Source organism: Ochlerotatus camptorhynchus, unplaced genomic scaffold (assembly GCF_037179485.1).
Source record: "Ochlerotatus camptorhynchus isolate MF236.1 unplaced genomic scaffold, CSIRO-AGI_Acam_v1.1 ptg000077l, whole genome shotgun sequence".
Taxonomy (NCBI): domain Eukaryota; kingdom Metazoa; phylum Arthropoda; class Insecta; order Diptera; family Culicidae; genus Ochlerotatus; species Ochlerotatus camptorhynchus.
In genome coordinates, this window is record NW_027040567.1 from 4,510,824 (window position 1) to 5,572,784 (window position 1,061,961).

A 1,061,961-nucleotide genomic window follows, 5' to 3' on the forward strand; every position below is an offset into this window, starting at 1 on the left:
TTTGCTTGAATTAATCTAAATCAGTTAGAAATGTAGATTTTAAAACCGCAATAGAATTATTCTCATGAGTGCTTGATCATTGGAAAATGACAAGAAAGCTAATGATAGGTAGTTTCGTCTCGTGATAGTGAGAGGACCTGTTTTCTCATTCTCACATGACGGCTGTGATATTTACCAGCTCTGCCTCCGACTCCGACTGTTATGAAAAATTATTCAAAAGTAGAGCCTTCCAAAATGTGGTTCACGTGCAACTTTCTTGGCTCTCTAACTTGAAAACTAACTTGAACTGTAGCTGGGTTAACTGTTGATTTTGACCTAAATATTTACTTAATTACAATATCATGGTTTGGAAGTTAGTATTTTATTATTCTATAAGGTTTCAAATGATGCAGAACTAAAACACTTTCGTACGTTATTCAGGGCACAAAAGAATGACAGTCAATGTGATTTTGTCAAAGTAACAAGTAAATGAGAGTAAAAAATCAGATTTCCGAATAATTTTCCAGAAATGTCTAGAGATATGATTCAAAATGATTTTAACATTCTCAATGCTATTTTTGTGATTAATGGGTTACTAAGATTGTTTTGACGTTTTCAAGTGGAATTTTAAAATCATTTTGAAAAGTTTTGGCCATTTGATTTTTTTTAATCATATCTGGCGTTCTTAGGACCATTCCCACGTGATATTGCAAGTTTTATCAAGGTTTTAAAGCGCTCTCTAAGAGCAGATCATGCCGTTTCAGGTCATTTTGACGACCATTTTAATGTTTTTAGTACTCGATTTAGGAAGGTTTGGCCATTTTGATGCCATACACATATAGGCCATTTTGATGTTTTTGCACCATTTTTGGCAGTTTTGTCAGTTTTTGACTCTGCAAGGTGCTATTTATGAAAATTTTTGGTTAATTTTTGTCGTTCCTACGGCCATTTTGGAAACTTAAAACAAATTTGAAAAGTCTTGGCCATTTGGATTTTTTTTAATTATGTTTGGCGCTTTGAGTACAATTCCCAAGTAACATTGCCAGTTTTATCAAGGTATGAAGGCGTTTTTTAAAATCAAATCATGCTTTTTCAGGTAGGAAGTGATAAAAATCCCCATATAGAAATTGAGAGAAGTGGGAATAATTAACTTTCGGTGCATATTCAGGTGAAAAAAAGTGAACGAAGACCTTAAAAAATAAATCAGGGACTTTGTCGTTCAGTTTTTTCCCGGAAATCATTGTTAAACAAGCTACAATTAATTAAAAATGATTTTTTTTCCCATACAGTTTTACCTGCTTTACTACCAGTTCTCAGAGAGCCAAAAAATTCAAACTTGAGAGAGAGAATTTGCTCTCATGACCTCATGCCATGTATTTTGTTGATACTCGATTTGTGATTTCCCTTTCACAGATTATAAAATAGAGTGTCTGTCACTACAAATCATGTCTGTTACCTCTATATATGCATTTACTTTAACATTTGAAATCCCTCCTTTTTTACATATTCTGCGCAAGAGATAATTTATGCCCCGCCCCATACATAAAAATCGGTGGGAAATTCTGTGAGGGGTGGGCTATTTTGTGTGCAGAATGTGTAAAAAAGGAGGGACTTCGGATAATAATCTAAATTCATATATAGAGGTACCAGACATGTTTTGCACTGCAGTGTCCTCTGTGAACAATTATAAGAAAACAGATTGTGTGTAGTTTCCGATAGATGTCACCGCAAACAACAGCAGTGACATCTGATGGAATATGAATGCAGAGGCTTGACAAAATGATTAATTTGAGAAGGCCATTTTAATATTTCATTGCCATCAGTAAAGAAAGGTTAGACCATATTGATATTATCGGACCATTTGTGAGGCCATTTAAAGGCCATTATTTGGACCATTTTGGAGTTTTTCTTTTAAATAAGTTTTTACATATATGGTTCTATTTATGAAGATTTTTGGGCAATTTTTGCCGTTTCCGTGGCCATTTTGTAATTTTAAACCCAATATAAAAAAAACATTGCCCATTTGGATTATTTTTAAATCATGTTTGGGGTTTTGAGGACAATTACAAAGTTACATGGCAAGTATTTTTAAAAGCAAATCAGGCAATTTTGACAAGTCCATTTTAATATTTTAAAGACATCAGTCTAGAAAGGTTTAGCCATTTAGGCATGATTGGATCATTTTTGATGCCATAGGCCATTGTGACGTTTTTGGATTATTTTTGTTTGTTTTTTGCAATTTTGACATCTTTGGACTCTGTATAGGGCTATTTATGGAGCTGATTGGGCATTTTTTGCAGTTTTCATGGCCATTTTGGACTTTTTAAACCAATTTAAATACTTTTGGCTATTTGGAAATTTTTAAAATTAGTTTTGAAATTTTTAAGTCTATTCCCAAGTAACATTGCAAGTTTTATCAAGGATTTAAAACGATTTTAAGTGGAAATCTTGCCATTTAAATATTATTTAGCCATCAGTCTGGAAAGGTATGACCATTTTGACGATGTTGGATAATTTTTGACGCCATTTGTATGCAATTTTGACGTTTCTGAACCATTTTTGGACCATTTTTTGACCAATTTTGTGTTTTTTTGGGTGCTATAAGGTGCTATTAATGAAGCCTCTTAGGCAAATTTTGCTGTTTCCATGGCCATTCTGGAATTTTGAACCAACCAATTTGAAAAGTATTGACCATTTGAAGAAAAAATTCAAATCATTTTTGTCATTTTTACATGGCCATTCCCAAGTAAGATTTCAAGTTTGATCATGAATTTAAAGTGTTCTTTAAGAGCAAATCATGCTCTTTTAGGTAATTCTGACAAGGTTATTTTAATATTTTATAGCCACCAGTCTGGAAAGGTTAGGTCATTTTACCATTTTTGGACCATTTTTGACGTCTTTTCTATGACATATTGACGTTTATGGTCCATATGGTTTTGGTATTTTTGAGCAATTTATTGACTCTGTGAGGTGCTATTTGTGAAGCTTTTTGGTGTTTCCATGGTCATTTTGGAATTTTAAAACCAATTTGAAATGTCTTGGCCAGCTGGAATTTTTGTAAAATCATAGGATCGTTCTCAAGTTACATTGCAAGTTTTATCAAGCTTTTAAAGCGTTCTTAAAGAGCAAATGATGGTCCATAAGACTACAATAAACCACAATGGTTGCTTGGGTTGTAACGTTTAATGAAATTTCAGAATTATTAAAATAGTTGTTTGGCCGTTTTAATGATTTTAAGTATATTGCCTTAAAGCGGTTTAGGCAGGCTAATTTAACGATTGAGAGGCCATTTTTGGCGTTGTGACGTTTGAATGGTATTTTGGTCTTTTTCCAAGATAATATTGAGGATTTTCATGGCATTTCAAATGGCCATTTAAGCTTGAGGTGCCATATTTACGATTTTAAGTCTTTTTTTTTTGATTTCGTAATTTGGCCCTGTAAATTGACCTGGAGTCGATCATATAATATGTTGTTTTAATACTACTGTTTGCGCACGGTAGGACCTGTTTTTCTACGTTGTGTTATCATTCATTAAAAGAGACCGTCCTGCCATATACGTTTATTCAATTGTTTTTACATACAAAAGAGCTCATTACAGCTGATAAATAATAACACAGTGTCAATTAGTAGAACTGTTATTTTATGCTTACGGTAAAGACGGTAAAAGTCGCTTGCACGAGCAACTAAATATACACTGCAATTACTATTTCACAGTTTTCAGATTATTTGTGCAATTGGACTGATTTAGAGTTTTGGCACAATTTTGTCGTTACTATCCTGAATTTTTGAAGACTTCATGTTCATTTGGATAAAAAGGAGGAGGGTCGTGTTTTCAAGGACAGGATCTCATTGTATAACGATTATCTGTTTATAATATTACATACTACCATAGCGGTAACTATAAAACCAAAAGGTCCAGAAGAAACGTGCTCAACGTTTTGGCTCAGCTCTGGTACTCTCTTCGGTACCAACCTAATCGATGCACCTCTCGAAACATAGGAAAATCCAAACAAATTAGAAGAAATGATTTTTATCAGCACTGATAGAAACGTATGCAGCGGTAAAATGCAGCTTGAACTCGAAAGCAAAAAGATGGCACTTGTGCAAGGAAAGCCGTTTATAGAAAGAAAAAAAAAACAAATCCTGTAATAAGCAGAACTCTAGTTAAGTGAACTTCGGATAAGCAAAACAAAACAAAAAAGCGATGCGATCGAATGAATAAACTCGCTGTAATCGTCGTCGTTTGTGGAAATTTTAAAAGCAATATCTTCTTGACAAATCTTGATACGTATGTGTGCGAAAGATAGACAACTATAAATGAACTAAATCGAGAAACGTACTACACTTACTACTTTAAGCAACAAGTTCCAAACTGACGTCACTCTGACGAATAATCACTTGGAGTCGAACTTTTCTTTTGATGATGTAGCTCTTTTTTGTAAAGCTGTGTATAAAATCTAGTTGTTGAAAATTTATTCTCGTGTAAATAGTTTGTATTGAATCGAACAAAACAAGCAGAATTGGCATCAATTGAAGGAATTGTGTAAATAATAAAATTAACCTGAAGCTAGCGCTACGATCTAACGAGTAAAAATCTAAAATCAAAATCCTTAAACTGATCTACGAGTCGTATTGAACGAAACCTATATCATAGAAGATAGACAATTTATAGACTATAGGAGCAGCTACAGTAGAAAATAAAACAGCTATTCAAACACACAGAAAAAAAAAATAATAAGTCCTAATCATTATCATTCGCAAATACTTTCACAAACATGCAAAAACGAACGAAAGCAAGAAAAAAATCCGTGTAGCCGTACTCTAGGATAACTAGTTAAACAATGTACTACAATCTAAAAATGCACTTTTAGAACAAGTAAGAATCGAACATCAATCGAAGCCCGATCGGTGAAGAATTGGGACAAAGAAGCAACCCTTTCTCGCATGTACATAATATAAATATAGTCGATTGAGATAACACGAAGAAAAATGGTGAGAATAAACGAGTATTTTTGATTAAAATAACCGGCCAGTGTGTACCTATCAAATTCATCGAAAGAAACGACCACACATTTTCAGGAGAGTTCCCGCAAATCAATCCGAAATATTCATTCTCATAAATCTTAGTTTCAACGAACCATGCCTCAGACGTCCAATTATTCTGCTTCTAAGAATAAGAACGGGAAAAATCTCGGTCACGGTCGCATCAGTCGGGTAGCTCTGCTACATACTACCGAAGCCATTTTTGCCATCTCATCACCCTCAAGCCACCCATCACCGAATTCGACCCGATCGCCCAATCATTCCATTCACACAACCCATGGGAGTGCGAAAGGCTTTCATCCCCACTGCCAGAACCCACTATTCAATAGGTTGGTACCTACATGTGTGCTTCGAAGCACTTTTACTGAACCTCATTCATTGCTGGTTGCATTGTTGTAGAGCTGCTCCCGTCGTCGTCGTCGTCGTGGTCGTTTGAAAGGCTATGAATACCGAATGCGTACTACCAATAAGTATGATTGATGGGCTTTCTTCTTGGAGCTCCCATCCCCCCCCCCCCCCCCACTCCTCCACCACGGTTCGACCGACCGAAATTCTCCAGAGATCTTTCTCCTTCAAGCGAAGTCTAATGCATCCAGTCGGCAAAGCAGGGAAACAAGCGAGAGGTAATTTAGGGTAATGTTCGTTTTGGCTCCCGGAACGAAAATATGAAGAATTTCTTTCAAATGAAACCCTGGATCCGGAGAAAAAAAAATAGAAAAAAGGTCTATAAGAAATGGGTGATGTTTTGTGGCTGGTGCTGCTGCTGCTGCTGCTGCTGTTAGATTGGCAATTAATTTAGACCCCGTGTGCCTCCTCGCACCATCTTGAAAGGGGAGCGAGGATGGAAATTGAGATCTTCTACCCCGACCGATTGGAAGTGGATGAAGGAGGTCGGGGGGGGGGGGGGGGTTTCGGGATGAGAACACATCTCAGAGAACAAGATAATTGATGATCGATTGAGTGGTCTCGTTTGTGTGGCTTTCGAAGCAAGAAAGGAACAGAAGGCTGATGGGTGGTAGCATCAGCAGCAGCTGCTGCTGCGGCAATGCCGATTGCGGTAATTCGTGAGTTCTATTCAAATTTGATTCGACGCATGCCTTTTTTTTCGGATTCTACACATTTGTACTTTCATCCCTCCATTCGGTTCGGATGGGGAGCAAACATGGTACTAATTTCACGGGTTTTTTCGCGTTCGTCCATCATCTAGCAGTGAGGGACGGTGGTTTCTAATGACCCTTGTGGGTTCGGTGAGGCGAGTGGCAACACGATTGGCCTAATTTGCCTGATGGACCTCGGAAAGTGACATAGTTTCGTGTTAACGGAGAGCCAGCGTCGGGTGACCGATGGGAAGACATTTTGGGGAGGTGATGATGGAAGTTAGCACGGGAAAAAAATCGGCTATGGAAAGTGTTTGGATCGTTTGCGACTCGCTGGAAGTTAATTGGGTTAATAGCATTGGGTATTTTTTTGTATGTGTAAATGATCCACTTTACTAGAGCGGCCTCTTACGAAGGGTGATTACAGAGGGATTTGTAAATGCGTATGGCAAAAACAAAAATCAATTCCTACGAGTAATTTTGGCAATAGGAATAAAATTTGATAGAGCTTTTATAATCCATTTATTTGTCAAGGCTCAAATGCGGTAACTTTGCGGAGCCAAATTACTTTACACGTAATTTTAGATAAGCATTTCTTACAACTAAAGCTAGTAGAATGGGGGCCAAATACTCGCGGTTTACTCGAGATTAATAACTACATTTATTTTGAGGATTGGAAGGGGACAAAGAGAAAGGGATATTGGTAAATCTTCTTCTTTCTGCTTCTTTCGACGGATGATTGTGGATGAAGCACTGTATTGGCGGGTATGTGCTGTGGATCTCGAAGCACAACACAGCTGAAAAGATATAAGAGGGGACTTGGGTTGGGATTGTGATGAGAAAACTAAAACAGAAAACACTACTTAATACACAAATTCGTATTTAAAAAAAAAATTGTAAATTAATCTCATAAAATCGAGATCACGGCAAGCCAGAACATCTCTAATTGGTGTATTAGGTTGTTTTCCTCGGGCCCCGAGGGATTCAACTAGTTTGGATCTCGCCACATGATGTGAGGTACAGGACCAGTTTAGATGCTCGATGTCGTGATAACCGTTTCCACAGGCACAAAAACTTCTGTCTGCAAGCTGTATGGGGTAGAGGTATGCGTTTAACGAGTAGTGATTGAACATGAGCCTGGACATTACCCGGATATAATCACGATTCACGTCCAATCCCTTGAACCAGGGTTTGGTCGACACCTGTGGGAGGATCGAATGTAACCATCTTCCCAGGACTTGCTGACGAGCGATTGTGAAAAAAATTATTGTAGACGATTTTTTTCGCTCGTAAATGTCACCTTCCATAGCACCCACCTTTGCCAGCGAGTCCGCTTTGTGGTGATATGTGAGCTGTTTGATAAACCACTCAGTGACGATCGTATTTCGTTCAGGAAATACGTCGAGTGCTTCATCGGCCTCATTGAACGCATAGCCTCCAGAGAACTTAGACTATCCGAAAAAAATGAAATAGTGATCAGGGGGAAGTGAAGAAATCTGCTCGAACGCATACTAATAGTTCTGCAGCGTATACCGAACATGGTATTTGAAGCTGATATAAGGCAAATTTGTTAGAGTTTGTGTGGGAGTGTGTATTCCTTATAACCCCTCTAAGGCAGTGTTATTATGGAAGAACTCTCTCTACAATGTCGCATTTATGGTCATTGTAGACAGCTTTAATCGGAGTAAAAGGTGATAGCTCTCTTGCAGATCCAGCAACCCATTTCAGAATGTCTGGAGAGTCACGTCCATTCCGAGGTTACTTTCACTCTCAATAAGACCCGCATGTATGCATCACCGTTATCAAATGGATATTGGTATTACATACAGACTTCCTGGTTCGAAAATATTCTTTTCATACCTAGGTCTGCCGCCGTACTTCACCAAAAATTTTCTTCCGTAGATCGTCCTTGGTCCGCCTTTACCGGGTTTGTCTTGTTTTCCGAGGGAGATAAATCCGCACTAATTGCCATTCCTGAATCGATGATGACGCCTTTCACGCTGGATGATATGGTCGATCTCATGTCCACCATCTTTCACTGTATTGCCATGATCATCTGGTATAAGGCTCGCGTCTTAAATCGCTGGTCCACCGATCATTCGGAATGAGCGCTCCGTACGTCATTGAATCAATGTAGAGATTAGTATGAGATTGTGTTATATGAAAAGAGCGAAAAGAGAATGAAAGAAATTAGTTTCAAAAAATTATACACGGAAACAAATCCGATTACATTTTCATGAATAAAAATCATGAAATGAAAAAAACTTGCCATCCCATGAAATTGTAACAATGATTCATGATTTCGAGATGAAAATTCATGATTTCATAATGCAGAGGAATCAAGACCGCTAAAAGTTACCCGTATTTTTTTTATTATGGTCACTTCAACACTCTTGGGTCATTCGTGACTTGTCCGGGGGTGAGATTTGAACTCGTGACTTTGGCGTGAGAGGAATGGATGTTAACCACTACGCCCCCGTTACACGTACTTGGCAAACCGTGTTCATAAACCGCACCACTAAGGTATCTCTTTTACGCCTTTTGCCTTCTATCTTATACAAGTACTGATAATCTAGTGGTCCAAGTAAGGGTTTAGTGATAATAAGGTTCTTGGTTCGAATCCAGTCTGATGGTTTATTTTCTTCTTTTTAAATTGTTTGGTTAAAAGTTAAAGCCATGAATTTAGCTCATGATTTCAACTCGGATGATTCATGATTTTGAAAATGTTTGCTGCGTTACGCAAAAGTTGCTCATGATATCATGAATATTATTCATGTTGTATTTTCATAACAAGCAAATACGCTGTGTTCATAAAATCATGAGTCATTTTTGTCAGATCACGGCTAGCCAGAACGTCTCTAATTGGTGTATTAGGTTGTTTTTCTCGGACCCCGAGGGATTCACCTAGTTCGGATCTCGCCACATGATGTGAGGTACAGGACCAGCTCAGATGCTCGATGTCGTGATAACCGTTTCCACAGACACCAAAACTTCTGTCTGCAAGCTGTATGGGGTAGAGGTATGCGTTTAACAAGTAGTGATTGGAAATGAGCCTGGACATTACCCGGATAAAATCAGGATCCACTTCCAATCTCTTGAACCAGGGTTTGATCGATACCTGTGGGAGGATCGAATGTAAGCATCTTCCCAGATCACCATCATTCTACTTTTGTTGTCAGTTGATGAGGACTTGCTGACGAGCAATTGTGAAAAATTCATTGTAGGCGATTTGTCACTCGTAAATGTCGCCTTCCATAGCACCAACCTTAGCCAGCGAGTCCGCTTTCTCATTGCCCCAGCAATGAGAAGGGATCCATGGTAAGGTGAGCTGTTTGATAAGGCACTCAATGACGATCGTATTTCGTTCAGGAAAAACGTCGAGTGCTTCATCGGCCTCATTGAACGCACAGCCTCCAGAGAACTTAGACTATCCGAAAAAATGATATAGTTATCAGGGGAAAGTGAATAAATCTGCTCTAACGCATACAATATAGCTAATAGTTCCGCAACGTATACCGAACATGGTTTTTGAAGCTGATACGAAGCAAATTTGTTAGAGTTTGCGTGTGAGTGTGTATTCCCTCTAACCCCCACTGGCCGGCAGTGTTATTATGGAAGAACTCTCTCTACAATGTCACATTTATGGTCAAGCTGCCCGGACAGCTTTAGTCCGGGAGTAAAAGGTGATAGCTCTCTTGCAGATCCAGCAACCCATTTCAGAATTTATTTATTTATTTATTACACCATCTTCGACTTAGTCGTACATACTGAATAACTTATAAATAAACATAAACCTTATCTTTAATCCTCTAGTCTAGTCTACACATACACAGCCAGTACTTGAAAGAATCCTGGAAAATGATACATCTATCATTTTTCTTGTCATTATTAATGCCTGCTGCACATCAAGGATGTGAAACAAACAATAAAGCGGCCAGGCCTACTGTGTAGCGTTTAGTTAATTTTTGTGGAAGTGAATGTTTACCATGTCTACTTAATAAGTATAGACAGTGGTTAACATTTAATCCACAGGTAATCAAAGAGCGGGGACATACCGTACCAACCGCTCCGTATGCAGGATTTGAAAATAGGCTATCTAAATCGTTGGGAGTGACAGAGCTAAGAAAGTTAATGTACACTCCTTGGTTGTCCGATCTCCTGGGATGGAACACAGGTATTTACCCCTTGTGTTCGAGCGTACAGTCGTCCCTCCGTACAAGCGTGGACGGCACCGCCAACCCACTGCCATCCCTCAATCGATCCAGCCGACCTCAATCGAAGGACAACAGAGAGCGGTGTGCGGACGTAACCTATACGGAGGGAATGCTGTATTCGCCTAGGTTATAGCGCCCTTGCTCGCTACCATTTTCTTCTAGCGGTTGGGACCTGAGCACTAACTCTTGTCCTAGTCCTATATGGCATATGGTTATAGCGCCATTACTCGCTTTCTGAAAAGAGAAGAAGGGAAGGGAAGGAGAGGAAAAGGACTTGGGAAAAGAAAATGCGGAATTCCTTTCCTCATTAGTATTTGTATCGTCAACTTTTATGAAAACTATATAAATCATTTTTCCTTGGTCAGAGGTATTTGACATTTGAATAAGATTGTCTTATCATTTGTTATTCAAAATTTAATGTTATAATGATCAACATAGCTTTGGATTATCCAATATAAATCGGTAACACTGTCCTGCAACCGATGATTTTTCTAATCCGAAAACTAAAAGTTACGAAAAAGCACTTAGGCCTTCATTAAGTTCCACTTTCACGCGACGTTCAATGTTTCGCGGTTTGCTCTTTACGCATTGTTCAGGCTATCATAACAAGCTATGACCGACGTGACGATTGCTTAAGCCCTGGTTAAACAAGTAAACAAGTTATTAAAATGAAATCATGTTCCCGAAAGCAGTCAACAATGTATCTTAAACCGGATCAAGCGTGCGCCCTATTTTTCTAAACATTCCGACGCGTTCCGCCCAATATCTATCAATTACGTTTTTCTACAATAGTAGCCTGGGATAAATCCTAATTCGACCGACACGTGTTTGTTTGAAAATTATATTCTGCCTAATATCAGTAGTCAGTAGTCATTACGAAACCTGTTACTATATTACCACATATGTATCCTTCTTTCATGAATTTGTTTTACGAACATGATCTAACACAACCTTTTTCTATGACAAAACTATATTCTGATAAAATTGGATCATTGCCTAGACCAACTATTGAAACTAAAGAACAAAACAATTGGCCACGTGTCTGGAATAATATTAACTTAAAGAACCTGAACTCAAATGAAAAATCCATTCTTTATTTACTTTATAATAGGAAAATTGATCACAGAGCTCATTTGTATCGCATAGGTATTGCTGACAACCCTAATTGCTTATCATGCGGATTCCTCGAAGATCTTGAGCATATATTTTGTAAACGTTTTTCGGTCAATCAGTCATGGAACTATTTTATTAGACATTTACTAAACAGATTTGATCCTCGTTTAATGCGCTTCTTAACCTTTTCCAGTTTGATAGCTCCAACCTTAGAAGAGTTTAGCAGGGATGACAAAATTATGATTCTAAGAAAATTTGTTCAGTTTAGTCAATATATTTTGGAAACAGAACGACATATGATCTCCTTGCCTAGCTTCAAATTCTTCTAAGAAATAAATGTCTGTAATTAGTTTAGAATAGCTTAGCTTGTAAGACATGTTTATATGTTAAGATTAGAATAAAGATTTTATAAAAAAAAACAAACAGACTAATTTTGACACATTTGACTGATGCAATTTTTCATTCGTTCATTTATTGCATAAACCTTATCTCTAATCCTATTACTAAACACCTTTTTAGGCAAATCCAAATCGAACTCATCGCTAACGTCATTGAATGCTCGAAGACACGAGTCGAATGGATTATTATGGCCGTAGTTTGTCCTATGATAAGGAACCGCTAGGAGTGGCGAGTAGCGGGAGCATCTGGGTGGAGCATTCAGTGGAATCTGTTCGAGAAGTGCAGGACAATCGATGGATCCTTTGATGAGGTCAAAGACAAACAAGCGTTGCATGTTGACTCGCCTGGCAGAAAGAGGTTCGAGTTTAATCAGCTGGCATCGATCGACATAGGGAGGAAGATTTTCTGGATCGTTCCAAGGAAGTTGACGAAGAGCGAATCTTATGAACCTTTTCTGCACACGTTCGATCGTCAGAGTCTGTGTTACGTAATACGGCGACCAAACTGGTGCAGCGTACTCCAAGATACTGCGCACCAACGAACAGTAGAGTGTTTTTAGAGCATATACATCGGTGAAGTCAGAAGCGTGTCGACGGATGAATCCTAATACCGAAAAAGCTTTGGCTGATATAATCCCTACATGATCGTTAAACTTCAGCTTTGAATCGATGGTGACTACCAGATCGCAGATCGAATTTACCCGAATTTACACCCAGAGTGTCTCTGCGTCCATATAGTACTGATGGTGAGTTTGACCGATACAGCGAGTAAAAGATATTATCTTGCACTTCTTGCTGTTAACGCGCATGCCGTTGTCACCGCACCAGATAAGCATGACGTTTATATCCTCCTGCAAAGCGTCACAGTCTAAAGACGAGGCAATGATGCGATACACTTTGAGATCATCGGCAAAGGAAAGTTTGAATGACGAAAATAGTATGCACAGGTCGTTAATAAAAATGATGAAGATTAGAGGACCGAGAACGCTACCAGACATGATGTTGAATGAATGGGATCGTGCAGAGTTAACAACCACATAAGCATTTCGCTTCGATAAGTACGACAAAAGCCACTATGTTATCCAATCGGGGAATCCTATGTGCCTCATTTAATCAGTGACTAGAATGTGCGGTACAGTATCGAACGCTTTAGCAAAATCAATATACACCGCGTCTACTTGCCTTCTTTATTCAATTTCACGAGACAGTTTGGTGACGTAACACATCAGATTTGTTGTTGTAGACCGATGTGTCATGAACCCGTGCTGGCTCTCCAAGATAATCGAGGAAGAGGCATTACACAAGACCTTGTGGACCAACTTTTCCAAAACCTTGTTTAGGCAGCAATGTTTAGACACCCCACGATAATTATCTACGCCATTACAGCTGCCAGATTTAAGGATTGGTACTATCGATGCCGTTTTCCACGCAGTTGGAAAAGTCCTGTCCTGCAGCGAACAATCGTTGAACAATCGAGCGATTGGAGATGGTAGTGTGGACGAACATTTTTTCAATAACAGTGGAGGAATGCCGTCTGTCCCAGGCCCTTTGTTCGTTTCTACATTTTCAAGAGATTTTTGAATTTCCTCTGAAGGAACAGGAAGCGTGATGTTATGTGTAGTAATATGGGCAAAGCTGTCATGTCGAAGTACAGGTGACACATTAGTGAACACACTCTCGAAGAACGTCGCAAACAGGTCAGCAGCTTCAGCGTTGGTGCAAGCATGAGTTCCACCGTAATGAACGTTACATGGAATCCTGGTGGAAGATTTCTGTTTCCTAACAAAATCCCAGAAAGAAGCAGGGTTTTGTTTCACACAAAATTCAATTCCCGATACATAGTTTCTATATGACGAGAAAATAAGTTCCTTGTACGACGTTTCCACTTCGCGGGGGTTAACTTTGTCGCTATCAGTCCTTGTTAAGAAGAACCGTTTGCGTGATTTCCTGAGATTATTCCGGCAATGTCTCAGCTAAAAATCTAAAATCAAAATCTTTAAACTGATCTACGAGTCGTATTGAACGAAACCTATATCATAGAAGATAGACAATTTATAGACTATAGGAGCAGCTACAGAAGAAAATAAAACAGCTATTCAAACACACAGAAAAAAAATAATAAGTCCTAATCATTATCAATCGCAAATACTTTCACAAACATGCAAAAACGAACGAAAGCAAGAAAAAAAAATCCGTGGAGCCGTACCCTAGGATAACTAGTTAAACAATGTATGTACTACAATTTAAAAATGCACATGGTTAATAGCGTTCGGTTTTTTGTGTGTGTAAATTTATTAATTACTTTATTTGTACAGACTCAATCGAATGTATGTGTAAATGATCCACTATATTAGAGCGGCCTCGTACGAAGAGTGATTGCAGAGGGATTTGTAAATGCGTATGGCGATTGCGAATGGCAAAACAAAACAATTCCTACGAGTATTTTTGGCAATTGAAATAAAATTTGTTACAGTTTGTGTGTGAGTGAGTATTTCCTCTATGGAAGAACTCTCTCTACAATGTCGCCATTGACGTAGCTGATGGGGGTACCAGGGGGGCAGGCCCCCTCCATATTTTTTGATGTTTTTTATGACTCACTGGTATTTTGTCCAGCTTGTTAAGTTCGATGCTACTATTTTACAGTGATTTATAAAATTGGACCACCAACAAAGATTTTCTTAAAGTCTTTTTTGTTGATTACTTTTGTTATGTTCTGGGCTAAAAAAACAAATTTGAGAAATTATATTATATCCAATCGATGGAAATAAGACGTCTTCAGGCTCTATAAATTGACCATGAGCCCAGGGATTATTTTTTACCTTGTGGGAACTTTGCAAAACTTCAAATAAAAGTTCAGGGAAGATCGTAGAAATTAAGTAAACTTGTTAGAAATTCTGGGAACTTCATATACCTTCAGAAAAATTCGTAGAAAAAAGGAACTTGGAAAAGTTCTGAAAACTGCGTAGAAGTTGAGAATTTATTTAAATTTGAGGATCTTCGTAGAAGTTAAAGGAACATTATTTACTTTAGGGAAGCTCATTATTGATCGGAAACCTCTACATAATTTCAGTTTTTTCAAGCCTCATTGACTGGGAATAGTTGTGAAAATTACGTAAAAATTCAAGAAATTTCGTTAATATTCGCGGAAAATCAACGAGAAACGTAGAAGTGCAGCAAACTTAGTAAAAGTGTTTCGAATTTCGTAGCATTTTGAGGAACTGCGTAAAACTTCATTTAAGTGTAACGAATTTTGAAAAAGTACAGGTAGTTTTGTAAAAAAATAAAAATAGTTCAATAAACTTCTAAGAACTTCATTGATCTTCGCTTTAGTTTAGGGAGCTTCGTTGCAGTTTGTCAGAGATCTTACTCCAAAAAAGCTCCATGAACTTCTTGGAGGTTTTGGGAAGTTCGCTAAATTTCAAGGAACTTTATAGGTGTTCAAGAATAGATGTCTAAGGTGTCTTTCCAGAAGTGCAAAGATGTTCAGAGATCTTTGTAGAATTAAGAGAGATGGAAAAAAAAAATGGAATTTGGAATAAATTCAGGGAACTTCTTAGAAATCGAGGATATTTTTTTAAAACTTAAGTTTTGCAGATGTTCATAAGTTACAGGATATTCTTTCAGACATCCTTCCTAGACAGCAGGCAATATTCGAAGGATCTCCATATAGTCGAAGATATTCACTGGATATTTGGTAGGTTATAGGTTGATCAGGAAGTATTCAAAAGTTTTACAGCAAATGGAATCAGATGGAATCTTGAATGATGAATCTTGAATGATGAATCTTGAATGATGAATCTTGATTTTATGGTCATATTTGTACATTCTCTATAGGGAAGACCCCTGCATTGTTGATTTAGCTATATTGTCAAAAATTTGCACTCCAGCTGCTGAATTCCGGGCAGAAATTTGAATTTTTGCATATACCTAATATGTATAAATTTCTTTCTTTTCGATGAGCCTGGAATTCAGCTGCAGTATAGTTTGCATGGATTGGCACATAAAAATTTCCGTGCTTTTTGTGTGTATTTTTTTATTAAATAAATTACATGAAAAGCTCCTACCTGCACAAAGTACATGTAAATAATAAATTGATGGGTTTAACCACAACTAACAAAATTTAAAATATTAAAAACGTCCCAACTTTTGTAAAAATAAGTTGAATTACTATCTAGTTATTAACAGGGAAACAATCATTCAGGATTCGAGTTCATTCGTTTCGATTAGAAATATAGTTAAATCTAGATTTTATACATAACTCCGAATGTTAGTTAGTCCGATGCACCGAATAAAAAATAGTTCTGAATAAATGCTTTATTACTTTTATTTCTCTTCAAATATCAGAATCATGACATTCAAAATCCGGTTTCATAAAAATTAAATTATTACCTGATTAGTCCCAATTTTTGCCACATGACAAGATTTTTCGAAATTTTTAAATTTTAATTTTATCTTACTTTCTTATCTCGAAGACTATTTCTCTCGAGAAATACTGTGAGTCTCAGAATCTAGATTAGTTTACTAAGATCTTGAATTACGAATTTTGAAGACGAGGAAATTCAAAACTTGTCTAAGCATATGATATCGAAAACTTTTTTAAATCCATTAAATTTATTTTGAACAAAATTTCGTCGAAATTATTTTATCACGCTCATTTATTTTGTGGAGTTTTTTTTTAACTTTTGATTACATCAAACATTTTATAATTAATAAAATTCTTATTACTTTTTAATATTAATTTACTAGAATTTTTATGAAATGACTAAAGCTAATTTTAGTTTAACATTCACAATGTAAAGAATTGTGCATCTGCAACATAAGCATGTACGTAATTGGTGGATTTGTTAGTTATTTCAACGCTTTCGGACAATGCTTGAAATTTTCCATTTTTTCAATAGCTTCTCATTGCTATCCATGCGTAGAAATATTTATGACCGATTGGTGATAAAATTATTAAAATTGGTCCAGGGGCAACTGAGTTATTAACGTTCAAAATCTTTCATAATTTCGTTACATGTTCCATTTTCGGTTTTCGCAAAGTGTACCCCCATATGCAAATCACAGACGCAGTCCTACGTCAAAAAATTGTACATCTTGAACATGTACATGTATGTATGAACAATGTATTAAATTTATTCTGTGTGCACTTTACCTTGAAACAGCCAGAATTTTATAAAATTATAAAATTCAAACTCCTCGAATTTAATGTTGGTTCCTATGCCTGAGATTTGACTGATGGTGAAATATTCAAAATCTAAAAAGAAGCTAGTTACAAAATTCATGAAATTACCTAACTCTGAGAATTTTCTTAAGTTTGAGATGCTTGCATTTACAAGATCCGCACTGTGATTTCATTACAAAACCATGAACAAACGATCATTGCTTGTTCAAAATCAGTAAGCCTCAAAGGCTCTCCAAATTGGGTCCCAATCGTTGTTATGGAATTAATATAATCAAATTTAGTGTTTCACCATTAAAATAATAGTACGCAATTCGAGGGAGTTTTTATTTAAGCGTAGTGTTGCAAAATTTATAAATACAAACAGCAGGCCCCCTCCAGCTAAATTTTCTAGCTACGCCAATGAATGTCGCATTTATGATCACTGTAGACAGCTTTAGTCCGGGAGTAAAAGGTGATAGCTCTATTGCAGATCCAGCAACCCATTTCAGAATGTCTGGAGAGTCACGCCCATTCCGAGGTTACTTTAGCTCACATTAAGCTTTGCATGTATGCATCACCGTTATCAAATGCATATTGGTATTACATACACACTTCCAGATTCGAAAATATTCTTTTATAAATAATAAAATTTACGTTTATTTTCTGATTTTTTATGTTTCAACATTTGGTTTGACATGTCAATTGGATAGCTTTTGGCTCTTCATCTTTGTTCTATTTAATTGGTTATTCTAATGTGATGATTGCGTTTAGCGCTAATATATAGGATACCCTTTTATGGGATTGTTTTGGTTTGAATTTAAAAATTTGATAACCTACCTACTTGAGCACCTAACTACTTAAACTAGGTTGCCAAATCACGAATGATCTGGTGGTTTGATCGCAGACAGGCGACTCTAAACCTGTCCAGCATGGAAGTCTTTCGCTCCTCGAGTGTTTGAAGACCGGCCAGGTGGTGAATCTCAGAATTACGAGTTCGCGGTGGACTGTTAAGGATCATTCTGAGGATCTTGTTTTGGATCCTCTGAAGCTTTAAGTGGTGGAACTTAGCACAACTCTCCCAGGTTGGCATACCATACTCAATAGCCGGCAGAATGATTTGCTTGTGGATAGCAAGCTTTTTTTTGAGGGACAGCGTGTGTATCAGAGGGTAGAGCGACCTGATCAAGATGTTACACTTGTTGGATGTCTTGTCCACATGGGATCGGAATAGCAATTTGCTATCGAGGGTGAGACCAAGGTAGACTACTTCACTCGACCATTCAATGAGAGTGCTATCAAGATGGATCTTGACGTTAGCAGGCGGAACAAGCCGAGGTGAATTCAAGTGTGGAAACAGAATGGTTTGTGTTTTAGCTGCATTGATACAAATCTTCCAGCTCTTGAAATAGTCGGACAAAACATCCAGGCCTGTTTACTCGCCAGAGCACGCATCACTCGGCCCTTATAGATTTTGGAGGTGTCATCTGCGAACATTGACAGGATACCATGACCTTCTGAAAGCAAAATTAACTAATTGTATATGTCATATACAAACGTTACCACCTCTTCTTGCATCTTACAAATAAAAATTATCCTTATAGTATCCCATTGTTTCATAATACCAAAAAATAGCAATTTAGCTGTTATGAGCAATTGCAAGCCTGACTGTATATAGTACCATCCCCTTTCGCTTACATTTTCCTAGGCTTCTCTAAAATCTGCTAAGACTGTGTGAAATTTCCCAAGTATCAGTAATTTAACTGAGATTATGCTAACCATCAGTTGCTAATTTGCATCTCTATTCAATTCAAATCCCTCTCATAAAAGCCAATTCCCGCCTAACCGATTAACCCTGTATACTGCGAACGCAAATCGCGTCTCCAGATGCGTTTCACCTATTCCTTCCAATTTTGCCTCCCGCAAATTCTCTCGCATCGATACCACCCACGTTCCCGAGGCTTAATTCAATTTCTCCTTTTCCAATTAGGCGTTAATTGAACTCGTTCTTGACGAAAACAAAGGCTGGGCCAGCCTTGGAATGAAAGGTGAACGAGCGTTCCTGAATAAAGTTGCCACTTGCCTAATCTAGAAATTTCAATTTACTCTAATTTTAGTAGCTATGGAAATGTCTGCACCATCGCTATTGTGTTGCTCTATTTAAATATTTTTAACGCGTGACACATCCACTGGCTGTAGGAGCGAGCGAGTTTGCGTTTAAAAAAACTTAATTAGGATCGTCTAAGAGGCGATTAAAAATTATGTGCCCTGCGGTGATGGGGCACTTGACGGGTTCTCCCGTTGGAATCGTTTTCTGAACAAAGAACCACATTAGGCATTCTAAAGCGAAAATGTTCTTTATAATTAGGGGGAAAAGGTGTAAAATGAGATCAAAGTTAGATCCAAAAGCAAACCGGATGGTCGTGAAGGCTAATGAAATCATAAAACCCATCACATGCAGCCAACCGTCGTCGTCGTCGTCGTCGTCGTTAAGAGCATATCTTGAAGTAGGTATGTAAATTCGCCACGGTGGGTACACAGACCATCAGCAATGACACAAACCCTGCATTTATGAGTCATAAGCAGCGTTTTTAACGATGCAGACGACGACGGCGACGAGGATGGACGACTTAAGGATCGTTAGGGAAGATAATTGAATTAATTATGGGTCCGAAACATGCGACTGAAACGCGCGGAGCAAAACGGGATTGGCGGATGTCATTCGAAAAATTATGATAAAAACAGAAGCTAGTTTCGTTAACGTGTAATGAGCAAAACAAACCAAGATTACGATGTTGCTTGTAGAAATTTGGAGTTAAATTGCTTCTTCACAATAGTTTATGGTTGTTCATTCAGTTAGTATAATAGACAAAGATAAAACAGAAACACGATCCAAGCATTGTGTTGTTGTGAACGAGTTTTTACCATTTAATTTCACGTGATTAAATTCGAATCCATATGAGTTTCGTAGAGTAGGTGAATTTCATCTCGAGGGTAAATTTTCAACAATATGTTGCATATAAGTCAAATCAATTTGTGGGCTTCGACAGAAAATCTTGGATTGACAAATAACTTTGCCTAAGCCTAAGACAGATTTAGATGGTCAAGATTTCGACGGCATACATAAAAAGCCACTTGTCAGGATGCGATTCTATAGGAAATAAAGCATCAAACGATTACCCTTAAATAATAAAGCTAATTTTTAAATTAAATCAATTCAAGATACTGTTGCATGAGTTATGCGCATATGAGTTTTACCTTACAAAATTCAACGAGATGAGTTTTCAGATTCAAAAATCAACCTAGCCACTGTAACGTTACCCAATGCTCAAACTGCCTTATGTTAGGATACGGCACAGTGGGGAATGGCTGGCCATTAGACAAAATTGAAAAATTTGCATTTCTTCCTCCATTCTATTTTTTCTATCATTATATACTATCATTATATACTATTAACACTAAAGTTAAGATGTGCCACAACTACTTGAACAGAGTTCCTATTAGTAGTGAACAAGTTTTCTAAAATGTATACAATTTAATCACAATTTTTTCAGCAAAATAGAGATTGACATCTAAAGATTCATATAGAAAAATTGCTTGAAGAACGTTTATTTATTTGTTGATAAATAAAATGTCTCAGTTCCTCATTACTGGCTCACCCACCCTAATAGTTAAATTATTTTACGTCCAGTAATCTGAGTGTATCCATTGATCAAACTATATTTGAACAAACGGGAAACCCTGAAGATAATTTAAAAAATATGATTATGCCATAAAAAACATCATTCTTTCCCATAAAATCATTTGATGTTCACCAGTCAGCATTTGTGATTTTTATTTCAGGAGCAACTATCAAACACTAGCAGTTTAAAAAAATGCTTACGTGATTCAAACACCCAAGCAATTTCCCCCACATGGTGCTATTAAACGAGCAAGTCATTCCATTCGTTTACTTTTAAAATTTCAAAAGCGCAATAAACCATCCTCGAACAACTCATCCTATGCGATTCCACTTTTGCTCCACTATTCCCAGTTTTCAGTCGTGGATAAGCACAACTCTCCCTCAACCCAGGCCCCTTCCCCCTCACAGATGCATCAGATAATTGTCACGATCTACATGTAAATAAAACAAGAGTCATAAAAATGTTTTTCGCTAGTCTCGTTTTTGCACTGAACCACTTTGTCAGCTTCAACCAACCGTCCCCAAACCGTTTCCAACAGCCGGCAGCATTCTTCTCCTCCTCGTACTTGGTCAGAGAAATAGTGAACAAAACTGCTCCGAAGAAGACAACCCTCCCGGGGACATTATATAGCATATCAACAACAGAAACGACCAGCCAGCGACGACAACGATGTACCAAGTCAGGGAAAACGACAAACTATACAAACTGGTAGCGGAGCGCCGTTAGTGCCCGGTAGTGTCCTATTGGTGGATGGCCGAAAGAATTCCCCAACATGATGGAGAGAACACATCAGAAACATCAAACTCGTGCAGATTTTTTGCAGTTGCTACCACTACTGACTGCTGCCGAACTATATCCCCGGTTGGTGGTTGGTTGGTTGCTTATCATCTTTATGGCTCTGTTCCCTAAATAAAAATGCAACTGCTTCCTTGGCACTGGCAGCGCAGCAGGTCGTGCGAGGGAGGAGAGAACCGGGATCGGGGACTTTCGATGTAGAGAACATGACTGTTATTTTCCTTGTCCCGAACGTGTCTCGTGGTGACTTCTTCATTCCATCAACGCCCCAAATGGGAAGCGCAAAAAAAAAATGAACATTTTATGGCAGGCTCCGCAGCGAAAAAACAGCCGGACAAACACGAGCAAACATTCCGCCACCGGCACCTATCATGTAAACTCATTAACATATACAAAAATTTCCGCGTTTTTTGTTTGTGTTCACGGCGTCGTCAAATGCTGCAGAGTACGGGTCGTAAGCAAATGGAAATGCCGGGTTCTCCCACCGCTGCTGCAGTGCAGCACTTTTTCATGTCATTCCGGAATCTACCATCAAATGGGGCCCCCTTTTTGGCCACATTTACGGCATCACTAATTAATTCTTTAACATGACCTACACACGAACAACCGAGAGAAGGGGTTGACATCCGTTGGCTGATGAGTTGACGATTCGTGACTCGGTTTGCTAAGAATGGAAGCTATTAGCAACATGAAATTCTGAATGTCACATGATGAATCAATATTTATTATTCAAAACGACCTTCAATCTAAAACTTTTCTCCAACAGGTTTGATAGTCAGTTCATGAATCTGCACCCGAGGGGGCGTACCAAGCACGTATAGAACAGCATTCGAAATGTCCACAGTTTCCAGAATGTCATCGTTGATAAGTGCTTCCGGCAAGATATCCGTTCGAACGATTCCCGGGCTGATGCTCTGCGAAAATTAGTTACCTCGTTTCATTGTTCCTACTGAAATTAATGACGAATGACCAACATACCGTAACCTTGATCTTGGTTCCCGCGTTCCTCAGCTCGTTCCTCATCGTTTCCGTGATAGCCGTGACTGCATGCTTGGACCCAGGATAGATACTCAACTGGGGCAAATCCATCACCGAGTGGCCAGCGATACTATTGATATGGATAATGTGTCCAGCTACCGAACGCTTCTTCATCGATTGATAAGCTTCCCGGCTGCAGATCACCAACCCGAGCACATTTATGTTCAGCACTGCACACAGGTTTTCGGTATTACCTGCATCCAGCAGATCCGTCGACGGAAGAATACCGGCATTGTTGACCAGCACATCCACTCCGCCAAGGTTTTCCTCGGCCCATTTGAACGATTGCAGAATATCTTCCTCCTTTGTAATGTCGCACTTGATCGCGTGCAAGCGACTCCTAATCGATTCCTGAAGGTCCAACTTGAGGGCTTCAATGCATTCCACTCGACGCGCCAATCCGACGACCACCATTCCGGCTTTCACCAAATCTTTGGCTATGGCAGCACCGATACCCGAACTGGCACCGGTTACTACGGCTACCTTCCCTGTCCAGCGGTTCATTTTTACGCTTGCGATGTGGAGGTTTTCGTCGATCGATTGAAACTGATTTCGATTAGGAGTGTAACCCTTGTGGCTGTCGTATGGAGATAACACTTACCTACGATATTTTGGCAAATTTTCTTATCTTACCAACCATTGATTGCATTTATTTTGGTTCATTATATCACTCCTGTCGAATGGAGCGAACCTGGATATGACATACATTTTCTAGAGATTATGAATTAAATCAAATTTCAATAGGAGTTTCCCACCAGGCTTATGATTGATAAAAAAATATCAAATTTGAAATTTACCCTTTACTTTTAATCTATAACAGTACTTATCAAATATTTCGCAGATAGATATCGATATCAGTCATGCACTTCTGATCAGCAGACAACAATACGCACCAGGGGACATAAGGCTTCTTTTCCTTTTTATCAGCACACTACGAAAGAACAAGCAGATATCATTGTTCTGAGACCGTTACACGATAAAAATGGCACACACATAAGCATAAGTATCTTTTAAACCATTATTCCAAATGAGTTGAAAATCACATCATGAAGGATTAAGAAGTGCTATATTGCGAGTAATATTCATGAGAACAACATGCTGTCTAAAAAAATGTCTACGGTGTCAAATTTAAAATCATCGGTTCTGCAAGGAAATAATTTCGCCATTGTTGATATTGATACTCATTAGACTGGCCCACAAAAATAAAAGTTTTAATTGTCCACGGGCCAAACCCTAGATTTGTACCTTTATGTGAGAAAACCATTACACTGGAACCTCCATTTACGAACCAAAACGGGGGTTCGTAAATCGAATTAGTGCGTAAAAAAAACCTCGTTATTTGGGATTTACTTCGTAAAAAGAAAACTCGTTATTTGGGATTTACTTCGTAAAAAGAGGTTTTTGAAAATATTGTCAAATACCTCACAATATGGGTATTTTTGGAATCAGGGTGACGTGTATGGACCGGAAATCGATGTCTGATGCCATTTTGAAATCCAAGATGGCGGCTTCCGGTTACAGAAAAACTTCAAAATTCTGTCATATACCACACAATATGGGTATTTTTGGAATCGGAGTGACGTGTAGGGACCGGAAATCGATGTCTGACGCCATTTTAAAATCCAAGATGGCGGCTTCCGGTTACAGGAAAACATGGAAATTCTGTCAAATACCCTACAATATGGGTATTTTTGGAATCGGAGTGACGTGTAGGGACCGAAAATCGTTGTCTGACGCCATTTTAAAATCCAAGATGGCGGCTTCCGGTTACAGGAAAACATGTAAATTCTGTCAAATACCCCACAATATGGGTATTTTCAGAATCGGAGTGACGTGTAGGGACCGGAAATCGATGTCTGACGCCATTTTTAAATCCAAGATGGCGGCTTCCGGAAACAGAAAATATTGGAAATTCTGTCAAATATCCCACAATATGCGTATTTTTGGAATCGGAGTGACGTGGAAGGACCGGAAATCGATGTGTGGCACCATTTTTATATCCAAGATGGTGGCTTCCGGTAACAGAAAAACTTCAAAATTCTGTCAAATACCCCCACAATATGGGTATTTTTGAAATCGGGGTGACGTGTACGGACCATAAATCGATGTCTGACGCCATTTTGAAACCCAACATGGCGGCTTCCGGTTACAGGAAAACAGAAAAATACCGTAAAATACACAAAAATATGGATATATTTGGAATCGGGGTGAACTGTGAGAACCGAGAATCCATGTCTGACGCCGTAACCGGAAGCCGCCATCTTGGATTTCTAAATGACTTCAGACATCGATTTCCGGTTCTTAGACGTCACTCCATTTCCAAAAATACCCATATTGTGGGGTGTATGACAGAATTTCCAAGCTTTTCTGTTACCGGAAGCCGCCATATTGGATTTCAAAATGGCATCAGACATCGATTTCCGGTCCCTAAACGTCACTCCGATTTAAAAAATACTCATATTGTTTGGTATTTGGCAGAATTTCCATGTTTTATGTAACCGGAAGTTGCCATCTAGGATTTAAAAATGGCGTCAGACATTGATTTCCGGTCCCTACACATCACTCCGATTCCAAAAATACCCATATTGTGGGGGTATTTGGCAGAATTTCCTAGTTTTTCTGTAACCGGAAGTCGCCATTTTGGATTTAAAAATGGCATCAGACATCGATTTTCGGTCCCTAAACGTCACTCCGATTTCAAAAATACTCATATTGTGGGGTATTTGGCAGAATTTACATGTTTTTATGTAACCGGAAGTTGCATCTAGGATTTCAAAATGGCGTCAGACATTGATTTCCGGTCCCTACACATCACTCCGATTCCAAAAATACCCATATTGTGGGGGTATTTGGCAGAATTTCCAAGTTTTTCTGTAACCGGAAGCCGCCATCTTGGATTTTAAAATGGCGTCAGACATCGATTTCCGGTCCCTACACGTCACTCCGATTCCAACAATACCCATATTGTGAGGTATTTCACAGTATATCCCAGTTTCCCAAAATCACAAAAAGAAAACTCGTTATTTGGGATTTACTTCGTAAAAAAAACCTCGTTATTTGGGATTTACTTCGTAAAAAGAGGGACGTAAATTGAATACTGCGTAAAAAAAGACTTCGTAAACGGAGGTTTCAGTGTATCCGAAAGTTTCAGCTCATTTGGTCCTAAGATGAGCTGGTGCTTTTAGTTTGAACTTTGTATGGGGAATTTTGATAAAATACACGACAAAATGACACTCCTAGACTCTACCAATCATGAAAAAGTTTCCTTATTTCCGATTTGATTCAGATGTTCAAAAGTTGTAGTTCAGTTTATGAGTTTACAACTTTGCCGAAAACTGCATTATGAATTCGGTTAGTTTTGTGAGATATTCGCGTTTGAATGTATATGAGCATTTCGTATTTGAAAATTTAAACCAAAACCCCTACATAAACATTAAACCAAAAGCACCAGTCTGTGTTACGTCAAAAACAGCTGAAACATTCAGAGTGCAGTTATCTCACCTACTGACACGAGTTTGGATGTTGGCCTGTGGAAAAAATTAATTTTTATTTTTAGTGGTAATCTAATTGATTATGCAACGTATCAGCTGCCTGTATTGTGTTGCAATGTACGAACAGATTGCACATAATTAATTAATATCTCCGTAATACTAACTTGCATCGTGACGCTGTGTTGGGCAAAGTTGTTTTTTATGGTTTAAGCTACATGTGCTGAAATTTTGAGCTTAATAGAATTTTCTGAACCAATTCTATGCACGAAAGAGTGAAGGAATATTATTGCTCCATACATATTAACCAATATCCCCATATAAATTTTAAATCAAAAGCGCTAGCTCGTGTTACATCCGAATGAGCTAAAATTTTCAGAGAGTGATTTTCTCATCTAATGATGAAAAAATGATAAAAAATTTCTCCCATATAAATGTGGGCCAATTGACTCATGGAACCAAACCAATTTGTTGCCAAATATTATGTATCAAAATATTGTGCAGTTGGTCATGGCGAATTAGATGGTGAAATTTTGGCTCACATACAGTAACATACCAACGTTAATTGTTATGATATATATATACATCATCTTCAGAACATTGTTCTGATCAGGATTCAGCATTTTCGGAACAAAGAAAAGAAAATGAACTCTCTGCAGAATCGAGCAAGTGTTTCTTGTTGTCGAGTCACGATGAACATTCCACTTTTCAAACATGACTGGACTATCGCTGGTGCTTCAGTTCATTTCATTTAAAGCAAAGAGCTATTTCAATTGACGCAATGAATGACTCGAAAACTGCTTTCTTCGTTTTTTCCACTTTCACTTCAATTCGGAGCTCATCAAAATATAGTATCCGGATAGTATCCGCACAATATTGGTTGCCGATAGGGATGACATCTAGATTATATGTAGTAATAATATATTATTTTATATTAAAAGAAAATTAAATGAACGAGGCCTTTCTGGACTCCAAGATGGTGGCCATCGGGGTCAGGGAAAGTCTCAAATACCCTACAATATGAGTACTTTCGGAACGGGGACAACGCGAAGGTGCCGAAAATCGATATTCGATGTTATTTAGGAATCCAAAAATGGCGGCCATCGGGTTTCAGAAAAAGTGTTAATACCCTACAATAGGGTATTTTCAGAACGGGGATGCCGTGTAGATGCTGAAAATCGATACCCGACGCCATTTTGGAATTCAAGATAGTGGCCATTGGTTTTATGAAGTGTTAAATACCCTAAGATATGTTTTTTTTTCGGAGCGGAAACAACGCGTGGATGTCAAAAATCGATGTCCGACGCTATGTTGGAATTCAATATGGTGGCCATCAGGACTCAGAAAGTGTCAAATATCCTACAATATGGGTATTTTCGGAACGGGAACAACGCGTAGATGCCGAAAATCGATATTCGACGCCATTTTGGAATCCAATATGGTGGCCATCAAGTTTCATAAAACGTGTCAAATACCCTAATATGGGTATTTGATGGGTCAGAACGGAGACAACGCGTGGCTGCCGAAAATCTATATCCAATGCTTTGTTGGACTCCAATATGGCGGCCATAGGGTTTCAGAAAAAGAGTCAAGTACCCTACAATAAGGTTATTTTCGGAACAGGGACAACGCGTAGATGCCGAAAATTGATATCAGATACCACTTTGGAATCCAATATGGCGACCATCAGGGTTCAGAAAAAGTATCAAATACCATATAATATGGGTATTTTCGGAATGGAAACAACGTGTAGATGCTGAAAATCGATATCCGATGCCATTTTGTAATCTAACATGGTGGCCATCGGGTTTCACAAAAAGTGTCAAATATCCTAAGATCTGAGTATTACCGGAACGGAGACCACGCGTAGATGCTGAAAATCGATATTCGATGCCATTTGTAGGCTATTTAACACTTCTTCTGAAATCGGAAGCCACCATCTTGAATTTCAATATGGCGTTAGACATTGATTTCTGGCTTCTAGATGTCAGCCCGATTCCAAAAAACCCACATTGATCGGTATTTGACAGTGTTTCACAGTTTTTCTGAACCAAAGTCGCCATCTTGGATTTAAAGACGGCGCGACATCAATTTTCGGCATCAACGTCTCATCCCCATTCCAAAAATAACCATAGTTTTTGGGTATTTGACACTTTTCCGCAAATCGGATTACAAAATGGTTTTCCGTCTTGGATTACAACATGGCCTTGTTTTATATATCGATTTTCGGCTTTTAGACGTTACCCTGATCCAAAAAAAAATCGTTGTATGGGTATTTGATAGAATTTACAACTTTTTCTCAAACCAGAAGCCGCCATCAGCCACCATCAAGGATTTGAAAATGGCATCGGATATTGATTTCCAATCTCCAGATGTCACCCCAGTTCCAAAAGTACCCATATTGATGGGACGGCATCAGCATTTTCCAATTTTTTTTTTTTCTGAAATAGGAAGCCGCCATACTGGATTTCAAAACGGCGTCGGATATCGATTTCCGGCCTATAGACGCCATCCCGATTCCAAAAATACCTATTTTGATGGGTATTTGACAATATTTCTTACTTGTTCTGAAATCGGAAGCCGCCATCATGGATTTCGAATTGGCGTCGCATATCAATTTTCGATCTATTGAATTCATACCGATTACAAACATATCTATATTGATGTGAATTTGACTGTATTTCCACTTTTTCTTAAACATGAAGCCGCCATCTTGGATTTAAAAATGGCGTCGCATATCAATTTTCGATCTCTAGACGTCACCTCGATTAAAAAAATACCCATATTGATGGGTAAACAAACTACCCGCCAGTGATAAATTTGACATCCACGTGCACAGATCTATGCGCATACGCTTAAATGAACCGAGTGAAAAATCAACAAAAGTCATAAAAACTGCGCGAATCGGGATCGAACAGCTTCGCTTCAATGCAAAAGTAAGTTCATTTGACAATGAAAGAAGAAATGAACACGAGTCAAAACAAACAGCATGAAAACTGATCGAAAGCGTCTCTGTTGATGTTGGCGGAGATCTGCTCGAAGAGAAGACAGAATTACTACCAATTGAAAGTGACTGTTGACAGCTTCATCGTCACTTGACGATTTTCGATTGAAAGTGACTTTGTGATGCCCTGGTTCTGATTCATTTGAAGTGCTTGTTTCCTGGTAGTGCAGCTATTAGACCATATAGGCACAGCATAAAGCATGGTCGGTCTTAAAACTGGTTTAAATATAGGGTGTTCCAGAAAGTCCAAAAAGTATAAGCACAGTTTATTATTAAAATAAAACAACGTTATGTTATTAAAATCAATAGTATTCTCTTTCAATTGGATGAAAATAATCCACAGTTCCTTTAATCGTATGCCAAGGAGCAAACTTTTGATGTGACGCTGCCCATAAGCTACAGCAGAGATTCCTTGGCGATAATTTTAGCCATTTTTGTCCAGTCTTTTACAAATTCATCGATTGAATGTGCTGCCCTAAAGTGTTTCCGTAGTTATCCTTTTTTTCTTCTTTGATTTGTTTTCCATTGAACTTGTTTTCCGCACTGAGCACCAATGCTACCGACGTGCCAGGAAGGCAGCTCCCACACCTGGACCCTACCTATCGACCCATCAACTCATGAACCGGGGACCAACGGCTTTACTTCCCATCCGAAGGAAGGCGTGATCAGAGATGTTATGCCTCAGAACATCCCGACGGCGCCAACTGGGATTGAACCCAGGCCTTCTGGGGTGAGAGGTAATCACGCTTACCACTACACCACCGGCGCCACTTGTAGATATCCCTTGGAATAGGTCCAAAAAATTTCGATTTGCCGGGTCTCCGGATTCATCTCTTTTGGCACGTATTGCACATTGTTTGCTTGTTTGTTTGTACCAAGCTACCGTGTCTTTCGAGTAGTGCATTGATACCAAATTGGACCAAAATAGTACTGTGCCATCATTTTGAAGGATCATGGGTCGCAGACGCCGATTCAAACACTCCCGAACGTAAATTTCAGTGTTCATCGTCTCCTTCGTCACAAATGGCTGGAAGCTAAATAGCTTCCGAGCCATCAGTTTGACGGAAGTGGCTTGTTTCTGACTCCGTTTCGGCATCTTCTGCTTGTTGAACGTCTTCAGCCCATTCGTGCCTTGGCACGTTCGACGTTACTCTTCGATGTTCTCAGAGGCACTTTTCTTATTGACGAAAGCTTGGTGATCGGCTTACGACCAGATTTCGATGTGTCCTCGAAGGTAACTTCTTCACTGAACTTACGGATGGCAGTTTGTACTTTCTTACAAATGGTTTGGGAATAGTACACCATTTGTGCACGATCAGTTTGCGCTTTCAGGGGAAGGGCCTCGCATTTCGATGAGTTTGAGAAAAAAATGCACTTAGCGCACACAAACTTATTGAGCAATAAATAAACAACAACACACATCGCTGAACAGCTGATAAACTTCATCGGGGTAGAAATGGCGGTGAGTTGAAAGTGTGCTTATACTTTCTGCACACTACTAAAAAGTCATGTAAATTTCGGTTCCCTGAGACCGACACATGTTAGCGGGCCTTTTGACCAGGAGACTGGCAACCCCATATCAATCCTATACGTTTGACAGTAGGCAAGATCACGGGTCTTATTTAAATACGGCCCGCCTGACGTATATATGAAGGAAAGGGATGCAAAATCGTGTTGTGAGCAGAAAGACAAGAGCAGATGAAAGCATCAAAAACATGGCCGCCAGCCAGGCCCCTGCTTTTGACATAAGAATCAGTTGAAAGAAACGTGAAAATCAATTCAGTCAAACGTTCTCTTCGTCGACTAGCTGATGTTTCGGTTTGAGAACACTTAATTTTACATGAAATGTTTGTTTACGTTCTACACAGAAAAAAAAAGTTGTTGAATATTACATCCAAACTGCTGCAACCAGGTCAATCCATCGGTTGTGTAATATAACGTTGTACGATGTACATCGATTTTGTGAACAAAATTACATCTATTGATGTAAAATTGTATCTGCTTTTTGCTATTACAACATTATTTCATACATCAGCTTGAATTACTTTGATCGATATTACATTTTTTGCTGTGTATGATTTACGTCCAATATGGATTACGTCTCGTGTAAAAGTAGTTATTTCGAAGTGTGTGGGACACCCTATATTAGAAGTTTGTTCTTCAGACAAGAGGTCTTATGAATAAAAGCGTTTACTTTACTTTTCCCGTAAGAAAAGCACGGGAAAGTAAAGTAAACTTTTTTTTTATCTTTATTAAGGAGACTTTCAGCCCTGGGCTGGTTCGTCTCCTATGTAAAGTAAACTCTTTTTATTAATACGGCCCAAGATTTGGATTTCCTGTTTATAAGACGATTCAAACATTTGATATCTTCTTTCTTCTTCTTCGCATTTTAAGCTTATTGCATATCGCATATTAGCTTATTGCGTGCTCTCAACTTAGTGTTCTAGATGCACTTCCACAGTTATTAATTGAGAGCTTTCAATGCCTGTACCATTTTTGCATTGATATGATTGTGTGGCAAGTCCAATCATACTTCTATGCCCAGGGAAGTCGAGAAATTTTCCAACCCGAAAAATTCCTAGACCGGACCGGGAATTGAACCCAGCCGCTTCCAGCATGGTCTTGTTGTGTAGCTGCGCCTTTACCGACTGAGCCAAGGGAAGCCCCGTATAAACATTTGATATATTTGTTACATTTTGCTTGAATACGCTCAATGTGAACTTGCTCTTCAACTGTTGAGCTGTTCAGTCCGTATTTTCGCTCGAGTTCTCGTTTCGATTTTGTTTCGTTTTGTGCTGTCGCGTTGCGCCGTGCAAGTGTTGCCACCTTCTCGCGTTCTGGCAAGCTTGAGCTTGCAAACACGAAATAAATGGTGCGTAAACGTGCCAATGAGACAGCAGCGGGCCCTTCAAAGAAGGTGCTAATCAAGCCCAGCGCGTCACAGGATGACGCCGGAAAACGGGTACTGCAACCCAACCAGTATGCAGTACTCCCGGAAGAAAATGGCGATGGTGACGCCGTTCTCATTGTAAGAAAAGAGCGGATTCCCCCGCTTTTTACGCCGGTGAAGAATGTTGCCAAACTGGGTGCCCAACTGCCAAAACACAAGCTGCTGCCTCGTTTGAAGCTTTGCAGCATCGGTACCAAAATCATGTGCTCCAGTACAAACAAATAGGATGTTTCCTGAAGGACAACAACGTGGACTTCTTTACGCATGATCTGCCATCGAGCAAGCCACTGCGTTGATTACCGTCGTTCGAGGCGGCTACGGTGAAATCCGAGCTGGAGCGGCTTGGGCTCAAACCTGAGGCCGTGTACCAGATGAACCGGCGTTCCAACAACAATACCAGCTTCAGTGACCAGTTGCTCCTGGTGCACTTCACAAAGGGATCTGCGGTTCTGAGATCCAAAATCTGGGACCTGTTTCAGGTCATCATCAGTTAGGAGCATTACAAACCCCAGCATCGTGATGTTACGCAGTGTATGAACTGCCTCTCCTATGGCCATGGCATCAAAAACTGCCATATGAAGACAAACTGCGGCAAGTGTGCTGGAACTCACTCAACTGCGTCCTGTGGGCAAGTTGATGACATAGAGCCAACGTGTGTCAACTGCGGTTGAAACCACCAAGCCTCCAATCGCGGATGTTCCAAGCGAGTGAAGTTCATTAATATCCATCGGAAGGCTACAATCAACAACCAGCTCAGTCGCCTCCGTAATCATTGTTCGCCTCCTGTACTCACGGAAGTCCAGTACCCAGCTCTCCAGCACCGTCGACATGTTCCGAACCTAGCCCCGCTTCCATTCAACAACCAACAAGCCAATCCCGCGAGTATACAAATGGTTCCCAACAGTCGGACAGTTCACCATCGTCTCGCTTCTGCTGCGGCCCAGCTAATTCTAGGTTCATCCACCGCCCCTGGTTTATCATACGCTGGTGCTGTCTCAAGTGAACCTGTCGACGACTCTCCGTTCACCTCGGAGGAACTTGTGACGCTCGAGGCCGAGGTCATCATCATCATGCGCACCTGCAAGACTCGATCAGAACAGCTACATGCTGCCCTGTCCCTTGTCACTAAGTATGGACCGTAAAACCATCAAGATCGTAAATTGGAATGCTTGCTCCTTGAAGAGAAAAATCAACGAGTTTGTAGATTTTCTAAACGAACGGCACATCGACATAGCCGTCATCACAGAAACTGACCTGAAGCCCGAGCTGCACGCCTTCCCGACTTTCGGCTCGTTAGGCTTGACCGCACCAGCTCCGGGGGAGGGGGAGTGGCCATCGCTGCGAGACGGCTACTACCAAGCTTCCAACTGAAAATTATCGAAGCCATCGGAGCACATCGCAATCACCATCATCGTGGTCTACTGCCCCAAGCAAACCAACATAAGGGACGGTTCGGCCGCAGACCTCCGACGGCGAGAACACGACGGCGGCAAAATTTCGTCATCGCTAGCGACCTGAACGCCAAGCATCAAGCCTGGGGCAATAATCGGCGAAACCAGAACGGCCCAATATTATACAACGATCTGCAGGAAGCCGACTACAACCAACACTCAATACGAAACTAACGATTTTAAATTGGCTCAATACTTGACTAGCCTATTGGTCCAAAGCAAATCGACTAACGTACCCCATTAAAGTATAAATTCCAGTACTACACTATGTTTGTTTTGATTCCCTATGAAAGTTTGACAGATAAAATGAGGAGTTAGTGGATTTTCCTATGTTTCGAGGGGTGAATCGATTAGCTTGGGAACGAAGATAGTACCAGAGCTGAGCCAAAAAGTTGAGCTCGTTTCTTCGGGACCTTCTGGTCTTAGAGTTACCTCTTTGTTACAACATCCTGTGTCCGGACACTCCCACCCGGTTGAGCCAATCCGGAGCTCATGCCACCATCGACATCTTCATCAGCAACATTGGCGATAACATCTCTAAACCTATCGCCTATCAGGAACTGAGCTCGGACCTCTATCCGGTGGTGGCCGAAGCAGGTTCCTTGGCCAATAGGTTTTAAGTTTCCCGGCGAAAATACCATCGAGTTAACTGGCAGCAGTATCAGCGCTGTGTGGACACAGCAATCGATTACGACGTTCTACCGGAGTCATTCGAAGAAGTCGATCAGTGTCTGCAAGCCATCGAAGAGGCGATATCCCGTGCCACGGAGCAACACGTACCAGCATCCAGACAGGTGAGTCATACTCTGAACCTAGACAGCCCAACCAAAGATCTTATCAGGCTCCGTAACACCATTCGTAGGCAGTTCCAGCGTTCTGGGTTGCACCACTTGTAGACCAATGTCAATAGGCTAACCAAAAATATCCAGGCCAGGATGGTGGAAATCAGTAATAACGACTTTACCAACAAGATTCGCTCTCTCCCAGATTGTGCAAACCCATTTTGGAAGATGACCAAAATTTTGAAAAATAAGTCGAGACCGATCCCTCCACTTTACTCTGCTGACCAGAACTTGGACCCATCCCTACTCATACCCCAGTTGAAAAGGCCAACGCTCTTGACCAACATTTTGTGATTTCACATAATCTTGGCCAAACCATGGTGAGCCCCCATGGGCCTGCCGTACTGGAGGCAATGTCTAGAGTCGCTGACACCCCCGTAGTAGTGCATAATGATAGTAGAATATCGGCTAATGAGGTGCTACCAGCTGTTAGAAGCACTAAAAACATTAAAGCTGCGGGTATGGATGGTGTAGTCAACCTCGAGTTGAAAAACTTGAGTATTGACTTCTTCAACCATCTTACCCTTATCTTCAACAAATGTTTGGAGCTTTTTATTTTTCAAAAAGATAACAACACGTCGCATCAAAACCATGATCACATCACTTATCAAGGTGAATATTGATCATACTACAAACCGAACCCTCTAACAATGTTTCCCTCCCGTGACCTTTGTGGGGATACTGAGGTATACTCAGTAGGGTGGGTCAAGTTTGTAAGGTGGATCACAACCCCCTGACCACTGCTCTTCCGATGTGTATTGAGGTTCCATACAATGGTGTCAAATTTGAGCGAATTTGTATTGTGTAATTTTAAATGTTGAATGGGAAAATATCTTGGAAACGAACCTTTTCATTTGTTTGCCAAAAATACAAATATTACTCAAATGTCACAATTATGGATTTGGATTTTTGTTTACCAATTTAACGTGTCTTGATTTTCATATCTTAATTAGAAAGATTTTCAAAAAAATGTTTTCCTGTATTTCAGGTTTTGCGTTATTAGAAACATTTTGAGATTTAAGGTTTTTACGACATTCCAATTCCGTTTTTTTCCAGAATTTATGCCGTATCTTGAAATTTGGTTTGGTTTTATTCCTGGAGCTTAAAAATTCTTCCGAATCTACAACCCTGTTTAAAGCACATGTTTTTAAACCGATCGATGCGCATTTGAACCGGTAGTCTTATTGTGTAGTATCCGGCATCAATCATAAAAGACCCGACGAAATAACTTGAACAGACAGCAAACTGTGAATGTGGACAAGGTTACCAGGACGCTGATCACATCCTTTGGTCTTGTGCGGAGTATCGTGGAGTCAGATTACATTTTTATGATTCCCTTGGGGCTCGAGGTAGACAACCTAATGTTCCAGTTCGGGATATTTTGGCAAGACGCGATCTGGAGTTTATGAAACTCATATATGTTTACTTTAAGGATATTAACCTAAGATTGTAAGTTTGATTAACCTTGTGTTTAGTTTGTATTTTGTACGTGTGGGGTTTTTTTTCAATGACCAATTCCACGCCAAATCGGTCAGTCACCAAACTTGACTATCTTCGATCTGAAACTTATCAATGCTGATGGAGAATCACGATTAACTTATGAAAATGGCTTATTTTCTACAAAAAAATGATTTTGATGAAAGTAAATTTGAAATATATCGAAAACGGTTATATTTAGGAAGTTTATTGATATGAGCACTACCGTTTGAAATGATTTTTATAATCACATACTTACATCAAACTGAACATTTTGCCGTAAATAATGAAATTTTCAAAAATGCCTCAAAAGTTGCTCTTAGAAAAACTTTTTTATTGAAAGTTTGTCCATCCTAGAGTTGTTTTCAAAACTTTTGCTTTCTATTCAAGTTCTTATTAAAAAAATATAAAAAAAAAATCAAAAATACGGTTTTTTTGTTATTTGAATTTTGAGGTTTATTTTTATTTTATTTTTGTAAAAAAACGAAAAAAAAAATTCCTTGTTTATTTTTTATAAAGCCTCATTAGTTTCCTACAACTCCTTCTTAGTAAATTTTTTTTTCAACAACCAACTGTTTTCGAACTACATTTTTTTAAAGTATGTGTGCAAAACCACATGGGCCCTTTTCAAAAATTACCCTTGAGTCAAAAGGGTCTCCTCTCCTGCGGAAAATACTTGGTCTATCATACTGAAAATATGGGCAACGTATCATCCAAATCGAAGATGGTCGAGCACGATTTCAGGTTTTTTCAGCTCGTTCTGGATGGAATCCCTCCAATGTTTGTTTTCAAGATGAATAGAAATAATTTCATGCTTTAGGATTAATTAAATAGTTGTATCGTAAACCACATTTCAAACCTCCTTCTTCCCTTTTCCCATCCAAAAAATTGTAAATTTCCACTAACCTCTAGACAACCGCGAGTACTCAGTCCAGTTCCTTTAACTTTAAATATAAGACAGTAATAATGTATAACGCGAAGGATAACTCGGCTCCGTAAAGTTTATTCGATTGAGCCTGTACAAATAAAGTAATTATATAAAAAAAAGACATCGAACTGGCTCCGGAAAATGATAATTGTAGAACAGCAAAAACTCCCGCAATCATACAGTTCCGCGAACCTTTCCTTCAGCAACAATGTAACGGAATGCAATCAAATTTGTTGATGAAACCGTAAATGAAAAACTCTTTCTCCGACCTGCGAATCTCGCATCCAAAGTTGTGTGACTTTCGTCGGATTAAATTGTATTACTTATTCATTTCGCGGACTAAAGGGTGGGTGCTGCGCCGGGAAAACTTGCTAACTGGCTGCTACTTTTACGTAGCTACGGCTTCTCTCCAAGGTGCATCTTTGCTGCAGGTTTCCAGAGTTAGTCACAGTGCATGGGGAGCGTCCATTAATCACGTCACGCTCCAAGGTAGTTTTGAAAATGTGTGGCAAGCAATGCATTAGGTATGGGAAAAACGTGACAAAAGGGGGTAGGAGGGGAATGATTTTTCCTAAATTTCGAGTGACGTACTCAATGCATGCTCCCATAGGTAGGTACATTTCGTTTCTGGAAGTTATTAAATAATCTTCTTATCCTATTGACTTCAAGCGCTGCGCTGTGGCGCCGACCAAGAAGACGACCGTGGCGTTGTGAGTGAGGGTGAGAACTTGTCTTTGCTAGTTAGCTCGGAGGAGCCGTGTTTTTTCTGGGGTAATTTTTCTTCATGCTGTTTCTGTTTTTTTGCCTGCTTTCAATAGTTGTGTTGCTCTTTCGAGTCTTTTACTTTTCAAAGAAGAAAAATGCTGTAATGAATTTTATTTCATTTTCGTGACGTTTCAATTTAGCTCTTGTTTCCGCACCGTGCGCTAACTCCGGAGAATCTTCTCTTCGCGCTTGATTCGTGTCCGCCATTTAACAACATGATGACGACGACGGCGCTGGAAACAAGCTATGCCAAGGAGAAATAATTAAATTTAATTAAATTATACTGTAGCGCTTTATTTATTTTGATTTCCCGGTGATCGCAGCCGTTGGATATAATTTGGATTAGCACGACTCGATAAGCTTCTAGGATGCGGATGAACTGCATTCAACTGTTTGGGAATATCTTCAAATGTTCGGATGAAAAGTAAAATCAGCAAGCGACATAAATTACAAGTAACCTAAATTCACCAAGGAAGCTGCTTTGAAGATGGTGCACCCATTCCACTTCAACCGTACAACAAAATTGAATTCCAAGCTACACTTTATTGTAATTGGACTTTGATTGTGCATGCATGCATTTCTCTCTTGCACTTCTCATTTAATTTTTCCCTTTCTTCCCATCCCAAGGGGGGAACTGTCGTATTTATTTCTTCAAGTTCATGTTGTGCCTGCCCGTGCATGATCATTTTATTTATGCTGTACACCTCGTGGAGCTCGTGGAAGCATAACAAGAGCAAGTATTTTTATCGCAACAGACTTTTTTGCTGAACTGCACTTTGATGAGACTGTTTGCCGAAAGACACCTTTTAAGAACTTGGCGTCAGAGCTGATTACTGACTGTTACCGTCGTTTTTTTTTTTTTTTTACTTTAAGACATGCCATGACGTGTCTCGGTGCAATTGCATTTCTGGACGATCATTATCACGGAGAGGTGACATTTTTGTGTAGGTAATTGAATGTTGGGGACTTGGTAGCATTCTGAGATCATGGAAGGCAGATTTTCTGGCTGAATTATAGCCTTTACAGCGTTCACACGATGACGAATCGAAATTTCCGCATAGGACCCAAAGATGCTATTATTGTTTGGATTATTCTACTGGGGAGGGTGAGAAGATGTTTAACCTAAACATGAATGTCGTATGGCTGTTTTTAAATTTAGGGTGATCCTCAAATTAATGGATACTCAGAAAGTAACTTTCTTGATTTTCTTCTTTTTCTTCTTTCCTTTATTTAACGTCGGTCTCTGTTCCGCAATCTAGTGCCAATCACCGACGGACATCGATTGCCATCCATTGACGGCAATCGAATGTGCAGGAAGGCAGCTTCCACACCTGCGTGGGATATCGCACCCATTCAACACACATGGGCCGGGACCAACGGCTTTACTTCCCTTCCGAAGGAAGAGGTGACCAGAGATTGGACATTTCTTGATTTTGAAAATAGAGAAAAATGCGCTGGTACAAAGTTGTAGCTGAATTAATTTCAAGCAATTTTGTGCAAGGGACCTCAAGAAAAACGGATTTAATAGAACTGACATGAAGTTTTTCGAAAGTTTTCGAAGTTCTCTTTAGAAGTTTACAAATATAGCCGGATGCTCACCGAAATTTCCTTAACAATCTATGAACTTTCCTGGATTTCGCGCCCTCAATTTTTACTTAAGATAACGGATCTTCTCTGAAGTCCCAGAATTTTTTCTGGAATTTTATGAAGCTCCTGAAACTTTAAAAATTTCTCGCAACTTCTTCAATTTATTTTTGTAATTACTATGAAGTTACTTCCAGCTATCCTGCAGCTCTTGATACTACCCGAAATTTAAAAGAACTATCATAAGAATCCCTTAACATTAATGAAAAACCCATAAACTTCCATGAGATTCTCAAAATATTTCTGATCTTTTCTTAACACCTCTGAAGTTTTCTAGATTCCTTAAAAATTAGTGACCGTATGGGGCAAGACGACCACCTTGGTCTATGGGAATCAACTCACTTTTCAAAAATATTCCTAGAATAGGGGATGATTAGTAACAATGCACAGTGGTCCAGAATGCAGATTTTAGGTAGAATGATATGTTTTGAGCCTGAAATTGAAACTTTAGACTAAAAGTCTCTTGTACAAAGTTTTTCCTTATAGCTAGGCCCTCATTTTTATGACAATTAATTCTAGGGTGGTACCTATTATCATTAAAATCAAAAATCTAACTTTTTTGTTTTAAAATGTTTTATAGCACAATTTGTTGTCTGTATCTCTTTTAATAAAACAGATATACCCATATATAGTAAAAAAAAATATGAATAAATTCAAATTGATTTTATACGAGTTTAAAAAATAACAACCTCCCATTTTTTTCATATTATTGAGAATAATATACGCCCTTTCAAATGCCGTAAAAAATAACTATTGTTTTTGTTTGCCCCAACCAGAGATATTAACATTTGAAAAGAGCATATTTTTAGTATAAAACGTAAAACTGGGTATATTCCTTTTTTTAAGAGATCCAAGAATTTTTCAAATGATACGGAATATCAGTATTGAATGAGGGTTCATGTAAGACCTATTTTGATTGCTGAGTTCTTAAAACTTCTTCAAAAATCCTGCTGTTTTGTTGAAGCTAATACAACCACCTTAAGGTTATTGAAGCTTCTCTGAATTTCTCAGTTAAAGTTCCTTAAATTTTTTTGAAGCTAACTGGACTTTTCTGAAGATTTCTAATAATTCCTGATATTTATGAAACTTCCCTGAACTTCTCACTATTTTCCTGATCATATTCCTGGAATTGCCTGAAATTAGTGGAACTTTCCTAAAAATCTCTAAATTTTTCTGGACATCCGTGAGTTTCATGAATCTTCTATGATTTATTTTGAAATTAATTTGGTGAGGTTGTTCCAGTTAAAAACAACCCCTTTGCTGCCCGGCGGGTTGGCCTCAAACGCGCGTGATCTACATACATACATGCATTTATTTGTACAACATCACATTTAAGATAAGACATAATCAACAATAGTACGCCACAATACTCGGTTTGCGGCTGCCGGTCTCCATCCTCGGTCATTCCCAATGCTCGCTAGATCACGCTCTATCTGGTCCGCCCATCGTGCTCTCTGCGCTCCACGCCTTCTTGTGCCAACCGGATCAGTAACGAACAACAAACTTTACAGGGTTGTTTTCCGGCATTCTTGCAACATGCCCTGCCCACCGCATCCTTCCGGCTTTGTCCACCTTCTCGATGCTGGGTTCGCCGTAGAGTGCAGCGAGCTCGTGGTTCCTTCTTCGCCGCCACTCACCGTTCTCCTGCACACTGCCAAAGATCGTCCTTAGCACACGTCGCTCGAAAACTCCGAGTGCTTGCAGGTCCTCCTCGAGCATAGTCCATGTCTCGTGTCCATAGAGGACCACCGGTCTTATTAGCGTTCTGTACATGGTACATTTGGTACGGGGGTTAATATTTTTTGACCGTAGTTTCTTCTGGAGCCCGTAGTAGGCCCGACTTCCACTGATGATGCGCCTTCGTATTTCACGACTCACATTGTTATCAGCCGTCAGTAAGGATCCAAGGTAAACGAATTCCTCCACTACCTCGAAAGTATCTCCGTCTATCGTAACATTACTTCCTAGACGAATCCTGTCATGTTCGATTCCGCCTACTAGCATGTACTTTGTTTTTGACGCACTCACCACCAGTCCGACCTTTGCTGCTTCGTGTTTCAGGCGGGTGTATAGTTCTGCCACCGTTCCAAATGTTATTGCGATAATGTCCATGCCGTCCGCCAAGCACACAAATTGACCGGATTTCGTGAAAATCGTACCCCGGCTGTTGAGCCCGGCTCGTCGCATTACACCTTCTAGAGCGATGTTGAAGAGTAGGCATGAGATTCCGTCACCTTGTCGCAGTCCCCGGCGAGATTCGAATGAACTGGATAGTTCACCCGAAACCCTTACGCAGTTTTGCACACCGTCCATCGTTGCTTTGATCAGTCTGATCAAAGCATCCATGATTTGCATAGCTCTGTGCGGTCGATACTGTCGTATCACCTTAAATTCGATCAACAAATGATGCGTTGGGACCTGGTATTCATGAAATTTCTGGAGGATTTGCTGTACGGTGAAGATCTGGTCCATTGTCGATCGGCCGTCGATGAAGCCGGCTTGATAATTTCCCACGAACGCGGTCATTTTAGGTGATAGACGACGGAAAATGATCTGGGATAGCACTTTGTAGGCGGCATTCAAAATGGTGATCGCTCTGAAGTTCTCACATTCCAAATGGTCGCCTTTCTTGTGCATAGGGCAGATTACCCCCTCCTTCCACTCCTCCGGTAGCTGTTCTGTTTCCCAGATCCTGACTATCATCCGGTGCAGGCAGGTGGCCAACTTATCTGGGCCCATCTTGATGAGTTCGGCTGCGATACCATCCTTACCAGCTGCTTTGTTGTTTTTGAGCTGCTGAATGGCATCTTTAACTTCCCTCAGCGTGGGAGTTGGGTCAGTTCCGTCCTCTACTGCACTGACGTAGTCGTTTCCTCCATTGCGCTGGTCTCCCGCGCCTACGTTCTCCTCGCCATTCAGGTGCGCATCGAAGTGCTGCTTCCACCTTTCAATCACCTCGCGTCCGTCCGTCAAGAGGCTCCCGTCCTTATCCTTGCACATTTCAGCTCGCGGCACGAAGCCGTTGCGGGATGCGTTGAGCTTCTGGTAGAGCTTCCGTGTTTCTTGGGAACGGCACAGCAGTTCCATTTCCTCGCACTCCGCTTCTTCCAGGCGGCGTTTTTTCTCCCGAAAGATGCGGGTCTGCTATTTCCGCTTCTGTTTAAATATACCGTTCCACGTTCTGTCGGGTTCCATGATGCCGCATTACCGCCCGCGCTGCGTTCTTCTCCACAAAAATCGCTCTGCACTCCTCGTCGAACCATTCATTCCGTCGACTTCTTTCAACGTACCCAATGGTGCTCTCGGCTGCGTCAGTGATGACTGCTTTTACTGTACTCCAGCAGTCCTCTAGAGGGAGCACATCAAGCTCGCCCTCCTCTGGCAACGCTGCCTCGAGATTCTACGCGTATGCTAAGGCGACATCCGGTTGCTTCAGTCGCTCTAGGTTGTACCGTGGCGGACGTCGGTACCGTACATTGTTGATGGCGGAAAGTTTTGGGCGCAGTTTGACCATCACCAGGTAGTGGTCAGAGTCGATGTTAGCACCACGATAGGTCCTGACGTCGATAATGTCGGAGAAGTGCCGTCCATCAATCAGAAAGTGGTCGATTTGCGATTCCGTCTGCTACGGTGATCTCCAGGTGTAAGGGAGGCTATGTTGGAAAAAGATGCTACGTATCGATGAGTCGTTGGCCGTTCCTGTTCGTCAGCTGGTGGGCGCTGAACTTTCCAATCGTCGGTCTGAATTCCTCCTCCTGGCCTACCTGAGCGTTTAGGCCTCCTATGATGATCTTGACGTCGTGGCTTGGGCAGAGATCGTACTCGCGGTCGAGCTGCGCGTAAAATGCGTCCTCAGTGCTTCCGGAGTGAGGGCTGTGCACGTTGATTATGCTAAAGTTGAAGAATCTGCCCTTGATCCTCAACCTGCACATTTTTTCGTCGATCGGCCACCAACCGATCACGCGCTTCTGCATTTCGCCCATCACGATGAAAGCTGTGCCCAGCTCGCGTGTGTTGCCGCAACTCTGGTAGATGGTATGATTATCTTTGAACGTTCGCACCATGGATCCTGTCCAACACACCTCCTGCAGCGCTACGATGCCGAATCCGCGATCCTTCAGTAGATTGGCGAGTATTCGGGTGCTCCCGATGAAATTGAGAGATCGACAGTTCCACGTGCCGAGTTTCCAATCGCAAGTCCTATTTCGTCGCTGGGGTCGTTGCCATTGGTCTCGGTTCATATTTCTCTGTTGTTGATTTTCCGTTGCAATGCTTTTTTTACGGCTGGCTTGCTGGGCCGACACCAACCCCCTGACTTTCCGGAGGACCAGGGTGCACAGTTGTGTTTAGAGTCCTTCACTGGCACTCGGACGTATATTAGCCGCCCCTAACATGGGGAACAGATGCTGTGGTGAGCCGCTCCTCCTGGAGAACAGACGCTCAGGCTTGCCGAAACAACCTCCCTAAGGTTGCTCACAGTTCCCGGCCGGTACCACGGGGAGGTAGCGATAGGAGTTGCTGGGAAGAGGCTAGTGATCTCAATGGGAGCTGTATTGAGCATTACCCAGCATTTACCGACGGCGAGTGATCTATTGTTTGGTTTAAGTTATAATAATTATTCTTTTTTATCGTATCACAAATGAAACAAATTTCGTTGTGTTTGGAAATTGTCACGTCGGACACGGTAGCCTGAACATTGTGAAAGATTTATGGGTTCGGTTCTCATCTGGCGTAAAGACCGAATTGAATCAATAATCAAACAAGTTGAATTTAATGAAGGTGTTTTTAGTTTTCGGGTTTGAAAGATCGTTGGTCTCACCACCGTGTTTTGCAAAACTTGTCGTTACCGTCGTCGGTGCCGGGTTTGAATGGTTGCATCAACAACGCGATCGTAAATTGTATGATGTGATATGAGGAGCTCGCTGGCCTTAGAGCAATCGTTTTTGCTTACTGAGCAGAGCATCAGTTTTTTTTTCAGGCCCCTCCACTTTCAAGGTTCGTTAATCGCTTTATTTTTCGCTATTTTGAGTGCATGGTAATAACAATAACTAGATTTCAAGTGATGTGTTGTATTATGAGGAGCTCGTTTGCCTAGTGGCAAACGTTTTTGCTTACTGGGCAGAAGACCGTGAGTTCGAACCCAAGCTCCTTCGCGATATTGAATCGTTAGGACATCAATTCAATCTGCAATCCCAACCCTTTCATCCAACATCCCAGTGATTTCTCGTGCAAGTACAGAGCTGTTCTCGGCTTTCATTGAAGCGAGTATTATGTCAACATATTCGCAAACCATTTCTTTCTTGACCAGCCTTTGGATGTGGTCGGCGCTGGTACTGTCAAGTTTTAGATAACCAGTTTTTACAAAGTGAGGATAATTGCTAGTCCCAAGTAACGTCCATTGATTCTCTGTGTAATTACAGCTGATCTGGCAATAACGGAGTTGCATCCTCGGGCGGTCAATCATGCTCATGTTCTTCTATGAAGTTTCCGAAATTTTCTTAAGTTTACAAAAACTTCCATGAACTTCTTTGGACTATCCTTAAATTCTTGAAACTTATTGAAGGTTTCCGCTATTTGCCGGCGATTAATGGAACGGACCTAAACTTCTCAAAATGTACCTAAAGTCAGAGTTGCGACCTATCACAATCACGATCGTCAAACAGCTGATGGTAGGAACGCTTTGTACATTCCTAACGAAGTGCTCGTCGAAGCTCTCTTCATGACCATCCATCAAGTTGACGAAAGAAGTAAAAAGCAACTGGTGAATGTCGTCTTCGGTTGTGATTCATCACCATTATGGTCATTCCCGACAATCACGGCACTCATATGTGCTCGTTTTGAAGCAGTTGCTGCTTTGCTTGCTTATGTGAGTATGTTGGTGAGTGAGCCCAACAGCTTCCTGTCGAGAAGAACTTGGAATGCGTAGGCAATGTTTTCATTTTCTTCTGTCGTTTCGCTTTTTCTCATGATCGTACTGCAGAAGTCTTCACTGTTTTCGTTGTGCTTTTCATCATCAGCAGCGAGTGAAATGTTTTGCTTGTTAGCAGCGACCAGTACTGGTGATTGTTGTTTGCCATGGCTCCACCACTCACTGCGTGACAAAACGTTCTGTCAGCGATAGTCGGTTGATGCGTAGACCAGTGTCACGTGAGAGTCATGATATTTTGCATCACTGCCTAAAGTTCTCAGAGTATTTTCATTCCACATTTAAAGGTGCAAATTGAATCAGGATGAAGACAGAACATTTCTCGTTTTGATCATATGCAGTGCTGCGGTTGTGGGTAGTGGCGAGTAGTTGACGACTACTTAGCTCCAAACCGAAAAAATATCACCAAAATAGGTGAAATACAGCACTCTAATATAAAAAAAAACCGATTTATACACGTTTAAATTACAGTAAAAACTCAACGAGAATTTAAATATTAAAGCTTCAAACATTTGCGCCCCTGATTACCAAGTTTGACGGAAAATTTTAAAAATAATAAATTTGAAATAACTAGCGTCTCTGATATTGGTAAAAATCTATAAATTTTAAATTGCGCCCTTGGTAGAATAGATCAGGGATAAATTGCATTCAGGTCATTCTGAAATTTTTCATTGATTCAAGATATTTCATGATATTGGCTGAGATATTTCTAGTCAATCACTTGACAAATACATGAACCTTCATTTTTTTCATGACAAAAGACCACTTCATCAAACTAGTGTTACCTTAGCACCTTGGGAGCAGTAATCGCCTTAACGACCGCAAAATTCAGTAAAACCAAGGTTTGTTATCTTATTTATATTAGATAACAACTCTCTCTAGCTTGATGGCAATGGGATCATCAAGATAGATAAGATATCGAGTAACAGAACTAGGGCTTCCATATCCCGATGGTTTGCTGTAATCCTTGCATGTTTAATATAAAACTTCGTTTATGAGAGTAAAAGTCTTAGCCACCGAATAGAGAATAATGATGTATACATTAATATCCAAAATAATGCTCAACCTTTCGCAGTCCTAAAATAAATCAACATCCACCAACCGTAAACCATAATCACCGATTAATCTGCCATTTCTGTGACCCCGTTATGGAACCATCTCTTTCCAAAACCACAGACGACGACACCCCAGCAACATTCGGCATCAATTTGATTTACAACCTTCTGGCATTAGCTTTCCCCCAGTACCTCCAGGTTGTATGAACCTTCAGAAAGTCTCCGCCAACTGCCATAAATCGATCATAAAATCACCGCCACCGACACAATTTTCCACCCAGAAGCAATAACAACAGCTGTTGCAAAACAACAGCAGAAAAACAAACCAAAACACGATCGTACTAATTGGAGCTCATAAAATGACGCTTCTCGAGCCAAAGCCACCAAATTACAAAATCCAACATCCAGCCGCACCACGTTGCGGGTTGGACTAGAAAAGGCGGTCAAACAACAGTCACTACATTTCATTGTGGCGTGGAAATTTGGTTAGTTTATAGTTTTGTTAGTGTTTAGCTTTTTCGGCTTGATCTGAACTGACCTCGTCCGACACAGAATGTTTTGTGACATGCAACACTTTGCTTCGCAGTCGCAGTCGCAGTCACTTGAAGATCGCACGCTTGGCTGAATTGAGATAGGAGAGAGCAAGAATGAAACCGGCTGCTTTTGTTAATTAAGAATTATAGCAAGTTTTAATTAATTCTATTAAACGTAGCACCCACCCTCTCTTGCTCTGCACACAAGACTTTATAAAGACTTTGGATTGGACTCGATGAGTTTGAAGGCAAGTGGAATTGTATTTAGTAGAAGTCAGCCAGTAGTCAAGACGGTTCAGCTCAACTGCATATTCGACACGCTCAGCTCAGCTCAGCCCAGCTCTGCTGACATGGTGTGCATCTTTTTTAACCGAAGGAGCAATTGGAGATGGGAAACTTTTCCCTTGATGATGGCACACAAGAGCTGGAGCTGCTTCTGTAGAGCGAGCAAAACGTTTCTGGTGAACCTAAGCAAAGTTTTTCCTCGGAACGAGCAATTTCTGAGCAGGGGAATTATTGAATTACACGCGATGAAACTGGAACGAAAGCTTTTTTATTGCCAAGTCAACGAGGCAACCTAGAGCCGATTGCCTGGTTTGAGTTTTTATTGCAAATAAGCATAAATTGTATTGGCTAAGAAATAAAAGACCACAATGTTTCTCATAAGATATAACTTTTTAACTGGGCCAATTCCAGTTCTTGGATCGTAAAAAAACTGTTGAAATCAAAAATGAAGGAGCTTTTTGATGAATCCGACCACTGAAGATGGAAACACAGGTATAGTGATAGTGTATGAAATTATTATTTTGTTCTCACTAACCCAAAAAATATATTAAATTTGATCTGTGGTAAGCGTGACTGCATTCTAACTCCAATGGGAATTGGTTCAATCCCAGCTGAAGTTGGTGGAATTTTTCTGAGACATAAAAATCTCCAGTCATGTCTTCCTTCGGAGAGGAAGTAAAGCATTTGGTCCCGGTCCATGTGTGTTTGAATGGGTGCAATATCCTACGCAGGTGTAGAAGTTGCTTTCCTGCACATTCGATTGCCGTCAACGGATGAGTTTGCCAGCGAAATGTGATGTATATTCCTTGGATATTCACTAACATTCTCTAATATATCGCACCAATACAACCGGACGTGAACATCTCTCAAGACTTAAAAATCAAAAATCTAGGAAAATTTTACTCACGCAGTTAGTAATCCCACTTTCTACTATTTTGAGAGAAATACTACTCAGCTTTTATTTAGTCTTATTGGTCGTGTATGACATCTAATGATGTGACAACCGCCACATTCACAGACGAACTGAAATAAAACTTACAAGTAAGCTCTTTTACAACCTCCCAATCGGCACGTCTCTCTCTCTCTCTCTGCTCCCTCGATAGGCATAGCAAACGAGCACGTGATTGGTTGATTGCGGTCAAAAAGTTTGATCAATTTTCAAAACTTCAACTATTTTGTCTGCATTACTTCTGCGTGAAGTTAATGATTTACATAGTTGAAGATGCTAATTTCAAATAACAGACTGATGGTTAGAGGTTAGGAGAGAAATGGGGGGTAGGGCAGTCAAGTGTGTCTCTTTCGCAGCTGATGGCTTACAAACGCATAAGTGAGATGCAGGTCAAAAATAAACCTATTCCGAACCGTCGTGAACACTAAGGAGGCCTAAGAGATGAACTAGCATTAGGCTAAAAATCTCTAAAATAAAGACTTTAAAAAAAACTAAGGAGGCCGCGTACGCACTCGACAACACATCAAAATATGAACTGTGAAGTTACAAATTTGCATGTTCAATTGCGATCGCGACCAAGCAACTGATCTCGTACGATCGATGCCATTCCGACGGAAAACATATGGGAATCAATAAAAAAATCAATTCGAATGAACTCACCTAATCATACAATGATTGATGTATGGGTTAGAGATCCAGTAGCTTCCACGCTTGTTTTCCTGTAACTCTAGTCAATTCTCAAATGTCATGATAATTATAAATGAACGTGTTTTCGATGTCTATTCTTAATCACCACACTCTGTAAACGAAGATGTTGCTCATTATAAAAAAAAACAAGATCTGTGCGGTCGAGGTCATACCAACCGGTCAGCATTCGGGTATTTTTTTTTTCATGTTACCATGGGGACGTAATTTGTTATAACGAGGCTCGGTAGCTCAGTGGTTACCGTTTCTGCTTACTGAGCAGAAGGTCGGGAGTTCAATCCCAGGCCCGCCCCCTTCCTTGCAATTTTTCACTTTGCCTTATTCTATACCCACTAGATTTTAATGAAAACAAATTCTTCTTTAACACCGATCGCATCACTTACCACAGTGTGGGTCCTGATCTAAAAATAGAAATTGGATGAGTGCGCGCGCGTGTGTGTGTGTTTGTGTATTATAATCGCTCTACCAAAAAACGATCCCTGCGTGTGCGGTGCAACCCCCACATCCAACATCCCAGTGATTTCTCGTGGAAGCGCAGAGGATTTCTCGGTTTCCTTCACAGCGAGTACCACGTCAACACATTCCTTCCCATTCCCTAGTTGACCTGCATTTGGACACGGCCGGCGCTGGTATTGCTAAATATTAGATCTCCAGTTCTTACACATTGCGGATGAATGTTAGTCCCAAACATCATCTGTTGGTTCTCTGTGTAATTGCAGCTGATCTGGTAATAACAGAGCAGCAACCGTGGGCGGTCAATCTGATTTGATTTGATTGATTTTTTTTACCATGGGGACGTAATTTGTTATAATCCCCGTTCCTTTTCACATATAGGGACGTTGCGATACTTAAAAGTATCGATACTTGATTCGATACTAGTATCGAATAACTGATACTGATATTTGCGATACTATCGAAACAAAGTATCGACACTTTTAAGTATCGAATCATTTGATAAAAAAGCAATGTGATTGAATTTAAATTGAAAGTCTATGTTTAAGATCAATAACGAACAGTTTGTATCATTTTATTAAAAACAAAAGCATTTAAACCAACTAATTGAACCATTCAGCATCATCGACGCTTGCTAGAAATATTAGTTTCTGTAAATATTTTGCTGACAATCGGTTTCTGGTCTCAGTAACTATAGATCCAGCCTTTGAAAAGAGTCGCTCGCATGGAACAGAAGTTGCCATGCTGACCATATGCATCCTAGCCTGCTGATACAGCGCTGGAAAAACTGACTTCATGTCCTCCCATTGTTTCAATACACACGATAAAAGTATCGATATTAGAGAAGTATCGATTGTAAAGTATCGATACTCAATTACTTGGTATCGAAATAAAAGTATTTGAACGGCTCTTGTTACTACGCCTATCGATTCGGCGAACCCCTCGACTTCCTGTGAGTGTTGAGAAGTGAGCAGCGGGACCCGTCACTGATCTCGCATGATCACCACTTAATGATCGCTACGTCATCTTCGCTGTCGTGATCGCGATCTGTCATCCGTTGATGACTTGCCAAACGTGTATAGAAGACAAAAGTAGCTCGATAGATAAGAAAGTGAAAGTGAAAATTATTCTATGCCTAATATCTAAAAGTTTCCTATAAATCTAGTTTCTAAACCTAAGCTAACCTATCTAGTGCTTAAACATAGTTGTTTTCCTACAGCTAATACTGAAATCAACATAAGGTTACATCTATAAATAGAAATTTAGGAGAAACTGCTAAATTATTCTACAAACTACAATCTATAAATCTAAGTCTATATTACCGAACTAAAAGCAGCTGAAACTGCGCAAGCTAGGGATGCCTACGACGCAATAGGATTTATGTTTGAAGAGGTGTTGAATTAGCAAAAGTATGTCATAGTTGATACCTGGTACTTTATGCAAAATTTAACATACTGAAATCCTTTTAGGAATTTATAACATCGTTTACTCTCGGTAAATGAATTCGATAAATTCTGGCGACGTCCGCAACTTTTCTTCGAACAGCTCTTATATTTGAAATGACGTTTCACATTCATCTAGGGGTGTCCGATTTTCATTCGACTGTGATATGATGCCTCTGTAATTTTGGACATTCCTTGTACAGCCTTTCTTGTGGAAGGGGAACAAATACAAAAATTTCCACGCCTCAGGAAATTTACTCTCCTGTAGTGACAGATTAAATAACTTCACCAAGGGAGTGAGCAACGACTCCGAACACAGCTCCAGAACGGACGCAGGAATGCCGTCTGGCCCGGGAGCAAACGAGAGTTTCAACCTTTGAAGAGCTAGATTGACGGTATTTTCACTGATGTGAAACGGACGGAGCTCAAATGCATCTGTTTGAGAATCGCTTATAGCAATCGTGACTTGATTTGGTGAGGCCGAAGATTCATTGAACGAACTTATGAAATGTTTAGCAAAAAGGCGGCATTTCTCCGGTTCAGATTTAGCGGTTTGCCTACCGATATGAGCTGACAATGGCAAACCGACTTCGTTCTTTTTAGAGTTTACAAACGACCAGAAACGCTTTGGATTTCTGCGAAGAGATGATTGCGTCCGGAAGACATATCATCGATACAGAAATCTGTTGCATTATAGTCGTTACTTGTGCGGTTGAACTTCTGCTTCGTAATGTACGAACGATTTTGGCAGTATCTTCGTAGCGATTTGGCCCTATACTGTTTCAGTCGACGCAACACGCTGTGTCTGAAGGCACTTTTTTTTGCAACTTTCATGTACCTCAGTTTATTCATCACAGGAAGTTAGAATGGACCCTAACAACCAAGTCAGTGATGGTTTTAAAATATTTCATTTTGGGTTTTTTGAGAAAAAGTATTTTGAAGTATACTTAGTCGTTTATGAAGGCGTATATGGACTACTGACAATACAAAACTGTTACGGATCGAAACAAATACAGCTGAATATGATTATTGGAGATTAAAGTAGTCAAAATACTTCGTTTCAATGGTACAGTAAGATTTCTTCTTCGGTACCGTAAGATATCGTAACTTTGTCATGATATCATAATGTTTAAAATGATAAAATAATTATACAATCAATACAAATCTCTAAATTTACTATAATTATCAGTTCCATTTGTTTTATCCATTCTTATCAATGCTTACATAAATATCTAAAGAGAATGATAAAAAAGTGGAGCTGTCAAGATAAGGAGATTACTTCAAATGAGCACTACTATACGATACCACCGCTTTCATCAAGTTTTTGTCGTATCTGAAATTATTTTTCACTGCTTTATAGGAGTATCTATTGGGAAAAATCATTATGAACAGCTTCGTTTGTTTTTTCCGTGAACCAGGCTAAGGCTTTTCCTGTACTCTTGTAAAAATCTATTATGTGATGTTTTACAATATTGAATTTTGGGGCTACCGGAAGGTTTCCGTAGACCAACTTTCACAAAAAATACCTATGCACTCATCCATGAGTTCATCACCAGAACAATGTCTCATCATAGCATCCATATTATCCAAAACCATTAGCTGATGATCAAAACTGCATCCTTCCAAAACTACACGTTTATCAAGCACCTACAATGGCGACCAGCGAATCCATATTGCGCATGTTGAGTCGCATTTGCAGCAGCCACATAATTTGAAGCGTTATTGGGATCATTATTGGCCGCGTTGCCTTTCGTCATAGATGATTTGAGACCGGGTTGGATAGTTTGACGGTCGGTATGTCTCATACGTTTAGCCAATTTTAGCGTATGTAACATAACAAAAATAAAGTGTAAAGTTTTGTACATACTGACCTTATTAACACTCGGATTAAGATCTTTCTTAAAGCTGAGTAAATCTTCGTGAGAGATTTTTTACCTGATAGATCTAAATACGAAACGTAGGTTCTAGACTGGGCTCAAGAGAAAGAGGCAGTTAATCAGTACCCATTAGTACCCTTAATTCAAATAATGCTGTAACTCACACAAAACAAACTACAGAAGTCATATTAATCGAGGATGAATATATGAATAGAAGAGGATTTCTATAGTCGGTCTCCAACAACATTCCCAACCGGTTCCAACTCTTTCCGACCGCTGATAGACCGTTGCTTTTCACATCACGAAAAACTATGTTTCTAGTCTACATTTGAGCGCATTATAAAACCCTAAAACACAGGACAAAACACCAAAATTTCACACACCCGCCTCTTTCCGCGGATCATTCTCAATCCGATTTATCCTTCCAATTCAAACCAAAACATTGAAGGCATCAGAAATACCGGGTTGCTGGGATGGGTATTTTACAAACAACTGCCGCTTACTCTATGACCGGCACAATCGGCACACCTGCGGCACACTGACAAAAAAGATGACCCAAGATTGGTGTGTGGAGTTACCTACCCCTTGCATGATTTACACATTTATATCATTTTGTTTTTTTTTTTTAAAGTTATGCTTTTTTCTTATAAATATCTACACACTCGCACAATTCAACAGTCAACATGGTTTGAACGTCTTGTTAACATCTTTTTCTGGATATTTGTGAACCTCAATTTTCATAAACTGATCAATTTGTTTAAACTGGAAAACGGCAATGTAACATGCGTGAGCCGTACTCAGGATATTTTGTAGGTGGCGAACTCTCATTTTTTACGCCCTTCCACCCTGAGGGAGGTGACTGACATCGCCTACCTCACATAACTGGTTCCAAACGACAACAAAGCCATAAGCAACGATGGTTTGTTGATATTTGGAACCAAATTCCCATATGGCAAATCAATGAGCGTAAACAGGTGAGGCCCAGTAAATTTGTCGTCTCTTTCGTTCTCCGGCTGATTAAATGGATGAAGTTAGTTTGACGTCACACTCCTTCAACCGTTTAAACAGCGGGAGAACGAAAGAGATAACAAATTCACTGAGCCTTACATATTTACATGTATTTGATGGACTTTCAGTGTAAAAGAGAAAGAGATATCGTAACAAATTATCTCTATCATACCTGTTTTCTAAGACATGTTCCTAAGTTGTTCCACCAACGACCCGATGAAACAGCTTATAGAAGTTAAATACATTCAAATTCATATCCCTGTTCATTTGCTTTTTCCTTAATTTCGTTGAACTTCGATGAAATTCTTCAATTTTTTCTAATGTTCTTAGAACGTCTCTTAGAACGTCTCTCAGTCTCGTGAGTCGTAGAACTTATCAGAAGGACATTGAACTCCCCTAAAGCTCACAAAACGTCCCTGAAGTTGTCAGAATTTTCCTGAAGTTTATAGATCGAAGCACATCTTTAAAGTTTGAAGAATTTTCCTGAACTGAGATCAATAAACTTCTCTCAAGGTTGTTAAACTTCTCTGATTATTTTGAGGAACGTCTTTAACGTTCCTAAAATTCACTACAGTTCCCTTAAGTTCGTAGAATTTCCTAGAACGTCGCTACTAAAGCGGCGTGATCTGTTTTTTTTTTTTTGCGGAATCGCTTTTTTTAAGCACAACAAGCGAACTCTCTATTTTCTTCGAGAGATTCAAAAAACACTCAAAACAGGCAGAAAATCCAATGCATACTATGATTACGTGGCTGTCTTGGACTGTCCTGCTCGTTTATTTCTCTTTTACTCTTATGAGGGAAGAGAAATTAAACAAGAAGTTGTTCTAGCAACACATATTAATTGATTTTGCGCATAGTTGACGTAATCAATACGCATCTTGCTTGAGAGTCAAAGAAAACTCTTTAATGCCATTTGGATTAATTCAATCAACTTTTGAACCTGATTTAACTGCATTTGTTCAATTCGCAATAGTTTTCTATCGTCATTAGTCCAATATACGCCTTCCTTGTAAACTTCAAAACACCTAAAAAAACCCAAGATGAAATATTTTCAAACCATCACAGAGTTGATTGTTAGGATCAATACTAACATCCTGTGAAGAAAAAACTGAGGTACATGAATGTTGCAAAAAAAATGCCTTCAGACATAGCGTGCGCAAGTGACCGTTAGACAACGGTGGCTTTAGTGCGGGTGGGCAATAGGTACAAATTCAGCCATGATATCCCAAATAATTTGATTGAAATACAGTAACGACCCGATTTTGTCAGCCCTTTTTTTGAAAATCTTTTCTAATGTTCTACAAATCCTATGCGCTTTTTAGTGGTCTTGTTGTATTCAAGTATACCATCTTGAAGATGAATGAGAAAGGTTTGGAGTTTCGGTTAGTTGAAATTATTTAACGATAAAAGTCTGACGCGCGGAGGGCCTGACAAAATTGGGTAATTACTGTATTCAACGGCATTATCAAGACATCCAGCAAATTCTAATGGTCGCCAGTCGATACCGGAAATAGCAGCACTAATCGCAACATAGTCGGCTCGACGGAAATCCAGTGTACGATTATTTTCGGAACAATCCTCAAATACGATTGGCGCTGGGAGGTTCATCAGGACGTCTAATGCAGGGTTGTCTGCGTCAAGAAATATCAGAAGTTCTATGGCTTCCGAAACGGAGCTTGCCAGAGTTGCAACTTCGTTAGACAGAACAAGGTCTAGAAAGTGAGCGTTCCTGTTCGACACAGAATTACAATACCACTGGAATTTGAACAGACATCAGGAAGAGGCAATCCTACATTAACGTGGTACTTGCCTACTAGAGCAGCTTGGAAAACCCTCTCTCTACATCCAACAACGGGTCTGGGACAACTGTGAAGAGCGCAGGCAACGGTGTCGGAGAAATCGAGGGCTTCCTAAGTGCTTTCCACGACGCGTCCCGGGAATCCAGTGTTTGAAGCATCCTCAGCGTGTTCAGGTAGATTATAGGTAGTAAATTCGTATAGCAGAAGTTTTCATTTGATTGGTATTAAAATGTTTCATCTGCCAAGCACTGCATGAAATCCGAAAACACATAATCTTACTCTTTCACAAAGAAATTACTACTGCCTTCCATTGTTTGATTCATGCTTGACGACTTGTGAAATCTGCTCTACCAACTTAATCCCATATCACAAGTTTTCTGATGGCATCAGCAGCATCATCTCCACTTTGGAAGAACCGAAAACTCTGTGCTTCTTTTCGAGGGAACTTTGCCACCAACTGCAACAAACAATGCGCACATTTCAAAACGAATCATTAAATAATTATAGTAGAATTGGCTTTTAATGCTGACGTTGCTTGCTCCGATGGATTCCCTGGAGCATAATCTTCGATCAAACATTTTCTTCTATCGAGCAATTTTCATATAATTTCTTCTGTTAAACTATCTCTTCGCTAATAATGCCAAAGTTGAAGCGAGTTACAATTTCCAGCACGACTGTTTTACGATCAGCGAATTGCTCCTAATTAAATAAGAGTTCCTAATTTTTATTTGAGTTTTGCGACTTGTTCGCCTCGAGTCAAGCACATACGTAAATGAGCATTACATGGCAGGAATGAGGATTCATGAAAGATAAATTTAATAACCGCATCCGGGCCCCCAGCTTTATGGTTTTCGGCGGTACTCTGGTTGCATGGGTTTTCGAAGTATGGCAGCCAAATGCGTGCACTCATACCTCTCCGACAACGAGGCAATGACAAGAAAAGAGTCAGTTTTCGTAACGCCTTTTTCATATTTCAAATGACTGTTCACACATCGCTCACAGGCTGACGACATTGGTGATGATGTCGTCTGTCTCTCTGGCAGTTCTGTTCTTCGAGAGGCAAAGAGTTTGCTAGTCGTTGTTGGAATGAGCACCGTGGGTTCGTTCGGGTGAAAAATTTACTGTTTTGACATTTAGAGTAAATGGTTTCGTAGATTTTCGGTGAAATAAATCATTTCGATTAGAATGCAATCCAATTACGCGACTTTCATTAATTTTCGATAGCAGTGTTCACTCGGCTGTCGACAAAAGCAGGCCACTCTCGATGTGTGCCACGCGATTGCCTGTTTTCTCAGCAGCAACCATTGTGTGGTCCGCCTCATTGTTCTTCATTAGCAGTTCTTCCGGTCGATGCGTCGTCGACTTTGGAAAGCAACCGTTTCGTGATGAGTGTGTGAGTGCTGACCACGTTTTGTGTCCATTGCTGCAATGGAAGCGCTCTGTCCCTCGATGGTGTAACTGCCATACAATGAAACCACTGGAAGCGACTCCAGTTCTGATGGACGAGGCTTTTTGGATCGCGGAAGATAAAGTGTTTATTGTGTTGTACCTTTTGACTATATTTTTAAGATGTATTGTATAGTGACCAAGAATCCTCGGCTCTGTAAAGTTAATTCGTTTGAGCCTTATCAAATAAATGAAATTAATAAAAAAAAAATTATTTTCGTTAAGAGTCAACATCAAACAACCCACCCTGCAGGTCTAGCAATAAAAATGTAATAAATTATTATAACTCATCATATTCCGAGCATTAATCAGGAGAGAGTGAAACAGAGAAATGTATGAGCAAGGCCATTCTCATATGAACGTTTATATCGTACGGTGACAACGATGACGACGACGACGACGATGACAGCGAAGCTCAGCTAGCAGGGTCGCCCTATAGTTAGCCATCTCACGGACCACATACTATCATCACGAATGACACCACCAGCGAGCTATTCCAGTGTTATGGGTAGCCATTAAAAAAAAGGGAAGAGAAGCAAACTAGCTAAAAAACCACATGAATTCCATTATCTTCGGCATCATCATCGCCATCGCCATTTGGGCTCGGGTTGTGCGGGGTTCACTGCTGCTCTTGCTGCTCTCGTATGCAAGGAACATAAATCATTCAAAATTAAGAATTTAATTTAATAAATAACAGTGGTTTCGAGATCCATTCTCAGAGGGAGAAGTCGGGAAAGGGCCTTCGTAACAATTTTGAGCGATTGTTGATGCGGTTGGAGGGGCAAAAAATTAGCAATAGGATGGCAGTGTAACCGCAAGATTAGTTTCTTTCAAACGAGAAGGAGCAGTAGGAGAAGGCTCCTGCTCATTCGTGAGTGAGGCAATAATTTAGTTTCACAGCAAGCTTCCCGAGCCTGTGTCTTTAGCCAACTTCACCCTACCGCCGGATTCCGGAGAGCAACGTGTACCGATTTGTTAACTCGGGTGATTTCACCTGTAGACTCAGCTGCTGTTGCTGCTGCTGCTGCGTGGTCACCGCTGGAGATCTACGATTGAATGTGTGGCAGTTGCGATTGCTATTTATTGGGTGTGAAAAATGACTGGTCAATTAATCAAGTGGCGTGAGACCGGCCGTGAGGAACAATGGGTGTGCAACTTTGTGCAAAGAATTCGCATGCTTTGCGAGGAGCTGCAACAGGTGAGCAGCAAGTTAGCAATCAATGGGCAGAGCTTTCAAAACATGACACATGATGCTGTTTTACATCCAGTCAGATCTCAATTTCCTCCCGTAGTCAATGGATATCGAGAATTTCATATTGCTCCCTGAATCAATTTCCAAAATTGAGCTTCCCGGTACGCCCCGGGGTCAAAATTCCCGAGATTTTGATATTGTTTGACATTTCCCATCATTTCCGAACCCTGGAATCCAGGATCACATTTATTCAGCCATTCTTGGTTTATCTAAAAGTGGGATTTGATACTGTGACCTTTATCGTCAGTAGCAAGTGCAATTACACTAATCATTCGCTAACTGAAAGGGACTTTTTGATTTTTTTAAAAAAAATGCATCTGTTTTTAGTCCTAACTGGGGTCAAACTTTGTCTACGATAAGCTGAATTTCGAAAATGAACTTGACCACATACGACCATACACAGCAAAAAACTTTGCAAATTTACATTTGCCACATCAATGTGTTTTCTGCTCTTCGTTTAAACATACAGCACAAAGAACATAAATTTTGCATAAAAGTATTTAATAATACACTAAAACCTCCGTTTACGAAGACTTCTTTTAAGCAATATTCAATTTACGTCCCTCTTTTTTATTTATGGGTCGTCAATCAATCGTAGACCAATTACAATGAGTGCTTATTAACTATGTTTTTTATTATTACCTGGCTAACCTTGAAAAGAGTTCTTTTTTTTTAGTGTTATTTTATTCATTGTTACATCAATTAATTGGAACGGCTCCGGTGGTGTAGTGGTAAGCGTGATTACCTCTCACCCCAGCAGGCCTGGGTTCAATACCAGTCGGCGCCGCCGGGATGTTCTGAGCCATAACATCTCTGATCACGCCTTCCTTCGGATGGGAAGTAAAGCCGTTGGTCCCCGATTCATGAGTTGAAGGGTCGATAGGTAGGGTCCAGGTGTGGGGCTGCCTCCTTGGCACGTCGGTAGCATTGGTGCTCAGCACGGAAAACAAAATCGACGGAAAAAACAAATCAAAGGGAAAAAAAAAAATCAATTGATTGGGAATATGCGTTATAGCAGGACATAATTTTATTCAAAGGCCCATTTTCAGCATAGTCTGTTCTTTGATTGTTAATGTAAAACAAATTCTTAAGCCTCAGAGAGCGAGTGGGAGCATAACAAATTATATTTTCTAAAATTTCCGGAACATTAACTTTTTGAGCAATAATATCATTTATTAATGTTACCATGGCGAAGTCTCTACGTTTTTCCAGTTCATCAAAATTTATTAACAAACATCGTAATTCATAAGCTGGAAGTGGTTATCTCGTCCAACCTAATTTTCGAAGGGCAAACAACAAAAACTATTGTCTCCGCAGCAGCTGAATCGGCAACCCTGCCGAGTGTAGAAGCCCTGCGGGAATGAGCATGCACTAGCCGCTAGCAAGTGTAGAGCTGTCAAAAGCGAAGAAAGAAACGCGTCGATTGAGTCATCGTATTATTTTATTATTAAAAATTTGTAATAGTTTGATTATTTTAACTTTGTACATCTCAATCATTCACATCATATGTAAGTAACAATAATTAGCTTTTTGACAAGTAATTATTACACATTAATAACTTTAGTGAGACACAGAATTCCCAACTACTTAACCTCATTCTCTGGAGGCCTGCAAAGTGGATAAGGCCCACTGTTTTGTAAGATTTGCATTTCAATAACATTTTGCAATATTGTTAAATAAAATGTTACAATTTCAGCTTTGAAGCGTAATAAAAGCTCTCAAACATCAGTGGATGCATTTTCTTTGGCCTCCGGCGACAACTATTTTTGAACAGACTCAACGTGGTTTATATATGTTTCCTGATACGGAGCCCTAAGCTACAGTATTCAAGAGGAGGTCTCACATAGGCCACATACAATGTTTTAATAGTGTAAGAATCATTGAAGTGCAGACTAAATCATTTATAAACCCTAGCATGTTACTTGCTTTATTTATAATGTTATTGTAGTGATCAACAAATGACAACCTAGAGTCGATAATAATGCCTAAGTCTTTTACTTGATTATACCTTTCAACTGTTTTCTCACCAAGGGAAATTGTGTCATTTACTGTTGCAAGCTTTCTTCTCAACGATATAGAATTACATTTACTAATGTTAAGCTCTAACAAATTCTTCTTACACCAAGTGTTAAAAATTTCAACTTCTTGCTGAAATAGCTGCAGATCAAATGCTTTAGAAATTTCCATGAAAAGTTTCATGTCGTCTGCATATATTGAAACATGAAGTAGCTTCAAAATGTATTCTATATCATTCACAAATAAGATGAATAGTAGTGGACCAAGATGCAAACCTTGGAGCACACCAGATGTTACATGAACGACAGACGACAATTTTCCTTCAAATCTTACTCTTTGCGTTCTCCTTGACAAGTATGACTCGATCCATTGCAGTAGCCTTGTATTAAAACCTAACTTGGATAGCTTGAAAATCAACAGTGGTATATCCACTCTATCGAACGTTTTACTAAAACCAGTATATAATGTTTCTACGTAATTTCGCTTATCCATTACATTTAAAGCATATGTTACAAAATGTATCAAATTAGTAGCTGTAGATTGACCTTTAACAAATCCATGTTGTTTACTAGTAATGAGAGGTTTAGCTTGGGAAAATCTGTTGGCATTTATGCCGGACTCGAAAAGTTTAGGAATGGTAGATAATATAGCAACCCCGCGATAGTTTGTGATATCCGATTTTTCCCGTTTTTTTAAAATAGTGATTAAAAATAATTCCTTCCCAATTAGAGGCAGCATGCTGGCGTTTAACGATGAATTAAACAACCAAAATAAAGGATTTACTAATTCTTTTGAAAGTGTTTTTAGAAGAATAGATAGTAAACCATCTGGACCAGCGCTTTTTGACGTATCCAAGGACTCAAGAGCATGCCAGATTTCTTTGAGGTATAAATTGTTAACTGTAATATCCGTCATTGGCTCCGGAAGATATGAAAAATATTGATAATCATGATCATTCACGTCATGAGTTGTGTAAATTTTCTGAAATAAATTCAGCAAATAAATTACTGATCACACTAGATGTTTTGCCGGGTCTGTTGTCTAACTGCATTTTAGAAGGAATGTTCTTTAATTTGTGTCTCTCCTTAACATAGTTAAAAAATAATTTTGGATCTGTTTAAATATTATTTTCTACCTTGGTATTATGTTCTTCATATACATTTTCCATTTTTTCATTCAGTTGATCGCATATTTCTATTTTTTTTCCTTTGGTTTGTTTTTTCCGTCTATGTTGTTTTCCGTGCTCAGCACCAATGCTACCGACGTGCCAGGAAGGCAGCTCCCACACCTGGACCCTACCTATCGACCCATCAACTCATGAACCAGGGACCAACGGCTTTACTTCCCATCCGAAGGAAGGCGTGATCAGAGATGTTATGCCTCAGAACATCCCGGCGGCGCCGACTGGGATTGAACCCAGGCCTCCTGGGGTGAGAGGTAATCACGCTTACCACTACACCACCGGCGCCGTTATCGCATATTTCTAGATAAAATGTAAAATTTTCTTCACTGCATTTTCCATTTTTTCATTCAGTTGATCGCATATTTCTAGATAAAATGTAAGATTTTCTTCAACATGGTTTTTTTTATAAGTCTTATATGCTTTCTGTTTCCTATCGGGTTGACGTGTAGAAACCGGAAATCAATATCTATCATGTCTGACACCATTTTGAAATCCAAGATGGCGGCTTCTGGTTACAGAAAAACTTGGAAATTCTGGCAAATACCAATATGGGTATTGTTGGAATCGGAATCCGCCAGCTCGGATTTCAAAATGGTGTCAGACATGGGTTTTCAGCCCTAATACGTCACCTCGATTCCAAAAATACCCATATTTTGGGGTGTTTGGCAGAATATCCCACCTTTTTTTTTTGTAGCCGGATGCCATAATCAATTCCTTTGCGTTTGAAGTTTACACACTATAGTCATCTGCTAAGTGTATTGCCCATCGCTGTTTATACAACAGATGGCGGTAGTGTTTTAGCGACGATGTTTTACAATGACAAATGTTCAATGTGTTGTATCTGTTTGTCTGTGTTATAATATTGAGGTAACGTTAGAATAAAATCAAAACATTGAGAAATTTAACGCATCAGAATCAGAAATAAAGGATGTCCCACATTAAATTGCATAACTGAAAAAAAACGCTGTAGAAAATTACCTAGTTGACGGATCCTTTTCAAACTTTCAGACAATATAATGTAACCCATCAGTAAGCTTTTGGCATATTTATTTCATTCAACTTCAATACCATAACCGTAGGCTCGCACCTTACGCTTAACACCACTCATTAAGTTCTGTACAACATCTGGCTGCAGCTTCTTCTGTACGGAAACACACTTTTTCTTCATGTCTTCCTCAGATTTGACCTCCTTGCGATGCTTCTGTAGTGCATGCTCCATAATAGCCCAGTATTTTTCGATAGGCCTTAGTTCCGGTGCGTTGGGGGGTTCATGTCCTTGGGTACGAAAGGGACCGCGTTGGCTTCGTACCACTCCACGACAACATTTGAATAGTGGCACGAAGCTAGATCCGGCCAGAAGATCGTAGAGCCCTTGTGTTGCCTCAACAGAGGAAGCAGACGCTTCTGTAGAAACTCCTTGAGGTAGATCTCCCCTTTTACAGTCCCGGTAGTCACGAACGGTGCACTCCGTTTGCAACATTAGCAGATCGCTTGCTAAAAAATGTATTTCTTGGCAAATTTTGAAAGTTTATGCTTCCTTACTTCCTCCGGAACATCAAACTTGTGCTGGGTGGTGAAGAACAGTAGCCCCGGAAGCTGCCGGAAGTCCGCCTTGACGTAAGTCTCATCATCCATGATGAGATAATGAGGCTTCGTCAGCACCTGGGTGTACAGTTTCCGGGCCCGTGACTTTCCCACCATATTTTGCCGTTCGTCACGATTTGGAGCCATATGCACTTTGTACGTATGCATTCTCTTCCGGTCCTTGGTTCTCTGAACGAAAGACTTCGACGGATTCATCTTTTTGGCCACATCCCTGACCGAAGCATTGGGATTCCGCTTAAACGCTTTCACGACACGCTTGTGATCCTGATCACTTATAGAACATCCATGCTGACCGCATTTCTCCTTCCGTTCGATGCTCAGAGTTTCATAGTAACGTTTAATCACACGACTCACCGTTGACGGCACGATTCCGAGTTGTTTTCCTATGTCCCGATGAGAGAGATGAGGATTTTCCAGGTGCTTGCGCAAAATCAATTCGCGACGTTGCTTTTCGGGTGACGCCATTTTTTCCAACTTTCGAAAAACTGACAGCGATAAGAATACAGTGTAAACAATACACTCTTAACTACTTCTACCCAAATTGTCAAGAGAAAATACCCAATGGGTAATTTTCTGCAGCGTTTTTTTTTCGTGATGCAATTTGATGTGGGACACCCTTTACTTCACTTCGCCACCGATGAACCATTCTGACGGCCATATGAGTACCCAAGTAACCATATAGTATCAATATAGCTTGAATATATTTACATTGCTTGAGTATGGTTGGTTTGGAAATCCGATGAAGCTGTCACTTCTTGAAATTAATCACTTTCGTATTTCTTTCATTCTCTTAACAACATAACATAACAACATCTCATACTAATCTCTACATTGATTCAATAATGTACGGACCACTCATTCCAAATGCTACGTGAACCAGCAACTTTAGATAACCATGGAAATGCAAGAAAATGTGTTTTCGGTGAAGGAAGTATTACAACACAGGCAATTGGTATTAGATATTTTACAGTTACAGATGGTGAACATGAAGATCCAGTGCACACTGGGCCAGAAATGCAATCTAGCGGATCAAAATTATTAACTCCGAAACGAAGCATTTCCGCGGCTTGGTGTCTTCGGAAATGTTTCTCTTCATAATAAAGAACATCTTTTGACATAAACAATTGAACGATTTCTCCATAATGATCGCGCCACAATCTAACTTCTTTCTCTGACGTTTTGGAGACTTGTTATCTCCGGCAAAGTTGTTTATGTTGTAAACAACTCTTTTAAATACGTAAAATTTCCACAGCCTACTGGTTCCGAGATATAGGGAGCTAAAGAAAAAAATGACAAAAATATGGTTTTCTCCTTCTGTTTTGTCTTTTTTGCTAACAAGCACATAACGTTATATTTTTTTTCTTATGCAAATGCATTAAATAAAGAACTTTTGTCAAGAAACATACTGGTTCAAGCTTCAAATTTTGAATATATTGTTGAAAAAAAAACGAAAAAACAGAATATTTTTTACCTTAAATATATTCAATTTTGAAATCTAATTTTGGAATGTTCGCCTCTTGGTGGAGGTCTGAAATTCTTGTGTCAAAGGGACGATCAAGGATCATCCTAAGCACTCTGTTCTGAGTGACCTGGATTTTGTTCCTGTGAGTCTGTGCACATGATTCCCACACCGAAGCTGCGTAGAGGATTGCAGGTGCTATAATTTGTTTGTAGACAGCCAGTTTGTTCACCCTTGAGAGGCAGGATATGCGGCAAATCAGCGGATAGAGACACCCAACCAAGGCAGAACACTTGACTACAGTTTTCTCTACATGCGAACGGAAGAGGAGCTTTTCATCAAACAACATCCCGAGATAGGTTACTTCGGCGGACCACTCAACCCTTGTGCCATCCATCATTACAGTACAAGAGGGAGCTGGTTTTAGTTTAGGCGATTGACGATGCTGAGAAAATCTGTTTCACTGTGATTCTATCCTCCGGAGGGATGGCACAAGGGGAGGAATCAAAGTTGAGTACGCATTGCTCAACCTGAACGGACTTTGAATGTTGATGCCAAGCAAGTGCGATTTAGCAATATGCATTTGCTTTCTCCTGAGGGGTGATTATAAGCCGATCGTCATCATTTTCATCTTTGAGGAAATGGGTTTGGGGTGCGTCTTTAGGACCTTGGCAACCGTCCAGAATGATCTGGAGCGGTCGTTAAGATCCTGGATGAGCCGCCCGAAAATTTCGTGCCGGAGTGAGACCATTCTGGAAGCAATCTCTTTGTTCATATCGGCCATTTCACGTTTCCACACTAGATCTCCGGCTCTTTGGAACTGGCGTCTACGAACATTTCTCAGTCGAATCAAGTGATGGGTGTGGGAATCAATGGCAATAAACTTGACACTCACAGGAACTCGCACGCCTCGTCAGCCACGGTTATGGCTTGGTGGAGTCCCTCCAACGCTCGGTCGATGTCCTCCACGGAGTCAAGCGGCGGGTTGTCGATGATGTGCCTGTCTACCAAGCGTCCAAACTGGGCCCAGTTTACGCGGTGGTAGTCCTTGCGCAGGCTTGGAGCAGGAGCCACGTTGCAGCCCAGTTCAGCCACCACTGGTTGGTGGTTGGAGCTGAGTTCGTTCAAGACTACCGGCTTGGACAAGCCGATATTTGTCAGGAACAGGTCTAGCGTCGATGGTTTGCCCGCTGGTGAGATGAATGTTGGCTCGTCCGAGAACCAAACGGAGTACAGCCCATGCTGCGAATGGTCGAACAGCAGACGACCGTTCTGGTTCTGCTGGTAGTTCCGCCAGGCCTCATGACGAGCATTCAGATCTCCTACAACAACGAAGCGGGAACCGGTACGGGTGATGGTGGACAGGTCTTTCTTTAATTTAGCCGCTAGTCTGCTGTTGGCGGCACACTGTCGAGGGCAGTAGACGACGATGAATTGGACGTATCCAGTCGACGACTCCACCTCCATACCAAGGTGCTCGATGATAGAGGTGCATATATGGGACAGACTGCGGTATTTTATCCCTTTTCTGACGATGATCGCAATACCACCCCCTTGGAGCTGCTACGATCAAGCCGAATGATGTTGTGGTCCGGCAACCAGCAACTGTCGCCGGACTTGAGGTGGGTCTCGGTGAGGAGGCCCACGTCTATGGTATGCTTGCGGAGGAAGTCCGCAAGCTCGATGGTTTTTGCTCTTAAGGAGCAAGCGTTCCATGTGACTACACACTTAAACAGAGATCCTGAGTTCGGTAAAAAAAAATTACCGTTTAGTTCGGTAATTCTAAACATCACAGCTGTTTCGGTATTTTCTCGCTCTATTGCTGAAAACTGTAAAGAAAATTACCGAATTTCCGTGATTTCATTTCAATTCAACGAAAACGGTAAAACAAATTACCGGCAGATCTGTAAATCAGCTTCATCACTGACTTCGGTGAAATATTTTACTGAAGTTTCGGTAAACAACCCGTTCCATTACCGAGTTCGGTAGTTTTCACAGCGAGAAACGTCAAATTCACCATGTTGTGATTTTCGACCTTCTTAGAAAAAATCGCGTGCTTCCATACGAGCCAAGACTGATGACGCAGTATTGAACAATCCCCTATCAGGTGTTGTAAAATGGATACAGGTGAGACGTATGGTATAATAAAAATTAGTTGCTTTATTGATATTTTTTGTTCTAGCCCGAAGATGATTTTCCGCAGGATAGTGGAAGCATTCCACTATTGGTAGTGCGAGGAAATTTCCCTGACGTGACGGATGGATGTGCAGTATGCTGGGATACCATTGCTATTCCCGTTGGCGACGATCTAAAATCAGCATTTGGGATCTTTATCCAATGCTTCCCTGTTTTCGGTGTACCACTGAATCCTTCCGACAAAAACTTTTTTTTTTGTTTATCGGTGGAGCAGTTTTCAACATCAACACATTGACCACAACTGGAGCCAAATTTTTGCATGGATTGCAATAACTGCCAGCTGCGTGTAAGTTTTACATAAAACATGTCCGTAAGAATTGAATAAAATAAAGACTAAGGAAAAATTTATTTAATTTAAATAATTGATAAAACCAAGAAAACACCTTGAAACAATATAAAGGCGAATTAAATTTGAGCCGGCAAACTTTTTTTTTTTTCCTTTGGTTTGTTTTCTTCGTCGATCTTGTTTTCCGTGCTGAGCACCAATGCTACCGACGTGCCAGGAAGGCAGCTCCCACACCTGGACCCTACCTATCGACCAGCGCTTGTAACATGGACGAACATGTTCCAACACTCGTCCACCGAATGCGTTGGTTGAGGGGGAGCGGGTTGCACTCGCGGTTGCTGGTTGGTTCGAAGAGGCGGAAAATCACCTAGCCCGAAAGTCAGTGATTTATTTTTCTTACGTCCTAGTTGGTTGGAGGTCGATGCATCCTTTCGGATACGCTTGAACTCCTCACGTTTGGGGCACTGCCTGTCAGAGCTCTGATGGGCACCGCTACAGTTGACACACTTGATAACCTCAGGACTGTCCTTTGGGCAGTCGGAGGAGGCATAGTCCTTAGTGCAGAAGCTGCAGCGCGGGTTGATGTTGCAGCTTTGGGTGCCATGCCCGAAGTTGAGGCAGCGTTGACACTGCGTTACATCGCGGCGTCCACCACGGTAGGACTCCCAACGGATGATGACGTGGATTGCTAGCAACGTATTAAGCGTCACCGTCCCCTTCTTGAAGTGTACCAGGAAAAGGCAATCCTGGTACTTCCTCTGGCTTTCGTTCCTCCTCTTGATCCGCAAGACGGCGACCGGTACCGGTCTTTAATTTCAGCTTCGATCACCTTCGTTTTGAAATTTGTTAAGCCTCGGATGACTACCTCAAATGGCTTGTCGCCCGGGATGTCATGTGTGAAAAATTCCACTTTGGAATTCTTCAGAAAAGCCAAAGCTTTGTTGTAGTCCGCTTTGGTGTGGAGGATGATCGTCGTGCCAATCCCGCACAGCTTGTACTCAGCAGCGACGCCAAGGGTTGCCATCTCTTGAGCCAGCTTGTCGAGTGGTACTGACTTCACCACCAGAGGTGGGAGTTTCACTTTCGGTTCGTTCTGGCCCCCGTGGCCATGTTTTCAACGGACCCGCCGAAATCACCGACGTCACTACTGTTGATTGCTGTGGCGTTATCCTGGGGACCACTATTCTTTGGAGTGATCACGTTCACTGAATTACAGTCGGTTTTATAGTTGAAGAATAGCTAAGCCCCTCCTTTTGGAGTATTTTTCGTCAGAGCGTTCCTAGTTGCAAGTATATGGCAGCATTCACACCAGACCAAGAAGTGCTCCAACCAGTATTGAATTGGATTGTTGTGAAAGAACAACTAGCGCTACTTTACTCTTTCACACCAGTGCAAGTCGATGCCGACCGGATGACAGCGTCCCAGCCATGCTGCCTATTGCAAATCCTTTCCTCCTGGCGATGTAGGTGAATTCATCGTCGTTTTCGTATTAGTGCGATGCGTGCTGTTACACTCATACGTCGTGTCCGACGCTAATCCGTTCGTTGCTCGAAAGTAAATCACGAAAAACACGATTTGGCAAGCGTTTTTATTACCGCTGCTTTTCTCTTCCCTTCCATTAATCGGTGAAATGGTAAGCGGTCAACCGATCATAGAGCTCGCTCGTGTGAGCATGCACAATGAATCTTGTGTTCGATTTACGCTCTATCGTTACGTCCGTGTTTGGGATTTTTCGTAATATGTCTGATTTTTTTTTTAATGTACAGAAAATAAAGACGAAGTCCTATGTCAAAAGAAAGAAAAGGAAAAAAATATACGCAACCCCATAAACACACATAAACAGGAAACATGGCACTCTTCCTAATGCAAAACCCACCACCATAAAACCTTCGTTGGACTTTTCGAATCACTACACATTATAAACAGCGAAATTTTCTGCAACCATCAAATCTATGGAACGACGGACGGGTACATTGCCTTTTAAAAAATACGATTGGGCACAAGTCCATTTGACACGCAAATTTCCGCCGAGTTTATTACGAAATATATATAGTAGATAAACGCTGAGCAATTCACCCAGTGAAGCTCATCCAAAAGTAGCCCTTCTATCAAGGAATATTCATTTTAATATTTAATTTTATTTTAATTAACTTCACAATTCACCAGGCATTGTGACTACTTCTCTGAGTCTTGTAACTATCAACAAGGCATTGAAAGTAACAAGGACTAAAATGTTTTCCTTTGATTCCTGAAAAATCCTGTTCCATTAGTTTGAAGTTGCCAGAACCAGGGGTTTGAAGGTAGATCTCATACCAATAACACACCACGAAAAGGTGCCGTTGGCTAGTTCATATCTATAAAATAGGAGGCCCCAGAGGGGGGTTCTGCCAGCAAGTTTTGTTACGGAGTTGGCATACAATTCATATGTACTCAAATAGAAGCAATTAAAACAGATTCCAGTAAAAAGAGTAACAATACAGGCAACGAGAAGAAAAAAAAAAACAATCTGGTACATCAAAGTTAGGTAGGGTTTTGAAAGAGATCGGAGCTCCACCGTAGGAGGGGTAATCCCCCGTCCGGTAGAGATGTACCGTCAGCCAAAATAAAGTTAAAAGGACCTAAATGTTGTTGTATAACCCAGCGTCCTTGAGGAAATAAATAACTGTCGCTAAAGTGGAAGGTTCGTCGCCCAGTATGTCCCTAATGCTGTTGGGAAGTGCGTACTGCTCCCTTAGTTGTTGGTATTGCGGACACAGGCATAGGATGTGTTCTACCGATGCAGTGGTTCCGCAAACGTAGCACATTCTGTGGAACTGCGTCCCACCAAAACTATGTGAGATCCTTGTATGGCCTGTCCTAAGACGAGAAACCACCTTCTGGTCCCGTAGTTTCAACATATCCGTCCACTTGCTCGTCGTTCCTTTGATTTTTCGGATGAAGAGGGATTGGGATTGGCACCACTCAGCTTCCCAGGCTTCCCACATTTTGCTGACTATCCATCGCTTTATGTCCTGTAGTGGCACTTCGTCGGTGTAACGGGGGCCAGCTGGTCCAGACCCTGCCAGGCTGTCGGCTTCGCTGTTTCCTGGGATACCGCAGTGCCCAGGGATCCAGGAAAGCACCGTGTTCGGAGGTGTGGCCTCCACAATACCCTGTATCCAGGGGTGAGTCATGGTCTCCGATGTAAGGGCTTGTATCACGCTGTACGAATCGGATAGCACCAGTATGGGCCGGTCCGAGGGTGTTGTAACGGCAACAAAGAGGGCCGCAGCTTCGGCGGAGAAAACCGAGCATTGTGGTGGTAGGCTGCTTCTCATCGGTGCTGAAATTCCGGCTACTCCAATTCCGACCCCGGCTCGGGAAAGCGATCCGTCTGTGTATATGTGGGCATGGGTTGGGTAGTCCGAGCCTAGCAGTTCGGCTATTGTTCTCTTCAGCGCTGCAGAGTTATCTCCAGTTGCAATTGCTGCGGTTATACGATGGCGGAAGGGCATAATACCCGCTTCGATGCATGCGGCCTCGGCGGGCGTTGACGGAAGAAGACCGGAGACAATCCGAACGCAGGTGTTAAAAGTTGGTGCTAGTATCTGCACGATCTTTTCGGTGGCGATGCACGTCATCTCAAGACCGTACAGTAGGCGACTATCGATGACGGCTCTTGCCACCCGGAAACGAGTGTCGCGATTGTTAGACCGGTGGGGGCGAGAGATAGTGTGGATCAAGTTGCTGAAGTCACGCATCAAGTCACGTTTCATCACTACTTAAAGCCTTACGTTGCCCAAAACATTTCCAGTCGATGGAGTGTTATAATGCAATTCTTCGTTACCCAACTATTGTGTAGAACTATTCCATAGCCGCACGCAGTGTTTCTTCGCATAGAATGTAATATTTGAATGTTGGGTGGCTTGTGAAGTTTCCAACCAAATAAGTTGAAATTTGGGGAGGACAATCTGGACCCAAACACTTTAAAATTGACATTGGCAGTCCAATTCTCATCCTATGAATCTCGCTCCAAGATTATTTGAGGCACCTGCTCGTTTGTAAGATCCAATACTAATGTTCGCTTCCAGTCAAGTAAAACCTAATTTTAATGAGACCCATACTGGATACCTTTTTCACCTCCATTCAATCGCACCATTCACCATGTACCACGTGAAGCAGCAAAAACGGCAATGTCAATGTGATTCATGCTTGTCAAAGAGGTGCAACATCGTTAAAAATACTTCGCACACACAAAAGAAGGATGTTATTCAGACCATCGTGATCGTTAAACTGAAAAGAAACCCCCTGATTTCGGGAACATAAAGTGTGTTTTGCCCACCAGAAAATCATGTTCGCTTGCAGCAACATTCTGCTTCTTTGGAATGGTGTTCCTCGGGGGGGTGAATGATAATTATAGGCTTTTGTGTGACTCGGACTCGGTGATTCATTGGTGTGGATGCGATGATCCTGTCCCGTTGAATGCATTTCTGCTTGTTGTTTTTGATTCGATAAAATTTGCGACTGCCTTGTGTGTAATTATGCACAAATTAAGATGAATCAACCTCCGGGGAGATCGGGTGTAATTTAATTTAAACTGTCGGAGTCGAAGATTATTCATTTCATTCCAAGAAGTAAAAGAGAGGCAACATTGTTCCAATCGAGTGCCCAAAAAGGGAATCAACACGATTCGTGCCACTGAAAAACAGATCAAACCGATATCACAGTCGACTGCATCGTAAAATATATTTGCGACTGAAGCGAATTCGAAAAAATAACGCATCCTTGTTTTCCATTCAGTTTAAAATATAAACGACACTAACTCGTTCGCTTCCTGACCGGGCAGAGGAAATTTCGGTAAACATGTTCCCATGGCAGTTTTATCTTCTGTTTGTTTTCGGTTGGCACTTGAACCTTTCTCGACAACGTTTCCAATTTTCCTGCGGTGACATTAATTCTACCCGAGTCAAGTCGAAAAAATCCATCGAAAAATACTCCGACATTACGGCGAGATAATTGAGATATTTGGCATAGTTGGATGCTGGGTTTTTTTTCTTTGCTGTACGCAGAATGCTCTGTTTATGTGTAGCTGCTCTTCTCACAGCGAACCCGCAGTGGCGACGAGGTCGCGGCTTGTCTCGTTTCATTTGGGATGTTCTGACGAAGAAAACGCAGTCAGTGGAGAGTTCACGGCTCTTTTTTGTTCCTCTTACAGATGCATTCCACTGACTCCCAGGATGCTTCGTTGGGCCACGGTTTGAACCGATGATGATTTCTGCGAAAGGAAATAAAATTTGGTCGGCGAATTCGCAAGGGATTTTGTGCAATAACATCGAAGGTACCATTCTCGGAAGAATCCACAAACAAAATTGATGCTGATCTTAATTCGATGCCGAACCGAATTAACGCCATCACTGAATCGTTTGAGGAAGGTATTGGCAACTGACTGAAGCAGTTTGTTTTTGGTCATCCGTCCATCACCTGTTGTCTGGATACGTTTTTGGAATGGTGCTATCTGCGTACGAACTTTGAGTTATTAAAAATCAACCCCAATTAGGACCATCATCATAATCGTCCTGTTCCAGACTGCACGTCATTTAACCGGTAATCAATTACCAAACATGGTCAACTAATTTTCTTCCAATCAACATATTTCACCCAAAGCTCGCAACAGTAGCTCCCAGCATCAAACCAATCATCTCCGTACATAAACATGCAGTTAAACCATTCATGATACACGCAATCATCGCTCATAACCACGTCTGTCTATGAGTCAATGAATCATTCACTCCGTGGGCATCCTTCGACCGAAATAAATCGAACCACCCGGCGAGTCTTATTATGGGCCCACTCGACGGATGCCTGCCTCAATTTGCCATCTTCGATCACCTTTTAGGCCACTGACACCCCTCCGTAGGTACCTCAATCCCACGGAGTCTTAGGCTTTCCCTTCCTTTTTGGAATCTGTTCGACTGACATGACGAAACTGCTGATGGATAATAAAAAAAAAGTCGTCTTTGACTGCCGCCAATGTCATACGAGGTAATTTTAACTGACTTGAATGGGCTCTTTTCGGCACTCCGGCAACGGCACAGCTCCGGAAGATGCGAACGACGTTGACGACGTAAAATTGAGAATAATTAGCTTTTATTAATACTCTTTTATGCTGGGTAATTGATTCCGCTGGAGCACTAAGGAGTGTCATAAAATAATTCTTGTGTTATTTGGAAAGTCACAAATTTTTCGTCCGGCGAAGATCTGGATCCTCTGGCTAAAGGGTTATAACATCAAGGTTCTACCGCTTTTTTTCTCATTGATGGTATCATTGCTTATCTGATGGTGTGAATCACAGTTGATTTTTAGCCAACAACTTTTATGGCAGGGCCGGACAGAAGATGAGATACGTTTGATAATCTGCTCTAGCTAGGTGGTCATAAATAATAAGTTTTTATTTCAACTCATTATGTTGGGTGGTACACATTTTTAGTGCGCTGTAAAATAATTAAGTTTACAGTCCTGGGTGCGTGGAACTGATTCCAGTAGGAATTATTCGTTGTTTTTGTTCTTATGGTAATGACCGGATTATGAAGTCATAGAAGCACATGAAATTCAGTTGGGAGCTGTCGATCATTTGCAGAAGATTAGAATACATTTAAACTATGCATTTCAAATGTATGAGTGATTCGAATTAGAAACACTAAAACACTTTAACATTTCATCAAGGGAAAATTTCTGGACGTTATCTGATAAATCTTAATAAGGTTCATAATTGGGTTCATTGAAAATTTTAGATTTTCTCATGCACATCACATTCATTGCCATTTCTCAAATTTTCATTCGATGGATTGCTGATCAATCTTCAATTGGGGTGTCCCCAGGGAAGTCGCCAGTTTCTGACTTGTACCAAAACCTATCATATGACACCTCAAATCAGGTTTACTTCTACTTGCTTTAAATTTTTTTTTTTCAAAATTATGAAATCTTTAGATGTTATAATGATAATTAGTACTTGCAAGTTACAAGAAGAAGCCGTGAAGTATGTGTTTGTTTGTTTATTTACCTTCTGGCAGTGTAAGGGGTAACCCCTTTTAAAATATGTTGTATCGTATGTCATCAGTTATATAATTCAAACACTAACCTATGTCTAACCTTTACCGACAATTCCAAAACTCGAGGTAGCCCCTCTTAAAATTTGCTTCCGAAGTCGTAGAAGACAGCATATTCCAATTTACCACACCATTGTGCTTGCGTAACCTGACGTGTTGTTCGGTGGACGGGTCAAATTTTGCGATCGACGGCTTTGAAACGGGATCAACTTCTGGAAGAGCGCTGGTGGGGAACACGTTTTGGCAAGTTTCCATAAAAAGACACAAGATCGGTATGCATACAAATTCTGCAACGAGCAACCGATCAAGTTTGGCTGGAGATGACTCACTTTTGCGTACCGGTCAAGCCCATAGACGAAACGGACACAGCTATTAAGTGCAACTCGCCCCGTAACGTGGGTAGATCACCTTTTCGTGGTACGTTACGGGATGTAAGATCTACCACCGATTCCTAGTTCTAACTTCTTCAAACTAGGGGAACAGGATTTTTCAGTAATAAAAGGAACACATCTTAGTCCTTGTTACTTTTTATGCCTTGTTGATAGTGATAAGTCCTCGGGTTGCCTGGACCGAGGATGATCTTGAAACAAGGGAAAAATGAGTTAGTTAGTCTTCATCTATGTGATTCCTAATCTTCTAATCGTTGTTCCCTAGTTTGAAGTGGTTAAGACTAGGGTTCTGATGCATGGTCATTATCGGTGTCATAGCTTGTTTTTGTTGTTAAGGAATCCAATTTTGACTGACAAAGGGGCGCGCCTTTGGAGGGTGTTCCAACTCAGAAGGGTATAAATAGCGGAACCTTTCAGTTAGAATCGATTCCTTGCGATGAAGGCAAGAATGATAACTGTATCAAAACCGAATACTTCATCATTTCTCAATAGTGATGGAGTAATACGACATGCACTAAACTAAGGACACGGGATATACTACAATAGATCAAATTACTGGTCGCAGTGGTGTTATGTCCCGAACAGAGGAAAAAAAAAAAAAGTGCAGCTCGTATCCTGCCCATGGAGTTCGCGCTGGAGTTTACATGCAGAAGATCTCCAAACAGAAAATGCGGCAGTATCAGAGCTTTGAACATCTTAACATTCCAAACCGTCTTATATAGAGTTGAACGTCGTCAGCATAGATTTGAATTGAGCACCATCTTAGCACCGTTGGGAGATCGTTAATGTAGCAGCAAAACAACACGCCACGTGGTACGCCAGATGTTACCTCTCCAATCTTAGAACATTGATTGCCACTAAAGACAGTTTGAGTTCTTCCAAATATGTACGAATCGACGAGGCATATTGCACCAGGGGAAAAGTTGAACTTCGTCACGAGTTTCGAACACAGTTTTCGATGCGGGATTGTATCGAACGCCTTGGAAAAATCCAACAGGAGCAATAAATATGGCGGACCCTTTCTTGTCGATTGTGGTCGCCAAATCATCGTAAACACGTAACGTCGCAGTTTTGATGCTATGTCCTCTGCGAAACCCAGTTTGACATTCCGATAATTGATGGTTCTCAGAAATGAACGCCGACATTTGTTGCTTCAAAAGTTTTTCAAAAACCTGAAATTTGTTAACGTGTTCAAATGTGTTTTTTCCGTAGTGGCAGTACTTTCGCTTGCTTCCAGCACGCAGGAAAGGTAGAAGACTCAATTAGAGCGTTGAAAATATAGATGATTTGCTGCAGAACAAATGGAAGAACAATTTTTATGAATCATATCGGCAACTCATCGATGCCCGTTGCGATCGACCTAATGTCCCATGTTGCGTTCACAACTTCCCAGTCTTGTACAGGATTGAAGGAGAAGCTTGTGTGGAATGCCATGGGATGCATTATTGGTGTAGCTTACCAAAAATACTGGGTTTATTTCGTTTGGGTCGAATTCACAGTCCGCTGACGCTTGTTCCTTGCCAGCACCAAGAGTTTTGATCCGCTTCCACAGAGTTTTGGTTGGGATCCTGTCGTCTAAGAAGCGGCGCAGGTAATGTGCTTTGATGTCCTTGATCAACGCGTTGGTTCGATTCCTCAGTGCTTTATATCGTTGTCTTGCTTGTAACTTTGAATCCGACGATGCATTCAGCCAGTCCTTGTAGGCTAAATAGCGTTCCAGTATTGATTTCCTGATATTCTAAACAAACCACGAGTTATTTTGCATACGGACGCTGTTTGTTCGAGGCGAGAAACGCAGATCATGGATCTGTTGAAGAAATTGAGTAGATCGTCGGGGTCGTCAATGGAGTACATATTATCCCATGCAACGGACTGTATAGCGTTTTCCAAAGCTGGAGCGTTGAAATTGACATAGTCACGATACGTTTGAATTATTGGTACAGGCGAACCATTCAAATCCAAAGAACCGAAAATCAGATCATGTTGCGAAAATGCAAGGAAACTAACCTGATTAAAGCGCAGAACCTTCGAATCGCAGCTAGTGATAAACAGATCCAACTGTGAGCATCCCGTATGGTGAAAGACGTCAACGAAAAACTCTGAAGTACTGTTTCGAAGTGTGCTCGTTTACTGTTTCGGGTGTTCAAGACCTGTGTTGAAATCTCCAATAAGCAAAACGGTTTCGTAACGTGCGGCAAAGTCGACTAATTTATCGGCAAGAAAACCTGAACAGTCGTTTTCTGGGGGATTGTAAACGGCTACAATCAGCAGTTTCTCCTCTGTTTTGTCTTCTGAAACGAGTTGTAGTACTGTCCCAAAAATGTTATTACACCGTAAGTGATCTTTTTAATAGATCACAATTCTACCTCCACGCATTTACAGTCGGTCGTTACGTAATATTTTGTATCCAGGAATGGCAATGCTGCGGTTATTAACTTTTGGTGTCAACCAGGATTCGGTTAAACATGCTCCGCTGACTTTGAAGTCTTGAAGCAGGTTTCTTACTTCGTCTAGTTTGGTTGACCTCCTAGCACAGATACTTTGGGCATTTCCGTGACACAAATCTAGTTTTTCGGGGAGAAGCACTGCATTCATCACTGCACGGGGAATGTTCGTCAGGGTGTGGCTATTCAACGAGGGCGTAGAGAGCACGGAGGGAAGCAATTCTTAGGGAGCTGTAAGAAAACACGAATACAATTTTTCAACATAGTACAATCTTCACAAAATACAATATTCATCAATCTCTGATAGTGGAATGCAGATAATATACATAATTACGCAAATTGATTGAGTTGCTCTTCAGACTAAATGACGATGGCTTGTGAAGTGGCAGTAGGCTTCACGGGCCCAGCTTGGTGTATTTTTTTCCTTTGATTTGTTTTCCGTCGATCTTGTTTTCCGTGCTGAGCACCAATGCTACCGACGCCAGAAAGGCAGCTCCAACACCTGGACCCTACCATCTATCGACCCATCAACTCATGAACCGGGGACCAACGGCTTACTTCCCTTCCGAAGGAAGGCATGATCAGAGATGTTATGCCTCAGAACATCCCGGCGGCGCCGACTGGGATTGAACCCAGGCCTGCTGGGGTGAGAGGCAATCACGCTTACCACTACACCACCGGCGCCGCTGAGCTTGGTGTATACCGAGGTAAGCTTGCCAGCTTTCTTCAGACGTACAGCTGCTGCCTTCAACTTACGTGCCACTGTAAGATTTTCATTCACGTACACACGTCACGTCGACTCGATTCCAAGATGACTCAGCTGAAGATCATGTTTCCGGAGGTAGGCACTGTAGAAGTCATCGCGATGATTCCTCAGTGCAAACTGCACCAACACCAAACTATTGTTACCATCGTTCATCGCTCCGGTTTTGAGACGCCTGATGTCGACCGAAGGCCGCGTTCGCTCGTCCATTCCAAGCTGCTTACACACAGCATTAAAATGCGCTAGGAGGTCCTCACCTTTGAGATACTGGATCCCGCTGATGATGAGCTCGTTCCTATTCCCCAGGCTGTCCATGGTTGAGGAAATTTCGCCTACCCTTTCGGTCAACGCGTTCCATGCAATGTCGTAGCTTTGGAAATTAGCAGCACACTCAGCTTTGAGATAGTGGATGTCGTTCGAGACGGCATTCAATTTACCCTCCAGCTCAGATTGTACAGCATCGATCTTGATATTTATCTCGTTGCGCATTTCATCAATCAACGTCTTTGTCTCGGTGAACTGTTTCATCAGCATTCTTACTGCGGTGTCCACTGTTATCGGATCTCTATTAGCATCAGCATCTTCATCGGTTGTTCTCGGACGCTTTGTAACGTTGTTTGCTTTGATACTGGCAGCTGGATTGCGCTTGGTTGACATTGTGTATGTGCTTGACAGAGAGAGTAAGCAGCAGATATCTTAACGTCGTCGGTTTACAATGGCGGATGATGTGTACAGTACCAAGGTTGCCGTCAGTAAATTTACTTCGACTAATCTGAACAAGCGAGAGCATACACGGACTGGATAACGCGTACAACTGAACAGCGGTCATTCCGGAAGGCGTTGGAACTAGTTTCGGGATTATCGCCGATGAATGTAAACCACTTCCAGGCTTGTTTTTCACGCACAATTAGCTACACATTCTAGCTGGCAGTGTTCAATTTACATGCAATCTGTCGATATTGCATTCAGTGCGTCACAATCAGCGATTTTACGATTCGTGAGCGCAACCCTCTATCTCTTATGTTTACAGAGATATGTCATTTTTTTTGGTAAGAGCCTTCAGAAAATCAATTTTTGCAAATAACTTTTTATGAAGCAATTTTTTGACATTAGTATGTTCTACACAAATGTTTGTTTTAAAAAATACGCCATTTTGCCTTGAGAAGCAAGTCCCTATCTTCAATATTTCTTGAGATATTCAAGGTTTTGATCCAACATTAGTACTATTTCCAAGGTCAATAGCTCGAAGTTGGGCAAAATTGGGCAAACCAGGTTGATTACATTTTAAAGCATACTAAAAATGCAGCCCAATGCATACCAAATCATTAGTCTTCTTTTGTATTCTCTGCCAATCTGCTTATTACCAAACTATAGGGTCACGACTTCCCGTATAATTGTGCTACTGTTGTTTTTTTTTATGAACATTAAAAACAACATAACTTCCTCAAATGATTACTACCTATATCTGAACATAGTAATATTTCATCAACCGTTTCATACAATATCGAAGAATTTTTTTTTATCATTACCCATTTCCTCGTCACTATCAGAATTGTCGCTTACTTCTGTTTCACCGTCGGTTCATGCATCGGTAGATGAAGCAAGAAGCTACGCAACCCAATTTTTATTTTGGTTCCCTGCGGTTCTCCCCCAAATATTTAGCAACTCATGTTTGTCAATAGTTTCTAAATATTTAGAATATAACACATATTTTCAAACGTTTCAAATAGTGATCAAAACAAATTACACTTACTTGAAGCAACCAAAAAAGATATTTCAGATCTCATTATCGTGATTATATACAACCGTTAAGTTCGAAAGCCAATGACACATTGCTACAGACACCGGGACTCAAATAGTGGGAGGAATAAGGACTACTGTTCGTTCAGTTAACCGGTTACTATAACAAACACCAAGAATCACATTCCGGAAAGAACATGGACCACTGTTCGTTCAATCAATCGGTCACTACTACCGACACTGTGAATCACCTGCCGGGGGGAACAGAGACCAATCATAGTTCAGTCATTTTTAGCACTACAATAGACACCGGGACTCACCTGCCACAAGAATCACTGTTTATTCAGTCAACTATTTACTACAATTGACACTACGAATCACTTTCTTGTCCAGTCAACCGCTCACTACAATTCAGAATTTGGAATCAAAACTTTTACCATACGCGGTTTGGAACGCCTACTTCGATTTAACTGAATTCGAAATTTCTTCCTTTAACACCAAGATTAAGTGACGTATGAAGCACCTTAAACTAACTCCACCTTAAACTAACTCCATGTTTGATGCTATTCAAATTGGATTAAATTTTTTCATGAATAAAGTAAAATCGTCATGACTTTGAAATTCGGCAATGGATTTTATACCAATAAATATTTTGAATTGGAATGCTCTATCTCTTAAAGATAATGCTCTATTGATTTTTTTTGGGAATTCATATCGTGCATATTGCCGTTATAACTGAAACGTTCCTTAAACCAAATTATTTCATTTATCGAAATGATCGTTTTGTGTGACCGGTGGTGGCGTTGCCATCATTGTTCACAGACGTATCAAATATCCAATTCTTTCTTCATATGAAACCAAAGTTTTTGAAACTTTGGGACTTTCTGTCGAAACAAAATTTGGTTATCTTATTTTTATAGCTGCCTTTTTTCCATTCAAATGCGTAGGCCAGCAAAAGAATCTTCTCAAAGGTGACCTTCAGAAACTTACCCGTCATAGGTCTGAATTCTTCATTATCGGCGATTTTAATGCAAAACACCGCTCAACCATGCTCAAAGCAATTCCAATTGGAATATTCTGTTTTATGATTGTTCTGCAGGTTATTACACTATTCAATATTCAAACAGCCCAGCATGCTTTTGTTCCAGCAAGTAATCCCTCAACTATTGATTTGGTCTTGAATGATTCATGTCAACTTTGTAGCCAATTGGTTACCCAAGCTGACTTCCGTTCTGATCTCCTTCCAGTAACTTTCCAAAAATATCCCAAGAAATAATGTCAACACAGCTCTACTTTCAATTACTGGCTGATTGGGAGCAATATCGAACATTTATAGAATATAACTTCCATACAAATATTCCTTGGTAAACCAAAGATGATGTTAAATATGCTCTTGAATATCTCACTACTTCTGTATTTGAAACAAGAGCTGCCTCATCATTAAAATGCAAATTGGATTCAATTGTAATAGACGATGATCATCAGCTCTTGATCCGTCTGAAAAATGTCCGTAGAAGGCAATATTAAAGAACACGCGATCCTGACATTAATAATTATCTGGTGTGATTTGCAATAACAAATTTCTATTCTCAGCTCTGAGCTCCAAACCTTTTTGGAAGCTAACAAAAATTTTGAAAAAAAAAAACTCAAAAGCCTATTCCAGCGCTCAAAGAAGGTGGTAACATTTTGATCACAAATTCGGAACAGCTCATAAATTTACTAAGCAATTCGAGAATTCCCATAGTATCAGTTTGGGTCTTCCTAGTCCTATTAAGAATCAGGTTGCTCGGGATTATCATATAATATATAAACTTTGAAATAACCTAAGCAATATTAAGACAACATGTTATTTGTGATGGCTACATCGGAAATACGCTTAATAAGTAATTGTATGAGTGCCCTTTCGATCAGGCGAAAAAAATCTTATTTTTTCGGGTATTTGGAAAGCATGTCTTCTTCTTCAATGCTTATCGCAATTAAGTTTATTGCGTGCTCTCAACTTAGTGTTCTAGATGCACTTCCACAGTGATTAATTGAGAGATTTCGATGCATGTACCAATTTTTCCATTGGTATAATTGTGTGGCAAGTACCAGCTATGCTATGCTCACGTAAGTCGAGCAATTTGCCAACCCGAAAAACCTAATCCCCTATATCGGACCGGGAATCGAACCCAGCCACCTCCAGTATGGTATTTCTTTGTAGCTGTGCCTTTACCGACTAAGCTAAGCGAGGAAGAAACTATGTTCAATATACCTCTATACGATCAATCTTTTAAATTTTTCGAACCTATTAACGGAATCCCTTTATAAAGAGCTTTGAGAGGGTTGGTTTATTTCCTTTAAATCCCGTTATAATTGCTAATCTTTTGTCAGATACGCGTATTTCGTCTACTACTTGCAGACTTCATCAGTGCCAAGTACTCAACACCACTGAAGAATCCATCTTTTATCTACGAGCTATATACTAATCAAAAGGTACTAAAAATCATCAGGTATCCACTGCCATGTCACAATTTACCCAACTAACGGGTGTTCAATAAAAAATGAGAATGATGTCAATACCTTTATGTAATTAAAGTAAAGAGCGTAAATTAAAATGCATCGTCAATATTCAATGACGTTTTTTGAAGAATAAACATTATGTTGTTAATAAAAAATACTGAATTCGTTGAAATTTTGTTTTACTAGCTATATGGCTGAAAAAAAAAATCATTTTTTATTGAACACCCGTTAGGTACCTAAATTCAGTCTCCAACAGATGGAGACATGCTACGATATGTGGCTTAAGGTGGTATGCTAAAGAGTCTCGAGTATCCGTTTCCTTGATCTCTATTAAGCAATGTTGATGGATTATGTTTAAATATTTCTAAACTTTCTGCTACGTCCAGTTTCCAAGGCGAAGATACAGTCCGCAGAATATTGATGTTATCCTTTGTCAAATTGTACCCGTTTGTAACGATATGTTCTGCAACCTTGGATTTGAATTCATAATAATTCATTTAACCATCTCTTTGTTAGCCTTTTTTTTACCTCTACGATGTGTTCCTTAAACCTTGTTTCCAAAGTCCTTTTCGTCTGACCAATGTAGATTTTAATGCAATCTGGACAAGAGATTTTGTAGACTCCGGCTTTCCCTAAGGCATTTATTGAATCTTTTGTTGATCCTAACCCAAGTAAAAATGCTGCAATCATTTGGCATCCACTCTGAATTATGATGGTTTTATAATGGCAATGAATAATCCATTTAGTTTAAATACAGCATTTCATAGTGTAAAACGTTCCTGCTTAGTAGTTCACCTTTTCACTGTTTTAAAAACCTTTTACAGTCTGGCGAGAAGTCAAAAACTGTCTTGTTTTAAAATTAAATTTAAAGTAGTTCTCAATCCCTCCATAAAACTGTTCTATAAACCAATCATAAACTTCATTAGCAAGTTTTTATTAATGTCTTGATAAAATACTCTATAAACCTGTTCTATCATTATAAAAGCAATCATGAAACCATTAGGTTTTAAATGAGAGCAAAAGGCATATATTGTTACCTAGTAGTAGGCTTTTAAAAGTGTATCACAAAATCTCCTCTGTTAACAAATTTAATTTTAAGGATGGATCCTCACAGTAAATAAAAACCAAATTTATGACAAGGATATCTCGGAGGATAAACGAAGTTGGAGGAAAAATTCAAGCGATGCTAACGACCGAAGGGAAGCCGATTTTAGTAAAATTTAGTTCTTTAAAAGAACCAGCACGTCCGGCGGAACGGGTACCGTAAACGACTGAGCATCTTGTGGAGAAGAGTGAAGTGAGCGTGGTCCTCAAATTCATAAAACATTGTCAAAACAGTCTGAAAACAGACCAGCCTTCTTCAGACCTTGCGAATAGATGAACATCGGACTAACTTGTGTCAGTACCGACAGCAAACCACTGACACTGTCAGTTAGCGGACACTAGTTGGTTTCCGATCCATAGCTGCGATTTTATTCGGCGAAAGGGTCATCACTTGGAAAAAAAATCATTCAACCGTACATTCCTGCATCGTTTGATGGTGCACTTTCAGAACCATCCGGAAGAAGGGGATCTTTTCGGGAATGATCGAGGTTACAGCTGTGCAAAATGCGAAATGTTGTGAACACTTTCTGAGTAACTGCTTTCAAGCCATCGGGAGAGAATCGCCTGGAATAACACTGAATCGCACAGCGCAACTATCGAAAGATAAACAAACTTTGACGTTTAACATTTTGTAGGCAACATTGCCGCCATAAATGCTGCCATAAATCTGAACGGGTTAGTATCAAGCAAAATGGCTTTAAAGATAAATAAGATTCAGTCTACAAGTTATCTTCATAAAAGCCATTTAAAAACCTTATGAATTTGTTAAGGTTTTCTTGAAAGCAAAATAACTTTTTCACAAATGGCTCATGATAATCAACTTTTATGCCCCCGCCATATTACAATTGTTTTGTTTGTTTTTTAACAATCTTCGATTTTCAATCTATATTTCCTTGGATATAACCTTATTTTAGTTAATTTAGCAATGTGAAAATATTTAGTATGCAAAAATCTTGAGACATAAAAATCTCGGCTAAGCTTAATGATTGATCTGAAGACTACATTTTTTTCTTAATGTTAAATAATTAATAAAATCGATGTTTTCCGTGGGTGGACTCAAGTTTTTCGATGTTTTCACGTACATTTTACATCAAATCTTTTATGGCACATAAAACTAGGCCACTTCATAAGAACTGTTTAATAATTTTGAAAATTCGGCAGGATTTTTATACGATCAGTTTTTATTAAAATTATTTTTATAAGATCGGATGGTATTTATGAATCCTTTTTTATCTTCATTGTTGTTTTTATAGTGAACTTAAATAACAGCTAGGGTAAATGGCTCGGATAATGGTTTTAATTGTTGCCAAATAGCTTTAATTGTAGTTTCAATACGGTTTTAAAATGGATCTTAATGCGTTTATCGTACAACAGGGCATAACTTTTTTACCATTGGGTGAAAATCAACCAAATTTTGCACACTTTCTCATTGATGTGTATTGTGTACATGCTGTCAAACTCGAAGTCGTGTTTTTCGATTCAACGAAAATGGAGGTGAACCAACGCGAGTTGAGAGAACAAATTCTTTCCAAACACCTGGAATTTCCTGACCTGTCGCACCGGCAGTTGGGAAAAATGTTGAACATTCACCATTCAACCGTTTCCAAAGTGTTGAAGCGGTTCCAGGAGCGGTTGACGTTGGACCACGGCAAAGGAGCTGGAAGAAAGCTGGGACCGGAGAAAAAAAAAGACGGAGGGAAAGGTGAAGCGGATGATTAAAGCAAATCTCAACGTCTCAAGCCGTGATTTGGCTAAAAAGATCGGCATGTCGCAGAGCTACGTCCAGAATGCAAAGAAGAGAGCTGGACTACATACATACAAGGTACAGAACTTCCCAAACCGCGATGAGCGGCAACAATCGACGGCTAAAACTCGGGCACAGAAGCTCTACGAGAAGATGCTGACAAAATATGGCTGCTGTGTGATGGACGACGAAACGTATATAACAGCCGATTTTAAGCAAATTCCGGAGTTGGAGTTTTTCACCGGCAAGAGCAAGTTCGATGTGGACGACAAATTTAAGAAGAAGAAAATGTCGAAGTTCGCCTCCAAATATCTCATTTGGCAGGCCATCTGCTCTTGCGGACTGAGGAGTGAGCCTTTCGTGACAAAGGGCACAGTAAATGGCGAGATCTACAAATCTGAGTGCCTCGAGAAGCGCCTTTTGCCGTTCTTGCAGCAGCTTGACGAAGCTCCGCTATTTTGGCCAGATTTGGCATCATGCCACTATTCTAAAAGTGTCCTGGAGTGGTATGAGGCCAATTCTGTCCATTTTCTTTCTAAGGACATGAATCCGCCAAACTGTCCGGAGCTGCGCCCGGTGGAGCAGTACTGGGCAATAATGAAGCGGGAACTTCGGAAGAGCAAGAAGACAGTCAAAGACGAGAAGGACATGTTAAGAAAATGGAAAAAAAAACAGAGAAACTGGTACCGGATGACACTGTAAAGACTTTGATGGAGGGCATCAAGCGAAAATGCGTTCAATTTTACACTCAAGGCTCCATCGGTTAACTTTTCTTTTGATTTTTGAAGTAAATATATGTATAAAACTACCCTAAAATTTTGGTTTGATTCTAAACATTATAAGAAAATTGGCATGACATTTTCGGTGTCGCAATAATTTCGTGTTCGCCGGAGATGAACTAGCCTACGGCTAAAAATCTCCCAAATAAATAAGAAGAATAATAAGAAGAAGAAGAAGAAGAAGAAGAAGAATTAGAAGAAAATGTAACTTCTTTTGTCCCGCTGCTGAATACTAAATCTAGGCCAAAACTTCTAAACTTCTAAATCAATGGTTTGGTAATTTTTTTATCGAAATTCACCGCTACCCGTTTTAAACCCTCAGTTACGGGTGTATGAGTTGTTTAAATACGCCTAAAATGATCCCTTGTTCTTTTATCGATTAATGATTGAATTGTTTTTTTCTTGATATCCATTAAGTCTAGTTATTTTAAAAATGTGAGCTATTTCCTTTGATTTGCCTGTATCGCTAAGAGGAAGAGTTTGCATCCTGCGAACCATGTGGTGAAAAGTGGCCATTTTGTGTTGATGGGAATGGTTTGAAGTGCTTGGTATTACTCTCTTTGTGTTTATTGGTTTCCTATAGATTTCGAAGTTGAACAAAGACGTTTCCCGTCTCTCTCTTCTTCGTGAGTAAATTTGATGGTCTTGTGACGTTACTTATGGCCTCTAAAGTTTTTGACAAATCTTCCCTTTTGACAATGCTAAAAATGTCGTCCACGTACCTATACCAACATTTGTGCAACAAATTCTTATCCTCCCGAGTATTTTCTAGGTTAGCCATGAACAATTCACATAAAAATGGAGCAAGCGGATTGCCCATAGGAGCGCCTTTAGTTTGTTTATAAAAATTTCCTCTGAAAATGAAATATATATGATATCAAAAGTAAAACCCTAACCTACAAAATGGGACCAATGATTTCAATTCGGAAATAGTGCAGAGGGTAAATTAAATCTATATATTCAGCTCTCGAAGTTACCCGCATTATCAAAGAAACCCCGTTTTACAAAATGGAAATGAAAACTCCCGTCCCGGTCTGCTGAACATGATTCAAGTCGAAGCCACCGAAACGGATTGTTTCTTGGAGCTGTGAAATGTATAGGAACTACAATCGCCGTGTGGAATAAACGCCAGACCTGATATCCGATCCGGAAGAGAAGTAAAGATTTTATGGGTCGGTTTTATGATGATCGATTAGAGAAACCTGGTGCAATGCGAGTGTCCGTTTTAGTATATCTGGGTGAGGTCCGATTTGTAGGGGGATAATTATCAAGAATAACAAGTAAAGATGAGACGGTTGACAAAATCCAGAATTTAATGGAAAGATAGAAATCACCACAGAGCTGGTAAAAATTGATAGAATAAACAACTATTCCATTCTACAATGCGAAGTTTTATTGCATAGACTACATTTATGCTTGTTTTCAAAACACAATGTAGTATCATAAGAAAAACGCAACCTCCAATATAATAGTTACCACTGCACACAATTCCTTTTCGTGCAGCAATGTTCTATCCTCCGACTCACTCGTAAACTGCAAAATAGCATAGCACTGCTACAACTACCCTTAAGGCGGATATAATTCTAATCAAACGGGTTCAATTTATTTGAACAATCTCCATTAGAGCCTCTCCCGCCAAGCAATTGGCCTGTGGTTGAAAAAGGTGTTCCTTTTCTTTCCTCCCCAACCAGATGTTCCCGAGCCGTGATGAATTTTACACGAACTCATCAAATTGTTGGCGGTTCTCCTCAGCCTAGCGGCCGGCCGGCGCGGCGTGACACGGCTGCACTTGACCACCGGTCTAAGGTTGATTGAAGTAGTTCTCCTCCAAGTGACCCTGATCCAACCGGTAATGGTTGCGGTTAGAACACGGTTCAATTACCGGTAATGAAATTCACCCTGCAAAACCAAAACCGTTATCGATTCCGGAGCGAGAGAACATCCTTTCCCCCGACGAAGCCGAAAGAGTTCGAATCCGAACGAAAGGCAATAAATTTCGGTGGCCAACGGGAATTTATCCCCATCTGATAGGACGCTCACGATAAGTGCATTAAATTTAAATTGAGAAAATGAAAAATAAAACCGCAGAGTTTGCCGCGTTCTGTTTTTTGCTGCCCGTTCTTATCGCTGAGTTTGGGGTCTCAGTCAGAAACATGCTGACGGTGTAATCCCCAACGGCCAGGGTCATGCGAAATGTGGTGGGTGAATAATGTACCGACTCGGGAGATGGCATTGCTGTTAAGCGGAATATCGTATGAATTACACCAGCAATAAATTTGCAACCGCAAAGTTGTAAAAAGAAACTTGGAAAGATGTTCCGTGAAGGCTCAAGGATCGTGATCGGGATGGGTTTCCAATTTCAACCAGGTTCACTTGAAACGACTTACATAAGCATAAGTCAAACGGAGGGAACCTTGATCAATCAGTTTTCTGGATTGTAGCAATTTGTCACAGAAAAATTTCACAACTATTTCGATCAATGAAACATGACAGAGCAAATTTAAAGCTACAACAAACGCCCAACTATTAGATACTGGCCGGTAGCGGTCAGACGCGGGCTCGCTAGACACTTGTCAAGCTGGACAAATTTACCAACGAAAGTGAGCTATGATTGATTATGATTTCATTCGGAATCGTGCACCGGTCTGCTCGGTGGCTTTATCAACTGAATCATGGCTCGTTTTTTTTCACTCATATCGTTTGTTTCGCTCCTATCAATTCCATTCCGAATGTTTTCTATTTACCCTCATCCAAAAAGGCGTAGATTAATTGGTCATTTGTTCAAATAAGGCGCAACGCGGGCTGGCTGCTGCTGACAGACGACGAAGTCGACGGCGTCGACTTTCACCCGTTTGTTGAAGTGCTGACTAATATGTTTGTTTTAAAACTTTGTTCTGCATCGCTGACGATTATTTTTTTTATACGGGTTTTAATATTTAAGATCCTAAACAAAACATGCTGCAGGGTAAATAGAGTTGTTGTAGCCATTGATCAGATAAGCTGCTGAGATTTTCTACTTCTTGCTTGAGTTGCATGCTCTCTCTCGCCCTCTAGTTGGTATCGGCACTCACTGGGAGGTAATTATAAACGTTAGATGGGGCCGCGAACGTATGCTTGCCTTTTACGATTAATGAGAAACGATGGGTGATTATTATCTAATGGGTCCTTTGAAAACGAGAAGCGAAGGCCGTCCGTCGAGAAGAGCACCCTAGGTGGTGGCAGATTTTGAAATGATTTATTTTCAGGTGGCAACCAAAATGGGAATATGATTTGGCTGATTGGCACAGTTGCCACATGTGATCCATTTGAGACTATAGATAGACATGCAAGACTTAAACATTTCAAAACGTGTTTCAGCATTTGCTGATTATGACGACACGGAAAATCAAAGTCAATGTCTCTAAAACTCAAGCGATAATGTTCCTCCATCGGCAATCGCCCAAACAAACACCGGCTCCATCTAGTACTGTAATCATGGATGGCACAAGGGTCGCCGAAGTAACCTATCTCGGGATGTTGTTTGACGAAAAGCTCCTTTTCCGCTAGCATGTGGAGAAAACCGTAGTCAAGTGTTCCGCCTTGGTTAGGTGTCTGTATCCATTGATTTGCCGCAGATCCCGCCTGACAAATTGGCTGTCTACAATCAAATTATAGCACCTGCGATCTTCCACCCAGCTCCGGTGTGGGAATCATGTGCTCAGACTCACAGGAACAAGGGGCTCAGAACAGAGTCTTACGGATGAACTTCGATCGTCCTTTCGAAATTAGAATAACAGACCTCCACCAAGTGGCGGACATTCCCAGAATAGATTAAAAAATTGACGAAATTATGACAATCTGAACATGCTTTGATATGCAATTTATATATAGTAGGTTAGGTGTATATAGTAGTTGAAGGTAAGTTGTAGTTGTAGATAGTAGTTGGATTATTTTAAACACACTTGCTCCAGTTACGTTGCCTCCGAACAACATGGATTTATGCAGAAGAGATCCACTGCATCAAATCTCGTACAATACACATCTTTTATAATTCACGAGTTTGAAAAAGGCAAACAAGTTGATGCTATCTACACGGATCTCTCTGTTGCGTTTGAAAAAAATAAACCACAAGATTGCTGTTGCCAAATTAGAGCGATTAGGCGTCCATGGTCCCCTTCTTAATTGGCTTCGTTCTTACCTCACCGGTCGTCAAATATCAGTGAAAATAGATGACCGTATTTCTCAGTCGTTTCCGGTTTCTTCAAGTGTACCCCAAGGTAGTCATTTTGGGCCGTTTGTATTTATGATGTATTTGAATGACATTTACTATTCAATCAGTTGTCCGAAGCTATCTTCTGCGGATGATTTTAAACTGTATTTTGTCGTAAAGGATGGTAGTGATTCAGTTTTCCTTCAACAACAGCTGGACGTCTTTGCTACTTGGTGTCACAAGAATAGGATGGTATTGAATGCTTCCAAATGTTCCATCATTACCCACCTGCTTTACGTACAGCCTTCATGGTGAGACACTGAATCGGGAGACTACATGACTACTGCTTAGGAGTCATGTTAGATTGTCAACTAAGCTTCAAGGAGCATGTGTCATATGTCGCCAGTAAAGCATCTTCTCAGCTTGGCTTTATTTTTCCGCTTTACTAAAGACTTCAGAGACACTTCGTGCTTGAAAACGCTTTATTGTTCACTAGTCCGTTCGACACTGCAGTGGAGTACTGTTCAGTAGTTTGGGCGCCTTTTTGCAACAATGCCACGAATCGCTATGCTCTTCGTTGGCTACCCTGGAGAGACCCTGTAAACCTCCCTAATTATGAAAATTTCTCAAAATATGCGGTAAGTGAATATTATCCTACGAGGATCTCGAAAATAACAACTTTGGGCAATTGAAGCATTATGAGCTTTTTTGTAGTAAATTTAATGTGTTTTAATATTAACACTATTTCAATGATATTCGATAGCTTTTGGTAGTATTTCGGAAAATACTTATATTTTCAATAATTTATAACTTTTTTGTTTATGATTTTCAAAGCAAATGCACAGTGTCAGTAGGTCATACTTTGTCTATACTACATAATAAATATAAAAAAATAATTAAAAAAAATATATATATGCAATTTGAGTATTTTAATTTTTTTTGATAATTTTGATTTTTTTTTTGTAAGAAAAAATATTTTTTTACAGTGTATATTTTTTCTTGGAAGGCACACTACTTGTCCTCAACTTCGCCTGAGACACCATCTCGATCAAACAAATCGTTCACGAGATATATATTTTTCTATTGATGCTTTTAATATTTGCATAAACCCTTTTCAAGTGTTAGTCGTGTGCAAAACTAGGGAACCATATACACTGGAGTCGCTTTTTACGCGGTTTTTTTTACACGTTTTTTTTTACGCGGATTTCGGAATTTACGCGGTTTTTTTTACGCGGATACCGGAATTAACGCGGTTTTTTTTACGCGGATTTTGTTTTTTTTTACGCGGATTTCAGAATTGACGCGGTATACCGCTTTTTACGCGGTTTTTTCTTACACGGTCTTTTTTTACGCGGTTTTTTTACGCGGATTTCGGAATTTACGCGGATTCCGGAATTTACGCGGTTTTTTTTTACGCGGGACGTATCATCCGCGTAAAAAGCGACTCCAGTGTATGTAAAATGGCATGTTGGGCAATAACAAACAACTGTGCAAAGTTTCATCATAACCGTAGAAGGTCGATCCGAAACGATTTGCGAATCTGTGTGGAACTGCTCAGCGGTAAAATGTCAAATGATCGTTACTCGTATGAAACCAATAAAATCGGTAAATTGTGTGATTTATTACACTGAAACCTCCGTTTACGAAGTCTTTTATTACGCAGTATTCACGTCCCTCTTGTTACGAAGTAAATCCCAGATAACGAGTTTTCTTTTTACGAAGTAAATTCCAAGTAACGAGTTTTTTTTTCCGATTATGGGAATCTGGGAAAAACTATGAAATATCCCATAACATGGGTATCTTTGGAATGGGAGTGAGGTGTAGGAACCGGAAACCCATGTCTGACGCCATTTTGAAATCCAAGATGGCGGCATCCGGTTCATGAAAAACTGGAAGATACTTTCAATACCCCACAATATGGTTATTTTTGGAATCAGGGTGACGTATAGGAACTGGAAATCTATGTTTGACGTCATCTTGAAATCCAAGATGGCGGCTTCCGGTTACAGAAAAACTTGGACATTATGTCATATACAACACAAAATGGGTATTTTTGGAATCGGAGTGACGTGAAGGGACCGAAAATCGATGTCTGACCCCATTTTGAAATCCAATATGGCGACTTCCGGTTACAGAAAAACTTGGAAATTCCGCCAAATACCCCACAATATTTGTATTTTTAGAATCAGGGTGACGTGCAGGGACCGGAAATCAATATCTGACGCCATTTTGAAATCCAAGATGGCGACTTCTGGTTACAGAAAAACTTTGAAATGCTGCCAAATAACCCACAATATGGGTATTTTTGAAAACGGAGTGACGTTTAGGGACCGGGAATTGATGTCTGACGCCATTTTGAAATCCAAGATGGTGGCTTCCGGTTACAGAAAATCTTTGAAATTCTGCCAAATAACCCACAATATGGGTATTTTTGAAATCGGAGTGACGTTTAGGGACCGGGAATTGATGTCTGACGCCATTTTGAAATCCAAGATGGTGGCTTCCGGTTACAGAAAAACTTGGACATTCTGTCATATACCCCCCAATATGTGTATTTTTGGAATTGGAGTGACGTGTAAGAACCGGAAATTTATGTCTGACGTCATTTCGAAATCCAAGATGGCGGCTTCCGGTTACAGAAAAATTGGCAAATACCAAAACGAACCCCGATTCTTAAGATACCCGTATTGTAGGTTATTTAACATTATTTTTATGTAACCGGAAGTCACCATATTTAATTTCAAAATGGCGTCATACATGGGTTTTCAGTCCTAATAAGTCACCCCGATTCCAAAAATCGTATTTGACAGTATTTCCCAGTGTTTCTGTAACCGGATGTCACCATCTTGGATTTCGAAATGGAGTCAGACATGGATTCTCGGTTCTCACAGGTTACTCCGATTCCTAAAATATCCATATTGTTGTGTATTTAACGGTATTTTTCTGTTTTCCTGTAACCGGAACCCGCTATCTTGGATTAAAAAATGGCGTCACACATCGATTTCCGGTCCCTACACGTCACTTTGATTCCAAAAATACCCACATTGTGGGCCATTTGACAGAATTTCCAAGTTTTTCTGTAACCGGAAGTCGCCATCTTGGATTTCGAAATGGCGTCAGACATCGATATCCGGTCCCTACACGTCACTCCGATTCCAAAAATACCCATATTGTGGGGTATTTGACAATATTTTCAAAAACCCAAATCCCAAATAACGAGTTTTCTTTTTAAGAAGTAAATCCTAGATAACGAGGTTTTTTTTACGCAGTAATTCGATTTACGAACCCCCGTTTTGGTTCGTAAATGGAGGTTCCAGTGTATTAATTGGGGTTTTCTGAACGAAGCTTGTACAAGTTCGGAAAATATTTTTAATATTTTTTTTTCAATTTTTCACTGATGTTTATACTTTTACTGAACAGTTCCGTAATCATTCACGTTACCATGCATCTACGTAAATTTTCCTTCAGATGTCACTGTTGTTCTTAATGGTGACATCTAATACAGTGTGTATGATGGTGTGAGTTAATTCACGAGTGCATTCACACACATTGGTAGAAATAAATAGCTGTCAATTATTGGTTTTGTTATGATTGTCGTAAAAAGTGAAACGTTTCTTTCTTTGCTTTATGCTGCCTACGAGTAAAATTCCAACTAAAACTGAACAGATACGTAAGTAAATTTGTTTTGAAAATTAAAACTATGGCAATGATGCCATTCAAAATGATAGTGGGACCTTCCTCGATCATTAATTTGCTATCTCAGAATTATGTTCCACTTTTTAGTGATGCATTTATGGGCATTAGTAAAATGCATGCCCGTTCCACACGGCTTTGGCACCTGGCTCGTTATGACGCTCTGCAACTTGGCACAGTACTCGCTGACTATTTGAATGTCACTGGCCAATCCGATACTGTTGTTATCATTCTCTGGAAGTGGTTGGTCGATTCCAAGAATTGTTAAAATCTTAAATGGAAATATATTCTTTACCAATACGTACCGTTTGGGATTGTAGTTCTTTAACCTTTCTTTTTCATTTTCTCCACCTTGCTACACCTTCCGTAGGATCGTGAGGTAGGTACCAGATCTTTTTTATTTTTGAATCCTTGAATTTTCAGCAGCTTTCGAATGACGGTAGTTCACTCAATGGTAGTGGAAGCTGCCAATTCCTTATAATTGATTGCTTCCAACAGGAAAAATAAACAACATTTCGGTTCCTCGTTCACAAGTAAAAGTTACTTTCACTAGGTATCGATCGAGTTTCAATCCTCTACTTGATCCACCATGACAAGTTTTTCGGTTTGGAGTTGGAAAACCAGCGGCTTGCTGGGATTAGGATACAAACTGCCATGACATTTTGTAGAGCAAAACAAAAACAACGTCGAGTACCGTGTTATGATTATTCATTTCTGTGACATTAGGCACACAAACAGTCACTGTTTATGAGCAGTCTCACTAACACTTGTGCTTCAAAGTTCCACCTTTGATTGACAGAGGCTCAGTGACGTTTGACATTTTTATGGGAGAAGGGAACAGTTGTCAGTCTTTTTGATTTGTAGTCGGCAGTATTTACTATCTCGATTTTGAGTTGTTTCGTCTTTCCTTGTAAATCATTCGACTCCTGAGAGTTTAATTTACATGTTGTCGATAATTCTACAATCTTGAACTTTTCCATTAAATACAGAGAAGTAAATCATTAAATCTCGTGTCACTGTTCAATGGACATTATAAACATTGATCGATTCTTTTAATCGACTTTATCTTTAAATCGCCAAAGCCGTGTGAAGATATTTCAGGAAATTTTTGTCACACCGTTCAATATAGCATTTAATACGGCAAACATGATAGAAAACATTTTTTTAGCCCAGTTATATTAAAGAAAGGGCCAAGTCGATCAATGTAGATTGGCTTTTTGAAAAGTTGAGCGAGAAATTATCCCTTTATTGTACACGTTTCAGTAGCCTGCAGTGTACACAAGAAATTATGGATAAACAATTAATCAATTTTTTAAGCTACTTTACAAATTATTTCAAGTGTTCACTCGGCTGTCGACAGAAGCAGGCCACTCTCGATGTGTGTCACGCGATGGTCTGTTTACTCGGCAGCAACGATTGTGTGTTCCTTCTGATTGTTCTGCATCAGCAGTACTTTCGGTCGATGCGTCGTCGACTTTGGAAAGCAACCGTTTCGTGATGAGTGTGTGAGTGCTGACCACGTTTTGCGCCCATTGCTGCAATGGAAGCACTCTGTCCCCCGTTGGCAATACTGCCATACAATGAAACCACTCCATTGGAAGTGGCTCCCGTTCTGATAGAGGAGTATTATTGGATATCGGAAGATAAAGTGTTTATTGTGTTGTACCTTTTGACTATAGTTTTAAGATGTAATGTATAGTGAACAAGAATTCTCGGCTCTGTCAAGTTAATTCCATTGAGCCTTATCAAATAAATTAATTAACAACAAATTCTTTCAATTATGTATGAAAATGTCCCTAAAAATTATCAAAAATTTAAAATGCTGTACGAATGAAAACTTGTGAGCTGGACACTTGCAAATACAAACTGTACTGTTTGAATAAATGATAGAATAAATTACAAAAAAATCATATTAACGTATTTTTTATTAAATGCAAAAATTGTGATTTTTTCTTCTGAGCAAATTGTCTTTGATATGAGAAAAAATGTTTCGTATGTTTTTAACGCAAGAATCGGAAAATTCACCTCATTGATCATATCGGCAGTATTTTTTATTTTTTGTGATTTAGAAATCAGATATTTTGGAAAACAAATTCAAGCTAGGTAGATTAAGGCGTAGGCTTTTTGCTAACCTAATTCCTTTTAATTTTAATGTATTCATATAACATTAAAGGGGCTACAAAATGGTGAGTGACAATCTGGAAGAAGCGATATACCTAGCTCCGGTCCTCACAAGTTCCTACCTCACGCCTCCACGAGTCATATGATCACAAAAGACTGCCAGCTGAAACATGGACACAGCTGGTTGGCGTAGCCTGGGCAATGTTATCAATCCGACAATAGCAAAGTGAGGAGGTGCGACGTGAACACTGGCGCGGTAACCATAGCACGGTGATAGAGGAAATGCTTCGCCAACCCGAGTGTCTGTTCACCATAGAGGTGCGGCTTAAACAGCGTGTGACTGGCATCCAGCGGCTGAATAAGAAATGCTTTTCCCCGGAAGCTACACCTAAGATGGCAGCCCCATCACGGCGGATAGGAGACCTTAGGCCAACCACCTACTGTTTCTGAAACCTTTACAATTGTTAAAGAAACCAACAGAGAAAGACATCGAACTGATTTAACGGCAACGACTTTTAGCGCAAAACAACGGACACGAATTGGATCATGGAATGTATTGACGTTAGCCCAGCAGGGTAAACTGGCACAACTCGCCAACGAGGCGCGACGCATGAAGCTAGAAATCCTGGGACTGACTGAAGTTCGTTGGCCAAACTTTGGAGAACACAAACTGCCGTCGGGACAGGTACTACTATACTCTGGTATTCGAGGTGAAAACGCTCCCCACCATCGTGGAGTTGGTCTCCTACTTAGCGTCCAGGCAAGTGCTGCGCTCATCAAGTGGGAGCCTCTTAATGAGAGGATAATCGTTGCCAGATTTAGAACGCGGGTTCGTAACCTTACCATAATCCAATGTTATGCGCCAACCGATGCTGCCGAGCTAAAGGACAAGGAGAATTTTTACAGTCCACTGAATTCCGTCGTGGATAAGGTTTCAAAGGGTGACATCAAGATCTACACGGGCGACTTCAATGCGAAGATCGACTCCGACAACACGGACTATGAGCGTGTCATGGGACGCCATGGTCTCGGCGAAATGAGCGAGAACGGTGAGCTGTTTGCAGAACTTTATGGCAATAACGACATGGTGATCGGGGGCTCGCTCTTCCCCCATCGGCCAGTGCACAAAGTCACGTGGGTTTCCCGTGATGGACATACCGAAAATCAGATCGACCACATCTGCATCAGCCGAAAATTGAGACGGAGCCTTCTTGATGTCCGGAATAAACGCAGTGCCGACATCACGTCTGCCCATCACCTTCTAATCGGCGAAATCCGCCTACGCATGGCGCGGACCCACCGACGGGAGGAGAGACCAGGCGGCGGTTCAACACACGCCGACTTGAAGATCCAGCGGTAAAAAGGTCTTTTGTTGAAGAACTTGAGACTCGAGCTGCGGACGTTCCAGAAGGTGGCAGCGTAGAAGAACAATGGACGGCCATCAAGAATGTCTTTATAGAAACAAGCGAGAACAACTTGGGTGAGCTGTGCACCCAGCGGAAAGAGTGAATCACAGATGAAACCTGGCGGAAGATTGAGGAGCTTAGAGAAGCAAAAGCCGCGATAGAGCGGGCGAGAAGCAGAGGAGCCAAGAACGAAGCCCGTCAACGGTACTCGGCTCTAGAGAAGGAAGGCAAGCGCTCTTGCAGACGGGACAAGCGAGCGTGGGTGAACTCCCTGGCCGACGAAGGGGAGAAAGCCGCAAACACTGGCGATATATGCCTCCTCTACGATATCTCACGACGCCTGAGTGGTGCAAGGATGAACCCGAGGATGCCTGACTGTGTGCGACAATTGGCGAGGCATCATGTTACTGTGTATTGTTCTCAAAGTTCTGTGCAAAGTTATCCTGATTCGGATACAGGAGAAGATCAACGTGACTCTCCGACGGCAGCAGGCAGGATTCCGTGCCGAAAGATCTTGTGTGGACCATATTGTCACGCTCCGCATCATCCTGGAGCTGGTCAATGAATTCCACGAGTCCCTTTATTTGGTATTCATTGACTACGAAAAAGCTTTCCACCGTCTCAATCACGAGAATCTGTGGGGCGCCCTGAGACGCAAGGGAGTCCCGGATGAAATCGTCAACCTCATCGAAGCGCAGTATGAGGCTTTGACGTGCAGAGTTCTGCATAACGGAGCCTTGTCCGACCCTATCCGGGTAGTCGCTGGTGTGAGACAAGGATGTATACTATCACCGCTACTGTTTCTCATCGTAATCGACGAGATCATGGTAGGTGCAATTGACCGTGTACCGTGGGCTGCTTTGGCAGCCTATCATCATGGAGCATCTCAACGACTTCGATTTGGCTGATGAGGTTGCTCTACTAGCACAACGGCGCTCTGATATGCAGAGTAAGCTCAATGACCTAGCCGAACGCTCCTCTGCGGCGAGTCTCACCATCAACGTCAACAAGACCAAATCGTTGGATATCAACACGATACCAACTTTAACGGGCAACCCTTCCAACTTTACGGTAGCGGGGCAAGCAGTGGAGAAGGTCGAAAGTTTCCAATATCTTGGCAGCCAAATAGCGTCGGACGGCGGGACCAAGAGCGACATAGGTGCACGAATCAAGAAGGCTAGGGCTGCCTTTGCGAGTTTACAAAACGTATGGAGATCCAACCAGATAAGTCAATTTTCAACTCGAACGTGAAATCTGTGTTGTTATACGCCAGCGAGACGTGGTGTGTATCAGCAGAGAACACTCAAAAGCTGCAGGTCTTCATCAACTGATGACTGCGGTATATAATTCGTGCTTGGTGGCCTCACAACTGGATCTCGAATGCCGAGCTCCATCGTCAATGTCATCAGAAGCCGATAGCAACAGAAATTCGAGAGCGAAAGTGGAGGTGGTTCGGCCACACGCTTCGACGGGGCGGAAACGAAATCTGCAAGCAAGGACTGGATTGGAATCCACCAGGACATCGCAGGAGAAGCAGACCCAGGGGCTCATGGCGGTGGAGCCTCAATAAGGAAATTAAGCAAGTCGATAGAAATCTGACCTGGGCCCAGGTCAAGGCAAAAGCGAGCAGCCGCCCAGGATGGAAGTTTTTCACGTTGGCCCTTTGCATCGCTGGTGGTGCACAGGACCCTTAATCGAAAATAATATAACATTAAAGATGGTCATTTTATGTTATTAAAGATTTAAGCAGTTACTTGGATTTACCCTAAATTACTTGATTTTTTTTTAACGTGTTTATTTTTGATGAAAAGGAATATTTTTTCCCGCAACTTACTCTCTGATATCATTTTGATTGGAAGTAGCGTTTTCGAGTTATGATTTGTTGAAAAATCTCGCAATCGCCATTTTGAAGTTTTTTACAAGATTTTTAGCAAAAACGTGAAAGATTGACCATAACAAACAATTATGCAGATTGCTTTGGTCTGGAAATGCTCTGTAATGGGATAACCCATTCGGCTGCTTTGCCTTACCCTTTGTTAAATTTACCAAATCTGACAATATTGAAATGTAGTTGAGGAAATTCTTGATCCAATGCACAGTGGACTGTGGTCCGGAATGGCAATTTTGCAGGAAAAAAATGTTTACTCTTTTACTATTCATTTTTGATGGCTAGTGTCTTCGGGGAAGTTATTTATATTGAAATGGGCCTCCTTTTTTTTTAAACGAGATTGGTACTAATTTTAATCTTCATCAGAAATCTAACTTTTGTGTTTGAAATTATAGGTGGCTACATTCTTCAGCAAAATTGTACAACAAGCTACTTCACTGGAGAAATATTTTTTCTAACTCTTCATCTGACCATACTACAACTATTTATCCGGCTTAATTTAGGGTGTCCCTTAAACATCTGTTTTATTCGAACTTTTTTGTTTCAAATTTTACGCTCTGATAAGAAGTGATCTGCAGAAGAGTTGTAGGGAATGCAACAATTTTTTTTCCTTGATTTGATTTCCGTTCTCAGCACCAATGCTACCGACGCCAGGGAACCTGAACCCTACCTATCAACCCATCAACTCATGAACCGGGGACCAACGCACAGTGGTTCAGGATTGGAATTCAGCAATGACAAAAGTCCATAGTACTTTTGTTTTAGGATTTAGGCGTTTGGTGTCTTGAGTAAAGTTTTTCTTCTTTAAATTATCCCTTAATTTTTTGAAATCCAAAAACTAACTTTCTTATTTAAAAAAAATAAGACAAGCATTATTCAAAGAAGTTGTTAGTGAATTAATTTTAAACAACTTTGTTGAAAAAAGCTTTTGTGTATCTCTTATCGTTTTCATTTTAGATATTTTTTTCTGAACTGCGTTAGGGTGCACCCAAAAAAAAATCAGTTTTTCAGCTCTAACTTTTTTATTTCAAATTTTTCGTAAAAACTGTTTTCAAAGAACTTTTAGAACTCGTCAAAATACACAACTTTGTACAAGAAATAAAATCTTTATCTCTCGACTTACGAGATATTTGATTTTGTATGAAAAAAATACGTTACAAATGCTTTTTCTTGATTTTCACTGCGAGGATCTGCAACAACTTCTTATTTAGTATTTTCTTGCATAGATTAAAAACGGTCCTCTTATTTTTAAATTAGCTTCCTGATCCATCTGAGAAAAAGTAAATCTGGTGTAAGCGTTGCAATTTACATTTTATGAACGCTAGACAATGCGTAAGAAATAAACGAACTGCAACATGATTATGTTTAGTGAAATCAGTAATTGCAATAAAACTAGTAAATTTCAAATCGTTCGATTCTTCGTCTTTAAAATAAATAGCACAAGGGTGAATAGTACATTGGGCGTTCGCCCCCTGGCTATGCCTATGAATGTGCATAGAAAATAATCTCATGATGGTTTTGTAAGAAAATATTAATTCTAGAAAAACTTGCTCGTCCATTGTAAGAACTGGCAGTTTATGTTCATGCCATTTGTTTTGCGTGTATATCATTTTTAAATTCTAATTCCTGTGAGTGTGACCCACTCAAGAATAGCTTGTGACATCAGCGGTAGGTATTTATAGTATTCAAGTAAATTAGTATAAGCGGCGCCGGTGGTGTAGTGGTAAGCGTGATTACCTCTCACCCCAGCAGGCCTGGGTTCAATCCCAGTCGGCGCCGCCGGGATGTTCTGAGGCATAACATCTCTGATCACGTCTTCCTTCGGAAGGGAAGTAAAGCCGTTGGTCCCCGGTTCATGAGTTGATGGGTCGATAGGTAGGGTCCAGGTGTGGGAGCTGCCTTCCTGGCGTCGGTAGCATTGGTGCTCAGCACGGAAAACAAGATCGACGGAAAACAAATCAAAGAAAAAAAAAAAAAAAGTAAATTAGTCGAAATTTGGCCTCTATTGTGATTAAATTGTGGATCTAAAAAATGCTTAAATTGTGCTAAAATATTTTTATTAGACCAATTAGGGGGATGAGGGGCATAGTGAACAGGTGGGTCAAAGTGAGCATCCCGCAGTTTGGCTCTGGATATCTAGCTTCATGAAACAAATCAACTGGTAGTAAGTTCAATATCATTATGATATTGATCCTAACACCAATAAATTAGTTCAGAACGGCCGGTAGTCCAAGCTGGTGCACGGGATGCTCACTATGTCCCACCTGTTCACTATGCCCCTCTTACCCCTATATCGAAAGAAAATCATATACCTATCGATGTACGCTATTCCATAGCCCTCTATAATCAAATTAGGAAACAATCATAAATCCTTGTAGTCTATTCTCCAATCATCTTCTTCAATCTACAAGAACCACTTTTATAGGCTACAACCTATGAATTGAATGCCATCTTAGAGCACTTTTTCCAACTAGCGCTCACAGTTCCACTAGTCTCCGCCAGGTGGAATTTCATTATATCTAGATCAGCTTTATCTAGACAATACTGTATGGATGCCTCGGCTAAAAAATCCTTCCGAAGACCAAAACCGTTTTCTTGGATAATATTTGGAAATCGAATAGCACCGCGGTTCACTCGTTATCCGTCATTTTTCTCTCACACCCTCACGCAGCTAAACGTCAACAAGTGCCTCCGAAGGTTTTGACAGTTCTCTTTTGTTCTCCATCTTTGAGTGTTGATATTTTTTTCTTCTTCTTTCTTCTTGTTGGCATCCTTTGCGCATAACCTCATTGACTGACTGTTAATTGTTTACAACTTGTAGCCTACACCAACACACACAGGCCATGTGGAGAAAGAAGACCAACCAACAACAATATAATTGTGTACATTTTTCGGGCAGATGGCTGTGTGTATGCCTTGCGCAGTATTTTATTTTTCGGATCTTCTTCGTCTTCCCATCGGGAACGCGGGTGTCTGTCTGCACACTGCCACTTGTCTTTAGTAGTATTTCGGACGCTTTCGCCGTCGGTTGGTGCGTTTCGTCGGTTTTCGGGTGTTCCTGCGTGCGGTTTTCGGTCGTAAAACGGTCAATTATTGTGAATTATTTGGTGTTACTTGGGTTGATTGCTGTTGCCAGTTTGGAATTGAACAAGTTTTGATTGAAAAAGGATCGAAAATCGGCGATTGTGTCGATCACGGTATCGCAGTCGGCGGCGGCGATCAAAGGCAGATCAAAGGAGGCGCGCGTGTTGTTGCACTGGATGATAAAGAGCAACGAGTGAGATAGCGTTGTCACATCTGGTTTTTGTCAACATTGAGTTCGTCAGAGGAGAAGCAGCTAGGGACGAGAGTGTGTCTTATAGAACACGAGCGTCTTGAGGCATTGGGGTGAATGGTCGCGGACGGTGATTGAAGAACGAGGATCGAGTTTTATTGCATTCAAGTGCGAAGAATAGAGTCAGAATGTTGTAAATTTGAGGCAGTTTGCTGCTGAGTGTGCGGTGGTATTGGTGCGGTGGTGCGTCTAAAAATATACGAAGCGGCGGTGCAGTGCTGATGAGATCCAAACAGCCGTCGCCGGTTGTTTGGTGGTGTTAGTGTTAAGAGTAATCGGCGATCTTTTGATATGTTGTTGATTGCATTTTGAAGTTGTCGGTGTGTGCGTGTTGAAATAACACCGGAAAGTGTGTGAAGTGTAAAGGAGTTAAAGAAAAGAGCATATGAATCGAAGTGTGTGAAGAGTAACCATTAGTTCTTTTTTTTGGAAATGGTTAAAATGCGTATGATGATCAGATCGATTGTTCTGGTGTTATGCTACGCCAATGCTGGATTGGCCATCCAGCAGCAGGAAACCTTTGGTGGTCATGAAATATCCAGCATGAACGTGGATGATTTTCAGCATCACAATCGTTGCGAGATGATAACAATACCCTTCTGTACGGATATCCAGTACAACAAGACCATCATGCCAAACCTGATTGGTCACACCAAGCAGGAGGAAGCTGCATTGGAGGTTCATCAGTTCATACCACTCGTCAAGATCGACTGCAGTCCGGATCTTAAGTTCTTTCTTTGCACCCTGTACGCACCTGTCTGTACTATTCTCAATTATCCCATTCCACCTTGTCGGAGCTTGTGCGAGAGTGCACGGCTCTGCGAAACAATTATGAGGACTTTCGACTTCCAATGGCCGGAAAACTTGGAGTGCAGCAAGTTCCCAGAGGATGGTAAAGAGCTGTGCGTTTCGCAAAACAACTCTTCGGAAAGTACTCCAATGCCCACGAGTGCAATGCATCCGACGAAGCCACATGTCCCGAGGAAAAACGTCCATTCTGGAGCTACCGGAAACCACGTCGGCATCAGTCATCGAGATTTGGGATTCATTTGTCCGGTTCAGCTGAAGGCTCCAACCATTATGGGCTATCAGTTAATCGTAGGAGGAAAGGTAAGAAGTCACTTATCATCGTCATCAACCTCATAATGATCCAATAAGACGGCCATCACGTCCTCTACAAACAACAATGTCCGAAATAAGCCCGTTACCATCATCCAAAGAACTCACTCATCACTTGAACGGCCAACTCTGAAGCGGCAAGAACGTTCCTGCTCCATAAAGAAGCAAAATTTTCATTTCAAACACGTTTTCCTCATTCAGCCTGGCAAATGGTTGTACGTACGAGCTCTTTACCCCTGAAAAAAGAGCAATAATAACAACATACCCAAACACACACAGACACAGACTCTGCTCGCAGTGTGTCGGTCAAACATGAACCAAGCAGCCAAGTTGGACGAAACGATAATGTTTGCCCTGGAAGCAGAAAAAAAAGAGCCTCAAAATCCAAAACTGAGCCACCGCACTATGGGGAATCTCCATGCAAGGAGGTGGTCAAAAATAATGTTCTTGCTTGCTATGCATTATTTGATAAGTTTTTAGGCACAACTTAAAACATCCATTTGAGATTCGGATTGAAGACTTCCTGGAGTTAAGAACTTGATGTTTTCAAGAGACTCAAAGTGGTCTAAGAAGCACGTTTCTGGCATTTCAATTCATAGTCCGAGCTTTGTAAAGCTTGATGATGACATTCGTATCATAGAATGGTATCTCTAAGATATTAAATGCTCTCTCTGGAATTACGATCTTGAAGTTCAGAGTCTTCTGCAACACTGCCCATGACTAATGTGCCTTCCACATGAAAGCTAGAAAAACACTACTTTAATGATTTAGTCGGTACAGTAAGTATTATTAGACAATTTTAACGTTTTAGATGTTCATAATACTATTCATCCATGCCGAGAATAAAAACTGCGAAATAAATAGCAAATTTGCAAACAGCATACTTTAACTATTTTGTTTGTATTTCTGCGTGAAGTTTACGATTTTACATAGTGGAGGTGCTAAGTTTCAAATAACAGACTTAAAGTGGTTATTTTATACGATATATGAGGAGATGAAAGTATAGAGTTGATAGTTCCGTTAGAGAACGGCAGTCTAGAAATTGTATATAGAGAGTAGAAAGCGAGCAAGAACAACTTTCAGGAACTCCCCAGTTGCCATCACTGGCAAAAAGAGATGCTCATCGATTTGCTCATGTACCTACGATGAGTGTTGAAACAGTTCTATCGATTGTACCGCACTCAAGTTGCTGAGGCATCTAGTCTTATGTTTGGAAATTGCAGCTATTGGATAAACAAAAGTTTAATAAAAATCAGGATTAAAGGGTGGAACGGTCAAAAATTGGTGAAACTGATTATAATATTATATAAATGATAAACCATTATTTCTTTTTGAAGTCCAACGGTCCCAAATTACAGGAATATTATTATACTAGGCTTCCGACTTTCCAAATGCGAACTACAGGGCTTTACGTTTCACACCATCAATCTGAATTTGTACTGCTGTTGCATTAACCTCATTTCAAGATAAACATTTTAAAAGGGCCTAGCTGTATTGACCGCTTCTCTTTATCGACTTTCTCTTTCGTCAATAACTCAGCTGCAAATCAATTTTTTAGTTTGGAGGGTTTTTATCCTTGAGTACGACTTGGACGTTGTTGGCGGTATGCCATTCCTGGCCAAAACAGTACGGAATAACTGTGTTTGTTCAAAAAAGGCAACAGGCGTTTTTGCAAACATTCCTTTACATAAAAATCTTAGTTAATAATGCCAGATATCACGAAAATTCCGCTTTTCAGACCACATGTGCAAATCACCAGCCAAACCAAGTATTTTTTCGGGAACTTTGACAACTTGTTCTGCTTAAACTTATCTTGAACTTGTCCTTTTTCGGTAGCCGTGCAAAACACTTGACCTGAGAGCTGCTTGAAATCCGCCTTCACGTATGTTCATGGTACATTATTGTAACAAGATGTTTCCGCGGCAGACTCAAATACCGTGCCAGACTAAACGAAACGATACGTCACCTCTGTTTTCTGGAACGCCTGTGCCGTGGATATCTTGCACACCGGGATCGGTAACAGAAGTGGAACCGATCTCAACCACGCAACAGAAACGGAACTCAACTGACAAAATGAGACTGCCTTTCTGATACGGACAGATGCAACCACTGCCCTAATATAATGTATAACCAATCCGCTTAAGCGTCAACACACCTTTCAGCGTGATGCGAAAATGCGCGTTGTAAAGTCTACCCAACCCAGCTAGCTCACTCAGGGCGGGTCTAACGATCGACTCTCAAACCAAACAACTAACGTCACCAAAAGCTTTGATAGGTAACTAGGGTTTTCGCAAGATGAAATCGTCTTGTATTCATTGGCTTTGCCCTATATATCTTTGGGTTACACATGTGTGGTTTTGAGTTAGAGCATTAGTAGGGTGTACATATAAAGGACTCTCGTTAATCTAATGTTCCAATCTGACCTTGGTACGCAACCTCAGTTTCTTACTGCTGACGATGGACGGCTACTCGGTGAACAAAGCTGTTGACGGTGGTTGGTGCTGACGGTCGCTGATGGAGTACGGTTATGTGACCGATGGACGTAGACGGTCACAGCGCTGTCGAACTTGCTTTCGGCCGGAGGACCGATCGACTGAGACGCCCGCAGCCTCGCTCCCGAGCTTGCTTTCGGCCGGATGGCCGATCGATGAATAGTGGCTAGAACGCCCCCTGTGCGACTAGAGTACGGTCGTGCTATCGATCGATGGGAATGGCAGCATCCTTGCTGCCGAGGTTACGTTCGGACGGGTAGTCGATTAACTGTCGATAGCTAGCGCACCCACTGTGCGTCTGGACGCCTTGACGCAATCAAACTTGGTCAACAATGTCGGGTACAACATACGTGCTCTTGCTTTGACCGTGGTGTTTTGCTTATCACCTCGAATGGGTGTCACTGTAACCTTGTATTTTGACAGTCCGGCTCGTTTCTTGGCTCTTTGCGCTGTTGTTTGCGATAATCCCAGCTTATTTCCGACATATCTGATGGAAAGGTTTGGATTACACTTGAAAACACTGGCCACTCTTCTACCGATCGCTGCGGTTTCGGTTTCGCCCTGATCCTGGTTTCCTAGCAGTCGTCAAACGTTCCCCAAGCACTTTAATAACGTTTATCACAGTCGATTTGGCCACTTTCAGCGATTTGGCCAAGTCTGCGTAGGAAAAATTGGAATTTTGTTTATGAGCCGGCAAAATTTTGATACGCTGCTCCTCTTGCTTTGATGCCATTTTGACAACTGAATAGTAAATAGCAATAAAAAAAATAGAGACAACATTCCGTACGTTCACACATACAAAATGACAGGGTATCCATCAAACCGAAAAAACCGGGAAATCCGGGAAAAAAAACCGGGAATTCAGATTTGCCGGGAAAAAACCGGGAAAAATGCGGGAAAATCCAAATCGCACCGGGAGAGATAATGTGTACTCATTCTAAGTAACAATTTTGGTTTTATCATAGTCTTGTAGGCCATAATTTGGTCTTCAACAATCATTTAAACCCTTATAAAACTTGCAATTTTACATGGAATCAACCAATTTTTTTAATATACATAATTATATTGATTTGTTTACACTTCTGTTAACAATTTTCATATTATGCTTTCACTGTGGTAAAGTATTAAAATAACTCAAAATTACAAAACAAATCTATTATTTTCTTTCACTTTTTGCTCCTACCAAGATAGCTTATAGAGTATTTTTTTAGAATTTCTTTTGATTGTCATTGGATAAAAATTTTTTGTATTATTTTGCTAGAGTTTTTCGAGTAAAGTAATGTTAATATAAAGCCTAACCGAGCCATATCTTGTCACGAAACTACTTTAAGATAGAGAAGCAAATTCATGCCAATTAAAAAAATGTCCGATCTCAAACTCCTTGCATGCCCGATCATGCCTGGCCTGCAAATGTTCGACACCGTACACAATTAACGAACTTTTGAAAAATATCATGAGATAATTGGTCCAGAGATAATAATTTCTGCACTTTGTGCTAATCAGGTACACAAGATTAGTCAGGATATCGTAGAATACGTTGGTTGGCCTGTAAAATATAAAGATCTGAATCTATACCTCTCACGCTGAAGCCAATGTACTTGATTATCTTATAGCGAATTCGTTTATTATCGGGGATAATACCAGTTCCAACCCAGTGCGAAACCGAACTTTTTGTCAGTGTGAACCTCAACCTGAGCTAGGTTTTAAAAACAAACGAGCAAACTGACGTTTGTCAGGAAACAAGCAGACCCAATCTTGATACCCGATCCAGGTTGGAACTTAATAATAAACGAATTCGCTATTAGAGATAAATCATCCAGTTCAAACCTAGGGGTAATCATCATTATCATGAACTTAAATCTAACCGGGATAAGTCACGAATGATCCATGAGTGTTAAAGTTACTATTGTATATAGTATAATATATAATAGTACAATGTATAATAATATAACTTATAATAATATAATATATAAATTAATTTGAAAGAATAAAGATGTGAACTCCAGGAATTTTGGAAAACCTAATATTCCAAACCACACAAGCAACATTTCCAATTTCAATGTGGTCTTTAAGTAAATTCTAAACCTATAGGGCCTCTTCAAAACCATGATAAAGCCAAAATTGTTACTTGGGCAATTATATTATGGGGCTTTCCGAAGGTTTACCCATTCAATCATTAGGTCGAATCATCGTATTGAAAATCTTAAATTATATTTCGAACGGAGATTCAAAATGCTCAAACGTCAAAATCGAACAAGATATGTATTAACCTGTAAAATATCTCCAATACAATATAAATATTTTGGTAACACTTCTTTGTATATCACAAAAAGTTTTAAGGCATATAGATCCAAACTCCTGGAAGATTTTAAGAATTCTCAATACTGCGTATTGATTTATGTTTTTTCAACATACCAAAGCAACATTAAGGCTAAATTTTTGCAGGAGACCCTTTGATTTTATACGAATCCATGCTTCCATGAGCTTTTGAAGATCTAGATCAACATTATGTTAATGCAAATCTTATCTAATATTTTTCTGCAACATTTACGTATTGTAGAGCAAATCTGCTGAAAAAATATGATTATCTATAAACAGTTCTTTTTGAATGCCGTTTTAGTTAAAGGCAGTGGTGATTTTTTGGTTGTTTTTTTTTTTTTAATAACCGGGGAATAGCCTGGAGTTGGAATATTGGATTTGAATGGATACCCTGAAAATGAGGTGGCAATGCAATTCTTCTTTACCGAACTATTTTGTTGCTCCTCTTGTCATGGCCAACTTAGTCATCTCAGAGAGAAAGCAGTAGGGTGATTGTTGTGTGCTGTACCATCATCAGCATTGTTTTGCCTGTAGATTAGAAGACATAATTCAAATCTCCACGTACATCGTACGAGTTAGGCAAAGAAGTGTGCGTTTGACTTCTACTGTCGCATTAATGGCCCTTCGCTCATTTTCAACTTCTATCCAATTTTCATACTGCCGTACTCTAACGGAACTATCTACATACCCTCTTCTAAGACCATTTTCTAGCTAATAAGTTATCACACTAAAGCTTTATGCTAGATAACATTTCCAACCAACTATATTCTAGACTTTAACTTAGAAGACCATGGAATAAATTCCTGTCTTTGAAACACCGACTAACCGACATGAATGGCCATAGAAATTACCATGAAGTTTCTGCTCAAAACACACCACTGATATCTGAACATGAGTGCAAAGTTTTATGAGTTAGTCGTTTCAGATCTATTCTGGACACATTATTGTCTGTGGCTGTCGAGACGACCAGACATATAGCTCGATGTGTATCAAGCGATCATTTGTATACTCGGCAGCAACCATTGTGTGGTGCTCATTTTTCATCATCTGCAGTTCTTTTGGTCGATGGGTCGTCGACCTAGAAAAGCAACAGTTTCGTGATGAGTGTGTGAGTGAAACCCACAATTAGCGTCCATTTGTGTAGTGGACGCGCTATGCCTCACTTTGGCGATGTTGCCATACCTTGAAACCACTGGAAGTGAATCCCGTTCTGATGGAGGATGCTTTTTGGATAGCTGACTTTATTTTTTTTTGTATTGTACCTCATGACTATAGCTTTAAGATGTATGGTATAGTGAACAAGAAATCTCGGCACGGTAATGTTTATTCAATTGTGCCTATTAAAATAAAGGAATTACCTAAGAACAACAAAATTTCTTAGATCTAGATGAAAAATTTCAATGGTTTTGACGGAGCGGATTGCTGGACAGTTGAATCGGCCGTTATAGATTTACGAACAAAAATTAAGTTTAAGTTTTATGCTGGTTTGTCGGTGTAAGATAGAGATAATTCTGATGTAAATTTCATGGGAATTCTCAGGAGAATTAATTTTTTTTTTAATAATCAAGAAGGTTCAGTAAATTCATGGAAGAATCAATAAAAATTTGAAGTCAATCTTAGGATAAATTCCTTGAATTTTTAGAGTGTTCTGCAAAGAATTTCCGGATTGTGATGAATACATTTTTATGTGACTCTCAGAGAGAAGTTATAGTTTGCTCAAATTTATTTTAGAGGAATTCTGAAAATCTTCTTCTTCTTCGCATTTCAAGCTTATTGCATATCGCATATTAGCTTATGGCGTGCTCTCAACTTAGTGTTCTTGATGCACTTCCACAGTTATTAATTAAGAGCTTTCGATGCCTGTACCATTTTTGCATTGATATGATTGGTGTGGCAAGTCTAATCATACTTCTATGCCCAGGGAAGTCGAGAAATTTTCCAACCCGAAAAATTCCTAGACCGGACCGGGAATCGAACCCAGCCACCTCCAGCATGGTCTTGCTTTGTAGCTGCGCCTTTACCGACTGAGCTAAGGGAGGCCCCTTAAGGGAGGAATTCTGAAAATACCTAAAGGGAAATTATTCAAAAAGACCTTGGGCCTTGGTCAAACGGAATCTCAAAAAACTAATAAATCCATGGCAAACGAGCAGCAGTTTAAATCTTACTGGCGTTCGGCGGCGAATAAGGTGGATGAGACCACTGTGCAAAATTTAATGAAAGGGGTTGAGCGGAAGGCACGGTTGTTCGGATTTGGCAAAGCAAAAGAATAAACGAACATTTTTTCCTTTAAATATATGAATCGAACTACCAAAAGAAAAATGAGAAGATTTTTGAGATATGAATTTTGATGAAAAAACGGTTTTTTGTCGACCAATTTTTGCGCGTTCCAGTCTTTATATCTCACAACCGGGAAAGTTGCCAAAATTTCGGGTATTTGATAATTAAGATTTGCTGGTCAACATGCTTGAAGCTCAAGATACCCGTGGAATGGTATCATTAAGGATTTTTATACTCTCCAAACTACTCTGGAGCTAAAATCTTGAAGTTCTACAGACTCAATGAAGTTTTCAGGAATGTCCTGAAAATTTGTATGAGTCCGTGAAGCTAAAGAAACTCTCTTGACAACAAATACATCATGGAATAGTATCAATAAGATATTTGATGCTCTCCAAACTATTCTGAAGTCAAGATATTGCATTACTGTAGACACAACGAATTCTTGAAAAATTTCAAGAGATGATAGCATGTGCATTAGGGTGCTTCAATAAAAAAAAGGATGAATTTCTGATAGGCCACCCTCCAGTTCGATTCATAACTCCAAAATATTTTCCTGTGCAAAAACTGGTAAAGATTGATGAAGCTAGAGGTCACGCCAATTATTTGAATCATGTATGGAGATTTCGGTGAGTTTGTATGGGAAATTATAGACTTTCACTAACATTGCTCTATCTTTAATTGTAGTTGTGCAAACGTTGAAACACATTAATATGTGGTTGTCATGACAAAGATCAGAAAGCCTGTGGTAGTTGTGATGAAATTGGCATTGTTTTATTACACATATTCTTCTGTAAATTTACCCTATTATGTATTTTTTTCGCATTTCTAAATTTCTTGATATGTCGTAAGACTGATCGTAACAACAATATGCTTTTTGGTCATTGTCATAACACCAACATAGGGGAAATGTCGGCTTCGGCAATACCTTAACCTATTATCGTCAGGGGGTAAACAAAGTCCTAGAGCACTCTAATTTGGCCAATAGATGCTCTGAAACACAACGTATCCACATGCTAAAATTGAGCTCTCGAGGACGTTGTTTACCCCCTGACGATAATAGAATAAGATAATACCGAAGCCGTCATTTGCCCTATTAAATGTTTTCAACATTTAGACGAGTAGAAGCAAAGTTAGATCGTTATAAGTGATTTTTAAAATTCTTCCATAGTAGTTCCCATACATATCATATTTTAGGGTTATGAATCGATCTGGGGAGTGGCCTATCAGAAATTCATCTATTTTTTTTTCAAAATGAAGCACCCCAACATAGACATTAATACAGGGTGGCCACTAAAATGTAAAATTTGAAAATTTCGCTCCACAGTGCTCAAACGGTTCCAAATCGGGCCCTGATAAGCCTCCAAATATTGTAACTCATTTGGTAAGAAACTAATGTAAGATTTCAGGAGCATCTTCAAACATAGGAAAAGATCTCTTCAACTTCGAGAAAAGTGAAATTTATTTATAACCGATTTTTTTCAAAATCGGTATCTTGCTAAGTACATTTTTTAGAGATATGATTTTCTGGGGTTTTCTCCGCTGAATAGTCTAGTACCCGATCAACGAACACAAATAAAGAATCGTAGAAAGTCAATTGTCGATTATTGGCCACCTGAGTCCCCATTGTGCACCGGTTGGCTGTCTGTTTGCTCTTGCCTATACTCTCGTTAGATATACCGAGCGTGGTTGGTACGTTCTGACGGTGGGATGGTGATGCCGAAGCCGTACGGGTGGAATCTTTATTCATAGCTTTTTACCCCGTTAAGGTTCTTCTTTCATATGGACCTCGGCTGTTGTTTGATGCACCTATTCAGAGGTTTTGGGCTGCTGCTACCGTGGAGCTACTTGTTGAATAGCCAGCTGTAGGATGCAGTTGCTTTCCGTAGATTATGACACGATTTCAGAATAGATGATTTTGATGAGGAAAATTGAAGTTTTGGGTTTCGGTGCTGAAGAGTAATCCAATTTCATTTTTCCGATCTCGTCGAATGGATTCTAAACGTCGAAGATTGCAATGCAGTTGCACGCTCGTCGATTTTATGCTTCTCTCGACAAAGCAGTCACATTTACTCACGTCTGTCAGCGTGATTGATCCAGGTCGATATGTGTCAGATGGTTGAAAAGTGTGGTGTAATAAGGGCTCCAGTAAGTTTAAATGAACTTTTTCTCACATATATGGTTGATCGTTCGAGAGGCAAAATCACAGTAACAGCTTGATGGGTTTGGACAATTTAATTGCTCTCGAATCAAGCATGTGGAACTTGTGAGAGCGAGGTTGGGAAAAATCCACATGTGAGTGAGCACTCTTGTGGAATTTCGAAGATTGCAATGAATAAAAATATCATCAAACCACGTTATGCAGTCAGCCCAGTCTAGATATGTTTTTGCTTTCTTTGGTGTGAAATAAAATTGATAAAGGAATGTGGATAGATCAAATATTAACCCATTGGAGACATTGATAGCAGCACTTCTGATGAACCATTTCAGATGCTGAACCGCATCCTTCAGTACTTAAGTATCTTGAAATAGTGAGTTAACGCCCACGAATAATAAAGTCATTGATTGTGATGCTCAGAAAACGAAATCGACGTGTTATATGCGTCAAAAACACTCAAATATAAGAAGCTCTTCTTGTCATTAACAACATCACAATAACATTATCGCATCTGATTATTCCATAATTCCGAAATACATTTCTTACAGCGAAGTGAGTCAAGCAACCCTGTATGGGACCAAGTGGTGCTCTAGGAGCTCAAGTTAAAGGGCGTCCCACATCGAATTGCATAACGAAATAAACGCTGTAGAAAATTACCTACTTGACCGATCCTTTTCAAACTTCGAGAAAATAAAATCAAGCCCATTAATAAGCTTTTGACATGTTAATTTCATTCAATTTCAATACCATAACCGTATGCTCGCACCTTACGCCTTACTCCACTCATTAGGTTCTGTACAACATCTGGCTGCAGCTTCTTCTGTACGAAAACCCACTTTTTCTTCATGTCTTCTTCAGATTTGACCTCCTTGGGATGCTTCCGTAGTGCCTGCTTCATAATAGCCCAGTTTTTTTTCGATGGGCCTTAGTTCCGGTGCGTTGAGGGGGTTCATGTCCTTGGGTACGAAAGTGATTCCGTTGGCTTCGTACCACTCCAGAGCAACATTTGAATAGTGGCACGAAGATAGATCCGGCCAGAAGGTTGTAGAGCCCTCGTGTTGCTTCAACAGAGGAAGCAGACGCTTCTGTAGAAACTCCTCGTTTACAGCCCCGGTAGTCACGAACGGCGCAATCCGTTTGCCACATGAGCAAATCGCTTGCCAAATCATGTAGGGGAAATGGATCTAAGATTGGGCCCATCGCTAAAAATCTGCTATTTATCAATTGTATCTAGATAAACGCGTCATTGGAACGGTACTAATGTCTATTTTTGGTTGCTATTGAAATTTTAGTCGATTGCTGAATCTATGTATGGGCCCAAATTAGGGACACTTAGGCCGACATTACATACATTTCCCCTATTTCTTGGGAAGCTTTAAAAGTTTCTGCTTCCTTACTTCCTCCGGAACATCAAACTTATGCTGGGCGGTAAAGAACAGGAAGCTGCCGGAAGTCTCATCATCCATGATGAGACAATGAGGCTTCATAAGCATCTGCGTGTACAGTTTCCGGGCCCGTGACTATCCCACCGTATTTTGTCGTTCGTCACGATTTGGAGCCTTCTGCACTTGTACGTATGCAGTTCCTCCCGGTCCTTGGCTCTCTGAACGAGAGCAATATGATATCAGACTAATGTCGTGACAATTGAAATCAAAATGAGTTTTCATTATGATAGGAACTGCAAACTTTAATATAGATTTGCTTTAATTTTGTTAATCGACTTTGCTAGGGTTCTGATCCTGATCACTAATAAAACATCCATTTTGACCACATTTCTCCTTCCGTTCGATGCTCAGAGTTTCGTAGCAACGTTTAATCACACGACTCACCGTTGACTGCACGATTCCGAGTTGTTTTCCGATGTCCCGATGAGAGAGTTGAGGATTTTCCAGGTGCTTGCGCAAAATCAATTAGCGACGTTAGTTTTCGAGTGACGCCATTTTTCTAACTGTCGAAAAACTGATAGCGATAAAAAATACAGTGTAAACAATACACTCTAAACTACTTCTACCCAAATTTTCAAGAGCAAATACCCAATGGGTAATTTTCGACAGCGCTTTTCCCGTGATGCAATTAGATGTGGGACACCCTTTACAACAATTCTATTTTCAAAATTTACTCGTCTTGGTCCGGAACGTTCCTAGTCTTTCTGAATGGTGTCACATCAAATACTGCGCGGGTAGACCTAGACGTACGGAATTATCTGATCCTAGGTTGATCCTGTTCAATCTGTTCACCTTATAAATTTTGGTTCTCCACGATGGTGGTACGTTGTCCCTGTTAGCAGATGGCACATCCATAGATAACAATGGAAAGGTCATCGGACATTTGTCAAGCTTCAGAAAGGATAGAAGGTTCTGTCTGAATATTTCAACAGCTGAAAGGGACAGAGTATCAACACAATTAAGAAACACAAATTCCCTGATATTTCAGTAGTTTTTCTAAAACATTTCAGATATAAAAAACAATCCGCAATGAACAGCATTAGTGATTTCCCCAAATTTTATCGATTCTACCGGTTGTCTTTTTATAATTCCTTTGAAATTCACTTCAAAATGTCTTGTAGCTCTACTCATAATCAGAATCAGGCTTGCTGAAACTCCTCAAACTCAATGGAGGTTTTAAAACACTCTGGTCTTGTGAGTTTAGCCAGCCCTCACCTCAAGTGAGTGGCGGCAGGAATATGGAAGAAGCAAACAAAAACTCCTCGAGAGAGAGGGAGAGTGAACTTCAGCGAGAGAATGATTTGACGTGAGGTGCGCTTTTCGAAACTCCTGATGACTTTTTTGTTCGACGCAAGAAGCTCAGAGTTCACCCAGAGTGAGAGTACGAGCATGTGATAGAAAACATGAACATGAATGGCAGCACACTTCACTCTCATTGTATCCCCCTTGGCTCACAAGCTCTGAAGCTCAGTGGAATGATTTGATATTTGGCATTCTACTCCTCAGAAAAATGCTACGCTCGGCTCATTTCAAAGTCGTGAGCAGGGCTCCATCCAGCCTGCCCAGAATTGCATGGAATTTACTGATAATTCAGAAGAATATATTTATATATAATATTTTTTTATAAATCAAAAATCATAGCACAACAACTTATGGAGAAAATTTTAAACTTTTTGTTTTTGAAATTCAAGATGGCAGCTTCCGGTTAAAGAGAAACTGGGAAACACTGTAAAATATAATGACGATGATGATGATGGTCCCACTTCTTACCGCTACAAAGGTTTCATGTTTACAATTACACATATTAATTCCCTGTTAAATTTGATATAGGCATCAACCAATAACATTCACATGTGTTACCAGTTATCAAGAGTCCAAGTATAATCCTCGAAAATACTTCCATTCAATATGGGTATTTTCGGAATCAAGGTGCCATCTAGACACCGGAAATCAATGTCTGCCGCCATCTTGAAATTCAATATGGTGGCTTCCGGTTATAGAAAAACTTAGAAATACAATCAGATATCCTTCAATATGGTTATTTTCGTAATGGGGGTGACGTCTAAAGATCGTTAATCGATGTGCGACACCATCTTGAAATCCAAGATAGCGGCTTCCTTTTAGCAAAAAAAATGAAAAGTACTGTCAACTATGCCTTAATATGGATATTTTTGGAATCGGGGTGACCTCTACACTCAAAAATTTCCACACGTCATTATCATGTGTCTCACACTTAATTTTGCGCTTATTGTGAAACACATCCATTTCATGTGTAAATCTTATGTTATGAACCATGCCTGAACACTATGGATTTGAATTGTGATACACTTGGATTCTATGTGCCTCATTTGGTGATATCAATAGCTTTGCACATCATAGTTCAATATTCTACAATATTCTACTTTATCGACTTCTACTTTACCGACTCTAAAAATAGATCGACAAATATATAAACAAAACTTCCAGAGGCCAGAGCTTTCACATATCTTTTTAATGGGTCTGATTTGGGATTCGATCATGAACTGTTGGGGTGTGCTGCTGCCGGAGTCTTCGTTCGATTTCTCTGTGCCACGGTTGTTCTCATATATGAAACGGGTTGATAGAATAAAGTCACAACTCTTGTTTTCAATGTTTACCTTTCTGAGCAAGCAGTTCACATCGCATTGAAATGCAAAACACTTGAAATCCATCTGTTTTGAACAGTACACAGTGGTGCAAAAGATCAAATCCATGATTTTTTTTCATTAGCACCTTTCACAGTAATTTTTTCAATAGGGTGTCTTCAGAAGAGTTTTTATATATGACAAAACCCATTGAATGAAGTTTTAGTTCGGAACTTCAACACAGGTAGCGCTGAAGAATCTAAATTTTTAATTTGACTAGATAGAGATATGAAAACTTCAACTAAGTCGTAGGTTGCTTTATAACTAAAAACTTTGTAGAAAACGCCATGTCTCTATCTGCTTGTGATTTTGAGTAATGAAACGTTTTTTTTATAGAAAGGCCTCACAAATTCGTTTTTTGTAAATATTTCCGAAATTATTTGTTTTAGATGACTATAAAGGTCTGCAACTTTTTAGTTATCAATAAAATACACAACTTTACTGTAGATAAAAAGGTTCTATCTGCAACAGAAAATGTTATAGGCAATATCAGTTCAAAAATAGCCAAATTTCAAGCATCAACAAACTTCAAATAGACAAACGGGGGCAGACGGCTCCTAAATATGATTAAACTATAGTGAAAATACTATAATAAAATACCCAAGGGAAAACGAAAACAGGAATATACTGTCAAATACCTTTCAATATGCGTATTTTAGAAATCGGGACGATGTATAGAGACCGGAAGTTCATGTCCAACGCCATCTTAAAATCCAAAATGACAGTTTGATATATGTTTCACATCAAAGATGCGTCACCCATATCAAAACGGCCAGGCCCACTGTGCAGCATTTAAGGGGCAAGATGATTCAGAAAACATCGGGCCTGTTTAAATCTTCGATGCTTCAGAATCCAATAAATTGATGAAACGTTGACATCGCGTACCGTACGTTCCGATTTTGGTAATTATATGATTGATTGGTCGTTGGAAGCATCAAAGCTAGAACGGTTAAGTGGTGTTCGATTGTCTTCTTGGGCATTGAGCACTAACTCTTGTCCTAGCCTTTTATGACTTATGGCTTAGCGCCATTACTCGCTTTCTGAAAAGAGAAGAGGGAAAGGAAAACGAGAAGGACAAAGGGAAAAGGATAATGTGAAATTTATGAGCATACATAATATTTTTGATTTGAAATATCTTCTATATATATATAAAAATGAATTTCTGTCTGTCTGTCTGTCTGTCTGACCCTTGTATTGACTCGAAAACTACTGAACCTCTCGGCGTGTTAATTTGAATGCAGGGTTTTTGGGACAGGAAAAGGTTCTTATGATGGTTCTAGACCCGAGAACTAATCAAGCAAATGGAACCAAATTTGGCATGTGGAGGTCATAGAGGGTAGCCCCTTAGCTTGGAGGGGGTGGTAACGTACAATGTAGCATGCTTTTTTTAAATTGGCGCATAAACTCAAGCTAATATTGAATCCCGAGCAAGACCGGGCACACTAAGCTAGTACAATATAAAAAGGCATAACGGTACGGTGGTCACTATTCAAGTCTTCCCAAGTAACAATTTTGGTTTTATGAGGGTTCTATAGACCATAAATTAGACTTTTAGAACGCTTTAAAACCTTGATAAAACTTGCAATGTTACTTGGGTTGTCACTATTATCAAGTCATAAAAAGTAACAACGACTAAAATGTGATCCTTTGATTATTGGAAAATCCTGATTCTTTATGTTTGAAGTTGTCACGACTAGGGTTCGGTGGTAGATCTTATACCAGTAACGCACCACAAAAAGGTGATCTTCCAACGTTACTGGTTTGAAAAGATAAAAATTTACAAAATGGAACGAACTCACCAAGTTTAGCCAATTGAACCTGATGGCTGTCTGACATGTGTTGATGTAGAAATCCAAATTGTAGACGAAGCTTGACGAAGATCAACATGAACTAGTCCGGTTTATGGTAGTTGCGCGGAATGTCTATATATACACACTTAGAAAAAATCGTGTAAATTTAGGTGCTCTGAGACTGACATATACGAGCGTCAATTTTGAAATAAAATTGAGTCATAACAGATGCGCAATTCAACTGAATCAAACGTACTTTTCGTCGAGCAACGAACTTTTCAGTCTCGGAGCACTTAAGTTTACATGAAATATTTGTTTACGTCTGATCCTTTATGTCAAAGATGAATTCCGTCACGTGTAAAGTTAGTTATTTCTAAGTGTGTATGTATGCAGTCGAGCAAGCCTGTAGTTGGCAAGCCTTTTCGTGTCCAATAGTCAGGTTCAACGCTGTGACTTAACGAATGATGGAACTAATGATGGGACGAATTATGGGACGCCTCGTGGATGTTCTACTTGGCTTCGGAACTGCTTCTCAGCGGCAAATAATAGGGACCTAGAATGAGAAACTAGAAATTTTCTCCTGGGCCTGGTTATGGCCAGATCAGCAACCGATTATAGAATAAAAAACCTTCACGGAAAAAAAAACGGAAAAACCTCCACGGAAAAATGTCAGGTTCCCAAAGATGGTGGCTTCCGTTTATAGAAAAACTGTTAAATACTTTCTAATACCCTTCAATATAAGTATTGTCAGAATTAGACGTCCAAACCTTTCATTTTGTGGTTTTTGCAATTTGGATAAGTGGATGCCGAGAAACTGAGCTTATTTCCAAAAATTCTTGATTTTCAGATCCAGGCATCGATTTCCAGTAGCGAGGTAACGTATAGAGCCTCGCTTCCGAAAATGCTAATATTGAAGGGGATTTTACAGTGTTTCCCAGTTTTCTATAGGAGTCGCCATTATGGATTTCAATATGGCGTCAATCATCGATTTCCGGACTCTAGGCTTCATCCCGATTACAAAAATACCCATATTGACGGATATTTTTCAAAATGAATTCCCGTTCCTTCGCTAACAATGTTGTCAATCGAAATATGTGATAATGTTTTGAGAACAACTGTCTGCTGTGCACAAATATTTCACTCGCCGTTTTGGGAGCACTGCTATTTAATTCTTGCGAATGATCTGAACCAAGAACGGTATACCCGGTTTTGGTTTCATAGAATAGAACCATGTATACGGTTCTGATCTCGTGAACCAAAACCAAAATTCTAGTACACCGGTTGTCGCGGTCGGTTTTGATTTAGAACATCGGGTACACGAAAACTCAAACCGAACCAGGGTACAGTGTACCAGAGGCGTCGCGTGCCTCATTTGTTTACCTGTGCACCAAACTTTGTGCGTTTTAGTTTACCACCACACTCGGTGCGCAGGTGTGTGCAGTCAGAAGTGTCCTAAATTTTTAGCAAGATAGTATTTATTCAATCTGGGTGCTGAACAGTCTAAGTTTCCCTGAACTGATCGCCGCAATTTTCCTGATATTCGTGGAACTGCTCTGAAGCTGTCAGAATTTCCCCGACGGGACTTCTTCCAAGATCATTAAACACTATCGAAGTTTTGGCAATTTCTGTTCCTTATTTTTTTGAATTTAATGAATCTTCTCTAAAGCATTTTGCTCTCCACTAACCTGCCGCTCTTCGTATGTTCGTCCCATAGCGGAAATCAGCAAGCCGAGAAAATCGCATTTTAAGTTTGCTTCGCCAAGCTCCTCCCCTGATCCTATCCTTCGACAATGTACCTCTCTAACCTCGAGTAAGCCGCGAGTATTCAGCCCAACTCCTACTAGACATAGAATTAAGTGAATTTTGTTACAAACACAGAACAATGAACTATCGGCTCCGTAATGCTAACGCAATTGAGCCTACCAAATAAACGAACTAGTTAAAAAAAGAAGTTTGCTTCGTACCATTGCTTCTTATGTGATGGAACAACCAAATTGAAAGTCTTTCCAAACTTTTCCAGCACAAAGTTGTTGCCGACTATGGGACCAACATGTGAAGAGCTGCAGTAAAGTTCTTGAAATTATCCTGAAATCTATGGAACTGCCCCGAAACTATTGGAAGCTAAAGTAAAGGATCATGAAAACTTGCCCGTAGTTCTTGATACTCTAGAAGTTTCGGAACTTTCTTGGAATTGTTGGAACTTCCATGAAATTCACAGATCTTTAAGAAGATATCTGCATTTTTTCCTGACGAGAAATGGATCTTACATAACGTTTTCAAGAAACTTCTGAAGTACTTGGAACTTGCTCAATGTTCACATAATTCTCCTGACGTTCAAAAGACTCCAAGTTTCTTTGAAGTTTTTTGGACTTTGTACTGTAATGTTCCTAGAATTTATTTTCAATTAAGGGAGGACACCTGTTGAGATCTCTAAAAAATTGTTGTTTTTGAAAAAAAAATCAATATGTTATTAAAGAACATTTCAGCTTTAATTTCAAAAATTTTAATCCAAATTATTAACTTTACTGCAGTTGGCAGCCCCACAACCAGACATATGCAGGTGATTTTTTTGTCGCTTTCGAAACAGCTTTGTCAGCACTGAAACATCAGGGAAATGAAATAATTAGGGTTTTGAGTTCTTCATTAAAATATCTAGGATATTTACGAAATTTGCAAAAATTACCAAACTGGCGGCGTTCGAAAAAAAAAATAGTTTTCTTTGAAAAAATCTCTACTCCTGAAATGCGCGTAACAAATCGAAAAGTTAGAATATCTGAAAAATCCTACGTTAGATTTTAGATATCGGACTTGGTCTACTTTTTTTCGTTGTATTTTCGTAACGGCTTTGTGTATCGAACTGGCATTTTGACACAACATTCTAGAAGGATGCCGAAAATGCACCAAAACGATTTTTGAAACCCACCAACAGGAAAACGACCCGAAAATTCTCAAACTTTTCTAAAGTTATCGGAACTTCCCTAAAGTTTTCACTATTTTTCGGTTGATTAAGAAAGTTCTCTGAAGTTTTCCAAAAGCTCTCCTACCATTCCTAAAGTTTTTTAATCGAGCCAAAAGTTTCTCAAACTTTTTGTAAACATCTTAAAAAAATGTCGAAGTTAATAGAACTGTAGTTAAATGATCTCCATCTATATTCACAAAATTTCTCGAAAATCATGGAATGCCATGAAGATTTCGGAACATACTCTTACAGATCTTTTAACTTCTTCAAAGTACTGGACTTTCCACTAGTTGTCGGAACATTCTTTTCTGATTTTTGTTTCTGATATTCCCTAAAATTCTTTGAACATCCTTGAAGTTTTCGAAGCATTCCAGAAGTTTTTGAAATGGCCCTAAAGAGCTTTTGTGTTGAGGGCGGGTGTATAGTTCCAGTTGGGTCATCATAGCTCTGAACAAGACAATATACTCTTCAACATATTCCCAAACCATTTACCAATGCCATGCAAAAATAACGAACCTCATCAAATTAAAAACATCCCAAACAACACACCTTCATTCAAACGAAATTCCTCGTTGCTTATCCTGTGGAACGTTAAATTTCCATTTTATTCTTCGTGAATAAGAGAAAACATACCCTGAAGCCGCTTGGTTGGAATTAAACCTAAACGACCGGAACGGGACGCAAGCTCCATCCAAGGATCACCGTCTGAGATCTCTTCGCGAAGAGCAATTTCCTGGAAATAAAACAGTACATCGCGTAAGAAAGAAAACAACAACAACAAAAACATAATCGGAAGTAATAAAACTCGGCAAACACGCACGCAAGACAGGCGTTAAAAAGAAAAGGAAGTGGCATTTTTTTTTCTCCCTGCTACGCGATACAATCCGGACCGGCAACAACGATCCGAGCATTATTCACGAAAAATCAACGCTTTTGCTCGATTTAGGTTCCGTCCGCCCTTGATGCGGGTTGGTGGCAGCGATGGCGGTACCGGAGGGCGCGAGGGCAGGATGGTATAATATAAAAATTCCTTTGAAAACGTAAAGAGAAGAAAAGCGCTCCACAAAACACCAGATCCATGTAGGCAACGCGAGAAAGGACAATGGGAATGTGTTTGCCATTGCCTACTGCCAGGAGGAAGAGAGCAATGAGCAAGGCGAGCCGTTTATGGAAGAGGAAAATTCCTTTGGATGAGCCGGGTTGGGGTAGGTGAAATGGTCCGAGAAGCGACGATGGGTGCCACCACCTCTTTCCGGGATGATGGCGAAATGAAGGGAAAACTGTGTCAACGGTACAATGAAAATTAGGCTGACGCCAGTTTAGCAGAAGTAAAGTGGGTAGTGGGAATGGTAAAATCCTGCCGAGCAATGAATGGAAGATGGTGACGTAAAGCGGTGAATGGAAAGGCTGCAGTCAAAGAAGCGCTTTGTTCTGTGCTGTGAAAAGCAAAATTGCATTACTTAAGCTCTACAGAGGATGTGACAATGCGTTTGATGTTGAGTGCAGCTTTATCCTTGTTGTGATGATGATTGTGGATGCTGTCTTTCTAATGAAGAGTAGAAACTGCACAAATCATCTAAACTTTACTCTCGTATCCTTCTATTAGCTTGTTGAACCATTCTTGGTGTGGAGATTCTCAGCCCTGGATTGATCTTTTCGTTCTAGGTTTAGGTGATCGTTATAAAACCGGGCAACGAATTACAGAGTGTGAATCTTGGAAAGGGGTTTCAGTGGATTAAATATTTCTAACCAAATCACGACCTCACAATAACGCAAACTTTGATAGCTAAGTTTAGCGTGACTAATTGCTGAATCGTCTTAAATTCCATTGATTTGCACCAGTAGCTTGGTAGAACGAATCAATCATTTGCATCCTAGCATTACACACAATTGTGATATTGTATTGTTTAGATATAGCAGATACAATGTTTACGCAAATTAAATTAATCCAAATAGGTAGCATCTGATCCTCACTTGCTGATTTTATGTATATCGTTCTGTCGTCCTTCTATCGTTTTCGAGTTTGCATTCGTATTCCTTCAGTTTCTCGCCTGTTTCGTTCTACTTCTGTCAGTTTTGATCGGTAGTCGATCAGTGCAGACGTGTTTTTAAGATTCTCATCCCATCCGCAAACGATTTTCCTTATCTATTGTGCAGTGAGTGAGACTGATTGATTGTGGTATTGTGCGGTGTATGCGGGAGGCGCATATGAAGGAGGTCTTGATACGGACTATTGTGCGTGCGAGTATGATACTTGTTTATAACAATAGAATATATTTGCAGCACTTGGTTCATTTCTGCATGACTTTGATTTTCCGTGGAGTGAGATCTTTAGTGAGTGCAAGTAGAACAAATAGATGATAAGGGAAATGGATGTAATGTCGGCCTGAATGCCCCTTATTTGGGCCCATACATAAATTCAGCAATCGACTAAATTTTAAAAAGCGACCAAAAATACCCATTAGTATCGTAATAATAATGCGTCTAGATAAAATTGATCAATTTTATAGTGATTGGCCCAATCTTAGATCCATTGGCCAACAATAGAGCCATTTACCCTATGGTGTAAAATTTAGAAACGTTTTTGATTGAGTGAATGTGAAACATGAGATATCGACCGCGTGAGATCTATTTTTTTCGGTGCGTGCGAAAAATCAACTTTTATTCGCGCGAGATAGAAATGGAAAATGGCTCTAACGTTGACCTACGGATATAATATTGGGCTCATCGCTAACAATCTGCTATTTGTCAATTTTATCTAGATTAACGCGTCATTGGGACGGTACTAATGGATATTTTGGTGGCTATTGATGGCTATTTCCCCTAGAAAAGATCGTGATATAATTTGTTTACAAAAACTAGCATTCAGACAAGATTCAGGCAAATCATAAATTACACATTGCGCTATTGTCAGTGACTTGCCTTCCCTTCTAACATGGTTCCTTAATACCCGTGAGATTTATAAAAGATAATTGAATTCGATCAGGTTGGGTTTATTGATTTATTTTTTCAACCCTTCGGTGATGGAAAATCTTTAGTTTCACTTATTTTCCAGCCTTTGTTCATGTTGAGTTTATTGTTTTCCATTTATTTTCAGCCGTTCAATGATGGATTTTTTTTTAAGATTTCTATTATGCACCCGTATTCTCGTTTTCATTCGAGCCGTGTTTCCCATACAAAACAAAAGTTTAATCTCCTTAAGGGGAAGGTTACCGCTCCGAAAAAAAAAAAATGATTACGTTTTGGTTTTTCTAAAGGTGTTAGAAGGGTATGTCAGAAGTCTAGGAAGATGAGGTTTTTTTTCAAATTATCTGGGGGGTTGATTCACGTGCGGGAGCGTTTTTTTAGGTCGTCATGGCACAAGGTTGGACTCAAAAAACCACAAAACAGTGACCTTTCGGTTTTGCTGAGGGTACGATTTTTTTTCCATGATGAGATCAAGGGGTGTTTTTGCATGTGAATTTTCTCCGGAACCTGGGGTTTTGATGATTTTTCCCAGTGTTTTAGAGAAATGAAAACGTGCCGAAGAAAAATATTTCGGAGCGGTGAGCTTCGCCTTAATTGAGGCCTAAATCACGATTTGAGGGGCTGAGGGTTTGAAATCTTTAATCGCAGTTTATTACTTTAATTATGGAATAAATAAGGATTTTAAGGGTGTTTGGGTGTTCGAGTCAATGAAGGGTGGATGTATTTGCACGTGAATTTTCGAAAGCATAGCCAATTGTTTTATAAAGAAATAATAACGCGTTAAAGTTTGCTTTTTTTAAATATGTAAATATATTTTTTAAGCAGTGAACATAGCAGAGCGATTGATTTTAAGCTTATGAAACATAAGACCTGGCTAATTACAGATTATTCTGATGAGTTGCTTTCCTAGTTATTTGTTTAAACTTTATTCAATATTTACCAAATAACGTCTCGAGCTCGGCTAGCTTGATGGCTACCACTTTTCCTTACTGAACAGATGATCATCTTTTTAAGACGTTTTGATTGGAAATCCATATTAAATCCTTCTCAAGAACAGTTGCTTACGCCGTCTGTAAGGTCGCCAACGGGACCGAAATCTAGTAACAGCAAGTGGAACGGGAACTTAATCGTATTTCTTGTGATATAAGCAGCTCGGTGGCTTAGTGGCGACCGATTTTGCTTATTGAGCGGAATATTACGGGTTTAATCTCAAACTCCTTCCCATTATAGAGTATAAAAGCACGTATAAGAAATAATACTCGAGTTTTAGGAAAGACGTGTTGATCGGAATATATAACAGATCCTTCTCAAGAGAAGTTTTTATCGTAGTAACAGGAAGTTGAACAGGAGCTTGGTATTAATTGTTTTGTGAAATAAGGAGCTCGATGACCTTGTGGCGAGCGTTTTGCTTACTGACCATCTGGTGACTACCCAGAGCCAGTGAACAGCTAATGTATCTAAAATCACAATTTTACTACACTCCACATAGTTGCAGAGTAAAATCAAGGCCTACTTTGATCAAATTTACACAGCAGATTTCCGAATCTTCCAGCGGGTTATGTCGTGACCACTCGGAACAATTGAACAGCTAATATAACAAAAATCACCATTTTACTACATTTCACGTAGTTGCAGAGCAAAATCAAGGCCTACTTTAATCAAATTTACGTAGCAATAAATTTTACGGATGTTCCGGACCTTTCGGCGAGCCACTTGAGGCCAGTGAACAGCTAATATATAAAAATTCTAATTTTACTACATTATATACAGTTGCAATGAAAAATCAAGGCATACTTTGATGAAATTTACTTAGCAATCAATTTTACGGATGTTCCGTATCTACCAGCGGACCATCTGGTGATAACTCGGAGCCATTGAACAGCTAACATATAAAAATCACCATTTTACAACATTTCTCATTGTTGCAGAGAAAAATCAAGGCCTACTTTGATCGAATTTATGTAGCACTAAATTTTACGGATGTTTCGGATCTTCCAGTGGATCATCTGGTGACCACTTGGAGCCATTGAAACGCTTATACATCTAAAATCATTAATATACTACATTTCATATAGTTGCAGATAATAATCAAGGCCTACTTTGATAAAAAAAATACATAATAATCCAGATTAAGGTTGATCCGGGTCATCGAAAGGCCTTCCGGTGGACGCTCAGTATTTATAACCAGGTTATGGGTTGATTTTGTTAAAATACTAATCAGCTCTACCCATAGATGCCTGTTGCTGTGGATTTTCAGCACCACCTTGTTGTAGACGACTGGTACCTTTTCTCCTCCCGATGGCCTCTCGGAAACCCAGAATAAAACCGGAACCACTTGGCCAATCTGTTCCAATTTTTAGTAGACAATAATTTCGAACATTTTTCTACTCGCTGTGAAAATTTCAACCAATTTCATGGTTAAACAAAAAAGTTATACCTATGCAAACATTGCTATTCGTATACCTGTTCGTAAAAATAAAAACTGCACAAGCGCGTTAGGCCCTCCCCAGAAGTAAAGCAGGTGGTGTTCGTTTGAAACGCTAATAACTTTTCGGAGGTAACTCGGATTCACATCCGATCTTGAGCCAAGATGCTCCCAATACTCCAAAGGTGCTACGTTTTGTATACGAAGAAAATCTACCCACTACAGCGCCACCTTGAGCCGCGAATGTGAAAGTGGCTCGCTCCCCCATACATTTTGTCGATTTTCCCCATACAAACTTCAAGCCGTTTGAGCGAGGGGTTCCCGTGAACCAAATCACTTCAAATTTTGGCAGGGTGTTTCTGACCCCCAAAACTACCATTCCAGATGGTAGCGTTTGAAATCCCAGATTTGACCTATTTTGAAACACTCTAATGTACACTTTTGCGTTGAAAATAATCCCTTAAAATAGTGTTCACTCAAGCCAGACAAAATACAAATATTAATCTTTAGAGTTCTATCATTACTAGCGTGTTGATATGATCGGTCAAATCAGACCAAACGTAGACATTTTTTTTTATTTCGAGGAAAACAAATTTAAAGTTGGCTGTTTAATATTGTGTCTTATGTAATGGGACAAATCATTTTACCGTTTTCTCTTGCTACTCTATTTTTTTCAAATCTGGCTGAGAAAATGAAATGTAGCTGAGGGAATTCATTTTTTGTATTTATTTTGCTACTTAGTCCCTTCTCCTTAACGCCAAACATATGATCTTGTATAGTTTCGTCCATTTATATTTTTACTGGTCTGAGTAAAAGTATTCAGAGAGAGTTTTTAGCGCGGCAGTCTAAGTTGGTGCAAATGCGCAATAACTTGTTTATTTTTCCTCCAAATGGGCTGAAAGCTTCAGAGGCTTCAAAAAATGTATTTTAGAAGATTTTCGCATAAGGACACATAGTTCCAGATATATTTCGGGTTTTATTTGGGGTGCTAACATGCTAACGGTATCCCAACTACCGTGAGGTGTCCATCCACCGCTCACGTAGACTTCCTTTACCTTCCTTTAGCATCCTTTCGCCAAGCAATTGCGTCTTCCTAGGAGCATGAGTGGTGATCTTACGGTGATTCCAGTATATCTCTGGAACCATGTGTTGAGCCTGTTTGAATCTATATTACAAGATATTTCTGGAACCATCTAAAAACTTCACCCCATTTCAAACGCCACAAGTATTCTGTGAACAAACCCTTGCAGTCCCTTCTCTCGTCACCCGACAACATCACATATGATGGGACCGCGAGAGTCAAAGCATGCGAAACAGCGCACGGCGATGGCGCCCTGAGAGAGCGCATTGAGATGTTTCAATGAAACAGTCCCATGTGATTGAATACATGCGCCGCATTGAGAGAGCAATGCGATGAGACAAAAAAATTGAAACGCTCGAATTTCTTGAAAGCGTGTAGCTTGTCGCGCGCATCATTCTGGTATCTCGTTTGTACAATTAATGTAGCACACCATGGATTTGAGAGCAATGCGACGCTCCGTCTCATAGCTCGCTGTCGCATTTGTGTGCGCGTGAGATTTCCGGAAGCCTGGTTATAAGGAGCTCGGTGGCCTAGTGACGACCGATTTTGCTTACTGAGCAGAAGACCGTTAGTTAAATCCCACGCACCTTCACCCTATCGTATCTTTAGGTCATCAATTTAGCACATCGTTAACCAAAACGAAATCCGGCTGCAATCTCAATTCTTTTATCCAGTGATTTCTCCTGAAAGTGCGGAGGTGTTCTCGGCTGTCATTAAAGCGAGTATTGCGTCAACATATTCTTGACCAGCATTCGGACGTGGCCGGCGCTGGTACTGCCTAATTTTGGATCATCAGTGTTTACACATTAAGGATGAATGCTAGTCCCAAGCAACATTTATTGGTTCTTGTGTAATTACAGCTGATCTGGCAATAACGGAGTTGCATTAATGGGCGGTCAATCATGCTCATGCTGTTTCGTTATAATACTGTCAGTTCCACGTCTATGTTCATCTGCTTGGAAGAATTAACTTTTTAAGCACTCAAGCATGGTTATTTTGCTGCTCGTCCGAGTTAATGAATTTGCCCATAACTGTATTCACTCAACATATGTTAAAACACTTCTTCTGAAAAACAATTTGCGGACTATTCGCAGACTACGAGGCTTGCGTCGTGTAGCGATGGATCGAGAGGTCGTGGCCTGATGGGAGATTTCCATACAAGCAGGGGGATAAAAATATATCCACAAGACGTTCTCCTTTACTCGATTGCGCGAAATTACCATAAATTTAGTTTTACTTGTAATCAATTTCAACTGCTTATACTTCAACCCTCTACTTAAAGATCGCAAATTTTCATTCAAGTGTGAGACGGCAACTTCTTAATCCTTAGCTAGAATGAATAAAACATTATTATCTGCAAAAAGATTAATGTCGCAAATCCGTAAAACACGTTGCAAGTCATTAATATACATAATAAATAAAAGGGGCCCTAATACACTTCCCAGGGGAACTCGAAGAAACAGAATCATTAAAATCAGTCCGTTGAGTCCTGTCACACAAATAGCTTTCAAACCATTTATATGCAGTACTCGTAATTCCAAAGCGTCTGATTGATCGTACCAATAAGGGACTAGAAATTGCGTTTTAGATCCAAGAAACAACAACAATCATATATTTCCACAAGAATGACCTTCCCGATATCCCAATTGTTCTGGTATCTGGTTGAAATGCCATGTAGTAGGAATACAAATGGTATTTTTAAGCAATGAATACTGCATTATTATTTGTCGGAGATTAATATTACAAGCGACGGATTTCTTTTGAGAAATCGCGGATGTCTCTGCCATTTATAAGCCAAAACAGCCCTACACCTTCTTCCTTCTTCCTACAAGTATCCGTCAAACTAACTGTTCACCCGCATTCAAATGTTGGTAATTTTAGTAGTCATAAATTGATGCCATCGATTTGATAATTACATACATCGACCAATAAAAAAAAAAACTCTTGCCTTCAACGTGACACTATCACTATCAGTTAGACAACTGCCAATCATCGATTTTGTTGGCCTTTATTTCATATGGAAAAATATGCCGATCATAGTCCCCATCGGCATTCCAAAGACTTCCCAACACTGATATACACCAGTTCCTGATTGCACCGACCTCCGCAAACCGAAAAAAAGCCCAGCGAAATCGGCACCCGTTATTTATGGACTTTACTACATTTTTATTGCGGAGTGTTAACATTTCCGATAACAATAACCGACCACCAATATCTAATAGGAACGCCGCGCGTTCAGCATGTGCTGCTGCAATGCGCCGCTATGTGTAATCAAACCATCAACGTTGGCAGCCGTGGAAGCCACGGCAGAACTTTCTGTGCGCTTTCTTTGATCTACGTTCAATGGGTGGGGTACGTCATACGTCAGTACTCTCCAGAAGTTTCAGTACACAAACAAGTAATTCATTGGATTCTGAAGTTTATATTCCGTCGGGCCTATGACTGCGTGCATCGGTTTGTTTACTGTGGGGAAATGTATGAGAATGAACGCACTCACTCGCTTGTGGATAGGAGCGTCCAAAAGCCTGTCTTTGATCGTTCAAAGTCGACCCGGCCGCGGTCTTCTGCACTTGGAAGGGTGTTTAGCAGACACGTGAGAGTACTGACAGCTTTACAGATGACGAGAGTTTCACTGCACATACGATAGATCATGTAAACAATCGAATCGAAACGATTCTGAAGAAATATACAATCCAGGGACAAGGAGCTGCGTTTGAGATTTGGTTTCAACTGCAGTTGAAACAGCTGAAATCTCGTGTCAAGTGGAGGATTAGAACAATATCTTGATTGTGAAAAAGACAAGCACGTGCTTCATATGGTTCCGAACGTGGTGAAATGATACGACGACAACGTTCCTCAGTTTATCATTATAGATAAACATCTTGGGAAGGTATTCGTGCTATGGATAACGTGAAGGATTTAAATAGAACGACGTATCTAGCCTTATCGCGGTGAGAACCGAAAGCGGTGCGTGTGTCATAAATCATGCACTCGACCAACTGAGAGATAGATAGGAAGCTATGCCATATGCAAACAAACTCGTCGCTGTCAAAGTTTCGAATCGCGATAAAGCCGGACATCTTTCATCGTACCCAGATTAACGGCACTTTGTCTGGCCGACATTTTGACGCTTGCATTTTTTTTCGTCGTTCAGTATCAAACGTACGACAGCTTCTAACATGCTTTAGGGTGTAGTGCTGCTTCGTCACACGGGACCCCTTTCCGTCATCATTCAGCATGCATGTAAACAATTATTTGCTCACGGGTTTAATTATTTCTGAGGTTGTTCAAGAAATTCTACGAGGCTGTCGGTAGACCGATTTAAAGGGGGTGTGGTATGGTATGGACTATGAACTGTAAATCATAAGTAAAATAGACAAAGAACATAAGTTGAAAAGACATATCTATGTCACTTGGAATTCAAACATATAAACCACACCAACACAAAAAATAAAGATCATTTAAAATCGAACAAAAGCCAAAGTGAAGTAAGGTATGCCAAAACGGTTCCACTTACCCCAGGATCGAAAGCCATAATTCAAGTCGTCGGTGGCAGCATCCAGTGACAGCCGCGCGGTGAAGAGTGCAAAAATCACGAAATTACGACTTGTTAGACTCGTCGAGAGGAAATCTTTTTTTTTGTTCCTGTCTGCCAAACAGTTGTGCCGCTCGCTATGGCGGGAGAATTTTCCGCACATCCGATGTCAAGAAGCGAAAGTTTTTCAATTACATCCATACTCTCTCAGCCGGTGGTAGCGGGCGGTGTTCTTCTAGCTGAGCCACGAAAGCCATCGCTGACAGCCATCGCTGTGGGAGCTCAGGGGAAAAAATGGCAACGTAAGAGAAAAATGTCAGATGTGCTGCCTTTGGTCGGTCGTTGGAGAGGGCCAGGTTGGTATGCGGTATGCAAATGGGCCCGATGCTGCCAGAGATTCGCACGGCAAAAATAGAACCCGGAATTAACATTGGACGACGAACGAAAGCACTTGTTAGCAGGATAAGCAATGCTTGGCAAAAATATAGAATAAGAGAAGCAAAGTGGATAACAACAATCAGTGGGGGGAGAATGAAAAATGCTGAATTAGATAACAACACGTGTGACAACGTAAGGGAAAAAGGTTGTTCTGTTTTGCTTCAGTTCGTCGCTCTGCCGGAGGTGGAAGAGATTCACGGAAGCATAGGGTATTACGTAAGTAGTTTGTACGGTTGGGAATTTGCATATTGAGCGGGGGTGGAAATCTAATAACAAATGACTGTGTTTTCTCTTTGGTTGGAATAGTTTTCTTCTGAGCGTAAATGAGCTTTGCGTAACAAGGGCGTTTGAATTTAGCTGAATTTAATGAAGGCGAAATTCCCCTTGGGATGTATTCTGTGATGTAACCTTGGAAGATGCAAATTTATCAAGAAGCTCAATTTAGTCGTTGTTGTATTCTTCAAAGTTAACACATAGCTCTGAAATTCGAGCGCAAATTGATTCCATTATCATACCATATAAAATTGAGGTTTGAACGATCATTGTTTGTTATCGGAAATCGTTGATATTTCACACGAATCTAAAAACGTGTATCAACAGAAAGGGTGTTGTTTGGCATGAAGTATCATACCACTGCATTTTTGGAAAGCTTTCAATGCTGTACCAACAAGAGTTTAAAGTCATTATTTACTTTTGGATAAAATCCATTTCTCATGTTAACAGCTCAAGAATTAGCAGCTACAGACGTTTCATGGAGCACATTAGCACGTAGAATCATATCGATAAGAGTGTTCCATATTCCTGAATGCAAAATTTGAAGATATTTTTTCTATTTGATGACATTTAAAATTTGGAGAAATCATTTTTTTTAAACATTAGAAGCTACTACAGAAACTAACAAATATCCCAGTAGAGGTTAACAGCAAAATCATAGGAAACTAATACAAAGTTTTGCTATCATTATCTCCCGATTTCGATTCTGCACGTTGAAGTTTCATTCTTATACCTGGTAGGGAGTTGGATTTAAATACATCTTTAGTGAGATGATACTGATGAAAACTGCACATTAGGGGCTGTCCATAAACTACGTAGACAGTTTAGGGAGGGGGGGGGGTTGACAATTAGCCACGGTCCATACAAATTTTAATTTTTTTGTATGGACAATTATCTACGCAGGGGGAAGGGGGGGGGGTCAATAATCCCAAAAAAACTGTCTATGTAGTTTATGAACAGGCCCTTAGGGTGACGATGAAAGTTTTCATCTCAAATTTAAAAAATATACCTCCTACGAAATGTTTATTGCCTCAAAAAACGTTTCGATTTAAGCCACCAATTGACATCTGATACGTGATCCTTCACTAGGGTGGTTCACTTATTTTTCATTAGGGTTGTCCAAAAAATCAAAATACATTAATGTCATAACATTTTAACAAATAGGGAAAATCCATGTAATGTCGGTCTAAATGCCCCTAATATGGGCCCATACATTAATTCAAACATTTACTCAATCTTCAATAGCGAACAAAAATATCCATTAGCATCGTTTCTGTAGATAAAATTGATTAATAGCAGATTTTTAGCAATGGGCCGAATCTTCGATCCATAGGCAAACATTAGAGCCTTTTACCCTATATCGGAAATTAATTCCGATGAATTTACAATTTTTCAATCAAAGCGAAAAAAAGAATGTTCTAATATATACAGTATCTTGGTTGGTATTAATGATTTTGCTTCGAATGTGAATGGTTTGAAATTTCGTCATATGGAAATATTTTACCGAAAGAGATATTTTCGGGAAAGTTCTTGAAAAAGTGAGCCAAAGCAATTATAATGGAATTGAAAGAAAGTAAACCAACACACTCAAAGCTCTTCATCTTGAAAAAGTGGTCAAACAGGTCTTCACTATTAAAGAGAGAGCAAGGCAATGAATGATTCCAGAAGTATTTACTTTAGTTGCCTGAGAAGATTTCATTTATTTCAAGTGAAATATGCATACAAATATTACATTTGTTTGGTAAGCGTATTACCTCTCACCCCAGCAGGCCTGGGTTCAATCCCAGTCGACGCCGCCGGGATGTTCTGAGGCATAGCATATCTGATCACGCCTTCCTTCGGAAGGGAAGTAAAGCCGTTGGTCCCCGGTTCATGAGTTGATGAGTCGATAGGTAGGGTCCAGGTGTGGGAGCTGCCTTCCTGGCACGTCGGTAGCATTGGTGCTCAGCACGGAAAACATGATCGACGGAAAAAAACAAACCAAAGGAAAAAAAATTACATTTGTTTGTTACATTGACATGTATTTTTCTATTACCTACACTAAATCAGATTTCTTGGGACTTTTTATTTTTTTTTGATGTTCTTCAACTGACTGTAAGATACATTGTTTATGATCTTCATCTCTTGATAATTTAGAATTGTATGTTTTTATCAATGCTATGCCTCGTTCTGCGTTGTCATGGGGTATCTTTAAGAAATTAGATTGACATTTTTTCTCCATACGTTTATTGTCACCCTACTGAAATTTTTTGTCGAATACGTCTCTGTCTTGGTTAAAAATCACTAATAATCTTTTTTTATTGCTCTTGTGAGTATTCAAATAACATCTCAATTCATAACTATCATTATCATATCTTATTAAGTTATTGATATAGTAGAACCCTATGAAATTTGGCAAAGCAATCCCAACAGGGTATTGACTTTATAAAAAGAGTTGAGCCTAGGTGGGACTGCATGCTATGTTAACCAATGTCTATCACACCTTAATTGTGACAAGATATGGGACTAGCACCACATTAAATATGGAGCAAACAACAATATTCCTAAGTGATGGACGCAGTTGTAAAATGGCTCTACAGACGAGAAAGTATAAAAAAAAAAGTTCGGCGGTTGAAGAAGTCCCGAATGGCCAATAGAACAATCGAAACCTGATTGACGGAACACTAATTAAAACTTCACAAAACACGAAAAAAACGGGGCTAGAAATTGACCGCTGAAATGTTTCCATGTCTCTCTTCGAGCACAGCATACTACGATCGCCCGACAAATGAAAAGTATGAAGAATATAAAAAAAGTTGGAGGGTGGTGTACAAGACACGACCGCATTGTTGACGTAGGCCTACGAAATTTTTGTTCGATTTTCTAGTTTGTTGTTTCGGATATTGTTTTAGAATAAAGTGAATTTCATAACTCATCTCTTTACAGGAGTGTTCGTTGCGTTGTACACTGAAAACAAATCTTACTAAGAGAGTGAGTCACTTTTACTCATTCGTATGAACAAATTTTTAATAGCGTAAAAGTGACGCACTCTCTGAGTAAGATTCGTTTTCAGTGTACAACGGAACGAACACTCCTGTTTATCACCCGGCAGTCAAACGATGACTGCAGGGAAACTTTCTACGTTTCCCTTTTTTTTCCTCTGATCGGGACCTTACACCACTGCGACCACTAATTTGATCTATTGTATATCGTGTATCGTATATCCCGTGTCCTTAGTTTAGTGCATGTCGTATTACTCCATCACTATTGAGAAATGATGATGTATTCGATTTTTTTTTACAGTTGTCATTCTTGCATTTATCGCAAGGATCCGACTCTAATTGAAAGGTCCCGCTATTTATACCCTTCGGAGTGTTGAAAAACCCTCCAAAGGCGCGCCCCTTTGTCAGTCAAAATTGGATTCCTTAGCAAAAAAATTAAGGAATGACACCGATAATGACCATGCATCAGAACCCTAGTCTAAACCACTTCAAACTAGGGAACAACGAATGGAAGATTAGGAATCACATAGATGAAGACTAACTAACTCATTTTTCCTTGTTTCGAGATCATTCTCGGTGGACCGAATCTTGTAACTATCAACAAGGCATAAAAAGTAACAAGGACTAAGATATGTTCCTTGGATTACTGAGACATCCTGTTCCCCTAGTTTGAAGTAGTCAGGACTAAGAATCGGTGGTAGACCTACCCGTAACCCACCACGAAAAGGTGATCTACCCACGTTACGTTTCCCTTACTTAAGCATTTAGATTAGCATTCTATGTCCATCCCTTTTCTGTATTTTGCTGATGTAGGTGAATGAATAGAAGAAGCAAAGACAAAAAATTATATTGAGTATTGAGTGGTACCAGCTCGTCTCTCTGTTCTCTTAATAATCATAGCGAGCGAGCACGTGATTGATTGATTGATTACGGCTAAACACTTTGATAAATTTTCAATAATTAACCATCAATAACCAACTAGCATCTTTATAGGATGATTAAATCGGAGCTCGTTTGCCTAGTGGCAAACGTTTTTGCTTACTGAGCAGAAAACCGTGGGTTCAATCCCAAGCTCCTTCCCGTTATATGATCGTTAGGACATCAATTCAGCTTATCGTTTACCAGAACGAACCCTGCTGCAAACCCAACCCTCTTACCCAACATCCCAGTGATTTCTCGTCGAAGTGCAGAGGTGTTCTTGGCTTCCTCCAAAAGCGAGTGTCACGTTAACACCTACCCATTCCTTTCATGACCTGTGTTCGGGCGTGGCCGGCGCTGGTATTGCCTAGTTTGAGATCACCAGTTTTTACACATTGAGGATGATTGCTAGCATTGTTTATTGGTTCTCTGTGTAATTACAGCTGATCTGGTAATAACAGAGTAGCAACCGTGGGCGGTCAATCATGCTCATGCTCATGCTCAATAACCAACTAGCATCTTTATACCAATAAAATCTTATATTCAACCTGAATATAATGGTGTAATTAAAATTTAGTTTCATTAATAAATGACCATGTTATAAGTGTTCAAACCTTGACACAACTTCGTCAAAAAAATATTTTTTTTTATTTGCACCCCATTATAGTCCAAAAAGACGCCATGGATGTTCTGCGATAAAACAGTTCCCAAAAAAAATACACCAAATAGGGAAACTGTCTCTAATGTTGGCCTATGGATCTAAGATTGGGCCCATCGCTAAAAATCTGCTATTTATCAATTGTATCTAGACGAACGCGTTATTGGTACGTTACTAATGGATATTTTTGGTTGCTATTGAAAATTTAGTCGATTGCTGAATTTATGTATGGGCCCAAATTAGGGGCATTTAGGTCGACATTACCTGCATTTCCTCAAATTAAAAAAAAAATCCCCGAAGAACCGTTGTGATGACATGTTAACTCGCAGAGAGGTGAGCTGTAAAACTGTGCTTTTGAGGAGCATTCACACAAGACCGGACGTACGCTCACACAAAAACAAATTGGATTCCGTCCGGAGCACGTTCTGGTAGGTGCAAATTCTTTCAAAATCGTTTATCGGTATCTTTGGCGCACGAAGCTTATTCCTTGCTTGCCATCAAACGCATCAAAACGATACAAGCTAATCGCGCACTATTTCACAAGTTTTGCACTTTTTAGGACGGTTCAGTTTTATTTACAATAAACTAGAGCTCTTATTGATTTATTGTTGGTCTAGAAAAAGGCCGTTAGTTTCCACTACATTTTAAATTGAACATTTCCTACTGATTGCAATGTTCAAATTCTTCTGATATCGACGGATCACAGTTACTCCGATGAGCTGGATGTTCGGCGGAATTTTTGGTACTTGTTTGGCAAAGATAACCCACGGACCATGGCGGCGGATCTCACGACGGTAAGTGCAGCTTTTCCATTTCCCTGAACCGGTTTGCGTCTGCGTCTGGTTGTTTTTTTTTTATTGGTGTGGGTATGAGGTGTATGTATTGAGCTGCTAGGAATGCTACGATGTCCACGCTGCAGCGATCACGTCCGAGGTCGAACCGTCGGTTTGTGTCGTTAGGGATCAACTTTCTGATGGCTGTGTTAGGGGTAAGCACCTTGCAATCCAAGAAATGTATGGGAAATTTGAATAAATATTTCCATATTTCTTCATTGTTAAGTATTTAAATATTTATCAATTATAATGTGTGAAAATACGAAGAGGCTGATAGTCTAATCAATTAAAATGTTTAATCAATGTAAAACCATAAATTACAGAAATAAACATAATTTTACTACTACTATTTACTATGATCATTGGCTAAGTTATTAGCATTTAAAGTCTGGCTGATTTTCGTTGTATTTCCCTAAATTGGAACCCTTCCCGAAACACGTAGTCCTACGTCAAAAAGAGCTAGGGTAAATGACGGCTTCGGCAATACCTTATTATGTTATTGTCAGCATGCTTGGCATGCACAGTTGTACACATCAACTGCTTTTCACTCAGTTGTTGAAATTTGTTTTTCTTTAAAGTAATTGATAGATAAGGATCATAGTTTACTATAGATATGCAAAGAGTAGGTCAATCTTAATATTTGAGCCAACACCAATGAATTTTTACACTGATGATTTACGAGATGTGCAGCGAGCATTTCTCACTTCATTTTAACAACGCAAAAACAAATATACTTTATTACTAGAATTAAAATCAGCTTGTTGTTACGTATCTATAACAAGCTTAAACTCTATTCTATCTACTGCTTCAAAAAGAACTATGTTTCGTCAACTCTGTGCAAAGATATTAACAAATGAGCAGTTCGTGACCAAAACTGTGTATGCCAAGCATGATCGTCAGGGGGGTAAACAACGCCCTTGAGAGATCAATTTTGGCATGTTGATACATTGTGTTTCAGAGCATCTATTGGCCAAATTTGAGTGCTCTAGGACTTAAAAGGTTAAGGTATTGCCGAAGCCGACATTTCCCCTGTTCAAAATTTCAAATTGAAGAATCATTTTTTTCAAGGCACGCTCACATACCAAGGGCCAGAATGCTGAACTGAACTGTGCACCATCCAGTAGGTCTTGTCCATCCGAACAACTCTGAAAAAGGCAACAAGTCACTTAATTAAGAAAATGATCAACTAAACTGTCCATTATACAATAGGTCTTATAAATCTGAATAGCTAGATGGATGAACCATTCATAATGCTGGAATTTTCAATGGCACTTCTTTCATCGAATAACTCTGCTCCGGGAAGCGATATGATCAAATTCGACCTTCTAAAAACCTCCCCGATATCACTAAAAGTCGATTACTTAACTTGTATAATTCCTTTATGGAGTTCAATATAGCTCCACCAGCATGGAGACAGGTTAAAGTAATAGCTATTCAAAAGCCTGAGAAACCAGCATCTGATCACAATTCTTACCGTCTGATCTCTATGTTATCATGCCTGAGGAAATTATTAGAAAAAATGATGCTATCAAGACTTGCCCATTGGGTTGAATCAAACAACTTGCTTTCAAATACGCAATTTGGTTTCCGAAAGAGTAAAGGAACAAACGATTGTCTAGCGTTGCAACGCGTTACAACGTTAGCGTTACAACGCGTTACAACGTTAGCGTTACAACGCGTTGCTTTCCTCTGATATTCAACTGGCCTTTGCCCACAAGGAGCTATTGGCTTCAGTCTTTTTGGATATTAAGGGCGCATTTGATTCGGTTTCCATAGACATACTGTCAGACAATTTGCACAGTAGTGGATTACCCGGTATTTTGAATAATTTCTTGTACAATTTGCTGTCAGAAAAACAAATGACCTTCAATCTAGGTCAACTGACAACTTTTAGAATTAGCTACATGGTCTTACCCCAAGGTTCATGTTTAAGTCCCTTACTTTATAATTTCTATGGCAAAGATATTGATAACTGAGGCTTAGATAATTGATACACGCTTAGACAGCTTGCAGACGATGCCGTGGTTTTCCTGAGAGGTGTGCGGAAATCTTGCAAAGACCATTGAAAAATTCCCTAGATAATCTGTCCTATTAGGCCAGAAATTTGGGGATCGAGTTTTCACCGCAAAAAACTAAATTGATAGTGTTTACAAGGAAGTGATTTCCAGCTCAATGGGGTCTAAATCTTTTGGGCAGAGACATTACCCAATATTTGACGTTTAAATACCTTGAACTCTGGTTTGATTCAAAATGCACTTGGGATACCCACATTACGTATTTGAAACTAAAGTGTCAACAAAGGATCACTTTCTACGATTAATTTCCGGGACATGGTGGGGTGGTCACCCGGAAGACCTCATTAAACTATATAAATCGACTTTTCTTTCAGTTCTTGAGAATAGCTCTTTTTGCTTCCTCTTGAAAGTCACCTAATCAAATTGGAACGTACACGGGAAAAAATCCGTTTAAAAATTCGTCAACCTCCAGTCACGATTTTCGGAACAAGTAAATTTTCCGTTTGCGAAAGTACACCATGAATAAAAATCATGAAATCGTGAACATTGTTCCACAAAATAAACATACCGCAACATAAGTCATAGACTTGTGAACTTTGTTCGGAAAATCATGATCTAGTTCTGGCAAACGTGATTTATGTTCATGTGTTGTGATTGATATAGTGAACCTTGTTCTCGAAAACGGGAACATGTTTCATGGACCTTAAAATGTCAACTTCATTATAATTACCAATGATGTGAGTGAGGAAGTGGAATGAAAACAACGGAAGCCTTGAGGCAGGTTTTACCCGCATCCCAAACTAGCAGCAGGTATCTGTCCAGCAGATGGAATGAACACACTTTCAGCCGCGTTTTCAGCATAACAAATAAACACCACCTTCGACTTCCATCGGAGCGGCGATAGCAAGAACACCGGATGCGTTCGGGGATTCTTTTTCTTCGAGGACGGCCAGTATGATGACATGTACCAGCCACTGCCATTGTCCCGAGCAAAGGATTATACCAAATTGATAACAAGTTCTGATACCCGGTTATCAAGATTTGATAACTGAACATGTTATCTTTGTGGTTGAATAAACAACCAACATAACAAAAATTATAACAAAATAATACTTCTGGGATATGACAAGAAGAACTGATTTAGTTATCATTGAAAACAACTTGATAACAAATCCTGTGATCCATGTAAATTTTTTCAACAAAATTCCAGATTATTTTCTTAATTTGGTAGTAAAGCCTTAGGCTGATAACTGAAATATGATTGGCAGTGTTTTTTTCTCACCATGAGGATAATAATTGAAGTTTTGAACTAACCTTGCATCATTTCGTATTCTTTCATGATATCAACTGATAACAAAATTAGTCGAGGTTGATAACTAAATAATTTATGTGATAACAACTCAAAACAAAATGATATCTGGAATAACAAGACTTGTTTTCAAGATGATATCAGGTTGTTATTTTACTTTGCTCGGGGTGCCGGACCACCATTCTGATGATACGGCTCAACTCACTCACTAATAATCGAGACACTATTCTCGACGGATCCGAGCACTCCATAAGGATAAAATCAACAACAACTGAAAATGACAGCTGCAGCATTGCATGTGATCCAAGTTCACGATTTCAGGAACGAAGATCACACTTATGGGTTCATGGATCACGAAATCATGATTTTATTTTGTGTTTTCTGTAACGTTATGAAATCGATGGTCGCGCTGAACAGGCGCGACGTAAGTTCATGGATTTGGGATTTATTGCATGAAAATGTTATTTACTCGATCACGTTTACGGGAACTAAGTCATGAATTAAAACGAACTAGCAGTTCATGCTTTCGTGATTTGTTGTTCACGATTACCGGAACGTTTTTTTAGCGTGTATTCAATATCGTTGTTTACGTATTGCCCTTGGCTGTATGCATTCAACACACAATATGACCCTCGAGGTTCTAGCGGAAGTAAAACCCCTGCAGAACCGTTTCTGGGAGCTCTCATTAAGAGTATTGATCAAATGTAGTGTCAGTAACAAAATTGTGATTGAAAACTTCGAAAAAATGCTTGAATTGAGCATCCAGCCTAGATTCGTGCGAATCTATCTTAATTATATGTCATCGGATATAAGCCTTCCGTGCTATAGCCCCCCTCGTGTATGCTTTACTAACTAAAGTTGACCCATTGACTATGATCTTTCCATGAAACAGGCATGGATCACGCATTGATGGATCCACTGGCTTCGGCGTCTTCAATGAATACTCAACCGCCTTTCGGAATCTTCAGACACCTTGTTCCGTTTATGTTGCTGAGCTAGCAGCAATCGCATTGGGGATGATTTCCGATATGCCCATAGACCATTACTTCATCTTCTCGGCTAGTCTCAGTTCGATTGAGGCTATTCGGTCACATCTTGCTGGACATTATTAATGAATAATTACAAACTGGACATGTGCCACAAATTTGGAAGGAATCCTTAGTGGTTCCTATTCAAATAGTTGCTGGAACGATTAAAGGCGAAGAGTTTCGTCCCATCAACATGTTGCACACATTTGAGAAAATTTTAGAACTTGTTGTTAAAGGTCAGCTGTTGGAGTATTTAAATAGTAATAGTTTGTTGATACCAGAACAATCGGGATATCGGGAAGGTCATTCTAGTGAAACCGCGTTGAATTTGGTATTGGCGAAGTGGAAAAATAACTTAGAGTGTGAAGATACGATTGTTGTTGTTTTTTGGATCTTAAGCGCGCTTTTGAAACAATTTCTAGGCCCTTACTGTTAAGTACAATCAAGCGCTTTGGAATTACGAGTACTGCATATAAATGGTTTGAAAGCTATTTGTCTGACAGAACTCAACGGACTTTTTTCAATGATTCTGTTTGCAGTCCCGTGGGGAATAACCTTGGAGTGCCCCAGGGAAGTGTATTAGGGCCCCTGTTATTTATTATGTATATTAATGACATGAGACGTGTTTTGCGAATTTGCTACATTAATCTGTTTGCAGATGATACTGTGCTATTCGTTGCAGCTAATATAATGATGCCGTTTTACACTTGAATGAAGATTTGCGTTCTCTAAGTTGATGGTTGAAGTATAAGCTGTTGAAATTGAATACAAGTAAAACTAATTTATGGTAATTTTGCGGAATCGATTAAATGAGAACCTCGCTGTTGTAATTGTCATCAATTCAGGAGATTAAATATCTTGACGTGATTATTGATGACAAATTTAAGTTCTCACATTGACAATGTCATCAAGAAAATTGCCAAGAAGTATGGAATTCTATGTCGACTGAAAAACCACTTAAGTATTGCCAATAAAATACAGCTATTCAAATCAATCATCTCTCCTGATCTAGACTTTTGCCCCTTCCATTTTATTTCTGGCCAATGCAACACAAATATCGAGATTACAGCGCTTGCAGGATAAAATATTGCGTTTGATTTTGAGATGTAATTTATTCACTTCCTCAACTTTGATGCTAGACGCCTTACAATGGTTGTCGGTGAAGCATAGAATTTTATATTTGACTATGGTGTTCATTTTTAAAGTAGTTAACGGTTTGCTGACTTTCATAGATATTATACTAGAAACGCGGTTGAAATAAGAACACCATATTTCTTGACTTGTGCTTCACAAAATTCATTGTATTTTAAAAGAATAAATGTTTTCAATTCGATGCCTGACATATCAAACTGTCTTTTGAACAGTTATCCTGTGATTTTTTTTATGAATTAACAAATTATGTACCTTAACGAAGTAATCTCTAACGGATTATTCTATATGAATAGCTGTCATAACGACTTTTTAATAATTATTGTAACTCTGCAGAAACTATTTCTGATAAAATAGTAGATTAATTAAAAAAAAAGTAGTCTACAAAGGTTTGAGCCTCGCGCGCGTATTACGGATATAGAGGACTGAATTTAACATTTGATTTAAAAAAATTCAATTTTTAAGCTTATTTGGAAGATACCTTGAGTTAGTAGTAAGTTTTCTGGCAAATGTTGGGGGTTCGTGAGCATTCCTGACATTGCTGAAAATTATGATAGCATCAGATTGCGGGGTTGCAAGTGTAATAGGATGATTTGTTGATTGTTCATTAACTCTTGATTGCTTGTAATACTTATGAATATTTTAGGTGGACAAAAAGGCGAACTAAGAGGTGGACGCCTGAGCTTTTCCACATTTATATCGCTGTGAAGCAACTGTAAACTCTAGAGGGAATTTATAGCTGTAACTGTAACCAGTTCAATTTTGTTTGCTAAACTGGTTAAAATGGCATATTAAATTATCTTAAAGATAAATCGTCCAGCGCAAACCTTTGTAGGGGTTAAAGGTGGGACCATCATCATCCCCAAGTAACAATTTTGGTTTTATGAGGGTTCTGTAGACCATGATTTGGACTTGTAGAATGCTATAAAACCTCTATGAAGCTTGCAATGTTACTTGGGTCATCCTCATAGTGAACGGCGCCGGTGGTGTTGTGGTAAGCGTGATTACCTCTCACCCCAGCAGGCCTGGGTTCAATCCCAGTCGGCGCCGCCGGGTTGTTCTGAGGTATAACATCTCTGATCACGTCTTCCTTCGGATGGGAAGTAAAGCCGTTGGTCCCCGGTTCATGAGTTGATGGGTCGATAGGTAAGGTCCAGGTGTGGGAGCTGCCTTCCTGGCACGTCGGTAGCATTGGTGATCAGCACGGAAAACAAGATCGATGGAAAAAACAAACCAAAGGAAAAAATCATCCTCATAGTGGCCCGAGGTAGACAACCCTTCCGTGAAGTAAAAGATGTATTGGGAACCCGTGATCTTCCCTACATGCAGGCGATCTACGAATTCCTGTGTTTGTCTGATGTTAGAGTTTGAGGTGATCATACCCTCCTTTCCAAACAATTTCCAGCCATTGTGTCCCAGTCTTGTTATCCTCCTGTTTCTGTGCTACTTGCCCCTGCCCAGCCATCATTTGGTCAACCGTTCGAGAGTAGTATCTGAAGGAGGCTTCAGAAACCTGTTTCCTACCTAGCTCATACCAATCTAAATTGTTACCCATAAACCTCGAGCCCGCCACGAGTAATTGGTACCCAATACTAACCCAGATTTACTGCCGTTTAAAGTATTAATTAAAAAAATACGGATTTTCGGCTCCGCAAAGTGTCACACACGACTGATCCTAGTAAATAAACAAACTAGTTTGAAAAATCTGAATAGCTTTGCCAAATACAATACCCTTCGATCTAGTTGAGCTGGCAAGTTAAAGCTAGCTAAACAGAAAGTCAACTAAATTTGCATTACAAATGGTTTAAAATTTCAGAAAGCCATAGAAATTTCGTTAAGATACGGCAATCTTAAATTGAGGTCAAATTGGCCCCAGGGTACAGGCAACATAAGTTTTTTAATAAAATGTTTCCAAACACGTTTTTTTTTTTAGATTTTTGGAGCAGATTTCATTAATATTAGCCCATGGCTGAAAGTCTCTTTGATAAAGAAATCTAATCTAATCCAGTATTACAGAGCACCGGTGGACGCACCTAGTCACGAAAGAATTAGTAAAATCCATCGAAAAATCAGCCAAGTTACAGCCTTTTAAAGCGGCCTGGGGTCAAATTGACCCCAAGGTAGAGGCAAATGGTTAAAGATCACTTTTTAACACCTTCAACGGGTGCTCATCGGGTCGAATGAAAAAAGATCAAAATGAATCAAAGTGACATGGACAAAGGATTGAAATGATTTCAAGTGTTTAAAATGCAATGAACGTCAAATATGAACCACCCCTAGTGTCAGATTTGAATATCCCTACTGTACAACCGCAAAGCATTCAGAGACCCGGAAATTTGCTTAAACTGGTACGATAATCTCCACTTTCACAACTTGAGATAATTTATGGAATCGTTCCGCCAAGACATTTCCGAAACGCGAAAAACTAAGACGCATGCCTCGACAACTGTCACAGAGTGCAGCCGCCCGTTGTCTCGGGTTTCCTTCTTGTCCAACCATAGCCGCCACTAACTACAGAAACATTAATCTTCGCTGCCTAGCGCCGAAAGCAACACTTAGGCAAATTAGTTTCCAATAAACCCGCGCAAACCCGGTGGTGGATCGACGGTGGGCTAGCTAGCTGTTGCGTCGCGTGAATATCGTGAAACTTGTGTGAAACGGCTGTAATTGATTGCGTTACCGGATCGATCTCCTAGAGTCGCTGTGGCACGATGCAGGCTTGTTTATTTGCACAGATTGATACTATCCGGTGTGGTGGCCTGCCCTCCGGTGGATCACGGATAAGGTTGCAGTGGAAGCATGGAAAAAAGGCCATGAGGGGAAAGTCATTTGACATCTATTTAACAGCAATTAATTCCCAGAGCTCTCGGAACACATATGTGTCGACCCAGTTCAGCGTGTCGAGGTGGATCAGCAATATGAAGGTGCGAGTGTCTCCGAAGAAGGCGGTCCTGATGTCAAGAAGAAACAGGAAAAATAAATTAGTCCTATTGGGGTTGTTCCGCTTATCAGGGGGGCAGGTTTTAATTGCTTCAATCTCTGCCTTAAACGAAGTGTCGTTGGCCAGGTATTGGCTGTTCATATGACAGTTGTTTGGATTTCAATTCGTTTTTATTTTACTTATTGATTCTAGTAATCTTACATCTTACATCACTAAAAAGCCTGGTTGTTGGCCCCGCTGTTAAAACTTAATATTAATACTAGTCATTGTAACAGTATTTATCAACTATCCAAAATCCAGCCAGCTGTTGGATTAGAGACTAGTAGCAACACTTCTGCTAAGCCCTCTGTCATTCAGCGTCAATCCAATTCCGCACTGAACCATTCTTCGACCATCTTAATCCATCAACCTGCAATGACAGTTTGGACATGAATGCACTCCGACGATCGTTTCTATCGTAATCCAACGCAAAACCTCGGCACGGGTAAATCGAACGGCCAGTCAATTCAGAAGTGCACGCGTGCGTGGGCCACCGTTAATGGTGTGTTTAATCTTGCTGAAATATTCAATTAGTCTCACGGGTGCAATTAATTACCATAGCGGAAAATTGGACCATGACCGGCCCGGACTAAGCTCTGTGTACCCACGGACGAATTGGATGGGCTGCGGACACGAACTTGGTCTAATCTCTTCTTGGCCTATCGATGAAGTGAGTGAAAAACGCAGAAGGAGGGGGTACAGGATATTGATTGTAGTATGCTAATTCAAACCACCGGACCTCCGCCAGAAGGAGTTGAAAGTGTGGCTTTGCGTGTAAATGGCTACCACCACCGACCGGACGAAGTGACAATGTTTGTAAACGCTTTATGGGGTTGTTGCAGCGTGTTTAGTAGCAGCAGTTGAACATACAATAGCAACCGACAGAGATTAATTTCCATGTTAATTGCGGATCATTAAAAAGAGTTATGGCGGTTTGGAGGTTCGATTTGTGGGATCGGAGATTACGGTGGGTTGGGTTGCAATAATTAGCCGACCGTTTCGTGATACCATCGGACCACACGTTAGATAATCATGAATACCTAATTCCCTTTCAAAAATGTTACACAGCCATTCCTACCTGTCGTGTTCAATTTTAACAACCAGCAAAGTTTTCTTGAACAGTGAATTAGAACCCGCTTGAGGCTAGCCAGCGGTGGTGGTGGATGGGGAAAAAGCTGATAAAAGTTAAATTTTCTACCGGGGGGACCGTAAATTTTGGTGTTTCAGCTTGTTTCGACTCAACTTCCAAACCGCAGTTGGTATCGGCAACCAGGGAAGCAGGCAGCCGGAATCGAAAAAGCTACAATTTTCCGCAGCAAACCATAACAAACCGGATGCGATGGTGTGGGCCAGGGTAAAAAGGACGACGAATGGAGAACAATTTTCCAGTCCCAAATGAGCTGTTTGGTTGGGTTGTAACTTTTGTTTGCTGGACAGCTACTGAAGCCTACATTCTGTATTTACTCTTTGTTCTAACAAGCGAATCGTGCGCTCTGCAGACTCCCTTGCTGGGTGGGAAAGCCAGCAAGGAGCGACTGTACCGACACAAAGAACCAAACTTTGCAACTCGAACCAATTTTTTTGACGAAGGCAACGACTCCGCCATGGACGTCGGTAATTATTTTCTGTCCCGGTCGGTTGTGAGAATGAGAAAGTTTTCGATGTTTTTCTCTTTCGCTGTAAATAAGATGATGGAAAAGTTGGATGCTAAATTTTAGCCGGTGGATGAGACTTCCCTATAATGGTCAGATCACAGCATCATTTCCGAGGTTCTAATTAAAATTTCAAACAATTTTCGCTTTCAACGACCGGTGAAAGTAAACTGAATGCAGGAGATAGGTCAAAACACCTCACGAAGTTAGTACGGATTCAAAACGAATGGGATTGAAGATGAGCACGAAACTCGTACACATGAATGAGCCTTATATGCTAGTACAGCAGAAAGAGGAAAAGGCCACTAGAAAGCAGATCACGAATCTCCTCCCAAAACATTTGGCCTCATGTCGAACGGGAGCAACCGTGATGAAAGGGGAAACGTGCGTTTTGCTACTCTCTCTCTTGCAAGAGTAATCGCAACTTGATAAGGTAAACGCAACGGGGAATCGTAGAAAGTGAAATGGGATCATAAATCAACTCAACTGCAGCATTGTGCAATGGTAGCTTAATATACGTTTTTGTTCACAGAATGAGGAAAAAATAATGATATCTGATTTGATAAAGAAAACGCACTGATAGAGCTATGACTCTATAAGAGTAACCAAAATGACCAGTTTATCCGCATGTCATTATAACAGGGCTGGTAGCGAGTCACTTTTTAGTGACTTGGTCACTTTTTTCAAGCCAGTCACTAAAAAGTCTCCTTTTTTAATGTCAAGTCACTCAAGTCAGTTTTTCTTGTAATCAGTCACTATTTTCAACTTTTTTAGCGTGAATTTATTTCAAGATTGATCATTCTTTGCTTTGTGACGTTTATTCGTTTTTCTCTATCTACAGGGTGCTAAGCGAACTTGAGAAATGTAGAAACCTTAAGGGGTATTGTGCAAATGTTAAGAAGTTCTAAGCACCTCAGAAAAGCTAGATCTAGAGATCTTTTGGGAATTTCAGATCTTAAGAGCAGTTCCCATGACTTAAGTTCGGACTTTTTGGAGCAGTTTAAATATCTACAATCGTAAATTTAGAAAAAAAAAAATTAAAACCCTTAAGATGTTCCGAGAATTTTAGGGAATAACAGAGACCATCAAATAATTTATCCGGGAGAAAATTTCAGGGAAATTTATCTTTAATCTTATCTTCAATCTTATTGAGCGCTTTAGGGAAGCTTCGAGAGCATCAAGACAGATCAGATACAATTTCAAGGAAATTGTTGAAATCTTAAAGAAGTTCCGGAAACTTCAGGAAAGCTCCGATAGAATTTCTGGAACGTGATAAAAATTAGATGAACATTCGTGAAAACGTGATGTATGTTAAGGATGTCATATCATTAAGATTTCAAGAAATTTAAGAAATGCAAAAATTTAGTTACGTTGATTAGAGAATATCAACGTAGTTACATTAATTAAATAAAAGCAATGAATATCTTCAAGAAATTCCAGAGAACTTAGAATTTAGATAGTTTCATAATATTTAGCGAAGTTCCGAGTACTTCGAAGACGATCAGAGAGCTTCAGAATAATCCCATTAACTTAAGCAAATTTGCAGCGACTTACAAGGAGTTCCGTGGAATTATGGCGTATTCAAAGAATTCTATGATTGATCCAAAAACGTCGGGGAATTTTGAATATATAGATCAGAAAACTTGCCGTATAACTAAACAAATTAAGAGAACTTCAGGTAAGCGTAGATAAGTTCAGGGAAAATAAGTAGGCGTTTATAATGGTTAGAATAGTTATGGAAAATTGTCAAAACTTCAAGTTAAAATAAATTAATTTCAGTAAAGTTGCGGGTTCTTAAAATTTACTGATCAATTCAGGCCTGTCTAGAGAACTTTAAAGAAATTCAATAAACGTTTAGGTAGTTTTAATAACACCAGGAAAGTCTAGACTATTGAAGAAGTTTTAAATTAGTGTTGATAATTTAATGGAAGTTTCATGAACTTCAGAAAAATCATGAAATCTTCAGTGAAAATCATGAAAATATATTTATTATTTCGCTCTAATTCCATGAAAATTGCGGGAGCACAAAAGTTCCAGAAATTTAGAAAAACTTCGAAAACTTCACAAAAGGACAGTGGTCTTCAGAAGCATTTTTAGAACTTCAGAAAAATCTATGGAGCCTAAGGGGAGATCCACGAACTGCAACCATTTTTTATGTACATTACCGTTACATTAACGGTAGCGTTAAATCTTCTGTTGCTTACAAACATGATGAATCATGTTTTCTTTCTCTATCCTAAGAATGCCGTTGTGCTCCTCAGAAATTCCTTAGAGTTTTCATTAAAATTTACTCTTAATTCAATTCAGGGTCACTTTTTAGTCACTATTTTTACATCTTTAAGTCACTATTCAGCCACTTCAACATGGTCACTAAAATCACTTTTTTTTATAGTAGTGATTGCTACCAGCCCTGTTATTAGCATTGGGCGATCTTGAGGCAAGAATCGATTAATTCAGTCAAGTTCAGTCTAAAGTTGATATTACGTTACATAAGCTATCTTGTTATGACTTTTTACATAGTCATTTAGTGTGATGATTGATATTACTTAGGAATAAATTGTGTACTACGTACGCAGTGAAAGTTGTAAGTGTAGCATACATACATGATGAGAATACATTAAATTACTATTTTGATTTAATTTGACATATGGAAGTTTTTGCTCAGGATACTTGATTAGGTGCGTGATTTTACTGGCTATAATATTCGTTTTATTGGTGACGCCTATCCCCTTCCCCACCCTGGACGTATTTTAGGTCAATTGACTCGAGCGAACTTTTTGTCGACCAATCGACCTTACAGAGGCTTTTTTGCAGATCCCTATGGCTCGGGGATCCCGAAAATATTGCTATTTTAGTGTCCAAGGGAAGGGGATGTTCCAGTTCACCCACCTTCCATTCGGTTTGGTCAACAGTCCGGCGACACTGTCCCGATTGATGAACCGAGTGTTAGGTTATGGTGCATTGGAACCGTTTGTTTTCGTATGCTTAGACGACATTGTCATAGTATCGGAGACATTCGAGGAGCACGTACGGCTTCTGGAAGAGGTTGCAAGACGCCTCCAAACGGCGAATCTCTCGATTAAGCTGGAGAAATCCCATTTTTGGGCTATATTTTATCCTCTCAGGGTTTGAGAATTAACCGCTTAAAAACTCTGTCGCTTTATGGGGATGTCAAACTATTACCGGCGTTTCATCACCGAATATAGCAAGACGACTGCGGTCCTCTCAGAGCTTCTCAAAAGTCAGACGAAGACTGTGAAATGGAATCCTGAGGCAGAGGATGCTTTCCTGGCTATTAAGGAGAAGTTAATAACGGCACCAATTTTATCCAGTCCTGACTTCGATCGGGGATTTATTATCCACACCGATGCGAGCGATCACGCCGTTGCCGGAGTGCTAATGCAGAAAAAAGATGACCAGGAGCGGGTAATAGAGTATTTTTCACAAAAACTCACCACCCAGGAACGTTTATATCATGCTACGGAAAAAGAGGGCCTTGCCGCGCTTTTTTTCCATAGAGCATTTTCGTGGGTATGTTGAGGGAAGCCATTTTGTACTGGTCACGGATTCATCCGCTCTAACGTACACACTTAGAAATTCCTGATTTTACACGTGACGAAATCCATCTTTGACATAAAGGATGACACGTAAACAAACATGTCATGTAAAATTAAGTGCTCCGAAACTGAAAAGTTCGCTGCTCGACGAAAAGTACGTTTGATTGAGCTGATTTTCGCGTCTATTATGACTAAATTTTATGTCGAAATTGACGCTCGTATATGTCAGTCTCAAAACACCTAAATTTACATGAACTTTTCTAAGTGTGTACGTCATGCGAACGAAGTTGAAAACCTCCTCGCGACTTAGCCGCTGGAGTCTATCGCTTCAAATGTACGATATGACGATTGTGCATCGTCGAGGCAAGGACAACGTTGTCCCCGACGCGCTTTCACGGAGTGTGATGTCAATCTCTGCCTGGTACAACAACCTAAAGTTTTCGAGAAATAGTAATTTCTTCTCAAATATGGAGCTTTCCTCCCATACGAGGTTGTTGGATTACTCGGAGGTGGAGCATTATCCTCGTCAAAATAAGGGTTAGTCCTGGGTCTTGGAGGTGGAGCTTTGGGTGGTTTTCTAATCTCCTGCCTTAACGCATTGACCTGAGTAGCTAGCGATTTGATGAGCCTACCGATGTCAGTCATCGCTTTACTGAAATCAGCTTTCGTCACAAATTGAGAGAGATTTTGTTGTTTAGGAATAGCTCCTGTTAAAGTCAGTGGAGGGGACGACGTGATTACTGGAATACCTTCTGCCGCTTCATCTAATAATCCACCCGATCCAGAATCAGTTTCCTCAGCTGTTGAAAAGAAGTTATCTGCTGCCCAAAAATATTCCGAAAATAACTGTAAGGTTTTACAACATTCTTCGTTGCTCTGTGTTTTTAGCTCACCAGCTGCGTGATTTTTAATCACCGCCAGTCGGTGATCCAGATGCAATAAACGCGCTTTGCAAAAATCTGTTTGACCTCTAAGTGTGGACCTGAAATTACTATTTCTCGAAAAATCCCCCAACGCACAGAAGGAAAAAGTTTCCGGAGATATTTTTCCCCTCCTGAGAACCTTTCTAAGGAAATTTACCTAGGCGCCAAATATGAGACACTTTTAGGCCCCGGAACCGCTAGGACCTGGAGAAGGACCTGCCAAAGCCCCAAGCTGCAGGTCTAAGCCTACGACAGCTCCCGGCGTGGGCACTCACGGCCTCTGACAGTTCAGGCTACCGACTTCCCCAGGCTACCGACTTCCCCAGGCTCCGTTATCTGCTCAATCTTCTCCATCGTGGGCTCAGTCACTCTCTCCAGGGAGAGTTTCCACCCACACTCTCTTCGAGTTAAGAGGATATCGCCATCACTCACCTGCATTCACCGCTTAGCTGTTCGCTCGTCTGACCACTTATGCCATCTGCCCACAAATTCAAATTGACCGTTGCCGATTAAACTATCTCCCTAATATAAATACAGCTATATCCCGTGTACTAAACAACATATGAAAACAATGTTATCCGCCGGTAACAATTTGGTGATACAATAATGCGTGTGAATTGATTAATTTTTTGTTAATTCTTTTTAAAGTTCAATTGGTATAAAATACATAAAAGATATTCAGCTAAGCTTCTGGTTAACAGAATCCGAATTGTCAAGCTCCATTTTCCGTTTAACTCCTGCCATCAGATTCTGAACAGCGACCTCGTCCACTTTGTTCGCCGCAGAACGCCAGTGTGCCTTAAACGGCTTCTCGCTTCCAACAGTTGTTTGGTCTTCTTTAGGTTCCGCTTGATGGCCCAATATTGTTCGATTGGACGGAGCTCTGGCGTATTACGAGGGTTCACTGCGATCACAGTGAAATAACGAGTAATCTGACGTCAGTTCAGCATCGCTTATATCGGGGCGCAACCATGTCTCAGTGAGAACAACCACATCGTAGTCACAACTGGATAATGCTAGCTTGAGTTCGATCGTTTAGATGCGCAGACCTCTGACGTTCTGGTAGTAGACGGACAGGAAACGCTGTGGCTCCGATGCTCCACCGTTGTTGCTGAAATAGCTGCTGGTCGAAATCATAGAAGCTTCGCCATAAGAATATAGCGTTCGTCAGAAAGAGAAGCGCTAGCGATAATGCTGCAACTGGAATTGAATTGAGTATCAGGAGGCGGCTATTGTACGGACGGAAGATATTTGCCTGGGTCAAATGATACTTCCTTGTGGAACTTCGCCAATGTTGAAGGCATCAGAAGTGACGCCATTGAGAGAGACTTGGAATGTCCTATCTGAATGATAATGTTGAATGATCTTCACGTATCGTTATAATATGTATACGAGACCATCATGCCAGAGATTATCAAACGCTTTTTCAACGTCTAACAATGCCATGGCAGCTTGTCTCAGATACAGACTTGTTCGGCCTGAGAATATTGCTTACTCGAGTCAGTTGGTGAGTAGTCAACCGACGTTATCGAAAACCAAACTACTCCTCGAGTAGAATGTTATTTTCTTCGGCAGATGTTAGAAGACACCGGTATATTGCTCTTTCAAGGAGTTTTTATAACCCTGAGAGAAGGCTGATAGGTCTGTGGCTGGAAGGAGAGGAAGGATTCAGCACGAGGGAAAGTAGACAAGCCTAAGGCACCAATTGAAAATCATAGAATCTAGAACTCATATGTTTGAGCTCTAGATTCAAGATGTTATCGAAACCTGGAGACTTCATGTTTTTGGAAGATTTTATGTAGGCCAACAGTTCGTCAGCTGAAATCTCTGAAGTTGTTGGGAATCAAATGGAAGAAGGCTGCTTTTTCAGCAATAGCAGCCTCATGTGGATTATCCGTGATTATGTTTGCGTACGAAAGTTGTCAAATCACAGTCTTCTCAACAGGATTTACCAGATGAGCCAGTGAACCACTGGGACGATTCAGTGGAACCAGTCGTGGAATGGGTCTGGGCTAATTTTTTTTAGATTCTGATTAGCTTCCAAAACAACAATGACAAAATCGTTATTTGTGAGATCCACCATCCTGACCTGAATGATCTTTGTTAATCGATTACAATTGGTCTTCAAGTTAGCAGACCAGTAAGCTGGTACTGCCTACGAATGGTGTTACGGAATTTAATGCGGTCTTTAGTAGGGCTGTCTTTTTTTGTATACAGGGTGGAATCCGCTCACAGACACCTGAGAAAGTAACTCAGGGTGTGGGGAATGGGAGAATTGCACTCCTGACCCACTAAATCCCAACCTGTGCGCTTGGCCCTTGACCTCCCCGGAACCGCCCGAAGGCATTACTTCGTGGGAGGTGCCTGTGCGCTATAGCGCTCCTCTAGCCGTACTCTAACGCTCTAGTCGGGCAGTAGGCAACTGCTGCTCAGCACGCCACACTCGTTGTAGTTCCGAAACTATGTGAGTGACCGCATTCACCACCGCGCTCCAGTTCTCGGTAGTACCACGCATCCTAGGGACGATGTTATCCGGACTGGTATCCGCTCCGCATATCGCTAGCATAACGCTCATTTGTGGCTCGAAGCGTGGACAGGCGAACATAACGTGTTCCACCGTCTCTTCGATACCAGCGCACGCGGGGCAGGTGGGAGTACTTGCATGTCCGAACCTATGCAACTAACTCCTAAAGCAGCCAAGGTCTGACAGGAACTGTGTCAGGTGGAAGTTTACTTCCCCATGGCGCTTGTTGACCCAGCTTGATACAGAAGGTATCAAGCGGTAGGTCCACCTCCCCTTTGTGGAGTTTTCCCACTCCGACTGCCACCTCGTAATCGATACCGCGCGCGCGTTGTTGCGCACCCCTCGAACGCTCCTCGTGTTATAGCACTCCACATCCTCCTTAATGATGAGGCCGATTGGCATCATCCCAGCTATGACACAGACGGCTTCCCTCGAGATGGTGCGGTATGAACTGTCCACCCTCAAGCACATTAGCCTATCATCTAGTCAGTATCCAGTACCGCAGCCCACGCAGGGCCTCCGTATCTGAGGATAGATACTACGACCCCGGCGAGGAGCCTGCGCTTACTGGCACTCACCGCCGAGCTGTTTGACATCATGCGGGATAATGCCCCCACAGCCGTAGACGCTCTCTTGCAGGCGTACTCGACGTGGCAGCCGAAGCTGAGCTTATCATCGAGCATAACCCGAGCATAAGTAGTAGGGCTGTCTAGGTTCAGAGTGTTACTCACCTGTATGGATACAGGCACGTTTTGTTCCCTGGCCCGGGATATTGCCTCCTCGATGGATTGCAGACACCGTTCAACGTATTCGGGTGTCTCTGGTTGAACATCTTAGTCGATGGTTGCGTCAAATCAGTGTTGATATTGAGTCCAGTTGACACAATGGTAATTGCGTCGGGAAGTTTTGAACTGATGCACCGAAGAGCCAACTTCGGCCACCGGATAGTGGTCCGAGCGGTTCTTGGAAGACAACCGGATGCGAGATGTGGGTCAAGTTGCTCATGTAGATGACGATGGTGGCGAGAGTCCCGGACTCAAGATGTTGTACTGCACTTCCTTCAGGTCATTTTACAGGATGGTTCCGTTTTGATTGCGCCGACTGTTGTTCCAAGCTTGATATTTAGTGTTCATGTTGATGTTGACTTGTTTAGGGCAGTAAGCCGCAAAGATGGCGATGGGACTGACAGGAGTAGACACTTTAACCGCTACGGCTTTGATGGCAGCAGCCAACAGCAGATGTTTCTCCTTAGCGTAATGGCCACTCCTCCTCATCCAGAGCTGATTTGATCAAACCTCACGAGTTGGAAATCGGGAAGGTAGGCGTTAATTTTGGGCTTTGGGTGGGTTTCAGTTATGATGGCCATGTCGATGTTTCGATCATTGAGAAACTCAACGAACTCGATGTTCTGCCCATTAGCGAGCAAGCGTTCCAGGTGACTTGCCACTTCATAGGCCATACTTGATGACGGAAAGAGAGTAAATCTGGTCGTAACGTGTTTTGCAACTGCGCAAACTACGCATCAATTTCGTTCAGTGGTGGTGCATCATCGTGACGCCTGGATACTCCTGGAGGGAGGAGGTACTACGGGATGCATCTGTTGCCGCATACAGGGCTGGTAAATTTCATTTTCAATGAAAGATCTCACGCGATATCTACAGAGATACTTCTGTCACTATCATCGGATGAGAAAACGATGACAGAGATTTTCTTCAAAATCTCATCGATTTTTTTGTCATGACAGAACGTGACAGTGCTGTGATCATCGTGATTACTAGCTCATGTATTGTTATTAAAGTTACTTGTACCATGGAAATCTTAAAAATATATTCACTCTACCGATTACATATGGCTACTTGCTTAAATTCATCTAAATCAGTTAGAAATGTTGATGTCAAAACATGAATGCTTGATCATTGGAAAATGACAAAAAAGCTAATGATAGGTCGTTTCGTCTCGTGATAGTGAGAGGACATTTTTTCTCATTGTCACATGACGGCCGTGATATTTACCAGCTCTGGCCGCATATGTTTGACGACTCGACTTTGCCGGAGGGTTGGACACCCAGCAGTTATCGAGATCGATGAAGCAGCAGCAGCCAGCTGTTGAGCGCCGGAGTTGTATTTTTCGCCACATTTGCTGCAGCGACTGGCCATGCAGCCATTTTCGGTTCCATGGCCGAACAGTAAACAGTTCTTGCATTCGGTGACGTCAAGATGGACTGGCTTGTATCGTTCCCATTTCACCACGATTTAGGGCTCGCAAACATTGTTCAGATCTGTTATGCACGTTAAATTCTTCTCGAGGTGGCCAGTTTGCCTTCAATGGATACCGACATGTCCGGGAGGCCACGCAGGACTACCTTGAGGGGCTTGTTGGCTTCGAGATCGTGATAGAAATTGGTCACCTTCAGTTTGTCAAACTGCCTTGTAGTAGTTCAGCGCCGGGACCATCAGCTTGTAGCCCGCCGTGTAAAAGCGGATGGTTATTTGAAGACCTTTACTAATGTAATAGTCTATAGTCCCCCACAAGCCATCCGGGAATCCCTCTTCGAAGAACGGCGAAAGTTTCTCGTTCCTTTCCACCTTCGATTCATCGCCGTTTTCCAATATGACGTAACGGTTGTTCGCCAGCAGGTTCATTACCCGGTTGGGATGGCATTCGCGTTGACACGCGGTGGTTTCCCCATGCTGGGATCGTGCGATGCTTCACCAGGAAGGAGAGAGCATGAACACTATCACAATGAGCATTGCGAACAACTCGAAAGAGCGAGCTTAAACCGAACTGAACTGCTTAACGGTCATGCCAGAGATGCCACACTTTTTACAATTTCGATCTTTATTTTCATCATAAAAAAAAACTTTTTAATCTGTATCTGGCTGACAAAAATCCGAATAATTTCTTTTTGAGATCTTAGTGCGGATCTTTGTAAATCTCGTTGAAGTTCATTCAAAGTTCAGAAAGAGTTTGTTCAAAGTTTAGAATCATGACAAATGATTATAGTTTGCCTTTTATAGAGTTAATCTTTTTAAAAGATCGTGAAATCCTGAATATTCCACATCCACTTAATTAAACCCATTGAATTCCACTTAATTAATTTTGGTATCCATAAGGGGAAGATAACCATTGTTTCTGTTTTATTTTAGCATTCCGTTAACTACCCAATGGCATTACTTCATTATGATGGCTACCAAGCCTTTTGGGGATTTTCGTTACTAGAGAATTGTATAGATTTTTCTCCTTTACTTTACCTAAATCTTTGGTTATTATAGGTTCGGTAGGTTCCGATTCTACATGTTGTAGTTTCAACACATTTTTTACCAAGGGGATCAGTACTTAAGGGGGTCAGATTTTGATAAGTCTTCAGTGGGAACGACATTGATGAAGACTGCATATTGTAGTGGAAATATGTGTTTGTAATGGATTCCAAAATTAATTAAGTTGAATTAAATGAAAGATAACCTAGTTGGAGATGCTTATCAGACACTAAGCGTTCATTTTATACGATATACAAGGAGATGAAAGTTTAGAGATGATAGTTCCGTTAGAGTACGGCAGAGTTAAAATTGTATATATAGAGTAGAAAGCGAGCAAAGGTCAATATTGTGGAAGGCACGACTCGGGTTAAGAAAACCTTACATCCATTCTTACGAGCAATTAGAATTCAGAACAAATGAACATCAGAAGTATGTTCAAAATCAATTAATCAATTCATAACAAATTATTTTATTTAGTGAAAATGCGATTCGGATTTGGAGCTTGTAGAAACTTTCATTGATCGGAATGATATTCTACCTACTTAACGTAGTTGTCTAAGCTAACGTGCCAGAACCCTAATGATCTGTTGATCGGATCACATGCAGCAATCTCTGAACCTTTTGAATGGTAGCAGTTTTCCGTAACGCCAAGATCTGAAGGCCAGCCTCAGAATTTCTAGTACGCGGTGGGCTGTTTAAGATCATCCTCAGGATCTTGTTCTGGATCCTTTGTAGTTTGAGGTGATGAGAATTTGCGCAACTCTCCCACATTGGCAACCCGTACTCTATGAAGGGAAGGATTATTTGCTTGTAGACAACAAGCTTGTTCTTCAGGGATAGGGTGGATCTCCTATTTATAAGTGGGTACAGCGACCTTATCAAGATGTTGAATTTTGTTTTTGTTTTGTCAACATGCTCCCTGAAAATCAGTTTGCTGTTGCAGTTTGTTGAGTGTTAGTCCGAGGTAGACTACTTCTTTGGACCACTCCATCACTGTGCCGTATAGGCAGATTTTGTTATTCTCAAATGGAACAAGTCTGGGAGATTTTGAGTGTGGACAAATTATGACCTGGGTCTTCGCCACGCTGATACGGATCTTTCAGCTGTTGAAATACTCAAACAGGATATCCAAGCCTCTCTGGAGTTTGGTAGTCAGAGCTCCGATGACCCTACCCTTGTGGACGATGGGTGTGTCGTCTGGGAACAGAGACAACGATCCACCATCAGGGAGAGTCAGAATATCGGAGGTGAATAGATTGAACAAGACGGGCCCAAGTGATCCTTGGGGCACACCTGCACCGATGTTAAAGGCATCCGATGTGATCCCATTCAGAGAAACCTGGAACGTCCTGTACGATAGGTGATTTTGTATGATCTTCACGAGGAAGTTCGGAAGACCGTATCGATACAACTTGTATACCAGGCCATCATGCCAGACATTGTCAAACGCTTTTCTAACGTCTAACAATGCCATGGCAGATGTTTTAGAAACAGCCTTGTTCCGTCTAAGAATGTTTGCTACTCGGGTCAGTTGGTGGACGGTCGATCGACCTTATCGAAAACAAAACTGCTCCTCGAGTAAGATGTTGTTTTCTTCGGCAGATGTTAGAAGCCGGTTGCAAACTGCCCTTTCGAACAGCTTGGATAACCCTGAGAGAAGGCGGATGGGTCGGTGACATGAAGGAGAGGAAGGATCCTTCCCAGGTTTCCGAATGGGGATGACTTTAGCTAACTTCCAGCACGAGGGGAAGTAGCCAAGTCGGAGGCACTGATTGAAAATCACGCCATTCGATATAAGCCAACAGTTCGTCAGCCGTAATCTCGGATTCCTCGGGAAAGATGTTAGGAACCTGGTGGAGGGCTGGTGATGTTTTGTCCAAGATTGTGGGAGCTGACGAAATGTTGACCTATCGCGGCAACCTTCTCTTCAGTTGTTATCAGGTGAATCACTGAACCGTTGGGACAATTCAGTGGAACCAGCGGTGGAATCGGCCTCGGTTTAGTTTTGAGGACTTTTGTTAGTTTCCAAAAGGGTTTTGCACAATCTGGGAGGGAACGGATGTTATTGGCATAATTCTCATTTCTGAGTTCCACCATTTTGGCTTTGATAAGTTTGGTTAGACGGTTGGAATGGGTCTTCAAGGTAGGCAATCCAGTTCTCTGGTACTCAGCATGAATTTCATTGATTTGGCTTATGAAAAATAATGTCGACAAATAAATAATGAAAGCAGATTGAGCCACTCATCTGTCAACGTTTGGGAAAATGAAATGGGGAAAGGCATAAAACGGCTACCTCATGTTAGACGAAAATCTTTCATAAGTCGCGCTTATGATATTCTTAAGTCTATTCGCCTCAGTATACACTGAGGCAAAAGAACTTAAGAATTCTATAAGAAACACTTATTAATTTTAGCCACATGAAATCGGTATGAATTTCATTGATTTTCTTTATGAAAGATAAGGTTGACAAATAAATAATAAATCGGAGCAGATGGTAACCGAACCATGGACGTTGAAAATACGGGGCTCGTTTTTCAACGCTTGGAAAAATGTAATGGTTGAAGGCGTATAAGAGCTACCTCATGTTACCCGAAAATCATTCATTAGTCACGTTTGTAGAATTCAAATGTGTTGTTCATAAGCCAAGCCTTATGAAATTCTTAAGGTTATTTGCCTCAGTGTAGGACTTTTAGTCCTGCATGGAGGGAAAAGTTACGTTACCTCTTACGAATGTGTTATGCATTAGCATATTAAAGCCTCTATACTGGCGGAAGCGCATATCAAAACAGCCTCGCTCAAAGACATAACTTTTTTCGAACTCTTCGGATTACTATGCTCGGTACCAATTAACATAAAACATATAAGCTCTAGTGCACATTTTTCAGCATCCCTTCATCCACCTAGAACAATTCCGTGCAAATCTGGATTACACAGTGACCTTTCATGCTGTAAACTGCAAATCCTTTCAATTGCCATTAATTAGAAGCAAAAAGGTTTTCCACAGCCGATGGCTAATCCAATCCATTGCCCTCCACTTTTTCGATGCAGTTCACCCGTCAACAGTAGCAATCAGCGCCAACTCGGAGCTCATGAAACCGTTTCTCTCCACTACGCTCGATGTGGCTCTAATTCGATATAAACTGTCCGATTCGTACGTAGCAAACATCAATCAGCAGCACTCGTCTGTGTGTTGTCGGTCGTTTGAGATCGTACGTTAAACTGACACCGGCACACATTTTCACCTTCTTTCGTTCAACCGCCACCGCCAATTCCACCCAATAAGGCTAATAACCATTAGAGAGACACACGCGAAGCGCGCGTGTGACTTTTTCTCCCGGTGCTTGCGGCGACGCCATATGGGGGCGAAGGCAGGTGGAAGGATTTTCACGATCAACCTGTGTTGATTTGCCAATTATGAGCAAAATATCGATCTGGTTTAGATTACCTGCTGCCAGCTAGGTTTTTATGGTTGAGTGTGAAGATCTATTTTGATGATTTGAAAGCGAATTTGTTTCGACATCGAAAAGTGAATGCCCGTCGAAAATCCTTTCCCATGAATGAACCGAACCCAAAAGACAACAGCGCTAAATCATTAATCTAATTTCCACCTTTGGATTAAAAATCGCGTAGGACGTCTCTGCGTCCCGTCGTCGGTAAGAGTGTATCTCAAAAGCCGTATTGGATTACACTTTGAAGGATTTGCTGGCTTTGTACACACCTCTTTCGGTGCAGGGAACCCGGCGTAGGTTTTCGCTCGGTTACAATTTAATGGGTTTTTCGTGAACCGGCTAATGATTGCAAGCGTCACGCCGCTGACTGACACCCATATCTTTAGGTAATTATCGTCTGGCGCGAATTAAAAGGCACCCACAACTGTCGATTAGTGAAATAGTTGATGTTTTAAGCGAGGGGCTTAAGACTTTCAAATTAGTAACTTTGATTAATTTAGGTTACCATAGCAATTAGCTAACAGTTGTTTGTAGATTTGCTATTGTGGATGAATAATGCGAATGTGATTTTTCCGGAAAATAAATCATTCCCATGGACCGAAACAATGGCATGAAGTAGCACCTGTAGAGCTGGTAACGGATGAGGGATTCCAGTGGGTAATCGGAAGAAGTGCGAACATGATCATTATCTCCGTTGGTCAGTTGATCTTCATGGTTGAAGTAGATTGCTGGTTTTTTTTTTGATAAACCTGCCAAAGCACCAGGGTGTCAACCCTGAGCTCGGTTCGATACCTGGTCTTTCCCACAGCTACTGCGAATCATAGCCAGCAAGCGCCAAACTATCTTTGCTCGGTAGCAAAACGTCCGACACAAAGTAAAAATCACAAACGGTACTCATCATAATAGCAACAACAAAAGGCAACACTTTCCTCTCCGATCGCATCGAAGGGGATGCTGTTAAGTGACCGCAGCCCATGCCAGCTTTACCGTGAACACCCGGATCATGACCAGAGCAAAATTTCGGCCCAAAAGTCAAAACAATAGCGCCATTTCCGCACGGAACCGCTTCAGGTAAAGGGTATTACCAGTCATTTGCAGGTAATTACCGTTAGAGAAAACATTCGGCACCACCATCGTCATCATCATAATCATCATGATCATTGCGAATGTAATTTGGATCCGTTCAGGTGATGAAACATACGATTTTTTTTCTGCCTCATTATGATCTTTATACCCTCTCTGCATGTGATATATATTTTCCCAGCCAACTTTCACCCTACAAGATGGGCGAGACCTTTGTTCGAGTGAGCGGCTGTGGCAGCGGAGGGAGATGTTGATGGTGTCAAACCGTCATTTCCGATAATGGCAACATTTAGCGTAGTCTTTTGTTTTGTCATCATGGGTTTCTCGTTGACAGTGACACTCCTTATTTCTTCCTGAGTGTGTGTCATGTGAATTTGAGACTTTGAGTCTAGGAGGGAAATCTTACCACTGTGAATGCGATGTAAAGGTTAACAGCCGTAAGTGTTGTGAAGTGAGGGTTGTATGAGAGGTCTCTGCGACAGTAGGTAATGGTTTTTGTTTTGCAGTATACATGGGTAAGAGTACTTTGAATCGGCGAGGGGTGGGGGTTCATTCTTCGTTTCACATTAATACTGAAACACGTTTTATTAATACTGAAACACGCATAACAAACGGCAGAATCAATGTGGACAAGGCATATTTCCTCTATGCTCATGGTTGTATGCAATTTAGCAAAAATTGCGGATCTCTAGGTCTACTTTCAGGAAAATACAATTTTCTTGATGGTTCCGGATATCAAGAGGACCGCTTTCTGGCCCCCTGGTAGCAGGATCGAACGGTGCTGGCGCTTTACGCATGGCGCTTTACTCATTTAGAAAAAATCATTGCCTACTTTCAGGAATTAACCATTGCTCCGGTGATTCCGGATATCCAGTGGACCGTTTTCAGGCTACTCAGTAGCAGAATCAATATGGTGGTAGCATATTTCCTCAATGCTCATGATCATTTGCTAATTTTTTTTTTTTTTGATCTCTAGGTCTAGGAATTGACCATTTTCCGGGTGAATCTGAAGTTCCACAGAGGCAAACCACAAGGCCTATCGGTTCCCTGACTGTTTCGTTCGAAAGTAGATAGTCATACCTTTGAAATAGTGGCTCAATCTTAAAATTTGGCAACCAAATTGAAGACAATCAGGCATGTCAACATGAATCGACACGCTGGTATTCGGAGGAAATTTTGACGAAATTTTTGTCAGTTAAGGGAGATTATATAACGTTATCAGGATCTCTCTCAAAACCACATTAAAACAGTATTGTTATAGTTGAAGATGCTAATTTCAAATAACAGACTGTAGTGGTAATTTTTATACGATAGATGGAGTAGATGAAAGCATAGAGTTGATAGTTCCGTTAGAGTACGGCAGTGTGAAGATTGCATATAGATATTAGAATAGCGAGCTAGGACAACTTTTAAGGAAGGTACAAATCGGTTTTTTCATCTCTCTTTACCAAACTCCCCCTTTGGAGAGGGATGGTGAGGGGTGCCCCCCCCCCCGCCACCACTGGCAAAAAGAGATGAAAACCGACCCGCTCAAGTACCAACGGTGTGTTTGAAACAGTTCTACCGATTTTTACCGCACTTCAGTTGTTATTTGAAGGAAGGCATCCAGTCGTAGGTTTGGAAATTGCAACTATTGTTTACCCCTACCCCACCCGTGTCCTCTCGAGACCGTCAAGTCGACGATGACAGGAGCACATATCGTGGTAGGGGTAAACGTTGGTACTTGAGCGGGTCGGTTTTCATCTCTTTTTGCCAGTGGTGGCGGGGGGGGGGGGGGACACCCCTCAACATCCATCTCCAAAAGGGGGAGTTTGGTAAAGAGAAATGAAAAAACCGAATTGTACCTTCCTTAAAAGTTGTCCTAGCTCGCTATTCTAATATTTATATGCAATCTTCACACTGCCGTACTCTAACGGAACTATCAACTCTATGCTTTTATTTATCTACTCCATCTATCGTATAAAAATTACCACTACAGTCTGTTATTTGAAATTAGCATCTTCAACTATGTAAATCGTTGACTTCACGTAGAAGTAATACTTAAACATATAGTCACAGTATTGTTAGTTTTTATAATGGCTTTAACAAACAGACGTACAAAAAGTGATACAGTAATAATAAAAGTTTAGAGTAGATACAGTCCCGATCATAAGTTTGGGGTCATCCTTTAAAAATCATGTTAATATTTTTTTGCCCATATCTCTGCCATTTTACGTCTGATTTACGATCTTTATAGATCATTTCAAAAATATTGACTGAAAATTAGTTCACAGGTAACTGGTTTAATAAATTTTACAATTTTTGGAAAATAAATCTTCTCTTAAAATTACAACCTTTTCCCAAGTTCACAGTGAATATTCCTGACTGATATTCTCAGAATTGGCTCGGAATTTTTTGGAACTGGAAGTGGTAGCATAACCAGTGCTGGTAAATCTCATTGTCATTGAGCAAATTCACACAAGATTTACAGATAATTCGGTTCCTCTATCGTTCCGCCAAATTGAGATGACGAAAATACACTTATCTCTATCATGAACTCACTGCTTGAAAGATTAAAATTTTCGTCACTTCTCACTCCTACAAAAAGTCTATCATGACACAGCTCTTGTGACAGCCACAGAAGGAATATTTCTCTGTCGCATCCAAAGCCTACAGTGACATAATAAAATTTGTTCAAGCTTTTACTCATCATGAAATATTTCACATCGACGTAAAAGCAGCTCCAAACTCACGCTTAAGTAGAGTTACCCTTTTATTTCTTTAAACAATCAAATAGTTCTACTACTAATATCGTCACAATAATTCTTATCAGCATCATTGCACTTATGCTATATTTTTATAAATTGAGCCGGAAATGTTCTTAAACGGCTTAAATCACCATCGAAAAATGTCAGCATAAAAGCAAAAGCTAACTTGAAGTGCCAAAAGAAAATTGTTATTCACCCACAAATTTACCCGATATAAGTATACTACGATGAGTGTGCAAGAATCTGTCACTTGGCAGAGCAAAGCACTGAGCAAAACAAATAATGTCATTGCATTGCAAAACATACAGTATTCCGTGGAAGAGTATTTATTCTTCACAGAATACTGTGAGTAGAGGTTAATTTCTTGTAATGTGTGATCAAGTCTAGTTGTTAATAACAATCGGCCTGCCAGGATCATAACAAAGGGATTAGTAACATGTAAGATTGTATCAACGTTGCTGGATTATTAACTGTTTTAAAATATTTGTAGATGGACGTGCAGGTCGATCCTAAATGCGGACATATCTTTGTACTTTGGACCAAGCCGTTCCGGATATATTTCAAAGCTTCATCACGGACTGCTACTTTTTTCAATCTATTCTACTTGACGAATCCATATATTATCATCAATGAGGAAAGTTGCTATCGTCGCTATGGTGGTGATATGGTGCGGAAACAGATCTCTCAAGCAACATTTGAATAACCCAACCCATGCTTGGAATAGTGTCTTGAAAGGATTGAAGCCGTTCAGCACCCTAGTGGTATACTTGCCTCTTCTTAACATAACCTCTGAAGTTTGCTTTTTTGTATTGTATAAGGAACTTGGTTTTGAAGTAAATGTGTTAAACTTGCCCTGATAAAAGGTTCTACCAGCAGGGTATCGTACACTTAACTAATTACAGTTACGAAAGCTTATTCAATTAAATGTAGTATTGGCAGATCTTATATATGTGTACAAGCTTAAGGCAAACAAATATATTTATCTATTTCACATCCAAAATGTTATTTTATTTCATTACAAGTAGGTGTTGTCAGATTTATCTTATTATTTCATTCCAATTCAATTTAATCCTTTTTTATAGTTAGTTGAAATCTGTCTCATTATGAAAAAGATGATGACTCTGCAATAAACATTTTCCAATCATGGAGTGTTGGTAGCACCTTCTGCAAAATATCCATGTTGAGTTTTATAATAAGGATATCCTCAAGTGTATCGTCGGATAAACCCGCCCTGATGTTAGACAGTACTAGTGCCAGTGCACTAAACGTACGTTCCACGGACACCTGCGTCGATGGGACGGAATGGACAACAGTTGCTACTGCATAAAGTTCCGGATGAGTATGTTTTCGTGCCATCCAGTGCTTCCAAACATCATAAATGTTGTCTTGGTTCCACTTCTTATTGCCGAAGTTGCTTCCGAAACGATGTAACGTGTGGTTCTGATTCTGATACACTACACTGAGGCCTTCCAAATAGTTTGGTAATGTAGTCGTCCATCACATCGACCGTGTCGGCTTTGGATTTTACAGCAGCTGTAGTTGCTGATGTGCATGGTGACAGGGATTGGATTTTGTTCCAAGTATTGATAATAAAATTCTGAAAATTGAAAGCATAATTTGTCTAAGTGACTTATCTTAGAGGCTGTCCATATCCCACGTGGGTTTTGGAGGGAGGCGTGGGTATGTTAATTCAGAAAGTGTCTACGGTTAATTTTATTTTTAAATTTGTATCAACGTGTCACAAACGGTTTATGAGGAATATGGACATCCCTGGACCCTCTTGGAGTATCTGCCTTGGACAGCCTATTTTAATATACTATTACCTGTACCGTTTCTTTTTCTGCAGCAGCACCAAAAACAGTAGATCCTGGAAAATTGAATCTTGGGTCAAGATATACAGCAGCCTTAAATGCCATATTTTCAAGCAATTTCTTCAGCCTATTTTGAAGCGCTTGAGCCAACGCGATGCTGAGAGGGTTATCCGTTTCACTTTCTACCATCAACGTTGCTTGAAGCCACTGAATGTAGAACTCACTCAATGGAACGTGTTTGTTTTGTAAGTTTTTCGTCAGTTTGTAAACGGGCTTGAACGCAGACAAGTAGTTCTTCATATAGGTCCAGTCATCATCCGGAAATGCTATGAAGAAAATTTATAGTATATTTCATCATGATTTCATTATGAACATATATCATATATTGCTAGATTGTTATTATGGATTAGATGAGTAGTTATCTGGATTATAATCTATGTTATCATTTTCGTTCGAACTCGTTCCATACAACATTTTTTTTGTATGAAAAATATGGTTTGAACGAGATTAATAATATGGAAGAATATATACATAAATTGTGCTTCAATAATCGATGTCAAGTGGTCACCATCAACACTTTTGGGTCATTCGTGGGGAATTGTATGGGGAATAGATTTGAACTCGTGACTTTGGCATGACAGGTATGGATGTTAACCACTACGCCGGGGCTGTCCCCACTCGATACTGACAAAATTATCTATGGAGCCCTATCAATTATGGGATGTACGTTTACGTACATACACTTTTTGCATACTTATTTTATATGAATAATTTTATGACTTTATGAGTTAATATGAACAAGTACTGTCTGGACGGAGGTAATAAAAATTAGATATCTTACCAACTTCCGGATACTCTTGTCCAAGTAGGATGTAGAACGACTCTTGTTTGAGGATCGATTTTATCATTTTGTATCGTCCACCTCATCGAGTATAGCTCCATAGGGGGGCCTTGAAAGCTTTGGTGTGGTCGAAAAAGATTGAGTACTTTGTTTTCCTGGTGTCTTTAACGATGTCTGTGATTTTTCTTATTTTTGGGTCATTCTTTGTGATCACATCCGTAATGGCCAATTGTAGAGTATGTACACTACATCTAATGAGATTAAGTGCACTTCCGAATTCACTGGTGATTCCATCGATCATACCACACTCCAGTTCTTCCGCGCCCTCTTCGTCCATGAGAGATTCCAGTGGAGCAACAGAGATAGCGGCTAGTTTTTGCATTTCTTTTATTGCCGCAACCATATTGGCACCGTTGTCAGTTGTCGCCGAGAAAACTATTTTGTCCTTTAGAAATTTAGCAGTCTGGGATTGTTTAACTTCCATCATAGCTGAAATAAATGGAGTATATTAATATTTTGAGTGAATACTGCAAGGATTTATCTTTTTTTTTTACCTAGAGTCCTTATAACGATTTCCCCGTCTAGTTCATATTGGACGTTGAGACCGATGATGTGACGTCCATGCCTAGAAGCTGAATCTATCTTGATGAATACAAGCTTACCCTCCATCTCATTCCTGATGAATGCCCGGATTTTCTGAGCCGTTTCGCGGATGTGAATTTTGATGTTCCTTCGATTTTCATGGCAGATCAGTGTTTCCATAATGGGATCCAAAAGCATTTTGAAGCAGTTGAATGGGAGGTGGTGCTGAGTCACCAATTTCAGGCATGCTTCGTATAAAAGCCGTTTGTTGATCGGGAAACTTTGTTTTGTTACCAATCGTGGCTTTTTGGCAGGAGATTCTGTTTCTTTGAGCAAATTTTTACTGATTGCTGCCTTTGGATGCTGAGTTCTGAAATGACGAATGAAATTTCCAACATCGTATTTCTCCTGGACGTAAGAACATCCGCTTGTGGGCACAATTGCACAAATTGTTTTTCCACCTTCTTTTCTAACGTACTCTTCGGCAGCAGCAGTATACGTTAGTTTTTTCTTTTCTGTTTGATTTTCCGCCAATGTAGATGGGTTCGGATCAGGATTAGAACTCAAATAATTGCAACTAAATCTGGTACACGAGTAACTTACAGTTTTGTAATTATCGCACTGATTTAAAGCGCTCCATATAAAAAAGGCGTGACTGTTAACATGTTATATGCATAAAGTAGATTGATAATCCAAAGACTGCTGTTTGTTGGAATAACAACTTTTACACGATAAGTTTTTGAAAATAGTGACAGCTGCATCTCATTAGCGGATGCCAAAGGCAGAATAAAATAAATTGCAAAGAGATCGAAATCCAAACAATGCAAATTAAATCTGAATTAATGTTTTTGAAACATGCCATTTTCAGGATACAGTAAAGCACTTTAGTAAAAGTGTGGACGTCTGTCAAAAAGTTTTCCAATCGCAGTGCATTTTGACGGTTTGATTGGAACACAGTTTGACAGACGTCCACACTTTTAGTTAGAGGACTTTAGTTTGTGTATGTGATAGCTGATGAGAGAATGAAAATTTCACAAATCTCATTCCATCTCACCTCCTCACTGTGACATACGAGGTATTATCAATCATTGAGGGAAGAATGAGATATTTTTTTTCATCACCATCATGACGAAGGGACTGCGTGATAGAATCATTCAACTTGATAAGTAACGAGTAGAGAATTTGTGATCCTTCATTAGGTTGTAAGAATTTGATAACCGCAATATTGTCATTTTCAAATGATGGACATGAACTTTGTCGGATAACATATCTTTTAGCCCTTTTTATTTAAAAACTTGAATCCACTTGAATCGACTAACAGGCAAAGGTAAACAAACCACCATTGGATGTCAAACTGATTGATGGGTAAACAAACCACCCGACAATGATAAATTTGACATCCACGTGCACAGAGCTATGTGCATGCGTTAAAATGAACCGAGTGAACAGTCAACAAAAGGCAGAAAAACTACGCGAATTTGGACCGAACAGCTCCGCTTCAATTCGAAAGTATAAGTTCATTTGACAAAGAAAGACAAAATGAACACGAGTCAAGCCAAAATAAACAGCATGAAAACTGATCGAAAGTGGTTCTGTTGATGTTGAAGGGGATCTGCTCGAAGAGAAGACAGAATGAGATTCAATTGAAAGCGATGGTTGACAGCTTCGTCGTCGCTTGGCGATTTTCGATTGAAAGTGACTTTGTTGGGCCCTGCCAGGATAAACTTTGATTCACCGCCGTCAAATCAAGTGTCTATTCTTCCAGCGCACTCGTGAACCATGCATCAGTCGCATCATAAAAACAAACGATAGCAACGTTAATAAGAAATCAAAGTTCCGGCAGTTTTTAGCTGGTTCTTAGAATTTCGTTGACACACTCTTTAATAGGTGAACAATTCTCCCAACTTCCAACCACATTTGCTCCTGAAAGCTATTCTGTGACATGTTTTCAAACCTATTCTCAATTTCAACCGAGTTTCAGTTCCCCATGCACAATAAATTCCAAACATGAAGGAATGCAATATTGCTCCCACATCAGATGCCATGATTGTATCAACGTACTAATTTTCCTCTCTCGTTTTCTCTTTCTTTTTCAGGTAAGGATCGGCTGACTGTAAACCTGCAACCACCCAATTACTGATCACATCTATTAATAGTGACCTACCGTAACAAGTGGTATCACAGAGAGCATGCAAATCAGCAACCAAGCACCATATACTTATTAAAGTGAACGGCTAACCTATAGATTATCCCCGCCGATGAAAGGGAGAACCAGTTCTGCAGCACTACCACCGACGCCGCGCCATGTTGCATAATGTATTCATCGGTTCCAATCCGAAACGCATCGCGTAAAAATAAACACATACTTGCCGTCGCTCGTCGTGGCGTGGCACACCTTTTCCTCTTGCTTACTAGAATTAAAACGTGTTACATGTATCAGATTGGATCGAACCACCTAGCGGGGACATACCACGCACCTTGATCCGACTACCTTGGTGCATGTCGCTGCTGCGAGATTGCAATCCATTTGTATCTGGGTCTCTAGAACGATGTTCTTGTATTGCTCCACGTTGGAGCAAAAACAAACATAACTGGAAAAAAATGTGACTCGTTAGCGAGTGTCACTTGCCGGTTGTAGCTATGTGGGCACTTTCGTTATCTTTTTCTCCGATAGATAAATGTGTCAACAGTGCCAACTCAATCAGGTTCAGCTGGTGGACCACGCAGCTTGAAGAAACGATCTAGCACGCCTTCAAATCCCAACGTTGAACCGTTGAGCGTTCCATATCTGTGAACATTCCAACCGTGAACACAGTTACACAAACATTGCATGCCTATCAAACTCTAATGAGTCGCAATCAGCTCCGAATCAAAGAGATGATCGGCATGACTCCAAACACCACAACCCAAAGCGAGAAACAATCAACCCTTTTCTTTACGCTTCACAAGACGCTGCCGCTACTCGATTCTAGCAAGTCACCCCCTGGTCTGTACAACTGTTGTTTCCAACTTCCAACTACGAAGCTGAAAATTCGAGACCCTAATCGCGGTGGTCGCTGTGCTTACACTCGCTTAGTCGTGTGATTGTAGAAACCTAACGCAAAGGGTACCACGTGCCAAACCGAAAGAAAGCGGTAAAGATCAAAAGCGAGCAGGTCGATCTAAACAATTAAGGTTGTTAGGGTGAGGTGAGCGGAAATCGGGTGTGTAACGATTAAGATTCAACTTCAAAGCAATTACACGACGTACATGCGTCGTGGCTACGGTGATGATGACGACGGCGACGACGACGGTGTGTGCGGTCACAGTTTAATTGTGATAGATGAGCGTGAGAAATGTGGGTCTTTGGAGCAGCGTGCGTACTTTGGGAGGTGGAGTACTGTATTGTTGATTTTTTGTTGGTGGTCATGAGGAAATTGGGGCACCATTTGGATGATAAACGATCTTGGATTTCAGGAATTTGCAGAGGATTGAAATAAGAAAGCCAAAGTGAACTTGATTACTAGAATCGGGTTTCCAGTAAATCTGTACAAATTTTACAATCGTGGCGTTTGATAACGTGTTTCATGAAAGCTTTAAATGATAAAAGATAAAGATCACTATCTCCCATTCTATATAGATTTATTCACCGTCCACCGACTGCAATCACGGATGACCTAGATGAAGTGGTCGAATGGTGATAGACTGCGCCTAGACGGCTAATAGCTCCCTCGGGAACTCATAAAAGCTAACTTTTCTCTATCAGCAGTAGTATACTGTCGGCGAATGCGAGCAATTAAATTTTATAACCTTCAACGACTAATTCCACTTGCACCGACCGAGTGCAGAGGGATTATGAACCAGCAAATGAAGTTTCCCCAGAAAGACCAACTGCCCTCCACGTTGCCTCAGCTGGCCGAGTGTGGGTGTATTTTATCGAAGAAGCATTTCCCAAAAGATCATCACCTGAAACACAAACGCAAACCGCTCCATATGTAAATTGCGTCCCGACCGCCTGAAGAAGAAAATCTCCAACCAACCAACCGTTTATTGCTCCGGAGCGATAAACGAAACGTGAAACGATAAATTACGGGAAAACCTTCGTCCATTTCTCTAAGCGAGCTTCGCTACAACACTGATCGTGTGTCGGATTGTTTGTACCATACCATCGGGATGTGCGGCCGCTACTGAGTTGCTCAATGGCGGTGGGAAATGGGGTGGGATTAAGGTGGGTTGGTGGCACATATTCAAAATGCGTCTGTTTGGGCGTAGTGCAGACCGGTAGCTCAAAGAACACTACATTCGGCGCAAATAAATTTAATTTTATGATCATTTCATTACTGTGCTTCGCTTGCGTTTATCGGTAGCTTGAGCTACTTTCGTTTGGTGGTAGTTTGTGTGAGTGTTTGTGTTTTAAACCAATTTGTGTTAAAAAAATAAAATAATCGGCTCATTCCTTCAAAATCAGTTTCTGTCCCCATTTTCAACAAAATCAAGTAGTCGATGCTTGGGACTAGCATTCATCCTCAATATGTAAAAACTACAACGGACAGCCCTATGGGGTTGTACACAATGGTGACGTAGGACTACGTAGTCTTATATAATAAATCTTATTTGTTACCTGCAGCAGGAGCTTGTGTTTTGTGTAGGAATATGAATTTTAGTGGGGTTCTCTCTGTTTATACTCTTTAGTATTACGCGCTTGACATAGATGGCCCACAACGACTCACGAAGAGCTACTGATTCCGATCAATAGCGGCGCGGCTTCTGCTCATGTGGGCTGCAGTTTGCTGCTTGCAGTCAGCCTTTTATTGTGTACTGGGGACAATGTTCAACGCCACGCGCCGAAAGCACTGCTGCTGCTGCAGCTGATGCCGACCATTGGATTCCACCACACACGGTGATTGGAACTGAATCCAATCAACGGTTGAGGCCACCCTTGACAGCTAGCTGGTTGCGGGGAACCTTACGTTGTGTACTGGAGAACACCACCACTCACCACACGGTGATTGAATAAACACCATTTGGTGAGAACGGATCGAGTTCAACTTTGAAATCTGTGTTAGGGAAATCGCTTTTCGCAGGCAATCGCTGATAAATTTAACTATCATAGCAACAGTTGCACATTCATGCAATTTTAAATAGTGACATTTTGAAAAATGATAAAGTCTCAGATGCGTAGGAATATTTCTGATCGATTGGTGATAATATTATTGAAATTGGTTCAGGGGCAGCTGAGTTAATAACGTTCAAAGTCTTTCATAATTTTGTCACATGTTACATTTTCTGTTTTCACAAAGTGCACCCCCATATAGAAATTACAGACGTAGTCCTACGTCAAAACTGGTGATCTCCAACTAGGCAATACCAGCGCCAGCCACGCCCGAACAAAGGTCAAGAAAGGAAAGGGTAGGAATGTGTTGGCGTGATACCCGCTATGTTGAAAACCGAAATATCCTCTGCACTTCCGTGATAAATCACTGGAGTGTTGGATAAAAGGTTTGGATTTGCAGCAGGATTCGTTTTGGTAAACGATAAGCTGAATTATTATTATTATTATTATTTAATTTTATTCATCGGACTATTGTCTACATGAAACAACCATAAAGCTAAAACAATTCAAGTGTTTCTAATCCGTGCCAAAAAGCGAGATGAAGATTCCCCAAATTCGAATAATTCTTCGACAGCCTTAAACGTACGCATCATAGTTGTTAGTGGTTCGTTGTATCCGAACGCCGTTCATAGTCTAACGATCCTATAAGGCGAAAGAGCTTGGGATTGAATCCACGGTCTTCTGCTCAGTATGCAAAAACACACCAATGACCGATTTGTTGTTATTCCAATGTTTTCACACTAACAAATAAAGCGATTAACAAATCTTGAATGTGAAGGGGCTTGAGATTAGTCCCATGATGTTCTACTCAGTAAGCAAAAATGGTCACTCTAAGGCCACCAAGCCCCTTATTTCACATCATACAAGCTACGATCGCGTTGTTGTTGCAACCATTCAAAACGAGCCCCGCCGGCGACCTTGATATTAAGTTTCACAAAACACACGATAATCAATCGATGTAACTATAAGTCTCTTTCGCTTTAGTTCGGAGTCTTTTAGCAAATCGCTTTTTTTTTGTGTTTGTAGTAGTTGTTACTCAACCTGCAATTTTTATTAGGTTAGATTAAGAAACAATAGTTGTAATTCAAATCCATTTACATTTGAGTCTCCGCTAAATTTGAAACGAACAATTATTATATTAAGAAGTAGGCTCAGGTCAGTACTGCGCTTGTAATAATTGAGTTAATTTTAAGCAAAATATAAATAGAGAAAAACCTTACAAAAAACTACAAGGGACAGCCCTATGGGGTTGTTCGCAATGGGAACGTAAGAAATACGTGTTCTTATATAATGAATCTTATTTGTTAACTGAAGCAAGAGCTTGTGTTTTGTGTAGGAATAGGAATTTGAGCGGGGTTATCTCTGTTTATCTTCTTCTTCTTCTTCGCATTTCAAGCTTATTGCATATCGCATATCAGCTTATTGCGTGCTCTCAAATTAGTGTTCTATGTTCTATGCACTTCCACAGTTATTAATTGAGAGCTTTCGATGTCTGTACCATTTTTGCATTGGTATAATTGTGTGGCAAGTCCAATCATACTTCTAAGCCCAGGGAAGTCGAGAAATTTTCCAACCCGAAAAATTCCTGGACCGGACCGGGAATCGAACCCAGCCACCTCCAGCATGGTCTTGCTTTGTAGCTGTGCCTTTACCGACTGAGCTAAGGGGGGCCCCAGCTAAGGGAGGCCCCAGCTAAGGGAGGCTCTGTTTATACTCTTTAGTATGACGCGCTTGAGATAGATGGCCCATAGCGACTCACGAAGAGCTACTGGTTCCGATAAATAGCTGTGCAGTAGAGTGATGCAAAATTAGAAATTTTCGCTCCACAATACTTAAACGATTCCAAATCGGATCCTGACTAACCTCTCAAAATTTGAACCCATTTGGTGAGAAACTGAGATGGCACAAACCATTTGAAGTTTGTATGGGAATTACTATGGTAAAACCAAAATTTTTGTTCATGTCTATCTAATAATTCACCATATCGGTCTGCTTCAAAAACTTTCAATTGTACTTGTAGGAAATTTTCCCAGCTACAACTTTGCTCAACACCACTTTTTGATTAAATGCAAGGATCGAATGTTATCAATGGTTCAATGCGCTGATGTCTTATGATCATGCTCAATCAACTGCTCAGCAGGCAACATTGGTGTTTCTGGGGCGTTGAATAGGACACAAAAATCATGGCTACTATGTCACACTGCAAAATACAGTGTTGCCTATATGAAAATTTTCTATTAGAATGGCTATCGAACTGTTCCGCAGCTCAATATGGAAAACGACTAGAAGGCAATGAACAAAAAGTTGAGATTTCCCATAGTAATTTACATGTAAACTTCAAATAGCTTGTGTGAAGTCTGTTTCTAACCAAATGAGTTGTAACTTTGGGAGGCTAATCAGGACCCGATTTGAAACCATTTAAGCACTGTGGAGCGAAAAAGTCAAATTTTGCATCAGTCTACTGTGCAGCTTCTTCCACCTTCTATGGATGCTCGTGTGGGCTACACCTCTCTGCTTGCAGGCAGATTTTCGTTGTGTACTGGAAAACACCACACTCACCACGCGGTGATTGAATAAACACCGTTTGGTGAGACTGGATGGAATTCAACTTTGAAATCTGTGTTAGAGAAATCGCTTTTCGCAGACAATCTATGATAATTTGAACTATCATAGCAACAGTTGCACATTCGTGCAATTTTCAATAGTGACATTTTGAAAAAAAAATTATAAAGTCTTAAATTTATCAGATGCGTAGAAACATTTCTGATCGATTGGTGATAAAATTATTTAAATTGGTCCAGGGGCAGCTGGGTTAATATCGTTCAAAATATTTCATAATTTTGTTACATGTTCCATTTTTGGTTTTCACAAAGTGCACCTCCATATAGAAATCACAGACATAGTCCTACGTCAAAACTAATTGTGGAATATCATTCACACTTAAAGAAATATAAACTTCTATTATCTTATCACCTAATCATTAGTCAGTCATCGCTACGTCTTCATGACATGACATGGCTATAATCTATACGTCACCGCGGTCATCTGCGAGACGTTGGTCATCGCAGTGGCTGATTTGCAGTGACTTGCATGTAACATCTTCCCCCTTATGTAGCCTTAGTTTCTGCTTTGGCGTCATTTTCCGGTTCCACATCTAGTAGTGCAAGCTTAATGACAGGTCTCCGTAGTGTGCCACCCGAAGTAACTACTTCAGCTTGTCGCACGGTCCCATCCTTTCCAGGAAACGTAGGTCAGGTAGTGCCCTCTCAACTTGTAGACTTGCCTAAACTCCTCGAACTCAGATTAGGCCGTATAGATGCTCATTCATATCGAGCTAGTTCATCTCTCACATATAAAGAGCAATGATGTCAAATCCAAAGAGCGCAAAAGAGCTCGAACTCAGATTGATGCTCAAGCTGGACTTCCAAAAACACGCATCACCATAGAGGTAACTCTGAGACCAGAAGGTCGTGAAGAAAAGTGCTCAAATTTTTGGCTCAGCTCTGCTACTATCTTCAGTCCCAAGCTAATCGATGCACCCCTCGAAACATAGGAAAATCCATGAACCCCTCATCTTATCTGTCAAACTTTCATAGTAAATCAAAACAAACATATTGCAGTACTAGAATTTTGACTAGAATGGGGTACGTTAATCGATTTGCTTGATACCAATAGGCTAGTCAAGTAGTGAGCCAATTTGAAATCGTTAGTTGCCACCGGTTGGCATCACGATGAGTGATGCGGGGTTCATTCTTGAGTGAGGCGTGATTTACATCGGCTCTGCACACCAAACAACATTTTGAGCTTCGGGATGGACTCGGTGAAACCGTAAATATAAAACTTCGTTATGCATTCGGAGAGAGCACACACGGCACGGTTCTTCCCTTCAATATTATGATACACAACAAGACATTCAATGGACTATAGGGTCATTCCCAGGGAACGTAACATTTTGAGAGATTGATGTTTTTATTTAAGTTAGGGACCACTTTTTGGGTTGCTCAAACTCAAATCAAATTTTATGCACATATGCATACGTTCCATAATGTTTTTTTTTTTCTTCAATTCGTGGTTGTGCACTTCTTTCTCGAATACAATACAAAATCACTCATTCATGCGCACTGGGTGAAACCATCAAGAGCCAAGCTCTCTACGAAAACATCACGCAGCTCCAAGTTTACTGCTCTGCGCGAGCGCATCACGAAAGTAAAATTTCTGCTCTGTAGGCAGAGTCGATGTACACTAGGGTGCTTCATTCTGAAAAAAGTGATGAATTTCTGATGGGCCACCCTCCAGTTCGATTCATAGCCCCAAAATATGAACCTGTGCAAAAATTGGTAAAGATTGATGAAGGTTTAGAGGTCGCGCCAATGATTTGAAATTTGTATGGGAATTACTATGGAAGAATTTAAAAAATCGCTTATATCGCTATAACTTTGCTTCTACTTGTCCAAATGTCGAAAAAATTTAGTATGTTATTGCTATGGCAATAAACAAAAAGCCTACAGTTGCTACGCTCAGTTTTGCAGCGTATCAAGAATTATAAAAATGTGAAAAAATGGCAAAATAGGGTAAATTGACAGATGAATATGTACAAGGCAACAACGCCAATTTCATCGCAACAACAACAGGCTTGTTGATCATTGTCATGACAACCACATATTTTTTTTTTTCAACGTTTGGACAACTACAACCAAAGTTAGAGCAATGTAAACGAAAATCAATAATTTCCCATACTAATTCACCAAAATCTCCATACAAAATCCAAATCATTGGCGCGACCTCTAAACCTTCATCAATCTTTACCATTTTTTGCACAGGTTCATATTTTGGGGCTATGAATCGAACTGGAGGGTGGCCTATCAAAAATTCATCACTTTTTTCAAAATGAAACACCCTAATGTACACCCGAGAACGAGCTCCGCATCCCTCTCAGCGATGCGGGTTGGCAAGAGCCCAGCTTGAACATCAAGTATAGCTCCGGGAGAGCAAAATATATCATCATCAAAATATGCTGGAGCTCAGCTTATTGATGACTCTTGATGAAGCTTTTGGCAAACCTGCTCTCAACCACCTATTCCTGACCTTCTCATCCGCTATAACTATCAACTCACCCTACCAACTCGAGGGGCCTCATAGCCTAGTCAGTAAAGGCACGGTATTACCAAGCCGGAGGCGGCGGGTTCGTTTCCCGGTCCGGTCGAGGGAATCTTTCGGGTTGGAAATGTTCTCGACTTCCCTGGGCATAGAGTATCATTGTGCTTGCCACACAATATACAAATACATGCATTGGTATTGGCATCGAAAACTCTCAATTAATAACTGTGGAAGTGCATTTAGAACACTAAGTTGAGAGCACGCAATAAGCTAATATGCGCTAAGCAATAAGCTTGAAATGCGAATAAGAATAAAGAAGACCAACTCACCCTCTTTGACTGATCGCACATTTTGTTGCAACCACTTGGTCCTCCATGCTATCGTCGGCAAATAGTTGGTGATCCACCTTTGCCAGATCCTGTCCAATGTGTGCTGCATCATGTCCCAACTGCTCCTCAATGACTCTTCTTTGCTTACAGGCTGCTTTATCGGTTGTACTTCAGTTGAACTTACCAGCAGGAAGTGATTTGGGATTATCGCTTCTTGGTCTGACTTTTGCAGCAAAAACTGTCACCAGCGATTTGGCATCCAGCTTACGTTCCGTGAGAACCACGTCTAAAGCCGATTTGATGGACTGAGCCATCCGTTCCCAGCAGCCTTCCACGTGTGGTGCTGAGGGTGGGTTGAACCTCCACTGCGTATAGGTGTCCGGGAAGGTACTGCTTAACTTCGCATTGATTTCCTCGATTTCCTTTTTTAGCTCCAGGCTGACCCCGACAAAATTGGTACCGTCGTCGGAGTAGATCTCTTCAGGGGCTCCACGTTGAGCAATGAACCTTCTTCTTCTTCTTCTTCTTCTTCTTCGCACTTCAAGCTTATTGCATATCGCTTATAAGCTTATTGCGTGCTTTCAACTTTGGGCCCATGCATTAATTATGTCACGCTAAATCGAGCAGAAAATTACGTGACGTTTTTCCTATACCTAATGCATTGCTTGTCACAAAATCTTAGACACCCCCCTCCCCCTCTTAGAGCGTGACATAATATATGCATCAACCCTTAGTGTTGTAGATGCACTTCTACAGTTATTAATTGAGAGCTTTCGATGCCTGTACCATTTTTGCATTGGTATAATTGTGTGGCAAGTACAATCATACTCTATGCCCAGGGAAGTCGAGAAATTTTCCAACCCGAAAAGTTCCTAGACCGAACCGGGAATCGAACCCAGCCACCTCAATATAATCGATTTGTACCAAGTACGGCCCGAAATAATCGACCCCGATGAAAGTGAAGGCACGTATATGCGGCGTTAATATTACCGTTGGAACCGGTCCCATCTTCGGTGCCCATGGAACGGACTTGTACACTCGACACCACATGCATCGAGTCTTCGTCAGGCGTACGAGATATGGAAAATCTTTGGCGAATTTCGTTCATCACTGTTTCATCGTTGGCATGGTCACATCACATGATGATCATGTGGTAGAATGATCGGGTATCTTGCATCGTACGACAAATACTCTGCTGCATCGATCCGACTGTCTGCTCGAAGGATTCCGTGCTCATCCTTCATCGGCGACAGCTTCGCAATTTTACTCGAACGCTCCAGTTGCTTTCCTTCGTTCTCGGGTTCTCTGCTACGTTTCATCGTTGCCACCTCATCAGGATATGCGTCCGAATGTACCAGCATCCACATAGTGCACTCCGCCTTTTGCAATTCCTCTCGGCTTAATTCTTTCGCTGTAACTCGAACAGTACCCTTGGAGGCTTGACGTAGGTTGTCCAGGAATCGATGGACATAGGCAACGCAACACTGGACAGACGAAAGCTAGTCGAAGTTATCCGTTTCTATCTTCCACGTTTTCTTCTAACCACTCCCTGGCTTGGTCGTACAGGAATGCAGGTCCACGATACCAGCGGCTTTCGATTTCGGTTGATGGCCTCTTCCCCACTTTGTTGCTTCGTCAGCGACGTTGGTTTTCGTTCCGATCCAGTTCCATCCACCCACCGTAGACGAACTGATGATTTCGTTGACTCTGATCGTGACAAACTGGCGGTAGCGATGTGAATCCGACGTGATCCAAGCAATTACTGTTCTAGAATCACTCCAGAGAAAGGTGCGAGTTATCTTCACGGAATGATGATCTACGATGCCTCAGACGAGCTCCTGCAGGAGTGCTACTTTGGTCTTCGATGAGACAAGGGTACATCGAACTTCTAAACTGTCGACGATTCGGAAGTATGCCACCGCGACAAAGGCCTTTTCGCTCGCATCGACGAAGATGTGGACTTGGAGCGACTCGTAGTTGGCTGGACTGTATCCTGGAAAATAGCAACGACTGATCTTCACCTTAGTCATCTCCCGTAGAACTATCAACCACTGATTCCAGTGGCGGAATATATCAGATGAAACCTTTTCGTCCCAGCCGATGTTCTCTCTCCTCGTATCTTGAACCTGAACTTTACCGTGAATAATGAATGCTGCAATAACACCGAAGGGATTGCAGAGACTCATTACTACGCTCAGTAGCTCCCGCTTAGTCGGAATAACTTCACCATCTATGAGCTGCCGTAGTTTCTCACGAAAGTGCAGACCATCTTCTTCTGGAGACCAAATCATTCCCAGCAACCGCTAGAACCTACAATCTTTACCCACCGAAAATCACGTAACCGCAGCAGGATTGGCTTCTCCGATGCGATTGAGGACTTCCGCGCTGAATACACTCGGATAAAGAAATCAGCCTTCCCGTGAATCGCTGCCACTTCGCTTGCTAGTTGAACCGCTTCCTCGATCGTGTCGACGCTGTCGAGCTGGTCATCGATGTAATGCTTGTTTTATATCGCCCAGGCTGCTCTTGGATACAGATCCCCGTGTTCTGCTGCATAAAGGTTCTTTACGAACTGCGATTGAACGGGTGAGCAGGTCGCTCCGAGTATGTCCAAGTCGGTTACCATTATCTTGATAGGCAGCTCCGGAGAATCCCGCCACAAAAACAGTAGAGCACTGCGGTCGACATCGTGGATAAGAATCTGGAGGAACATCTCCATGCTATCCATGCTACTTCGCGCTCATGGAACTGAAATAGAGTAGCCAACAGTGAAGTCAGACGGTCCGGGCCTTTCAATAGGTGGTCATTTAGTGAAATGCCCTTGACTTTAGGCGCCGCATCCCATATGAAACGAACCTTGCCGGTTTATAATAGGATAGGACCTGGGCTTTATTTAAACTCAAACTCGATGGCGGTGCCCTTCACACAAGCATAAGCTTCTACGACCGATGATCTTTTTCCGTCAATTCAATTTTATAATTGAATGAAAAGGTTGGTAGCAGGTCACTTTTTAGTGGCTTGGTCACTATTTTCAAGTCGGTCGCTAAAAAGTCACTTTTTGACGTAGGACTACGTCTGTGATTTCTATATGGAGGTACACTTTGTAAAAACCGAAAATTGAACATGTAACAAAATTATGAAAGATTTTGAACGTTAAAAACCTCAGCTGCACCTGGACCGATTTCAATAAATTTTTCACCAATCGATCATAAATATTTCAACGGATCTGTTAAATTTAAGACTGTTGAAAATTGAACGAATGTGCAACTTTTGCTATGATAATTAAAATTATCACCAATTTGCTGCGAAAAGCGATTTCCCTAACACAGATTTCAAAGTTGAACTTGATCTGGTTCTCACCAAACGTTGTCTATTCAATCAACGATAACGGCGCCGGTGGTGTAGTGGTAAGCGTGATTACCTCTCACCCCAGCAGGCCTGGGTTCAATCCCAGTCGGCGCCGCCGGGATGTTCTGAGGCATAACATCTCTGATCACGCCTTCCTTCGAATGGGAAGAAAAGCCGTTGGTCCCCGGTTCATGAGTTGATGGGTCGATAGGTAGGGTCCAGGTGTGGGAGCTGCCTTCCTGGCACGTCGATAGCATTGGTGCTCAGCACGGAAAACAAGATCGACGGAAAAAAACAAACCAAAGAAAAAAAAATATTCAATCACCGTGTGATGAGTAGTGGTGTTCTCCAGTACACAATGAAAGGCTGCCTGCAAGCAGGTGCAGCCCACATGAGCACCCATAGAAGGTGGTAGAAGCCGCACCGCTATTGATCGGAATCAGTAGCTCTTCGTGAGTCTCTGCGGGCCATCTATGCTAAGCACGTCACCCTCATTCCAAACAACATACAGCTCACCAGCCTCATCTGTGTTTAACACCCTAATAGCTCAGGATTACTCAACCATCACGACAAAACGATCCTTTTCAGGACCACCATAAATATGAAAAAGATTATTTTTTAGGACATTTGTTAAGGTCATCAATCGGATGTCAGTTCCCACATAAAGATAGAGCTGGAATTAGGGCGTAACAGCTTTTGTAAACAATGACTTCTTTAGATAATGTCTTGAAAGTTAAGTCTCGCCCACGCAAATTAACATCACAATTAGGTAGGGTAAGGCTTCCCCTACCCTAATGTTGGTTTGTGTGGGCATGTCTAGAATTCCTAAAAATCATCGAGAGAAGTCATTGTTTACAAAAGCTACTAAGCCTAATTCCAGCTCTATCTAGATATGTTTAAATCTAACATACCATTCAAAGTGTTTTTATGTTACTTCATACGCGAAGTTAGCGTTTTCAGAGTTGGTTGGAAATGCTAATATGAAGCTTTAGTGTGTTAATATATTAGCGAGAGAATGATCTTTAGAAGAGGGTAGGTGGATAGTTCCGTTAGAGTACGGCAGTATGAAAATTAAATAGAAATTGAAAATGAGCGAAGGGCCATTAATGCGACAGTTTTTGAAGTTAGACGCACATCTTTTGCCTAACCCGTACGATGTACGCGGAGACTTGAAGTATGTCTTCAAGTCTACAGGCAAAATATGTGCGTTCTCCTTCTGCTCATAACTGACTGCGGCTGTGGAATAGTTCTAGAGACGTTTCATCACTACCGAAAGCCCCACGTTTGCGAGAGCATTTCCAGTCGATGGTGTGTTATAATGCAATTCTTCTTTAGTGATGAAACGTCGCTAGAACTATTCCAGTGTGACTTTCTAAAATGTTTTCCAGTAAAACGCCTAAACTATTATTCCTTCTTCTATAAGATAAAAAAAAGTGCAGAAGGTGGAACCAATGAAACATCTTTATGTCACAGCATGTAATGAGTGATTTCTCTAACACTAAATAATATGTCATATAAAGCATTTCAACAAACATAATAAACAAACATATACCAATTTTTGGTTCTCATTTTGTCCTACAAACGTTCCAGTAGACCAGAAAATACTTTTGATTTCTAAGGTCCTTTCACAGATTTGAATAATTTATTTATTGTAGAAAGGTAAAAAAAAATTGTGTCATACATAAGTGTAGGCCGATTTGTCCGGAACATTTTTGCAAGATTCAATTATTCGGAGAGCACAGAATGAATTATAGTCAAAGTAATAAATTATCAGTTAGGGTAATAGAGCTAAAATTTAAAGTGCGCTTTCAAATTTTTGGTGGAACTAACAATTTTGCCTCTCAAAATGCAATGCGCCATTATTTTGTTCCTAATTCCAGCAAAAGTTTAAAAAGATTTTTGTCTTAGATTTTGCGTAATCATAAAATAGAACAATATTTTATTTCTGACTGTAATTTCATACAGTGAAACAATGTTTAACCTGCTCATTGATAAAACAAATAAAAGAAACAGACAGTTTATTTGATATAATTATGAATGATTGTTTTATTTTTATAACATCAATATGGAGAAAACGCACACCGCATGTTGCAAATATTGATATATCTTTAAAAAAATCTCATTCCCAGCTTAATGACACGTGAATTTGAACGAGGTTTTTATTTATATTTGTTACATTAAAATATCATATACAAAAACAAAAATGAATCCTAAGAATTGTTTTACTATAAGAGAAAAAAAAATCAAACGTCATGGTTATTTCACGAAGAAAAAAAAAAGAAGCTTATTCATGAGGCTAAAAAACAAGATCACATTAAAGTAATCCAAATGCAAACACAGCATGCGACATAAAAACTCGCTTAAAATCTTTCAATATAAAAAGAAACATACCGATTTAAAAACTTTAAATAGTATCTAACGTGCTAATTGAACATATTGATTGACAATTACATTCAACTAATTGTAACCTCAGTTAGCCTAGTTAGTAATGGCATTTTGGTTATTGATTTTAAGATTCAAACAAAGGACCAAAGTTTAGTGATTATTTTTGCATGCTGAATGATCTAATTAACACCGCTGTTTGATGATGATCGATCTAAATGATATTACAAATTGACGTGTTGTTTACTTTTTGACTTTCAGATACATGAAATGAGAGAAGATGCGATGAAGGCTGATTGAAATTGGGAAAACCCATTAGCAATTTCATTTTCGGCGGCTTGCAAAGAAGGATAACAACGAACACGGTGTGATCCCACCCGATGTAGTTCCAAATCATTCAGATACTCCAGCTCCGTTACCGTTAAACTTTTATCCACCCATTTCCAAAAAACTCCTTTCGCCACGAGTCTCGTTTTCTCTTTTTCTAAACGGCTCTCTTTTTGAAGTAGTGATGATCTTTTTGATTTACGGTTTAGTGACTTTGCAGTCAAAAAAATGAGCTGTGTTTGTTCACATCGACTGATACTGAGTGGTTGCGGTACAAGCACATATCGTCGATAATAGACGATTGTTGTGTATCAGAGAACACTTGCGCAAAAAGACTAGGGTGGGGAACGGATTCGAAACTCAAATGTCATTAGCCAAATACATCCGTAGACCATAGGTCCACCGTTGTATAATTGGCAATGCATCCGTGTACTGAATGGGAATTGTGGGTTCGAATCCCACCGGTGCCTTTAGATTTTTTCGCAAATTTTCTAACACACACGTCTCTTACCGATGATTTGTGCTTACCTGTCAGTATGTTCAAAGTAGTGTTGATCTGTTCCTAGTATTCTCCTTTCAGCGGTGAAGATATTCTGCAGTTGTCTGTTTCCATATGATTTGTTTTCATAATAAAACAAACAGAAAAAAATGTACCCGACTTGAAATGACCGATCACAGCATTACGGAAAGCTTACAAACATCAAAAGTTTTCTGACTTCTATGCCTCAAGTACTTGCAATATATGTGATTATAGGGCCAGAAAAGTTGCTTGACGGTACTTGATTAGTATAAAGCTTGGTGGCATTTGTCATGCTGCTAAGATTTAAAGCAAAGTCATAATTTCACTGTTTGACACTAAAATAACAAGCTGACAGTTCACTCCCATACAAAGGACCACCGAGGGGTGCTAAAATGGTGATTTTTGCTAATGTAATTGCATTTATTTAAATAGTTTCATTGTATCAAAATTGATGAAATTTTGGATTTCTGATCCATTTTTAATGCAGATTACGAATATGCATTTACCTCAATATCCTTAGAGAACCCAAATGATAACTGTGGAAGTGCTTTATAGAACACTATGTTGAGAGCAGGCAAAAGCTCGTGTTGAAGCATCAAAGTCAGACATGGAGAGTTTTGTAGCTTTTTAGAAACTGATTAGAAATTATTTTATTTTCATTTCACTGTCCTATGCTGGAAACTTTAGTCGGCAGTGTGTTTGGAAAAAAAAACCCTAATAGCCAGAAATAGTTGATTTAGTTTTTGATGTACCTGAATGTCTAAAATGATCCAAAATATGACATTCTTAGGACATTTCGAAACATATTCCAGATAAAAAAGATGTAAATATTCCATGTTAATGTAACTAGAAAAAAAACTGAAATAAGACTGGTAAAAAACATACTTAGCGTATTTAGTAATCATTCCAAACACATATGTAACAGATTGTCAACGAAATTTAAATACAACTTTAGAAAAACATATTTGGCTACTGCCGATTGGCTTTCTGGTGTATTGTTTGCATCTATTAAATGTGAAAAATGTCGTTTCTCGTTGTTCAAACATGGAAATCTAAGAATTCCAAACCAAGTTTAACAGTGGTTCCCTCAAAATGGATTTATATGGGGGTTTATAAAATTCAAAGAATAATTTTTCACTAGATAACTTATGGATGCTGTTACAAAACATTTGCAGGCTATGCAAAATCTTTGTAATGGTTGATTATGTCTAACCTGGCAAACGAAATGTACCACATTATTTAATACACAAAGACTTTTATTTGTTTCGATGAAACATATTTGACCATACTTCTGGTTTGTTCACTTAAACATAAAATACTTGATTCGTGATATTTGTCAAACAAAATATGTAATCAAAATTTCATGCTTTTACAAACGTGTTTACGAATGCATGAGTGATGCCAATTTAAAACAAACAAATTTACAATCCAAATTGATTCGTGCGCTTATGTTTTCTATTGCACTTATCACACATTAGTATGACTCAATTGTTAAAATAGTACTGTTGTAGTACTTTATACGACAAACTAAATATCATACCATTTGAAATTATGTTTTGAGTGTTACTTGGGAGTAGCTATTCGTGAAACGCTGTGGGCCATCTATGTCAAGCGCGTCATACTAAGGAGTATAAACAGAGAGAACCCCGCTCAAATTCCTACTCCTAGACAAAACACAAACTCCTGCTGCAGTTAACAAATAAGATAATAAGATTTATTATATAACACCACGTAGTCCTACGTCACCATTGCGTACAACCCCATAGGGCTGTCCCTTGTAGTTTTTCATCAAAAAGTAACTAAAGTCACATTTTTACGACCAATTTTGAGAGTGAAGAATTTGATTGATGACAGCTTGATTTGATAACAAATTTGTGTTAGAAAGATTGATTTTAAATCCGGGTGTATAGTCAGATAAGAAGAGTTGTTAATTAACTAGTTAACTATTCAATCAATCATATCATTCGACCAGTTTAAAATTACCTTTCCTACCACTCGAACATGGACCAATACTTTTAGATTTTTTCCTTCTAGAACTTCGAGAAAAGACAGCTTTATTTGCGATAGGCACTGAAATCACTGGTAGAAAAATGTCCAAAACTGCTCGACTACATGTTCAATCGGGTTCTTTAGGCCGTTCGCAATGCTGAGTTTCAAAGTTGTTTTGAACGACTCGACAATTCTATAATTTGAAACTGTCAAAAATAAAACTGCAACACGATCAGTGCAACGCACAGTTCCAAAAGATGTTTGTAATCATCAAGTTCCATAAACTTTACTGTTCTCTATGAAGTTCATAGAGTTTTTTTGTGAAGCTCTTCGAAACATCTTAAAAATACATCCAAAGAAATTTGAAACAGAGTTCCATTCGTGTTTCAAACTCGCTCCGAAATAAAACAGAATAGTCGAGCAGTTGAAAATCTGGTGCAAAATAGTACTCGAATAATGCAACTGCAACTCAGCATTGCGAGAGGTGCGTTTCTGTTCTAGTTTCAAATTGAAACAATCCTTATAAAATACAATAGCATTGTGAACGGCCTTAGGCTGTGTTCGATTTGGCAAACTTTCACTTAAATTTTACTCTTTGATAAAAAAAAATTAAAATGTTCAAAAATCCCTCCGTTGTTGATCGGTAGAATTTCGAGAAGGTGTTTGTCAAAACTAATTCCTTGTCGGTCACAATAAAATCTGGTGGAATAGGAGAGCTATTTGAAAAATTTTCATCTGCAAAATTTAAGTGAAAATACATCAAATGGAGCACAACCTAATGGGTGTTAAGGTAATTGCATATTCTTAATCTGCATTACAAATAAAACCGATACCCTAAATGTCATTAATTTTGAATCACTGAAACTATTTTAATTAAGTACAATTACATTAGCAAAAATCACCATCTTAGCGCCCCTCGGTGGTAGTTTATACGGGAGCAAGCTATCAATTTGTTAGTTTGGTGTCAAAAAGCGATGTGATTATTTTGCTGTCTGAAAAATGTCAGAACTTTCTCTAGCCAATAAAGCTTCATATTGGTATTAGTATAGCATTTCCTCTCAACTCTGAAATCGTAAACTTCACGTATGCAGTAACAAATACTTTGATTGAATGTGTCACTGACGACATGTAAAATCTGATTTTCAAGTGTCTATCTGTACGAGAAAAGCAGAGAAGAGGACTTTTTGGTAAAAGGACACCTTATAGTAAGCATGGTTTTCGATAGACCATTTAATAAAAATCACATCTATCATTAAAAATACGAATGCTTGTGTCCCTCAATGACAGGCAATTTTTCATACCAGATGCCAGTAGAAAAACCGTAGTCCATTTTTCTCCCCCAAGAGGTGTGATAAATCAAGCTTCTATATCGAAATCAGTCCCAAACAGCAAAGCCAGCCTCTCGGCAAATAAGGCAACCGGATTGGTTCCATTTCAACCTGTCCTCTTAGCATATGTAAACCGTCACGTTATCGTTCTAATTCCACACATGATGCTGATTTCACTTGGGTACAGTCATGAAAAGAGCCAGATCATCATTCATCCACTACGAATTCAACTCCCACGTTAAACTGTCAAAACCCAGTCGTCGTCGCCGTCGCCATCGCCGTCGCCATCGCCATCGCCATCGTGCACTTGCTCCATATGACTCCAACTTTCCGTTTTTTCTCATATAGTTATGCTAAAGCAGTGTTTTCATCGCGTGTCACGCACGCAATAACTGCGTTTGATTTCTCTAATCCGATTTCACCGTCAAAAAAAAAAACCTGTCCAATTTCCTTCACGTCTACCTACTTCAAACGGCTTGCACTTACAGCCATGCATCGTGGCAGAAAGGAAAAGTGATGGATGGACCCCCTGAGGATACGCCATGTAAATACGCTGAGAAAGACACGGTGCGCGTTGGATTTGAATCCGTGTAAACAAGGTTTGAAAAATCTAAGCTCTCGCCAGTGCATTCCAGCTTCAAGCTGAGCGAAAAATTATCATATTTCCGCGGCTGATCATTTGATCAGGCTCATAACTTAATTACGAAGGTGGTGGAGTCTATTAGATTGCACCGCGCTGCCACAGGAGGATCATATTTCATTCCAGTCTGCTACAAGCAACCAGTCAGTGGGTGCGCTAAATCCTAGCTTTTCAAAACGACAAGCATCGAATGTTAATTAGAACCACGCAAACAGAGAAATCACTAACCAACTCCCTCCCTGTTTCTTCTTTTCTGTACCTTTTTCAGGTTACCAAGGACTGCGGTGCACCGTGCAATTCGATGTTTTTCTCGGAGAACGAGCGAACCGTGCTCAAGTACTGGGTCGGTTCCTGGGCTGCGGTTTGCGTCGCCAGCTGTCTCTTTACGGTGAGTAACTCGAACGAAATTTTACCTGAGCAAAAACACATAAAAAAAAACAGAACAAATTCCTAATCATTAGTAACGCAAAACAACGCTACGTTTAGCCAATTCAAATGGTCAGCAAGCGTGAGTGCCTAGTACATGGGAGATTTGTTCCGTTTGGTTCGGTAAGATGTATGACTTCCGCTTGCTTGGAACCGAGCCAGAAACACAGCATGCAGAATTTAAAATAATCACGGCGAAAAGAGCGGGAAATTAAACGAGAAGCTCACGTTTCCTATGGCCAAGTTAGTCTGTTTTCTTATATATATGGGCGAGCTGCTGCTGCTGCTGTTGGTGGTTGGTCGCGAAATCGGACCCAGCGATAGCTGGACTCGCGTGAGCTTCTAATTAGCGCGCGCGCGGTGAAATTAATTCACATCCGCTCGACTAATTAACTCTAAATTGCGAACTTTTGAATGAGTTTTTGTGAAGGAGGTTTATTAATGCTGGTGGTGAGCGTGGGCTTCCGAAATCAAGAACAAACGGATCTGGCTTCGTTGTGGAAGATAATTTAATGAATCGTTGAAACATTAGCATGGAGTCAACAAGCTTCAAAGTGAACCAATTATTTTGGGACGGACTTGTGTAGATTTAAATGTAGATACAGTGCCTTCCCGTTTTCGGCGACATGGCTTCAATTATATGTTCGAAATTTTAAAACGTTAAACAGTTTAAGTTTGAAATCTTCATGTCCTTCGGTACGAAAGTGACTCCGTTGGCTTCGTACCACTCCAGGACAACATTTGAATGGTGGCACGAAGCTAGACCCAGCCATAAGATTGTAGGGCCCACGTGTTACTTCAACAGAGGAAGCAGACGCTTCTGTAGACACTCCTTGAGGTAGATCTCCCCGTTTACAGTCCCGGTAGTCACGAACGGCGCACTCCGTTTTCCACATGAGCAGATCGCTTGCCAAATCATGTATTTATTGGCAAACTTTGAAAGTTTCTGCTTCCTTACAACCTCCGGAACACCAAACTTTTGCTGGCTGGTGATGAATAGTAGCTCCTGAAGACAATGAGGCTTCGTCAACATCTGGGTGTACAGTTTCCGGGCCCGTGACTTTCCCACCGTATTTTGCCGTTCGTCACGATTTGGAGTCTTCTGCACTTTGTACGTATGCAGTCCCTCCCGGTCCTTGGCTCTCTGAACGAAAGACTTGGACAGATTCAACTTTTTGGCCACATCCCTAATCGAAGCATTGGGATTCCGTTTAATCGCTTTCACGACACGCTTGTGATCCTGATCACTTATAGAACATCCATTCTGACGAAGACTCACCGTACGATTCTGAGTTGATTTCCGATGTCCCGCTGAGAGAGTTGAGGATTTTCAAGGTGCTTGCGTAAACTCAATTCGCGACGTTTCTTTTTGGGTGACGCAAATTTTTTACAATTTACGAAAAACTGACAGCGATAAAAAAAATATAGTGTAATACACTCAAAACTACTTTACCCAAATTTTCAAGAGAAAATACCCAATGGGTAATTTTCTACAGCATTTTTTCCGCGATGCAATTTGATGTGGAACACACTTTATTTCCCTTGAAATCTTTAAATTTACCTGTATTTCTCTGGACTTCCATATAAAGTTCCCTCAATTTCCCTAACGATGGATCATGCTCGAAGTTCTCGATTTTTTTTTCTGAATTTCTAGGATCGTCCTGTAGTTTTACCAAATTTCCATGAAGTTCTAGAAACTTCTTTAAATTTGTTTTAATTAGGTGCAATAAAGGTTGAACACGAAAAACTCCGGACACGGAAATATTGTTTGGGTTTGAAAATGCGCCTTATTTTTCATAGTTCAATGTAACAGCTATATATTACAAGGTATAATGCTTATTGTAAGACCATTTTTTCAGTATTTCTTCTAAAGGTCCGTTTAGACTATCTGATTTTGTCTGATTTTGACCGCCGCCATAATGAAACATCTGCTTGATTTTACTTTCGACACACTTTCTCGAACCCCCCTGTTTGCTGGTGTTTACACTGCTTGAACATGTCAAAAGAACTGTCAATTTAGATTACAAACTGTATTAGGAATCAAAAGTAAATACTTTCATAATGAATAACTGGGAAAATGCTCTGGTTTCGGCAGGTGTATTTGCTTTTATTATTTTAATTAAAATGAGAAGGAGAAAGTGAACTTCATGGAGTAGGAAATGGTTGCTCAGGAGGAACACCATCAGGAATCTGGCTCATCTCGTCCTTCAAGAACTGCGATACGAAGACGAAAAAAGATTTCAAACATTTTCCAGGATGTCGATACCAACATTTGACAAGCAAGTGGAAAGAGTTCTCTATAGATCTACATGATTCCTTGAGTTCTGAAAATGTCTGTTATGAACTCAATTCTGCATATTTCTCTGAAGACCTTCGGACGTTCCGGAATTTTTTTTCTGTTCTTTGGTAAAATATCTTTAAAGTTCAACAAACTTTCCTAAAGATCTGCAAATTTCTCGGTAGTTCTGCAGATTTCTTTGAAGTTATGTGTGTTCTTCAGAGGTTCTGCAAATTTCTCTAGAAATCTACAAAGTTCCTGAATCCCTGCAGATTTAGGATCCTTAAAGATCAACAAATATCTCTGATGTTCAACAAATTTCAATAATCTTCGGACTTCTCGAAAGATCAGCGAACTTCCCAGATGTTCTGTAAATTTCTCTCAGAATCAAAGAACGTCAATAAAATTCTGAAAATTTATTTAAACATCTGCAGATTTTTCAATAGATCTACGATCTACCCTCTGAACAATTATGAAATTTCTAAAATTTCTTTAAAATTCTGTAAAGTTTTCTGAAGTACTGTATTTCTCCTCTGAAGATCCAAAAACTGCCCTGAAGTTCAATGAATTTCTCAGTAGATCTCTGAACTTCTCTAAAGTTCTGTAAATTTCTTTGTAGATTGTTGAACTCCCATAAAGTTTAGCAGATTTATCTAAAATTCTTTGAAATTTCCTTCTTGAAAATGTTTGAATTACCCTGAAGTTTCAAAAATTGCTCTGACGATTCACGAATTTCTCCGAAGTTGTGTAAATACTTCTAAAGATCGGAAAACTTTCCTGAAGTTCTGTGAGTTTTGCTGAAGTTTTGCAATTTTGTCTTAAAGTGTAGAAACTTTCTGAAGTTCTACAGACTTTTCTTAAGGTCTACGGACTTCTCTGAAATTCTTCTGACCAATCTATTTCCAACTTTCAAGGAGTTCTGCAAAATCTTGAACTTCCGTACTTCACTGAGATTTGCTTTTAAAATTGAAGTACTTTCTGAAATTTTACGAATTTATCTGAAGATCTCACATTTTTTTCTGAAACTGTGAAGCCTCTGAACCTCTGAATGTCTCTGAAGATCTGCAAAATTCCTTGCAGTTCTGCAGATTTCTCTGAATATCTACTCTTCTGATGTTCTGCAAATATATTTAAAGTTCTGAAAAGTTGTCTGAAGCTCCGTTGTTCTATTCTCAAGATCTACGAATTACCTTGAGGTTCAATTAATTTCTCAGTAGATCTGCAAACTTAGTTTTATAAATCCCTCTGTACGCTGTCGGGCTTCCCTGAAAATCTGAAAATTTCCCTAAAGATCTTCTAAATTACCTAAAGTTCTCAAAATTTATCTGAAACTATTTGAGCTTCCTTGAAGTTTTGGATGTCTCTATCAATCCAGTTTTCTATTATTAAAAGCCAAATAGTTTGAAGTGTGATTACCGGTAAATATGCTTGCATTTTATGCTTTTACATTGGAATTGTACAGTATTTAAATGATATGCAATATTGCAATTGACATGTGCAAAATGGATGGCGATTAAGGTTTGCATCCCAGGGAACAATATCCAGGGAAATGAGATTTCCCGGGACTACCGCACCTCGGGAATATAAATTTTGATCCCTGCATTTCCCGGGAAATTTATATAATTGTAAAAAGTGACGAACCAGCCAGTGGTTGAAAGTCACTCTAATAAAGAAAAAATATAAATATAATTGTAGAATTGCTTTCATTTCATTTGGCTACAGTTTCCGTTCTCTTTTGTCATTCATAATTTTAATAAATTGTCATTTTGAACTATCTTCAGCAGAGATCTCCGAAAAATTTACTGTGAGTGCGATAAAACGAACTACATTATATATCCGCTGACGTCATCAGACAGTATGATTGCACTTACATTTGACCATGCTGCCTGAAAACATACCGTCATGATAAGATGATGTTGATTCCTATCTGTCAAATGATTCCATCATTCATTAGATGAGAAAAAAGACTCCATTCATAAATCTATTTCCATAAACGGGGGAAATACAAGTATTTGTTTTTGCGTTGTAAAAATTAAGTGGAAAACCTCGCTACCCATCTCTGACTTTAAGTGTAAAAATTCATTGGTGTTGATTCAAATGTTAAGATTCACCTACTCTTTGCATATTTATAGTTAACTATGATCCTGATCTATCAATTTCTTTAAAGAAAAACAAATTTCAACAACTGAGTGAAAAGTTAATAACAAATGAGTAATTGATGTGTACGACTGTGTATGCCAAGCATGTGCACAAATGGCCGCTATTTTGTTTATTCGGCATGAATCTCAGAAATTCAAAGGATTTCGCGTGCAAAATTATAATCACTTTTTGCTGCATATATGTCATTAGAATTTCATGCACGGAAACTTTGTAGTTTCTGAGATGTGTGAAGCGAAAAATTAGAAGTGGAAGGACAAAATAAACAAAATAGCGGCCGTCTGTGGATTCCATAATATTTCACCTTAAAACAATAATTATATTACACCAAGTATAACACAGTAACAACAAATTTAACAATTCAAAAATAAAAACAAAATGACAAGTAAAGAAAAACAATTGAAATTAACCGAAAAAAAAACTCACTCCGAATTAGAGAAGATATTTTCTTGTTTGTCTGTTTCGTAAGTTTCTTCCATCTCTAATTTTCCCAGCCGATTTTTACGTTCTGGATGAGGTCCTCTGGGAGTAACATTTGCAATGTTTTTGTTGTCAATGCCTTTGACTTTTTTTGCGGGATTTTTCTTAATCCTGAAAGAATATTTATTTACACGTTTGATAATCATTTTGTTGTTTACCTGTGATTACATGATCAGAACTAAACAGCACTAAACAGTACATCCATGTTGCAGCCTGTCTTGAGAACTTTCTAAAAAAATTTTGGCGGTGTAATCTTAAATATTTGTTTCTCGATTCTATAGCTTCTTCTGAACTGCCCTATTGGTACACTGAAAATTTAGTTTATACAACGAATGCGTTGGTTTGTTCCACGAATCCATTCGTTGTTTTCTGCAACGAAATACCTTCGTACTTTATAAGAAACCAGTTTCGTTTAAATTTTCAAAATCGGTTGCCTCGTAACATTCTTGTATTTTACGAAATGGTGTCACACTTTCTATGAATGTTTCATAAAATATATACGAACTATTCGTGTGAAAATTTCAAGCATTGAAAATAGAAGGACACATTCGTATACCCACAAAACAACTTGCTTACATTGAACTAAAAAGGCTAGACGTCAAAAGAAAAACTTTATTAAACATTTCTGACACAATCACGCTCACTAGGGAAATATTCCCATGTAGTTTCAAAGCTCATGTCCAGCAGCAACATGCCACTTATGATGTTCCGCTTCGATCGGGCTCTGCTCCTTAATATAGTCAGCCTAGAGCCTTTCCCGTCGGGGTACGTTCCATAATATCGGTTACCTAGGTGATGTTTTGATAGCAATCATCATGCAGTCCAGGTTTCGGTTTAGTTGGAACTCAAGTGTGGCAGTGAAATATCCACGTCAAAATACCGTAGGGGAATCATGAGCTTTTTCGTCTTGGAAACGATCGTCAGTCGGTGGATAAGAAAGAAAGAGAAGATTAGTTTCAACATGAATAGCAAAACGTTGTTTAATTACTCACCCCATCCAGGGCCATGATCTGCTCGTTTCAGCGATAGCTCTTGAACAAACAACCGGAGGATCACCCCAGGAATCGAACCGTAGTCAGCACTGAGTGATGGCCAAATTGTACGACAAAAACACAGCTTGACAAATTACTGCTTACTAAGTAATATAAGACTACCTTATAAGCCCCGGAACCACTGTGTTCCTGAAGGGAACCCTAAGCCCCAAGCTGCTGGTCTTGACCAACGGCAGCTACCAGGGTTGGCACTCAAGACCTTTGTAGGTTCCGGGTCTCAGGGCGTATAGGCGTGGGAGACTTTTCGGACACGGGAGAACCTAACCAACACTATGTAAACGGTTAAATACCTGTTTATTAGATTTGACGGTAAACGGCGCCGGTGGTGTAGTGGTAAGCGTGATTACCTCTCACCCCAGCAGGCCTGGGTTCAATCCCAGTCGGCGCCGCCGGGATGTTCTGAGGCATAACATCTCTGATCGCGCCTTCCTTCGGATGGGAAGTAAAGCCGTTAGTCCCCGGTTCATGAGTTGATGGGTCGATAGGTAGGGTCCAGGTGTGGGAGCTGCCTTCCTGGCACGTCGGTAGCATTGGTGCTCAGCACGGAAAACAAGATCGACGGAAAAAACAAACCAAAGGAAAAAAAAGAATAGATTTGACGGTACATTGGGGGCGGTGGGCGGCGCTGGTGATAGTTCAGAGGTGGCGCTGGTCCAAAGGACGCCGGTACAGTGCGGGCGGTGGGCGCCGACGGCAACGGTGCAGGTGAGACTTTGGGGTTGACGGTGGTCCAGAGGACGCCGTCCCTGCTGGTAGTGGCTTCGGAAGTGGAGATGAACGTGATGGCGGCCCCTACATGGGCCAAGCCAATGGCCACGACCAGGGCGATCTCCTGGTGCCGGCGAAGCTAGTAGGACTTCGCGGGGTACTCGGAGACGCAGTGACCAGTGGTATTTCTCGTCCGTAGCTCGGTAGCAACCCACACAAAGGCGGTGGCTCCGATCAAGGCGTGCTATTGTGGTGGCTGGCCGGTGGGGACGCCACTGCACAGGGCTTGGCACTAGTAATAGCCAAGACAATGGCGGCGGCGATGGAGGCTGACGTGTACGCGGATGACTGGTCGCCTGAGGCCAGAAGCGGGCCGGATCCCCGGCAGCGTAGATGCTCGTTAGCGTGTCCGACGCGATAGATGTCGCTTGGTAGAGCAGGCACGGAAGGTCATCCAACAGGGCTTTTTCCAAGACCGTTCGCGGTAAGGCGAAGCCACGACGTCGAGGTGGCAGAAACTGGTCACTTAGACTCTTCGTCCGTAAACTACACGAACAAGGTTCACTTCGTGATCTCCTTTCTGTCGCTCGATCCCGACTGCCTTCGCACCGTTGTCGTTCTCTGCTCCGAACATGCGCTCACTGGCTCTCCCCTGAGAGAGTTTCCGCCCCAACTTCATTCAGGTTCAGTGGATTCCATCCACCCACCATTAGCACTCACCTGTTCGGTCACTCTTCTGATCTCAGCCGCCTGCGAATTCAAACTTGCCGTTACAAATCGGAATAAATCAATTCCCTAATTTAAACATTCTTACTCTTCCGAGTCATTTAATTTTTAAGTCAGCAAGTAAGAAGGCTTCTCCATGGTGCGAGTTCTGTTGCTTTTTATTCTCCTTTAGCAGCTACCGGGATCAGACCAACCAAGTCCCACACAACACCGTCAGAGTCCGACACGATGGTGTTGAACGAATAGAGAGGTATTTGTTTTTATTCTGGCTATCGTAAACGACAGCCTATAAACGAAAATCCAGAAGGAGTCCCAATTTATTTTTGAAGTCTTCTTTAATGATTTGCTTTTCATTGCCAGTTAACCGCCATTTTTTGATCGGCAACTTGTAAGAAAGATGTAAAATTGCCTCGAAAATACGAATCCTGGCATGAACAATCCGAATTTAAGAGAACCTGCGTTGCTTTCCTTTTTAACACCAAGATTATTGAATTCCTTTGAACTTGCGCCACATAAATAACATTTCATCGTTGATGTCGTTTCAACTGCAGCATTACACACTTTCTCATCAACCGTAGTGATCATAAAAGTACCGTAAAACGGTGTAACATTTATAGTTTTTTTTTAAAGTATGCTCTAAATATTTTTCACAGCAATTTTCAATCAAATTTTATTTTTCTTAAACAAGTTCTTATGATCCTTGAGTCAATTCGTTTATAATATGCTTGACGGAAATTAAACTATTTTTTAAGTTTTGTGACCGAACATCAGTATTTTGATTTGGGGTTACTTTGATAATGCTCGTTGAATGTAGAAGAAAATGCGTGAAACTCAAATAATTTAGTTCTTGAAATATACAAATTTGAATGAGTATATACTATATAACTGAACGTAAAAAAAATGTACCGCTATAGCATTTAGCAGAAAAATTGAAACACCGCATATTGAAATATCATTAGGCAAACCAAATAGTAGAAAAAATCAAAATTGTAAGAGGTCTAGGTGAATTCCTAGACTCAAAACTAACTTCTATAGAACAATATATATAACCTGGTTAAATTGTCATATTTAATTATCTTAAAGATAAATCGTTCAGCTCGAACCTTTGTAGGGTTAAGAGGTGGGACCATCATCATCATCAAACAGAATGCTAGGCTTTATTAAAAGGTTCAGTCAAGTCTGGAATACAACCACCTACATTTCCATACACGAAGAACGCATAGAATCTGTCCAAAAACAATTCCTTTTATATGCTTTACGTAAATTGAATTGGACTGCATTTCCATTACCATCTTATGAAGCGCGCTGCATGCAAAAAATACAAAAACACTTAAGGAGCACCGCCAATTTGCAATGCTTTTCTTCATCAACAACATTAATTCAATGCGCATAGATTTGGAAGAAATTCTCGCACAATTAAACTTTTACACACCATGTCGATATCTTAGAACACGCAATTTATTTTCTGAAATATCGTACAGAGCAAACTATGCAAAAATAGCCCAATCAATGGAATGATGCATTGCGGAACTATAGACATCACTTTGTTCAAGCAGCAAATAAAAACTAAGCTAAAACAGAATTTAATTAATGCATAGTATGTAAGCAAACATTGTAATAATCATTGTATATAGTATACACTGAAATAAAAAAAAAATAAAAAAAATGAAATAAAAAAATGAAATAAATAAATGCACTCAGAACAAATAAAAAAACATCATAAGTAATAAGAATACAACATTAAATTTGTGATGGCTACATTGGAAATACATTTCATAAGTGATGGTTTGAGTGCTCTTTCAATCAGGTGATAAACAAGAAAATTTAATTTTAATATGTTGGTAAAATATGTAACACATACAATATAAAAACTATATTCCATATCAACGGAAATGCCCTTAGCTGCAATATGGAACCAATGTTTCCAATTCGGAAAAGACGCAGAGAGTAAATTTAATCATTGTATTCTACTATCACAGATACCCCGTTTTACGGTATGTCTTTTAGTGAAATGCTTGCAACTTTTGTCGGCCGTTGCGAATTAATTGCATTTTCAATACATCTGATCTCTTCATTGGTTACTTTAGATGATTCCTTGTTAAATCTAATGCGGATTGGGCAAGAGTAGTGAGGTGAAAATGGAGTTGAATTTTGCCAAACTATGTTTGCATTGGATCCACAAACTATTCTCAACCGTACAAATAAACTTTGGAACACACTCGTATCAGAATCCATACAGGCAAGTTTGAACTGATTCCACAACGCGGTCAGTTTAGAAAAAGAATTAACGAGTACAGGGCATTGTTCCCCTACCTCTGAAGTATACAATGCATGCATTCAGAATCTGTTTTGTTTTGGGAAATAAACTTTTCGCCAGCTAGCGTAGAACAAATACCCCTCCGTGCGTCTTCTTGTATGGCGGCCAAAGATGGATGCTCTGTGAATGGCATAACCAACAGTGAATTCATACGCCAATCGGTTACTGCCCGAGGAATGAAACTGTCAACAAGCAACACATCGATTATGTTAGTCTTACTCTAGACGAATGGACCAGCATAAGCAATAAGCAGTACATCAACATGGATACACATTTTTAAGGACGGTGTGATGATTAAACCGTCTTTTGATTTCAAAATGGCGTTGGATATCGATTTTCATTCTCATCCCGATTCCAAATATACCCATATTGATGGATATTTGACAGTATATCCCAAATTTTCTTAAACTGGAAGTCAACATCTTGGATTTCAAAATGGCATCGCATATCTATTTCCAATCTCTAGTCACCCCGATGCCAAACATTATTGATGAGTATTTGACAGTATTTCCCACATTTTCTGAAATCGGAAGCTGCCATCTTGGATTTAAAAATGGCGTCGAATGTGGATTTTTATTCTCTAGACGTTATCCCGATTTGAAATACACCTATATTGATTGGTATTTGAGAGCATTTCCCAGTTTTATTAAACCAGAAGCCGCCATCTTGGATTTCAAAATTGCATCGAATTTCGATTTTTATTCTCATGAAACCAAAAATACCTATATTGTTGGGAATTTGACTTCATTCCCACATTTTATTGAACCGGAAGCAACCATCATGGATTTCAAAATGGAATTGGTCGTCACCCCCTCTACACGTCGTCTCCTTTCCGGAAATACTCAAACTGTAGGGTATTTGCAAGGGGTTAAGTCACTCAGCACATTGTGTTGCAATTAGATTCGGCACAGCTTGGGCACATCCATCGGCACACCTTCAGCATACCTTCGGCACAATATCGTAGGCATTGGATTGTTGTAAATAAAATGGGAACACTGCTGGACAACTTTCATTGAAGTTGGTCACAACATGACATCCTATTTGACTGTATGTTCAGGAACATCCTCCAATTGAATATCCGGAGGGACTCAGACCAGAAGTTCACTTATAGATTTAAATACGAAATGTAGGTTCTAGAGTGAGCTCAAGAGGAAGAGGCAGTAATCAGACCCCATTGGTACCCTTAATTCTGCAACTCACACAAAACAAACTACAGAAGTCAATTCATCATCCTCTATAGTCGGTCTCCAGCAATGTTCCCCACCGATTCTGGCCGCTGATAGACTGTTGCTTTTCACATCACGAAAGGCTAGATTTCTGTTCTGCATTGAGGGCATTATAAAACCCTAAAGCACAGAACTTTTATTCTCCAATAAACACAAAACACCAACATTTCGCACACCCGCCACTTCCCGCGTCATCCTCAATCCGATCTATCCTTGCGATTTCAAACCAAAACATTCAAGGTGTCAGAAATACCGGGTTGCCGGGATGGGTATTTTACAAAAAATCACAGCTTGCTCAATTACCGGCACAATCGGCACACCTTGCGACACACTGACAAAAAAGATTACCCAAGATTGGTGTGCGGAGTGGCCTACCCCTTGGGTATTTGACATTTTTTCTTGAACGGATGATCGCCATCTTGGATTCCAAAATTCAGTCTGGCATCGAATCCCATATTGTAGGGTGATGTCTCGCATTGATTTCCGGCCTTTAAACGTCGTCCCCTTTCCGAAAATACCCATATTTGAGGGCATTTTACAGTTTTTCTTGAACCGATGGTCACCATCTTTGATTCCAAAATGGCGTTTGGCATCGATTTACGGCATCTACACGGAATCTCCTATCCAAAAATACGCATATTGTTTGGAATTTAACAGTTTTTCATGAACCGAAGACCGCCATCGTGGATTTTAAAATGGCGTCTGAAATCGGTTTCCGGCCTCTAGACGTCACCACGATTACAAAAATATCCGGCCTCGACACGTCGTCCCTTTTCCGGAAATACTCAAATTGTAGGCTATTTGACAGTTTTTCTTGAATCGATGGCCGCTATCGTGGATTTTAAAATGGCGTCTGAAATCGAATTCCGGCCTCTAAATAATAATGACCACTGAAATAATATGACCACCATCCAAAAGGACATGATCGCCTGAACAACTTTGCTGAAGACATGAAGACAGTAACCTTCTACATGGCCAGGATTTTGAGATACAGTTTAAACAGGAAGCCCATGTGCACACTACCGCTGCGCAGTGAAAAAGTACTGAACTAGTATGGCCACCATCCAAAAGAACTTGATAACCTGAACAACTTTGCTGAAGATAGCAACTTTCTGTATGGCCAGGATCACGAAATATTCTATGTTGGACACAAGTTCCATATATTTTAGCGCCCGTCATAAGTAACATAAAATTGAAACGCATCTAGAAGCGTAGTTCGTAATTAACCTGAATCCGATGACACTGGCTTGTAGGACAATGGAGCATTTTGTCAAGCTTCTGCATTCATGTTCCAGCAGGTGTCACAGCTGTTGTTTGCGGAGACATCTATCGGAAACTACTCACAATCTGTTTTCCTTTAATTGTTCACAGAGGACACTGCAGTGCTAAACATGTATGGTACCTCTATATATACATTTAGATTATTATTCGAAGTCCCTCCTTTTTTACACATTCTGCACACAAAATAGCCCACCCCTCACAGAATTTCCTGCCGAATTTTATGTATGGGGCGGGGCATAAAGTATCTTTTGCGCAGAATTTGTAAAAAAGGAGGGGCTTCAAATGTTAAAGCAAATGCATATATAGAAGTACCAGACATGTCAGGTACTCTATTTTGTAATCTGTGCAAGGGAAATCACAAATCGAGTGTCAACAAAATACATGGCATGTTGAGAGATTCAGGTCGTGAGAGAGAATTTTCTCTCTCAAATTTGAAATTTTTGGCTCTCTACCCAAGCAACACACTTCCATCATAATAAGTTACTGCAACTCGATTGTGACTGAAATAAGTTACACACAACAAACGAGAACCGTTCAGTGACAAGTGTGCTGCTAGGGTAGGAACTGGGTAAAGCAGGCAAAACTGAATGGGAAAAATCATTTTTATTCAATTGTAGCTTGTTTAACAATAATTTTCGGGAAAAAACTGAACGACAAAGTCCCTGATTAATTTCTTTAGGTTGTCGTTCACTTTGTTTGACCTGAATATGCACCGAAAGCGAATTATTCCCACTTCTCTGAGTTTCTATATGGGGATTTTTATCACTTCCTACCAGCGGAACAGCGCCATCTCTGTGGAAAATGGTCGAACAAAATGATTAATTGTCTACGCAGGGGGAGGAGGGACCAAGAATTCCAAAAAAAAACTGTCTACGTAGTTAATGAAGAGCCCCTAAGCTGTGGGTATTCATATTCGCGGTTCCTTATTCACGCCTCCGTTACCCCGGCAATAATGATTCCTGACTGTATACATATCAGTAAATCTTTGGATTTCAAAACCATCTACAACTAACACTAAAGCATTCAATCACTCTTATTCCTTCGCAGGTCCTCACCTTCATGATCGATTCCTCCCGCTTCCGCTACCCGGAACGGCCCATTGTGTTCCTAGCCATCTGCTACCTCATCGTCGGTTGCGCCTATGTTGCCGGTCTTGGTGCCGGTGATTCCGTAGCCTGCCGCGAACCGTTCCAACCGCACATCAAACTCGGCCGGATGCACATGCTATCCACCATTACCCAGGTAAGTGTCGAAGCTAATAGTTGACATCTTTAGCATCCCACGCGGCTAAATGAAACCCGCTTAATATTTTCCCACCGCTCCGTTCGCAGGGTCACCGCCAGTCGACATCCTGCACGGTCCTATTTATGGCGCTGTACTTTTGCTGCATGGCCGCATTCGCCTGGTGGGCTTGCCTGGCCCTGGCTTGGTTCCTAGCGGCAGGTCTCAAGTGGGGTCACGAAGCAATCGAAAACCGATCCCATCTGTTCCATCTGGTTGCGTGGGCGACTCCAGCGATCCAGACCATTTTCGTGCTTGCGCTCGGGAAAGTTGAAGGTAAGTTCATCATTAGGACACACGGAGCAGAGGTTATTTCTATCTCTCGTGCAGGAGGGACATAAATCTATTGGTTTTCTTTTCTTTTTTTGTTTTGGTATTGGGTTGCCGAAGAAGCATTAGTCGATGTGAGCGCATCATGTGGCGATAGAAACAATGTTTCGCATGCAGTTGTGTATTGGCATCTTGCGTCGGATGGAGGGAGAAAGGGGGAAAGCCTTCGGAGCGAATAATTGCTCTGGATAAAGGAACACTTTGTAGCAGTTTTGTTATGTATGGGAGTGCCGCACGGTATGCGTGACGATGGCGGCTAAATGGGGATTAGCTATGGCTCGTTTAGCTGATGGATGAAAGCTGATTGGTTGGTTTTTTACGATGTGACTTCTAGATAAGGGATTTGAGTGATGGGAAAAAGTTGATCTTTGACTAGTACCGCCCTACTGGATCTTGGCACCTTTTTTTGTAGTAAAATTATGTTTTGTTTTTCTGTTGATTATGATAGTACATTGATCAAACATTTTAATTGATTAGCCTTAATTAGCTCTTAATCTTTGTTTCATTTGATATTCGAATTTAATATTTGCGTATTCGATTAGTTATACCCCTTGGGGAGAGGGGGAGGGGTGTTTTGATTGAATTTAAAAATTTGATAAGCTACCTACTTAATCTAAAGCTTAACCTAACGTGTCAGATTCCTAATGATTAGCTGATCGGATTATCTACAGCAATCTCTAAACCTTTGGACGATAGCTGTTCTCCGTAACTCCAGTACCTGAAGACCAGCCAGGCGATGGACCTCAGAGTTCCTCATTCATGGAGGACTGTTGAGGATCATTCTCAAAAACTTGTTTTGGATCCTTTGTAATTTGAGGTGATGGGAATTTGTGCTACTCTACCAGATTGGCACCCCGTATTCTAATACAGGAAAGATTATTTGCATATAGACAGCAAACTTGTTTTTCAGGGACAGAGGGGATCGCCTGTTGCTGAGTGTATATAAGGATCTCATCAGGATGCTACATTTGGTTTTTGTTTTGTTAATGTATCCCCTGAAAAGCAGCTTGCTGTCGAGTGTAAGGCCGAGGTACACTACCTCTTTTGACTATTTCACCAAGTTGATGTTCCCAAGCAACACACATGTTCTATAACAGTTTATATAACCTTTATATGACTAGTTTTGGATGTATAGAAGTTTACTCAACATAATTCATTCAATATGTGTTACTTGGGTTATTATTCTCAGACGGAACCAGTCTTGGTGATTTGTAATGAGAAAAGATGATGACCTGGGTCTTTGCCGCGTTGATACGGATCTTCCAGCTGTTGAAGTATTCTGACAGGACATTTAGGCCTCTATGGAGTTTGGCGGTCGGATAGGGTTATCCTTAAAGATGATGCATGTGTCATCTGCGAACAGAGACAGCGATCCACCTTCAGGGAGAGCCGGCATTTCGGAGGTGAACATGTTGAATAAGATGGGGCTAAGGATGCTTTCCTGTGGGACACCCGCACCAATGTGGAAAGCATCCGATGTGATGCCATTGAGAGACTCTGACTGTCCTGTCCGAAATTAATTTTTAATTAGCTTCACTAGGCAAGAAGAAGACCATATTGCTGCAATTTGTAGACCAGGCCAAATGCCAAACATTGTCGAACTCTTTTTCAACGTCCAAATATGCCATGGCAGATGTTTTAGATACAGACTAGTTCCGTCTGAGAATGTTTGTTACTCGAGTGAGCTGGTGAACAGTCGAGCGACCTTTACAGAAGCCAAACTGCTCCTCGAGCAATATGTTGTTTTCCTCGGCAGATGCTAGAAGTCAATGATAGACTGCTCTTTTGAACAGCTTGGATAACCCCGAGAGAAGGCTGATGGGTCGGTAACTTGAACGAGAGGATGGATCTTTCCCAGGTTTCCGGATGGGGATGACTTTAGCTGACTTCCAGTACGAGGGGAAAGAACCAAGTATTAAAGAATCAGTGCCAGATGGTTAAAGAATCTGGAACTCAGATTTTTGAGTTCCTGATGCAGGATTTGGTCTGATCCTAGGGTCTTTATATTTTTAGATGATTTTTTATAGGTCAACAGTTCGTCAGCCGTAATCTCGGATTCCACAGGAAAGTTGTTAGGAATTCGATGGAGGTTGGTTGCATTTACCGCAACTGCAATATCGTATGGACTAGGCATGTTCAGTCCGAGATTATGCGAGCTGACGCAATGTTGACCTATAGCATCAGCCTTCTTCTTCAGAGGTTATCAGATGAGCAACTGAATCATTGGGTTGATTCAACGGCATCAGTGGGGGAATAGGTCTTGGCTTATTTTTAAGGATTTGGGTTAGTTTCCAGAAGGGCTTGGCACAATCTGGGAGAGAACTCATTTTGTTACCGAAGTCCTAATTTTTAGGTCCATCATCCTGGCTTGGATTATTTTTGTTAGACGGTTGCAATGGGTCTTCAAGGCAGGCAGTCCAGTACGTTGGTACTGCCTACGCATGGTGTTACGGAGTCTGATAAAGTGTTCAGTGGAACTATCAAGGGTCAGAGTATTGCTAACCTGCCTGGAAACTAGCACGTGTTGTTCCCTGGCTCGGGATATCACCTCCTGCAAGGAACACCGGCATCGGTCAACGTCCTCGGGGGCGTCCGGATGCACTTCGTAGTCGACGGCGGTGTCGACACAGTGCTGGAACCGATCCCATTCAACACGATGGTAGTTTCGCCGGGATGCTTGAAATCTGTTAGCCGAGAAGCCTACTACGGCCACCACCGGGGAGTGGTCCGAGCTCAGCCCCTGGAATGCCACAGGTTGCGAGATGCTGTGTCCGGGAGTGGGAGTGTCCTGGGTCAAGATGGTATAGTGGCCCTCTTGCAGGTCTTCATTCAGGATAGTGCCGTTTCGATTGCTCCGACCGTTGCCCCAAGCTTGGTGTTTTGCGTTTAGGTCGCCAGCGATGATGAAGTTCCCGCTCTTCCGGGTGAATTTGATGATGTCTTTCCGGACGGCCACAGACGACCCGCCCCTGATGTTGGTTTGCTTGGGGCAGTAGGCCGTGATGATAGTGATTGGGCCACCTCCACTCCGATGGCTTAAATTGTTTTCAGCGATGGCCTCTCCCCCCGGTGCAGGTGCGGTCAAGTCTGACGAGCGGGAAGTCGGAAAACGTTCAGTTCGGGCTTCAAGTGCGTGTCAGTGATAGTAGCAATGTCGACCTCCTTGGTGATGAGGAAATCGAGAAGCTCTTTATGCTTGTTCGTCAGCGAGCAAGCGTTCCGATGTGCAATTATTAAAGCTTCACGGTCCATACCTGGTGACGGGTGAAAAGGCAGCATGGAGCTGTTCAGATCGAGTCTTGCAGGTTCGCAGGATGACGATCACCCTTGGGCCAGTCCCGAGTAGTGACACGGTGCGTACCGCCGCAATTCACGCACTTTGGCTCGGTGTCATCAGCTTGGACGCAGGTCGCCGTTTGAGTGGCCCATAGAACACTTGTATCAGCGTGGTTTCATATGACAGTTTTTCGTGCCATGGCCGAAGGAGAGGCAGCTTGTGCATTGGGTCACATCACGGTGTTGCGGTTTGTAGAATTCCCAGTCGATAATGACCTGAAACAGGTCACGTATGTTGCTCTTCAGCGCAGCAAGGGTGGTGAAGCCCTTCATGAAGTGGACCAGAAACAGTTGGTCACGATAGTTGGTATTGGGCATAGGTCGTCGATTCATTAGGTGGACTGCCTCTGGGTTTAATCCAAGCCTCACCAGTTCATCTTTTTCGGCAGCCCCGCTTCATACTACGGAACAACCTTCAATGGTTTCATCGAAGGCAAATCGTGGGTGTAAAACTCCACTCAGCAGGTCACCGCCCGACTTGTACTGCTGTAGGCTGGAGCACATGATCTTTGTTCCAACGCTACAGATCTTGAATCGCGGGAACAATTAGCGTTTTGCCAGCTCATCCCTAAGCTGGGTGACGTCCTTTTCGAGGTAAACAGGGGGGGGGGGGGGGAGGGGGGTGGAAGCCGCTTGAATACAAACACAGTTGCTAATGAAGAGCTTTACACGACGGCTTTATGAGTAGACTTGGGGAGTGAACCGATGCTGCACAGGACAGTTTCGTTCACAGATCGTTTAAATGTGTGATTTTGATGTAGGACTACGTCTGTGATTTCTATATGGGGGTACACTTTGTGAAAGCTGATAATGGAACATATAACAAAATTATGAAAGATTTAGAGCATTAATAACTCAGCTGCCCCTGGACCAATTTCAATGATTTTATCACCAATCCATCAGAAATATAGCTACGCATCAATAACAATGCTTTCGGCGAAGATGATTTTCAACAAGAAACTATTGAAAAAGTAGTAATGTGGTAATGTGGTCACTGTTTTTATGAAATAATCGTTCTTCCCAAACCCAGTCGTCATAATCGAGAATCACTTGGTTGCACATTATTCTGCATTAAACTGAAAAGATATAAAAGAGCGCTGCTGTCTAGTCTCAACTCATTTTCAGGGCCAACAAGCTTATCACAGTAAAGAGTTGGAACAGAATTTATCTGTAACTTTTTGCCCATATTCATAACCACACGCCCCCAACGACCACACGAAATGCTCTCCAGAGTTGTAATCTTGTAACTAAACTTGGAAGCAGGGGTGCAAGTGAATTTGAACGATTCTCGTCATCTTTCGTTAATAACTCGTTAGTTGCCCTTTGCTTCGAAGGATTGACATTGGCAAACTACGCAAAGTGAGAGTGTCACTACTTGATAGCTAACTACTCATGATGGGAGGAGTATGTGTAGCTTACCGGCGTGTGCAAAAATAAAGGCAATTAAAATTTCATTTTGTGACTGTTTCCCAAACACAGGCATCATATTGAAACACCATCGTGATTATGCATTATAGCCAGAGTTAATGTACACGTGCATCCATCCCGCGTGATAGAGACACGCTTTCTATAAGATCGTAGGTGCCTGGTACATTTCGAGACGTATTATTTCGCGTTTCTTTTTTGTTCCTACGTGCCTCATTCGTGTCTCATGAGCTAAGCTCGGCGAGCTCCAGGGAGATCGGCAGCGTACCTACGTCCTGCGTGCATGTCCTGTCACATTCTCGTGTTGCTGGTGCAACTGATTGATTTCAATCAGTTGGTATTCAGTTTTTGAGGGTTGAGAGATTGTGGTTTTATTGAAGTATTTCAAGCGGAAGATGAGTTAAACGATTACGAACCAATTACCAGCGGGGTTATTTGTTACCGATCCATGCGCATGGAATTTTCATGGTTCAAAATATTTATTTAGCTCCACCAAGTTCAAACAATTTTAAAACAGCTCCTGATCATTCTAACAAAATTTGTTCTCATTAGGATGCGAACTCATACTGCACTTGGCCATTTGAAGTTTATGTGGGAATTGAAAAAGCTATTAATTGATTAGGAAGATGATGTTCTTCTGACATGTTTCATTTACTACTCAGCAGACAAAAAATCGAGGCTATTATGTTATAAGGGCAAGATGCAGTGTTGCCCTGAAAACAGCCGATTAATCCTACCAGCAAGTTATCAACTTGGAAATTAATTAATAAAAAAATTTCTTGACATTCAACAAAGTTGTAGCAGGGAAATTTTCACGTCAGAGGGGGGGGGGGGGCAACTTTTCCGTAAATCATTATGGTGCACGGCTAGAACGATGAGGACAAAAAATACACTTTTCTTATAGTAACTCCCATATAAACTTCAAAGAGCCAGTGCAGAATCAGTTCGCCACCAAATTAGATCAAATTTTGGGATATTGATCAGCCTGATTTGGATCCGATTTGGTGGATCAAATTAATAGGTATAGCTGGCAGAGAACCAATAGTTCGGAGGGCCCTTAAAAAACTTCGTTGTTGAAATTGATTCGTGTGACTTCATCCATCAGTATTTTCAGCCTTTCAAGCTGTAGCCGACATCACTAGTTAATTCAAACATGTACTTAAATTTGAGAACTGTTCAAATATATTTAGACAAAAAGCATGGTGTGTTCGTCCCAAGTAGTAGTCAACCTGAACATATGATGAGAAATAAGAAAACTGGATTGTAAATTTTGGGATGAATCCAACATATTTGTCACACTCAACGGTATATGAATCAAAAACCATGTTTTCCAAAATGTTTATTTAGTAGGCTCAATTACTTTGAAAGCTCTGCGGAGCCGAAGGACTAAACAAATATTACAACGGAGATCTAAATCGATTTCCTATATTATTTTTTTGTTTGCAACGCATCGAATCTCGACAGATCCACAAACCCTTTCTGCCGAGGATGCTGATGTTCGTTTTTGCATGCTTTATTGACCTCCTGAGGGCACGTCCATTATCACCACCTCTTCATGCAGCACCTCTACCATTTCCTCTGTTGATTTGCTGGTGCTGTCTGACAATGCACCACCTACAGCTACTACACCAGGGTACGAACTGCTATCCGAGTTGCAAGGACTTTTGTAGTTCTTCAAGAAACTTCGTGGTACTTCAGGGATTTTTTTAAAAGTTCAGGAATCTTTCTTGAAGTGCAGATTTTTCTTTAAAGTTCAGCTAACATTGTAGAAGCTCACTGAACTTCAGTGAACTTTGTATAGTTTCATCGAACTGCTTCGGTAACTCTTCTTCTACGTACCTGAAAAAGTTATAAGACAACGACACTTCATACACCTCGCAGCTCGTAATTGACAGTATGGTCTGAATGAGGCTATTCATACTGTCGCTAATGTGATTAGTAACACTTATGCTTCGTTTGACTCTAATGTTCCGTTAACTTTATACAAGTTTAGGTATCTTCGTAGAAGTATATTGTTTAATGGCAGGGAACCTCTTTATTATTCAGGGACCTTTTTTATAACTTCAGAGCTTTGATGAAACCTCATGGACTTGAAATAGTTCAGAGAATTCCGCACAGGAAATTTCGTGCGTCGAAGTTTGCGCAAAATCAACGATAAACGTAGACGTGAAGCAAGCTTTGATGAAGTTTTGTGGACTGCGTAATAATGCGAGGAACTGCATATACCGTGCGGGACCGAAATCCGTACACCTAAGCACGAGAGAATCATTAACGGTCAATACTAAATAATGCTATCATATTATGCTCTGTATCACATCTTTTCCCCATACATTTATCTTTATTTTACCATTATTTGCAAACACCAGGTCTTAAAATTACCTTTAATTATAAGAAAAAAGTATTTAAATTGCACATCTCTTGAATCAAAATCCGTACAGCGTTCTACGATTGAATCAAAATCCGTACAATTTTGAATCGAAATCCGTACACTGTGTTGAGGATGAATCAAAATCCGTACAGTCATGAATCAAAATCCGTACATGCATGTAAATCGATCTAAATCTATGAAAAAAAAAAAACATGTTGCTGTCTTGAATAATGTATTTTTTCAGAAGTTGCTTGGCTAGGAGTCCAAAACAGATATACTCGTTTAAATACAATAGTTTACAGCATATTTGAACGTTGTACGCTGATGGTCATTTCCCATGTAAAATCGTGCGCTGAATCCAAAAATGTAGTCCAAAAAATCTCAGTAGGATAGTTTTTGAGATAGGGGAAACGCTCCTATAGTTGCGGTACGTTAGAAGCGTTAGGTTCCTATAGTTGTGTATGGAGACTCAATACACAACTATAGGAACCTAACGCTTCTAACGTACCGCAACTATAGGAGCGTTTACCCTATAGCTAAAAAAATTGGGGGCGACCCCGGCGTAGTGGTTAACATTTATACCTCTCACGCCAAAGTCACAAGTTCAAATCTCATCCCCGGACAAGTCACGAATGACCCTAGAGTGTTAAAGTGACTATAATAAAAAAAAAAAAAATAAATAGCTAAAAAATTAAATATCACTTTAAAAAAAAACGTGTTTACTAAAACTACAAATACCTCCGGCTGTAATGAAGTAATATTAATTATTTTAACGCTGAATTAAACGTGATAAAATTTGATTTCGATCATTACAACATTTTTTTTCCGTGAGGGTAATGGTAGAACCACAATAAACATTTTTATTTACATTGCTTAAAAAATTAGCAGAAATTCAATTTTTCTAAGGAAAACTTAAAAAAAAAAAAAACAACTATAAAATAATAACAATACCACTAATCTCACTGACAATTGATGTTCAATTGATCGAACGAAAAATCTCTTACCTCTAATTTAGCGTTAAAATAATTGATATTTATATTGTTGGATTCAGCGTACGATTTTACGTAAGAATCATTCGTGAAAGGTTCAAGTTCATTTTTTTACTTTTATTTTTTTAACTAGTATTATCAGAGTTAGATTAATTGATGCTCCAATCGATTCAAAGGAAAGGTAACTGATTTCTTTTAATTTAAGAAGGTGACTGCTCTGGATTTTTATGCTAACTAATATCATGCTTAAGGACTCATTTCCTCCCAATTTTATTCTATACCAGTGCTTTGGGTTAAATATTATTACTAGAGTTTACCTCCGATCACAACTTCGAGGTCTTTGAAATTTGACATGTGATAACGTGCAAGATGCGCTATACTTTGGAACTTGGGGGTACTCCAGCTCAACGCTACAAAACATTATTAACTGGGACTAAACTGGGCGGTGTAGCTTGGACAATGTTGTCGAATCAATAATAGCAAACTGAATAGAAGACTGCCGAAACATCGTTAATACACCGATAATGGAAACGCTCCACCAACCCACTAGCATCAAGCGATAGAATGAGCGGTTCCTAAAATGGTAACCCTATAATGGCGGATAAGTGAAAAAAAAATTACAACCATCTTAGAAACCAACATAAAAAGACAATGAACTGACATCAAAGATTAGTTTTTCGTTTTGTGCATGAAAAATAAAAACGTAAAGTCGTAAGTTAACGACTAAAACTTAATTTAATTTAAAACGTCAAGAGAGTAATAATTATAAAAATGCAGATCTTTCATTGCTTCTTTTCCGCAGCTTTCTTCTGCTTCTTCTCCATTGTTACCATTGCCTTTTCAAGTTATAATCGTTATAATGCTTTCTTGCTTCCAGCTTTCTTTCCTCTTCTTCATATTCTTCCTCCTCTTCCTCTCTTGCTCAACCTTTTTCTTTTGTCGTTCCTCAATCCTTTGCTTCTTTGCGTTCTCTTTATCAATTTTCTCCCGTTCACTTTCATGTATATTTCCGGCCATTCCTCGCTGGTGGCTACTGTTGGGAATGCTCTCTTGCCCATTTCTGTCTGCTCTCTGTAATTTGTATATGCGTGTTGGTGTAGAGGAGCTGCGCTGTTTTCCTTTTCGGCTGGTTCTTGATTGACGTTCTTCATTAAAAGATATTAATAATTTAACATTTACAATACGAATAAAATAAGAGAGTAGCGATTCAATACGGCATCTCTTATGGTGGTAAATGGAACGGCAAAATCCCTGGATGCTTCTCGGTAAGATTTCCCCGCACGCATCATTGCCACAGTCTTCTCCAAATCCTCCGGCGTGTATTTAGCTTCCATGATCTGCTGAAAAACATTGGATAAAGTGGAGTCGTCATTGTGAATGCACAAGTGTACGGATTTAGAATCAGCTGATATATATGGATCGAAATCCGTACAGTACTAATTTTGATAAATAAATACCATATGAATGATCCATTGCTTAGAATTGAGATATAAAACGATAAACACTTACCTTTCCGATCGACCTTCAGGAAACTACTTGCAAAAATCACTTAAATACGCTTAACAACTGGAAGTAAATCCGAGAGATTTTCTTAGAAAATTGTTAAGAACGCAACCGATTGATAGAAATGCCCGACATGTGATAAGGTTTTTATTTTTCTTATTTTAATTGTATGACATACTGCTTAATTGTTGACGTAAACATCAAGCTAATGCATGAATGAACATGAATATGTATTCATGTATAATATTTACATTGTTGTGATGCATATAAATAAACAAATTCAACAGGGTGTACGGATTTCGGTGCTGTACGGATTTCGGTCCCGCACGGTAGCTTCATGGAAGTACAGGGCCTTTTGAAAAAGTTCAGGGAATTTTGTAAAGATAGAAAACTTCAGGGATCTTCGTTTCAGTTTAGTTTACTTCATAGCAGTTTGTCAGAGATCTTAAAAATCTCAATGAACTTTCTGAAGATGAAGATTTTGGACCATCGTTTAATTTTAAGGTACTTTGAAATTTGAGTAAATTTTCTAAAACTTAAGGAAATTTTGTAGATGTTCAGGAAACGTTGAATAAGTAAGAAGATATTCTTTCAGATATGCCCCCTAGACAGCCAGGAAGTTTTGAAAGATCAGCATTTGCTTTGTTCTTTTGATCTGAATTAGCGAGATGCTAAAAAAAAGGATGACTTAAGAATGTGCTTAAGTTTTTGAATATCATAATTTTTCAAATGGATAGATCAACTTTCAACACGGTATTTTCCAAATTTAAGCCATACACTCTAGCAACATGGTGGCAACATGGTGATTTGATTGGTTGATCTGTTGCAGGTTGTAGCAATGGCTGTACCACTTTCTGGTTTGTTGTAGCGAGATGGTGGTGCTTGGCGGTCACTTTGTGGAATTGGTGCCGATACTCAGGCGCTTCCTTCTGACACTGTTGGTATGCAAAGGCAAGGTCGCCCATTATCTAACCGAAAAGGTTATTTCTTCTTAGCGATTACGGACATCGACGCGAAAACGATGCCATCGAAGCCTGCAGAGCAATGATCCTTGACGTCTATGTATAGTTGACTCAGAAGCCACCTAGATTGTACCGTGCCAACCAGAAAGCGATTTGAAGGAACATAATAAAACGTCGGTAGACTTGGTGATATTAATAATTGGAATGGTAAATATATCACTGCACTGGTCTACACGCTCATCTGAGTTAAAGCCAACGATGCTCGCTCATGTCACTATTTTGCTGCAGCTATTTAGCATAGACCGCGCCATCACCCAGTGGGTCACCGCTTCTGTTATAGAATTTATCTGAATGCTCGATCACATGAGGCCCATTAAAAAAAATCTGAACATTTTTAAAGTAATGATAACAAAGTACAAGTGAAAACGTAAAGGTAATACGCCAAGCAAAAAAAAAATTTCTGCAAAAAATTCTTCCACCCATTGAATTATCATACCATTGCTGCATTCGTAGCATTCCGATATAATCTATTCAAAATACGTAACATCCCATCTAACAATGTATACCAGTTGTGTTGCCGATGAATGGTTAAATTACGTTGAAAATGTGTGAACGTCTTGCAACGGTCAAATCCCCGTACTAAACAATACCGATACACTTTTTGTAGAATTTTTGTCCATTCTATATTTTGAAAATAACGTGTCAAAAGATGTTAGTCATGCAAGTGCAGTTAAGTGTTGAACCGGCAAAAATAAACAATGAATATTCTAATTGACCGGCAAATTAATGGCCTCTGCTATTAGAGGATTTAAAGAATTTAAGCACTGCAAATATATGCTACCTTTCCTCTAAAATAGGAATGGTTTGTGCAAACGCAAATGAAATGTCGGTCAAAGCAACCAAATTTCAACAGCCTGTATTGCAGTTACCTACACCTTCCAGAACTTTGAGCACTGCAGTTCTAGCAGGAGGCAGGGGCCTCACAGCCTAGTCAGTAAAGGCACGGTATTACCAAGCCGGAGGCGGCGGGTTCGATTCCCGGTCTGGTCGAGGGAATCTTTCGGGTAGGAAATTTTCGCGACATCCCTGGGCATAGAGTATCTTTGTGCTTGCCACACAATATACAATTCATGCATTGGTATCGGCATCGAAAGCTCTCAATTAATAACTGTGGAAGTGCATTTAGTAGAACACTAAGTTTAGAGCACGCAATAAGCTAATATGCGCTAAGCAATAAGCTTGAAATGTGAACAAGAAGAAGTTCTAGCATTAATCGTAGCACATAGATGAGGCACATGAGATCAGCGCGAGCCTCGCGCACGCCAGGATTTTTGGGTGTCGCATTTGTTTCTCTCTCGTATCTTATTCTCGCGTGTCTCTTTCTCGCTCGTCACATGTTGTTTTCGTTGCGACGGGAGACGATTTGTTGAGAGTCTCGGCAGCACATTTTTGCACACACGAGGCAAATGTAACTCTGATTGTAGCATTCTCTGTATATTGCAATTGGTACAGTAAGTGCTTCAGTGTTTACACTCCGCGTTGAATAGAGTCAATATTGAAAGTGAATCAAGTGTTTATTGAGAAATTCTGTAAAAATCTTCAAAATGTCTCAACACATGGCTGCACAATATCTCCGCGATTATCGAAAGCGTGTGAGAGACCAGGAGGCTGGGAAAGCTGCGAAATAGACGCTGACCGTTCCTGAACGCGTTCGATTGTGTCGAGCCAATAAGAATGCGGCCAAAGGATATCCTAATTTTAAGATTTTTTCAATAACCGCCCAATTTAAACATTTTCAATTTTATTTATTTTGTTATTAATATATAAATGAATGGAGCATCAAAAACAATCTCGTAGATCTACGTCAACAATGCGGTCGTGCATTGAACACAACCCTCAATTGTTTTATAATGTTTCCTCATTCGAAATCACCTAGACTTCTTCCGTCTGGGAATGCAAAAAAAAAGATCCGCATAAACGGCTCAGTGCCAGAATGGTCCAAATAGGTAGTCTACCTTGGACTAACTCTTGACAGCAAGCTGATTTTCAGGAAACACATTGACAAAACAAACGCCAAGTGTAGCATCCCACTTATCAACAGGAAGTCCACAATCCTAGAAAATCACATATGTCACTATTTTAATGTTTCAAATTAACTATTTGGTCACTATTACTATTATATCACATAGCCACTGCCCGCCTTGAAGTTATCGAAGCTTTCCTGAAGTTTTATAAAAAGATTTGCTTAGGACTTCCTTGACTTCATAGAGTTCCTGCAACATTATTGGATCAATGTACATTTTTCTTTAAATCCGGCAGAATGTTATTCCAGTGTTTGCTTTTTTTATGTTATATACAAGTGTTTTATTTTATCACTACACATACTTCTGCCGATTTCTAAATCAATGCTTGCAAAAAATCTTACAATACTTTCAGCTTTATCTTGGTGTAAACAATTTACCCGCACTTTTTCCCCTCCACTTCTTGCAACTGCCAATCCCTTGCAAATAAAGCTTGATTTTATGCAAATTCCCACCCCCTAGGAGGTCAAAGATTTTACAATCGCTGCCTAGTTTGCATGAAAGTGGTTTTCACTTGCAAATATGTCTCTGCTCTGCCTGCTGCCTGGCAAGCACAATACTAATCCAAGGAAGGGAGAAAAAAGCTCCATTCCACGCACATATGTTTCACCGCGTGTTGTCGTCGTCTTCGGCTCATTATATGCATCCTCATCGCGTGCAAACCGACTGACATCATCACGTGAGCTTTGTACGAGAGAAGCTGCGGTGAACCGCCGAGCGCGGTCTGGTTGAAATGAAAAGTGTGATGAAGTACACAACAGCTGTCAAGTTGGAGAAGGTGGAGGCTGATCATAACTCGCTTCATCGTCGTCGTCGTCGTCGTCGTCGTTGCTCCTACCTCGATTGAACTCGATGATATTTCTCTTTTTCTGCCAGCTGATGGCATCTAAATTGAACGAATACCGAGTCATATCTGCAAACCGCTGTTGTTGCCAAGATTCCCTTCATGCTGGTTTGACTTTATGGAACTTGTTGAAGAGCAGACTGCTGATCTGAACAGCGGACAACAACAACTACAACAACTTTGAGCAAACATGATGGCGACGACATTCGATGATGTCTCTGCTCGTTGGTTGGTTTGGAGTGAGATGATGAAGATGATGGCATATGAGGCGGTCGGTCGGTTGGTGGTGGTGTGTGCGATTCGATGTGTGATAGCTGTAATCAGATACTCTGAAGTTGGCTGACTTTGACAGGGTCTACGACGGGTTATCGTGTTTAAGGAGATGAAAAATCGATGTTGATGCAAGTCAATTAAAATTGCCGGGAGAAAACGCTCATCCGATAAGAAGCTGGGCCCGGTTCGGATATCTCGGATGGCTGCTTTCACTGTCGATTGCTGTCAAATCGCACAGCTGGACAGGTGTTGAGGGCAAGCACTCAAATAGACCATCAATAATATCAGACGACTCATGACGCAGCCAAGTGGGATGACTTGAGATAATTAAATATTGGAAATCGCCGCCGTTAGTATAAGGATCGATCTCATCTGGTCTTGCGGTTGCTGTGAGATAATTAAATGTAATTAATTGAACACTAATTTTCCCGATAAAAAAAAAAAACATTGGTCATTTGTATCCATTTCATCTGCCGCAACATTTTCAGAAGAGCCTTTATTGCTAAAAGCGCTCCTGGGCAGATTCCTATCGTTGAGGATAAATTCCAACCTACCCATCTTGCAACAATGTCTGACGATGGCTAGGTTGACACTTACTTACATTGTTGCAAGGAGCATTATGGTGATGTATAAACTATGCAATGAACTACCAACAAGGAATTTTATCTCACCAAAGACCCATTGAAACCTGCGCAAATAGTTTCGCCACCCATGTTCATTAACATACTTTCCGACATTCCTGCCACGACAGATGATGCATCCGACCGAACTTCGCCGTTTATGAATACCTCGCCACTCATTGACCCGCCAACGGTAGCAAATAGAGTAGAGAAATGGGAGCAATCAACTGGGATCAACTAATCCAGCGGAAGTCCAACAGCAACCGCCCGCGAATCCCCCGCACCATGGCAAACCGACCGCGAAATGGAAAACTAATGAATTTGTGTATCGGTGGAGGCTGAGTGAGTAGCTTTCGTATGCAATCTTCCTGCCTGACGGTCAGCGGCGGCGCGGGAGGGTGTAGCAATTATTTACATTTCACGTGTGCCCGGAATCAACTAACCGTAGAACCTGTTTGTTTGGTTTGTTGGGGTGGGTGCTGCGAAACGTTCGCTAATGTACTGCGGGATGGAACCGGGAAGAGCAGGTGGAACATGCCGAGTCATCGTTTCGGTCGATTACATCCATTTCGGAAATGGGAGATAGGTGAGATGAGATGGAGTTCGGGATATGCTGAATGCTGCATACTGCTTGCGAGCTTATTTGTGACGATGATGTGGGTTTTTATATGAAGCCATATTTGAACTGGTTCTGGTTAAGGTGAAACTCATTGTGACTGGGGTTAGGAGGAATTTAGACTCCTTTTGTGGACCGCATGACATACTTTCCCTTTACCCTTCAGAATCATCTTCAGTACCATGGTTTTATACCAAAATCGAATGGTTTAAAAAAAAATGATGGGATTACAATTTTTTACTTAATTAAAGCACAGCTTTTCTAACGTGCACTGCCATATCAAATGACTTGACTATCTCGACCATCGAAACACATTTCAGATAACATTCGGCCATTTTTAATCTTGCATTTTCGTTGCCTTCAAAATGCAGGTTTGCCATTCAACTGGGAGAACTAAGAATTAACCGGGAATCGAAAACAACCGGGAATCGAAAACAACCGGGAATCGAAAACAACCGGGAATATCCGGGGTTTTGAATGCAATCTCAAAATATGTTGGTATCAAGGGGTAGGTAACTCTGCACACAAATCTTGGGACAACATTTTTCTCAGTGTCCCGCAAGTCTACCACTGATGTGTCGATTGTGCCAGCAGTGCCAGGCATAGAGCAAGCTGCTATTTTTTTTTAATACGAATGTTATGGTGTATTTGGCAACCCGGTATTTCTGACAGCTTGAATGATTAGGTTTGCAATCGCAACGGCCCCGAAAATGTCCAATATCGTGCTCGATAAGGATTCCTTCTATCGACGAATAAAACACCTCTACGCCAGGAAGGAACAAGAGTTTTCCCATGATCATTCGCTGCAGAAGGTGGATTGCATTTTGACGGCGGCCGGCGTACGAGGATACGAGCTGACTGATACGATTACGGTGCTGTGCGAAAAGTTAATCTTCTTCCTGACCAGCAAGAAGAAGGTCGATTTCCTGAAGTAAATCGAGAAGGACGGTGAGGAGGGCATTCCGTTCGTGAATCTGTTGGTTCGGGAAAAGAAAGACAAAGACAAGGCCAATTTTGAAAAGCTGCTGGAGTTGATTAAGGGATCCAAGGATGGCAAAACTTTGGGCGTCTTCTAGAAGGAAAACTTCCCGGGTGAATTCTGTGAATCGTGGAGAGCCTTCATAAGACTGTAGACGTATTCAACAAGTACCTCAAGGATCACATCATGGAGATTATGGATGCTGATAAGAAAGTAAAACATGCCACACTGTCGGAGGGTTTCAAGCAGGTTCTGACGGACAAAAGGTACGTATCCGGTATGGATACCAGCTAGTTGGACATGTGCTACCCTTCTTGCAATTACAGCTTTAAGTTCAGTGCATTCAGCGACAAGAACTATCTGCACTTTGGATTGATCATCTGTACTCTGGGTACGCGTTACAAGTCCGACTACTCCAATGTCGTCCGAACGTTGCTGGTTAATCCGACGAAAACGATTCAGAAGCACTACACCTTTCTGCTCAATCTGGGAGAGGAACTGCTGAAGATAATGATTCCGGGCAAGAAGCTCTCGGAGGTTTTCGACGACGGAATGGTTTATGTCAAGAAGAAAGATTCCAAGCTAAGACGTTCGGTTTGACCATCGGGTTGGAGTTCCGGGAGAATTAGATGGTAGTACCTCAACCAGTGAAATTCGGTTTAAAAATTGTAAGTTAATTAAGTTGAGTTGAAACAATAAAAATTCCGTTTGATTGTGCCGTGAAAACTAGTTCGGTATTGTGCAAATGAGTTTGGTTTGGAAGGCGACCATTTGACCGACTATTTTTTACGGCACAATCACACGGAATACTCGCTGCTTACTCGAGGTTAAAGAGGACAATTTTTAAACAGGTTGAACGTGGACTTGAGATTGAAATAAAACTGTTTTCACTACTTTAACTTTTATGTTTGTATTATTTCTGCGTTGAGCTAACGATTTACATAGTTGAATATGCTAAGCGTCAGATAACAGACTTAAAGTGGTCATTGTTATACGATAGATGAGGAGATGAAAGTATAGAGTTTATGGTTCCTTTAGAGTACGGCAGTGTGAAAATTGTACATAGAGAGTATAAAGCGAGCAAGGACAACTTTAGGAAGGTACAAATCGGTTTGATCATCTCTCTTTACCAAACTCCCCAGTTGGAGAGGGATGGCGAGGAGAAAACATTTAAAATTCTTGGTTACTTTGGGGTAAAAATCTGATTTTTTTTAACTGAACGCAGAAGTATCGCCTTAGGATGTCCCAAGAACTTTAGCAAATATACAAAATATCCAGAGAAATTAAAAAAAAAGCTTTAGAAATGTTCCAAGGACGACAGTAAGTTCATAACTCTGGGGAATTGGAAAGAAAGGGTAAGTTCAGAGTACGTCAATGCGGTTCCATAAACTCCAAGAAAGTTTCGTGAACTTGATGAAGATTGCAGAGCTTCATGACAGTTCCACTAACTTCAAGAACATTTCAGGATCTTTCAAAGAACTCCAAAAAAACTTCTAGTAAGCTTAAAGATCTTTGAGAAAGGTCAGAGAGCTTAAAGAAAGTTTTAATTAAGTGAATATTCAATTTTCGAAAAATTGTGAAAACTTAAGGAAAATTCCTAACACTTCCGGAAAATTTTAACGGTTTCAAGAAATTGGCAGGAACTTTACAGTAGTTCCATAAAAATGTCCAGAAAACTTCAAGGATGCTGGAAGAAATATTCCCTAGCAACATTGCAAGCTTTTCAAGATTTTATAGCATACTACAAGTCTGAATCATGGTCTACAGAATTCTCATAAAACCCAAATTGTTACTTAGGTTAAGAAAAATTTGGAGAGAATTACAAGAAAATTTTGAAAACTTATTGTTAGTTCCATTAACATAGCTCTTTTTTGATTGCTGGAGCCTTCAAGAAGTTTTGAGAATTTCATGTGAATTCCAAGAATTTCAAGGAAGTCCCGAAAACTTCAGGGTAGTTCTGAGAACTTGAAGGACGTCCAGAACTACGGGGAAATTTTAAGGTCTGGTTTCAAGAAGCAATCCAATAAATTCAGGAAAATTGCAGGAACTTTACAGCGGATTCCAAAACTTCAAATGAGTTTAAGGGTTTTAAGGCAAGCAACGTGTATTTTGAGGCAGCTCTGCTAACATCAAAGTAGTTCCATGAATATTAGGACAGAAACATTTCGAAAAGGAGAAATATCAATAGGTTTAAAAAGTTACAGGTACTCCAGAGAACATCAAAGAAATTTTAAAAAAAGATGAGAAAAATTCCGGAAACTTCACAGAAGTAAGTAGTAAGTAGATTTTAAGTCAACTGGCTAGTTCATCTCTAAATCCAAATAACAAAACGTCGGTGAGTTATAGATTTTTAAGACAGTTTAATTATTTTATGGGCTATTCCAGAAATATCCTCAGAGGATAACGAGAACTTCAGGGAATTTCCAAGAACTTCAGGAAAGATTAGAGAACATCAGATGGGTCCACACTTTTGTAAGGAACTTTAAAGCAGATACGAGGAATGAAAGCAAATATCAAGGATTTTCGAGAAGATTCTGCATTAATAAGGTAAAATCTGAGAAGTTCTGCAAAACCTGACCCACTTTTCGAGAAAATTTGAGAATTCTGGGAATTTCAGGAACTCCAAACAACTCCTGATAAATCCCGATTCCTGATACACATTTAGGGAACTTTAAAGAAGTCCAAAAAGAACTTTATGAGAATTGCGTGAACATCCGAGTAGCTTCGCGAACATCAGAGATGGTCAATGCATCTAAGTTCAGTGTAATTAACTTAACTAGTAACTCTGGGTATTTTCGGAAACTGCAGCTCTGAGATCATCAGGTAATTCCAAAGAATTTTAGAGAAGTTTTGAGATTTGTAGGCAATTTCATAATTTTCAGGGATGTTCCAATTACTTGAAACAGTTCCATTCATTATTTTCAGGAACTTCCAAGAAATTCCGAGGAATTATGTAAATTTCCAAGAATTTCAGGTAGATTCCAAAAATTTCAGGATTTTGCATGAGGGCCCTTCAATTACAATTATGGGTGCTCTTTTAAGGGAGCGCATGGATTCGAAGTGTGTGGGGGCACGCATATGCTAAATCGGTGAGTAACCAGTTCAAAATATATCGTTACCATCGTACAAAAAGACCAACCGCCATCGAAGTCGCGACCACGCTAAATCATTGGGCGCTGCCATCACGATTTGCGCGTACACGTATGGATTTCACGCCATCACCGTTTTTGTGGAGATTGAATGCAGAAGAGATAAATTGAAAATACAAGCCTACAAGGTGAGGACCTGTTTTTTTAACTAGTTCGTTTATTTGGTAGGCTCAATCGCGTTAGCTTTAAGGAGCCGATAGTTCATTGTTCTTTGTAACAAAATTCACTTAATTCTATGTCTAATAGGAATTGGGCCGAATACTCGCGGCTTACTCGAGGTTAGAGAGGTACATTGTCGAAGGATAGGATCAGGGGAGGAGCTTGGGGTGAAGACCTGTTCAACTCCATATTTTCAAATTTCATCTCTACCTGGCAATTTATCGTTCCTGGTCTACTACCTGGCCATTTATCGTTCCTGGTCTACTTCGGCGGAATTTCCGGTGGCTATTACGATCAAAACTACGCACGAATCGTTCAAGCGCATTTGGAGGCCAATTATTGGACATTGGATACTATCGACATTACTTGGAAGGTTCAGAACTGATCATTGAGTCCAGCAGATTGGAGCGATTATAATTAAATTAAAGGTCAAATTGACAGGCTCACCAGGTGCTTTCCTATCTAAAAAATTGTTTTCTTGGTTGGAAGGTGCTGCTCTTGACAACTTTTCAGAACGTGCCTACATTTGGATTTCTTCATCCTGATGTCATCGATTCAAGTTTCGTGGTTCCGTGACTCTTGGTGGATATCCTTCTTCTTCCACTCCATGCCGAAGAAACTCAACACCCTGTTACGCAGTAGGGACAACGTTGCTGACTTTGTGATCCGCTTGGAAAGCTTCCTGAACAACACCGAGGAGTTCAACGTGCAACAGGTCAAGATACGCACTTGAAGCGAAGTGGACTGAATTCGAAGAACTTCAGAACGATATTGAGGGCATGGAGGAAAACGAGAAGAACATGGAGGAGCACTAGTACCTGAGGGCAGAATTCAAGGACAAGTACTTTGAGGTAAGGGTAGGGTTGGCGAGTAAATTACCACAACAGCATGCAACACAAAACACAGTTCCTATTAACACTTCTCATGTGCAAGCTTCCGTGCAGCTTCCTCAAATCAATCTACCTGAGTTCGATGGTAATTTCCAAAACTAGCTTCCATTCCACGATACGTTTGTTGTCTTGATCGACTCCTCTACTTTCCTGTCCCGCCTTGGTAGCCGGAATAGCTTGCATAGATTTTCAGATATAAGGTTAGCTTACGATCCAGAATCCAGAAGTGCCCTTGCGAGATGAATCCTTCTCCAAATATCCTTGACGTTCAGCAGAACCGTTTGCAGAAACACGTGCGATCTTAGCTGTCCCATCGCCAGATTAATTGCAATTGATGCCGCCGAAGTAGTAACCAAACCACCAGAGTTCAAAGCACCACTCGATGTTGATGGAACAGGTGAATCCTCGTTGTCATTCACTGCTGGGATAGGAGCAGAACCAGTACCAGACCAGAACCAGAACCATTTGGAAGGACAATCTCGAGCTGGTTAGCGGAAGGTTAGCGAAAGTTGGACACCGAGTGCGGACATGCGAAGCAATCCAATGGAACCCTTTTGGTCACCGAGTTGACCGAAACCCTCGATGGACGAGATTTGAAACTATTGTTGGGCGATGAACCAATTTGAGCGAAGATATGTTGATCCACAGAAACTGCATCCAAAACACGAGTTTGCTTCTTGAGAAACAGGACCAGCGACGGAAATGATGGCTCCTCTTCAGACGTAACATTCTTCTCCCACCGCTTCTGAGTGATCTCGTCGAACTTCGAGACCATTAAGTGAACTAGCATCGCTCCCTAACGGTTCGACTTCTCTCCTAGTTGTTCTAGAATTTTAACGTTCCGTTCGAAACAATCGATGAGATCGTGCAATGTTGCCGCTGATTCCTTCTTCATTCTTGGATAGTCAAACAACGCATTCAAGTTCAACCGTGGGACTAAAACATCCCAAGCAACCCCATAGTTAGCCTCGCTCATCGAATAGGAATCAATCAGCTTAAAAGCATCACCCTTGAGTGAAGCGCGCAAGTATGTTGTTCAACTCTATATTTCTAGTATAGGACGATCACGCAAATTCGACAGTACGCTTCCAGTAGTTGTCAGTACGATGTTCGGATGGATAGCAACAGGTGAAAAGAAATCTATAGATGAGGCGACGAATATCACTTACCATGTAGCGAAGGTGGATTCGTTAGACAAGGCTATTGATAAATTCTGGACAGTGGAGGAGCTCGAGACTAAAAAACCACGTTCGCAAGAAGAACTTCAAGAATACTGTAAAGCGTGATTGTGCTGGCAGGTTCATAGTACGTTACTCTAAACGCATGGAATTCCACAGCATGGTCGAGTAGTCGAAGCAAGCAGCTTTACGACGATTTCTTCAAACAGAAAAACGGCTGGAACGTGACCCCAATCTACCCAGCAGGACGTGGATTTTATGCAGGAGTATTTGGACCTAGGGCACATGAAATGCATCGGTATGGCCCATGACGTTCGGTTGGATGAAGACAAAACAGTCCGTGTTGTGCCCAACGCTTTACGGTGTAATAAAGTTGGTATCAGGTTGCCGAACAGTGTTAGTTGACAGATGCGAGAAGCGCTTGCACCAACACAAGCGCGCACTATAGTATAGGAGTAGAAAAATCGTTGCATGAAATAAAAGCGTTGCATGGAACATGAAATGTTTCTGTTAGTGGAAGAAATAAAAAATTCGGTGGTTTTTGAAACGTGCGTGGATCCGGAAAACCATTAAAACACAACGTAGGGCCTGGTCACCGCTCGACGGAACATATGGTGCCGTGACCAGGATTGCTTCTGGAAGCCGCCATTGCGATCGCTATTGTCTCCTATTCATTGGAGTTTTCGACCACGTTTTGAGCCAGCCATCTTTGCGGACATAATTTATCATACGAGGCCTAATACCTTCTGGCCGAAGGTTAGTTTCTGTCCAACATGATTCACTAACCCCACGGGTACGCTTTAGATCTCTTTCTCTTTTCTGTTCGAGAAATTTTCCTGCAATCCAGCCATTGCGCCCAGTTCATCAGTTCACGCGTCACGCTCCCGGCTACCGTCGAACCAACTGGAGAACCGCTCCCAAAGGAGTGAATCGAATTAATCGCCACCGTTTATCGCCAATACGGCTAGTGCTACCCGTCAACGCTCGAGCTGCAACGCTCATCGTTGTGGAAGCTATACTCCGCCACCAACTGCCACTTCTGGTTGCATGCAACTGCTGCAGCTAATTGTTCCTGCTTAATTGCCTAGTACAAGGCACAGCATCGTTGATCACTTCCCGCTCTACCGTCGGTGACACGATGGCCAACGACTTAGTGAAAGCCCAGCTGCTTTCCCGGAGGGATACGATGATTGCAGCCCTGGGTCGGGCAGAGGCATTCCTCGATGAATTCGACCAACAACGGGACCAGTCACAAGTTCAATTACGGTTGGAGTACCTCAATTCAATGTGGGCATCACTAGAGCAGGTGCAGGGTCAGCTTCAAGACACCGAAGCGACAAACGAAGGTAGGGCACAGCATGCCGAAATACGAGCTAATTTCGAGCCACGATTATTTAGAATAAAAGCAGATTTGATCTCTAAACTACCTCCGGTCAATGCGCAAGTCCCTCTACCCTCTCTCTCTCTACCACCGCTCTCTCCGGAATAAGGCTACCAACGATTTCCCTTCCCGAATTTGATGGTGACTACGAGCAATGGTTGCCATTTCACGACACATTCGTCGCTCTCATCCACAACAATTCGGACCTCCCTGCTAAAGAGATCCAAAGCACAGCTCCACACGTTCTCCGATGCCTCCGAAGATGATACGATGCGAAGATGCCAACGGAAACGTCAAAGTGCAATTATTAGCTTCTAAGTCCAGAGTAGTAAGCGTTTGAGCATCGCCCGTCTGGAACTATGTGCTGCTGTTCTCGGTGCTCATCTTCACGACCATGTGAAACGTGTCCTCCATCTGGAAATCGAGGTCTCCTACTTCTGGACGGATTCTACAGTCACTCTTCAGTGGCTCAAATCCCCGCCCAACGTCTGGAAGACATTCGTGGCCAATAGGGTAGCTGAAGTACAGCACTACACACACGGGTGCCAGTGGCGACACGTTCCGGGAAGTGACAATCCGGCTGATTTGGTTTCTCCTGGCATGACGGTCGAAGGACTCTTGAGCTCAGATTGCTGGGACAATGGACCTCGCTGGCTAGCACTCTCACGGAAAGAATGGCCTGTACTCACCCTACCAGGTGTTCCTGAAGAAGAACTAGAGGTTCGCCAAGTCGTAGCAGCAGTACAAACATTAAAACACAACGTAGGGCCTGGTCACCGCTCGACGGAACAGTCTGTTATCTTCCGCACCATCCGGTGTTTAAGGAATCTAGCTCGACCACAAAAGTACGGGTTGTCTTCGATGAGTCGGCGAAAACATCGACGAACTTTTCGCTCAACGACTGAACGGTTAGATATGATGCTCCGCTTTCGGAAATACCCCGTTACTCTAGTCGCTGATGCCGCAAAAATGTACCGCCAGATTCGGGTACATGAGGACGACACTCCACTCCAGCGGATATTATGGAGATTCAATGCTTCGGAACCACTTCAAGTGTATGAGCTGCAGACCTGCGGTTTGGCTCCATCGTAAAGCTCGATTCAAAGTAAATCTGGACGCACGGTTTGATACACCATCGCGCCCCTGGTGGTTGAAACAAAAAACGTTTGACAGGCATTTGTTGATGTTTCATTGACGAAGAAACTGTTGTCTTTCTCGATTGACCGACGCAACTCGAAATTACGGATCATGGAACTTGAGAAAAGAAAATTAATTGTGCACAACCATCTAGAGAACCCTTCGTGGTCTGCCTCAAAAATAGCAAAAGTGTTGAAATTCCCAAAGTCAACGGTGAGTCTTGTAATCAAACGTTACAACGATACTTGGAGTGTGGATAGAGCACAGCGCATCTATCATAAAAGTGGCACTAGGGACAAAGAGCTGAGGATAAAGGTGTTGAGGTTCGTGAAAAGCAACCCAGGTGTCTCCATACGTGATTTGGCAAAGAAATACGATTCCAACTTTTCCACCGTGCGTAACATCCTTTTAAGAGAAGGATATAAGTCCGTGCCGAAACGCTCCCTGAAACAAAATTTAGTGGCCAAAGTTGTTGGGCAAAACGGAAGATCTTTTCGGCGATTTCAAAGCTCTACGACTCACTTGGATTTATGTCTCCGGTCGTAGCATGGGCCAAGATTCGGATGCAGCAACTTTGGATAGTAATATTACTCCATATTTTTGACACGATTGAAGTGCATCCACTTTGATGTGATACGAAAAAGTGTTGGAGGCGAACCAGCCTAAGGCTGAAAGCCTCCTAAATAAAGCTAAATAATAATAATAATGATACCAAAAAATTTTTTTTTGCTGTGTGGTGATGTAAACATCCATGAATGCAAACTTTCATGAATTAAAACTTAATTTTCACGTATACTAGCAACTTGCAAGAAATGTTGTTTACAAAGATGGACGGTTGCATTCAATGTTTGGAATATAGGGGAAATGGCTCTAATGTTGGCCTATGGATCTAAGATTGGGCCCATTGCTAAAAATCTTCTATTTATCAATTTTATCTAGATGAACGCGTCATTAGGACGGTATCAATGGATAGTTTGGTTGCTATTGAAAATTTAGTCGATTGCTGAATTTAAGTATGGGCCCAAATTAGGGACATTAAGGCCGACATTACATTCATTTCCCCTATTATTAAATGGCCCATACATTTACATGAACTGTAATGTTAACTAGTATGATACATGACGCTTCATTTATGCGCATATAATTTAACACACCTTTTTCCAACGTTGAAGTCCCAAGTATCATCTGTTGGTTCTCTGTGTAATAACAGCAGATCTGGCAATAACGGAAAAGCAACTGCGGGCGGTCAATCGTGCTCAAGCTCATGCTTTACAGATAGGTCAGCAGGTGTTTTTGCAACACACCTCAACCGAATATAAAATCGCACTCCAATTTCAACCAACTCAATTTATCGAATTTCCCAGCATAAATGTGTCTTGCTCAGCTGCTAGAAAGATTACTTTTGCCGTCACCAGCCAGGGGACCAAAGGTGGGTGCAAAGAATAATTTACATCGATTTATCTCAGCCACTTGTTCGATATAGTTACGCCATGTGTTCAGATTTGAATATGCCTCGTTCCACAGCTCGGAACAGGTTAGACAGACAGCCGGCGTGTGTTTTCCTTTATCGGGTTCCATTCTGGCACAATTAGGCACGAGCCGTCCGAAGAAATATGGTTGTCCCCTGCAGGGCCAATGTTGGACGGAAGCCGCAAAACAGCAATTGCCAACGAAACGATTATTATTACCGATGTCGATAAGATTGTCCGATTGTGGTGTCCAACATCGGTTGGTGGGATCCTATCCCGGCTCGGCACCGGCCACAGCCAAAGGTTATGTTGGGTGTATTTCAAAAGTGAAGCAAGAACGCGAATAGAAATCGTGCCAACTTTAGCATGTCGGCGTCCGTAAATTGTTGTTACCACGAAGAGAAAACCGCGGTAGCACCGACCGGAGTCCTTGCAAAACTCCCGCAGGGAAATCGTTCGTGCAACAGCTGGACCCATTTCCAAGAAACGGAGGGAAGCTGCACGCTGGTGATGTCTTGTCTAGGTCGGGGGTAAAAAGTTTCGAAATTGAATACCACACAACTAAACTTGCTACGTTGGATCACATTATTTACGAGAAAAGTTTTTTTTTTCTCTGGTACACCGAACTTGTCAAGCGAATGCGCCTTCCCTTTTTACGTACAAGTGTAATTAGAATGTAATGGCGTGAGTGAACTTTGTGGAATGCTGTTGGCCGAACCGAAGAGAGGCGTCTGTCGCGAATTCAAGTGGATCAACTGAGACGTTCCGCCGGCGGTTGGGAAGGACCTTCACGGAGCACACGAGTGCCGCCCGTTGACGTGAAGCAAGCAACGCTCAATTTTGATCACATCACACATTGTTGTAGGAAACGGACGGGAGGGAGATACGGAGGAGATGAAATCTTTTGAAGTTTTTCCGACGCATCTTCGATGACAGTGTGCCGGGAAGGCACTTGTGACGCTCGGCGAAATGTGGCGACAGGCGATGCGAAAAAGTGTGCTAAATGTATGCCTCATTTAGATTAATTGTAATATTTACATTTTATTGCTGGTACATGTTTTAATTTATTTTGCTCTGAAAATAAATAAGAACGCCTTGTAATTTAAGATAGATTAATCATCTCACGTGGTGTGATGAATGTTTGAAAACGGTTATTTAGGAATTGAGTTTAATCTTTTCATTGTAGGGGAGACTTTTGATTTGTTTTGTTTCCCGGAGCTTTCTTGTTCCTTGCTTTGAACGCTTCTTAAGCGAGTGTTTTCAAGATTTTCAACTTAGTGTTCTTTGAGGCATTTCCTCAGCTTTCTTACCAATGCATAATCTATGCCCAGAGAAGTCGAGCAAATATCCAACGAAGAAAGAAGTACAATTTGCCAGCACGTGTTTTGGTTCCAGCATTTTGACGCTCATTGTGATTTTGAAAGTATCGTACCTATGGGTATTCTGTAACGACATATCGTAGGGGCAGCCCTATTTTTGCTCAATAAAACAGATGAAATTATCCTTAATAAGCAAAAAAAAAATCTCCTTAAAATAGATCGGGTTGCTCCTTAAATAATTGATCAAAATACGTTAAAAATCTTAAAATGCTCAGTAAATATATAAAGTACGCTCCCTAAAATAGAGAAAACTGTGCATTAAGCATTTGAAAATACTCCTTATACCCTGGACAGACTATGGCTTATATCTAGATGCTAGAATGTATGAGTGATGAAAACTAGATGTATGAGTGTTCATTGCAAGACAGCCTATATTACATGATATAAGTCATAGTCTGTCCGGGGTGTTAGTATGCACCGCTTTGCACCATTTTGAAGTGTAATTGTACCATATATCATCTTAAAAGCTGCTGTAGAAAGGTTAATAAGTACAACGAAGCTGCTGTAGAAAGGTTAGTAAGTACCATGAAATCAGCTGAAATGTTCAGTAAATCATTGTGTGCATTTGTGCATTTTTACTGAACATTTCAGCTGATTTCATGGTACTTACTAACCTTTCTACAGCAGCTTTTAAGATGATATATGGTACAATTACACTTCGAAATGGTGCAAAGCGGTGCATACTAAGGAGGATTTTCAAATGCTTAATGTACAGTTTTCTCTATTTTAGGGAGCGTACTTTAAATATTTACTGAGTATTTTAAGATTTTTAACGTATTTTGATCAATCATTTGAGGAGCAACCCGATCTATTTTAAGGAGATTTTTTTTTTACTTATTAAGGAACATCGTCATTGTTTAATGATTCATTTACCTTTTTACCTATCGTAGGTATGTGGCTCAGCTCTGCTCTTACTTGTTTGCACAGAACTTGGTGATGCACCAAATATTTTAAGCGACATCTCTTATCGAAACAATAGATTGCTGCTTGAACTTCAATTCCCGATTGCTGGAAGCACGCAAAAATTTTGTCTCTGAAAAAGAAAGCGCATTTAAACGATATTACCAATCTGCGACCAATCAGCATACTTTGCGCGTTGTCGAAGGTTTTTGAGAAGCTTCTCAAACAGCAAATGTCCTTGTACATCGAAGGTAACAACCTGCTGACTGACTGTCAGGCTGGTTTCCGTGGAGGCCAGAGTATCAAAACTGCGGTTCTTCGAGTGCAAGACGACTTAGGAGCCATCGTTGATAAAAAAAAAAGGTGCTGGTATACTGCTACTTCTGGACTTCTCCAAGGCTTTCGATACTATCCCTCATAGTAAACTATTAGCAAAGCTGGAAGTACAGTTCAACTTTTCCTTCGGTGCTGTAAACCTGATGGAGTCGTACCTTTGTGGAAGAAGACAGACGGTATTCAGTGGTGATCGCTGCTCTAGCAGCGCCGAGGTGCCGTCTGGCGTACCTCAAGGCTCAGTCCTTGGTCCTCTACTTTTCTGCTGCCATATTAACGACCTACCGACGGTGCTGCAGTTCTGTTCTATTAAATTTTTTGCCGATGATGTGGAACTTTACGTCAGCCGACTCGGTCCTTGTGCTCGTGAGTTGGTCAGGATGGTGAATGCGATGTTCATCACAAGTCGGCGTTGCAGAGCCAGCGGCTTTGTTCCACCCGTAACGGGAATTGTGTTGGACGGTCAGAACATCGGATGGTCGGAAAGTGCGAGCAACCTAGGGTTCATCTTCCAAAGTGATCTGCAGTGGGATGACCTGATAACGCAACAGTGTGGAAAGATCTATGCTTGTCTTCGCTCGCTATACTGCTGTACCTCCACTAAGACCAGATTGAAACTCTTCAAATCCTTGATCCTACCACATTTCTTGTTCGGCGATGTTCTACATATCCGTCCTAGTGCAAGCTGCTTCGACCGATTAAGTGTGGAGCTAAACTGCTGTGTGAGATATGTCTATGGATTGAGCCGCTACGACCATGTAAGTCACCTGCAACAGAACCTCATTGGATGTTCGTTACAAAACTTCTACGCATATCGCTCCTGCATTTTCCTGAGAAAACTGCTATCAACACAGTCCCCAGCTATACTTCATGGTAGACTCATCCTAGCTCGAGGTCGTCACTTGCAGAACCTAGTAATACCAGCTAACAACACCGCAGGTTAAGCCAGTTCACTGTTCGTTCGAGGTGTGGTAAACTACAACTCGTTACCACCCGCTCTTCGTCGGAAGCAATTTTCAAGAGTGGCTGCATCAATTTTTGGTCGCAAATGAATTAGAAAGTTTTATAAATTGAATAGGCTAGGTAGTAATTATTAATTTAATTAGTAATATTTTTGATATTTGTATCCATTGCTAAACCGGAGGTAGTAATTTGAAAAGATATGTATCGTACTGGACAATAAACAAATAAACAAATAATCGATGAACTAACTTGAGCTTAATTGACCGCTCACGGTTGCTACTCTGTTGTTGCCAGATCAGCCAGACACAGAGAACCAATAGACGATGCTTGAGACTAGCAATCATCCTAAATGTGTAAAAACTGGTGATCTTAAATTAGGCAATACCAGCGTCGGCCGTGCCCGAACACAGGTCAAGAAAGGAATGGGAAGGATTGTGTTGACATGACACTCGCTTTGATGGAAGCCGAGAACACCTCTGCACTTGCACGAGGAATCACTGGGATGTTGGATAAGAGGGTTGGGTTTGCAGCAGGGTTCGTTTTGGTAAACGATAAGCTGAAGTGATGTCCTAACGATCATATAACGCGAAGGAGCTTGGGACTAAACCCACGGTCTTCTGCTCAGTAAGCAAAAACGTTTGCCACTAGGCAGACGAGCACCTTTTTAATCACCAAGTTGCTGTTATTACCATGTAGTCATATTAACAAATAAAACGATTGACGAATCTTGAATGTGGATGGGTCTGAGATTAGACTCATGATGTGCTGCTCAGTAAGCAAAAATGGTTGCTCTAAGGCCACCGAGCCCCTCATATCACATAATACCGTTGCTCAAATTTTTGTGTCCATTCAAACCCGGAACCAACGACAACAACGAGTTTCGCAAAATACACGATACACAACCGATTTTACCATAAATCTCTTTGATATGTAAGGACCTGGGACCGCGTTTTTCTGCTCAGTAAGCAGGCCACTGTAACCGACGATCTTTCAAATCCGAAAACTAAAAACTACGAAAAAATACTTAGGCCTTCATTAAGTTCCACTATCACGCGACGTTCAATGACAGGGTCCTATCCAGGACTACATCTAAAAAATCCAAATCTGGAAGACTTTGACTACCCAGCCATGCAATAGTTTGATTCCGTGCCTTATGGCAACTTGATGATTCTATTGCGCTCATCTTCTGGCACCACCCAGGGGAGACTTGGTCCTGTACCCAATGCTTAACTTATCTCCATTCCACTCAGCTACTCGCAATTTCTTGTGATATAGTGGGCGGAATATTATTATATGAGACAATCCAATGCAGACGTCTTTCCAAATTTGGCAGATCGACAGGTAATCGGTGAATTACCACGATAGTTGCTATTTAACAACTCGACAACGTCCCATCGTCAACGTCTTTCCAACGAATTTCCCATTGCAGACGCCAACGAAATGACGTCATCGAGCTATCGATCAACTACCCTGGCTATCGCCTGGTACCTTATAGCACGATGCTAGGAGGCGAACCGGAAGAATCGATGAGCTACCTCTCCCCCACAAAAAACATCGATGAACAAACATCGATAAACTTCAACACCACCTTTTGATCATCAGTTTTTTTAAACTTTGAAATGAGTTTTAGACCTTCGCTGCCGCTCATGGCAAGTCCGTAATCAGCGTGCCGGGAAAAACAACCTGTTTGACTGGTTTTCGAAACGTTTCCAAACCAAAGTTGTTAAGTTCATCCAGTATTATGAAAATTAGAGTGATTAGCTACTATTTCCATTGGAAAACTCAGTTTTGACAGAAACGCAAATGTGACCGACTTGCGATGAGCGGTAGTTCACTGGTTGATGATTCATGCATAGACCCCTAGTAGCACGCTTGTCACAAATCAATTTTAGAAACTTATATACGACTTATTTCAGTCATAAACAATTTGATGTAACTTATTGTGATGAAAGTGTGCTACTCGGGACGTGCATTTTAAGCTCTACATACTTAATTTTGAAACAGTAAAACGGGATCTTCCAGAATGCGACTGGGTTGATATTTAGAATGCCATTTTCTATTTCCACTTACTGAAATTCCTAATTATATCCATTAATCAGATAGATAAGTCAACATTTTAATTTTTTAACTTCTGTTGAAGAGTTCTGGTTTCTCCTTGAATTGTCTTCTGACTTCTCAAGAGTTTTTTAGACCTCCGAGTTTCTCCTATTAATTCCGATAACTTTTTCAAACTTCTTTCGAATATTTTTGACCTATTTCCTTCTGAAGTTTATTTTAGAAGTTCTTCTGGTTTTCCCTGGAATGTTTCTCCGACCTCATTCGAAAGCTGTTCTTCTTTCACCTAGAAGTTTCTTGCATGTTTTCTCGCTAGTTTCTTTTACCTTCTCCCAAAATTGTCTACCAAGTTTCCTTGGAAGATTATCCCGATTTCTTCCCGTTTTTTCTTCCAACAGCGCACGGAGGTATATGTTTTCTGATTTTCTTTTTTACAGCTTCTCCATGAAGTTTCTTCTGACTAAATGCCACAGAAAGCTGTCGCTGATTTGTATCTACTTCATCTGAAACTTTCTCCAGACTTGTGGGTGTATCTACAATCCATTTCCCACTGGTCGGCAGTGCTTTTATGGAAGAAAAATGCAAACATCCAACGACTCATTTCAAGAATTACTGTTCATACACGTACATTCTGAGGTCACCTTCATATACAATTTGCCCCAATATATCAAATGAGTATATGTAATGCATTCACACTGTAGCGCGCAGAATGTGGCTAACAGTTTTCCGTCTACTGAAACGTTCCCTGACTCGATAAAAGGACGGCTTAAGCGTCACCTCCGGGGAGGACCGTCCGTCGAATCTTGTTTGCCCGGCTAGAAACCCGACCTCAGGGTGGGTTTGTTTCAATCAGAACAAAAAAAAATAATTGAGAACGAAACAGAAGACTCAAATGGTATGATGGATCAAGATTTTCCACAAGTAGAGGTCGCCTCAATCGCGACAAGAAAATGGTTGATGCTATCGGTCGTTCTACCTACTCACGAAAACGTCACTCACCAGTATCATCACCGGAGGAACTCACTTATCCAAAAATCCCCGTCGATCGAGACACGTGAGTGAAGAGACTGATTTCCCAGGCAGTCTAAGCTGGCGTAGATGAACACAACCGACGCGAAATGTGAGAACTCTCGAAACCAAAAGTAATTTACATGGGAAACTTTAACATTTAACGAATAAACATTTATTGGTGTAAACTACTGTAAAGCATTTAAGTAAGTTTATTTAACTGTATAACCTAGGTTTTCATATTCGTGTTTCGTCTTCTCTAGTTTCCATACTGTGTGCGGATGTATTCTGGTGAATACTCGATATTTTCGCTCATCGAGCTATTCTGTCATGGTGTGTGTGGTGTAGTTAACGCATGCGCATGGTTTGATTGATTGTTTGGTTTACTCACGGTACCGAAACAGCTGCCCGATGAATTGGTCGGCAAAGCAGATACCGGCTGGTTTGCGGCGGTATTGTGGCTATCGCCCGAAATGCGGTGATCAACGATGATGCTGCGAAGATTCCCAGTCGATGGTTGGTCACGAAACTGGTACTGAACTCGCGTCGAAATTGGCCGGCGCTGCAGACGACGTTGGGGAACGTCAGTGGTTTTACACGTGTTTACCGCGTGTGGCGGGAATGGCGAAATGGCCGCTCTGTCAGAACGGTTTGTTCCCTTCCGGCTTTCCCCTCAAACCGGGACTCTTGACGCAGAAGCGTGGAGTCGAGAGTAGCGTCTAACTAAAGATGCGGTGTGCCGTAGTTTCGGCCGTATATCGCAAGAAGCGAATCCTAAATAAAAAGCCGTCGAACGGCTATTCGATGCGTGAGCAAAAAATCTCAAAACAAACAAATTATCCACGAATAACCTTTTCTATATACGAACGCACAAAAATTTGACCGCACGTCAACTTTGGAGGAAACGCAAAGGAAACAAAAAGGAACATTACATTCAATCACAATACTTCACACGTTTTTAATAACTACCAATTTAAACACACTGCGACACAAGAACTAAAGGGTTATACGGTCAAAATTTGGTCAATATCAACTTGACGTATTTCTTTCAATTTTGCATTTAAAAAACCTGAACACCCCTCATTTTGAAGGTGTGTGTGTGTAGAATGTTGCTCCTATTTTGATTTTGGAATTCACTCTTCAGTTGTCAAAATGCCGTCCAAGCAAGAAGAGCAGCGTATCAAAATTTTGCTCGCGCATCGCGAAAATCCGAGCTACTCCCACGCAAAGTTGGCAAAATCGCTAAAAGTTGCCAAATCAACCGTTACAAATGTAATTAAAGTGTTTGGGGAACGTTTGTCGACAGCCAGGATGTCTGGATCGGGGGGAAATCGAAAACCGGAAGCCGCTGAGACGACAAAGAGAGTTGCCGGTAGTTTCAAGCGAAACCCTAACCTCTCTCTCCGAGATGCCGCAAATAAGCTGGGTGTATCGTCTACAACCGTGCATCGAGCCAAAAAACGAGCCGGACTATCGACTTACAAGAAGGTAGTGACTCCAAATCGCGATGATAAACAAAATACGACGGCGAAAGCGCGATCCCGGAGGCTGTACACGACGATGCTGACGAAGTTTGACTGCGTGGTAATGGACGACGAAACCTACGTCAAAGCCGACTACAAGCAGCTTCCGGGACAGGAGTTTTATACGGCAAAAGGAAGGGGAAAGGTAGCAGATGTTTTCAAGCACATGAAACTGTCAAAGTTCGCAAAGAAATATCTGGTTTGGCAAGCCATCTGTACCTGTGGCTTGAAAAGCAGCATTTTCATAGCTTCCGGGACTGTCAACCAAGAAATTTACGTGAAAGAGTGTTTGAATAAACGTCTGCTGCCTTTTCTGAAGAAACACGGTTGTTCCGTACTGTTTTGGCCGGATTTGGCATCTTGCCATTACGGTAAAAAGGCCATGGAGTGGTACGCCGCCAACAACGTGCAGGTGGTTCCCAAGGACAAGAACCCTCCCAACACGCCAGAGCTCCGCCCAAAGGCAAACTGGCTTTCTGCGGCGAAGAAGGTGGACAAGGTGGCTGTACAAAATCTGATGGCAGGGGTCAAGCGTTAGGCCCGGCAATTCGGATTTGGAAAAGCGGAAGCCTAACTGAATATTTTTCCTGAATTTTATACTAATTGAACATGAAAAAGAAATTTAATTTGATTTTTTAAATAAACGATTTCACCGATTTACACGCGTTTTCCCTTGACCAAATTTTGACCGTATCACCCTTTATTTCAGGTAAAAATGGACGAGTGGACGTTCCAAAAACCCTCAGATCAAATCGTGATCATAGCCTTCACGGCGAGAAGTACGTCTATTACCGAAGTAATTAACGACCTTTTCAAACTACAAATCTCATCAACTTCGATTTTGAGCCGATTGAACACTCTATCTCTTTCGCACTCATACCGTTTGATTAATCTGTCTCGCTTCAATCTATTTCTGGTTAGATTGATTTTTTACGAGAGAGAATGGTTCGGATTCGAACCTTGGACTTTACAACGAGCCTCACACACCAGTGAACGTTTCCAGTGGTGGTAAAAATGAATTTTGGAAGGCAGCTTGTATGCAAGCGTTTCGTTTCTATGCGAATTTTCAATACGTTTCATTTGTAATAGTTATTTCAATTTAACGCAAGTGAGCGTGTAATTATTCCACAAAATGAATAAATGTAAATGGTAAATAAATAACTTGAACGATAATAAATATTTGAATACAGAAATAGATGGCAAAACAAATTATAAATTCAAAATAATACTCGGCAATTCTTAAATTATATTTACATAACGTAATCATGCTACAACACATCCAGAATTTGAAAAAAAAAAATTCTGGTGTGTATTCAGTATAAGCAATGTTTGTATATATATGAGCCATAATATAAAACGATCTCATCAAGTTTCGCTGTTTCTTCCCTCTTCTGTCCAATTGTCGTGTCTATTTCTGAGCTCGTCGTCCTTCTCTGAACCATTGCTAGTTCCTGCTAGTCTCCCGAAAGCTTCCCATACTGTTTCTAATGTGTTGCATGACATATCGACGTCCGAACGACGAGTGCTTAGAACCATCTTTGGCGGGTTATGTGAGCATGGTGTATTTAGGAGGAGGATGAACCACAAACTGGCAAATCTCTATGGCGAACCCAGTATCCAGAAAGTCACGACAACTAGACGGGTGCGATGGGCCGAACACGTTATAAGTATGCCGGACAACAATCCAGAAAAAAATATTGTTTACCTCAAATCTGGCCGGTACAAGACGAAGAGAAGCACAGCGAGCAAGGTGGTTGGACCAAGTGGAGCAATTGGACACAAGCAGCCACGAACAAATTTAGTTGGCGTAACATTGTGACGAAGGTGCAATCCTGAGGGACGTTGGACCAGGAAAAGAAAGTAAATTATTTTTCTGACCTTGTCTTAAAATCTTAAACAACTGGATTTAATTACGGGGAGGAATACCCCTCACCATCCCTGTCAAACGGGGGAGTTTGGTAAAGAGAGATGATCAAACCGACTTGTACCATCCTAAAGCTGTCCTTGCTCGCTTTCTACTCTCTATATACAAATTTCACACTGCCGTACTCTAACGGAACTATCAATTCTATACGTTCATCTCCTCATCTAACATATACAAATTGCCACTTTAATCTGTTATTTGAAATTAGCATCTTCAACTATGGATTTAATTATAATTCCATTTTAATGTATTTTGTCAAACTCTGAGTCAGAGTTTAGAAGTCGAAGTCGAGGAGTTGAAGTCGAAGTCAAAGTCGAAATCTGACTCGCTGATTTTCGAATCAGATGAGTTGTAGTCGGAGTCGTAGTCGATTAATTTGGATCCCAGTTTACCACCCTGTTTTTAACAATCTTACCATGTAATGATAATCATGAAGTTCATATTTTACAGCGCAACATTGTGAGCAAAAGTTTTGAAGCTAGAGCTTCGAGATTATACATAAACTGACCTTGCGGCCACAGCGGCGTAAATTTTCTCCATACTATTCTGTTCAGATTTACTGCCAAGCAACCATCAGCTTCTTCATAATCTACCCGACATGTGTAGGACGGGCTTCATCGTTGTTTCTGCAAGCATTCATTATTCCTTCCTTGTCCACTTCATTCCAATAATCCAACAGGAGTCCTTTTTGTGCATATGGACTGTCGTTCCACGGTCGAAACATAAGAACCGATAAACTTTAACGACCAATTCTTGTAATCCCACTGCGGGAGCCATTGTTTTCGAATAAAGCAATATTAATGTGGCCTTTGTTTCAAGTGCTGCCTGGTACGACAATCGGTAGGAGGATTAGTGAGGAAGCCGTACACTATTCGGCGAGAAGGAGCTTATTAAAATGAACTAACAACATGACCGGGTCAAGTAGCCGTCGTTCTGTAACCCAACTTGGAACTGCTAATCAGCCTAACGCAACGACGGAGACGACAAGGGCCCTCTTAGATGCCTGCCATAGCACGCAATTATCTCGCAGGGAAAATTGATATTCAATTGAGAACTTGCTTAACCCCCTTCCGCACCTCACCCTCTCTCAGCACGTCAGCCTTGTTGTGCCTTTCTGTTGATGTGTGTGCAAAAGCGTACGTTACCCCAACCGACGAAACAAACTCCCATGGGGAGAGAGCGCGAGGTTAATTAAAGCATATCGAATTTTCCTACCAAACAATGCGATTAGAATGATCGAGTACCTGATCGGAGGCACCGATCGTGCGAAGTTACGGTAGCGCTCAATACACAATCCGGCCGTCCGTTACCTACTTTGCGTGGCTGGGAGCATGACCGCGGTGCGCAAATTCGCACATGAAAAGGTAATCGTTAGCGGGAGCTGGGGATGTTCCAAAACGAGGACTCGATTTCAAGCCAAAAATCACCGTAGATTTGAACATCCCGTGTCGTATCCCGGTAGCTGGTACAAAGTCTCAACGCCCACTCCAGTCCATTAGTTGTGGAATTCTGTTCCCCTCCCCATCAGCAAAAACGAAGCTTCCCCAGCCAAATCATTAGCCTCCCAATAACCCGGTAGTAGCGCGTTTGAGGAGACTACCGTTATAGGTGAGGAGCATATGTACGATCTTTCTAGCCACCACCTTACCCACCCCCGGTGGGAAGTGATTCCCAAACAGCAGCAGAGAGCGCGCTTCTACACATGGTTCGTTAGCGCACTGCTCTCAGCTCTACCCGCGGCTGCCAGCAGGTCGGTCGGTTGGTGGTGGGGAGATTAATGCTGAAAAAGTGTAATTACGGATGCTCAACAGCGGGAATAAATTCGAATAGGAGCATCTATTCTACATACCTCCCCCTTCAATCCATGCCGCACTAATATTGGGAGAACTCGCACGAAATAAAAATGGTACATGTCAGACGACTGCCCGCGTCAGTGAGCAAAAGAAAAATGGTGTAAATAAATCGTGGCTTCGGAGGTGAAGTGCAGCGAATTCCTCCGTCTGATAGAACCAACTGTGTACAAACAAACATTCAATTAAATTTAATTTTCAATTTGGCAAAAGAAAGACTACACTCCGAGCCGTCTGCTAAGAACTGATAGAAGCAGCAGCAGCACCAGTGGGAAAGCTAATTTGAATATTTTCTCTATGCTTGGGCTTACCTACATTCATCCAGTAAGGCTGGCAATGATGGTGTGGTAATTTATTGTCCTGTTCATCGAAATAGATTTCTGCTGTCATTGCTGTCGAACACTTTGGCTCTCTGCAATGGATTTTGAGCCAGTGTATCACCACGATGTTGCTGCGTTTGTGATGCAGGAGCAACAAGTTGCGATAGAAACAATATTTATGTTGCTGGGATGCTAGACTAACTGTACCGGTCATAAGTGGGTAGGAAGGAATTTTCTGGGATTGTGTTGTTGTGAGCCGTAGCTTGCATTTGAACGAGGTGGGTTTGATTTACTAGATCAAGACAAAATGCTAAAATCCCGGAGGAAGGGAAAATCGGGCATGGTTTGAAAATTAAGCCAAGGTTGATACATTTTAATAAATTTAATGAGGTTTCAAGAGTTTAGAAAATGTCTGTTTAGTTTCAAGATCCTGAAAATTGTCCAGAATAAATTAAGTGAGAATCTTTAGAAAAATTCAAACTCCACACGCTATGCCTGAAGGCACTTTCATGTACCTCAGTTTATGTCTTCACAAGAAGTTGGTATTGATCCTAACAATCAAATCTGTGAAGATTCTAAAATATTTCATCTTCGGTTTTTGAGAAAAAGTGTTTTGAAGTATACTTAGCCGTTTATGAAGGCGTATATGGACTATTGACGATACAAAACTAGTACGGATCGAAACAAATTCGGCTGACAATGATTCAAAAGGGGAATACAGTAGTAAACATCTGTGTCTGCTTTTTCTATGTCTAGAAGAGCAACTCCAGTTGAGTGGCCTTCAGATTTGTTTGAACGAATTAAATTGCTAACTCTTAAGAGTTGATGAGTAGTTGAATGCCCATGGCGAAATCCAAACTGCTCATCTGCAAAAATTGAGTTCGTTTTGATGTGAAGCATCATTCTATTCAAAATTATCTTTTCAAAAAAATTACTTATTGGACGGTAGCTAGAAGCTTCAGTTGGATTTTTATCCGGCTTCAAAATTGGAACAACTTTTGCATTTTTTCATTTATCAGGAAAGTATGCCAAATGAAAACATCTGTTAAATAATTTTACCAAGAAAGACAAGGTACTCTCTGGGAGTTTTTTGATGAGGATATAGAAAATTCCATCATCACCTGGAGCTTTTATATTTTGAAACTTTTTAGTTATAGACCTTACTTCGTCCAAATCAGTCCCCCAGGAATCATCAAAAATATTCTCCCGAGAGAAAATATTCAGATAATCCCGAGCAACCTGATTATCAATAGGACAAGTAAGACCCAAACTGAAATTATAAGTACTTTCGAATTGCTTAGCAAGATTCTGAGCTTTTTTTTCCAAATTTGTGATCAAAATTTTACCACGTTCTTTAAGCGCTGGAATAGGCTTTTGAGGTTTTTTCAAAATTTTCGTGAGTTTGGAACTCGGGTCTAATTTAGAAACATTATTTTCAAAAGTTTTGTTCCTCAGGGCAGATAATCGTTTTTTAATATGTTTTTTTTTTCAAATCCCGCCAGATAACTTTCATGGCAGGATCGCGTGTTCTTTGATATTGTCTCCAACGGACATTTTTAAGACGGATCAAGAGCTGAAGATCGTCGTCTATTATAATTGAATCGAATTTAACTTCGCATTTTGGTACTGAGGCAGCTCTTGCTTCAACTATAGAAGTAGTCAGAGATTCAAGAGCATAATTAATTTTATTTTTGGTTTGCAAAGGAATGTTTGGATCGAAGTTATATTCCATAAATGTTCGACATTGCTCTCAATCAGCTCTATGGTAATTGAAAGTAGAGCTGTTGGGATTACAAATTATTTCTTGGGATATTTTAAAAGTTATTGGAAGGTGATCAGAACCGAAGTCAGCATGGGTAACCAATTGGCTACAAAGTTGACATGAATCAGTTAAGACCAAATCAATAGTGGAGGGATTTCTTGCAGAAGAAAAGCGTGTTGGGCTGTTTGGATATTGAATAGTGTAATAACCTGCAGAACAATCATCAAACAGAATATTACCATTGGAATTGCTTTGAGCATTATTCCATGAGCGGTGTTTTGCATTAAAATCACCAATAATGAAGAATTTAGACCTATGACGGGTAAGTTTCTAAAGGTCACCCTTGAGAAAATTCTTTTGCTGGGCTACGCATTGGAATGGCAAATAGGCAGCTATAAACGTAAGTTGTCCAAATTTTTTTTCAATTGAAACTCCCAAAGTATCGAAAACTTTGGTTTCAAATGAAGAAAGAATTTTATGTTTGATTCGTTTATGGTCAATGAGCCATCACGCCACCACAGGCTCCATCAAGACGATCATTTCTATAAATGAAATAATTTGCGTCCTTCTTAACGTTATGGTCAGGTTGAAGGAACATTTCAGTTATAACGGCAATATGCACGTTATGAACTCGCAAAAAATTAAATAACTCGTCTTTATTATCTGTAAGAGATCGAGCATTCCTGTTTAAAATGTTTAATGCTTTAAAATCCATTACTGAATTTTAAAGTTATGACAACATTGTTTGCAAATTTTACTCCAGTTTGAATAGCATCAAACATGGAGTTAGATTTAAGCATATCAGAAATCATGTCAATTAATGAATTCTGTAAAAATTTCAATTTAGGGGCAGTAATGCTTCCTAAGTCAAAATTGTCAAAATTTCCGTTAGAACGGTGGTTAGTATTTTGATTTCTATCCGGTGCAATAGCAGCATAGGTAGCTCCATTAACTCGCTGAACATTGTTAGCAGTGAGGGGTGTAGGTATAGATGAAAAATTTGAAGCAGAGGTGATATTTTTACCTACGGGTACGAATGTAGAATTTGTTCCTCGCTGACCGTTGTTAACAGCAGAGGAATTTGTACCTGGTCGGAAACGTGGAGCGTTTCCTATCTGTCGATTAGAACGAGATTGTAGGATCGCTTTGCGAGTCTTACATTCCCAAAAATTGGATTTGTGGTTTTCACCACAATTTGAACATTTAAATTTCTTAGGATCTTCTTTCACAGGACAGTCGTCCTTTGCGTGAGAGGAATCACCACAATTCATGCACTTAGCTGGCATGTAGCAATTTTTAATTCCGTGACCTCATCCCTGGCACTTACGACCCTGGGTGAGGTTTTGGAAATTTCTTCCAGCCTTCCTGAAGTGTTCCCACTTCACTCGGACATGTAGCATAAGGCTAGCTTTTTCTAAGGCCTTAAGGTTGTTTAGTTCACTAGACTTGAAGTGAACTAAATAAAAATCATTAGAAAACCCGTTGCGCGAGTTGCCAGGACGGGATTTCATATTCATTTTGATTACTTGGAGTGGCACAACTCCAAGTAATTTTGCCAGTTCATCTTTGATCTGATCTAGGGATTCACCACTGGGCAGTCCTTTCATGACAACTTTGAACACAGGTTCAGTTTTGGTGTCGTAAGTAAACAATTTGGGCTGCTTCTCAGTAAGGTACTTGAGAAGACATTTAAATCTGTCCAAGGTTTCAGCCAATACAAGGCCCAGACGTCCAATTTGTAGTGAAAACCTAACTTTCATGAAATTCAAAAGTTCCATGCGAAGAGCATGGAAATCGGAAGTGGTTATCACAATAGGGGGAATCTTTTCCGTCTTGGCCAGAGCCGGTAAATATCACAGCCGTCATGTGACAATAAGAAAACAGGCCCTCTCACTATCACGAGACAAAACTACCTATCATTGGCTTTCTTGTCATTTTTCAATGATCAAGCACTCATGAGAATAATTCTTGTACGGTTTTGACATCAACATTTCTAACTGATTTAGATGAATTAAGGCAAGCAACCGTATGTAATCGATAGAGTGAATATATTATTAAGATTTCCTCGGAACTAGCAACATTAATAGCAATAAATGAGCTAGTAATTACGATAAACACAACCCTGTCACGTTCTGTCATGACAAAAAATTCGATGAAAATTTGAAGAAAATCTCTATCATCATTTTCTCATCGGATGATAGTGACAGAAATATCTCTGTAAATATCGCGTGAGATCTTTCATTGAAAATGACATTTGCCAGCCCTGGTATTGGCATTAAGCCGGGAAAGTTTACTAGAATTTTTCTTGGATGATGCATCATTCTCATCATCCGTGAGCAAATCAAATTGATTACTCAAATTAATTTCATCAGCAGGGGGATCAAGAGTTTGCCCCTTTCTTTTGCGCTTAGGCGTCATGGCGGCAGTAAATTTTTATCCAAATCTATTTCCAAGCAGATTACTATAAGAACCTGAAAGATCGAAGAGGAATTTTCCAAATCGATATCCAAGAAGGATTACCTCGAGTAGGGTCCAAACAAGGATCGAAGAGGAATAAGTGTTGAAAAAGTGTTTAAAAATAACCATATTTTTCGCTGAATTAACAAACACTGCAGCAGATGATGATGATGATAATGATGATGATGATGATGATGGTCCCACCTCTTACGCCTACAAAGGTTTGAGCTGGACGATTTATCTTTAAGATAATTAAATATGACAATTGAACCAGGTTTGCAAACAAAATCGAACTGGTTCCAGTTACAGATATAAATTCCCTCTAGAGTTTACAGTTGCTTCACAGTGATATAAATGTGGAAAAACTCAAGCGTCCACCTCTTAGTTTGCCTTTTTGTTCAACTTAAATATTCATAAGTATTACAAGCGATCAAGAGTTAATGAACAATCAACAAAGCATCCTATTACACTAGCAACCCCGCAATCTGATGCTATCATAATTTTCAGCAATGTCAGGAATGCTCACGAACCCCCAAAATTTGCCAAAAAACTTACTACTAACTCAAGGTGTCTTCCAAATAAGCTTCAAAATTGCATTTTTTTTTAATAAAATTTTGAATTCAGTCCTCTATATCCGCAACATCGTGGTGAACACAAAATTTTTTTTCCGTGGTACAATAATTATTAAACAGTAATCCATATAAAATAATTCGTTAAAAACTTCTTCAAGATACATAAATTGTCAATTCATAAAAAATAAATCATTGTGTAAGTGTTCAAAAAACAGCTTTAACGTGTAAAATTCAATGTCTCTTAAATTTTGAAAGTGTAGTTACACGTTAAATGTGTCTGGGAATCGAATTGAAAACATTTATTCCTTTAAAAAAAATGAATTCTGTGAAGCACAAGTCAAGAAATGTGGTGTTCTTATTTCAACCGCGTTTCTAGTATTAGATCTATGAAAATCACTTCCCATTTCAATTCGATCACACAAATATCGAGGCAGCAAACCGTTAACTACTTTAAAAATGAACACCATAGTCAAATATACAATTCTTTGCTTCACCGATAACCATTGTAAGGCTTCTTGCATCAAAGTTGAGGAAGTGAATCTATTGCGTCTCAAAATCAAACGCAATATTTTATTCTGCAAGCGCTGTAATCTCGATATTTGTGTTGCATTGGCCAGAAATAAAATGGAAGGACAAAAGTCTAGATGAGCAGAGATGATTGATTTGTATAGCTGTATTTTACTGGCAATAGTTAAATCGTTTTTCAGTCGACATAGAATTCCATACTTCTTGGCAATTTTCTTGATGACATTGTCAATGTGAGAGTTGAACTTAAATTTGTGATCAATAATCACGCCAAGATATTTAATCTCCCGAACGCGATCAATAGTCTCAGCATCAATTACAACATTTAATCAATTCCACGAAATTACCATAGGACTTTAAAAACTCTCGATACCGCGAAACAACTAGCATCTAGCACCTAGGTATGATTTCTCAAGATACGATCCAGCTTGTGGATTATTATTCGAGGGATGTCCACATAAAACCTTTATACAGTGTGCAAACCCACCAGATGACCTGATTCCATGCATAACAACAATAAATCGAGTTTCCTTTTCCATCCCGGGGCCGGGTGTGAATCGATCCGATTAAGTGCCAAGAATTAGGAGTGGCGCAGTTTTACGACACGGTCGATCTCGATGATGTCTTTCTTCTTCCGATCCATTTTGGGTGCATTCGTGCTTCCAGTCCATTAAACCCTCTCCACAAAACAGATTTATCGGCGCAGAGTGCAAAATTTATGCCACAATCCAATCACAACTTCATCTCAAAGCCAATGAAGATTTTACCGGGACCCGGAAAGAGGCTTTTGCTGTTCTGCTTCGTGTCATATTTTGTGTTTATGGGAAGTTGTGTCTGTTAATAAAAATATGGAAATAACGCGAAAGATCTCATCACAAAGCGACCCCATCGCCGCTGTGGACCCGGGTAATGAAGATTAAATTAATGGAAATTTTCGCAGTTTGCTGCGCTTCGAGTGGGAGATTTGGTGGGAGAGTTCAGCGAAAATAAGTTTTATGGGTTGTTGAAGTCATAAAAAGTATCGCACTGCGATCCATTTTTGGAATCGGACTGGTCCGAATGATTGTGTGCGTAGGTGGATATCAGACGGTGAGACCACCAGTCGAGGTGAGAAAAGGTGCTTTTACTTAACTTGTCGGAACTTCTTGTTGACTGATAAATTTCCCCTAAATTGTGTCACGAAAACCAAATGATGTCACTTTTCGTGTCTGCAAGCCAAAGATCTTATCGAGAAGCAAAACTTTCCTGGCATGAAAAATTCCCGGAACATCGCCGAAACTGGAACATGCCCCAAACGATGAACCCCCCGAGAATGACAAAGAACGGAAAAGCAAGCACCATGCTTTTTCGATAATGTCACGTTGAACATGTCATTCTAAGAATCCTCACGTTCCTTCCATGCAGGGCCGTCATACATATATGTAACGTTTCGATACCGGCAGAAATATACTCCGCACGTTGTCCCTAGAAGCAAAGTTGCGGTCTTATGTGCAATATATGTAGAAGAGGAGAGCACCGAAAATGAACTGGCAGCTAACTTTCTCATTGGCGATGCAGAAGCAGTCTTGGCACTGCAATACTGTCGGACATGGATCCTTGGAGAGTTATTCTCTTTATTCGAAACATTTTCTCCTGCCACAAAGAACCCAAACACCGATCGATTGAATTCAGAGTAGAACGATTCCCCCGTCACATGGCATCCATTGTCTTGGCGGTTAGTGGGATATGGTCGAAGAAAACGTAAAACTGGTTTCCTTTGGTTTGTGCCTATCGTTCGGGAGAATCACCACTGGAGGTTCCTGAAGAAGCGGGCTGACTCCTCACCTTCTGTCATTGAATAATAGCGTCTTGCCTTCACGTTTGGTTTACAGTATAGGTATCAGTGAACGACAGCAGTGACATCAGAAGGTACGAAATGATACGACGTTGTTTTGCGGTTAGGTTTGTGGTGATACACGTACCACATGAACTGGTTTGCACAGGACAAATTTATGTCTGTTGGTGGAGAAGATGCACTTTTGAGAAGACATTTTGTTCGCGGATTGTCATAAAATGAAAATAACCGAATTCGTTGTGCGCAAAGCAACGTTTGACTTTTAAGACTTGACTAACTAATTGATTCAAGTACTGATTTTGTTCTAGTACTGATAGTATGCGTTCAAGTTATGTTTTTTGCAGCTGGCTCAATTCTTAGAAAATCAGTCATAAATATTCAGTGTGAATTTTGGAAAATTTTGTAGCTTTAACAGAAGTTTTAGTTTACAAAAATTGTAAATATATTCAACCAGTCACCAGAGAATTATATTTTAGTCAATACCTTTCAAATGAACAATGAATATCGAAAATCAGTCGTGATATGACAGATATATGAACAAACAACATTTACATGGTGTTTAAAGAGCGACCACAAACTAAGGATCAGGAGTGATTGTATCTCTAATAAAAATAACCATATAAAAGTTCTTAACGACGTGTTCAGAGTATCAAACAATTTTTTTTAACGTCCGTCGCTGTTGTGCAATTTGAATGCAGAAAAAGTACGCGTTCACGCAACGACGGACGATATCCCGATCCAAGCCCTTTTGTACTTGCCACACAATTATACTAATGCTAAAATGGTACAGGCATCGAAATCTCCATGTAAGCAATAAACTTGAAATGTAAAGAAGATGAAGAAGATATTGTGACTCTTAAGTGTAAAAAGTCTCTTTTAAGTGACTGACTAAAGCCACTAAAAAGTGACCTAAAAAGTTACAACTGTTTATGTGTGTGCCATTTTTCACGAATTTTACTAAGAATCTCCAAGCAAAAAAAAAACCGTTTTCTAAAAGAACGGAAGAACTCAAATAATTTGTTCTTTTCAGCGAAAGGAACGACGCGGAATGACGCGGAACCGTTAAGTGAAAAGAATTATTTTGCCCATGACGCATTTCGCGCCAAATCGAATCGAAGCTGGCAACACCCTCTCAGATTTCAATGAAATTTTCAGGATGTGTAGACTTTGGCTAAATAAGCACTTTTGCATACTCAGTTTTTCCAAAATTTATCTAGACTAACATTTGAGAAGGGCCAAACTTTTTATTATTATTATTTAGCTTTATTAAGGAGGCTTTCAGCCTTGGGCTGGTTCGCCTCCAACTCCAAACTTTTTCTGCCGATTTAAAAAAAAAAAAAAATATGATGGAAAATGGCAACTCTTACAAAAATGTTTTGTATATATGACTTTTAGGAAATTGTCCAAGTTTCTGGAAAAAAATACGGAAAAAATTCCATTAGAAACCTACATTATAAACAGCGATTTTTTTAAATTTGAAGTCGATTTAAAAAAAAAATGGCTTTGTTTGATTTGGATGAAACTATGTCTAAAGATAGGTAGTTGTGTTTACTACCGACTGTCCATACATCTCGAAATGGGCACTTTTAAGGAAAATTTTTGTTCTTACAAAAACTTTTTCATGTCTGAACTGATTTTTTTTAACTAGCCATTTTCACACAAAACTAAACCAGTGCAGCTTAAAATCATCTTAGAATCCAATGCAGCTCAATTTGTGATTCAATTTCGTCTAATCAGCAGCTTATCACTTGGGTTAATTGAGAATTCCATATGAAAAGGGCTTACATCATAATATAATTGATTATATTGTCTACTACTGAGGCAAAATCCGGTACTTTTATAGCAACTTAGCATTCTTAGCTAAAATTATCCATAAAGAATAAAGTATGAATAAAATTTAAATTGAGATCTTCTTTCGTATCAACAACGATTTGGGAAGTCAACCTATCGCATCGTAATTCTATATGCCCTTCTGTTATTTATACCTAAACCATTAACATTATATACCTACCTATGAGCACTACAAAACTAAGGTTGATTTCATACAAGCAGCAGTCAATCTGAAAACGAAAGTTGTGAAGACAAGTTGTAAGTAAAATTATTAGCATGGACCAAAGTAGTAAATTAAGGCTCGAAGGATTGAAATGTTGTGCAACTTTAAATAATCCGACAAAGTAGCGGCAAAAAGGTATTCTAATCCAAGTTCCGAGAAGATGAACCAAAAATATTTAACTTGATTAAAGAAAGGAAAAAAAGCATGTATGAAAATAGGTTTAAAATATTGAAAATATATAAATAAAATGATATGTATATAAAAAATCTTTTCTTTTCTCTCTCACATATTATCGGATTTTGCCTCAGTAATAGACCACAGAATAAGGAAATGATATTTTTTGACAAGGTCTACATGTCCAGAAAGTTATATTGAACTCGGAGAGGGTGCTGCCAATTCCGAATACGATTACTAAAATACAAATATCTCCGAAATTATGTTAATTATTTTAAAGTCAAAGTCTTTTGATTATTTGAACACCATTTTTCAGTGATTCATCTATGTTCAATATAGCATGATTTTTGTGCAGAGCAAATGGTGTTTTCGCAAGTGTTACATTTTACTCGACATTGTGATGAGTTTTCCAAACAGAAATAGCATAAGTAATCTGACTTGCCGGTTTTTCTCCTTTTTTCTTCTGATGCAAACATAATACGAATTTTGCAAGCTGTGACGCTGAAACACCTGAAAATAGCGAAAATTGCACTTTCTTAAATGGTTTGACCGACTGCAACTCTTGCAACTTGTTGTATGCGGATGATTTTGATTTGCTGTGATTGATTGCCCTTTTGCAGGAATAATTCAAAGTCTCTTTGCAATTTGCATATTTCCTCCATACTCAATATTGTATGCAATTTAGAAAAAAATCGCGGATCTCTGAGACTAGTTTGGGAAATAAACAATTTCCCAGTTAATTGGATGATTGATGAATCAATATAGAGCTGCGATACGCTTCTCAACTGCAGGTTCTTCATATTTTCTAAAAAATCATAAATCTCTAGGTCTACCTCATAAAAATTGACCTTGATTCCAGTGATTTCGGATATTCAGAGGACTGTTTTCTGGTCAATCGGAAGCAGCATAGATATGGTGATGGCATATTTCCTCTGAGCTCATGATTGTATGCAATTTAAGAAAAAAGTCGTGGAGCTCTAGGACCATTTTTAGGAATTGGTGAATCCGGATATCCAAATGGGCACTTTATGGCCAGCCGGCAGCAGAATCGATATGGTGATGGCATATTTTCTCTATGCTAATGATTGTATGCAATTTGGGGAAAAAAAAATCGCGGATCTCTAGGTCTACTTTTAGGAATTTACCATTTTCCCGGTGTTTCCGAATATCCAGAGGATCGTTTTCTGGCCACTTGATTGCAAAATAGATATGGTGATGGTATATTTCCTCTATGCTCATAATTGTATGCAATTTAAGAAAAAATCGCGGATCTCTAGGTCTTCTTTCAGGAATTGACCATTTTCTCGGTGAATCCGAATTTCCCCAGAGCCACCTTTCACGGGCTTAATCGTTCCAATTGGCTACCCACAACTCCAATCGGTTCCTTGTCTGTTCCTTTTGAAAGTAGATAGTCATACCTTTCATGTAGTGGCTCAATTTTAAGATGTGGTAACCAAATTGCCGAGAACCAGTCATGTCAACATGAATCGACACGCATTTTGCTCGGGACTTTTCCGGGTTTTTCCGTTCCGGCTGGCCAACTACAAGTCCAAATGGGTTTCTGTTTATTCAAAATAAAATTAGATAGTCATATCTTTCGATTGGTGGCTGAATCATAACGATTGGTCATTGTATTGCTAAGAACCAGCCATGTCAACATGCATCGACACGCATTTTGCAGCCTTGGGGTTATGTCAGTTAAAAATACGCTATTTTTTTTTGTTTATTAATTTATTTGATAAGGCTCAACCGAATTAACTTAACAGAGCCGAGGATTCTTGTTTAGTATAAAATACATCTTAAAACTATAGTCAAAAGAAACAACACAATAAACATTTTATCTTCCGCTGTCCAATAAGCCTTCTTCAGCAGAACGGGAGCCACTTCCAGTGGTTTACTTGTATGGCAGATTCGCCAACGAGGGTCAGAGCGCTTCCATTGTAGCAAAGGACGCAAAACGTGGTCAATACTCACACATTCATCACGGAACGGTTGCTTTCCAAAGTCGACGACGCATCGACTGAAAGAACTGCTGATGAAGAACAATGAGGAGGACCACACAATGGTTGCTGCCGAGTAAACAGCCGATCGCGTAGCACACATTGAGAGTGGTCTGATTCTGTCGACAGCCGAGTAGTAGTACTAAAATTATGTTTATTTCTGTTGATTATGGTAGTACATTGATTTATCATTTTAATTGATTAGCCTACTTGGCTCTTCATCTTTGTTTAATTTGATATTCTAATTTAATATTTGCGTTTTTCAACTAGTTTACAGAATATCCCTTGGGAATGTGTTTTATTTGAATTGAAAAAGTGATAACCTACCTAACTACGAGTATAACTTCACCTAACGTGCTAGATCACGTATGATCTGATGATTTGATCTCAGACAGGTGTCTCTGAACCTTTCCAGGATGAATACTCTCCGTTCTTCTAATATCTGAATTCCAGCCAGGAGGTGGCTCTCAGAATTTCTAGTTCGCGGGGGCTGTTTAGGACCATCCTAAGGATCTTGTTCTGGATCCTTTGGAGTTTAAGGTGATGGCATTTTGCGTAACTCTCCCAGATTGGCATACCGTACTCGATTACAGGAAGGATGTTTGTAGACAGCAAACTTATTTTTCAGGGACAGGGTTGACTTCCTGTTGATAAGTGGATACAACGATCTTATCAAGATGTTGCACTTGGTTTTTGTTTTGTCAACGTGCTCCCTGAAAAGAAGCTTGCTGTCTAGTGTTAGCCCGAGGTACACGACCTCTTTGGACCATTCCACCACTGTGCCGTTCAGGCATATCTTATTATTCTCCGACGGAACAAGTCTAGGAGATTTAAGTGTGGAAAGATAATGACCTATGTCTTTGCCGCGTTGATACGGATCTTCCAGCTGTTGAAATATTCAGACAGGACGTCCAGGCCTCTCTGAAGTTTGGCAGTCAGAGCTCCGATGACCCTACCCTTGTAGACGATGGATGTGTCATCTGCGAACAGAGACAACGATCCACCATCAAGGAGAGCCGGCATATCGGAGGTGAACAGGTTGAATAGGATGGGGCCAAGGATGCTTCCTTGTAGAATCCCGGCATCGATGTTGAAAGCATCCAATGTGATGCCATTCAGAGAGACTCGGAACGTCCTGTCTGATAGATAGTTGTTTATTATCCTCACTAGGAAGATTGGAAGACCGTACTGCTGCAATTTGAACACCAGGCTATCATGCCAGACATTGTCGAACGCTTTTTCAACGTCCAACAACGCCATGGCAGATGTTTTCGAAACAGACTTGTTCCGTCTGAGAATGTTTGTTACTCGAGTCAGCTGGAACGACCTTTCCGAAAACCAAACTGTTCCTCGAGTAAGAAGTTGTTTTCATCGGCAGATGTTAGGAGCCGGTGGTACACTGCTCTTTCGAACAGTTTTGATTACCCTGAGAGAAGGCTGATTGGTCGATAACTTGAAGGAGAGGACGGATCCTTCCCAGGTTTCCGGATGGGTATGACTTTAGCTGACTTCCAACACGAGGGGAAGTAGCCCAGTCTGAGGCACTGATTAAAAATCAGTGCCAGATTGTTGGAGATTCTGGAACTCAAGTGTTTGAGTTCCAGATTCAGGATGTTGTCGAAACCTGGGGCCTTCATGTTTTTAGATGATTTGATATAGGCCAACAGTTCGTCAGCCGTAATCTCGGATTCTTCTGGAAAAAATGTTAGGAATCTGAAGAAGATTGGTTGCATTTTCAGCAACCTCAGATTCATGAGGGCTGACGATGTTTTGTCCGATAATATGGGAGCTGACGAAGTATTGACCTATCGCGGCAGCCTTCTCTTCAGGAGTTATCAGATGAACCACTGGGTCGCCGGGACGATCCAGTGGGGTCAGTGGTGGGATGGGCCTAGGCTTGTTTTTAAGAATTTTTGTAAGTTTCCAGAAGGGCTTAGCACAATCTTGGAGAGAGCGGATCTAACTAGCAAAATCGTTATTTCTGAGATCCACCATCCTGGCCTGAACGATCTTTGTTAATCGATTACAATTGGTCTTCAAGTTAGGCAGGCCAGTACGCTATTACTGCCTACGAATGGTGTTACGGAGTCTAATGAGATCTTTGGTAGGGCTGTCAAGGTTCAGAGTGTTACTCACCTGTCTGGATACTGGCACGTGTTGTTCCCTGGCCCGGGAAATCGCCTCCTCGATGGTTTGTAGACAACGGTCAACATCTCCCGACGTCCCCGGTTGGACATCGTAGTCGATGGTTGTGTCGACGCAGTGTTGATATTGCGCCCAGTTTACTCGATGGTAGTTGCGCCGGGAAGCTTCGAAACGGTTTACCGAGGATCCAACTTCGGCCACCACCGGGTAGTGGTCCGAGCTCAGCTCCTGGAAAGCCACAGGTTGCGAGACGTTGTGTCCCATGTTGCTTACGAAGATGTCGATGGTCGCATGGACCCCAGACCGACTCAACCGGGTGGGAGAGTCCGGGGCCAAGATGGTTTAGTGGCCCTCTTGCAGGTCGTCATTGAGGATGATGCCGTTTCTATTGCTCCGACCGTTGCCCCAAGCTTGGTGTGTTGCGTTCAGATCGCCAGCGATGATAAAGTTCCCGCTCCTCCGGGTGAGTTTGATGATGTCTTTGCGGAGGGCCACTGACGACCCGTCCCTGATGTTGGTTTGCTTGGGGCAGTAGGCCGCTATAATGGTGATTGGGCCAAGTGATGTGCTCACGTCCACTCCGATGGCTTCAATTTTATTCAGCTGGAAGTTTGGTAGCAGCCGGCAACTGATGTTCCGTCTTGCAGCGATTTCCACTCCTCCACCTCCAGAGCAGGTGCGATCAAGTCTGACGAGCCGGAAGTCGGGAAGGAATACGTTCAGTTCGGGCTTCAAGTGCGTCTCGGTGATAATAGCAATGTCGACCTCCTTGGTGTTGAGGAAATCGAGTAGCTCTCTATGCTTGTTCGTCAGTGAGCAAGCGTTCCAATTTGCAATTTTTATAGCTTCCCGGTCCATACTTGGTGACGAGTATGGCGTCACAATATCAGCTTCAATCGACCAAATCCATGCGACGAAGAGACTGCTGGCTTTCTTTTTCTGTTAAAGTCGAACAGCTTCGCAGCATTCTAGAACCTCAGTCGGCGTGCACAAACAAATGTTCAATCGCTTGTCTCTCTTTCTCCCGTCGCTCCATGGGTCTTCCTTTCAAGCTTCGGTGTAACGGATGAGCGAAAGAGCGCTCGACTTTGATAGTTTTTTCTTTCATGAAACACATCAACAGAGGTTTCATGACGTATATGACGGAAAATGAAATAACACATTTAAAGCATTTCTCACGTCAAAACACTTGAAGATTACACGTCATATTTCTAATTTATCTTCCATCCATATATTTATCTAAAAAAAATGATCGAAACAGGACATAACGCATTTTACACAAATTGAAAGAGCGGTGATAGAGTGTTCGTGAAACTAGAAACTCGACGTTAGTTACATTGAAAGCGATGAGCAAAGCAACGACGAGAAGTTCCACAGCCAGCTTTTCCTTCTAAGCGTCCTGCTTTTTTATTTTCGTTTCTTGCTGATAGTCTAAATAGCTAGGCGTTATAGAAATGAAGCGTCGTACACGTATGTATGAGAGAAACAAAACACGAGTTCATTTTAGAGCTCCGAAAATGTAGAGCCCTGGTGACGAGTGACAAGGCACCATGAAGCTGTTCAGATCGAGTCTTGCAGGTACGCATGATGATGATGACCTCGGCCACGAGCGTCACAAGTTCCTCCGAGGTGAACGGAGAATCGTCGACAGGTTCACCTGAGACAGCACCAGTGTATGATAAACCAGGGGCGGTGGATGAACCTGGAATTGGCTGGGCCGCAGCAACAGCGAGACGATGCTGAACTATCCGACTGTTGGGAACCATTTGGATACTCGCGGGATTGGCTTGTTGGTTGTTGAGCGGAAGCGGGGCTAGGTTCGGAACATGTCGACGGGGCTGGAGAGCTGGGTACTGGACTTTCGTTAGTACAGGAGGCGAACGATGATAACGAAGGCGACCGAGCTGGTTGTTGATTGTGGCCTTCCGACGGATATTAATGAACTCCACTCGCTTGGGACATCCGTGATTGGAGGCTTGGTGGTTTCCACCGCAGTTGACACACGTTGGCTCGATATCATCGACTTGCTCACAGGACGCAGTTGAGTGAGTTCCAGCACACTTGCCGCTGTTTGTCTTCATGTGGCAGTTTTTGGTGCCATGGCCATATGGGAGGCAGTTCATACACTGCGTTACATCACGATGTTGGGGTTTGTAATGCTTCCAACTGATGATGACCTGAAACAGGTCCCGGATTTTGGATCTCAGAGCAGCAAGACTGGTGGATCCCTTCGTGAAATGCACCAGGAACAACTGATCACGGAAGCTGGTGTTTTGGTTGGGACGCTGGTTCATCTAGAACACGGCCTCAAGTTGGAGCCCAAGCCGCTCCAGCTCGGATTTCACCGCAGCAGCCTCGAACGACGGTAATCCACGCAAAACCACCTTCAGTGGCTTACTCGATGGAAGATCATGCGTGAAGAAGTCCACGTTGTTGTTCTTCAAGAAACTTCCTATTTGTTTGTACTCCTCCAGGCTGGAGCATATGATTTTGGTACCGATGCTGCAAAGCTTGAAACGAGGCAGCAGCTTGTGTTTTGCCAGTTCGGCACCCAGATTGGCAGCATCCTTCACCGGCGTGAAAAGCGGGGGAATCCGCTCTCGTCTTGCAATGGGAACGGCGTCACCATCGCCATTTTCTTCCGAGAGTACTGCATACTGGTTGGCTTGCAGTACTCGTTTTCTGGTGTCATCCTGCGACGCGTTGGGCTTGATTAGCACCTCCTTTGAAGGTCCCGCTGCTGGCTCATTGGCACGTTTACGCACCATTTGTTTCGTGTTTGCAAGTTCAATTAAACTTGCCAGAACGCGAGAAGGTGGAGACACTTCCACGGCGCAACGCGACAGCACAAAACGAAACAAAATCGAATCGAGAACTCGAGCGAAAATACGGACTGAACAGCTCGACAGTCGAGCAAAGAAATGAATGAGACGACAGCCGAGTGAACACTGAAAAATATATACTAATTTTGAACAAAACCGTTAATTTCATGAATAATTATGGAGACACACGGTGCTGCTTGGAAAACTCCATCATGAAAAATGCCTTGATTATTTTCTGATCGGTCATGACAAACGTACCTAACTGGAATTCACTTTCTAATAGAATTTACCAGTGATTTAAATAAAAATTATAAATTATATCAGAAAGTGCATTCTAGTTAAGTACGTTGGTCATGACCGATCAGAATATAATCAAGGCATTTTTCATGATGGAGTTTTCCAAGCAGCACCGTGTGTCTACATAATTATTCATGAAATTAACGGTTTTGTTCGAAATTAGTATATTTTTAAGGGATGCAAATTACAAAAAAAAAGCTGTTTTTGGTCCTCAGATTGGCTAGAATGCACTTAAGTATAATGCTTTTATATGAAATCGCGCTAAAATTTTCCAAGAAATCCAATTCCGTGCCCAGAAGTCATATATAAACCGATTTAAAAAGTTTAGTATAAGCATATAAGTGAAAATAAGAGGTACGTTAAAAATAAATTACAGATTCGTAAAGTACGCATTCGGTACGTAAAATTTCCGTAAAAATCTGGTCGATCAACTTGATCATTGCTGAAATCGTATGCCTAACCAGCGGGACACGGGTTTTCCGGGAAGCTTTGAGGTACCGTAAAACGGGGTAACATTGATAGTTTTTTTTTAAGTATATTCTAAATATTTGTTTCAGCAAATGCTTTTCAAATTTTATTTTATTTTCAAACAAGTGCTGAGAGTCCAAGAGTTAATTCGTTAGTAATATTTTGAACGAAAATTAAAGCATTTGCACTATTTTTTTAGTTTTGTGACCGAACTTCAGTATTTTGATTTGGAGTTACTTTGATAATGCTCGATGAATGTAGAAAAAAAAATGAGTGAAACTCAAACACTTTAGATCTTTAAACTTGAAACTTTGAATGAGTATATAATCAGAAAACTTCATAAGCAATAAGAATACAACATTGAACTTGTGATGGCTGTATCGAAAATACATTTCATAAATGATGGTTTGAGGCGGAAGGCGGAAAACACTTAAATGGTTTTTAATATTTTTGTAAAATATGTATCACATACTACATAAAAACTATATACGATATCAACGGTTAGTGTAGCCTACAATATGGAACCAATGTTTCTTATTTGGAAAAAGCACAGCGAGTAAATTTATTCTTTATATTATACTATCAAAGTTACCCGCATTAACAAAGATTCCCCGTTTTACGGTATGTTCAAAATCCTTGAAGGTACGCTATGGTACGCTATGGTACATTACAAAACACGTATCAACTTTGAAATTCGTTAAGCTAAATATGAAATTCACGCATTGAGCAAGTTAACACACAATTTTAAGCGACACTAACGTATAATGATAAGGAGGCCATAATTGTAACACACCATAATAGGAACGTTCAGCCATAACTGATACATCTACCCTTAGCAAAATCACAAATCAAATGCAAAAATGTGTTAAGGCAAATCACTTGGATATCTTCAACGTTCAATCGAATCGTGTTCAGGGTTTTCCGTTCCTCTGTGCACGTCATTAGAAACTTCCGTGCTCAGCTAGCACTTCTCCAGCTCATCAATCTTCAAATCCTGTATATCCTAACGCAAAAATTGTACAAATTCGTGACGTTTTGTTGTTCCAGTGTTACTCAATTACTTTAGTGTTTTTTCTCTAATTTTGATTTATTTAAAATTTGGTTTCACTTTGGTTGCTAATATATTCAAACCTCGTATTTTTTCGGAAGCCTTCCTTTGAAATTTCAACAAGACCATGGTGCATGCTATACCTTAATAAACCAAATTCCCTTCAGAAGAATTGTCTCGATTCAAAATTTTCAAGGCATGAATAATAATAATAATAATTAAATGAAAACAACTTTTGATCACTTTTCGTCTACGATCTCCTGTTCTGCAACAACTGTTGCGATCTTCCACCATCAGTACTAGCAGTAGAACATTAACCAGCCCACTACCAGGAACTCGCAGTCAGTGTTTCAATCTTCGCCAGCAAATCTCTCCACACCATGCTATGGCACATATTAAGAGCACTTGATTTATCACCTTGAATTTTATTTATAGCCACCTCCGTCGTAGCTCTATAACTATGAACCCACCTATAACTACCTGCTCCAGGGCTACCGATTGAAAGAACGGGCAACAGGTTGTTTGGTGCGTCCTACCATGCAATTAAAAAACATAGATTCTTATTGAACGAAACTTGTACCATCAGGTACGGGAAAGACACCATCAGCACAACAAGCTTTCCGACGAGTGTAGTTATTACCGAGAGTAATAGATCAGATTTGTGCCATCCCCGAGTGGTTGTTGCAGCTACTGAGTTGTAGAAAGGGCCACCACCATGCGATGCGACTGTTGACTCCATGAATAAATAGTTGTAGGCAGTTTGGTCAAACTAAACCCATCTGGCGACGACGACCACGGTGGGTCAAACGAGGAGAGTAATAAATTTTCATGAAAAAAGTTCTGTACAAATAAATCCTGCTGTGCGAAAGCACTGGGAATACTACACATACGCGCGCGCGCGCACCCGTGACACCATCCCATATAGGTGGTTACTTGTAATACACATAGGGTACAAAGTTGCTCCGTTGCTCGAAGGTGGTGGAATACGGTACGGGGAGTGACCATTTGTTTTAATTTATGAAGAAGCTTCAGGTTCGTTGCTGCATGTACCTACCGATGTCGGTTCTGTCGTTGGGGGCGAAAATGGGAACACGACCAAGTTAAAGTAGACCCACGGGAGTAATCCTTTAGTGCTGGAATGGGGACAAATGGGCTGCGCTGGAATGTTGGGAAAGGGCTTAAATTGGATACCGTGTGCCGTGGCGACAACCGCTGTAAATACCACGAATAATTGATTGGATGTTTGCTCGGGATATAAATTGGGAGGTTTTCCATTTTGACTAATTCATTTTCTCTCTCTCTGTTTTTTTTTTCAGGTACGGTTTGATTGTTCACTTAAATTATCAGGTAGGATCGGCACCATTTCGACCGTCAAAACTCTCAAACAATGTCCAGGAAAACTTGGCAACAGAGCGCACAAGTTATGAAACTCTGCACGTCCAGGTTTAAGGCTACATGAATTGTCTACACCGCGCACCATTCAATCAGTGATGAACGCACTTTAACTTGACCGCGGCACCACACCATCGCCATCGCTAGCCAGCTGGATCAAGTTCTACACCGCCGGGAGCGAAACGTCTTTTTCGCCTCGTTTTTATTTTCGGATCGCCATGCTGGACAAGGTTTCGCCGTGCATCGCCCGCTTGTTGTTTAAGTATTATTATGCGATATATTCCATTCGTTTCTCTGCCCCCAGCAGCCTCCGGTACGGAGGACGGTATCAGAAACAACAACAACAACAGTTCGTTTGTAATTCATATTCTGCCGCATTTGCCATTGTTAAGATTTTTGCAACTTGGTGGTTGTTTCTCCAAGGTACGGTATTTTGTTTTCTTCTTTATTTTTTGCAAACCCACCTGGTGTTACATTCTGATAACCGGTTTCGTGTTATTGTTGTTATTTGCCGGCACTCTTCATGGATTTTAATGTAGAAGAAATCTAGATAGAGCTGGAATTAGGGCGTAACAGCTTTTGTAAACAATGACTTCTAACGATGATTTCTAGGATCGTCCATGCAAACCAACCTAACCATCGGATAGTGGAAGTCTTTCCCTACCCGATGAGGATTTTGGTTTGCGTGGGCGAGTCTTGAATTTCTAGAAATCATCAAGAGTAGTCATTGTTTACAAAAGCTGTTAGGCCCTAATTCCAGCTCTATCTAGAAATGTAAGAATTTGAGTCAAAGATTCTCAAGATAAACCAAATGACCAGCTTATAGATGCCAAGAACAGACCAGTGCATTCACCCATGCGATTCGCTATCTAGCGACTTCACAATAATATTGTGTTGTATGATAAAGAAACACATGCAAACCTTTGATATAAAATTCATTAAATTATAAAGGAATAAATGTTTTCAATTCGATGCCTAGACATATCAAACGTTCAGTAACACTTACAGTGTTTAAAAGACACTGCATTTCAAACGTTAAAACTGTCTTTTGAACAGCTATCCAGTGATTTTTTTTTATGAATTGACAAACTATGTATCTTGACGAAATTATCTCTTAACGGATTATTTTATATGGATAGCTGCCATAACGACTTTTTTTTATTAATTATTGTAGCACTGTAAAAACTATTTCTGTTCGCCACGAGGGTGATGATGGATTTTTAATATTTGATTTAATAGTAGTAGATTTAAAAAAAAAAGTAGTCTACAAAGGTTTGAGCCTCGCGCGCGTATTACGGATATAGAGGACTGAATTTAAAATTTGATAAAAAAAATGCAATTTTGAAGCTTATTTGGAAGATACCTTGAGTTAGTAGTAAGTTTTCTGGCAAATGTTGGGGGTTCGTGAGCATTCCTAACATTGCTGAAAATTATGATAGCATCACATTGCGGGGTTGCTAGTGTAATAGGATGCTTTGTTGATTAACTCTTGATCGCTTGTAATACTTATGAATATGTTAGGTGGACAAAAAGGCGAACTAAGAGGTGGACGCCTGAGCTTTTCCACATTTATATCGCTGTGAAGCAACTGTTAACTCTAGAGGCAATTTATATCTGTAACTGTAACCAGTTCGATTTTGTTTGCAAACCTGGTTAAATTGTCATATTTAATTATCTTAAAGATAAATCGTCCAGCTCAAACCTTAGTAGGGGTAAGAGGTGGGACCATCATCATCATTACAGCAGTGTACGAGCATTTTATTTGCAGATCTAATTTCCGTCATACTACTTAAGCACAACACGCACATAACATCTCTTTTTCGAACGGGCTTGAACAAACAATGGATGTTTCGATCAAATATGACTTCCAAATGTACATATATATCTAGCGGTGCGTATGGCAAAGTAAATATATTTACGTTTGATAAAGAGTGACAAATCGTTAAGATTTTGTTAAAATTGCGTCATACGAGCATTGGCGTAGCTAGAAAAAAAATCCTTAAAAGCTTACTGATTTTGAGCAAGCAATGATCTACAGGAGTGGAACTTCGTATCAGAAAGTGGCTCCACTAGTCATTTGCGAATACTAGCGCACCCAGCGGTAGAAGGCATCTTCTGCCTGCAGTTAAGATAGGCATCATGCTATGATAGTGTGAGTGCACATAGAAAGCCCGTGTGGAACGCTACCACAACACATCGCTTGTTGAGCAGAAAAACGAACCACTTTTTGATTCACCGATTTGTTTGCACCTCCCCTTCTGTTCTGTGAATGATCGTTTGTTCATGCTTTTTGTAATGAAATCATATAGCGTCCGGATCTCGTAAATTTCAGCATATCAATCTTAAGAAAATTCTCAGAGTTAGCTAATTCCATGAATATTGTAATTAACTATATTTTTTGGATTCTGAATATTTCATCATCAGTTAATCTCAGACATAGGAACCAAAATTAAATTCTAGGGGTTTGAATTTTGTATAATTTTTAATTGCTGGCTTTGAAACATGGTAAAGTGCACACATAATAAATTTCATACATTAAGTACTAAGGAAAAGGTATGTCCATGCACAATTCTTGACATTCTGAATGTTAAAATAAAAATAAATAAATAAATATGCCATAAAGGTTACTGTTACTAATGTTTATTGATTTATTTGATGTATTTGATACAATAGATCTTAAAACTATAGTCAAAAGGTACAACACAATAAACATTTTATCTTCCACTATCCAATAAGCCTCCTCTACCAGAACGGGAGCCGCTTCCAGTGGTTTACTTGTATGGCAGATTCGCCAACGAGGGTCAGAGCGCTTCCATTGCAGCAATGGACGCAAAACGTGGTCAGTACTCACACACTCATCACGAAACGGTTGCTTTCCAAAGTCGACGACGCATCGACTGAAAGAACTGCTGATGAAGAACAATGAGGAGGATCATACAATGGTTGCTGCCGAGTAAACAGACGATCGCGTGGCACACATCGAGAGTGGCCTGCTTTTGTCGACAGCCGAGTGAACACTGCCATAAAGGTTATTTTTTCATTTAATTAAGTGGACTTAAATGGAAGATAACATTTTTTGCTGTTTTATTTAAAGCATTCCGTTAACAACACAATTTCATTAATTCAAAATAAAAATAGTTTTGACCCATATGTTTTCAAGATTTTGCAACTAATTAAATAATCTCTGATACAGATTGAGAGTAAAAATTCTTCGAATACAAATGTTAATAAAAGTCAACGAAATTAATGAAGTAAGTGTAGTCGAAATACGTATCTGTCATGGATACCAAAATTATGTCAGTGGAATTAAATGGAAGATAACCCTTTTTGCTGATTTATATTAACGAAATTAGATCGATTGTCTTAATTCTAAGACTAGGATAAAATGGAGATCCTTCCAAGACAGTCATTTCATAAAAAATCTAGTACATGATTTTTTTTCTTCTTCGGTTTGTTTTCCGTCGATCTTGTTTTTCGTACTGAGTACCAATGCTACAGTTATCGCTCAGCTTCTGAGACGTGCAGACGTTTTTCTCGATTGCGCTTATCACTAGTGAAGCATTTACGTTTTGGATACCCTTCTATCCGCTGCGCCGCGTCGCGTGCAAAAGTGTTTCGCGATGAGGCGAGAAAACACTTTTAAGATTGACTATTCGCAGTTCTCCGTCAAGCCGTCGGTCGAAAAACTCTATGGTTTTTGTCGTTCGGTTCTCGGTCTAAATAGGGAAGACATTAAAAGACTTCAGTGCCACAGAGGTGGAGCATGTGCCTTCGTCAAAGTCAGTGACTTGACGCTGGCACAAAAAGTCGTTGACGAGCATGACGGGAAGCATGAAGTGGAGTGTGAGGGGAAGAAACACAAGCTTCGGATCACGTTGGAAGATGGTAGTGTTGAAGTGCGGGTTTACGACCTTCCCGAATATGTGTCTGAAGAGAAAGTCTTTAGTTTCCTAAGTGCGTTCGGGAAGTGATTTCAGTTCACGAGGTATCGTGGGGTGAGAGCAACGAATGTGAAGGCATACCGCTCGGCATATGGTCTGCTCGTATGCTAGTGAAGCGGAACATTGACTCGTGGGTCACCGTCGATGGAGAGCAAGCGTTCGTTGTTTACAAGGGACAGCTGCAATCCTGCCGCCACTGCAAAGAGCAAGCGCACACTGGCATATCATGTGTCCAGAACAAAAAGCTACTGTACCAGAAAAGCTACGCGAATGTCACGAAGCAAACTGGACAGGCCAATAGGTCAACAGCCGGTCAGCAACCCAAAAAAGCTGGTGCGAAACCACCAAACACGAAACTAGTCGGTCAAAAATCCACTACTCCGCCATCGTTAGAGTCAGACGTTTTCCCCGAACTGCCGAAGAGCCAGAGTGAATTCTCAGGCCCGAAAACACACACACGCAGCCAGCCTGCAGCAGGGTCTGCGCAAATACAACGAGCGCACAATACGTCAAGTTCGTTCCTAACACCACCACAAGCTGTCGTGGCTTTGGATGACGTGTTCAAAAAGCCAGAAAATGCGCTGCGATCGCAGAGCAGAAGCGGCAACGGGAACGAAACCGATGAATCATCCGCTTCCACGAGCAGTAGACGAAGCCGAGGAAAACCAGCCGGTAAAAAACCCCGCCGGGATGACGACGACGATGAGAGGGACGAGGACAATCGCTTATAAATGGCTCTCACGTCGTACAACATCTCATCCATCAACATCGGCACCATCCCGAACCCCACGAAACTGAACGCGCTCCGAAGCTTCATAAACAGCCATAGCCTCGATATCGTGTGTCTACAAGAAGTAGAGAACGAGCAGCTCTCCTTGCCTGGCTACGTTGTTTTCTTCAATGTGGACCATACGAGAAGGGGAACAGCTATTGCCCTGAAGGAACACATCCAGGCCACTCACATCGAGAGAAGCTTGGACAGCCGACTGCTTGCGCTGAGAGTGCAAGACACAACGATCTGTAATGTTTACGCTCCCTCCGGCTCTTCGCTACGTGCAGCTCGGGAGAACTTTTTCAATGGGACGCTTGCCTACTATCTCCGCCATCGTACCACGCATGTCATTCTGGCCGGCGATTTCAATTGCGTGCTTCGAACAAGTGATTCTAGCAGCCCAAACACTAGTCCCGCCCTCAAAACAGCCGTCCAGCAACTGCAGCTCCACGACGTATGGGAGAAACTGTGTCCGCGTGATCCAGGTTTCACGTACGTCTGCCGTAACGCACAGTCGCGACTCGATCGCATTTACGTCAGCAGTGATTTGCGCGATCACCTGCGAGCAGCACATGCACACGTCTGCTCATTTACCGACCACAAAGCGCTGGTACTCCGACTTTGTCTCCCCCATCTTGGTCAAGAGCATGGCCGTGGGTTTTGGTCCCTTCGGCCCTATCTTTTGAGTGACGAGAACGTTGCCGAGTTCCAATACCAGTGGCAATATTGGACCCGGCAGCTTTTTCAAGTGGAAATCTCGAGCCGTCTTCGATGAATTCCACAGTGAACATCAGTATCTCTACAGCGAGTTTCGGTTAGCCTACGACGGGTACTACCAGCACCCTGAAATGATAACCACCATAAACCGGTTGAAAGGTGAAATGCTAGCACTTCAACGGAGATTTTCCTACACGTTCATGCGAATGAATGAAACACATGTGGCGGGAGAACCCATGTCAATATTCTAATTGGGGGAGAGGCGAAGGAAGAGAACCGTCATCACGCAGCTGCAGACAGAGCAAGACGAAACGGTAGCAGAGCCACGAGCGATCGAGACGCATATGATGGACTACTTCTCGACACTGTACTCGGAGGAGGAAACAGAAGAGAATGAGAACAGTTTCGTCTGCGAGAGTGTTATCCCACCCAACGACCCATCGAATGAAGCCTGCCCGGACGACATTACGACGGCAGAAATCTGGTCTGCAATAAAAGCGAGCGCCCCACGAAAATCTCCCGGCTGCGATGGTATTCCGAGAGAGTTCTACCACCGCATGTTCGACGTCATCCACCGAGAGTTGAATCTGTTGCTGAATGAGGCACTCAGCGGTAATCTTCCTCCAGCGTTTGTCGATGGCATCATCGTGCTGGTTAAGAAGAGAGGCGGCGACGGCACAGGCCGTTCATATCGTCCGATCTCGCTGCTCAACATCGACTACAAGCTCTTCTCCCGCATTCTCAAAACCAGACTCGAGCAAGTGATGAGAGAGCACCACGTCTTGAGCGACAGGCAAAAAAGCTCCAACTCAGAGCACAACATATTTCAAGCCACTCTTGCTCTCAAGGACCGGATAGCATATCTCCGCCACCACCGCCGTGCCGGGAAGTTAATCAGCTTTGATCTCGATCACGCTTTCGATCGGGTCCGGCACTCTATTCGAAACCATGCGCTCGCTCGGCTTCAACCAGGATCTCATCGCTCTACTCTCGCGAATCGCCAGCCGGTCCACCTCTCGGCTGTTGATCAATGGGCACCTTTCTCGTCCGTTCGAAATTCAACGCTGACGACGACGACGAGAGGGACGATGTGGATCGCCGGCAAGGGGATCCGCTATCAATGCATCTCTTCGTTCTTTACCTGCATCCACTAGTGTGCAGACTCGAAAGAGTGTGCGGGAATGATCTGCTAGTGGCGTATGCGGACGACATCAGTGTGATCGTCAATCGATGAGATAAATAGGCTGTTCACTCGTTTCGAGAGAGCTGCTGGCGCAAAATTAAATTTGCGGAAAACTGTTGCCGTCGATGTTGGCCTTTGCGAAGGCAACAGAATCAACACTCAGTGGCTACAAACAGTCAATGTAGTTAAAATTCTGGGTGTTGTTTTCGCAAATTCAATACGACTGATGACAACGATGAACTGGAATGCGCTAGTGGGGAAGTTCGCGCAACAAATGTGGCTGCATTCTCTGCGCACGCTGACGCTGCACCAAAGGGTCATCATGCTCAACACGTTCGGAACGTCCAGGATATGGTACCTGGCAAAAATCACATCAGCAATGGGTACGTTCCTCTGGAGAGGGACTGTCGCCCGTGTCCCAATGATGCAGCTGGCACGCAGCAGAGAGAATGGAGGCCTGAAGCTGCAATTACCAGCTCTGAAATGTAAGTCACTCGCAATCAACCGACACCTACAAGAGATCGAATCCCTTCCTTTTTATAGATCCCTTCTTTTCCACGATAATCCCCGCCCAGCCATCTCAATAGATCTTCCCGACCTTAGACAAATCCTATCAAACTTATCCCAAATTCCCCACCAAATCCAACAGAACCCCTCCACCGATCAAATTCACCAGTACTTCGTCCAGCAAACTGAGCTACCAAGGGTGGAACGTAACAGTCCAGCAAGTGGCTGGTCACGCATATGGTGAAACATTGCATCGAGGCAACTTACATACTTCAGCGCAGAGGACGAAGCTTTACTTGTTGGTGAACGAGAAGATAGAGCACCGCAAAGTGCTATTCGTGATGCGGCGAGTAGATGACGAAAACTGTACGCATTATGGCAACCGTACAGCAGAAACTCTCTCCCACAAATTTTGCGCTTGTACTCGCGCCGGCCCGGCTTGGACGGTTCTTCAGCAGAGAATAGCTGTCATCTTGGGTGGATGGAGGCGACTCGAGTTCGAAGATTTGTTAAGACCTGCCCTATTAGGAATAAACGGCAGACATAGAGTGGCAATTCTGAATATGTTTATTACATATATCTGCTTCGTTAACGGTTGTAACGGTAGAATTGATTTAGCTGATTTGAACTTTCATCTTAATGCAGCAAATTGACGGTAAAACAAAAAAACTTTGTATGCTTAACTGACAAATAAAACTTCACTTTTACAAAAAAAAAAACAAAAAAAAAAAAAAAACAAAATGCTACTGACGCCAGGGAGGCAGAGCTCCCATACCTGAACCCTACCTATCGACCCATCAACTCATGAACCGGCGACCAACGGCTTTACTTCCCTGCCGAAGGAAGGCGTGATTAGAGATTTTATGCCTCAGAAAATCCCGGCGGCGCTGACTGAGATTGAACCCAGGCCTTTTGGGGTGAGAGGCAATCACACCAACCACTACACCATCAGTGCCACTGCACATGAATATTAAAATCTAATGAAATAAGATTAATAAGGTTATCAAAAGTTTCATCAAAACTCCACAAAATAAATATGCCTGAAAAGTTAGTTAGTTATCTTTATTAAGAAGACTTTCAACCGAACGCTGGTAAATACAATTTTAGGGATTAAAAAAAGGTTTTGATATCATAGGCTTAGATAAGCTTTGAATATCCTGACTTAAAAATTCTTAATTCAAGATCTTGGGAAACTCACCTAGATTCAGAGACTTACAGCATTTTTCGAGAGGAATATTCTTCGAAACAAAAAAATGAGAAAAAATAAAGCTCTAAAAATTTTGAGAAATCTTAACATTTAAAAAACAAATTATGAAAAATCAGGTAGAGGAATTTACGTATTCTCGGCAACCTAAGCAGCGACCTTCTTTCTATAGCCTTTTTCTCTAAGGAACGCACACATATGCTGTATTGGTTTGTTTACAATCTTTTGCTGCCAGCTGCTCTAACAATTTCAGTCGAAAGAATTATCAAAAACTGTTTTGAAACGCTTTTACAAAGCTCCAATCTTCTCTAGTGAGAGCGAGTATTGTCGGCAACCAGTTTTTCTTCGGCAACCGTTCCATTTGAACTGCATGTAAATCTGCTGTTCTTTTATCGGCAACTCGAAATCAGCTGCAATTTGTAGTGCGTGTGTTGCATTTCAAGAAAACCTTGCTAGATTGCTTTTTCTCAGTGGTAAAAATATAGTCAAATTGAAGCTGAAAGCATAAATAATCGTTTGCATGCATTCAGCGAAGTGTTTTCGTAAGAAAATCCAGTGAAAATAGTGTTTCAATTTGTGTTGCCGAAAATAGTCTGTCGTGCCGAAGCCGTCATTTCCCCTAATTTAATTTCATCAGTTTTCTTAAAAAACCGAATTTCAAATGTCATTAGCGTTAGTGTCCCAAAAGTGAAGTTAGTTGTTTTTTTTTTCGAATACCAGTGTAGGGTTAAGAAGTAATACACACTAGAATCCGACTACTGTTTACCACAGTTTACCTCGTTACTGATAGCAGAAAATGATATGCCTATCAATTATAACACACATTCACATATCCATTGTTTCCACACACACAACACATATATGCCATGAAGGCAGCAGTTAGAGTTAGATTTTTATAATAGTTAGTTGAAATACAACCACGGAACGTACAAAACTTTTCCGAAGTAAGTCACTGTCGCGAGTTTCCTTTTATTGTACTTGCTGGAACGGGTTAGATTTCGAAGAATCCTCAGTATCATGGAAAAACAACTGGCGCCGAAACCCGGGATGAAAATCCCTAGAACGAACGAAAGTTGGAAACGTATGTCCACGTGCTGCTGAACCAGGTGCCATCCGGGCCGAATCAATTGTTGATTTGTACTGATCGCATTAAGAAAATTCATCCCTCCTATCGTCGAGGCTATTGGATTTGTCATCAGTAGCAGTTGGTATCACGGGATCCACAAGGACGCGGGAATCCCGAAGAGTGGATAGAGTTCCATGATTTATTAAAATCCATCATTCATGGTAATACTCAACTGTCGAAGCTTGAAGCTTCTCGCTTGATATCATCCCTTTTAATCACTTCAGACAACTACTTGATCGCTTAGAAGATCGTATAAGACCGTTATGAGAATACGAACTTCCTCAGCACATGTCTGCGATCTTGAAAATTTGTTCCATCTAGAAGGAGTCGGCAGCTGCACTGGCTGAACTTGCTGATGAGTTCAATCGTCACGTTGGATTTCTCAACAAGCTCGAGGAAGAAAATGCTCATTGGAACTCCTTTTTAGTCGAACGCCTTAGTAGTCTATTAGACGAGAAATCACTGATGGATTGGGAGACTCAGTGTAAGGAGAAAGAAACACCGACATATGAAGTTCTCCTCAAAGCAAACAAGCACATTCCTTGATTTAGTGTGTGGCATCCCTAACATTGTCACCTAACAGCCGGCTTGATTTTGCCAAACGACATCGCTTGTGCATCAATTGTTTACGAGGTGGACATATCGCAAATGATTGCCGTAGTAGCATGTGTCGAACCTGCGGAAAGAAGCATCACAGCATGCTCCATCTTCCACCGTTAACGTCAGCTTCGTCGGTCGTTGAAGTGCAGCATTTCCCGGGCGTGTACAGTAGGGTGCTTCATTCTGAAAAAAGTGATGAATTTCTGATGGGCCACCCTCCAGTTCGATTCATAGCCCCAAAATATGAACCTGTGCAAAAATTGGTAAAGATTGATGAAGGTTTAGAGGTCGCGCCAATGATTTGAAATTTGTATGGGAATTACTATGGAAGAATTTAAAAAATCGCTTATATCGCTATAACTTTGCTTCTACTTGTCCAAATGTCGAAAAAATTTAGTATGTTATTGCTATGGCAATAAACAAAAAGCCTACAGTTGCTACGCTCAGTTTTGCAGCGTATCAAGAATTATAAAAATGTGAAAAAATGGCAAAATAGGGTAAATTGACAGATGAATATGTACAAGGCAACAACGCCAATTTCATCGCAACAACAACAGGCTTGTTGATCATTGTCATGACAACCACATATTTTTTTTTTTCAACGTTTGGACAACTACAACCAAAGTTAGAGCAATGTAAACGAAAATCAATAATTTCCCATACTAATTCACCAAAATCTCCATACAAAATCCAAATCATTGGCGCGACCTCTAAACCTTCATCAATCTTTACCATTTTTTGCACAGGTTCATATTTTGGGGCTATGAATCGAACTGGAGGGTGGCCTATCAAAAATTCATCACTTTTTTCAAAATGAAACACCCTAGTGTACAGTCATCTGTCGTGCACCATCTACCACCACTCAAGCAGAGATCTCGCGTTCGTTACCCCAGGCAATCGCGTCGGTCTTGGAAAACAATCCGTCTTCTGTCGTTACGGTCGAAAAGCTTCCCTCTGCGTCGTCGGTAGTTCCGTCCGGCAATCTCGAATCTGAACAGCTTCCATATTGCGCTCAAGAACCAGTCACCTCACTGACACAATCGAGCAACGAGTTCGCGATGTGAATGACACCTATCACTTTGCGCGGGCTCTGCTGGACAGTGGCTCACAGTCGAATTTTGTTTTGGAATCCATGTGCCAGAAGCTTGGCCATAAGCAACCGTAAACGTTCATTATAGAGTTAATGTTACGTTTGCATCTCGTTTCGGGGGTTTCGAACAACAACTCGAATGCCTAGTGTTACCCCGTCTAACAGTGAGTCTTCCCAGCCACAATGTCGATATATCTCGTTGGAATGTTCCTCGCAACCTACTCTTAGCCGATCCGAGATTTAATATCTGTCACGGGGTGGATCTCATTATTGGAGCGGAACTATTTTATACCCTTCTCCATTCCCAACAAATAGAGCTAGCTGATCAATGTCCTATATTGCAGAAAACAGTATTAGGATACGTCGTTTCTGGGAAGGCTACAACCCAGGCTTTGGAGACGGTGGTGTGCCACGTAACCACGAACCAAGATCTCAACTCACAGCTCGAACGATTGTGGGAGGTTGAAGATTTCGACGTAGGAAAGACAGGAGCAGTACTTCAATCGCACTGTGTCACGGAATGAAAATGGACGTTATGTGGTGCGATTACCATTTAGAGAATCTCTGATTCCACTACTGGGTGATTCCTGCAAGTCGGCGCTAAATCGCTTTTCGTTGATGAAGAAACGGTTCGCCAAGGACAACGAACTACGAGAGGGGTATAATAAGTTCATGGAGCTTTTACGTCGACGATGTCCTGACTGGATGGGATAATCTACAAGAAGTAGCAGAAACTTGTCGTCAGCTACAGAATCTCCTCGCTCAAGGAGGGTTCACGTTACGAAAGTGGTGTGCAAATGATTTGAAAGTGCTGAAACATATCCCTCGAAACCTTTGGGGGACGTCTGCTTAGACGGAGATTGGTCGGAATACAGTGACGAAAGCACTCGGGCTGTTGCGGAACCCAACCACGAATCAATTCGGATTCCAGGTCCGTGAAGTCGTGACAAAGTGCATAGTGGTCTCAGAAATGTCCCGGCTCTTCGACTAGCTTGGATTTTTGGGACCCATGGTAATCAGCGCCAGGATATTCGTCCAGGGACTGTGGGCGAAACGGTTAACTTGGGAAGAATAGTTGCAGAACCAGAAAGTCGCTGGTTGAAATGGTTTCGTAGTGAACTGGACCAGCTGAAGGAGATAAATGTACCTTGATATGCACTTTTAAACTGTCGTCGTGCATACAAGCTGCATTGTTTTTTGCGATGCGTCATCAAAGGGCTATGGATGCTGCATTTACGTCGTAGGTTTGAACGTGAATGGAATCATCGAAAGGAAGCTGCTCATAGCAAAATCTCGTGTCGCACCTCTTCGTGGGCTGTCCATACCCAGGCTGGAGTTATGTGCTGCAGTGCTAGGTAGCCAACTAGTGCGGAATCTGCAAACAAACACGGATTTCTCAACATCCGCTGTATTTTGGTCGGACAGCACGGTTGTGCTGCACTGGATTCATTCTCCACCGAACGAATGGAAGGTGTTCGTCTCAAACCGAGCAGCAGAGATCCAGCGCCTTACGCCAGGGTCATCGTGGAAATACGTCGCATCGGAATGTAATCCAGCAGACCGTATATCGCGAGGAATACAACCCAGCCAAATGAATAACGATTCAATAGATTCAATAAGTTGGAAAAGTTTTGAATACTTTCTGAACAACTTACAGTCTTGAGAGAATATTTGAATGTTTAAACAGTTGGAGATCCTTAGAACTTGATCAACCTGAAGTATTGGAAAAATATCCATCAGAATTTTTATCTGTGTATATGGAGATCAATTGAATATTTCCTGCTGTCTGGGAAGGATGTCTGAAAGAATAACCTGTAACTTATGCAATGTTTCCTGAACATCTACAAAACTCCCTTAAGTTTAACAAAATTTCCTCAAGTTCTAAGAAGTTCACTAAATTTATTACAAATTCCATATTTTTACATCCCTCGTAGTTCTACAAAGATCTTTGAAAATCTTTGAACTTCTGGAAAGACACCTATCATCTACAAATATTCTTGGACATCTGGAAAGTTCCTTGAAATTTAATTAATGTTCATGGAGCTTTTTGAAGTAAGATCTCTGACAAACTGCAACGAAGTTCCCTAAGCTGAAGCGAAGATCCATGAAGTTCTTAAAAGTTTATTGAACTATTTTTAGATCTTCTTCAAAATTCCCTGAACTTTTTTAAAATTTCTTCTACAAAGTTTGCTTCACGTAATCTCCACAAATATTTCAAGTCCATGATTGAAGCCTGAAATTATATAGAGGTACTCGATCAATTCACTGAAACAAAACAATGTTCCCTTAACTTCTACGACGCTCCTCAAACTGAAATAAATGTGCTACTTCTACGCAGTTTTCAGTACTTTTCCAAGTACCTTGTTTCTACGATTTTTTTTTTCGGAAGATCTCGAGGAAGATCTATGAAGTTTCCTCAATTTATACGAAGTTCCCTGAACTTCTTAGAAGTCCTTGAAGTTTTACGAAGTTTCCAGAAGTTGAAGTTCTTTGCGGTAAGTAACATCGAACTTGACAAGCTTTACAAAATACCTGCAAGTAAAAAAAAAAACACTGCCCATTCTGGAGGGGGCCTGGCCCCCTTGGCACCCCAATTCGCAACGCCAATGCTTACGAGTTTCAATTCCGTCCCAATACATTGAAACGACATTGGGTTCTCTTTGGCTCCGGAATATGAAAAAAGTAAAGATTGGAATCTCTCAGTATATAGGTACTACTCCTAGACTGAGTAAAATTTTCGTCAATTTTTCTCATTTTTCGGCAGATTTTTTAGATTTCCCACCGGCCGTGTCAACCTATCCGAGTAAGATCAAGATATCTAGAAAACTTGCAACTCTCAAGTTTTCCCATACGATCGCTATAAGGCAGGCACATTTGCATCATCTATTTTTCAATTTTTTTTTTCTTTGGTTTGTTTTCCGTCGATCTTATTTTCCGTACTGAGTACACGCAGAGAAATGATTTTTAAATTCAAATGGATATATTGTTGGCTCAGGGCCTAATATATTTTTGGTATTGATTCAAATATAATATTCGGTTAATTCAAAGAAAAATATTTTTGAATCAACAAACCGGTTGTAGAGTCAATAATCTGTTTGTTGATTCTAAAAACCATTTTGTTGATTCAAAAATATGTTTCGTTGAAATAGTGATACAATACGTTTGAATCAATAACAAAATACATTAGGCCCTGAAACAAAAATCCATTTTTCTGCGTGTACCAATGCTCAGCAGCAACCTTGTTTCTACGAGTAACTTCCACCTTTTCTCAAGTGCAGTGCTACTGTATCTACACTAGGGTGGGTCATCGTGATCATTTTTTCTGAACAGTGTTTGTTTGGTTCCATTTGGTGTCCTAAATAACTGAAAATTTGGGGACGAAGGGTTGTAACGCGGATTTCCACACTGCGTTAGAAATTTTTATGGAAAGGTGTATGGGAAAACCTACTTGTTTGCATTTTTATCCCTAGAGACCACAATTTTGAACTTGAACAATGCATCTAATCATGTAAAACTCATAGTTCAAGAAATGCCTAACAGCTTTGCCAGAAAAAGGACGGTGCTAGAATGCATCTAAAAAAAGTTATAGCTGTTCAAAGATCAATGTTTCGAATTAAATGCCAATAATCACCTTTTTCTGCCAACACTACCAGTATAAAGGGTGTCCACAGTAAAATTGCATCACTTAGAAGTACTCGCCAAAAATAAGCCTCTTAACCGATTGTCATGAAATTTTCTGGGAATGTAATACTAATATAAGCTTGGTTTACGCATCTTTATTTTACTCTATTTCTTCACCAAATCCAAATTAAATTTTCTCGCGCACGCGCTTTTCTTTCGACTCAATTTTCAAAACTACTAAAAAAATTCACAATGAAATTCACATAGTGGAAACTATACACGGTGAGGCCACATTACTCAAAATTTCATTAAAATTAACTCAAAGGGCAAAATGTTACAGCTTTTTGAAACTGATGCAATTTAACTGTGGACACCGTTTACCAATGAAAGTCAGACTCCAAACTGAAACAATTTTGGAGTTGACTATTTTATCGATGTTCAGATGAATTATTCAAACACAATTTCTCAATTTCATAGGCATACTTGAAGAGAAGGGGGGCCTTACTATACCTCCAGCCCCCACACTCATTAAAATGGTAGTAAAGCTTCAAACATTCCGGTGTCTCTGATCTAGTCAAGTTGATATGTTAAGATGTACTCACAAACATTTGCTCCATTTAATAGGCGTAGAAAATCCCTGCGGCGTCGACTGGGATTGAAGCCAGGCCTGCTGAGGTGAGAGGCAATCACGCTTACCACCGGCGCCGAAGGATTATATTTCAGTTTAATATATGCTACGATTTCTCAGGGTACTCTTTTCGATGCTGTTCAATCACCTAAACAGGGTGTCCATCCAACCGGGAAAACCGGGAAATCTGGGAAAAAATCGCGAATTCGGATTTGCCGGGAAAACCCAGATCGCACTAGAAAAATCCTATGTAATCATCCCAAGTATATTTTTTTGTTTTATCATGGTATTGTAGGCCATAATTTGGTCTTGAAGAATCCTTTAAACCTTTGACATTTGCAATGATACTTAAAATCAATCAATTTTATACCATATACATAATTATATCCTCTTGTTGGGGGCGACCCCGGCGTAGTGGTTAGCATCCATACCTCTCACGCCAAAGTCACGAGTTCAAATCTCACCCCCGGACAAGTCACGAATGACCCAAGAGCGTTAAAGTGACTATAATAATAATAATAAAAAAAAATCCTCTTGTTTCCACATCTGTTAACAACTTTCATATTTAGTATCAAAAATCCTCAAAATTACAAAAAAACTTTATTCATCTCTTTCACAAGCAATCTGTTGGCAAACGGGGCAAACGGTGATTTTGCCTTTTGTTATAATCATGCTGGCTTACAGAATAAATTTTTAGAATTACTTTTGGAAGAAACGCGATGGAATTCGTTTGCTACAGTTTTCCGAGTATAGTATTTCTAGTATAGAGCCTGATGCAACTGTTTGACACCAGATATAATTTTATTTTTTTTTATTTTTATTTTTATTTTTATTTAATACATCCATCTGACAATAAGTCTTAATGAACCAGAAGCCATAACAAATACTAAATGTATCTGGAGTTAATAATACGTCTCTGGAATTGAGCAGCAGGTTCCCCAAACTCGAACAACTCTTCAACTGTAGAAAACGTGCGAATCATACTCGTAACAGGTTCATGTTGTCCAAAAGAAGAGCGGTGTGAGTCTTGACGCAATACAACGAACTTAAATAAAAAAAAAATCATGAGATGATTGGTCCAGAGATAAATTCAAAATTAATGGCTAGACTTTGTGACAATCAGGTACACAAAATTAGTCAGGGCATCGTAGAATACCTTGGTTAGCCTGTTAAACGTAAAGATCTGAATCCATACCTCTCACGCCAAAGTCAAAGTATTTAATTATCTCAGCGATAAATCATCCAGCTCAATCGCGAGTTAAAAACTAACCGGGATTAGACACGAATGATTTAAAAGTGTAAAAGTGACTATAATTTAAAAAAAAAATGATCTGAACTCCAGGCATTTTGGAAAACCTAATATACCAAACAAATGATATTGCTTCACAAATGTTCTATCATTCAGTTGAATCATCGTATACCTTATTGAGTATGCAAAATAACGGCGCCGGTGGTGTAGTGGTAAGCGTGATTACCTCTCACCCCAGCAGGCCTGGGTTCAATCCCAGTCAGCGCCGCCGGGATGTTCTGAGGCATAACATCTCTGATCACGCCTTCCTTCGGATGGGAAGTAAGCCGTTGGTCCCCGGTTCATGAGTTGATGGGTCGATAGGTAGGGTCCAGGTGTGGGAGCTGCCTTCCTGGCACGTCGGTAGCATTGGTGCTCAGCACGGAAAACAAGATCGACGGAAAAAACAAACCAAAGGAGTATGCAAAACTTCAAGATCAGATATCCGGGATGATTTGGATAATCCAACAATGTTATAAGTCTCTACGAAGCACAAAATGCTCCAAGTTCTGAGTGGAAATCGAACAAGATTCCTATTAACCTGCAACATATCTCCAGAACGAATTGGAGAATGATAAATATTTTGCTAACACAACTTTGTATCCCTCAAAATGTTGTTTGGCTTATAGAACTTCAAGATCCTATTTCGAGGAAGAATTTAAGAACATTTAATTCTGCAATTCACCTGATTACTTGCTTTGTATTGATGTATCACTGATCATTGAAATAATCTGTATCATTACTCCACTCTTTTACCGGTTTTCGTATGAAGTCAGTCAAAATTTCGAAAAGGAATCAGCACTGTCAGAAAGGACGTTTGTCTTTGATTTAGGTGTGCTACAGTCGAACTAATGGGAGCCCAACATTCGATTGAAGATGAACCAATACAATCATTCAATCAACTCTGTGAAAAGGAATTCTCACATGACCATAATTTGAAGAGCCCCTTTCTCATTCGAAGCTCATCGTCACTGTCAATTGAGTCCCAAACTATTATCTTACTTACGACAGTGGAGCATGGAAGAAACACAGCAAAAGTATCCCGAACAGACAATTCGACCCGTTGTCGGATCAATTTTCAAATGAGAATGATTCATGCCTTCGTCAAATGACTAAGCAACTGAACGGCTGAAAGTCTCCTTAATAAAGATATAAAAAAAAGCGACTGATATCACCCATTTGAAGGAGGTCTCCTTTGATAGCGGATAGCTGTTTTTCTCATTCATTTCAATTGATTTTGAGAATTTACAGCACTGTATGAGGGTGGCCCTAATGACAGTTTAATGTTTCAAATTAAAGCTTTATATTGAAATTTAAAATCTTCTTACTGCTCATAATTCAAACAACATTACCTCACTAACAACTGTACAGACAAGTCGATATTAAATATTTACACTACAAAAAATTTCGATTCAAAAACTGCGTTTAGTAAGCCAGATTATTTCAGTTTGGAATCTGACTCCCATTGGTACACCGGCAGTGTTGGCAGGAAAGGTGATTTTTGGCATTTAATTCAAACCATAAATATTTCAACATTTGAACATTTCTAGCACCGTACTTCCTTTGGCAAAGTTTTTAGGCACTTTCAGGAATAAATTTTTACATAATAAGTACGCGGTTCAATGGTGGTCTCTAGGCATAAAATTCAAACGTAATGCGGAAAGCCGGGCTACAACCAATCGTCCCCAAATTATGTACAGTTTTATATTTTGACTCCGAATGGAACCAAACAACGGTTGTTTTCGCTTGATGAGGTAAAATTTGCGTTTTTCGATACTAAGAAAATTTCAATGATTATTTTTTTTTGTATCCCGCACATGATTTTTTGCAATGTGATCAACATATGATATCTATGTGTCGGACAAGTACTTAATATGTGTACACATAGAGGTTAGATTAGCTTACTTTATTTAAGAAACTTTCAGCCATTGGCTGGTTCGTCTCTGGGGATCTCTGAGGGGGGCTAGATCTTAGGCGGGAGAGGACTATTTCGGAGCGATGGTCTGCTGGATCGTCCAATTCGTCCGTGTATCTTTTGATTTTCCTGGTGAAGAGGTCGCGGTAGTTAATCCAGTTCCTATTCAAAGCTTTCCTAGTGATTCTTTTTGAGGTACCGGAGGAGGTGAGGCGATCAGCTTCCACATTGCTTTGGATTCCGCTGTGGCCGGATATCCAGGTGACAGAACACTTGAGCGGATAGCCTGTATCCATGGATGAGTGCGGTGTTCGACATCAATGGCGGCAAAATCTGCTATTTATCAATGTTATGAACGCGTTATTGGGACGTTACTAATGAATACTTTTGGTCGCTATTAAAAATTTAGTCGATTGCTGAATTTATGTATGGGCCCAAATTAAGGACACTTAGGCCGACATTACCTGCATTTTCCCTATTATGTTTTTATTTTATATTCCAACTTCCTGTCTCATTCAGAAAAATCGAGTGGCAACAAACACAAAGCTCTTGTCAAAATTAAAATCAAACAATGTTGCAACATCTCATCGCTCCCAACCGCAACCCAATCGGAAATCTTATCATACCGCACACGCATCAGTTTCCGGGTCTCGTTTCTCAGGTTGAATCTCTATCGTCCTACACTGCCGATAAGAGTAACTCAAGTGCGGTTACTCAGTGACTGAGATAAATTTTCCTCGATTTTCCTCAAAAATCGGCTCGAATATGAGGGAAATCGGTGAAAATTTTACTCAAGTCTATTTTGAGGAAAATCGAGGAAAATTTTATTCACTAACCACAAGTAACCCATTTTACTGTAATGTTGAACCGAATTCGACTCAATGCTAAATATCTCACATTGACCGTGTAGCTCTGCTTCCACAATACCTAAAACAAAAGAAACGGAAACAAGGAAATCTTTTTTTCCACTCTGTTGACCACACAAACCGAGCGTGTTTGAATATTTGTGTGCACGAGAGTGGTTATTTTCCCCTGTACCGTAGTGGCATCATTTTGTATTCAAATCAAACCACCATAAATAATACATCGGGTTATGAATTTGGCTTTCTGTTTTTGTGTGGGAAGTGACGCATCACAAACATCCTCTTATCCGGTTGGAACGATAACACGAACCCGGACCGAAACGAGCAGAGACATTTAGATAAATAGTTATCATAAATGTACGATAATAGGGCATCTTGTTGGACGACGCGCCGGGTGTTGGGGGAGGTCATGTGTGCACGGGAGGCGATCCGGAAAATGTGTCCTTTTCGATTTTCGACAGCGGCCGGCGATGTGTTTGATGTTGACGATGATGAGGACGGTCGTAAATACATCAGCCTGTTTGATATTTTCCACCCGGATAAACGAATATGAATTATTAATATAAATTTTTCCGGTATCCTTGTTTGGCTGCTTTCAAAACCTCGTTTAACCAGATCAGTGCGCACTAGTATTCAAATAATAATATTTATTCGTGTGTGAACGAGTGTTCACGTTATTTTGTGTGCTGAATGTTCAATACCGAAAAGCGAGGAATTTACGGAAATAAATAGGTTCACCTGAAATTGCATTTCTGTTTGCATAATTTTCGACTTTTCATTTAAAAAATAACTGGTTATTATCCAACTCATTCTCTCAAATTCAAATATTGAATCAGTTTGGAAGCAATTTCGCATCAAACTCAATTGGATAGAGCGGAAATGTACATTCCATCGCTATTACCATTGCAAAATAAAAAGTAGCACAAATTGTTGAAATCTTCTGCTGCACCTCGATGAAGTGAGTGCCGGATTGACGCGAGTGCGCATCGTGCAATTATCATTACGCAAAATTACCACACAGTTGGCGAAGGCACGTTATTTTCGCCTGTAAACTCATAAAACACGTTTCCCTTGCCATTACTTTGCATTTTATTTCCCCTTTAGCTGCAACGGAGGCGAAGTGATGCCGCATCCAACCAGCGAAAGACTACACCTTCTTCCACCAAGGTGTGTAATTTTCTTATGTAAGCAACAATGTAACGATTTGTAACTCTTCCACCACGCATGGCAGTAACACCTTCCACTACGGCCGATTCCCGGTCCCGGTTTTTCGCTTCAATGAGATGATGTCAGATAGAATGGTAATAATCATCGGAAGGCACTGGACACAGGCAGGACAGTAATTGATTTCCAGCAGCGACAGAGAGAAGCGAATCATCGTGCTTGCTTATCGGCTGAGTCATTTCGCAAGAGAGTGTGTAAAATCTAGGCTTAAAAAGATGGACGGACAGATTCTTGGATTGCCAGTAATGGTACCTATATCCTGTCGAATGACATGCTTCAATGCTGCATTTCTCGAAGGCTTTCTTCGATGTGAAATAGTTGAAAAGCAAATAGCACTTTGCTTGGCGTAAGTGGCAAGTCATGGTAGGTAGCAATTTATCAAGCCAATCTAAGTGCAATTTGTTGCAATACGTCAAATGTATTTGCTTTTTAGCAGACATCATCGCAATGTTCAACATTCATTTGAACTATCGACTTTTGCCGTTTCCAGTGCCGATAGCAATACGTCAAACATTCAAAGAGGACATTGAAACTTACAGATTTAACTGACGAGTCATATACTTTTGTACCATTACTAGCATCATATCAATCAATAAGTGATGTTGATTCCACTTTCTAGGCAAAACACATTCAAGAGCACATTATTCCCTATCTACAGTAGTATGGGCATTAGGGTGTGTAAAGTTTATATTGCGAATTACAACCCCCTGTTTGCCACTGGGGGGACCTATGGAGATCAACTTATCCCAGAACTTCAAATCGATTTGGCTTCTGTGTTAAAAGTTAATAAACATTTATAGTTCAGCATTTACGTAGCATTTAGAGTATTACTCTGAGCTTGGATTAAAAATCTAAAAACAATAATATGGGGTTCATGATGCTGAAATAACAGTTTAGACTAGTCCCAAGTAAAACTTGCAACACCTCTTGTAAAGGCTGACTAGAAGTTGACTGTATTTCGTGATTCAATAAGTTTTCTCTAGTTCAAACGAAATCGCGAACCTTCCTCTTGATGGAGCCCAGAAGCACCCGAAAAAATGAGGGAAAACGAGGTGACGAAACGGAATCTCATTCTGTTATTGTTCGGAGTCGACAAATTGATTGAACAAATAAATTTGCTTAACATCATAGATATCTCTCAAGAAACCAGATGACTAATTATTTTCCAAATATCCTCAGGTGATTAGAGATCTACAAAAGCTTCTCTGGATATTTTTTCAATACTTCTGGTTCATCAATTATTCTGAAGATTATCTACTGTCTAATAATTCAAATCGTGTCTCTCAGATATTCTCTTATGATACCAGGTTGCTCAGAAATTATTCGAGAGGACATCAGGTGGTCAGAGACCTTCATCAAATCCTCAGGGTAATGTTTCATGCCATCAGGTTAAGTAGCTACTATTCTGAAGGTATCCAACAATTCAAATAGCATCTCTCAGATAGTTTCTTCTGATACCACGTGACTCCGAAATTATACCAAAGACCTTCAGGTGATTGGACCTGATCAGATCAGCTCTCCAAAAAATTCTTTTGATTATTGTTCAATACTTCTGGATGATCAACTGTCATTCTGAACTCTCCAACATTCAAATTACGTCTCTCAGAGATTCTCAAATGATACCAGGTGTCTCAGATTTTTTCCAAAGGCCTTCAGGTGCTCATACACTCAACCGGATTCGCTTACAATTATGTGGGATTCATCATCAGAGGATGTTAGTGGAGACCGCATGAACCGAGGATGCGATATACCTAGCTGCGGTCCAATGCAAGACAATTGGAGACCGAAAAATGTAGAGTGTATTAGTGAGGTCAATAAGCTTGGTCGAAAAAAATAGGACACAGATAGATTGCCGACTGGACTCGAACCACGAATGTTGCGATTATTGGACCTGTGCTTTCTCCACTGCTCTCTCCATGCTTCTGAATTTGGATAGCCTAAAAGCAAACATGAAGCGCTCATTTTCTCGCATACTCGACTTCGTATGCTTTTTCTGCTGGAGAGATTCGAGGCAAATGTGTGCATCGTTCTACAATGTGCGTCGTTTTACAAGCTTACTGGTATAGTCTAACATTCGTTGCGATGTTCATGGACAGAGGATGATAGGAAATGGAACTAACATTCATTGTAATAGATTTTTAGTTTGCGTGTAGGATATTTTCTCAATACTTCAGGATGATCAAATATCAGAGATTTTCTAGGTGTCTCAGAAATTATTGCAAAGCTTTCAGGTGCTTATACGGTTCCAATAACTTCTCATGATATTGTTTCAATACTTCAGGATAATCAAGTTTTATTCTGAAGATATTCAACTGTCCAACAATTCAAATACCGTCTCTCAGATATTTTCTCGTGATACCAGGTGTCTCAGAAACTATTGAAAAAACCTTCAGGTGCTCACAGGTCTCCAAAATCTTATCAGAATATTTTGAAATACTTCAGGATGATCAAGTGTAAGACTTTCGAACAATTGAAATACCGGCTCTCAGAGATTTTCTCGTGATATCAGCTATCTCAGAAATTATTGTAAAGACCTTCAGGTGCTCATATGTCTCCAAACACATCTCTAGATGTTTTTTTTCCATACTGGTTTAGCATGGTTTGACAGTAGAATCGTCCGGGACCTATTCTCGTGGATCGAACCTGTTACCTGACACTGGATTACGTTGTTGAAATCATCTTGTTCCAGGAAAATTTTTTGAATCAGAATCACCTTCTACTACATCACCGAAGCAAACAAAATTTGCACACGCACACATACCTTTTAAAACTGTGCGTTGTGCTGGTCGTGCTGCAGTTTAATTTTTGACAGTTTCAAATTTTAGAACTGTCGAGTAGTTTGAAACAATGTTGCGAACGGCCTTAGGAAAGCTTCGAGAGCTTAAGGAAAGTTCCATGAATTTTAGCGAAGTCCAGAAACCTCTAATTTATTGAGAAGACTAGCTGAGTGTACCCGGCTTTGCTCGGGATTCCATATTTCCTTAAGTTCATGTTCTGACTTAAAAAAATCCTATCCTATTAGTCGCAAGCAATACGAATCATGCTAGTTAAATTAATTAGCAACTGCGAGACTTTATCATCTTTGTTAATTTTAAAGGAATCAATAAATTAACATGCTTCTAGTATCTTTTGTAGCTTGCTGTTATTACGAATCTTGCTGTTATTAGTTCTCTATAAGCAAATAAGCTAATTATCGGACACAAGGACCCGTTCAAATATTACGTAACGCGAAATATTTCATTTTGTATGGTGAAACATTTCATTTTGTATGGAAAATGAAATATTTCACGTTACGTTATACGTGAACGGCCCCCAACACAACTGAACCGTATCTATGTCCTTACCTATACGTGATTTCAAAATTATCAACGGATACTCAAGTGTTTCATGTTATTAGGTACTGCACCGTCGGCGGCTAACCTCAAATTTTGACAGATTGGTGGTACTGTTTACATAGACTTAGCCGATATTTTGTTGAGTGGATTTTTTCAATAATTTTTCTTTTCATCGCCTATTTCCTCGTTATTTTTTAAATGAAAACTCGAAACATCAAAAATATTTTTTCGAAAAAAATTCTAAGTCCGGTGAATTTTACCACTGAACTGTCAAAGACTTCATGCGTGACGTCATCTTGTAGTACTCAATTTAAAATTTGCTCGGTGGACTGAGCTGAGGAAAATCATCTTCACGGTGAATAAAAGAGCAGCCAATTGGTTTGACGTAAATAGAACAAAAATGAACACATCAAATCGAAGAAGGATCTCTCGCTGAATCAAGAAAGGCTGAACAGCACAGAAGCCTGAACAGCACAAAAAGCTGAAAAGTACGAATAGCTAAATGCTAAAAACCTGCAAAAAACAGCGAATTAACGTACATCGAAGACCGAAGCTTTAAGTACCTTTTAGTAAACGAATGTTCGTTGCTATACTTCTCTGACTAAAAAAACACGGGAAGGACAATAAATCAGAGAGCAAAGCAGTAGACAAACGTTTTTCAAAGGTTAATGGAGGAAAGAAGCTTATAGTAAATGCATATCTGTCGCTATGCTCTTCTGACTAAAAAAAACACGGGCAGGACAGTAAATCTGAGGACTACGCAGTAGAAGAGCATTTTTCAAGGATTATTAGAAAAAAGAAGCTTTAAAGAGAGGCTTTTAATAAACGCATGCCCGTCTCTTTAACCCATTTAACCCAACAGAGAATACCGTTTACTTTTCGAATATGAGGAAAATCGAGAGAAGTATCATTAACCTAGGGCTATACTAAAAGACTGAGTGAAACCTCTCTAGATTTAAATTTAAATCGATTTCTGGCCTGTACACGTCACCTCCTTTCCGAAAATACCCAGATTGTAGGGTATTTGAAATATTTTTATAAAATGGCATGGATTCAGGGGCGCTTTTGACGTCACATGACCGCCGATCTTTAAATTCATTCCAGCATCTTGTATTTGGATTTGAGAAAGGACATTTTCTTTCCGACATAAATAAATAAATGATGAAAAAAAAAATTAATCTGTTTCGCTTCAAAGTGAAACATAGAAAACTTCTCTATAGAGTACAACTTTAAACTTAGCACCTTTATGGCCTCTACCTTTTGGAGGGTCACAATAAAACTACCGTCCCCTATAGATAAAAAAAGTCGCACATTTTTCAATCGTTCAACATATTTTCAGTGCATTTTTCACGGTATATTATTGGTGGTGTGCAGTGTTGGAAAAGTTCGCGATATTTCTCGAAGTTCTCCAAGGGAAAAGTTCGCGAGTCATAGTGATTTTTTGCGAACTTTTCCATCACTGGTGGTGTGCAACTTTTTCGTGTCGTGCAAAATTTTTCATTTTACGCAACGTTTATTGTGTCGTGCAACATTTTCCATGTCATACAACGTTTTTCGTGTCATGTGACATTTTACAAGTTGAGTAATATTTCTCATTCCGAGCAACCGAGTTTTTATTATTTCACGCGAAATAAGTCGTTTCGTGCAACATTTTTCATGTCATGCAACATTTTCCATGGCGTGCAACATTCGTTTTGCCGTTCAACATACCCCGATCGCGCAACATTTTTCAACATATTCATTGTCACGCAACATTTTTGGTGTCATACAAAAAATTTCATTAAGTTTAAATTTTTTTCTGTCATGCAACATTTTTACGTCGTGCAACATTTTTACGTCGTGCAACATTTTCAATATTTCGCAACATGTTTCATGCCGTTTATTATTTTTAATGTCGTGCAACTTTTTTTTTCTCACGCAACATTTGTTGTGTCGTTAATCAGTCTTATGTCGTGAAATAATTTCCATGTTGTGAAATATTTTTCATTTCACGCAAAATGTTTCGTGTCGTGTAACAATTGTCATATCATGCAACATTTTTAAAGTTGCGTTATATTTTTCATGTCATGCAACGTTTTCTATATTTTGAAAAAACTGTCGTATCCTGCAACATTTTCATGCCTTGCACCATTTTCCATGTCGTGCATCATTAGTCCTAATAAGTCACCCCGATTCCAAAAAAAAACCATATTGTGGGGTATTTGACAGTATTTCCCAGTGTTTCTGTAACCGGATGTCACCATCTTGGATTTCGAAATGGCGTCAGGCATGGATTCTCGGTTCTCACAGGTTACTCCAATTCCAAAAATATCCATATTGTTGTGTATTTAACGGTATTTTTCTGTTTTCCTGTAACCGGAAGCCGCTATCTTGGATTAAAAAATGGCGTCACACATCGATTTCCGGTCCCTACACGTCACTTCGATTCCAAAAATACCCATATTGTGGGCTATTTGACAGAATTTCCAAGTTTTTCTGTAACCGACAATCGCCATATTGGATTTCGAAATGGCGTCAGACATTGATTTCCGTTCCCTATACGTCACTCCGATTCCAAAAATACCCATACTGTGGGGTATATGACAGAATTTCCAAGTTTTTATGTAACCGGAAGCCACCATCTTGCATTTCAAAATGGCGACAGATATTGATTTCTGGTCCCTGCACATCACCCTGATTCCCAAAAAAGCCATATTGTGGGGGTATTTGGTAGAATTTCCAAGTTTTTCTGTAACCGGAAAGCACCATCTTGGATTTCAAAATGGGGTCAGACATCGATGTGCGGTCCCTAAACGTCACTCCGATTCCAAAAATACCCATACCCATACCCAGAATTTCCAAGTTTTTCTGTAACCGGAAGCCGCCATCTTGGATTTCAAAATGGCGTCAGACATCGATTTTCGGTCCCTACACGTCACCCTGATTTCAGAAATATCCATATTGTGGGATATTTGACAATATTTTCAAAAACCTCTTTTTACGAAGTAAATCCCAAATAACGAGTTTTCTTTTTACGAAGTAAATCCCAAATAACGAGGTTTTTTTTACGCACTAATTCGATTTACGAACCCCCGTTTTGGTTCGTAAATGGAGGTTCCAGTGTATTGAAAAAAATAACTTCCCGATTTTTTCAGCTTCCCGTTTTTGTCAGTCTAAAATTTCAGATGGGGCTGACAAAATCGGGAAAGCACTGTATTATGAAATGCTGTCGCTGGATCAGCCGCATCTTGGACGAGACTATAATTTTAGCTCTCCAGACTGAGACAGATCGTTATTTGCAAGCTGAGCTTAGACAGACCAAGTCAATTGATAAAGTCAGTTGAATTCAACTGACTTGAACGCGAATTGACCGTGTAAACCATGCCATTCAACTGACTTGATCAACTAACTTGAATTGAAAAAAAAAATTAACCAGGCTCAACATTTCAAGCCAATTGACTTCAACTGAGTTGATCATTTGACTTGCCTAGTCTAAATCCAGCTTTACGGATCCACGCTTATAACCTTTAGCAGAGCTAGAGTAAGACGAGTGCTTCTGGTTTGATGGTTGAAAATTGAATGATGGTTTATTAGGTCTAGAAAAATTCGGTAACTAAGAACAGCCGCGTATCAAAGGGTGGTCGCGGGATGCTACAGTGGGCAAAAATTGACAAAACCGCGACATAATTGAATATCTCGGCTGCCAAACGGTCTCAGTCAACATGTTATACATATTCTCAAAGCAAAAACTCTGCTGAATCTCTGCCGGCTCTCAAGAAAATCTGAATTGACCGATAAATTGGCCACATTATAAAAATTGTCCTAGAACCTAGCGGTTTATTATATAGTGTTCAGAATCAAGAGATCAAAGCGTTTCTAGCTTGGAATACATATTTTGGAATATAGTGGCCATATCCTGGTTCCCCGGATAATCTGTATTGACCGATAAAGTGGCCACATTATAAAAATGACCTAGAATCTTGCGATTTTTTATATGTTTGTTCAGAATCATGAGACCAAAGCGAATTTAATAATGAATTTGGGGTAAAGTGGCCATATGCTCCGGAAAATCTGGATTGACGTAGAAGCAGCATACCATAATGAAGGTTCGTAAGTAGCATTTGGTAGTAAGGATGTGAAATACATGGAGGAAGTGGCACAATACTATATGGATAGCGGTGTAGAAGATGAAGGGGAAATGAATGGCGAGCAAGATTGCGATTACATGGAATACGACAGCACGAGTTTGTGTGAATACTGTTTTATTAGAGGCCCGGATGGGCCTAGATAAGTCTTTTAATTTTACACGTATCGCAATACCTAAACTGAAATTTTTTCCCAACTTATGCGGTAGACAAATGCTGAACAGTTTAGATTATACGACCTACTTTATCGGTCTACCCGGATTATTCGGAGGACCAGGATATGATCATTTGATCCCAAACTATAAATTCCATATTAAATTCGCTTTCACCTCGTGATTCTGAACAAAAAACAGTTCTAGAACAATTTTTATAATGTGGCAACTTTATCGGTCAATCCAAATTATCCAGAAAACCAGGCCACTTTACACCAAAATTTAAATTCCTTATTGAAATCGCTTTGATGATTCTGAACAAACATAGAAAAAATCGCAAGGTTCTAGGACATTTTTTATAATGTGGCCACTTTATCGGTCGTTCCGGATCCTTCTTTAGGCCAGTAGAGTTTCCCTGAGGGCGTAAATGGTGGCTTTACACGATATATACTTAGTACTATCAAATCTAAGTACTCAAAATACTAATCCAGTAATATACGTTAAGTAAAGTGTAAAATTATGTAGATAGATAGTGGCATTTCCTACTTTACTGGTAACTCGAGTTTTTTTTATATCTTTATTAAAGAGACTTTCAGCCCTGGGCTGGTTCGTCTCCCTAACTCGGGTTGATCCGGGCCCTCTATCTCGATACGCAAAATTCTGCGGTCAATGAGACCACTACCAATCGATTCAACAAAGTTTTTCCTTTGAGAATATGTATAACATGTTGACTGAAACCGTTTGGCAGCCGAGATATTCAATTTAGTCGCGGTTTTGTCAATTTTTGCCCACTGTGCACTGTTTGGTGGAATGGCTCCAGAAAACGCAGTAGTCTCTTCCGTAGGCACTCCTACGGAATAAATTTTCTGGTTCATGGTCCCAAAAGAAACGAAAGTTTCGCTTTTCAGCACACAACTGCATATTGCTTACCAGACAAGGAACTTTTTGGGGAATTTCAACTTCTTTTTGATTTTACATTCTTCAGGGGCACTCTTCCGGTCAACCGAGATATAATATTCATGCCCAGGAATTTGATCCCAAGTAACATTTCTGGTTTTATGAGGGTTCTGTGGATCATGATTTAGACTTGTAGAATGCTATAAAACTTGCAATGTTACTTGGGATTGAAAACTGCTAGGAGCGGATGGACTAAGATTTTTGATTCGAGCGTGATAGGATCGAATCGCGACATGCTTGCTCCGGTGAAGCCATGATGTAAACAAACGAACTTATCCTTACAACAAATGCCTACTGTGATTCTTTTTTTTTTATTAACTTATTTATTAGCTAAGGCTCAACCGAATTAACTTTACAGAGCCGAGGATTCTTGTTCACTATACAATACATCTTAAAACTATAGTGAAAAGGTACAACACAATAAACATTTTATCTTCCTCTATCCAAAAAGCCTCCTCTACCAGAACGGGAGCCGCTTCCAGTGGTTTACTTGTATGGCAGATTCGCCAACGGGGGTCAGAGCGTTGTAGCAATGGACGCAAAACGTGGTCAGCACTCACACATTCATCACGAAACGGTTGCTTTCCAAAGTCGACGACGCATTGACTGAAAGAACTGCTGATGAAGAACAATGAGGAGGACCACACAATGGTTGCAGCCGAGTAAACAGACAATCGTGTGACACACATTGAGAGTGGTCTGCTTCTGTCGACAGCCGAGTGAACACTGGTACTGTGATTCTAAACACTTAATTTAAGTTTAAGATTAATTTAATATTTAAGCTTGATTCAGTGAAATTAAAAATAAATTGCTTAAAAAATGCTTTGTTGGCGCGTTGTTCCCGAGTGTCCGGATTTTTTTCGTGTTAAACCTTTAATTGGTCCCAAAAGTGTTGGGCTTGAATTCCATCCAGTTTATCAAAATTTCGTGCTAAACTTTACATTAGTTTGATGGATTCACCATAAATTAACCTTCCGAATTGGTCGACCTGTTTGTTCCGTTACAACAAGGCAACCGTCCACATCGCAGGCTGATCGAATTAAAACGAGCCGACAAATTTTAATTTCCTCTGTGTAAACATGCCTAAATGGAGCCAACCTGTTTCCCGATTCGATTTATTTGGGAAACTTTTATATCTTCCTCCAGCACCAGTCATCAAAGCGGACAAGTGCTGATAAGACCTTCGGACTCACGCAGTGAGTTGGGAAATTAAAATAAAATTTAATTAATCTTTGCATATCTTGTGGCGTGGCGTCGTGATCGGGGATCGGGTGTCATGCACCCTCGCCCGGTCGGCAGCCCAGTCAACTCAGCAGACAAACAGGTTCGCATTCGGAGAAAGCCAGAAGCGACAAACTGTTCCGGAGCTGCAGCGGCGGCGGCAGCAGCCCTCATCACTTCTGCGGGAAGCCCTTCTCCGAAAGCGCGTGGTAATGCGATCGAAGCAGAATGATATGGGTTCATAAGTTTTTGAGAAAGTCGGATTCCGACGGACGGGACAGAACAAAAAAATATCTGAATGGCTTGAAGGTGGACCGTTGGTGGTTGGGGTATTTTTAATTTTTATGCTACTTGGTTGTGTCATAATCGGGACTTTTCTCCCGTTCTGCATGTTTTGTCATGTGCGGCGTGATACTTTGCTGGTTTTACGGGTGTGCTAATTTTTCGGGATCAAATTACAGAAAGGATCCACTGGCATCGTTCATTATGTTGATGTACGGTTATTGGTTTTTGGAGCAACGGAAGATTTTGGAAGGTTTCGCTCAATGTAGTTGAGTTGAAAAATATAATGATAACCATGAGAAAAAATTGGCAGGGTTGTTTTGAGATATTTAGTGAACTTATCGTGTATTTTTCTTGATATTGATTGATTATATACAGTAGATGTAACTTATTTCCTCTATTTACTGCATTTCCTCTCCTTGACATGTCAATTTCCTCACAATATTATTAGTTATTTTTCTGACTGTTTCTGGACTTTCCATTAGGGATATTTCCGCATATGAAACACTTATCTTTAATCCTCCGTTATAAAATATATTCTCCGTGCACACTTCAATGCCCATCCCATCTCCGTTGAACATTTGTTATGGATAACACGTTTAACCAAACGATTGATCGCAGTGGGATACCTCCGGTGGGAAATCGTTCACAAGCATATATTGCACATCCCAGCCCAAGTAACATTGTAAGTTTTATTGAGGTTTTAAAGCCCTCTACAAGTCTTAATCATGGTCTACAGTGCCCTCATAAAACCCAAATTGTTACTTGGGAGGTAACCAATAAGTCCGCTTATTTGGATTGATTTTGTTATATAAAGCTAACATACGACTAATACAGAGCTTTGACGCATTATTAGTCGGATTATTACTAAGCACGCTTGTTAGTTACTTGGGATTACCCTCTCGCTTTCTTTCCATCAGCACAATCGAAAATTTGATATTCAGAGTTGTGCTTTCACAAAATTAGGAAGTTTGGTCCATGTTCAATATTAAATCATAATTTGCTACTTCCAGCAATCAAAATTCATCCATCCAAGCAGGATCTTAATTCTAAATGTTCATTGGACAGTTTAACGAAGGAGTTTATCCACCTCTTAAGCACATAATTAGGAGCTAGAACTATTCAGAAATATATCTCTTAACTTTTTGCCATTCTTGCATTTACACAAAGACGCTCCAACCCATTTTCAGAGGTTTAATTGTTGTTGGGCACCCCAAAATGGTGAGGACCACAGGAGAAAGAGCGTCCAACATAGCTCTGGTCTTCACAAGCTCCTACCTCACGCTTCCACGTGTCGGATGATGACAGCCAGTATATGCCCATATATGTGCTGGTAACGGGGTGTGGGCAATGTCATCACGATTAACCCATATCGTGATGATAGAAAGGCTGAGGAGGTGCGAATCGTCGAGCGTCTGTCCATCAGGAGGTGTGGCTCGAATAGCGTCTGTCTGGGATCCAGCTACTGAAAAAGAAATGCTGTATTGTGTCAGCTAAATCCAAGATGGCAGCCCCTTCTACACAATAACCCGAGCGTCTGTCCATCAGGAGGTGCGGCTCAAACAGCGTCTATCTGGCATCCAGCGGCTGAAACAAGAAATGTTGAATCGTGTCAACTAAACCTAAGATGGCAGCCCCATCAACACGATGTAGGTATTGCGATCCTGGTACTACTGGCATACTGAATTATAAAAGTACTCAGAAAAATTAAGTAAGAAGAAGAAGAAAAAACGAACGGAATTTTCGGCAACTGACCCAACGGCAACGAAATAAGGACAATGGATGGAAACTCGGTTCTTGGAATGTCAGAACGTTAAATGAACCTGGACGAGTGGGCCTTCTGGTCCGTGAACTGCAAAAGGTGAATGTGAGTGTGGCTGCTATTCAAGAAGTACGGTGGCTTAGATCTGGAGAACGTGAATTCACCAACACATTGTTCAAATACCATATCTATTACAGCGGTGGCGATAGAGCAGAACACGGAGTTGGCTTCGTAGTGATTGGGAAACAGATGAAGCGGGTTATGCGGTGAGGATTCGTGGCAAATTCTTCAATTACAGCCTGATCAACATCTACGCACCGACTAACGATAAATCCGATGACGTGAAGGACGCGTTTTATGAAAGCCTGGATAAAACCTACGATGAGTGCCCTAAATACGACGTGAAGATTGTCATCGAAGGAATTCTTTCGGCCAATCATTGGAACAGAGAGCCTTCACTCTGCAACGAATGATAATGGTCTGAAGCTGATAAACTTCGCTGCTGCTCGTGATATGGCCATCAGTAGCACCCACTTTGCACGCAAGGATATCCGAAAGCACACCTGGAGACACCCTAATGGCGAAACTTGCTCCCAGATCGACCACGTGTTGGTGGATGGTCGGCATTTCTCGGATGTCGTAGATGTCAGAACCTTCAGGGGTCCTAATATCGACTCGGATCACTACCTCGTTGTCGCGAAAATTCGAGCGCGTCTATCGACCGTAACGAGTTCGAGAAACCGGAGATCGATGCATTTCAACATCCAGCGTTTGACAGTAGATGGTGTTGCTGCAGAGTACCACCAGAAGCTGAATGAGCGGATAGCGGAAATCAACGTGAACGAGAATCTCAACAACCTGTGGGAAGCTTTCCACGGAGCGGTGAGCACAACAGCACGAGAGGTGATAGGTACAGCTCAGAGGCGCCCCCGGGACGGGTGGTTTGACGAGGAGTGCCAGCGAGTGACAGAGGAGAAGAACGTCGCCAGAAGCCGGATGTTGGTGTCTGGTACCCGTCAGACCAGAAAGCGGTACAGGGTAGCAAGGTCAGCCGAGAAACGAACCTATCGCAGGAAAAAAAGGCAGTACGAGGAACGCGTTATTGCTGAGGCGCAAGAAAGTATGGAGCAGAATGATATGCGAAGGCTTTACGCAACTGTCAATGGCGTGAGGAGTAAGACAGCGCCGTCTCCCGCCATGTGCTATGACCGTGAAGGTAACCTGCTGACAGATAAGGTGGAAGGAGTACTTCGAGACGTTGCAGAGCATCTACAAACAGAACACACATCGACGACGATGGTCAAGCTGTGGAACCACCAACGCTAGAAGAGGTGAAAAAGGCGATACGAGAGCTGAAAAACAGTAAGGCTGCGGGGAAGGACGAGCTCCCGGCCGAACTTCTCAAACACGGAAGTGAGCAGCTGCACCAGATGATCCACCGTATACTGCTCAAGATATGGGATGAGGGGGAAGAATTGCCCGCTAGTTGGTTGGATGGCCTCGTTTATCCCCTCTACAAAAAGGGACACAGACTGGAGTGCGCCAATTACAGAGGAATCACGCTTCTGAATTCGGCGTACAAAATATTATCACGTGTTCTGTTCAACAGATTGAGACCGCTTGAGGAATCCTTCGTCGGCGAATACCAGGCTGGTTTTCGTGAGGGTCGATCAACGACGGATCAAATGTTTACCCTGCGTCATAGCCTTGAGAAGTTCCGGGAATACAACTTGCAGACTCTTTTTTTTTTTCTTTGGTTTGTTTTTCGTCGATCTTATTTTCCGTGCTGAGCACTAATGCTACCGACGCCAAGAAGGCAGCTCCCACACCTGGACCCTACCTATCGACCCATCAACTCATGAACCGGGGACCAACGGCATTACTTCCCTTCGGAAGGAAGGCATGATCAGAGATGTTATGCCTTAGAACATCCCGGCGGCGCCGACTGGGATTGAACCCAGGCCTGCTGGGGTGAGAGATAATCACGCTTACCACAACACCACCGGCGCCGCTAACTTGCAGACTCATCATCTGTTCATAAATTTCAAGGCAGCGTACGATTCAGTAAAGAGAAACGAGCAATGGCAGATAATGCAAGAAAACGGTTTTCCGACGAAACTAATGAGGCTGATTCGTGCAACGCTGGATGGTTCGAAATCATGTATATGGGTTGCAGACGAGTTTTCGGCCTCGTTCGTGACCTTGGATGGGTTGAAGCAGGGAGATGCTCTTTCGAACTTGCTATTCAACATCGCCCTCGAAGAAGCGATTAGGAGAGCTGGCGTGCAGAGGAACGGTACCATCATCACAAAGTCGCACATGCTCCTTGGTTTTGCGGACGACATTGACATCATCGAAATCGACCGTAGAGCAGTGGAAGAGGCGTTCGCGCCTTTTAAGAGGGAAACAGCGAGGATTAGTCTCACGATAAATTCTACCAAAACGAAGTATATGGTCGCCGGTAGAAAGCGTGGGAGCAATAGTGGTGTTGGTACTGAAGTGGTGCTAGATGGCGAAAAATTTGAAGTTGTGGACGAATTTGTTTATCTTGGTACTTTAGTGACGTGCGATAATGATGTTACCCGCGAGGTGAAAAGGCGTATTGCAGCCGCGAACAGGGCTTTCTACGGGTTGCGTAGCCAGCTGAAGTCCCGCAGCTTGCGTACGAAAACAAAATTCGCGCTGTACAAGACGTTGATTCTGTCGGTAGCCCTTTATGGCCACGAATCGTGGGCATTGAAAGAGGCCGATCGGAGAGCTTTCGGTGTCTTCGAGCGTAAAGTGCTGCGAACAATACTCTGCGGTAAACTGGAAAATGGCATCTGGCGACGTCGCATGAATCACGAGTTGTACCAAGTATATAACGGCATGGATATTGCGAAGCTTATAAAACACGGCAGGCTACAGTGGGCTGGGCATGTGGCATGAATGCCGGAAGAGCGTCAAGCGTAGTCAATATTCAGCAGGGAACCTGGAAGAGGACGTTGGCTTCAGGGTAGGCCACGCACGCGTTGGCTTTGTGCAGTTGAGGAGGACATTAGGAGTAGCAAAATTACGTTTATTTCTGTAAACTATGATTTAACATTGTTTTATCATTTTAATTGATTAGCTTATCAGGCTCTTCATCTTTGTTTAATTAGTTATTCTAATTTACGTATTCATGTTTTTCTATCAGTCTACAGAATACCCCTTGGGAGGCGTGTTATCTTTGAATTAAAAAAAGTGATAACCTACCTAACTTTGAGTATAACTTAACCTAACTGATGAGTTGATCTCAGGCAGGTGTCTCTGAACCTTTCCAGGATAAAAACTCTCCGTTCTTCTAATGTCTGGATTCCAGCCAGGAGGTGGATCTCAGAATTTCTAGTTCGTTAGGAACTGTTTAGGATCATCCTAAGGATCTTGTTCTGGATCCTTTGGAGTTTAAGGAGATGGCATTTGGCGCAACTCTCCCATATTGGCATACCGTACTCGATTACGGGAAGGATGATTTGTTTGTAGACAACAAGCTTATTTTTCAGAGACAGGGTAGACCTCCTGTTGATGGATGTTACCCTGGGTTTTGGTTTTATCAACGTGCTCCCTGAAAATCAGTTTGCTGTCTAGTGTTAAGCCGAGGTAGGTTACCCTTTTCGACCATTCCACCACTGTTCACGCAGATCTTATTATTCTCCGATGTGAGCGGAGGAACGACAGCAGAGCTCTTACGTAGTTTTACAGGTTCAAGCAAACCGATGCGCAACCGAATGGTTCTCGGTTCGATCGACTTAGTTTGGGTAGAACGTTCATTTCATTGAAACAGTGATAACATTATCACTTCTTTTTGTACATTTTTCAACATTTTTTTTTTAGAAAATTTAATAAGCATTTATTGTAACAGATTAGGAGAGTTATTTCCTATCGATTGGTGTATTTCAATTTGAATTTCATCTATAAATGACAAAGTTATAAGCGTTCAAAACCTTACACATTTTCGTAACGGTCGCAATTTTAGATTTTCGATTTACCCCCAATAAATTACCGTAAAACGTAGTCTACGTCAAAATTAAGCAAGATCGATGGAAATTTTTAAGGATTAGGAATAGCTTTTTGGACATGAAGTCTAAGTACTTCAAACGATATACAACTCAGTACATTATCTAGAAGCTTAAAGGTTGACTAAAAGTAAATTGGTACGCACAAAAAAACCTGCCCGGCCCCTTCGTCGAAGTCGCTGCTTTGAAATTGCCCAGTATTTTTCGTCGAAATTCCTGGCAATTCGGAGGATTCATTAGCTTGGGGACAAAATTGATCTTGTTGGCAGCATGCCACTCCAGAACCACCTTGGAGTACCGGCTGGCAGCTGTCCAAAAAACGACTTTGCCCCTATCCTTGCGGATGAACGGCAATACACGCTTTTTCAGGCATTATTCGATGTAAACTTGGGATGTCATCGTCGAGGATGTGACGATTGCTTCCGTTTTCAGGTCACAACTGCAAATAGATTGCAAAATCATGGCCTTCTTCGCGAACTTGTCTGCAAACACGAACTTGAATCTTCCCGGCACATTTCCACGTCCAGCCGAGATGTAAAACTTTTGACCGGGAAGCTGCTTAAAATCGAGTTTGACGTATGTTTCGTAATCGATCAAAGTGCAGCCCTTGTGTTTCGTCAAAACACGGTCGTACAAGAGCGTTGTACGCTTTTTGGCCACGGAATTCTGCTTCATGTGCCGGTTCGGATGTTTACTGGCTTTGTACGACTTGTATCCATCCCTGGCAAGGATGTTCCACACCGTTTGATAGTTGGCGTTGTAGACCGGGGTTGGCTTTAACGCACGTCAACACCTTGCTGTGCAGCTGACGATCCCTGGTTCCAGTTTTTTCGTAGGTCCGCTGATTCGTTGTAGGTTTTGAGCAGTCGACAAACTGTTGTTTTCGGCATCTTCAGCACTTTAGCCGGCTTGGAAACGGACCACTCCGGATTTTTCTAGTGTTTGTGCACAATATTTTTTCTTCTTTCGAGTTCCATTTGACGTTATTTCTGAACGCGATCGACTACTTTGATCAAACTTGCACCAGTTTTTTTTTTTCTAAAGAAGTTTAATCAAACCACTGTCAAAGATTTTCTATTCCCAACACTAGAGGTGTGCTAGCGGCGCACGAGGGGCGTACGAATTTACTTTTAGTCAGCCTTTAGATCTTTTCAATAGATTCTTTTAATCGTAGAACATATTGTTAATTGTTTTGCTGTACAATTCAATCAACTTAATGCTTGCCCCGTGCACCAACTTCAATTTGTCAATTCGTGTGTTTCTATCGACCGGCACCCGTATCGACAAGTGCCTATTTCAGACAGATAAATCGTGCCCCATTACCACACGTATGTTTGCTTATCTCGTTCAGAACGCTAGACTAGCTATAAATTTAGAACGTGAAAAAGGAATCAAATCAACAGCGACTTACGTTTATGCACACAAACCTCCCATCATCGCTACACTCTCAGCAGCAAAGTTCGTTAAACAGTTTTCCCATTAACTTTTTATATCACATCATTAGCACAGGTTTACTGCACTTTTGAACCACTTGAAACCGGCAGCAAACGCCACTGTGTCAATTTCATAAACTGAGGAAACTTCAGGCTACCAACCACACCGGGAGCTATTTTCCAATGATAGGCCATTTTCCCCTACAAGTGATCAATCACCCCCTTGGGTGGACGCCTCTAATTACTCAATTTTTATGCTTTGTCCAAAGTCGTTGACTGGCATGACTTAAAAGTTGCTGTCTCCATAAACCATCTCCGTCCCAATGTGTGTAAATAAGAATGCATTTTAACCCTCTCCTGCCCAGCGATGGAACAGAATAACATGCTGCCATCGTTCAGTGAATCAAAAATTGCAACATTTGAATTTGAGAAATTCTCGAAGTACATTTTGTAACGGTCAAGCAAGGGTTAACAAAAATCGTAGGTACTTAAGAAGCGACTACGGATGTAGCCAAAAAGTCGTAAAAAGTTTCAAATGGTGCATCATCATGCCACTGGCGGTAACGGTCATTCATTCTCACTCCGACTGTCAATCGACGCAGATCCCGGTCCGTTCTTCGTTCGTTCGTTTGTTCTAGTTTGGTTCGCAGCCATTAAAAGCATAATAACCGACCTTGCGCGAGAAAAACAACTAGACCAGAACCAACAACTTTTCCAAAGTACCCAGACTTTCAGGTTTGGATCAGCCGGTAAATGATGGGTAACTTAACCATTTTTCATCGTTTTTATGTGCCTCAAAAAGTGATCATCTAGTCAATGGTGTGTCGGGGTGAAAACTAATTTAATATTTTATGGCTGGTGCAGATTTTATTGGACCCGCTTTTATGGAGAAGGGTAGTTTCGACGCGATCAACAGTATACGAGGTGAAGATTGAATGGATGAGCTGGGTGCCGATTGCAGTTCAACTCGGAAGCTGGCAGAAACCAACGAACGGTTAAAGCTTGTTTGTTTTACCTGCCCGGTAATTGATTTTATCATTCTGGTGATAATGGACGTTCCCTCGAGTGCTGGATTATGACATGTCTGAGAAGCTGTTTTGTTGATAACGGGAAATAGGAGAGCACGATCGTAAAATATAAAAAATGCTCCGCATTTCAATTTGGATTCCATAAATTTCAAAATTGACGTTCTGGTCGTGGAATAGGGTACATTAAACTAGAGCAGGTGGATAAGATAGCCTAGTCAATTCAGGTCCGGTATTAACAACTCAGAGGCGATGGCTTTGAATCCCGGTCCGGTTTAGAAAATCTATCGAGTTTAACCTTTTCTCGACTTCCCTGGGCATAGAGTGTCAGTGTGCTTGCCACACAATATACAAATGCATGCATTGGTTGGCATAGAAAGCTTTAAGTAATAACTATGGAAGTGCTTCAAAGATCGGTGCCAGTGATGAAGTGGTAAGTGGTAAGATTGAATGTTTCTCATCCCAAAGGGCCTGGGTTCAATCCCAGTCGGCGCCGCCGGAATCACGCCTTCCTTCGGCAGGGAAGTAAAGCCGTTGGTCCCTGGTATATGAGTTGATAGGTCGATAAGTAGGGTCCAGGTGTGGGAGCTGCCTCCCTGGCGTCGATAGGAGTAAGTTCGATTGAACCGTTCAAGGCTAATAAACTTCAGATAAGTCCAAAAAGTGTTGACGCATATTGAGATAATTCTGGAAATAAATCCAGAAGCCATCTAATGAATCTCAAAATGTACATCAACTCCAGTGGTCATAATTTAAAGCCCGGAGCTCATCAAGTTCCAATGGAAAATTGGGTGGACAATAGAGTTCCCGAAACCTAAGATTGGTTCATTTGTCTGGTTCTAAATGGCATGGAGTCCTCGAGTTTGAAGCAAACATATATTGATTTAGAGGTGGTGTAAACGTCTTCATGGTGGAATGTTTACCTCTAAGAAATGACTTTTACTAAAATCATCGTACTCTATCATTTTTCTACCAATTTGGATCTTTTTGAACAAATCTCTTCATAACTAAATTTTTGAAAATTTGTAGAATGCAGTATCTGTCTAATTCTGCGCAAACTGTGAGTTTGACGTAGCAAAGCTTACTTCCCTTTTTTCCTTAATTTAAAGAAAAAAAAAATATTTGCAACCTGCCATACTTTGCCATACTTTAAATATGCCATAACTTTGACAAAAATTTGAGTCTTATGGAACCATTTTAAAGATAATTTTGTGTGCTAAAAGCTTATAGAACAAAGCAGTGTTGGCAAAATCAGAACTCAATTGATATTTTTCCGCTCTCATGCGCTCGCAATATCACGCGTGATATTGGAACAAAATATCATGCTTGATATTGATTTTACAAGCTCCTTTGATTTTGTGAGACTATTCACAACGTGCAAAAATCAAGCTGAGAGTTGACTCGACACAAAAATGATTCCATTGCACATCGTTTTCTTAGAAAAAGAAAGCATAGTTTACAATCTTTTTTTAATCTTCACCGATGGCAGACGCGAAGGGACTGCTGCAAGCCGTTATGTAAGTTTCGGTTGCATTCGGATGTAAAGCAAAAATCATTAAACTCAATCTCACCACAGTTTGGTGAGATTTGCAGTTGGTGAGTTTTGTTAGCTTGATATTCCAAGCTGCGATATCACAGCTTGCAAAATCAATCGCAGTTGTTTGCTTATTGATTTTTGTCTACGAAAATCAAGCGTGATCTTGGGCGTTGATGAGATTTGATTTTTTGATATTTTCCCAACACTGGAACAAAGTATGCCTCTAGAACAGCAGTTCGACAATGTTATGTTTGACTTAAGGTATTGTTTTACAGAGTTTTGATGAAAAAATCACGTTTTAGGCTGTAACTTTGTCAGTTGTTGACCAAATTCGGAAATTTTGGTACCGTTTTAAAGATAATTACAAACCATGTCTCTGTATTACATTCTTATATTTTTGTGTTCATAAAAGTAGTTTCTTGTACGGCATTTTGATGAAAAAAAAAAGGTTTGAGATGCTTAACGTCAGATATCAGACTTAAAGTGGTAATTTTATACGATAGATGAGGAGATGAAAGTTGATATGTAGTTCCGTAAGGGTACGGCAGTAAAATTGTATATAGAGAGTAGAAAGCAAGCAAAGGTCAATTTTAAGGAAGGCACGAATTAGATTGATCAGCTCCTTTACCAAACTCCCCTGTTGGGGAAGGATCGTAAGGGGTATCTTCCCCCACCACACTGGCAAATGAGATGGTCGCTTTAAGTACATAATATGCCTCTGATAGTCAAATACTTGTGCCTGCCAAAAAATGGACATTTAACGGGGAGGTGGAATTAAAAGAGGCATACGGGGTTTTTCTGTGCGGTGATGGAGATGATGTTGATTTGATGTTACCGTAAAACGGGGTATCTTTGATAATGCGGGGAACGTTGATAGGAAAATATAATGATTTAATTTACTCTCTGCCTTTTTTAGAATTTGAAACATTGGTTTCATATTGTACTTTAGGGCATTTCCTTTGATATCGCATATAGTTTTTATTTTATATTTTGTGTTACATGTGTGCCAAGCATATTGAAAAACAATCTGCTTGCTTTTTGTTTGTTTGAAAAAGCACTCAAACCATCACTTATGAAATATGTTTCTGATATAGCCATCACAAATTCAATGTTGTTTGATTATTGCTTATGGTGTTTCTGATTATATATTCATTCAAAGTTTTATATTTCTTGAGCTAAATCGTTTGAGACTCACGCATGTTTGTCTACATTCATCGAGTATTATCAAAGTAACCCCAAATCAAAACTCTGATGTTCGGTCACAAGACTAAAAAATAATGCCAATGAAATAATTTTCGTTAAACATATTAGTAACGCATTGACTCTAGGATCCTCAGTACTTATTTAAAAAAAAATGAGGAACATTAATTGATGTAAAAAATATTAAGAATATACTTTAAAAGAAAACCATCAATGTTACCCCGTTTAACGGTACTTATGAAGTGGCAATTGTCACCTCGCTAATGACAGTGATTCACCTCACCTCACTCGCAGCGTGGAATAGCTCTGATATACTAATTCAACGCCATGACTTTGCAGAAGAGTACTCAACTGCCAGGGTTAGAATTTCTCTAAGTGACGAACCAGCCAGTGGCTGAAAGCCACTTTAATAAAGAAAAAAAAATCTGTAAACATTCATCCATTTATGCTAATTTTGACTCGATCAAACAAATATGAACTATTGAATTGTGTTTTCCAGTGTTCGGGAAAACTCAAAAACTCAAATCTCATGCATGAGTTTATGCGCCTATGAGTTTTGCCTTGCAAAATTCAACGTCGCAAAAATCACCGATGAGTTTTCAGGTTCAAACGTTCATTGTTTTATATTTTGGCTTTATTTGTTGTTATTACTATTGTTTGTGCATCAGGGGTATGATAGCAATTGACGTTTGAGTGGTTTTTATGAGATTAAAGCTGGAATGATTTTTCGGCGTTGTGAGTGTGAGTGCGTGAATATGCATGAGAATCTCAAGCGTGAATTTTGTTTGCCGCATTCGCACGCGAGTTTATTCTCGCAAGGAGGCTCAATGAATGAGAATTGGGAATGATTTTCCGAACAGTGGTGTTTTCATAGTTTTTATGTTTCGTTCATGTTTTTTTTTGTTACATTTGGTAAACTTTTTTTTACTCGCTAACTGCTATCAATAAGTCTTGATAGTTATCTTCTGTTTTTGTCATGATCCTATTATAATCTTGCATCAACTTTGCCCCTCTTTGCGCATGATCATTGACAACTTTTAAGTCATCAACAATTTCTTTCGCTGGAAGGTACACACTTAGAAATAACTACTTTTACACGAGACGTAATCCATATTGAACGTAAATCATGGAACGTAAACAAACTTTTCATGTGGTGTTCTCAAACCGAAACATAAGCAACTCGACGAAGAGAACGTTTGATTGAATTGATTTTTTCGTTTCTTTCAACTGATTCTTATGTCAAAAGGGCCGCTTACATGTGTCGGTCTCAGGGAACCGAAATTTACACAACTTTTTCGTAGTGTGTAGCTTTCTACAGTTTCCCACTGATTGACAGGAATCGCAAGAAAATCGCTCGATATGGATAGTATATTGGAAAAATCCATAGGATTCCTTGTTCCTTACTTTGACAGCTGAAGCCCAGTCATGTCATTGTATAATACTAACAATATCTTCTTTGGTTTTTCTTCTCCAAATCTCAGACTAAGAGATTCTGCCAATGCTAGCCTTTCTTCAACCGCGAGTATTTCACCAAACAGAGCCAACGGAATCAAATCCTCGGAAAGGTACCATAGCTGGTTGGCCAACTTCTGTAATGCTCCCTCAGATGCCTTCCGATGAACGGAAGAAAAATGTTTCAATCTTTTGGAGAACTCCAAATCCGTCCGGGGTCCAACGGCGCTATTTGTAGCTGAATTTCATACTTCTTCATATGCAATAAACATTGGCCAAGGAAAGGTCACAACTTAAAAGGCATACATTACTTTGCCACCTAGCGTTATGCATCGGACCTGGTGCCCGGAAACGAGTTCCTCAATCAAGACTGTTTCTTGTCGGACATGTAAGCCTATTACAATACATATATTGTTATATCATAATGTATGTATTACTTACATCACTCTGCCGTAGCAGCACACTTGTCACTGAGTAGTTGTTGTTACTTGTATGTAACTTATTTCAGTCACAATCAAGTTGCAGCAACTTATTATGATGGAAGTGTGTTGCTTGGGTGTGATTGAACCAACTTAATCAGCTGCTCACGTTGACGGGGAACTATAATATTTGAGTAACGGACAGGTACCTGGTAGTTGTTGGCGTTTCTATTTTTCCAATTTCGTTGGAACGATTTGAATAACTGAACATCTGGCCCACTTGATTTTCCCATTATGGAGGTAGAAGCAGATGAGCTCATTAACATGGTGTCCAGAACATTCCTTTCCAACGATCGTTCGATCCATGTTGCAGCAGCGTTTTTCTATCCTATTTTACGAGAAAATAGTGTTTAGATCAAATGGTATTAATGGATCTATTTCATTACCGAAGTTGGCAGCTGTTGTGTCCAAACTCATGGCTCTAACATTGGGTCTCATATTCCAGGCGTCCAAATGTTGGATAACCACTTCCGCAATAGCTTTTCATGTTCTTGATCTTCATCCATGTCTTCTAAGACGTATTGAGGTCCTTCAGAATAATCTATGCTTAAAGTATGCTTCTTATATCAATCGGTTTTAGCCAAATCTTACCTGAAGGTTGATCAACTTCCTCAGCGTGTTGCGAAAAACTCACCATTAATCTTTCCGTCTCTTGTACAAGCGGTCGCTTAAAGATTTTAGTTCTTAGAACTCGTGATTTGGATTGATTGATGTAGTAATTCAACAATGTTCTAGTATTCTTTTCCGCTCTGCCGATGTTCCTGCTGCTGTTTCGAATTCTACGCGATGTACTGCGGCTTTCGTGGTTAAGGCTTATACTCGAAAAAAATGCACCATTTTTATCCGTGTGTAACTTTTTTATCCGTGGGTAAAAATTGATGAAAATCTGGGTATAACTAGTTTGGACTGAATTGTTTACATGTGCATAATTTCATAACAATCGGTTCTGTGGTTATTGAGATGTCATAGAAACAAGAAGAAAATTGCCGGAGAATTTTGCGCGCCGTCATGGAAAATCCGACTGCGACCATGAGATGGATCGGAAGACAACTGGGAATCACCCATACAACTGTGTCTTGGGTGGTAAAATCGTTTAAGGAGTCCCAGACGACCGCGCGGCGGGCTGGAAGTGGAAGAAAATCGAAGACAGCTGACCCTGTGAAGGCCCGGAAGGTGTTGGATTATTTCAAGCGTAATCCGAACCTTTCGATTCGCGACGCGGCTCTGAAGGCAAAGTGTTCCGCCTGGTTCATTCAGCAAACCATGAAACGAGCTGGGCCTCGTGTATTCAAGGTCCGGAAGGCACCGAACCGGCGTGATCAACAAAACAAGGCAGCCAAATCCCGCGCAAGGAAGCTGTATCAAGAGTGGTTAACGAAACCGATGTGTGTGGTTATGGATGACGAAACCTACATCAAGACAGACGCAAAGTAGATACCGGGGCTGGAGTTTTACGTTGCCAAATCACGGTTTGATGTTCCGGAAGACATAAGGAAGAAGAAAGTGGACAAATTCACCAAAAAATACTTGATCTGGCAGGTCATATGCCAATGCGATAAACTGAGTAAACCGTACACCACAATGGGTACCATCAACAGCGAAATTTACCGCACCGAGTGCCTCCAGAAGCGTTTGTTGCCCTTCCTGCGGTCCCACGGAGGCGAGACATTATTTTGGCCGGACCTGGTATCATGCAATTACGCGCGATCGACGTTGGATTGGTACAGAGACAATAACGTTGTTTTTGTACCAAAAATCGCCAACTCCCCAAATTCACCAGAGATTCGTCCGGTGGAAATATTTTGGGACATAATGAAGGCCAAAGTTCGAAAATCATCCAAGGTGTTTAAGAACGAGCTGGAGTTCAAGAAAGAATGGATGAAAGTGACCAAAAAGGTCGGCTCCACCATTACACAAATGAAATTATGAAAAATCATAACTTCGCATTTTTGCATAACTTGTTCAAATATATTATGGAAAATCATAACTTCGCTTGAGTTCTTTGAACTCTCTCAAATTTACAGAACTTTTTTAAGGTTCCTTTAATTTCCCTAAAATTAAAACTAAGTAATTTAAGAAATTCTTAGGTTTTGAATAGAGCTCTCAAAATTTTCATGAACCTGCTCATAGATTATCGGATCTAATTCTTCAACATATTAGAACTTCCTCAAAAGTCTAGGATTTTCATGATATTTTACGTGTTTTTCTGATGTAATTCGAGTTTCCCGAATCTTTAAAGAAGTTCAGAGACCTTTCGAGAAGCTCGAATAACATCAGGAAAACACGTAAACCATCAAGAAAAGTCTTGACTCTTGGAAAAGTTCGAAGATTTTTTTTTTAAATTAGAGCCGATAATTTATAAGATAAGTTGCATGAATTTCTGGACAATTTTGAGATCTTCATTCAAAATCTACGTACTTCATAAATTATTTAATTGTATTTTTATGAAAATCAAAGGATCCTTATAGACGTTCCGTAAAGTCCTTAAAACTTCACTTTTATTAATATAAGCCCCCATTCTTCTTGTAAGTTGTGCACATGATTGCAGGAGCTACTAGTTAGTGTTAAGACCTGCTTCACTACCCTCTTGGTGATATGTCAAATGGATGAACACATTCATCCTCTAGTATCTTCAACAGCACCTCGACTAGTCCCGGCTGCTCTTGGCCTCTTTCGGTCGGCTGCAGTCGGACAGGCAAGTTGCGGGTAAGCATGTCAGTGCTATGCTGGGTGATTTATTGCAGTTGTATATTGGGACTCCATACTTCTGACGTTAATTGAAGTGCCATGGAGTTCCAAGATCTACCACGAAGTTCCTTTAGTTTTCCTGAAGTATTGAAAACTTTGTTGAAGCTCACGTAATTTTCCCCTGTAGGATATTACGTCGTCTTAGTAAAGGTTCAGGGGCGTCGATATTAATTCTTGCTAGTAAGGATGGTGAATCAATGTCATTCTTGAGTATTTTAACGACAAACATTGCTCAAACAACTTAACGTGTATTTTCCAGGTTTTCAATTCCAAGCAGTTGACAACGATCCTGGTATGGTGTCAGATGCTGAGGATGACGCCACGGAAGGTTCCTGAAAGCATAACGTACAAACTTCCTCTGTACAGATTAAATTCGTGTAATCCAACTATCGTGAAAAGGACACCAAACGATTGTGATAAATTCCATAATTGACCGTACTAGAGCACAATCTCAATCAAAAAACATCACGAAATCCACTGGCAATTTTCATAATGAATCCAAGCTGCCTGTTTTCTCTGGAGATGATTTCATCATAGTGGAACCGGAAAGTGAGTTCGTGATCGATACTAACTGCCAGGGCTCAAATACGCTGTACCTGCGCTAGAGGTTGCCCGGATAACAAATATGGATACAAGTTTGGCTTGAACTTTCTCCTGAACGTGATCAGCTGACGTTTCTCGATGCTAAGAGTCATACAGTTCCTTGTGCACTTAATTCAAGAGATTATGCAGTTCAAGACAGCCTTCACAGCTGCTTACAATGACATAAATTTTAGCATCATCAGCATAGAAAAGTCGCACTCCACGAGGTAGAATCAGTGTCACGTCGTTGTCAAACAACGAGAACAACAGTGGTCCCAGGTTGATCCCTTGTGGTACACCAGTTTGATTGACGAACATGTCCGATTGACTTGAACCGATTTTTACACACAACGATCGGTTGGTTAAGTGCGACCTGAACCAATCCTCTCCAGCTTCTTCAGAAGGATGGTAGACAGCGTCCACCTGCTTCTCGAAATCAACAAATTGAATGCATAGTGAGGTAAATTAAACAATGTAGCACAATGTAGACCTATTTGGATAGAATCTATGCTGACCGACCGAAATGTAATGTTTAGAGCGGGTAAAAAGAACGTCGTTCACTATGATTTCAAATACCTTTGAACATGCACACAATGAGGTTATTCCACGGTAATTGCTGACATCTCGTTTATCCCTGTTTTTGGACACTGGAAACAAGAATGAAGATTTCCAATTCGTGTTTCCCTTTGCTTAGCTGAAACAAAGGTTGAAGAGTTTCATCACAAGATGACATAGCGCAAAAGTGCATCTTTTCGGCATCGTTGAAGGATTTCCGTCAGGTCCAATAGAAAACGAGAATTTCCGGAACTTCCATTATGTTCCCGCAGATTGTGCATTAAACTTCTGTGAAATTCATAGCATTTCCATTCTTCAGAACGTTTTTAAAGTTCGTAAAATTTTTGTGTAGATAATGGGACTCTCCTGAAGTTCTCGCAATTCTCCTGATCATGTTCCTGGAAATGCCCTGAAATGAATGGAACCGCCCAAAAGATTCATAAACTTACCAAAAGTTCTCTGGACTTCAGTGAATATCTTGGATCTTCTATGAAGTTCTCTAAATTATTCTTAAGTGCACTTAACTTTCCGGAAGCTCTTTGGACTATTGTTGAGTTATCGGAATTTCTTTAAGGATTCCACTATTATTCTGAAATCATGTTACTGCTCTGAAGTTTGCAGAACTGTCATGAAGTAAGTTCACTCAAAACATCTTCCTGATGTTAATGGAACTGCATTCAAGCTCGTTGGTCTTCACTGAAGTGAAATTTGCTGATATCCTTGGGACTTTCCTGAGGCTATCGGTATAGCGATGAACTCGCCGCAGGCCAAAAACCTAAAGAATAAAAAAAACTAAGCTTTCCGATCATCTTTGAATTGTTTGGAACGTCACTTAAATTCTCAGAAAGGGGGCAACCCTGGCGTAGTGGTTGGAATCCATATCCCTCACGCCAAGGTCACGAGTTCAAATCTCACCCCCAGACAAGTCACAAATGACCCAAGAGCGTTAATTGACTATAATTAGAAAAATCTCAGAACGCTATAAAAGCTCCCAACTTTAGCTAATGTTATTGAAACTATCGTATGAAAATTGTTGGATTATGTTTTCTCATATCTGTATACTTTTCTTGCAAATCTTTTATATACTATTCTTGCAAATCATCTTGTCATAGAATCTTACATTTGCCGGTTGGATGTAGACTTTTTCATCAGAGCCATCCTCATCTTCACGTTTTCTGATAGTCTTACGTTGGGTTTCCACTATGTTATAACGTAGACGGCTAACTTGGACTGCCAGAATAACAACTGCTTCATTGTCATCCTTCACTGATTTGAAGAATAATTCATCTAAAGGGTGTCCCACATCAAATTGCACCACTGAAAAAAGCGCTGTAGAAAATTACCCATTGGGTATTTACTCTTGAAAATTTGGGTAGAAGTAGTTTAGAGTGTATTGTTTACACTGTATTTTTATAGCTGTCAGTTTTTCTTAAGTTGGAAAAAATGGCCTCACCCGAACAGTAACGTCGCGAATTGATTTTGCGCAAGCACCTGGAAAATCCTCACCTCTCTCATCGGGACATTGGAAAACAACTCGGAATCGTGCAGTGAACGGTGAGTCGTGATATTAAACGTAACTACGAAATTCTGAGCATCGAACGGAAGGAGAAATGCGGTCAGAATGGATGTTCTATTAGTGATCAGGATCACAAGCGTATCGTGAAAGCGTTTAAGCGGAATTCCAATGCATCGGTTAGGGATGTGACCAACAAGTTGAATCTGTTCAAGTCTTTCGTTCAGAGAGCCAAGGACCAAGAGGGACTGCATACGTACAAAGTGCAGAAGGCTCCAAATCGTGACGAGCGACAAAATACGGTGGGAAAGCTACGGGCCCGGAAACTGTACACCCAGATGCTGACGAAGCCTCATTGTCTCATCATGGATGATGAGACTTACGTCAAGGCGGACTTCCGGCAGCTTCCGGGGCCATCACAAGTTTGATGTTCCGGAGGAAGTAGAAAAGCAGAAACTTTTAAAGTTTGCTAAGAAATACATGATTTGGCAAGCGATCTGATTATGTGGCGAGCTCGTAACTACCGGGATTGTAAATGGGGCGATCTACCTTAATGAGTGTCTACAGAAGCTTCTGCTTCCTCTATTGAAGACACACGAGGGCCTACGATCTTCTGGCCGGATCGAGCTTCGTGCCACTATTCAAATGCGACATGAACCCCCCAACGCACTGGAACTAAGACCCATCGAAAAATACTGGACTATTAAGAAGCAGGCTCTACGAAGCATCCCAATGAGGTCAAATCTGAGAAAGACATAAAGAAAAAGTGGGTTTCCGTACAAAAGAAGCTGCAGTCAGATGTTGTACAGAACCTAATGAATAGTGGAGGGAATTATAACTCCATTTGTTGTGATCCAAATTTGTTTGTGCTTTTCAAAGTAAAATTTAATTTCGCTCCTCGTATGTCAAATTTGTTTGCGCTTTTCCAAGTTTAATTTGACTTCGTTTCTCGTAATCCAAAAATAAACTGCATTTTTCCAAGTAAAATTTGACTTATCTTCTCGTAATCCAAATTATATTGCAATGTTCCAAATAAAATTTGACTTTCGTTGTCCAAATTCAATTGCGCATTTCCAAGTAAAATTTAACTTCACTCCTAGTAATTCAAATTTGTTTGCGCTTTTCCAAGCTTAATTTGACTTCGTTTCTCGTAACCCAAATTCGAATGTAATTTTCCAAGTAAAATCTGACATCGTTTCTCGTAATCCAAATTCAATTGCAATGTTCCAAGTAAAATTTGACTTCGCTTCTCGTTGTCCAAATTCAATTGCGCATTTCCAAGTAAAATTTAACTTCGCTCCTCGTAAGTCAAATTTGTTTGCGCTTTTCCAAGCTTAATTTAACTTTGTTTCTCGAAATCCAAATGCGATTGCGCTTTTCCAAGTAAAATCTGACTTCGTTTCTCGTGCACTTTTTCAAGTAAAATTTGACTTCGCTTCTCGTTGTCCAAATTCAATTGCGCAGTTCCAAGTAAAATTTGACTTCGCTTCTCGTTGTCCAAATTCAATTGCGCATTTCCAAGTAAAATTTGACATCGCTTCTCGTAATCAAAATTCAATTGCAATGTTCCAAGTAAAATTTAACTTCGCTCCTCGTAAGTCAAATTTGTTTGCACTTTTCCAAGCTTAATTTGACTTCGTTTCTCGTAATCCAAATTCGAATGCAATTTTCCAAGTAAAATTTGACTTATCTTCTCGTAATCCAAACTCAATTGCGCATTTCCAAGTAAAATTTGACTTCGCTTCTCGTTATCCAAATTCAATTGCAATGTTTCAAGTAAAATTTGCCATCGCTTCTCGTAATCCAAATTCAATTGCAATGTTCCAAGTAAAATTTAACTTCGCTACTCGTAAGACAAATTTGTTTGCACTTTTCCAAGCTTAATTTGACTTCGTTTCTCGTAATCCAAATTCGATTGCAATTTTCCAAGTAAAATTTGACTTATCTTCTCGTAATCCAAATTCAATTCAATTGTAAAATTTGACTTCGCTTCTCGTTGTCCAAATTCAATTGCGCAGTTCCAAGTAAAATTTGACTTCGCTTCTCGTTGTCCAAATTCAATTGCAATTTTCCAAGTAAAATTTGACTTCGCTTCTCGTTGTCCAAATTCAATTGCGCATTTCCAAGTAAAATTTAACTTCGCTCCTCGTAAGTCAAATTTGTTTGCGCTTTTCCAAGCATAATTTGACTTCGTTTCTCGTAATCCAAATTCGATTGCACTTTTCCAAGTAAAATCTGACTTCGTTTCTCGTAATCCAAATTCAATTGCAATGTTCCAAGTAAAATTTGACTTTCGTTGTCCAAATTCAATTGCGCATTTCCAAGTAAAATTTGACTTCGCTTCTCGTTGTCCAAATTCAATTGCGCAGTTCCAAGTAAAATTTGATTTCGTTTCTCGTTGTCCAAATTCGATTGCAATTTTCCAAGTAAAATTTGACTTATCTTCTTAGTAAAATTTGACTTCGCTTCTCGTTATCCAAATTCAATTGCAATGTTCCAAGTAAAATTTGACTTCGCTCCTCGTATGTTAAATTTATTTGCGCTTTTCCAAGCTTAATTTGACTTCGTTTCTCATAATCCAAATTTGTTTGCGTTTTTCCTGTTGAAAATATTTAAAAAAAAACATGTTTTTTTTGTCTGGGGCTAAGTATTCGTTGACTACCCGCGACTACCCATAACCACAGCACTGTAGCGGACGCTGGCTATTAAGGCTTTCTAGGGCAATTCAATACATTTTGTTAGCCTTTTAAAGACATTCTTGGTGTTTTTTGGGTCATTTTGGTGGATCTTTTTTTTTCGATTTTTTAGGAGATTTTTATTTTAGTGAATCTATTCTTTTTTGGCATTAATAAACTTTTAAAGTTTTAGGACTAATTAATCAATTTTTGGTAATTATCGACGTTTTAAGGGTCATTTTGGCGATTCTAGAATTCTGGATTTTCCCGTATTTGAAACTTGTTTAACTTAACTATTATTTTAACTATAAAAAATATCGCGAGATTATGGATATTCTCAAAGTGGGTTGCAATCAACTTAAGTTTGAGAACCACTGAATTAACCTATACTTTTTGCACAAAAATAGATGCCTTAAGAAATATAGTCCGGTTGAGGAGACAAATTTAAGATGAATCCTTCAGAATGACCAGGCCTTCCCAAGCCACTAATGTTCATCTTAATAAGTTGTGGCAACTTGATTGCGACTGAAACAAGTTACATACAAGTAACCACAACTGTTCAATGACAAGTGTGCTGCTAGGGTAGCATATTCATAAAATTCATATCTGTACCTTGTTAAATGGCGTTAATAGTCCGTAAGCGGAAATTCAGCTCCTCTGATTAGCACTGGACCACCAAACGACCCCATGATCATTTCAGTAATCCCAAAGACGGAATATCTGGCTGGCGGAATATAAAATTGTTCATATTGAAGCATGCCACATACCCAACTCGTCTTTACCCTCTATAATTCACTAGATCCTTGAATTTTCGTCGTTCGAAGCTCGTCGCTAATGGAATAAAAAATAGATATATGAGGCAATCAATTCCGGCACTCAATCCACCAACAGATTCGTTTGAGCATAAACTTCCCATGAGTAAAACCAACGTCCTCGGACAAAAACTTCACCCAGACAGGGTGTGCAGCTTCTCATCAACCTCCAATCGAAAATGGACGTTTCTCGCCGAACCTGAAAAGCATACACTATTAATCTGGCGCGAAGACGAAAAACTACCGGAACGAACCGAGGCTTGGGTGAAAGAACTCAATCTTCTTCCCCTCGAGTAGTAAATCTGTTTACGTACGTACGGTCTGGACTTTGAATTCGATCAGGTGATTTATGGCATCGCATGAATTTCCGCAGGCAGGCAGAAATATATTGACCATTAGCGTGCTCCATCTTCTTCTCTTCAACCGGTTACGGAACCAATCAATTGTTTATGCATGGATTGTTTGGTTTTTTTTTTTGGCGGGAGATTTGTTTTTCGAAAAGTTCACCAATGAATCACGTTAATTATGTGTCGCTGTCATTGTTTCGAATAAATTTCATTTATTCCGATCGTTATGCAGCGACTCTCGTTGTGACAGTAATGACGATTTCTGCAGCAGTAAACCGCAGGCTCAACCGCCTTTCGCTTCGTTACATTCTGATAAAACATTGATTAATGCTTTCTGCACAACTTTCAATAGTAGGTAGTACAGATTTCATCGGTGCGGCGGCATGTTTAATGAGAGAAAAAAAAAACGCCCATTAATAATTACGCCAACGATGCACAAAAAAACCGCGAAACAATAATCAGTGCACCGCTATCATTGGGATCGAATTTATTCGCTTTACAAAAGTCATGCAAATAAAAAGTGCATTCACATGTCACTGACTGCACCTCATCGATCGCCGAGCCAGCTGCGGTCCAATTCCATTAGCCTCAATTTCATGAAAAAAATATGTGAACCTTGAACACCACAATGTCATACGCTCCGGTGTTGACCTCATGTTCGAGCTGGCCATTTGTAAATGTATACTCCTTTCATATCAATGAGGGGTCGTCCTATTGAATGGCAACGAAACAAATTTCACCGATAATGATTGCATCGAAATGCAGTTTTGAGCGACAGCGGTTTGGGGTTTTTTGGATTGGACTTTTATGTGGCTATGGAGAGGACCGATACCATATATCATCAATTATAAATTATTTTCAACCAGAAAAGGCGACGGGAGATCGCCATCACTGCCGATGGCAGGCACACTTTGTATAGCAATTACTTTGTTACAATAAAGCCGACAACAGTCGGTGGGTGATTCGTTTTATGCTGAAGGGGAAAAGGTGATGTTTTTATACTGAACAAATGAGCACGAGATTGGATGGCTGCCTGTCTACGAGAGTTTTGAATGAACGTGGACTGATTTCTTAAAACTAACATGCATGCATATTTTGAAAACGTAAAATAAACGATATAATTTTGTTCTTCTCTTTTCAGGTATGATTCCATAAACACATCCAAATACTGGATAAGAATATAAGGTCAGCAATTTATCTAAAAACTTTATTCGTGGTATCAGGTAAGAGCCTAGTTTTAATCAGCTCAACCACTAACTGAAATGTTTTCAATATGATTGATATCGATGTGTGAACTTAACTGCGAACATCAGGACATTAATACTACAAATACTACACACTTGGAATAATTTATACATATGGCATATGTATATGGCAGTATATGGCATACGAGCGTCAATTTTAACGCGAAATTCAGCTCAATCAAACGTAGGTACTTTCAAACTTTTCAGTCTCGGAGCACTTAATTTTACATGACATGTTTGTTTACGTCTCATCTTTTATGTCAAAGATGGATTCCGTCACGTGTAAGATTTGGAATTTCTAAGTGTGTGAATAATGAACTTTAACGGACTATGAAGCCACCGAAAAATGTGTAACGGCAACTTTACTATGTCGAAACTTAGCAAGGTGGCAAATCAACCGGGAAAACCTGGGTAATCGGTAAAAAGTCGGAAATTTTATTAATCCGCAAGGAAAATAGTCTTGTTTCCATGTTGACTTTTATACCTAGGGGATGAGTACTTAAGGGTGTTAGATTTTGATAATTTCTTTAGTGGGAATGACACTGATGAAGACTGCACATTGTAGTCGAAATACGTATCTGTCATGGATACCAAAATTAATTAAGTGGAATTAAATGGAAGATAACTCCTTTTTTGCTGTTTTACTTGTTTCCATGCTTTTAACAGTTTCTGAATATCATATAAGGGTCATTCCAGCTCAAGTGGGTACAGAATTTTAAAAGTTGTGGTCGATGTCTCCGATTTGAGCCAAACTTGGCCAAAACGCTTATTTTGGCATCTGGAGGCGAACCAGCCCAAGGCTGAAAGTCTCCCTAATAAAGATAAATTAATTAATTATTTTGGCATTCTGAACAAACGCCTTTTTTGATTTTGCTCTAAAGTGCCTAGATCCTTCTGGGCTACCAGCCTGTATTTTCGAGATTTTTAAAAATTTAAACTTTCAGAAGAGATTACTCCACAACCAAATAAGCTATTCGTGATCTTAGAACGTCAATTTGAAGGTTTTGTAATGTTTATTCTTATCGGAAAACCCAAATTTTGTATAGATTTTTAGGCTTGCAAAAACAAAACAAGTAGTAAGTTGTGTTTGTGCTCAGAAGATAAAATTTGCCAGTGACATAAGAAGAGGTATATTTTTAACGTTTGGAGCACTTCAAAATTATTTCATCTGACTTGGCTGGTAGCAAACAGATATTTATGTAAAATCGAATCGCAAGTATGTAAAATGAGTACCATCCTTAATTGCGTGGTGGGTTGTACCATTTCTCCATCACTATTTCTCGGTTGCCCTCTAACCAATCTAACAGATTAATTGTAGATGACTAATTTAGAGTACTATAGCACTACACATAAAAAAAAAATGTAATATCGATCAACGTAATTCAAGCTGATGTATGAAATAATGATGTAATAGCAAAAATCAGATACAATATTACATCAATAGATGTAATTTTGTTCACAAAATCGATGTACATTGTACAACGTAATATTACACAACCGGCGGAATGACTTCTGTGCAGCTGTTTGGATGTAATATTCAACAACTGTTTTTCTGTGTAGTAAAGAAAATAGTTAGATTTTCCAAAAGACAGAAATATCGGTGGGCAGTGCAGTAAAAACATGGTCCATAATGGTTTACAAACTGATTTTGAACTATGGATTTGATGACGATACATGACAGTTACGTTAACAGTTAACTCATGCATTGATTTTGGCATCGAAAGCTTTCAATTAATAACTGTGGAAGTGCATTAAGAACACTAAGTTGAGAGCACGCAATAATCTAATATGCGATAAGCAATAAGTTTCAAATGTGTGTTTACAAAAAATAAAGGTTCAACGTTTATTTTTATTTATCACTATAATAAAAAAAAAGCATTCTTGCTCGTGAATGCAATCTCAAAAAGATTAATAACTCAAATAAGGGTATTATCGAAGACAACAAATCAAGAAGACTGGCAACTCTTCTTGATATGATGTATTCGGTATTATTCAAGTAGCAACTGTCATCCACAACTGAAATTTTGCATACCTGCTAATCTATCTGATTTAATCGTACTTCTTAAGCACGTTTTGGCTGTATCCCATAGGAATGTATTTTTCACTTTTAGGATCATAATTAAATTATGGACAGCAGTAAAGAAATGAGGTAGCTATGATTTCATATAATGAGAATCCTGCCCAGAACATGTGAAAAATAACATAACAATATTATTATGCCATCAGTATGAAGGAATTTAAGAAAAATAAAAATATATTGAATAGCATTGATTTTTCACCAGAAAAGCTCATCTGGTCATATCTCAAAAACTATTTGTTCAAATAATTTGCCCTTAGAAACACACCAAGTAAAAGAGTTTTCCAAAGTGTGGTGAAAATTTGAGCCCAAAATATTTAGAAATTAAAAATCCCGCCCATAGTGAAAATAGGCCATTTTTTGACAATTTTAATACCTGCCGGTAATCAGCCTGTTTACTGTAGTTACTATAACAAAAACAAAATTTGGGTGCACTTATGAGAATTAACATTACAAAACCTTCAAATTGACGTTCTAAGATCACGAATAGCTTATTTGGTTGTGGAGTAATCTCTTCTGAAAGTTTAAATTTTTTTAAATCTCGAAAATACAGGGTTGTAGCCCAGGTGGATCTAGGCACTTTAGAGCAAAATCAAAAAAGGAGTTTGTTCAGAATGTCAAAATAAGCGTTTTAGCCAAGGTTGGCTCAAATCGGTGACATCGACCACAGGTGGTGTACCCACTTGAGCTGGAATGACCCATAAGCGATATTTTCACATGTTTCAAAACATATAACAAAACAAAATTGCTGCTCGTTGAACAGAATTAACCTCAAGTACGGTTTTAGTAAATACATGGCGTATTTATCGTTCCTTACATGATTTTTTTTTCGAATTAATTGGATTAACGACAGCAACTTTTTTTTTTCCTCTGTTAGGGACCTAACAGCACTGCGATCTGTAATTTGATCTATTGTAGTACATCCCGTGTCCTTAGTTTAGTCCATCACTATTGAGAAATGATAGAGTAATCGATTTTTTACAGACGTCATTCTCGCATTTATCGCAAGGATCCGACTCTAATTGAAAGGTCTCGCTATTTATACCCTTCGAAGTGTTGAAACACCTTATCAGTCAAAATTGGATTACTTAGAAAAAAAATTAAAGAATGACACCCATAATGACCATGCATCAGAACCCTAGTCTTAACCACTTCAAACTAGGGAACAACGAATGGAAGATTAGGAATCACATAGATGAAGACTAACTAACTCATTTTTTCCTTGTTTCAAGATCATCCTCGGTGGACAAATCTGAATCTTGGCACTATCAACAAGACATAAAACGTAAAAAAGACTAAGATGTGTTTCTTGGGTTAATGAAAAATCTTGTTCCCCTAGTTTGAAGTAGTCAATACTAGGAATCGGTGGTAGATCTTATATCCCGTAACGTACAATGAAAAGTTGATCGCAGAATCGACTTAAAATTTGCAGGGGAATATGCTTTTTAGTATGTTTACAAGTAGCTACATAGACCAAATCAACTCCAGCTTTAAACTTAATTGTGATAGATATACCTTCTACCATGGTTTTGTAGATAATATCAATCCACATGGGTAGAATCTGGCCAAAAAAGACTCACTCATTGATTTTTGAACTTATTGTTCAGTTGGTGAGAATGTTTTTCATATTATTTCAGTTTCTCGCCAGTTTTGTTCTACTGCTGTTGTTGGTTCTGAGTCTATTAGCAGCTATCTACTTGGTAGAATCAACACTCGCACACAACAATCAGTTTGATCATCTCTCTTTATCAAACTCCCCCGTTGGAGAGGGATGGTGCCACCACTGGCAAAAAGAGATGATCACCGACTCGCTCATGTACCGACGATGTGTTTGAAACAGTTCTATCAATTGTTACCTGTCTCAAGTTGTTATCTGAAGGAAGGCATCCAGTCGTAGGTTTTGAAATTGCAGCTATTGTTACCTCTACCACGGTATGTGCTCCTGTCATCGTCGACTTGAAGATCTCGAGGGGACACGGGTAGGGTAGGTGCTGCTACTCTCATTGGTACTGTACTGTACCAATGACAGTAATTGATGGTAAGCTCCCATCCATACCGTGGTAGAGGTAACAATAGATGCAATTTCCAAACCTACACAGATAAAAATTTTAGGGGTAAATTTTTTTAGGGGTTTTAAATACCCCTCACCATCCCTCCCCAACGGGGGAGTTAAGTAAAGAGAGATGATCAAACCGATTTGTACCTTCCTAAAGTTATCTTTCCTTTATTTCACGTCGGTCTCTGTTTCGCAGCAATTGACGGCAATCGAATGTGCAGGAAGGCAGCATACACACCTGCGTAGGATATCGCACCCATTCAAACACACATGGGCCGGGACCAACGGCTTTACTTCCCTTCCGAAGGAAGACGTGACCAGAGATTTTTATGCCTCAGAAAAATCCCACTGACCTCGGCTGGGATTGAAAACCTAGACCCATCGGGGTGTTAGAAAGCAGTCACGCTAACCACTACACCACCGGCGCCGGCCTTCCTAAAGTTGTCCTTGCTCGCTTTCTACTCTCTATATATATACAATTTCACACTGTCGTACTCTAACGGAACTATCAACTCTATACTTTCATCTCCTAATCTATCGTATAAAAATTACAAATCTAGTCTGTTATTTAAAATTGGCATCTTCAACTATCCAATAATAATTTAAAGTTCATTATTATATTGTATAGTAAAATGCAGCGTTATATTAATCTAATCTTATACAAATCTTGGGGTTTATATTTGGTTCAGCAGTCTACTTTGGTGCAAATTGGTCTTAATTGGATTGCAAGAACTTTATTTTAGAAACCTATATTTTAATAATGTACCAGTCATGGCTATACATTCCCATTATGGTGTGTTCCAATTCTGGAACAACTGGTACACTTACCCCATAAATCTGTTTAAATCTATTAGTACAGAAGCATAAACATTGTATTTAATAAATCTGCTGGTATTCAAATAGTGCAAAATCATTTGTTTTTTTTTTAATTTTTGTCAGGTTAACCAGTTTACTTTTCAAAGCATGTTATGCAAATTCAAACACAATTCCAATAAAATTTATAGAAATATTTAATTTTTTTTTAACAAATGTCCAATTGTCGGCTACAAACATGATTTTTAAAACCAGACAATTTTTGAATCAGGAAAATCAAGAAAAAACGTGATATTTCTAAATGGAAATGCAGTTGTCATCCTGACTTAACCATTTCTTGGCGAATTTCAAACATAATGGTACCACTAGAATTCCTAAGGCTTGTAGATTATTTTAATAGGTGAAAAACAAGGTTTGAAAGCGAAACGAGTCGTAACCATTTTTATAAGGTGTGTTCATGGGATTAAATAGTGTCCCACATCAAATTGCAACACGGAAAAACGCTGTTGAAAATTACCCAATGGGGAAATTCTCTTGAATATTTGGGTAGAAGTAGTTTAGAGTGTATTGTTTACACTGTAATTTGATCGCTGTCAGTTTTTCAAAAGCTGGAAAAAATGGCGTCACCCGAAAAGCAACGTCGCGAATTGATTTTGCGCAAGCACCTGGAAAATCCTCAACTCTCTCATCGGGTCATCGGAAAACAATTCGGAATCGTGCAGTCAACGGTGAGTCGTGTGATTAAATGATACTAAGGAGAAATGTGGTCAGCATGTATGTTCTATAAGTGAAAGCGTTTAAGCGGAATCCCAATGATTCGGTCAGGGATGTGGCCAAAAAGTTGAATCTGTCTAAGTCTTTAGTTCAGAGAGCCAAGGACTGAGAGGGCCTGCATACGTACAAAGTGCAGAAGGCTCCAAATCGTGACGAACGGCAAAATACGGTGGGAAAGTCACGGGCCCGGAAACTGTACACCCAGATGCTGACGAAGCCTCTGGGATGATGAGACTTACGTCAAGGCGGACTTCCAGCAGCTTCCATGGCTACTGTACTTCACCAACCAGGACAAGTTTGATGTTCCGGAGGAAGCAATACGAGGGCCGTACGATCTATTGGCCGCATCTAGCTTCGTGCCGCTATTCAAATGTCCTGGAGTGGTACGAAGCCAACGGGGTACTTTCGTACCCAAGGACATGAATCCCCCCAACGCACCGGAACTAAGGCCTTTCGAAAAAGACTGGGTTTTTATGAAGCATACCAAGGAGGTCAAATCTGAGGAAGACATGAAAAAAGTAGGTTTCCGTACAGAAGAAGCTACAGCAAGATGTTATACAGAACCTAATGAGTGGAGTTAAGCATAAGGTTTGAGCGTGCGGTTATGCACTCAAAAAATTCCACTCGTCATCATCATGTGTCTCACTCTTAAGTTTGCGCTTATTGTGAAACACATCCATTTCATGTGTGAATCTTATACTATGAATCATGCCTGAACAAAATGGATTTTAATTGTGACACACTTGGATTCTATGTGCCTTATTTGGTGATATCAATAGCTTTGCACATCAGTCCGCGTGCTCTCTTGCCGTGCGGATCTATTTACTTTTTGCTGAAGGAAGTGTTACTACTACCTAAAGCTACAACAAATTTAAACAGCACTGGCTAAAACCTGTAAAAAATTTTCTACCTTGTTCAACTCTTATTCCTCTTCGATCCTTGTTTGGACCCTACCCGAGGTAATCCTTCTTGGATATCGATTTGGAAAATTCCTCTTCGATCCTTGAGATTCTTATAGTAATCTGCTTGGAAGTCGATTTGGATAAAAATTTACTGCCATGCCTAAACGCAAAAGAAAGGGGCAAACTCTTGATCCCCCTTCTGATGAAAATAATATGAGTATTCAAATTGATTTGCTCACGGATGATGAGAATGATCCATCATCCAAGAAAAATTCTAGTTAGCTTTCCCGGCTTAATGCCAAGAAGGAAAAGATTCCCCCTATTGTGATAACCACTTCCGATTTCCATGCTCTTCGCATGGAACTTTTGAACTTCGTGAAAGTTAAGTTTTCACTATAAATTGGACGTCGGGGTGAATGCCGTGTATTGGCTGAAACCTTGGACGGATTTAAATGTCTTCTCAAGTATCTTACTGAGAAGTAGCACATTTTTTTTTTGCTTACGACACCAAAACTGAACGTGTGTTCAAGGTTGTCATGAAAGGATTGCCCAGTGATGAATCCCTGGATTAGATCAAAGATGAACTGGCAAAATTACTTGGAGTTGTGTCACTCCAAGTAATCAAAATGAAAAGGAAATCCCGTCCTGGCGATTCGCGCAACGGGATTTTTAATGATTTTTATTTAGTTCACTTCAAGTCTAGTGAACTAAACAACTTTAAGGCCTTAGAAAAAGTTAGCCTTATGCTCCATGTCCGAGTGAAGTGGGAACACTTCAGGAAGACTGGAGGAAATTTCCAAAACCTCACCCAGTGCCGTAAGTGCCAGGGATGGGGTCATGGAACTACAAATTGCTACATGCCAACTAAATGCATGAATTGTGGTGATTCCTCTCACGCAAAGGACGACTGTCCTGTGAAGGAAGATCCTAAGAAATTTAAATGTTCAAATTGTGGTGAAAACCACAAATCAAATTTTTGGGAATGTAAGACTCGCAAAGCGATCCTTCAATCTCGTTCTAAGCGACAGGTAGGAAACGCTCCACGTTTCCGATCAGGTGCAAATTACTCTGCTGTTAACAACGGTCAGCGAGGAACAAATTCTACATTCGTACCCGTAGGAACAAATATAACCCCTGCTTCAAATGTTTCATCTGTACCTACTCCCCTCGCTGCTAACAATGTTCAGCAAGTTAATGGAGCTACCTATGCTGCTATTGCACCGGGTAGAAATCAAAATACTAACCAACGTAATTCTAACGGAAATTTTGACTAAGCATTACTGCCCCTAAAATGGATTTTTTACAGAAATCATTAATTGACATGATTTCTGATATGCTTCAATCTAACTCCATGTTTGTACTGGAGTAAAATTTAAACTGGAGTAAAATTTGCAAACAATATTGTCATGACTTTAAAATTCAGTAATGGATTTTAAAGCATTAAACATTTTAAATTGGAATGCTCGATCTCTTAAAGATAATGAAGACGAGCTATTTAACTTTATGAGAGTTCATAACGTTCATATCGCCGTTATAACTGAAACGTTCCTTAAACCTGACCTTAAGGTTAAGAAGGACTCAAATTATTTAATTTATAGTAATGAACGTCTTGATGGGCCTTGTGGTGGCGTTGCCATCATTGTTCATAGACGAATCAAACATAAAATTCTTTCATCATTTGAAACCAAAGTTTTTGAAACTTTGGGAGTTTCTGTTGAAACAAAATTTAGACAACTTACGTTTATAGCTGCCTATTTGCCATTCCAATGCGTAGGCCAGCAAAAGAACTTTCTCAAGGGTGACCTCCAGAAACTTACCCGTCATAGGTCTAAATTCTTCATTATTGGTGATTTTAATGCAAAACACCGCTCATGGAATAATGCTCAAAGCAATTCCAATGGTAATATTCTGTTTGATGATTGTTCTGCAGGTTATTACACTATTCAATATCCAAACAGCCAAACATGCTTTTCTTCTGCAAGAAATCCCTCCACTATTGGTTTGGTCTTAACTGATTCATGTCAACTTTGTAGCCAACTGGTTACCCATGCTGACTTCGGTTCTGAACACCTTCCAGTAACTTTTGAAATATCCCAAGAAATAATTTGTAATCCCAACAGCTCTATTTTCAATTACCTTAGAGCTGATTGGGAGCAATATAGAACATTTATGGAATATAACTTTGATCCAAACATTCCTTTGCAAACCAAAGGTGATATAAATTATGCTCTTGAATCTCTGACTACTCCTATAGTTGAAGCAAGAGCTGCCTCAGTACCAAAATGCGAGGTGAAATTCGATTCAAGTATAATAGACGACGATCTTCAGCTCTTAATCCGTCTTAAAAATGTCCGTAGGAGACAATATCAAAGAACACGCGATCCTGGCATGAAAGTTATCTGGCGCGATTTACAAAAACAAATTTAAAAACGATTCTCTGCCCTGAGGAACAAAACTTTTGAAAATAATGTTTCTAAATTAGACCCGAGTTCCAAACCCTTTTGGAAACTCACAAACATTTTGAAAAAACCTCAAAAGCCAATTCCAGCGCTTAAAGAAGGTGGTAAAATTTTGATCACAAATTTGGAAAAAGCTCAGAAACTTAAAGTAATTTGAGAGTTCCCATAATTTCAGTTTGGGTCTTACTAGACCTATTGAGAATCAGGTTGCTCGGGATTATCTGAATATTTTCTCTCGGGAAAATATTTTTGATGATTCCTGGGGGACTGATTTGGACGAAGTAAGGTCTATAACTAAAAAGTTTCAAAATATGAAAGCTCCAGGTGATGATGGAATTTTCTATATCCTCATGAAAAAACTCCCAGAGATTACTTTGTCTTTCTTGGTAAAATTATTTAATAGATGTTTCCATTTGGCATACTTTCCTGATAAATGGAAAAATGCAAAAGTTGTTCCAATTTTGAAGCCGGATAAAATCCAGCTGAAGCTTCTAGCTACCATCCAATAAGTTTGCTTTCTTCAATAAGTAAACTTTTTGAAAAGATAATTTTGAATAGAATGATGCTTCACATCAATACGAACTCAATTTTTGCAGATGAGCAGTTTGGATTTCGCCATGGGCATTCAACTACTCATCAACTCTTAAGAGTTACCAATTTAATTCGTTCAAACAAATCTGAAGGCCACTCAACTGGAGTTGCTCTTCTAGACATAGAAAAAGCATTCGACAGTGTTTGGCATGAAGGTTTGATTGCTAAATTGAAAAAGTTTAATTTTCCACTTTATATTATGAAATTAGTTCAAAATTATTTAACTGACAGAACTCTGCAGGTAAATTATCAAAATTCCAAATCTAATCGACTACCTGTTAGAGCAGGAGTTCCTCAGGGTAGCATTCTTGGGCCTATATTGTATAACATTTTCACTTCGGACCTCCCTGATTTGCCTCAGGGTTGCCACAAATCTTTGTTCGCTGATGACACAGGCATTTCCGCTAAAGGAAGAAGTCTTCGTGTTATTTGCAGTAGACTGCAGAAAAGTTTAGATATTTTCTCTTCTTATTTACAAAAATGGAAGATTTCTCCCAACGCTTCCAAAACTCAACTTATAATATTTCCACATAAGCCTAGAGCTTCGTTTTTGAAACCTAGTAGTAGTCACATAGTCACTATGAACGGAGTTCCAATTTCCTGGTCAAACCAAGTGAAATATCTTGGATTAATACTTGACCAAAAATTAACTTTTAAAGATCACATTGAGGGCATTCAAGCCAAATGTAACAAATATATTAAATGTTTGTATCCTCTTATAAACAGAAAATCCAAACTTTGCCTGACGAATAAACTTCTAATATTTAAACAAGTTTTTAGACCGGCCATGCTTTACGCTGTGCCAATATGGTCTAGTTGTTGCACTACCAGGAAAAAAGCACTTCAAAGGATTCAGAACAAAGTTCTGAAAATGATTTTGAAGTTGCCTCCCTGGTTCAGTACTACCGAGGTACATAGAATTTCGAATGTTGAGACTTTAGAACAAATGTCCAACAAAATAATGAATAATTTCAGGCAAAAATCGTTGCAATCCTCAATTGCAACGATTAATTCCCTTTATACTTAGATAAGATTTAGTTTTAGTTTTTAGTTTTAAGATATCAATTGTTATACTGACATGCAGGTTAAAAAACCTGTTTAAAATACTTAATTGCCAAGACATGAACAATGTAAAAACACTTAGATATATATCATAACAATTAAGGCTGGTACGTTACTGCAGTAACTGGAGCACCTAGGTTAAAAATGGAATGTAATTTATTTTGAATTTGGAACAAATAAAGAGTTAAAAAAAAAAAAAAAAAAAAAAAAAAAAAAAAAAAAAAAAAAAAAAAAAAAAAAAGGGGTGTCCCACATCCAATTGCATCACGGACAAAACGCTGTTGAAAATTAACCATTGGGTAAATTATCTTGCAAATTTGGGTCTAAGTAGTTTAGAGTGTATTGTTTATGGTGTATTTTTATCGCTGTCAGTTTTTCGAAAGCTGGACAAAATGGCGTCACCCGAAAAGCAACGTCGCGAATTGATTTTGCGCAAGCACCTGGAAAATCCTCAACTCTCTCATCGGGACATCGGAAAACAACTCGGAATCGTGCAGTCAACGGTGAGTCGTGTAAATAAACGTTACTATGAAATTCTGAGCATCGAACGGAAGGAGAAATGCGGTCAGCATGGATGCCCGAGTAGCACACTTTCATCACAATAAGTTACAGCAAATTGTGTATGACTGACATAAGTCGTATATAAGTTTTTTACAATTGATTTGTGACACGCGTGCTTCTAGGGTTCTATTAGTGATCAGAATCACAAGCGTGTCGTGAAAGCGTTTAAGCGGAATCCCAATGCTTCGGTCAGTGATGTGGCCAAAAAGTTGAATCTGTCCAAGTTTTTCGTTCTGAGATCCAAGGACCGGGAGGGACTGCATACGTACAAAGTGCAGAAGGCTCCAAATCGTGACGAACGGCAAAATACGGTGGGAAAATCACGGTTCCGGAAACTGTACACCTAGATGCCGACGAAGCCTCTGGGATGATGAGACTTACGTCAAGGTGGGCTTCCGGCAGCTTCCGGGGCTACTGTTCTTCACCGCCCAGCACAAGTTTGATGTTCCGGAGGAAGTAAGGAAGCAGAAATTTTCAAAGTTTGCCAAGAAATACATGATTTGGAAAGCGATCTGATCATGTGGCAAACGGAGTGCGCCGTTCGTGACTACCGGGACTGTAAACGGAGAGATCTACCTCAAGGAGTGTCTACAGAAGCGTCTGCTTCCTCTGTTGAAGCAACACGAGGGCCCTACGATCTTTTGGCTGGATCTAGCTTCGTGCCGCTATTCAAATGTCCTGGAGTGGTACGAAGCCAACGGGGTCACCTTCGCACCCAAGGACATGAATTCCCCCAACGCACCGGAACTAAGGCCTTTTGAAAAAATACTGGACTATTATGAAGCAGACACTACGGAAGCATACCAAGGAGGTCAAATCTGAGGAAGACATGAAGAAAAAGTTGGTTTCCGTACAGAAGAAGCTGCAGCAAGATGTTGTACAGAACCTAATGAGTGGAGTTAAGCGTAACGTGCGAGCGTACGGTTATGCACTCAAAAAATTCCACACGTCATCATCATGTGTCTCACACTTAATTTTGCGCTTATTGTGAAACACATCCATTTCATGTGTGCATCTTATACTATGAATCATGCCTGAACAAAATGGATTTGAATTGTGACACACTTGGATTCTATGTGCCTCATTTGGTGATATCAATAGCTTTGCACATCATAGTTCAATATTCTACAATATTCTGCTTGATCGACTTCTACTTTACAGACTTTAGAAATGAATCAACAAATAGAATTATCGGTCTCGGTGAGAAGAAGTTAGACGAGTGTTGCGTGTCGCTAGATCGCTAGATGCGCTGTAGTGTGTTGGTGTTTTTCCTCAAGTGAGCTCAAGTTCAAAGTGTCACCGTTCGAGGGATTGTAGGGGAAGATAGTGTGTATTGTTGTTCATAGTCGTCGTCTTTTTCCCGAATTTTCCCACGACGTGGACTCCCCTGGATCCAGAGAGAAAGAGATAGAGAGAGAGTGAGATATAGGGAGGAAGAAGAGCACAGCCCGCAGCAATCCACCGTTCATCAATCGAAAAAGTGGCCCCGTTTTCCCTTCGTCCTTAGTGTGTAGGGTCGCGGGCGCGAGTGTGAGTGGTGCTCTTTTTTGTTCTGACAAAACTATCACCGATCCAGCCATCCATCTTCCGGAGTAGGATTGCCCAAGCCGAGCACAACAGCTAATAAAATTTTACTCTTGAAATCGCAGAGCAGAGCAACGACTGCAGGCTACCAACCCGAAGAAGAAAGAGAAGAAAAGGGTTCCAATTTTCCATCGACCTGTGCGAGCGCAAGTTACAAAGGACCGCGACAACGCGCTGATGACGTACGCTGCGTTTGAGTTTCTGCAAGTTCCGTAGAGAGATGAGCTACCCTACATAGTACACGGCCTATATGGGCGCCCAAAATAGTATGCCGCAAGTAAGTATATCACCAAAACAACTCAAGATCCAGAAATAAAAACTGATGGCGCTGCAGAATAATGAGGTAACTTCTACAATGTACTGTAATTTGTACAATAATATTCATATTACTCATACTACTTTAAACAACCGTCACGTCGGTTATAGCTTGTTATGATTGCCTGAACAATGCGTAAAGAGCAAATTAGACATTGAACGTCGCGTGATAGTGGAATTTAATCAAGGCCTAAATACTTTTTCGTAGCCTTTTGTTTTCAGATTTAAAAGATCGTCGGTTGCAGTGGCTTGCTTACTGAGCAGAAAAAAGCGGTCCCAGGTCCTTTCATATTGAAAAAGTATGGTAAGATCGCTTGTTTATCGTGTATTTTGCTAAACCTTTCGTAGTCGTCGGTGACGGGTTTGAATAGTTATAACAACTTGAGTAACTGTATGATGTGATGTGAGCGGCTCGGGGGCCTTAGAGCAACCGTTTTTGCTTACTGAGCAGAACATTCTGAGTCTTATCTCAAGCCCACATCAAGATTCGTCAATCGTTTTATTTGTTCATATGACTACATGGTAATAACAGCAACTCGATGATTAATAAGGAGCTCGTTTGCCTAGTAGCAAACGTTTTTGCTTACTGAGCAGAAGACCCTGGGTTCAATCCTCCTTCGCGTTATACGATCGTTAGGACATCAATTCAGCTTATCGTTTACCAAAACGAACCCTGCTGCAAACCCAACCCTCTTACCCAACAGTCCTGTGATTCCTCGTGGAAGTGCAGAGGACTCCTCGGCTTCCATCAAAGCGAGTGTCACGTCAACACATTCCTACCCATTCCTTTCTTGACCTGCGTTCAGGCGCGGCTGGCGCTGGTATTGCCTAATTCGAGATCACCAGTTTTTACACATTGAGGATGATTGCTAGTCCCAAGCATCGTCTATTGGTTCTCTGTGTAATTACAGCTGGTCTGGCAATAACATAGTAGCAACCGTGGGCGGTCAATCATGCTCATGCTCTAGAAATGAATTAACAAATAAATAAACAAAGTTGCCAGAGGCCAGAGCTTTCACATATCTTTTTAATGGGTCTGATTTGAGATTCGATCATCGACTGTTGGGGTGTGCTGCTGCCGGAGTCTTCGTTCGATCTCACTGTGCCACGGTTGTTCTCATATATGAAGCGGGATGGTAGGATAAAGTCACAACTCTTGTTTTCGATGTTTACCTTTCTGAGCAAGCAATTCTCATCGCATTGAAATTCAAACACTTTAAATCCTCCTATTTTGGACAGTAGTGTGATTCAATGTGCAATACACTTGAATAGATAGTGAAATATTTTCAACATTTGAAAATTTGAAACACCATAAATTAACGGGTATTTAACACACTGAACCAAGGTGAAATACACTTAAAGTAAATGTGATTGTGCATTTAAAAAATCAAGTGTTTAAACACTTCGATCAAATGTGTGGAATTTTTTGAGTGTGGTTGTTGTCTGAAAAAGTGAAAAGAATCAGTCAACTTGGTAATTTTCTACAGCGTTTTTTTTCGTGATGCAATTTGATGTGGGACACCCTTTAAGGCTCCTGGAATGCTTATATTTTGTTTTAATGTTATACAAATTCTAACAAACACACCGCGCTTTGTTTTGAATTCTGATTTCGATTCAAAGATTCAGAAAATCCTGACTTGCGTTGAAAAAAACAGATAATGGGATTCGCTCTGATTTTTCTCGTGCTCGGGTAGTTGCAAATCGAGAGTTGTCTAAGCATCTATTATTTTTGCATTGCATGATTATGCTTTAATGCTGCGTTGTTACCAACTCACGTAAGGGAATTGCTTCAGTACCAAAGTTAATAAAAACAAATATTAGTCATCGCAATCGCAACCTACCGGCTTGGGCAGACCATCCAGTTATTTCCGTAGCAAGATGAAACCATCGTACGGAACCATAAACTTCTAGTTAGATGCAACTTGACACACCATCAATCAACCAGTCAGTCAAGCTGTAGTCACGGCTGTATTAATTTTAAGGAACACATCCGTAAGACGACCATCCATCGTGGCAGAAAGGTCCAACGGGGAGCCATCCACTAAGCACCCTTCCATGATGGCCGTGATGATGACGACGATGATGACGAAACGGAAGTCGCTTTTTGTTTAACTAAGGGCCCACACTCAATTCACCCAAACATAATAAATCTCGTTCACTCGCTTTTCCATCGGGTACCGAAAAAAAAAACTGACACAAGTTGACACCACAAAAAACCAACAACCGAACTAACGATGCTCTGCCCAGGTCTTAAGTCGTATGGCGTTGATGAGGTTACCTCATTAAGATCAACCGTCCGTCTGTCGACTGGATTGATGCAACACGTCTAGAGCAAACTGGTTCATAAGTTTGTTGCTCCCGCGCGCCGTTCTTGTCTTCACACCTCCTCGAACAAAGAAAATGGAAGAAAATTTAGCCAACCACAAGTCAGTCAGAGCGGGACGGATCCCATTTTTCAGCACTAATTAAGTGCCCGTCAGTTTGCGTCGGGAAGCTGTGAGTTAAGTCGAGCAACTAATGTCGCACCATCGCGCGCCCACAGCGATTAATTAAGGCACCAACAAGATGCCGAGAACTTTCCCTTCAAGATTCAATTACGCGCGCCGTCTCAAAGTTCTTGAAACTGAGGAGCACAGTGCCAACATCTAGCCATTTGTCGGCTCGTGCGGTCACGATAATCCAGCTTTGAGGAGGTCGCTCCCCCCCTGATGGTCGTCTGTGTAATTTTCGCGCTTCATGCGGATGCATTCTGATTCGGTTCCATGTTTTTTTTTCGCTGTCAACGGCCGCTACGGTCTGCTGGATATGCGACGGTTCCACTGGAGTAGCACGATGAATCACCCAAAAAGTTGTCGTCCCGCCGCACCGGTTACGGTATGGAAAAAAAAATCCAAAGAGTGCATTTTGTTCTCTATAAATTTCCTCTTTGCGCCGACGGTGGTTTTTGGCTCGGGTCCAAAAAAAAAGTGCCGCGGGACAAAAGTTGAGTTTCCACATGAGAGATTGCTTCAACTCCAATGTGGTGTAAATGGTGGTGTGAATAGTGGTTCATATTTTTGTTTGAAAACATAGAATGTTTGCATTTGAGAAAAAAAAATGTTAGGATGGCAAATTGGGAGTGCAGGGTGCGGAGGAAAACAAATTCTATGCTTGTAAAGCCATTTGTCATTGTTTTAGCAGACACGGCATTGGTTGGCCACGTGGAAGTTTGAAGCTTTAAATGATGCATGACCAATTGTGACTTAAAACAATTTCTTTTTTCATGCACACGTGGAAACTAATGCCTAAAATGCGTGTTGTCGTAAAATTTGAGCTAAATAGCCGCATTTTATTTTCTTTTCTTTTTTTCGTTTGGCGCCACATTGATTGAACACGAAAAAATCCGAACAAATTAAAAACGCTGGCATTAAGGCATTTTTTGAGTTAAATTTTTCAAAATCCGGAATCAAGCTAAGAGTTTACAGAATTACAGTAGGCATTGGTTGTCATGATAAGTTGATTTGTTTACATCATGGCTTCAACGGAATAAGCACGTCGCTATTCGACCCTGCACACTCGAATCGAAAATCCCGGTCTATCCGCTCTTGGCAGTTTATGATGACATTCCTGGGCAATAATTGTATATCTCAGTTGACCGGAAGAGTGCCCCTGAAGAATGTAAAATCAAAAAGAAGTCGAAATTCTCCAAAAAGTTCCATGTCTGGCAAGCAATCTGCAGCGCTGAAAAGTGAAACTTTAGCTATTTCTGTGACCACGATCCAGCAAATTTACCACGAGGAGTGCCTACGAAAGAGACTACTGCCTTTTCTGGTGCAGCATGAAATGGATTACTTATTCTGGCAGGACTTGGCAAGCTACCACTTCTCAAATTCCACCAAACAGTGGTAGGGGAAACGCTCCTATAGTTGCGGTACGTTAGAAGCGTTAGGTTCCTATAGTTGTGTATGGAGACTCAATACACAACTATAGGAACCTAACGCTTCTAACGTACCGCAACTATAGGAGCGTTTACCCTACAGCGAAAATGGCGTGGTGATTCCCAAAGAGATGAAACCGGCCAATACTCCGGAACTAAGGCCATTTGAGAAATAAAGGGTGATACGGTCAAAATTTGGTCAATATCAACTTGACGTAGGGTAAATGTCGGCTTCGGCACACATTGACTGTTTTCGGCAACCAAAATTTAAACGATAATTTCACTATGTTTTCCCATCAACACCCTTCCTTGAATGTATCCAAACGATTCTTTAGTCTTTCAGCTTCAATCTGATTATATTTGTACGACCGATAAATCCTATTATGCCAGATTTTTCTTCAAATGAAGCATACGCACTACAAAATTGGGCTGATTTTGAGTTGCCGATAATAGAACAGCTGGTTAACACGCAGTTCTAATGGGAAGGTTGCCGAAGAAAAAGAGACTGCCGACAATAGTCACACTCACCTGAGAAGTTTGAAGCGTTGTAAAAAAGCTTTCAAACCGTTTTGAAAAATTCTGTCGATTGGAATGGATAGAGAAGCAAGTAGCAGATGAATGTAAACAAACAGACACGTCATATATGTGCGTGACGCTGAAAAAATGCTAATAGAAGTGCGGACGCTGCTTAGATTGACGAGAATACGTAAATTCCCCTATTTCTTTCAATTTTGCATTTAAAAAACCTGAACACCCCTCATTTTGAAGGTGTGTGTGTGTGTGTAGAATGTTGCTCCTATTTTGATTTTGGAATTCACTCTTCAGTTGTCAAAATGCCGTCCAAGCAAGAAGAGCAGCGTATCAAAATTTTGCTCGCGCATCGCGAAAATCCGAGCTACTCGCACGCAAAGTTGGCAAAATCGCTAAAAGTTGCCAAATCAACCGTTACAAATGTAATTAAAGTGTTTGGGGAACGTTTGTCGACAGCCAGGAAGTCTGGATTGGGGGGAAATCGAAAACCGGAAGCCGCTGAGACGACAAAGAGAGTTGCCGGTAGTTTCAAGCGAAACCCTAACCTCTCTCTCCGAGATGCCGCAAATAAGCTGGGTGTATCGTCTACAACCGTGCATCGAGCCAAAAAACGAGCCGGACTATCGACTTACAAGAAGGTAGTGACTCCAAATCACGATGATAAACAAAATACGACGGCCAAAGCGCGATCCCGGAGGCTGTACACGACGATGCTGACGAAGTTTGACTGCGTGGTAATGGACGACGAAACCTACGTCAAAGCCGACTACAAGCAGCTTCCGGGACAGGAGTTTTATACGGCAAAAGGAAGGGGAAAGGTAGCAGATGTTTTCAAGCACATGAAACTGTCAAAGTTCGCAAAGAAATATCTGATTTGGCAAGCCATCTGTACCTGTGGCTTGAAAAGCAGCATTTTCATAGCTTCCGGGACTGTCAACTAAGAAATTTACGTGAAAGAGTGTTTGAATAAACGTCTGCTGCCTTTCCTGAAGAAACACGGTTGTTCCGTACTGTTTTGGCCGGATTTGGCATCTTGCCATTACGGTAAAAAGGCCATGGAGTGGTACGCCGCCAACAACGTGCAGGTGGTTCCCAAGGACAAGAACCCTCCCAACACGCCAGAGCTCCGCCCAATTGAGAAATACTGGGCTATTGTCAAGCGGAACCTAAAGAAGACCAAAAAACTGCTAAGGGCGAGCAGCAGTTCAAGGCAAACTGGCTTTCTGCTGCGAAGAAGGTGGACAAGGTGGCTGTACAAAATCTGATGGCAGGGGTCAAGCGTAAGGCCCGGCAATTCGGATTTGGAAAAGCGGAAGCCTAACTGAATATTTTTCCTGAATTTTATACTAATTGAACTTGAAAAAGAAATTTAATTTGATTTTTTAAATAAACGATTTCACCGATTTACACGCGTTTTCCCTTGACCAAATTTTGACCGTATCACCCTTTACTGGTCAACTGTGAAGCACATACTGAAGAAAAAGGGTGAAACTGCAATTGATTTCAAGAATTTGTCTACCAAACAAGTGGGAACAGCACAATGGCCGATACATGTTTACCTGGAAAACCAGAAATTCACAGGGAATTTTATATCTCCTGAAAACTCCTGGAATTTTAAGGGAATTTCATCATTCAACAGACAATTGTCAAATTCTTTAACCAAGGATATTTTGAAGTATGCAATGCATTTTCTAATGCAAACAAATAATTTTCAAAAAGGGTGCTACTAGGGTCCCAATATCACGCATGATAGTGGAGCAAAACAGCATGCTTGATATTGACTTTACAAGCTCCTTTGTTATTGATATTCTGAGCAGCGTTATCACAGCTTGCTATATCAACCGTTTGTTTGCTTGTTGATTGTTGTCTATGGAGTATTTCCTGCTCAAAACGCAAATCTTTTGAACATGAGTGTTCCGATTTGAATGAAACATGAATTTTCACTTAAATATGTTTTTTTTTACGTAGGATTACGTCTTTCGACATTATTCGGGATGCAGTTTCAAAAAACCAATATCGACCGCATTACGAAAAGTAGTCAGGTTTGGACCATTTATAGCTCTGTCAATAGCTGATGGATTTCAAATCTAAACAAGTCAATCGATTGGAAATTTTTCTACGAATCTGCTAAAAAAACACTCTATTCTCAATTATCAATAGATCACTAGTGAAAACTATACAAATGTCGAACAGGGGCATTTGTCAAGGTCATCAATCAGATGTCATTTCCCATAAGTTTTAATCTAATATACCATGTATTTTTAAAGTAACATTGGGGGTTTAATTTCAAAAACCAAAGTTGGTCGTGGCATGAAAGTGGTCTGATTTTGATCCAGAGATGATGGATTTTAATTGTTAATATGCCAATCTAAAAGAAATTGCTCTAAAAATCCATTAAATTAAGACTTTATCAATTTTCAAAAGGTCACTATTGATAATTGCACGAATTTGCAACAGGTGCTATGATAATTGAAAATATCATCGCTTGTAGATGATTGATTAGATCAAACTCTGTTTATTACAAGAAATACTCAGAGGGAGAGATGGGCGGAGAGAATGTTTTGAGCCAAATGAACTGGCAAAATCTGAGCCAATCGAACATTCCCATTAGAATTTTTCCGAGGATTTCTTATTCTTACTTGATTAAATTTGAGAGTATTGCAATCGAACAGAAATTCAATCACCTTTATGTTTCGTGTGCTTCTCAAATTTAACTAGATTTTGGAATCAAAAACAAAAGTCTAACTCTATTGATTAATTGATCTTAGTTGGTTAGTTAATGGCACCAAGAAATATGCAAAATCTTGCGATGCACTCAATTATTATTTTGCACGTAAATCGAATCAAAAGTAAAAGTCATGTGAAATGCTAGCTTCTAGCAAGGGTTGCAAGATAATTAAGGTACAAATCCCTGCTGCTGAATTGTATTTTGTTTTCTCCGCTCATCTCTTCCTCAGAGTATTTATAGTTATTACCGGAATATTTAGGCCCATTTTGCGTGGTGTATGAGGTGAGGTGACCCGCTGTCACTAGTGAAATAACACTTGTTACCTCAGGTGAGATGACTCTCCGTGCAAATCAATTGTCACTTCACTATCACTTCACTGTCACCTCAACTCACACGCCGCGCAGAATATGAATCCACTGGAAGATCAGGACCAACCGTGAAAGTGGTATTAATATCATTTGGTGACTGTGAACTAACCATGGTCCCAAAGTTCAGAACATCCGTAAAAGTGATTAGTTCTTTAAATTGAACCTTGAGTTCTAGACTAACATTTGAAGAGCCAAAATATAAAAAAACCTTATTTTGCCAGAACAGTTAACAAACTACTCGATAAAAATGAAAAAGTAGAAGAAAATATCACTTCAATTCAAATCATCAAAAACGTTTCTTCTTACATGGCGTATTTCCAACTTTCAACTATATGATGCATCTGGTTGTTACGCCTTGCACCAGAACTACGAATTATATTGTTTTAATATGCCAAACTTACTGACTATCTAGTATCTAGTCACGCCCAATTCATTTTAAATGCATCCGATTGATATTTCACGTGTAAACAACGAACAAAAAGAAGACCAAAAAAATCTCCGGGCGTAATCGAGGGGGGCGACACATCTAAATTTTAATTCTAGATGCTCAAAAAATCTCACACTAGCGAATAAATCTTCGAAAAATCTTCTTTCATTTCTCGCATCTACTTGCATCGCGCATCATCTTTTTGCAGGAAATCTTCAAAATCGTGATAAATCTTCTTTCTATCTACTCAGCATACGCGCAGCTAGACACAGCAAAACACAATATTTCCTGCATCGTAGATAGAGTCGCCCCTCTCGGGCGTAATTCCACTCTCACAAAATTTGCGAACGAAGAACCGGAACAACAAACAAAACATCCCGAGAGTGTACTTCCACGGCGTATCACCAGTGTTGGCAGTTCAAAGGATGGAAGATCCGGGGGTAACAACATGTTAGAAATTATCAGGGCGTATGAAGTTTTCTTCTCAATTGCACTACAAAGAAAACTTTTTTTTTACTTTGACTATATGTTTTTAGTATTACTTCTACGTGAAGTCAACGATTTACATAGTTGAAGATGCTAATTTCAAATAACAGACTGTATTTAGTGGTAATTTTTATACGATAGATGGAGTAGATGAAAGCAAAGGGGGAGTTTGGTAAAGAGAGATGAAAAAACCGATTTGTACCTTCCTTAAAAGTTGTCCTAGTTCGCTATTCTAATATCTATATACAATCTTCACACTGCCGTACTCTAACGGAACTATCAACTCTATGCTTTCATCTACTCCATCTATCGTATAAAAATTACCACTACAGTCTGTTATTTGAAATTAGCATCTTCAACTACTTTTTTTTTATTTTTTAGTGATGCATGATGATAGATTACACTATTAACTATATGTCAAGCTTGTAAAATCATCCAAAAAATGGCCTAATTTTTAGATCATCGGAAGCGATTTTCTCGATATGGTCATTTTGGAATTGCGCCCTTTTCAAATGTTAGTCTAGAGTTGTAGTTTTGTTGGCAATTCTTTCAAACCTTGTGAGCTTTGTTCATTTGACATCTGTGGAGGAACTTCTTTTTCTTGGAATCAATTGGTAAAACTGAAATAGTTATAAATTTCTACATAACTGCTTCGTGAAGTTCTAAACGTCACGGTCTAAATATTAAGTGATTTATGTCCAACACTACAACACTACAGTCCTTGTCCTTTTGCTCTGTTTATTAAAGTGCAAGTTTATGTCCGGAATGTAGCAGCATTAGGCCAAGCATTTGTTTTGTCACACGAAATTGAAATTTAAATTCAACAATAGGCACTTTATTACTTGTCCAGGGATGAGATTTTCCCACAATTCTCATCCGTTGAACCATTCTGGACTACCAGCCTGTTGTGGTAACATTACTGCATTGCTAATAATGTTCACATGTATATTTTTTACGATACCATGGAGTCAAGAAAGTAAAAGTGAAAGGGGAGCAGCAAAATGGAGGACATGCGAAACGACAATGGAGTGATGCTCGTTAAGAAAATACCTGGAGATGGGCACTGTTCTCCACGCTGGTGTTTTCTGTTTTATAAGACGCAACTAGGAATTCAAGAGCTTCACATAAAGATAATTGCCTTACGTCGAAATATCGTAGAACAAACCAGAAATAACATGGGAGACTTTTGGGAGGCAAGCAGTGATTCTGACTGGAGAAATACGAAGCGTTAGAGATAAAAACTACAAAAGAAGCAATCAACGGTGGTGGAGGAGCAGGGCATGGTGAGACCTGTCCAATTATGCTTTAACAAATAAATATTATAACTAAATTAAATAGGGGAAATGACGGCTTCGGCATGCCAGACTATTTTCGGCAACCTAAATTGAAACACTATTATCACTGGATTTTCTTACGAAAACACTTCGCTGAATGCATGCAAACGATTCTCTAATGCTTTCAGCTTCAATTTGACTATATTTTTACCACTAAGAAAAAGCAATCTAGCAAGATTTTCTTGAAATGAAACACACGCACTACAAATTGTAGCTGATTTCGAGTTGCCGATAATAGAACAGCAGATTTACATGCCGTTCAAATGGAACGGTTGCCGAAGAAAAACTGGTTGCCGACAATAGTCGCTCTCACTAGAGAAGATTGGAGCTTTGTAAAAGCGTTTCAAAACAGTTTTTGACAATTCTTTCGACTGAAATTGTTAGAGCAGCTGGCAGCAAAAGATTGTAAACAAACCAATACTGCATATGTGTGCGTTCCTTAGAGAAAAAGGCTATAGAAAGAAGGTCGCTGCTTAGGTTGCCGAGAATACGTAAAATCCCCTACGTTCTACGTTTGAAAATAATATTTTCGAACCTGGAAGTGTGTATGTAATACCAATATCCATTTGATAACGGTAATGCGGTAATTACTGTGATTGAAGCTGACCTCGGCATGGGCGTGACTCTTCAGACATTTTGAAATGGGTTGCTGGATCTGTAATAGGGGGCTGCGTCATTTCACCGAAGGACGTTTCGCCGAAGGATATTTTGCCGAATTTTAATCATGAATCAAACTGAAAGAACTGATCATGTTCAAAAAAAGAATGCATTCCTGTAAATCAAAAATATCTATTATTAGAAAATTTCTGAAATCAATACAACTCAAAAGAACTGCTCATGTTCAAAAAAAGAAGGCATTACATTTGAATAGCTTGCCAGGTTGAAAAAATCGAACCTTCTTAATTTTTTTTCGAGGCTGATTTCAAAATTTAATGAGCTTTGAGAAAACCATAGAAAAATTGCTTGCTCTTCGGCGAAACATCCTTCGGTTAAATGTCTCACTCCGCTGTAATAGAGCTATCACCTTCTAGCTGATAGCTTTAAGCAGTCTGAAACGATAAATCGCAGATTCCTTTCTTCTACAAGCATTTATAAATAAACTACTTTTACGGTTGTTCCGGATCTTATGTGGCCCCTCAGTGTCCATATTTTAGTCATCAGTCCAAAATTGGTCTGAAAGTACATCTACAAGCATACCTGTTTTTAACGATTTTCCAAAAAACGCAGTGATCTTGGACAAGTATCAAGAATTTACCATTTTTACATATCAGTGAAAAATTATAGGAAATCTGTGAATAATCTGTTAATCTACAAGGATTAACAAAAAAAAAAACCTCCAGCGCTCTGGAATGCGTATCAAGAATTGACCACTTTTACGGTTGTTCCTGATCTTTCAGAGGAACGCTCTGAGACCCCCAGGGTCCGTATTCCGATTACAAGTCTAATAACGCATCTTCAAGCATTTTCCTAAAAACTGCTTCGCTCTAGAATTAGTGTCACGGGCTAACCACTTTTACGGTTGTTTCGGATCTTCCAGAGGACCACTCTGTGACACCCAGGGTCCGTATTTTGGTTAAAAGTCTAAATTTGGCCTGATAACACAATTTCAATTAGCGGCGTTCGTGGTGTAGTGGTAAGCGTGATTGCCTCTCACTCCAGCAGGCATGGGTTGAATCCCAGTCGGCGCCACCTGAATGTTCTAAGGCATAACAAATCGGATCACGCCTTCCTTCGGATGGGAAGTAAAGCCGTTGGTGCCCGGTTCATGAGGGAGCTGCCTTCCTAGCGTCGGTAGCATTGGTGCTCAGCACGGAAAACAAGATCGACGGAAAACAAATCAAGGAAAAAAAACACCCGAAAGCACTGCTGCTGCTGCTGATGCCGACGACCGGACACCACCACAAACGGCGATTGGAACTGAATCCGATCAGCGGATGAGGGCTGCTTGCGAGGAGCCTTTGGTTGTGTACTGGAGAACACCACCACTCACCACGCGGTGATTCAATACACAATTTTGTGAGACTGGATGGAATTCAACTTTGAAATCTGTGTTAGGGAAATTACTTTTCGCAGGCAAACGTTGATAATTTTAATGATCTACAGGCGTTTTTTTTTTATTTGAAATTTTACGGTTTAAGATCTCTGAAACTCACCCAAGATCTCTAGATCCAGCTTTTCTGGGGTAATCGGAGCTTCTTAAAAGTTTACGCAGTATGAAATTCTCTCCATATCCCTGCATTTCTTTTGACTTGTTAAGTTCTCTGAATATTCCTGAAATTCCAAGAACTTCTGATAAGTTCCTGCAGCTTTTTTGAAGCCAATGGAACTGATGTGAAGTTCTTAAGGCAACCATCAAGTTCCCCGTATTTTCAAGATGTTGAAAGAACGTCCCTTTCCAAGTAACATTTCAAGTTTTATCGAGATTATAAGCATGCTACAAGTCTAAATCATGGTCTTCAGAACCGCCATAAAACCAAAATTGTTACTTGGGTCCTCTAGCAGGAACGAATATCTCGATATCGTAAATTGGTATGGATGAGCCTGAAAATAATACGAAAAAAATGTTCCCACAATACACAATACCAAATTATGATAATGCAATTCCTCACAGGTATTCTTTTGGTATCCAAATATCAATTATTGTTATTTACAAAGCATTTTGTATGCAATTTTTAGGTATTATTTTTTGGTATTGTACCTCTTATGTAGTGCTGGCCAATACTAATTTTCGGTATCAGGTCAGAATTAGGTATTCATTAGTTATTTTTTCCTGCTCAGGTTATGTTCCCTAAAACTCGTACTATTTCCTTTCATTCTGATAAGCTGCTACAATTGATGTGTAGTTAATAGGAAATCACTCTTTGCTTGTCTTGTCCCCCCGTCTCGATGAGTCTCAGCGTCGCCCATTGGTCACCATAGCCGGTTGAACTCCAGCCGAAACTAGAACCACACTACCGTTCATACTGGCGACAATGCTCTGATCAGACAACGAAACCTTACCCCCTTGCTCCTCCCCTGATCTTATCCTTCAACAATGTACCTCTCTAACCTCGGGTAAGCCGCGAGTATTCGGCCCAACTCCTACTAAGCATAGAATTAAGTGAATTTTGTTACAAACAAAGAACAATGAACTATCGGCTCCGTAAAGCTAACGCGATTGAGCCTTCCAAATAAACGAACTAGTTAGTAGGAGTTCACTCAACATCTCTAATTTGTCATGAATTTAAATGCATACTATAAATTTTTAAGATCATGAACTGGAACATTAAATACGAAACTTCACGACCTTAGACCAAGCCTGCCCAACCTTTCTAAACATGATTCAGCCATTTAGTATCTGCGTTTGATGGACATGTTAAAAGCTGTATTTTGATTATTTCTCAATCATTGTGGGCTAAAAACCATAATAATGAATTCAATTAAGATAGAATGATATCATTGCAGCGCTGTCTTAGACTAACTTGAATTAAGTTAATGCTAAACTTGAACATTTAATGGATTTGGATGTACAGCTGTTGCGTGCGTTGCGTGTGTAACGGAGTTATTCGTAGATTGCAAACTGGCAACTGTCATGTATCAACTTTAACGTTCTTATTCTGATTTGTTGAGGAAAGCTATTTGGGAGTGAATAATTCTCCAATCAAAGTTCAGAGCAGCAAAAGCATGACAATTGTATGTAGCATCTACTTAACGGGAGACCAGCGACTTACCAACGCCCCCATAGATGCTACGGGGTTGAATAGTTTGGTAGGAGATGGGTCATGATTCACTTAAGCAGGCGATGCGACCATAGTATTTTTTTTTTCTTCTCGAGGAGCTTGGGAGTAAACCCACGATCTTCTACTCAGTAAGCAAAAGCGGCAGCCGCCAAGCTAGCCGAGCTCCTAAATTTAAATTCCAATCCTGTTTAAATAAAATTCAACAAGAAGGAAACTTCGTAGGATGTGTTCCAGAAAAAAAGTTTTAATAAATTGATTCCAAAAGCATGATTGCATTCATTTAACGTTATTAAATGTACAGTAAAACATCTCAATGTAAACCAGGATATAATTACTACTCAACAGTGCAATATATAATTTATTGTTATATTATTGGTTTCAGTGCTTAAATTTTTGGCGTTTCCCATGTGGAAATACTGATGTTCGCTTTTTATAATCTTGAATTTTTGGCGACACACAGGTAATTTCTTTTTATTTACTGCTAGTGCTTGGCAACAACGCTCTGATGAGACAATGAAACCTCACCCCCACGCTCCTCCCCTGATCCTATCCTTCGACAATGTACCTCTCTAATCTCGGGTATGCCGCGAGTATTCGGCCCAACTCCTCCTAGACATAGAATTAAGTGAATTTTGTTACAAACAAAGAACAATGAACTATTGGCTCCGTAAAGCTAACGCGATTAAGCATTCCAAATCAACGAACTAGTTAACCACCCACGCCATCAGCACTGCAGATATTTGAATGAACATTGCCATTTCAACAACAAGACACAAGTTAACACTCAATCATAACCACAGCAATGATTCACCAAGATTCTATTTAGAATCAGCTTGATTGATCATTCTGACAAATGTGATTCCTAATGCAACCCAGCAGATACAATCCCCTCTGTTTATCCCTTCCAGATGGATCCCAGAGAGAGGGCGTGAAATCCTACTCCAAAGTCATCGCATGTGAAATCTCTATTAAATTACGCTGATTGATTGCACGCTGTGAAATCCAGAGCAATATTTCTCGATACGCTGTTCTGTCTAGAAATGGAAATCCAACCGCGACGATCGTCTGGATATGGATGCTCGCCTTGATCTTTTCACATTTCACCGCATCGGCTCACACTTGCTACAAACGTCAGTCATTCAACATTCGCGTCTGTTTAAATATTATTGGACACAGAACCGCAGCGGCTTCCTGGTATCCGATTTCGATCCAACGGTTGAGTGCGTAGAAATTTCCCTTTGGAAACCTCTAGAAGATCAAGACCGACCATTGAAAACGGGAGTCTATTATTGATTGTGATGGGTGGTGCTGTCCATCCATAATGATGGGTTTTCCGATGTTTGTTTTGATTTGACTCGAACATTTCCCCGAAACTTGCAGCCAAACTCTTAGGATGTCACTTTTTAAACACGGTTGAATTGATCATCGTTGCGGTTTGCACGGGCACAGTAATTTCAAAACGGGAATCAACCGTCGTCGTCATCATTATCGTTATGTTGTTCGTTGGTTTTCGCCAGCAAGCCCACCGCGCGCTCATAATTATCGACAGACGAATGAACCGGGTTGGTGCTGCGGGTTGATCGTCGCATCTCGAATAAAAATTATGATTGATGATGCTTGAAATATCTTCGGACTGGTCACCATCGTCGTCACTGCTGTTGTCCAAATCCTCCCAAACATGGAACTGATGTGGAATGGGGTCAACGATCAGTTAACGATTTTCGGGATTCCATGTAGCTCTGCTTAATCGTAACATAACAATTTCGAGCTGACATCCGAAACCGGTCGGCTACTGAACGAGTGAAGTGATTATTGCAGTAAATTCAAACAGAACCCCGCACTTGAATCACACATCAATGGAAATTTTCGATTGACATCGATTCCATTCACACGCTACTGCTGCTGCTGCTGCTAAACGATATCGGATGCATGGCTTTTTGTCTTGGAGAGCAAGCACAAAGAGTGGGGGCACAGTGCAATCGATCACTATCGAAAAAAAACCGGGCGAATCGTGTGAACATTGCCAATTGCTGGAATCGACTAGCGTGATTCAATAACATTTCAGGACAATGTCGGCTTTTGGTTGGGGACACCACATGGGTGGGAAACTCGAATGGAGAATAATCTGATTACCTATAGGAAGAAGAGAATTCAAACGGCGGTTTTGTGTGCTCTATGGGAGAAGGACTGTGTGGTTCACTGCAAGCCAGGTGTCAAATCGTGCAGGTCAAATTGAATTATTTTGCATCCCGTCTCGATGCTCGGTGTTCTGAGGCTTTGGCTATTGCATCGAGTGAAGAGAATGTTATTGAATACTCCAAAGTATAAATGGTTCTGGTGTAAAAAAAAAACGAGTTTAGTGCATGGAATGGCAGCGCCAGGCATCAAGATAGCGACGACACAATTTTGAAAATAATCCAACTGATGCTTGAACAGAGCTTCAAGCATAATTTAAGCACTTAGGTACCAAATTGCATTCGTATATTGCTGGGCTCACTTGGCTCAGTTGGTAAAGGTGCAACTACAAACCATGCAAACATATACCGGAGGTGGCGGGTTAGATTCCCTGTTCGGTGTGGTATGTACATGTTCGGGCATAGAGTTGTGTTGTACTTTCCACACAATATACGAGAGTAAAATTTGAACATGCTAAGATTGCTCTCCATTCACAATTGTGGGTATGCTCAACTGAGTTATGACTGACATAAAGTTTTGGGTGGGATGTATAAACCAAAGGAGAAGAAGATATTGTGTACCTAGCACAAAGAAACTCAATTCCCAAGGGAGTCGAGACAATTTCCAAAGCAAAAATATCATTGACTTTACCGGGATTCAAACTCTTCAGTATATCGTATTTTTTGGAGATGAACTATCCTAGAGGCTAAAAATCTCCTTAATAATGGCTTTAAAAAAAGGTGTGTCGTACATCAGCAGTGGGATGACGACCGTCCACATCTTTTTTCCAATTCTTAGCCACCTAACCCTTTGGCTTTATTACGTCCTCACTGGGTCCATACGCCAGCTCTCAGTTTTGTATTCCTTGAGCACTTCCACAGTTGTTAATTGAGAACTGTCTTTTTTTCCTTGATTTGTTTTCCGTCGATCTTGTTTTTCGTGCTGAGCACCAATGCTACCGACGCCAGGGAAGCAGCTCCCACACCTGGACCCTACCTATCGACAGATCAACTCATGAACCGAGGACCAACGGCTTTACTTCCCTTCCGAAGGAAGGTGTGACCAGAGATGTTATGCCTCAGAACATCCCGGTGGCGCCGACTGGGATTGAACCCAGGCCTGCTGGGGTGAGAGGCAATCACGCTTACCACTACACCACCGGTGCCGCTAATTGAGAACTGTCTAAGCATGTACTATTTTTCCATTAGTATTATTGTGTGGCAAGTACAATCATACTCTATGCCCAGGGAAGTCGATACATTTTTCAACCCAAAACATTCCTAGACTGAACCGGGAATCTAACCCAGCTGCCCCCAGCATGGTCTTGCTTTAGCCTTAACCGACCATTTAATAAAAATAATTATTTGTTCCATGACATCCAGTGGTTAAAATACGATAAAGATAACTGCGTTTTTTTTCTTCTATGAACACAAGATGAAGAACGTATGGGTAAAAACCACATCTATGACACAAATGTCATATAGTGTGTGTTTTGATTTTACGTCAACATTTGACAGCTGCTACAAATATTCGCAAGCAAGCTCTGTTCATGCGTGATACGTTGTTAGGAAAGTTTGTCGCAAGCGGCGGGAAGGATTTTTTTTAATCTTTGCTGTGCCATAGTTGCTGTTCACTGTGTACTACACTGAGGCAAAAGAACGTAAGAATTCCATAAGAATCACTTATGAATTTTAGCCACAAGAAATCGGTATGAATTTCATTGATTTGCCTTATGAAAAATAATATCGACAAAAAAATAATAAAACTGAGCAGACTGGCACCGAACCATGGACGTTGAGATTACGAGTCCTGTGTCTGAACCACTTGTATGTCTACGCTTGGGAAAATGGAATGACTAATGGCGTACAAGAGCTACCTTATGTAAGACGCAACAATTTCCTAAGTCGTGCTTATGAAATTCATATGTGTCGTTCATAATTCGAGCCTTATGAAATTCTTAAGTCTATTTGCCTCACTGTAGTATTGTTAAAACAAAATCAACTTCAATTTTTTTCTTTATAAACTTTTAATGCGATTTATACCATGTTCACATTACAGTGTATATCACGTGATATACGCTGTCTTGCAATGAGCACTCATACATCTAGTTTTCACTGGAAATCCTATGTATGAGTGGTCATTGCAAGACAGCCTATATTACGTGATATTGGCTGTAATGTGAACTGGGTATTAACCATACATGCATGAATGGAGCTTAAAAACGTGCTGTCAACACTAACACCACCACCAATCGGTGACGGCTTCAGTGAGTACTAGTCTAGCCAGGGATGTGGCCAAACGAGATGTTCAAGATCACTACAAAGGAATTACGGTTTTTATCATGGTTCGTTTATTCCGCACTCCGTTTGTATCACTCTCGAGTTTATTTATGGTATTTATGGTGGTCGTGTGAAACGATTAACTTGGTGATGTGGTGGTCACCGGAATGTATTATTGGGTGCTTAGCATCTTCGGTTTCGTAGTGCGATACGTATCCCACTCTGGTCCATCCGAGGTGTTTTCTAGTGCAGCGGAATTGGGAATTGGAGGGCTGGTCAGAAGTGTGCTGCGGCTTCTGAAGAACTACTATTTCATCTGGGTAGGCTTCCTGTTGAGCTTGACAAATTAAGTACGATGGGGCAGGGTTTCCTGGTCAGAGAATGGTCCATTCACAATTGGGTTCTGCAGGTGCTTCAGCCTACAGCTATCGGGAAACCGTTGAACAACAGCGACCAGTTTTACTAACCGCTTCTACATGGAGAACTCGCTCGTGTAAACTATCGGCTCTGGAACGACGAAGTGTGTCAACACGCTAGGGTGAAGTTCTAGATTGGCGACGTTTACTGCTGTACATGAGCGTGGCAAATCTGTTCCCAGGTGCTGCAGAAACTTAGGGCCGCTGAACCATCTCGCCTCCGAGGACAAGTCTGAAAGCCCTTTCCATTTCATTCCATCATCCGCTACATTCAAATCCGTTGGGAGGTATCTTCATTCTTTCATTTCCGGGGAGTCTAGGATCTTGCGATGAACTGCGAGTAGCACCGGTGGTCAGAGTGCATCCAACACAATACGTCTTGCGAAACCGACCAATAGTAGAGAGTGGGGAGCACTTGCAGCCAAGTTTGCCACTTATTGAAGAGAGTATCGTCGATTTCGTAATCCCAATTGATCCCAGAGCACCATACGTCTTGAAGTAGAACTTTAAAGTACATGAAGAAGCGTGCGATCAGTCTAAATGGATCAAACATGAACATGAGAACGCGTAGCATCTCCCTCTTCGTTGGATGTTGTTGACCTTCCAACAGCACTTGACCGTAGCTATTGCATCCAACCTTGTAGGTAAAGGTATCCGAGTCAGTTCACCACCATAGTCCGAGCACTTTATCCATGGCTAGTTCCGGCGACAGGTCAAGGTTCTTTTTCTCCGTGTGTTCTTTTTGTAGAGCCTTCACGACTCGTTTGGAGTTCCTAATCCAGTTGTGGATCTCGAATCCGCCTTTCGAGTGCACCTTTTTCACTTGTCGCGTAAGTCAAACCGCTTCTTCCTGGGTCTCAATTCTAACCGGTATATCGTCGACGTAGTGGCGTTTCTGGATCACTTCAACTGCCGCTGGGATTTCTGCCTTGAAGCGCTCCGCGTTCAGGTTTTTTACGTACTTCAAGGGGAGCAACAGGCTCCGAACGTCATCATCGTGAGCGGAGGCAGCAGCGTCTCATACTATTCGGATCTTCCCTAGCTTGTTGATGTTAGTAACGGGAAATGTAGATAAGTACAAGATTCACTGGAATACCTTCTACCGTATCCTTTTGAAGTAACCAATATTCTGGTATTGCGCTTCCGTGAAGTTTCACATTTGTTGAAGCGCAGCGCTATTGTTCCTTAACTGTTGACAGAGATACAAGTCTTCTTGATAGTGATAGAAAATAGCTGATAGGCTTATGGATTGTCTTCGGCCTAAAAAAAAAAAATAATGAAATCTCCATGACAAATTTCCTTCAGATATGGGAAATGCATGTAGGTACAAATATCACCCCTGCTTCAAATTTTGCATCTATACCTACTCCCCTGGCTGCTAACAATGTTCAGCGAGTTAATGGAGCTACCTATGCTGCTATTGCAACGGGAAAAAATCAAAATACTAACCAACGTAATTCTAACGGGATTTTTGACCATTTTGACTTAGGAAGCACTGCCTCTAAAATGGATTTTTTACAGAAATCATTCATTGACATGATTTCTGAAATGCTTAAATCTTACTCCATGTTTGATGCTATTCAAACTGAAGTAAAATTTGCAAACAATATTGTCATGACTTTAAAATTCAGCAATGGATTTTGAAGCATTAAATATTTTAAATTGGAGTGCTCGATCTCTTAAAGATAGTGAAGACGAGCTATTTAACTTTTTGAGAGTTCATAACGTGCATATTGCCGTTATAACTGAAACGTTCCTTAAACCTGACCATAAGGTTAAGAAGGACGCAAATTATTTCATTTCTATAAATGATCGTCTTGATGGACCCTGTGGTGGCATTGCCATCATTGTTCATAGACTAATCAAACATAAAATTCTTTCTTCATTTGAAAACAAAGTTTTTGAAACTTTGGGAGTTTCTGTTGAAACAAAATTTAGGCAACTTACGTTTATAGCTGCCTATTTGCCATTCCAATGCGTAGGCCATCAAAAGAATTTTCTCAAGGGTGACCTTCAGAGACCCATCATAGGTCTAAATTCTTCATTATTGGTGATTTTAATGCAAAACACCGCTCATGGAATAATGCTCAAAGCAATTCCAATGGTAATATTCTGTTTGATGATTGTTCTGCAGGTTATTACACTATTCAATATCCAAACAGCCCAACATGCTTTTCTTCTGCAAGAAAACCCTCAACTATTGATTAGGTATTAACTGGTTCATGTCAACTTTGTAGCCAATTGGTTACCCAGTAACTTTTGAAATATCCCAAGACATAATTTCTAATCCCAACAGCTCTACTTTCAATTACCATAGAGCTGATTGGGAGCAATATCGAACATTTATGGAATGTAACATCGATCCAAACATTCCTTTGCAAACCAAAGATGAAATTAATTATGCTCTTGAATCTCTGACTGCAAGACCTGTCTCAGTACCAAAATACGAGGTTAAATTCGATTCAATTATAATAGACGACGATCTTCAGCTCTTGATCCGTCTTAAAAATGTCCGTAGGAGACAATATCAAAGAACACGCGATCCTGCCATGAAAGTTATCTGGCGGGATTTGCAAAAACAAATTAAAAAGCGATTCTTTGCCCTGAGGAACAAAACTTTTGAAAATAATGTTTCTAAATTAGACCCGAGTTCCAAACCCTTTTGGAAACTCACAAAATTTTTGGAAAACCCTGAAAAGCCTATTCCTGCGCTTAAAGAAGGTGGTAAAATTTTGATCACAAATTAGGAAAAAGCTCAGAAAATTGCTAGCAATTCGGGAGTTCCCATAATTTCAGTTTGGGTCTTACTAGTCCTATTGAGAACCAGGTTGCACGGGATTATCTGAATATTTTCTCTCGAGAAAATATTTTTGATGATTTCTGGGGGTCTGATTTGGACAAAATAAGGTCTATAACTAAAAAGTTTCATGATATGAAAGCTCCAGGTGATGATGGAATTTTCTATATCCTCATCAAAAAACTCCCAGAGATTACCTTGTCTTTCTTGGAAAAATTATTTAATAGATGTTTCCATTTGGCATACTTTCCTGATAAATGGAAAAATGCAAAAGTTATTCCAATTTTGAAGCCAGATAAAAATCCAACTGAAGCTTCTAGCTACCGTCCAATAAGTTTGCTTTGTTCCATCATGTATGATGAGACTTACGTCAAGGCGGACTTCCGGCAGCTTCCGGGGCTACTGTTCTTCACCGTCCAGCACAAGTTTGATGTTCCGGAGAAAGTAAAGAAGCAAAAACTTTCAAAGTTTGCCAAGAAATACATGATTTGGCAAGCGATCTGGTAATGTGGCAAACGGAGTGCGCCGTTCGTGACTACCGGGACTGTAAACGGGGAGATCTCCCTCAAAGAGTGTCTATAGAAGCGTCTGCTTCCTCTGTTGAAGCAAAACGAGGGCCCTACAATCTTCTGGCCAGATCTAGCTTCGTGCCACTATTCAAATGTTGTCCTGGAGTGGTACGAAGCCAACGGGGTCACTTTCGTACCCAAGTACATGAGACACTATGGAAGCATACCAAGGAGGTCAAATCTGAGGAAGACATGAAGAAAAAGTTGGTTTCCGTACAGAAGAAGCTGCAGCAAGATGTTGTACAGAACCTTATGAGTGGAGTTAAGCATAAGGTGCGAGCGTACGGTTATGGTATTGAAGTTGAATTAAATAAATATGCCAAAAGCTTACTAATGGGCTATATTTTGTTTTCTGAAAGTTTGAAAAGGATCAGTCAACTAGGTAATTTTTAACAGCGTTTTTTATTTTCGTGATTCAATTTGATGTGAGACACCCTTTATGCGACTTGCGAGCAACAGTGGAACACATTCTGTACAGGTGCCCGGGGTTCCAGAACCTGAGGGACTTCAAAGGTCTGACATCGAGCATCTAGGACCTGCTTGGGGACGAAACCCCTGCTTCTGCAGCACTATTTTATTTCTTAAAGGAGGCCAACTTGTTCTTTCATATTTAATTTTCTGTGTACTTCAGTGCGTCTTAGTTTGTAAAAAGTGTTCATATTTAATTGCTGCACTACAAACAGCCAGTTTTCTAAATAAAAAAAGCCTGTATTTGGGGGTCCTCGTTCTGAGACCATTCCAGATTAGTCAATGTCTCAAAATCCGCATTTTCAGTTCCAACGTGAAATCTAAGTTCTTTATGTTTAACACTTAGCCAACCCCATATCTTATCCAAAAAAGAGCGTTCTAGTAATCTTGCAAATTTAATTGAGTTTTTAATGGATTTTCAAGAAAGCAGACAAGGCACTTTTTTGCAACATTCATGTACCTCAGATTTTTCTTCACTGGATGTTAGTGTTGATCCTAACAATCAAATCTGTGATGGTTTTAAAATAATTAATCTTGGTTTTTTTTAGAAATCGTGTTTTGATGTTTACAAAGTTGAGTATGAAGGCGTATATGGACAATTTACCATACAAAACAATTACGAATCGAACACATGCACTTAAATAAGGTTTAAGTTGATTGAATTAATCCAAATGGCATTAAAAAAGTTGTCTTTGTAAGTAAGATTCATATTGATTATGTCGACTTTGTGCAAAATCAATTAATAGTTGTTGGTAGCACAACATCTTATTTAGTTTCTCTTCCCTTATAAGAGTAAAAAAGAAAGAAATGAGCAGAACAGTTCGTTACAGCCACGTAATCATAGTAGGCATTGATTTGTGTCCTGTTTTGAGTGTTTTTTTATAGATAAATCGTGTAGAAAATCTGGGAAAAAAATGAAAATAGAGCGTTCAGTTGTTGTGCTTCAAAAAAGCAACTCTGAAAAAAAAATCATGTCACTTTAGTAGTGACGATCGTTGAAAGATTTTTACCAGTTCAATAAAGGAGATAGTAGGTATCCAAAAGTTTTGTGTCCCCTACTCAACAGGTGGCGAAGGTGGAATTTGCCACCAAAACATCTTGAGGGATGGAAATTTTGCTTGGATTTTTAAAAATAAATTGAGATGTTTGACTCAACGGCGAGATCGAAAATAAATTCTGGCAACCATAACGAATTTGTTTGAAATTTTTTTGTACGATAATGTCGATTACACAGGAATGAAACTCACATGGGATCAACTACTCTTGCCCAGTGAGTTTAGGTAGCTCTCACCTTGAATTACTACAGAATTGCTAGAGCTTCATTGCAGTTACCATATTTTGTTTAAGGAAACATTTTGGAAGGTTCAGCAACTTTCTAGGAAATTCTGCGAACTATACGGAACTGTAATGAATTTTAGGAAAAATAAGGTCCTCCAAAGAAGTAGAGAAATTCAGCAACTTTCAGAGCAGTTCATTGAACTTCAGGGAAGTTCTACAAACTTCAGGGGAGTTCTACAAACTTCAGGAAAATTCGAAAAACTTGAAAGATGTGCTTCGAGCATCAGAGGAGAGGTTCTATAAACCAGGAAAATTCTTCCAACTACAGGGACGGTTTGTGAGCTTCAGGGGGAGTTCAATGTCATCCTGGTTAGTTCTACGAACTTCAAGAGAGGTCATACAAAGATGAACCAGCCCAAGGCTGAAAATCTCTCTAATAAAGCAAAAAAAAAACTTCAAGGGAGTTCTGTGAACTATAGCATGAATAAAATGATGCTCTGCAAAAGTTCTTTAAACGTGAGGAAATTTTTGCAAACTTTACGATGGTCTGTGCACCACAGGGAAAATTTAATAACATTAGGAAAATACTGGGTACTTTAAGAAATATCCGATAATTTCAGGGAAATGCCAAATTCAGAGACGTTCAAAGAACATTAGGAGAATTTGAAGAATTTCATCGAAGTTCAACGAACTCATGGGAAAACTTATGAACAGGGATTTGAATTTGAAATGTGAATTCTATAAGAGGTAACATTGGGTCGTTGGTGGAACAGCTCCACCTCCATATGTTAGAAAACAGGTATAATAGAGAGAATTTCTTGCGATACATCTTTCTCTTTTACGCTTCCCTTGTGAAATGTGATCGAAGGCATGTTTTTCAATACAAAACGCTTTTTTATATCTTTGTATTATAAACGCTTTTCTATATATTTGTATTTCAAGTGTTTTTTATTACCTTTCATTTGATATTTTTATTTTTGAAATCAGTCTAGTGGTTCCAAAGTTTTGAAAAAAAAAGTCAATTAAATAAAAAAGAAGATTTTTTGGACCACCCTAACGTTGAAATGGTCACCCTAATGCCATAATAAAATTTTCAATAAGGAACAAATTACCTTTTTTACCTGAGAAACACTATAATTTTTTGCTATGGAATGGCTGAATATTAGTAAATTTAGAGACTAAACCATTGTTTAATTATGTTTTTAATTAAAACATTATGAGATCATGGTGAAGCTTCGATATTTTACGGTAACGAAGAGGGAATCTTACTGTATCATTGAAACTTAGTATTTGGACTACTTTAATCCCCTTTTGAATCATTTTCAGCTGAATTTGTTTCGATCCGTAACAATTTTGTATTGTCAATAGTCCTTATACGCCTTTGTAAACGGCTAAGTATAGTTCAAAACACTTTTTCTCAAAGAACCCAAGATGAAATATTTCAAAAACTTCACAGATTTGATTTTTAGGATCAATACTAACTTCCTGTGAAAAAAAAACTGAGGTACATGACAGTAACAAAAAAGTGCCTTCAGACATAGCGTGGCCGCTAAGAGATTCACGTTAGTTCTATGCACCCTTGGAGGTGCTCAGGGTACTTGAGTGAGTGAGGGAAACGATTCAAGTCGATGAGTCCCGGACCTATCCGCTTCACTCGCACAAAACAATGTTTTCTTGACGTTGACTGTTTTTGATTTTCTTCAATATTTTTTAGTTTAACAAATAGAAACAAATTGGTGTATGTTATTAGATAAAAGTTCGGTAAAATTTTAACGATGTCACTAAAATTATCCAAGTGTTTAAAGCATTTTTAATGCGTACGAATCCCACCCAACCTGGTCACGAGTTCTTATTGTTATAAAATTAAGCTAAATCCACTGTGATATGAAATCGTGATCACATATTGAACCTCATAATCACCAGCGTAGCACAGAAATCGATTTTATAGCCCATTCAAATTCAGAACAACCATCACTGAGCCCCGGATTCAAAGTAGAACACCCACGCATTCCACGGACACTCGCCACAAATGCGCTCATTAGAATGCAACAAGCACATTTGAATCCAAATGGAAATTACTCCTTCATCCATCCAATCTAAAAAAAGACAATCCCCATCCGATCAAAAGATCTGCGTTTTATGGTTCCATCAGTACTGCATTTGAAGAATATAATGCAAAAACTGAACGTGAAATAAAGTCCTGTCCGAAGAACTTCTTTAATTACGTAAAAACGAAATTAAAATCTGACAATTTTCCTTCAATAATGCATCTAGACGAAAATGTCGGTGATAGTTCGGAAAAAAACTGTAATCTATTCGCAAAATTTTTTCAAGAAATTTATACGACATTTTCTGAAGAAGATCGTGACCGCGATTATTTTGCATTTTATCCAGAATTTTCAAGGGACATTGGCCTCAGTCAACTTCAAGTGCAGGACATTTTGCAGGCTTTAAAAAATTTAGATGCCTCAAAAGGTCCTGGACCTGACGGAATTCCTCCAGTATTTATTAAATGTCTAGCAATGGAACTCACTGCTCCATTGTTTTGGCTTTTTAATATGTCCCTAGAATCCGGAACCTTCCCTAAAATTTGGAAAAGCTCATTTCTAGTACCTATCTTTAAATCTGGTCGAAAATCTGACGTACGTAATTATCGTGGTATAGCCATTATCTCTTGCATTCCTAAGCTTTTCGAGTCAATTATCAACGAAAAATTATTTCTCCAAATCAAAAATAGAATTACTGACATGCAACACGGCTTTTTCAAGGGTCGTTCGACCTCGACCAACTTACTTGAATTTATAGACTATTCATTGAATGCAATGGATAATGGAAACCACGTAGAAGCTCTCTATACAGACTTTAGCAAGGCATTTGACCGCATTGACATACCAATGTTACTCTTTAAACTGCAAAAAATTGGAATTAAGTCAGGGCTCCTGAAATGGCTTGAATCATATTTAACTAACCGCCAACAAATAATTAAATTCAACGGAAAGAAATCGAGCCCAATTCAAGTCACTTCAGGCGTCCCCCAAGGCTCTCATTTGGGACCTCTCCTTTTTATTCTATACGTAAACGACGTATCTTACATTCTCAAAAAACTTAAATTGCTTATTTATGCCGACGACATGAAGCTCTTTTTGGAAGTAAGAAATGAAGAAGACATCAATATATTCCGGAATGAAATACACATATTCTACATATGGTGCAAAAAAAGTCTACTAGAATTGAATGTAAAAAAATGTAACTTAATATCATTTAGTAGAAAAAGAACAACTTCAAATATTTCAATTGCATTAGGAAATCAAACTGTAGACAAATGTGAAAGAGTTAGGGATTTAGGAATTATCTTAGACTCTAAGCTAACTTTCATAGACCATTACAATACAATTATTCACAGGGCAAATAACATGCTAGGCTTTATCAAGCGCTTTTGCTATAACTTTCAGGACCCTTACACAATTAAAACACTATATATTGCCTATGTGAGGTCAATACTGGAATATTGCAGTATTGTATGGTCTCCATTTTCAATCACGCACGAAGAAAGATTAGAATCAGTACAAAAACAATTTCTATTATACGCTCTTCGTAAATTAGGTTGGACTTCATTTCCTCTTCCATCATATGAAGCACGCTGCATGCTTATAAACATACAAACATTAAAAGAGCGTCGTGAATATGCAATGGTTTCATTTGTAAATGATATCGTTTCGCAGCGAATTGACTCAACAGAACTTTTATCAAAATTAAACTTCCATGCACCCACTCGGCAACTCCGAAATCGAAATTTATTTGCCATAAAACATCATCGCACAAATTATGCAAAATATGGGCCATTAAACCGCATGATGGCCTCTTACAATAAACACTGCGAAACCATTGACTTTACAATGTCTCGGCATAAACTAAAGCAATATTTTTATTCCATAAGAAATAACAACTCATAAAAGAAAAGACAAGAAAACTGACACTACTTTTTTATATAAATATATATTTAAGAAAACAAAACTGTATTAATTGTACTAGTCTACGTTGGTTGACGAAATAAAATAAATAAATTGGCATTTCCCTATCCCACCCATATTACTCATCGGCTTCATCGTCACGATTTCGATCTAAAGCCGAAAATCTTTCCACAGTATCTACACCACCCTCCACGACGAACCCGGCGAACGTTAACTTCAAGCTACACTCTTTGTTTTCTAATTTTGTTAAGGAAAAATGTCAACATAAAACTTCATTCTTCCTTTCCGGTTTTCGACAACCGAACAAGGGGAATCTCTTCAGACGAACGACATTGCTCAAGGGGAAATCCGTTTCCTCGGTTTGAATCACAGCTCGATTACTACTGCTCTGACTCGGATTGAATGTACGCATGTTGACAACATGTGGAAAATCAATTCGTCACGCAACTGTCGACCATCCGCTCGTTTTGCTGCACCGCACCGTCGAAAATATCCTGTCTGGAAATTATACCAATTTGCATCGATTGTAAATGTCAGCATTTTCCTCAGCGACTCGTTTGCTGACTATCGCCGCTGGCTACCGTTTCCATAGTCGTTCTGCCAAAAAAAAAAGAAGGCACTTTTGATTTGTCTGGCACGTTGCCTGGTGCACAGTATCATTTTACAGGAAACAGAAAGCCAGCATTAACGGCTGCTGATTTACGATCGCCTCGAGCGCCGTAAAATTTTCAGACACGTTCCAACATACTTACCTACCTACTAGACGCATGGGAGTTTTACTGCTGGGCACTGAAAGCAAAAGTGATTCTAGTTGATACTGTTTTGTTTTTCCATCGAAATTGGATTGTATCTAATTTGAGTCTGCTATTAACTTTAGATGTATTCTTGCTTTGGGCAACTCCGGCGCTATAAACATACTTCCATAATCACTGATTAAATCGTGAACTGTTACCGCCATGACAATGAGGGGCGTACTTTTCCTTGAAAGCATAACGACAAATATTGATCAGAATTTGTTCGAAGGACGCGTGGTTTTTCCGGCTTTCACTTTCGACCAGAATCTCATGAAATATTCAGATCACGGAACGCTTTCCCGTCCCCTAGTCTTGTTCTGTGGATTGAAATGACAAGGGTTAGTCGTCCTGGCTGGTATACAAACCTTTCTATAAACCTCTAGGTGAGACCACCTACGACTATCGATTTCGGAGTTGTGTGCCGGACCGACTCATCATCCGTCGACTGGCAATGAGGAGAGAAAGTAGGTATACAGCAAATAGAAGAAAATCGATAACCGGAGGATGATTCCAATGGAACGATGTTCGCTTCCTACGACCGTCGCTGCTGACGGCCTCTTTCCGGTAAATGGTGAATGTTCTTTATGATATTTGATGCGGTCGCCCCGGTCTTGTGGGTTGAAGTGATAGGCAGGCTCCGTACTATAGCTGGGAGACCAAAGAGGGAAATGAAATTTGACTGATTCCGTCTGTTCGATACAGGATTCTTATCAAGTTGAATGGAAGGAAATGAGAGGATGCTGATTTGCAGGATTGAGTCCGGTAGCAGGCAGTTATGTGCCGTTGGTCGTCTGAGATGAATTATTGAGGCCTATTCTGCGCCGCGAGTGAGGTGAGGTGACACGCTGTCCGTGGTGAGATGACAATAGTCATCGCGAGTGAGGTGACTCTCCGTGCAAATCACCTCACTCGCAATCACGCAGAATAAGGGGGATTATTTTACAACTTGATTTATTTGTATCATGCTTTTTGAATAGGAAGTTCTGATAAAATTCCTTTCATTTTCCCATTTACATCGAATGGCATAAATTTAAAATATCGGACTAAAGATTAATGATTCTTGACATCATGGAGCGCTACTTTAATCATTGTTTTCCTCAATTTAAGCATCAGATACCCTTAGCTAGGAATAGCTGGTATTTTGAGCTAGGGGGCATGGCCATAAACCAGACACCATCGGTATTATAGGAGGATCACCAATTTAGTCTCATATTTAATGTAGTTCCATCAAATTTTCTCTTGATATCAATCACCAATCAACCAATTATTTATTAACAATTTTTCGACGTATGGAGGTACACTTTGTGAAAACCAAAAATGGAACATGTAGCAAAATTATGAAAGATTTTGAACGTTAATAACTCAGCTGCCCCTGAACCAATTTCAATAATTTTATCACCAATCGATCAGAAATTTTCCTACGCATTAAAATTTAAGACTTTATCAATTTTCAAAATGTCACTATAAAAAATTGCATGAATGTGCAACTGTTGCTATGACAATTAAAATTATCACCGATTTCCCTAACACAGATTTCAAAGTTGAATTCCATCCGGTCTCACCAAATGGTGTTTATTTAATCACCGCATGGTGAGTGGTGGTGTTCTCCAGCACACAACGAAAGGCTGCCCAGCAAGCAGCGAGCTGCAGCCCACATGAGTATCCATAGAAGGAGGAAGAAGCCGCACCGCTATTGATCGGAATCAGTAGCTCTTCAACACTAGAAACGCGGATGAAGTAAGAACACCACATCTTTTGAATTATGCTTCACAAAATTCATTATTTTTCAAAGGTATAAATGTTTTCAATTCGATGCCTAGACACATCAAGCGTGCAACTACACTTACAGAATTCAATAGACGCTGCATTTCACATGTAAAAGCTGTTTATTGAGCAGTTAATTTTTTATGAATGGGTAAATCATGTATCTTGACAAAGTTATCACTAACGGATTATTTTGTATGGAGACTGTCATCAAGACATTTTAGTAATTTGTGTAGCATATACAAAAAACTACATTGTTTGCCTCGATGGTGATGATGGATTTTTAGTTTTTTTGATTTTGTAGTAGTAATAGTAAAAATAGCTTTGAGTAGTCTACAATGGTTTGAGCCTCGTGCGCGGAATACAGGTATAAATGACTAATACGTGGAAATTGTGGCAAAAGCCTTAAATTAGTAAAGGATTGGCTGGAAGTCGTTTCCTTGGATATAGTCCTGGCACTGCGGAAGCTTAAACGTGTAAATCCCAGGTCACGTGTAAATGGAAGTATTGTCGAGGACTATACTTGGACTTTTGATAACTAGCTATACCTTTGAATGTTTTTGGTTGATGCCTATAGCATATTTAACAGGACATTTATATCTGTAATTGTAACCAGCTCGATTTTGTTTGCAAACCTGGTTAAAATGTTTATATTTAATTATCTTAAAGATAACTCGTCCAGCTCAAACCTTTGTAGGGGTAAGAGGTGGGACCATCATCATCATCATCATCATCATCATCATCATCTTCGTAAGTCGCTGTGGGCCATCTATGTCAAGCGCGTCATACTAAAGAGTACAAACAGAGAGAACCTCACTCAAATTCATATTTCTATACAAAACACAGGATCCTGCTGCAGTTAACAAATAACATTTATTATATAAGACCACGTAGTCCTACGTCACCATTGCGTACAACCCCATAGGGTTGTCCCTTGTAGTTTTTTCGTATCAAGATGGTTGGAGGAAAAATATGATCGCGCATTTGCAATTCAGACTTCGAAAGCAGATAATTAAGGGCCCTCTAAACATAACAGCCCCTGGCCCACCGGATTCTTAATCCAGCTCTGTATGGAACTGATCTCTAGCTCTGTATTGGAACTTACTCTTAAAGATCTTTAAATTCATCCATATGTTAAAGCGTTCTTAAGGGGCTGTTTTTAATAATATTCTCGTTATTTCTTGAAAGTTCCCGGAGACTTACACGTGGTCACGATTGAAAAAAAATGTGATCATAGAACACTTTTCCTTTTAACGCAGTATTAACCGGGGAATTTTTGAGATTTGTAACGGGAAAGCTGGGAAAAAAAACGAGAATTTTAAAATGAAAATTCACTTACTTGAGCTTGGAAACATTTCGAAGAATGTGAATGTGTGCTGAAGTCATGGGGATACTTGATAACCATACATTTTCGTATATTTTTAGTGCATCTGTGTTTTAATCAGCCATGGAATTCTCATCAAAATATCATTTCTCGTGCAATACGTTTTCGGTTGGGAGCTTCCCGTAGCTAGTTTCACTCACCAATATTTTCTGACCGATCTTTCTGGGATGAGAGAAGGGGATATCGCGAACTTCTTTTTAACTCGAATCACCAACGCGAGGATACGAAAGATATTAGATCACTTTTTCCCTCTATCTCTTAACACCACATTCGTTCTTGAAAATCGCACTGCACATTTCACAAGGGAAAAATCTAGGCAGATCGCTATCCCGAGTAAATCAATATACTCTCTGAAGCCTGATTAGTCAGTAGACAGCCAGACATGTCTAATGGCGCCTGTTGTTCAAAGTACGCGTTATCAGGTTGATGTAAACAGTTTTTGGCAGCTGATTGGTGCATTGGTTTTTGATCATCACAAGTTTCAACGCAGCATTAACGAGGAAGGGGGAAGGAGAGTGTAAGATTCTGTGACTAAAGGCGAACACGAAATTATTGCGACACATTCAACAGGGCATAACTTTTTTACCATTGGGTAAAAATCAACCAAATTTTGCACACTTTCTCATTGATGTGTGTTGTGTACATGCTGTCAAACTCGAAGTCGTGTTTTTCGATTCAACGAAAATGGAGGTGAACCAACGCGAGTTGAGAGAACAAATTCTTTCCAAACACCTGGAATTTCCTGACCTGTCGCACCGGCAGTTGGGAAAAATGTTGAACATTCACCATTCAACCGTCTCCAGAGTGTTGAAGCGGTTCCAGGAGCGGTTGACGTTGGACCACGGCAAAGAAGCTGGAAGAAAACCGGGACTGGAGAACAAAAAGACGGAGGGAAAGGTGAAGCGGATGATTAAAGCAAATCCCAACGTCTCAAGCCGTGATTTGGCAAAAAAGACCGACATGTCGCAGAGCTACGTCCAGAATGCAAAGAAGAGAGCTTGTTTGTATACAAGGTACAGAACTTCCCAAACCGCGATGAGCGGCAACAATCGACGGCCAAAACTCGGGCACGGAAGCTCTACGAGAAGATGCTGACAAAATATGGCTGCTGTGTGATGGACGACGAAACGTATATAAAAGCCGATTTTAAGCAAATTCTGGGGTTGGAGTTTTTCACCGGCAAGAGCAAGTTCGATGTGGACGACAAATTTAAGAAGAAGAAAATGTCGAAGTTCGCCTCCAAATATCTCATTTGGCAGGCCATCTGCTCTTGCGGACTGAGGAGTGAGCCTTTCGTGACAAAGGGCACAGTAAATGGCGAGATCTACAAATCTGAGTGCCTCGAGAAGCGCCTTTTGCCGTTCTTGCAGCAGCACGACGAAGCTCCGCTATTTTGGCCAGATTTGGCATCATGCCACTATTCTAAAAGTGTCCTGGAGTGGTATGAGGCCAATTCTGTCCATTTTGTTCCAAAGGACATGAATCCGCCAAACTGTCCGGAGCTGCGCCCGGTGCAGCAGTACTGGGCAATAATGAAGCGGGAACTTCGGAAGAGCAAGAAGACAGTCAAAGACGAGAAGGACATGTTAAGAAAATGGAAAAAAAAACTGAGAAACTGGTACCGGATGACACTGTAAAGACTTTGATGGAGGGCATCAAGCGAAAATGCGTTCAATTTTACACTCAAGGCTCCATCGATTAACTTTTCTTTTGATTTTTGAAGTAAATATATGTATAAAACTACCCTAAAATTTTGGTTTGATTCTAAACATTATAAGAAAATTGGCATGACATTTTCGGTGTCGCAATAATTTCGTGTTCGCCCTTTAGCAATATTTATTCGAAAAAAAAATGCCGCATGGAAAGGGGGGGTATCTGAAAGAGGATCGCTTAATGTGTCCTCAATTTCGCAAGATATAGTTAATATTGTTCGTAATATCGTTCCTGTAAGGTAGCATGCAATAATTATATATGCAAGAGGTGGGATGGTTGGGAATATTTGAAATTGTGATTGTGTTTTTAACTATGTACTCGATGTAGTAGTGAACTTTTTCTCTGTGCTTTCACTGTCCTCTCCCATGATTGGAAAACCTTGTAAAACAGTGTAAAACCATAACGTATGTGCGATTGCTGCACTACTGAACTTCAAGACGATTACTGACCAAGGATCTGACAAAAAATTCTTTATAGTGTTTAGTGATAAAGTGACAGATAAAGAACGATCTAAATTTTCCATCCACAAGTATTGCAAGAATTGAAATTAACAGTCAATCTCAAAATACTTTCAACTTGCGAAGTGATTGATTCCCAAGTGAAAACATCTGCTGAATAAAAATTATCAAACAAACGGTTTGTTTTTATTACGATTTCATCCTTTTTGACGTAGGACTACGTTTTTAATTTCTTTTCTGGGGGTCACATTAAAAAAATCATGTATCGAAAAATCCCTAACACAGACGCAACGAAAGAGCGCAAATCGAACAAATGACACATTGCGCATGCTCACATGAGCGAGCTCAATGCTCGGTTGATTGCTCACCTTTTCACCAATGAAAGGAAGAAAGGAGAAAAGCAACGATAATAAAAACGCTTGCCAAATCGTTTTATTTGTCAAAGATGTAGAGTCAAAGGCTAACCAATTGACATGTTAAATCAAATGTTGAAACATAAAAAACCAGAAAATATACGTTAATTTTACTACGTTTTCTTCGTTATTTGCTTTCGAGAAACGGACGGATAAGCGTTGGACACGACGTATGAGTTGAACAGCACGCACCGCACCAATACAAAAACGACGCACACACTTAGAAATTTTCGCAGACTTCCGTAATTTTTATCGAAATCTGAACTGCTGAACTTTTCGGTAACATTTAGACAACAAGATTGAACATGTTTTGAAATTATTTTAAAATTCAATAGTTTTTAAAATGAAGTGAATCTGTTCTGATTTCGGTAAAATTTACCGAACACGTGTACCAATATGTATTTTCACCGTAGAAAATATTTTTAATCTGTTTCTGGCTGACAAAAATCTGAATAAATTCTATAGTATGATCTTATTGCGGCTCATCGTAAATATACTTTGAGTTCATTTGAAGTTCGGGAATAGTTTGTTCATAGTTGAGAATCTTGAAGAATGACTTAAATTTGCTTTCTAAAGAATGAATCTATTTAAAAGACCGCGAAATCCTGAATCTTGATTTTTTTGAGTGAATTGTATCTTTTCTAAAAGTTTTAAAATACAAAAATCAAGTCACAGTAATGAGAGGCAAACCTGAAAAAAAAATTGAGAAACAATCACATTTTCGAAAAATTTAACTTTTTTGTATCCAAAAATCTTTGTCCGGTCATTTGTTTTTTTTTATCAACAATTTTAGAAAATGAAAAGTAAGCAATAAAATTTTATTTAGATGTTTAGTAGAACTGCATATAATATTCTTTATTTCTGATATTACGCTAGTCAAATGTCAAAATATCCAGTTGACTTTTCGACTCACAAACTGCAATCAATCAGCTTGTGTAATTACCCACTAGCTGATTGATTGTTCGTTTATAAATTCGACAAATTAAAAAAAAAATAATCCATAAGACTCGTACTTCCTCAAAATGAAGAAAGCATTATTTATGGATATGAATGAATACAATCCAGAGTTAAACATATATTCCACTTATTTGAAAACAGTATTAGCTTGACCACGGTTCAGTACAGTCGCTGTTTTTAATTCGTTTGTGTTCAATTAAATACCCTCGAGTGGTGTCACATTACACGCGCGGTCGAACGGCCAAAGTGATAAGTCATCAAATTGCGAGTGTCAATAAACCCGGTGTGCAATTTGTTCACCTAACGCAGTGGTTTAAATTTACCAGATGAATAATTCTAGTTTCCCCCGGCTGGGGGAAACCTCTGGTGGAGGTGGTGGAAAGATTTTAGTTATTATTTTTTGTAAAACCTTATATTTTGTTGCTTAGTTGTTAATAGCTAGATAAAATACAAAATTGTCCAATCCTATTGAATTTTCATGGGTTTCAATTAGATAGCTAAAGTAAAGTCCTAATTAATTATACAGTTTTTAGTTGTTTCATTACTGTTTCGGAAGTACGGATAAATGCATTCCTCCGGTTCTAATCTGGCTAACCTAGAATCGTGATGCAATAATTTTCTTCGTAGGAACCTCCAGATATCTCTGACATGTTGGCAACGGAAGAGCTTGTGTATCGTGGTTTCTAGCTCTCCCGGACATGATTCACAATAGGGGTTATCTACTACACCTCGTTGAAACAGCAACTCTTTATGCCTTATCTTCTTGTGCATTACCACAAACCAATTTGAGCGCTGCGATGATGTTAGAACTTTGCTGTGGAGATATTTGAAAACAGTTTTCCAGTCGCGTTGTACAGCCGATACAAATCCAGGATCCGGTTTCAGCGTCAGAAAGTGAAGATATAATCCTTGGGATGATGGGGTGTTGCTCAATTGATCCGGTAAGTGAGGCAGTTCCGCCTCATGAATGAATTTCCCGATCTCTGCCTTTATTTTTGTAGCAAATCCCTTTGTGGGTGGTATATTTGAGGCCATATACCAGAGTTTTGAGTTTATGTATGTGTTCATCAAAATGATTTTCTGTAGCAGGTTCAGCTTCCTCGGGTGGTGAAACCAGAGTCGGGTTCGGAGTCCGTTGAGAACGGACTGCCAGTTTAGTTTCTGTGCTTGTTTAATATTTTCTACGTAGCGTACACCGAGAATGTTAACAAAGTTTTCAACATTTAACCATTCCGTGAAGCGTGTGGCAGTGGTTATCACGATATCGAGCATGTTGTTTGGTCGTGTACCTTACACCGTGTTGCCAGATCTGAGTTATCCACATCCCTCAGGGCCCGAGGAAAACAACCCGCGATACCCGTTAGAGATGTCTTGGCGAGCCGAGACCTTGACTATTTGAATTTAATTTATGTGTTTTTAAAACGGATAGATTTGAGGATTTAGAAGTTAGTGTCATCTTGTGTTCTCCCAAGTTGTTAGCTACCCATCGGTGTACCCCCATGTTTGTCTTTTTCATCAGAGTGTCGCCTAGTTCGAGATCAAGAGCACATTGCTCTCCAAACCTTGTGTTCACAATCCCTACCCTGCCATCCATTTGTTACAATTTGTTACCCCTAACCTCGAGATAGCCGCGAGTAATCGGCCCCCGCTTTACTAACGTTAGTTTTAAGTAATTTTGTTATCTAAACAATGAATATCGGCTCCGCAAAGCTACAGCAAATGAGCCTGGAAAAATAAACGAATTATTAAAAAAAAAAAAACCATTCCGTGTCTGAGGTGAGGTTGACGTTTCCAATTATAACTGCAACAGTTTTCTGTTTATTTAATATAGACCCAGAAAATAATCCAAACTCATTGAAGACGTTTACCACTTGAACTACTACTTGTTCATTGTCCAGAAACATGGAGATGTCGTCTGCATAGGCGTTAATCACAGAACTAGGAAATCTTTGTGAGAGTGCATCTAGCAGTGGTTGCAGGTATACAACAAAAAGGTGCATTGAAAGCGGGTCACCTTGTCGTACTGAACGATTGATTTTAAATTCCGGTGTCAAATGACCGTTGACCAAAATTTTTGAGAACGATTGATTCCAAATCGTGACGAGTAAAGGGTGATACGGTCAAAATTTGGTCAATATCAACTTGACGTATTTCTTTCAATTTTGCATTTAAAAAACCTGAACACCCCTCATTTTGAAGGTGTGTGTGTGTAGAATGTTGCTCCTATTTTGATTTTGGAATTCACTCTTCAGTTGTCAAAATGCCGTCCAAGCAAGAAGAGCAGCGTATCAAAATTTTGCTCGCGCATCGCGAAAATCCGAGCTACTCGCACGCAAAGTTGGCAAAATCGCTAAAAGTTGCCAAATCAACCGTTACAAATGTAATTAAAGTGTTTGGGGAACGTTTGTCGACAGCCAGGAAGTCTGGATCGGGGGGAAATCGAAAACCGGAAGCCGCTGAGATGACAAAGAGAGTTGCCGGTAGTTTCAAGCGAAACCCTAACCTCTCTCTCCGAGATGCCGCAAATAAGCTGGGTGTATCGTCTACAACCGTGCATCGAGCCAAAAAACGAGCCGGACTATCGACTTACAAGAAGGTAGTGACTCCAAATCGCGATGATAAACAAAATACGACGGCCAAAGCGCGATCCCGGAGGCTGTACACGACGATGCTGACGAAGTTTGACTGCGTGGTAATGGACGACGAAACTTACGTCAAAGCCGACTACAAGCAGCTTCCGGGACAGGAATTTTTTATTCGGCAAAAGGAAGGGGAAAGGTAGCAGATGTTTTCAAGTACATGAAACTGTCAAAGTTCGCAAAGAAATATCTGGTTTGGCAAGCCATCTGTACCTGTGGCTTGAAAAGCAGCATTTTCATAGCTTCCGGGACTGTCAACCAAGAAATTTACGTGAAAGAGTGTTTGAATAAACGTCTGCTGCCTTTCCTGAAGAAACACGGTTGTTCCGTACTGTTTTGGCCGGATTTGGCATCTTGCCATTACGGTAAAAAGGCCATGGAGTGGTACGCCGCCAACAACGTGCAGGTGGTTCCCAAGGACAAGAACCCTCCCAACACGCCAGAGCTCCGTCCAATTGAGAAATACTGGGCTATTGTCAAGCGGAACCTAAAGAAGACCAAAAAAACTGCTAAGGGCGAGCAGCAGTTCAAGGCAAACTGGCTTTCTGCGGCGAAGAAGGTGGACAAGGTGGCTGTACAAAATCTGATGGTAGGGGTCAAGCGTAAGGCCCGGCAATTCGGATTTGGAAAAGCGGAAGCCTAACTGAATATTTTTCCTGAATTTTATACTAATTGAACTTGAAAAAGAAATTTAATTTGATTTTTTAAATAAACAATTTCACCGATTTACACGCGTTTTCCCTTGACCAAATTTTGACCGTATCACCCTTTAGGTTTACAAAACTGGGGTTGAAATTCATTCGATTCAAAGTTAGCTTCAAGAATTGATGATTTACGCGATCAAATGCATGATCTAGATCGAAAGACACTAACAGTGCGCTTCTACGAAAAATTTTTAATTGACAAATTTTATCGTAGATGCTATTTGTTGCTTCAAAAATAGATCTTCCTCCGTTTGAGCATTTCTGGTTGTCTGACAATACTAGCGGAAGCAAACAATTCATCCTTTGTTTGAGGATTCTAGCTAAGATTTTATAATCGAAGTTTAAGAGTGAAATTGGCTGATACCCCTTTTCACTTTTGTCATTCCCTTTCTTTTTAACTAGCACCAAGATTCCATCATAGAATTGTTTTGTCGCACTCCCTTGTAATGCATCATTGATGACATTAGTGAACTCGTGTCCAATTATCCTCCATGCCTTTAGAAAAAATTCTTTTGGTAGCCCATCGGCACGCGGCGATTTTCGAGAGCAGCTGCCTTTAATTGCTGCTAGAACTTCGTTTTGGGTTGCTTCTTGCATCAGGTTTTCATTTGCAGGGTTATCTTCAGGGATTGCTTTGGCTGGTATAAAGTCAACAGGATGTTCAGCGTCTACTGAAGAGTATAAGGTCTCGAAATAGCATCTAATTTTCTCTTTTATTTGGGTTTGATCCTAAACTTCGGTGCCATCTTCTGTCTGGAGCATCGAAATAGAGGTTTTTGATTTTTTACTATGGATTTGAGCAACATGGAACAAAGTTGTTGATTCTCCGGAGATAAAAGTTTCATTACTTTTTCGAAAATTTGTTGAAAATTTGTTTTGCAGACGATGCATTTGAGCTTTGATGTGATTGATCGTCGCCAGCTGCATTTGATTGCCATGATAATTATCATATGCTTCTTTTAAGAGGCAACGATAAAGCTCTATCGCATCTTTGAACTCTCGGTGAATGATAGAAGTTTTCCATTTCATAAACGAAATTACCTTAGGCTTTGCGTGTAAAATCCACCATTCCATCCACGAACAATAATATCGTCTTGCTCGTACCCAGTAAGCCCACTTTCTAGATAGTTCGTTTATGACTTCCATATCATCTAGCACATGTGGTTGGAGACGCCAAATACCATGCCCAGCAGGAGTTCCTAAGTGCGGAAGGACAATACGCACAATGTACGCTTTGTGATCCGAAAATGAATTAACCGTAAAATGTGCTGTACGCAGCTGAGGTCGCATTGAATTTGAGATTAGAATGCGATCAAGACGTGACGCTGTATTCGACCTGATGTAGGAAAACTCGACCCTATGCCCATTCAGCTCTTCCCATGTATCTGCTAGTTTTGCTGCGTTCATAAGCCGTTTGCACATCGGACTAATACTGCTGCTTCCAGTTGCATCTTTTGCATTAACTACTGCGTTGAAATCACCTCCTAGCACAACCAGCTCCGTGGAATGATGGAGATAGTGTGCAACGGAGGAATTGAAAAAATTCTCCCTTGCTGTTCTTTGTAAAGCGCCAGAAGGAGCATAGATATTGATGAACGTAACTGGGCCAATTCTCATCGATATTATGCGATTATCTAAACTTTTTTCAACATTATGAACATTGTACTGGTCCCTAGACGCAATGGCTGTACCACGCTGATCGGCATTGACGTTGAAAATTATCGTATATCCTGGTAATTCCAACTGATTATTTTGCACGTCTTGAAGTAAAATGACATCTAGGTCTGACGATCGGATGAATGATCTTAGTGCATCAACTTTCGTCTGGTTTGAAATATTGCAAATATTGATCGTTGAAATTTTATAGCTAAAAAGATCCATCACCTTTACATATTTAGGAGTTCCACCTTGTACTGTACTTGTGTACGTTCCCAGCGTTCCCAGTCTCTGGCAGGCGCAAAAATGACAGCGAATGTCATTCTAAAGCAAGTTGACAACTCACCAGAAGTCAGCATGTTCAGTATCAACACCAACTCCGACTCCGATTGTTTGTTATTGTTACAATATTCGCTCACCTGTATTCCATGAATGAAAAGGATAGTGTCGCAGTGTTGTGGTGGAAAATGATCTGCAATTTTAGTGATTTTCTGGATCATCAGTTGTAACGGAAGCAGCAGTATCGCGTTGAATTTGTTTCTCTTGGGTGAGCCGTCTGTTGTGAGGTGCGCAGGTTTTATTTCTACAAGAAATGTTTTTTCTGAAGTGCGGCAGTTGGCTTCGATAGGACATATACTAGGGCTTACCTCACAGAGAGAAGAACCCCCGCTGATAGTGATGTTAGCATTATATTTCGTGACGGTTGTGTTGTTTCTCCATTTCGACCTCCGGTTGTATGATGAGAAGATTTTTGTTTCTGGAAGAAGTGATTTTACCTCTAGTGCAGCAGTATCAAGGTCAGCTTCGGTAGTGGTGAATTTCTCCGGCAGAGCGAATGTTGTCGTAATGTTGTGAATGATAATTGTAAAATTTGTTTGAGGAAGGTGGTAATATCTTGTTTTGCTTCGGCATGACATATACTCGTTGCAAGCTTACTGGGAAGAAGAGTTATTGGTTTTCCTCCTGCTTTTGCGCTGTACCTCCAAAAAGGGTGTTTCGGAGATTTCTGAGGTTTGTTGAGATCGGAGCCTTTTTGATACGTTTATTACTTCTTCGTCGTCATCAGAAATGTGGAAGTCAGTAATGTGGTCTGGATTGGTGTGTGCTCTTTCATTACTGAATGGTGAACTAGTTCTGCTCGTATTAGCTACTTTAGTGCGTTCTACCGTTGGATGACGGGAAAGAGAAGACGGTCTGCTTAATTCCTTTTCGGCAGTTGCCATTATGGAATCAGTTATTGCAGTAACGATAGTTTTGTGTATGCTGACATCTGTTTCTCCATCGGAAGTTTGCATTTCATTTGTCGTATCTTGAGCAATGGATGATGGCGGTAAACCATTTGTTTGCGAAGTTGATGATGGTGGGACAATGCCTTGTACAACTTGTGCTACAGTAAGACGGCTGTTGATGTCGTATCCTAATTCATTCCTTACCTCATTACAAGTGCGTCCGACGTGTAAAGGTCGTACACAGTACCGGCAGGTGCGAATTTGATTTCGGTAAGTGATAAAGGCAGTATGAGTGGTCATCGGAATGTACGATGGAATCTGTTTTTGTATTCGCATACGTGCAAGCCGCACTCCAGTGGGCAAACCAGGCCAAAAATTTTTCCATACCTCATCTTTTGTTGAGAGAACTTCACCATATGGTGCTAGATGCTTGGCTATTGTGTCGGTGGAGATGTAAGATGGTAAGTCCGCTACCCTAACCTCAATTGCATTGTCATACGGGACAAGTAGTATAGCATACTCTTTGTTTTTTTTTTTAATTCTAGTGAATGCTTCAGACTATGCATTGCTACTAGCTCTTCCACATATGCTTGCGACTTTAGTTCAATTATGACTCGTGCCTTAGACATACTAGGCTGGATGCAGTTGACTTTGGTCAACTGGATTTTTTTGCTGATGAGCTCTCCAACGTTGTCTAGTTTGGGACGGGTTGGCATGCCGCTGAAGTCTAGGTAAAAGGAATCCTTGCGATAGTCGTCCATATTCGTGATGGAATGACCAGATTCCACGGGGAAATCACCTTTAGGCGCGATGCCTTTCGAACTTTGACCAGTGGCTCAAAACACTAATTTGTTTTCACTCTGCTCTAAACTCAAATGCGTCTGTTCAATACGAAAAGTAGACGTCAACTGAAGTTATGGAAGGGGAGAGGAGGGTAAATCCTTCCATGGAGTCTCTCCGATTCTCGTCGATAAAACAAAGCTTACTGCGGGGAAGTAGCAAGCGCAAAAAAAAAAAACGAAAGACGGGAAAATTCTCGTCCACGTTAAAAGTGAAAGCAAGACCAGAAACCAGGCTAAAATCGAAAAGCTGGCTCAAGGAATTTCCACCAAAGTGTACGAGCACAAAAACTCTTAACTCGTGCAAAGTAGTGGTTTTTTGCCAGGACACAAAGTTTGACAGTGACCAAGACTTACTCGAAGACCTATCGAAAACAGGAATAACTGAAGTTCGGCAGATTATGAAAGGACGCAATGAGAACAAAAACTCCCACTGGAATTTTTGTCCTCACTGTCAAGGGTACGGTTCCACCTAAAGAAATAAAAATTGGGTACATTCTGCTGGAAACAAGACCGTGGTATCCGAACCCTTTGAGGTGCTTCGTGTGCTATAAGTTCGGGTATATTGGAAAAACTGTAACAGTGAAAAAAAGTGTAACAAATGCGGTGAGGCATTCCATGAAATCTGTGAAAATGCAGAAAAATGTGTTAACTGTGGTGATTCTCATAAAGCATTCTTCAAAAGGGTGCCCAGCATTCAAGAAAGAAGTAGCTATCACCAAAGTGAAAGTGGACAGAAATATTAACTTTTGGGAAGCTAGAAAAATAGTGGAAAGAGAAAATAAAATCACGTATTCAGATTCCATTAAAAGTGCATTAACCCAACAATTTGATGAGAAGATCAAACAATTAAATGAAGAAAAGAAATCCTACGCGGAAGCACTAAGGTTAGATCTGCAGAAACAGTTCGAACAAAAAAAAAGGAGATGGAAAATAAGCTCATGGAAATACAAAACCAGTTTGAACAGGCAGTTAATGCCTACAGTGAAGAAAAACAAAAACAGAAAAACGGCAGAAAAAGAGCTCAAAATTTCTCAAAAAGAATTATTCCAAACTGGAGAACACACTGAAACTCTACGGATACAAACCATCAGGAAAACACACCAGGAGCCAAGGCAATCCCATCGAATCTCTCCCAAGGAAAAAGAAAGGTAACGATAAGATGAAAAAAATGTGAAACGGTTGAGTACGTTAACTCAGAATCGGATGTCAGCTCTCAAGAGGGTGGCGATGATGAGATGCAACCCTAAACCCAATAATCGTCATCAAAAAAACTATAATGGATCCAACAGTAAACCGAAAATCAACCGAAATTATTCAATGGAATTGTAATGGCGTCAGAAAAACAAGACGCAGAAATTACGGATATTGATTAATGAGTACAAGCCATCTCTAATCAGTCTACAAGAAACAAGAACCAACAGGTCAAACGGACACTCAATTCCTGGTTACAATACCTTATTCTGCCACCGTCCTTCAGGACAAGGTGGAGTTGCTATTGCAATCAAACATGGAATAAAATACTCAAAAATTCAACTTAACACAAGGCTTGAAGCAATAGCTATAAAAATCAACCTACCTCGAAAAATGACTCTCTGCAGCATATATCTGTCACCAAATCAGATAGTTAACAAAAAAGAACTTGACAACATAGTTAACCTTATCCCCAAGCCATTTATTATATCGGGAGACTTCAACGCTCACCATAGTCTATGGGGATCAAATAGAGATGATTGCTGAGGAAAAATGATCGCCGAAATAATACAGGAACAAGAGCTTATGCTACTGAATGACGGCAGCCCAACTTTCATACATTCGACAAACGCATCGACTCTATGCTCAGCTGAAATTGCTAACAGAATTAACTGGTCAATCCACGAGGACCAACACGGTAGTGACCACTTTCCAATTCTAATTGGTACCACCATATCTCTTAAAAGATCAAGACCAGCCAGGTGGAAAATGCACGAAGCAAACTGGAACATATTTGAAGCTAAGCTTGAAGAATCAATCAAATCACATCAATCATACACAATAGAAGAACTAACAGACGCAGTTAAATCTGTAGCTTCATCAGCAATACCAAAAACATCTACTGAAGTCCCCCAAAAAACCGTTCCATGGTGGAACCAAAACATAGCAGAAGCAATCAAACTAAGACGAAAAACACTTAGGAAAAAACAAAAATGTCACCCCGACGATTCTTCATACCCAGATATACTAAACGAATTTCAACAATGCAAGGAAAATCATTGAAGAAGAAAAACATAAATCATGGGAACAATATGCATCCTCAATAAATAAAGACACACCAATAAAAGACATCTGGAATAAAATTCGCGCCATATCAAAAAAAAAGTTCATCATCGGCCAGGACCTGGGCGATCAAAACAGATAACGGTCCCATCACCAACCCCACCGACATCGCAAATCATCTAGCAGATCATTTCTACAAAGAATCCTCGAACGAAACGTATCCACACCAATTCTTACAGAAAAAACAGAAGGAAGGAAAAATCCCAATCATATTTAAAACACAACGAAATTTAAAGATCGACAAAGACTTCTCCATGACCGAATTACTATTCCAGCTAGATAGACTCACGGGAACATCACCCGGACCTGATGAAATTCACAACTCTATGCTTCAGCATCTACCGTTCTACATCAAGCGTAAACTATTAGAAGCCTACAACATTTGGAAAAACGGTCCGTTCCCGGAAATTTGGAGAAAATCTATACTGGTTCCAATACCGAAACCCGGAAAATGTCCCAACACTCCAGACAACTTAAGACCGATACGTCTTTCAAGCTGCATTCTTAAACTGCTCGAGCGAATGGTAAACAGACGACTCATGGCTCATCTTGAGAAAAATAAAGTATTGGGTAAAGACCAATTTGGCTTCCGCAAAGGTCATCAAACCAACGACGTGATAGCCTACATTGACAACTTCGGAAGGCATGCAATGCTGAACAAACAGCACGCGGAAATCATATTCCTGGATCTACAAAAGGCCTACGACAGGACATGGCGCAGCCTTATCATAAAAAGGCTCACTAAGGCACATGGCCAAATTCTGCTGTTCGTTCCTGGAACGACGGACATTCGAAGTCCAATACGAAGGGCAACTATCTTCTCCCAAAGTTCAAGAAAACGATGTTCCACAAGGATCAGTGTTTGCAGTTACATTCTTTTTACTCGCAGTCGACAGTATCAAAAATTTCTTGCCAAAAAATACCAAAGGTTAAAAAGATCATTAAAGGCATCGAAAAATGGTGCGACGACACAGGTTTCAAAGTTTCAGCGCCCAAGTCGGCTATAATGCATATTGGCAGAAGAAGAAAACTAAAGAAACAAGTTACCCCAACGCTCGGCTCAGAAGAAATCAATTTAACCAAACACCACACATTACTGGGAGTCTGGATCGACCAGAACCTCAATTACAACTACCATATAAAAATTATCAAAGAAGATACAAAACGTCGACTCGACATCATGAAATGTTAAAGCAAAACCAAGTTTGGTGCCGATAGAAAATGCCTATTACATATTCTTAACATGGTAATTCTTCCAAAACTTATTTACGGAGCTCCAGTCTATATAAGCTCAGACAGATAAAAAGCTGCAAAATTAAACCCGATATACCACCAACGTATACGATATGCTACGGGAGCCTTTCACTCCAGTCCAATTGAAAGCATAATATCAGAAAGCGGCCTTCTCCCCTTGGACCTTATATTTGCAAAACAAACAATAAACTACTCTACGAGACAGCTTGCGCGAGGAATTCTGAACCCAGAACTCTACTTCTCCAAAAATATTCAAAATGAGCTACAAATTCCAACAATGGCCATTGAAGAAGAGGATCCAACTGCACCACTGGCCTGGGAGGAACTAGATTGCCGAATAAATATGGATATCCCAGAAAGACTTACCCCTGCAGCAAAACAATCTTACTTCAAAGAACTTTGCTGCAACGAATACCCCCACCATCGAGTGTACCCCATTAGGCATAAATACGTTAGGCATACGGACGTTAGGCATACGGACGTTAGGCATAATGGACGTTAGGCATAAAGTCATTAGGCATAATGGACGTTAGGCATAATATACGTTAGGCATAATGGACGTTAGGCATAAAATACCTTGCTGCTGTGCAACTCTAGAAACCTGCTTAACCTGTAAACCTGTAAACAATGCTTAAATTAGGCTTAGCGTTGAATAAAAAATGATACAAGTTAAACAAACATAGTTTATTTAATAAGCATAGTTTGGAATCCATTATTTATCATATCATAAGTGACGTATCTACATATTTACTTAGATCCATGATTAGTAGCGATAGTGGTTAAGTAATCTTACATTGAAAACTCAGCTTAGTTTTGAACTATATCTTGAAATCAATCGCATCTAGAAATAAAAAAATCACACATTTGTTGTAATATATTCTTACACATATATTGCAAAAGTCAAAGAAGAAAAGGTTTTCCTCAAAGAACAGCTCATGAAATAAAGAATGGTGAATTCTGTGATTTTTCATTCAATAACAAAAAAAAAAAAAAAACAGCTAAGGTTGAATAAAATATGATGCCAACGAACAGCTCATGAAATCAAGAATGGTTAATTCTGTGGTTTTTCATTCAATAACAAAAAAACATACCTGCTGCTTCCAGGATTTCCTGCCATACTTTTCGATACAACGATTCTGATTTTGTTGTCATCAGAATGAAAACTAGCGGAACCGTCTGCTGATGTGAGGGAGCGATACTTCCATGAACAGTGACGAGTTGCCGAAACAAACAAGGAACTGTGGCAAACGTACCATCTGTAACCCAATACTTTGCCTGTCCAAGACGTCGTTCATGAGTTCCAAAAATTAAGGCTCTTTCATTATTGTCACCGAAGTAGATTATGCCTAACGTCCATTATGCCTAACGTCCTTTATGCCCAACGTCCATTATGCCTATCGTACATTATGCCTAACGTCCGTTTTTCTAACGTCCGTATGCCTAACGTCCGTATGCCTAACGTCCGTATGCCTAACGTCCGTATGCCTAACGACCGTATGCCTAACGTCCGTATGCCTAACGACCGTATGCCTAACGTCGTGCACCCCCCACCATCACCATTTATATACCGACGGATCAAAAATGGACGAAGGAGTTGGATGCGGAATACATTCTAACAACGTAAATACATCAATATGTCTCCCCTCACATTTATCCATATTCAGTGCCGAAGCGTATGCAATTATCAAAGCGCTAGAAAACTGCACAACAGGTCTAAATGTAATATTTAGCGACTCAAAAAGCGTACTGGAAGCTGTCGCTAACAACAACTGTAATCACCCATGGATTTTGAAAATCAAATCGATCCTACAAGAAACTCACAGAAACGTTGAACTTTGTTGGGTCCCAGCTCACGTCAACATCACGGGCAACGAGAAAGCAGACGACCTGGCAAAACATGGGGCTATGTTCAAATCCCCAATCGACATTTACACACCATTCTCAAATTTCAAACGAATGGTTGACGAACACCATTTTGGAATGGAGCACCTCATACAATAAAGATTTGCATATCGATTGCTAAATCATAACAAGGCTAAGAATTGGACATACCAAATTAACTCATGGCCACCTTGCAAGAAAAGAAGACCCGGAAATATGTCTATCTTGTGGAATACCAATTACCGTTCAGCATATATTAATCGATTGTCGCCGCTACGACACAGAAAGAAAAACCAATCACCTGGGCTCCTCTTTACATGAAATACTAGGAGACGATGCAAATTCCATAGAAAAAGCAATCAAGTTCTTGAAGGATAGCAAAATCCATACGCTAATATAAACAACCACAATCAACATCGAACCTATGCTGATTCAACACAAAAAGAACGCAACAAAATTCACCACCAAAGAGACCTGTCAGCAAAATGCAATACTTATAAAGCCGACAAATGGCAATCAAGCAACAGTCATATTCAAATCATCCACGGTTCAACTACAGTACAACCATACATCCAGCACTCATACAATGGGAGACACATACAGCAAAGATACCACCCAACACGGTGACCAGGACGTCACCATAATCGAGAATCAAGAAGTCCACACGGGATACCTAGTTGACCACAACTGGAAGCTCTCACTTATCCTCGTCATAGTGTCAATCCAGCTAATCATCAGTAAATATCATCAACATACTAAGGAAACAATGGAAGAAAGCAGCACTCAAAGCTGCCAAATCTGTAGCAGTCCTCAACGTTTAATTTTTTCCTACACTGGTTTTAATGATTCGTAAGATCAACTTCATGAACCTACGCAAAACAAATGTCATGTTCATCAAATGTAAGCTGCAATTCATTTCATCCCCTGCATATGTTTCATACAACCAATGTAATGGCAGTTCTTATAATGGACTGTAGTGAACAAGCAAGTTTTTCCAGAATGTATATTTTCGTACCAAACCTTCTTGAGATGATTAACTAACCGTAGTGCATTTGGCAAAACACACTTTGCTCTAAAATATAACTAACGTAAAAAAATATTTATGAAAGCTTCCGACGACCACATTACAGAATCTGCTCATTCGGTGAAACAATACAAAGTCTGTATACTTTTCATGCAAATCTGTAATAGAATCTTACATTTCCCGGTTGGGTGTAGTATAGTATTTTTCATAGCGATTTGAATACCTTTCTCACAACTTGCACAGCTACAGTATTGAAGATCGCCCAGGAAAGTCTGTTCTGGGGTAGGGTTAGCATCCTACCAACAAAGATTGTGACATTGTGAGACTGACATTTTCACCACCTCAAGAAGTGAATTCCGAACAAGAGGTTGTTTGATGAAGCAAAGACGGCGGTTGGTGGGAGGTTCTCAAAGTAAACGGAAAAGCAAAATTGCCTACCCAAGAATAGTACCCAGCGTTGAAGTCAGACATTTTGGTGCGACTAAATTGAAGGGGAATATAAGTCGATTTCCATGAGTGTATATTTAGTTTGGGGCTGACGATGATGTCTCTGTTCTGTTTCCGATAACTCGATAACGTTTGCACGTTTCTATGCACAGTAAGGCAGCGAAGGAAAATGTAATGCTGTACCATTCTCGAAACCAACTCACATTTCCATCAGTCAGTGTACCATCAAAGCAAACGACGCGAGCATAAAGCTGTTCAAAGAAACGAAATCAGCTTATCACAAACATATGTTGGAAATTCATGTGTCGTGAGCAGAACAAGCACCAACTTCGCTTAGTCGTCAGAGACTCTTAGTTTCTCCAAATTGAATTTTACTCGTAAATCTGTTTTGCGAACAAATTCAATTAAATTTTTCGAATAAATAAACCAACTGCTACTGTTGCACGTCACAACCATTATCTCACCTCACGAAGGAGCCGAATAATCAAGTAAGCACAATGCACAATTTTCACCATCCGCAGCGCTACCGGTGCCTGCACTAGCAGCGGTGTTATAATTTCCGAGAGGATGGAAACAAGTCTCGGAAAACTAATTCAATTTCTATTATTTACACTCACACTAAACACGGTGAACTGCTCTGCTGTCGAGTTTTGCATTAAAATGGAGCAGCAGCAGCAGCACCCACGAAGCAGGAAGCTTTGCCGCTGCTTCCTTCTAATTGTAATTGTTGGAGGATCCGGAAACGCTTCCCTAGCGAGACTTATTTTTCGAGCGTAAGCAGCTAGCTCGCTAGAATCGTGATGTTGGAAGACATTTGCTGAGTTCGTTTGTGGCAAAATCGACATTCAATTTTCTACCTGGGTGAGCTGATAAATGTTGACAGCAGCGAATTACCACCTGTAGTTCGGTTGGAAGACATCCGGAGATTATTCAGGAAGAATCAGGAAGATGTTTAGATTTTTTTTTCGTAGAATGAAGGATATACATATACTTTATACAAACCGACTTTCGATCCGGGGGTGGAGGGCCAAGTGTCATATACCAATCGACTCAGCTCGACGAAATCAGAAAATTTCAAGAAAAGAAGATACCATATGGTGCCATAGAATATTTTTAGAATCGGTCAACTGGTTCCGGAGCAGTTCTGGTTACTGGCTGATTTTTCATACATGCGTCATCTTTGAGGAGATCCCATAATTCTAAATTTCGGAATATACACACAAATTAGCTTTTTTTTTCCTTGGATTTGTTTTCCGTCGATCTTGTTTTCCGTGCTGAGCACCAATGCTACCGACAACAGGAAGGCAGCTCCCACACCTGGACCCTACCTATCGACCCATCAACTCATGAACCTTGCAGTGGTGGTTTGTTAGCAGGCGTCGTAGCGGCACGGAAGATCGCTGCAGCCTAGGTGAGAAAAAAGAGCAATGTGGAAGAAGACTGCTGCTTTCAGCAGTACCGCCTCCAAAAATCCTCATACCTGCTCCATTTATCGATCGGAAGCCATCGGTGTACCGGTGTACGTGGTCGGCATAGTTAGACCCAAGTAACTCGGTGACCGATCTGCGCAGAATCACGGATGCATCCCCTGCTTTGAAGCGGTTCTTGATCCGGTTGTCCAATTGGATTCGTGAAGAGTGACAACTTTTCTCTCCATGTCAATGGACTTTCGTCACTGGGGGGAGGTCGATGTCGGCGGCCGTGCGGAGGACTCTGTTCCCCTCGTCGAGGAGAAAGATCTTATTGTTTCCGGAGGTCTTGGCGGAAAAGGCGGTGGCTTTTGTGGCAATATTTGCGTTTAAGCAGAACCGGAAAGGAAGAATACCTGCATCGATGCATGCGGCGTCTGCTGAAGTGGATGGCAGGAGGCCAGATATGATGCGGATGTAGCTATTGTGGACTGGAATTCGGTTCAGGTGTGTTCAATGTATGTTCTAATGATAATCTTTTAACACTTTAAACAACCTGAGATGATTTCTGGAATTTAAATGTGTTATGTTAATTAAATACATTTTAAGCGTTTTTCGGATACAACTTAACTTTTAATACTGCTTAGTATAAACCTAATAGCACTTCAAAATACCTCTGATGACCTGTATTTTACATTTGTACATTTTAATATGTTTAATTTGAAATAAATATTTCTCAAAAATACAATAAGCTCGAACACATTTCAACTTATGCTTAAATAGTTATTCTTCCAAAGCACAGGTTGCTTTAATCTTGTAAATAAATACGGTATTTTGGGCATTGAATTGGCAAACAGCGCCCAGTCCAATCTCTGTCTCACGTAAATCAATATACCCCTCAATAACGCCTAAAATATGAGACGCCCCTATTAGTTCGATGCCCCCTTCCTAATGAAGAGGTTTCTACACGCCTATGATAACCACCATGACAGGCCTGTCGGAGATATGGTCGGATCATGGTCCGTTTCGTATGGGCCATTAGACTAAATTCGATCTGCAACGAATATAACCCATCATGTATTTAAAAACTAGTTCAATTGATCATTTTGTCAAGCTTCTGCATTCATGTTCCATCAGATGTCACAGCTGTTGTTTGCGGTGACATCTATCGGAAAGTAGACACAATCTGTTTTCCTATAATTGTTCACAGAGGACACTGCAGTGCAAAACATGTCTGGTACCTCTATATATGCATTTAGATTAATATTCGAAGTCCCTCCTTTTTATCACATTCTGCACACAAAATAGCTCACCCCTCACAGAATTTCCCGCCGAATTTTATGTATGGGGCGGGGCATAAAGTATGTCTTGCGCAGCATATGTAAAAAAGGAGGGACTTCAAATGTTAAAGCACAAATGCATATATAGAGGTACCAGACATGTTTTGTAGTGTCAGGTACTCTATTTTGTAATCTGTGAAAGAGTAATCACAAATCGAGTGTCAACAAAATACATGGCATGTTCAGAGATTGAGGTCGTGAGAGCAAATTTTCTCTCTTAAATTTGAATTTTTTGGCTCTCTGGGAACTGGTAGTAAAGCAGGTAATGGGGAAAAATCATTTTTAATTAATTGTAGCTTGTTTAACAATAATTTCCTGGAAAAAACTGAACGACAAAGTCTCTGATTAATTTCTTTAGGTTGTCGTTCACTTTTTTTGACCTGAATATGCACCGAAAGCGAATTATTCCCACTTCTCCCAATTTCTATATGGGGATTTCTATCACTTCCTACCAGCGGAACAGCGCCATCTTTGTGGAAAATGGTCGAACAAAACGATTAATTGTAGTCATTTGTAGTGCCCAGAACCACAATAGCACCATACGGAACATCACCTCACATCATATGAGCACTTTTGTCGGAATTTCTACTAGTAATCAGGGTCAGATCTCACCATAGAAGTATTAATTCAGGTTTTTATCTCAAAGATACTCCATGGGTAACTGTACTATGCTTTACACACTAGTTCCACTGGAGGCAGGATAGCTATTTTAATTAAATGGTGACTGAAATGTGTTAAATGTTTCACTAAATTAAATATCTGCTGACATGAGCCTGATGCAGAATCACATCCACCAGACAGGATACAGCTACCAGAGAAGGGAAATGTATTACCCAAAGTACCTCATAAAAGCTAACGTTAATGTCAGTTCCAGTTGACGCACGGCAGTACCACACGTTACCACCATAGTGGAAATTAACCTAGACTTTTACGACGACGACGACGACGAGTACAGCACTCCATCTCCGTCGTGACTACCGGGTTGCTTCTGTCGCTTGGCTAGTTCAGTGTGTCGTCATTAATCCGTCCTCCGCGTGTTTCAAATCCTAATTAATGGCTGCAAAATTTGAAGTGCGTCATGTAAAATGGATTTAAATGGCTTACAAGTGCTCGTCAGTCCGGATCTCACCGTATATGTAATTACCCCGCAGCCAACCATGAATGTGTATCGTTTTAACTCTATCCAAAAGAGAGTAAATCTGTCAAACTCGAACTAATTTGAATATTTTCCCACTTATCGTTTCAGGTATGATTGTATGTGTGTGCAACCGAGCGTCATCTTATCACAGCTGTATCGGTCCATCCCACTGTGCTTCGCCGCTGCTGCCGTCTTGTTGTTGGCAATTTAAAATAATAACACCCAGGCGATATCAATCTCGATTCTCCGATCGGGAGAAGCTTGCCCACCGCCCCAAGGGGCATGCTCAGGTAATGGAGTGTGTAATGGTGCTTGATTGCATCCAAACGCTCTCAATTCACATCCCGAGGGCTATGACAAAAAAAAAACACGAGCGACGAGATGCTCGTTGAGCTGGAAAGCAAAAACTATCTTGCCCGGTCATCGATTTTCGAGTGGTTTTCTTTTTTCGGCATCGATTTTCTTTGACGAGCGAGTGATAAAAATTGCTTTTGATCGATCAACATTTCTGATCGGAAAGTTGCCGCCGACCGTCGGCATTGTCATTATCGTTAAAAACAATCGAGAGCCGGTGTCATTACAGCAATCGATCCATCGATCGAAGCCTTCGAAGATTTTCTGGGATGACTTGTAGGGTGGGTGATCTGGTAGTTGAGCGACTGAGACAGTTTATTTATATAAAAAAATGTAACTGTTTATCATTCAAAATGTTATATGTCAATCGATAGCTTGCCAAACAGTTTATTTTTCTGGAAAAAATTAATTTTTATTTAATTCTAAACATTTAAGTTATTAAATTCTAAACATTTTTGAAAAAACTCACTCTGCATTAATAGGAACACTATTTCAGTAGTTGTGGTCGATGCTAACTTTGGTTTCTACATTAAAAGAACGCAATGGTTTCTTAAGGGTTCCACTCAGAGCTGGTATATGTACATTTTTAGATATCACCCTTAAATTGAATGGAAGAAACAAATGTCACGGCATTTTTTCCCATTACATTTTCATGACATTTACCACCTTCACTGTTATAGAAATGCTCCTTCAACGATGCAATGGAATCAAAATCATAAGAAACCTTTTTTCCAACATATTTGGGCTATTTTAAAAACTCGAAAATGCAGATTTACCACCGGCAAATAATCAAAACACTTGCAAACTGTTCATCGAACTCACATTTCCCGACAATTTAAATGTTTCTTAGTTGGCAGTATCGCCACATGTGGCGCACATAGTCAATTCCCTTGCATTTGAAGTTTACGCACTATCTCCATCTTTTGAGCGTACTTTTAATCACAGGCTACTCAACAGATGGTGGTAGTATTTTAGCGACAATGTTTAGTGAGAACTATTCAATGTGTTATGTCTGTTTGTCTGCGGATCTTTTTTACTTTAGGAGAGTTGCCGGCGAAAAATAAATTTATTAGATTTTTCACCTTCACTTATGTAAGTATAAGCGCACCCCTGTTACTGGAGCACCTACCCTACAGGAAATTGCATCGTTTTTTTAATTGATAAAATGGCATCCGTCGTTTCATATTATTTTGGATGATTGATTTTGAAGTTCCTTTACTGTAGATAACCGCAAGTAAGTCAGTCCCTTTTGCGTTTTTATCAATTTGCGTATAATCTTTATTCGTTTTATCTCTTTATGTTTTTTTTAATCGAAGATAGCGGTTTCCGGTTTTTGAAAAAAAAAAAAACTATTAAATACTCTACAATAAGCGCATTTACATTACATACATTTATTTGTACAACATCACATTTAAGATAAGACATAATCAACAATAGAATGCCACAATACTCGGTTTGCGGCTGCCGCTCTCCATCCTCGGTCATGCCCAATGCTCGCTATATCACGCTCTACCTGGTCCGCCCATCGTGCTCTCTGCGCTCCACGCCTTCTTGTGCCAACCGGATCGGTAGCGAACACCAACTTTGCAGGGTTGTTGTCCGGCATTCTTACAACATGCCCTGCCCACCGCATCCTTCCGGCTTTGGCCACCTTCTCGATGCTGGGTTCGCCGTAGAGTGCAGCGAGCTCGTGGTTCATTCTTCGCCGCCACTCACCGTTCTCCTGCACACCGCCGAAGATCGTCCTTAGCACACGTCGCTCGAAAAATCCGAGTGCTTGCAGCTCCTCCTCGAGCATAGTCCATGTCTCGTGTCCATAGAGGACCACCGGTCTTATTAGCGTTCTGTACATGGTACATTTGGTGCGGGGGTGAATCTTTTTTGACCGTAGTTTCTTCTGGAGCCCGTAGTAGGCACGACTTCCACTGATGATGCGCCTTCGTATTTCACGACTCTCATTGTTGTCAGCCGTCATTAAGGATCCAAGGTAAACAAATTCCTCCACTACCTCTATCGCGACGTTACTACCTAGACGAATCCTGTCATGTTCGGTTCCGCCTACTAGCATGTATTTTGTTTTTGACGCGCTCACCACCAGTCCGACCTTTGTTGCTTCGTGTTTCAGGCGGGTGTATAGTTCTGCCACCGTTCCAAATGTTCTTGCGATAATGTCCATGTCGTCCGCAAAGCACACAAATTGACCGGATTTCGTGAAAATCGTACCTGTTGAGCCCGACTCGTCGCATATTACACCTTTTAGAGCGATGTTGAAGAGTAGGCATGAGAGTCCGTCACCTTGTCGCAGTGCCCGGCGAGATTCGAATGAATTGGATAGTTTACCCGAAACCCTTACGCAGTTTTGCACACCGTCCATCGTTGCTTTGATCAGTCTGATCAGCTTCCCAGGAAACCGTTCTCGTCCATGATTTTCCATAGCTCTGTGCGGTCGATACTGACGTACGCCGCCTTAAAGTCGATGAACAAATGATGCGTTGGGACCTGGTATTCACGGCATTTCTTGAGGATTTGTCGTACAGTGAAGATCTGGTCCGTTGTCGATCGGCCGTCAATGAAGCCGGCTTGATAACTTCCCACGAACTCGGTCATTTTAGGTGATAGACGACGGAAGATGATCTGGGATAGCACTTTGTAGGCGGCATTCAAAATGGTGATCGCTCTGAAGTTCTCACATTCCAAATGGTTGCCTTTCTTGTGAATGGGGCAGATTACCCCCTCCTTCCACTCCTCCGGTAGCTGTTCTGTTTCCCAGATCCTGACTATCATCCGGTGCAGGCCGATGGCCAACTTTTCTAGGCCCATCTTGATGCATTCGGCTGCGATACCATCCTTACCAGCTGCTTTGTTGTTTTTGAGCTGCTGAATGGAGTCCTTAACTTCCCTCAGCGTGGGAGTTGGGTCAGTTCTGTCCTCTGCTGCACTGACGTAGTCCTCCATTGCGCTGGTCTCCCGTGCCTACGTTCTCCTCACCAGTCAAGTGCGCATCGAAGTGCTGCTTCCACCTTTCAATCACCTCACGTCCGTCCGTCAAGAGGCTCCCGTCCTTATCCTTGTACATTTCGGCTCGCGGCACGAAGCCGTTGCGGGATGCGTTGAGCTTCTGGTAGAACTTCCGTGTTTCTTGGGAACGGCACAGCAGTTCCATTTCCTCGCACTCCGCTTCTTCCAGGCGGCGTTTTTTCTCCCGAAAGATGTGGGTCTGCTGTTTCCACTTCTGTTTATACCGTTCCACATTCTGTCGGGTTCCATGCTGCAGCATTACCGCCCGCGCTGCGTTCTTCTCCTCCAAAATCGCTCTGCACTCCTCGTCGAACCATTCATTCCGTCGACATCTTTCCACGTACCCGATGGTGCTCTCGGCTGCGTCGGTGATGACTGCTTTTACTGTACTCCAGCAGTCCTCTAGAGGGGGCACATCAAGCTCGCCCTCCTCTGGCAACGCTGCCTCGAGATTCTGCGCGTATGCTAAGGCGACATCTGGTTGCTTCAGTCGCTCTAGGTTGTACCGTGGCGGGCGTCGGTACCGTACATTGTTGATGACGGAAAGTTTTGGGCGCAGTTTGACCATCACCAGGTAGTGGTCAGAGTCGATGTTAGCGCCACGATAGGTCCTGACGTCGATAATGTCGGAGAAGTGCCGTCCATCAATCAGAACGTGGTCGATTTGCGATTCCGTCTGCTGTGGTGATCTCCAGGTGTAACGATAGGAGAGGTGGTGTTGGAAGAAGGTGCTACGTATGGCCATGTTCTTGGAGACGGCGAAATCGATGAGCCGTAGGCCGTTCCCGTTCGTCAGATGGTAGGCGCTGAACTTTCCAATCGTCGGTCTGAATTCCTCCTCCTGGCCTACCTGAGCGTTTAGGTCTCCTATTATGATCTTGACGTCGTGGCTTGGGCAGCGATCGTACTCGCGGTCGAGCTGCGCGTAAAATGCGTCCTTGTCATCATCAGTGCTTCCGGAGTGAGGGCTGTGCACGTTGATTATGCTAAAGTTGAAGAATCGGCCCTTGATCCTCAACCTGCATATTCTTTCGTCGATCGGCCACCAACCGATCACGCGCTTCTGCATTTCGCTCAGCACGATGCAAGCTGTGCCCAGCTTGCGTGTGTTGCCGCAACTCTGGTAGATGGTATGATTACCTCTGAACGTTCGCACCATGGATCCTATCCAACACACCTCCTGTAGCGCTACGATGCCGAATCCACGGTCCTTCAGTAGATTGGCGAGTATTCGGATGCTCCCGATGAAATTGAGAGATCGACAGTTCCACGTGCCGAATTTCCAATCGCAAGCCCTATTTCGTCGCTGGGGTTGTTTCCGTTGGTCTCGGTTCGTATTCCTCTGTTACTGATTTTCCGTTGCAATGCTTTTTTACGGCTGGCTCGCAGGGCCTGACACCAACCCCCTAACTTTCCGGAGGACCAGGGTGCACAGTTGTGCTTAGAGTCCTTCACTGGCACTCGGACGTAAATCAGTCGCCCCTAACATAGGGAACAGACGCTGTTGTGAGCCACTCCTCCTGGAGAACAGACGCTCAGGCTTGCCGAAGCAAACCCCCCTTCCCTGTCAGCCTATGACCAAAGTTCCCAATTTATCAATCAAAAACTGTCTAATGCTTTTTATATGTCTAGAAGAGCAACTCCAGTTGAGCAGCCTTCAGATTTGTTTGAGCAAATTAAATGATTTCTTAAGAGTTGATGAGTAGTTGGATGCCCATGGTGAAATCGAAACTGCTCATCTGCAAAAATTGAGTTCGTATCGATGTGAAGCATCATTCTATTTAAAATAATCTCTCCAAAAAGTTTACTTTTTGCCAAAAGCAAACTTATCGGACGGTAGCTAGAAGCTTCAGCTGGATTTTTGCATTTGCCATTCATCAGAAAAGTATGCCAAATTTAAACATCTGTTAAATAATTTTTCCTAAATAGACAAGGTACTCTCTGGGAGTTTTTTATGAGGATATAGAACATTCCATCATCACCTGGAGCTTTCATATTGTGAAACTCATGACGTAGGACTATTTCTGCGATTTCAATATGGGGGTAAACTTTGTGAAAACAGAAAATGGAACATGTAACAAAGTTATGATTTTAAACGTTAATAACTCAGCTTCCCCTGGACCAAATTCAATTAATCTATCAGAAATATTCATACGCATCTGTTCAATTTAAGACTTTATCATTTTTCAAAATGTCACTGTTGATAATTGTACGAATGTGCAACTTTTGTTTTGGAGTTAAAATTATCACCGATTGCCTGTGAAAAGCGATTTCCCTAACACAGATTTCAAGGTTGAATGTCATCCGGTCTTACCAAACGGTGTTTATCCAATCACCGCGTGGTGAGTGGTGGTGTTCTCCAGTACACAACGAAAGGCTCCCCGCAAGCAGCTAGCTACCAAGGCTGGCCTCAACCGCTGATCGGACTCAGTTCCACCTTAATTTATTCAAACAGAAAACGTAGATTTTTGATTTTAATGATAATAGGAACCACCCTAGAATTCAGTGTCACAAAAATGAGGGCCTAACTATAAGGAATAACTTTGTAGAAGAGTCTTTTAGTCTAAAGTTTCAATTTCAGGCTCAAAACATATCATTCCACCTAAATCTGCATTCTGGACCACTGTGCATTGTTCTCCAGTACACAACGAAAGGCTTCCTGCAAGCAGTGAGCTGCAGCCTACATGAGCATTCATAGAAGCAGGAAGAAGCCGCACCCTTATTGATCGGAATCAGTAGCTCTTCGTGTGTCGCTGTGGGCCATCTATGCCAAGCACGTCACCCTCATTCCAAACAACATACAGCTCACCAGTCTCATATGTGTTTAACACCCTAATAGCTCAGCATAAATTTGTAAAACAGTATTTTTGGATATTTGTCAAGGTCAGCAATCGGATGTTAGTTCCCATATCAAGATAGAGCTGGAATAAGGGCGTAACAGCTTTTGTAAACAATGACTTCTTTCGATGATGTCTTGAATGTTAAGGCTCGCCCACCCAAATCAACATCACCATCAGGTAGAGTAAGACTTCCCCTACCCGACGGGAATGTTGGTTTGAATGGGCGTGATTTGAATTTTTTAAAATCATCGAGAGAAGTCATTGTTTACAAAAGCTGTTACCTCTAATTCCAGCTCTATCTGGATATGTTTTAATCTAACATACCATGTACTTTAAGGCAACACTGGGGGTGCGATTTAAAAACCAAAGTCGGTCGCGGCATGAAGGTGATCTGATTTTGATCCAGAGATGATGGATTTTAATTCATAATAATTGATAGAATTTTTTCTACGAATATGTTAAAATTAGGACAATGAAAGACTGCCTGCAAGGAGCGAGTTGCAGCCCACATGAGCATCCATAGATAAAGGAAGAAGCTGCACCGCTATTGATCGAAATCAGTAGCTCTTCGTGAGTTGCTGTGGGCCTATGTCAAGTGCGTCATACTAAAGAGTATAAACAGAGAGAACCCCGCTCAAATTCCTATTCCTACATAAAACACAAGCTACTGCTGAAGGTAATAAATAAGATTTATTATATAAGACCACGTAGTCCTACGTCACCATTGCGTAAAACTCCATAAGGCTGTCCCTTGTAGTTTTTAGTTGTACATCATACTTCGTCCAAATTAGTCCCCCAATAATCATCAAAAATATTTCCCCGAGAAACAATATTCAGATAATCCCGAGCAATCTGATTCTTAATAGGACTAGTAAGAGCCAAACTGAAATTATGGGAACTCTCGAGTTTCTTCGCAATATTCTGAGCCTGGAACTCGGCTCTAATTTCGATAGATTATTTTCAAAAGTTCTATTCCTCAGGGCAGAGAATCGTTTTTTAATTTGTTTTTGTAAATTCTGCCAGATAACTTTCATGGCAAGATCGCGTGTTCTTTGATATTGCCGCCTACGGACATTTTTCAGACCGATCAAGAGCTGAAGATCGTCGTCGAATTTAACCTCGCATTTTGGAAATGAGACAGCTCTTGCTTCAGCAATAGAAGTCAGAGTCAGAGATTTAAGAGCATTATTGATGTCATCATTGGTTTGTAAACGGATATCTGGATCGAAGTTATGTTCCTTAAAAGTTCGATACTGCTCCTTATCAGTTGGATTCAAAAGAAATTTTAATGAAATTTCATACGAATTTCTAAACTTCTTCGGGAGTAGGGTTTTTGATCTAATTTCCGTCCTACTAAGCACAACCCCCGCTTTACCTCTCTTTTTTGAACGGGTTTGAACTAAAAATTGAATATTTCTATCTAAGATGACTTTTAAATTTATTCACCTTTCCATGCGTACCGTTGGGTTTGATAAAGAGTCGCAAATTGTTGAGATAATGTTTAAACTCTAATACTTGATTCTAAATTCGTCTTACGAGTTTCAATTCCGTCCTAACGCATTGAAACGCCATTGGATTTCCTTCGTCCTACGGATAAACGTAGAAAAGGGGGATTCGCTAGGAGCGCTTCTTTTGTTTTGAGAACAATGAGCGAACCTATTAATTCAATGCGCTCTAATAGGATTTATGTTGTAGCTAATGAACTAACACATCGGAACAAACCTATTATTGATTTGTACACGGTGAAATCATTGATATTATTGATTTTTTTTTTTCTGATCGATCGAACGGAAAAGGGTGATTACGACGAAGTAGCGCTCTACTCTATGCTAAATGGAGGTTTACCTACAATTAAATCAGATAATAATTACAGGAGAACTTCGAAGGAACACGGACATAGGCGAAGCCAGAGGGGGCAGGAAGGGGGGGGGGGGCAACTGGCCCCTAAACTCAGCAACACAAAGGCCTTCGGTGAAATGGCATTCGACCAAATTTGCCATAGAAAATTTGTTTCGCCCCTCCCTACCTAGAAACGCCCTTGAACACGGAAAAAAAATTCCAAATAATTTGTAATGAGAAATCTATGGAACTTATTACTTCACTGCAAGCGAATTCAATTTAAACTTTCAAAGTGATTAGAATTCAAAGGGAAGGAATAATGTGATTCCGAGGAAAATTCCGTGGGAATTGAATTCCAAGTATGATTCCAGCATGTTCCGTTGATATTTTTAAGAGAATTTGAAGGAGAGTTCCAAAGGAGCATTTTAAAGAATTTATGGGAGTCCTGAGTAAAACTTAAAGGGAATTCATAGAAAAATTCTATTGGAATTTTTAGAGAATACAAAGCGAACTCTGAGGAGAATTCTACGTGAATTTCCCTCAGAAATCTCCGAGGGATTCTAAGATAAAACTGCATAAATTATTATTAATTCGCAGACCATTGCAGTTTGAATTCAAGGAGTGTTCTGCAGATGATTTTCAAGAGTATTATGGAGAAAATTATAAAAAAATACCAGAAAGAGGTGCAAGATGAACTCTGAGCATATTCTGAGATGATACAAGTGAAATCTGGAGAAAGAATTGAAGAAATCCTGTAACGATTGCTAAGGGTGTCTGGATGATTCGAACATAGATTGGTTTTGAGATATTGGACAAAGTGAAATAATCAATCTAATAATTAATTAATTAAGAAATTTCAGGTTAAGCCTTACGGAGCCGATAATTCATTGTTCTTTGATTGTAATAAAATTCAATTAATTCTATGTCTAGTAGGAGTTGGGCCGAATACTCGCGGCTTAACCGAGGTAAGAGGGGTACATTGTCGAAGGATAGGAAAAGGGGAGGAACTTGGGGGTAGGGTTTCATAGTTTCATCAGAGCGATGTCGCCAGTATGAACGGTAGTGTGGTTCTAGAATCGTCTGGAGTTCGACCGACTATGGGGACCAGTGGACGATGCTGAAACTCATCGAGAAACGGGGCAAGACAAACAAAAACTAATAAAGAGATACAAAAGGCAATCGAATTAATTTCTTTTACTAGACATTTGCAGAAAGACATAAATCGACTGCATATAGCAGAGATCGCGGGTACCCAACACGTCTCTGATATGGATATAGGGTTGTCTTCCTTGGGCCTCGAGGGTGCTCAAAAGTCGCTCTCTGGCAGCGTCATTATCCGTACATTGTCGAATGTAGCGTGATTGATGTCATCGTCACCGTTTCCACACCGACAGATGTTGCTGTCCACGAGGTTTATTCTATTGAGATGCGCATCTAGCGAGTAGTAGTTGGACATAAGTCTACTCATCACACGAATGAAGTCACGACTTAAGCCCATGCGTATTTTGTGTATATTGTATTAATAATATAAAACAATTTTTTAGAAGTTCCACAAATGGATCCTGGAACCATTTTTCGAATTCATATGACAATAAGGCCAGATATTCCAGCAAATGGAGTATTTCGGTATTATTCTTTAAACTGTAAATAGACGATGAAAAAATACATATATATTTAGTTTATTCTATAAGTCGATAAGTATATGGTCTCTGAAAAATCGAGTTATGGAGAGTTGACTGCATAAGCAACAAATTGTAAAAAAAATTAAATTAAAAACAAATTAAGGCCACTTTCAAAGTCTGTGATTTGTGGCTGTCGGTCCTGTGTCTGGTTGTCTAGGCGCGGTACGCACAGACGATGCCGTTTAATTATATGTACTTGTACACTTGCGCCACGTAGTAAATGAGTACTCAACTAATCTGACCATCGTCCGAAAGGTCTTGGTATAGTCAAGATATAGCTTAAGCAGGAAATACATATGCAGACTAGCGCTGCATTGAACTGCTGTCCGCCAACCATAAGGCTCTTGATTGAACAAACTTTGCCCAAGACATCTTCTGTACATCCAGGATCACGAGATATTCCATGTTGGAACTAATTGAGCCAAACCCCATATGCTACGTGGATTCCACTTTTTCAGACGAGAACCAGACGAGAACCGTATATGTATAATGGTATATATATACCAATTATCATTATAACATCTAATGATTTCAGTGGAGTGGAGTGAGTGGAAACGAGCCTGGTTTTAATCAATAATTTCAACGATACTCCATCTAATCTATTCTAATCTATTCTAACACCAACACAGCTAGTTTGTGAAAGCATCCTGGAAATTTTTCATGTCTATTTGATATATGTTTCACATCGAAGATGCGTCACACATATCAAAACGGTTAGGCCTACTGTGCAGCATTTAAGGGGCAAGATGATTCAGAAAACATCGGGCTAGAAAGGTTGAGAGATGCTCCATTTTCTTCTGACGGTTGGGGCATGAGCACTAACTCTTGTCCTAGCCTTTTATGACTTATGGCTATAGCGCCATTACTCGCTTTCTGAAAAGAGAAGAAGGAAAGGAAAAGGAGAAGGACAAAGGGAAAAGGATTATGTGAAATTTTGATTTGAAATATACAATATAGAAATGCAGAACTCGAGTCTTGTCACTATTATCAAGTCATAACAAGTAACAAGGACTAAAATGTGATCCTTTGATTACTGGAAAATCCTGATTCCCTAGTTTGAAGTTGTCACGACTAGGGTTCGGTGGTAGATCTTATACCAGTAACGCACCACAAAAATGTGATCTCCCAACGCTACTGGTTTGAAAAGATAAAAATTAACAAAATGGAACGAACTCTCCAAGTTTAGCCAATTGAACCTGAAGCCTGACGAAGATCAACATATACTAGTCCGGTTTATGGTAGTTGCGCGGAATGTCTTCCTTCGATTTGAGATAAACAAGTGTTCGGATGTATGTAGTCGATTTTTGATGTGCATTGGCAAGCCTTTTTGTGTCCAATAGCTGCAACTCAACGAATGATGGAACTAATGATGGGACGAATTATGGAACGCCTCATGGAGGTTTTGCTTGGTTTTGGAACAGCTTCTCAGCGGCAAATAATAGGGACATAAAAATTGTCTCCTGGGCCTGGTTATGGCCAGATCAGCAACCGATTATAGATAAAAAAAACTCCACGGAAAAAAACAAACGCCAAGTTTGAACACACGCACAACCTCCAATAATTTCAACGAAACTCCAGGATTGAAAGTTGCAAACCAACCTCCAAATCATTGCCAAAATTAGTAGCATTGACGTTGCATCACTACATTCAACTCTCTTTGTGACGGTTGTCAATTCTGAACCATCAACAGGAAAATCTGTCAAAGCAAATGTCCAATTCACTTATTTTGTCAAATCGCTCCTTCCACTCATCATTTCATTCTCATCCGCCCCCCTTGGGGCACGAGACAGACGGAACATCATCTTCATCCGGTTGTAAAAATAAAATTATACAACCAATCGTTCGCAGAAAATCCACTTGCGGTTCCCGTTCCTCGCATCCCGGCATCGTTGGTTGTTGAAGTCTGAAGACCACGACAGGCGCTGATGGATTTATGAGCTTTCTCGCTTGAGGCTCCCCATGTCCATGCCCAAGGTCTTGGTGGTGGAAGAAATCGAAAATAAAGACGTCATAAATGACATTGCCCCTCCCTGGAGAATGAGCTGCTGAATTCGAAGTGGGGTTGTATGCATGGATCATTCGACAAATAAAACAAAACACTAAAAAGCAAATTGCCAGTTAATTAGATCTAATTGTCTATACAACACATCACCGCCACGGAACGATAGCCTCTAGTCGGAAAAGTGGTAGCTAGCAACCGCAACGCCGCCCAACATCGTCATCATCATGGGTGTTTGTGTCTACCGATGAATGGGATAATGGGTGATGACAATCTATTCGAGTATCTGCTAATGAAGAAAATGACACTTCACCTATTCACTCGCGCAGACATGGGGATCATATAGCAGACTGCGTGGCTTCCACTTCTTGTGGCACATTTTGAGGGGGAAAAAAAGCGTCAAAATTTCTATGAATGGAACTCGAGGGAAGCAAGGCGAGATGATCTGCTTTTTTGAACTCGAGCCAACAGCAATTAACTCGCTGCAACTAGACTATGCGAATGCTTGCGGTCTTAGTATGTGTAGTTGGAGGGTTGACAGTGGCGGGATGTGGCAGGCACGTTCACAAAATAAATAAAACTCCCGGATGATGTACATGTGAAAATTTCTACTCAACATCGTTCTTCATTCATTCTCTCCCCCGGAGGGATAATGTATTTTACACCGAACAGAAAGAGTTTGCGGTAGGTTCCATCTTCATACGAGCGAATGTGTACAACTGGGAGCTACAGTGCATTATGCTAGTACAAGTGTGAGGTTATGATCCATTATGTAGAGTTCTTTCCGAGAACACGCCGCTCCTGCGGAGGGTTTTTGTAGGACAAATGTTCTCCGACGGGAGAAACGGTGGTGGTTCCTTGATGTATGCGGTTTTTCACGACGAGATAAAGTGCACTCTCAAGAGCTTATTCCGTTTCCGGTTGATGCTGGTTGTGTATTATTTATGGAAATATGCATCTGTGAACTGCTCTCTCCGCTAATTTTGACGAGATGTTCACGTTGGGAATTTAAATGAGTTGAAAACTATTGTTGATTATACATGATATTAGAAATTGTTAGCTATTAACTTATGGTTATGTGACTAGTTTAAAAATAATTAATGGATTCAGGATTCACTCAGCCCACTCTTTGAGCACCAAACCAAAATCACATTTTCATTACAGTGGCACCGGTGGTGTGGTAAGCGTGATTACCTCTCACCCCAGCAGGCCTGGGTTCAATCCCGTTGGCACCGCCAGGATGTTCTGAGGCATAACATCTCTGATCACGCCTTCCTTCGGGAGGGAAGTAAAGCCGTTGGTCCCCGGTTCATGAGTTGATGGGTCGATAGGTAGGGTCCAGGTGTGGGAGCTGCCTCTCTGGCGTCGGTAGCATTGGTGCTCAGCTCAGTACGGAAAACGAGATCGACGGAAAACAAATCAAGGGAAAAAATCAAGGGAATGTCGAAAAAGTTCATTTCACTTCGTAGAAGTTCTTCATACTCATTTCTCAGGACTTTAGAGAACTTAATATCAGTGTTTCAGGCTAGGCATAAACATTTACTTGACTTTTAACTCCTAGAGTCATTTCGTCAAGGGTGTCTCCGTTAGGGCACTGGGGTGTTTAATTTTCACAGCAGCTGGTAGAGCTGGAAAAGCTCACACAGGATGGCCATGGAAGGTCCGGCTGGTCGTGGCCTAGTTAGTCAGTTTGATGGCCACGTCCCTGTTTTGTGGTTTCAGTTTGTGTTTCTGTTTGGTATGCTTGGGTGTTTGTGTTATCAGTAAGGTCGAAGAGATTTCATTTTATTGTGTCCCTGTGTGTGTTGATTTGCTACCGCTTTTTGTATCTGTTGTTCTTATTTGTGTTTTACATTCTGTGGAAGGTTTCTGTTTCTCTTAAGAAGTTTATTAGGTTATTCTCGTTCTCGTGTGTGTTATTGTATATTGATATATCTGAGGCAGTGCTGCAAAATCTCGACAGTACACGGTGATATTGACAATTCTGCTTTGGTCACTCATTGGAGCCAGCAGTCATAGTCAAGGCAAACCATGTCAATTGTCAATGACAATGTTGTCAGTGACGAACATGTGCAGATTTATTTATTAGCTAAATTTGTAACGAAATTAAAAGACTTGAGCAAAACAATAACATGGATCCATTTTAGTGAATAAGTATCTACGTCCTGAGCTACTTGGATAACAATAATGTGACACAGAATGTACTAAATTACACTTTTTGTTACCAGGTGAATCTTTGTCATTGACGAAAAAATGAATGAGATTTTGACGAAGGTTTTTTTGAGGATCAAGTCTGTCAGTGACTATGTGACGAACAATTTAGTCAATATCGCGCGAAAGTCTGTCAGTGACAATGACAAATCTCAGCACTGATCTGAGGTTTTGTATTCTTCTCTTTCAGCATCGTACGCTCTGCATTCTCTAATGATGTGGTCCGCTGTTAGCCAGGTGTTGCAATGTCTGCATTTTGGTCTGTCTGTTCTTTTTAGTAGATAACTATCTGATAGCCATGTTTTTCCTTGTCTTACTCTAGTTAGTACTCTTTGTTCTGAGACTTTTTTCCTGTCATTGTATGGTAGTGTTGTTGGTTTGGTTTGTCTGAGGAATGATGTATTTGTGTTTAACCATTCCTCTTCGTTTGACCGTATCGCTTGTTGCTTGAACCATTTTATAGCATCTTGTGCCGGTACTTTCATAAAGTTTGATTGGCTTGTTCTGCCTAATTCTGCTAGTTTGTCTGCTAGTTCATTTCCTGCAATCCCGGTGTGGCCTGGGATCCAGCAGAACGTTACTCTGTTTTTGTTCGCGTATTTTTCAATCTCTTCAATCCATGCATGTTTTGAGTTTCCTTTGTCAAGGGCTGCTAAGCATCCCGCTGAGTCCGTGAAGATTATGGTATCTTTATCCACTGATGTGGAGTGTCTTGTTGCGTATACCAGGGCTTTAGCTTCCGCTGAGTATATAGTGCACATTTTATTTAGCTTTATGCTTTTGTTGGTGTCATAGTCGGCAATGCCGTCACCTACTTCATTGTCTTTAACTGATCGATCAGTGTATATTTTGTTATGGTTGGGGTATTTTTGTATTGTTTCCAGGAACACCTTTGCAACTATGTTGTTTTGTGTTCCTGCTTTTAGGGTGTTTTTGGTTGTCCAGTCTATTTTTGGTTTTTGTTTGTATCATTTTCTGTCTTGCGTGTGCATTCTTTTAGCTATTTTCGGTATTTCCTCGCTGGCTAGTTCTATGGCAAAGTTGTTCGCTCTGCCTACTAGTGGTGATCTTTGGGTTTTGTTGTTTGTGGCTCTTTCCAGTTTCTTTATGACCTTGTTTATTGTGTTTAGTTTTAGTCTTGTGTTTAGGGATAGGATCCCTGCTTCTGCTAGTATGTTCGCTATTGAGCATGTTCTGAATGCTCCGGTTATTGTTCTTATTGTTTGGTTATATATTGGGGTGAGTGGTTTTATCTTGTTGTCTGAACCATCATAGTAGAGGTGGGCCCCGTATAATAGTTTTGAGATGATGAGTGCATCGAATACTCTTAGTAAAGTTCTTCGATTCGCTCCTTTGTATCTTCCACCAAGGGCCTTAATGAAGTTGGTTCTATTTTTTAGTTCGGTAGCTAGTTCTGATATGTGTTTTCTGAAGTTTAGTCTGGAGTCTATTGTGACGCCTAGTAGTTTTGCACAATTTACTAGGGGTACCTCTTCATTGTTAATTGTGATGTTTTCTAGTTTTGTGTGGCCGTTGCTTCTGCATATGTGGATTATCTTAGACTTATGTGGGGCTATTGTGAATCCTTTGTTGTTTGCCCATTTTACAATTTTGTTTACCGTGTTTTGTAGTTTAGTTCTTAGTTTCTTTTTAACTATGCCTATTACAATTATGACTATGTCATCTGCGTAGCCTAGTATCTTGATATTTTTGTTGATTTTGACTTGTTCGAAAACTGAGTTCATTGCTATTAGGAATAGCGTTACTGATAAGGTTGCTCCTTGGGGTATGCCATTTTCTTGTGTTTTAGTATTTGATCGCGTGTTTCCCACTTCTACTTGGAATGTTCTATCAGTTAGGAAATTCTGTATATATTGTGCCATGGTCCCTTTTATGTCCCACTCACATAGTTTATCAAGTATTGACCTACGCCATGCTCTGTCGTATGCCTTTGAGATGTCCAGGAAGGCACATTCCGCATGTTTACCCTTTCGAATGGATTTCATTAGTATATTCTCTAGATCTATGAAGTAGTCATCCGTGCTTTTTCCTGGTCTAAAAGCGAATTGGTTGTGGTTCAGTCTATTATTTTCTTCTAGTTCCATTATTAGTCTTCTGTTGACCATCTTTTCCAGGATTTTGCCGGTACAGCTAAGTAAGGTTATTGGTCTGTAGTTTGATTCTATATGTTTATTTTCTCCTCCTTTGGGAATTGGGATTACCAGTCCATTTTTCCACTCTGTTAGTATGGACCCTTCCTTCCAGATTCTGTTGTACTCCTCGAGTAGTGTTGTTTTGGTGTTGATGGGTAGTTTTCTTAGCATCTCGTAGCTTATTTCATCCATTCCAGCTGCTTTACCTTTTGCTTCGCTTAGTGCTTTTTCCAGTTCTTCTATTGAGAAGTTTCTGTTGTATATTTTAGGTTGACCCTGTAGGTTCATATCTAGTGTTGCGCTCTCGTGTTAAGTTTTTCTGTTTTGGAATTTACTTGGGTACTTGTCTGTTGCCGATTGGTCATAGAAGTAGTTGGCCAGTCTGTCAGCTATTGTCTTTTTGTCGCTTATTATTTGTGTTCCCTCGGTGAGTGTAATTTCATCTCTTTTCTTTTTCCCGCTTAGTATATTCATCTTGTTCCATAAGTCACTGGGATCTGAATCTGGGTTTATGCTATCTAAGAATTCTGACCATGATTCTTTTTTGGCTTCCCTAATGATTTTCTTGGCTCTGGAGTTTGCTCTCTTGAGTTTAGTTACTAGTGATTTTTTGATGTCATTGTTTTGCTTGTGTTCTCTTAGTCATCTTAGTGCTTTTCTTCGCTTTTTGACGCATTTCTTTACTTCTTTGTTCCACCAGGGGACCTTTCTGTGTTTGGTTCTGCCGTCAGTTTTGGGTATGCTGATGGCTGCCGCCGTTTGGATTGTTTTTATGATTTTGTCTATGTGATGTGGTCTGTCTTGTGGTAGTTCTTCGATTAGTGTCTCTTGGAATTTTTTCCAGTTTGCCTGTTTGATTAACCATTTGGGTTTACCAGTGTTGTTGGCTTTTATGTTGTTTGTGCGTAGAGTTATTGGGAAGTGATCACTTCCTCTGTTGTCTATATCTGTTTCCCATATGAGGTTATTATTGTAGTCCCCTGATGCTAGGGTTATGTCTACTGCCGATAGGCACGTGTAGTTTTTGCTTATCTTCGTGCTATTTCCATTGTTTAGTAGTTCTAAGTTGTTTTCTTGTATGAGTTCATGTATTGCTTTGCCCCATCTATCATTCTTGAAGCTACCCCATTGTGTACTGTGGGCGTTAAAGTCTCCCATGAGTATGAATGGTTTAGGTAGTTGATCGATTAGGTCTTGTAGTTGTTTTTTCGTTTCTTTGGGTGTTTGCCTTCTTGGTGGTATGTATATTGATGTGTATGTCGTAGGCGCTTTCCCTTTGGTTCTACATGCTAGTGCTTGTAGTTTGGTTTTTAGTGTTATTTCTTCGTGTAGTATGGATTCTTCTATGGCTAGGGCTATTCCGTTTCTTGCCGGGTTTAGCCCTGGTTTTAGGTACCATTTGTACTTGCTTCCGTTGAGTTTTTTCACGTATTTTTTATCATTGAACATTGTCTCTTGGAGTGCTATGATGTCAGGTTTGTATTCATTGGTTAGTAGTTGTAGTTCTGGAATTTTGCTTCTGAGTCCGCAAATGTTCCATTGTATTACTTTTGTTTCTTTGGTTTCTGCCGTGGTTGTCTTGTTTTGTTTCTTTAATAGTTTTTTCTCTTTCTTTTTCCTAGTGCTTTTCCTTCTGGTTCTTATCCTGCGTTGTTTAGCTTGATTGGTTTGGTTTTGTATGTTAGGCCCTTTCTTATCCAATCTTGCTTTCTTCGTGTGTATGGTATCTGTACTTGATATGTTATCATCCTTATCATTTTCTTTCTTATTGTTTGGATTACTCCTTTTTCTGTTGTAAGGGGTGGGGGTATGTGTATCCATTTAGGTTTTTGTTTTACGTTACGGGTTGGAACAGTCCATCACATGGGGCCCGTATCATGTGGTAAGGGCACTTTTACTGTAGGGGGTGCCCTGGTGCCCTACAGGTTCCGTTAAGAGCTTCCAATGCCGGTCCTCCGCCATGCATCCCCTCGGCACGGTTCACCTGACACCTTGGGATTTGACCGAATGATTATATCATTGAGTGTTATTTCTTCATCCGTTAATACCCGGATGTTGAGCGTTCTATGTAGTTAGTTGCAGTTGCCCTAGCTGAGTTTTTGTAATAACTCTGCTAGCGTTCTACTTGTTCAATTTTATCCGTTAATGATCGAATAGTTGGCGTTCTATTTAGGCACATGTGCTGGACCTTACTGAGTGCTTTTCGTACTCAGTTATGGTTGTGCTCTTTTCGTTTCATCTATTAATGCCTAGATAGTTTGCGTTCAATCTTGTCTAGATAGTCACCTCGTACGACAGGGAAGGACTGCCCGTGGATCTATTCTTATTCTACCCGGAGTCCACACGGGGAATCAGTGTTTCAGAGATCTTACTCTTTCTGAACTTCCCGGTAGAATCTTAAATTTTCTGAACTTCTTGGTAGTTTTTGGAACATTCCGATTAATTTCAGAGATCCATCGCTGGGGTCGGTAGCATAATGAAATTACAAGGTCTCGAACTTGGAATTCCTATTTTATGTACATTGATTTACAAGTTACAATTACTTGAATAATTCAGTATTCTACAGGCCCTTGATTGTACTAGAATAGCGAGTTAGCTTGTTTCACGACCCCATATCTTTGCATTATTATAAAACTAGACCTAAATTTTCAGGGTATTGTTCAGAGTGTGCCAAAAGCCTCAACAAAAACGTTTACTCGGTAACTATCAAAATCTTACTGTGTGGTCAACGATGAAGTGTTTATTTTATTGCATAAAACATGCGTTCTTTACTTCCATAAAACAATTTTGCGATCGATGTCTCTAAAATTTTCCCTAAAAAAATCTTAAAATGTCTTTTTTAAGTCCTAGGCGCATGCAATATTGTCTATAAACGTGATCTTTCCATCTTGAAAAATTTCCTTTGTTCCAGAATAATGAGATTGTTTATAGCCTACGATCTTGAAAGATTGTTTTGGTCCCAGAAGTGTAGAAGTTTCTTTATCCTAGATCTTTAAAATGGATTGCCTTAAAATTTTCAACATTTGTCTTAGGCTCTGAACCATTTGGTGGACTATTTTAACTTTTGGTTAAAATTTGACAGATGGAAAGTTATCGATTAACCCTGCTATCCGGGCGTGGTTATTTCTGACAGACAAGAAGTTAAATTGTGACGACCGTGGCTCGAAAACCGGTCGATCGACAGCACGGGGATTTTCGAACATAAGAAATAACTTTCGAAATGTCACTTTTAACTACGAGTTAAATTTAACTCGGCAAATGGTTCACAGCCTTAGTCCGGCAACTTGAACATTTTGCTGTGTTCTTCAATTTTTCGTTCTAATCATCGATTCGCGAGCTGAACCTCAAATTAACTAATTAAATTGTTTGTTTTCAAAAATTCGAGGTGGAAAAATGAATGCAATGTGAGAAAATGGATGTTAGAACTGGATCGTATTATTGCTTATTATTCAATTAATACTGATTCGTCCAGAACAAATAAATGGGATCCGTAAACCACTTGCTTTATTTAAAAGATGCATGAGAAATGCTCATGATGTACTTCATGATTGGAAGTCGCCTCAGGGTGTTTACAGAGAAAATTTTTAAATGCATCCAGCGTTGTCAGTATTCCAGATTTATCTGGATTTTCCAGGTTTTCAGTCGTCTTGCCAGACACACAGATAAATCACGTATATTTTCAGATTTTTTAATTATGTTCCAAACTTACCAAGACTAGTTAAACATGTTGCTTTAAAAATATCACTGCAATTGATTTACCTCTAATCAATAAATTAAAAAAAAAACCAAACTTGCTATTTTAATTATGGAAGGCCATCAACAAATGACATTACTACCACATCGCACATGGAATTGTTGCAACATGTTTGCATGTTAATGGGTTGCAAAATCATGAAAATAAGGACGTTTTCTAAAGATTATTTGCGAGAAAAAATCTTCAGACCTTCAAACACATCGGGAATGGGTTTATTTTTTATCTTCTTTCTTTTATTTAACGTCGGTCTCTGTTTCGCAATCTAGTGCCAATCACCGACGGACATCGATTGCCATCCATTGACGGCAATCGAATGTGCAGGAAGGCAGCTTCCACACCTGCGTAGGATATCGCACCTGTTCAACATACATGGGCCGAGAGCAACGGCTTTACTTCCCTTCCGAAGGAAGACGTGATCAGAGATTTTTATGCCTCAGAAAAATCCCACCGCCCTCGGTTGGGATTGAACCCAGAGGGTGTTAGGGGTGTTATTTTTCATGTTGAGTTTTTATTTTGATTTTGGCTCTTACTTTTTTGAATCCTGGATTAAGAAGAATCTTAATTTCTAAATGGAGGAATTTTTATAATTTTGGAATGCAGAGAAATCGAAAACTGTTTAGGATTGAGAACAATGAATTGAGCTTTGGAAAATTAGCAAGGTCTTTGAATCTAGACAACCATCAGGACTTTGAAGTATGTTCGTGAAATTTTTGAGGATAATTGATGAAGTTTTCAAGCAGAATTGTAATGGAAACTGATAATTTTAAGCAATTTTTCTAGAAAGTACCTGTGAATATTGAGTTACTATAGCAGTCTGAATAAGTTTTGAATTCTGAATTTTCCATAATGGTTCATAGTGAAGTGTGAGGTGAATTCCTTGTTAAAGGAGATTTTCAACGTAATTCTGAGTACAGCTTTATTCATCTTTGTGGGCTTCGTGGTCGTGTGGCGTTACCCGTCGTTCAGACGTATTGTGAGGCCACGAAGTGAGGGTTCGATTCCTGCTCCAGCCGGTGGAGCTTTTCGCAACCCGAAAATTTCCCTACTGGTCTACTGGGTGTGTTGTCCATTGTCTAGTGTTAAGTATTCAGTGTGTGCAATCTCTGGTTGAAGACAGTGTCAATTGTCTTTTAAAAACTCTGATGACAATTGCATGAAGAATTTGTTAAGAAGGGAAATAGAATTCGAAAAAGAAATCATAGACATTTTTTAAAATGAAACTTAAGGAACGTTGATGACAAATTCTAGAAAATGATGGCACCATTTGTAAGGAAATCTGCGAGAATAATTTTAATGGAATTCTGTCCGAGATTAATTTCAATGAAATTTAAATAAATTTAAAAGGAATCTTTCGAGAAGAACATTTAGCAATTTCTGGAAAACTTTCAAGGCCATTTTGACAAAGTACTAGAGTATTTAGGAAATACTGAAGAGGATTTCAAAACAATTTTGACCTTACCTTCAAAGTAGCTCTAAAACGAATAGGTCTGAGAAACGTGTGACGGTCATTCTGAAGAGTGTTCCAAGAAAATTATTAAAAACATTCTAACGGAATTTCATAGAGAAAAGTGGAGGCAAAATTATGCCAATTGTTGGGAATTATTACCAGTTTGAGGAAATTATGGAATTGTAGAGTGATTTCTAAGAGATTAAAAGAGATAATGCATAACAAGAGAGCTTTCTGAAAGCTTCTTAAGAGATGAACTAGCCTCAGGCTAAAAATCTCTAAAATAAAGAAAAAAAAAAAAAAATGAAAGCTTCTAGAATGTTGCTGAAAAGTTTGGAGATAGTCAAGATTTTTTTTGGGGGAATCCAGAAAAGAAGTATACTGGAATTCCTGTGAAGAGTTCCAGATAAATTCAGACCAGTGTTGGGAAAATATCAAAAAATCAAATCTCACCAACTCCCAAGATCACGCTTGATTTTCGTAGACAAAAATCAACAAGCAACGACTGCGGTTGATTTTGCAATCTGTGATGTCGCAGCTCGGAATATCAAGCTAACAAAACTCACCAGCTGCAAATCTCAACAAACTGTGGTGAGATTGAGTTTCATGATTTTTGCTTTACACTCGAATGCAACCAATACTTACATAACGGCTGGCAGCAGTCACTTCGTGTCTGCCATCGGTGAAGAGTAAAAAGAGATAGCAAACTATACTTTCTCTTTCGAAGAAAACGATGTGCAACGGAATCATTTTTGTGTCGAGTCATTTCTCAGCTTGATTTTGCACGTTTTGAATAGTCTCGCAATATCAAAGGAGCATGTAAAATCAATATCAAGCATGATATTTTGTTCCAATATCACGCGTGATATTGAGAGCGCATGAGAGCGGAAAAATATCAATTGATTTCTGATTTTGCCAACACTGATTGAGACTAACAAAAAATGTAATGATCTGGGAATTCCAGATTCTGAGGTTGAAAAACGACGCTTTCAGACTTTCATTTGAATTATATAATAAAATTATTCTTTGGCAAAAAAAAACTCAAACTTCCTGTATTCTCCTCAGAATGAAACTATTTCCATTCGATTCCGCAAGTTGTTTTCCAACAGAAATGATATGAACTATATTGCGGATTTTGCACCTTAGTAGAGTCCTGACCTGAAATTATTTTCTCAGTCACGATCCCTCACCTCGCCCACAGGCGTGCATGCTTTGATCGTTTTACTTGATTTGTTTAGAGTATTTTCCACTTTCGCGCTTGTCAGCTTGTATTCAATTGTTCTGTTCCACTGTTTTCCTATCGGTTTCATTCCGAAAAAAATAGTCCGGGGAAAAGTTTATTGTACCAGTGTACATTCATCGATGGGTAGGTATTTTCAAATATCAGTTGTGGAATAATTAATCAAACGGTTTTCTCAATTGCACAGATGATGATGATGATGATGATGGTCCCACCTCTTACTCCTACAAAGGTTTGAGCTGGACGATTTATCTCTAAGATAATTAAATAAGACATTTTAACCAGGTTAATAAACAAAATCGAACTCGTTACTGTATCAGATATAAATTCACTCTGGAGTTAACAGTTGCTTCACAGCGGTATAAATGTGGAAAAGCTCAGGCGTCCACCTCTTGGCTCGCCTTTTTGTCCACCTAAAATATTCATAAATATTACAAGCGATCAAGAGTTAATGAACAATCAACAAAGCATCCTATTACACTAGCAACCCCGCAATCTGATGCTATCATAATTGTCAGCAATGTCAGGAATGCTCACGAACTCCCAACGTTTGCCAAAAAACTTACTACTTACTCAAGGTATCTTCCATATAAGCTTCAAAATTGCATTTTTTTTTTTATCAAATTTTAAATTCAGTTCTCTATATCCGTAATACGCGCGCGAGGTTCAAACCTTTGTAGACTATTTTTTTTTAATGAATCTACTATTAAATCAAATATTAAAAATCGATCATCCCCATCGTGGCGAACAGAAATAGTGTTTGCAGTGCTACAATAATTATTAAAAAGTCGTTATGACAGCTATCCATATAAAATAATCCGTTAGAGATAACTTCGTCAAGATACATAATTTGTCAATTCTTTAAAAAATCACTGGATAACTGTTCAAAAGACAGTTTTAAAGTGTGAAATGCAGTGTCTTTCAAATTCTGTAAGTGTTGCTGAACGTTTTATATTTCTAGGCATCGAATTGAAAACATTTATTCCTTTATAATATAATTAATTTTGTGAAGCACAAGTCAAGAAATGTGGTGTTCTTATTTCAACCGCTTTTCTAGTATTATATCTATGAAAGTCACTTCCTCTTTCAATTCGATCACACAAATATCGAAGCAGCAAACCGTTAACTACTTTAAAAATGAACACCATAGTCAAATATACAATTCTTTGCTTCGCCGACAACCATTGTAAGGCGTCTAGCATCAAAGTTGAGGAAGTGAATCTATTACATCTCAAATTCAAATGCATTATTTTATTCTGCAAGCGCTGCAATCTCGATATTTGTGTCCAATTCAATGGATTGATTAATCAATGAAACACTGTTTACAAAATAATCATTAAACTTAGCTGAAATTACTTGTTCTGACTGTTTTAATGTGCCAATAAAAGTTATGGACCACGGTTCGCAATTACTAGGTTTTAATAAAGATTTCAAAATTTTCCATCACTCTTTGCTGTTGTTTTGATGCTGATCAATCTTCCTTTGAACATATTCACAACGAGTTTTCTTTATCGATTGTGAGTACTTATTACGCGCGATTGTGTTCCTAGTCCAATGATTGTCGTTATTAGATCTACAAAACTTGTTGTACCATATGTCCCTTTTCCGTTTAAGACGCAAAAGATCCAAATTGTACCAGCTGTTCGAGTTTTTCAAAGAAACAAACTTTTGCTCAACTAGTTGATTGGTTCACGTTTTCAAAGCGTTATTAAGAACAGCTGTAGATTCATCTAAGTTACCGGCCGTGGATGAAAAATCCAGGCTTCTTTCAACAAGATTCGAAACAGCTTGCTTCGGATATTTCCTCCAGCACTTCAATTTTACAAAATTATCGTTATCGTTAACATGGTCTAAGACATTAATCACTAAAGTCTCATGATCGGTTATTTTCAAATCAGTATCCGTAACTGAACAAATGGAATCAAAATTGGAATAAACGTGGTCAATTAAAGTTCGACTGTGCTTGGAAATACGCGTATACTCATTTACCGTTTGCTTTAAATTAAAAAAAACTCAGCTAAACGCTTCAAATGATTCGAATTATGGTTATCACGCCAATTAATATTAAAATCACCAGCCAATATATTTAATTTACTAGAATCAAGGAATGCCTCGAGCCAGTTCTCTAAAACTTCAACAAAACACTGGTCACTAGAACTGGGAGAATGATACAAAACACCATAATTACCCATCTTCATGCCACGTACAACTGTAATGCCCAAGAACCAGTTGCCATCAATAACTTCGTTGGTACGAAGGTTGAATTGAACTGATTCTTTGACATAAATAGCAACACCGCCAGTGTGTCTAGAATGTAATAAACAAGCAGCAACAATATATCCCGCAATACTATACTGATCAAAAGCTTCAGTTTCTACAATAGGAGTTTTAGATAATAAAACTTAAAGAGGACGTTTTTCCTCAACAATCTGACGCAATGCTACGTAGTTTGTTGACAACCCCGCAATATTCAAGTATACAAAATCGAATTGATTCGCATTCCTGGAACTTGGCTGCTATTTATTGAAATGCAAGCTGCTTTTCTTCTGATCAAAAATCGAGCTAAATTCAGCATGGTTGACGTCCAAGTTCATTTTACGTTCTCTATTCATTTTCAAACAATTAATACATTTCAATACAGTTGACGTACACTCCGGCGTTTTGAGTTGTTGGCAGCACCTAGAGCATCTATCACAATTTTTTCAATCCATGCTCTTGTGCCCAAATTCTACACATTTGAAGCATCTCAACACATTAATCGCGGGAACTATCGAGCACTGATTTTGTGTGTTTTTGGATCTTACTGTGTTTTCAAAAACTTACGAGTATCTTCGCAAGCTTGTTTGGACTCTTTTGGTTTAATCACAATGACCGGACGAGTCTTACGATTACTCTGTTTGTTACTGTTACTGTTAATGTTACTGTTACTGTTACTAATATTTTTACTTATACTTGCACGACTATGTCTTTATACAATATCCGCAAAACACGCATTTTCTTGAAAAACATTATCTTCATTATCACTATTACTAATCACTAATTTACGTTTTTTGCGTCCGGTATTTTGGTCCGATTCCAACTGAACCGTCCTAGATACACTGCGCTGGTCATTTGTTACAGCTAATTGTTTCTCTGCAGTAATTTGAAAAAAATAAGTTTTTCATATTGTCCAATTTCTCACAAATTAATTTTTCAATACCATTTACATTTCGGCTAATGTCTGCCATCCCGCTCTTTAACGCGATGTCTATCTGAGCAGCAATGTGATCTCGCATGCCAGTGATCGAGTCCGAGAGTTGAAATACATTCTTCATCTCTTCCTCTATCCTTTTGACGCGCGAGATCAGATCATTCTGCTCGTCGCAACTCTGATCTGATAGACAATTATCACACTTGAACAGAACATTTGCATTGTCCGTGATAAGCTTTGCCTAAGTCCGCGTAAGTGTAGTGCATTTGCAATGAAATACACGAGCACACTTACCCACACAGATAACCGGCAAATCACTTGCAACACTACAGAGATACAAGTAAAAACGGACGAAAGCAGAAATTTACAATGTCGTAGCTTACTAGAGGGTGCCAATAGTTTGCCGGGTGAAGGAAAAACACCAATTGAACGAGAACCAGCTACAGCAGCAACCGTTCTCCTATTTATCCAATAAATTATCACAACGGGGCAAGCGTAGGATCAATTCTACCGCGGCACAAGCACAATTTCACACTTAATTTATCCAATATTTATCACAGCACTGCGAAACAAACTATAACGTTCGCCATAGTCAATGGGTGCCGAAACCTTAATTTACCCTAAATAGCAATGAATCTAAATTGTGTACATCATACAAGCCGCAGCCAACGAAACAATGCAACACAATTTCATTGAACACCGCTGTACAGTATCCACCCACCACTCAAACCTGTCAAACTATTCAGATAAAAGACCTTCCCTCGAGCATACACTGGTCCCCAAGCATCCAACATCCTCTCGGCATCGGTCAAAGTCCAACACATAAAGACAAACACGATAATCACCCGCCACGGCCGACACTACTGTCCATTATGGTGTCGTTTCACATTGGTTGACCATCGACCTCATGCACGCTATCGTTGTTGTCTTTCTCGCGTCTATCTACACGTACCGACCCACCTCCACCACAATGGCCCATCATGCTGCAACACACAGAAACCCGTGTGGAACTCAGCGACAGTGTCAAGGCCCCCCCATGTCAAAGTTGTCAGTCTGTAAGTTGTGTATGGAAATGCGTTTTTTTTTTCGTGTGGTTCGCTGACCACAACCTGCATCAACATCGCACGAAAGCGACCGCGACGGCGACGGTGATGGAACAGAAACCATTTGATGTCAACTTGACCACTTTGTTCCGTCGTTTGGTGTATGGTTCGGTACCTGTTGCGAATTGCGATGTATGAAGTGGGTCGGTTTTTTTTCCTTAATTTGAACATCGATAGCCACTTGAGTCTCAAGCTGACGAAAAAAAAAAATATGTTTGCAAATTGTTGAAATTCGATTATCACTTAATTATCGGTTAACCCCGGTTCAGCGTTCCTGCAATTATCCAACCTAGCAGTAAGCGATAAATTCTCGAATAACAAGCCATCCTTACCGGACCCCGGGTTCAGCAAATCGAATGGGGCACAGAGTGACACAGCCATAAATCACTGCCCGCCATGTTATTGGATTCGGACCGCAGGCCGGTCCTAATAAGCGGTTTCGGATCCCTATAATCAATTGCTAGAATATCTTAGGCTTGTTTACGGCGCACACGGTTCGCAGGCCTGCTAGGAAATCAAAGCGATGGATTACAAGCGGGGTTTGCATTAATGAGGAAATCGGATCCGGTGGGCTGGCGATTGAGAATCGGCTCTAGTGGGAAGCAAAAATCCACAACATTACGTTGAGCTCCTCCCCAGTTCCTTTGTGGTTGGGATTTTGGCATTTAGCGGCGGTTTGAGCTTGGATTAATTTTGCGAAGCAAACCGAATTTGGGGCTGCCTTCAAAATGGTATGGGGGAACTTGATGTCATCATTATTGGCGGTCTCCTATTCGATAATTTGTGAAATTTATGTCACTGCCGGTAGTTAGGAGAGCATTTACGATTCACTAATTACCATCTACAGCGAGCAGTAATATACACACTTTAAATACTCTCCAAGCATGTATTAGTCCTCTTTAAGCATGGTATTTGCTTTGGTAAAATTACTACTTCCTCTACGAAATGATTCCGCTCCAGGCAGTGTGTCAACGAGCTTAGTATTTTACTCCAAACCCTTATCCCCGGCTTGAAACCGCTAGAAACAAAGTCTAATTACCACCCTTATATTGCCGATGCCTACACTCCGATACGGGAGCGAGGGATGAAGAGTGTCTATTAAATTTTATGAAATGAAATAAACGTTTTCGCATCACGCCACACATACACATCTGCTAATGTTTCCAGAAGCAAGACGACACACTCACCGCCCATAATCATAGGTGATGATGATGACTAAAGCGATAATTTCTTCATCCAAACCCGTTCTCCCAGTATAGATATCAATCGATCGATAAGGGGGATATCTGGCGCCCACTATGCTGGATACGTACTCAGTTCGTTTCCTATCGTCTGTACGAGAAGAGATGAGTTACCACAAAGTTCCAGTTACAGCAAACGTATAATTAAACTATTAGACAAGTACAAACACGGTTGATGTCTTCATTAGGCGAAAAAGGATCCACTGTAACTTGGGAAAAGTGAGGGCTCGGTAGTTCACTAGAGTAATGAACTTTTTGCACCGAGTCGTAATATGGGTTTAATAATCTAGTTAATAATAGATATTTTTATTAAGCTAAAAATACCATTATATTGCTTTAAATAACTCAATGTAGCTTATACAGAAGTTGGCCAAAATTATTGTTGTATGAGAGCCTAGTGAGTAAAGACACTGCATCACCAAGCCGGAAGTAGCTATTTAGATTCCCGGTCTAGTCGAGGAAATCTTTCGGGTTGGATTTCCCTGGGGATAGAATATCATTCTGAAATTCATATCTGTAGAAGTGCATCTAGAACACCAGGTTAAGGGCCGGAAAAACGTTCGGCCCAAAAGCGTAAAAAGCTTAGAAGAAGAAGCAAATATTTGAAACATGCATGAATAGTTGTTAATCGATTTTGATGAACTTGGAAGCATTCATCGGGGAAATTATTTAAGTTTTTTGACGTAGGACTACGTCTTTGATTTCTATATGGGGTACACTTTGTGAAAACCAAAAATGGAACATGTAACAAATTAAGAAAGATTTTGAACGTTAATAATTCAGCTGCCCCTGGTCCAATTTCAATAATTTTATCACCAATCGATCAGAAATATGGCTACGCATCGATAACAATGCTTCCGAATGTTGATTTCCAACAAGACACTATTGAAAAACTGGTAAATGTCCAGCATTGTCCAAAAGCGTCGAATTAACTAACAAATCCACCAATTACCTACATGCATATGCTGCTTCCCCAGCACAGTCGTCAGAGAGTAGTAAGTACACGAAACAAGTCTAATAGCGAATTTGTTTTTGATTCCGTTCCAACCTGGATCGGGTATCAAGATTGGGTCTGCTTGTTGCCTTTCAAACGTCAGTGTTAACGTTTGTTTTTGTCACCTGGCTCGGGTTGAGGTTCGCGCTGACAATATGCTCAGGTTCGCACGGGTTGGAACTGGTTCCAACCTGGATAGGGTTTTTGATCTAATTTCCGTCCTACTAAGCACAACCCGTGCTTTACCTCTCTTTTCTGAACGAATTTAAACAAAAAATGGAATATTTTTGTCAAAGATGACTTGCAAATTTATTCACTTTTCCATACGTACCGTTGGATTTGATAAAGAGTCACAAATTGATGAGATATTGTCTAAAATCTAACACTGCTTCTTGATTCTAAATTCGTTCTACGAGTTTCAATTCCGTCCAAACGCATTGAAACGCCATTAGATTTCCTTCGTCCTACGGATAAACGGAGAAAAAGGGGATGCGCTAGGAGCGCTCCTTTTGTTTTGAGAACAATGAGTGTAAATATGCATACAATGCGCTCTAATAGGATTTATGTTGTAGCTAATGAACTAACGCATCGGAACAAACGTATTATTGTTTTGTGCATTGTGAAATCATTGATATTATTGATGATTTCTGCTCGATATAACGGAAATGGGCGATTACGACGAAGTAGCGCTCTTCCCTTATAAACAAATTCGCTATAAGTGGCATTCACCTCCGATCCTCGGGCACGTGCGAATAGGGAAAAATGCGTAATATTTCCATATTCAGAACCAAACACAAATTCTTCGAGATAACCACTATCCGTCGTCTGGCTCGCCGTTGCGGTGTCTGACGTATCTCCGGTCTGATTTACGAGGTGTGCTGAAGGTGTTCCTGAAAAATGAGATCCGTGATGCTGTCACCTACACTAAACACGCCAAGCGGAAGTGGCCATGGATGTCCTCTTCAATTAATCGGCCCTTTTCACGGCCATCAAGCTTACATCAGTAAAGAGTTGGAACTTGTTTGTCCATATTCAGAAACACAAGCCCCCAAAGACCACACAAAATGCTCTCCAGAGTTGTAATCTTGTAACCAAACTTGCAAGCAGGGGTGCAAGTGATTTTGATTGATTCTCTTAATCAACATTCTCTTTGGAAAAAATTTCTACAAATTTGGTACGCCTACAATTCAGAAACGGAAAGAGTTGAGATAATAGATAATTGATCAATTAAAAGAAGCGGTCCTACGTCAAGCTTCCGTTCGTGCCCCTAGGCACAGACCCTTCTACTTTTTTAGTATATGGGGCCAAAAATTGCACTGGCCACCGGACATCGGAAATGTTCCGAATGATTTGATATTAAGTCAAACGTGCAATTTGTCTGGCAATGGTAATTTTTGGATCTAGGTTAAAAATCTGATATATTCCAAATTTCCTCAAATGCTAAGGTCTATCACAAGTTCAAACCGATCATGTACAGTAAATTCAATCGGCCATGTTTGAGTTTCAAAGTCATCCACAACTGTCAAAGGCGCAATCGGTATCTCTGTCACGCTGAACTCCAAGAAGCTATGCTATCACTAATCCGTTTGTCTCAGAGGGAATCGTTTCCGGAGGAGATTTCTGCACTCCAGAGCGGAAATCGAGTCAAGCCGTCGTCATCGATCAACAGACTCACACCAATTTTCGTTGACGGGGTACTGTACGTAGGTGGTCGGCTATCCAAGGCACCTATTCCAGCGAGTCGCAAGCATCCAGCGATTCTCAGCTATCATCATCCCCTGAGCAAACTAGTAGTCATACACTAAAACCAGAAATTGTTCCACGCTGGGCAACAGCTTCTCATAAGTAGAGTACGGGAGAAGTACTGGCCCACGCAGATCAGAAGATTAGCCAACACCGTAATCAACGAATGCGTGCCGTGCTTCCGATGCAGACCGAAAGTGTTGGATCAGCTGATGGCAGATTTGCCGTCGGAACGAGTTACACCCGCGCCACCGTTCCTGAAAGTTGGTGTCGATTACTGTGGACCTATTATGGTTGCCTATCTCAATCGTCGAACAACTCCACGTAAATATTTCGTCGCAATCTTCATCTGCTTGGTCACGAAGGCTGTTCATCTGGAGCTGGTGGGAGATTCAATAAGTGAAGCCTTCCTCGCAGCATTCAAGCGTTTCGTCGCACGAAGAGGCAAACCAACCCTAGTAATGTGTGACAACGCTCTCAACTTCGTCGGAGCAAGGCCCAAACTCGACGAACTACACGAACTATTCCGTAACCAGCAGTTCCAGCAGTCGGTCGTAAATAAAGCTGAAGAAGACGAGATAGAATTCCGATTCATCCCAGCTGCTGTATTCAGGGAAGCTGCCGTAGAATCCTTCAAAAGCCACTTCAAACGCGCCATAGGATCCAGAACGTTATTGCACGATGAAATGCAAACGGTGATAGTTCAAGTGGAAGCGATCCTCAACTCCCGTCCGTTGACGCCGATCAGCAATGACCTAACGGATTTCGAAGCATTGACGCCTGGTCATTTTCTCGTTCAGCGAGCGCTAACAGCTGTTCCAGAGCCAGACCTCAGTCACATCCCGGAGAATCGTCTTTCACTGTGGCAAAAATCCCAAGACTTCGTGCAGCAGATATGGAAGAAATGGTCCTCGCAATACCTGTCCGATCTCCATAACCGAACCAAGTGGACTCGTCGACGCAATAACATCTCCGTTGATACAATGGTTCTCGTGAAGGAGGACAATCTTCCACCGATGAAATGGAAGTTGGGACGAGTAGTAGAGGTTCACGCGGGTTTCGATGGGAATATCCGTGTAGTGACCGTGAGAACGAAGGACGGTCTTTTCCGGAGAGCTATCTCAAAGATTTGCGTCCTTCCCATTCGGGACAATCAAGCTGTGCACACTTCTGAGGAGAATTGAAACTCCTTCGCTTCAGCGCTTCGGCGCGCTTCCGTTCACCATTCGAACAACTCGGGATCCACAAACCAGTTCAACCAGTCCAGTTATCAGTAATGTCGTCCAGTCAGTCAAGCATGTTAAACGTCCATAATGATGTCCTGTCCAGTCCTGAAATAAATATCAGTATCGTCCTGTAAAGCCTGGCACAACCGTGTCAGAATCTGTCAATATGTCCAAAACTAGTTACTGTCCAAAATCATTCTGTCGTCGTAGAAGTAGAGAATCGGTGTGTACAACCAATCCAACGAAGGGAGCAATCCATGGCACTCTCCTTATCAGCGCAACATCCAATACCATCAACGGGTTTGGGCAATCCGTACCGGTGGTTCTTCAACGCTGAAGTCGATGTCGTCACACCATTCTGCTAACCATTCTACTGGCATAGAGTATCACGATGATCAACGAGGATTGTCGTCATCGGCGCTGTAGTGGTCCAGAATACAGATTTAGGTCGAATGATATGTTTTGAGCCTGAAATTGAAACTTTACACTTAAAGTCTCTTCTACAAAGTTGTTCCTTATAGTTAGGCCCTCATTTTTATGACAATGAATTCTAGGGTGGTTCCTATTATCATTTAAATCAAAAATCTAACTTTTTTGTTTGAATAAATTAAGGTATACATTCTTCGGCAAAGTTAAATATAGCTGAGCTGATTTCAAGCAACTTTGTTGAAATGTATGGCATGTTATTTTTCAAAATCGTATAAAATCAATTTGAATTTATTCATAGTTTTTACTATATTTGAGTATATCTTTTTTGTTAGAAGAGATACAGGCAACAAATCCAGCTTTAAAACATTCGTCTTAAAGAGTTTTAAAAGTCTCTAGAAGATGACTTTCATGATAAATTTCAAATAAAAAAGTAATAGCTAGAAAACTATTTTTTCCCGAAACACCCTAAGTCAACTCCGAAAAATTACTCTAAGAAGAGATAGAAAAAATATCTTCGACAAAAATAATATACCTCCAATTTTTTCATATTATTTAGAATAACATACGCCCTTTCAAATGCTGCAAAAAAACTTTTTTTTTGTTTGCCCCAACCAGAGATATTAACATTTGAAAAGTGTATATTTTAAGTATAAAAACGTCAATAACTCTTGATCGGCAAAAGATATTGACAAGCTTTATGCAGCAGATATTTGCGCCTTTTTAAGATCTAAAAGTTATCTTAAGACACCATTGCTGAGAAATTCGAAATAAGAAAAATAGAGCAAAAAACCTGTTTCTTTAAGAGCCACCCTAACTCAATTCAAGAAAATAGCTCTAAATCGGCCAATTTAAGCCAATTTAAGAGATACATAGAGATATCTTCTCAACAAAGTTGTTTGAAATTAGCGCAGCTATAACTTTGCCCAAGAATGTATACCTTAATTTATTCAAACAAAAAAGTTAGATTTTTGATTTAAATGATAATAGGAACCACCCTGAATTCTTTGTCATAAAAATGAGGGCCTAACTATAAGAAACAACTTTGTAGAAGAGACTTTTAGTCTAAAGTTTCAATTTCAGGCTCAAAACATATCATTCCACCTAAATCTGCATTCTGGACCACTGTGCGGTGATACAGTCCACCCCAGTGTCGAACAGAATCAATAAATGATTGATGTGAGAAAAGGACGAGTAACTTCTAAATTAAGTAAAATTACTGTGTTTGCTTGTTTTTCTCTTGATGCTTAAAATAGTGAGCATAGCAATACTCGTATTAAGAACTGAAGAAATTCCCAAACAAAGCATGATTGCTTTCCAGGTTAAGCATTCTGAATCTTCCAGGTTTAGCATCTGCTGAATATAGGAGAAACATGAAATTTCTTCTATTCTGGGAAAATCTGTCATCGAAGTCAGAGCACTCTTATTAAAGAAAATTTGTCAGTGTAAAAAAGAGAACGAGCAGCAAACAAAAGAAGGAAAAATAAGGCTAGTCCATATCGAACTTGAATGTCAAAGCGTCAAATTTAAGTAAAAATTCAGAAAAATTTATCACTGACATTAAAGGGGTTGATCACTCCGCACAGTGTGCCAAAAATACAGATGGGAACACCTGGGCACTTTCATTGGCACCCATGGTTAGAAATTGTCATGATATTTAAAGTTACTGGCAACACTGTACTATATCTGCGCCTGCTCTGTACATGTGTCAATCTGTTAAACATTGTTGTTGACTTGGAGACCGGAGAACCTCTACTCAAGACGATCGAACTGTTCAAAGATCTGGTGTGGAAGAATTTGGTGTTTCAGAACAGTTTGATCGAAGTTGGGAAGGGGGTGGCATCGTTCCGGAAGCTGATTGAGAAGATGACCATGAAGGGACTGCTACTGGTCATAATGCCGATTGGGAATGTGATTAGTGAGTTGGTTGGTGGGGAGAGCGATACCCTGAAGGAGGAAGTGAAGGGAACGTTGAAGACGTTGGTAGATCAATTTGGGGTGGGGAGATTCGTGACGGAGCTGAAATCACAGCCAAAGGAGGATAAGTGGAATTGTAAGATTTTGATTGGTCAGTTGTTGGGCGTAAAGGTGAGCTCCTGAAAGTCGACATCGGTTGCAGTTGGTTGCAGGATAGGTTTAGCTCTCAGACACGACCCTGGTAGCCCAGCGCTTGAATTAGAATATTTATAGGCTTGGTGGAGAAGAAGTCTCGGTAGTAGTAGTTTTATCAATGATCGTTTACCATGTTTGATTCCGTAACGCTTCACCACTTCGTTGATTAGCCAACCGACATTCACTTCCTTCATTCGATCGTACCAAGGAAGTCTGATTCCGGTTGAAACTCCCACTAGAACGCTGGCGACGCATCTTTGACTGAGGCGATGGCATTCGTGAGAAACTCCTCCCGGAAGCGTTCATAAGAATCTGAAGAGCATCTGGACCACCCAAGTAACCATAGGCTTGTTAATTCGCCTTTTTGGCTATATGCGGGCCTCATCAGAACTTACAAACACTGGTATAGCCGTTATTGAGCTGTATATAGCCAAAAAGGCGATATAACGTGCCTATGGTTACTTGGGCAGTTTTCTCTGATGATGCACGCTCGCTTCGTCTACTTACCACCGTAACCTGTGGTTCATCCAAGTCCTCATCATACTCCAATCCAGTAGAAGTTATTATTCTATTGGAAAATGGAAATGCCTCCCCCGGAGAACGTTCTCGCTCAAAGCTTCGATTTGGTGGCCGAGGCCGTTGGTTATCAGGTTCAGTGTAGTCCTTTTCCGATAGAATTTGGGAGCAACGATCCGAGAGTCAGGATCTGGGATAGGATTCCACTGCTTGTTGTTTTGTTTCTTCAAAGCAAAACTTGTGAACTGTCAAATTAACCGGGTTGCCAAACATACCATTATACAAACAAAAAAGTAAGAGGAATTAAAATCCATCATCTCTGGATCAAAATCAGACCACTTTCATGCCGCGACCGACTTTGGATTCTGAAATTGCACTGCCAATGTTGCCTTAAAAATATATGGTATGTTAGATTTTAACATAGCCTCATAGCCTAGTCAGTAAAGGCACGGTATTACCAAGCCAGGAGGCGGCGGGAATCTTTCGGGTTGGAAATTTTCTCGACTTCCCTGGGCATAGAGTATCATTGTGCTTGTCACACAATATACAAATTCATGCATTGGTAATTGGCATCGAAAGCTCTCAATTAATAACTGTGGAAGTGCATTTAGAACACTAAGTTGAGAGCACGCAATAAGCTAATATGCACTAAGCAAATAAGCTTGAAATGTGAATAAGAAGAAGAAGTAGATTTTAACATATGGGAACTGACATTCGATTGATAACCTTGACAAATCAAGCTGAACTTTGCATTCGGTCCTAAGTAACATTGACAGATTCTCTTCGTCAACGTTCTCTTTGTATCCCCACGGCCCCGTCATGACATTCTCAGGTATTTTGAGCACACTGATCGATTAAATAAGCTTTTATCTAGCATCTATTACAACAAACACAAAAAGAAACGGTTATGTGCTCAAGTTATTAACGAAAGAGAAAGTCAACGAAGAGAGCCGATTAATGTTACTTAGAACCTAATGCAATGTTCAGCTTGAAGATCCAAAGAAAACTGGAAAGGACCGTTTTGTCGTGATGGTTGAGTAATGCTGACCTATTAGGGTGTTCAACACGGATGAGGCTGGCGAGCTATATGATGTTTGGAGAAAAAGTGACACGCTTGGCCCACAGCAACTCTCGAAGAAACTGATTTCGATCCATTGCGGTGCGGCTTCTTCCTCCTTCTATGGATGCTCATGTGAGCTCTGCAGCTCGCTGCTTGCAAGCTGCCGTTCGTTGTGTACCGGAAAACAATGTTCAACGCCCTCACGCCGAAAGCACTGCTGCTGCTGATGCTGCTGCTGCTGACACCGACGACTGACCGGACACCACCACACACGGTGATTGAATTGAAACCGTTCAGTTAGACCACATAGAACTCGATTTTTAAATCTGTGTTAGGTAAAGCGTTTTTTTGCAGGCAATCGGTGATAATTTTGATCACCATTGCAATCGTTGGACATTTGGGTATTTTTCAATAATAACCTATTGAAAATTAATAAAGTGTTCAGTTTTTGCAGATTGGTAGATAAATTTCCAACCGTTTGGCTATTGACAGAGTTATATGTGGTCAAAACCTGACCTCTTTTCGTAATGCTTTTGTTTTTTGAAATTGCACCCTCAATATGTTGCCGAAAGAATGACCACACCTATGAATATGTTACTGGAATGAATATGAATATGTTACTTTGGAAAAATGCAAGGATTTAAAAGGAGGACATTTTAAGGCATAAGGAGGATGTAGAAAAATTATTGGAAAAGGAGGAGATGTCCTCCTTTAGGATACCATATGGTAACCCTACTATTATATCGCATACCCACTACCAGCCCTGTAATTACAGTGAACTATCCGTCTCCAAGTCAAAAAAGATAGATGTGATAAAAGTATGAGTTGCTTTTAAAAGAAGGAAAAATTACGTAAACAATAATACTCTAATTCCTTAGAACTCGTTAAAGATAAAGGAAAAATACGGACTTAAAAAATTAAATTCTGTTTTCTTCCCAAACTTTGAAACTTGAAATTTAGAGGATATATGATTTTTGTCTAACTAAAAATCATAGTCCAAGCATAGCATAGCATAGCATAGCATAGCATATGCGATTGTAGAAATCGTGGGTGGCTGTTTAATGGTCAACTAATACGTTTTGCAGAAAATATCGTGTGTTGACGCAGAAAATATCACTTGGGAATTGTGATTTTCCCCACACAAACATAAAATCTACAAAACAACCTTCGCATTATACACCTGGCCACATCCTTACAATCGCAGGGGACGGGAGGGAAAGTTAATTCAACATCTACTTAAGAAGGTGCAGGGAACCCATACTACCTTCATAGGTGTCACAAGACGGAAAGAGTTGTGTTAGTGGGAGGGTGAATGATTTGGAAGCTCTATTTGTCAATATAGAGCATTTTATAAATCAGTGACACAAATGGAATCTAAATAGATAAAATGAAAAGATCTCACCCAATTGGCCTAGTGACTTTGCAGCGTCATGTTTTCGAAAATGCTTTATTTAATGTTCCTTGAACCACCGCAATCACTGATAACGCTCTTCTAGCTCGCATCCACAAAAGAACACACTCCACGCATAATCAAGGTCATGTGTTTTCGAACTTTCTTCTTTAACACTACACAAAGACGTTGCTCATCGCAGGAACAGAAAAATAGATCCAACTAAAAATCATAGTCCAAGCATACTCAAATAACTTCAAAAATTCTTAAAATCTAAAAAAATTGTTTTTCTAATAGTCTTGACAAATCTCTAAGTTATAAAAGTTCCGAAAGCATCACTACGTCTCGAAGCTGGAAGGCCTCCCTTAGCTCAGTCAGTTAGCTACAAAGCAAGACCATGTTGCAGGTGCGGTCTAGGAATTTTTCATCTTGAATCGAATCTTGCTCGACTTCCCTGGGTATAGACTATGATTGTACTTGCCAAAAATTGTACAGCCATCAAAAGCTCTCAATTAATAACTTTGGAAGTGCATCTAGAACACTAAGTTGAGTGCACGCAATAAGCTAATATACGATGAACAATAAGCTTGAAATGCGAAGAATTAGAATGAAAGACTTGAAGCAAGGAATCAAAAATATCTTCAAATGACAAAATGACAAGCGACCAACGACCCGAATGATAACGCTATGTCAGCAGTGGAACGCAATAATGATATAATCTTCTTCCTTTTTTCTCATGACAAGCAGCCCTTGCGACACAGCTCACTCGGGCGGTAGCAGGAAACGAGCAAATTGTTGGCAAGCTGCTTCAAGAAGTAAAACCGAAGATAATACACGTGTGTTAATGGGAATTTTTGTTATGTCTTTTCTCGATTCAGATCAATCTATATCCTCATCCATGTATATTGCAACAAAGCAGGCAAGCAATATATCATTGTATTGTTTGCTAGTGCGTAGCATACTGGAATATGGCGTTCTAGTATGGGCACCGTATCACGTAACGCTTTGCTTTCGCATTGAAAAGATTCAGCGTAACTTTGTCCGCTACGCTCTACGACTGTTACCATGGAACGATCCGGTTGTTCTTCCGCCGTACGAGGATCGCTGTGCTTTACTTCGTCTTTCAACATTGGCTGATAGAAGGATTCTTCTGCAACGGCTGTTCATATTCGACATTCTGGACAACAATGTAGAGTGTGCTGAACTTATAGGGAAAATCCAGTTCAATGCACCGGCTAGGCAGTCGCGACAAAATGAACTTCTCCGTATTCCTCAGCATCGTACAGTCTACGGTCAAAACAATCCACTGGATGTTTGCGGCCGTCATTTTAACGAATCGCGTGAAGATTATGATTTTAATATTTCGAAAACCATGTTTAAAAATAGGATTAGTTCTTTAACTAGACATTAATAATTCTGTCTGTGCGTTTTTATTATACTAAGACAAGTAAATAAATAAATAAATAAATAAATAAATAAATAAATAAATAAATAAATTATCCTTCTACCACTCTGATCGAGCTATGTTACAGAGCGAGTTTGTCATGGTAGTCGTAGCAACCGTTTTGTCTGTATTGTTGATTGCTTTATGTGTTTGAATTCGAAAAATAAAGAAAACAAATTCTAATGGACCGACACCTATCACTACATACCTGTTAACACACGTCTTCAGCCAAACATCCATTCGGCTAAACGTCTATATGCCAAACATCCCACCCCCTCTAACTTTGGTTCTAGTTGCACTAGCGTGCACAGGAATCTTGTTAAGGAGGGGTAATTTTCTTCTATGGTGCATTTAATCTGGGGATAGGAAGTACTTCAAAGTGCGTGGTGGATGGTGCTGTCCACATACCACTGTTTCCCTACTGTTCAATTTAGCTAATTTTATTTATTTTTTGCTCCTGTGGTGTTCTTCAATGCAAACTGCTTTCAGACAGCCAATGGAATTGGAATTTTAATCCCATCATTATCAATATACCTGATGACAATCACCAACTGATCATGGTGGCCACAATCGCTCGTCTCATCTGCAATTATTGCCACTGGTTTTCACGGCAAGGTTTTCGCAATGTTCAGCAACACTACATTGTGCAACGCCGTAACCATGTCATTTTGAATACGGTTACTTGTGTACTGGCAACTTTTGGCACCTTCCGCCAAGTGTTTTTCCAGCACAGGATTGTAGTTAGCCACCAACTGGGTGGCACACTTTCCGCTCCTTTCGAATGTCTACGATGTGGTCGGCCACTTTTGCAAAGTATGCGCACAATATCTATGAAACGTTCCATTATATATCGATTTTTTAGCCGCTTTGCCTCACTAGCAGCAATCATAGCTGTTTTATGGTGGTCCAGTTCTTCGTCGATACCCTTCCTGGTTTGAAATTTTTCCAAGCTTCCATACTACCAACATGAATATCACTGCTATTGTGTTTGCCCATCAACACGGTCGCATTCTTCTAATTTCTGAACCCTGCAGGAATCGTTGTAATAATGTTTTGCGTCATGCTCTTCTTTACAGGTTCAACATATGAACCAAAGAAAATATATTCTTCAAGGTACTGGTATCATCTTTTATTCAGTTACCTTTCTAAAATTTTGTGCAGTACGTTTTTGTATATTTTGAAGGCATCGTTACAGTTTATTTTTGATTATTTCAAGGTTTTGTAAGCTCTTATATGCTGTTGTAGTTACGCTTTACTATTACCGTTGCGAGTAGGGGTAAGTGGGGCATAGTGAACAGGTGGGGCATAGTGAGCATCCCGTGCACCAGCTTGGACATCCGGCCGTTCGGAACAAATTGATTGGTAGTATGATCAATATCAGTTGATTTGTTTCATGCAGCTGGAGATTCAGAGCCAAACTGCGGGATGCTCACTATGCCCCACCTGTTACTATGCCTCTCCTCCCCCTACATAGAACTTGGTCATTTTCAGCGAAAATTGAAGTCCTAATTTTTTTTTTCAAAATTTGCCAAGGCTAATAGGATCATTAAAAGGGTTTAAAAAATATGTAACGATTGGAACAAAAGCGCAAAAAAACTATTTTGACAAGCGAGTACAGGATTGTTAACGGAATTACGACTTGTGCGAAGGATTGAGCATGTCAACCCTGTTCCAAAGTACCGCCAGTCGGGGTGACAGGAAATGTTGCCGAACATTGAACATGTCTTAAAGATGATATAAAGAACAATCCCGAATTTATTGCAACGCACATAAACAGCTTTAACTTTTTATCCACGGTAACAAATGACTTGAAATTTTCAGAGAAGATTCTTAGACGAATTCTTAGTAAGACAACAATAGACCAAGGCACCTTTCAATTAGGGAATTCAAAAGCTGTTTAAAATTTTATACAGGTGCAAAAAAGTCCATCCTCAGAATTCCTTGAGGGTCTTTTCGAAATTTTTAGAACTCTATGAGCTCTATTGAAATTCTTCTCAGAAGTCCTCCAGAATTTTTTTTTAAACTCTTCTTGACTTTTACTCAGAACACCTTGGAACTGAAATTCCCTTAAAGTTTCAGAAGAAATTCCTCAGTATTATCCAGAAATTTTTCCCGGAATAAGCTGGAAATTATCGGTACTCCCTAGAAATTTTCCTTTGGAATTTCATTCAAAATTTAATTTTCTCGGTATTCTTTTCGGAATTATCTTGGAACTATCTGCAGGATTCACTAGAAATTATTCGCAAAATTTTCTTGGAATACTCCCCACAAATCCTTTGGAACTGTCCTCAGAATTCAATATCCTTGAGGTTCTTCTCGGATTTTGTTTAGAACTCTCCTAAGAGCTCTCTGAAATTCATTTCAAAAGTCCACTGGAATTATACTTAGAACTCTTCATGATTTTTTTTTCTCAGAACACCTTGGAACTGAAATTCCTTTAGAGTTTCAGAAATTTTTCCCGGGATGAGCTAGAAATTATCATCGGAATTCGCTTGAAATTTTGCTTAAAATCCCTTTGGAATTTCACTGAAAATTTGATTTTCTCGGTATTCTCTTCGAAATTATCTTGGGACTATCAGCAGGATGCACTAGAAATTAATTATCAAAATTTTCTTGGAATACTCCCCAGAAATCCTTTGGAACTACTCTCAGAATTCAATAACCTTGAGGTTCTTCTCGGAATATTTTAGAACTTTTTTTTTCTCAGAACACCTTGGAACTGAAATTTCCCTAAAGTTTCAGAAGAATTTCCTCTGTCTTCTCCAGAAATTCTTCCCATAATGAGCTTGAAATTATCCTCGGAATTCCCTTAAAACTTTCCTCAAAATTCCTTTGGAATTTCACTCAAAATTTAATTTTCTTGGTATTCTTTTCGGAATTATCTTGGAACTATCTGCAGGATTCACTAGAAATTATTCGCAGAGTTTTATTGGAATACTCCCCAGAAATCCTTTGGAACTGTCCTCAGAATTCAATATCCTTGAAATTCTTCTAGGAAGTAAAGTATAAGTTGTCCGTCCATTCATCAAAACGTAGTATTTTTTTACCAGCAATGTTCAATAAAGCTTGCCCCTACATTCACCAGAACTGTGCAATTTTTACCTCAGGAATTTTCAATTCAGTTTGCCCCTACATGCAGCAGATTGTTGCAAATCTTACACCAGAAATTTTCAATACAAATTTGCCCCCAGGTAGTTTTAGACCAGAAAATTTCAATTGACAAGGGAGCACATTGCGCATCTCGAAACGAAAGACATTTTGTACGAACGCTTGTATAAAAAAGTGTTTCGTTTCGAGATTCGCAATGCGGCCACAGAATGGTGTAAATTTTCCACCGTTAATGTTTAATAAAAATTTGCGTCCCCAATCTTCTGATTGTTGCAGATTTCCTTTTTTCCATTTTCCACCAGACATTTTCAATATAGCTTGCTTCTCCTATCATCAGAATGTTGCAGGTTTTCCACCAAATAAAGTTCGCCCCTATTTCCGGATTTTTGGATTTTTCATCATACATTTTCAGTAAAACAGCTTTCCCCCAATCATCAGAATGGTGCAAATTTTACAACAGAAATTATTATTAAAATTTGTTTCTCTATTCAGCAGAAGGCTGCAAATTTAAGACCAAAATTTTTTCCGAAAAATTTGCTCATTCGTTCACCAGAACGGTGCAGATTTTCCATCAGAAATTTTCAATAAAGCTTAATTTTAAATAAAGCTTGTACCTTCATTTACCAGACCAGTGTGAAAACTCCAGAAATTTTCTGTTAATTTCATTTATCAGAGCGTTGCATATTTTTCACCAAAAATTTTCAATAAAGCATGGTCCTTCATTCACTAGAACGGTGCACCAAAAAATGTCAGTGAAGTTTGTTTCATCATGCACCTTTGTGGTGCAATTTTCAGGCTTTGCTTCTTCATGCACCAGAATGGTGCAGATTTTCCACCATAATTTTTAAATGTAGCTTGCATTCATCAGAATGATGCAAATTATGCACCAGAAAAATGAATAAACCTTGCTTCTACATTCACCAAAGTGTTGCGAACTTTCCACCAGAAATTTTCAGTTAAATGTGCACCTCCAAATTTTTAGCGTGATTAAATTTTTCCACCAGAGTTTTTCATTTTGATTAGTCCCTCCATGCACCACCTTGATGATATTTTTACACCAGAAATATTCAATAAAAAGCTTTTTCTTCGATTTACCACCACGAAGGTGAATTTTTTAAGCCTTAAATTTACCCTCTTCTTCTAACCCTCCATGAAACACATTGAAAAAAAAAATTACACTATGGTGAAATTTTTGACCAAAAAATTTCATTGAAGTTTGTCCCTTCATGCACCTTTGTGATGCAATTTTCAGGCACCATCATAAAGGAATTGACGCAATAAAAGGTTTTCAGTGCCCTTATAATATGAAATGAAGTTATTTAATCTTCAAAACAAGTTATCAAGAAATCAAGTTATTTTATATTCTAATTTTGTAAATGTGAAAATAAAAATCTTATTTATAAAAGGGGGGCAATTGCCCCCACCTTGCCCCACCCTGTGCACGCCAGTGTCTAGTTGTCAAAACAAAGATCACTGGGTGCTTAAGTGTGAATGCGGTAAAGTGAATCGCTCTAAGTAAATGCTTATTCGTTGTATAGCACTTATACTTGGAACATCTCTACACTATTCTACTAAGTATTAAGTATTCAGAGATTTCTATTGATTGTGGTGACTATGAAAACAGTCAACAAGGGTGTTTTGCCATGAATTTCCGATTGTACTTTTTTTACTTATTTTAATTTAGCATAGGGAACATCCATAAATGACGTAACATTTTAGGGTGACCAACCATCCTTGTAGAAAAATAGGTAGCGGGTCCAAAAGTAAAGTTCCTGTCACACCACACCCATGATTTAAACTTGGACACTGATAAACTATCAGTTGAGTCTAAGTGAATCGTTATGCCCTACTCTCCCCTTAAATTGTCACGTCAACATGAGATGAAACACCGGCAAGGAGAAGATAATATGAAACCCCTCACTCGGAAACCAGTTCCTCGCTGCGTTGTACGTGTCTGAAAGCTTCATTAAATCCTTCATAATTCCTGCCTTGGAGCGACACATTCGTATTTACGTGTCTTCAGGAACCGTGTGTGGAAGAAAACTGAAAGTAAACCGAAACCTCCAATCACACTAACGACGACGACGACGATGACGACCGCCGTCTTCGTCCTTGATGGTGAAGATCGAGTTGCAGTGGGGGATATATGTATGCGAGCAGGTTTTAATAGTCTACGTTGTACCTTGGGTATGGCAGTTTTCTTCAATTCAATACACTTTAGTGCAACTACCCCCCCCCCCCCACACACACAAACACACATACACCACGCACACAAGATCGATCGAATGTATAAATTTATGAAACTCGATACGGTGATGAAAAGATGCCAATGTCATCGTCGTCGTCATAACCACATCGGTGCATAATTATAGCACCGGCTATTGGGTTACGCTCAGCTTCAAGTTCGGAAGCCATCGCCCGTCCAGAACAATATATAGGTAGAAGCCAAGTGAAGTGAACAAAACACAATCACCTGCGCGCGATGTGGCTTCCGAATTTGCCATCCTAAGCTCACCAATCGCGCAATCCTATCATATCAATTTTCAATAACCTTTCAACGCTAAATCCTCTTCGGACGCAAAAATCGATATTCCACTTTCTGCACTGTGGATTACCGCTGGAATAATAAAACTTTTTTGTTCCCAGAAGCGTCTTCCGGTTTGATCGAACCAGACACTATATACAGATGAGGGAGAGAAGGAACATTAGATTCAGACCAATGGAGCACGAATTTTGCACAACTTCACTTCCATGCTGATGCTGATGATGTGGGTGTGGGCATTAAACGTTGAGTTGAACCTATCCCCGAGTGATTCTATATGCTCATGTAGATTGCGATTTGTTGAACTTTTGAATGATTTGGATCAGCTTTCCATCAGCATATCAAGCGAAATGTAGTACAATCGCGGAGGGTAAAAAGTAAGCTCATATGTGCAGGATTTACGGATTATTCCGGCTCAATGGACTTGTTGTTGGTGGCAATGAAGCTAGATGGAAAATTGAAAAGTGCAACACAATTGCAACTGAGTGGAAATTTAACGGTCGATGAGGATTTTCATTGCTGCCAAATAATTTTACTTATTCGTGTTGAACATTTTGGGCATGTGCACCCAAAATACTAGGATTGTGCAAGAATTAACCGTTGTTAAAAGCACATTGCTTGCGTGAAATTCTGAAGACAACAAAATTAGTTTGCTATAAACTGGTAACAAGCACATACACATCACCATCATTTTTATAGTTTATCATAAGTCTACATCCTATTCATAATACTAATATAACGAGCACGACATAGTGTAAGTGACACTTGTTTGTCACGTACTTTAGTTAACAGAACTTGAAGTCTCAGAAAGTTTGCAGAATTTTCCTGAAGCTTGCAGAATTTTCCTTGAGGTCATTGAATGATCTGTGTGTTTCACAACCTTCCAGAGGTTTGTGGTAATGTTTCAGAAATTCGAAGAATTTTTACTTTTGTACTGTAAATTTTGAATATTTTTTTCTAGTTTAAAAAAGTTCTTTTTTTTTCCTTGGTTTGTTTTTTCCTTCGATCTTGTTTTCCGTGCTGAGCACCAATGCTACCGACGTGCCAGGAAGGCAGCTCCCACACCTGGACCCTACCTATCGACCCATCAACTCATGAACCGGGGACCAACGGCTTTACTTTACATCCGAAGGAAGGCGTGATCAGAGATGTTATGCCTCAGAACATCCCGGCGGCGCCGACTGGGATTGAACCCAGGCCTGCTGGGGTGAGAAGTAATCACGCTTACCACTACACCATCGGCGCCGTTTAAAAAAGTTCTGTAAATGCCGAAAAAGTAGTGACGAGCCTGTTGAGCTTCTGGGAACTCCATTGATGTTTTCAAAATGTGTGGGAACTTTGTTGAAATTTTGGAAACACTTTTTAAGTTCTTGTTGCTCCAATGAAGCCTGGTAAATTTCTCTAAAATTACGGGGATTTTAAAAGTTTTAGAATTTTTTCCTAAAATTATTGGACCTTTCCTAAAGGACTTCCTTGGAGCTATGTGAAAAAGTTTTCGGAACTTCATGGAAAAACTTTCCTAGAATTCGTGGATAAACTTGTCAGATTTTCAGAATAGTTCATTTCTGAAGTATTGGGAAGAAGTTCCCTGGAGTTCTGAGATGAACTTTCCTCAAACTCTGGGAAGAACTCCCGTTGCAGTTCTGGGAAGAAATCCCGTTCAAGTTCTGGGAATAAATTTTCTCACGTCCAGGGAAAAACTTTCCTCATCTTCTGGGATGACTTCTTCTTCTTTTTCGCATTTCAAGCTTAATGCTTATCGCAGTTTAGCTTATTACGTGCTCTCAACTTAGTATTCTAGATGCACTTCCACAGTTATTAATTGCGAACTTTCAATGCCTGTACCATTTTTGCATTAGTTTAATTATGTGGCAAGTACAATCACACTCTCTGCCCAGGGAAGTCGAGAAATTTTCCATCCCGAAATATTTCTAGACCGTTGCTTTGTAGCTGCACCTTTATCGGCTTAACTAAGGGAGGCCCCATGTTCTGGGATGAATTTCTCTCAAATTATGGGAAGTACATCCTTAAAATTTTTGGGAAGAATTTTCTGAAATTTCATGAGAAACTTTTCTGAAGTTCTGCGAAGAAGTTTCCTTACTGTTGTACCTGCCGCATAAACCTAAATGTCACGTCAAAAGTGACTAAACCACGGATTGAACACAGAATTTTTCATTTAAGTTTGCTACATATAATGCATAGAGTAGAACTTCCCTAAAATTTTGAAAAGAACCTCCCACGAGAATTTTGAGTTTTGAGTTGAACTTTCCTCAAGTTCTGCGATGAGGTTCCCTTAAGATCTAAAAAAAAACATCCCTTAAGTTTAAGGAAAAACATCCCTGCAGTCGGGGGAAAATTTTCCTAAAGTTCTAGGAAGTACTGCCTTAAAGTTCTCTGAAGAATTTCATTAAAGTTCTGGGAGGAACTTCTTCACAAGTTATAGGCAGGGTTGCTTCCACTCACTTGCTATAAAACAATGGTTTTCAAAATTATGAGATCATTAGATGATATAATTATATGTTGTATTAGTAAGTAACAAGAAAAGGGTGTAAAGGATGTGTTTGACTCATAAAACCTGTCAATTTCACTTTCAGAGCGTCACAATCGACGATCTTATTATTCGCGAGCGTTCACTCTGAGTGAGCGCTCACGAATCGTTAAATCGCTGATTGTGACGCACTGAAAGCAATATTGACAGGTTTAATGTGTCAAACACATACTTCACGACTTCTTCTTGTAACTTACAAGTACTAATTATCATTATAGCATCTAATGTTTTCATAATTCGGAAACACAATTTTTTATAGCAAGTGAGTGGAAGTAACCCTGGTTATAGGAAGAACTTCCCTAGAATTAGGGGAAGTAGAATTATATTGGAATTCTCATTAGACACTTAAAAAAAAAGGATTTTGATTGTCCCACCGGACGATTTTATTCCCGAACTGCACTCGGTTACTCACTAATTAAAACTAACTCTCCTGATTAATTGCTAACTCTAACTACCTCGAAGGTACCTAACTGAAAAGTGCTACCTAAGCGTCGCGACGGGTCCATGTGCTGGTCGTTGCTACTCGATGACTGCTGACTCGTCGGTTTGCTCCTCGTGGTTGGCTGATGCAATTATTCGGGTGAGCTGGATGCCGGATGTGCTGCGCTGCGTACGCTGTTTACTTGTTAGTTGATTCTGTATGTCCGCGTGGATTGGGTTCGGGTTGCTATGGAATGATGGCCGTACATAACTGTAGTTCCCTGAACTTGTAGAAAGGACTTCTCTTAGGTTCTGGGGAGAACTTCCTTAAAGTACTGGGAAGAACAGTTTTGGATGAACTTTCCTCAAGTTCTGCAATGAGCTTTCTTTAGTTTGGGAAAGGCTTTCCTAAGATTGTGTGAAAAACATCCCTGGAGTCGGGGAAAATTTTTCCCAAAGTTCTAGGAAGTACTGCCTTAAATTTCTCTGAATAATTTATTTAAAGTTCTGTGAAGAACTTCTTCTTAAGTTCAAGGAAAAACATCTTCTAAAGTTATGGGAATAATTTCTTTAAAGTTCTAGGAAGAACTACTTCTCAAGTTCTGGGAAGAACTTCCCTGGAATTGTGGAAAATAGTTCCGTGAACTTGTAGGAAGAACTTTTCTGAGGTTATGGAAAGAACTGCCCTAAAGTATTGGGATGAACTTCCCACAAGTTCTGCGATGAGCTTTCTTTAAGATTTGGGAAAACCTTCGATAATGTTCTGGAAAAAAAACCCTGGAATCGGGGACAAAAGGATTTTTCTGAGGTTCTGGGGAGAACTTCCCTAAAGTACTGGGAAGAACAGTTTTTGATGAACTTTCCTCAAGTTCTGCGATGAGTTTCCTTTAAGATCTAGGAAAATCTTCCCTAAAGTTCTGGGAAGAACATCTCTGGAATCAGGGACAAAATTTCCTTAAGTTCTCTGAACAGTTTCTTTAAAGATCTGGGAAGAAATTGTTCTTAAGTTCTAGGAAGAACTTCTTCTCAAGTTTTGGGAAGAATTACTTTAAAATTCTGGGAAGAACTTCTTCTCAAGTTCTGGGAAGAAATTGCCTGGAATTGTGGAAGGAAGTTCCGTGAATACGTAGAAAGAACTTTTCGGAGGTTTTGGGAAGAACTGCCCTAAAGTACTGGGAAGAATATCCCTCATTTTCTGGAAAGTAATTCTTTAAATTTCTGGGGGAAAGTTCCCTCATTTTCTGGGAAGATTTTACTGGAGTTCTAAGAAACACTTTTCAGAAGTTTTTGAAAAAAGTTCCCCATTGGTATGGGTAAAACTTCTCTAAAGTTCTGGGAAGAACTTCCCTGATGATATGGAAAGAATTTCTCTTAAGCTCTAAAAAAAACTTCCCTGAAGCTCGTGGAAGAAGTTTCCTTTAGTTTTGGAAAGAACGTCCCTAAATTTCATGGAAAACTTCCCTAAATTTCATGGAAAGCTTCCCTGGACTTTTTTTATGAACTTTACTGAAGTTCTGAAAGCTCTATGAAAAGCATTTCAGAAGTTCTGGGAAGAGCTTCTCTTAAGTTCTGGGAAGATTTTCTCTCAAGTTCTGGATAGAACTTCCCCCAAGTTTTGGGAAGAACATCTCTGAAGTTCTGGATAAAACTTTCCTGGAGCGCTGGGAAGAAATTCCTAAAGTTCTGAGAAGTATTTTCCTGAAGTTTTGGGATGAACATCCCTAAATTTCTGGGAAGAACTTCTTTGATGTTTTGGGAAGAGATTTCCTGAAGTTTTGGGAAGAACTTCCTTGATATTCTGGGAAACAACATCCCATAAGTTCTGAGCAGGATTTCGCTGGAATTCTGGGATATTTTTTTTAATTCTGGGACTTTCAGCTCTGGGAAAAACTTGCCTCAAGTTGTGAAAAGGACTTTTCTATTCCTCTGGGCAGAATTTTCCTGAAGTTTATTTCAGGATATTTTTTAAAGTCTTTGGGTTAATCCGGTTTTATTCTGAAGATCTTCAACTGCTCAGGAATTTAAGTAGCGTCTCTCAGATATTCACCCACGACACCAGTATGATCAGAAATTATTTAAAAAAAAAATCTATAAATGATCAGAAGTTTCTCTGAAATCCTCAGCATTATTTTTTCAAGCTCTCAGCTTTAAAGTCTGGTCCACTTAGAATCCGGACACATTATTTATTCTATAGCAGCACTGCTAGAGATCGGATATGAAATGTTTTGAAAGCAATTTGTACATGTGTTTCAGTGGTGAAAGTTTCATCTCGATACGTGCAGCATTAAAAAAGTTGTACAAGATGCTAGACGAGACAAGAAAACTGATCCTGCACACCATTTTGTTGGTGATGAAATGCTTGGTTTTGTGTCAGCTGCAAATTCCTTGCCAGATCATCAGTTTTAAAAATTACAGGTGAAAACAAATTTAAATTTGCTGGACACATCACCTAGTGGTGTGGCCAGATAAAGCTTTGGTCCGGGAACCTGCCTCAAATCCAATTTATGTAAATTTAGGTGCTCTGAGACGAGTATCAATTTGGACATAAAATTGAGTCATAATAGACGCGAAATTCAGCTCAATCAAACGTACCTTCGATCTTTTCAGTCTCGGAGCACTTAAATATACATGACATGTTTGTTTACGTCTCATCCTTTATTTCAATTATGGATTCCGTCACGTGTAAGATTAGGTATTTCTAAGTGTGTAGGTTTCGTCATCCATGAGAAGGCATCCTCTATACTTTACTGTACATTCGTAAAGTTTGCAGAATTTTACAAAAAAATTCAAAACTTTCCTGAAATTCTCAGAATTTTCTTGGAGTTCCTGAAATTTTCGTGAACCTTTCAATACTTTCCAGAAGTTTGTTGAATTTTCCTGAAGCTCGCCGACTTTACTAAAATTGGCAGAATACTTTTGAAGTTCGCAGAATTTTGCCAGAAATGCAAAGGTTCGTAAATTTCCGTGAAGTTAAAAGACTTTTTTTTTAATTTAGTACAATTTTCTGAAGTTTTAAAAACTGTACAAACTTCCATGAGATCAACCAATTTTTTCCTTAAATTTTCAGAATTTTCCCGAACATTACAGAATTTTCCCGAAATTTGCAGAATTTTCCTGAACTTTCCTGAAGCTCGCAGAATTTTATTCCAGTTAATAAAATGATTCAAAATTATTCTACTAAAGCCAGCAGTTTATAGAAATGTTCTGAAATTATCGCAATATTGTGGTGTGATTTGGAGTGATGACTTCGCAAATGTTCGAAAATGTCCGTAATGCTCACAAACTTTCTATTATTTAGTAGAATTGTCTGAAAAATTATAAAATGTACAGATTTCCTTGTTGTTTACAGAATTCTCTGAAATACCCAGATTTTTCCTGAAATTTTCAGAATGTTCCTGAAATTTGCAGAAATTTATTTGAGTTAATAAAATGTTTCAGAATTTTTCTTAAGTATCCACCAGTTAATTGAAATGTTCAGAAGTTTTCAGAATATTGTGGTGTGATGATTAAGCATTAAACATATTGAAACAAACATCCATCCGGTTGGCATACAACATCGCAGCTGTGCACTTTGCACGTGCTAGCTAGTAGATAATTACAATATTTCTGAAGTTCTATGAAGTTCGTTGAACTTTCTTAAAGTTACCAGAATGTTTCTGTAATTCGTAGATTTTTCATTTAGTTCAGTGAATTTTCAAGAAAATCTCTAAATTGTTCTCATTTTCTCAAAATTTTCTTGAAGCTTAGAATTTTCTTAAAGTTGGAGAATTTTTCTAAAAGTGATCTGACCTTTTTTGAAGTTCTTAGAATATTCTTGGAGTCAGCAATATTTAATTCTAGCGTTTAGTACATTCTTATAGCTGTGCAGTGTGCACTGTAGTGTAAGAAACTCACAGATTAGTTTATTGGAATTGACGGCAGAATCATTTTTGAGTTTGCAGTGTTCCTTGAGATTTGAAGAATTTTTCAAAAATCAATTCACAGATTTGCCAGAATCTCGTAGAATTTTTCTAAAGTCCATAGTCTTTCCTAAATATATATATTTTTTAATTCTATAAAACTTCGCAGAATTTTCCTAAAATTCACAAAAGTTCTCTGAAGTTTACTTAACCTTCATGTTGTTCTCAGAACTTTGCTGAAGTGTGTGTGTGTCATCCTCTATCCTTCACCCAGTCGGGGGCGTTAGACAAGTAGAACTGTTAATAATTTGATCAAATCTCATGCTCCGTTATAGTGCCCTGTATGTTGTGAAGACTAGTATTTCAAAAAGGGTAACTTTTGAGGCAAGACAGGGTGTCCTCAATAAGTTAAGGGAGCAGGTTGCATTAGATATCCACAACAGGAATACGATATACCCGCGGCAATAGTCAGCAATAGAAGCCATGCGTCATCAAAACCATAATTTGCATCACCACAAATGCACTTTTCAACAATCTTCAACTGGAAAGTACTCACCAAATCATTACACCCGGGAGCGCATTACAGATGCTTCCACGCATATTTTTGTCTAGTCATTTTTTAACAATTCCTCCTCCAGCGATTCCAACACAATAACTTAATATCACTTTTCTTCGCTTGTCTTTTTCAAACCACTCTGTGCACAAAAGCAATGCACATCGCAAAAACATAACAATAGATCAGCGCGTCACACCGGCAACAAAGTGAAGCAAGAGCACACCAGTCACCTAAGCAACAGGGAGGAAAACATCAGCACAAACCATTTCAAATAAAATTATCGCGCCCGGGACACAAAACTATTCAAAACTGAAATTAAAATCTATCACTAGCGATGCCTCAAATTTCTGTTCCGGGAGCACAAGCGAAAAAAAAAAAGAAACAACGCAGATAACGACATCTCTTCTGATGCTTGCAAACATGACGAATCCCGTTTTCTTTCTCGATTCTAAAACTTCCCAGAATGCGAACAAACCACCAATCACACACGTATAACCGTCCGAAAGGCAGAGTGCCAGCGCTGATCTGGCAAAAGCAGCCAAAAACTACGAAAGCGAACGCAGGCACAAAACAGAGAGCAAACTTAAAACACAACCGTATCCTAAGGGGTTTCGAAACTGAACCTTCTAAGAACTTTACTGAAGTTTGCAAAAAGTTTTGCATGTTTGTAAAATGTTCCGGAAGTTCACAGTATTTAAGAAATTAACAGTTTTTTTCAGGCCCACAGACTTCCCTGTTACCAGCATTTTTTTTATTTTTGACGACTTCCCTTAATTCAGTAGAATTTTCAGAAGTTCCTAGACTTCGCTTATGTTTGCATACTTCCTTGTTGTTCACAGATTTCTCTGATTTTTCCTGAAATTTACAAAATTTTCTTGAATTTTTGGCTAAACTTTCCTGCGGTTTGTTTGCAAATGTTGATAGGCCCTTTTCTATTGCTGCTCCAGGACTTTGGAAAACAAAATTGCTGCTGACGATGACAGGACTGCAACTTTCGCAGTTGGTGAAACTGCTTTCACTCATACATACACAAAGTTTGGATATAAATCAACATTTGCGTGACTTTCAGTCAAAAGTGCAGGAGAAACTGTTAACCAGTATTTTGGGTGTAGTTTGTTTTGAAAAAGTATCCTGAAAGTTTGGCCGAATGTCATTTGGCCGAATACTTGAAAAGAGATTTACAATTTTTGAACTCTTCTAGATTCCTAAATGGCAACCCTGTGATTTTTTTTTTAACTCTTCTCAAATCTGGTTGTATTGAAATTAGCAATATGGGATTTTTTGTTAAATTGTATATTGAATCAAACTGAAATTGCATATTGTTGGTGGATTTATTATTCTTTTAAAGATGACCTTTTTGCTATGTAATTGGTATTGTTTAGCCACCCTTTTTAACATGAGCAGTTTTTTTGAGTTTTTATGATCTTATTATTTTTGCAAAGTAAAAGTAGCTTATCATAAAATTAAGACAAATCAGAATTTAAAAATAATAGATTTTTCCTTTTTTTAAACATGAGCAGTTTTTTGGAGTTTTGTTATTCGTCATTCGGCCAAATGACCCGGAACCTGTGACACATTTCAGGAAGCACCACAAAACAGTACCCTGTTCCCCGAATTGATTAATTTTCCATCTAATAACCCAATGACTCTGTCTTTCAATGGCCATGAATCCAATCGCTATTGATATCAAATGTACTCTGCCTGCAGTCCAGCAGGAATGCACAACGCCCGTTCCGCAGAGATTCATCTCCGATAAAATCACCGGGGCGCACCAAGACAGCCAGCAACAACAACAACAGTTGAATGGGACCCCACATCATAGTGATCGGCTTGTAGAGCGAACCATCCCCAATAATAAATATCCACTATGAACTTCCATTACGGAAATTAATGGCTCCAGCAGCTTGTTCGTTCCTTCACAACTGCTACCGGCGACGTTGCTCTCGCACTAAGCCTGTAAGCGAACCGGAGAGTGAAGCACACCATAAGGAGGAAACCTTTCCTGATCGGATTTCCTCGGTGGAAACGTCCACTCTGATGCTCTTTCTGAAAAGTTTCTCCACTGCCGACTTTCCACTGACGTTGGCGAAAAAAGGCTTCGGAAGAAGCAATAACTTTTCTTGCCCCAGCACGCTCAGCTCGGAAATTCAATTTTTCCACTCGAGTGAATTCACTGAGCCCGTATTGGTTACACAACTTGCCGAAAACAATTCCCAGTATCCATCAACTTAATCAAATCAATCAACCAACCCCGAGTGGAATGCAAATCAGCTTTGGTCGATCTAAAGTAGATCGTCGTCTTAGCTGTCATCGGTGAGAACAAATGATTCAATGTATCCGATCGGTCAGTGACCCTCCGATGGTCGGATCACCGAGGCAGTTCTAGATAAGCCATCACTCATTCTCGCTCTTTTTGGAGGCGTGCGGGTCGGATCGCTAATTCCCATGAGAGCTTTTGATTGTTTTGGACAAGTGGGACCCTCGAGACACATGCTCAAGCCTGGGGGGAGATTGCTGTGCGTTGGAAATTGATATCGCAGCACTCAATTTTCGGCTCGTCATGGTCTTGGGGTTCTACCACCAAGTGCTGGCGAGCGCGGCGAGGAATGCGCAGGACAATTAGTTCTGGAATAGCGAAGCAGATTTCGATGATCGTTCTATTCTGCTTCGAGCTTTTCGTCTCCCACTTGAAGTGGAACGGGATTGCGTCGTTGGTTGTTGGTCGAATCTTTCGCGGTGGTACCGCGAATCTTGGTCCAGGGTGGTTCGAAAGATCATGAGAATAGCGAACGTGTACTTGAACCGGAATACGACTGGGCACGGTGAGCTTGAACATGAGCGAGCAATGTATGCTACACATGTTGATGATGACCGGGCAGAGGATGAATTGGATGTAATAAAGTTTAATGGTTCCCTCGAGCATGTATGCGAGAGGAGCGAAGGGGATCAAATCATCTCAATGGTCGATGGAGCTAGTCAATATAATGGAAGGTATCGAGAGACAGTTAAATTTTATGCATGCCATTAGATAAATGGGAAGGAACTTTTCGATGATTGGATATGAGATCCAATGCTCGGATTTCTGGTTTCTATGGTATGTGGTATGTTTCCTAAACTAATTTATTGGGGAATGTTTGTTTGTTTGTTAAATTTAGTTAGGCTTTCGAATTCTGAGTCTTAACACATTAAATCAGCTCTTCGTGAGTTTTGATAGAATTAAGGTAGAACTACATTCTCTCAAAATTACTCTCATACCTTCTAGCAATCCGGTAACAATAGTAGTGACTACTGGTATCTTCAACGCTTAATCAGCCGATCCTAAAAGGAACCATAATTTACGGAACTGTCCATTATTGAGTGCTTTCGTGAATATATCCGCCAAGTGTTTCCCTAAAAAATCAGAAATGTGCGTAATGTTTGTGCTCTCATTTTCAATAAACTTGTATGCGACTCATATATTAATTCCGTTCACTCAAATTCGCAAAAATGTACGTCCCTCGTAGACTGAGCTTTCCTCTATTTTCCAAGAAAAAAACGTTTCGCATATGAGGAAAATGAGAGAGGTTTAAGTAAGTCTATTATTGTTCTTGTTGTTTGTTTCTTTATTGAGGAGAAATTTAGCCCAAGGCTGGTTCGTCTTTGAATTAGTCTATTAGCATACTCGTAGACTGAGTTAAATTTTAAATCGAATGAAATTCCCGGAAAACGTTCGAAGGAATTAACGAAAGAAATATAAAAAATAACGGTAGAAATAAGAAAAACTTCCCGGGTAAAATTGGACGGAACTTCTCCGCCAGAATTGAGTTTTTCCGGTAAAAGATTGACATTTTTAAAAGGATTTTTTTGCGAAAGTTGCAAGAAATTTCCCGGAAAAGTCAGAAGAAGTCGGAAAATGTTCCAAGAGATTCTTTTACATTCTAAGTTCAAATGATAAAATTTCTACAGACTGAAGGTTGAATAGACAAAAAGTTTTATTATTAAAAGGGACCCCAAACGTTCAAAAAACACTACTTCGAATGGTTTAAACAGGTACAACAGGTCGAAAAGACTAAGAGCAGTTCCACGCCAAATGACGGATCAATATGATGGTACCTTCTCCTATTCGGATGAAACTTTGCATAATTGGTTGTTTTGGTCAATCTTTCAAATTTATTAAATCCTCTGAATACGGCTTGACTACCTGACTATACAAAAGTCAATGCAATTCCAATTCATAACTACGCGATCGGCTGTCAAGTGCAGTGATAGAAGAAAAAAAGTGCTGTGAAAAAAACAGTACTTAGGTGGAATACTACAGTGAAAAAGGTGCTTTGTGGAGAAGTGCAGCGAAAATTGCATGGTGGAGTAAAAGTGTAAACGATTAGCACAGTGATTAGCACAAGCTGAAGGAAAAGTGCTGTGATAAAAAAGAACTGTGGTGGAATAAGAATATTACAGTGGAAAAGTGCAAGGAAGTCAGTGGGAACTGGATTGTTTGGAATCTTCGGTATGGAAAACAAGAAGGTAACAATTGACTGGGGAGGGGATAAAATATTAACCTTCAGTCGCGATCAGAGTAAAAATAATATGGGACGGATCGTATTAGATCAAATTTGCTATAGAGCGGGAAGAGGTTGCTACTCGGAGAAAGAGATAATGGAGTTTAATTTAATTTTGGCGGATTTCTTTCAAAGCCATAAATCGGAGTTTTTGTCTTTCAGTGGTCTGAATAATTTCCCCGAATCTGAATACAAGGATCATCTAAACGAATATTTCAAGGAGGTAGAGAAAGGCACGGCAGAATTTGGTCCTGCAATTTCATGGGTTTTAGCTTTGATTCTCGAATGTGAAATTCAAATGTTTTTTGAGGGGGAGGAAACAAATTATATGGTAGAGATAGCAGAAACTCAACGTTTGGGAAATTGCAGTTTTGGGTAATTGGTGAAATGACAAGTGTTCTGGAAGTACTGAAGCGTAAAGAAAAGAAAAGTATTCCACTTCAAAGTGAAAAGGAACCGAAAGTGGCAATTATAAAAAGAAGTGATAAGGGAAAGTTAACGGACGTGATGAGTGAAAGTGATGTGAATAACTTACCGATTGGGAAGGAAAATAATGGTGAAGTTATTCCGGAAGATAACAGTGAAGATAGCTGTTCGAGAAATGAAAACAACAAAAGATTAGGGAGCCGTGCTACTTCGTCCTATCATGGCGCCTATTTCCGTTCTATGTGCTAAAACTATAATAGCAAAGCGTTTTCACTCATGTTTTTGCAAACACATCTTTGCTTACAAGATTAATTACGATTGACACTGAAACATTTGCGATAACCCGTAAAATGAGCGATTTTAGGGGTATATGACGAAGAAAAGCTGAGATATGACGGACTAGCGTGGAGCCCTAGTGTTTGAAGGGCTTAAAAATGTGTGCTCAAATTGATACATAAGAGGAAAGAATGGTGTGATGAGAAAGTTAGGGTTCAGAAAATATTAATTCACAAATTTTTTGATGAAATAACAAGCATTAACTTTTATGACGACGAATGTTTGAAACAGGATCACTTAATAAACAGATTAGCTGTGAGGTTGACGAAAGAAAAAGTCATAGTTAAGGAGGAGAAAGAAATCGTGTTTGGAGTCACAGAGAGAATGAGGAAGTCAGAGCTCTATATTTTGGAAATAGTGGAGAAAGATAGTGAGATGGAATTTTGTGCGGTAATTACAAGACCTCATTTCAAGCATAGTTCTAATAATCAGACATTTAAATTAGCGGAAGACAGATACTTGACTAAAACAAAAGAAGTGTATTACAATTTTAGCTTACAATCATCTAAGGAAGTTCTTAAGATTAAAAAGATAGGTGGAGATGGGAATTGTCTGTTAAGAGCTGTGTTGGACCAGCTTGGAAGAGTGAAAAACGAATACTATATGTCAGATTACAATGTAGCAAAGCTTCGTTATATTATAGTTAATTACATTAAGATAAACAGGGAACGTTTTATAGTGTACCTAACAGAATACATTGAATTGGAAGGAAGTTTTGAAGCGGCGTTGGAGAAGTTGAACCAAAATGGGTATTGGTTAGGACAAGAAGCAATAGTGGTACTAGCAGAAATTTTTGAGGTAGAAATTAAAGTGCTAGATCAGAATGGAAATATGTATGAGTTTGGAGAAGCTCAGAGTGGAAGGAAACAGCTTAGACTATTTTATTCAGGAGGAGTAGTGCAAAACCACTACGACAGTATAATTGATAGAACAATAGAAAATGTTTCAACTATAACTCCCACTCAGGTTTGTGATACAGAAGTTATCGATAAGAGAAACCAAAATGATAGAAGTAAGCCTTTAAGTAGGTGTGCAAGCGAAATGAATAAAGTAAAAGAACCAGTAATTTTCAAACAAAAGAATGGAAGAAATCGAAATAATTCCGAATATTCGGTTGAAAGCAAACCAGTAGAAAGGAGCATAGGAATAAAAATTGCTAGTTGGAATGTAAGAGGGTGCAAAACATTAACCAAAAGGACCGAAATTGACGGTACGTTAGATGCATATGGAGTAGATGTAGCAGTATTGCAGGAAGCAAATACCCTAGGGAATCAAATACACACAGCGAATTTCACTTGGATGGTGGAAGGCAACCATATTAATAAGGCAAGAGGACTAGCAATTTTAATTAGGAAAGGATCAGGAGTAAAAGTTGTTCATATTAAAGAAAGAAAAAGAGGCATTATGTGGTGTAAGTTTCTAATAAATGGAATTAATTTAATGTTAATAAATTTCCATGCACCTAATGTTAGACAAAATACATTTTTATCTAATCTTAGTGATTTAATATCAAAAGACAAACATAGAAAGAACTTGTTGATCATGGGTGATTTTAATGCACAACTAGGAGCAAAAGACATGGGTAGTGAGGACCACAAATATATAGGAAATACGATCGGTCAGGATTTCTTTAACGCAAATGGAGATCTGCTCAAATTATTCTTGCATACATCAAAAATTAAAAACGATTCATCCAAAATAGGGAAGGATATAAAAGTAACTTGGAAATGTAAAGACAAACAAAGTAAAATAGATCATATTCTAGCTCCGCAGTATAACAATTTTAAGATTAAATTTATTAAAGGATATTGGACGCAGTTCAAAACGGACCATAAACTGATTCAAGTTGGCATTTCACTTAAAGATGTAGAAATTCAAGCATCAAAAGCAAAAGAATCATCTCGCATCTGTATAGAATTGTTTAAGGATAAGAAAGAAATATCAGGAAAAAATAAAATCAATTAAAGTAAAACACACCAACAAATATTCGGTAGATCAAAGATACTCAAACCTAGTAAAAAAGATGAAAATAGCCGCTTCTAGCATATTAAGAGTAAGTAAAATCCCAAGTACACCAAAGTGGAGAAAAGCTTTTAATAATATAAGAGATGCTTTGAGATTTTCCAAGAAACATCCTGACATGCAGAACTATAAATAAAAATTAGGTAATCGCAAACAAGAGTTAGCTCAAGCTATAAAAGACCATAAGGAAAAGGAAATTATGTTATTCTTTAAACAATTAAACGATTTTGACGTAGGAATGAGAATAAGAAAAACATACAGTTATCTAAAAAACTTCAGAAAACAGAAGAACAACAAGGCATCAAAAATTAGTACACGAGTATGGGATAATATTTTGAAGGATTGTCAAGGGCCAGAAATAGAGTTTTGTAATGAACACGATTACGTTCCGTTACCAAACCCTCCTACCTTAGATGAAATTAGATTTATAATCAATACTTCTAATAATGGAAAAACGCCAGGGCCAGACCGAGTTTATTTAGAATATCTTAAAAATGCAGATCAGAGCACGATAGAAGAGCTAGTTGAAATTATGAAGTTGGTATATGTAGAAAACATAATGCCCAAAGACTGGAACAAATCGACGCAATTTCCCATTCCAAAAAAGGCAGGAGCTTCAGAAGCCGATCATTTTCGTAGAATAACTCTTTGTAATGTGGCTTATAAAGTATATGATAAATGGATAGGTAACCAGCTTCGAAAATTCACAGGAGATCCAGGGTTCCATCAAGCAGCAGTTACAAGAAGTAGATCAACAGATGATCATATATTCATTGCTAGGCGAGTCATGGAAGAATATTGGAATGCAGGAAACAATCTAATTATTTTAGCGTTGGATATCAGTAAGGCATTTGATACAGTAAATGTGAAGAGTTTAAGAGAAGTTTTGCTTAATTTAAATGTTCCATCTAGATTAGTTGACAGGGTGTTATTATGTGTTAAGAATGAACTCACTAGAGTTTTATGGCAAAACCAATTTTCTAAAGAGTTCAAAAGAGGTAAGGAAATTAAACAAGGATGTCCCCTGTCACCTCAACTTTTTAATTATTTAATACAAGATGTTCTTAAAACGTTGCAAGAGATATTCCTAAATTAGAATTGATAGATGTAGATTGCTTAAAACTGCCGATAGTTTTAGCATTTGCCGATGACATATTAATAATAGCAAGAAGTATAAATGAGATAGAGAATATTCTTAAAGTACAAGAAGAGGAGCTATCCAAAGTAGGTCTTAAAATCAATAGGGAGAAAAGACAAATTTTAGTCAGATACCCAAATGACAAAGCAGTACAGCCAAACGAATTAATGCTTAATGGAACTGCTTTTAAAACTAATGAATATATTAAGTATTTAGGAGTTTGTCTGACAGTAACCCTAAACAGGAAATTAACCAATAGGCATAGATCTATAAACGCTTTGAAAACTTCAAGTTTAGTAGTAAATTTTTGTACAAGATTTCATCCGAGCTGGGAATTAGGAAAGCTTATATATAATACAGTTTTGGCGCCAGCGTTATTATACGGAACTAAGGTAGCGGTATTAACAAAGAAAAACAGGGTGGCACTAGCAAACTACGAAAATATTATTCTAAGGATCATTTTTAAAAGTTGTAAAAAACCAAGTAATATGAAATTTAATGCAAGAAAAATTTAAGCAGAAAAAACAATAAATAAACGAGTTAGGGTAGGTAGAAAAAGTTATTTTGGACACATCAGAAGAAGAGAGATGAATAAACCACTGCAATTAGCGTATAGATTCAAATTCAACAAGAAAAACCCGAATTTATCCACGAATTTTATGGTGTGATCAGACCCTTCTTACTTATTCAAGTTTATTTATTTTATTGTCATTATCAGTGACCAAGCCCCCCACCCCCGTGTCATCCAGTGACGCTACGCCACTACCTGGGGGTACCCGGAATATATCCGGGTGTAGTCTATTTGGTGAGGTTACCAATCTCTTATCATCGTATTTTAATGTAATTTAATGGGTTTTAATTCAATTCATATTCAAGCAACTTCCCCGGGGTACATGTCCAAGTGTGTCCAATGTGGTCTGGAACACTTAACACGACTTGCATTGATCTTATTTTTGAATTCTGTAGTAATTTGATGTGTCGCATGATGGTTTTTATACGTTTTCCGTTAAATCCAGCGTGAAGGCCCATATTCACCGGATCTTATTCCGGCCATATCTCCGGAACCGGTTCACCGATTCCAAAACCGTACAATAGCGTTCAATGGGACCCCAAGACCTATCATTTGGCGCCGAGTTTGTCCAAATCGGTTGAGCGGTTGCTGAGAAACGTGAGCGCATTCATTTCGTTGCATACACACACACATACACACATACACACGTACACACGTACACACACACACACAGGTTCTGGATCTTTTAGTGAACCATCTCGTAGTCTCCAGAGTCTATATTCCAGTCAAAACTCTGAATTTGAAAAACCGCGGAATTCTAGAATCGGTTTCATGAATTGAAAACTTTTACGGATGTTCCGGATCTTTTAGTGAACCTTCTCGTAGTCCCTAGCGTCCATTTTCTGGTCACAAATCTTAATTCATTGTAATAAAACATGTACGAGTGGTTTCGTAAAAAAAAACCGCGGAGCTCTAGAATCTGTTTCGTGAATCGACCAGTTTTACGGATGTTCCGGATCTTCCGGAGAACCAACGCATAGCCCTCAGGGTCCTTTCTCTGCTCACAACTCTGAATTCATTCTGACAAGACGCCTATGAGTGGTTTCGACAAAACCGCGGAATTCTACGATCGGTTTCATGAATTGACCACTTTTATGGATGTTGTGGATCTTCCGGTGGGCCATCCCGTATTCTCAATAGTCCATATTCTAGTCAGAACTTCAAATTCAAATGACCACTTCACGGATGTTCCGGATCTTCCACAGGACCAGTCTTGTGACTTACCGGGAACTGACTATTCCCAAAAGGTGACCAACTATCTGCTTAACAACTTCTCCGAAGACATCAGGAAGTTATCTCTTCAAATTGCCGTACATAATTTCATAATGTAGAGTGAAAAATTAAACTTTTTCAATTTAGCAATCAAAACCTTCATGCCAAACACTGCCGAATGCTTTTTCTATGTCTAGAAGAGCAACTCCAATTGAGCAGCCTTCAGATTTGTTTGAACGAATTAAATTGGTAACTCTTAAGAGTTGATGAGTAGTTGAATGCCCATGGCAAAATCCAAACTGTTCATCTGCAAAAATTGAGTTCGTATTGATGTGAAGCATCATTCTATTCAAAATTATCTTTTCAAAAAGTTTACTTTTTGAAGGAAGCAAACTTATTGGGCGGTAGCTAGAAGCTTCAGTTGGAGTTGGAACAACTTTAGCATTTTTCCATTTATCAGGAAGGTATGCCAAATGGAAGCATCTGTTAAATAATTTTACCAAGAAATACAAGGTACTCTCTGGGAGTTTTTTGATGAGGATATAGAAAATGCCATCATCACCTGGAGCTTTCATATTTTGAAACTTTTTAGTTATAGACCTTACTTCGACCAAATCAGTCCCCCAGCAATCATCAAAAATAAATCCCGAGAGAAAATATTCAGATAATCCCGAGCAACCTGATTCTCAATAGGACTAGTAAGACCCAAACTGAAATTATGGGAACTCTCGAATTGCTTAGCAAGTTTCTGAGCTTTTTCCAAATTTGTGATCAAAATTTCAACACCTTCTTTAAGCGCTGGAATAGGCTTTTGAGGTTTTTTCAAATTTTTTGTGAGTTTCCAAAAGGGTTTGGAACTCGGGCCTAATTTAGAAACATCATTTTCAAAAGTTTTGTTCCTCAGGGCAGAGAATTGCTTTTTAATTTGTTTTGCAAATCCCGCCAGATAACTTTCATGGCAGTATCGCGTGTTTTTTGATATTGTCTCCAACGGACATTTTTCAGACGGATCAAGAGGAAAAGATCGTCGTCTATTATAATTGAATCGAATTTAACCTCGCATTTTGGTACTGAGGCAGCTCTTGCTTCAACTATAGAAGTAGTCAGAGATTCAAGAGCATAATTAATTTCATCTTTGGTTTGCAAAGGAATGTTTGGATCGAAGTTATATTCCATAAATGTTCGATATTGCTCCCAATCAGCTCTATGGTAATTGAAAATAGAGCTGTTGGGATAAGAAATCATTTCTTGGGATATTTCAAAAGTTACTGGAAGGTGATCAGAACCGAAGACCAAATCAATAGTGGAGGGATTTCTTGCAGAAGAAAAGCATGTTGGGCTGTTTGGATATTGAATAGTGTAATAACCTGCAGAACAATCATCAAACAGAATATTACCATTGGAATTGCTTTGGGCATTATTCCATGGGCAGTGTTTTGCATAAGACTCCTCAATAATGAAGAATTTAAACTTATGACTGGTAAGCTTCTGAAGGTTACCCTTGAGAAAATTCTTTTGCTGACCTACGCATTGGAATGGCAAATAGGCAGCTATAAACGTCCAAATTTTATTTCAACAGAAACTCCCAAAGTTTCAAAAACTATTGTTTCAAATGAAGAAAGAATGTTGTGTTTCATTCGTCTATGAACAATGATGGCAACGCCACCACATGCTACATCAAGACGATCATTTCTATAAATGAAATAATTTGTGTCCCTCTTAACCTTATGATCAGGTTTAAGGTACGTTTCAGTAATAACGGCAATATGCACGTTATGAACTCTCAAAAAGTTAAATAGCTCGTCTCTATTATCTTTAAGAGATCGAGCATTCCAATTAAAAATATTTAATGCTTTAAAATCCATTACTGAATTTTAAAGTCATGACAATATTATTTGTAAATTTTACTCCAGTTTGAATAGCATCAAACATGGAGTTAGATTTAAGCATATCAGAAATCTTGTCAATTAATGATTTCTGTAAAAATTCCATTTTAGGGGCAGTAATGCATCCTAATTCAAAATTTCCGTTAAAATTACGTTGGTTAGTATTTTAATTCCTACCCGCTGCAATAGCAGCATAGGTAGCTCCATTAACTCACTGAACAATGGTAGCAGCGAGGGGAGTAGGTATAGATGAACATTTTGAAGCACGAAGGTGATATTTGTACCTACGGGTACGATTTGTTCCTCGCTGACCGTTGTTAATAGCAGAGGAATTTGTACCTGTTCGGGAACGTGAAGCGTTTCCTACCTGTCGCTTAGAACGAGATTGTAGGACTACATTCCCAAAAATTGGATTTGTGGTTTTCACCACAATTTGAACTTTTAATTTTTTTTATGATCTTCCTTCACAGGACAGTCGTCCTTTGCGTGAGAGGAATCACCACAATTCATGCATTTAGCTGGCATGTAGTAATTTTTAGTTCCGTGACCCCATCCCTGGCACTTACGGCACTGGGTGAGGTGTTGAAAATTTCCTCCAGTCTTCCTGAAGTGTTTCCACTTCACTCGAACATGGAGCATAAGGCTAGCTTTTTCTAAGGCCTTAAGGTTGTTTAGTTGATCACTTGAAGTGGCACAACTCCGAATAATTTTGCCAGTTTATCTTTGATCTGATCCAGGGATTCACCACTGGGCAGTCCTTTCATGACAACCTTGAACACACGTTCAGTTTTGGTGTCGTAAGTAAAAAATTGGTGCTTCTTCTCAGTAAGATACTTGAGAAGACATTTAAATCCGTCCAAGGTTTCAGCCAATACACGGCATTCACCCCGACGTCCAATTTGTAGTGAAAACTTAACTTTCACGAAGTTCAAAAGTTCCATGCGAAGAGCATGGAAATTGGAAGTGGTTATCACAATAGGGGGAATCTTTTCCCTCTTGGCATTAAGCTGGGAATGTTTACTAGAATTTTTCTTTGATGATGGATCATTCTGCAAATCAGTGAGCAAATCAAATTGAATACTCAAACTAATTTCATCAGAAGAGGGATCAAGATTTTGCCCCTTTCTTTTGCGTTTAGGCACCATAGCGGCAGTAAATTTTTATTCAAAACGACTTCCAAGCAGATTACTATAAGAATCTGAAGGATCAAAGAGGAATCTTCCAAATCGATATCCAAGAAGGATTACCTCGGGTAGGGTCCAAACAAGGATTGAAGAGGAATAAGAGTTGAACAAGGTAGAAATTTTACAGGTTGAGCACTGAAAAGTGCTGTTTAAATTTGTTGTAGCTTTAGGTAGTAGTAAGACTTCCTTCAGCAAAAAGCAAATAGATCCGCACGGCAAGAGAGAACGATGCGGACTGAGATGCGTATTTCGTGGTGCTCCTACATTATTATTATTTCACCACTTGAGAATTAAGTTTCATTTCGCAGTTTTTAGTCTATTAATTGAAAAATAGATCGTTTAGTAGGTACAGGAGTGTTTTGAATTTCAAATTATATTCAAGATTGCATAGTTTTCATGAAACTATGGGTGCTCATTTCGCCCCGTGTGTTCATTATGCCCCATAATCCCCCTACCGGTTGTACTACATTTTCACCCTATAACTTAGTCCATTTGAGAGATAGAAAATTGTCGTCTTGGACAAAGTTTCTTAAAATGATTTTATCTACAATGTTCTCATAGATGTTCATCGATTTTAACAAGACATTAAAAAGTTATTTTTTATCTTAGTGTATACCGCCCTTAATAATAAAAAAAATTACCACTCAAATAAAGAACACAAGCACTGTGGGTCGTTGGGATTCTCTGAGGTGAAATTCAAATCCGTTTTCCTTGGCCTATGTGTTGGGTCCACGAAGTGTGGAAATAGACTTCCATCTAGTTGTTTGCGCTGTGTTGGTTTTGAAAGCAACATAATTGTGTAGGACCGCAGTTCCACAGCATACCAAGCACGCGTTCGGGAGTCTCAGCGTTTTCTAGACTCAGGTTTTTTACTACTTTAGTCGCACTTTCTGCTAAGTGCGCTAAAACTGCCGGGCGGTTGGAGCACCAATTGCGGATTTCAAAGTCCCCTCTTCTGTGTACCTCTCGAACCTCTGCTGCTACTTGCTTTGCTTCTTCTTCGTCCGGGAAACTATCGAGGTAGTCATCCACGTAATGGTTGTAGAGGATTCCTTCGACAGCTCTAGCAAACTCTTGGACGAATCTCTGAGCATTAATGTTCTTCACATACTGAGCTTTCGCTGGTGAGCAGGTTGATCCGAAAGTAGCTACGTCCATTACGAATATTTTAGGTTCGTTAGATGAATCGGGGGACCACAGGAAGCATTGACCATACCGGTCGAGCCAACTGATGAATATCTGGTGAAACATTTCTTTTATGTCACCTACTACTGCCACCCGATGCTGACGAAAGTGACATAATACTACTGGTAGAGATGCCAACTGATCGGGCCCTTTTAATAACATACTGTTCAACGAAACACCATCAACTTTCGCTGACGCGTCCCATATAAGACGAACCTTCGAAGGCTTTTTGGGATTAACTACTGCACCTATTGGCAGGAACCAAATTCGACGTGGGTCGACTGCTGATAGTTCCTCGACTGAGGCTCGATGGGCATAACCTTTATCTATGTACTCCTGTATCTGCCGCTGGATGTTCTCCTTCAAGGCTGGAACCTTTTCCATTCTACGCTGCAGACAGTGCAGCCTTTTGATTGCCATTGGATAGCTGTCTGGAAATTCAAATTGATCGAACCTCCATAAGAGCCCTGACTCGTATCGATCGCCAACTGGAACTGTTGTTTTCTCCAATATTTTCAACGACCGTTGATCTTCCTTTGACAAACATTCGTTCATTGGACGAGCGCCAACGTCCTCGATTGAAAAATATTTCTTGACCATTTCGTCCATAGCCACATCTTCGCTACATTCGCAGATATGAAAACTCACCGATGGAGATCTGTTGTTTCTATGACCACCATAGACGCACCATCCAAGACGAGTCTTAACGGCAACTGGATTTCTTTCTTCTCCTTCGCGTGTCTTCAGAGGCAGTGCCAGTTTTAGATTATCGATACCAATCAACAACCGAGGGACAGCATCACGATAGCCTTGGATAGGAATTCCTCGGAGGTGTTGATAGTGCCGCTTCATTTCAATGATTGACAGTGTTTGAACCGGTAGGTCTAGCGACTGCATGGTTCCCACATCGTTTAACCAATAGCGCTTCTTCTTATCAAATCCTGTGATCTCGAACGCAATCCTTCGAGATTGCTTTTCCTCCCGTGTCACGTTACTGGTCCATTTCAAACAGAGTGGCTTGACATACCCGTCGACTTCCAGATTGTCTGCTAAACTGCTCTCTATCATCGTAAGTCATGAGCCTTCATCCAAAAAGGCGAACGTATTTATGCTACCAGTCCGTCCATAAAGTGTGACTGGAACAATTCGAAAAAGAAGTTTAGCCAGATCATCTTGGTGCACGTGATGGTCTTCTGTCTGATTTCGCTTCGGAGCTGATTGTGCTGGGAAGGACGAATGCAACAATAGATGGTGGCGATACTGGCAACCATCAACACCACAACGAGTGGTGCTACGGCATGACCTGCGTCCGTGACCAAAGAGGCAAGTACGACAGACCGTATTTTTGGCAGACTGAACATTCAATTCCCGCTGAGTCAACGGGACGACTTTTGACTTCGATTTCTTCCAAGCTTTTTTCAGTGTCAGCGTGAACGAAACTCCGATCAGTTTGCCTCTGCTTTTCATGCCTAGCTGGTTGATCGGTGGTTGAGAAAGATGACACACTGTATGCGTCTTCTACTATTTCCTCCATAAACTTGCTGAATGTTTCTAAATTAACGACAGCAACTTGCTTTCGGTAACTGGCCCACCGCATTTTGTAGTCAGCGGGTAATTTGTTCACTAAGTCTTTCAATAACGTTGGGTTACCCAAATGTTCCGGTAGATTCGCTGCAACGATATGGTCACATAGCCCTTGGACCATGGTTCCAAACTCGATCAGCGAATCGAGTTTTTCAGCTCTCGGGGACAGAGACGTTCTCACCTTCTCGATGAACGCTTCTATCAAAATTTCGGGGCGGCCAAACCGCATCCTCAGTTACTCGATCACTTGTGGAACGGGGGTGGGAAGAATTAAGCGACTCCGTACGGCCTCCCAAGCAATGCCCTTTAAGCAGCGTTGAAGGCGAATCATGTTCTCACTGTCACTATACCCACAGGCTTCAGTAGTATTATTGTAGTTGCTAATAAACACAGGCCAGTCTGCAGGGACGCCCGTGAAAACTGGCAGATCACGTTGAAGAACTTGTCTGGATGCGAGTTGCTCTTGTGTGTGTCGGCCGCCCTCATGATGCAGGGCGGTCTATACTGTCCGGGTTACCAGTTGTATTTCGAAGCGGCAACAATACTTTCATTGAGTTATAAGAACACACCAATCAACAATTGAATTGTTAGCAGCCTTTTCATCAGGCGAAAATTGCTGGATTGGTTCAAGAATGTAGTATTTTCCAGCAAAATTCTTAAATTTATCTGAACTTTCAAATTTGTACTTTTTGAATTTAGGTCCAAATCATCTTTGATATATGATTTCAGAGCACAAAATTTCCCGAACATTTTTTTACAAGACGACTAATCACACTGCAATTCCCGTAATCGTTTCCCGGCGAGTAGTCCAAAGACGTTCAAGACCACCGATAACTCGTGAATGAATGGTTGCAATAAAAAGACATCCGATCAGCGATGGCCTCGCGGTGCTAAAGCACAGTAATTACACAGTCCCAACATCAACCGATCCATTCCACAAAACGGCCAACATACCCTAGTACATACCCATCGGCAAAAAGCGGTGCCCGATTGAATAATATTGTTGCCTGGGACAAAAAATAATAAACCGACAACGACGATGACGACCAGGCGTATCATAGGAGAAAATTGCTTTTTTCAACTTTCGGATCATAAATTGTAATCACAACAAGGAAGGGAAGGAATAATAGCTCTAAGACTCCACTCGTTGTCGAAGTATGCAAAAATTGGCCGGTTGATTGCAAACGAGATGATGATTCGGCGATCTGTGTCGGTCGGGGTATGTACACATGGTAAAGGAATCATCAAAGTTTTAAATTATACAAGACGATCCCGTGAGGTGTGCCCGTTAGAAAACGTCCGTCATCTTGTGTCGCAGACCTGTGGTTGGATGCAGGTTGTAACGGTGTGCTCAGAGAGAAAAACAACTCCGACGTCGTCGTCGTCGTCGTCGCCGCTATCCGGAACATTTCATCTTGTTCGTGAGTAAACAATTTTCCGCTTTGTACTCGGCAGCAGGATGGGTCCTAGGGGGTGCAGTGATGACTCTTAGTTCTCCGAGTTCTCCGTAACATGGTGGGATGACAGTCCAGCTCTGCTTTGATCCCAGCTCTTGTGCCATTTCTCGTATTAAGTGGTAAGAATGTTTATTCATGGAACACAATTATTATATTCAAATTATCGTTCGATAGAACCTTGTACTTAGTGAAGAACTGCTATCCGATAGAAGGGGGTTTGAGGGAAAGTGCTATGGAAAGGGGCGTCATTGTGTGATAGTTATGTTACGCGTTGGCATTCGATGTCGGTATGATAATTTATGCAAATATGTGCTCGTCTATTTTGTCTCGCGTCGGCTACGGTGCTAGAAGACGACTCTCCGACGATGAAAGGGCACGGAAGGTGATGATCACACACACACTTGTCTAATGAGGAGGGGGTTATAGTTATTGGGATTAAATAGTGACAAATTGATGCTTTTCGAGATTGAACGTGTCACGGTTGACACTTACCGAGGAGACAATTTCAAACTAGTTTCTGCTCTCGATCGCAACAATTCCGATTGAGCAATTGGCCATAAAAGTCCAACATCCAATTAAGGTAATAAAGCTTCGATTCGATTCACGCCTGAAAGCGGTAAATTATAAACCCCCCCGTTCTCACAGGCCTTAAAACAGCGAATTCCACCACCGGCATCATAATCTAATCGGCAGCTAATATCCCTTGCGGCACCTCTTATTTCTTCATCTGCGTCAATTTTTCCGTAACGGAGTTTTCACCTCTCCGGCCAATAATCATCACTCATACACCGCAAGCTTGCACGTATCTCCTTCGGTACTGACCAATCAAGATCAATTTTTCCGCCCATCCAGCAAATCTCGCAAAGGCCGATGAGCGTCTAATTGGATTAGAATCTGCAACATTTCCACGGTTGAGCCAGTCCCGTACGTACGACGAGTTACAGAGCTTATCTTTGGATATGCTTTGGAAGCTTCCGTGGGCTGATGCCTCCGGTTGATCATTACCGAGACCGGTGAGGAATCAGTGCTCTGGGTGTTATTTTCACTTAGCCAGGCTGGGGAATTTCACAACCACTGCTGGCTGGAGCAAATCTAATATTCATGTGCATAAAATAGGTATTATAAACGCTGGAGAGTAAAGTAGGATTAGCATGGTCTTTGAAGACGGCTGCTTTCGTTTTTCGTAGATCAAGTTGAGCTGCGTTGGGTGAGGTGGGAAACTCGCAGATTCACCAATTGATTGCGAGCGTAATTAATTTTCCGACTGCTGGAGCTACGATTGCTGCAAGATGGAGCAAGGATTTGAGTGAAGTATGACGAGGGATCTTAGACAGCCTAGTCGGTAAAGGAACGGTATTGCCAAACCGGACGCAGCGGGTTCGATTCCCGTTTTCTCGACTTCCCTGGGAATAGAGTGTCATTGTGTTTGCTAAACAATACACAAATTCATGCATTGGTTGGTATCAGTGTTGGCTAAAATCAAGATCAGAAAATCAAAATCAGCAATCTTTCAAGATCAATATCACCTAAAATCACAGGCACCAATATAAAAAGCCATCATCATCATGAAAATCACACGTGATTCAACCAGCATCAATATCAACCAATATCAAAAGCATCGCAAATCATAGGATTAGAAGATAGGTGAAATTCTAGAGTTTGGGGCATTCCGAAATTCAAGTCAACATTCCGGAGAAAATAAAAATAGTGGATTTCAACACAAGATGGCTCCCATAAATCCAATATGGCGGACCAAAATCCAATATGGCGGCCCCTGGGCAGGGAATATGCATCTAAACCCATGCAATATGGGTATCTAAGGAATGGGTTCGATAAGGGGAAGTGGAAAATTGGCATCCACCGCCATTTTGGAATCCAAGATGGCGGACAAAAATTCAATATGGTGGCCCCCGAACAAGGAATATGCATCTAAACCCATGCAATATGGGTATCTACGGAATGGGCTCGATGAGGGGAAGTGAAAAATTGACATCAGCCGCCATTTTGGAATCCAAGATGCCGGACCACAAACCAATACTCCACAATGGTGGCGGATGTCAATTTTCCACTTCCCCTCATCGAGCCCATTCCGTAGATACCCATATTGCATGGGTTTAGATAAATATTCCCTGTCTGGGCCGCCATATTGGATTTTTGTCCGCCATCTTGTCGGTGTCTTGGATGTCGGTTTTTTACTTTGACTGTAATAATAAGCTATTGATTTTCCGTTTGGTTTTTGTTACCGCAAAATCAGCTAAGGTTAAAATCAGCCTTAATTTTCTGCTTTGTGATTTTGCTACTCTCAAGATCAGCTAAGATAAAATCAGCCGTGATTTTCTGTTTGTGATTTTGGTGATCTCAAGATCAGCAGTGATTTTCGGCCGGTCCTGATATTGGATTTTCTTGATTTTTTCCATCACTGGTTGGTATCTAGAACACTAGGTTGAGAACAGGCAAAACGCTTGCTACAGAAGCGTAAAAAGCTTCGCGGAGAAGAGAGATGACGAAGGAAGACGAATTTATGTAAGCTGTATTTGCGATTTGAATTAATTTTCTTCTCTACAATAATCCAAGAAAAAAAAAATCATGCACTAGATTTGTGAGAAAATATTAGATCTGGATTTTCTCATATTTAAAGGTATTTGGAAGAACTACTTCAATGGTGGTAAACTCCATCGAGGATAATACGCGTTTTAATCTGGATTTTGTAAAATCTGGATTAAATGCTTATGATCGATTCGGTAACCACCAAGAGAGGATTAAAATACGAAAGCACGCATCCATTCTCTCTCGTGTGTGAGTGCGTTCGCGGGAGAGCTGTCAAACAGCTGATAGTTCTGGGGTGCTTTTTGGATAGGTCGTATGTAACAAACGTAAACAAATTGACATTTTAACGCTTCTAGACACTACTCTGCTTACTCTTCCCAATAGTAAAATTTGGGCCCACTACCTAATTTCTGTTTAATTTTCTTATAAAAAAACTATTTGTCGTATTTGCCAACAATTCAAAACATAGCTCAATGTTACATAGGAAACCTAACTTCCATGGAGGTGTCAATCGCCATATGTAACAAATTTGACAGAAGTGTAAAACCTGTACATAAGATCTGTTGTTTTTTTTTCCTAATAAAAGTGAAAATTTTACAAATCTTCGATGTAAAACGGTTGTGGGTGGTCTATACAACCAGAGATGTTAGCTGATGGGAATTTTGAAAGCGTTATCTATCTTATTGAAAAAGAAACAATTTTTGTTCGCAACAAAAATAAAACTGTTACATAAGACCCAATCAAAAAGGGCTCCAGAAGTTGTTCCACATACCGAAGCATATATCCAGCTAAACATTGCATTAGGTCCTAAGTAACACGATTCACTTCGTCGACTTTCTCTTTAGTCAATAACTTGAGCACTTAACCGTTTCTTGTTGTGTTTCCCTAATAAAATTGTTATGGTTATTTTGCTTAACGACGTGGTAGGGGTATCATCCCAACCATTTGTGGAATGGTTCTACTGTTCGGGTTATCGTTTGTTTATGGTAATTTTTTATTACTGTTGTCGTACTAGATGCTACATAAAAGCTTCTTTTTCCCGATCTGTGTGTTGAAAATACCAGGGAATGTATTTACATCCCAAGTAACAATTCAGTAGCCATTTAGCATCCACTATGATTTATGATAGTTTTATAACGGCAATGAACAATCCATTTAGTTTTAATATAGCATTTCAAAGTGTCAGATATTCTTGCTTAGTAATTTAGCTTTTTGCTGTTTTAAAAACCTTTTATAGTCTGGCAAGAAAATCAAAAAATGTCTTGTTTTAAAAATAAATTTAAAACAGTTATCAATCCCTGCTTAAAACTGTTCAGTAATTCAAGCATAAACGTCATTAGCAGTTGTTTATTAATGTCTTGATAAAATACTTTATAAACGTGTTCTATCATTATAAAAGCAACCATAAAACCATTAGGTTTTGCATTAGCGTTAGCGTTAGCGTTAGCGTTGTTATGATATACTTCGTAGAAGTATAAACGAGCAAAAACGAGCAAGTAATATTAAATATCTTGTATAGTATGCTAATGCTAATTGACTGTTACAAAAATAATATGCTTAAACAAAATAAAATATTAATAAGATTATATGCAAAATTTACTAGAAGATCATTACTTTATTGGTGAGAAGTTTCTAATAAGCCCTCCCAGTTTCTCTGTATACAGAACAAATCTGATAGAATAATCAGAATTGCTCAGTCTGCATGAAGCAGCCGATTTCATCAAGGAAGTTCTATTAACCACCAAGAATTAATCGTTTGAGGCATACTGAAGCATTAAGAATGTGATATGTGTCACTATAGGAAATCATCATCGTTGCAAATATAAAGAAATTAAACATAACCCTTTGCTTCAGTACCGTCAACCTCCATGTCCATGGGGAGGGAAAACCATTAGGTTTTGCATTAGAGCAAAAAGCATTTATTGTTGCTTTTTAGGCTTTTTAAAGTTCATCATTAATTCCCCAATTACTCTGTTTACAAATTGAGCTTAAAATATGGTTCCTCATAGTTAATAAATGCAAAATTTATGACAAGGAAATCTCGAAGGATATACGAAGTAGGATGAAAAAATCAAGTCAATTTCAGATAAATTTACTTCTTTAGAAGAACCAGTACACCACCAACGACTGACCATCTGTCGGAGAAGAGTAAAGTGAGCGGGGCCTTTGAACTCATAAAACATTGTTGAAAGTTAAAAAGAATACCAGCCTTCTCCAGATCTTGCGATGACAATCGAAATAACAACCGACAGCAAACCACTGAAACTGTTCTTTAGCGGAGATTAGCTGGTTCCCAATGCATAGCAGCGATTTTATTCGGCGAAAGAATCAACTATTTGAAAATTTCATTCAAGCGTACATCCCTGCATCATTGGATGGTGTACTTCTGTAACCATCCGGAAGAAGGGGATCTTTTTCGGGGTCGATTGCGCTTTCAGCTGTTTGAAATGCGAAATGCTGTAAAAGAGTATCGCAAACTATCTGAGTAACTGCTTCCAATCTATCGGGAGAAAACCTCCTGGAAGAACCCTGGATGCCACAGCGCAACTATCGAAAGATAAACAAACTTTGACGTTTAACTTTTTGCAGGCAACTTTGCCTCCATAAATGCTGCCATAAATCTGAACGGGTTAGGATCAAGCAAAATGGCTTTAGATAACTACAATTCAGCCTGCAAGTTTTCTTCATAAAAGCCATTTTAAAACCTTATTAATTAGTTAAGGAATTCTTGAAAGCAAAACAACTTTTTCAAACTGGCCCATGAAAATCAACTTTTATGCCACCGCCATGTTACAATTAGTTTGCTTGTTTTTTTTTACAATCTTCGATTTTCAATCATTATTTCCTTTTTTTTCTCTGTTCGGGACCTAACACCGCTGCGACCAGTAATTTGATCTATTGTAGTAAATCCCGAGTCCTTAGTTTAGTGCATGTCGTATTACTCCATCACTATTGAGAAATGATGAAGTATTCGATTTTTTTACAGTTGTCATTCACGCATTTATCGCTAGGATCCGACTCTAATTGAAGGGTCCCGCTATTTATTTCCTTCGGAGTGTTGAAACACCCTCCAAAGGCGCGCCCCTTTGTCAGTCAAAATTGGATTCCTTAGCAACAAAATTAAGGTATGACACCGATAATGACCATGCATCAGAACCCTAGTCTTAACCACTTCAAACTAGGGAACAACGAATAGAAATTTAGGAATCACATAGATGAAGACTAACTAGGGGAAATGTTGGCTTCGGCAATACCTTAACCTATTATCGTCAGGGGGGTAAACAACGTCCTTGGGAGCTCAATTTTGACATGTGGATACATAGTGTTTCAGAGCATCTATTGGCCAAATTTGAGTGCTCTAGGACTTTGTTTACTCCCTGACGATAATAGGTTAAGGTATTGCCGAAGTCAACATTTCCCTTGACTCATTTTTTCTTTGTTTCAAGATCATCCTCGGTGGACAAAACCAAGTCTTGTCACTATCAACAAGGCATAAAAAATAACAAGGACTAAGATGTGTTCCTTGGATTACTGAAAAATTCTGTTCCCCTAGTTTTAAGTAGTCAGGACTAGGAATCGGTGGTATATCTTACATCCCGTAACGTACCACGAAAAGGTGATCTACCCACGTTACGGGGCAATTTCATGAGATATAACTATATTTTGGTAAATTTAGCAATGAGCAAACATTTTAATGCGAAAATAATTAAAAAAAATCTCGACAAAGCTCGATCTGAAGAATATATTCTTTTTTTTTTCAATGTTAAATAATTAGTCAACTCGACGTTTTACGAGGGTGGACTTAATTGTTTCGATGTTTTGACGTACTTTTCTCATCAAATTTAATATGGCACTTAAAACTAGGCCACTTAATGAGAACTATTGTAATCAATTTGGATATTCAACAAGATTTTTATACCATCAGTTTCTATTTTAATTATTTTGATTATGAATCCGATCATAAATCCTTTTCTATCTTGATTGATGCTTTCTTAGTGAAGACGGCATGCGGCAAGGGTAAATGGCTCGGAAAGGGTTTTTATTGTTGCAAAATAGGTTTTATTGTAGCTGTCAAATGCCTCCCAATACGTTCGTCATACAACCTTTTGCAGTAAATCAATCTTGAAGAGCCTCGAGAATACACCCTTCAGAACCTTCTCCAGGATGGGCCAACTAGACATATTCTAGTCTTAATGAGGTTTTGGTGGATGCATTAATGACAAAATAGCCTTGACCAGGGTTTTATGAATGTTGTTTTATAGTTGCTTTGTAGTATTTCATAAAACTTAAAATGTTACTTGGGATGGCCGTGGGGATTCATACGTTTACGTAATTGATTGCCTACGAGTACTCCCAGAGCAGAAATACTGTACCAAACGTGCAGTCGGGTGATTCTTGCGCCAGCACACAATGCTTTTAGCAGATAGGTTCATCCGACGCACCCGCTTCCGGTGCACATCCACTTCACGGCGCAGTTTAGCCAGTTTGGTTTGCTTGGGCGGGCTCAGATTGCCAACACTACTGGTTTAACGAGTGCAACCGACACAAGACAAGGCAGCAACATTCTTCTCGAAGATGACTTGGTATTTGGTTGGAAATTACACCTTGGAGTGTAGCCTGTCATTTTCATTTTAATAGATTTTAACATCAAAACAGAGTGATAACCGTGGTTTAGTAGGAAATTTCGCTCTATTGATATGACTGTAATTTTTCCCAAAGACAACACGAATCAAGTTTTTTTCGTCATATCGATTGCATTCTGTCTTAATTTCTTAATCGCATGTGTATTCAAATTGCTTTGCCGTTATCGGCTGTTGAGAGTTAAGCCAGAAGTAATAGATGTTGAGATGTAGAACTTGATGGATAAATGAAATATGCTAAACGTGTTGTGTGGCTATATTCTACTAGTAAAGTAATCGATAGAGGAATGAAGAAGAGTAATTATAATTTAGAATGTCCGTCATCTAATTAACCTATACAAAACAGGGAGCGCTTAGGAATTGGCCCCTTCGTTACATTCACCGAAAGGAATGGTAGTAAACTTCTCGTACATATAGATATCCCGCTCTTCAATTGACGTAGGTAAGTCAATTGCATCAGTACGTCACATTGCGGACATAGAATCAGAGACATGAAGCGATGAACATCAAATTACCGGCTGTAGTGGCACCGATGGTGTAGTAGTAAGCGTCTCCTCACTCCAATGGGCCTGGGTTCAATCCCAGTCGGCGCCGTCGGGATTTTCTGAGGCATAAAATCTCTGATCACGCCTTCTTTCGCAAGGAATCTTGATCATCTCTGTTCTTCGAGAATGTTCTAGTAAGTTCTATGGTATTTCATGATTAAAATATTTTCGCTGTTCCCTGCCTCCTGTTTTGGGGTTTCTCTTAGCTCAGAAATATCTGAGACGTAATTTTTGGGCAATTCTTTACCTTCATAATAATGCCTGTTCATCCTGACATCTTGAAAAATATCCAGAGGCTGTCATTATGATCTTTTGCATGCAGGACTTTGGAATTATTTATGGGCAACCTGGTGTCATCAAAGAAAATCTGGAAGACGGGATTTTAATTACTGGACAGTTCTAGATCTTCAAAATAATGCCTGTTCATACAGAAGTCTTGAAAAAATATTCAGATGATTTCTTTAAGATCTTTGATATCCTGAAGGTTCTTGAAATAATTTCTGAGCAACCTGGTGTGAAAGATATACGTGAGAAACATGACTTGAATTATTGGATAGATCTAGATGTTCGGAATAAAACCTGGTCATCCTGAAGTCTTGAAAAACACATTAGTACCGCCTAGTGAGAAAATTCTGAGCTACTGTCATCTAACCAATCGACCTTGACCCACTGTACAACATTGCTGAAGACAGTAACCTTTTATATGTCCAGGATCATATGCTATGTCGTGTGGACGTCTTACCCCTAGGGCTAGCCAGCTTTACCCCGCCTGATTTTTCTCTTGCATCATAGACTGTTTTTGGTTCATGATAAAATATCATCAAATGAAAAGAAGATTTCCTGAAAATCAAGTAATTAGGGAAAGTGCTCTACCGATCAATAATCACTTTATTTATCCCGAAAATGTTTATTAGTTTTGGTTTTCGTCCTCTACTAATGGATATTTACGGTTGCTTTTGAAAAAAAAAAACAAAAAATTCTATGTAATATTAGAGCTAGCCTGTGTTACAATTAGTCATATAATTGAGCAGTTTTGGTGAGACCTTCTACTAGCGATTATAAAAAAATGGCAACAAATTGCACATTTTTTGAGAGAGCATAAATAAAAAGTTCTCGAGGTTCAAGAAGAAAACATCTCAAAAGCTCATAATTCAGCACATGCATGCAGAAAACTGTTCGTTTTGATTTGGCGTGAAATCTCCCTTGTGAAATTTTGGGTGAAACTAAGCACAAATACAATGAGGAATCCTGATTCCCGAATGGTTTTTTCGTCCGTATTATTTTTTCCGGATTCTTGGATGCCGTTATTTCGCCGAAAAGTATAGCATATCCGGTCAGCATTCCAGCTGACGAAGCTCAATCATCTAGGAATCCGAATAAAGGAGTACGGGCAAAAAAAAAAACCATCCTGGGGCAAGAATACCCAACTGCGATGTAATTATTTACAAGTTTGTAAGCAAGTTGCATGCAGCGTTGTCAATTCCACGTAGTGTGGAGTAAATTTCCATGAATTATCGTGCAAGCCTGTGCTAAATATCGCGCTTACTATGTGTGTGCTTTGAATCGCTGTAATATTCATAAACTTCTCCTACAGTACAAATTAAACCCAAGATTTGAAGTAAATGTACATGATAATACACATAACTTCTTGCAATTTGAATGTTGTTTAAATTATTCTCAATTATCCCCGCCTATCGCAGAAATCATCTCCCGCGCATAATTTTTCTCAATGATCATAATGCGCTTGTAGCACATCGTCAACACCTGTCTTCGACCCACCCGCCTTGGGACTCATTCCATGTCTTCTTACGTACACACATTCTGAGCACGCTCCCTCTCTTACCCGTGCTGCTGCGTTGTGCACCCTTTTAATGTTGGCACCATTAATGGAAAAGCGTGCCACCTTAGTCTTACTCTTCTTCTTAGTCTTCTTCATTTCCTCGCGTCCCTATTGCTGTTGTAATACACACCCTTGCTTCGTTCCAGCCTTGCTTCCCTCACAACAGTTGAACAACTCTTGGGAACATGACTAGATCTCAATCTTACCCTTAAAAGGAAATGAGCAACGCGGCTACGGAGGGGACGCGATGCTACAATAAACGATGTTCGCCGTGATGTGCCAGAAGATGAAGCAAAGCGCATGCATAACGGAAATTCTTCAATAATTTAATTATGATTTTTATGCCCTTTTCCAACGACGACGACGGCGAGCTTGCGAGCGAGCCTAGTGATGCGCACTCTCACCTTTTGTCATGGGGGTTATCTGGGGGGGGGGGTTGGTTGGTTGAATAAGTAATTGTGTTAACCTTTATCTCTCGTTCTTCTCTTCCGCAGGTGACGTCCTGTCCGGGGTGTGCTTCGTCGGACAGCTGGACACGCACTCGTTGGCCGTATTTCTGCTGATTCCCCTGTGCATCTACCTCTCGATTGGAGCCCTATTTCTGCTGGCCGGATTCATTTCCCTCTTCCGCATCCGCACGGTGATGAAGCACGACGGCACCCGAACGGACAAGTTGGAACGGTTGATGCTACGGATTGGATTCTTCAGCGGCCTGTTTATCCTGCCAGCGTTGGGATATTTGGGCTGTTTGTTCTACGAGTACTACAACTTTGACGATTGGATGATCCAGTGGAACCGGCAGATGTGCAAGATTTTCTCCATCCCCTGCCCGACGACGACGATGGCGGGAGGTTCGATGAAGCACGGCGCCGGCATGATGGCTCCGGACGAGGAGAAGCCCATTTTCCACATCTACATGGTCAAGTACGTGTGCTCGATGCTGGTCGGAGTCACGTCCAGCGTGTGGCTGTGGTCCGGCAAGACTGTGATTAGCTGGAGACAGTTTGCCGAAAGGCTGCAGGGAAAGGACACCCGGAATCGTGGGGCATATGTTTAGGGAGGGGGAGTTGAGGTTGGAGTGACTACCGTAACTATGTAGCTAGTTGGTGGATGGGGAGGGGGGAAGAGAGAGCTTGCAATGCTTGCTAGGAATTTCGATGAACCAAATGTTTTGTTTTAGGAAATGTTGGGTGGCCGACAAGCATTTAAAGGTGAAGCATTACGGTCGAGATTATTATTTAGATAATATTATACGGACATATAAAAAAATGAATTCGGGGAAGATGAATGCTTATTTGGTATGGAAGGTACTGTGTGACTGTTGAATCTATCTTTTGGGCATATACACACTTAGAAAAACACATGTAAATTTAGGTGCTCTGAGAGTGACATATACGAGCGTCAATTTTGTCATAAATTTTAGTCATTAGAGACGCAAAATATAGCTCAATCAAACGTACTTTTCGTCGAGCAACGAACTTTTCAGTCTTGGAGCACTTAATATTACATGACATGTTTGTTTACGTCTCATCTTTTATGGCAAAGACGGATTCCGTCACGTGTAAAATTAGTTATTTCTAAGTGTGTACTTTTGACCTCGTGAATAACATATTTACGATAGGTAGACATTTAGAAATATTTACACCGTCAGAATCTCATATGAGATAGTCTTCATAGTCGCAGATGATGTTTTTCTCGGCATTTCGAATGGAACATTGGATGCAAAACTTGGAAAGCGTCGGTTCTTTTCTGAGCCTCCTTGGAGTGTCAAATGGAATGCTCATCAGAATGCTGGATTTACACTTCAACCTCATTTTACGACCATTATTGGAAGGTCGTAAGACTGTTCGGTTGAAAAATAATTTGCGGTTGAATCCTTTCTTTTTCATTAAATAAAATGACTGGATACCGAAATATCAATCCCGGATGTTCGGTAAACTAGAATGTGTCTAAATCTTGGTAGGGATGATTTTGAGGATAACTAACAAAATGAATATTTTCACAAATAGAGTGTTGGTTTTTTACAGACAGAACGATGGGAAATGTTTGCTTCATGCTGAATTTATAATAATATCAAGGTTTTAGACGCTGGGGTCAACAATATTCAAAATAGTCATTAGACAAAATTAAATTGATTTGCTTTTGATGATAGCTTCCGATTTTGACAATTTTGGGTTGGATAATGAAGCACTGGTGAATATCAACAAACGCGTATTCATTGATGTATAATGAACTCATTTGATGATTTCGCTCGTACGTGACAGCGAAGATTTTCAAAACAAACGCAATTCGGTATCACCCACCACGCCCCCAGGGGATTCCTGTAAGATCTTCATGCTCTACAGGCTCATCGAAGTCTTTTATGACGTTCAAACGTACCATTCCATTTTGTAGATCAATGTGAGAAGTTATTTCATCATGCATGATATATTTTTGAAAAACAAACTACTACCATTCGATGGAATTTCTAAAGCTTCAAAATATCAAGCTAACATAACTTGGAGAACGCAAATTATTGTTTCATTACAACTGCATATTCCGCAGTATGTAGTGCGGCTCTCAGCGTTCACTCGGCTGTCGACAGAAGCAGGCAACTCTCAATGTGTGTCACGCGATCGTCTGTTTACTCGGCAGCAACTATTGTGTGGTCCTCCCCATTGTTCTTCATCAGCAGTTCTTTCGGGCGATGCATGCACTTTGGAAAGCAACCGTTTCGTGATGAATGTGTGAGTGCTGACCACGTTTTGCACCCATTACTACAATGGAAGCGCTCTGCCCTTCGTTGGCAATACTGCTATACAATAAAACTACTGGAAGCGGCTCCCGTTCTAACGGAGGAGGCTTATTGGATAGCGGAAGATAAAGTAGTTATTGTGTTGTATATTTTGACTATAGTTTTAAGATGTATTGTATAGTGAACAAGAATCCTCGGCTCTGTAAAGTAAATTCGATTGAGCCTTATCAAATGAATTAATAAACAACAGTTGTAGCGGCTCTTCGAAGCTTTTTGGTTTTGCAAATTTAGTGGAGAAATCGTACAATACCTTGATGAATCTGAGGAATGTCATGATCTGAAATGCACGGTAATTAAGGACATGGAATATATTTTGCTAATACAACTTCTTATCACTCTTGATCTGATGAAGTTGCACGGAGCCTCATGGATTTGTAGAATTCATCTGGACATCAAGCAACATTTTGTTGAGCCTGTAGAATATCCTGACAAAATCCTCAGGAAAACTTGGAGACGTCTAAATAAGTAGTCATTACAACTACATATCCCGCATTATGTAATGGGGCTCTATCAAGCTTTCTGGGTTCACAAAGTTAGTCAAAACTTCGCCCTATATCTCGTTGAATCTGGAGGAGAATGAAACATATTTTGTTAACACCGTTATATCAACAATCAATACGAAACTACCGATTTTAAATTGGCTCACTACTTGACTAGCCTATTGGTCCCAAGCAAATCGATTACGTACCCCATTCTAGTATAAATTCTAGTTCTACACTATGTTTGTTTTGATTCGCTATGAAAGTTTGACAGATAAAATGAGGGGTTAGTGGATTTTCCTATGTTTCGAGGAGTGAATCGATTAGCGTGGGACCGAAGATAGTACCAGAGCTGAGCCAAAAAGTTGAGCACTTTTCTTCGGAACCTACTAGTTTTAGAGTTACCTCTATGGTTATATGCCTCACATGATGTAACGGGGCTCTATAATGCGGGTTGCGTTAGAAAAAAATTGGTTGGTTCATCATACAAATCACTGTTGAGCCTCTAGAACTTGAAGAACTAAACTTCAGGATGATTTGAAGAGCCAGAGATATTTTGTCAACATAACAATGTATTCTGCAGAATGCTCTTGGGGGTTAATGAAACTCTAGGAGTTTGAAAATACGATCGGGATATTGTGTACAATTAGGGACAACATATAATACTTATTTGAACCTGTAGATCTCCAAGACTGAATCTTCAAGATGATCTGGATATGTTTTATTACCACGTGTGTCCTGTGTTGACATATGTCTTTTCGGACTTACTGTTACAACTTATAGGCTTGTTATTTGAAGAAAATTCTGCAAATTTATGGTGTATTATTTCCTGCGGTTTTGGAGATTCAGACCGTCAAAGAGTTCATGAATATCCCAGTTTATATTTTTCTGAATAATTGAAGTATTTTTCAACAATACTACTGAAGAAACTTTGTGATTTTCTGCAAACAGTGATTTTTGACAGACTATTTTATGTCATATATGTGTGATCGAATCGGTTAAGGTAACGCATGATGAATTTTAGCCCTTAGCATAGAAGCTGGGGCCAGGAGCTCCCGGATCATGACCGAATGTGACCAGTATGGTCCTGTGCTGTGATAATTACTACCATTTAACTGGTTTATGTAATTTAATGTGTCACATGATGGGTTTTACTCATTTCAGGCCGCATTTAGTTTCATGGCACCCTAATAAAAATGCTATGGTTAATTTACTAACCGACGTGTTCTGAGTATCATCCAAACTATTTGTGGAATAGTTCAATCATTTGGGTTATCGTTTGTTTATGTTTTTTTTATTAGGGCATTTACAAACCAGAACATGTTCCAGCTATACATCTCCTCGGAACCAGTTCACGATTCCAAAATTATTCAAAAAGTTCTATGAGACCATAGTACCTGGACGGTGGACGTGACTCTGATCTTATGGCAGGATCAAGCAGCTGTTTTGTTGGCAACACTGTATTCTGCAGTGTGACATAAAAGCCATGAAGTACATATCTAGATAGAGCTGGAATTTTGTAAACAATGACTTCTCTCGATGATTTCTAGAAAATCAAGGCTCGCCCATGCAAACCAACATCCTCAACGGGTAGGAGAAGGCTTCCGCTACCCGATGGTTATGTTGGTTTGCGTGGGCGTGCCTTAAAATCCTAGAAATCATCGATAGAAGTCATTGTTTACAAAAGTTGTTACTCCCAAATTCCAGCTCCATCTAGATATGTACTCTATTCTATGCGACAGAAACACCAATGTTGCCTGCTGAACAGTTGATTGAGCATAATCACAAAACATCAGTGGCTTGAAACATGAATAACTTTTGTTCCTAAAATTTTATCGAAAAGTATGGTTCGAACTAAGTTGTAGCTTTCTTACAAAGTTCTTACAGCTATCATTTTTCAGAGCAGAGTGATATGGTGAATTGTTAGATAGATATGAACAACAAATTTGAGTTTCCCATAGCAAACTCCATATAAACTTCATAGGATTTGTGCCAAACCAGTTTCTTATAAAATAAAATTTTAAAGATAAAATTTTTGGAGAATAATCAGGACCCGATTTGTTCAAAACTGAATTCTACCATAAGATGGCAACACTGCTCGAGTTAAATCAAAGAGTGCTCATTATCTCTGTACTATTTCACGGTAATGACTTCGAAAGTTCAGCAAAGTTAGAGTATGAGTCAATGACCATCCAGGGTTGCCATGAATGATTCTTAATTCTACCAGTTGATGGTAACACTGCTCGATTACACTCAATTTCATTTCAAGATAGCGAATGTGCATGTTCAGCAAAGTTCGAGAATGTGCCAAGAGCCAGCCAGAGTTGCCATGAATTCTACCGAAAGATGGCACCACTGCTCGATTTGAAGCAAACAGAGCTCGATATCTCGGTTTCATTTCAAGAGAGAGACATCAAATGTTAAGCAAAGTTGAAATGGGCGTCGTGAGCCATGAATTACTCCAATTTATGCCTTTAGATGGCAACATCGGGTAGAATCAAATGACACCCAATGTATCTGCACAGACAAACAGACGTAGCTCTTTGAATAAGTTTTTCTTGAAAACATTGTACCTCAATATATAGGACATCAGTAACGACATCTCTCGGGCTTCTCGCGGAAAATAAGCTTGCTAACAATGTTGCATGCAAGTTAAACAGAAAATATAGAAATGTCAAAGTGTTCCGATTCCAGCGATGCGGTGAGAAGTTCGCGCAAATGATATTATTCAAATCAATCGTTAAATGCGTGAACGATGATCCAGAATTAAGTGATACGTCTGTTTGTCTGTGATATCTGTGTCGTTCCAAGGTAATGATTTCATGAATTCATTAAAGTTGGATTATGAGTCAAGAGCCAGCCAGAGTTGCCAATGACAAGCAATTCTGAAGGTAGATAGCAACACTGCTCGAGTAGAATCTAATAGAGCTCAATTATTCGGAGACGTTTCATGGTCACTATCATGTCATGGTCAATGTATTTTTTTTGACAACGTCTTCAGCTATGCTATACAGACTGATAAAAGAAACTTTACTATTTTACTAGCGTCGTAAACTTATTTTTCTTCATATTATAGTCGAACTGATAGCTTACTTCATTTAAACTTCTGAGGCATCTTTGTAACAGGTGATTTTCATCGAAGACTGTTCGGTTCCTTCGAATCCATAGAAACTGTCGTTGTCGGGAGCTGCAAGCAGGAGCATAAAAGTTTACTTGCTGCAGAAGATGACTGTCTACACAGTCCAAGCGGTTACTTAACACGCCAATGCAAACAAACTCTCCAAGTAAACCCTGCGCTGGTGAAGGGGCTCTAGACTTATCCGTTGACATCGGTGTTCGTATGGAGGCAGTCGAAGAGGGTCATTCCACGGCAGGTTTCGCAAAGCAAATCCGATGAAATAACGTTGAACTCTTTCTTGCCGGTCTCCATATTCAAGAATACTACGCACCAGGAAGGCAGTGCAGAAATCCGCTAACTGGAATGGCACTTTCGATAACTGTGAAAACTGACCGACAGTGAGTATCGATGAGTTCATTGTCCCGGGCTCGATCAGGTGGAATGTACAGAGCACATAGAAATAGCGTGCGATCATCCAGATTGATGGCTGTCCAAACCTGCTCCACATTGTTCCATGAATCGTTCTCGATGGCTTTTTCCTCCAACCAGTAGATTTCCGGTTGTTCTTGGGATTCCAATAGCAACGAAAAGCCTCGTAGTCAAGACCAAAGACTTGACTAGAAAACGTTCGAGAATCGAGCCACGGTTCGCACAGGACAATTACATCCTAGCAACGATCCGATACAGCTAGCCGGTACTCTTCAACATCAGTATTTCAAGTGTTTTGGTAGAAAATTACAACACTTACGGCAAGGAATCGAACGACTGTTCTCCCTGGAAATCATAGATACATCAGGCAACAACTGACCATCATCGAGTCTGATTGAATACTCGACATAGTGTTGGAAGACCCCCTTTTCACATCTGACAGCAGGTCTGGAACGACTATGACGAACGACGGCTGCTAATGGCAGGACTGAGACGGAGGGATTGGGGGCTTTGATGAGTCTTTCTACAGCACGTTCGGCGTTCCCAGAATGGAGAGTTACATAGGCAACATCACAATGACTAACATAGTCCGAATTGCTGAAAATTTGATCAGCATCAAGCAATGGTCAATATATTGATTGTACTTGCCTTTAGGAGCAAGAGCTGGAAGACTCTTGATCCATATCCAGCCACATGCCTAAGACGACTATGCTGAGCGCTGGCATGAATCGGCACGACTGGGTTGGGGCCTCCCTTAGCTCAGTCGGTAAAAGCGCAGCTACAAAGCAAGACCATGCTGGAGGTAGCTGGGTTTGATTCCCGGTCCAGTCTAGGAATTTTTCGGGTTGGAAAATTTCACGACTTCCCTGGGCATAGAAGTATGATTGGACTTGCCACACAATTATACCAATGCAAAAATAGTACAGGCATCGAAAGCTCTTAATTAATAAGTGTGGAAGTGCATCTAGAGCACTATGTTGAGAGCACGCAATAAGCTAATATGCGATGTGCAATAAGCTTGAAATGCGAAGAAGAAGAAGAATAATAATAATAAGAAGAAGAAGAGTTGGAGGTGATGAGGAATTTTGACAAACAACGATAACTGTTGACGATTATCCTTGAAGAATGAGGAAGCGCTACCTTAAGGCGTTGCACTGCCCTAAGTAACCAACAAGCCTGCTAATTCGCCTTTTGCAATATAAGGCTAATGTGCGGCTAATATAAAGCTTAGCATGCCCTATGTTAGCCATGTATCGGCCTTATATTGCAGAAAAGGCGAATTTGCGGACCTGATCGGTGATGGATCATCACTCAAGGTGTGACACTCACCATCAGTGTGATTACCCTACGGATTTTTGAACTCGAAAAAAAGTAAACACTCCCTTTTAAAGCATTGTTCAGTTCAAAAAATACTCCCAGAAATTAGTAATTTTTTACATCAATGTGTGATGCATGTCGGATTGTCAGCAACACTGCTCACCAGTAACCTTTCACTTCTTTCTTCAACTTGAAAGGTGCTCATGACGATACCTTCGACAGCACAGTGATAGAAATGTATCAGGCGTTATTTCCATCAACTATATTTGTTCATAGTGATTGTGATAGTTTGCATCTTTGCTTGGTAGTTATGAATCTGAGAATGCATGAAAAGTTTATGTTTTTTTCACGATTACTCAAAAACTACGTCACTTGTCCCTATCTTTATAAGTACTGGAAAAAGCGTATCGCAAAATGGGCATCTGCTGGTAGTGCCCTTTTTACAGATAAGTGCTTGGTTGATGAGAGTTTTACGAACTAACGATTTTACCTATACTAGAAAAAACCTCTTGACTTCCACAGAGGGAGTTGTCATCTGTGCGAAAACAAAAAGCTAGAACTAGCTGCAAACCGTTAACTGTGATTGTGACTTGGATTGCTGCCGACTGATCCTCAGAAAGATCCGAAATAATCAGCCAAAGTGGCCAATTTGTGAATTTTGAGACACGAACATGGAAAACGCTCAATGGAAAGGGTAGAAGACACACACACGCACACGCAATGGTTGCCAAATAAGCGTTCATTATCTGCGAACTCTGTTTCCTCATCTTTTATTTTAGGTTAACTTTTGCAACCTATCGATGCCCTTTTTGGCTGACTCTGTAAATAGCATCATGTTAGTTATTAGCTATCGTTTTTAATTCATATATAGTCATTTTATAACAAGCATACAAACATATTTCAACAAATGCAGTCCAATCATCAATCAAAAAGCAAAACAAACAAAACTAAAAAAAAAAACTTATCTACATTGTGATATGGCAAGCAAAACGTGAATCATGTTCGAATTAAGTCGTCATTTTGTTTGATATAAGCGCCAGTCAGTCAGACCAACCACACACACGCAGTGCAATCAAGCGTAAAAGTAATCAAAATTAAATTAGTAGGTTCATTTTTTTTTGGCCAATGCATTATCGGCAAAAAAAAAAGAAGAAACAAGTCGCTTTCGCTACTTACTGTACTTAACTGTAGGAGACGATGATAACACTTTCAAAGTTCGAAATTCGATAAACCAGTTTCTGCGGATCGAATTCCCACGTGACGAGAGAAAGAACTCAGTGTCCGATAATTTCACCCCCAGGTGGGATCAATAAAACATGTAATATCGCAAATCGAGGCTGGTATCCATTTTCTCCCCCTTTTTTTTTTTGGAAAACATTTTCACCGAACGTGGACCAAATCATTATGATAGCAACAGCAGCAGTCAGTAGTAGTCGGTAATTTGCACCTTGCCGGAACCGGTCCAATTCGAATGGGGGAACCGGTTGGAGAAAAGAAGTTTCGTCTGATTTATGACTGCGGACCAAAAGGGACCAAACTCGTTCGTTTCGGTCAAATTATTAGCTTTGAAGCAGTTAGGATGTTAGCATGATCAATGTCTCATTATAAATAATGCCATTTCATCGCGCAATCATGTTTCATTTTAAGTGATATAGGCAATGTCCTTTGCTTGATACTTAGGTAAAATTGTGAATAACTAGCGTTAGAAAATCCTAATTTTATCAAATTTCCCCGCTTCTGTAAATATGTACAAACCCGGATAAGCAATTCTAAATACAAATCGATTATTAGGATGTCTTGGGTAATCATTTGCTAAAACATACCGAAACTCCTTCTAGCGTTGCACACGAGAAACCGACCGAACCTGAGCTATTTAGCACTTCTAAAAATGGACTTACTAACTGATAAATGAACTCAACATTTAAGGCGGCGCTTGAATGTGTTCCCATTTGCGGCAAAGTCGTTTTGTCTTGCGGCAGGCAGTTCAAAGCCGACTGTGCGAAACATTTGCAAACAAGTTGGAGCGTGGCGGCAGGAGAAAAATGAGTGTTGATAAAATAGATTTTTTTTAACAGGGTGCGAATAATTGCTAACCGTTTCAGGTGTTTATGATTCCGCTACGCTGCGTTACATGAAGGCATAGAGGCTACTGGAGCCAAAGACCATAGGGGGTGTATGTTGCTGTTGGAGATAGTTTAGCAGTTGCTAGCGCTCAAGATGTCTGGTTATACGAATGCTAATTGGTCAGCTTTTCAAAGATATTGCCAGTGGAGTTTACACCGTTATTAGTGGACATGGCGTTGAATGCTGTAATTAGTGCAAGCTTTTGAGGGCGAGATAATATTGTCTTTAGCTTTAAGATCATTTGTCAATAGTTAACTTTTGGTTAGGCTAGCCCAAGCTGTATATTGGAGATCACTGTGAAGTAGCGGCGCCGGTGGTGTAGTGGTAAGCGTGATTACCTCTCACCCCAGCGGGCCTGGGTTCAATCCCAGTCGGCGCCACCGGGATGTTCTGAGGCATAACATCTCTGATCACGCCTTCCTTCGGAAGGGAAGTAAAGCCGTTGGTCCCCGGTTCATGAGTTGATGGGTCGACAGGTAGGATCCAGGTGAGGGAGCTGCCTTCCTGGCGTCGGTAGCATTGGTGCTCGGAATACAAGATCGACGGAAAACAAACCAAAGGAAAAAAAATCACTGTGAAGTAAGAAGTAAATGTGGTTGTGGGTAGTCACCCGGGTAGTCGACGACTACTTAGCACCAAGCAAACAAAAAAATAATTTTTAAGTAAAATCGAATTCGGATTACGAGCAGCGGAGTCATATCTATTTTTTATGAAATGCTCGAAACTACCATGACATTATTTCAGCTGCCCTAAAAAATTAACCGCATTTCCCCGAAGTTCCTGAAACATTCCTGAAGATTCCGAAATTTTCCTGAAACTCTCGGAACATTGCTTAAGTTTTTGAAAATTTCCTGAGTGGCTCAGAAATTATTTGAAAGTCCTGTTATTTCATCAGAATCTTTAATCTTCTCTGATGTTGTCGGAGTTTTCCTTAAATTAGCGCAATTCTTCTGAAGTGCTTTTCTGAAGTTCTAAATTAAATTGAAATGTCCGAAAAATAATTAAGCATCCTTGAAGCTCCTGAACAATTACAAATGTTTTCTAAGCTTTTCTGTATTTTTCTTGACTCAGCTACCATTTTCAGAACTTCTTAAAGGATATTCCCGGTCCATGTGTGTTTGAATGGATACAATATTCTACGCAGGTGTGGAAGCTACCTTCCTGCACATTCGATTGCCGTCAATGGATGGAAATCGATGTCCGTCGGTGATTGGCGCTAGGTTGCGGAACAGAGACCAAGCATGGAAACATTCATTCACTCGCGTGAGCACCACATAATCAAAATAGCTATCCTCACCTACAAACAGATTGCTGATCAAGAGTAAATTCTTCTAACAAAGTGACTCTGCAGGTCGACTTAGAACTGACAGCAGTAGAAAGATATAAGGATAAACTGAAAGACAGCCGAACAATTTTCTCCACAGATAGAGTGAAATGCGTGAAATCCGAATGCTAACGATTTAAATTGCCAAGTCCGATAGTTTTTGGCTTACTGATTTAAATCAGTTGAATTTTCCACAGCAGTTTTATGTTATTTGCATGACGCGTATGTGTATGTGTTACAGTATAACAATTTTCTCGATATTAATAGCAATTTAAATGTGTCAATGTATATTTAAAGCTAGAAAATAAAAAGGGATTATTTCTGTAAAATTCTCATTCAGCTCACTCAGCAGAATGCAATCGTAAAAGGCTCAGCATGTAAACATAATAAGAGAGGAATCATCCACACTAGCGGCACCGGTGGTGTAGTGGTAAGCGTGATTACCTCTCACCCTAGCAGGCCTGGGTTCAATCCCAGTCGGCGCCACCGGGATGTTCTGAGGCATAACATCGCTGATCATGCCTTCCTTCGGAAGGGAAGTAAAGCCGTTGGTTCCCGGTTCATGAGTTGATGGGTCGATAGGTAGGGTCCAGGTGTGGGAGCTGCCTTCCTGGCACGTCGGTAGCATTGGTGCTCAGCACGGAAAATAAGATCGACGAAAAAAACAAACCAAAGGAAAAAAAAAAAATAATAACAAGCTTAACATTTTTCTATAGACCCTTTTCAAAATTAAGACTCGATTTAAAATGGTCATCTGAAGATGCAAAATGGCATTTTTGGTCATGGTTCTGAAAATTTTCAGCCAAATTCAAAAATACGAAAATTATTGAATTTGCGAATTTGTCTGGAATCGCTCAACTGCCAAACTCTGCTCCTAAGAAAAAAAAACTCTTCCAAGGAATGAAATCGTTTCCAGTAAATTGAACAAAACGAGTCAGCTGTATTAGCAAAAACCCTTCACAGATCAATTGATTTACTTTCTTCTGCAAAAAATGGGGGTGAAAAAATCAAAAAGCAATCATCCCCTTTCATCAGAAGTTCCATTATTGGGCACAATGGCGAATATGTACGCATTTTTTCAATTTCCGGGGACGAACGCAACTGGCAACCATAAATTTAATGCAAAATTCATTTCTCACTCATTTGTCTCGCAGAAAAAAAGGGGAGTCAATGTGGGAAGTTGCGTCTTTTTGAAAATGTTACAGAGGGTAAGATCCCATGATACATAAAGATAAGAAGGAAATTGAAAATCCTTCCTTATTGCACTGTTCACAGGCATAAGTGTGGAAGATGTGATTTTCGTTGATTTTACGACGCAATTGTGTTGATCTAAATTCAATAAACAGGATATTGATTCAGGCGATTCCGAAGGATGAGCGGTCTGTGCTTGTATCATGAAATGCTGGGCAAACGGCACCGGCAAACGCATTCCATTGAAAGACAAGATATATTTCTCTTTTTAAGAACACCAGCATTCCTGTGTTGGTTTGCAACGCCGAGATCACAGTCTGTAATTAAGTAATAAATTTACATTACGAGGAGACTTATTTAAGATTTCATGTCCACTGCATCACGCTGTTGCTAGTTGCGGTCGCATATTGCGATCATGTGTCCTACGGTAATTGCCATGGGGCAAACATTTCTCTGTCCTGTGCATAATAAAAGAATAGCAGCAGCGGCAGTACGATGCGCCATCGGGGATGTTACACACCGAATAACCGCTTTAGAACCACTTTGACATAATCGTCGGTTGATTCTGTGCCTGCCGTCATTCTGATATGATGACGGCAAATTTGCAGTTTCGCTCTCCGTCGTTGCCCGAAGCTCAAGGGGAAGACAGCCTAAAATGCATCCTATGGTTAATTTTCCAAAGCTTTTCCATTTTCGTTTTTGTGAATTTGTCAATAAGCATTACTAGTTTAATTTTTAAACTAGTGATTTTACAAAACTACTCCAGCACTAAGAAATAAGCTTTGATCTACCACATCGAACATTCTATCGCAAGGTGCATTTTGTGCTGTTTTACCCTACATGAAACTGCTTCAGGGTGCATGTTTCTGACACGTCAGGAGTTGAACTGTTTCAATTATGCTCGCACAAAAACCACCCGACTGCTCGGCTGAAACTTTTATTATTATAACCCATTAAAAGCAATCAATTGCAGATATTAATGGTCAATTTCCTCACATAGCACGCAGCAAGCTCGGAATTTTCTCATTGTACATCTCAACAATCACTATCAATTAATATCCTTGTCGTTTGCCATATTTTTTTAGAACGGCCGCTGCGGTTTGCTTTTGTTCTTGAAGTTAGCTTTTTATCCATAGACGAACAGCATTAATACAATCTGCTGCAATGGAGAACGATCTACAATCATTAACACCGAATAACACGGGAAGCCTTTAATCATCCACTTGTGAGCGATGTTGCCATTTCAAACGATTTCCCATCCCTGAATCGATAACCCATCTCGAGCCGGTCCAGCATTGAAGAGGGAAACTCCGCAGTAAGCCGAAACCATTGATTATCTCCGATTGCGAATCGCGTTCGGTAGTCTTTCATGACCTCGACTTGTTCTTTCCAACCACCTGACCTTACGTGCGGTAAGTACCTACGTATTACAGCATACCGACCTACCCCTTCATGGCGAGTACCCGCCGTCTGTTTTGAACTTGCACTTAAATTAATGAATCTTCTCACAGGATGTGGCTGCGCCCAGACAGCAGCGGCGGCAACGGATGCCGATAGGTAATGGTCAGGAAGTTCGGGCAGTCAGCCAGCCAAGTCAACCAAGTCGTCGGAGATGCAAGAAAGGCATAAAGCAAATAATAATCAATACCTTTGGTCCCCGCGCTGCAACCTCCCGGAATGAGTTATTTAATGAGTTTGGCTACCTGATGATTGCAGGGATGCTTTAATCTAGATTTAATTGCTGCCACCATATCTGTGTACCGTGTATGAGTATGTTGGTTTCGTGGGGGAAACGTTTGAACACGAACCGAAATCAGATGCAGTAGGAGATAGGAAAATGGAGGCGGGTTCGGAGTTAATCAGTTTGGACTTTTCCGTTTTTGAAAATCAATTATTGTAAGCGTTGGTGCTGGTGAGCTATATTTAATTAGTGTATGGGTAGAAGAAAGTGATTTTAATGATGATGTTTGTAGTCGATAATTGGAACATGGTTGTGGGGGACTTGACTCTTCATATCAGCGTTGCCAGATATACCGATTTATCGGTATTTATACCAATTTCCGAACTAGATACCGATATACAGATAAGGTTCCTCAGAATACCGATTTTTGAGATTTTATACCGATTTATACCGATTTTTTTGTAAATAATCCAAATTATTATTGCCGCACTCGAGTTTCGGAGAAAATTTTTCCTAGAGACTTGTATATTTTTAAATACCTCATATTTTTTTAGCCTTTACAATTCTAAACAATCATCTCTAAAGATGCCTTATGCAAGATACTCTTTCGACTAATGTTTGGATTTCCTCACCGTTTTTGGCTACCCATCAATCGAGAAATAGTCGATGGCTCTTTCCGGTAATTCTTAGGGAATCGAGAAATGTTTTCTATACATTTTTTAAGTCATTTAGAAGTTTTGATTTCGTTTTTAAACTTCCTGAAGTTTCATCCAACTTTCCCTGGAATTTTCTTCCACCTAACCTTGGAAGCTTCTTCAGCCTTCTTTCGAATGATTCTTTCATCTTCTCCCGCCAGTTTTTTCAACTTTCTCGAAACTTCAAGGATGCTATCAGATTTTTAATGTGGATCCACATTAGCTGCAGGAACATTTAAGAAGTTCTGAAACTTCAGAAAAGTCCAGACTTTTGTGTAAGTTTCGAAAAATTAAAGACAGTTTCATTAACTTCTGTTAATATTCGAAAATTCGGAAATTTCAGAAAATTCCAGCGAAGTCCAATGAACTTAAGGAAACATCATAAATATGTTGGAAACTCTCCAAAGAACTTCTGGGAAATTTAATGGTCTTCAGAAACTTTAGTGAAGCTTAGAGAACATCAGGACAGATCAATTAATTACAATCAAATTGCTGAAATCATAAAAGAGTTCCCTCAGGCAATTTCCGAAAACTTCAGCAATGTCCTGAGGGACTCATGCAAATTTAGGAACATTGTGAGAACATTTTATGGGAAGTTCTATGCTTTTTAATGGCAGTGTCGATAACTTTTAAATATTAAAAAAAATCGAGAAGGTCAGAGAACTTCAATGCTGATGTTACAATAAATTTATGAAAATTGTGAGAACCCTTAGAAGATTTCGTAATCTTCATGAAAGTCCAGACACCTTCAAAGATGATTAGAGATATTGCAGTAGCCTTAATATAATCAGGGATGCTCCGAGCGTTTCGAGGATAACCAGAGAACTCCAAAACAGCCCCTTATTTTAGGACAATTACAAGAACTTCTAAGGAATTTCGAGGAATTATGGAATATTCCTAAGTGCATTTCAGGGAAATTGCGGAGTCTTCGGGGATGTTTTATGAATATCAGGAAATTTTTTTGGATCATTAGAACATCCCCTAGGAATCTCTTTCTCCCGGAATTTCCGACTTTCTTCAGAAGTTTCTGTCAGAGTCTCCAGGAAGTTTATTTCGTCTTCTCCAGGAAGTTCAATTAATTCTCCCAGAAATTTAATTCGTCTTCTTCTGGAAGTTTGACCATAATCCAAAGGTTTTTTTTGTACGACTTATATTGGAAGGTTTTTCCGAGCTCCTTCTGGCTTTCCCTGGAAATGGCTACTTCTTGAAATTTACTTCCGGTTTGTGAAACTTTTCTGGCTTACTTTGGATGTGACATCCAGGGGTTTATTACGGTGAAAACTTGTCACAGGTGGGCAGGAACTCACGGTCTCCCAGTGTTGGTGAGTTCTTTGCCGTTAATGTTCACGAAAAGTTCACTATTTTGCTATACTCAAAACAATTTTTTTTATCTGCGGATTTGGACAGTTTTTGACCTGTTTCATACGACCGGAAGGTGTATGCTGGTCACAAATGCCGTGCCAAACTGATTTCCTACACAATGAATCAATCTTTGATGTGAATTTCGCTAATAAACACGAGGAGCATTTCTTATAGCAACACTTGCCATAGCAAAATGGGCGGTTCATTTTAGTAAACAAACTAACACTTCTACCGACTGTGTCACCTATCTTACTCGCCTAGGACCGTGAGTTCCTGCCCACCTGTCATTTCCCATCTCGCTACTTTCCTAAGACCAGCTGTCTTATAAGGCCTGTACTCGAAAAAAAATGCACCAGACAAAAGTGTTCGCCAAAAATTTATTTTAAGTCGGATTTTCATGAAACTTTTAGGTAATGAACTTTTTTTTTTTGTTTATTAATTTATTTGGTAAGGCTCAACCGAATTAACTTTACAGAGCCAAGGATTCTTGGTCACTATACAATACATCTTAAAAATATAGTCAAAAGGTACAACACAATAAACACTTTATCTTCCGCTATCCAAAAAGCCTCCTCCATCAGAACTGGAGCCGCTTCCAGTAGTTTCATTGTATGGCAAATTGTTGTACGCCAACGAGGGTCAGAGCGCGTCCATTGCAGCAATGGACGCAAAACGTGGTCAGCACTCACACACTCATCACGAAACGGTTGCTTTCCAAAGTCGACGACGCATCGACCGAAAGAACTGCTGATGAAGAACAATGAGGAGGACCACACAATGGTTGCTGCCGAGAAAACAGACGATCGCGTAGCACACATCGAGAGTGGTCTGCTTTTGTCGACAGCCGAGTGAACACTGAGGTAATGAACTAATACATATGGATTATGTTTCGGCATAATTACTTTATTCAATTTCCTTTCCATCGCTGAAAGCCCGCACCTTTCCCTTAAGACCCCTCATAACATTTTGTGCAATGGTGGAGCCGACCTTTTTGGTCACTTTCATCCATTCTTTCTTCCACTCCAGCTCGTTCTTAAACACCTTGGACAATTTTCGAACTTTGGCCTTCATTATGGCCCGAAATCTTTCCATCGGACGAATCTCTGGTGAATTTGGGGGGTTGGCGGTTTTTGGTACAAAAACAACGTTATTGTCTCTGTACCAATCCAACGTCGATCGCGCGTAATGGCATGATGCCAGGTCCGGCCAAAATAATGTCTCGCCTCCGTGGGACCGCTGTAAGGGCAACATATGCTTCTGGAGGCAATCGGTGCGGTAAATTTCGCTGTTGATGGTACCCATTGTGATGTACGGTTTACTCAGTTTACCGCATTGGCATATGGCCTGCCAGAGCAAGTATTTTTTGGCGAATTTGTCCCCTTTCTTCTTCCTTATGTCTTCCGGAACATCAAACCGTGATTTGGCAACGTAGAACTCCAGCCCCGGTATCTGCTTTGCGTCTGCCTTGATGTAGGTTTCGTCATCCATAACCACACGTTTTGTTGATCACGCCGGTTTGGTGCCTTCCGGACATTGAATACACGAAGCCCAGCTCGTTTCATGGTTTGCTGAACGAACCAGGCAGAACACTTTGCCTTCAGAGTCGCGTCGCGAATCGAAAGGTTGGGATTACGCTTGAAATAATCCAACACCTTCCGGGCCTTCACAGGGTCAGCTGTCTTCGATTTTCTTCCACTTCCAGCCCGCCCCTCGGTCGTCTGGGACTCCTTAAACGATTATACCACCCGAGACACAGTTGTATGGGTGATTCCCAGTTGTCTTCCGATCCATCTCATGGTTGCAGTTGGATTTTCCATGACGGCGCGCAAAATTCTCCGACGATTTTCTTCTTGTTTCGATGACATCTCAATAACCACTGAACCGATTGTTATGAAATTTTGCACATGTAAACAATTCACTTCAAACTAGTTATACCCAGATTTTCATCAATTTTTACCCACGGATAAAAAAGTTACAAACGGATAAAAATGGTGCATTTTTTCGAGTACAAGCCTTACCAGGAGCATGAACGGATATGAGCGATCATTACGACAGTATTTCCATTTCCAGCATTCATCCGCGAATTCATGCCCATAGACCTTTTTGACGTTTAATAGTCTTTCTCTATCTAGCACACATGAATGAATGAACGGTTTATTATCCCACTAATCTGTTTCCCTCCTGCTCACACTCGCTTGATTTAAATGGTGCAGTAGTGTGCGCCGATTAAACGTCAAAAAGCTCTATATGGAATGTCCCCAGAAATGGTGCACAGTGGTTCAGAATGCAGATTTAGCTGGAAGGATAAGTTTTGAGCCTGAAATTTTAGACAAAAAGTGTACTGAACAAAGTTGTTCCTTATAGATAGGCGCTTATTTTTATGGCAATGAATTCTAGGGTAGTTCTTATTATCATTGAAATCTCAAATCTAACTTTTTTGTTTGAAGTCATAAAGGTATATATTTTTGGCCAAGTTGTATCTGGCCAACTTTGTTAAAAAACCCTTTTTTTATCTCATGAATTGACCGATTTAAATCAATTTTCCAAAATTGAGTTAGGGTGTCTCTAAAAAACAGTTTATTTGTATAAAGTTTTCTTATTTCAAATTTCTCAGCAGAGATGTCTTCAAATAACTTTTGAAGGCGCAAATTTTTGCTGCCCAGAGCTTGTGGATATCTTTCGCCGATCAAGAGTTATTGAAGTTTTTCTACTAAAAATATGCCCATTTCAAATGTTAATATCTCTGGTTGAGGCAAACTAAAAAAAAAAATTACGGCATTTGCAAGGGCGTATGTTATTCTCAATCATATGAAAAAATTAGAGGTATGTTATTTTTTAAACTCGTATAAATTCAATTTGAATTACTTCATATTTTTTACTATAATTGATAATATATTTTTAATTAGAAGAAATACACTACCGATCATAAGTTTAAGGACACCCCCAAAAAACCATGCAAATATGTTTTGTTCAATGATCTCTCATTTTACGTTCAATTTTCGATCTCCAAAGGTTATTTGAATGGTATGAATGGTATAAATAGCATAAGTATTCTACTAATACTTTTATTTCAAAATATGGCCAACCCAGAATACAGTCATGGTTCCTATATGTAGATCCTGGAGACAACGAAACGGTCCTCGAAAAATCCGGAACTTCCGTAAACATGGTCAATCCATGATCCTGATCCTAGAGCTCTGCGGTTTTTTTGAAAACATTAGGAACTGTGATATAAACAAATATTTGGGGTCGTGACATAAACATGTACCTGGATGGCCATGGAACATCCGTAAAAGTGGACCATCGATGAAACTGATCCTAGAGCTCCGTTTTTTTTTAACATTAGGATCTGGGATAAAAGAATGAATTTGGTTCATGGACCCAGATGGCCATCGGACCGTCCAGCGGAAGATCCAGAACATCCGTAAAAGTGGAAAATCCACGATCCTGATTCTAGAGCTCCGTGGTTTTCTTGAAAACATTAGGAACTGTGATGATAGAAAGAATTTGGGCTTGTGACATAAACATGAACCTGGATGTCCATAGGACCGTCCTCCGGAAGATCCGGAACATCCGTAAAAGTGATCAATCCATGAAACTGATCCTAGAGCTACGCGTTTTTTTAACATTAGGATCTGTGATATAAGAATGAATTTGGGTCATGGACCAAGATGGCCATCGGACCGTCCAGCGGAAGATCCGGAACATCCGTAAAAGTGGTAAATCCACGAACCTGATCCTAGAGCTCTGTGGTTTTCTTGAAAACATTAAGATCTGTGATGATAGAAAGAATTTAGGCTTGTGACATAAACATGAACCTGGATGTTCATAGGACCGTCCTCCGAACGATCCGGAATATCCGTGAAAGTGGAAAATTAACGAAACTGATCATAGAGCTCCGTGGTTTTCTTGAAAACTTTAGGAACTGTGATATTAGAATGATTTTGGGATCGTGACATAAACATGGACCCAGATGGCCATCGAAACGTCCTCCGGAAGATCCGAAAAATCCGTAAAAGTGGTCAATGTATGAAACTGGTCCTAGAGCTGCACGGTTTTTTTTTTCGAAAACACTTGGAACAGTCATATATAAATAAATTTGCAGTCGTGACATAAACATGTACCCAGAAGGCCATGGGACCGTCCTCCGCAAGATCTAGAACATCTTTAAATATGGTCAATCCTCGAAACTGATCCTAAAGGGTGATACGGTCAAAATTTGGTCAATATCAACTTGACGTATTTCTTTCAATTTTGCATTTAAAAAACCTGAACACCCCTCATTTTGAAGGTGTGTGTGTGTAGAATGTTGCTCCTATTTTGATTTTGGAATTCACTCTTCAGTTGTCAAAATGCCGTCCAAGCAAGAAGAGCAGCGTATCAAAATTTTGCTCGCGCATCGCGAAAATCCGAGCTACTCGCACGCAAAGTTGGCAAAATCGCTAAAAGTTGCCAAATCAACCGTTACAAATGTAATTAAAGTGTTTGGGGAACGTTTGTCGACAGCCAGGAAGTCTGGATCGGGGGGAAATCGAAAACCGGAAGCCGCTGAGACGACAAAGAGAGTTGCCGGTAGTTTCAAGCGAAACCCTAACCTCTCTCTCCGAGATGCCGCAAATAAGCTGGGTGTATCGTCTACAACCGTGCATCGAGCCAAAAAACGAGCCGGACTATCGACTTACAAGAAGGTAGTGACTCCAAATCGCGATGATAAACAAAATACGACGGCCAAAGCGCGATCCCGGAGGCTGTACACGACGATGCTGACGAAGTTTGACTGCGTGGTAATGGACGACGAAACCTACGTCAAAGCCGACTACAAGCAGCTTCCGGGACAGGAGTTTTATACGGCAAAAGGAAGGGGAAAGTTAGCAGATGTTTTCAAGTACATGAAACTGTCAAAGTTCGCAAAGAAATATCTGGTTTGGCAAGCCATCTGTACCGGTGGCTTGAAAAGCAGCATTTTCATAGCTTCCGGGACTGTCAACCAAGAAATTTACGTGAAAGAGTGTTTGAATAAACGTCTGCTGCCTTTCCTGAAGAAACACGGTTGTTCCGTACTATTTTGGCCGGATTTGGCATCTTGCCATTACGGTAAAAAGGCCATGGAGTGGTACGCCGCCAACAACGTGCAGGTGGTTCCCAAGGACAAGAACCCTCCCAACACGCCAGAGCTCCGCCCAATTGAGAAATACTGGGCTATTGTCAAGCGGAACCTAAAGAAGACCAAAAAAACTGCTAAGGGCGAGCAGCAGTTCAAGGCAAACTGGCTTTCTGCGGCGAAGAAGGTGGACAAGGTGGCTGTACAAAATCTGATGGCAGGGGTCAAGCGTAAGGCCCGGCAATTCGGATTTGGAAAAGCGGAAGCCTAACTGAATATTTTTCCTGAATTTTATACTAATTGAACTTGAAAAAGAAATTTAATTTGATTTTTTAAATAAACGATTTCACCGATTTACACGCGTTTTCCCTTGACCAAATTTTGACCGTATCACCCTTTAGAGATCTACGGTTTTTTCGAAAGCATGTGGAACTGCGATATAAGAAATATTTTGGGGTCATGACATAAACATGGACCCAAATGGCCATGGGGCCATCCTCTGGTAAGTGCAGAACATCCATAAAAGAGGTTAATCAATGAAACTGATCCTAGAGCTCCACAGTTTTTTTTTTCCAGAACCATTAGGAACTGTGATATAAGAATGAATTTGTGATTGTGACTTAAACATGATAGATAGCCATGGGACCGTCGTCCGGAAGATCAACAACATCCGTAAAATGGTCACTCCATAGAATTGAGAGGTGGAAGCAGTACTATGACGAGTACCTCAACGGGGATGCAGCAGAAAACGAAGGTGGCACGGCAACAGACCTTGGAGCACGTGCAGAAGACGACAGGCTACTGGCCACTGATCTTCAAGAAGTTGAGGAAGAGATCGGTCGATTGGTGAACAACAAAGCAACTGGTGTAGATCAACAACCAAGTGAGCTATTAAAATACGGTGGTGAAGCACTGGCTAGAGCACTACACTGGGTAATTGCCAAGATTTGGGAGGAGGGAATATTACCGGAGGAGTGAAGCAAGGTGTTGTATGCCCAATATACAAAAAGGGGGACAAGTTGGATTGCTGCAACTACCGCGCGATCACACTGTTGAGCGCCGCTTACAAGGTACTCTCCCAAATTATACGCCGAGCCTCTCACCATTTGCAAGAGATTTCTTCGGCAATACCAACAGGGATTCATGGGTTTATATTCGCGATTCGGCAGGTTCTGCAGAAATGCCACAAATACAACTTGCTTACACATCATTTGTTCGTCGATTTCAAATCCGCATACGACACAATCGATCGATATCAGCTATGGCAGATTATGCACGAGTACGAATTTCCAGATAAACTAACGCGATTGGTCAAGGCGACGATGGATCGAGTGATGTGCGCTGTTCGTGTATCGAGGACACTCTCGAGTCTCTTTGAATCTCGAAGGGGGTTACGGCAAGGTGATGGACTTTCGTGTCTGCTATTCAACATTGCGTTAGAATGTGTGATCAGAAAAGCAAGGATAAACACGAGTGGCATGATTTTCAGGAAGTCCATCCAGCTTCTTGGATTCGCCGATGACATCGACATCATGGCACGGAACTTTGAGACGAAGGCGGAAATGTACATCAGACTGAAGGCTGAAGCTAGGTGGATTGGACTTGCCATCAACGCATTAAACACAAAATACATGAAAGTAAGAGGTTCTAGAGAAGACAATGTTAGCCTCCAACCCCGAGTTCAGATTGACGGTGACGAAATCGAGGTGGTAGATGAGCTCAAGTATTTGGGCTCACTGGTGACCGTCGAAAATTATACCAGCAGAGAATTTAAAAGACGCATTATGGCAGGGAATCGTGCCTACTTTGGACTCCGGAGGACGCTCCGGTCGAATAAAATTCGCCACGAAGTTGACTATCTAAAAGACGCTGATTAGACCGGTGGTCGTCTACAGCCACGAGACCGTGACTATGCTCGTGGAGGAAAAACGCACCCTTGGATGACGGAACGTAGAGGAATCGAATGAAGAAAGAATTGCACCAGCTGTTGGGAGAACCATCCATCGTTCACATTACAAAAATTGGGCGACTAAGGTAGGCTGGGCATGTCGTAAGAATGTCGCACGACGACGCAGTGAAAATGGTTCTCGAAAGCGCCCCAATAGGAACAAGAAGAAGAGGCGCGCAGCGGGCAAGGTGGATCGACCAAGTAGAAGGCGACCTGTGGACCCTTCGCAGACTACGAGGCTGGCGAAGTCTGGCCATGTGGCTAGTAGAGTGGATACGACTTCTTCGGACAGCAGAGGACAACAAGGCCTTAGCCCGATTGCAAGCCATAAAATTGATCCAAGAATAAAAAACCGTGGAACTGTGATATTAGAATGAATTTGGAGTCTTAACATAAACATGGAACCGAATGACCATGGGACACTCCTCCGGAAGATCCTTAAAAATGGTCCATCCATGATACTGTTTCTAGATCTCCGTAGTTTTGTCGAAAACACGTCTAACTGTGATATATGAATGAATTTAGGGTCGATACATCAATATGAACCTGGATGGCCATTGGAACGTCCTCCAGAAGATCCTGATCATCCGTAAAAGTGGATCATCAATGAAACTGTGAAAATACCGTGGTTTTTTTTCGAAAACTCTTGGAACTGCGATTTAAGATAGAATTTAGGGTCGTGACAGAAACATGGATACGGATGGCCATAAGACCGTCCTCCAAAAGATCCGGAACATCCGTAAATTTATCATACTGTGAAACTGATCCTAGAGCTCTGCAGTTATTTTTTAAACACTGTGATATAAGAAACCTCTGGATCACTTTTACGGCTGTTCCGTATCTTCCGGACGACGGTCCTATGGCCATCCACGGCCGTGTTTTTTTATCTTTATTAAGGAGATTGTGGGCTGGTTCGTCTCCGGTACGTGTTTATGTCATGACCCCGAATTCTTTCTTATATCGCAGTTCCTCATGCTTTCGAAAAAAACCGTAGAACTCTAGGATCAGTTTCAAGGATTGACCATTTTTAAAGATGTTCTAGATCTTGCGGAGGGTGGTCCCATGGCCTTCTAGGTACACGTTTATGTCACGATCCCAAAATCATTCTATCATCTCAGTTCTTAGTGTTTTTTTCAAAAACTGTTGAGCTCTAGGATCATTTTTATTGATTGACCACTTTCACGGATGTTCCGGATCTTCTGGAGGATGGTCCTTTGGACATCCAGGTTCATGTTTAAATCACAACCCCAAATTCTTTCTATCATCACAGTTCCTACTGTTTAAAAAAAACGCTTAGCTCTAGGATCAGGAGAGTGTATTTTCCACTTTTACGGATGTTCCGGATCTTCCGGAGGACGGTCTCATGGCCATCAAGGTCCATGACCCAAATTCATTCTTATATCACAGAACCTAATGTTAAAAAAAACGCGTAGCTCTAGGATCAGTTTCATGGATTGATCACTTTTACGGATGTTCCGGATCTTCCGGAGGATGGACCTATGGACATCCAGGTTCATGTTTATGTCACAAGCCCAAATTCTTTCTATCATCACAGTTCCTAATGTTTATAAAAAAAAACGCGGAGCTCTAGGATCAGGATCGTGGATTTACTACTTTTACGGATGTTCCGGATCTTCCGGAGGACGGTCCCATGGCCATCTGGGTCCATGACCCAAATTCATTCTTATATCACAGATCCTAATGTTAAAAAAAAACGGAGCTCTAGGATCAGTTTCATCGATGGTCCACTTTTACGGATGTTCCATGGCCATCCAGGTACATGTTTATGTCACGACCCCAAATATTTGTTTATATCACAGTTCCTAATGTTTTCAAAAAAAACCGCAGAGCTCTAGGATCAGGATCATGGATTGACCATGTTTACGGAAGTTCCGGATTTTTCGAGAACCGTTCCGTTGTCTCCAGGATCCATATATAGGAACCATGACTGTATTCTGGCTAATTGTGAACATTTGTGCCCATTAATCTAAATTACAGATCTTGCGCCACTTGCAAAACCCTACAAACACACCTTTCAAAAAAACGTGTAACAACTCTTTTCGCTTTTTAAAAAAGTAGACGACTCTATTTTCAAGTTTTTTGCAATCAAAATCATCTAGAAACCCTACGAATTCTAAAGTTAGTTGAAATTAACTCAGCTACAACTTAGCAATTAACGCATGCCCTGTAAAAATCCGAAATATCTCCGGTATCCGGTAACCATGGTCACTTCCATTGATCCACCTTGAAACTTGATTAGTTTTCCAGTCGAATGCTTCTTGAAGATTAAAAATCGAACACATTTAAGTATAAATTATTTGTTAATCTTTCATTAGTATTAAAATTAATTTTGTAATATTTTGAATACATGCGCTTCTTTAAAAGGATACTTTATCCACTAGAAGCGCATGAATTGTCACAGTCCAAAGTCGAGCAAAATTTAGCTAGTACCCTATAATTCTTACAACCCCTCTATGTAATAAGCAATAAGCTTGAAATGCGACGAGGAAGAAGAAGTTGATCAGTTATAATTTTGAAGATGTCCAAGTGCCCAACAATTCAAATCACATCTCCCAGTCACTCACCCAAATACCGTGTATAACTCGAAGTATTCAATCGATCCATATTTAAGATAATTTTTGAACATGGCGTTGCGTCGCGTCGAAACATTTTTCAGTTTGTTTGGAAGCCAAAGGCGCCGTTTACGTTTACGTTTGCAAAACTTCAATGAAGTTAAAAATATCTATTACGAATGGACCAAATTTGCTTAAATAAGATTAAATTGAGCACATCGCTATAAATTCACTTAGCATATTTGCAGGATTTCCGTTGGATGCGTTATTTACCAACACCATAAACAGCGGAAGTAGTCAACAAATTCGTTTGGGCATTGTTTAGTTCATCTGAGCCCACTGAATGCGAAAGCGTAAAATGAACTTCAACAAAACAATTCACACTACAACAGCTTCCTACTCTGTGGAGGAATTCAACATTTACAGCCAAATAACAAAGCGAACTAAAATTTAATAATCGCACACTCATAAACTCCACGAGGCGCCAGAATCACTAGGCTATAGGTAGCTGTGGTCCGATGCAAGCCCTCGATGCAAAGCTTTTGTCCAGTTGAATCAGCCGACTGACTGTAGTGCAACTCAAAGAAGCACTTCCTTGCACCCGGGACCCGACTGCCCGACGAAGGAGAGTAATTTAATAAACGATCTACTTATAAAATACTCATAATTTGAATCAACCTTTCAAAGCCATTCCCATGATGGTGCTGCATTTATGTGGGCATATGCCGAAGCGTCTACCATGGGCCATAGTGATGATGGAATCTCCCACTACACATCCCCCGAGGGTGTTTACGAACGTGAGTGGATTACAGAATTGGTTCCAATTGCAGTCGTCGTCGTCGTCCTCGAAGCTGACATGTTAAGAGACCCTCTACAATAATGGAAGAGTGCGGTCAATAGTGACTTCAAGTTAGCGGACAACCATAATGAAGTTATTAAAAAATGAATATAACCGACCATTAACGATATTAATGACCATGTTGAGTATGGTTATTAGCGGGATTTGGAAAACAAACCGATTGGTTGCGGGCAGTCGGAACCTGTGACGATGATAATGGTAGCTTGCATGTCGATGAATGTGATTTCAATCGATGGTTAATTGATTTTTCTGTGTCATTATGTGATGGAAATTATGGATCGAATAGGTTGATAGTTGAAAGTAATTATCGCATGTATCAAAAAGTAATTAACTTCCAAATGGACAGTCATAGTAAGTTCTATTTAAATAAATCTATTTTCTTCCGAACACGACAGCTGTTAATTACCGAGAGCCACACGTGCTACAACACCGAAGGACCAGAGTTAATTAATTCAAACGGTCCGTTCTTAATCCAACTAGGCATATTACAGAATCCATGCATCCCGAATGAAGTTTCCTTCAAGGGCAGGTCTGCAATTTGTAATTCTGCGGCGAGGCAAGCGCCTATCGCACTATTAACGGATTTGTCGACACTCTGTCCGCGATAATAAATAAGAAACCGTTCACCAGGTCTCCCATCTGATGGGACTGATCAATTCTAGTTTGTTCTAGCTCGTGTTGCACGACTAATTAATTTCCAACTCTGCTGGCGCATCGGTTGGTCACATTGGATCAGAGGAAGCTGGAGCGCCATGTCGGCAAGTGTACTGATGATGGTCACTGCATTGATCCAAGGCCAGAGATAAAGTCAATCGTGGAACTGGTGGTGATGATACTTGCCCGGGAGTACCGTTCGTCGATGCAGTCGGTTGATTAGCGATGGCAGAGTCACGCGCTGTGCAGCTGGATGTTAGCAGTTTTGTAACGGTCATACTTACAGGGATAATTATGGTATCGTTGGACAGCTTTCTTCATTAGAAAAAAATAATCCACCAAAAATAGTTCATTAATCTTCTTCATCTTGACTACTACTTCCCAACTGAAAGTCTACGCTTGCCCTCAACTGAGTGTTTTTTTAGCACTTCCGCAGTTGTTTAATAAGAGCTTACTAAGTCTGTTCCATTTTTGCATTCGTGTAAGTTGTCCAAGTCGATAAATTCCTTACCCAAATTCCTGCACATGGTGTAACAGATCAGATCAAATAACGATCAACCCTCTCGACCAGGATTCGAACTGTCCCTCACTATCAGATCGTTTAATCTCTGGCTTTATTCACGCCGTTTCACTATCGTCTAAATCCTCCGGTAAAACGCCACTATCTAGCCATTAGCAATATAATATTTTGACAGTCTGGAGATTCCACCAGTCCGATATGATGCTAACGCTTGCTGCTGCTTGGCTTAGTAGTTAACCCGCATCGTTAAGCTTGTTAGTAAATGGACGGGACGACACGCAGCTGCTGATGATGATTTCCCCGAACCAAACCAGCATTCAGCCGTTCAGCGAAAATGGCCCATCTAAATCACACCTCTCGGATCGCACGGCCAAGTGCGTGTGTCCACAGCCGTTTCCCGTTGGACCAGGTAGCCAGCACCCCGGCATGGAATAGTATAGATAAATCGTTCATAAATAACGATAATTGTGGCATTTTTCAAAACTGTTCACTAGATCGTCATCTACCGTCATGTGTTTTGTGCTTCCCCTACTGAGCGTTAGCTCCTCTAATGCTGCATATTCCTACCACAGCAGAAGAAACGGGAACACCCGTCGTCGGTAGTGACGAGAGTGCGAGTGTGTCCGAATGTTGTGAGACAATTTAGATTTTTATCAAAACTTAATGACTTTTGTTGAGCTACTTTGTGAAGCAAACAAAGACTCGTATTATGATGACAAATGAGTAATTGCTTTCAATGTCGGATCAAAACCGGCTGAAGAGGAATGTGCGCTTGTCCGTGGAAAGTAATTGCTGGTATTATACTCGAAAATTAGTATCAAATAAACAACGTCTTTTAAATGGCCTGCGTCACGCGATCCTGGGATAAATTGCTGGAAATTAAATTCTTAAGTGGCTGCGCCGCCCGAAGCGTCATTCGTTGCGATATTAAATGAAGTTTTAAATTTTGGGGACACCCACATGATGAAATTTATGCGTGGGTTGGCATTTAATATGGCAAAAAAGGAATCTCGAGTTGTGCATTCGAATATTTGCGGAAGTGTGTCATTTTTTAAAGATTAAATTGTTGATACTAAAGAATGCAAAAAAACTGACAATATCTCTTTTAATTCTCAGAAGGTTGAAATCTACGAAAGAATGACATCATTAACAGAAGAGACATTAACTCCATAATTGTCGCCAGTCACATTTAACTTGTTGATCTCTGATAGCACATTTCCTGCGGTACAGATTTATAAACTGCTATTCAGAAGATAATTACGTTACAAACTTCATGTAGCTTAATGTAGAATTGTAGCCGATGTTGAGTGAACGTTCCACCAACAATGAGCCATAGCTTAGGTCAAACATGCGCGGTAAGTTCAGTTGTAATTACGTTCATTAGTGCTGTTGCCGTTTGCTAGTTGGATAATTAAGATTTTACATGCACTCAAATTAAGCAACAAAGTGCCGTTTCTGCGGCACATTGCCTTTTAACAAGAAGGACATGTGTGTGTGTGTGTGTGTTAGAAAGAGATTACTGCAATTTTTTATTCCTTTGGATATGCATGAACATCTCCGAACATGCCGGAGCTATTAAGAACAACCTGCTAGTTTTCGATCACTGCTGGAAATTATCTGTACTTACCTGTATGTCTACAGGATCAGACCGAACAAGCTAGCATTACAAACAATCTTCCTGAGCCTGAACTTATCGTTCAGGGCAACCTACCTCCTAACATCTTGACAGCTCCCATATTTGTGAAAAGTAGCTGAAAATACGTGGTTTCTGGCAAGCGTTTGCCAGATATTCCGATTTATCGGACCTACCTTGTTCAACTCTTATTCCTCTTCGATCCCTGTTTGAACCCTACCCGAGGTAATCCTTCTTGGATATCGATTTGGAAAATTCCTCTTCGATCCTTCAGATTCTTTTAGTAATCTTCTTGGAAGTCGATTTGGATAAAAATTGACTGCCGCCATGGCGCCTAAGCGCAAAAGAAAGGGGTAATCTCTTGATCCCCCTTCTGATGAAATTAATTTAAGCAATCAATTTGATTTGCTCACAGATGATGAGAATGATCCATCATCCAAGAAAAATTCTAGTAAACTTTCCCGGCTTAATGCCAAGAAGGAAAAGATTCCCCCTATTGTGGTAACCACTTCCGATTTCCATGCTCTTCGCATGGAACTTTTGAACTTCGTGAAAGTTAATTTTTCATTACAAATTGGCCGTGTATTGGCTGTAACCTTGAACAGATTCGAACGTCTTCTCAAGTACCTTACTGAGAAGCAACACAAAATTTTTACTTACGGCACCAAAACTGAACGTGTGTTCAAGGTTGTCATGAAAGGACTGCCCAGTGGTGAATCCCTGGATCAGATCAGAGATGAACTGACAAAATTACTTGGAGTTGTGCCACTCCAAGTAATCAAAATGAATGTGAAACCCCGTCCTGGTGATTCGCGCAACGGGATTTCTAATGATTTTTATTAAGTTCACTTCAAGTCTAGTCAACTAAACAACCTTAAGGCCTTAGAAAAAGCTAGCCTTATGCTCCATGTCCGAGTGAAGTGGGAACACTCCAGGAAGACTGGAGGAAATTTTTAAAAACTCACTCAGTGCCGTAAGTGCCAGGGATGAGGTCACGGAACTAAAAATTGCTACATGCCAGCTAAGTGCATGAACTGTGGTGATTCCTCTCATGCAAAGGACGGCTGTCCTGTGAAGGAAGGTCCTAAGAAATTTAAATGTTCAAATTGTGGTGAAAACCACAAATCCAATTTTTGGGAATATAAGACTCGCAAAGCGATCCTACAATCTCGTTCTAAGCGACAGGTAGGAAACGCTCCACATTTCCGACCAGGTAAAAATTACTCTGCTGTTAACAACGGTCAGCGAGGAACAAATTCTACATTCGTACCCGTAGGTACAAATATCACCCCTGCTTCAAATTTTTCATCTGTACCTACTCCCCTCGCTGCTAACAATGTTCAGCGAGTTAATGGAGCTACGTATGCTGCTATTGCAGCGGGTAGAAATTAAAATACTAACCAAAGTAATTCTAACGGAAATTTTGACAATTTTGACTTAGGAAGCATTACTGCCCCTAAAATGGAATTTTTACAGAAATCATTAATTGACATGATTTCTGATATGCTTAAATCCAACTCCATGTTTGATGCTATTCAAACTGGAGTAAAACTTGCAAATAATATTGTCATGACTTTAAAATTCAGTAATGGATTTTAGAGCATTAAATATTTGAAATTGGCATGCTCGATCTCTTAAAGACAATGAAGACGAGCTATTTAACTTTTTGAGAATTCATAACGTGAATATTGCCGTTATAGCTGAAACGTTCCTTAAACCTGACCATAAGGTTAAGAAGGACTCAAATTATTTCATTTATAGAAATGATCGTCTTGATGGACCCTGTGGTGGCGTTGCCATCATTGTTCATAGACGAATCAAACATAAAATTCTTTCTTCATTTGAAACCATAGTTTTTGAAACTTTGGGATTTTCTGTTGAAACAAAATTTGGACAACTTACGTTTATAGCTGCCTATTTGCCATTCCAATGCGTAGGCCAGCAAAAGAATTTTCTCAAGGGTGACCTTCAGAAACTTACCCGTCATAGGTCTAAATTCTTCATTATTGGTGATTTTAATGCAAAACACCGCTTATGGAATAATCCCTAGCAGCACACTTGTCACTGAACAATTGTGGTTACTTGTGTGCAACCAATTCCAGTCACAATCAAGTTGCAGCAACTTATTTCGATGGAAGTGTTCTGCTTGGGATGCTCAAAGCAGTTCCAATGGTAATATCCTCTTTGATGATTGTTCTGCAGGTTATTACACTATTCAATATCCAAACAGCCCAACATGCTTTTCTTCTGCAAGAAATCCCTCCACTATTGATTTGGTCTTAACTGATTCATGTCAACTTTGTAGCCAATTGGTTACCCATGCTGACTTCGGTTCTGATCACCTTCCAGTAACTTTTGAAATATCCCACGAAATAATTTGTAATCCCAACAGCTCTACTTTCAATTACAATTGGGAGCAATATCAAACATTTATGGAATATAACTTCGATCCAAACATTCCTTTGCAAACCAAAGATGAAAGTAATAATGCTGTTGAACCTCTGACTACTTCTATAGTTGAAGCAAGAGCTGCCTCAGTACCAAAATGCGAGGTTAAATTGTATTCAATTATAATAGACGACGATCTTCAGCTCTTGATCCGTCTGAAAACTGTCCGTAGAAGACAATATCAAAGAACACGCGATCCTGCCATGAAAGTTATCCGGCGGGATTTGCAAAAACAAATAAAAAATTGAATCTCTACCCTGAGGAACAAAACTTTTGAAAAGAATGTTTCTAAATTAGACCCAAGTTCAAAACCCTTTTGGAAACTCACAAAATTTTTGAAAAAACCTCAAAAGCCTATTCCAGCGCTTAAATAAGGTGGTAAAATGTTGATCTCAAATTCGGAAAAAGCTCAGAAACTTGCTAAGCAATTCGAGAGTTCCCATAATTTCAGTTCGGGTCCTATTAGTCCTATTGAGAATCAGGTTGCTCGGGATTATTTGTATATTTTCTCTCGGGAAAATATTTTTGATGATTCCTGGGGGACTTATTTGGACGAAGTAAGATCTATAACTTAAAAGCTTCATAATATGAAAGCTCCAGGTGATGATGGAATGTTCTGTACCCTCATCAAAAAACTCCCAGAGGGTACCTTGTCTTTCTTGGTAAAATTATTTATCAGATGTTTCCATTTGGCATACTTTCCTGATCAATGGAAAAATGCAAAAGTTGTTCCAATTTTGAAGCCGGATAAAAATCCAGCTGAAGCTTCTGGCTACCGTCCAATAAGTTTGCTTTCTTCAATAAGTAAACTTTTTGAAAAGATAATTTTAAATAGAATGATGCTTCACCTCAATACGAACTCAATTTTTGTAGATGAGCAGTTTGGATTTCACGATGGGCATTCAACTACTCATCAACTTTTAAGAGTTACCAATTTAATTCGTTCAAACAAATCTGAAGGCTGCTCAACTGGAGTTGCTCTTCTAGACATAGAAAAAGCATTCGACAGTGTTTGGCATGAAGGTTTGATTGCTAAATTGAAAAAGTTTAATTTTCCACTTTTTATTATGAAATTAGTTCAAAATTATTTAACTGACAGAACTCTGCAGGTAAATTATCAAAATTCCAAATCTAATCGACTATCTGTTAGAGCAGGAGTTCCTCAAGGTAGCATTCTTGGGCCTATTTTGTATAACACTTTCACTTTGGACCTCCCTGATTTGCCAATAATCTTTGTTCGCTGATGACACAGGCAATTCCGAAGAATTCTTCGTGTTATTTGCAGCATACTGCAGAAAAGTTTAGATATTTTCTCTTCTTATTTACAAAAATTGAAGATTTCTCCCAACGCTCACAAAACTTAACTTTTAATATTCCTACATAAGCCTAGAGCTGCCTTTTTGAAACCTAGCAGTAGTCACATAGTCACTAGGAACGGAATTCCAATTTCCTGATCAAACCAAGTGAAATATCTTGGATTAGTACCTGACCAAAAATTAACTGTTAAAGATCACATTGAGGGCATTCAAGCTAAATGTAACAAATATATAAAATGTTTGTATCCTCTTATAAACAGGAAATCCAAACTTTGCCTGACGAATAAACTTCTAATATTTAAACAAGTTTTTAGACCGGCCATGCTTTACGCTGTGCCAATATGGTCTTGTTGTTGCACTACCAGGAAAAAAGCACTTCAAAGGATTCAGAACAAAGTTCTGAAAATGATTTTGAAGTTGCCTCCCTGGTACAGTACTACCGAAGTACATAGAATTTCGAATGTTGAGACTTTAGAACAAATGTCCAACAAAATAATTAACAATTTCAGGCAAAAATCGTTGCAATCCTCAATTGCAACGATTAATTCCTTTTATACAAAGCAAAAAAATAATTTTGATATCACGTCAAAGTGGATGCACTAAAATCATGTCGAAAATATGGTGTAATATTACTTGCTAAAAAGGACAAAATTATCATTAATACAATGCATGAACTGACATTACGCTGCTTTTACTGCATTTGTTTATTTATGTGGTCATACAAATTACATGAAATTTTCGACATGATTGTAGTGCATCCACTTTGATGTGATATCAAAATTATTTTTTTGCTGTGTACTAAGATAAGATTTAGTTTAAGTTTTTAGTTTTAAGATTTCTATTGTTATACTGACATGCAGGTTTAAAAAAACCTGTTTAAAATACTGAATTGCCAAGGCAGGAACAATGTTAAAACACTTAGATATATATCATAACAATTAAGGCTGTTAAGCTACTGTTGTAACTGGAGCACCTTTATTTTATTTTGTAATTTATTTTGAATAAATAAATCGTCTATTCCAGTGGTCAAGACCTCAGCAAGTGACGATTATTTGATGTTGTTTGCTACCCAAGAAACTCAAGCGTAGGGGAAATGGATGTAATGTGGGCATCTCGTCGGGATCGCCATGCTCAACGTCATCTTCACCGTCGACATCATCCGCCATCAAAAGGCTGTGCGGTGACGTGAACAGTCTCGTTTGGCTGGAGCAGATATTCGCATCTACGTAGTACTTCTCCATTAGAAGGGGGACGATTTTGCCAAAATTGAACTGTGACGAATTGATTTCCTGTGTCATCCATTCCATCTCCAGTAGTTCCTGGATGATGATCCGAGTGTCCGGACTGCATTACTCGGTCGTGCCGTAGAAGTTAGAAAAAAGTAACCCTTCCTGTACGAACGTCGCCGATCCGAAGTCAATCAGCTTGATATGGAAATTGTGATCGATGATCTTCGATCGATAAACTTGAACATATCCATTCCGGAGCCGTGGATTTCCATCACAACCTGGAAGAACTTTTCGCTCTCGAACCAGTCGAACATGTTGACAATGTTCGGATGCTTCACGTGCTTCAACAGGTCAATACTTCCATCGGAATTTCCCGCTTCTCCTCGATCTTAATCATAAACTGCGGCACGAGTTTCTCCTTCAGTATGTACTTTGAAATCATCAACAACCTATCCGAGTTCCGGTAGCTCAGCTTCACATATCCGACCGCTTCCTCCCCTTCATCGCATTGCAACATACGGAAGACGGAACAGGCCCGATCCGAGTGCTGCTCAGCAGCAGTATTCTTGATGGCCTGTCCAAGCGAATTGTCCACCGTACTGGTCACGCTGTTGATGCTTATCCTCTCCCTCACCACTCATCCCCGTAGGGAAGCGTCTTATTATAAATGGTCTATAAAGGGTGATACGGTCAAAATTTGGTCAAGGGAAAACGCGTGTAAATCGGTGAAATCGTTTATTTAAAAAATCAAATTAAATTTCTTTTTCAAGTTCAATTAGTATAAAATTCAGGAAAAATATTCAGTTAGGCTTCCGCTTTTCCAAATCCGAATTGCCGGGCCTTACGCTTGACCCCTGCCATCAGATTTTGTACAGCCACCTTGTCCACCTTCTTCGCCGCAGAAAGCCAGTTTGCCTTGAACTGCTGCTCACCCTTAGCAGTTTTTTGGTCTTCTTTAGGTTCCGCTTGACAATAGCCCAGTATTTCTCAATTGGGCGGAGCTCTGGCGTGTTGGGAGGGTTCTTGTCCTTGGGAACCACCTGCACGTTGTTGGCGGCGTACCACTCCATGGCCTTTTTACCGTAATGGCAAGATGCCAAATCCGGCCAAAACAGTACGGAACAACCGTGTTTCTTCAGGAAAGGCAGCAGACGTTTATTCAAACACTCTTTCACGTAAATTTCTTGGTTGACAGTCCCGGAAGCTATGAAAATGCTGCTTTTCAAGCCACAGGTACAGATGGCTTGCCAAACCAGATATTTCTTTGCGAACTTTGACAGTTTCATGTGCTTGAAAACATCTGCTACCTTTCCCCTTCCTTTTGCCGTATAAAACTCCTGTCCCGAAAGCTGCTTGTAGTCGGCTTTGACGTAGGTTTCGTCGTCCATTACCACGCAGTCAAACTTCGTCAGCATCGTCGTGTACAGCCTCCGGGATCGCGCTTTGGCCGTCGTATTTTGTTTATCATCGCGATTTGGAGTCACTACCTTCTTGTAAGTCGATAGTCCGGCTCGTTTTTTGGCTCGATGCACGGTTGTAGACGATACACCCAGCTTATTTGCGGCATCTCGGAGAGAGAGGTTAGGGTTTCGCTTGAAACTACCGGCAACTCTCTTTGTCGTCTCAGCGGCTTCCGGTTTTCGATTTCCCCCCGATCCAGACTTCCTGGCTGTCGACAAACGTTCCCCGAACACTTTAATTACATTTGTAACGGTTGATTTGGCAACTTTTAGCGATTTTGCCAACTTTGCGTGCGAGTAGCTCGGATTTTTGCGATGCGCGAGCAAAATTTTGATACGCTGCTCTTCTTGCTTGGACGGCATTTTGACAACTGAAGAGTGAATTCCAAAATCAAAATAGGAGCAACATTCTACACACACACACCTTCAAAATGAGGGGTGTTCAGGTTTTTTAAATCCAAAATTGAAAGAAATACGTCAAGTTGATGTCGACCAAATTTTGACCGTATCACCCTTTAGTATATCGACCACGTTGCCATCGTCGTGAATCGCTTCCCTGCGGTACTTCCCATCCGAATAGATCGACCTGCGTGGTCCACACGGAATCGGAAGCGTTTCAACGGCTGAATGTCGTTTCTGTTGATCTGATGTTGACGGCTTGCCATACCGGGAAGTTGTGACCGTCGGAGGAGCACTTAGCGAAGCCGAATAGTCCTCTCTGGAGGAGTTCTTCGTTCGAAGGACTTTGAGCTACATTTTGATTGCCACTGAACAGATTCAAGCATTCGTTAATGAGTGTAAGAAGGTAACAATTCTCAATGTTCAAACAATCTTCCAATGCAGTGGATTTGGTAAGAGCTAAGGCACCTACCGAGGCGACCGATTTCAACGCATTCCAACTGATCGATTTGGGAAGGTTTGTGTAATTTCGGTTTTTCTAGCTGATGCTTTTCAGGTAGAGGAGATTTATTGGTACGGAACTGCGGATGATCGAACAGAATAGGCCACTGAATTCGTTTGGTTCAGGGACCTGGTTGAGCGATTTGTCAGCGACGGGGGAATTCGCCTACTTTTCGGTACTGATGGATTCCCATCATGAATTCCACAAAAAAACGAATTAACAGTATTCTACCGGCGGATTGTGACCGGCATAAAAAGTTCTTTCCAGCTCCTTGTCACAGTTTCGATATTCCTATACGCTTGCGTTCGATTTTCAACATTGCAGCAAGCAAAACAAAACATTTGAACTGTCGAAATACCGGGTTTCCAAACATACAATTATTCACAAACAAAGTCAGTCCGATGACTGGCACTCTTGGCACATCGCACCACACTTGGGACACACTGAGGGAAATGTTGGCGCAAGATAATTGTATAGAGTGACCACCCCTTGGATAGCAGCAGTGTGCAAAACAGTCAGGTCAGTCATTTTCATATGAATATAAACTGCCATCTGGCTCATGAGAGTCTGAATGATTGAGAGGTAAACGAGTCACTGACAGCCGGGCACTCAAACAGTAGCTCAGTCAGCACGTTTATTCTTCCGTGAGTACCCAATACTTGTTTTGAATGACTGAGCGTACATTTTCTTTGCCGGGGAAATGAAAATTAGGAAAATTTAAAAAAAATGTACACCGGTTAGAAGTGAACTACACGGGAAAGATCCGATTGCATTTTCATGAATAAAAAATCTTGAAATGAAAAAAACCTGCCGTCATAACAATGATTCATGATTTCATAATGCAGCGGAATCATGACCGCTTGAAGCGTTACCTGAAAAACCGTGTTCACCGTACTACATAGGTATCTCTTATAAGCCTTTTGCCTTCCAATTTATACACGTACTGATAGTCTAGTGATCAAAGTATGGGTTTAATTATCGTAGGGTTCTTGGTTCGAATTCAGTCTGATGGTTTATCTATTTTTATAACATCTTTGGTTTAAAAGCTAAAAGTTAAACTTATGAATTAAGTTCATGATTTCATCTCGGATGATTCATGATTTTGGGAATCTTGACTGCGTTACGCAAACTCATGATATCATGAATGTTATTCATGGTATATTTTTATAACATTACAATACACTATGTTCATGAAATCATGAGCCATATTTCTAATTTCGGAGATTGAATTTGTTCCCGTGTAGACAGACTAAAAACAAAATCGGTTTTTGTCATATTCGAGAAGTTTCCTCGGAAAATTGTCAGAAATATGAGTAACCCACGTAACGAACTCAAATATGAGTAACTTTTACTCAATTTTCAGTCGTTCTCATTGACCGTGCATGTGAGATTTGTTTAGAAAAGTATGTCAAGTGCTTGTTAAGATTGCAGGGGGTGGTGTCATATGGTAAAGTGTTACAACCCTTTTATTAAGTATAAGAAAAGTACGTTATGTAGGGGTGGATAGTATTTAAAATGAAGCTGTTGCATTATGTAACATTTTAATGGCCCCCTAGGAATTGTTTCATTTATTGAGCATTACACGATATTAATATGTTGATAGAGATAAATGATATACAAGCTTGTATTACTCTGATACATGTTTGAATGTACACGCATTGTAGTCATATTGTTTTTTGTTTATGTATTTGAATATGATGTATTTCGGATATACGTAGAATCCCGCACAGCTTGGACCTGTAAGAGGTCGAATATCAACGTGTTGTTGATAATAGGCACTTATTTACCTTTATTTAATACGTTTTTATTTTTATTCTTTAAAATTAACAACATTATGAAGAAGTTATGGTTGAGGCTGTTGATGGCAGTGATGACTGACACAGATGATAATGATTCGGATAAATATAAAGAATCGAAGGTTTTCATGAGTCATAGCCAGAAAACGGTACCATCCAATTGGCATCAGCGGGAATAGTCACCTATCCATATTCCGGTAGTTCAGCTTCTCACACCTTCACCTTCACGCCCTTCAAGATGTGCCTCATAATACTATATATATATACTATTATCTCATGCTGCGGCACACGGGAGATGTTCGATCCGGTTCAGGTTGTTGTATGACGAAACCAATCCCTCCCAGATACAGTAGACCTTCTTCTTGCATTGAACCACCTTGTCTTAAATGGTGTACAATTTTTCGATCACGATGCCATCCTATTGGCACTGGAACTCTTTTTTGTTCTCGATATCCCCATGATCCGTTCCAGTTCCGAATCATCGTTGACCAGCGGCAAAAGCATGGAATCCCATAGCGACAGTGATTCACCGTAATAGTCGCACTCCTAAGAAAAGATGAATGACCAATGTTCTGCAAAATACTTGTACCTAATGCCTCCGATGATCTTGTGCTGTGGATAGCCAAACATCAGCATTTAAAATTATGGTGCTGCATTTAAATAATGTTTTATAAACACTTACTGCAGTTTTTTTCCACTTGAAGCTCAGATAAAAAATACTTGTTTAAGGTGGTTTATGTCGATTCATAACAAGAGAAACGAATTGTTATGCATAATCATGAATTATGACATGTTATTCATACTAAAACCTGGAATAGATTACTTTTCAATCAAAGCTATGCATAAACAAAGCTAAATAAAATAAAGATTAGATTTTAATTTTTTTTCGATTAGTAATATTTTTGAGTGCAGATCGAGGAAGTGCGAACAAACGTCAAAAAACTAAATGGCAATGGCTGCACCACACACAAGTTCTAATTTCAACGCGTTCAACATACATTTTACCAAAAAGGTGCTGCGAATTTTTCATCGGCGTGACATACATTTATTCGGCGGCGTGAAAGATTTTATTGCGGCGGCGCGCCGGCTCAATTTCATCGGTGGCGGCAGCGTATGAAAATCGTCAGTGGCGGCGGCGTGGTGTGGCAGCGCACAGGTCTAGTGGACACAGAGTTAAACACGGTCCCCAAAACAACGAAACTCACTATAATAAAGGGTGAACACGAAATTATTGCGACACCGAAAATGTCATGCCAATTTTCTTATAATGCTTAGAATCAAACCAAAATTTTAGGGTAGTTTTATATATATATTTACTTCATAAATCAAAAGAAAAGTTAATCGATGGAGCCTTGAGTGTAAAATTGAACGCATTTTCGCTTGATGCCCTCCATCAAAGTCTTTACAGTGTCATCCGGTACCAGATTCTCAGTTTTTTTTTTTCCATTTTCTTGACATGTCCTTCTCGTCTTTGACTGTCTTCTTGCTCTTCCGAAGTTCCCGCTTCATTATTGCCCAGTACTGCTCCACCGGGCACAGCTCCGGACAGTTTGGCGGATTCATGTCCTTTGGAACAAAATGGACAGAATTGGCCTCATACCACTCCAGGACACTTTTAGAATAGTGGCATGATGCCAAATCTGGCCAAAATAGCGGAGCTTCGTCGTGCTGCTGCAAGAACGGCAAAAGGCGCTTCTCGAGGCACTCAGATTTGTAGATCTCGCCATTTACTGTGCCCTTTGTCACGAAAGGCTCACTCCTCAGTCCGCAAGAGCAGATGGTCTGCCAAATGAGATATTTGGAGGCGAACTTCGACATTTTCTTCTTCTTAAATTTGTCGTCCACATCGAACTTGCTCTTGCCGGTGAAAAACTCCAACCCCGGAATTTGCTTAAAATCGGCTTTTATATACGTTTCGTCGTCCATCACACAGCAGCCATATTTTGTCAGCATCTTCTCGTAGAGCTTCCGTGCCCGAGTTTTAGCCGTCGATTGTTGCCGCTCATCGCGGTTTGGGAAGTTCTGTACCTTGTAGTCCAGCTCTCTTCTTTGCATTCTGGACGTAGCTCTGCGACATGCCGATCTTTTTTGCCAAATCACGGCTTGAGACGTTGGGATTTGTTTTAATCATCCGCTTCACCTTTCCCTCCGTCTTTTTGTTCTCCGGTCCCGGGTTTCTTCCAGCTCCTTTGCCGTGGTCCAACGTCAACAGCTCCTGGAACCGCTTCAACACTCTGGAGACGGTTGAATGGTGAATGTTCAACATTTTTCCCAACTGCCGGTGCGACAGGTCAGGAAATTCCAGGTGTTTGGAAAGAATTTGTTCTCTCAACTTGCGTTGGTTCACCTCCATTTTCGTTGAATCGAAAAACACGAAACAATGAGAAAGTGTGCAAAATTTGGTTGATTTTTACCCAATGGTAAAAAAGTTATGCCCTGTTGAATGTGTCGCAATAATTTCGGGTTCGCCCTTTATTCCTCCCTCACTCCTACCTGTTTACAAGGATGTATCCGGCACCGTTATTGATCTTTATTATATGGAGTCATTGAAACTAGTACAAAGAGAGTGAACGGTAGCTCCCAGCCCCATTCAATTGATTTATTGTGAAATTTCACTGATTATGATAAATTACGGAGTAGAAACCATTGATATGTGCAGTCAGCCGAACTATACGATGATACGTATTTTGCATCAGGGTTCAAATATTTCAAACGATAACATTACAGTAGGTTAGCTCAGCCAACCAAAGATCGCAGAGCAAAGTACACACTAAGTCTATTATTGGATTGACAAAAAAATAGAATGTCAAACATACTTTTGAATATAAAAACCAATAAATGATCCATAAAATATTGGAAAACGTTCCGTAAAAAACATCCAAATGATCCATAAAACATCGGAGAAAATCCTTGAAAAAGTGTGGATTATCCATTAAAAATATCAATATGATCCATATTTGATGTAAAATTTTGCAACACAATTGTAAAAATGTACCACTAAATTTGTAAAGAATGAGCATTGAAATTGTACGAATTGCTCATAAACATATTTCAATTGATCCATAACACATTCAGCAGTGAACCTTAAAAGCAGTGAACTAGAAACTGTAAGCTTTGTGAAGGCCATGACCACGTAGATGACCAGTGTTCACTCGGCTGTCGACAAAAGCAGGCCACTCTCGATGTGTGCTACGCGATCGTCTGTTTTCTCGGCAGCAACCATTGTGTGGTCCTCCTCATTGTTCTTCATCAGCAGTTCTTTTGGTCGATGCGTCGTCGACTTTGGAAAGCAACCGTTTCGTGATGAGTGTGTGAGTGCTGACCACGTTTTGCGTCCATTGCTGCAATGGACGCGCTCTGACCCTCGTTGGCGTACAGCAATTTGCCATACAATGAAACTACTGGAAGCGGCTCCAGTTCTCTTGGAGGAGGCTTTTTGGATAGCGGAAGATAAAGTGTTTATTGTGTTGTACCTTTTGACTATAGTTTTAAGATCTATTGTATAATGACCAAGAATCATCGGCTCTGTAAAGTTAATTCGGTTGAGCCTTATCAAATAAATTAATAAACAACACGTAGATGATATGGGCCAGTGTGATGTCTGCGATTTCTAGACCCATTATAGTTGTGCTGGTAAGACAACAGCTGTAAAGGAGGTCCCGTAGACGTGCTCGAAGTGCACAAATATGCTGAATGTGCCAAAAGGAACCAAGAAGTCTGTCCCGAAGAAACCACCTAGCAGAAACAATAGTGCGAGGAGTGATGTCAGATCCGAATCTGGAAAAGGAAGTACCAATGAGGTCAGTCTGGAGAAATCCCTAGACCAATTGCAGCAGGAGGAAAGTGCTTACTTTAGTTGTAAAACGTGTTCTAGATGGTTTGAAATTGTACCTTCTTTTCCTCTTTTTTTTCTCGTTCTTACTCCGATGTATATAAACTCACAGTTCCGTTGAACCAAACCTGACGTCTGTCATTTCTGACAGTGGCCGTAACCGTAGCTCTCCGAATCTCCCACAGGGTTGTTGCTGGGCTTGGCGGTACAGGGTTATCCCGATATTCCGAACAGCCATGAATCAGGGTGCCTTCCATTCATTTTGACTAAAAAAATGTTTTATGAAATTATAGAATAATAGGATATCATGATGATATTTTGTATGTGTAAGTAATAAGAAAAGATTGTAAAGTTTGTGTTTCACACATCAAACCCGCAAATTTAGCTTTTACAGAGTCACAATGAGCGTTTTTCTGATCGCTTCTTCGCGAAGAGTGAAGAGCGAAGAGTGGGTGAGATAAATTACAAAATCGCTTATAGCGACTCTCATGTAGCAAAATTGGCAGGTATTATGTGTCAAACACAAACTTAACACTCTTTTCTTGTTGTTTACACAATCAAAATATTTTCATTATGTCTTATTATTCCATAATTTCTTAAAACATTTTTTTAGTCAAAATAAATGGAAGGCACCCTGGCCATGATCCATAAATTAGACGTATATTATTCACGTTTTGGACACTATATTATTAATTTTGATCCATAAACCATAAAAAAAATGCTCCTTTGCTGCGTAACTACTTAGATTTACTGTCCTGCCGTGTTTTTTAAGGTAGAGGTGCGGAGCTATGGTCAAGTGTCTAGAATCAGCTTCCAAAAGAAGCTTCTATAATAATCTTCTTAAGAAAATATGAAAAATAAATGTTAATTTTATGGATCATACTAGGGTCGGTGTTAGCTATTGGTAGACGTTCCTATTATGGTGTGTTCCAATTATAGTCTATGGAATAAACATATGTTTTTCATGTTTGGGACCCTTTCTTTAAATTTGATCCATAAACCTTTAAAAACTTATAGTTGAAGATGCTAATTTCAAATAACAGACTGTAGTGGTAATTTTTATACGATAGATGGAGTAGATGAAAGTATAGAGTTGATAGTTCCGTTAGAGTACGGCAGTGTGAAAAATTGCATCTAGATAGTAGAATAGCGAGCTAGGACAACTTTTAAGGAAGGTACAAATCGGTTTTTTCATCTCTTTTTATCAAACTCCTCCTTTGGAGAGGGATGGTGAGGGGTGTCATTGCTACATAAAGGGCGAACACGAAATTATTGCGACACATTCAACAGGGCATAACTTTTTTACCATTGGGTAAACATCAACCAAATTTTGCACACTTTCTCATTGATGGGTATTGTGTACATGCTGTCAAACTCGAAGTGGTTTTTTTCGATTCAACGAAAATGGAGGTGAACCAATGCGAGTTGAGAGAACAAATTCTTTCCAAACACCTGGAATTTCCTGACCTGTCGCACCGGCAGTTTGGAAAAATGTTGAACATTCACCATTCAACCGTTTCCAGAGTGTTGAAGCGGTTCCAGGAGCGGTTGACGTTGGACCACGGCAAAGGAGCTGGAAGAAAACCGGGACCGGAGAACAAAAAGACGGAGGGAAAGGTGAAGCGGATTATTAAAGCAAATCCCAACGTCTCAAGCCATGATTTGGCTAAAAAGATCGGCATGTCGCAGAGCTACGTCCAGAATGCAAAGAAGAGAGCTGGACTACATACAAACAAGGTACAGAACTTCCCAAACCGCGATGAGCGGCAACAATCGACGGCTAAAACTCGGGCACGGAAGCTCTACGAGAAGATGCTGACAAAATATGACTGCTGTGTGATGGACGACGAAACGTATACAAAAGCCGATTTTAAGCAAATTCCGGGGTTGGAGTTTTTCACCGGCAAGAGCAAGTTCGATGTGGACGACACATTTAAGAAGAAGAAAATGTCGAAGTTCGCCTCCAAATATCTCATTTGGCAGGCCATCTGCTCTTGCGGACTGAGGAGTGAGCCTTTCGTGACAAAGGGCACAGTAAATGGCGAGATCCACAAATCTGAGTGCCTCGAGAAGCGCCTTTTGCCGTTCTTGCAGCAGCACGACGAAGCTCCGCTATTTTGGCCAGATTTGGCATCATGCCACTATTCTAAAAGTGTCCTGGAGTGGTATGAGGCCAATTCTGTCCATTTTGTTCCAAAGGACATGAATCCGCCAAACTGTCCGGAGCTGCGCCCGGTGGAGCAGTACTGGGCAATAATGAAGCGGGAACTTCGGAAGAGCAAGAAGACAGTCAAAGACGAGAAGGACATGTTAAAAAACTGAGAAACTGGTACCGGATGACACTGTAAAGACTTTGATGGAGGGAATCAAGCGAAAATGCGTTCAATTTTACACTCAAGGCTCCATCGATTAACTTTTCTTTTGATTTATGAAGTAAATATATGTATAAATCTACCCTAAAATTTTGGTTTGATTCTAAACATTATAAGAAAATTGGCATGACATTTTCGGTGTCGCAATAATTTCGTGTTCGCCCTTTAACCGCGGTTTACTGTTCTGCCCGTATTTTTTTTTTGTTAGAAGAGCGGAACGATGGGCGACCGTCTGGAGTAAGCTTCTTAAAGAAGCTGGAAGTTAATTCAAGACGCATGCCAGTCGCTTCGCACCTCTACCTAAAATACACGAACAGGACAGTAAATCTTAGTAGATATGCAGTGGAGCAATTTTTCAAGGTTTATGGGTCAACATTTAAAAAAATAGTGTCATAAACATGAATAATTTACGTCTATTTTATGGATCATGCCTATATTTTTAAGTGCGCAAACTTGATTTTTTATGAATCACTTTCTTTACACACCCAAAAATTATGAATTTTAATGGTGATGTAAATATCCATGCATGCTAAAATTGAAGCATGTAAACTTCCTTTTTACGTAAACAAGCAACTTGCAACAAATATTGCTTACAAAGAGGGATGGTTGCATACAATATATATAATATTTCATGAAATGACTCATAAATTTACACGATCTGTAATGTGAATTTGTATGGTATGTGACGCTCCATTTATGTGCATCATAGTGACAGAAATTTACACTACTTTTTCGAACTGTGTAGTTTAAGGTTCATTGCTGAATGTTTTATGGATCCATTGCAATATGTTTATGGGTAATTCGTACAATTTAATTGCTCATTCTTTAGAAATTTAGCGGTACATTTTTACAATTGTATTGCTAAGGTTTACGTAAAATAATGATAGTATTAATATTTTGTATGGATCATCCACACTTTTTTATGGATTTTCTCCGATGTGTTAATGGATCATTTGGATGTTTTCTAATGGAACGTTTTCCAATATTTTATGGATTGTTTTATCAATTATTAAGGTGCATACTTTGAGCTGCCAAATAGAATCACATCAAATTTACAAGCCCAAACAAATTCTTGTAATTAATCGGATTGTAGTTTAGATAAAAATTTCATCTTCTAGCTTTACCCGTAAATCAAGCGTTTAACATTGTCTATAGAAAAATCCTGTTATGGCAAATCATTCTCATCATCAGCATCCATGGAAACAACCAGATTCCAACGCCATCCAATGCATGCGGTTATGGTAAAAACTCCATCGAACGTTATCTGATCTGCAAACATTGTATGCCATCAAACCACCTACCAGGAATAGTATTCAGATGCAATAAAAATAAAACATACCCATGCTGAACTGTGAAACTATCGTAACAATGTTGCAGAAAATTGTTTTCAATCAACCTATCAACCAATTGTATATCCAGAGTCCGGTTTGTGCAACTGAAGTTCTACTGATGCTTTGTGAGGTCACTGAACCGTCAGCCGTCACCGCCCACCAAGAGAAACCGCCGAAATCTAGATGTGCCCGATTATTAATTCATCCGACTACTAGAGTTCGGTCTAATATCTAGTTTGTATCAATCGAATCATGGAAGCACCGTGTCTCAAGTGCCATTCCTTTGTTCAGTTTGAGGGCGATGACGTGTGGAAATTCGGTAGGTACGCGAAAAATTAAAAGCTTCTGCCGAGGGCTTATCTCCAGTCACCATCAGTGACACCGATTCATCTTGTTCGGATTGTTCGTAGGCAGAGTGTGATGACTTTGGCAGTGTTGGACCTAGGATTTTTTTTGCAGGGCTGAAATAAATCTAGAGCCCTGGCTACACCTCTGACCAGCACACGCTCCTCCGTCCAATCCAGTGAAAGGAAGATGCGCGCAACCAAATCTCTAATGATCGCTTCGGATTGAGCTCGAGCGAAGGTAAGCCCAGCACTGAATTTTAATTACTACCTTTACGTAATCGATGGACTCTAGCATTTGGATGCTGGGCTTCAATTTAATGGCCCTAAGCTGAACCTGGGAGATGGTGCTAGAGTCGGTAAAGCCAAACCTTAAATCTTCTCTAAGAGCCACTTATTAGCGTTGAAAGGTTAAAGACCGGTACCGTTGTTGGAGAGCGGAACTTCTGCCCAAGCATGCGGTAGATCTCGATTTGACTCCGGCCCAAGGGGGGTGACCCAGTTCATATATTTTATATAACTTTGTCCCGCATTGGCTTTTCAATTTGCACTAGCTGATGATTGAATATCGCTGCAAATTGAAACACTGCAGCCAGCGTCGCATTCTAAATCATCCATTGATCTCGAAGCGCACCGTGCGCCATCCAATGCATTTAAATGATTTCATTTGGATTGGGTCGGATTCCAACCTCGCTTTCTCTTATCTATACCTACGTGTGCGAGCTTTCCAGAAGAACACAGACATCCCGTCCGTCGCAGAAGAGGGCAGAAAAGCTTTAATCAGAATAATCGATCTAAATGCAAAATCTCGCTTCACTTCACTGCATCATTCGGGTTAAAGCCCTGCAAGCATAATGCCGCCGCTGATACTCCAACCGTCCATGTTTGCAGAGACCACGCGGACAAAGTCGGTCAGAGTCGTCTAGTGTCAGGAGCTACCTTTTAACGCCTTGTCGAGTAATTGATTTTTTCGCCGCATTGCAGCACCCCCATTTCCGCACGGCGGCGGTCGTCGTCGACGGTGTTGAAAACGACGCGAGCACACGGGCGCGGACGATGGCGGGAGGGGATATAAATCATTTTTTCTGCTTCGCTGATGTGTTCCACCAGTCTACAATCATTACATATTCGATTAAACCACAATTGCTTTATTTGCTAGAGCACACCATCAAAGGAGATACTCCTTCCACGAACGGAACGGTGTGGTCCAGTCCAGGAGGTACTGCTTGGGAAGTCCATTAACCGGTCGACACGGTAAGACAGTAGTGGGTGCGATAGCACCAAATTGCTGTCAGTTTTATCTAAATCTGGTGGCTATTATGTTTGTTTTATTCTGCTCCCGACTACATAGATGCCTACGGGTTAGTAGTTGGTGGTCTACCGCAGGCCCAAAAAGGGAAAGGGTGGGAGGCAGCAGATCATTCAAATCGGAAGCTGGAACTAATGGCATGGAACGGTTCTCTGTCCATTACTTATCGCGTGAAAGCTTGAAGTGCGGGCGTTCAAGTTTTTTCTGCTGAAGTGCTGGGAGGTTGGATTTTCCTCAAAACCACCCGTTGGCCTGACCAGAGGTCGTGAGAAGGATTTCTGTTCCTCATCGAGGGTCAAGTTTTTGTTTTCCCCCAAAGGAAATTCAAAAGATGTTTTGTTGAAGCCCGCAGCCTAATAAAATTATAAGTAATGTCAGAGTAGTAGTAACATTACATTTATTTCTGTTATTTATGTTTTAACATTGTTTTAACATTTTAATTGACTTGGGTCCATCTTTGTTTAATTTGTTATTCTAATTTACGTATTCACGTTTTTCTACTAGTCTACAGCCCTTGGGGGTGTGTTATGTTTGAATTGAAAAAAAGTGATAGCCTACCTAACTACAAGTATAACTTAGCCTAACATGCAAGATCACGTATGATCTTGATCTGATGATCAAGATTGATGAGTTGATCTCAGACAGGTGTCTCTGAACCTTTCCAGGATAAAACTCTCCGTTCTTCTTATGTCTGAATTCCAGCCAGGAGGTGGATCTCAGAATTTCTACTTCGCGGGGGACTGTTTAGGATCATCCAAAGGATCTTGTTCTGGATCCTTTGGAGTTTAAGGTGATGGCATTTGGCGCAACTCTCCCAGATTGGCATCTTATTAAGATGTTGCACTTGGTTTTCGTTTTATCAACGTGCTCCCTGAAAATCAGCTTGTTGTCTAGTGTTAAGTCGAGGTAGACTACCTCTTTCGACCATTCCACCACTGTGCTGTTCAGGCAGATCTTGTTATTCTCCGACGGAACAAGTCTGGGAGATTTAGAGTGTGGAAAGATATTGACCTGGGTCTTTGCCGCGTTGATACGGATCTTCCAGTTGTTGAAATATTCAGACAGGACGTCCAGGCCGCTCTGAAGTTTGGCAGTCAGAGCTCCGATGACCCTACCCTAGTAGACGATGAATGTGTCATCTGCGAACAGAGAAAAAGATCCACCATCAGGGAGAGCCGGCATATCGGAGGTGAACAGGTTGAATAAAATGTGGCCAAGGATGCTTTCTTGTGGAACCCCGGCACTGATGTTGAAAGCATCCGATGTGATGCCTTTCAGAGAGATTCGGAACGTCCTGCCCGATATATAGTTATATATTTATTATCTTCACTAGGAAGATAATAAATATGCAATTTGAAAACCAGGCCATCATGCCAGACATTGTCGAACGCTTTTTCAACGTCCAACAACGCCATGGCAGATGTTTTCGAAACAGACTTGTTCCGTCTGAGAATTTTTGTTACTCGAGTCAGCTGGTGGACGGTTGAACGACCTTTTCGAAAACCAAACTGTTCCTGGAGTAACAAGTTGTTTAGGTTAGGAGCCGGCGATAGACTGCTCTTTCGAACAGTTTTGATAACCCTGAGAGAAGGCTGATTGGTCGATAACTTGAAGGAGAGGACGGATCCTTCCCAGGTTTCCGGATGGGAATGACTTCCAACACGAGGGGTAGTAGCCAAGTCGGTGGCACAGATTGAAAATCAGTGCCAGATGGTTGTAGAATGTGGAACTTAAGCATTTGAGTTCCAGATTCGGGATGTTGTCGAAACCTGGGGCCTTCATGTTTTTGGATGATTTGCTATAGGTCAACAGTTCGTCAGCCGTAATCTCGGATTCCTCGGGAAAAATATTGGAAATCTGATGGAGGTTAGTTGCGTTTTCAGCAACCTCAACTTCTTGAGGACTGACGATGTTTTGTCCGAGATTATGGGAGCTGACGAAGTGTTGACCTATCGTGGCAGCCTTCTCTTCAGGAGTTATCAGATGAACCACTGAGTCCTCGGAACGATCAAGTAGGGTCATTGGTGGAATGGGTCTTGGCTTATTTTTAAGGATTTTGGTTAGTTTCCAAACGGGTTCTGCACAATCTGGGAGAGAGCGGATCCTATTAGTAAAGTTTTGATTTCTGAGGTCCACCATCCTGGCTTGGATCGTTTTTGTTAGGCGATTACAGTGGGTCTTCAAGACAGGCAAGCCAGAACGCTGGTATTGCCTTCGAATGGAGTTACGGAGTCTTATGAGATTTTTGGTAATTCTATCAAGGTTCAGAGTATTGCTCATCTATCTGGATACTGACCCGGGACATCACCTCCTCGATGGAATGCACACACCGGTCAACGTCTTCGGGCGTCTCCGGAAGGACACCGTAGTCAACAGTGGAGTCGACACAGTGTTGGAACTTATCCCAGCTGACGCGATGGTAGTTGCGTCGGGAAGCTTGTAATCGGTTGACGGATGAGCCCATATCAGCCACCACCGGATAGTGGTCCGAACTCAGCTCCTGGTGGGTCATAGGTTGCGAGATGTTGTCTCCCATGTTGCTGACGAAGATGTCGATGGTGGAGTGAACGCCAGACCGGCTCAACCGGGTGGGAGACTCCGGCGCTATTATAGTGTAGTAAGCCTCTTGCAGGTCGTCGTTCAGGATTGTGCCGTTTTGGTTGCGTCGACTGTTGCCCCAAGCCTGGTGTACTCCTCACGGCGTCGAGTTAGTTTGATAATGTCTCTCCGCAGGTCTGCTGCCGACCCGTCCCTGATGGTGACTTGTTTGGGACAGTAGGCCGCAATGATGGTAATAGGGCCGACAGAAGTGGAGACTTCCACACCCACCGCTTCGATCATCTTCAGCTGGAAACTCGGTAGCAGTCGACAACCAATATTTCTCCTTAATCCGATAGCCATTCCTCTTCCACAGGAGCTGGTCCGGTCTAGCCTTACGAGCCGAAAACCGGGGAGGTGAACATTTATCCCCGGCTTCAGATGTGTTTCGGGGATGACGGCGATGTCAATGCTATGTCCATTGAGGAAATCAACGAACTAAATGATTTTGCTCTTGAGCGAGCAAGCGTTCCAGTTTACTATTTTGATGGCTTCACGGTCCATACTTTTGCATTAGGGACATAACTGCAGGAAGCTGTTCAGGTCGTGTCTCGGTGGTGCGCAAGAGTATGATCACTTCAGTCACGAGGATCACTAGTTCGTCACTTGTGAGTGGAGAATTTTCTTCTGACTCACCTGACACAGCACGGGCGTACGATAATCCCGGGGCAGTAGAGCCATGGCTCGGCAGGGCCGTAGCGGCAGTGAGGTGATGCTGAACTGAACGGCCGCTGGGACCCGCTTGTTCTGATGCTAGATTCGCAACGGGGGACGCTGCAAGTGGTGCTAGGTTCGGGACCATACGACGAGCCTGAAGTACTGGCGACCAGGTTGGTTGCTCGTGGAAGCCTGTTGTCGGATCTGGATGAAGGACGTCCGCTTGGGACATCTCCTATCGCTGCCCAGATGGCTGAAATAACATTTCACGCACTTATGTTCAGCTTCTTCTTCCTTATTGCAAGCTGTAGTATTGTGAGCCCCAGCACATTTGTCACAACGAGCCTTCATGTGGCAATCCTTCGCACCGTGCCCAAATGCCAGACAATTAGTGCACTATGTCATGTAACGATACCGAGGGCGATACTGCTCCCACTGAATCACGATGTCGAACAGCGGGTGAATCAGCCGCAGAGCAGCCACACTGGTGGAGTCCTTATCGTCTCGCAATGGGAAAAATGTTGAGTATAGAACTCAAACCGGTTCAGCTGAAGAAATATGCAAACAGTGTTGAAATCTGCCAGCGTCGAGCACAAGATTTTGATTCCCGTGCTGCACAGCTTGAACAGCGCATGGATTTGATTTTTAGCCAGCTCATTCCTGAGCAACGCGAGTTCCTTCATCGAGGTGAACAGTGGGGCACTTTTTCCCGTTTCTCAACTGGATCTATATCTGCTTCTTCGGGGGGTGCCGAGAACGGATTACTCTGAAGCAACCTTTCCGTGTGGTAGCATTACTGCTTCTAGAATAGCCCAACATGCTTTTTTTCAGCAAGAAATCCCTCAACTATTGATTTGGTTTTGGTCTTAACTGATTTATGTCCATTTTGTAGCCCAGGATTTGGTTCTGATCACCTTCCAGTAACTTTAGAAGTATCACAAGAAGTAATTTCTTATCCCTACATCACTACATTCAATTACCATTGAGCTGATTTGGAGCACTTTCGAACAATTATGGAATATTACTTTGATTCAAATATTCCTTTACAACCCAAAATTGTTGTTTGTTATGCTCTTGAATTTCTGATTACTTCTGTAGTTGAAGCAAGAACTGCATGAGTACCAAAATGCGAGGTCAATGAAGCTTTAACGTGATAATTTATTAGCTAGAGAATGGTATTGGAAGAGGTTACGTGGATAGTTTCGTTAGAGTACGGCAGTTCGAAAATTGAATAGAAGTTGGGCCATAAATGTGACAGTGCAAGTCAAACGCACACTCTTTGCTTAACCCGTACGATGTACGCGGAGTTTTGAAGTATGTCTTCAAATCTACAGGCAAAAAGTGTGCGCTTGACTTTGCTAGTCGCTAGACTAGTGACGTTTCATCACTACCTAAAGCCCCATGTTACCTTTGTTACCCCAAGATGTGTGTCTTGGTCGCTTTGGTGACGGTGTTTGATGCCATTTCATTTGATCCAAAGTAGCCGACCTTGTAAAAAAAAATATAGCATGAGACGTTCAAACCACATTCTACGTAGCTTTGCAATAAAAATTCGATCAGTCTTCTCCTTTTCTACAGTACTTTCCCATACTTCTCTGTTTGCATTCTCTCGGGTGCAAGGATCACGTGGTTAGATATATGTATTAGTACTTTTATTTATTTTCTCTACTGCGCTAAATCAAACGAGTAGAACTAACCTGGGTATTGCGAACTCTGTTGGTTTAATTTTTCAAGTGAGCTAGAAAACATCTTGAAAATCTTTCGAAGCTTGAAATTGTTTTGCTGAAACAGCTCACGAAATCGTATATACATGCTGTCAAATGAACTCTTAGCTCCTCCTTCTTTGCTCCACAAATAACTTATACATGGTGTTGGGAGTGCACCTGCCCACAAAGCTCACGTGATTCTTATAAAGTTTGATTACATTCTTGTTGCAGCAATTCGTAACCCAGTTTTGGCATTATTATTAATATCAAATAAAAACACTTATTCGAGCATCATGTTTTTGTTTTCAGTAGGTGGCAATACCTTTACCCACATAACTTCTGAACTCTTTTGAATGTTTGGCTCCCGTTTGACAGTTTGGCTCGGCTCCCAGATGACAAGCATTTTGAGTTAGTTTGCAGTTCTCAGGAAATAACAAGGGGAGTCGGTTACGCCTTCAACTAATTGAAAATTTGATAAATATTCAATCGAATAGATGGAAAAATCTTGATGATTATTCGTTAATCGAATAATTGGACTTTTAGGCATCCCTATAAAAAAGTGTAATTTCATGTTTTTGGTGGTCCTTCGAAAATGTCGAACAGCAGAATCGCAACCAGCAAGTGTAACCCAAGAACCAAAAAGCGGTGCGATGCTAGTTTTCATTGCTGTGACGACGACTGAATTAAGGGGCTCTCTTCATCGATTTCCTCTTTTGATGACCATGGCACCACTAAGCTATTTTGCACTATTTCTGCTATGCTCTTCTATCATCCAGAACAACAAATGTATCAATGAATGTGCTTACCGTCGAACGAGTTATTAACGAAACCGAAAGTCGATGAAGAGAATCGATCAAAATCACTTGCACCACTGCTTCCAAGTTTCGCTACAAGATTACAACTCTGGAGAGCATTTTGTGTAGTCGTTAGGGGCATGTGGTTCTCAATATGGCGATGAGTGTGCAAAATGTTACAATGCTTGACATTTACCACTTTTTCAATAGTTTTTTTTTTGTTTGAAATCAACAGTCAGAAGCATCTGTATCGATGCGTTCAAATATTTCTGATCGATTGGGGATAAAATGATTGAAATTGGTTCAGGGACAGCAGAGCTATTAACGTTCAAAGTATTTCATAATTTCGTTACATGTTCCATTTTCGGATTACACAAAGTGTACCCCCATATAGATATCACAGACGTAGTCTTACGTCAAAAGAAAGATAACCTCAAACTGGTAACACAGTATTTGCTCGACTACGGTATATACTCCATTCTTTCTTCTACTCAGAGAGAATTGCAAAGGATTATCTCAAAGATTTTCTCGCAATTTAGGAATTCATGATCATTTGAAAGGACTTTGCAACTTTGAAGATAAATTTATCAAAAATTATAGCAGATACACACATGTTTTTTATACTTAAATGATCTTTAGGGAAATACACAACTTTTGTCAGGAGGACTTCCCGATCTTTTTTCTGTAACAACTAAAACTATGAGAGAAAGGCGTAAAGTCACTGGAATATGGTGCCAGAAATTGTGACAAAATATGTTTTTTTAATTTGGGAACTCTCAGGACTTTGACCATTTCTTAGAATATTCATTGGCATAATTAGAATAGATTGTCAGTTGGATTTTTCGATCATCTTTACCACATTTGAGATCATTGGGTGTCAACACCAGTTATTCAGTGAACCAACAAAAATGGCGGACCCCAGACCATAAGAGCGAGAGTGTTAGGAAAAAAAAATCAAAAACTCAAATTTCATGCATGAGTTTATGCGCCTATGAGTTTTGCCTTTCAAAAATCAAACATGACGTTCGTTTTTTTCTCGAAGTTTGTAATGCTTATTTGGTATCCGAAGATGGCCAAGAACGCGATTATCCGTTTCAAAAGGAATCAAACCATCTGTGCAGAAGAAGCTCTACGAGAACTGCATCCCATCCCCTAGGGGTACTGGCTGTGTGTCATACTGCTGTACTGACTGTGATTTTCCGCTGACATACGGTTTCGAAAACGAAGAGGAACCTTTATTGGAACCAAGATATTCCAATGTTCGTCGTATTTGCGTCAAAAAATTGCAAGTTGCTCGACCTGATACTTGGCTACCTTCACTCGGATCCAGCAATCGACTAGAGCCGATTATCTTTAATCCCAAGCCGTAGGATCACTACATTTGGGCACTTCAAACTAGTTCTATATATAACGGGACTAGTTTATGTTGATCCCCATCAAGCGGACCGTCTTTGATTGGAACTACAATGCAACAATAGCACGGATGGTGAGATCGAAATTTACATGATTCTCTTAAATTTGACAAAATCTTAATTCTCCACACATTCAATTTTTTGTTGTTTTTAAATCATTATTGAACGCAAAATGGATTGTCTGTACATTTTTGAGCATGTGGTGGAACATTACTGTAAATCTTCTTCTTCTTCTTCTTCTTCTTCGCATTTCAAGCTTATTGCATATCGCATATTAGCTTATTGCGTGCTCTCAACTTAGTGTTCTAGATGCACTTCCACAAGTATAAATTGAGAGCTTTCGATGCCTGTACCATTTTTGCATTGATATGATTGTGTGGCAAGTCCAATCATACTTCTATGCCCAAGGAAGTCGAGAAATTTTCCAACCCGAAAAATTCCTAGACCGAACCGGGAATCGAACCCAGCCACCTTCAGCATGGTCTTGCTTTGTAGCTGCGCCTTTACCGACTGAGCTAAGGGAGGCCCCCTGTAAATCACATATGTTAAAACATTATATTTTATACTGGGTTGGAGGGATAGCCTAAGAGAATCAAATGATTTGTTGACTGGACGAGGGTTCGTGGATTTGCCAGGCCCTTTTGACGTGATTTCATATGGCCATCTGATCGTTTTGTCTTCCAAAGGTCTTCAATGAAGCTGATTCACCTTGCTGCAACAAACCATAAGGTAGAACTTTACAACCGGTAAAGAATCTGCAGACATTGGTAATCCTTGCACTGATGGTGGGTTTCATTCACATCATCATAGGGTTACCACATGGTATCCTAAAGGAGGACATGTCCTCCTTTTTCAATAATTTTTTTACATCCTCCTTTTGCCCGAAAATGTCCCTTTTTTTAATCCTTGCATTTTTTCCCGTAACACATTCATAAAATTGTTTTCAAAGAGCGTTGTTTGCAGAGCTTATTTGTTTAATTATGTCGCAACCTCAGCTTATCTAGCAAATGCCATACGATGGTAGTACTAGGAGTATACTACAGCTGTTAACCCCCCTACATTTTGGCTGCGGTCCATTTGGTGAATTTTAACTTATATTGGACGGATGGAAAATTTTCAAATAAACCTGCTATTCTACCACAATTATTTCAGACAAACCAGGAATCAATTTTGCCAAACAATTCCTCGACAATAGGACGATCAACATCAGAGGGATTTTCGGACATTATAATTTATTTTCGAAGTTCAGTGAAAATTCATCATTTTTACTTAAATTTGACGTGTCGAAAATAAATTACAATGTTCGAAAATCTCTCTGTTGTTGATCGTGTGATTTTCAAGGTGTTTGTCAAAATTGATTCCTGGTCTGCCAGAAGTCTGGTACAAGAGCAAGTTTATTTGAAAATTTTCTATCGGTCAAGTTTAAGTTAAAATTCACCAAATGGAACACAGCCACACAGATTGAATCCAACATGTGTTCGATTTTGACGTTCTGGTTCTATGGGATTTTAACTATTTAACGCAAAAAATCGCAACCTGACATTTTCAGCAAAAATTAAGCAATACTCGATAAACAAAATATCAAAATTTGAGAGTGGTATAATTTGGTGTTTTTGAGATTTCATCATTTTAGTGGAGCATGTATTTTTTTCTATAACTTTTTTTTAATGCATTAAAATGGCGTTTTGAAGACTTGACGACATAGGAAAAGTTGTTTATCTTGATAAAATAAACAACTCTTCTGAAAAAGTCAAAACTCCACAGCCTACTACATTTACAGCATTTAAATAATATAGGGGAAATGACGGCTTTGGCATGACAGACTATTTTCGGCAACACAAATTGAAACACTATTTTCACTGGATTTTCTTACGAAAACACTTCGCTGAATGCATGCAAACGATTCTTTATGCTTTCAGCTTCAATTTGACTATATTTTTACCACTGAGAAAAAGCAATCTAGCAAGGTTTTCTTGAAATGCAACACACGCACTACAAATTGTAGCTGATTTCGAGTTGCCGATAATAGAACAGCAGATTTACATGCAGTTCAAATGGAACGGTTGCCGAAGAAAAACTGGTTGCCGACAATACTCGCTCTCACTAGAGAAGATTGGAGCTTTGTAAAAGCGTTTCAAAACAGTTTTTGACAATTCTTTCGACTGAAATTGTTAGAGCAGCTGGCAGCAAAAGTTTGTAAACAAACCAATACTGCATATGTGTGCGTTTCTTAGAGAAAAAGGCTATAGAAGGAAGGTCACTGCTTAGGTTGCCGAGAATACGTACATTCCCCTACTTAAAATTAAAACACTTATTTTCACATTTTTTCTGTAATTCCATATAACTCAAAAACAGTAGGCTGTGGAGTTTTAACTTATTGAGAAAAGTTGTTTATTTTATCAAGATAAACAACTTTGCGTATGTCGTCAAGTCTTCAAAACGACATTTTAATGCATTAAAAAAAGTTATAGAAAAAATACATGCTCTACTAAAATAATGAAATCTCAAAAACACCAAAATATACCACTCTCAAATTTTGATATTTTGTTTATTGAGCATTGCTTAATTTTTGCTGAAAATGTCAGGTTGCGATTTTTTGCGCTTTGGGAGATATTAAAGTTCAAAAATTGTTGTTTTTTCGGTTTTTCAACAATAGCTTTAAAATTTGAAGCTTAAACCAGTATTTGTCTTCACAAAAGTTATTTATTTAATGCATTTGCGTAAGAGAAAAATATAACATTATATGGTTGTCAGCATGAAAAACCGAAACAGAAAGAAAAAAGCATATTTTCGACATTTTTTTCTTTAACTCCATATAACTTGGAATCAGTAGGCTGTGAAAATTTAACGTCTTCAAAAGAGTTGTTTATTTTGTCAAGGCAAACAACTTTGCCCAAGACATCAAGTCTCCAAATCGTCAGAGAAAGAAGTTAGATTGTGGCGTCATCTTTGCGGAAGAGTTTTGAACTATTTGTTTATGTCAATAGATGGTTCTTATTATGATGAGAAACTTTGCCCAAGACACCAAGTGGCGGAAGCTCTTCGTTTCGGAGTTATTAATTTTGCTCCGCTAGATTGCATTTCTGGCCTAGTGTGCAATCGACGTATCTGAATTTGTAAACAATCACTTCAATCGACGATTTCTGACAACTGCAAGCTGACTCACAGAAACACCATGTAGTAGGCGAAAGTTTCCTCTAACTGATGATGGTATTTGTTTGCGTTGGTAAAGTTAGCAGTTAAGACAAATCGTCGATTGAAGAGATTGTTTACAAAAGCAGATACGTCGATTTACTACATACTGAGAGCGAAGAGGCACACGAAGCGTGAAATCGAATGTAAAGGTGCCGCCACACGGAGGCTATTTCTAGTATATAGCGAGCTATGTTATAGAAAACTATATTATAGCCCATAGAAACACCTAAACTATGACGTGATAGCTCATAGTTATGACTTACAAGTTATAGTTTAGAGCTATGACATAGAGCCGAATTCGTTGTCGTGTGTACAGTCTAGCGATAGTTTCTATATCATAGTTGCAAGCTATAAACTATTCCATCAAGCCGGAATAGTTCATAGTATATTGGTCATAGTTTTTTGACAGCAGTCTGTGCGCGGTGTTTTTGTTTTTGTTTATGAAACCACTCATAGACATCGTATCCAAATGAATTCAGAGTTGTGTTCGGAATATGGACTCTGGAGACTAGGGGATGGTCCACCGGAAGATCCGGAACATCCGGAAAAGTGCTCAATTCATGAAACTTATCGTAGAGCTCCACGGTTTTTTAGAAACCACTCATAGACGTATTATCACAATAAATTTGGATTTGTGACCAGAACATTTATACTGGGGACCACGGGATGGTCCGCTAAAAGATCCGGAACATCCGTAAAAGTGGTCAATTCATGAAACTGATCCTAGAGCTCCGTGTTTTTTTAGAAACCACTCATGGACATCTTATCAAAATAAATTTGGTCAAGGGATGCTGGGGACCACGGGATGGTTCACTTATGGATCCGGAACATTGGTTAAAGTGACCAATTCATGAAAATAATCGTAGAGCTCTACGGTAGAAATCACTCATAAACGTCTTATCACCACAGACAAACAGACGTAACTCTTTGAAAAAAAAATTCTTGGAAACATCCCAAGTAACATTTCAAGTTTTATGAAATACTACAAAGCAACTATAAAACAACATTCATAAAACCCTGGTCAAGGCTATTTTGTCATTAATACATCTAATAAAACCTCTCTAAGACTAGACAATGCATAGTTGGCCCACCCTTGAGAATCATTTGAAAGCTACAATAAAAGCTATTCAGCAACAATAAAAACCCTTTCCGAGCCATTTCCCCTAACCGTATGCTAAATCCACTAATAAAGCATCAATCAAGATAGAAAAGGATTTATGAATCCAATCTTATCTAAATAATTAAAATAGAAACTGATGGTATAAAAATCGATTATTACAAAAGTTCTCATTAAGTGGCCTACTTTTAAGTGCCATAATAAATGTTATGTGAAATGTACGTGAAAACATCGAAACAATTAAATCAACCCTCGTAAAACGTCGATTTGACTAATTATTTAACATTGAGAAAAAAAATGTAAATTCTTCAGATCGAGCTTGGCCGATATTTTTTTTTATTATTTTCGCAGTTAAATGTTTTCTCAGTGCTGAATTTACCAAAATATTGTTATATCTAAGGAAATATAGATTGAATATCGAAGATTGTAAAAAACAAGCAAACTTATTGTAACATGGCGGTGGCATAAAAGTTGATTTTCATGGGTCATTTGTGAAAAAGTTGTTTTGCTTTCAAGAATTCCTTAACAAATTCATAAGGTTTTAAAATGGCTTTGTGAAGAAACTTGTAGGCTGAATTGTATTTATCTAAAGCCATTTTGCTTGATCCTAACCCGTTCAGATTTATGCCAGCATTTATGGAGGCAAAGTTGCCTGCAAAAAGTTAAACGTCAAAGTTTGTTTATCTTTCGATAGTTGCGCTGTGGGATCCAGGGTTCTTTCAGGTGGTTTCCTCCCGATAGATTGGGAGCAGTTACTCAGACAGTTTGCGATACTGTTTCACAACATTTCGCATTTCGAACAACTGGAAGCGCAATCGTTCCCGAGAAAGATCCCCTTTTTCCGGATGGTTACAGAAGTGCACCATCCAACGATGCAAGGATGTACGCTTGAATGAAATTTTCGAAGAGCTGATTCTTTCGCCGAATAAAATCGCTGCTATGGATCGGAAGCCAGCTAATCTCCGCTAACTAACAGTTTCGGTGGTTTGCTGTCGGTTGTCATCTTTTCGCAAGATGTGGAGAAAGCTGGTATGTTTTTTTAACTTTCGACAATGTTTTATGAATTTGAGGGGCCCGCTCAGTTTGTTCTTCTCCGCCAGATGGTCAGTCGTTGATGGTGTGCTGGTTCTTCTAAAGAAGTAAATTTTGCTGAAATCGACTAGAATTTTTCATCCTACTTCGTCTATCCTTCGAGATTTTCTTGTCATAAATTTGGATTTTATTAACTATGAGGAACCATCTTTTAAGCTCAATTTGTAACCAGAGTAATTGGGGAGTTTATGATGCACTTTAACCAGCAACAATAAATGCTTTTTGCTCTAATGCAAAACCTAATGGTTGTATGGTTGCTTTTATAATTATAGAACACGTTTATAAAGTATTTTATCACGACATTAATAAACAATTGTGAATGATATTTATGCTTGAATTACAGAACAGTTTTAAAGAGGGATTGAGAACTGATTGAAATTTATTTTAAAACAAGACAGTTTTTGACTTTCTTGCCAGCCTATAAAAGGTTTTTAAAACAGCAAAAAACTGAATTACTAAGTAGGAGTGGTTTACACTTTGAAATGCTGTTTTTACCTAAATGGATTGTTCATTGCCGTTATAAAACCATCATAAATCAGAGTGGATGCCAAATGGTTACTAAATTGTTACTTGGGACAGTATCTCAAAACATAGGACCTCAGTAATGATATCTCTCGGGCTTCTCGCGGAAAACAAGCTTGCTTGCGAACTAACTCGTAAAGAATATTGCATAAAAGTTCTATAGAATATATAGAAACGTCAAAGTGATCCGATGCCAGCGCTGCGGCGAGTAGTTCGGGGAGCTGATAATATTCAAATCAACTATTAAATTCGTGAACGAAGATACACAATGAAGAGTTACGTCTGTTTGTCTGTGTTATTACAATCATATCAGAATTTTGACCAGAAAATTTATAATGGGGACAACGGGATGGTCCACTAAAAGTTCTGGAACATCTGTAAAAGTGGTCAATCCATGGAAATGATCCTGGAGCTCCGTGTTTTTTTTTAAACCACTCATAAATTAATATGAATAATAACTCAATAAGACTGAATTTTAAAATGGCTTATTGGTTCAATTTTAATGTGATGAATTTAAATTATAAACATTAAATATAGTACCTCGTTAACTTGTAACTCAAAAGAAAGATCTCTAAGAAGTATAGAGAAAGAAATCCAAGAATTCCAAAAATTTCGTTAAAGGCACCTAGAAGTTATTAAACACTTAAATACCACCTAGAAATCATCCATGATAATAAATTGAAAAATAATGTCTTTGAGCAGTTCTTAAAAACCATAGAGTGGTGAGATCAGTCTTCTTGAACGATCCACTTTAACGGATGTCCCGTATATTCCGGAGGACCATCCAATGGACCCTGGGTCCATTTTCCAGTCACAACTCCAAGTTTATTCTGAAGACACGTCTATTATCTTCCAGAGGAGCGGATGTGATGTTCATGAGAAACATTCATAGTCTCCAGGGTTTATTTTCCGATGATAACTCCGAATTCATAATTATAAGAGTTTTCGAATAATACGGAATTGTTTTTTTTTTCTTGATTTGTTTTCCGTCGATCTTGAGGATCTTGGTAAATTGGATATGCAAACTTTTTTTTATTATTTGAGATAAGCCAATGCAATGTTCTAAAAAGTTGTAGAACAATCAATTCGAAGGATTTTTGTTTAATTCGCCAAATTTATATCTCTTATGGTTCATGAGTTATTTTTTTTTAAACAAGCTGGTTAGGGTTGCCTCTAAAAAACAGATACGTTCATTTTTCGTAAAAACGTTGTTTTGGACACATTTAGAACTTTTAATGACGCAACCATGTTGCTATCTTGTTTGATTACAAAGTTAATGGAGATATTCTTCGATTTCTTATTTTAATTGTCAATATCTCTAAAAGAAACAAACCGATTTTCAAACTTTTGATTTCTTTTGAAAGATCGTGTTTTTATTCATTTTTGATGAGAACACAGTGTGAGCGATTAATTTTAGAAAGCCAATTTTTTTACTAAAATCTAGCCATAACTTTTTTAAATAAAAAAGATATCAACTAAGTTGTTTTAGCAAAAATATGCGTCATAAAAAGTTCTTAAAATATTTAAAACAAAGTTTCTACGAGAAATGAACTTATAAAATGATATTTAAAGAAAGCCGATTTTCTAGGGGCCACCCTAACCTGTTTGCTTAAAGTAATCATAAGTTATGAACCATAAGAGATAGAAATTTGATGTCTTAAGCAACTGATTGTTCTACAACTTTTTAAAACACTGCATTGGTCTAACTCAAATATTAAAAAAGTTTGTATTTTCAATTCACCAATTTTTTGGAGCACCCTAAATTCACTAACATAAAAAGATTGGCCAAAAAATACGAATAAACTTTCTACAAGACACCATAAACCTAAAAGTGATGGTTTGGGGCGCAAATATTTGTGTCTTCCTAAATACGGCTTGGGGACCTTTGTGCACTGGTCCCCAGGATAAAATTTATGGTCATAACTCCAAATTGATTCTGATAAGATGCCAATGAGTGGTTTTGTGTTTCATGAACCCTAGAGTCAATTTTCCGATCACAACTCCGAATTCATATTAATAAGATGTCAATGAATGGCTTTGAAAAGAACGTAGGATAAGTTTCATGAATTGACCACTTTTATGGATGTTTTACATTTTGCGGTGGACCATCCCGTGGTCACCAGTGTCTATATTCTGGTCACAACTTTGCATTAATTCTGATAAGGCGTCTATGAGCGGTTTTGAAAAAAAAAAAACGCGGAGCTCTAAGATCAGTTTCATAAAATGACCACTTTTACGGATGTTTCGGATGTATTAGTGGACCACCTCGTGATTTCCAGTGACCAATTTTCGGTCATAACTCCATATTATGATAAGATTTCTATGAGAGGTTTCGAAAAAAAACCGTGGATGTTGAAGATCAGTACATCAATTTACCCCTTTTACGGATGTTCCAATGGAAGATCACGTGGTCTCCAGGGTCTATGTTCCGGTCACAACTTCAAATTAATTCGGCAATTTGTAGAGATAACTTTCTGATGTCTTTGATGAAGTTGTTAAACAGATAGTTGGCCACCTTTTGGGAAGAGTCAGTTTCCGGTAAGTCACTAGACTGGTCCTGTGGAAGATCCGGAACATCCGTAAAAGTGGTTAATTCATGTAACTGATCCTAGTAGGCCTATTCTGCACGGCGTGTGAGGTGGAGTGACACGCTCTCACCGGTGAGGTGACAATTGTCAGCTCAGGTGAGGTGACTCTCCATTTGATTTGCACGGAGACTCACCTCATCCGAGGTAAAAATTGTCACTTCACCATCACTTCACTGTCACTTCACCTCACTATTGGCTACCAGGTGAATCTTTGTCATTGACGAAAAATTAATGAGATTTTGACGAAGGGCTTTTTAAGAATCATGTCTATCAATCAATTGAGCATCAATTTTGTCAATATCGCACGAAAGTCTGTCAACGACAATAACAAATCTCAGCACTGCCAGGAAGTTATCTCTTCAAATTACCCTACAAAAAGAGTTTATCCCCAATTAGCTCTAATCCCATATATTTTTACCTCCTGCAATTATTTTTTTTATGATGGGCCCGGATCATTAAGCGAAAAAAATACACAAAAAGTTCAATCGTGTGTACACTCAAAAATTCTATTTTATAGCACTACTTCATAGTTTTCTACTACATAGCTACTATTCAATTATAGCTCATATTTTTTGAAAATGGTTTCCCAAATCTCATAGAACTATGATATAGAAATCTATATCGGCTATGTCATAGAGAACTATAACATAAATATCATGCGCCGTGTGGCGGCACCTTAAGGAATAATATCAATAATAGGAATTCTTTTGTATAGAACGCTAAGCGCGCCTGTTTGCTCCCAGTATGGCAGCGGTCTTAGAGTCCAATGCTGAATCAATGGTAAAATTAACAGGTTGCTTAGATGTTCCTTTTCATGTTGGTTTCAATCAGCGATGACATGTATCCTGATTTTTGTACATGATAAAATTTGGGATGGTTTTAATGCTGTAAAGCTGTAGTTTTCATGCAAATCAGCTAGACTAGATCATTTCCAAGTATCAAAAATTAATTATCAAGGCTAGTTTTTCAGAAGTAGAACGAAAAGGGGAATTGAATTGGTAACGACTACAAGTTATAAACAATCTCAGTTGAACCTTTGCAAATCATGAATTTTGTGATAGCGCACATATTATTTAAAAGTTTGATAAAAACTCATTGCCATCATTTAATGTTAATTCGAATCATTGTCCTCCTTAATCTCCAAACCTCAAATGAAATATCCTCCTTTTCAAGTTTTTGATATGGTAACCCTACATCATCATCTCATCATCACATCTTCACATCATCACTATGAGTTTTGCCTTTCAAAATTCAACGTTGTAAAAATCACCGATGATTTTTCAGGTTCACAAAAACTAATTTCTTTATATGTCGGCGCCATTAATTGTTATTACTATTGTTTGTGCATAAAGGGTTAAAGCGTGGATTATTTCTGAATATTTTCCGTATCCATATGTTATCATCCGAGGGGAATTCGTACAAATCTCAGTCGAGAACATTTCTAACCCGAAAGATGTTCTAGACCGGATCGATAATCAAACCCACCGCCTCCACTGTGGTAATACCATGGCTTTACTGACTAGGCTATCCTAGGACATCGATATAAAAGTTACGTATCTAGAAAACCGTGTTCTGAGTAATTTACCCACAAAACTGGCCGATGAATAAGATTTTTTTCCAGAATAAATCACCGCTAGATTGTCACCTTTATCCAAACGAGTCTCGCAAATAGAATAAAATAAAAACCCATACGCTAATAATGATAAATTTTCCAAACGCCATAATTTATGAACATCAGTTAAAAATTTATTGGCATTCATTAAAGCACCCTCTGCAGAGTTCTACAAAGTGAGAATGGGGTCGAAATAGCCAAATGAAATTCGAACTGCTATCTACGGGGGGGCAACATGGTCACAAAACGAATTGCTTGAGCAGAAAAAAAACAAAGCAAGAGCTGTGAAATCTAATATCTTTGAAAATATATAACTGGTCATAGTTTTCCAATTCAGAAGCCATAGTACGGTTTGGGAGATAAGCAAACGTAGATAACAGAGCTTTTGAGAAAATCGTATATTTATGATACGGTTGAAAGGCAAACGAGACCTCTCGTTGACTCTTGATTATTTGCGGAGCCGGGGCTTTCTCGCCGAGCTGGCCTTAACGATCGTAAACGAGTTATAGTTGTCGGGCGGCGGGTGTTCCTCGGATAGTGAATTATGTTTTGCTTGACGGTTTGACAAGCTGTTCGTTAAGAAGATGCTTTTTTACGACAAAGTTTTAGGATGGTGGAATGATGTTCATCATTAATTTCGATCAAATTAACATTCTTTGGCGTATTCCCAAACAACCTTCCTGAAAAGCCGCTCGCTATCTAAAGCTCTACAGTTGCCTAGAAAATGTAAAATAAACAGACAAAAAAAAAATACCGCACTATTGCAGCTCATTTCGTTCAAAGTCCATAAAAACAAACTCGCAGTCGCACTATCATCATCTGCTTAGAGATCGAGCGTGGAATAATAATAAAAGAACCATCCCAACCATTAAACGATATAAATGTCATACACGCCACTGTCTGCCGCTCCCGCACGACCTCGATCCCGTATGCACGGCGCAGCACACCAAAGCACATCATCATCATCGAGCCGACTGAGAAAACAAGCATCAGTTTCAAATTTTAATGAAGACCATAAAAAAAGTGTGCGCCCTCTTCGCGAGAGCCAAGATTCCATAACGACTCCCGGTATTCTGCTGACCCACCAACAAGGCAATTACATAATTCAGTCTATCGATTTGAACGGTGGCCACCAAAGTCCACCATCACACGGCCGTCGCGACGATATGGCCGATAGAGATCATCTCGGATCGGTCTGGGGTGTACTGGACACAACATATCTGCCTCGCTTTCCATGTTTACATTCCCATTTCTCATCGAACCGAATCCGATTGGAACGGACCGGAATGAAAGAAGCCCTTGATGTTGTGCTACTGCCTGCTGATCGGGGCATGGAATTCGATACGAAGGAATGGTCACCCGGGTCATAAAAATACGATCTTCATAACGATCGAGGTCGATCGATTGCTGAGAAGGGCGGTGTTGGGTAGATAATTGACATCTTAATAGATAGCTGGTGTGGGGGTTTGAGATGGGAGCATGGAGTCGACCGCATCGGTGCTTAGAAGCTGAGAAGATTAAGCCCTGCGCTTTGATCAGTTGTTGCCATCGTTGTGCCAGGTTGGTCGTGGCACATTTCGAGTATGAAAGGGTGATTGCAATTTGCTCAAAAGTGCCTGAGTAAAATGCAAGTACTTTCGATGATTACTCGTAGTTGCGATAGTGAAGCTGTATACCCGTATTCTCGTTTATGTCCGGGCATGTTTGTCATACAGAAACCTGTTTATTTAATTTTGTGTGGGAGATGGGCTTCGGGTGTGGATGGGCATATGGGTGATGATGTGAAGTTTACGTTAGGATAAAGTTGAAACATTGAGAAATGTATCACGATAGTTTGAGAAGTTCTCCACTTCGCAACCGATGAACCATTCTGATGACCAACATTACCGTGGAGGCGCCGTGGGTTGGCAAGGTTCAATATGGGACAGCTTGATGTTTATTACTGATAGTACAGTTAAAACTGTATTTTTGAGTGTTTCCTAGCAGATAATCATGTTGGTGTTCGCTGATTTAATAGCATTGAGCTGTCCACAGTTGGCGTTTTTGAACTTGTGGTACTTGCACAACATTTTATGTGAGTACCTAAGCAACCATATAATCACAAAATAACTTTAAATGTAGGTTCAAAGTGAGACAATTTCACTGAGTTGTTGGGTATTCAGATGGAACTATTACTATAAAAAACTAATCCTGGTTGTATCTCTTTTTCATTTGCATGTACAACTATTTGATATTACTTACCGCACCGAGCGTTCATTCCGGATGGTGAGCGAACCTGAAGAAGAAGAAGACTATATAGGATGAGTGGTACCATAAGCCCCTTCTCAGAACGAGTGTATTGTGAATGGACCTGGTCTACGATTCAAAGTTGGCTTCTGTAATGATAAGTATCACATGAAAGGTAAAATATTATCTTCATCGAAATGTAAAGGGCGAACACGAAATTATTGCGACACCGAAAATGTCATGCCAATTTTCTTATAATGTTTAGAATCAAACCAAAATTTTAGGGTAGTTTTATATATATATTTACTTCTAAAATCAAAAGAAAAGTAAATCGATGGAGCCTTGAGTGTAAAATTGAACGCATTTTCGCTTGATGCCCTCCATCAAAGTCTTTACAGTGTCATCCGGTACCAGTTTCTCAGTTTTTTTTTTCATTTTCTTATAATGTCCTTCTCGCCTTTGACTGTCTTCTTGCTCCTCCGAAGTTCCCACTTCATTATTGCCCAGTACTGCTCCACCGGGCGCAGCTCCGGACAGTTTGGCGGATTCATGTCCTTTGGAACAAAATGGACAGAATTGGCCTCATACCACTCCAGGACACTTTTAGAATAGTGGCATGATGCCAAATCTGGCCAAAATAGCGGAGCTTTGTCGTGCTGCTGCAAAAACGGCAAAAGGCGCTTCTCGAGGCACTCAGATTTGTAGATCTCGCCATTTACTGTGCCCTTTGTCACGAAAGGCTCACTCCTCAGTCCGCAAGAGCAGATGGCCTCTGCCAAATGAGATGTTTGGAGGCGAACTTTGACATTTTCTTCTTCTTAAATTTGTCGTCCACATCGAACTTGCTCTTGCCGGTGAAAAACTCCAACCCCGGAATTTGCTTAAAATCGGCTTTTATATACGTTTCGTCGTCCATCACACAGCAGCCATATTTTATCAGCATCTTCTCGTAGAGCTTCCGTGCCCGAGTTTTAGCCGTCGATTGTTGCCGCTCATCGCGGTTTGGGAAGTTCTGTACCTTGTATGTATGTAGTCCAGCTCTCTTCTTTGCATTCATGTAGCTCTGCGACATGCCGATCTTTTTAGCCAAATCACGGCTTGAGACGTTGGGATTTGCTTTAATCATCCGCTTCACCTTTCCCTCCGTCTTTTTGTTCTCCGGTCCCGGTTTTCTTCCAGCTCCTTTGCCGTGGTCCAACGTCAACCGCTCCTGGAACCGCTTCAACACTCTGGAGACGGTTGAATGGTGAATGTTCAACATTTTTCTCAACTGCCGGTGCGACAGGTCAGGAAATTCCAGGTGTTTGGAAAGAATTTGTTCTCTCAACTCGCGTTGGTTCACCTCCATTTTCGTTGAATCGAAAAACACGACTTCGAGTTTGACAGCATGTACACAATACACATCAATGAGAAAGTGTGCAAAATTTGGTTGATTTTTACCCAATGGTAAAAAAATTATGCCCTGTTGAATGTGTCGCAATAATTTCGTGTTCGCCCTTTAAACCGTATATTTCAAACGCTAACATTTTTCTTAGCCTTCGCTTTAGCCTTATGCTTCTTTGAAGCCGTGATTGTTGCCACAAATGTTGACTCGAGTTGTCAACAAGACATTTCGCGTTTTTGTATCCTTTCAAGGAAGAACATTGGAAATAATGTAGATGAATAGGATCAAAGCAATTGATTTTTGGTTATTGATAAATTCCGGATAATCCATCTAATGGAATACCACAAACGTAACAGTTCTTATGAAAAAAAACGTTCTGTTTTCGATACTTCCTCCCTATCCAAATATAACTCAGATTTCTCAACAATTGTTCGTGCTTCAAAAAATCTAACTAAACATATGGATTCAAGAAAGTCTATTCAACAAAATCCAAGCGTAATATTCAAAGGAAGGAGCCAAAATCCATCTTGGCTGAACATAAAAACCAAAATTTAACAAAATAACGTAGTTTTGTCAATTTAAACCTGGCTTTGTGTGTCCTTAAAAAAATAATCATCACATATGAATTCAGCAAGGTCAATTCTATCAAATCTAAGCATAACTTTCAAAGGACAGTATCAAAATCCAACTTAGCAGAAAAGGAAAACAAAAAAAAACCTTTCCGAAATACAAAGTCTATTCTATAAAACTCACGTCTATTTTCAAAGATCGGAGCTGAAATTCAACTTGGCAGAACAGAAAATCCAAGTTTTTATGAAAATACCTTCTTTTGTGAATATTAACCAGGTTCGTCCTTCCGGTGTTCAGCAAGTTCCATTCTATAAAATCTAAGCACAAATTTCAAAAGATTGAACCGAAATCCAACCTGGCTTAAAAAAAAAATCTATCATCACATATGAACCCACAAAGGTCTATTCCATAACATACAAGCCTGTTTTTCAAAGGACGGAGCCAAAATCCAACTTGGCTGATCAAGAAACCCATATTTCTATAAAAATACGTACTTTTGTGGATGTAAACCCAGTTTTGTCAACAATTGTGCTTGCTTTAAAAAAAATCTACCATCAGGTATGAACACACGAAGGTCCATTCCAACGGATGTGAATCTCACAAGGGAAGGGATGTAAGGGAGCGGAATCTACGTTAAAAGTTAGGTGAATCACTTGAGGAAAGCTCAGACTAACATTCAATATAATTCAATCACTCAACAGAAAAGTTTGGACTCCCTAAAGAAGGTTTTTTTTTTTTTCCTTTGGTTTGTTTTTTCCGTCGATCTTGTTTTCCGTGCTGAGTACCAATGCTACCGACGTGCCAGGAAGGCAGCTCCCACATCTGAACCCTACCTATCGACCCATCAACTCATGAACCGGGGACCAACGGCTTTACTTCCCATCCGAAGGAAGGCGTGATCAGAGATGTTATGCCTCAGAACATCCCGGCGGCGCCGACTGGGATTGAACCCAGGCCTGCTGGGGTGAGAGGTAATCACGCTTACCACTACACCACCGGCGCCGTTCTAAAGAAGGTTTTGAACCACTTCAGAAAAGGTTGGACACCATTTGGAAAATTTAGGTTCAAAAAATTGTCGGTTCAGTTCGGAAAACTTTCTACATTGTCCTTACCAAATGCCAAAGCAGTTAACAAAAATCTGGAGCTCACTTAGTAAAATATCAAACCCGTTCTGACTAGTTTGGTTTCAGTTCGGAAAAAGTTGAATCAATGCAGGAAACTTTGGATTAATTTAGGAAAAGGATTAATCAGCTAATGTTGCCTCACTTCAGAAAATGCAAAACCAATTCTTCAAAGATTGGATTTGGAATATGTTGAATCACTTCAGGAAAGTTTTGAAAACTTTAAAAAGGATTGAATAACATAATGGTTCTTTGTAGAGATCCGACTGGGACAAGACGAAGATGTGCGCAACGAACAAGAGGGATCGGTCAGATTGAAGATGGCTTACCTAGTGAGTTGCCAAACAAGATTAGGAATGATGTTCGATAAAATCCGTTTTCAACAACTGAAAACGGCTGATCCGATTTCAAGGACCTGTCATGCCGTACTGGTCAAGTACCAATTTATGTGAAAATTCTTTAAAAGAACAAGGTGATACAACAACAACAACAACAACAACAACAACAACAACAACATAATAAAATCTAGCAAAGCGAGTATCCATACCCAAATGAATTTGCGAAAAATAAATATACACTGAAAGTTTTATTTTATTTCCCCCTTGGTGATATTCCAAAATTTTGAAATATAATATGACACCCGATTGAAGCGATTTGGACGGGGGGAGTGGGAATGCCAACTCCCTGTTGATAAAATTTCGTGGATAAAAGGCGGGCTCTACTCCCCACTTATTGGGGCATCTTCCTGTTTGGGGGCTCGTCTTTTTGACCTAGTGCCCGTTCTCTGCTTGATCGTCAAGCAGTTCAGTTCGGTGTTAGCTCGCTCTCCCGGGTTGTTTGAAAAGTTTTTGGCGATTGTGTTAGCGCTCTCTCTTTCGCGGTTTTTTTTTTTGAGTACGTGCCGCGAAATGGGGAAGCATCGCTCGCGCAGCCCGGTGAAGGACAAGAACCCTGGTGAAGGAAGCTCTGGTGTACCTACATCCAACAGGTTCGCTGTACTACCCATGGATGGGAATATCCATCCAGCTGTGACGAAAAAACGCAGCAAGAAGAGGAAGAAAATCGGGGCCAGTCCGATGGCACGATTGGCCGCGACGGTGCCTCTGCGGCGAACGAAAATTTTCCCGAAAAAGAAAATGCTGCCGACATGAGCGTGGCAAGAGTGAAGCTATCTCCACTGATAGAGAAAAATGCCCATCTTAACGAGCTCATCGCGGTTCTGGCGTCACTGGGAGTCAAAACGAATTCAAGTTGGGCAGAGTCAGTACCAAGGTTGTGCTCCGTACGAAAGCTGAGTATGACCTGGTCATCACCCACCTGAGGACTTCCAAGGTGGATTCTTCACCCACGACATTACCGGTGAGAAACCGTTCAAGGTCATCATCAGGGGCCTACCAAACTTCGACCCAAAGTTTATCGAACATGAAATCAGGAACCGGTACAAGCTGGGCCCAAGCGCCGTCTATCGGATGACAAGGAAGGACGAAAATGTAAAGTGGGTTTAGACTAGGCAAATCAAATGATCAACTCAGTTGAATTCAATTGGCTTGAAAAGTTGAACCTGGTTCAACTTTTTTCAATTCAAGTGAGATGATCAAGTCAGTTGAATGGCATGTTTTACACGTATAATTCGCGTTCAAGTCCATGGAATTCAACTGACTTGATCAAATGACTTGCCCGCTCTAAACACAGCTTAAAGGCGTATCCGGATTGCCTTTTCCTGGTACACTTCCAGAAGGGAAAGCCATCCGCTCCCTCAATTCCATCATCGTCCGCTGGGAGCTATATCGTGGTGGCCATCGCGATGTGACTCAGTGCCAACGTTTCTGAACTTTGGACACGGGACCCGAAACTGCAACATTATGCCACGCTGCAGCAATTGCGCTCAAAACCACGCCACCTCCGAATGTGCTGCGGATGAAGCTGTGGCGTTAAAATGCGCCAACTGTGGTGGTGCTCACCAAGGAACAAACAAGCAGTACCCTAAACGCGAGGATTTCAAGCGTATCCGAAATCAGGCGTCTACCAACAATCAACCAGGACGCAAGAAGGATAAGGCCCCAGCTTTCAGGACGGAGGACTTTCCGCCTCTTCATGGACAAGCGAATTCGCGGGTGCGATCTGCTCCTCCACAAAAAAAAACGTCTGGATCTTCTGCTAGACGAAGCTCTCCATTCCCCTCCAGATTCTGGAGACAACCAACAATCCAAAACAACAACCCCGATCTGTTTTCAGTGGATGAACTGATGGAAATTTTCGTCAACATGACCGGTGCTCTACGTAAGTGCCGCAATAAGCCCGAACCGATCCAAGTGCTCGGTAAGTTCATCATCCAGTATGGTGTCTAAACCGCTAGCTAGTAAGAACTAAACAGATTGAGCTAGCCGACTTCCTCCGCAAGCACAGCATCGACGTGGGTCTTCTAAACGAGACCCACCTAAAGTCCGATGACAGCTTCTGGTTAGCTGACCACAACATTATCCGGCTTGATCGCACCAGCTCCAGGGGGTGGTGTAGTGATCATCGTCAGAAAGGGAATCAAGTTCTGCACTCTGCCCCACATCCGCACTTCTATCATCCAGGCCGTTAGTGTGGAGGTGGAATCACCAACTGGGAACGTCTGGTTTATCGCAGTTTACTGCCCACGCCAGTGTACGGCAAGCAACGGACTAGGAATCCAATTCAAAAAGGACCTGACCGCCATCACCCGTACTAGCTCCCGATTCATCGTTGTCTATGTTGTCATGTCACAACGAGCTTGGCAACCCTCCTAGCACCGTTCCGCTTTAGCTGGTGCGAAAGTCCGGCTTGATTCCAAATCTCCACGACTTCGGTATCCACAACTTGAATGCTTTTTCTGATTGAAAGTTGTTGGGTTTCATGCTTGAATCGAAAGTACCTGATGACGGCCAACTCCGACGGCAAACGGTTTCTGGGCAAATGCTTCCTCGCAATACCGGTGATGAGATCCGACTTGAGCTTGGTTTTTGGTGACATGATTTTCTTTTTTGGTTCAGCTTGCTACGGCAATCAAATGGAAACTAATAAATTGTGTGATCCCTCTCCGCTCATATATCCTCCTATTGAATTCTAGAAACTTCGAAACAAATGTTATCAAGTGATTTGCAACAAAGTAGGTGATTTGTTTTTATCGATTTCAATGAAATTCTGGACTTTTCTTTCCACAGTAAATCACGAATAACTTTTTAACGGTTAAAAATGAGGTTAAAGTGTCTTCGACAAAGTTTTTGCTTATGAAATTTCCATATTTCTGTTGCATTTGATTGATAAAAGCGCTATGTTTGATACCCACTTTTGATGATTAAATCGGCAAGCATGTCGCTTCATCGCATTTGCTTGGCTCGACTATCCAAAGTCCGCTCGAAGTTCAGGTTGCGCAATGCTTGTGTCGTGCCTCCGGCGGATATTATTACAGTACAACAGATTTGCTCAGCGCTGAAATGCACCAAGAACATGAAGGCTCCCGGGTTTGACGGTATACTCAACTTGATCTTGAAGAGACTCAGCATGAAAGTGCAGTCTCTTCTAACCACTATCTTCAACAGATGCTTGGAACTGCACTACTTTCCAAGCATCTGGAAAGTAGCAAAAATCATACCAATCCGCAAACCCGGTAAGGATCCAACATTGCCTTCAAGCTACAGACCAATCAGCCTCCTCTCAGCGCTGAGCAAATTGTTCGAGAAACTCATTCTCAATCGTTTACCCAAGTTTGTCGAGGAAAATAACATTCTCCTTCCGGAACAGTTTGGGTTCAGAAAGGGGCACTCCACCAATCACCAGCTAGTACGGATGATGAATAACATCCGAAGTAACAAAGCTGTATCCAAGTCCACAGCCATGGCCTTGTTAGACGTTGAAAAGGCGTTTGACAATGTTTGGCATGACGGACTTGTGTACAAGCTTTGTAACTTCAACTTTCCATTACATCTGGTTAAAATCACCCGTAACTACCTCCAGCAAAGGTCGTTTAAGGTATCGTTGAATGGTTGTCTTTCCGACACGTTTTCCATCCCAGCAGGAGTCCCGCAAGGCAGTCTGCTGGGGCCCTTGCTTTACAGCATTTACACTTCCGACATTCCTCCCCTCAGAGACGGTTGCATGTTTTTCCTGTTCGCAGATGATACCGCAATAGCCGTCAAAGGAAGGATGCCTCGCGAAATAACGAACAAACTTCAACGATGCCTTAACGCCTTTGCTGATTATGCCACCACGTGGAAAATCAAAATAAATGCCTCCAAAACACAAGCGATCATGTTCCTCCATCGGCAATCGCCCAAACTGAAACCGGCTCCATCTTGTACTGTAATCATGAATGGCACAAGGGTTGAGTGGTCTGCCGAAGTAACCTATCTCGGGATGTTGTTTGATGAAAAGCTCCTCTTCCGTGCGCATGTAGAGAAAACTGTAGTTAAGTGTTCTGCCTTGGTTAGGTGTCTGTATCCGCTGATTTGCCGCAGATCCCGCCTCTCAAGGGTGAACAAACTGGCTGTTTACAAACAAATCATGTGCACCGACTCACAGGAACAAAATCCAGGTCGCTCAGAATAGAGTGCTAAGGATGGTACTTGATCATCCTTTCGACACTAGAATAACAAATTTAAACGAAGAGGCAGGCATTCCCAAAATAGATTCCAGAATTAACGAAATTAAGAATAAATTTGCACAAAAATGTATTTTATCAGAACATGCTTTGACAAGCAATTTGCATATAGTAGATTAGGTGTATATAGTAGTTGTAGATTAGTTGTAGTTGTAAATAGTAGTTATAAGTAGTCTTCTTTTTTCAAATTTAAAACAAACCAATCCCACCAAGGTGGTCATTCTTAAAACAGGCCTGGTATGACTAGGAACTGTTATTAATAATAATTGATATTTCAAAAGAACTAAAGTTGAAAAAAAAGTATCTTTGTCACTTGATAAGTAATACATGTAAACCACACAGATACAAGAAATAAAGACCATTTAGATTATTATAAAACGTATTGTATTTAATAAGAATTATTTGTACATATGGCTAATCCTGATGAATGTGGGCGTCTTAGTGGAATACCTGTATAATGAGAGAGAGAGAGAGAGAAGGATTAGTGATTTCCATTTAATTCCACTACCTTATTCTACAATCTGCAGACTTCTTCAGTGTCTTGTACTACTACTCGACTAATTTCTTCAGTGTCTTGTACTTGACATATGGCTAATTTCAGCCCCCATATCGATGAAACAAGAATTTTATACGACAAACACTAGAAGAAACGGTTAAGTACCCCGGTGATTAACGAAAGAGAATCGAACTAATGCATTGGTCAGCTTCGAATACAATGATAAGACTTGTGTGCCATTCTATAAAATCTTAACGATTCTATTCTGGCAGGGCAGAGACAACCCTTTTTTTTCGGGCCCTGTTCCATGTCTGGTTTTCCATTGCAAACAGTTCCCATAGATCAATCCGCAACTGATGCGAAAGAATGATTGCTTAACAATTAACATCAACTTCAGCGCAGAATTTCAAATCAACCATGTCAAACATCAAATGCCGACAATGTTGTTTGCTGACTGCCTTCCAACTAGTACGACGCGACGGACGTGACGTCCATCCATACCATAGGCATACCGAAACCGAAACCCTACCACGGGCACGGTGCGTTCCGGCTAATTGGATTTGTGCGGTTTTTTTTTTCAACCGACCAACCGACCAACCGACTGACCGACAGAGACAGCGAGTGTTTGTTTATCTCGTCTCGGTCCGATGACCACGAACGACGAGATGGATTTTTGGGCTTGCCAATATGTATTTCGAACGGATTGATAAATGGACCTACCCGCGCCGCAGATTTGGTCTGTCCGGTGTTGTGATGTGTTTTTGTTGAACCTCTGATGGCAAGATTTACGATGCTGATGATACTTTTCGGTAATTAGCAATGCGTGAATTCTTGTTCCAATGAGGTAGAATGGTAATTTCAATGTTTGTGGGAATTGAAAATTGAGCATGGCTGTGGCATGTCGTACAGTTAGTATTTGTTTAATCTTTTAGTATACATACAAATTGTGCTCTTAAGGCGCTGTAGAGAAATTCGAAATCTCGCTTCTCTGATTCACAGAAAGCGGAATCAATCCAGCTTTGGTAATTTATTTATTTATTTATTTATTATTTATTTATTATTCCTTCAAGTGCAACGTGTTCCTCAACGGATTAACCAAGTTAAGAAGAAGAACCTCTGCATAGTTAAATGTCTGTCTTCCTCTCATATCTTGAAGGGCTGTTCGTCCAGTGGTTGCAGCGTTTGTAACCAGCAGAAGCACCATACTATGCTACACCAACCTCCTAGCAATCGCTCGTCCTTGCAACAAAATCCCAATACACCTTCCATTGCTGGTTAGGATTTCTCATCTTAGAATCACACGGTTTCCTCTAATCAGTCTTCTTCGCGATTTCGGTTGAATCCGTCGATATAAACCTATGTCCAAACAACTAACCTCGTCTCCACCACTCTCGATGGTAGCAGTCAAAGCGTTCCTGCTACTGTTCTGATGCGAACCGCAATCGGTTTGCGGTCGTGATGGAGTCGTTCAGCGGACATCGCAACTGTGTCTAATAGCCATCAAGAGCATGGTTTAGAAGCTGACATTCTGTCACCATGCTAAAATTGGAAGCGTTGGTATGTAGGCTCGTCGTAGGCTTATTCATCTTATTTCTATGCGCAACCCGTGCATTATTTCTCTTTTTTGAACTGATATGAACATAAATTAACGAGTTATTAGTTCGGGCCTTCGGGGGGCGTTTTTAAAAAATAAAATTAGAACTACCAACTTACTCGACTGAAGGTCTGAACTAGAATGAATTTATTCTTCTTAAGCAAAAAGTTACAATGTGCTATATACTAAAAGGGTTTAATGGAAAACGCCTAGTGCGCGAATTATTACTTATATGCTATCTATGTTTCGTCTGCTGCTAACCGGCTCGGTGTCGCTGATGGATGGTCGCCTCGTGGAAAGGAATGGGAATGCTGATATACAGAAATATGATTATGCATTAGGATGCAGTTCTGCTGTTGTTGTTGTTGTTGTTGTTGTTGTTGTTGTTGTTGTTGTTGTTGCCGTTGTGTCTTATTATTGCTGATATCGACTGAAGTTCCTGTCGATAGTGTCGTTGCTGTGTCTCGGAATTTGTTGAATTGCTTGTAATTGGGTTCTGGTATGATTTCAGGAAAGTGCTGTACTTAACTAACGTTTGTATGAAAAAGTAGAAAAAAATTTCCAAAATTTTAAGCGATGTAATGCCCCTAAAAATTTAAATTTGAGGTGCCATGTATTAACTGTTTACAATTCAGTTTTGAAAGCGATACATATTGCTTTTTTGTAAGTATGACCAAAACTGTAGAAACTCCAAGCAAATACTTGTTTATTTAATTAAATTTGCGTGGGTAATGTTTTTCAATTTTATTTCTCTATGATAAACTTAGATAACAAATGTATCCACAATTGTTGTTTTCCATTAAATAGCTGTGGTGGAATTTCTTCTTCTTGGAATTAAAACGTAAAACAGACATAAATATCTGGATATTGAGTTTTGAGCTGACCTTGCATCTTTCCATTCGCAAGAATTTTGCAAGAACGTCAAATGAAATCGAGCACTTATCGATACCTGTAACACCCAAGGTTCCAACCCTCTCTATGTTTCTCAATTGCGTACAATTGAATGTTTCTGTTCAAATCCCAACAGAAAGATCTACTGACTGGTTATTTACAATATGACTGGTTTACAACGCGCTTGATTGACTTCTGACCGACTTGAAGACACGCGTTAATAAATCCTTTGAAGCTAGTCTAAACAAGAATGGCCGCATTCCCTCGTCAATTCGCTTTTTAGGTCACTCTATAACTCTTTAAGGCCCACGCACATTAGATCCGGATCGAACGCCTTGCGGCAAAGCGACAGCTAAATATATTGTCTACCTGTCAAATTTACGTCAACGCAACGCAAACGGATCTAATGTGGGTGGCCCTATACTCCTATGGTAAAATGTGAACGACAGTCCGTGCGAGAAACATGTTACACTGATAAATTGAACTATTCCCATTTTGCTTGAAATTTAATCAATTTGACATTAAACTCAGTTTAATCATATCGAATGATTAAAAATTAATCCTCTCTTTCTAAAAATTAAGCATCTGATATTAATCCCAGTTTAATCATGGTTGATTAGATTGTAGATTATTTTTTTTTTATATTTTTTAATCATTTTTGATTCTATTTAAAAAAAAATTAATTGAATTTTAATCAGATGATAGCATCGAAAACATGGCCGCCAGTCAGGCCCCTGGAAAAATCCCATACAAGATACTGCATGAAGAGACGGCGGCTCGCTGGTACCATGGTGGAGTGAAGAAAACAGAAAAATCGTGATAATCTTGAAAAATATTTAAGTATTTGTGATCAACTTAATGATGCAATTTCTTTGGCACTGTCTGAGTATAACATAAAAACTGAGAATGAAATTAAATCATGTCCAAGAAACTTCTTCAATTACATCAAAACTAAAATGAAATCGTGTAACTTTTCATCAAAAATGACACTGGATGAAAAGGAAGGTAATCATTATGATGATATATGTAATCTTTTCGCCACTTTTTTTCAAGAAACATATTCTGTTGGCGTTAATAACATTTCTGTTGGTGTTAATAACATTTCGGTTCATGATATTTGGAATGGCCTACGAGATATCTTCTTCTTCTTCTTCTTCTTCTTCTTCTTATTCTTCTTCTTCTTCTTCTTCTTCACATTTCAAGCTTATTGCATATCGCATATTATCTTATAGCGTGCTCTCAACTTAGTGTTCTAGATGCACTTCCACAATTATTAATAGAGGAGCTTTCGATGCCTGTACCATTTTTGCATTGGTATAATTGTGTGGCAAGTCCAATCATACTTCTATACCCAGGGAAGTCGAGAAATTTTCCAACCTTAAAAATTCCTAGACCGGACCGGGAATTGAACCCAGCCACCTCCAGCATGGTCTTGCTTTGTAGCTGCGCCTTTACCGACTGATCTAAGGGAGGCCCCGAGATTTGGACGCCACTAAAGGTTCAGAACCAGATGGAATCCCACCTATTTTTATGAAAAACTTTGCAACTGAACTCACAACCCCTTTATTCTGGCTATTTAGTATGTCGCTTGAATCCGGTATATTCCCGAAGGAATGGAAAAAATCTTACTTAATACCCATATATAAATCAGGTAAAAAATCCGATATTCGAAATTATCGTGCATTCCAAAACTCTTCGAATCAATTTTAAATAAAAACATTGTTGGCCAAATAAAACAAAGAATAACTAGTGCACAACACGGCTTTTTTAAGGGCCGTTCAACCACCACAAACCTTTTGGAATGTGTGGACTTCGTATTAAATGCAATGGACAGAGGTAACCAAGTAGAAGCTCTATATACAGACTTCAGCAAAGCGTTTGACTGAATTGATATCCCAATGCTGATTTTTAAATTAGAAAAAATGGGAATTGAGATAGAGCTCCTCACCTGGATTAAATCGTATTAAGTTGATCGCCAGCAAATTGTAAGATTCAACGAGAAAACATCTAAGCCAATTCATGTCACGTCAGGGGTTCCTCAGGGCTCACACCTAGGTCCCCTTCTTTTTATTTTGTTCATTAATGACGTCTCTCTTATTTAAAAAAAATATCAGAGTACTGATATACGCTGATAACATGAAGCTATTTTTAGAAATAGCAAGCGATAACGATATGAATGTGTTTCGGAATGAAATATATGTTTTTTTTTCAGATGGTGTAGTAAAAGTTTATTGAAACTAAATATTAAAAAAAAATGTAATCTTATAACGTACAGTAGAAAACTAAACAAACAAAATCTTTGTATTACATCAGGTAATGAAAATGTTCAAAAATTGAAAATGTAACAGATTTAGGTGTTATTCTAGATTCTAAATTGACATTTGTGGACCATTATCACACGATAATACATAGAGCAGGCAATATGCTTAATTTTATAAAACGTTTCGGTATCCACTTTAAAGATCCTTATACAATAAAATCGATTTACGTTGCTTATGTGAGGTCAATTTTAGAATATTGTAGCGTTGTTTGGTCACCCTATATGAAAAAGCATGAAGAACGAATAAAGTCAATCCAAAAGCAATTTTTTATATATGCACTACGTAAGTTAGGTTGGACGGCTTTTCCTCTCCCGTCATGTGAAGCACGTTGCTTGCTGATCTGCATTCAAACATTGAAATAACGTCGGGATTACGCAAAGATTTCTTTATTAAACAACATCATTTCGCAACGCATTGACTCAGCTGATCTATTGTCAAGGTTAAATTTGTATGCACCTTCCCGACAATTACGCAATCGGACCAATTACGCTAAATTTGGACCTGTAAATCAGATGATGACTGTTTATAATCATCATTGTGAAATGATTGACCTAAATATGCCATCAACAGAATTTAAAAATATATTTCAGAACCCTGCGAAGTCATAGAACATAAGTCCTAATGTTAATATGTAGTCTACGATTTGATTGATTGACGAATAAATAAATAAATAAATAAATAAATAAATAAATAGATAAAACAAAATGACAGATATAATTGTATCATAGGAGTAAAGAGTTATAGAGCCGCCCTAAACGTCAATACTTATAGGTCATTTCAAAACTACTCAAATTTGGGCAGAATCCTCCCAGATCGGTCACAACTGATCGATTTACTTTTTACATCGAATAGTACTCGAAAATGGGTAAACTATGTTGGGAGTGACAAGTTGACAAATGGACAACATTGGTATGGATTCGACTGACGTTGTTCAATTGTTAACCTGTCACTCCCAACATAGTTTACCAATTTTTTGATAGGTTCAGTTTTGACCGATGAGGGGGGGGGGGGGGGGTTCTCAAACTTGGGTAGTTTTCAAATAGCGTGTACTGAGCATGCAAGCAAATATCTGCTTTTCTTTCATAAGAGCCAATGTCACAAACGTAAACACTGACTTTTCCACGAATTTCTTGAGAATGAAAACTCGTTCAAGTAAGTGAATGGTTGTGTATAGGGAAAGTCCCCAGAATTGCTGGGTTACATGGATTGGCTTTGAATTACAAGATATTTACGAAAGAAACCATCGCTTACACACTCAATTTTGAAATCAAGTTCCAGCAAAACAAATTGCTGAACAGCTTCCAGCAAAACAATGTTCTGCTGTATGGTCAGTAATTTGCAATATTTTGCTGGATGCTCAGTAACGTGTGTGAGCTATCAAACTATCACCCTTCACTTTCCCGCGTATTCTGTTTTGTAATTTCAACAGTGCCAGCTATCATTAATTACAGGTAAAAACAATGAGAATAATTGCAAATTTATTGTGAACTCTACATTTAATTTAAAATCTTGTTTGTAATATTTCCATTCACTTCTTTAATGTAGCTGCAACAATTGCCGGATTAGACCTCGGATTAGACAGCCATTGAGTATCGTCCAGTGTACGATGGATCGAAGGAAAATATTTACCTTTTTTTAAATTATGAACAACAGTTATCGTCTATAAATGTAATTTTTATGCGAAATTTAAAAGTGCGTAATATAATACCAAATTAGATTGTGTTTTATTTAATTTTTAAATGCAATTCCAATTCAGTCGTATTACAATAAATTACTGATCTTTCAGCAATATCATTGCCTCTCGGGTTTGCTGAATATCCAGTAAATATTGCTGATGTTTCAGTAAACAGCTGTCACTTTTACGTCGGGTCATTTTGCTGGTCGTTCAGCAACAATATTTTGCTGGAAGAATTGCTGATTTTACAGCTCGGCAAAATCCAGCAAAACTTTACTGGTTTCCAGCAAAATAAAAATAGTGTGTACGTTTACGACATTGGCCCACATGACCGCTCAGTGTCGAATCACGAAAATTTAATTTTGGCAGATCGATGTCCGATTATAGGGGAAATGGATGTAATGGTGGCCTAAATGCCCCTAATTTGGGCCCATACATGAATTCAGCAAATCGACAAAGTTTTCAATAGCGACCAAAAATATCCATAAGTACCGTCTCAATGACGCGTTCATCTAGATAAAATTGATAAATAGCAGATTTTTAGCGATGGGCCCAATCTTAGTAGGCCAAGATTAGAGCCATTTCCCCTACCAGTTATACCACTGAGGCAACACAAAAAGGGGTTTACTTTTGGTCAGCAGTTTTTGATGAAGTTCCGCACCTATGTTCAATATAATAGCAGCGCATGCCGATTTACATACAAAATGGTCAACTTTGACAAGTTGTAACTTTGTCCTCTTAAGATCGATTGATCTGAAACGTTCGCCACGGAACTACAAATATATTCAATTTTACAATTACAAAATACCAAATTTTTGGAAGCACCTCTCAGAAAGTGAGACACTAGGTTAAATTGTTCAAAATAAGCAGTACTAATAATTTGCATTTCAGCTCAATTTTGAGATTTTAATTTTACATTTCTGAAAATTCTAACAATCCCCCTCCAATTAACAAATGTACATAATAGTTGAAAAATTCAAATCAAAAACTGCTATTATGTTAAACTATATTACCTAATGTCTCACTTTCTAACAAGTGCTTAGAAAAATTTGGTGTTTTGTAATCGTAAAATTGAACATATTTTTAGTTCTGTGGCGAACGTTTCTGCTCAATTGATCATACACACTACCAAAAAGTCATGTAAATTTCCGTGCCCTGAGACCAACACATGCAAGCGGCCCAAATCACATAAGAATCAGTTGAAAGAAACGAGAAAATAAATTCAATCAATCGTACTTTTCGTCGAGTTGCGTATGTTTCGGTTTTGGAACACATAATTTTACATGACATGTTTGTTTACGTTCCATAATTTACGTCAAAGATGGATTACGTCTCGTGTAAAAATAGTTATATTTAAGTGTGTAAGTTAACAAAGTTACATCATGTCAAAGTTGGCCATTTTGTATGGAAAACGGCATGCGCTGCTATTATATTGAACACAACTGAATGTTATGTGGATGAAGGCAGACAAAATGGATTCCCTAGTAGCGCTTCTTTTCATACTAAGCGCTTTAATAGACTCCGTGTTGTAACTTATAATGCAAGACTTCAGCAAAGATCTGAACACATCAAGCCTATGCCATTAGTTTTAGAAAACTGTATTTTTTTAAGAAGTTCCGAGATCTTTTAGACCTTTTTTAGAACTTTAAGTCGAAGTATTCACATTAAAAAATCAGAGAATAATTTGGAGGAAGATCAAATAACTTGAAGGCAGTTACATTCAATTCAGAATCACCTCTAAAAGTCTTCATTGACCTCACTTATTATACTGGTGTGATTTGACATACATTGATTTGACTCGAATATGGCGATGGCCTATAGAACCGGATTCCGGGACCTCCAGAACCGATATCAATGTGGCCAGATGTCATCGGATATACTGATTTCATGATATGGCTACTTTAAACGTTATAATTGTTTAACAAACCCTATCTTGGAATTCATAGAACCGAATTACAGAGCCCCGAAAAACCGACGTTAAACTGGCCAAATGTTACCGAATACATCTCACATGGGTTTCATTGGCTTGATTCTACCTATTTAGCATGATTTCACATGTTGAATGATATGATTCTCAGAAATATTACTATGTTTTATAGATCAATAATAACGTGGCCAGACATTGTAGAAACATTTAAATTCATCTCTCTGATACTATTCAAAGTAGCAGATAACCAATTTGCTAGACAACAAATAGCGTTTGGTCATACTTGTGAAAAATCCGTAAAAAAACACAGACATATTTGCATCTCTCAAAAGCGCGGAGAGGTCTAGCGGGGCGTAACCTATGTAAAAACATAGATCCACTATTCCCCTTTCAACAAAAGTCCAGCTTTATGAAAATAGAGAAACATTGCTGAGAGCAAGCATTTTGAAAAAAATAAATCTCGTCGTCTTACTTTACGGGTAAAGAATGTCTAGGAATTTTAGGGATGATCAGAGATTTTCCGAAATTTTCAAAAAACTATAGACATATATTAGGAGCTTAACAGATATCCAAAGATTTTCAGGAAAGTTTATATTTTTTAAAGCCAGTTTCATCAATGTCAGGGCAGTACCGAGAACTTCCGGAAAATTGTGAGAACTTCAAGGTATTTTCAAGAACGTCAGGGAAGAGATCAGAGATCCTCAGGGCAGCTCATTTATCTTCAAGAAAATTGCAGGAACTTGAGTTTCGAAGAAACTCAGGAAATTTCCGGGACTTCTGCAATGTTCTTAAATCTTCAGAGAAGTCACTGACACTTACTTAAGAGAGATTCAGAGAACTCTACGATTACTCATAAGTAGGAAGGGTAAAATTTTGTTAGTAGCCCAGCCGGCGTTGCTGGCAATCGTTATATCAAGTATTTAAGAAGTAAAAACTGTAAATCATTTATCCGTTGGCCGTTGTTGCTGTCCATAACCAAAACCTAAACGGTCTTCAGATTCCGGATTTTCAAAACGTTAACAACTCGATCCTGTTGCTCCTTTGGCCTGAAAATTCGGTTGTTCCTAAACATATGCACAATCCATTCTGATCAATAAGAGGATCTCATGTGTAAATGATTAATTATAGTGTGTGGAATCGTAGATTAGAATGAATATTCGTCCACTGTTGTTTTAGTGTTGTGAGATTAGATTTTTAATGTCATCTGAGACTAGCAAAGCAGCTTAATGCCACTGATACACTTGGATGACAAACTATGAGCATGAGTATTATTTGTATAATAATTATGAGCACTATACAACAACTAAACAAGTGTAACCAGGAAAGTGCACATAATTTATTATACAAATTATGCTCATGTTCATAGTTTGTCATACAAGTGTATCCGCGGCATAAGAAAAATAAGCATTTGTAGAAATAAGTTTCATTGAAAATGCCATCATCAGGATTCAGGATTCACATAATGATAATAAGATTTTCACAAGAATATAAGCAAGCTATATAACAGCTAACGTGAGCATGGACAAAAAGTAAGAATTACCAAGTCAGGATGTAGCTATGTTCGGGATATCCCCACTATAATACAACAAACCTCCTACATACATACGCAAATGCACGCACACATACACACACATGTCTCTTGGTGAAGGGGCAAGCGTAAGAGCTCTATCCCACACAACAACAAAAAAATTCATATTACGATTGAAGTGCATCCACTTTGATGTGGTATCAAAATTATTTTTCTGCTGTGCAGGAGACAGTGGGCGAGTGCAGGGATCTGTACGAGATCACTACAGAAGAGGAGCTGAAATGTGCGTTGAGAGTGCACTGCGATCTGGGACACGTCCCGATGTCAATCTGGATGAGGAAGGCGTACATGCAAACGGCGGTGATACGGCTTTCGACTGTGCAGTGAATAAGCTGTTGGAGACGGGCAAGGTCAAGGTTGGGTGGTCAGTGTGCTCGCTGAAAGCCACTCCTCGGGTTACCAAGCAACAGGAGCGATGCTTCAAGTGCATTGGATTCGGACTCCTGGCGAGGAACTGCTATAGCTCTGACAGATCTGATCTGTGCAGGAAATGCGGGGAGAAAGGTCATATTGCAAGAGGTTAACAGTGGCAGTACGGAGGACGAGAACTTGTGACCGGAAGTGGAAGACGAATGCTTTCGATAAGGATCTTTTCGTTGAGGCACTCCGTGTGGACAGGAGCCCCGTGGTTCTGAACACGGACGAGCTGACATAAACGTTAGTCAGAGCATGTGACACGACCATACCGAGGTAACTGGAGCCAAATAACAGACGGCACGGAGCACTTAGCACCCAATGAGGTACAGAGAGAGGCAAATCGTGAAATATGGTTGTTTAGTGAACCAAAGAACCGTACAGTGGTTTCACTCACACAACTTAATAGATTGCTTCACTTCGGTAATCCAGCTCATTGCTTAGCACCCTCCGCGCTAGTTGTCTTAGAGCCAGAAGATGTGTTCAGAGAGCAAGAACAGAAGCAGACAGAGAGGAACGAAGAGGAGTGTTTCGAGCGGAGAGATAAAGCTGAGCAAGTTAAACTGCTTTAAGGAGCTGTGTCGAGACGCTGATGCCAACCCCTGGGGGCAACGCAGACCGAGTCGTGATGGCGAAGATCAGAGGTCCAACGATACTAGCTGAAATGTGCCCAGAGAAGCTGAAAGTCATCGTGGAAGGACTTTTCCCGAAGCACGACCCAACGACCTGGCCTCCTACACCGTAGGGAGAAGGAGAGGGAGGTAACATCGAAGTCACCAACGAGGAATTCGTAGCAGTGTCGAAAGGATTTAAGGTGAAGAAAGCTCCCAGTCCGGATGGAATCCCCAACGTAGCGTTGAAAGTGGCGATCCAGGCGTCCCCGGACATGTTTAGGATGGTATGCTTGGTATACACAGTTTTGATCACGAACTGCTGATTTGCTAATAACTTTGCACACCGTTGAAGAAACAAAGTTCTTTTTAAACCAGTAGATATAATAGTGTTTAAGCTTTTTATAGATACGTAAAAAATAGATTTTAATTCATGTAATAAACTGCATTCGTTTTTGCGTTGTAAAAATGCAGTGAGAAATGCTCGCTGCACATCTTGGACTTTAAGTGTAAAAATTCATAGCTGTTGATTCAAATGTTATGCTTTAGCTACACTTTGCATATCTATAGTAAACTATGATCCTAACCGATCAATTACTTTAAACAAAAACAAATTTCAACAACTGAGTGAAAAGTTATTAACAATTGAGCAGTTGGTGTGTACAACTGTGCATGCCAAGCATGCAGGATGGTGCTGCAGAAATGCCTGGACGAGGGTCACTTCCCTGACAGGTGGAAGATGCAGAAGCTAGTGTTGCTGCCGAAACCAGGAAAACCGCCGGGGGATCCTTCATCGTATAAGCCAATATGTCTGCTGGATACACTCGGAAAACTCTTGGAGAGGATCATCCTAAACAGGCTGACGAAATGCACGGAGAGTGAGCACGGATTGTCGGAGAGGCAGTTTGGATTCCGGAAGGGGAGATGGACGGTGGATGCAATTCGGACAGTGGTCGAGAGAGCCGAGAAGGCGTCCAAACAGAAGTGGTCCTCTCCACGATATTGCGCCGTGATAACGATCGACGTCAAGAATGCGTTCAACAGCGCCAGCTGGGAGGCCATCGCCGAAGCGCTGCATAGAATGACAGTCCCTGATTACCTGTGCAGGATCCTGAGGAGTTATTTTCATAACCGGGTTCTGCTGTACGAGACATACATGGGACATAGATCTATTAGGATCACAGCGGGAGTTCCTTAAGGCTCCATCCTTGGTCCAACGCTCTGGAACGGGATGTACAATGGCGTGCTAACGCTGAAGCTGCCCAAAGGAGTGGAGATGGTTGTCTTTGCGGACGACGTCGTCTTGACGGTAACAGGCGAGACGCTGAAAGATGTGGAAGCGTTGTCAACCGAGGCGATCAACATGATTGGTAACTAGATGCAAGGATTGAAGTTGCAGATAGCCCACCACAAAACCGAAGTGTTATTGGTCAGTAACTGTAAAGCGGTACAGCTTGCAGTGTTAAAATACCTGGGAGTGATTATCGATGACCGGCTAAACTTCAACAACCACGTCGAATATGCCTGTGAGAAGGCTTCGAAGGCCATCAACGCGAAAGCTAGAATCATACCAAACAACGCTGGTCCCATCAGTAGTAAGAGGTGTCTTCTGGCCAGTGTGTCGTCGTCGACACTGAGGTATGGAGGTTCAGACTGGGCTCCAGCGCTGGAAACGAAGCAGAACCGAAGGAAACCGAGCAGACGTTCCAGCTCATGGCCAATCGAGTCGGTAGTGCGGACAGAACCATCTCGTCGGAAAGTATGCGTTATCGCCGGAATGATCCCTATCGGCATCACCCTGGCGAGATCGTACGGAAGAGTACGGAAAGTTGTGAGAGCGGAATCTTTGGCTAGTTGGCAACAGGAGTGGAACACGGCGGAGAACGGTAGATGAAAACATTGACTAATACCGATGCTTTCGACCTGGGTGAACAGAAAACACGGAGAAGGCGACTTCCAACACGCCAACTGGCCACGGCTGCTTCAGGAAATTCATGCATCGGTTCGGACACGCAGCGTCATCCCTCTGTTCGGAGTGTGGCAACGTCGATGAAACGCCGGAGCATGTGGTCTTCGTCTATCCAAGGTTCGAGGCAGTGCTTCCGTGCCCGTCCTTAACGTGGAGAATGTCGTCGATAAATTTTTTCCAGAGCCCCCCTTGGAATGCCGTTAACAGAGCAGTCACGCAGATTATGTCGGAGCTGCAGCGTAAATGCAGAGAAGAGCAGCGATCTAGCAACGCCAGCTAGCGCTGAGAGAATCATATGTGCATGAGCACAGCACACAGCAAAAAATTATTTTAATATCACATCAAAGTGGATACACTTCAATCGTGTCGAAAATATGGTGTAATATTACTTGCCAAAAAGGGCAAAATTATCATTAATACAGTGCATGAGCTGACATTACGTTGCTTTTACTGCATTTGTTTATTTGTGAGGCCATAAAAATTACATGAGATTTTCGACCTGATTGAAGTGCATCCTCTTGGATGTAATATTAAAATTTATTTTTTCTGTGTAGTCGCTTCACAGTGGTCCCGGGGGATCTAGACAGAGGAGAGAGTAAGGACTGGGTTTTACTGGAGCTGCACTAGGTAACTAGTGGATTCCACTCCGGGACTGGGAATTGAGTCAAGTCTTCTCAAATGGCTCGAATATTACCTTAAAAGAACTCAAATCCTATTCAAGTCACCTGATGAGTCCCCCAAGGTTCTCATCCAGGTTCTCTTCTGTTTATATTAAGTCAACGACGTTTCCTTCAATCTTAAAAATCGTTTGCCAATGTATTCTGCTTAGCCTACATCTTATGTTCTCATAATTTGAAAGACCTCTTCATACTAGCAGTCGTCAGATCTATTGTTGAATTCAATTGCTATGTGAAACGCTTCATTTTTCCATAAGTGTTCAACTAACAATCCTTTCCCATCTCCAGCAGTTGTAAGGACGTGGCCAGGACAGTTCTCGATTGTTTGAGTGGGTAACACCCAATGAGCTGGATTACCGAGGTGAAGCAGTTGGTTAAGTTGTGTGAGTTAAACCCCTGTACGATACATGCAATTAGTAATGTCACTAATTGCGTTTACGTTGATTTTTTGGATTACTAATACAACCATATTTCACGATCTGCTTCACCTCTCTCTGTACCTCATTGGGTAACACCTCCGTTTAAGATTAACCCCTACTTTCGTTCTATATGGTAACGGATGGAGGTGGCACAACTCTCTAGGCTTGTGCCTAGGCCTTGTACCACCTACGAATTTGTGCAACTAGCTCTCATGAAAAACAACAAAATCGGTTGGTTGAAACACTAGCCATGCAACCTGCAATATTCTCGCCTATGACAAAAGCTAAGGTAGAATAAGGATTACCATCCACTTATTCATGGGTGGTGGTGTGAAGTACGGCAGAGAAGTGCGTGAGTGACAAAGTTAAATTTTCAGGCAAACCACTCAACCGTAAAAGTGTCACAACACTCCAACAAAGCAAGGAACAAAAATTATGACACATGTGAAGAATGTGTGGCATGCTGAGATGTATGTAACTGCTAATGGCCATGTTTGACTCCAAAGGGAGCCCGAAAGGAACGAGAGAGGATTCTGACAAGGGGTTTTGACCCAAATCACTGCTTCACATCTTCGTGGGTGGTGCTCCCTAGACTCGTCTCGGCATCATTGTGTCCTGCGTCCATTTCGAATCCATCATTTTCCTATTTTAATGGATGGACTTTCATCTCCCAGTGTAGGCTGATTTGATAGATGTACAAATTGCTCAACAAATCATAGTAAAAGGCACTTGTGGCTGGTTAGGGAAACATTCGATCAAAAGGGGATACTCTCTCGGATGGATGATAATAAACATGATCTCGAGAGTCGACAGTCGATTGTTTGCAAGTGGTAAACCACATCGTAATATTAAAGCTGACGTGGAGCAGTTTGCGGCTTTCAGCAGAAACAACAGCCATAAGATGTTGTTGGTCGTCGATGTGCTGGAGTAGACTTTGATGCAGAAAAAGTTGAGTCAATGGAAATGTTTCAAGCAACTTGATTCGAAAAAAATCCTCCACAATTATAGCATGAACTGTTGCTATCTGCGTTAATTGAAGAAAATTAGCTCCCTCAATAAACGGTTAAATTTTCTCTAGAAAAATCGTGCATTTGCCATTCCGTTTGTCATACATGAATCCATACACCACTGATCGTAATATAATAGCTCCATTACCAGGAAAACAATTCTCCCATTGTTTTTTTTTTGCAACACTGATGACAACAAAACTGAAATGATCCAGCATGGAATATGAAATTTAATCATTTGTATGCTCGAACACAGCCACCATCATAATCGTCTCCGGAACGGAGAAGAAGAACTTAAATGCAAAAGTTTCAACCACAAACTTCCCATTATGGCATCTTAACTGAAATCGTGATATGTGAAATTGCATTTGCGGTTAGATTTGCATATGACCAGCCCAAATGGATCTGGGTTTATGTTTCGTTGCAATTTCAAAGTAGTCGATTTAGAAACAAAATTCAAAACACAACCATTATCCCCATGATTGCCGTGATTTGTTGAGTTGGGTCAATCTGCCTGTTTTAAATCATTCTTGAAAAAAAGATAGTTTAGTGCTCCGTCTGCCGTGAAAACCTCCACACAGCTAATTACACAATAATGATGATGTCTATCTCTTGGCCGTCCCTTCTCTGCCGCCTCCATGTGAGTGTTTGACTGAGGATGAAAATGACACTAATTCTCCAGCTCCAGGGGCGCAAACTGTTTAAAATAGTAGGGAAAATTAGCACCCCAGTTTCAAGGTAGTTGGCAGCACGGTGTATGAAGAATGTAGGTAGATGATAATTAACCTCCATAGAAGACTGTAACTACGTCTGGCTTGTTCTTTTGAAGCATGTTGTCCTCTCTCAAGTAGGTTCCCTTTCACCTTTTAACAAATGCCGCCGCCGCCGCCACCATCAGACCGAGGTGCAAAAAGACACACACACCAAATTCCGACCTGCTGGCTGCTGGTCCCAAGAAGGATGATATATGTGTGTGCTCCATCGGTTAAGAGGTGTGGGAGGGAAACCATCTTGAACACAACATGAATGTGCTTATAGGAATTATCCCTTCGCTAAACAGCATAAATTATTCATAAGAATGTAAAATATGCTAAACTTGGAACTTGCCGCTGGGCAATCTGAAGTACTGGGAAGGGGGAAAGGGTTTTGCCATTCGTTACTAAACAAACCATGAGACTTGCAAGTGCATAATGTACTGTACTAATGGGTGCAAATGAACGACCAAGACCAAGTTTATCAGTGAAGATCGGAACGTTCTCTTCGCTGGGTGATGACACTTTCAACTCCCATCCTGCCAGCATGACGCCGGCCGGCTCTCGGTGGCAATATGGTAGCCGCAAGGGATTGTTTGAACAGCATCGATTACGATCGAAACATTGCCAGTAAATGGCTAATAATGTCACCTCAGCTGGGGCAGCGATTGGATGGTGAAAGGGTAAGAAATATGGTTTGCCTCGTACGAAGGCATCAATTCTTTAGTCGAGCAGCTTGTTTGTAGAGGTCGGTTGGCATCTTTTTTTTTTGTGTTGGTTCTTTGCTGCCTGAAATTTGATAGCTTTAGTAGGAAGCCTGAGTATGGTCCCTTTCCCATGGCTGGTTTGGTAGGCAGGGAATAGGTTGGAGTTGCGTTTCAAAATGTTGAGGAATTCCAACGAAAACAGCGTGAGGCTTAACACCTTTGTAATTGTGGGATTCAATGGAGGATGTGGTGAGCGTTGTGTCGTATGGAATGGATTCCATATAGAGGATGTGCATACCATATAACGTCATCCAGCAATATTTCTCGTTAAATGCGTTTACTCAGGCATACAAATCTAATCAGATCGAAATTGAAAGATTAATGAATCGTTTGAATATATTTTGCAAAGTGTTTTGGTGAGAAAATCCAGGTAGATTGACGTTTCAATTTGTCTAGTGTTAAGAGTTCAGTATGTGTCGTGTTGAAGACGGTGTCAATTGTATTAATTTTGGTTGCCAAATACAGTCCAGAGTGTTCGTGATTAACCATACAATAAGGACTGTTCATTAGACTGATGCAAATTTTGACATTTTTGGTCCACAATGCTCAAACGGTTCCAAATGGGGTCCTGATTATACTCCCAAAATTTGAACTCATTTGAAAAGAAACTGAATTGACACAAACCATTTGAAGTTTATATGGAAATTACTATAGGAAAACCAAATATTTTGTTCATATCCATCTAACAATTTACTATATCGCTCTGCTTTGAAGAATGATAACTTGCTCGTAGAAAATTTTCTCAGCTACAACTTTGTCCTGAACCACTTTTCAGTATAACGTAAGCATCAAAAGTTATCAATAATTCAAGCCACTAATGCCTTAAGATTATGCTCAATCAACTGTTCAGCAGGCAACATTGGTGTTTCTGGCGCTTGGAATAGAGCACAAAAATCATGGCTACTATGTAACACTGCAAGATACAGTGTTGCTCACAAAACAGCTGCTTGATCATGCCATAAGATTATCAATCTTTTAAACAATTAATAACTATTTTATTTGACGTTTGGCTCAATAACTATATTCTGCTAAGTTGAAGCTGAGAAAATTTTCCACAAGTATAGCTTTTGAATTTTTTAACAGTGCCATATGGAAAAAGGTAAGAAGACAATGAACAAAAAGTTTGGATTTCCCATAGTAATTTCCATATAAACTTCAAATGGTTTGTGCCAAGTCAGTTTCTTTTCAAATGAGTTCAAATTTTGGGAGATTAATCAGGACCCGATTTGGAACCGTTTGAGCACTGTGGAGCGAAAATGTCAAAATTTGCAGTGTTCATTCATGAAAGTAGACACCTGTTTCTCAAAGGAAAATATTTATTTTCGAACACATTCATAATTTTATTTTATATAAATGAAAATCAACATACATCCCAAGCAACAATTTTTGTTTTATTTAAGTTTTATAGCAGTTGATATAACCAAATTATAAAACCTTCACTGACGACCACATTGCTTTAACAATATCCTGAGAACCGCAATACAGCCATGTCATGGCCAATTGGCCCAGTTTTAATGCAGTCATTAAAACTTGATATGCGAACTACTTTAGGAGCATAAGATTTATGTCAGTTTTATCACACTCTAGACGTGATTGTTAAAAATGAAAACATAAAACCTCCTCCAGGTCAGAAAGTTTTAACAGCCTTCTAATGACTACCATAAAACTATATTACAACCGCATAAATCGCTCCTGAAGAAGTTGATAAAACATGATACGCAAAACATTTTGACAACTTTGAAGGTTTTAAGTTGGGGTTTTTGGATGATAGTTAATATTGAGAAATATTTTATTGTGGTTTTATTCTTTCGATGTTTGATGTGAAATCATGATCCTTGTCAGTTGGTAATAATGGCTGATATTATTGTACATTGAAAATAAGACGACTTTATTATAATTTCAAACCAATCTGTATATGCTTCACAGCATGCCGTGCAATATTTATGGTGATTATTATACCAAATAGGAGCATAAATTTAGTGCGCCATATGAATACTAAAATATAGGGATATTTTTAATGTGTCTGCATTAGCACCATGCATTAAAGAGTCATTAAAAGATTATCTATTTAGTACAAAACTGTTACTACTGTTGAGCAATAACCAGTCACAAATTATTTAATTATACATAGATGTATGAAAGTGTTTTATTGCCTATCAATTAAAGCGTAATTATTCATACTGTGTGAAATTTGTTCATACGGCGACATTTTTTTTTCGTTATAACTTGCTACTCCTTAAAAATACCTCAATATAACATATTCTCCTAGATTGGAATTCTATAGCATAACATAAACCTAATGGTTGTATCTTAGCATTTTGTAGTCCAAATTGAGAGCGTTAAGTTATATTTAAGCTATATAACTAACTTGCTGGTTTTATTCGGTACAGCGAATCAAAACAAAACAAAAACCATTACCACCTGTCAAAAAGTCAACATTCCAAGCGATCCACCTATTTTCGCTTGTAATCAAGATGTAAGAAATGCTTATTGGATCCACTAAAAGCTTTTTCAATACAAGGTTTAAAGCCGTGATGTCAATACTGGCCATCTCCAAACGGATTTAGTGAAACTGTCGGCGTTGCTTTAAGAAGGGTTCGTGGATCTTTCGGAAGTGTATCGGAAAGCCGCTTGTTCAATATTTTTAAGAGCTCCTTCACCGCACTGTGCCTTATGTAGGGATCGTATAACTGTAGTTCCTCCAGGAGTTTCATATTGTCGATCGTCTCATCTTCATCGTGTTCAGAAGCACTGAAGGGGTTTTCATTTCATATATCTGAATAGATTTGTTTTTTATAATGACAAAAAAATTCAGAGTATTTTTTGTTGTAGCAGTATATTTCTTATCTGTGAATATTAGGCCTCTGATAAAGATGATAGTTGTAATGAAGCTTTAATGATGGTCTAAGACTGCTTCAAGTTTTATATCGGTCATAAAAAGTGTACCATAAAACATAATTGTATGTTTTGTTTTGGTTTTATTCTTCAGTTATAAGTAGTGATGCAGAACCACCTTACAGCTACCGTTAAAACTATGAAGTCTGAGTTTTAATTTAGTAGTCATAAAACAGTTTTATAGACGACTTGACGGCCTGATTTTATGACAAGCACATAAAACCGTAATACAACCACAGGCTGGAAGGGATGCTATGATAAAACAATGATAAAATAAGAATAAATCTTCCAAGCATTTAGATTGTTACTTGGGATATGACCGATTTCACGTGAGTTTGAATGTTTACTTCTCATTTCTGAAGAACGCTCGGACTTTTCTCTTGATACCGCCTATTAGATTCTGCACCACTTTCTTTTTAACTTCTCGTTGTACTGCAGACCAAATTTTCTTGAAGCAGTCAACAAAGCTTGCTTCACTTCCATCCTTCTTAAGATGCCGTTTAATTATTGTCCAGTATGTTTCGATAGGACGCAGTTCAGGGCAGTTTGAGGGATTTTGGAATGTTTCGACAAAATCGACTTTTTCCTTCTTGAGCATCTCCAACGTAGCAGAAGTGTACGTCTCGTGGCCCATCAAAATGCACCGGTTCGGCTTTTGAAGGAGAACGTCATACAAGTTCCCCCTGGACCCCCCCGCATCCTAACTCTTTTGTTAATCTACTTAATGTTATTAGGCTGTCTAAATTTTCTTATTTAAGTTTGTTTGATGATAACGATATTTCATTAGTCTAATTTAATAAATAATTGAAATCTCTAATTTACCTCATGCTAACTCATGCTTTATGCATGAGTATGAGCATGATTGACCGCCCACGGTCATTACACAGACAACCAATAGACGATGCTTGGGACTAGCAATCATCCTCAATGTGTAAATACTGGTGATCTAAAACTAGGCAATACCAGCGCCGGCCGCGCCCGAACACAGGTCAAGAAAGGAAGGGGTAGGAATGTGTTGACGTGACACTCGCTTTGACGGAAACCGAGAACACATCTGCACTTCCACGAGGAATCACTGGGATATTGGGTAATAGGGTTGGGTTTGCAGCAGGGTTCGTTTTGGTAAACGATAAGCTGAATTGATGTCTTAACAATCATATAACGCGAAGGAGCTTAGGATTGAACCCACGGTCTTCTGCTCAGTAAGCGAAAACGTTTGTCACTAGGCAGACGAGCTCCTTTTTAATCATCGAGTTGCTGTTATTACCATGTAGTCATGTTAACAAATAAAACGGTTGACGAATCTTGAATGTGGATGGGCTTGAGATTAGGCTCATGATGTTTTGCTCAGTAAACAAAACCAGTTGCTCTAAGGCCACCGAGCCCCTCATATCACATTATAGCGTTACTCAAGTTTTTATAACTATTCAAACCCGGCACCGCCGACAACGAAAAGTTTTACAAAATACACGATAAACAAGCGATCTTACCATAAATTTTTAATATGAAAAGACCTAAGACCGCGTTTTTCTGCTCAGTAAGCAAGCCACTGCAACCGTCGATCTTTGAAATCCTAAAACTAAAAGCTACGAAAGAGTACTTAGGCCTTCATTAAGATCCACTTTCACGCGACGTTCAATGTTTCGATTTTTTCTTTACGCATGGTTCAGGCAATCATAACAAGCTATGACCGACGTGACGATTGTTTAAGACCTGGTTAAACAAGCTATTCAAATGAAATTACGTTCTCGAATTTCACTTGGCATGCAAAGAACAACAGAAATACGCGATAATTCATATGTTCAGCGGTTGAGGGTTTATTTTAAATATACTAACGGTACTGCCTACGACTACAGCGAATTTGTAACTTAGCATTTGTCTAGGATAAACATCTTTGCCCCGCACCTCCAATCGTTCTTCATGTCCGCAATCTGTCACTGTTTGCAAAATATCTAATATCTAATAGCAATTACCTTTGTTGTAATACTTCCTGTATTGCCATGGCCATCTGGGAGGAGGGTCACATCAAGTGCTTTCCCCAGGAACCGTTCACGGCCACCAGCTACCGCCCGTCCAGACTTGGGCATATCCAGCGAGACATCCTTCAGCTTACTCACAATCTCCGACACTCAATACAAATCGCAGGCACACTTACGCTAGTTATAAAAAAAACACCCGTGCAAAGAAACTGATCCAATAAACGTAACTCTTGCGAAAGCACACCCGTCGTCGTCGAACGGCAAAAAAAGGAATCGGTGGGCAATTTTGTGATACGGATTTCGACAATCAACCGGGAATGCACGAATTTCACCACACCCAACTGCGAAACACGTTCAGAAGCACTTTTGGTACACTTTCGTTCGAAAAAACATAATTTTTTTCAAAAATAGTTGCGAGTGAACCAACATCATCACCGCGTAAATAAATTAAAATTAAAATCATCACTCATGCTAACTCATGCTTTATTAAGTACCTAAACTGCTATGTAATCTAAAATTTAACGTGTTTCAAGTAATTTGACTTTAATCTATATTTATTATATCTTAGAACGACCCAGCTGACACCTTCAAATGACTAAAATGCTTCACCTTGAAGTTAGTTTCCCAGCTGATTTTTTAAATTATATAGGGTATATGCTTCAACTACGCTCACACGTTTCCACTATGTCGTCCCACAAAATTACGTATGCATATGTCACAATAGAAGCACGCCACAGTGCAAATCCCGAGCCATAGTTCAAACACTTATCCCAAATCAAAATGAAGCACATATAAGATTAGTTACAATACCATGTACAAAAATGGTGTTTAACATTGTTCCCTGAGTAATGCTTCAATGAAAACAACAATGAAAGCTTGCCACGCAAATAGAAGGAGCTCTGTTGGGCACTTTCTGAAATATTTCAATAGTATAATTCCCTTGCAAACCCAAATATGAAAATCTATCTGCGTAAAAATAAATAAAATAAGAGTGATTTGCGGAAAAACCCTCCAGTATCACACCCAACGTCAGTGCCTATACGTAAGCGTACTACAACGCGGCTTTTAAACAAAGGAGTAACAAGTGTGATACTATCACTTCAGGCTAGAACTTTGGTTCTCTTATGCAATGGTTCATCAGAGAGGGGAAGCTCAGTAATCCTCATCGCATGGTCATGACACTATTCTGTCACGGCATGAGCCAACGATGCCGGACCTAAACCAACCGTCTCCAACGCTCCACTATGAAGCATAAGATTAGGCCCGCCCACCAACGTCCAGGTTAAAAACTAGCCAAGGGGACAGTTCCGACGCTAAAGTCCAATTTTTTGGCAATTTCACGAACGGAACACGGTTTATGCGATTTCAATAGGCGTACTGCTGCCAGCTCCTTTTTCTGTTCCGATGCCCCCTTTTTGCGCCCAGATTTCGGTAAATCTTCAAGAGAACACGTTTCTCCAAACTTCGTAACAATCTTGAACACTGTAGATTAACTGCACTTCACGCTTTTTGAATAAACAATGTTTTTACACACTGAGTGGAAGTTCACAATTTTTCACTCACTTCATTTGATGTTATAATGAAATTTTAAACTTGTAACTTACAAGTACAACATATAATTATAATATCTTATTCAAATTTAGGAGAAAATGCTATACTAATATCACTTGCATATTTTTCATCGATCACACATTTAACGGTTAATTAAAATTATTCTTAGTTAGTAGTACCGCCGCTTGTGGCATGCATAGTAAATTCCTTTGCATTTGACGTCTACACACTACCCCAACCTGTTGAGTGCGCTGCTCATGTCAGTATCCTTTACAGATGGTGGTAGTGTTTTAGTGACGATGATATACAGTGAAAAATATTCAAAGCGTTGTCTGTTTGTCTGTGCTTATATCAACATGAAGCTTTAGTGGGATAGTTCATAAGCTAGAGATAGTTCTGAAGAGGATTGATTGATAGTTCCGCTTGAGTACAGCAGTGTGAAAATTTAACGGAAGTTGAAAATCAGCGAAGAACCATTAACTGACAGAACCCCAAGGGTGCAACGTATGTGGCGATGCTGTAAACCATCACTTTGCACCCTTGGGGTTCTGTCAGTAAATGCGACAATAGGGTTAACTACCCCATTTCCGGCCTATTAAGCACATCCCGAACTTAGTCTTTCTTAATCTAACGTAGTTTAGCACCAAACGGAACGTTATTATTACTGATGCATTCCAAATATATTTACATTTCCGTACGTACCGTAAGATTCGATAAACAGAAACAAATTGTTGAGATATTTTAAAAAGTCTAATACTGCTTCTTGATGCCAAACTCGACCTACGGTTTCTAAACTCCAACTAACGCATTGAAACGCCATTAAAACGCCAATGAATTCACTTCGGTCTATCGGATGAAGATAAAGATTGATTCGGTCGGAGCGCTTCATTTGTATTTGAGAATATTTACTTTGTTCGGTAGTGTTTGAACTAAAGTATCGTACCAAACGCATAACTTACCTGTTAACGCCGAAATCATGAATTTATTTGATGATTTCTGCTTGATAGGCCCAAAATGGGCGCTTAGGCCGAAGTAGTTCTCTACCCTACTAATCAAATGTGCACACTTTACCTAACTTATACTTTGATGCATGAGGGGATTTGAGGTATGTCCATAAATCCACAGGCAAAAGAGTGCGCGTTTGACATGCTCATGTACTATCTGCGGCTGAAAGTCTCTTTAATAAAGAAATCAAATCAAAAAATCTGCGGCTATGGATTAGTTTTAGCTATGTTTATCACTTCCTAAAGCCCCAGGTTGCCTAAAGCATTTCCAGGTGATAAACGTCGAACTATTCTACAGCCGCAGACAGTATATGAGCAAATCAAACGCGCACTTTTTTGCCTGTGGATTTAAGGACATACTACAAATCTACTCATCCATCAACGTATACGCTAGGTAAAAGAGTGCGCATTTGATTAGTTTTGAAGCTACCCAGTGACTGGGTCGATGGCATCCATTATTGTATCCAGTAGACTAGTGCTGGGACTATGCGGATAACAATACCCGGATATCCGGATAGTACCCAAAGTCTAGATCAACCAGATAAAAAATAAACGGATGTATGGATATCTGGATATCTAGATATCGGGATTTTTAATGTTTTCGGATAGTGTAATAAAAAATGATCGAATCATCAAAAACCTATGTCTTTGGTGTGATAATTTATTAGCTAGAGAATGGCAATGAGTCACTGTCACCATTAGAACGTATTGAGTTAATTTGGTTTGTTTTGAGTTAATAGTTGTTTGTATATGCATGTATTTACTTATTACTTTTAAAGGACATCGTTAATTTGTATTTGCGCTTGGCGAAAATTAAGCTTAAAGAACACGAACAACATTAACCAATACCCAACATCGAATACTTATTTATCATTGGGAATCAACGCTCACGGTTTAATTAAATTCTTAGTGTAACGGTTCCCGCTTCGTAGTAGGAGGAGATCTAAACGCTCGCCATGAGGCCTGGCTTAACTACAGGCAGAACCAGAACGGTCGTCTGCTGTTCGACCACTCACAGCATGGGCTGTACTCCGTTTGGTTTTAGGATGAGCCAACATTTTTTTCCCCCGCGGGCAACCCATCGACGCTAGACCTGTAGCCTTGAACGAACTCAGTTCCGACCACCAACCGGTGGTGTCTGAGCTGGGCTGCAACGTGGCTCCTGCTCCAAGCCTGCGCAAGGACTATCATCGCGTAAACTGGGCCCAGTTTGGACGCGTGGTAGACAGGCACATCATCGACAACCCGCCGCTTGACACCGTGGAGGACATCGACCGAGCGTTGGAAGGACTCCACCAAGCCATAACCGTGGCTGACGAGGCGTGCGTCCGACGAGTTCCTGTGAGGGGTAAGTTTATTGCTATTGATTCCCCAATACCACACCCAACTCTTAATTCGCCTGAGAAATGTTCGTAGACGCCAGTTTCAGAGGACTGGAGATCAAGCGGTGAAACGTGAAATGGCCGATCTGAACAAGGAGATTGCTTCCAGAATGGTTTCACTCCGGAACGAAATTTCGGGCGGCTTGTCCAGAATCTGGACGACCGCTCCAGACCATTCTGGAAAGTTGCCAAGGTCTTAAAGACGCACCCTAAACCCATTCCGCCACTAAAAGATGAAAATGATGACGATCGGCTCATAATCACCCCTCAGGAGAAAGCAAATGCGATTGGTGAGCATATTGTCAAATCGCACTTGCTTGGCTCCAACATCCAAAGTCCGCTCGAAGTTCAGGTTGAGCAATGCGTACTCAACCTCGATTCCTCCCCTTGTGCCATCCCTCCGGAGGATAGAATCACAGTGGAACAGATTTGCTCAGCGCTGAAATGCACCAAAAACATGAAGGCCCCCGGGTTTGACGGAATATTCAACCTAGTGTTGAAAAATCTCAGCATGAAGGTTCACTCTCTGCTGGCTGCTGTCTTCAACAGATGCTTGGAACTGCACTACTATCCAAGTATCTGGAAGACAGCGAAAATCATACCTATCCGCAAACCCGGGAAGGACCCAACGCTAACTTCAAGCTACAGACCAATCAGCCTCCTTTCAGCGCTGAGCAAATTGTTCGAGAAACTCATTCTCAATCGTTTGCTCAAGTTTGTCGAGGAAAATAACATTCTCCTTCCGGAACAGTTTGGGTTCAGAAAGGGGCACTCCACCAATCACCAGCTAGTGCGGGTGATGAATAACATCCGAAGTAACAAAGCTGTATCCAAGTCCACAGCCATGGCCTTGTTAGACGTTGAGAAAGCGTTTGATAATGTCTGGCACAATGGGCTTGTATACAAGCTCTGTAACTTCAACTTTCCATTACATCTGGTTAAAATCACCCGTAGCTACCTCCAGCAAAGGTCGTTTAAGGTATCGTTGAATGGTTGTCTTTCCGACACGTTTTCCATCCCAGCAGGAGTCCCGCAAGGCAGTCTGCTGGGGCCCTTGCTTTACAGCATTTACACTTCCGACATTCCTCCCCTCGGAGACGGTTGTATGTTTTTCCTGTTCGCAGATGATACCGCAATAGCCGTCAAAGGAAGGATGCCTCGCGAAATAACGAACAAACTTCAACGATGCCTTAACGCCTTTGCTGATTATGCCACCACGTGGAAAATCAAAATCAATGCTTCCAAAACACAAACAATCATGTTCCTCCATCGACAATCACCCAAACTAAAACCGGCTCCCTCTTGTACTGTAATCATGGATGGCACAAGGGTTGAGTGGTCCGCCGAAGTAACCTATCTCGGGATGTTGTTTGACGAAAAGCTTCTATTCCGCTCGCATGTGGAGAAAACCGTAGTCAAGTGTTCCGCCTTGGTTAGGTGTCTGTATCCGCTTATTTGCCGCAGATCCCGCCTCTCAAGGGCGAACAAACTGGCCGTCTACAAACAAATCGTAGCACCTGCGATCCTCTACGCAGCTCCGGTGTGGGAATCATGTGCACAGACTCACAGGAACAAAATTCAGGTCGCTCAGAATAGAGTGCTGAGGATGGTTCTTGATCGTCCTTTCGACACTAGAATAACAAATTTACATGAAGAGGCAGGCATTGCCAAAAAAGGTTCCAAAATTTAGGAAATTAAGACTAAATTTGCACAAAAATGTAATTTATCAGCACATGCTTTGATAAGCAATTTGTATATAGTAGGTTAGGTGTACATAGTAGTTGTAGGTTAGTTGTAGTTGTAAATAGTAGTTATAAGTAGTCTCCTTTTTCCAATTCAAATCAAACCAATCCCACCAAGGTGGTCATACTTTAAAATACGCCTGATAGGTCTAGGAACTGTAAATAATAATTAAAATCTCAAATGTACTAAAGTTGAAAAGACGCATCTGTGTCACTTAAAAAATTCATACATGTAAACCACATAATCACAAGAAATAAAGATCATTTAAAGGCAAAATGGCCAAGTCTGCTTAGACAGCAATCTAGAGCTCATTCAATACAATATATATATAATATACAGCTCGCAACACGAATGTCACAGAAGTGATAAAATGTCACTAATAAATAATAATAATAATAATAATAATATACAGCTCGCCAGCATCAATCGTGTTGAACACCATAATAGCTCAGCATTGCTCAACCATCACGACAAAACGGTTCTTTTCAGGATCACCATAAATTTGATAAAGAGTATTTTTTGGACATTACCATATATTTTAAAGGCAACATTGGCGGTGCAATTTCAGAATCATAAGCCTGTCGCAGCATGAACGTGGTCTGATTTTGATCCAGAGATGATGAATTTTAATTCTGAACACGCAAATCGAAAGGCAATTTTTCTACTAATCTGTTAAAATTAAGAATCTTTCATTTTTCAAAATGTCACTATTGAAAATTGCACGAATGTGCAACTGTTGCTAAGATAGTTAAAATGGTCACCGATTGCCTGCGCTTTCCCTAAAACAGATTTAAACATTGAATTCCATCCGGTCTCACCGAACGCTGTTCATTCAATCACTGCGTGTGGTGAGTGGTGGTGTTCTCCAGTACACAAAGAAAGGCTCCCCGCAAGCAGCTAGCTATCAAGGCTGCCCTTAACCACTGATCGGATTCAGTTGCTCGTCGTGAGCCGCTGTGGAGCCATCTATGCCGAGCGCGTCATTCTCGTTCCAAACAACATACAGCTCGTCAGCCTCATCCGTGTTGAACACCCTAATAGCTCAGCATTACTCAACCATCACGACAAAACGGTTCTTTTCAGAACCACGATAAACCATTGTTGTTTAAGAGTTAATTTTCATTGAACGTTCGCTCGCCTTGATGTCAGCCACGTCACCCCCAAAGCTCCTTGTTAATGTACCCAGCAACCAAACGTTTGTGGTCAAATGCGTCAAGTATTGAAGTGGTACATAAAAATTCTCGCAATAACCGAACACCACATGACCATGTCAAATAACCAGAAACACTTCGTAAGGTTTCTCCAGGATGCTATAAAAAGAAAAAATCTCTAATTTATATTATTGATCGCGAATATCTCGCGATTTTAATAATTTTAGCAAGAAATTCCTTCAATCAATTTTCGCTTTTTTTTTAATATCTATTGAAAAAGAAAAAAAATCCGTGCGTTTTGTGCTCGAAAATGCGTAATTTTAGCATCATAAAACGAGGCGTTTCCATGATGGAGAAAGTGGTTCCCTAACACAGTCGCCGAATATTAATACCAAGCACTGAGCATGCCAGGCCGTACCTATGTTTATGCCTTTTGATGCAAATTTTAAGCCCATCCTGCCGGTGGTGTAGTGGTAAGCGTGATTACCTCTCACCCCAGCAGGCCTTGGTTCAATCCCAGACGGCGCCCCTGGGATGTTCTGAGGCATAATATCTCTGATTACGCCTTCCTTCGAAAGGGAAGTAAAGCCGTTGGTCCCAGTTGATGGGTCGATACGTGAGCAAGAGCTTGAATCCAAGACATATCGTCCAGGATTGGCTTGTACTACATGAACATCGACAGAGCACCTCACAAACGGAACTTTCAAATTGCTTCCGGATTTCAACCTATTGAACTTTTTCACTCATTACTAGTTAATAAATCAATTTAATATTTACTTCGTGTCGTGTCTTTGATACAACCTCTTACTTGTTTCTAATTCTGCTTTTTCCGAGATGAAAGATCAGAAACGATGTTTGTGATGATGATTTACTTGCAACAGAACACTCGAAAACTATTAATATTGAAATTAATGTTCACCACTCCGTTTGCGTTTTTCAAGAAACCTTACAGAGCTTGAATTTGTAAACAAACAATCTCAAAAGTCATAACTGCAGGGTTGCCAAACTCATGGGATACTGAGATTGACATCTTGATTGTGGCACTTCGGCACGGTCGGCCCAACGCTTGGCACAGATAAAGTACTCGGCACAGATTGATACGTGCATAGTTGATTACCCCTTGGCAGCCAGACATTCTTGATCGAGTTTTAATCCATGGATAATACCGGTTGGATCTTATCACTATTAGAGTTCTTTCTAGGACTATCTTAGTATTGTTCTCTGAACTACGTTGATATTATTATAATGATTCAATTTTGATTTTCCTCGAAATTTCTTCGAAATTGTCATAAAGCAATTCTTAAAAAATAACAGAAATTTCAAACTCGGATCCAGTCAAAGTTCTTTGAATATATTCCAAGGTGCACAATCTTATTACTGACGTAAGACTACGTCTTTCTTTACTACACAGGGCGAAAAAAAGCCGACACACGGACGGTCGTGTGTATGTACAGGAGAAACGCGGAGATAGAGAATAGAAGAAGGGAATAATGTCGCAGCCGATTCTTTTTCAAACAATATATTGTAATTGAATTTTAGCTGCAAGCTTGCGTGTGACAGTAAATTATTAACTCCCTTATTTACTCATAATTTTTAATTCTACATGACATAAGTTTATGCAAAAATGTTCTGTCGCTGACAGAAAACAGTTCAGAAATGTCATGACATTTTTTCCGCTTGCCAGTTTGTTTTTGTGTTTCTTCACTATGGTCATTGCAAAAAGTATCAAATGTTAAGGAAACAACGTTAAAACCCAGTACTCATGCCCCCACTGACCGAGGTCACATCAAGAAATCGTCCACCCACCACTATTTCTCAGCTGTTTTCAACTTATTGAGCTGATTTTCTGTTGATAACTAGTTTATGGTTGACACAGTAGTCTGCAAAATATCTTACTCCAATTAGCGGGAAGCCATATATGATGGAGTTTCTTGCTGTTGCTATATTGAGTATAAAATAAATAAGATGAGATAGAACACTGCGTGTACCAGCATTCATTCCTTATCGATGATTTACCGTTGCAGTCTAGTTACAAGTAATATAATGTTACTTTAACCTTCTCTAATCGCTACACAACCTTCCATTCAACCACTGCTCTTAGCTAAACTGAACACTTAGAAAGAACTAAGCTTACAAAGTTGTTAATAGAAACAAATGGATGCCATTATATCAACCGTAAACGAAAACAAAACCAACAACATGCAGACGCGACACACTGATCTAGACCAAACTGTATACCACTTTCGAACAGTTTCCATTCCTACACAGTCTTCCCGCTTCGCACTGTCCTTGATTGTAGTAGTGCCATCAGTTGTAGCTAGCACTTGCCGCTGCTTGTTTACACCCGCTAGCACACTCACACAAAATCGCACTCCTTCGGCATGGTCGTCCGTCGTCGGCTTCGGCCGGACTGATTCCATTCCATCAGACACTGGTTTGTCGATTCGGCGGCATCCGGATTCAGTCGCACTTCGGACGGCGTCTGGTTCGGATCGATATTCTTTGGGTTTGGCGTGCCATTTCCCCGCGTGGTTCTGTGTTGATTCGACTCGAGTTGAGTGTGTTTACGATTTTGATAAAGCAATCTGAAAAGGGGGCCGCTACTGGTTTGAATGGAGCATAATTTGCAAGTTATGCTTGCACCACCACCATCTTTCTGGGGATTTGTGCATTTTGGTGGATGTTGCCGTTGAAGGATAGTGTGGGTCGTGTTGAGTTTGAGGCAAGGGTGAAGAGAAAGTAGTCCTTGTGTTCGAGCGCGCGGATTGGGGTTTCGCCGGGTCGGTCCGGGCCGTAATCCATTGAAGTGCAGAATAAAGTGCGAAGAAGCTTAACGGAATTGGCAAACGAGAAAAGTACGGATTCTGGAAGAAGAATCACACTCAATTGGTGCGAATTTGTGGTTGGGTGCGAGAAGGGAAGGAAGTGAAGGAGAGCGAGTGGTGAAGAGATCGGCTCAGGAAAAGTGGGAAATTCAAGTTGAATGAAGTGTGTGTTGGTGTTTTTGCGAGAAAGCCGAAGAAGGCAAAAAATGATGTCGGTACGGTCTTGAAGTGTTGAAGGAGGGAGGAAAGGATAGCAGCAGAATTTTATCCCAGTGCTGATGGGAAGGGGGATGAAAGAAGAAAGATGTGCAGTAGGATGCGTCTGCTGCGTTGTTTATTGCTTGCGATTATTACCCTCCTGGAAATGAAGTAATATGGGAGCATGAAAGAGAAGCATTCTCGAGGGTAGTTAGGTGAAGAATATAATGAAGCTAGTGAAAACAAGTGAAGGAAAGATAATAAAGAGGGTGTAAAGAATGAGCAAAATGGCAAACGTGTATTCAGTGTTGAGTTCCATTGTCTTGGTATTGGGTTATGCAAATGTCGGATTAAGCATACAACAGCCGCCGCAGGATGCATACGGTACACACGAGATGTCTGGCCTTAGCCCGGACGAGTTCCAGCACCACAATCGCTGCGAACCGATTACAATTCCCTTCTGTACGGATATCCAGTACAACAAAACCATCATGCCAAATCTGCTGGGGCACGCCAAGCAAGATGAGGCGGCACTCGAAGTTCACCAGTTCATACCGCTGGTCAAAATCGACTGCAGTCCGGACTTGAAGTTCTTCCTTTGTTCCCTGTACGCTCCGGTGTGTACGATCCTAAACTATCCGATACCACCATGTCGAAGCCTATGCGAGAGTGCACGTGTCTGTGAAAGCATCATGCGGACTTTCGATTTCCAGTGGCCAGAAAATTTGGAGTGCACGAAGTTCCCAGTCGACGGGAAGGAGCTGTGTGTATCACAGAACAATTCCTCCGAGAGTACGCCGATTCCACCGAGTGCTATACATACTACCAAGCCGCAGGTCCCGCGGAGGAACACCCCTCCCAACGTGCCCCACCGAGATCTGGGCTTTATCTGTCCTGTTCAGCTGAAAGCACCGACGATAATGGGCTATCAACTGACGGTCGGTGGAAAGGTAAGCCAGCCGCCCTCCGGGCCAGTTAACTTCAACGTGCGTGCGGGACGGACGGGTTTTCACATTTCAATCACGTATAGGCATGCATCCGTTCGTTGGTTTTCGGTTGGCTGTGCGGAAAAGTCAAGCGAACAATCGTTCTTGGAACAATGGCTCGCGGGGGATCATGGGTGTGTATAGACTTTAAGGTGCAAGCGACAGGTTGGACTTGAAAGAACTCTGCTCACGCCAATGTGCTTGCTATGTGTATGACGCTGACCAACCGAAACGGTATTATCGGCTTTTGACGAAAGGGTAGAAGGGTCCTTTCCGTTTTTTGGCATCGGCTGTGTGGGCGGACAGAAACGGTCGAAGATGAAGGATGAATACGATGCTCATCATACCGTGAGCACCGACAGACAGCCTGACAACGAATTTGCGAATAGCTGTTGCTGAAGGTTGAAAAGTGGGCAAAAATTGGTATGGATGAGTTGGGATACAGTCGACCGAACCGAGTTGCCGGTTTACTTTGTATATGAAGGAATTTCCGAAAGCTGATGGCTACCTAGTTGCATTCAATTGGGCTATGGCGAAAAAGGCTAAATGGTTTGTGGTTTCCTCGAAACGATACTCGTCTTGGTTGCGACTGGAAACGAAACACAATTTGATCTGAAGAATGATTCCATCATAGCTTCGTCCCGTTTAACCAGTTTGCTTCGACACAGAGCCTTCCCACCTGTTCTGCTTAGGCGAACAATAAAGGATACCGTTTGCCAAGCATTTTGGTCCCTAATTTGTTTTATGATAGGCGTTAAGGTTGTTCATTTTGTCAGTTTTGGAATGGGAGCAGAAAATTAATTGCCATAATTTATGGCTGGGTTGAGAATCATGCTTGATACCTTGGTGGTGTAGGCCCCTAATTTATTTTGCTTAAGCGCTCTCACCTGAAGGATGGTTTCAGGTGCGATCAGTGGATTTTTGGATTATCTTGTGGAAGTAGCTACACGGGAACCAAACGGAGAATATTTGATGTATTTTTTTTTATTTGTGAATTTGAGAAGGCTCAATCGCGGGAGATTTATTGAGCCAGTCACCTTTATCTAAATAAAGTAAGGTCAGGTCATACATTAAAATTTTCTAAAGTATGAGAAAATTAAATAATCATGGTGTTGTCAAAACCAAACGAGCAGTCATTTATGCTTTTTTTCCTTGATTGGTTTTCCGTTGATCTTGTTTTCCGTACTGAGTACCAATTGAAGTGCCCCTAGGTAAATTCAATCGCACCGCTGCGAAATGCTACCGACACCCAGCTCCCACACCTATCAACCCATCAACTAATGGACCGGGCACCAACGGCTTTACTTACATTCCGAAGGAAGGCGTGATTTTATGCCTCAGAAAATCCCAATGGCACCGACTGGTATTGAATCCTGGTCCTTTGGAGTGAGAGGCAGTCACGCATACCACTACACCACCGGCGCCGCTATTTTTCATCTATGCTGATCTGTATCGTTTGATACTCACTTGAATGAACTGCCTCCAAGGTGTAGATATCATCGGAATCCACAGTGTGCTACGCAATTTAGTTGAAATTGGAATGCAGTTTCCTATCTGAGCTGTTTAATCATAGATCTATAAAGCGAGAAGTGATTTGTTCAAGGCTATTGCTCGACGACCTGACGTACAGAAACATATCACCTTGCATTTATTGTCGCTTCTAGCGTTATCGCTAACGTAACATCACTTAGCGAGCCAATCGAAATCTTGTTTCAGCATATTTATGACAAACGCTATGCAAGCAGGAACACTAATTGTTGACATATTGACGAACGTGTTTGAAATACCTGGAACTGTAAAACCACAGACAAGCAGACTCTTTCTCCTCACAGTGCTGGCATCGGATCACTGTGACATTTCTGTTCACGGTAAGAAGCAAGTACCCAAAATTGAGTACCTTTCACTTAACACGTGGCTTCCGTGGGGTTAGGTAAAATTAAGTTAGAGGAGAAAACAAAATTTTGAGTAATCCTGATCAAGAATCCATTGAGTGAAATTCACCAAACGATAAATTGAATAGAATTGGTAAAAAATTATACCATTTTATTACCAAACGTTGGAATAAAATTTATATGAGATGATTGAGCACAAAAAAATGACAGCATCGACGGTAGTGCAGGTTGCTATGATTTCCATTCAAAAATAAGTTAAAAGTACCCAAAGGTGATGACGATTGAGTAGTTATAATTGAAAATTGAGCTCTCTTTTACTTTTCATCAAAGCATGTTTTATTTAAATGAAATATTGAAAAACATTTCAAGATATTCTTCGTTAGTTATTTTATGCAACACAACTTTTCTGATTCACTCAATGGCAGACCTCAAATGGTAGAACCCAACGTTGAGTTTTTTAAGCTTAATTTTGAGTATTTTTTTCTTACCATGTACATTATGTCAAAGTTTTATGCATCATTGCAACAATGCATTGTTTGAGACTTGGCAGGCAAGTTTTTTTTTCCGCGAACTGCTCGTAATATGTCATTAGTGAGTTCCGTGACCATATATTTAATGACAATTCATTTAAATATTTACGCCTGCTGTTAAACCCAATATTCGTCATTATCAGCCTGGTGCACGGAAACGAACTGAACCGTGCGACGCCAAATGTGACACTAGGTAAAATATTTTGTGATTGGAACCTATATTGTCCTTAATTAAAAAAAAAAAATCCCTGTTGGATTTTAATATCTTTAAATCAACGGCAGTGGGTTTTCAAAGCATTTAGCAAATTATAGCTAAATCGTTTAATAAAGCCAAGCATGTTGTATGCTCTGTTGATGATTGTATTATAATGATCACTGAATGTTAGTTTGGAATCTATGATAACTTCTAAATCCCTAATTCTTTCACACTTTTTTACCGGCTGATTTCCTAAAAAAATTGTGCTTTGTTTTCTACTAATAGCGAATGAATTACATTTTTTACGTTCAGTTGTAAAAAGGTTTTTGTTACACCAAATATAGAACACGTGTATTTCATTCTGGAATATCCTGATGTCTTCCTTGTCCTTATTCCTAGAAAGAGCTTCATGTCGTCAGCATAAAATGAAACTTTTATGTTTTCAAGAATGAAGGATAGGGAAATGGCTCTAATGTTGACCTATGGATCTAAGATTGGGCCCATCGCTAAAAATCTGCTATTTGTTAATTTTATTCAGATGAACGCGTCATTGGGACGGTCCTAATGGATATTTTCAGTCGCTATTGAAAATTTATGTATGGGCCCAAATTAGGGACATTTAGGCCTACATTACATCCATTTCCCCTATGTCATTTACAAATAGTATACACAAAAGGGGACCTAGATGAGAGCCTTGTGGGACTCCTGAATTGACTTGAATGGGATTCGATTTCTTTCCTTTGTATCTAACTATTTGTTGACGATTAGTTAGATATGAATCGAGTGATTTGAGAAGTCCTGGGTCAATTCCCATTTTTTTTTGAATCTAGAGTAGCAAGGGTATATTAATGCGATCAAATGTCATACTGAAGTCTGTATATAGAGCGTCAACGTGGTTTCCATTATCCATTGCAAATCAGCGAATAGTTAATAAATTCGAGTAAATGTGTTCTAGTTGGACGGCCTTTGAAGAAACCATTTTTTTGTTTGTTTTTGATTTGATGAAATAATTTTTCATTAACGATTGCTTCAAAAATAGGGGAAATGGTTCTAATGTTGGCCTATGGATCTAAGATTGGGCCCATCGCTAAAAATCTGCTATTTATCAATTGTATCTAGATGAATGCGTCATTGGGACGGTCCTAATGGATATTTTTGGTTGCTATTGAAAATTTAGTCGATTTCTGAATTTATGTATGGGCCCAAATTAGGGACACATAGGCCGAAATTACATACATTTCCCCTATTTAAAATGCGAGAGATAATGGCAATCCCACGTTAATTACGTATGTCAGTTTTTCCGCTTTCAAAAATAGGCACTAAGAAAGAACGTTTCCATATTTTGGGGAAGTTCCCAGATTCCAGCGACTTGTTAAAAAGCCAAAACAGTGGGCCGTAAGTTCTATTGCTAAGCCTTTCATAAATACGGGTGGAATCCCATCAGGTCCTGAACCTTTGGGGATGTCCAAATTTCTTAAAGCCATCATAATGTCCTCCACTTTGATTTATTGACACTAATGTCGTCCATTCTCGATGGAAAGTTGTCTGATTTTAATTTAGTTTTAATGCAGGGGAAATGGCTCTAATGTTGGCCTATGGATCTAAGATTGGGCCCATCGCTAAAAATCTGCTATTTATAAATTTTATCTAGATGAACGCGTCATTGGGACGGTACTACTGGATTAACGGTTGCCCCGTAACGTGGGTAGATCACCTTTTCGTGGTACGTTACGGGATGTAAGATCTACCACCGACTCCTAATCTTGACTACCTCGAACTAGGGAAAAAGGATTTTTCAGTAATCCAAGGAACACATCTTAGTCCTTGTTACGTTTTATGCCTTGTTGATAGTGATAAGTCCTCGGGTTGCCTGAACCGATGATGATCTTGAAACAAGGAAAAAATGAGTTAGTTAGTCTTCATCTAAGTGATTCCTAATCTTCTCTTCGTTGTTCCCTAGTTTGAAGTGGTTCAGAATAGGGTTCTGATGCATAGTCATTATCGGTGTCATACCTTAATTTTGTTGCTAAGGAATCCAATTTTGACTGACAAAGGGGCGCGCCTTTGGAAGGTGCTTCAACACTCCGAAGGGTATAAATAGCGGGACCTTTCAATTAAAGTCGGATCCTTGCGATAAATGCAAGAGTGGCAACTGTAAAAAAATCGAATACTTCATCATTTCTCAATAGTGATGGAGTAATACGACATGCACTAAACTAAGGACACGGGATATACTACAATAGATCAATTTACTGGTCGCAGTAGTGTTAGGTCCCGAACAGAGGAAAAAAAATGGATATTTTTGGCCGCTATTGAAAATTTAGTCGATTGCTGAATTTATGTATGGGCCCAAATTAGGGGTATTTAGGCCGACATTACATCCATTTTCCCTAGTAGAATTGGATTTTTTTGGACAAGATTTAATTTTAAGTTCTGTTCTTGCTTTGTACTCTTCAAATGAAATATCCATGGCCATATTTAGTTGATTGCAAATGTTCAAAGAGTTATGCAGATTACCATTGTTGTTTTACCTTTTATAAATTTTATGTGCTTTCTGTTTTCAGTTTATTAAATTTTTGATTTGTCTGTTGAACCCAACTGGATGCTTTGTGTTGCCCTGACGCCTTCTTCTCTGTAATGGTACTTCTTCAAGTATTACTTCCAGTAATATTTTGTAGAAGGCGTCAACAGCGTTTTCGGCATTTTTTTCATACCTCAAAATCGTTTGCCAATTTACAAGTTTTACTCAGAAGTGCCCGCTTTTAGACGCGTTTGTTTTCGGTCGCTGGAGTTGTAGGTTCTGATTTCGGCATTGGTCGTGAATTGATTCGACCGGTGAGGGGTTGGTACTGCGTCTTCCACACTATGTACTGGTGAACTGAAGCCATTGTGTCGCGAGTGATTGGTGATGGAAAGTGGTCGCAGTACATTTTTTCTCTGATGAAATCCCTCTAGTCGGAGCAGCTAGAGTGTATTTAGTAGTTGTTGGGGTCCACTGCTGTGTGATGAAGGAACACTTTCAATTTATGCGATAAAAAAAACGATTTTTTGAAACTTTGCAGGTCAATGTCAAGGTCGAGATAACCCCTTAAGCCAAGTGGCCGGACACCACTAAAAGTTTCTTAGAAGCTAACAAAACTTCCTAAGAAAACCATTTAGATTTATGAAGAGCTTTGAGTGGGTTGGTTTATTTCCTTTAAATTCCGTTATAATTGCTTATCTTTTGACAGATACGCGTACTTGTCTACTACTTGCAGACTTCATCAGTGCCAAGTACTCAACACCACTGAAGAATCCATCTTTTATCTACGAGTTTTATACTAATCAATAGGTACTAAAAATCAGCAGGTATCCACTGCCATGTCAAAATTTACTTAACCATTTACCTAAATTCAGTCTCCAACAGGTAAATGCATGCTACGATGTGTTGTTTTAGGTAGCATGCTAAAGAGTCTCGAGTATCCGTTTCCTTGATCTCTATTAAGCAATGTTGATGGATTATGTTTAAATATTTCTAGACTTTCAGCCACGTCTTGTTTCCAAGGCGAAGATACAGTCCACAGGATATTAATGTTTTCCTTAGTTAAATTGTGCCCCTTTGTAACGATATGTTCTGTAACCTTGGATTTAAATTCATAATGAAGTCCTTTATCCATCTCTTTGTTAGACTTTTTTACCTCTGCGATGTGTTCCTTAAACCTTGTTTCCAAAGTCCTTGTCGTCTGAACATAAATCTTTACGGGGTAACTTTTCTCATAATTTGCTAGGGGGGTTGCATCAAGCGTGGTGTCTCAAAAGCATAATTTTCGAGCTGATCCGAAAAGCCGAAGAAGTCGGGTTCCACGTATATGCTGCTATGAGTGACACTGGAGGTAATCATTTTATTCATTATTTATCATCGAAAATGTTTCAATTATTTTATCCGTTTAGGAAACAACAAAAATCTCTGGAACGATGTTGGCATCCAACATTTGCAAAATGTGGCTATGACAAATAAGCCAATTCAACCGAACTTTGGAAATCATTCCAGTTGTAGTTCATGTTGCCAACAGAACGATCACACTTCCTGATGAAGTGATCAAAACGAGCAGTCTAAGCACGCTGGTAGCTGATATACATCACCTGAGCTACCTTGTTTATTTTGAAGAAAACTGTGATTTAAAAATGGCATCTGGTTTGACCAAAGAAGACGTAAATTTCACGTAAGCTATATCGAACTTCGAAAAAATTAAAGTGGAAAATTCAACGAAGTATATCAGCCACAGAGTCACAGCTGCATTGAAACTTTCTGCGGAAGAACCGATGTCCAGAATACTGCCTACCTGATTGAACAAATCAAAAAATGGTTTGCGCTTATGACATCCCGATCAATAGGATTAGCATTGAGTTTGACTGTTCCAGATGTATACAATAATTCTGTTCATGAGCTTCAAGAATTTTGTTTACTCGTTTCCGTATTTAAAGTAGGAATTAAGGGTAGCTGGAAACCATGACAGTCTGCAGTGGTTCTACCAAGAAGTAGTTTTCTGAGGTTGAGGGAATATTGTTTAGGGCTAGAAAGTACTCCCAAGAAACATTGCATGTTTTATCGAGGTTTTATAGCATTCTACAAGTATAAATTATGGTCTACAGAACCCTAATAAAACTATAAACGTTACTTGGGCTGTTTTATCTTGGGTAGTCGGTTCCAAAAAGAAATGTTATCCTAAAAACGAAAACGTCCCTGAGACCTCAGCCAAAATGGGATTACAGAGCCTACAGTTACTCGAATTATTGAATTAAATTAACAAACCCTGAGGTGCACAAATCCATCATAAGTAGTAATAGCAATTCATTGTGACTAATTTCAGTCATATAGAAGTTACCTCAACCGAATTGTGGCAAGTGTGCTACTAGGGACAATATCCGAGCTGGTAGGGTTAAGCCAAACAAGGAATATCGTTCTAATATGAAAGGGGAGTTTTGATGGTAGTACTGGATATAGCGAGTACAAGCAATGCTTCAGAGATTCTTCAGTGAATGATGGAAGCTTGTGGAGTTTAAAAAAATGGTAAGCTAGATCGCAGGATGAAAAAATACTCTCTAGACAGAAGGAAATGGTACATTCAAAATCAATTTAGATCCAGATTTGGCTAATTATTGATAAACCTCGAAGCGGTGGAAGTAGCACCTCAAATGATGGCAACACGCCCAGGACATTTTTCAAAAGCTTGATGATATCTGCTGGAATAACGGGACTAAACAAAGAAATTATAGATAGGCGTAGAATAATTCTGCGATGTTTAGCATCAGGATACAACATACGAAAGGAGAAATTTAAAGCTTATACTTTAGATCCTTGGTATATTATGCCTCCTTCTGTTCATAAGGATTCATTCATGGGTCTGAAGTAGTTGACCTTGCTTTACTGTCAATTGGAGAATTATCCGAGGAGGCTGCTGAGTCGAATAACAAATTCGTAAAAGAGTTTATATGAAACTATACCCGGAAAATATCAAGAGTTCTAGACCAACAATTGAAATGGCCTTCACTCAATTTTGTAAACAAACTTTGCAGTGGCGTCGCCTTAACCTCAATCTACCTGTGCACCAATTCTCAAAACATAAACTATTATCAAAATATTGCTTGCAATGGATAGATATCGAGTTAACTAGAAGATTAAGTGTGTTTTTCAACCGATTTGAGTATGAATATGGCATTATATCTTTTTTTGAAAGTTGGTGCACAGGTAAAAAGTGAGGTTACGCGATGCCACTGAAACCTTGTAAGGCCATTTTCTCGCGAACCGAAACCTTCATTCGCAAACCTAAACAACAATCGGGTAGAGGAGAATTATCCCTACCTGTTCATTATGTTGGTTTGCCTTTGCAGACTTCGGTTCGCGAGAAAATTGGCTTACAAGGTTTGTTTACAAAATGGAGTTAAGGCCATTTCAATTGTTGGTCTTGAGTTGTTACTAATACTGATTTATTGCAGATCCCAAGTAACATCGCAAGCTTTATAGAGATTTTATAGTATTCTACAAGTCTAAATCATGGTCTACAGAACCCTCATAAAACCAAAATTGTTACTTGGGATGCTCCGTATAAGCTCGGATCCTCTTATAACCGGACTGAGAGAAACTCCACTTCAGCACAGAGTATCACTCTCAGCTGCTGTGAGAGCGTCAATTTATGAATAAATCATTTCATTTATTGTTTGTACTAAATATAAGATGTACACTCAGGTCTTTTGTTACCGTGTAAAAAAAAACCTACGAGATTTTGATTTTTCACTTGTTTAAATGTTTAAAGAAAAATCTGATTTTGATGCCATTTGTAATTAAAGCATGCTATGGTCCATATAGACATATTTAAAAATTTCTGTATTTACTGGGGTGAGAGGTAATCACGCTTACCACTAAACTTCCGGCGACGCTAGTACCGTCTGATGATATAGTATTTTTTTCACAACTAAAAGATTTCACCGGAAGCGCCCTCGTATTAACGTATAACTTTTTTCTTGAATTGGAGGAGATTTTTAAGAGGAATATCGACACACTAAAAATTGTAAATCAAGATTTAGAAACGTCATTTTCTTGTTGATTTCAGGTACCAGCCCTACATATGCTTGATTGCAATAATATTAAAACGAAAATCATGAAGAAGCTTATTTAACTTCGCCCCAAAGTTAACCGAGAAAAGCACGAACGTGATAAGCGCTATGATAGTGAGTCAATGTCTGTTTTGAAGTTGTTAATTAAAACTGTGTGTCCTATTTATTTTAACTAAGATTTTTTTTTTTATTTTAATGAAAAAAAATAAAAATAAATTGCTTTCATATTACAATACTTTTCCCGCAAAAACACCATGATGACGTCACGGTCGTTTGGCGACACTAACTGACAATTCGTTTGGCTACATTGTACTTAGCCTCCACTTATCTATGGAATCTATAGTATCTATACTATTTACTATGTCCTATTATGCAAAACATTCACAGCTTATTGTTACAATCATGAGATAGTATTCCGGGATATATTGTTGCGGCTTGTTTATCACATTCTAGACACATCGGCGGTGTTGCTATTTATGCCAAAGAATCAGTTGAATTCAACCTTCGTACCAACGAAGTTATTGATGGCAACTGGTTCTTGGGCATTACAGTTGCACGTGGCACCCAGTTCTAGTGACCAGCAAAACGTTGAAGTTTTAGAGAACTGGCTCGAGACATTCCTTGATTCTAGTAAATTAAACATATTGGCTGGTGATTTTAATATTAATTGGCGTGATAACCATTTTTTTAGCTGAGTTTTTCAAAGCAAACTGTAAATAGGTATACGCATATTTTCAGATACAGTAGAACTTTAATTGACCACGTTTATTTTTATAATTTTGGTTCCATTTGTTCAGTTACGGGTACCGATTTGAAATCAACCGATCATGAGACCTTAGTGATTAATGTCTTAGACCATGTTAACGATAACGATAATTTTGTAAAATTGAAGTGCTGGAGGAAATATTCGAAGCAAGCTGTTTCAAATCTTGTTGAGAGAAGCCTGGATTTTCCATTCGCGGCCGGTAACTTAGATGAATCTACAGCTGTTCTTAATAACGCTTTGAAAACGTGTACCAATCAACTAGTTGAGCAAAAGTTTGTTTCTTTGAAAAACTCGAACAGCTGGTACAATTTGGATCTTTTGCGTCTTAAACGGAAAAGGGACAAATGGTACAAAAAGTTTTGTAGATCAAATAATGACAATCATTGGACTAGGTACACAATCGTGCGTAATAAGTATTCACAATCGATAAAGAAAACTCGTTGTGAATATGTTCAAAGTAAGATTGATCAGCATCAAAATAACAGCAAAGAGTTATGAACAATTTTGTAATCTTTATTAAAACCTAGTAATTGCAAACCGCGGTCCATAACTTTTAATGGCACATTAGAACAGTCAGAACAAGTAATTGCAGCTAAGTTTAATGATTATTTTGTAGATAGCGTTTCACTGATTAATCAATCCATTGAATTGGTCGATGAACCTGACGAAATAAAACAGCCAGTTAGTAGTAGTTGTAGATTTGACATTTTTCACCCAATTACATTAGATTAACTTAGAGTTATTTGTTTTCATTAGGAAAATCGGCTGGAGTAGATAATGTTAATGCTAGAGTTATTCAAGATTGCTTTCATGTCATTGGCCACATCTTTCTGGACCTTATTAATAAATCATTGCAGAATGGACATGTGCCACAAATTTGGAAGGAATCCTTAGTGTTTCCTATTCAAAAAAGTTGCTGAAACGATAAAAACCGAAGACTTTCGTCCCATCAACATGTTGCACACATTAGAGAAAATCTTAGAACTTGTTTTTAAAGGCCAGCTGTTGGAGTATTTGCATAGCAACTCTTTGTTGATAACAGAACAAACAGGATATCGGGAAGGTCATTCTTGTGAAACTAAGCTGAATTTGGTGTTAGCAAAGTAAAAATACAACTTGGAGCGTAAAGATACGTTTTTTGGATCTGAAACGCGCTTTTGAAACAATTTCTAGGCCCTTACTGTTAAGTACAATCAAGCGCTTTGGAATTACGAGTACTACATATAAATGGTTTGAAAGCTACTTGTCTGACAGAACTCAATGGACTGTTTTTAATGATTCTGTTTCCATTCCCGTGTGGAATGACCTTGGAGTGCCCCAGGGAAGTATATTAGGTCCTCTGTTAATTATTATGTATAATAATGACTTGCAACGTGTTTTACGATTTTGCGACATTAATCTTGTTGCAGATGATACTGTGTTATCATTGCAGCTTAGGATTGAGATGATGCCGTTTTACACTTGAATGAAGATTTGTGTACTCTAAGTAGATGATTGAAGTATAAGCAGTTGAAATTGAATACAAGTAAAACTTAATTTATGGTAATTTCGCGGAATCGATTAAATGAGAACGTCTCTGTTGTAATTGATGATGAGACTATGGATCGCGTTCCGGAGATTAAATATCTTAGCGTGATTATTGATGACAACCTTAAGTTCAACTCTCACATTGACAATGTCATCAAGAAAATTGCTAAGAAGTATGGAATTCTATGTCGACTGAAAAACGATTTAACTATTGTCAGTAAAATACAGCTATACAAATCAATCATCCCTCCTCATCTAGACTTTTGCCCTTCCATTATATTTCTGACCAATGCAACACAAATATCGAGATTACAGCGCTTGCAGAATAAAATAATGCATTTGATTTTGAGATTTAATAGATTCCCTTCCTCAACTTTGATGCTAGACGTTGTCGGTGAAGCTAAGAATTGTATATTTGACTATGGTGTTCATTTTTAAAGTAGTTAACGGTTTGCTACCTCGATATTTGTGTGATCGAATTGAAAGAGGAAGTGACTATCATAGATAAAATACTAGAAACGTGGTTGAAATAAGAACACATTTCTTGATTTGTGCTTCACAAAATTCATTATTTTTTTAAAATAATAAATGTTTTCAATTCAATGCCTAGAATATGGTTCAGATGGCACATTTAATTATATTAAAGATAAATCGTTCAGCTCAAACCTTTTTGCAGGGGTAAGAAATGGGACCATAATCATCATCATCATAAAGCTATGGCTTACACATATTCTCAGTAGATATATGGCAGTTCTTAAAAATTAAATCGAATAAAGAAGAACCTACTCAATAATCCTACTATTGTCCAAGTCCTATTATGCATGACATATGCAGCTTATTGTAAACATCATGAGAGCAACCGCATCGCTCCCTTGTAACAGATTAAAAGTGTATTGTAGTGGGTCGTTATCGCTCGAGCAAGCATTTGAAAGGCATATGGCGAGTATACTACAAAACTTACTTGTTTATGAAACCAGTAAAATAAATGATATTTCAATCGCTTCGCTGGCCTCAATGCATTCGCCTGTTTTTTTACGACATTCTCAAGCATAAATACCCGAAAAAGCAATTCCACACACCTCACAAATGTCAAAACCAAATTTATTAAGCCTCTGAACCCATTTTCTTCAACAAAAGCGAAACCTTCCAAGAATTTCCCGCTTTCATGAGATTCTAAATCACTCTCACTCAATTATCTCGCTTTCAGGGCCGAAAGAAGAAGAGAAAAAAAAAATACGAATTAGTCCAATTCCACATCCCTGTCCGACGATTCCCAGACGTTACGATCGCGTTCTGTCCTCGCAGGATCTCGACATTCGACGGTGATGATGCAAACAACCCGCAACAGAGCCCAGTGAGCGCTCACAGCACGAAAATGATTTGAAATCGAAACGTCCGTCGTTTATTTTATTTTTTATTTTTTCATTTCGTTATGCTCGATCCGTCTGTACATACATTGAAATATTGGTGCACGCTGGTTCGACGTTGCATGATGGTGATGATGCGGCTGCTGCTAAACGAACGACCGATCCAGCATTATTACCGAATTCTGGAGGCGTGTCTTCTCCCCCGGAAAGAATGTATCTTCGAAAATTAATTGAAGCGTGTTCTGACTTTTGCTGGTTTTTCTGCTTGTTGTTTGTCTGCCCGGCTTCGGAATCAAGAACGATGACTCGGAAGGATTTTGACGCATTGCCGGTGTAACCGTATTTTTTCACGGACTTAATTACGACCAATGAATGATTGCAAGGGAACGGCGAAGGTGCAGGTTGCCTGAGAATTCATTAACAGAAAAATTTGAATCAACTTTAGGCTATTAAACCGTACCCGGAGGGTGAATTAAAATTACTCCGTGACCCTGTGAGAGCTCCTTCGTGGATGATAGTTCAAAACACTCACATTATGAATAAGTGTGTCATTAGGAAATATTAACCGAAAGGAAATGAAGATAATTATGGATCTAACCAGGACCAAGTCTGTCACGTTCATAATAGCTAGATAGAGAGAGACACGTTCAAGTCTCTTCAAGAGGAACACAAAGTCAAGAGGTCTCCGAAAAAGTAAACTCAATTCCGGGAGCCCGTCCAGGCGAATGGAAACCAAAACAGATTTCGTGCACCTGCCGGTCATAATTTATGCCCTTTTTCAGAGGATGACACCGCCGTCGTTTTTCATTTCTATCTTTCCGGAAAGTCATGGAAAACGAGAAAAAGAGCCGCATTTGCCTGCTTTAGCCTAGCACTTGAAAAGGATACCGATTTTTATCGAAAATCTTTCTTGTGACTAGCCTGGGACGATGTTTTGTTGGTAGACGTTGGTATCAGTTTGATGAAAAATTGCAGGCAATTAAGATAGATGTACAACTGTCGACTGACATTGTTTAGGGGTTTGATAAACTTTTGTATCGTAGCACATGAACACATGCATGCCATTAGAATTAATTTCTTATCACCCTTCCACCTTTTTGTATAAATATTGGTTCAAGTTTAGTCATTTGATTTTCCCCCTCCCCTTGGCTAGTTTTTGCACCTTGATGTTGGTGGGCGGGCTTAATATCATGCTTTATAGTGGAGTGTTGGAGACGGTAGGTTTATGGCCGGCGTTGCTGGCTCATGCCGCGATAGAATGGCGTCATGGGCAGGCAATGGGGATTACTAAGCTTCCCCTCTCTGATAAACCACTGCATGAGAGAACCAAAGATCTAGTCTAGCAGTGATAGTATCACACTTGTTACTCCCTTTGATTGAGAGCCGCGTCGTAGTACGCTTACGTATTGGCACTGACGTTGGGTGTGATACTGGCGGGTTTTGCCGCAAATCACTCTTATTTTATTTATTTTTACGCAGATAGATTTATTTGGGTTTGCAAGGGAATTATACTATTGAAATATTTCAGAAAATGCCCAACGGTGCTCCCTCTATTTGCGTGACAAGCTTTCATTGTTGTTTTCGTTGAAGTATTACTCAGGAAATAATGTTAAACATAATTTTTTTACATGGTATTGTAACTAATCTTATATGTGCCTCATTTTGATTTGGGATAAGTAGATTAACAAAAGAATTAGGATGCGGGGGGTCCGCATAGGGAGGCAACTAACCTTTAAAGTTGTAGAATAAATCTTCTTATTAAGTCTTGAACTTTAATAAGAAAACGCAAGCAGACCAATAGCATTAAGCAGAATAACAAGGAGAGGAATAGTTTAGGAAATAAGTAGAAATAGAGGTATGTGACAATTAATAACTTTTAAACTTTTGAAGGTATTGTATTCCCCTGATTACTATATTATTCTCTCAATACGCGAAATCTCTTATTTATGCGGTTAAAGCGTTTGAGTTAACTTATTTCTTAGTGTTCAAGTACTTACATTTGTAAACAGCAGTCAATGTTAATCTATGAACTAAACCCTACGTAAAATAGATCTTTCCTTATGTGGTATTGATGCATGTTTAACTATTCGCGGCTGTCGGAATCAACGCGCCTACGTCTGCGGAGCTTACGCAGAAGTGATTCGCAATGTGATAGAGTTCACCAAAAGTTTTTTTTGAACTTCTGTAGTGTAGAATTTGTTCGGTACGGTCGCGAAATCTTGAAATAATTGATACGTGCGGTAAAATAACTAAATTGAAACAAAGCTCAACAGTAAAATAAGTAGAATATTTAGGGAAGAAACCAAAATTAATCAACTTGCCAACATAGGCTATCACATTTATTTTTGTGGAACTCTTTAAGTGATAATAAGCTGTTTTTTCTCTTCGGTTGTGTTGCGTGGCGTTCACAATTTGCGCGATTTTCGTATTTTACGTAATTTAGATGTTTAGCTCTAAACGGTTTTACTAACTCGAGGTCGTTCCTTAAGCGGTGTAGGTACAGGTTAAACCTTTGGCGACTGTCGGATTCAACGCGCCTACGTCTACGGAGCTTACGCAGAAGTGATACGCAATTCGGTAGAGCTTGTCAAACGCTTTTGAGCTTATGTAGCATAGAATTTGTTGCGTGCGGTCGCAAAATCTTGAAATGATTGATACGTTCTTTATATTTACTAATTTGATACAAAGCTCAGTAGTAAATAAGTAGAATATTTAGGGAGGAAACCAAAATTAATCAACTGGCCAACATAGGCTTTCACATTTATTTTGGTGGCACTCTTTAGATGATAATAAGCCTTTTTTTCTCGCTTCGGTTGTCTCGCACGGCTTTCGGAATTCGCGCGGTTTTCGTAACTTACATAGGGGAAATGACGGCTTCGGCATGAAAGACTATTTTCGGCAACCCAAATTTAAACACTATTTTCACTGGATTTTCTTACGAAAACACTTCGCTGAATGCATGCAAACGATTCTTTATGCTTTCAGCTTCAATTTGACTATATTTTTACCACTGAGAAAAAGCAATCTAGCAAGGTTTTCTTGAAATGCAACACACGCACTACAAATTGTAGCTGATTTCGAGTTGCCGATAATAGAACAGCAGATTTACATGCAGTTCAAATGGAACGGTTGCCGAAGAAAAACTGGTTGCCGACAATACTCGCTCTCACTAGGGAAGATTGGAGCTTTGTAAAAGCGTTTCAAAACAGTTTTTGACAATTCTTTCGACAGAAATTGTTAGAGCAGCTGGCAGCAAAAGATTGTAAACAAACCAATACTGCATATGTGTGCGTTTCTTAGAGAAAAAGGCTATAGAAAGAAGGTCGCTGCTTAGGTTGCCGAGAATACGTAAATTCCCCTAATTTAAATATTTCGTTCGAAACGGATTTACTTATTCAATCGGTTTACTACGCGGATGAATCTAAGCGCACACGTCACAGCAATTTTTCTATAACTATCTTGAAACAATACATACGGAATCCAGTGTTCAAGCGGCCAACATACACAATTAGAAATACCTAATCTTACACGTGACGGAATACATTTTTGACGTCAAGAATGAGACGTAAACAAACATGTCATGTAAAATTAAGTGCTCCGAGACTGAAAAGATCAAAAGTATGTTTGATTGAATTGAATTTCACGTCTGTTATGACTCAATTTTATGTCACAATTGACGCTCGTATATGTCAGTCTCAGAGCACCTAAATTTACATGATTTTTTCTAAGTTTGTAGGCTAGTCCTTCTGCTGTATTTTCAAAGATAGAAGCACAATTTATTCAAATGGGTCAAGTCTTGAAAACTAAGCTGTCACGCAGCTTGATACCCAAGAAAAAAAAGTTTAGTAATTTGATTTTCCATGTATATTTTTTCTCGTTGGATGACATCTATCGTTTCACTTATGTATTGTATTCTTATCGGCCTGCAGTAACGGACGAAGGATATTTGTTTTGAAAAAGTATCTTTCCATGTGTTTCTGCTTTAAGAATGCAGTAACAAAAACATTGTTATATGAGTAAGTGCCATCATTCCCATCACACTTCATATTATACTCGCTTAAGCCACTTGTGCCCTCGAATCCCCATTTAACAGTCAGTATCACATTCTGCAATTCAGAATCAGTGAAGTTTGTAAGAAAAGGAGCACTGGCCTGCTCAAGAAGATCTGAGAGTCGAATTTCAGCAGCCTTTTCTAATACCATCATTGAAATAGGTTCAGGATAACAACTCTTTTTCACTTTCAAAACTTCATGATAAGAAGGGTAAAGATCGATGTTTCGCTTATTAGCACCTTTTCGCAGTTTTTTTTTCACTCTGTATTTGTTCCAAATTCAAAATAAATTAAATTTCATTTTAACCTGGGTGCTCCAGTTACTACAGTAACTTACCAGCCTTACACCTTTTCGTAGTCTTCCGTAGTTCTTCCTTGTCATATTGAGGTCCAATATCAAAGCAAGAGCTTCAGGAGCCGTGTGAGATACAGTTTTAACAGATGAATTCACTAATGAAATCTCATCTGACACTCGTGATAGGCTGCCGTGCGTAGCCTTCTGTACGATGGTAGCAGCATCATTCTGACCTGTTTCTCGAAGTTTCGTTTGCAGTGCATGTGCCAATTCAGCCACCATATGCTTCGATCGCAAATCCGTAGTTTTTTTACTTTTCACCTTGACACCAACGTCGTCGAAAGGTAATAATTTTCTACCTCGTTTAGTGGGAGGGGATACACAGGGAATCATACTTATCACATGTGGTAGCAACGTGAATTGACTGCTGAAATATGTTTTGTTGCACACGTACACTCGTGATTCAGTTCGATTATATTTTTGATAAACATATTTGTAGATATGTAAAAATCTTCTTCGCGACATCCACCATGTGCTTATCTTCGATACCATAAGCCTTGAAAATTGCCTGGGAAACGCAATGATTTTTTTCCTTCGCTCCTCCTTTGGAGTTCTTCGAAACGGAAAACAAATTTCGTATGTCCATTAGAACTAAAGTTAAAATTTAAAAAAATTGACATGAATTTATTTATTTAGGATTTGAAGTAAAAACTATTCATCTTTCCTTTAAATTTGTCGAACCTCTTAACGGAATCCCTTTATGAAGAGCTTTGAGTTTTGGTTTATTTCCTTTAAATTCCGTTGTAATTGCTTATCTTTTGATAGATACGCGTATTTCGTCTACTACTTGCAGACTTCATCAGCGCCAAGTGGTGTTGAGTACCTGGCACTGATGAAGTCTGCAAGTACTAGACGAAATACGCGTATCTGTCAAAAGATAAGCAATTATAACGGAATTTAAAGGAAATAAACCAACACACTCAAAGCTCTTAATATTCATCTTTGTTGAGTAAAATTGATAAATGAGCGGTGCAATTTGATCCACATTAAATGTTATAGATTGGTATCAGCAGAAATACAGTAAACATTAAACACATACCTGTGGCGTAGCAATTCCATTAACTTCAAGTGATTTGCAGAAACGTTAAAGTTGCTCCGAGAATCGCAGGAAATTTAGGAATCTTCAGCAATGTTCCGAGAGCATCATGAAATATCAGGAACATTTTAAGGACACTACGTAGACTTCAGAGCAGTTTCGAGAGCATAATAAAAATTGCGCAAACTTCAGTGAATATCAGAGAACGTGAAGATAGTTTTATTACTTTTAGGCAGAGTAGACCTCAGAGACCTACAGAAATGTGTAGAGATTTTAAGGGCAGAGTTATCAACTATGGAGAAGTTTCGAGTACTTCGGGAAGATGAGATAACTTGAATGTACCGTTAATTGCAAGAACGTTGATGGAACTTGCAAGAAATTTCAAAGATGTTCTTAATGAACTACAGGAAAATTGCTTGAGTTTCAGGAAAATTCCATGCATTCCACGATGATTTTCGGGACATTTACTGCCGGTACTCGCATATTATTCCCATTTAGAAAGTCGTTATATTGAGAAAATGACGATTAAAGATATTTGTATAGTTTGCTGTTTTTCATCTACGTTGTTTTGTAATTTTGTGGGTTATACCATCGACTGACATGATTGGACTACAGTTGTACCAACCGGTGGAAACTAAAGATTTTAAATTGGTTCACTACTTGACTAGCCTATTGGTCCCAAGCAAATCGATTAACATTCCAGTCGAAATTCTAGTACTGCGCTATGTTTGTTTTGGTTCGCTATGAAAGTTTGACAGATAAAATAAGGGGCTCGTGGATTTTCCTATGTTTCGAGAGGTGCATCGATTAGCTTGGGACCGAAGAGAGTACCAGAGCTTAGTCAAAAAGTTGAGCGCGTTTCTTCGGGAACTTCTGGTCTTAAAGTTACCTCTATGGTACCATCGTGTTTGCCACAGGTGAAGAGAATATGTTCTGGCAGTCATTTGTTGAACCAATCGACTTATTTCGACGTCATTTACATGTATGAAACGAAGCTACTAAATTGTCATGGACTCTAGGTATCCGAATGTGCTGCTAGAAAAGTTTTCTAGTTAGCGCTAACAAATTCTTGTTTTTGCATTACTCCACGTTGCATTACGGTAAAAAGGTAAATGAATCATTAAACAATGACGATGTTCCTTAATAAGTAAAAAAAATCTACTTAAAATAGATCGGGTTGCTTCTTAAATGATTGATCAAAATACGTTAAAAATCTTAAAATGCTCAGTAAATATTTAAAGTACGCTCCCTAAAATAGAGAAAACTGTACATTAAGCATTTGAAAATGCTCCTTAGTATGCACCGCTTTGCACCATTTTGAAGTGTAATTTTACCATATATCATCGGAAAAGCTGCTGTAGAAAGGTTAATAAGTACCATGAAATCAGCTGAAATGTTCAGTAAAAATGCACAAATGCACGCAATGATTTACTGAACATTTCAGCTGATTTCATGGTACTTATTAACCTTTCTACAGCAGCTTTTCCGATGATATATGGTAAAATTACACTTCAAAATGGTGCAAAGCGGTGCATACTAAGGAGCATTTTCAAATGTTTAATGTACAGTTTTCTCAATTTTAGGGAGCGTACTTTAAATATTTACTGAGCATTTTAAGATTTTTAACTTATTTTGATCAATCATTTAAGGAGCAACCCGATCTATTTTAAGGAGATTTTTTTTACTTATTAAGGATAATTTCATCTGTTTTATTGAGCAAAAGTAGGGCTGCCGTTGCATTACACAGGCGCAGAATACATCTCAAATTTGAATTTTTTTTTTTCCAAGATTCCAAAAATTCAGTATAATTTTTGTTTGATATTTCTCAAACATCTCCTTAAAAATGAAAAAAAATGAAGCGTCTACGAGTAAAAATGTCTTCGATTTTCTTCATACTCAAAAAGATTATTGAGGAAAATCGAGGAAATGTACTCAGTCTATGAGATATCTGCGATTTTTTTACGAATTTAAGTAGGATTCAATGAAGTTAGTTTGTTAGACAAATTAGTTAATCTACGAAAACACATTGTATCAAAGGGAACTGAACTCTATGGTACATTAAAGTGACAATAGAGTTGAAACTAAAGCTTGATCGAAGCGTTGGTCTTGAAGGATTAGCTGATGTAGAATGAACTGATGACATGGTGGATAGCGATTCCAATTCTAGTATAGTATTAAAATTTTGAACTGGTTCAATCAACTGGATCACTAGAAATCAGCAATGTATTAGCTTGCAGTCAATAGAATCAGAGTACGTTTAACGAGTCCAGTCTCTTCCAGCTACCCTGGTTATTGAAACTAAAGCGGCATCGGACACTAAGTCTTCGAACAGAAGTAAGCAACTGGTGAGTGACGAATGCTTGATGGCAACATGTAGTAACTCAGCGAATGATAGAGAAGAGGAGAGGGAGCAAAAACACAAAAAAAAACACTGTATTCGTTCATAACTAGCGCAACGTTTACTGTGATAGCATCAAATCGCTGATGAGCAGCAGACAATGCGATGCATGATTTATTGCGAATACCGTGCCGATTCAAATTTCGGACGATTCAAATTTCGGACACTTTCATTTTTAATTAAATATTACATCCAGTTAGAAACAAAGTAATAATGTTAGATGATCGTGGAGGGCACTAGTCAAAAAAATTTAAAATTTACAAGACATGTGGATCATATTCGACCGAGATAATCAACTTTTAAAAGTGTCCGAAATTCGAGTTTAAGTGTCCGAAATTTGAATCGGCACGGTATCTGCAAGCTTGCTTATAAGCTCATAAAACACCCACACCAATTTCTTCACAACAAGCCAAATATTGTCATGGCAAAAGGGCATTGTCATGGCATGCATATATAAAATTTTGTCAGCATTCTGACTACTACCGAAAGCAGAGCGATAGTAGTGAAATTTAAAAATACCTCTACAGTAATTCACCATAGAGAAGGTCTAGTATAAGAGAGAAGCGGACTGGCTGGCTTTGAGCCAAACAAACTGTCAAATCCAGAGTCAATCGATGAGCGCCCTAGGCATAGGTTGCCAAGGCAGATAGTTTTGAATTCGCTCCTCTCTGATCTTAGGCCCTCTCTAATTCACCATGATCTCCATATAATCTTTAAACCATTTACGCAACCTCTAAAGCTTCTATAAATCAACAATCATTACCATTTGTTGCCTAGGTTTATATTTTGTGGCTACAAGTTAAACTGAAGGGTGGTCTTAATGAATTTGAATATAAACCTGTGTTCAATATAATAGCAGTGCATGCCGATTTCCATGCAAAATGGTCAAATTTGACAGGTTGTAACTTTGTTCTTTTAAGATTAATTGAGCTGAAACGTTGGCCACAGAACTACAAATATGTTAAATTTTACGATTACAAAATACCGAATTGTGGGAAGCACCTGCCAGAAAGTGAGACACTAGGTAAAATTGTTCAAAATAATAGGAGTACTAATAATTTGCATTTCAGCTAAATTTTGAGATTTTAAATTTTACATTTCTCAAAATTCTAACAATCCCCACCCAATTAACAAATGTACATAATAGTTAAAAATATTTAAAATATTTGCAGTACATAAAAATTCAAATCAAAATTTGCTATTATTTTGAACAATTTTACCTCTTAATACTTTCCAACAGGTGCTGCAAAAAATTTGGTATTTTGTAATCGTAAAATTGAGCATATTTGTAGTTCTGAGGCAAACGCTTCAGCTCAATTGATCATAAGTTAATAAAGTTCCATTATGTCAAAGTTGATCATTTTGTATGGAAATTGGCATGCGCTGCTATTTTATCGAACACAACTGTACATTTTTTTTCAAACTTAAGCATCCTAATGGGACAACAATGCAAGTACTTTCAATATGAACGCACATGACTTTTCACGTTTTCTCCAAACAAAATGGTAATTTTCAGCGTAGTTTATTAAATTACGATACAAATTAACACCATTTCTGAGGTTAACTCAAAATTTAATTTATGAAAAACCAAATGGGACTGATATGCGAGTATTGGCAGTTTAGCATGCTCCAAAATCTTCAATCCAGATAAGGTCAGGGAAGTTTGGAGATTTTTAAGAAGGATCCGTTAAACAGCAGGTGAATTCAGGATAGGCTAGATCCTTAGGCCAGTTATACTAACATCAGGAAGGTTCCGAAAATGTTTGGAATATCTCAAGGTAGTTTAAAGATCTCGTAGAAATAGTTCCGGTATATACAGGGAGCTAAAAAAAATCGAGAACTTCGGTGAAAATCTTGGAACTTGAGTAAAGGCTGAATAAGCCTTTTTTATGTTGCAGAAGCAAATTTTTAGCTGAATAAGCTCTTATGTTGCTTCCTTGGGGAAGTCACGATATTTTCAGAGATGTCCAAAAAATTCCAAAGAAGTTTATAAAAAATTAGGAAATATTGAGGAACTTCTCACAAGCCTAATTAACTTTTTTTTTAATTCCAGTAACATTACGGGAACTTTTGAGAAGTTTAGATAATTCCAGAAAAATAATTATAAGGACCGAGAAGTTCCATAATCACCAGGTGGTGGTGGTGATTTCAGTGAAGTTCCGAGACCATCTAGTATTTATTTGAAACTGCAGGCAAATCCATAGAAGTTCGAAAAATTGTTGAGATTTTTAAGGGACTTTCCGTTAACTGACAAAACTTCAAGGCTGCAAAATGCTGGTTCTCGGCAATTTGGTCACCACATCTTAAGATTGAGCCACTACTTGGAAGGTAAATATGACTATCTACATTCAACCGGAACAGACAAGGAACCGATTGGAGTTGTGGGCGACCAATCGGAACGATAAAACCCGTGATTCTGCTACCGAGTGGCCAGAATACGGTCTTCTGGATATCCGGAATCACCGAGAAAATAGTCAATTCTTAAAAGTAGACCTAGAGATCCTTGATTTTTTAGAAAATGTGAAGAACCCTCAGTTGACTACCATAGTACCATATTGATTTGGTCCCCCGGTGGCCATTAAATGCCCTCCTGGATATCCGGATTCACCGTGAAAATGGTCAATTCTTAAAAGTAGTCCTAGAGTTGCGCGATTTTTTTTCTAATTTTCAAATAATCATGAGCATAGAGGAAATATACCATCACCATATCGATTCTGCAACTAAGTGGCCTGAAAGCGGTCCTTTGGATATCCGGAATTACCGAGAAAATAGTCAATTCCAGAAAGTAGACCTAGAGATCCATGATTTTTTTTCTAACTGGCATATAATTATTAGCAAAGAGGAAATATGACATCAACATATCGATTCTGCTACCGGGTGGCCAGAATGTGGTCCTCTGGATATCCGAAATCACCGGGAAAATAATCAATTCCTAAAAGTAGACCTAGAGATCCGTGATTTTTTAGAAAATGCGAAGAACCCTTAGTTGAAAAGATATATCTCAGTGCCATATTGATTTGGTTTCGCAGTGGTTATTGAACGCCTTTCTGGATATCCGGATTAACTCAATTCCTGAAAGTAGACATAGAGATACGCGATTTTGTTTCTAAATTTCATACAATCATGAGCATAGAGGAAATATACCTTCACCATATCGATTCTGCAACCAAATGGCCAGACTCTGGTCAGTGACTCTTGCTTACAACTTTCATAAGATTATTCTTTTCTCTCACTCGCAATCTGTTCGCGCCCGGATCAAGCGATGATTTTGTCGTTGTTCCTACTACGATAGCTAAATTTATAGAATTTTATATGGTGTCACTGCAATGCATATGGTGTCATTGCTTGAATTATCTTGTTACAGTTTTCCGAGTGAAGTAGTTCTAGTATAAAGGCTGAGCGAGACACATCCTGTTACGAAGCTACTGAATTACTAAGTACCAGCATCAAACAAAAAATGTCCAATATCTCTAAATGTATACCAGAATCTTACAACTTTTTTGAAGATCGAGATTTTTCGAGAAAATTTTCCTCGTTCCAGAATAATGCCAATCATTGATACGATCAAACAACTGATCATAGAACACTTGTCTAGGTTGCAGAGATATGAAAAGGTGTCCATGTTTGAAGTTTTACAAAAGTTTCTATATTCGAGATCTTTGAAATTGACGAATTTGTCCAAGACGTTGAACATTTTTCTCTGCGCCTCAATTTTTTTTCTATTTCAAGATTTCCTAATAAATTTCTATGTTCAATCTTTCGCATTCCGAAATTCAACCAATTCACGATCTGAATCTAAATTCAACTTATTCAACGGTTGGTTTCCAAAAAATCGTGGTAGAAAATAGAGTACTGTGTGAGGAAATGGAGGTTACAAATTAACCTATTGATTATCCAATTATTACTGATTTTACGAATACATATTTATAAGATCCTTCATCCATTTTTTTTAACTAAAAAAAAAAAGCTTGTAACATGCTCATGGTGGTTTGGGAATTAATAATATTTGTCAAAGCGGATCGCATTCAACGATAATTAATACCTTTCCGATCAATAAATGCCACTATTGGTCACTTTTTATATTCTACTTGTTTTAAAGTCACTATTTGGTCACTTTTATCGTTGTTGTAGTCAATACTATTGTATAAAATACCCATTACCAGTCCTGCATATTGGAATTTTGCTGACAAAATTTTATCATTATCTCTAAAGCGTTATTTTGAACGCCTTTTTTGTTCAAGGCAGGCAGAGTTTTTTTAATAACCGGGAAAACACGGGAATTGAAAAATGGAATTTGAATGAACACCCTGGAAGTAGTGCTCTACCGCATGTGTTTAGCTAAGCGATACTATTCTTGATGTGAAATTATATTTAAACACTGTATAGAACCATTACGATTAGTTCCCTAACGGACCAACGGCTTTGTTTCCCTTCCGAAAGACGACGCAACCAGCGATTTTTCGTCTCAGAAAATCTCAACGACCTGAGCTGGGATTTAATCCAGCCTCACTGGGGTAAGAAAGTATTCATCCATAACACTCAACCACCGACGCCGTCAAACTTTCAAACACTTCAATACCCAATAATTTTCTCGATCGAACTCAGTTCAGCTTTTGCACTCTCAATGTCTTTCGACGCTTGTAAAGCTTGGACACACAACGAATATAAAAACACACGAAAAACAACCGTTTGGCACGTTTTATGTGTCAATTAAATGGGGCCAATAAAACAATTATGCTTCTGCACCGGTTCTCGTTTCCACGCTCAATTTCCAGCTCGCAAATCAATCGATACCTACATACGTTCGCAACGTGTGGGCCCCGCTCTTCGTATGTGCTGTGTATTTGCATCATGCTCAAGCAGTTCCCAACGACCGGTGTGATTTGAATCCAATGATGCTTGAAAACAACGCTCTGCACCTGTTTTTTTTTCTATGCTTGCTATTTAACGATCCGCGTGACACAGTTTAGGGATCTAAATGCAGCAAATCTCCTGCGTTCTCGGAAATGGAGCAGAGAAGCGTTTAATTAGATTTTGCAACTGGAGCCAAGTTCTGAACGCAGCATCCAATTTGAATAAAGTTTTAATCCGTTTCGCGTGCAACTTTCACTGTAGTCATCCATCCAACGGGAAATGGATCTAGTTAAAGAACAGCGGAACCAGTTGAGAATTTAGCAGAGCAAGAACTGTTCTTTATTTTTTTAATAAAATTGGATTCGGTGAGACGTTTTTGAGATCAAATAATATTTCGCGTTTGTGTTGACGCATATTCGCCTGAAACTAATTTTTCAAATGGCCATAAATTATCATCGTAATACTTCGTAAAAGAAATCCCACGGGGTAAAAAATCATCAGCTCTGATTCCATTCCATTTCATTTCATCTTCCCTTTTGGGAAGCCTCCCGAAAGGCACAACGAATTAAATTTTCGAAATGAGATCCAAACGAAAAAGGACCCTCTCTGATTTCGGTCGCAGCGGGACGTCCACGCTCATCTCATCAGTACAAGTAATTAAGTATCCGCTGCGTCTGCAGGTTTGTAGGCCGATTCGAGCGCTCAACTTGGAAGTAATTAAAATGTCAACTTTAATTCATTACTGTTCAGTACTGCTGCTGCTGATACGATATTTGAAGGCCGCTGAAAGGGAAGCTTCGATTTCGGTTTCCAAAACAGATGATGATGCTGCATCGCCGAGTCGCGTTGACAACGAGACGGTTCATAAAAGACAATTACGATTGTTATTGTTACTGGCTTTTCGGTTTCCAAGAGCAATTCGGTTCGGAACCCGACTCGTTAGAACGAACCAGTTCTAATTGAGTTGAGTTATCCTTCGAGAAATGGGTAATGAAATGGAAAATTTATGGGGCGTAGCATCGTTGGGATGGAGGAGGGCTATTGTTAAGCACCTGTCGTTTACGAAATCGATTTCCGAGTGTTGATACGGATGAGTGTGCAGTTAATGGACGGTTGGAAGTGGCACTGAGAGAAATTGGAAGTTTGATGTGAAAAATTTAATCATCTAAAGAATAGAAGATTACCAATGGAGTATATATAATTGGTATTTTGGTCCGTTGCATTCAATCAATGAGACTCAGGGAAATTGTGCCCTAGACCATTCCATGAAGCAATTACTTTGGAAAGTCAACTGCAACCATTTTCACTTATAGGATATAGGATTTTCAAGATATAATTATAATGTGTCCGGAATATGAATCTTAACGGTACTTCATGTACGAATTAGAATGTCTCTTTTAACAAGAATAAAGTATGTTCGTCACCACAGACACTTTTTCAATCTATAGAAGATGTGTCTCTTAGAACCTTTATAATTATGACTTTAAGCGGCGCCGGTGGTGTAGTGTTAAGCGTGATTACCTCTCACCCCAGCAGGCCTGGGTTCAATCCCAGTCGGCGCCGCCGGGATGTTCTGAGGCATAACATCTCTGATCACGCCTTCCTTCGGTACGGAAGTAAAGCGTTGGTCCCCGGTTCATGAGTTGATTGGTCGATAGGTAGGGTCCAAGTGTGGGAGCTGCCTCTCTGGCGTCGGTATCATTGGCTCTCAGCACGGAAAACAAGATCAACGGAAAACAAATCAAGGAAAAACAAATAATTATGACTTTAAACTAAGTGGTTCAAACTATCAATGCTCCACCAAGCTCAATCGATTTCAAATCAGGTCCTGGTAAGTCTGTCAAAATTTTAGCTCATTTGGATGTGAACTCATATTGCACTGGTCCTTTGAAGTTTATATGGGAATTACTCTGGGAAAAGTGAACTTTTCTGTTCCCATAGATGTAATCCTTCGCCACAATGATTTATGGAAAATTTTGCTATCTAAACTTATGTAAATTTTTTTCAACTACTACTTTGTTCAAAACCACACTTTAATCGAATGTTAGGATGTTTAGTGGTCAATTGATTACGAAGACGATGTTCTTCTGGCTTCCTCCATCAACTCCTCAGCAGGCAGAATTGGTGTTCTTGGTGCGAAGAACATGGCAAACATTTGGGGCACTATTTGCTACACTATTAATCATATCAGAAAGTTATTAATAACCAATTCTCTTGACGTGCTATTGAAAAGTGGATTTGAGCAAAGTTGTAGCTGGGAAAATTTCACATGGGTAAAGATACCAAACTTTTCCGTAAATTATTATGGCGAAGGCTAGGGCGGTTAGAACAAACAGTTCACTTTTCCCACTGCAAAATCGATATTTTGAACCACCCTAGTAAAGATACTATTGGTTCTCATCCCAAGTAACCAACAAGCACGCTATTCATCCTTATAGAGATATGTGGTTGATATAGGGCTTCCGAACTTTATTGTATTCATAATAAGCGGGCTATAGAACTTGGGACAAGTAGTCATTGGCAGAAGAATGGGTGTATGAGTTTCTATCCCACCTTCACGATCGTGTATTACCATGTGAGTTTACTGTAATTTGGAACCGACCAATTTCTAGAAGCGTGGAATTAGCTAGAATATATGGTTTTCATAAATCCATTTCTGGACCAAAGCAGTAGTGTTGTGTGAGGAGCCGAGCGGATCGGTCGCAGATTTTTATTAGACACAAGCATTGGTGGTCATCATGGTGGTGACACAAAGTCATTACCTGATAACAAAAAGTGTAATTTCGTGCATCTTTTTCTCACTTTTGTTATCTAGACAGTTACGATCTTAGATCCTTGTTCACTTTGACGACTCCATAGATTTATTTTGCATAATTCATTTAGTTTCGTAACAAATTTAGGTAATTACAAAAACTGAACATGTCCCTACATTTTCACTGAAAACGGACATGATTGCCGTTGAAGATCATAATTAGCTCGAGTCAGTGACGAAAGCTGTTTTGTCAATACCGCCGGATATGGTCGATATTTTGCACGCGTGTGCTCTCGCATTTTCCTTTGTTACTCGGTATTACCTCGAACGCGCTGATCTATTGTTCGGTTGATGCGATGAGCCACGCTTTTGTTCATGTGAGTGTGATGTATTCGTAAAAGAATGATTATCGAAAATTGCTTCCCTCTATCTCAGCAACAATTTCTGTTTAAATTGTATATCAATATTCGTGGCAAATGCTCAAGTTTCAAGTCATTGTTTCAGAACCTCGAAATTTGCTAAAGGTGCATAAATAGGAAGATTTTCGATCGCCATTATAATAAATATGCTTTCAATAATTCTAGTATTAACAATTGAAAGCAGGTTTACTCTGGGAGTTAGAATGCGATAGCTCTACTGCAGATCCAGCAGCCCATTTCAGAATGCCTGGTAATTCACGATCATTCCGAGGGCACTTTCACATACAATAAGCCCCTCATGTAAACACAACGGTAACGGTACTGCAAACACACTTCCAGATTTCAAAACGTAAAGTTTCGGAATCCGGCACGTATTTCTTAGTATTTAGAAAAGGTATATATAATTAATTTATAACAAGATAGATCTCACCAAATTCCACCTCTGAAATAGCACCATTTTGTTCACTCACGGTATGCTTAAAAACTCTTTCGATCTTATTTTTTTAAATAACCAAACACCGCACTAATACACGCGAATTTATTGAAACAGCTTCCGGGTGTCCAAAATTTAGCTGGTGGAGCACACAGCAATGCACAGCCTACTTCAATCCTTATTGGGCTTTTTTGGATATGAGCCCCAAATATTGGATAGAGAAGATTGATCTTGAATTTTTTATGAATCCTTGAATTGAAAAAATAAAAAATAAATTCAAGTTTACGGGGCATTTTGAAATTTTCAAGATTCTACGGCTAGGATTTTATACAGACTTTGAGAAATTTTCCCGTCACTAGTAATTGCAGAAATATGCAAGGTATTGGACTTAGAAGAAAAAAATCCAGAAATAAAATGAATTTTTAACATGATAGAAGATTTTTTTTCAAAAGTCTGGAACTTCGAATAACTTTCTTTGCAATAAGCACTCAATTTCTTGAATAATTTCACTACCATTAGCAGTTGTCAATAATCCGGTTGTTAGTTATAATCACAATTAAGTAAAAAATCTAAGAAAATTCAAGACATTATTCCAAAACAATTCTGAGCAGATTTTCGAAGGAATCCGAAACACATTTCCAAGAGAACAGAATTCTGAGGATTGTTCGAAAAAATAGGAATGATTCCAGCAGAATCTAATAACATGGAATTTTTTAAAGAGTTTCTGAATCACAATTTTAGAAAATCTTTGGAAGCATTCTTAGAGAATTATACATTTTGTATTTTGAAAACAATTTAAAAACGTGTTCTGCATAAACATATAGATATTCTGAAAGAAATTTCTAAGAATTATGAGCGAAATTTTCCGGAAATTTCTGGGAACATGTTCAAGGGGAATTCTGAGGAAAATTTCAAAGGAATTCGGAACAATGCTTAGGCAAAGCTGAGAAAATTTAGCGCACATTTTTTGAAGCAAAATTCAAACGCAGTTCTAATGTGAATTTCAAGAAGAGTTTACCAGTAGAGTTCTAAGGAATATCGCATGAGAATTCTTTAGAGAATTAAAAATTGCGGATCTGTGACTAAAGATCTAAAGACGAAAGGTCGAAGGACAAAAGGTCGAATGGACAAAAGGTGAGAAGTTCCACGCCATGTGACGAATCGATAAAACTCGGTTTTCTCCGATTTGCATAAAACTTTGAATAATTGTGATTTATGGATAGTCATTCACATTTTTACAAAAATTCGCCCATTTGGAATTTTTTTCAATTTCAAAAAATGAAAAAGCCTAGGATGAAGCGTGATTTTTTTCTATTGGACCATCAGAAGGTGCCATGACACATTCAGTGAGGACAAAACGAATTATTAAAATTGTCAGAAAAGTATTTGACGATAATCCCAGAGCTCTGTACGTAAAATGGCTGATGATCTTAATATTTCGAAATCGTTCTTGTACAATGTCCTGAAACTTGGTCTGAGATTCCAAGCTTTTAAGAAACGGAAAGTTCATAAAGTTTCAGAAGCTTTGAAGAAAATAAGACACGAAAGACCAATTCTTCTACTATCACGGCACGCTGGCGAAGAGTTTGACCTATCCGACGAAAAGTTGTTTGCCGTGCAGCAGTCTCCTTATGTTCAAAACGGCAGATTGTGGTTTTCTATTCCACGATTCCGAAGGACCGCTCCAGTGATGGTTTTAGGAGTAATATGTAAGTGCGGCAAATTACATCGGTTTTCATGGAAAAAGCGTTAAAGTTAACGTTATACATTATGACATGGACTCTTTGGAGAAAGTTGTTAAACCAAGTGGATAAATAATGACTAGATCATTATGCGTTTAAATGCAAATTCGTTCAGAGGTGATGCAGAGATAATTTGACCAACTGTTTGGCCAAAGATAAATCGCCTTCCAGTTCACCAGATCTGAATCCCTTGGATTATTTCATGTGGTCATGAATACTGTCCGATGGTAAACGAGCACAGGGTATCAAATTGGATCCAATTTAAAGCCATAATCTAACGAATATGGGACAAAATGCCTAGGAAAGTCGTGCGTGCCACCTGTGATGCATTTGAGAAATGTCTGAATCTGATTAAACAGGTTGAAGACACGGTAGCAGTGTTGTAAATTTTCATATCATTCGATTGAAGATGAACCAATACAACCATTCAATCAATTCTGTGTAAACGAATTCTCACATGACCATAATTTGAAGAGCCCCTTTTTCATTCGAAGCTCATTGTCACTGTCAATTGAGTCACTCAGTATCATTTGATATACGACAGTGGAGTATGGAAGAAATCCAGCAAAATGGTCCCGAACAGGCAAGTCGACCCGATGTCGGATCAATGTAAGGTTATTTTAAGGTCGATGTCGACTCAATGTCGTGTTGTTGTCGGGTCAATTTTGAGTTTATGTCGGGTCAATGTCGGGTCAACATCGGGTTGGGGTTTTATAGAAGTCAGGTTGGTGTCGGGTTGGCTTGGCTTTTTTGCCGGAATGTCGACCAGAGCTCCGGAGCTGTAGGTTACACTCAATTGAATGATATATAGCGTTTCTCAAATGAGAATGATCCATGCCTTCGTCAAATGACTAAGCAACTGATATCACCCATTCGGAGGAGGTCCCCTTTGATAGCGAAAAGCTACTTTTCTCATTTTCATCAAAAATGCTCAAATGATTTTGAGAATTTACAGCACTGCACGGTAGTTCCAAATCATATGCTGTATTTGATCAATATTATTGCCTTTCAATTACTACATTGATTAATAAAATCTGCATAACTGATGCGAAAAAAAATCCTTTTGAATTTGTATGAGAATATGTCCCAATGAACAATTTTGGTTTTATCATAGTCTTGAAGACCACGATTTGATCTCGACGAAATCTTTAAAACCTTGATAAAACTTGCAATGTTACTTGGGATTGGACGCGGTTTCCTACAGGAAAAAAAAAATACTAAATATAATGGCGTACAGGATAAAATTGAGCCATCGCCGGTGGTGCAGCCGGTGGCGTGACTGCTTTCTCACCCCAACGGTTCTGGGTTCAATCCCAGCCGACGTCGGTGGGATTTTTCTGAGACTTAAAAATCTCTGATCTAGATTGCGCAACAGAAACCGACTTTAAATTAAAAATAGGATAAAATAGCTGTATTTATTTACAAATTCAGACTGACCAGTGAACCGGGAAATCCGGGAAAAATATGAGAATTCAAAATTACCGGGGAAAAGCTCATGAATTCCGATGGCATATCGGGAAAAAATAAACGTCATCTCCTCTCAAGAAAAAAGAACAATACTCTTAGAACAGACTAGATTTTCGTGATACAGTCACTTCGAAGAACTACTGTGATAAATTCGATGAAATTTCCAAAAAAAATTTCAGCAGATATAAGAATAAGTTCTAGGGATAACTTATTCTTCTTATTCGCATTTCAAACTTATTGCTTAGCACATATTAGCTTATTGAGTGCTCTAAAGTTAGTGTTCTAAATGCACTTCCACTGTTATTAATTGAGAGCTTTCGATGCCAATTACCAATGCATGAATTTGTATATTGTGTGGCAAGCACAATGATACTCTATGCCCAGGGAAGTCGAGAAAATTTCCAACCCGAAAGATTCCCTCGACCGGACCGGAAATCGAACCCGCCGCCTCCGGCTTGGTAATACCGTGCCTTTACCGTGCCCCCAAATCTGAGGATAACGCCAATGCATTTCAGAGAAGAATTGCATGGGAATTTTGGAAATATTTATAAAAGAGCTTTGAATAGAAATGCAAGTCAAATGTAGGATGAATTCCATGGTAATAGTGAGAAGAGCTTTAGGTGAATTTTAAGAAGAGTTTAGAGTTCAAGTTTTTGACTATTCTGAGTAAAATTCCATAATGATAGTGAAAAGGGTAATTCAAGAGTCACAAGGGAAAAGGATATACAAGCTTTTTATAAACAAACCTCTGTAGGCCCTTTTCTCGCCACCCGAGGGTCGCCCGGGCAAACCAAAAACATCATCGGGAAGGGAAAAGCTTCCCTTACCCGGGGATGTTGATGGTTTGCGTTGGTGTCATATAAATGGCGAGAAAAGGGAATGAGAAGGTTGCCCTTAAATTTTATAATGAATATTCCGCATAAGATAAAAAATATATACCGAGGGTATACAATTTTGAGGATTGTTCCAAAATAATTATAAATGTAAATTCCAAGGTTCTTCTAAATATAATTTCGAGTGATCTCTCAAGAGAAGAAACCTAAGAGAAGTATGTTTTGAAGGTAATATTTAAAAAAAAAAATGCCGTGAAGATTAAAAAAAATCCACTGAACTACAAGACCGGAGGTGAATTGTATGGAGAATACAAGAAATGTGTAAAAATAATTTGAAGGGAAGCTTTCACAGTAAATCTTAGGATGAATTCCATGAATTTTGTAAGGATTGTTCTGTGTAAAATTTCTGTACTGCTGTATAATTTCAGGCAACTCCGGAGAGATTCTCAAATTTATTTTGGAGGAATTATGAAAAGAACTCTGTAAAGGGAAATTATTTTTTTTAAATTGATGAGAACACTTAAAAAATCCTGTAATGAGTTCCTGCTTTCTGCTGAATAACATTCGGTTTTGATGATGATATGGAACTACCACTCACTGTAGCAAGACAAACGTCGGTAGACTGTGGACTATCCTTCCTGTTCGACTTGATCATGTTTAATAACCTCCAATTGTACTCAAGCTGCCATTGTATAAAGGGCCAAAAACGGTTTAGGTGAATCCATGGGCAACATCGCGGGATAAATGAGAATATTCTTCCAACAACAGGATCATACAACCAGTCAACAAACAGGCCATCCATCAGGATGATGCCCCAATGGGTGGGGAGAAGAGCCCGCCTTCTAGACACAAAATGTTTTTTTTTTATCTAGTTCGTTTATTTGGAAGGCTCAATCGCGTTAGCTTTACGGAGCCAATAATTCATTGTTCATTGTTTTAACAAAATTCACATATCTATGTCTAGTAGGAGTTGGGCCGAATACTCGCGGCTTACTCGAGGTTAGAGGGGTACATTGTTGAATGATAGGATCAGGGGAGGAGCTAGGGGTAGAATTTCGTTGTCTCATCAGAGCGTTGTCGCCAGTATGAACGGTAGAGCGGTTCTAGCTTCGTCTGGAGTTCGACCGGCTATGGTGACCAGTGGGCGACGATGAGACTCATCGAGATGGTAGGACAAGACAGACAAAAACTAATTAAGAGAGACAAAAGACAAAGGAACTAAATTCTTATGCTAGACATTTGCAGAAACGTCTCTGATAGGAACATAGGGTTGTCTTCCTTGGGCCTCGAGGGTATTCAAAAGTCGCTCTCTAGCGGCGTCATTATCCGTACATTGCCAAACTGCGTGTTCGATGTCATCGTAACCGTTTCCACACCGACAGATGTTGCTGTCTACGAGGTTTATCCTATGGAGATGCGCATATTAACGAAATGTTAAAGACAGAAAGTTCGCATTTCCACTCTCCCCATACAAGTTACGAGAAGAATAACGATATGTTGCAAAGGAATCCATGACTTCACAATGATATCGAAGAGCTCCCATAGATATGCTGCCGCTACTTCTGTAACCGGTGTTAAAAACAGTACTCTCGGCTTTCCTTCCTCACACAGCAGCGTAAACCCCTATCAACCACGAAAGACACTCTAGCTATAGCTCCAACCAGAGGGATCTCAGCAGAAAAAAAGTACTGCGCCCACTTGCCATCACCAATCACTCGTGACACAACGGCTTCAGTTCTCCAGTACACACCGAAATCAGAACCGACAACTCCAGCGACCGAAAACAAACGTGGTGGCTGAATCACATTCGGTTTTACAATTAATTTAAATGGATTTAGCACAACAGGGAAAATTTCCTGAATTCCGGGAAAAAATGGAAAATACGGGAAACAGCAAATTTTGGATATGCTGGTCACCATACAAATTTCAATTTCGTCAGTCTGTTGATATGTGGCCTAAGCCTCCATCATCTATTGAATGTCCCTATTTTAAAGCCTAGCTACGCCCTTGGCTTGTACTTTGGCTGATCGGAGAAAATGACCGGGATTGGTGATAAAAGTACCAGTCAAGCAAAAATGAAAATTATAGGAAGGAAAGTTATTCATACAGTGGATCTCAAAATTGATTGTACTCCATAGAGAACAATTTTTTGAATTATAATGAATAGATATTTTTTTTTTAATCGTGGCTGGTGGTTGAACAGATTTTTATTGATTTATTGCTATAGTTTTGGTCTTTATTGGAAGAGCCTGTATGAAGCTAGATTTTTTTTAGTAAAACGCTCGATTTTTAACTTTTTACCTAGTGGACGAATTTTAGTAAAATTGGAGGCATATGATACAGTTTTTCAAGAAAAAGGTCTTGTTTTTATATTGCTCTAACTTTTTTTTAAACGCAACCAATTATGCCCAATACTGAACCAATAATTGATAAATATATGCGGAGTCAGCTGCCAAAAATTCAGAGATATAGGGGAAATGCAGGTAATGTCGGCGTACATGGCCCTAATTTGCGCCCATGGCTAAAAGTCTGCTATTTATCAATTTTATCTAGATGAACGCGTCATTGGGACGGTACTAATGGATATTTTTGGTCGCTATTGAAAATTTAGTCGAATACTGAATTTATGTATGGGCCTACATTAGGGACATATAGGCCGACATTTCATCCATTTCCCCTATATATATTTAACGTGTGCTTTTAGAGCCGTTTTTCTAAAATTTAAATACAGCTGTCCGATCAATTTTCAGATACACTGTATCTAAATGTTGTGTAGCGTTTTCCTTGCACGTAAATAATTCTTGCCGTATGCAGAATGTATACATTGTGTATAGGTTGTATGAGTTGCGGGTCGTTTTCCGCCAATTCCCAATCAAGTGAATGCAAAGGTGGTGCAATTTCAATTCACAATGCATGGATCCGCACCATTGGATATCGATCATGGATAGATTTGGTGAGTTTGTTCCAGTCGAAAAATATTTTAGCCCTCACCATACCTCTCCAACTGGGGAGTTTGGTAAAGAGAGATGATCAAACCGATTCGTGTCTTCCTCAAAATTGACCTTTGCTCGCTTTCTACTCTCTATATACAATTTTCACACTGCCATACTCTAACGGAACTTCAACTCTATACTTTCATCTCCTCATCTATCGTATAAAATTGACCACTTTAGTCTGGTATTTGAAATCAGCACCTTCAACTATGTAAATTGTTAACTTTACGCAGAAGTAATGCAAACAAAATAGTTAAACATTCTTATTTATTTATTATCAATGTTATTGATTTCCGTTTGTTGCCTGGCGGGATAGCCACGATTGTGTGTGATCTATTATTTGGTTGTTGCGGTTAGGTGCGTGAGATGAGTTTATCTTTTGCTCATTTTGAAACATAATTCGGGATTCCATAAAGCGTGAAAAGATTCGGCAGAATCCTTTTTTTTTATTTTATTTTATTTTTTAGCCATTTCTAGATCAAATGAAGGGCAATTTTAGGTGATTTTTAAAGTGAACATTTATTTGATACATTAAGCGATGAATTTGTAGAATTGATAGTTGCGGTAGAGTCCGGCAGTGTAAAAATTGTATGTGGAAATTGAAAATGAGGCAAGGGAAATTTGTGATGACGGTATGAATCGGATGAGCATTTCAATTACCAATAGAAAATTTAATGCAGTTGCATTTTACAATGAAATTAGCTTGACATATTTATGATGTGATGTGATGATGTGACTTTTCAAAAATATCAAATTTCGTTATCACGTGATACATAAAGGTCCTTTTTGAGTTAATTTTAAGATTCAACATCGCTTTTATTTTCAGATCGAAAAGCAGATTTTCTTAGCCAAAATTCTAAAACAGCTAGCTCCCAATGCAGTCGAATGCACGTAGCACATTCCCAATCTCCGTTAGTTTAGCATCGACATTGTTTGCATAGTGAATCCATCATGTTCTCCAATCAGCTCCAGTGAGATGGAATTACATAAGTACCATTTCTCGGGTGAAGTACCTTCTCCATTTTTCGCATACTGCGCTGTGCCGTTAGTTCCACCTCGATTCGATACTCGTGCATGCAAATTGAGCTCGCAAGTAAATTGCATGTAGCAAACGACACAAAACGAAAATCCATCGGCGGGAGATTGAAGTTGAATGCAAATTGAAAATTGAATCCAAGTGATGTTTTAAACAGAGTTTCCCATAATTGATACCTCATAAATCGTGTTTAACACCGCAGCTGACAGTTTAGAATGGCAACAAAGTGTCGGCCAGCGTCGAAAGGGTAATTTATATGCACGGTCCAGTAAATTACGCCGAACCGTGATAAAATATCTGTGGCACACCGTCGAACCACCGATGCGGATGCAAACCTACCCCGTTATTATCTGCATTCATCACATGGTTGACGGTGCTAATAGCCTATAATTACCATAAAGCTAATATTCAATTTATCCTAATATCATCCTCCGCAATGAAAGTTGTTACTCCGGCGGTGATGGCTGCTGACACATGCTCGGTGATTGTTGATCGCGTTTTAGAAAGGAGAAAACCGCCATCATCTAATCAAAATAGTCCTCTCCGTATGGATATTAGCCGATTGCGGTAAGGCTTGCTAATTAGCGCATGATGTGGTTGACAGCTTCCTAGCCCAATTGAAGTCGATTTCAATAATTAACTCTCTTGCATCACTCCTACAACCCTGCCAGTGTGTGTGAGGAAAATATTGAACCTGTTCTCGGAGCAGCGATAGGTGATGAAGTTTTACCTCGGTCTCAATTTTCATGCTAATTAAGCTGGTCGAGAGCGGTCACACCATCGACTCTCTACGTATATAAATAGATTGCATGCAGTTTGGCACGAGTTGGAGCAGCACGTGAGATCAAAAACATGACACTAATTGAATATTTTGCTTAGGACTAACCACATCATTATCCGCCCGCTAACACATGTTCTGGTGTGGTGGAAGAAGTCTGTGGTTAGGAAAGCGGGGTGAGTTGTGATCATTTAGAAATTGTTTGTTTTAGAGCTGAGGTAATTATTTGTGCTCATCAACTAGTCAAGTAGACGTCCACAAAATTAAGTAATGCAAAATTGGGGTTTTCCGTAATTTGGGAATGACTTCTTTATTGATTTCAATGAGATACAAAGTGTATTATATAAATAAAATGTCTATTTGTGTTTACTTACCCTTGGTCACCCAAAGTGAAAATCGATGTAGAGAATCAACCAATGCATAACTGTTCATCTATAATTACGTAGAGAATCACCAAATTACTGATAAATTGTAACGTTAATTCCCCCCGGCCTCTGCATCAATGATTTGAATCGTCTAAAAGAAACTACTTCCAGGAACCATTCTCCTCAAATCATTGCTTCTGTTCCGAAAATGTTTACCAAATCGACACTTGAATGCATCTGCCGGATAAGACCTAACCGTTGGACGTTCCCAGAACCTGATAAAGCATAGACAGGGCGTCTGGCTCTAAGAATAAAACCATCACCGAACATTCCAATCTTCGGCGTAACAAGATGCTTGTCAGTGAAGCTTTTTCCCCATCAATCTTTTGTCAGAAACTTTTCCGCCGTTTGTCTGCTGCTCGAGAGTACCTTCCCGGAATTGGTAAGCTCCCCAGTTCAGTTCCCCTCTCGCACCACCCCGACTCCAGTAAGCGAAGCAAATCTGATGTTTCATTCGATTTTATATTGCTTTATTACCGTGGTCGTTGAAATGAAGCACCAAAATTGTGAGCCGGTATCGGAAATTGAACCTTGTTTGCCCAAGCGAGCGGGTCGAGTTCATTCACTTGCTGGCTCAGCTCCTATCTCTCACTCTCACCGCGCCGCTTGAAACTCGAACAAATAGAATTATTTTCCTCCTTACGCTTCCCCAATTTTCGTTTCATTTTCATTGTTCGGCTCAAAGTGCGCATTACAAAAGATCGCTTTTGATTGACTTTGTTCGAGGAAATGGAATAGGAGGGAGAGAGGGCTAGCGAACAAACTAATTACTATAAAAGCATTTTCTTTTCGATTCAAAGAGAATTTGGCGCTATTTGAGCAGAAAAATGCGCGTACAGATCTTTTTCAAAGCTTCCTATAGAAAACAGTTTAAACGCCCATTTGCTGTTTGCCAATTATTGCTTTCCTCTTTTCCCCGGCGAAGGTGCAGTGAGCAGAAAATTTGCCTTTTTCTGGACTTCGAAATAAAGAAGTTCGTCTTCTTGATCGATAGCTTCTTCGGTGGAAGAAGAAGAAGAAGTGCATTTACCAGGTTTTCTGTTAGTTTCTGCAAACTCTTCGTCTTCTCGCTACTCCACTGTCGACGGTCGGTCGGTGCCTTTTGTTCGGATAACCTTTAGAGAAATGTATAATTTTGGTTTTTCTATAACGGAAATACCGAGCAAATACTAGCTTCTCCGATAGCTTGATTGATTTGGGTCTGCGATGCGAACAATAGAAGTGAAGTGAATGTTTTTACTCTTCTTACCGAGAAGGGTTTGCATATCGCTTGGAAAACTGACTCATTTAATTCGACTCAGCTCGACGGGATCGGGAAATCAGAAAATCAAATATTAACCAACTGATGGCTGAATGTCTCTGAAATAGATCGGATAATGTATGTGTGTGTTCGTGTGTATCAAAATATTGAAACTTGTGTTTCTCGGAAACCACTGTACCAAGTTAGACGCAACGATCTCCAAATGAGAGATCTCATAGAACAATTTTCAATATTTTTGGAATCGGTCAACGGAGATATGGCCGAAACGATGGCGGTGCATTAGACATAAGTATCATAGGCATACATTCGTTAAGCATAACAGACGAAAGGCATAATGGATGGTAGGCATACTTTTGAACTAGTGCAACGGACGGTAGGCATTCTATTGTTATGTCATATAAAATGGACGGTAGGTATAGTGCGACAATTGTATTTCATTGCTCATGTGAAGACAGACCGATATATTAATAAGCGGACCATTTTTTTTTTTCACATTGCCCATATTTCAAATCATTTTTGAAATGTACGCTATCCGGCGCCGGTGGTGTAGTGGTTAGCGTGACTGCTTTCTCACCCCAATGGGTCTGGGTTCAATCCCAGCCGAGGTCGGTGGGATTTCTCTGAGGCATACAAATCTCTGGTCATGTCTTCCTTCGGAGGAGAAGTAAAGCTGTTGGTCCCGGCCCATGTGTGTTGAATGGGTGCGATATCTCACGCAGGTGTGGCAGCTTCCTTCCTACAAATTCGATTGCCGTCAATGGATGGCACGTCGACGTTTGTTACGGCAGGAAGAATGGAAAATTATACGTTTTGGACACCGGGTATTGAGCAGCACATAAACAAATCTTATCGATTTAGTGCAGCTTTAAACTGCAAGTGTAATTCAGTGAATTAAGAATAGATTTACAAATTATAAGCTAGTTTACTTACACTTACGGTGTTCTACGTGTGCAAATGATATGCTTGAAATCTCAGAGCACATACCGTGGTAGGGGTAAACAATAGCTGCAATTTCCAAACTTACGACTGGATGCCTTCCTTCAAATAACAACTGAAGTGCGGTAAAAATCGGTAGAACTGTTTCAAACACATCGTTGGTACTTGAGCGGTCGGCTTTCATCTTTATTTGCCAGTGGTGGCGGGGGAGGGGACACCCCTCACCATCCCTCTCCAAAGGGGGAGTTTGGTAAAGAGAAATGAAAAAACCGATTTGTACCTTTCTTAAAAGCTGTCCTAGCTCGCTATCTACTATCTATATGCAATTTTCACACTGCCGTACTCTAACGGAACTATCAACTCTATACTTTCATCTCCTTCATTTATCGTATAAAAATGACCACTTACCTGTTAATTGAAATTAGCATCTTCAACTATGTAAATTGTTGACTTCACGCAGAAGAAATACTAAACATATAGTCAAAGTTAAAATCTATGTTTGTTACTTGTTTAGGAACTGCAACAAATTTTAGGGTATTACAATTGTGTGTAAATAGATTTTAAGTGTACAACTTACTGTACATAAACAGTGCTTATAATTAGGTAAAACCTCAACAAATGGAATCGTTTAGGTTTTTTTTTTTTTTTTATTATAGTCACTTTAACACTCTTGGGTCATTCGTGACTTGTCCGGGGGTGAGATTCGAGCTCGTGACTTTGGCGTGAGAGGTATGGATGTTAACCACTACGCCGGGGTCGCCCCTGGAATCGTTTAGGTATTAAACAATTTTAAAATAACAAATGTTCGCTGGAGTAGCCTCTATTTCGCTTGTTGCTTCGCTATCCGTTCTGCTGTTCCTCGTCGGAAGTAGTTTGTCCCCTTCTTTCCTTACTGTCACCTGTCATACGTTCAGCTGACCGTTGACAGCCGTCATCGGAATTCAGCTGGGGCGACAACGCGGAACGCCAACCCGAAGAAAGTGCACCCAGCGGCAACATCCTCCACCCCCCCGTAGCACTGGCCACTGGTCCCAGTTTTACTCCCTGACTCAACTGGAGGCGAACCAGCCCAAGGCTGAAAGCCTCCCTAATAAAGTTAAATAATAATCCCTGACTCAACCTCCAATACAGCAAACTTGGATACTGGCCTACGTAATATCCCCCTCGCAGTTTGTACGAAAGCTTGCCGAACTCTTCCATCCTTCGCTGTCACGACCTCCTTAACGCATCCACGAATCCAGCCGTTCCTGCCTGCGGGTGTCGTCGACAATCAGGACCAGGTTTCCATCAGCTAAGGGTTTGACATCGCCGAACCATTTCATCCGCCTCGCCAGCATTGGGACTTAATTTCCGTACCCACCGTTTTCAAAAAACGTCCAATTGGTGTTGAATCTGGTTCCAGGAGTTTCTTACTGCAGAAGGTGGATCACTCAAGGCTACAGTAGGTTGGCGTACGCGTCTTGAGCTTCCCACCAGGAAGTGGTTCGGTGTGATGGCTTCACCTTCTTCAGCATCCAGTGGCTTCAACAACCAGCTTCTGCATGGCCGTCTTTATCGATCGCACCATTCTTTCCCACGCACCGCCCATGTGAGGTGCTCCTGGTGGTATGAAGAACCATTTGGTATCTGTGTTGGTAAAGGTTGCTGCCAGTCCGTCGTGAATTTCCTTAATCTGCTTTCGTAATAGATTCTCTGCACCCTGGAAGTTGGTGCCGTTATCTGTATTAATCTCCGCTGGCGTTCCACGACGGCAAACGAAACGGCGAATGCACTTCACGCAGGACGGTGTGGAAAGACTGTATGCAACCTCCACATGGACAGCACGAGTTGTCAGGCAGGTGAACAAGCAGATCCAGCGTTTTGCAGTAGTCCTTCCTACTTTCACAGACAGTGGGCCGAACAGATCAATTCCAACGTACGTGAACGGTCGGGTAAAGATCGACAGGCGACCCGTAGGGAGTGGTGCCGTTTGCGGTACCTTCGGTGTTTCCTTCGTCAACTTGCACCATTGACAAGCAGCCGCTACTTGCTTCACTACCGTCCTCAGCCGGGAGATATAGTAGAATTGAAGAACTTCATTCACCACTGTTTCGGAGTTCCTGTGGCGAAAAGCTCGGTGAAAATCATCCACATTCAAACTGGTTACTGGATGCTTCCTCGGGAGAACTGCTGGAAACTTGGCATCAAACGTAGTATGTGGTGCAGCTCCAGTTCTTCCACCGACCCGTAGAACACCGTATTGATCCACTGTTGGCGTCAACTGGTACAAGGCGCTCGTTTTGTGTAGCTCCATTTGTCTTCCCATTATCAAGTTCATCTCTTCAGGATACTCCTTGCACTGCACCAGTTGCATCAATGTGTTCTTCGCTTTCTTCAGCTCATCCTGGTTCAGATACGATGATTGTGATTCTTCTCCTCGTCTTCTACCCCTGCAATTGTCCACAAAACGGTGCACGTACGCAACTGTTCCTAATAGCCGGCTCCACTTCGAAAATCGACAGAAATCCACTATGGTAGCTGGAATTGTTGAACCTTGTATCACAAAACAGGGCCGTAGTTCCTCTTTCGGTTGCACCAGTTCCTTGGTTTGCTTCGGCCATTCGTTCTCGGGGAGACGAAGATATTCCGGGCCTCTGAACCACTCGTCAGTGATTTCAGGACACGGGATCTTTACCCATTTTGTCGCCGCATTCGCAGGGTTGAGTTTGCTGAGGACCCATCGCCATTCTGCGATGTCCATTGTTGATAGTAGCTCTCCAATCCGACACGCTACGTATTGTTTGTAGCGGCGGTGGTCAGCAAGAAATCAAGAGTTATTGAACAATCAATAAAGTATCCTATTACACTAGCAACCCCGCAATCTGATGCTATCATAATTTTCAGCAATGTCAGGAATACTCACGAACCCCCAACATTTGCCAGAAAACTTACAACTCACTCGAGGTATCTTCCTAATAAGCTTCAAAATTGCACTTTTTTTATCAAATGTTAAATTCAGTCCTCTATATCGCGCGCGAGGCTCAAACCCATGTAGACTACTTTTTTTTTAATCTACTACTATTACATCAAATGTTAAAAATCCATCATCACCGTCGTGGCGAACAAAATAGTTTTTGTAGTGCTACAATAATTATTAAAAAGTCGTTATAACAGCTATCGATACAAAATAATCCGTTAGAGACAACTTCGTCAAGATACATAATTTGTAAATTTATAAAAAAAATCTCAGGGGTAACTGTTCAAACAACAGATTTATCGTTTGAAATTATTTATCTTTTATATTCTGTAAGTGTTGCTGAACGTGTGATATGTCTAGGCATCGAATTGAAAACATTTATTCCTTTAAAAATAATGAATTATGTGAAGCACAAGTCAAGAAATGTGGTGTTTTTATTTCATCTGCGTTTCTAGTATTATATCTATGAGTTTTTTTTAATCTGTCCGGGACCTAACACCACTGCGACCAGTAATTTGATCTATTGTAGTATAGCCCGTGTCCTTAGTTTAGGGCATGTCGTATTACTCCATCACTATTGAGAAATGATGAAGTATTCGGTTTTGATACAGTTGTCATTCTTGCCTTTATCGCAAGGAATCGATTCTAATTGAAAGGTCCCGCTATTTATACCCTTCGGAGTGTTGAAACACCCTCCAAAGGCACGCCCCTTTGTCAGTCAAAGTTGGATTCTTAGCAACAAAATTAAGGAATGCCACCGATAATCACCATGCATCAGAACCCTAGTCTTAACCACTTCAAACTAGGGAACAACGAATAGAAGATTAGGAATCACATAGATGAAGACAACTAACTCATTTTTTACTTGTTTCAAGATCATCCTCGGTCCAGGCAACCCGAGGACTTATCACTATCAACAAGGCATGAAAAGTAACAAATACTAAAATGTGTTCCTTTGATTACCGAAAAATCGGGGCTATAACTATGATAATCACTTACTCTTTCAATTCGATCACACAAATATCGAGGCAGCAAACCGTTAACTACTATAAAAATGAACATCATCGTCAAATATACTATTCTTTGCTTCACCGACAACCACTGCAAGGCGTCCAGCATCAAAGTTGAGGAAGTGAGTCTATTACATCGCAAAATATAACGCATTATTTTACTCTGCAAGCGCTGTAATCTCGATATTTGTGTTTCATTGGACAGAAATAAAATGGATGGGCAAAATTCTAGATGATGAGAGATGATTGATTTGTATAGCTGTATTTTACTGGCAATAGTTAAATCGTTTTTCAATCGACATAGAATTCCATACTTCTTGGCAATTTTCTTGATAACATTGTCAATGTGAGAGTTGAACTTAAGTTTGTCACCAATAATCATGCCAAAATATTTAATCTCCTGAACGCGATCAATAGTCTCGTCATCAATTACAACAGAAACGTTCTCATTTAATCGATTCCGCGAAATTACCATAAATTTAGTTTTACTTGTATTCAATTTTAACTGCTTACACTTCAACCATCTACTTAGATACTGCAAATCTTCATTCAAGTGTGAGACGGAAACTTCTAAATCCTTAGCTGCAATGAACAAAACAGTATCAACTGCAAAAAGATTAATGTTGCAAAACCGTAAAACACGTCGCAAGTCATTAATATACATATTAAATAACAGGGGCCCTAATAAACTTCCCTGGGGCACTCAAAGGTTATTCCCCACGGGACTGGACACAGAATCATTAAAAACAGTCTGTTGAGTTCTGTCAGACAAAAAGCTTTCAAACCATTTATATGCAGTACTCGTAATTCCAAAGCGCTTGGTTGTACTTAGCAGTAAGGACCTAGAAATTGTTTCGAACACGCGTTTCAGATCCAAAAAACAGGAACAGTCGTATCTTTACGCTCCAAGTTGTCTTTCCACTTTGCTAACACCAAATTCAACACAGTTTCACAAGAATGACCATCCCGATATCCCGATTGTTCTGGTATCAACAAAGAGTTGCTATTCAAATACTCCAACAGCTGGCCTTTAACAACAAGTTCTAAGATTTTCTCTAATGTGTGCAACATGTTGATGAGACGAAACTCTTCGGCTTTAATCGTTCTAGCAACTTTTTGAATAGGAACCACTAAGGATTCCTTCCAAATTTGTGGCACATGTCCATTCTGCAATGATTTATTAATAAGGTCCAGAAAGATGTGACCAATGACATGAAAGCAATCTTGAATAACTCTAGCATTAACATTATCTTCTCCAGCCGATTTTCCTAATGAAAAACAAATAACTCTAAGTTCATCTAATGTAATTGCGTGAAAAACTTCAAATCTGCAACTACTTTTAACTGGCTGTTTTATTTCGTCAGGTTCATCGACCAATTCAATGGATTGATTGATCAATGAAACACTGTCTACGAAATAATCATTAAACTTAGATGCAATTACTTGTTCTGACTGTTCTAATGTGCCATTAAAAGTAATGGACCACGGTTTGAAATTACTAGGTTTTAATAAAGATTTCAAAATTGTTCATAACTCTTTGCTGTTGTTTTGATGCTGATCAATCTACCTTTGAACATATTCACAAAGAGTTTTCTTTATCGATTGTGAATACTTATTACGCTCGATTGTGTGCCTATTTCAATGATTGTCATTATTTGATCTACAAAACTTTTTGTACCATTTGTCCCTTTTCCGTTTAAGACGCAAAAGATCCAAATTGAACCAGCTGTTCGAGTTTTTCAAAGAAACAAACTTTTGCTCAACTAGTTGATTGGTACACGTTTTCAAAGCGTTATTAAGAACAGCTGTAGATTCATCTAAATTACCGGCCGCGAATGGAAAATCCACGCCCCTGGGAACAAGATTCGAAACAGCTTGTTTCGAATATTTCCTCCAGCACTTCAATTTTACAAAATTATCGTTATCGTTAACATGGTCTAAGACATTAATCACTAAGGTCTCATGATTGGTTATTTTCAAATCGGAGTCCACTTCTCTTAGCGAAGCGTATGAGATGTTTGCTAAACACTTTGCATCTGTTTTCTATAAAATATGGCAAGTGATGTTGAAGCTGAATCTGCTGCCTCTGATACGCCTAGTGACATAGTGGAACTGAGCACATTCGAAGTAACACGGAATATGGTAATTTCAGCAGCAAGGAGACTGAAAACCTCACTCTCTCCTGGTCCAGATGGAATTGCGAATCAGCTGCCTTAGCAGAACCTTTAGCAGCCATATTTAATTTATCATTTGAGCCAGGAAAATTCCCAACATTGTGGAAGCAGTCCTATATGTTTCCTGTTTTCAAAGCTGGCAATAAACGGGATATTAAGAACTATCGAGGTATCACCAGTCTTTCGGCAGCGTCCAAACTGTTTGAGATCATCTTGAGCGAATTTGTCCTGAATCGCTCGAAGAACTACATTTCAACTGACCAGCATGGGTTTATTCCCGGTAGATCGGTAGCTACTAACCTTTTTGGGTTTCACCAGTACATGCATCACCGCGATGGAGGATAAGGCACAAGTCGACGTCATATAAACTGATCTGAAAGCCGCATTCAACAAAATCGACCAGAAGGTTTTGTTATGCAAGGTCGTGGTTACATTCCTACTTGACTGAACGATCTCTTCGAGTACGACTAGGATTTTGTGTCTTTTCTACGTTTACCAGCACCTCTGGAGAACTTCAGGGAAGTAACCTGGGTCCACTTTTGTTTACGTTATTATTCAACGATGTAGCAGCTTTGTTGGGAGTTAAATGCAAGCTCGTTTATGCAGATGATCTTAAGCTATACGTCCCAAAGTGTGCAGTGATGACGTTTCACCGCTCTAAGAGTTCAACCTTTACGACTTCTGCATTGACAATGTAACGCTTCGCAGAGTAGAACGTATGACTGATCTTGGTGTTCTTTTGGACCCAAAGTTGACCTTCAATCTTCACTATTCCTCGATCATCTCTAAGGCGAATCGTCAACTGCGATTTATTTCGAAGATTGCACGAGATTTCAAAGACCCTCACTGCTTGAAGGCACTATATTGATCTTTAGTTCGGCCCATACTTGAGAATGCATCTGTGGTCTGGTCTCCATATGAGCTAGTGTGGAATCTCCGAACAGAACGTGTTCAACTACCCATGTTGGGTGGTTTTGCTCCTCTGTTTTTGACAACATTAGATGGCGAAAAGGAAGGAAACTAGTCAAAGTAGGTAAAATTCAACTGACCGTTGGGTACTTTTTAAGGTAGGATTACGTCTTTTGGCAAAGTATTGGGGTGCAATTTAAAAAAAATAAAATCGTCCGCGTTACGAAAAGTGGTCAGGTTTTAACCGCTTATAACTCTGTCAATAGCGAATGGATTTTAGTTCTAAACAAGCCAATCGATTAAAAAAAAATCTACAAATCTGTTAAAATTAACACTTTATCAATTTTCAATAGGTCACTATTGAAAATTACAAAAATGTTCAAGTGTTGCAATGGTGATCAGCAAAATGTGGTTTCCTAACACAGTCGCTGAATATTGATACCAAGCACGTAATCCTACGTCAAATCTACGGTCGTGTCTTGGAGTCAACCTCTTACTTTTTCTTACCGTGTAGGCAGTCATTCTTTGTTGCTGTGGGTTACGATAATCATTTTGAACTAAATTATCATGATGTGTTTGGTCAGATGGATGTAAAAGACCTGCATATGTATTACTGAGGCCGTATCAACGTCAAGGCTGAGAAAGCCTCACCAAGAATTTTCCATTTATCCAATCGAAAACACCATTAGAAAGTTGCATTAAATTTGATTTCAATTTGAGATCACACGATCAAGGATAGAGGCGAAAAAATATCGCGTAAAAACAAAACTGAGTGTAATTTTGTTATAAATGCACAACATATAGAAGCTTATGGTGCCACAAGCATTTCATTCCACGACCCAACAAGCTAGGGGACAGCATTTCAAACCCCACGAAAGTAAACTCTAATTCACTTGATTTACTCTCAATAGTTGAGTCAGATGCCTCCTAGCTTCTGTATGCTGCATTTAGCATGACAACGAGGGTCATTAGATTGTTTTTAAGCAAATGAAGTATGAACGATCTTTAACAACCACAGATTACCGATTTGACTTCAGAAAAATGCATTCCACACTGCTACTATGCCTTCGAAAAAGCTGTTCGAGTGATAATTGATATGTTACCGTAACGAACAACTGCAACTTCCTCCAAGTAAAGCAGCATATGTTTCCAATCAAGCTCGAAACCGTCCGAATCATAGGGAATCTTCCACCAGCCGACTAGATTGTTGCTATTAGCAGCTCCATCGCTTGTAAAAACGATACCACCGAATCGCATTAGGTAAATGATGGGATAATGCCAATGATACATCGTAGCTTACGGAGCCAGCCCTACTTCATCGGGCAGTAGCCACGCAATCCAAGAAAGCTTTTAAATCTGCAGCGTCGGTCGGTTGGTTGGATGGCTAAATATCCGGTAGGTGTGATGATGATCCAGCCCAGATGCCGACCGCTACTGTACAAAGCCGCACGGCTTCCGGACTGCGACTACTGACTTTGAGTGGAAGAGTGCTGCGTTTTATGACTGCTAATGTGGTACTTTGGTAGCTGTGGCAGAGGTAATTGGTCCATCACACCGCCGTCGTCGTTGTTCAATGAAAAGGAAATTTGTGTACCAAAGCACTCTCATCTTGCGGTCGGCAGTGAGCAGTCCATCGTAAAACCAATAATTGACGGACTAGGTCATCGATTTTCCAACACTTTCAAAGGAGCTAAAACAAAAACAACATTATTTCAATACGTACCTGTGTCTACCTTTTTTGTATTGAGCTGTAATTTACTAATGACACTAGTGAGCTAAGGCACTGATGGAAGGGCTCGTACTTGCTCCGTTGCAAGTGCACTCTATTTAATTACAGTCGTCTACAGTACACTCGACGGCTGGGAGGCACACCATCATCTGTCAGAGTCATAAACAGTGGAATGGCTTCAATTTTAGCGCAATGGTGATATATTTTGAATGATGCTTCCATAGGAAAAATACATATTCTCTCAAAACACGACAATTCCATCTAGATGATGATAACTTCATCCGACTGCCAAAGCCACCACCCACGCCTATCTGGTGTTCTCTAAATGTGACCGGTTTCACACCAGTTAGTTTAGCAATCAAGCGTAATGGTCATGCATACAGACATGAGTGGAAGTGTCCATTAGCTGAACTAGGCTGCTCTAGTAGAGTGATAATTTATTCAGTACTAATGCATGCAAATAAATCAAATTTGAGAGGCTGAGCAAGGGAGACTGAGTCGATTGAAGGGAGCTTGTTTGTTTTTTTTGCTGACTATTTAATAAAATATGATCATATAGTTTCATGACCAGATAGATTCTTTTCTACATTTCTGCGAAGGTTCCCAGCTTCTGTAAGTGGCATTCAAAATCATCAACCAACAATCTAAAACCTTGTTTATAACTTGCCTCAGCAACGTGACAGTCAAACTCACACATCAACTTGTCAATTTGGATGTTGGACAGGTTGCTCTATCGCACTCAGACAGCCTCTATCGCAAATCCACGCAGAAAAAATAAAACAAGTTTTCGAACAGCACTTCCAAAATGATAAATTGACTACTTTAGCCATCAGCGAAATTTGTCACCCGGAGGGCTCCAGCAATGCGTGAACTGAATGGTTCGAACACTACCGCACTTTAGGCTCTGTGCAGGCCCCGAAATGATTGACGACCCCCTCAGGGGACGCTATCCATTTACGCCGCACGCTCGGGACCACGGTGTCAGCTAGTGCGGTCGGCCGATATGGTAGCTTTAATTAATTGAGACTGCTCCGAATGCTATTGATTCGGGAAACCTGCTCGTGAACTTCACCATTTTAGAAATTTGCGAAACACGGCTGCTGTCATAACTGAAACAACACTTGTTACTGGAGCATAAAATTGGATTTTTGAAAACGGTTCCCCATTCGTAATGTTGCAAAAGCAACAGATGTCGCCCGGTGCCAAAAACTGAAAACAGAAAAACTCGATCCAACCATTCCATTTAATTAATACACACCCCTTACCGAGCTGGTTTTTTCTCACTTGCATATGTATATATATTTAAATTTGACTTTTATTTTCATGTTCTCATTTGTGTCGTTTTCTTCTTTCTCTTCTCACTTTCTAGGTCACGAAAGACTGCGGTGCACCGTGCAACTCGATGTTCTTCTCCGAGAGCGAGCGAACCGTGCTCAAGTACTGGGTTGGCTCGTGGGCTGCCGTCTGCGTGGCAAGCTGCCTGTTCACGGTGAGTTGAGCGTGAGGTCTGCTCTGACCAACACCACCGCCTCCTTCTCTTCCTCCCAGGGAGGGCTATCAAATAAAGAGCTCCTTATGTTTCTCCCCTGAGATGGCTGGACGGAAGGGCATATGGTATTCCGGAGTAGAAATAAGTGTCTAATTATTTTGGTTATTCGAGAAAGGGGAAGAGGAAGGCCATGAGGTCAATCATACCATACTTCTATGATCATCATTTTATAACATTGAGCGAAGGTTTTTTTTTTTAAAGAAATTTTGAGTCTGGCGACAAATGCTAAATTCATGAAAGAATTTTTTGAGCTTGCAATCCCCTGTAAGAACTTTTCCTGATGCTATTAGAAGGTTTACCTTGCAAATTATTCACTTTTTACCAGTAGACTACTTATCACACATCATTATTTAATTATGCGTACTAATTTTTAACTTCTACATTTTCACTTCTCATTTCTCAATTTGTTCTCTCCGTTCATATTTATATTTGTTTTCGGACATGACACTTGACTTTAGCCACTTACATCTAAAGACTTTTCACTTTTAATGAATACTGCCATCTTTGCATAAAATACTATTCATTTCACATGTCCTCGCTATTCATCAGTCAACAATGTCTCATTGACGCGTAAACAAAATCATGTTCGATAAGATGATTTGGCATGACTCTTTCATCGTGATCATTCAAGGAGATCCTACAGTAAGACTATGCTACCTGTTCAAACTGGGCGCACTTAATCAACGTTGCAAATTGCTTCTGGAAAATATAGAGCAGATCTTTTTGAGATGTTTAAATGATGTTGTCTGTCATTCTTTTCATTTCTCGGATTTCTGAGCTTTACCCATTAAGACTCATAAGACTTCTGTAGTTGTCCCGTATCATACATTTATGACAGCGGAATTTCAACAAAGTACAGGTCGATTGAAGTTTGACCTGGGCCAATATCAAGGTGAAAGCAATCAGTCACCAGCAGGGATGGAAAATCATTTAAATTCATTTCGTGCATTCATTTACATTCATTTTCCTCTAACTTTTTTCATCAACAGAATTCCGTAAAATAGTGTTTGAAGCTTTTGCAGGCTTTAATATTAGCTACATCTTTTGTAAACAACTCAAATATGTGTCTCTTATGCATGATGAATCAGAGTGATAAGAACCCACCATTATTTTTCAGTGAATGTAAATTGCATTCACTGAAAAACAATAACATATTATGCCAGCTCTATTTTGTCATGCATAAGAGATTCAGATTTAAGTTCTTAACAAAAGTTGTAGTTAATATTAAAAACTACAAAAGTTTTATACATCATTTTACGGTATCCAGTTGACGAAAAAAGTTAGAGGCAAATGAATGTAAATGATTTTCCATCCCTGGTCACCAGTCCGCATAGTGCTCTCTTACCATGCAGATCTGTTTGCTTTTTGGCGAAGGAAGAATTACTGCTACCTTAACTACAACACATTTAAACAGCACTTCTCAGTGCTCAATATTACCTGCACATTTTCTACTTTGTTCGATTTTAATTCCTTTTCGATCCTTGTTTGGACTCTACCCGAGCTAATCCTACGTGGATATCGATATGGAAAACCCCTCATAGATCATTTGGATACTTATACTAATTAGCTTGGAAGTGAATTTGGAAATACTTTATTCTGCCGCCAAGGGGCCTCCCTCAGCTCAGCCGGTAAAGGCGCAGCTACAAAGCAAGACAATGCTGGAGTTGGCTGGGTTCGATTCCTGGTCCGTTTGGGAATTTTTCGGGTTGGAAAATTTCTCGACTTCCCTGGGCATAGAAGTATGATTGGACTTTCCACACAATTATGCAAAAATGGTACAGGCATCGAAAGCTCTCAATTAATAACTGTGGAAGTGCATCTAGAACACTAAGTTGAGAGCACGCTAATATGTGATATGCAGTAAGCTTGAAATGTGAAGAAGAAGAAGAAGGCACCTAAACGTAAAAGAAAAGGGTAATCTCTTGATCCCCTTTCTGATAAAATGTATTCGAGCATTGAATAAGATACGCAAACGGATGATGAGAAATCTGAAAAAACTGAAAAAACTCTTTGTAATGGCTCGTGGCTTATGTCAAGAAGGAAAAAGTCCCCTTTATTGTGATAACCACTTCCGATTTCCATGCTATTTGTTCCGTACGAACTTCCTTATATTCAAGTTTTCACTTCTAATTCGTGGTGAATTCCGTGTATTGGTTGAAACCTTGTCCAAGCCTGTAACGTGGGTAGAACACCGTTGTACGTTACGGGATGTAAGATCTACCACATCGAACTCCGGCCCAAATCTCTTCTTGTTGACGGCTATGAACCTCGGTTTTGAGATTGGAAGCAAGGAAAGGTTCTGACCAAGGTTCCGATGCATGGTCAAATATCAGTGTCATTGGTTGTTTTTCTCACTAAGAAGACCTATTTTGATTGCTGAGAAGGCGCATATTTGAATAATTTTACAAAGATATGGAACATCAGAATTTAATGAGGATTCATGTGATTAACTTCGTCAACGAAAAAATGACTTCATGAACATTCCCATCACGCATGCAGTTTGAAGAGTTTGATAGCACTGATAGTGAGGATATAAATTTGTAACCAATTTGCTCGCTTTTTCCAAAACATATATAAGAAATCCAGTAATGTTCTTGATTTGAACTATTTTTCTTGCCTAAATGAAGGGGAAAATGTCGTAGGGGAATTTACGTATTCTCGTCAATCTAAGCAGCGTCCGAACTTCTTTTAGCGATTTCTCAGCGTCACACACATACATGACAGGTTTGTTTGTTGACATTTATCTGCTGCTTGCTGTTGTACCAATTCCAATCGACAGAATTGATCAAAACGGGATGAACATGTTTTTACAACGCTCCAAACTTCTCAGGTGAGTGTGACTATTGTCGGCAGTCTCTTTTTCTTCGGCACCCTTTCCATTTGAACTGCGTGTTAACCAGCTGTTCTATTATCGGCAACTCGAAATCAGCCGTATTTTGTAGAGTATATATTTCATTTAATGAAAAATATGGTATAACAGGAATTCACAGTCGTAAAAATGTAATCAGATTGAAGATGAAAAGGTAAGGAATCGGCTTAATACATTCAGCGAAGAGTTTTGATGGGAAAATACAGTGAAATTAACGTTTCAATTTCGGTTGCCGAAAACAGTCAATGGGTGCCGAAGCCATAATTTACCCTATCAGCTAATTATATCACTGTTAAAGAAATTTTTATTACTCGGCAAAGGACCTGGTCTTGATGAAATACCTCGATTTTTATTAAAAAAAAAGGTGCAATTAGTTTTGTTAAACCATTGTTTTAGCCTTACAATTTATCTCTCAAAACAGGTGATTTCCAAAAACCTGGGAGAAATCATTTTTAGTCCCAATATTTAAATCTAGAAAACAAACATGCATTCCTTGAATATTTGAAGCAATTGTTAACCAGAAAATATTTAACCAGGTTAAGCATCACATTTCAAACAATCAACATGGTTTTTTTTAAGGTCGGTCAACGTCTACTAATCTTTTGGAATTTGTAAACATTTTTATTGAAACAATGGTTAGAGGTAATACCGTTGAAACTTTAAACACTGACTTTAGTAAGTCCTTTAACAGAGTAGACATTCCCTTACTAATTTTACAATTAAAACGTTTAGATATGACAAATACACTTTTAAAATGGATTGGATCATATTTGGCAGAAAGAACACAGATGGTCTGCTTTGAAGGAAAATTTTTCTCGACAGTTAATGTTACCTCGGGAGTTCCACAGGGATCTCATTTAGGTCCTTTATTATTTATTTTATTTGTGGATGACGTGAAGTTTGTGTTAAATCGCTTAAATGTGCTCATATATGCCGACGATATGAAACTGTACATGGAAATCTTTAACAATTCTGATTTGCTACATTTTCAAAATGAAATTGAGGTTTTCTACAATTGGTGCGTTGAAACTGTGCTGGATATTAATGTTAAGAAATGCAATATTATATCTTATTCCAGAAAACACCCCACTCTAGATTAAACATCTACTCTAGGAATCCCTTCCTTCTTATGAGTTCCGTTGCATGTTGATAAACATTGAAACATTTAAGAAACGAAGGCAAATTTCCATGATTTCCTTTGTTATTAATATTATCTCTAAACGCATAAATTCAGAAAAATATTACCAAGCTTAAATTTTTACGTACCATCACGCATGTTAAGAGCTCGAAATGTATTTTAACTGTCACCTCACAGAACGAATTATGGTAAAAATTGACCAATCAATAGAATGATAAAGAGTGTATAATAATTACTGTGAGCGTATAGATCTAACTATGTCTAAAGATACAGTAAGGAGAATACTAACTGCTAGGCTTTCATGTCGTTAAGTTTAAAACAATTTTTATTTCTTACACACTCAGTTTTTTTCCTACCGAGCTCGGCAGTGCATTTCTCGGCGGCAAATGTTTCACTGAGGTCTCAGAGAAAGTGACATTTGATTGCTGAGTCTCGGATAGTACTTAGCTGAATCTCAGCAAACAAATTAAATGTTTGCTGAGATCTCAATGAAACTTTTTTTTTTGCAGAGATTTGCACAGCCGAGTTCGGTAGACAAAACTAAGTACGTAGATATTTGTGTATGTAGTATACGTTGATTGACAATTTCAAATAAAACGTATGTTTTAAAATAGCATTGTAAGGCAGCAGCACCATTGTAAAACGGTCTACACTGATTGACGACAAATAATCAAAGTAAACAAACAAAGATTTAACTGTATTGGAAACGAATACCTTATTATTTTTCCATAGTAATGAGGAACTACGAAATGCACTGAAATGGTAGGAAAACCCCGATTTCTCGCCTAAATTGAACGCCAAAAAGTTTTTAAAACGCAAACAAAATGGCTTTACATCATGAAAAAGACCTCAAAATGGGACGCTGAAACGCTGAAATAACTTTTAAAATAGCAAAATACCAAAAATTGTTACACAAACGCCTAAAAAAATTAATATCACATCAAAGTGGATACACTTCAATCGCATCAAAAATATGGTGTAATATTACTTGCTTAAAGGACAAAATTATCATTAATACAGTGCATGAACTGACATTACGCTGCTTTTACTGCATTTGTTTATTGTTGTGGCCATTAAAATTACATGAGATTTGGATGTACTATTAACATTTATTTTTTGCTGTGTTACCAAAATGGTTTCAAAACAATAACTTGTGTTGAACTAGCATAGAAGTTGCTAAAAATCACCCTCATAAAATATTAGAAAATCAAATTAATGGCCTATACTAGCTTTACAAACATCAACATGACCTTGATAAAAAAAAACAATAAGTTCTTACAGAAGCTCAATTTGGTTTATCATAATTTTAAAATTTAAATTTCAAAAACATACGACCAATATATCTGAATTTCTGTGACCCACCTTAGGCAGACCATGACCCACCAGTCACCCCACTTGGATGCATTGCACCCAGCTCCTCTTCTCCAGTGTTCCCCTTACAACTTCACTCATTTTCTTTGAACATTTTCGCTGAAGTTCCGTGAATTTCTTTTCTAAAGTTCCTTGATAACATCTTGGATGTTCTCTTAAAACGTCCTTCGATTTCCTTGAATATGTTATCTGAAATTCTAAGCACAATTTCTGCGAAGTTTCCTTCCGCCGGGATTTTCTGAGTCATAAAATCTCTGATCACGCCTTCCTTCGGAAGGGAAGTAAAGCCGTTGGTCCCCGGTTCATGAGTTTATGAGTCGATAGGTAAGGTCCAGGTGGGGGAGCTGCCTCTTTGGCGTCGGTAGCATTGGTACTTGCTTTGACCGAGGATGGCTATTACGAGTCGTTCGGACAGATTGTAGGGAAAACACGTCTTGTCAGTTCAAACTATCAGTTCACACTAATCTGTATTTCGTTCTCCAATTATCATTACATGAGATGAGAGTTGCCTCGCATCTCTCCTCTCATCTCCCCAATTAAATTAATTCTTCCACCAGTTTATACAATTTCATAAGTTTCTATAATTTCAATGTAAATTCATATAAATTAATTTTAGCCAAAAAAAAAAATATCGATCCAGCCAGTAAATTCATCTTATTCCTACAAAATATAAACATGCAAAAAAAATATAATCAAATCTATTAACTCATCAGATCTTATGTTTCTTCTTCTTTATTAGTTGTCCTACATTAAGATTTTTATGTTTTGGCTTTTTATTTCTAGTAGATCTGCGTAATGCTTGACTCGTTATTAGTTTTGGCTTTTTCTTGGATGTAATCGTCTTGCGTACTTTCTTAACATTTGATTCTGTTCTTATGTCCTCTGAATTCTGCTCTGACACTGAAGCAGGGTCTACACAATTTTTCAAAACAAATGGTTGTTGTGGAACTCGTTTTAATTGATTTCTATGAGCTTTACGAATATCACCATTTATATCTACTAGATATGTGACATTTGATATTTTTTAATAATGGTGCCTTCCATATTACATGCTCTGCCGTTAGATTTATAGTTGTAAATAATTTTACTGTTGATTGCAAAATATTTATCTGCATTTTCAGAACTATCTTCGCCACTGAATGTTTTCTTCTTTTCTCTTAGACCTGAAAATTCTGTACGAGGAATAAAGGTGAAAATACGTTCATATGGTATAATTTTGTCCTCTGTAGTTGGAGATTGACGATAATGGTGCAAAAATTTATTGATTTCATTGTCGATCTGAAATGATGAAGAAGAATCGATCTCATTTAGTTTTCCCAACACAGCTTTTGTGGTTTGGACTGCCCTTTCTGCTAACCCGTTGCTAGCAGGATGTTAAGGTGGGGACAAAATATGTTCTATATTACGCGATTCACAGTACTTTTTGAATAGGAAGCTGTTGAATGGCGGCCCATTATCACTGACAATGGTTGATGCAAATCCAAAAACTATGAAAATATTGTCAAGTTCTTGTGAAACATTATCTGCATTTGTTTTGGTCATTCTCCGAACTTCAATCCGTCGGGAATATGCGTCGACTAATATTAAAAATGTGCGGTTATATTTATGGAAAAAATCAATATGAACCCGTTCAAATGGTTTAGTAGTAGCTGGCCAATTTCCATAAACTCTTGGAGTTCTATCAACTCCCAAAATTTGGCATTTCTTGCATGAATTCGCATAATTCTCGATGTCTACTCCAATACCATCCCAGTACAAATATCTTCGTGCTATTTGTTTCATTTTCTGTATGCCACGGTGGTTTGCGTGTAGTAACTGTAAAGAAGCTAATTTCAATTTGTTAGGAACCACTATTCGTTCACCGAAGATTAAGCACCCTGATTCTACGTTCAATTCATTTCGTTTGGCATAAAAATTCTTCAAAGGTCTCTCTTTCACGTGGCTTGGCCAACCATTTTGAACGAGCTCTAAAACTTTTGATAATGTTGAATCGTTAGATGATTCTTCACTAATAGTTTTTGAATTGAGATTCACTTTTTGGTCTTCAATCAAATAATTTAGTTCATTGAAGGAGCTGCGCTGACTTTCTTCTAAGTCGGCACTACTCAAGTTTTGGTCCAAAGGTAGTCTTGACAAGCAATCTGCTACATGGTTCTCTTTACCAGCCATATGCGTGATAGTGTAATCAAATATCGAAAGTCGTATGAAATATCTTTGTAGCCTATTAGCAACTATTGACGGACCACCTTTTTTGTTGTTCAATGTGCCCATATGTTTGTGATCTGTAATAATGGATACTTTTTGGCCTAACACATATTTGTAAAATTTTTCCATGGCGAATACTATAGCTAATGCTTCCCTATGTAAAATGGGATATTTTTTTTCAGCTTTTGACAATCGGCGTGATACAAAAAACACTGGTTTTTCTATGTTGTTTACTGTGTGGCTAAGAATACCTGAGATTCCAACGTCACTTGCATCGCAATTCACGGTGATTTGTTTAGATGGATTAAAATGCGTTAGAACTTGAGCGCTACAGATGGCTTTTTTGCTTAGTTCAAAGGCTTTATTGCAAGCGTAGTCCCAATTCCATTTGCTATCCTTTTTTAAAAGATCATAAAGAGGAGAAAGGACTAAGTTTAATTTAGAAACAAATTTATAGCGAATTCGTTTATTATTCAGTTCCAACCTGGATCGGGTATCAAGATTGGGTCTGCTTGTTTTCTGACAAACGTCAGTTTGATCGTTTGTTTTTAAAACCCAGCTCAGGTTGAGGTTCGCACTGATAAAAAGTTCGGTTTTGCACTGGGTTGGAACCAGGCATGGAAAATCATTTACATTTATTTCCTACATTCATTTACATTCATTTGCTTCTAACTTTTTTTCATCAACAGCATTCCGCAAAATGATGTACAGAACATTTATAGGTTTTCTTATTAGCTACAACTTTTGCCCATAACTCAAATCTGTATCTCTTATGCATCACGAACTAGAGCGGGCAGAACTTGTTACTGTTTTTCAGTGAATGTAAAATACATTCACTGAAAAACAGTAGTGGGTTCTGTTCACTCTGGTTCGTCATGCATAAGAGATATGAATTTGACTTATATACAAAAGTTGTAGCTTATAATAAAAACTTCAAAATCTCTAGACAACATTTTGCGGAATGCTGTTCAAAAAAAAGTTAGAGGCAAATGAATGTAAATGAATGCACGAAATGAATGCAAATGATTTTCCATGCCTGGTTGGAACTGGTTCCAACCCCGATAATAAACGAATTCACTATTAGTATAGAACGTTATCATTCCGAGAAATGCTTTTAGTTGTGTGTTTGATTTTGGCTCTGGCACGGCCTTCATCGCCTTCACTTTCTCCGGGTTTGGTGATACACCCGCCTCCGACAGAATGTGACCCAAATATTTCACTTGGGGAACGAACCACTCGCATTTCTCGGCGTTTATTTTGACGTTACTGGTAGGCTCCTCTCAAATCAATAAGAGCGAATTTTTTTGCTCCGCTTTTGTTTGTGATAAGTTCTTCGATAATTGGTAAGGGGTAATGATGCGTGATTATGTATGGGTTAACCGTTTTAGATCCATCCATGCAAATACGAATATCTTTCTTATTTGGTTTCACTACCACAACTATGGGGGAGGCCCATTCCGCGTATTCTAACTTTTCAAGTATACCCTTAGACTCTAAATCATCTAAATGTTTTCCTACAGTTTCTCGGTGTTTAAATGCGACAGTGTATGGTTTGTGTATTAGGGGTTTTGCTTGGTTATCTATACGGATATCAACTACAACACCCTTGACCGGTTCTGTAAGATCATCGTCAAATGCAGATGAGTATTCTGTTTTCAATGCTTTAATTGTATTTTTTATCCACTGTTCTCTATTTATTTCGCAAAGAGAATTGAGCGAAAACGAATCTCTCCAGTGCGGCCAGATAATGTTTAACCAATCGCGGCCTAGCAGAGATACAAATTTTTTTGGAGATTTAATTACTAAAAGAGATAAACTTAAAGTTCTGCTTTTTAATTTTATTCTCACTACTATTTTACCCAAAACGTTCACTGTCTCACCCGATATAACGGAAATGTTTCGGTGATCTAATAGTAGTGTACAATTGTTAAACTTTTCTTTGTATGTATTCAACGAGCAAATGGTTGCACATGCACCTGTATCGCACTCCATCAACAAGGTTTGTCCATTTATATTCAATTCCACAAAAGCTGGTGCTGAGTTATTTGACTTACCAAGCATTATATTATTAATCCAATTCGGTTCATCCTCAGCCTCTGGTTCTTCCACCGACTGGTCATCACCAGTGTCAGTGTCATCTTCCATGCTCATTTTTAGATCATCCATAGCTGCTGACAATTGATTGATCCGCTCTTCAAAAGCTCTCTTCCTACTCACGTTTCCTTTAGACTGCTGTGTCCCATAGCGCGGTTTCCTGACTTTGGGCAGCGTACAATTGTATGAGAGATGCCCTTTGTTATAACAATTATAACACACAGTATCACTGCTAACTTTGATGTTTCCTCGATGACTCGAAATGTCCCTTTGATTCGCACCTGAACATGCACTTTCATAAAATGTTCCCGGTTTTACAAAATTTTTCCTTCGCATGGAACTATTTTGGCAAACATAATTTAACGCGCTGGCTCCTTGTTTAGCCATTTTTCGTGCCTCGAGAGCGGCAATCTCTATCGTCTTAGCCTTTTCTAGTTTTGCTAGCTAGATTTAACTTATAGTCTGCATCTCGAAGCATCGACTCTCTTATTTTATCACTTCGTATACCTGCCACGAAAACAGACTGAACAAGAGTAGCTTCCGTTTCAACACTCACATTGCAATGTTCTACAATATTTTGTAGATCTATCACGAAATCATCTAATGATTCACCCTCTTCTTGTTTCCGCGTTATCAACCGGTAACGCTCAGCAAACACATTTTTATTCTCTTCGTGTAAGATCTTAAATTTTTCCACGATTTGGACATAGGTTTTATCCACAATCTTGTTCGGTTTAAAACTACCAATTATCCGATTCGCAGTCTCTTGACCCACACTAGTAATAAACTCCAAAGCCTTTTCGTCGTCCGGTGTTTTATTCAATGCAAAATAAATGTCTACTGTTTGTAGGTACGAATTTACATTGAAACCGGGCACATATACAGGAAATCTTCCTTTTGTTCTTTTATCCACTGTAACCGTAACCACCTTAGCTTCATCTTCTACAGGCGTTGCCATATTGGCTCAGGTTTTTCCCTACCGGAACACAAGGATTAAACTCTTTCGATTCTCTCTCTCTTCGATCCTGAATCCTGTGGATCGATCTAAAATCATGCACGTCAAAAACAGTAAAACCTAATATCACTCTACTAGAATTTCACTATTCCTGCACTCAACTCAACACCGTTTTTTTTTTTTTTTTAATACTCGTCGCCAGTATTGCTATGACCGAGGATGGCTATTACGAGTCGTTCGGACAGATTGTAGGGAAAACACGTCTTGTCAGTTCAAACTATCAGTTCACACTAATCTGTATTTCGTTCTCCAATTATCATTACATGAGATGAGAGTTGCCTCGCATCTCTCCTCTCAGTACTCAGTACGGAAAACAAGATCGACGGAAAACAAATCAAGGAAAATAAAAATTCATGAAATCCTTAAACATTCCTCCACCATATAACCAAATTTCCCGTTGCAAATTATAATTATAATTACAGGCCCCATCATCAAGACTGGTAGCACCTATTTTATGACCAAACATGTTGAGAGTAAATAATTTGCCTTCACAAAATTGCATCAAGTTACAGCTTGATTCAAGAACATTGTTTTGTTAGTAAAGTTTATTCAAATTCAGCGTTTAAAATCCGGCAAAGAAGAGTTGCGAACTGACCAGCACTGGTGTGGATGGATTCACTTAAATTTTAATATTTTTTCAACTCCGTGATCTAGACTTTCAAGTCCGTTATCTTCAAAATTTGTCCAGATCCGATTATAAAATATGTAATTTTTCCACTTGTTTTCTCAAAATAGTCAATTAAAATTTCTTTACAAATGTTCTGATGTTTCAAAAAAAATTGGTCTCAATCAGTGTTGTTCCACTCATGATAAATAAGATATCAATTTGCCCTCACAATAGATCCGCACTCACTAGTGATATGCAATAGTAGCTTACTCATTTGATGGCCTCTATACAAACAACCACTCTTGCTGAATAACATAAACATCAAAAGTTCTTTTTCAACAACTAAACAACCTGTACGCTAATAAACTGTGTTAGCGCTACTTTGGAAGCATTTTTACAGTCAGCTAGATTTATTTTTAGACGCGTGCAGTTTTACAGCTTTTACTCTGCTCCTTTACAAAGCTGAAGTAACTAGTCGAGAAAAGTGATTCATGTGCACTATTATAAAGCCCCTACTCAACGGTATTATTGTAGAAAGTCATGTATATTTGTTTACGTCAGGTCAAAGTGTTGGCTTAGCTAAGTTGGTAGTGTCAAGGATGCCAATACGGTAGTCTCGAGTTCGATTCCAGGTGGTGAGCTTATAACTAATTTCGATTAATTTGATTCACACAGCAAAATAAACTCAATCAACTCCTCCAACAAAAAAAGCTTAAACAATCCCGAGCAGCACACTTTCATCACAATAAGTTACAGCAACTTGTTTATGACTGAAATAAGTCGTATACAAGTTTCTACAATTGATTTGTGACAAGCGTGCTACTAGGGATATTTAACCCGGCTTCAAGAGAAAGCTGTGTAGTGATTATTGGATAACGGAGATAAGGTTGAATAAGCACCTTTCAAGTTCCTACACAACTAAATACCAGGATAACAGCTGCATAGAAGCGTAAATGGAAATGCAATAAGAGCTTGTTCCAACCATCCCAACAGCTATAAGAAGCTGACTAAGTTTGCCAGATTTGCTTGTATAGAGGTTGAGTAAAGGTTGCCTCATATCGTATAACGTTTGAATACAGCTTGAGGCTATATAAATGAAATGAGTAAAGCGTTTACATTGAAAAATTGTTAGTTGGGTGGTGGCTTGCATAGATACACTACGAATTTACAGAATTTTCTGAAAGAAACCCTTGTTTACGTTTGCGGTATTGGCCCTTATGAATGCTCAAAATTGAGTTCGATGAGTGCCATCTTGTCAGGAAGAGCGGAAAAAACAGGTGCTGCAATATGAATTTGTCAAATATTTTTTCCTTGTTCCTCTTGTTAATGTTGTTGTTTCACATCGCATAGAATCATCAGAAATACTTTCACAATTAAACTTCTACACACCCTGTCGGCATCTAAGAACACGAAAATTATTCTCAGAAAAATCACGCAGAACAAATTACGCAAAAAATGGCCCCTTCACCCGAATGATGCGACAGTATAATCTACACTGTGAAGTCATTAGCATCACTATGTCAAAAGAAGAAATTAAAGCCCAACTAAAACATTATAGAAAAAATGCATAGTATGTAAGTAAAACATTGTAACCATTGTATGTAGTCTACTTTGCTTGACGAAATAAATAAATAAATAGATTGCCGTCAATGGAAGGCAATAGATGTCCGTCGGCGGTTGGCACTAGATTGCGGAAACTGACGTTAAATAAAGGAAGAAAAAATGCCAAATATCACTTTTTCTGCCAACACTGCCAGTGTACCAATAGAGGATTTTACGAGACGTTTCTAATTCAACTTATGAATGAATATCATCCAATTCTGTCAGGCAACGAAGCTCCTGTCATGAGCAAAATAAACTATCGAAGTCAGATTCCAAATAATAATAATTTCCTAGTTTCTTATCTTATCGATTTGGTATGTTAAGATGAATTATTCAAAAACAATTCTAGATAGAGCTGGAATTAGGGCGTAACAGCTTTTGTAAACAATAACTTCTCTGGTTGATTTCTAGGCATTAAAGGCACGCCTACACAAACAAACTGCACCATCGGGTAGGGGAACTCTTCCCCTAGTCGATCGTGACGTCGATTTGCCAGGGAGAGCCATGATTTTCGAAACAGTATCGAGAGAAGTCATTGTTTACAAAAGCTGATTCGCCCTAATTCCAGCTCAATCTAGAATTGTTCAAACTCGTAAGCTTAGTTAGAGAGGCTTACGATACTGCCCTCTCCCTTATATCAATGGAAGTAAAGCGTCAAGTTGGTATGTTCAGATGTGTTATTCAACAATATTTGCTCAGTCTAAAAGGTGTAGTTGAATAGGGGAGAGGAGGCTTACTGATATCAATAAAAATAAAGTTACAGACTAAAATATGGAGATACAGTAAGCCCCCTCCTATTCAACTACGCCTATTAGATTGACCATATAGTTTTGAACAAACACAAACACCGGCACTATTTCAGTTTAAAGCTTAACTTCTATTGATATTAATGTAATGTTATGCGGGGGTATAGTAAGCCCCATCCTTCTCTCTAACTGCACTTATGAGATTGAGCAATTGTTTTTTTTTTTTGAATAATTCATCTGAACGTACCAAATCGATAAGATAAAAACTCCAAATTTATTTCAGTTGGTAATTTCATTGGTACACTGCGGTAGGAAATTGATTTTTGGCATTTAATTCGAAGCATCGATCTTTGAACAGTTATAACTTTTTTTAGAGACATTCTAGTACCGTACTTCCTCAAAGTTGTTAGGTACTTTCTGGATTATACTTTGACATGGTTAGTTGCAAAGGTTCAAGCAAAATTGTGGTCTCTAGGGATGAAAGTGCGAAAGAGTAGGTTTTCCCATACTAATTTCTATACAAATTTCAAACGCAATGCGGAAAGCTGGACTACAACCAATCGTCCCCAAATTTGGCACAGTGGTTTAGAACTCGAAATGGAACCAAACAAATATTGTTCTGAAAAAATAGTATAATCATCCACCATAAATTATAAGTTGTACCAACCAATTATAAAGTTTGTAAAAGATAAACTTCTGAAGTCGCCACGATATCAACTTATGTGTTACTTTTCCAAATGTTTCAATAGTAGTATATTAAAATAAAAATGGATTGTTAGCCCACGGCTGAATGTTTGGTTAAATAAGAAAACAGAACTAAATTTGAATTTATTTTTGATCCGTAATTACCTTGGAATTCTACTCAGAATAATTTTGGAATTATACTTTAAATCAGAAGAAAATACATTATTTTCGACCTTGAAATTCTCCTTAAGACTCCGCTATGCGATTTGGATTCCTCCAAAGCAGGTTTGGGTTGCTTTTTTGGGACTTTTTCATTGCTTTTTAATATAGAATGCTTACGTTAAATCCAAAAGGATTTTCATTTAACCCATCCCAAAAAGATAGTTTAATGATATGAATCTCCCTATCAAAATGCAACAATTCTTGCACCGTAGAGTTACACTCTGTGTTTTCACTAAAGGTACACTTGAGAGCGCTCATTAAACTATCTTTTTTACGATGTGTTATCTGAACATTCAACTGGACTTTACTTTAGCATACTATAATAAAACGTAATGACAAAGCCCTATAAGAGCAATCTATCAATGCTCCATAGAATTCCTTTAACATTATCCTAAGAATTAATTTTTATTAAATAATTCAAAACATTAATCCTAACCCTCGTCTGGAATCCTCGTATGAGTAGACTAGACCCATACCTGAAGGGAAAGCATACAGATTTGCTATATGATGCGACATGAGCGATGTTTGGAAAATAGGTTTTGTTGTTGGCGCACATGCGGTAGCAATTATGAGGTTTTCAAAAGTTGAGGTATGCGTAAACTGTGTCGTACAAACTAAGACATAGAGAGCAACTAGAACATGGATAATTTGTATACTTTGAACGGAATCTCACACATGAGGGCCATGTATAGATTATTAGAAAATATGGGATTTGTTTGGGAGTATTTGGTTACTACAGAAGTATGAGAGCATGATTTTCTACAAATCTTGAACTTCTTGCAAAATCTCAAATCATTAGCTTTGTTTTCCTAAGACTTCATTTTGAAATTTCTGGTGACATTAGATGTGATTTTTTGGGAACTTTCCAGAACTATTTGCGGAGCACCATTAATGAATTTAAGTTGAATTTAGTTTGATGTTATTAATAATACAGAGAGCTTTAAGGTTTAGCAGGCTACCACCAGCTTAAGCAGCTTGTGGAATAAAAGATGTCAGAAATACTCTTAACATTTCCAATCTATTTTCACAGCATGAATGTTCAACAATCTTGTTCTTTAAATCCATTAACTCAATTCATCCACTTTCCTGCTCACAAAAAAAAACTTCCAAAATCCAATTATCTCTCGCGAACCATTTTCGCGATCAATTTCACTCGAATCGGAATAATATTTCCGGTTAAATCACCACACGTGATCAATAACGATCGCTGGTCAAATCATAGCCTCAAAGATTCCCGGCGAAAAACGAATCATTCCTATGCTACTCCATCACCACCACCGCCGCCTCTTGCCCTGCTACTACCGAACCGGTACTACCTTGACTCACTGGTGTTGATGATCCATCTGATGGACCGGGCCCGGCTCGCCAAAGGAAGTTCAAATTGCCTTCACCTGACTCGTTCTTCTCTGCTCCACACGCGGCTGGAAGCACCCCCCTCCCGTGAGTTGATGATTGAGGGTCGCGATTTTCCAAGCATAGTCAAACCCGGCCGGTTGGGCAAGGTAAACAGGCCCAGCGAAAGGCTGCTATGTTTGCTAGAACGCGATATTAACATGACCAGTTGCGCTCACTGAACGGACCCATGCTGATGAATGGATCCATGGAGTTGTTCGTTGTGCGCGGGCAAAAGCAAGCAGCGAAAGCAACTCTCCGACTGAGGGGGAACACTGTTGTTGTTGATGGCAAAACCGGAGCATATGTTGAGTTTAAGATGGTCTTTGTTTTGGTCTTCTTCGGTGCCGATGCTTGCCTTGTTCTGGACGCGCCTGGAATATCCGCTCATGAATATAGAAGTTCATTAAGGCCCTCGCGCGCCGTGGACTGGATGACGGTGACGACGACGACGAGTGCTGAATTTATTGCCACGCTCTTGAACGACTCTTGGCAAAGTTTCAACTTACAGCGAGATCGTGTGGACCTTATTTGTATATGTATACGGTTGGGAAATCAGCGAATCTTGCATCACACATATTTTGTACCAATTTGCATCGAGCGGTAAATTGAAAGACACTCAAATTGCGATATGAATCACTCTCCCCCGTGACTTGCGCGGTTCGTTAGTTGGCTCGAAAGCTGTGCGAGCTTCGAGTTTTGGATTCAATTTACGATCGATCCCTCGCTCGAAAAGTCCGCATTTAAATGAGCCTGATTGATGGGTAGAAATTAAATCTGTCCGATCGAACGGTTGCCCGCGAGGCGACCCCGCCGAGTCGCTCGTCGTAATAAAGTTTTCTAAATTTGCTTCGTTTGTTCCCTTCTTCCCTTCGTTTCGTCCAAGCAGAAGCCTTATCCACACACCATTCATATGCATGTTCCTCACTCAACATTTCCCTGTTGTATGCCATTTCAGGTGCTCACGTTTCTGATCGATTCTTCGCGCTTTCGATATCCGGAGCGGCCGATCGTGTTCCTAGCGATCTGCTATCTGATCGTCGGCTGTGCATACGTGGCTGGACTTGGGGCTGGCGATTCGGTAGCGTGCCGGGAGCCGTTCCAACCGCACATCAAATTGGGCCGGATGCAGATGCTGGCGACCATCACACAGGTAGGAAGTTGTTTATGCTGTTTTTTTTTTCAGATCGTTTCTAGCCTCTAATGGTGACACAATTCAGAACTGTTTGATTTAACGCATGACCAAACAGCTACTGCCATTGGCCATTGCTGTTATATAACCTATATATTTGCGACATGCAAAGCCTCTGGCATTCGCTTAGACCGTGGAGAAACTGGAGTTCTGAGGTGTTTATGTTTATAAACAGGACGGTTTACATTGGAACCGGTTTCGGATGAACGAACTTCAACCACACGATCAGGTTATTCCGACTGGAGGGTAAATGGTGCGATCGTTATGTGTCTACAGTTTACCTCAATTGAGAGCATGAATCGTGATTCAAAAAGAAATTTGATTGATTGAGATGCTCTCGGTCAATTTCCTTTTACAGTTTACAAATGCACTCCACTGTGTGATTAATTCTCTCGATCGTTTCTGGTTGAAATTGTGGAACACTGCGTTTGTAGGTTGATAGAAAATTCAGGTTTCATAACAGTTAAAATAATCCACTATTGCATAGCAGCTATCAGTGCTAAAAAATATCTAAAAGATAGTTGCATAATATGCATTATCTATGTTTGGTAACTTGATGAATAATTGTTGCTGAATAAGAAATAAAAACTATTTAAATTCCTAAATAAATGCGGATTACAATTTCTCTATGTATGACAAGTACAGTCAAGGAAGTAAGAAGAATCCGAAAAAGTGTGGAATATACGGAAAACGGGGTATTGAATCACGAATATTATATCGAGCTTCATGAACCTAAGACTTTTTTTCGTTGAAAGTTGGGCATAAGGATAAGAAATAAAATGCAAAAGTTTTAACATATTTCATCGGAAAAACTTAAAATTATGTGCCTAGCGTTGGAGTTGCGACTTCGCTCGGAGAAACTGCTGATTGTAGCCGTTTACAATCCTCCAGAAAACGACTGTTCAGGTTTTCTTGCCGATAAATTAGCCGACTTTGCCGCACGCTACGAAACCGTTTTGCTTATTGTAGATTTCAACACAGACTTGAACACCCGAAACAGTAAGCGAGCACACTTCGAAACAGTACTTCAGCGTTTTGCATTGACGTCTTTCGCCATACAGGATGCTCACAGTTGGATCTGTTTATCACTAGCTGCGATTCGAAGGTTCTGCGCTTTAATCAGGTTAGTTTTCCTGCACTTTCGCAACATGATCTGATTTTCGGTTCTTTGGATTTTGATGGTTCGCCTGCACCAATAATTCAAACGTATCGTGACTACATATGTCAATTTTGACGCTCCAGGTTTGAAAAACGCTATACAGTCCGTTGCATGGGACAATATGTACTCCATTGACGATTCCGACGATTTACTCGATGTCTTCAACAGTCATCTCAAACGGATCCACGATCAGTGTTTCCCGCTTCGAACAAACAGCGGCCGTATGCAGAATAACTCGTGGTTTGATTACAATATCAGGAAGTCAATACTGGAACGCGATTTAGCCTACAAGGACTGGCTGAATGCATCGTCGGATTCAAAGTTACAAGCAAGACAACGATATAAAGCACTGAGGGATCGAACCAACGCGTTGATCAAGGACACCAAAGCACATTACCTGCGTCGTTTGTTAGACGACAGGATCCCAACCAAAACTCTGTGGAAGCGGATCAAAACTCTTGGTGCTGGCAAGGAACAAGCGTCAGCGGGCTGTGAATTCAACCCAAACGAAATAAACCGAGTGTTTTTGGCAAGCTACACCAATAGTACATCCCAAGACATACCAAGGCATTCCATACAAACTTCTCCTCACAGTTTCTCCTTCCATCCTGTACAAGACTGGGAAGTTGTGAACGCAACATTAGGTCGAACGCAACGGGCCTCGATGGATTGCGGATATGCTTCATAATTGTACAGTACTGCCACTACAGAAAAAAAAAAAACACATTTGAACACGTTAACAAATCTCAGGCCTATCAGCATCTTGTGTGCGATGTCGAAGGTTTTTGAAACACTTTTGAAGCAACAAATGTCGGCGTTCATTTCTGAGAACCATCTATTACCGGATTGTCAAGCTGGGTTTTGCAGAGGACATGGCATCAAAACTGCGACAAGAAAGGGTCCGCCATATTGGTCCTGTTGGATTTTTCCAAGGCGTTCGATACAATCCTGCATCGAAAACTATGTTCGAAACTCGTGACGAAGTTCAATTTTTCCCCTGGTGCAGTATGTCTCGTCGATTCGCACCTATTTGGAAGAACTCAAACTGTCTTTTGTGGCAATCAATGTTCTAAGATTGGCGAGGTATCTGGCGTACCACAAGGGTCGGTGATCAGCCCTTTGTTGTTTTGCTGCTACATTAACGATCTCCCAACGGTGCTAAGATGGTGCTCAATTCAAATCTAAGCTGACGACGTTCAACTATATATAAGACGGTTTCGCCCGTGTGTTCGTGAGCTAATAAGAATCGTGAACGAAGACCTTTAGAGAATTGCTGAATGGTCTGATCGTAGAAAACACTAAATCCAACCGAATGAAAACTAACCAGAAACCGTCTTTCTACCGGAGCGAATGCACTGGACGACCTGTTTCTCATCACAGGTCAAGCTCTTCCCCAAACACAAAATCTACACGCTTCAGGACAGAAATGGTGGACTGAGATTCCCAAGCAGTCCGACTTGGAGTAAAACCAAACAACGAAAACTACAACAACGAACGAAACGTGAGAAACTTCTTTAGACCAGTGCACTCATTGAACGGGAAATTCTAACCTAACAATCAACACAATTATTTAGCAGAATAGAAAAACATTTATTTAGAAAAAACTAATAGTACGAAATTTTTATTATCTAAACATTTTTATCCGGGAACCCTCATTCTTCTCTTACTCTCTCTCTCTAATTCCCTACCTAACTGTGCGGATTTCTAAATGGCGCTTCATCCAGATTTAATGCATGCATGCGGACATTGTACGGTTCTACTCACGCTTCTGCTTTACCGACTGCTCCTCACCATCGTCTGTCGCCCCTGCGACGCTTTCTGCACGGAATACAAAAGATTCACCAAATTGGGTGTGAGTCTTGATTCTCTAATTCACCAACTGCTTTTCGTGGTGATATCCCGGTGGGTGGGAAAAATGCTCACCTGGAGCGCGATATGGACGGTGCAGCTCCCTTCTAGCTCCGGCCGAAGTTAGGTCCTTTAATACCGACGCGTGGGGTCAGGGTAGTGGTAATATCGAGGGAGCGCTATGCCGAGCGGGAGGTGGGACGAAACTAGAGGCAAAAAGCCGTCAAACGGCTGTACAACTGCATGAGCGCATTGTTGCAAAACCGCATAGTAAATCATTTACCTTTTTGTTGAAACTTAAATCGCGCATAGTACCGCACTAGCCTACTAAACTTATTCAGTAGTAACTACACCTAATCAAAAGGAATTAACGAACAATTAATTACACTGAACTTAAAGACACTTCTCACATTTTAATATACCTCTACAAACACACCGCGAAACTATACCAAACAACTTCACAGTCCTGCCTCTTCCACGGGTTAGATTAAAGTGGACGAGAAAGATCTTGGGATTCCTCAGAAAGGCCGCTAAAACAATTCTTGGCCTTCGTTCCGGAAACCGAAAAAACGGTCTTATCAAAAGGCGATCTCCGATTACCTTCCGATTCGATCAGATATACTATCTCTTTTCCTCCCAAGTATCCCACATCTGTCTAGCTCATTCCAATCTTTAACTTAAAGTGTTTTTCTTATTATTAAATTCCGACGACAAGTAATCCTACTGGAAGATTATACTCAATCCCACGGATCAAATTTCATGCCACCTCAAATGAGAAAACTTACGCGCCTAGTGAGCGGATGAACAAATAATGAGTGAAATTTCATGCAGGGATAATTTACTCTTGCTATGAGTTCACCAGTTGCATACAAGTGAACTGGGATAGTGCGTGTCGTTTCGAATAGTAACAGTGAACATTTGTAGCATTTGAACTTCATGCTACATTAATTTAATATCTAATTCGAATACCGCTACAACCAGTTGAAAAGCAAGACAATTTTCGTTAAGGGACGCCGTCATAACTCTGTTCGCACTGATTCACTGCCTGTTATCTCCATGAAAGGACAACCCATTGAATGGACCAACAGAGCTGTAAATCTTGGTTTCGTGTTGCAAGCTGACTTGGAGTGTGATGGACTAACTAATCAGCAATGCGGGAAAATGTACTCTTGTCTGCGCACGCTCTATAGTACAGCTTCTGCCGCACCCACCAATGTTCGGCTTAAGATGTACAAAGCTCTAATACTGCCGCATTTTCTGTTTAGAGATCTTCTGCTTGTAAACCCCTGCGTGAACTCCATGGGCAGGTTACGAGTTGCACTTAATAGCTGTGTCCGTTTCGTCTATGGGCTTGACCAGTACGCAAGAGTGAGTCATCTCCAGTCAAACTTGATCGGTTGCTCGTTGCAGAATTTGTATGCATACCGATCTTGTGTCTTTTTGTGGTAACTTGCCAAAACGTGTTCCCCACCAGCGCTCTTCCAGAAGTTGATCCCGTTTCAAAGCCGTCGATCTTAAAATTTGATCCTTACACCGAACAAAACGTCAAGTTTCGCAAGCACAGTGTTCGTCAGAGGTGTTTTTTATTTTTATTCAGGGGGGAATCTGCTCCCAGACACCTGAGAAGATAACTCAGGGTGTGGGGATGGGAGCACTCCCGACTAACTAAACCTTACCCTATGCTCTAGGCCCTTGCCCTCCCCGGAACCGCCCGAATGCATTACGTCATGGGAGGGGGCCGGTTGCGCTATGGCACATCACTAGTGTTGTGTCCAGGGCTCTACAATTTCGAAGCTCTAAAATGAACTCGTGTTTTGTTTCTCTCATACATAAGGGAGAACAGCCCATAATGCACCCCTGGGGTAAAATGCCCACTTATAGAAAAACAGCGATAACTTTTCCTCAGATGCATTTTCCGGGTAACGGATTGTGTTTGTTTTCAACTAGAGGTTTCACAGTTGATTCTTGATCATAAAATCATATTTTGACCTACTGATTCCCTTAGAAAATAGCATTTTGTGCAAAATATGATACAGTTGTTAAAATCGTCGACTTCAAATTAAGCTTTTAACAGCATATATCGCAAAAAATTGAACTAATTCACTTTTCGTATATTTTTTAGATGTTTTACTTAATGCATCACAGCTTAACACTCTTGCGACCTTATTTCTGATGTAACATAAAGGAATAATCATCAGGCGTCAGATCACCATGAATCAGGCGTTTTGCCCCGCTATCATATTGGAACCAATTTATAAAATACCTTGAAAATCATGAAAATGCATCGTTCTATAGTTCGAAATCACTTGATCTTCGTAGAAAACATTACTTTCTTCTTGATTTTAGCTTCCATACGCCAGCAATTGACGATTTTGCTTAAACGGTGCGTTTTGCACCATCCTACCCTACGTGTTCGACGCTTCATTTCTATAACGCCTAGCTAGACTATCAGCAAGAAACGAAAATAAAAAAGAAGGACGCTTGGAAGGAAAGGCTGGCTGTGGAACTTCTCGTCGTTGCTTTGCTCATCGCTTTCAATGTTAATAACGTCGATTTTCTAGTTAAACGAACTTCATTATGGCTTTCAATCCCCTTTCACGAACACTCTATCGCCGCTCTTTCAATTTGTTTAAAATGCGTTATGTCCCGTTTTCGATCATTTTTTTTAGATAAATATATGGATGGAAGATAAATTAGAAATATGACGTGTAATCTTCAAGTGTTTTGACGTGAGAAATGCTTTAAATGTGTTATTTCATTTTCCGTCATATACGTCATGAAACCTCTGTTGATGTGTTTCATGAAAGAGAAAACTATCAAAGTCGAGCGCTCTTTCGCTCATCCATTTCGACGAAGCTTGAAAGGAAGACCAATGGAGCGACGGGAGAAAGAGAGACAAGCGATTGAACATTTGTTTGTGCACGCCGACTGAGGTTCTAGAATGCTGCGAAGCTGTTCGACTTTAACAGAAAAAGAAAGCCAGCAGTCTCTTCGTCGCATCGATTTGGTCGATTGAAGCTGATATTGTGACGCCCTGGTTGTGTCAGACGTGACACTCGCTACTGCACAGTGAGCAGCTTGTTGTTCGCTGTCAGTTGTTCGCCTGAGTTCTAGAACAGACGTGATAGCCAGCCAACTGTCCAGGGCCAAACAGGACAGATGTGACCGCTTACCAGCTGCGTGTGCTAAGCACTCTAAGAACCCGGTGTCACTCCTGCCTTTGCACAATGAGGGTTTGTGCAGAGCTTATCAACCTCCTGGGACGAGCCGGATGGGGTTCCAGCGTCCTTACTCTGCGGTAGTTCGTTTAGCCGCAATATCTCCCCCTTGGGTTCGATAATTAACGTTTCCAGGGCACACCACGAGGAGGCGAACTACTTCATGCCCCTCGTCAGAGGTGTGGTAAATTGGAGATTGCTGCCTTCTACGATTAAACGTTCGGCTTCGGAAATTTTTTTAAGAGGGGATGCCTCGAGTTTTGGAATTGTCGATAAAGGTTAGACATAGGATAGTGTTTGTATTATATAATTGACGACATACGATATTATGTACAAAACATTTTACAACACGGAGGTAGTATTTTAAAAGGGGTTACCCCTTAAACGTCGAACGCCGCGACCCAACATTGAGCAACTATGGGACGCCGGAGTTGCCCAGTACTACGTGCAGCAGCTGGAAGTTGCACTACCCACGGAAGAGCAGCTTGGAGCAGCTTCTCTTGAAGATGGCTGGAGGGAAATCCGTTCTGCCATAAGTAGTACTGCTGCAGCGGCACTAGGTACTGCGATCCCGGACCGAAGAAATGACTGGTTTGACGGCGAATGCAAACCGTTAGTAGAGGAGAAGAATGCAGCACGGGCGAGAATGCTGCAACACCGCACGAGATTGAATGTGGAGCGATACCGACAAGCCCGGAACAGACAAAACTCGGTTTTCCGAAGGAAGAAGCGTCAGCAGGAAGACCGAGATCGCGTGGCAATGGAAAATCTGTACCGCGTAAACGACACACGGAAGTTCTACGAGAAGCTAAATAGTTCGTGCAAAGGCTACGTGCCACAAGCCGATATGTGCAAGGACTTGGACGGTAACTTTCTCACGAATGAGTGTGAGGTAATTGAGAGGTGGAAGCAGTACTATGACGAGCACCTCAACGGTGATGCAGCAGAAAACGAAGGTGGCACGTGCAGAAGACGACAGGCTACCGGCCCCTGATCTTCACGAAGTTGAGGAGGAGATCGGTCGGCTGAAGAACAACAAAGCAACTGGTGTAGATCAACTACCATGTGAGCTATTAAAATACGTTGGTGAAGCACTGGCTAGTGTGCTGCACTGGGTAATTTCCAAGATTTGGAAGGAGGTGATTTTACCGGAGGAGTGGATGGGGCTTCCCTTAGCTCAGTTAGTAAAGGCGCAGCTACAAAGCAAGACCATGCTGAAGGTGGCTGGGTTCGATTCCCGGTCCGGTCTAGGAATTTTTCGGGTTGGAAAATTTCTCGACTTCCCTGGGCATAGAAGTATGATTGTACTTGCCACACAATCATATCAATGCAAAAATGGTACAGGCATCGAAAGCTCTCAATTAATAACTGTGGAAGTGCATCTAGAACACTAAGTTGAGAGCACGCAATAAGCTAATATGCGATATGCAATAAGCTTGAAATGCGAAGAAGAAGAAGAAGAAGAAGAAGAAGAAGAAGAAGAAGAAGAAGAAGAAGAAGTGGATGGAAGGTGTCGTATGCCCAATATACAACAAGGGTGACAAGTTGGATTGCTGCAACTACCGCGCGATCACTCTGCTGAGCGCCGCCTACAAGGTACTCTCCCAAATTCTATACAGCCGCCTGTCACCATTTGCAAGAGAGTTCGTGGGGCAATACCAGGCGGGATTCATGGGTGCCCGCGCTACCACGGACCAAATTTTCGCGATTCGGCAGGTTCTGCAGAAATGCCGCGAATACAACGTGCCCACCCATCATTTGTTCATCGATTTAAAATCCGCATATGACACAATCGATCGAGATCAGCTATGGCAGATTATGCACAAGTACGGACTTCCGGATAAACTGACGCGATTGGTCAAGGCGACGATGGATAGAGTGATGTGCGTTGTTCGTGTATTGGAGGACGAGTATTGAATCTTGAAGGGGGTTACGGCAGGGTGATGGACTTTCGTGTCTGCTGTTCAACATCGCGTTAGAAGGTGTGATCAGAAGAGCTGGGATAGACACGAGTGGCACGATATTCAGGAAGTCCATCCAGCTCCTTGGTTTCGCCGATGACATTGACATTATGGCACGGAACTTTGAGATGATGGCGGAAACGTACATCAGACTGAAGGCTGAAGCTAGGCGGATTGGACTTGCCATCAACGCATTCAAAGACAAAATACATGAAAGGAAGAGGTTCTAGGGAAGACAATGTTAGTCTCCCACCCCGAGTTCAGATTGACGGTGACGAAATCGAGGTGGTCGATGAGTTCGTGTATTTGGGCTCACTGGTGACCGCCGAAAATTATATCAGCAGAGAAATTCAAAGACGCATTATGGCATCGTGCCTACTTTGGACTCCGGAGGACGCTCCGGTCGAATAACATTCGCCACCGCATGAAGTTGACTGATTAGACCGGTGGTCCTTTGCGGCCACGAGACCTGGACTATGCTCATGGAGGACCAACGCGCCCTTGGTGTTTTCGAACGGAAGGTGTTGCGTACCATCTACGGTGGAGTACAGGTGGAAGAGGCGAATGAACCACGAATTGCAGCAGCTGCTAGGAGAACCATCCATCGTCCGCATTGGACAAATGGGGCGACCACGGTGGGCATGGCACTACACACAGAATGCCGCACTACGACCCAGCGAAAATGGGTCTCGAAAGCGACTCAACAAGAACAAGAAGAGGATGCGCGCAGCGGGCAAGGTGGATCGACCAAGTAGAAGGCGACCTGCGGACCCTTCGCAAACTATGAGGTTGCCGAAGTGTGGCCATGGATCTAGTATAGTGGAGACGACTTCTTCAGATTTCAGAGAACAACAAAGCCTCAGCCTGATTGGTAAAGTAAGTCAATCCCAGTCGGCGCCACCGGGATTTTCTGAGGCATAACATCCCTGATCATGCCTTCCTACAGCCGTTGGACCCCGGTTCATAAGTTGATGGGTCCAGGTGTGGGAGCTGCCTCCTTGACGTCGGTAGCATTGGTACTCAGTATGGAAAACAAGATCGACGGAAAACAAATCAAGGAAAAAAAATGGAGTCACGCAATGTCACTGGTAACACCAGCAAAACCTTCGCATTTTGCGTGCTCTCAACTTTATGTTCTAGATGCACTTACACAGTTATTAATTGAGAGCTTTCGATGCCTGTTCCATTTATGCATGAGTTTAACTGTGTGGCAAGTACAATCATTTTCAATAACCAGGGAAGTCGAGAAATTTTCCAACTCGTAAAATTCCTAGACCGGACCAGGAATCGAACCAAACCACTTCCAGCATAGTCTTGCTTTGTATCTGCGCCTTTACCGACTGAGCTAAGAGAGGCTGAGAACTCTGATAACTTTCAATACTTCTAGTGATTTTCAATACTCCGGAAACTTCTCGGTCTCCAGTAACCATCACTTTGGCTTGTAACGCTGACAGATCACCTCTTAGTGGTGGTTTACGTCACTTAGTCTGCATGCTTCAAAATAGGAGTATTTTCGGGTGTAATTTAAATTGTAAAAATTCAATGTGGTGAATGATACATCGATGCATTAATTAGAGATTTCCCCTGTAAAAATAGAAGTGTCCTTGACATACAATGAACTTGTCATGAAGGTCCATAAGACTTATGTCATTGAAGACTTATCATCCTGGAAGTTCTTTCTTGCTTTTGAATTTTGTAGACTTGTTCGAAGGCTCTTTCTGTAAGCTGTTCTCCAATATTAGGTTATCCTGGAGGCTCTAAGAGTCTTAAATCTCTAATTTCTGAACTAAGCCTGAAATATGTTGCCCTTTATATAGAAGTCCTCAAAACTTACCATTCACATCTCCGGGTAGCTTCTATTTAGATCTGAACGTTGCCTTTTTGAGATGCATTAAAACCTCTATATTTACCTATGAAGTATTGTAGGATCTAGCGGCGCCGGTGGTGCAGTGGTAAGCGTGATTACCTCTCACCCCAGCAGGCCTGGGTTCAATCCCAGTCGGCGCCGCCGGGATGTTCTGAGGCATAACATCTTTGATCACGTCTTCCTTCGGAAGGGAAGTAAAGCCGTTGGTCCCCGGTTCATGAGTTGATGGCTCGATAGGTAGGGTCCAGGTGTGGGAGCTGCCTTCCTGGCGTCGGTAGCATTGGTGCTCAGCACGGAAAACAAGATCGACGAAAAACAAACCAAGGAAAAAAAAGTATTGTAGGATTGCTAAAGTTTTGAGCTTACATTTTAAGTCAACTTAGGACCTAACCCAACTAACATTTTCAGCTGTATAAGCCAACTTTTCCAGCGATAAGGGGCAATTTATTCCCCTGTAAGGAAAGTGGATGTAATGTCGGCCTAAAGGACCCTAATTTGGGCCCATATATAAATACAAATCAGATTGAAGCAAGATTCATCATTTCCGTTAGTTAGAAAAAAAATCAAAAATCATAATATTTTTTTTTTCTTGATACTTACAGCATACGAAAATCCTTATGATTCGTGGTTTTTGTTAAAGGACTGAGAATTATTAAGATTTAAAAATTTCAAAATATTTTGTTCTTTAAATCAAATTTGTAACTTTGATTTTTTTTTCTCTTCCATGACTCTAAAACTTTCCCAAAAATCTGACATATTGTAATATTTCCAAAGTTCTTATAATTAGCTTGCTTTTCAAGAGTGTGGCACTTCAAAGATTGACAATGTTGGCTAGAATCCGAAAAAAAAAATTAGCTTGAGAGATAATGTCAATGGGTTCTTAATAAATATTCGGGATTTTTAAGAAGAATTCTAAGAAGAATTTTAACAAAGTTCTGAGAAAAGATTCAAGAAAATTATTAGCAAACTTCAATAGCAAGTCGGAGGTGAATTTCAAAAGGTTTCTGAAAAATGCTTACTGGTAAATCTGAAAAAATTACCAACGGAACTTTCATGAATATAACAAGAATATTTTATACACAGAATAAACTGAAGTGCGAGGTTTCATGAGAATACATACAATAATGTAGAGTGAATTTCAAAAGATTCAGTAGATGGTGAAAGTTTGAAGGAAATTCCAATTAGAACCCAATTTGTGGAGTCCGCTTTGAGAAGCGTTGGAAAACGGTTGTGTGTTTTTGCTCCACTGCGTGCTTTTATTTTTTATTTAGAGCTCGGGCCATCTTTGTGCTGGCGATAATTTTATTTCGAATGGTTTGTGTTGATGTTGTCCCCCCTGGTGCGTAGGTGCCTGGTGTGCTCTCGCTTTCTTTTGTTGCTGGTGTGACTCGACCGCGTTGATCTATTATTAGGTTTTTGCGATGTGCATTGCCTTTGTGCACAGAGTGACTTGAAAAGGAAAAGTGATAATTAGTTATTGAGCCATTCCCTACGAATTCGCAAATTGGTTTATTTTTGTATTTTTTATTTGATTGAAAATTTTCAGAAACGTTCCTTATAACCGACAATGCCAATTTGTATCCTCATATCTCAATTTTGAATCCAGCCTTATTTTTGAAAAGGGCATATAGAAAACTATCAAGCTTATCTTCAGAAAACTTTTACTTGAAAACTGTTTTTCCGATCGGTTTGCTGTCTTCGGCTATTGCCGAATATTGCAATATTTTGCACGTAATAGTTAAGACTATTTGAATAAAAAATGCTTTCTTAAAAAATTACCCAACTTTTCAAACAAAGTCTTAAAAACTATATTTCTCAAAAAAGGATTTTTGTATTTCTTCATTTGTTGATATGTTTTAGGGGACAAAAAATGCCATATTTTGCACTATAGGTCAAGATGTAGAAATGATGAAAAAAAAAGTTCTGATTAAATTATCCAAAACTTGGTACAATTACTTTTTTTACTTTATATAATGAAAGTTCACCAAATTTGAAATAAAAAAGCACCCAAGTTACATGTTTTGCTAAGTCGCACCGTTGTCGAAATGTAGTGGTTTTGGCCATTTTTGAATGTATTTCGTGATTCTCCAGTTCCAAAAATATTATTGTTTGTGCAACGTCATCTACATGTACAACTACCCTACCCACTGTAGCTACTATACAAACGAATACAAATAAACAATATATCAGTATCTCGAATACCTCCGCCATGGCAGGACGGTCAAGCAAACTGTGTGTTTTATCAATTTCATCTCCGTACCTATCACAACGATCATAAACACAACGTAGGATCCCGCCCGTGCGCGATCAATTATTTTTCCGAAAGATCAGAAAATGTTCACCTCAGATGAGATGAGATGAGGTATTGGAAATGTTTTCGATAAAATAAGAAATCTTTATGTATTGAACGTTCACCAAATTGTAGAATATTAAAATCCATTTCGTGCAAAAGCAAATACGCGCAACATCTTTATATTACTACGTTTATTGAAATTTTTAACAAATTAGGGATACTAAAGATGTTTTATCGTTATGCTTTGCTTAATTGTCCGAGTCACAAAATGTTGTAAAATTTTCTAAATGCTAATCGCAGGGTGGCCAGCAAACCGGAAAATCGGGAATACCGGGAAATATCCGGGAATTTGAAAAGTAACCGAGAAAACCGGGAAAACCCGGGAATTCGGTGAGAGAACCGGGAAAAATAAATTAACCATACCATAGGAATAAATTTTTACACCAGAAAATACAGAATAAACCATTAAAACAAAGTAATCCTTTATCAAATGAATGTCTTACTCTATTTGCTGCATAATTTTGATCAGTTTCCCGTCTGTTTTTAAAGGGTGTCCACGATGAAATTGCCACACTATGAAATTGCTCTAACTTTTTAACCGTTGGGTAGAATTTAATGAACATTTGGGTGGATTTAGTTCATAGTGCATTATTTACATCCTGCAAGTTTTAAAGTCCTGTGATCAAAACTCGCGGAAATGGAGTCGAAAGAACAGCTCGTGCGTGATAAAATCTTGCGCATTCATCACGAGAACAAGGATCTCTCGCACCGTTCCATCGCTAAAACGTTGGGAATCGCGAATTCCACGGTGTTGCGAGTGATTAAGCGGTTCGAGGAACGGTTGACCACCGATCGGAAGCCCAGAAGTGAAGGAAAAAGTATTCCGTACAACACCAAAAATCACAACCGCGTAGTTGGGGCCTTCAACCGAAATCCGAACGCCTCCGTTAGGGATGTGGCTAAGAAGCCAAAGTTTTGTCCAGAAGGCCAAAACTAAGGCTGGGCTTCGAACGTTCAAGGTACAAAAGGCCCCTAATCGCGACGAGAAGCAGAACAAGTCCGTCAAAACCCGTGCCAGGAAGTTGTACCTCAACATGCTGACGAAAGTTGAATGCTGCATCATGGACGACGAAACATATGTGAAGGCCGACTTCAAACAGATCCCCGGCAACCTGTTTTTCACGGCCAAGGATAAGTTCAGCGTTCCGGAGCATGTCCGCACTCAGAAGATGTCCAAATTTGCGAAGAAATTCCTGGTTTGGCAAGCCATCTGCACGTGCGGGAAGCGGAGTGCACCTTTCGTGACCCAGGACACGATGAACGGACAGGTGTACATAAAAGAGTGGCTCCAGAAGCAGCTGCTTCCTCTCCTGAAGGCCCACAACGTCCCAACAATCTTCTGGCCGGATTTGGCCTCATGCCACTACTCCAAGGACGTGCTGAAGTGGTATGCGGATAATAAGGTCAATTTCGTGCCGAAAATGTTCAACCCTCCCAACACTCCGGAGCTCCGCCCCATCGAGAAGTACTGGGCGATTATGAAGCAGCACCTTCTTAAACGACCTAAGGTAGTGAAGACAGTCGAGGAACTGAAGAAAGTATGGGTTTACATGCAAAAAACGGTTGATTCACAGGTTGTGCAGAATCTTATGGCCGGGGTTAAGGCCAAGGTGCGGGCATTTGCGTATGGACTGTAAATAAAATACGAGTAAAATGGTAAAATTAAGTTTAATAGTTATTTCTCAATCCCTGAAAATTTGATGGCAATCGGATGAAAACTCGAATTTTGCGAATCAATTTTGTGTGTGGTAATTTCATCTTGGACACCCTTTAGAATTTAATCACTCAGCAATATTGCAAATTGATTTTTATCGTTTCAATTTTAGATGTAAAGTGCTTGTAAGCATTGAAGATGCTGGACTTTGGAAACAAAAATTTGTAAAAACCAAAACTGAATTATTCTTTTACAGGGTTCAAATTTTTCGTTGTTCAAAATTCTCATGATATGAATTCCGGAATTAAATTGGAATTCTACTTTGAATTATCTTGAAATTGTTCTGAAATAAGCCAGAAAACACCCCGCGTAATAATTACCGTTGAATTGTTTTTGGAATTTCCTTGCAACCCCTTATAAGAATTTAATTGGAATCCTTCTTAGAATACGCCTTTTTAATAGAAACTAAGCGTTCGATTCAACCTCTGGTGGTAAATAGAAGAACGTCAAAAAGAGTGTTGTGATCAGAAATGTTTGGCGTGAGATATAGGAAGCGGAACGCTTTTTTTTTACTTTTCCTGATAAATTGATTCACCTGAGATGCTCCAAAACTTGATTTACAGTTGAAACATTTAATTCTGTATCGTTTTTGCAAGGATCCTGCTAGTGTTCAGGAATATTTTTGGTGAGAAAAATGGAAAATTATAAAAGTGTATTAGTGGTTATCTGCTGGATTTCTTGTGTGTGAAAAGTTCAGGTGCAAATCAGTTCATATCTGTGAAAAATCGTAAAATATGGCAATAACTGATGAAACTTGGCAAGATGTTGATTGAAAAATGCTCTACTTTGCGTTGTGAAAAATCCTCATTCTGATGTAAACAAATGGTTTGGCTGACGTTTTCTGTCGTTTTTGCTTGGCGCACTCTACATTGTTGGTGGTGCATTAAAAAGGCCTATTCTCTTGAATCTATCTGGAGACTTCTAACTCTATTCAAAACAGCAGAAATCTTTCTAAATTTTATTTAGAAACCCTTGGAAGTATTTTAAAGAATTTCTTCCTAATTATCAGCACATTTTTTGCTTTCAATTTTGTTGAAGTTCTGTGATGAATTTTTCGCATTAGGGTTGAAATTATTGCCAGAACACTCTTAGAACTCTCCCAAGTAACATTTTAAGTTTTATGAAATACTACAAAGCAACTATAAAACAACATTCATAAAACCCTGGTCAAGGCTATCTTGTCATTAATGCATCCACCAAAACCTCATTAAGACTAGAATATGTCTAGTTGGCCCACCCTGAAGAAGGTTCTAAAGGTTGTATTCTCGAAGCTCTTCAAGATTGATTTACTGCAAAAGGTTGTTATGACGAACGCATTGAGAACCATTTGAAAACTACAACAAAAGCTATTTAGCAACAATAAAAACCCTTTCCGAACCATTTCCCCTAGCCACTTACTAAATCCACTAGGAAAGCATCAATCAAGATAGAAAAGGATTTATGAATCCGATCTTATCAAAATAATTAAAATAGAAACTGATGGTATAAAAATTGTGTTGAATATCCAAATTTATTACAATAGTTCTCAGTATATGGCCTAGTTTTAAGTGCCTTATTAAATGTCATGTGAAGTGTACATGACAACATCGAAAAAAATAGGTCCGCTCTCGTAAAACGTCGATTTGACTAATTATTTTACATTGAATAAAATTAATTATTTTTCAGATCGAACTAGGCCGAGATTATTTTTTTATGATTTTCGCATTTAAATGTTTGCTCATAGCTAAATTTACCAAAATATAGTTATATCCAAGGAAATATAGATAGAAAATCGAAGATTATAAAAAAAACAAGCAAACTAATTGCAACTGGCGGTGGCATAAAAGTTGATTTTCATGGGTCATTTGTGAAAAAGTTGTTTTGCTTTTAAGAAATCCAATACAAAAAATACTTAGGTTGTAAAATGGCTTTTATGAAGAAAACTTGCAGGCTGAATTGTATTTATCTAAAGCCATTTTGCTTGATCTTAACCCGTTCAGATTTATGGCAGCATTTATATAGGCAAAGTTGCCTGCAAAAATTAAACGTCAAAGTTTGTTTATCTTTCGATAGTTGCGCTGTTAGATTCAGCGTTCTTCCAGGAGATTATCTCCCGATGGCTTGGAAGCAGTTACTAAGAAAGTGTTCACAACATTTCGCATTTCGCACAGCTGTAACCTCGATAATTTCCGAAAAGATCCCCTTCTTCCGGATGGTTCTGGAAGTGCACCATCAAACGATGCAGAAATGTACAGTTGAATTAATTTTTTCCAAGTGATGACCCTTTCACCGAATAAAATCGCAGCTATGGATCGGAAACCAACTAGTGTCCGCTAACTGACAGTTTCAGTGGTTTGATGTTGGCACTGACACAAGTTATTCCGATCTTCATCTATTCGCAAGGTCTGGAGAAGGCTGGTCTGTTTTCAGGCTGTTTTGACAATGTTCTATGAATTTGAGGACCACGCTCACTTCTCTCTTCTCCACCAGATGCTCAGTCGTTGATTGTACCCGTTCCGCCGAACGTGCTGGTTCTGAAATCGACCTCCCTTCGGTCGTTAGCATCGCTTGAATTTTTCTTCCAACTTCGTTTATCCTTCGATATATCCTTGTCATAAATTTGGTTTTTATATTTTATATTTTATATTCACTGTGCGGATCCATCCTTAAAATTCAATTTGTAAACAGAGGAGATTTTATGATACACTTATAAAAGCCTAAAAGGCAACAATATATGCCATTTGCTCTCATTTAAAACTTAATGGTTTTATGATTGCTTTTTTAATGATAGAACAGGTTTATAGAGTATTTTATCAAGACATTAATAAAAAATTGCTAATGAGGTTTATGATTGATTTATAGAACAGTTTTATGGTGGGATTGAGAACAACTTTAAATTTAATTTTAAAACAAGACAGTTTTTGACTTCTCGACAGACTGTAAAAGGTTTTTAAAACAGCGAAAAGGTGAACTACTAAGCAGGAACGTGTTACACTGCGAAATGCTGTATTTAAACTAAATGGATCATTCATTGCCATTATAAAACCATCATAAATCAGAGTGGATGCCAAATGATTGCAGAATTGTTACTTGGGCTGTTTCATGTTGAATTCTGATCATAATTCTCTTGGAATACTTTTTAAATTTCATCTGTCATTTTTCTCACGATCCCCATACAATACTCCTCAGAATCACGTAGGTATTTTCCGCAAAGTTTTGTTTTTCACAACTCCTTTTTAAATCTTCTAAAATTGCCTAACAATTTAATTTAGAACTTGCATTCTTCTCCACAGAAATCCCTCCAAATTCATCTAAAATTTCTAAGGATTTCGTGTCAGAATAATTCTGGTATTCTGCTCAGAACTTCTCATTCGAAAGCTGTGTGGGATTCCTTCTCAATATTTGTTAGAAATCAACACTTTGAATTCTTTTAAATTTTACTAAAAACTACAGGGTTTATCCACTAGATTCTATAGATTGTTCTGTAATTTGTTATAACTCTTAAAATGCCCTTAGCGTGACAATTATGACTCCACGACCAGAGCTGGTAAATATCACGGCTGTCATGTGACAATGAGAAAACATGTCCTCTCACTATCACGAGACGAAACTACCTATCATTAACTTTCTTGTCATTTTCCAATGATCAAGCAGTCATGAGAATAATTCCTATACGATTTTGACATCAACATTTCTAACTGATTTAGATGAATTTATGCAAGCAACCGTATGTAATCGGTAAAGTGAACATATTATTAAGATTTACTCGATACAAGTAACTTTAATAGCAATAAATTAGCTAGTAATTACGATGATCACAACACTGTCACGTTTTGTCATGACAAAAAATTCGATGAGATTTTGAAGAAAATCTCTATCATGGTTTTATAATCCGATGATAGTGACAGATATATCTCTGTAAATATCGCATGAGATCTTTCATTGAAAATGACATTTGCCAGCTCTGTCCACGACTCATAAGTATGATATTCTTTTTTCAAATTTATCAAAATCTCACATTTTAATTATTTTTTCTCCAAATCTTGCATCACAAAGGTTCATCACATATTTTGAAAAAAAAAAAAGTTCTAGCTTCAGACTCTACACAAATTAAAAAGCCCCACAATCTTGGGAATCTTCTTAAATCACATTTATCCCTTCAGTAAATTCCTTTCAGCACGTTCTTAAAAATGCGTTCAATTTGGTTTTTTTTTGTTGAATTTTAACAACCGGGATTTTTTAAAGATTTGAACCGGGAAAACCGGGAAAACCCCGGAATTTCAAAATGAAAATTCACTGGCCATCCTGTAATCGTTAATAGTTGATTATATGGACAACATAAAAGGACTGTTATAGCAAGGTTATAATTATTTTATAAGTCTTGGTTTAAAAAAAAAAATGTTTGTAATGCTCAACATTATCCGAAGCAGGAGAAATTTAAAATTATATTAGACTCCGAATTTTAAAAATCTGTCACTAAGAAAATTCTTGACAAAATAAAATAAAATATGTTGTTATGGGTTTCTAGAGAAATTAAAAAGATCCGGGAGTGGAAAATCAGAAGTTTGTAAGACTTAAAACAAACTTAATTTTAATACGACTGATTGCGAGTAACATAAATAATAAAGGATGCAGCCAGCCGAAAACGCACCTGCTGGGTTTTAGGTACTCCAAGGTGCTACCAATCGATTGAGTGTTAGTGGCTAGTGGTAGTGAACCGGTTCGCCGCGGTAACTCACTATTACGTACGAGTTGCACGGAGAGGGAGAGGGATCGTCGTCGTACAGTGTGGGAGTAGGAATAGGTAATAGAAATGTAAACATTAGGAAATTAAAATTAGTCTAAAAGGTACACCGTCGCGAGTAGTCGACTGGGGGCGAACCCCGTACGAAATTATTGTTTAGTTTTAGTAAGAATAAATGTAGTGTTGTTGTTAATAAAATCAATGTAGTGTTCTTGTAATAAACGGTATTTTGTGGATAAGACGTGTAGTGTTCTGCATGCGAGAATAAGGGATTGGCCTACGGATGACGAAGGATTTGGCTCGGGATTTGATTGGAGCAAGGAAGGATACGGACTGGAAAGGAAAGTTCAAGGGCAAGTAGAAGTCACCATCAATCGGTCGGGACGGTCCCCGACAACGACTAAAAAAACTTGAAACTTAAAGACAATCTGAAGAGTTTTGTAAAGTTCTGGCACCCTGGATACATTATCTAAAAACATGTTGTATTTTTACACTAATTCATAAAATACCGATGACATAAGCCGAAGTATGACTGAAAATTCAGTTTCGTTTAAATGGCGATCGACCTAGTAATGAATACGGTATAATAGCGTTCGGTATAAAGGTGTAAAGCTAATCAGCGTCTAACTTAATTCTCCATAATTTTTTTTGCTCCCCTCCCCTTTAATTTGAATCCTGGCTACGCCCTTTGCTGAAAAAAGACTGCAAGGCTACAAGCATAAGCTAGTATAATAGAGTTTACTCAACTTTTTCACAACCATTATTCAATTTGTCAGTCGCACTGAATAGCAGCCAGTTGTAGTTGCAAAACAAAGCTAATATATATGCTAATATATTACTCATTCGATGGCTTCTACTCAACCAATCACTTTTGCTGAATAACATATGCATCGAAAGTGCTTTTTCAACAACTATACAACCTGTTCTCAGCTGATACACTGTGTTAGTGCAACTTTGGAAGCATTTTTACAGTCAACTTGGTTTATTTTTAGACGTGTGCTGTTCTACAGCTTTAACTCTGCTTCTTTAAAAAGCTGAAATAACTAGTCAAGAAAAGTGATTCATGTGCACTATTATAAAGCCACTACTCAGCGATTTTGTTGAAGAAGGTCATGTAGATTTGTTTACATCAGTTCTAAGTGTTGGCGTATAGCTAAGCTAGTCGTGTCAAGGTTTGCCAACGGTCGTCTCGTGTACTTTACTAGCCTATTAGTCCCAAGCAAATGGATTAACGTACCCCATTCCAGTTGAAAATCTAGTACTACACTATGTTTGTTTTGATTCACTAAGAAAGTGTGACAGATAAAATGAGTTGTTCGTGAATTTTCTCATGTTTTGAGGGGTGCATCGATTAGCAGGGAACCGAAGAGAGTACCAGAGCTGAGCCAAAAAGTTGAGCACGTTTCTTCGGGTCTTCTTGTGGTCTTAGAGTTACCTCTATGCCATTATTATTTTACCCGGCTTCAAGGAAAAGCTGTGTAGTGATTATTGGATAACAGGGAAAAAGTTCAATAAGCACCTTTCAAGTTTACATACAACTAAACAGCAGGATAACAGCTGTATAGAAGCGTAAATGGAAACGCAATAAGAGCTTAACTTACCTTTGTTGCTTACTAAACTCTGCCTATGAAATCTCGTTGGTTCTTCCAGTACTGCTCATTGCGTTCTATGGACTATGAATGGTTTATACATTCCCACATATTTATATTTCTCGCATTCAGCAAAGCTCATTAATATGACGAAAAAAAATCGTTTCCTCAAGTAATCGTGCATCTTAAAATATAAAAACTTCATAATTACACACCCTTCCTGTTTGCTTGTACGTACCAGTAAATTAAATCAAACTCCATAGGTGACTCTCTCTCTCTCTACTACAACTAGCAAACCGTCAGTCATCACCTTCCACAGCCTGCACTACTCTACCTTATGTGCCCTTATGCAAAACACATGCATTCAATCCCTTCCACGGATTGAACCTGGCAGGGCCCTCTCAACAACAAACGAGTGAACGAAAACTAGCAACGACAGGCGAGAATCCGAATGGGTACATGTTCCTTACGTTCCACGCCAGCCAGTTTTATACGGTCCGGGGCGTAACACACAAAGCTGGTGTCATTTGTGCCCACTGATGCTCATGTTCAACATCTTCAGCTCGAGCAGGAGGGCATTGTGGGGATCATCGTCTTGCATGCAGGGAAGATCACAGTGCAGTGAACAGCACGCACGGATTAACGAAAGCAGCAAGCCGTCGTCGCCGTCCGTCCCGTTGCATTCGTTGTCATCAAATGCGACAACAACGCGACAGGAATGGCGCAGTAGAAGACGTAGAAGAGGCTCGTAAGAAAAAGAACAATACATGCACTTTCAGGGCAAGGGTACATGCAAGTTTTACGCAAACCCAAGCGATGTAGGTAATTCAAAGAAAAAATAATGACGATCGACAACTTTAGGGTTCGTCGCCTGCCAGTTGAAGTCGCTGGATTTTTAATTTTAATCATCGGTGTCGAAACGCCGGCTGTGCATTTTGGATTATCGTAGAACAAACCCCCCTAATGGTCTAAGAACTTCTCCGATCGCCAGCTTATGAATACAAATGCCTTGAACTTAAGCAGAGCCACAAGTTATGAATGCCACGGCCGAGTCGGATCGGAGTTCCTCGCAGTGGAAGATTATGACCGTTACACATTTTCCATTCCCCGTCGCGTTTTGATATTGAATTAATATTTTGTTTTCGCGTTCCATATAAATATTTATGCCATGTGCAGAAAGGATCTGGGGAACTGAATGTGCTGCAAAGAATGGCAAGATGGAAAAAAGTTGATATTTCACATTTCATTGCGCGATTCTTTTCCCCATGGTTGTCGTCATCCGTCGGTGGTGGTAGGACTTCCTAGAAAGTTTGCTGCGCGCGCACAGATGCGGGACAAAACACAATCGTTGATTTTAAAGGTATGGTGTGCCGTTTTTTTTATTCCCTCCACTCGTCTTCTTTGATGTTGGAAGAAATGGTACTTCAAGTTGGTCTCGTTTCTTTCGCTGGCTTGTTCAGCATCCAGCATCGCAGGCTCAGTGAGTGTGGCGTGGGCTAGGTGGAAAACGGCTCGCTGGAAGACATCTAAGTTTAGCGAAACCGGTTACAAGATGGAAAACCGGCTTGTTTTGTATTCACTTCATGGAACTATTGATGTGCGGTAACTGGATCATCTTGGGCTTTTGATGATGAAAGATTTAAGGCGGGATAGGGGGGATAAGTGGAGCGTTTTTATGTATGAAAGTTATCACGATCAATTTGTCCCTTTGTTGTGTTTAGTTTTCAGTCATTTAGTTTTCGATTCAACTATCGTTGGAGTGGTTGCAGCAACTTTGAATATGACTGTTTATGTGACGTAAATTCTTCTCAGTCTTGTCCATGATTGACCATTACGTCCTAAATGGAACGTTTAGTCTCCAATTTAATGTTCCTTGAGCATCCAGATATTGAACCTGCCACCTCTGACAATGTATGTCTCTTGCCACTTCTGATTAGGACATTGATCGTGGTAAGCTGCAACCAGTACCATATATCTTCCGATTAAATCCCATGATATTAATCAATACGATCCTTAACGAAAATTTGGCAGATTCTCCTAACAGGAAAGGCTCATTTTTTTACTCAATAAATACAGATCTATCACATTTCATATTTTTCTAAGGATATCTTCATTTTCTAAAGGTATGGTGCTTACGTACAATCTTTTAAATCACGGTAAGTTCTGTTTAGGCGGAATAGAACTATTCAGTGCCGCAGGCAGTCAGCGTTTTTTTCAATTTTAACGCTCTTTCTGAGTAAAGTTGAGTTGATAAATTGCTTTTGTTATAATTACAACCGATAGAATTAATAAAATACCATTGATCACAAAATAATTTCTTGTCCCTTTAAAAGGTTTTAAAGAATGAAATTGAATATATTATTTTTAATCTATGTGTAGGGGAGACTGGACACACTTGAGCCCTGGGGACACTGGATCCTCCAGTGGTTTCTCTAAAACTAGAAAGATTATTTTTTGGGCAATTTACTATAATCTTTTGTCTAGATGGATGGTAAACTTATAGAGACATTTCCATCAGTTTTTCTGAGGCATAAAAATCTCTGGACACGTCTTCCTTCGGATGGGAAGTAAAGCCGTTGGTCCTGACCCATGTGTGTTGAATGGGTGCGATATCCTACGCAGGTGTGGAAGCTGCCTTTCTGAACATTCGATTGCCGTCAATGGATGGCAATTGATGTCCGTCGGTGATTGGCACTAGATTGCGGAACAACCTTAACATTTTTTTAAGGGGAGGTTTACTTGGATTTTTTCAAAAAAAAATTGATTTTTTGCATAAAATGAAAGCTACAAGTGTGTAGAATATGTGGCCGAAAGGATTTTACGATCCGAAACATATTTAGCGAGTTATGGCGCTTTGAGTGAACCTTTGTCATGCCCGCTGAGGGACGCAACAAAAACTTTAAACGCGTTTTTCTCGAAACCATATTTTTTATAACAACTTAGAGCATAGGGCTTGAACAAATGATCCGATTGACAATCGGAAAATTGCGCTTTGAAGGATACTATTTTTTGTATGGCTTATACCTAAAATGAAAAAAAAATTGTTAGTTACTATTTTTTAAGCAAGGTCAAAGTGAGAAAAAAGGGGTAAAAAAAGCACTAAATTTCCAAATGTCCATAATTTGGTCAATTTTTGTCGGATTTCGTTCTAGTTAGGTATAAGCCATAGGGAATATTATCAACTTTAACCACAATAAAAAAATTTCATTTCAGTTCACCACCAGAGGGTGTGCACTCGAAGTTCTGCAGCAAAACCTGACTGACACTCCTCCAAGCGAGCCGCCATTTTGAGCCGCCATTTTGTTTTTTTACTTTCAAAAAATTTCCAAGTATTCAGGAATAGTGGACAAATATAATTATCGAAACCGAAAGTTCGTATGTCTTTTCATTCTCCTGAAAAAAAATTCCAAAGTTCAACTGTTTTTCAGCCAAATCCAAGTAAACCTCCCCTTAAACCACAGAAAATGTTTAAGGGGGTATTCCCGATCTTTTTTTTCAAAAAATCAAATTTTTTTTTTCACGTTTTTTTGTACTTTAGACTATATACTTTCATCCCCCCAAGCCGTTTTCCGATCAGCGAATTCGGTGTCCAGGCACAGCTGACTAATGGTAAGAACCCCCAAATGGTTTTAACTAAAGTCAAAACTTTAAACGCGTTTTTCTCGAAACCACATTTTTTTTATCGGGCGAAGATTTTTCTCAGAAACTATAAGAGATATTGACTTGAATCTTTGCGCATTTTGTTCCTTATTAAATTCTTTGGAGCTTCTCCCACTTTCAGCCAAAAATATTAACATTTAACATTGTTTGAAGCACCTTAAAGCTGCAAAAAAGCGGGCTAAAAATCGCCTGTTTTTTCATATGGCCGCCATTTTGTTAATTTGCAAGATTTTTTGCTGCCAACGGGAGAAGCTCCAGAGAATCTTATGCAGATTATAATTTCATCACGAAATCTGTTTCAGATGAAGCCGTTCCAGAGAAAAGTCTTCGCCCGTCCAGGCGTTTGCGGCGAACAGGGGTCTGTTTGCCGCCATTTTGTGACGTCAATAATGTCTTTTTTTATGTCGAAAAAAATTTATTTGTAAACTTTAATGTTCAATAAACAAGAATCCCAAAGAGTTAGGCGCATTACTATTCATTTTCCTTGAAAAAAAATTAATTGAAAAACAGGCCGAAAAAAGGCAAAAGATTGGGAATACCCCCTTAATAACTTCTAATGTTCAAAGTGTCCTTTTTAAAGCCAAGTCTCTATAGCTACTTTTTCTTGTAATCAGTCACTATTTTCAACTTTTTAGCGTGAATTTATTTCATTCTTTGCTTTGTGACGTTCCATGGTCATTCTCTATCCACAGGATGTCTACTTATTTTGCTAAATAAAATTATCTGAGTTTTCCAGGTTTTTCCAGAACATTAACGGATAAATTCCAGACTTATATGCGTTAAAAATATGCTCTTTTTTGGTATATCAAAAACAGCAGCAATTAACCTAAACGATTTAAGACATGACAATCAGTTTTAAAGAAACAGCTTTACAATCAAATCCATTGAATGTTGAAGTTCAACGCTTACTTAATTCCCACTTTAATAAAGTTAAAAAAAAAACTTACTTAATTTGAGTAATTCCAAGATCTAAAAATATTCAATGTCTTGAAGTTTCGTATTCCACGTGCAAGTTCAAGATATTGAAAATTTTCAAAGTGCCAGAATTAAGTAAAAAATTAAAGATATGTTCAAATGCGTAATTAACTTTATGAAAAATTGGAGATCTTTATTGCAGCCCCAATAACTTCACAACAATTTTAGGAACTTTGGAGAAGTTCTGTGGAATGAAAAGAGCTGCTATGAATTTCAGTGAAGCTCCATAAACAAACTGTGGGAATAAGGGAAGTTAACTGGCTGAAAATATGGGGAACTTACTGGAAGCTTCAAGAACCCCAAAGCGGTTCTTTTATGAAGTTACTAAAATTTCAGAGAACTTCACAAGTGTCAAGCAAACTTGAGAAATATAGAAAAATTGAGGGGTATTGTGCATTTTTTTATGAAATTCTAAGCACTTCGGAAAAGCTTGATCTAGACATCTATGGGGATTTTTAGAACCTAAGAGCAGTTCCCGTAACTTTAGTCCAGACTTTTGGACCAGTTTAAAGATCTATAATCGTAAATTTAGAAAAATTCAGGATAGTTTCAGGATGTGCTGAAAAAAAATTGAGAACCCTTAAGATGTACTGAGAATTTAAGGGAAGTATAACCTTGAGAGAATTTATAAAAACTTCTGAAATATTTCAGGAACTTCATAGTCCAGAGAATTGCAGGGAAATTTAAAGGTGTTTACGAGAATTCCATTTATTTCCGAGCAGAACCGAGATCTTCAATAGAATTGAGAGCTTTAGAGAAGCTTCGAGAACATCAAGACAGATCAGAGAATCAAAGGGTAGGTCAAATAATTTCAAGAAATTTGTAGAAATATTAAAGAAGTTTCGAGAAACTCACGGAATTTTCGGAAACTACAGCAAAGCTCCGAGAGAATTTCTGGAACTCGATAAAAATTATATGAACATCCGGAGAATGTGAGAGTATTTTAAAGGTGTTATATCATGGACATTTCAAAAACTTAAAAATGTGAAAATTTAGCTAAGTTGATTAGAGAACATCAACGAAGTGCCATTAATAAAAAAAAAATGTTCCCAGATTTTCAGATAACTTCAAAGACGTTAAAAAGTTAATTGAGGTCTTCGCGTAAGCTCAGTAGTTCACTGAAGCTTAAACATTTTTAGACTGGTTCAATTAAATTCAGCACAGTACAACAAGCTTCATGAGAATTGCAAAAACTTTAGAGAAGTTTTGAGATTTTCAGAAAAAAAAAACAGAGAACCTCAGAGCAGTTCCGTTATCATTAGAGGATTCACATACATTTTAAAGAAGTTACATGATCGTTAAAAAAATTGAGTAAACTTTAGGAAGTCCTATAAAGTCCAGGCTTAAGAATTTGATGAGAAGTAGTATTGTGAGCATCAGGCTAGTTTCTCAAACTAAATCAGAACTTCAAGGCAAGAAAAATTTGCGAACTTTCAAGTAAATCTGAAGGCCTCAGAATTGTTCATTCCATATTCAACGGAGATTTCAATTGAAATATTCCTCAACATTTCGATGAAGCTTTCCTCCGAATTAAATTTTCTTTTAGTTTTCCTCGGAATTACCTTGAAATTCATCACAGTATAAATCCCTTTGGAAAGATTCCCCGAATATTCATTGAATTCATTTCAGATTTCCTTTTGAATCTTACTCCTTCCTTTGGAATTCTACTCACATTGAAAGTCTCTGAAGAATTCATTGGAATTTCTCCTCACAAATTCCTTAGATTTCTTCTCATTATGTGTTTGGCAAACTCTCCTGAATTTTTTTTACGAATTCCTGGAAAGATTCTCAGATTTTATTGAAATCCTCCTTTTATTATTTCTCCCACAAACTTTATGAAATTATCATCAGAATGCCTTTGGAATTTTCCTCTGAAGTTCACAGGAGCTGTGCTCCTCAGAAATTCTTAAAAGTTATAAATAAAATTTACTTTGAATTCAATTCAGGGTTTCTTAAAATTCTACTCAAAACTATCAAGTTTCTCATGAAATCTAAAATTCCTCAGAACTATCTTGAAATCAGATTGCATTTGATGTTTTTCTGAAAGATTTTTTTTCGCAGAACTCCCATGGATCACTCCTTAGAAATTATAATAAAATTCCATGAACCTTTAAAACTGTGCATGGAATTTGACTCCATATTCTTAAAAATTTCTTGAAGTATTATAGCTTTAAAGTGCAGAGCTAGTGTAGTTTTAAAATATCAAGGAAATATACATGTTCCAAAAACAAAAAAAAAAACTTATCAATCCTCTGTTTTTTTTAAATTTATTTGTTACTGTGGATCTATAAAGCTCAAAAGGTGAATGAAAATAACGAGAAATATTCAATACTTTTATTTAAAAATTCATAATTTTCTTTAAAATATCCTTAGTCAGAAAATTATCAAATTCTCTGAGACTTCCAGGTATTTTAAGAAAAATAACATTTCCTGAGGATTCCCGGTTTTCCAGGTTTTTCCAATTCGTAGACACCCTGACGTATACCGTGGGTTTGGCCATAATCTATCCATTGAATCATTTGCTCTAAAGGTTCATATCGTACATTAGTATTTATGAGATACTAATTGAATAAGTCTAAAACATCAAACATTTATTTGATGTACCATCATAACGACTACTTTTCTGCTCTTATGTCACTTTTAAGTCACTAGTTTTACAACTATTAGTGATTATTTGGTCACTTGTTTCTTCAACATGGTCACTAAAATGACTATTTTTTGACAGCAGTGATCGCTACCAGCCCTGTTCATATGTGAAGTTTACGATTTTCAGAGTTGTATTATTACCTAGAGAAAGGTCTGAAAAGGGTAAGCTGATAGTTCCGCTAGGGTACGGCAGTATGAAAATAGAAGTTGAAATTGAGCGAGTGGCCATTAATGCTGCACAGTGAAATACAGAAAATAGTAGGGATGACACAAGGGGTAGGTCACTCCGCACACCAATTGTGGGTCATCTTTTTTTGGCAGTGTGCCGCAAGTGTGCCGATTTTACCGGTCATAGAGCAAGCTGCGATTGTTTGTAAAATACCCATCCCGGTAATGCGGTATTTCTGACACCTTGAATGCTTTGGTTTGAAATCGCAAGCATAAATCGGATTGAGAATGCCGCGGGTAGTGGCGGTTGTGCGAAATTTTGGGGTTTTGTGTTCCATAGGGTAATAAAAGTTCTGTTTTTTAGTGTAACCAGAAACGTAGCCTTTCGTGATGTGAAAAGCATCGGTCTATCAGCGGCCGGAATGAGTTGGAACCGTAGGTGCGCATTTTTGGAGACCGACTATAGAGGATGATTTGTTTTGTGGGAGTTGCTGCATTATTTGAATTAGGGTGGTCTGATTAAATGCCTCTTTCTCTTGAGCCCACTCTAGAACCTACCTTTCGTATTTAGATCTATAAGTGAACTGCTGGTCTGAATTCCTCTGGTATATTCAATTAGAGGATGTTCCTGAATATACAGTCAAACAACAGGTAATGTTGTTAACAACTTCAATGACAGTTATCCAGCAGTGCTCCCATTTTATTTACAACAATAAAATGCCTACCATATTGTGCTGAATATGTGCCGATGGATGTGCCCAAGCTGTGCCGAATCTATTTTTGGCACAATGTGCTGAGTGACTTACCCCTTGGGATGACAACAATTATTTGTTTATTTGTTTATTAATAATTCAGCTGTCAGTGCACAGTGGTCCAGAATGCAGATTTAGGTGGAATGATATGTTTTGAGCCTGAAATTGAAACTTTAGACTAAAAGTCTCTTCTACAAAGTTGTTCCTTATAGTTAGGCCCTCATTTTTATGACAATGAATTCTAGGGTGGTTCCTACTATCATTAAAATAAAAAATCTAACTGTTTTGTTTGATTAAATTAAGGTATACATTTTTCGACAAAGTTATAGCTGAGCTAATTTCAAGCAACTTTGTAGAAAATAACTTTTTTGTATCTCTTAAATTGGCCGCTTTAGAGCTATTTTCTTGAGTTGAGTTAGGGTGGCTCTTGAAAAAACAGTTTTTTTGTTCTAGTTTTCTTATTTCAAATTTCTCAGCAAAGGTGTCTTCAGATAACTTTTAGATCTTAAGAAGGCGCAAGTTTTTGCTGCACAAAGCTTGTCAATATCTTTCGCCGATCAAGAGTTATTGACGTTTTTATACTAAAAATATGCACTTTTCAAATGTTAATATCTCTAGTTGGGGCAAACAAAAAAAAAGTTGCATTTAAAAGGGCGTATGTAATTCTCAATATTTTGACAAAATTAAAGGTATGTTATTTTTTAAACTCGTATAAAATCAATTTGAATTTATTCATATTTTTTACTATATTTGGGTATATCTTTTTTATTAGAAGAGATACAGGCAACAAATTCCGGTAAAAAAAAAATCGTCTAAAAGAGTTTCAAAATTCTCTAGAAGATAACTTTCATGAGAAATTTCAAATAAAAAAGTTATTGCTAAAAAACTATTTTTTCCAGGAACACCCTAAGTCAACTCCGAAAAAATACTCTAAAATGAGAACGATAAGAGATAGAAAAAAATTTTCTTCGACAAAGTTGCTTGCAATTAACTTAGCTACAACTTTTTCAAACAACACATGTTTTTATTTTGTAAAACAAAAAAGTTAGTTTTAAAAATTCCCTAATTTGAGGACCACCCTGACGTTTGCAAACACCAAAAGAAGGGAATTTTAAAGAACAAAAACTTCTTCCAAGACACTAAATGTCCAAATATTGAAACAAATGTACTAGCACATTTTATATAAATTTGTCATTAGAGTGGTCCTATGAAATCCATTTTTTGCCAATAACTTTTTTATTTGAAATTTCTCATGAAAGTTATCTTCTAGAGAATTTTAAAACTCTTCTAGACGAATGTTTCATACTCAAATTTGTTGCCTGTATCTCTTCTAATAAAAAAGATATACCCAATTATAGTAAAAAATATGACTAAATTAAAATTGATTTTATACGAGTTTAAAAAATAACATACATACTTGTCATATTATTGAGAATAACATACGCCCTTTCAAATTCCGTAAAAAACTTTTTTTTGTTTGCCCCAACCAGAGATATTAACATTTGAAAAGTGCATATTTTTAGTATAAAAATGTCAATAATTCTTGATCAGCGAAAGATATTGACAAGCTTTGTGCAGCAAAAACTTGCGCCTTCTTAAGATCTAAAAGTTATCTGAAGACACCTTTGCTGAGAAATTTGAAATAAGAAAACTAGAACAAAAAAACTGTTTTTTCAAGAGCCACCCTAACTCAACTCAAGAAAATAGCTCTAAAGCGGCCAATTTAAGAGATACAAAAAAGTTATTTTCTACAAAGTTGCTTGAAATTAGCTCAGCTATAACTTTGCCGAAGAATGTAAACCTTAATTTAATCAAACAAAAAAGTTAGATTTTTGATTTTAATGATAATAGGAACCACCCTAGAATTCATTGTCATAAAAATGAGGGCCTAACTATAAGGAATAACTTTGTAGGAGAGACTTTTAGTCTAAAGTTTCAGTTTCAGGCTCAAAACATATCATTCCACCTAAATCTGCATTCTGGACCACTGTGCAGTGTCTAAATGAATAAAACTTAAACTAATTAGTTAAGGTCAACGGTACCAAAAAGCCCAAGTAGCCGATGACGAAACATCAAAGAAGTTGTTGAGCTGCCGGCTGATTGCTCGAATTGGCTCATGTAGTGCATAATTCCTGCTCTGTGGTTCCAAAAATAGAAAGTCCGGTTGACGAAGAGGTCTATGCAGTGCGATATGCGAACGATATTACAAACGATTAAATCATATTTTATATGGTTGAGCCCATAACACAATAAGGTTATGAAGCACTTTTTATTATTATTTTTAGTCCAGCGTGGTTTCCATTCTAGCTAGTCGTATGAAGCCAAAAATAAAAATACACTTTCCCGCCCAAGTAACATTGCAAGATTTATAGAGTTTTTATAGCATTTTACAAGTCTAAATCATGGTCTCCAGAACCCTTATAAAACCAAAATTGTTCCTTGGGCGTACAGCCATTCATTTTTCCCTTGATATGTTTTCCGTCGATCTTTTTTTTCCGTGCTGAGTACCAATGCTATCGACACCAGGGATGCAGCTCCCTCACTTGGACCCTACCTATCAACCCATCATGGACCGGAGACGAACGGCTTTAGCCTCTTATTCATTATTTATTATCTCGTTATTAATGCGTCTGATTATAAAACTGTAAACTTCAAGGTTCAAGGAAATTAATTACATAATCTCAAGATTGCACACACGAAAAGGGCGAAAATTTCCCAAATTATACGATTACGATTGTACGGCAAAAGAGATGATCTTTTGCCAGTGGTGGCGGGGAGAGATACCCCTCACCATCCCTCCCCAAAGGGGAGCTTGGTGAAAGAGATGATCAACCCGATTCGTGCCTTCCTCAAAATTGACTTTTGCTCGCTTTCTATTCTATGACCACTTTAGTCTGATATTTGACGTTAAGCATATCCAACTCTTTTTTATGTTTTTGAGCATTACATGATCAACTCAATTTCATTACTTTAAAGTATTCGTGGATTTCCTATAATAGTCATAGAAATAGTAGTGGTACCGACCCTTGATAGAACTCTAGCTTTTGACTTTTGAGCTATTCCTAGATAACTTGTTCTTATTGAAACTACGAATCAAGCATATTGACTAAAATAACTCGTATGAAAGCTCATGTAAATCAGTGCACGGTCCCTAACCTCACACTTTAATGTTAAGGAGTTGGAGGCTAAAAAAGCAAAAATACTTGCATCTGCTCAAAAAGAAGCATCATTACTCGAAGAGCAGATGAAACATCTTAACCCTTAAATGCGCAATAATGTTTTAAAATAACATTGCCAAAAATTTTAAAACAATTTTAATAGCTAGATTAACTTAGTGTTCTAGATGCACTTTCACAGTTGTTAATTGAGAGCTTTCTGTTCCATTTTTGCAATAGTATTATTGTGTGGCAAGCACAATCATACTCCATGCCCAGGGAAGTTGAGAAATTTTTCAACCAGAAAAATTCCTAGACCGAGCCAGGACTCGAACCCAGCCGCCTCCAGCATGGTCTTACTTTATAGCTTCGCCTTTACCGACTGCGATAGGGGAGGCTAAGGAAAATGGGTTATTAGTATTATTATTATCTTTATTAAGGAGACGTTCAGCCATTAGCTGGTTCGTCTCTACATTAAATATTGATGTAAATATTTAATAATAGCTGCATTATTTGCTTGCGGGCTAGTTTTGATTTTTAACACTCCAAGCACGATGCCTCCGGTAAAATGTGTAACGGCAAATTGGCAATGTTTGAAAAATCATTACTCTGCAATATATCGATGGATTTTAAATCTATTGTACCCGAATTAATCTTTAAAGTAAATTTCAGATGGTGTCAATAAATTAGAAATTTGTTAATAACTGGCTGAGCTGTGATTTTCCAAACATTGCAAGTTCGCCGTTACACATTTTACCGAAGGCTTCGTGTTCTGAGTGTTAATGACATAAATGTCAATATCGTCGAGGACTAATGTACCCATTTAGTTAAACCAGGATTAAGGCTTGAGTGAAGGTCAAGCAATTGGTCTTCAGCCGCTTGATTACAGTAGACGTTAGCTAAGTGAAAAACCTTGGACTGAAACAAATACTCAGTTAATGGATTTGTATCTGTCAAAATTTAATTTTAACTTGTTGACATGAACCGGATGAGCACTGATGTATTTTAAATATATTTTACTATCTGGTTCGACACCCGAACAGCGAACGTTGAATAAACCTAAGGTAATAATTATTTTACTTCTGTTTTTTCAAACCAGTTTAGTATGCATACGAAGCATATCATCTGAAGTATTTTACTAAATACATATATAATATACTTAACATGTTTCTCCATTTAGAAGAATATAGGGAATCTGCAAAACCGATAGATTTGAAGCATTGTTAAAAAACCAGGAATTTTTATAGAAGAAACCAGGAAAACCGGGAAAAACAAAAATTTAAAATCTGAAATTCACTTGCCACCGCAAGATTACATCTATCTAAAAACAGCTCCAGTAAACATACACATTTACTTTATGTACTATGCATGAACTCTTTTATTTCAGGATTAGTACAGGTAGAGTTACTGGAGAGAATCGCGTGGTGGCCACTGCATAATAACAGTGTTCATTGCGTGATTTTCACAAATGCATTACCGAGCGGCTTGCAAACAAAACAAAACAAAAAATGCAATTTTGGGAAACTTGTGACCGGTAGATTAACCCCCTTTGTTTACGTTCTAGCCAACCATCAATTCACATTTTAATTTCACCTCATTCTTGTTTCATTATTTTTTTTTGCAGGGCCACCGCCAGTCAACGTCCTGCACGGTGCTCTTCATGGCCCTCTACTTCTGCAGCATGGCCGCATTCGCCTGGTGGGCCTGTCTGGCACTGGCCTGGTTCCTCGCCGCCGGCCTCAAGTGGGGTCACGAAGCGATCGAGAACCGGTCCCATCTGTTCCATTTGGTGGCGTGGGCCATCCCGGCCGTGCAGACCATTTTCGTGCTCGCACTCGGCAAGGTGGAAGGTAAGTTTTGTTTTGTGTGTGTGTGTGCTTTCCCTCCTCTGTCTCTATTCGATTGGCTCTGTTAAGTTTGAAGTGTACGTCAAATTTCCCGGTATACTCTCTGGACGACGCGACGTGACCGTCGATGAGTGTATGTCTACATCAAGGTTAAGTTCGTGGTACAAGAGTGCTTGAGGGGAAGGGCATCAATTTACGAGCTATGTGTGGAACATGTTACGACGGTGATAGCGGTGTGGCGTTGAATTATGGATGTTTATAGTGGCGGATTCAAAGTTCTACTGAGGCACCTGTTAAAGCTGCCATGTCAGGCTCGGTTTATGGATGTTTGTCACGATATTTGAAACCAGTAATCTACACAGCCAACCAGACACGGGAGGGTTGAGGGTCTTCCTGGTATTAGAGCCAGGCGTTAAAATTGAAACAATTCTCGAATCAGAAATATCGATTTTTTTCAACCGAATGAGTGGAAAATTTCATTTCAAAACCCAGCACAAAGAGAAGGCGTGCTGTGTTGAAGAAGGCCATAATAGCTATCCAAGGTCGTTCGTGCTGTTCGTGGCACATTATGGGCTGGCAAGACTATTGCCATCCCGCGCATCTCTTCGTGCTCCATCAATAATACGCTGGAGCTCTTTTGGCTTCATTATAGACAGGCAGAATGGTGGCAGAGAATCTTCATCTCCAAGCACAAGCGAAAGGGAAACGAGCGTGAAAACTTTCCGCACGGTACATCTCGTAAATGACCGCAATGTAGCGTGAAATCAACCGACTTCAGTCTGGGATAGTTGCTTTTTTCATGAGAATTGCCTGTGCTCTACTTTATTGCCTGTGTCGCACTTGCGAAAGTTGATTACTCCTCAGAGCATTGCGGCTGTGAGTCTAAGCGGAGAGCAATTACCGGGTTTGGCTTGGGCGGAGGACTTGAGTAATCCACCGTTTAATAAAGTTTTGTACCATTTTGTATTTCCTGAAGCCATTTTTCCAAACAGTTCAAACTATTGGAAAATAGAGCACTTGATTGATATACCACACCAGTCAGACTAATGGGCAAGTTCCTATCTTTTATATTTCTTAAGATATTCAAGGTTTTGACCCAAAATTCTCACTATTTCAAAGGCCAACAGCTGGAAGTTGGGCAAAATTGGGCTAACCAGGCTTATTACATTTAAAAGCATACTTAAAACGCTACCCATTACAAACATACATTTATTTGTACAACATCACATTTAAGATAAGACAAAATCAACAATAGTACGCCACAATACTCGGTTTGCGGCTGCCGCTCTCCATCCTCGGTCATGCTCGCTAAATCACGCTCTACCTGGTCCGCCCATCGTGCTCTCTGCGCTCCACGTCTTCTTGTGCCAACCGGATCAGTAGCGAACATGTTGTTGTCCGGCATTCTTGCAACATGCTGGGTTCGCCGTAGAGTGCAGCGAGCTCGTGGTTCATTCTTCGCCGCCCCTCACCGTTCTCCTGCACACCGCCGAAGATCGTCCTTAGCACACGTCGCTCGAAAACTCCAAGTACTTGCAGGTCCTCCTCGAGCATAGTCCATGTCTCGTGTCCATAGAGAACCACCGGTCTTATTAGCGTTCTGTACATGGTACATTTGGTGCGGGGGTGAATCTTTTTTGACCGTAGTTTCGACTGCACGACTTCCACTGATGATGTGCCTTCGTATTTCATGACTCACATTGTTGTCAGCCGTCAGTAAGGATCCAAGGTAAACGAATTCATCCACTACCTCGAAACTATCCCCGTCTATCGTAACATTACTTCCTAGACGAATCCTGTCATGTTCGGTTCCGCCTACTAGCATGTATTTTGTTTTTGACGCACTCACCACCAGTCCGACCTTTGTTGCTTCGTGTTCCAGGCGGGTGTATAGTTCTGCCACCGTTCCAAATGTTATTGCGATAATGTCCATGTCGTCCGCCAAGCACACAAATTGACCGGATTTCTTGAAAATCGTACCCCGGCTGTTGAGTCCGGCTCATCGCATTACACCTTCTAGAGCGATGTTGAAGAGTAGGCATGAGAGTCCGTCACCTTGTCGCACTCCCCGGCGAGATTCGCATCAACTGGATAGTTCAGCCGAAACCCTTACGCAGTTTTGCACACCGTCCATCGTTGCTTTGATCAGTCTGATCAGCTTCCCAGGAAAGCCGTTCTCGTCCATGATTTTCCGTAGCTCTGTGCGGTCGATACTGTCGTATGCCACCTTAAATTCGATGAACGAATGATGCGTTGGGACCTAGTATTCACGGCATTTCTGAAGGATTTGCAGTACGGTGAAGATCTGGTCCGTTGTCGATCGGCCGTCGATGAAGCCGGCATGATAACTTCCCACGAACTCGGTCATTTTAGGTGATAGACGACGGAAGATGATCTGGGATAGCACTTTGTAGGCGGCATTCAAAATGGTGATCACTCTGAAGTTCTCACATTCCAAATGGTTGCCTTTCTTGTGAATGGGGCAGATTACCACCTCCTTCCACTCCTCCGGTAGCTGTTCTGTTTCCCAGATCCTGACTATTATCCGGTGCTGGCAGGTGGCCAACTTATCTGGACCCGTCTTGATGAGTTCGGCTGCGATACCATCCTTACCAGCTGCTTTGTTGTTTTTGAGCTGCTGAATGGCATCCTTAACTTCCCTCAGCGTGGGAGTTGGGTCAGTTCCGTCCTCTGCTGCACTGACGTAGTCGTTTCCTCCATTGCGCTGGTCTCCCGTGCCTACGTTCTCCTCGCATTCAGGTGCGCATCGAGGTGCTGCTTCCACCTTTCAATCACCTCACGTCCGTCCGTCAAGAGCCTCCCGTCCTTATCCTTTCACATTTCGGCTCGCGGCACGAAGCCGTTGCGGGATGCGTTGAGCTTCTGGTGGAACTTCCGTGTTTCTTAAGAACGGCACAGCAGTTTCATTTCCTCGCACTCCGCTTCCTCCTTGGCAGCGTTTTTTCTCCCGAAAGATGCGGGTCTGCTGTTTCCGCTTCTGTTTATAGCGTTCCACGTTCTGTTGGGTTCCATGCTGCAGTATTACCGCCCGCGCTGCATTCTTATCCTCCAAAATCGCTCTGCACTCCTCCTTCTTTCCACGCACCCGATGGTGCTCTCGGCTGCGTCGGCACATCGAGCTCGCCCTCCTCTGCAACGCTGCCTCGAGATTCTGCCCGTATGCTAAGGCGACATTCGGTTACTTCAGTCGCTCTAGGTTGTACCGTGGCGAGCGTCGGTACCGTACATTGTTGATGACGGAAAGTTTTTGGAGCAGTTTGACCATCACCAGGTAGTGGTCAGAGTCGATGTTAGCGCCACGATAGGTCCTGACGTCGATAATGTCGGAGAAGTGCCGTCCATCAATCAGAACGTGGTCGATTTGCGATTCCGTCTGCTGTTGTGATCTCCAGGTGTAACGATAAGGGAGACTGTGTTGGAAAAAGGTGCTACGTATCGATGAGTCGTTGGCCGTTCCCGTTCGTCAGCTGGTGGGCGCTGAACTTTCCAATCGTCGGTCTGAATTCCTCCTCCTGGCCTACCTGAGCGTTTAGGCCTCCTATGATGATCTTGACGATCGTACTCGCGGTCGAGCTGCGCGTAAAATACGTCCTTGTCATCATCAGTGCTTCCGAAGTGAGGGCTGTGCACGGTGATTATGCTAAAGTTGAAGAATCGGCCCTTGATCCTCAACCTGCGCATTTTTTCGTCGATCGGCCACCAACCGATCATGCGCTTCTGCATTTCGCCCATCACGATGAAAGCTGTGCCCAGCTCGCGTGTGTTTGCCGCAACTCTGGTAGATGGTATGATTACCTCTAAACGTTCGCACCATGGATCCTGTCCAACACACCTCCTGCAGCGCTACGATGCCGAATCCGCGGTCCTTCAGTAGATTGGCTAGTATTCGGGTGCTCCCGATGAAATTGAGAGATCGACAGTTCCACGTACCGAGTTTCCAATCGCAAGTCCTATTTCGACGCTGGGGTCGTTGCCGTTGGTCACGGTTCGTATTCCTCTGTTGCTGATTTTCCGTTGCAATGCTTTTTTTACGGCTGGCTCGCAGGGCCTGACACCAACCCCCTAACTTTCCGGAGGACCAGGGTGCACAGTTGAGCTTAGAGTCCTTCACTGGCACTCGGACGTAGATCAGCCGCCCCTAACATGGGGAACAGACGCTGTTGTGAGCCACTCCTCCTGGAGAACAGACGCTCAGCAAACCTCCCCTTCCCTGTCAGCCTATGACCAAAGCTCCCACCGGGTTGGTTACCCGATCTTCCCTAAGGTTGCTCACAGTCCCCGGCCGGTACCACGGGGAGGTAGGGATAGGAGTTGCTAGGAAACGCTACCCAATGCATACCAAATCATTAGTCTACTTTAGTATTCTCTGTCGATTTTCTGATTACCAAACTATAGGAAACCGTGTACAGATAATCGTTTCCTTGCATTTATACATAGAGCAGCTCCTTCATACGTCACTTACTTTTGGTGTTAAATCGAAGTAGGCATGCAAAAAAAGGGTATGTATTGCAATTCAGCGTGCGGTAAAAGCAAGCGTAAAAGTTTTGATTCCAAATTCTTATTTGTGGTGACCGGTTGACTGGACAAAAAGGTGATTCGTATTGTATATTGTAGTGATCGGTTGACTGAATGAACAGTGATTCTTGTTTCTCGGGGCAGGTGAGTCCCGGTGTCTATTGTAGTGACCAAACATTGACTGAACTATGATTAGTTTCTGTTCCCCCCGGCAGGTTATTCACAGTGACCGATTGATTGATCGAACAGTGGTCCTTGTTCTTCCCAGAATGTGATTCTCGGTGTTCTTTGTAGTAACCGGTTGACTGAACGAACAGAATACCCGTGGTTTTATTTGCCTGTAACGGTGCATAAAAAACTTATCCATGGCTCGACGACCACACAACCTTTTCTTGTGCCAATTGGGCAGTTATCTGAGGAGGCCCAGGAGTCAAGAAATAATGGCATAAGGCACTTTCGGATGGACCACATACGAAAAATCTCCCGAACAGCAACAAACATCGACCTTCGGAATCGTCTGCTTGAATCATCTGACCCGTTAATTTCAACAAATATTTCTTTTCCGAAACAAGCTAAACTGTCTTTGTCCGAAGATGCTCAAACTCTACCAATGCATCGATGGTGAATGTAAAGTAAGCGACAGTTCTGAAAGTGACGAAGAAATTAGTGGCGATGGATATTGTATGAAATGGTTGATGAAATATAACTATATTGAGATACAGGTAGTAATCATTTGAGGTAGCATTTTTTTTAATGTTCATCATGCGTATTTCCGTTTTATACTATATAAAAAAGAACAACAATGACACAATTATACGGGAAGTCGTGACCCTATAGTTTGGTAATAAGCAGATCGGCAGAAAATACTAAAGAAGTCTAATGATTTGGTATGCATTGGGCAGGATTTTAAGTATACTTTCAAATAGAATTAACCTAGTTTGCCCAATTTCGCCCAACTTAGTATTGTTTTCCTTGGAAATAGTGCTAGTTTTGAGTCAAAACCATGAATATTTGAAGAAATATTGAAGATTGGGATTTGCTTCCCCCGACAAAATGGCGTATTTAAAAATAAACAAACATTTGTGTACAAAATATTAACGTCAAAAAACTGCTTCCTGATAAGTTATTTGCAATTCTTGATTTTCTGAAGGATCTTACCAAAAAAATTACATATCTGTGTAAACATACGAGATAGTGGGTTGACGTCTTTAGCAAAAAAGTTTGTTTTAATATTGTGTAAAACCATTTTGGTATCTTTTTTGATTTTTTTTATCTTACTGCTATGTGGATTAATCATAAAATGGCTAAGCCCAAAAAAAGGAGCTATTTAAGTTCACAAACTTCTCCCAATACACTATATGGTTTAAATGGATCGTTTTTGCATAAACTAAAAAACGCATGTTTTGGCACTTTTAGACCACTGTGCACCGGTCTAATCAGCGTCTTGTAGATAGTCAACTTCGTGCGGTGGCGAATTTTATTCGATCAGAGCGTCCTCCGGAGTCCAAAGTAGGCAAGATTCCCTGCCATAATGCAGTGAATTTCTCTGCTGGTATCATTTTCGGCGGTCACCAGTGAGCCCAAATACACGAACTCGTTGACCACCTCGATTTCGTCACCGTCAATCTGAACTCGGGGTGGGAGGCTAACATTGTCTTCCCTACAACCTCTTCCTTTCATGTATTTTGTCTTCGATGCTTAAGTCTTCAGTCTGATGTACGTTTCCGCCACCGTCTCAAAGTTCCGTGCCATGATGTCGATGTCATCGGCGAAGCCAAGAAGCTGGATGGACTTCCTGAATATCGTGCCACTCGTGTCTATCCCAGCTCTTCTGATCACACCTTCTAGCAGACACGAAAGTCCATCACCTTGCCGTAACTCCCTCGAGATTCAAAGGGACTCGAGATTGTCCGCGATACTCGGGCAACGTACATCACTCGATCCATCGTCGCCTTAACCAATCGCGTCAGTTTATCTGGAAATCCTTACCCATAATCTGCATAATCTGCCATAGCTGATCTTGAGCACTTGATTGAGCATTATTGAATTACTGGAATGATCTCAGATATGTTGAATACAAATTAGTTCGTCATAAATATTAATAAATCATTTTCATGCAGTAAAAGCTTAAGGTGGAAATGGATTGATGGAAAAGAGGTACCACCAGGATCAACGGATGTATTAAAACAAGTTTCGTCATACCACAATGGCATGTTGGATTCATTAAACAACCTTTACAGATGATTAATCTTTATCTGCTAACTCAATTATTACGAGCCACCGCACTACAGCTGCTATAAAACAAAACCAATATCTTCCCTCAGAACGCCCTAATGAGCAGCATATATAAACCATAAAACTTATGCAATAATTTTACGGCACTGTCCTGAAAACTGCGTTCGTGACTGAGCGAAACAAAAAGTTTTACAACCAATTATTCGATCCTTTCAATGCAAACAAAATGTACTCATTAAGCGATGTTAAGAACCGAAGGCTTCCACTTTACGCACACATCTCTTCATTTCGAAACATCCGTATCCAATGATCGTAAAACATGCACTGTGCATTAAAAGCCCATTCCCTTCGCAGCGAAAGGGAGGCTCGAAAGCTGAAAGGATTTATGACACGCAAATGACGAGCCTGGAATACACAATGATAATGCTGGAGGGTTTCACGCTTCTTCTGTCTCCCAAGCAACCAAGCAACCAATCATCCATCCAGTGGGCAGGATGTTATAATGGTTTGTATTTCATGCATTAACACTGGAATAAAAATCGGTAAAAATAGATTTGATTGAACATGCTATTCAATTGCCGATTGGATCACGCGTGATAGTTTCGTTGTTGTTGTTGTTGGCGGGTAACGGATGTGGTTAATCTCATCAAAACAAGGCGATAAATCTTCTAATTCGTTCCCGGGAGACCTTTTCTTCGGAGAAGGAGTCACAAGGCAGAGGGCAGATAAAAAACATAAAGTTTGTTCTCCGTCAGCACGCTACCTTTTCACACATTTTACGAGTCCATTACTCATTCGTCCTTTATCACCGTCGGTGTCAGGAGTATGGCAGCTGGAAGAGAGTCTAAGAGGTATACAGACAATCCGTTCTGGAAACTGCTATCGAATGTAGATGAAGCAAGCATAGCATTTTCTAGACACTGGGAAGTGAGATGTATTAATCAAGACGGTACTAAAATGAATTTGTATGACGGTTCATGTGTTGATGGGTGCGATGTCTACCCAGGTGTGAAAACCGCCTCCCTGGCATTTGATTGGGACTCGATAGCGGATCAGAGACTGACGTTAAAATAAAGGGACCTAAAATGGATTTGCCACTTTTCCCGCTGTTTGAATCCTTTTTCAAAATTAGAGAATTTAGAACATTAAAATGTTGCAGACCGTAAATTTCTAATGATTTGGACCTGTTCAAATTTGAAAGATTTGCAGAATTCGGCATAACGCCTATTTTGTATTTCTTCAATTTTGAACAGTTCCTGGTTTATGATTTTCAAAATCTTTTACCTTGCAATATTTGCCATTGTACGTCTGGGCAAATTTTATAATCCATACACCCAACCGGAAATATAAGAGTCTATTACAGACTTGAAATGAAAAATAGTTCTCCGACTTTTCAAATTTTCTTGCTGGAAAAATGTTCCTTAGGCGGAGATGAATACAACATTAAAAAGACAGTTCGCATCACCTAATTTAAACAACACTTTCCTGTGTTCAACCTGTAAATTTCTACCTTGTTTGACTCTTATTCCTCCTCGATCCTTGTTTAGACCCTACCCGAGGTAATCCTGCTTGGATATCGATTTGGAAAATTCCTCTTAGATTCTTGTAAGTCGAGCAACTGTTCTGTCTCCATGGTTCCTAAGCGCAAAAGAAAAGGGCAATCGCTTAATCCCCCTTCTGATGAAATTCAATTGCGCCTTCAATTTGATATGCTTATGATGAGAATGATCCATCATCCAGACAAAACTTCATTAAACACTACCGGCTTAGTGCCAAAAAGAAAAAGGTACCCCCTATTGTTTTAACGTATTTCGATTTCCATGCTTGCAAAGAGCATGGAAATCGAAATAGGTTAGGATCTTTTGAACTTCGTTCAATTTATGTTCACTTTAATTTGGTCATTCAGGTGAATGCCGTGTATTGGCTGAAACGTTAGACAGAATCAAACGTCTTCTCCAGTACCTTGCTGAGAAACAACACACACTTTTTACACCAAAACTGAACGTCTGTTCAAGGTTGTCTTGAAAGGTCTGTCCAGTAGTGAATCCCTGGATTAGGTCAAAGATGAATTGACTAAATTACTTGGAGTTGAGCCTGTCTAAGAAATCAAAATGAAAATAAAATCCCTTCCTGGTGATTGACGCAACAGGATTTCTAATGATGTTATTTAGTTCACTTCAAGTCTAGTGATCTAAACAACATTAATGCCTTTGAAAAAGCTAGGCTCATACTCCATGTTTGAGTGAAGTGGGAACACTGGAGGAAATGTCCAAAACCAAGGAATGGGGTCACGGAAACAAAATTGCTACATGCCAGCTAAATGCATGAATTGTGGTGATTCCTCTCACGCTAAGGACGATTGTCCTGGGATGGAAGATCCTTTGAAATTTAAATGTTCAAATTGTGGTGAAAACCACAAATCCAATTTTTGGGAATATAAGACTCGCAAAGCGATTTTTCAATCTCGTTCTAAGCGACAGGTAGAAAACGCTCCACGTTTCCCAACAAGGTACAAATTCCTCTGCTGTTAACAACGGCCAGCGAGGAACAAATTCTACATTCGTACCCGTAGGTGCAAATATCACCCCTGCTTCAAATTCTTCATCTATACCTGGTCCCTCGCTGCTAAAAATGTTCAGTGAGTTAATGGAGCTAATATTGCAGCCGGTAAACATCAGAATTCTAGTCAACTTAATTCTAACGGAAATTTTGATAATTTTGACTAAGGAAACATTACTGCTCCTAAAATGGAATGTTTACAGAAATTATTAATTGACATGATTACTGATATGCTAAAAACTATCTCCATGTTTGATGCTTTTCAATCTGGAGTGAAGTTTGCAAACAATATCGTCATGACTTTGAAATCCAGTAATGGATTTTAAAGCATTAAATATTTTAAATTGGAATGCTCGATCTATTAAATATAATGAAGACGAGGTATTTAACTTTTTAAGATTTCAGAACGTGCATATCGCCGTTATAACTGAAACGTTCCTTAAACTCGACCATAAGGTTAAATGGAACGCACATTATTACATATTTCAAAATGATCCTGATGGAGGCGGTGGTGATGCTGCTATCATTGTTCATAGACGTATCAAACACCAAATTCTTTCTTCATTAGAAACCAAAGCTTTTGAAACTTCGGGAGCGTCTGTTGAAACAAAATTTGGAAAACTTAAGTTTATAGCTGCCTGTTTCCCATTCCGATGCGTAGGGCAGCAAAACAATTTTTCAAAGATGACCTTCAGAATTTTACCCGTCATAGGTCTAAATTCTTCATTATTGGTGATTTTAATGCAAAAGACCGCTTATGGAATAATGCTCTATGCAATTCCAATGGTAATATTCTGTTTAATGATTGCTCTGAAGGTTATTACACTATTCAATATCCAAACAGCCCAACATGTTTTTCTTCAGCAAGAAATCCCTCAACTTTTGATTTGGTCTTAACTGTATCATGTCAACTTTGAAGCCAATTGGTTACCCATGCTGAATTCGGTTCAGATCACCTTCCCTTTACCTTTGAAATATCCCAATAAATAATTGCTAATTCCAACAGCTCTACTTACAATTAGTATAGAGCTGGCTGGGAACAATATCGAGCATTAATGGAATATAGCTTCGATCAAAAAATTCCTTTGCAAAACAAAGATGAAGCTAATGATGCTCTTGAATCTCTGATTACTTCTATATTTGAAGCAAGAACTGCCTCAGTACCAAAATGTGAGGTTAAATTCGATTCAATTATAATAGACGACGATCTTCAGCTCTTGATCCGTCTGAAAAAATGTCCGTAGAAGGCAACATCAAAGAACACGCGATCCTACCATGAAAGTTTTCTGGTGGGATCTACAAAAATAAATTAAAAAGCGATTATCTGCCCTGAGGAACAAAACTTTTGAAATAATGTTTCTAAATTAGACTCGAGTTCCAAACCCTTTCGGAAGCTCACAAACATTTTGAAAAAATCTCTAATTCGGAAAAAAAAAAGGTCAGAAGTCCCATAATTTTAGCTTTAGTTTTACTAACACTATTGAGAATCAGGTTGATCGGGATTATCTGAATATTTCTCTCGGAAAATATTGTTGATGATTCCTGGGGGAATGATTTGGACGAAGTAAGATCTATAACTAAAAAGTTTCATGATATGAAAGCTCCAGGTGATGATGGAATATTCTATATCCTCATCAAAAAACTCCCAGAGAGTACCTTGTCTTTCTTGGTAAAATTATTTAACAGATGTTTCCATTTGGCATACTTTCCTGATAAATGGAAAAATGCAAAAGTTGTTCCAATTTTGAACCCGCATAAAAATCCAGCTGAAGCTTCTAGCTACCGTCCAATAAGTTTGCTTTCTTCAATAAGTAAACTTTTTGAAAAGATAATTTTAAATAGATTGATGCTTCACATCAATACGAACTCAAGTTTTGCAGATGAGAAATTTGGATTTCGCCATGGGCATTCAACTACTCATCAACTCTTAAGAGTTACTAATTTAATTCGTTCAAACAAATCTGAAGGCTGCTCAACTGGAGTTGCTCTTCTAGACATTCGACAGTGTTTGGCATGAAAGTTTGATTGTTTAGAAGTATTCAACTGACATAACTCTGCAGGTAAATTAGCAAAATTTCATATCTGAACGACTACCTATTAGAGCAGGAGTTCCTCAGGGTAGCATTCTTGGGCCTATATTGTATAACATTTTCTCTTCTAACCTCCATGATTCGCCTCAGGGTTGCCACAAATCTTTGTTCGCCGATGACACAGGCATTTCCGCTAAAGGAAGAAGTCTTCGTTTTAGTTGCAGCAGACTGCAGAAAAGTTTAGATATTTTCTCTTCTTATTTACAAAAATGGAAGATTTCTCCCACCGGTGACCGTGTGATTGTCCGGTATCCTTACTCTCCAGAAAACAGAGCGTTCTCACCTGGCGTGGCTCGGTCCGGTGATGATCCCCAAACTGTTGAACAACCCACCACACGCAACAAACTCTCCTTGTTGCTTCCACGAGGGCTCACCACTCACTGATCCCATCCTCTAACCGTCGAGCGTTCTCTTCCCACTTCTCATCCATCCGCCCACGATCGTAGGTAGGATAATTGATTCTGGTTGGACCTATCCAAAAACTGATGATGGTTGAACCTATTTTTTCAATCGCAAAGATCGCTTTACTATCATAAAAAACAACTATTTTTCTTCAATTTTCATGTATTTTTTATTGAAAAAACTTAAAAAAAAAATGAGTTTCAATGTGTTTTCAAAACAGTTAACTTTCCACACATTAGCTCATCTTTCTTTCATTAGCCTTTCTTTCAAACATACAAAAATGAATATATTTACATTTTTTTTTTTAATTTTCATGCTGTAAGATGTAAACAACACGGTAGTACACCATTTATCCATTGTTTTTACTAAAATGTTTAAATAATTGACGAAATTCGAATAGATAAATATGATCTTAGTTGGACCTACGCATGATGATAGTTGGACCTATGTGTTTCCTAAGACGCTTCGGTTTGTTTACATCCTTCAAGCGCAGCTGATTTGAAATTCGATTTCGTGTTGACCGAGTGTTCAGTTTCTTCGAATGAAAAAAATGACTAAAGAAAAGAGTTCTACGGCCGAAAATCTTCAAGAGGCTGTTCTTTTAGTGAGAAATAAACCACTTACCGCTTACCAGGCACAGAAGAAGTTCAATAATCAAAAAAACGACGCTTCACGCAACAATTTAGGGAAGCCACGGCAAGAAATATGGAAGTGAAATAGTGTTGAGTGTAGATTTGGAGAAACAGCTAGGGGATTGGGTTTGTATGTGCGCTGCTTCTGGCAGTCCCAAGACGACCAAAGAGATGTTGGAAGTTGCTTAGGACCTTGCGTCACTATTTGGGCGTAAATTTAAATGAGGGATTCCATCGTCAGGCTGGCTGAAAGGGTAAGCATTAAAAATCTTCAAAATTGCATGCGACAATATGCAATTCATTATTTTCTTGTAGTGTGATTTCATTATTTGATTTTGTATTTTCAAGTCTGAGGTGAGACTCAAAATGGCCGAATTCCAGCACAAACTTTCTAGTGTGTAATTAAACGAAGTTTCATGGAATTTGGAGAAGGAAAAATTAAAGAGACTCGTCAGTTGGCGTGGAACTAATGCTTTGCATCTACTGAAAAACAAAGCTGTTATAACTACGAATGAGCTAAAAATTTATTAAAGCTCTGTAAGAGAAATTGAGAACCATGAAGTAGGGATTCTGTGCTTGGAATTAGTTTGACTCCAAATGCTAGAAATTTTGATATATTTTATTTTATTCAAGTAAGGTCGAACTCTACATCTTTATTGAAGACATCGTGAAATATCTTGTTGATCCATCAGCTCTAATAATCTGATAAATTTCCAATATTTTGGACTTTCGAAAATAACAAGTGATTTATGGCTTGAGTATCATGGAAAATGTTAGAAGAATCGTGTGCAGAAACCAGATAAATTCGAAGCAATATCTCAATGGAATTTTGAGAAAAATTCTAAGAGAGTTGGTAATGCACGTCTCGCAACCTGCGAGATTTCGACCACTGAATACGCTCCCTGTCTCAAAACGAGTAGCTTAAGCGACATCTCCGAAGAGAACCACTCGTCACGGTTTGATTTACCGTGCAAGAAACCCAACCTCAAGGCGGGTTTATGTGTAGAAGAGACCAAAAATTAGTTTGAAGGCGATCCAGCAAACTGAATTCCCATTAGGGATTGAGATTTTCACAGATAGAGGCTGCTTCAAACTGTCTTAAGCGAAAGTTGGTGCTAGCCGCCGTTTTACCGAAACACAATAACTTCTCTTTCATTTATCATCACTGGAGGAACTTCCCCATTCAGATTTCCTCCACCGATCGTGACACGAGAGTGCTGAGACTGTTTTCACAGGCAGTCCAACCTGGAGTAAATTCTGCTAACAAAAAATACCGCAAAATAGAATGACGCCAAATGGGAAAAATCTAGTCAACAAAAATTCACATTACAGGTAAAGCTTAAATTTTACGAAAAACAACATTTATTTCAGGGGCAAGTAACGGAAATCATTATATTATTTATTAGAGTTCCTAACCTACACAGTTCGAAAAAGTAGTGTAAATTTCTGCTCAATATAATGCACATAAATGGAGCGTCACATATCATATACGTTAACATTATATATCAGCGGGGGTATTTCGCTAGCAGATATCTCCGATGATGAGTCTGTTGAATCTCCATCATTTTTTTTTTTTTTTTTTTTTTTTTTTTTTTTTTTTTTTTTTTTTTTTTTTTTTTTTTTTTTGTTAAAGTGAAGTTTTATTTGTCAGTTTAGCATACAAAGTTTTTTTGTTTTACCGTCAATTTGCTACATCAAGATTAAAGTTCAAATCAGCTAAATCAATTCTTCCGTTACAATCGTTAACGAAGCAGATATATGTAATAAACATATTCAGAATTGCCACTCTATGTCTGTCGTTTATTCCTAATAGGGCAGGTCTTAGCAAGTCTTCGAACTCGAGTCGCCTCCATCCACCCAAGATGACTGCTATTCTCTGCTGAAGAACCGTCCAAGCCGGGCCGACGCGAGCACAAGCACAAAATTTGTGGGAGAGAGTTTCTGCTGTACGGTTGCCACAATGCGTACAGTTTTCGTCATCTACTCGCCGCATCACGAATAGCAGTTTGCGGTGCTCTATCTTCTCGTTCACCAACAAGTAAAGCTTCGTCCTCTGCGCTGAAGTAAGTTGCCTCGATGCAATGTTTCGCCATATGCGTGACCAGCCACTTGCTGGACTGTTACGTTCCACCCTTGGTAGCTCAGTTTGCTGGACGAAGTACTGGTGAATTTGATCGGTGGAGGGGTTCTGTTGGATTTGGTGGGGAATTTGGGATAAGTTTGATAGGATTTGTCTAAGGTCGGGAAGATCTATTGAGATGGCTGGGCGGGGATTATCGTGGAAAAGAAGGGATCTATAAAAAGGAAGGGATTCGATCTCTTGTAGGTGTCGGTTGATTGCGAGTGACTTACATTTCAGAGCTGGTAATTGCAGCTTCAGGCCTCCATTCTCTCTGCTGCGTGCCAGCTGCATCATTGGGACACGGGCGACAGTCCCTCTCCAGAGGAACGTACCCATTGCTGATGTGATTTTTGCCGTATGCACTCCCAACGGCGGTAGTATGGACGCGAGGTACCATATCCTGGACGTTCCGAACGTGTTGAGCATGATGACCCTTTGGTGCAGCGTCAGCGTGCGCAGAGAATGCAGCCACATTTGTTGTGCGAACTTCCCCACTAGCGCATTCCAGTTCATCGTTGTCATCAGTCGTATTGAATTTGCGAAAACAACACCCAGAATTTTAACTACATTGACTGTTTGTAGCCACTGAGTGTTGATTCTGTTGCCTTCGCAAAGGCCAACATCGACGGCAACAGTTTTCCGCAAATTTAATTTTGCGCCAGCAGCTCTCTCGAAACGAGTGAACAGCCTATTTATCTCATCGATTTGCCTGGTCGATGTGACGATCACACTGATGTCGTCCGCATACGCCACTAGCAGATCATTCCCGCACACTCTTTGGAGTCTGCACACTAGTGGATGCAGGTAAAGAACGAAGAGATGCATTGATAGCGGATCCCCTTGCCGTACAGAGCGTTGAATTTCGAACGGACGAGAAAGGTGCCCATTGATCAACAGCCGAGAGGTGGACCGGCTGGCGATTCGCGAGAGTAGAGCGATGAGATCCTGGTTGAAGCCGAGCGAGCGTATGGTTTCGAAGAGAAAAGAGTGCCGGACCCGATCGAAAGCGTGATCGAGATCAAAGCTGATTAACTTCCCGGCACGGCGGTGGTGGCGGAGATGTGCTATCCGGTCCTTGAGAGCAAGAGTGGCTTGAAATATGTTGTGCTCTGAGTTGGAGCATTTCTGCCCGTCGCTCAAGACGTGGTGCTCTCTCATCACTTGCTCGAGTCTGGTTTTGAGAATGCGGGAGAAGAGCTTGTAGTCGCTGTTGAGCAGCGAGATCGGACGATATGAACGGGCTGTGTCGTCGCCGCCTCTCTTCTTAACCAGCACGATGATGCCATCGACAAACGCTGGAGGAAGATTACCGCTGAGTGCTTCATTCAGCAACAGATTCAACTCTCGGTGGATGACGTCGAACATGCGGTGGTAGAACTCTCTCGGAATACCATCGCAGCCGGGAGATTTTCGTAGGGCGCTCGCTTTTATTGCAGACCAGATTTCTGCCGTCGTAATGTCGTCCGTGCAGGCTTCATTCGATGGGTCGTTGGGTGGGATAACACTCTCGCAGACGAAACTGTTCTCATTCTCTTCTGTTTCCTCCTCCGAGTACAGCGTCGAGAAGTAGTCCATCATATGCGTCACGATCGCTCGTGGCTCTGCTACCGTTCAGTCTTGCTCTGTCTGCAGCTGCGTGATGACGGTTCTCTTCCTTCGCCTCTCCCCCAATTGGAATATTGACATGGGTTCTCCCGCCACATGTGTTTCATTCATTCGCATGAACGTGTAGGAAAATCTCCGTTGAAGTGCTAGCATTTCACCTTTCAACCGGTTTATGGTGGTTATCATTTCAGGGTGCTGGTAGTACCCGTCGTAGGCTAACCGAAGCTCGCTGTAGAGATACTGATGTTCTCTGTGGAATTCATCGAAGACGGCTCGAGATTTCCACTTGAAAAAGCATTTGATCTTGGGCTTAGCGAACAAAATCCACCATTCGATCCAGGAGCCATAATTTCTGCGCTGCCGGGTCCAATATTGCCACTGGTATTGGAACTCGGCAACGTTCTCGTCACTCAGAAGATAGGGCCGAAGGGACCAAAATCCACGGCCATGCTCTTGACCAAGATGGGGGAGACAAAGTCGGAGTACCAGCGCTTTGTGGTCGGTAAATGAGCAGACGTGTGCATGTGCTGCTCGCAGGTGATCGCGCAAATCACTGCTGACGTAAATACGATCGAGTCGCGACTGTGCGTTACGGCAGACGTACGTGAAACCTGGATCACGCGGACACAGTTTCTCCCATACGTCGTGGAGCTGCAGTTGCTGGACGGCTGTTTTGAGGGCGGGACTAGTGTTTGGGCTGCTAGAATCACTTGTTCGAAGCACGCAATTGAAATCGCCGGCCAGAATGACATGCGTGGTACGATGGCGGAGATAGTAGGCAAGCGTCCCATTGAAAAAGTTCTCCCGAGCTGCACGTAGCGAAGAGCCGGAGGGAGCGTAAACATTACAGATCGTTGTGTCTTGCACTCTCAGCGCAAGCAGTCGGCCGTCCAAGCTTCTCTCGATGTGAGTGGCCTGGATGTGTTCCTTCAGGGCAATAGCTGTTCCCCTTCTCGTATGGTCCACATTGAAGAAAACGACGTAGCCAGGCAAGGAGAGCTGCTCGTTCTCTACTTCTTGTAGACACACGATATCGAGGCTATGGCTGTTTATGAAGCTTCGGAGCGCGTTCAGTTTCGTGGGGTTCGTGATGGTGCCGATGTTGATGGACGAGATGTTGTACGACGTGAGAGCCATTTATAAGCGATTGTCTTCGTCCCTCTCGTTGTCGTCGTCATCCCGGCGGGGTTTTTTGCCGGCTGGTTTTCCTCGGCTTCGTCTACTGCTCGTGGAAGCGGAGGATTCATCGGTTTCGTTCCCGTTGCCGCTTCTGCTCTGCGATCGCAGCGCATTTTCTGGCTTTTTGAACACGTCATCCAAAGCCACGACAGCTTGTGGTGGTGTTAGGAACGAACTTGACACATTGTGCGCTCGTTGTACTTGCGCAGACCCTGCTGCAGGCTGGCTGCGTGTGTGTGTTTTCGGGCCTGAGAATTCACTCTGGCTCTTCGGCAGTTCGGGGAAAACGTCTGACTCTAACGATGGCGGAGTAGTGGATTTTTGACCGACTAGTTTCGTGTTTGGTGGTTTCGCACCAGCTTTTTTGGGTTGCTGACCGGCTGTTGACCTATTGGCCTGTCCAGTTTGCTTCGTGACATTCGCGTAGCTTTTCTGGTACAGTAGCTTTTTGTTCTGGACACATGATATGCCAGTGTGCGCTTGCTCTTTGCAGTGGCGGCAGGATTGCAGCTGTCCCTTGTAAACAACGAACGCTTGCTCTCCATCGACGGTGACCCACGAGTCAATGTTCCGCTTCACTAGCATACGAGCAGACCATATGCCGAGCGGTATGCCTTCACATTCGTTACTCTCACCCCACGATACCTCGTGAACTGAGATCACTTCCCCGAACGCACTTAGGAAACTAAAGACTTTCTCTTCAGACACATATTCGGGAAGGTCGTAAACCCGCACTTCAACACTACCATCTTCCAACGTGATCCGAAGCTTGTGTTTCTTCCCCTCACACTCCACTTCATGCTTCCCGTCATGTTCGTCAACGACTTTTTGTGCCAGCGTCAAGTCACTGACTTTGACGAAGGCACATGCTCCACCTCTGTGGCACTGAAGTCTTTTAATGTCTTCCCTATTTAGACCGAGAACCGAACGACAAAAACCATAGAGTTTTTCGACCGACGGCTTGACGGAGAACTGCGAATAGTCAATCTTAAAAGTGTTTTCTCGCCTCATCGCGAAACACTTTTGCACGCGACGCGGCGCAGCGGATAGAAGGGTATCCAAAACGTAAATGCTTCACTAGTGATAAGCGCAATCGAGAAAAACGTCTGCACGTCTCAGAAGCTGAGCGATAACTATCATTCGAAAATCTGCTTCTCACTGAAGAGAAAATGGATACCTCAGGGGACTCTACTTCTGACCCCAAAACGAGCACTGGAGCTTACCCAAAGGTGATGTCTAAACAACAGCCTCCTGCACCCCCTGCCCCCCCTTCTCCACCATCGCCCCCTCGTCCACCTGTTTCCCCTACTCCAACCGTTCCCTTAAAAATTTCTGCGACCCCCCGCCATAAAGCTTACTCAAGCGGCTCAAAAGGTCCGTGGGTTGTTTTTTTCCGGCCCAAACAAAAACCTTTGAATATTTCTCGGATTTCGAAGGATCTGACAAAACATTTTTCGGCCGTAACCGATATATTTAAGGTGACGCCAAACAAACTGCGCGTTACCGTTGATGACCTGAAACAGGCAAACCGGATTGTTGCCTATGAGCTTTTTACGATGGAATATCGAGTCTACATCCCCAGTTGCGACGTAGAAATCGAAGGAGTGGTCACCGAAGCGAGTCTAACTTGCGAAGATTTCCTTCATGCCGAATCCTTCGGTATTTTTAAAAACCGTGCCCTTCCGAAAGTGAAGATTCTGGATTGCATCCAAATGCAATCAGTGTCTCTCATTGGCACGAAAAAAACGTACTCTCTGTCAGACTCGTTCCGTGTGACCTTTTCAGGATCGGCGCTACCTGACTACGTCGTAATTGGGAAGGTTCGACTGCCTGTACGCTTGTTTGTACCGCGGGTAATGAACTGCTCAAAATGCAAGCAACTTGGTCACACCGCTGACTTCTGCTCCAACAAACCGAGCTGCGATCAATGCGGCGAGCTGCATGCAGATGGTCCTTGCCGGGCTACCCCAAAATGTGTTTACTGCAAGGATACTCTGCATGCTTTGGTTGATTGCCCGAAGTACAAACAGCAGGGAGAAAAACTTAAGCGGTCTTTGCAAGCTCGCTCCAAGAGGTCACTTGCAGAACTCTTAAAAAACACCGCTTCATCTTCCCAAACCACCCCAAAAACCAAAAACACATACTCCATTTTGCCAGATGATGATCAGGGCTCTGACTCAGAGGTTGGTGAAGGTAGTCCCTTTGTCTTTAAAGACAACACGAGAAAGCGATTAAAAAAAAACGTCACTCAAAATCCGCGTAAGACCTCTCGTATGGACTCCCAACCTACCTTGACAAATTTAAGAGGTAGCGGAAATGTACCGAAACCCCCACCACCGGGATTTAAATCTTGTAATTTTAACAAGGACTTTCCGCCACTTCCGGGATCATCTAAAACCCCAGATATCCCAGTTTTTCAGCCAGAAAAACAGCTGAATAATCAGCAAGAACATGATGCCATGTTCACGTTTTCTGGAATTGTGGAGAGCATCTTCAATATATTCAACGTCTCTGACTCAACTCGGAACATTATTAATTTAGTGCTTCCATTCGTGAAAACTCTTTTGAAGCAACTAGCTTCTAGGTGGTCCTTCCTTGCATCGATCATATCCTTTGATGGATAATTTTCCGAATGAGGTCGGGGATATGATCTCTGTTCTTCAGTGGAACTGTAGAAGTCTTATACCGAAACTTGACACATTCAAATTTTTAGTTCACAACTCACTTTGTGATGCATTTGCTCTTTGTGAAACATGGCTTTCTTCAGACACCGATCTCCCTTTCCACGATTTTAACATTATTCGCCTTGATCGAGCAGATTCGTATGGAGGGGTGCTTCTCGGGATTAATAAGCTCCATTCTTTTCATAGAATCGATCTGCCTTCCGTGACAGGCATTGAAGTTGTCGCATGTCAGGTAAATATTCGAGGTAAAAGCCTCAGTATTGCCTCAGTATATCTTCCTCCAAGAACTGCAATTTCTCGCCAAGGTCTCTCAGATATCTGCTCAGCTTTATCTGAGCCTCGGTTGATATTAGGAGATTTTAACTCCCACGGTACAGGCTGGGGGGAACTGTACGATGACAACCGCTCAACCCTGATATACGACCTTTGCGATAACTTCAATATGACAATTCTAAACACTGGGGAAGTAACACGAGTGGCCAAACCTCCAGCAAGAGAAAGTAGATTAGACCACTCCCTCAGTTCGAGTTCACTATCGTTGGATTGCTCGTGGAAAGTAATTCAAGATCCCTACGGTAGTGACCACTTGCCAATCAAAATTTCTATTACCAATGGTTCATCTTCCACTCGCTCGGTTGACATCGCGTACGACCTCACGAAAAACATCGACTGGCAAAAATTTGCGTCCGCGGTTCTCGGTGGTACTGATTCGGTTGAGATACTCCCTCCGCTGGATGAGTACTCCTTTTTATCGCGACTTATCGTTGACTGCGCTCTTCAAGCACAGACGAAACGCGTTCCGGGTGTTTTCGTTCGCAAACGACCTCTCACTCCGTGGTGGGATAAGGATTGCACCGACGCAAACAGCGAGAAGTCCGCCGCGTTTAAACGCTTCCGCAAACACGGTAAGGTCGAGGATTTCGAGCGGTACACCGACCTCGAGAAAACTTTTAAGGGCTTGATTAAAGCCAAAAAACGCGGTTACTGGCGTCGGTTCGTCGATGGTTTGTCGAGAGAGACTTCCATGAGAACACTCTGGAATGTCGGCAGGAGAATGCGAAACGCGTCATCACCGGTCAACGAAGACAAGGAGTACTCAGACAGTTGGATATTCAGCTTCGCGCGGAAAGTATGCCCGGATTCGGTGTCGGTTCAAACCAACGTTCGTGATAGTCCGTCGGGTAGTAACGAAATAGATTCTCCGTTTTCGATGGTGGAATTCTCACTTGCTCTCCTCTCATGTAACAACTCAGCTCCAGGAATGGATAGAATCAAGTTCAACTTGCTCAAAAATCTCCCAGACGTCGCGAAGAGACGCTTGTTGAACTTATTCAATCAATTTCTGGAGCACAACATTGTTCCGGATGATTGGAGGCAAGTAAGAGTTATCGCCATTCGAAAACCCGGTAAACCCGCGTCGGATTATAACTCGTACCGTCCCATCGCGATGCTGTCCTGTATACGGAAATTGTTGGAGAAAATGATTCTTTTTCGTCTAGACAAATGGGTCGAGTCGAATGGTTTACTTTCAGATACGCAATTTGGATTTCGGAGAGGCAAAGGAACGAGGGACTGTCTTGCGTTGCTTTCAACTGAAATTTAACTGGCCTATGCGCAAAAACAGCAAATGGGTTCAGTTTTCTTGGACATTAAGGGGGCTTTTGATTCTGTTTGTATCGATGTCCTTTCGGATAAACTCCACGATAGTGGGCTTTCACCAATTATGAACAACTATTTGAGCAACTTGTTGTCTGAGAAATATATGAGCTTTTCTCATGGAAGCTCGACAACTTCACGAATTAGTTACATGGGTCTCCCCCAGGGCTCATGTTTAAGCCCCCTTCTTTATAATTTTTATGTAAAAGACATTGATGGTTGTCTTGATGAAAATTGCTCGCTAAGGCAGCTTGCAGAAGACGGCGTTGTGTCCATAATAGGACCAAGTGCACCGGACCTGCAAGGACCATTGCAAGATACCTTAGACAATTTGTCTACTTGGGCTATGAAGCTGGGTATCGAATTCTCTCCGGAGAAAACTGAGTTGGTTGTTTTTTCTAGGAAGCATCATCCTGCACAGTTACAGCTTCAACTAAAGGGTAGAACAATCACTCAAAGTATATCTTTCAAGTATTTAGGTGTCTGGTTCGATTCCAAATGCACATGGGGAAAACATATTGCGTATCTAAAACAAAAATGCCAACAAAGAATCAATTTTCTTCGTACAATTACCGGAACTTGGTGGGGAGCACACCCGGAAGATCTTATCAGGTTGTATCGAACAACCATCTTGTCGGTTCTAGAGTACGGTAGCTTCTGCTTTCAATCCGCAGCAAAAACACACATTCTTAAGCTGCAACGGATTCAATACCGTTACCTTTGTATTGCGCTAGGCTGTATGCACTCGACTCATACGATGAGCCTCGAAGTACTCGCGGGTGTTCTCCCACTGACAGATAGTTTCGCGGAATTCTCCTTCCAGTTTCTTATCCGTTGTGAAGTAATGAACCCATTGGTAATAGAACACTTTGAGAAGCTGCTCGACCGAAATCCTCAAACAAGATTCATGAGTTTGTACTATGAGTACATGACGCTGGAGGTTGGTCCTTTTTCATTAATCTCCAATCGTGATTGCTTTCAAGCCTTCTATAGTTCCTCTGTAAATTTTGATCTGACCATGATGCAAGAAATCCATGGAATACCAGATCACCATCGGTCGATGGTTGTTCCCTCAATTTTTGCAATCAAGTACCACCATGTAAGTAACGATAAAAGATTTTTCACAGATGGGTCAACCATAAATGCTTCCACTGGATTTGGTGTATTTAATCAATTTCATAGCGCCTCCTATAAACTGCAGAAACCATGCTCCGTATACGTTGCGGAACTTGCAGCTATATTTTACGCAGTAGAGCGAATTGCCTCACTACCTTCTGACCATTATTTCATTTTTACGGATAGTCTTAGCTCATTGGAGGCTATTCGTTCAATGAGGCCGATGAAGCACTCCTCGTATTTCCTGCCTGAAATACGATCTAAACTGAGTGCTTTATCTAACTGCTCCTATACTATCACCTTAGCTTGGGTCCCATCTCATTGCTCAATTCCGGGTAATGAGAAAGCGGACTCATTGGCTAAGGTGGGCGCTATGGAAGGCGATATTTTTGAGCGACAAATCGCCTTCAACGAATTTTTCTCCATTGCTCGCCAGCAAGTCCTCATCAGTTGGCAACAAAAATGGAATGATGGTGAATTGGGAAGATGGTTACATTCTATTCTCCCACAGGTGTCGAACAAACCATGGTTCAAAGGGTTGGACATGAGCCGCGACTTTATACGCGTTATATCAAGGCTTATGTCCAATCACTGCTCGTTAGACTCGCACTTCTATCGAATTGGGCTCTCAGGCAGTAATTTATGTGCGTGTGGCAGTGGTTATCACGATATCGAGCATGTTGTTTGGTCGTGTACCTTACACCGTGTTGCCAGATCTGAGTTATCCACATCCCTCAAGGCCCGAGGAAAACAACCTGCGATACCCGTTAGAGATGTCTTGGCGAGCCGAGACCTTGACTATTTGAATTTAATTTATGTGTTTTTAAAACGGATAGATTTGAGGATTTAGAAGTTAGTGTCATCTTGTGTTCTCCCAAGTTGTTAGCTACCCATCGGTGTACCCCCATGTTTGTCTTTTTCATCAGAGTGTCGCCTAGTTCGAGATCAAGAGCACGTTGCTCTCCAAACCTTGTGTTCACAATCCCTACCCTGCCATCCATTTGTTACAAATTGTTACCCCTAACCTCGAGATAACCGCGAGTAATCGGCCTCCGCTTTACTAACGTTAGTTTAAAGTAATTCTGTTATCTAAACAATGAATATCGGCTCCGCAAAGCTACAGCAAATGAGCCTGGAAAAATAAACGAATTATTAAAAAAAAAAAAAACATTATATATCATGTAAAGTTCTGACACATTTCATGCAATGTAGCAAATATTGTATACAAAAGCCCATCTTTGTAAACAACATTGTTTACAAGTTGATCGGTTGCGTGAAATTAAATACAAGTTTACGTGAATGAATGTTAACATCACAATTAAAATTCAGAATTTTTATCTGTGTAGGTTTGTTCATAGTACTTGTTCCTTTCCGATATGTTTGTTTGTTTGCTAGCTTCCCCTAATCGTGTGTGCGGTTTTCTGAACTGGTTCTAGCGATTGCTAGCCTATCCTTTTACTTGCTTCGAGCTCATGTGTTTGTGTGTGTAGAGATTTGCATGCATTTCGTTTACTCACAGAGCCATCATTGTCGTCGTTGCTTCATCCGTATCGGCACAGAAGCATCCCTTTGTCAGAGTGAGGTCGGAAAAGTAGCACCCTATTCAACGGTGGTGGTGGTGCCGCGCATTGCACCCCGGACTGGTGGGGTGCAGAAATTCCCAATCGACCTTAGAGTTGGTACTGATACTAGCACCGATTGCCGGTGGCGTAGATGTTGACGAGGGGATCGTCCAATATGTACGAAAGCACGTTAGTTCTCGTGGTGGATGCTGGAGGATTTGGCCAACGCTCTGTCGGAGAATAGGGTAACGGTGTCTTCCTTGAGGATTCTTCCCAAACCGGGAACCTTGACGCTGAAGCGTGGGGTCTAGAGAGCGCGATCTTTTATCAAGGGTGCGGTGTGCCAAGCAAAGCCACGTATCGCTAGAAACAATGCGGTGCAATCTTCGCAAAAACGATCCTGCACAAAAAGTCGTCAAACGGCTGTTCAACACGTTACCATAAAATCTCCACGCAAAAGAAATTATTTCGACAGTGAGCATGCAAAAGGGCGTATACGCGAAGATCGATTCTCTTCATCGATTTTCTCTTTGCATTGCTACAGCTAAACGAAACAATTTTCTAGAATTTGTTCCATGCAGAGTTGTAACAGGTTGTATTGGCTATCAAAAGCAACAGCAAACGCACCGAGAAACGTTAATTCTAGCGAGTTATTAACAAAAGAGAAAATCGACGAAGAGAATCGATCATCGCGTTTACGCCCTTATGCATGCTCACTGTCGATTTACTTTACCTTTCTACACACTTTGCACACACAAAAAGTTGACCGCACGTAACTTTTGACCTAACGTTTGAACTCTACAGGCTAATGGAAAGGACCGAGAGTGTAATGTAGCATTAAATTCAGTCTTTTAGACTTTTTTTAACTTCACATTCCACGAAAAACACGCGTCAACTCTAAGTTCACTAAAATACTAACTACTCACACTCGCGCCTCTTCCACGGTTCAAGTCAAAGTGAACGAGTAGAAGTTCCAGCAAACCTCAGATATGTTTGACTTCGACGGTTACCGTGGCCGGAAGTACGTCAAATTACCCAAGTACTATAATTCAATTATCTTACAAACGACAATTCTCATCATCTTTCTCTGAAAACGTTCAATGCCACATCTCTTTCCTTATCATGCAATTTCAATACATTATCTTGCTCAAATCTCATTTCGGTTACTGTTTTATAAGAGAGAACGGTTCGGATTCGAACCCCGGACTTTAACGAACAGGTAGCGTATTCGGGTCAAATGGAATGAATTGGCTGTACGTTTTTGGAGCTCATTGATTTTTGTATGACAAGTGTAACTCTACATGAGTGGACATTCCTTGGTGGGGAACACATTTATGAATTTAATTGAAAAAACGCAACTTCATGCAGTTTGATTAAATGAGTAATATAATTTATATTCCTATACTATAAATATGGATTATGTTCAGAGAAATCTATTATTAAATAAATTACTTTATAAATGAAGAGCGTTCTTTTCAAGTTTTGAGGTAAATATGGGGAATTCTGAGTATAATTCCAAAACAATTCACAGAATAATGTCACGTGATTTAAATTCTGAGAATAGACTAAAAATTATTATGGTGAGAATCCTCAAATAATCCAATTACAAGGATTGTATATAGAAAGAGGGAAGGATTAGTAGTTTCCATTTAATTCCACTGGAAATCTCTAATCCTTCTCATTCTTTTTATACAGGTATTCCACTAAGACCCTCACATCCATCAGAATACAAGGATTGATTCCTTGATAATCCTAAGAATACCTGGAAACGTGCAACGTAAATCGAAGGAGAGTTCTCATGGAACTTGGAGGAATTCTCTGCAAACATGTAATACAAATTTTAATGGAATTTTCAATTGAACTCTGAGAAGAATCGCAAAATAATTTTGAGCTGAATTTCAAAACGGTTTTGTGGTAAATTTCAAGGAATTCCAATGAAAATTACAAGACTATTCTGGATGATAAACCATGTCAAATATGATAAATAATCAAAGAGATTTATGGAAATAAGCTTCAACGGATTCATACAAGAATTAATAGAGGACTTCGATTTTTTTATAACCAGCGTATCATATGCTGATCTATGTCATTGAACATTGATCAGCATATGATAATAAATCGTCTCCAGACTGACAATACGTCCTCCTGGGAAACCACGCCAATCTGGCGCTCAAAGCAATCAAAACATTACCTTTTAATTAAAACCTTCCCCAACCGACCTCCGCGACCGCCGAGACCGACCCAGGGATCGCAAAATCTTCACTAATTAGCATGTAAATGAAATCCATCCCTTCAGCACCAAGCGAAGCACCGAGCAACATTGTTGACCTGTCTCCGTCCCTACATTGAACTGACGACCGCCAGCAAGCGGTGATGACAGCTTTGTCCCATCATCGTCGACCTCGTAGCTTGTCTTGCGCCCATCCATAATAACATAAATTAACGTTTTCCCTCCTTGTCCATTTTCTCTGCTTCACAGGTGACGTCCTGTCCGGGGTGTGCTTCGTCGGCCAGCTGGACACTCACTCGTTGGCCATGTTCCTGCTGATTCCGCTGTGTGTGTACCTTTCGCTGGGAGCGATATTCCTGCTGGCCGGGTTCGTGTCGCTGTTTCGCATTCGGACCGTGATGAAGCACGACGGAACTCGAACGGATAAGCTGGAACGATTGATGCTGCGAATTGGGTTCTTCAGTGGGCTGTTTATACTGCCGGCGTTGGGCTTTTTGGGCTGCTTGTTCTACGAGTACTACAACTTTGACGATTGGATGATCCAGTGGAACCGGCAGATGTGCAAGATCTTCTCGATTCCTTGTCCGGCGACCAAGTACAACAGCGATATGGTTCCGGAAGAGGAGAAGCCAATCTTCCACATCTTCATGGCAAAGTACGTGTGCTCGATGCTGGTCGGGGTGACTTCGAGCGTGTGGCTTTGGTCCGGTAAGACCGTGGTCAGTTGGAGACAGTTTGCCGAGCGATTGCAAGGCAAGGACGCTCGAAGCCGGGGAGCTTATGTTTAGTAGAGAACGGAACGAGCGAAAGGTCATCCATGAAGAAAAACGCTTCTACCGAGTCCCTCCACTGAACCAGAACAAGATTTCTACTAGTATACCACAACCACACCTGTTTTTCGCGAACTGTTTTAGAGTTTATGCTTGCTTCATGGATGACCACCGAAACCAAATAGAGGAAAATTATCAATTTACGCACGTAGCATGAACCCAGGCTTTAAGCATCACGTGTAGGAAAAAAAAGCGTATAATCAAAACAAAAACAAAAATGGTAGTCACGTACCCATCATCGGGAATCTCAATCTGTTGAAAAAGTGAAGAACAATTTCATAGTTTTGTTCAAATTTCCACATTTGAATGAACGTTGCCAAATATGTAGAGAATTCAACAATTTTCTGTTGAACCCATATTTTCTAGTTTACAAATGTAACCACTTAGTTCGATAAGTTCAAGTCCTTAGTCAGCAAGCTACTTAAGTGATTAACTATTGTTGTTTCAACTTGTAAAATTCAGTTTAACATTAACTTTAGATATTAGGATCATTTCGTTTAGTAGATAAGATGATCGATCTGTGTCATATAAATAGACTGTGCGAATCAAAAAGAATAAGAACCGTCATCATTTCCATGTTGATACTGATTGTAGAAAAGAAGAAAAAGCAAACCATGTCTGTAATTATATAACTATCGTAGGCTACTTCGTACAATAGTAGTTGGTTAGAATTCGATTTTAGATTGGACGGATTATAAAATTGCGAAATTATACATCGTTGGTATTAGCCGTGAAGGAATTATCCACTGGAGAAAAGCTCCAAGACTTTAATAAAGAATGCTGAATAAATCATAAACAAATGGCTCTTCTAATTGTCGTTCACATTCTCCCTCAATGATAATCGAGAAAACAACTGGTGAGTGCTCGGCGCACACTGACTGTTAAAGAGTCCCGTAACCGATCGAGGCCATTAAGCCGGCGACCGAGGCTATTGTTTTCAAATCTTCGTCATCCAACTGTACATGTAGGTAACATCAGAATGCAGAAGAAGACAAACAAAAAAACTCGGCAAAAGAACGAACCAACACACGATATCGATAACGCGTTGTTTACCTCATCTCTCGCATCATAATCACGATGATGGGGAGCTTCAAGCTGCCTGTTTTTTTTGCTCTGCCATTTTTCTTCGCACACTCCCGTGCTCTGTTCTGGTCGTTTGTGTTTTGGTTCGATGCCAAGAGGCGAACATTGGCGAACGGGTGGCAGAGAGCAGGAAAAACTAGTTTGCAATGTTTCAGCGATTGCCGTGAATGGAGGGCTGAATGGAGCAGAATGGGGCACGAGTGAAGCTGTCGATAGTCGTCGTCCTAGGGATGTTCGCTTCACGAACGATTGTGAGGGAGATTTCAGGTGAAATTCACATTAAATCTGATGAAAAATCATGAAATTTTCTGGGGATTATAACAAATGAGTTCTGAGGAGAATTTTAAGAGAGCGGTGCCGGTGGCGTAGTGGTAAGCGTGATTGCCTCTCACCCCAGCAGACCTGGGTTCAATCCCAGTCAGCGCCGCCGGGATGTTATGAGGCACAACATCTCTGATCACGTTTGTAGTAAAACCGTTGGTCCCCGGTTCATGAGTTGATGTGATGGGTCGATAGGTAGGGTCCAGGTGTGGGAGCTGCTTCCCTGGCGTCGGTGGCATTGGTGCTCAGCACGGAAAACATGAAAAATCAAGGAACAAAAAGAGAATTCCAAGCTTTTTAGTTTTTGAGGATAGCTCGAATCTGAGGGATTATCCCAAACAAAAATTGGAAGTGAATTAAACGTGAATTCTGAATAAATTTCTAGGAAATTTCAAGAAGATTACCAAGGACAAATTATATTGAGGGTAATTCTGAAGAGAATTCCAAACACACACAGGGGGAAGGGGAATTTGGTAAAGAAAGGTGATAAAATCGATTTGTACCTTCCTAAAGTTGTCCTAGCTCACTTTCTACTCTCTATATGCAATTTTCACACTGCCGTACTATAAACGGAACTTTCAATTCTATTCTTTCATCTCCTCATCGTATAAAAATTACCTCTTGTGTCTGTTATTTGAAATTAGCATCTTCAACTATGTAAATCGTTGACTTCACGCAGAAGTAATACTAAACATTTAGTCAAAGTTGTTACCGTTTGGTAACATTTAATTCATTTTTTGTATGCGTATAGGGCCCTTCATGTAGATATAGCTAAATCTTCTTCTTCTATATATATATAAAAATGAATTTCTGTCTGTCTGTCTGTCTGTCTGACCCTTATAGACTCGGAAACTACTGAACCGATTGGCGTGAAAATTTGTATACAGGGTTTTTTGGGGCCGTGGAAGGTTCTTATGATGGTTCGAGACCCCTCCCCCTTCTGTAAAGGGGGGCTCCCATACAAATGAAACAGAAATTTCTGCATAACTCGAGAACTAATCAACCAAATGGAACCAAATTAGGCATGTGGGGGGCGAGGAGATAATCATAGGGGTTAGCCCCTTAGATAATAGGGGGGGGGGGCTCCGTACAATATAGCATGCTTTTTTTTTTAATCGGCGCATAAACTCAAGCTAATATTGAATCCCGAGCAAGACCGGGCACACTCAGCTAGTAGAATATAAAGTTTAAACGACAAATGAGGAATGTTGGTAGGTTAGTAACGGAGAGGATTTGCTTGGGTTAGAAGGGGTGATAAACCACAACGCACTGAACTCAAAATTTATGAGCGGCGTAAAGAGAGATCTGAAAAAAACGAAGAGCGAGGGAGTACGAACACGGTCCGAACAGTGATGCCACATATACAGATTTATCTGTAATCATACAGATTTTTTTTCAATATTTTGATACAGATATCTGTATATACAGATTACAGATTTTTGAAAAATATACAGATTTTTCAGATTTTTTTCAAATAAAGGGAATGTATTTTGCGTTATTTTTTTTATATTTATTAATTTCGTTATAATCGTTTTTTCCTTTTGAGCGGCTTGAATTCAATCTGAGCATCAAACTCAAATCGTATTTTTCACTAAGTTAATTATTATTGTTTTAGCTTCAGATGGACTTGGAATCTTTCGAATGGACTTCTGCTGTTCAGATGTTCTGATTTCTAGTTGGAAGGAATATTAGTTTCCCTTTCTATTCCCCCTTCAGATACGAAGTCAATTAAATATATTTTGTCCACTCGGTAAACAAGCCATTTTAGAAAACTCCCAAAGTGGTTGATTAGAGTTTGTTAGTCGAAGAAGCAACTGGATATTTGTATATTTCAAAACGTAAATATAGAAATAAAGAATATTGCATACAATTCGACTAAACTTTCTGTAAAAGTTCTGTGTTATGTCCAATGTCCAGATAAAGGTTTGCGCAATCTGAGACATAAATAAATCAAATTCTAGGGAATTGTGATAGTTACTTCATTAAGGAAATCTTCAGTCGGAAAAAAGATTTGTCTATTACAACTGGTACTTAATGTTTTGTATTTTCAGACAGTAGAAGAGATACAAAACACTACAAAAAATCAAGATAGTAGGATTTCAAGTTTTTTAAAATAGACAGCAAACCTTAGTAATTATTCATGATTCTAAACATTGAGCAAACTCCTTCTGAACTATGAATTTGCTCAATGGAGATTTACGTAAATTCGCACTGAGACCATAATATAGAAATTATACAGATTTTTTCACAGATTTCTGTCAGCCAGATACAGATAAAAAAGATTTTTTGTGATGAAAATACAGATTGTCCTTGGAAAAAATGTGGCATCACTGGGTCCGAATGTGAAGTGATCGAGAAGACGAGTGTGAGGAGAGCACGCCAGTGAGTAGAGGACTGTTGAGTGGTGCGATTCGGGCGGTGTGTCGTCGCCTGGCTGCGAATTTCTAACGTGGACCTCGTGGTGTGGAATCGCTTTATCGGTATCATGCCGTCCATCTCCTCGGCCTGAGCACCCGATCTGGCAGACAGGACCTTCCAGATGTCGCCATCCGGCCGACGCTATACGGCCGACGCTATCCGGCCGACGCTATCCGGCCGACGCTATCCGGCCGACGCTATCCGGCCGACGCTATCCGGCCGACGCTATCCGGCCGACGCTATCCGGCCGACGCTATCCGGCCGACGCTATCCGGCCGACGCTATCCCGCCGATGCTATCCGGCCGACGCTATCCGGTCAACTCTATCCGGCCAACGCTATCCAGCCGACGCTATCTGGCCAATGGTATCCGGAGGTTGCCATCCGTTCCACGCCATCCAGTCATCGCCACTCGCAGACTCTATCCAACCGACACTATCCAGCCGACCCTATCCAGCCGACACTATCCGGCCATTGCTATGCGGCCATCACCCTCCGGGCATAGTCATCCGACCGCCGCCATCTGGACATAGTCATCCGGCCGCCGCCATCCGGTCACTGCCTTCCGGTCGCTACCATTTAGTTGTTGCATTTCGCCGTCGTGACTGCCACAGTCACCCAGCACCCCAGATCAGGTCGGTTCGTCCAATAAATTAAATCAAGGTAAATCTTTAGTTTAGGACACCTACATCCGAAAACCTCCCCAACGCCTGAACATAAAACCCTGGACCCGGGAATAAAAGAGGCCTTTGGAGCCCACCCCAGTGGCTGCCGACAGGCTTAGACCAGCAGCTAGGGGCTTAGGTACGCCCTCTTCTGGGACGGCGGAGAATTTCCCGGGATTAAACGGTTATGAGTTTCAAAGTAAAACTTAGTCACTAAAGTCACTTTTTTACAAACGACGGTGAGAATAAAGAATTTGTCTTTAAAAAATCCTACCCTGCGGTTTCGATAAAAAATCTAAACTCAATTTGTAGGCTTTTATACTTTGTTCGAATGTTTTCAAGCCTAATATGTCGAAAAATGGTATAGGAAAATTTTCAAGCTCTCGACCTTTTGTTCAAACATCGAGAAAAAATTCATATCTCCGAATCTTGAGTTCTTTTTTAAAACCATTAAAATAATTGTATTGTATTTATTTCCAGAATCCACAAATTTCCAAGTCCATGTTTAAGAATAGAAAATTCTATGTCTAAGGTCATGAAATGTTTTCCATGTTTCAGAAGCCTTCTTAAAGTACTGTTAATATTCCATGTGTTCAAAATATCGACAATTTTTCTAGGATGCACAATTTTCTTAATTTATTTGTCTTTGTTCTCAAACTGAATATTTAAATACCAGTATTAATCAAAATGGTATAAAATCTCTTAAATTTATCCCTGAATCTTATAAAAAAAAGTTCAAAATTGAGATTTTAAATCCTAGGCTTTTGCAAAATGTCCGTAATCTTTCCATCAAATCGCAAATCAAACAATGAGAGTTTTCTTTGATTTGTGATTTAGAATAGTTTTCTACGTCCCAGAGTTATAAATTTGTTCTATCTTTTAGGTATTACAGAAGTTTCTAATCTTTAAAATTGACAGTCATAAATTTGTCGAAATTAGTCTAAGTCTGAGACTTTAAACAATTTTCTCTGTGCTTCAATTCTTCGATCTACAGTACACGTTCAATTTTGGCAACAAAACTGTTGGGTAATTCGTATAGGGCCTAGCTTTGGTTTGAAATGTTTCAATCGTCGCCCTTCTACGTCACTAGGCTATCAATGAAATGAAATAAATGAATGGATGGGCGTTTTAGCGTGCGGGCTTATTTGAATCGAAAAAATTCGTTGATCGGCCGTCTCGAAAATCGAGTTATTTTTAATGATTTTTCTCGATTATGCGGAACTTTCCTACACGATTAGTAGCTATCAAGCGGTGCTGAAGAATGGTATCAAAACCCGATTTGTTTACGTTTTGGACATAGACCCATTTTAAATGTTACTCGATAATTCACCTTAGATTCTCGACAAACAATTGAAAAGGGCCTATTAGCTTTTATGAGCAAAACTTGTAATCCCCCTTCCCTGCCAACACCATCGGGCAGGGAAAATTCTGCCGCCGAGAACTGTCTTCAAATTTCGCTCAGAATTATCTTTACGGCAGCTACGGTTATGTACCTTGATAGTACTGTACCAGGGAGGCAACTTTAAAATCATAGTTCTGAATCCTTTGAAGTGCTTTTTTCCTGACCATATTGGTACAACGTAAAGCATGGCCGGTCTATAAACTTGTTAAAATATTAGAAGTTTATTCGTCAGGCAAAGTTTACAAACATTTTATATATTTGTTACATTTGGCTTGAATGCCCTCAATGTGATCTTTAAAAGTTAATTATTGGTCTAGTGCTAATCCAAGATATTTCACTCCGTTCATAGTGACTATGTGACTACTATTAGGTTTCAAAAAGGAAGCTCTAGGCTTATGTGGAAATATTATAAGTTAAGTTTTGGAAGCATTGGGAGAAATCTTCCATTTTTGTAAATAAGAAGAGAAAATATCTAAACTTTTCTGCAGTCTGCTGCAAATAACACGAAGACTTCTTTCTTTAGCAGAAATAACATTGTCATCAGCGAACAAAAATTTGTGGCAACCCTGAGGCAGATCCGGGAGGACCGAAATGAAAATGTTATGCAATATAGGCCCAAGAATGCTACCCATGTAGTCGTTCAGATTTGGAATTTTGATAATTTACCTACAGAGTTCTGTCAGTTAAATAATTTTCGAACTCATTTCATAATATAGAGTGGAAAATTAAACTTTTTCAATTTAGCAATCAAACCTTAATGTCAATCACTGTCGAATGCTTTTTCTCTAGTTGAGCAGCCTTCAGATTTGTTTGAACGAATTGAATTGGTAACTCTTAAGAGTTGATGAGTAGTTGAATGCTGTTGAACGTATTGTTCGTATTGATCCGTATTTCTTTCTTCGGTATTTGCAACTTTATGTTTTTTTCAGGGCAGCTTGTTGGGCCTGCCCCAACCCCCTGTCTCGTCGGAGCATCGTGCGCAGCTCTGTTTAAAGTCCCACGCTGGCACTAGAACGGTGATCAGCCACTCCTAACATGGAGAACATACACCGTTTTGAGCCACACCTCCATGGTGAACAGACGCTCGGGTTTGGTGAAGCATTTCCTCTATCACCGTATTATGATTCACGTCGCACCTCTTCACTTTGCTATTGAAGGACTGGCAACATTGCCAAGGCTACGCGACCCAGCTGTGCCCATGTTTCAGCTGGTAATCTTTTGTTATCATATGACTCGGGGAGGCGTGAAGTAGGAACTTGTGAAAATTTGTATGCAGGAGTTTTTGGGACCGGGAATGGTTCTTATGATAGTTCGAGACCCCTCCCCCTTCTCCCATACAAATGAAAGACATTTCTGCATAACTATTCTATTAAATTTTCGTTCATTTAGTTGCAAGCGTGGTAATGCTCGCACGGGGTTCAGCAAGTATTATATAAATTCTACCGATTGGATTGCCGAAAAATTCAAGGAAATCAAGTTCAATGATTATTTAAACTAGCTCATTGGTTATTGTAATTGTAATTGTAATTTATCAGCACACACCCTGGTCGACCAATGTAAACCAATCTGCCGTTAAGCGAGTGTGTACCTACTGAAACCTGGCCGTAGGCCTATGCTAGACCGTATAGCATAACGACCTTCTTCCACTAGCAGGCCTGTTTCTGTTTGCACAGACAGTCCCACTAGTTTTCGATACATTTATAGGGGATAGTAGGATATTAAAAGAATGGAGAAGAGTTATAGAAGTTTTTGTTGTTGTTGTTTTGCTGAAAAGAGAGAAACAGAACTAAACGAAATTACACCTGCTGAAAAAGATAAGTCTATTATTTTGGTTAGTGATCGTTTGGATTTGGGTCACCCCACGTTGTGTTTAGGTTAGTACAACTAAATAATACTATACAGTCATATAAATCACCACAGCTAAATATAAATATATTATAAAGTATATAATTAATAATAAGTAATGTGAGTATTATTGTACAACTTACAATACAGTGTAGTAGTTACATCATTATCTTCAGCGCCATCGGTTTTTGTTTCTGGATCTTTAGTTGCCTCTGTGATATACTTCTTGCGGCATGCTATTTTGGGAGTGAATATGAGCGTGTACCATGTGCGGTAGCTCATCTCTCATCATGATGGTGGGACATAGTAGACACATTAGAAAGAAAACAAAGAGGTATTAGTATTAGTTATATGTAAACAAACAAAACAAAAGAAGAGAAGAGGAAAGAAGAGCAGAAAAATAAGAAGGGGATAAAGTAGATAACAAAGAAAATAAACGTAGACAGATTATTAGAAAAGGCATTATCCGAGACTCAGCACCGAGATCTCAGCAAAAACCTCCCCGCCGAGACCCGCACAGCCGAGCTTGGTAGAAAAACTAAGTGTGTAGATAGATTAGTAGGAAAGTAAATAAAACTACTTTATGACTCAAAGTGCAATGAATGAGCGTTAGTTTCGGGATCATTTCAGTGTTAGAGTTATGTTAGTTTTGATCCGTAATCAGCCCTGCCGACCCCTCCAACAGGCAGGCAGTGGTTGTTAGATAATGCGGCACTGTAACTACTACTATTTTAGAGGTATGATTCGTCAAGTTTGTACAACTCAATGTTTCAATTGAGGCAAACTATCTGTCTTACAATTACAAAAGCAAACCTAAACTTACGATTATATGCAAATGCAAAATGAAACTTGACAAATCATCGTCAATCCCCTTATTCCAGGGCAGGGCCTGACGATTTGAATCTAATTTTGATCAGTGAACGGGCACCATATGGTACATTTTCTCACCATGAACCTATCATTTCCAGCCTATCTGAACTATTTAATAAATGGAAGCCATAACATGGGTTACGCTCCCCCTAAGCGGGCCCTCCGCATCCTGTCTGTGCAGTGGTACAGAATGCAGATTTAGGTGGAATGATATGTTTTGAGCCTGAAATTGAAACTTTAGACTAAAAGTCTCTTCTACAAAGTTGTTCTTTATAGTTAGGCCCTCATTTTTATGACAATGAATTCTAGGGTGGTTCCTAATATCATTAAAATCAAAAATCTAACTTTTTTGTTTGAATAAATTAAGGTATACATTCTTCGGCAAAGTTATAGCTGAGCTAATTTCAATCAACTTTGTTGAAAATAACTTTTTTGTATCTCTTAAATTGGCCGATTTAGAACTATTTTCTTTTATTGAGTTAGGGTGGCTCTTAAAAAAACAGTTTTTTTGCTCTATTTTTCTTATTTCGAATTTCTCAGCAAAGGTGTAATGAGATAACTTTTAGATCTTAAAATGGCGCAAATTTTTGCTGCACAAAACTTGTCAATATCTTTCGCCGATCAAGAGTTATTGACGTTTGTATACTAAAAATATGCACTTTTCAAATGTTATTATCTCTGGTTGGGGCAAAAAAAAAAAGTTTTTTTGCAGCATTTGAAAGGGCGTATGTTATTCTCAATAATATGAAAAAATTAGAAGTATATTATTTTTTAAACTCGTATAAAATCAATTTGAATTTATTCATATTTTTTACTATATTTGAGTATATCTTTTTTTATTAGAAGAGATACAGGCAACAAATTCAGCTGTAAAACATTCGTCTTGAAGAGTTTTAAAAGTCTCTAGAAGATAACTTTCATGAGAATTTTCAAATAAAAAAGTTATTGCTAAAAAACTATTTTTTTCCAGGAGCACCCTAAGTCAACTCCGAAAAAATACTCTAAAATGAGAACGTTAAGAGATAGAAAAAAATTTTCTTCGACAAAGTTGCTTGCAAGTAACTTAACTACAACTTTTTTTTGAAAAACACATGTTTATATTTTGTAAAACAAAAAAGTTAGTTTTGAAAATTCCCTAATTTGAGGACCACCCTGACGTTTGCAAACACCAAAAGAAGGGAACTTTTAAGAACAAAAACTTCTTCGAAGACGCTAAATGTCCAAATATTGAAACAAATGTACTAGCACATTTTATATAAATTTGTCATTAGAGTGGTCCTATGAAATCCATCTTTTGCCAATAACTTTTTTATTTGACTTTTAAAACTCTTCAAGACGAATGTTTTACAGCTGAATTTGTTGCCTGTATCTCTTCTAATAAAAAATATATGCTCAAATATAGTAAAAAATATGAATAAATTCAAATTGATTTTATACGAGTTTAAAAAATAACAAACCTCCATTTTTTTCATATTATTGAGAATAACATACGCCCTTTCAAATGCTGCAAAAAAACTTTTTTTTTGTTTGCCCCAACCAGAGATATTAACATTTGAAAAGTTCATATTTTTAGTATACAAACGTCAATAACACTAGATCGGCGAAAGATATTGACAAACTTTGTGCAGCAAAAATTTGCGCCATCTTAAGATCTAAAAGTTATCTCACTACACCTTTGCTGAGAAATTCGAAATAAGAAAAATAGAGCAAAAAAACTGTTTTTTTAAGAGCCACCCTTACTCAATTCGAGAAAATACCTCTAAATCGGCCAATTTAAAAGATAAAAAAAAGTTAGATTTTTGATTTTAATGATAATAGGAACCACCCTAGAATTCATTGTCATAAAAATGAGGGCCTAACTATAAGGAACAACTTTGTAGAAGAGACTTTTAGTCTAAAGTTTCAATTTCAGGCTCAAAACATATCATTCTACCTAAATCTGCATTCTGGACCACTGTGCATTGTGACAGAGGTTGAGATTACTAGTGTATTAAATAATCTAGGTCCTATTTAGGATTATATCTGAAAAATCCAAATCTGGCCAGCACCCACCACCCTAAACCTAAACCTGTTTTAATCCACCTGAAATGACTAACGAATGGAATACTTTGACTACCCAGCCATGCAATAGTCTCATTCCGTGCCTTATGGCAACTTGATGATTCTATTGCGCTCATCTTCTGGAACCACCCAGGGGAGACTTGGTCCTGTACCCAATGCTTAACTTATCTCCATTCCACTCAGCTACTCGCAATTTCTTGTGATACAGTGGGCGGAATATTGTTATATGAGACAATTCAATCCAAACGTCTTTCCAAATTTGGCAGATCGACAGGTAATCGGTGAGTTACCACGATAGTTGCTATTCAACAACTCGACAACGTCCCATCGTCAACGCCTGCTATGAGAATTTCCCATTGCAGACGCCAACGAAATGACGTCATCGAGCTATCGATCAACTACCCTGGTTATCGCCTGGTACCTTATAGCACGATGCTAGGAGGTGAACCGGAAGAATCGAGTGCGAGTGAGCTACCTCCCCCTTTGAAGACAAAAATGCATATAGTAAACAAATATTTCATCACACTCAGTTGAAATAGAGACCGCCGAACTTTTACCGGGTGCACGATGCTTTTGATTTTTCATTCATTTTCTGAAGCTTATGGCGTTTTATTAGAATTGAAGGTTAGATTGTAGTACAAAGTTTAGCAATAAGAATATTTCATTTATTAGGAAAAAACGTGACATTTTCATCGCAAAGATAAATGACCATCTCCACCTCACAGCCATCAGGCTTTTGGCACTGCACCCGAACATACGAAACGCTGAGAGAACCGCCGACAATACACTTCGATTGAAGTTTAGAGCAAAGAACAAACCAACAAACACAGCATGTGCGCACAGCCTGTCGGACGGGATCTGCAAGTCTCCACATAAATAGGTATAGGAACGCTAGCTGAGGCTTCCCTAAAACTGCACTCACATATAGGTGGCATAGTATCGGTACAAACGGCTACAAAACATCTACAATAACCCAGCCGGGCAATAATGCTGGAAGAGGCGGATAGACACCACCAACGAATGGCAGAGCTCTTGCTCAAACAGGTTTGCATTCATACCCCATGGATGATGCTCTTTTGCTGCGTGATCATGTTCAAGCAGCGCAGGCGACTGGACGAGGCCGCAGGCAGATCCAACGAACACCCCGTCCTCCACGGGGAACAATCCTCCTCTCGCTCTCGTTGGAGATATGGCTCGGCGAGAATGGTTTCCTAAAAGGTTATTGAATTGAATGTTGCCGGCCAAAACCACTCACCGGTCGGCTAGAAGCTATCTAGATCGAAAACATACCGGAAGTGCGATAGATAATGTTGGACTACGGACTACGGTAGGTCGGATTGGAGTTCTCGAAGGTGCTACCGGTATCGAAATCCTCATGTCGTAAATATCCGAAATTAAACACTTGCTATTCAATTAATTCTCGCTTCCAGGAATGTATTCCATTTACCAATGGCTTTCGCTTTGTGCGTCTGATGAGAATGCCGGAGGATGCCTGTGACGTTGTACGGTTGGTATATTTACCGAAGTGATTAAAGGGCTCATCATTGTGAATGAACAGAAAATGCATATAAACAACAATTAGAGCTCGCTCTCGCTGTGATCGGTCCCGTTCGTTGCTGGGGCGTGGAGTTATGCCGCGCACCGTCCGTCGTGTGGTGTCGGACAAACGAAAAATGAATTTAAATAAATATAATTTCGCTGTCTTGCCCCGAGGGGAATCATTACTGTAAACAGAAAATCAATTTAAATTAATTTTTCCTCGCTTGCTTCCCGATTGTACGCGAGTGGGGGGGGCATTTCGTAAACAGAAGGAAAAAATTAAACACCTTGCGGTGGTGGAAAAAATGTGTCCCACTTCAAAGGCGTGGACTTCAAAGCGGAGTAATTCGTTTTTATTCATTTATTTAGACGTAAAATCATGAATAAAAAAAGGGACTCAACTGCATACATTCGGGCGCAAACGACCAGCGCAAATCATTAACAGTAAAAAGCAATTGAATGTTTGCCATCATAATTTTATGGGACTGCCATAGATGCTTCGTTACGGGCTGGATAATAACCTCGGTATGAAAATTATTACTTCCAACGACGCAATCGAATAACGATGATGTTGATGATGATGATGATGGTGGACTTGAGCAAAGCTCGGACAAGACACGCCTTGATCTACATACATATAGTCCACCATTCCCGAGCAAAGCTGGATATCAAATTGAAATCTAAATTTTCTGTTATGATGTAACTTATTTTGACTACTCCAATTGATCTCATTTTGGTTGACTTAACGGTTTACAGAGCAAAAATTAGAGCAACATTGTACATTTTTGAATCAAATGGAAAACTAATTCTGCTTTCAATGAAATCAATTTGATTACTGATTTTGCATTCTTAATATTTAACTGAATACAGATCTTGCGTTAATGGTTACACCGAGGATAAAGAACATAACAATTCCATAAGAACCATTTATGAAGTATAGCCACAAGAAAACGATATGAATTTCAAAGATTTGCCCTATGAATAATATTTTTTTCCTTGATTTGTTTTCCGTCGATCTTGTTTTCCGTGCTGAGCACCAATGCTACCGACGCCAGGGAGGCAGCTCCCACACCTAGACCCTACCTATCGACCCATCACATCAACTCATGAACCGGGGACCAACGGCTTCACTTCCCTTCCCGTGATCAGAGATGTTATGCCTCAGAACATCCCGGCGGCGCCGACTGAGATTGAGCCCAGGCCTGCTGGGGTGAGAGGTAATCGCGCTTACCACTACACCACTGGCGCCGCTAATTATGAAAAATAATGTCAACAAACAAATAATTAAACGGAGCAGACTGGAACCGAACCATCGACGTTGAGATTACGGGTCCTGTGCCTGGACAACTCGTCTGTCAACACTTCGGAGCTCCTTTATGTTAGACGAAAATCTTTCACGGTTATGAAATTCACATGTGTCGTTTATAAGGCTGTAACCGGTCAGCCATGCAGTCTTCCCGTTTTCGAAGGAGACCACCTACCAGGGATAGGGTTGCCCGACCTTTCAGGGGAAGGCTCTGATTTTCCCAAATTTTGGGTGGGAAGAAAGTTGGCTGACTGAAATGGTTCGAGTGCAAAAACATGCAACGAATTCCAAAATGCAACTACTAGAAGCGTGTGATCAACTGTCGGCCGGCGACGAGTCTGGCTAGCACGGCGGTTCTCATCACAGGATACCGTCTCGTTTCCCTCGGACCAATACGTATACAATTAGGGAGTTTCCCGGTTGGATTCGGAGCCAACCTCCCCAGTAAATTAAATTAAAGGGCGAACACGAAATTATTGCGACACATTCAACAGGGCATAACTTTTTTACCATTGGGTAAAAATCAACCAAATTTTGCACACTTTCTCATTGATGTGTATTGTGTACATGCTGTCAAACTCGAAGTCGTGTTTTTCGATTCAACGAAAATGGAGGTGAACCAACGCGAGTTGAGAGAACAAATTCATTCCAAACACCTGGAATTTCCTGACCTGTCGCACCGGCAGTTGGGAAAAATGTTGAACATTCACCATTCAACCGTCTCCAGAGTGTTGAAGCGGTTCCAGGAGCGGTTGACGTTGGACCACGGCAAAGGAGCTGGAAGAAAACCGGGACCGGAGAACAAAAAGACGGAGGGAAAGGTGAAGTGGATGATTAAAGCAAATCCCAACGTCTCTCGGGCACGGAAGCTCTACGAGAAGATGTTGACAAAATATGGCTGCTGTGTGATGGACGACGAAACGTATATAAAAGCCGATTTTAAGCAAATTCCGGGGTTGGAGTTTTTCACCGGCAAGAGCAAGTTCGATGTGGACGACAAATTTAAGAAGAAGAAAATGTCGAAGTTCGCCTCCAAATATCTCATTTGGCAGGCCATCTGCTCTTGCGGACTGAGGAGTGAGCCTTTCGTGACAAAGAGCACAGTAAATGGCGAGATCTACAAATCTGAGAGCCTCGAGAAGCGCCTTTTGCCGTTCTTGCAGCAGCACGACGAAGCTCCGCTATTTTGGCCAGATTTGGCATCATGCCACTATTCTAAAAGTGTCCTGGAGTGGTATGAGGCCAATTCTGTCCATTTTGTTCCAAAGGACATGAATCCGCCGAGCTGTGCCCGGTGGAGCAGTACTGGGCAATAATGAAGCGGGAACTTCGGAAGAGCAAGAAGACAGTCAAAGACGAGAAAATGGAAAAAAGCTGAGAAACTGGTACCGGATGACACTGTAAAGACTTTGATGGAGGGCATCAAGCGAAAATGCGTTCAATTTTACACTCAAGGCTCCATCGATTAACTTTTCTTTTGATTTTTGAAGTAAATATATGTATACAACTACCCTAAAATTTTGGTTTGATTCTAAACATTATAAGAAAATTGGCATGACATTTTCGGTGTCGCAATAATTTCGTGTTCGCCCTTTAGCAAGTAAATATATGCTAACGAAAACCCAGCAACATGAATACCTATTCAGACAGTATCACTTCATCGGGATCTACTCTCAGCGATAGCTACAAAAATACGTTTGAAATATATTACAAAGAGCTTTATTCTATACATTTGTAAGGTTCGCAAAAACAGTGTAGCTTTTATCCATTTATATTGTCATACCACAGTACAGAGTGTTCATTTGTTCTTCAGACTCGTCTCCTATCTACTCTCATTCTACCTTTCCATAGATCCCTATTCCTATTGTGCGGGTGTGTGTGCTTGGCTTTGGGTGCTTATCAATGAATCTAATTCACGTGCATTTATTCGTTGCTTTGCACCGGAAAAAATTTGGCGCAAAATCGAATTAGAGCAGGTACGGTTTATGCTCGTACGCCTCGTAACCGTGCATAGCAATGGTTACGTTTTAGAGTCACATGCGCATGGACACTCACAACATATAGTACATGTACTCACGACCTTTTCATGATGCTGGTGATGGACACCCCGCGTTCGACGAATGAACGGACGGGGTGGCGGTGAACTCTGCTACTTCTGCGTTGTTCGACAGCGGAGACCGCCGGAAGTCTAGATGCGTGCTACGTGCATCGGATGAACCGGTGCGTCTGATTCATCGACTCGTGGTCTTGCACGACGCGGTACGAGCGTCGGTATCCCTTTGGTCGTCACCAACGGGAGGAAAAACGTGTTGCTAACTGCTGGGCTGTTGAATGGCCGATCGCCTTGCCTAGGGTGCGTCGTTGATGTTCGCGTCCCTCTTCCGGCGTTCTCCGGGAACTTTGAAGCTGACGGTGGGGTCAGAAATGGCCACGGATGGTTCGGTGTGGTGTGTTGGACGTATATCGGCACTGCCACGAATCTACATTCGGAAAATAACCATTGCACCACACACGTGTAAGCACGGAATTACACCAAGCAAATTGCATGTTCAATTTTACCTGCTTATTCACCAAAGCACAACCCGATAACACACGACCTGAGAGAATAGCACACACTTCTCACTTCTACACTACGAAAAACTTATGGAAAGGATTTTGATTAAATAAAGCTACACTAATCTATACCTGTTTATGTCACCTTTTGGACAACACCACGGCGTGAGAACTACTTTGGGCCACTCCTGCCTCTTCCACGGATCAGTTCAAAGTGAACGAGACTAAGTTTGAAGATCCTCAGATTAACCGCGATATTGAAATCTTCGCTATCGGAAATCACGAAGTTAAAATTCGTGATACCGAAAATCGCTCTCACGCTCCCATTAGTTTCATTGCGCGCAATTTTTGCATCTCTTTCCAAAGAACGATTTCTATCCCCCGACCAACTTCGGCCCAAAACCAGGATGGGAGAGAAAATTAGGGAAAGGTCAACACATCGTGAAAGGATTTCCAACGGGTCGACGTTCGCGGTAGCTTTACGCGACGATCGAGCAACCCAGCGCCTGTAGGCTGATACGAGATGATCAAAGCGATCAGAAATGTGTGGGGAACTAATTTAATTTTACTTTGCGCACACTGGCGTGCACAGGGTGGGGCAAGGTGGGGCAATTGCCCCTCCTTTTATATATAAGATGTTTATTTCCACATTTACAAATTATGATATAAAATAACTTGATTTCTTGATAACTTGATTTGAAGGTAACTAACTTCATTTCATACTATAAGGGCACTGAAAACCTTTTATTGCGTCAATTCCTTTGATATGGTGTCTGAAAATTGCACAACAAAGGTGCATGAATGGACAAACTTCAATGAAATTTTTTGGTAAAAAAAATTGCACCACAGTGGTGCCTGCAAAAAAAATTCTGGTGTAATTTGTTTTTTCAAAGCGGTTCATGGAGGGTTAAAAGGGGTAAATTTAGGGTTGAAAAAATTCACCTTCGTGGTGGTAAATTGTAGAAAATAATTCTGGTGGAAAAATTGAATCACGCAAAAAATTTGGAGGTGCACATTTAACTGTAAATTTCTGGTGGAACGTTCGCAACACTGTGGTGAATGTAGAAGCAAGGTTTGTTTATGTTTCTGGTGCATAATTTGCATCGTTCTGATGAATGTAAGCTTCATTGAAAAGGCAAAGCCTGAAAATTGCACCACAAAGGTGCATGGTGAAACAAACTTCACTGACCATTTTTGGTGCACCGTTCTGGTGAATGGAGGAACATGCGTTATTGAAAATTTCTGGTGCAAAATTTGTATTGCTCTGATAAATGAAATGAACAGAACATTTCTGGTGGAAAACTTGCACTGGTCTGGTAAATGAAGGAACAAGCTTTATTTAAATTAAGCTATATTTAAAATATAACTACTGGAGGAAAATCTGCACCGTTCTGGGCAAGATTTTCGGAAAATGTTTGGTCTCAAATTTGCATTCTTTTGCTCAATAGAGGAACAAACTTTAATAATAATTTCTGGTGTAAAATTTGCAACATTCTGGTGATTGGAGGGAATCTGCTTTACTGAAAATTTATGCTGAAAAATCTGAAAATAGGATAAAGCTTTATTTGGTGGAAAACCTGCAACATTCTGATGATAGGAGAAGCTAGCTATATTGAAAATGTCTGGTGGAAAATGGAAAAAGGATATCTGCACCAATCAGAAGATTGGAGAACAATTTTTATTGGACATTAACGGTGGAAAATTTGCATCGTTCTGGTCAATTGAAATTTTCTGGTGTAAAATTTTCTGGGGCAAGTTGTATTGAAAATTTCTGGTGCAAGATTTGCAACAATCTGCTGCATGGAGGCAATAGCTGAATTGAAAATTCCTGATGTAAACATTGCACAGTTCTGGTGAATGGAGGGGCAAGCTTTATTGAACATTTCTGGTAGAAAAAACTACAACGTTTTGGTGAATGGACGGACAACTTAAACTTGACTTCCGAGAAGAACCTCAACGGTATTGAATTCTGAAGACAAGTTCCAAAAGAAATGATTTCTGGGGATGATTCCATGAAAATTCTGCGAATAATTTCTAGTACATCCTGCAGATAGTTCCAAGATAATTTCGAATAGACTACCGATAAAATAAAATTTTGAGTGAAATTCCAAAGGGATTTTAAGCAAAATTTCAAGCGAATTCCGATGAAAATTTCTAGTGCATTCAGTTCCAAGGTGTTCTGAGAAAAAAAAATCATAAAGAGTTCTAAATATAATTCCTGAGTTCTAAATACAATTCCAGATCCTCAAGGATATTGAATTCTGAGGACAGTTGCAAAGAATTTCTGGGTAGTATTCCAAGAAAATTCTGCGAATAATTTCTTGTGAATCCTGTTATAGTTCCAAGATAATTCCGAAAAGAATATCGAGAAAATTAAATTTTGAGTGAAATGCCAAAGGGATTTTGAGGAAAATTTCAAGGGAGTACCGATAATTTCTAGCTCATTCCAGGAATAATTTCTGGATAATACTGGGGAAATTCTTCTGAAACTCTAAGGGAATTTCAGTTCCAAGGTGTTCTGAGTAAAATTTAAGGAGAGTTCTAAAAATAATTGCAGAGGACTTCTGAGAAGAATTTCAAAAGAGCTCATAGAGTTCTAAAAAAAAAAGCTTTTGGATTCCCTAATAGAAAAGTGAGTATTAGTTTGCCATTGAACCTTGGTCGATTGTTGTCTTACTAAAAAATCGTCGAATAATCTTCTCTGAAAATGTCAATGAACAGCTTTGAGTGTTTTGGTTTATTTCCTTTTAATTCCGTTATAATTGCTTATCTTTTGACAGATACGCGTATTTCGTCTACTACTTGCAGACTTCATCAGTGCCAAGCACTTAATATCACTGCTCAAAATTGGATTGATCTAGAGCAATAGTGACGCAGTGTGCAAGCGAAAGGAGAATGCGATTCTTATTGGTCATTCATCTCGGTTTGTCGATGCTATCACCACCATCTGACGTGACTTCAGCTGAATTCAACCACCAAGGTAACAATATTGCAGCAAATTTATAATTTCGGATAAAGCCACTATCACAACCATTTGACGAACCGATCATCATGAACATTGTCGATGGGATTAAATTGCCAATTTCCATTGGCTGTCTGAAAGCAGTTTGCATTGAAGAAGATGAACCACCACCCGAGCAAAAAATAAGTAAAATTAGCTCAATTGAACAGTAGGGAAAAAGTGGGAGGAGGACAGCACCATCTACGACGTACTTTGGAGTACTCCCCATCCCCAGATTAAATGCACCAAAGAAAAAAATTTGCCCCTCCTTAACAAGATTCCTGTGCACGCTAGTGTTTGCGCATCTGTGTAACTGGTGAACAAAATGAATATAAAGAACTCTAATCGGGTGAATATACATTAGGCAAGTTCATAAATGTATCTCTAGCGGTAATTAATTATTTAAGTAGTTAACAAATATTATTGAATATTGATGGATTTATACGACAAACAAAATAGATAACGACATATATGCTCGTTACAAGGCGAGCCTTATGAAATTCTTAAGTCAATTTGCCATGCTTCTCACGCTGAAAGACTTGAATTTAAATCTCGCCCGAACATGTCACGATTGACCTTAAATGTGTTATTTATTTATTTATTTATTTTGTCGTCAATCAGATGTAGACCATTTTTTACAATTAAATGAAACAAATAAATAATAACGAACATAAATTTTATTTTCAACAAGACGTTATCAGCAAAACAAGAAGTTATGTTGCTTTCATTAAAAGACTCTTGACCGCATAATGAAAGGGCAATGTACTCGTCTAACGACGAAGTTCCATTTGAACGTTCGATCTAATAAAATTATCACCCACTGGAAAACAGTTATTTAAACCCTTACAGTGATCTGAAATCAACCCCCTCATGGACTTAACATAAAGTATAATATGCTATCAGACAAATGTCGCTACAATTGAAATCAAAATGAGTTTTCATTATGATAGGAACTGCAAACTTTAACATCAATTTGCTTTCATTTTGTTAACCGACTTTACTCGGGTTGGCCGTCGTTATCGGAATCACGACACCTCGAAGGGAATCACGCCGGCCAACGTTGCACTGGAAGGTTGGTTGATAATCTCAGCCTGTGGGTGCAACACGAATGCAACAGGACAACAACAAAAAAATGCAAAGGGTTCTGAATAGAACATGAGTTGGAAATATAAATCTTGTTGGTCTTATCGGTTGCGACGCTTTTGCTGCTCGCATGTGAGGCTGGACGGATGAAGTCAATAAGATTTCGAAGCCATGTGCTTCATAGGTTAGGAAAATTATATTTAATATGCAGTCAACTCTCCAAAACTCGATATTTAAGGGACCATCGAGTTATAAAAAAAATAAGTCCATAATTATAAGAATAATCCCGAATTATTCCATCTATTGTATTGTCTGGGTATATTTCTTCTGCTTCTTCTTAGCATTTCAAGCTTATTGCTTATCGCATATTAGCTTATTTCGTGCTCTTAACTTAGTATTCTAGATGCACTTCCACAGTTGTTAATTGAGCTTTCGATGCCTGTACCATTTTTGCATTAGTATAATTGTGCCGCAAGTACAATCATACTTTATTATGCCCAAAGAAGTCGAGCAATTTTCCAACTCGAAAAATTTGAAGATTGGAGCGGGAATCGAACCCAGCCACCTCCAGCATGGTATTGCTTTGTAGCTGTGCTTTTACCGATTGAGCTAAGTGACGACCCACTTTTTTGATCACTTCTCTGGCACTATGTGGCACTATTGCCCTGAGTCAGGGATGCCAGATTCGAAGACATGTTTTCATGTTGAAGACATTTTAAATCCCGTGAACGTTTTTACTTTCCACATTCGACATTTTGAAGGCATTTCATGTTTTGTGAAGGCTTGTGAAGACACTTAGAAATTGATGTAGATTTTGGCTTCATATTTTAAGCAGTTTCTAAAAAAATGGTTATTATAAGCAAGCGTGTAATCAGGTTCCAACATAGAAGGGGCACAATCTCGAATGAAGTGATCATATGTCAAAGCAAGAGAAATTTGCTACGGAAAATTATTTCATAGCCTCGGAATCTTGAATAAAAATTCATCAAGTCTGAAATTTTTTATGTGTTAAAATTTCGAAATATCGAAAATTGTTTAAATCACAGATCCCAAAAAGTCTCAGTACACTATAGTTTCGAAAAATTGTTTGAGTTCAGTATCTTCAAAATTAAAAAAGTACGAAAACCTCACATTGCTAAGGAATCTTAGTTGGGCATTTATATATACTTTAAATTTACAATGTTGAAAAGCATTTTGATTATATCAATTATTCTTCGGGACATTCATATAAAATTGCAATTTTTGAATTGAAATTTTATCTGAAGTCTCATTTTTCCTTTTCCATTTTTCCAACACAAATTTATCTTAAAATCTTTTAAAGCATTTCTTTGGAATTTGTTGAAGAATTTATTAAAAATTACCAAAGAAATCCATCATTTTTTTTTTCAAGCCGCTCCAGAAACAAGGGGTGGTCACTTTACACAATTATTTTGTGCCAACATTTTTCTCAGTGTGCCCAAAAAACGGAACAGCAACTTCATGCAAACGCTGATCCAGAAAGTGTTTACTCTGACGATTGAAAAATCAACATCAATTTTTTCTTCCTCTAAGGGCCTGTTCATAAACTACGTAGACAGTTTTTTTGGGATTCTTGACCCCCCCCCTCCCCCTGCGTAGACAATTATCCATACAAAAATTTTAAAATTTGTATGGGCCGTGGATAATTGTCAAACCCCTCCCCCCCTAAACTGTCTACGTAGTTTATGGACGGCCCCTAATCCTTTTATATTTAGCGTGTTCGTTTATGCCAGTTCAATTTGGTATAAAATTGTATAATCTCTGACTATGTTTTGAAATGACCGTTAGCTTAACAGTTCATCCTGCTTAATACGAACTGTTGTTTTAAAGCGCACAAAAATTTGTACAAACAAGTTTTTTTGTTTTTATGCGTACACTGGCCATATCTAGATTAACAGTTCAAGAGGTTCTGTCTGCATTTATTTATTAATTTCAGGATTCATTCGATATTCTAATCGAGTAATGGTTTAAAGAAAAAATGTAATCTTCTTCTTTGACCATCATTAGAACCTTTACCGGTCCCGAAAACCACTGCATACAAATTTTCACGCCGATCTGTTCAGTAGTTTCCGAGTCTATAAGGGTCAGACAGACAGACAGAAATTCATTTTAATGTGTATGCAAAAACAACATATCGATAAACAATCGGCCGGCGCCAGTGGTGTAGTGGTAAGCGTGAATGCTTTCTCCCCCCAATGGATCTGGGTTTTATCCCAGCCGAGGTCGGTGGGATTTTTCTGAGGCATAAAAATCTCTGGTCACGTCTTCCTTCGGAAGGGAAGTAAAGCCGTTTGTCCCGGCCCATGTGTGTTGAATGGGTGCGATATCCTACACAGGTGTGGAAACTGCTTTCCACGTTAGTAATCGTAGAATTCAGAGGGATGGAAAAGTATGGAATTTGGAATAAATTCAGGGACCTTTGTTGAAGTTGAGGAAATTTTGTAAAACTTAAGGGAGTTTTGTAGATGTTGAGGGGACGTTGTATAAGTTACAGGATATTCTTTAATATATGTAATGTATGTATAAATGTATGTATAAATGTATGTAAGGTAGCCACCATCCCTTCAAAGGTCTTGTCTTGTATGCAGCTCTACTTATTAGAAAGATCAATTTGAGCTACCGATCTGAATTCACAATATCGCTGTATGAAGGGCCAACAACGGAGGTGCGGATCCGTAAGCAGAGGCACTTACGCGAAATCCACGGGAATTTAAGAATCTCTTTCCAACGATACGATCCAACAAATCGAATAACACAATTCGCAATACTTATTAAGCTTCCTACAGGATGGTTTGTAAAGAACGGTGCGTCAATCTCACTGAAACTGTTTATTCCCTCCTAGACTCCGGTTCTAGTAATTTCCATATAAACTTCGAATGGTTTGTGCCAAGTCAGTTTTTTACCGAATTAGTTTAAATTTTGGGGGGCTAATCAGGACCTGATTTGAAACCGTTTGAGCAGTGTGCAGCAAAAATTTCAAATTTTGCATCAGTCTAATGCTCATGTAAGCGTTTCAAATTTGTAGTATTTATTTCAAAGAGAAAGTTGATGAAAATCCAAGGGACTGTCAACTTGAGTATTTTCGATTCATCTACCCGACTTTAAAAGGTGTATTTTGATTTTTTTTTTGTTATTTATGAATTTTTAAGTTTTGTGCATATTGGTATTAAAGTGTATTCAATTCACCCCTCACAGGATTTCCTTCCAAATTATATGAATGGGGCGGGGCGGAAAGTATCGTTTGTGCAGAATATGTAAAAAAGGAGGGACTTCGAGAGATTGAACTTGTGAGAGCTAATTTTCTCACAAATTTGATTTTATTGGCTTTCTGGGGACTGAATATACTACACCCAAAGCGAATTATTCCCACTTCTCTCAAATTCTATATGGATTTTTAACACTTTTTACCAGCGTGTTCTGGAAAATGGTCGGACGATGATTAATGTCACCAATACATTCGGGCCTTTCCACACCTTCTATAGAGACTAGGTTGAGCCTTGATAGCTAGCTGCTTGTGGCAGCTGATGACCTTGACAAATGTCCAAATAATACTCTTAACAAATTTATGGTGGTCCTGAAAAGGGCCGTTTTGTAGAGATGGTTGAGTAATGCTGAGCTGAGCTCGACGAGCTACTGATTCCGATCCATAGCATAGTGGTGCAGCTTCTTCCTCCTTTGATGGTTGCTTATGTGGGATCTGCAGCTCGCTGTTTGCAGGCAGCCTTACTGGAGAACAACTTTTAACGCCACACGCCGAAAGCACTGCTACTGCTGCTACTAATTTCGACGACCGTACACCACCACACTGGTGTGGTCGTTGGGAGCGTGTGGTTCTGAGTATGGCGATCAGTGTGCAAAATATTACGCAATTCCATCCTCCCTATTTGCACGCGCCCGAGGATCGGGGGCGAATGCCACTTCGAGTTGTTTCGTCTACTTACTACTCTCTGACGACTGTGCTGGGGAAGCAGCATATACATGTAGGTAATTGGTGGATTTGTTAGTTAATTAGACGCTTTTGGACAATGCTCAACATTCGGAAGCATTGTTATCGATGCGTAACCCTATTTCTGATCGATTGGTGATAAAATTATTGAAATTGGACCAGGGGCAGCTGAGTTATTAACGTTCAAAATCTTTCTTAATGTGTTACATGTTCCATTTTCGGTTTTCACAAAGTGTACCCCCATATAGAAATCAAAGACGTAGTCCAAATGCTTTGAAAGAATGAAGTTTTGTACTGAAATATAAAGAGGTTTGTTGGGTCGAATTCAAAAGTAAAGCTACGTTTAGATAGTTCAACCACAGACAAACAGACATAACGCATTGAATATTTCTCACTCTAAAACATCGTCGCTAAAACATTACCGCCATCTGTTGAGTACACTGTGGTGGGTAGTACGCTGAACAGATGGCGGTAGTGTGTAAACGTCAAATCCAAGGTAACTGACTATGCGCGGCACAGGTAGCGGTACTACCAACTACGATACTTTTAAATTGACCGCTAAATGCTTGTTCGATGAACAACTTGCGAGTGTTATGTATGTTTGTCTATGGTTCAACGTAGACCAAATTTTTGGACATTCTAGTATAAAACTATTTTTCATAACAGTTGGAGGCAGGGTCGAAGTCGGTTGTTTTTTTTTTTTCTCGTCTCCAACTTTAAATTCTTATGCTCAAAAATGCATCTGAATTCAACTGCATAGCCCTGGTAGTAATGCATTCGGGGTAATGGGTTATTCGGGGACATGACATTTGGGGTAATAAAGTTCTGTCCAGTTAGAATCCGGAATCACTTATTGTGTTGCAGCGGCACGGAAAGTGACCGCTGCAAGAATTATTTTACAGCGGTTTGTTTACCTAGGCGCCCACTTTCTGTGGTATAAATTTCAGGGTGTTTCGTGCAGTGAGTCAAAAATTATTCCAGATGGAAGCCGAGAGGAGAGAAAAAATTATGCACACTCACGTTGATAATCTAACGTGATCCGCAATTAAAATCGCAATCGCAATCGCAAAAGAGCGTGGATCGAGTGCCTCAAGGTAAGCGTCGTAGTGGAACATATGACCGCAAGCTGAACCAGAAGGTGTTGAGAACCGTCAGAGCAAACCCTGGACTATCAGATAATGAAATCGCACAAAAATACGCTGCTGCTCGCAGTACCGTTCAAAGAATTCGTTTGCAAAGAGGATATCTTTCATATCTAGGCAGCAAGCAACCCAACAGAACGTTGAAGCAAAGTTTCATCACCAAAACTCGAGCTCGGAAATTTTACCAGCAGGTTTTGACGAAATACCAAGCATGCCTGCTCATCGACGATGAAACCTACGTCAAAATGGATTTCGGACAGCTTCCTGGCTAAAAATTCTACATGGCCACGGCATTGTTCCTGCGAAGTTTAAGTTTGCTTTTATGCACAAATTTGCCAAAAAAAAACTGATGATTTGGCAAGGGATATGAAGCTGCGGAGCAAAGACCAAAGTGTTCGTGACGAATAAGACGATGAACTCGAAGCTGTACAAGGAAGAATGCCTCAAAAACCGCGTACTACCTTTCATTAAAGCCCATAAAGGTCCCGTGAAGTTTTGGGCAGATTTGGCGAGTTGCCACTACAGCCGGGAAGTCATCCAGTGGTACCGCGATAATAACGTAGATTTCATCGATAAAAACATAAATCCACCCAACTGCCCGCAGTTCCGGCCCATCGAGAGATGTTGGGCTATAATGAAGCGGAAGCTTAAGAAAAATGGAAAAACGGCTCGGGACGCGATTCAGATGACCAAAATGTTAACAAATGTGCCAAGGAAGTTGACTCCGGAGGTGTGCAGCGTTTGATGGGAGGAATAAAGAAGAAAGTGTGAATTTTCATTAGAAACGAAGAGAACTTATTTGTATACATTCCGTATCGAGCGCTGAGCCAATTAACAGCGTTCTGGTCTCTTCATAGGACACTCGTTTTTTACCGCGTTTCCATCGCTCTCGTGTTAAAAAAAAGTGTTCAGGTGAATCGCGCACGGTTTTCGAAAGCAGCTATCGTAAGCTGAGTCTTACGTATAGACTGTCCACCTTTAACCCAGGATCATCATAAAATCATCACCATCATCATCGCACCATCTCCGTCAATAGCAGCAATAGTAGCAGCAGCAAACGGAAAACCTAGCTGCACCGGCTGATAGGTTGTTAACACAACCGGCATAAGTATAGTACAATACATTTTGCAAGTCCATTGCCTTCCTATTGCAGTTTTGTTTTGCCTCGTGGCGCGTGGCTCTGTCTCTCACCCCTGGTAAGGGAGTATGGTTCATAGTGAGACAACTTGTTGCAACTAGATATAAGTTTTTTTTTTCGATTTTTTTTCTCTTTAATTTGCTTGTACGCCGTGCAAAAAATTTAATTAATAATAATTATTATTAATCAATTGGAGAAGGTTTTTATTTTTTTTCCTTCTTAAGCAGTTGCACACCGCTTTTGCGCAATACTTATGGCATCTTCCGATGCCAACGTTGCGCGAACCAGGTATTACCAACCACTTTTGAAAGGACCATGGGTTGTCTTTTTTCGGCCTAAAATAAACCTTTGAAAACTCTCGACATCTCGAGAGACTTGCTGCGTAAGTAACCGGGAATCTTGGTACATAAGGAGAGATTCAACAAACTGCGTGTAGAAGCACCGAATTATGATGTAGCAAATAAAATTGCTCATCACGAGCTTTTTAGTGTTGAGTATAACATCTACATCCCTTCTCGAGATGTGGATATAGAAGGCGTGGTCTCCGACGCGAGTCTGTCTGTCGAGGACTTGAAACGTGCCTTGGGTTGTTTTAAAAACAGATAAGTCACAAGCGAGCTTGTAAAGATACTGGATGTTAGGCAACTGCATTCAGTGTCTTTACAAGATGGCAAGAAAGTTTATCAGCATTCAGACTCGTTTCGGGTGACTTTCGCTGGTTCAGTTCTCCCAAACTTTGTCAAAGTTGATGGTGCTTTTTTTCCGGTGCGCTTGTTTGTACAGAGGGTTTATAATTGTACCAACTGCAAACGGCTGGGACACTCGGCCAGCCATTGCGGCAACAAAACTTGTTGTGGCAAATGTGGTGAAAACCACAAAGAGGATTCTTGCCACAAAGAATCCTCACCCCTTGCAGGAGTGCCCGATGTACAAGCAGCACTCCGATAAAGTGCAGCGTTCAATCTCTGGACGCTTCAAGCAGACATATGCTCAAATGGTGAAGGCTGCATTAGCCGCCCAAGATGCAAATCAATTTTCGATTTTGTCAGCTGAAGAATCGGACTCTGACTTATCCGATGAGGGTGATTCTACGGTGGTACATGCACCTTCAAAAATGGACGGATCCTCAAAAAGAAAATGTCCTTCCCCGAAAGTGCGCCGTAATAAAACTAAAGTCACCTCCAGAAAATTGGCAAATTCCCAGCGTAATGGGGATAAAAAACGAAACCAAAGGCTCCTGCTGAACCAATCCCTGGATGCAGCAGGAATTTTCCACCATTGCCGAAAAAAGATAAGAAACATAATAAAGCTGCTCCTCAAACTTCTCAAAAGAAATCCAAGTCCGAACGAGGTTTGCTAGCTTTTACGAACATTGTGGAATTCATATTAAATATTTTCAACATACAAGACTCTCCTAGAAGCTTAGTTTCTGCCTTGCTTCCAACATTACAATCATATCTTAAGCAATTGACTGTTTCATGGCCCCTCCTTGCATCAATCATATCTTTCGATGGATAATTCGTCGAACGAGGTTGAAGATATGATCACTGTGTTACAGTGGAACTGCCGTAGTCTAGTGCCTAAACTAGACTCGTTCAAATTTTTACTTCACAATTCTGATTGTGATATATTTGCTATCTGTGAAACATGGCTTTATTCCGATAAAGAACTCAACTTCCACGATTTTAACATTATACGCCTGGATAGAGATGATTCTTATGGAGGAGTACTTTTAGGGATCAAAAAGTGCTACCCTTTCTACAAAATTTCCCTTCCTGCTCTATCAGGCGTCGAAATCGTTGCTTGCCAAATAAATGTGAAGAACAAAGACCTTTGCATAGCTTCAGTTTATGTTCCACCAAAAACCTCCATTACCCGTAGTCAACTCTGGAATCTAGTTTCAATTCTTTGATCCCCAGTATTAATTCTGGGTGATATGAACTCCCATGGTACTGGGTGGGGCGCCCAACAAACATTGACAGTTTAATAAGGGCTTATTCAGGCAAAAATAAGCTTCTTCAGCTAAAAAATGCCTTATTCAGCTGTTAATCAACCCAAATTGTTTGTTGGGCGATCTATACGATGACAATAGAGCGGCTATTTTTTACGATTTATGCGACGATTTCAACTTGACTATTTTGAACACTGGTGAAGCGACACGTATAACAAAACCTCCAGCTCGAGAAATCCGACTCTACATATCTTTGTGTTCAAGATCGCTATCATTGGATTGTCAGTGGAAGGTTATCAATGATCCCCATGGTAGCGATCATTTGCCAATCATCATTTCAATAAAGTGTGGCCCTCACTCTGCAGAACCATCTCGGGTTCCATTTGATCTTACAAGGAACATCGACTGGCAGAAATATGCAACGGCGGTGACAATCGCTGTCGAATCAATAGATGCGCTTCCACCATTGGAAGATTATCGATTCCTAGCCGATTTGATTTACAAAAGCTCACTGGAACCACAAAAAAGAAAAGTTCCAAGTGCGCCCTTCAAAAGGAGACCAGCCACACCTGGATGGGACGAAGAATGCACAAAATTGTATGAAGAAAAATCTGATGCTTTCAAAGCTTTTCATAGACACTAAACCTCCACATACTTCGAGGAATATTCAAAGCTTGAAACAAAGCTGAAACAATTAATCAAAGCAAAAAAACGAGTTTATTAGCGCAATTTCGTCGAGGGACTCTCACGAGAAACCTCAATGACCATCTTTATGAGGGTGGCTCGCAACATGCGTAACCGCTCATCTTCTAATGAGAGTGAAGAATACTCCAACCGATGGATATTCGATTTCGCTAAAAAGGTCTGTCCGGACTCAGTTCCAGCACAACACATTCTTCCAGAAGCGTCTCCGAGCGGCAGCTCTCTGGATAGACCATTCACAATGCTGGAATTCTCTATGGCTCTTCTTTCATCAAACAACTCCTCACCGGGAAGCGATATGATTAAATTCAATCTTCTGAAAAATCTCCCAGACATCGCTAAAAGACGCTTGCTAGACTTATTCAATTCCCTACTAGAAAACAACATTATACCGCCTGAATGGAGACAGGTCAAAGTAACAGCCATTCGAAAACCTGGCAAACCAGCGTCTGACCATAACTCATACCGCCCGATTGCGATGCTTTCGTGCATTAGGAAATTGTTGGAGAAAATGATCCTTCGGAGACTTGATCAGTGGGTCGAAACAAATAACTTGCTATCAAATACACAGTTTGGGTTCCGCAAGAGCAAAGGAACAAACGATTGTCTAGCGCTGCTTTCCACAGATATTCAACTGGCCTTTGCGCACAAGGAGCAATTGGCTTCAGTATTCTTGGACATTAAGGGGGCTTTTGATTCAGTTTCCATTGAAATTCTGTCAGACAATCTGCACAGATGTGGACTTTCTGGAATTTTAAATAATTTCTTGTACAATTTGTTGTCAGAAAAGCAAATGAACTTTTCTCTTGGAAAACTGACAACTTTTAGAATTAGTTACATGGGCCTGCCCCAAGGCTCATGTCTCAGCCCTCTTCTTTATAACTTTTATGTCAAAGATATCGACAACTATTTGGCAGAACAATGCACGCTTAGACAACTTGCAGATGACGGTGTGGTTTCCGTAAAAGGTCCACATGCCGTGGACTTGCAAGGACCATTGCAAAGTTCCTTAGATAACTTGTCGTCTTGGGCTAGGCATCTAGGGATCGAATTCTCGCCGCAGAAAACTGAACTGGTAGTGTTTACTCGAAAGCGGTACCCAGCCCAAATGCAGCTTAATCTTTTGGGCAGAAACATTACCCAATCCTTGTCTTTCAAGTACCTTGTGGTCTGGTTTGATTCAAAGTGCACTTGGAATGCCCATATTACGTATTTGAAGCAAAAATGTCAGCAGAGGATCAACTTTCTCCGTTCAATTTGCGGCACATGGTGGGGTGCTCATCCGGGAGACCTCATAATGCTTTATAAAACAACTATTCTCTCTGTTCTAGAGTACGGCTCTTTCTGCTTTCTCTCGGCAAGAAAATGTCACCTAATAAAATTGGAACGAATTCAATATCGTTGTCTGCGTATTGCTCTCGGCTGTATGAACTCAACTCATAACATGAGTCTCGAGGTTCTGGCAGGAGTAACACCCCTCCAGAACCGTTTCTGGGAGCTTTCTCTCAGAATACTAAAATCAAATGCGGAGTGACGAACACACTTATAATTGAAAATTTTGAAGAAATTCTTGGGCTGAACACACAATCTCGATTTATGAGAATCTACCACCACTACATATTGTCAGATACGTGTCTTCCTTGTTACACCCCCAGACCATGCTCACTTCACCAATCGCAATTCCTCAATTGAATATGATCTGACCATGAAACAAGCAACTCATGGGATTCCCGATCAACTTCGACCTATTATTATCCCGCGTATTTTTACTGAAAAGTACCAACACGTCAATTGCGTGAACAGATATTTTACAGACGGGTCTCGTCTCAGTGGATCCACTGGCTTCGGTGTCTTCAATGAAAACTCTAGCGCCTTCCGCAAACTCCAGGAGCCTTGTTCCGTTTTTGTTGCTGAGCTGGCAGCAATCAACTTCGCATTGGGGATGATTTCCAACATGCCCGCAGACCATTACTTCATCTTCTCGGATAACCTCAGTTCGATTGAGGCTATTCGGTCGATGAAACAAGGTAGGCACTCATCTTATTTCCTTTCAAAGGTAAGGGAGCAGATGTGTGTGCTGGTCGAAAGATCATATATGATTACCTTTGTATGGGTCCCCTCACATTGCTCAATCCCAGGCAATGAGAAGGCGGACTCTCTCGCAAAGGTGGGCGCGCAGGAAGGCGAATTGTTTGATAGGCAAATTTCACACGATGAATTTTGCCATTTAGTGCGTCAGAGTACCTTTTCGAGTTGGCAAACCGATTGGGACACTGGAAATCTTGGACGGTGGTTACATTCAATTATTCCTAATGTTTCTTCGAGAGCGTGGTTTAAAGGCTTGGACTTAGGTCGTGACTTCATTCGCGTGATGAGTAGACTTATGTCGAACCACTACTCGCTAGATGCTCATCTCAATAGAATAAACCTCGTGGACAGCAACATCTGTCGGTGTGGAAACGGTTATGATGACATCGATCACGCAGTATGGCAATGTACGGATAATGACGCCGCCTGAGAGCGACTTTTGAATACCCTTGAGGCCCAAGGAAGACAACCCTATGTTCCTATCAGAGACGTGTTGGGAACTCGCGATATCTGCTATATGCAGTCGGTTTATGTGTTTCTTTAAATGTCTAGTATAAGAATTTAATTCCTTTGTCTTTTGTCTCTCTTTATTAGTTTTTGTTTGTCTTGTCTTCCCGTCTCGATGAGTCTCATCGTCGCCCACTGGTCACCCACCATAGGCGGTCGAACTATAGACGAAACTAGAACCGCACTACCCTACATACTGGCGACAACGCTCTGATGAGACAACGAAACCTTACCTCCAAGCTCCTCCCCTGATCCTATCCTTCGACAATGTACCTCTCTAACCTCGAGTAAGCCGCGAGTATTCGGCCCAACTCCTACTAGACATAGAATTAAGTGAATTTTGTTACAAACAAAGAAAAATGAACTATCGGCTCCGTAAAGCTAACGCGATTGAGCCTTCCAAATAAACAAACTAGTTAAAAAAAACTTAGTTGTGTTAATATTTTTTCCTAATAGTACAGTGAATTACCTTTGTGATGTATTAACCTTCCCGAGTAACACATTTCCGTCACAATAAGTTGCAGCAACTTGTTTATGACTGATATTAGTTGTATAGAAGTTGCCCAAACCAATTTGTGACAAGCGTGCTACTAGGGTTACTTGTAGGTCAATTCGTTACCGAGATACAGATGATTTTTATTATTCCGGATTCTAAACGGACAAAGCTTTACCGTTTGGAGTAATGCAATAGAGTCATTCCTTTCATTCCATTCCCTGATAGTTTGCACATCTAGGAAATGTTTTTCAATGATTTGTATAGCCCAACGGTAAATTTTTCCGAAACTTGGCAGCCAAATGCAACTTTTTTAAAGATCTCACTGTTTTAAAAAATGCATCAAAATGTAGATGATGACCTTTAATCATACAAATTTTTACTGAAGCCTTAGTTAAAACAACTTATTTCTCCTAGCCTAACTCTAACCAATTCCATCCATCCATGATCGCCTTCGCCGAGCTGATGGTTTTCACGCTACAGGGCAAGATTGCCGCCGCCCTGTTTGGCATGCAAGAACGCCGGAGAGATTTCCCAAAGCGAGGCGATCACGCCGCACATGTCTGAAGAATAATTCCCGGTTGCACCCCACAGCCCAGGTAGATGATACCGGTTGGCGGCTCTACAGAGAGCAAGAACGCAACTCTGCAACAAGAATCTGTCACAGAAAGAAACATCCTACCTTGCTACTAACATTGCTTGCCTCGGTCGCTTGTTTGTGCATGACTCCCACTGTCAGCCGGCTTCCAGGATTCTTGTCGTACCATCGTAGAGCCTGTTTCATGTGACTGTGATTAAGGCCGACACGAGATGCGCAACTGGACTGGAGGCAAATTAAATTTATTAGGTACTAGACTAATGGGCCTCGGGAAAGTATGTTCCCGGAGGCGGACGTGTCTTCGGTTGCTGGCAGCCAGCATTGGTTACCTACTAGCTTTGTTTGTCCGCGGCGACCTCGGAAGATGTGATTTCATTAGAGCGTTTTTATGCAGATTCACCGTGTGTGGCACGTGCATTATAACTATGCAAATGGTGTTGATGAGGACGCTGGGTTGAGTATTATTATTGCTCACGTTCGAAATCGTATAGGAATCGTACCTAGACATATGATTAAATTCGCATCGCTGTAACTGGACGCGTGAAATTAGCTTGTTTTTCTCGCTCTTTGATGACCCGGGGAATCTTCGTTTGTGTTATTGATTTGAATTATGGTAATGTTGTCGGTTGGAAAGGATTCCTATCCAGAGTGCATGATGAGCTAGGTTCGTGATTGCAGGCAATAAGCAAATGATGTCATGTTTCAAAGCATAATCCGGTCTGGATCTCGTAGCCGTTGTCGCGCCTGTTGCCGTTATTGTCACGGGTAGCAAGTACTATCCATAAAGTCTGCTAATTTATGGCAACAATTATACCGAAAGCCTGATCCTGTGGTGGCGTCGGATGGGCCACTAAGAACCTGTTGCTCACTCTGCTGGCACTCAAAGGCTAATTGAAACTACACATGTTCATGTGGATACGGGGCGAAAAACTGGAAATTAGAACTCGCCCTAGGAGAGCAACTTGGGTCAAGCAGTAACATTAGTTTGATTGGAGAGCTTCGCTATCGTTTATGTGTCGGAAGAGTTGAACATTTTAATTAGTACACTGTAGACTACTGTTTTGTACTGTTAATTGGGATTATACTCTGTGTAATGGGATCAAAGAGCACGTAGAAAAATGTAGGCCGGAGCTTATTCTGCAACGGTAGAAATTCAAGTATTTTGGATTGCGACTGGTATTTGAACCAATTAAGCGAAAATGGTCCTTTCAATGGTCTTGAGCCATAAATTCCGCTCAAGCAGGATTTCTCAACGCTCCGTCTTCAGCCCCAATCAGCCGCACGAAAATTTACGCGTGACCATTGCAAGATAACAGCATTTACGGTTATGCACTCATGTCATGTTTCGCTTGGAGATAAATCTTGACGGTCGCGTTCGGCTCGCTTTCGTATTCAAATTTCCCGATACATATATACGCTTCCCATTTTCGGCTGGCCGGTTGCCATGAACAAATTTATTGACCAGGCAGGACCAAAGAACCATCCTTCTTGCGTGCTGCTCTTGGATGAAGGTGAAGCATCCGACGGTGTGATCCAATTTTGCGATTATGCGGAGGTGGTGGACCTCCGAAAACAAAGCCCGGGGAAAAAGTCGGACACGAAAATAAACTTATCAGGATCGCGAGCAGAGGAAGCAGAGGAAGGAACCGAGAGAAAAGAAACATGCAACCAAAAGTCCGATCAAGCTGCGGGCAGGAACTCGACTGGAGAGATAATCAAAGTCACGTAAGCCGGACTGAACATAAATTTCGAAGCCTCCTCGGGGCCAGAATCAGAAAAAGCTTTCAAACATTTGTTCGGTATTGTTTCTTGTCGTAGTTTCTTTCTTCGATTCCGGTCTGTGTTTGTCTTGTTTTCCGATTTCTGTGGGCCACCCTCGGCGAAGGACTTTTCCTGCCCGAGATCTAGATTCCACTCAGGGATTGTGCAACGGAACTTTTATCCATTGATGTGTGCACACAGAGGCGACGGAGTTTGTCTCAGAGCGCGTGAAAATGATGGATGAGGAATGGGAATTTGACTTGTCAGCACTCTGGCATTGTAACTTGTGAACAGGACAAACAAACCACACAACCGTTAGGCTATATGTACGGTACGCTTTTCTGCTCTTAAGTCAGTTAACAGCGTTTTAAATTCTCGTAAAGTTGAAATGTTGGAACGATAACCCGAAACAAACACCAGGGTTATAAATCACCCGCACAAGGGAATGACTTTCCTCCGTCACAGCCAAGAGAGGCTCACGAGTCCCCGGGGATAGATGAACAGCTCATAAAGTGAGATTCCACTTTACGGGCTGCACTCATTCCGTCCAAAAACACTTCTATTTAGGAATGTGACTCTTCGTCCGACTCGTAACAGCGCAGCGGCTAGATCTCTTAGCACTAATTAACATTCCCCAGTTTTTGGTGAATAGATTTCAGTTTCTGGTTGCAAGATGAGGAAAAATTAACTAGTTAACTAGTTAGCATTCCCCCTTTTGGGGGAAAAGTTTATTACCGAAGTAATCTACACTACGTCTTTCTTGGAAGTGACATCACTTTCTGGCAGCATGCACCACACGTTTAACGTCATATACTACATTCGTTACTCTTTGATGGCACAGACACCTTCGACCAGAATGCACGCATATTGTTAACCACAGTGACAACGGGATTTGAGGGGACAATGAGACCCAACCTTGCTCCGGTTGGTTCGAAGAAGAGATAATGAATCACTTCATAACTCTCGGCTTCATGAGCATTTGCATACAATACCATATGTCGGTTGGTGGTAAATTCACAGATCAACAGACGTTACTCCTCATTCTTCATTCATGATTTCTTTGCCTCAGCGCTTGTATTGGAATAATTGTGCGTTTGGACTATACACAAATTACGTCATGAATTTAGAACGATAGGAAGGGTGGGGGTCGAAGAAACGTAACAAATTGTGACATATGGGGAAGTGAAACTAAACTTAAACTTGATATCACATTTGCTTACGTTACATAGAACATAAAATGAAAATTGGGTTGATTTCACGAAATCGGATAAAAAAAGTAAGCGTATCCAAGACACGACCGTAGATTTAACGTAGGATTACGTGCTCGGTATCAATATTTGGCGACTGTGTTAGGGAAACCACTTCTTGCAGGCAATCGGTGATAATTTTGATCACCATTGCAACAGTTGGACATTTGTATTATTTTCAATAGTGACATATTCAAGTATTCATTTTAGCAGTTTCGTAGAAACATTTTTAATCTATTGGTTTGTTTAGAATTAAAATCCACCCGCTATTGACAGATATATAAGTGGTCAAAACCTGACCACTTTTCGTAACGCGGTCGATTTTGGATTTGAACATCCTTTTTTTTTCCTTTGGTTTGTTTTTTTCCGTCGATCTTGTTTTCCGTGCTGAACACCAATGCTACCGACGTGCCAGGAAGGCAGCTCCCACACCTGGACCCTACCTATCGACCCATCAACTCATGAACCGGGGACCAACGGCTTTACTTCCCATCCGAAGGAAGGCGTGATCAGAGATGTTATGCCTCAGAACATCCCGGCGGCGCCGACTGGGATTGAACCCAGGCCTGCTGGGGAGAGAGGTAATCACGCTAACCACTACACCACCGGCGCTGTTAACTTTGAACATCCTGAAAACAGAAGAAATGCAGATTTTGGTTGCGTCTTTCCTGCTGCAAATGCTGGAGGACCTGAAGGAATCGTTGCTGAAGGCACTATGAATGCTACAGTTCCATTGTCCTCTCCAGTCGTGTTCGAATTGGTGATATTTCTGTGAGTAACCAATTCATAAGTGTGAGTTGCCTATACGGCCTTTGAATCTGACTCATTTGAGTTTCGTTCTCTCAAATTCACAAAAACGTAGATCACTCCGAAGGGGGTGACTCTATTTACGATGCAGGAAAGATTTTTTTTTGCTGTGGTTAGCTGCGCGCACGTTGAGTAGATTGAAAGAGATTAATGGCGATTCTGAAGATTTCCTGCAAAAAGATGATGCACGATGCAAGTAGATGCGAGAAATGAAAAAAGATTTTTTGTAGATTGATTAGCTAGTATGAGATTTTTCGAGGATGTAGAATTGAGATTTAGATTTGATGCCCCCTTCGGATCACGCATAGACTGAGTATATTTTTCCATGATTTTCCAGGAAAATCGTTTCGAATATGAGGAAAATCGACGAAAAATTTACTCAGTCTAAAGAGTATACTAATTGTCTGAGTGAAAACTCAGTCCATGAGTTACCTACGTTTTAGAGATTTTGAGTGAAAACCACTCAATGTTAAGTCAATCTCATCGACCGTGATGCCAACAGGGTTGGATATTGGTATATACTTCTCTAACGTTTGCTCATTTGGGTAAAAGAGTCTCACGGCAATGAACCTCAGCGACTCACAAAGAGCTACTGATTGCGGTGCGGCTTCTTCCTCTTTCTTCGGTGAATGGATGGTCATGTGAGCTGTAGCTCGCTGCTTGCGGGCAGCACTTTGTTGTGTACTGGAGAACAATGTTCAACGCCACGCGCCGAAAGCACTGCTGCTCATCTTTTGCACGAGCCCTGTTCCCACTTGTTTGGCTGCCAAATTCCATTTCCGCCTGAAATCCTTCAGGTCAATTACAGTTCCACCCTTTTTTCCAGTATGTGGTTCACAATTGACCAGTGTTCCTCAATTGGCCTTAGTTCCGGAGTATTGCCCGGATTAATCTCCTTGGGAACCACTGTGACGCCATTTTTACTATACCATTGTTTGGTGGAATTTAAGTAGTGGCAGCTTGCCAAGTCCGGCCAGAATAAGCAATCCTCCTCATGCTGCTCCAAAATAGGCAGTTGTCTTTTCCGTAAGCACTCCTCCTGGTAAATTTGCCAGTTCATGGTCCCATAAGTAACGAAAGTTTCGCTTACAGCCCACAAAAATTGCTTGCCAGACGATTAACTTTTTGGTGAATTTCAACTACTTTTTACCCTTCTTACAAAGAAGGGTATAGATATCACTTGAAAAACCGACTATCGATCCGAGGCCCGGAGGGCCGAGCGTCATATACCATTCGACTCAGCTTGACGAGATCGGAACATGTCTCTGTGTGTGTGTGTACGTGTGTATGTATGTATGTGTGTGTGTATGTAACGAAATGAATGCGCTCACGTTTCTCAGCAACCGCTCAACCGATTTGGACAAACTCGGCGCCAAATGATAGGTCTTGGGGTCCCATTGAACGCTATTGAACGGTTTTGGAATCGGTGAACCGGTTCCGGAGATATGGCCGGAATAAGATCCGGTGAATATGGGCCTTCACGCTGGATTTAACGGAAAACGTATTAAAACCATCATGCGACACATCAAATTACTACAGAATTCAAAAATAAGATCAATGCAAGTCGTGTTAAGTGTTCCAGACCACATTGGACACACTTGGACATGTTCCGGGTACCCCGGGGAAGTTGCTTGAATATGAATTGAATTAAAACCCATTAAATCACATTAAAATACAATGATAAGGTGATTGGTAGCCTCACCAAATAGACTACACCCGGATATATTCCGGGTACCCCCAGGCAGTGGCGTAGCGTCACTGGATGACACGGATGTGGGGGGCTTGTTCACTGATAATGACAATAAAATAAATAAACTTGAATAAGTAAGAAGGGTCTGATCACACCATAGGTGGATAAATTCGGGTTTTTTTTTAAAAATTCTTCCGGGACACTTTTCCGGTGAACTGAGGTATATAATTCCTGCCCAGAAATTTGATCGAAAACTGCCAGGAGCGGTTGAACCGAAAGCACTGCTGCTGCAGCTGATGAAGACGACCGACCGGACACCACCACACACGGTGATTGAATAAGCACCGTTCGATTAGACCGAAGGGGATTCGATTTTGAAATTTGTGTTGGGGAAAGCGCTTTTTGCAAGCAATCGGTGATTGTTTTGATCACAATTGCAACAGTTAGACATTTGTGTAATTTTCAATAGTGACCTACTGAAAATTGATTAAGTATTCATTTTAGCAGATTTGTAGAAAAGTTTCCAATCGATTGGCTTGTTTAGAACTAAAATCCATCCAATATTTACAGAGTTATATGAAGTCAAAACCTGACCACTTTTTGTAATGTTATCGATTTTGTTTTTTTGAAATTGCACCCCCAATATGTTGCCGAATGACGTAATCCTACGTCAAAATATTCATCAGTCAGGAAAACAAACATTTTCCATCATGTTTTAAACTACAGCTGGGAATGTTACTGTTATCTAATCTAATCTAATCTAATCTCATCTCATCTAATTTAGCGCCAACCCAGCCAGTTCTTCAATGCATCCTGAAAAATAATTTTTCATCATTTTTCTTGTCTCACATCGAAGGTAAGGCAAACTGTGCAGCATTTAAGGGACAAGATGATTTAGAAAACATCGGTCCTGTTTAAATCGAGGATTTAAACATGATGCTTCAGAATCCAATAAATGGATGGAAAATGGACATCTCGTACCAAACGCTCCGCTTTTTTGTAATTATATAAATTTTATTCCCTTACGTAAGGACCAAATTGAAACAACGAACGTCGCTTAAAAGTAGAATTTAAACAAGGCATAAGCACTTTTTCGTAGCTTTTCAGTCTCCAGGTTCAAAAGATCACCGGTTGTAGAGACTTATTCTTGTGTAAAAGGCACCGCCATCAAGTTTGAGTTTGTATAAATCCCAGGTCCTATTAAAGAGGCTTATAGTAACATTGCTTGATTATCGTTTGTTTTGTGAAACTTATCGTTGTTATCAACGTCACCGTAGGGGCCGGTTTTGAATCGTTGCAATAACAACGCGATCGTAGCTTGTATGATGTGATATGAGGGGCTTGGTGGCCTTAGAGCGACCATTTTTGCTTACTGAGTAGAACATCATGAGTTTAATCTCAAGCACTTTCACATTCAAGATTCGCTAATCACTTTATTTGTTAATGTGAATACATTGGAACAACAACAAATCAATCATTGGTGTGTTGTAATAAAAGGAGCTCGTTTGCCTAGTGGCAAACGTTTTTGCTTACTGAGAAGAATATCATGGGTTCAATCCCAAGCTCCTTCGCGTTATATGATCGTTAGGACATCAATTCAGCTTATCGTTTACCAAAACGAAACCTGCTGCAATCCCAACCCTCTTACCCAATATCCCAGTGATTCCTCATGGAAGTGCAGAGATGTTCTCGGCTTACATCAAAGCGAGTGTCACGTGAACACATTCCTACCGATTTCTTTCTTGACCTGTGTTCGGGTGCGGCCGGTGCTGGTTTTTCCTAGATTTAGATAACTAGTTTCTACACATTGAGGATGTTTGCTAGTCCCAAGCATCGTCTATTGGTTCTCTGTGTTATTACAGCTGATTTGGCAATAACAGAGTAGCAACCGTGGACGGTCAATCATGCTCATGCTCATGCTCATGCTTATGGATGGGCATATGGGTGACAAGATTAAATTTACGTTAGGTTAAAGTTGAAACATTGAGAAACGTTTCGCTTCAGTTTGAGAAGTACTTCACTTCGCAAGCGATGAACCATTCATTCCGATTACCATGCAGGCGCCGTGGGTTGGCAGGGTTCAAAATGGGTTGAGCGCTGTTGAACTTGTGGTACTTGCACAACATTTTATGTGAGTACCCAAGTAACCACATAATCACAAAATCACTTTAAATGTAGGTTCAGAGTGAGACAATGTGACTGAGTCACGATATGATTAGATGAATCTATTTAGATTACAAAAAAAACTAATCCTGGTTGTATCTCATTATTGTTTCCATGTAATACTATTTGATATTACTAACCATATTAAATCTTTGATGCACCAAGCATTGATTTCGGGTGATGAGCGAATCTGAAGAAGAACAAGAAGAAGACTATACAGTATGAGTGGTACCGTTATTGAGCCCCTTCTCGGAACGAGTGCATTGTTAATGGACTGGTTTACGATTCAATGTTGGCTTCTGTGATGATTGGTATCACATAAAAGGTAAAATAGGTAGCTCCATCTTCATCGAAATGTTAGTATTATTGAAAATAATCATAAAAGTAGTAAAATTTACATTTACTTGCTGGTTTTTTAAGTTTCAACATTTGGTTTTACATTTCAATTGGTTAGCCTTTGGCACTTCATCTTTGTTCTAGTTAATTAGTTATTCTAATGGTATGATTGCGTTTAGCGCTAATTTACAGGATACCCTTTTAAAGGATTGTTTTCATTTGAATTCAAAAATTTGATAACCTACCTACTTGAGCATTGGAATCTGCCTAACTACTTAAACTAGGTTGCCAAATCACGAATGATCTGGTGGTTTGATCGCAGACAGGTGACTCTGAACCTGTCCAGCATGGAAGTCTTTCGCTCCTCGAGTGTTTGAAGACCGGCCAGGTGGTGAATCTCAGAACTACGAGTTCCCGGTGGACTGTTAAGGATCATTCTGAGGATCTTGTTTTGAATCCTCTGAAGCTTTAGGTGGTGGCACTTAGCACAACTCTCCCAGATTGACATACCATACTCAATAGCTGGTAGAATGATCTGCTTGTGGACAGCAAGTTTGTTTTTGAGGGACAGGGTGGACTTCCTGTTTATCAGAGGATAGAGTGACCTGAACAAGATGTTATACTTGGTGGATGTCTTTCCACATGGGATCGGAATAGCAATTTGCTATCGAGGGTGAGGCCAAGGTAGGCTACTTCACTCGACCATTCTATGGGAATGCTATCAAGGTGGATCTTGACGTTAGCAGGTGGAACAAGCCGAGGTGAATTCGAGTGTGGAAACATAATGGTTTGTGTTTTAGCTGCATTGATACAAATCTTCCAGCTCTTGAAATAGTCGGACAGAAAATCCAGGCCTGATTGTAGTTTACTCGCCAGAGCACGGATCACTCGACCCTTATAGATGATGGAGGTGTCATCTGCGAACATTGACAGGATATCACCGCCCGGCAGGGGAGGAACGTCTGACGTGAAAATGTTGAATAGGATAAGCCCAAGCAGGCTACCCTGAGGGACCCCTGCCACAACGTTGAACATATCAGAGGGGACATTGCTCAAGTAGACCTGGAATGATCTGCCCGACAAGTAGTTTTTGATGATCTTCACGAGGTAGATCGGAAAGTTGTATCGATGCAGCTTGTACACTAGGCCATCATGCCAGACATTGTCGAACGCCTTCGCGACGTCCAACAATGCCATTGTAGATGTATTGGAAAATAATCATTATTAAACGAAATGAAAATTTATACGATAGGTAACTGGATAAACGATATTTACACATGCGCATTCAATCTCGATGACTTCTAATCCTGCATGTCAACACTTTTGACCCTCCTTTCTCTTATTCTTCATCTACATTTCTATGTTAAGAAACAACCCTCATTAATTTTCGGTAGGTTTCACTCGACTTGCATATTTTTGTAGACGTTATGCTTCTAATTATCCGATTATAATATTACATATTACTATATATCAAAAATTCTGGATGATGAGGGTCCATCAGGGCACCCAATTGAAATGCGGTTTGCTGATGACAATCAGAGCTTATTAAGCTTGATCAAGTGCAACAGTGAAGAGAGCCCACAGCTATCGAACTAGTTTGCGTGTTACAAAGAGTGGTAGACCACTATCATCATAGGGTTGATGTATATATTATGTCACGCTCTAAGGAGGGCGGGGGATCTAAAATTTTGTGACAAGCAATGCATTAGGTATAGGAAAAACGTCACGATAGGGGGGAGGGGGTAAATTTTGCTCGATGTAGCGTGACATAATTAATTCATAGGCCCATATCATTTCCAATCAGTATTTAAAATCAGAGAAAATATCAGTGCTAACATTTGAAAACGGCGCAAAAGCCATTTGTAAACAAATGGTTTGTGGGCCCTTTACTCGCTACCCGAAGAACGCCCACGCAAACCAACAGCATCGTCAGGAAGGGGAAAATTTCCCCTACCCGATGTTGCTGTTGTGTCGCGTGGGTGTACTTCAAGTAGTGAGTAAAGGGCCCACAAACCATTTGTTTACAAATGGCTTTTGTGCCGTTTTCAAATGTTAGCACTGATATGTTGTTAGTAAACCTGCTTTATGACATATCATATTAGGACAGGATCGACATCGAAGCATCAATTCATCAATGAAATCTCACGATGGAAGTCTTGGGTTTGAAACTTATCCCTGACAAGTCTCAAAGAAATACAAATACACATTCCAACGTGCTATATATAAAAAAAAAACAAACGTGAAAAATTACATCGTACAATTTAGAAAAAGAAGTGTGCGTTTGACTTGTACTGTCTTATTAATGGCCCTTCGCTCATTATCAACTTCTATTTAATTTCCATACTGCCGTACTCTAACGGAACTATCTAGCTACCCTCTTCTTAGATCATTATTAAGCTAGTGTGCCTTGAGAATCACACTAAAGCTTCATGTCAGATAGCATTTCCAACCAACTCTGAAAATCGCAAACTTCGCGAATGAAGTAACAAAAAAATAATTTTAATGCAAAAGTTCATGTTCTACGATTTTTGAATGTTTTCAAGGGTTCATGGTTTTGAACATTTAAGATTTTTATTTTTAATAAGCTTTTTAAAAGTTAAAAAAATTGGGCGTGCACGTTGTGATGGATTTGATTTTTGAACAGTTTGCTTGAATTTTTACTTAAAATAAATAAAACAGACGTGATTAAGATTAGAAATGCCGCTTCCATGCTACATTTTTTTGAAAAATGTCATGGACACCATTAAGAAAAAATTTCAAGATTCAAATTGGCCGAATTTCAGCAAAAATGTGAATAATCCTACAACAAACAATGACGCATAGCTTCATACAAAGAACGGAGAAGGTCGATGAAAAAAACCAATTTTTGTTCGCTATTTTGCCTGGAGCTACTCCAACGGGCTACAAACCCATCTATTTTTTCCTGGATATTAAATTTGTTTGTGCGTTGGGTTTTCAAAATTTGTCGTCATTTACCATGGGTCTGGTGGAGACGTAATGGTTTTTGAACCAATTTGAACTGTTGAACCTTTTTTGACGTAGAATTATGTCTTTCAGTAACATATTGGGGGTGCATTTAAAAAAAAACCAAAATGGACCGCTTTACGAAAAATGGTCAGGTTTTGACCACTTATAACTATTGACAGATGGATGGATATTAATTCTAAGCAAGCCAATCGATTGGAATGTCATCTACAAATCTGCTCAAATGTACACTTTATCAATTTTCGAAAGGTCTCTAATGAAAATTGCACGAATGTGCAACTGTTGCTACAATAATGAAAATTATCACCAATTGACTGCGAAAAGCACTTTCCCTAACACAGATTTAAAAATCGAATTCACTCCGGTCTCACCGAACGGTGTTTATTCAATCACCGTGTGTGCTGAGGTGTGGTGTCCAGTGGTCATCACCATTAGCAGCAGCAGTGCTTTCGGCGCGTGGCGCTGTAGATTGTTCTCCAGTACACAACGAAAGGCTGCAGCCCATTGAGCGGTCCATTCACCGAAGAAGGAGGAAGAAGTTGCACCGCTACTGATCGGATTTCAGATGCTCGTCGTGAGCCGCTGTGGGCTATCTATGCCAAGCGCGTCACCGTTCCAAACAAGCGGTCTGAAAGTGGTCTGATTTTGATCCAGAGATGGTGGATTTTAATTTTGTATACGCCAATCGATAGGATTGTTTTCTACGAATCTGTTAAAATTAAGACTATAAATTTTTAAAAGATCTCTATTGAAAATTATACGATTGTGCAACTGTCGCTATGATAATTATAATTATCACCGATTGCAGACAGAGCACCTCAAAAACAGAACTCTCAAACTGCTTCCGAATTAACAACCTATTGAACTTTTTCACTGATTTAATATTTACTTTACTTTTGCTGTGACATCAAAACTACCTTTCGTAGTCCTACGATAAATCTACGGTCGTGTCTTGGATACAATCTTTTACTTTTTTTTTGCTGCATTATGAAATCCGATCAGAATTGAATTCCGATTCAAAATCCAACTTCAATTTTTTTTTTCCATAAATCGCTTCAAAACAGTTCACAATATCGTTGGGAAAATTATCAATCTAATTATATTTTTCCGCTCCCATACGCTCTCAATATCACGCGTGATATTTGAACAAAATATCATGTTAGACATTACATTTAAAAGCTCCTTTGATATGGAGAGACTGTTCACAACATGTAAAACTGAAGCTGAGAGTTGACTCGACACAAAACTGATTCCGCTGTACATCGTTTTCTTAGAAAGAGAAAGTATAGATTGCTATCTCTCTTTACTCTTCACCGATGGCAGACACGAAGCTACTGCTGCCAGCAGTGACGGTAGTTTCGCGTCACATATCAGATGTAAAGCAAAAATCATGAAACTCAAACTCACCACGGTTTGGTGAGATTTGCATTTGGTGAGTTTTGTTAGCTTGATATTTCATAGCTACAATATCACAGCTTGAAATATCATCCGCAGTTGCTTGCTTGTTGATTTTTGTCTACGAAAATCATGCATAATCTTGAGCCTTGGTGAGATTTGAGTTTTTGATAATTTCTCAACACGTTTGGCTTTAACTGGCAGGATGTCGAAGAATTCCGTCCATCTTGTCCTTACGGAAAAGATTATCGGAATCCCTCTAGTTTTCATTTTCAGTTCAAGAAGCGCCGGAGGTGTAGTGGTAAGCGTGATTGCCTCTCACCCCAGCAGGCCTGGGTTCAATCCCAGTCAGCGCCTCCGGGATGTTCTGAGGCATAACATCTCTGATCACGCCTTCCTTCGAAAGGGAAGTAAAGACGTTGGTCCCCGGTTCATGAGTTCATGAATCGATAGGTAGGGTCCAGGTGTGGGAGCTGCCTCCCTGGCGTCGGTAGCATTGGTGCTCAGCACGGAAAACAAGATCGACGGAAAATAAAACAACAACAAATTTTTTTTCGGTGCAGCTCCGGTCGTTGAGCTCGTTTGCAAAGACATTCGTTTGCTACCAGCAAGCTTCCAAACAAGTCGCTAAATCTGAATCACATGGCCAATGCATTTGTTTGAAATCTGTACACGCACGTTTTGACCAGATATGAGAGATGATATACAATGAGAGGATTGTTAAAGTGGGATTCAGTCAGGTAACATCAACCCACCCAATTGTCCTCAGATGAAAGTTACCATATTTTGATCCATCGGTAATGCAGAAGTAATTGAGTACAGTATCTTCACTACCACGACATCATGATTCTAATACCGTAGAATGTTACAATCCACATTCCGTTCACTCGTATTAATCGTAATTAATCAATCAACTCGTTTAGTTTGAAACTCTGTTTGGTTAGACTGACTAAGAATCATCACATTCAATTTGCGCGTATTTTTCCCGCACGCTCGCATGTAATGGCATGTTACACGATGTAATGGCGTTAAGTTTCTGCATTTGTCGTCGATGGACAGCTTTCGGCTAGCACTTGTTTCCTTTTTTCAATTTGCTGTATTAGTTAAATCTGTTGATGATACGTAGCCGAATCTTCACCTCCTGCTTACATGTAGGGTCACAAACGTAAAAAATGCACATGAAAAAATCCACACCGACAACTTGAGGTCGAGCCCGTTGACTTTCCGATTCATGAATGAAAAATGCCAAAACCAAAGGTGAGAAGCAACATTCAACTTTTCATCGTGAATACCCCCTGGTCACACCAACACTGCCGTGAGATAAAAATGTGACGTAAATCCATCTAGTAAACTGTTCAGAAAATATATATTTTTGTTTATGCTCTCAATGATTGCGTTAATCTGCTAAAATATCACTAAATCTGTTGAGCTAAAATTATGAACCCTGATGATTAAAATAGATTTTAATGTTTTAGCCCCAAAGAGTGTCCCACATCAAATTGCACCACGAAAAAAAAAAACGCTGTAGAAAATTAACCATTGAGTATTTTCTCTTGAAAATTTGGATAGAAGTAATTTAGAGCGTATTGTTTACACTGTATTTTTATCGCTGCCAGTTTTTCGAAAGTTGAAAAATAGGCGTCACCCGAAAAGCAACGTCGCGAATTGAATCTGTGCAAGTTCCTGGAAAATCCTCATCTCTCTCATCGGGACATCGGAAAACAACTCGGAATCGTGCAGTCAACGGTGAGTCGTGTGATTAAACGTTACTACGAAACTCTGAGCATCGAACGGAAGGAGAAATGCGATCAGAATGGATGTTCTATTAGTGATCAGGATCACAAGCGTATCGTAAAAGCGTTTAAGCGGAATCCCAATGCTTCGGTCAGGGATGTGGCCAAAAAGTTGAATCTGTCCAAGTCTTTCGTTCAGAGAGCCATACGTACAAAGTGCAGAAGGCTCCAAATCATGATGAATGACACAATACGATGGGAAAGTCACGGGCCCGGAAACTGTACACTAGAGTGATGCCAAATTTGAAATTTTCGCTCCACAATACTTAAACGATTCCAAATCGGATCCTGACTAACCTCTCAAAATTTGAACCCATTTGGTGAGAAACTGAGATCGCACAAACCATTTGAAGTTTGTTTGGGAATTACTATGGTTAAACCAAGATTTTTGTTCATGTCTATCTAATAATTCACCATATCGGTCTGCTTCAAAAGCTTTCAACTGTACTTGTAGGAAATTTTCCCAGCTACAACTTTGCTTTTTGATTAAATGCAAGGATCGAAAGATATCAATGGTTCAATGCGCTGATGTCTTATGATCATGCTCAATCAACTACTCAGCAGGCTACATTGGTGTTTCTGGGGCGTTGAATTGGACACAAAAATCATGGCTACTATGTCACGCTGCAAAATACAGTGTTGCCTACAGAGCAGCTGCTTGATCATGTCATAAGTTTACCAATCTCTTAAATAATTAATAACTTTTTCCTGCCTCGTTTTACATAGAAACGATTTTCAGCAAAGTTGTAGCTGAGAAAATTTTCTATAAGAATAGTTATCGAACGGTTTCGCAGCTCAATATGGAAAAGACTAGAAGGCAATGAACAAAAAGTTGACATTTCCCATAGTAATTTACACGTAAACTTCAAATGGCTTGTGCGAAGGCTGTTTCCAACCAAATGAGTTGTAACTTTTGGAGGCTAATCAGGACCCAATTTGAAACCATTTAAGCACTGTGGAGCGAAAAAGTCAAATTTTGCATCAGTCTACTGTACACCCAGATGCTGACGAAGCCTCATTTTCTCATCATGGATGATGAGACTTAAGTCAAGGCGGACTTCCGGCAGCTACTGTTTTTCACCGCCCAGAACAAGTTTGATGTTTTGGAGGAAGTAAGGAAGCAAAAACACTCCAAATTTGACAAGAAATACATGATGTGGCAAGCGATCTGCTCATGTGGCAAACGGAGTGCGCCGTTCGTGAATACCGGGACATCGTGTTGAAGCAACACGAGGGTCCCACGATCTTCTGTCCGGATCTAGCTTCGTGCTACTATTCAAATGTTTTCCGGGAGTGGTACGAAGCCAACGGGGTCACTTTCGTACCCAAGGACATGAACACCCCCAAAGCACCGGAACTAAGGCCCATCGAAAAAATACTGGACTATTTTGAAGCAGGCACTACGGAAGCATCCCAAAGAGGTCAAATCTGAGGAAGACATGAAGAAAAAGTGGATTTCCATACAGAAGAAGCTGCATCCAGATGTTGTACAGAACCTAGAGTTAAGCGCACGGCGTACGCTTAAGGTATTGAAGTTGTATGAAATAAGTATGCCAAAAGCTAACTTATATTTTATTGTCTGAAAGTTTGAAAAATTGAAAGGATCGGTCAACTAGGTAATTTTCTACAGCGTTTTTCCGTGATGCAATTTGATGTGGGACACCCTTTATTGTATGGCAGACGTCACTTATGTGTAGAAACAATGAATAATTTTCACTGTTTCTCCAAATTGTCTGCATACATCAAAATTAAATTTTGTACACGTTTTTGGGTGTCATTAAATATGCAGAACTCGAATATGGTGAAAAATGAAAGCTGATCATGATGGCGTTTACGTCACTTTGGTATCCCACGGCAGAACAGTCCATCGTTAAATAATGCTCCGTGGATGCTGTTTATGGTAGGTACTCCACGCGTAATTAAATGAATACTCTCAAATCTCTTTTCCAGCTCTCGCTATAGCGGCCAGCTTAAGTGCTCCATAAAACCCCCGCTAATTAGACTCTGAGTGACTCTTATTCCATCTGCTTCAGGAGAACTTTATTTTCTCCAATTTACCGAGTTGAAAGTTTTTTAATTTATCCGCCCGTATTCTGGCGAAATGAAAGCAAAAATAATCTCCGTAAAATGGAACATACCTATACTATTTGGTCACGTTGTACGACGGTGATGACGATGACGATGGTACTATCCAGGTTGAGCGACGAATGGCGTTCCTTCTGATGGTTAATTGTACTCGTCTTCCTCTTCATATCTTCATCTTTCAATCTAGGACCTAAAGCAGAGCGCCCGTGTCCAGGAAGACCTGCACCGAATCATGCTGGCTCACCATCACACAATTTCAGCAAACTTTTTTTTTCACTTTAGCTCCAATCATTCTTGCTTCGGCCGAGCTGCTCGGAGAGTGTTTGTTTTAAAAACTTTATCTTCAATCTCGCTATTTTTTTCCCTCTCACCAGAGTGGTCAAAAAGTCGGTGTCGCTACAGAAGACAGCTGTATAGTTGGCCAACCAAACACCGAGGAACGCTTGATAGTCCAACTTTTAGAAGCTATCAGATTTGTTACCAGACTCCCCAGGGCAAAACTTGCTAATGCGAGGTAATTGAACCCTCGGTTTAATTAGTTTTGTGCTCCGAAAGTTGGGAAAAATTAGATTGCCGTTGCCGTGGGACGCAGTTCTCATAAAGTGGAGGATTACAGTTAGACTAATTCTTGAATTCAATTGCAAACGCCGGAGTTATTTTCCACGCAAAGCACGTACTGCGCTGAACTGTACTCTCTTTCTCTTGATTGGTGGCAGGTAGATTAACTAAATGGCTTAATTAAAATTCCCATTATCTTATCTTCGATCGAATCGCGGTCCGATGCTATCGAATCGGATCAGAACGAAAATCAGCTCAACCACGGGCAGTGGCTGACTGCTTAGCTTCAAACTTATTGATTGTATGCTGAAAGGAAGCACGATCAACCCCAGAAGCATCGTCCGTGCATCCTGCCACCATTAGGTATGTTTGTTTATGGGATCAATATCTTCTACGGTACAGTGGTTGGAAGTTTTCGATCACTCTTTGCCGAGCATTTCGCAACATTTCAAGTGCTGTTAGCATCACAAATGAGGATACTTTTTAATTAGCACTCATTAGAGCGGCTACTTTTCTCTGATTTATTTGATTCGGAGCTTGGAACGATTTTTTAACGATTTGTTTTTTTTTTGCCAGAATATACCAAAGCGCACGAAAACAAAACTGCCCAACGATGTTGTTATACAAACTAAGGCTAATTTTGCTTTACAAAGTCAACCATGAATGCGTTCGGGTTCAGCAATACATTTACCTATTATCATCAGGGGGTAAATGAAGTGCTTGAGCACAAATGTTTTGCTGGAGGATATATCATATTTCAATACTTTTATTATTATTTAAGTATCGCCTCATTTTTAAGGATACATAACAGTATGCCATCTGGATTGGATAGGGTAAGATGGTCCATAATGCGCCCCTGGGTTAAAAAAGCCCCGTTATGTTTTTCATTGCTTTTAGATTGTCAATTTTTTAATTTATTGATCACATAAAATCCCAGAAATAAAGACCCATTAAAAATAAATTAGTACGCAAAAAATGATCTGTAAATCGTGATTAAATAAGAAAAGTCTATTAATGGCTGCTTTACAGTACTTTTATCAAAACATCAAACTTACAGCATAAGATGGTTACATTTCTCCAGCTCAATTCCTCTTCCTCTTGATGGAGTCCATTAGCGCCCGCACAGTGGAAACGGACACGGAATCAGTGCAATTCTTCCATATTGCCCGCATTTGCTGAATGCCCTAGACTGCCCCGCCGCTTTGTCGAAGTCGCTGCTTTAAAATTGCCAAGTATTTTTCGAAATTCCGAGCAATTCGGAGGATTCATTAGCTTGGGGACAAAATCTATCTTGTTGGAAGCACTCCACTCCCGAACCACCTTAGAGTAGTGGCAGCTGGCCAAATCGGGCCAAAAGATGACTTTGCCCTATGCGTGCGGATGAATGCGGTAATACACGCTTTTTCAGGCATTCTTCTAAGTAAACTTGGGATGTCATCATCGAGGATGTGATGAATGGTTCCGTTTTCAGGCCACAACTGCAAATCGCTTGCCAAATCATGGCATTACTCGCAAACTTATTGGCAAGCACGAAGTTGAATCTTCCCGGCACATTCCCACGTCCTGTCGCGATGTAAAACTTTTGACCGAAAAGCTGCTTAAAGTCGAGTTTGACGTATGTTTCTTTTATATTTCTGCTCACTAGCGAAAGACAACCGAAAAATACTACAACTGATGAGGAGGACTGCAATGCTGTGTAAACGGAATAGATTTGATAAGGTGTTGGAACGCGATAAAAGTAAACTGGTTCGTTTGAAGTTTCAACCAAAACTGTCGATCGTTTATTTTCTAGATCAGTTGAAAGCTGTGTTTACCAAAAACATCGCCCGAAGGTGAACCGAAATGAAAATACTACAGTTTCGTCATCGATCAAAGCGCAGCCCTTGTGTTTCAGCAAAACACGGCCTTGCACGCTTTTTAACCACGGAATTCTGCTTCATGTGCCGGTTCGGACGTTTACTGGCTTTGTAAGACTTCCCAAGTAACAATATTAAATTTACTATCTTCTTGAAGAAAGCTTATAGTTCAATCCATTAAAACCAGGTTTAAAGCTGAACTATCTTATAAACCGTAATAAAACCTTCTTACAACACTTACAAATTCAATTTGGCCCACCCTACAAGATGTTGTCAAAACTTATATTAAAACTTTTTTAAACTGGTAGGTTTTATTCAACGTGTATTTTTATGGTTCTCAAGTCAACTTCAAAGCAGGCATAAGAGTACATGAAGAATATATAGATTTATTCATTGCATTATTGAACATGTAATTTTACTGCCCTGTAAAATTTACTGTTAATATCAACTTTAAAATTGAAGATAAAAGCATATCGCCATTAAAATAATGCGAAATAGAAAGATTTAGAAATGATTAAATAAAAATATCATTAATTATTTTGATAAAAAATTACCGTCAGAGTTGCAGTTAGCTAGCTAATTATTAGTTTTACAGTATTTTATTTAAAAAATCAAGCTTTGATCAAAATTTTAAACAATATTTCCATTGGATATTCAATCGTGTAAGTATGGCGACACTCTTTTGCGTGCAAAAGCATAAAAAAAATCGCCATTAATTAATTATTGACTTGGTTAAAGTAATAATAAGTGAACTTAGTATCAAATAAGCTCAATTATTCTCAAATAAAATTATTTTGCGCTGTACAAAACTATTCACTCTCCATTAAACTAACTTTAAAAATAATTGGTTTTATTCGAGGTTTTATAGAAATCTTGAATAAGAAGACCCACCGTGCTGTGTGAGCAGCAGTTTGACAGCTGTTTATTTACGTTTGGACTTACGCGTCGTCTTCATTCAAACAGGTAATAATTCAGTTTTTAATGAGCTCAAGCGAACACTAGCTATGTTTTTTATTCAAAGGATGCTTTCCAGGTTTTGAAAACCATTGAGGACGGAGACCTGCTTGAGTGTTGTTGGGAATCAAAAGGGATTTTACGCTGGCCCAAAAAGCACCTTGTTGGATAGCTGTCGCAGGTGGAAACATCCATGCGTAGAGAAAATTGGGAACGCATGAATTGTGTGAACAAACGTGAGTTCAATACACGTTATGAAGCTGATTTGGAAGTTGATCGGATGAAAAGCCAACCAGACACCGAAGTGGAAGACCTCCGAGCATTGCCGCCACCTGCGAAGAAAGTCAGGAATGTGACCAAATTTTATGTTGTGTATATGCTCATTTCCGTTTTTGTTTCCGGAGGAGTTCAATATTTTTTATAATTTGCACTGACTTTTCTTTTAATAAATTTTTTTTTCCATTTTTTTTTTGCTTCCATTTTGATGGAAAATGTGTTGAATAAGATCCTCTAAACTTGCGCAAATCAATGTATTCTTCAAGGAGTTTTTTACAGCACTTATGAAGTAGATTTATTGCCATTATAAATCATATCGTCAGACAACATCCTCAAGTGCATCATAAGAGTTGTTATAAGCATGAATACTCTCAAGTAAAACAAAGTTTTATTTGTGTTCTCCAAGGGATTCTCTAGGATATTATAAAACCGAAACTTACATAAAACCAATATTACTCAATCAAAACCGCCTTAAGTGCATGTTATAATTCCAATTCTTATCAAAATCAACTAAAAAACCAGAATAAATCAACTTGGCTTTGGGAATGTTAATTGGGTTGTATCCTTCCCTGGCAAGGATGTTCCGCACCGTTTGAAAGTTGGCGTTGTACCTTCTGGCCACATCTCGGATAGGTTCCAGTTTTTCCGTAGGTCCGCTGATTCCTTTCCTAACTCAGGGTTTCCTTATAGGTTTTGAGCACTCGACAAACTGTTGTTTTTGGCATCTACAGCACTTTAGCCAGCTTGGAACCGGACCACTCAGGATTTTTCAGGTGTTTGTGCTTAATATTTTTTCTTCTTTTGAGTGCCATTTGACGTTTTTTTCTGAACGCGATCGACTACTTTGATCAAACTTGCACCAGTTGTTCTCTGTGTAAACAAACCACTGTCAAAGATTTTCGATTCCCAACACTAGAGGCGTACTAGAGGCGCGCGAGGGGTGTATCAATTTACTTTTAGTCAGCCTTTAATAATGCAAAAGCAACGAAAACTTGCACAGGGCCATTTTACCACAAGGTTGCATTATGGACTGTTCTCCCCTACATAGTTTTTCAATTTGTTTATTGCTGAGTACACCTAATGCGACGTGATCGCCAAGTTTCTCAGAAAACATAAACCACTAGGTCTAATGCTGCAAGCGTCTGCTATTTAACGTGCAGACAACATAGAATCACAGAATGCGCTTCTTAAGTGATTGGCAAACAAATTGCACATTTTCGATGCGGAAATAGCGGTTTAATTGCCCAGAAACATCTCAAAGGGTAATCCATTATTCTTCTTATAATGATCTACGAGCCTGCTTTTCACCAGTATTGACGGAAGTACTTACTAGAAATACTCAGAGGGAGAGATGGGCAAACAGAATGTTTTGAGCCAAATGAACTGCCAATATGAGCCAATCGATCATTCCCATTAGAATTTGTCCGTGGATTTCTTATTCTTACTAGATTATATTTGAGAGTATTGCAATCGAACAGAAATTCAATGACCTTTATGTTTCGTGTGCTTCTCATATTCAACTAGTTTTTGGAAGCAAAAAAATATTCTAACTCTATTGATTAATTGATCTTATTTGGTTGATTAATGGCATCGAGAAATGTGCAAAATATTGCGATGCAATCAATTATTATTTTACACGTAAATTGAATCAAAAATAAAGGTAATTAGAAATGCTGGCTTCTAGAAAGGGTTGCAAGATAATTTAGGTACAAATCCCTGCTGCCGAATTGTATTTTGTTTTCTCCGCCTATATCTCCCTCTGAGTATTTCTAGTACTTACCAGAATCACTATAAACCCCCTGCTTCATTATTGGTTTCTGAATTAATTTGACCATAGTTGAATACTCGTTTGGTAAAAAAGCAGCTCCAGCAGTATCGAAAAAGCACTTTTCTAAAATTTTACTACTTAAGTTTATTTGAAAGCTTGCCAAAAAGGCTTACTGTTTTATCTAAATTAACAGGTATTTCTATATATTATTTCTTTTGAATAATTAAACAGAAGAAAAAAAGCCATGAACAAGTTTGCCAGGAATATGGCTTATTTGGCTAATAATTATAGAAAGTTTAGTAATAATCATAGAAAATTAATAATGATAGGTCGCACCCGTTGTGCACTTGATTGAGCTAAACTGGTACAACTCAGATGTAAATAAACAAACTTTTAGACGAGCTTGGCCGCAGACCACGATGGATTTTCCAGGTGACCGTGCACGTTTTTTTCTACGCTACTCTTGCATGGTCTCTGTCTCCAAAACAAGAGCGTTTTATGAACTAAAAAAATACACTGTTATTGTTATTGTTGCTGTTAATAAATAGATGTCAAAAACTTCTGAAAACGTCCACTAGGAGCGCTGTAATAGGCAACAGAGTTCGTTCCATTATTAAGTGGGCCATAGTTTACACGCTAACTTGAAAGTACCCATTAATGGTTGAAAAAGACCCATTTTGAAGAAAAGTGGCTTAACTCATTAAATGAGTAAATTTTTTACCCATTAATGAGTATCTGTTACCCATTAATGAGTAATTGTTAATCATTAATGGGTAACAGATACTCATTAATGGGTAAAATTGTTTAATCATTAATGAGTTAAGCCACTTTTCTTCAAAATGGGTATTTTTTTACTCATTAATGAGTACTTTCAAGTTAGCGTGTATTGTATAATTTGCAAGAGACTTACGCCATTTTCAAAAATTTTGCAAGCAGCTTTTCAATGTTTGCAAGTAAACACCCAAAGCATTGCATTTTGGCAGGACTTTTCAAAACCCTTCAGGTATCATACCAAGACTTGTTTTTTTAAAACTCTTTGCACCAACCCCACGTTAAAAACGTATTAACATTGTCCAGGTACACAATATTTGGGTTTAGAAATAATTACTATCCGCTAAGTCACGAATGACCCAAGAGTGTTAAAGTGACTTTAATAATAATAATAAAAAAAAAAAAAAAAATATGATGACTATCCTGACCGATAGGAATGTGGAATCCTTACAATTCAAAAATTTGTGTCAAGCTGATTTTGGATTATAGATTTAGGGAAAATTGAAACTAAAGAGTTTATAGACATGTTTTCTGATTTATTACTAACGGGTGTTCAATAGAAAATGAGAATGATTTCAGTGCCGTCCAGCGCTCTGGTGAGAGCATCGCGACTAAGTTGCGTTGTACGGCTGACCAGAGCCCTTTCTCCAATATTCATTGACGTTTTTTTGAAGAATAGACATTAAAGGGTGTCCACGATGAAATTGCCACACTATGAAATTGCTCTAACTTTTTAACCGTTGGGTAGAATTCAATGAAAATTTGGGTGGATTTAGTTCATAGTGCATTATTTACATCCTGCAAGTTTTAAAGTCCTGTGATCAAAACTTGCGGAAATGGAGTCGAAAGAACAGCTCGTGCGTGATAAAATCTTGCGCATTCATCACGAGAACAAGGATCTCTCGCATCGTTCCATCGCTAAAACGTTGGGAATCGCGAATTCCACGGTGTCGCGAGTGATTAAGCGGTTCGAGGAACGGTTGACCACCGATCGGAAGCTCAGAAGTGAAGGAAAAAGTATTCCGTACAACACCAAAAATCACAACCAAAATCCGAACGCCTCCGTTAGGGATGTGGCTAAGAAGCTGCACCTAAGCCGAAGTTTTGTCCAGAAGGCCAAAACTAAGGCTGGGCTTCGAACGTTCAAGGTACAAAAGGCCCCTAATCGCGACGAGAAGCAGAACAAGTCTGCCAAAACCCGTGCCAGGAAGTTGTACCTCAACATGCTGACGAAAGTTGAATGCTGCATCATGGACGACGAAACATATGTGAAGGCCGACTTCAAACAGATCCCCGGCAACCTGTTTTTCACGGCCAAGGATAAGTTCAGCGTTCCGGAGCATGTCCGCACTCAGAAGATGTCCAAATTTGCGAAGAAATTCCTGGTTTGGCAAGCCATCTGCACGTGCGGGAAGCGGAGTGCACCTTTCGTGACCCAGGACACGATGAACGGACAGGTGTACATAAAAGAGTGCCTCCAGAAGCGGCTGCTTCCTCTACTGAAGGCCCACAACGTCCCAACAATCTTCTGGCCGGATTTGGCCTCATGCCACTACTCCAAGGACGTGCTGAAGTGGTATGCGGACAATAAGGTCAATTTCGTGCCGAAAATGTTCAACCCTCCCAACACTCCGAAGCTCCGCCCCATCGAGAAGTACTGGGCGATTATGAAGCAGCACCTTCTTAAACGACCTAAGGTAGTGTGGACAGTCGAGGAACTGAAGAAAGTATGGGTTTACATGCAAAAAACGGTTGATTCACAGGTTGTGCAGAATCTTATGGCCGGGGTTAAGGCCAAGGTGCGGGCATTTGCGTATGGACTGTAAATAAAATACGAGTAAAATGGTAAAATGAAGTTTAATAGTTATTTCTCAATACCTGAAAATTTGATGGCAATCGGATGAAAACTCGAATTTTGCGAATCAATTTTGTGTGTGGCAATTTCATCGTGGACACCCTTTATGTTTTAAATAAAAAACACTGAATTTCTTTGAAAAATTGTTTTTTTTTTTACTAGCTATTTGACTGAAAAAAATTCCTTTTTTTTATTGAACACCCGTGACATAATTTCAAAACTGAACAACAAGGGAAATTTTTGAAAATGTAAAATCTAACTTAAAAGTTTACTTTTTCACTGCAATCGCGGAGTTTACAAAGCACATTCACGTTGCAGTTTGTTTATTCGTAGTTAATTTTGAAAATTTAATCAAAAGTAAGTTACCTCCTTGAGAGAATTCACTTTTTCTCAGATGGATCAGGCAATCAGTACAAATATAAGATGACAGCCTTTAATTTGTGCCACACGAAAGAAGATTTTTGATTTAGATGCAGAGTGGAACTTTTTCGCCGCATGTCACGGTAAAGGTCCATGTGATGCTTTGGGAGGAGTTTTGAAGTGGAATGCTGCACTGAAAATAAAATTTCGTTTATACAACGAAATCGCTCGTTTGTTCTACGAATTTTTGTACATTGTATGAAGCTAGTTTCGTTAGAATTGCCACACTCGCTATCGCTACACCCAACCAGCGGTCCACAAGTGTTAGTTGTGGAAACCGAATAATGTGGAGTGTGTTAGTGAGGATGGGTAAAAATAACTTCATCATTGGAAGGAATAAATATGACAAAAAATAAAAATAGGCTTCAGACTGGACTCGACTCATGAATCGGTAGATCTGTGCCTTATCCATTGCTCTATCTGAGCAATGAGAATCGGTAAAGCTAAAGGCAAATAAAAAGCACTCATGGAGCGGTACTTCGATTTCGCTTACTTTTTCTGCTGCTTGCATGTATTTTTTTTTTCTCTAACATTAAACCACCGCGACGAGTATGTAATTTGATTTATTGTGGTAGCTTGCATGTATTGGTCAAACCGACAATATTTCTAAAAACAAAATATCCCATCTCCAACACTCAATCAGCACTTATGGAGACAATAAGCGCAGTTGTTGGTTTGATTGTAAGAAGATGTATTTGTATATTATACGAATAAGGCGTAATATTGACATTGCGCCAGATGACAGGAAAAACGAATGTTTCGTACCATTTATGAAAGATGTGTTGTATGTATTTTTTTTTTTGTTTATTAATTTATTTGATAAGGCTCAACCGAATTAACTTAACAGAGCCGAGGATTCTTGGTCACTATACAATACATCTTAAAACTATAGTCAAAAGGTACAACACAATAAACACTTTATCTTCCGCTATCCAAAAAGCCTCCTCCATCAGAACTGGAGCCGCTTCCAGTGGTTTCATTGTATGGCAAATTGTTGTACGCCAACGAGGGTCAGAGCGCGTCCATTGCAGCAATGGACGCAAAACGTGGTCAGCACTCACACACTCATCACGAAACGGTTGCTTTCCAAAGTCGACGACGCATCGACCGAAAGAACTGCTGATGAAGAACAATGAGGAGGACCACACAATGGTTGCTGCCGAGAAAACAGACGATCGCGTAGCACACATCGAGAGTGGCCTGCTTTTGTCGACAGCCGAGTGAACACTTGTGTTGTATGTATGTACGATATTCATTTTTTACGAAACGGTTTTCAGAGAAATAACGAAAATACATTTTCAGTGTGCTCATGCTCATGCTCTCAGAAGCAATCACGCTTACCACTACACCACCAGTGCAACTATGTGTATAGTTGAAAACCATAAGATTATCTTATCAAAGCATTGAATCTAGTTCAAATGGATATCGATATAGAGTTCCATATACGGACTATATGTATTACCTAACTTTAATCTGAAAATACTCTATTGGATTCCCTATGCATCCTTATTCACAATGCTACGAATCACTGTGATAATTTATGAAACCCAATAACAATCAATAAATTTGATCCAAGTCTCTATGAATGCCATGGTAGTCTAGGATCTGAAATTGAAATAAATCAAGATAATGTGATCATGATATAAATCAATGGAGACGCATGGTAGTCTAGTCGCATAGGAGTATTGAGCGAAAAACCAAAACTTGATAACTTAACAAAATATATCTCACGAAAACGAAAAAAAAAAAAAACATATTTCTGATTTTTGATATAATGTGCAAAAAGCCTAAATATCCAAGGAAAAATAGAAAAACATATAGCGCCCTCTGTCTAACCAAGTACAATCAATGCTTCTCAATACTGAATCCAAAATTTTTAATATCTTTTTTATTTAGTTTGTTTATTTTAAGGCTCAATCGCGTTAGCTTTACGGATCTGATAATTCATTGTTCTTTGTTTGTAACAAAATTTACTTAATTTTATGTCTGATAGGAGTTGGGCCGAATACTCGCGGCTTACTCGCGGCTTACTCGAGGTTAGAGGGGTACATTGTCGAAGGATAGGGAAAGGGGAGGAGCTTTGGGGAATTTAATTTTTTTAATAAGTATTTTTAATTACCTTTCATTTGACATTTCGATCTTTGAAATCGGTTAAGTGATTCAAAAGCAATAAATTTAATTTCAAATAACAGACTGTAGTGGTAATTTTTATATGATAGATGGAGTAGATGAAAGCATAGAGTTGATAGTTCCGTTAGAGTACGGCAATGTGAAGATTGCATATAGATATTAGAATAGCGAGCAAGGACAACTTTTAAGGAAGGTACAAATCGGAGATGGTAAAGAGAGATAAAAAAACCGATTTGTACCTTCCTTAAAAGTTGTCCTTGCTCGCTATTCTAATATCTATATGCAATTTTCACACTGCCGTACTCTAACGGAACTATCAACTCTATGCTTTCATCTACTCCATCTATCGTATAAAAATTACCACTACAGTCTGTTATTTGAAATTAGCATCTTCAACTATGTAAATCATTGACATCACGTAGAAGTAATACTAAAACATATAGTCAAAGTAATAAATTAAAAAAAAAGTAATTTAAAAAAAAAATCATTTTTGAAAAACTCGATTTTTTTAACCACCCTAATATGGACATGGTCACTAGACTGATACAACAATTGAAATTTTCGCTCCACAGTGTTCAAACGGTTTCAAATCGGGTCCTGATTAGCCTCCGAAAATTTAAACTCAGTTGGGAAGAAACTGACTTGACACAAACCATTTAAAGTTTATATGGAAATTACTATGAAAAAACAATTTTTTTTGTTTATTGCCTTCTAGCCTTTTAACGTATTGTACTGTTAAAAAATTCTAATGTTATTCTTGTAGGAATTTTTATCAGTTACAACTTTGCAGAAAATCGTTTTTCAGCCAAACAACAAATTAAATAGTTATTAATTGTTTAAGAGATCGATAATTTTATGGCAAGATTAAGCAACTGTATTGTGGGCAACACTATTCTGCAGTGTGACATAGTTGCCATGATTTTTGTCCTCTATTCTACGCACCATAAACACCAGTAGTAGAGTGAACTGGTGAATTTTGAGATAGATATGAACCGAACTTATGGTTTCTCCATACTAATTCCCATATAAACTTCAAATGGTTCGTGCCAAGTTAGTTTCTCACTAAATGAGTTCAAATTTTGGGAGGCTACCCGCATAAACAAAAACCATAAGAATCGTCTAACCACCAATTCGGGATATCATCCCAAATATATGTGATATGGATGTACCATATATGGTATCGTTAGTGTATGGTACCCGTTTATTAGGGTAATCAGTACCCAATTTTGAACCGTTTGAGCACTGTGGAGCGAAAATTTCAAATTTTGCATCAGTTTAATGGTCACCCATATGATAAAAATGCGGGTCTAATATTTTGCGATAAGGATTTTTTACTAAATTCTGAGAACCACTAGGGGAAAAGTTGGCTTCGGCAATACCTTAACCTATTATCGTCAGGGGGTAAACAACGTCCTTTAGAGCTCAATTTTGGCATGTGGATACATTGTGTTTCAGAGCAACTATCGGCCAAATTTGAGTGCTCTAGGACTTTGTTTACCCCCCTGACGATAATAGGTTAAGGTATTGTCGAAGCCAACTTTTCCCCTATATCGATGCGTGTAATTTAAAATCTCAAAATTGGTTCTTTCGTAAATATTCGTCGTTGCAATTCAAGTCGTTCCAGTCTTGCCGTTGACAGATTTAAAATACAGACAGCAATCCAGAGTACGAAGTGATTCTGCGGTTAGTACCATTATTCCCTTGGGGGTGCCCTAAATCAACCATCCAACAGCAACTCCAACAACCAGGTAATGATGAGTAATGAGAATTGTAAACGAGAGATTTATGCACGCAGATGAAATATGGTGGCAGGTAACCATAAGTACCGTAGTGAAGCTGGAGATATACGAACTTGGATACTCGGTCATAGAACGGCTCAGACATGATTTAACAAAGACTCGGGACTGTGACTGCAACCGCCATAAGGTACTTTTCGCACAAAGCACACACACACACACAATCGCTGAATGACAGGAAACAGATGCTTGTCCACGTTTGCATTTCTGTCGACTCGAGAGTGCTGCATTGAAATTGAAAATGGGAAAATGATAAATATCGCACTTTTATGCATGCAGCTTCGCTCTTTCTTAACACCTTAAACAGCCGGCGGATTGGAGCCGGTACAAGAGGGCTAGATCCATGATGTCCAGTCCATCGTCGGCTTTTAGCTACACGTTTGCACAGCGCTGCTGTTGAGGCGTTCGACGTTGATGGAAGTTCTTTGATGGGCGGGCAGGGCTCGCTTCCTCACATGTGTGGAATTGTAATTCTGAGTCGGTTTCAAACGGAGTGCGATTTGCGTGATTGACACTCTCCAAATAGGAATTGGCGTCAGGCGGGCAGAACCTTTCTGGTGTGTGTTGGAAAATGTTACGACGATGATTGCGACGTGCAGTTATTTTGTGCTGTCCAAAGGTACGCATATTAAACGGGTAGTCACAGCGTGAGTCTGCGTGACTGTAATTGAAAGTTGAATCGCCAGAATTAGGCGTTTGGTATAGTTGGATAAAATCATCACTGATGGATTTTCTTTGCCTTTGTTCGGTCGGTAATATTCGACATCCATTGTTTAAAAGTATTGAACATTTCTGAATTGAGATTTGAACATGAACAATTACTTGTACTTTTCTAGAGTGATTGGTGAAATATTTCACTAAATGATTACTCAGCAGTTCGTGTAGCATTTCTAGATGAAAGTCTATAAATTTATTTTGAAAAAAAGTCTCTCAATACACAGTCATTTATGTTATCCCACCCTGTTCCCTCACAAATAAAAACCGCAATAAATGTACGTTAGTTACAATGTATCATAATTCCACAGAATGGCATTATTGCGCATAACCTGCCCCGATTGTATCGCTTCGGTAACACTGGCGTGCACATGGTGGGGCAAGGCGGGGAAATTGCCCCCCTTTTATACATAAGATTTTTATTTCCATATTGACACAATTTTGATATAACATAACTTGATTTCTTAAAAACTTGATTTGAAGGTAAAACAACTTCATTTCATAATATACGGGAACTGAAAACCTTTTTTGCATCCATTTCTTTGAGATGGTGCCTAAAAATTTCACCACAAAGGTGCATGAAGGGACAAACTTCAATGAAATTTGTTGGTCAAAAAATTGTACCGCAGTGGTGCATACAAACAATTTCTTGTGTGATTTTTTATCCATGGTGGTTCATGGAGGGTTAAAAGAAGAGGGTAAATTTAAGGTTTAAGAATACACCTTCGTGGTGGTAAATCGAAGAAAAAGCTTTTTATTGAATATTCCTGGTGTAAAATTATCATTAAGGTGACTAATCAAAATGAATAACTCTGGTGGAAAAATTGAATCACGCTAAAAATTTGGAGGTGCACATTTAACTTAAAATTTCTGGTGGAAAGTTTGCAACACTGTGGTGAACGGTCACTGATCCATTTAAAGTTTAATGAATGCCTATTCATGAAAAACCATGATGAATGAGCTGTCGCACGGCATGTTTTGGAGTAAAAAAAAAAAATGCAATTTTCCTCTGCTCCAGGTTCCCCCGGGGGCATACCGGAGGTCCCGAGAGCGGCCAATGTGGTAAATAATTCACTATAAGTCTATAGAAAGAATATTCATGAAAACCCATGAAGAAAGAGCTGTCGCACGGCACGTTTTAGAGTTAAAACGAAATTGTCATCTTCTTCAGGTTCACTCGGGGCATCCCAGTGGTTCCGAGAGCGGCCAATGTGGTCAATGATTCATTTGAAGTCTATAGAAAGAATATTCATGAAAATCTATGAAGAAAGAGCTGTCGCACGGCATGTTTTTGAGTAAAAACGCAATTGTCCCCTACTACAGGTTCCCCCGGGGGTATCTCATAATTCCGAGAGCTGCTAATGTGGTCACTGATCCATTTGAAGTTTAATGAATGCCTATTCATGAAAAACCATGAAGAATTAGCTGTCGCACGGCATGTTTTGGTCTAAAAATGCAATTGTCCTCTGCTCCAGGTTCCCCCGGGGACATACCGAAGGTCCCGAAAGCGGCCAATGTGGTCAATAATCCATTTAAAGTCTATCAAAAGCCTATTCATGAGAAAGCTTGCAGAAAAAGCTGTCGCACGGCATGTATTCGTGTAAAACCGCAATTGACCCCTGCTACAGGATCCCTCGGCCAATGTGGTCAATGATTCATTTGAAGTCTATGGAAAGCCTATTTTTGAAAAACCATGAAGAATGAGCTATCGCACGGCATGTTTTGGTGTAAAAATGCAATTGTCCCCTGCTCCAGGTTCCCCCGGGGGCATACTGGATGTTCCGAGAGTGGCCAATGTGATCAATGATGCATTTAAAGTTTATCGAACGTCTATTGACGAGAAACAATGAAGAAAGAGCTGTCGCACGGCATGTTTTGAGTGATTAAATGATCTGTCCGCATTCAGAACCCTCCACCAGAACCGATTCCAGGGATTATAAGCCGATTTTAGTTCTTGGCATATGATTCGCTTAAAAAGTGGTTCTTCTTTCGTTGTATTTACTAAAAATATATATATTTAACCAGCATCATATATAAAATTTAACCAAAAATTTAGCAAGTTGGGCAAGCCCTCCGAAAACCCGGAATATCTCCGGTATCCGGTGACCACGATTACTTTTGTGGCTACACCGTAGAACAATATTAGTTTTCAGTCAAATGCTCTTGGAAGATTTAAAATCGGATCATATTTGACGAAGTTACAACACTCCAAAGTTGACCAAAAATTTGCCTATCCTAGTTATTTTTAGTAACCCCTGTAGAAACATTCAAATTTGCATTGAAAATTGTACCACAAAGGTGCATGGTTAAACAAACTTCACTGACCATTTTTGGTGCACCGTTCTGGTGAATGGAGGAGCATGCTTTATTGAAAATTTCTGGTGCAAAATTTGCATCGCTCTGATAAACGAAATGAACAGAAAATTTCTGGTGGAAAACCTGCACTGGTCTGGTAAATGAAGGCACAAGCTTTATTTAAAATTAAGCTATATTGAAAATGTCTGGTGGAAAATCTGCACCGTTCTGGTGAACGGAAGGGTAAGCTTTTTAGAAAAATTTTGGTCTTAAATTTGCATCCTTCTGCTGAATAGAGAATCCAACTTTAATAATAATTTATGGTGTAAAATTTGCACCAATTTGATGATTGGAGGAAAGCTGCTTTACTGAAAATTTATGATGAAAAATCGGAAAATAGGAGCAAGCTTTATTTGGTGGAAAACCTGCAACATTCTGATAGGAGAAGCAAGCTACATTGAAAATGTCTGGTGGAAAATGGAAAAAGGAATTCTGCACCAATCAGAAGATTTTAACTTTACAACTTAATTTTTTTCACTGTACAATACATCTTAAAACTATAGTCAAAAGGTACAACACAATACATATTTTATCTTCTGCTATCCAATAAGCCTCCTCCACCAGAACGGGAGCCGCTTCCAGTGGTTTCATTGTATGGCAGATTCGCATACGGGGGTCAGAGCGCTTCCATTGCAGCAATGGACGCAAAACGTGGTCAGCACTCACACATTCATCACGAAACGGTTGCTTTCCGAAGTCGATGACGCATCGACTGAAAGAACTGCTGATGAAGAACAATGAGAAGGACCACACAATGGTTGCTGCCGAGAAAAACAGACGATCGCGTGACACACATTGAGAGTGGTCTGCTTCTGTCGACAGCCGAGTGAACACTCAATCAGAAGATTGGAGAAGCAATTTTTATTGAACATTAATGGTGGAAAATTTGCATCATTCTGGTCAATTGAAATTTTCTGGTGTAAAATTTTCTGGGGCAATATGGGGGAGAGGTAGCTCATAGATTCTTCCGGTTCGCCTCCTAGCATCGTGCTATAAGGTACCAGGCGAGAACCAGGGTAGTTGATCGATAGCTCGATGACGTCATTTCGTTGACGTCTGCAATGGGAAATTCTCATAGCAGGCGTTGACGATGGGACGTTGTCGAGTTGTTGAATAGCAACTATCGTGGTAACTCACCGATTACCTGTCGATCTGCCAAATTTGGAAAGACGTCTGCATTGAATTGTCTCATATAATAATATTCCGCCCACTATATCACAAGAAATTGCGAGTAGCTGAGTGGAATGGAGATAAGTTAAGCATTGGGTACAGGACCAAGTCTCCCCTGGGTGGTGCCAGAAGATGAGCGCAATAGAATCATCAAGTTGCCATAAGGCACGGAATGAGACTATTGCATGGCTGGGTAGTCAAAGTCCTCTATTCGTTAGTCATTTCAGGTGGATTAGAACAGGTTTAGGTGGGCGTTGGCCAGATTTGGATTTTTCAGATGTAATCCTGGATAGGACCCTGTCATTGAACGTCGCGTGAAAGTGGAACTTAATGAAGGCCGAAGTACTTTTTCGTAGTTTTTAGTTTTCGGATTTGAAAGATCGTCGGTTACAGTGGCCTGCTTACTGAGCAGAAAAACGCGGTCCCAGGTCCTTACATATCAAAGAGATTTATGGTAAAATCGCTTGTGTATCGTGTATTTTGCGAAACTCGTTGTTGTCGTTGGTTCCGGGTTTGAATGGATACACAAATTTGAGCAACGGTATTATGTGATATGAGGGGCTCGGTGGCCTTAGAGCAACCGTTTTTGCTTACTGAGCAGAACATCATGAGTCTAATCTCAGGCCCATCCACATTCAAGGTTCGTCAATCGTTTTATTTGTTAATATGACTACATGGTAATAACAGCAACTCGGTGATTGAAAAGGTGCTCGCCTGCCTAGTGGCAAACGTTTTTGCTTACTGAGCAGAAGACTGTGGGTTTAGTCCCAAGCTCCTTCGCGTTATATGATCGTTAAGACATCAATTCAGTTTATCGTTTACCAAAACGAACCCTGCTGCAAACCCAACCCTCTTATCCAACATCCCAGTGATTCCTCGTGGAAGTGCAGAGGTGTTCTCGGCTTCCATCAAAGCGAGTGTCATGTCAACACAATCCTTCCCATTCCTTTCTTGACCTGTGTTTGGGCGCGGCCGGCGCTGGTATTGCCTAATTTAAGATCACCAGTTTTTACACATTGAGGATGATTGCTAGTCCCAAGCATCGTCTATTGGTTCTCTGTGTAATTACAGCTGATCTGACAGTAACAGAGTAGCAACCGTGGGCGGTCAATCAAGCTCAAGCTCAAGCTAAAGTTTTCACCAATCTGATGATTGGAGGGAAGCTGCTTTACTGAAAATTTATGATGAAAAATCTGAAAAAAAGGGCAAGGTGGCATTTGGTGGAAAACCTGCAACATTGTGATGGTAGGAAAAGCAAGTTATATTGAACATGTATGGTGAAAAATGGAAAAAGGAAATCTGCACCAATCAGAAGATTGGAGAAGCAATGTTTATTGAACATTAATGGTGGATAATTTGCATCGTTCTGGTGTAAGATTTGCAACAATCTGTTGCATGGAGGGGCAAGCTCAATTGATAATTCCTGATGTAAAAATTGCACAGTTCTTGTGAATGGAGGGGCAAGTTTTATTGAATATTTCTGGTAGAAAAACTACAACGTTTTGTTGAATGAACGGACAACTTAAACTTGACGTTCGAGAAGAACATCAAAGGTATTGAATTCTGAGGACATTAGCAAAAGAAAAGATTTCTGGGGATGGTTCCATAAGAATTCTGCGAATAATTTTTAGTGAATCCTGCAGATAGTTCCAAGATAATTTTGAAAAGAATACCAAGAGAATCAAAATTTGAATGAAATTCCAAAGGGATGTTGAAGAGAATTTCAAGAGATTACCGAGGATAATTTCAAGCTCATTCTGGGAAGAATTATTGGAGAATACAGAAGAAATTCTTCTGAAACTTTAGGGGAAATTCAGTTTCAAGGTGTTCTGAGAAAAAAAAAAGTTCGTAAATATTCCAAGAAGAACCTCAAGGATATTGAATTCTTAGGACAATTCCAAAATATTTCTGGGGTGAATTCAAAGAAAATTCTGTGGATAATTTCTAGTGCGTCCTGCAGATATTACCAATATAATTTCGAAAAGAATAAAGAGAAAATCAAATTTTGAGTGACATTCTAAAGGGGATGTTAGCAAAATTTCAAGCGAATTCCAGGAATAATTTCTGAAATTCAAAACGAATTTCAGTTCCAAGGTGTTCTGAGAAAAAATCATACAGAGTTTTAAATATATTATTCCAGTGGACTTCTGAGAAGAATTTCAAAAGAGCTCTTAGGAGAGTTCTAAAAAAGTCCGAGAAGAACCTCAAGGATATTGAATTCTGAGGACAGCTCCAAAGGATTTCTGGGGAGTATTCCAAGAAAATTCTGCGAATTATTTCTAGTGAATCCTCCAGATTTTTTTTCCTATGTTCGGGAACTAACATCACTGCGACCAGTAATTTGATCTATTGTACCGTATGTGTGATAATGTTTGCACCATCGTACAAATAAGGTTCCCATTTCACCTGTGCATACAATGTAACCAATGTAACCTATAGCTCATACCGTAGTAGGCTGTGTATAAAAGAAAATGATTTACTTAGTTTGACAGTTGCACCATGACGAAGTGGCAGCGTATTCGTGATTTGTCCCACGCGCAAATGTCGCAAAAAGACATTTCAATCGCCGTGGGAGTGTCCCGGTGGACCGTCAAAAGGGTTTTAGACCGAGAAAAGAAAGGACAGCTATCCGCGAAGGTGGCCATAGGTCGTCCGAGGTCAGCTCGGGTTCCGAAGGTTATCGCTGCTATCAAAAGGAAGATTCGGGTGAATCCAGTGCGTGCAATAAGGAAAATGGCAAAGGAACACGGGATCAGTGAGTTTACGGCACGGAAGATCGCAAAGGAAGATTGCGGGGCGAAGTCGAGGGCACGGAAAAAACTCACATGATTACCAACCGCATCCGAGAGCTACGAGTCGAACGATGCAAGAAAATCTTGAACTTCCTTAAGCGAAAAAATCCGGTAATCCTGTTCACCGACGAGAGCATGTTTACCGTCGATCCCGTATCAAATTCCAGAACCGACCGGTGTATGAGTTCTCTTCCGGTAAAAGACGTGGCCGACGATCACAAGAACGTGTATCTGACCAAGCATCCTGCTAGCGTCATGGTGTTTCGATTGGTGGCCTCCGATGGTAAAAAAAATGGACCCGGTGTTCATTCCAGAAGGCGACAAGGTCAACACAGAGGTCTACATCGGGATTTTAAGTGAGTATGTTCTTCCGTGGATCAAAGAACAGTACGATTCGAAGCCAAATGTTGTATTTCGACAAGATGGGGCTCCGTGCCACACCTCGAACCGCACTCAGAAGTGGTTGCAGGAACATCTTCCGTTCTGGGCGAAGGATATGTGGCCGCTATCCAGCTCCGATCTTAATCCGCTGGATTACTCAATATGGCGCGTCATGAAGGCCAAGGTCAGTTCTAAACGCCATCCGAGTACAGCAAGCCTCAGACAAACATTGACCCGTACCTGGAGAGAATTGGATCCAGACTACATTATTAGAACCAGCCGTGCATTCCGGAAGCGTGTGGAGGCCGTAATTGCAGCAAGTGGAAACTCGATCGATGATTAACATAGTTTAAGACTCTGAGAAACATCCCCCCTTTGAATAAATAAAAAAAAAACTCAAAAACGAAATATATGAGATTTTTTTTAATTTTGACATTGCTCAATGGTGCAAACATTATCACGCCTACGGATATACTACTCCCGTGTCCTTAGTTTAGTGCATGTCGTATTACTCCATCACAATTGAGAAATGATGAAGTAGTCGATTTTTTTTACAGTTGTCATTCTTGAATTTATCGCAAGGATCCGATTCTAATTGAAAGGTCCCGCTCTTTATACCCTTTGGAGTGTTGAAACACCCTCCAAAGACGCGCCCCTTGGTCAGTCAAAATTGGATTCCTTAGCATCAAAATTAAGGAATGACACCGATAATGACCATGCAGCATTACCCTAGCCTTAATCACTTCAAACTAGGGAACAACGAATAGAAGATTAGGAACCACATAGATTAGGACTAACTAACTCATTTTTTTTCCTAGCTTCAAGATCATCCTCGGTGGACAAATCCGAGTCTTGTCACTATCAACAAGGCATAAAAAGTAACAAGGACTAAGATGTGTTCCTTGGATTACTGAAAAATCCTGTACCCCTAGTTTGAAGTAGTCAGGACTAGGAATCGGTGGTAGATCTTACATCCCGTATCGTACCACGAAAAGGTGATCTACCCACGTTACGGGGCATAGATACACAGATAGTTCCAAGATAATTCCTAAAAGAATACCGAGAACATTAAATATTGGGTGAAATTCCAAAGGGATTTTGAGGAAAGTTTCAAGGGAGCTCATTCCGGGAATAATTTCTGGATAATACTGAAGAAATTCTTCTTAAACTCTGAGGAAATTTCAGTTCCAAAGTGTTCTGAGTAAAATTCAAGAATACTTCTAAAAAAAATTCCAGAGGACTGCTTGCAGAATTCATCTGCTATGCGCAATGGTTGAACCTTGTAATTTTCGACGCAGTTTGCATGCGAAAGGAGAATGCGATTCTTATTGGTCATTCATGTCGGTTTGTCGGTGCTATCACCACCATCTGACGTGACTTCAGCTGAATCCAACCACCAAGGCAACAACATTGCAGCAAATGTATCATTTCGGTTAAAACCCTACTATCACAACCATTGGACGAACCGATCATCATCGATGTCGATGGAATTAAATTGCCAATTTCGATTGGCTGCCTGAAAGCAGTTTGCATTGAAGAAGATGAACCACCACCGGAGCTAAACAAAATAAAATTAGCTAAATTGAACAGTAGGGAAACAGTGGTGGGTGGACAGCACCATCCACCACACTCTTTGGAGTACCCACCATCCCCATATTAAATGCACCATAGAAAAAAATTCCCCCTCCTTAACAAGATTCCTGTGCACGCCAGTGTTCGGTAATACTATCCCGCTCACGAACATCTTCGAAAACGATAAATTCCCACACCTACAAAGTTGCACTGTTGCTGGGTTGGAGCAAAATCCACAAACTGTTCCTAAATCATGACACCACCAGATCACCATCATCATCCTCGCCGCCGCCGCCGCCACAATCGTCATACTTTGGTGCATAACGGCAGATTGAACCCCCTCAGAGCAAAAGTCATAAAGCTCAAGCTGGTTCTCGACTTCTCGTCGAGCTTCACGCCGGATTCTAAAGTGCCAATCTTCGCTAGGAAATCACTGCGCCGGCGATGCGGTCAAAACCAAACCAAAGGGACACCAGCATAAATCATAGACCAGTTTGGAAGAACGGGCGGCGCTCGTTGCTGGAGGGCAGTTACGGAGAGAATCCAAATATCTATAATCACGGAAGACGAAAGAAAGACGAGCTCATGCACCAGCTCTCGTCCGCGACGTTCGACCAGATGCCAATAGATAGCTAACTAGCTGTTTAGAGAGGGGAGGCGCTTCCTTTTCTCGTTGTGTGACTTGGCACCGTTTTCATGACCTAGCCCCTCCTTCCCCCCTCAATGGCCATCGCACTATCGCCCATCGTCTCAAAGATCAACAGAGAATTTATTTCGTTATTTGTTTTCGCTGCAACAACCGTAGGAGGACGAGGACGGATGGCTTGGCGATGGACTTCACTAAGGAAAATAGCAGACAGTATTGCATATCTTTCATCTGCCCCTCGTCATCGTCGCCGTCGTCTTCAGCCAGCGTCACGATACATTGTGGTGCCGGAGGAAGGAGAATCTCCTGTGGGGAAAATTCTTTCGACGACTTTTCAGGAGGAGAATGATTGTTCGGAAAGCGCCTCCGGGTCTGCGATTGAGTTTTATCGATAAGGAAGCGAGTTGAAATCGATCGGAGATTTAGGAGGATAGATGGTTCGTTCCATCGCATTCTCGTTTTGGGAAGATTTATTTTACTATCTGGAAAAAATATTGCTTAATTGTGTTGTGGTGTCGGGAAGAAACGATGAGAATGTGTTTCGACGGATGATTTAATGACACCATGAATTATAACGACGGAGTCTCGGAAAGACTGTTGCAGCAGTAAGAAAACATTCACAACTCTTGCAAGCCGGTCAATGTGTCCTGTTATTTCTGAAGCTCTGTTGGATTTAAAAAACTGAGAATTCGTTATTGAAATTATTTGAAGTTATGACACGATAATTTTGCTTGTTTATTAATTTTCACGCCATTAAATTCGTGACTTTATGTATCTCCCGAACAGAATGGGGACAAAGTGATCCTAATGATTGAGACCGTGGAATCAAATCCAGGAAAAGTGTTGTCCGTCGCCAGTGGCCGAGTAAGCTAATCTGACAATTAAAATTCATTGAAAGAATTCACACGCCACATGACACCTCGCTTGAGTTTTGTGACCCGTGGAGATTCAGCAGTTTGGTCCAATTGTTTCCACCTGTCCAACCCTGCCCAACGGATCGTATCCCACCGCTTCAAATCAAACCATCGTGACAGCGAAAGAGAGGTGATGTCACGTCAAGAATTAACATTTTAATTATTATTTATAGGCGGGAAGCTTGTTGAGGCGCAAATTAACATCACGACCACGTACTTCACAAAAGCTGGACAAACTTTCTTCTTCATTTTTTTTTCTAGTTTTGGATGACTCTAAAGCGCCACACTCCAATCACCTCCGGAGCGTTGGTCCACCAGCAACGACCAACGGCGAAGCCGGCGAGGCTCGGCACGGCAGGCCTCAACAGTCAGAGTGTTTGTCGCCGTGTTCCGACCCAAACACAGTAACCGATCGTCCAAAAAAGTCTCGTTTTTTATGACTTTTCATGAATAAATGAATGCTAATGACGACGCTCGGCGAGAAGGGAGCTTCAAAATCTAACTCCGTGATTGTCCATTATAGCGATTCTTCAAACATGTGTTGTTTGGCTGGCACCGCGCAGTCCATCCGAAAACGAACTGGATAGAAGATGTGGAAGAGTAAACACTTGAAACTTTATACCTGTCTCAAGCATCTTATAGTTATGAAGACGACCCCAACGATGATGCGGCGACGGTCAACGGGGTGATCTAGATGAGAAGAGGCTCGCGGTAGGCTGGTGGATCTTCCACCAGTGTCCGGGGCGGAGATCTGCCCGATTCCGTTGATGAGCGCTTGATGAGCAGGATGATGAACTAGAATATGGCGTCGTTTTGGGAAGAATAAATAGGCATCATTTGGAGATCATCGTTTGGGGTTTCTTTTTTTTGTGGTCGGATAATGTTAATCTCGTTAGGATGAAATATGTGAGTGAATTAATTAAATCTGATGGCAATGAACTTTTGCCGGTGGGGAAGACTTGTTGATCTTGAAAAAGGCATGATAAATCTACTGCTTGAAAATGATAGTACTGCCTTTGAAAATCGAAATCGCTTGAAGATTATGGTAAAAGATTTACCTGATGTAAAATAAATACAATTTGTGCACTATTTTGTACATCAACTACTCAGGAGAGAGTAGGCTGTGCATGCGTACGGACGTGACGTTTGTTGTCTTTGTTGTGTTTGAAAAATTGGAAATAGGGGAAATGTTGACGTCGGCAATACCTTAACCTATTATAGTCAGGGGGGTAAACAAAGTCCTAGAGCACTCAAATTTGGCCAATAGATGATCTGAAACACAATGTATCCAAATGCCAAAATTGAGCTCTCAAGGACGTTGTTTACCCCCTGACGATAATAGGTTAAGGTATTGCCGAAGCCAACATTTCCCCTATTTAAAATTAAGAATTTATGTGAGACAGTTTGTCTTGTAATTAGTGCACAATTTCCGCGATGCGAAATTCCAGTGATGATCTGTGATTAACTGTTTAAATGAAACGGCGTTGTTCGGTGTTGCATTTATACTTGGGTGCTGATCCGGTCAATTACTACCATAGATGGACCTGGATTCGATTGCCAGCTTCTGGGTCGCCACCAAAGCTGACATTCAAAATGTTATTTTCACGAGTACCTGGCGCAACTGGCCAATCATCAGCAACGATCATCCATTCGAAACTCAGCGAGTACACGTGCATCGATGATGTACAGGACCTACAAGCTCTACGTCTATGCAATATCCCCCCAGCTCGTTCCTGAAGCCGCTGTCATGCCCCCAAACTCTCAACGTCCCATCGTTCGGTGCGATCATGTTGCCGAGGAAGGACTTCATATAAATGTTTCAAGTTCCAGAAGCTTACAGCTGACACACGTCAAATGGAAATCTGGAATTTTGTTAACGTTGGAGGCATTTGGTGAGATCTTTCCATTACAGTACTTGTTCGCTAACTGGACGTTCTTTAAAATTGGGCAAAATTGGTGAGGGGCATTCGAATGGCATTAATATAAATACATTTGAAATTATTTTCATTTCACACTGAAATCAAGATTTGAAAGCGTTTTTAACGCAACCGATAAGCCTTTCTAAACTCGCGGGTTTGAATGCAGTGAAAACAACAATAACAAACTTTACACTGTTTCAATTCAATGCACATGCAATTTTTTAACGTTGATCAAACAATCCATTGAAGTTCCCCTCAGTGTTTTTTGACTTTTGACAAGCCAGCCCAGTTAGCGAATGGAATTCGATAACTGGGCTGCTGTTTTAGCCCAGTTAGCGAACAAGTACTGTACACTATATTTTATATACCACTAGCTGAGTGTGCCCGGTCTTGCTCGGGATTCAATATTAGCTTGAGTTTATGCACCGATTTAAAAAAAAGCATATTGAACGTAGCTCCCCCCCCTATTATCTAAGGGGCTACCCCCTATGATTATCTCCTTATACCCCCACACTCGCTCCCACATGCCTAATTTGGTTCCATTTGCTTGATTAGTTCTCGAGTTATGCAGAAATTTCTGTTTCATTTGTATGGGAGCCCCCTCTTAAAGAAGGGGGAGGGGTCTCGAACCATCATAAGAACCTTCCATGGCCCCAAAAACCCCTGTATTCAAATTTTCACGCCAATCGGTTCAGTAGTTTCCGAGTCTATAAGGGTCAGACAGACAGACAGACAGACAGACAGACAGACAGACAGACAGACAGACAGACAGACAGACAGACAGACAGACAGACAGACAGACAGACAGACAGACAGACAGACAGACAGACAGACAGACAGACAGACAGACAGACAGACAGACAGACAGACAGACAGACAGACAGACAGACAGACAGACAGACAGACAGACAGACAGACAGACAGACAGACAGACAGACAGACAGACAGACAGACAGACAGACAGACAGACAGACAGACAGACAGACAGACAGACAGACAGACAGACAGACAGACAGACAGACAGACAGACAGACAGACAGACAGACAGACAGACAGACAGACAGACAGACAGACAGACAGACAGACAGACAGACAGACAGACAGACAGACAGACAGACAGACAGACAGACAGACAGACAGACAGACAGACAGACAGACAGACAGACAGACAGACAGACAGACAGACAGACAGACAGACAGACAGACAGACAGACAGACAGACAGACAGACAGACAGACAGACAGACAGACAGACAGACAGACAGACAGACAGACAGACAGACAGACAGACAGACAGACAGACAGACAGACAGACAGACAGACAGACAGACAGACAGACAGACAGACAGACAGACAGACAGACAGACAGACAGACAGACAGACAGACAGACAGACAGACAGACAGACAGACAGACAGACAGACAGACAGACAGACAGACAGACAGACAGACAGACAGACAGACAGACAGACAGACAGACAGACAGACAGACAGACAGACAGACAGACAGACAGACAGACAGACAGACAGACAGACAGACAGACAGACAGACAGACAGACAGACAGACAGACAGACAGACAGACAGACAGACAGACAGACAGACAGACAGACAGACAGACAGACAGACAGACAGACAGACAGACAGACAGACAGACAGACAGACAGACAGACAGACAGACAGACAGACAGACAGACAGACAGACAGACAGACAGACAGACAGACAGACAGACAGACAGACAGACAGACAGACAGACAGACAGACAGACAGACAGACAGACAGACAGACAGACAGACAGACAGACAGACAGACAGACAGACAGACAGACAGACAGACAGACAGACAGACAGACAGACAGACAGACAGACAGACAGACAGACAGACAGACAGACAGACAGACAGACAGACAGACAGACAGACAGACAGACAGACAGACAGACAGACAGACAGACAGACAGACAGACAGACAGACAGACAGACAGACAGACAGACAGACAGACAGACAGACAGACAGACAGACAGACAGACAGACAGACAGACAGACAGACAGACAGACAGACAGACAGACAGACAGACAGACAGACAGACAGACAGACAGACAGACAGACAGACAGACAGACAGACAGACAGACAGACAGACAGACAGACAGACAGACAGACAGACAGACAGACAGACAGACAGACAGACAGACAGACAGACAGACAGACAGACAGACAGACAGACAGACAGACAGACAGACAGACAGACAGACAGACAGACAGACAGACAGACAGACAGACAGACAGACAGACAGACAGACAGACAGACAGACAGACAGACAGACAGACAGACAGACAGACAGACAGACAGACAGACAGACAGACAGACAGACAGACAGACAGACAGACAGACAGACAGACAGACAGACAGACAGACAGACAGACAGACAGACAGACAGACAGACAGACAGACAGACAGACAGACAGACAGACAGACAGACAGACAGACAGACAGACAGACAGACAGACAGACAGACAGACAGACAGACAGACAGACAGACAGACAGACAGACAGACAGACAGACAGACAGACAGACAGACAGACAGACAGACAGACAGACAGACAGACAGACAGACAGACAGACAGACAGACAGACAGACAGACAGACAGACAGACAGACAGACAGACAGACAGACAGACAGACAGACAGACAGACAGACAGACAGACAGACAGACAGACAGACAGACAGACAGACAGACAGACAGACAGACAGACAGACAGACAGACAGACAGACAGACAGACAGACAGACAGACAGACAGACAGACAGACAGACAGACAGACAGACAGACAGACAGACAGACAGACAGACAGACAGACAGACAGACAGACAGACAGACAGACAGACAGACAGACAGACAGACAGACAGACAGACAGACAGACAGACAGACAGACAGACAGACAGACAGACAGACAGACAGACAGACAGACAGACAGACAGACAGACAGACAGACAGACAGACAGACAGACAGACAGACAGACAGACAGACAGACAGACAGACAGACAGACAGACAGACAGACAGACAGACAGACAGACAGACAGACAGACAGACAGACAGACAGACAGACAGACAGACGAATATAACGAATATTTTGAATGGCTCGAGTGACACTTGCCTTTGATAAAAAAACACGTCTACTGAGGATTCATATTTATGAAAAAATCATATATCAATGAAACAGTCATCGGTCGTCATTGAAAAGCAATGCAACTATGTTCTGTCAATCTAATTGACTTTTATTGGTTCTGTTGTCTTGTGAATTTTAGCTAAACGGCCTCTTTTCTGATTTTTATCTCTCAATCTATGAAATATACACGAAAACTAAGTTGGAACGAAACTTCTAGAACAATATGAGGAACATTATGCCGTACACTACACATTTTTATATCGTATGGGTGGAAAATTCGTAGAACAAATACTTTAAAATTCTTCACATTTTAAGATATCTTTGAGCATGAAACTAAGTGAAAATTCAATAAAATCACTTCGAATAGTCAACCTTTGGCCACAAAGTTGGTAGATAACACATTAAGCTTTGCTATGAAAGTTGTTACAGCAGCTTTCGTTGTTTCAGTCTCGAGATACAAATATTATAAGCCGTAAATTACCTTGAAAACATAAAATTAACTAGAAGCACCTCTAAATCAACACCGATTTTGCTGAAAATTTGCACAAAAGTTCAAATTAACATGACGAACAGTAATCACGGTTGACCCGTTACATTCCGAACATTTCGTTTAAAATGAACAGGTCTAATATATATAGATTCATTAGATTACATATTACTGTTACATTCAATCTTAACATAACTCGGAGCGTTTGGTACGGTATTCCCACGCATCCTTTCAACCCTTAAGATTCAAGAAATGCATCGTTGTTTAAATATATCGTGCCAGTACCATATTTGACGCATTTCTAATGATGAAGCACTCGTCTATTTTTGATTGCATCTCGATTTTAACAAGATATTTTTACAACCTTGTTACAACATCATCCCTTGAGCACTGAAACTAATATATGCAGAAGTAACATTTCAACAATTATATTGTAAATAGTCGAATAAATACTGAGTGCGTCGATTTAGGAACCGCTTCGCATATGGTGCCTCCACGGTTTATTTGAACTTGAATCCTGGGGGTAAGACAGCTTTTGATCATGAGTAAAATAGGAGTTAATTTTAAGTAACTCTGAGTAACTCGCGTTGCTCAATATCTTAAACACATAGAAACCTAATTGTTGTATTGAAAATAATGTTGAAACCGATGCTCTCAAGCAAAGTAAGTTGGCTTGCTTTTCAGTTTTAAATGATGAACCTCGATGCAAGTACCTATTAAAAAAGAAAACTTATAATCTATAATCTATAATCTTTCAGAGATATAGCTTTCGGCTGTTGCCAATTCTACGCTTTTTTTAATTCGTGCTTTTTATATTGTGTATGTCTCTAGAGTTAAGTGATGTTCGTTTGAATTTAGGGTTAGTAGCAGGATTAGTAAATGTTAGTATACATGTCTAAATGGTAGTGGTAGTAGCTAAATTGAAGTTATTTAACAAACTTAGTGGGTGTAGTATGCAAGCCAATGGGTAGAAGCAGAATGTGTGTTACAGTTGATATGGAAAAAGGACTATATCCTGGGTGGAAGAATATAAAAAAGTGGCAACAAACTCCCAATCCATCAAGTGGAAGGAATAGAGGAGGAAGGGCGTAGATGGCCTTAACAACCTAGAAAAGCCGCCATTGCCTCATACTGTATGAAACTAATGTTCTACTCGACAACGACTCAGCAGCATGAAATTCTGCGAACTGTGTCTCAGAGTTGGTGCACTACCAGGCAAACTGGAGGGGCTTCGCGTAATCAAGCTTTCAATTTAATTACCACCAATACCACCGACTGTTCTACCGGCGACTACAGCGATGGCGGTCTGACTAGCGCGTCTACCGTTCGTTGGCTGTCGTGCGATGGCAGTTTGGTTTAGTGGTGTGATTTTTTGGTGATAGACTGGTATGACGGATTGTGGAGCTGGTGCCGATGCACAGGCGCTTCCTTCAGACGAAGCCGGTCGACGACGGCAAGGCCGCACTCTGTCGAACCGGGAAGTATTCTCTTCTTAGTGATTAGGGTCGTCTGCTCAAGAGCGGTGTCCTCCTTCACAAGCAACAATGGTCCTTGGCAATTAGATATCCGTAACAAGAAAGTCACTTCTACTGTAGTGTGCAACGGAGGTCCGAAACCCACCAACCAGTAAGTGGTTTGAAAAACGTACGGAAAAGGTACTCAATCGGTGAAATCGGTGTTCAACAGGTCACTACGGTTCACTTCTTGCACTAGATTCCCTAGACCTTAATTTTACTCCACTAGCTAAAAGTGAACGATAGCCGTTCGCTGAGCATCGCAGGACCCTTCACCCCATCACCCTGTGACTCCGTGTCACCGTTTTGCTGTGGCCATGCACGCCTTATTCAACAATCGGCCGTTAAGCATGGCTGTGTCGTCTTCCCAGTGGGTTTCATCGCTATAGCTTAACCTGAAAGATCGATCACATGGTGCAATTGAGAAAACATCGAATTGAAGGTTTGTAACAGAACGGTTACATGTATCAGGCATTCGTGTGTTATACACCAGTTCCCTCTACTTTGGACTGATCAGGCCCAATCAGACCACACGATTCGGCCAAGTGGATCAAGCTTCACTTTGCCTAACAGGACCACTAAGGAGGTTTAAAACTCGGAAAAGTTACCCCTAACCGAAAAGGAGCATTCCCTTTTCGGCACGGTCACTCCGGTATCGTCCTAGGCCGTGTCAATCCTCGCCAACGAGGGAAGACCCTTGAAAGGCTTCCAAGCCAAACACGAATGACAAGTCCCGTCGAACCGGTGTGCAGGTTCGGAAAACACCAGTCACCGTTCGTCGACAGCAGTAGCAGCAAGTACTTGCAGTACGCCGCCAGATCATCGGCATCAGCAGCAAGGTAGCAGTGGTACGTAAGCTAGCAAACCCCAACAAAGACAAACATTAGATTGCGTAATAAAACTAACATATAGATCAGAAATCGACAGTTTTTTCACAATAAAAACCATAGTTTCCCCGCCAATCCATATCTTTCAGTTCATACCCCGCAACAATCTCTAATCAGGTGACCGTACACTGCACATCTCGTTCACGAAGTCCCTTGGACTACCAAGTAATAAGCCGACCCTGAGACCCAGCTCGAGGAATTTCTTGCTACTGCACTTGCCGGTACAAACGAATAGTTACACGTTATTGAAACTTTGCAACGATAACTTGTCACGATAAACCTTAATATTTATGTTGGATTTCTTCATGTCTAATATTAGTTCAACAAGATGAGAAGGATCTTTTACAGACTGTGCAAGATAAGCTATTTATGTTCACAGGACAGAAGCTTCTGAAATCTCTGGTCGCATACCAACATGCATAGTCCTGAAATAACACCACCCAATCATCAAACATCTTCAACGACTTTCAGTATCATTGATGACCAATCTTATCTAACCTAATCATTTTCCAGGATGCTTTCTTGTACTGGCTGCGTCTGTATTAGGTTAGATAAGATAAGATTAGATTATTTTGTACATCAAATATTCAATAACTCATTGCTAATAAAAAAAAAAATAGAATTGCTAATGTTATCAAATCATTAAATAAACGTTCGGATCCTCAAAGCCTGATTATAAGAAAATCTGGATTAAGATTTCAAAGTATCCCCTGATCTTAACCACAAACTTTTGACAGCAGTCTATTTACTGTTTTTTGACGAATAACTTGTGAAAACTTTAATAACTTTAATTTACACGTTTCATAGTTAAACACCATAGAACTTACACAAGCCCCAGGATAATCCTTCGTGGTTTGTTTTCAAGTTAGCCTAAATGTTAATACTGCTTGAAAGCCCACCATGTGAGCCGTCAAGCAGTATAAAGTCTGGAACGCGCAAAAATTGATCAATTTAAAATTGGTGTATTTCTGTTAAAAATGCATAAAAACCCTAAATGCTGCATTTGGAAGTTGAGTGTATATACAATGGCTGCTATGATGAGTTTTCACCGTTTGCTCTCCAGTTTTCAAAATGACGTCCAAGCAAGAGGAGCAGCGTGTGAAAATTTTGCTTTTCAGCAAGAGAATCTGACGTTCTCACACGCCAAGTTGGCAAAATTGCTATATGTGGCCAAACCGACCGTGACAAATGTTTTAAAAGTGTTCGGGGAGCGTCTGTTGACCATCAGGAAGCCTGGAAGCGGTGGCAATTGTAATCTGGACGTGGCAGCGACGACGAAGAAGGTGGCGGTGAAATATAAGCGGAATCCTAACCTCTCCATCCGGGACGTCGCTGGCAAGCTCAATGTCCCCCATACTAGTGTGTAGCGGAACAAGAAACGAGCCGGGTTGTCGACGTTTAAGAAGGTGAAGGTAGCGAACCGAGATTACAAACAAAAAACGTCGGCAAAGCAGTGGTCCCAAACGCTGTATACGAAACTGCTCACATATCTCAACTGTGTCGTCATGAAAACAAAACTTATGTGAAGGTGGATTTCATGCAGCTTCCGGGGCAGGAGTTTTATGCCGCATCAGGAAAAGGAAAGATGGTTTAAATTTTCAAAACCATCAAACTATCGAAGTTCCCGAAAAAAAATATCTCGTCTGGTAGGCCATCTGCACGTGTGGTCCAAAAAGCGGCATTTTCATGACTACGGGAACCATCAATCAAGAGATCTACGTCCAGGAGTGCCTAGAAAAGCGGCTGCTACCATTCCTAAAGCAACATAATAGAATTGTGTTGTTCTGGCCGGACTTGGCGAGCTGCTAATATGGGAATAAGGCAATCGAGTGGTACGATGCGAACAACGTGGTTGTGGTACCCAAAGACCACAACCCTCCCAACAGCCCAGAACTCCGCCATACCATTAATCCATGGAAAACGAGCAGCAGTTTAAATCTAACTGGCGTTCGGCGGCGAATAAGGTCGATGAGACCACTGTACAAAATTTAATGGAAGGGGTTAAGCGGAAGGCACGGCAGTTTGGATTTGGCAAACATTTTTTTTCCTTTAAATATATGAATTTAACTACCAAAAGCAAAATAAGAAGATATTTGTGATATGAATTTTGACTGAAAGAAACGATTTTTTGTCGACCAATTTTTGCGCGTTCCAGTCTTTACCTTACACCATTCATGATATTGAGCCTTTTAAATATGTCCAGATTTAGTTTCAACACTGATTTAAGTTGGTTAAATGGGGCCAAATAATTTCCACGGTATTTTACTGTCGTAAGAATGGTAAAATCTGCTTTTTAAAACGCTCTTCCAGAAATATGTGGAATATGTGATTGTAGGCCTTTGTTTTGATCCACAACTGCAGATTAGAATGATGTTAAATTAGAAATGTTCGCTCAATAGTACTCAAACGGTTTCAAACCAAGACCTGATTAGCCTCCCAAAATTTTAACTTATTTGGTTTAAAACTGACTATGCACAAGACGGATTTCACGCCAACTCGTCTTCGGAGTTGGCAGCACCCTCTCAGAACCTTATGAAACTTTGTGGGTGTAGAGACTTAGCAATTTTAAGCAACTTTGAGTACTTATTTTTTTTCAAAATTTATCTCGCCTAACATTTGATAAGGGTCAAAGTTTTTTGTCGATTTTTTTTCAAATCGATATAGCTTAAAAATGACAAGCCCTACAAAATAGTGATGTATGGCGAACTTTTAGCAAATAATCTGAAATTTTATAAAAAAATTTAAATAAATTAAAAAATTGGTTTCTACACTCTAAAAAAATATATTTAAAAATTAAAAGTCATTTTCCCAAAAATGGTACCCCTCAGATTTGCTTGATATTTTTTCTCATGAAAGGCAATATAATTACCTAACTTTTCTTCATACATTGCAAAGTGGGCGCTTTTAAGGAAAAAAAGTTGTTCGAACAACAACTTTTTCATGTTAATTTTTTTTAGCGTGTTTCACTCAAAGTCGAATAGTAATACGCGCACAACCTTATTAAAATCCGTTGAAACTTAATGAGCATAAAGATTTTGACCTTTTGATAATCTGGGCGTGCTTAAAACAAAAATCTAGCCTAACATTTGAAAGGGCCTAATACAGAGGATTTTCCTGCATTTCGAATGGTGTTTTAATAAATGAAAACTCTAGTGTTTTTGTTTAGTGCATAATTTATTTTCCTATAATTCTCCATACATAATTTGAGTTTTTCATTGATTATTAGTCTATCGGAAACAGAGTGAAATTTTTCGGAGTTTCCTTTGAATGTGAAAATCGCTTAGTAGAAATTATGTTTTGAGAAATAGGTACAAAACAATGAAATTTTTGTGTACCAGGTATAGTTTTTACATGACTGAACAGCTCCTTGAGTTCATCGGACATCTTTGTGTATTGATCATTTGATATGAAGCAGAAGTTCAATTTTGTTATGTTTGTATCCACACATTAATATATAACGCTGTTAAGGTGATAGTACAATGAACGGGGGTGGTTTTGATAATAGGGGTAACTTTGGTAATGCAGCTAAGCCAAAAATTTATGACTTAAGGCACATCGTACGCAATATTTTGGATAGGAAACCGATGTTCCCTTCCAAAATAATGAATACGAAGAGCATTAAGTCATAACTTTTTGGATTAGCTGCATTATCAAAGTTACCTCCATTATCAAAACATCCCCGCTTACGGTACATCGAAGCCGCATCTGAATTTTCCCCATGTTTGTGGAGCACGAGCTGCATAAACCGCATATCGTACAGTCGTGAAAATTTGATAGATTGTTCACCGAGGTTGGCCTACCAATCGATCAAATTTGTACGATAAGCGGTTCATCCAGCTCGTGCTCTAAAAAAATGTTGAAAATGAAGTTGTATCTTCGATGTACAATCCTTAAACCACACAGTTGAAACAGTTAAAGTTATTATTATTTACCTAGTGTATCATCAAATTCCTGATGTTCTGATTGCTGATGACTTGTTGATGGTTGCGGCTCTTCAAACTTCCGAGCATGGCTTGATTCTTTTCCATCCGATCGCCTCTTTTTTCGGGAGAGGTGTCCTATTGTGCACTAAAATTCCACGACACGATTCACAAATACGCATTGTTACATCCAATTGATGATCAAAGCCCCATGAATGTATTTTCTCTATGAGACTTGATGATAAATTACGTAAATTATTGCGGCTGCAATTGGAATTGTTTATGTTGGCACTACATTGCACCCTTTTAATAATCAATTCAGCAGATTTTTCCATTGTTGTATGTATAAACACTTTTTCGTTTCAACAACTATGCAGCACTACACTTTCAACCAATGTTGCTGATTGATTAGAGAAGCCGCGATTTGAAACCGACAATAATCTCCACGGGAGAGAACTACAAACCAAAACTGTCTCTGTTCATCAGTCACCTACCGCTTCAAGAGAAGAGCGAAAGAGTGCCCTTAAGGTTTACGCCTTTATCCGTTCATTCTATGAAATGCACAAATCCAAGCCGATACCGAGGAAACTCGGGCACTGAGTGAGTGCCGCTCGAGTTTCAGGTGGCTTGAATCACTGATTGACTGATTCAATGGTTGAGCAAGATTTTACTGGTTATTATGTACGGATACGGAGACACGACAAAGAGAGAGAAAGAAAGTTTCTTTTTCTCTCTGCCTGCCGCAGTCTGCGTTCTGTTTCATTGGTGAAACACCTAAATTTTGCTGCGGGGAGGCGAAATAGTTTGCAACAAATGAATGGTTTTGCGCTAACGAGGCAACTTGAGTTCAGTGAGGGAAAGATGGTCACTTTCTGTTTTAATTCAAAAAATAGTGTCGCATTAAATTGAATGTACTAAAATTAGTGCTTTAGCTCACGAAGTGCTCTGTTTTTAATTTATGAAATGTTGCCCACATGCAGAGTTTATAGTTACCGGAAATCCGTATATGTCACGATGCAAATCAGGGCTAGAGATTGTTTTTGGATTTATAAACAATAATAATTAAATAGGGGCCCTTCATTAACTACATGGACTGTCTTGGGGGTTCTACACAGTTAACGTTTTTAGTGCATATTTTTATTGAAAATTGTGTGAACTGTGGACATTTGCCATATCTCTTGTCCTATAGATAACTACAGTAGTCTGGGGGCAAATAGATCACCGGGGTAAAATTGATCACAATGAGATGTATTTTTGGTTAGCTTATAGTATATTTTTGGTGGTAGATATCAAGACAATTCTGATAGCATTTCATTGTGAGACTCCAATAACTGCTTTGACGAGTTTTTCAAAACATACATGTTTTTCTGCATAAATTTCAAATATATTGAAAAGATGTAAAAAATCATCAAATTTCATCACTCAAACAAGTACAATAGAAATTGATGCCACTACACAGTGTTGCTTTTTGCCGTTTACGTGCGCTTTTTAATAACTTCTCAAACATTGATTTAAGAGGTATAGTTTGTTCAAAGATGTTTTTGCATATGTTAATCCACTTCTTTTGATGTAGACGGTTTGGTGATTAATCTACCTTAAAGTGAGATCAAAAAATATTTTTTTATCTGATTTAGATAGAGACTTAACGCCTTGCATAAAGTTGTAGCAAATGTTATTTTAAGCAACTTTGTTCAACACTCAAAATTTCTAGCTCTTATAAATTACGAGATATGTATCATTTTTCGTGAAATGCGCCTTTAAATCATACTTTTTAATATAACTGATTTTTTAGGCATCCTACAATTTTAGTTTCTTCTACATTTATATTTTGCATGTTTAAACACATGCTTTTGCTGAACATTGTAAATAATTATCTTTTGAAACAAAAAAGTTATTCTTGAATAATCGATATTTTTAGGGGTATTTGCTCCTCAAATAACTATTTCCGGCGCAAATTTGCGCAAAATTCTAGGAAGGATTCTGAATCTATACTTATTTTACTGCCGAAAAGTTTTAAAAACATGTGGCAGCACGTGATATTTTAGGTGTTTTTTAATAACTAAAAAACTCCTGCAAATGTCTAATTTTTGAATACACTGGAGTCGCTTTTTACGCGGTTTTTTTTTACACGGTTTTTTTTCACGCGGTTGTTTTTTGCGGATTTCGGAATTTACATGGTTTTTTTTATCCGGATTTCAGAATTAACACGGTTTATCGTTATACACTAGAGTCGCTTTTTACGCGATTTTTTTACACGGGTTTTTTACGTGGATTTCGGAATTTACGCGGTTTTTTTACGCGGATTCCGGAATTTACGCGTTTTTTTTACGCGGGACGTATCACCCGCGTAAAAAGCGACTCCAGTGTACATATTTTAATTTTAAAAGATAGCATGTTACAATGTTCAGCAAAAATATGTATTTTTTTTCCTTTGGTTTGTTTTTTCCGTCGATCTTGTTTTCCGTGCTGAGCACCAATGCTACCGACGTGCCAGGAAGGCAGCTCCCACACCTGGACCCTACCTATCGACCCATGAACTCATGAACCGGGGACCAATGTCTTTACTTCCCATCCGAAGGAAGGCGTGATCAGAGATGTTATGCCTCAGAACATCCCGGCGGCGCCTACTGGTATTGAACCCAGGCCTGCTGGGGTGAGAGGTAATCACGCTTACCACTACACCACCGGCGCCGTTTGAATATGTATTTTTGTATGGCAAACAACTATGTAGAATATGTTAAATATACAGTTTTCATTTCGGTGGCACTCTTGTTCCATCTGGCCCTATATTACCCGCCCCCTATGTAATAATAAGTAACGAAAAATCACCCTTTCCCCACATGCGTTACATAATTTGTAATGCAAATCATAAAAGTTTTTTTTATATTTCTTTTTCAGTTTTAAAAATAATTGTTTCTGTACTTACCCGAATGAATAATTTCAACATTCTCATTCTCATCCATGCATTGTGCGTTTATTGCAAAAATGTGGCGACCCCGACATGACACTGAATCTATTTTCAGGTTCAACAGTCGCCCCTATGCACGCTTACTATAAAGTTGTTTTATTTCCCTTGCCCCTTTATCAACGTACCCAGGTACATCTGCTTCAACGAACATGTAGACTCACTCTAACTCAATTTGTCTCTATCAGCACACTCTGACTCAGACCTCGAGTTAGAAGCATGGTGAATCAGAACGACTAAGCTCAATACTGAGAGAGAGAAAGTCTGGTTAGATGAACACATTCTCAGCATTTGTCTGTTCTCCCACTGAGTTGAGTCGGAATATTTTTGTTATTGCCTCTGTCCTATTCGTAGTGAGAGCCTGGTTGGAAAGTGAACATTGTGAGTTGTATCTCTCAAATAATGGTACTGAGTTTTCATTGATGCGAAAATTTGCAACATTGCTTTCAACAACTATGCACTACAGCAACTATGAGCATTGTTGTGATATCACCAAACTTAAATATTAGATTATGTCGGTAGAAACAGACTGCGGTGCTTTAAGTTTATACCTTATATCTCTCATGTGACTACCTGCGTTGTTATATAACTGCTATATAGCAGGTAACTTAACGATTATTTTAGGCATGCCTTAAATAATCGTTAAGTTACCTGGGCTATTATATGTATTCACTTGAGAGATGAGGTATAAACATATATGCATATTGCTTACTAATGGACACACCTAATACATAAAAATAAATGAATGATTATTTTTCTAATTAAATTAATCACAAATACATGAATTGAAATCTTTTCATGAATAAAACATACTAAGTGATTTTTACTTAGTTTACCTGTTGATTTGGAACAATTTGAGGGTGGTTTTATAGAAGTTGGATAGAGTGTATGCATATATTATAATACAATCCATCACAGGAAAGTGCAAACCATGCTGAGATGGCTGTTCCTCATTAGAACGTTTTGTTCTGAACTCTTATTGGACGATTTGCAGGTAATTTCTCTGTACCCTTTTCAAATGTTAGGCTAGATTTCGCCCAGATTATCGAAAAGTATACCCATAAAGTTTAATCGAATTTTAATAAGGTTGTGCGTGTATTACTATTCGACTTTGAGCGAAACACGCTAAAAAAAAATTAACATGAAAAGTTGTTGTTCGAACAACTTTTTTTCCTTAAAAGCGCCCACTTTGCGATGTATGAAGAAAAGTTAGGTAGTTATATTGCCTTTCATGAGAAAAAATATCAAGCAAATCTGAGGGGTACCATTTTTAGGAAAATGACTTTTAATTTTTAAATATATTTTTTTAGAGTTTAGAAACCGATTTTTTATTTTATATAATTTTTTTTATAAAATTTCAGATTATTTGCTAAAAATTCGCCATACATCACTTTTTTGTAGGGCTTGTCATTTTTAAGCTATATCGATTTGAAAAAAAATCGACAAAAAACTTTGACCCTTATCAAATGTTAGGCGAGATAAATTTTGAAAAAAAATAAGTACGCAAAGTTGCTTAAAATTGCTAAGTCTCCACACCCACAAAGTTCCATAAGGTTCTGAGAGGGTGCTGCCAACCACTGGATGAGTTGGCGTGAAATCCGTCACAAGCAGGTTGAAGTTTATATGGAAATTACTATGGGAAAACCAAGCTTGTTGGTCATTGTCTTCTAACTTTTATCATGTTGTTCTGGGAAAATGTTCGAAAGCGAGGGGTAAGAGGGGCAATGCGAACAGATGCAGCATAACGATCATCTACCACTTCCTCCAATTATTCGAAACATAATTGCTAGTAGGTGCAATATCACCATTGCATTGATTAATGAGCAATTGATTTGTTTCGAAAGCTAAAGCACAGAAAGCTCATTATGCCCCACCAGTTCACTAAACTCCTTCCTTCCCCTATTTTTGAAGCAATCTTTATCAGCTACACTGAAAATGAAACTAAATCAGAGAGTGAGTCACCTTAAACTAAAAACTAAAACTAAATCTTATCTAAATATAATGAGAATTAATCATTGCAATTGAAGATTGCAACGATTTCTGCCAAGAATTATTAATTATTTTATTGGACATTTGTTCTAAAGTCTCAACATTCGAGATTGTATGTTCGAATGTAGTACTGTACTAGGGAGGAAACTTTAAAATCATGTTCAGAACTTTGTTCTGAATGCTTTGAAGTGCTTTTTTTTCCTGGTTGTGCTACGGGATCACTTTCGTACCCAAGGACCCCCCCCCCCCTCCCCCTATCGTACCGGAACTAAGACCCATCGAAAAATACTGGACTATTTTGAAGCAGGCACTACGGAAGCATCCCAAGGAGGTCAAATCTGAGGAAGACATGAAGAAAAAGTGTGTTTCCGTACAGAAGAAACTGCAGCCAGATGTTGTACATAACCTAATGAGTGGAGTTAAGCGTAAGGTGCGAACGTACGGTTATGGTATTGAAGTTGAATGAAATAAATACGCCAAAAGCTTACTTTTGATTATATTTTATTGTATGAAAGTTTGAAAAGGATCGGGCAACTAGGTAATTTTCTACAGCGTTTTGTTCGTGATGCAATTTGATGTGAGAAACCCTTTACATTGATTTATAATGTGTATTATCTCACTTGATTTTTTTAAATTTTCTATGGAAGGAATGGTTATTGGTTTCGCTATAATGCTATTAAACAACAGCTATGTTAGCTTACGGTTGTGGGTGTTTTTGGTAAAATCGCGCTTGCTCTATACCACTGGCCACGCTTGCATAGCAAATTAAAAAAATAGATGAGATAACCCACATTGGAAATCAATGTATTGAACGAAACCGATAGAACTAAGTATGAAGATGATATGATATATGTTAAAACTAATGCTAATAAACATGAATCCCTTCCAATTTCCCCTGAAGAAGGCTGCCAAAAACACCCGAAACGTTGAGCTGTTAAAAACCTATCGTTTGAACTCGCTAGACTGTATAGCCGAAACTCGTATAAATGCATCTATAGTGGAGGTACATTAGTGCAATGTGTTCCTAAAGTGGCTTATGGAGTCGCAATAAGCCACTTTAGGAACACATTCCACTAACGTACCTCCACTATAGGTGTGTTTACTTTATAACTGTAATGCTACCTTCAGATCATTTTCTCACATTTTAGGCTTCTTTTGATCTGATTTGGCTCAATGTTAAAGTTTTAGTTTTTGACGTAGGACTACGTCTGTGATTTCTATATGGGGGTACACTTTGTGAAAACCAAAAATGGAGCATGTAACAAAATTATGAAAGATTTAATACGTTAATAACTCAGCTACCCCTGAACCAATTTCAATATTTTTATCACCAATCGATCAGAAATATTTTTACGCATCGATAACAACGCTTCTGACTGTTGATTCACTGAAGAAACTATTGAGATGTAAATGTCAAGTATTGTTCAAAAGTGTCGAAATAACTAACTAATCCACCAATTACTGTCATTAGAGAGTCGTTAGTAGACGAAACGAGTCGAAGTGGCATTCGCTTCCGATCTTCGGGCGTGTGCGAATAGGGAGGATGCAATTGCGTAACATTTTGCACACTCATCGCCATATTCAGAACCATACGCCCCAAACGACCAGACAAAATGCTCTCCAGAGTTGTTATCTTGTAACCAAACTTGATAGCAGGAGTGCAAGTGATTTTTATCGATTCTCTTCATCGACTTTCTGATTCGTTGAAAACTCGACGGCAAACACATTCATTGATACGTTTGTTGTTCTGGATGATAGAAGAACATAGCAGAAATAGTGCGAAATAGGTAAGTGGAGCCATGGTCATCGAAAGTGGATATCGATGAAGAGCATTGACTTTCACGTCTCTGCTTTTAAGGCCCTTAATTCAGTCGTTATCATAGCAATGAAAACTAGCATCGCATCGCTTTTGGTCCTTAGGTTACACTTTCTGGTTGCAATTCTGCTGTTCGACATTTTCGAAGGTCCATCAAAAAACATGAAATCACATTATGTTCTAGGGATGCCTATAAGTCCAATTATTCGATTAACGATTAAACGTGACGATTTTTCCAGCTATTCGATTAAATATTTATCGAATTTTCAATTATTCGAGCGCGCAACCGACATGCCTTCTTATTTCTACTCGTTTGATTTAGCGCAGTAGAGAAAATAAATAAAAGTACAAAGATATCTGAACAGGCATAGAGAAGAACCATGAAGGAGACGAACCAACCCAGGGCTGAAAGTCTGCTTAAAAAAGATATTAATAAAAAAAGAACCATGACGTGAAAAAGTATCACAAATTCGCCAAAAAAAAGTGTTAAGCGTCTTTCTGTTAAAGGCTAAGATTTACCAACTTGTTGACAGAAGGTGTTTTTAACGATAAAAACTAAAAAGGGGAGGAGCTTTAGCTCGGTGGACTCTGATATTCTGTGGCCTTATAACCTGTCGCAGACACCAGTTCAACCTCTGTTCAGCAGCAGATGGGCCGAGATTCTTGCGAGTGCCCAATCATTGAACCGAAGAATATGGGATTGCCCGGTCCGATTTCCTGATCCAACTGCCTACACGTCATCATCATCTTTCAAAAGCTTTAGCCCGTACTACCATCGGCCCTTTTCAGGGCCACCAAGATTTTCTGAAAGTGTTAAATTTCTGAACATGTCACAACTAATATTTAAATCAAAAGGTTCTTTTCATGGCAATTATAGAGTATAAAGAGTATAAACAGAGATAACCCCGCTCAAATTCCTATTCCTACATAAAACACAAGCTCCTGCTGCAGTTTAAAACTAATAATTATTATATAAGACCACGTACGTCACCATTGCGTGCAACCCAGTAGGACTGTCCCTTGTAGTTTTTAACTTGTTTGGATTTTTGTTTTTAGATATCTAGGAGTTGTTGAGCTTTTTCATGCCACTATTTTTTTGGGTTTCAGCCAATCAGTTTTATGTCGTTTATAGTCATTTTGACCTTACAACATCTGTAGTCAATATTGGTGGGTTACAAGCTCATGGGATCTCTGAAAGTGGGACGCAATAGACAAAAGTTTGACAACCGCTGCAATAGAACATTACCCGATCACACCATTTTTACGGGACGGATTGACCAGCATGACAAACTACAACAAGCTTTCTCTACACATGTGATCAGAATTTCATCAACGTCGTTAAGATTTGCTGACAGATCTTTCGTTTGCTTGCAAACGTAGGTTTACATGTTGTTTTTATTAGTATAATTTAAAATAATAAACCAAATCAGTATTCCTTGCAGTTTGAGCTACTTTATGGATGTTTGTATATTTTATGACTCCCATAATGGTTTAAAAGAGAACCATTGGTTTTATTTGGTTTTGTCATCATATTAACGGGACATACACACTGGGATAGGTGCAAATAGTTTGCTAAATAACGTACATTGCTCAATCTCTCAAGTTTGACCTTCCTCTCGTCCGCTCGCGATGGAATCTTACCATTTAATGGTGACGCATAAAAGCTTAAAACTGAGTAATTTCCAAACTCTCACCTCTGCTTCCTCATCAAGTACGATCTTAATCAAACTCAGTCGTCCCGGGAGTATCAGCCACTACTTTACGATCCATAATCCTCCGGCACCACCATGGACCGCAGATTTACCAACCAAATCAAACCCCCATCATCAGCCGTCTGGCGGTGCCGAGGGCCCGTTATAAGCCTTCCCATAAACTATAGAACCAACCAAGAAGACGAACTGGCCAAGTGGTGACCGAGCCGAATGCATAAAATATAGACGTTAATTCAAACTGCTCACACGCATTGAATTGATACGCTGAATTTTGTTTCCCTCATCTCGTTCCGATCAGATCGTGGCGGTGGCAGCGCCTCTGGAAAAAAAAAGCAATCTGATGATAATCCCGGTACCGGTTGGGTGTGGGACATAGACCGTAGCGAATCTAATGTGTTTGGTTTTATTGGAAATCGGTCCACTATCTTGGCAGTTATGTCCCAAATTTGGGGTTGTCTTTTTTTTTTGCCGTTGCTGCTTTGTTTTGGATTGGATTCTTTCGTCGGGAGAATTAATTGTTTGATTAACATAACAACTATAAGCGGGTGGAGCAGAAGTAGGTCAACAGGTTTCCGAGCAGATCGGAGCGTGGATAATTGATAAATTATTAACTTGTTAGTAAGGGACGAGAAATTCATTGAACAATTTGAGGCTGATGGATCCAACCCATATTGGGAACGAAGTAGTTCAGTCACATCGATATATGAACGGTCGATAGGTCTTTGCCCCGGATTGATCTGTTCTGTTCAAGTTTAGGAGGGGATAGTAAAAAACGTCCGAAATTTGAGCTTCGTCATCGCCGCTAGAATCAGAAATTGAATTATGATTATCCACGCAAGCAGTCAGCCAGCTAATGGAATTACGGACGTATATTCTATCACTATCAGTCGTGTTCCTTCTGCAGAGTGATGGGTGATGAAGCGCGTCGGCAATTCTAAATTTACCGTTTGATGTTAGTCATGTGAGCCTAGGCGGTGAAGTCAGAGATCTGATGGACGGGAAGGTTTTTGAACTTTTAGAGGAAATTGAAAGGTTTAAGTTTAGAGGTTTAAATTGAAATCATCAATATGATCTTATGCAGTGTTTAATCAACAATGACGACACCTCGTAAATTTATAGTGAGAAAATGTTTTTTTTTTTGTAAATTGGAAACGATGAACTGCTCAATAAACCTTGAAAATGGCTTCTTTACTGTGTTCTGGCCATCCAGCTCGGAAAACTATTTTTTCTAAGTGGGTGTAGATCTTTTGATCTACCGTGCCGATTCAAATTTCGGACACTTAAACTCGAATTTCGGACACTTTTAAAAGTTGATTATCTCGGTCGAATATGATCCACATGTCTTGTAAATTTTAAATTTTTTTGACTAGTGCCCTCCACGATCATCTAACATTATTACTTTGTTTCTAACTGGATGTAATATTTAATTAAAAATGAAAGTGTCCGAAATTTGAATCGTCCGAAATTTGAATCGGAACGGTACATGTGTTCCTCTGATCAAAGTTACAAATGGTCATAAGAGAATTTTTGGACGCCCTTAAAGATTAGGGGAGTGTGGTCCATTTAGAATCCAGACACTCTATTTATTCTATAGTAGAGCCTCTAGCGTCGGATTTTGAATGTTCTCACAGCGATTTGTTTTGAAAGTACACGTGTTTCAGAGGGGAAAGTTTCTTCGCGATACATCCAGTATTAAAAAAGTTGTAAGATGGAAGACGAGAAATTAAAATGGATCCTGCACCCCCACGTCGAAAACCCGACGTGGTCAATTAGTACTATTACGAAAAAGCGGAAAATTGCCGTTTCTACCGAGGGAGATGTTCTCAAGCGGTTCCGTGATCGCAAGAGTGTGGCCTAGAAGGTTCAAAGCAAACGTGCTGGAACTTTGGATCGGCAGCTGAACTGGAAGGTGTTGACGTCGATCAAGAGAAACCCAGGACTCCCGGACCGAGGTTACCGTTCATTCCATGCCTCCAAGCAACCTTACAGGACGATGAAGCAGAATCTAGTGGCCAGAAAACGCGCCCGGAAGTTGTAGGACCGAGTTCTGACGAAGTACAGAGGATGCCTTCTCATGGACGACGAAACCTATGTCAAACTGGATTTCAGGCAGGTTCCCGGCAAACGTTTTATCTGGCCACAGCCCGGGGTGATATCTTCAGCAAATTCAAGTTTGTTTTCGTCGATTAATTTACCCAGGAACTGAAAAAATGGCCGCTGATATTGACCAGTCCAGTGTATGGCAGCTGATGGCGGGAATGCCGCAGAAAGTCTGCGAGTTCATCCAAATGCCGTCGGAGTAATTTTGATTTTTTTTTATAAAAGTAGGCGAAGTGCACCAGGGTCCTATTTTGGCCACAACTCAAAAAAACCGATTAAATTACAATGTCCGTGCATGTTATGGTCGACATGCTTATGTACACAGATGAATATGCTTTGTACCAATTAACTGAACGCAACTGAACACCTCAAAATTGTAAACAACGTGAAATATCGTCAAAAGGTGGCCAAAATAGGAACATTGGAATAGAGAAAAATTTCATTAAAACGTCATGAGATATCTGCATCCTTAAATGTGGATTGTAAATATGTCAAATTCAGAAAACAAACGTGAAATAAACAACGTTTTGTGCCCATCAGATATGAAATTTTAAGTGCCCACGAGATACAAAAGGCTTGATTTTGTTTTGGTCGCCTCATGAATGGTTATGCGCTCCTGTATACAATAGTAATTACATCTCCAAATGCTTTATCTTTGGATTCCAATTTTCAATAAAAAAAACTACAAGGGACAGCCCCATTGGATTGTACGCAATGGTAACGCAGGACTACGTGTTCTTATATAATAAATGTTATTTGTTAACTGCAGCAGGAGCTTGTGTGTTGTGTAGGAATAGGAATTTGAGCGGGGTTATCTCTGTTTATACTCTTTAGTATGACTATGATTGACCTGAAAAGAACCTTTTCATATGAATTTTGTTTGGGACATGTTTAACAGAAATTTAATCTTTTGGAAAATCTTCGTGGCCCTGAAAAGGGCCGATGGTAGAAGAGACTTAAAACATTTGGAAGATGATGATGACGTGTAGGCAGCTGGATCAGCAAATTCGGACCGGAAAATCCCATATTCTTCGGTTCAATGATTGGGCACTCGCAAGAGTCTCGGCTCGTCTGCTACTAAACAGGGGTTACGCACTCGAATAATTGAAAATTCGATAAATATGTAATTGAATAGCTGGAAAAATCTTTACGATTAATCGTTTATTGAATAATTGAACTTTTAGGCATCTCTAGAAAAAAAAAGTGTAATTTCATGTTTTTTTGGTGGTCCTTCAAAAATGTCGAACAGTAGAATAATTGCAACCAGCAAGTGTAACCCAAGAAAAAAAAAAAGCGGTGCGATGCTATGGCGATGAGTGTGCAAAATGGTACAAAATTGCATGCTCCCTATTTGCACACACCCGAAGATCAGAAGCAAATGCCACTTCGACATGTTTCGTCTACTAACGACTCTCTGATGACAGTGTTAAGGAAGCAGCATATGCATGTACGTAATTGGTGGATTTGTTAGTTATTTGGACGCTTTTGGACAATACTTGACCTATACAACTTTTTCAATTGTTTCTTGTTGAAAATCCACAGTGAAATGCAAAACAATCAATGCGCGGAAATTTTTCTGATCAATTTGTGATAAAATTATTGAAATTGTTCCAGGGGCAGCTGAGTTATTAAGGTTCAAAATCTTTCATAATTTCGTTACATGTTCCATTTTTGGATTTCACAAAGTGGACCCCCATATAAAAATCACAGACGTAGTCTCAAGTCAAAAAACTTCACGAATGTTTCAAGAACTTCAGGAAAGTTCAGAGAAAGGTTAGATTCATAGCTGGAGATGCTTAACGCCAATTTCAAAATTAACCTTTGCTCGCTTTCTACTCTCTGTATGCAATTTTCACACTGCCGCTCTCTAATGGAACTATCAACTCTATACTTGCATATCTTCATTTATCGTATAAACTAACCACCTTAAGTCTGATATTTGTCGTTAAGTATCTCCGACTATGTAAATCGTTAACTTCACGCATGAAGTTATACAAGCATGATTAGTTAAAGTATTAAGAGGTAAGTTTGGAGAACTTCAGCGCAGTATGATACACTTCAGTAAAATCTCGATACGAGTAGAGAGCTCCAGGGCAGTCCAATCAGCATCAAGAAAATTCATGACCAGAGAACTTTGAAACACTTCTGAGAATTTCACAGCAAATCCATGAACATCAGATACATTGTTTGAATTTTGTAGTTGTTCTAAGAACAAAGAAGGAACACTTTATAAAAGTTCAAAGAAGTTCAGATATCTTAACAAAAGTTACGTCAACACAGTTACGGGGCACTTTTGAGAGCGTCAGGGCAGTTCGATGACCATCATTAGGGGAAATTTCTGGTAGTTCTATTTACTTCAGGAAAAATACGCCGGTGGTGTAGTGGTAAGCGTGATTGTCTCTCACCTTTCTTAACATGTCCTTCTCGTCTTTGACTGTCTTCTTGCTCTTCCGAAGTTCCCGCTTCATTATTGCCCAGTACTGCTCCACCGGGCGCAGCTCCGGACAGTTTGGCGGATTCATGTCCTTTGGAACAAAATGGACAGAATTGGCCTCATACCACTCCAGGACACTTTTAGAATAGTGGCATGATGCCAAATCTGACCAAAATAGCGTAGCTTCGTCGTGCTGCTGCAAGAACGGCAAAAGGCGCTTCTCGAGGCACTCAGATTTGTAGATCTCGCCATTTACTGTGCCCTTTGTCACGAAAGGCTCACTCCTCAGTCCGCAAGAGCAGATGGCCTGCCAAATGAGATATTTGGAGGCGAACTTCGACATTTTCTTCTTCTTAAATTTGTCGTCCACATCGAACTTGCTCTTGCCGGTGAAAAACTCCAACCCCGGAATTTGCTTAAAATCGGCTTTTATATACGTTTCGTCGTCCATCACACAGCAGCCATATTTTGTCAGCATCTTCTCGTAGAGCTTCCGTGCCCGAGTTTTAGCCGTCGATTGTTGCCGCTCATCGCGGTTTGGGAAGTTCTGTACCTTGTATGTATGTAGTCCAGCTCTCTTCTTTGCATTCTGGACGTAGCTCTGCGACATGCCGATCTTTTTAGCCAAATCACGGCTTGAGACGTTGGGATTTGCTCTAATCATCCGCTTCACCTTTCCCTCCGTCTTTTTGTTCTCTGGTCCCGGTTTTCTTCCAGCTCCTTTGCCGTGGTCCAACGTCAACCGCTCCTGGAACCGCTTCAACACTCTGGAGACGGTTGAATGGTGAATGTTCAACATTTTTCCCAACTGCCGGTGCGACAGACCGTTTATTTAAAATTTAGGTCCAGATATAAAGCATTTGGAGATGTAAGTTCTATTCTAAACAGGAGCGCATGCACATTCATGAGGTGACCGAAATAAAATCAAACTTTTTGACTCCTGGAGATAAGATACCCTCAAAGGCAATTCCATTGAGTTCGGGAAAATGGTAGGATTTTTTCAGAAGTGTCTGGGTAATTCTGAAATCTTCAGTACAGTTTCGTGAATTTCAGCAAATTTGTGGGAACTTCACGGAAATTCAAAGAGCTACATGAAAGATAATAGCACTTCAGGGCAGTTCTATTCACGAACATTTAAATAATTTTAATTATGTTCCTAAAAAAATTCAGGGAAGTTTATTGAACCTATTGTGGGAATACGATGAAAGTTCCCGGAACTTCTGGAAAGTTTAGAGCCCGTCTACGAAGCTTCAAGAACTTCAAGGTGATTCAATAAGCTTCTGGAAAACTGCAGCAACTTGAGAAAATTCTGAGAACTTCAGGGTTATTCGGAGAAAGTCCAGGGAATTCCTGTCAAATATGTTCAGGGAACTTTAAGAAAATTGTAACAAATTTAATGAAGTTCCAAGAAGCCCAGGGAAGCTAGGTTTGGAGATCATTAAGGAAGCTCAAAGAGAAATTCCAATAACTTCAGGAATATACCGAGAATTTTTGGAAAGTCCAGACTTTTTGGAATTTAAATGATCCGTAAGAACAAGTTTCGAAAAAATCAGGTCAGTTCCAAGAATTTCAGGAAAATTTCGATAACCTTTCAGATGCTCCAGGAATTCGAGGGAAGTCCAGTTTGCAGATTTTCCTGTCATTTTAATTTATTTCAGAGATTCAGAACAATTGCGAGAACTTAGCAAAGTGCGAGAGTTTTAGGAAAAGTTCGGAATCTTGTAGTCAATTCCATGAACATCAGAAAAATGCGGGAAAATTTTATGGAAATTTTTGATAACTTCATGGCTGTTTCTATGACTTTAGATACATGCGGGTACTTCAGCGAATATCAGAAAAAATTAAGACAGACCCATCAATTGTAGACAAAAAAATCAAGATTTTTTTAAAGAAGTTCCTAGATCTTCAGGGAAGTCCAGAGAATTTTAAAGAAGATTTTTTAGGCAGTCTCTTTATGTCCAGGGAAGTCTCGAGTACTTTGCCTTGCAGTTCTTTGATCTTCTCTGAAGCTTCTGAAATGTTTCTTCCCGGATCATCTTTAAAAATCTTTAATATTTGCGAAACATGCTACCATTGAGTATGCTAAAAAAAAGCTGAATAAGTCTGTTTTCAGCTTTTTTTGGCCTACTCAATGGCAGCATGTTTAGCGAAGATTATAGTTTTTTAAAGATTATCCGGGCAGAAACATTTCAGAAGCTTCAAAGAACATCAAAGATCTTCAAGGCAGTTCAGTTAACATCAGTACAGAGGTATAGATCGCTCTTTTGGGACTTTTTTCTTAACTTTTTAACATAGAATGCTTACGTTAAATCCAATTGAATTTTTAGCTAATCCATCTTAAAGAAGATAGTTTAGAGATATTAATCTCCCTATCAAAATCCAAAATATCCGCACCGTAGAGCCACACTCTGTGTTTTCACTGAAGGTACCTTCTTGAGAACGCTCTTCAATGAAATCACAGAGTGTGGCTCTACGGTGCGGATGTTTTGAATTTCAATAAGGAGATTAATAGTACTTAACTATCTTACAATTGGATTTAACGTAAGTATTCTATATTAAAAAGTAATGAAAAAGTCCCACAAGAGCGATCCATCACTGTCAGATCTTTTAACATGTTCTGAGAAATTCAGAGAAGCATACTGAACTTTAGGAAAATTTAGAGAACTTTGGGGTAGTTCCAGTAACTTTAGAGAAGCATCGAAAACGTCAGGAAAAAAGACTTATCCTTCAAGGAAGTTTGAAGATCTTGAGGAATAAGTTCTAATAAATTAAGTGCAGTTTGATGAATTTTGAACAAAAAAAAATCAAGAACTTCAGTGGAAATCTTGAAACAAATGCGGGACTTGCTAAGAATGTATGGCATTTAATCAACCCCGGTGATCAAGTCGTTCTGGATTACGGTGCTGTAACATCTCAGACATAGACTGAAACGTTCTGTAACATCTCAGACATAGACATTTTTTAAAGCTTAGCGAGATTTTCAGTTCATAGGCTAGTTCATCTCGTCTCAGACATAGAAAAATGTCCATAGCTTTCGACTGAATCAGTATGCTTTGTGATTTCCAGATTAAAGTACCAGACGAACTTCAACTCAGCCGGTTTGATGCTCTCACTCCAAGACCGAACCGTTAGAATTGAAATTCAAAACTGCTAGCCATAATCCAAAAATTTCCGAAACGTGATTTTGGGATTTAGTAAAAATTTTAAATTTTAAATCTTGGAATACAACATAAAAATAAATTATTTTGAAGATTATGAGGCTTTAAAAATACAAGAAATCTTTGGCTTATTTTTCTGCTTTTTAAGATTCTGAGACTTTGTACATAATTTTGAAAATCCAGGGATTTTTTTTTATTTGTGATTTATAGAAAAATACTTGTTTGTGGAGATTCAAAACTTTGCACTATAAAAGTAAAGTAAGTTAGTTGAAATTTTTTATCAGATTCAACAGCTCCACTGATCCTTCTTTGTGAATATTCCCTGATTGATGGCACAATATTCTGAAAATTCCAGAATTGTGCACGTGCTTTGAAATTCCCTGATAATTCCAGTCTTTTCAGGATTTTCCAGGTAGTAGGCCCCCCGCATCTGAAAGTTCAATTAACAAGTATACCATCGCAAGGAACAAGATGGTCACACAAGCTTTGGGTTGCAACGGGAAAGAAGTCTTAATGTGAACAGAATTAAAATTACATCAAAATTCAAGTACCCAATTGCACCAGGTATGTTCCGAGTTCTCTCGGTCCAAAATCTGCGATTAGTCAAAACTAGTATTTTCTACCCGGGACCTTCCCGAGAAATAAGCCAAATATCACGGTCCCCGATTCCAAGGTATGTATTTCAACAACAAGTTTAGACGTATTTTTGGGTGAAAAATATTAGATTAGATATTAGAAGAGTCATAAGAAACATCTAAGGAAAAAGGTAGCAGAAATGTCCAGAGTAAATCTAAAGATCTTGTAAAGGAAGTCGGAAGAATTATCTGAGCAAAGCCTGTGGAATTCTCTAAGGGAAGCCCGAATAAAATGCTGGGGGAGCCCAGGAATAATTTCCGAGGAAAGCAGAACACATTTTCATCCGAAGCCATAAAGACTTATCAAAGAAGTCGGAAAAATCTTCCGGAGATATCAAAAACATTTCAGAGATCATTAAAAATGATTCAAGAATCTTACAAGGACATGTCTAAGAAACTTGCTGAAGAAGTTGGATGAACCTCTCATCGGAAGTTTAAAAGAAGTTAAGGTGAATCGCAGCGCAAGCCTCATTATCGCCTTCACGTTTCAAGAGCACAAATATCAGCTCTGATAAAACATACAACAATGAAACTTGAACTCCACGTTTGCTGCAGTACAGCAAACAGGGATTTCAAATTTCATGAGTGATGTCTAAACAGTGTCCGAGATGTGCGCTCTAGGCATGAGCATGAGCATTGATTGTCCGCCCACGGTTACTATTGTGTTAGTACCAGATCAGCTCTAATTCCGCAGAGAACCAATAGACGATGCTTAGGTCTACCAATCATCATCAATGCGTAAAAACTGGGCAATACTAGCCCAATCGCAGGTCAAGAAAGGAATGGGTAGGAATGTGTGTTGACGTGACACTCACTTTGATGGAAACTGAGAAATCCTCTGCACTTCCACGAGGAATCACTGGGATGTTGGGTAAGAGGGTTGGGTTTGCAGCAGGGTTCGTTTTGGTAAACGATAAACTGAATGTCCTACCGATATGGAGAGGTGACTGTATACATAATTAAAAAGGAATGATCTCACTCAAATAATCAAGTGGAGCTGCACCAACAGCAACAGGCCTCCTCGTAGATTTTCTTCGACCCATCGCAGGTATCTCCTTCCTTCTTAAGTGAAAATTATAGTTGTAGACGGTCTGCTTGACATCAACACGAACCTGTCAGTGCTTTGGTAAAAGCTGCATGAAACATGAGCATGAGCATGATTGACCGCCCGCGTCCGCTACTCCGTTACTGTCATTATACAGAGAACCAACAGATGATGCTTGAGACTAGCGTTCATCCTCAATGTGTAAAAACTCCATACTTTTTAAAAGCAATACCAGGGCCGGCTGGTCGCGTCCGAATGCAGGTCAATTAAGGAATGGGTAGGAATATGTTGACCTGAAAACTCGTGTTGTACGAAGCCGTGAAATCCTCTACTCTTCCACGGGAAATCATTGGGATGTTATATATAAGTGTTGGGTTCGTTTCGGTAGACAATACGCTGCATCAAAAGAATTTGTTCATGTTAAGCTAAATTTCTGGATTTGACTCAACGAAAGCTGAAATAAAAATCATCATTATAATTTCAATCCAAATATCGATCATCAAAGAGCTTAAAACTATTCAAACAAATCAAATCAATTGATTTAATCAGGGTGAAAGCTAAAAAGATTGAATCATTACATTATAAATCTAAAGATGTTCCATCATCAAAGAGCAGAAAAGCAAAGAAAATCATTATAATGCTAATCCAAAAGTGTTTCATAATCGAAGAACTGAAAAAAAACATTTTCATACAACCAACTACCGGGTCAACAGAAGGTTGAAAAGTCTTTTAAATCTTGATTAAATAGATTTTTTGCCGCAGGCTAGTTCATCTCTAAGGTGAAACAGTAAATATTTATAATATAAATACAAAATTCAATAATTTAAATGAATTATTATAATATAATCCTAGAGATGTTCCATCATCAAAGAGCTGAAAGCAAGCTTTCGTAATTCATATCCATCCAGCATGAATGAAAACTGAAAAAAGTATATTAATATTATGTACATATAATGATGTCATAAATTCAAAGAGCTGAAAATAAACATATAATACATATACATATATGGATCCAACCTGAGTGAAGACTGAACTAATCATTACGATATGATTAAGTTTTAACTTGGTATGTAATGAACAACAGAAATATGCGAGAATTCATATAGTTCCGCGGCTGATGGTTAATTTTAAATATACTAACGGTACTGCCTACGGCGACTACGACGGCAACTACGACGGCACCTACGACGACGACAACAGCGAATCTGTAACTTACCACCTGTCTATGATATAACACCTTTGCCTGGCACTTCTACTAGAGCTTCATGGGTGCTATCTGTCACTGTTTGCTAAAATATCTATTAGCAATTACCTTTGTTGTAATGCTTCCTTCAACGAAAACAAATTTTCTTGCACTACCATCTGGTCATCTGGAGGAGGTTCGCGTCAACTGCTTTTCCCAGGAACCGTTCATAGGCACCAGCTACCACCTGTACAGTCTTGGGCGTATCCAGCAAGGCATCCTTCAGTTTGCCCACAATCTCCGACACTTGCGAGAGACCAGCAGACGAGCACTTTTGTAAGCCGTAAACTCGCTGATTCACGGCAACGTCGGCCACCGAAACACTACCAAAACTCGCGACGGACACATTATCAGCACTTTCCCCGAAAAATTTGCCAACCGGACCGTGTTCAAACTCGCACACGGTGACGAGACTCTCGACAGAACTACACGCCGTAAGCGTGACATCCGAACACGGTGAACCGGCCTCGCAGGAGGCAATGAAAATCAAAGGCACACTAACACACCGCTGGTTACACATAAACGTTACTCTCGCGAACGGAAAAAAAGGAACTCGGTGAGCAATTTTGTGATACGGAATTTCCACTGTAAATTAACCAGGAATGCATGAATTTCACCACACTCAACTGCGAAACACGTTCAGAAGCACTTTTGGTACACTATCGATATCAAGTTCGGTTGAAAACACTTAATTTTTTTGCAAAAATAGTTGCGAGCGAACCAACATCACATTTCACGCACCTTCTGTACGAGATGTGTGCTATAGGAATCTTGAAGTGATAGGGCATATCAGCCATATTGACGACCATTGTTGGACTCTTCAAAGAATCACCTTACCTGAAAATTTGACTAGTTTTTACGTTAGCATTCCAAAGTAATAAGTAATGGAAAAGCTTCAAAAGAGCGATCCATCATTGGTTTTAAAAAAAAATCTTGAAGTTTGAAAATATATCTCATCATAAATTAAAAATACTTCCGGAGTTAATGCTGAAACTATATTCAATACATAGGAGGTTACATTTATAAATGTTAGGGACTGCCAGAATTCGTATTCTCCTGTTTGGATTTTTTCACTCGCGAAGCAAACATAGTTTGTTGCTCTCAACTTAGTGTTCTAAGATGCACTTCCACAGCTATTAATTGAGAGCCATGCATGAAGAATTAGAATATTGTGTGACAAGCACCGAAAGTTGAACCCACCGCCTCCGGCTTGGTAATACCGTGCCTTTTCTGACTAGGATATCTTATGCCTAATTTGATTAATGACAATTAATCCTCCAAAACACATTAAGCCATTGTTTCATTTGACACATCTTGCTTTGATATTTTACAGATTTGGCCAAATTTTCCAAAAAGTCTGCAAATTACTGCTTCGACATGCAGCACAATACCTCTTGTTTTTTTGGGACCTTCAATTTTAAGAGCCATCATTTCCGATTATAAATGCTCTACTGTTGCATCATCATCAACCGCCATTTTCACAATAATGAATGCCATATTTTTTTGCATTGTCCGCTGTTGCTGCATACGCAAGTGAGTGGGTGAAAACAAAGCCAAATAAATTTGAAACTATTTCTTAACTCTGCTAGCAACTACAATTGCATTGAAGATAATTATCCTCCAGTAAACGAACGAGCTGAGAAACTTTCGGTCAGCTTCGATTATATCATGCAAGCATACGTTCTTCTCAACGGCCTCGATTTCGGTGGCGAAAATTGCCGGGCTATTGTGTGAGAAATTTGTTGAAGCACCTTCTCTCGTCTAAGGCAACATTCAATGCAAGTCGTGTGTAACAACACACTTCAAATAAATGCCAATACGATTCCATTCATTGTCACGTTTTCCAGATCAAGCCAATTCTCACTTGGGTTTCGATTTGCTGCCGGTTGGGTAGCGGCTAGCATCATTCCGTCTTCGTAACGACTCACACGATTACAGCGACGACGAGGAGTAGACTTGTAACCACTTCTGGAAAATTGTACCCAATAAATTCAGTCCAAATTGCAACGTTCAGCGGAAATTACGAACGGCAGCAGCAACATCCACCGTCTGTCTGACAGAACCTGCCGGCTACTCTCCCAGCCTCTTTCCCGATTCAATGGCGGATAAAAGCAAAAGTATCGATAATAGCATCGAAAGCAATACGATTTCGATTTCCTCTCCAACCCCCACCGTCCGTTTTTCCTCGGCAGTCAGTGAGAGTGCAATCGTGTTTTCCCATATCATTTTTTCTTCCCTCCTGCATTTGTGCCATGTAGCAATAACTGCCACAGTGGAATTTTGCTTTTTTTCTGCTGAAACTGTTTTTTTGTTGATGCTGCTGCACTGGAAGAGGGCTATCATCATTTTGCTTCCTTTGATCCGCGAGACAATCGATTGGTCCACCGTGTCTGATGGATACAGGCAGAGCTCTTGGGTGGGGCAGGGCGGTGCAGCAGTTCAACTATAACCAGTCGTTTGTGATCTGCAAGTTGCTACTCATCCTCGGTCATCAAGTTTCATGAGCATCCACTCAAGCGACCTCGGTAGTCAGTCAATGGATGGTTCGGATCGTTGAAGCTAGGGAAAAGTGTCATTCGGTTGGATGTACTTTTACGTTGATGCGGGTGGTACACTATGGGAAAAATTGAGGGAAACCTTCCGGGCGGTGGATGCAACAATTTTCATATATCAGGTTATAGCAAGATGATGTTGATCTTTAGGAACATGCATACATGTTTTTGACATTAGGGGGGTCTAGCGTATTTTACTATACCGAATACATAGCGGGTCATAGCTTTTGAAACACTCCCTTCGTCTCTCAAATGCTACACCATTTGTGGGTGTAGTGCAAAAGCAAGGCAGTTTCGATCAATTTTCATGAATAATCCATCCGAGAATCTATTTAGCTTTAAGGTACGGTAACGGTTCTTGACGGTGTCCGTTCCTGTGTGTGTGATAAAAAATATGTATGAGTAGCCTCTTTCTTTCTTTTATTTAACGTCGGTCTCTGTTCCGCAATCTAGTGCCAATCACCGACGGACCTCGATTGCCATCCATTGAAGGCAATCGAATGTGCAGGAAGGTAGCTTCCACACCTGCGTAGGATATTGCACCCATTCACATGGGCCGGGACCAACAGCATTGCTTTCCTTCCGAAGGAAGACGTGAACAGAGATTTTTATACCCCAGAAAAATCCCACCGACCTCGGCTGTCATTGAACCCAGACTTATTGGGGTGAGAAAGCAGTCATGATAGCCTCTTTGTCTAAGGTGATACGATCTGGAAGCCCTTGCTCTGATGCCACTTTGCAATTTTCGAAGTATGATTCACCCGTAAGATTTGAAAAACACCTATCATCTTTTATAAACAAAGCATGGATCGCAATTTTTGCGCAAACTGAAGCACACCCTTGGAAACCAAGAACACTATCGGGACGAAGAGAATTTCCCCTACCTGATGGTGATGTTGGTTTCCGCGTAAAACCATGGCGTAAAATCCCCCTGAGCTTGAGCTTGAGCTTGAGCATGCCCACGGTTGCTACTCTGTTATTGCCAGACCAGCTGTAATAACACAGAGAACCAATAGACGATGCTTGGGCTAGCAATCATCTTCAATGTGTAAAAACTGGTGATCTCAAACTAGGCAATGCCAGCGCCCACCGCGCCTGAACACAGGTCAAGAAAGGAATGGGTAGGAATGTGTTGACGTTACACTCGCTTTGATGGAAGCCAAGAACACCTCTGCACTTGCACGAGGAATCACTGGGATATTGAAGGGTTGGGATTGCAGCAGGGTTCGTTTTGGTAAACGGTATGCGAAGGAACTTGGGATTAAACCCACAATCTTCTGCTCAGTAAGCAAAAACGTTTGTCAATAGGAAAACGAGCTCATTTTTGATCATCGAGTTATTCCCAACAAACAATGTGAACTGATTAAAAGCTGAATAAGCTAAAAAATAGGTGAAGAAGCTAAATTTTTCATGAAAAAGCTATTATTCAGCTTTCAATGTTTGTTGGGTTGCTTTTACCAAGCAATCATATTAACATATAAAGCAATTGAGGAATCTTGAATGTGGATGGGCCTGAGATTAGACTCATGATGTTCTGCTCAGTATACAAAAACGATCGCTCTAAGGTCGCCGAGCCCCTCATATCACATCATACCTTTACTCGAGTTGTTGTAACCATTCAAACCCGGCACCGACGATGACAAGTTTTGCAAATTACACGATAAACAAGCGATATTACCATAAATCTCTTTAATATGAAAGCACCTGGGACCACGTTCTTCTGCTCAGTAAGCAAGCAACAGCAACTGACGATCTTTAAAATCTGAAATCTAAAAGCTACGAAAAAGCACTTAGGCCTTCATTAAGTTCCACTTTCACCCGAAGTTCAATGCTTCGATTTGCTCTTTAAGCATTGTTCAGGCAATCGTGCCTCTTACAGTTTTACATCATAATAAGCTATGGCCGACGTAACGATTGTTAAGGCCCTGATTAAACAAGATATTAAAATGAAAATACGTTCTCTAAAGCAATCAATAACGTATCCCAAACTTGATCAAGCGTGAACTCTATTTTTTAATAAACATTCTAAAGTATACCCAAGATCAAGCAGGTTCAGTTTTCTACAACAGTGGCTTGGGATAAATCGTAATGTTATACAGTACCGTATCGCTTTTTTATGTTCTATCAAAACCGCAAAATGTAGAACGGAAAAAGTCTGGGTACGACGTGTAGATGCCAAAAATCGATGTTCGATGCCATATTGAAATCCTAGATGGCGGCCATTGGTTTCATAAAAACTGTCAAATGGGGACGACGTGTTGATGCCTAAAAGCTATGTCTGATGCCATTTTGGAATCCAATATGGCGGCTCTCGGATTCGGAAAAAAAAACTGTAAAATACCGTACACTATAGACGCCATATTGAAATCCAAGATTGAGACCATTGGTTTTAGAAAAACTGGCAAAACCCCTACAATATGGATATTATCAGAACGGGGACAGCGTGTAGATGCCAAAAATCATTTTTTTTTTTCAACTATTCGTTTATTTTTTAAGCTCAAATGTTGTTAAACTTTACGGTGCCGAGGTCTATAAAAATACAATAAATCATAGTTAAAATACATTATTTTCTTCTTCTTATTTTCAATTTGCTCTAAATAGATGGCATCAATCCTCTTCTTACTTTCCTCGATCAATGCACACCGTTCTTCAGGATCGTCAATATGCAAAAGATCTGGGATCATATATGGGCGCTGCGTATATGGAAAAATATCACCACTCACAGAGATCAGGCTGCTATCACTTTCGCTTGAGTCATTTGCGTTCAATTTTTGTTTGTTTCATTGTTTGTGGTGTCCGAGTTGACTGATCGCTGGCGTTTCATTTCGGTTTTGTTGTTTTGTTGTTGGTCTGCAATTGGTATTGACTTCGGGAGTGAAGGCCACTGCTTACTGTTGTCTGCGTTTGATGGGAGTTTGTGTGCGTTGCTGTTGTTGTTCTTGTTCTTGCTGTTAACGTGGTTGTTGTTGGTGCTGCTACTGTTGTGTCTTCGTTTTCTGCTGCTGCGGAGCAACGTTGCTTTGGGTGAGATTTGCGCTCACAATTGCGACATGTTTTCACTTGGTTTGGGCATGATACCAGTGTAATTTCGCCATCCACGGTGATGAATGATGGGATGGGAAGAATAATTCTCATTTTTAAAACACGCATTCTACTGCTGAAGCCTGGAAAATAACTCTTCAAAACCTCACTGCAAATTACTGTCACCTCTCTATACTGGCGCATATGGTCGATGATAGCCATATTCTCCATGTCATCTGAGAGATCATGCAAGCGTACGTCGACAGCGCTACTTTATAGATCTTCTTTCCCTCATACTCCATGAGATGCTTGAGGTGATGAGCTGAAGCGATTCTTCTTGCTACTTCGTTACTTGCATACCCAGGTATCCAACGTTTTTCACATTATGTAGTGGGATGCATTTCACCTGTGACATATCAAGTTCCAGTTCACTTTCTATAAATCGTTTGATTTCCGAAATACATGGCCACTTAGGCAGAATGGATGTATCCAAAAAGACACAGTTTTCTTGCAAAGCCTGCATGGCTATGGGCAACAAAACTCACGCAAGTTACACAAAAGAAATCCGAGAATGGTATTATACTTCTGATCGGTTAAGGAGATGGATAGTGACTGATGCCAAAAATCAATATCCTACGCCATTTTTTAATCTTATTTTGAAGCCCTCGGATTAGGAAAAAAACGGATTCCGAAAATCGCGTCAAACATTGATTTTCCGTCTCAGTGTTCACTTGGCTGTCGACAAAAGCAGGCCACTCTCGATGTGTGCTACGCGATCGTCTGTTTTCTTGGCAGCAACCATTGTGTGGTCCTCCTCATTGTTCTTCATCAGCAGTTCTTTCGGTCGATGCGTCGTCGAATTTGGAAAGCAACCGTTTCGTGATGAGTGTGTGAGTGCTGACCACGTTTTGCGTCCATTGCTGCAATGGACGCGCTCTGACCCTCGTTGGCGTACAACAATTTGCCATACAATGAAACTACTAGAAGCGGCTCCAGTTCTGATGGAGGAGGCTTTTTGGATAGCGGAACATAAAGTGTTTATTGTGTTGTACCTTTTGACTACAGTTTTAAAATGTATTATATAGTGACCAAGAATCCTCGGCTCTGTAAAGTTAATTCGGTTGAGCCTTATCAAATAAATTAATAAACAAAAAAAAAATTGATTTTCCGTCTGTTTTTGGATATTTGACAGTTTTTTTTAACAAAGGACTGCCATCTTAGATTTCAAAGTGGTGTCGCACAACGTTATTTGGCTACATGTCATTCCCGTTCCGAAAATACCCATATTGTGGGGGTATTTAACAGTGCTCTCTAGATTATCTGTAACCAGAAGCCACCATAATTGAATTCAAAATGGCATCAGATATCAATTGCCGGTCCCTAGACTTCACCCCGATTCTGAAAATACCCATATTGATTTGACAGTATTTATCACATTTTCTGAAATCGGAAGCCACCATATTGGATTTCAAAATGTAGTCGGATATCAGTTTTCGGTCTCTAGATGTCACCTCGATTCCGAAAATACTTATTCTGGAGGGCATTTGACAGTTTTCCCACTTTTTTTCTGATATCAGAAGCCACTACCTTGGGTTTCAAAATGGCGTCGGACATCAATTCTCGGTCATCCGATTCCTAAAATACCAATATCGAAGACTATTTGAAAGTATTTCCCACTTTTTCTGAAACTGGAAGCCGTTATCTTGGATTTAAAAATGTCTTTGGACATCGATATCCGGTCTTTATACTGTTACCTTACTATCTTTACGCAGTTGAACAGATCTTTAATAACAATTTAAATGCGCAATTTCGCAATGCGCAATGATCGATTACAAAGTCGATATACTAGGCACGTGCACTACCGTTGAGGCCACTCAGCTTCCCTGCTACACCGCCGACGTACTGCTTCTCCCCCTCTGCTCCCGTTCTCCAACTCCCACTGTCCGGTCATTCTTCCATGTTTTTTTTTTTTGTTTTTCGGCGTCGGTCACAACACCCGGTTGCCTCTTCTTCTCCGGACTGAGTTCACTCTTTGGGCAATGCTGTCTTCCCAAGGTCTGACTGCCTTTCACTTTTCACGGTAAACGTCGCACCAAGTCACTCGACCAGTCCTCCGTACTGACCACGGTCGTTTACGGTTCGGTACGCGACCTCGTCACCAGCGACACTCGCGAATTTATCAAACGACTTTATAACGTCCACGGAACCATGTTCTACCGGTGTAATTGTACCCACGGTTTGTTTTGGGTTCTCGCCTGACGGTATTCGTGACACTGCGACACTTCACTGGTCCTTCAAGGACACCAAGGAGATTCATTAGGATTACTTAACGGGATACACGGTGCTACTGCACAGTATGCAGTCATCCGCAGGAAACGTCTATACTAGCCACCCCACAATCACTGGGGGGGGGGGGGGGGGTTTGTTCTGCGTAGAAACAGAATTCATGGCTGCTTCTCAAACACACGTGAAAAACCACCTGCTTCGATGACACTCGTGACAACTACCTTTCTTCCTTCTTCTATCATTAATTTTCCCGGACAGTTAAATTTGTCTAACCAATTTCAATTGCGACTTGCTCCGTCAATTGGCTTCACGTCACTCTCCATTCGTGGGGTTGACGAGTTCGATGAGGCCTGTGGGGGAAGAACGATTTCTCGCCTCTCTTCTCCTGGAGCACCAACACCGATGAACAGGAACCTTAACCTATAGGTTTGTGTACAATAGTATACAAGTTTTTGCTGCTACCACAAGTGTGGCTCTGTTCAAGTATTCGTCACCCTTTCGGGGACCACTTGTACATGTTTCCCGCATCGTGTGGGTCTTTGCCTCTTTTCGGTTTTGTTATTGTTTTGTTGTATTTAACTTGTATACCATTATACACATCCCGTCGATGTTAATGCCCTGATCGCGTCAAACACACAGAGTGTGGACCGTGCGACCTAACAACCCTATGATAGTGGTATCAATAAGTCATCCTGATTCCGAAAATATCCATATTGAAGAGTATTTGACAGTTAATTACCTTAACAATCAGGCTAAGGCCTTGTTGTCCTCTGCTGTCCGAAGAAGTCGTCTCCACTCTACTCGATCCATGGCCACACTTTTCCAGCATCGTAGTCGCCTTCTACTCGGCCGATCCACCTTGCCCACTGCGCACCTCCTCTTTTTGTTCCTGTTGGATCGCTTTCGAGAACCATTTTCACTGGGTCGTCATGCAGCATTCTTACGACGTGCTAGCCCACCGCCCATGTGGACGATGGATGGTTCTCCCAGCAGCTGGTACAATTCGTGGTTCATTCGCCACCTCCACGTTCCGTCATCCATCTGAACTCCACCGTAGATGGTACGCGACATCTTCTGTTCAGGTCTCGTGGCCGTAGAGGATAACTGTGCTAATCAGCGTTTTGTGGATAGTTAACTTAGTTTGGCGGCGTTCTGCTGAGTCCAAAGCAGGTACAATTCCCAGCCATAATGCGTCTTTGAATTTCTCTACTGGTATCTTTTTCGGCGGTCACCAGTGAGCCCAAATACATGAACTAATCGACCACCAAACTCGGGTGAGATTGTAGGGATTGTCTTCCCACCCAAGTAACAATTTTGGTTTTATGAGGGTTCTGTAGACCATGATTAAGACTTGTAGAATGCTATAAAACCTCTATAAATCTTGCAATGTTACTTGGGTAGAACCTCTTTCTCTCATGTATTTTGTCTTCTGATGTACAGTCTGATGTACGTTTCCGCCATCATCTCAAAGTTCCTTGCCATAATGTCAATGTCATCGGCGAAGCCAAGGAGCTGGATGGACTTCCTGAAGATCATACCACTCGTGTCTATTCCAGCTCTTCTGATCACACCTTCTAACGCGATGTTGAATAGCAGACACGAAAATCCATCCGGATTCAAAGGGACTCGTGAGTGCCCCCAATACTCGAACAACGCACATCACTCTATCCATCGTCGTCTTGACAAATCGGGTCAGTTTATCCGAAAATCCGTACTTGTGCATAATCTGCCATAGCTGATCAGGATCGATTGTGTCGTATGCGGATTTGAAATCAATGAACAAATGATGTGTGGGCACGTTGTACTCGCGAAATTTCTGCAGAATCCAACTTGTCACCCTTTTTGTAGATTTGGCATACGACACCTTCCATCTACTCCTCCGATAATATCTCATCCTCCCGAATCTTGGCAATTACCCAGTGCAACTCTCTAGCCAGTGCTTCACCACCGTATTTTAATGGCTCACTTGGTAGTGGATGTACACCAGTTGCTTTATTGTTCTTCAGCCGACCGATCTCCTCCTCAACTTCTTGAAGATCAGGGGCTGGTAGCCTGTCGTCTGCGCGTGCTCCAAGGTCTGTTGCCGTGCCACCTTCGTTTTCAGCTGCATCACTGTTAAGGTGCTCGTTATAAGTACTGCTTCCACCTCTCAATCACCTCGCACTCATTCGTGAGAAGGTTACCGGCCAAGTCCTGGCACATATCGGCTTGCGGCACGTAGCCTTTGCGTGAACTATTTAGCTTCTCGTAGAACTTCCGTGTGTCGTTTACGCGGTACAGATTTTCCATCGCCTCGCGATCTTGGTCTTCCTGCTGACGCTTCTTCCTTCGGAAAATCGAGTTTTGTCTGTTCTGCGCTTGTCTGTATTTGCTCCACAGTCAATCTCGTGCGGTGTTGCAGCAATCTCGCCCGTGCTGCATTCTTCTCCTCTACTAACAGTTTGCATTCGCCTGCAAACCAGTCATTTCTTCGGTCCGGGATCGCAGTACCTAGTGCCGCTGCAGTATTACTACCTATGGCGGAACGGATGTCCTTCCAGCCATCTTCAAGAGAAGCTGAGCCAAGCTGCTCTTCCGTGGGTACCCAAGTAGCACAATTTTGTCTCAACAAGTTGCAGCAACTTGTTTATAACTGAAATAAGTCGTATATAAGTTTCCAAGACCAATTTATAACAAGAGTACTACTAGGGTAGTGCAACTTCCAGCTGCTGCGCGTAGTCCTGGGCAACTCCGGCGTTGGGTCGCGGCGTTCGATTTCGACGGGTGTTATTTCGGAGAAGAATTTCCATCGTTGGCCGTTGTCGTTCAATAAGGCATGCAGGCTGTTTGGCCCGATTGCCGGTCTGTACATTGCTTCCCGTCCTACCTGAGCGTTCATGTCGCCGATGACGATTTTGAAGTCCCGTGGATGGCAATCGATGTCCGTCGGTGATTGGCACTAGATTGCGGAACAGAGACCGACGTAAAATAAAGGGAAAAAACCGTTCGAATAATCTCTACAAAAGAGACTATAGCGAGAATACATCTTTCCGACTGCCACAAAAAGATTAAAACAAATGTGATTGAAACGTTATGGTTCACAAATTTTAAAGGACCACCAAATTGGTATCAGATCACCTAGTGAAATCTAATCCAGCGAACCCAATAACCATTATTGTAAATTTTTATCAGGCTCACGTCTAGGAATCTGAATCAGAGTCGATATTATCCCCAGCTAAATATAAGGGGAAAATTATTCAAATGACTAAAAACACTTCTTTGTGTCAAAGACAAAGTGTCAATTGACTCGATGATGACGATGATGATGCTGCTGCCGTCACTGAGATGATAATGGACTCAATGAAATTGGATTGCCCGCACATAATCCCGTGAATTATGACCCCCCAAGCTCACTGTATCCACTTGACAGAATTTAAATTAATTGCCGATAGTCGAAGCCATTTGTCATCCGCAATTCGCTTTGCCCATTCATCGGTGTGGTTAATCCCTAGTGTTCCCAATTGAATTAAAAACGAACGGTTCCCAACGGGATCTCTGAAGAGTGATTTTTAATAGATGTACCTCACAAGCATAATACCTTTTTGTATCGCACACCGCACCTGAATGACAAACGGTGGCCCCTGGCTTCTCTTACCCATGGCGATTCGGAGTGCGTTTGTATCCAATGCGAAGTTCATCATCATCATCATAATCCTCATCGTAGGCATCCAGAACAAATTGAAGAAATGTGCAACATTTGTCAGGAGGTGTGATCTGTTGCGTTTGCAGTTGCTGTGGAAATTGCGCACATGTGTGAAGATTTAATTGCGGAAATAGGAATGGAGCATCTATTTTCTATGCTATTCGGCCATCGTCGGGTGAGTTATGAGCCGCAGGATGCTCTTTGATCTTTCCTCCAACCTCAAAACGACGCTTCAACAGAAATAGGTAATGTAGATAGTTTTGCTTTACCCAGATATATCAGCAGAAAGCGGCGGCGCCAACACTCACCTGTTGATTGCATTAGAATGGCCTTAGGCAAGGTGCTCTTTGTACTTCGCTAGTTGTGGCTGATACTATTATTATCGGTGCCAGAGCCATACTGCTTGCAAGTTAAGAGCAGATGTTTGTAGGTCATAGTTTTGCTTCCGGGAAGCTGAAATGGGAGTAGTCGTTAGTTTTAATGCTTTGACATTAAGAAGTGTGGCTGCATTAAAGATCAAACCAAAAATTCGACTTTCAAATTATCTATCAAAGCGCATAGATACATTAAATAATTTAAATCAAAAGGGGGCTAAACTTTAAAACAGTAAATTATCTTTTCTAATATTGTGTAAACAGTTTATTGTTGAACAGGTTATAGTAAGCATGCTCCAATATAATTCAAACGAATACCTCCATAAAACATATAATCTATTTAATCCTCATTCTTCTGGCCCTCTGAGGTCACACCTTTCTCAGTCTAACATGAAAAATAAAAAATAGTTGACCCACAAAAGTTCGATCCTCATGTTTATCTCTCCAATAATTATCCTACATCATAATGAAGCTTCTGTTTCGGAAAGCCGCACGGAATAGCCCGAATATCTAATAAATCCCAATTTTCCTTCTCGCATCGACCTGCCATGTTTCCATGAATGGTCCGATGAGCATTTGGCAGCTTTTTCCCGGTTCTCCGGTCTTCTCACCTGCCGTGGCTCATTTGCATAACCTTCTCCATTCCGATATCGCTTTTATAAATACTGCCCAGCTATCACAGCTCGCTGCCAAACTTTCAAATGCCTCGGCCGAAACCTAGACAGCAATAAATATGTTTACGAGATGTCATAAATTTTGCGTTCCAAATATGTCATTAATTTACATTCATTTTAGAACAACCGCTTCACTCTCAGCTGTGCGTTTGGCAAGTCTAGTGCTTAGATTCTGAGAACTCGAGATGTGTCGGTGTGTTTTGTTCCACAAACCAAATTTGCTGATCTCTGTCGCTACAAGTTCTAGCCCCGGCAAGGAAGTTTGTTAAATATGTTAAACTAATCACCCTGCTCAATGCCATCCCGTTTGTAATGTGGAAAAGTTATGACCACTTCGATTGTTTGAATGTTTTACGACCATGTTCTTCCGTTCACTGATTGTAACCAAACGAGCTAATGTGCAAAACAAACACCTTAAATTGAACTGGTTAGACGGGATGAGGTTCTTCGACGGATCCGAATCCATTGCAAGAATTCCTTTTCCCCGGATAGGGTAGTAGATTTAAGTGAATTCCAATAATCCTCGGAATAATTTATGGCTTCCTGACGAGATTGGAAAACCATTTTCCGCTAACCGACTCTTAGTGCCGGAAAGAGTATCGTTTTTCCCGGTTTCTCCCATAGCCAGCATAATTAAGTGACTGCGTCGCACAGTGGCACGAATATGAATAAAGACGGTCAAAAATATTTTCTACCCTTTTTCGACGTTTTAGAGACTGGGTGTTTTGGGAGAAGTTGCTCAAAATTATTACTCGCATCTTTTGAAATACACACCTGAATAATCTTTAAGCTAGTATTACACATCCAAATTCTAACTTTTTCCAGTTACGAGATAATGGTTCCATGTCTTGGACAAAGTTGCAGAGCAGTTGATTTCATGAACATTTGCTAAAGACACCAAATTTCTACATCATAACTATGTAGAGCTATAATAGATTTTCTTTTAAGACTACCTTAATATTGGTTTTTTAAGTTAATTAGTGCTTTTTTAAAATTTGATCAATTTATCATGTTCTAAGAAATTGTTGGCATCATTAAAATATACAACTTTGCTGAATACACCAATGCTTTTCATTGACATCCATGTGATATACAGCCCATCAAGCGTTTTTGTGACGTCATATTCAACGGCTCGAAAAGAGGGTGGGCGGGCCCTGGCGGGGTCTAAAACTGGTTGTATTTTGAAGATTACCTTATAAAATAGTACTTCTGAAAATTTCAGCGTTGGGTACTGAGGGGTACCTAGCCAAATCTCGATTCGAAAATGTCAATATTATATACAGCCCATCGGACGGTTTTGTGACGCCATATTGAACGGCCGAAAAGATGGTAGGTGGCCCCTGGCAGGGTTTAAAACCGATTGAATTTCGAAGATTACATTATAAAATAGTGCTCCTGAAAAATTCAGCGTTGGGAGCTATGAATCAATGATACACATGTTTGAACTTGCAAATTATCTAAATTATTAAGCTTAATCTGGAGATGTATTTAATGGGTTTTTCTTAATGTGTTTGTTCTTCAGTGTACCTACATTGATATGTACATTCATTGCAATATTGATACTCATATGTTGATAGTTGCAAATATTATGATGCAAGCTAATAATATTGGTATATTCTTTGCCCTTTATTATATACAATATGGACTAAAATTCTGACTACGGTTCTAAAGGGTTCCAACTTTAGACCTACCCACACCACCCTTTTTTCAGAACATGGAACGTGACTTCACAACAGATGTTTGAAACTTCCGCGTGCACATCGCTGAACGCTGACTATTTTGCGCTTGACGTTTTGGCGATAGCAAAGAGCGATAGAGTTTATTTAATTATCTAGGTGTGATTTTTTTCACGAACAACTTGTATTGAAGTTGTGGTTAGCAATCTTTGTCGGATGGAATTGTTCAAAGTATGGGCGGAGCAGATTCATGGAAATCGTCATGTCAAATATTATCGAAGATAGTCAGGTAAGGAGTAATTAAAACATATTTTTTTCAATATTGGCATACTCAAAATATCAAAGTTCAGAATATGCAGTTGATGAACAAACCCATTGATTACATTTCAAGATAATGCATTTTTTATATAGTTGTAAATTTTATCATGAGTAAGTAGCACACTCGTAGCACACATTGGTTTATAACTTGTACTAAATAAATATATATAAACGAGATTTGACTAGGTACCCCTCGGTACCCAAAGCGCAAATTTTTAGGAGTACTATTTTATAAGGTGATCTTCCAAATACAATCAGTTTTCGACTACATCAGGGCCCGCCCACCCTCTTTTCGAGCCGTTGAATATGACGTCACAAAAACGCTTGATGGGCTGTATATCACATGGATGTCAATGAAAAGCATTGGTGTATTCAGCAAAGTTGTATATTTTAATGATGCCAACAATTTCTTAGAACATGATAAATTGATCAAATTTGAAAAAAGCACTAATTAACTTAAAAAACCAATATTAAGGTAGTCTTAAAAGAAAATCTATTATAGCTCTACAGAGTTATGATGTAGAAATTTGGTGTCTTTAGCAAATGTTCATGATATCAACTGCTCTGCAACTTTGTACAAGACATGGAACCATTATCTCGTAACTGGAAAAAGTTAGAATTTGGATGTGTAATACTAGCTTAAAAATTATTCAGGTGTGTATTTCAAAAGATGCGAGTTATAATTTTGAGCAACTTCTCCCAAGACACCCAGTCTCTAAAACGTCGAAAAAGGGTAGAAAATATTTTTGACCGTCTTTATTCATATTCGTGCCACTGTGCGTCGGTACAGTTCCAGATGGTTGGTAAAACGACCTCTCTCGATGGCTTCGTGAAAAGGTTTGCTTGTAAGGAGTGGAATTTCCAATGCGAAACGTTGCTTCCAAGTCGATTGGCAATTTCCTCATCCATTAGGATATGCTTGAGTAAGAATGAGGGAAACCCTTTTGGGTGTTGGTTCGTGTTGAATACGCAATTAGTTTAGGAAGAAATATAGCAAGGTTGTACCATTGCAACGATTGCTTGACAATCAGAAGCGTCTGAGGGGCAATCAGTGTTATGTGTTTATGAAGTGACAATTATTATTCATTCAAGAACATAAATTTGCCCTCTATTTGAAGTTCTTTGATAATTTTTCAAGTTGTTTAAGGACTTTCTAAGCAAGGCACAGTGCACAGTTGTCCAGGGAGGCAATCTAGCTGGAAAGAATTCATAACTTCAAAACGCAGCAATTCCTATATTGAGGACCATCTATTAACAAAAACAGATTGTTTGAAATTCTTCTACATAGATGGTGTCAAAATGGATCTTTTTTATTTGATTTTTAACGACTTCAGCAAAGATATTCATTCTAGCCAAATAATTCATTCTTCTACTACTGTTTTCGAGTTAATAGCAACATATTGAAGAGTTTGAGAAGCATAAAAAACTATGATTAATTTTAGATATTTTCATTATTATACATATAAGGAAATGGTTTTTCCTGATTAAAATGTATACAGAAAAACAGAAATACAAAACTTTTGCTAAGGGATAAACTGCCACAGTTGAATGCAGAGAATGCAATCTAGTGGAACGAAATTGATAACTCTGAAACTAAGCATTGTTGAGGCTTAAAGTCTTTAGTAAACTTTCATGCTACAATTAAGGCCATCTATTAACATTAACATTTAGTTCAAAACTCATCCGCAAAAATGGCGCTAAAATCGAATTTTTCTCTCTGACGTTCTGGAGACTTGAAGTTTTGATCAAAGTTGTTTATCTTTCAAAAATAAGCACATTTTTGATGATTACCATAAAATCACAACGAAATTTATGGTTCACAGCAATGAAAATCATGGCATTTGATAAATTTACAGTAAAAAAGGGGGGTTGTTAAGCATCTTATGCCAACTGCAAGGATTTTGACGAAATTAAAATGCTACATACAGAAGATAAATTGAAGTTCTACATTGATTCAATGAAGAGCTCAATGGTCGCAAAGCACAACATCTATGAAGAAGATACCTGCTTTGAAGAACTGATATCGGACGTAATAGCTAATGAACCATGTTGATTGTACTTTATTGAACCGTTATTACCATTTACAGCGACGTTAAAAAACAACTTACCACGAAGTTGAAATGTGACGATTGCCTGAAAGAATCGATAGGGAATGCTCAGAGTCTTGAATTACATGGTTGCATTTTTCTAATTTGCAAAATTGTGGAAGTAGAGCTAAAGATACTCGTTAATAATAAGGACAACTTTAATGTTGGCAAATTATATTGTTTGCTGGAAAATGCAATATTTCCAACTATCATACTCAAATCTTTTACAAACTGGCAGGGCTCATTTGAGATCAGGATGCTGTCAACAACCATCAAATATGTTAATCCAATTATGCATTGATTTTTATCTTAAATATCGGCTAGAGCAGTACGCCAACACATTTCGGTTGGATCAAGATTTCACTATATAATAAACTAACCAAACTGATACAGTTTCTTGGAGAATGAAGAAACAATTGATTGGTATATAGTTCAATAGACGTCACAATAGAAAAAAAATAATCCAGGATGGTGTATGCTGATATTCTCATAAAAAAGGACCCAGGAGCGCCACCCCAATAAAAATTTATCATACACTAACCGTAACCCAAATGGTGTAACCATATCACACATAGCTCGGAAGGTAAGCTGAACAAGTTGTTAAGTACTTTTTATGGTTATTTTCTATGTGGGCAGGAACCCGACAAAAAGTGGGCTATTTGGCACACAATATTACCACGAGGGATAGGCAATCCACTCCGGAGCTGTTCCAAAGAATCGATTCTTCAAAGGGAACTGAAGACCTGCAGTTCTATTCAAAAGAACCGCAACTCACCAGCTCCCACTGTAACTACTATTTTTCCTTGAAAAACTACAAGGGATAGCCCTATGGGGTTGTAGGCAATGATGACGTAGGACCACGTGGTCTTATATAATAAATCTTATTTGTTAACTGCAGCAGGAGCTTATGTTTTGTGTAGGAATAGGAGTTTGAGCGGGGTTCTCTCTGTTCATACTCTTTAGTATGACGCGCTTGGCATAAATGACCCACAGCAACTCACGAAGAGCTACTGATTCCGATCAATAGCGGTGCGGCTTCTTCCTCCTTCTATGGATGCTCATGCGGGCTGCAACTAACTGCTTGTGGGGAACCTTTCGTTGTGTACTGAAGAACATCACCACTCACTATTTTAAAAAATGATAAAGTCTTAAATTTAACAGATAAGTAGAATTATTTCTGATCGATTGGTGATAAAATTATTGAAATTGGTCAAGGGGCAGCTGAATTATTAACGTTAAAAATCTTTCATAATTTTGTTACATGTTCCATTTTCGGTTTTCACAAAGTGTACCACAAAATAGAAATCACAGACGTATTCCTACATAAAAAAAAAAACAAAAGTTTAAATGACCTGCTCTCTCCACATACACAACTGTAAATGGGATGCGAAACTACTTTTCTCACTTCAGTTGTATTCAAGCGCATCACTAGAACCGCACTACCGTTCATACTGGCGACAACGCTTTGATGGATCTATTTACTTTTTGCTGAAGGAAGTGTTACTTCTACCTAAAGCTACAACAAATTTAAACAGCACTTTTCAGTGCTCAACCTGTAAAAATTCTACTTTGTTCAACTCTTATTCCTCTTCGATCCTTGTTTGGACCCTATCTGAGGTAATCCTTCTTGGATATCGATTTGGAAAATTCCTCTTCTATCCTTCAGATTCTTATATTAATCTGCTTGGAACTCGATTTGGATAAAAATTAGCTGCCGCCATGGCGCCTAAGCGCAAAAAAAGGGGCAAACTCTTGATCCCCCTTCTGATGAAATTAATTTGAGAAATCAATTTGATTTGCTCACGGATGATAAGAATAATCCATCATCCAAGAAAAATTCTAGTAAACTTTCCCGGCTTAATGCCAAGAAGGAAAAGATTCCCCCTATTGTGATAACCATTTCCGATTTCCATGCTTCGTGAAAGTTAAGTTTTCACTACAAATTGGACGTCGGGGTGAATGCCGTGTATTGGCTGAAACCTTGGACGGATTTAAATGTCTTCTCAAGTATCTTACTGAGAAGAAGCACAAATTTTTTACTTACGACAACAAAACTGAACGTGTGTTCAAGGTTGTCATGAAAGGACTGCCCAGTGGTGAATCCCTGGATCATATCAAAGATGAACTGGCAAAATTACTTGGAGTTGTGCCACTCCAAGTAACCAAAATGAAAATGAAATCCCGTCCTGGCGATTCGCGCAACGGGATTTCTAATGATTTTTATTTAGTTCACTTCAAGTCTAGTGAACTAAACAACCTTAAGGCCTTAGAAAAAGCTAGCCTTATGCTCCATGGCCGAGTGAAGTGGGAACACTTCAAGAAGACTGGAGGAAATTTCCAAAACCTCACTCAGTGCCGTAAGTGGCAGGGATGGGGTCACGGAACTAAAAATTGCTACATGCCAGCTAAAGGGTGTCCACGATGAAATTGCCACACACAAAATTGATTCGCAAAATTCGAGTTTTCATCCGATTGCCATCAAATTTTCAGGGATTGAGAAATAACTATTAAACTTCATTTTACCATTTTACTCGTATTTTATTTACAGTCCATACGCAAATGCCCACACCTTGGCCTTAACCCCGGCCATAAGATTCTGCACAACCTGTGAATCAACCGTTTTTTGCATGTAAACCCATACTTTCTTCAGTTCCTCGACTGTCTTCACTACCTTAGGTCGTTTAAGAAGGTGCTGCTTCATAATCGCCCAGTACTTCTCGATGGGGCGGAGCTCCGGAGTGTTGGGAGGGTTGAACATTTTCGGCACGAAATTGACCTTAAATATTGTCCGCATACCACTTCAGCACGTCCTTGGAGTAGTGGCATGAGGCCAAATCCGGCCAGAAGATTGTTGGGACGTTGTGGGTCTTCAGGAGAGGAAGCAGCCACTTCTGGAGGCACTCTTTTATGTACACCTGTCCGTTCATCGTGTCCTGGGTCACGAAAGGTGCACTCCGCTTCCCGCACGTGCAGATGGCTTGCCAAACCAGGAATTTCTTCGCAAATTTGGACATCTTCTGAGTGCGGACATGCTCCGGAACGCTGAACTTATCCTTGGTCGTGAAAAACAGGTTGCCGGGGATCAGTTTGAAGTCGGCCTTCACATATGTTTCGTCGTCCATGATGCAGCATTCAACTTTCGTCAGCATGTTGAGGTACAACTTCCTGGCACGGGTTTTGGCGGACTTGTTCTGCTTCTCGTCGCGATTAGGGGCCTTTTGTACCTTGAACGTTCGAAGCCCAGCCTTAGTTTTGGCCTTCTGGCCTTCTATTGTCAAAATTTCCGTTTGCATTACGTTGGTTAGTATTTTGATTTCTACCCATTGCAATAGCAGCAAAGGTAGCTGCATTAACTCGCTGAGCATTGTTAGCAGCGAGGGGAGTAGGTACAGATGAAAAATTTGAAACAGGGGTGATATTTGTACCTACGGGTACAATGAATGAAGAATGAAGAATTTGTTCCTCGCTGACCGTTGTTAACAGCAGAGGAATTTGTACCTGGTCGGAAACGTGGAGCGTTTCCTACCTGGCGCTTAGAACGAGATTGTAGGATTCCCAAAAATTGGATTTGTGGTTTTCACCACAATTTGAACATTTAAATTTCTTAGGATCTTCCTTCACAGGACAGTCGTCCTTTGCGTGAGAGGAATCACCACAATGCATGCATTTAGCTGGCAAGTAGCAATTTTTAGTTCCGTGACCCCATCCCTGACACTGAGTGAGGTTTTGGAAATTTCCTTCAATCTTCCTGGAGTGTTCTCACTTCACTCGGACATGGAGCATAAGGCTAGCTTTTACAAGGCCTTAAGGTTGTTTAGTTCACTAGACTTGAAGTGAACTAAATAAAAATCATTAGATATCCCGTTGCGCGAATCGCCAGGACAGGATTTCATTTTCATTTTGATTACTTGGAGTGGCACAACTCCAAGTAATTTTGCCAGTTCATCTTTGATCAGATCCATTGGGATTCACCACTGGGCAGTCCTTTCATGGCAACCTTGAACACACGTTCAGTTTTGGTGTCGTAAGTAAACAATTTGTGCTGCTTCTCAGTAAGATACTTGAGAAGACATTTAAATCTGTCCAAGGTTTCAGCCAATACACGGCATTCAGCCCGACGTCCAATTTGTAGTGAAAACTTAACTTTCACGAAGTTCAAAAGTTCCATGCGAAGAGCATGGAAATCGGAAGTGGTTATCACAATACGGGGAATCTTTTTCTTCTTGGAATTATGCCGGGAAAGTTTATTAGAATTTTTCCTGGATGATGGATCATTCTCATCATCCGTGAGCAAATCAAATTGATTACTCAAATTAATTTCATCATAATAAGGATCAAGAGATTGCCCTTTTATTTTGCGCTTAGGTGCCATGGTGGCAGTAAAAAGTTTATCCAAGTCGACTTCCAAGCAGATTACTATAAGAATCTCAAGGATGGAAGAGGAATTTTCCAAGAAGGATTACCTCGCGTAGGGTCCAAACAAGGATCGAAGAGGAATAAGAGTCAAACATGGTAGAAATTTTACAGGTTGAGCACTTAAAATTTAAATTATTTAAATTTGTTGTAGCTTTAGGTAGTAGTAACACTTCCTTCAGCAAAAAGCAAATAGATCCGCACGGCAAGAGAGCACGATGCGGACTGTGACATTTCGGTTCATGATACTTGGAATAGTCTGCGAGATTTGAACGCCACTAAAGGTTCAGGACCAGATGGAATACCACCTATTTTTATGAAAAACTTAGTAATTGAACTCACTTGAATCCAGTATATTCCCGAAATATCGTCAACAGTCGCTCACCAGCTGGCAAAATAAATGGAGTGAAGGAAGTTTGGGACGATGGCTATTCTCGATCATCCCTAAGGTGTCGAAGAGTCCTTGGTTCAAGGGGTTGGATGTGGGTCGAGACTTCATTCGTCTGATGTCTCGCCTCATGTCCAATCACTATTCGTTAAACGCTCACTTGTTTCGTGTTGGGCTTTGAGACAGCAATCTCTGTGAATGTGGACAAGGTTACCAAGACGCCGATCACATGTTTTGGTCTTGTGCTGAGCATCGTGGAGTCAGATCTGACCTGTGCGATTCCCTTCGGGCTCGAGGTAGACAACCTAATGTTCCAGTTCGGGATATTTTGGCTAGACGTGATCTGGAGTTTATGAAACTCATATATGTTTACTTTAAGAATATTAACCTTAGATTGTAAGTTTGATTAACCTTGTGTTTAATTTGTGTATTGTGCGTGTAGGTTTTTTTTTTAATGTTTGTCTTCAAGATGAATAGAAATAAGTTCATGTTTTAGGATTAATTAAATATTTGTATAATAAATCATATTTCAAACCTTCTTCTCCCTTTCCCCATCCAAAAAATTGTAAATCTCCACTAACCTCGAGACGACCGCGAGTAATCGGTTCAATTCCTTTAACTCTAGATTTAAGACATTATTCATGTATAATGAAAATGATAACTCGGCTCTGTAAAGTTTATTCGATTGAGCCTGTACAAATAAATTAATATAAAAAAAAAAATATTCCCGAAAGAATGGAAAAAAAAACAATCCCACTTAATACCCATGTATAAATTTAGTAAAAAATCCGATATTCGAAATTATCGTGGGATTGCTATCATTTCGTGCATTCCAAAACTCTTCAAATCAATTATAAATAAAAACGTTTTCGACCAAATAAAACAAAGAATAACTAGTGCACAACACGGTTTTTTTAAACGCCGTTCAACCACCACAAACCTTTGGGAATTTGTGGACTTTGTATTAAATGTAATGGACAGAGGCAACCAAGTAGAAGCCCAATGCTGATTTTTAAATTAGAAAAAAATGGGAATTGAGGTGAAGCTCTTTACCTGGATTTAGTCGTATTTAGTTGATCGCCAGCAAATTGTCCCCTTCTTTTTATTTTGTTCAATTCTGACGTCTCTTTTATTTAAAAAAATAACAGAGTAGTGATATACTCTATAACATGAAGCTATTTTTAGAAATAGCAAGCGATAACGATATGAATGTGTTTCAGAACGAAATACATGTTTTTACAGATGGTGTAGTAAAAGTTTATTGAAACTACATATTAAAAAATGTAATCTTATAACGTAGAGTAGAAAACTAAACAAACAAAATCTTCGTATTACATTAGGTAACGAAATGTTCAAAAATGTGAAAATGTAAGAGATTTAGGTGTTATTCTAGATTCTAAATTGACATTTGTGGACCATTGTAACACGATAATACATAGAACAGGCAATATGCTTTATTTTATAAAACGTTTCGGTCTCCACTTTAAAGATCATAGAATCACTTTACGTTGCTTATGTGAGGTCAATATTAAAATATTGTAGCGTTGTTTGGTAACCTTTTATGAAAAAGCATGAAGAACGCATAGAGTCAATCCGGCTTTTCCTCTCCCGTCATATGCAGCACGTTGCTTGTTGATCAGCATTCAAACATTGAAAGAACGTCGGGACTACGCAAAGATTTCCCGAAAACTACGCAATCGACACTTGTTCGCAGTAGATCGCCATCGGATCAATCAATTTGGACCGGTACATCAGATGATGATTGTAGATCGGAAGGTAACTTGAACAAGTTGTTATGCACTTGTTATGGCTATTTTCTATGTGGGCAGGAACCCGACTAAAAGTGGGCTATTTCGAATTGTAAATCACAAAAATACCGACATATTTTCGACATGATTGTAGTGCATCCACTTTGACGTGATATCAAAATTATTTTTTTGCTGTGTAGTCTTAATGTCATCAATTTTGAAATCTAATTTTGGAATGTTCGCCTCTTGGTGGAGGTCTGAAATTCTTGTGTCAAAGGGACGATCAAGGATCATCCTAAGCACTCTGTTCTGAGTGACCTGGATTTTGTTCCAGTGAGTCTGAGCACATGATTCCCACACCGGAGCTGCGTAGAGGATCGCAGGCGCTATGATTTGTTTGTAGACAGCCATTTTGTTCACCCTTGAGAGGCGGGATCTACGGCAAATCAGCGGATACAGAGACCTAACCAAGGAGGAACACTTGATTACGGTTTTCTCCACATGCGAGCGGAATAGGAGCTTTTCGTCAAACAACATCCCGAGATAGGTTACTTCGGCGGACCACTCAACCCTTGTGCCATCCATGATTACAGTACAAGAGGGAGCCGGTTTTAGTTTGGGTGATTGTCGATGGAGGAACATGATTGTTTGTGTTTTGGAAGCATTGATTTTGATTTTCTACGTGGTGGCATAATCAGCAAAGGCGTCAAGGCATCGTTGAAGTTTGTTTGTTATTTCACGAGGCATCCTTCCCTTGACGGTTATAGCAGTATCATCTGCGAACAGAAATAACACGCAACCGTTACCCAAGGGAGGAATGTCGGAAGTGTAGATGCTGTATAGCAGAGGCCCCAACAGACTTCCTTGCGGAACACCTGCTGGGATGGAAAATGTGCTTGAATTGCAACAATTCAACGATACCCTGAACGACCTTTGCTGAAGGTAGTTATGGGTGATTTTAACAAGATGCAAAGGAAAGTTGAAGTTACAAAGCTTGTTTACAAGCCCATTGTGCCAGACATTATCAAACGCTTTCTCAACGTCTAACAATGCCATGGCTGTAGACTTGGAGTGGAGTGCCCCTTCCTGAACCCGAACTGTTCCGGTACGAGAATGTTGTGTTCCTCGGCAAACTTGAGCAAACGATTTAGAATAAGTTTCTCGAAAAATTTGCTCAGCGCTGAAAGGAGGCTGATTGGTCTGCAGCTTGAAGCTAGCGTTGGGTCCTTCCCGGGTTTGCGGATAGGTATGATTTTCGCTGTCTTCCAGATACTTGGAAAGTAGTGCAGTTCCAAGCATCTGCTGAAGACAGCAGCCAGCAGAGAGTGAACCTTCATGCTGAGATTTTGACCATTTGTAAATTTACTCCACCATTATTCCATTCGACAGAACCAGAGTACCAGAGTTTTCGGAGTACATTGACTTAACACTAGAGCTGTTAAATATTTTCAATCATCGCACCGAAGAGGGAACAACAAGATTGCTTTCAAAACGCTTTTTCACATCATTTAGATTAGCTCCTGTTGCGGACTCAACAATAATAGAGGCATCTTTTTCATTCCTAAAATTACTGATTTTGTGTGTTTTTGGAACCAACCGCAAGCTTGTTTGGACTATTTCGGTTTAAGTTGTCGCGAATTGTCGTGACTGGCAGCTCCACCGGGTACAAACTTGTAACTTATTTTGTTTATTCTAGAGCTATTTTTGGGCCATCTAGGGCAAGTTTGTCACCCCTTTCCCTCCCCAAGATTGCACGCGAATGTACCCATTGGATTGACATATACGGTAATACCAATTTTGGATAAATTCTACTAGGGGAAATGTCGGCTTCGGCAATACCTTTACCTATTATCGTCAGGGGGGTAAACAAAGTCCTAGAGCACTCAAATTTGGCCAATAGTTGCTCTAAAACAGAATGTTTCCACATGCCAAAATTGAGCTCTCAAGGACGTTGTTTACCCCCTGACGATAATAGGTTAAGGTATTGCCGAAGCCAACTTTTCCCCTATTTGTCCAATTTTGATGAAAAACTGCACTATCGTAACGTTTTTCATCCTAACTGACATCCGCTGGTTGTATTTGTCCCTTTAGTCTTCCAAATTAAAATGCAATCGCAATCACAAATATTTCTCACTCCAACTATTCACCCCGAGGATCGATCATTCAACTCCATAATGAACTCATATCAACCACGACGTACATCTCTACATGTATGCGGCAAAGTGACAGCATGGGAAGTAATACGTCAATTAGCGTTGATACGTCTCTCCAGCCCGTTGGCAGTTTGTATAACTCGTTGTGCCACTTTTCCGGGCCACCTTTGCATACGGCACCAACGCGAAACAGAGCGTCTGATTGAATACTTCAAAATCGCAGCGGGAACGAGCGGAGCTTAATCATCGGATTCAACATTTCTGCACAAACTCTTTGGCTGAATAAAGTAATTGTACCTGCCTGCCAGCCGTCGACGTCACCGTTGATGTCTTAATTTTGACTTATTCAAATTGGCGGTCGGCGATGAACAAGTTCCAGTCAGCATGCCAAAACCAACCCGGCGGCGGCAAACTGCAATCGCCGCGGTCTCTTACTCGCGCTCGATTCGGGTAATTGAAAACTTAAAAGTGCGTTTGTTTTTCATTTGCATTTCGATGGAATGGGTAAATATTTGCTCTCGTCGTCGTCGTCGTCGTCGTCGTCGGTTGGAATTGACTAGCAGGTCGTTCGTGCACCGGTCGTGCGGTCATACGGTGAAAAGTGAATTCGTGCTTTCAGATCTTTGTGGGAGCCATTAGCATTAATACGTTAAGAGCGCGCGCACTTAGTCAGGTTTTAAACATATAAATAACGGATTTGCATTAAGGGGATTCCGGGTGGAGCGAGAGGGGACGGAGATTCGGTCCGGATTACCAAACCGAAACGAAGATGTCTGGATGTCTGTACCTGGTAAATCAATTAGCATACATTTTTCGTATTGAAAAGAATTAAAAGTCTGTGACGGGGACGACAGGAAAGGCTTTCGACGTTTTTATTTGTTTTGTTTTTTTTTCGTCCAAAGAAGCCATTCACGACGACGACAGATAAAATGTTGGTCAATTGTTTAACTTTACCAAATAAGATTAGAGCCGTGTCGGAAAATGGAAGAGTATTTATTTATTGACGGAACCGAAGCGGGAGGTTAACCAAGGGCAAGTCGTGACTCCGTTGATTAAATGAAACGATCGCTCAAAGGATCGGCCAACGATTTCGGCATTAGGTCTGATGTCGAAAGTCATTTACAATTATTATGAGCGGAAAGTTTTTCGTGAGTCAGTGTGCATTACCCCGTGTCATAAATTATAAATCCCCCTTCTCTGGCAGAATCTCCACAGCCATCCGCGAGAACACCCACGCCCAACCGGTTTTCTAACAGGGCAGTGCCAAAAAGTGCAAACGATCATAATTTTCAGCAGCTTTGTCCACATTGATCCTTTTTCCGGTTTGGGACCATCATCCTACACTCTGTTGATGCAGTCCGGCCGGGCAGTTTTGGATTTGCATATACCCCCTACACTACTCGCGATGCACAAGCCCACTGGTGGACCACGCCGAACGAGGCGGGAGAATTGAGAGCGCATTCCCCGGCAATCGGTGTCATAAACAAATAAACACAAATTTATGTATTCCAATAACGATTGCAATTTACAACATTGCCCGCGATGAAACGGACGAAAAACGCTTCGTCTGTTCCATTTCATGTAAAAGGTACTTTTTGGAGCTTGGGCTGCACGGGCTCGCCATGGCACGCCAGGGAACATTTGTATATATCTCCGAGAACAGTATGTGACCGCTGTAAATAAAAGCGCAATTGCTTGTAATATTCATAAAGCATTTGTAACGGGTCTGGCGTGGCATCTTACGACAAAGGGTTTTTGCATTTTTTTTTTAATTTCATTTCGCATTTGAGCACAAATCAAACCGCAGATGTAAGCAATGAGGTTAGCTTTTTGCGACAATTTATGCTGGCCGTAACTAAGAATCACGGCGCGTCGCGTGGAATGGTAGTACGGCCAGCAGTTTAACTGAAAAACGTATGAATGCTTAATCGATTATAAAGCATTGCAGTGATGTAGTTTACTGGGTCAACTCTTGATGCACTTTGTATAGTGAAGGAACGCCGAAGCTCATCGCACTTATTATATTATTACTGATTGTTGAAAATGTACAATGCACAGTGGGCCAGGAATGAAAATATTAACGCTCTGGAATTGCTTCGAATTGGGTTGACGTCTTAGTAAAGTTTCTAGGCTAGTTAGGAGAACAATTTGTTGGATAAAAATAGTTCAAGGTTTAGTCGAAAAGATGGTGCAGCAATACAAACTTTTGTATTTAGTTAAGATAGAGGTTTGCTGTCGCCCGCAAAGATGTAGAACTTACTTACTTACCTATGTATCCTGCACACCCCTAGAGGTGCAGGAACCCACGGATCGGCTAAAAACTCAGAGTGGTGCAAAAAAACACTGGTGCTACTATCAAATACGGGAGCGAGTCTCTTGTATTTGGAAGGAGAAAGAGACAACTCAAGAGCCACATGTGAAAAGGGCGTATAAGCTTTTTGAAAACAAACCTTTGTAAAAATCCTTTAAATTTGTCGAACCTCTCAACGGAATCCCTTTATGAAGAGCTTTGAGTGCACACTTAGAAAAAATCATGTAAATTTAGGTGCTCTGAAAGTGACATATACGAGCGTCAATTTTAACATAAATTTGAGTCATACCAGACGCGAAATATAGCTCAATGAAACGTACTTTTCGTCGAGCAACGAACTTTTCAGTCTCGGAACACTTAATATTACATGACATGTTTGTTTACGTCTCATCTTTTATGTCAAAGACGGATTCCGTCACGTGTAAAATTGGTTATTTCTAAGTGTGTGGGTTGGTTTATTTCCTTTAAATTCTGTTATAATTGCTTATTTTTTGACAGATACGTGTATTTCGTCTACTACTTGCAGACTTCATCAGTGCCAAGTACTCAACACCACTGTGTTGAGTGCAAGGTTGCAAATACTCATTTCAGCTAAAACAGTGTTTTTCAGAATAATAAAACCAAAAGATGGTATGATGGCATGTTTTACTTGTAACTTACAAGAAGAGGTTACAAAGTATGCGTTGGAAACATAAAACCTGTAAATTTTGCTTTCTATGAGTCACAATCAGCGATTTGCTGATCGCTGAGTGAGTGAGTGAGTGAGTGAGTTTGTGAAAAATCGCTGACTGTGACTCTCATGAAGTGAAATAAACAGGTTTAATATGTCAAACACATTCATTGCAACCTCTTCTTATATCCTACCAATTCAAAATTTGATCATGGCATCTAATTATTTCATAATTTAGAAAAACATTGTTTTAGCTGAAATGAGTCTTTGCAACCTTGGTTGAGTGGTTTTGAGTACTTGGCACTGATGAAGTCTGCAAGTAGTAGATGAAATACGCGTATCTGTCAAAAGATAAGCAATTATAACGGAATTTAAAGGAAATAAACCAACCCACGCAAAGTTCTTCATAAACCTTTGTAAGAAAATTTTCTCACCAACCGAAGGTCGCCTACGCAAAACAACAATATTATAGGGAAGGAGAAAGTTTCCCCTACCAGGTGATGTTGATGGCTTGCGTGGATGTCATATGAGTAGCGAAAAAAGGGCTTAAGAAGGTTTGTTTACAAAAAGCTCTTATGTGCTGTTAACATGCTGTTCTTGAAATGAGAGAGAGAAATTCCATACCTAGGTGAGAGCTGGTGGACTGCACAATCTTGCGTGTAGCACAATCGAGTAGTGCACGGTACTATGACGGAAGTAGCACTTTTCAAACGGGGGAGACGTGGCTTAAACATTTGAAGGAATGACTGCACACTTAGGTATACCTAATCTTACATGTGACGGAATCCATCTTTAATATTAACAGAAATTTCAGGTCTGGAACATGTCAAAATTTTGCTCGGCATACGGTAGTTAGTCATACGGTCGTCAGGCATACGGACGTTAGGCATAAAATACGATAGGCATAATGGACGTTAGGCATAAAGGACGTTAGGCATAATGGACGTTAGGCATAATCTACCCGATGAATTCCAGAAGGATGATAATGGTGACCGTGTATTGATTGCTGACATCGGTGACAATATTAGAAGAGCCTTAATTTTTGGAACTCATGAAAACTTGCGACGTCTTGGACAGGCAAAGTATTGGGCTACAGATGGTACGTTTGCCACAGTTCCTTGTTAGTTTCGGCAACTCGTCACTGTTCATGCAAGCATCGCTCCCTCACATCAGCAGACGGTTCCGCTTATTTTCATTCTGATGACAACAAAAACAGAATCGTTGTATCAAAAAGTATGACAGGAAATCCTGGAAGCAGCAGATATATTTTTTTTGTTATTGAATGAAAAATCACAGAATTCACCATTCTTCATTTCATGAGCTGTTCTTTGAGGAAAACCTTTTCTTCTTGGACAATTGCAATATGTGTGGAAGAATATATTACAACAAATGCGTGATTTTTGTATTTCTAGATGCGATTGATTTCAAGATATAGTTCAAAACTATGCTGAGTTTTCATTGCCAGATTACTTAACCGCTATTGCTACTAATCTTGGATCTAAGTAAATATGTAGCTACGTCACTTATGATATTACACTTATTAAGTAAACTATGTTTGTTTAACTTGTATCAGTTTTTATTCAACGCTTAGCCTAATTTAAGCAATTTCAAGTTTACCATGCTCGAAACAGGTTTCTAGAGTTGCACAGCAGCAAGGTATTTAATGCCTAACGTCCATTATGCCTAACGTATATTATGCCTTACGTCCATTATGCCTAATGACTTTATGCCTAACGTCCATTATGCCTAACGTCCATTATGCCTAACGTCCATTATGCCTAACGTCCATTATGCCTAACGTCCGTATGCCTAACGTCCGTATGCCTAACGTCCGTATGCCTAACGTATTTATGCCTAATGGGGTACACTCGGCAAGCTCAATGTCTCCCATACTACTGTGCAGTGGGCCAATAAACGAGCCGGGTTGTCGACGTTTAAGAAGGTGAAGGTGGCAAACCGAGATTACAAACAAAACACGTCGGCAAAGTAGCGGTCCCGAAAGCTGTATACGAATCTGCTCACAAAGTTCGACTGTGTCGTCATGGACGACGAAACTTATGTGAAGGCGAATTTCAAGCAGCTTCCAGGACAGGAGTTTTATACCGCATCAGGAAAAGGAAAGGGGGCTGAAATTTTCAAAACCTTCAAACTATCGAAGCTCCCGAGAAAATATCTTGTCTGGCAGGCCATATGCACGTGTGGTCTAAAAAGCGGCCACCAGTCAAGAGATCCACCGGGAACCACCAGTCAAGAGATCTACGTCCAGGAGTGCCTGGAAAAGCGGCTGCTACCATTCCTAAAGCAACATAATAGACCTATGTTGTTCTGGCCGGACTTGGCGAGCTGCCACTATGAGAAAAAGGCAATCGAGTTGTACGATGCGAACAACGTGGTTGTGGTATCAAAAGACAACAACCCTCCCAACAGCCCAGAACTTCGCCCTATCGAACGGTATTGGACCTTGCGACCTTGGTCAAACGGAATCTCAAAAAAACTAATAAATCCATGAAAAACGAGCAGCAGTTTAAATCTATCTGGCGTTCGGCGGCGAATAAGGTCGATGAGACCACTGTGCAAAATTTAATGGAAGGGGTTAAGCGGAAGGCACGGCAGTTCGGATTTGGCAAACCAAAAGAATAAATGAACATTTTTTCCTTTAAATATATGAGTAGAATCACTTAAATAAAAATAAGAAGATTTTTGAGATATAAATTTTGTCTGAAAGAAACGATTTACTTTTTTTATGACCAGTTTTTGCGTAAAGACTGAAATTTACATTCGTAATGCAAGAAGAAACTCAAGTTATGGTTGATGTATTATAGAAATCCATGGAATTCGTGCGGCCCACGGGCCGCAATATGACCATCACTTATATTGAAGGTTTATGTCTTCAGCAAAGTTGTTCAGTGGGTCAAGGGATTTTGGTTGATGGACAGAACTCCAGAATTTTCTAATAACGCGACGCTAGTGAACAAGTGAATTTCCTGAATATGCTGTATCTTGGGATCCTTGCAATATAGGAGGTTTCCATCTTTGGAAAATTTGTTCAATAGGTCAATGACTTTTGGTTGGTGGACAGAGCTTCAGTATTGAGACAATTATGAACTTCTGTCCACCAACCAAAAGTCCAAAAATGAATCAGCGGACCTACGAAAAAACTGAAACCCGGGATCGTCAGCTGCGCAGCAAGGTTGACGTGCATTAAAGCCAACCCCGGTCTTTCGATCCGAGATGTGGCCAGAAGGTACAACGCCAACTTTCAAACGGTGCGGAACGGCCTTGCCAGGGAAGGATACAAGTCATACAAAGCCAGTAAACATCCGAAACCGGCACATGAAGCAGAATTCCGTGGCTAAAAAGCGTGCAAGGCTCTTGTACGACCGTGTTTTTTTTTTTACGAAACACAAGAGCTGCACTTTGATCGATGACGAAACATACGTCAAACTCGATTTTAAGCAGCTTCCCGGTGAAAAGTTTTACATCACGACTGGACGTGGGGATGTGCCGGGAAGATTCAACTTCGTGCTTGCCGACAAGTTACCAAAGAAGGCCATGATTTGGCAAGCGATTTGCAGTCGTGGTCTGAAAACGTAACCATTCGTCACACCTCGACAATGACATCCCAAGTTTACATCGAAAAATGCCTGAAGAAGCGTGTATTTCCGTTCATCCGCAAGTATAGGGGCAAAGTCATCTTTTGACCCGATTTGGCCAGCTGCCAAGGTGATTCTGGAGTATGTTGTCAACCAGTGTTGGGAAAATATCAAAACATCAAATCTCACTAACTCCCAAGATCACGCTTGATTTTCGTAGACAAAAATCAACAAGCAAACAACTGCGGTAGATTTTGCAAGTTGCGATATCGGAATATCAAGCTAACATAACTCACCAGCTGCAAATCTCAACAAACTGTGGTGAGAGAGATTGAGTTTCATGATTTTTGCTTTACACCCGAATGCAACCGAAACTTCCATAACGGCTGGAAGCAGTCACTTCGTGTCTGCCATCGGTGAAGCGTAAAAAGAGATAGCAAACTATAATTTCTCTTTCTAAGAAAACGATATGCAACAGATTGATTTTTGCACTTGTGAATAGTCTCGCAATATCAAAGGAGCTTGTAAAATCAATATCAAGCATGATATTTTGTTCCAATATCACACGTGATAGGGTTAACTACCCCATTTCCAGCCTATCAAGCACAACCCTCACTTAGTTTTTCTTAATCTAGCGTAGATTAGCACCGGACGAAATGATATTAAAGGGTGATACGGTCAAAATTTGGTCTATATCAACTTGACGCATTTCTTTCAATTTTGCATTTAAAAACCTGAACACCCCTCATTTTGAAGGTGTGTGTGTGTAGAATGTTGCTCCTATTTTGATTTTGGAATTCACGCTTCAGTTGTCAAAATGCCGTCCAAGCAAGAAGAGCAGCATATCAAAATTTTGCTCGCGCATCGCGAAAATCCGAGCTACTTGCACGCAAAGTTGGCAAAATCGCTAAAAGTTGCCAAATCAACCGTTATAAATGTAATTAAAGTGTTTGGGGAACGTTTGTCGACAGCCAGGAAGTCTGGATCGGGGGAAAATCGAAAACCGGAAGCCACTGAGACGACAAAGAGAGTTGCCGGTAGTATCAAGCGAAACCCTAACCTCTCTCTCCGAGATGCCGCAAATAAGCTGGATGTATCGTCTACAACCGTGCATCGAGCCAAAAAACGAGCCGGACTATCGACTTACAAGAAGGTAGTGACTCCAAATCGCGATGATAAACAAAATACGACGGCCAAAGCGCGATCCCGGAGGCTGTATACGACGATGCTGACGAAGTTTGACTGCGTGGTAATGGACGACGAAACCTACGTCAAAGCTGACTACAAGCAGCTTCCGGGACAGGAGTTTTATACGGCAAAAGGAAGGGGAAAGGTAGCAGATGTTTTCAAGCACATGAAACTGTCAAAGTTCGCAAAGAAATATCTGGTTTGGCAAGCCATCTGTACCTGTGGCTTGAAAAGCAGCATTTTCATAGCTTCCGGGACTGTCAACCAAGAAATTTACGTGAAAGAGTGTTTGAATAAACGTCTGCTGCCTTTCCTGAAGAAACACGGTTGTTCCGTACTGTTTTGGCCGGATTTGGCATCTTGCCATTATGGTAAAAAGGCCATGGAGTGGTACGCCGCCAACAACGTGCAGGTGGTTCCCAAGGACAAGAACCCTCCCAACACGCCAGAGCTCCGCCCAATTGAGAAATACTGGGCTATTGTCAAGCGGAACCTAAAAAAGACCAAAAAAAAACTGCTAAGGGCGAGCAGCAGTTCAAGGCAAACTGGCTTTCTGCGGCGAAGAAGGTGGACAAGGTGGCTGTACAAAATCTGATGGCAGGGGTCAAGCGTAAGGCCCGGCAATTCGGATTTGGAAAAGCGGAAGCCTAACTGAATATTTTTCCTGAATTTTATACTAATTGAACTTGAAAAAGAAATTTAATTTGATTTTTTAAATAAACGATTTCACCGATTTACACGCGTTTTCCCTTGACCAAATTTTGACCGTATCACCCTTTATTGACTAAATTTATTTACCTTTCCGTACGTACCGTAAGATTTGATAAAGAGAAAGAAATTGTTGAGAAAAGCTGGGCTTAGACAGGGCAAGTCAATTGATCAAGTCAATTGATCAGTCAGTTGAATTCAACTGCCTTGAACGCGAATTGAACGTGTAAACCAAGCCATTCAACTGACTTGATCAACTCACTTGAATTGTAAAAAGTTGAACCAGGCTCAACTTTCTCAAGCCAATTGAATTAAACTGAGTTGATCATTTGACTTGCCTAGTCTAAACCCAGCTATATTGTCAAGAGTCTAACACTGCTTCTTGACGCCAAACTCGGCATACGGATTCTAAACTCGGCCTAACGGATTGAAACGCCATTGAAACGCCAATGAATTCACTTCGGCCTATCGAATGAAGATAAAGATTGATTGGGTCTGAGCGCTTCATTTGTATTTGAGAATATTGGGTGCAAACATTCATATCACGCATTTTTATTGACTTCGTTCGGTTGCATTTGAACTAAAGTATCGCACCAAACGCATAATTTACCTGTTAACGCCGAAATTATGGATTAATTTGATGTTTTCTGCTTAATAGGCTCAAAATGGGCGCTTAGGTCGAAGTAGTTCTCTACCCTATTGCGAGCGCATGACAGCGGAAAAATATCAATTGATTGCTGATTTTGCCAACACTGCTGCCAACAATATCGATTTTGTCCCCAAGCTAATGAATACTCCGAATTGCCTTCGACGAAGTGGCAGGGCAGTCAAGGACATCCAGCAAATGCGGATAAAATGGAAGAAATACGCTGATTCCGTGTCCGTTTCCACTGTGCGTTTGCTGATGTGCTCAATCAAGAGGAAGGTTCGAGATTTCGTTTGAACTGGAGAAATGTAACCATCTAATGCTGTAACTTTGAAGTTTTAATAAAAGTACTGTAAAGCAACCATTAATGGACTTTTTAAACTTATTGCATCACAAATTACAGGTCTTTTTTGTGCGTACTAATTTTCTTTTAGTCATCCTTCACAGCCAAACTATTCAGTTGCTATTCAAAATTCAAACCTGAGAGTGTGACTGGAAATTCATTCGGATTCTGTGCAAAAAGCTATCAACCATTCATTTTTGATCTAGTGCACCACGCACACCTACAGGCGTGTAAAGGGTGTTATGATCAAAATTTGACCAAACAAAAAGCCAATGGATTAAAAAAATTAATAATAAAATCAAAAGGTTTTTATTTTTTTAGTTCAATTTACTTAAAATACAGAAAAAATATTCAGCTAAGCTTCCAGTTGACCATATACAAATTTTCTGGACTTCTCGATTCTTTTGTGGTTCTACTTCAGGTTCCGCTTAACGATGGTGCAATATTTGTGGATTGGGTGGAGCTCTGGCGTGCAGGGAGGATGCTTGTCCTTGAACACCACCTGCACGTTGGTGGCGCCATTCACCTATATGGTCTTTTTTCCGTAATGGTAGGATGCCATATTCGGGCACAACACCACAGAACAATCGTGTTGCTTCAGGAAAGGCAGCAAACATTTTCCAGACACTTGTTCACGTAAATTTCCTAGTTGACGGTCCTGGTTGACGGTTCCGGTTCCAAATAAAATGTCGCTTTCAAGCCACAGTTACAGATAGCCTGCCAAACCAGAAATTTCTTAGCGAACTTCGACAGTTTCATATGCTTGAATATGTTTGCCACCTCCCCCTTCTGGTTTCAGTATAAAACTGTCTGCCCAGAAAGCTGTTTGAAGTTAGCCGACGTGCGAGTAGTTCGGGTTTTTGTGATTCGCGTGCAAAATTGTGAAGCGTTGCTCCTCTTTCTCGAACGCCATTTTGATAACTCAAGAACACATATTAAAATCAAAATAGAGACAACATTCTGCACGCCTTCAAAATGAGGGGTGTTCAGGTTTTTAAATGTTCGATTAAAACAAATGCGTCAAGTTGAAGTCAACCACATTTTGATCGGAACACCCTTTAAATTGTGTCCCACATCAAATTGCATCACGGAAAAAAACGCTTTATAAAATTACCCATTGGGTATTTTCTCCTGAAAATTGGGATAGAAGTAGTTTAGAGTGTTTTGTTTACACTTTATTTTTATCGCTGTCAGTTTTTCGAAAGTTTACGAAACTCTGAGCATCGAATGGAAGGAGAAATGCGGTCAGAATGGCTGTTCTATTAGTGATCAGGATCAAAAGCGTGTCGTGTAAGCGTTTAGGCGGAATCCCAATGCTTCGGTCAGGGATGTGGCCAAAAAGTTGAATCTGTCTAAGTCTTTCGTTCAGAGAGCCAAGGACCGAGAGGAACTGCATACGTACATGCAAAATGCAGAAGGCTCCAAATCGTGACGAAAGGCAAAATACGGTGGGAAAGTTACGGGCCCGGTAACTGTACACCCAGAAGCTGACGAAGCCTCATTGTCTCATCATGGATGATGAGACTTATGTCAAGGTGGACTTCCGGCAGCTTCCTGGGCTACTGTTCTTTACCGCCGAGCACAAGTTTGTTTTCCTGGAGGAAGTAAGGAAGCAGAAACTTTCAAAGTTTGCCAAGAAATACATGATTTGGCAAGCGAACTGCTCATGTGGCAAACGGAGTGCGCCGTTCGTGTCTACCGGGACTGTAAACTGTAAAATTAGCGTCTGCTTCCTCGAGGGTCTAACGAACTTCTGGCCGGATCTAGCTTCGTGCCACTATTCAAATGTTGTCCTGGAGTGGTACAAAGCCAACAGGGTCACTTTCGTATCCAAAGACATGACACCCCCCGGGCTTTATGAAGGAGGCACTACGGAAGCATCCCAAGGAGGTCAAATCTGAGCCAGACATGAAGAAAAAGTGGGTTTCCGTACATAAGAAGCTGCAGTCAGATGTTGTATAGAATCTAATGAGTGGAGTTAAGCGTAAGGTGCGAGCATACGGTTATGGTATTGAAGTTGAATGAAAGAAATATGCCAAAAGCTTACTAATGGGATATATTTTATTGTCTGAAAATTTGAAAAGGATCAGTCAACTAGGTAATTGTTGACAAAATAGCTTTACAAGATTTGTTTGCAAAATGGAGTTGAGGCCTTTTCATTTGTTGGTCTTGAATTATGGCACGGTTCATTATAAATACACATTTTCTTCACTTGCAATTTCAACAATCAAAGCAACCATTGGTATCCATCAACAAAGAAAACTTCAAATCGTTACTTACGGACTTCAAAGGAAACGCAGTGTATTTCAAAAAATCTTCGCTAAAATTCGTTTATTATTCAGTTCCAACCTGGATCAGAAATCATGATATAGGCTGTAATGTCAACGGGGTATGAGGTTCGCACTGACAAAAAGTTCGATTTCGCACTGATTTTGTCGAAGGTCCAGCTATTGGTTCTATGATGGTCCTTGCAATTTTTCGGAGCAATTCAAAAATTTAAGATTTGTCGCTTTACTTTTTGCACGTAATCACGTTGAAAAAATATTTGTTTTGACAGTAAAATTCTCGTGAGCTTGTCAGTTGTGAGTTGTGTCAGCATCGTACACAGTGACGCGTACGTAAAAAAAAATGATGTTGCCGATGAAACATAAAAAAAAGTGATAGTGCCTTTAATTTGCAAGTTGAAAAATGGCACTTTTGGAGATAAACCAATATTTTTCTACATTGTAACGTAACAGCACCCACATATTTTTTTTGTTGCAAGGAAAATGAGAATCCAACGTTTTCTTCACAAGCTTCGTATGTTCTGAACTTTTAGAACTTTTAGCAAGAACAGGTACTACTATTTCTACGGTCTTTTTCAAGAAAATAGGGATTGATTAAAGGGTTTTACGGCTCTTTCAGTCTTTTTCGTGCAGCAAAAACGTTATATTTCTTCATCTCTCCGACGTATCGGTGATATACTTCACCATTTTCAAGGATTTCTACAATTGTATATTAAGAGGATTTAGAAAATTGGATATGTACTGTGTTGGTTATGTGCCTTACAAAGGTTACGTTTTTTTGTTAAGTGTATGCGTGGTTTTACATAAATCCGTCTTTGATTATTTATGGCGTCCATCTACGGCTACAATACAAATTCGGTTTGATTTAATTCTTGTTTTGCTCTACTCTACACCCAACTTACTAAGCGCGTTTCCACAACTCTGTGTTTCCCTGTTACGTTAGGCTTTTTTTCCGCTTAGTTTTACAAACACTACCTAAGCAACTGTGCTTTTTAAGATAAAGTTTTGTGGTCGGATTGGAAACGCGTGTGGCAATTGTGCTGCTTCTCACTTTCTGTTTGTGTGTATTTCTGTATGTATAGTCTGTTATTGAGTTGTGGTTTGTCTGCTATTGATTGTGTTAATATTTGTGTTGTTTTTGAGAGCATGTAGAATCCCCGCATATACTACGTTCAAACTTTCTGTGTCTGTACGTTTGTTTATACTGTTTTGACTATTGTGAATGTGACACATTTCTAATAGTGGTAATGCGTATTTTTTTTTTTTCGTGTCTATCTATAATTTTCACTTTCCCTAGATCAAAACGGTGGTTGTTCCCGATGATGTGCTGTAATAGTGCTGTTTTTTTTTCGGCTAGCTGCGTGAAACCTGGTTCTTGGAAATTGGTGTTGGTTTGTTGTAGTGCATCTAAAGTGTTGTAATGTGATTTATGTCCGTAAATTCTGGTGTCGAGTTTGTTTTTTGTCATCCCAATATAGCACGCAGGGCAGTCCTTGCATGGTATCTGGTATATGACGTTTGTTTGGTGTCCAGGAGGAACTGGGTCCTTAGTCTTGCTCCACGGTGACGGTGTCGGTATTTCGATTTGCCAGACGTATGTTTTGATATTCTCGTTTTAGCTGCCTTTCGATTCTGCTCGAGAGATGAGGTATGTGGACCATTGACCGGTAAGTATATTCCAGGTGCTGTTGGTTGGATCCTGCAGATTGTTCGGATGGTGCTGTGTCTTGCCGGACTGGAGGTGTTTGCTGTTGTTGATTCTCGTCGGCTGATGTTATGCTAGGTGATTGGCGATGTTCGGTCATGCGATTTATTAGACGGTGTCGTAGATGAGCAGAATAGTGATTGAGTCTGAGCTGGTTGTCGATGATGATTGCTTTTTCTTCGTCTGATTGGTTGGTGGATAGTCGGTAGACTCGGCTGATGAAGTTTTTGGAAACATTTAGTTTCATGCTCATGGGATGGTACGATAGGAAACCAAGAAAACGCCCGCTGGCGATGGGTTTCATGTACCATTCTGTTTTTATCCGCTGGTTGTCCTGTCTGACGAGCAACATGTCCAAAAATGGTAATTTGTTGTTCACTTCCAACTCGTGTGTGAACTGGATGTGAACGTCATAGCTGTTAAATACGTCCAGAATATGGTGTAATTTTTCAATTGGTATCGCTGTTATCAGGTCATCCACATATTTGCGAATGAACGGTGGTTTTAAGTCCAATTTGCGCATAGTCGTGTCCAATAGGCTTTCCATTATCAAATCGCAACTATGGGTGATAGTGGGTTGCCCATGGCCGTTCCAAACACCTGTTCGTAGTACTTCCCATCGTATACGAAGTAGCTGGATCATACGCAGAAGTTAACCAGCTCCAGGAACAGATCCAGGTTGATGTTCGTGTGTGGCATTATCTCGTTCTATCGCATGATGATGTCGTGTTGAATAATTGTAGAAATCCTTGAAAATGGTGAAATATATCACCGAAACGTCGGAGTGTTGAAGCAATATAACGTTTTTGTTGCATTAAAAAAAGACTGAAAGAGCCGTAAAACCCTGTAACACACCTGTCGCAAGCTCTCAATTTTTTGTAGAAAAATAGTTCTTCTTTTCTTCTTCTTCTTTCTCTTCGCATTTCAGCTTATTGTTTATCGCGTATTAGCTTATTGTGTGCTCTCAACATAGTGTTCCAGATGCACTTCCACAGTTACTAATTGAGAGCTTTCGATGCCTGGTATCATTTTTGCATTAGTGTAACAGTGTGGCAAAGGAAATCATACTCCATGTCCAGGGAAGTCGAGACATTTTCCAACCCGAAAAATTAATAGACCGGACCGGGAATCGAACCCAGCCACCTCCAGCATGGTCTTGCTGGTTGGCCACAATTCATTTCGAACGATCAAAAAGTATGGGATGTGTCAAAAACTCACCAAGTATTGTCACCATTTGCCTTGTTGCATAACGCGCCTGGCGTCATGCAACAAATGACCACATCAGTTTGAAAAACTGCCAACCATTTTTCGCTGATTCGGCAATCGATACAACCGAAGAATCTTTTTGCTAATTGCAAAATAAAAATGGAAACCTTTTTTTTTCGTTTATCACTCGCGGAAACCACTTACCAGCACATAATTTCCGATTTTTCGAGATGGTCTTCAATCTCACCTCACATGACCGAGCTCTCCTTTGCCGTTCGCCTTTTGCGGCTATACCTTCAAATTCATAAAAGTATGGATCGTTAATTGAATTCGATAAAAGTCGAATTCAATAGCTTTTGGTGGTGGTGCCGTCGTCGGTCGGTTGTCGTCGTCGTCATCATTATTGCCATACGCCGTTGCTGCCGCCATTTACACGCTATTAAGCGCTTCGTTATAAAGATAAAAGTAACATTGTGCCATTTCGGCAGTTTTGATTCCATGCGCGCCGACTGCAAGTCAAATTCGAACACGAAGACCGGTGACGATAAATCTCGTGAATGGCGACACAGGGATGCGTAATGATTTTTCAATTTGGAAGCAAAAAATGTAATTAAGCTTGTAAAACTGTAAGGAGATAATTTCTGCGGGTAGAGTCTGGCGGCGATAGTGTCCCGAAAAGGAATTCCTCCTGACTGAAGTCATTTTTTTTTTTAAATTGATTTTGCAAGTCATGAATCGAACGATTAGACCAAATCGGTTTGAAGGCTTTCTCCGAGGTCAAACATCCAACCAGTCGATGGATTGATAGCTCATTAGCCGGCTTTCGTTTCGCGTGCTGGTAATAAGAGAGGTACCTCAATCTGTCTATCCACACGCACACCAGTGCCCTAGTTTCGCCTTTCTCGTGTCATGTTCGACCAATTTGGATTATAATATTTTCTACTTCAAATAAGACACTCCTCCTTTGGATTTCTTAATTCTTTCTTTTACCTCAAGCGGGCAGTTCGGGTTCATTTAGCATAAGAGATAGCTCAGCCAAATGGCTGATGAATAGAGAAAGATGTCAAGGAGGAAACTAGGTAGGTATGTTGATAGGATCGATTTGGCCCTCAGGAGGTTTTCTTGGTTAGACTTGTCCGAAATCAAAAGTCTTAAATGTAAATCAAACAACTTCATCTGATTATAGTCGCCGACCTAAAAGAAGTAATCCTACTCTACAAACCAGTCTAGTCCCCAGCTTAGCGGGTCCATCATGGTTACCACCGGATCAAATCCAAACCGCTCCAAGCACATCCCAAATACCTAGTTGAAGTATAACTTTATGGCCCCCGGGTAATAAAGCAGATTTTCGCTTTGGACACATTCGTAAACATGAGCTTGTTTTGGCGATTGGAGATCTAGCTGGCACGCCACCACAAAACGCGATTCAATCAGTCGATGTTGGACTCACGATAAGATGCAATTTAACAAATTAATTGGACATCATCAGGTCGTTGCCGGATGACAACGACCGGTAGTCGGCGGATTTCGGGACCTTCACTATCCATGATACGGGGAGAAAGTCGGTCAATAGGTGATTAATTCGCACACTTGGGTGCGCTTTCCTTAAGGAAAGGTCAATGGTTCCGAGGAATTCTGCCCAATCTTGGAATCTCCGTGCACCGGCAATAGTCGAGCAAACGATCAGCCGCACCAAGAACCAATTATAACCCTTGCGGGAGCTTTGGATGAGAGTACCGTACAGTTCCGAAAGGAATGAAGGGGAGCGTCCGTATTATTACATCGTTATTGTTACGGGATGATCAGGCAGTTACCATTATGCGAGCTCACGTACCTAGCTGCGTAAGTACGTGAGATGGTCAGCTATGAGAAAAAAAGGTATTAGCATAAAATGAAGGAATGCTCGGTTGGTTTTTCCTTGATCGCCACCGTCGCTTCCCCATTGTATTTGCGTGAGAGTAGGTATGCTCTGCTCTGTATGTTGGGTTCGGTGAAAGGGAGAAAGGTGTTTATTCTTTTGCCAGCAGGCGGCAGGGGGTCAGAGAGGGCGTATCCCTGATGGTCCATAGTTGTTGCCGTTAGAGTAATTGTGGTCAAAATTGGATCCAGTGCGATGGGGTGCTTGGCTGGGAGGTTGTTATGTAAATATGTGTAATTTGCTTAGAGCATGTGTTTTGTTGGAAAAGGGTGAAAGCATGAACGGATTGACCAGTGATTATTATTTAAGCATTGCATTGTTGAGAGTGAGTTCAGCTGGATAGGTTTATTGAAAAAGTGAGCACGCATTGATACTCAATCATGGAACTCAGCACACTTTAAAATTGTCTTTAGAAGAGCTGAGCAATTGTCATCTATGGACTGGTACACATATTCATGCTAAATATGCAGTACATATCACAAGGTTGTCATATATGAGTATTCTTTGCCTTACCCTTTCGGGACGGATGGGTCATATATGCCTACTCTCTATTATTGGCTTTTGGATTTGGACTAGTACAAATATGAAACAAATAGTTTATAGCCAAACTTGATGTCCCAGATATCCAAAACCTTATAAAGATTTTATAAAAGAGAACATGCACTTGATCATGAACAGAGACGATACCCTAAGCAACTAGACATGAATTACCATTAGGTCTAATGATCTAAATAAATTATTCAGTATAAGTTTACTTAACCGTAATATATTCTAGGGTCTTAAACTTGGTCTCCAAATTGTTTTGAGCTCAGATTATTTGAACTACTTGATCAACCAGAGCTAGCACGGTGTCCTCAGCAATGATATATGTTCAACCAGTTGCATACAGGATATACGCACCATCCACGATTAATTTTCATGTATTTGGAATGTTCTAGGTTCTCCATATCATCCGAGAGCGACTAGATAACCACTTCTGGTATAATGTCTTTAGCAAAGAAACATGCCCAAACACTATTGGCACATCATGTACAATCTGATCAATGTTAGATTTTTTAGGTTTCCCAAATAGTTCTGGAGTTCAGATAAAATTATCTACTAGATTAACTTCTACAATGGTACAGTGCACTCAGCAACAATTGATCCGCAAAATTCACATTCCATTTTTATTCATATTAAATGTTTTAGGTCCTCCAACTGTTCTGTATTTCGACCAAACGATCTACTAGGTTAACCACGGCTGAGACAATGTCTATAGTAGTAAACCCGTTCAAGCAGGCTCATGTAGTCTATAAAGTCTACATACGTGTATCAATGACATGTAATTCCATGTATATAAGATGTTCTAGGTTCCGCAAACATTCCTATTTTTCAGATCAGATAATCTTCAACGTCAACAATGCAATGGCTAAAACAATTTGTTTAGCAACAATCCAACCAGACCACATCATTTACGATCCATTAACATTTATGCGAGAAGTCTTCAAACCATCGCACAGTGGGCAAAAATTGACAAGACCGCGACTAAATTGAATATCTCGGTTGCCAAACGGTTTCAGGTGGTCTTGTTGGCCGGAGACTTTTGTGTATCTATTGACATAATTGTACAGTTTACTTAACGCATATTACTGGAAATTGATAGTACTAAGTATATATGGTGTAAATACACCACATACAATCTCAGGGAAACTCTACTGGCCTAAAGGAGGATCCGGAACGACCGATTAAGTGGCCACATTATCAAAAATGTCCTAGAAACTTGTGATTTTTGCTATGTTGTTCAGAATCAAGAGATCAAAGCGTATTTAATATGGAAACTATATTTTAGGGTAGAGCGGCCATATTATGTTTCTCCGGATAGTCTGGATTGACCGATAAAGTGGCCACATTATAAAAATTGTTCTAGAACTGTTGTTTGTTCAAAATCGCGAGATGAAAGCGTATTTAATATGGAATCTATAGTTTGAGATAAAATTACCATATCTTGGTCCTCCGAATAACACGGGTACACCGATTAAGTAGGTCGTATAATCTAAATTGTTCGGCATTTGTCTGCCGCACAAGTTGGGAAAAATGTTCAATTTCGGTATTTGATACATGTAAAATTAAAAGTCTTATCTAGGCCCACACGGGCCTCTAATAAAACGGTATTCACACAAACTCATGCTGTCGTATTCCATGTCGTCGCAATCTTGCTCGCCATTCATTTCCCTTTCATCTTCTACACCACTATCCATATAATATTGTGCCACTTCCTCCATGTATTTCACATTCTTACTACGAAATGCTACTTTCGAACCTTCATTGTGGTATGTTAAATACGATAGCTTCGGATCGGACCATGCTAATGCCGTTGCCATCATATCTATTTTTATATGAATTTGCCTCGGGAGACATTTTTCTAGCAAGGATGGCCTGCAAAATTTATAGCGCTGGTGCATTCGCTCTCGATCCTGCTCATCCACAAAATTAATAGTGTATGGCTGAAAATAATAAATAAATAGTTTGATTTTTATTTCTAGGTAGTTTACCTTATCAATTGATCGATATTATGATGATTGATGATGATTGAGACTACAACTCATGTAGCAAGGCGCCTGCACATAGCAATGGGCAATCCAATCTGGACGGCTTGATCAAGTCCCACTGACAAATCATATTCATCATTGATCAAGTCCCACTGACAAATATATTCGCTGTATGAAGGGCCAAAAACGAAGGGGTGGACCCATAAGCAGAAACACCCACACGAAACCCACCGGGAACAGATTAAGAATCTCCTTCCAGCAACCAAGATCATATAATTCGCAATGGAACAAGCCCTCGTCCAGAAGGATGCCGCATGAGTATGAAGAAGAGCCCGCCCTCTATCCACGAAATGTGAGCAACAGGAAGTTGGCAATCCCACTCTCCCTATCCAAATCGCTTCAATTGGTTGCCCTGTTGGACCCTCCCTTCCCTTTTGTATATGTATATTGTAATTTATATGTTTTATATAATGATTCATCAATAACAGTCACTTATCTTGATATCAACATTGTAGAATTATCTTACCATGTATAGTTTTTTTTTCATTGAAACCATTTTGTTCGTCATCTCTCATAAGTAATGTGCAGCCCAAGTCTTTGTTTATTTATTTTTTGTGTTAACTGATATGAATTTCACATCTATTTGTTAATTTTACCTTTATCTCTACCTATTTTTACTTGAATTTTGTGTTTATTGATCCTCTTGCATATCTTGGCTTCATTTCCTCTTGATTTTTTCCAATGTTTGTATCTATCTCTTACACTTTCGTTTCATCCGTAGATTCCCCATCTGATATTTCGCTTGAACTATCTTTATAAATTGTTTCAGCTGCTTTTTTGAGTTTTTCTCTATCTTTAACTAACTCTATCCAATCTCTCTCTGTTAAATCTCTATATCTATTTTTATCTTGTTCAAAAAAATGCTTCCAAGTTAAACTAGGTCTTCCTTCTTTTTTTTTATTGAACTTCAATTGAAATGCTTTTCTAAGAGGATGTTCCCTTTCCCTGCGCATAATGTGTTCGAAGTAGCTTAATCGCCCTATTCTTATTTTTCTGTTGATCGTTTTACCCTCCAATAGTTTTTTTGCATTGAATCTGGTTATGGTTAAATATATTTATCAGTATTAGTTTTTCAAAATTTGCCATCGAAATTCTGCTTTTCTTAGTCAAAACTGACACTTTTGTACCATATGTTAATGACGGTGCTATAACAGTTTTATAAATAAGTTTTCCTAGTTCCCATGCTGGTTTGAATTTTTTACAGAACTCTACCACAATGTGACTTGTTTTATAAGCGTTCAAGCATCTCTGCCTGTTAGTTAATTTCCGGTTTAGAGTTGAAGTTAGTGTTACTCCTCAAAATCTTATTTTCTCACTAACTTTGAATGTATTACCATTTAGAGTTATTTCAGTTAGCGATTTAGATTTATCGTTGGCAAACCTAATAAGGACTTGACATTTATCAAAATTCACTTCTAATCCTACTGTCTTCAATTTTTCAAATAATGCCTTGAGTATTTTTTCAAGTTCTTCTTTATTTCTAGCTATTATAATCAAATCATCTGCGAATGCTAAAATTATTGGCAATTCTAGGTAGCCCAAATCTAATAATTTAAGTCCCGGAATTTTGTCAGCTAATTTCAATAAAACACTTTGTATTAAATAATTAAATAATGATGGACATAACGGGCACCCCTGCTTAATTCCCTTTCCTCTTTTTGCTTCCTTAGATAATTGTCCCTCCCACTTAATCCTTGTGATTTCATCTATAACGCAAACTAAAATCCTATCGACTAAACGGGATGGTACTTGCAATTTCAACAGCACGTCCTTTAAACTTTGTATTTTGACTGTATCAAAAGCTTTTTTAATATCTAATGCAAAAATATATAGATCTTTACCCGCGTTCCAATACTCTTCCATAATTCACCTGGTGATGAATAAATGATCATCAATTGATCGATATAATCTGCTAAATGTTTGTATTTGTGCAAAGAAGGTGTAATGCTTTAATGAACGGAAACTCCTCCAAAATACTTTTTTTTTTTCAATGTTCGTATAGCAACTTCATCTTTTCAGCATTCAGTTTCGGTGACGAAAGCGCCAAATTGCTGATCAGTCTCAAATTTTGCATCATATTCCTAATAACATTCAAAATATCGGCAAATACGTCAGGCTCTGAAAGCAAACGGCGGGCAAGGCTGCCGTTATTGAAACTACCACTTCCTCCTGGTTTCGGACAGTTAACCTGTACTTTGAAATGTTGTTCAAGGCAGTCTGCAATTCATCTGGCTGCCAACTTCACTTCCGGGTGAGTGAGGGCAGGATGTCCTGGTACTGATGTTTTGGCTGCTGAGCAGATGGCCCACTGAACGGATTTCACTTTATCGGTCAATCCAGATTATCCGGAGAACCATAATATGGCCACTTTACACCAAAATATAGTTTCCATATTAAAAATCACAAGTTTCTATGACATTTTTTATAATGTGGCCACTTTATCGGTCGTTCCGGATCCTCCTTTAGGCCAGTAGAGTTTTCCTGAGGGCGTATATGGTGTCTTTACACCATATATACTTAGTACAATCAATTTCCAGTAATATACGTTAAGTAAAGTCTAAAGTTAGGTCGATAGATAGTGGAATTTCCTACTTTACCGGGAACTCGGGTTGATCCCGGCCCTCTATCTCGGTACGCAAAAGTCTCCGGCCAATGATCGATTCAGCAGAATTTTTCCGTTGAGAATATGTATAACATGTAGACTGAAACCGTTTGGCAGCCGAGATATTTAATTTAGTCGCGGTTTTGTCAAATTTTGCCCACTGTGCATCATGGAGATCAAATCGCGATTTGCTCAAGCAAACACGGCTAGGACAAATTTTTAGGTTTGTACAAATGAGGCTAATCTACTAGATTAAATGATCTGAATATATGGATAGTTTGGAGAACTTAAAATATGTTTTATCCATAAACGGGGAACCAAAATAATGTGCATAAACGGTGAAATATCTGGTTGACCTTGAATATCTTATAACATTTGCTCCAGGAGGAACATCAAGAACATCCTAAATACACGAAAATCATTCGTAAAAGATGTGCTTGGACTCCATGAAATTGTTTGGATATGTTTCGTTTCTAAGGGCATTGACTCAGTCGGTAATCATCTAGTAGTTCATTTGAGCAGAACTCCAGTATAATTTGGAGGTTTAAGAACATCTCATATACATATAAATTGTATTCTACTTATGAGTATTGATTGCAGGAAACTGTTTGGTCATGTTCCGTTGTCATTGACATTGTATCATTCGTGGTTGATATAACAGATAATTTGATTTAAACCCCAGGACGATTTGGAGGACCTAGGACATCTTATATTCATGAAAGCGCGCATAGACGCTATAAATCAGCTTGGAAATGTTTCGCTGCTTAGAACATTGACTCAGTTATATTTAAAGTATTGAATGGAATGATCTGAACTCGACGATGATTTGAAAAATGTTGAACATCTTATAGGGTAAGTGAGCCATTTTTATTTTATTTTGATAAACTTACCTTACCAATCAGGCCAAGGCCTTGTTGTCCTCTGCTGTCCGAAGAAGTCGTCTCCACTCTACTCGATCCATGGCCACAGTTTGCTAACCTCGTAGTCTGCGAAGGGTCCGCAGGTCACCTTCTACTTGGTCGATCCACCTTGCCCACTGCGCGCCTCTTCTTCTTGTTCTTGTTGGGTCGCTTTCTAGAACCATTTTCACTGGGTCGTCGTGCGGCATTCTTACGACGTGCCCAGCCCACCGTAGTCGCCCAATTTTTGCAATGTGGACGATGGATGGTTCTCCCAGCATCTGGTGCAATTTGAGATTCATTCGCCTCCTCCACGTTCCGTCATCCATCTGCACTCCACCGTAGATGGTACGCAACACCTTCCGTTCGAAACCACCAAGGACGCGTTGGTCCTCCACGAGCATAGTCCAGGTTTCGTGGCCGTAGAGGACCACCGGTCTTATCAGCGTCTTTTAGACAGTCAACTTCGTGCGGCGGTGAATTTTATTCGACCGGAGCGTCCTCCGGAGTCCAAAGTAGGCACGATTAATGCCATAATGCGTCTTTGAATTTCTCTGCTGGTATCATTTTTGGTCACCAGTGAGCCCAAATACACGAACTCATCGACCACTTCGATTTCGACACCGTCAATCTGAACTCGGGGTGGGAGGCTAACATTGTCTTCCCTAGAACCTCTTCCTTTCATGTATTTTGTCTTTGATGCGTTGATGGCTCAGTCGGTAAAGGCGCAGCTACAAAGCAAGACCATGCTGGAGGTGGCTGGGTTCAGTTCCCGGTCCGGTATAGGAATTTTTCGGGTTGGAAAATTTCTCGACTTCCCTGGGCATAGAAGTATGATTGGACTTGCCACACAATTATACAAATGCAAAAATGGTACAGGCATCGAAAGCTCTCAATTAATAACTGTGGAAGTGCACCTAGAACACTAAGTTGAGAGCACGCAATAAGCTAATATGCGATATGCAATAAGCTTGAAATGCGAAGAAGCAGAAGAAGCGTTGATGGCAAGTCCAATCCGCCTAGCTTCAGTCTTCAGTCTGATGTACGTTTCCGCCATCGTCTCAAAGTTCCGTGCCATAATGTTTTACTGTCTTCGATGCACCGAGTATCACTCCCGAACATTCTTCTGACCAATCGACCGAACACTGCGACTGCACATACTATCCTACTCATCGATCCCAGAGCAATCCTGCTTGGGGTACTTACATATACCAATACTCGTGTGTTATCCAATGATCTCACCACTATATGCACAGTTCATTGTATGACATATCCAATACAAATGTCAATGTCATCGGCGAAGCCAAGAAGCTGGATGGACTTCCTGAAGATCGTGCCACTCGTGTCTATCCCAGCTCTTCTGATCACACCTTCTAACGCGATGTTGAACAGCAGACACGAAAGTCCATCACCTTGCCGTAACCACCTTCGAGATTCAAAGGGACTCGAAAGTGTCCCCGATACTCGAACAACGCACATCACTCGATCCATCGTCGCCTTGACCAATCGCGTCAGTTTTTCCAGAAATCCGTACTCGTGCATAATCTGCCATAGCTGATCTCGATCGATTGTGTCGTATGCGGATTTGAAATCGGTGGACAAATGATGTGTGGGCACGTTGTATTCGCGGCATTTCTGCAGAACCTGCCGAATCTCGAAGATTTGATCGGTGATAGCGCGGTCACCCATGAGTCCCGCCTCACGAACTCTCTTGCAAATGGTGACAGGTGGCGGCATAGTATGTGGGAGAGTACCTTGTAGGCGGCGCTCAGCAGTGTGATCGCGCGATAGTTGCAGCAATCCAACTTGTCGCCCTTTTTGTAGATTGGACATACGACACCTTCCATCCACTACTCCGGTAATATCTCCTCCTCCCAAATCTTGGCAATTACCCAGTGCAGCGCTCTAGCCAATGCTGCACCACCGTATTTTAATAGATCACTTGGTAGTTGCTCACTTCTTGAAGATCAGGAGCCGGTAGCCTGTCGCCTTCTGCGCGTGCTCCAAGGTATGTTGCCGTGCCACCTTCGTTTTCAGCTGCTTCATCGTTAAGGTGCTTGTCATAGTACTGCTGCCACCTCTCAATCACCTCACACTCGTTCGTGAGAAGGTTACCATCCAAGTCTTTGTACATATAGGCTTGCGGCACGTAGCCTTTGCGCGAACTATTTAGCTTCTCGTAGAACTTCCGTGTGTCGTTTACGCGGTACAGATTTTCCATCGCCTCGCTATCTCGGTCTTCCTGCTGACGCTTCTACCTTCGGAAAACCGAGTTTTGTCTGTTCCGCGCCTGTATGTATCGCTCCACATTCAATCTCGTGCGGTGTTGCAGCATTCTCACCCGTGCTGCATTCTTCTCCACTACTAACAGTTTGCATTCGCCTTCAAACCAGTCATTTCTTCGGTCCGGGATTGCAGTACCTAGTGCCGCTGCAGCAGTACTACCTTTTTCTTTTTTTTTTTTTATACAGGGGGGAATCTGCTCACAGACACCTGAGAAGGAACTCAGGGTGTGGGGATGGGAGAATTTCACTCCCGACCCACTAAACCTTACCCTGTGCGCTTGGCCCTTGGCCTCCCCGGAACCGCCCGAAGGCATTACTTCGTGGGAGGGGCCGCTGTAGCGCTATGGCGCCTCTCTAGCAATACTCTAACGATCTAGTCGGGCAGTAGGTAGCTGCTGCTCGGCTCGCCACTGTCGTTGTAATACCGAAACTAGGTGGGTGACCGCAGTCACCACCGCGCTCCAGTTCTCGGTGGTACCACACATCCTAGGAACGATGTTATCCGGACTGGTATCCGCTCCGCATATCGCTAGCATAGCGCTCGATACTGGCTCGAAACGTGGACAGGCAAACACGACGTGTTCGGCGGTCTCCTCGACACCAGCACATGTGGGGCAGGTGGGAGTACTTGCATGTCCGAACCTATGCAGGTAGCTCCTAAAGCAGCCATGGCCTGACAGGAACTGTGTCAGGTGGAAGTTTACTTCCCCGTGGCGCCTGTTGACCCAGCTTGATACGGAAGGTATCAAGCGGTAAGTCCACCTCCCCTTTGTGGAGTTTTCCCACTCCAATTGCCATCTCGCGGTCGACACAACTCGCGCGTTGTTGCGCACCCCTCGAACGGTCCTCGCGTCATAGCACGCCACATCCTCCTTAATGATAAGGCTGATTGGCATCATCCCTGCTATGACACAGACGGCCTCTCTCGAGATAAAGCGGTATGCACTGGCCACCCTTAAGCACATTAGCCTGTGTGTACTCTCTAATTTCTGCCTGTGGCAGTCAATATCCAGTACCGCAGCCCACGCAGGGCCGCCGTATCTGAGGATAGATACTACGACCCCAGCGAGGAGCCTGCGCTTACTGGCATTCACTGCCGAGCTGTTTGACATCATACGGGATAATGCCCCCACAGCCATAGACGCTCTCTTGCAGGCGTACTCGACGTGGCAGCCGAAGCTGAGCTTATCGTCGAGCATGACCCCCAAGAGTTTTAGAGAGCGCACAGACCTAATTGTGCTTCCGCCGACTGTCAACGTTGCATGCTGTACTGACATGCGATTGTTGACTACGACCACTTCCGTCTTGTGATGGGCGAGCTCCAGTTTCCTGGTTCTCATCCATTCCTCCACAAGCCTGACGCAGTGGGCCGCTGTCAGCTCTACCTCCTCGAGGGATTCCCCGCAGACTACCAGCGTGACATCGTCGGCAAAACCTACAATTTTCACGCCTACCGGGAATTTTATCCTCAACAGTCCATCGTACATGACGTTCCATAACACCGGGCCCAGGATGGAGCCTTGTGGCACACCTGCGGTGACTCTAACGCATTTTTCGCCATCTTCTGTGTCGTACGTCAACACACGATTCTGGAAGTAGCTTTCCAGAATCTTATACAGCCCTCCGGGAATTTGGAGCTGGTGTAGCGAGCGGGCTATCGCCCCCCAGCACGCGCTGTTGAACGCGTTCTTCACGTCTAAGGTTAGCACCGCGCAGTAGCGAATGCCCCTTCGTTTCCGATGGACCACCTCTGCCGTCTGGATGACGTCGCGGATGGCGTCCACCGTGGATCTGCCCTTTCGGAACCCGTACTGGCTGCTTGACAGGCCGTCTACACCTTCGGTGTAGGCCGACAACCTGTTGAGGATGACCCTCTCTAGCAGTTTCCCAGTGGTGTCCAGCAAACAGATGGGTCTGTATGCTGACGGGTCCCCAGGGGGTTTTCCTGGCTTCGGAAGCAGCACCAGCTTCTGCCGCTTCCACGCGTCTGGGAAGACGCCTACGTCCAGACAAGTCTGGAAAACAGAACGGAACATGTCTGGATTTTCCGCAACGGCCGCCCTCAGAGCCACAACCGGGATCCCATCTGGGCCCGGGGCCTTGCCCACCACCAGCGACCTGGCAATACCGCCAAGTTCACTGTTCGTCACTCTAGACACTTCTCCCTAATCCGCGCCTGGGATCCGCGGCCAGGAGTCTACGTCCCTACGCGGGAACAGGAACCCAACGATCGGAGCCAGTACCGCTGGTGATCTCTCCGGGGGTGCCGTCACGCCGCAGGTCTTTGCCATGACCACTTTGTAAGCATCCTCCCATGGGTTCGTGTTGGCGCTTTGGCATAGGCTGTCAAAGCACGCGCGCTTGCGTCTGTCGATCTCTTTATTGAGGGCTGCCTTAGCCGGTCGGAGAGCGACGCGGCGTTCCTCCCGAGATTCAGTCGTACGAGCTCGTTGCATCCTCCTTCTCGTCTGGAGGCAAGACGCCCTGAGGGTAGCAATCGACTCGCTCCACCAGCACACCGGTCTGTGGCCGGTAGTACTACCTATGGCGGACCGGATGTCCCTCCAGCCATCTTCCAGAGAAGCTGGGGCATGAAGTAGTTCGCCTCCTCGTGGTGTGCCCTGGAAACGCTAATTATCGAACCCAAGGGAGAGATATTGCGGCTACACGAACTACAGCAGAGTAAGGACCCAGGAGGTCGATAAGCCCTGCACAAACCCTCGTTGTGCAAAGGCAGGAGTGACACCGGGTTCTTAGAGTGCTTAGCACACGCAGCTGGTAAGCGGTCGCATCTGTCCTGTGCTACCCTGGACAGTTGGCTGGCTATCACGTCTGCTCTAGAACTCAGGCGAACAATTAACAGCGAACAACAAGAGGAAGGCCCTGCACAGCTGCTCACTGTGCAGTAGCGAGTGTCACGTCTGACACACCACTAGTGATACGCCACAGCGCACCCGACCCCCTCCCATGATGTAATGCTTTCGGGCGGTTCCGGGGAAGGGCAAGAGCCAAGAGCACAGGGTAAGGTTTAGTGGGTCGGGAGCGCTACTTCTCCCATCCCCACACCCTGAGTTATCTTCTCAGGTGTCGGAGAGCAGATTCCCCCCTGAATAAAAAAAAAGAGAAGCTGCGCCAAGCTGCTTTTCCGTGGGTAGTGCAACTTCCAGCTGCTGCGCGTAGTCCTGGGCAACTCCGGCGTCCCGTAATTCCGCAATGATGGGTCGCGGCGTTCGACTTCGACGGGTGTTGCAACTAGGTAGTGGTCCGAATCTATGTTAGCACTACGGTACGTGCGGACGGTGATAATGTCGTAGAAGAATTTCCCGTCGATTAGAACGTGATCGATTTGGTTTTCTGTGTGTTGGTCAGGTGATCTCCAGGTGACTTTGTGGATATCCTTGCGGGGGAAAAAGGTATTTCGAACTACCATACTCCGAGAGGCTGCAAAGTTCATGTATCGTTGGCCGTTGTCGTTCGATACGCAGCCCAGGTCCATAGGTCCGCTGAATCCTTCCCACACTCAGAGTTTCCTTGTAGGTTTTGAGCACTCGACAAACTGTTGTTTTCGGCATCTTCAGCACTTTAGTCAGCTTAGAACCAGACCACTCCAGATTTTTCAGGTGTTTGTGCACAATATTGTTTCTTCTTTCGAGTTCCATTTGACGTTTTTTCTGAACGCGATCGACTGCTTTAATCAAACTTGCACCAGTTGTTCTCTATAGAAGTGTAAACAAACCACTGTCAAAGATTTTCGATTCCCAACACTAGATGCGTGCTAGCGGCGCGCGAGGAGCGTACCAATTTACTTTTAGTCAGCCTTTATGCTCCGGATCCTCCAGTGGGCCATCCGTATTCCCCAGAGTCCATAATGCTATCACAACTCCGAATTCATTCTGTTAAGATGTCTATGAGTGGTTTCGAAAAAAAAAACACAGAGCTCTAGCATCAGTTTCTCGAATTGGCCACTTTTACGGATGTTCCGGATCTTCCACAGAACCAGACTTGTGACCTATCGGAAATTGACGCTGCCCAAAAGGTGGTCAAGTTTCTGCTTAACAATTTCTCAAAAGACATCAGGATGTTATTTCTTCAAATTGGCGTACAATAAGTGTTTGGTCCCAATTAGCTCAAATATTTACCATTTGGTACGTGTATTCGTTAATGCCAGATCGACCGTATTATAGGAATCAATGATATGTATCAATTTTATCTAGATGAACGCATAATTGGGACGGTACTAATGGCAATTTTTGGTCGCTATTGATAATTTAGTCGATTGCTGAATGTATATGGGTCCAAATTAGGGGCATATAGGCTGACATTACATCCATTTCCCCTAACAAGAGGTATTATAGCGAGGTATTATTTTGGTCACCTTAATGGCGTCTAAAGTTAGAAAATGTTTTTGGTTGGCTTAAAAATTGTATTTATTTAGAAAATATCATGGAATTTCAGTAATATGTTTTCATTTCAGTGTACGCATATACTTCAAAAGCTTTGACTTCTTGCAAGCAGCAACTAATTAATTTATTTTATCTCACTTGCTATGACGCAATACGAGTGTTCCCTAACAGTTCCCACTATCTGGCGCTTCAACCGTCAAGGATTTTGCAATTCCATCTGCCATCTTATCAGACGACTTCCCGCCGGACCCTACGATTTGCTCACGATCCTGCCCCAGGCGTGCTTTTAATTATGCTTCCAACATTGTAAACTTTTTGCCTCGCACTCCCCGTCATCAAGACTCCCAGCCGACGACGTGTGAGCAAAAACAGAAACAAATCTAGTCAAGACCGAACCGATAAAGTCACACATATGTGGCAGGAAAGTCACAGATCAAACCATACTGATCGATGATGGAGGAAATGGTCTGGCAGTCCGACGAAGGCAGTATCGAGAACGGGACCTACCGTTATCTTAATCTTAATACATACACACACACACACACAATCTCTTTTGCCGCATTTGTTTGGCCGACTGGCCATTTGCAGGAACGTGCTCTGCGACCGTACCGATCCCACTGCCCGTGATGGATTCCGGTTCTCGGTTTCTAGTGGAGCGCATTGATGAAAATTAATGTCACACAGTCGGCGGCAGTTGGTTGGAGAAAACCGGGTTGTAACTGGCAAGCAGCACGGTTGAATGTTTTGATGCAATGCGTTAGATAATGTCACCGTGTCAGTGAATTGAAATGAGTCGCCCGTTGAATAGGTAATGGGAAACGCAAGGAAGAAAGTAGCATTTCCTTGGGGATCAACAATCCGAATAGACAGTAGGACAGTAGAGGTACCGTATCGGCGGCCTGCCGGCGGCTTGGTACGTTGAACTCCACATATGGAAGTTCCTGCCGATGAGTTCCCGTTTATGGGATTGTTGGCCTCGATGGAGACTGGAAAGGGAACCCAGGGGAGGGGAGGGGGGGCGTACCTCAAGGGGATCAGATGAGGCAAACAGAGTTGTGATAGACTTGCGATTGGCATGAGAAAACTTATTGCTATGCATTCTTTGGCAACGCGCCCCTGGGTGATGTCGTTACTGGTGGTCATCGCTGGGTGGTGCTATTATCAGGATAAAGTGTCGTCTTCATTGAAGCTAACTGGTTACAAAGAGATGATTTTCTTTTTCATGATAATACGACCGTTCCTGATAGAAATGTTATCTTTGAATGAAATATTAATTGGGTGTTTTCTGCGTTGGACAGGGTTCTGACATGGCGTGAGTTATTGGCGATATGGGATATTAATATTAATTAAAATGGAACAAATTGAGCCGTTGGGGAAATTTGCTTTCAGCACTCGAGGTGGTATACAAGGTAGAACGCTTGCCTTTCCGGGATGTTGAAATTTTGCTTGTTCTATAAGCTCATGTATAAACTACATGTTTCTCGTACAGCATCGTCTTCGGAAAGTTCATGGAGTTTCGATGAATTCAGAAAATCCGGAATTATTCTAGCATATTCGGGAGTTATAAGAATTTTTAAAGGTCCAGGAATGCCAAATTTAATTTTTTTTTAAATTTCTAGAATTTTTGATATACCTGAAGTTTTAGGAGGTTTTGGAAAATGTCGAGTTTAAGGATTTCCAAGAGTTTCGGGTGATTTTACAACTCCAACATTCCTCTCTATATTCCTGGAATTGTGACAACTTTCGGAACTTTCCCTGTAAAACTTCAGAAAAATTTAGAATAATAAAACAATAGAACTGTAAATACTTCAGACTTCGGCTACTCTATGAACTTTGAGCCCTTCTGGAACCCAATATTGCATGAGACATTCAAAACGACTAAACTGCTCTTCTACATCAACAAATACCCGCCCCCCCCCCCCTGCTGCGTTCGGTTGATCCTTCATTTAATTATGGCACTTGTACTAATACAGAAATCCACTTATTTTCCCTTAGCAGCTCGTAAAATCTCAAGTCAAATAAAAAACAAAATAACATCTTATTCGAATCATCTCCAACAGCACCAAGATGCACCCCTCACCCCCAGCTCCCTCTCCCGATTCGAGAAACATAAAGTCAACTGTTTGGTTTATTCCCCTCGGCTCCCTATCTGGGTAACCATCGTCATCTCGGCATACGTCAGCAGCACTCATTGGCCCCTTTGGCATACTCCCATCAACCTAGCAGCTCTGGAGAGGAAAAATCCAAAATGAAAAGATGCAGACGACGACGACGACGACGACGACTGAGGGATAATCTCATTACACGTATACCTTTTGCTCCTCTTACCGGCTTGCCTGCGAGCGCTGCTGTAGCGAAGGGTTCCCCCGTTCCAAGAGCGTCTTCATCTCACACGCATCTGAACTCATCCTCCGTAACATCGAGCCGCTTGCAGCGTCGTAAAACTTTATTATGGGCAAATAAAAACGAAACGAAAATTTAATAATAATCAAATTAAGTCCATATGGACACATACGTGTGCCAGCATGTTCAATTCTCCGTATGCCTTTCGGGAACGTTGCGTGAGTTATGCTTTCCACGAAAATCTACAGGATTTCCCTTTTGGATTTGTGTTGCTTAAAGAGATCAGCAGGAATGTTGCTGGTAAAATGAAACCCGAGGACAGAACGTCTTATGTGCCCTAACAGGATCTCTCCATTTTCCAACGTATGGGTCTATAAAGGGGTAAGTGAATAGCGGAGGGAGAGGTAATTTAATAAATGAGGCTCTTTAAACATACATAATTCGAATCGCTTTACTGCAAGGCTGCAACATACTTTTACCAGGATTGAATCGTTTCGCGCACGTGTTCAATGTCCTACAGCGGGAGTTTGGAAGACCTCTGGAACACCTCCACCGACCGTGACCAGCATCGATGCCATGATTGATGGGACCCGCAGGCATGCTTGGCATGCACAGTTGTACACACCAACTGCTCACTTGTTAATAACTTTTCACTCTGTTGTTGATATTTGTTGTTCTTTAAAGTGATTGATAGATTAGGATCAAAACTTACCATAGATATACAAAGAGTAGATAAATATTAACATTTGAACCAGCGCCAATGAATTTTTACACTTATAGTCTGAGATGTGTAGCGAGCATTTCTCACTTCATTTTTACAACGCAAAAACAAATACAGTTTATTACTAGAATTAAACTCTACTTATTCTTACGTATCTATTACAAGCTTAAACTTTAATCTATCTACTGCTTCAAACAGAACCATGTTTCGTCAACTGTGTGCAAAGTTATTAGCAAATGAGCAGTTGGTGTGTACAACTGTGCATGCCAAGCATGCCCGCAGGATGAACATGGGCTTACGACCTATGCCACTTAATGAAGTTATTAAAATGCGATTAATTGCGGTTGTACTGAGCATGTGGATCTTTAACGATAGCAGAGATTGTACGGCACGGCACGCATTTGGTTATAGAATCAGAAAAAAATGTTAAGCATTATTTTATTAATATAATGCTGTAACGAAGTGGGTATTTCAATAACTGTTAAGTGGAGAACTTGACCAAACGCCAATAGGCTAAACGCCATAAGCTCGAATGCGATTAGGCTTCTCAATGTTTCGTCAAATGTTTCGGTTAACCGAAATCAAAAATTCAATTTTGGTATGCGACATCAGTAATTTGTAAAAAAAACTCACACATTTTTCTAAAAAAATACCCTTGATGTCAGTTCAGTGTCTTTTTTTTCTCATTTACCCTCACACTAGAGATGCCAGATTTACAGACATGCGACTTTTATTTTTTTTCTCAGACATTTTTTTCGTTACAGACATTTACAGACATTTTAGTTTTTTTCACAGATAGGTATTTACAGACTTCTGTAATCAAGGGAAAATTAAAAAAAAATTTTGGTTACACCAGGGGGCTGGCAACCCTATATTAATCCTTTACGTTTGACAGTAGGCAACATCACGGGTCTTATTTAAATACGGCCCGCCTGACGTATACATGATGGAAAGGGACAAAAATCGTGTTATAAGCAGAAAGACAAGAACAGAGATAGCATCAAAAACATGGCCGCTAGCCAGGCCCCTGGGTTACACTTTTTACACCTTTAATCAAATTACACGAGCGATGCATTTTGCAACACGCATTCGAAATTCGTGATCGGGAAAAAATAAAATCAATAGAAATCTATGGGGATCTGAAACACATCTTCTGAAACTTGTTCCACTCAAATTGGTCAAACCATCTCTGCGAAAATTGAGCGAGTAACACTCATACGAACTCACATACATACATATATATACATACAGAAAAAAATCCGATCCCGTTGAGATGAGTCTATTATTAAACATATGCCATTCATCTCCTCTCCGGGAACGAAATTGAGTTTTTCAAGTGATATCAAGCCTTTCGGTACAACTTGGTGTACGAGAAAGGCAAAAAGGTTGGTAACAGCAAATTGTATTATATGTAGCCAAGTTTTTCCAATTTGCAAAATGTAACGAATATGTTGCTTGATATATCTTATTTTAAAACTGTATTTGTAAAATCGTCACAACAGTGTTAGTGTTTAGCGCCAATTCGTCATACTTGGCTTCGTTGTGTAGTACTCTCCATTTATCGATTTTTATTTCGATATTCCTTCCTATCTGAATCGCTTCAGCAACCCTGATCCTGATGCATCAACACTTTTTGAGCACGAAGTGTTTTGAATCGTATTAATAAGCTTTTTAATTGCTCTTTTGATTGTCGTTTTATTTAAATTTAAGTGGTGGAAGGTTGCATCTCTCACTAAGATGTGCTCGTTCCCCCGCTGCTGGCGTGTAATAGGACCTAAGAAGCAAACGGATTTCCACACTACATGGCATATAAGATCGACTCAAATTAAAGTTTAAATTACTCAAACTCTAGAAAACGTAGTTTACTTGTAGACTGAGTAAAATTTTCCGAGCTTCATCAATCTTTTGGAATATGACAAAAATCTTCGAAAAATCTTTTAATTCTAAAAGTATACATTTAAAGAATAAATCACATATCCAATGAATAATATTTATTAGAATTTCATATTACATTCATGTGATATCATAATTGGGAATCGCACCACAAAATCACATGAACCTTATATGTCAAATGAAATTTAAGTGATTTATCATATATAACTCATGTGAATGCATGAATGTTATGTGAACTTCAGATAGATATCATTGGTTTTGTTAATGTAAAAATTTAATATGCATTATGGAAACTATATAAAAACTTTTTTTCCGTGTAATAATTTCATATGTACACTGAAAAAAGTTATCACTTAGTTTCTATTAGGAACGCACAATTATTTTTCCAATATCAAAAACAATGATTTTAATCTGAATATCACATTACATAAGAAATTCTATGTGTGTAATCATATAGATTTCATTAGACACATAACGTTCATGTGATTTAGTGGTGCGATTATATTATATGATCACATGAAAGTTATGTGAAATTCACTTGGATACTTTCGACTGGTTATATGATTTATTTTATGCGTGTACATCGACATGATGCTCATATTAGAAAACAAATTCCTGTAAAATCTCGTAAAGTTTTACTCCGCCTATGAGTTAACTACATTTTCAAGAATATGAGCAGAATCATCAATCAAATCTCGCGTAACATTTGAAAAGGGCCTATCCTTGTTGATCGATTCTCTTCATCGACTTTCTCTTTGGTTTACCACGGCAACATAAAAGAATATCTCGCTAAGCTCGCAGCACAGGTTGACAAAAGATGATGTTAGCTTGCGCCTGAAATAACAAACTCAATGGGGAATTCATTTGCAGTTTGGTTATTCGCGAAAGAGAAAATCGATGAAGAGAATCGATCAACAATGGTAGGCCCTTTTGTCGTGTTGAGCGAGAAATAATATTTTTCCGCACTCATACGCTCTCAATATCACGCGTGACAATGATAGATATTGGATCTCTTTTGATATCGCGAGACTATTAACAACGTGCAAAAATCAAGCTGAGAGCTGACTCGGCACAAAAATGATTCCGTTTCACATCGTTTTATAGTATAGTTTGCTATCTCTTTTTAATCTTCGCCGATGGCAGACACGAAGGAACTGCTGCCAACTGTTTATTTATTTATTTATTTATATGACTGAACATCAACAGGCGTTACTTGCCCCAATGATGTAACTTAAACTAAACATGAAAAGTACTAAAACAAAACATGCTATAATTAGTTCGCTGTATGGGCAGACGCAGCATTGAATTATTCCGTAGGGCTCGGGGTTGAACATTGATGTCAATTTGCTCAAGGAGGACAGGGCAATCGGTGCGTCCTTGCAAAATATCTGCAATTAGCAAGGCCCTTGCTGTTTCTCTTCGGACCGACAGGCGCTCCAGATGGATCAGTTGCAAACGACTTTCGTAGCTAGGCAATCGGAAGGGATCCGTCCACGGCAGTTTACGTAGCGCATATCTCAGAAACCGTCGCTGAACAGACTCAACTCTTTCGACACCGTTGTTGTAGTGAGGAGTCCAGACAACCGAGCAGTATTCTAATATGGAGCGAGACAAGGAGCAGTCCAACGATATAAGGCAGTAGATATCCGTGAAGTCTTTGGCAATCCTGAAGATAAACCCTAGAATTTTGGAAGCTTTGACGACGGCGTGCGAGATGTGCTGCTTGAAAGAGAGTTTTGTATCCAGAATCACGCCTAGGTCCTTAATTTGGCTGACGCGCTCAATTTCAGTGCCTAACAAAACATACTTGAACATAATAGTCTCTTTCTTGCGCGAAAAAGAGATTACCGAGCATTTGGACGGGTTAACCTCCATACGATTCAGAATACACCAATCAGCAAAAGCATTCAGCTGACGTTGAAGGAAGCAACAGTCTTTAATTGAGTGAATTCGGAGATAGAGTTTAAGGTCATCTGCGTAAGATAATCGTGGTCCCTCAATTACCAGATTCACGTCGTTGAAATAAATCAGGAAAATCAGCGGTCCCAGGTGACTACCCTTGGGTATACCGGATGTGGCAGCGAACGTACGGGACTGGTGATCACCAATGACAACAGTAAGATAGCGATCGGTGAGGTACGACTGAAACCATTGCAAAAGGCAGCTGTGGATACCAAACCTGTCCAGTTTAGCGATTGATATGCGGTGATTCAATTTATCGAAGGCAGCAGATAAGTCAGTATAAATGACATCCGTCTGAGCACGATCCGACATACTGTTAGACATGTAGGAAGTAAGGCACAGCAAGTTAGTGGCAGTGGAGCAACCAGCCATGAAACCATGCTTGTACGACGGCTTGAGTTTCGAGGAAGTCCTGTAAAACATCTCGGGATTGATGTCAATTCTGCTCATGGTTTGGCCAGAGCGTGGTACGTAACTACGTAACAGTCTCTCGTCCGTGAAGACACTAAAGGGTGATACGGTCAAAATTTGGTCAAGGGAAAACGCGTGTAAATCGGTGAAATCGTTTATTTAAAAAATCAAATTAAATTTCTTTTTCAAGTTCAATTAGTATAAAATTCAGGAAAAATATTCAGTTAGGCTTCCGCTTTTCCAAATCCGAATTGCCAGGCCTTACGCTTGACCCCTGCCATCAGATTTTGTACAGCCACCTTGTCCACCTTCTTCGCCGCAGAAAGCCAGTTTGCCTTGAACTGCTGCTCGCCCTTAGCAGTTTTTTTTGGTCTTCTTTAGGTTCCGCTTGACAATAGCCCAGTATTTCTCAATTGGGCGGAGCTCTGGCGTGTTGGGAGGGTTCTTGTCCTTGGGAACCACCTGCACGTTGTTGGCGGCGTACCACTCCATGGCCTTTTTACCGTAATGGTAAGATGCCAAATCCGGCCAAAACAATACGGAACAACCGTGTTTCTTCAGGAAAGGCAGCAGACGTTTATTCAAACACTCTTTCACGTAAATTTCTTGGTTGACAGTCCCGGAAGCTATGAAAATGCTGCTTTTCAAGCCACAGGTACAGATGGCTTGCCAAACCAGATATTTCTTTGCGAACTTTGACAGTTTCATGTGCTTGAAAACATCTGCTACCTTTCCCCTTCCTTTTGCCGTATAAAACTCCTGTCCCGGAAGCTGCTTGTAGTCGGCTTTGACGTAGGTTTCGTCGTCCATTACCACGCAGTCAAACTTCGTCAGCATCGTCGTGTACAGCCTCCGGGATCGCGCTTTGGCCGTCGTATTTTGTTTATCATCGCGATTTGGAGTCACTACCTTCTTGTAAGTCGATAGTCCGGCTCGTTTTTTGGCTCGATGCACGGTTGTAGACGATACACCCAGCTTATTTGCGGCATCTCGGAGAGAGAGGTTAGGGTTTCGCTTGAAACTACCGGCAACTCTCTTTGTCGTCTCAGCGGCTTCCGGTTTTCGATTTCCCCCCGATCCAGACTTCCTGGCTGTCGACAAACGTTCCCCAAACACTTTAATTACATTTGTAACGGTTGATTTGGCAACTTTTAGCGATTTTGCCAACTTTGCGTGCGAGTAGCTCGGATTTTCGCGATGCGCGAGCAAAATTTTGATACGCTGCTCTTCTTGCTTGGACGGCATTTTGACAACTGAAGAGTGAATTCCAAAATCAAAATAGGAGCAACATTCTACACACACACACACACCTTCAAAATGAGGGGTGTTCAGGTTTTTTAAATGCAAAATTGAAAGAAATACGTCAAGTTGATATTGACCAAATTTTGACCGTATCACCCTTTAGCAAATTTTTCAGAGAACAGTTGACAGATATCTTGCGCAGATGAGGCCACGTTACCATTATGTGTCATAGACGACGGCAGACCAGCTTCGTTGACAAACTTCCAAAACTGCTTGGGACGTGACTAAAGCTTTCTCTGCAATCCACGTCGATACTGAATAAAGCACCGTTTCGCAACTCGTTTGTATGCGTGATTGATCCTGACATAGTGACGTTGAAGGGATAGTGTGCGGTGCTTGGTGAACTTCCTAAGAGCGGCTCTTTTTCTGGAATTCAGTCGACGAAAATCGCTCGTATGTCATGGTGGATGGGTCGTATGATGATGAATCTTTTTCGGAACGTGTCTGTCAATGATATATGCCATTGTTATGGATTTTTCGGTTGCGTTCGGACGTAAAGCAAAAATCATGAAATTCAATCTCACCAAAGTTTGGAGAGATTTGCAGCTGGTCATTTTTGCTAGGTTGATATTCCGAGTTGCAACATCACAGCTAGCAAAATCAACCGCATTTCCTAAATAACATTGCAAGCTTTAAAGAGGTTTTATAGCATTCTACAAACCTAAATCGTAGCCTACAGAACCCTCATAAAACCAAAATTGTTACTTGGATTGTTTGCTTGTTGATTTTTGTCTACGAAAATCAAGCGTGATCTTGCACACTAAGATTATTTTACCGAAATCTGTGAAACAGTCGGTGAGTTTTCACAGATATTCGTCGAAAAATCACAGAAAATCTGTGAAAAATCATCGAACTGTTTACCGATTAAGCTGTTGAGATTTCGGTAAAATTTCACAGATTTCGGTAAAATAATCTTAGTGTGTGGGCATTGGCTTGGTGAGATTTGATTTTATGATATTTTTCCAACACTGAATATGAGTTAATTAATCTTAACTTGGAGTTTTCTCATCTAGTTCATGACCCCCCCCCCCCCTCATCACACGCAAAACTTCTGCTAGTTTTATGCAGCCGAATTACAGACATTTCTGAAATTCACAGACATTTTTCGCAGACTCCTGAAAAAAAAAAATCTAGCATCTCTGCCTCTCACGCACTGACTATCGCTTCTGCCCAGTGTTGCTGAATTGCGGTTGTTTTGAAAATCTTCGCTGTCAACGTACAAGTGAAATGAACAAATGACTTAATTTTCCATAGACGAATATGCGTTTGTTGATATTCATCAACGCTTGAGTTTCCAACCCAAAATTGTCAAAATCGGAAACGATCCTCAAATTCATTTAGCGAAAAATTATTATTTTGAATATTATCGATTGCAGAGCCTAGAACCTCGATATTATCATAAATCTTGAAAAAGCTATAATATTCCATCGGTCTGAGTGAAAAAGCAACATAACACGTTCCACAGCGGTATATTTGTATAAAGCAAAAACAATCATTTCGCATTTGCATTGCACAACTAGACATTTCAAATTAGCCAAAAAGGGGAGGATTGAAATTTTGACCAATGCAATATTTTTGTAAAGCTATGATAACTCCACTATTGAAATGACAATTTAAATGCCCAATGGCGGTTGATTTTCAAAATGGTGGATTCAACAACATGGCGAGTCTTTTATAAAATGGTCGATCTATCTGAATATTGTTGAAAAAGCAATGACACTTTCAATTTCAAGATGATTGATTATTTTCAAAATGGATGATGGCAGTAGATTTTTAAAATGGTTGGATTTTGTACATAAACTGTTCGATCTTTTTAAAAATTGTTATATTGCAAAGGAGCATTTTCAGTCTCAAACGCATGATTTCCGATTTTTCGCACCGATTCTTTGTCCACAAAAAGATCGAAAAAATCGATTTTTTCTTTCGATCTTTTCGATCTTAAAAAAAGGTGTTAATTTTTTAAGTGCATTTACATCGATTTGTTTAAAAATGGCTACGTTGTAATTTTTCCGAGAATTCAACAATTTGGAATAAAAAAAAAGAGGGACATTCGTTATGCCTGTCATCTGGCGCAATAGGGTTTGGGGCTAAGTTTTGGCTTGTAAAGCGCATTCCGCACCTTATTCCTCTTGTTCAAACGGATTCTTTTTCCAATTTTGAATGTTTGAACTAATTCCGGCCTATCGAATGGAGAAAAAAGTTGATTTTATCGGAGTGCTTCTTAAGCTTTCGAGGATAATGAGTATAAACATTTAAATCACGTGTGCTTACTAACTGCGTTTGAAGGCTTTTGAACTAAAATATCGTACCATACGTATATTTGTTTCGTTTATGGGGTGATCATAGATATATTTGATGTTTTCTGCTCGATGGGCCCAGAATGGGCGATTATGATTCCCTTCCCTATTATGATTTATTCGTATTATATACGAGTTCAACTTCGTACTTTCCAGCCAACAACTGCTCTTCTTGACTTCCCTGTGTTGATGTTGGAGATGACATGCTTTTTTACTTGAAATATTTTCGGTTTTACCACTACAAGCAAGCCGCAGAAAAAGTAAATAAAATCGAGTTATCGTTCTATGAGCGCTACTTATTTGTCTTTAGCCTCATCATTTTCTGTAGCGGAGGATAAAGTACAGACCTGACAAACGTATGGTTCATGGTTCGACTCGAGTATGTCTTTTTAAATTTGTTTGACATGATTTATTCCTTCCAACGATATAGTTATAACACTAACACACTATCATTCTCTAACGATACTAGCTACATAACATTTACGAATCTATTGGGCTGCAGAAAACAACGAATGAATTCGTAGAACAAACGAGCGATTTCGCCGTTTGAACGAAATTTAGTTTTCAGTGTATGAAGCTTCCGAAAAGACCGCAGAACTTCCGAAAAGTCTATAGAACTTGCACTCTATAGAACTTTCATATTCGCCACTATTGTGACGATGGTTTTTTTTAACTTGAATAGCATTTTAATGAAAACAAAGCAATTTTGAGTAGTCCACAACTGTTTGAGCATCACACGCATATTAAAGATATAGAGGACCACACCTCTAATTTGGATACCATGGGTATTTTACCTCTTATGTCAGGCTCAGCCATACCAATTTAAGGCATCGAGATATTCGTTCCTGCTCGGGAGGAATATAATTAAGCATTCATAAGATATTTTCTCATACTCGGGTTTAGAGATGAACTAGCCTAAGGCTAAAAATCTCTTAAATAAAGAATTTAAAAAAAAAATCATACTCGGGTATAGGGTGCTTCATTAAAAAAAAAGTGCTAGATATGTCATGGCCACCTTTCAGTTTGATTAATAACCCCAAAATATGAGTCTGTGAAAAAATGGTAAATATTAATCAAGGTTTAGAGGTTGCGCAAATGGTGCAACATACCTGATATGGCAGTTACTCCAAGAGTAAAAGGCTCCGGAAACTGATTAATATTATTCTTACTCTACACACTACGAAAAAGGCATGCAAATATCAGTGCCCTGAGACTAACACATGCCAGCGGCCCTTCCGAGAACTTAAGTTAAACATTTCGAGATCAGTTTCATTAATTTTTGGAAAAAATCATAATTTACCAAACTTTAGGGAAGTTTAGTAAATTATGAAAAAAAGAACTACAAAAGGAAGCCCTTAGGGGTTGTACGCAATGGTGACGTAGGACTACAGGGTCTTATATAATAAATCTTAATTGTTAACTGCAGAAGGAGCTTGTGTTTCATGTAGGAATAGAAATTTGAGCGGGGTTCTCTCTGTTTATTCTATTTAGTATAGACGCGGTTGACATAGATGGCCCACAACGACTCACGAAGAGCTACTGATTCCGATCAATAGCTGTGAGGCTTCTTCCTTCTTCGATGGATGCTCATGTAGGCTGCAGCTCACTGCTTTCAGGCAGCGTTTCGTTGTGTAGTAGAGAACACTACCACTCACCACGCGGTGATTCAATAAACACCGTTTGGTGAGACCGGATGAAATTCAACTTTGAAATCTTTGTTAGGGAAATCGTTTTTCACAGGCAATCGGTGATAATTTTAACTATCATAGCAACCGTTGCACATTCATACAATTCTCAATAGTGACATTTTAAAATTTGATTAAATGTTAATTTTAACAGATGCGTTGAAATATTTCTGATCGATTGGTGATAAAATTATTGAGATTGGTCCAGGGGCAGCTGAGTTATTAACGTTCAAAATCTTTCATGATTTTGTTACATGTTCCATTTTCTGTTTTCACAAAGTGTACCCGCCATATAGAAATTTCTACTCTTAGATCCAAGAAATTCACGGAAAGCCAGAGAATCTTTAAGGCCGCTTTCATTCATTTCAGTGCTTTTCCAGGAACATCATGGGAATATAAGGAAAAATTTGAGATCGTTATTGTAGAAATTTTCACGAAGAATATTAGGAAAGTTTCAGGAACAAATGGTGGGAACATAAGGAAAGTTCTGAATTTTTATAGAACATTTTGTGAAGTTCAAAAAATCTTAATGAATGAATGACCGCCATGGTTCCATTAGCTCCAGAAACAAATTTTAAGATCTGAAGGGATGTCTAGAGAATATTAGGGACGTCAAGAAAACATCAGAGAAGTAAAGAGGACTAGAGAATTTTTGAAATTCAAGCTTCATAAATAGTAGCAAAAACTCGGTTGTTATTGTTTAAAATTGTTTTCCTGGCTAAAATGCGAATGTTGTAAGGTAGAAAACTAAACTTTTTGATTTGTTGGCCCAATGTCATCCAAACTTGCAAGGAGTTTCGAGAATTTATGAGATATTCCGAGAATTTGAGGAACGTCCTGAAAGCTTCAGAAACATTGTAATGTCTTCAAGGAAGTTTTATGAATATCAGAAAAATTGTCGGAACATTAAAAAATATACGCAACTTCAAAGAAGTACCAAAAACTTCAGGGAAGTCCAAAATTGTTAAAATAATACGAGATTTTAGGGGAAGTTCCACGAGTTTCAAAGCAGTTTTCAAAACATCAGGAAAATTACAGGAAACTGCGAGGACTATTACAAATGCTGAGAGGGAAATTGAGGGAAGTCAAAAGAACTTGACGAAGTTCAGAGATATTTTAAACAGTTTTATAGCATCTGGAAAGTACGAAATAGTCTAGAATTTCGAAGAAGTTTTAAGATTTTGAAGAATAAGTTTGATAATTTAAAGAAAGTTCGTGAACTTGAGAAAAATGTCGAGAACTTAATTGAAAATCTAAGAACTACATTAATTATTTAGTTCTAATTCTAGGAAAAAAGTAGGAAGCTTCGGAACGTTCCGGGAATTTTGGCGAAGCTCATATTACTCCAGGAAAGTTATGAAATTTCAAAAAAACTTAACAGAAATCCAGAAAATTTTATCTCCAGGAACTTCATAGAAGTTCAGAAAACGTTAGGGAATATCTGGAAACTTCAAGAAAACTAGAAGAACTGCAACGTGGACAGCAACATCTGTCGGTGTGGAAACGGTTACGAAGACATCGATCACACAGTAGGGTGGGGCTTATTTTTCAAACTCTTTCGGGGACACGTTTTCTTATTTGGAAAATGATTACTAGCGCCAAACGAACAACATATCCAAAAATGAGCGTTTTTCGGTAAGATTTAGAGGTGGCGCCAGAGGCCTAAGGCCCAAAAGAAATTTTTGTTGCACACTTCCCAAGTAACAATTTCGGTTTTATAAGGGTTCTGTACACCATGATTTAGACTTGTAGCATGCTTTAAAACCTCCATAAAACTTGTTACTTGGGTTGGTATCTAAGCGAGGAACTAGTTGGGCTTGCTGTATTCGATTAAAGTCTTCCCGACATGGAGCGACAGAATCTCGCACTGTCGATTCGATTGAAACCAGGAGGTAAGAAACCACAGAGAAAGCGGGATGTACCATTCAAAGAGTTGTTGAATGCAACTTTTTCACGTTTAGCAACAGCAAACACAGCAAAATTGTTTGATACACTAGGTATGAACAGCAGTTTTCTCACTGTCCCTGTATCGTCCTGGATGAAGCCTATATTCATGGTATGAACATTTGAAAGTCGTAAACGACCACGCTGAAAGGGTTATCCGGCAAATTCATGATTATAATCGTAATGTAACTCAAAACGAAGAAAGTTTCCAGAATCTTCTTGTAAACGTTAACTTCCACAAGAAAAACCTAACTGACTTGAAGAAAATTAGGTACTATTTTTGATAAGTATTCGTCATAGTGAGATCATATTCGAGAATTGGATTTTATGGATTAATAAAATTTAACACAAATATAATGAACACATTTCTAGATAAACATTTCAAAATGTCCTATCTGCATTGATCGATTCTCTTCCGTTAATAACTCAGCTGTAAAAGCTTTCCCTATTGTATTTGACGTTGTGGATGCTAGATAAGAATCTCCTTTATCAAACTATGTTGTAAAATTAGCGCAAAATCTGTTTGCATAGCAGTGGTTATCAAAAGAGATATTCGATGCAGAGAATCGATCAAAGCGGATAGGAACATTTGAAATGTTCATCGAGATTTAATCATTCTCTCTCTCTCTTATCTCGCTCTTTCTCACATTCTCGCGTTCTCGCTCGATCTGTATCGTACTCATACGCTCACTGTATCTAGCACTGCCAAGAAAACTGTTTGCGCTAGACCATATTCGTGGGTGTAAGTCCAAACCTGCTATGCCGTATATCTCGAAAATGGTTAAAGATATCGAAAAATGGACAAAATTGTTGTTCTTCAGGGTAACGAAATCACGTGTTTACTTAAAGACGCACTAGAATTGTTCGAAAATCAGCTTCGTTCGATATATTGGACTTAGGCCTCTGGCGCCACCTCTAAATCTTACCGAAAAACGCTCATTTTTGGATATGTTATTCGTTTGGCCCTAGTAATCATTTTCCACATGAGAAAACGTGTCCCCGAAAGATTTTGAAAAATAAGCCCCACCCTTATCACGCAGTTTGGCAATGTACGGATAACGACGCCGGAGAGCGACTTTTGAATACCCTTGAGGCACAAGGAAGACAACCCTATATCCCTATCAGAACGTGTTGGCAACCCGCGATCTCTGCTATATACAGTCGATTTATGTGTAGAGATGAACTAGCCTAAGGCTAAAAATAAAGAGAATTAAATAAAAAAAAAGTCGATTTATGTGTTTCTGCAAGTTTCTAGTATAAGAATTTAATTCGTTTGTCTTTTGTATCTCTTTATTAGTTTTTGTTTATCTTGTCCCCCGTCTCGATGAGTCTCATCGTCGCCCACTGGTCACCATAGGCGGTCGAACTCCAGACGAATCTAGAATCACAATACCGTTCATACTGGCGACATCGCTCTGATGAGACAACGAAACCCTACCCCTAAGCTCGACAATGTACCCCTCTAACCTCGGGTAAGCCACGAGTATTCGGCCTGACTCCTACTAGACATAGAATTAAGTGAATTTTGTTACAAACAAAGAACAATGAATTATAAGCTCCGTAAAGCTCAGGTGATTGAGCCTTACAAATAAACGAACTTAAAAAAAAAACTGCAGGAAAGTTTTATGAACATTAGGAAAATGCGGCAGCAGTTTAAATGAAGTGACAAAATCGGATGCTGACAAAATCAGGAAAGCACTGTTTCTCAGTAAATTTGACCTAAATCATAATTTGAGTTTAACAAATCTTTAAATCCGTTTATCTCCACACTACCTTGGACGTAGGACCCATTCTTAAATTAAGCGAGATTTAAAGATACAAATTTCAATAAGTCCTTCCTGATCAATTATCTTTGTTAATCACACTTGTATTTGACGTTTTGGATGCTACATCCTCAAACTATGTGGCAAAAATAACGTGAAATCTGTTTGCATAGTAGTGGTTATCAAAAGAGAACTTCAAAATAAATCGATCAATGCAGATTAGGGTGCTTCAGTTAAAAAAGAGACGTATTTCTGATAGGCCACCATCCAGTTTGATTCATATCCGCAAAATATGAGGCTGTGTAAAAATTGGCAAATATTGATTCAGATTTAGGGGTCGTGCCATGAAATATGTATGGGAATTACTATGGAAGAATAGAAAAAATCACACTTTTATCGCTCTAACTTGCTAAACCTTCATCAATATTTACCATTTTTTGCACAGGCTCATATTTTGCGGTTATGAATAAAACTGGAGGGTGGCCTGTCAGAAATTCATCACGGAAAGACGCGTTCAATTCATTTTGAATACCTATGTTACGTACGTAACAAAGGTAATTATTGCCTAAATTGAGTTTAGGAATGCCTTTGGGGTTCGAAATATGTTAACGCGCTTATCTCCGTAAATAGGCGGTAAAAGATTTTAGAAAAGATTTGGGGTTTGAAATCTTTAAACGCGTTTATCTCCTTAAGTAATGTCCAAATCGCGGGTGTTTTGAGGAAAACAATTTTTAATTATAGTTTTTTATTATTTAGATTTTTAGCCAGTTGACTAGTTCATCTCATATTGAGGTAAAAAAACATTAAACGGGTTTTTCTTCATTAAAAAGAACTAAATCGCAGTTTTAGGAAATGTCATCTCCATTCATTTAGTGACTTGCCATTTATATTCTCAATCTACCTTGACTAGATTAACATTTGACAAAGAAAAAAATACAAAAGAAATGACTGTTGAAAAAAGAAAATAATAAGAAGATTTAAAACTATAAAATTGTAATGTAGACAACAGCAGGTGCAAAGCAGCTTCACTTTCACTGGGATATTCCTTATACAATTGACCAAATTCAGCCTTATCTATACAGGATCTGGAGGGTTCATGAAAAAGCTTTGCCTTTGATAACTAATGTCAATTGCTTTATTTTCACAACTTTCCCAAATACCGTATCACATATCATAAATCAAAATCATGACCAATTCCCAAGTTAACGTCCATAAATCTGAGCATTGAAGTTGAAGTAGCTAGTGCTGTACGCTTCAATCACCAGCCGAATATAGCGCTGCCCAATTCCTCCGGAAACCACATAGCCGCGTCCCTGATTCGAACTCTGATTCACCACCACCTGCACGTAGCTAACGACGGCTCCCACTCCGGACTGGGGATAGCTCAAGTCCAACGACACATCCTGCAGAGTGGACCACGATTGGCCATCCTGATTGGTTGCTACCAATCGATCACCTATGTTTTCAAAACAAATTTTCTTAATTGATGCAAACATTTCAGATCAAGCTGCTACAAACCAGACACTCGGTTTCCAAGAGTGTAGACAATCTGCTGACGAGCATTTCGGGAGGCTTCCAATGGGACGACGTCCAGCTCCGGATGGGCTGCTTTGTAAGCGTCGATGTCTTGGACGACATTCAGTGTGTATTCGATGCCTGCTGGTTCTTCGACGTCAGCCAAGGCCACACTGACCAGGGCGATGAGGACGATTGCTGAGGTGGTGAATTTGAACATTTTCGTTTTAGGTTGGAACCTGTGTGACTTAGTGGATGATGGAATTGCTACTGAGCCAGTAATCGACTGGAGATTTATTTTATACAGTCGCTTGAAGTGGCACCACCGGTAGTTATCTTATCTGATGGTAAGTGTGTCGATGAGTTCCGAGGAAATGGTGCTCAGATTCGATTGCATTTTTGATCCCTTCATGCTGAACAGTGACATCATGCTCATTGAGCCTTTCCAGCTTGCAGTGAGGAAACACTTGTTGATGCTCGAACAAAATAGAAATAAGTAGAAAATTAGCACGATTGATTGTGCAAATATTTACTTCTGTTTCCCGTTAGCACACGGCAAATGCAATCATTTGTATTGAGTGCCTTTAGATCATCAAGTAGTGTTCACTATCAGTGTGTGATTAGATTCGTCCAGAAGTACAATCTAGCTAACATTCGACCAAACGTGGTAACTAGCACTGTCAATTAATGAAATTTATTTCGCTTACGAGCTGAGAAAATTGAATTTCGAATATCCACTTCAAGACCGTAAATCGCGCCTGGCACATAACGCAGTCAAATCGCCACATTTACACCGAGCGCATAAATGTCCGCACTAATTCAACAGCGCATAAATAAACCGTTATCGTAACTCACAGTCACCGTAAACGTCACACCGTCCAACTCGGGACGTCGACGCGTTTTTCCTCTGCATTTAAAGTGTAATAAATTTTCATAATTTATTCCCCATTGACGCGAACGCGTGGTCTGCTTGTTTGGCTGAAGTCATTTGGTCCGAGATCCAACCATCGTTCTCTGGCCAAACTGACCCCGAGGGCCACGCTTGGGACCCCACATCCAACCGTCCATCGTCGTCCTTGTCCGTAATATCTCTAATTGAAATCATTTGTAATCTAAACTATCATTTTTATAAGGCTCGTTGTGCATTTTCATCAGCCTGGCTCGCCGTGTGACGTGATAAAGCCAACTATTACCCCATCATTTGTCCCCACAATCAATGCCACACCGACCGACCGACGACCGTGTGCTGGGTCGTTGTCGGAGTTTGGGCTGGCCTCGGGTCTCGATGGCCTAATCTTGTCAACATCAGTCAGGGACCAACATTAGTCCGAGCAGGCTCGGTCGTCGGTTTTTATGTCAGCTTCTTCTAGCAAGAGGGAGAGAATGGGAGATAAATCGCTCATAAATTACAATAATTGTAGTATTTTTCATCTCGCCCCTTGGGCTGCAAGGGTTCTCCAAGTATCTTTTCATTTGAATTTGAAGAAGTATTGCAATATGCAGGATTAACTACTAACAAGAAGTCTAAATTCCATAAAGGTAACTCAATCCTAAAGAGCGAAAAGTTCACATCGACCCCCATTTAACAAGCATATGCCGGTGGTCGCGCCCACATATTCGACAGAGACTGAATAGAGGGAAACCGAAAGAGAGATGGAGATTTTAATCAGTTGTCGTGAATAATGATGTCGGTTTTGACTGGATGAAGCGGGGGCCTAGACGGACTGTGATCTATGCAGGGCTCTACTCGGAGAGTTGATAACCGGTAGCTTGAACGTAATTTAGAGGACTGTCATTAACTCTCAAACCCCCAACATCAAAAAGATACCCATAGCATAGAATAAGGCGAATTGGTATCTCTTAATGATCATGTGATAGTAACGATACTTCCCTATGAAAATCGTTCTTTTCAAATGTTAATTTCTCAGCACGGGGCGAATACACACAACATTCCAAGCCACCATTTGAAAGGAATTTACTTGTCATATTTTGTACAAAAAATCAGCGAAAATATTATAAATTAGAGAAAATATTTAAATTTGAAAATAATACTGGGTTATTTTTTAAACTGGTTTAAAATCAATCAGACTTAGTTCATTTTTCAAAATATAATTGGCTGTAACTTTTATATTAATAAAGATGTTGGCAATTTTGCAAAATATTCATTTTAAAAGACTGCCGCTAGTATCCATTCTACGAAGTACACCGTAACAACGCTAACGCTAATTAAGGCCTACTTCGCGTGTTGAGGGGTGTTTTGGTATTCGAAATCGTTAATCGCGTTTATCTTCTAAAGAAAGGCCTAAATCGCTATTGGAGGAGTATTTTGGGGTTCGAAGTCTTAAATCGCCTTTAACTCCGAAAGTAAGGCCTTAATCGCGATTTGAGGGGTGTTTTGGGAATAGAGTGTGTGTGTGTGTGTGTCTTTGTTTTAACGGGACTTTAACCGTAAACGGTCATTCGTCCCTGTTTGCTTCAATTAAATTTGGTCATACAATCCGGTTGCTTTCAAGAACTCCAGCAGCTTCTGTTCAGTGGGTGGTGATAAAACTTCCTCTATGGTTGTATTTATCTAGATTATAAGTCAAACGTTCGGTACTGTAGGCTCTACAATCTAAAAAAGGTGGGGGATGGACAGTGTGACACCACATGTGATGCAGTTTGGAGGTTCCTCTTTGGTAATTGGGTAGCTAAGGGGTAAGACGGGTAGCACCAATTCTAAGCCGTGAAAGAATACGGCGGTCTTTGTGGCTTTTATTATCTGGCCAACGAGATGTAGACCGTTTGATTCTTCTTAGGGCGAAACCTCGGCTATTGAACCATTCAAGATCCCAGCTTTCCCTGATTTGGTCCTTTACCCATCTGACAACGTCCATAGAAGGAACATCAACTGTTTCGGGATTCATTTCTCGACCAGCACCAGCCAATCGGTCCACCTGCCTCGGATACCAGAGTGACCTGGGACCCAACAGAAAGAGACGTGATTAGCTATGGAGGATGTTTCTGCTGACATGAGCCAAGGATGTTTCATGGAACTGGAGTCCATTTCGCGGAGACAGCTTGCTGAATCGCTAAAGATGACAGTTGGTTTCTCAGACTGTGGAGGGTTCAAGTTGGAAGCTTTCATGAGGACATAAGCTTCGGCACTGAAGATGGAACAAGATGTAGGGAGGGAGGAACTAATACTGGTTAATGCGATAGTGATACCATAGCCGATCTTTCCATTAGAAACGGAACCGTCGGTGTAGATGTGGAAGAAATTATTGTATTTTTCTGAACGGGGGATCTATATTTTTAACGGGGGATCACCTGCTTTTACTTTTCGGAGAAGAGAGAGAGATCTATCTTAGGAGGTGGTTGGTTCCAAGGTCTGTTTTTGGTTTTGGGTAACACTGCAACTGGAGGGAGATTTAGTTTGGTAAGGGAGTTGAACAGATCGTCTGCTCTTGTTACTAAGGGGGCTTCTTGACTACCTTTCAGACTTAACCATCGAATAGCCTTAGTCACCACGCAGACTGTTGTATAATGTTCGAAGGAGAGCTGACCACACTCGGCCATTATAGCGGATATGGGACTAGTGATGAAAACTTCGGAAGCTGATCGGAAAGCCTTGTTGTACAACGGACGTAGCTTTTTGGTTACTGAAAAAACCTGCACCGTAGAAGATTTTGGGCAGAAGCCAGCCGTTAACTATTTGCATGATGGACGTTCTATGTGCACATGAAATTCTTGTCCCAATCGTCCTAATGACCTGTCGCCGCCACTCGGTGATTTTCCGAACAACGTCTGCGTGATGTCTAAAGCTGAGAGTCCGATCAAGGTAAACTCCAAGGATTTTCAGAGTCTGTCCTGCTTCTATTGTGGTCTGGTTTAAGGTTAGTTGGGGTAGTTTGCTAAGCTTTTTCCTATTGCTACTAATATGGAGGAGTTGGGATTTTTCAGGGGATATGATGAAACCTCTTTCATGAGCCCATTTGGCAACAATATTGACTGCGGATTGAATCCTTTTTCTGGCTAACGATTTGAAAATATTGAAAGTGATGATGGTAATGTCGTCTGCATAAACCAGTATATGTACATTGGGGGAATAGTATCAAAAAGGGATTGCATACAGATGAGAAAGAGTTTCAGTGTTCACTCGGCTGTCGACAAAAGCAGGCCACTCTCGATGTGTGCTACGCGATCGTCTGTTTACTCGGCAGCAACCATTGTGTGGTCCTCCTCATTGTTCTTCATCAGCAGTTCTTTCGGTCGATGCGTCGTCGACTTTGGAAAGCAACCGTTTCGTGATGAGTGTGTGAGTGCTGACCACGTTTTGCGTCCATTGCTGCAATGGACGCGCTCTGACCCTCGTTGGCGTACAACAATTTGCCATACAATGAAACTACTGGAAGCGGCTCCAGTTCTGATGGAGGAGGCTTTTTGGATAGCGGAAGATAAAGTGTTTATTGTGTTGTACCTTTTGACTATAGCTTTAAGATGTATTGTATAGTGACCATGAATCCTCGGCTCTGTTAAGTTAATTCGGTTGAGCCTTATCAAATAAATTAATATACAAAAAAAAAAGATGAGAAAGAGTGTGGGTGCGATTACTGCACCTAGGAGGATACCGTTCTCTTGAGACCTGACCTCAGATCGGTTGTTTCCTATGATGACTCTGAATCTCCTATCGTCAAGAAAACTTTAAACGTAGTGACCCATGCGGCCCTTGATGCCCCATTCTTCGAGTGACTTTAGGATGGGAAAACGCCATGCACGATCGTAAGCCTTCGACAGATCCAGAGAAACACAATCACCATGCATACCTCTATCAAGGTATCCATCAATGAGATCCTCTAGCTCCGTAAGGTAATTATCCGCGGACTTTTCTGGACGGAAAGCAAACTGGCGATTGTCGAGTAAGCCTTGGGACTCCATTTGAGTAATGGGTCGTCTATTTACCATCTTCTCAAAAACCTTCCCAATACAGTTCAACAGAGTGATAGGCCGGTAGCTGTCTGCATTATTCCTGTCTTTTCCGGGTTTAGGGATGGGAACAACTAGACCTTCTCTCCAGTCAGTGGGAATTTCTCCCTGGTCCCATATTTGGTTGAACATAGACAAAAGGATAGTTTTACCGATTAGGGAAGATTTTTGAGAAGAGGATAGCCTACGTCGTCTGGTCCAGCGGATGAACCACTTACCCTACTCAGAGCCCACGCTAGTTCTTCAAAAGTGAAGTCTTTGTTGTATTCCAGGACAAGATCAGTATCAAAGCATTGTGGAGAAGCCTCAGTGGATGTTTTATGGGACAAGAACTGTTCAGAAAATATGGATATTATTATTTATACGTATTTTTATTGGGGGTCGACTTTTACTACCACTCAAACGGTTTACTTTATCCCAAAGGTCCTTTGATGTACTTTCAGGTTTGATAGCGGAGATACATTTTTGCCAACTGTCCTGTTTGACCTGACGGACGGTATCTCTAGCTGCATTTCTGGCTGTTTTAAATTCTAAATGTGTTACGGAGTTTTTACGATCACCTTTTGTCATTTTCTGGAGGGCACGGAGTTTCTTACGACGAAGTTTTATAGCAGCCCGCACTTCAGGATTCCACCATGGTACCGATTTTTTCCCAGGAGAACCACTTGTTCGGGGAGTATGATGTTTGGCAATATCAAACAGAGTTTTGACGAACTCCTCCGTAGAAGTGGGAGGGTTAGAGGCAAAATGATCGAACACTTCGTTCTGATACTTGTTCCAATCTGCCAATTCATATTTCCATCTAGGACGACAAGTGTTAACAGGAGTAGTTCTATTCAATGAAATGACAATAGGAAGGTGATCGCTACCGCAGCAATCATCGTGCAGCTTCCAGGACAGTTGGGAAATGAGATTGTGTGAGGAAATGGACAGATCGAGAGCCGATGATTCACCGGAGGAGGGATCAATTCTAGTGTGATGACCATCGTTAAGCAGAGTTAAACTCTGTTCGTCGATGAACTGTTCTAACATAAGTCCGGGAATTGTTAGAATTTTCACCCCAAAGATAGAGTGTCCGAATTTTATCCATTATTTTAGTAAATCGAGATTTAATTAGTTTATTGGATTGCGAAACAGGCGAAATATAAATGGAAACTAGTGTTACTTTGGCTGGAAAATCAATTTCAGTAGCTATTGCAAGAAGAGAAGAGGGGAGATCGATACGGCGATGAGGGATTTCAGAGTTGATTGCCAATGCTGTACCGGTTCTTTGGGGGTTTTCGAGATTTTCTTTGATGTACAAATTGAATCCTTTAATGTAATTTAATGGAATGGTGGATTCAGGGACATTAATTTCTTGTAGGGCTATTGCTATGGGGTTGTATTGTGAAATGAGAATTTGTTATTCAGAAAATCTTTCTCGAAGACCCAGTAAATTCCACTGTAAGGCAAGAGTTAGGGGAGAAGATTGACTTGGGAAAATTTGACGAGCAGTTGATTGTTGTGGTGTATTGGCCATTGTGAGGTTGAGTACGGGGTGGGTCCAGAAGAAGAGTTAGGGTAGGGTTGGGAGGTAGTGTAGAGTAGGGGGGTTGGGCAGGGTAGGGGGGTTGAGTAAAGCCATTGTTGGGGTTAACATTGTTTGGTTCGGGAGTTTTCTTCGTATTGGGGGGACCTACCTGAGAGGAAGTTCCACTCACCTTGCCAGAAGCCGCTGCAGCCTGGTGCTCGAGTCAGTTTCCATTTCTGTTCCGGATTCAGTTCCGTCCTGCTTGGATTGTCGCTTGGCCTGTTTCTTATCCTTCTTGTCGTTCTGTTTCTTTTCCAGTTCTTCGATCCTTGTGGTCAGCTTGGCGATGGTATCCGTTAGCTGTTTGATGAGGTCGTCCTTCTCCTTGATCTGCTGGAATTCTGGCGCAAGACGCTGTTGGAGTTTACTGACAGCCGCATATGAACCGCCGGTCTTGATTTGCTTAACTGCTTCGTCATAGGAGATTCCTTTAGTGAAACACAGTCTCACAATCTCCTTCTCCGTCACGTAGGTGGGACAGATTCGATTGGCTGGGCCATGTTGACCTTGGCAGTGAAAGCAGAATTGCGTTGCCTTGCATTCATCGTCAAGGTTGTGAACTTGCGAGCAGTTCCTGCATTTAGCTAATCCTTTACAACGGAACTTCGTGGGTCCGTAAGCGTAGCATTTGTAGCAGATCATCGGGTCCGGTATGTAAATCCGTGTCTTGATCCGTAGCGCCCCGACTTTGAGGTAGTCCGGCACTGCTGTTCCATTGAGCGTCAGAATGACCGTTGGAGTATTCATTCGTTTGCCCTCTTGCATCCGAGTGATCCGCTTAACACCGACCACACCTTCCTTAGCCATCCATTTGAGCAGCTCGTCTTCGGGTTCGTCTTGGATTTCGCAACACGAAATAACGCATCGCTGCTTGTTCAAGATGGGGTGGAGAACCACTGTCACCGCCGTTTCATCGAACAGTTTCCTCATCGTCAACAGCTTAGTCGCCTGCCTTGCATCACGTACTCGTAGCACATACACACTTCATTCCATTCGCTTCCGTTGTCGTACCTTCGATTTCACCAACCATATCCTGCATCGATTTCCCCACGATGAAAGGGCTGAGCTTCTTATCGGCTTCAACCGCCTGCAGCGAGAGAATCTGCAGCTGGCCGATACCGATACCGCGCATCCAATCCGGAACCGTAGGTTTGCCATAGTCCGGTCCAGGGGGCACTCCAGGGTCCCACCCCGAACTTCCCGCCATTCTTACGCTGGTTCACTAACAGTCACTGTTACATTCTGATTTATTCACTGAACAATTTACTAAAAACTTTCCGATAAACTCAGCAGAAAAAAAAACCACCGCCGAAAAAGTCTTTCACACACACGCTCTACGAACGGAAACAAAAATCAAAAGCCCGCTTGAAAATTCAATCGGGAAAAATTTGCGTCCGCACTCCACGAAAGCTTGCAGTTGAATGTTTGGGGAAAGAAATATTTAATCGTGTTTATCTACTTAATTAATGGCCTAAATCGCGATTACGTAGCGCCGGTGGTGTAGTCGTAAGCGTGATTGCTTCTCACCCCAAAAGGCCTGGGTTCAATCCCAGTCGGCACCGTCGGAATTTTCTGAGGCAAAAAATCTAAGGGAAGTAATGGGTCGATAGGTAGGGTCCAGATATGGAAGATGCCTCCCCGACGTCGGTAGCATGGGTACTCAGAACGGAAAACAAATCAAGAAAAAAAAAACAAAATAAGCGATATGAGGGGTGTTTTGTTGTTCGAAATCCTGAATCGCGATTATCCCTTTAGCTTAAGGCCTGAATCATGACTTGAGTGGTGTTTTGGTGTATCTCATTAATTAAGGCCTAAGATGATTTGAGGGGTTGTACTAGAACAATATACTGAAGAAGTCTTCACATTGTAGCCGAAATACGCGTATCTGTCAAGGATAAGAAAATAAGGTAGTGGAATTAAATGGAAATTATATTTCTTTATACATGTATGTATTCCATTATAGACGCGCACATATATCAGGAGTTCTACAGCTTCCCTGAATTAATCCAAATTTCTGATGATTCATCATGTTTGCAAGCAACAGAAGATTTGACGCTATCTGCGTTGTTTGATTTTTCTCCCGAACCAGAAATTTGTGACATTGCGAGTGATAATTTTAATTTTAGTTTATTTACGCGGTGATGATGTTGGTTCACTCGCAACTATTTTTGAAAAAATTAAGTGTTTTCGAACGAAAGTGTACCAAAAGTGCTTCTGAACGTGTTTCGCAGTTGGGTGTGGTGAAATTCGTGCATTCCCGGTTGATTGTGGAAATCCGTATCACAAAGTATATCTAAAATTAACCATCAACCGCTAAAAATATGAATTTTCGCGTATTTCTGTTGTTCATTCCATGCCACGTGAAATTCGAGAACGTAATTTCATTTGAATAGCTTGTTTAACCAGGTCTTAAGCAATCGTCACGTCGGTCACAGCTTGTTATGATTGCCTGAACCATGCGTAAAGAGAAAATCGAAACATTGAACGTCGCGTGAAAGTGGATCTTAATGAAGGCCTAAGTACTCTTTCGTAACTTTTAGTTTTATAATTTCAAAGATCGTCGGTTGCAGTGGCTTGCTTACTGAGCAGAAAAACGTGGTCCCAGGTCCTTTCATGTTAAAAATGTATGGTAAGATCGCTTGTTTATCGTGTATTTTGTAAAACTTTTCGTTGTCGTCGGTGCCGGGTTTGAATAGTTATAAAAACTTGAGTAACGCTATAATGTGATATGAGGGGCTCGGTGGCCTTAGAGCAACCGGTTTTGCTTACTGAGCAGAACATCATGAGTCTAATATCAAGCCCATCCACATTCAAGATTCGTCAATCGTTTTATTTGTTAACAAGACTACATGGTAATAACAGCAAATCGATGATTAAAAAGGAGCTCGTCTGCCTAGTGGCAAATGTTTTTGCTTACTGAGCAGAAGACCGTGGATTCAATCCCAAGCTCGTTCGCGTTATATGATTGTTAGGACATCAATTCAGTTTACCGTTTACCAAAACGAACCCTGCTGCAAACCCAACCCTCTTACCCAACATCCCAGTGATTCCTCGTGGAAGTGCAGAGGATTTCTCGGCGCTGGTATTGCCCAGTTTGAGATCACCAGTTTTCACGCATTGAGAATAATTGCTAGTCCCAAGCATCGTCTATTGGTTCTCTGTGTAATTACAGCTGGTCTGGCAATAACAGAGTAGCAACCGTGGGCGGTCAATCATACTCATGCTTTCCTGAATTAATCCAAATTTCTCTAAAAACTTTGTCAGACTGTTTTTTCCCAAATGTCTCAAGATGTTTCATTTGATTTTCCCCAGAAGTTTGTGCTGATCGTTTTCTAAGTTGTCCAGACTTCTCTAGGAAGAAAATTCTGACCTCACAGTTCTAAGTTTGTTTTTGAATCTTTCCCTGAAGAACCTTCTGACTGCAAGTAAATGTTTCTTGTTATTTCCCTAAGTAATTTCTACCAATTCTTCTAGGTTGTAAAGCCTGGAACGCGTAAAAATTGGTCATCTTCAAATTGGTGTATTTCTGTTGAAAATGCATAAAAAACCTGAAATGCTGCATTTGGAAGTTGAGTGTATATACAATGATGAGTTTTCACCGTTTGCTCTCCAGTTTTCAGCGTGTCAAATGTTTGCTCGCGCAGCAAGAGAATCCGACGTTCTCACACGCCAAGTTGATAATATATAATGATATATTTAGTCAAATGATATAGATGGTCAAAATGGAAGGGTTGTAGCTTGAGCTGATGAACAGAACGAATACGTTGCGGAGGTTATTTTCAACTGCGTTTTTACCAATCTCCTGGTCAAAGACTGTGGCGTATATATTTAAACTGCCTCATCCATATACGCCCATAAAATCTGCACCTTATGAATTGCCAATTATTCCTACAGCATGCGAGTCTTCTGAAGCTGATGGTTCTTCTCGTTGCAAGAGCTCGTAACCTATCACCCCTTCATTCCGAATAAAGATGTCGGCAATCATAAGTTTACGATTTGATTCACACGTCCAGCTCATAAAGGCTATAACCTTCTCAACGCACCAAAAATAGTATCCCAGCTGTTGTTGTTGTTTTGCTTTGTATGGGTGGCTTAATGCTGGGACCAAACCATACTCGTATCGTAGTCAAAGATGAGCCATTAAAAAGGAATTGCAGTCGCACCTTGGGGGCTAGATGCTCATAGAAGAGATTATGGGCCCGTGCAAGTCTAGGAACAACAAAGGCACGATGTATGATTGCCTGTAATAAAGCTCTATTGGAGTGAAATCCCTGCATCTCTGTCTGCATCCCGAGATAAAATCAAGTCTCATGAACGCTCGCGAAGAACTCTCTGCAAGAGGAAAACATTTATCAATTTATTGCCACCTTGCAGCGAAGATTTAATAGGATGTGCTCCCCTGGAGGGGCTTAGCGAGCGAAGGGATAAAGGATTGGCATCGAAACGATGACGATTCTTGTTTCATTGCCTCCAACCACCCACCCATCCTCGAGGGACGAAAAAAAAAGTTGATGATTGAGCGCGCTGAGAGGCCAGTTCTGAAGGTTTTATGAAGTGCTGCCCCTCGGCAAGCGTGAACACATCAGGGCTTATCGCGATCCTTCCCGCCAGGATAAATCAAAGTAATGGTCTAGCTTTTAATTTTGATTGCAGTTACGCGAAAAGCAATTGACTACAAGTGTCTCCCGGGAGGAAGGAATTTCTTATACATTTTCCCATTGCTTGATCCCTGGATGCTGCCACCAATCCGAACGGTAATTACTCGCTAAAGGGCAGACATCTAAATAATTTAATTAAAATACTTTTCTCCTATCTTATCACCAGATCCCGATCCAAGACACAAGCATTTTACATTTTAAATGTTAATTCGTTTTTACTCACGTACCGACGCAGTAGTCAAGTGAGCCTCCGCACTTACGTCTCACGAGCGGAGCAATCGCAGAAACATTTCAGTTTGTAGCTGTGTTTTTGTTGAGTTACCTACTTCAGTCCTTATCAGTTGTATCTTTTCGGGCGAAGGCAATCGGATCAAAAGGCATTTCTGAGAACCGCCAGGCATCTCACGTGGGATTGTTTGAACTCCAGTGAAACAGCATGTTCTAGTCTGCACTGAATGCTTCCGAAAAAAAATATACCTCGAAACATTAAGAACACAATCACGTCTTTCCCTCTCCAGCACTTCCCAGCAGCAGTGATACAAGTCCGGGATTAGCTCAGCAATCGAAGCCCATCACACGGTGCGACGAGATAAATCACTGTCACTATTGACCTGTGATGGATCGCGTGTAGCCTCCGGTACTGGTCCCACTTCCAACTACTAGTCTAGCAGCCCTAGAGCTAGACCTAAACCTAGCATTTATATCGTTCGCTCCATGACATAATCCCTTTTCTCGAGTTGACGGATGCCTAGCGATTAATTTCTCTTGCTTCTGAAATTGTGGAATACCGTTGAATGCACGGATGTGAGAATAATCCGCCCTGGGTTGCAGACGTGTACCTCGGAGGTAGCTGGATTGGAGGTTTACGTACAGCTCTAGAAATACCAACGATGAATGGTGGCATAAATGGTTTGTCCGTCAGAGGAATATCGTTTCAACTAAGTTGGCAACTAGTTAGCTTATTGTTTGCGATGATTGGGATTGTTAACGTTTTATTTTAGGATATAGAACGATAATTGATTTTTCAATACGAAGTCTATATTTAGGTATACAGCAATTCCCTAGAAAAAAGTTATAGTGGGTCTCAGAATTTCATGAAAATTGGTATAGTTCTTCCTTATCAAAAAAAAAAGACACTTATTTTTTTATTGCGCCATTAGGGTGACCATTTCCGTGTTAGGGTGGTCCAAAAAATCATTTTTTTTTTCAAAAATGTCTTTTTTCAAAAATTTATAACTTCTGAACCTCTTGACCGATTTTTACGATTGACCCTTCAAATGAAAGATGTTTTAATGAAGTTTTAAGAAAAATTATGAAACACTCAGAAATATTTGATTTTGTAGGAAAAAAATATGTTTCAAATGCTTTTTCTTGATTTTCACTGCGAGGGTCTTCAACAACTTCTTATTTTAGTATTTTTAATTGAAAGATCATTTAATTTTACATAACATATCAAAAATAAGCGATGTTTGAGAAGCAGGTTTGGAGATACAATTTGTTTTAAATAAAAAAAATATTGTTCCGCAATATATGCACCACACGTGCATGGAAACGATGAAGACGCAAGGTAGTTCACAATGCGTCTCCATCGTGTCACAGCAGCTGTGACTAATGAAATCTATGAGTAACTTACAAGCTGGGTGCAACATTCAGTTCAACCTGCGGGCCGTCCATAAACTACGTCTGTCTGTCTGTCTGTCTGTCTGTCTGTCTGTCTGTCTGTCTGTCTGTCTGTCTGTCTGTCTGTCTGTCTGTCTGTCTGTCTGTCTGTCTGTCTGTCTGTCTGTCTGTCTGTCTGTCTGTCTGTCTGTCTGTCTGTCTGTCTGTCTGTCTGTCTGTCTGTCTGTCTGTCTGTCTGTCTGTCTGTCTGTCTGTCTGTCTGTCTGTCTGTCTGTCTGTCTGTCTGTCTGTCTGTCTGTCTGTCTGTCTGTCTGTCTGTCTGTCTGTCTGTCTGTCTGTCTGTCTGTCTGTCTGTCTGTCTGTCTGTCTGTCTGTCTGTCTGTCTGTCTGTCTGTCTGTCTGTCTGTCTGTCTGTCTGTCTGTCTGTCTGTCTGTCTGTCTGTCTGTCTGTCTGTCTGTCTGTCTGTCTGTCTGTCTGTCTGTCTGTCTGTCTGTCTGTCTGTCTGTCTGTCTGTCTGTCTGTCTGTCTGTCTGTCTGTCTGTCTGTCTGTCTGTCTGTCTGTCTGTCTGTCTGTCTGTCTGTCTGTCTGTCTGTCTGTCTGTCTGTCTGTCTGTCTGTCTGTCTGTCTGTCTGTCTGTCTGTCTGTCTGTCTGTCTGTCTGTCTGTCTGTCTGTCTGTCTGTCTGTCTGTCTGTCTGTCTGTCTGTCTGTCTGTCTGTCTGTCTGTCTGTCTGTCTGTCTGTCTGTCTGTCTGTCTGTCTGTCTGTCTGTCTGTCTGTCTGTCTGTCTGTCTGTCTGTCTGTCTGTCTGTCTGTCTGTCTGTCTGTCTGTCTGTCTGTCTGTCTGTCTGTCTGTCTGTCTGTCTGTCTGTCTGTCTGTCTGTCTGTCTGTCTGTCTGTCTGTCTGTCTGTCTGTCTGTCTGTCTGTCTGTCTGTCTGTCTGTCTGTCTGTCTGTCTGTCTGTCTGTCTGTCTGTCTGTCTGTCTGTCTGTCTGTCTGTCTGTCTGTCTGTCTGTCTGTCTGTCTGTCTGTCTGTCTGTCTGTCTGTCTGTCTGTCTGTCTGTCTGTCTGTCTGTCTGTCTGTCTGTCTGTCTGTCTGTCTGTCTGTCTGTCTGTCTGTCTGTCTGTCTGTCTGTCTGTCTGTCTGTCTGTCTGTCTGTCTGTCTGTCTGTCTGTCTGTCTGTCTGTCTGTCTGTCTGTCTGTCTGTCTGTCTGTCTGTCTGTCTGTCTGTCTGTCTGTCTGTCTGTCTGTCTGTCTGTCTGTCTGTCTGTCTGTCTGTCTGTCTGTCTGTCTGTCTGTCTGTCTGTCTGTCTGTCTGTCTGTCTGTCTGTCTGTCTGTCTGTCTGTCTGTCTGTCTGTCTGTCTGTCTGTCTGTCTGTCTGTCTGTCTGTCTGTCTGTCTGTCTGTCTGTCTGTCTGTCTGTCTGTCTGTCTGTCTGTCTGTCTGTCTGTCTGTCTGTCTGTCTGTCTGTCTGTCTGTCTGTCTGTCTGTCTGTCTGTCTGTCTGTCTGTCTGTCTGTCTGTCTGTCTGTCTGTCTGTCTGTCTGTCTGTCTGTCTGTCTGTCTGTCTGTCTGTCTGTCTGTCTGTCTGTCTGTCTGTCTGTCTGTCTGTCTGTCTGTCTGTCTGTCTGTCTGTCTGTCTGTCTGTCTGTCTGTCTGTCTGTCTGTCTGTCTGTCTGTCTGTCTGTCTGTCTGTCTGTCTGTCTGTCTGTCTGTCTGTCTGTCTGTCTGTCTGTCTGTCTGTCTGTCTGTCTGTCTGTCTGTCTGTCTGTCTGTCTGTCTGTCTGTCTGTCTGTCTGTCTGTCTGTCTGTCTGTCTGTCTGTCTGTCTGTCTGTCTGTCTGTCTGTCTGTCTGTCTGTCTGTCTGTCTGTCTGTCTGTCTGTCTGTCTGTCTGTCTGTCTGTCTGTCTGTCTGTCTGTCTGTCTGTCTGTCTGTCTGTCTGTCTGTCTGTCTGTCTGTCTGTCTGTCTGTCTGTCTGTCTGTCTGTCTGTCTGTCTGTCTGTCTGTCTGTCTGTCTGTCTGTCTGTCTGTCTGTCTGTCTGTCTGTCTGTCTGTCTGTCTGTCTGTCTGTCTGTCTGTCTGTCTGTCTGTCTGTCTGTCTGTCTGTCTGTCTGTCTGTCTGTCTGTCTGTCTGTCTGTCTGTCTGTCTGTCTGTCTGTCTGTCTGTCTGTCTGTCTGTCTGTCTGTCTGTCTGTCTGTCTGTCTGTCTGTCTGTCTGTCTGTCTGTCTGTCTGTCTGACGGCGAAAGTAAGAGCCTTATCCCAGGAGTCTGTGGTCGAGTGCAGGGATCTGGACGAGATCACAACAGAAGACGAGTTGAAGAGTGCGCTGAAGGTGCAATGCAACCTGGGAGACGTAACGATGGGAATTCGGTTGAGGAAGGCGTATGGACGCAGCTAACGAGCTGCTGAAGACAGACCAAATCAAGGTTGGGTGATCAGTGTGCCCGTTGAAAGCTATTCCTCGGGTATCTAAGAAAATGGATGGCTTCGGTCACCAGGCGAAAAACTGCAAAGGCCCAGACAGATCTGATCTGTGCACGAAATGTGCGGAGAGAAGGGGCACATTTCAAAAGACTGTACAAAGCAACCGAGTCCCTTTCGATAATGGTAACTGGGTGGCGGATAGAGCAGGAATGGCGGCCATACAAGTCATGGGCAGGTATCCCATTCAACAAGTGGTGGTAAGCTCATACGAAGGTTTCGTGATCGCTACCCCCCCCCCCCACGCACCCCCGAGATGGACAATTGAGCAGTTCCACCAGATGCTAGATGAGCTCACCGAAGAGCTCATTGGACGGAGACCAGTCGTCATCGCAGGCGATTTCAATGCTTGGGCAGTGGATTGGAGGAGCAGATGTACCAACGCAAGAGGGTATAACCTGCTGGAAGCTCTGGCAAAGTAGAACGTCAGTCTGGTAAACTTCGGAACCATCAGCACCTTCCGCAAAGATGGTAGGAAATCCATTATCGCCGTCACTTTCTGCAGTACGTCATTAGTGGCAAGTATGAACTGGAGAGTGTGCGAAGAGTACACCCATAGTGACCATCAGGCGATCCGGTACAGTATTGGCGAACGGACACCGGTGGAAATGTGGAAGACGAAAGTAAGCGAGCGGAAGTGGAAGACGAAGGCATTCAATAAGGATCTCTTCATAGAAGCTCTAAGGCTAGACAGCAGCGTCCCGGGCCTAAGCGCGAACGAGTTGACCGAATCATTAGCAAAGGCATGTGACACAACTATGCCGAGAAAACTGGAGCCAACGAACAGGCGGCGTCCAGCTTACTGGTGGAACGAGGAAATTAGCACCCTCCGTGCTACTTGTCTTCTAGCCAGAAGGCGTGCTCAGAGAGCAAGAACAGAAGCAGACAGAGAGGAGCGCAGGGTGGTGTTCCGAGAGGCCAGGGCTGCACTGAAACGAAAGATAAAGTTAAGCAAGTCAAATAGTTTCAAGGAGCTGTGCCACGACGCCGATGCCAACCCCTGGGGCAACGCATACCGAGTCGCGATGGCGAAGATCAGAGGTCCAACGATGCCGGTTGAAATGTGTCCCAACAAGCTGAAAGTCATCGTGGAGGGACTTTTCCCACAGCATGACCCAACAAACTGGCCACCTACACCATATGGCGAGGTAGATGAAGACAACGTTGGACAAGTCTCCAACGAGGAACTCATAGCAGCAGCGAAAGGGTTGAAAGCGAATAAAGCTCCCGGCCCGGATGGAATTCCCAACGATCCAGACGTTCCCGAACATGTTCAGGATGGTGCTGCAGAAATGTCTGAACGAGAGTCAGTTCCCTGATAGGTGGAAGGTACAAAAGCTTGTGCTGTTGCCGAAGCCCGGAAAACCGCAGGGGGATCCTGCATCGTATAGGCCAATATGCTTGCTGGATACTGTAGGAAAGCTCTTGGAGAGGATCATCCCTAACAGGCTGACGAACTGCACGGAGAGTGAACACGGATTGTCGGAGAGGCAGTTTGGATTCCGGAAAGGGAGATCGACGGTGGATGCAATTCGGACCGAGAGCCGAGAAAGCTTCCAAACAGAAGCAGAGAGGAAATCGATACTGCGCCGTGATTACGATTGATGTGAAGAATGCATTCAATAGCGCCAGTGGGGAGGCCATCGCCAAGGCGCTCCATTGAATGAGGGTTCCAGACTACCTCTGCAGGATTCTAAGTAGTTACTTCCAGAACCGTCCCATTCTAGGTCCCACACTGTGGAATAGAATGTACAATGGCGTGCTGACGCTGAAGCTGCCCAAAGGAGTTGAGATCGTTGGCTTTGTGGACGATGTCGTCTCAATGGTAACCGGTGAGACGCTGGAAGAAGCGGAAATGCTGGCGGCCGAGGCGATAGATACGATTGGTAACTGAGTGCAAGGAGCGAAGCTGCAGATAGCCCACCACAAAACAGAAGTGATGTTGGTCAGTAATTGCAACGGGCAGAAATCACCGTTGGAGAGCACACCATTGTTTCGAAGCGCGTGCTAAAGTATCTGGGAGTGATGATCGACGACCGGCTAAACTTTAATAGCCACATCGAATATGCTTGCGAGAAGGCGGTGAAGGTCATCAACGCAATAGCCAGAATCAGACCGAACAATTCTGGTCCAAGCAGCAGCAAGAGGTGTCTTCTGGCTAGTGTGTCCTCATCGATACTGAGATATGGAGGTCCAGCCTGGATTGAAGCGCTGAAAACGAAGCAGAACCAAAGGAAATTGAGTTGAATTTCAGATTTATTTCAACCGATTCTTAAAAGGCCGCTTGCATGTGTCGGTCTCAGGGCACTGAAATTCACATGACTTTTTCGAAAAAGGCAAAAGGCTCTGATTTCCCGTTTTTGGCAACACGTGTTTTTGTGTTTTTGAAATCTTTCTATAAAATCGAATTCAAATTATATATTCACTAGAACGCTCTTAAGGGATCATTGATGACAGGTAACTTATTAAAAATTGTGCAGAAAGCGTTGGTACAAAATTTGACATAGAAATAACCGATGAAGAAATGTTGCCAAAAACGGAAAGGTACTGTATTTAATTGTTGCTACTTCAGTTATTGGGTACATTGGTGATATTTAATCTGCTACTGCATTTCCATTGAAAAACACTTATTTAGGTCGCCCTATCCTTTGGCAGTGATCCATCTGACGTAACCCAATTCACACCGCCATTGATCAGCGAGTGTGAACAGCGAACGAATCGTGACTCCAAACGGCACCCATATTAATCCAATCAGTTTATTGATCAGCCGAAAATCTCCCAACAAACCAAAGACAACTTAGTATGTCGTACTAGCCTTGCTGCAATCCAACCAAAGGAAAATCACTACCAATTGTAACACCCATTCTCCGCACAATTGGGTGAGCCCAAATGGCACGTTTCGATCGGCCAAACGCGATATGTCAAAGCACTAATTTGCCCTGCAACGAGGTAATTGCGAACGTGATTGTTTTAAGTAATTCCAGTTCGCCCATTCCTGTGTAGGGCTGAGACTGCTGCTGCTGCTGCTGCAGAAAGCAGTCAGTGTGGTAGCCAATAATCTATCTCATTGTGGCGATTTATTGGACCTTGGTAATTATCGTACAGCTGAGATCCTTGCACTGCATTAAAGCACTACCGGAATAGTTCCATTTGGACCTTGTTATTAATTGTCATTGCTGCAAGCAGTCTAAGCTATAAGGATACAATAAGCGTCTAGTTTCAGACGATAGCTTTAACAAACAAGATATCATTCAGCAACAATTTGCTCCACATGTGAAATGTTTAATTTCTTCGAAGCACGCTCCTTCGACAAACTTTGGAGGAAAGTCAACACCCTACCTATGGGACCAGAGCCGGAGGCGTTTAGCCCACCAGCAAAAGGTATACGGACCCTAATGCAAAGGCGCGTGCCACAAGCTGTTAACTACTCACCTAGGTGAACACTCAACTTGACTAGCTGGGCGACGCGTGTGATAAAAACTTTTCATATGCACTGTCGGGTGCTCATAAATTTCCACTTCGTCGCCCGCCACATGGCTGGAAGTGTATTACTTGAAACGCTCACTGTTGGAGGAGATGTTCGTACGCTTGGCTTTAGCTGGAACAACTCAGGCTGGTCTTGTAAGATATATAGTGGTATGCGAATGTGCACGATGAAGTTTGTTGACAAAGTGCACAATTGTTGGCCGGAGAGGAACTGATGCTACGTGAGATAGCTGATAGAGTCCATGACCTGCCCTAACTTGGAAAACAAATTAAGGCATACTCTCGTATAAGCATTTGATTAAATTTTCCGACTCTCCTTGAATGATGTCATGAACTGACATTCTGTTAAAAAGCCGTTCCCACGAACAACCCAAAATGATTTAAAGCCTTTGGACCGTCTCAGATGCACAGATCGGATGCAATACAAAATCGACATAATTAATGACCCACCTCTGGACAAGGTATCACACCGGCCAACAGCCAGTCGAATCGCCAGCTGAGAGCAATAATAAATGATTACATTTTCGGTTCCTAATGCGGCGACAGTTCGAACAACGAGTTGCCATTAATCAACACTTTGGGTATAATTTATCAACAATCCCTCGTGGCACTGCCCAATGGGAACTCGTTTGGCCCTGGTGACAGAAAATTCCATTCTCACTGGATTAATATCATAAATTCCTCCCATAATTATTCTTCCAAACTGATTACGTGCATTTCCTCGAACTGCACCGAACTCCAATTTACCAAATTCTCCATCAGATTTTTAATTTACGTAGTGCTTGTAAGCTCTGAAAGACTCATTTTTCACCTTTCCCATAGCGACAACCTATTAAGCCTTTCCCGATGATGCTGAATGGTTGATTAATACGCCTATATTTGTTGTGACATTTTTTTCAATTCTCCCGGAATGCCACCGCACGCGGGACCCTTTTTCCCGAGGACCTGCGATTGGAATCGATGCTCAACAGGTGATAAATTACCACCGATAATTAATTCGTTGTTTTCTGGCCTGCACAATGCTCCACCCGAAGCCGGACTAATGCTGTGAATCTCTAAGCTGTGGCGGTTCGATCGATTGCCTTGTAATCGCCTGTTGCTGGTTCCCGGGTTCCCGTGGGTTGTTGGTTTTAGATGATGACACTCGAACACAACAAAAAAAAAAATGGAAAAATACCGCTCATCGATTACGATCTCCGTGGGGACAAATAAAAACGACAACGGTGGAAAAGGTTTCGTTTCCGTGTGGCAGATGAAAAATGGCGATACACGCGACAGGTTTTAAATAAGTGGGGTGGGAATGTGTTCCGAATTGGTTGGCTACCGGAACATTAGTCAATTGTTGGCATCATATTTAAGGTTCACTGAAATAGTCATATGCAGTGCTGTCATGGTAAATTTGGAGCATGTTACATACTGATTTCTTAGATGCACGCACCCCACCCCCCTAAAAGCCTTGTGATGGTTCGACTAACTAAAACTATCTAATACTTAGTTCTCGAAATAGTGCTGATGTTCACGTAGCTGCCCTAAAATCTGTAAAAATTTGTGAAATTCTCTACACTTCCTTGCAGATCACTGGAAGTCGTTAGAATTGTCCTGAATTTAATGGAATTGCCTTGAAGTTCTTCCGAAGTTTTCGAAAAAAAAAACTATGATGATCACAGTAAAGGGTGTCCGCTATCAAATCGCATCACGAATAAAACGCTGTAGAAAATTATCTAGTTGATCGATCCTTCTCAAACTTTCGGACAATAAAATATAATCCATGAGTAAACTTTTGGCATATTTTTTTCATTCAACTTCAATACCATAACGGTACGCTCGCATCCCACGCATAACTCCACTCATAACATAACATCTGGCTGCAGCTTCTTCTGTACGAAAACTCACTTTTTCTTCATTTCTTCCTCAGATTTGACCTTCTTGGGATGCTTCCGTAGTGCCTGCTTCATAATAGCCCAGTATTTTTCGATAGGCCTTAGTTCCTGTGCGTTGGGGAGATTCATGTCCTTGGGTACGAAAGGGTAATATTTGGATAGTGGCACAAAGCTAGATCCAGCCATAAGATCGTAGGGCCCTCGTGTTGCTTCAACAGAGGAAGCAGACGCTTCTGTAGACACTCCTTGAGGTAGATCTCCCCGTTTACAGTCCCGGTAGTCACGAACGGTGCACTCCGTTTGCCACATGAGCAGATCGCTTGCCAAATCATGTATTTCTTGGCAAACTTTGAAAGTTTCTGCTTCCTTACTTCCTCCGGAACATCAAACTTGTGCTGGACGGTGAAGAACGGTAGCTCCGGATGCTGCCGGAAGTCCGCCTTGACGTAAGTCTCATCATCAATGATGAGACAATGAGACTTCGTCAGCAGCTGGGTGTACAGTTTCCGGGCCAGTGACTTTCCCACCGTATTTTGCCGTTCGTCACGATTTGGAGCCTTCTGCATTTTGTGCGTATACAGTCCCTCCCGGTCCTTGGCTCTCTGAACGAAAGACTTGGACAGATTCAACTTTTTGGCCACATCCCTGACCGAAGCAGTGGGATTCCGCTTAAACGCTTTCACGACACACTTGTGATCCTGATCACTAATAGAACATCCATTCTGACCGCATTTGTCCTTCCGTTCGATGCTCAGAGTTTCGTAGTAACATTTAATCACACGACTCACCGTTGACTGCACGATTTTGAGTTGTTTTCCGATGTTCCGATGAGAGAGTTGAGGATTTTCCAGGTGTTTGTGCAAAATCAATTCGCGACGTTACTTTTCAGGTGACGCCATTTATTCCAACTTTCGAACAGCGATAAAAATACCGCGTAAGTAATACACTCTAAACTACTTCCACCTAAATTTTACACAATGGGTAATTTTCTACAGCGTTTTTTCCGTGATGCAATTTGATGTGGGACACCCTTTATATAAGAAAAAAAATTCCAGACAGCAGGTCTGAGAGCCTACTATGAACTTTTTAGAGCTGCAGGGTAGTTCGTAGATCTTGAGAACAGAACTAAAAAACTTCAGAAAATTTCGAGGGGGACAACTCTATCTACGATGCAGGAAATATTGTGTTTTGCTGTGGCCAGCTGCGCGTACGCTGAGTAGATAGAAAGAAGATTTATCACGATTTTGAAGATTTCCTTTAAAAACGATGATGCGCGATGCAAGTAGATGCGAGAAATGAAAGAAGATTTTTCGAAGATTTATTCGCTAGTGTGAGATTTTTTGAGCATCTAGAATTGAGATTTAGATGTGTCGCCCCCCTCGGAAAATTTTAGAGAAATTAAAAGAAATTTGCAAAAATTCAGAAAAATTTACAAGAGAGATTTTCAAAACTTCAAGCAAGCTTAAATATTTTCAGATCAATTTGTAAAACTATAAGGGAAATTTTTGGTAAATGTTCAAGGAACTTCACCGACCTTCAGAAAGCCCAAGAATCTACAGTGAAATGTAAGGAATTTCACAGACATTTGGAGATCTTCTGAAAAATTATTGAACATCCGAAAAGTTCGTAGATTTTCAGAACAAAGCTACAAAGCTTTGAAAAAATCACTAGAATGGTTAAAGATCTTCAGATAAATTTTAGACCTTCAAAAAAGAGTTCAGATTTTCTGATGCATTTTTAGAATGTTTGAAATGTTAATGGATCTTCAGTGAAATTTGCGAAAGTTCGGCGGTTAAAAAAATATTCATACGATTTCAGGGAAATTTGTAGATCTTGAAGCAAACATTTAAAACTTCCAGAAAGCTCAACAGATGTTCAGGGTAGCCCGAGAGCCTACAGAGGAATTTACAAAACTTAAGACAAGTTTGCAGATCTATTGAAAAATGTATTGAGCCTCAATGAAATTCGTAAATCTTGAGAATAAAACTACGGAGCTTCAGACAACTTTTCAGAACTTTAAAGGTATTTGCAAAACTTCAGGAGAGTAGATATTTAGAGAAATCTGTAGAACTGCAAGGAATTTTGCAGATCTTCAGAGGCATTCATTGATTCAGTGTTTCAGAAAAGTAGTCCAAGATTTTGCAGAACTCCATGGAAATGGAAATAGATAGATCTGAAGAACTTCAGAAAAGTCCGTAAACCTTAAGAGAAGTCTATAGAGCTTCAGGAAGTTCGTAAATTGTTATTAAAAATTGCAAAACCTTAGCAAAACTCACAGAATTTCTGGAAAATTAGCCAATCTTTAGAATTATTTACAGATGTTCAGAGGAATTAAAACATTTTAAGATAATTTGTAGAGCTTTAAGGAATTCCAAAGAATTTCAGATAAATCTACAGAACTTTATGGACGTTCGAGAATCCACAAAGAAATGTACAAAACTTTAGAGAAGATCTACTGGAAAATCTGCAAAATTTTATTGAGGTTCTTGGAATTTAAGTGTAATTGATAGAACTTCTGGGAATTTCGCTGATCTTTAAAGATATTTGCACAACTTTAGAAAAAATAGTAGATCTTCACAAAACTTCCTTAAATTTCTGGGAAGCTAAAAATTTTTTAGATATTTTTTTTTTATATTTAAGGGAATTGCGTAGATGTTCAAATATATTTGCATGATAATCTACAGAGAAAATAATATAACTTTCGAAAAGTTCTTAGGTTATTAGACATTTAGTGAACATCAGAGATAATTGTTGATATATAAGGATCTTAAATCTGCATGGATTCAGAAACTTTATAATTTTTTAGAGGAATTTGCAAAACTTCTTAAGAACACACAGGACTTCTAAGAAATATGCAGAACTACCAAGAAATTTGCAGACCTTCAGGATAGTTCGTTGACCCCCAAAGATATTTATTTATTTTATTTATTTATTTATTTATTACTTTGATATCTTCATCCGACAATTTGTTGTCTTAATGAATAATTCTTAGCATCAACATCAATTCATTCTTCTTAGCCTTGAGCGAAATTGAACAGAGTTTTCATTGAAGTCGAACAAATTATAAACATCGTTGAAATTGCGCATGACTGCACGTACTGGCTCGTTACCGTCGTGCATAGCCGGGAATGTTAATGTCGATGAGAGCAAGAAGATTCGGTGCATCAAGTTCGGCGTTCAGTAGTTTCGCTACAAATACAGCTTTCGCGTTCTTCCTCCTTTGTTCCAGCGTTTCCAATCCCAGTAAATAGTTGGCATCTATTCTCGTAGGGTGGCAGATTAACCGGGTCATTCCGCGGTAAGTTGCGAAGAGCGTATCGCACAAATTTGCGCTGAACGGCCTCTATGCGATCGATCACGGTGATATGAAACGGATCCCATATAATACAGCCTGTCTCGAGAATTGGACGAACAAGACTAACATACTGCGATTTCAATGTGTAAGGATCTTGAAACTCCTTTGTCACCTTTCCAATGAAACCAAGCTGCCGTCGTGCCTTCGCAATAACATCTTCGTGGTGGTTCCTGAACGTGAGACTTGAGTCCAATGTAATTCCAACATCACGCACTGTCTGCACGCGTGATAGGGTGGTTCCGTCGATGACATATTCATATTGAAGGAAAGTTTTCTTGCGGTGGAAGCTAATGACGTGGCATTTAGGTACGCTGAGGGTCATATTGTTGGCACGACACCACAATGCAAACTTGTCCAGTGCCTCCTGGAGTTGCAGACAGTCGTCTTCGTTTTCAACGATCACATAGATTTTTGTATCATCAGCATAAATAAAGTAACATCCATTTTCCAGGAGCACAGTTGCGTCATTGATGTACAGCGAAAATAGCAACGGTCCCAAGTTACTTCCTTGAGGTACACCGGAAGTATTGCAGAACCAGTCAGAAGTTGAAGATCCAATCTTTACTGCAAGAGTCCTGTTGCAGAGATATGATTCGAGCCATTGAACGAAATTGGCAGATGAGCCCATCTTGCGTAGTTTAGCCAGAAGAATGGAGTGGTTGACCCGGTCAAATGCAGCTTTCAAGTCAGTGTATATTGTATCTACTTGCTTTCCCTGCCCAATATTTCGAAGACAGATCGAAGTGAACTCAGTGACGTTTGTGGTTACACTTCTTCCGGGGAAAAACCCATGCTGATTCGTAGATATGTGACTTTTTGTTCTGTTGAACATATAGTTGGAGACGATAATTTCGAGCAATTTTGAGCAAGCACAGAGGGACGTTATTCCACGGTAACAGCTGACATCAGTTTTGCTACCCTTCTTATGAACAGGAAACATAAAGGACGACTTCCAGTCTGTTGGAAACTTGGCCACGCTCATGGACAGGTTGAAGATGCACAGCAGTGGTTCCAGTAGTTGAACGGAGCATTTTTTTATGACACATGCAGGAATTCCATCAGGGCCAGGATTGTTCGACGACTTCAGTTTTTTGACAGCCTTGATGAAATCTTCTGCTGAAATCTCAAAGATAACCAGCTCAATCACGTCAGTTGGAGTGAAGTCAAGGGGATCAGCAGCATCCTCATTCACAGGCGAGCCTTCAAAAACGAAACGGAAAAACTCAGCAAAAAGTCCACACTTTTCCGAGCTAGTGTGTGCCACTTTCTGATCTAAGGACATAGAAGTTGGAAGACCAGTTTCCTTTCGCTTTGAATTAACAAAATTCCAGAAACATTTAGGATTTCGCTTGAGGTTCCTTTCGATTCCACTGGCGTATTTGTGGTAGAGTTTGCCATTCAAACTCCTGTATCGCCGACTAGCTGTATGGAAGACTAGTTTGTCTGATAGAGAACGAGATCTGCGGTAAGTCCTGTGTGTGAGTTTGCAATGCTTTTTCCTTCTTTTCAGTTCCTTGTTTGACCACGGGGGCATCATTGGTGGGCGATGTAGCGGTACACATTGATCTATTGCTTGGCGGACAGAAACGGCAAAAAAGTGAACGGCTGTGTCGATATCCAAACAGCTCCTGTTAGGCGACCAATCAACCTCACTCAATAACGTCAACAATCGTAGGAAGTCAGCTTTAGCAAAGTTGTAGGTCTCGTAGTCGAAGTCGTCATTTTCGAAACGCATGGAAAAGCTGTCATTCAAGGTGACTACGAACGGGGGATGGCAAACATCGATAGCAACGTGCGGGTCGTCTACACTGTCAATGGAAAAGGCACCGTCAAGTGTTTCACTGACAAACGATAGGTCCAATATGTTGCCGTGGCGATTAGCAAAGCCATTTATTTGCTGCATATTACTGGAGTTTATACCGTCGAGCAACGCTGCACCTGATCGAGTGATGCACGATGTGTTAACGTCAACCGTGAGAAACGCCTCTGCCAAATTGCTGCCATTTTAGTCCTGGCATGTTATAGTCACCGAAAACAAAGATTATATCATCCGTGTTCAGTGTAGATGTAACATAGTCCAAACAGGCAGTGTGACGCTTAACAACTTGCACATCGCTAGATTTGTCCGGGGGTATGTATACGGCACCAACAATTATCTTGCAATTTTCTGCACAAACACTGACCCAGGCATGCTCCATTTGATGGTCATTTACCGGGAAAACCGACGACGGGATGTTTTTTCTAACCGCGATGAGGGCTCCACCGGACCGTTTCTTGTTGCTAGTAAGTGCAGTGCGGTCACCTCGGTATACCACGAAGTTGTCACCAAACAGCATCCGGGACGGAATAACATCGTCGAGCCAAGTTTCGGTCAGAACTACAACGTCGTATGGAGAAGCAGAGACGGCAGTCAAGAAGTCCTCGATTTTGCTACGCAGCCCTCGAACGTTCTGGTAGTAGAACGTCAGCCCGGAACCTCGCTGGGTGTGGCTATTCTGAAACAACATTCCTTTAGTTTTTTTGTGAAATAGAACAATACATTAACTTAACTGGACTGGGGGCCCGGTGGCCCCCATTCTCCCCCGGTGGTCGTACGTCATGTAAGGTGGTTATTGAATGGATGATGATTGCCGGTTTTTTGAATAATCCTCGAACTCTCGAAATCGAATTCCTTTTGGCCAGGTTTCGGGTAGCAATGCAGTGTCTTTGAAATCGAGCGGTAATCCAATTTTGAAGGAGATAAACGTTACCCTAGAGAGGTCCTTATCCTTGGGCACCAATTTCACCGCTTTCACAGTGTCGCTAATATTCAAACAGCCTTCCACCACTTTTTGGATATCCTCAACGGACACTTGTGGGTGAAACCCAGAGAGATACAGCCAGAACAGCGATGTGGATTCCTCGGGTAGTAAACGTGGAGCAGTCAGACCGTCGATATTGATATCCGCAGCCCCTTGCTCGGCGAACGTTGCTTCCCCGGTTCGATGTTTCTGATGTTGTTGTTTTCTCTGGTGACTGGCTGCATCTTCCACAATTCCGGCTTTCTCCAAGAACATTTCAATTTTGTTGTTGGTATCTTCCAGTTGACGATCAAACTTTTGAAATCCAGACTTCGAGTTGTTGACATAAGCGAACACGGTGTCGGACAATGACTGGACGTTTCCATTCAGCTCGTGCATCTGCTGTTTGAGGTCATCGATAGCCGTGATACCATCATCGTTGGAGCAAATTTCCTTCAGCGAGCGGTTGTTGACGGTAGTTTTACACTCACTGCATATCCAAATGGTGTGTGCCAGAATAGTGTCGTGGGTTTGCCTTGTCAGTCCACAGCAAGCGTAGTGATACATATGCTCACAAAAGCCTGCACACTTCGCAAACTCAATGCCACGAATAGACTTCGAGCACTTTCCGCAGTTTTTCGCCATGATGATTTTGGCAGAGAGGCACAATTATAATGTGATGAATTAGCTGGACTAATATACACAATTTAGTTTAAACTTGAGTTTTTTGTGACACGACGAATAATGGATAGTAGAACAAAAACTTAATATACACTTAATACGGAGATTTACAAACGAAAAACTTAAAAAATATTCTGACGGTAAAAGTTAAAAACAACAGTCCAGCAGTGTTGCCAGAAGATTTTACCAGAGAACAGAAATAATACTTCAGGGACGTCTTAATGTCTCCTGCAGAATCCGTCCTATTGCAGCGCAAAACGAGCAAGTCTATGGTCGCTAGGAACATAGTTTTCCGTAACTCTTTTAAAGTTGTTGCAATTGCCTTGAAATTTTTGGATCTGCCCTTAAAGGCGCGCCAATTGAACAAATTAAGAAATTTTGGATTTTGATTAAAACTAGTGAGTCGTTGATTATCCTCAACTAAGACACTGATGAAGTGTTCTTAAGTTCTCTGGAAATCTCTTTCCAGAATTCTCGAAAATTTCCAGAAGTTCATGGAATTATTCTGAATTTATAGGAACATATGCTTACAGAACATACGCTTACGCTTAAAACGTCCCCGAAAGTCTGGAATGCCCCACAGCTCTCAGAACTTCTTTGTATTTATTGAAACTGTCCACAAGATCTCAGTAATTCCCCAAAGACCTAAATGACCTGGGATACTTGGAATCCTCCATTTTTTAAGCTCTCTAGACATCTTTGAAGTTCTCTTGGCTTCCTTAAGTTCTTTGGATTTTCTTGAATATTTTTTTTATCTAGATCGATTATTTGAAAGGTTCAGTCGCATTACCTTTACGAAGCCGATAATTAATTGTTCATTGTTTGTAGCAAAATTAACTCATTTTTGTGCCTAGTAGGAGTTGCGCTGAATACTCGTGGCTTACCTGAGATTGTAGGGGTACATTGTCGAAGGATAGGATTAGGAGAGGTGCTTGCGGATGAGGTTTGGTTGTCTCATCAGAGCGTTGTCGCCAGTATGAACGGTAGTGCGGTTCTAGATTAGTCTGGCGTTCGACCCGCTCTGGTAACCAGTGGGCGACGATGAGACTCATCGAGACGGGGGACAAGACAAACAAAAGCTAAAGTTTGAAGATGTAGAATGAAATCAACTTATTCAACACTTGGTGTTGTAAAAGTCTACTCCAACTCAATGTAAAAAAATGCAACGCAATTGTATTTAGCAGAAAAGTAGAAACACCTCTTGTTGAAATATTTTTAGGCAACCAAAAAGTAGAAAAATGTAAATTTGTAAGGGACCTAGGTGTGATCCTAGACTCCAAACTCACTTTTGTAGAACATTATAATACAATTATAACGAAAGCTAATAGTATGTTGGGCTTCATTAAGAGGTTCAGCTATAATTTTCAAGACTCATACACTATCAAATTATTATATATTACATGCGTAAGACCTATTCTGGAATACTGTAACCTGGTATGGAAACCGTACATTGCCATACACGAGGAACGCATAGAATCCGTCCAAAAACAATTCCTTTTATATGCATTTCGAAAATTGAATTGGACCGCATTTCCTCTTCCATCATATGAAGCACGCTGTATGCTCATCAACTTACAAACACTCAAAGAACGCCGCGAATTTGCAATGCTTTTCTTCATCAATGACATTATTTCACATCGCATAGAATCATCAGAAATTTCTACACACCCTGTCGGCATCTAAGAACACGAAAATTATTCTCAGAAAAATCACACAGAACAAATTACGCAAAAAATGGCCCGTTCAATCGAATGATGCGACAGTATAATCTACACTGTGAAGTCATTAGCATCACCATGTCAAAAGAAGAAATTAAAGCCCAACTAAAACATTATAGAAATAATGCATAGCATGTAAGTAAAACATTGTAACCATTGTATGTAGTCTACTTTGCTTGACGAAATAAATAAATAAACAATTTCTGTCTTCATAGGAAGACATGAGCATTCATGAGGCGACTCAATTAAAACCAAACAATTTGTACCTGATGGGCGCATCACATTTTTCATAGAACATTTGAAACGTTTGATTTTGAAATTGCAATATTTCCTTCCACATTTAAAGGCACAGGTTTAATCTAGATGAAGACAGAACATTTCTCATGTTGAATGTATTCAACGCTATTTTGCGCCCAACAATTAATGTATGTATTTTGGAGCCCGTTTTTCAGAAGAGAAGCGAATGTTGATCGATATTTCTAGGCTCATTATACATTTACTAAAAAAAATACCAGTAACCATTAGTAACCATCTTGACAGGCCAGTCCATATGATCTGCATTGTGATTTAAAGCCTCGCAACCCATCGATGCATCGAATTACTTTGGAAAAATCGATCGCTTGCGGATGTGCTAGAGAAACAACATATGAATCATCCTTTTTCAACAAGCAAACAACAGCACCCTCTGGCTTATTTCGGGTGGCAAAGGATGTGAAGGACTTCGAAAAAACGGGGGGAGAAAAGAAAATTCACTCCGCATCCCCAATATTGACCGGGAACAAACACAACATACATACACACGTCGCATCATCCCTTAAAAGGGTCAAGCCATCAGAAAACCGCACAAATTGATGAAGGAAAGGTCTTCTCCCGCAAGGGGAGATCCCTTGCCATTTGTCCCAAATCAAATTCCCTTCCGGCAATAAGTTAGATCTTTATTGCCATGCTCGTTAGCAGCTTGAAAGGGGTCGTCGACCTCTTCTACCATGTTGTGTCTTACGTTTTCATCTCTCACCCCTGCGACGATGTAAGCAAACAATATTGAACATCTGAGCACCTAATTAGCGAATCTTCAAAACGTTTATGTTGGCACTTTTTGCAGCGATAGCTTCTAATTAATGGCCAAAGCATGCACACATCTTCCTTTTCGGCTAGGCCTAGCTGCAAGCGCGGAAGTTTGCAAGTTCCCTGTGGAATGTGCAATCTTCGAGCGCATACAATGTTGCCTCTAGGCATCCTTTTTATCATCGGCAAATTCTTTAGAACGCTGACTACCCCTAAGCTATCATTAACACACGGACCCTCTCACTCCGTATTAAACCACACATTAACAAACCCGCAGGTAATTTATAACACTAACGATAAAAAGTAATGTTTGTTAATGGTGAACTTTATCTCAATCCATGGGCACGGACGGGAGCCCTCAATCCAAACCCTCAAGCGGAAACGTCCAGAAAACACACATTTTCCTCAACTTCAGGGCTAGCAACGGCAGCAGCAGCAACTACACAACTACAACTGCTTGTTACAAGCTACAAGGCTGCTGGTTGTTGGCAAAAGTCGAACAACAAATTAAAGCATCAGACCCTCTAATCTTCGAACCCCTCTCTCGAACATGGATGGAAGCTGCCAACTGAGTTTGTGCATATATCAAGCTCAAGACACACGATCTTCGCGCTAAGCTCCACTCACCGCGGTTGGCTGGTCCCGAGAGGTGGGTACCTTCGACAGCCGGTCACGCCATCCCGTAAGACCCCGTGTTTACTTTGCGACTATACACAGCTTCTGCTGTTGCTGCTGCTGCCCTGCTGCTAACTAGAAGAGGTATTGATTATTTTTTTTCATCCAATAAATAAACACAACATTACTTTTACACACGTACCTTATCGGAAAGCTGCACTGACGCAAAGGCCCACACTGCCGTCCGTCGTCATTCAATGGTCGTCGCCAAGAAGAGTACGATCACTGGACATGGATGCGTCGTGTTGGGGATAGTGAGTAAATTTACTGAACATTTTAAAATTAATAATTTTTTATGCAAGTAATACGAAAGCATGCTTCTTTAAGAATCCGGGATTGGTTTGATGTAAAAAATGGTTAAGTAGTCAAAATCGACGAGTTAAGTTGTTCAAATGGACCAGTCATGTTCAATAGTGAACATTTCAGATGGGAAATTGAACACAACAACACGGCAACAAAATTGCATATCGCTCATTCCGCGCCAAGTGTACGAGACACGTGAAATTTACCTTTTCCGATTTGGACCAAATTTGGAAATTTCGGTCTAACTTTTATGAATCCAAATGTTTGTGCCGATCGAAGCATTACTTTCTTTTAATAATATTTTTTGAACAAATAAAGCTATAATTGTAGCATGTTTTTAAGAGAAAATTAGACTAAGAATCTTAAAATGAATTTATTATTTATGTACAGTGTTGCCAAATATTTAATTATTTTATTTTGAAAAAATATTAGAACGGAATTTATAACGAATAAGTATATTAAGATTTCTATTCTGATAGCACCATCCTGTTCCCTACCCCTTTCCTGAGGTACAGCATTTTGAAGCAAATAATACTAAAAATGATGAGAAATTAAAGATTTTTTAGCACGCTCTTCGAACGATTTTTTTTTAATTCCTCTTTTTTCGTCGCAAATTGGACATGTGTCACAAGTTTGGAAGGAATCCTTAGTGGTTTGTTTTCAAAAAGTTCCTGGAACGATTGAAGCCAAAGAGTTTCGTCCCAACAGCATTTGTCCACATTTGCATCCTTCCTCTCCCCAAAGAGTATTTATTTCCATTTCGTCAAGCCAGTGTAGACTACATACAATGATTATTACAATGTTTACTTACATACTATGCATTAATTCTATTCTGTTTTAGCTTTGTTTTTATTTGCTGCTTGGACATAGTGATGTCAATAGTTCCGCAATGCAAATTATATAGGCGCATCATTCGATTGATTGGGCTATTTTTTGCATAGTTTGTTATGTACGATGTTTCTGAAAATAAATTCCGTGTTCTAAGATATCGACAAGGTGTGTAAAAATTTAATTGTGCGAGAATTTCTGCCGAATCTATGCGCATTGAAATAATGTCGTTGATGAAGAAAAGCATTGCAAATTGGCGGCGCTCCTTAAGTGTTTGTATATTGATGAGCATGCAGCGCGCTTCATAAGATGGTAATGGAAATGCAGTCCAATTCAATTTACGTAAAGCATATAAAAGGAATTGTTTTTGGACAGATTCTATGCGTTCTTCGTGTATGGAAATGTATGGGTTCCATACTAGGTGGCAGTATTCCAGAATTGGCCTTACATATGTGGTATATAAAAGCTTAATAGTGTATGGGTCTTCGAAATTATGACTGAACCTTTTGATGAAGCCTAGCATTCTGTTTGCTTTACTAATGATAGTATTATAATGTTCTATAAAAGTTAGTTTGGAGTCTAGGATTACACCTAGATCTCTTACAATTTTGCTTTTTTCTACTATTTGGTTGCCTAATGATATTTCAATATGCAGTGTTTCAATTTTTCTGCTAAATGCTATTGCAGTACATTTTTTTACGTTCAGTTGAAGTAGACTTTTACTACACCAGGTGTGGAATATATTGATTTCATTCTGGAATTCTTCTGCATCGCTAGAATTACTTATTTCCATAAAGAGCTTCATGTCGTCTGCATATACAAGCAATTTTATGTTTTTAAGTATGTAGGAAATGTCGTTTATGTACAAAATAAAAAGAAGTGGACCTAAATGAGAACCCTGGGGTACCCCAGAGGTGACTGAAATTGGTTCTGAAAGTTTATTTTGAAAGCGAACTATTAAGTCCAGGCTACATTCCTATTTTCTGCAATTTGAGGACTAATAATGGTATGTCGATGCGGTCTTTACTGAAGTCGGTGTATAGCGCTTCAACGTGCTTGCCACTGTCCAACGCTTTAATAATGAAAGATACATATTCTAGAAGATTAGAGGTAGTTGAGCGACCTTTAAAAAAGCCGTGCTGTTTACTTGTAATTAGATTTTTCACCTGCTGAAAAATATTGCCGTTAACGATTGATTCAAAAAGTTTTGGAATGCAAGAAATAATAGCAATTCCACGATAATTTCGAATGTCTGATTTTGCACCTGATTTGAAAATAGGTACCAAATACGATGATTTCCAAATTTCAGGGAATTTTCCATTTTTCAGAGACATGTTGAAAAGACGCTCTAGAGGAAATGCGAGTTCTTCAGAAAGGTTTTTCAAAAATATGGGTGCGATGCCGTTAGGTCCAGACCCTTTCGACGCGTTTAAGTTTTTTAGTGCATTAAGGACTTCATGTTGAGAAAGTTGGATGACAGAGATGTTTTTAGAAATTTCAGGAATGAATGCAAAGAAATCGCGGTCACGATCTTCTTCGGAAAATGTGGTGTATACTTCTTGGAAGAAATTTGCAAAGAGATTGCAAATTTCAGAAGAATTCTCACCTACATTTGCATCCAAATTCATTCGCAAAGGAAAATTGCTGCTTTTTAATTTCGTGTTTACATAATTAAAAAAGTTCTTAGGACATGATTTGACTTCATTTTCGACTTTGCGGTTATAATCCTCATATGCAGAGTTGATGGCTGTATTTAATTGGTTGCATAAGTTGTGATAGTTTCGCAAATTGGTTTCAGTTTTTTTCTTTTTTGTATAGTTTATGAGCTTTCTGTTTTTTATTCTTTAAATTTTTCAGTTGTGGATTGAACCATGCGGGTAGTTTATTGTTTTGTGTTCGTCTACTTTTTTTTTTGGTGGTACAGTTTCTAAAATTAGGCTTTGAAGAATTGACATTTTCTTCAATACTTATTAAATTTTGCCAATTGCAGGCATTAGAAAAAAATCTTAGAACTTGTTGTTAAAGGCCAGCTGTTTGAGTATTTAAATAGTAATAGTTTGTTGAAACCAGAACAATCGGGATATCGGGAAGGTCATTCATCTGAAACCGCATTGAATTTGGTATTAGCGAAGTGGAAAAATAACTTGGAGTGTAAAGATACGATTGTTGCTATTTTTTTTTTTTTTGGATCTAAAACGCACTTTTGAAACAATTTCCAGGTCCTTATTGTTAAGATCAATCAAGCGCTTTGGAATTACGAGTACTGCATATAAATGGTTTAAAAGCTATTTGTCTGGCAGAACACGATGATGTTATCAAATTACAGATTTGTATTGGTGAGATAAGAAACATTTTTTTTACAACTCATATTATTTGAATGTAGGGGAAATGGTTCTAATGTTGGCATATGGATCTAAGATTAGGTCCATCGCTAAAAATCTGCTATCTATCAATTTTATCTAGATGAACGCGTCATTGGGACGGTACTTATGGATATTTTTGGTCACTATTGAAAATTTAGTCGATTGCTGAATTTATGTATGGGCCCAAATTAGGGGCATTTAGGCCGAAATTACATCCATTTCCCCTATTGAATATTTTGGGTGTATTATTAGAACTAGAGAATATTTTTACGGCCATTTGGTTGTTTTAAACTTTTTTTTCATCTTAATTATAGAGATTTTTAGCCATACGGCTAGTTCTTCTCTTAAGATTGAAAAAAGGAGGAAAAAAAAATTGGGTTCTCAGAAGGAGATTCCCAATCTTGGCTGTGATACATTTATCTTGCTATAATGAAAAGGTGTAGAAAACTGCCAAAAGTGCCAACAAAACGAAAATACAAACAAGGAACACTCAGATATTGTGGTAAAGGTTCGCCTCCTTTAGGAAGGTGATGAGGGTGGCTGCTGCCGGGGACTTGTCGCCCAACAGCTTCCGAATGCTGATTGACTCCAAGCCGAAGGCAGCCCGAAGGTCTTCCAACTCCGCGCAGTTCACGAGGATGTGCTCCACGGTGGCTGGCTTACTTACCTTACCAATCAGGCTAAGGCCTTGTTGTCCTCTGCTGTCCGAAGAAGTCGTTTCCACTCTACTCGATCCATGGCCACAGTTCGCCAGCCTCGTAGTCTGCGAATGGTCCGCAGATCACCTTCTACTTGGTCGATGACCACCGGTCTAATCAGCGTCTTGTAGACAGTCAACTTCGTGCGGCGGCAAATTTTATTCGACCGGAGCGTCCTCCGGAATCCAAAGTCGGCACGATTCCCTGCCATAATGCGTCTTTGAATTTCTCTGCTGGTATCATTTTCGGCGGTCATCAGTGAGCCCAAATACACAAACTCATCGACCACGTCAATTTCGTCACCGTCAGTCTTAACTCGGGGTGGGAGGCTAACACTATCTTCCCTAAAACCTCTTCGCTGGATGGCCTTCCTGAAGATCGTGCCACTCGTGTATATCCCAGCTCTTCTGATCACACCTTCAAACGTGTTGAATAGCAGACCCAAAAGTCCATCACTTCGAGATTCAAAGGGACTCGAGAGTGTCCCCGATACTCGAACAACGCACATCACTCGATCCATCGTCGCCTTGACCAATCGCGTCAGTTTGTCCGGAAATCCGTACTCGTGCATAATCTGCCATAGCTGATCTTGATCGATTGTGTCGTATTCGGATTTGAAATCGATGAACAAATGATGTGTGGGCACGTTGTATTCGCGGCATTTCTGCAGAACCTGCCGAATCGCGAAAATTTGGTGCGTTGTAGCGTGGGCACCCATGAATCCCGCCTTGTATTGCCCCACAAACTCTCTTGCAAGTACCTTGTAGGCGGCGCTCAGTAGTGTGATCGCGCGGTAGTTGCAGCAATCCAACTTGTCGCCCTATTTGTAGATTGGGCATACGACACCTTCCATCCACTCCTCCGGTAATATCTCCTCCTCCCAAATCTTGGCAATTACCCAGTGCAGTGCTCTAGCTAGTGCTTCACCACCGTATTTTAATAGCTCACTTGGTAGTTGATCTACACCAGTTGCTTTGTTGTTCTTCAGCCGACCGATCTCCTCCTGAACTTCTTAAAGATCAGGGGCCGGTAGCCTTTCGTCTTCTGCGCGTGCTCCAAGGTCTGTTGCCGTGCCACCTTCGTTTTCTGCTGCTTCACCGTTGAGGTGCTCGTCATAGTACTGCTTCCACCTCTCAATCACCTCACACTCGTTCGTGAGAAGGTTACCGTCCAAGCCCTTGCACATATCGGCTTGCGGCACGTAGCCTTTGCGCGAACTATTTAGCTTCTCATAGAACTTCCGTGTGTCGTTTACGCGGTAAAGATTTTCCATCGTCTCGCGATCTCGGTCTTCCTGCTGACGCTTCTTCCTTCGGAAAACCGAGTTTTGTCTGTTGCGCGCTTGTCTGTATCGCTCCACATTCAATCTCGTGCGGTGTTGCAGCATTCTCGTCCGTGCTGCATTCTTCTCCTCTACTAACAGTTTGCATTCGCCGTCAAACCAGTCATTTCTTCGGTCCGGGATTGCAGTACCTAGTGCCGCTGCAGCAGTACTACCTATGGCGGAACGGATATCCCTCCAGCCATCTTCAAGAGTAGCTGCTGCGCGTAGTCCTGGGCAACTCCGGCGTCCCGTAGTTGCTCAATGTTGGGTCGCGGCGTTCGACTTCGACGTGTGTTATGCACCATTGAGAGTTTTGAGCGCATGCATACTGCAACTAGGTAGTGGTCCGAATCTATGTTCGCACTGCGGTACGTGCGGACGTTGATGATGTAGGAGAAAAATTTCCCGTCGATTAGAACGTGATCGATTTGGTTTTCTGTGTGTTGGTCAGGTGATCTCCAGGTGGCTTTGTGGATATCCTTGCGGAGAAAAAGGTACTTGTTCGATACTTGTTCCATACCATACCCCGAGAGGCTGCAAAGTTCACGCATCGTTGGCCGTTGTCGTTAGATACGGCATGCAGGCTGTTTGGCCCGATTGCCGGTCTATACATTGTCTCCCGTCCTACCTGAGCGTTCATGTCGCCGATGACGATTTTGACGTCCCGTTGCGAACAGCCGTCGTACACCTGCTCCAGCTGCGCATAGAACGCTTCTTTCTCGTCGTCGGGTCTCCCTTCGTGTGAGCAGTGCACGTTGATGATACTGTAGTTGAAGAAACGGCCCTTAATCCTCAACTTGCACATCATCGCGTTGATCGGCTGCCAGCCAATCACGCGTTGGCACATCTTACCCAGCACCACAAAGCCGGTTCCCAGCTCGTTGGTGGTGCCATAGCTCTGGTAGCTCCGTCCAGCAAAGTTCCTGCAGTGCTACGACTTCGAAGTTGCGTGGTTGAAGTTCGTCATAGATTAACCTATCGCAACCCGGGAAGCCGAGCGATTTGCAGTTCCATGTTCCGAGTTTCCAATCGTAGTCCTTATTTCGTCACGTAGGTCTGTGCCGATTGTTCCGATCCGTATTTCTTTCTTCAGTATTTACAACTTTGTTTTTTTTTCAGGGCGGCTTGTCTGGCCTGCCCCAACCCCCTGTCTCGCCAGGGGACCATCGTGCACAGCTCTGTTTAGAGTCCCACGCTGGCACTAGGACGGCATTTTGAGCCGCACCTCCATGTTGAACAGACGCTCAGGTTTGGTGAAGCATTTCCTCTATCACCGTACTATGGTTACCGTGCCAGTGTTCGCGTCGCACCTCTTCACTTTGCTATTACCGGACTGGCAACATTGCCCAGGCTACGCCACCCAGCTGTGTCCATGTTTCAGCTGGTAGTCTTTTGTTATCATATGACTCGAGGAGGCGTGAAGTAGGAACTTGTGAGGACCAGGGCTAGGTATTCCGCTCCTTCCAGGTTGTCAACTCACACTTTTTGTAGCCCAACGGTGGCTGGCACTCTTGTTTTAAACTGGATTATAGCAATGATATATTCTTGTCAGCCTTTCCGTATTCTTCCGTAGAAACGTAACAAATGTTTGAAGATCCGCTTTACGGCTATTTACCCAGTAATACAGTTGTTTGGGGTTCGTTATAGGGTGCTCGTGTTGCCTAGCTAAACTTGCTCTGGTTGCCTTTCTCTTAAGGGTACACGCAAACCAAAAATCTATTACAATGAATGTAAGTTCCATTTCCTATCATCCTCTGTTCATGAACATCGCAGCGAATGTTAGAAGTTGACCTTACAGGCGATGTAATGGTTTTTTTTGCCTTTTTTATTTCGTGTTCTGTCTGTGCTTTCACCTACACAAGCAAGCATTTGCCTTGATTTTTATGTATAACATGGTAGAACGACGCACACCCTTGCCGCGAATCTCTCCAGCAGAAAAAGCATACGAAGTCGAGTGTGAGAGGAAAGGAACGCTTCTTGTTTGCTTTTAGGCAGAAGCATGGAGAGAGCAGTGGAGAAAGCACAGGTCTGATAATCGCAACGTTCGTGGTTCGAGTCCAGTCGGCAACCTTTTTCCTATTTTTTTTTTCGACATAATAAATTTACCTCACTAATACACTCTACATTTTTCGGTCTCCAATTTTCTTGCATTGGACCGCAGCTAGGTATATCGCATCCTCGGTTCATGCGGTCTCCACTTACATCCTCTGATGATGAATCCCACATAATTGTAAGCGAATCTTACATCCACCGGTTGGGTGTACCTCCAATTAATAATTTTGTCAAGCTTCTTCATTAACTTTCCATCAGATGTCACTGCTGTTGTTGGCGGTGACATCTATAGGAAACTACACATAATCTGTTTTCCGTTAATTTTTCACAGAGGACAGTGCAGTGCAAAACATGTCTGCCCTAGCAGCACGCTTGTTACTGAAAAGTCGTGGTAGCTTTTTTGCAACTTATTCCAGTCACAATCAAGTTGCAGCAACTTATTTTGATGGAAGTGTGTTGCTTGGGTGGTACCTCTATGGGCCTGTTCATAAACTACGTAGACAGTTTTTTTGGGATTCTTGACCCCCCCCCCTCCCCCTGCGTAGACAATTGTCCATACAAAAAAATTAAAATTTGTATGGGCCGTGGATAATTGTCAACCCCCCCCCCCCCTAAACTGTCTACGTAGTTTATGGACAGCCCCTATATATATACATATAGATTAACATCCAGGGACTTCTTTTTTACACATTCCGCACACACAATAGCTTACCCCTCATAGGATTTCCTGCCGATTTCTATGAATGGGGCGGGGCATCTTTTGTGCAGAATATGTAAAAGGTACCAGACATGTTTTGCAGTGTCACGTACTCTATTTTGTAGTATATGAGAGGGAAATCCCAAATAGAGTGTCATCAAAAAACATGACATGTTGAGAAATTGAACTAGTGAGAGCAAATTTTCGCTCTCAAATTTAATTTTTGGCTCTCTGGGGACTGGTAGTAAAGCAGGTAAAACTGTATGGGGAAAAATCGTTTTTATTTAATTATAGCTAGTTTAACAATAATTTCCGGGGAAAAACTGAACGACAAAGTCCCTGACTAATTTCGTTAGATTGTTGTTTACTTTTTTGACCTTCTACACCGAAAGCGAATTATTCCCACTTCTCTCAATTTCTATTTGGGGATTTTTATCACTTCCTACCAACGGAACAGCACCATATCTATGGAAAATGGTCGGACGTTACTTGAAGAAAAAGCCATATTTAAATGAAAAATGCAACCATTGGTAGCAGCAAACATATGAGTAATGTTTGATTCAAATCGGATACGCTCATGTCCAACCGGTTTGCGTTTTGAGCTGGACATGCTCTATTTATATTGTTAATATAGGTATAAAAATTACCTTTGCATTTCAGGATTCGAACCGGCAGTCGCTGATTCACAGGCGTCAACCACATCTACTGGACCATTTAATCATATTGGGCAAAAGGTATGATCACGTCAAATTTAAGTTGAATAACAGCAAACGGAAATGTTGCAAATATTCGCATCAATGAAAACTCAGTACCAGTGTTTGAGAGATACAACTCACAATGTTCATTTTCCTACCAGGCTCTCACTACGAATAGGACAGAGGCAATAACAAAAATATTCCGACTAAAATCAGCGGGAGAACAGACAAATCAAGCTGAACATTGCATTAGGTCCTAAGTAACATTGATCGATTCTCTTCGTCGACTTTCTCTTTCGTTAATAACTTGAGCACAAAACCGTTTCTTGTTGTGTTTGTGGTATTAACGACTGTTCCAGAAAGTATAAGCACACCTTATTTTAACGGTCACTTTGAATATAATGAAAAATTTCAACATGTTTTGGCTGCGTCCTTTTGTTTGCTCATTTCTGAATGACATAGCATCAAAAAAGTGCTCAGTTTGGTGTTTTCTGTCAAAATGCGTGGTCTTACTCCGGAACAACGAAAAAGTATCGTGCACAAATGGTGCACTGTGAGCGGACTCTCCTTGAGAAAATTGGCCAAGTAAGAGGGTGTAAGCGTCGGAGTGGTACGAACTGCGGTTAAAAAATATAGAGAACAGTGTACGTTTGAAGATACGCCGAAGAGTGGCCGGAAATCCGGTCCTGTAAGTCCAGATATCTATAAAAATATCAGGGATGCCTACAAACGAAAACCAGCGACTTCCGTTCGGGATGTTGCGAAAAAAACTAGGGACCTCGTCGAGTAACGTCATGGGTGCCAAAGAAAGACTTGGGCTAAAAACATACCGGAAGCAGAAAAAACCCAAAAGGAACCCAAAACATTCCGCGTCCGTGAAACCACGGGCCCGCAAACTCTACGATTCGTTATTGTGTCGAAATTCTGGATGTATAATAATGGACAAGGCAATTTTATACCGAAAAATTCGGTAAGAAGGTTATGGTTTGGCAGGCAATATGCGAGTGTGGTAAAACATCTAGTCTGTACATCACAACGGAGACGATGAACACTCAGAAATACGTTAAGGAATGTCTCCAGAAGCGATTGTTGCCGATGATCAGGCAGCACGAAGGTCAATTAGTATTTTGGCCTGATTTGGCGTCATGTCATTACGCAAAGGACACTTTAGAATGGTACAAAAGTCAAAATGTATGTTTCGTGCCGAGAGACATGAATCCGCCGAACTGCCCGGAGCCACGGCCAATCGAGACTTTTTGGGCTTTAACCAAAGCAAAGCTTCGAAAATTAATAAAACCAGCGGACGACATCCAAAAATTCAAAAAAGATTGGTAAAAAGTGGTCAAAATGGTGGGAAGTATCACTGTGCAGAAGCTAATGGGTCATGTTCGAGGAAAAGTTAGGAGTCTTGGCTATGATTAAATATGTTGAGTAAACGAGAGTAAAATATCTTTTGAAATACAAATACAAATATGATTTGCCAAATAAAATTATTCAAACTTAAAAAAAAAACATGACTTTTTTGTCATTTTGAAAGTGTGCTTATACTTTCTGGAACAGTATAAAGATGCTAGATAAAAACTTCTTTTATCGATCTGTGTGCTGAAAATACCTGGGAATATTTTTACATGGCCGTGGGAATACAAAGAGAAAGTCGACGAAGAGAATCTGACAATGTTACTTAGGACCTAATGCAATGTTCAGCTTGAGAATGTGTACATCTAACCAGACTCTCTCTCAGTCATTGTGCTTAGTCGTTCTGATTCACCAAGAATCTAACTCGAGGTCTGAGTCAGAGTGTGCTGATTGAGACAAATTGGGTCAGAGTGAGTCTACCTGTTCGGTGAAACAGTTGTGTCTGGGTGCTCTTTTTTTTATCTTTGACTGTGTTCGTGCGCGTGTGATGATGGCAAAGCGTAATCCGCTGAAAGAACCAGTGTTGAGTGTCGTGAAGGAAGTACCGACGAAGGGAGGATCAGTTTTTCGGTGCAATACTGATCCCGACGCCAAGTGCACATACAGCGCGGAACTTCAAGTGGCACATGGTGTCCCATCAGTACGCTGTGGTGGCCAAATTTTTGGGGTTTTGCCAAAGTGAACACACTGGAGAAGGGCCTTCCACGAAGAAATCCCGTGCGAGCGCGAGTGTAAAATTATTGGTTGACAGCAACAAAACAAACGTTATTCTGGGAACGTTGCAGCTTGTGGCAAGCCAAGATTCCCGGACTGGAATGGTGCCAAAACTCTGCTTAAACCACTATACCAGGCAGCCGGAGTACCCTTTACAAGAGTGTATATTTCAAGCCTGGTTGAGAAAGGGGCAAGGGAAATTAAACAACTTATTAGTAAGCGTGCAAAGGGGCGACTGTTGAACCTGAAGATAGATTCAGCGTCACGTTGAAGTCACCACATTTTTGCCATAAACGCACAGTGCATGGATGAAAATGAGAATGTTGATATTATTCATTTGGGTAAGTACCGAGAATAATTATTTATAAAACTGAAAAAGAAATATAAAATAATCTATTGCAAATTGCATTACAAATTACGTAACGTATGTGAGGAAAGGGTGATTTTTCGATACTTATTATTACACAGGGGGTGGGGAATATAGGGTCAGATGGGACAAGAGTGCCACCGAAATGAAAACAATTTATAGATAAACTTTCGGAGGTTGAAATTGCAAAATTATGCCGGTTGCTCGAAATTTTTGTAAAAACTTGTAAGGTTGAATTTCAAGAAGTAGATTTTAACCAGTTAAATAAAGTATGCTATATTGTTTGATATTGATGCTCGAATAAATCAATTTAAACGGTGCCTTAGTAAAAAAAAGTTGGAGAAAACATACTTGGGAATATTCACATTTATATTTTATGATGTTCAATTATTATAAATAATTTCGATTTTCGACATGGAATACTTTTTTGCATTTGTTACAAAATTTCCAAACTTTGTACATGAGAACGCAATTAATATTTTCATGGATAAACTAGCATTCAAATTTGGTTGTTGTCAATATTATTGGGAGATGGTACTTATGGTGTACACTCGCCTGAAAACACCGAAAATATCCGGTAATTAAAATGACGCAATTCTTTACAAAAAATACTCGACCAGGAAAAGCAACAATGGTTGTTTTTTTTTTCGTATTGAGTATAATTTTCTGGATTTTCCATGGCTAAGTGACTTGAAATTGAGGATAATTTAAGATATTTCTCTCAGTCGAAAAATATACTGCTAAAATGTGGATCGATTTCCCATATATTAAAACAATTTTTAACAAAAAATAAGAGAAAATTTACTCGATAATGAGAGCTACCTCTTTTAACGGGTTTGAGTGGAAATGGACGCATTTATTATTTACTCTCGCTGACGACGTATTACAATTTTCGGAGATCAACCTCGAAAAATATTGTGATTTCATTTCACAGAATGAGTACAGTATTGCCTTGCTTCACCCGACCCTATTGAGAAGTGGACCATTTATTCAAGAGGAAAACATAATTTAGCAAAAAATTTACAAACATATCTCTCATTTTAATTCCCTTAGTCAGTAAACGAAAGTAGCGTTTGAATAAAAAAAAAACGATAAAACTGTATAAATGTGAGAACAACTTTCTGCTATCCTGACTTTGACAAATTGTTTCCATACCTACGTAAATTTTCTTTAGGATAAATGGAAAACGTTTGTCATTGATTGTTAATATGCTTCTCCTTTTTTTAATATCAAAATGATTTTGTTTTGCATTGAGTCCGCTTCAACTTATATTCTTGTTTTACGTATAATTATTCTCATGTTACAACAGCTACACATTAGATAACCTAGCGTCAAACGGCGATCAATATCAAGAATGTCATGGAAGCTGAACTGTCTGCATTTGACATTGACCTTAAGCAGATAGTTGATAGTGCGATCTGAAACTTCAGTGCAATATAACAGACAAAACACAGGAATACAAATGTTAATACTTCCGACGTCGTCGCATCCCACATCTACCTGTACATATTCCTAAAAATTTCCTCTTCCTTGTCTCTACTACTACCACTGCTTGTAATTAGAAAAGAACTTAAATGCCGGAATATACATACACTGACGACATTAAACAAATCAAGCTATCAAAATATGTGTAACGCATTGCCGATTTGAAAAGTTGTGATAAGCTTAAATAAGGCTTGTTCAATCTTTAGATCAGCTAAATTATTGAGTTTGGATTATGGAGATACAATTCGCTTCAAGCACTGCTAATCAACTATATATTCAGCCTGATGTTAATGAGCTGTGTACACCTTAAATCAACCAATAATCAGCTTCTGCTCTTACTGTTCAGCTTGAATTATTACTTGGAAATTTCATATTATGTATTAAAACTATGAACTCATATTCATTCTAAAATTGAATTGTCTAGAGGACTGCCATTTTCCATATGGGACTGATTATAGGAAGTAAACACAGTAGCTCAGTTTTGTACTATTTTTATTAATTAAATCAATATGAATTTCTTTGCAACAATTTAGTACACCAAACCTTCTAAGCACTTCAAACTGATTTTATCATAGATGCACTATCACAGTTGTTATTTGAGAGCTTTCTAATCAGATTATCATTTTTGCTTTAGTATAATTGTAAGACAGTGGTTGCACTCATACTCCATGCCCAGGGAAGAACAGTACGCGATCGTTCGAAGTTTGTAGCTCTTCCATCTCAACTCTCCAACTCCTCAAAAATAAATTTGTTTTGTCTTAAGAAACTCTGTAAGAGAACCATACATTTTTAGTATGTTTTTTTTTAATACATCCTTATTCGTCTGAAAATTAGCAGCCCTATCCGCGATAACATCCCACTGTCCCACCATGAAGATAGAAAAAGAACATTCTTCTTCAGAAAACTGTGAATGCAAAAGCCTGCCTCAAGCGCTTCTTTCTTCCCATTCAAGGATGAAGTGGGCAGTTTATTGTGAGAGTCAACAAATATCGACGCGACGTTGTCGTCCGTCCAAAGTTCAGTCTACCATATGGGCTCATAGCAAAACATGCCGTTCTGTTGCCCGACGGAAGTTATGTCCACAGATTGCAACATGAGTTTACCTTCATTCCACGTTCTGTTGGCTCTTTACCGTTTTTTACCACAGAGCCGGCAGAAGGTCATCGATTCTCTCCTGTTGCTACAAAGGGTAATCCATTTTTTTCCAGACAGTTTCTAATTCATTAAGTCTCCCAAATGGTTAAGGTTAAGGTGAATACCATCACGATAAGACGCGACAAACCCATCCCCGGAATCGAGTCATGCCTTTCAATAATTTCACCGTCGATTTGCTTTGATCCTATTATATTGGCATCATTATTTACCAACTGATGCTGCTGCCGCTGTTGTTGCTGTTGGTGATGATGGAGCTCACAGCTCAACAAACAGCATCAGACAGCAAACAAAAAAAAATGATACCATTAGCAGAAGCCTTTCTCCGTGACGTCGTGTGATGGTCATTAGGCATGCCTTGGAAAATTTATCGGAAGGGCATGCCTCGTGCATTAGGCGAGCATCTCCGTTAATCTTTTTTCGATTTCATGGGCTCGAGAACTGAACGGAGGTCCACCGTTTATCGCTTTCAGCTTCCCGGTCATTAATAAAAACAAAAGGAGAAAATACGGACGATAATTGCATTAGGAGTCATTATCCGTTTGGGAGTAGAGAATCAGGGTAACCAGAAGGAGGGAAAAAAATTGACAACGACAGCGTGGAACATGTTCGGTTTCTCGTTCATGATTGATGGATTTTCTGGGTGGGGTGGGAGCCCCGAAAACGGTCATTATCGGACCAGGTTGGAAGAAACAAAGAATTCATGGCCAGGAGCAAAATTTGTGTGTGAGTGTCCCCTGATGATATGGAAGCGACTTCGAAAGCCTGGTACGTGTGATAATTTATTCTGTTCTCGTCGTGGGAATCTAGAGACAGGTAAAACTAGTTGTTGAATCATTGAAAAGCGTTTATCAAGCCTATCTAAGTTAAGTAATGTAATCTTTATTAGTTATTTAAGTGAATTGAAAGTGGTTGGAAATTTGAATCGAACCTAAGCCCTCGCCGATGTACCCTAAAGTGTCTACATGGGGCCTCTCTTAGCTCAGTCGGTAAAGGCGCAGCTACAAATCAACACCATGCTGGAGGTGGCTGGGTTAAATTCCCGGTCCGGTCTAAGAATTATTCGGGTTGTGAAATTTCTCGACTTCCCTGGGCATGGAAGTATGATTGGATTTGTCACGCAATTATACCAATGCAAAAATGGTGGAAGTGCATCTAGAACACTAAGTTGAGAGCACGCAATAAGGGCCCATGCATTAATTATGTCACGCTAAATCGAGCAAATAATTACCCCCTCCCCCCTATCGTGACGTTTTTTTTATACCTAATTCATTGCTTGTCACAAAATCTTAGACCCCCCCCCTCCCGCCTTAGAGCGTGACATAATATATGCATCAACCCTAAGCTAATATGAGATTTGCAATAATCTTGAAATGCGAAGAAGAAGAAGAAGAAGAAAATGAAGAAAAAGAAGAAGAAGAAGTGTCTACGCGAACTTTGGGGAAGTTTAATGAAGTTCCGTGGACTGCAGGGCAGTTCCATGTACTTCAAGTAAATTTCGAAAACTTAGATGAAGATCAGAGGAACTTCATAACAGTTCAATTAACTTCAAAAACATTTAAGGAAATTTACAAGAACTTTGAGAAAACTTCTGCTAAATTTAGAGATCCTTAGGAAAGATCAATGAGCAGTGCGAAAGTTCTAAGAACATCAAGGCAGTTCCAGGAGCGTTCGAAAAAATTGAGAATTTTTGTCCTATAGTTATCTTCAAACAAAAAATACATGAACTTTTCAGAGTCCAACGAGTGTCAGGAGAGTTGAATTTTGTAGAACTTTAGGTAAATTTAAAAACTTTATGTTAGTTTCATTAACATCACAAAAAAAGCGGGATCCTTCAAGAAGTTCTGACATTATAGGGTGTCCCAGGAAGTATAAGCACACTTTGAGCTTGCCGCCATTTCGACCACTTTTAAGTTTATCAGCTGATCATCGATGTGTGTTGTTGTTTACTTATTCCTCAAGAGGTTTGCGTGTGCATTTGTTTTTTACAAAATCATCAACATGTGAGGCATTTCCCCGGAAAAGCGCAAACAGATCGTGCACAAATGGTGCACTATTCCCAACCTATCAGTAAGAAAGTTGGCGAAAATGGAGGAAGTAAGTATCGGAGCAGTCTAAACCGCCATCCGGAAGTTCGGCGATTAAGCTTTCTTTGATGACACGTCAATACCTGAACGTAAACCGGGACGGGTGGACCAGAAGATTGCCAAGCTTTCGTCAATAAGAAAAGTGCCTCTGTTCGAGATTTGGTCAAAAAAAAAAACTGAGAACATCGAAGAGTAACGTCTAACGTGCCAAAGCAAGAAACGGGCTGAAAACGTTCAAGAAGCAAAAGAAGCTGAAACGGAGTCAGAAACAAGCCGCATCCGTCAAAAAGAGTGCTCGGAAGCTATATGAAACATCTGTCAAATTTGACTATAAGACGGAAGCTTTTTTTTTTTTGTTCAATAATTTATTTGATAAGGCTCAACCGAATTAACTTTACAGAGCAGAGGATTCTTGGTCACTATACAATACATCTTAAAACTATAGTCAAAAGGTACAACACAATAAACACTTTATCTTCCACCATCCACAAAGCCTCTTCCATCAGAACTGGAGCCGCTTCCAGTGGTTTCATTGTATGGCAGTTACGCCATCGTGGGGCAAAGCGCTTCCATTGCAGTAATGGACGCAAAACGTGGTCAACACTCACACACTCATCACGAAACGGTTGCTTTCCAAAGTCGACGACGCATCAACCGAAAGAACTGCTGATGAAGAACGATGAGCAGGACCACACACAATGGTTGCTGCCGAGAAAACAGACGATCGCGTGGCACACATAGAGAGTGGCTTGCTTTTGACGACAGCCGAGTGAACACTGATAAGACGGAAGTTGACGATGCCGAAAAATTCAGTAAGGCCATGATTTGGCAAGAAATTTGTGAATGTGACAAGTTGTCAAAGTCTTTTGTGTCGAAGGAGACGATGAACACTGAAATTTACGTTCGGGAGTGTTTGGATCGGTGTCTGCGGCCCATGATGTGTCAACATGATGGCCCAGTACTATATTGGTCCAATTTGGTGTCAATGCACTACTCGAATGAAACGGTAGCTTGGTACAAAGCAAACAAAGTGCAAAACGTGCCAAAAGAGATGAATCCTCCGGATTGTCCGGAGCCCCGGTCAACCGATACTTGTTGGGCCCTTTCAAAGGGAGATCAACGGAAAAAAAACTTTAAGGCAGCGAATTCAATCGAAGAATTTGTAAAAGGTTGGACAAAAAAGGCAAAAATTATCGCCAAGAAATCTATGCTGAAGCTCATGGGCAGCAGTGTCAGATAAATAGTTCGGTCCTTGGTACACGATGAAAGGAACTGTGGATTATTGTCATCCAATTGAAAGAGAATACTACAGAGAACATACATAACAAATAAAAATTTGAGTTCATTATCATAACGCTGATTTATTCAAACAATAATCTGTAATTATACTTTCTGGGATACCCTTTAATATCCCAAGCCACATTGCAAGCTTTAAATATCGAGATTTTAAAACATTCTTCAAGCCTAAATTATGGTCTTTAAAGCCCTAATAAAACCAGAATTGCTACTTTGGATTGAAATTACAATAATTACATGGATATTTTAAAACTTCCGAAACTAGTTTCGAAAACTTCAGTAACATCCATAACTTTAAGCTTTAAGAGGAAGCTATAAGATCCTTAATGATGCGTTCCAATCGTTTCAGAACAGTTTCAAAGATTTTATGATAATTTCAAGAACTTTTGCTCAGCTCCATTAAATTCAGAAAAAAAATAAAGGAAGTTTGCAAAATTTGCCAAAACTTCAATTTAGTTCAAAGATCTTAAGCATGAGCATGAGCATGATTGACCACCTGAGCATGCCAATAGACGTTACCTGGGACTAGCAATCATCCTCAATGTGTAAATACTGGTGATCTAAAACTAGACATTACCAATGCACACCACGTCCGAATGCTGGTCAAAAGAGGTATGCGTAGCAATATGTTGAAATAATACTCACTATAATGAAAGCCGAGAGCACCTCTACACTTCCCCGAAAAATCACTGGGATGAGGAATAAAAGGGTTGGGATTGCAGCGGGAATCATTTTGGTAATCGATAAGCTGAATTGATGTCCTAACAAATCAATAGCGCGCAGGAGTTTGGGTTTGATCCCACGGTATTCTGCTCTGTAAGCAAAATCGATCACCACTAGGCCACCAAGCTCCGTTTACCACACAACAATTATGATCAAGTTACCGCTCAACTTGTTGTTACTTGGTTTCGATCCCGACGGTGACGTTACCGATGACGACACCAACCACACTTGAGAAAGAATTGATATGGATGCCCAATCAATACGTCACGCTACTAACGGTGCAGTGGAACGTGTTTAAAACCGACAAAAATCATGGTTGAATCCTTTCAGGGAAGTTATTTCACTTTTCACTTCTTGTAGTAGCCGCATATGGAGTGGATATAATTGCTCTTCCGCAACGGACAACTGCTTATGCTTGTACTTAATTTCTTCAACTAGCCAGATCTTTTTAGCACTGTTGGCTGCCTTTTCACTTGCTTCACTACTGGTAGGTGGTTTAATGTTGATAAATTTTGGCATGAGGCCTTTTCGTTTACAGCGGGTGAGGAATTGGATGTGTAATTGTAACATTCTCTTCTTTGTAACCAATCGGCCATAAAGGCGAAAGCACTTTGAGGTTGTAGCCTGCATTTCACTTTTTATGTTGTTTTTGTGCTAACGTAAGAACTCCACGACACACATAACACGCGACGCGAGACAAGACACAACACTTATCGTTCTTACAACATTTAAAACGGATTAAAAATTACCTTTCTGTCGACCGGTTTCGGGCGCGATGCTGCCCATCTACGGGACAATGTCCGTAGATTATGGACAGGGAAGATTACGACTCTCGCGTCCGTGCAATGATCGAAACCGGCCCGTATGAAGAATATAAATTCAAAAACGGCAAATCCAAAGACCCGCTGAATGTGATGATCGACGAAGCGAATTTCGCTCAGCAGAATGTAGCGCGTTTAATGGGTGAAGAAAAACTCATACGGAAATTTCACGTTCCCAACCCGACGGTGGCATCGCTGTACTGTCTACCGAAGATCCACAAGAATCCAGTTGGAATGCGACCCATTTCATCAAACATCCGTACACCCACCGAAAAATTGGCAGCTTGGCTGGTAGAGGAGATGAAGCAGTACCCCGTCACACACGGCAAAAGTGTGAAAAATTCTGTAGATTTCGTACAACAGCTAGAAGGATGCAAGGTAAGACGAGGTGAGATCTTGGTATCGTTTGACGTTGCGTCACTATTTCCAAGCGTACCAATCGCCGACGCCTTGAGAAGCCTGCGCCGACATTTAGAACGTAGTCGGGCGCCACACCATCACATTCAGGCCTACCTTCTAGTGGCTGAGGTGTGTATGAATCAGAATTTTTTCACATTTAGAGGGAAGTTCTATAGGCAAACGTTTGGTCTTAGTATGGGTAGCAAACTTTCACCCCTTCTGGCGAACGTCTTCATGAACGACTTTGAGGTAGATGCTGAAAAGCAAAAGTTTTTCCCTCGAGTCTGGCGGCGCTATGTTGATGATATCTTCGCACCGGTGAAGGAACGCTACCTAGAGCAGACACTGAACATGCTGAACTCCCGCCACAGCTCAATTAAGTTCACAGTAGAAAGAGAAGTGGATGGAAAATTGCCCTTTCTAGATTTGATGGTCACCAGAAAGGAGGACGACACGTTGAAATTCGGTATTTACCGAAAACCGACATCCACTGATCGATACATCACCTCGGACTCCAATCACTTCGGCGCTCAAAAGCAAGCCGCCTTCCACTCTATGGCACACCGTCTCTATAATGTACCTATGGAGGAAGAAGAGTTCGCTGAAGAAAAGGAACGTATCTACAAGGCGGCGGAAGTAAATGGATACGAAAAGGAGTTCACCAGCAAAATTTTACAAAAACACAAACGCAAGAAACGCCTACAGAACATAACCACACTACAGCCGGAGAGGGATGAAGCTAAAAGGATTAGCCTACCATTTTATCCAAAAGTCACAAACCCAATCAAAAACACACTCAAACGTCAAGGACTACACATAGTACACAAAAGCGACAACACTCTACGCGACCTGTTGTGTAACCTTAAGGACAAGATTCCGGCGGATGAGCAGTCTGGAATTTACCGAATTCCCTGCCAGGATTATCCCTCGGTGTACATCGGACAAACTCGTCGCAAAGTAAAAGTTCGCCTTAAAGAACACAAAAATGCTGTCGACAACAATAAATCAAACGATTCAGCTGTGGCAGCGCACACGACGGCCTCCAATCATCAAATTGATTGGAAAAGTGCGAAGCTCATCAAAACAGTACGAAAACCCTCACACCTCAATGCATGGGAATCAATGCATATCAACAACACACAGGAACCACTGATGAATGAAGATGATCCTCCCATCACATCATCTTTGTTCAACTTGACGAAGCTGAAAATACAGTAACAACTCTCTTCTCTGGACGTCTACACAACAGCGTAGCAATCCTATTGTAACCAGTCGGACATTGTCCCGTAGATGGGCAGCATCGCGCCCGAAACCGGTCGACAGAAAGGTAATTTTTAATCCGTTTTAAATGTTGTAAGAACGATAAGTGTTGTGTCTTGTCTCGCGTCGCGTGTTATGTGTACCAAGGAGGTTCTTATCTAGCGTCCAAAACGTCAAATACAACAAGGAAAGCTTTTGCAGCTGAGTTATTGACGAAAAAGAAAGTCGATGAAGATAATCGATCTATGCAGGTAGGACCTTTTGAAATGTTTATGTAGAATTCTAAATAGCAAAACTTGCCAAAGACTTATCTGACGTTTGTGAAATGCACAAGTATTAGTGCAGAACTCGGGGTAAATTATAAGTATTAGTGCAAGAAAGCCTTTGAATTTGAATAAATTCTACTAGACTAGATCTTTGGTTTTCTAATGCAGTGGTTCATCAGAGAGGGGAAGCTTAGTAATCCAAATCGCCTGCCCATGGCGCCTTTCTATCGTGGCATGAACTAGCAACGCCGGCCATAAACCTACCGTCTCCAATACTGCACTATAAAGCATGCAATTAAGCCTTCCTACGAACAGCAAGGTGCAAAAAGTAGCCAAGGGGAGCGAAAATCGATCAATATTACTTAAGACCTAATGCATTGTTAGTTTTTCGAAGGGTATACACTGTAAATGAATACGCCTCATATTTGATTCCCGATTACTCAAACTCGCAATTTCAAATATGATTAAATGTCACTCAAATACGAGTGGCATTTAATCACATTTCATAAAAATTTACTCATTCTACGAGTGATCTACGCTTTTGGGAGTTTGAGTGAACGGTATTCAAATATGAATCAGTCTCACTTATCGTGAAGTTTTTTTCCGGGAGGATTGACTGCACGCTTATTCTAAACAACCTAAATTTGAGTAGGATCTACTCATATCCGTCAGAAGTTGGGCTACCGAAAATTGAGCAAACAAAGTTACAACTGACAAGATGACAAATGAACAACATCGTTTGGATTCAGGTCGATGTTTTCCATTCGTCATCAGGCTAGTCTAAACTTTGTTTACTCAATTTGGTGAACGCTATTTTTGACGAGATGCTTCTCAAATTTGGATTGTTAAGAAGTAGCGTGTGTATCGTGTTGACCCTTCCTTTCATGCAAAGGTTAACATTTTGCTTACGCGATTTTTCAGTGGCGTGAAAGGATAAGAAACGATGCACACGAAATTGGACATTTGCTTATGGGGGTTTCCTATAGGAGTGAACAGTTGCAAAGTCGTCGTCAACGCGAATAATTTCACAAATAAGTTATCAAATAAAGTTTGTAGGCCATGATTAGGAACCAGCATCAAAATAACGCCCTTAATATTTGGTTCATAGTTGCAAAGCGCTAAGAGCATTTAATCTGGTAAATTAGTGATAAGAGTGAATGTGATCTTACAAAAAGATAAGTCGGTCTCTGTTCCGCAATCTAGTGCCAATCACCGACGGCAGTCGAATGTGCAGTAAGGCAGCTTCCACACCTGCGTAGGATATCGCACCCATTCAATTCAACCACTAAGGGCCGGGACCAAGGGCTTTACTTCCCTTCCGAAGGAAGACGTGACCAGAGATTTTTATGCCTCAGAAAAATCCCACCGACCTCGGTTGGGATTGAACCCAGACCCATTGGAGTGAGAAAGCAGTCACGCTTACCAATACACCACCGCTGCCGGCAACGCGCCTAGAAATCGAAAAATATGAAAATTTCACTAAGCTTTTTCCTTGAAAAAGAGCAATACAAGAGTATATACAATTTGTCCCAAAAATATGCAGATAATTTACGAATTACAATTTCACAGCAGAGGTGGTATTAGATTTTCATTACTATTGCTAAGTTAATGCGTTATTTCATTGATAGGCCGAAGATAGGGGTTAGGCTGCCCCCTTAATCGTGAAAAAAGTTGGACTCTAATATAAAGAGAGAAAGAGAGAAGGATTAGTAATTTCCTTTAAATTCCACTACCTTATTTGCTTATCCTTGACAGATACGCGTAATTCGTCTACAACGTGCAGACTTCTTCAGTGTCTTGTACTAATACTCTAACCAATTTTCGATATTGTTTGTGTTTTGAATCCAAGCTTTTGTCTTGATTTCTTTAAAATTGGATTTAAATAACACAATGCCACCAATCAGTTTAATACTCACATGAGCAAAAAGAGATGATTATTTCTGATTTATTTCAACTTAGTTATTTGCATCCATGACGGATACGATTTTTTACTACAATATACAGTCTTCATCAGTGTCATTCTCACTAAAGACCTATTGAAATCTAAACCTCTTATGTACACATCCCCTAGGTAAACATGTGGATCATGTCTGGATGAGGATTAGGTATAAAAATGAAAGTACAACGTGAAGATTCGAAACCTACCTAACTAATTAAAATTCCGATACAACAGGGAAGCTCTGAGAACTCCAGGATAGACCAGACTATCTGGGAAGTTTGAAGATCTGTAATTCTAAGTTCCGATAAATTTAGAACAGTTCCATAAACTTCAGTAAAATTTCAAGAACCTTTTTGAAGATTCGGGAATTTTAGAGAAGTCCAGAGAACTTCAGACATCTTCAGGGATGTTCCCTTATGTTCTTGGAATTGATCAGAGAACCTAAGGGCAGTTCATGTAATTTCAAAGAAATTGATGCAATGTTTATGAAGTTCCGTAAAACTCAAGGAGTTGTCTCTTGCCCTCTCGAGCTGGGTCTAAAGGTTGGCTTACTACTAGGCAATCTGGGCTACGCGACCGAACGAGAGTACTGTCACCTGATTAAATTTATGGAAACATTTCAACTGTTGTTCAAGATGGAAAGCTTTTATTGAGGAAAACTATTGTTTGGGAGAGTTGGTTTATTGAACCTACTACTATTGTTGGTGGGGGTGTAAAGTGGATGGTTTATTCTCTAAAAAGGTACCGGTAATGCGGATGATGATGGTTGGTGCTGAACATGGACGGCTTCGAAGACGATGGGCGAGCGCTACGAGTTCTATCGTGGTCAAAGTTGGCTGAGTGGCGGTGTGAGGAAGCGGATTCGTTGGCGCATGAATCCACTGTAGTTCCTCCCAGGCGTCTTCCCTCTTAGGCTTATATCGGCAGAGCCCAGGCAAGGCCAGAGTGACTCTGCCGAGAGGGGAACGTCTCCTTGGCGATTAGGGAGGATTCCCAAGACAAATTCCTTCCAGCCGATTATTTTTGGTCTGGCTTGAGGAAGGCTAGTTCCTTTACTTTAAGACCTAGCGTACCCTAGGAACTACTATTCCAAATCACGTGTGTGTCGGTTGATCTTGTCAACGGACAAAATGGCGGTGTTTACCAAAACGGTAACACAAAAGGTAATGTAAGGGCATCAGCTGTTAGCTTAAGCTTGGGCAGAGAACTAATTACCTGAATTGAGCTGTGGTGCAGCAAATCGTCACACTCAAATTCATTATTACCACCCACTTATTGTTTGGCTATTTTAAGCACTTTAACACCTTTCACACGCGAACGCCTGGATAGTTATGAAGAATGGCGGGTCGTTCGTGGGCTATTTGATCTCTGTCCCTTCACTTTTCTATCCCTCCATCCTATATCCCAATCCAAAAATCCTTTCTCCATTGTCCCGCCTGCATCTCTTTGTAATATTTGCACCCACTGTGTTGTAATCCTTCCCCACTTTACTGTGATACAATTCAAAGTTTAAACAATTTCCTACTAACAAACTGACAATATTTTAATATATAATATTATAATTATCCAACTAATCAATACCAAATAACTTATAAAAACGTGACAGTACATTAAACAAACATGCACAAACTAAAAATCTAATAATTCTTGTAACAGAGGTTACAGAGTTTCCGAAACGTCCAAAATCCCAAGATTTGGGATCCCTGATTTAGATTTTTTTTTTTTAGACCCCATTAAATTTCGAAAACGTAAGATGAGCATCAGAAAAATATGAGAACATGTTGAGGGAGTTCCATGATTGTCAAAACAGTTTAGAGAACTGCACAAAATTACGGGAATTTCAGCGAAGATCAGAGAACTTTCAAGCAGATCCATTAATTTCAAGAAAATTTGTAATACATCTATGAATTAATTTTCAAGGAAGTATAGAAACCTACAGAGAAGTAGTTTCATTATATTCAATCCCGATACTTTGAGGATGATCAACGATCTTCATAACAATGTCATTTACTAAAGGAAAGTTACAGGATTTCCATCAAATTATGGGCTATTCCGAGAATTTCACGATTGATGAGTTATCAGCTGTTTCTCGATTCCTGTGTGGCAAAAACGGCAAGAAAAGGGAAACATTAGTCGAAAGAGTATCAAGCATGAGACATTTTTATAGTTGAATCCATAAATTTGAGGTTTTCATAAATATAAAAGTCTCTCGCAGTAGATTCCTCTGACAGTTCAGTGCGGGCAAGTAATAATCATTTTGATTAAAAAAAACTGCAAGGGACAGCGCTATGGGGTTGTACGCAATGGTAATGTAGGGCTACGTGGTCTTATATAATAAATGTTATTTGTTAACTGCAGCAGGAGCTTGTGTTTTGTGTAGGAATAGGAATTTGAGCGGGGTTCTCTTTGTTTTCTCTTTAATATGACTATGATTGCCTGAGAAGAACCTTTTGATATGAATTTTAGATGGGACATGTTCAGAAATTTAGCTCTTTTGGAAAATCTTGCTGGCCCTGAAAAGGGCCAATGGTAATACAGACTTAAAGCCTTTGGTAGATGATGATGACGCGTAGGTAGCTGGATCAGCAAATCGGACCGGACAATCCCATATTCTTCGCTTCAATGATTAGACACTCGCTAAAGTCCCGGCCCTTCTGATGCTGGACAAGGGTTAAACTGATGTCAGCGACCGGTTGGAAGGCCTTTTTAGTTTTTCTCGTTAAACTCCTTCTCTCAACAAGTTGGTAATTTTAGCCTTTAGCAGAAAGACGCTTAACACCTTTTTTTGGCGAATTTATGATCCTGTTTCACGTCATGGTTCTTCTCTTTGCCTGCTCAGATAAATAAGTACTTTTATTTATTTTCTCTCCTGCACTAAATCAAACGAGTAGAAATAAAAAGGACTGTCCGTTACGCGTTAGAATAATTGAAAATTCGATAAATATATAATCGAATAGCTGGAAAAATCTTTACGATAAATTGGACCATTGGGTATCCCTAGAAAGACGTGTAATTTCATGTTTTTGGGGGTCCTTCGAAAATGTAGAACAGCAGAATTGCAGTCAGCAAGTGTAGCCCAAGAACCAAAAGCGGTGCGATGCTAGTTTTCATTGCTATGACGACGACTGAATTAAGGGGCTTTGAAGCAGAGGCGTGAAAGTCAATTATCTTCATCGATTCCTTCGTTTAATGACCATGGCTTCACTAACCTATTTGGCACTATTTCTGGAATGCTTTTCTATCATCCAGAACAACAAACGTATCAATGAATGTGTTTGCCGTCGAGTTATTAAAGAAAAAAAAAATCGATGAAGAGAATCGATCAAAATCACTTGCACCCCTATTTCCAAGTTTGGTTACAAGATTACAACTCTCTGGAGAGCATTTTGTGTGGTCGATGAGCGCATGTGGCTCTGATTATGGCGATGAGTACGCAAAATGTTACGCAATTGCATCCTTCCTATTCACACACACCCGAAGATCGGAGGCAAATGTCACTTCGACTTGTTTCGTCTACTAACGACTCTCTGATGACTGTGTTGGGGAAGCAGCATATACAAGTACGCAATTTGTGGTTTTTAAGTCATTTCAACGCTTTTGGACAATGCTGAACATTTACCACTTTTCCAATATCAACAAATTAATTTAATTTAATTTTAATTTAATTAAAAAATCAACAGTCGAAAGCATTTCAATCGATGCGTAGAAATATTTCTGATCAATTGGTAATAAAATTACTGAAATTGGTTAAGGGGCAGCTGAGTAATTAACGTTCAAAATCTTTCATAATTTCGTTACATGTTCCATGTTCTGTTTTCACATAGTGTACCTCTGTGTATATCTGTCAACGCTGGTAACTAGCTCTTAATTTAATCATGACTGTACTGAACACTAACTTAAATATTCTTTATCAAATCACATGCAAAATTGTATAAATTTGGCTCATTTGTTGTGGGTCTCAGTACATACTGACGCACCATATTGGGCATACATCTATATGGACTGAAATCAATTTCATGGTGTATTCACGGTTTAAAGCATGGTCCTTCAGTATATTGTTTGAACCTCCTAGTCTTAAAATTTCTAGGAAAATATTGATTAAAAAGAGGCCGACTCTTAAGTAAACTTCACCGTCAAACGTGTTCGTTATCGATCCATCGAAGCAACCACCCTCACACAACAAATTTGCTACAAACCACCCGAACAGAAATCAGATAAGCGTAATTCATTATTCTGATTTGCATAATTTACTCCTACGTCAGAGAGCACCTCGCTCTCCCCGGGACGCCCTGTCAAACGCTGTCAATTTTCTTCCTCGGTGCATCGTCTCCCCCACAGGCCATGACCGCTCATTGGCATCCGTAATTAGTGGTCTCCAGCATCGCCCGCTTATCATTTGGACGATCCAAGCGACAGCGACAGCCGGCAAGCAAGTTGGTCGCATCGCCTTTGGGGGTGTAAAGTGTTTGTTATCATGTCGTTGTTGAAGACCGTTCCGGTTGGATGCGTTGTCGTCAGTGCTTTCGGCTCATCGGATGCATCGAGTGGCATTAAATTATCGCCTCTTCAACCGAAGCGACGACGATGGCAAGGCGCTGATAAGCTGAAGGAAGAGCGAACTCAAACACACGGTCAGTCCAAGTTCTCGCGGTTTGGTGCCAATAAATTGGACGGACGGGGACGTTGTTGTCCGATGACATGGGGTTTCCCGCCGAAAAGAGTTTGGATGAACGCAACGATGTTGCTTCCTGCTGGGATGAGTTATGTCCCGAGCCGAGAGACGTTGTAACCTGCCGAGTCCTCCCAGTCGATTATTGATTTAGTGCACTAATTTACCGGTGGCGGAAGAATGGCCTGTGGTCGTTGAAATATTGCTAATTGAAAAACAGGGTATCTACACGTATGGATGGGGATTGGGAATCATATGTAATTTAGGTTTGTAATGATTTCGGAACAGAATAAAATAACAATAAATAATGCACGGTCCATTATCATTACAGTAATGAATGGTTTTCGAATTATTGTTTTTATTAAGATTTACTTAACCCATCAGCAGACCAAACAGCATGTTATTTCGTATTTCCTGCTAACACAGCGCTGATTAATTTTTTGACGGCCTGTAGGGGAAATTAGTTTTGCCGGTTTAGTTATAATATTGGTTTACAATGGCTCGGTATGGACCAGGGGTGAAAGTTTATCAAATTATAATTAATGAAAACAATAAAAATCCTAACACAAATCTAGAAGATAACCCCTGACGGCAGCTATTTAAAACAGTTTAAACGTCGGAAATTTAGACAACTATCGTTTGAATTCATCAATCTCGTAAATTGACAACCAACATTCTGAAAATCAAGTAATAAGTTGATAGTAAGTACTTTATTCCACCATTTTTATTTCTAGCTTAAAAAGTGTACTTAATTTGCATCGAAATTAATTCAATTGCCAATCTCAGCCAAACATGCTCGCTCGTCGCTCCACATCTCGTGATCCAAATTCCCAGATAGCCTAGCCTTATGAATTCGGTTTAATCCATCACTACACCCACCAAATATTTACACTCCACATACCTTTCTGGGAAGTAAGAACAACACACTTTGCCAAACACAAAGACTCCATTGATCAAAGAGTACAATTCCAATCTATTTATTTTATTCAAATGAAGTCGACCATACATGGCAAGTGGCAGCAGCAGCAGCAGCAGCAGCAACAACAGCAACAGCAGAAGCAGAGGTACCATCCATATTTTACACAACTACCGCCTAAATTGGACCGAAATCCATTGAGGCCCAGCGAGCGGGAGAATTTTGGGCGTGCAACCAACAAGAACCCCATGGTTAGCGGTGATGCCACCGATGACGATGACGACGACGACGACGACGCATTGCTTTTCCCCTGAATTATAATGGATTCCTATCCCCGCTTGTGGCGTATAAAATGTCGAGTGTTGATTAAAAACAGTTTCAAGTGAGGGCGCGCAGCTCCAATCTCGACAATCCGAGGTGTAGCACTGGGTTGAGAGATAAGAAAACTAAGGGAATCAACATGACAACCCTGCATCCCGGTTGGTCGGTCGGTGTGTTCCGCTGGACAATAACAAATGAAGCTTATTTCAGGCCGCGAACCATTAGCATTCATTCAACGCTGGACGAACGGAACGGATCTGGTGGGATTTTTGGGAGAAGTATGATTGGTGCGGAAATTACTCGGTTCAAAATTTGAATGAGATTTTATGTTAGTCTTACACACTTAGAAAAAAAAACTTTTTTTACACGACAAGTAATCCATCTATGACGTAAATTATGGAACGGAAACAAACATGTCATCTAAAATTAAGTGTCCCCAAAACGAAACATGCGCAACTCGACGAAAAGTACGCTTGATTGAATTGATTTTTTCGTTTCTTTCAACTGATTCTTATGTTATTTGGGCCGCTTGCATGTGTTGGTCCCAGGGCATGGAAATTTACATAACTTTTTCGTAGTGTGTATTTTGGAATCCTAGTTTGACCTTCTTCATTTTTTTTTTTTTCAACATGTTTTTCACCAGGCTTTCAACTAACTCTTAGACAGGGGGAGAGGTAGCTCATTGATTCTTCCGGTTCGCCTCCTAGCATCGTGCTATAAGGTACCAGGCGATAACCAGGGTAGTTGATCCATAGCTCGATGACGTCATTTCGTTGGCGTCTGCAATGGGAAATTCTCATAGCAGGCGTTGACGATGGGACGTTGTCGAGTTGTTGAATAGCAACTATCGTGGTAACTCACCGATTACCTGTGGATCTGCCAAATTGGAAAGACGTCTGCATTGAATTGTCTCATATAATAATATTCCGCCCACTATATCACAAGAAATTGCGAGTAGCTGAGTGGAATGAAGATGAGTTAAGCATTGGGTACAGGACCAAGTCTCCCCTGGGTGGTGCCAAAAGATGAGCGCAATAGAATCATCAAGTTGCCATAAGGCACGGAATGAGACTATTGCATGGCTGGGTAGTCAAAGTCTTCCATTCGTTAGTCATTTCAGGTGGATTAGAACAGGTTTAGGTGGGCGTTGGCCAGATTTGGATTTTCAGATGTAATCCTGGATAGGACCCTGTCATTGAACGTCGCGTGAAAGTGGAACATAATGAAGGTCTAAGTACTTTTTCGTAGTTTTTAGTTTTCGGATTTGAAAGATTGTCCGTTACAGTGGCCTGCTTACTGAGCAGAAAAACGCGGTCCCAGGTCCTTACATATCAGAGATTTATGGTAAAATCGCTTGTGTATCGTGTATTTTGCGAAACTCGTTGTTGTCGTTGGTTCCGGGTTTGAATGGATACACAAATTTAAGCATCGGTATTATGTGATATTAGGGGCTCGGTGGCCTTAGAGCAACCGTTTTTGCTTACTGAACAGATTATCATGAGTCTAATCTCAGGCCCATCCACATTCAAGATTCGTCAATCGTTTTATTTGTTAATATGACTACATGGTAATAACAGCAACTCGGTAATTAAAAAGGTGCTCGTCTGCCTAGTGGCAAACGTTTTTGCTTACTGAGCAGAAGACCGTGGGTTTAGTCCCAAGCTCCTTCGCGTTATATGATCGTTAGGACATCAATTCAGCTTATCGTTTACCAAAACGAACCCTGCTGCAAACCCAACCCTCTTATCCAACATCCCATTGATTCCTCGTGGAAGTGCAGAGGTGTTCTCGGCTTCCATCAAAGCGAGTCTCTTGTCAACACAATCCTTCTCATTCCTTTCTTGACCTGTCACCAGTTTTTACACATTGAGGATGATTGCTAGTCCCACGTATCGTCTATTGGTTCTCTGTGTAATTACAGCTGATCTGGCAGTAACAGAGTAGCAACCGTGGGCGGTCAATCAAGCTCAAGCAAGCTCAAGCTCAAGGCTTTCAACTAACTCTTAGACAAATAGTAAGTAAATCAAAGCGAGTCTCTTGTCAACACAATCCTTCTCATTCCTTTCTTGACCTGTCACCAGTTTTTACACATTGAGGATGATTGCTAGTCCCAAGTATCGTCTATTGGTTCTCTGTGTAATTACAGCTGATCTGGCAGTAACAGAGTAGCAACCGTGGGCGGTCAATCAAGCTCAAGCAAGCTCAAGCTCAAGGCTTTCAACTAACTCTTAGACAAATAGGGGAATTTGTGCTTTTAAAATAAGCAATGTGCTATTGCTTTATGCTGAGAACCGATTATGCTTGTGCAACGGATACATTTGAGTAACTTCCTATGGCACAATGGGGCAGAATGGTTATTTTGTTCCACAAACAGTCGTAGCGCTCCACGCATGCATCCTAGAGGTTTGGTGTCTTCGGCAAAGTTGTTCAGGTGTTCTTCAAATGAAACAGGTATTTTTTAGGAATATTTATAAAACCACATAGCTTCACGAGACCTCGTTTGAGAGGACATTCCCTGGGTTTAAGATATGAAAAAAAGGATTGCCAGTGGGGGCGGGGGAGGGACAAACCCCTCACCATCCCTCTCCAAAAAGGGGTAGTTTAGTAAAGAGAGTTGAAAAAACCGATTTGTACCTTCCTTAAAAGTTGTCCTAGCTCGCTATCTACCATCTATATGCAATTTTCATACTGCCGTACTCAAACGGAACTATCAACTCTATACTTTCATCTCCTTCATCTATCGTATAAAAATTACCACAGTTATTTGAAATAAGCATCTTCAACTAGGATACAAAAGGTTTTTACGCGGAATTTACCACAATTTTAGAATGTCTTTTTCTCAGTAGGCTGTGGAATTTTATCGTCATAGGAAGAGTTGTCCAAAAACTTGAAACATACAACTAGACCGACGATTTTTTTTGCTAGAATGCTTCTGTCAAAACAAAGTCCTAGTGCCATCTGAGCGGTGGAATCAGGAACTAAACTAATCATTTCAAAAGAAATTCGTTAACCACCTAAACAAGTTTGCGCAAGACACCAAACTCCTAGTATGCATGGATGGAGCGCTACGGTTTCGTGCAATATGGGAATTTAGCTGGAAAGTAGTCATAGAGCTTTTGTTTTAATATTTAGACGATTATTGTCTTGGGCGAAGTTCCTGTGCTTAAAAAGTCCCTTTCAGTGCTTTCGAGGATCGAAGTGTGCTCTGCTTCAAAACGGACGCGAAAAAAATTCTGCTGCCAAATTGAATTTCGTTGCGGTTTTCCAAATTTTATCTTAAGATAATATGCCAGTTTTGAAAATCGATAAGTTTTTAGAAGAATAGCTTTTGTTTTTGTGGCCGACAGAAGGTTTTTTTCCAAGAGCATTTATGACCGGTATTTCATTGGAAGTTTTTTGTCGTAGGACTACGTCTGTGATTTCTATATGGAGGTACACTATGTGAAAACTGAACATGGAACATGTAACGAAATTATGAAAGATTTTGAACGTTAATAACTCAGCTGCCCCAGAACCAATTTCAGTAATGTTATCACCAATCGATCAGAAATATGTCCACGCATCGATGGCAAAGCTTTTGACTGTCAATTTTTAACTAAATTTAAATTAAATTAAATTAATTTGTTGATATTGAAAAAGTGGTAGATGTTAAGCATTGTCCAACAGCGTTGAAATGACTAACAAATCCACCAATTGCGTACATGTATATGCTGCTTCCCCAACACAGTCATCAGAGAGTCGTTAGTAGACGAAACAAGTGGAAGTGACATTTGTCTCCGATCTTCGAGTGTGTGTGTGTGAATAGGAAGGATGCAATTGCGTAACATTTCGAGTACTCATCGCCATATTAAGAACCACACGCGCTCATCGACCACACAAAATGCTCTCCAGAGTTGTAATCGTGTAACCAAACTTGGAAGCAGGGTTGCAAGTGATTTTGATCGATTCTCTTCATCGACTTTCTGTTTCTTTAATAACTCGACGACAAACACATTCATGGATACGTTTGATGTTCTGGAAATAGTGCGAAATAGGTTAGTGAAGCCATGGTCATCAAAATAGGAAATCGATGAAAAACATTGACTTTCACGCCTCTGCTTCAAAGTCCCTTAATTCAGTCGTCGTCATAGCAATGAAAACTAGAATCGCACCGCTTTTGGTTCTTGGGTTACACTTGCTGACTGCAATTCTGCTGTTCGACATTTTCCAAGGACCCCCAAAAACATGAAATTACACTACTTTCTAGGGATACCCAATAGTCCAATTTATCGTAAAGATTTTTCCAGCTATTCGATTGAATATTTATCGAATTATCAATCAAAATTATTCTAGCGCATAACGGACATTCCTTTTTATTTCTACTCGTTTGATTTATCGCAGTAGAGAAAATAAATAAAAGTACCTATTTACCTGAGCAGGCAAACAGAAGAACCATGACGTGAAACAGGATCATAAATTCGCAAAAAAAATAGGCGTCTTTCTGCTAAAGGCTAAGATTTACCAAATTGTTGAGAGAAGGAGTTTAACGAGAAAAACTAAAAAGGCCTTCCAACCGGTCGCTGACACCAGTTCAACCCAGTGATGCCACATTTATTTGATTCTGCATTTTCATCGCAAAAAATCTTTTTAATCTGTATCTGACTGACAAACAATCTGTAAACAAATCTGTAAAATTTCTTTATTATGGTCTTAGTGCAGCTTTACGTAAATCTCCATTGAGTTAATTCATAGTTCAGAAGGACTTTGTTCAAAGTTTAGAATCTTGAAAAATTACTAATGTTTGCTTTCTAAAGAATTTGTCTATTTGTAAAATCTCGAAATCCTACAATATATTTTTTAAAGTGATATGTGTCTTTTCTGTTTATTAATTTATTTGATAAGGCTCAACCGAATTAACTTTACAGAGCCGAGGATTCTTGGTCACTATACAATACATCTTAAAACTATAGTCAAAAGGTACAACACAATAAACACTTTATCTTCCGCTATCCAAAAAGCCTCCTTTATCAGAACGGGAGCCGCTTCCAGTGGTTCCATTGTATGGCAGTAACGCCAACCCAGCAATGGACGCAAAACGTGGTCAGCACTCACACACTCATCACGAAACGGTTGCTTTCCAAAGTCGACGACGCATCGACCGAAAGAACTGCTGATGAAGAACAATAAGGAGGACCACACAATGGTTGCTGCCGAGAAAACAGACGATCGCGCAGCACACATCGAGAGTGGCCTGCTTTTGTCGACAGCCGAGTGAACACTGATGTGTATCTTTTCTACAGATTTAAAATACAAAACATTAAGTTCCAGTTGTGAGAGGCAAACTGTTTCCGACTGAAGAGTTTCTTGATGAAGTAACTTTCACAATGTTCTATAATTTTATTTTTTGTTTGTCTGTAATTACGAAAACCTTTACCTGGACATTTGTCGAATTACATGCAATATTTCAAGGGGAGTTCAACCAAAGAAGAATACTAAGATGAAACAGTCGGAAGAAAAACTTTCTATTTTAGTGTCCTCTTTCACGGTCCCTTTCATCCAATGAATACCCCCCGTATGCAAGGTAATTTTGTGGTTTTGCTGCCCCCTCGGTAGAGATGAAATTTTGCGCTCTTTTTTATCAAAACAATTACACCAACATCAGAGATGTCCCATTTTTTTAAATTATTCGATTAACATCTAATCGATTATGTTTTGTTCGCTGTGCTGTCATTCTTCCACCAATGAGAGTGCAGCATAAAGGGTGATACGGTCAAAATTTGGTCAAGGGAAAACGCGTGTAAATCGGTGAAATCGTTTATTTAAAAAATCAAATTAAATTTCTTTTTCAAGTTCAATTAGTATAAAATTCAGGAAAAATATTCAGTTAGGCTTCCGCTTTTCCAAATCCGAATTGCCGGGCCTTACGCTTGACCCCTGCCATCAGATTTTGTACAGCCACCTTGTCCACCTTCTTCGCCGCAGAAAGCCAGTTTGCCTTGAACTGCTGCTCGCCCTTAGCAGTTTTTTGGTCTTCTTTAGGTTCCGCTTGACAATAGCCCAGTATTTCTCAATTGGGCGGAGCTCTGGCGTGTTGGGAGGGTTCTTGTCCTTGGGAACCACCTGCACGTTGTTGGCGGCGTACCACTCCATGGCCTTTTTACCGTAATGGCAAGATGCCAAATCCGGCCAAAACAGTACGGAACAACCGTGTTTCTTCAGGAAAGGCAGCAGACGTTTATTCAAACACTCTTTCACGTAAATTTCTTGGTTGACAGTCCCGGAAGCTATGAAAATGCTGCTTTTCAAGCCACAGGTACAGATGGCTTGCCAAACCAGATATTTCTTTGCGAACTTTGACAGTTTCATGTGCTTGAAAACATCTGCTACCTTTCCCCTTCCTTTTGCCGTATAAAACTCCTGTCCCGGAAGCTGCTTGTAGTCGGCTTTGACGTAGGTATCGTCGTCCATTACCACGCAGTCAAACTTCGTCAGCATCGTCGTGTACAGCCTCCGGGATCGCGCTTTGGCCGTCGTATTTTGTTTATCATCGCGATTTGGAGTCACTACCTTCTTGTAAGTCGATAGTCCGGCTCGTTTTTTGGCTCGATGCACGGTTGTAGACGATACACCCAGCTTATTTGCGGCATCTCGGAGAGAGAGGCTAGGGTTTCGCTTGAAACTACCGGCAACTCTCTTTGTCGTCTCAGCGGCTTCCGGTTTTCGATTTCCCCCCGATCCAGACTTCCTGGCTGTTTACAAACGTTCCCCAAACACTTTAATTACATTTGTAACGGTTGATTTGGCAACTTTTAGCGATTTTGCCAACTTTGCGTGCGAGTAGCTCGGATTTTCGCGATGCGCGAGCAAAATTTTGATACGCTGCTCTTCTTGCTTGGACGGCATTTTGACAACTGAAGAGTGAATTCCAAAATCAAAATAGGAGCAACATTCTACACACACACACCTTCAAAATGAGGGGTGTTCAGGTTTTTTAAATGCAAAATTGAAAGAAATACGTCAAGTTGATATTGACCAAATTTTGATCGTATCACCCTTTATGTTTGAAACGATGGATGATGATCCTCTGGTGAAGTTAATGCTTATATCAGCATTATATAACCGATCACAAATATTTTTATTTTCGGTTCGTTAATCGATGAATCGATTATTCGAATGAAAATCGGCCATCACTAGATGAATGTGAAACGTCATTTCAAATTTAAGGCCGTACATAAATAATGATACAATTTGAAAGGGACCGGGGCTAATCACAAATTACGTCCCCATGGTAACTGAAATAAACACGAGTGCGGACCGGTTGGTTCAACTCTGCACTCCTAAATTCGTGCCGAGTTATTAGTTGTGCCAAAAGCTGTGCCAAGCACTCTACCGAACGTACCTATCAAAGACAGTTAAAGTATGCTTATCAAGGTGTTTGGCAAACTAAATTCTCAATTTCTCTGATGGATCATGGCAGACATTCACCTCCATTCTCATTAGAGCGTCAGCGGGTCGGGAGATGGAAAAGGAACTGCAAACCATCAAACAATTGCGGTGTTCAAGCATAGTTCAATCCCACGCTTGGAGCAACATCGTCGAACCAGTTTTAAATCATCTGATCGACTCGGAAGCGCTTGTCTTCAAAGATATAATCCACGCATATCGTATCGCTGATTATGATGCCTTCCCCTGAAGAACTGTCATTCTCAGCCACCGCAGACTTTAGCGGAAGCGCTTTATCAGGCGCCTGTAGATCTGTATAGAACTCGAGAAGATTCAACCCAATCCAGTCAGCTACACACAGATTACAAACGTGGGCGATTCGTGATTCAAGAGCATATAGCATTACAGATACAACTTTCAATATTCTATGGACATTGCTATATAGTCATGTGGTTGTCCTATCAAAGTCCACACCAATTAAGACTAATGACCGACAAGAATATCCGAGGAAAAACGTAGGAGAAAATGTGAAAATTTCCGTCCCGAAGATACTCGGCAAGACCGGGAGCCAAATCTGGCCGCCCCCTGTGATAAGCTTGTTATCTTCTTTTTTGTTCATTATGCATAACAAAATTGTTGATTTACCTCAACTCTCGCAGAAGATCCTGCTCTGATCCTTCTTTGTACGCTTCAAGATTGGAGCAGCGTTGGAAAAATTTCACGATATTTCACGAAGTTCATCAAGGAAAAAGTTCGTGAGTCCTGAATATGATCCTTGTATCATCAGTTTTATGTATGACATTCTCTCACTAGTTTCATTTGTGAGTAAACAAAGTATTGACCCGAGTAGTAAACCTTAGAAACGATTGGCAAAATGTCAACACTCAACAGTGATACCGTTTTATATTATATTGCTTGTGTCCTACTTGTAAAAGTGTGCCTTAATGTGCCGAACAGTGTGTCATGCTGTGTTTCGACACAGTGTGCCAAGTTAATTGCCCCTTGCAATATTCTTTATTTCTGAAATTTTGTTAAGAAAATATCAATATACCCAGTTGAATCTTCGAAAAAATAGAAAGGGAAACTACTATTACTTCCTAGTCCGTTCAAAAAATTCCAAGACCATTTGAAGCTAAAACAATAATTATTTATTTAGTGAAAAAGACGATTTGGGTTTGATAATCAGATTGAATTTAAGCTGTTCAAAAGAAAGAAAAGATTATTATTCGGTAATAAAAATATAAAAAATAGCTTTAAATATTTTCCCCTTATTTGAAAAATCAGAAAGTATGTATATTTTTGAAAAATCTGTAATCTTTATATACAGATATCTGTATCGAAAGATTGACAACAATCTGTATGATTACAGATAAATCTGTATATGTCACATCACTGGTTCAACCCTTGTCCAGCATCAGATGGGCCGGAGTCCAATCATTGAAGCGAAGAATATGGGATTGTCCGGTCCGATTTGCTGATCCAGCTACCTACACGCCATCATCATCTTCCAAAGGCTTTAAGCCTGTACTACCATTGGCCCTTTTCAGAGCCAGCAAGATTTTCCAAAATTTCTGAACATGTCTCAACTAAAATCCATATCAAAAGGTTCTTTTCAGGGCAATCATAGTCATACTACAGAGTATAAACAGACAGAACCCCGCTCAAATTCCTATTCCTACACAAAACACAAGCTCCTGCTGCAGTTAACAAATAACATTTATTATATAATACCACGTAGTCCTACGTTAACTTTGCGTACAACCCCATAGCGCTGTCCCTTATATTGACGTAGGACTACGTCATTAATTTCTATACTGGGGGTCACATTAAGAAATCAAAATTCAGATATGTAACGAAAAATCCCAAACACGGATGTAAAGATAGAGCGCAAATCGAACACACGACACATTGCACATGCTCACATGAGCGAGCTCACCGCTCGGTTGATCGCTCACCATATCACCAATGAATAGAAGGGAGGTGATAAGCAGCGTTAATAAAAACGCTTGCCAAATCTTCGTTCGCTTCGCTATCGAGTTTTTTCTAGTTCGTTTTATTGCTACGTTCGCGTCGGGGAAGTGCCGTCATCGACAGGCGCATTGGCAAGTCTAATTGCACTTGCCAATAAACAAAGCAAGATACGCAAGCGTACTACTGCTCCTGCATCGGAGGGCCCTAGCAAGAAGGCCCAAACGGATCCCAGCACTGCTTTGGATGACGCAGCAAATCGGCTGCTACAGAGCAACCAATTCTCGGTGCTCGGAGTAGAAAATGGCGGTGGTGACGCCGCTGAAATTGCGAAAAAGAAGCGGATTCCCCGCTGTTTACCCCGATGAAGGACGTCGCCCAGCTTAGGGATGAGCTGGCAAAACGCAAATTTTTCCCGCGATTCAAAATCTGTAGCGTTGGAACAAAGATCATGTGCTCCAGCCTACAGCAGTACAAGTCGGTCGGTGACCTGCTGAAGAACAGCACAGTGGAGTTTTACACTCACGATTTGCCTTCGATGAAACCATCGAAGGTTGTTTTACGAGGTCTACCGTCGTACGAAGCGGCTACCGTAAAAGATGAGCTGGTGAGGCTCGGATTGAAACCAGAGGCAGTCCACCCAATGAATCGACGGCCTATGCCCAATACCAACTATCGTGACCAACTGTTTCTGGTCCACCTCACGAAGGGCTCCACCACCCTTGCTGCGCTCAAGAGCAACATACTTGACCTGTTTCAGGTCATTATCAACTGGGAATACTACAAGCCGCAACACCGTGATGTCACCCAATGCACAAGTTGCCTCTCCTTCGGCCATGGCACGAAGAACTGTCATATGAAACCACGCTGCGACAAGTGTGCTATGGCCCACTCGACGGCGACCTGTGCTCAAGCTGATGACACCGACCCGAAGTGCGTGAATTGCGGCGGAACTCACCGTTCCACTACTCGGGACTGTCCCAAGCGAACGGAATTCATCACCATGAGGAAGAAGGTGGCTACTAGCAACCAGCCAGGCCGGCATCGAAATAAACGTTCACCACCAGCCATCACGGACGAACAATACCCGGCAATCCATCCTCGTCGTCTGGTCCCAAATCTTCCACCGCTACCTCTCAACAACAGTCAACGAGCCGCCCCCTCAGCTCAGCATCGCCTCACTGCTGCTACAGCTCTGCCATATCGGTGCCTGGACTATCGTATGCCTGTGTTGCCTCAGGTAACTCAGTTGACGAATCTCCGCTAACATCAGAGAAACTAGTAACGTCACCAAGTATGGACCGTGAAGCTATAAAAATTGCAAATTGAAACGCTTGCTCACTGACGAACAAGCATAGAGAGCTACTCGATTTCCTCAACACCAAGGAGGTTGACATCGCTATCATCACTCAGACGCATCTGAAGCCCGAACTGAACGTATTCCTTCCCGACTTCCGGCTCGTCAGACTTGATCGCACCTGCTCTGGAGGTGGAGGAGTGGCCATCGCTGCAAGACGGAACATCAGTTGCCGGCTGCTACCAAACTTCCAGCTGAAAACAATTGAAGCCATCGGAGTGGAGGTGAGCACATCTCTTGGCCCAATCACCATCATCGCGGCCTACTGCCCCAAGCAAACCAACATCAGGGACGGGTCGTCAGTGGCCCTCCGCAAAGACATCATCAAACTCACCCGGAGGAGCGGGAACTTTATCATCGCTGGCGATCTGAACGCAAAACACCAAGCTTGGGGCAACGGTCGGAGCAATAGAAACGGCATCATCCTCAATGAAGACCTGCAAGAGGGCCACTAAACCATCTTGGCCCCGGACTCTCCCACCCGGTTGAGTCGGTCTGGGGTCCATGCGACCATCGACATCTTCGTAAGCAACATGGGACACAACGTCTCGCAACCTGTGGCATTCCAGGAGCTGAGCTCGGACCACTACCTGGTGGTGGCCGAAGTTGGATCCTCGGTAAACCGATTCGAAGCTACTCGGCGCAACTACCATCGAGTCAGTTGACTGCGCAATATCAATACTGCGTCAACACAACCATCGACTACGATGTCCAACCGGGGACGTCCGAAGATGTTGACCGGTGTCTACAAACCATCGAGGAAGCGATTTCCCGGGCCAGGGAACAACACGTGCCAGTATCCAGACAGGTGAGTAACACTCTGAACCTTGACAGCCCTACCAATGATCTCATTAGACTCCGTAACACCATTCGTAGGCAGTACCAGCGTACTGGCCTGCCTAACTTGAAGACCAATTGTAATCGATTAACAAAAATCATTCAGGCCAGGATGGTGGATCTCAGAAATAACGATTTTGCTAGTAAGATCCGCTCTCTCCCAGATTGTGCTAAACCCTTCTGGAAACTTACAGAAATTCTTAAAAACAAGCCTAGGCCCATTCCCCCACTGACCCCACTGGATCGTCCCGGCGACCCAGTGGTTCATCTGATAACTCCTGACCCTTCGTCAGCTCCCAAAATCTCGGACAAAACATCGTCAGCCCTCATGAATCTGAGGTTGCTGAAAATGCAACCAATCTTCTTTAGATTCCTAACATTTTTCCAGAGGAATCCGAGATTACGGCTGACGAACTGTTGGCCTATATCAAATCATCTAAAAACATGAAGACCCCAGGTTTAAACAACATTCTGAATCTGAAACTCAAACATCTGTCTGAATATTTCAACAGCTGGAAGATCCGTATCAACGCGGCAAAGTCCAAGGTCATTATCTTTCCACACTCTAAATCTCCTAGACTTGTTCCGTCGGAGAATAACAAGATCTGCCTGAACGGCACAGTGGTGGAATGGTCCAAAGAGGTCGTGTACCTCGGGCTAACACTAGACAGCAAGCTTCTTTTCAGGGAGCAGGTTGACAAAACAATAACCAAGTGCAACATCTTGATAAGATCGTTGTATCCACTTATCAACAGGAAGTCAACCCTGTCCTTGAAAAATAAGCCTGCCGTCTACAAACAAATCATCCTTCCTGTAATCGAGTACGGTATGCCACTCTGGGAGAGTTGCGCAAAATGCCATCACCTTAAACTCCAAAGGATCCAGAACAAGATCCTTAGGATGGTCCTAAACAGTCCTCCGCGGACTAGAAATTCTGAGATCCACCTCCTGGCTGGAATTCAAACTTTAGAAGAACGGAGAGTATTCATCCTGGAACGGTTCAGAGACACCTGTCTGAGATCAAATCATCAGATCATACGTGATCTAGCACGTTAGGTTAAGTTATACTCGTAGTTTTTTCAATTCAAATAAAACACATCCCCAAAGGGATATTCTGTAAACTAGTTGAAAAACGCAAATATTAAATTAGAATATCAAATTAAACAAAGATGAAGAGCCAGATAGGCTAATCAATTAAAATGATAAATCAATGTACTACCATAATCAACAGAAATAAACATAATTTTACTCCTACTAGTTTTTTCGTCATTCACTTTCGAGCAACAGACGGATAAGCGTCGGACACGACGTATGAGTTTAACGACACACATCACACCATTACACGACGACGAATGCACCCACATCGACCGGAGGAAAAGGCCTTCCGCAATAGGCAACATGACTGGGCCGGCGTCATCCAGTCGGCATCGACTTGCACTGGTGTGAAAGAGTCAAGTAGCGCTATTTGTTCTTTCATAACAATCCAATTCAATGCTGGTCGGAGCACTTCTTGGTCTGGCGTGAAGCTGCCATACACTTGCAACTAGGAACACTCTGACGAAAAATACTCCAAATTGGAGGGGCCTAATTAGCTATTCTGCAAGTATAAAACATAATGTAATTCAGTGAACGTCATCAGTTGCAATTCCATTAGCTGAGGGGATAGTAGTCACAACTAATTTGAAAGACCCAGAAAGTGGACGCGGACATCCGAATGAGAAGCATTACCAACGGCAACGACATCATTCGAACGTTACACAGCTGAGTTTGACTACAATGATCACCTGCGTAATGCTACTGCCAGGAAAGCCAACTGAGCACGCTGTCTCTGGAGGTACCCAAGTACACCAGTTTGTTTGCTTCGATCCAAAATGGCTGTTTCATTTGCGACGAAGATGGTCACCGCAAATTTGGAAGGACCCTGAAGGACGCGGACATCGAATGCTCTCTGAGTAGCTTCACCATCTTTCGGACGTTCCACTGCAGTGGTTCCGTTAGGCTGGCATTGATCACCTGCAAAATTTCAACCGCTGTGAAATGGTGTAAGCACGCCATTTTGAAAGTACCAGCATGTAAATCTCTTGGATTCTAAATAACCTTTTTCAGGGTCATTATATTCTATATTTCTACGCTATAGGATTTCTTTTAAGATCTCTAGATGGTGGGTAAAACAGGTTCACAAAATTTAAATATGTTGGAACCATGGAGAAAAATAACAGCAAAGATTCATCAATCAGTACCAATAGCAGTGTTCGGAAAATCACTATCAGTTGTAAACCTTCCCACAGACGTCAATTGGTAGCACGTTTATACATTTCGTGTTAGTTCTCCATCCACTGAAGCAAATACAACAGCAATATCAACAAAAAGCGCCAAAAGGCAACAGCGATTAGTACCTATTCTTTCCTTACCCTTCAACTTCAACAAACCTTTCGATGGGCACCAGGAAAAAACAACAAACGTCCTTTTCAGGGCCACTATTTGAAATACAAGAGGCCCTTTTCACGGCCAACAACCAACCAAGACAGAAGGAGTTAAAATAATAGATTTTCGAATAATTCAAAGAACTAAGAGCAAACACGTTTGTTCCGACCCCTCATGGACTTTGCGTTACATATTCCAGATCATAAATGTAAAGTATTCATCACCTATTTCTCTTACCATCGGCCTTTACTTTCTGATGTAGGTAAATAGTAATATCATCATTTGATTTCCCAAACAATCTTTTGAAATTACAGGTATCAATAATCAATATTTTTCATCAGCCACGCGGTAGCCGTCCTAAGCGATCAAAAGGACACCAGAAGAAAAAAAAAAAACAAATAACGGCCTTTCTTAGGGCCACCAATTCAAAAACGAAAAGAGTTAAGATAATAGATTATCGACCAATTAAAAGAACTAAAGGCTCAACATATTTGTTCCGTTCACTAGCGGTCTTACGTCAAGCTTCCGTTCGTGTCCCTAGGCACAGACCCTCACACTTTTTCTAATAAAGATCGTCACTCTTTTTCCGCAAATCGTCTGGAATATTTCAGTAGTATTACTAGTGAAACATTTTCTACGGAAAATTCACTGAGAAGCAAACCGTGTGAGCTCTGACGCAGAGGTTCATTTACGCCTTCACACGCGGAGGTCCCTCATTCAATAAATAATAATTAAATTATATTATTTTGCCCACGGGGGAATCTCCGCTGCTGTGCGGACTTGCGTGTGAGTTCGAAAATCTAATTTGTTGATCTATCTAATTAATCTCCGCCTGAGCGCCCGAGCTTGAACAGAGTGCGAACGACTTGATCTAATCTTCATCCCCGACCAACCGCAGCAGAAGACCGTAAGATCAAACAGCAAAGCGTCGGAAATTCGAGGTCAGCTGATAAATGAAATCCGACAAATAAGGAGAAGACATTTTCCCTGGTGCACACATTTGACTGGACGTGAGGCTGCGCTGTAGGGCACCACGGAGTCTATTAATTAGGTCCAACGCACGTTCAAATAGGGAATTTGTGTCACTGGAGCCATTTGGTAGCCAGAGTCAGAACCAAAAGCATGACGAAGACATCGTGCGTTTCGTGCTGCTATGATTTACGGGGTGCTTTTCTCGCGTACTTAGTCGTGTCGTGCCATAATAAATTTTTGCACTAGTTTGTCCACCGCGGTCCGAAGCTCCCATGTGCCGCTAAAGGGCAGAAATAAAGACCTCAAGCGAGCCGGAGTGAAGCGTTCGTACTGCTCAATTAACACAAGAATTTTATAAGCGGATTGGGTGACATAAATATTTAGCCTTCCTTTTTTGCTAAGTGGGTTGTGAAGTTGTGACTCGCAATGGTTGTCATTTTTAATAACGAGGTGCTCTGTGCTCGTGGGTAACTTTGTAATTAGAAATTTCAACTAAGCGATCTCAATATTGGCTTGCTGGTTTCCACTGGATTGGTCACCGCAAGTCACAGAACTCGGCATGACAGGTGTCAGAATTTCTCCTGGAATTCATGCAACCGTTGCTGAGAATCATATAACATTGTGATTACCATCTGGAACGTTCAAATTCCCTCCAAGGTGTCAAAACTACATATGCTATTCATTTCCTTCACGGTCCGACGAAGCAGCTTTAAATCCCCTGTTTTGGTGCGCGCACCTTTTCGGATGACGTTCCCGAATGTTGAAGCAAAATTAATAAACTCCGTCCTGGGTCCACAAGAGCTCGCTCGCGCAAACTTGCAATGTAGAACAAATTGCAACCGGACGGCTTTCCTCCCCGATATTAATGGGAAGTTTGATCGTTGCTGTTGGGCAGCGTTGGAGTTGCTGACGATGACGTTGAATGACGACCGAGATAATGGGGGTCGACCCAGGTCTTGTTCCAGAATGGAAACACCAGTTTACGGAACGATGATGGAGGTGAAAATAATTCTGTTGTTCTTTATATTTTCGGTATGTGCTCTGAGCGCGAAGGGAAAATTTACATTTATATTAAGCATGAAGCAGCTGTCGCTGTTTTCGGCCGGAGGAGAGTGGACGTGCTAGTAGAAGTTTGAGCTGGAAGGATGTTGGTGCAGTGGGAAAATTATGCACTATGTTGAAGGCAAATGTTGCGGAAAATTGAAAACAAGAAGCCGGATGAGCATTGTTTGCCGAGGTGATGATTTATTTTAACGGCTATGATCCTTAATTGATATTGATAACCCCAAATTGATGTTCGAGGTGAAAGACTCGCACTTTTTTTAATGATGGCATTTTAGCTCTCAAGTGGAGTCTGAAGACTTGGTTGAGGTAATCAATATGATATGCTCACCAAAAAAACGAAAAATGGATCAGAACTCCCTGAGTAGTGGTCCCAAACAGGGTTGGCATGCTCTTTTTTCTACACAAATTGTTTTTTAATATAAATAATCTTTCACTCAGTTGATATTACTTGTTTTTAATTCAAGCAATTGATAGAGTAGTATCGAAGCTCGCAGTAGACACGCATAGAGTAGTTAAATCACAGCATTTGAATTCACATTAATGAGTTTTTCTTTGAAAGTCTGTATCTATTCGATTTTTAAGGCAAATTTGAACAGTTTCAGTATTTTGTCTTAATGAAAATCTACTGTGTTTTACGTACTTATGGGTACTTTCAAGGCTTTTTTATCAGTTACTTTAAGAAAATCCATGTTTAGTCAAGTGAGTAAAGAGTTATTAACAAATGTGCGATATGTGCGAGCATGCCAACCCTGTTGTCAAGGAAAGTTTAGTGCTGGATAATCACTGATTTTTCCTATGTGCACACCTACCCAACTCAAAACCATGCGCTCACTTTAAGGAGAGCCCATAATTGCGTGTAGTTTGGGAATGTACACACATTTTAATTCCCTTCAATAACCTAGGGCAGAGTAAAACTGGAGACCATCCCTTAGCTCAGTCGATAAAGGTACAGCTATAAAGCAGGATTATGTTGGGGGCGGCTGGGTTTGATAATCGGTCCGGGATAGGAATTTTTCAATTTGTCAACTTCCCTGCCTCAACTGCATCTCGGCATTCTTGACACTAGTGTGTTAAGCGGTCAGCGTAGTCGACGCATTTTCATTAATATGATTTTTAAATTTATTTATTTCTTTTTTCGGGAAGGGGAAAAGCCAAGGTGGAAAAACTTATCCAATTATAATCATATTTCCATCTCAGGCGTAAAAACCCCTAAATCAAATTAAATACAAATTATATCCTTAACCTATACCACACTATTTCAATTTTCTTCTTGATTATTCATTTGTTTCCCTGGTCATATGCATTTATAGATAAACACAACAGACCTCTGACAGTCTCAAGTGACTGATATTGACAACCCATAATCGCATATCAGTCCCATATGGATAGGAAATCAAGCAAAGATGGGACTGATATGCGATTATAGGTAGTTGAGGTCTTGCAATGACGGTATGTTTGCATTCGAGGTAATATAGAAAATTTAAACTATGTGCTCAAAATATATGCTTTTAAAGCTTTCTTAAATCTATATAGAGGAACAATGGTCGAAATATTCGTTGGTTAATTATTGAAGTTGACTATTGCACTATACTTACAACCTAATCTGAGATAGTTGGTTCTTGGTGCTAAAACGCGTGGAAATCACGATTACTTTGTAAATTCAAACTATGTTTAATTAGGTTATTTTTGACTTTATAAAATACAAGACTGCTTCATAAAACTTGATTTGATTGAAATGCAACATGTGATTAGTCAAATACAGATCAGCAGTTCTTATTTCCGGATTATTATATTCCTCCAAGAATATTATACGCATAAATTTGTTCAAAGTGATTGAAAGTTTGCTTATGACATAAGCTGGAGCATTCTACCAGATTATGTTCATGTTTGTTAATTGAGAGTGAACATGTGAGTAGTACAAGCATTTTCTTTCTTTCGACGGGAGCATATAACTAGTTCTTCTCAGCATACCAAGGAATTTAACTATCTTTGAGTGGATACTTTCTACATGACTGTTCCATTTTAGATTTTGTTGAATCAATAATCCTAAATATGTTGAGTTTTTACTATTTCTAACTGGTTTCTTCCCAAATAAATATTTTGGTTTATGGAATTAAATCAATCGGTGCTTGAAAAGATCATAAACTTATATTTTGATGCATTTATGGTTAAACCTTTATAAAAAAAACAATTATTTATGAGATTCAGGTCATGCTGCATATTGTCAAATAATTGTTCTACATTTTCAGCACTGTATACAAATATAGAATCATCTGCGTACATTTTTAGCGAGGAAGCTCAAATATGTCATTAACATAGATGATAAATAGAAGTGGTCCTAATATTTAACCTTGAAGCACTCCATAAAGAATCTTGTGTTCATAACTACTGTGACCATCTAACTGAACTATTTGTTTCCTATCCTTCAAATACAATTGAATCAAACTATGAGCATTTCCTCTGATTCCGTGTCTAAACAACTTTAGTAGAAGCATATCATGCGGGACACAGTCAAATGCTTTAGAGACATCTACAAAAATTGCCGAACATATTTTCTTCTGATCTATGTTCGCCTGAATATTATTTATCACACTAACTACAGCACTAGTGGTGTTTGAACGAATTGATTATTGCTAATCAAATTATTGCTAACAAAAAAAAATCAAGCAGCAAAGTATGAATAAATTTTTCGAACGGCTTGGACAAATTGGAGAGGATCGAAATCGGTCTATAATTTTCAATACAAGATTTCATGCCTTTTTTAAAGATGGGCGTAACACGTGCTTTTTTTATTGTTCTGGAATTACTCCTTGTATCACTGAGCGGTTGAGCAAAGTAGTTAACATCGAAAGAATTGTATTTGCATTGTGTTTAACAAATTTGACTGGTATTAAGTCTGCACCAGCAGAACATGAGCTTTTCATTTCTCGAACATAGTTTTCTAATTCATTGACCGAGGCCGGTAGTATCACGATTGATCTAGATAAGCTTCTATTTAATGTGCATACTTTATGTTGGGTATTAAATTGTCTTAGAAGTGCTGTTTGAAGCTTACATGGTATGTTAACAAAATATTCATTCCAAGCATTACATATTCTAGTCTTTTCGGTTACGACTATATTTTCCACAACTATTTCAGTTATGCATTTCTTGACATTTGAAGATTTTCTATGGAATACAATGTCATTCATAATGTTCCATACTTTTCGAATGTTTTCACGATTAGCCCCTTCGTGCTCTCTTGCCATGCGGATCTATTTGCTTTTTGCTGAAGGAAGTGTTACTACTACTTAAAGCTACAACAAATTTAAACAGCACTTTTCAGTGTTCAACCTGTACAATTTCTACCTTGTTCAACTCTTATTCCTCTTCGATCCTTGTTTGGACCCTACCCGAGGTAATTCTTCTTGGATATCGATTTGGAAAATTCCTCTTCGATCTTTCAGATTCTCATAGTAATCTGCTTGGAAGTCGATTTGGATAAAAATTTACTGCCGCCATGGCGCCTAAACGCAAAAGTAAGGGGCAAACTCTTGATCCCCCTTCTGATGAAATTAATTTGAGTAATCAATTTGATTTGCTCACGGATGATAAGAATGATCCATCATCCAAGAAAAATTCTAGTAAACTTTCCCGGCTTAATGCCAAGAAGGAAAAGATTCCCCCTATTGTGATAACCACGTCCGATGTCCATGCTCTTCGCATGGAACTTTTGAACTTCGTGAAAGTTAAGTTTTCACTACAAATTGGACGTCGAGGTGAAACCTTGGACGGATTTAAATGTCTTTTCAAGTATCTTACTGAGAAGCAGCATAATTTTTTTACTTACGACACGCTCCACGTTTCCGACCAGGGACAAATTACTCTGCTGTTAACAACGGTCAGCGAGGAACAAATTCTACATTCGTACCCGTAGGTACAAATATCACCACTGCTTCAAATTTTTCATCTATACCTACTGCTCTTGCTGCTAACAATGTTCAGCAAGTTAATGGAGCTACCTATACTGCTATTGCAGCGGATAGAAATCAAAATACTAACCAACGTAATTCTAACGGAAATTTTGACAATTTTGACTTAGGAAGCATTACTGCCCCTTAAATGGAATTTTTACAGAAATCATTAATTGACATGATTTCTGATATGCTTAAATCTAACTCCATGTTTTATGCTATTCAAACTGGAGTAAAATTTGCAAACAATTTTGTCATGACTTTTAAATTGGAATGCTCGATCTCTTAATGATAATGAAGACGAGCTATTTAACTTTTTGAGGGTTCATAACGTGCATATTGCCGTTATAACTGAAACGTTCCTTAAACTTGACCATAAGGTTAAGAGGGACGCAAATTATTTCATTTATAGAAACGATCGTCTTGATGGACCCTGTGGTGGCGTTAGTAAATTGAACAATGATGGGTTCATAGACGAATCAAACATAAAATTCTTTCTTCATTTGAAACCAAAGTTTTTGAAACTTTGGGTGTTTCTATTGAAACAAAATTTGGACAACTTCCGTTTATAGCTGCCTATTTGCCATTCCAATGCGTAGGCCAGCAAAAGAATTTTCTCAAGGGTGACCTTCAGAAACTTACCCGTCATAGGACTAAATTCTTTATTATTGGTGATTTTAATGCAAAAAACCGCTCATAAAATAATGCTCAAAGCAATTCCAATGGTAATATTCTGTTTGATGATTGTTCTGCAGGTTATTACACTATTCAATATCAAAACAGTCCAACATGCTTTTCTTCTGCAAGAAATCCCTCAACTATTGATTTGGTTTTAACTGATTCATGTCAACTTTGTAGCCAATTGGTTACCCATGCTGACTTCGGTTCTGATCACCTTCCAGTAACTTTTGAAATATCCCAAGAAATAATTTGTAATCCCAACAGCTCTATTTTCAATTACCATAGAGCTGATTGGTAGCAATATAGAACATTTATGGAATATAACTTCGATCCAATCATTCCTTTGCAAACCAAAGATGAAATTAATTATGCTCTTGAATCTCTGACTTCTTCTATAGTTGAATCAAGAGCTGCCTCAGTACCAAAATGCGAGGTTAAATTCGATTCAATTATAATAGACGACGATCTTAAGCTCTTGATCCGTCTTAAAAATGTCCGTAGGAGACAATACCAAAGAACCCGCGATCCTACCATGAAAGTTATCTGGCGGGATTTGCAAAAACAAATTAAAACGTGATTATCTGCCCTGAGAAACAAAACTTTTGAAAATAATGTTTCTTAATTAGACCCGAGTTCCAAACCCTTTTGGAAACTCACAAAAATTTTGAAAAAAAAAACCTTAAAAAGGCGGTAAAATTTTGATCAAAAATTTGGAAAAAGCTCAGAAACTTGCTGAGCAATTCGAGAGTTCCCATAATTTCAGTTTAGGTCTTACTAGTCCTATTGAGAATCAGGTTGCTCGAGATTATATGAATATTTTCTCTCGGGAAAATATTTTTGATGATTCCTGGGGGACTGATTTGGACGAAGTAAAATCTATAACTAAAAAGTTTCAAAATTTGAAAGCTCTAGGTGATGATGGAATTTTCTATATTCTCATCAAAAAAACTCCCAGAGAGTACCTTGTCGTTCTTGGTAAAATTATTTAACAGATGTTTCCATTTGGCATACTTTCCTGATAAATGGAAAAATGCAAAAGTTGTTCCAATTTTGAAGCCGGATAAAAATCCAGCTGAAGCTTCTAGCTACCGCCCAATAAGTTTGCTTTCTTCAATAAGTAAACTATTTGAGAAGATAATTTTGAATAGAATGATGCTTCACATCAATACGAACTCAATTTTTGCAGATGAGCAGTTTGGATTTCGCCATGGGCATTCAACTACTCATCAACTCTTAAAAGTAAACAATTTAATTCGTTCAAACAAATCTGAAGGCCACTCAACTGGAGTTGCTCTTCTTTTCATTGGACAGTGTTTGGCATGAAGGTTTGATTGCTAAATTGAAAAAGTTTAATTTTCCACTTTACATTATGAAATTAGTTCAAAATTATTTAACTGACAGAACTCTGCAGGTAAATTATCAAAATTCCAAATCCAATCGACTACCTGTTAGAGCAGGAGTTCCTCAGGGTAGCATTCTTGGGCCTATATTGTATAACATTTTCACTTCGGACCTCCCTGATTTGCCTCAGGGTTGCCACAAATCTTTGTTCGCTGATGACACAGGCATTTCCGCTAAAGGAAGAAGTCTTCGTGTTATTTGCAGCAGACTTCAGAAAAGTTTAGATATTTTCTCTTCTTATTTACAAAAATGGAAGATTTCTCCCAACGCTTCCAAAACTCAACTTATAATATTTCCACATAAGCCTAGAGCTTCCTTTTTGAAATCTAGTAGTAGTCACATAGTCACTATGAACGGAGTTCCAATTTCCTGGTCAAACCAAGTGAAATATCTTGGATTAATACTTGACCATAAATTAACTTTTAAAGATCACATTGAGGGCATTCAAGCCAAATGTAGCAAATATATTAAATGTTTGCATCCTCTTATAAACAGGAAAACCAAACTTTGCCTGACGAATAAACTTCTAATATTTAAACAAGTGTTTAGACCGGCCATGCTTTACGCTGTGCCAATATGGTCTTGTTGTTGCACTACCAGGAAAAAAGCACTTCAAAGGATTCAGAACAAAGTTCTGAAAATGATTTTGAAGTTGCCTCCCTGGTATAGTACTACCGAAGTACAAAGAATTTCGAATGTTGAGACTTTAGAACAAATGTCCAACAAAATAATTAATAATTTCAGTCAAAAATCGTTGCAATTCTCAATTGCTACGATTAATTCCCTTTATACTTAGATAAGATTTAGTTTTAGTTTTTAGTTTTAAGATATCAATTGTTATACTGACATGTAGGTTAAAAAATCTGTTTAAAATACTGAATTGCCAAGACATGAACAATAGACTTATGCAAAATTTGACTTTTTCGCTCCACAGTGCTTAAATGGTTTCAAATCGGGTCGTGATTAGCCTCCAAAAGTTACAACTCATTTGGTTAGAAACATACTTCGCACAAACCATTTGAAGTTTACATGTAAATTACTATGGAAAATCTCAACTTTTTGTTCATTGCCTTCTAGTCTTTTTCCATATTGAGCTGCAAAACAGCTCGATAGCTATTCTTATAGAAAATTTTCCCAGCTACAACTTTGCTGAAGATCATTTCTATGTAAAACGAGACAGAAAATAGTTATTAATTATTTAAGAGATTTGTAGACTTATGACATGATCAAGCAGCTGCTCTGTTGGCAACACTGTATTTTGCAGTGTGACATAGTAGTCATAATTTTAGTGTCCTATTCAACGCCCCAGAAACACCAATGTTGCCTGCTGAGCTGTTGATTGAGCATGATCATAAGACATCAGTGCATTGAACCATTAATAACTTTCGATCCTTGCATTTAATCAAAAAGTGGTCTTGAGCAAAGTTGTAGCTGGGAAAATTTCCTAGAAGCAAAGTTAAAGGCTTTTGAAGTAGACCAATATGGTGAATTATAAGATAGACATGAACAAAAATCTTGGTTTTACCATAGTAATTCCCATACAAACTTCAAATGATTTGTGCCATCTCAGTTTCTCACCAAATGGGTTCAAATTTTTAGAGGTTAGTCAGGATCCTATTTGGAATCGTTTAAGTATTGTGGAGCGAAAATTTCAAATTTTGCATCACTCTAATGAACAATGTAAAAACACTTAGCTATATATCATAACAATTAAGGCTGGTTAGTTACTGTAGTAACTGGAGCACCTAGGTTAAAATGAAATGTAATTTAATTTGAATTTGGAACAAATAAAGAGTTGAAAAAAAAAATCTTCCGGAAGTTGAGACGATAGACAATTGAAGTTTCATCAAAGTGAACTTGAGATCTATTTTCGATAAAAAATATCCAAAGCAGGATGGAAGTTGTCAAGAGTAACGGTACAGTCAAGAAGTGAATTTTCACTAACGAACACCAAGTCTAGGAAATGAGACTGAAAGTTGGGAACTAGATTTATCTGCCTCAATCCATGAAAACCAGTACCGTCCACAAGCAAGCGGCTGGCCGGAGTAGTAACAGATGCTATTGGATCTGGATATGCAAATCCCTGACCTGAGAGCGACCAAATAAGCCCAGGCTGATTGAAATGATTGAAATCACCGAGCATAAGAATCATGTCCGAATAATTAGCCACGGAAGAAGCAAATTCTACAGCATCCATATGAAGTTGCATTATGCTACAGTCGTTCAGGGGGAATGTACACCGCTCCAATAAAAATGCTCCGTGAAGCGAGGCTAATTTTAACCTCTCAATCGAAGTTAATTGTTCATAGGCGATCTGGCAAGAGGCAAATGCGTTGGAAACAGCTACGAGAACACCACCTCCGCGACTACGAACACTATTGGCAAGATTACGGTTCAATCGGTAGACACTAAAGGAGTCGCCCAACAGTTGCACAGAATTGATCCTCCCATCAAGCCAAGTCTCCGTGAAGACACAAACGTCAAACTCCTCGTCAAGCGCAGCAAGACAAACATCGTCCAATTTAGTCTTGAGTCCTCTGGTGTTTTGATAGTACACACGTAAACCGCGTTGAGATACAGCGTGTGTCCCGCAAGAAGGTAAACTGCAGCTCGAAGAGGTATCAGAACTTGACAAATATTCATCTATGCAACTTTACTTGCCTGTGGTCACAGGTTGGAAGACCCCGTCTCCGTTTCCGAACTCAGGGCCGGGACGTCTATGACGGCGGGATCCAGCAAGCTCGATTGAGTCGGAGGGATTAGGGGCTTCCAATGTTCTGAGTGCAGTGTGGCCCGGTGAAGAAGTGAACGATGATGAAGGAAGATAACGTTGAGGTACTCGTTGCTGCTCTAGGTGAACCATCCTGGTGTTTGGTTCGGAATTGAGAAGTTTGTTTTCGGTAGAGTCAGGCCGTAACGATATCCTGGAAGCCAAAGAACTATCAACCACCGAATTGCTGATACGTGAGGAATACTTGCCTGTAAGAGGGTTCTGGAAGACCCCGACACCAACCTCGACCATAGGTCCAGAACGACTGTGAAGGCAGGAACAAACAGCAAGCACGACTGGGTCGGGAGGACTAGGGGCTTTCACAATGCTACAGGTAGTGCGTTCTGGGTTGATTTCAGCAAGCAGCGGTGAATTGATTGATTCCAATGTAGAGGATACTATTGGCCACCGGTATCCGCTGGTGGTTTCGCACCAGTACTGATGACTTGACGGTTTTTTGAGCGATTTTCAAATTCATGGAAATACACGTTCTCAGGCCATGTTTCTTCTGACAATGCAACGTCCTTCAGATCCTTACTAACGCCCACTTTGAAAGTCACAAAGCTAAGTGTGGCAGGGTCTTTGTCCTTAGGCACCAACCTGATAACCTTAGGTATCACATCGGGGCCCAGATTCATGCAGGTAATTGCTAGTGATGCGATGTCATCATCTGGAGTATTGGGATCAAAAGCTGACAGATAAATCCATAGCAGATCCTCACGCTGTGGCACTGTTTTCAACGTATTAAAGGCCGATTTAGTCCCACGAGTAACCGGAGCTTTCGCCGACGACAGGTTCTCATCACGCTTCCGTTTCGGAGTGTTGGGAACAGGATTCGATCCAAAGATTTTTGGCCATGAAGGATTCAAAACGGGAGCTGGAGGTTTGGCATCCACTTTTGCAGAAAGAACATTTACCATGTCCTTCAGCCCAGATATGTCGTCCTTTAGCGAATTCACTGAAGCTTCATCAGGTAAATTTTCAGCAGTGCACCGTGACGTCATTTTCCTAAAGTGGTCGCTGGAAAACACATCCGCGCAACCATCGCACATCCAGAAAAGATTCCGGCAATGGGTTCCCAACGCCTCGTGTAGCGAATAATCCATCTTTGCACAGATCAAGTAAAACAAATTACCGCAGTACCCGCGGCAAAAAAATTTCTCCGAATCCGATACAACTTTTTTGCAACTGGTGCATGCCATCCTTACTGATGATCGATCGAAAGTTAAATCGCCAGCAAATATGCTTCACGACAGACAGCACTGGTTCCTTTTATTCCAGGAGATGTCGCTTCACGCAAAAATAAATGCGCGGGGAGGTGGTAGGTGGTTGCTAATCAGTGACAACACAATACCAAACAAAGCACAGCACTCGCGACACGTTTTATACACGGTTCCCAGCAAACAATTTGAGCTGATTAAAGGCTGAATAAACCAATTTTTAGCTCAAGAAGCATATTTCTCCCTGAATAAGCTCTTGTTCTGCATCCAATGTTGGCACTAGAAATGCTCTGAACTTTACCGACGAAGGGTGGAGAATGAAATAAACAAACGGACACGCAACATAAAACGAATTAAAAAGCGCTACGGATCACAAAAATCGTAATGAATACTGTAAACACAACAACAGACAGTGCTGCCAAAAAATGTCAATAACTTTTAACTCAGTTGATATTACTTGTTTTTAATTCAAGCAATTGATAGAGTAGGATCGAAGCTCGCAGTAGACATGCATAGAGTAGTTAAATTACATCATTTGAATTCATATTAATGAGTTTTTCATTGATAGTCTGAGGAGTGATTATTTTTCTATTCGATTTTGTGTGATTTTAGTAAGACTAAAGTAGACGTTACGCATGTATTATACTATGCATGGTAACGCTTACTAGTCGAGGTTGAATTATGAAGCATTTCAAGCTGGGTAGCTTCGAATATACAAAGTGGAGCCGTCATATCTTTCGAAGGGCGAAGGGTCATGATGAGTGTTTTGGTTCTCAGTTGGAGCTGATTTACTTTTTTTTTCAAGTTTTTCCCGTGCCCGCAGGCACCCTTCAGGCTTCCGCTCGATTCCTTTTTGTGGTTCCACATTTGAAATAAACTAGCTATTTGTGAATTTCTTCATCTGCTGTTCTAGAGATTTCAGACCCTCAACTTGGGGTTGACATGCATTCGGTGCTTATCCATACTGCATACAAAGCAGATGTTTTTAAGCCCGTCGTAAGCGTGGGTGTTATTTCTTTCTCTACGTCCATATGTACACCACGTACAACTGTGCTCATATCGAGGTTTAAGTTCACAGGAAATTTCCCCAGCATCAGCGCTGAATCGTGGTTGAATACCTCCGGTGGTCAATGTTACGCTCTCAAATATTGAGCATTGCCTCCCGGTGGTGACATACATACCTTTACTGCCTTTCCATCAACATAATGGATAATCGATAATGGATCGAGCGGCACCGGTGGTGTAGTGGAATGCGTGTTTGCGTCTCATCCCAAAAGGCCTGGTTTCGATCCCAGTCGGCGCCTCCGAGTTTTTCTGAGGTGTAAAATCTCTGACTACGCCTTCCTTCGGGAAGGGAAGTGAAACCGACATTTTTTTCCTCTGTTCGGGACATAAAACCACTGCGACCAGTAATTTGATCTATTGTAGTATATCCCGTGTCCTTAGTTTAGTGCATGTCATATTACTCCATCACTATTGAGAAATGATGAAGTATTCGGTTTTGATACAGTTGTCATTCTTGCCTTCATCGCAAGGAATCGATTCTAATTGAAAGGTCCCGCTATTTATACCCTTCGGAGTGTTTGAACACCCTCCAACGGCGCGCCCCTTTGTCAGTAAAAATTGGATTCCTTAGCAAAAAAAAACAAGACATGACACCGATAATGACCATGCATCAGAACCCTAGTCTTAACCACTTCAAACTAGGAAACAACGAATAGAAGATTAGGAATCACATAGGTGAAGACTAACTAACTCATTTTTTCCTTGTTTCAAGATCATCCTCGGTCCACGCAACCCGAGGACTTATCACTATCAACAAGGCATAAAAAGTAAGAAGGACTAAGATGTGTTCCTTTGTTTACTGTAAAATCCTGTTCTCCTAGTTTGAAGTAGTCAAGACTAGGAATCGGTGGTAGATCTTACATCCCGTAACGTACCACGAAAAGGTGATCTACCCACGTTACGGGGCATGTGAAGCCGTTGGTCCCCGGTTCATGAGTTGATGGGTCGATAGGTAGGCTGTGGGGTGGAAGCTGCCTCCCTGGCGTCGGTAGCATTGGTACTCAGTACGGAAAACAAGATCAACGGAAAACAAATCAAGGAAAAAAATATGTTGGATCAGGATGTATAACTCATGCTTTGTTCTGACTGGAATAATCTACTGGGGAAATGGAAGCGTATTCTTCACATCAACTTCCATCACCGATTTTTCGTTTTGAACGGTGACGACCATTTAGAAAACTACTAATGTCATTATCAACAAAAGCTGTGAGCGAAGTGAATAGAAATCTTACACATTTTGACGTAGGACTACGTCTTTGATTTCTATATGGGTGTACACTTTGTGAAAACCGAAAATGGAGCATGTAACAAATTAAGAAAGATTTTGAAAGTTAATAACTCAGCTGCCTCTGGTCCAATTTCAAAATTTTTATCACCAATCGATCAGAAATATGGCTACGCATCGATAACAAAGCTTCCGAATGTTGATGATTTTTAACAAGAAACTATTGAAAAACTAGTAAATATCCAGCATTGTCCAAATACGTCGAATTAACTAACAAATCCACCAATTACCTACATGCATATGCTGCTTCCCCAGCACAGTCGTCAGAGAGTAGTAAGTAGACGAAACAAGTCGAAGTGGCATTCGCCTCCGATCCTGGGGCGCGTGCGAATAGGGAGGATGGAATTGTGTAATATTTTGCACACTCATCGCCATATTCAGAACCAAACGCAAATTCTTCGAGATAACTACCATCCATCGTCTGGCTCGCCGTGGCGGTGAATGACGTATCTCCGGTCTGATTTACGAGGTGTGCTGAAGGTGTTCCTGAAAAATGAGATCCGTGATGCTGTCACCTACACTAAACACGCCAAGCGTAAGCGGCCATGGATGTCATCTACGTTTTGAAGTGACAGAGACGCACTCTGTTTGGTTTCGGAGGTTAAATCATCACCAACTTTGGCAACAAACCGGCTCTTTTCAGGGCCACCAAGCTTATTACAGTAAAGAGTAGGAATAGAATTCATCTGCCTGTTTGTCCATATTCGGAACCAACGACCACACAAAATGCTCATGTAATCAAACTGGAAGCAGGAATACAAATTATTTTGATCAACCTTGATCAACTTTGAATCGCCACGGCTGGATATTTTCGATGGAAGAAGCAACAATCTAGCATCTAATTCGACGAAGACGGCAGGAAAGATTTGTGAAGCCGAGTTATTTACGAAAGAGAGTGTCGATGAAGAGAATCGATCAATGTAGATAGGACCTATTGAAAAGTGACGCGACATTTGTTTTCCATACTGAGCTCCAATGCTACCGACGCCAGGAAGGCAGCTCCCACACCTAGACCCTACCAATCGACCCATCAACTCAACCGGGGACCAACGGCTTTACTTCCCGAAGGAAGGCGTGATCAGAGATGTTATGCCTTAGAACATGCCGGTGGCGCCGACTGAGATTGGACCCAGGCCTGCTGGGGTGAGAGGTAATCACGCTAACCACCGGCGCCGATATCTTTCAAGGTGATATGACGGCGAATGAGAAAGACCCAAATTTGAGTTTAGTTATCTCAAAAATAAGAAATAAAGTGCAGAAAATCAGCGATGAGTAAATTTGCCTCATGTTTTCCCAGGTTTTTCAAGGATTTTCCAGGGATCAATCCCAAATTTGAGAAAAGTAAAGATTGGATTCACTCCGTCTATTGGTACTACTCCGAGACTGAATAAAATTTTCGTCAATCTCCTCATTTTCTGGCAGATTTTTTAGGTTTTCCACAGGAAAACATGATACAAATTTTACTCATCGCTGAGTTCCTGCACTTTTGGCAATTATGAGTGAACTAGACTCAAATTTGGGTCGTTCTCATTCGCCGTGTACGCAAAAGGAAAAGAGCCAGTGCCGCTACTTGATAGCAAACTACTCATAATGGGAGGAGTCTTTGTAGCTTTTATACCACTTGGTTGCACATCATTCTGCTTTAACCTGAAAAATATAAAAGAGCCCTGCTGTATGACATTAGCTCATTTTCGCTTCTTACGGCGTGGTGAGCAGCAATTGCAGCAGTAGGAAGGTGGTGGCTAGTCCACTCCTTCAGACCCAACAAGCAACAATTGACTGGTCTGGTAAAGGAGGTGCCAAGCGTCATCGCAAAGTTCTTCAAGATAACCACCATCCGTCGTCTGGCTCGCCGAGGCGGTGTCAAACGTATGTCCGGTCTGATCTACGAGGTGTGCTGAAGGTGTTCCTGGAAAATGAGGTCCGTGATGCTGTCACCTACACTAAACACGCCAAGCGTAAGTGGCCATGGATGTCCTCTTCAATAAAACGGCCCTTTTCAGGGCCATCAAGCTTACATCAGTAAAGAGTTGGAATAGAATTTATCTGTACCTGTTTGTCCATATTCAGAACCACAAGCTCCCAACGACCACAAAAAATGCTCTCCAGAGTTGTAATCTTGTAACCAAACTTGGAAGCAGGGGTGCAAGTGATTTTGATTGGTTCTCTTAATCAACTTTCTCTTTTACTACAAGTTTGGTACGCCTACAATTCAAAAACGGAAAGAGTTGAGATAATAGATAATTGATCAATTAAAAGAACTAAATGCTCTTCACATTTATTCCGTCCACTAGCGGTCCTACGTCAAGCTTCCGTTCGTGCCCCTAGGCACAGACCCTTTTTCTTTTTTTTCAGGGAAGAATAAGAAAACCTTCCCAAATGTGTGGTCATAAACAAAGATCAAGAAAAGTTTGTAAATGTATTTGAAAATTACCGCCACGCTAAATATTATTTTTATGTTTTGCTGTTGATTTGGAAATGATACCTATTTCATCATCATAAAGCAGCCCGAGCTCCCGCGCTGCAATGCCCACATTTCCTAGCTGACGATGTTCGCGCGCGATTATGTCTAATTAATGAGGTGGAAACATAGTAAATTGGAACGGCTTTCAAAGTATGATTGTTTAATGCGCCAGTGGCGAGTGGACCGCCATAGCACCAGCGAACATCCGCAACCGGCGGAGACTATCGATTGGCGCGTAATCGGATCATGGCGGTTTTAATTATCGCCTGATGAAGGCGACGGGATATGAAAACAGGAAAAACGAAGAGCATTATTCTAATGAATAATTTGAAGAGGCTGAGCCCCCAAGTTGAAATCCATTTCACTCCATAAACGGATCATGACCTGCACAGCCGTGGATTGCCGTTGCTTTACCCGACCGGTACGGCACACTGACTGTTGCAAACTGTTGTTGTTTGTTTTGCGGGGTCCTGTGGAGGTGAAATCGTGCATTCATGAATGTCAAATTTATTTGCTTTGACTTTGAGGGTATATAGGAGTACATTATGCATTCATAACGAGTGGATGACAATACGAAAATGTACTTTCTATTGAAAGGCTGAACTTCTGTCTCGCGTAGGCTTTTGAAGGGGCGATCACTTTTGCTTGGTAGACCTTACCAAGCATTTTGTCACGTGAGGATTGTTTTTCCTTGTTGCAGATATGAAGTGTCATTTCGCTCAAAAATACTGCCTGAAAGAAAGAAGAACTAAAATTTTACGATCACACGACTTTGACCTCGTCATGTTTTTTTTTTTATGAAATCGCCTTTTTCCTTAGTTGAGTTTTACTCTTGGAAGAAGTTCAGTTATCGAGATAATGTCTGTATCACTCATATAAAGGTATTTCATTCGGAAAGAGACCGTAACAAGTTATTTAATCAACTTATCCATTTCCGACCAACGGTCCACTCCTCACAGAAGTAGGTCACATTGGATTACAACCATTATTATCAGTACATTAACCGGCTAAATGCGTCGATAAGTCCGACTTGCATGCACGGATTACATCTCTCACTCCGCTCTCTATTATGTCAGTAGTAGAGAAACAGATTCATGCGTTTACGTATGCAATTTAGCCCCATTAGAATGAGCATCATTGGCGTAAATCGTGTATAGCGGCCGGCGTCGGCAGACGAGTTTCGATTCATGTTCTGTGTGTCCTCCCGTTACAGTAGCTCATTGCATTTTATTGATCATGCAGGGCAAAAGAAGTCGTCTGATTTCCTCGACCATGGCGTCCCAGCAAACGGTTCCGAAAGAATCAACCCGGGGGGTTGGCAAATGAGGCTATCGAATATAGATTAATTGCATATTAATTAGAAAATGACTGTGGGATGTTGTGTGGATAGTTTCTTGCTGACGGTGGTGGACAGACACAGTTGGTTATCGGGGAATTGACACATGGTTTTATCCACAGTCGATGTGCCGTTTGTGTGCAGAATATATCTGTAGGCTTTTATCAAATGGGCTTAACTGCTTTTATTAACGGGTGTTCTGCATGGTTTACTTAATATACCTAAGCCTCAGGTATGGACGATATTGAACAATGCACAGTGGGCCAAGAAAGTTATCTAGCAGGAATAAATTACATAACATACAAAACAAAATACATTACTGTCTAGACACTCAATTCCAATCTTGGAGCTTAGTCATATCATTTACCAAACAATATTTTCAACGAACACTCTTCAGTTAATACCATAACTAAGCTGAATTGTTGACATGGTAACTCGTCACTTTGCCATACCTCGATTTAGAAAAATGCCATTTATTATTCATTAATTTATTTATTTATTATTATTATAGTCCATTTGACTTGGCAGTCGCAATGAAACTCTAAAATCGAAAAGTAGTCATTCATTAAAAATAAAAATTAAATATTGGACGACAGCAAACGATGACGAAATCTGGAGGCATTGATGTCAAAGTCAAATAGGTCAGATACTTGGTTGAATTTGATGAATAATGACGACAAACTGTTTGCAGCATAGTTGGTTGCATGTACTACTTCATGTAGCAAGACTCTAGGACGGAGTGTTCGGGCTGGAGCAAACAGATTAATTTTGGCCGGTAACTCAGGAACATAATATTCTGCGAGCAAGGCTTTTGCGTTTAACAGCTTCGAATCGTGCACTCCATACTGCTTGGTAGGGATTCCAGACAACACAAGTGAATTCCAGTAGTGAGCGTACCAATGAACAGTAAAGGGCTTTAAAACACAGAAAATCACGGAATTCCTTAGGGATCTTGAGCATATATCCAAGCTGATGATTTGCTTTGTCGATCGTGGTTGAGAAGTGGCGAGTGTACGTGACCTTTTCATCCAACATGCCACTGAAATCTTTAACGTGATCGACACGTTGAAGTGCAGTCCCAGCAACGCTATAATCAAACAAAACGGCGTAATGGCACGATGCCAGATCCGGCCAAAACAGCGTGTCACCTTCGTGGAACCAAGGGAAGGCGCTTCTGGAGGCATTCTTCTTTATAAATTTGGCCGTGGATGGTGCCGGTCTTTATGTACGGCTTGCTGAACTTGCCGCACCCACAGATCGCCTGCCACACTAAGTACTTCTTGGCAAATTTGTCGACCTTCTTCTTCCGGAACATCTCCGGCATATCCAAGCGGGACTTGCCGACAAAAAACTCCATGCCGGGGATCTGCTTGGCGTCCGCTTTAATGTACGTCTCGTCGTCCATTACGATGCATTTCGGCCGCAACAACCACTCGCGGTACTGCGTCCTGGCGCGGGATTTGGCCATCTCATTCCTTATTAGAGAGTTGTATTGATTTGTTACCTTTAGTTTACTTAAATCTTTGGTTTTTATTAGTTAGGTAGGTTCCGATTATATACATTGTAGCTTCATGTTTATACCTGTGGTCTTGATTTTGGAGGAGAGTACTTAAGGGGGTTGGTTTTGATAAGTTCTTTAGTGGGAATAACACTGATGAAGACTACACATTGTAGTCGAAATACGTATCAATCATGCACACCAAAATTAATTAAGAGGAATTAACTGGAAGATAACCTGTTTTGCTGCTTTACACAGTATTTTGTTTATCGGTTCGGTTAGGCGCTGAGGAGCACAGGTAAAAGTTCAGGTGAGTACACACATGCAGATCAGTAATGTCGTTGCTGAACTGTCACAAATTATTTGAAATTGATTAAATCAAGGAGGTGGCACCCTTATCTCTAATAATAAAAAAGTAGTCGTGGCGAGCATAGGTGCGGGCCCACGCTCTGGGCCCGTTTGGATTGATATGTGATCACGTTTTTATGCTGGCTACGAAAAGAAGGCTGCGTGTCAGGCCCTCATGCACTTTATTAAAATAAAACTTCAGATTATTATATTTCTACTGCTTACATTACACAACTAATGATGCTTTTCTGTGCACAACAGACGGTGATAAAAAGAGAACTTCCATTACTTCGTCGATGCCTTTTATAGGAAGTATGTGGTCCCGGAAATGTAGGAGGCTACAGTCAAATTGAGCAACGAAGATGGATTGGATGTCGACCTAATTCGAATATTGGCAAATTATGATGCAATTGACATACAGATAGCGCTGAAGACTCATCCCAAGAAACAATTCTGCAATCATTTGGCATCCACTCTGATTTATGATGGTTTTACAATGGAAATGAATAATCCATGTAGTTTAAAAACAGCATTTCACAGTGTAAAACGTTCCTGCTTTGTAGTTCACCTTTTCGCTGTTTTAAAAACCTTTTACAGTCTGGCGAGAAGTCAAAAACTGTCTTGTTTTTTAATTAAATTTAAAGTAGTTCTCAATCCCGCCAAAAAAACTGTTCTATAAATCAACCATAAACTTCATTAGCAATTTGTTATTAATGTCTTGATAAAATACTCTTTAAGCCTGTTCTATCATTAAAAAAGCAATCATAAAACCATTAAGTTTTCAATGAGAGCAAATGGCATATATTGTTGCCTTTAAGGCTTTTAAAAGTGTATCATAAAATCTCCTCTGTTTACAAATTGAATTTTAAGGATGGATCCTCACAGTGAATAAAAACCAAATTTATGACAAGGATATATCGAAGGATAAACGAAGTTGGAAAAAAATTAGTTCTTTAGAAGAACCCGTCTGGCGGAACGGGTATCATCAACGACTGAGCATCTGGTGGAGAAGAGTGAAGTGAGCATGGTCCTTAAATTCATAAAACATTGTCAAAACAGTCTGAAAACAGACCAGCCTTCTCCAGACCTTGTGAATAGATAAAGATCGGAATAACTTGTGTCAGTACCGACAGACTAGCGGACGCTAGTTGGTTTCCGATCCATAGCTGCGATTTTATTCGGCGAAAGGGTTATCACTTGGAAAACATTAATTCAACCGTACATTCCTGCATCGTTTGATGGTGCAATTCCAGAACCATCCGGAAGAAGGGGATCTTTTCGTGAATGATCGAGGTTACAGCTGTGCGAAATGCGAAATGTTGTGAACACTTTCTGAGTTACTGCTTACAAGCCATCGGGAGAGAATCGCCTGGAAGAACGCTGAATCGCACAGCGCAACTATCGAAAGATAAACAAGCTTTGACGTTTATCTTTTGGCAGGCAACTTTGCCTCCATAAATGCTGCCATAAATCTGAACGGGTTAGGATCAAGCAAAATGGCTTTAGATAAATACAATTCAGCCTGCAAGTTTTCTTCATAAAAGCCATTTTAAAACCTCATGAATTTGTTAAGGATTTCTTAAAAGCAAAACAACTTTTTCACAAATGACCCATGAAAATCAACTTTTATGCAACCGCCATGTTACAATTAGTTTGCTTGTTTTTTACAATCTTCGATTTTCTATCTATATTTCCTTGGATATAACTATATTTTGGTAAATTTAGCAATGAGCAAACATTTAAAAGCGGAAATCATAAAAAATAATCTAAGTTAAACAGCAAAAGAGGTTATCTTCCATTTATTTCCACTTAATAAATTTTGGTATCCATGACAGATACGTATTTCGACTACAATGTGCAGTCTTCATCAGTATCATTCCCACTAATGAACTTATCAAAATCTAACCCCTTTAAGTACTCATCTCCTAGGTAAAAAGTCAAGATCACAGGTATAAAAAAGAAACTACAATGTGTTGAATCGGAACCTACCTAACTAATAAAAACCAAAGATTTAAGTAAACTGAAGGAGAAAAATCTATACAACTCTTTAATAAAGAAAATCCCAAAGGCTTGGTAGCCATGATAATGAAGTAATGAAATTGGGTTGTTAGCAAATACGTATCTGTCATGGATACCAAAATGTATTAAGTGGAATTAAATGGAAGATAACCTTTTTTTGCTGTTTTACTTAAGCATTCCGCTAACAACCCAATTTCATTACTTCAAAATAATCTCAGCCTAGCTCGATCTGAAAAATAATGTATTTTATTCAATGTAAAATAATTAGTCAAATCGACGTTTTACGAGAGCAGACTTAATTTTTTCGATGTTTTCACGTACATTTCACATAACTTTTAATAAGGCACTTAAAACTAGGCCACATAATGAGAACTATTGTAATAAATTTGGATCTTCAACACGAATTTTAAACCATCAGTTTCTATTTTAATTATTTTGATAAGATCGGATTAATAAATCCTTTTCTATTTTGATTGATGCTTTCCTAGTGGATTTAGCAAGTGGCTAGGGGAAATGGCTCAGAAAGGGTTTTTATTGTTGCTAAATAGCTTTTGTTGTAGTTTTCAAATGGTTCTCAATGCGTTCGTGATACAACCTTTTGCAGTAAATCAATCTTGAAGAGCTTCGAGAATACACCCTTCAGAACCTTCTTCAGGGTGGGCCAACTAGACATATTCTAGTCTTAATGAGGTTTTGGTGGATGGATTAATGACCAAATAGCCTTGACCAGGGTTTTATGAATGTTGTTTTATAGTTGCTTTGTAGTATTTCATAAAACTTAAAATTTTACTTGGGCTTCATGTACGAACTTACCTTGAAGGCATGAAGTTCGGCCTACTTCATTCTCTTCTGGATGAACAAGACGGAAGAATTGACCTTCTTGGCCACATCCCGAATCGAAAGGTTCGGATTGCGCTTGAAGTAATCCCTCACCTTCCTGGCGTTCACGGGATCGGTCGCCTTCGCTTTTCTTCTGCTGCCAGCTCGCCGCTGGGTCGTCTGCGTCTCTTTGAACGAATTTAACTCATGAAACACGGTCGAATTGTCGATTCCAAACTGTGTCGCGATCCACCTGTGGGACTGGCCTGGATTTTACACGACCGCTCCCATAATTTTTTGTCGAAGCACTGCTTGCTTAGAAGCCTTCTCGATATTCGCTTGACAGATTGTGACGAGATTTTGCACATAGTTCATTTATGTGAATGGCTCATTCGCGTTAGCTTTACAGAGCCATTGCTCTTTTTCTGCTCTATTATTCAACAGTGGTTGCAGAGGAATGTTCCACCCACTAGACGTCCATTTTCGCCTGCCTGGAGTACGCCACTGCTGCGAAAGTTGAAACGTGTGACAGCATGCTTATCTTCCAACGTGCTAGTAAAGCGTATCGCAATTTGAATTCAGCTTTGTACAAGGCTCATGTCATGAGAGTGCAGACTAATCTTCGGAGAAATCCAAAAAGCTTTTGGAAGTTCGTCAATAGTAAGCGGAAAAGTTCATCTGTACCGAGCAACGTGATTTTTGACGACGTCGAAGCGAAATCTTCTACTGAAAGCTGCGAACTGTTTGCCAGATTTGTTGCTTCTGTGTTTGACCAAACTCCTGCCTCTGAAATCGAAGCAGAGTCTGCTGCTTTAGACATTCCCATGGACTTCATTAGTCTGTCGACATTCGTAGTTACTCCTACAATGATCATATCTGCTGCCAAAAAGTTAAAAAGTTCGCTTTCTGCTGGTCCCGACGCACAGCAAAAAAATAATTTTGATATCACGTCAAAGTGGATGCACTACAATCATGTCGAAAATATGGTGTAATATTACTTGCTAAAAAGGACAAAATTATCATTAATAAAATGCATGAACTGGCATTACGCTGCTTTTACTGCATTTGTTTATTTATGTGGTCATAAAAATTACATGAAATTTTCGACATGATTGTAGTGCATCCACTTTGATGTGATATCAAAATTATTTTTTTGCTGTGCGGTATACCATCGATTTTGTTTTGCCGCTGTGCTGTTCACTTAGCTGAGCCACTGTCTGCAATTTTCACCCGGTCGCTTGATGAAGGGGTTTTTCCTGAGGAATGGAAGCAGTCATTTATGTTTCCCGTCTTCAAAAATGGTGACAAGAAAAACGTACAGAGGAATAACGAGCTTATCAGCTGCGTCAAAGCTGTTTGAAATAATTGTCAGCGATATGATTCTACGCCAGTCGCACAGCTATATTTCTACCGTTCAACACGGTTTTATGCCTGGAAGATCGGTCACGACGAATCTACTAAGCTTCACCAACACTTGCATAACTGCTATGGAAAGCAAGGCTCAAGTTGATGTCATCTATACTGACCTGAAGGCGGCTTTCGACAAGATCGATCACAATGTGCTGTTGGCTAAACTGTCACGTCTCGGATCATGCTCTAAGCTAGTGCCTTGGCTGAACTCTTACCTAACGGGACGGAAACTCCACGTTAAATTTGACTCCTATGTTTCTTCGACCTTCTGCAATACATCCGGTGTTCCCCAAGGAAGCAACTTGGGACTATTATTGTTCACACTGTTTTTTAACGACGCTGCTTCGAAATTAGGCTTGGACTGCGTGATCATCTACGCCGATGACCTGAAAATATATTTAGTTATTCGTTCAACTGAAGATTGTCACCGTTTGCAACATCTTCTAGACCTATTTTCTGACTGGTGCCATCGGAACAAGTTAATTATTAGCGTACCTTTCATCGTTCAAAACAACCGATATTGTTCGATTATCGGATCAAGGGTACTTCACTTAAACGAGTTGAAGTGATTACTGATCTCGGAGTTGTTCTGGATCCAAAACTGACGTTCAATTCTCACTACACTTCGATAATTGCCAAGGCGAATCGACAGTTGGGCTTTATTTCGAAAATTTCAAAGGATTTTACGGATCCATATTGCTTGAAATTCCTGTATTGCGCGCTGGTACGGCCAATTCTCGAAACCGCTTCTGTTGTTTGGACTCCAAATGATGTTTCCTGGACCTTAAGGATTGAACGTGTCCAGCGACGATTCATCCGGCTAGCACTGCGTCATCTACCTTGGCGCAATCCGTTGAACCTCCCTGCCTATCCCGATCGATGTAGACTGTTGGGCATGGACACCCTTGAAAGAAGGCGAAGACTACAACAGGCGACATTCGTGGCGAAGTTGCTAAATGGTGAAGTCGATTCTCCCCGGCTACTTTCTATGGTGGACTTCCGTGCTGCTCAACGTCCTCTTTGGCAGCGGTCACTACTACAGGACAGATTTCACCGTACTTTGTTTGGATATAATGAACCAATCTCGTCGATGATTTGAGCTTTTTCGGTGGTGGAGGATCTCTTTGAGTTCGGCGAAACTTCTGGTCGTTTTAAAAATAGAATAGCTGTTTTGAAAATGTATTCTCATATTCATTAAGACCACATATGTCAGATGAATTACAAATAAATAAATAAATAAATAAATAAATAAATAAATAAATAAATAAATTCTTTGTTTGTAACAAACTTCACTTAATTCTATGTCTAGTAGGAGTTAGGCCGAATACTTGCGGCTTACCTGAGGTAAGAGGGGTACATTGTCCAAGGATAGGATGAGGGGAGGAGCTTGGGGTAGAGTTTCGTTGTCTCATCAGAGCGATGTCGCCAGTATGAACGGTAGTGTGGTTCTAGATTCGTCTGGAGTTCGACCGGCTATGGTGACCAGTGGTTGACGATGAGACTCATCGAGATGGGGGACAAGACAAACAAAACTAATATAGAGAAACAAAAGACAAACGAATTAAATTCTTATACTAGGCATTTGCAGAAACACATAAATCGACTGAATATCGAAGAGATCGCGTCTTTGGATAGGGATATAGGGTTGTCTTCCTTGGGCCTCAAGAGTATTCAAAAGTCGCTTTCTGGCGGCGTTATTATCCGTACATTGCCAAACTGCGTGATCGATGTCATCGTAGCCGTTTTCACACCGCCTGATGTTGATGTCCACGAGGTTTATTCTATTGAGATGCGCATCTAGCGAGTAGTGGTTGGACATAAGTCTACTCATTACGCGAATGAAGTCACGACTTAAGACCAAGCCTTTAAACCACGCTCTCGAAGAAACATTAGGAATAATTTAATGTAACTACTACCATCCAAGATTTCCAGTGGTCAAATCGGTTTGCCAACTCGAAAGGGTACTCTGACGCACTAAATGGTAAAAATCATCGAGTGAATTTTGTTTGTCATAAAATTCACTTTCCTACGCGCCCACCTTTGCGAAAGAGTCCGGCTTCTCATTTTCTGGGATTGAGCAATGTAAGGGGACCCATACAAAGGTAATAATGTATAATCTTTCGACCAGCACACTCATCTGCTCCCTTACCATTGAAAGGAAATAAGATGAGTTCCTACCTTGTTTCATCGGCTATCCGAGGAGATGAAGTAAGGATCTGCGGGCATGTTGGGAATCATCCCAAATACGAAGTTGATTGCTGCCAGTTCAGCAACAAAAACGAAACAACTTTGAAGTTTGCGGAAGGCGCTAGAGTTTTCATTGAAGGCACCCAAGCCAGTGGATCCATTGAGACGTGACCCGTCTGTAAAATATCTGTTCACGCAATTGACGTGTGTTCCATGAATCACTTGTTTCATTGACAGATCATATTCAATTGAAGCACTGCCAATGGTGAAGTGGGCATGGTCTGGAGTATACCAAGGAAGACACATATCCGAAGATATGTAGTGAAGGTAGATTCTCATAGATCGAGATTGTGCCGTCGCAAAAGAAAATGTTGCATGTTTTTCGAGTACAGTCCTTATTCTCATACAGCGTTTTATTCTTGTCACACTCATGTTTCAGTTTTAAGTGTATGCAATACTTGGGGTTCCCTACACTGAGTTATCAATTCCAAATCAAAGTGAACAAAAAAAAATAAAAGGTTCAACACCAAAAATGCTTATAATTGATTCTACTGAGTTACTACAACAATCTGTTAAAATTCAATTAAATTTAGTTAAAAATTTAATGATTTTTTATTAATTTTCAATCTGTTTAAAAATACCTTCTTGTGAAAAAAGGAGTAAAAAAACACAAACTGATCGCAAACGTGTTTGACACAAATGTAAGCATAACATTACCTTTTGTCTAGACGATACAAAGTAAAAATAATACCTGTAAAACCGATATTCTACAACAGTTCTTATCAATGAACGCATTAGTTTAAATGCTGCAACGAAAACCTAAAGCGCACAGTTATTACTATTTAAATGCAAAAATGCTGTAAAATCGTGATTATTTCCCCAAAAAGAAAATGAACTGTTATTATTCACTGACTACGGCAAAAATAGTTTTGATAAATGTATTGCTTTAAAACAGTTTAAAAACAAACTGTTCAACTTCAACTTAGTTTTTCTCAATATGGCTGTCATGTGTAGCTTAAATCATTTACACCACTGTAAGAATTGAACTTACTAAATTTGCCGATAAGACAGAAAAATGCATATCATGCAATTGCACTCACGTCAGTAGCGTTCACTTCTACCATAGCCTTGACAAACAGAATTATTCATTTACCTTTCCTACACCCAGAACAGCGAACCCGAATGCGCGGATCATGTTACATCTTTCAATACGCTAATAGCCTAGCAAGTACATTGACACCGATGAAACAAACATAGAATTGTCACACCGTTATAGGCATCTCACTTTGCCTACAGTAATTAAATATAAATCACACCATGCCAATGCAACACATTATAAAATGTATTATGACAATAACTCCGTATATGAACCCCAGCAGTTGATTAATAAAGACAGATACTTTCGATCAAAGAATCACTTTGGATTGCGATCCTCTCCTGCCCAACATGGGATACACAGGTTTGGACACCGCTAAAAGGAAAAGAAATTCCCCAAGGTTCTGCGATCCTCTTCTGCCCTCTGGGATAAACAGATGAGGACACCGCATCCATTCTTTGATTATGCCGCGAGCCTGCTTACTTGTAAAAGGGCATAATATGGCTAAAATGTTACATTGCTCGTTTTGAAAAAGTACTCGAGAAATAAGCATTGTGCGTGCAAACACGTTACCCTATAGACACACTGGCGCACATTTATATGGGAGATTTTTTTTATCATTTTTTTTTTCAACGGGCCAACCCCCAGATTTGTGCCATTAGGTGAGAAAATCACTCTCTGAAAATTTCAGCTCATTCGGATGTAACACGAACGGGCGCTTTTGGCTTGAAGTTTATATAGGGATTTTGGTCGAAATGTATAACATTCCTTCACTCTTTCTTGGTTCAGCAAACTCTTTTAAAGGGCGAACACGAAATTATTGCGACACCGAAAATGTTATGCCAAATTTTTTATAATGTTTAGAATCAAACCAAAATTTTAGGGTAGTTTTATACATATATTTACTTCAAAAATCAAAAGAAAAGCTAATCGATGGAGCCTTGAGTGTAAAATTGAACGCATTTTCGCTTGATGCCCTCCATCAAAGTCTTTACAGTGTCATCCGGTACCAGTTTCTCAGTTTTTTTTTCCATTTTCTTAACATGTCCTTCTCGTCTTTGACTGTCTTCTTGCTTTTCCGAAGTTCCCGTTTCATTATTGCCCAGTACTGCTCCACCGGGCGCAGCTCCGGACAGTTTGGCGGATTCATGTCCTTTGGAACAAAATGGACAGAATTGGCTTCATACCACTCCAGGACACTTTTAGAATAGTGGCATGATGCCAAATCTGGCCAAAATAGCGGAGCTTCGTCGTGCTGCTGCAAGAACGGCAAAAGGCGCTTCTCGAGGCACTGAGATTTGTAGATCTCGCCATTTACTGTGCCCTTTGTCACGAAAGGCTCACTCCTCAGTCCGCAAGAGCAGATGGCCTGCCAAATGAGATATTTGGAGGCGAACTTCGACATTTTCTTCTTCTTAAATTTGTCGTCCACATCGAACTTGCTCTTGCCGGTGAAAAACTCCAACCCCGGAATTTGCTTAAAATCGGCTTTTATATACGTTTCGTCGTCCATCACACAGCAGCCATATTTTGCCAGCATCTTCTCGTAGAGCTTCCGTGCCCGAGTTTTAGCCGTCGATTGTTGCCGCTCATCGCGGTTTGGGAAGTTCTGTACCTTGTATGTATGTAGTCCAGTTCTATTCTTTGCATTCTGGACGTAGCTCTGCGACATGCCGATCTTTTTAGCCAAATCACGGCTTGAGACGTTGGGATTTGCTTTAATCACATCCGCTTCACCTTTCCCTCCGTCTTTTCGTTCTCCGGTCCCGGTTTTCTTCCAGCTCCTTTGCCGTGGTCTAACGTCAACCGCTCCTGGAACCGCTTCAACACTCTGGAGACGGTTGAATGGTGAATGTTCAACATTTTTCCCAACTGCCGGTGCGACAGGTCAGGAAAATCCAGGTGTTTGGAAAGAATTTGTTCTCTCAACTCGCGTTGGTTCACCTCCATTTTCGTTGAATCGAAAAACACGACTTCGAGTTTGACAGCATGTACACAATACACATCAATGAGAAAGTGTGCAAAATTTGGTTGATTTTTACCCAATGGTAAAAAAGTTATGCCCTGTTGAATGTGTCGCAATAATTTCGTGTTCGCCCTCTAAGCTCAAAATTTCAGCATATGTAGAATGTATTAATATATAAGAAACAACCTTGCTCAAGACAGTATCATGATTCATATTAGTATGATGGAGATATTCATTCTTGAATTTAAATGTGCATTTTGATCGTATATTGCAACAAAATACAGGCAGCTTATGCAACGTATCAATTAGATTACCACTACAAAAAATTATGAGTTCATATTTTCCACAGGCCAACATCCAGACTCGTGTCATTAGGTGATACAAAAAAAATCTGAATGTTTCAGCTGTTTTTGACGTAACACGGACTGGTGCTTGATGTTTATAAAGGGGAATTTGGTTGAAATTTTCATATAGAAAATGCTCATATACATTCGATGCGATAATAAAATAAAACTAACTAGATTTATGATGCAATCTTCATCAAAATTGTTACTCCCTAACTGAACTACAAATTTTGAAAATCTGAATCAAATCGAGAAAAAGGAAATTTTTTTATGATCGATAGAGTGTAGTAGGGTAGAGAACTACTTCGGCCTAATCGCCCATTTTGGGCCTTTCGAGCAGAAAACTTCTAATAAATCCAAGATTTCAGAGTTAACAAGTCTATTATGCGTTTGGTACGATACTTTAGTTAATAAACTACCGAACGATGTCAATGAAAACGCGTGATATGAAGGTTTGCACTCATTATTAAAAAAAAAAAAACACAAAAGAAGCGCTCCGACCGAATCATGTTTTATCTTCATCCGTTAGGGCGAAGTGAATTCATTGGCGTTTCAATGCGTTAGGCCAAGTTTAGAATCCGTAGGCCGAGTTTGGAGTCAAGAAGCAGTGTTAGACTTTTGACAATATCTTAACAATTGGTTTCTTTTTATCAAATCTTACGGTACGTACGGAAAGGTAAAAAAAATTGGAAGCCATCAGTAATAATTACATTCCGTTTGGTGCTAAACTGCGCTAGATTAAGAAAAACTAAGTGCGGGTTGTGCCTAATAGGCTGGAAATGGGGTAGTTAACCCTACTGTCATTTTTTCATGTATTTTATCCAAAATCCCTATACAAAAGTCAAACTAAAAGCGCTAGCTCATCCTACAACCAAATGAGCTAAAACTTTCAGAGAATGGTGTTCTCACCTAAAGGCACAAATCTAGAGGTTGACCCGTGGAAAATTAGAATTTTTATTTTTGTGGGCCACTGTAATAGCCATAACCATCGGATGTCCAACAAGAAGAATAAAACCCCCCAGAAACCAAACATCACAGTCCATACGATTCTAGACGCCGGTCCATGCTCAGCAAATTAATTGAACAAATTCCGAACGCTCGTGATTGGCTGCTCAACACGTTACATGGTTTCCCCCCGCAACCGAATCCATCGTGATGATACAAGTCCACGATCCGCACCGTGCACCGCCAGAACACGACCGCAGAACCCTAAGGCGACCGCATGTTCCGCATCCGATCCATGCTCCGGAGCGACACATCGATTGCATGATGGTGACAAATCATTGCCTCTTGCCTCGGAACAACAGCAGAAGTGCATAAAAATATTAATTTTCTCGTCCTTCGCTGTGCACTCGATTTTCGCTGATCGTATCGGGCCCGGACCGCGGTCACTCCACACCTCTTTCAATTTCAATTTGCAAAAACAGCAGCGGTCGATAATGTCGTGTGATTCGTGCGTCGTCGACGGGAATCGTCAAGGTTTTGATCGAATGGGTCTTGTGTGTGTGTGTGTGTGTGTTGTCCAAAGTTCAGTAGTATTCAAATGTTGGTGATCCAGGAAGTTGAATATGAGATGTTGATCGGTATTAAGACCTCTCCTTCGTTCTTTTTTTTTTTGTATTTCCGTGGATCGTAATGTTCGATCAGTTTCGCTCTTGCTGGCCGCTACCTAGCGGAGCTCATTTACTCCGTTCAGGGTGTGAAGTTACCCTCGGGCATAATTTATTCCTTTATAATGTGACATTTTAATGAATTTTATCTTTGCCATCATATTTATTATAATTGAGTCCGGTTCGTCCGCGCAGCATCCTGCGAAGCAATAAACGAGAGAAAGAGCGAATCGAATCGATCAGTTTTGAATTACAGCTTTTTGTGTGTTGATATTTGAGTCTTGTTGTCTTCATCAATGTGCGACTACCACTGACTCGTATTCGATGAACATATCATTGACCTCCATCTTTGCCTCTAGAGAATTTATGGAAGTTACTCGGAGTACCATGCGAAATACTGTTTAACGACCTGCTGAAGTAAGACAAATCGCTCCAAGAGGATAATCTTTTGTCAATGTTCCAAATGATGCATAGCGTCCGTCGTTTTATTTGCCAGCTAAACATCATAATAACGATTTATTAGCTATATTGCCGTCATCATCCAGCTTAGAGAATAAACGCTTTTGTCGTAGCCAAGCTGCAAAATTAATAGGAAAACATTTGTTCCCCGGAGAATACATGGTAGCCGTCGTTGGATGGCGTCGCTTGTAGTGGGAGATCATCCCATAAATTATGTATGAACATCATATTTGCGTGAAATTCTGCAGTTCCATCGCGGCTCATAAAGGGTGATACGGTCAAAATTTGGTCAATATCAACTTGACGTATTTCTTTCAATTTTGCATTTAAAAAACCTGAACACCCCTCATTTTGAAGGTGTGTGTGTGTAGAATGTTGCTCCTATTTTGATTTTGGAATTCACTCTTCAGTTGTCAAAATGCCGTCCAAGCAAGAAGAGCAGCGTATCAAAATTTTGCTCGCGCATCGCGAAAATCCGAGCTACTCGCACGCAAAGTTGGCAAAATCGCTAAAAGTTGCCAAATCAACCGTTACAAATGTAATTAAAGTGTTTGGGGAACGTTTGTCGACAGCCAGGAAGTCTGGATCGGGGGGAAATCGAAAACCGGAAGCCGCTGAGACGACAAAGAGAGTTGCCGGTAGTTTCAAGCGAAACCCTAACCTCTCTCTCCGAGATGCCGCAAATAAGCTGGGTGTATCGTCTACAACCGTGCATCGAGCCAAAAAACGAGCCGGACTATCGACTTACAAGAAGGTAGTGACTCCAAATCGCGATGATAAACAAAATACGACGGCCAAAGCGCGATCCCGGAGGCTGTACACGACGATGCTGACGAAGTTTGACTGCGTGGTAATGGACGACGAAACCTACGTCAAAGCCGACTACAAGCAGCTTCCGGGACAGGAGTTTTATACGGCAAAAGGAAGGGGAAAGGTAGCAGATGTTTTCAAGCACATGAAACTGTCAAAGTTCGCAAAGAAATATCTGGTTTGGCAAGCCATCTGTACCTGTGGCTTGAAAAGCAGCATTTTCATAGCTTCCGGGACTGTCAACCAAGAAATTTACGTGAAAGAGTGTTTGAATAAACGTCTGCTGCCTTTCCTGAAGAAACACGGTTGTTCCGTACTGTTTTGGCCGGATTTGGCATCTTGCCATTACGGTAAAAAGGCCATGGAGTGGTACGCCGCCAACAACGTGCAGATGGTTCCCAAGGACAAGAACCCTCCCAACACGCCAGATCTCCGCCCAATTGAGAAATACTGGGCTATTGTCAAGCGGAACCTAAAGAAGACCAAAAAAACTGCTAAGGGCGAGCAGCAGTTCAAGGCAAACTGGCTTTCTGCGGCGAAGAAGGTGGACAAGGTGGCTGTACAAAATCTGATGGCAGGGGTCAAGCGTAAGGCCCGGCATTTCGGATTTGGAAAAGCGGAAGCCTAACTGAATATTTTTCCTGAATTTTATACTAATTGAACTTGAAAAAGAAATTTAATTTGATTTTTTAAATAAACGATTTCACCGATTTACACGCGTTTTCCCTTGACCAAATTTTGACCGTATCACCCTTTATTTACTTCGTCGGCTTAGGTGTGAAGTAACAAGACCCTTACTATGGAAACAACCACACTGTGTGTTGAATTATGACGAGCAGCAGGGTTCTTGAACTTCTGCTTCCCAACGAGGGAACCGTAGAACCGGCTTAGACAGGGTGAATAATTAAATAAGCCGATTTATACACCTAGAAATGGTCACACCATTCGTCCACTAACTGATAATATAGTGGCTTTCAATTATTCTGTCAATCAAGCTTCCCTGTAGAAGGCGAAATAAATTTTAAATCCAAAGTGTCATTCCCGTTCGTTCTTTAGAACAGTGCCCATACAATGAGCAGCGTGAAGAAAATTATCTTTCGATTAATCTTTCTTCGCTGGAGCTTCAAACTTCCGCGTGTCGACTATGCCATAAATAAATATCCCTTCGCAAGAAGTTTCTGGGACAAACTCAAAGGAAACTTTTCCGGCTTTCAACAACTAAAGAAGCGGTGAAAACGAGAAAGATTTACGACTATCCAACTGAGTTTGTGTTTTCGCAGAGCTCACTTTCTTCCGCTTTGGTTTTAATGAGCGTTTTTCCTAAGGGATAAAAGGAAGGACCAAATGGGACGACCATAATGGACCAAGTTCTAATTATTTTCAGATGAGCTCGATAAGTCCCTCTAAGGACAATAGATTTCACGGGGGAAAAGTTTTCCACTTACCACCTTCTCCTCCTTCTCGCGTCTGATTCACACCTTCGGATGATGCTCGTTCATTAATCGGTGGTAAATTTCTTTATCTGTTCATAGCTTTCAGTGTCTGTTAATTTTTTGCAACTGGCGTTTATTGATGCAACAAATATCTTGACTTTCCAGGAAATTTAAAGTTATCTTACAGTCAAAATATTGGAGAGAAATAATGTAAACTAGTTTCAAAACGAAAACTTAAAATAAAATAGTATACCATTAATGAAAGATGAAGAGCCCTTCATGCTTAATCAATCGGAATGTAACAAACAATATAACAGATTCAGAACAATTTAAAATGAGATGTTTGAATCCCATATGCAGCCAATTTCTTGATTTTTGTTTAGTTCTTATTCCATTACAGAACATAAACTTTTTGCATGACCTGGGAATTTGAAACATTCTTTACGGTGTTTCGCTGTGAGATCCTTATCCTCATAACTAATTCGAAAGTCCAAGCACACAAATATCAGCTTCCATGAGACGTACCAAAATGAAACATACATGAAATAGCTATTTCTAGTGAAATAGAACCCTAACTTCAGAAATGTGTGTAATTGAAAGTAGTGGAAGTGCATGAATAGCCTACAGCGGCCATTTGTGAACTCTACAAGGAATCATCTTAATGTTAAAAACATCTTGAATTTTTTTTTTATATTTTAGAAATCGAATGAATTAAGGGAAATGGATGTAATGTCGGCAAATGCCCCTTATTTGGGCCCATACATAAATTCAGCAATCGACTAAATTTTCAATAGCGACCAAAAATATTCATTAGTACGCGTTCATCTAGATAAAATTGATAAATAGCAGATTTTTTACTATAGGCCAAATCTTAGATCTATAGGCCAACATTAGAGCCATTTCCCCTATATTCTTTTGAACTTATTTAAAAATCTGCGATGTAAAAGTGGTACCAAAGCGAAAAAGATGTTATAGAAAAATGGACCAGAAGGTGGTAGCCATTAATAAGAAACATCCAAACCTTTCAGGTCGTAATGTGGCTAACAAAGTTGGAAAATCAAAATCATATGTTTACACGTTGAAGATGCCTCTGCTCTGGGCTGAGGCGTACACAGTGAAAAAGGTGGCTTTCCATCCAGTTTTTGAAAAAAAAATTATATCATATTGGACGACGAAACATTCTTACAACAGCTTCCGGGTTTGTTTTTATACTACTATGCAAAGGAATGCCGTTGTCGAATGTTTCTGGACAAAAATGCTTTCGATATCCCACAAGTTGAAACATAATTCCTAAAGAAAATAAATGTCGCGATCGAACATGCAAGCTTGGCACTTGACCGATTAGTTTTTGTTGTGTTGTTAGGTGTGTCCTTAACATGATCATGAGGGCTGTGGTTGAAGACTGACGGTTTGGTGGTTTTGACGAAAACAGTCGTTTTAAAACGCAATAGAGTTCGGTCGAGATAGTTTAAAAATGTGCAATATGTGTACGCTGGTAAATCACAATTCGCTGCCAGACTATTGAGCAGTACAGTCGACGTTTCTTCTCTCGCTCTCATCGTTCGTTCGATTGCGTTGTTCCGTTTTTTTTTCTCGCGTTGAATAGTGACACTCCTGCTGATCCAGCCATGGGTAAAAAATTGCGCGGTGGTGCGAGTGCTGGCAATCCCGGGAAACGGTCTAGGCCTGAGGACAACAGTGACAGAGGGACAGCCGCGAAGAAGCTGCTCGACAACAATCAGTTCTCCGTTCTGAAGGACGGTGCAGAACCGGTGACGGTAACAACAGGACCGCCGAAAAAGGACAGAATGCCGCCCTTCTACGTGAAAGGCTTCCCTCCCGGACTGCGGGAAAGAATAAACTTCTACATCACCAAGGGCGTCCGGTACACCATCCAGCTGTGCACGGAAGGATACAAATTGATGGTTTCTGCGTTGAACCATCCCACGACATCAAGGCTATTAAGCCGTTCTAGGTGGTCCTGCGAGGACTATACGACATGGACACAGGCGTCCTCTTGGACGCGCTGGTGGCTAATGGACTAAAGCCGGTCCAAATTCACAAGATGACCCGCCACAACAAGGCCGTCAAGTACCGCGACCAGCTATACCTGGTCCACCTTGAGAAGAACTCAACAACTTTGATGGACCTCCAGTGCATCCGCGTTCTGTTCAACATTGAGGTGAAGTGGGAGCAGTACAAGCCGGTCAGCCGTGGAGTCACCTAATGCTCGAACTGCCGCTGCATCAAGTGTGGCAAACAACACAAAACCGACGCCTACGACAGACTCGATGAAGCCGATCTCATTTGCGCCAACTGCGGTGCTGCTCACAAAGCTACAAGCAAGGCCTGCCCGGAGCGCGCCGAGTACATCGAGATCCGGAAGAAAGCATCGACGAGAAACCAGCCCGGCCGCAAGAAGGTGCCGGAAATGATTAGAAATTCCCACAGTTTCCACGACGACCGATTCCAGTGCTGCCAACGATTGGCTGCTGCTCGTTCCACTGCTACTGCTACTCAAGCTCAAACTTCCGGAGCCCCTGCAAACTCAGGTCAACAGACGACTGCTGCTCCACAGCCGCAGGATCTCCTCACAGCCCCTGGACTAAACTGGCGTCAGGATGGACCGTCCCTACCGCAGCCCGAAATCAACGATGGTTCTTGGTTCACCGCAGCGGAACTAATGATCATTCTCCTCAAGATGCACGACATTGCCAACACCATCATAAACAAATCCGACCAGCTCCAAGCTGTGGCTACCGTCATGCTCAGTTATGGACCGTGAGCTCATCAAAATCGCAAACTGGAACGCTTGCTCGCTCAAGAGCAAAATTATCGAGTTCGTTGACTTCCTCAACGAACATAGCATCGACATCGGTATCATCATTGAAACTCACATGAAACCGGAGATGAACGTATTTATTCCTGGATTTCGGCTAGTGAGGCTGGATCGGACAAGCTCTGGAGGTGGTGGAGTGGCCATCGCTACCAGGAACAACATCTGCTGCCAGCTGTTACCCAGTTTCCAGCTGAAAATGGTTGAAGCATTGGGGTGGAAGTCTTCACACCCGTCGGCCCCGTCACCATCATTGCGGCTTACTGCCCGAAACAAGCAAACGCCAGGGATGGATGTGCGGCAGACCTGCGGAGGGATATTGTCAAGATAACACGACGCCGTACAAAATGTATCATCGCTGGTGACCTGAACGCCAAACATCAAGCTTGGGGCAACCAAAGGTGGAATCAAAACGGCACCATCCTGAACGACGACCTGCAAGAGGCTCGCTACACTATCTTGGCACCGGACACTCCCACCCGGCTGATTATCAGCATCATGGGAGACAACATCTCGCAACCTGTGACCCACCAGGAGCTGAGTTCGGACCACTTTCCGGTGGTGGCCGACGTGGGCTCATCCGTCAACCGATTCCAAGCTTCCCGACGCAACTACCATCGTGTCAGCTGGGATCAGTTCCAACACTGTGTCGACTCCACTGTCGACTACGGTGTCCTTCCGGAGATGCCAGAAGACGTTGACCGGTGTCTGCATTCCAATGACGAGGCGATATCCCGGGCCAGGGAACAACACGTGCCAGTATCCAGACAGACTGAACCTTGACAGATCTACCAAAGACTCCGTAACACCATCCGAAGGCAGTACCAACGCTCTGGTCTGCCTGTCCTTAAGACTCACTGTAATCGCCTAACAAAAACCATCCAAGCTAGGATGGTGGACCTCAGAAACTAGGACTTTGCTAACAGGATTTGCTCTCTCCCAGATTGTGCAAAGCCCTTTTGGAAGCTAACCAAAATTCTTAAAAATAAGCCAAGACCCATTCCGCCACTGACCCCACTGGATCGTTACGGCGACCCAGTGGTTCATCTGATAACTCATGAAAAGAAGGCTGCCGCGATAGGTCAATTCAGCTCCCATAATCTCGGACAAAACATCGTCAGCCCTCATGAATCTGAGGTTGCTGAAAATGCAACCAATCTTTATCAGATTCCTATCATTTTTCCAGAGGAATCCGAGATTACGATTGGCCTTTATCAAATCATCTAAAAACATGAAGGCCCCAGTTTTCGACAACATCCTGAATCTGGAACTCAAACACTTGAGTTCCAGATTCTACAACCATCTGGCACTGATTTTTAAACAGTGCCACAGACTTGGCTACTTCCCCTCGTGTTGGAAGTCAGCTAAAGTCATACCCATCCGGTAACCTGAGAAGGATCCGTCCTCTCCTTCAAGTTATCGTCCAATCAGCCTGCTCTCAGGGTTATCAAAACTTTTCGAATGAGCAGTCTACCACCGGCTCCTAACATCTGCCGAATAAAACAACATCTTACTCGAGGAACAGTTTGGTTTTCGGAAAGGTCGTTCGACCGTCCACCAGCTGACTCGAGTGACAAACATTCTCATACGGAACAAGTCTGTTTCGAAAACATCTGCGATGGCGTTGTTGGACGTTGAAAAAGCGTTCGATAACGTCTGGCATGATGGCCTGGTGTTCAAATTGCAGCACTACGGTCTTCCAAAATCCCCTAGTGAAGATAATAAACAACTGCCTATCGAACAGGACGTTCCGAGTCTCTCTGAATAGCATCACATCGGAGCTTTCAAAATCGGTGCCGGGGTTCCACAAAGAAGCATCCTTGGCCCCATTCTATTCAACCTGTGCACCATGACACATCCATCGTCTACAAGGGTAGGGTCATCGGAGCTCTGACTGCCAAACTTTAGAGAGGTCTGGACGTCCTGTCTGAATATTTCAACAGCTGGAAGATCCGTATCAACGCGTCAAAGACCCAGGTCATTATCTTTCCACACTCAAAATCTCCCAGACTTGTTCCGTCTGAAAATAATAAGATCTGCTTAAACGGGTCAGTGGTGGAATGGTCCAAAGAGGTAGTGTACCTCGGGCTAACATTAGACAGCAAGCTGATTTTCAGGGAGCACGTTGACAAAACCAAAACCAAGTGCAACATCTTGATAAGATCGTTGTATCCACTCATGAACAGGCGGTCTACCCTGTCCCTGAAAAATAAGCTTGCTGTCTACAAACAAATCATCCTTCCCGTAATAGAATACGGGATGCAAATCTGGGAGAGTTGCGCCAAATGCCATCACCTCAAACTCTAAAGGAACCAAAACAAGATCCTTAGGATGATCTGGTCTTCAGACACTGGAGTTACGGAGAGCTGACTCCATCGCAAGGTTCAGAGATTGCTGTAGGCGATCCGATCTACAGATCGTCAGGGATCTGGCACGTTAGGTTAAATAGGTAGAATAACAAATTAAAACATTCAAACAACATACTTCACAAGAATAAAATTGAAAAACATTACACAGTAAAACACAACATGTACAACACAAAATCAAAAAGTTCACCAAAGATGAAGAGCCCTTCTGGCTAAACTCTTGCCCTGTATTAGCAATTGTAAACCACATAACAAATCAAAATAAAGAAGAATTGTACTACAAAGTACGCTGGTAAAATCGGCAAGCGTGAAGGAAGGTGGCACGGTAGCCCAAAAATGCGAAAGTTTTATGGATTCTGTTCCCGTCTTACGTAAGGACTAAATCGAAACAACGAACGCCGTGTAAAAGTAGAATTTAATGAAGGCATATGCGCTTTTTCGTAGCTTTTTTATCTCTAAGTTTAAAAGATCAATGATAGTGGAGGCTTATCCTTGTGTAAATGGCATCACCGTGAAGTTTGAGTTTGAGTAGATCCCAGGTCATATTATATTATTATTATATACTTATGTCTTCGCTGTCATCAAAGGGTTTTCAAAAAACACTTTAGTTAACTTTCACACATTTATTCACCAATTAATTCTTCTAGAAACACAATGGATCACTCTGGAAGCAAAACTGATCACTTTGGAAACTAAACTAGAACTAACTGATTCTGTCAACCTACGACCATCTAACAACCTAACTTCTAAGCTAAATTGATGAGGTTAGCTGGGAACAGTTGGTGTCACCATGATGTCTTCCACCCAATAGTCACGTCTCGGGATTCATGTAACATTCGATGGTGATGAGGTTGCAAGCATACTCACTTGGAATGATGACTCGCCTGGCTTAAGGGTTGCATGGGAATGTTGATGCTATGGATTGATCAGCCTGCTGGCTATATGGATTGGCTGACGCTGCGTGGGAAACGTTATGTTGGATGTGTTGCGGCTCCTTCCAGGTTGAGACATAACTATATATTCAATGATAAATATTTAAAACAGGATCAAAACACAACTGGAAGAAGCAACGTAATATCATTTGATTTTCTCTAATTCGCCTGAGCTTTTCCACAAGGAGCATTTTTACAAGGTTTAAGAAGCATCTGATTCTTTTAATATTACAAAAACCAATTTACCATTTGGAATTGATTCGACACGCTGGACATGCAAAAAACTTCAATAAGTAAGAATGAGTAGGAGACCTTTTCATGATATTGGAACAAAACATAGTTTTCAAGAGAAACAAAGAAAAACATTTGCAATATCTAACTTTCCAAAAAGTTAGACACTTCGAACATTAAAAAAAAAACAATCAAGTGTTTAGTTTGAAACTAAAAAGTCTTTAGCGCCACAATCCTTAAGATCTTTGACCAAGAAATCAGAATAAGCTTAAATAAGATATCTCATGCTTTAATAAAGGCTGACTAAAAGTAAATAGGTACGCACAAATAGACCTGTAATTCGTGATTCAATAACTTTGAAAAGTCAACTATTGGTTACTTTACAGTACTTTTATAAAAACTTTAAAGTTATAGGAGTGTACCCCATTAGGCATAAATACGTTAGGCATATGGACGTTATGCATACGGACGTTAGGCATAATGGACGTTAGGCATAAAGTCTTTAGGCAAAATTGACGTTAGGCATAACATACGTTAGGCATAATGGACGTTAGGCATAAAATACCTTGCTGCTGCTCAACTCTAGAAACCTGTTTTGAGCATGGTAAACAATGCTTAAATAAAAGATGAGTTATACAAACTTAGTTTATTTAATAACCACAGTTTGGAATCCATTATTTATCATATCATAAGTGACGTAGCTAGATATTTACTTAGATCCAAGACTAGTAGCGAAAGCGGTTAATCTGGCAATAAAAACTCAGCATAGTTTTGAACTATATCTTGAAATCAATCGCATCTAGAAATAAAAAAAATCACACATTTGTTGTAATATATTCTTAAAAACATATTGCAATTGTCAAAGAAGAAAAGATTTTCCTCAAAGAACAGCTCATGAAATAAAGAATGGTGAATTCTGTGATTTTCCATTCAATAACAATAAAACAGCTAAGGTTGAATAAAAGATGATGCCAAAGAACAGCTCATGAAATGAAGAATGGTGAATTCTGTGGTGTTTCATTTAATAACAAAATACATACCTGCTGCTTCCAGGATTTACTCCCATACTTTTCGATACAATAAATCTGTTTTTGTTGTCTGTTGAATGAAAATTAGCGGAACCGTATGCTGATATGAGGGAGCAATACTTCCATGAACAGTGACGCGTTGCCGAAACAAACAAGAAACTGTGGCAAACGTACCATCTGCAACCCATTACTTTGCCTGTCCAAGACGTCACAAGTTTTAAGACTCTTTCATTATTGTCACCGATGTCACCAATCAATAGACGGTCCCCATTATCATCCTTCTGGAATTCATCCGGTAGATTATGCCTAACGTCCATTATGCCTAACGTCCGTATGCCTAACGTTCATATGCCTATCGACCGTATGCCTAACGTCCTGTACCCAGTTATAGCATTAGATGGTTATATTTCTTCAGTTCGAACAAAAGCTCGAACCTTCCTTTTGATGGAGCCCATCAGCGCTCGCACAGTAGAAACGGACACGGAATCAGTGCATTTCTTCCATTTTTCCCGCATTTTCTGGATGTCCTTGACTGCCCCGCCGCTTCGTCGAAGTAACTGCTTTGAAATTGCCCTGTATTTTTCGATTGGTGTAAATTCCGGGCAATTCGGAGGATTCATTAGCTTGGGGTCATAATCGATCTCTTTGGAAGCATTCCACTCCAGAACCACCTTGGAATAGTGGCAGCTGGCCATATCGGATTAAAAGATGAATTTTCTCCTATGCTTGCGGATGAACGCTTTTTCAGGCATTCTTCGGGATGTCATCGTCGAGGATGTGAAGAATGGTTCCTTTTTCAGGCCAGAACTGCAAATCGCTTGCCAAATCAAAGCCTTCTTCGTGAACTTGTCGGCAAACACAAACTTGAATCTTCCGGCCACATCTCGGATCGAAAGACCGGAGTTGGCTTTAACGCACCTCAACACCTTGCTGCGCAGCTCACGATCCGTGGTACCAGTTTTTCCGTAGGTCCGCTGAATCCTTTCCTCACTCAGGGTTTCCTTGTAGGTTTTGAGCACTCGACAAACTGTTGTTTTCGGCATCTTCAGTACTTTAGCCAGCTTGGAACCGGACCACTCTGAATTTTGTGCACAATATTTATTCTTCCTTCGAGTTCCATTTGACGTTATTTTTGAACGCAACCGACTACTTTGATCAAACTTGCACCAGTAGTTGTTCTATATAGAAGTCAGAGACGTTGATAGAGACGCGCAAAGAAAATTTCTGTCAAAACAGCAGCACGGTTTTTGAGAGATCTTTTGACAATGTCACTGGTAACCATGTTTCTTTGAGTGGTTTCAAATGACTTGCATACAGTGCCGCATTGCTGATGAGAACATTTGAACGTTCGACCGGAACTTAATTAAAAATGAAGTGCGCTATTAGACACAACCAGTTCGTCTGCACAGCCAGGTTCAGACAAGATTGTGTCGAAAATATATTTTCTTTGCTTAGGTTTAAGCAAAAAAGACCAACAGCTCTGCAGTTCAAGAATAACTTAAAACTGCTGTCAGTTTCCCAATTCATGTCAGAATTTTCAAACAAATCGTATGACTACGATGATAGACTATGACTGACGGACTTTACAGCAGGACGCCAGGAGATGGTTTCAGTAAGTAACGATCTTCAAAAGCAAGTTGTGAGTGATGACCAACATCACTGTGGAATATCCATAGGATGTTTTCGACGATGCATTTTTGACAACTCTGAAAGAAATCAAATTTATAAATCGGTGGATATATTTCGCCATGAACTACACCGTTTGTGAAGCTTGTTTTTTTGCTATGTATATCAAGCAGTGCTATCTTAAGATCAAACTCGAAGTTTACTATACTAAAGGATTACACTGGCGAAGCATTGCTGTATATCAACGAGCATGTCTACGTTTTCTTCGTTGCTTTGGAAGGAATATTCCGCGACAATATATCACTTACCATCACATCCAATAATAACGTTGCTGCCAAATTGGGTGATCTTATGAAAACACTCAGCACAAATATTTTTGATATCAGGAGAAAAAATTATTAGCGTTTCCTTACCCTTAGGCTGAGAATCCATTAGCCATACAAAGTTCGATCAAATAAGTATGACAGTCGCTCCATGACAGTATAAATTTTGTCATATTTTTCTGTTTTGCTTGCAGCGTAATCTTTTTTATTACCATAAATCTAAATAAAACTTTCCGATTCGATATTGTTTTTTTATCACTAACAAATATTTCGTGCAAATAATTAAACACTTTTTTCATCATTGAGAACAATACTCCTTTCTGATGAATTGAGCGAACAGTAATGTTTGCTCGTTTGGTTCAGCGTTTGACGGTTCGTTTGGTTCTTCTTGCTTCAGTCTATGCGTGTCTCTATTCAACGTCTCTGATAGAAGTGTAAACAAACCACTGTCAAAGATTTTCGATTCCCAACACTAGAGGTGTGCTAGCGGTGCACGAGGGGCGTACCAATTTACTTTTAGTCAGCCTTTACAATTTTGAATTCCTGTCTTGAAATTGATAACATAACAAGTAAGGTAACGAAGTTTGATTTTTTATGTAGAATTTGATCAATTATCTTTTCAATTTTTTTTATTTCGGTTTCAGTTGTTCATCAGAATTTTTTGTTTAAAGGATTTATAAATTTCCGAAGAGCATATTTACGTAAAATTTCCATTTAATTACACGCGAAATACATGACATGCACCTATCAGGATACACAAAAATATTCTTCCCTATACTAAAATGAAAAATTGTCACATCATAAAACAGCCACCCTGAACCATTAATTGTCGTTGATCACAGACGATAAAACCAACTGCACCGATGACGACCACGCCGACGATGTTTGACAAAATAAATGATTCAATCCAGCCTCAAACTCGTTGGACCACACCACATTTTCAAATGAGATCCCACAACGTGGGTTTGTTTGTGTATTCAACGCCAAATGATAAATTAATACCATTATTCATAATAGAAATATATTCGCGATGGTTGCAATATTCTGCAGTGCTTCGACTTCGAAGCAGAACGAAAAGAATTAAAATGCGCAACACGACTCAACGAATATTGTGCGCGGTTCAACTGCGGGCGTTGTAAGAAAACCGCTTCTTTCTTGCTCTTTCGTTGGTAGTCGATTCGGTTCGGACGAGATAGCGGGAATAAAAGCTAATAAAACGTGGTATGTCAAGCGAAATTGTATTTATGCTTTTAATTTAATTCTGATGGTCCCTGCTTGGGGCGAGGTGAATTGAAATAGTTTTCGTAATTTAAAACGTCGCTGGGCTATAAAGTTGAAATATTTCTTCATTATTCTAATGTCGCTTGTTCCGTACGGCTCAACTGGATTCCCGATTGCACCTTGATGGTGATTTAAAAGCTATTGTTGGTGACATTTCTTCAAGTCCTACGGCAACTGCTCAGAGCGTATCTCCCCCCTGGTGCACGCGCCATCATTCTGTTTGCATAAATATGCAATTCCCTGAACCTGTTGGGAGATCTTATCGATATCATCATGTTCAGGTCCCTGGACACGAAGAACATTGCTATTAAGCGTGTTAAGAAATAGCATTCCATCTCAAGAACATGACCAACAACTGCGACATGCACTTACACGGAGCGGTGGCGGTGGCGTCGACGTCGTGGAAACACGCGATGCCACCGACTTCAGTAGGAGTCTTTCGGTGCCTTGAAGCGGTCAATTTTTGTTAACGGATTTTTCACCTTCGTGTAATTTTCTAACGCTTTCCTTAACCTGACGAATGAAGCTGGCTCCCACCGCCGATCTAGTTGCACCGATTGTTGCGTGATTTTCCCCTGCTGCTTGTGTTTCAAGACCAGCTTACGAGTGGGTAATTGAATTAGAACCTGCAGCGGGAGTCATCCGTCACGCATCCATAGGACTTCGTTCGGCGGGCGACGACGATCAATCGCCGGTATTCGATCAGTTGTAGTTCAATTGTTCAACCGATTTGTGCCGCTGCTGCTGCTGCTGCTGCTGCGGCAGGTCTTTCATTATGTCTATTTCATGTCTTTTGCACTCACTTAAGACAACGATAGGCTGGTTGTTTGCTTGTATCGATGCGGAGATTGTACCTACACCGGTATAAGTGGGGTAGAAAGGGTTCTTAACAAGCGTGGTGGAAATTACACTCTCTGGTCACGAATTAGATTAATGTGGGAAATTGTAGGATACATATTTATCGCTTTATCCAATGGGGATTGATAACCAAGGGAATATGAAGTTTATCTTTTCTACACAACTCCTATTTAGATTGCCCAGTAACGCCTGGTAGATTACCTTTTCGTGGTGCGTTACTGGCAGGAATATCTAAGGTCTGTATCCACAATAATCCGGACACATTAAAAGTTAAGTAAAAAAACAAATTTCGCATTATATTTCAATTGTAGGTGTTTATTTCAGATTCATGGTCAAAACATAGTTATTCGGTATTTGCTTAAAATTTTCGAACTTTGCGCTGAACTCCATTCATTGGGGTCTGTACACCCGAGTAGGTGAGAATAGCAAACCAATAGCAAGTTTTGCTATTGAAAATAGGATATCAGAACAACTCAATTTGTTATTAGTTTGATTGAAATAAGAGTTAAAATATCAAAAATAATAACGGAAACCGTTCGGGAGAAAAACTAAATAATAGCAAATCTTGTTATTGTAATATCAAACTAACTTCAACTTCAGCATATCCCGTAAACAAACTTGTACTACTGTCTGAGTACTAAAAGCAGAGTCTGCAGAAGTTGTTCCAGCAAATTCTTGGTCTTGAAAATTTTGTGGAGTCCCATACGTGCAAGGAAAGACACTACTGCCATGATTTGCAGAAAATGGCTCTGCAGATTCTTCGTCAGTAGACTGACCAGTTATCGGGACTCCACACATAGCTGGATCGAAAGGATCGGTGCTAGCGGCTTTTTTAGCGATTTTTCCCGGGCGTTTATTTTGCGGAGCTATATTTTCTTTTAGCTGTTCTTCTTGAACCTGCAATTTTAAATTTAAGGTTATAACTAAAAAAGTACGAGAACGACACTTATCACATGTTTAGCAAAAGATGGTCCTGCAGAACATTTGCTAGTGGGCTGGTCAGTTGGGCGAACTCCAGAAATAGCTGGAATGACCGGATCGATGATAGTCGCATTTCTTGGAATCTTTCCTGTGCGTTTCTTTTTCGGTGCAATATTTGCATTTAGCTGTTCATCCTGCACCTGAAATTGAAAATTTGAGGATAGAACCAATTAAAAAAAAGTACAAACGCTACTCACATGTTTGGCAGATGATCCGGCGGAACATTCGTCAGTGAATTAGTTAGTTGGGTGAATTCCAGGAATGAATTTAGCGACAGGGTCTATGGCACTAGCGGAACTGTTTTGGTTTTTTTTTCCAGAAGTTTCTTTTTTGGTTCAGAATGTTCTTTTAGCTGCTCCTCCTGAAATTGACAAATATTGAGTTTAAATATCAGCCGTTATTCTGAATTTGCAACGTACCATTTTTCCAAGGCATGCCATATTTGCAGCATTTTCTCTCTTAGTAACAAGCTTTTGACCTTAATTTTTACGTACACGGCCCATTTCTGTCGTTATATTAAACAGTTTTACTGATTTTTTCACATAAACTTAGACAACACGAATAACTGTGTGATTCACAACCATACTGTATATACCAATGACGTTTATATAAGGTCTGAGCCAACAGGCAGCATACTGCTATTGATAACAAAAATATTGTATACATTGCTGAGCACTCAACGACGTCACTCCCACTACATTCCATATTGAGAACAGTGAGATTGATGTAACTTCCGATAGCTGTTTCGTGTAAAAAGATAAACATTGCAATGAAATACGATGGACTTTGATTGTGACATCATAATCACGATCCATAACAACAGCAGACCTGTGTACTGTGACATAGCTCTCATATGTCATCTGCTATTCTTCATAAACCCTAAGATAAGATGAGCAATAGGGGACCTTCTTTGAACCAGTTTTCCGTCAAATGCGAACCAACTCCTGATTGCTCACTTTGAAGTTCACGCATACCGGCCGAACGTATACAACCCGAAGATTTTAACAACAGATAATCTTTTTTCTTGTGTTTTGATAGTCAGTCGTGTTGACCAGAATTAATTGCACGGTCGGTTCTGTGAGAGAAGAAGAATACTTTAAAACAAAAAGGAATCAGTTGTCTAATCTTATCTTAGCATAAATCAAAACTACTCTGACTGTTTTGTTTAAAGCTGTTAAAGGTATTATTCAATAACATCGTTTTTATTTTAATTAATAAATTACCATGAGTGCACGACGAAGACGACAATTTTATTTGTCACCCGAGTACTATGGACGGAAATATGTCAAAAAGGTACGTATGTCGGATAGAAAAAATATCAAAAACCACCTAATATCTTTTGCAGCCCATGCGAAACATTGTTAAGGATGCCATCAGTACCTCAGGATTAGAAACTGTTGAACTTATGTGTTCAGACCATTAACCTGAATTCATTGAAGTTAATCCCGGCTCGGAAAAAAAAACAACCATCGCAATTTAAATAAAACGGTTAATTTAAATTATGAGCCTACAGATTCTGAATCTGAATCTGAGCACTCAAATCCAGCCTCGGAAAATACGATGATACATGACCCAAGTAAGCACCACAGTTTAAATGAATCGATGATTCTAAATAATGAACCTACAGATTCTGAAGCTGAGCACTCAGAGGAGGACGCCAATGATGAAATGTTGGATATGGCAAGTGCTTTACCAATAAATTGTATATTTAATAACATAGCTAGGATACGTAGAAGATGGCTAACTTAGTAATATTTTTCTTGATTTCAGCTTTTTTCAAGCTTCCATAAAAAAACCCCTTCATATCAGTATCTGGCCTAAAAGTCGAGGATATTTTGAACATGGTTCTTAGCTACTATGTACGGCACGGAATTATACAGACTGCACTGGAAGACTTACTGAAGATGCACAATACTATTTCAGGAATAAAACTATTTTCTGAAAGTTTTTCAACGTTTATGTCGAATTTCAAATCAAATACTTACAATTCGGTACGTGTATTCTTCTGCATCAATTGTTAATATGACTTTGGCACAACTTCGCCAGTAGCGAATAGCGAATGCCCAATTTGCGGATCCAGAGCAAAAGACTTTTTCATTTCTATTCCCGTTGAGCCACAAATACGAGAGCTTGTTACTAGCATAGCATAGCATAGCATAGCATAGCATAGCATAAGCGATTGCACAAATCGTGGGGGGCTATATAATGGTCAACCAATACATTTTGTAGAAAATATCGTGTGTTGCTGAGAAGAAAAAAAAACACTTGGGACTATTGGTTTTTCCCACACATTAAAATCTACAAATCAAGCATCAAATTATACACCTGGCCACATCCTTACAATCGCAAGGGATACGAAGGAAAATTAGCTCAACATCTACTTACAAACGTGCAGGGAACCCATACTACCTTCATAGATGCCACGGGAGGGAAAATTTGTGTTAGTAGAAAATGGAATATATTTAGGAATCTCTATTCGGCAATATAAAGTAAAGCTGGGTTTAGACTAGGCAAGTCAAATGCAGGTATCGATCGCTTCACTATGCCACACATTTCTGGTCCGGGAGCACACGCGAAGAAAATAAAACAAATTTGCAGATAGCGATAGCGAGATTCTGATTCTTGCAAACACGATGAATCACGTTTCCTTCTCGATTCGAAAACTTCCCAGAAAGCGAGAAAACCACCATAATCACAAACGCATAACCGTCCGGGAGACACTCTGCCAGCGCTAATCAGCCAAATGCAACCGAAAACAATCAAAGCGAACGCACGCACAAAACAGAGAGCAAACTTAAAACAGAACCGTATCCGACGGGTTTCGAAACTCGAATCTCAAAATATCGAAACAATAATTAAACATCATAAAATAAGGATTTTGGAATTTCTAAATATTGTTTCCTACAATTCTGCATTAAGGCATCACTAATAATAATTAATTGAAACATCAATAACAAAGAATAGATAAATATTCCCTACTTGGTCAAACATAATTTCCCCCCTCCCCTTGCGTAGACAATTTTCCATACAAAAAATTTAAAATTTGTATGGGCCGTGGATAATTGTCACCCCCCCCCCCCTAAACTGTCTACGTAGTTTATGAACAGCCCCTTGTTTCCACCAAATTTGACAAAACCAGCTACAAAAATATCAACAACAGTAGTTTTCATTTGATTTCATTGGTAATCATAGTTCATTTGTTATGTATTGAATAATATTGTAAAATTCAATAGTAAAATTGAGTAAACAATAACATGATTAATAATCAAAAGATTATGTTTATAAACAAGCATTAATCGATTTCACTCAATTTAAGACGCATGGACTTTTTGCCCCATATTGGTTGGCACACCGACAAACCGACATGACACTTAATTCTGGCTTAAGCCGAAAATCGTAAACGGCCTATTTAAAGGTGCTGTGATCTGAACTGTCAAAACCATAGGATTTTTTTTATATAGATAAAAATAATTTGCCCAGTATACACAGAAAAAAAGTTGTTGAATATTACATCCAAACTGCTGCAACCAAGTCAATCCATCGGTTGTGTAATATAACGTTGTACGATGTACATCGATTTTGCGAACAAAATTACATCCATTGATGTAATATTATATCTGTTTTTTGCTATTACATCATTATTTCATACATCAGCTTGAATTATGTACATTGATCGATATTACATTTTTTTTGCTGTGTATATAAGAACCAAAACAATTCATAACTTTTGCATGCGGGTTCATGGCTTAGCTAAATATTTCCCGCGAACACGGAGCCAGATGTCAGTAGTGTGCTTTGGTCAGAAATTTTATTGTTTTTATATAGTCATTCATGTCGGTTTGTCGGTGGTTGGCACTCTTGCCCCATTGCAGTTTCAAAACAAGATTTGGGATGACATTTTGAAGAAAAAAAATCGTAAACAACTTTTGACGAGATATAATTTGCATTACATTAGCAATAATATGCAGTTGCAATACGGCGTAGAAACTCCTATAAATATCCACTATTTGGCATATATATAACGTACAATTTTTAAGTTGGCACTAGACTGATGCAAAATTCGAAATTCTCGCTCCACGGTTCCAAACCGGGTTCTGCTCAGCCTCCCAAAATTCAAACTACTTTAGTAAGAAACCATTTAAAGTTTATATGGGAATTACTATGGGAAAATTTATGTTTTTGTTCATATCTATCTAACAATTCACCACATCACTATGCTTTTAAAAATGATAGCAGAGATTGTAGAAAATTTTCTAAGGATCAAAAGTTATTAATGATTCGAGTCACTGATGTCTTATGATTATGCTCATTCAACTGTTCAGCAGGCAACACCAGTGTTTCTGATGCGAAAAATAGAGCACAAATCAAGCTGAACATTGCATTAGGTCCCAAGCAACATTGACAGATTCTCTTCGTCAACTTTCTCTTTGTATCCTCACGGCCATGTAAAGACATTCCCAGGTATTTTCAGCACACAAATAGTTAAAAGAAACTTTTATCTAGCATCTAATACGACAAACACATCAATAAACGGTTATGTGCACAAGTTATTAACGAAAGAGAAATTCGACGAAGACAATCGATCAATGTTACTTAGAACCTAATGCAATGTTCAGCTTGAAATATCATGGCTACTATGTCACACTACAGAATCCAGTGTTGCCCATAAAATAGCTGCTTGATCATGCCATAAGATTATCAATCTCTTAAACAATTAATAAAAATTTAATTTGACATTTGGCTGAAAAACAAAATTCCGCAAAGTTGTAGCTAAAAAATTTTCCGTAAGAGTAGTTATAGAAATTTTCGAAAAAGCAATATGGAAAATGGGTAGAAGACTATGAACAAAAAGTTTGGTCTTCCCATAGTAACCTCCATATAAACTTTGAATAGTTTGTCCCAAGTCAGTTTCATACCAAATGAGTTTAAATTTTGGGAGGCCAATCAGGACCCGACTCGAAATCGTCCGAGCACTGTGGAGCGACAATTTCAAATTTTGCATCAGTCTAGTTGGCACTCTTGCCACACCCGGCCCTATAAAAAATGAATGGCGCAACTCTATGGTAAACCCAGTATCCAGAAAGTCGCTCGGGTGGGACTCGTTGTAAGAATTCCGGACAATAATCCCGCAAAAATGGTTTTTGCCTCGAAACCGGCCGGCACAAGATGCAGAAGAGCGCAGCGAGCTAGGTGGTTAGACCAAATGGACCAAGATCAAGGAAGTGTGGGACGCTAGAGAAACTGGAGACAAGCAGCCATGAACCGAGTTAGTTGGTCCAACATTGTAATGCAGATGAAATCCTGAGGGACATCGGACTAGCAAAAGTAAAAATAGGCAAGTGATAATAACAAAATTGCATCAATGTTCGCTGGGTGTTTATCCCTGTGCTTTGGTCAGAGAGCGTATAAGGCGTCGTTGTGCCAATATGGTCGTGGCAAATTTGGAGTATGAGAGAGTGATTGCAGTTTTCTCAAAAGTGCCTGAGTAAAATGCAAGTAGGGTTAACTACCCCATTTCCGGCCTATTAAGCACAACCCGAACATAGTCTTTCTTAATCTAGCACAGTTTAGCACCAAACGGAATGTTATTATCATTGATGGCTTCCAAATTTATTTACCTTTACGTACGTACCATAATATTTGATAAAGATAAACCAATCGTTGAGATATTGTCAAAAGTCTAACACTCCTTCTTGACGCCAAACTCGGCCTACAGATTCTAAACTCGGCCTAACGCATTGAAACGCCATTGAAACGCTAATGAATTCACTTCGGCCTATCGTATGAAGATAAAAATTGATTCAGTCGGAGCGCTTCTTTTGTTTTTGGGAATAATGGGTGCAAACTTCAATACCACGCGCTCTCATTGACGTTGTTCGGTAGCTTATTAACTAAAGTATGATACCAAACGCATAATTGTATTGTTAACTCTGAAATCATGGATTATTTTGAATTTTTCTGCTCGATAGGCCCAAAATGGGGGATAAGGCCGAAGTAGTTTTCTACCCTACTTTCGAGGATTACCCGTAGTTGTTACAGTGAAGATATACACCCATATTCTCGTTTAAGTCTGGAGGTGTTTGTCATACAGACACATTTTATTTGATTTTGAGTGCAGGATAGGTTTCGGGCGTGGACGGGCATATGGGTGATAATATTAAGTTTACGTTCGGATAGCGTTGAAAAATTGAGAAATGTATCGCTTCAGTTTGAGAAGCACTTCGCAACCGATGAACCATTCTGACGGCCCACATTACCATGCAGGAGCCGTGTGTTGGCAGGGTCCAATTTGGACAGTTTAATGTTTATAAAGTACCATCAGCTAAAATTGTATTTTTGAGCTTTATCTCTATACATTCTTAGATTTTTTCTTAGTAGATTGTCATGTTGGTGTACGCTGATTCAAAGAGTAAATGGTATTAACATTGAGCTGTCCATAGTTGGGCGTTGTTGAACTTGTGGTACTTGCACAACATTTCATGTGAGTGAAATATGCACAAAATAACTTTAAATGTAGGTTCAGAGTGAGACAATGTCACTGAGATATGGTTAGTTGGGTATTCAGATGAAACTATTACTTTAAAAAACTAATCTTGGTTGTATCTCTTTTTCGTTTGCATGTAACACTATCTGATATTACTAACCACACCGAACGTTCATTTCGGGTGGTGAGTGAACCTGAAGAAGAAGAAGATGATTATTCAAGATGAGTGGTACCATGACCCCCTTCTCGGAACGAGTGTATTGTTAATGGACCTGGACTACGATTCAAAGTTGGATTCTGTGATTATAAGTATCACATAAAAGGTAAAATAGATAGCCACAAATACGAGAGCTTGTTACTGAACATAAAACCAAAATTGATGAGTACGCACAACATGTTGAAAAGCATAAAATCGCGGATGTTAAACGTGGAAGATTTATTCGAAAAATTTGCCCATCAGGATCACGGGAGTGCTTACGTTGAGTGCTAATACAGACGGAGCCGCCAGTTTCAAATGCACGACACAAAAACCATTATGTCCCGTATTTGTCACTTTGAATAACCTTCCTCCTAATGTTCGATATTCAAAACACAACTTGATTGTCAGTGCTTTGTGGCTTTCGAAGGGTGAATCAAACACCAATTTATTATTTAAGTACTTTTGCATAGAGCTACGACGATTAAAGGAAACTGGACTGGACATTATTGTAGAAATTTTATGTGATCAGAATAATATTGTTTACATTGCACTCCAAAAAGATATGCCATAATATTTATTCATATGAACTAACAGATTTTATTAAAGTAATTCGAGTCAACGACACAATTCGTCTATGCATAAATATGTGCATAAAAATGAACAATCGAACATTGCAGTTTATTCCTAAATGTAAAATCCTTACACAAATTGATTAATTTATGGGTCCACATTCCAAGTATTTATGGTATTTATATAACATAAGTCTATAAAATCTGTCGATCATATACAAAGTTCAAAATAAAAATAAATACAAAGTACAAAAAAAAAAAAAAAATAAATACGAAAAAAAAAATTCTGAAACATTGAAATGAAAAAATATTCACCTTACGATTAAAAGTAGGGTCTAAAAATGGAAAAGAAGATCAATATGATGCCAATAGCATAGCAAAATAAGATACAATATCATAAATTGTTATTGAGTTGTTATTCGACTATTTTATGACTCAAAATTTTAATCTTGAAAATAACAAATGTTGATGTGATATCATATTTTGTTATAAGATTGTTATTATGTGTTATGGATAAATAACATAATAATATCAAGATAGGCTACGATAGTACAATTTGCTATTTGTTAGTTCTTGGTTTGCTATTCTCATCTACTCGGGCAAACTCCTCAGATACCGTGGTGGCCGTCTTTGTCCACATTTGTTGGAAGTGTTTGATATATTTGATTCCTTATTTTTTTTCCAGAAAGCTTATGCTTCATCAGAGCCCAATTTCTCTCGATAGTAAGTTACTCTGGACAATTTGGTGGATTTGCGGTTTTTGGTACAATATTCACTTGATTTGATACGTAATACTCCATCACAGTTTTAACATAATGGCATGATGCCAAATCGGGCCAGAAAAATCTCTTTGTTGATTGTGTGTGTAGTGAAGAAAGATTCACACTTTCGACCACACGTGCAAATTGCTTGCCATATAAGGCATTTTTTGGAAATTTTGATGCCTTTTTTTCGTTCTGAAATACTCAGCTGCAGCATTTTTGGCTATAGAAGAATAGAAAGCCAGCCCTGGATGCTGCTTGAAATCCTCCAGGACATAAGTTTCATCGTCCATAAAAACTTCGTCAAATATCCGCAGTACACATTGTGTTTGTCGTTGCGATTTGGACTGTTTTTACTTTATACGATTTCAACCTAAAACGCTGTTTTGATTTTTGGTCAAAACCAAGGTGACAATCCTTTTTTACGAGCCACCGTTTGAACAGAAGGATTCGGATTTTCCTTCAACATCCTCTTAACCTTCCGGACCATGTTTTTTATTTCCATTTCGTCAAGCCAGTGTAGAATACATACAATGATTATTACAATGTTTACTTACATACTATGCATTAATTATATTCGGTTTTAGCTTTTTTTTTATTTTCTGCTTGGACATAGTGATGTCAATAGTTCCGCAATGCAAATTATATAGGCGCATCATTCGATTGATTGGGCTATTTTTTGCAAAGTTTGTTCTGTACGATTTTTCAGAAAATAAATTTCGTGTTCTAAGATATCGACAAGGTGTGTAAAAGTTTAATTGTGCGAGAATTTCTGCCGAATCTATGCGCATTGAAATAATGTCGTTGATGAAGAAAAGCATTGCAAATTGGCGGCGCTCCTTAAGTGTTTGTATATTGATGAGCATGCAGCGCGCTTCATAAGATGGTAATGGAAATGCAGTTCAATTCAATTTACGTAAAGCATATAAAAGGAATTGTTTTTGGACAGATTCTATGCGTTCTTCGTGTATGGAAATGTATGGATTCCATTTTATCACTTCTCGGTTTTCTCTCGACCGTCAAACGTTCAGAAAATGATTTGAGCACACCGTGAACAGGTGGAAGATAGATAGCCACTACATAAAGCGAATAAGATTGCGAGATTGTGTAAACTGCAACTGTCCCTATAACTTGTAACTTGCTACATTTAAAAAATGCAACTTCCCTACATTTTAGAATATATCATATTTTGGCATTCATAAAATTACCAAAATTATTTGATAATTGTTTGCAATCTAAAACTATAATAAATTTACAAAATTCTGAAAATTTATCATGTGTTTCGTGTAAAACCCCTTAAAGATACAGAAAAGCGCGGAACAGTCAAAATTAGCTTTTCCGAAAAAAAGAAGCGTACCGCGTAAACGACACACGGAAGTTCGCGCAAAGGCTACGTGCCGCAAGCCGATATGTGCAAGGACTTGGACGGTAACCTTCTCACGAACGAGTGTGAGTTGATTGAGAGGTGGAAGCAGTACTATGACGAGCACCTCAACGGTGAAGCAGCAGAAAACGAAGGTGGCACGGCAACAGACTTTGGAGCACGCGCAGAAGGCGACAGGCTACCGGCCCCTGATCTTCAAGAAGTTGAAGCAACTGGTGTAGATCAACTACCAAGTGAGCTATTGAAATACGGTGGTGAAGCACTGGCTAGAGCGCTGCACTGGGTAATTGCCAAGATTTGGGAGGAGGAGATATTACCGGAGGAGTGGATAGAAGTTGTCGTATGCCCAATCTACCGGTTAAAGGCACTCTCCCAAATTCTATGCCACCTTCTTTCACCATTTGCAAGAGAGTTCGTGAGGCAATACCACGTGAGACTCATGGGTGCCCGCGCTACCATGGACCAAATTTTCGCGATTCGGCAGGTTCTACAGAAATGCCGCGAATACAACGTGCCCACACATCATTTGTTTATCGATTTAAAATCCGCATACGACACAATCGATTGACATCAGCTATGGCAGATTATGTACGAGTACGGATTTCCGGATAAACTGACACGATTGGTCAAGGCAACGATGGATTTAGTAATGTGCGTTGTTTGAGTATCCGGGACACTCTCGAATCCCTTTGAATCTCGAAGGGGGTTACGGCAAGGTGATGAACTTTCGTGTCTGCTATTAAACATTGCGTTAGAAGTTGTGATCAAAAGAGCAAGGAAAGACACAGGTGGCACGATCTTCAGGAAGTCCATCCAGCTTCTTGGCTTCAACGATGACATCGGCATCATGGCACGAACTTTGAGACGATGGCGGAAACGTACATCAGACTGAAGGCTGACGCTTGGCGGATTGGACTTGCCATCAACGCATCAAATACAAAATACATGAGAGGAAGAGTTTCTAGGGAAGACAGTGTTAGCCTCCCACCCCGAGTTCAGACTGACGGTGACGTAATCGAGGTGATCGACGCGCTCGTGTATTTGGTCTCACTGGTGACCGCCGAAAATGATACCAGCAGAAAAATTCAAAGACGCGTTATGGCAGGAAATCGTGCCTACTTTGGACTCCGGAGGACGCTCTGGTCGAATAAAATTAGCCGCCGCACGAAGTTGACTATCTGATTAGACCGGTGGTCCTCTACGGCCACGAGAGCTGGACTATGCTTGGTGTTTTCGAACGGAAGGGGCTGCGTGCCATATACAGTGGAGTGCAGATGGATGTCGAAACATTGAGGAGGTGAATGAACCATAAATTGCACCAGCTGCTGGGAGAACCATCCATCGTCTACGTTTCAAAAATTGGGGGACTACGGTGGGCTGGGCACGTCGTAAGAATGCCACACGACGACCAAGTAAAAATGATTCTCAAAAGCGACCCAACAAGAAGAAGAGGCGCGCAGCGGTCAAGGTGGATCGACCAAGTAGAAGGCGACCTGCGGACCCTTCGCAGACTACGAGGCTGGCGAAGTGTGGCCATGGATCGAGTAGAGTGGATACGACTTCTTCGGACAGCAGAGGACAACAAGGCCTTAGCCTGATTGGTAAGGTAAGTTATCCCCACAATAATAAAGAATGATTATCTTTTCTTCCATATCATTTTAATTTTTGCTTGGCTGTACTTTTATCACCAGTCCCGGTCATTCACTGACTGGTGTTTTTACCCCTTTTTACTGGGGATAGTAAGAATACCTCTAATGTTGCCTCCATATTCTTGTAAAACGCGTCCAGCCCAGTTCCATAATCCTGGACAATTGTAACGGAATTTGAAGCAGAATTTGAAGAGGAATTCTGAAGATATATCTAGTAATAATTCCGAATAAATTCTGATGAGTATTCTTAGGAAAATTTTCAAAAGATTTCCTAGAGAATTTTGACAAAACCCCTTAAGTATCCTGTACATTTTTCAGAATTCTGGTAATCATTCAAAATGATTTGAGGAAATTTTTCAAAATAATACTGTGATGATCTGGACCTGGTGATGGACTTTTCAAACTTTACTGATAAATAAAATATCCAAAATAGAAAACAGCTGGCACAAAACATAAACAATTAAAGCTAAAACCCTATCGGAAGGGGGGATTAGTGCGCTGAGTTACGTCTTCGACTAAATTCGAGCATTTCAATTTGATAAAAATTCCTCTCGAAGCTTCATGGCTTAGAGGTCTTTTTCATACTTTTCCAGGTCATGCGTTTGCTAAAATACTTGAAGCTGGTAGCCTAGCTCCTCTGAAGGAAATCCCCACACAGAAAAAAATTCTGAATTGTAACTATCGCATAAAATCTCCCTTCGTTTAATGTTGAGCTATACTTGGCATAAACAGCGAAATCGTTTACAAGCTTGCATACAATATTGCTAATTTATGCGATATTGCGCTTAAATTTACACGAAATATCACGTAAATTTATGCCAAATCTAGCGTTAATTTTATGTGCGCTATATCTCGCAGAAATTTACATTAATTTTTCGAACGGTGCAGCTATTGATCATCACTGGAGTACACCGTTTGGCCGTTAACGCCACTTGCCAACTGATGACGGACTTCGTCCGACATGGTTCCAAGTTTGAATCGGTTCAATGCGTTCGGGTTGCTCCGTCGGCCAACCTTCCGGCCTTGAGTCCCAATATCACTCCCCCAAAGCCTCCGCAAAGGTGTTCCACTCTGGCTACTGGTCTGCCACACTTTGCAACCGGATACATGCGTTGCTGGGGTCGATATACGTTCATTTCCTTGCGTGGACTCATGTTCCTGACCGGTAGATTCGACGAAGCTCGGTATATAATTCTTGGATTTGGACATTTTCTGTGACATGGACTGATTCCGAATCTTCTGGACGGAGGGGAGGCATGAATGCTCGTTTCAACTGCCGTGATGCAGTCTGGTGGTGGTTGTACTGCGTCCGATAGTACGTCGAGGAAGCTCCCAATGGAAAGAACATCCTGAATGACAAGGTTGTATCCGACGGATGATTCCGATGCAAAGATGCCCGGTGAAAGCAATCAATTCTTGTACGAGCCATCCAGGTGGTTCACTTCCAGGGGTTGTCCGACCGGGAATGTAATGCCGGTATTATTATTATTATTTATTATTTATCTTTATTAGGGAGGCTTTCACCCTGGGGATCCAGGCGTAATGCCGGTATCCGCATCGACGCGCAGATGAAGGACAAAGGTTTCAACAGTCGTATCGGCATTAGACTGATGCAAAATTTGACTTTTTCGCTCCACAGTGCTTAAATGGTTTCAAATCGGGTCCTGATTAGCCTCCCAAAGTTACAACTCATTTGGTTAGAAACAGACTTCGCACAAGCCATTTGAAGTTTACATGTAAATTACTATAGGAAATCTCAACTTTTTGTTCATTGTCTTCTAGTGTTTTTCCATATTGAGCTGCGAAACAGCTCAACAGCCATTCTGATAGAAAATTTTCTCAGTTACAACTTTGCTGAAGATCGTTTCTATGTAAAACAAGACAGGGAAAAGTTATTAATTATTTAAGAGATTGGTAAACTTATGACATGATCAAGCAGCTGCTCTGTAGGCAACACTGTATTTGTGTGTCCTATTCAACGCCCCAGAAACACCAATGTTGCCTGCTGAGCAGTTGGTTGAGCATGCTCATTAGACATCAGCGCATTGAACCATTGATAAATTTCGATCCTTGCATTTAATCAAAAAGTGGTCTTGAACAAAGTTGTAGCTGGGAAAATTTCCTACAAGTAAAGTTGAAAGTTTTTGAAGCAGACCGATATGGTGAATTATTAGATAGACATGAACAAAAATCTTGGTTTTACCATAGTAATTCCCATACAAACTTCAAATGGTTTGTGCCATCTCACCAAATGGGTTCAAATTTTGAGAGGTTAGTCAGGATCCGATTTGGAATAGATTAAGTATTGTGGAGCGAAAATTTCAAATTTTGCATCACTCTAATCGGCATCGACCCAGAGACGGGTTTCGTCTTCAGACGTAACAATGCCAATTGCGGTACCTGGATGGACAAGATGGGTTCCAGTGATAAGTCTGGGAATCGGGGAGTTCCGTCGTCTCCTAGGGATGGATCGGGAGTAGAGTTAGTTGGGCTACAGATGGCCGGATTGCGATTCATGCAATGAATGGCCGAGGAGAAGGTCATTCCGTACAATTCGGTGGAACGTAAATTGAGCAATGGAACCAAGACTGCCTGGACTTACAAGCAGTGGGCCGATAAGATCGCCGCTAAATTTGAGAAGGAATTCTACGTAGACGAAAGCTGCGATAGTCAGTATGTTAACGAGAAAGGAATGTACAAGGATACATTGGGTTCGGAGATTCCGTGGACCGATTACCAGTTGAGGTGCAATTTCCCGATTGCTCTGGTTGTGGCACCGGAACTTTGCAATCCGAAGCAGGCTTGGAGAGCGTTGGAGAACGACAAAAAGTATCTGCTCGGTCCACTCGGTATGAAGACCCTTGACTACGAGGACTGGGGCTATCGTGGAAATTACGACAACTCGATCGACAACGATGACAAGACGGTAGAGCTCATGGAGCCAACTATCACAACGGTCCGTAGTGGGTTTGGCCCATTGGATTCTACCTACGTGCGAGGCTCATCTTCGCCAAGGCTAATGGCCTGCTCAAGGAAACGATCGCCGAAACGTGGTCTATCCTGCAGAAGCATCAGCACGAAGTGCAGACCAATCACTGGCGTGGTCTCGCCGAGTTGACCAATGAAAATGGATCTTACTGTAACGATTCCTGTCGGACGCAAACCTGGAGTATGGGCTGCGTGCTGGAAGTGTTGCATGACCGGGAAAATGTCACCAAATCACCATTTGAGTTGCAAAGGAACTATGAGGTAGATCCAAGATAATTTTAATGAGAATATCGATGAACTTTTTATAATCATTCCATGTGAATTTTTAGGTTGATTTCAAAGAATCAATTAAATTTTTTCAAGAGAATGACCATAAATTTCTGAGAGCATTCCAAGGAAACTTTGTCGAGAGTTCCAGTTGAATTTTTGATGGATATGCCGTGGAGCATTTCTATTGAATTTTCGTGAGAACTCTGAGGATAATTCCCTGATATGTAATACTGAGGAGAATTGCATAATAATTCTGAAGCGTCAAGATATTTCTAAGGAATATTCCTAGAAAATTATGGAGGGAAAGTGAATTTTTGCGAGAATCATGGAGAATTGGAAGATAATTGTCTAGGTATTTAGAAAATAGCCACATGTTTTTATTCAGTTAGGAATGTTATTTTTAACGATTGCCAAGGTTGCAGTTAATTCTGATTATTAATTTTATTTATTTTAAGCAAAAATATAGTATCAAACATAATTACATTAATCCCTGTCGACACCACCGGGATTACATTAAACATCAATAAAACCCCTTTATTTCTTATGTGTAGCTTGAATTGCCCACAAACATATATATCACTACATCCAGTCATTGCGGTTAAGTCAGGTAAGGTTAGGATACTTTATTAAAGATACTTTCAGCCATTGGCTGGTTCGTCTATGCGAAAAGTCATTCCCCAGACCGATTCATCAAATGACAATTCATAAATCTTGATTTTACCTCACACTTCATAATCACTACAAATTTCCTTTCAAGTGCGAGACCACTCAAAACTGAAATACAGACTCAACTCAATACCATCATCATCATCATTTTAGGTACTACTGGTTTGCAGTTGGATGAATGCGAACAGAAATCATTACTATCTACCTACTATTATTATCGCTTGCAGTGTATTAGAAAATTATACCCCAGCGACAGCTGGAGTCCATTTCTCCTAATGGCCTGCTCCTATCCGCCCCGCTCGTCAGAGTGCCTAGCTATTTAGTAAATATCCTCAAATGCACCACAAAAGCTTCAAACCCATAGAATGACTTTTGCAGCGAATGAATGGTGGGAACGAGTCTTTGGGTAATTTATTGAATTCAATCAGAGCCCACCGCATCCCCACTTCTTGTTGTGATGCTAGGACTTTTATCTACCCATAGCAACGCTCGAACATGGGCTATAGTTCACCAAGGGAAACCAAAAGAGGCAACCAGTAAAACGAATTCCGGAGGACCGGATCAGGAATTCTATTGTCTGCGGTTGTATGAAGAATAGCTTCTGCTACTGCTGCTGCATTGCATCCTTTGGTTTCGGGCGGTGAATCTCAGCGGGATCGAGTAGCAAAAATTCCTCCATCGATTAAACGGAATTCCTTCCTTTTGCAGAAAATGGGAAACAGTTTTGGGATGCCTGCGTTCTTCTGGGAACATACGCCACCGGAAAATGTGAGATATTTCTCCGACATTGTTTGTCGGTTGAGGATTTATTGGGCTTCACATCCCAAGGCAAGTGACTTAATCTTTGCGAGTAGAAAAGCGGACTCACTTCGGAAGCCAAATCCACATTAGCATTTATGTGGAAGTAATTTGCATTCAAATCCGCTCTATCCGTCAAATTCACACTAATCACAACTCCCAATAATGATTACCCACATGGACCAAAGTGTGAACAGCAATTTGCATAGCATTTCCAATCAACTGTTTCGGGATTACCCTGCCATGGTCGGACATTGATTGAAATTTCACTCCTATATAGGACCCATTTTGTGAGCCATATAATGTGCCCATCCGCCATAGGGAAGTACCAGCCTGTCTCGGCATTTGGAGTGTCGAGTTGTGAAATGATGTAAATTGGTACCGGAGAATCGAATCCAATTATACGGAGCCATTTCGTACCTACGGTGGATGCATACATTTGCCAGCCAGGAGGAAGCCTATTGCACAGTTCAAAGGGTACCCATATATATATTGGAAATTTGCATTTCTCGTTCGACTGCATGGAGAAATGGCTGTTGGCCTTGATTATTAGGATGATGCTTTATCCCAGAGCTGACTAATCCAGAGCAGAACATACGAATCCGTTTTGGATTAGAAACTGACAGGAAAGCAGAGCCACCCACCTAAAGTGAGCAGCTTGTGCAAACCACCATTTGTATTTGATCCTGTGGTAATCACATCAGAGACAGGAGCAGAGATTGCCAATTCCAATGGAACTGTTAATTTGAGAAATTTCGGTTCCTGGTCCGACCAAACCGGAATCGAATTCAAAAACGCAAAAATGTGGCTTTCAGATTAAGAGTAGGCAATAAATAAAGTGCTATCGTCGTGTCCAGGGGGAAGGATAAGTCAAGGATTGTTGCACGTTCTTGATACCGATTGCCAGAAGACCAATCGATGCATTTGTTTTTTTTTTTTCTTTTTCTTGGGAGGATGGTAGCGTGAATGGGAGCAGGTTTTCTGAGTCGAGTATTTTGATTTATGCTGCAAGGTGTGTCTGATGCTGGTTTTGGATGCAAAACTGGTTAGTTTGTAAGCTGAAATGATGCTACATGTAGTTTTTTGGAACGATCTCTTATCATTTGCACTTTAATTACCGAGAACAAATACGATGATCTCAGGGAAGTGAGAGTAGATGACTGATCGTATGCAATTAAATGGCTCATCTTGCGACAGTAATCGTTGCTTGGAATTCATTTTTGACGTTGGACTACGTCTGTGATTTCTATATGGGGGTACACTTTGAGAAAATTGAAAATGGAACATATAACAAAATTATGAAAGATTTCGAACGTTAATACCTCAGCTGCCCCTGGACCAATTTCAATAATTTATCACCAATCGATCAGAAATATTTCTACACATCTGTTAAATTTAAGACTTTATCATTTTTTCAAAATGCCACTTTTGAAAATTGCACGAATGTGCAACTGTTGCTTTGTTTAACAAAGATTTCAAAGATGAATTCCATCCGGTTTCACCAAACGGTGTTTATTAAATCACCGCGTGGTGAGTGGTGGTGTTCTCCAGTACACAACGAAAGGCTCCCCGCAAGCAGCTAGCTACCAAGACTGCCCTCAACTGCTGATCGGATTCAGTTCCAATCACCGTGTGTGGTGGTATCCGATCGTCGGAATCGGCTGTTGAACATTGTTCTCCAGTACACAACGAAAGGCTTCCTGCAAGCAGTGAGCAGTGTATCCCACATGAGCATTTATAGAAGGAAGAAGAAGCCGCACCGCTATTGATGGGAATCAGTAGCTCTACGTGAGTCGCTATGGGCCATTTATGCAAAGAAAATCGCCCTCATTCCAAACAACATACAGCTAACCAGCCTCATCTGTGTTTAAAACTCTAATAGCTCAGCATTACTCAACCATCACGACAAAACGGTCCTTTTCAGGACCACCATAAATTTGTGAAAGAGTATTTTTTTGGACATTTGTCTAGGTCATCAATCGGTTGTTAGTTCCCATATCAAGATACAGCTGGAATTAAGGCGTAACAGCTTTTGTAAACAATGACTTCTTTCGATGATGTCTTGAAAGTCAAGGCTCGCCCACGCAAATCAACATCACCATAAGGTAGGGTGAGACTTTTCCTACCTGACGCTAGTGTTGGTTTGCGTAGGCGTGCCTTGAATTCCTAAAAATCATCGCGATACGTCATTGTTTACAAAAGCTGATAAGCCTAATATCAGTTTTATCTAGATATGTTTAAATTTAACATACCATGTTCTTTAAGGCAACATTAAGGGTGGGATTTCAAAAACCAAAGTCAGTCGTGGCATGAAGGTGGTCTGATTTTGATCCAGAGATGATGGATTTTAATTCTTAATACGCCAACCGATAGGATTTTTTCTACAAATCTGTTAAAATTAAGACTTTATCATTTTTCAAAATGTCACTATTTAACGGATGTGCAACTGTTGCTATGATAATTAAAATTATCACCGATTGCCTGTGAAAAGCGATTTTCACAGAGTTCAAATTTGAATTCCAACCGGTCTCACCAAACTGTGTATTCAATCACCGCGATGTGAGTGGTGGTGTTCTCCACACAGCAAAAAAATAATTTTGATATCACATCAAAGTGGATGCACTACAATCATGTCGAAAATTTCATGTAATTTTTATGACCACATAAATAAACAAATGCAGTAAAAGCAGCGTAATGTCAGTTCATGCATTGTATTAATGATAATTCTGTCCTTTTAAGCAAGTAATATTACACCATATTTTCGACATGATTGTAGTGCATCCACTTTGACGTGATATCAAAACTATTTTTTTGCTGTGCACCACACAACGGAAGGCTGCCTGCAAGGAGCGAGTTGCAGCCCACATGAGCATCCATAGAAAAAGGAAGAAGCTGCACCGCTATTGATCGGAATCAGTAGCTCTTCGTAAGTCGCTGTGGGCCATTTACGCCTTTTGCGCCGCGCTCAAATTCCTATTTCTACTAAAAACACAAGCTCCTGCTGCAGTTAATAAATAAGATTTATTATATAAGACGTCATCATTGCGTACAACCCCATAAGGCTGTACCTTGTAGTTTTTTTTATATTTCAGCAAATCTCTCCAAACAAATACGAATCAGTTAGGATGTGTCAGATGTCAGGGAAGATTATTTAGAGAGTATTGAACATGTACAAAATATGTCATGATTCAAGTACGAGCTATGACTTGGGTTTTAATTCAGGGCTGAGGAGTCGGATGAAAATCGTTAGAAAATCGTCAGACTCTGACTCTGAATCTTCGACTCGTGGTATACCAATCAGGGCTCTACATTTTCGAAGCTCTAAAATGAACTCGAGTTTTGTTTCTCTCATACAAACGTGTTCAACGCTTCATTTCTATAACGCCTAGCTAGACTATCAGTAAGAAATGATAATGAAAAAGAAGCACGCTTAGAAGGAAACGCTGGCTGTGGATCTTCTCGTCGTTGCTATGCTCATCGCTTTCAATGTAAGTAACGTCGATTTTCTAGTTAAACGAAACCTCATTATGGCTTTCAATCCCCTTTCACGAACACTCCATCACCGCTCTTTCAATTGGTTTAAAATGCGTTATGTCCCGTTTTCGTTAATTCTTTTTAGATAAATATGTGGATGGAAGATAAATTCATCATTTTACGTGTAATCTTCAAGTGTTTTCACGTGAGAAATGCTTTAAATATGTAATTTCATTTTCCGTCATATACGTCATGAAACCTCTGTTGATGTGTTTCATGAAAGAGAAAACTATCAAAGTCGAGCGCTCTTTCGCTCATCCGTTTCACCGAAGCTTGAAAGGAAGACCAATGGAGCGACTGGAGAAAGAGAGACAAGCGATTGAACATTTGTTTGAGCAAACCGACTGAGGTTCTAGAATGCTGCGAAGCTGTTCGATTTTAACAGAAAAAGAAAGCCAGCAGTCTCTTCGTCGCATTGATTTGGTCAATTGAAGCTGATATTGTGACGCCCTGATACCAATTCAACAAAATACAATTACTTAACTAAATCTGTCCAGTTGTCCCTCAGCAGTACACAGTAGCAGTTGATTATTTTATCGGTGTGAACTTCCCGATAGACGGCGCCGGTGGTGTAGTGGTAAGCGTGATTACCTCTCACCCCAGCAGGCCTGGGTTCAATCCCAGTTGGCGCCGCTGGGATGTTCTGAGGCATAACATCTCTGATCACGCCTTCCTTCGGATGGGAAGTAAAGCCGTTGGTCCCCGGTTCATGAGTTGATGGGTCGATAGGTAGGGTCCAGGTGTGGGAGCTGCCTTCCTGGCACGTCGGTAGCATTGGTGCTCAGCACGGAAAACAAGATCGACGGCAAAAACAAACCAAAGGAAAAAAAAAAAAACTTCCTGATAGCCTGTTATTCGATAGCCGCTTTTGAAAGACAGCAGAGGTACTCATGTCGCATGCTGAGGAATACATTCAATATGTGCGTGTGTATGACTTTCTACCAGAGGTTCCTAATCATGAGCTAGAGCAAAGAAAGGAATAGCAACTTCATGCAAACGTTGAACCAGAAAGTGTTTACTGTGACGATTGAAAAATTAACATCGAATTTTTCTTCCTCTAATCATTTTATACCTAGCAAGTCCAATTTGGTTTAAAATGGAATAATTTCTGACTACGTTTTGAAATAACCGTTAGCTTAACAGTTCAGTCTGCTTAATACGAACTGTTGTTTTAAAGCGCACAAATATTTGTACCAACAAGTTTTTGTGTGTTTATGAATATACTGGACATATCTAGGTTAACAATTCAAGAGGTCCTGTCTGCATTTATCCATTAATTTTAGGATTCATTCGATATTCTGATTGAGTGATGGTTTAAAGAAAAAATGTTATCTTCTTTGGCTATTATGCCCAACTAGAACTTTACGCGTGCTCTCAACAGAGGGGATTAGAGGCAAAGGGGTATAAGTGATTTTGATTGATTCTCTTCGTCGACTTTGTCTTTCGTTAATAACTCAGCGGCTTAGTCCCGCTAGATTACATTAAAAAAAAGTTACCACGTTGTACTGATCACTTACCCACTAACTGCATCAATAGAAGACTATCGTCCTGTTGTTCCTCTTTAGGTGATAATTCCAGTTATATGCTTCTTATTGGTTTTATTTCCCTGTAGGATAATGCTGGAAAGCGACGCGTTCGTAGGAGACACAGGAAGAAGAAGAGTGATGGAAATACGAAGCTTTTCAGTGAAACTAATACCAACGTATCTTTCGACGATAAACCGCAGAAGCCGACCATCGTGCAAGGAAGGAACCCGAAAAAACAGACCACTATGCCGTTAGAAACGAGCATCGAAAGCATGGTAAGCCAAGGAATTCAAGATCATGTTTTTATTTTACGTACCTTTGCTGTAGGATAGGTGTACCAGTTTTTAACCTTAGTGGTCCTCTGATTAGTCCTGTCTTGAAAATCTACACTTTTTTTTTAATATTTGAGTTAGAAGTTTCCACCGTAACAAGTCCGTTTGTTTGTTTATTACTGCTCGTTGGTATTCTCTACCAAATCAAGAAGCTACAATGGCCGTATACAGAACAAAAACGACGTCAATGAATGCTCTTTTTTATATTTTATAATGTACTTACCTTTGCATTTCTCTCATTCCATTTAGCTACCATCAATATTGGAAGAAACCGAAACACCACCGATCGATTTGCACACAATTCTAAAAGAGGAGTTGATCGAAGCTGAAACATCCAAGCCAAAGGTATTTTTTTTTCTGGTAGGCGAAATGGTTCTAATGTTTTCCTATGGAACTAAGATTGGGCCCATCGCTAAAAATCTGCTATTTATCAATTTTATCTAGATGAACGCGTGACATTGGGACGGTACTAATGGATATTTTTGGTCGCTATTGAAAATTTAGTAAATTGCTGAATTTATGTATGGGCCCAAATTAGGGGAATTTACGCCGACATTACATCCATTTCCACTATGTGGTAAATTGTTTATCTGAAATGAAATTCATTTGATTCAAGATTTATATCCCATTTTATGTGAGCTACCAACTTTTTACTCGATAATAATTACAGTGATAAGATGTTGCTATGTACAGTACCAGTCACAAGTATGCAATTGTTTAGAAAAGTATTGAAACACATGAATCACCACAAAAGTTTACCATCTCCTTGACCTGCACCTATCTAAAAAAATCTGATTATCTGTGAACCTTCTGAACAACTTTGCACAAGACATCACCTTATGTGCAGAGGTCTGAGAGATAGGTGAAGGTCAAGGTGATGCTAAAATTTTAGGTTGATTCAAGTGTTGCAGTACTTTTCTAAGCGATTTCATACTTATCGCTGGTAGTGTATTGGTTGCTTTTTATCTCAATGGTTAGAGCTAGAGCTAGATCAAAATGAATCTAGTTTGCGACATCAATGAATGCTTTTGTTAGTTAGGTCATATAGAAATAACTGTTTTGCTTATCTCTCACCATGCATAATACACGACCGTTGGAACTAACTCAAAATTGGATACCATACTGATACCATATTTTGCGCCAGTTGCTAATACTTGCACACTCCGTCACCATGGGACCATGGGAAGTACTATTTGCAATAGTAACATTTAATAATATGATTTTGAAACATATTAGAATGTGACTGAGTGAACAGAGTTAGAAACATCGCAAAGAACGTCCACTAAGCACTGCACGGCGCTTTCAGCGCGCTGTATTGGTAGAGTTAGGTGGAGCAAGATGGCCCTAATAAATGGGTACCATACACTTACGATATCATAGATGGTACGACCATACCACATTAAGTTGGGATGATTTCCCAACTTGGTGGTTAGGCGCTTGTTAGAGTTATTTTTTATGCGGGACCTTAAACATTCACCTAGAAGATGAATAGAAATGTTTTTTTATTAAGTGGTTATTTGAAACTAATGAAAGGCAAATATCTGATGCATCACAAAAATTTTTGTCTTTTTATGGCGAGAAAGTATGTGAACTGACTATATCTACAAACATATCATACCTTATGATCCATTAAAGACTGGCATTTCTATTCACAGATTAGCGCATTTGTCGGTTATGTTCCAATGAAAACATGTTCATTTGAAGATGCGAAATCATTCGTCAAAAACTTCGAGTTCGGTTTCGCTTATCGTGCAGAAAATAATCCCGAAAAGGGCGGTATGCGGTACTATCGTTGCTCACGCATTAAATACAGATCACGGCCGCAGTGCGAGAGGAAACTGTTGATATTCACTCCATACAGAGATGCGGAATCTACGGTTTGTGCCAAAGGGGAACATAGCTGCATAAACGCTCCACCGGAAAACTTCGCACGCCCGCAGCTTTCGGTAGAGCAAGTAGATATCATTCAAAAGCTACTCAAGTCTGGCGTACCGAAAAAGGATGTAAAAAATCACGCCAAGATGCTGGGAGCAAATGTTTCTAAACACCAGTTGGACTACGCCGTAAGGAATGTGTCAAAGCAACTCTACGGATCTGGCAGCTTATCTCTTGGTAAGGTCATTATGTTACCGATTTTTATTATTTCAAAGCATTATAAAAGATACCAAATAAGGAAAGTATGAATGTGTTCCAGTTTTCCATCTATCTGTACTCTTTAAACCTTTAAACTCAAATCGAGTTACAAAGTAGGTAGCCTTTGAGAGCCTTACAAAGAGTTTATAAGCATTAGCTCTCAGTTTGGCCACTCTAAGAAAATCACCACAAAGTACAAAAAACACTCAAAAATTCGAGTGAGTTTCAATGAAATTTATATTTTCAAGCCTAATATACATCATGCACTTTTTGGGTTGTGTTGATGAGTTGGTATGGGATCACCATCCCCTAACACCTCATCTTCAGAAATAGTGTAATTTAGAATCTAATGGATCTATGCTGTTTCTCGATTAAATTATTCAATTGTAGGAAATGATTTTCTTTCTTCTTATGCTAACTTTTGCCACGCTACCAGTAATTATTGTTTATCTTGAGTTGAACGAGTGATTTGGTATGACTGCAATCATTCTACGCTGAGTTTTGCGTAAAACTGTTCCCCTGGGTTGGTAGCCACATGCTGGTAGAGTATCGGTGAGACAAAAGATTCAGCTTAGCGTAAGTTTACCTTTTCAAGATGATTCGTCATCCACGATTGGGCGCCAGCACCAGTGGACTAAAAATGCTTCGCTCAGATGGCATAGTTCCGTTGACGAATAGAGCATTACCACTATGGTGTTCATGGTAAGCTAAGGTCAGTTATCTGACTGGTGGAGCACGGAGCTATATGGCTGTAATCATTTTGTAGCATCATACATCTGTATCAGTGGTCTGTGGCTCCCCTGGGGTTGAGCGGTACCTTTGCTCAAAGCTAATAGTAGATTTTTGTAGCGCTTACCAAATTTCATTCCATGATTATGTATTTTTAAATAATTACCATAACTACTACGCTACTTAAATAATGAAAATTTGTTTCTATAATTTTATTTAGGCCCTTGGGCTGCAAACATTTGAAATCAGACATATAGGGGAAATGGCTCTAATGTTGGCCTATGGATCTAATATTGGGCCCATCGCTAAAAATCTGCTATTTATCAATTTTATCTAGATGAAGGCGTCATTGGGACGGTAATTAATGTATATTATTTGTCACTATTGAAAATGTAGTCGATTGCTGAATTTATGTATGGGCCCAAATAAGGTGCAATTAGGCCGACATTACATCCATTTCCCCTATGACTAATTTTGAGAATGGATGAAAATCATGCATGTTTTTGGCTCAGCTTTGGTACTATCTTCGGTCCTAAGCTAATAGATGCACCCCTCGAAACATAGGAAAATCCACCAACCCCTAATTTTATCTGTCAAACTTTCATAGCGAATCAAAACAAACATAGTGTAGTACTAGAATTTCGACTAGAATGGGGTGAGTTAATCAATTTACTTGGAAAAAATAGGCAAGTCAAGTAGTGAGCCAATTTCGAATCGTTAGTTTTCACCGGTTGATACTATTGATTGTTTTTTTTCCTACGGAAAAAATGTTTACAACCAAAAAAAAGTAGCAAATTGAACCATTTAGCATATAGTTTTATTCTCAAGCAATCATTTGGATGTCAATTCAAGTCTTTATTTTTTCAATTATGCCTTGCATTTGTTTGAGTCTTTGCAATAACATGATTTTTTAGCACATCAATAATATGGATCAGTTCGATTATTATAAATAAGAAATCCTCACATTTCCCTCCACGTTACAAATTATTCTCAAAGGTTGCAAACGATTCTGTTGGTTCATTTGCCTTTCAAGTTTTCGTCGAGAAAACCTCAGATTACCTGATTTTAAAACTATGCGTTTCTAAGTTTTCTCTAGCTACTACAGGTTTCGTTGAAAACTGTGTCTCTTCCCAGAAAACGACTTGTCGATTTATTTGTTTAATAAAAAGCGTTTGTTCTAATTCTCACATAGGCGAGTTGGAACAATGGGCCGCGAGAAAAACAGCCATTCCATACGACGAAAGAGGAGCATTTGTCCTTAATAAAGATATTGACCATGAGAACAACAAATTTCGATTTGTTGTATCTTCTAAACGGCTGCTCTCTGTGATTGGTAAGCTACGTATCTTGGCGGCGGATTGCACTTTTAAAACGACCCTAGAGGGCTACCCACTACTGGTCATCTGCATGGTGGACGAGATGCGCCACGCACACCCTGTGGCATTCGCTACTATCTCAAATCAAACACACCATGATTATGCCTTCGCTTTCCAAGCATTGAAAGACACCTGCGTACGAATGGGCGTATCCATGCATATTGAGTACTTTCTCAGTGATGGTGAGATAGCTCTAAAGTCGGCGGCAATATCGGTGTTCACAACTTGCACACCCATCAACTGTTACTTCCACTTGCGGGAAAACTTAAAAAAGAACTTAAGGAAGTCGTCGTTAGAAGAGTTTGAAAAGTCCTGCATTGAAAAGGAGATAAGCCAAATACAGGTTGCTCCTACTCAAAAGCATTATGTGAAAGCTGTCGAGCTATTTTTCGAAAAGTACAGCAACAATAAGGAATTGCTAGTGTTTTTCCGTAAGTACGTTGATAATTCTAACTTTTCCGGATGGCACGAGGCACATTCTCCAGGTGTACCGTCGACGAACAACGCTGTAGAAGCAATAAACAAGTCGATAAAACACAACTATCTTCACCGAAAGAAGGAGCCACTCGGTACCTTCAAGGAGAAGATTTGTGATATAATAGAGGCATATGGCGATCCGGCGAGACAGATAAGCGAAGCACGCATTTTCACGATTCAAGAGGAACGAAAAGCATTCCAATATATTAATAGTGGAGGAACCGTTCGAACTGTACAAGATGGATCAACGACATACGTATTTTTGCCGGGCAGAGGACGCATGGATCTGACCGCACAAGATATTGCTAGATTCTGCAATCCTAAAATCCCCGTCCATTGAGCAGTTCGCGAAAGAAATCGGAACAGCTTTCCGCGTTCAAATCACGGATGCAAGCCACCTAAAATGGAACTGCACATGCATTGAATTTTTCAAAGCAAACGTGTGCCACCATATATTGGTCGCTGCTGTGAAGCAAAGAGTCTACCAACTTCGTCCGGAGGCGAACACAACAATAGTCAGCTCTAAGAAACCAACGGGCCGCCCGAAACTCGTCTCAAAAGCACTGGTTAGAGATTGAACGAGTTCAACAGCGCAGGGTACGGTAATTTTTTAGATTTTACATGAATTAAGAGGTCTGCTCCCGGATTGTTTTTTTTTTTCACGTTTACTGTAAATTTCTGTAATAAAATCATGTACTGCAGAAAGCACGGGTGCAGACCTAATATTTAACAAGAAAATTTTAAATATTTGACATTCCTTCTTTTCTGAAAATTGTGTGACTCTTCTTCACTAAATGCGATGATAAAAGTTACGACATGTGACGTGTTTCTTTATTTTCATGAAGAAGAATGACTAGTGAAAGAGATTGACTCGACGCGCAGAAAAGAGAGGAGTATCTTGTGAGAAGAACATTTGTACTAATGACTAAATTTTTATTTCAGGTTTCCAATTTTCACTCCATCTTTTCCTTCGTTACTTAGGTATTGCAATCATACCAGTTATGGTTATACGTTCTTATTACGGTGTACTCAAGTAATGGCATGTGGAAGTTCCATAGACACACCATAACAGCACATTCATTACTGGTGCGTCTATTCCGCTCAACTTCGGCGGGCTAATAAGTTCCATCGAAATTACAATCAAGAGTTGTTACTGTTTTTTTCTTTCTTTATATTGTTAAATAAAAGCGCCAGAATTGGCACACATGTTGCTGAAACAACCAATACAACACATTTTTTGTTGGTCAGTTAAACATCATTTTTTTTATTATAAAATTACACCCTTTTTAAAAGTCAGTTGAATGAGTTAAGCAAACTAAAAACCTTCATAATAGTCTCACCGCAGATGAATGAAAGTATGTTCTCTTAGATATATCGTAAAATGCCATTTACATAATTTCAACTATATATATATATATATATATATATATATATATATATGTATTTTTTTTTAATTTTTTTTTTTGGAAACACAAATTTTATTATGTCAGTCTATTTAAACTTAACTAAAATCTGTATATTTTGAACTTATCAATCGTAAGAACCACCTTAACCACATCACTGAACCTGCTTTCCAAAGACACCATACGTTTTGAATAGAAACAATTTATTCCATTTACACTAGGCTTCTGAACTACTGTGCACGTGACTGAAATTCAATAATCTGCTACAATGTCACAATCTGTTAGACTACTTTGAAAAATGAATTTGTATCAAATCAACAGCGCAACATAGATTTAACCACATTATAAATTTTAAATTTTCAAACAGTTTAAACTTTGTCTTAATATGAACATCGAAATTTGTACAAGGGACCGTTAAATAATAACGTAGGCATATTTCTTACCCTCCCTTATAAGACAACGTAAGATGTTTGGATACAACCACCCCTACCCTGGAAGACATATTTATTTGAATAGGTACGTCCATCATAGTTTCCCTAACGTACGAAATTTATGAAGGTATAAATAAATTATGCATTTTCAAACTATACAAACTTAGTCTTATTTTGAACACCGATAGTGTATAAGCAGTTATATTGAATAGAAACACCAATCAGTTCCATGTAGATTTTTGTAGATCGATCAATTTATAACAACTTGTATTGGCTTTGTCGTTCGTGTTGGCTACAATCGTCGTTCTTAATTACAACTAAGTAATCTTGTAAGAAGCGATTGCATCAGGAAAAAATAATAGCATAATAATAGAATAATAGAAGAACAATTCAATAGCTGCTACGAAACCCATGCACTGTTTCTGTATTATTATTGCACATAAATATACCTAAAGCATCCACCTCGAAGATGAATGAGAAAGATTTTAAATTACTGTTCTGTGAAATTATTGAAAGATAAAAGTCTTATGCGCAGAGGGGCTGAGAAATCGGGTAATTACTGTATTTGAATTGATGGATTCCATTCATCGCTCTTAATTCTGAATGACCAGCCCACCGTGTTGAAAAATAGTAAAGGAGCATTTTTCTTGGATTTAAGGAGCATTTTCCGTAAAAACAGCCATATAAAAATAGTGTACTTCACTGAATTGATTGAGCCTTTCTAAGAAATATTGGAGCATTTACGCTTTTAAAATGGTAAAAAATGTGGCTGATAACTCTGAGTAATTAATGGAGCATTTGTATTTACAAGGGATAATGACTCTCTTTTTGGGTTGTATTTTTTTATTTTAAGAAGAAGCATTTGCAGCACAATAGTGTGATTATTTGTTTTTAATTGTTATAATTGATCGTGATTGAAAACTAATAGGGTTACCATTACCCAAGATTTATTATGTTACCGAGGGGTGCATTGGTGATAGCTTTTGTTTCTATCCTGCGTAGTCTTTCGAGCGATATAGTCTATTATTTCCAAAGGACAATATACAGCAAATAAGGAGCAATAACTTATCCTATATATGTTTTTTGCGGTCTTTTTAATTAGCCCGCATGTATTTTTACAGTGCACTGTCCTTGTTATATAGTGAAAATACCCACAGTTTAGGAAGCAATGTTTCTTCTTGTATGGGAATTTTACTTTAATATAGCGACTACAGCTGCATTTAAAAGGTATCATTCCTGAACAGAACATAAGGAACATTACTTTTGTAATGGAGCATTTGCATGATTTAAAGTGTGCCTTATTTCAATGTCTACGGAAATTTGTCATGCCTATATGCACATTTCTTACGCATCGTAAAGATCACGGTATCAAATTTAATGGAGCGTTTTTTTTATTTTTGGGGAACATTCAAAACATAGTATGTCGCATCTACCTTTTTGCCGTTTTGGTAGGCTAATTTTTGGAGTGACATTGCACATTCCCATACAAGTTTAGAATAACATGTTGCTGATTTCAAAGCATTTAGTGCTGCTTGGCTATCAGACATAATGCAGATATTCGAATGTCTATAATTTCTACGCAAACAAATTTTAGAACATTCAAGAATTGCTTGGACTTCTGCATGGAACACGGTAGTCCAGTAGCTCATAGATATTGAGATATTTATACCTGGAACTGTTACCCCTGCTCCTACACGATTATCCAATCTAGAGCCGTCTGTATAAAAGACAATTGATCCTGGACGAATGTTTGGTTCTCCATTGTCCCACAAATCTCGATCCGCATCTGCTACATTGTAAAGACGATCGAAGTGATATTTTTTCTTCATCCAATCCTCATTTTGTAACACAATATAATCAATATTGAACATTTTTAGGATGCTCATATGTCCTCTAAGATCACCTTCAAGGAAGTGCTGTGACCGTCGGATCCTCAATGCACTCCTTTCGGCTTCTAATTGAATAAATTGATGCAACGGAAGCAGATAAAGTGCCATACTTGTTGTGCTACTCATTGCACCAGTTATTTAGAGAGTAGCTAGTCTTTGCAGCCTCCCCGAGGGGGACGACTCTATCTACGATGCAGAAAAGATTGTGTTTTGCTGTTGCTAGCTGCGCGCACACTGAGTAGATAGAAAGAAGATTGATGACGATTCTGAAGATTTCCTGCAAAAAGATGATACGCGATGCAAGTAGATGCGACAAATGAAAGAAGATTTTTCGAAGATTGATTCGCTAGTGTGAGATTTGTTGAGCATCTAAACTTGAGATTTAGATGTGTCGCCCCCCTCGAGCCCCCCAGCTTTTTCTGAGCTGTTTTTTCATTGGTTTTAGGCCACCAAACCAATGATGCAAAGGTTATTCTACACCGTTCGAAAATTCATGTAAATTTCTGCGAGATATAGCGCACATAAAATTAACTCTAGATTTGGCCTAAATTTACACGATATTTCGTGTAAATTTAAGCGCAATATCGCATGAATTAGCAATATTGTTAGCAAGCTTTTTTTTTTCCTTTGGTTTGTTTTTTTTCCGTCGATCTTGTTTTCCGTGCTGAGCACCAATGCTACCGACGTGCCAGGAAGGCAGCTCCCACACCTGGACCCTACCTATCGACCCATCAACTCATGAACCGGGGACCAACGGCTTTACTTCCCATCCGAAGGAAGGCGTGATCCGAACATCTCGGCGGCGCCGACTGGGATTGAACCCAGGCCTGCTGGGGTGAGAGTATGCAAGCTTGTAAATGATTTTGCTGTTTATGCCAAGTATAGTTCAAAATTAAACGAAGGAAGATCGAAGTGTGCTCTGCTTCTGTACGGACGCGAAAAATTTCCGAGTGTCAAATTTACGGTTTTATTTTTTCTTGGCGTTTTCTAATTTTAGTGCAAGAAAGTGAAAGTTATCGGTTGGAAATGCATTCGAAAGTGTTTTCGTTTATCATAATCCTTTTCATCAGAAATTTTATTAGGCGATTGGCAATCTGGCCCGATGATTCTGATTGGAGGCAGGTGCAAGAGCTTCTTTGAAGATCCAACGGAATGTTGCAGGAGATGCAACAGTCTTTCAAGTATTGGCTTCACGTGCAAACCATCGTTCTAATGATCTTCTAGTAAATTTTGCATATCATTTTATTAATATTTTATTTTATTTAAGCATATTATTTTTGTTACAGTCAACTAACATTAGCATACGATACCAGAGATTTAATATTACTTGCTCGTTTTTGCGTTAAATAATCAGATAATGGAGATTTGTGTTGTTGGATGCGGGAGGAGATTGGAGGGTGGGTGTTTGGAAGGAAGGCGTGATCAGAGATGTTATGCCTCAGAACATCCCGGCGGCGCCGACTGGGATTGAACCCAGGCCTGCTGGGGTGAGAGGTAATCACGCTTACCACTACACCACCGGCGCCGTTAAGCAGCATTATTCCTGAAAGTAGTCTAACTGAGAATTTCAGAAGAGACGTGAGTGTCGCTAGTATCCAATCTACGAAGTATATCATAACAGCGCTAACGCTAACGCTAGTATAGTTCAAAATTAAACGAAGGGAGATTTTACGCAACAGTTTTTCTGTGTGGGTTTCAAAATCGTCAAATAAATCCAGCCCAAGTAACAATCTAAATGCTTGGAAGATTTATTCTTATTTTATCATTGTTTTATCATAGCATCCCTTCCAGCCTGTGGTTGTATTACGGTTTTGTGTGCTTGTCATAAAATCAGGCCGTCAAGTCGTCTATAAAACTGTTTTATGACTACTAAATTAAAACTCAGACTTCATAGTTTTAACGGTAGCTGTAAGGTGGATCTGCATCACTACTTATAACTGAAGAATAAAACCAAAACAAAACATACAATTATGTTTTATGTTGCACTTTTTATGACCGATATAAAACTTGAAGCAGTCTTAGACCTTCATTAAAGCTTCATTACAACTATCATCTTTATCAGAGGCCTAAGATTCACAGATAAGAAATATACTGCTACAACAAAAAATACTCTGAAATTTTTTGTCATTATAAAAAACAAATCTATTCAGATATATGAAATGAAAACCCCTTCAGTGCTTCTGAACACGATGAAGATGAGACGATCGACAATATGAAACTCCTGGTGGAACTACAGTTATACGATCCCTACATAAGGCACAGTGCGGTGAAGGAGCTCTTAAAAATATTGAACAAGCGGCTTTCCGATACACTTCCGAAAGATCCACGAACCCTTCTTAAAGCAACGCCGACAGTTTCACTAAATCCGTTTGGAGATGGCCAGTATTGACATCACGGCTTTAAACCTTGTATTGAAAAAGCTTTTAGTGGATCCAATAAGCATTTCTTACATCTTGATTACAAGCGAAAATAGGAGGATCGCTTGGAATGTTGACTTTTTGACAGGTGGTCATGGTTTTTGTTTTGTTTTGATTCGCTGTACCGAATAAAACCAGCAAGCTAGTTGTATAGCTTAAATATAACTTAACGCTCTCAATTTGGACTACGAAATGCTAAGATACAACCATTAGGTTTATGTTATGCTATAGAATTCCAATCTAGGAGAATATGTTTTATTGAGGTATTTTTAAGGAGTAGCAAGTTATAACGAAAAAAAATGTCGCCGTATGAACAAATTTCACACAGTATGAATAATTACACTTTAATTGATAGGCAATAAAACACTTTCATACATCTATGTATAATTAAATAATATGTGACTGGTTATTGCTCAACAGTAGTAACAGTTTTGTACTAAATAGATAATCTTTGAATGACTCTTTAATGCATGGTGCTAATGCAGACAAATTAAAAATATCCCTATATTTTAGTATTCATATGGCGCACTAAATTTATGCTCCTATTTGGTATAATAATCACCATAAATATTGCACGGCATGCTGTGAAGCATATACAGATTGGTTTAAAATTATAATAAAGTCGTCTTATTTTCAATGTACAATAATATCAGTCATTATTACCAACTGACAAGGATCATGATTTCACATCAAACATCGAAAGAATAAAACCACAATAAAATATTTCTCAATATTAACTATCACCCAAAAACCCCAACTTAAAACCTTCAAAATTGTCAAAAATTTTTGCGTATCATGTTTTATCAACTTCTTCAGGAGCGATTTATGCGGTTGTAATATAGTTTTATGGTAGTCATTAGAAGGCTATTAAAACTTTCTGACCTGGAGGAGGTTTAATGTTTTCATTTTTAACAATCACGTCTAGAGTGTGATAAAACTGACATAAATCCTATGCTCCTAAAGTAGTTCGCATATCAAGTTTTAATGACTGCATTAAAACTGGGCCAATTGGCCATGACATGGCTGTATTGCGGTTCTCAGGAGATTGTTAAAGCAATGTGGTCGTCAGTGAAGGTTTTATAATTTGGTTATATCAACTGCTATAAAACTTAAATAAAACAAAAATTGTTGCTTGGGAGTTGATCATTTTAGGTTTTAGTCCCCATTTCCTACCAAAAGTTTTTTTACTTATCCAAAGAGCTTTTGTTGCTTTACTAATGACTTGCTCTAGATGCGAATTCCAATTTAGTTTTCTGTCAAGAGTAACTCCCAGATACTTGACTGTGTTTGAAAGTTCTAAAAGTATTCCTTTCAGTTTAATACTATTTATGGACATTTTTTTTCTTCTATTGTTTAACGTCATTTTTTTTTATTTATTTCACAAGTCATATTTCCCAGCTTCCAAGTGGATCAACAATACCGGTCATGGGATACCGCCATAAACATGTTTCAATTCGATAGATCGTACAAATACAACGTTGTGCAAATGCAGCGCCTTTTCTCCGACGTTATGTTTTACATACAGATAAATCAATTAATGATGTTTTGTTGTTTTTGACATCATCCACATCCAGAGGGCCAGTCACTTTCGAATGTATGGAAATGGTAGGAAACCATTTGGAAATGCATGAAAATTTTCAGTATTATTCGTATTAATGGGCAGTTTTAGAGGCACAAAAATTGCACGAGTACATTACTATGGTGATAAGGTAAACACTCGTTTATTTGTTTCCTTCTGTGAAAGCATGTTTAGTCACAAATCATGGATTTTCTGATATTCTCCATACTGCAAAAAATATTTTACTACCACTGAAGGGGTGACATCTCTCGGATCTTCAATATAGCTACAACTCAAATCATATAATTAATTGGCCCGTGTTGGAATTTTCGCTTTTCTACTTTACCGTATACGTTACTATACGAATTAATTTTAATGGTAGAAAAATATTAATTTTTTTTTATAAAAACGCTTTAAAGCAGCCAAGCTGTACTTGTACCTGTCATCGAAGTTGGTATAATACTATCAATATTTTCCGTGTAAAAAGCGTAATTTCCACCGCTAGGTGGCACTCTAAAGAACATCGATTTTTTTTTTTCACTTTTCGAAGCAGAGGTGAGCTTCCTTTCTTTGATGTGAGGTTAACTGACGATCCCAAAATATAGCAAATGCTGTTATAACACTTGGTTATTTGATTCAAAAAATGTTCGAGCCTTGGTTTGAGCATTTATGATGCTTATTTCCGCTCAAAAGACCACTTCGTCAAGCAGTTTTAGCGTGCCTTTCTAAAAGCGATTACACGGAAAAAAAAAGTGTAGAAAATTACTCATTGTGTATTTTCTCATGAAAATTTGGTTAGAAGTAGTTTGGGGTGTATTGTAACACTGCATTTTTATCGCTGTATACTGCAAAAATGATTTTCCTACCACTGAAGGGGCGACATCTCTCGGATCTTCAGTATAGCTACTACTCAAATCATATAATTAATTGATTTTGCGCAAGCACCTGGAAAATCCTTATCTCTCTCATCGGGACATCGGAAACAACTCGGAATCGTGCAGTCAACGGAAGGATAAATGCGGTCAGAATGGATGTTCTATTAGTGAACAGGATCACAAGCGTGTCGTGAATGCGTTTAAGCGGAATCCCAATTCTTCCGTCAGAGATGTGGCCAAAAAGGTGAATCTGTCCAAGTCTTTAGTTCAGAGAGCCAAGGAGCGGGAGGGACTGCATACGTACAAAGTGCAGAAGGCTCCAAATCGCGACGAACGGCAAATACGGTGGGAGAGTTACGGGCCCGGAACTGTCTCATTGTCTCATCGTAATTCCCCTTAGCGTCAATATATTGATACGTGTGGGGTTCGGTTATCAGAAGAGATGTCGCTATCTGCGTACTTGTTATATTTTCTTCGCGTGTGCTCCCGGACCAGAAATGTGTGGCATAGTGAAGTGATCGATGCCTGCGTCGGAGGTGTTGGGTTTTCTAATCGTTCTATGATGGTGTTGATGATTAGATGTGCTCCAAGCTCTGGAGGGTCTGAACATTCTGCTGTGAATCCTGCGTATGGATTCCAATGCCGTAAGGCAGGCGAAAGAGTAATGAATGGTTTCAATGCGTCGGTGTGAAACGAAAACGCGTGCTGGAGAGTACTGGCAAGGATGATGCATGGAACAGCTTCGAAGACCTGGAAAGGCAGGCTTATTGCAGATCATTTTGATGATTTATTTTGTTTACATTTTCACAAAATCTTTACTTTAGATTTTCGAATAGAGATTCCTAAATATATTCCATTTCCTACTACCACAAATGTTCTATCTCGTGGTATCTTTGAAGTTAGAATGGGTTTCCTGCACCTTCTTAAGTAGATTAGACTAATTTTCCTTCCTATCCCCTGTAATTGTAAGGATGTGGCAAGGTGCATAATGCGATGCTTGATTTGCAGATTTTGATGTGTAGGAAAAAACCACTAGTCCTAAGTGTTTTTTCACGGCAGCACACGATATTTCGTGCAAAATGTATTGGTTGACCAGCTTCCCACGATTTGTACAAGTTACTGTAGTAGCTGGAGCACCTATGTTAACAAAAAACTACATTGCGCAGCCCTATGGGGTTGTACGCAATGGTGACGTAGGACCACGTGGTTTTATATAATAAGTATTATTTGTTAACTGTAGCAGGAGCTTGTGTTTTGTGCACTAATAGAAATTTAAGCGAGGTTCTCTCTGTGTATACTCTTTAGTATGATACGCTTGACAAAGATGGCCCACAGCGACTCACGTACACTCAAATATATTACTAATCTAAAATAGTATAACATTTAACCTTTTTTGATTTAGCTGTGGATACTCATAGCTATGATTAAAAAATATCTTTATTTATACACGACAACGAATAACGTGTCAAAATTTATATTCGTGCTTATCAAATCAGCAATATGCCACACTGTTAGCTTTCACCTTGATCCAAAAAGTTTCGCTTATTTATCTGCATTTAATTGGTGAAAATAAAACTTTCAGTAAGTATATTGTACATTATTTATAAAAAAAAAGTGCATTGATTTTGGAATTTTTATTTCTAGCTTGGCGATAAGCTCTTGCTATCGATATTGGCCTTGGTAGAATGACCACCAGAATGAAAAAGGTATTTGCATCTGTTTGTATTTTAGTTCAGGTATAAATGGATTGTAATTAAATTATGTTCTCATCCTTTAAGATCATCACTAAATAAACAGCTTCCTAAAATGCAATATATCGAATTGACCAACTTTCCAGTACGCCCAACGATAGGAACAATATTGCACAACCAAATGATCAGTGAAGGAAGGTGCAGCACCTATGTGCACTTTCTCCGGTGTCGACGATCCAAGTAGAGCGGTTCTGCTGAGAAGCATTTCGTTGATCGTATGGTCTAGCACCGTACATGAGCCAAGTCGTCTACAGTTCCTGAAATCGGATCAACTTGATAAGGCACATCAAGCGTATTTTTACTAGTCAAGCTCCAAACCAACGCACCAACTAAACAACAAAACGAATGCAATTTATTTGTAGATGCACTCTGAATAATAAAAATGACAAAATATTTTTCACTGCAAATAAATTCTATACTTAACCGAAATCGTAACAAAAACATCGCTGCTAGCAGTTCATTGAATAAATCTTCTTTATACATGGCATGTATAAAGACCAAATATACACATTCTCGTATAAACCATTTTTATACTAAGTGTGTATTTTCTCTCTTTATACCAAGCTATGCGTTGGTCAGGAGAGGTGCGATTTAGTGTAACTTTTAATCTATTTAAATTTGAAAATCTTGTGAGTTTAGAGCTACTGATTCCGAAAAAATAGCGGTGCGGCATCTTCCTCCTTCTATAGATGCTCATGTGGGCTGCAACTCACTCCTTGTAGGAGGCCTTTCGTTGTATACTGGATAACACCTCGATTCACCACGCGGTGATTGAATAAAGTGTATTGGTGAGACCGGATGGAATTCAACTTTGAAATCTGTCTTAGAGAAATCGCTCTTTGCAGGCAATCGGTGATAATTTTAATTATCAGAGTAATAGTTGCACATTCGTGCAATTTTCAATAGTGACATTTTGAAAATGAATAAGTCTTACAAATGCGTAGAAATATTCCTGATCGATTGGTGATAAAATTATTGAGAATGGTCCAGGAGCAGCTGAGTTATTAACGTTCAAAATCTTTCATAATATTGTTACATGTTCCATTTCCGGTTTTCACAAAGTGTACCCCTATAAAGAAATCATCGTGAATGCAATGAACGGTAAATAATAATGTTGGGTAATTTGCTTTTTGGTTTGGGGACTTTGAGCAATGTATTTTAAAGTAGTGGTGATTTTTTACTGTTATGTCTGTTAGTCTGTGGAAAAATATTGTATCACCTGTAAATCACCATAATACACCTTAAAAAAACGAGCTAATTTTCAGCAGTTTGTTCAATCAATTTCAACCTAAATGATCAATTTACACCCGGTGTACGATACAACTCTTATTTTTTTAAAGAATTATATACGAAATTTGCACGTTTCGATACCCCAATTAACTTATTGTGTTGTTAAATGTGCGTGGATGATTGTCCTCACCTCTCAAAAACGGTTCATGTGGATTATGGGCAGCCCCTAATTGGAAAACCAGCTACAAAACAAGCTCCGAAACAATAAACAACGAACCGAAACATTTAATTATGTTCTGGCTCACCTATTCAATTATGCAAATTTCGATCTGAATTGGCGCAACAGATCTTTTGCCAGCACACAATCCATTGTTGTGTCACTGATTCGATTGTATTCCGGCCAACATTCAATCTTCGTTCCGTTTCATGTTCTCGTTTAATGTCGTTTCTATGAGAACAAACCGAGAATGATGAAATGAAGCATGGCAGACAAAAATTAAAGATGCAAAATAAGATAAAGTCTTGTTTCAACCAGAACTGGCTCACTGCTGCCGTAAACAAATTCGCGTTCGTCCAAAAAAAAAATGAACTCAATATCAAGCACACAGAGTTGTCACATTCAATGTTGGCGATTTTTTTCTTTTCTTCTCTCGTCTCGATGCGGTGGTAGACAAATGAGAACATGAGGAGGGCTACATTCAATGCCGACCAGTGACAGCTACATATTTTTGAGTTTGACTTTGTAGAGTAAAAAGTGAAGCTTAGTAAGAACAAATCAGAGCTTTTCGGTGCGCTCATGAATTGTGATGGAAATGGTCGGATTGTGAAGGTCTTCTGAATGTCAAATTTAAGGGTTTCGAAAGGTCAGTTCTAGAAGGTGGATTTCTTCAAGCATACACACTTAGAAATGACTACCTAACTTTGAACAGTTTAGAACCTTTGGTTAAAGTTTGACCTTAAATTATAACTATAACTAATCATGTTTGTATTACTTCATGCGTGAAATAGCCCCCCCCCCCTGTCTCAGTCAAGTATTAGTACAAGACACTGAAGAAGTCTGCACATTGTAGACGAAATACGCGTTTCTGTCAAGGATAAGCAAATAAGGTAGTGGAATTAAAAGGAAATTACTGATCCTTCTCTCTCTCATTATACTAGGGGCATACAATAACCTTTAACTCCAACGCAGGCAACGGCTGTAATTAAATTAATTCCATTAACTACTGCTTTTATTACATTAATTACACAATGTAGAACATTAACTCCTTTTTAACTTCATTAATTACGGTTGAAATTTCGTAATTAAAGTACATTAATTACATTTTCAATACTTTTAATTACAATTATTACGGATAGATGATTTCAATTACCGTCAGTGCTACTTCAAAACGCATTAATTACTTGAAGTACTTTTGATTACCTTTAAGCTTCAACGCACCGGTTCTTTGTATTGCGTGCCCCTCGTCCAATTTCCTCGAATCGATTTTTTTTCTTTCGATATTTTCGAGGATCGATTTTATATTAAGTTTTAGAATCGTTTCAACAACATCGATTTTTTTTTTCAAAACGCCCATTCCTAAGCGTCATAAATGCTAAAACATTTCATGCTGAACATTGCATTAGGTCCTAAGTAACATTGATCGATTCTCTTCGTCGACTTTCTCTTTCGTTAATAACTTGAGCACAGAACCGTTTCTTGATGTGATTGTCTTATTAGATGCTAGATAAAAGCTTCTTTTGTCGATCTGTGTACTGAAAATACCTGGGAATGTCTTTACATGGCCATGGGGATGCAAAGAAAAAATTCACGAAGAGAATCCCAACAAACATTGAAAGCGAAATTAGAGTGTATTCAAGCAAAAATATGCTTCTTTAGCTGAAAAAAAGTTTGTTCAGCTTTTAATTGGCACAAATTGTTTTTTATGATCTGTCAATGTTACTTAGGCTGTGAACCGTTTGCCGAGTTAAATTTAACTCGTGGTTAAAAGTGACATTTCGAAAGTTATTTTCTGTGTTCGAAAATCCCCGTGCTGTCGATCGACCGGTTTTCGAGCCACGGTTGTCAAAATTTAACTTCTTGTACCTGTCAGTAATAACCATGCTCGGATAGCAGGGTTAATCAATAACTTTCCATCTGTCAAATTTTAACCAAAAGTTAAAAAAAAATCGCCAAATGGTTCAGAGCCTTAGGACCTAATGCAATGTTCAGCTTGAATATCATCACTGAGCGAGATTAATATGTCAAATATTTGTTAATGCAGGCGTAGAGCAACATTAATGGGGTGTTTACACTTATGCCATTTCACTAGCGCTAATGTGCCAGCTGCTCGCAAAAAAGCTCACCAGCATAATGTAAACAGGGCATCATCATCAAATCCCGGGTTCGCGTGTACCCCGGGATTTTTTAATTTGAGACTCTTTTACCACTTTAAATCTTTCTTGGAATATCTGTAGCAGAAATTGAATCCAGAACTTTCACATCTTATGAAATATATCTCTTCCCTTTGTTTGCCATTCATTCTGATTTTTCGAAAGAATTGCACACAGATATCACGTTTTGAATATGATCGTTTTACAAGAAGCACTCGTGAAAAATAGGATCTAGCAGTGAAACAAACCGTGAACATTTTGATTCAATCAGGTTGAGTGTCGTGAGATGTCCATCATTCATAGTTGATCGAAAACCATTGAAATGCATTGTTAAGATGGTTGAAAGTACGTAGTACTAGTCTCAACTGATGAAAAGACTCAGTATTTGCAGTTTTTAGAGTCCTTCCTTAGGTTAGCGAGCGGAAGCTTGTAAAATGCTTACTCCTTCTGGATGAACTTCTATATGTCTCCGACTTCTATCTTGGCTTCCATAGCTCTCCCTGGCTGTCATTCGTTACGGTAAAAGGTATGCATTACTAGACTGGCCCACATTTATATGGGGGAAATTTTTTAACATTTTTTTCAACGGACCAACCCCTAGATTTGTGCCATTAGGTGAGAAAACCACTATCTGAAAATTTCAGCTCATTCGGATGCAAAACGAACTGGCGTTTTTGATTTAAAATTTATATGGGGATATTGGTTGAAATGTATGGAGAAATAACATTTCTTCACTCTTTCGTGCATAGCAGCATTTGGTTCAGCAAATTCGATTAAGCTCAGAATTGCAGCACACGTAGCTTAAACTATAAGAAACAACTTTCCTGAAGACAGTATCATGATTCAAGTCAGTATTATCGATATATTCATTCTTGAATTTATATGTGCATTTTGTTCGTATATTTCGACAAAATACAGGCAGCTTATAAAACGTATCAACTAGATTACAACAAAAAAAATAAAAGTTTATATTTTCCTCAGGCCAACATCCTGACTCGTGTCAGTAGGTGAGATAGCCACACTCTGAATGTTTCAGCTCTTTTTGACGTTACACGGACTGGCGCTTTTGGTTTAGTGTTCATATAGGAGATTTGGTTGAAATTTTCATATACAAAATGCTCATATACATTCAAAAGCGAATATCTCAATAAAACTAACTGGATTAGTGATGCAATCTTCAGCAAGGTTGTTACTCATTGTTTGAACTTTGCAATAAGAAAACTACATTTTTTTGAATAAGCAAACCTTTTTATGATCGATAGAGTGTAGGAGAGTCATTTTTCCATGTATTTTTACCAAATTCCCCATACAAAATTCAAACTAAAAGTGCCAGCTAATCTTAAAACCAAATGTGCTGAAACTTTCCGATAATGGTTTTCTCACCCAAAGGCACAAATCGAGAGGTTGGCCCGTGGAAAATTAGAACTTTTATTTTTGTGGGCTAGTCTAATGCATTACCTTTACCCTTTAGTATGTAATCTTTGTAATCCTAAAGCACGGCAAATTTTTTTTACAAATACATTCATGAGAGAAATTATCCACCATAATCATAACATAACATAACATAACAAACATAATATCACGTCCCATTAGGGAACTTCTTAGATGTCAAGAGACATTTATTTGATTTCAGAGAACTTCATAGAAGTTCGTGGAACTTCGTAAAAGTTCAGGGACCATCATCGATTTTCAGGATACTTCGTAGAATGTTAAACAACTTCGTGGACGTCATGGAAGGTATGGGGCGCCTTCAAAATGCTGCTACATCTACCGTGGACGTTCTGGGTTGCAGGATATTGTATTCAGCGACCACGGTAGATGGTCAAAAGACTTATTCCCCTTCAGGCTCACTGCAGGTGTCTTTCGCTGGATCGGTTCTCCCAAAGTTCTTAGAAATTGAAAATGTTTTTTTCCCGGTGCGACTTTTTGTACCAAGGGTATATAATTGTACCAACTGCAAAAAGTTGGGACACACAGCTGCTTTTTGTGACAACAAGCCTCGTTGTGGCAAATGTAGCCAAGACCACATGGAGGGTGCTTGTCAACAGGAAGCAACTAAATGTGCTTACTGTGGCAAAGAACCTCTTCATGCTTTGCAGGACTGCCCCGCGTACAAGAAGCGTACCAACAATGTGAAGCGTTCAATAAAAGAACGCTCCAAGCTGACGTTTGCAGAAATGGTTAAGTTGCAAAATGGATCCTCTGCTTCGTTGGCATCAGCCGCTCAAAATGAAAACACAAGCAGATGAGAGTGAGTCTCCGGAGGTACACGCCCCCGGTAAAAGGAAGCCGACTAGCTCCCCGGGAGTGCGCCGCTACCTAATAAAGGTAATCGTAAGAGGTTACCAAAAATAAACACCACGTCTACTCGCAATTCAAAGAAAACTCTCCCGTCCAAGCGAGGAAAGATTAAATTTAAGGACATTGTGGATAATATTTTGAATGCCCTCGGCTTTCCCGACGAATCGCCACTTCGAGGGCTTATTGACCTGCTTGTTCCTATAGTCGGATACTACTTCAAGCAATTGACTGCATCATGGCCCCTCATTGGTGAATTCATATCTTTCGATGGATAATTCGTCGAGTGAGGATCAAGATATGATCACTTTATTACAATGGAACTGTCGTAGTTTAATACCTAAATTAGACTCGTTCAAGTATTTGATTCACAATTCTGATTGTGATATATTTGCACTCTGTGAAACTTGGCTTTCTTCTGAAGATGAACTAAACTTCCACGATTTTAACATTATCCGCCTGGACTGAGATGATTCATATGGTGGCGTATGTTGGGCATAGCCAACAGACACGAACGAACACGATTTTTCTTGTTGGCTCACTGCCAACGAGATCGACGGACAGACTGATTGTTGGCCACTGCCAACGATGAACACGAACTATGCTTCGTTGACCCACTGTCAACGACAAGCGATGGAACGGATTGCTGCTCCCGGAACGGAGTGGGCACTAGTTCTGCTGGTGAAGCCACTTACCACACGATATCGGAAGTTCTGAAAAGAACTCCGATGAAATAAACTCTTTTGGAAAAGTGATAATGTGGAAACACGCAGCAGACAACTAGTAGGACCATGTCAGAGCAGGACGCTGACGAACGGATCTTCAAACAGCAAGCAGACGAAACCAATCAACAGCAGGAGCAAGCAAACTGGAAGACGTTTCTTCTTGAATTAATACTGCGAGAAACCTTTTTACTTGTTGTGGTTGCTTTATTCTTCAGGATGCAAGAAAGACTGACAAAGTTTTTGGTGCGTACTCTACTTTTAAACATTTTAATATTTCATCAGCCACTGCTGATTGGCTGTTACTTCGCAACGCAAAAAGGATAGAAAAGTGTACTATAAAATACAATCTTGATTGTGATTGGTTGTTGTCATGTTAGTAGGGAGGCCGTTTTCCCGCGGCTATCTCGGGGTTAGTAAAAAAAGGATGAGGAGGAAGGAAGGGAGATTTTTTCTGCTGCTGATGCGTTGACGGTCGGTAAACTCAGGACGTTTACAGTGCCAGCGGCGGTGCAGGGTCGTCTCGAAACTTATTCGCTGTTGCGAACATCCTCCCTCACGCGATTCGATGATTCACCTGGAGATTCCTGATTGTTGACCTTAGGCTTATTGTCATCTATGGGTAGAATGGAAATTTTCGTTATTGGGCGTCGGTAAACTGTATCTCCCACTTTTACATCAACAACTCTCACTAAGTTGTCTTCGCCAGGGTGCGAGTGGACAATTCTTCCCAATTTCCACTGCTGTGGTGGCAAATTTTTATCTTCGAGTAAAACGACTGAACCGGGGTTAACATTGGGCTGACGAATCTGATTTTTACCCCTTGGTTGCAAACTAACAAGATAATCATGGACCCAAGACCTCCAAAAATGCTCTCTCATTAGCTGTAAATGCTGCCACCTGGACAACCGGTTTTTACTCAGGCCTTCATAGGAAGGCTCAGGAATAGCGGTAAGTGGTCTTCCGATGAGGAAGTGTGCAGGGGTAATTACTTCGCCTTCAGTTGGATCATCGGAATGGGAAAACAAAGGTCGTGAATTTAGAATTGCTTCCACTTGAGTAAGCAGCGTGTAGAATTCTTCGAAAGTCAACGGAGTTTCCTTGAGTATTCGCTTCAGGTGGTACTTTGTACTTTTGACGCCAGCTTCCCACAAGCCTCCAAACTCGGGAGCATCTGGTGGAATGAAATGCCAAACAATTTCCTTGGTTTGGCAGAAGGATTCAATTTCATGAACAGCGGAGTGATCACGAAATAAGACAAAAACCTCATGTAGTTCTGTCCGGGCACCTCGGAAATTGCTACCGTTATCCGAGTGCAACTCTCTAACTAAACCTCTCCGACTGATAAACCTCTGTAGAGCGGCGATGAAGGCAGCCGTAGTCATGTCCGACACTAATTCCAGATGAATGGATTTTGTTACCAGACATACAAAAACCGCAATGTATGCCTTCACGAGAATTGGTTTCCTTACTCCATGCTTAATAATGAACGGTCCTGCATAATCGTCTCCAGATACTTCAAAAGGAGCTGCAGGAGTAACGCGACTAACTGGCAAGCTACCCATATATTGAGTAACTCCCTTAGGTTTTATACGGAAGCATCGGACACATCCTCGTGTAATCTTCCGTACAGCCGATCGAGATCCCAGCAACCAAAAGCGTTGACGAAGAGCGGACAACAAACCAGACGGTCCGACATGGAGGTGTTCCTCGTGGTATGCTCGAATGAGAAGATCGGTCAAAGGGTGATTTGGCAAGATGTACTGGTGTTTCGTACTCAGGGGAACCCGGGAATTCTGAATCCGTCCTCCAACACGTAGAACGCCATCTTCCAGAAAAGGTCCTAGCATTCCGATTTTTCGACAAGGTTCTCCATTCTCAACCCTTTTTATATCGTCAATCAGTACATTTTGTTGGATAACCTTCACAATCGTATGGAGAGATGATCTTAGTTCGCCAATGGTAGCGAGACATTTCTTAACACGGTTCTCAGAAATTTTCGTTCGACAGTTATTTATGAAACGCTGTACGTACGCTAGTACACGTTGTAATTTACGGAAAGAACTAAATTTCTTGAATAAAGGAAGATCGTCAGAATTTAGAACAGGCATCACAACTACCGGAGCGGATTTAAATTCTGGGAGTTGTTCATCGGGAATATTTTCAACCTCAGGTTGATTGAAAGAAGTGGATCTCAAAAAATCAGGACCGTCCCACCATAACGAATTTGATTTCAAAACTCCTGGTAATTGTCCCCGGGAAACCACATCAGCTGGATTGTCTTTAGAACGTACATAATTCCACTCATTGTGACCATTCTCGACCGTGATTTCCAAAACACGATTGCGTACAAATGGTTGCAACATCGATGGGGGTTTTCGGAGCCATGCAAGAACAATTTGACTATCTGACCACAAGAACAGAGACGAGAAGTTTAATTGCATGGCAGGAATGGTTTTTTGGACAAGCTTCGATAGCAGTAAAGCAGCACAAAGCTCTTTACGAGGAATCGTCAGTTCATGGATAGGGGCAATTTTCGACTTGCTACGAAGAAGTCTCACCATGATCACATCATTTGGTTGGACACAACGAACATAAAGACAAGCTCCATAGGCGATCCCTGAAGCATCAGCGAACCCATGTAATTCAACATACTCAAAATGAGGAACCAATACATGTCTTGGAACTCGAATGTTTTTAACCTGAGCCAAGGAGGAACGGAATTGCAAACAAGAATGAAGAATTTCACCTTCAAGGGGCGTGTCCCAACCAATCTTCAGAGTCCATGTTCTTTGCATTAGGTGCTTAGCAAGCACGATAACTGGGGACACGAGGCCGAGTGGATCAAACAGTTTCGCGATTTCTGAAAACATACTTCGTTTTGTAACGGGTGACATCTCGGAAAGATCAGGATTGATCGCAAATAGAAATTCATCGCTATTTGGACACCAAAGAAGACCGAGGGTTTTTATGACTTCATTGGCGGATATTTCGTTCAATTGGACAAGAGTTTCACGCTCAGATTCGGGAACACCTTCGAGAATCCTTTGATCATTGGCACACCATTTGTGCACTGGGAAACCTCCTTTCTGCAACAAATTCCGAATTTGTTGACGACATTCGATGGCCTTCTCGATACTGTCAGTACCTGACAGAACATCGTCAACGTAGCAATCCTCTCGAATAATATGCGCTGCCAGCGGAAACTCGTCACCTTCATCAATACACAACTGAAGCAACGTTCTGGTTGCAAGAAACGGAGCAGCGGAGGTACCGTAAGTCACGGTTAGTAGCTCGAGAACTCTGAGAGCTTCCGATGGCTTTGAACGCCAGAAAATTCGAAGGAAAGCGACCTGTGAAGGATCAAGAAAAACCTGTCTGAACATTTTAGCAATGTCAGCAGTGAACACGTATGTGTGTTTTCGAAATCGCAAGATAATTTTCTCAAGGTCAGATTGGACGACTGCACCAACCTGCAAAACGTCGTTTAGTGAGGTTCCGGAGGAGAGCTTTGCCGATGCATCGAAAACAACTCGTAGCTTGGTACTTGAACTCGACGGCCTTAGGATAGCATGATGTGGCAAGTAATACTTCAACATGCTGGGAGGATCATCTGACTCACGAACTTCTCTGCAATGCCCTAGGCTTTCATATTCCTCGATAAATTTCGAGTATTGCGCGTGAAGCTCAGGCTCACGAAGGAGACGCCTTTCAAGAAAGTAAAAGCGACGAAGAGCCAACGAACGATTATCATCGAGCTGAGAAACATTTTCACGGAGTGGTAACTTCACAACATATCTACCGGTAGGATCACGACGATGAGTGCTGCGGAAAGTCTCTTCACACTCCTCTTCTTCAACAGTACGCTGGGAAACATTGCTGATTTCTTCAATTTCCCAGAAACTTTTAATCATTTCGTTGAGCGATTCGATAGTAACGGTGTTGATTTGCTGGGGGCTTAGGCACGCTACAGACTCATCACGAATTTCACCGGAAACAACCCAACCCAGTTCGGTTTCACGCAACTCTGGAAGACCATCACCAAGAACGAGATGTCCAGTCCTCAATAGTCTGAAAAAATGGCCAAGTCCAATCAACAGATCCACATCAGAAGGTACATAGAAATTAGGGTCAGCCAACTGAAATCCAGAAGGAATGTTCCACTGACTGATATTAACAGGTTTGGATGGGAGAGCATTCGTGATCTTTGGAGTTACCAAACATTTGAGATCTACTTGAAAGTCCCTGTAGAGGGATTGAAGGCTCACGGTTACTAGACGTTTGGATTTGGTGCGCACATTGCTGACTCCAACAATGTCAATGGAAACAGGAACTCCCTCGAGACCAAGCTTTTCGTACATGGGAAGAGAAATCAGATTCGTTTGAGCACCACAATCTAGGAAGGCACGGCATGGAATATGCTTATCATTTTTATCAACCAAGCTCACCACAGCAGTTAGAAGCAAGACATTAGGGACGGCAACACTAAGAGAACAGACGGACGGCTGGGTAGACACAGTAGAGGAATTTGCGGAATCATCACACGGGGTTTGGGGGGTTACCACAAGTGAAACCCGTTCATTCTCACCTTTGCTCTGGACGGGATGGTTGTTGGAATTCACATTACTTTCACGTTTGAATCCATCCTCATGCAAAAGAGAATGGTGTCGCTTGTTGCACTTGCTGCAGTTTCTCTTAGACGAACAAGCAATGGATCTATGTCCACGCCGCAAACAGTTAAAACACAAATGGGACTCTCTCACCTTTGTTACTCGATCCGACACAGGCAGTTTATGGAAATCGGGACATTGGTAATTAAAGTGACTCTTAGCACAGAACTGACAAGACTCACTACTACTGTCGGATGTAGTAGCGTGAACCTTCACGCTATTGGGCTTAGCGGTTGGTTGAGATGGTTTAACAGGATGGGATTTTACGATTGTAGGATGATCCGCTTCACAACGTTCAAGGACACGACACTGATCCTTCAGGAATGTCAGTGTCTTTTCAAGATTCGGTAGTTCCCCATGGGCAAGAGAGCGTTCCCATTGCTTACGTGTGGATGCGTCGAGACAAGAAGTCAAAATCTTATTGATAATTAACCCAGTTGTACCCTCAACTGATTGTTTCATAACCCTTAGACCCTCAACGTGCCTCGTACACGTATCCACCAAATCACGTAGTTCTTTGTGAGACTCTTTGCACATCTTTCTCATAGCTAGAAGCTCGTCAATATGGGTATCGATAATAATCCTCGGATTTTCATATCTATCGGTTAGTATTTCCCACGCGTGGTTGTAGTTGTTATCAGACAGGGTTTTGGCATCAAGAATACCGGAGGCAGCACCAACTAGTGCCTTTTCTAGATAATGCAGTTTGATCGCATCCGAATCAGAACATCGGCTGACGATGTCTTGGAACATGGATTTAAAACGAGGCCAATTTTCGTAGCGCCCGTCAAAAGTGGGGATTGGGGCCTTGAGCGGCTGTTGCTGTACTATCACTTGGGTGGCACTAGCTGGCGTAGCGGCGTTGGTAAAGGAGACACTGGTAGGAGTACTTAAACTTTCCATGAGAAACTCCAACCGAATCAAACAATCGGTATGAAGTTTGTCGAATTCGTTCAATTTTTCATCTTGATCATCCGTTTTACCAGGAGGAATGGAACAAATAATCTCCTTGTGTAAAACGGAATATTCAGCATAATGAGCTTCTAGCTTTTTGGCGTAAACTTTAAGAAAGGGAAGACTCACCTGGCTAGGATCATTTTCGCATTTTTCCAAGGCATTGGCGATCGCAGTCACCTTGCCCTTTACCTGACCGCGTTGGTGGATGAGCGGCTTGATTTCCTCCATGGTTGGCTTAAGCGGTTTCAATGGGGTACGATCCACTGGCATCGGAAAGGAATGGTAATTGCTACGGAGAGAGCAATTCTCGAACGTCACACGATGATACCAGATGAAAAGCAGGAGCACTAACACTTGAGCTCTTGGAGTTCTTTTTGCGTTCTAGCAAATAACTTTACTGTTCTGTTACTGTCACATAAGCATCGACGGTAGCGTTCAATGTTCACTAAAAGTTCTTGTTCTTCTTCACTTGCTACCGTGACGCGAGAAAAAATTCACTTCAATAGCGGACTGTATACGCTTCACAAATCTGGTTCCGAACGGACCACTATGTTGGGCATAGCCAACAGACACGAACGAACACGATTTTTCTTGTTGGCTCACTGCCAACGAGATCGACGGACAGACTGATTGTTGGCCACTGCCAACGATGAACACGAACTATGCTTCGTTGACCCACTGTCAACGACAAGCGATGGAACGGATTGCTGCTCCCGGAACGGAGTGGGCACTAGTTCTGCTGGTGAAGCCACTTACCACACGATATCGGAAGTTCTGAAAAGAACTCCGATGAAATAAACTCTTTTGGAAAAGTGATAATGTGGAAACACGCAGCAGACAACTAGTAGGACCATGTCAGAGTAGGACGCTGACGAACGGATCTTCAAACAGCAAGCAGACGAAACCAATCAACAGCAGGAGCAAGCAAACTGGAAGACGTTTCTTCTTGAATTAATACTGCGAGAAACCTTTTTACTTGTTGTGGTTGCTTTATTCTTCAGGATGCAAGAAAGACTGACAAAGTTTTTGGTGCGTACTCTACTTTTAAACATTTTAATATTTCATCAGCCACTGCTGATTGGCTGTTACTTCGCAACGCAAAAAGGATAGAAAAGTGTACTATAAAATACAATCTTGATTGTGATTGGTTGTTGTCATGTTAGTAGGGAGGCCGTTTTCCCGCGGCTATCTCGGGGTTAGTAAAAAAAAGGATGAGGAGGAAGGAAGGGAGATTTTTTCTGCTGCTGATGCGTTGACGGTCGGTAAACTCAGGACGTTTACAGTGCCAGCGGCGGTGCAGGGTCGTCTCGAAACTTATTCGCTGTTGCGAACAGCGTACTTTTGGGGATCAAAAAGTGCTACTCCTTCTATAAAATCTCAATACCAATAATTTCAGGCATTGAAATTGTCGCTTGCCAAATAAATGTGAAGAACAAAGATCTTTGCATAGCTTCTGTATATGTCCCTCCAAGGACTTCCATAAACCGCCGTCAGCTTTGGAGTTCAGTTAATATCCTTCCATCTCCAGTTCTAATACTGGGCGATATGAACTCACACGGTACTGGTTGGGGCGAATCATACGATGACAATAGAGCGGGTATTTTCTATGATTTGTGCGATGATTTCAACTTGACTATCTTGAACACTGGTGAAGCAACACGTATAGCAAACCCTCCTGCTCGAGAGAGCCGTCTTGACATTTCTTTGTGCTCTAACTCACTATCATTAGATTGTCTGTGGAAGGTTATCAATGATCCCCATGGTAGTGATCACTTGCCAATTATTATTTCAATCAAAAGTGGTCTTCTAAAAACAGATCAGTCAATTCAAGTTCCTTTTGACCTCACGAGGAACATTGATTGGCAAAAATTTGTATCGGCGGTAACTCTTGGTATTGATTCTACCGATCCTCTACCACCACTGGAAGAGTATCGTTTCTTTACCGAGCTAATCTACAAAAGCGCATTAGAAGCTCAGAAACGACGTGTTCCAAGTGCATCCCTCAAAAGAAGACCCGCCACCCCTGGCTGGGATGACGAATGCACAAAGTTGTATCTTGAGAAATCCAATGCCTTTAAAGATTATCGTAGACATGAAAGATCTGAGCTTTTTGAAAAGTATCTAAAGCTTGAAAAAAAAGCTTAAAAACTTACTAAAAGCAAAGAAACGAAACTACTGGCGTACTTTTATCGAGGGACTTTCTAGAGAAACCTCGATGACAACGCTTTGGAAAAAGGCTCGCTATATGCGAAACCGCTCATCTTCCAATGAGAGTGAAGAATACTCCTCCCAATGGATATTCGACTTTGCTAAAACGGTTTGTCCAGATTCTGTTCCAGCACAACCAACTTTACGGGATACAGTCCGAAGTAACGGTTCTCTGGATGAACCATTCACAATACTGGAATTTTCAATGGCACTTCTTTCATCGAATAACTCTGCTCCGGGAAGCGATATGATCAAATTCGACCTTCTAAAAAACCTCCCCGATATCGCTAAAAGACGATAATTCATTTATGGAATTCAATATAGTTCCACCAGCATGGAGACAGGTTAAAGTAATAGCTATTCCAAAGCCTGGGAAACCAGCGTCTGATCACAATTCTTACCGTCCGATCTCTATGTTATCATGCCTGAGGAAATTATTAGAAAAAATGATCCTATTAAGACTTGACCATTGGGTTGAATCAAACAATCTACTTTCAAATACGCAATTTGGTTTCCGGAAGAATAAAGGAACAAACGATTGTCTAGCGATGCTTTCATCTGATATTCAACTGGCCTTTGCGCACAGGGAGCAATTGGCTTCAGTCTTTTTGGATGTTAATGGCACATTTGATTTGGTTTCCATAGACATACTGTCAGACAATTTGCACAGTAGTGGATTACCCGGTATTTTGAATAATTTTTTGTATAATTTGCTGTCAGAAAAACAAATGACCTTCAATCTAGGTCAACTGACAACTTCTAGAATTAGCTACATGGGCTTACCCCAAGGTTCATGTTTAAGTCCCTTACTTGATAATTTCTATGTCAAAGATATTGATAACTGCTTAGATAATCAATGCACGCTTAGACAGCTTGCAGATGATGCAGTGGTTTCCATGAGAGGTCCACGTGTAGAAATCTTGCAAAGACCATTGCAAAATTCCCTAAATAATCTGTCTCTCTGGGCAAGAAATTTAGGGATCGAGTTTTCACCGCAAAAAACTGAATTGGTAGTGTTTACAAGGAAGCGGTTTCCAGCCCAACTGCGTCTAAATCTTTTGGGCAGAGACATTACCCAATCTTTAACCTTCAAATACCTTGGAGTCTGGTTTGATTCAAAATGCACTTGGGGTACCCATATTACGTATTTGAAACAAAAGTGTCAACAAAGGATCAACTTTCTACGATCAATTTCCGGGACATGGTGGGGTGCTCACCCCGAAGACCTCATTAAACTATATAAAACGACTATTCTTTCAGTTCTTGAGTATGGCTCTTTTTGCTTCCTCTCGGCAAGAAAAACCCACCTAATTAAAATGGAACGCATTCAATATCGTTGTTTACGTATTGCCCTTGGCTGTATGCATTCAACACACAATATGAGCCTAGAGGTCCTAGCGGGCGTAAAACCCCTGCAGAACCGTTTCTGGGAGCTCTCATTAAGAATATTGATTAAATGTAGTGTCAGTAACAACCTTGTGATTGAAAACTTCGAAGAAATGCTCGAATTGAGCATCCAGTCTAGATTCGTGCGAATCTATCTTAATTATATGTCATCGGATATTAGCCTTCCTTGCTATAACCCCTCTCGTGTATGCTTTACTAACTACAGTTCCCCCATTGACTACGATCTCTCCATGAAACAGGCTATTCAAGGAGTTCCAGATCAACTTCGACCTATCTCAATTCCCCACATTTTTGCTGAAAAGTACCAACAAGTCAATTGCAATAGAAGATTTTTCACTGATGGATCACGCATTGATGGATCCACTGGCTTCGGCGTCTTCAATGAATACTCAACCGCCTTTCGGAAACTTCAGGAACCTTGTTCCGTTTATGTTGCTGAGCTAGCAGCAATTAACTTCGCATTGGGGATGATTTCCGATATGCCCATAGACCATTACTTCATCTTCTCGGATAGTCTCAGTTCGATTGAGGCTATTTGGTCGATGAAACAAGGTAGGCACTCATCTTATTTCCTTTCAAAGGTAAGGGAGCAGATGAGTTTGCTGGTCGAAAGATCATATATGATTACCTTTGTATGGGTCCCCTCACATTGCTCAATCCCAGGCAATGAGAAGGCAGACTCTCCCGCAAAGGTGGGCGCACATCAAGGCGAGATTTATGATAGAAGAATTTCACATGATGAATTTTTCCCATTAGTACGTCAGAGTTCTCTTTTAAGTTGGCAAAACGATTGGACAAGTAATTCACTTGGGCGGTGGTTACATTCCATTATTCCAAATGTTTCTTCGAGAGCGTGGTTCAAAGGTCTGGATGTAAGTCGGGGATTCATTCGAGTGATGTCAAGACTTATGTCCAACCACTACTCGCTAGACGCACATCTCTATAGAATAAACCTCGTTGACAGCAATATATGTAGGTGCAGAACCGGTTATGATGACATCGATCACGCAGCTTGGTATTGCCCGGGTAATGACGCCTCAAGAGCACAACTATTGGATACCCTAGTGGCCCGAGGTAGACAACCCTTCCGTGAAGTAAGAGATGTATTGGGAAAACGTGATCTTCCCTACATGCAAACGATCTACGAATTCCTTTGTTTGTCTGATGTTAGAGTTTGATGTGACTATCCCCTCCTTTCCAAACAATTTCCCGCCATTGCGTCCCAGTCTTATTATCCTCCTGTTCCTGTGCTACTTGCCCCTGCCCAGTCAGGATTTGGTCAACCGTCCGAGAGTAGTATCTGAAGGAGGCTTCAGAAACCAGTTTCCTACCTAGATCCTTCCAATTGAAATTGTTACCCATTAACCTCGAGCCCGCCACGAGTAATTGGTACCCAATACTAACCTAGTAATACTGCTATTTAAAATGTAAATCAAACAATACTGATTTTAGCTCCGCAAAGTGTCACACACGACTGAGCCTAGTAAATAAACGAACTAGTTAAAAAAAAAACTTCGTGGACGATGATTACGGAACATCGTATGAATTATTTGAAATTCGTTCAAGTTCAGCAAGCTGGGCAAACAGTTAGTTGTACCTATCGAAAAATTAAAATAATGTAAGCTATGGAAAAATCTTTAAAGTACTGGGAACTTCGAAGAAGTTGACGAAAAATCCCAGGATTTCGTAGAATATTCTATATATTCAGGGAACTTTATAAAGGCTTTGACTACATGGAACTGAGATTAGGTTCAAGAAACTTCTTGAAAGTACACGAATCTTCGTATAACTGATATTCACGGATTTTTATATGATATCTCAGGATAGTATTCAAGACTTTCCAACTTAATAAAGTAATGTTCTGAAGATATGCAAGTGTTCAACAATTCAAAAGACGTCTTTTAGACATCCTTCCCAGACGGAAGTTTGATTAGAGAGTATTTAAAGGATATACAGCTGGTCGGAGATTTAAAGACCTCTGGATATTTTTCAAGACTTCAGGTCGATCAATTATTATTCTTAAGATTTTCAAATAACGTTTCTAGATAGTCTCTCAAGATTACTGGTTGGTCAGATATTAGTAAATTCAGATTGATCAGAAAATCTGAAGATCTTAAACTGGTCAAGCATTCAATTGGCTCTCTCAAGATGGCAAATCGGTTAGGCAGTACTTAAAAGATCTCCAGCTGATCGAAGATTTCAATAAAGCCCTATGGATATTTTTCAAGGCTTCAGGTTGATCAAGTATTATTGTGAAGATATTCTCCCAAAACTGAACGTTGATCAGGAAGTATTCAAAAGATCTCCAGCTAATTGAATATTTCCGTTAAGTCCTGTGAATATTTAATTGGATCAAGTTTTATTCTGAAATATCCGATTTTGGCTACATTATTCATATTCAAGATATTCAGGAAGAAGCTTAAAATATGAAATCAAAACTTCATTTATTTAAGAAAAATCATCATATGCCAGCTAACGGTGGCGTGATTACCTCCCACGCCAGCAGGTCTGGGTTCAATCCCAGTCGGCGCCGCCGGGATGTTCTGAGGCATAACATCTCTGATCACGCCTTCCTTCGGATGGGAAGTAAAGCCGTTGGTCCCCAGTTCATGAGTTGATGGGTCGATAGGTAGGGTCCAGGTGTGGGAGCTGCCTTCCTGGCACGTCGGTAGCATTGGTGCTCAGCACGGAAAACAAGATCGACGGAAAAAACAAACCAAAGGAAAAAAAAATCATATGCCAGCTTACAATTTAAAAAAAAATCCATCGGAAGTCTGCTTCAGCTTCCGCATGTCTTGTAACAACTTCACGTACCATGAAATGTCTTCAAAATTTCTGCATAAAAAAAATACCTTCACAGGATTTATAATGTCTTTAAAATGAAGATATGTTGTTAAATCTGGTGTCCCTAGTATTGAAAAAAAAACTCCTTTTTTAATCATTTTTCTAAAGAGATGAACATACATTTCAGAACATCGTTAAAAGAAATTAGAAAAATACGAATATTAAAACAATTTACTATCTTTATTTGACTTCCCGGGATATCAAATAAATATTTCCCGAATCCCGGGATGGTGGAAACCACCGGGAAATGGAAGCTCTACGATTCACCCCTCGAAACATAGGAAAATCCAATGACCCCTTATTTTATCTGTCAAACTTTCATAGCGAATCAAAACAAACATTATGTAGTACTAGAATTTTGACTAGAATAGGGTGCGTTAATCGATTTGGTTGGGACCAATAGGCTAGTCAAGTAGTGAGTCAATTTAAAATCGTTAGTTTCGTATTGATTGTTGGTAGTACAACAGTGTACTTTGTATGTCTGCACAAGGTCTAAGAGCACCCGCACCAATGCTGTGCTAAACCTATTTTCAGCAACCTCCACCATAACGCAGTAACCGCACTGGGGGTTGCTATTCAAGTGCGGGAAATAACAATCTGCCTCTCGGTGAACAGCGGGTTGACAAATATAGCAGCGCGATAGCAACCGGCCCAAGCGTTGCTATCTATGAAATGTTTGTTTTGTTTTTCATTTGAACATTTTGATATATGGATAAATTGAGATTTAGGACAAAAATGTGGACCCAAGAAACAGCAAAGCAAGACCTGGAACATCCATAAATGTGGAAAATTGGTAAAAAAGTATCTAGATTTTTTTTAATCAACTTGTTGTTATGCTGCATGAATGAATTTGGATTTGAAACCAGTATGTGCACTCTGGTGGCCATGGAACGGTCCTTCAAAAGATCCGGAACATCCGTAGCGGTGTGGTTCTCTGGAAGATTTTGAATATCCACAAAAGTAGTCAAATCCTAGTTTTATTTGGGCTGAGCCCTGAGCTTGTGAATCTTTCCTGAAGTTCATTATTTTTCTATGGTTCCCGAAATTTTAATAACATTAATAAAATTTTTTGAAGACCTTGTATTGTTTCTAAAGCATCGTAAAATTCATGAAATTATTTAAATATCCTATAGTTTCTTTGAATTCCTCTAATCATCTACGAAGTTCGTGGAACTTCCCAACATATAATGAAACGACCAAAAAATCTTTATACTTAGACTAGGTCACTAGCTAACTAACTAGGTCTAACTAGGTCTCTAGTCGTTCTTGAAGATTTCGAGACATTCTAAAAGATCTAGCGATTTTCTTGAACATAATCTGATCGTCGCTGAAGTTGCTGATTTTTTTTTTTTTGCAGTTCTTTAAACTGCATTGAATACCACGGAACTTCCTTAAAATGATCTCACATTTCCCTGATGCTCATGTTAGATTTCTTATGTTTCTGAAATTTAAATAAAGGTCTTGGTACTTTGATGAAGTTTCGGAAATTCCCTGAGTTTCTTGGAACTTTTAAACATTCTTCATTTTCATGAAATTAGTTTATTTATTTATTTATTTATTTATTTATTTATTACATTCCTGAAGTACTCTCAATTCTATTGAAGATCTTGGTACTACCCTGAACTAAATAGAACTGTCAAAAAATTCTCGAAGTTTTTCTGAATTTTATTGAATTGACCGGAATTTTTGGAGCTTACGCATATAAATCTTCGAACTTCCCTGAAAGTCTGGAATTTCTTGAATTTCTCGAAGTTATGAAGTTATTGGAAGTGCCGTTGATATCTCTGAAATTTCCTAAAGCTCTCTAGTTTAACTTCTTTGAGGTACTTGAAAGTTCTTTAAAATGTAAATATTTCTCGATTTACCTATGCATCTCTGAAATTATTTTGACTTCCCAAAAGTTCTCTAGATATCCCTGAATTTCTCAAATTTTCTTAATAGTTCATGCAGTTTCCTGAAGTTTTTGGAACCAATTTGAAAATCCTGAAGTTTGCCTGAAGTTCACACAAATTTCCAGAAATGTTGCGGATCTTTTTTTTTTTGTTCTCGCAGTTTGCCGATGAAACTTCCTGAAATTCTCAGTACTTCTTTTCATTTCTCAGACTCACCTGAAGATGTATTTTGTTTCCTGAAGTTTACGGAACTTCCCTTTTGTTTTCTTGATGATGTTCCTGAAATTGTTCAGAAGATCTTTGAATTTCCCATCAAACATGAACTGTCTGTGTAGCTTTCTTAATGTTTTAAAGTTCATTCCCTGAAGTTTTTTTACTATCCTTAAATGTTTGGAACTTCTTGATGGTTTCCTCTATTTTACTGAAATAAATGGATTTGCGATAAAGTTCTCGAAACAAACCTAAAGTTCTCAGTTTTCCTGATATGCATGGAACTGCCCTAACATTTTCAGAAATTACCCGAAGTTCACGTAACTTACTCATAGGTCTTTAAGCTTAAATTTTCCTGAATTTAATGGAACTGCCCTGAAGCTCTTGATCTTCGCTGAAGTAAATTTTCCTGAAATCTATTAAATTGCCCTGGAGCTGTCGAAACTTACACTTAAAGATCTTTTAACTTCCCCACGTTTTGATCAATCAGAACTTCTTAAAGATTTCAATTTTTTTCTGATGTTAATTGATCTACCGTATTAAATTCGACCAACCGAGCTTGATAAATTCACAAGCTAAAATATCCAGGTGGGCATCCGAAAATACCTTTATGCATTTTGGTGCGCAACCTTTATAAGATGAGCATACGAAGATCGATATTTCGATCATTTTTACAAATTGACCACTTTTATGGATGTTCCAGATCTCCCAGAGGACAGTTTCGTGACCACCAGTGTGCGCATTCTGGTCCAAGGTTCAAATTTATTCATGTAGCATCACAAGTGATTTAAAGAAAATCGCTGGGTTATTCGGATCTTCCGGAGGACCGTTTCTTGAGTATCTGGTTCAGTAGTTGGATCTTAACCTTCAATCTTCAGGTATATCAATATTGTCGAAAAAAAAACAATCACGAAACTCTGTGATCAATTTCAGTTCGAAGTTCAACGATAAGTTTAGCAACTATCGGTGTAAAAGCCTAAAACGTAAATTCACAATCGGGATAGCAACGACCGGTGCGTAAACAAGTTGCCAACTAAAATAGCAATGGCTAAAGTTGTCAAACTAGCAGCCCGAATTGCAACGCATTGGTGCGGGAGCTCTAAGCGGCACAGATGGAAACACCCCATAAACGTCAATATGACCTCGAACTACGCTAGCGCCCGGAAGGTATGCAGCACGGATTACATAGTTTCGTTCAGTTCGACGATTATGGTAAGTGTACATAAACTCTTCATATACATACACCCAGGAGCATATTCGTTCGAAAGTGTATAACAAGAGAGAGTTTTTGTATGGCAACAGGTTTCTAAATCTAAAAATTTATATCACAATACTATGTTACCAGGTTAGGAAAAAGAAGCCCTGCCGGAAACAGAACGTGAATAGTGCAACTGCAACTATAACCGACAAATCAGTTCGAGGTTTTCCCGTCCCAAACCGCATTGTTTTCCGTGCCATGTCCAATTGAATTTCGATGAAAAAAAATTCGCTTTTGGAACACGAAACAATTGATTGCGGATTTCAGGCTGGAATTAATTTCATTTGAGCGGTTGGAAGACCACAGAGCTTTCCCCCATGGCACCCCACGCAGCCTTCACTGTTGCTGGGTTGCTGGGTGGAGCTTTATCATCATCAAAAGCCTATCGGGTGCCACTGGCACTGACTGACTGCCATTCGCAACGTGATGCTTTCAGGTGGAAACATGCATCGAGGCACACATTTGATACCTAGGTACTAGCTTCTAGACATGATATTTTCCTACAATATTCTAGCGGTGTTTCAGAAATGCACAGCTACAGGACGAAGGCTTCTGAACGACGCACAGTGGAGATTTTCCAAGCAAAAAGGATTAAAATTGACTGCCACTGAAATCACAATGCAAAATATATGTTGTCATTCGTGCATTATTGGCTATTTTTATTCCCCCAATATGCGAAATTTCCAGTAGTTGTTCACCGCAGACCCCATTTTTTGTATAAAAACCCTAGTGAAAGCTCTATCCGACATCACATACAAAAATGGCCAGTGACATTAAACTTACCAAATGCCACTACTGTTGCTTATCTGTCATAGTTTGGGCGTTTGTTTGTTCCTCTGCGACTAGTGAAATTGACAGCATATTTTAATCCCTTTTGCTTCCGACAATCCTCACTGTGTAACGGATGTGGTCAATGGTTACCCAGTGCTAATCGAATCCGATTTCATTGGGGTATGTATCATGATATGTGTTAAATGTTCTCACTCACCACATTGAAAATCGTTAGCGGTAGGTAAGGGGAGGTATGGGGAGCAATTTCGGTGTTTGTTTTTGATTGAAATTTGATTGAATGCCTGAAACCTATACTGTTTGATGTGGTTTCCAGCGAAAATAGGGTGGTTTTTCGGTACTGGCAGTATTTTGGTTTTCAAAACCAAATTTAAAAAGTCTTAAACATTCAAACGTGATTTAAAATGAGTGAGAGTGATAAAGTAAACTGTTTTAATTGAAGGTATTTTGATTCGAATTCGGAAGCTCATGGACTCCAGTGCCGATCCAAATCAGGAATCCGGTATCTTCATTATTTTGGTCGGTATTGGAGTCCATTAGCTCTTGGATTCGAAGCAAAACAGATCCAATAGACATGGTTTCCTTTATCTATCTCAATTTAAATCACATTTGAATGTTTTTAGATTTGATTTTCAAACAAAAATACCACCTGATGTCAATATCAGTTCACACAGTTAGCATAGCAATATAATTCGCCTCAATGTCAGTGCAAAAATGTTGCTCAGAATTCTTATGGGATTACCCATGAATCGCGTTAAAATCGCAACTGAAATTCTTCCTTTTTATTTCATGTGGAATTCTCCTCAACATTCCTAAGAAATACTCATCAGAATCGTTTGGAATTATCCTCCATTGAGTTCTCCTCATAATTCCTTTTCAATTTATATTTTTCAAAAATTCCCATAAGTTCAAACTCCTGTAGGCTTTGCGTTTGATTCAATTTTAATGCTTACTTTTCTTCGTTGATTGTAATAGCTCTGTACTAAGGGTTTCAAACTTATTTAATGGTTACAGGTTATATGAACGGAGGGGCCTCATAGCCTAGTCAGTAAAGGCACGGTAATGCCAAGCCGGAGGCGGTTCGATTCCCGGTCCGGTCGATGGAATCTTTTGGGTTGGAAATTTTCTCGACTCCCCTGGGCATAGAGTATCATTGTGCTTGCCACACAATATACAAATTCATGCATTGGTATTGGCATCGAAAGCTCTCAATTAATAACTGTGGAAGTGCATTACCCCCAAAAATACCCTAAATTTAAGTTCTTTTTACTTAATTTTAGGTAATTTTGAGTTTTGCATCCCACTCCCACTTTTTGTTGTTGTCAAAAACGGAACGAGAGATTCGACTTTCTTATGACTATCGTTCAATAAGCTACTAGCAACAATCAATTAGAAACTAACGATTTTAAATTGGCTCACTACTTGACTAGCCTATTGATCCCAAGCAAACGATTAACGTATCCCATTCTAGTCGAAATTCTAGTACTACACTATGTAAGTTTTGTTTTGCTATGAAAGTTTGACAGATAAAATGAGGGGTTCGTGGATTTTCTTATGTTTCGAGGGGTGCATCGATTAGCTTGGGACCGAAGATAGTACCAAAGCTGAGCCAAAAAGTTGAGCACCTATCTTCGGGACCATCTGGTCTTAGAGTTACCTCTATGCTCTAGTGAGTATATGAGATATTCTCATGTTCTTAGTTTTGGGTAGAAAATACTCACGAGTAAGTAACTATTTTTGCCGTAGTCAAATGTATATAAGCGGTTTACTGAAAATTATCTTATTGAACGGAACATGGGAGATGAGGGAAAAGAACTTGGGTAATTTTTCGGTTCCTTGTAGTGTGGTGAAATTCTGACACAGCACTGAGGTATGAAAACGAGCTACCTAAGCTCGTAGAGGTCTCAATATTCTCTGCTTGACCGTCAAGCAGTTCAGTTCAGTTCGGATTCCCGCTCTCCTTCTTGAGTTGTTTTTTCGTTTCGCGCCATCGAAGTGCCGTCATCGTCACATGCTCTGGCAAGTTTGGTTCAACTTGCCAAAAACCAGATGGTGCGTCAGCGTACTAGCGCATCAGCAGGCCCTACGAAGAAGGCCCGAACACAGACCGAACTACTTGACTTTCTTAACGCCAAGGAGATCGACATCTACCCCAAGGCATCTACCTATCGGACTTTCGGCTCTTAAGACTCGAACCCTCTCGAACTTTAAGACTCGAACTGTGGGCTGTGCGTTTTCCGACCATCGGGGAGTGTCCTGGTCAAACACCACCTGCCGTTCTATTTTAGCCAACGCAATGTTCCACATACAATCCACAATCTCGGCTTTACTGCCTCCATAGACAGTCATCCTGGTCCATTCTTTCGGGCGCAACTGGTTTCTGTAGAAGCGTTGAAAGAAGATTCCGGTGAACGAAAAAACGTATTCGTTCTTTTCGCACGATGGACCAGCTTCCTCATCGTCAATATATTCGGCTCCTTCGAAGTCTTCGAGATTTCTGTAATGAAATTATTTTCTAGTTATAAATATTAAATTAAAGAATACAGATGATACGTTACAAAATAGATTCATCCATTACTGCGATAGAACTGGCAGACAACACCAGAAAAATTACAATTTGAGACGCACTTCGAAATCAGTACCGATATTTTTGTTATTGTCGACACAGCTGACAATATTGCAGTGCGGCGAAAACATATTATTTTTCTAAAAAATCATGTCGGAAGTGAGCCAGGTTCGTCTCTGTGATTCCTAATCTTCTACTCGTTGTTCCCTAGTTTGAAGTGGTTAAGACTAGGGTTCTGATGCATGGTCATTATCGGTGTCATTCCTTAATTTTGTTGCTAAGGAATCCAATTTTGACTGACAAAGGGTTGCGCCTTTGGAGTGTGTTTCAACACTCCGAAGGGTATAAATAGCGGTATCTTTCAATTAGAGTCGGATCCTTGCGATAAATACAAGAATGACAACTGTAAAAAAATCGAATACTTCATCATTTCTCAATAGTGATGGATTAATACGACATGCACTAAACTAAGGACACGGGATATACTACAATAGATCAAATTACTGGTCGCAGTGGTGTTGGGTCCCGAACTAACAGAGGAAAAAAATCGTCAGTGTCTGCTTTAGCGTTGTCGTATTGCATACCATTGACCTAGAATTTATGGGTCCTTTTCTTTACTCTCACGTGCATGGAACCTAGCGAGCGAAAGGGTAATAAAATAACATATGTTAATATTGAGTTTGAAATTTTCCCTTCGTTGAATTGGATTGGGTGATTTCGGTGATTTGAGCCTGATTTTCAATTATTGCTAATTTGTCGCATTCACAACAAACGGCGATGACAACGGCTGTTACGCAAAACGAAACTGCAGCAGGAAGACGACAAAGAAGGCATTCCGAAGGCTGGAAAGATTCAGTATTCGATTTTCAATCAACACACTTCCCGTGAATACAATTTCTCCTACGTATCAGTTCCGACCGAATTCTACTCACCTCACCTTACCTCTAACATTATGGTGTATTCAGATCTGAGCGTGTATAAGCGTAGCGGAGCAAAATTTGCGTTGGAATAAGAAAGACAACTAGTACTTCTCTCCCTCCCCTAATTCGCAAAATCTCGCCCCGCACGTGAAATACCGCTCAGGACGTAATTCACCTTTAAAAGACAAAAAGAAGCGGAAAAAATGAAAGAGGCTGCAATACCTCTACATATTCAATACTGGCATTTTGAACCTCAGTAAACAAATCAGAACTCGAAAGAAAACCTGCATTCACAACCGAAGCTGAACCGAATTCCCCACGTCCCCACATAATCACAAAACACCACTTGTGATCGAGTTGTTGTTAAATTAATTAAAATCCGGCGACGATGAACGGTCACGAAAAACGATGAGTCAGACATGGAATGACCCCCTCGGAAAAATCACGCTTATCACTACACCATCGGCGCCGCTATGGGCCATCATATTCAGTTTTAAATTTTGATCCCTCAGCGTAGAAGTGCATGGATTGTGTCATAAGTATCCGTACAAACATTTTGACGATAATTGGTCTACTCATTCGTTTTCTCAAATTCACTAATACCAGATTATCCTTCCTTTTTTTTCTCGCAGCACATTCGATCATCCCTGTAGTGTCGATCATAGCATAATTACCTATACTTATATTAATCTTGAAGGTATTATACCTGAACCAAATAGATACATTGCTACTACCGCTGAACATACCTTTGTATTAAGAAACCTTGAAGCAGAAATAAAATAGTTTTTGTCTATCCACGAACCGGAACGGACGCGTGTATTTATATATTAAAATTCCGATAAACCGAAACTCTACAGTGGCGACTAGGAAAATTTCGTTTACATTCAAGTCGTTAAAGTTGAAAACAGCGATTACCGAAGTGAAAATTATTGGAATATTTCAAATTTAGTAATTGGATAAATTAATTGAGACACAGCTTAATTGAGAGAGCTGCGGTAAGTGAAATAGAAAAGGAATTGTTGTAAATACTTGCCTTCGAAGTGCATTGTTCTGTTTTTTTTTTTGAATTGTTAAAATAATGAAAACAGAGAAATAATGGTCGTTTTAGTGAAAATCTGAGCAAAATTGTTGAGAGATGTGATTGCAAAAAAAAAAAACAAAATGGAGTCATAAAATATTTTAATGAGTAATGAAGAATATTATACGTGTGTCTGTGATGGTTGCCATTTTCACTGGGATGGTTGTGTTAGTTCACGCACAAGCTATGCAGAATGAAGATTCAAACTAGTATTGATGAAAACGAGTTAAATTGGAATAGTGAAAGTAAGAACAAAGCTGTAGAGTATGGCTGGATGCTCTTGTGGTAAAAATTCCATGGTTTGGTGCTTGAAATTAAAATGTGTTTGAGCGAAAAATGCTGGTGTATGTGTATGTGTATGGAGAATTTTTTTTGATGTTGCTACAGAGTTGAAGAGAAAAAAAAACGAAAAATGGTTAAATGATAAAGTAAGTAAATGTGCAGCGGGTATATCCAATAAGATTTTCTATTGAATGCAACATGGTGCAATGAGCGGAAGAAGCACTGTATATAGGGAACGGTAGATATTTCTATTATTGGCCAAAGCACAATAAGCCGGATGACAGGGTAAGTCCATTAATTTTCTTTATTTATGCCGTGGTAAAAATGGAAATTGTATTGAGGGTGAAATGGGAAGTTTTTGATTGATTCGTGTAAAGTGAAACCAAGAAAGAGGTTTTGGTTCATAATGAGTCAAGGGCCGAGAGCCGGATTCTCAGTTGAAAAGCTTGCGAGAGTTAAGGTGAAATGAGCCGAGTTCTGGATTCACCTGGAAATAATAGTACTGCAAAATTACATTGAGTTAATGGGACAACGGGCGAAACTTTTGGATTGATTATATTACTACATTTTGTGTGAAGTAAAACTAAGAATGAAGTTTGGAGTCATGAACAGTCAAGAGTTGAGAACCGGATTCTCGGTAAAAAAAAAAGAAGTTTATGACAGTAAAGGTGAAATGAGCCGAGTTCTGGATTCACCTGGAAATAAGTATAACGCAAAATATCTTGGCTAAATGGGACAACGGGTGAACGAAATATCGACTCAAATGTCAAATTGTGTGAAATGAGTTAACAAAATGGATTCACATTTGAAGAATTAAATCACAATAATAAGATTTAGATTGAATGTGGACCCATGACGAATAGTATCTGGATAGGTATGAGGTCGTGGGTTCGATTCCCACTCTAGTTATGGCTAGACACTGGTACATTGAATGCATGTTGCGAAACTGGTATGTTATTATTTTGAACCACAAATGATCAAGACGGTTACAATCTTAATTGTTTTTTTTTTCTATAAACTAAAAGGGTTCGTAGTTCGTGCCTACTGATGAATAAAAAAAAAAACAGAATATCCAAATGGTTTTGGTATAACGAAAGGGAAATATTATCTGACAAAAATGTATATTATGTACCATAAACATACTTAATCCATATTACAGTGATCACCATTAAAACAGAGAGATAATTGCTTTTGTTTTATATGTTTTGGGGCTGTGGTTTTTTTTTTAAATAAAAATCCTAATGATTCAACGAATAATGCACTTCCGAAGATAAACTAAAATTAAAAAAATTAATGGTATTTTGGGCAAAGTGGCTTATGTTAATATTCTTTTCATAGAGATGGAGGCGTTTAGACCAGTCAAGCAATTTGACACCAAGGTAGACCAATCTCAGTTGGCTACAGAATGGCGTAAATGGAAGCGCAGCTTGGAGTACTATTTAGCTGCCAGTGGAATAACTGACCAACGTGAGAAACGGAACCAACTGCTGCACCTCGGTGGACCAGATCTACAGGACATTTTTGACAATTTGCCTGGAGTTGATGACGTCCCTCATGTAACTCCCGACCCACCATTCTACGATGTGGCTGTAAAGCAGTTGGATTTACATTTCCAGCCATGTCGACGACGCACATACGAGAGACATGTTTTTCGGCAAATTTCACAGCAACCAGGAGAACGTTTTGGAGACTTCGTGGTGAAGCTACGGGTACAAGCAAGTCGGTGTGACTTTGACCAGGAAGGAAGCGTGGTTATGGAAAGCATGATTATTGATCAAATTGCAGAAAAGTGTCTCTCCTCGGCACTCCGTTAAAAAATTCTGGAGAAAGACCGGTCTCTAGGTGAAGTGGTAGCTATCGGAAAGACCATTGAAGACGTTGAACAACAATGTAAGGAACTGGTTCAAAAAGAAGGTGAAGTCAGAGCGTCGTCGATCGTGAATAAGGTGAATCAACAGCCTTCGCAGCTTTTGAGAGCTTCATACCAACCTAATACAGAACGCTGGTTCAATCCACGATTCAATCCTCAAGCGCAATTCCGGCGACAAAGCTCCTATGATCAACCACGATTCAAACCAGAAGCAAAACGTGATTGGGGTATTCCTCGAAACCAAACATTTTCTGGACCTGCTGGAAGTTATCAGCATAACGCCGACAATAGAATTTGTTTTGCGTGCGGTCGTCGTGGACATCGCAAAGGCAGTCCAGCTTGTATCGCTCGAGATGCCCAATGTCTTAAATGTCGGACAGTTGGTCATTTTGCCAAGTGGTGCACGAAAAGGATAAACGAGCATTCTCTTCAAGATTTGACTCCAGCAAAACGCATTAAAACAGTAAATGAATCCACCGAAACGCAACATACGTGTCGGGGAAAGATCAAGATATTTGTTTCGTTATGGGAGAAAATGTGTTCCGTTTTAAGGTGGGAGGTATTGAAACCGTCATGACAATTGATTCTGGAGCAGCGGCAAATATCATCGATCTTCGTACTTGGGAAATGTTGCAAAGGTGCAGAGCTAAATTGGAATTTAGCCCTAAGGTTGATCGCACATTCAAAGCCTATGGCTCAACGAACCCGCTGAACATGATTGGAAAGTTTGTAGCAGTGGTTGAGGCAGCCGACAACAAGGTGAAAGCAACATTCTACATAACTGAAAATGGAATGCAGAGCCTCCTCGGTGACGAAACAGCTAAAAAGCTGAATGTGCTTAAGATTGGATATAATGTTGGATCACTGCAAGAGATACCGACGGAATTTCCCAAAATCAAAGGGGTACTCGTAGAAATTCCTGTGGATCCTAACATCAAACCAGTTCAGCAACCGTACAGACGAGCACCGTTTGCCTTAGAAGATAAAGTTGCAGCGAAGCTCCAATATCTTCTCGACCAGGACATAATCAAACGTGTTCATCATCCGTCTGCGTGGGTGTCTCCCATTGTTCCTGTTTTGAAGGACAATGGGGAGATCCGCCTCTGTGTCGACATGCGCAGAGCTAATCAGGCGATCATAAGGGAGACGCATCCGTTACCAATAATTGAAGAACTTTTTGGTGGTATCAATGGAGCAGTCCGGTTCTCAAAACTGGACACACGTGAGGCGTATCATCAGGTTGAGATTTCCAAGCGTTCAAGAGACATCACAACTTTCATAACTAAACAAGGATTGTACAGGTAAAAAAAATGTAGCCCGAGCCGTATAGAAAAATAAAAATAAAATGTATTCTTCAGAAGATGAGTATATAAGAGTATATATATTCTATAGTATGGGAATGTTTTGTTTCTCTCTATTTAGATACAAAAGGCTAATATTTGGGATTAGCTGCGCTCCGGAATTATTCCAAAAGGTAATGGAATCCATCGTTGCTGGTTTGGATGGAGTGGTTGTTTATTTGGACGATATAATGGTCACAGGGCGAACTCAACAGGAACATGCTGACAGATTAAAAGCACTTCTATCTCGTGTACAACAGTACGGAATATTGTTGAATGATGAGAAATGTGTATTCAATGCCTCTCGGATAGAATTTGTAGGTCACGAGTTGTCTAGTTCCGGTATTCGACCAACATAAAGTAGGATTGCTGCTATTGAAAGATTCAGAGCACCACGGAACGCTTCCGAACTGCGTAGCTTTCTGGGCTTAATAACATATGTGGGGCGGTTTATACTTTCTTTGGCAGACAAAACAGAGTCACTTCGGAACTTACTTCGTATAGGCGAAAGATTTGTCTGGGGACCACAGCATTCACATGCATTCGAAGAAATCAAGAAAGCGGTAATTGAATCTGATTTTCTCGGCTATTACGATCCTAAGGATCTGTCATTGGCGTGCACAGGGTGGGGCAAGATGGGGCAATTGCCCCATCTTTTATAAATAATATTTTTATTGCCACATTTACAAAGTTATGATAAAAAATATCTAGATTTATTGATAACTTGATTTGAAGGTAAAATTGAAACCCTTTTATTGCGTCAATTCTTTTGAGATGGTGCTTGAAACTTGCAACACAAAGGTGCATGAAGGGACAAAATTCAATGAAATTTTTTGGTCAAAAAATTGCACCACATTGGTGAATACAAAAAATTTCTGGTGTATTTTTTTTTTCAAGGTTGATCATGGAGGGTTAAAAGAAAAGGGTAAATTTAAGATTAAAAAAATTCACCTTCGTGGTGGTAAATCGAAGAAAAAGCTTTCTATTGAATATTTCTGGTGTAACAATATCATCAAGGTGGTGCATGGAGGGACTAATCAAAATGAATAACTCTGGTCCTTGAATTGAATTGTGCTAAAAATTTGGAGATGCACATTTAACTGAAAATGTCTGATGGAAAGTTCACAACACTGTGGTGAAGGTAAAAGCAAGGTTTATTGATTTTTCTAGTGCATAATTTGCATCGTTCTGTTGAATGCAAGCTTCATTGAAAATTTATGGTGGAAAATTTGCACCATTTTGCATGAAGAGGCAAAGCCTGAAAATTGCATGGTGAAACAAACTTCACTGACAATTTTTGGTGCACCATTCTGGTGGATGGAGGAGCATGTTCTATTGAAAATTGCTGGTGCAAAATTTGCATCGCTCTGATAAATGAAATGAATAGAAAATTTCTGGTGGAAAACTTGCACTAAATTTAAAATTTATGGGGGAAATCTGCACTGGTCTGATAAACGGATGGGCAAGCTTTTCGGAAAATTTTTGGTCTTAAATTTGATGAATAGATAAAAAAAAATAATAATAATTTCTGGTGAAAAATTTGCACCATTCTGATGATTGGAGAGAAGCTGCTTTACTGAAAATTTATTACGAAAAATATGGAAATAGGGCAAACTTTATTTGAAAATGTCTGGTGGAAAATGGAAAAAGGAAATCGGCACCAATCAAAAGATTGGAGAAGCAATTTTAATTGTACACGGTGGAAAATTTGCAACGTTCCGGTCAATTCAAATTTTCTGGTGTAAAATTTTATGTGGCAAGTTTGTATTGAAAATTTCTGGTGTATGATTTGCAACATTCTGCTGCATGGAGGCCCAAGCTGAATTTAAAATTCCTGATCTAAAAAATAGA

General features: G+C 40.1%; 6 protein-coding genes and 2 pseudogenes across 6 annotated transcripts; 4 read left to right on the plus strand and 4 right to left on the minus strand.

Annotated features, from left to right (window-relative positions):
• Positions 1–22,211: 22,211 nt before the first annotated feature.
• On the minus strand, positions 22,212–23,037 carry LOC135697766 (farnesol dehydrogenase-like). Its single transcript, XM_065217577.1, has 2 exons — positions 22,459–23,037; positions 22,212–22,394 (listed from the first exon to the last, which is right to left on the minus strand). Exons 1-2 carry the CDS (start codon positions 23,020–23,022, stop codon positions 22,227–22,229), a joined length of 732 nt encoding a protein of 243 aa, XP_065073649.1. The 5' UTR covers positions 23,023–23,037; the 3' UTR covers positions 22,212–22,226.
• Positions 23,038–101,400: 78,363 nt separating this feature from the next.
• On the plus strand, positions 101,401–461,020 carry LOC135697737 (frizzled-like). The gene is made up of 5 exons (XM_065217542.1): positions 101,401–102,832; positions 189,278–189,397; positions 202,708–202,902; positions 202,992–203,217; positions 460,258–461,020. The coding sequence occupies exons 1-5, from the start codon at positions 102,155–102,157 to the stop codon at positions 460,818–460,820; spliced, it is 1,782 nt and encodes a 593-aa protein (XP_065073614.1). The 5' UTR covers positions 101,401–102,154; the 3' UTR covers positions 460,821–461,020.
• LOC135697641 (uncharacterized) lies at positions 165,825–167,862 on the minus strand (annotated as a pseudogene).
• Positions 377,000–697,921, plus strand: LOC135697738 (frizzled-like). Its single transcript, XM_065217543.1, has 6 exons — positions 377,000–377,014; positions 566,924–567,907; positions 618,732–618,851; positions 635,815–636,009; positions 669,461–669,686; positions 696,541–697,921. The coding sequence occupies exons 2-6, from the start codon at positions 567,236–567,238 to the stop codon at positions 697,077–697,079; spliced, it is 1,752 nt and encodes a 583-aa protein (XP_065073615.1). The 5' UTR covers positions 377,000–377,014; positions 566,924–567,235; the 3' UTR covers positions 697,080–697,921.
• A 173,979-nt stretch (positions 697,922–871,900) lies between these two features.
• Positions 871,901–872,854, minus strand: LOC135697597 (uncharacterized). The gene is made up of 2 exons (XM_065217380.1): positions 872,596–872,854; positions 871,901–872,533 (listed from the first exon to the last, which is right to left on the minus strand). Exons 1-2 carry the CDS (start codon positions 872,810–872,812, stop codon positions 872,280–872,282), a joined length of 471 nt encoding a protein of 156 aa, XP_065073452.1. The 5' UTR covers positions 872,813–872,854; the 3' UTR covers positions 871,901–872,279.
• Positions 872,855–922,537: 49,683 nt separating this feature from the next.
• LOC135697662 (uncharacterized) lies at positions 922,538–924,166 on the plus strand. The gene has a single exon (XM_065217437.1). The coding sequence runs from the start codon at positions 922,538–922,540 to the stop codon at positions 924,164–924,166; it is 1,629 nt and encodes a 542-aa protein (XP_065073509.1).
• Positions 924,167–982,166: 58,000 nt separating this feature from the next.
• LOC135697663 (uncharacterized) lies at positions 982,167–1,007,310 on the plus strand (annotated as a pseudogene).
• A 29,039-nt stretch (positions 1,007,311–1,036,349) lies between these two features.
• Positions 1,036,350–1,041,674, minus strand: LOC135697665 (uncharacterized). The gene is made up of 3 exons (XM_065217438.1): positions 1,041,573–1,041,674; positions 1,040,981–1,041,497; positions 1,036,350–1,036,435 (listed from the first exon to the last, which is right to left on the minus strand). The coding sequence occupies exons 1-3, from the start codon at positions 1,041,672–1,041,674 to the stop codon at positions 1,036,350–1,036,352; spliced, it is 705 nt and encodes a 234-aa protein (XP_065073510.1).
• Positions 1,041,675–1,061,961: the final 20,287 nt, after the last annotated feature.

Bases quoted from the DNA above. Each gene is read 5' to 3' on its own strand.
- LOC135697766 (XM_065217577.1), bottom strand. From the start codon at position 23,022: ATGAACCGCTGGACAGGGAAGGTAGCCGTAGTAACCGGTGCCAGTTCG. The intron at 22,395-22,458 runs GTATGTTGGTCA...TAATTTTCGCAG, and splicing joins GAACCAAGATCAAGGTTACG to AGCATCAGCCCGGGAATCGT.
- LOC135697737 (XM_065217542.1), top strand. From the start codon at position 102,155: ATGGTTAAAATGCGTATGATGATCAGATCGATTGTTCTGGTGTTATGC. The intron at 102,833-189,277 runs GTAAGAAGTCAC...TACCTTTTTCAG, and splicing joins AGTTAATCGTAGGAGGAAAG to GTTACCAAGGACTGCGGTGC. The intron at 189,398-202,707 runs GTGAGTAACTCG...ATTCCTTCGCAG, and splicing joins TCGCCAGCTGTCTCTTTACG to GTCCTCACCTTCATGATCGA.
- LOC135697738 (XM_065217543.1), top strand. From the start codon at position 567,236: ATGAGCAAAATGGCAAACGTGTATTCAGTGTTGAGTTCCATTGTCTTG. The intron at 567,908-618,731 runs GTAAGCCAGCCG...CTCACTTTCTAG, and splicing joins AACTGACGGTCGGTGGAAAG to GTCACGAAAGACTGCGGTGC. The intron at 636,010-669,460 runs GTAGGAAGTTGT...TTTTTTTTGCAG, and splicing joins TGCTGGCGACCATCACACAG to GGCCACCGCCAGTCAACGTC.
- LOC135697597 (XM_065217380.1), bottom strand. From the start codon at position 872,812: ATGTTCAAATTCACCACCTCAGCAATCGTCCTCATCGCCCTGGTCAGT. The intron at 872,534-872,595 runs GTTTGTAGCAGC...TTGAAAACATAG, and splicing joins TCTTGGAAACCGAGTGTCTG to GTGATCGATTGGTAGCAACC.
- LOC135697662 (XM_065217437.1), top strand. From the start codon at position 922,538: ATGGACAGGGAAGATTACGACTCTCGCGTCCGTGCAATGATCGAAACC.
- LOC135697665 (XM_065217438.1), bottom strand. From the start codon at position 1,041,674: ATGGAGGAAATCAAGCCGCTCATCCACCAACGCGGTCAGGTAAAGGGC. The intron at 1,041,498-1,041,572 runs GTGAGTCTTCCC...GTTTTACACAAG, and splicing joins GCGAAAATGATCCTAGCCAG to GAGATTATTTGTTCCATTCC. The intron at 1,036,436-1,040,980 runs GTACGAGGCACG...TTCTACCCATAG, and splicing joins ACGTGATTTGGTGGATACGT to ATGACAATAAGCCTAAGGTC.